This window comes from Nomascus leucogenys, chromosome 18, assembly GCF_006542625.1.
Source record: "Nomascus leucogenys isolate Asia chromosome 18, Asia_NLE_v1, whole genome shotgun sequence".
NCBI classification, from domain to species: Eukaryota; Metazoa; Chordata; class Mammalia; order Primates; family Hylobatidae; genus Nomascus; species Nomascus leucogenys.
This window is the reverse complement of record NC_044398.1, coordinates 26,786,296-27,792,348: the sequence shown is the minus strand read 5'-3', so window position 1 is coordinate 27,792,348 and position 1,006,053 is coordinate 26,786,296. Positions and strand designations below refer to the sequence as shown.

Genomic DNA, 1,006,053 nt, shown 5'->3' with positions numbered 1-1,006,053 from the left:
GTATTTATTGGCCATTTGTATGTCTTTTGAGAAATATCTGTTGATCATTTGCCCATTTTTAATGGATGATGATGATTATTTTGCTGTTGAGATCTTTGAGTTCCTTGTATATTCTGGATATTAATCCCCTATCAGAGGAGTAGTTTGCAAATATTTTCTCCCATTCTGTAGGTCGTCTTTTCACTTTGCTGATCGTTTCCTTTGCTGCGCAGATTTGTGGTTCCATATACTCCTGTTTATTTTTACTTTACCATATACTATTTGTTTATACCATATGCTATTTGTTTATACCATATACCATATACTATTTGTAAGCCGATTTATTTATTTTTACTTTACCATATACTCCTATTTATTTTTACTTTTGTTTCCTGTGCTTTTGCAGTCTTATTCATAAAATCTTTTCCCAGACCAATGTCTTGAAGTGTTTCCCCTGTTTTCTTCTAGAAGTTTTATCACTTTTGGCCTTATATTTAGGATTTTGATCCATTTTGAATTGATTTTTGTATAGGATGAGAGGTAGCTGGGCACAGTGGCTCACGCCTGTAATCCCAGAACTTTGGGAGGTTGAGGCGGGCAGATCATGAGGTCAGGAGTTTGAGACCAGCCTGGCCAACATAGTGAAACCTCATCTCTACTAAAAATACAAAAATTAGCCAGGCGTGGTGGCACGAGCTTGTAGTCCCAGCTACTCAGGAGGCTGAGGCAGGAGAATTGCTTGAACCCGGGAGGCGGAGGTTGCAGTGAGACGAGATCACACCACTGCACTCCAGCTTGGGTGACAGAGTGAGATGTCTTTAAAAAAAAAAAAAGATGAGAGGTGAGGGTCTAGTTTCATTCTTTTTCGTGTGGATATCCAATTTTCTTAGCACCATTTATTGAAGACACTGTCCTTTTCCCCAAAAGTATTGTTAGCACCTTTGTCGAAAATCAGTTGGCTGTTGTACACTATTCACAATAGTAAAGACATGGAATCAACCCGAATGCCCATCAATGACAGACTGGATAAAGAAAATTTGGTACATATACACCATCAACTACTATGCAGCCATAAAAAGGAATGAGATCATGTCCTCTGCAGGGACATGGATGGAGCTAGAAACCAGCAAACTGATGGCAGGAACAGAAAACTAAACACCACGTGTTCCACAAGTGGGAGCTGAACAATGAGAACACATAGACACAGGGAGGGGAACAATACACACTGGGGCCTGTCAGGGCATGGGCAGCAGGAGGGAGAGCATCAGTAATGCATGCTGGGCTTAATACCTAGGTGATGGGTTGATAGGTACAGCAAACCTCCATGCCACACATTTACCTATGCAACAAGCCTGCACATCCTGCACGTGTATACTGGAACTTAAAAAACTAAAAAAAAAAAAAAATCAGTTGACTGTAGATATGTGGATTAATTTCTGTGTTCTCAATTCTCTTCCATTGGTCTATGTGTTTTTATGCCAGTACCATGCTGTTTTGGTTATTAGAGGTTTGTAGTAGATTTTGAGTTCTGATAGTATGATACTTCCAGCTTTTTTCTTCGTTCCTTGTGCTCAGTATTGCTTTGGCTATTTGGAGTTTTTGTAGTTTCATACAACGTTTAGGATTTTTTTCCTATTTCTGTGAAGAGTATCATTGGTATTTTGATAGGGATTGCATTGAATCTATAGATTGCTTTGGGTAGTATTGTCATTTTAACAATATTAATCCTTCTGATCCATGAGCATGGAATGTCCATTTGCATCTTTTTCTATTTTTTTCATCACTGCTTTGGAGATTTCTTTGTTGAGGTTTTTCACCTCCTTGGTTAAATTTATTTTAGGTGTTTTATTTATTTGGTAGCTATTGTAAATGAAATTGCCCTCTTGATTACTTTTTAGCTAGTTCATTGTTCATATATCAAAACACTTACAAATTTTGTATATTAATTTTATATCTTGTGACTTTGATGAAATTATTTATCAGGTTTATTTTTTTAAGAGTACTTAGGTTTTTCTATACACGAGATCATGTTATCTGCAAACAGGGACAATTTTACTTCCTTTCCCATTTGGATGTCTTTTATTTCTTTGTCTTGTCTAATTGCTCTGGTTAGGACTTCCAGTATTACCTTGAATAAGAGTGGTAAGAGTGGGCATCCTTGTCTTGTTCCAGTTCTTAGAAGAACAGCTTTCAGCTATTCCCCATTTAGTTAAATGTTATCTGTGTGTTTGTTATATATGACCATTATTATATTGAGGTACTTTCCTTCTATACCTAATTAAGAGGTTTTTTTTTTAAATCATGAATGGATGTTGAATTCTATCAAAAGCTGTTTCTGTGTCTATTGAGATGATCATATGGTTTTTGTCCTTCATTTTATTGATGTGATGTATGAAGTTTATTGATTCGTGTATGTTGAAACATCCTTGCATTCCTGGAATAAATCCCACTTAATCTTGGTGTATTTTCTTTTTGATATGTTGTTGAATTAAGTTTGTTAGTATTTTGTTGAGAGATTTTGCATTAATGTTCTGTAGTGATATTGGCCTGTAAGTTTTTTTTTTTTTTTATTGTGTTCTTGTCTGGTTTTGGTATCAGGGTTATGCTGGCCTTGTAGAATGAGTTAGCAAGAATACACTCTGCTTCAATTTTTGGGAATAGTTTAAGAAGGACTAGTACTAATTCTTCTTTAAAAGTTCAGTATAATTCAATGATGAAGGCATCTGGTCTTGGGCTTTTCTTTGTTGGAAGACTTTTTATTACTGATTCAATCTCATTACTTGTTATTGTTCTGTTTAGTTTTTTTTTATTTCTTCTTGGTTCAGTCTTGGTAGGTTGTACGTGTTCAGGAATTTGTCTATTTCGTCTAGGTTTTCAGATTTATTGGCATATAGGTTTTCATAATAGTCTCTAATGATCCTTTGCATTTCTGTGCTATCCTTTGTGATGTCTCATTTTTTTTGTCATTCAGTTTATTTGCTTGGGCCTTCTTTCTTTTAAAGTTTTAAATTTTGATGATGTACTACTTAACCTTTTTTTTTTTCTTTTATGAATTGTGTTTTTAATGCCATGACCAGGAACTCTTCACCAAGCCCTAGGTCCTAAAGATTTTCTCCTATGTTTTCTTCTAGAAGTTTTATAGTTTTACATTTAAATTTATAATCCATTTTTAATTGGATTGTTTGTTTTTGCTGTTGAGATGTTTGAGCTCCTTGTATGTTTTGGATATTAATCCTCTATCAGATGAGTAGTTTGCAAATATTTTAAGTTGATTTTCATATAAGTTGTGAGGTTTAGGTCAAGGTTCATTTTTTGCCTATGGATGTCTACTTGGTCAAATACCATTTGTTGAAAAGACCATTCTTCCTGCATTGATTACTTTTGCACCTTAAAAAAATCAGTAGATTGTACCTGTACAGGGCTGCTTTGGGGTCTTCTAGTCCATTGATCTATGTGTCTATTACTCCACCAGTATCACAAAGTCTTGATCACTGTAGCTATGCAATGTCTTAAAATTGGGTTGAATTATCCCTCCTACCTTAGTCTTCATTTTCAAAATTGTTTTAGCTTTTTAAGTTCCTTTGCCATCCCATATACATTTTCAAACAATCTTGTGTATATCTGTAAAAAACTTGCTGGGATTTTTATAGAAATTGTAGCAAAAGTATATATTAACAGCATGGTGGGTGTTGTAACCCGTGAACATGCTATGTCTCTATTTATTTCTCTTTATTTTAATCTTTTAATTTTTTTGATCAGCATTTTGTCATTTTTTGCATTCAGTCTTGTATAGGTTTTGCTATATTCACACCTAAGTATTAGAAATTTTTATTACAGTCATAAATGGTATTTTAAATTTCAGTTTCCATGGATATATAGTAATACAAGTATTTTTTGCATGTTGAACTTGTATCTTTTAGTCTTACCATAATTCCTAGGAGTTGGATGATTTTGTTTATTGGTTTTGTTTCATTTAGGTGTATTCCCTGAGGATTTCTACTTTTTTTTTTTTTTTTTTTGAGACGGAGTCTTGCTCTGTCGCCCAGGTTGGAATGCAGTGACGCAATCTCAGCTCACTGCAAGCTCTGCCTCCCGGGTTCACGCCATTCTTCTGCCTCAGCCTCTCTAGCAGCTGGGACTACAGGCGCCTGCCACCACGCCCAGCTAATTTTTTGTATTTTTAGTAGAGATGGGGTTTCACCGTGTTAGCCAGGATGGTCTTGATCTTCTGACCTCATGATTCGCCCACCTCAGCCTCCCAAAGTGCTGAGATTACAGGTGTGAGCCACTGTGCCCCGCCTCCCTGAGGATTTCTATAGATGATCATATGATGTGCAAATAGGACAACTTTTTCTTGATGATTTTTATGTATTTTATTTACTTTTATTTTTTTGAGACAGAGTCTTGCTCTCTCACCCAGGCTGGAGTGCAAAGGTGCAATCTTGGCTCACTGCAACCTCTGCCTCCTGGGTTCAAGCCATTCTCCTGCCTCAGCCTCCTGAGTAGCTGGGACTACAGGTGTGAGCCACCACACCTGACTAATTTTTGTATTTTTAGTACAGACAGGGTTTCACCATGTTGGCCAGGCTGGTCTTAAACTCCCAACCTCGTGATCCACCTGCCTCAGCATCCCAAAATGCTGGGATTACAGGCATGAGCCACCATACCTGGCCTTTATTTCCTTTTTTTTTTCTTTTTATTGTTATACTGGCTAGCCCTTCCAGTACTAGAAGTGATAAAAGACATCCTTGTCTTGTATCTAATCTTAGGGAGAAAGTATTCCATCTTTTACCATTATATATGATGTTATCTGTAGATTTTTTTTTGTAGCTGATCTTTATTAATTTGAGAAAGTTTCTCTCTTAAGTATTTTGAGAATTTTTGTTATAAATGAGTGTCAAATTTTGTAAAATTCTTCTTTTGCATCAATTGACATAATCATGTAATTTTTTTTCCTGTAGCATGGCAATATGGTAGATTACCTTGATTTATTTTCAAATATTGAACCAGCTTTGCATTCCTGAAATAACCCTTACTTGATGGTGGTGTATAATTCTTTTTGGATATTATTGAATTCTCTGCTATTTTTTAATAAGGATTATTTCTATATTCATCAGGACTGTTGATCTGTCATTTTTTCTTTTTTTAATATATTTGTCTGGTTTTAGCATCAGGGTAATATTAACTTTACAAAATAAATTGGGATGTGTTTCTTTATTTTCTATATTCTGGAAGAGATTGTGTAGCATTGGAGTTAATTCTTCTTTAAAAGTTTGCCATAATTCAGTGGTGAAGGCATCTGTGCCTGGAGATTTGGTTGGGGGAGGAGTTTTAAAATTAGGGGTTTAATTTTCTCAATAGTTATATGGCTATTCAAACTTTTTATACCATATTAGTTGATTTTTGGTCATGTGTGGGTTTCAAGGATTTGGTTCATTTTATGAAAATTGTCAAGATTTATGTGTGTAAAGTTGTAGTATTCCTTTATTATCCGTTTGATGTCTGTAGGGTCTGTAATGATATCTCTTGTTTCATTTCTGATACTGTATTTTCCCTCTTTTCCTTTGTCAGTCTGTTTTTTTTTTTTTGACAAAAAAACCTTTTTTTTTTTGGAGTGCAGTGTTGTGATCTCAGCTCACTGCAACCTCTGCCTCCTGGGTTCAAGCAATTCTTGTGCTTCAGGCTCACGAGTAGCTGGACCACAGGTGTGTACCACCATGCCTGGCTAATTTTTGGTTTTTAGTAGAGATGGGGTTTCACCACGTTGGCCAGTCTGATCTCGAACTCCAGGCCTCAAGTGATCCACCCGCCTTGATAGAAGTTTGTCAATTTCACAAATCTTTTGAAATAACCAGTTTTGCTTCATTAATTTACTATGTATTTTTTCAATTTCATTTACTTCTGCTATTGTCATTTTTTCTTCCTTCTGTTTGCTTTTTGTTTCATTTTCTTTTTTTTCCTTTTTTGTTTTGTTTTGTTTTTTGAGATATGATCTTGCTTTATTGCCCAGGCTGGAGTGCATGTGAGGATTTCAAGGATTTGGTGCAATCTCGGCTCACTGCAATCTCTACCTCCCAGGCTCAAGCAATTCTTGTGCTTCAGCCTTCCAAATAGCTGGGGTTACAGAGATGGGGTTTCACCATGTTGGCCAGGCTGGTCTTGAACTCCTGGCCTCAAGTGATCCATCCACCTTGGCCTCCCAAAATGCTGGGATTCCACCATGCCCATCCCCTGTTTAGTTTGTTCTTATTTTTCTAGTTTCCTGATATAGGACCTTGTAATATTAATTTGCGGCTTCTTGTCTTTTCTAATATAAATATTTCACTCAGTGCTATACATTTCCCTATCAGCACTGTTTTGGCTGCACCACACAAATTTGAATATGTTGTATTTTCATTGTCATTGAATCTTCATGTACGTATTGGTCAGTATAGGGACAGATAGTAAATACTTTAGGCTTTGTGGGGCACATAAGGTCTGTGTCACTCCTCCTTTTTTTTCTTTTTCCTTGTAACATTTTCTAAGTGTAAAAATTATTCTTAGCTTAGAGCTTGTACCAAAATTGGCTTGTGGGGCTGTAGTTTGCCTATCTCTACTTTAGACCTATTTCTTACCTTTCACAGTCAGAGTATGTGTCTCTAGCCTAGCATAGTGTATGTCCTGGTTGAGCTTTTCAGCTTAAAATGCACACACACACACAATTGCCTTCCTTCTTGCAATTTTTCTACAACCTTCTTTTTTTCTAGGACCCATTTCAGTTCTTAACACCACTTCTATGAAATTTGTTCTACCTGAGTCACTCTACATCTGACTCTCAGAAAACTTACTGAATGTGGGTTTGATAATACTATTTCGTGCTGAGCACAGATTGCCATTATTTGCTACTTACGTATTTTAATTTCATGTATTTTATTTCTACAACTGGATTGTAGGTTCCCGGAGAGCTAGAATTTATCTTAACTTCAACTATAATAATGCTTTGTCTTAAAACAACCCCTTCTGGATTATAAAGCTTTATATAAAGTGTTTTTGTGTGTGTGTGTATGTGTGTATGTGTGTGTGTGTCTGTGTGTTTTGGTTCCTCATGAAAATCCTGTGAAGCAGCCGGGGCAAGGAATTTTATCTATAGTTGATAAATGAAGAAACTGAGGCTCAGACAGTTAACATGGACCAAGGCTCCATGGGTAGTAAAGGACAAAATCAGATCTCAACCTCAATGCTGGCCCATTGCTCCCTTCAGCTCCCTGAAACCCAGCAGTGGGATGGGCATATCAAACATCCTTGACTTAGCCTGTTGAGTATTAATGTCCATTTCCCTGGCCATGTCACCCAGTCCTTAAGTCCATACCTCTACTTCTTCCCCTCCCTCTCCGCTGTCTTTCTGCTGCCTACTACTGTTGTTTCAGTGAGAACTTGGACTGTCGTCCTTTGAGAAGACATGGTCAACATAGGAACCTTGATTCTTTCATATTTAGAAAAGTCCCTCTCTAGAGAAAGAGGACTGAATCTGACACTATATTCATTTCCTGGAGCTGTTCTTTTTTATTTTTTTGAGATGGAGTTTTGCTCCTGTTGCCCAGACTGGAGTGCAAAGGCACGATCTCAGATCACTGCAACCTCTGCCTTCTGGATTCAAGCGATTCTCTTGCCTCAGCCTCCTAAGTAGCTGGGATTATAGGTGCCTGCCAATTTTGTATTATAGGTGCCTGCCTAGCTAATTTTGTATTTTTAGTAGAGGTGGGATTTCACCATATTGTTCAGGTTGGTCTCGAACTCCTAACCTCAAGTGATCCACCTGCCTTGGCCTCCCAAAATGCTGGGATTACAGGCGTGAGCCACTGCACCCGGCCTCCTGGAGCTGTTCTTGATAGGAAGGGCCACATTCCAGTGGAGGGGGCTTATCACTCAGGGTCTTTACAACTGTCCCCAAAGAAAGACCATTTCCTTGCCATTGCCTTGTCTTCCATGATAACACACTGAGGATGGGAGCCCAGGCCTGTTGGGCTCTGGCACATGAAATTGGCTCCTTTGGGGCTTCTGCATTTATGGTGAAGAAGTTAGTGGAGAATCTAGGGATGGGATTTTCACACCCCAACAAGTGACTTGAAAAACACAGAAGCAAATGAAGGCCTGCTCACCGCTGCTGTGAAACAAATACTCTATACTTGTCCCCACCGTGAGCCGGATCTCCTGAGGCTTTGAGGAAGGTCTTCAGCTTAGATTTGAGATTTCAGAATAGCCACTCCCCTTCCGGACACCCTAAGCCCGAGCCTGAACCCTGCCTGGTGTGTGCTTGCCAGTGTCCTTGCTGTCTTCACACAGGCACTGGCCACACAGGCTCTGCCTTACCCGGGAAGGGCTTGCCCATCACTACCCCCATCCCAGAGCTAGAAGGCAGCCTGTGCACAGACCTTGTCCATGAGTCAAACTCCCCCAAATCTGAATTTCAAAGGAGAAGATAAATGGGACCCAGGCAAGGAGGTTCCCTTGAGCACATGATGGGAATACTCAAACACTGGAGGGCTCTTTCTTCAGTGCTCAACACCCATTAATTAAAAAATAACACATCTAAATCAGCTGGGTGGCCATAGTTCTGTGTGCCTATAGTCCTAGCTACTTGGGAAGCTGAGGTGGGAGGATCGCTTGAACCCTGGATTTTGAGGCTGCAGTGAGCTATGATCACACCATTGCACTCCAGCCTGGGTGATGGAGTGAGACCCTGTCTCTAAAACAAACTCTAAAAACCCAAAACAAAGATAACACATCTATCATGCCTGGAGAAGCTCATTTTCCTATAAGACCCCTTCTTCTGTCCAGTCCTCTACAATCATTCAAATCTTTGTGAGTACCTCCTCCAGGAAGTCTCTGAAGGCTGGATACCTTGGGAGGATAAATAATGGATACCATTTACTGAGCACTTACTGCAGGCCAGCTGTGCTAGGCACTTTCCTCGCATTAACTTACTCTATCCCCACAACAACTTCATAGGGTAGATGCTATTATTCTCTGCACTTTATGGAAGATGATGCCCGGTCACTTGCCAAAAGTGTGAAGTTTAGTAAAGCAAAAGCCTGGAGTTTGAGTGCAGGTATGTGCTCCTGAACAGTACATCCTATTGAACCTCCCATCTTTCTACCAGTCAAGGACATTAGTTGCAGATAATAAAAACCAATCTTGGCTGGGGTCATCAGAAAATGAACCTCTGAAAAGATAAGAGGTGGCTCATAAAATCTCTGAGAGAGTGCTCACATATACCACATACCAAAATTGGAAGAATAAAATTTCTTGGAGGGTAAACCCTGGCTGGATCCTCCCCAGTCCCATTTCTGCTTCCTAAGCACATAGGAAGATGAGGTTTCTCAGCCTGCCTTTCAGTTAGGCCAATGGAGCATAAGGGGAAATTAATGCATAGTGTTTCCAGGCCTGCCCCTAAAATTTCTTGCCATATCCTTGGCTCTCATGGTTCTGTGAAAGAGAAGGAACTGTGATGCTGGAACCACACTAGGAACAGCCCAGGGCACGAGTCGCTGCCTGGAGACACACTGCCCAGACCAGCTGTCCAACCCACATCCACCTGCGTGTGATTGGAAAGCAAAACTGCTGAAATGTTGAGATTTATTTGTTTCATGGGATGACCTAGCCTATTCTGACCAATAAGATTGGAAAGTTAAGCTTGGTGGCTTCATGCTCAAGCCCAGCATCCCAAATCACAGGCTAGAACTGCTTTGGTGAAGACATTAATGCCGTCGTTGCTGGCATAGATGCTGCAACTTGCACCAGTATCACTGCTGGCCCTGTACAGTGGACACTGGACAGAGCCTGTGCTGGCTGCTTCTGGAGAGTAGGAGCTGACACCACGCTTGCTCGAATACATTCTGTACAGCTGGATCATTAAGATATGGGTCCGACCTTCAAAGGTCCAACTGTCTAGTCCGAGGAGTGAAAATCCACAAAAGGCCATTGTAATAGAAGAGAAAGTGCTGAGTCTGCTGGCAGAGGACAGTTACTGGACTCTGATTCCTGGAAGAAGAGAGGATTTCAGGTCAGGATAAGTTGCCTATGTGGTTTTCGGCTCTTGGGATATTGTCTAAGTGTATGTCAAATTAAGTTACTATCTTTTGAAATTCAAGAACCTAAGGAAAGCTAGCAGAAGGCAAGAAATAACTAAAAGCAGAGCAGAACTGAAGGAAATAGAGACACAAAAAACCCTTCAAAAAATTAATGAATCCAGGAGCTGGTTTTTTTAAAAGATCAACAAAATTGATAGACCGCTAGCAAGACTAATAAAGAAGAAAAGAGAGAAGAATCAAATAGATGCAATAAAAAATGATAAAGGGGATATCACCACTGATCCCACGGAAACACAAACTACCATCAGAGAATACTACAAACACCTCTATGCAAATAAACTAGAAAATCTAGAAGAAATGGATAAATTCCTGGACACATACACCCTCCCAAGACTAAGCCAGGAAGAAGTTGAATCTCTGAATAGACCAATAACAGGCTCTGAAATTGTGGCAATAATCAATAGCTTACCAACCAAAAAGAGTCCAGGACCAGATGGATTCACAGCCGAATTCTACCAGAGGTAAAAGGAGGAACTGGTACCATTCCTTCTGAAACTATTCCAATCAATAGAAAAAGAGGGAATCCTCCCTAACTCATTTTATGAGGCCAGCATCATCCTGATACCAAAGCCAGGCAGAGACAGAACAAAAAAGAGAATTTTAGACCAATATCCTTGATGAACATTACTGCAAAAATCCTCAATAAAATACTGGCAAACCGAATCCAGCAGCACATCAAAAAGCATATCCACCATGATCAAGTGGGCTTCATCCCTGGAATGCAAGTCTGGTTCAATATACGCAAATCAATAAATGTAATCCAGCATATAAACAGAACCAAAGACAAAAACCACATGATTATCTCAATAGATGCAGAAAACGCCTTTGACAAAATTCAACAACCCTTCATGCTAAAAACTCTCAATAAATTAGGTATTGATGGGACGTATCTCAAAATAATAAGAGCTATCTATGACAAACCCACAGCCAATATCATACTGAATGGGCAAAAACTGGAAGCATTCCCTTTGAAAACTGGCACAAGACAGGGATGCCCTCTCTCACCACTCCTATTCAGCATAGTGTTGGAAGTTCTGGCCAGGGCAATTAGGCAGGAGAAGGAAATAAAGGGTATTCAATTAGGAAAAGAGGAAGTCAAATTGTCCCTGTTTGCAGATGACATGATTGTATATCTAGAAAACCCCATTGTCTCAGCCCAAAATCTCCTTAAGCTGGTAAGCAACTTCAGCAAAGTCTCAGGATACAAAATCAATGTACAAAAATCACAAGCATTCTTATACACCAATAACAGACAAACAGAGAGCCAAATCATGAGTGAACTCCCATTCGCAATTGCTTCAGAGAGAATAAAATACCTAGGAATCCAACTTACAAGGGATGTGAAGGACCTCTTCAAGGAGAACTACAAACCACTGCTCAATGAAATAAAAGAGGATACAAACAAATGGAAGAACATTCGATGTTCATGGGTTGGAAGAATCAATATTGTGAAAATGGCCATACTGCCCAAGGTAATTTATAGATTCAATGCCATCCCCATCAAGCTACCAATGACTTTCTTCACAGAATTGGAAAAAACTACTTTAAAGTTCATATGGAACCAAAAAAGAGCCCGCATTGCCAAGTCAATCCTAAGCCAAAAGAACAAAGCTGGAGGCATCACGCTACCTGACTTCAAACTATACTACAAGGCTACAGTAACCAAAACAGGATGGTACTGGTACCAAAACAGAGATATAGATCAATGGAACAAAACAGAGCCCTCAGAAATAACACCGCATATCTACAACTATCTGATCTTTGACAAACCTGACAAAAACAAGAAATGGGGAAAGGATTCCCTATTTATTAAATGGTGCTGGGAAAACTGGCTAGCCATATGTAGAAAGCTGAAACTGGATCCCTTCCTTACACCTTATACAAAAATTAATTCAAGATGGATTAAAGACTTACATGTTAGACCTAAAACCATAAAAACCCTAGAAGAAAACCTAGGCATTACCATTCAGGACATAGGCATGGGCAAGGACTTCATGTCTAAAACACCAAAAGCAGTGGCAACAAAAGCCAAAATTGACAAATGGGATCTAATTAAACTAAAGAGCTTCTGCACAGCAAAAGAAACTAGCATCAGAGTGAACAGGCAACCTACAAAATGGGAGAAAATTTTTGCAACCTACTCATCTGACAAAGGGCTAATATCCAGAATCTACAATGAACTCAAACAAATTTACAAGGAAAAAACAAACAACCCCATCAAAAAGTGGGCAAAGGACATGAACAGACACTTCTCAAAAGAAGACATTTATGCAGCCAAAAAACACATGAAAAAATTCTCATCATCACTGGCCATCAGAGAAATGCAAATCAAAACCACAGTGAGATACCATCTCACACCAGTTAGAATGGCCATCATTAAAAAGTCAGGAAACAACAGGTGCTGGAGAGGATGTGGAGAAATAGGAACACTTTTACACTGTTGGTGGGACTGTAAACTAGTTCAACCATTGTGGAAGTCAGTGTGGCAATTCCTCAGGGATCTAGAACTAGAAATACCATTTGACCCAGCCATCCCATTACTGGGTATATACCCAAAGGACTATAAATCATGCTGCTATAAAGACACATGCACAGGTATGTTTATTGTGGCACTATTCACAATAGCAAAGACTTAGAACCAACCCAAATGTCTAACAACTATGGACTGAATTAAGAAAATGTGGCACATATACACCATGGAATACTATGCAGCCATAAAAAATGATGAATTCATGTCCTTTGTAGGGACATGGATGAAACTGGAAAACATCATTCTCAGTAAACTATCGCAAGGACAAAAAACCAAACACTGCATGTTCTCACTCATAGGTGGGAATTGAACAATGAGAACACATGGACACAGGAAGGGAAACATCACACTCCAGGGACTGTTGTGGGGTGGGGGGAGTGGGGAGGGACAGCATTAGGAGATATACCTAATGCTAAATGACGAGTTAATAGGTGCAGCAAACCAACATGGCACATGTATACATATGTAACAAACCTGCACATTGTGCACATGTACCCTAAAACTTAAAGTATAATAATAATAAAATAAAATAAAAAGAACCTAAGGAAAAATATTGAGGATAAAAGTGATACAGAATTAACTTTTACCAACCAAGAGTCCTACAATCCCCAAATACATAGTCTCAGTGTATATATAGGTATGTATATGTACATTTATACTCCAGTCTTCACTCTTAGGTCAATAGTTACCTCTTTCTCTTCCAGTATGGCCTTATTTGGCAGAGTGAAGTAAAAGCTAACTTTATTTGTTGTTGTTTTAATTATAGGACATTATTTTTTTTTAGATCTTTTATTAATGAACACAAAGTCCTATCCTTTTCCTGTCAGTACTTTCATTAATGGCACAATAACAACACCACCATCAATTGTCTTACTAGTACTCTTAATTGTCATTTGGGTTTCATGTCTGGAATAGTTTTCCAAAAAAAAAAAAAAAAGAAAAAAATCTCATGGTATTCAAATGCTTTTCCAGGAAGTTTTATTTAATAGTTAATATAGAGAGCTGTTAACATTGACCTCCTCACAATCATTCTTGGGTTTTCTTCTTCTATTTTTTTTTGAGACGGTCTCGGTCTGTCGCCAGGGTGAAGTGTAGTGACATGATCTCGGCTCACTGCAACCTCCGCCTCCCAGGTTCAAGCGATTCTCCTGCCTCAGCCCCCTGAGTAGCTGGGACTACAGGCGCATGCCACCATGCCTGGCTAATTTTTGTACTTTTGTAGAGAGAGGGTTTTACCAAGTTGGCCAGGATAGTCTCGATCTCTTGACCTCGTGATCCACCCGCCTCGGCCTCCCAAAGTGCTGGGATTACAGGCAGATTATTGATTTTTCATACTCGTCAATCATTCCTTCACACATCTAGTTTCCTGACTCATAACATAAAACATTGTATTTCTTAGTAGCCATTTAAAATATAATTCCTAATGAAATTATTAATGACGTATTAATGTCATACTTTTACTATATGTTTATGTTCCTAATCTTCCTGGGTCCCTTGATGTTTGCTATTCTACAGGTATTAATAAGGGATAGCAAAAGATTGGAAACAAGCTGAATATCCAGAGAATGGGAACTGCTTCAGTTATGGTACATCTCACAGTGGAATACTAGGTAGTGGTAAAAAATAATGAGGAGGCACTTCACGTTCTGATGTGGATTGATCTTCAAGATTACAGTGATGCCCTGCCTAACAAATGTTTTTGTCAGTGATGGACCACATATATAATGGTGATCCCATAAGATTATAATGGAGTTGCCCTACGCAGGTATACCATTTTTAATCTTTTCACCATATTGTTACTGTACTTTTTCTATGTTTAGGTGTGTTTAGATGTATAAATACTTTCCATTTTGTTACAATTACCTACAGTGTTCTGTAAATTAACATGTTTAGGTTTGTAGTGTAGGAGCAGTAGCCATTACCACATAGCCTAGGTGAGTAGTAGGTTACTCCATCTAGGTTTGTGTAAGTACTCTAAGATGTTCACAGAACAACAGACAAAATTGCCTAAGGCCATATCCCTGTCATTAAGTGATGCATGACTGTATTAAGAAAGACAGCCAGGCTGGGCGTGGTGGCTCACGCCTGTAATCCCAGCACTTTGGGAGGGCGAGGTGGGTGGATCACGAGGTCAGGAGATTGAGACCATCCTGGCTAACAGGGTCAAACCCCGTCTCTACTAAAAATACAAAAAATTAGCTGGGTGTGGTGGCACACGCCTGTAGTCCCAGCTGCTCAGGAGGCTGAGGCAGGAGAATCACTTGAACTTGGGAGGCGGAGGTTGCAGTGAGCCGAGACCCACACCACTGCACTCCAGCCTGGGCTACAGAGCGAGACTCTGTCTCAAAAAAAAAAAAAAAAAAAAAAAAAAAAAAAAAAAAGAAAGAAAAAAGAAAGATAGCGAAATGCAGAATAGACTATAGAGAATGATCTCACTTTTGTTATAAAAGAGATGTTAGGGCATGTATTGTTTGTAAAAGCATGAAATGCCTTTGTGAGGATATATCCAAGAAGGAGATAACATTTGTTCGCTATTGGGAAGGAAATTGTGTAGCTGAAAGGCTGTGTTGAGGGGGAGAATTTTCAGTGATAATTTATACTCCTTAATACATCAGTGTGTATTTCCTAAGTGTGAGGACATTCTCTTACATAACCACTATGCAATGATCCAAATTTGGAAATTTAACACGAATATACTATAATCTACAGCCCATATTGAAATTTCAGTTGTCTCAATCATGACTTTATAGCCATTTTTTCCCCCAGTTTAAGACTGTCTTAGTTCATTCAGGCTACTATAACAAAATACCATAGACTGGGTGGCTTATGAACAACAGAGATTAATTTTCACAGTTCTGGACACTGGCAAGTCCAAGAGCAAGGTGCTGGCAGAGTCAGTGTCTGGCGAGGGCCTTGCTTTCTGGCTCATAGATGGTGACTTCTTGCTGTGTCCTCACATGGTAAAGGGGTGAGGGGTCTCTCCGCCTCTTTTATAAGGGTGCTGATCCCATTCATGAGAACTTACCTCCATGACCTAATAACCTCCTAAAAGTCCTACCTTCTAATATCATCACTTTAGGGGTTAGGATTTCAACATTTGATGGTAAGGATGGGAGTTGTAGGGGCACAAACATGTCAATCATAGCAAGAACCCAACTCAGGATTGCATATTGCATTTAGCTGTCTTGTATCTTAGTGTCTTTTAATTTGGAATTGTTTCTAGGACTTTCTTTGTCTTTCTTTTTGTCAACAGCAGCAGTGATTAAGCCTCTTTGAGTGGCTTCTCAGGCAGTAGATGTAGACAAATGGGAGCTGGGTTTAGAGAGTCAGAGTATAGAAAATAATAGGGATGGCTGTCAGCTTCTGCCTAGTTTGTGGTCTAATATGCAGAACCCCTTTGTGGGCTTCTTGGAATAATGGAGTATGGAGAGGATGAGAATATGCCCCTGCTTGGGGAGGTGGCAGATGGGGGCAATGCTTACAGTCATTCTAAATTGGGTCTAAATAGAAATAGGACCATATTTTGAGATCATAAGCTGATGAGGCCGGATAATATTTAGAATGCATTCTTAGGTAGATTTATTTTTATTTATTAATTATTATTATTATTTTTTGAGACAGAATCTCGCTCTGTTGCAAGGCTGGAGTGCAGTGGCATGATCTCAGCTCACTGCAACCTCCACCTCCCAGGTTCAAGCGATTCTCCTGCCTCAGTCTCCTGAGTAGCTGGGACTACAGGTGCACGCCACTACGCCCAGCTAATTTTTGTATTTTTAGTAGAGTTGGGGTTTCACCATGTTGGCCAGGATGGTCTTGATCTCTTGACTTCATGATCTGCCCACCTCGGCCTCCCAAAGTGTTGGGATTACAGGCATGAATCACCACGCCCAGCCTCTTAGGTAGATTTATAAAAGGAGATTGCCTATAGCTTTCATCAGTTTTTTAAGAGACTTTTTATCATGTGAAAATTTTAACAGATACAAAAATAGACAAAACAGTTTAATGAACTTGCATGTACCCATCTCCCAGATTTAACAATTATTATCATTCTTCCATTCTTGCTTAATCTATTCCCTGACTTTCCCCTGCCTGAAAGAATGTTAAAGAAAATCCCCATACATCATATCTTTTTACCCTCAAATACTTCAGAATATCTTTCTAACAAATCAGGATTAAATATACATGACCACAACTTCATTATCACATCCAACAAATTAATAATATTGTCTTAATAAGATCTAATATTAATACACATTCCGTTTGCAATCTCTCGTCAATGTCTTTTTTTTTTTTTTTTTTTTTTTTGAGACGGAGTCTCAGTCTGTCACCCAAGCTGGAGTGCAGTGGTGCGATCTTGGCTTACTGCAGGCTCTGCCTCCTGGGTTCATGCCATTCTCCTGCCTCAGCCTCCCGAGTAGCTGGGACTACAGGTGCCCACCACCATGCCTGGCTAATTTTTTGGATTTTTAGTAGAGACGGGGTTTCACTGTGTTAGCCAGGATGGTCTTGATATCCTGACCTCATGATCCACCCGCCTCGGCCTCCCAAAGTGCTGGGATTACAGGTGTGAGCCACGGTGCCAGGCCTCATCAATGTCTTTTTACAGTTGGTTTGTTTGTGTGGAGATTTAAACAGGAGGACTTTCTGGTGTGGCCCTGAAAGACAGTAGTGAAGGAAAATACTCCTACTGGGCATAACTTCAAGCAGTACCCCTGATTATTTCCCTGAAAGAAGAGGTTACCAAAGATATGGATCTACACTGATTTATGGGCAGTGGCTAATGGTTTAGCTGGCTGGGCTTGGAAGGGACACAATTGGAAAATTGGTCACAAGGCATTCAAGGAAGCAATGTATGGACAGACCTCTCAGATTGGCCACAAAAGTGAAGATATCTGCATCCCATGTGAATGCTCACCTAGAGTAATTACAGCAGAAGATTTTAATAATCCAGTGGGCAAGATAATCTGTCCTCTGGATCAGCCAGCCTCTTTCCTCAACTACCTAAAGTGTTCATGCTCAAAGTGGCCAAGGCAAGAGTGATGTGGACTGTCCACTTACTAAAGTCTAATGCCTACCACCATTGCTGAGTGGCCAACCTTCGAACAGCAGAGACCAACTGAGCCCTCAATGGCACCTTTCCCTGGAAGAACCAGCCAGCCTTTGCTTTTTCTGCCTGCAATACCCCTGCCAGAGCTATTATCCATATACAGAAAGAATGCCTTATTCACCATGGTGGTATGACACTCTGCCTTGCTTCTGGCCAAGAAGTTCATTTTACAGCAAATAAAGTACAGCAGTGGGTTCATGCTCATGGAAATTGTGGGTCTACCTTACTGTCTTCATTACTATAGCTTTATAGAAAGTCTTAAAATCAGATAGTATAAGTCTTCTTTGTTCTTTTTAAAATTGTTCTGGCTATTGTAGATTCTTTGTATTTTCATAAGCTTTTAGAATAAGCTTGTGAATTTCTACCAAAAAAAAAAACCTTGTTGAAATTTGAATGGGATTGTGTTTTATCTGTAGATCGATTTGGAGGAAATTGGTGTCTTAACAATACTGAGTCTTTCAATCCATGAACATGGCATATCTCTCTATTTATTCAAGTCTTCTTTATTTTATTTCAGCAATATTTTACAGGATTTTATTTTTTGTGTGTGTGAAAAACTTTTAAATAGAGATGGGGTCTTGCTATGTTGGCCAGGCTAGACTCAAACTCCACTCAAGCAATCCTTCTTCATCAGGCTTCCAAGTAGGTGGGACTATAGGCTTATGTCACCATGCCTGGCTTACAGCTTTTTGTATATAGGTCTTGTGTCCACATTTTGTTAAATCCAGTCCTAATTATTTTAATGTTTGTGAGGCTATTGTATAAATGGTATATTTTACATCTTCATTTCCCAATAGTTTATTGTCAATATGTAAAAATCAATTGATTTGATTTTGTAATTTATGATATTGACTTTGTAATTTATGATTTTTATAAGTTTTCTTATTTTAGTAGTTTTGTGTATTTCTTAGGATTTTTACACACAAATATAATTGTGTCCTCTGCAAAAATAGTTTGACTTCCCTCTTTCCAATCTGTTTGTTTCTTCTTCCCTTCCCTTTCTTTTGTTCTTTCTTGTCTTTTTCTTTCTTCCTCTCTTGCTTTCTTTTTTCTTTCTTTCTTAGTAAATCTTTTCATTTCCATAGGTTACTGGGGTACAGGTGGTGTTTGATTACATGAGTAAGTTCTTTAGTGGTGATCTGTGAGATTTTGGTGCATCCCTCACCCAAGCAGTATACACTGCACCCAATTTGTGGTGTTTTATCCCTTACCCCCTTCCCACACTTTCCCACTGAGTCCCCAAAGTACATTGTATCTTTCTTATGCCTTTGCATCCTCATAGCTTAGCTTCCACATATGAGTGAGAATATATATTTGGTTTTCCATTCCTGAGTTACTTCACTTAGAATAACAGTCTCCAGTCTCATCCAGGTCACTGTGAATGCCATTAATTCATTCCTTTTTATGACCAAGTAGTATTCCATTGTATATATATACCACAGTTTCTTTATCCACTCATTGACTGATGGGCATTTGGGTTGGTTCCATGTTTCTACAATTGCAAATTGTGCTGCTACTATCTTTTGTACGTGTACAAGTATCTTTTTCATATAATGATTTCTTTTCCTCTGGGTAGATAGCCAGTAGTGGGATTGCTGAATTAAATGGTAGTTCTACTTTCAGCTCTTTAAGGAATCTTCAGTGTTTTCCATAGTGGTTGTACTAGTTTACATTCCCACCTACCTCAAAGGTCTCTGAAATGCCTTGGAGGCTTTTTCCCCATTGCCTTGGATATTAACACTTGTCTCCCTTTTAGTTATGTAAATATCTCTAGCAAGTGGTTGCTCCATAGAGACTGGTTAAATACTTGTTACCAAAAGGAAATATCTCTAGTAAGTGGTTACTCCATAGCCTGCTTGGATTCTTCCCTTGAAAAAGCTTTTTCTTTCTTTGGCACATGGCTAGACTGAAAAATTTCCAAACTATTATGCTCTGCTTCCTCTTTAAATATAACTTCCAACTTGAAGTCATTCCTTTGCTCCCCCATCTGAGCTTATGTTGTTAGAGGCAGCCATGCCACTTCTTAAACACTTTGGTGCTCAGAAATTTCTTCTGCCAGATAATGTAGGTCATCACTTTGAAATTCAAACTTCCATAGATCCCTAGCACATGGACACAATATTGCTATGTTCTCTGCTAAGGCATAACAAAGGTGACATTTGTTCCATTTCCCAATAAGTTTGTCATTTCCATCTGATACCTCATCAGCCTGGACTTCACTGTTCATATCACTATCAGCATTTTGGTCACAAGTATTTAACCAGTCTCTAAAAAGTTCCAAATTTTCTCTCATCTTTCTCTCTTCTTCTGAGCTCTCCAAACTTTTCCAACCTCTGCCCATTACCTGGTTCCAAAGCTGCTTCCACATTTCCAGGTATCTTCATAGCAATGTCCCACTCCTTGGTACCAATTTTCTGTATTAAGCAATTCTTGTATTTCTATAAAAATACCTGAGACTGGTTAATTTGTAAAGAAAAGCGGTTTAATTGGCTTATAGTTCTTTAGACTGTACAGGAAGCATAGCCCTGGCATCTGCTTCTGGGGAAGTCTCAGGAAGCTTACAATCATGGTGAAAGGTAAAGCAGGAGCATGCGTCTAACATGGTGGGAGTAGAAGCAAGAGAGAGTAGGGGAGGTGCCACACACTTTAAACAACAGATTTTGCAGGGAAAGCACCAAGCTATGAGGGATCCACCTCCATGACCTAGACACCTCCCACCAGGCCTGACTTCCAACACTGAGGATTTTATTTCAACATAAGATTGGGGTGGGGACAAATATCCAAACTGCATCAACCTCTGATGTAAAAATCCAATAATCAAGCAGCAATACTTTAAGTGCAGCACAGAGTCTTCCATGTCATTATTTACAAGACCTGAATCTCTTTACATAATAACAAAATTGAATACAGATGACTTAGCCATTAAGTCCATTAAAAAAATCTGTCCTTTTACATGGTGACAGATTTTACTTTTTGTTATCTTTCTCCTTCTCTTTTTCTTTTGCTCTTCCTTTACTTCCTTTTCTTATGTCTGTGTTTTTTGGCTTTTTTCCAATTCCCCTGCAGTACCTACATGTATGCTTTTTAAAAAATGTTTCTTGTGCTTTTCCTTTTCCTAGTTTTTCTTCTTCTTCCTGCTATTCTAACTTTCAGCGGAACTGGCCCTGCTGCTATGGCCTCAGGTCTGGCTCCCAGAAGGGCTCTGACTTCTGCTTGGACTCTGGCTCCTCCTATGCCTACCTGGCCAACTGTGTCCAGGCTTTCTTTTGCTTTCTCCATTATCTTATCTTTCAGGACCTTAGAAGTGTTTCCTAAAGTTTCCTCATCTTTTACAGATACATTACTTCCACTGTCACTTTCATTATAATCTGGCCCAAAAGCAGCTTCATCATTGTCTCTAGTTAAGTCAGGGGACAGTCGAAAGGAGTGACTTAACTGGGGTTTAGGGTTGGATTCTCAACTGCCAGTATTTCTTTTCATTGTGTGTCTGGTGATTAGATTCCTTGCTTCAACTTGGCCCCAGGTAATTTGGCTCTCTTCTCAATCAATGCTGTGGTGTGTCTGGGTGAAGAATGGTGAAGGAGGAGTGAGAGAATCATGATGATAGCTGGAAAGAAAGTCTCAAAAAAAAAAAAAAGAATATCAAGTAACTTATTGCCACTTGACTCTTCGTTGTTCTTTGCTTCAATATATGTGTCTCATGATCTTTACAAAGACTTTTATCTATAAATTTTGCCTCTTACCTTGAGTGTTTAGTATCATAAGTGGCTTTGTGATCATGAGGTCTTTTGGTCTCTTGAGTGACTAGAATTACTTTTACTGGAATCTCCTCTGCCGTTTTTAAGAAACTCTTTCCTCCATCAGCTTAGTTTTCTGTTCAGATGCAGAAGCTATAGTTTATTTTTGTTGTTTTTCAAAAGTTTGTGCGCACACTTTGCACTTTCTGTCTGACACGGCGCCATCGGAGGATTCATCCTCATGGCTGGGTTTGTTCTCCTGTTGGTTATCTTCCCCAGCCCCATTTTGCTTGGACACTGGCTGAGGTTCCTTTAACTTGTGTACAATGAAGGGGTGCCTGGACAGAGAGACGTGAGATGTGTAGCAGAGGCCACACTCCTGGCACTGGTAGGAAGAACTATCCGATTTGTGCTGAGGGATGTGTTCGTGGAACTGAAGCAGGTTTTCGGCGGTGAAGCCACACTCGGCACACTTGAGAACCTTAAAAACATTGATTTTCAGCTTTTTCAGTGGTTGAGTGATTGCTCCTCGGGGAGGCCTGAGCTCCAGAACTGGTTCTTCCAACTTCCGCTTGGGACTGGGGACCTTGGTGTCTTCTTTTATTTCTGTTTCCTCCTCATTGGTGGCGTCTGTCATTTCTTTCAGGTCAGGATCCTTGATGCTGTGCATCAGCTGGACGTGCTTCTCCAGCATCAATCGTTTGGTAAAGGTACGTCTGGAGTCTGGGCAGTGTGAGCAGGCGTACACTTTCCTGATGCCTTTGTGCTTGATACAGTTGTGCTGGCACAGGCTGTGGGACGAGCTTGTCACACTGGCGGCAGGGGTGTTTCTTCATTTGCTTCCCTTGCTCCTTCCTCACGTGGGATATGTACACATCTCTCTGCATGAACAGGCAGTCACACTCCCAACACTTTCTTGGTTTCCATCGATTTTTTCACAGGAGATGGAGATTTCTTTTCCAATCTCTCTTTCTCATTCACGGATTTGGTGTCCTTTTTGTTCTGATTTGCTGAATTTTGAGTTACAGGCTTAATGCTCAAAGGCAAGTTTATACCCAAGTTTGGAGGCCCTTCAATACTTTTCAATGTTCCATGCATAGACTTGATATGGTCCATCATAAGTTGCTTCTGTGCATATAAAAGATAACAGTCTGGACACTTGAAAACAGACACCTTCTGGTTTTCAATGTGTTGGTCAAAGTGGCAATACAGCAAGGTTTGCAGGGTGAACACAGTGTCACACATGGAACACTTATATATTATTTTTGGTTCTCCTATCTTGATGCCAGGATGCTGTGTGTAGGTGTGGGAATGTGTGCTTGGGGCAGACTTACACACCACTTGTAGAAGACTTCACAGTGAGAACCTTGAATGTGAGACTTCAGAGAAGCCACAGCAGAGTACACGACATTGCAATGCACACATCGAAAACCAACTCTCCTCATGTAGTGCAGACAGTTCTTGGTGACGTGGGTCTGGAAGTGCACCGACCTGCAGATGGCCCTGCACTCAGGGCAGATGTAGGGAGATTTGTGCTGATGGATTCTCTGGTGTGATGCATAACTGCACTGGTTAGGAAGCAGCATCTGGCAGATAGTGCAAGTCTTTTGTCCGCTCGTGTCTGCAGCCTGCTGGAAATGTGTAGCCAGTGATGTCTCATCCTGAAGACTTCATTACACTCCAAACATTTTAGACTATGTTTACACAGTTTGGAGGGGTCTTCATCTAGGGGCATCGCTGGGGTGATGGGAATGCTTAAAGGAGCCGATATGACTGTCCCAGTTATGCCAGACTGAATTTTTGTGACAGTGTGTGTGCCGGCTCCCACAGGGCTCTGAAGAGTGGAAGTTGAAGTGGAAGTATTGCTTGACGGAGAAACTATCATTTGACCTGCTGGGACTGGCTTTAAAATTAAGTGGGAGCATTGCATTACCACCCCTTTCTCCTTATGCCCACGGGCATGGGAAAGGAGGCTGCATTTGTTGTAAAAAATGAGTTTCTTTGTACCATAGTTGCATGTTACTTCGATGTCCATGCTCTGTCTGTCGTAGTGCTGGGTCAGCCTCTTTTCAAGTGCAAAGGAGTTCCCACACTCCAAGCACTTGGACCTACGCATCAGTAACGTGATCCCTGCATTGGTGGGAGGACTGAGGTTTGGGATGTAAACAGGGACTGGATTGACACTGCTTAGCACCTTGTTGAAAGCTTCCACCACAGAACTCTGCAAGGACGACACCACCTGGACTCGAGACACCTTTTTGGGGGGTTGCGAGGCTGCTGCATTGATTATTGCCTGCTTTATTTGTTGCTGAGGTTTGGTTAGCACTTGGCGGAGTTCAGAGGTGGCCTGGTCACCCTGAGGCAAAAGGTTAATGTTGGCAAGGTTCACAGTCTTTGGCACGAGTTTGGCGTTGGCCAGGCTGGGTGCCAGCACCATGACAGTTTGCTGCTTGATGGCATTGGCGGCTTTAATGATGGCGCTGCTGGCACTCTGGACAGAGGCAGCAGATACGACTGTGGCTTTTACCGTTGTGTTGTTAGCGAGCTTCAAATTAATGACTTGGGATCCTGCTGTCTTCACAGCAGACACTGGGAGGAAAGCAGGCTCGATTGTGACCTATTTAGGGGTGAGCTCTGCAGGTGAAACTGCATTGGTCATGACCATGGACTGGAGAGGCGCCCTGAGGGGAGAGGAAAGGATGGCAGCTGATGCTGGAGATGACAGAAGGGATGTCACAGAGGCCATCACGGATGCCATCTCCTCAGAAGATTTCTTCCCAGAGTCAAGATCCACTTCTGGCAATACCCTGGTCACTGTCCTCTTGATTTCCCCAGAAGACGTCTTAATGGTTTTTATGCGGACTTTGAGGATTGCTGGTGTGGACCCTGCGGGAGAGGATGGGGAACGCTTGCTGCCATTCTCACTTGAGATGCTTCTGGGATTATCCGGTTGCTTTAGGGATGGTTTTTTTGGTCCTGTCTATGAGATTCTGGAATTCAGGAGACATGTCGGTGGTTCTCGGACTGTCGTTTACTTCTTCTTCTTCTCTTTTTTTTTGAGACAGAGTCTTGTCTGTCACCCAGGCTGGAGTGCAGTGGCGCGATCTCGTCTCACTGCAACCTCCGCCTCCCAGGTTCAAGCGATTCTTCTGCCCTGGCCTCCCAAGTAGCTGGGATTACAGGTGCGCACCTCCATGCCCAGCTAATTTTTGCATTTTTAGTACAGACAGGTTCACCATGTTGGTCAGGCTGGTCTCGAACTTCTGACCTCGTGATCCGCCCGCCTTGGCCTCTCAAAGTGCTGGGATTACAGGCATGAGCCACGGCACCTGGCTGTCGTTTACTTCTTTTGGTAATGGGGAGGACTCCCTCGAATTGACCACTGGTTCTTTGCAGGAGTCTGAAGCCGCCTTTTTAGCGCTGAGGTCCGTGATGGCAGCGCCGCAGGACGAGAGCTTGGAGGATGACTTTGTCTTTGATGGCGCAGTGCCGGGGAGGCAGGTGTCATTCTTCTCGGAGCTCGGCTTCCCATCCAGGACTTTGTTTTCAAGCACTTGTCAGAGTTTTCCTTCAGTTTATCCTCTGCTTTTCTGACTTTAAAAGGTTCATAAACACTCAGGTTTATAGAATTGGCTTCTGCTTCTCTCTTAACAACTTTGTTTTTCTCCATGTTGCCTGACGTAGAGAGTCCAGTTTTGCTGGAGTTTTCCCCTCCAAATGCCTTCAGCTTATCATAGTCCTGCTGGGGAGCCGACTCTGTCAACACGTTCAACCGGAAGCTTGATCGCACGTCCTCTTTGTCAGGGGGTCATCCACCTTGATCTTCTCGTCATCACCACACTCTTCAGCACTAGAGATCGGACTAAACTGGCTGAACGTCGAGTCTTTCAGTGTCACCTCAGAGGCAAGCACGTCTCCTTTCAAGGACTTCGCTCCATCTTTACTGTAACTGTCAAGGGAGGATGCTGTGAGAAACCCATTATGTAGGCCATTGCCAGTGGGGTTGTGGCCGTCTTTCTCCCCGCCCTCGGAGGAGTGGATGTTGTGAACATTCTTGACAGGGAGTCGTCCTCTCCGTGAGCATTCTGCTTCATGTGGCTTTGGTGGTCATCATGTCCAGACTCAATAGCTGCTTTAAGATCGACCATATCTGGGATGTCAAATGCTGCCAGGAGGTCATCAAAGTCTGGTGACTTCATATCCCCCATGGTCATGAATTTGAGCAGATGTTCTTGTGAACCTTGACCTTTTGGAAAGGCTTTAGACCAATGTTCAGTTACTGTCACACGGCTGCATTCTCAGCAAATAGGAAAGGGTTAAAAGCAGCCCCAGTCAACAGGCCTTTTGACCTTCATAATAGAAGCATCTCCAACACCTTTTTGTAGCTTCTAAAAGAAAAAGCACAAAACAGAACATACCCCCTTCCCGGGGTGGGCCTTCGCGGCGGTCAAGCCCTGGCGTCTGGGCCGCAGCCCGGATGACCTTTGTTCAGCACGGCGCGGCCAGCGGCTGTTGTTGTGACTGCTGCCGCTGTCGTCAGAGCGGTGGCGGCGGCGGCTGCTTCCATGTTACAGGCGTGTCATCTGCGTTCCCGCTGCCGGGGTCTGTGTGTGTGTGTGTGCGGAGGAGAGGCCTCGCCGCCGCCGCCGCCTCCGCCGCCGGGCCTAGCCGATCGCCCGGCCCGGGCCCCTCGCCTCCCCGCGCACCGTGCTCTAGGCCGCGCGGCGTTGGCCTGTTGTTGTTTTTAATAGATATCCGTCATTAGGTTGAAAAATCCAAGTTTTCTAATACTTTAATGAGAGTTTTTGTTGTCGTTGTTGTTTTGCGATAGGGTTTCCCTCTGTCGCCCAGGCTGGAGTGCAGTGGTGCAATCTTGGCTCACTGCAACCTCCACCTCCTGGTTTCAAGTGATCCTCCCACCTCAGCCTTCCCAGTAGCTGGGACTGTAGGCATGTGCCAACACATCCAGCTAATTTTTGTATTTTTTATAGAGATGGGGTTTCACTATGTTACCCAGGCTGGTCTTGAACTCCTGGGCTCAAGTGATCCTCCCACCTTGGCCTCCCAAAGTGCTGGGATTACAGGTGAGCCACCGCGCCTGACGAGAGTTTTTTTGTTTGTTTTTTGTTTTTCTAAATGTCATAAACACCTATTTCTGTTAAGTTTTTTCACATCTCTCAAGATTATGATTTTTCTGTTTTATCCTATTAATGTCACAAATTACACTAATTTTTCAAATGTTAGACCAACTCTGCATTCTGGGATAAGTGCCCCCCCCTCCACGTCACATGTATTATCCTTTTTCTATATTACTATATTTGATTTGCTAATACTTTGTTAAGGGTTTATATTAATAAGAAATACTATTAGCCTGTAGTTTTCTTATAATGACTTTGTTTTTCTTATCAGGATAATACTGGCATCATAAAATGATATGGGAAATATTCTCTCCATCTCTTTTTTGAAAGTGTTAGTATGATATTGGTGTTATTTTCTCCTTAAATATTTTATAAACTTCACCAGTGAAGTGATCTGTGTTGGTGTTTTCTTTGTGAAAAAACATTTTAAAACTATGATTTTGATTTCTTTCATAGATATAGTATAACTTAGATTATCTCTTCTGTCATTTTTGTAATTTGCTTCTTTGAAAAAATGGATAATTTCATTATATCCATAAATGTATTTGCATATGTTTGTTTATATTATTCCTTTCTATCATTTTAATGTTCGTAGGACTTGTAGTTATGTCTCCTTTTAAACTCCTGATATTGGTAATTTTTGTTTTTTCTTGAGCAGTCTAAAGGTTTATCAATTTTATTATACTTTTAAAAGATACAGCTTTTACTTTAATTGGGTTATCTCTACTGTTATCCATTTTCTATTGCATTATTCTTATTCTCACCTTGATTTTATTCTTTTCTTCTATTTATTTTCAGTTTAATCTATCTTTCTAGTCTTTAATGTGGAAGCTTAGATGATTGCTTTTAGACCTTCCTTCTAAGTACCACTTACCTGCTCTACAAATATCTTTTTGTTTTCCTTTTGCAGTCCTAATTGTTCTATTTGTCCCTGGAGGGCACTGGGAGTTTCAAGTGTCCTGCAACTGAAGCTACCTGCCTTAGACTCTTCATCAGATTTTAAAAAGGGTTTGTGACCAGAAAATTTCAGACTATTTGACACCGATTAAGTATAGATTTTTAGGTAATTTCTTACAGAATCTATCAATTGTATACTTCTACATAATAAGGCCTAGAGCAGTTGACTGAACATTGTGGGGAAAGAAGATGTGTGTTTCATTTTTTTAATTCTCTTTCTCTCCCACTTCAGGAGAATCGTTGCTGCATAAGGCCTCTCAGGTCAGTGCCGTTTCCCTCCTATTTTTCTTTATGTGAAATAGCATAAATTCTGGCTATGCCCAAGTTTGTTGGTGAGCAGAAAGTCAAACTCTGTCTTCAGACTCAGTAAGTTTGTTAGAAAAACTGATTTCTGGATTTGGTTCTAGTCTAGCACACATTAAGGAGTAGAAATATGTTGAAATGAGGATAAAGAGCATTTTAAATGATAACAGAGATCCAGTATGATGAAATGGGGGTAAATTCTTTTTTGCTTCATTTTCCTCCAATTTCATTTTAAAACAGGTGATTTTTTTAAAAGAAGATGTTTTTGTTCCAGTGGGCATTTGATGCATTAGCCTTCCTGGGCCTTCCCAGCAGGGATATAGACCTAGCTAAATGACCTGGTGGTATTTTCTCTGAGTCAAGTTAGCATTAAATGTGGTCCCTGGATATGGAAAGGGATGGATAATCTAATAGTCTACAGATGTCAGAAACTTTATTCTCACCTTTTCTCTTCATATTTTAAATGTATAAGTCTTTCCGAAAAACATTTAGACTGCCACCTCCAATTAGGATATAGAAAGTTTCAAGAGATCATTTCTGTCACTGAAATAATGTGAGTAAGCTGGATAAGCTACAGAAGCATAGTTGTTAAAACCCAAGCTGAGGATAAAGAAGTGGAAATAAACTAAATTCCAGAGTGCAAAGAGCCCTTGCTAGGAAAGTGAGACCCAAGGCTGCTTTCCTCATAGGGGTATGGTGGATGGAAGATTGAACCCACTGTAGATGGGAATTTTTGCAGATGCAAGGAGAAACTAGCTGAACTTTTAACAAATTTGCATGAGCTGGCAAAATGTATTAAAATCCCCCAAAGTCCCAAATACAAAATGACATCTATATGCCAATTCTCATCTACAGGGCCTTCACCAGCTTCACAGCCCTGTTCTGGTAAAGGCTAAGGACAGGAAATGAGGGTACAGAGATTTCTCTAGGATCATTCACCCATCAACTCTTCCTAACTAAGTCTTCACTGAGAACCTGGCAGCAGGAGGAACAGGGAGAGGAAAATTAAGAGAGGCTTGCTCAGGGCACACCTGCCCACTAATTCTTTCTAAATGTGCACATAACTAAATAGAGAAGACATGTTTATAAAAAGCAGGAAGGGCTGGGTGCGGTGGTTCATGCCTGTAATCCCAGCACTTTGGGAGGCTGAGGTGGGTGGGTCACCTGAGGTCAGGAGTTTGAGACCAGCCTGGCCAATATGGTGAAACCCCATCTCTACTAAAAATACAAAAATTAGGCAGCCATGGTGGTGCACACCTGTAATTGCAGCTACTTGGGAGGCTGAGGCATGAGAATTGCTTGAACCTGGGAGGTGGAGGTTGCAGTGAGCCGAGATCTGCACTCCAGCCTGGGCAACAGAGTGAGACTGTCTCAAAAAAAAAAAAAAAAAAAAAAAAAAAAAAAAAAGCAAGAAGATGTAATGAATAATCAAGAGAAAGAAAAAAAAAAAAACAGAATGAGGAATGACCCAGATGTTGAAATCAGCCGACAAAACTTTAAGTATTACAACTCTGTTAACATATTCACTGGAAAAGCCAAGCAAAATGTGTGAACAGATTGTAAATTTCGGCAGGAAATCTGAAACTCTACAAAAGAATAAAATGGGAATTCTAGTACTGAAATGAAAAATTCATTTGAAGGACTTATCAGCAGACTGAATAGAGCACAAAAGAAGATCCATAAACTTGAAGATAGTTTAATTAAATTAATCCAAACTGATGCATAAAGAGAAAAATTAAAACTCAAGCAGCATAAATACAAAGAAAACCATACCAAAGCACATCATGGTCAAATTGCTGAAAACCAATACTAAAGAGAATATCTTAAGTGCTATCAGAGAAAAAGGGCAAATACACTTAAGAAGGTAACAATAAGAAAGAATGATGGCTGAATTCTTATTAAAAATGCAGAAGACAATGTAATGGCTTCTTTAAAATGCTGAAAGAATTTAACAAAGCATTCAAAATACATACTTCAAAAATAAAGGCAAAATAAAGACATTTGTAGACAGGGGAAAGCTGAGGAAATTAGTCCAGTAAGTAGACTTGCACTACATAAGTCTGCAAATTATAAACATTTTAGGTTAAAAGGAAATGACACCTGATGATATGGTTTGCATCTATGTCCCTACCCAAATCTCATGTTATATTGTAATCCCTATTCTCAGAGGTGGGGCCACCCAGTGGGAGGCGATTGGGGGCTGATTCATCATAAATAGTTTAGCATCATTTCCTTGGTGCTGTTCTTGTGATTATGAGTGAGTTCTCGTGTGATCTGGTTGTTTGGAAGTGTGTAGCACTTCTTCCTTTTTTTTCTCTCTCTTGCTCCTGCTCCCTCCTTGTAAGATAGCCTGCTCCCACTTTGCTTTCCACCACGAGTATAAGCTCCCTAGGCCTCCCCAGAAACAGAAGCTGTCATACTTCCTGTACAGCCTGCAGAACCATGAACAAATTAAACCTCTTTTCTTATAAATTACTCAGTCTCAGGTATGTCTTTATAGCAATGGAAGAATGGCCTGATACACCAGATAAATCCTGGATGTGTAGGAAAGAAGAGCGTTGGAAAGGGTAAATATGTAGAAATGTATGTGTGTGTATTTGTGTAGATGCATGTGGATGCTCACATACATCAAGATGCTATTATTATTTTATTGCTTATTATTTTATCTGTCTTTATATATTATATAAATATATATTATGCATATGTTTAATACATATTAATATGTAATTAATATATTAACATGTATGCATTTATTAAGCAAATAATAATGTCTTGATGGATGTGAGTATGTACATGCAGGCACATACATACATATATACACATACATACATATATATTACTTATATATAAGTAATATATATGTATACACACACACACATATCACTTTCTTGGCTCCATATTGAAGAATGAGTACTGGTATACTGGTGGTGAACTCCCTCAGATTTTATCTGTTGAATATATCTTTAGTTTGCATTTATTGTTGGTGAGTTTTTTTCCTGGGTAAAGGAAATTGTAAATTTGTATGTTAACAGGTATATTAGGCCATTCTGGCACTGCTATGAAGAAATACCTGAGACTGAGTAATTTATCAGGAAAGAAGTGCAGTTGGCTCACTGTTCTGCAGTCTGTATAGGAAGCATAGAGGCATATGCTTCTGGGGAGGCCTCAAGAAGCTTTTACTCATGGTAGAAGGCAAAGCAGCAGCAGGCACTTCATATGGTGAAAGCAGGAAGCAGGAGCAAGAGATGGGGAGTGAGCAGGGGTGCCACACGCTTTTTTTTTTTTAGACAGAGTTTCGCTCTTTTTGCCCAGGCTGGAGTGCAATGGTGTGATCTCGGATCACTGCAACCTCTGCCTCCCGGGTTCAAGTGATTCTCCTGCCTCAGCCTCCTGAGTAGCTGGGATCAGAGGTGTGCACCACCATGCCTGGCTAATTTTGTATTTTTAGTAGAGACAGGGTTTCACCATGTTGGCCAGGCTGGTCTCAAACTCCTGACCTCAGGTGATCTGCCCACCTTGGTCTCCCAAAGTGTTGGGATTACAGGCATGAGCCACTGCGCCCGGCCAGGTGCCACACACTTTTAAATGACCAGATTTTGTGAGAACTCACTATCACAAAGACAGCACCAAGCCATGAGGGAAACACCCCCATGATCCAAGCATCTTCCACCAGGCCCCACCTCCAGCACTGGGGATCATAATCCAACATGATTTGGGAAGGGACAAATATCCAAACTATATCATTCCACCCCTGGCCCCTCCTAAACTCATGTCCTTTTCACATTGCAAAATATAGTCATGCCTTCCCAACAGTCCCCCAAAGTCTTAATTCATTCCAGCATTAACTCAAAAGTCCAAAGTCTCATTTGAAACAAAGCAAATCCCTTCCACCTATGATCCTCTAAAATAAAAAACAAGTTACCTCCAAGGTACAATGGGGGTATAGGCATTGGATAAACATTCCCATTCCAAAGGGAGAAACTGGCCAAAAGAAAAAGGCTACAGGCTCCATGCATATTTGAAACCCAGCAGGACAGTCATTCAATCTCAAAGCTCCAAAAATAACCTTTTTTTGACTCTATGTCCTGTAACAAGGGGACACTGGTGCAAGGGGTGGGCTCCCTAGGCCTTGGGCAACTCCACCTCTGTGGCTTTGCAGGGTACATCCCCTGTGGCTGCTCTCACAGTTGAGTGCTTGTGGCTTTTCCAGGTGCAGGGTACAAGCTGCCAGTGGATCTGCCATTCTGGGATCTGGAGAAAGGTGGTCTCCTTCTCACAGCTCCACTAGGCAGTGGCCCAGTGGGGGGGACTCTGTGTCTGGGCTCCAACCTCACATTTCCCCTTGGTATTTTCCTAGTAGAGGTTTTCTATAAGGACTCTGTCCCTGAATCAGGTTTTTGCATGGGCACCTGGGCATTCTCATACAGCCTCTGAAATCTAGGCAGAGGCTGCCTAGCATTCTTCACTCTTGCATTCTGCACATCTACAGGTTTAACATCACATGAAAGTCACCAAGGCTTATGGCTTGCATTCCCCAAAGTGGCAGCCTGAGCTGTACCTGGGCCCTTTTGAGCCACAGTTGGAGCTGGAGCAGCTGGGATGTGGGGAGCAGTGTCCTGAAGCTGTGCAGGACCACCGGGCCCTGGGCCTGGCCCATGAAACCATTCTTTCCTTCTAAGCCTCTGGACCTGGGAGGGGAGGGACAGGCACGAAGGTTGTCTTCAAAATGTCATGGCCTTTTCCTTATGTCTTAGATAAAGGTACTTGGCTCCATTTAGTTATACAAATATCTCGTACAAGTGGTTATTCCACAGCCTGCTTGAATTCCTCTCCCAAAAAAGCTTTTTCTTTCTCTGTCACATGGTCCAGCTGCAAATTTTGCAAACATTTAAGTTCTGCTTCCTGTTTATATATAAATTTCAACTTTAAGTCATTTCTTTGCTCCTGCATCTGAATGTGGACTGTTAGAAGCAGTCAGGTACATCTTGAACACTTTGCTGCTTAGAAATTTCTTCTGCCAGATACTGTCAATAATCACTTCAAATTTCCACAGATCTCTAGGGCAAGAGCAGAATGCAGCCAAGATCTTTGCTAAAGTATAACAAGGGTGACCTTTGCTCCAGTTCCCAATAAGTTTCTGATTTCCCTCTGAGACCTCATCAGCCTGGACTTCACTGTCCATTTCACTATCAGCGTTTTGGTCACAACTATTTAACCAGTCTCTAAGAAGTTCCAAATTTCCCCTCAGCTTCCTCTCTTCTTTTGAGCTCTCCAAACTCTTCAAATCTCTGCTCATTACCCAACTGCAAAGCTGCTTTCACATTTCCAGATATCTTTTTGGCAATGCCCCATGCTAGGTACCAATTTGCTATATTAGGCTGTTTTTGCACTTATAAAGAAATACTTAAGACTAGGTATTTATAAGAAAGGGGGTTTAATTGGCTCACAATTCTTCAGGCTGTACAGGAAGCATAGTACTGGCATCTGCTTCTCGGGAGGACTCAGGGCGCTTTTACTGATGGTGGAAGGTGAAGCAGGAGCAGGTACTTCACATAGTAAAAACAGGAGCAAAAGAGAGAAAATTGGGGGGAAGTGACACACAGTTTTAAATGACCAGATCTTGTGAGAACTCACTATCATGAAGACAACACCAAGCCATGAGGGATCTGCCTCCATGACCCAAACACCTCCCACCACCAGGCCCCACCTCCGTGATTGGACATCACAATTCAATATGAGATCTGGGTGGGACAAATATCCAAACAATATAAGCAGTTATTTTCTGTTGGGAAAAGCTGAGTGTTGAGAGAAGCTGAGGCAGGGTTTGCATGTCTGACATAATGTAAAAAAGTCTTGGAATATGTCCAGGGTCCAGGGTCTAAAGCCCCTTGTGGTCTTTGGGACACCAAGCTCTGTGCTAAAGGGTGGAAGGCTATCCTGATGCACCATAATCTAAACCCAGGGCATAAAATCCCTCATAGCTTGGATAGAATCCAGGGCTTGAGGCTCTGGAATGTGTCTAGACTTGCTGGCTGCTTGCTCCTTGCTTTCCCAGGATCGATTGTATCTTGAATTAAAAGAATCTGCTCTCCATTATCTCAAGTAGCAGGGCAAATGCTAAACCATCACAGCTGTAAATCATGTGCTTAATGCAACATGCCCTTTTGACCTCCACATTCTCATCACCTGTTTCTTTGCTGGATTACCAATAAATAGCATGGGTTCCTAGAGCTCAGGGCCTTCGCAGCCTCCATACACTTGTGATGTCCCCCTGGTCCCAGGTTTTTCTCTCTCAAACTGTCTTTTTCTCAATCCTTTGACTCTGCCGGACTTTGTACCCCCACGACCTGGTGTTGGATCTGATCACCCCAACAATTTTCTTTCAGTGCATTGAGATGGTCATTCTACTGTCTTCTAGCTTCCATTGTTTCTTTTGAGAATTTAGCTGTTACTCTAACTGCTGCCTCTGTAAAGACATCTTTTAAGGTTTCTCTTTGTCTTTGGTTTTTTGCAGTTTCACTATAATGTATCTACATGTTGATTTATTTTTAAAATTTTCTGCCTTGAGATTTATTTGGCTTCTTAAACACGTGGTTTTGTGTCTTTAATTAGTGGGTTTTTTTTTTTTTTCTGAGACGGAGTCTTGCACTGTTGCCCAGGCTGCAGTGCAGTGGTATGATCTCGGCTCACTGCAACCTCCACCTCCCAGGTTCAAGCAATTCTCCTGCCTCAGCCTCCCAAGTAGCTGGGGTTACAGGCACATGCCACTGTGCCCAGCTCATTTTTGTATTTTTAGTAGAGATGGGGTTTCCCCATATTGGCCAGGCTGGTCTCGAACTCCTGACCTCATGATCCACCTGCCTCAACCTCCCAAAGTGCTGGAATTACAGGCATGAGCCACTGTGCTTGGCCTTTCATTAGTTTTGGACACTCTTTAGTAATGCTTTATTCACATTTGCCTCTGTTCCCATTATTTTTTTCTTTAGGGACACCAATAAAACATATGTGTTAGATTGTCTCACCATATCCTCTGCATCTCGATCTGTCAAGAAGCAATTATTTTCGTGTCTCTTCATAATTAAGACATTCTGAGCAAATGTTATTGATATCTGAGTTAAAGAATGTTAGAGGGTGTTAGGACTAAAGCCATCTGCTCCCATTCAAAGGGCAATAAGATTTATCATCTTCTAACTCCCTCCCACCCAACCTCAGGCCAAATGCTTGTATTCTGTAGTAGAGACGTTTCCATTTTTTTTTCTGAGACTATTAATTTATGTTTCAAAGGGGAATAAAACCTGGAACCATGGAGCCAGTTTCTTCCATTCTGAAGGATTGTAAATGACTGGAGAGCAAAGGTGTTTCTCTCTCTGAAAGAGGATTGTAGCTGGGAATGGTGTAGTCTATATGAATTACGTTCCTAATTTAAACTGTTAGATTCATAATTTCAGAATTTCTCTCCTGAAATTCTGCAAAACTCCTCTGCATAGACTCCTCTGCAAAGACTCCTCTGCATAGACAGGCTCATCGAACTATGCACTTTAAATAGGTGGATTTTATTGTATGTAAACCATACCTCAATAAAGCTGTTAAAAAGATAAAATCAGGCAGAAAAAAAGTTATTGAATTTTTAATTTTAATAGTATTGTATTTTTCAATTCTAAAAAATCTATTTGGTTTTGTGAAAGGAAAATAAATCTGGGGGCCCCCAAATCACTAAGTTAAAGGCAAAAGTCAAGCTGGGAACTTAGAGTCAACCTGCCTCCCGTTCTACTCAAAGTCACCTCTCTGCTCACTGAGATAAATGTATATCTGATTGCCTCCTTTGGAGAGACTAATCAGAAACTCAGAAGAGTGCAACCATTCATCTCTTATTTACCTATGACCTGGAAACCTTGCCCTGCTTCGAGTCTTCCCATCTTTGCTTCGAGTTGTCCCACCTTTCCAGAGCAAACCTGTGTTCATCTTGCATATGTTGATTGATGTCTCATGTCTCCCTAGAATGTATAAAACCAAACTGGGCTCTCACCACCTTGGGCACATGTTGTCAGGACCTCCTGAGGGTGTGTCACAGGCACATGTCCTCAATCTTGGCAAAATAAACTTTCTAAATTAATTGAGACGCGTCTCAGACGTTCAGCGTTCACAGTTTCCTTACATATCTGTTATGTCACTTTTTATGATTTCTAGTTTTCTGCCAAAATGGTTTAAATAAACTTTTATCTCCTTGAACATAGTAGACCTATTTATTTTATGGTATCTGCTGATGATTCTATTATTTGCAGTTCCTGTGGGTGGGTCTGTTTGTTGTTTCTGTTTATTCTCATCCATAGCATTTTTTTTATCTTTTTTTTTTTTGAGACAGAGTTTCGCTCTGTCACCCAGGCTGGAGTGCAGTGGCACGATCTCAAGTGATTCTCCTGCCTCAGCTTTCTGAGTAGTTGGAATTATAGGGTCCCCCCACCATGCCCAGCTAATTTTTGTATTTTTAGTAGAGATGGGGTTTCGCCATGTTGGCCAGGCTGGTCTCAAACTCCTGACCTCGTGATCTGCCCGCCTCAGCCTCCCAAAGTGCTGGGATTACAGGTGTGAGCCACGGCACCCGTCCTCATCCATAGCATTTTATCTTCACGTGTATTGGTTATCCTTGACTCTGTGTTAGACATTGTGCTTGGAAAACATAATTTAAGGCCTATGCTGTGCCCTTGTCTTCTAAAAGTAGGTTCTTTATTCCTTTTGCTAGGTAACTGAGAGCACTACCAACACAGGATTACCTTAATTCAAGTTCAGGCCTTGTTGTTTTCTCCACCACTCAGATTTTTGAACCACATTTTCATCTATGCGAGGACTGGTTTGTTTCTTGTTATTCTTACTTCGAGTGTGCAGCATTTTGGGGTCACATCCCAAAGCCTGATCATATATTGGGTCTGACACTTGGTGGGCCCTGGATGCCAACTTTTTTCCCATAGTATCTTGAGGCCACCAAAGCCCAGAAGCACAGCTAAACTCGGAAAACAGAGGCCCAATTGTTTTACTAACCTCTCTAGATTCTGGGCCTCTTTTGGAACTTGGCCAGATAATTTTTCACTATCTTGCAAGCTCTGTGATGCTTGTAAGGCCAAGGAGGGAGGAGCACTTGAGCCTAGGAGTTCAAGACCAGCCTTGGCAACATGGGGAAACCCTGTCTCCACTAAAAATACAAAAATTAGCCGGGCATGCTGGTGTGTTCCTATAATCCCAGCTACTCAGGAGACTGAGGCAGGAGAATCGCTTGAACCTGGGAGGTGAAGGTTGCAGTAAGCAGAGATTGCACCGCTGCACTTCACCCTGGGTAACACAGCGAGACTCCGTCTCAAAAAAAAAAAAAAAAAAAAAAAGGAAGTAAAGTCTCAGAGCCTCCGCTTGGGACCCCACTGTAGCTTGGACAGGGACCAGAACCAGCAAGAACATCCCATCAACAGACCGCCAGAGCCAACCTTGCAGGATACGTCTTCCATAGCGACACCGTGTGGCAGCATCCAGCAATGGCAGCATAGGGCTGGAGTTGTTCTTTGTCCATCTGGTGCCAGGGAGCAGGACTGAAGAAGCAGGATTCTTGGACAATACAGGCGAGGAGGGAGGGCCCAGGAAGGAGGCGTTGGACTTCCTGTGCATCAGGGTAGGCGAGTGCTGAGGCATTATGAGAGAAGGCGAGCTCACATCTTTGCTCTGCCACAGCCTGGGGAGTTGGCAAGTCACTGCATCTTTCTGCCTCCGTTCCTTTATTTGCAGAATGGTGACAATAATAGAACCTATCTCCTAAGGTGGTTGTGAGGATCAAATGAATTAGTGCATGTTGAATAGTGCCTGGCACATCTTAGGTGCCCAGTAAATGTTGGAGGTTGCTGTTGTTATCATTATTATTAGAAAAGATGAAAAGGGATGAGACAACATTGGCACCCAAGTTAGCTTATGCCATAAGATGCAGAGGTAGATATCATAATTCTCACTTTACAAATGATGAGACTGAGTTTCAGAAAATGCAAATAATTTGCTCAAAAGCAAACAGGACTGATCGCACCAAATCTTTTCCAGAAACTGAATTTATTGCCAGTAGAGATCATATCTGCATGGAAACTCTGGTCTTCCGGTCTGACTTGTGTTTCCCAGAAGTGTGAAGTTAACCTAAAAACCAGATCTCCACGATGCTTCAGTCAGGATCAGAGTCAGATGCAAAATTTTATGGCAAATGAATCTGAAGTCCAAGTGAACCACACAGGGGAAAAAAACCTTCATTTTTATTACCTCTGATTTCTTTTTATTTAATCCATTTTCTCTTTCCATCCTCAGTGCTTCTGCCTGAGTTTAACCCCGATCTCCTGCCTGGACTATGCGGCATCATCATCATCATCATCTTCTTCTTCTTCTTCTTATTTTGAGATGGAGTTTCGCTCTTGTTGCCTAGGCTGGAGTGCAGTGGCGGGATCTCGGCTCACTGCAACCTCCGCCTCCCAGGTTAAAGTGATTGTCCCCCCTCAGCCTCCGGAGCAGCTGAGATTACAGGCACCTGCCACCATGCCCGGCTAGTTTTTTGTATTTTCAGTAGAGATGGGTTTCACCATGTTGGCCAGGCTGGTCTCAAACTCCTGACCTCAGGTGATCCACCTGCCTCGGCCTCCCAAAGTGCTAGGATTACAGGCGTGAGTCACCATGCCTGGCCCCGTCATCTCCTACTTAGTTTTCTTTCTCCCAGCACTGCTGCCCTCTAGCCTGCCCTCCCTGCATGTAGAAGGGTGGGGTGGTTTTCCTAACTAAAATATCCCCCACCTAGATCCTTCCAGAGACCCCCCTCCCCATCTCCTGTAACACTGCACTGCCTCCTTAGCTGTGTTCAATCTGACCCTGTCTCCCTGCTGAACCTCTTTTCCTGCTGCTATCTCAAGAGCTGGGTTCTCTTTCTTTTTGCTCCTGAAGCATTTAGGCACACTCCTACGATAGCACTCACCATGTTTTATTGCAATTATCGTTTGCACTGAATCTTCCCAGGAGACTGAATTCATTGCCAGTAGAGATCATATCTGCTCCCCTGGTGTCCCCTTAGTCACCAACATGGTGCAAACTAGAAAGTGTTGATGAATGGGGCATATTATCCTTGGGGCTCATTTAATATACAGAGGTGGCCACTCGAGTTTAGGATCAAATGCAGCTCTTTCTTATATTAAGTGATAGTGAAAAAAAAAGAGAAAAAAGTAAATGGCCATTACATGTTATATCAACGTGTCAATTCTATATATGCTAAGAAACCTCAAATAATGCAGTGTGGCTGTACATCAGAGCTCTGTAATCAACAAGTGGAAGAAAAGATATTATCATGGCTAGAATTTATAGAGGTACTTTCTGGTGATATCAGAGAACAACAGCTCAAATTGGAAAGCTTAGGCAGGTCCCAAATGGCAGGTTAGAAGACCAGAGTACTCGAGTAGTCTGCAGATTTATGGGGGCATGCTGGGAGCATCAGCAGCAACTCCTTATTCTTCTGGCTGTTGGTGGCACAACAGAGAAGTCAGGCATTCCTAACTGAGCTACTTGGATTCAATCCTAACTTAGCTGTGCTACTAGCTGTGTGACCTTGGACAAGTTCCTCAGCCTCTCTGTGACAAAGTCGACTCATATGTAAAATGGGGTAGTCATAGCACACCCAGTGTTATTGTGAGGAGTTAATATTTACAAAGTGCTTGGCACAGCATCTTAGTCCATTTCTGTTGCTATAAAGGAAAGCCCAAGGCCGGATAACTTATAAAGAAAAGAGGTTTATTGGGCTCACAGTTTGGCAGGCTGTGCACAAAGCATGGCACCAGCATCTGCTCCTGGTGAGAGCTCCAGGCTGCTTCCACCCATGGTGGAAGGTGAAAGGGAGCCTATGGGTGCAGAGATAGCTGGTGAGAGGAAGAGAGAGAGGAGGGAGGAGGTGCCACACTCCTCTAAAAAAAAAAGCTCTTGTGAGAACAGAGTGAGAACTCACTTATCCCTCCACCATCCCCCAGGGAGGGCATGAATCTATTCATGAGGGATCCACTCCCAAGATCCAAACACCTCCCATCAGGCCCCACCACCAGCCCTGGGGATCGAATTTCAACATGTGATTTGGAGCAAAACCATCCCAACTATAGCAAACTGTGTCTCGCAAGTAGTAAGTAGCACACACGTGTTGGCTCATGATGTCACCCATCCAGGAATCAGTCCTATTCTAATGAAGGCTAACCCACAACATCAAGGTGTCTGGGAGAGAAGGGTCTTGTTTCCTTCCACTCACTCTGATGCTCCACACTCATGCAGGTGTAGTTCTTGTGTCACATGGAGTGTAGCTCTGGTTTTGAAAACACGTAGCCCTCACTTCCCTTCTCCTGGAGAGCTGTGGTCAACACCTAGGCTCGTTAACGAGCCATCGTTCCTCTGAGAATAACTGAATCTGGACCATCTGATCAGTATATCACCTGAATGCATTTGGCTCCCCATGGCCTGTCTCCCTGAGAATTGGCTCCCTTGTCTCACCTCCTTGGCATTGCAAGTTTAAAAACAAAAGCTTTCTGGGCTTTGAGTTATGGCCGCCTGCTGTTTCTGTTGCCCAGCCGGCACTGAAGAGTGTTCTGTCTCAGGCGCTTCCATTATTGGCAACAAAGGCTTTTTCCCCCTGATATATTGCTTAAGTTGCATCAATTGATTAATGATCTGTAGAGTGCATTTTCTAGCACTTTTCTATCAGTGTCTCCTGAGTGGGCTCGTTCATGAGCAAAATGTGTCTGCTTTTCTCTCTCTCCCTTGCGTCACTCACGGCTGTTTCTGGGTGGTGTGTGGTGGGCACGGAATGGGGTTTTATGGCAAGAGAGGAGCTGGATCCCAGGATTCATCTGTCAACAGTGGGCACTCAAACCACCCCTTCACTTCTTGGGGCCCAGGGTCTTCTGTGGAATGAGAAGGTTGGACTTGGGATTGCCAAGGCTCCTTCCAGCTCATTATTCTTTGATGCTTCTCAGCTTCTCTCCTGATTCCTGCCTTAGAGCTGACCATTCAGGAAACCCCTTAGAGGGGGTGGCACAGGGAGCCCCTGTCTGCTGCAGTTGGAGGGAGTTCAAGACATATAATGGCCAGACTTTCCAGCCTGGAGGCCTGGCCCCCAATAGAGGCTCTGCTGATGCACAGGGTCCATGTGCTCCTAATGAGACCCTGGATTTGGAATCAGTGATGACGACTCCTTGAGGATCTCCTTTGGGACCTGAAGATCTTGTCCAGTTGCTAGTTAACCAGCATTTCAGTGAGACTAACAGTGGCTTCTAAGAGGCTGAGACCAGGCCTCTTGCTTCTCTTGCACTCCTGTGACGTCCAGCATAGGGTTGGGCACACTGTAAATGTTTCTAAAGATTCTGAAGAATGGTAAGAAGTCAATGGTAGGATGTGGCTGCTGAGAAACCTGATGTCATCTCAGGTTGCATTAATAGAAGCATGTTAATTAGAATGAGGGAGGTGATAGCCTCACTATTGCATGCTGAAGAGAACTCATCTGTAGAACTCGGTTCCATTTTGATTACTCACTAATGCTCCATGAGAGTAGGCACAGTGTTTGCCTTTTTTGCTACAGTGTTGCCAGAAAAAGCACTGGGCCTGTCAGATACCAGGCTTGCAATAAAGGTGTCACCTGCCCAACAAAGAGAGATCTTGGGCTCCTTCAAGATTGCAAGGAGGCTCCTCCACATGTCTCATGAAGAGCTGCAGAAGTAGCTGGAGAGATTTAACCCACTAATCCCAGGAAGCCTGAGAGTTACCCCCAAATATTTGAAGAGTTGCTACATAGAGGGGAATTGTAACTCTGAGTCTTGCACAAGACTCAGAACATAGTAATTATCGGAGCATCCACAAATAGATTGGGTATAGTGGAATGGTGAGCCTTCTGTCACTGGAGGCACTAAAGCCTAAGCCGGGGGCCACCTGGTGGAGATGTCACAAACATTCAAATGTCACCTGGGGAGGGGCACAGTATACCTCTGTGTTTTTTCCTGCCTAACTAACATCTATCCCCCCTTTTAGTCATAGTATCCTGTTTTTCATTTGAAAATCCCATTGATTTCAGCCTTGTGGGACTTGGTGATCCCACTGAGTACAGCTGTGGTGGGGACTATTTCTCAGTGTGCCCCATACTCCCCAGCTAAGTGTGACACAAAACTTAAGTGAGGTTTCCTTAGAGTGGTGATTCTCAAAGTATGGTGCCCAGAACAGCGACATCGGCATCGGCTGGGAACTTGTTAAAAATGCACATTTCTGGAGTTCTACCCCAGGATCAGGAACTCTGTGGGGTCCAGCAATCTGTCTGCACGGGCCCTCAAGAGGCCATGTGTTTTATTTTACATTCCCTGCCCATTCCCTGCCTGCTACACCACCCAGAAGCAGCCATGGGTGAGGCAAGGGAGAGAGAGAAAGGGGAAAACATTTTGCTCATGAACGAGCCCACTCAGAAGACACCAGTGGAAAAGTGCTAGAAGATGCACTCTATGGATCATTAAATCCATGCTCTTAAAGTCCCTGGGGCCTGTCCTATTAGGACACAAGTCCTCAGCTTTTTAAAAAATTTTCCAATTCTTTGAGCTTCTTCTTTTACTTTAAATAAACTCTGAGTCTTCTTTTGCTTCAGTTAGCTAGAGTCGATGTCTGTGGCTTAGAGTCAAACAGCCCAGTGAACACCGGATGGGAAGGATTTGGCCAGATGAGCCCTAAGGCCCCTTCCAGCCTCACCACTTTGAATGGATGAGTGAATGAATGAATGGTTGATGGAACTGAACCAGATCCCTTCTAGTTTGAGCTCTGAGAGAAAGTCAAGTGATGGTGGTGGGAGGCAGGGGGAAGGTGAGGAATGTGACCACTGCAGATGCTGATCCCAGAATGACAAGAGTTCTGCAAGGACCAGGATTAGGAGATGCTCAGGGAGCCTGCCCCTGCTGAGCGCTTCTTTTCTGACTGGCTGAGTGACCTGAGGGAAGCCATGCAAGCTCCCGAGGTCCCATTTTCCTCTCTAAGGAGAGGATTATTCTGTGCTCTTTGCTCCTTCCTCTTCTGTAGCTAAATTAAAATGCACGCGTGACTAACAGCAGCGCTGGGGTGGTCTGCGTGGAGTGCTGCCTGTTGGGCTGTGAGCAATTTGCCGAAAAAGTCTTCATCCTGGTAATTTGGGCCAGATGCTTCAGTGCAGACCCCGCTGACTCATCAACAGCCCTGCCTTCCTGAAGACTGAGCTGGGGGTCAGCTCTCCGCTCATGCCATCTGCCTTTCCAGAAGCACTCTGCTGGAGGGGGGCGGGGGAGTGGGGGGCAGGAAGAACACGCACTTAGGGAGACTACTTGGTGTGGGGGGATCTGAAGGATGGGGAGTTATTTTAGCTGTCATGAAGATTTATCGGAAGGAGGAATTGGTATAAGTGAGTGTCTACATGTGGGACTCAGGGGGCTGTGAAACTTGCATGCATTTGGAAGAGGAAATGTTCAAAAGCACCAGTTCACGATATTTTCACAGCTGTTTGGGAAGCAGTCTGTGGGCAGAAGCAGCAAGCTCAGGGACAAGAGAGAGAGCTGGTGGTTTGGCAAGATGGGCAAAAGGCTCTTTATAGCTTTGCACCTTTGTTCTTTCTGCTGCTCTCGGCTTCTCTTTCCTCTCATTTTTCCAGATCCTCTGGCCTTCTGGGTTTCCGCCTCTTGTTTCCATGTGTCACCTTCTGTGGCAGAGCCCATTTTGGTTGCAACTGACTATTCCCCAACTTGTAACAACTTGGGGACACAGTGGGGCTTTATTGGCACCTGGAGTCAAACCCTGAATTTGAACAACCAAGTTTTAGAAAGGGAAGGCTGCAGCTGGATTTCAGGAATGGCCGGAATGGGGACTTGAACTCTGCTGGCAGAGCCTCATCTTTGCTTCTCTCTGTGTGGTGGTTTTATCATCTCTTACCATAGACCAGCTTCTGCTACACGGTCGGAAATGTGATTGCCAACAGGACCCTCGTTCACATTTTGTAATTCTGACTGCTGGAGAGGGGCTGGCTTTTACTTTCTTTTCTTTTTTTTTTTTTTGAGACGGAGTCTCGCTCTTTCACCCAGGCCGGTCTGCAGTGGCGCTATCTCGGCTCACTGCAAGCTCCGCCTCCCGGGTTCACGCCATTCTCCTGCCTCAGCCTCCTGAGTAGTTGGGACTACAGGCGCCCGCCACCGTGCCTGGCTAATTTTTTGTATTTTTAGCAGAGACGGGGTTTCACTGTGTTAGCCAGGATGGTCTCAATCTCCTGGCCTCGTGATCCACCCGCCTTGGCCTCCCAAAGTACTGGGATTACAGGCGTAAGCCACTGCGCCTGGCCAGCTTTTACTTTCTCTATCCCAAGTTGAATTAGGGAGAAGGCTCAAGACTAAAAATCACAGCTCTGCCAATGACTACCTGTGTGACCTTGCAAGAGTTCATCGCTCTGAACAGCAGTTTTCTCGCCTGAGAAGTGGGAATGAATATAGCTCCCAGATCAGAGAGGCAGGTATTGCCTGGTGGTTGGGAGCAGAGGCTCTGGAGCCAGAACACCTGGCTACAATTTCAGTTTTGCTGCTTAGATGCAGTGTGACTTTGGTATGGGTCCCCAGTCTGTGAATGCCCCAGCTTTCTCATCTCTAAAATAATGGGGATGATAATGACACCTATTTGTAGGGGTGATGTGAGAAGTAAATGAGTCAATGCTCATAAAGAATGTAGTTCATTGAATGGCATTTGGCAAACAATCAGTGCTAGCATTTACTGCTCGCTGTCTCCACAGTTCTTGGTGACATTTCTCTAGGGCCTCCCCATGGCTGCCACTTAACCGGGACAGGCTGTGAGCTCTGGGCCATTCCCTCTGCAGCCAGTGGCCCCTCTGCTTCTTTTTCTGCTACTCCAGAATGGAAGTGAGTAAGAATTGAGAGTGATGTTCTTATATTGAATCTGTTCTGATTTGTAGTTTTAAAAAGTAACCATTCTAGAGCCTTTGTTCCCTATTATGAGTGGATTGCTTTTAAGAATAGCTTCTATTCTGAGCACTGCATCAAATGCTCCACATTCATAATTTAATTGTAACAACAACACAGCCAGGCAAGAGTTCCTAACCACCCCCCACCCCTTTTTTAAATAGGTTAAGGAAATGCATCTGTAGTTAACTAGCTAGAGATCATGCACCTGGCTTATGAAGGCGGCATGATTAAAACCCAGCTCTGTCCGGCTAGAGGCATCTTCTGGGGAAGGCTGAGCCGAGATTGAGCATGGAGACCACGTTTCCTGGAGCGCCAAGGCCTGGGCATCGTGGTGGCCTCGGCGGGAGCTTCTCATCTGCCTCAGTCTCCCCTGCTCCCTGAGTCAGGCAGGCCTGTTTGCATAGAAGCTTAACCTCTGCTGGCTGGTGTTTTGTTTGCTCACACACTGACTTTCACTCTGTGCGCCTTTGCCTTGACTTGTTTCCCAACTAGAGAATAGGTTCTATGTGGTGGGTGTTGTGCCCAAAGTCTTTGTCTCCCTCACACCCCTCGCCCAGGGCAGGAGATGCAGCTGCGCGCCTCGGTGATCTGGGCTGGAGGAGAGGGAGGAGAGGAGCGCGTCAGTCCCGCTCCCCGCCAGGCGGTGGCGCCAGTGTGCAGGCCAGGCCCGGCTCAGCGTGGCTGTCGCGGCTCGGCAGCTGCAGCCCAGGCTCCTCAGGACCCCACCTGGAGAAGCACTCTTTCTGGGCGTTACCTGTGGGGCAGGGGGCAAGGGGAGAGGCCCAGGGGAGTGGCGAGGCTGTAGCAGAGAATGTGGGCGTTCGTGGGCCCCGCGGTTCGGGATCCTGCTTTCTTGGGACAGCCAGCATGGCCCTGAAGTCCGCCGCCCTTCAGGGCGCGCCCCTCAGGGCCCAGGGGTGCCCGCGCCCGCTCCGGTCCCTCCGCCTTCTGCGGAAGGAAAACCCGGCCCTGGCTCGCTGGGACGGGTCCTTTCGGGGACTGTGGCTGCTTCCCTGTTCGTAGACTCAGCAGCCAGTGATGTGACTTCAAGGCCCCCTCGAGCTCTGCCTTCTTAAAAAATAAGACGTAGACCTCTCCTTAGCCATGTGGGTTATGTGAGAGCGGCCTGATTTGGTGCTACTATTCATTCATTCATTAGTTCATTCACTCATTTGGAATCGAGACCATGGTATGCCAGGCACCTTAGCAGGGCAGAAGACAGAGCAAGAACCAGGCAGACACCGCCACTGCTCTTGCGGGATCTGAGGTTTAGTGGGGGACACAAGGAATTGAGCACATGGTACGGAAAGTGCCCTTAAACCAGCCCAGGAAGATCAAGGCGAGCTTCCTGGAGGAAGAGGCACCTAAGCTGATGACCGAAGGCAAGAAAGAGTTGGCAGGGCTTAAAAAGGGGGGTGGGGGTGGGATTGAACATGAGGCCTCAGAGACTCCTTGTTTCTTCAGGGGGTGTGGGGAGCTGGCTCTGTGCTCTCCCATTTTTGTCAGTGAGTACAGAGACCCATGACCTGGGTAGGGAGGAAGCTTATTTCCATCTGTCCCTGTGCAAGGCATGTCCTGCGCAGGATTAGGACTCTGATGAAATCGAATTTTCTTTCTCCCCAGGAAAACGATGTCTGTAAGGGTCTCCCCGGTTTTGCCCACAACTGCAGGGTCCTATGGATGTCCACTGGAGCCCACGGTGAGACCCTGAGTGAGGCTGAAGAGACCGTGCTCCCCTGTGGTAAGTACCTGCCTTCCTGAACCGCCCTTGCCACCTGCTGCCACGGTGACTCTGCTGGCCTGTGTGTCTACACAGGCTGTGGGGAGGGAGGTGCTGGGGGTGGGCTCTGCCCTGGCTTCTCACCTTGCTTCCATCTAGTGTGGCTCTGCGGGGTGAGCCTACTCCCCTTAGGATACCCTTCTGGTTTTGGTGGCGAGAGACAAGTGTCATTCTTGGCCCACAACAGCACCCCAGGATGCCTGGTGAAACACAATGGGGTTTCCCAGCGGGGTGGGGTGAGCTGTGCCTGGCTGGGCTGGCCTCCCTGCTTTCTTCATTTGGGGTCTCTGAATGACAGGTTCCCGGCACCCATATCTTGGGGCCACTGGGGGACGGGGCTTGCTGCCTTTCCCCTGCTGTTTGGTGAAGGGCTGAGACTGCCGGTGTTCCCTACCAGGCCAGTACTCCTCCTCTGGTGGCCTCCCCTGACCAGAGGAGGGTGGGAGGCAGTGCCCTGGAGGAGAAAGGGCTTGGGGGTTGGGAGCAAAAGGCTGAGGGGCTGGCCTTTTTGGGCTCTTTACCCACAGCAGGGTTTTTGCAAAGTCCTGCAGGCTAAGGTGTGAACCTTGGTTTCCTATTATAAAACAAAGCTGCCCATGCCTATGGTGACTTGGGTGTAGTATGAAGCTATGAGATACAAGGACAGTGACAGCAATGATAACCAGGGCTGCTGCTTATCAATTTTTGCTAAGCCAGCTCTTGTGCACGGTCTTTACATTTGTGAATCATGCACGGGGCATAGATGTGAGCTGTCTACATACTGAAGAGCACAGTGTTACTGAGAGTGGGGTGTTGACGAATGCTGTCCTGGGCTCCCTAGACCTGGGTGAGCCCAACAGGAACCCCAGGCCTCCTGTGCAACCTAGACAAGTCCACCTCCTCTCTGGTGCTCATGCTTTATCATGGAGGAGGTTGGCCCAGATGACCCATGAGGGTCCATCCTGTGAAGTGGCCTTGGGAGTGTCACCATCAGGAATCTGCCAGGGATGCTGAAGGCAGGGGACAAACAGACCAAGGTGCTGGTTATTGATGACAGGTAAGGGTGGGAACCTGGTGGAACCAAGATCCAACCCTTGAAGGGCCTCCAAATCTATGGTTCCTTATTGGTAGTTATTCTCAGCCCTAAGAAGAGGGTGTCCCTTGCTGGAGGTGATTCAGAATCATCATGACAGTGGGGCATGGAGGCTTTGTCATCGCAGCACTTTGGGAGACCAAGGTGGGAGGATCGCTTGAACCTAGGAGTCAGAGCCCAGCCTGGGCAACAGTATGAGACTCCATTTCTACAAAAAATTTAAAAATTAGCCAGATATGGTGGTGTGTGCCTGTACTCTCAGCTACTCAGGAGGCTGAGACAGGAGGATCCTTTGAGCCCAGGAGTTTAAAGTTGCAGCGAGCTATGATCATACCACTGTACTCCAGCTTGGGCAACAGAATGAGATCTTGTCTCTAAAAAAAATAAAAACAATACTAAAGCAAAAAAGACAGGGAAAACAGAATCACTGAGACTTTTTGGTAAATGAGACTTCCCTGTTGGGAGTCAAGCTGCTCTGGGGAGTCAGCCTTAGGCATCAGAAGCAATAAAGGTAGAAATCAGGCCCAAGCTCCATGAAAGGCCCGGAAAGACCCGTAAATCCAATCAACAAGCTTTATTAAACACCTTGCCTATTCAAACTTAGGTCTGGTAACCATTTACTGGGTTTGCAATGTTATTATTAGAGTTCAAAAAAATGCCAGTGCAATCCCCATTGCCCCCACAATTTGTACTTTTCTTCTCTTTGCAATATTTTCCATCTGCCTCCCTTCTCTCTGACCCAAGACAAGTAAAAATAAGAACCACCATTTAATGAACATGTATAATATGGTTTGGCTGTGTCCCTACCCAAATGTCTTCTTGAACTGTAATCCCCATAATCCTTGCGTGTCTAGGGGGAGAACTGGTGGGAGATGATTGGATCATGGGGGCGGTTTCCCTAATGCTGTTGTAGTGATAGAGTGAGTTCTCACGAGATCTGATGGTTTTATAAGGGACTCTTCCCCCTACTCCTCACTCTTCTCTCTCCTGCCACCATGTGAAGAAGGACCTTGCTTCCCCTTTGCTTTCCACCATGATTGTAAGTTTCCTGAGGCCTCCCCAGCCACGTGGAATTGTGAGTCAGTTAAGCCTCTTTCCTTTATAAATTACTCGGTCTCCAGTATTTCTTTATAGCAGTGTGAAAATGGACTAATACAATGCATTGTGTGCCAGACCCTGTATTAAGTGCTTTATGTGCATTATTTCATTTAAGATTTCTGTGAGGTAGCATCATTATAATCACTTCCTTTTTATTTATTTTTTAATGAATTTTTGATTGTTGATTTTTGTTGGTATATAGCAAGTCTATATATTTATGGGTTGCATGAGATATTTTGATACAGGCATGAAATGAATACTAATCACAGCATGGAGAATGGGGTATCTATTACCTCAAGCATTTATCTTTTGTGTTACAATCCAATTATAATCTTTTAGTTATTTTTAAATGTATTAAATTATTTTTGACTATAGCCATGGTGTTGTGCTAGTAAATACTATATCTTATTCATTCTAATAATATTTTTGGGTCTATTAACCATCCCCACTTCCCCCCACTCCCCCACTCCCCTTCCCAGCCTCTGGTAACTATCTTTCCGCTCTCTATGTCCATGAGTTTCATTGTTTTAATTTTTAGCTCCCACACGTAAGTGAGAACATATATTTGTCTTTCTGTGCCTGGCTGATTTCACTTAACATAACGACCTTCAGTTCCATCCATGTTGTTGCAAATAATAGGATCTCATTCTTTTTTTGTAGCTGAATGGTACTCCATTGTGTATCTGTACATTTTCTTTATCCATTCATCTGTTGATGAACAACAGATGAATTTTGACTATTTCCAAATTTTCACTATTGTAAACAGTGCTGCAATAAACACGAGAGTGCAGATATACTGATCTTTGATATACTGATATCCTTTCTTTTGGGTAAATACCTAGGAATGGGATTGCTGGATCATATGGTAGCTCTATTTTTAGTTTTTTGAGAAACCTCCAGACTGTTCTCCACAGTGGTTGTACTAATTTACATTCCTACCAACAGTGGACAAGGGTTCTCTTTTCTCCACATCCTCGCCAGCATTTGTTATTGCCTGTCTTTTGGATAAAAGCCATTTTAACTTGTGTGAGATGATATTTCATTATAGTTTTCATTTGCATTTCTCTGATGATCAATGATGTTGAGCACCTTTTCATATGCCTGTTTGCCATTTGTATATCTTCTTTTGAAAAATGTCTGTTCAGATCTTTTGCCCATTTTCAAATTGGATTATTTTATTTTATTTTTTCTATAAAGTTGTTTGAGCTCCTTATGTATTCTGGTTACTAATCTCTTATCAGATGTGTAGTTTGAAATATTTTCTCCCATTTTGGGGGTTGTCTCTTCACTTTCTTGATTGTTTCCTTTGCTGCTCGGAATCTTTTTAACTTGATGCGATCCCATTTGTCCATTTTTGCTTTGGTTGCCTGTGCTTGTGGGGTATTGCTCAAGAAATCTTTGTCCATTTTAACGTCCAAGAGAGTTTCCCCAATGTTTTCCTTTAGTAGTTTCATAGTTTGAGGTCTTAGATTTAAGTCTTTAATCCATTTTGATTTGCTTTTGTATATGATGAGACTTAGAGGTCTAGTTTCGTTCTTCTGCATATGGATATCCACCTTTCCCAGCACTATTTGTTGAAGAGACTGCCCTTTCCCCAATGTATATTCTTGGCACTTTTGTCAAAAATGAGTTCACTGTAGATATGTGAATTTATTTCTGGGTTCTTTATTCTGTTCCACTGGTTTATGTGTCTGTTTTGATGCCAGTACCATGCCGTTTTGGTTACTATAGCTCTGTAGTAAAATTTGAAGTCAGATAATGTGATTCCTCCAGTTTTGTTCTTTTTGCTTAGGATAGCTTTGATTGTTCTGGGTCTTTTGTGGTTCCATGTAAGTTTTAAGATTGTTTTTCTATTTCTGTGAAGAATGTCATTGGTGTTTTGATAGGGATTGCATTGCATCTGTAGACTGCTTTGGGTAGTATGAACATTTTAGTAATATTGACTCTTCCAATCCATGAACATGGAATATTTTTCCATTTTTTTGTGTCCTCTTCAATTTCTTTAATCAGTGTTTTATAGTTTTTACTGTACAGATCTTTTATTTCTTTGGTTAATTATTTGTCGCTATTATAAATGGGATGATTTTCTTAACTTCCTTTTCAGATTGTTTGCTGTTGGCATATAGAAATGCTATTGATTTTTGTATGTTGATTTTGTATCCTGCAACTTTACTGAATTTGCTTATCAGTTGTAATAGTATTTTGGTGGAGTCTTTAGATTTTTCTGACTGTAAGATCATGTCATCTGCAAACAATGATAATTTGACTTCTTCTTTTCCAATTTGGATGCCTGTTTTTTCTTTCTCTTGTCTGATTGCTCTAGCTAAGACTTCCAGTACTATGTTGAATAACAGTGGTGAAAGTGGGCATCCTTGTCTTGTTCCAGATCTTAGAGGAAAGGCTTTCAGTTTCTCCTCATTTGTTATCATCACCTCCTCTTTAGAGATGAGGAATCTGGTATACAGAGAACATAAGTAGCTTGTCTGAGGTTACATTGTTAGGTTACATCCAGAGCCTGATTCAAAACCAGGTCTGTTAGACTCCACTGAATTGTGTTCCACAAAGTAAGGAGATATTTTTTGGTTTTTTATTGTCCCTTGTATTGATCTGATGTGGCTGGGATTGTTCACCTGACTTTACGTTGACCATACTGTTCTCCCCAAAAAGCTGGCCAGTTTGTGTTTTGTTTCTCCTGTCCTTCTGCCTAATAAACTTTGGGAAACCTAAGTGTCCCCAAGAAAGCTGCAGGCAAGTCAATTGCTGTGGCCTCCACTTTTGGCTCAGGGTCAGCCCCTCTCAGTTATAGCAGGACTCAGCCCACCTACAGGCAGTGACATCAAAACATTGGGGTGGAAGGGGCTCTGAGGTCAATAGACGGAAATGGAAATGTTTCTTCCTTTTGGCATTTATTTTCTGGGTGGCAGGCCTTAGGGAGGAATGGTGAGAGGTGAAGGATTCATTCTTTCTAGCATCAGACTGGTTTGGTGGGCTTCTTTGCCACTTCTTCAGTCCAGTGGTGATTGCCCTGTGCCAGGTCAGACAAGAGGGAGACTCAAGAACATCCAGGGAGCAGCTGTTCCCAATGTCATGGTGACAACACCCTTTCTTTTTTTATTTTTATTTTTTTTATTTTATTATTTTTTTGAGATGAAGTCTTGCTCTTGTTCCCCAGGCTGGAGTGCAATGGCGCAATCCCGGCTCACTGCAACCTCCGCCTCCCGGGTTCAAGCGATTCTCCTGCCTCAGCCTCCTGAGTAGCTGAGATTACAGGTGCCTGCCACCATGCCTGGCTAATTTTTGTATTTTTAGTAGAGATGAGGTTTCACCATGTTGGCCAGGCTGGTCTCGAACTCAGGTGATCCACCTGCCTCGGCCTCCCAAAGTGCTGGGATTACAAGTGTGAGCCACCGTGCCCGGCTGACAACACCTTTTCTTTTGGGGATCCTTCCTGTCTTGCCCACTGCCCCCATGCCAACAATAATCTCACTTCCATGTCTTCTAGGAAAGGAGCAATAACTCAGTAATAATAAAGAATAAGTGACTATCAATGTTGAGTAGCTCCCTGCTCCTGAGGGGTGGTGAGGGGTGAGACGGGAGCTGCATCTCAATTGTAAAGTTGAAGGAATTACCATTACTTCTGGAACTTCAAATGTCAGTGAGTGGCTTGGGGAAAGGATATCCTAGGTTGGATGCTGATGCTGCTAGTAGTCACAAAATATTCTCGACTTTTTTTTTTTTTTTTTTTTTTTTTTTAGCTTTTAGGTTTAATTTACAAATGCCAACCTTCAGGCCCATATTCAATGGGTTCTCACCAGACTCACTCCCAGTCTCCTTGGTCTATGCACTCTGAAAACAGCTCATTGGGTTCCTCCAGGTGTCTCCCTGTTAGCAGGTGGAATCCCCATAAAAATTCAACTGTTGGGTGCTTGGTTTTGAGTGCCACTAGCCGGATAAGCCCAAGTTCCCATGGTATGATTTCCCAGGGTATGGGCACCACCCTCTTTAATGTCATCCCCAAAGCTTTGACTACATCCCAGGGTGGCTTTAGACTGATGTAACAAAATACCATAGACTGAGTGGCTTATAAACAACATAAACTTATTCCTCACAGTTCTGGAGGTTGGGAAGTCTAAGATCAAGGTGCTGGCAGATCTGGTGTCTGGTGAGGACCTGCTTCCTGGTTCATAGATGGCACCTTCTGGCTGTGTCCTTACATAGTGGAAGGGGCAAGAGGTCTTTCTGGGGTCTCTTTTATAAGGGCACTAATCCCATTTGGAAAGGCTCCACCCTCATGACCTAACCACCTACCAAAGGCCTCATTGCCACATACCACCACATTAGGGATTGGTTTCAGCATATGGATTTGGGGAGGATACAAACATTCAGACCATGGTGCATCTGTAGTGTGGACAACTCCTTTTCAGTCATCAGAACACCTTCTGCTTGCCTATCCTTGCAGGCATTATGGCCCAATGAGAAGGAAACTGAACTCAGACCAAGGAAACTTGGGTTTGAGTCCCATCCTTGTCACCATTTTTCTATCACGTGATGTTGAGCAAGTCACTTTACATTCCTGGCTCTCAATTTCCTCAGCTATTATAACTCTTGACCACTTTGAGAGGTTTTTTGTCAGGATCAAATAAGACAATATAAATAAAAGTAATTTTACATAATTTTAAGCTGAATAGTGGTTAGGATGCTTGCAGCAAACAGGCAAAATAAAACAAAACCAAGACTGGCTGTCTTAGTCTGTTTTACACTGCAGTAACAGAATACCTGAGACTGGATAATTTATAATGAACATAAATTTATTGGCTCATAGTTCTGAAGGCTGGGAAGTCCAAGATCAAGGTGCTGGCCTCTGACGAGGACCTTCTTGCTGTGTGACCACATGGCAGAAGGTGGGAGGACAAAGAGAGGGCAAGAGAGAAACACAAAAGGGACCAAATATGCCCTGTGATAAGGACATTAATTCCACCCATGAGGGCAGAGCCCTCACAGCCTAATCACCTCTCAAAGGCCTCCCCTCTTTTTTTTTTTTTATTATACTTTAGGTTTTAGGGTACATGTGCACAATGTGCAGGTTTGTTACATATGTATCCATGTGCCATGTTGATTTCCTGCACCCATTAACTCGTCATTTAGCATTAGGTATATCTCCTAATGCTGTCCCTCCCCCCTCCCCCCACCCCACAACAGTCCCTGGAATGTGATGTTCCCCTTCCTGTGTCCATGAGTTCTCATTGTTCAATTCCCACCTATGAGTGAGAACATGCGGTGTTTGGTTTTTTGTCCTTGCGATAGTTTACTGAGAATGATGTTTTCCAGTTTCATCCATGTCCCTACAAAGGACACGAACTCATCATTTTTTATGGCTGCATAGTATTCCATGGTGTATATGTGCCACATTTTCTTAATCCAGTCTATCGTTGTTGGACATTTGGGTTGGTTCCAACTCTTTGCTATTGTGAATAGTGCTGCAATAAACATACGTGTGCATGTGTCTTTATAGCAGCATGATTTATAGTCCTTTGGGTATATACCCAGTAATGGGATGGCTGGGTCAAATGGTATTTCTAGTTCTAGATCCCTGAGGAATCGCCACACTGACTTCCACAATGGTTGAACTAGTTTACAGTCCCACCAACAGTGTAAAAGTGTTCCTATTTCTCCACATCCTCTCCAGCACCTGTTGTTTCCTGACTTTTTAATGATGGCCATTCTAACTGGTGTGAGATGATATCTCACTGTGGTTTTGATTTGCATTTCTCTGATGGCCAGTGATGATGAGCATTTCTTCATGTGTTTTTTGGCTGCATACATGTCTTCTTTTGAGAAGTGTCTGTTCATGTCCTTTGCCCACTTTTTGATGGGGTTGTTTGTTTTTTTCTTGTAAATTTGTTTGAGTTCATTGTAGATTCTGGATATTAGCCCTTTGTCAGATGAGTAGGTTGCAAAAATTTTCTCCCATTCTGTAGGTTGCCTGTTCACTCTGATGCTAGTTTCTTTTGCTGTGCAGAAGCTCTTTAGTTTAATGAGATCCCATTTGTCAATTTTGGCTTTTGTTGCCATTGCTTTTGGTGTTTTAGACATGAAGTCCTTGCCCACGCCTATGTCCTGAATGGTATTGCCTAGGTTTTCTTGTAGGATTTTAATGGTTTTAGGTCTAACATTTAAGTCTTTAATCCATCTTGAATTAATTTTTGTATAAGCTGTAAGGAAGGGATCCAGTTTCAGCTTTCTACATATGGCTAGCCAGTTTTCCCAGCACCATTTATTAAATAGGGAATCCTTTCCCCATTTCCTGTTTTTGTCAGGTTTGTCAAAGATCAGATAGTTGTAGATATGCGGCATCATTTCTGACGGCTCTGTTCTGTTCCATTGATCTATATCTCTGTTGTGGTACCAGTACCATGCTGTTTTGGTTACTGTAGCCTTGTAGTATAGTTTGAAGTCAGGTAGCGTGATGCCTCCAGCTTTGTTCTTTTGGCTTAGGATTGACTTGGCGATGCGGGCTCTTTTTTGGTTCCATATGAACTTGAAAGTAGTTTTTTCCAATTCTGTGAAGAAAGTCATTGGTAGCTTGATGGGGATGACATTGAATCTATAAATTACTTTGGGCAGTATGGCCATTTTCACGATATTGATTCTTCCAACCCATGAGCATGGAATGTTCTTCCATTTGTTTGTATCCTCTTTTATTTCATTGAGCAGTAGGCCTCCCCTCTTAATACTGTTACAATTAAATTTCAAGATGCATTTTGGAGGAGACAAACATTCAAACCATAGCACTGGCTTAAATAATAAAGGAGATTTATTGTGTCCTATAAGTGAAAAGTCCACAGACTGGACACATTGACACCATGGTTTCTCTGTGTGTCTCTCAGCTCTGTCCTTCTCCTGGTGCTGGCTTCATCCTGAGGCTTGAGCTGTGGTGGCTTCAGGATTCACAGGTTCTCATAACAACCCCAGTAAGAGAGACTCTTGAGAAGGAGGAGCAGTTTCCCCAAAGCATCCACCAAACCTACCCTTGTATCTCATGGGCCCGAATTGGGTCGTATATCTGTTGTGCTGTCTGAAGAGACTCCCAGTAAATGGGACTTCTAAATTTTGATATATAAAACAAAAGAAGAAAATATGACCTCTACTTCTAATACTGTTGGAGGCTATAACCTAGTTATCCAATGGAAATTAAGGTCCATAGAGATTAAGATATATGCCTAAATTATATTGCAGAGTGGAATTTAAACTCAGGTTGTTGACTGTAAAGTCTCTAATTTTCCTTTTTCCCAGTTTGCCTGTTTTTTTTTTTTAAATAATTTTTTTTGCACACAAAAACAATAAACATTTTCTAAAAATACATACAAACAAAAAGATGCGTATCAAACATATTAGGAAGGTTGCACATGGGAAGACGGGGAATAGAAATGGGGAGTGGGAATCAAAATAAATGAGAGAGGGACTTTATATGGATCAGTGATAATAACTCCATCCTCTATTTGACGAAGAAGGAGAAGGAAGAGGAAGAAAAAGAAAGTGGGATAAAGGATCAGAAAGGGAGGAAAATAGAAAAAATTAGAGTATGACTCCAGGATAGACCTGTTTTGTTGTCACTGAGTTGGTTGGTTGGTTTGTCTGTTGTATTTTTCATATGTTTCGCCATGTTGGCCAGACTGGTCTCGAACTCCTAGCCTGAAGTGATCAACCCGCCTCGGCCCCCCAGAGTGCCGGGACCACAGGCGTGAGCCACCACGTCCAGCCCCCAGATTGCTTCTGGCCTCCGTGGTATACCTCCCAGACGGGGCGGTCGGGCAGAGGCGCTCCCCACATCCCAGACGGGGTGGCCGGGCAGAGGCGCTCCTCACTTCCCAGATGGGGCGGCCGGGCAGAGGCGCTCCTCACTTCCCAGACGGGGTGGCCGGGCAGAGGCGCTCCTCACTTCTTCCCGGACGGGGCGGCCGGGCAGAAGCGCTCCTCACTTCTTCCCGGACGGGGCGGCCGGGCAGAGGCGCTCCTCGCTTCTTCCCGGACGGGGCGGCCGGGCAGAGGCGCTCCTCACTTCCCAGACGATGGGTGGCCGGGCAGAGGCGCTCCTCACTTCCCAGACGGGGCGGCCGGGCAGAGGCGCTCCCCACTTCCCAGACGATGGGTGGCCTGGCAGAGGCGCTCCTCACTTCCCAGACGATGGGTGGCCGGGCAGAGGCGCTCCTCACTTCCCAGATGGGGCGGCCGGGCAGAGGCGCTCCTCACTTCCCAGAGTTTGCCTGTTTTTAACATATGAGAATATCTGTAATGTTTTTGTAAGAATGACCATGTTCAAACCCATGTTGTTTAAGGGTAAAGAAAAAAAGGATGACCATGTCTATCAAAAAATTCAATGTAGAAAAGTTCAGAGAAGTAAGTAAAAGTAAACTGAGATCTCCTATCCTATGATAAACCACAAATACATTGGTAAACATCCTTCCAAATGTAACACTGCATAAAAACACATGTAAGTGTACAACTTAATAAAAATGGAGTTATACTCTACGTGACTAAGACTGCGAATTGCCTGTCAAGTGTATATTCTCATCTTCTCCTGTGGTAACAGGGCTCTTGGCCACATGCCCAGTAGAAAAGTTCTTTTCTAGGCTCCCTGACAGATAGGAGTGGGACGTGGCTTAGTAGGAGTCCTGGTCAAAGCTATTGTGTCCCTTCTCTGGGATCCCCAGACATGACATGATGGCTGAAGCTCCAGTAGCCATAATGTAGCCTTGAGGGTAGAAGCCACCTTCTAAGGATGGCAGAATAGAAGGACTGAAGGATCCTGAGCCTCTGATAGTTTCAAGGAGCTGCCACACGAGCATAACCTGTCTATCTCCAACTTCTTTTATGTCAGAGAATAAACCATTAGTCTGTTTCAGCCATTAGGCTTTAAAAACTATGTACCTTATACACATTTTAAAGTTGAAATCTAAAATTCTTAATAAGTTTAAATAGTTGCAAATAATGTAATTCTGACTTACTGAAACTGTTAACATTCTAAAACTGTCACATCATTCTTTAAAGTGCATTCAGAGGAGGCCGGGTGCAGTGGTTCATGCCTGTAATCCCAGCACTTTGGGAGGCCGAGGCAGGAGGATTGCCTGAGCTCAGGAGTTCAAGACTAGCCTGGACAACATGGGCAACCCTGTCTCTACCAAAAAATACAAAAATTAGCTGGGTATGGTAGCTTATGCCTGTAGTCCCAGCTACCCAGGAGGCTGAGATGGGAGGATCGCTTGAGCCCAGGAGCTCGAGGCTGCAGTGAGCCCTGATTGAACCACCGCACTCCAGCCTAGATGACAGAGCGAGACCCTGTCTCAAAAAACAAAGTATTCAAAGAAATATAAATTTTATAATAATCTGATATTCACTATCATCTGCTTAAAAATACATGAATAAGGCCGGGCGCAGTGGCTCACGCCTGTAATCCCAGCACTTTGGGAGGCCGAGGCGGGTGGATCACGAGGTCAAGGGATTGAGACCATCCTGGCCAACATGGTGAAACCTCGTCTCTACTAAAAATACAAAAAGTAGCTGGGCATGGTGGTGCACGCCTGTAGTCCCATGTACTCGGGAGGCTGAGGCAGGAGAATCGCTTGAACCCGGGAGGCAGAGGTTACAGTGAGCCAAGATCGTGCCACTGCACTCCAGCCTGGGTGACAGAGCAAGACTCCGTCTCAAAAAAACAAAAACAAACAAAAAACAGGAAAACCCGTGAACAAAACCTCCTTTAGCGGTTTAATTTTAGATCATTCATTTTTCTGCTTGAACTCTTATTTTCATTTTGTGTATCTTATAGGAATTCAACCCAACATACTTTTATGCTTGGAAGTCTTTTATAGATTACATTTGCCAATGTTTCTACAATAAAATTCCATACACAGGAACGCATACATTAAAATCCTTTCTCGTTTCCTGTGACCATACATCTCTGAGGATTAAAATTTTGTCCTGAATTAAGCTACGTTACAATTTTAATGAATATACAATTGAGAAAAAAAGTATTTTAAAATTTTATAAATAATAAACATAAACATAAATAAATTGAGAAATGCATTTCTTAATAAGATGGAGTATTTTTTTTCAACTAATTGGTTTGTTCGTTCATGGTTGAATGTTACATACTGCTAGAATGAAACAGGATTCAGCTAGTCTTCCTATTAATTGTTTTTGTAGATATTAGCACTCAGAAACCTTGTTCATGTAAATAAGTAAATAAAAATGGAATATGTTTTATTATAGCACTGTCATAATTCTTTGAACTTTTTATGAATTGCATGCTAAAATTGCATAATGATATCATCAAAACCATTTTTAATATTCTATCAGCTAATAGTTTGATTAAGCCTTCCTTTAATTTTCTTGAAAGCAAGGAATTAGAAATCATTGGCTTCATAGGATTTGCAACCCAATCATTAGAGTAATTCACGTTCTCAGTTTCTGGGAATTGTATCAAAAGGCTATGCACCAAAACCTATCAAATGACTATTAATTACCTTCCCATTCCTTTACACAGGGGCACTTGTTTAAACTGCTCTTCACAAAACGTGTTGGGAGATAGCCAAACATAAATTTCAATTTACCTTTATCAGCATAATATTTTTGATGGAATGCTTTTGTCTGAGTGCCAGCTTTAAACATATTTTCGTCCAAACGTTGGAAAATGTCCACCAAATATCCTAGATGGCAAAGCTAGTTCTTATTGCCAAACCAATTAGTCAAGTCAAGATTATTTATTTTGAAATATGACACCCATTCAGAAAATTGCACTAAGCAAACTTTTACAAGTCAATAAATAATCAAAAGCCAACATCCATGTAACTATCACTCTTTTCTGGCATCCTAGAAACCGCAGCTCCTCTCCTTTCCCACTCACCCCTCCCTCCCTTCCTGCTAGAGGATACCACTATCCTGACTTTATGGTAAGCGTGCTTTTCTTCTTTATAATTGTACCATGCATGCACTTATCCCTAAACAATACAGTTAGTTTTTGCTTAATTTTGAATTTTTTATAAATGGAAATCTTACTGTGTGTTTCCTTTTGTGTTGCAACGTTGTGTTTGAGAAATTTATACATATACTTACATGTGTTCATTTTCATTTTGCTACTGTTGTCCATTGTATAAAATTGGTACAATAAATTTACCCATTCTGCTATTAATGGGCATTTAGGTTATTTCCAGTTTGGTACTACAATGTATTATGTTGCTATGAATATGCATTTCTATTCTACCTACAAGTAGAATTGTTGAATTCTAGAACATGTCTGTCTTCAATTACAGTATATTGTGCCAATGTTTTTCAAAGTGGTTGTACCCAAATTGCACTCCTACTCACAGGAGAGTGCTCGTTGCTTCATGTCCTCACCCACACTTAGGTTCATCCGCTCAAACACCACACGTCTGTACCTTCTTTATAACTCCTGCATATACCTTTGCATTTTATGTAGCTTCTGGAGGGCACATGGCTGTAGCTCACCATGGTTTTAATTTGCATTTCTCTGATAATGAATGAGACTTAGTTCTTCCTGTAAGTTGCCTGTTAAGACTTTGCCGTTTATCTATTGCAATCTTTATTTCTTGCTGTTTTGTAGGAGTTCTTTCTTATATTTTGGATATGATCCCATTAATACTTACATGTATTACAATGTTTTCTCCCACTCTGTGATTTGTGTTTTTACTTTTAAATGGTTGTTTTTGATGAACAAGAACTTCTTTTTTTGATGGGGTCTGAATAACAAGCTTTTCCTCATTGGTAGTTCTTCTTGTGTCCTGATGAGGAAATTTTTCCCTACACTGGGGCTATGAAGGTAGTTTCTCATATTATCTTCTAGAATCTCAATGAACACAATTTTAAGCAATTTTTACTTGCTGTGTTTTTCAATTCTAGAATTCCCATTTTTTTTCCCCAAATCTGGTGTGTCTTTTTGTATAGTTTCCGGATTTTGCTGACATTGTTTTTTTTTCCTTTTATCTGCTTATACACAGGAAGCACAGAATTTTTAAAACTTTTAAATTATGAACATTTGTGAATGGATCTGGGTATTAAATATGCACAGGGGGAAAAATAGTATAATGAATTTCTATGTATTCACTCTGCTTCAGTAATGATCAGTAATCTTTAATTCCTTTACAAAATGTATTCCCTACTCCCTCTCCCATTGCTGCTGCTTCTGCTCCCCTCCTCCTCCTTCATAATCATCTTCCTCTTCTTCCTTTTCTTCTTCCTCTTTCACTTCCGCTTCCTTCTTTACTTTAAAGCAATTTAAAGCTTTAAATTTAAATTGTAATTTAAAGCAAATTCAAAGAGCCAGGCATGCTGGTGTGTGCTTGTAGTTCTAGCTACTTGGGAGGCTGAGATGGGAAGATCACTTGAGTCCCAGAGTTTGAGTCAACCCCGGGAAACATAGACCCCTATCTCTAAAAATATATATAATTAAAAAAAGCAAACCCAAGATGTTAGCATATTTCTTTAACCAATATGAACTTTAAAAAATATATAACTGGCTGGAAACAGTGGCTCCTGCCTGTAATCCCAGAACTTTGGGAGGCTGAGGTGGGCGATTGTTTGAGGTCAGGAGTTCAAGACCAGCCTGGCCAACATGGTAAAACCCCATCTCTACTAAAAATACAAAAATGAGATGGTGTGGTGGCATGTGCCTTTAATCCAAGCTACTTGGGAGGCTGAGACAGGAGAATCACTTGAACTCAGGAGGTGGAGGTTGCAGTGAGCCAAGATTGCCCCACTGCACTCCAGCCTGGGCGACAGAGCAAGACTCCATCTCAACAAAAAAAAAAACACAACCCCCCCCACACACAAAACGTATATACATTTATATATGTATATATATAACCACAAAATCACACTAAGTGATGTTAATACTGATTCCTTAATGTCACCTACTACCTTGTTCACCTTCAATTCCCAAATTAGCTTTACAACTCTTTAACAATTTAATTTTTTTTCAACCTGGGCTCCAGACAAGGTCTACACATTGTATTTGGTCATGGTGGCACAATTCTCCTTCCACAGTATAGTTGTTTTAAAGTCTGTATATGATAATGCCAGTATTTGGAGCCCCTGTGGGTCTGTTTCTAGTGTTTATTGTTTCTGCTGCTGCTTTTGTTGTTGTTGTTGTTGTTGTTGTTGAGACAGAGTCTTGCTCTGTCACCCAGGCTGAAGTGCAGTGGCACAGTCTTGGCTCACTGCTACTTCCGTCTCCTGGGTTCAAGCTATTCTCCTGCCTCAGCCTCCTGAGTAGCTGGGATTACAGGTGCCCACCACCACGTCTGGCTAATTTTTGTATTTTTAGTAGACATGGGCTTTCACCATGTTGGCCAGGCTGGTCTCGAACTCCTGACCTCAGGTGATCTGTCTGCCTTAGCCTCCCAGGTTGCTGGGATTACAGGCTAAGCCACTGGGCTTGGCCTGTTTCTGCTTCTTTTCTTTCATATTGTCTTGTCTTATGTGGCTGGTTATCTTTTATTGTGTGCTTGAATTGTATTTGAAAAGTTGTTTTTTAAAAGATAATGTTTAATCTAGGAGGATGTTTTCTTTTTCTAGAGAGGATTTGTTTTTGCTTCTGCCAGATGTTTGGGGGCACTAGCTATCCTGCATCATCTTATTCCAGATGTAAAGACTGAGATTAGTTAAAGCTGGTTTAAACTGGGTGTGGTGGCTCACGCCTGTAATCCCAGTACTTTGGGAGGCCAAGGCGGCTGGATCATTTGAGGCCAGGAGTTCAAGACCAGCCTGGCCCACATGGTGAAACCCTGTTTCTACTAATAATACAAAAATTAGCTGGGTGTGATGGCACGCACCTGTAGTCCCAGCTTCTTGGGAGGCTGAGGCACGAGAGTCACTTGAATCTGGCTGGCAGAGGTTGCAGTGAGCCACGATCATGCCACTGCCCTTGTGCCTGGGTGATAGAGTGATACTCTGTCCCAAAGAAAAAGTTTTATGTTGCTTCAGGGACTATTTTATTTCTCTTTTACTCCTAGGTACCACTGCTATGGTGGGCCTTGGTATCCAACTTCTGTCCCTTTTGTCCTGTGAAGTAATAGAAGCACTCTTCAGATCGGGTGTGGTAGTTCACACCTGTAATCCCAGCACTTTGGGAGGCTGAGGCGGGCGGATCACGAGGTCAGGAGTTCAAGACCAGTCTGGCCAACATGGTGAAACCCCGTCTCTACTAAAAATATTTTAAAAAATTAGCCAGGCATGGTGGCGCACGCCTGTAATCCCAGCTACTTGGGAGGCTGAGGCAGGAGAAGTGCTTGAACCCAGGAGGTGGAGGTTGCAGTGAGCCAAGATCGCTCCACTGCACTCCAGCCTGGGTGACAGAGCGAGACTCTGTCTCAAAAAAAAAAAAAAAAAAAGCAAACAAACAAACAACAAAGAAGCACTCTTCAGCCTCTTTGCCTCTCATTCTTGCAGTTGGCTCTTCCAGGCAGGATTATCAAACGTCCCCAGGAGAAAAGCAGACTGACCTCTATGGCACCAGTTGCATGTCTGAATTTCTGTCTTGTCCTAGATCGTGGCCAGCTTTTTTGTTTACTTGTTTTTTGTTTCTTACTGTTTTAGTAGTTCTCCTGTGGCTTAAAGAGGATTTAAAAAATACTATGTCCCCATTTTCTATTTCAATTAAGCCATCCTTAAGAGATTGGTGAAATATTCTCAATTTGCCATTAGCATCAGATTTAATTTATATTCTAAAATTGAAGTCTAATTTATATACATAAAATACAAAAATCCTAAGTGTATAACTCAATAAATTTCTCCATATTTATACATACATGTAATCAGTTATTATTATCTCAAGTAGATGTATTAATATAAAATCCCATGCAAACCTCACTTCTGAATTTTAGTTCTGAGGAAAAAAGATAAGGTGCCATGAATGTGTCACCAAATGAAATGAGATGCTGCTTCATTCAGTGTTTTTCACTGGCAGGTTTTTTTTTCCCCCTTTACTCATGGAGCTTTCCTTCAGAAGCAATGTATTCTTTGACAATACTTAGCATTTGGAAGAGGTGAGATATCATTAAATAAAAATTGTCATCACTCCTAAACATCACTCCACAATATGTCTGAATTCAAAACATCCCAGTATAGTCCAAAATACCCCATTTCTAACAGCATGTTTCACCCTTAACTGAAGTGTGTTTAAGGGAAAAATAATGAGCTATTGGGTAGCAATTAGAGCATTGATTTATGGTACCTTGATTAAGGGAGGCTTTGTGATACCAAGATTTTGAATGGTTCCTTTATTTGACATCCATGAGCAATGCACCATACTATGATTCAAGACAGGCGAGAGATACACTTTTCTTTTGTAAACTAGGAGAAGGACAATTATTGAAGGAGCCATAGGAAAGGAGACATTGGGAAAGAGTAAATGTGGAAGTTTAGTTCTGGAAATGGATTCTCTTAGATCCATTTTGCCTGAATTATTTTGGAAAGTGCTCAGAGACCCAAGGACACACATACCCTAATAAAACTATTGTTTGAAGCCACTGGAGTCTACTTCATACACTATCAGCTGAACATGATTCCTAATTGATAAGCTATAATCTGTATGTTATAGGATTGTGTAGGTTTAATGAGATAATGTATGTAAGTTCCTTAGCAACCATTACTTGGCATGTAATAAAAATGCAATAATAAGCTACTTATCGATCATCACTTTGATCATCACCAACTGAATGAATACATTCATTCATTCATTCATTCAAATATTTATTGCATAAAAGCAATTCTCAAGGTGTTTTATGGTATACTCTGATGGCCTTTATCCCTGAACAAGTGTTCAAGAGGGGACTTCTTAGTCTGCAACAAAGAACAGAAGGTGGTGAAACCTGGATTCTTGCCTCAGCTCAACCTTTGGGAGCTGTGACATCTTGGGTTTTGGTTTCATCATCATCTGCCCAAATTTTTCATTGGGTTGGTCAAGAACTTAATAAGAAAGTGAACATGAAATCTTTCTGAAATACTGCAGAATGTGCAAGGAACCCCCCCACCTCCCACTTTTTTTTTTTTTCAAAGTCCACGTTCCAGGCTTAAAAAGAACCCTTAAGATGCCATCTTGATCCCTATGGGCCAAAGTCCCTCTTCATACACTGGTCTCAAGCCCTTTTTGCCTCTAGACTCTTCATGTGAGAACACTCTCCCATAAATAACAGCTCTCTTTAGACACTATAATTCCCACACAGGGAAGACAGACACAGCAAAACCAGGGAGAGGTAGGTGGGGAAGGAGCTGGGACAGCTAGTTTGTAAAAGCCCCTTGTGGAATCAACAGCCTTCTCCCTGGAGAGATGGTTCTTCCTCCATCTCCCATGAAACTACTGCTTGGCCCAGCATTCCCCAGAGTGCGGACCAAGGGGCACAAATGCCATGAGAGGTGGATCTAGACAGAAGGCAGGAAGGGCAGTGATAAGAGTGTATCATGAGGCAAGATTGCTGTTCCTCTTTCAATTCTCCTCACCACTGCTGATGACTTCTCTAGCTTTGGTTCATCTCAAATTTTAACAAGGAGAAAACTTGTCTTTGGGCAGGTAGTCTTTAGTTAATTTTTTAATTAATAGTTTGGTTTTCATTGTGTTTTTTTTTTTTTTTCAGTTATCTGCTACTTATGGCAAGGGATATGCCATAAGTAGTAGCTAACCCTTACCAAGTACTAAGCAGTGTTGTGAATCATTTCTTTCTTTTTTAGTAGAGATGTTGCTGAGGCTGGTCTCAAACTCCTGGGCTCAAGTGATCCTCCCACCTCAGCCTCCCAAGTAGCTGAGATTACAAGTATGAGCCACTATGCCCAGCTATTTTTTTTTTTTAATTTTTCTAGAGACAAGAGTCTTGCTGTGTTACCCAGGTTGGTCTCAAACTCCTGGTCTCAAGTGATCTTCCTACCTTGGCCTCCCAAAGTGTTGGGATTACAGGCATGAGCCACTGCACCCAGCCTGAAGCTAATTCTTAAGTAAAGAATAAAAAGTAAAAGTACTATGTGGATGCGTAAAAATTGAGACAGAGGTCCTCAAAAGATCCAACTTTGGGAAATATCAGTTTAGCCCAGGCTACACTGTCCTACCCCAAATGCTGAGAGTCTGACAAAAAGTCAGTGCAGAGCTGGCTGGACTGAAGGGAATAAAGGAGAAGCCTCTTTGGGTCTCCATTTAAAGCCATGGCAGAATGGCCCACCTGGATATGGGCTGACTTATGTTCTTTTATCCCTTTTGTATTTTTCACCATGCAATTGTATTACCAATTCAAACAATGTGATATGATATAATCTGATACAATATAAACCAGAGCTTTTTCCAGTAAACCTAGCATAGCAGGTAAGGGTCATTAGGATTAATGGATTAACACATGTCAAGCATTTAGGATAGGGCCTAGCGCCATGTGAGTGCACTTATAAGGGTATTAGGGGGTAAAGGTGGTTAACAGAAGCTGAGATGGGCTGAGGGTTGTGGAGGAGGAGCTCTCTCACAGTCCTGGAAGAGGCAAGTCCTCAGTGAGCTCCATCCATGGTAGCTCAACAATGGGACTGTCTGTTGTGGTTCAGGACTCACTTCATTCTGGGCAGTTGCATGGATCTGCCAGGGTGGGCTGGGGATGCGAAACATTTGCCTGGGTGCCTGGACAGCTGCCAATGATCCGAGCCTCTATGCATCGCCAGCTGCAGGACCCCACCTCCACAGGAGTGGAACATTGATAAGTTCCTGAATGAACACTCATCAAATCCCTGCCCTGTGTTGAGGGCTGCATGTAGCTGGCTGATGAATCGGGAAAGTATGTGTTTCCAGACACCACCACTATCAGGCAGAAGTGAGCTGTTAAAGCCAGAGGAGATGGATCCTTCTATACTTCTTTAAAAAATTATTTTTAAATTCTTTTTTTAATTTTACTTTTTTGGAGGGGGTACATATGATAATTTAATACATTCATATAATTTTTTTCTTTTTTAAGATGGAGTCTCGCTCTGTCGCCCAGGCTGGAGTGCAGTGGCGCAATCTCAGCTCACTGCAAGCTCCGCCTGCCAGGTTCACGCCGTTCTCCTGCCTCAGCGTCCCAAATAGCTGGGACAACAGGTGCCCGCCACCGCGCCCGGCTAATTTTTTGTATTTTTGGTAGAGACGGGGTTTCACCGTGTTAGCCAGGATGGTCTCTTTCTCTTGACCTTGTGATCCACCCGCCTCGGCCTCCCGAAGTGCTGGGATTACAGGCGTGAGCCACTGCGCCTGACCCATTCATATAATTTTTGAAGACCAAATCTGTGTATATGGGATATCCATTACCTTAAATATTTGTGTCTTCTTTATGCTAAAAACATTCAAATTATTCACTTCTAGCTACTTTGAAGTGCACAATAGATTACTGTAAAATGTAGTCACCCTCTTGATCTATTGAACACCAGCTCTTATTTCTTCTATACTTATTAGACAGACCAATAGACCAAGAGAACAGGATTAGGCAGGAACCCAGGCAGCTCAGTGAGCTCGAGTGCTTGGAGCTGGGACTTGCTTACATGCTTCTGATAGGCCCTTACCTTCTGCAGAGCTCCTCCATTTGTAGAATATCCACAGGCATGTTGGTAGTTCAAGGACAGAGCTTGTATAGAATGAACACGGCCACATCACTGATTAGCCATCTAACCCTGGACAAAACATTTTTCCCTTTGGGCCTGATACGGTTTGGCTGTGTCCCCACCCAAATCTCATCTTGAATTGTAGTCCCCATAATCCCCACATGTCCTGGGAAGGACCATTCAATTACCTCCCACACACATGGGAGGTAATTGAATCATAGGGGCAGCTTCCCCCATGCTATTCCTATGATAGTGAGTAAGTTCTCACGAGATCTGATGGTTTTATAAGGGGCTTCCCCCTTCACTCTGCTCTCATTCTTCTCCCTCTTGCTGCCATGTGAAGAAGGATGTGTTTGCTTCTCCTTCTGCCATGATTTTAAGTTTCCTGAGACTTCTCCAGCCCTGCAGAACTGTGAATCTTTTCAATTTACCCAATTTCAGGCAGTTCTTTATAGTAGCCTGAGAATGGACTAATACACAGCCTCTGCATCCTCATCTGTAAAATACAAGTTGTAATTAGTACCTACCTTAAATGGTTGTTGTGCGGGTCAAATTAGATAAGGCAGGACAGGTGCCTGGCACACTGTGGGTGATGCTGCTCTGGGCAGGCAGGACCGGGGGACTGGGCTGCAGGAGATGAAGCTACTACCCTCTGACACGTGGCTGTTAAAGGACAGAGCCCTTTATTCAAGCCCAGTGGCCTCTACCTTAGGAAATATGTCCCCAACCTGGTGTGATGTCCAGCCTCTGAAGTGCCACAAAATGAAACAGTGAGGTTCAAGACTCAGAAGTCAGCCTGTGATTTCTATAAGTTCAGATAGACAAGAATTTGGTTTATTTGATTTACATCAATATTATGGACAGAAATGTGACCAAAGTCTTCGGAGTCTTCATTTGGAGGTGAGCAGGGGCTTAGTAAACGAAATAAAGAGAAACTTTATTTGCACCTCCATGGCTAAAATCATACGGGTTTTAAATGAGATGTTCTACTTGTTATGCAGTGCCTCAGAAAATGCATCTAAATTTCCACATATATGTTAGATGTACCCAGGCTCAGAAAAGGGTCTTTTGTGGTGCGAGACTTACACAGACAGTTCAGCACGAGGCTCTGGAAACTGCTTGGGTTCAAATTCTGGCTACATCTCTACACCAGGAACTGGGTAGCCTTCTGGCATGCTTCGGCTTCCTCATGTGCAAGATGGTGCTGAGAGTGGTGTCTATTTCACAGGGGATCTATCAATGGAAATGGGGCTCAACAGAGTCTAAGCTAGACAAGGCACTTATCACAGGGCCTGGCAAACAAGATGAGCTCCATGACCATAGCTATTATCATGATTAAGACACAAAGTCTCAGTTAAACTTACAAAGCTCTATCCTTGACAGCCAAAGTATGAACACATTGTTCTTCCCAGCTGTGGACTTGAATGCTGGCTGAGACTGGAGCCCTGGTATCTGAGCTCACAGATGTCTCCTACCTTCACGAAGCTAGCCTCTGCATTTTATGTGGCTCTGAATTCTCCCCCCTCCTGCCCTCCCTGGCCTGCTGCCAACCTGCCTCAGGCTCAGTGCTCAGCACAGTGGGTTCTACCTAATGGTCTGCCCACCAGCATTTAATATGCCATGCATCAACTGGGGGAGGTTGTTCCAGAAGGGATGGCATATCGGCAATGCCTGAGGATGGGACCAAGGAAAAAGAGGCCAGTGGGACCCTGTTGGACAGATGCCTGGCTGTGACTTCAGCAATGACCTTCCTGATCAAAGGTGGTGCTTTCTTTCCAAGCAACATTTCAGGCATCTAATAATTGATGGGGTGATGTTAACTCACAATGAGTTTTAATACAGCTGCTCCTGGGTAGGTTGTTTACCCCTCTCCGACTCAATTCTTTATCTCAAAAAATAGGAAGAAAAAATATCTGCCCTTCTAGGCATTTATAAGGATCAACTTAGCTTGTAAGTATAATGTTCTGCAAATGTAAATGCTCTCTCTCTCTCTCTCTCTCTCTCTCTCTCACACACACACACACACACACACACACACACACACACAGAGTTTTGGTTTTTCCATCTCTCAACCTAATAGGCTGGTGGAAGATAGGAGGCCAGAAGTCCTTTTTCCCAATATTAATTTGATCCTGTGCATCTCCCTTCTGTCTTCGGCTGCAGCCTCTAAAGAGAAGAGGCCATTGTGGGGCTTGCTGGGCAATGGGAGATGGATCATGAAAGATGATGATGATCCTAGCAATTTATCTCCTAGTCAGCTCAGGAAGCAGACCTTTTGCAGGTGAGAGATTTGTGAGCAAAAGGCAATCCCTCTTCGAGAGCAAACAATTTGGAGCTGAGGTGCTTGCTCTGGCTGCGGGGAGAGTGTGTTGGGAACCCGCCCTCCCTTAGTGTGAAGTCTCAGCCACTCCAGCTCAGTTCAGTTCATTAGGACTCTGCCTCCTGTGGGCTTCTGAACTTGCCCCTGGCCTCAGCTCCTGCTCCTACTTTGACATGTACATAGCTCAATAAATAAGTTGATGATGATGATGATGATAGGGGGTTTGGTATGGATTGTTTAATTCTCTTGCCATCCCAGCAAGGCAAATACTATTATTATTCCTATTTTACAAGTTGACAAACAGAGGCACACAAAGGTTAAAATGCACCATTTTATAAAGTCATCTGCTTGGGAAATCAGAAATCAAGCCCTGGAAGTCCAACTCCAAAGCCTAAACGTTTTACCCTTAGTCGTTACTTGTTGCCCACCACTTGGAAGAAAGGAGGGAGGGAGGGAGGCGGGAAGGGAGGAAGGGAGGATCTCTTCCAGGCTGTGAGGATGAAGTGAGAGACTGTGGGCGTGTGAAAGAGCTTTCTAAAATATAAAGTGTAAAAACGGACTGGAGTATCATTGTTAGACCAAAGCTGTCCTCTTTCAGGAAGGGAAGTGTGCCCTCTCTGAGCTGAGAGTTCGGGATTTCTAGCATCTGCCGAGGCTCTCGGGCTTTTCTACCCTTCAGTGAGCTCTCCTTACTTCAGTTCTAAGGGGTCTCTCCCTGGGAGGTGAGGGGAACAAGCTCGCTCCTGAGAATTGGGAGGTTCAGAGACTTCCAGCTTTGGCCATCTTGCTGCTGTGTGTGACTTTGGTTGAGTCCCTTAACCACTGTGTGCCCAAGAATGCCCCTTTGTATTTATGACAAATCACCATGGCCCTGCCCAAGCCACAGGGTGAGAGTCTGTGTGCAATAGCACTGAATTCAGTTGCCAGATTTCCAGTGCTCCATGGCCACAGGTGGCTAGTGGCTAGCCTTTGGACAAAACAGACGTAGAACATTTTCATTGCTGCAGAACATTCTATTAGACTGCACTGCTCTATAATTTAATATTTGTTTACAGTTTTTTTTTTCTTTCAAGATAAAACTTACAATACAACACACAAAATCAGGGTACAGAATCTTGCCATCACCCTGGAAAGTTTTTCATGTCCCATTCTAATTCAGTCTTTACACCCATTTCCAGAGGAAACTGCTGTTTTGATCATTCTTTTAGCCATAAATTAGCTTTCCATGTATGTGAAAGACTTTGATTGGCATTTCTAAGGGTCCCCTGAAAGCTTGCACCATTTTTTACCAGAGAGTCTTGGGACTAACAATTTCCTCCCTCTCTCCTCAGTTCACTGGGTGTTCCTACATCTAAAAGGCAACCCAGGCTTCAGCCAGTCTTTGGGGCTTGAAGATGGCCTGCCTTTGGGGAGCCACTTTCCTCTACACTATTCCACTTTCCTCTGTTTAGATCTGGCCCATTGGGAAAGGGCTGGACATATTTCTCTCTGTCTCAGTCTGTTCTTGCTGCTATAACAAAATAACAAAATGTCTGAGACTGGGTAATTTATAAAACATAGAAATTTATTTCTCATAGTTCTAAGAGGATGCAAAGTCCAAGATCAGGGCCCCAGCAGATTAGGTGTCTGGCAAAGGCCGCCCCCTGCTTCCCTCTTGCTGTGTCTGCACAAGGCAAAAGGGCAAAAGGCAAAGGGGTGAACAACCTCAAACCTCTTCTATAAGGTAATTAATCCCATTAATGAAGGTGAAGGCCTCAGGACCTAGTCACTTCCCCAAAGCCCTATGTTCGAATACTAATTCCATCACCTTGGTGATTAGGTTTCAACATGGGAATTTTAGAGAGACACAGATATTCAGGCCATAGCCCCCACTGTTTCCCTTTCCAGGAGTGTATGACTGGCATTCTCAATGCAGGCTTTCTGCCACTGTTTGCAGGGTAGCCAGGTGGATGGCAGGGGGCAGGAGAGAGAGGCTGCCACCTTCTAAGGACTGTCCTCCAAGCTAGAGTTGGCCCTGAGGATACAGTCTAAGGCCATATCCACCCAGGCTGCTTGGTGACTGGTGGCCCTGATCCTGGAGTGGGGATTGCATGATTTGAATCAAATGTAAGCTGCAAAGTGGGAGCTCTGAGCTTTTGGCTTAAAATTCTGGAAAGGGGTAAAGAATCACACTTTACCTTTATGCTTCAGTGGAGATGAAAAAAGTTTCTAGAAGGAAAAACCCAACCCACCTGTTTGCAGAGATGCTACACCAAAGCTTGGAAAATCCTAAGTGCTCCCAGCTGCCCCCAGGCCAGCCCCTCCCAGTCCTGCCATCCCTGGGGATGGCCAGAGAAGGCATCTGTGTGCTGAGAGCCAACCAGGAGGAAAGGAACTGCGATTCTAGGGACTTTTGAGCTGGCAAGGAAGGACCTGAACTGACTTTTCCTGGGTGAAGAAAGGGGCCCCACTGGAGTGAGGTGGGAGGAAGGAGCAGAGAGGGATAAATGTCACAGTGCAGTGCTGGAGTCTTCCTGAGCCATCAAAGGGTGGGGGATGGCTCCAGTGCCCAGCAGGAGGGGACTTGTCTGCACAGCTTGGGAGCTATCACTTCCCAGTGCCTGCTGGTTGTGCTCACTTCAGTGTTTACTGATAGGCAGCTAAACCCAGATGAAAGCAAAGGGCCTTGTGACCTGGATCCCAGGAAGCGGGAGAGCAGGCAGCTGAGGACACTGCAGCTGGGAGGATGGGACTCAGGAAGGATGCAACTGGGAGCTGACCCCCAGAGTTGCTGGAGGGAGCAGGGTCCCTGAAGCTGATGGGGAGAAAGCAGGCTCAGTATGGGACGGGTCCAGGGACACTTCTGGCAGCAGGGAGAACACAGGGATCCATGAAAATGCACCTTGGCAAGGCCAGAAAGTGATAGGCAGGGAATCTCCTCATGGAACAGATGTGGAAAGGGAAACCTTTTTGGTTCACTGGGTAAAGGCCCCTTGAGAGCGTGTGTGTGTGTGTGTGTGTGTGTGTGTGTGTGTGTGTGTTTGTGTGTGTGTCTGTGTGTTTCAAAAGAGGAATGGACTGGCGATTCACACCATTAGCATAGGTTTTGACTAGATTAGTGTTTCTCACTCCTCTTTCAGATTTTGGACCTATCTGTGACCACGTTTTGGACACAAATATATGATTAAGGAAAACTTGAAATCAATATCATAAGGGAAAAAAAGAATAATCATGCATCATAAATAGAGGATAACCCTTACAATCACCACGCCCATCACAGCAAACCCAACCAGTGTTCATCCTAGCTTGGAACTACTGCTGGTGTCATGGTCCATGTCAAAACTGAGATGGCAAATGTTCAATCCTAAAGAGAGACCACCTCCAAATAAGGCTTTTTCTTTAAGACAATCAGAAGGCTTGGGGATGAACTGAGAGGTAAACAGCCTCGCACTGTGTGTTTCCCTCTGGTGGCCCTTGTGGGCCCCACTACAAATCCCCACAGGCGGCTTAGCTCTTGATTGTTTCTTTCCCTGCCATCTCCTGTGGCCTGGGGGGAAGACTCTCCCTTTCCTCACCACAAATGCTGTTCCCCAATTTGTAAAACAAGTTTTTTTGGTTGGAGAACAATTGCTCCTTGGTGCTGTAGCATTCCTTCCATTCAATCCATTGGCCCCTACAGGATTCTTCTCTTCCTGGAGGATTTGTCAGGGATTGCCTTTCACCAGCCATCATCCAGGGAAGGGAAGGGCTTCACGCTGGCATCAGCTCCTTCCACGGGAAGCACCTGTCGGCCTGGCAGGCGGAGCACACTCCACTATTGAGCTTCTGCCTCCAAACTGTCCTCCGGGCCTTGCTCTTCTCCCCATCACCCTGCTTTCGGGTGTTGCCCCATTGAGAGCTTTATGCAGGCTAAATGTTGGTTTGAAAAATAGGATTCTGATGAAAAATTATTGTCTGCCTCCTTACTTGGGCTTTTGAGATGGAGCCTGTTATTATTTGATTTCGTTCAGGGACACCTTCAAAAGAAGGTGTGGTGGGGGTGGAGGAAGCCAATTTATCACTGAGAGTGATACAGTCAGAGAGGCAGGTTTCATTTGAGGCTTTCTTTAAAACTTGGCAGAGTGCTTTGAAACGTTTTCACCAACAGGCAGTCAGCAGCGTGATGCCCACTCATACTAAGCACAGCACCTATGCCAGAATACAGCAACAGCTGGCTTGAAACAAGTTCATGATGGGAAAATTAGGCCAGAGGAATGAAAGGTAAATTAGTAGGTAATTATGCTCTTAACACAGGAAGAGTTTCTATAATGAATCCTTTAACCAGGCAATCCCTGGTGAGTTTTAAATAAAATTGTATATTTTTGCCAGGCTATGGTAAGAACTTAATAAGATGACCATGTTTAAACCAGATGCATTTCGGGGATGGCTTTCCTCCTGGAAACCACTAATCTCCTTTCTGTCTCTGTGAATTGGCCTATTCTGGGCATCTGATAGAAATGGAATCATATGTGGTCTTTTGTGTCTGGCTTCTTTCACTTAGCATAATATTTTCAAGGTCAATCCATGTATCAGAACTTCATTCCTTTTTAGGGATGAATGATTATCTTCTATTGTATGGATATACCAAGTTTTAATTATCCATTCCTCAATTGATTGACATTTGGATTGTTTCCACTTTTTGGCTATTATGAATAACACTGCTATGAACATTTGTGTATAGATTTCTGTATGGAAGTACATGTTCTCATTTCTCTTGGGTATATACCTAGGAGTGGTATATACCTGGGTCCCATGGTAACTTCATGTTTAACTTTTTGAGAAACTGTCAGACTGGTTTCCATGCAGCAGTAGCATTGTACATTCCCAAAAACAGTGTCTGAGGGTTCCAGCTTCTCCACATCCTTGCGAACACTCCTCATCATCTGTCTTTTTGTTTCAGTCATCCTAGAGACTGTGAAATGGTATCTCCTTGTAGTTTTGATTTTTATTTACTTAATGCACACCTGGAATTTAAACTCAAGCCTCAATTCCCAAGTCCCTGCTTTACCCACAATGCCAAAAAACAAGAGGAGCAATGATGTGGGGAAAGGGAATCTTCTACCATTCCCTCCTACTGTGTCTAAGGAGAGAGGGATTTGTTCAGATTCACTGTATGAAAACTATATTGGACATAATGACAGTATGGGACAGTGTGTTATAGATGATACAAAAATCTCAGGCCACAGCTTTTTGGGAAGTCTATTTTTTAAATAGACTTTAAAAGATGAGGGCAGAGAGGATGACATGGAAATGTGGAACCAGTTCATTTAAGACACAATAGTAAAAAATGAAACAAAATCCATCATAGGGCCGGGCGCGGTGGCTCACGCCTGTAATCCCAGCACTTTGGGAGGCCGAGGCGGGCAGATCACGAGGTCAGGAGATCGAGACCATTCCTGGCTAACATGGTGAAACCCCATCGCTACTAAAAATACAAAAAAATTAGCTGGGCATGGTAGTAGGCCCCTGTAGTTCCAGCTACTTGGGAGGCCGAGGCAAGGGAATGGCGTGAACCCAGGAGGCGGAGCTTGCAGTGAGCCGAGATCACGCCACTGCACTTCAGCCTGGGCTAGAGCGAGACTCCGCCTCAAAAAAAAAAAAAAAACCCATCATAGTACCAGATAGATGATAGATATTCATATTGCCAACAGAGCCAACAAGACAGTGATTTTCAGGGCACGTGCCTAACATTCCCTCCCTCCAGCCTTTGGGGGGAAGTCTCCCTGATGTAGGGCCACTATCCCTGCTTGAGTTGTGTCTAGTTCCTCAGGTTATGGGGGCAAAATCAGCACTGAGTACCACCACTCTCATGGCTGATAATTCCAGAGTAATGCATTTCATCATTATAGAAGTGAATTATGAGTCAATTCAAGTCTTTTTCAAAGGGCAGGTACCATGGTTTTTAACCTTTGAATCCTCAGTGCCTGGCATATAATAGGCTTTGATAAATGTTTGTTGAATTCATCCACCCATCTATCTATCCATCTAATCAACAAATATTTATTGAGCAACTACTTTGTGCCAGGCACTGTCATGGGCTTCAAGGACACAGTAGTGAATAAAACAACTAAAATTTCCCTACCTGCGTAACACAATCTAGTGGATGAATGAATAAAGTCAACAAGTTTGTGTTTCAAACAATGAATTTGGAGGGAATTTGTAAGCTTTATGTGCTACATAAAATAAGGGGTGATTGTCACAAAGAAGTAGCAACACCACTTATGTGATGGTGTTGACTATGTGCTGTTCACTGTTCTAATACAATATAATAGCAATTTGATTCTCACCATAACCCTGTAGCAAGACGAGCCGCAGACAAAACCTCTCAGACACCGAGTTGTAGAAGGAAGGGCTTTATTCAGCTGGGAGCATCGGCAAGCTACTGCCTTAAAATCCAAGCTCTCCGAATGCACAATTTCTGTCCCTTTTAAGGGCTCACAACACTAAAGATTTCACATGAAAGGGTCGTGATTGATTTGAGCAAGCGGGCAGTACGTGACAGGGGCTGCATGCACTGGTGGTCAGACAGAAACAGAACAGGGCAGGGAGTTTCACAATGTTCTTCTATACAATGTCTGGAATCTATGAATAACATCGGTTTCTAAGTTATGAGTTGATTTTTAACTACTGGGTTTAGGCCAGGCAGGCCCAGGTCTGGTTTTGGGCCTGGTGCCGGGCTGCCTGTCTTTGGTTTTACTTCCTTGTTTTTTCTTAAAACAGGTACTGAGTATAAAACAATGTAAAACAATATGAGAGGGTTTCTCTGTCTTCCCTCAACCCTATTAGGTGGGAGTTATTATTATTATCTCTATTTTGTAGATGAGAAAACTGAGGCACAGAGAGGTTGAGTAACTTGTCCAGAATCACACAGCTAGCAGGTGGTAAGGCCAGAATCTGAACCCAGGCAAGCGGCTGCAATGCTTATGATCTTGACTGCGATGCTATGGTCCTTCTCAATGTACAGCGGATATGAATTTGACATGAGTTGGATTTTTGTGCTCTGAGGCCTGGCTGCCACAGCTTTTATTCATTGGGTCCATTCTTCTTGGTGCATGCCTGAGAAATTTGGGTTGGCCACAAGCTAGCCAGCCCATTACAGTGGATACAAGAACAGTTTTTCAGGACCCACTCTGTCATCTGTCTGTTCCCATAGGGCTGTCCTCAGCCTGGGTGGCTCATGACCTCATGCCCTTGAAGCTGGCCTTCCCGGAGTACATTCCTTCTATCCCTCTTGACGCCTTTCTCCTGGGTGACTGTGTGGGAATCTGCACCCACCCGTGGCAGCCCCTGAGCAACCTCTTGGCTGTGGCAAGGGCTTGACAGTCAGGAACCTGGCTCCCCAAGCTCAAAGCCACTGCTTCTCATGTGTTTTAATTTCAGGTCTTTATAATAGAGGTTGCCCCTTCAATGATTAGGAGAGACACAAGATGGAAATAAAGGTTTTATTACTTACAGGTCTTGGGAAGTTCACGGCATGCCTAGAGCCCCTCCCCCACAACAGAGAGGGAATGATCAGGGGGTGCATGAAGAAAGAGAAAGTGGGGGGCCACCTATGGGTCAGGGCTTTTATTGAGGCCCAGGGTGTTATCCATGCACATTTCCCATAGGGAATTTTAATTGGTGGGTTTAAATGCAAAAGAGCAAGCAGGCACGAGTTCCAGGAGGTCATGCTGTGACTGAGAGGGGGTCACTGTGGCATATCTGCAGTCTGTATAGGGGGTGAAAGTTAGCGGGTTGAATAGGTTGTCTTTAGCTGTCCCGTGGGGAGGTGAGCACCAGGGAGCAGCTGTGTATGGCATTGAAGGACTGGGGGGAGGTGTAGCAGGAGAGACTGTGTCAAGGATAACTGAGCCCTGCTTCTGGTGTGAGAAAAGTAAGCTCATAGTTAAAACGGATGCTGAGGGTGGGTCACTTGAGGTCAGGAGTTCGAGACCAGCCTGGGCAACATGGCGAAAACCCGTGTCTACTAAAAATAAAAAATTAGCCAGGCATGGTGACGGGCACCTGTAATCCCAGCTACTCGGGAGGCTGAGGCAGGAGAATCGCTTGAACCCAGGAAGCGGAGGTTGCAGTGAGCCAAGATTGCACCACTGCACTCTAGCCTGGGCGACAGAGTGAGACTCCATCTCAACAAACAAACAAACAAAAACAAAACCAACAACAAAAACCAAAATGGATCCTGAGGCAGCATAAATTATAAGGATTCACTACATTGTGCCCAGCCCTGTCAGCATCCCCATTGTGGGGCAGAGAGGGAGGTAGGCAGTGAGTGACTGCGGTTTGGTCACATTTACCCCCCTGACCCTGGTGAACTGTGAATGTCGTTTGAGTTTCTTTGCAAATGGCAGACCACCCAAGGCTGGTCTCAGTATCTTTGGCTCAGAAGCTGGAAGTGCCCCCAAGCAGGAGCCATGAGCGAGGCCTCAGGAGCCGGAGAAATGCACCAAGGACCCTCAGAATCCAAAAACCTAGGCTGCTAGAATGTTCTGCTAATCAGAAAGCCAGTAAGACTTGGTGTGCCTCGCTCATGGCTCTACCCAACCTACTGCTTAGACCGGGGCCGTGCACACAACAGGCCCTCTCAAAATACATGCTGAATGAAAAGGCTGAAAAGTAGATCCTATCTAGTCCAATCTTCTTCTTTTCCAGGAAGGAGAAACTGAAACCTAGCAAGGAGAAGTGACTCGGCTAAGCTAGTATTTGTAGACAATAAATAGGAGAACCGGAGAACCAGGCCAGGCCACCGCTGTGCGCTTTAAAAGCATGGTTCTTTCCATGGCACCAGGTGGTGGCCCTAGGCGGTGGAGGTTGGCGGGATGCCTCTCCTGCTGGCATCCATGTTCAAAGTCCCTGTCCCCACCCTTGATCTCCAGGGACATCTGCTAATTCACAGCCTAAATGAATAGTGGGGAGGCAGAGAGGAGCCAGTTCACCTTTGCAGTTAGAAGGGCTTTCATGAGAGGAGGGGAAAGAAGAATGGAAAAGGGGTAATAACAGCAGCAGTAATAGTAACGGCTATGATATTTTTGGGGACCTACTTCTAGCCAAGTTCTGCAAATAAACAAAGCAAATAAGGGGAACTTTCTTTTTCTTTCTTTCTCTTTTTTTTGGACAGTCCTGCTCTGTCGCCCAGGCTACAGTGCAGTGGCGTGATCTCAGCTCACTGCAACCTCCACCTCCAGGGTTCAAGCAATTCTCCTGCCTCAGCCTCCCAAGTAGCTGGGATTACAGGCACCTGCCACCACGCACGGCTAAATTTTTTTGTATTTGGAGTAGAGACAGGGTTTCACTGTGTTGGCCACGATGGTCTCGATCTCCTGACGTCAAGTGATCCGCCCACCTCGGCCTCCCAAAGTACTAGGATTACAGGTGTGAGCCACCGTGCCTGGCCTGGAAACTTTCTAAATAGAATTTTAAAAAATAGATGAGTGGGTCCAGGAACCCCAGACACTACCTCAGCTGTCTAGTGCTCAGCGTAGCAGCGGCTAGCAAAGCTCCCACTGCCTGAATCGTGGGCTGTCCATGGTCCTGGGGCGCACAGCCACAGCACAAGCTGGTGGCCCTGGAGACCCTCCCATGAAAGGGAGCACCTGACCTGTACAGCCACACCACATGCAACTAAGTAGCTTCCTCTCATACTCCAAACCAGGTGGATAAGCGAGAGCTACCTCCCAGCACTGTAAATCACCCATGGGAACCTCCCACCAACTCACCTCCATGACACCCAGGGTTAAAGCTGATAAGGTCTCTGTCAGCCTGGTCTTTGAATGATTTAGAGGAGGAGAGTTTCCCGGTCTGTAGTTAATTGAAATGTGATGAAAGGGTCTCCTTAGCATGGCACACAGCAGACGTTCAGCACATGTGAGTTCCCTTTCTGTCCCTACTCCCCAAACCAAAGTCTACTTCCAAGAAAGATGATGGCCTTGCATCTTCTTCTCCCAGGGAATTAGCAATTTAATTGATGAGTCTTAGAAATCATAGCCCAAAGCCTCAAAGAAATGCATTTCAAAGATAATTAGGGAATATAATAAAAACCACTGAATGGTACACTTAAGAAAAATTGAAATGTCTTGACATTTTTCTGCTGATATATGAAAGAATCTGAATAAAATTTTCCCCAATTTGCTAACAATTCTTGTTACTGGAAAGGGGTCTTGATCCAGACTCCAAAAGAGGGCTCTTGGATATTGCACAAGAAAGAACTTGGGGCGAGTCCATAGAGTAAAATGAAAGCAAATTTATTGAGTAAGTAAAGAAACAAAAGAGTGGCTGCTCCATAGGCAGAGCAGCCCCAAGGGCTGCTGGTTGGCTATTTTTGTGGTTATTTCTTGGTCATATGCTAAACGAGGGGTGGATTATTCATGAGTTTTCCAGGAAAGTGGCAGGCAATTCATGGAACTGAAGGTCCTTTTTTAGATCATATAGGCTAACTTCCTGATGTTGCCAAGGCATTTGTAAACTGTCATGGTGCTGGTGGGTGTCTTTTGGCATGCTAATGCATTATTAGTGTATAAGGAGCAGTAAGGACAACCAGAGGTCATTTTCCTAACCATCTTGGAGATGATTTTGGGTGACTTCTTTACCGTATCCTGTTTTGTCAGCAGAGTGTTTATGACCTATCTTGTGCTGACCTCCTATGTCATCCTGTGTCTAAGAATGCCTAATGTCTGGGGATTGCAACCCAGCAGGTCTCAGCCTCATTTTTGCAGCCCCTATTCAAGATGGAGTCACTCTGGTTCGGATGCTTCTGACATTCTGAAGGTGTGGATGATAATACTGATAATAAATTGTGAAGCTGAAAGGAACTTCTCTAAACTATCAATGATAAAAAAAACCCCACCAAAATTTGACTAAAAAAAGGTAATTAGGAGAGATGCTTAGGGACAGACAAGCTTTCAGAAGGGAGGGCCCTCAAGACTCCAGAAATGAAAGAGCTTCACTTACTTCAAAGTGACAAGAGTTTTCTGAATTAGCCACCTTTTCTGGAGAAGGGCAAACTTGGGATGAGGCAGGTGTATTAGTTCATTCTCATACTGCTATAAAGAACTATCTGAGACTGGGTAATTTAAAAAGAAAAGCAGTTTAGTTGACTCACAGTTCCACAGGCTGTACAGGAGGCATGGCTGGGGAGGCCTCAGGAAATGTACAATTATAGCAGAAGGGCAAAGGGGAAGCAAGCACATATTCACATGTCAGGAGAGAGAGAGTGAAGGGGGATGTGCTACACACTTTTAAACAACCAGATCTTGTGAGAACTCACTCACTATCATGAGAACAGCAAGGTGGAAATCCAATCCTATGATCCAATCACCTCCCTCCAGGTCCCTCCTGCAACATGTAGGGATTACAATTCAACATGAGATTTGGGTGGGAACACAGAGCCAAACCATATCATCAGGGTGTTAGAGAAGGTGTACCATCCAGCCAGGATGGATGTAAAGGCAAGTTCAGTTGCTTTATCTTTTTTCAGAAGAAGGTGAGCTGTCCTCTGCTTCTCTCTGTGGCAGGGCAGGGGTGGCCTCTTGTACAGGGAGATTGAGGTCCAGGGAGATGATTGAGCAGTGCCTGGACAGAATGACCTGACCTGCCTTTGTCAGCCTCACGGAGCTCAGTTACATCCCTGCATGTGCCCTGCATGAAGGCTGGGGACAGAGAGAAGGGAGCAGGGAGGCAGTTATTTGGGAGCTTGAGTTGTGGAGGGGCAGTGGTGACTTCTGGCACCAGGATAAAGGAATGGGGTCTGTTTCTATGGTAGAGTTTTGTTGTTTTGTTACTATCTTGACCAGGAAGAGGAGGAGGAGGAAGAGGAAGACAGCAATGATAATTTCCTTTAGTGAATGCCTACTAGATAGGGTGAGAAGAAACTCTGGAATGCTTGAGATGAACACTTTTATCACTGGTGGGATGGGGACTCGGAGTAAATTAAATTTGATTTTAGAAAAGTGCTGTAATGTTTTCTTGTGTTGGGGTAAAACTGACATCACTACAGATACATCTACCAGCATATTTAAGTATAATATAATCATACTGTATCTATACCCTTTAAAAAAATGATATAGCCAAACCCTTTTATCTGATGCTGTCACTGCTGGTTAATTTTAAAGAGCAGGTTAAGAGAGTAGTTATAAAAATTATATATGCATACTTTAAACATTTTATTCTAATTTATAATACATAAACACATATTAATCGACTTTTTTTCTACTTTTTATTATGGAAAATCTTAAACATATACAAAAATTAGGCAGAATAGTATAATAAACCCCCACGGGCCCATCATTCAGCTTCAAAAATTACCAAATCACAGCCAAGCTTGTTTCATCTGTATCTGCCCTCCCACTGTTATCACTTTTTTTTTTTTTTGAGGTGGAGTTCCACTCTTGTCACCCAGGCTGGAGGGCAGTGGTGTGATCTTGGCTCACTGCAACCTCTGCTTCCCAGGTTCAAGCGATTCTCCTGCCTCAGCCTCCCAAATAGCAGGGATTACAAGTGTGCACCACTGCACCCAACTAATTTTGTATTTTTTTAGTACAGATGGGGTTTCACCATGTTGGTCAGGCTGGTCTTGAACTCCTGACCTCAAGTGATCCCACCTTGGCCTCTCAAAGTGCTGGGATTACAGGTGTGAGCCACGTCACCTGGCCTCCATTATTACTTTGAAGCCAATCTCAGATGTAATTTTACTCATTCCCTAATACTTCAGCCTGCATCTCCAAAAGGTAAAAATTCAAACGAACGTAATAACAATGTTATTGCACCTACAAAATGCATCTTTAAGCTCATAGGTATTGGTGGATGAACTTTTAATGTGATATTAAGGCTCTTCTTTTATGAGGATGCATCAGCTAATTGGAGTCCTGTATTACTGTCAGTCAAAACCATACCTGTAATGAGTAATGCGTAATCTACAATTTGTGGTTTATATTTCTTTCCCGAAGTTGGAATGAGAATTTAAAGATACTTTGCAAGATATCTGAGAGTAGAAACCTCCCCAGATCACTCCCACCTGCCATCTTTCACAGTCACCTCACATCTATTTTAACATCATTTTGGTTTTTGGTAAAAACTCACTTATATTGAGTATTTTCAAAGCATTTCCTGTAGCTTTCAGAGAACTGACTCTTATTTTGTACTCATACTCAATTAGTTCTTTCGTAGTATTTAGTTATGAATAAAAAATAACAAATGCAACTTGAGTAACCAGGCCTGGCAACAAACACAATTGCTCCTGCTAAGCCCCCTACTCAACTTGTAGGAGAAGCGTCCTGGAATGCCAGAGAGCAGGCCATGTTCAGCACGTGGTGTATTTTCTGGAGGGACTAAGCATCACACGATGTGGTAAGTCTGTTAAGTGAAGACCCGTTAAGTGAGCGTCTTCTGGGTATTTTGGAGATCTTTCTGTTAGGACAAATGGATCCACATTATTCTCTTAACAGACTGCACCACATCCATTATATAGACATATGTTTCTTACCGGTAGATATACAAATTGTTCCTAGTTTTTGTCTGTTCACTTTGCTTTTTTGCTAATATATACAATACATCAATGAGCTTCCTTATTCATGTGACTTAGTGTACTTTAACCAGTATAGGACACATTTATTAGTGTGGAATTGTTCGGTTAAACAAAAGATACATGTATTTAAAATTATTATTGATATTACCAAATCATTCTCCAAAAGTGTTACACTAATGTATGCTCCCACCAACAGTATTTGAAGATGTGTATAGTACACACACTTATCAACTCTTACCAAATGTTTTCATCATTACCAGTCTGATAAAAAGTGGCATCTTCCTGTTGCTTTTATTTTAATATGCTTAATTATGACAAACTTTAGGATTTTTCATTTGCTTAATGAGTATCTGCATTTTCTGTTCTATGATCTGTGAGTTCATAGCCTCTGCTCTGCTTGTCTTTTTGAATAGATTTCTGGAACTCTGTTTAATTTAGCAATATTTGCCCTCTGCCTTTCTATGTGTGACATGCATGAACGATGTGGCTGAGATGGCTAACTGCTCATCAGAAATGTGTGCTCTGCATTCTGGTGTGTAGAATTGTCCCTGGGAAGAAGCATCTAGTGAGGGACTACATTTCTCAGCCCTGTTTATGGTAGATATGGCCATGTGAATGAGTTCTAGCCAAGGGACTGTGCGCACAGATGACATACGCTACTGCCAAGCCTAGCCCATGGGAACTTCCCACCAACTCGCCTCCATGACACCTGGGGTTAGAGCTGGTAAGACCTGTCAGCCTGGTCTTTGAATGATTTAGAGGAGAGGGTTCCCTGTTCTGTAGTTAACTGAAACCACTGGACTTGAACCATCATACACTTTAGGTCTTTTTTTTTTTTTAAATATAATAGTAGTTCCCCTATCCTAATTAGTGCACAAAATACCCGAGAAGTAGTCTATTTAACGTATATGCTAAATGTTTAGTATTTGTTTTTTGACCTTTTACATGCTATTTTTCTAAACCTACAGACTTACAAAACTTTACATGGTCAATATTTTTAATGACTTTTGGGTTTTGTGTTATGCATACAGAGACTTTCTCTAGCCTAAGATTATTTTTAAAGTCATCTGTGTATCTTTCTGGAACTTTTAAGGTTTACATTTTACATTTACATTTTTGCTTCATCTGTAATTTTTTTTTTAGTGTAAGGTGTGAAATGGGTTTCCAGCTTAGTTCTTTCCCAACCCCAAGGGTTAAGCAGTTCTTCCTATTTTATTTATTGAGTAATTTATTTATTACTGATTTGAATTATACCTTTATGGTATACCCAATTCCAATATGTATTTGGGTTTATATCTGGACTCTCTCTTGTGAATCTGTTTGTGCCAAATTGCACTTTACCAAACTGTTTTATTGTAGATTTACAATAAATACATTTAAATATCTGATGAGGAAGTCCATCTGCCCACTTTCATTTTTCTCCATCATTTTTCCTAGCTATTCTCATATATTTGCTTTTCCAGATAAACTTTAGAATAGCCAAAAGAAATTATGCTGATACTTTAACAAGGATTGCTTTGAATAAGGAAAACCAAAATTTCTACAACACTGAAATTTTGTATTCAAGAATATGTCTTTTATTCAAGTATGATTAAAATTCCTAGGTGGCAGTTTAAAGTTTTTTGTTTTTTTTTTTTATAGAGATCCTGCACAGTTCTTGTGAAATTTATTCTTGGATGTGTTTTTCTTTTTCTTCATATTATAAATGGTACTTTTTCTTCCAGTATATTCTCTTAACTGGTGGTTGTTTATATAAGAAGAAGCTACCCAAGTCGATTCTCTTTTTGTTTCTAAAGTTTTTTAGTTGATTTAGATATATAATCATATCATCTATAAATCATATTAAATTTGCTTCCTCCTTTCTAATACATTTACCTCTTATTTTTCTCCTTATCTAATTGCGTTGGCTTGCACTTCCAGAACAATGTTGCATGATAATGTTGGTGGTGCCTTCCTGTTCCTAAAGACCATTAGAGGAGTCCTAAGTTATCTGTTTCCTGCCATCAAACCCTCTCAGAGGAAGGAGAGGGAGTTTGCTATGAGAAGACTCTTAGGAGAGGCAGTGACCCTCTTTAGAAGGTTCCTCCCTGACCCTTGTCTTTACAATAGTGACCCTGGCCACCCCACACTTCCTGAGCCTCACCTGCTTATCTCCTGCCCATAACTCTATGCTATGTCATGCGATTCATTCACTGTCTGTTTCCCCGACTAGAATGTAAGCTCTTCCGGGCAGGGATGTGGCCTTTTGTTCACTGCAGCTTCCCTCCAGCCTAGGGCCCTGCCTATCACACAGGAAACAAACACAGGAATCAAGATGTGTTCTAGGAGGTGACGCAATCACACATATCCTTAGGTGACCTCCTACAATGCGTGTTCTTTCTGATAACCGCCTCATGTTTTCACAGCACTTCCTGTTAACAAAGCCTTTTCACTGTCTTGCTTTCCCCTCTTCACAAAAGCCCTGCAAAGATTTCCTTTTTCATTGTCATTTCACATATATGGAAAAGGTGGTTCAGAGAGGTTCAGCAACTGGCTCAAGATCGCCCAGCTAATAAATGCAGAGCAGGATGATGTCATAGTCTTCTGTTTCTTTCTGTTGGGCTGTGCTGCTTTTCACTGACCAGCCTTAAGATCTTCCATCTTGATAATAAAATGTGACTTTTTTAGCTGCTAGCTGAAGGGGAAGAGGAGAGTGAATGGGAGAATTTCATCCCCCTGAAGATGCGATTGATTTTGCCCCTGCCAGCAAAGAGTAGGACTGTGGGAAGGTGGGGCAGGGTTGGGGGTGGGGAGGGTAGCAGTGTGGGAGGAGCAGAATGTACAGTGGCCGGGGTGTTTCTCAGCTCTTTATCCAGATCCACAGGCCTTGGCTGTTGCTTCTTGGAACTGCTGGGAACAGTCACTCAACTTTGGTCTAGAGGTGGAGGCTAGACCTCTTGGTTGGTGACCCTGTGGAGGGTGACTCAGAGCCCTGGGGCCTTGGCCACTGGCTACTTGGTAGCCCTCCCTGAACACACCACTCCTTTCCAGCCACTTCGGGATGGCCCAAAGCACAGAACAAGAGCACCCAGTCCTTAGCCTCAGGGGTTCAGTTCTGAAGGGAGAGAGACAATTTAGTACCTACTGTGGTGCCAAGCCTGGTGCTTGGCCCCCTCACATGCATTCATTATTTCCTTTAATCTGCACTAGGACTCAAGAGTTAGCGATAATGACATCCGTGAATTGACTCTCAGCAAGGTGGAGGGTAACAAGGTCCAACAACCACCAGTGTCACAACTGGAATTCCAGCCCTGGGGACCCCCAGGCTAAAGCTTCTTCCACAGTGCCTAGAAGGTGACTTGGAGGAGGTGCTGTGAATGGCCCCTGGGGAAGGCAGGGAGGTCGGAGACTGCAGGCTCCAAGAGGGATGGGTAAACAGTTTGGCCTGGTGGTAAGGAGAGATGAGAGGGATTAAGCATAGGCTTTGCATTAAAGGGTAACTTCTGAGTCAGCAACACTGAAGGCCGTGTGCCCCTGAAGGCTGACCTTGGCGAAATAGTGATGTCAGTAATGTTTAGCTAGTGTTTCACCCCCTCCCAGAGCCCAGACTGAATTCTGATCCTATTAGGCTTTGTATTCAGCTACAGGTCCACTCTTTGCCCCTTATCTCTTCTCTTATTCTCCTCTCACACCGTGTCAGGTTCCCCATCCTGTGTCTCTGTTATTGTTGATGCTATGTAAGGGGTTCTCACAGACCCCCAAAGCCTTCCTGGCTGTCTGCAGAGGAGTCATTAATGGGGAAATTCTGGTAGGAGGGTCTCCCAGCACCTCTTATTGTCTCTATCTACTCCTGAGCCTACACTGGTGGTCCACAGGTTCAGGAAGACAGAGAGGCCTGTGGTGGCTTTTCCCATCCCTGGGCCTGGTACAAGGCCTTCTACCGCATTGACTCCCCTCTAAACAAGCAAAGTAGAGCAGCAGCCCCATATGACAGCCTGCACTGGGCGACTCGATTTCACTATCGGAATGAAAAATCTTCAGGGGCTGGCCCCCACCCACCCACATCTCCATTAGTAGCTCCTTAAAACGCAATCCAATATCCTGGTGAATATCACTTTGAAACCAAATCTGGTGTCCATCGCTTTGCCTTAATCCCTGTAAACCTCCTGCCATGGCTCAAAGCTGACCCAGCACTGGCCTCCTGCGGCTAGACCCTAAAATGACTTGGCTTGGGTGGCAGGGGGAAAATGAACATGGCAGCTCATACTTACAGGCTGGACAAAAAGGGACTAAATCTGAGGACACTGCCCTTTAGGAATCTGAGTTCCCTTCAACTGTAGGTGACAAGCAATCCACAAATAGGTACACCCTCAGCAAGCAAGAGCAATTCTTAGTCAAGAATAATACTGACATGGAAGGAGGGGCTGCCGAGTTGGAAGACGGGGTTATAAATTGCGTAACAAGGTTGAGGAAGCCAGATCCCCTCAAACTTTCCCAAGGCCAAGCACATCATTAACTCCCTAATCCCAGTTGGTTTTATCCCAGCTCTTTCATCTGCCCCCAAAGAACAAGAGTGCCAGGTTGGCATGGCAGGGACCTATCAGATGGTCTCATCAAGGCAGCATGTAGCGCACTTGCACACATACACACACACACACACACACGCACGCACATGCACACACCCCTTGCCTCTCACTTCCCTAGTCAACGCTCTTTTACTTCTAAGAGAAATTGACAACCTGAGAGGCTCAACGAGCTCAGCTAGCTCCATGAAGTTCCTCCAAAAGAATAAGGTTCCAAAGACCTGGACACAGCGCCCCCAGTGACCTTCACAAATACTTAGCTCACTTCTGTTACCACCTTACACTCTGCCTAAGAACGTGAAATAGTGCTCCCTTCGGTCACCCCAACCTTCTGTCTGCTATTCAAGATCACTCTCCGGGTCTCCATTGCTTGGCAATTTCCCTCCTCTCCTTTACGTGTTTGTGGCTGTCACTCCCTCCCTCTCCCATTCTCTCATGCCCTCATTCTCTCTCTCTCCCTGCCTGTCTTCTTCCCTCCCCCCTCTATCCATCTCTCTCTACTTCTCTTTCTCCCCCTCCCTCATTCTGTCTCCCTGTCCTCCCCTCCCCACCTCTCCTCCCTCCTCCTCTCATATTTCTGCCCCTCTTTCTCTCCCCCCAGTCTCTCTTTCTCTTTTCTCTGTCTCTCCCTGTCCCTCTCCCCTCTCTCTTTCTGTCTCTCTCTCTGTCTCTCTCTCTCCCTGTTGCTCTCTCCCCTTTCTTTCTGTTTCTCCCTGTCTCTCTCTCTTCCTCTGTCTCCCTGTTACTCTCTTTCTCCCTGTCTCTGCCAGTCTCCCTGTCTCCCCCTCATTCTCTCTGTCTCTCTGTTCCCCCTCTATCCCCACTGCTCCTCATATTTCTTCCCTCTTTTTCTTTCTCTCCCCTAGTCTGTCTCTCTTTCTTTTCTCTCTCTTCCTTTCTCTCTCCCTTCTCTCATTCTCTCCTCCCCATCCTGTCTCATTCTTTCCCTCTTTCTTTCTCCCCCTCCCTCTCTCATTCTCCCCCTTCCTCTCTTCCCCTCCCTCTCTCATTCTTTCCCTCCCTCTCTTCCCCTCCCTCTCTCATTCTCCCCCTCCCTCTCTTCCCCTCCCTCTCTCATTCTTTCCCTCCCTCTCTTCCCCTCCCTCTCTCATTCTCCCCCTCCCTCTCTTCCCCTTCCTTTCTCATTCTCTCCCTCCCTCCCTCCCCCTTCCTCTCTCATTCTCTCCCTCCCTCCCCCTTCCTCTCTCATTCTCTCCCTCCCCCTCTCCCCCTTCCTCTCTCATTCTCTCCCTCCCTCTCTTCCTTTCCCTCATTCTCTCCCTCCCTCATTCTCTCCCTCCCTTTCCCCCTCCCTCTCTCATTTTCTCTTTCTCTCTCTCCTCTTTCTCTGTCTCTCTCACTGTCTTCCGCCTTCTATCCCCTCTTCTCAAGACAGACCATTCTATATGTTTGTCCCATGCCTGTACAACATGACTCATCCCTCCAGGCTAAGCCCAGTTTGGTTTTTACTTTTTCCTGAGATCTCTTATGCCCAGACCTTTCTCTCAGCGTTCCAGAGGCATTTAAAAAATGGCAATACCCTCCTTTTTTCCTGCTGTCATTTCTTTCTTTCTTTTCTTTTTCTTTTTGTCTTGTCCTTTTTTTTTTTTTTTAGACAGTCTCGCTCTGTTGCCAGGCTGGAGTACAGTGGCACGATCTCAGCTCACTGCAAACTCTGCCTCCTGGGTTCAAGCGATTCTTGAGCGTCAGCTTCCCAAATAGCTGGGATTACAGGTGCGCCATCACGCCTGGCTAATTTTTGTATTTTTAGTACAGATAGGGTTTCACCATGTTGGCCAGGCTGGTCTCGAACTCTTGACCTCAAGTCATCCACCCGCCTTGGCTTCCCAAATTGCTAGGATTACAGTCATGAGCCACTGCGCCAGGCCTGTTGTTTCTTTAGTGCTTTGTTTTGTGGGCACTGATTCTTTCTTCCTAATGAGATTATAAACTCCATGAGGACATGTGTTTTTCTCTGTTATCCCCTGGGGTACCCACGCCAGACTTGGCCATGTGTAGGTCCTCAAGAAATACTGAATACTTAATTGAGGATTTTAGTTTCCTATTTCAAAAAATAACTCCTCATTGCTTAAAAAAAGCTAAAGAAAGTGAAGCCGAAGAATGTAATCAGGAAGCATTTGGATGTTTTTCACAAGATGTTCTAAGAGTGCTGCATGCGTGTGTGTGTGTGTGTGTGTGTGTGTGTGTATTGTGTGCATGGATATGCTTGCTCTTATAGGTATACATATGTTACTTTGAATCCAAGACAAGATTAGGCTTATTAAGATGTTTGCTGACCACATGCATATAGGTGCATCCACAGAATCCTTACGTTGTCCTCATTTGAGATGCTTTTTTTCCTTCGCACATTGTAACAAACCCACAGTCATGTCAGGTAGCTGAGGCTGGAATGCCTAATGAGCTGTGGATGAAGAAATGATGTGATAGTATCTTCCAGATTGTAATTAACATGAGGGCCCTATCGTGCCCTATTAAAGCTGCATCTTCTTGTTGACACGTAATTCCCCAAAATAATCACTTGTCTTTCAACATCTTGATGAAAGGACTAATTGTGGAGAGCTTCTGCCTGGAAAGGCCACCGGGAGCAATTTGGGGACAATTACATGGGAACCGGTAGCTGCTGGGCACAATTACCTGGACTTGAATACGTGGTGAGTGAGATGGAGCGTGGGGAATGAGGCTTTGGCCAGGCATTCAGACAGCACCTGCCCAGAGCTGCCAGCTTCCTGGTGGAGTTTTTGCAGAACTAACATGTTGCTCTGGAGAAGACGAATAAAGTGCTTATCAGGAATACTTGAAAGACTGGCAGGGCGTGGTAGCTCACACATGTAAGTTCAACACTTTGGGAGGCCAAAGCGGGCGGATCACTTGAGGTCAGGAGTTCGAGACCAGCCTGGCCAACATGGTGAAACCCTGTCTCTAGTAAAAATACAAAAAAAATTAGCAGGGTATGGTGGTGCACACCTGTAATCCCAGCAACTTGGATGGCTGAGGCATGAGAATCACTCGAACCTGGGAGATGGAGGTTGCAGTGAGCCAAGTTCATGCCACTACACTCCAGCCTGGGTGATGGAGTTAGACTCTGTCTCAAAAAAAAAAAGAAAGATTTGAACCATTTTTTCATAAATCATGCTAGTCATGATTAACTATAGAAAAGATAGAAAGTATAGGTAAACAATAAAACCACTACTAACGTCTTGGTTAGTACAGTCACTATCATCACCACCACCACCACTATCATCATCATCATCAATCTTCAAAATTGCTACCATTTAGCTTATACCCGATTCCATGTACTTTGCTAGGTACCTTAAATATGTTACCTCTAGATCTAACAAAATTTTGCAAGGTAGGTAACTATGGGCCCATTTTGGAGATGGGAAAACTGAGACTCAGAACTGTCCCAGCTCATACAAAGCAACAGACATCAGAGGTGGGGTTTCCATGCGGGTCTGTGTGTCTAAAGTTGGTGTACCTGCTACCATTCTTGTCTCTCCTCATCTTTAAGATGGAACAATGACCCTTACTCTCCTGGCTACCATGTAAGGCTGTTGTGAGAGTTGGCTAAGATGCTGGATGCAAAAGCACTTTGCAGACGGCAAAGTCCTGTAGAGATGCAAGGCTTGTAGGCAGTCCCTGGCATCCAGCCAGATACCATACCTAGCTGCCACATAAGTGAGCAATATGGTATTTAATTGGGTCTCATTGAGACATGGAGCCTGGGAAGGTCTGTGCAGAGTCTGGGTAAAGGGAAGGAAGTGAAATGAGCACAACTAGGTGCACGAGTCTGGACATCATGGGTTGAGGGGCAAGAGAATGACTGGACCACGTGGCAGGATTGATGGAACAGAAATTGTGCTGGGCAGTGGAAACCCCCTGACAGTTCCCATTGGCCACACCAAGTGAGCATTTAGTCAAAACCAAAAGTGTGCCCAGTATGCAAATGCAGCTTCAAAGCTAGTTCCTTAGCCCCTCTTCCAACTAGATGGTCAACTTCTTACATAAAAATTCTAGAACCACTGCAGGTGCTGGGGAACAAGAGGGGCATGAGTTTGAACATGAGGGGTGAGCACAGTTAAGTGTCTTGAGTGTGAAAAATGGGCTGGGCAACTTGGAACGAGGCTCCCTCTGTTCCTGTAGTCTGCCTCTCTGCCTCTCTCAGCTTTCTCTCTGCTTCTGTGTCTTCGTTGGTGTCGCTGTCTTTCTCCACCTCTCCTTCATTCTGACTTTCAAATTTAGAAAATATGTGGAATTCAAATATTTGGCCCCATTGTGTTTGGGAGAGCATTGGAGTCAGGAACTGGTCCTCATATTGAAAGGCATAAGTAAGGAGGACCCAACATCCTAAGTGTCTTCCCCAAATGCCAGCCAAGTTCCCTGCCAGGCTTGGACGCTGAGCTCCACTCCCATGTCGGAGGTCCTGATGGCAACCTGGGAAATTAATTGAAGTTCTGTTGGGCAACTCTCTGCCAGGGCAACTCTCCAGCCCCCTGTGGCTTCTGCATTTGTCTTGGAAGAGGACCAAGCCAGGAGTGGAGTTTGACCAAAAGTAGGTGGAATTGACTCATAAGAGCTAACTCAGGCAGTCACTATCATCCAAAAAAGAAAAGAGACAGTGGGTGGGGAGGGAAATTGGAGAGCATCAATGAAGATGGACTTTGCCAGGAAGAACTTGTAGCCACAACCTGGGAGGTGGCAACGGTGGCTACGTGCCACTGCACGTATCTTCTCACTGGGGCCAAGGCAGAAACAGAGCCTGAACTTGAGCTTCACATCCATGCACTGTGAAGGTGAATCCAAAAATGAAGGTAGCCCCCAGGCCCCCCAGTGTGGGCCACCTGGATCTGTCCTGGTATGCAGAAATAACCAGGCCTGGTGATATAATTGGGAACTCTTTATACCAACCAGGCATCTTGTACTTGGCTATGTGGCCCTGAGTCCAGTGAGCTGGGAGAAGTAGGGAGCCAATGAGTGCTCATCTGCTCACTGTTGGGGTGGTGGCTTCCTTAAGAGAGGACACCAGATGGGCATGAACTTTCTGTCTCAGTGCTTTATTCTCTGTATGAAAGACTACATCTACCTTCCTTTTTGGAATGCTGCTGGGCTTAATAGAAAAAGGGGATGTTGACGCATGTTCTCACTCATAAGGGGGAGTTGAACAACGAGAACACATGGACACAGGGAGGGGAATATCATATACTGGGGCCTGTCAGGGGGTGGGAGGCTCGGGGAGGGAGAGCGTTAGGAGAAATACCTAATGTAGATGATGGGTTGATGGGTGCAGCAAACCACCATGGCAAGTGCATACCTATGTAACAAACCTGCACATTCTGCACATGTATCCCAGAACATAAAGTATAATAAAAAATAAATTAATTTTAAAAAACATAAAAGAAAAAGGGAGTGTTGATGTGGTATTTGCACTGGGGAGGTTGTTAGAACTAAAGAGTGATGTAAGGAGGAAGAATAATGGATGGAGATTTTCTCAATGGAAAGTGATGAATGAATGTTTAGGAAAATAAGCCTTTGAGTTGCAGCAGAGGACAAATACTTGGATAACTTGAGATGAAAAAAATCACCTAGGACTAAAAAAATGTGCAAATGCATGGGATCTAATTGAAGTAAACGCCAGGGATCTGCCAACCTATTAACTAGGTTAATAGATTAATCAGATTATCACTATTAACCACTATCAATTAGTAGATCTCGGTGATAATATGCCACTGCTCCTGTATAGTCTTTGGGGTCCACAGGGATTTCCAGGGAGGGGAACAAAGCCACTCAGTATCCCCTGCCTGTTCTGCTACACATTGTCCCTCTACTCTGTCCTGCAATGCCACCAAGTTATCACAGGGAAATGAGGGAGACTTTTCTGTTCAAGGGTGGGACTTAGCCCCTGGAATGTGGAGGTCAAAGTCTTCATAGCATAACTTTCCACCTAAAGATGGAGAGGGTGACTTTGGGAGGGTGTTAAGAACCTTCTTAATACCCTACTTAGATGGGCTCACATGGAGGCGAACCTCAGAGATTTAGTAATTAAATAGCAGAATTCCCAGGGACTCAGCCATGGAGCCCTATCAAATCCTGGCATTCCTTGGTCCAGGGCTAACCCGGCTGATAGTCCAGTAATGGTGCTCTCATGGATCACTGCTCTGAACTAAGGTCTGAAGAATCGCTTCTTTAGGTCTCTGACCCAAGGAGTCACTCCTTTCTCATCCTGTTTCCTCAGTCCCTGGGTCTCAAATTCTACCTGCCCCTCATCTGTGGCCCATCTCACTTTCATGGAATGGAGCTCCTCTCCTCATGTCTCCCTTGTTTCAATCTGTCAAAATGCTTCATGAGGGTCTAGAAACCAAGTTTTCTGAAGGATGTTTGAAGAATGATGAGATATTCAGATTGAAGAAGAGGAGATACCAGGAGGAACCATTGCTGTCTTTAACCCACTGATGTGTGTGTATTGGGAAGTGTAATCAGATTGTGGGTGGCCCAATGTAGAATGAAGACCCATTGGAAGTTTGAGGGATTGGATTTCAGATCAGTATAAGGAGGTTAGCTGCTCCAATATTTAGGAGCTGAGCCACTACTCAGGCAGCTGATTCTTGAGGAATTTATCATCATTACCATCATCATTTTCAGTCATCTGCATCATCATCACCATTCACTGAACAGTCACTGGATACAGACCCCCTGCTAAGCACTTTACACACATCATCTTATCTACATAGCTTGTCACTTTATGTGCAGCATCCTTTCTACTTACTGTTACTTCCTTTGCTCTCTCAGGCTCATCCTACCTATCTCTCAATGTCCCCTGGCATGTGGTCCTCAGGTGGCTTGGAGCTTGGGAAGAGGAATATTGACACAGCTGGGAAATCTGGGGAGAGGGCGATGGCATTAGGGAGGTGCCCACAGAACTGCAGGTCTTAGAAAACCAAGTACTTGCTGGGCGCAAAACCAAATTCACTCTCCTCTATCTGACAACTAGGCAACTTAGTCCTTAGACTAAGAAGTAGATAAAATATAGCATTCTTTTCCTGAGTCCCCTGACCCCACATACCATGGGATATACCATTCCCACTGCCCTTTCCAGCGTCCTCTACCTGACCCACACAGAGAGCTGCATATGGAAAGGAGACATTCACAAGTTTATGTGAAATTTAAAGATTTTGACTTCTTCTTCCAGGAGAATTTTTTTCTACAAGGCTAATCTCTCATCATACAATGAAAGCCTTTGTTCCCCTATTATTAAACGAGTACGGTGGTTCAGAGAGCAAGTGGGAGTGTTCTGGGGGATTTGTCAGGAAGCTTTATTCCCCTCCAACTATGCTATATGGGCAAGTGCCAGCATAAACAAGAACGGATTAGGGAATGGGGGGTTCTTGTTAATGGGTATAGAGTTTCAGTTTGGGATGAATGTTTTGGTGACACTTAAACATTATGCACTTACTGCCTTTGAATTGTATGCTTAAATATGGTTAAGATGGTAAAAAGAGAAGAAAAGAAACTGGCTGAGCATAACATTTGGAGACATGGGGGCAGCTAGCAGAAGAAACAATGAAAAGAGTTAAAAGGATTGCTCCCTCTTGTACATTGCTTGGGGAGGTGCAAAATGGCACAATCCCAATGGGGAGTCGTCAGCAATAACCAGCCACAGTCACAGATGCTTGCACCCTTTGACCAATGATCTCACTGCTGGGGATTCATTCTAAGGATGTGCCTGCCCTTGTACAAGATGACGATGAACAAGGGGCCTCACTGTGGCAGCGTCAAGAGCAATACACGATTGGAATTGGAAACAGCCCAGGTGTCCTTTCAGAGGGAGCTGGTTAAATAAACTGTGATAGAGCTATGCAAAGGAATACAATGTAGTGCTCTCTCTCTCTCTGTCTCTCTCTCTGTGTATGAGAGAGAGAGAGAGAGAGAAAGAGATCCAGCAAGTTTCCTATATACTAATATGGAAAGTAGGATCTCTTCATAGTAAGATTTATTAATATAAAGTAAAAATAGCAAATAGCAGAATAGCGTGAATAGAATGCTACTTTTGTGTAAAAAATAGGGGGAAGCTGAATATATGTATTTGTAGAAAGAAACACTGGTGCATACGTAGGACCTAAGGAAAGTGTTACCTTCAAGGGCAGCTGTGGAGGAGGGGATAAGGTGGATAGAGACGGGGTGGGAGCTAGGCTTTCATCATATACTTGTATATAATTTTTATTTTTAATTATATGAATGAATACATTACCTAGTCAGATTTTTCTCAAACAAAAAAAGGAATGAATAGAGCAGCCCGTTGCAAATTCTAAAACACTATGCAGCTATAAGGAGTTAATAATGAGAAAATGATAATACTCTTAATAATAATAATAATTACCATTGAGAGTAATAATACTCTCAATACTCTCATTTCTGAAATATTTACTATTTGCCAGGTGCAATGCTAAATATTTTATGTCTGTTATCTTGTTTGATCCTTATACAATCTATGGATACAATGATTTTCAGTACTATAGATGGGGAATCTGGCAATCAGAGTAGTTAACCAAATTGTTTAAGGTCATATTTCTAGAAAGGTGCAGAGCTGCCTTTTGAACCTAGATCCCTTCACTGCCAAGACGTGGCTGTTGACTCTCTGCCATACATTCCCTTGTGCTAGATGGCTTACGTGGGGAGCTTTCTTTATTTCCTACGCTGCCAGTGCTTTCCCTAGCACGACACACCCATTTTCCAAGAAGCTTAGCTCTTCTGTGGTCTTCTTCTCTGTGCCATTCTTGGAAAAAGCTGAACACCTTGACACCGCCAGTCTGCCGCAGGCCATGTGGTCATTCTGTCTTCAGGAGGTATTTTCGGTCATAATTTTCCTACGATATCCGGACGAGTGCCACGATTAGGCACAATGCTTCCTTGCGGTCGCTCGCAGCCTCCCTGAAATATCCATCCACGGCCATGCTGGCTCCACCGCCTTGGATGGAGCCCAGAAGAAGGTTTTTATGGGACACATCTTTAAACTGGTGAACGATTTAGGAATAGCTTGGCTATGAAGGCACTATGCATACAGATGCACAGCAAAGCCTTTTCCTGTGTTCAGATGACTGCGGAGCCGCGCACTTAAACTTGCAAATAGGGCTGGGTAATTACATGGTCCCAGAGGAGGCCTAACAGTCAAAAGAAAATTTGGTCATAAAAATAATTACATTGTAGGATATTTATAAAAGTAGGGTCCAGAAGTAGAGGCACAGACTCCATCCTCCTTTGACTTTAGTGAAGGGACCGCAAGTTGAGAAGCAGAAGTGCTGGCATCTGGGGGATTGAAATTCCAGGCTACCTGACCTAGGGGACAGGCCTGCTGCTGATGGGATCACCAGATGGAAGGAGAAGCTTTTTCAAAAGATTCCGTTGCAGAAGTCTGTGGCCTGCAAGTGCCCAGTGCTTTTCCTTAAATGGAGCCCAAACCGCCCTGTTCCCAACACCATGCTTGATGACTTATCTCTCGTACAACCGTTGATGTATTTTTAAAGTTAATGGTGCTCTGTGCCCAGAGAACGAGGCAACTGACGTGCGAGTTCTTCCTGGAGGGCTGAGTTATGGGTGTCTCTCGGAAACTGAAGGGCCAGTTTGTTTCAGGATAAATGGCCTTATTGTGTTCTGTTTGCCTTATCTCAGCTGATTTCCCACAGTCAGCTTAGCATGTTTGGGTGTAGTATTCAGGGTTTGTTTTTGTTGTGACCAGCAGCTGAGGTATACCTGTATATCATCCTCCCCCAGGCCATATCCTCCCCCCAGGATCTGAGTACTAGTTACAGTGAATTAAGTTCCCTCGGGCTGTCTGGACCTTTTCCTGGTGAGGTTTGCTGGTGGGGAGCTGGCTTTTCCTTTCAGTGATGGATATGTTGAAAATCAATGATGCTTCTACAAAGATGTTAAGGATGACTGTATAATAGGAAGAAAAGAACAGTTTTCCCTTCTACATTCACACTCAATACAGAATACTTCTCCTCTGGTCAACAAAGTGTGTGTGGGTTATTTTTTCTCATGCTGACCAGATCTTTGATACCAGTTGGGTGTCCTCTAATTCAATTCAATCCTGACACTATCCACCTGAAGTTAGAGTCAGATCTCACAGGGTTAAAGGTTCAGTCCCACAAGACTGCAAGAATGCCCCCATTCGGAAGCCAATCATAAATCCCAGGCTGTGACGTGTGCTTCTGACCAAGTGGCTGTAAATTGGAGGTTTCCACGACCCCCTCCTCTTGGTTGATTATGAGGTAGGATTGCTCCCAGACCTCACGGAAATACTTGACTTACCTTTACCCATTCATTATAAAAGGATACAACTCAGGTACAGCTTGAAGAAGAAACAGATAGGGCAAGGTATAAAAGAAGGGGTGCAGAGCTTCCCTCTAGGGGAACGCCACCCTCCCACTTCCTCCATGTGTTCAGCAATCCAGAAGCTTCCTGAGCCTCAGCCTTTTGGGTTTTTATGGAGTCTTCTTTATGTAGGCACAATTGATTATATCATTGGCCATTGATGATCACCTCAACCTTCAGTCCCTCCCCCTCCCTGGAGGTCAGTGGGTAGAGTTGAATATCCCAATCCTCCAATCACAAGGTTGGTTCCACTGGCAACCAGCCCCCATTCTGAGGATATCCAGGGGCCCCCAGCCAACAGTCAACCATTAGCATACAAAAGGACAAATCACTTCTGCTACTCTAAGGGTTTTAGGAGGTGTCTGCTAGGAAACTAGAAGGTTTCCTAGCACTGGTGCTTGGATGAAGACCAAATATATATTTCTTATTAAAAATCACAATATCTACTGAGTGTGGTGGGTCATGCTTGTAATCCCAGCACTTTCGAAGGCCAAGGTGGGCAGATCACTTGAGACCAGGTTTTGCTAGCCTGCCCCACATGGTGAAACCCTGTCTCTGCTGAAAATACAAAAAATTAGTGGGGGTGGTGGTGCATGCCTCTAGTCCCAGCTACTTGGAGGCTGAGGCATGAGAATAACTTGAACCCGGGAGGCAGAGGTTGCAGCAAGATCGCACCACTGCACTCCAGCCTGGGCAACAGAGTAAGACTCTGCCTTGAAAAAAGAAAAAATCACAATATCCAGTAACACATGCCAAGATGGGGAGAGAGCACTCTGATAAATAAGTTCCTGGAACTAGACCCTCTCTCTGAGCATCTCAGTGGGAGTTTTCATCATAAGCTTTGGAAGCCCTGGCTCCTGTGCAGGTCTCGGTTGCTGTTCCAGCCACTGGCTGTCAGCAGGACTCGGAAGCTCCCATGGCTAGTGACCCACTTAGTGGCCGTTGCTCCTGCTGCCCCTCTGCTATGGGTGGTTTCTCTTTTCTGTGGTAACCCTCTGCAAACCCCTCAGCAATATGCTGCCCCTGTGACTGTATGGATTCTTGACCCTGCTGACAGAGTTCCCAGGCTATTTCCTGAAAGCTCTCTTAAGGAACTTGTTCTGATGTTCCTATAGTCAGGAAGTCGCTGTAGAGTCACAGTTACATCTGGAGCTTTGTGGAGAGAATTCTCCAGACCTTAGTGACTGTGTGTGATCTCAGGTAGCACTTGGTAACAGCTCTGAATTCTCTTTCCTGCGTCCCACTGTGGGCTAACCAGGCAAACCAAATCCCGTGAATAACCTGGGTTACCTGCTACTCCCGAAGATGTGTATAAAAATGTGAAAGGAAGATATCTTGGGCTCCCAAAATCACTAAGTTAAAGGGAAAATTCAATCTGGGAACTGCTCAGGGCAAATCTGTCTCCCATTCTGTTCAAAGTCATCCCTCTGCTCACTGAGATTATAGAAAGTAGAAAAGTTCCTCTTCAAAGCTTGTCTTGGTTTAAAAATAAAATAATAGACACTAGGAATAATAGTTCCTTACTCTAAACCTTCCTATCAACTATTAGTTCTTACACGTTAGCCCAGTTAGTTGCTTTGGCTTACTCAGGCATGTCTGAACAGGCCCAGGCAAATCTTAGCTCACAGCTTATGCCCCTTCCTTATTTGGAAATCTTATTGCTTCCTAAAACTTTTCATAAGCAACTTCCTCTCCTCCTTTGTCCTTCCCTGCACTTACCTATTTAGGAAACTTTTAGGTTATTAGCAAATTGGATATCAGTTTAAGACTGTGAGGTCCTGCTCCAGCAAATGGATGCAGGTCACAGCAGTAAGGACGACCCAAATGCGTAAGGGATAAATATGTCTGCTTTTCCTTTGTTCAGGTATATTCTCACCATTGTTCCATCTGTGATTGAGCACCCTTTCTGCAGAAAGTAAAGATTGCCTTGCTGAGAGATCTTTTGTCTACATGCTGACTTTTCTTCATGGCATCAATTATCTATTTCTAACAATTTTGGTATTTCTAACATAGATGTATATTCTGATTGCCTCCTTTGGAAAGGCTTATGAGAAACTCAAAAGAGTGCAACCATTTGTCTCTCACCTACCTGTGACCAGGAAGCCCCCTCCTTGCTTCAAGTTGTCCCTGTCTTTCTGGGTGGAATCAATGTACTTCTTACATATATTGATTGATGTCGCATGTCTCCCTAAAATGTATAAAACCAAAGCTGTGCCCCAACCACCTTGGGCACATGTTGTCAGGACTTCCTGAGGCTGTCTCAGGGGCATGCATTCTCAACCTTGGCAAAATAAACTTTCTAAATTAGCTAAGACCTGTCTCAAATGTTTGGGGTTCACACAAGTCATCCACAGGTTACTTTCAGGTGGAGCCATGTCTTAGTTTGCTTGGGGTGCTTTAACAAAATACCAGACTGGGTGACTTATAGACCACAGAGCTCTTTTCTCACAGATATGGAGGCTGGGAAAGCCCAAGGCCAAGGTGCCAGCAGATTCAGTGTCTGGTGAGGGCCTGCTTCCTTGTTCATCGACGTTCCTTCTTGCTGTGTCCTCACGTGGTAGAAGGGGTGAGGAGTCTCTCTCAGGACTCTTTGATAAGGGCACTAATCCCATTCACCTCCCAAAGGCCCTACTTCCTAAAACTATCACATTGGGGATGAGGACTAAGCTCTGATTTTTTTTTATCTTGCCCAAATTCCTAAGGGGTCTGGGAAGTCATGCCCTACAAACCATAAATTCTCATCAGATGGGTTTTATTTAACCCTGTATATCATGACTTACTTTCCAATCTGACTCTGACATAACAAGGAAGAAAACTGAAATGTTTTACCCCAAAATATATTTCCTTGCCATACCTTGAAATTGCCCTGCAAAGTCTCTTGTGGGAAAAAGCCACATTCTACAGAGAATATCTTTTCCCCTTTGTTTTCCTTCCTTCCTTCCCAGAACCAGGAGATAATCAACTATGAACCAGGGACCCTTTTAAGTCTGATAAGAAACAATTTACAACCTGCTGTCTCTGAAGTCTGCTATCGGAAAGCTTCCTCTGCACAATAAAACTTGGTCTCCACAACCCTTTTCCTTAACCTGAACATTCCTTTCCATTGATCTCTTCAGACAAACTCAGCCAATTATCTGCCAGAAAATATTTAAATTTACCTGTAGCCTAGAAGCCCCCACTTTAAGTTGTCCCACCTTTCTGAACCAAACCAATGTATTTCTTAAATGTATTTGATTGATGTCTCATGCCTCCCTAAAATATGTGAAACCAAGCTGTACCCTGATCACCTTGGGCACATGTTCTGAGGACCTCCTGAGGGCTGTGTCAGGGGCCAAGGTCACTCATATTTGGCTTAGGATAAATCTCTTAAAATATTTTACAGAGTTTGACTCTTTTTGTCCACAGGGATTAGGTTTCAACATATAAATTTCGGGGCTGGTGGACGCAAATATCCAGACCATAGCAGGCTGAGTGCAGCCGAGCCTTCTTCTATAATCACAACTGATACATGAGTGCAGAAGTCAAGCTGGCTTCAAGAACTGACCTATATTTTCACTGTACAGAGACAAACCACTCTCATTCTTTCCTCCTGCTGATGAGGTGCAGAGCTGGTATCGTTGCTTTAGGGAAGAGAGGGTCTGATGGCAGCAGCCCCAAAGCTACAGGAATATTGATTTCTCAATTCAGGCAACAACTCCCTATCCACACTTGATCCTCTGACGCGGGCTTTCTCAACACTATTGGTATTTTGGACCAGAAAATTCTTTATTGTCAGGGGCTTTTTGTGCATTGAAGGATATTTAGCAGCAGACCAGGCTTCTACCTACTAGATACCCATAAGGAACTCCACTCCCTCCTGAGATAGGACAACCAAAGCTATCCTCGTGAGATGGAGCAGGGACCCCTCTCAGGGAGATGAATGCACCCTTAAACATGGAAATAAAGGGAAATCTTGAGTTCCTTCAAGGGAAATTTGAGGCACCGAGCTGTCTTTGAGAAGAAAGTGAGCAAGTGGATAACCTAGAAGGAAATGGTAGCTTAAACAATAGCCAAGGACGTTAGAGCCATGAGGTGTTTGGTTCCCTGTAGAAACTAAAGATAACACTTTAACACATGTCCCTGAGTGGTTCTTCAGAAACCCAGACCCCTACCAGATGGATCTACTGGCACATAGACCTCAGATAAGGGGGAACTGAGGACTGAACTCTGACCGCTGTTGCTGGTCTTTGTTCTAAAGTTCTTCCTGAGGGGCCTGGAGGAAGTTATCCCCATGAAATAGCTAACATTCTCTACTTCTTTTTTTAAACAAAGCTTCTTTTCCTTAACCAATTGCAAATCAGAAAATCTTTGAACCCACCTGTGACCTGTAAGGCCCTGCTTCCAGATATCCTACCTTTTCAAGCCAACCCACTGTGTAACCTCTATGTATTGATTTAGGATTTTGCCTGTAACTCCTGCTTTCATGAAATTTACCCATGCCTTTGAAAACCCTTACCTGCCAGCCATTGGGGAGGCTGGGTCTTAAGTGTGAGCTGCTCAATTCTCCTTGCTTGGTGCCCTGCAAATAAATGCCATTCTTTCTCTTGCTGAAAACATAGATGTGGATGTTTGGTCTTACTGTGCTGGGCAAGTGGACCTCAGTTCTGTTGGATAACACTCAGACATTGTCAAATGTCCTTAATGGGACATTGCACGAGTGGGGTGGCAAATCACCCTTATTGACAACCACTGCCTTAGTGATACCAATATGCTTGATGTTCCCATACATGTCACTCTACATGCATGTGGGTCTCATGTTTCTACCACCAGCAGTGCTCCCCTCCTCCCTCAGTTCTTTGCCAGAAAACACCTGATCCTCCTTCCACTGAGACTTTCTCTCCTGGAACCGTCCCTTACTTTCCACCTCCTGCCAGTGTTCCCCTAGGATTTTACCATAGCTCTACCTTAGCATTCACCACATTGAAGTGAAATTGTTGCTTATGCATCTGTCTTGAGCTCCTAGGGATTCAGGACAGGGTCTTACTCTAGTTTGTATCCAGCAGAGTACCTGGCACATAGTGGCACTCAGCTGGTATTTTAAAATTGGAGCTGAATGGGATCCATGCAGTCAACAGCTAACTATGAAATGTGCTCTCTTTTATGGGTTAGCACTTCTTGTCCATTTAAGATAGTCACATATGAATTGGCCCCAATCTTTTTGAGTTGATTGAATAGCCTCCCAATGCTATCTCTTGGGGGTACTAAGTTTTATTCCCTTCTTGTTGAGGCAGTTCTTAACTCCCAGGGATTCCTGGATACATTTCAGGGGCCTGCAAAGTGGCTGAAAGTGTGTGTACATGTGCAAATAGGCATTGATTCCCCCTTTTCCTGGGGGTGGGATGGGAGCCCGTAGGTTTCATCAGTTTTCCAGATGGGTTCATGAGCTAAAAAGTGTTGGAGCCAATCATTTAAACCTCTACTAGTGGCTCATTTGGGTGTTGTGGAGCAGAAAGGGAGGTGCTAGACCTGGACAAGCTGTGAAATAATTAAAGATGGTTTTAGGGTTGAACTGCACAGTACAAATTATCAATGCAAAGGAGTTCTAAGCAGGAGGATCTATGATGCCAAGTTCATTGGTGTCTGCGGAGGGTCCTTGGGAGGGCCCATAGGCTGTAGGGTTGTTGGCTCTAGAAACAAGTTCCTCATTCCAAATCTTTTAATGATTATAAAGAAAATGATCAATTTTCTTTATATTCTGTAGGTCCTTTAAAATAATGAATTAGTATATATCTTGAGAACTTAACTCTGTGCAAAGTTCTATGTTCATTGCTTGGAGAAAAAGTTCAGCCTTTCAGAGGAAAAAGCCTGGTTTCCCATCGGCTCTGCCATGTAGGTGCTTGGAGCTTTGGACAAGTCCCTTGGCCTCTGAGTCTGAGACTTCATTTATAAAATGATGATAGTACAATCAACTCTTCTGGAATTGGTTGTTTTTGTCAGACCCCTACTTTCAGAGAAGCAGTCCTTCTGTACATCAATCGTATTTTTTTTTTTATTTTTTTTAATTGTAACACCCCGCACTTCAGGCGGGCAGGCACTTGACCCAAGCTTGGCCTGTCCTCCTGAACTCAGTGATGAGCTGGAGAGTGGGCGTGGGATCCAAACTTGGCCCAAACAGTGTCCTTCCTTCTATGGGGTTTTTCTAGTGGGAGATCCATGTATTCTTACTTTTAACTCAGACTGATTCAAATTGGGTTTCAGTTTTCTGTAACCAAAATTGTACTGAGTAACAAAGCATCTGCATTGTGAGATTTTTCGAGAAGTAGAAATAATTTATAGAATAGTTAGCATGGTGTCTGGTTCCTACATGCTCAAAAATATACATTAAAAATAACAGAGCATAATGTTACAATGAAGAAGCTTCTCTATTTTAACCTATATTTGAACTTGATCTATTGAAATTTGTTAGAGATAGTCCTCCCTTGATGTCTTTGCTCATGCAGTTCTCTCTGCTTTCAACGACTCTCCTTCTCTACCTGCCATTGTACTTAGGTCACTTCTAGTTATTCCTAAAGTCTATTTTGTCTGGTATTAAAACAGTTACATTGCTTTCTTTTCGTTACAATTTGGTACATCTTTCCTCAGTCCTTTTCAGAGTCTTTAATGTATAGATATGCTTCTGTGAAATAGCACATTGCTGAGCAATTAAATTCTTCATTTGATTGGTGAGTTGAATCTGTTTACAATTACTACAGCTTCAGATGTTTGAATATATTGTATTTATCTGTTGTATAACATTTTCTTTTATTATTTCTGTTTACTTTACTTTATACTGCTTTCCCTGACGCTTCTTTTCTTTTTTTTTGTTTGAGACAGAGTTTCACTCTTGTTGCCCAGGCTGGAGTGCAATGGTGCGATCTCGCTTCACTGCCACCTCTGCCTCCCAGGTCCAAGTGATTCTCCTGCCTCTGCCTCCTGAGTAGCTGGGATTACAGGCATGCGCCACCACACCCAGCTAATTTTTTGTTTTTAGAAAATAAAAATAAGAGACGAGTTTCTCCATGTTGGTCAGGCTGGTCTCAAACTCCTGACCTCATGTGATCTGCCTGCCTCAGTCTCCCAAAGTGTTGGGATTACAGGTGTAAGCCACCATGCCTGGCTGACTCTTCTTTTCTGTCTTTATTTCCCTTTCCATCCCTCCCTGGTTTGGAAGCTATATATTTCATTTTTATTCTTTCAGTGGTTACCCCTAAACTTTTAATGTTTACTTGACTTAACAGTATCAAGTTAATTCATACCTCTATTGCCTTACAAACAATCTAGGAATCTTGATATGTTTTAACTCTGATGTAACAGTCCCTGTCTAGCATGTTATTGTTTTCTAATATTTTAGTTCCATCTTGTTTTGGTAATGATCAAAATTATCATTAATATTTTTTGCTGTTTTAGAAATCAATGCTTGTTTAGTATTATCTATATGGTAATCATCATCTTTGCTCTTCAATGCTTCTTTATTACTCTTCTGGGTTCAGTTTCTTTTCTCCTGAAGTTTATCCTTTAGAAATTCTTTCAGGGAGAGTCTGTTGGTGACAGATTCTGTTAGTTTTTATTTGTCTAAAAACACTTTGTGTTCAGCCTATAATTCTAGGTTGACACTAATTTTCACTTAGTTCTTTGAAGATGTTGTTCCATTGTTTCTTGTTTTAGTCGTTTCTGTTGAGAAGTTGGCTGTCTAATTGTCATTCCTCTGTAGGTAGTCTCGCCTTTCTCTCTTGTTACTTTAAAAATTTTATTCTTTGGCTTTGGTGAATTATGATTTCTCTATAAGGCATGTAAAAGTGGGTTTTTATTTATTTTACTTAAAATTTGTGGCATTATGAATCTATGAATTCTTGTTTTTACTTCCCAGCCATTATCTCTGATTATTGCTTCTCCCCATTCTCCATCATCTTTGTCTGGAGCTCTCATTAGGTGTATGGTAGATTTTCTCATTCTATTTTCATTCATTTTTCTTTTCCAGACAAAGTTGTGCTCTGTCACCCAGGCTGGAGTGCAGTGGGCATGATCTCAGCTCACTGCAACCTCTGCCTCCCAGTTTCAAGGAATTCTCCTGCCTCAGCCTCCTAAGTAGCTGGGATTACAGGCACCCACCACCATGCATGGCTAATTTTTGTATTTTTAGTAGAGACAGCGTTTCACCATGTTGGCCAGGCTGGTCTCAAACTCCTGACCTCAAGTGATCTGCCTGGCTTGGCTTCCCAAAGTGCTGGGATTACAGGTGTGAGCCGCTGTGCCTGGCCGTATTTTCGTTCTGTTCTCTGATAGAAATAAGAGACATGCCTGTGTTCTTATTTCTATCATTTTCTTTGTATATACTACATTCTGATTATTTTTCTCAGATCTATTTTTATTGGCCTAATTGTTACAGTCCAAGTGAGTCTAATCTGCTATTTATCCTACTTGCTGAGTTTTAAAATTTCTGTGGCCATAAAAGGATTTCCATAAGTTCTATTTGGTTCTTTTCTAAATCTGTTTTATTTTCTGTTGTGTTTTTTACATTTCATATTCTTTCCTTTATGTCTAATAATTTTACACTTACTAGTTTTGTGTTCTCTATCATATTACTCATTTACTTCAAGTTCTTGGCAGTCTTATCTGATTTTGCTTTTTTTCTATTTATTGACATTTGCTCATAATGTGATTATTTATTCATGGGTTTTGAAATTTTGAATTGTGAATTCATATTAAATGAGCCTTTATCTTTAGGAATCTTTTTCATCTTGAGTTGAGGATTTGTGTCTTCTCCCTTTTTAAATCATGGTAATTAATACATTTGTGTGTGTGCAATAGATGCTTAACAAACACTTGTATTTGTTGATGATATGAAAGACCCACAAAAAGACACCAAATATCCTCATTCCCCTTATTGGAAAGGTACCTCATTTCTCTAAGATGTCCTCTCCAAGATGTTTTGCTTATGAGTCTGTGAGGATTTTCATCGTTGTTAAGATATACATTCTTGAGACAAGAGGCTGTAGCTGGCCTTGGGAGAAGGGAAATGAGAACAGGTTCTGGAAGGGGGAAAAGGACAGAACAATCCTTCCATCACAGGAAGGAGAGACAGCATTGAACACCAAACAAAGGTGAGTAAACAAGAATATCACCATTCCTGGGTTGAGATAGGGGAGCAAAGAAAAGAATAGCACAGCTTCAAACTAAAGGGGTTGCAGGGATTACCTCATGGTATACATCAGAGGATGGAGACTCAGAGAAAGTGGGTACAGGTTTATATAACCACGCTTCTGCCTTCATTAATTGTAGCAAAGGCCAACAAAAGGACACCATGTGCCAGGCACTATGCTAACTAAGAGCTTTACCTGGATTCTTCCATTCAATCCTCACACCAACTCACTGAGAAGGTACCGTTATTCGCCCTACTATATGGATGGGGAAACTGAAATTCAAGAGGCTAAGGAACCTAACCCACAGCCTGCAGCCTGAGAGAGGAGGAGAGCTGAAATTGGAACCGAGCTCCATGGAACTCCAGAGTGGGATCATGCAGCAACTTGAGGGCTGAGCTAGCACTTCCACTGACCCATGGTGTGAAATATTTAATCCATGTGGTTGCTCCTCCAGGGACCCTCTCATGTGGTGGGGAGAGCTGCTGTGGATGGGAAAACCCTGTTTATAGAAATCGTCAATAGCACAAAGCACATGATAGGTGCTTAATAAATATTTACCTAATAAACACCTAATATTTTTTCCTTTGTAGAATTGAGGAACTGAGCCCTGGAGGGTAGAGTAGAATGTGTTACACTGAGACCCTCTCCTCCCCTGCCTCATCCTTGGCTTTAAAACCCTGTGCAGTCAGCTGGAGAGACCAGTGTCCTGGACCCTTGCCCTGCAAGGAGGCTGGGCTGGGTGGGATTCCCATGGAAAGTGCCTCCCGCAGGCCACTAATGGGGATGGGAGGCACTGCCTGGCCATGTGCAGCTTCTTCTCGTTTGTTTCTGCTGAGTCCTAATATGATTAATCCTCTTCTGGGTGATGAGAAAATAACACACAATGAAGGGGATTCTGCCCTTGTCCCCACCTCCTACACAGAAGTCCGGGCTCCCTTCCAGCTGGCACAAACCCTGACATTTATAAGACAAGACCATCCGTGTTGGAGGGGCTTCCCAGGCCTGTGCTTTGCAGGTACACCCAGCATCTCAAGCATCTCAAGCATGTATCCCTCTGGGAAAGGAGACAGTCCAGAGTGTGTGTGTGTGTGTATGTGTGTGTGTGTGTGTGTGTGTGTGTGCGCGTGCGCAGGTACACGCAGCATCTCAAGCATGTATCCCTCTGGGAAAGGAGACAGTCCAGTGTGTGTGTGTGTGTGTGTGTGTGTGTGTGTGGTGTGTGTGTGTGTGTGTGTTGGGGGTGGGGAGCTCACTTGTCAGAAATTTGCCACCAGGATCCTGTGTCTTTCCTTTAATGGGAGCGTACTTGTTTCTTACTGTTGGCATTTTGGACCCCCTTATATTACAGGCATAATGTCTCTGTGCTTTGCTAGGGAAGTGGAGCAACTCAGAAGAAGCCACTGGCTGGGGCAGGTGATGTCCCTTTCTCTGCCTTGTTTCTTAGGTCTCCCTATTTCTTTCTTTCTTCCTTCCTTCCTTCCTTCCTTCCTTCCTTCCTTCCTTCCTTCCTTCCTTTCTTTCTTTCCTTCTTTCTTTCTTCTTTTTCCTTCCTTCCTTCCTTCCTTCCTTCCTTCCTTCCTTCCTTCCTTCCTTCCTTCCTTCCTTCCCTCCTTCCCTCCTTCCCTCCTTCCCTCCCTTCTCTTTCTTTTTCTTCTCTCTTTCCTTTTATTTTTTACTTCTTTTCTTCCTTCTCTTTCTCTGCCCTCCCACTTCTTCTCTCATGCCCCCTCTTTTGTTTCTGTGAACTTTCTCATAACTCGACCCGCCCACCCCACCACCTTTGCTCTTCCCAAAGGTGCAGTATGGCGCCTGCACCTGCCATTCTCCCTCACCCCTGTCAGCCTCCCAGGGCCTCCAAACATCTTGGCTTGCCTGCAGCCCCAGGACTCACCCAACAGAGCTTCTTCACAGCTTCTGTCTTGGCCTCAGGCTGTGTCTGAGACTGAGGAGCTGTGAGGTGCACCTGCTGAGTTTAAAGCCTCCTGCAGGGGCATCTCCTGGGCTAATGGATTGCCCTGGCCCCTACAGGGTGTGCAAAGGCCCAGATGCCATGGGGCAAACTCCCTGCATGCCCCCCATCAGTGAAGGACTTCTGAAGCTCTCTGTGCTGACTCACAGCCATGGGCTCACCTGGCAGTGGGGCTCCCACTGGGGGAAAGGGCCCCCCGTGAGCCTCAGAGGCCCAGATTAGCATTTGAAAGAAAGGTCAGCAAGAAAGGATTTCCTAGGCCTGCTGGGAGCAGAAAGGAGAATGGTGAGGAAACTTTACCACCTGCCTGGCTCCCAACAGGCTCATCTGCTGGCCAAGTGGCCTTTGAGAGGACAGAAAGTGCATCAGATAAGGATTCTAACCTCAGCTCAGTCGCTGGGGAGCAAAGAGGCTTTGGGCAGGTTATTAAACACCCCTAGGCTGCACTTTTCTCACTCTAAAAAGAGAAAGTCAAACAAAGTGTCTAATGGGCTTTTCCTTCTAGAATTATAATGGCCCAGATGGCGGTAAGGTTGGAGGGCTGAGTGACCCCTGATAATCCTGTGCACTGACCTTGAGGACACTCTGTGTGTGACTTTGGACAAGTTGCTTACTTACTTGAGCCTCAGTTTCCACATCTGTGTAGTGGGGGTGATACTTTTTGAGATGGTGTGAGGTTTTTTTTTTTTTTTTTTTTTTTTTTTTTTTTTTTTTTTAGACAGAGTCTCGCTCTGTCACCCAGGCTGGAGTGCAGTGGCATGATCTTGGCTCACTGTAACCTTCACCTCCTGGGTTCAAGCGATTCTCCTGCTTCAGCCTCCTGAGTAGCTGGGATTACAGGTGCCTACCACCACACCTGGCTAATTTTTGTAGTTTTTTAGTAGAGATGGGGTTTCACCATGTTGGCCAGGCTGGTCACGAACTCCTGACCTCAGGTGATCCACCTGCTTGGGCCTCCCAAACTGCTGGGATTACAGGCGTGAGCCACTGTGCCCAAAGTGCTGGGATTACACTGTGCCCATGTAAGAATTAAAACGAGTAGGAAAGCAGTGCTTCCAAAAAGGCAGGCTGCTTGACCCCACGTGGTACAAAGGATGATTTGAGCTCATACTCTGGTCTTGGCACTCAGTGGGAAAGTCATGCCCTGCCCAATTCCCTCTCTAGCCTGATTGCCACGGAGATGGTCATTGTGCCTGGAACATCTCTACAATGCTTACCAATTTCTCCTTTTAGCAAAGGGAGTCTAGGCCTCAGATGGAGGGCTTTCACCTGAAAACAGCAAGCTCTGATTTTACAGCATTGTTTGCATTTATTATGTTTACATTTACACTTGCCTTCTATTTATTTCTAATTTATATTTTGATTTGTTACTTATTTTTATTTTATTTATTATTACAGTAGTCCCCCTCTTATCTGAGGTTTTGCTTTCTGCAGTTTCAGTTACCTGTGGTCAACCACAGTCCAAAAATATTCAATGGAAATTTCCAGAAATAAACAATTCATAAGTTTTAAACTGCTGTCATTCTGAGTAGTGTGATGAAATCTCTTGCCAAATGCTCCATCCTACCTGGGACATAAATCATTCCTTTGTCCAGTGTATGCACCACCCACTACCTGCCTGTTAGTTCCTTAGCAGTGTTCTCGGTTATCAGATGGAAAAACTTGTATATACTGTGTGTAGAGTTCGGTGCCATCTGCGGCTTCAGGCATCCACGGGGGTTCTGGGAATGTATGCCTTGCAGATAAGTGAGAGACTACTGTATTTATTTACCTGCTACTTACAGTGATGCTGATTTTCCAGGAAGATAGTGGTATAGAATTTCCTTTTGAAATAAATTTAGGTAAATAAAGGTAGTCTATTGAAGACAAATATTCGTAAGTAATTGAAAAGGCAGTATGACGATATGGTCAAAATTGTGAAGGTGGTCTAAGTATTAGGGAAATGTGTGCATTGAATTTTGGGACATGTAAATTGCCCACTATGGTCTCTGGCCTCAACTATTATTCCCCTAGAAGGAAGGGCATGCCTTGCCTACATGCTTTTTCTCTGCCTACCACCTCAGCTCCCAGGCAGTGCTGATCTCACCAGTCTTCATGGAAGACCCAGGGAAGAGAGAGCCAAGCGAGCCCTCCGGGCAGTGCGATGTCTGCCTGCATTCTGTTTAGTTTATAGATTGGTTCTGACTCAAATAATATCCCCCACTGAATTTAATGGAACGTCATTTCAATGGGCCACCACATTATGAACCATTGAAGTTAATGAAAAGTCATTTCAATGAGCTACCAGATTATGAACCATTGAATTTCTATACTAATGATAAAGGGGCTGGAATTCCCTCCTGGGCCATTGTACTTTAAATAGAATGTGTATTACCTTCTAAAATAAAAGCCACTTATGCATACCAACTCATCTATCTCAGTAGAGTGTCACCAAGGCAGATCTTGATAGAAGAGCCAAGAGCAAGTCAAATGAAAAGCTCTAAGCCCATGACCATATATCACCCAGGGAGTTCTCAGGGCTGCCAGAGCAGTTTGCGGGTTGCTTTGTGCAACTTACAGCTTTCAATTTTGTTATTAGGGGAGAAGAACAAAATGAAATTTATAGATAACCAAAAGGATGTTTTTGCACGCTTTCAATTCAGTGTAGCATCTTGCAGAAAATGCATTTAGCACAGTGTCCTGGAGCTCACAGAGGCTTTTTCTGAAGGGAGGTCTGAGCCACATGCTGGGCAGTGTCTGCCTCTAACAGTCTCCCTGTTCCAGCTGCATAGTGCTATAGGCAAGCCATCTTCCTGGAAGCATCTAAAGTTTGTGCTTAAATAAGCCCATGTCAGAGGTCCTCAGGGAGAAAGAGCTGGCGAGGCACTCTGTGGATGCTACCAAATCGTAGGGGCTGCAGTGCTCAGAGAAACCGGAGGTCATTTCTCTTTGTGTTTGGACTTTCTAGAATGGCCAGGAAGATGGCAGGGTCTCTCCCACTTTCAGCTCTTTCTGGATTAGTCAGATGGCCACACAAAGTCCACTGGGGAAATCTCCCTGGTGGGAGACTCCTGGCCCCAGGCAGCATTCCTAGAATGGTGATTCTTACATTCTGGGACTCTAATAGCATTCTGCTGAAATATGATAAGCATCTTCTACTAGGACCTTTACTGAACTTCCCTCTTGAACCCAGAAACCAGTTTATTGGTGTGTATTTATGGCTTATTTTTTTGCAGGACACTGCTAGATTGGGTTTTTGTTCTGGAAGGACCCCTTCACTGTTTTATTATCTACCCCCAGAGCCATTAAAGTTCTAGAGATTGCCAGCTGGATACAACACACCCGAGTGAAGCCATGAAAAGGCTTCAAGACACCAGAGCTGGAAGCAATGCCCTCAGCTCCTGAATACACTTGTAAGGCCCTGAAAGATCTGAGGTTCCTCTTTAAGGGGAAAGGACATTAAGCTCCAGATGATCCTCAGTGAGAGATATTGTCCTCTCAATATTCAAGAGTCACCTTTCTACAGGGGACCTCTAGATTGTTCATCAGTGGGACACGACAGAGGCAAAATCCTGCCCCTGTCTCCCTTAGACCTGGCTGGATACCGCTTTCACCAATTCATGGAGCCAAGTCAGCCCTGACAGCTAGCAAGAGGCCAAGACCCACAGAACCACCACCGCCCCTCTGTCAGCAGGAAGAAGTTGCAGAAGACTGACCTTCATCCGTTTTCCCCCAAAGATTTAGGATCTTGGACTCTTGAGGGGGGACGTGTTAGAGTAGGTAGCCAGTCAGGTATGAGCAAGGCAGGAGAGGGCTCCCAGCAAAACACTAGGAGTGCTGGGCGACCATCAGGTGATGGTCAGGGGGTTAACTGTTTCTCTAAAGTAATAATTGGTCACAGCCAGAGCCAGGGAACAGCAGTCTCCTAATAGATAGAAAACAGCTGAAACTGATCAGCAGCTTCCCAATAAGATCTCAGGAGTAGGGAGGGGTAAGGCAAGATCTTGGAAGTGGGCCAACGTATAAAACCCTGTATTAGTTTGTTCTCACGCTGCTAATAAAGACATACCGGAGACTGGGTAATTTATAAAGGAAAGAGGTTTAATGAACTCACAGTTCACATGGCTGGGGAGGCCTCACAATCATGGCGGAAGGCGAATGAGGAGCAGGGTCATGTCTTACGTGGCAGTAGGCAAGAGGGCTTGTGTGGGGGAACTCCCCTTTATAAAACCATCGGATCTCATAAGACTTATTCACTGTCATGAGAACAGCATGGGAAAGACCCACCCTCATGATTCAATTACCTCCCACCGGGTCCCTCCCACGACATGTGGGAATTATGGGAGGGAGCTACAATTCAAGAGGAGATTTGGGTGGGGACACAGCCAAGCCATATGAAACCCCAAGTCAAGAGGTCAAGCTATGCACTTAGTTTCTCAAGTTGCCCACTTGACCCTCTTCCAAGTTGTACTCTCCTTCTTTCCTTTCCTTCCTGTTCTAAAGCTTTTAAATAAACTTTCACTCCTGCTCTGAAAAAAAAAGTTTATCTTTGCAAAAATATAGCAAAAGCAGAATTTCCTGGTTTCACAGAAAGAGCCTTACCTCTCATAAAAGCATCATGGTTTATAATTTTTTAAACCATCAAATGAACATCTCATCTTTGGGAAGCAGGATGCTTGGCAACTGTGGGATACCAAGGCTGAAGAAGGGATGCACCTTCCAGGGAGGCCACTGTGAAACAAAGGGCTTTTAAAAAAATTCCGTTTTTATTTTTGATTTGAGGGTGCATGTACAGGTTTGTTACAAGGGTATATTGTGTGATGCTGAGGTTAGTGCTTCTATTCATCCCACCATCCAGATAGTGAACACAGTGCCCAATAGGCAGCTTTTCAGTCCTTGCTCCCCTTCCTCCCTCCCTCCTTTTGGAGTCCCCATTGTGAGTCTATTGTTCTCATCTTTACATCTGTGTGAACCTGAGAGTTGATTCCCACTTATAAGTGACAACATGGGATATTTGGTTTTCTATTTCTGTGTTAGTTCACTTAGGATAACAGCCTCCAGCTGCAACCATGTTGCTGCAAAGAATGTGATTTTTTTCCTGGTTGCATAGTATTCCACCGTATACACATACTACGTTTTCTTTATCCAATGCACCATTGACAGACATTCAGGTTGATTCCATGTCTTTGCCATTGTGAATAGTGCTGTGATGAACATACAAGTGCATGCATTTTTTTGGTAGAATGACTTATTTTCCTGAAACAAAGGGACCTTGTTTTGGAGAACATTATGACAAAAGCAGACACCAGGAAAGCAAGTCAGAATTGGAAGTAAATGAAACTCTTAGAGATGTTGTACTTCCTGACTTCTCTCCTTATTCCCAAGAGTGTTTGTAAGTGGGAAGGATGATCTTGCATTGTTCTTACTTGTAAATGTTGCAAAAGCTACCAGGAAGAGGCAGGAGTAAGTCCCTTGCTTCATCTGCACGGTCCCTTAGATTGTGGTCATTGGATTATTTTGGAGCACTAGGAGTAAGAAGTCAAGTCCTGGACTGCCCAGGCATTGAACTAGAGCTTTCGCAAAGATTAAGTCAGGAATACTCTAAGAAAAGGATTAGAAAGCTTTTTGGTCTGTCAGTCAGGAAGACAAGTTGTGTAGCACTGAGAAAAATCTTTTTCCTTTTGGTGGCTTCTTCTCCCAGCAAAAATGGGTGGACTGATTTTTGCCCTGCCTACCTCCCCGAGGCAAGGCCCACAGTAGTGGTGTTCTGCTGGGGGGGTGACACTGATCACAGAGAGGAAAGGGACACAGGAATCTGAAGAATCGTTATTCTGGAAGTCCTGCAGAATGGTGGTGAAAGGTGAATTCTAGGCAGGGCATTGTGCATGAGCTGTGCCTTCTTTGACCTAGCCATGGATGTCCTTTGGGGAATGAAGATGATGTTCTTGCAAGTTTGTATCTTGGCAGGCAGGTGGCGCAATGATTGAGGAGGATACGATGAGACCACAGCATTATTTTCTTCCAACGCACTGGCTTTGATGTGTTAGAAAAGAAGAGAATTACTTTGCGGGTAACATGCCCTGGCTCAAAACTTCTTCATCACAATTGGCTGATCTGAGGCCAGTGACCTGGGGCAGGGCTGGGAAGTATCCCATGGCCAGACTGACTGCCACAGGCGCCTCTTTCCTACACACACCTGCTCTCCCGAGGCACTGGAGACAGGATGGAAGCATGTCAGTGGAAATCTTCTGGACATCTTTTTTGACAACTAGAAGTCATTTGCACACAGTTTTATAATTTATTTTAAAACATATTAAGCTTTGGAATCATCTAAATGCCAGGAGTATGCCATCTACTGAAATGTTATCCAATTATCATTTTTTAAAATAGTGTTTTCCATGATATTTAATGACTTAGAGAAAATGCTAACAGTTTCATGTTAAGGGAAAATAGGATAAAAGTTAGATGTTTAATCTAACCCTAATTTTGCAGAAATACACACCCAAGGAAAAGGTATGAGATAAATATATAAAAATATTAATAATGGCTATTTTGGGGTGGTAAGATTCTACGTGACATATTCTTTTTTCTTGTCACTGACTTGAAGCTTATATGAAACTTTTATATTCCAAAGTTTGTAATACATATGAATTATTCTTACAAGCAGAAGTAAATATAAAATAAATATCTATAAAAATATAAGCACCTGAAAGCTCGTTCTCTAAGTCCCACTCTCCAGCATTATAAATTACAAACAGATAAATAACTTCAGAGGTAACAGACTTTCCTTGTCGTGCCAAGTAACCTGACAGATCTAAGCCTCAGTTTTCTCACCTGTAAAGTGGGAAAATAGCTACAGACCCCCCCACCGCCCTTTTTTGAGACAGAGTCTCGCTCTGTTGCCAGTTGGAGTACAGTGGTGCGATCTTGACTCACTGCAACCTCCATCTCCCCAGTTCAAGTAATTCTCCTGCCTCAGCCTCCTGAGTAGCTGGGATTACAGGCATGCGCTACCACATCCAGCTATTTTTTTTTTTTTCAGATGGAGTCTCACTCTGTCGCCCAGGCTGGAGTGCAGTGGCACAATCTTGGCTCACTGCAAGCTCTGCCTCCCGGGTTCACACCATGCTCCTGCCTCAGCCTCCCAAGTAGCTGGGACTATAGGCATCCACCACCACACCCGGCTAATTTTTTGTATTTTTAGTAGAGACAGGGTTTCACTGTGTTATCCAGGATGGTCTTGATATCCTGACCTCGTGATCCGCCCACCTTGGCCTCCCAAAGTGCTGGGATTACAGGCGTCAGCCACCGCACCCAGCCAGTTTTTATATTTTTAGTGGAGATGGGGTTTTGCCACGTTGGCCAGGCTGGTCTCGAACTCCTGACATCAGGTGATCTGCCCGCCTCAGCCTCCCAAAGTGTTGGGATTACAGGCGTGAGCCACCGCCCCTGGCCACTACTGCACTTTTTTACTTCACAAAGAGACTGTGAAGACCAAGGGTGGTTAGAAAGAGGGATATTGCTGACTTTAAAAGAAAACACAGTGGTGATTCAAGGAAGGGCAGGGTTACTGGTGGCAGTAACAGTTGAGATCTGACATCAAGTCATAGTAACAACATGAACTTTGTTAGCTGCCTTTATCCACAACAGCTTATATGCTGGTAAGACTGGTAACTAGATAATTCATACTGTTGAAGCTGTAGGGTTTTGTTGTTTATCATTTTTTCTTAATTGACAAAAAATGTGTTTATGGTGTACATGATGTTTCAAAATACATATACATTGTGGAATGGCTAACTTAAGTAAATTAACATATGTATTAGCTCACATACTTATCATTTACCTGTGATGAGAAGACTTAAAATCTCTCAGCTGTGTTCAAGTATACAAAACATTGTTTATCCACAGTAGTCGCCATGTTGCACAATTAGATCTCTTGAAATTATTCCTCCTGTATAACTGAATTTTTGTATCCTTCGACCAACATCGTCCTGATCCATGCCTCCTTCCTACTCCCTGTAGTTTTTTTTCCAGCAGAGTTTTCCTCTTTGGAATTTTCATATCTCAAATTTCAGACTGTTTAAGTCCCTTTTTTGAACATTCATGAAATAATGTCATGTGCCAGGAAAATCCACCAGAGGGCGCTAGATCATTTAAAGAGTCACCACCTGGTTTCTCCATCGCAAAATCACGAAGATTGATGTCAGAGTATTGGAACTAGGTCCAGGTTGGAGGAAAAGAAAATCCATTGCACAGTAATTGCGATGCTGGGCCAACATTTCAGTAAATAATCTTTTTTGTTCTCCTTTTACTTTAGTCACTCTGCTTTTTTAGTATGTATGTTTATACACTTCCTTTTATTTCTTTTAAATCAGTTAGGACTGTTCAGATTAGAATATTTAAGCTTGAAACCTCTGATTTGCTTTGAAAGCTGCCATAGACACACATGCACATGGTACAGAGGCTGCCCTTCTCTCTGGGAAGCTTTTGAATGAATTTAGAAATAAAAATAAGGCTCGTGGTGTTTTCAGAACAGAGGGTGAAGTTTCTACTTTTGTTGAGACTTTCAGTTCTTGTGCAATGGACCTCAATTTCCAGCCTGCAGACACACCTACATTAGGGGAAGACGTGCTGGGCTTAGAGTGCTTCTCTATACCTTTCCCATTTCCAAGGCTGTCCACGGACTGGCAAGAAAAGGAGTGGGCATGACTGTTGGGTAGTCAGAGAGCTCATTTAGGCTGGACATGCTGTGGACAGCATGGCATGCAGGCATGTGCACATACAATTACAAGCTCAGGGGTCAGAAGATCTGGTTAGACTTGCCTGTCCATTTTTGGGGTCATAGTAATTACAGTTAAGATCTGTATAATATTTCCTTCCTTATTTCCTTCCTTCCTTCCTTTTTCTTTTTTCTTTCTTTCTTTTCTTTCTTCTTTCTGACAGTTTCACTCTGTCATCCAGACTGGAGTGCAGTGGTGCAATTTTGGCTCACTGCAACCTCCGCCTCCTGAGTTCAAGCGATTCTTGTACTTCAGCCTCCTGAGTAGCTGGGATTACAGACATGTGCCACCATGCCCAGTTAATTTTTGTATTATTAGTAGAGATGTTTGCCAGGCTGGTCTTGAGCTCCTGACCTCAGGTGATCTGACCGCCTCAGCCTCCCAAAGTGCTGGGATTACAGGCATGAGCCACCATGCCCAGCCTTCTTTTTCATCCTCACATATAACCCTTCGGGGTAGGCAGGGAAGTTTCTGGCTTTATTTTGATTGTATAAATGAAGAAACACATTAAATCAAAGATACCTAAGGTTCCTTTTAAGTTTGAGGTTCTGTCTGTGCAGAGCCTTTTCCTAAATTTGTAATGCCAGGGGCCATGTTTTCTGGAAGTGGTGCAAAAGTTTGTGAACAATGTGGAAATGGCCAGAGAGAACTGGGCAAAGGCCTGGGAATGTCTATTTCTGGTGGATGGTGGCACTCTTTCAGTGCTTACCAGCCAGGCCATTCAGGGAGGTGGTGAGAGACTGGGGATTGTAGGAAGGGAAGGATATTGACTTCAACACTGAGGGTCTCTGATGAATCCTGACTAAGCCGAGGCTTTGGATAGCACAGAAGTTGCTAAAAGCTTCAATCAGCAGAGGCAGGGGTGATGAAGAGAGCAGGAGATGGCATCTGAGGGGCCTCCCAGCACCCTCTCCAAAGATGCTGAGGTGATGAAGGTGATGATGGAGGAGAAAAAGCTATAGATACTGCAGTTGGGGTGACAGAAGTCACAGCCATTGGCTACTTACCAGTAGCCCCCCAGACTGGCATTTCAGGGGAATCCAGGCTGTAGGGGATGTCTAAGAAGGCCCCAGAGGGGATTTGCTGGTTTGCAAAATTTCAGTTTTGTGGGTGAGGGAATCCATTCTGGAGGTTTCATATCCCACTGGGGAGACCGTCCTATCCTTTGCTGCTCTTTTTATGTTCTGGGTGTTTTATTTTAAATTTCAAATCTTGGCCTTGATTTAAGGAGTGTCCTTAACTTTCTTGGCATATGCTGAGGCACAAAAGCAGCAAAGTACAGCCATTGAGAAGGCTAATAAAGAAAGGAACCTCAATGCCAGTCACCTTCCTGCGCATCCCCATAGCACTTCTGGGTCCCGCTGTCCCAGCCCAGTACCAGAAAAGGCCCAGGGCCTTTGCATGCTTGGGTCTGGTGCGGCAGGGATGCATTCAGAGTGGCTGAACACAGAGGCTGAGGTTGGAGGTACCATGGGATTGTATGGAGAGGAGGCTCAGACAATTCCATTTTCTGGAGCACACTTTCTGCAGCTCCCTTTTACATACACTGCTTTTTGAGAACCAAATACTCAAGAACTCTTACCTCATTCCATTTTCTCCTTTGACTTTGGTCTTGACTCTTTCTTAGTAGATGTGTACCCTAAACCCAATGAATGTATTCTGAATCAAGCAAGAGAGAAGCTTCAAACACCCTCTTCAGCCTCTCTGCCCAGCTCAGCCTCCCTTGCTCGCTCTTCCTTCCAGAGACCTCCAAGGACAAGGGCAGGGCTGATCTGACTCCCACGGAGACAGCCTCAGGTGTAAAGCTAAGGATGCTAACTTGGGCCTTTTCCACGGGAAGAGCTGAAAGGAACCTGAGAATTCCAATTAGGCTTAAACTAATGAGCTGGAAACTTTGGGGAAACCACTGCAGCAATGAGGGAAGGGCGTGCTCATCTTCGATTTAATTAGCGCTGGAAAAACTTGTGGTCCAGCTGGTAGCATGAGGACGGACACTGTTCAGGGGACGCAAAGTTTCTGAAAGTGTCAGAAGGGGGATTCCCCTGGTGGTGTAAGGAGACAGGCTACGGAACAAACACGGACTCCTTCTTCATCTTAAGCGGGGAGAAGGGAAGACCCTAAATGGGGAACGGTGAGCCAGAATGAAGTCTGGAGCCCCTCTTCCCCCATCTGCCCTCCTCACAGGATGGATGGAGTCTGAGACTATATAAGAGGAAAGCAACCCCTCAGGGAATTCTACTGTCTATCGGGGCCTGTACTATCCCCAGGCCAGGTCGTCCTGATCATCTCTGCCTACTCTCTGTTGGGCAGCCTCTGTTGCTAATAAAGAAAAAGGAGAGAAACCACCTGCTGCTGTCAGAGGCCACAGACCACCCGCCGGCCTTCCTGACCCTACCCTCCAGCCACACGCGGGACCCTGGGCACATAGGTAGCAGGAAGAGCGAAGTCGGGGTGGGTAGCTGTGTGTATCCTGGCGCAGGGTCCTCCTCATTCCCGAAGCCCGAGGGTCCTGGGGCGCTCAGCCTGTGGAATCCAATTGACAGCTGGCCACTCCTCCCCTCCCCACTGGGGGCTTTTTTGGGAAAAAAACGGCGGCCTGAACGGGGCGCCCCACTGTTCTCCCAGTGTACCCTACCGCTCTCGGCTGGGGGCGCACCACCTTGGAGGGAGGCGCCTGGGTTGGGGGCGCTCTACCTTGCGCCCTGAGGGTCGGGGCGCGTGCCGGGCCTCTGCCGAGGGGCCCTGCCCACCCCTACCCAGCCCGGAGCCCAGGCGAGCCAGCGCGGCGAGCCTCCTCCCCTCCCGCCTCGGGCGTCCTGAGCCCGCGCCCGCTCCAGTTGCTGCAGCTGCTGCTGCTGGCGGCTGCGGGGAGCGCGGGGCGCGCGCCGAAGAGGCTTGGGCGGCGAGGACGGGGACAAGGAGGAGTCGGAGGCGGCAAGGAGGAAGAGCGAGCGGAGGCCGAGGGGCTCAGCGTTGTGGCGACAGGACTAGGGGGTCCCGAGAGCATGGGCTAGCAGGCAGCCACGGCCCGGCGGCCCGACGCGGTGAACCTGTCGCGGCCGGGCGCGCACTGGCGCGGCGAGCCGGAGCCGAGCGCAGCCGGGGGAGGAGGGCTTGCGCAGGGGCGCCCGGGCGGAGGGGGCCGATTATCCATTATTAACGAGTTGCCACCTAATAAGCGGAGAGAGGCTTGTTAGCCGCGCGGAAGGCGCTCGGGGAAGGGGGTCCCCGGCCGAGCGCAGCGCACACCCTTGGCGCACGGCGGGCGGCGCGGCGCCGAGGACACCCGGGCCCGCGCGCGGAGCCGGGGCGGGCCCGGGGGCGGCGCAGACCCCGAGCGCGGGCGGCCCGCGGCGCCCCCTGGCTCTCGGCGCTCGGGGCCAGCGCAGCCCGGGGCGAGCGGGGCGCGGGCTGGGGAGGGGGAGCTGCCCGCGCACTCCATCCCCCTCCCCCCCGGGCGAGCCGGCGGCCGGGGGGAGGGCGGGCGGCGGCGGCTCGCTGTATATATCTCGGCGCACCCTGCCAGGTCGCGCACAGCGCCCCGAGCCCAGGCGCCTCCCCGCCCCCCTCCCGCGCTCCGCGGCGGCGGCGGCGGCAGCAGTAGCAGCAATATGGCTGTTGATGGGTGTTTGGGGAGGCGCTGGCGGCGGGAGGAGCTCCCCCGAGCCCCTGCGCCGGCTGCCCGTTGCTAGCTATGGCAAATGGTGGCGGCGGCGGCGGCGGCAGCAGCGGCGGCGGCGGCGGCGGCGGAGGCAGCAGTCTTAGAATGAGTAGCAATATCCACGCGAACCATCTCAGCCTAGACGCGTCCTCCTCCTCCTCCTCCTCCTCCTCTTCCTCTTCTTCTTCTTCCTCCTCCTCTTCCTCCTCGTCCTCGGTCCACGAGCCCAAGATGGATGCGCTCATCATCCCGGTGACCATGGAGGTGCCGTGCGACAGCCGGGGCCAACGCATGTGGTGGGCTTTCCTGGCCTCCTCCATGGTGACTTTCTTCGGGGGCCTCTTCATCATCTTGCTCTGGCGGACGCTCAAGTACCTGTGGACCGTGTGCTGCCACTGCGGGGGCAAGACGAAGGTAACGCGCGCCCCGGGCGCCCGCCCTCTGCGCCAGCCCCGCCGCTTCTCGGCGTCCCCTGCAGCCCACCTCCTCGCTCCGCGCCGCGCCGCGCCGCGCCGCGCCTCCCGCCATCCCCGCCTGCCTTCCCCTCGCCGCTTTCCCTTCCCTCGGCTCTCCCGGTGCTCTCGGATCGGGGCAGCGGGCGGCGCGCGGGGGGTGAGGAGTTGCCCCCAGCCAGTGCGCTCCGGGACGCGGACGCTCAATCCTATGCTCTTGTTTATTGTAGTGTTGTTGGCGGCTGCGGCTGGGGCTGGGGTGGGGGACTCACAGGCTCGGGTGCCGTGGTGCGGGGTGGGGAGAGCCAACCCCGCGGGGACGGAGGAAGCTGGGGGCAGCTGGGTGCGTGTTCTGCACCACTCACCTGCCGGGGCTCGGCTCCTGGCGGTGGGCGAGAGGGAGTACATCCGCTCATACTTTAGGAACCTGTTGGGGAGATGAGTTTGTGGGGTCAGAAAGAAGGGAAAAATCCTTTGGGCAAGGGAGAGAATAATTTTGCACAAGGGAATCCCGGGGGAGGAGCATGGCCCAAGATAACAGGGGGACTTCGAGGGGCGAGAGAAGTTGGGGAGATCCATCCCAGTATTGGGGGTAGCCCACTGGGCTGCCACTTTTGGAATGTGTCGAGGTCGCATATCTGATGTAACCTCCCACTCCGTCCCTTAGGTGCTCTAGTGGAACATACCCCAAGTTCTTCGGCCTCTGTTCCTTTGCCCCCAGGCCACCCACTTTGGGTCCCCGGAAATGCAACCAGCAGCGCGGAGCTGGAGCGGGGGTCCGCCTGAGGCCGCGGTTTTACGCGGAGATCTTCCCTGGCGCTCGAGGTGGCTAGATGTCGTCGGCTTTAGCTATTCCTGGCGCAGACGCCCACCAGCACTGAGGCTGGCGACACCTTCGATGTACGGTTGCTAGGCTCACTGCCTGGTCTGTAGTTGGGTCCCTAGAGATGTCCTCCCTTCCCCACAGCCACTGGCTGGAGTGGGGGACCCGACAGTGTTTGACAGAAAAGTGAAGAATAAAAAAGAAAGAACTGGAAAAAAGAGAGTGACCCAGCTGCCTTCGTTCTGAGTAATTCCCATCCTAGGGGACTTCACAACATGAACCGTTTTGGAGGGAAGGGACATCCAGGGGAATAATGCAGGGTAGATACACATTGCAGCCTCCACATGCTCACATCTTTTCTAGTAAAGTTAAACCGAGGACCCCTCAAACTTCCACAGGGCACAGCAACTTGTAGCAGCCTCCTTGGCGGCTGAGAGAAGTAGGGAAGCCTGGGGCTATGGGTGAAGGCTGGCTATGAAAACACCAGGGGGGCGGAGGCTCTCTCTCCTGATCATTAATTATACATCCTGTTGGGTGCTGGAGCTCAGCTGTATTTTGTGGCAGCACATTTGTGTTTTGGAAAATACTGGTGTATTGGAACAAAGGGAGAAATATGAAAACCATCATTCTCTTCGTCATTCTCTGTCTTCTCCGGAGGCCTGCAGGTGTTGGCCGGAGAGTTTTCTTTGGAATTACCTTCTCAGCCTTAGAGGTTCCTTCTTATTTGTTAAGGAGGCAAACCTCCCACCTTCCAGAGAAGCCCTCAGGTTAAGCAAAGCCCTATACACCAGATTCCTGCCTAGCCTTCCTGCTGAGAACAGCTTATTCCTGGAGCCTTCAAATTCCCACATTCCCTCTCTCCATCCTTCTCCTCCACCTCCCCCAACAGTCTCGGGAATTTTGTTCCCCGGTTTACTGAGATTCAGCGACTGTCTTTAGGGGAAAGATAGCTCATAGTTGTGTGCGTCTGAAATGTTCCCTAGATGGAGTGATCTGGGTGAACTTTTTAACAGCTTGCTTTCTTTCAGGCAGGGGGCAATTTTGATCATAATGAAAACTTTTTCAATGATTGAAAATAAGTTGTGGTGTTTTCGTGAACCTGGGGTCCTAAACACAGCTTCCAAAGTCTTTTTATGTTGGGGGTACATAAATGCAATTGCAGTGTCTATAATGAAATGCTAATCTCATCGCACACACAAAGGATCTCCTAAATGATGAGCAAGCATAACTTCTGTCAGTTTACTCAAGAAAATAGGTTTTTGGCAACGATTAGAAAAAACAATTCGTAAATATTTGGCTATGTTTTGTAGCTCCAAGACCTGCTGAGTGGACATAACTGGAAGTTAGTTGCTATAAGAAATCCGCCAGGGATGAGAGGTGATGGTGGTTTGTTTGGAAGATGTGAGGCCAGTATAGAATGAGTGCAGGTTCCTTTTGATACCATAAGTCCATTTTAAAGCACGCCCAGAATCTCTTGATATCTGCCCCTAGATTTGCTCACTTAAGCCATAGGTAGCCAGCTCATTATATGCAATAATAGTAAGTTAGGCCTTTTAAAAGCTTTTCTTTCTACGCTTGAGGTCTGTATTTTTATTGCAATTGTGTGTGTGTGTGTGTGTGTTTTTCTTTTTTTCTTTTTGCTTTCCAAGTATTTGGTAGTTTTGTCAAGACTCGATACACAGGCATGTATCTGGCTTAAGTTTAGAATAATAATTTTTGTGCTAGATTTCCCAAGAAAATACAGGCTGCCTTTCCAGAAAATTCTACCAGCCCTCAGATGGGTTCACCCTCACCCTCCTTCAGCCCCAAGATGGTTTGATCAAGAGCTGGAGTCCAGAGGAAAGCAGGTCTTTTGTAGCATCTGAAATTCTGTGGGAGATAAAATTCAGCAAGGAGCTCCAATTTCATGAGCGTTTGGTCTCTGGGATTGCACCAAACCTTTTTGATCAAAGGAACCCAAGACAGTGGACATGCATCGTGGGACATCTCTTCATTAGTACCTTTGGCCTCTGAATCTCAGATAGTGAATGACTTTAGTCTTTTGAAAAGAGTGGCATGTGGACTTTTTCAGAAAGTGAAGAAGAAAACATTACAATTTCCTCCTGTTGGGAACTTGGTCACAGTCATTCCAGTACTGTGTTCCTTGCTGTACTTTTTCACATTATTGTTTTTTTCCTTGTGGGATTTCATCAGAGCTCTCTATTCACTTGGGTGTGACGTTGTGAAGTTCAATCCTGTCGTAGACTATATTGAATAGGGAGCTGTTCTGGTAGCCTGAATAAAGCCATGACTTTCAAGAAGTTATTTAACCTCTCTGGTGTCTCTCTTTCCTTGTGTATAAAATGTGGGGATTGAATTCTGTGAGTTCTAATGTCCCTTCCTGCTCTGTGATTCGATATAGGAGAGAGGGAGGAGTTGAGGAATGAGGGTTAAAGTTTCTAGCTCAGAATGTGTTTTGCAGTGCCCCAACAATTCCTCTAGGAATTCAGCCTTGGGACAGTTACATATCTTTATTTCCATCTTCTGCTCGTCTTCCAGCATATGGTCCACTTCTCTTTAAATATCTGGGGAAACTGAGGCCAACTTCCTGATGGAGCTGTGGTTTGTTAAGGGGCCTGAGTGTGGCTGGGCATAGAGTTATTTCCATTCTCAGTTTGAGCTGTTGTCCTTGTAGAAGCTTGGGCTTGATCAAGGATGGTCTGGTGTAATGAATTATCGAGATGTTGTCTTCATGGCTGTGCCTGAGAAAACAACACGTTTTCTCTGTCAGGCTCGTGACTAATATAAATATCAGATCCCATTACAGCTTGGTAATTACCCAGGGTCTGGCCTGACGCATTCAATCAGCGCTGGAGCTTCAGTGCCGTGGAGCTCTTGATTCCAGAATGGCCCTGGTGCCTCATCTCATCCTGTCCTGGGGATCAGCTTCACCAGATGACCTTGAGATACTCCTTTTTGAGCAGATCACTTGGGGTGGCCTTGGAGGAGTTCTCAGGTCCCAGTCACGGGGGAGCTCCAGCTGACCTGTCCTTGTCCAGAGAGCTTGTGCTCCTCATTCCTTGCTCTCTCTCTCATTAATTTTTTTTTTTTGAGATGGAGTCTCGCTCTGTCACCCAGGCTGGAGTGCAGTGGCACGATCTTGGCTCACTGCAGCCCGCGCCTCCTGGGTTCAAGCAATTCTCCTGCCTCAGCCTCCCAAGTAGCTGGGACTACAGGCGCACGCTGCCACACCTGGCTAATTTTTGTATTTTTAGTAGAGACGGGGTTTCACCACATTGGCCAGGATGGTCTTGATCTCCTGACCTTGTGATCCGCCCACCTTGGCCTCCCAAAGTGCTGGGATTACAGGCGTGAGGTACTGCGTCCAGCCCCTGGCCCTCTTTATGGAAATGCACACTTTAGTACAAGACTCTGCAATCAGACAAACCCAAGTTCAAATCATGGATCTCACATTTATTAGCAGGGCATCTTTGACTGCCAACCATGTTGAGCTCTGATTACATCACCTATACCAAGAGCATACAGATGCTTACTTTGTAGGGTTCTTATAGGGAGCAGGAATAATGGGCACATAGCACCCTGCAAATGCCAGGCACTTAGCAGGCCTCTTGTAAGTGGTAACCATCATAGCTTCACAAAGTGCTGAGTTTATTTTCCCTTTGATTCATTGAACTTATAGTCCCTGAAGGGCGCAGACTATAACAAATAAATTTTTTGAGCCGAAAGGAGCCTTTAGATCCTGAAGTATACTGTCATAGATCAAAAAACCAGTTAGAGTCAGACTGAGACATGGGCTTATGGCTCTTGGCTGTTGCAAGGTTGGAAGGTTAGGGCAGGACAGCAGAGGTAGGCTCCATGGATGGGGTCCTGGCAGGATGGTTACAGTTTTGATGGTGGGGTATCAGTGGACAAACATTGACAGTATGGGGGACCAGGAGCTGCCGGGCTGGCAGAAGGGAAACACTGTGGCATTTGGTGAGCAGGTGTGGTTGTCCAGCATTGTACCCTTGAGGAGGGACAAATTCCATCCCTGTTACCCCAAGTCCAGAACTCATAGACCTGTCTCCCAAGTGATGTCACAGTCTCTTGGCCAGGACACTCACTGTCTACCCAGACCAGCTTTTCCAAGACACCCCCTAGGCCAGTGTTTCCCAAAGTGTGTTCTGTGGCACACCTGCCTTTTAAATTACCTTGTGAAAAAAAATCAGCAGGCATGGCGTGGCTGAGCTTCCCCTTTGGAGGGTCACATCACAGGCTTGGCGGCATCCTGCTGGTAGAGAAAGTGGTTAAAATGCCCTCAAATGTGCTACCTGTGAGCAGTCTTGCTTCGGTGTCAGGGCTGCTGTGCAGTGCCCAAGGTTCAGCCTGTGATCCTGGGCAAAGACGTCATGCCTTTGTGCCTCAGTTTCCTCACCTGCAAATTGAGGTCTGTGATAGAGCACAGCCTCGTGGTGTGGTTTTTTTCACCAACCCCACTTTATAGCATTTCCTAGGAGGACACTGAGAACCTATGGCCTCCCTTTGGAAGCCTTGGGCTAGCCCTGCTTCCAGGTGCCCAGGAAACTTGACCAAACATACATCAGGAGTAAAAGAAGAGCTGCCTGCCCCCTGCTGTTTGGCCTGGGGGATAAAGCATTCCAAAGGTAAGGCCAAATGGACCTTCTCTTTGCCTCACGGCTATTTTGTTCCCTGGATGGGGACATTCATTGGTGGCTGATAGCCAGGAGTAAGTGCTTGCTTTGGGGCTGTCTCTCTCTTTCTCTCTCTCTCATCAGGGCATGGGAGGCCTGGTGCAGAAACAGTTACATTGGCATTAGATTGTAATGCCAGGACCTCCTTCCCAAAGTGGACGTCCTGGCTCACACCGGCAGTGACCATGCTAATCTGTGAATCACAGCAGCCAACACCACCTTGCCGAGCACAGATCCCCTGGAAGGTCGCCTTTGTGGTTCCAGTGAAAGGGCTGTTTGTGCTGTGATGCCAGGCCCTGGGCCCTGTGGGGAACACTGGGTCCCTTGGAGACATCCCTGGGGATCAGACAGGGCCACACCTTTCTGTGCACAGTCAGGGAGCAGACCAAGGGTGTCTCTTTTAGAACTGTTTCTTGGGTGGGTGGAACCCCACGCATTAGGCACTTAGAAAAGGAAACCCAGGGACCCTCGGAGGCAAGGGTGTCCTAGCACTTTGGATAGAAGGCCTGGGGAATGTTCAGTGGGGATATCACATCTTTATCTCCAAGGACTGGAGAGTGTCTCTAGGCCTGGGCTTCTCAAACTTTTTTTTTTTTTTTTTGACAGGGTCTCACTCTGTTGCCCAGGCTGGAGTACAGTGGCATGATCACTGCTCACTGCAGCTTCAACCTCCCAGGCTCAAGTGATTCTCTCGCCTCAGCTCCCCAAGTAGCCAAGACTATGGGTGTGTGCCAGCACGCCTGGCTAGTTTTTAAATTTTTTATAGAGATGGGGTCTCCCTATGTTGGCTGGTCTTGAACTCCTGGGTTCAAGTGATCTTCCCATCTTGGCCTCCCAAAGTGCTCCCACAGTGGTGTGAGCCACTGTGCCTGGCTTGCTCAAACTTTAATATGCTCAGGAATCACCAGGAGCTGTTAAAATGCAGGCTGTGATTCAGAAGATCCAGTGTGGGACCTGAGATTCTGCTGGTCTGGCGAGACACAGGCTTTACTGATGCTGTGCAGACCACACTTTGAATATCAAGGATCTGGTCCATCCCTCAGCCTCCGTGCAGTCCATCCCTGAAGACAGGCTTATTTTTAAATGTGGAAATTCCCAGCTCTTGAAGCAGGAAGGGATGAGAAGCAGGTTTGCTGTGCCAGACCGTTGGGTGGAGAAAACTCCGTTCAGGCCAGGGTAGTTGTGGTTCAGGCTGGGCTCTTATTTGCGAAAGCTGATGGTCCAGGTGCCTGCTCCTAAGGAACCCATCAGCATTGTGGATTTAGGGTTGGGTTGTGGTGGCCAGAGCAGTGTTTACAGGGTGTGGTCTGTGTGTTACCCACCAATGTGTGGGCTCTTCCTCGTGCCAGTTGGTCATTCTGCAAAGGGTGTGGCTTCCCGAAGTCCAGGAGGGCAACCCAGCCAAACCACCTCCTTGCAAAATTAAAGGCTGGTGGTGTCACCAGGACTGCACTGCGGTGATGCTCCAGGCTGGCTGAGGACCACTCCCTCTGGAGTGTTTGAAGTCAGTGGGCATCAAGACTGCCAGCCTGATTTTCCGTAGGGGCCTGGGTGGGCCTTCCCAAATGGAGGGTTCAACCTCAAAGAATTGGCTGAAGAGCTGCCCGTGGAGTGACTGGGGGACACGCGTGGCACCGTGCTGTGTGGCCCTCCAATGCACTTCTTAAGAATTCCAGCAGATGAAAGTGAAAGTAGCTCCTTTTCTCACCATACCAGGGTTTTTCATAGCTCACACTGTCAGGGACTTTTTCCATGAGATGTGCTTTTTATGTTGTTTCATCATCAGAGGGGAGCACCGTGAGTGTCTGCAGCAGGCAGAATGAAGAAGGACCTGGCATCATGGCCTGCACACAGTAGGCCCTCAAGGAAGTCTTCTGGTTATAATTATTGTTGTTTTTGCTTTTGTTGCATATTAAGTGTATACAATGTGCCAGAAACCAAGCTAGGTGCTGGGGTTAAAATAATTAAGACCCAGTTCTGACTCCCTGCTTGTTAGGACTTTTATTAGTACTTGACAGGCTGAGCAGAGGAGAAAACAGTTATCTTCTCATGGAATATGAACATCTGATCTCTGAATTGCCTGCAAACTCCTTGAGGGCAGGAACTGAGTCATGCAAATGTAAACACACATAGATGTTGGAAGGCTCTTTCCAGTGGTTAACTGGGGGCTGAACGAGAATGCATTGGTTGGGGGTGGCAAATATATTTTGCTGCTTTTTTGGGTAATTTGTTAGATGCTATGGAGAAACTCCTGGTGAAAGAGATGGGCTTGGATTGTTGACAACATGGTGCTTGAATCATTCATGGATTTTAATTATTCATGCCACCTGGTTTCTCTTGATCAGTAGCTAACAAGAATTTAGTTCATAATGGGCAGTTGTTTGTGAGGTGGATGAGTCAGGCACGGGAGGAAAGGGCAGTTTCAAAAGAATGGCTGCTTTAAGATGGAACTTGCTTTGTTTTTGGCATTATTTGGTGATTGTCTTGGGACATTATGTCTAATTGCCAATTTGGAACTGTAATTGGCACTCCAGGCCCAGAATGGATATGTACTTAACGTTGTCAAGCTGAGCCTTGGAATCATCTCCCTGTAAGATCTTGTTACCTGTATGACTAATACTTCTTCACGTGGCCAAAATAAAAATTATTTAACACATCACATTTATTTTCTATTCTTTATGCTGGTTCACTGGCCTCTCTACCAGATTTTCTTGGGGACTCAGATCCGGTGGCCTCTGGGCATTTCAAAGCGAATTCACAGGAAAGCCTGAATTCCAGCCTTCTCCCCCTCCTCCTCTCGCGCCATCCTTTCTTTTACATCCTTCTTTCCTTAGTGGCTCTAATTCCTGAGGGTTTCTGTGGAAACTTGGTGCTGTTTAATTTTGATTTCTGGCACAATAGGGAGGAATACTTCAATTTGGGAAAGAAGTAATTAAGGTAAACATTATGTAGATCTCCCCATTATCAGAGTTGACTTTTACTTGGGGAAGGGGTGTTTTTTTAAAAAGGAAAAATAGGATTTTAGATTTTTTTTTTTTTGAGACAGAGTCTTGCTGTGTTGCCCAGGCTGGCAGGCTGGAGTGCAGTGGCATGATCTCGGCTCACTGTATAACCTCCCCCTCCAGGGTTCTCGTGCCTTAGCCTCCTGAGTACCTGGCATTCCAGGTGCACGCCCCCCATGCCTGGCTAATTTTTGTATTTTTAATGGAGACGGGGTTTCACCATGTCAGTCAGGCTGGTCTTGAACTCCTGACCTCAAATGATCCACCCGCCTTGGCCTCCCAAAGTGCTGGGATTACAGGCATGAGCCACCGCGCCCGGCCAGATTTTAGGTGTTTGACTTGAAGTGAAATTAATTTCCATCTGTTAGCTGCTGAAGTCTGGGACCATGATGTCTTTTGCAAAGGAGTTTTTAAGGCAAGATTGTCAGTAATATTCTTTCCAGGGTCACTTCTAACTGTACAAAACTATTCAGCCACGATGGGTCTGCATCTTTGCACATCATTGTAAACCAAATTATCTACAGGCTGTTGGGCTGCCTGTATGTGCATTGCAAGTTGGGAGTATAAGATGAGTATTTGTTTTATTTTCTGGTTCCATGTCTTGTTCTTGCTCCTTCATCCCTTTTAGAGACTGGACAGTCTTCTCTGTCTTCATCTTTGGGAGTGAACTGGGGCTGGAGGGTGGGATCGAGAGTGGCCTCTGCTGGTTGGTGGCTTCAAGTTTGTAGATTAGTCGACAACAAATAGTGACCTGATTTAACAAGTGCAGAAGCTCATGGAACTATAAACTCACAGTGGTGGAAGGAAGCTTTGGGGCCTCAGGCCCTATGTGCTTCCTCCCCAGTGTTGGAAGCCCACCCTACCAGCGTGTTTATGATCTCCTGAGGCCGTTATTCCACTGGGGACAAACCCACCTTATGATGAACTTGGAAAGATCTTTCTGTTTGCACTAGTCCCTCTTTGCTTCTAGTCTGTGTCTGGGACACGCAGAAGAAGCCTTCGTGGACGGTAGATTTCAAATTCTAAATCCAGTCCAGGAAGGGACAGAGCTGGGTGGTGTTTCCATGTCCGCAGTGTTGTTGAGACATAGAATGACCTTAACCTTAACTTGTGTTTCCTCCGTGAAGGCCACTTTCTTTTTCTCCCTGATGTCTTCTCTGGGTTCCTTGTTCTCTTGAGACAGTGTGGTTTCCCTTTGCCCCTTAGCCCCTTTGCCCAGAGTTCAGAAAACAACCCATTCTGGTTGTTTCTTGAAGTTTGCCTTCTGAGGTCTTTTCGATCTTGTCAGCAGCTGTGGCTGGAGGCTTTTGACTGTCGCCGGGCCATAAATTCACCTCCTTATCAATGTCACGTGCTCTGTATCTCCAAGATTTAGCCCCCTTCTCAGTTTCACGCAGGGGTCGTAATTCTGGGGCCCTGCCAAGAATTTGGATGTAGGGTACGGAGCCTTTGTTAGGAAACTCGAGTTGGATTCCATTTTCTAGGTATTGACTCTTTTTCATCTAGGGAGACAGACAGTGCTCTTTAACCTCTTTTTGCATCACTTGAATACAGCCGCTTCTTAGAATAGGAGGCTCTTTCTTTCCCACCTGCTCATTGGGTCTCTCCTTTCCTCTGGGGCTCCCGTATGCCTCTGCTGTCATCTCCCCTATTTTGCTGAACAGAAAGAAACCAGAAAAGAAAAGAGAGCAAAACACACAGGGAAGAAGGTGAGGGAGGGCAGGAGGTAGAGGGAGAGGTTCACACCAAAGAAAAAAGAATTTCTCCTCTGAGAGTTAGAGGTTGGATAAATAGCTAATTGGATGGATTTTGGTTTTAGTTCCCTCACCTTTGTCTTAATGCATAAATCATATCAAATGACCTCACCTCCAAGGAGTAAAGCATATATAAAGACCAGTGGGTAGAATGAGTTCACATTTGGAAAATTTTAGCTCTTCAAATAAGACATTCTGTGGAATGAACTGATAGCACGCGGCCTGTGTGGCTCAGAGGTGAAGCGTTGGCAGGCTTTGTGGGGGATGTTCTTTGTGTGCTTGTTAACGAAGAGCAGAATTCTGCTCCTCTTTGGGAGAAGTTGCCACATTCATGTTGTTTTCTCTTTAGGTGGTTTGGGAAAGTGGACCCTTTGTGGCTCTAGAAGGGGAAAAAGTGGGCCTCCAGTTATTCAAACAGAGAACTCAGAGATAAGCGTTCCAAGGCTTGGAGGAAAGATTTCGAAGATGAAAGGCCTTACCCAAGTGCTAGGGATTTTTATGACCAACATTAGCTGGCAACAGCTTAATATACATTGTTGTTCTCCTTCCTCCATCTGGGAACGCTTTCCTTCCAGAGCTTAGAGGAATTATTTCAGCTGCCCGTGAATTACGGTCATTTCTCCTGTGGATTGTGGCAGCCACAGCCGATCAGGTGATAGATTCTTGAAGAGTATAGGAATGATGTCTCTAGCTGAGGCCACAAGAGGGCTCAACAGTTTGCCTCAGTCTAAAAAAAAACCCAATCATTTCTTAAGTTCTTTCACAACCCTGTTTTCTCCATAGGATTTACTTTTTAACTTCAGTATTTTATATTTTGTCCTTAATCCTAAATACACTACATGTTCATTGTAGAAAACGTGGGCTGTGCAGGGGCATTAAACAAAAAGGACACAGTCACACCTGTTAGGATGGCTACTGTCAAAAAAAATAGAAAATCACCAGTGTTGGTGAGGATGTGGAGAAATTGGAACCCTTGTGCAGTGTTTGTGGGAATGCAAAATGGTACAGATGTGGTGGAAAGCAGTATGGCAGTTTCTCAAAACAAATTAATCATTGAATTATCATATAATCCAGCAATTCCACTTCTGGGTAGATATCCAAAAAACTTAAAAGCAGGGTCTTAAGGAGATATTTGTACACCCATGTTCACAGCAGCATTATTTACAATGGCCAAAGGTGGAAGCAATTCAAGGGTTCATTCACAGATGAATAGATTAGCGAATTGTGTAGGTACATACAACAGAGTATTATTCAACTTTAAAAGGGAAGGCAAGTCTGACACGTGCTACCACACAGATGAACATTGAGGACATCAGCCAAATGAAATAAGCCAGTCACAAAAGGATAAGTTCCACTTACATGAGGTACATAGAGTTGCCAAACTCATAGAAACAGAAAGTAGAAGGGTAGTTTCCAGGGGCCAGAGGGAGGGAAGTGTTTAATGGGTATGGGGTTTCAGTTTTGTAAGATGAAAAAGTTCTGGAGATGGGTTGCACGACAATGTGAAACATGCACATTTTTAAGTGTGAAGTACTACACACTTAAAAATGGTTAAGATGGTACTTTTTTTTTTTTTTTTTTTTTTTTGGCGGAGTCTTGCTCTGTCACCCAGGCTGGAGTGCAGTGGCATGATCTTGGCTCACTGCAAGCTCTGCCTCCTGGCTTCAAGCCATTCTCCTGCCTCAGCCTCCCGAGTAGCTGGGACTACAGGCACCCACCACCACGCCCGGCTAATTTTTTGTATTTTTAGTAGAGACGGGGTTTCACCATGGTCTGGATCTCCTGATCTCGTGATCCGCCCGCCTCGGCCTCCCAAAGTGCTGGGATTACAGGCGTGAGCCACTGCGCCCGGCCTAAGATGGTACATTTTTATCTTCTGTGTGTTTCACCACAATTATAAATAAACATTTGAGAAAAGGGAAAAACATTCCTCCAAATTCCCCCTCCAGGAGATGACCACCATTATCTTTGGGCACATTTCCTTCCCTGACATGTTCTTTACCGTGGCGTTCTTGTTTTCTTGGTGGGCAGCTAGTGTTCTTTCTCTAAAGATTGCAACCCCTCTAGAAGTACCCAGGCTGACTTTGATTTAGGCGCTGCCTACATTGAGAGCAGACAGATGAAGAGAACAACCCTCTTTCTGCCTGTGGGGTCTGGTTTAATGGTGTCTACTCTTAGAGTGAAGTTAAGGGAGCGCTGGATTTTTAATTTTGACATATGACAAGTGACTAGCTACAGTGTCTTAGACAAGTCATAGGCTCCGGGCCTTAGTTTTCTCATGCATATAACAAATTCTCTGATTTCATGATTTCAATATAAAGCCATTTCTTAAGTCAGATTTTAAAACTATCATTTTTACCTGATGAAGAACCAAAGATTAAGTTATTGAGGGCAGTAGATCCAGGGAGAAGTTCTTATTCTACCATAAAACACAAGAGTGAAATTTGGTTGACATGTCCCCAGAACTTCAATATTGACTTTGATGACATATTTGAGAATTACAATCTGGGGACACAGGCCCCATTGGAAATACCATCAACCTGTCATTTTAAAAAAAAGTCTCAGAAATAGGTTTTTGTGACTCTGCTATTACTTCTAATGATATAGCCACACCACTTTTGAGGTTTTAATTTTAATTTTTGGTGTGGGGGAATGGCTCAGAACATCTTAGATTATAGACTATAAATAGTGTGCTATGATAGGCTGGCTTTGTTGAGGTTGAACATAAAAAGAAACATCTGATTAAAGAGAAGGTCATGCAAATCAACTTACTTTGATCCTTTTCCTTAACTTGCCCCAAAAGGCAGCCTTGGAGCCAGAATGTTCATCTCAGCCCTGTTCCACGGAGCATTTTAGCTGCCGAAAGCAGGGATAAGATGACCGCGGCTTCTGTGGCAAAAGAGCAAGTGTCTGAAGGGATGATTCCCAAATACTCCATAACCTCCGGAAAAAACTCCCCCTGAACCGTAAGCAGCCAGCACATCAGAACTTACTGGAATAGTTCTCTTAGGTTACATAACATCGATTCGATTGTGCTACCGGAGCCATGCATTAAATTTTAACTTGTCACAGATACATTACATTAACACTTCGTAAATCCACAGAGTACCAGGTAGCTTTGGGGTGTTGGTAATTGTGTAGGACTTGCTGCAATCCAGGCAAAAATACTTAGTTGTACATTTTGTTTCTTCTGTACTATAGTTTAACTCTTATTGGGGGTGCAAACATCCTCCAAGTATTCTTTCTTTTTTTTTTTGAGACGGAGTCTTGGTCTGTCGTCCAGGCTAGGGTGCAGTGGCACGATCTTGGCTCACCTCAACCTTTGTCTCCTGGGTTCAAGCAATTCTCCTGCCTCAGCCTCCCACGTAACTGGGATTATAGACACGCGCCACCATGGAACGCCTAATTTTTGTGTGTGTGTGTGTGTGTGTATTTTTAGTAGAGACGGGGTTTTACCATGTTGGCCAGGCTGGTCTCGAACTCCTTATCTCAAGTGATCCACCTGCCTTGGCCTCCCAAAGTGCTGGGATTACAGGTGTGAGCCACTGCACCCAGCTGTTCCAAGTACTTCTTACAAAATAAACTAAAAATTTAGACAATAGTGATTGCCACCGTAGTACTGAATGCTTGATTTATGACCATGAACTAGATATGACAGAGGTTTTTAAAACTCTGTGAACCTTTTCATTTTCCCGTGATAGGCAATGCAAGTGCTGCATTTTTAATTGGTCCCTTTTTAAAGTCAGGAGATGAAATGTTATCATGCAAATCTCTCCTAAGTTGCATGGAAACTAATAAAATCACGAAGGTTTCTATTTGTACTCTATGAACACAGACTGTAATGAAACTGAAACAGCTATCTCCAGGGATGATGCTATTTAAATTCTAGGCAGGGATTTAAAATGATTTTCATGGTGAAAACAGAAACTAGCAACTGAGATGTTCCTGTTCTTTCTTCCTCATCTCACCAGTGCCTGTTCACCCATGATCCTTTTTACTTCCTGACCTCAGAAAATGAATGTAAAGCAAGAACCTCCAGTCTCTAAGATAGCCTGTCAATTAGAACAAACTTGAGTGGCTTCTATGCATTAAGCATTGTTTTAAGCTTGTTATGTTTATTCTGTTACTTAATCCTCAAAACAATCCTGTGATGTAGGCCCCTTTTAAATTCCCATTTTACAGGTTAGAAAATGGATGCATAGAGAATGAAAATGTTTCTCTGTTTTTAGATGACAAACTTTGAGTGATTACTGTGTGTCTGGTTGTTTTTAAACTATATGTATTACATAATCCTCACAACAGCCCAGTGAATTCGGTGGTATTATTATCCTCACTTATGGATTAGAAAACTGAGGCACAGAGAGGTTGAGTAACTGCTCAGGGTCACACACAGGTGAGGGGCAGAGCCAGTTTAAATCCAGGCAGGTGGGCTGTGGATCCCATGCATCTAATCCCACACTGTACACCTCATTTATACCTCCCTAGCTCTTCCTGGCCACAGTGTGAGGGAAACTCTGATGACACAGACAGGACTGAAAAGAGGAGTGGTGTATTGTTCCTGGAGAGATGTGAGGTCCCTTGACAAGCTCAGAGAGTTTCATACTACCGAATTCTCAGGTATGTCAATTCCCAGGATGAGGAGGAACCTTAAATGTTGTCTAGTCCTATTACATTCCCTGAGTCCTAGTTTTTCTTGCTGGAAAATGGGATAATCACATTTTCTCTACTCGACAGGCAGTGGACTGTGTACAGTCGTGCAGGTTACTCAATGTACATGCAGGTTACTCAATGTACAACTCCAGGACTGTTATGAGATTCACATCAGGTGACATATAATTGTACTTTATGAACCACAGCACATGTGCCACATCTCTGTGCTGGGGGTTATGTGGAGGCACAGAATCAATATTGGGTCATTTTTCTGATTATCAACAGTCTTCCATGAAGTTTTGGAGAAAAACGCTATTTTTCTCTAAAACCTCCACCTCCTGGGCTCAAGCAATCTCCCACCTCAGCCTCCCGAGTAGCTGGGACTGCAGGCATGTGACTACAGGCATGCACCATCATGCCTGGCTAATTTTTCGTATTTTTGGTGGAGATGGAGTTTTGCCATGTTGCCCAGGCTGGTCTCTAACTCTTGAGCTCAAGTGGTCCACCTGCCTCGGCCCCCAAAGTGCTGGAATTACAGGCGTGAGCCACTGTGCCCAGCAGAAAAACACTATTTTTGGTATTAACACTTACGCTGTACACAGAGTATATTGGAGGTAGGATGCAGAATTTAAGTAGGTTTTTAAAAACTTGAGAGAGGGGTGTGTGTGTATGTGTGTGTGTGTGTGTGTGTGTATGTATACATATGTGTGAGATGCACACAGATCCAAGAGAGCATGGGGGACCAGCAAAGTTTGCACCCACCAGCAAAGTCTCATCATTAAACCATGGGCCTGTGCATCCTGGTGTGGAATGATGCCTTATTATCCCCACACACGGCCTACTCATATCTCAAACTCTGAAACTGTGTTAGTAAAAGAATGGGAATTCTGTGAAAGAGCAATAAATTATCCAAATTCCAGATCTGTTAAAATTTAGCGCACTTGGATCTTGGTTTGACAGAGAATTTAATCTGCACACTCAGAAGAAGGTAGTGGTTAATTCATTCAGTGGTTATGAATCTTCCTTGCCTTAGAAAGATCAATTCCTTGTGCCTCTCCACCTCCATGGCCTGGAAATACATTATTATATTTCAATATGGCTCTCTTTCTAGACCATAGGGCATTGTGGCCATGTGCCTGCCAAACCCCATGCATGGAATATTTGGAAGCAGAAGACAAATTGGTTAGTTAGCAAATCTTTATTAGCATGCCTGTCCTTTTCTCGGGGATATAGGGTCATGTAAGACATCATTTCCTCTCTGGCAATACCAGTAACCATATTGCATAATTCCAGGGCGCCACTCACATCCTGGTCATGAATGAAGCCCTCTGGAGTTGTGCAGTGCACAGCCTGCATGCCCATATGTATTGTCTTTTCTAGGCATCTAGCTGTGTTTATATAAAACCCTTACACAACAAATTAAAAACACAGTGCAAAGCCCATAATTCTTAATGGCAATGTGAATAACAGAAACAACAAGAATTTGGGTTTCCGAAAAGGGGGAGAAAACAGAACTGGCCATAGAGGGAGTGGCCAGAGAGAACCCACCGGGGATGTGGGGTTATGACGGCAGCCCCATCCTATCCTCCAAATCCAGCCTCTGCAACAGGCGCTCTCCCTAACTTCTGATCACTGTGCAGCTCCTGACATGATGCAAGAGGCCTCCCAGGCCTCTGTGCCTGTTCTAAGCATGAGCCTTGGAGAAGAGAGAATGCTCAGTGCCAGCTCATGTGTAACCCATGGACAAGGAATAATAGGACCCTGAGGACTTAGAAAAGCCTTCTCTGTTGCCAACTGTGCTATTTTTACCTCCCTCCCACGGCTCCTGCTTTCCCCAGGTATTTGTCAGCAGAGCGTCTTGCACCTGCATGGAAAGTGGCAGTCGGGGCCCAGGACTGCCTTGTGCTGTGCAGGCCACAGCAGTCTCCTTACCAGGCCTGGCGGCCAGGCCCAGCCTCTGAGGCTGGCAGGCTGTGGTGAGAATGGTTGCATAACTGGCCTTTCTGCCGCTGGTTCTGGGTGAGGTCGAGCCAGAGAAAACAGGTCCGCAGTCCACAGCCCCTCCCAGGCACTGGTGCAACAGACGGGCTTGTGGGCCTGGTGCTGACCCCTCATAGTCAGGAGCCACCCTTGCTCTTGAGCTGCTGATCATCACTGCAGAGTGCCCAGGTCTGATCAACATCCCTGCTGGGAAAAGCGGAGATGACCTGGCATGGTCCATAGTGATCCAAATGTGATAGAAGGCTGGGGGTGGCCCCAGGGATGGCCTACTCCTTCCCTTCCAACCCTCCATCTCCTCCATCCTTCAAGTCTTAGCTCACCTTGCTGGGAATGCCGCCTTCCTGGGAAGCCTTCTCTACCTACCCTGGTCAGCTTTCTCTGCCTCTCCCTTCCCTGATGCTTCCTCTCTGTTTGTTCTTCCATCCTGGGTGGGGAGCAGCCATCTGATGCTGCACCCCTATTTTCTATGCAGGCATCCTGTCTCCTCTGCATACAGCTCCTTGTGGACACGGCTGGTCCTGGTTTCTTTCTGGATCTGTGCCTGGCAGGCGGTCCTAGAGGGTGGTGATCGGGGGTCACTCAATGTGGTGGCTGGTCTTCAGAGCAGGCTCTCAGTGAACCACGAATCCTCATGTTCATCCTCTTGGTTTGTCCCCTTTGGGGCAGAGCTAGCCCCTGTAATCCATTGTTTGCTTGTAACCCATGGATTGTGGTGGAAATGATGCTATGTGACTTCTGAGGCTATGTTGGAAGAACCCTGGTAGTTCGTTTGTTATCTGGGAATGCTACTTCTTAGGGAAGTTGGCCACTATAGGGGGAAGAGTGAGAGTGAGAGGAAGCACGTGCATAGGCACACGAGAAAGAGAGAGAGAGAGAGAGACAGACAGACAGACAGACACTACCGGGGCACCACGCGTATGTGTGAAGATGCCATCATGGGAGTGGTTCCTCTGACCCCAGCTGACATAGATTGGAGATGAACCCACCAGCTGATCCCTCTATGAATTCCTGACTTAAAAGTCATGAACAAAATGAAATGATTGTTTTAAGCCACTACATTTTGGGGTAATTTGTTACACAGCCATGGATAACAAAACTGGAACAAATAATTACTATTTAGTGAGGTCCTTTCACAAGGTCCAGCTCCTGTCCTCTCTCTAGGTTCCTCTTAACATCGTCCCAGGATCTCCACACCCAGCCGCTTAGGACTTCCTTCATTTCATTAAACCTTTTGATTTTTACCTCTGGGCCTTCACACATGCTGTCCACACTGCTGGACTTTTCTTTTCTTGTCCTCCTTCTCCCCTTCCACTTAGCTGACTCCTGTTTATCCAGGGATGTGCTGGTAAATGATTAACAACTGGATTTCTAGAGAAGAAAGCCCCTATGTACAGTGTTCGTCAATTCCTATGGTATAAATATTCCTGCCCTGGCTGGTTTGAAGACACCAGTGTGATGTCACAGAACATAGGGTATTGTTATCCATGCTTGGCAGGTGTGGAAACTGAAGCCCAGAGGAGTTCAGTCACTTTTCTGGGTAACTCCCAGGCAGATATGGCCTCTAAGACCATGCTCTTTCCTGTTCTCCTGAAGAACCGGTAGCTATGAGCACAGGTAATATTGCTGCTGGACCATCCTGTTTCTTCTAGACGAGTGGTCTTCCCTCTGCATTTCTTGAGTTGCTGCAGGCTTTGCCTTATGCTTACCATACCTGGCCAGTTGCCAGTTACCACACCATGCTGCTGGTTTCTCTCCTGGACCATATTTATGGTATCTAGACTCTGGTGTGTGCAGTGGTGATGGAATCATTGAGGCAACAGGGACCTGTGAGTCCATCTTGAGGTTTGACTAACTGTGTATTAGTCAGCTAGGCCACCTATGTAACAAGAGGTCAACACGTCAATGACTTAATACAGCAGAAGTTTACATATTGCTCATCCAAAGTACCACTGATGGTGTGTGTGGAGGGTGCAGTGAGGACACACTTCAGACAGTCATTAAGGACCCCAGCTCCTTTCACTTGTGGACCTGAAATCTTCTAGGGGCCCCTGAAGGTCTCTGCTGGACCCTCTGCATCTGTCTGGATGATAGGGGATGAGAAGTAAGGATCATGAGGGGTAGTTTTGTGGGGGTAGTTATGGAAGTCATTCACATCACGTCTACCCACGCAGTTCATTGGCCAGAACTTGGTCACATGGTATTTTAACTGCAAGGGATCCTGGGAAATGTAGCACTGCACCCAGGAGATTGAAATAGATTTGGAGAACACCTGGACTGCTGAAGGGGCTCCCGAGTCCCACACTGAGGGCTTCTGCTGTCCATAGCTGGCTCTGCCAGAATCATTATCATGACCCAATAAGAAAACTGAATGTTTGCTGGGTATTTGCTAGGTGTGAGACATGATATCAAGCACTTTATATGCATTATCTCAATCCTCTAAATCAGCCTATGATGTAGATACTATCTGTATTATTCCCATTTTACAGATGTACAAAAACTGGAGCTTGCAATGGCTGTGTGATGTCACTTGCCCAAGAGACATCCTTAATAAGTGGCAGTACTGGCATTAGAACCCAGGGTTTTCTGTCTTCAGATTGTTAACTCTTAGCCCCTCCTATGCTGCTCTGGAGTGCCTTCAGCTCTGCCTCTTCTTATCCCTGTCTGCAGCTTGAAAGCTACTCAGCTTCTTAAACACCTTCAGGATAAAGGGACTAAGGGGCATAACTGCCTCCCTGCTTCGTGTTTCAAAGAGATTGTCACTGGGTAACGGCCCTAATTCAGGGGTGGTGAATTGACAGTAGTTGCCTGAGCCTGCCCTCATGATTTGAATGCATCATCTCCCAGTGTACCCTCTCCCACTTTGAATCTTACCTGGCGTGGCTCTTTGCCTGGAGCATTGAGAGCAGAAGGCTCATGGATGACAGAGGCTGCTTCCCGGGTTTCTTGTCTCCCTCCTGTGGTGATGTGCTTCACCTTGGAAATGCACTTCACCATAGCCCCTTCTACCCACGTCCAATTTTATGTCTCAGCAAAGTAAGTTCAACAGTTCACTGCTGAGAAAACAGGGGCTCAAACATGAGTAGTAACATAAGTAATAAGGTTGCCTTTCTAAAATCCAATGGACCAGAATTGTAATGTCTCAATGGGCACCATCTCTCATTGTAGATAGTTCAGTGTGGTCATCAGGGGCATGCCCTTTGGAGCCAGCTTACTCAGGCTTAAATCATAGTTGTGTTGCTTGCTGACCTTTGGACCTTGGGCAAGCCACTTCACCTGTCCATGCCTCAGTTCACTCACTTGGAAAGTGGGAATAAAATAATACTGAAAATGCCCTCAAACAGTTTCCTAGTATCAAATTGACTTTTTTTTTTTTTTGGGACGGAGCCTCACTCTCATGCCCAGACTGGAGTGCAGTGGTGCAATCTCGGCTCACTGCAACCTCCACCTCTCAGGTTCAAGTGATTCTCTTGCCTCAGCCTCCCAAGTAGCTGGGATTACAGGTGTGCACTACCATGTCTGGCTAATTTCTGTATTTTTAGTAGAGACAGGATTTCACCATGTTGGCCAGGCTGGTCTTGAACTCCTGATCTCAAGTGATCCACCCGCCTCAGCCGCCCGAAGTGCTGGGATTACAGGCATGTGCCACCGTACCTGGTCTTCAAATTGACTTTCAAATGCTGGGAGATGTCACCCCACATTATCCTCCTGCTGCCTGGGGTTGTTGGGAGGATCATGTGTTAAATGCTGAGGGTAGCACTTGCTACAAACCAAGGGCTAGGAAAGTGTTAGTTATTATTGTTACTTTCATTTGGTCACCTTTGGGAGACTGTGACATTTTCCCCTAATGTGGACATTGACAATAACCTCCTAGGTCATTGGTCACTCTGTTTCTGGTAAGTCTCCACTCTAGTCTGTCCAGGTTGGATTGCACACCTGTGGAATGTCCACCCCTGCTGGGATGTAGCATCTCTGAAGCCTAGGACTCTGTGCCTTCCATCTTTGCATCCACAGTGCAACATTTTGAATGTTCATTTTGGTCTCTTAAATTCAGTCTTGTGAGCCTCTTAGCCTAGTTTGGAATTGGTCAAAGGCGGGTTTGAGTCCTGGCTCTACCTTGCATTAGCTTGGTGGTTGTGGACAATTTACTTAACCTTGCAAAGCTCACTTTCTTCATTGGTAAACTGTGAATACTAAAAATACCAGCCACGTAAAGGTTTTGTGAGTATAATAGTGAGCATTTAGCGTCTTGTAAGTGCTCAATAAATGGCCCTGTTATGATGAAGTTGGCCATTATTTTAGATCCCTCTCCTTTGTCAGTATAACCAGGATTGTACTGAACTGAGGGACAAGAGGCCACTGGAGGGGGCAGGGTAGCCAGGGGCCAACAGTGAGCACCAAGACAGTGAGGTTGTGCTAAAGATGGAGGCAGAACGTAGGGTGGGAGAAAAATGGGGTGAGAAATGCTCCCTTCCCTCTGCCTCTCATTGCCCACGGCACACCCCCATACCACTATAGGAAGGACGAGGGAGAGGGGAATGGAGAGAGAGGAAAGGAAGAATTTTGGAGTACGAGATGTCAGGCATTGAAAGGGTTAACTCAGGGGCGAGGCTTCAGTTTGCCACCTGTAAAATGGAGGATTGGATGAGGCCATTCTGAGGGTCCCTAGTGGCTCCAGCAGTCCCTTGCATTTTTATAAGAATTGTGATTGTGCTCCTGCCTGTTCTGTCCCTACACTACCCACCTTCTGCAGCCTCAGGCAGATGGAGATGATGTCAAAAGGAACAGAAGGGGTGGAAAGTGCTAGAGGGTGTGGAATGGCTTCTCCCAGAAGGCTGAGGGTCTGTAAAGAGGCTTAGAAGCCTGGTAGCCAGAGCAGGACAGACCTGGTGGATCCATGTGGTGATCCTGGGGCTGCTCTGGGGCCTGGTGAGTGGTGAATGGATCAGAGGCACCTTTTGGGCTCTGAACAAAGAAGAAAGGCCAGGCTCCAGACCCAGGCTTCCTTCCTGGTGGGCTTTTTAGTTGGCACTTTCCCCTATTTAGGAACCTGTGCTACTCTGATAGGCTGAGGCAGGCCAGGCGCCTATGTTAAGGTTGCTTAACATCTGGTATTCATCTCCAGACTCTTTCCTCTATCGGGGATTATGTGTTCTGAGGCACCCAAAACATCTTTCTGTACACCGAGTTCTTTCAGGGAGATTTCCGGGTCTTCTTTCCACTTCACACTCCCTCTTATCTCAAGCTTATTCTGCCACAGGCATTTGGTTAAGCAAATATTTTGCTCATTGGCAACTTGTCCCATACCTGGGCCAGGTTATGAAGAGGATTCCAAGAGTGTCAGTCATGTGGTGCTTGCTTGGGGGAGCCCAAGCTGAGCCGGGGCTGGGTGAGGGATGGACAAGGGGTCTCCTTCCTCTGCTCATGCAGTGAGGTGGAAAGGGCACGGGGTTGGGGTACAAGGACCTGGGTTCCTCTCTTGCCTCCCCTGTGTGGTCTTGGGCAAGTTGTCTACCCTCCTCATGCCTCAGTTTCCATTACATGTAGGGTGAAGACCACAGAGAAAGTTCCACCTAGCACATGAAAAATACTCAGTAGGTAATGGCTCCCATTTTTGTGATATATCCAGGTAGAATAATGGCATTTAGCAGAAGTCAATTTATTCAAGCTCACCTTTGAGTCCATCTTACACAAAGCACTGGTTAGGTGAGGGATGGAGATGAGCCCCGGAAAATTCCACATGGCTTCCCTTCTTCAGCTCTCCAGCTAGATTGTAAGCTCCTAACTGGACCCTTCAGGATTTGGCACGCTCTGGTCTGTGGGCCACTGAGACAGGACATACATCTTCTTCATTTCTCTCTGTATTCCCAGCACCAAACACGTGGCATGTCTCTGGTGGGCATTTGGTAGATGGTGGGCGAATGAATGAATAAACAAACATTCAGTAACCTCTTGCTGATGAATTGACTAATACTCCACACTGGTTACATTTATATTTTGGGCACTGAATCTCTTTGTTGTCTGGCTCTCTCAGGGTATTTATTTCTGGAAGCTGAGGTTGAGCCTTTCAGGCCACCTTCACCAGGTCCCAGGCTCCAAGTAGGCGAGACACCCGCCCAGGCCTGGGCAGTGGTAGGGAGGGTGTGACCCAGGCGTTGGCCTGCAAATTTGCCCCGACTCCTTAATGCCAATGACTTGTCACAGGGCTCCTGAAGCCTCTCATACCTGACTGCCCCAGAAGAAAGGGTATTTTGTGAGCTCTGTGGGTGTGTTGAGGAGCAGTTCCCACCAGCAGACAGCCTTCACCTGTGTTTGATAAAATGACAAATTCATTTTTTTCTTCTCTACTCCATCCATCTCCTCTTTCCTTCCCTGTCTGAAGGGGCCTCTGTCAGGCCAGCCACCAGCTATCATGAGAGGAGCCAAGTTCCTCATTGCCCTGTGCTGAACTGAATTGCAGCAAGTTGGATAGAGGAGGCAGTTTAGCTTGAACGCAAACATCCTGTCGGAGAACAGAGTGATTACAGTTTTAGCTGCACACAGGGAAATAACAGCACAGAGGTGAATCATGGCATCTGTTTACTGCTAATTAACCCCTCCGTGTACACCAGTGCTGTGTGTGAGCCGGCCTGCGGTCTGAACCACCTCCTATAAGGAGGGCTCCCTTGGCAGCCAAAACCAGTTGGCCCAAATGCCTCGATAGGCTTCCTGCTTCACTTGTTGCCCATGTGGTCTGATTTTAGATAAAAGCATTGCTTTTGGGCCAGATAAGCTTTGAATTCTTTAATGAGGCACTGTGTGTATTGGAGAGAGGCACAGAGCACCCAGCGCTGAAGCTGGTCAGTCCTGGTCAGCCACAGTTTATGGGGCTCCCGGGAGGTTTTAAACTCTGTGCTGCAACTAGGGAAGGTTGTGGGGGAAGGCTGGGTCCAGGGAGCTACTATTTATTGAGGGCTTACAATATATCACATTCTGAGCTGGCCACTTTGCATCTTAGCTGGTAAAATTCTCACAGTGATCCTGAAGGACAAGTGTGGTTCAGGAGCTGAGACTCATAGAGGTTAAGAAATCACTTGGTGGTGGGGTTTTGGGGAGGGCCACACAGGCATCCCAAGAGGTAGAAGACAAGCTCAGACATCCAGGAACTTACAGACTTATTGTGTGTGAGATAGTTCCATACCATTTGTAATTTATTCCCAAAATAAACAGTTATTGAGCATCTATTGCATGCCTGTGCTCAGTGGGGGTGGGGGGAGTAGGGAGAGAGAATCCAGAAAGGAGTCAGCTCCAGCTTTGTCTTCCATAAGCAAATGGCTTAGAGGGGATTGTTCATTTTCATTGTTTTGTTTTGGGGCAAGGAGGTGTGTCAGGGAGGTGAGGAGGTAGAGTAGAGAATCATCCTCCACTGTGAAGTGAAGAGAGGAAGGTACCCCCACATTGGAAATATGCCTTGAGGACCAGAAGGAATTGACCAGTCTTTTGACTTTCATTTTTCTAAATTGAAGTCTAACATACACATAGGGCATGCACAGACATAAGGTGTACAGGTTGGTACAATGTATGTGCCTGTGCAGCCGCCTGTTGTTGGAGGCAAGAGCCCTATGGGTTGCATGTGGTGTTCAGGCAGAATGAGAAGATGCCGACCACAAGCGCTCCTAGGAATTCAGAGGAAATGGAGCTCAATGAACCCCTCCAAATCTGGTTTCCACCAGAAGGGAGAGGAAGATGAATATTCATGGATCTTGATCTCTTTTTGCATCATTTACATTTTGCTTTCTCTGGATTTGAGGCTCCCCACCTGCCCCTGAGTTCTGAAGAATAATTGTTTCATGCATCACGTTTTTACTGCATTGGGAGAAAAAGAGGGAAGAAGAAAATAAATTGGGAGAAGAAAAGATGATAGGACTTCTTGATTAGTTCAGCCAGTTTCGTGACCATGACCTAGAATGTGCCTGGGTCTTCGGCCATGTCCATGAAATGTGCACATTATCTTTGGGGTTTGCAGGAGCAAGGCTTGGTGCTGGGCTCTGATGTCCTGCAGCCTCCATATGTTCTTGGGGGGATGTTTTTGGATCTGGTTAGGTCCATGTGTTGGGAGCATTGGGAGCCAGGAGAAACCAGAATGCCACCAGGATTCCCATCTCTTTCTTCTCTGGACTCCTTTAGCTTGCACTGTTGCATTTCTTAAATCATGTCACTAGTCAAATATATACTTTACTGTTTTGTGGACCTTGATCTTGCCTTGCTGATTAGATTATAAACTCCTCTTAGGACTTATGATGAGAGTGCCTTGTCCTTCCCTGATGTGCTGTCCCCTGCGTACCTAGTCTTGTCTGAGCACACAGTACCTCACCCCATGAATGCTTGCTGTGTGCACTGATTTTGCACACAACAAGGGTCTTTGGTAAAGTTGTCTGTGGCTTGCCATTACAGAGACATGGGATTGGATCTAGATAAGCCAGTAGAACAGTTTCTGTGTCTAGACATCTGGGTGAACACTGGCCTTGGGGAACAGCAGAGAAGCTTGGAAAAAAATCATAATAACTCACACTTAATGGAGCACTTGCTATGTGCCAGGCTGGGTATGAGGGACTTTACGTAGCTGAATCAGTGATAATGCTTTTGATTGCATGTAGCAGAAATGCTCACTTCAATGGGCTTAATGTTAAAGGGACTCCATTGACTCATACAATTGGAAAGGTGGATGACTTCAGATGAGCCTTGATCCAGTGGCCTAATGATGTCTCCATGGACCCAGTTTCTTTCTGTCACTCTAATCTGCTCTCCTTACAGTTGGCCTTGTCCTAAGGCTGGTTTGCCTCTGGGTTCACACATGGCTGCTGCAGCTCTGGAGGGCACATGCTGATCTGCTCAACCTTGTCAGGAAATAAAGCACCTTTGCACCAGCATTCCTAGCACAGGTTCTGAGAGTTGCTGTGGCTGAACTGGCTGAATCCAGGGATTATTGTCAGTATCCTCAGAACCTTATGGATCTCGAAAGGAAAACAAGGTCTGCAAGGAATGGGGAAGGTGGAAGTTTGGAAAGGAGTCAGCCAAAGTCCCCTACACATGGGTGGTTGCATTTAATCCTCATAGCATCCCTGTGAAATTGGCATGATTATCACCTTCTTTGTTTACAGACAAGGAAGCAGAGGCACAGAGTGACCAGGTAATTTGGCTTAGTTGACATAGCTCATGGCTTGATCCAGGAATTGAGCCTAGACAGTTGGACTCCAGAGCTTTGCTCTGCTAACCACTCCATGGCATTTTTCAATAAGTGCTTTTTTGTCTTTTAAATTGAGATAAAATTCCTTCTTTTAAAGTGTACATACAGTAGTTTTTTAGCTCATTCACAAAGTTGTGTAACCATTATTATTATCTACATTTTCATCACCCCAAAAGGAAGTCCTGTACCATTAAGCAGTCACTCCCTATTCCCTCTGCTCCTAGTCCCTGGCTGGTCTACTCTGTGTGGGCTCTGTGGATGTGCCTGATCTGGACACTTCATATAAGTGGAATCACACAATATGTGGCCTTTTGTGTCTGGCTTCTCTCACTTAGCCAATGGGAGTTTCTGACTAGGATCTACTGTGTCTGACCTCAAGGAATCTCCATTCCTATCTTTCCCAGCAGGAAAGAGACAGCACCGCTGGCCGACTCTGGAAGAAAGAGATTCTGTACTAGAGAGAGGGAAGAGAGAGAGAGAGAGACTCCACCCATGTACTCCGCTTACCTTTTGGGGCAGCCCGAGGCTGCGGCTCAGTGAGGGCAGCTATGGATTTGCACAGTGAGGGTCATTCTGGATTCTCCGGCACCCTCTATGTGCCAGGAACTGTGTAAAGCCCTGGGAAACTGCAACAGAAAGGGCTGGGTTCGGGTTGAGTGTGTGTGGTGGGGGGTGCAGATAATCAGCACATCAGTAAATCAATGAATGAGATAATTTACAGTGGCACAATGAGACCGCTGAACAGGGGATGGAATTGTGTGTGTCAGAGGGGCTGCTTCGGTGGGTAGCCAGAGAAGCCTCTTTCTAGGAGGAGATGGTCATACAGCAGAGGTGGGACTGAGGAGAAAGTGAGGGCCACACAGGATTTGGGCCAGAAAGCCGCAGGCAGAGGAGCAGCTGGTGCAGGGTGGGAACAGGGTGGCCTGGCGTTTGGGCGAATTGGGGATGGTTTCTGTTTTCATCGCCTTGTTACTGCTTTTTCTAAATGGTTCCTCCCACGCAGACACCTTTTACTGGCAGCCTCTGCTATGGAAGGTTTTGTCCACTGCTGACAGGCTGTGGGGAGTTCCATCCTTGAGTCTGTTTGGGGCTTTATTTTCAGTCTGTGTTTTTGAAACTTGAGCCCTGACTTCCTCTTGTTCCTGACGCAGGCTTGAGGGTGCCAATTGGCTGTATTTTTTTTTTTAAATGAACACTTGTTATTAAAATTTTCTCTGGATAAATAAAAATTATACTTGTTTATTGTATACAACATGTTGTTTTGAAATATGTATACATTGTGGAATGGCTGAATTGAGCTAATTATCGTATGCATTATCTCATATACCTATTTTTTGTGGTGAGAACACTGAAAATCTATTTTCTTAGCAGTTTTCAAGAATACAATACATTGTTATTAATTGTTGTCACCATGATGTACAACAATAGATGTCTTGAATTTATTCCTCCTGTTTAACTGAAAGTTTGTACTCTTTGACCAGCATCCCCCTCCCATCCGAGCCCCTGGTAACCACTGTTCTGCTCTCTGCTCCTATGAGCTCAACTTTTTAAGAGTCCACATATAAATTAGATCACGTAGTATTTGTCTTCCTATCCCTGGCTTATTTCACTTAACATACTGTCCTCTAGGTTCATCCATGTTGTTGGAAATGGCAGGATTCCCTTCTTTTTTAAAGGCTGAATAGTGTTCCACTGTGTACATGTACCACAATTTATTTATCCATCATCCGTTGATGGGCACTTAGATAGATTCCATTTCTTGGCTATTGTGAATAATGCTGCAGTGAACATTGGAATGCAGACATCTCTTTGACATACTGATTTCATTTCCTTTGGACATATACCCAGTAGTGAGATTGCTGGATCATATGGTAGTTCTATTTTTGATTTTTTTGAGGAACCTCCATACTGTTTTCCATAATGACTTTATCAATTTACAGTCCCACCAACAGTGTAATAGGGTTCCCTTTTCTTTATATCCACACCAGCACTTGCTCTCTCTCTCTCTCTTTTTTTGCCAATAGCCATTTTAACAGGTGTGAGGTTATAACTCATCGTGGCTTTGATTGTATAGCCCTGATGGTTAGTGATGTTGAGCACCTTTTTCTATACCTGTGAGCCATTTGTATGCCTTCCTTGGAAAGATGTCTATGCAACGGTTCTTTCTGATAGAGATGTTAAATAAAGCAGTTCTGGGCAGAGGGAGATCAACCCAAGTGTCTACCACAGGCTGAGAGTTGATTCACTGGTGAACAGGACAACCAAGGTCCCTGCCCTCAGAGGTCTGAGCAATTCCATCATCAGTGACTAGATTGAACAGATAATCCCCTCTTACACACGTATATGCACACTTCAGTCTGGAGTGTGATGAGAGACTATGGACTATAATGCGTGTGTCTGTGTTGGGGGTGCATCCTCTCCTTGGCTGGGGCTCAGGGAAGGCTTCCCTGCAGAAGTGAGACCTACAGGCCAGGCATGGTGACTCATGATTGTAACCCCAGCACTTTCGGAGGTCAAGGCAGGTGGATCGCTTGAGCCCAGGAGTTTGAGACCGGCCTGGGCAGCATGGCAAAACTCCATCTCTACGAAAAATACAAAAAATTAGCCAGGCGTGGTGGCACATCCCTGTAGTCCCAGCTACTCTTGAGGCTGAGATGGGATGATCGCTTGAGTCTGGGAGGTGGAGGTTGCAGTGAGCCAAGAGTGTATCATTGCACTCCTGCCTGGGCAACAGAGCGAGACCCTGTCTCCAAAAAAAAGAAATGAGATCTACAGGATGAAGAGGCATTAGCCAGGGGTGGGTGCAGGGGGACGTGCAGAGGAATGGTGTCTTTGAACACTCTGAGGCTGGAACAAAGCTTCATGGAGGGAATGAGAGCTGGAAGGACGGGGAGGACTTAGGTAGAAAGCAGCATAGTCCAGGCCACAGGGACCCTAGGAAAGAGGATGGAGGAAAGAGGATGACAATATGTTACAGGAAGGCAGGGATGGATCTCTTTTGTGAATCACTTAACCCCTAATGGCTAGCAGTGTTGAGCAGGAGAAGGGACCTCTCGAGTGGCTGAGTGTGGGTGTCAGTTTTCCCTTGCTGCTGTAATGACCACAAACATAATGCCTTAAGATAACACGAATATACTCCTACAGTTCTGGAGGCGAGAAGTCGGAAATCAGTTTCCCTGGGCTAAAGTCAAAGCGTCTGCAGGGCTAGTTCCTTCTGGAGGCTCTGAGGGGCAAGTCGTTTTTCTTGCCTTTTGCAGCTTCCAGTAGCCACCTGCATCCCCAGTCTTGTGGCTTCCTCCTCCGTATCCAAAGCACATCGCTCCATCTCGGTTTCCATCATCACATCTCTTACTTCCTCTTCTGTGTCAAATCTCCCTCTGCCTCCCTCTTTGAAGGACGTTTGTGATTGCATTTAGGGCCCACCTGGGTGATCCAGGATAATCTCTTCATCTCAAGGTCCTTAATTCAATTACGTCTGTAGAGTCCCTTGTGCCAGTTAAAGTCACAGTCACAGGTTCCAGGGATGAGGACATGGACGTCTTCTAGGGCCATGATTCAGCCCACCTCAGCATATAGATGAATGCCATTTTTCTGGGAATCAGTGAGGCATGCTAGCAGGAAGCAATGGCTTTTGCAAGCAGAGGTAGGAAGATCGGTCCAGTCCATCATCTGGCACTGGCCAGGCTCCACTGTCCATTATCTTCCTCACCTGCCCTAATCTTTCCTTTCTTGCTACTAAGTGATACCACGTAGCTTCTTCAGTCTCAAATCATCCTACTCAGACCCTTTTCTGACATTCAGAGCCTTCCTTATCCCGCAGTTTTTTCTGTCCTTTTCACTTCCTATCTGATAAATCCTTGTGAGTAGTTGACAAAAGAGTGCCTGAAGATGTCAGGGCAGAGGCTCACTTCTGACCTGTCTGGTTGGGTGAGTCTGAACTTGAGCCCCCAGGGCTTATTGGAGGCAAACTGAGTCATGGAGAAGGAGAATACAGTAAGGCCACTGCCAAGGGCTGGCTGCAGAGGGTGCAAGGGTTGCAAGGGTTTGGTGGTTGTTGGCTTCCCCAGAGGTCTTTGTATGGTGTCAAGGTGCCTGTGGGCATCAGGTGACTAAAAGGACTGAACACGATAAACTCTTGGTGGCTCTTCATGCTGCAGGAAGGGAGGACTCCAGGTTCCCAGAGGAGACCACCCAGTGATGGAGTGAGGCTGCATGCTCGGCTCCCCTCAGCTCAGGACCCTCAGAAAGGACTTAGGAAGAAGGACACTGCCAGATACAGACGTCTTTCTGGACTCTAGGAAGGGGTGCCTTTTTTCTCTTCTTTAAGAGATAGTCTCACTCTGTTGCCCAGGCTGGAGTGCAGTGGCATGGTCACAACTTACTGCAGCCTTGAACTCCTGGGCTCAAGTGATTCTACCACATCAGCCTCCCAAGTAGCTAGGACTACAGGTACGCACTACTGTGCCCAGCCAATTTTTTAATTATTTTGTAGAGATGGGCTCTTGAACTCCCAGCATCAAGCGATCCTCCCCTCTTGGCCTCCCAAAGCACTGGTGTGAGCCACTGCGCCTGGCCAAGGATGCCTTTTTGAGGGCCGTTAGGGGTTGCTGCTCTGGGTCTGGGCATTTCTCTAGAGGAGCTGCTTGTACAGCAATGATTGTCCCTTTTAGTCCCACAAGTCAGAGTGGGACTTAGGACAGTGGGACAGTGGGACCCCAAACTTACAGCCAGCCTGGTCTTTCAGCAGTATTATCTGTTACCTAGAGAGATGCTGACGCAGGGGTGTCTGGGAGGCCAGAGGGCTGCACCAAGGGTGGATGGCAGAGCCTGAGCCATGGGTCCAGGCCGCAGCACTGCCATGCGGCTGGGAAGATGGTAGTGTGTGGGTATAGTCATGGGTGTTGTGGCTTATCTGCACCTGCTTGCGTTCAGGCAGAAGCAGAGTAGCGTGGCATGGTGAGGACCATGGATTCGGTTCCAGCTTGGCTGCTGATAGCTGCATGACTTTGGGCAAGTTGCACATCCTCCATAAGTCCCAGTTTTCTATAACATGGGCATCCCTGATGTAGAGCATTTGTGCAGTTGCATGTAAAGGATATGGCAGTTAGGAAGCACCTACCTAGTGTGAGCCATTTCTATTGTCATTGCCATGTGTCAGCCAGCCGGAGGGCCTGCAGGGCCTGGCCTGGGATGTGGGAAAGCTTTCCAGAAAGGGAGCAGGAGATGGCACCCTGCCACCTCCCCCAACTGGGCCGGAGTGTAGGGAGGCTGCTCGGGGCTTGCTCCCTCTGAGACACCCCTGACGACTGTCCCAGCAGAGGAGGGATTCTGCCTTGGAAGCCTGGCTGCACTGTGTAGGGAGGATACCCAGCAGAGGGCTGGGAGGTTTCTAGGCCCCTTTAAGCACCGACAGCCTGTCACCCGACCTCTCCAGGAGCCCGCGAGAAGGCATGAGATGAACAGACAGACTTGGCTTGAAGCTCACTTCCTAGTTGTATAACTCCTCAGGGCCTCAGTTTTGCCACCTAAAAGATGGGAATCACGTCCCACTTGCGGGGTGCTTTGAAGCTCAGGAAAGATGAAGGATCTCTTTTAGAGGCCCTCGGGGCTGCAGGCACCATGCCAGCTCTTTCCTGTGTTCCTCTTTGACCCTCTTCAAGGAGGGCATCTGGGACAGTCCCTGGCAGCTAGCAAGCACCCAACGCAGGGCTCTTCTTACCAGGTGGCCTCTGAGGACCTTTCAGCCATGTGCCCCTGGGCTGCGGCTGGGCGCGGTCCTTGGGAGGGATGTCCCTCTGTGGTTCCTGGAAAGCCCGGCAGCTGGCTGCTTTGTTCTGGCCACTGGGTGTCTGCTATTAGGACTGTGGGTTTTATGGCTGTTTCCTTGTGCTCAACCTTTTATAGGTGACCCTGTGTTTTTTGGAGCCACACCTCAGATGGGGGCCAAGGCCTTTGAGATATTCCAGAGTCTTTATGGGCTGCAGCGGCATATGGTGGGTGGCCCGAGCTGCCTGACAAGGAAGGGGTGGGGGAGGGCCGAGGCAGGGAGGCCAGGACCTGCATTTTCCAGGTGAGCCTGAGACCTCAGAGGGATGTGTTGTTTTTCTAGTTGCCTACTTAGGTCTGCTAATCTTTAGGAAGGAATGACAGCCTGGTTTATGCGATATGACATAAGTTTTTCTAAAAGGGACCTGAGATGAAGAATTAGGCAACTCTTTTTTTTTTTTTTGGAATGCGGTTTTGCTCTGTTGTGCAGGCTGGAGTGCAGTGGTGCAATCATAGCTCACTGCAGCCTCCACTTCCTGAGTTCAAGCGACATAGGTGCACACCACCATGCCCAGCTAATTTTTTTTAATTAAATAAATTTTTTGGGAGGAAGAAATGAGGTCTCATTCTGTTGCCTAGGCTGGTCTTGAACTGCTGGCCTCAAGTGGTCCTCCTGCCTCAGCCTCCCAAAGTACTGGGATTATAGAAGTGAGCCACTGTGCCTGGCCAACAACTTTTAAAAACTAAAATAAATATCATTCCTGCTGATTGTTTTTTCCTGCTGATTGTTTTTTCTTGAGACTTCTTTTTTTCTTCTCTTTCAGTTACTCACTGTCCCTCACTGTCCTTGACAAAAGAGGCTTTTTGTGCCCACTGCGGGTTTTGCAGGTGATAGTTTAGTGTAGAATGGTAGTGAAAGCCATGGGCTTAGGGTAAGACAAATCTTGGTTTGAATCCTGTCCCCACCACTGAACTGATTTGATTGTCACCTAGACTAGAGGAGCAACTCCTAGCATTCACTTCCTTGGGGCCAGGACAAGTTGGCATCCTGCTGTGCACAGGGCAGCCTGGGGAATCAAGAGAAGGCTGCCGGCCTCAGATGCCAGTGGCTCCCTAGAAGAGACAGTGTTAGTTGGTCCCCAGTAATATCTGGCCTTTATCACACACCTTTATGTGTCAGGCACCACTGTGAGCAATTCACATTAGTCCTGGAGGTAGGAAATGTCATTAACCTCATGTTGCAGGTAGGGGAACTGAGGTTAAGGAACTTGTCTAAGGCCACACATGTAGCAAGTGGCAGGGGTGGGATTTGAACCAGGCAGCCCAATGCCAGTGTCTGCACTTAGAATCACCGAGAGCCATATTGCGTTTCTGAGGGCTGTTCTTGATCTGAGAGACTAGAGTCCTCTGTCAAGAGCTAGTACTGGGCAGCCCTGGGGGCTGGGTTGTGGGGTATGGGCTGTGGAAGGAGCGAGGGAGGTGTTTTCTGCTGTGTAATGGGGCAGGTGGTTGGGTGTGAACTCGCCTGACTTATGGCCCCAGCTGTTTCCTCTTCTAACTCCTCCTAGACGCCTGCCAGGATGCCAGAGGGTAGAGGGAGGTGTGTCCAATCATGGACTGGATCTGAAGTCCCTCTCCTTCCCTGCTTATGACACAAATGCTCAGTCCCTGTTCTCCTGAAGGGACACAGAACCTGTCTCCCTGTTTGGATTGCAAGCCCCAGACCGCATCCTTGAAGTGGGACAACAGAGGGAAATCTATCCCAGCGTCATGATCCATGGACGCGTCTCATTCAGTTCTGGGCTCCTTGCTGGCCCCTGGTGCTGCAGAAATCCATGGCTGAGGGGGGTGGAGATGGGTGGGGGGACCGAAGGAAGCTGTGCAAGTGTGACTCTGCAGGGAGTCCTGAGAATGCTGGCATTACAAACACCATTGCCTGTTGCTTTATTTTTAGTGGTATGAAGGGCCCTGAGGGCACCAGGGGGATGTGGGAATCCTATTTTTTGCTCTGTCTTGCTAATGGAACCTCTAGCAGTTTTTATGCCTGATTTGTTTCCCTCTGAAGTCTGTCATGCCTGCAGCCCCAGACTGTACTCTTCCTTACACATAGCTCAGAGGAACGTAGACGATGGTGTCAGCTGTTGGATTTGCAGCCCCACTTCCTGCCAGTCCCGGCTTCCCTGAGAAGGAAGAGGGCCGCCTCTCTTGTTTCATACCCTTCCCCATCCTTGGCTTGATTACATTATGCTTGTCAAATAAGCACTCAACTCCCCTCTGAAATGAATGCATATTCCCGGAGGTGTCCCCTGAGCATGTTCTGAGAATGTTCCCATGCCTGCTTTGGTTACTCTGAACCCTGAAATCCACGGGAGGGATGAGGGTGGTTGGCTGACAGGAGGGGCTGCTGGAGGGCTGAACAAATGCCCATGTGGGGTGCTGGTCTGCTATGGTAGGATTGCGAGGGCTGCTAGGCAGGACTGATATGTGCCCAGTGCCCAGGTGACAAATGACAGGTTGTGGGGCAGGGAAGCACCTCCTAGTGTGCTGCCTCCATATTCTTCTACACCATCAAATTTAAAAAACCGAGCTTTATTGAGGTATCACTTACATGCTATAAAATTTACTCATTTGCAGTGGTTTTTAGTATATACAGAGAGTTGTGCAATCATTGCTATTATTTAATTCCAGAACATTTTCATCAACCTAAAAGAAACAAACCCCATACCCATGAGCAGTCACTCCCCACACCCCCTCCTTCCCCAGCCTCAGACGCTACTAAACTGCTGTCCATCTGTATGGATTTGCCCCTTGTGGCCATTCCATCTAAATGTGCTCATACAATAGGTGGCCTTTCTGAGCCCGTGTCATGCTACAATAGTGAACCCCTATCCTATTCTATGACAGACATGAGAGTGCTCAGAACCTGAAGAGTTGGCATTATCACAAGTGCATCCCCGTCTCCCCCAAACTGGGCTTCAGTGCCAGGGCAGAGATGGGAGACCTGGGAAGCCTGCCCCCAGATTTTGCTGTGAGGCATTGGTGAGTTTTGTGTCCCTCACAAGTGGGAATACATTCAAAAGACCCCTCCCACCAACTGGGATGGTGAAAAGTATAAAGGACAGTCTCATTCTCAGTGCCATTTAGAATAGGGCAGTTTTGATGAGCAAGGTGAGTTTCTTAGGTGGTGTGGCTCTTCTCGAAATCAAGGGAGCTGGAGCTGGACTCCTGCTACATCCCTTGCTTAGAACTCCATACTGCCTGGATCTGATCATTAGCACAGTCTGTGCCACCTGCTTTGGCTCTTGGTCCAAAAAATTTGCTGTATCCTTTCCTTAGCTACTCTGTGTCCTTGAGGGCCAGGAGGTTGCCTTGAAGTCCATGTGGTTCCTGGTTGAGTCACTGACAAAGTGGCCTTGGTGCTTACCAGGGCCTGTGGGGAGGGGAGACACCATGGTGATGACCTCAGACAATAAACAGACCATTGGGATTGGACTGTGGCCTCCAGTGTCCTGCTGACTCCTGTCTTGGAACCAAATGCAGAAGCTACTTTGTCCTGCAGCTGATGGGAATAAGCTGCCAGCAGATATTTTGGTGCCTAGATTATGAAAGGAGAGTCAATGTGTAATCCACGGGTATAAAGGTCATCACATGGTCCGAGTCTAAGGCGATGGTGTTATTTGTGCTTGATTGGAGGAATCTTGTGCCGACTGCTTCTTCACTTCACCATTTAGAGAGTGGACATCACACACTAGTCAATGGCACACATTTGGATTTGAAGATAGGTTCAATTGTATCTCCACGTTTTCATGACATCTTCGAGATCGCCCTTTCTTTTCACTCATGAGGCTTTGGGGTGGAGATAGTAAAGGTGGCTGATGTCCCTGGATGTGAGTGTGCTAGTTCAGCATGGGACCTCAGGCAGAACCTTCCCACGTGAGCCCCAGTGACCTTCTCTGCCAAGACTCTGCCTCTTAGAGGTGTGAAGCTCAAAGGAGATCATGTTTCTGAATACATTTTGCAAAGGTGGCAGGGGCTGACCGTAAAAGCCAGGCAGTCAGACCTTCCTGCCTGTGAAGGGCCAAGATGAAGTCTCTCCTTTGCTTCGCAGATGAGAAAATTGCCTTTGCTCAGTGGGAAGGACGTCTGACCATCTGAATCTGGGGAGAATCATTAAGTGCCCATTATGTGGCTGTCACTGTGTTAGGCAGTTTGACAAGCATACCCTGGAGCCTGGGAGGGGGAGTGGTGGAGTGGAGTGAGCTTAAGGACTGGAACAGAGGCCCTTGGTGCATGCCTGGGCGCTGTCACCTACTGACTATGTGACCTTGAACAAGGTGTGTCTATGTGTGTGTGCATGTGCGCATATGTGTGTGTGTGTGTGTGTGTTTGAGATGGAGTTTCGCTCTGTTGCCCAGGATGGAGTGCAATGGCGTGATCTTGGCTCACCGCAACCTCTGCCTTCCGGGTTCAAGCAATTCTCCTGCCTCACCCTCCCAAGTAGCTGGGATTACAGGCATGTGCCACCACGCCCGGCTAATTTTGTATTTTTAGTAGAGACGGGGTTTCTCCATGTTGGTCAGGCTGGTCTCAAACTGCCGACCTCAGGTGATCCGCCCGCCTTGGCCTCCCAAAGTGCTGGAATTATAGGCATGAGCCACTGTGCCCGGCCTCTGTGTGTGTGTTTTGTAGCAACTTCTCTGTGTCCTGATAGCTACAGGGGCTGCTGTGAGGACTAAGTGAGGAGGTGTATGTCAGATGCTTGGAATGTCAGTCCATCCCACCTCCTGCTCTCCCCACTATGTTGCCACCTCCTCCTCCTCCATTGCATTTGATAGGTCTCATTGCCTTCATTTTACAGATGACTCTGGGTCACTCTTCATCTTTTGTAGAAATACCTCTGTAAGAAATGTCATGGGGACATTCCTATCTTTGGTAGCAGGGAGCTCACTGCCTCCCAGGTATCCTGTTCCATTTTGGAATAGCTTCATGTGAATCTTAGCATGTGCCAAGGTGGATGTGGAGTCTTTGCATCAGAATCCTGAACTGCTCATCCTGAAAAAATGATGCAATCAGCCTGCTTCCCACAGCGTATGCTCAGGGTGACTTCTCATGACATGGAGATGGTTGGCAGTGAGCTTTCTCTTGTGACTTCATACAGGGACAAGTCTGTGGCATTTTAGGGACTAGTGAGAGTTCAGGATGGAGGTAAAGGGATTGGCCCAGAGAGCTATGGAGTTGAGGAGAGGAGGGGTGGCACACAGGAGGACGGACCATCAGGGGCTCAGGCTGGTGGCTGAGGTGGGAGTGGTGTCCTTATCTTCAGGGTCCCAGGCCTTGTTCCTCCTGACTCTGAAAGGCAGTATTGGGTAGAGGCATCTCCTTGTTTCGCAGACCTCTATTAAAACAAAGGAGAACAATCATTAATGATCTCTCTAATTGCTGAAACGACATTCAATATGATCCAGTAGGTGCTTCATGATCACACATTGTCGACTCTGCGCAGTGGGAACTTACTTAATCTGATGACAGATAGCTACTGAAATCTTTAGCAAACCTTATTCCTGATAGATAGACGTGAGATGCAATCCCTTCAGGTTAAGAAGAAGACAAGAACGCCCACTATCACCTCTCTTATTCAACCTTGCACCCTAGGTCAGAGCCAGTGCAATACCACAAGAGAAAACCAACAGAGACATAAGTCTTGGAAAGGAAGAGATGAAGGCATCATTATTTTCTGGTGTGGCGATCATCTGGCTGGAGGAAATCGTAGACTCCGAATCTATAAATTATTAGAAGCAACAGAGTTGAGCCAGGTGGCCAAAGGTCAGATATTAAAATGCATATTAAATGCATTTTTGATAGACCAATAGCAAGTAATTGGAAAACACAATCGAGGAAACCAAGGTTCTGTGTGGGGCGGAGTTTTGCATTATCCAGTGAGGCATCCACGCCGCTGATTCTCTTTCTAATGGTATTTGTACAGCGTGATAAAGCAGTATCGCATACATCCAGCCCATTGGGGCAAGGCAGATACCTTTATTTTGACTTTTAGGGAGGAAGAACTAGAGGCTCAGAGGTTAGAGCACCCTTGCCCAAGTTGACTCAGTGACTAGGAGGCTGAGCTGCGGCCTGGCCCCCTGGACCAACCCTCATTCCTTTTTGCTGCTTTCTACCCACCCCACCTTCTTCAGACTTTACTCTCTCCACCATTTGTCTTGTTTTGCCAGCTTTTTGTTGTCTGCCTCTAGTACCAGCTGAGCTGGGTGGGAGGGAGAGTCTGGGAGTGTTCAGATTTGGGTTAGCATCTACTCTATAGTGTCTTTCATGAGCCACAGCCTGACCTTCCCAGGACGCTTGCTGCACTGGATGCGGGGCAGGGATGGGTTCTTCTGAGGGAGGAGAGAGCCAGGCAGTTGTTGGGCGTGGCCTGGGTCCCTCTCTCTTCGTGTTGTCTGCCCTCCCCTCCACACTGCTCCTCTGAGTCTGACTTACATCCTTGCTTTTTTGTTTTATTTAATGCGTGCTCAAAAGTTATAAAAATAGCATATGTTCACAGCAACTGGTGGAATCATAATATGGAGAAAAAGAAAGTCTTTCTTATTTACTCTTTGATGGCTCTCGGATGCCATGCACTCCTCTCCTGCAGCTTTCCCGGCCAAGTGCTTAGAGCCTAGGGTGGACCCTTCCACTTATTTCCCCAGGCCCGGGTCAAGATAGGCAACAGGTTTTCCATTAATTCAGCAAGAATTTGCTGGATGTTTACTGTGTGCTAGGTGCTGGGGATGCCACAGGGAACAAGACAGACAAAAACCCTTGCCCTCTTGGAGCTGACAGTCCAGGGGATTAAAATATCTTACAGTGGGCTGGGTGCAGTGGCTCATGCCTGTAATCCCAGCACTTTGGGAGGCCAAGGTGGGCGGATCACTTGAGGTCATGAATTCAAGACCAGCCTGGCCAACATGGTGAAACCCCGTCTCTACTAAAAGTGCAAAAATTAGCCAGGTGTGGTGGCATGCACCTGTAATCCAGCTACTCGGGAGGCTGAGGCAGGAGAATCACTTGAACCTGGGAGGCGGAGGTGGCAGTGAACTGAGATCGTGCCACTGCACTCCAGCCTGGGCGGCAAAGCGAGACTCAGTCTCAATAAAAATGAAAACAAAACAAAACAAAAATATCTTACAGTGAAGTGAATGCAGCCGATGACAAGTGCTATGGAGAAAAATAAAACAGGATAAAGTTCCTCCCTGTTTTGTAATTTTAAAGGAGGGATCAGGGTAGAATTCACTGAGAAGGTCAGTTTTGCACAGAGACCAAAAGGACCTTGGGAGAAAGCTATGTGGCTTTCTGGGGAAGGATCACTGAGGCCAAGGGTAAGTGCAAAGGCCCTGGGGCAGGATATACCTGGAAATGTGTCCTGTCAATGGGACAGAGCAGAGCATGTGACAGGAATGAAGGCAGGAAATGAAGTCACAGAAGGAGGGGAAGGAATTGGAGGAGGGCAGATTGGGTAGGGCCTTGTGAGCCTTGTATATGGCTTTTCAGTTGTTTAATGAAAATGGGATCTTATTATATTCTTGTCCCCTGCCACTTGCTTTTCTTTTTAAATTTCAATTTATTATTATTTATTGATATATAATATTTTACCTATTTATGGGGTACGTGTGATATTTGTTACATGTGTGGAATGTATAATGATCAAGTCAGGGAATTTGTGATATCTATCACCTTGAGTATTTATCATTTCTATATGTTGGGGACATCTGAAATTCTCTCTCTTCTAGCTACTTTGAAATATGCATTAGAAATATACAATACATTGTTGATAACTATGCTTTTCATCCTGAACATCTCTTCTGAGGCAGGAGAGATGAGATCTATATCTTCCTGTAGATATAGATCTCATTTTAAAATATAATTACAGAATTTTCACGGTATAGAGGTACCATAATTTTTTCAATCATTCTTTTTTGATGGACTTTCAGGTTGTTTTCAGGGTATGGTTTCTTTCTCCACTACATCTCATATATGTTGCCTTTCATGCTGGTGTTGAGAGAGTGGGATTCCTAAGTCAAAAGGTGTATGTCTATATAGAATATTAATAGACACTGTTAGATTTCGCTCCAGAAAGGTTGTCGCCAATTTCTCTGATATAATTCTGTTCCTAAGTCTCAATTGCCTGGCTTTGCCTCCTAGTTGCTAAATAGCTACTCTGCAAAGAGGGGAAGTCACACCTACAAAAAGAGATGTCCCTGGAATCCTTCATCCCGTGGGAAGGTGTGTGGCCTTTTGGCATGTGCTGTTGGGAACAATATCGTTCGCTCTTTTTTGGAGCTTGTATTTGATGGCTGTGACGTCAAAATAGCCAAGAAGATGAAAACACAGCTGTTGCTGTGTTATTTGCATTATGGCTAATTTTCCATATGTTTAAAATAAGCACAACACCAAGGAACTGCATGGAAACAGACTCACACCTTCTCGAACATTAGATCGCGCTCCTGTAGCATCTTAAGGATAATGCTTCCCCATAGCATCCCTTCTTGTGCGCATGTAAATGCTGGTACAACCTCTGTGGGTATGCACTTGATTGCCAGTTCCCCCGCCCCCCAGCCTCTGGATGTTATGGAGCAGGATCTTCTAAACTTTGGAGTAGACTTTTCATCTGTTTAGTAGCCAAATGTATTTGTGCGATTTGTACTGTTGGACATTTAGGCCATGTCCCATTTGTTGCACTTCAAACAGTGAATAATCTTGTGTATGAGTCTTTTTATGCATGTATGAGGATTTCTGTTGGATAGATTTCTAGAAGTGGAATTGCTGACTTGAAAAGGACTTGCCTTTTACAAGTTGATAGATATTATTAAATTGATCTCCAGAGAGGAACCAGTGTCCTTGTCCACAGATAGTACAAGTGAGTGCCTTTTCCCTGCTTCTTTGGCAATTCGAGGTCTTGCCACCCTTTTTGATTTTTGCCAGCCTAATGGGTGAGACGTGGTTTATTTTGTATGAGTAAGGGTGAACATTACATGTTTGGGGGCTGTTTGTTTCATGTTTGTGAATTGTCTTTCAGGTCCTTTGTCCCCCACTTTTTTTCTAGTGGCTTATTAGTCTCTTATGTGGCCCAGCGTGGCCTGTCCACATTAGGAGGGCATTTGATACTGTGATTGGATAAATTAACCTATCTGGGCTGGGCGCAGTGGCTCACGCCTGTAATCCCAGCACTTTGGGAGGTCGAGGCGGGTGGATCACGAGGTCAGGAGTTCAAGACCAGCCTGGCCAATATGGTGAAACCCAGTCTCTACTAAAAATATAAAAATTAGCCGGGCATGATGGTGCACACCTGTAGTCCCAGCTACTCGGGAGGCTGAGGAGAAGAATCGCTTGAACCTGGGAGTCGGAGATTGCGCCACTGCACTCCAGCCTGGGCAACAGAGTGAGATTCCATCTCAAAAAACAAAACAAAACAAAACAAAAACTAGCCTGTCTGACTAGTTAGAGGTTGTTCTGCACTTCTTTATTGTCAGGAGTGTAAATCTATTAATAGATGTTTGAGAAAAGGAAGAGCACCTCAGCAACAAACTAGATGGGAGCTGCGTTTTGGTGTGTGCTGTACTGACTGTTCCACAAACAGGTTGAACACAGACATCACAGAACTGTGGGGCCCCGAAGTCCATCTGCCGGGGTACATATTTTATATGGTCTCAATTTTACCCTATTACTGGGTGGAAGAATTATGAGGAAACTTGGCTGTTTGCTACGAAAACCTTTTTTTTTTTTTTTTTTTTTTTTTTTTTTTTTGAGGCAGAGTCTTGCTGTGTCACCCAGGCTGGAGTGCAGTGGTGTGATCTCGGCTCACTGCAACCTCCACCTCCCAGGTTCAAGTGATTCTCTGGCCACAGTCTCCCCAGTAGCTGGGAATACAGGCATCCACCACCATGCTCGGCTAATTTTTGTATTTTTAGTAGAGATGGGGTTTCACTGTATTGGCCAGGCTGGTCTCGAGCACCTCACCTCACATGATCTGCCTGCCTTGGCCTCCCAAAGTGCTGGGATTACAGGCATGAGCCACTGCGCCCGGCCACTAAAACCTTTTTCTCCACTGACTTGAATTTACAACCTCATTGTGAGATTTTCTAGGCAGCTACTCCACTGGGACATTTTGCTAGTCCAGGTGGCCTAGCTGCTATAGCAAGCAACCCCCAACTCCAGCCATGTAACACAATCAAAGGGTGTGTCTGTGGCTCTGCCCTTTCTAGGTACCCAGAATCCTCCTCTGGGTCTTCAGCTGGCAGAGGAGAAAAAGAGAGAGCAGGATCGGGTATGAAGGCTTTATAGACCAGATACTCTGCCCACATTCTGCTGGCCAGAACTTGATCTTCCAATCCACCTAAATGGAGGGAGGCTGGGAAAGGCCAGCCATACGCCATTGTCATCAGTCCTGACCAGGTGCTTGGTGAATCATGGTCTCTTAGTGCCCTGTGGGACTTGTAAGTTTTTGAAGTGTCTTCTCAAGTGTGATCTGACTCCATCCTCATAGCACCGACAACCCTGTGAGGAAGTAAGATGAGTGCTTCTCACTCCCAGTTCAGAACTGTGGAGACTGAGGTCTAGGGAGATAAGTATTGTGGGCAAGGGTAGGCACTTAGGTAGGGACACAAAGGGTATGGAGACGGGGCTTGAGCAAAGAGCTCTCATGCTGGCCGGCCCCGTCCGACAGGACACAAGAGCACCCACTTTGGGTGTGCCTGGGTCACCCTCTGCATGTAGTGGGCGTGGGAGAACAGGGCTGCTTAGCAAGGGGAAATTGGTGGCTGGCTGAAGTGCTTCTTCTATCCTAGAGTGTGGCAAGAAAGGAAGTTGTCTCTTGCCTTATGTAAATTGCAACCGAATGGTGAGGGGTGACAGTATTGCTACTGATAGGAAGGCTTGGATGGCAGGGACAGAATGGCTGTAAACCTGGCACCTCTGGGGGAGCCGCCCCCTCACCTTGACTTTGACCATTGTCCCTTTCTTATCACTTCCATGGGACACTAGCGTTGAAAAATTGGGGCTTTTTTCTTCACACTCCCATTTCTCTTTATTTAATTATTTTAAAACATCTGATGCTGCAGTGAGATCAGCTGTGATCCATCATCTGTTCTATTTTGAGCTGCAGGGAGACAAATGGAGAATGCTGCTACCTCCCCTCCTGGCGAGGACTGTGTTCCCAGGAGCCCAATGGATGGACCAAGCCAAGGCAGCTCTGGGCACACTTTGGATGCTTTCCCCTCCAGGGGAATGCCTGGGTTTCCTTATCATGCAGATGCCTTGAACTAACCTGGTCAAAACCTAGAGACACAAAATCACAGATGGTTGCACAGGTTGTTGGAGTAGCAAAGACAGCACCAAGCAGCAGAAAGAAGATGAGGCATTGAGTCCTACACTCAGTGATGGGCTGAGCACCATCACTCCTAATTGAATGGCCACTGAACTTTGTTTCCTCATCTATGCAAAAGAAATAATATTTTTCCTACCACTTTCACTGGGTTCTTATGAGGATCACACAAGATAACGTGTATAAAAATGCTTTGTAAATGGAAAAGCACTCTGCAATTTAAGACATTATTATATTAATAGTAACAATTACCATTTGCAGTTCTGGTGATTCACTTGGGGTAGGAGCCCATAGATCTCATCGCTGCTACCATTACTACCCCACATTGTACTTCAAAGCTGCAATTACCTTGCACAATTTCATTTGATACATTACTGATGATGCAGTGTTAGAACTGGAAAGCATCTTGGGGATTAACTGATCCAACTGTATTGCTTTATAGATGGTGACCTGGCACTTGGAAGGGAGAGACTTATTTGAGGTCCCTAGAACTCAGGACTGTGGGCTGTCATTCCTAGGGAGTGGGCTGTTTTACTTTGGATTATGGTTCCCTGTCCTTTCTGAAGGGCTAGACATGGGAACTTTGGGTGGGACGTTGATCCTTAGTCATTAGGTGGAGTCTCAGCCTGACTCATGTCTGCTTACTCACGTTGACCCTGCTCTGAGCTCCACTGCTCAAGGTTCTGGGTGCATGTGGACAGTGCTTAGAGGAGAAGCTCACATGCTGAGAAGCTTGGGCACAGGGTCAAAGAGAGGAGAAAGTAGGAACTACAGTGGTTTGCTGGCAAGAAAAGGAGACCAGGGCAATTCCAGAACAAAGAAGGTGGAGGTGCTCCTGGTCTCAACTTTGGTCTTTATCAGACCCCACTGCCTTTGTGCGCTCTCTCTCACTGTCCACTCCAGGGGCTCAGGCTGCCAGGGCACACTCAGTGGGCACAGCTGCAGGACTGTGAGCCCTCCTCTGAAGAGAAGACTGAGGGGCCTCCAGCATTGTCGTAAGTGTTCAAAGCGTGGTCAGAATTCATCTGGATAGAAGAACAAGCACAAGTGGGTAAACATCCTGGCAAGACTGAGTTTGGCCTCATGTCATTCACAGTGCCACTGGTTGGTCCCTTTCCTGCCTCTGGGTCTTGCCCAAATGTCATCTTGCCCACATGTCACCTCTCTATTTAAGGATGCCAACTGCACCTCACCTCTTATTTAGACCATCTTTCCCAACTGGATTTGCCATCAAAATATTATACAGAAAATTTGCAAATTAGTACAGAGAATTCCTGTCTGCCTGTTAGCCAGCTTCCCATAATTGTTCACATCTTATATCACTACAGAATAGAACAAGTTTCATGTTGGTCTAAAACTGCATATCAAACTGTAAGCCTTCCTCAAATATCACCACTTTTCCCACTGATGCTGTTTTTCTTTTCCAGGATCCAGTCCAGGGTTCCACATTGCATGTAACCACCGTGTCTCCTTAGTGTGCTTTTGTGACTCATCTTTCCTTACCTTTCGTGACTTTGACATTGGTGAAGAGTGCTGGTTAGTTATTTTCATAGGAGGTACCTATATTTTGGTGTGTCTGATGTTTTCTAATGGTTAAAGCATATGGGTTTTTTTTTTCGTTTTATTTATTTATTGCTATTGATTGGGTCTCTCCTGCCACTGGAATATCTGCTCCCTCCGAGCAAGGATCCTCGTTGGTCTGGTTCACTTGTGTGCAGGAACATCTGTGTGTGCCTGGCACCCATGCTCAGCCAATATTTGCTGGGTGAACGAATGAGACTGAACTCCCAGGCATTAGCGGAGCATCTGACCTGACCTGAGAGAAACATGGAGAAGCTGGGTCCTGGCAGAAACTTGATGGGCAGTTGGGCTGGATGGGCACTAAAGCCTCTTCCAGCATTCAGGTTCTGTGATTTTGTAACTTATGGTGGTATCTGAACTCAAGCTAATTAAATTCCACAGGTGTTTGCCGAGGAAGTACTTGCTGTGGCATCCTGGGCTGGGCAAGGTGGGGGATTGATGGGCATGTGAGATCCAGCCTCTGAAATGCAACCACATTCCCACAGAAGCCAGGAGCACAGGGATTGCATGTAAAACACAGGTGTCCAGTTAGTGGTTTAGAATATAGACTTTGGATTAGTGGCTCCCAAACCACAGCCTGCTTTAGCATCACTAGGAGGACATTGTTAACACACCAATTGCTGGGTCCCACCCTCAGAGTTTCTAAGTTGCTTGGCCTGGGTGGGGCCTGAGAACTTCCAACAGCAGTTCCAGCAACTTCCCAGGTGATGCTTATTGATGATGCTGGTCTTGCAACCCTATGTTGAGAAGTATTACTCTAGATGTTCAGAGAATACACAAGTTACTGCTAATTAGCAAGAGCCAGGAGGGCTTCCTGGAGGAGGTGGTCAGGCTTGAGTAGGGTAGGATTTTCAGAGGTGGTTCTGAGGCTTGAATCTATACACAGCTGGCTTGCTGCCACCACATGCGATCTGTGGTGGCTTTTGCTTGCCTTCGCCCTGCTGACACCTGGCCTCACTCGTGGCCTTGTCCAGTCCTCTTGGTACGTGAGTGATCTTGGCCAGGGGAGTCTGAGCCCCCAGAAGAGGAGGCTGACTAAGCCTTAGACTGGAGTTGACCTTGGCTGGCTGGGATGAAGTCACTCTGAGGCCTGGACGTGGCCTGTGCTGCACAGCCTGCCTTAATGTGTTTATCTGCCTGGGCCTTGCTCGCTGCCTGCTGGCACCATATGAGGTGTTGCTGCTGAGCTCTGTGGCTCTATTTCTGTTTTCTCACATGGCACCAGCACAGCAGGGCAGATGAGGTGTGTGGCCACCCTTGGTTTCTTCCTGGCTCCAGGTTCTTCTTGAGGTGGGCATTTGGTCAGGAAGAACATTTGAGTCTCGCTAGAGTGTCTGGTACAGAAGCAGCTGGACCTTTTTCAGGAGGGAGAGGTTCTGGGAAGGAGGGAGAAAATCTTTAGAAATTTAAATAAATTTAGACTTAGCATTTGGTGGTGGTAGGATGTACACACACTTTGTGCGTGTGTGTGTGCGTGTGTGTGTGCGTTTAGCCTTCCAGGATCATTTAGGAATTTTTATTCCTTAAGTGACATTCAAAACTTGATGGTAGAGGTGAGGAGAGGCCCAGGAAGCTTGGGAGAGGCCATGTTGTTTGTGCAGTTGGAAGACTCTGGGCAGGAAAGGAGCACCACATCCAAGTCAGAGAACGCTGGAACAAGAAGGGAAGTCCATGTGCTTCTGATTCAGCCCCATCGTTTTAACTGAGACCTAGAAAACTAGGTACTTGTCCCACTCCCGTGCTACCTCCACAGTCGTCCATGGCCAGACTAAATTACTCTATCTTTCCTTTGGGCTGCAAAGTCGTTTTATTTATAACACACCTCTCTTGTTTTATCAGTAGCCATGCAGGGGTTTGTTTTACCCACTAGATCAGGGATTGGCACATTACAGGTCGAATCCGGCCCACTGCCTGTTTTGTAAATAAAGTTTTATTGGAACACAGATATGCTCATTTGTTCATGTATTGTGCATGGCCACTTTTGTGCTATAATGTCAGAGGTGAGCATTTGCTACAAAGACTAACTGGCCTGCACAGTCTGAAGTATTCACTATCCGGTTCTTTACAGAAAATGTTTGCCAGCTCCTCCACTGGGAGGTGAGCTCCCTGAGGGCAGGAACGGCACTCCATTTATCTTGCTGCTTCTTGTTTCTTGCTGGTAGTAGGCACTCAATAAATGTATGTTGAATAGGCTTGAAATGCAGTGGATTGATTTGTCAAAGATGAGTGCAGCCACATGGCTGTTCTGGCTTCCCTAGCTTTCCTCTTGCTGTGTGGCCACTTTGTGCCCCAGTTTTCTCTCTACAGAAAGAAGATAATATTATCTGTCTTGCTGAGTTCATTGATCTGTGGTGAGGGTAGAACAGGATATTAAAATATCTTACTAGAACCTTGGGCCCAGCTTCCGGTCTTCCTGATGGTTTCAATCCAGCCCTAGCACGGGACTTCTCTGTCTGAAATTCTCTGCTCTCGTGGCCCTGCCATTCCTGAGGCACCCTTTGCCTCCAGGCTAAAGTAAACACCTGTCGTTCATGATCCTCCTTACTTTGATATGATAAAATATAAGGGCCCAGACTGCAGTCCCATGGCCCCGGACTCCAGACCTACCTGTCTGTCTTGATCTCTCAGTCCGCTAGGGCAGCCTTCTCCTACATCCAGAATTTTCTGCATTCTCTCACCTACATGAGTATTGCATTTTTTCTTGGGACCCTATCCCCCTCTCCCTCCTAACTCCCTACCTTTCCCCTTTCTGCCTTTCTGCTCTCAGCCTCCTGTCTGCCCTTGCTGGTCTCTTTTATGTCTGACCTTGCTGGAGTCCTTTGACCTCGGCCAGCACGAGTGACTGTCTCATTTGCCACTTATGCACTGCCTTATGTTTTAAAGTTTTAATCTTTGTGGCTGCTTGTTAAAAATACAGGGACCCAGGCTTCATTCCCATGGAATTAGAATCTCCAAAGATATGATCCAGGCCCCTTTGACTTTTAATAAGCTCCTAATGTGGTTGTGATTATGATCAAAGTTTGAGGAAGACTAACTTAAAATAGAGTGCTTTGCAGTATTATTTCTCTTTCTACAGGACTCTTTGCTTGTGTCTCCAAATAAACTATAAACATCTTGAAGGCAGATCTGGGCCTTATTTTCTTTTCAGAGTGGCACATATATCTGAAGACTGGGGCCGTGAGATGATCTGTCGGTGAGATGATCTCCACCTGGGGCCCTGCATCTGATAGGCGCTCAGTAAGTGTTTGCTTGTTGATCAATACAAGATGTGAAAGCTCCTGGGAAAGCAAAACAGCCTCTGCAAAGCAGGGCATTATTACTGGGAGCAGTTCTGATGTGTACCTTCTACAGATTCCACTGAAGGTGTCCTCAGAGCACCGGACACTCAGGGGCCTGTAGCCCAGACACAGAAAGTCCACTCTGCTGAGAAATGCTCACCAAGCAGAATCCCTCACACTCTCTAGCTTTGTTCTCTTTACTTTGATCTCTCTGAGTTTAGGAGGAAAGGCTCCTCTTCCCTCCCTCTTGGCTTATCCCAATAATGCAAAGCCATAGAAGTGCAGGCTGCTGGGGAAAAGTTTGTTTGGACACTTAAGAATGTAGAAGAGGGTTTAGCTTGTATAATGAGTTTTGCTTTCTCATTATAATGCTTGGAGAGAAGTGCAAATGTTTCATCTCTGCCTACTGAGTTATACTGCCTGTTTACATAAGCCTGTACTCAGTGGCTTGAGAAAAGGCTTCTTGCCTTCTTCAGGGCGTGATGGTGCAACCTTGGTGTAGAGTTTTCAAGCAGAGATGATGCTACAGCCTCACGTGGTGGGAAGGCTGTGTGGCAGGAAGAATAAGTTCAAACTGTGCTTTTTTTAGAACTGTTGTGCAAAGTTATTTCCTCCATCCTAGTATTAACTGGGCCTGACCCTGCTTAGCTCCCAAGATCAGACAAGATCAGGTGCGTCCAGGGTGGTATGGCCATAGATACCAAGCTATTTCTAACACAAGGATGCTCTCCTTTTATTGAGCAGGGAGAAGACAGCACGTACAGACCAACCATCCTGGTTGTAAACTTGGGTCCTAGTCAGAGCTCTTTCTAGCTGGAGTAGAAAATTCTTAGGCGCTATGTAATGGAAAGAGAGTGGAGTCCAGCAATAAAAACAGAACAGGTAAAAATAGAGCTGCGAGTCAATAGTGAGGGCTGTTAGGAGAGTTCTCTGTACTTCCCTAGGGATTTCCAGCCATCTAAGCATATGTGTGAGTTCTTGCTTTGATAAATAAGTACTCCACTGGTATGCACATAGAAACTTCTTTCATCTGTGGGATCATTATCAACATGTTTTATGTGGAGGGAAAAATAAAGATTTTAGAACTTCTTTCTTCCCTCATGTTTTCACTCCATTAACATTAGGCTTAATTATGCAAATTTATTATATTAGAGTCTTATTGCTTAATTTAAAAAATTGAATGGATTATTAGCTTTTTAATAAACAATGACATTTACTGTCTACTGAGGGCTCAAATCATGTAATTTATTGCTGCATCTCTATTTTGTTCACGAAATGGAACAGAAACTACTACCTACTTGAAACTGGACTTGTTTTCTGCGCTCCTATGAAACTGAACAGTGGAGGGTTGCCCATGAAGGATCTGGGACATGTTTCATATGGAGCACAAGAAAAGGACGTCGAACATGCAACGGTCTGCATCCAGGTGCTAGAACCATTTTGTTTTTCCCTTCGTCATCCCTAGAACCAAGAGCGTGGGTGGGAATAGCTCAGTAGAGTGACCATGTGATCCTGTGTTACAATTGAAGACAAAATCTGGCACAGAGTCTCTCCAGTGATGACTATGAAACTGACTGTGCCCCATCAGATTCAGAAATGGAGAGTGTTACATACTGATTTCAGAAAAATGTTAGATAAACATTGGGACCCTTTATTATATAGTGGGAATAGAAAATGCGTGTTGATAAAAGTTTCGGATGTTCCATTTCACTGTGATATAAAGTGTGTGTGGTCAGATTGGTTTCTATTTTTGATAAAAATGAGGTTCTGGAAAGCCATTCTGGCTCATGCGCTTATGAGAAAGAGGTTTCAGAAAGGAGTTTCAGAGTGCTCCCCTACAGAAATAGCACTGCTTTTTAATTGTTCTGTCACTAGAGCCTTGGCCCCAAAGAACAAAGCATGAATCTCAGTATTTGTCTTCAAGGAGCTGTGGTCTGATAGGGGAATATAGTATATCTATATGGATGGATATAACTAAAGGTGGTGAGGACCTGTTTTTAGATGCCTGAGAAATCCAAAAACAAGACAGAGAAGCTGTTCATCTGGGAATCATGAAGCATGTAAACCTAATTAGGGGAGGTGGCATCTGATCTCACCCTTGAAGAATATGTAATTTTTATACAATGTTGAAGAGGTGACGAGAACAGAAGAGCTGGGTAAAGTGCAGAGCATGTTCAAGGAAGGGTAACAAACATTTCTTGAGGGCCTGCCATGTGCATAGGGCACCAATCTAGTGAAAGCAATCTGATAAGAGCTTGGTACAAAACCAAGTAATATAGCTTGTGCATTACCTTCACTCCTTTTCCTCTGGTAATTGTTGAGTACAACAAATGTTGTCTTTAATTATATTAATTCATACAACTGTGACAACAGCCTGATGAAATCAGTACCACGCTTGTCCTCATATGATAGAAGAGGAAACAGACATTTTAAGTTAAGCGACTTTCTTCAGGTCACCTGGCTAGTGAGCCGTGGAGCTGAGGCTCACCCCAGCCAGTCTGACTGTGCAGTGAGTTGCAGCCATTTGTTCCTCTGTTCACCTCCCCCAATAGTCTGAGTGGCCTGAGAGTAGGCATGTGTTTTCGTCCTCTTGGTACTCCTGTCATCCAGCAAACTGCCCAGCACGTGGTCAGAGTTCAGTATGCCAAGTACAAAAGATCTGCTATGGAGATTCTTTTTTTTTTTTTTTTTTTTTTTTTTTATTGAGGCGGAGTCTCGCTCTGTCGCCCAGGCTGGAGTGCAGTGGCGCAATCTCAGCTCACTGCAAGCTCCGCGTCCTGGGTTCACGCCATTCTCCTGCCTCAGCCTCTCCAAGTAGCTGGGATTACAGGTGCCCGCCACCACGCCCGGCTAATTTTTTGTATTTTTAGTAGAGACGGGGTTTCACCGTGGTCTCGATCTCCTGACCTCGTGATCCGCCCGCCTTGGCCTCCCAAAGTGCTGGGATTACAAGCGTGAGCCACTGCGCCCGGCCCTGCTATGGAGATTCTTAAGTGATCAATGGTTTTGAGGGACAGCTTGGAGAAGGGTAGGGAGGTTGTTCTGGGTAACAGAAGAACATGAGCAAAGGGCCAGAGTGGCTGAGAGGACTCTACAGGGAGTGCATGCTCCAATGTCCCTTGGCCAGGTGTGCGGGCTGCCCGTAGGGAGCTGGAGGTGATGCTAGAACAATGTGCTGTGGAAGCCTTAAGTGCAGCCGAGTGCTGGGTTCTCTGTGAGACTTTTTAGGGTCTGGAAGAGTGGGTCAGACCTCAGCCTCCTAGGTGATGTCAGACGGCCAGGCCTTCTCCCAGCTCACTCTTGAGTGTCTCTGTCAGAGACAGAGTCAGAGACTGGCCTGTGGGCTGGATTTCAGGGAGCATGTTCTTCTTTAAAAACATATATGGAACAAGGCCAGGCGCGGTGGCTTATGCCTGTAATCCCAGCACTTTGGGAGGCCGAGGCAGGCAGAGCACGAGGTCAAGAGATCGAGACCACCCTGGCTAACATAGTGAAACCCCATCTCTACTAAAAATACAAAAATTAGCTGGGCGTGGTAGCGTGCACCTGTAGTCCCAGCTACTCTGGAGGCTGAGGCAGGAGAATTGCTTGAACCTGGGAGGCGGAGGTTGCAGTGAGCCGAGATTGCACCACTGTACTCCAGCCTGGCAACAGAGCGAGACTTAGTCTCAAAACAAAAACAAAAACATTTATGGAACAACTTAAATGTACCACATTCTGTGGCCATAAAGACAAATAAGGGCAACCCACAGGTCTTACATAAATGTTGGATTGTTGGTGCTTGTTGCTAGGGGAGGACTAGTGGGTAGTGAGTACCAAGGCCCCGTCTAAGGTGGTTGGGTGGTTATAAAGCACTGTGGACTGATGGTGTTTCTCTGACCCTAAGGAGCTGACTGGCAGGGTACCCAAGTCCTGCTCCCTGGGTTTTTGTAACTGAGCGAAGAACTGAAGAAATCAACAAATTGCCACCAAATCAGATCCTTAGTAATGCGTGATAAAGCATGACATATGAAAGAGGACACAGAATTTAATCATCTTACCCCATAAATCCAGCCCCCTGCAATTTGTCTCTTGTGTGAATAAGACTTCAATTTACAGAAATGGAAAGTTCCTTTTTTATCTACTTATGGTTATACCTCCTTTCCTACCTGGAAGGCATTTCCTTGTATTTCCTACCTGAGTAGTGATCAGGACTTGGGGTTGGGCACCAAAGCCTTTAGAAAGTGGAGTTGGGTGTGTTGGCCTCTCCTGTTGAGTCAGGACTGAGGCTAGGCCTGAAAGGCAGGTGACAAGGTTGAAGTCCCCAAACCATCAAGAATCAACACCCACTTCCTCTTCATCCGCTCTGCCCCAGGCCAGGGAGGCAACCCTGAGATCCAGGAGTAAGCTCAATCCTGCTCTGCTTGCCTGGAAAGTCAAGTCACTCATCAGAGGGGGATGAGTCAGTTTCCCTCAAGGATGGGCTCTTGGTCATGAAGCTGACTGCTGTTGTATTACTCAGATTTCAGATCTTAGAAAATTATAGCAGCATGGGCTCTGAAGGCCAAATACATGATCATCACCTCTTCTTGAGATGAGACTCTCCTGGTATGACATCCAGTACTCAAAGATGCCATATGCCTTCTGAACTTGTGTCCCTATATGAGAAATACTCAACCACGCTCTATCAAGTCTCTATTTGTCAGGACCTGGATTCCAGCAGCCATTTGTGCCCCCATCCATCTTTCTGTGAAACTGGGCCAGTGACGCATTGACCTCATTTCTGATGGGTTTCATACTGGGACCAGCTGTGGTCAGACCAGCATAAGACTGACCAGGAAGAAGCCCAACCTGGGAGTCCAAGGAGCAGAAGCAAGGTTCAGGACCAGGGAAGAGCAGGCAGAGCTACAAGGGCCAGGCTCTGAGCAGTAAAAGACTGGCAAGAGCAGCCCTGCTGAAGAGCCTGTCACAGAGATACCATGATAATCCTGGACCTGTGAGTGATCTTTGTAGCACAAAGAAGGTTGGAGGCACAGGTTGCTGTGGACTGAAGCAGGAGGGGAGGGAGATGCTCGTGTAATCTCATGTTGCCTGAGTCAGCTTTGCCTTGCTATTGGCAGATGGGGCTGGTGGCCTGTCATGGGTGCAGATGAATCAGAGGAAGTGGGGCCTCCCTGGCTGGTGGCTTGTCCCATGCTTTGGGGCATAGCTAAGCAGTTGCATGTCTATTAAACAGTCTCATCTGGAAGCAAATATGGAACCAAACACCTGAGTGTCTGCCAAGGCCTCCACCACCAAGGTCAAGAAGTCCCCCGAGGGGCATGGCTCTGTGAGCTGCCCTTATAGGTGTCCTGGAGAAGCAGGCGCTTCCTTGCAGTTGGTCAAGAAGAAGCAATACTTCTTGTTTGTCTTAGGGATTTTAGAGCAGTGGATTTAGGGCATGGAAAGGTTGGGGCTGCTTCCTGGGGAATGAACATTTTTTAAAATTTTACTTTAAGTTCTGGGATACAGGTGCAGAACATGCAGGTTTGTTACATAGGTATACACGTGTGAAGGTGGTTTGTTGCACCCATCAACCCATCATCTAGGTTTTAAGCCCCGCATGCGTTAGGTAGGGAATGAGCATTTCTTCAGGTCCCTAAGCAGAGCCTGAAAATGATGATATCGATATTAATCACTAGCAATTATTAAGCTCCTCTTCCACATATATTAAGTTGTTTATGCCTCATAATAACCCTGACGCAGGCATCATTATTTCTGTTTTACAGAGGAAGAAACAAAGATATGAAGAGGTTAAATAACTTGCCAAGGTCAATCAGCTAGTGAGCATCAGAGCTAGGATTCAAGCCCAGGCAGACCAGCTCCAGAGCCTGAGCTAGACCCAGTGTCAGTGATGACGTCATTGACCTTGGGGGACGGATTCTGCTTTTGACCTGGTGGGTCTGGGTTGAGATGCATTGCATTTGATCTTGCTGGAGAAATTTCCAGTCTTCTCAGCTCTTGGAAAATATGTACATTGGAACCTCAGAGCTACACCCTAAGGGTATGTCTCCTGGTTTGCTGAATTTTTAAAAAGAGGTTTTACTCTATGGCCGGCTTTCTTGCCAGGAGATCAGAGACCGATGACAGCTGGCAGAATTGGCCTCTGTTCCAGCTCTCTCCTACCCTTCCTAAATCTCAGATGCTCTTTGAAGCTGTCTTCCTCTGTTGAGGAGCATGTGCTTCTGCAGTGAGAGCCGGAGAGTGGGGCTGGGCTGGGCCCCTGTCCTTCTAAGGCCACCACCTGCAGCACTTCCAGTCACCATTCCAAGGTCACTGTGGAGGAAACAAGTGGCCGAGAGAGGAAGGGTGCTTCTCAAGGAGGCTGAGAGTGGAGGGAGGAAGGGAGCTGAGTACGGCAGTTGGATGGGCCCAGGCCACCAACTGTTTGTCTTGCCTGGTTAAGAGTCCAGAATTGGGGCTGGGCGTGGTGGCTCACGCCTGTAATCCCAGCACTTTGGGAGGCCAAGGCGGGTGAATCACGAGGTCAGGAGATCGAGACCATCCTGGCTAACATGGTGAAACCCCGTCTCTACTAAAAATACAAAAAATTAGCCAGGCATGGTGACGGGCGCCTGTAGTCCCAGCTACTGAGGCTGAGGCAGGAGAATGCCATGAACCTAGGAGGCAGAGGTTGCAGTGAGCCGAGATCATGCCACTGCACTCTGCCTGGGTGACAGAGCGAGACTCTGTCTCAAAAAAAAAAAAAAGTGTCCAGAATTGGGTATCAAACAGAGCTTGGTGTCTGTCCTGGCTTTGGCTTTTAGCAGCCTGAAATCAAATAGCCACTTACATGAAATTTCTAACCCTGTCATGGATGGCAGGCAGGTGCTGGAGTCCTACTGCCTGCATTACCCCTGATGTCACCACCAGTGAGCCGTGAGACCTGAGATTGGCTATGTAACTTGCAGGGTCCCGTGCAGAGTGCAAATGTAGGGTTCCTATAAAATGTATGAAGAATTTTATGATGGTGATAGCAGAGCATTAAGCCAAGCATGGATTCTTCCCAGGTGTGGGGACCTGTATGATGGCACAGGTTGTACTCTAAGCCTCAGTTTCCTCATCTGCAAAGTGGAGAAAATAGTAGTATATCTCTCATAGGCTTGTTGTGAAGTTTAGGAAAGATAATAATGCATATAAAGTATTGGGCCACATGGTAAGGGCTTGATGGACACTAGCATTTATGAGTGCAGGGTCAGAAATTCACAGTTTCTTTTTGGGTCATTGGCAAAAGATCATGGAGAGCAAAAGTACCTGCAACAGTGGTTCAGCTTCAAGAACAGGTCTGGACTTTGGTCTCTGCCCTTGGCTACTATGGCTTGGGACTCTGACCTCTTTTGCAAAGCACAGATGGCTCTTCTGGAGGAGCAAGAGGCCCCTCATCACATGCACAGGCCACATGGATCCAGAGACACCTACCTCTCAGAAGTGTGTGTGGGATCCTGGGGCAGGCTGACCCTGCCCTGCATTTCCCAAGTTGTGGGCCAGGAGGAAGGCAGTAGAGATTGGAGCTGTTTTTGCTGCATTCATTATTTATTCGCTGAAATATGTTGAAAGTCAATTACCAATATCACAGGATTTCATCCCTAGAGATTTTAGTTTGCATTTCTGAAAATAAAGACTTTTTTTTTTTTTTTTTTTTTTTTTTTTTGAGACGGAGTCTCGCTCTCTCGTCCAGGCTGGAGTGCAGTGGCGCGATCTCGGCTCCCTGCAAGCTCTGCCTCCTGGGTTCACACCATTCTTCTGCCTCAGCCTCCCAAGTAGCTGGGACTACAGGCGCCTGCCACCATGCCTAGCTAACTTTTTGTATTTTTAGTGGAGACGGGGTTTCACTGTGTTAGCCGGGATGGTCTTGATCTCCTGACCTCGTGATCCACCCGCCTCAGCCTCCCAAAGTGCTGGGATTACAGGCATGAGCCACCGTGCCTGGCCGGACATTTCTTATATATGTACTATAATATTATTGTAGACATTGAGGGTTTTTGTTTGTTTTCTGGTTTTATTAAGGATAGCATTTTATGGAAAGTTTAGCTGGGTATGTGTGGGGAGGGAAAGTGTTTAGTGTTAATTTGGTTTGCTAGGATGAGAGGCTGTTATCCAAATTCAAACTTGGCATTCAATTCAGTTGCTGTTCATGGAAGAAACATCCGGGAACACCTGCCTCACTGCCCCAATGGGTCAGATGGAAATCACTTTCTGGGGGAGCTTCTGTGACTCATTTCCTTTGCTGGAATCTCTTCTGTCTTCCACCTAAACCATCACAAGGGCCTCCTGAGGGTCTCCCAGCCTCTGGAATAACACCTTCACTGGTCTGTTCTTTACTGGCCACCAGAGAGGCCTCTTGAAGACATACCCCGGATCTTGTCTTTCTTTTTCTTAAAACCTCCCAAAACTTCCCCATTGCCCACAGCAGGAGTCTACCGGCTACTTCTTTTTGTATGGTCCATGAGCTAAGGATGGGTTCTATATCTTTAAATGGTTGAAAAAATACAATAGAAACATTATATTTTTGACATATGAACATGATAAGATATTCAGATTCCAATATCTATAAATAAAGTTTTATTGGGACAGAGCTATCTGCATTCATTGATGTATCTTTTATGGCTGCTTTCAAGCTTACCGCGGCAGAGTTGAGTAATTGTGACAGATTGACAGCTTGTTACAGAGAAGTTTGCCCACACCTGAGCTGTAGGATAAACTTCAGGCTTCTTGGCACACACCTGTAGCCGTTTGTCACTGACACCCCTGTCTCCCTGATCCCTCCTGCTTTGATTACCTTCCATGCTCTTAGCAACTCCCAGCTGCCGGCAGATGCCCTGCATGGGCCATTTCCACCTCTGTGCTTTGCCCCTTCTCTTCTCTCCATTCTTGCTGCTTCCTTGCCTAGACATCACTGACTCATCCCTGAAGAAATCACCTTCTCCAAGAAGCCTTCCTGACCTCCCCTCTTTCCCTTTCATCCTGTTTGGTTTAGTGGCTGCCTCCCTGTTTGGACAGGAAAAACAGAGAGAAGCCCAATGCCTCCGGGAGGTTGGCAGCTGGGCGCTCAGCACAGAGGAAGAAGGCCTGGGGCCAAAATGGCTCACTGAGTCAGCAGACCCAGTGCCTGGTATATGCCAGGTGCTCTAGATGTGAAGAGCACAGATGCAGGCCCTGCCTCTGTGGGGCTCACATCCCAGTGAGGGATACAGACAGTTAATGCACATTTTAACAAATATAAAAGGGATGAGAGTCCATGTCTTGGGAGTGCCCTGGCCAGTGGCTAGGAAGTGGTGGCAGGTGGGTTTTCTAGATAAGGAACCCAGGAAAGCCTCTGAGGAGGTGACATCTGAGTCCCGAGAGAGGCAGAGCCCTTGGCGGCTGGATACTCTGGAGCGAGAGGGAAGATGAGATCTCTTTCTGTGTCCTCTTCAGGCTCTGGGAGGTGGTGAGAGGTTGTCACTTTTCTTCTCCCAGGCTCACAGCACCAGCAGCCTGAGAGTTTACACCAGACTTTCAAGTCAGAGTCCTCCTCCCTCGTTGGGGGGCTGCAGGCTTCCCTCGGACCCTTCTCTAGAGGGCGTTTGATCCCTACCACAGGCTTAACTGGAAGCCCCTTTTTGAGATCTGTGAGATGTCTGGGATTTTCCGGCTGAGAAGGACTTCAGAGATAGGCCTGTCTTCATTTCAAGAGGCAAAGCTGAAACCCAGAGCAGTTGAGTCCCTTGGCCACTGGGCTGATCAGCGGCACAGCTGGGACCAGAGTTCTGGTCTTCTGACCCTCAGAGCATGAGATCACTCATCTTCTTCTGATTTAATTGGGAGATCTCAGGACAGATCAGCCACTAGAATTGGGAGGAGGCCATTAAAGGAACCCCTTGGGTCCACGCACCACTCAGGAGAAAGGCCCACTGGTGAGGCCAAACTACTTCTTTGAAGAGGCTCCTCTTAGTATCACCAGTGGTGTGTTGCTGGAGGTGTCCAGAGGCACTGTCCGAAGCTGCTGGCCTCTAATCCCACCAGTTTAATTTAGCTCCAGTCCTAGGGGAGGTTTGCTAATTATAGCTAGCTGGCCATGCTGGGAGCTATAAATAGAACAGGAGACACCTGTTTGGTCCTTACTGGGCGTTTATCAAGGTACCTGCAGAGGATTTGGCCACTGGACTGGGTGCAATGTGGGCACAGAAAGCACCTTGAACTGTGCTCTTTATTCAGTTTAGGCACCAAAACCAATGTGAACTGTGGAGGGGGCAGGGGGATGTCACCAGCATAACCTGGAAACCAGACTGTCAGAGTTCAAATTCTGGCTTCACCAACTAGCTGGGAGACCCTAGTTACCCAAGCTCTTTGTCCTTTAGTTTTCCCATCTGCACAATGGAAATCTAGATATTTACAGAGAAGGCTGTTGTGGGGATGGAATGAGTGTATGTTTTTATCTATACATAAGTTACGTATGTGTGTATATATGTGTATACACACGTAATTTAGAGTTGCCTGGTGTATTAAGTGTAATGATATTGCTTGATGTTATTTATTACCATATGAAATGGCCTGAGGACGGCACCATCTTGCATAGAAACCTGGATCTTGGAAGGAGGCTGAGTCTCAGTCTCTCCCAGTCCTTGATGAGGCAAGTTAAGTGCCTCATCTTTAGGCAGTTAAGGCAAGTTAACTGCTTTAACTACATGGCAGTTAAGAGAGTGTGAGCCGGGCGCGGTGGCTCATGCCTGTAATCCCAGCACTTTGGGAGGCCGAGGCAGGTGGATCACAAGGTCAGGAGTTCAAGACCAGCCTGGCCAAGATGGTGAAACCCTGTCTCTACTAAAAATACAAAAAAATTAGCCAGGTGTGGTGGTGGGCGCCTGTAATCCCAGCCACTCAGGAGGCTGAGGCAGAGAATTGCTTGAACCCAGGATGCGGAGGTTGCAGTTAGCCAAGGGAAAACAAAAAAAGAGAGAGTGTGTAGGCTCGTCAACCTGGGGACAGTTACTGCTGTTACCTCCTGTTTGGCATGCTACTTCACATCTGTAATTCTCCTTTCTTCTCCATTCTTCCCCATTAAACTGTGGCGCCATAGCAACGAGCATTTCATGGGATTTCAGTGAGAATTGAATGAAATAATACCTGCAGAGCATTTCACACAGTGCCTAACACATGGTGCATGGGAAACAGTGTAAGCCATTGTCGTCCTTCCTCCTCCCGTTAAATGACTTGGACAGGTCACCAGCATCTCGAGGCTTGATATCTTGCAGTTCTCTAGCCTAGAGAATGGGACCAGTGGCTTAGAGGGCAGAAGGCTAGCAGTCCTGAGACCCTTGGCCTGCAGATGGGAACTGGATCTTCTTCCTTTGCAGTCTTGTTCCAGCTGTTAGCGTCACTCCTCTTAGGATCCCATGGTGAGCTTTCTTGCATGGCTGTGTGCTTCCTGTGTTTCTGTCATTGTGCCCCAGCTGGGTCCCAAGCCCCGAGGACCATATGCAGCATGTGGTGGACGCTTAAGAAGCACATCTCCAGTGGAGGGGACTTAACTGTCACATAGTACTGCTTCATCAAGTGCTGGGAGAGGCTGAGACTCTGCCTGCTTCAAAGATCCCTGAGGTTTTGTTTGTTGTGACATAGCAAGAGGAGTTAAAGGACGGGGGATTGTTTCGCAGGGAGAAAGAAAGGCCAAGAGGTAGAGGTGGGGACAGGATACCTGGGTGCCTTCCTGGGAGAGGAAGGCATTTTCTTTGTCCTGTGGCTCAGAGCAAGTCTGTCAGAATGGAGGTTTCAAGGAGGCAGTTCTCTGTTAGGGAAAGGCGAGTTGCCTGGCCCTAGACCTGCTTGAAGTGGGAAGAATGTAGATTTGGCAGTCAGGCCTGCTAGTCGAGGGCCTTGTTCCTCAGAGTGTGGTTAGAGGATCAGCAGCACAGGTTCCACCCAAACCTACTGGGCATGAATCTAGATGCGTCCGGATGTGCACACAGAAGACTGAGGAGTGCTATTCTAGACCAGAGCTTCTCAAGCCAGGAGCCATTCTCCCCAATCCATGGCTGAGAAGCCTAAGGCTATAAACATGGGCCTTGAGCACTGGATCTCAAAGCTCTGGTTTTCTCTCTGGACCAGCAGCATCAGCCTCACCTGGGAGCTCGTTGGAAATGGAAATTCAGAGGCCCCACCCCCAAGTCAGTGAATCCCCTCTGGGGGTGGGGCCCAGGGCTCTATTTTAACTGGCCTTCCGGTGACTCTGAGGCACCAGTGAGATCGATAACCAAGACCCAGAGCACCTGCACGTTGGAAACTCCTGGGGAGATAAAGCAAATGCCTGGAACAAATCCGAACAGCCTCTGGGTGTGGCAGGGACTCTGGGAACTTCAGATGCTCCCCGGGTGATCCTAATGCACAGCCAAGATTGTGAACCAGCATTTTAGGCCTGTGAACTAAATCTCAGTGTTCTCAGCTGTCAGTTGGGTAGACTAACCTTTGTTTGCCTGCCAGTGATTGGAAAGTGCCTTGGGGAGCGTTAAGACTGAGCTCCCTGGGTTCTGGAAGGCACACCAGAAAGTGGGCTTCCATCTGTCCAGAAAGGTGCAGCCAAGATTCCTGTTTTGGAGGAGGCAGGATTGGATGCCCGCCATGGCCTCAGGTGGAATTACAATGTGGTGGCTGGTTGGTCCAAGTACCAAGTGCTATAAAGGCGATAACCTGCTCTGGAAAAGGAAATTGCTAGTGCCTTGAGAGAACAGTTCATGCATTTTCCTCCTCTTGTGCTTCCCAGCTTCTGCCACCACTGCTTAATTCTGGGGCTTACCTTTAGTGAGGTCATTTGCCCTGTATTCAGGGAGCTGATGCTGTCAGCTCTGTCCCAGCATTGGAATGGTGGGGCTGTTGGGGAGCTGGCCGGCTCGTTCTGGGCACTGGTGGTGGCAAGAATGAGGTTTAGAGAAATATTTACCCAAAGTAATCCCTTTGCTATGCCACTGCCCATCTCCCAGGAGGCTGGGCAACAAACACAGGGTTCTGGTCATCATTTATTGAGGGGACAAGCTTCGCCTCCCAAGGGCTGGGAGGAGGCAGGAACAAAGGGTGGTGGTACGATCTGCAGTCCCAGCCCTTGCAGTGGTCAGGCCCTGGGGCCTCCTGAAAGCCATCAGCTCCCACTCCAAGCAGGCTGCATGTGCAAAATGAATACTGGATTCAAAAGCATCATGAAGCACCAGACATGGAAAGCATTCATAGTCTTGTCTTAGAGGCGAAATTATATGGCACTTACAGTGTGTTGGGTGCACCATTCAAAGTATGACCTCGTGTGATCCTCACGACCATTCTATGAGCTAGGAGTCGTCATTTCTCCAATTTTATGTGAGCAGTTGCTCTTCAGAGGTCTGTGATGGTCAGCCTCTGCATTTCAGAAATAAGGAACTAGAGGCTCAGAGATTAGATACATGCCCTAGTGGTCATAATGAGTGAATGGCAGAGACCTTAGAAGTCAGGTCCCAGTGGCTAAAGTACATCCCGAAAAAGAGAGAATTTAGTGAGACTTCTTTTTGATTTTCGGTCTGGGATGATTTTAATACAGAATGCCTGGATTCAGTAACACCAGAAAAAACAATCCACAGGATGTTTGTGCTAAAAAGATTCAGAGGCAGTCATCTAACACAGTAAATCCTAAATTTTTTAGACCACATCCCACAGTTAAAGCACACATTGTGTGTGCAAAGCATACATTGTGTATATACATATGTATTATATCTATGTGTTACATATACATGTGGATACATTCTGCTAGATTATATATATATACACACACACACATACACGCGCGCGCATAGATATTAATATGTATATATGTCTTATTGAAAGAAAAGTTCCTGAAACAATGGCTGTCCTTACCACATGAGATTAAGCTTGACATAATCTTTTCATTATAAAGAATGTTACAAAGGATAGGTCTGGGCACAGTGGCCCATGCCTGTAATCCCAGCACTTTTGGAGGCCGAGATGGGTGGATCAGTTCAGGCCAGGAGTTCGAGACCAGCCTGGCCAACATGGTGAAACCCTGTCTCTACTAAAATACAAAAATTAGCCTGGCATGGTGGCACGCGCGTGTAGTCCTAACTACTCGGGAGGCTGAGGTGGGAGAATCGCTTGAGCTTGGGAGGCGGGAGAATCGCTTGAGCCTGGGAGGCGGAAGTTGCAGTGAGCTGAGATTGTGTCACTGCACTCCAGCCTGGGCAACAGAGCGAGACCCTGTCTCAGAAAAAAAAAAAAGAGTATTATAAAGGATGTAAATGAACAGGCAGGTAGACAGGTATACAGGGTGAGTCTGGAAGGGTCCTGAGTACAGAAGCTTCTGTCCCTGTTGAGTGAGGTATGGACTGTTCTGTTCTGTTCTGTTCTGTTCTGTTCTGTTGTTCTGTTCCGTTCCGTTCCGTTCTGTTCCGTTCCATTCCATTCCATTTTAAAAAATATTGCTCATAACCTGTTACATAGATTTCCTGGTCAACCAGGGCCTGAGGCCTGCCATCTGAAATTGTGCTGTGGTCCAGCTCTCCTGCTGTAGAGGAGGATGCTGAGGTTTTGCCTCATATTATGCTTCTCATAGTCACAAATCTGAGGCCAAATGAAACTGTACTGAGGGCCACACCTGCCCAGCCTACCCCTGCTGTTACACCTGAGGCTTTGATAAGAGTTTTCCTGGGCCATGTCTGACCTGTCCTGTGGTTTTATGCCTACACCTCCTCACTGCCCGTGCACACACTGCACACCATGGCTCCCGGGGAGGCCCACTGGGCTCTCTCTGGCCGTCACCTGTTTCATGCTCCTCTCCTCTCCTGGTCACTGTTCTTTTCTGCCCCTTCTGAGAATCAGAGTGAAGATTTTGAGACTTAGTGCGAAGGACTTTTAAGCCGATGGATTTAAATTTAAGATATTTTGAGAGATGACTTATGTATCCAGTTCTACACCACCTCATTCCCAATCTGAAGTCCCCCAAACTCTGAAAAGTGAGTGTTTTTACCTAATTCATGGAGGGGCTGGTGGTGAGTGGAAGCTGCCCTGAACTGTGAGGCAGTTTATGGTTTTCATTCATCCAGCTTAGTCTGAATCGTCATGTGTCATTGAAGAAATGTTAGTGTGTGTGACTGTGATGTGCAGCCCAAACCTCAGAGAATCACCTTAATAATTTCCTAAAACCCGAAACAGTTGGAATTCTAAAACACATCTGGTTTTGAAGATTTTGAGTGAGGAATCATAGGGCTGGAGATATATTTGCAGTGTGTGCATGTTACTGATTTTTTTTTTTTTTTTTGAGACAAGATCTCACTCTGTTGCCTAGGCTGGAGCACAGTGGCACGATCATGGCTCACTGCAGTCTTGACCTCTCGAGCTCAAGCGATTATCCTACCTCAGCCTCCTGAGTAGCTGGGACTATAGGCACATGCCACCGTGCCCAGTTAATTTTTTTTTGTGTGTATCTATATCTATATCTATCTATATCTATATCTATATTTTTTGAGCGACAGAGTTTTGCCATGTTGCCCAGGCTGCCTCGAACTTCTGGGCTCAAGTGATCCAGCCATCTCAGCCTCCCAAACATATTATTGATTAATCAATGAATTTTTTTTGATAAGTAGTGACAGATGTGAGAAAGTATAGTAGACTGGTTATCAGAAGGTTGGCCATTACTGGTTATAAAATGCAGCTCTGAGGGCTTTTGTGAGGACGAACTGAGTGATGGCTATGAAGCCTGCTGGAAACTGTACCTGGATAAGGTGTTGTATGTGGTCTGGTTTCTTTTTAAAATTCTGAATTGTAGTTTCTAATCCTACACCCATTTTCAACTTTTGGCCCACATCACGTGTGTATAGGGTGAAATATACCTCTTATGTTGACATCCTGCTGATGAAGAATGACCCAGAAAGATACAGAGACAGAGAGAAATGTCTCTGCAGTCTTTGTAGATTCTTTCCCCATCCACTCTGCTCTGTTCTAATATTTCCCACTTTGTTCTTCTTTCTTACAGCATTTCAGATGCACCTTAATCAGAATTGCTGACTACACAGGCGTGTGCATTTTTTCCTCCCTTCCATTAGCCTTATAGGTCATTAAAACCTTGTTGTTGCTGCTTTCCTTTCCCTGTAAATACATCTACATTTCAAAGTTTTGAAAGCTTATGCCTTAGAAGGCCCTGGGAATTCTGGGCTCCAAAGACCAAAGAAAGGTGTATCTAGCTTTAAATTAGGTACGGGAAAAAGCACAGAGCTAGGCTCTAAGAAAGACTTCGCTGTGTTTACAATAAATCAGATTGAGGGCGTGTTGGGCTTTAAGCCAGGATTGAAAGCATGGCCTTTAGAATACCCAGGGAACCAGACCTGGGACCCTTGCCAGGTGGGGAGTTGGAAATGAGATTCCTATCTGAAGCTTTCCCCTACAGGAGAAATATATCCCTAGGGGACAGGTGGTCCAGGAGACATCTGCAGAGGGGCAAAGGGAGAAGACAGGGGCCCTTATCTGTTTTGGCTTTGGCTTGCCAAAGGATGGAACAATGTTTCCTGTGAGAATTTGTAATTGTAAGTCTGCCTTCATTGCAAGTTTGGGGTTTGAAGGTTTGAATTTATACTGCCTGGGTGACCCAGGAAACTCCACGCTGCAAAATTAACTGGAGGTAGTTTGGGGCTGGTCACACCAGAGTGCCTGTCAGAACCAAATGCATATTCTCTCTGGAGGGACATACTTGTAGCTCAAGCCTTGATGGATTCCTGTAGGTAAAACCCAGCCATTCAAGCATGGGCTTTCACTCTCAAAATCCAAAATAGATGAGGAAACCAGTCACCATGAGTGAAAGTCAGCAGAAACAACAGACAGAAGATTCAGATTCCTGAGGGTTTCAGATATAGTTCCAATGGAATAGGTAATGTATTTTAAATGTTTGAAACAAATGAGGAAGAAACAATAGACTAATTTTTAAAATCCATGGAGATTTGAAGAAATACAAATAGGGCTTCCAGAAATAAAAAGTAGAATAACTGAAATTGAAGATCTTCAGCAATTGGCACACATTTGTGTAAGTTATTTTTATGAGCAACATTAAGATAGCAATTCTCATAAAGATATGTCAAAGACAGTATTTTTTTTTTTTTTTTAAGACAGAGTCTGGCTCTGTTGCCCAGGTTCTAGTGCAGTGGCACAATCCTGTCTCACTGCAGCCCCCACCTCCCAGGCTCAAGTGATCCTCCTGCCCCAGCTTCTGGAGTAGCTGGTACCATAGACATGTGCCACCACACCTGGCTAATTTTTGTACTTTTTGTAGAGACAGGGTTTCACCATGTTGGCCAGGCTAGTCTTGGACTCCTGAGCTCAAGCAATCCACTTGCCTTTGCCTCCCAAAGTGCTGGGATTATAGGTGTGAGTCATAGCACCTGGCCCAAGACAGTTTTTTAAAAAAATAATTTATACAGTTTTACAGATTAAATGTGTCATAATGCATTGGAAAGGGTGCCCTAGCTCAGACCTGAGTGTTTCACTTAATAGCTATGTCACCTTGGATTACACTGCAGCCCCTTGGATCCTCTTGTGTAATCTGACTGTATGGTTTTGCTTCCAGGGTTCAATTAGATAGTTTTTGAAAGGATCTGGATTTCCCTTTAGCCTTTACTTTCCTTGGTTCTGGATACTAAATAGTTTCTCCCTGAGGAAGGGTCCATAGTTTCTTGTTTAGTTAAATCAGCTCCTGAGATGAACAAAGGGACTGTGTTCATAACAGCTGGTAGTTCCTCCAGGGGCTAGGATTTGCTCAAGAGTTACACACTCTTATCTGGAAGCCCACGGAGGAGGCTGGCGGCTAAAAGGTAGGCTGCCAGCCAGAAGGTCAGTCTTGGACCACGAGGCTCTGGCCGTGCCTCTCCACCGGGGTGGTGATGGATGGCGGGGTTCTGATTTTAAGAGGGACCTGAATGTGGTTAACATGGTGACAGATATGGATCTTGGTTGGGCACAGCCTGCAAATTCCAATTAATCTAATCCCCTCCTTGGGAAATCTGAACATTGCGTTGAGCTTGAACTCTACTGTAGGGCTCAGGGCCCAATCTGTTACATCGCTCTGCAGGCATCCCGTGCCCTGTCTCCTTGGTCAGCTCTTCTAGAGGACAGTATCTGCTAGGGCTGCCCCAGGGCCTGAGCTCCCTGAGCAAGGGAGAGGAGGAGAGAGGAACTGGGAAGGTCTTGAGTAGGGAGGTTCAAGGTAAAACTAGCCACAGGCCAAAAACTTCTTCCCTCCTTTTCTCCCTCCTTCCTTCCCTTCCCCTCTCTCTCTTTTCCTCTTTTCATTTCCTTCCCACCCACCTTTTCCTTCTTTTGCTTTTTTTCTGTTTCTCTCTTTCCCCTTTTACCTCCCTTATTGTCTCTCTATAGCCGAAGAATGCAAGACCATTTTGTTTTCATGCCACGAAGTGAGTACATGAACATTTGGAAAGTAGGTCTCACCTGGGCTTGCCTCCACCCGGAACAACTCTTGGACACATAGTAAGTTTTCAGAAGCAGTCAGATGGAATCATCCTGGACATTGGTGCAGCTTCTGAACCTTTCCTGGTGTGAGTCCAAGTTATGGCAATGGAATTCTACCCAGGAAGGGAAGCAGCAAGCCTGAGTAGTGCCCACCTTTAGGGGGGAAATGGCAGATTCCTCCCTCTCCAGTGATGGGGGCTCAGCCTGCAGGGAACCTTTCTTCCCAGCCAGCCTTGGAACTCAGTGCTGTCGGGCTTGCTGATGACATCACTGGCCTTCCGAGGGACAGCTGCAGCCAGCATCAGGACACTCCAGAAATGCCAGCAGTAATTGGAAACTTCATGTTCAGATGCTTTCCACAGCATTCACGCATGGCGAGAAGTGCTTCTACTGAGGGACTTTTCAGGTGGTGCCCCGAGCAGGATCCCTAAGAGACCAGGGAGATCAGAAGCCAACTTCCATCTTTCCTGGACCAGGGATCCTGGGGGATGGGATGGGGGGACGTTCCCCAGAGGGCTGCAGCTTTCTGTCAATGGGATTTCATTTGGGTTGGTCTCCAGAGAGCCCACGGGGTACGTTTCTAGGCATTAATTTCCAAAGCCTATTTTTGCTATTCCATTTAAAGAATATTTCCATCTTTTCTTGCCTATCACTGCTGCCTAATCTTATTTGTGCAGTGGGTGAATAAAAGAGAAATAAGAGGAGAGAAAAGCATGAAGGTTTTAGGGGAGAGAATATTCCGTGGAGGCACAGCAACTGCCTTTGCATGTCTGATGGTCTGTAAAGTGAGGAGGCATCAGCTTGTTCTCTGTGTCCCTGGTGAGAGCGTTAGGGCTGTGGGGAGGTGCATTCATCTGGGGATTTCAGGGGGATGGGGTGGGAGGCTCACATTTGACACCTCCTGTGGGACAGCCGCAGTGCTAGGGTTTGCGTCTCCAGATGTTAGAGGCAGTAACTGCTAGCTTGGTGCCCATCACCGACCGATACCAGTTACTAACCCCTTATCTTGCGCCAGGTAGTAAGCGCTGCACCAGATCAACTCATTTCCTTCTTACAACTACCCTCTTAGGTGGGAACTATCTCTGACATCATTTTACAGGTGGAAGAGAGTGACTGGGAAGAGCACAGCTGCTTAAGGTCACACAGTGCGTTGGTGGCAGGGCCTGCCCTGGAACCGTGGCTGCCCAGCAACAGGCTCCTGTCCCCAGCTCTTCAGCACCAGGATCTGTTTCTCAACCATGTCTGAGCTGTGGGTTGAATGCACTGGTCCTGTCTTCCACATTTTTTTCCTCTACCTTCTTTTTATCATCATCTTAACTGTCATGTTAACATATTAACTTATAAAAGTATTGAAAAGATAGCAATTTGGGAAAATGTGCTCAGAAGTAAAAGCTCTCTCTCTGTTTCCCCGCCCGCTGCTGCATCACCGTGTTTCCTTTAAGGGAGTGCTTACCATCCTCGTCCTCTAAAACCGGAATGGGAGGGAATCCCTGGAATCCCTGGGCCTGGAGGGATTCACAAGGGGAAGGTAACCACTTGCAGGAGGCCAGTGCTGGGTGCAGGGCAGGAGGACTAGGGGACATTTAAGGTCCAGCCTAAGGAGGACAGTTGCTGAGAGTGGCCCTTGATGGGGCTTCCACTGGGACAGAGATGGGTGCTCCCAGAGGGCGATTTGGCCGAGAGGCAGTGGCTTCCCTTCTCACCGTCTGCCTGACTCATTGCTCTTGCCTCCTGGCCGCTCTGCCAGCTTTCCTTCACCCCCTGCTGCAGGCTGTCCTGCATGCAGCTGCCCAATTAAGCTCCCCAAATACTGATTTCATGATGTCACTCACTCCTCTGATCTCCCTTTACCTCCCTTTGTGATCAGAAGCCTGAACTTCTGAACTCCTCTACTCCTAGCCCAAAGTGTCCGCCCCCTGACCCCAGCTTGTCTTCCCTCTGCTATCTGGGAGTCTCTCCTCTTTTCCACTTAGTTGAGTTCCTGGTTAGTTCAAGGCTCCATTCATTCTTTCATTCACCTAGATGCCAGGAGGAAGCTGCGAAGGCTGAGACATAAAGACATGTCACCTGCCCTCAAAGAGCTCTTGGTCTTGGGAAGGGGCATGCATGAAATCACCTTTTTTAAAGTTAAATTAAAAATTTTTTTTGAGACAGAGTCTTGCTCTGTTGCCCAGGCTGGAGTGCAGTGGTGTGATCTTGGCTCACTTCAATCTCTGCCTCCCGGGTTCAAGTGATTCTTCTGTCTCAGCCTCCTGAGTAGTTGGGATTACAGGCGTGTGACACCTGTAAAAGAAATACCTGGCTAATTTTTGTATTTTTAGTAGAGACGGGGTTTCACCATGTTGCCCAGGCTGGTCTTGAACTCCTGACCTCAAGTGATCTGTCCGTCTCGGCCTCCCAAAGTGCTGGTGTTGCAGGCGTGAGCCACCATGCCTGGCCATGAAATCACCTTTGATCAGCCTGGTGAGAGCCACTTCAGGCTGCACACAAAGCCTTCCTCTTATAGGAAGCCTTTATTGATTGCTCTGTCACTGTGAATTCACTCTTCTCTGGAGCTTGGTGAATCCTCATCTCTGTTCTTCTCTTTTTGTTCCTTGTTTTCTGCCTGGTATAATTCACTTTCTTTTATTGCCAAATCTGTTGGACTTTAGCCCCAAGGAACATACCGCACTGCCTGGCACTGTGCCATGTGCCTAATAATAAGGAGGTACATTTATATTGAGCTCTGATTCTGAAGCCTGTTCACATCTGTGATTCCCCTTACTTTGCATAACAGCTCTCTGGGACATGTGGGACAAATGTGATAAGCCCCAGTCTGCAGAGCAAGAGTCGACTTGCTTATGGGCACACAGTTCATAAGTGGCAGAGCCGGGACCAGGGACTGGAGTCTTGCCGTGGGTATGCTACGCAGCCCCACAGAAGGATGGATGCATGGAGTCCCATTTTGTGGACTCCTCCCTGGGCCTGCAATGTGTAGGGATGTGTTAGGGGAGGATGAGAGGGCAAGAGGGGGATCTGTGGCTAGAATTCCAGAGGTTCATTGGAACCAGGGAGGTACATGGGGTGACTTGAACCCCAACTCTTTTCATCTAGGCATGATACTCCCTTTTTCCTCTATGGAGACTGGGAATAGCAGGATGGAGGGAGGGTAGAAGGAGTAGAGGGATGAGTGTTGGGGCTAGGGCTGGAAGGGATGGGGGAGAAGAGAGCAAGTTCTGGGGACAGAGGGCAGTCAGGCGACCTGGCAGTTCTCCCTGGGTAGCCTGGACTCTTGAGAGGACTGAAATGCATCAAAGGATGGGTAAGGGAAAAATGGTGATGAAGACGGGTTGCCTTATCACCCAGAAGGGAGGAAAAGCTTCAGGCCCAACCATCCTGCTTAAACATTTGAGAGTTCTATGCGGTTCTTTTAAGTATTTAGAGGTACTGGGGACAATGTGTCCAGAAAGTGGAATCCCAGCTCCTTCTCACCCTGGCTATTGATTTTTGGCCTTGCAATTACTGCAGAGGTGCTGCCTCTGTGAACACTATTAGTGCTAGTTAGAAAGCTTGAGCTTTTGAAGCTTAGCTGTTTGAGCTACCTACGGGTTTGGAAAAAAAAGAATCTTACCATGTGTTTCTTTAGCCTGGGCATGAATCAAAAATAGTTGAACTTTTTTTTTTGCTCAAGTCTCAAGTTTAAAAATAAAAAAGTCACCTTTGGGCTGAGATCAAGAATGGAAAATTTCAGGGCATGGCGTAATTTTTTCCCCATCTGTTCTGGGCAAGGGACAATAAAGCGTTCTGATGGAAGATTGTGTGTAAGCATCAACTATGAGTCTCACTACTTTATGATTATTGCGTTGCAATGTCTACTTTGTTAAGATGTCTTGAAAGAAAGACTTCCTCCATCCTCCTGGCACAACTGAATGTGCTTGGTATGGGGAGACGTGTGTAACTGAATCTAAGCAACTAATTGGAATAGGCAAAGGAGGAAGTGATGAAAATGAAGCTGCAGCTTCTGCAAAGGTGGCTTTATTGTATAAGGTACAGGTTAGTACCCCGAATGATCAATTACTAAAGTTCTGGATTGGGCAGTGACAAGTGTCTAGAGGGAATGCTGGGCCAAGGGAATTGCATTGTCATGTGAGAATAAGGATGGGGACGCTTTTACATTTTCATTAAAAAAAGATCTGGACAGTACTTGACTGGTAGTAAACTTTGTAAAGGTTATTATGGTTACAGTTTTGTTTGCTTGAGATCCTCTATTTTTATAGTTCAATATTATTAAGGTATGAAGAAACTGTTTTATGGATGTCAATTTTACTGTTTCTGACAACAGCTTGCGAGGAAGTGTACATTTGTGCAACAGATTGCTTTGGATGTTAATTCTAAATTTAGAAGCTGCCTTCAATGGGTGTGGAAATCAGTTACACAAAATTCAGGTGCTTACTAAAAAAAAAATCTGAATATCCATGAAGCTGGTATGGTCCCTGGTGGAAATTTGTGCAGCTGGGCCTCTCTGAGGATCCTGAGGTTGTCGGGGTGTGGCACAGCAGCTGGGGGCTGGGCCCCGTGCATGCACATCAGCATCTGTGTATTGAATATAATCAGCACAGATAGGGAAGAAACAAACCACCACCACCAAACACCCTAAGTACCAATCTGGGCATGTGGGCACCCTGGATTTTCATTTTAACTCTGTCATTTACTAGTTCTCTGACCTTGGGCACCATGCTTTGCATAGCAGCCTTGGTTTCCTCATCAGTAAAATGAGGCTGTTGAATTCTATATGGCTCAAGAGTTCTTTCCAGCCCCGAAACATGGCAAAAATTCAGTTTCGACTAAGAGCTTTAGCACTCTCTTATATGGGCTGTTTGTAGTGGCCAAAATTGATAACATATTGGAAAACTTCCCTACTAATTAAAATAGACATTGCCCTAAGTGCTGTGAGTGTCCCTGTTACCTTATCCCTTCTCTGAAACCCTCTGGGTTTCCCCTTGAAGCAGCCCCTAAAATGGCTCAGTTTCCAGCATAGCAGGAGGTCTCCAGCCTAGCCAATGGTGCCCCTTCTGAAGGTCATGGACCCGCCTTACCCATTGTTAAATATGTTTTCCATCCCTCTGGTGTATGTGGAGAGCTTCTGGGTGGAGTGGACACAAATGATTGAACTTTCCTGAGTCTCTGCTTCTGCGCCGGAAAGTGGAACAAATCATAACCAGTGTGGTGGAGGTAATTAGGAGGGTCCAAAGCTTGGACCATCTGGGTTAAAACCCTGGCCCCACCACTTAGTATCTATGTGAGTGTGGGCATGTCAGGTAGCCTTTCTTACCTCAATTCATAATCCGCAAAGTGGGGATGAGAATAGCACCAACTGTATCAAGTTGATGATGAGATCAAATAACATACAAAATTCTTAGGATAGAATAAGCACTGTAGAAGTGATAGCTCTGTGTATGTCATTAATACATTCACTTGTATCACTGAACTTTATTTAATATCAAGTGAGATAACTACTATACCATCCAGGGAGATAATGTGTGTGAAGCCCGTAGCACAATGCTTGACAAATAGTTTTCAGGGAATGTTAGCTTCTATCTAAGCAGGTCCCATTGGAAAAAAAATAGTTGTATTTTTATATAGTTCCAGTTAGTTTCTCATCTGTGATCTATGCTATTTTTAATTGAAAAAAAAAAAAAGGTTTCCATACATCGTCAGGAGGAGCTGTTCCCCTGTCCCAGCCTCTCACAAAGCACACCCTCACTCCCTCATTTTTCCAGTAGTCCCAGGGCTAGACCACCTGTAGAGACAGGAAGGCTGGCTAAAGAGCGGAAGCATCTGCTCAGAAAGATCTAGTTGTTTGCTGGAGCCTCAGCTTGAAGAAGACTCCAAGTTTATAAAGTCCCAGCCACACAGTTTGCTTGAGACTTTATAAAGAGAGAATGAGATGTGGAGGCTGGGCCCAAACCCACTACCAGGCTGTGGGAATGGGGGGGTTTGGCTGGCGTCTCTTCTCAGGGCCTCCTGGTCAGCCTCAGGAGATCTAGTGCTAAGGGTTACTCTGCTGGGGAAAATCTCAATGGCGCTAGAGACCACTTGAGCACAGCTCTTAGGAACTGAGGAGCCAGCTACTTAGCATCCCAGAATCCCAATGCCCATGGCCAGAGCCAGAGCTGCTTAGAAGAAAAGCAAAGTCCGCAGGCTGCATGGACTGAGAACCACCTCACCTGGCTGCACATTCTCTGAGCGGCCTTGACCATGCTGTTCTCTGAGCCTCAGTTTCCTCATCAATGATAGGGTGGAGTTAGCTAAATCAGGGGCTTTCAAAAGCTTTTTCCCCTGAAACCCAGAATAAGAAATAGCTTTTCTTTCTCAACCCAATACATATGTCCATGTATGTAATTAAACAAAAGTTCCATGCAGCAACCCTTTCAGTATGCAGTACTCTATTTTCTGTGCTGTTGTTTCAGTTGAAAAATGCTGATTGTGAATGATTCAGTTGATTCTGTGACCTGCTGATGGGTCATAACTTGCAGGGTTTTGTTTTGTTTTGTTTTTGTTGACAGAGTCTTGCACTGTCGCCCAGGCTGGAGTGCAGTAGCGTGATCTTGGCTCACTGCAGCCTCTGCCTCCAGGATTCAAGTAGTTCTCCTGCCTCAGCCTCCCGAGTAGCTGAGATTACAGGTGTCCGCCACCATGCCTGGCTGATTTTTTTTTTTTTTTTTGTATTTTTAGTAGAGACAGGGTTTCACCATGTTGGTCAGGCTGATCTCAAACTCCTGACCTTGTGATCCACCTGCCTCAGCCTCCCAAAGTGCTGGGATTACAGGTGTGAGCCACCGTGCCTGGCCATAACCTGCAGTTTTAAACACATCGGGCTGAATATAGTTGAGGGCGCTTAAATGCTATGATGCTGTATTCAGTTGGGCCAGGAATATAGAGAACAGCGGCTCCCTACTCTGTGTTGGGCCAGAGATTGCTGAAATGTCTAGCATATTAGATCAACCAGATTTTTAGTTCTAAAGGTGAAGCCAGAAGTGGTTTTTTTTTTCCTCTCAAAAACACACATAGACTCAAAGGTATGGATACAATACCTGGAGGGCTATGGTTCTTCTTCCAGGATTGTCCCTCTCAGCAGGAATGGAGGATCCCTAGCTAGAGAGGAGAGCTGGGGGCGACACCTTCTTCCCCAGTGGAGGACAGCTGGTGGTGTGGCCTCAACAGGTTCTTAGCAAGGTGAGTTCCTTAGCCTTTCTACTAGTGAGGTGTTTGGGTTAAGGTGTAGCACCATTGACTGGGCCCATGTGGGGAGGATATTAAAAGCATTTCACAATTACACAGCTGCCTGGGCACCGACAGAGTCCTAGAGCAGTGTCAACTGTGCCAGGTCCAACCCTTCAGTCGCTGGATCATGGGGAGGCATGGAGTCCCAGTGTAGAGGCTGGGCAGTGGTAGTAGGCATGCAGGAATTCAGGGAAGCCGCTACTTACCACCATGTAAAAAGGATTTCAATATTTTCACCCTGGTAGGGATGCACCAGTGTGTGCTTCTCAGCCTCAGTACTGGACATATGCTCCATTGTCCTAAGGTTGTCCCAAAGAGGCCACCATTAGACCTCACCTCTTATGGACAGGTGGGAGATGTCTGAACGCAACCACATGTTGCCCAGTGACAGGGGCTGGGCTGACCAGGACACAGAGGGAGACTTGCCTTCTGGGGCTGAGCCAGTCACTCATAATCCCAGCGTAGCCCTGGAGCTTCACTGCACCTGCTATGTTACAGGAAGTTGTACCAGCAGCTCTACACCAAGGTGTATAGTCGGTGACCACTTTAAAGAAAGACTCATTAGAAAGAGGCATTGTTTGGGGAGGCCAACAGGCCAGCTGTTGGGGACCATGCCAGAGGTTCTGTGTCAAGGTACCTGGCTTGATGCTTACTTCCCACTGTCTGTTTCTTGAGTTTATTTTGCGCCATCTGCCTTCTTCCACCTGATTTGGAATTCCAGGACTGCTGTGTAGGCTTCTCTTCAGATGAGATGCAGCAGTGTTCTCAACTGGCAGGGGCAGCCTTCTTGGGGGCAGGGACTGGGCATCCGTGTTACCTATCCTGGGCCCATCTATTTCTTTCCCCTTGACACCCACCACAGAGGTCTGTGTGCAAGAGTGTTGGTTGATACCAATTTTAATGAGGGAACCTATCTTCTTGGAACCATCCAGAAGCTGTGGTCTTTTTCCCTGGAACACCCCACCCCCGATTATCCCAGTGCTGGATTCAAGCTGGTGAACCACAGGTCAAAATTTTCAGTTGCTGTCTTCCAGGGCCTTGGTTGTTCCACTGTCCCCTCTCCCTGTACCAGGATCATCGTGATCCAATGGATCTGATGGAGTTGCTACACCCAGCTTGGCATGCAGGGGTGTTTGGCACATCCCTGCCTGTGGAATTCTACGCTCTAAGGGAGATGCTGCCAGGGTATTACCTGATTCACGAGGCATGTCCTACCATCTGTGTTATATTTTTTTAAGATCAGAATTACGAATATTTCAGGAGTCATCTGGGATCTGAAGAAGCAAGAACCCACTTTCTGAGTCTTTTCCTTAACCATTCATGGGGGGCAAGAAACGTCACAGGTTTGTTGTGAAGGTCAAATGAAAGAGAACTTGAGAAAATTTGCAAATCCTTCAGTTCAAGGTGAAAGAAGGTAATTTATTATTAATTCATATTGTTATTATGTAGCATTTCTTAGAATATGTATACCAAATGCCTTTTTTGACTGGTGCAATCTTTCTGTAATTCCAGTCTGGGATGTTAGCTTATTTGCTTAGAGAATGGTGTAAAGAGGGGAGCCCGAGGCCGGCAGATCACCTGAGGTCAGGAGTTCAAGACTAGCCTGGCTAACATGGTGAAACCCTGTCTCTACTAAAAATACAAAAATTAGCCAGGCATGGTGGCGGGCACCTGTAATCCTGGCTACTTGGGAGGCTGAGGCAGAATTGCTTGAACCCAGGAGGCGGAGGTTGCAGTGAGCTGAGATCATGCCATTGCACTCCACTCTAGCTTGGGAGACAAGAACGAAAATTCCATCTAAAAAAAAAAATCACTTTCTGGGCAGTCTGAATTTCTTAACCTGCCCCAGAGAGCTTAAAAACCTTAGAAAATGTGGAGGATCCACATTTTTTTTTAAATATATATCCTCTGTTCATTTCTGGAAGCCCTAAGGAGGATGAGAGTTACATTCTCTGTCACTGCCCAAGATTCTCTCATGAACTGTATAAACTGTTGAACTGCATGCTTGTCTCATAAACCCAGTTGGGCAAATATTATAGGCTTATTTCTGTCACCTCTGGCTGGCGGAGTGTTTGTATTTGTCCACACATCCTTTATGACCAGGGCACGCCCTGGATAGGAGAAGCTTGTGCCCTCCCAGCTGGAAAATGCCCATAACTCATCAGCCCAACATTAGACTGCTAATTGTAGGTCTGGATTCATAGTGTTCTTGAAAGCTTCAGGGTGAGATTAAACTGCCTTTTGACAGTGACTGACAGCTTTCAAGATTGAAATAATGAGCCTGGAGTCCCCATTCCCTGCAAACCATTCTGGAGTTAATTTCCTTGCATTCTTCCTACCTTCCAGAAACCTGACTCCTGTGCAGCTCTGTGTTCAATAGATGTCACATCTATCTTTTGCTCTTTTGCCAAAATTAATTGCCAGCATTATCCAAGGGAGTTATCTATATTAGTCTCAAACCAATCAGGTCTTGCAGCTAGAGGATCATCAGTATAATACATGCTTTATTGCCTCGGTGACTTTCAGTCTCTGCCCTGGCAGGGGCCCTAGGAGATTGGTTTGAGGCATTGCAGTTTGATTGTGCTTGTAATTGATGGACCGGAGGCTGGAGCTGAGAAAATGCCCCAAGGATTATATTTTCTTAGGATGTTTTTGACTCAGAGGTGTGCACCACCATGGAATGACTATTGTGTGTGGAGGGAAGATGGTTCCCTGGAGTTGGGCATCAGGCACTTGGCTGGGATGCTCATGACCCAGGGATCCATGCTCATCTTGATCCTCAGTTCTGGGTGCGTCTGGGCCATATTTCCAGGGTCCTTGGCTTCCACCAGATGCAGCATAATCATGGTTTTGAGAGCATAAAGAGTCCTTACTGTACTGTATCCTGGTCTTCATCATCATCACTTCCATAGACTGCACTTCACAGAGCATAGAATTCCGCCCCCCCCGCCCTTTTTTTTTTTTTTTTTTTGAGACAGAGTCCTGCTTTGCTGTCCAGGCTGGAGTGCAGTGGTGTGATCTTGGCTTACCACAACCTCCACCTACCAGGCTCAAGCAATTCTCCTGCCTCAGCCTCCCAAGTAGCTAGGATTACAGGCACATGCTACTATGCCTGGCTAATTTTTGTATTTTCAGTAGAGATGGGGTTTCACCATATTGGCCAGGCTGGTCTCGAACTCCTAAACTCAAACGATCCACCTGCCTCGGCCTCCCAAAGTGCTGGGATTACCGGCATGAGCCACTGTGCCTGACCCTGAACTGACTTTTAATTCCTCCCAATTACTTTGAGAACTATAATTCCATTTTTAAAGGTGAAGACACAGGCTCAGAGAGATTGGGTAATTTGCCCACAGTTCCTCTGATGGTAACTGGCAGAAAGGGGAACTGACCAGAAATTGAAGCCCAAGCTATTTCTCTCTGTCCACACCATATGTCAGCTGTGTCGATTCTTATGCCATCCTCTTTGAAAAGAACTCAGAGTGCTTTTGAAAACCCACATTTTGCAATTGCTGCTTTATAGAGTGTCAATGTTTGTCTAAGTTAATTCTCAGGTAGTGATGATCAAAGATGTAACAGTTCATCCAGGGTTTACCTAGTTAATTCCAGCACAGAACCAGAGGCCCCCAAATACAAACAAGATTTCTGGCCTCTCTAGCACTAACCTCCTCTCCAGATGCTTTCCATGAGGCATATGTGTGTGCTAGAGGCGTGGAGGAGCTAAGTTTGGGTCTCTGTACTGTTCCCTTCTCATCTGTTTAGTTTAACCTCCAAAGTATTGTACCATGTTCTCTGTGTCCAATGGAAAATGATGTTTTTACATTGCATCATACGTCATTCTTAACCCCAGAGTGGGGCTGGAGTGTTGGAACACTTCAGCACAGGACTCTGTTAAAAAAAAAAAAGAGCTGTGAGAAGCTCTTTTTGTTTTTCTAAGTCAGCTGAACTAGTAAAACAGTTTTACAACTGTTTTTTTAAGTCCCGTTCAGAAAGACAAGCTTGAAAAAATAGGTGATGCTGAAGTGTCATTTTAGTAAAATTTTTTTTCCCTGTTAGAAGAGAGGTTGGCTCTTCCTTGATTCTAATCTTTAGGTTGTTTCTCCAAGAGCTACCTTTCTGGTTTTTTTCTTCCTGCCCCATGAGGTCTTTTGTCCTGGATACTCTCATCCTATAATAGCCAGAAATGACCCCTTGATCCATGGAGTTTGACTTGGGCTGAAATCAAGTTTCAAGAAATACCACAGGGCCTTGTGACTTTGTCACATGTCACCCTGGCCTGTGAGGGGGCCGTGTGACTCCCGCCCTGAAGTGTATCAGTCACATGCCCTTGTTTGTCTGCCCCCTCCCCAGCTCCCCAGCCCAACTCCCTAGTGTCAGTGTCCTCTTTCTTAAATCTGCACTGGACTGGGGGAGTTCTTCATTTGATGCATGTTCCTGTGGTGTGCGTGTGTGTGTGTGTGTGTGTGTGTGTGTGTGTGCGCGCGCGTGATAAGAGTGAAGAGATGATCAAGGAAGAGTGAGGCAGCTCGAGTTTCATTATGAACGGTTCTTCTGAGAAGAGAGGTCACTTTCATATTATGAGAAAAGCTAGGAAGAGGTCAATGCCAACCTGTACTCCTCTGATTGGCTATCCCCTTCACCTGCCTTGTGTAATGTTGCCCCCTTTCCCTAAGACCCCCAGGAGGGTCTAGTTCAAGAAAATGGGCTGTAATGGTTGACTGTGCCCGAGAGATCAGGCTCTTCCATGTGCGGAGGAGTCTTTGGAGATGGCACCGTTTCCAGGAACAGGAAGGCCTTGGAGAGTGTGTGGGCTCCTTGGGCAGAGGCAAAGTTTCTTTTGGACTCTTCCTTAGTCTTCCTCATTTCCAAATTTCAAAAGTGATTTCTCTTTCTCTTTCTTTCTTTTCTTTTCTTTTTTTTTGTTTTTTGAGATGGGGTATTACTCTTGTCACCCAGGCTGGAGTGCAGTGGTGAGATCTCGGCTCACTGCAACCTCTGCTTCCCAGGTTCAAGTGATTCTCCTGCCTCAGCTTCCTGAGTAGCTGGGATTATAGGTGCACACTAGCACACTCAGCTAATTTTTGTATTTTAGTAGAGAGAGGGTTTTACCATGTTGGCCAGGCTGGTCTTAAACTCCTGACCTCAAGTGAGCTGCCTGCCTTGGTCTCCCAAAGTGCTGGGATTATAGGTGTGAGCCACCACACCCGGCCCAAAAGTGATTTCTTTGGACTCTTCCTTACCTCATCAGAGAGGAGCTGCTACTTTGTTGCCACAGACTGTCCTCAGGGAGCCTTTGATCCTGTCTCTGCTGTTCCCTGTGCTGCAACCTGGGCTTTCAGCAGGCGAAAGACATAGCAGACCTGCCCACAGCTGTGGGCAGTCCGGCTTGGCTTGTTACCAAGGGATTTGCTCAGCTTGCTTTGAAGAGCTTGTGTCGCCCAGTGAGGAACGCTGTGGGCTTCTCCTTCCACTCTGTGTTGCCAGTGGCCTACCTCTGATCTGCCCATCGTGGCCAGAGTATCATCTGTTGGAACCTTAAAAAAAAAAAAAAAGTCAATCCCTGCTCAAGACCTACAAAACTGGAATATCCAGGAGTGGAATATCAAACCTGTGTTATTGAACCCAGATCCACAGGGAGTTCTGATGCTCTTCTAGGTTTTAGAACCATGTCTGTTTACTCATTTACTAGCCAATGGGGAAGCTGGGAGGAGGGGCAAGATGATACTTGGGTGGGGCCTTCTGTCCTTTTGGTTACCTTGAGCATAGCTTCTGGCCTTCCTGGTGAAACAGCCTGCTGCTGACCTTGAACCTGGGGTGGGTTCAGCTGGACCCTCTAGTCCCTGATGGGGCATCCCCTGGGAGTAGGCTTGAAGTAGAAGCAGCTTTCTGGGTGTGCGATGCCCCTGAGACATAGCAGGTGGGCTCACTGCTGAGTAACTAGAGGTGCCCAGGCCCTGGCTGGGTGTGCATTATGGAGGAACATCTTGGTGCACCACCTGCAGGGTTGCCTGGTGACTGCCCAGCAGGAGGGAGGCGAGGGCACTTCTTGGGCTGGTGCTCACTGCTGGCCCAGTGGAGGGAGCATTCATCTCACTAGAGGAGTGTCAATGGTGCCTGGTTCCTGCCTTCTCAGCTCCCAAGTGCCCCTTTCCTTGCTACAGCAGGAGAGGAGACTTGGCCAATGGGGGAAGAGTCATTTATCCATGAGCTCCAATTCAGGAACATTTGAAATATTGACAGGCTGCCTTTTAAAACATTTACAACAAAAATAGTTTTATGGAATCCTGCAGGGGACAAAAAAAAATTATATTTCTGATTTCACTCAATAAAGGAATGATACTGAGAAAATCAGCTTTGTCATTTCATCACTAAAATGTTAATGTCTGTGCTGTTTGGGAAGTTGCAATGCAGAGGCAGCTTTCTCCCCGCCCCGCACCCCCCGCTTTTTTTTTTTTTTGAGAGAGGGTCTCACTCTGGGGTACAGTGGTGCAATCTCGGCACTCTGCAACCTCCACCTCCTGGGTTCAAGCGATTCTCATGCCCCAGCCTCCTGAGTAGCTGGGACTACAGGCGTGCACCACCATGCCTGGCTAATTTTTGTATTTTTAGTTGGCCAGGCTGGTCTTGAACTCCTGGCCTCAAGTGATCGGCCTGCCTCAGCCTCCCAAAGTGCTGAGATTACAGGCATGAGCCACTGCGCCTGGCTAACCATTTTGGATTCTTAAATGTGTTCATGGGCTGCATCAGGAAGCCAGGCGACCGCTGGTCCCTAGGTCTGGGGTGTTCACAACAAGAGAAGATCATAAACATCATGTCAAAGGCAGGAAAAACAAAACTCTGCCCTCTGTGGTATTAAGTCCCAGTACTTGAAATTCCAAATGTCCAAAGGGGAGCAGAGAGCAGCACACACGTGTATCGGTTGCTTGTCCATCTGGCAGTTGAGTGCCTTCACTGGGTATTTGTGGTAGCTACAGCCTAGATAGTGCTGCTCTGTGCTGGGCACCGTGCTAAGTGCTTGCCCTATATTAACCCTTTTAGTCTTCTCTACATCCCTGAAATGTGTTTATGCAGTTCTTATTCCTGTTTTCATATGAGGAAGCAGACCCAGAGGATGAAATAATCTTATCAAGGTCACACAGCTGGGAAATGGAGAAATTAAAATTCAAACCAGACAGGCATCCTCCAGAGCTAATGGTTTAACCCAGGCACTGAGTTGCCTTTTCCCAAAGTAGAGGATAAGTCAGTCAGGCAGCCACAGCTCTCAGGATACCTCCAGCACACTTCATGCTGGGCCCCTTTGTAGTGGCTGGGCTCTCCCCTTGAAGGGTTTTCTCCATCTCTTGGTCTACAATCTAGCTTCCCAGCCTTCTGCAACCAAATCCTTTCCTTACTGGTCGGAAATGCCTGGAAATTGCAGATTTGTTCAGGGAGATTTTTCCCACCATAGCTCAGAAAGGTCTGAGCCTGTCTGTCACTGACATTTGACCTCATCTTCGTCACTTCTGGCCTTCCAGTGGGGCTGGTCTGTTCTAACCATCTGTAAGCTTAGAACTGTACGGTCCCCTTTGTGGAAATCTGCTTCCAAGAGTGGTCCCTGGAAGGAGAAGGTGACTTCCACATCTGTCCTCTGGTTGATGGCTTGAGTAGATGTGCTGGCCAGGTTGGACTGGAAGGTCTCAGTCCTCCCGGCATGCTCCACACACACCATGCTTAGGGGAAAGAGGCTCTTCTTTGATGGCTCCAGGCTGCAGCATCAGTCGAATCCTAGCTAGAATTTTGAAGCATCATTGTACTCATCAGAAATATTTAATTAAGGCTGCATATTAATGGTGTGTTTTTCCAGGCCCTAGGCAGGACCAGTTTAGTTGGAAACAGTTCCTGGCCACATGGAGAGGGGTGCCTCAGATTGGAGGTGGAAACAGCATCAATTGTGGGGCACAGGGCTTTGGGATCCTGTCTGTTTCTGCTCTTCTTTCTATGGGTCTGAGTTTTCTCATCTGTAAAATGAAGCCATTAGAAAGTTGGAGCTTTTGAGATTTTTGCTGGGTATACATTTGTCCAGAAGTATGTTCCCACCATGGCTCAGGGAAGTCTGTGCCTCTGTCTGTGACATATGATGAATTTTGAAATCTGGATACACAGAACTCTCTAGGGAGAGAGAAGAATGAAGGTGAATGAGCCCTTCCTCCATCCTTCCCCTGTACATATAAGAGCATAATTTAAAGTCACCCACTCTAAGTACAATATTTACTTAAACTTGCACAGGTTTTTCCTGTCACTCCATGATATATGTTTTATTTAATATAAAAATAGTGGTAGCTGGGTGTGGTGTCGTGTTCCTGTAGTTCCAGCTACTTGGGAGGATGAGGTGGGAGGATCACTTGAGCCCAGGAGTTTGAGAGCAACCTGGGCAACATAGCAATACTCTGTCTCTACAAAAAGATAAAATAAATAGGAATAGTGTTATTTCCACATCTTTGAATCAGTTTAATACTCTATGAGTGTGTCCCCTGAGTGGGCTTTGTATGCCCCTGACACCAAAATCTTGGTTGGAGTCTGGGAGGTGAACCTTGAGGGGTAGGGCCCATGTACTGCTCGCGTTGTGGGGGGAAATGTATAAAAATAGTCCCCCACCTGGACAACCTCAGAGTCTTATTTTCACACTGCTTCTAGCATCTGCCTTCATGGACCCAACAATTATGTCAACATCTTACCTTGACAATGCTCCACTTCTGAAGATGTGCTTTGAGGGAGTACACACAATCCTTGCCACTCCCCCAAATCTTGCTTCTGCCCAGACCCAGCCTGGTTCCCCGGAGAGAGGCATGCCTGAGTCTGCCGAGATGCCTGCTCCAGAATGTTTCCAGGGCCCTTTCCAGCTCTTAGGTTCTGTGGATCTATGTGAGATCACAAAGCTGAGACAGGCACGCTGACAACTGGGTAGATGGCACAACAGTATGTTAATCCAGGAGATAAAAGAGAAAGGGAGACAGAAAAGAACAGGGTGAAATCACAGAGGGAGCGCCAGGGCCCCTGGGACTTCCAGTTGCTTCTAGCGGCAGAAGGAGGACAGCTCCAGCTGCTACAGCACTTCCCAGGACCAAACATGAGGAAGTCTACCCAGCAGGTGCTGGGAGAGAGGCAGCCCCAACCAGAGCCAATATCAGATGGGAGTTCCTAGGGGAAGATGATCCCACTGGGCTTGGGAGTAGGCTGGGACCCCTCTCTTCTCCAACCCTTCACTCTCCCATCCAGTGCGCTTCTGTCTCTTCCTTCTCTTCTTTTCTCCTTTGCTCTGACTTGGTCCTGGTGGTGAAGGACCAGATGTGAGCATCACTGCCTGGCTTGGAAGAAGCTCTTGGGTGGCTGGGCTGGGGGTTCGTTAACAATGCTGAATCTTACTCCATTTGTTTTCACCTTAGTTTTGCTCCCTTCTTAGCATCCTGCTCTTCTGAAAAGGAAGCTGTGATTTCCCTGAATAAACTAGTGCTTTCATTGTCCAGCACTGGCAAGGAGGAAAATGCTGTGACAGGGCAAAAAGTAGTTGAATGACCCTGACTCTCTCCAGCTTTACCTTCCTTTGGGGGAATTTCTCACGTATTTAGTACGAACACCCACATACTAGTTTTAAGGTGGTGCCATTTTCCTCTAACTGTGGTGGGCCAAGCTTGGGTGCATGACTCTCTAACCTTTCGCTAATTGTCTATGTTGTGTTAGGAGTCTGGTGGGATGTTTAGACAGGACTTTACTGAAAATGTGGAGACAGTAAAAAGGAAATGAATGGAGGCTGATAGAGCTAGGTAACTGCCCTGTAGGGCATAGCCCATCTTAGCTCACAGAGCCTGCCACAGTCCTCATTTTTTTGGCCTTCTTCATGGGCTGGGTTCGCTCTTCTCACTGCAGCCCACAACTGGTTATCCGCCCTCCTAAAAATCCCCAGCTAGGAGAGTTCAGCCCAAAGAGGCAGATGGGAGGATCACCTCTTCCAAGGACTTTAAGGCCTCTCTTCTGGGTGCTACTTTCCTGTTAGACACCTTCCTTTTCTGTGATGATTGAACTAGGGAAGGAGAACTTCCCTTCCCCATCTAGGGAGAGAGACTTCCTCTCCATCTGAAGGGTCCTGGCCTTACTCCTCAAGATAATGGAGAAGAATTTAATACAGTAAATTCAACATCTCCAGCCAGTATGGGAGATACCATAAGGGACAGGACACATATTTCCTTTTTAGCTCCAGTGCTCTGGGCTTCAGCTTCCTTGTTTGTGGAGTGTGCATATTTAGAGTTCCTACTTCAGTGTTGAGGGCTCTCTGTGATGGTGAGGTTAATACATACAAGGCATTTAGAATAGTTCCCAATGAATGACTTTTATCAGTAATGTGTTCCCAGCAGGTCTGCTCAGTGTGTGAGTCTAGTCCGTGAATGGCCCAGAGTGGGAAGATAGCATCACCATCCATGACTCAAGTGAAGCACATCATGATTTTTGAAAGTATTCATCTATGCATCGCTTATTAGTTTCCATACCAACCCCAGAGTGTAAGCTCCACAAGGCAGGGAATTTGTCCATCTTGATTGCCACTGTATCCCAAGTGCTTAGCATAATGTCTGACTCATAGTAGATGCCCAATAATTACTTGTTGCATGACTGAGCTCTGTGAGTTAGATGGAGTGGGTAGTATTAATCCATTTGACAGAAGAAGAAAGTGAGTCCCAGAGACATGATATGACTCTTCTAAGGTTGCATCAGGAGTTAGCCGCAGAGCTGGGGCAAGACCCTGAGTCTCCTCAGTCCTGATGCAGTGCTCCATCCCCAGTGTGCGGTTGGATCTATCAAGAGTTGTGCCTGCTGGCAGGTTGGAAGCAGGGAATGAACCCTGAGCTGCCACGAGGTCAGCTTCATGGATTCCATCGACCCTGCTGCTCTGGGCCTCTGTGCACACCTACATGTGTGCATGCTAGGAGTCAGAGGCTGTACAGACTGTAGACTAGTGGCATCTGCTACACGAAATCCTGCCAAGGGCCAGCTTTGGAGAAGGCATCTGTCTGCCCCTGAGCTAAGTGGGGGTGGAACATCTGACCACATGCCCTCTTGCACCAGGCGTTGTCTACGTTAGGCTTCCGAGTGTTGGGCATGGTTGCAGGGTAAGGCTGCATGATTGCACCAGGCATGTTGGTTTGGCCTCCCTGAGGTGGTGCACAGATTGCCTTTCTGTAAATAGGATGTCTGTCACCTGAGGCATTTGTACGAGGCACCTCATTCCTTTTTTGGCTTCCTGTGGATTTGGAAGGAAACTTGGGGGCCATTTTTTTTTTCATCCTTTTCCCTCCATATAAGACTATACCAAATATATTCCAGAGATATTATTTGCTCTTAAAAAGGCTCAAGAAATAGGCCTAACTACATCTGAAAGTTTTTCTAAATCAAGGGTTGGCAATTTTTTTTTAATTTGTAAAAGGCCAGATAATAGAGATTTTAGGCTTTTTTGGGCCATGCTGTTGCAGCCACTCAACCATGCCTTTGTAGCATGAAATCAGCCACAGACACCCCAGAACAGAGGAGCAGCATGGCTGTGTGCCAATAAAACTTTATTTACAAAAATAGGCATCGGGCTGGATTGGGCCCTTAGGCTGTTGGTTTGCTGACTCCTGTTCTAAATGGTTATCTTTGGGTCAGCCCATCTTTGGTCTTGCTAGTCTTGGGTGCTGCTTGAGTCAGATAATCCAAGAGAAATAAAATTCCATGTTGACTCCTCTCCTTAGCCTCTGCTTCAAAACCTTTTTAAGAGACTATTTACTCAAGAAAGAGCTTGGAAGGTCCTGGAAACATGTTGCCTTTCATGCAGATGCCTTACTGCATGGAGAAAGGCAGGCTTTCACCCCAAATTTCTGTTGATCTGGAGAAGCCACACAGAGGTGGGCCCGGTTGGGCGGCCTGTCTTGGGTGAGTTTGGGTTACTGTAAAAGCTCAGACACTTGGGTTCTTGGCTCTGTATGCCATCCCTGTCTTCCTAAAGCCAAGAAAAATGAAAGGCGAGGGCTGTCTGAACTAGGGTGTGATATTTAAGTCTTAGAGGGTAGGGTGAAATATAACGGAGCCGTTCTGTTCATTGAGCCAAGCCCGTGGGCCCCTTAATAATCCATGGTCAGGATTGTAGCCCTGTGGGGGAGGCAGTGGGAGCCTTCAGCAGCTTGAAAGTAGATGTCTGGATTCCAGGAGGTACAAGCTTCCAGGAAGGAAATTTTCATAGCTCATCTTTGCACAAGGAGGTTTTAATGGAAATTTGAACACTCCTAGTAAACACCCTTGCTATTAGCATCTTTCATTTTGACAGAGGAGTTTTCTTCCTCTGTTCTGATGGATTATCCAGGCTGGGCTGGGTTCCTGTGTGGAGTTATGGGCTCTCTTTAGGGAAACATTTGGTGTGGTAGAAAGATCTTGGTTTCTGGAATGAGATTTGTGTCTAGACCTTGTGCCATTAATTGTAGATAAGATTCTCAGGCAAGGTCTTTGACTTCTCTGAGCTTTGGGTCTCACTGTTGCTGGGTGATGGAATGAGAGTGGGTTTACAAAGCACTGAGCACAGAGCCCAACACATAGTAGGTAGCCTAGAAGGGAAAACAGAACTCCAGTTGCTAATACCCAGATCTGCCCCGCCATCTTTGGGGCTGGGTTGTCTGTGTGCTCCCCTGACAAGGAACCACCCAGGATTCACTTTCAAAGATGGGAAAGGAGGCCCGAAGGGGACATGCTACCACAGAGTGAGCAGGCATTCCTGAGAGTCGGTCTGTCCTTTCCTCTCCCACTGGAGATACTCAGCCAGTGTGGGGGCCACGCAGCACCGGGGAAGGGACACATGTCTGGGAATATTGGGGATAACCTTCTTGTGTGAAGTTTTTCAGAACAGGCCGGCAGTGGCCTGGGACATGGATAGCTCAGGCTGCCTGCTTTGCTCCTATGCTTGTCCTCGTGACTTAGATTCTTCAAGGTGGAGAGGCTCCCTGGCTGGTCCCCTGCACAAGGCCCCTATATCTGTGCTGGGTGGTGGTTCTGATCCCTTTTTCCCTGTGGGGTGGATCACAGCTTCCTGTGGCTTCTCGGTGGGGCTGGGGGGCCCTAGCACACTGTGAACTAGTGGGAGGCAGTGAGCTGGGAATTCAGTGGAGGAGGGAGAGGGAATAGGAGGAGGATGAGGAGGAAGAGGAGGAGGCAGTTGAGACAGTTCTCTCACTTACGCAGAAAGTGTGTGATCACAGCCAGCCCCACACAGACTTTCCTCCAAATGAGAAGGGAGTGAGAAAATGTAATTTTAGTGTCTGGCTTTTGACTGACTCCCTGTGGAGGTTCCTTCTGGGCTGTGGTGTTGGGTGTCTCTCCTTCCCTCCAAGAGACAGCCGGGTCTGGGCCTGGAATAAGTGAGTTCAGATGGTAACTGGGGAATGGCCATAGGGAGGGAGTGAAGAGCCATGCCTGTGCCCCAGGAGGCTGGGGGGCTTGGATTTCAGGACATCAAGGAGGTGACATCAAGGACACCGCAGGGGGGATTTAGGGACAGGGTAGTGGGGTCAGTGCCTGACTCAGTCCGAGCTGAGCTATATTGGGTCTCTGTTCCTACGCTGAGGCATGCTCTCCTAGGCGTGAGGCCATGTTTTCCAGGCCACAGTCCACGGCCTCGCTGCCAACACAGGTGTGCATTTTGGTGGAGGCTTGCTACCCTCTGTGTGAAACCAAGGCAGCACAATATTTCCCTGAAATCGGGGCTCCTGGAACATGACCCTGCCAGGAAGCTCAAAGTCCTGGGAGAATATGTTCCGGGCAGGGCCTGGGGGGCACCTCCATGCCCCACTGCCTTGTGGCTCCTGGCACGGAAGATGCTGGACAGTGTATACTCTGCCGGCTGGACAGGCTCTCATGTCTGCATGTGAAAATCAGGTTCTGGGGAGTTTATAAACCAGAGAGAACCCCTCCACCCAGCCCACAGAGTGCCAGCAATTCCCTCAGTGATTCGTGTGTGGAGGATTCACACTTGGTGGAAAATCTACTTAACATTTTTATCCTATTTTCCCTCCACTCACTGTCAGTCCTCATGTGTTAGGGGAGTGGAAACTCATTTAAATATGAGTCTATGAAAAAATGTAATTAGGAGGATAAATAGAAAAATGCATATAATACATTTCCGTGTCAGACATAAATTACTTTATCCACACCACTGCACTCCTCCAATTAACCCGGGGAGTTGGGAGTTGTCTGTGGGATGAAACCCTGTTAGGAGATTTTCCAGAGGAACCCAACTATTAGGAATTCCTTAAAAGCAGAACTTAAATGATAGCATATAGTTAAGTGCATATTAGAAACTTCACGATTCCATTTAAACTAATCATTCAGTGACTTCATCACGGGTCAGAAAACATATGCTCTCTTCTCGGTACATTTTGCACCTGCAGAAGGATCACTTGTGGAGGAAGAAGGGGTAGATGAGGGTCACATGATTTTTGTCTTCCTATGTTGGAAGACAATGCTTATGGAAGGGGATTAGACTTTTTGCTGTGTCCCCAGGGAGCAGAGTCGGTGCCATTGGTTAGAAGTTATAGAAAGGTGGATTTGGGGTCAATCCGATGCAATATTTTCTAGCAAAGAATTTTGGTCAAAAACACAGGCTTTGTATTCAACCACAATGAAAGCTGAAGCCCAGCTCTGCAACCTACTAGCTGGGGGACCTTGGGAAAATTTACTTCTCTGGGCTTCAGTCTCTTCGACAGGAAGACGGGCAAAACTATAGTGAAACCTCATACCCTCATAGAGTTGCTCTGAAGATTTAAAGAATACACTTAGCTCACAGTTAGGGAAATTCAGTGAAAGGTGGATATTATTACTAGAAGATAGGGTAGCAATAGAAAGAAAACTTGTGGTCCTGTAAAATTGAAGTTGCCCTGCAGTGGGATGGGGCATATGAGGATAGTGAGTGCTTCACCATCACTGGAGATTCTGACAGCAGCTTGGTGTGTGGCTTCTTCTCAGGAGTGATTTTTGGAGATTCAGGAATCAGATTCCTGGGCTAGATGCCGTGCTCTTCAAGTTTAGCTGTGACCGTCTCAACCACTTGGGAATTTTTTCCTTTAAACAATTGTAAGAATTGTTCTTGAAAATATCAAAGTTCAGAGAAGAAATTTAAAAATTTCTCAAAAATCTCACTTCCTAGGCATAACCATCATGAACATTAGAGGAAACTCAATCTCTCTATCAACACACACACACACACACACACACACACACACAAACACACACAGAGCTAGAAAGATATGTAGATCACAGATTGACAGGAATAATTTTAGAATAATGGGATCACACTCTACATCCCAATTTTAACAAAGAGTATTAACGTACATGGCTTGAATTTCTAAGAGGAAACAAGTACATCTAAAGGAAGTTCTGAGTTCTGGATAAATATGTCTTCATTGAAATGGATATTTTTTAGAAGAGCTCATCAAGGTTATGAAAAATTTTAAGAAGATGGAGTCATTGCTTTCTGTTAATACCTAGTTTCAATTTTAGACTTTTGAGCCCATGTTATAAATGATGAAAAAATTAGCAATCACCTTCTTCTTCCTACCTCCTACCCCCTTTCTTATTTTAATTATAGCATTATTTTTACATTGTTAAGGCTGATAATATCTAACAAGTCCCTGAGTTGTTTAGTCTCAAGCATGTCCCCTACATAGGAATTCAATTTCCAGTTGTATTCTTTCTGTTCTAGTTTAGTCGACAATCTAAAATGGGATTATTTTGGTCTTTGATTTGTTTTCTTTGACCTGCTGTCTAACTCTTCTGGATTCATTGAATATATGTTTTTGTTAATTTCTTCTATAGCATTAAACATTTGCAGGGAATTTTCTTTGTTTCGTTGGTTATGTTTTCTTCTAGAGAGGTTCTTCATCATCATAATAGCACAATATGCTATTATACTCCTTATTTTCCTCCTGTAGTATGTGTTCACAAGTGCCATATTTTTTTTATCTTGCATATGTTTAACTTGGGTAGCTCTGTCCACTTCTTCTAATCACTCTGATATTGAGGGCAAGTACTTTAGGACTCCTTTTGTGACTTACCTGAAACCTCTGCCATGGTGTCAGCTCCAGTTTGAGATGCTTTCTGATGCCTGGGAGCATTATAGGGGAACATGGGAGATGAGGGTGGTCAGACTCAGAGCTGTGTGCTCCTTTGGGTAGGACCACATTTAACTCTTGCATGACTTTGTTAAATGTGCTGTTCCAGGGTTCATTCCACTAATGAGGGGATATAGGAGGGGATGTCCTTGCCATTTAGATGGTCCCCTCAATTAAGCATTGAGCCCTGGAACCTATGTTTCTATGAGAGAGAGAGAAAGAGACTCCTGATTGTTCATGCTGCTGTTTTATAGCTCTTTTTCTAATAGTTCTCAATCTGTTTCCGCAACTCTCTCCGTATTAAGTCAGAAAAGACGAAGAAATGATGTCACACCCACAGTCTGCTTCTCTGCAAATATATAGTAATTAGTGAGAAGTCTAAAGATTTTGGCCTCAGCAATAATACTTCTGAAGCATGGAGTGGGGTTAGGAACCTGACAACTTCTGCTAAATCCTGTTCCTGCCCCCACCCTCACCCCAGGTCTTTTAGATGTTGATAGTATGAGTGTGTGCCAGTTCCTTGTTTGATTGCTGCTCGCTTTCCTCCTTCATTTGTTGGTTTTTGTTTTTTTGTTTTGTTTTGTCTGATTATGTATTGGGACACTCTGCCATCTTTCTCCAAATCCTCCCTGCATATCTTTTAAAAAAATACAATTTCCTAGGCTCAACACAGAGCTATAGAATTAGATTCCCTTAGGGGAGGGCCACAGAAATTTATATTTTTATAAAACTTCCAAGGCGTTCTAACAAACAGCCAAGCCTGGGATCCATTTTAAGTTTCCCCTAAGATTCTTTCCAGTGCTGAGATTCTGTGGTTCATTGTGTTCTCTTTAAGAAGGAGGGAGGGGGTGTTAGCACAGCGATTCTGTCATATTCTCAGGCATGGCATCCTCTCACTATGCAGAAGAAGGGCTTACGTCTCTCTTTATGCCAATTCTTCCCTTTGTCTTGGTCCATTTGGGTTGATATAATAAAAATGCCTTGCACTGGGTGATTTGCAAACAGTAGAAATTTATTTCTCACAATTCTGGAGGATGGCAAGTCCAAGATCAAGGTGCTTGTGGTTTTTGGTAAGAGCCCACTTCCTGGTTCATACGTGGAGCCTTCTGTGTCCTCACATGATGGAAGGGACCGGGCAGCTCTCTGGGACCTCTTTTATAGAGCAGTAATCCCGCTTATAAGGGTTAAAATTGCCACATACAAATTTTGGGGGAGGGACACAAATATTCAAACCATTACAAAGGGATAAGGTTGAAGGATCTTCTCATTTCTCTTTGTCACAATGACCTAAAGATACCCTCCATGTTTTAGCAAACTTGCCCTTGAGTTAATGAATGGATAAGTTGTTCTCAACTCTGGCTGCACATTAAAATAACTTTGGAAGCTTTTAAAATATTGATGCCTGGGCCTCACCCCTAGGCATGTGGAGTTAATTGGTCTAGGGTAGGGCCAAATCACTGGCCTTGTCTTTGAGTTCCCTAGGTGTTCTATCTAGTGTGCTTCCAAGACTGAGAACCAGTAGATTGTTCTTTCTTATTTTTTTAGTGACTCATGATCCATTCTCCATTTTCCTTACTCCTATCTCAAGCCTTGTTTTTGGAACATGTACTTTCTACCCACTGAATAGTTTCTAAGGTAATGTTACTTAGAACAATAGAGTCATGTAGTTGCAAGAATGGGCTTTGGAGTAATAGAAACCCAAGTGTGGGTCCTTTTTCTGCCCCTGCTGCTTGTGTGAGCTTTAGCAAGTAACCTAACTTCTCTATTTCACAGTCTCACGCAGAATAGGGATTCTAATTCTACCTTGCATTGCTCTGAGGACCAAAATTAGTTTCATATCATATTAATTAAATGTTACACTAGTTTTCTTGTGGGTAGAGTTTTTCTGGCATATTATTTTTTGTCTTTTTATTGTCAATCTTTTAATAAGGCTTTTCTATATGTTTCTTACAATCATCAAATAATTGAATTTTGTTTAATGTTTTCATCTGGTTTGATAATCTCTGTCTTTTAATAGGTACATTTAATTCATTTATACTTAATATACTCACTGATATAATATGTGAGTTTTTTCTGCTGTTTTATTTTGGGTTTCTTTGCTCCTCTTTCCCCCTTTCCTGTCTTATATTAAAGGAATTGTTCCATATTTCTTCTTTTTTTTAATTTTGTTGGTTAATAAGCTGTAGATCATATTCTGTTCTCCTAGTGATTACTCTTTTTTTTTTTTTGAGAGGAAGTCTCGCTCTATTGCCCAAGCTGGAGTGCAGTGGTGCGATCTTGGCTCACTGCGATCTCCACCTCCTGGGTTCAAGCGATTCTCCTGCCTCAGCCTCCTGAGTAGTTGGGATTACAGGCGTGCACCACCACACTCGGCTATTTTTTTTGTGTATTTTTAGTAGAGTTGGGGTTTCGCCCTGTTGACCAGGCTGGTCTCCAACTCCTGACCTCAGGGGATCAGTCCACCTCGGCCTCCCAAAGTGCTAGGATTACAGGCGTGAGCCACCATGCCCAGCCTTCTACTAGGGATTACTCTTAAATTTTTGACATACATTTTCATAATTCTAGGAACGTTGAAAGTGATAACAGTATTTTTACTCAAATAATGTATTCAAAATATTCAGCACAATGCCTGACAGTCATTAAAATGCATAATAAATTCCAATTGCTAGTGCTAGTCTTACTACTGCCAACACTACAATTAATATTACCATTTTTACCCAAAGAGCCACTAAGTACTATTTTTATCCATAAGTATGGTATCAAGAAGATAAACATTGTGAAAGTTATATGCACAAATTGTAGTCTGAACAGTGCCAGTTTTTCCCAAAGGAGTTTGCTCGTTTGTAAAATGTTATACTGATTATTCAATGAGATAAGTTCTGCAGAGTGCTAGCCCACAGTAGGTGCTCAATCACTGTTAGCCTTTATATGGATACCAACCTGGACTTCCCTTTTAAGACACCCCAGCCTTGCCTTATTGCTCTGAAAGCCAGTTCTAGGCATGTGTCTCTTTGGCTGTGACCCTGGATCCAAAGCTTTCGGGGACTGAGTGTGGATGTGACTGCTCTGCTCCACCTGGCTGGGACATAGCAGGACAGGCAGCAACCCAGGTCTGTGAAATCAATCATGATGATTCTGGGAGGAATTATTGGTGAATTAGGGGGATGCTCCAAGGGATGGTCCAGATGGAGGTAGGTGTAAAGTGGAGTTTTGCTGGAAGGAGTTGTTTTTGCACAACATATTGATCTCCTTGGGGTGGGAGAAAAAAGAAACAGCAGCTCCTCACTGCTCTCCCAGAGTGGTGGGTAGGAGAGGACAGGTGGGAGTCTGTGGGCCCCTTTAGCTGGTTATTTTTTTAGATGTACCATCAGGTACTGCAACTGTATTCCCACTGCTTCCCCAGCAATGCAAAGGGCAGATTACGAAGCAGAGCCGGGCTGGCAGCAAGTTTTGCTTTGCTTTCTCCCAGCGGCCAACAGCATTTGCATTGGTGGGTGGTGCGCACACTCTGCAGAGAGAGGGCGATACCCATGCCCAGGGCCCACAGACTGAGCACAGAACAGAAAATTAGGGCTGGGAATTCACCCGTGGCTCCTCAGTGTCTGGGTTGCCCATCTCTGAAAGACTCCCAAAATAGCAGGGGCCAGGAATAGGGTGGGGATACCTGGGGATGAGGGGCCCTGCCAGAGCTGGGTTCATTCTTGAGGGAGTGTCTCCCAAATCTGCCATTTGAGAGGATAGAGTTTCGGTCCCCAAGCTCAATTCTGCCTCACCTCCATGCTCCATTATCTGGGTGTCCCCAGGCCACTCACTTATCCCACCCATGTCTATTCTCTTACTTGTAAAACTAGAATTGCAGGTATTTAGTGGATATGTTGTTGGGAGATGAGACATAGGTTTTGATCCCATCTCCATCTCTGCATTATCTTGGACAAGCAATCTGACTTAGGTGCTTGCTTGTCTTTAAAATGCAGAATGATAGTACCTGTCATGCTAGCTCCTGGGGAAGTTGGGAATGGCAAATAAGAGAATGGCCTTGCAGGCTCTTGAGGGGACAGAAAAGAGAAAAGAGAGTTCCTCAGAGACATATGCTCTTACCTAGGGTGGGGGAGCTGATTTATGGATGGTGTAAGTCTCAGAGTCTCCAGCTTCTTCCCTAGGGTCCTTCTGGACCAACCAGCCTGTAATGGAGTGTGTTCAGCCTCTTGGGTAGATGTAGGACTGTGGGTGGTGGCATGAAGGAGACAGGTTACTGCTCAGCAGGAGGGTGGACCTATGTACGGAGCCTCCTAGCCTCAGAGGCAGCTGTTACTATGCAGAGCCTTCATGCTGAGCCCTGTGCTAACCACTCCACACACCCTGTCCTCTGAATCAGTCTTGACAACCAGCCCCTCACAGGCAGGGAGCAATGGGATTAGATGCCTTTTGTGGCATGAGAACAGGTTCATAGAGGCCCTCTGTTGAGTCAGATTTTAACTCCATATCCTTAGGTTTTAAGGAGATCCATGGAGTCTGTGGCAGAGGGACCAAGGTGGGGGCGGGGGCGGCTATTGATGAATCATAGATGGGACTCACCATCTAGCTGGGCTGTTGAGGACTCCATATTAGCCTGGGAGTTTAGTACTGGCATTCTCCAAGACACACCTGAAGAAATTGAGGCTCAGAGAAGTGACTTTGTCAAGGCCACACAGCTAGTAAGCTGTGGAGCTGGGATTCTAACTCAGATCTGGTTGACTCAGAAGTCCAGCTGGGGGTAATGATGGCAAAGAAAGCTCTAGAGTTGGAAGAGACCCAGACAAAGCGGGTTTGGGGCTGCTTGAGTGACCAAGGATCTTGGGGAGAATCCTGGCCCACGAGACCACAGTGGATTCGCCTGGGTGCTGCTGGCCAAGAGTTTGAGTGTGAATGTGTATGGGTATGTGTAGGGTGTAGGGTATAGCACATGTATGCAGTGTGAGTGTAGAGTATGTGAGTGTGACAGTATGTGTGTGTGTGAGTGTGTGTAGAGTATGTGAATATATGTGTGAGTATGAGTGTGTGTAGAGTGTGTGTGTTTAGAGTATGTGTAGAGTGTGTATGTGAATGTAGAGTATGTATAGAGTGTGTATGTGAATGTAGAGTATGTGGGTGTGTGTGAGTGTGTGTAGAGTATGTGAATGTGAGAGTATGTGGACGTGTGTGAGTGTGTGTGTAGAGTATGTGAATATGAGAGTGTGTGTGAGAGTATGTGTAGAGTATATGAATATGAGAGTATGAGTGTGTGTGTGTGTGTGTATGTGTGTGTGTATACAGTGCCTCCCCAACGGCCCCACTCCACCAGCAGCGTGCCCATCCATCATCATAACGGGTGTGGAAGCCCATTCCATGCCTGCTGAGCCCTGCCAAAAAATCAGCAAGGGAGAGCCAGGAAGAATGCACGCCGGGAGGAGCAGGCAGTGTGTTGCAGTCCGAATGGCCCACTGTGATGATTTGGGTGACAATGGGGCCAGCGGTGCCACCGAGAATCTGATGGCTCTTTAGGAGTTGTTATAGTCACAATAATAGATTGTTCTCTGTTTCTCAGTGCTAGGTCCATTCTTTAAAAATTTTTTTTCTTCTTTTAGAGGCAGAGGAGGAGATGGAGAGTTGGTGGGATTGAGATTTTAGGTATCCTCAAGTCAGTTCTGAAACTCTAGGAAGAAATAGGGAATTCTGAGTGATTTTAATTTTTCTGCAGTCATGGGGGGAATTTCCATAGGGAAGATGCTTTCCAAGCTCATGTGTCTTGGACTCCGAAAGAGCCCTTCTCAGGCTTGGTTCTGGCATTTGTCCATGGTTCGGGGAAGGCGGGCCCTGGGTGGGGGCAAGGATGCGACTTTTGGAGCAAGGCGTGGGCGCTGTAGACTCAACGTGGTTCTGCTGGGGTGGCGTTCTTGTGGCAGAAGAATGTGTCCCCTGAGTTGGCACAGTGAGGCATGACATAGGATGGACCAAACGGAAGGCATTTCCTGTAACTGAAATTAAAGGAGCAGGGGGGTGGAGGGGAAGCAATGGAGCAGAAGAGGAGTTTGGTTCTAGGAGCATTCAGAGGTCTTGGGAGTGTTGGGTTAGGTGACAGACTTCCTGTCTGTCCTGGGGCTCTGTGTACTCCCCCTGGAGATTTCGCTGGAATTGGTGATGTCCGGTGTTTAGGGCTATCTCTGGAAAATAAACATGAACATAAAATAGTAACAGGCTGGACCTACGAAGGAAATGAACTGAAGTCAATACACATTTTTCCCAGGCACCATACAAGGTCCTGCAAATCATTGGGAAATGAGTGGGACCCAGGACATCACACTCCATGCAGTGAGCTTTGTGTTTGGTTTTTCCCAGTCATTGGCTGTGGTGAATCATGTGTTCTCCCTGTGTTCAAACGGCTGTTGAGAGAAAGGTGTGGACGTTGGCAGCTCTGGGGTGGAGACCAGTGATGACACCAATTGAGGGCGCACTATGGTGTTTAGATCATTGGCTTTTAAAATTTGGACAATGACCTCTGAAGTGGGCCTTTTTGCTTCCAGCTGACAGACATATCAGAGTGCGGGAGACAGAGTACCCAGTTCCAACCCCAACATCCTGCCCACAAGCTGTGGGAACCTGAGTAAGTTACTCACCTCTTTGTGCCTCTACTTCCTCATCTCTACCTGGGGGAGGTCGTCAAAGTACCTAATGTTATTTTCATAGTAAGGCTGTTGCACAGAATAGATGAGTTCGTAGGTATGAAGCCCTTAGCTTTGTATCTAGCACATTCTAAATGATAAAAATATTGGCATTACTGTCATTAATGAGGATATTGAAGATCAGTGAAGTGAGGGAATTCTCCCAACACTGGGAAGAAAGACCACAGCAGGAAGTACGCTCTGGGAAAGCCAGTGCTCTCTGATTCTAACAAGAAGGATGCTGGTGTCCTCCTGCTCCGAGATGCCAGGAACTGTGGCCTCACCTGAGGGACAATTCTAAACTCCATCTGTAGACAATGAGTAGTTGCCAAACCAAATCATTCCGCAAAATACACATGCCAGTGTATTTTCCTTTCTTTGTCTTAACAATTTTTATGGATACATAATAGTTTTATGTATTTATAAGGCCCCTGTGATAGTTTGCTGTGAGCACACAATGTGTAATGATCAAATCTGGGCACCTGGGATACCATCACCTCAAACGTTTATCATTTCTTTGTATTTGGAGCATCCCAAATATTCTCTTCTAGCTATTTTGAAATGTAGAATAAATTCTTGTTAACTACAGTCGCCCTGTTGTGCTACTGAACACTACATCTTATTCCTTCTATCTACCTGTATGTTTGCACCTATCAACCAGTCCCTCTTAACATCTCCTCCCCACTACCCTTCCCAGCTTCTGGTAACTACCATTCTACTCTCTTGCTCCATGAGATAGTTTTTTAGCTTCCACATGAGTAAGGACATGTCATATTTGTCTTTCTGTGCCTGGCTTATTTCACTTAACATAATGTCCTCCTGTTCCATCCATGTTACTGCAAAGGACAGAATTCCATTCTTTTGTATGGCTAAATAACATTCCATTGTGTATATGTACCACATTTTCTTTATCCATTTGTTCATTGATGGACACTCAGGTTGATTCCATATCTTGGCTATTGTGAAGAGTGCTGCAATAAATACAGGAGTGAAGAGATCTCTTCCGTGTGATTGTTTTTCCTTTGGGTATATACCCAGCAGTGGAATTGCTGGATCATATGGTAATTCTATTTTTAGTTTTTTGAGGAACCTTCATACTGTTTTCCATAGTGGCTGTACCAATTTACATTCCAACCAACAGTGTATGAATGTTCCCTGTTCTCCACTTCCTTGCCAGCATTTGTTATTTTCAGACTTTTTGATAATAGCTGTCTTTTAAAAAACTGAATTAAAGCTACTTCCATCCGTATTTTTCGGAAGGAGGGGAATAAACTTCTTGGACCAAATCTGATGAATCCTGAGATATATGGGGTAGATGAACGGGAGTCAATGGTGGGACCTTTTGACTTTCGAGCCCTGGTTGGAGTATTTTGGGTTGTTAGAGCTTCCTTCTGGAATTAAGATGTGCTTAGTAACTGATGTGTAGTTGCTACTGGAGTGTGTGCATGTGTGTAGAATTTAAGAAATTATAATTCATGCGCTACCTTCATATAACATATTCATTTAAAGATTGGCACTTGGTGAATCTCCATGACCCTTATAGCATCCCTGTAGTTTGTAGGTGTGGTTGTAGATATAGGTTGTAGATTATGGGTTATAGTTTGTAGGTATATGGTATAGATTGCAGTTGTAGGTTGCAGGGTATAAGTTGGAGTTACAGGGTGTAGGTTTTAGTTTGTAGTTATATGCTGTAGGTTATAGCTGTAAATAGTAGGTATGGGTTGTAGGCTGTGGGTTGTAGGTATGGACTGTAGGCGGGAAACAGAAAGAACATTGATCAAACGTTTGTCACTTCTTTGTTTTGGGAACATCTCAAATATTCTCTTTTAGCTATTTTGAAATGTAGAATAAATTATTATTAACTGTAGTCTCTCTGTTGTGCTACTGAACACTAGATCTTATTCCTTCCATCTACCTGTATTTTTGTGCCCATTGTAAGATAGACCTGGACCTTGAACCCAGAACTTTTGATGCCCAAATCCCTGATCTTCCTGAGTATATTAGGTTCCTTCAGGAAAAATGAGATGCTTTTCAGTGGTAATGTTTATGCTTCGCTATAATAAATACACATAAACGTGGATAGAGAAAGGACCTCGTATCTAGTTTCTTCCTAGGGACACCAGTTGGTTATCTTTTGATGCATTTTCTTTAAGCCTGCTTGTACCGATTTTTTTAATTATTTCAATTTCTTTAGCTCTGACTGTACCCTCTGCCAATTTTGTATGCCGCCTTCTGCCTCCCAGTTACTATAACAAACATCTCCTATGTAAACCCTTTTTATGACTGCATTCTACTTGGTATGGCTGCACCATAATTTCTCTAGTGTAGGATATTTAGGCTGTGTCTGCTGTTTGGCTATTATAAATAACATAGCAATAATCATCTCTGAGCTAGAAGTTTTCCTAATGATTTTATCTTTAGATTTCTGGGGTGAGCATAGGGCTGGATGTTTGCCAGGCTAGGGAGAAGCTGGGGAGGAGCCTGGTAACTCCCTGAGGGGGAAGTCTGGCCTGGAGTTACCTGGCTGCCTGGCTCAAGTGTGCCCTTGGCAGGGGCTGCTGGCCCAGAGGCCAGCACCAAGCAGCATAGTGGGCCAGTTTTGGCATAGATGGAGCCAGAGAGGGAAGGGTTCTCCCTCTGTAATCAGGAGTAGAACATTCAGGCATGGAGCTAAGACAAATGAATACCTTTTAGAGCTTCGGCTCTATAGAGACAGTAGAAGTGGCCATGAGGTGGTAAGGAACAGTCACACATTTATAGCCTCCCCACAGTTCATCCTTCTGATATTTCTGCCCTGAGTTACCAATGAGCAACAGGCAGTTCTCTCCCACAAAGCCTAAGCAGGGGGAATTCATCCTCCTTTGTTAGGATTTGATTTTATCAGAGGGATATTTGGCTGGAAGAATGGTGCTGTCAGAGTTTGGTGACTCTTGCCGGGCAGTGAGGGAGGTGGGGGAGGGGCAGAGCCTGGCACACAAAGTTGGGGAAGAGTGGTGGGATGCATGAAGAAAGACTGGTCCCTGTACTCAAGGAGATTAGGATCCTTAGGGTTTTTACTTCCAACATTTACTGTTCCTCCTCCCGGGATGCCTGCCTTCCTCTTGTTTGGCTTGTGTTTGCAAATGAAGCAGACAAGTTCTAGAGAAGTTAAATGATTTGTCCTAAGTCATGTAATCATTGACTAGGGATGGGAAACTAGACCCGGAGCTCCAGCTTCACGGGTGCCCTTTCTCCCATGTCATGCAGCCGCTTCTGTGTGTTGGCTAGTCTGCCCAGTAGACTCTGCTCCTTGGGGCTCTGGTTGTGTCTGACCTTGTTGAATCCCCTGCATGTGCGGTATGACCTTGTTGGGGTGTCTCAACACTGGGCATGTTAGCAACACTGAGGGATGAAAGCACTGTCATGCCCTGGATGGTCAGCCCTGGTTTGTTGAATGCATGAGTGTTCATATGTCAGAAATACATATGCATTCACTCTACAAATATTTTCAAACTTTTATTATGTTCCCAGAATAATAGTAGAGCTTCTAGTATTGCAGGGGAGAAAGTCTTCAATAAAAGTTATAGAATAATTAATTACAGATGGTAGAAGAGCTAAGGAAGAGAGTGACTTCAGGTTGCCAAGAGAATATACTTAGAGAGGCATGATAGCTTTTGGGGACCCTGTCAGTATCATCAGGATAGCCCGGACTCAGAAGTTAGGCTATCATAGAGCCAATAGGAAGGTTTGGCAAATCTGGAATTTTTCACTTGCACTCTGGTTTTGGTTCTGCTATTGACTATCAGGGTTACTTTGAAAAAATCATTTGCTTCTTTATGTCTTGCTTGCTTTATCTGTAAAATGAAGAGGTTGTGAAATTCTGCTGTAAATCATTTAATTACCACCCTCTTCCCCCGTGGAAACAAACCTAGAAAATCCCAACTTTGCTTTAAAAATATTCAGTACATGGAATATTTTAGTGTTCATGTTTTCTCTTTTGAGTGGGGTTTGGCCATTGGCTGGTTCTTGGATAAAATTTGGAGGGAGGTATTCTCCAGGCTTAAATGAGTGAAAAAGTCTGGGAAAAAATAAACCAACCCTACCTCCTTCCCACCCAAGGAGTGTCCTTTGCATCCGGCATCGCTGTGTTTTCATTCGCTGGTCAGTCCCTCATCTGCTGCCAACCTCTTCCCTTCCTGGCTTGGTCAGAAGGTCCAGAGAGCCCACTGTGCTGGAGGGGAGAATCTGTCCCTTTTGCGCACATCATTGGGAACTCAAAGTCATCTCGTGTTGGAGTCAAATGACATGTTAGCACACGCCTGCTTGGGGGATCCTCCTGCAGTTGGCATATTGCGTGACACACAGGGGGATTCTCATCGTGCTGAAATGCATGGCTAGCCCCTTCTTTCACCAAGCACAGTTCAGTGCATTTTCCCCCCAGTTGCTGCTTCTCGTAGGAGATTATTTCTGATGCATATTGACTTGTTACTGGAAAACACTTCAGAGAGATAATGAGCTGGGTAGTTTTCCTCTTCATTTTTCTTTGTTGTTGTTGAATTCATATGGGTAACTGGGCTCTCCACTTACACTTTATTGATTCCTGAATTTAGGGCATAGCTCTGTAATTGGCAATTTCCTCAGTGCCACGTGGGCAGAGAGAAGTATTGTGCTTGGGGCTGCTGACTCTGTGGGAAGCTGTAGGGGCACTTCCTTTCAGCCCTGGACTGACACAGCTGAGTGCCCGTGGGCAAGTCCCTTGTCGCCTCTTTCTTGGCTCTGGTTTTTCCTTGCTGTCTTGTGAGGGGTCAGACCAGATGACATTGAGCACCAGCCCTTCCAGTTCTTGAATTTTCCAGGCTAGGTTGGAAGCCCTTTTCTTTGGTGGGTTTATGCATGAAGGGCCGGGTGTTCCTGTGTTCAGGGATGACACTGCTGATCCCACGTGCTCTTGTCATTGTTTTCCTCGGAGGGCTGAGGGATGTGTGCTGAGTCACGCACATGCACAGCCAGAGTCCCTTGTGACTAAGCTGTGCATTTTCTGGAGCGCTGGCAGGGTCGGTGGTACAGCCTCTGAACTGGGACAGCTTGAACCCAGCGTTGCCTGGAGGGGGAATAAACCTTGACCTTGCTGGCGTGGGTGAGAGGCACCTGCCCAGGGAGCTAACTGGGCTGTACTCATACAGTGCTCTCCTTCTGTCCATTCCAGTATGCTGGCTGTCAGCTTTGTTTATGCATAGATGAATTACTCTCATTTCAGATTATCGTGGAAAATCTTGCTGTGAAGTTCTTAGTACAGGATTAAGTAGAATAGTTGATAAAGGTCATTGGCATTATTTACAATCTCTTGACTTTCATTCACCCCCATCTGCTGTAGACAAGCTGGGTGCTTGCAGGAGTGGCAAAGACTTGGGACTTGGAATCAGGCACACCCAAGTTTGAAGCCCCATGTGGTGCTTTCTGGCTGCGTCACCTTAAATGCTAGCTTCCCCGAGTCTTGGTTTTTCTAAAATGGTAGGAAACAGCTTTGTTTGGCCTAAGAGGTTTGCTGGTGGAGACGAAGTGAGCTACTGCTGTGTTTTGCCACACCTCAATGCTGGTGGGATGCAAGATGCTTTGAGGAGGGACACAGACGAATTTCTTATTATAGTTGTGTATTTGAATACACTTGTGAAAAAATAGAACTAGCACATCAGAGCTCGTGATTTCACAGATATTATTACCCAGGACAATGCTAATTTGAAAAAAATTGAGACAATTTTAAGTTGATTTCAAGGATAATGTGCACTGAATATTAGTGCAGGGCAGGCAGGCGGGGCAGAAATCAGGAAGATGGGAGAGAATGACAGAATTTGGAGTACTACTGAGACCTATACTACAGGTCTCCTGTAGAACACGTGGTGGGAGCAGAATAAATACATCTTTCTCTTTGCGTCTGTCCTGGTACAAGGAATGTTTGGGGTGTTGGTGTGAGAAGCTCCCAGAGAAAAGGTGACGGTGACTTAGCTTTGTGCACTGCATCACCCTCACAGGCAACGCTGTCTGCTCTAGGCGTGACTTCCACTAAGTGAATGTGGACAAGATGGCCACTTTTTCTAGATCCTTCTGGGGAAGCTGTTAGTTGTAATAACATTAGAACCTAAGAGCTAGAAGAGACTTTGGAGATGATTTACTGCATTTTATGTTAGACTTACCCAATTTTTTTACAAAAGGGAAAAATTAAAAAGTCCCAGAGAGACCTGGACTTACTCAAAGCCACACAAATAGTTGAGCACAGTGGCTGAGACGAATCGTTTTGTGTCTTTCCCCAAGGATCCCTCTTTCCTTGTCCCTCTGTCTATCCTGGTCAATAGCATCATTGTTTGAAGTGAGTTTTTGGAACAGGACCCAACTGCATTCAGTGGGTTAGTCCAGCACCACAAGGATCTGTCCTTTAGCACTGCCTGTGTCTCTGGCCTTCTCGTGTTGGTTAGAAGATTGAGGAGGCAACCATGTAGACACTGCTGGAGAAGAGGAAACGAATTTAAAAGTCACAAGTTTTGGCCTCAGATGCCTGTGTTGTTGAACATTAGCTTTGTTGTCGGGGCATGCTCCTGACCTCCCGGAGTCCCAATTTCCTCCTCTGTAAGGTGGCTTTTACCTCTGCAGGTTTGAATGAGGTAAGAGGTGGGGAGAGCCTAGTACTTGGCTCCCTTGAAGAAAGTAGTGGAGACTGAATCCGAGGCCAGGCTGTCCACTCCAAACTGGGATTAGGACCTCACGGTTCTTCAGCCCCTGGCTTTCCTGACAAAGGCCCACGTGGGGACTCTGGGTTGGCCTGGTCACTGTCTGCTTGGTGTGTCCTTGTTCTTTTCCCGGGAGAGGTTCTGGGATCAGGGGTGGGAATGGGGTTAAGTTATCTAGAAATTGAGAGTCCCTTCTTCATAACTAATTTTTCTTTCCTATCTCATGACTTCTAGATAATAGTCTGTAGTTTTAACTCATTTGTTATTTATATCATTTCTCTGTGCTCGGCTCTAAGGGTATAAGAGTAAATTAGATCTGGCCGTTGCATGGAAGAAGCTCACAGCCGAGGTGGGGAGCTCTGTCTAGCATGCACAGAACATGGTGCTTTGACAAAGGGTAGGCGCCGGGGAGTGAAGTGGGAGCCCTGAGGAGGAGGCCTTAACAAGGGAAAGCCTTCTACAGCAGGCAGGGGCTGAGCTGGGTTTGGAGGCCTGAGAGGAGCTAGGCTGGCCGAGGTGGGAGGGTGCTGGGGTGGCAGGGGGTGCACTCCTGGCAGAGGGAATAGCACAGGAAAGGCCCAGAGGTGGCCAACAGCATGGCAGAGCTGGGAAACCACAGGCAGAGTGGTGCGGGGAACAAGAGGGGAGGGCAGGAGCACAGGGGAGGAACTGAGTGCATAACAACAATGCCCTCAACCCTTGTGCCTGGCTCTTCACCACGTGAGAGGACTCAGGGGAGACGAGTCTGAGTGCTATGCCCTTTCTGAGTTCTTTCTTTTATTATTATGGTAAAATATACATACTATAAAATTGACCATTGTGACTATTTTAAGTATACAACCAGAATTCTGTTCAACCATCTGTACTACTTACTTCCAGAACCGTCCAGCACTCCAGATGGAAACCCTGGACCTATGGGGAGTCACTCCCGTTCTCTCTTCCACCCAGCCTGAGAACTTGTGATCTGCTTGCTGCTTCTTGAGGCCTATTTGGATATTTCCTATGAATAGAACGAGAGGATATGTGGCCTTTTATGTCTGGCTTCTTCCACTTAGCATAATGTTCTTGAGGTTCACCTGTGTTGTGGCATGCGGCAGTACTCTGTTCCTTTAGTTCTGTGCATGGCCACACCACATTTTTCTTATTTATACATCGGTTGATGGACATCTGTGTTGTTTCTGCCTTTGGCTATTATGAATAGTGCTACTATGAACACTTGTGTACAAACTTTCGTTGGTATCTTTTTTTTTTTATTGAGATGGAATCTCACTCTGTCACCCAGGCTGGAGTGCAGTGACACAATCTCAGCTCACTGCAACCTCTGCCTCCCGGTTCAAGCAATTCTCCTGCCTCAGCCTCCCGAGTTGCTGGGATTACAGGTGCCCGCCATCACGCCTGGCTAATTTTTTGTGTTTTTAGTAGAGACGGGGTTTCACCATGTTGGCCAGGCTGGTCTTGAACTCCTGACCTCAGGTGATCTGCCTGCCTCGACCTCCCAAAGTACTGGGATTACAGGCATGAACCACTGGGCCAGGCCTGTGTTTGATTTGGGGTATATGCCTAGGAGTGGGATTACTAGATCCTATGGCAATGCTGTGTTTAACTTATTGAGGAAATTGCTGGATTCTTGAGGATGTGTTTCGGGTCCACCCTCTGTTCAGAGCCTTGACCTTGTTACTTGCTCTGTTGGGTGCAAGCTCTGAGGCATGGGCTAGACACCTTGTGCCAGGTCCTGTTTTCCATCCTCACAAGCAACCCCAGGTGGTGGGCACTCTTCTTGGTTTTCAGATGAGGAGACGCAGGCACAGAGTGGTTAAGCATCATACCCAAGGTCACACAGCTTGTGAGTAGAGGGTCTGGGAATTGAACCCAGACAGGCTGTCCAGAGTGCAGTCTCTCCCCCACACACCCCATGGTGCCTCAGAGACAGGAGTCCCACAGACAACATCCTGGATGGAGCCTGTAGCCTCCTGATGGTGGTTGGAGGCTGTGTGCGCAGCATGGAGCCCGAGCCAGCCCCTGGGGATGAGGGCTGCACCAGGGCCCACTCGGCCACCCTCCACCCTGTGTTCTTTCCTTGCCTTGCCTCCCCTCTGCACTCCTTCCTTGTGCCTCCTCACTCTCCAGCAGCCTCACCTCTCTCTCTCTCTCTTTCTTTCTCTTTTAATAAATGGAAATGGTTTATGGGCTCTTCTAGAAATTGCACCTGCCTTCTGGTTATAATTGGGGAGAGAGAGAGAAAGAGACACAGAGCAGAGACAGAGAGGCCTCCTTCAGCAGATCTGGGTATGTCCATGGGACCTCCTGGCCTGGACATCCTGGTGGTGCTTTCAGGCCTGCCACAGAAGTGACCCTGAGTTGGCTCTGGCTCTAATGTCTGAGGGTGCCTTCTTCCCCTCTCCCCCTGTGACTGCCTGCAGGACAGCGCAATTCCTCTGCCATTGTGTAAGCAGCCCCCACAGATGATACTCCATGCTAGGGCATTAACTACTTGTTGAAAAGCACTTGTGTGTTCCCCTGGCTGAGGCTGAAAGTGGGGATCCCTGGGGAAGGGGGTGGCCTGGCTATGGATGGGGAGAAGGCCCTCTGGGGAAATGAAGAGGGGAGCCCCAAGCCAGTTCGTCCTGTGGGAGCTGGCCCAGATTATGGTTCACAATGTAAATTTGGGAGCATGCCAGGGCCATATTAATACTACATGAGGCAGTAAGGGGACCTCGGGCTTGAAACCTGAGCTGTGGCCTAGAATGGAACTGAACAGTGGGCCTTGTCTTAAAGGGACATGACGAGCTCCCAGAAGTATGTGTCGGCATTATTTCCCTCTAATGCTGTTTACTATATTTGTACACAATGCCCCTGAAGGATTTGAAAAGGAAATGGCAATGTAATAAGAGAGGTATTTTTTATTGCACATGCGAGCATGCTCATTGACTTAATTATTGTTTCTTTTGTTACCTTGGTGAATTAGAGAGGGGGAGAGATGGAGAGGGAGGATGGGGAGTTGGAGAGGGGGAAGAGAGAGAGAGAGGAGAAGGAAACCCATGTCTACTGTTATTTTGCTGAAATCTATCTCAGCGAGTAGGCAGATTGAGAAATAAAGGATTCATTCACAGGTAGAACAAAATTAATAACACTTTGAAAGCTCAGAATCATCAACACAACAGAGAATTCAGTTTCAAGGCGCCACTTTTGACTCTTCTGCTGCTCTTTGAATTGAGTTCATGGCTGTGATCATCATCTCCATGGAGAAGGGCAAGTCAGTGCCATTTCTTGTAGGAATGATTGGGCCACTAACATTTGTCTAGAAACCAAGCAACCAAAAAGTGCAAATATCTGGATGCTATCGGCTTTTGAAAAAGAAAGGATGTCAGGCACTTATTTGAAAGGGTAATCTCCATCCAGATGGTGTTGTAGAGCATTTTCTTAAGACATTAGAAAGATTCAACTGTGTACAGTAGTTTTAGTGTTGAGTGTTTCAGAATACTTTTATTCTTTCCAAATTGGGGGTCCACTATATTAGTTAGATGCTTTTGATTACCAGTGATCAAGAACACTGACTCAAATTGGTTTAGACAGTAAGGAAATGTATCTCCCATAAGAGAACAGAGTTGGGGGTGGAAAGGCTCCACTATGGATGGATCAGTGGTTCAGTGATGTGGTTGAGGCCCTGGGCCCTTTCTTTTCTTCACTCTACTGTCCTTAATGACAGCTTTATACCAAGTCTGATTTCTCTCATGGCTGCAAGATAGCTGCAGTGGTTCTGGACATCACATCTGGACATAGCAATGTCAAGAGTCAAGGCAGGGACCATCTCTTCTGGTGAGGACTTTATATATAGAGAAAATCCTTCTCCAAAGCCCTCGATACTTCTCCCATTTTTCTCATTGACCAAAACCAGGCCACTTGCCTGGCTCCAAATCAGTCAGTGTCAATAGAATGGTAATGCCCTGATGGTTGTAAACTAGACAGGACCCACCAGCTGGTGAGGGAATGGGGTCAGTTTATCTGAGCTGCAAGACAGTGTGGAGAAGGGGTGGGAACCTGGACAACATGGGGCCATGTTAGTAAAGAGGAGGAAGGTGACATCTTTTGCCTCCATGAATAGCAAATGGCAGTTCTCACTTAACTGGGGTGCACATGGCATCACAGAATGCTAGAACTTGGGAGGGAAATTAGAGATAATCTTCTTCAATCCTTTCATTTTACACATGAATAAACTGAACCCCAGGAATGAGGGGGACTTGCCCAAACTCACGGATCCACCCTGGACCCCAGGCGCCAGCTGTGTGGGGCCAGTGGGCCGTTGGGGCACTCTAGCCAATGCCACACAGCCTGGGAGCAGTACCAGAACCCAGGGTGGGAAAATGTTGGCAGGGCTTCCGGAAACTATTTGTAGGGCCTGTCATTTTCATTCAATAAATGTAATGATCAACCATTGAGTCTCCAACCCTGCACTTTCTGGGTGATTATGAGAAAGAGTAAAGTTAAAGAAGCCTCAAGGCATCTGGAAGAGAACGGGTTCCAACCTGTAGGGATGTATTCCAGGCTGGGTGTGTTTTCTCTTCTGGAGATAATTCTCATTTTGGTCTCATTTTTCATATTCTCACTGCCTGATTCCAAGGACTTACAACAGTGTCTAGAACACAACTGGTATCCATAAATCCATGTGGAATTATATTAATTAGAACTGCATGAGGTCCAGAAAGTATTGTTTTCATCTTATTTTAATGTGTATACATTGGCTACAAAATTAAGTCACGGTAGATATTGTCTAGACAAAATTGTCCAAAGAAAAATCGAACACATTGCCTTCCTGAAAGTGAGCTCATTTGAGGACTGTGATCTTGATGGTTGGGTATTGACTGGGTTAGGGAGTCAGGCAGTGACAGCGGCTCAGCCTGCTGGTGCTGAGGGAGGCTGGGGATCATATCTGTGCAGGTGATCTATGACAGCCCTCGACCCCGGTGTTTAGAGGAAGTGGGTGGGCTCATATTATCTCCTCCTCTTCCCTCCCGCATAACCCTCTGAGTAGTCTTTAGAGCCTTCTCTTACCAGCTAGGTGGCTCTGGTTGTGCATGATGTCAATTGCAGAAAATGTGAGTGGGGAGGTAGCTGATAGATAATGAGACCCAGGTCCCTCAGTCCTGAGGTGCCACCCTAAATAAAGCAATAAAGCAACCCACAAGCTGCATCAGTGTGCCTGGTATTTTCATTTTTCCTCTAGAAACAGGTTTCTAGGGCTGTCAAGAATTTGGAACTCATACCACACATACCACCATGCTGAGGTTTCTAAATTCAGGCTGCAGTTTCTGCATGTTTTTGAGAGTGTCAGAAACTTCAAACATTTGAAGAGTCCCAGAGGAGAAGGGAATATTCTTCTTATTATTATTCTGAGAGAGCATAGTTTGCACATTCTTGGCTTCCTCAACATTTGGATGCTGGAGCTCCGTTGGTCTGAGGCTGAAGAGCAAACTCCGCCAAAGCTTCTCTTACCGTGCGGATGGAAAGTTTTCTGTGTCTGTTTTATTATTTAGGCATCCCACGTTCTCCTTCGACATCTCACATACTCCTGCTGCTTTCCTTTGTGAGTGGAGACCTCGCTTTCTTTATAGGTGGTAACAGCTGTGTTCTCTAGAGAGTGAATTTTTGCACCACAAACCCTATTCTCACAATAACTTCACTTAGACATTGAGGATAAGTTTCCATGTGAGAAATATTGTTTAGTCATTTATTTTAAAAAAGCTTTTAAATTATTAAAACAATTTGTGGTTTACATAGTAGGTGTATAGATTTATGGAGCCTATGAGATGTTTTGATACAGGCATGCAATGTGAAATAAGTACATTATGGAGAGTGAATATCATCTCCTCAAGCATTTATCCTTTGAATTACAAACAATCCAGTTACATTCTTTAAGTTATTTTAAAATATACAATAAAGTTATTATTGACTATAGTCACCCTATTATGTTATCAAATAGTAGGTGTTATTCATTCTTTCTATTTTTTTGTACCCATGAAACATCCCGCCTCCCCTCCAACCCCCCACTCCCCTTCCCAGCCTCTGGTAACCCTCCTTCTACTCTAATTTGGTTTTTTAGATCCCAGAAATTTTTTTTACTTTTCAAGTTGAACTATATAATATGATACTAAAACTTGAACACACCACAAAGTGTATGCATATTCAAAAGTGAACACACCCATGGAACCAACATCCAAATCAAGAAACATACCTGCTTTACACTTTCTTGAAATAAGCACTTACCTGGAGATGCAAAGGCACTTGCGTGTTCTTTCAGTAGCATTTCTCTTCTCCAGCATCTTCCCTTGACATCAGCCTTGCCTGCACATTGGCCAGTTGGGCAAATTTCTCTCCCAGGTAGAGGTTACCAGGCTTGCATTCCCTATGTTTTAGCTTCTCTCTTGGGCTTTCTGTGTGTTTGTATACCTCCATTTCAAGCAAACCCAACACATGAAAAGCCATATTTACCAATGGGATCAACTATTGGGGCAGTGTCTACTTAATATACATATTTTTAAAAAACTGTTTCTTTAAATTGCTGAGCTCCAAGGTGACTAATGTTAATAATTTATAACTATTTATTAAGCACCTACTGTGGGGTTCTGTGGTATGAGTGCAAGGGGGGCCACATCCAAGGTTGAGTAAGACATAGCTTCTGTTCTCAAGGATGTCCCAGTCTAGAAGCAGAGATAAGCTATGCACGAGCTTGACCAAGATCTTTCTACAATGAAAGATAGCTGGGAAGAGCATGAGAGAGTTCAGGGGAGGAAAAGACCACGCCTACCTGTGGGAGGGGAGGGGCATTCAGGAGGACTACATAGAGGAGGGGGCACTTTACATTGGCACTTAGAGGAATCTGCCCCTTGATGGGACCCAAACTTACATTTATGATGTGAAAAATGGAAAGGAGACTTGTTATGCTTTAATAGTAGGTGCTGCTATTTAATGTATAAAGCTTACTCAAATGGAAGAGTTTGGGTTTATTAAAGGAAATTAGAGGTCTCTGTGTTAGCAGTTCTGTATATTCAAAATGTGATACAATGGGTTTACTTAAACCATTGGTTGCCCCGAGACCCCTTTCTTGAGGAATTGGCAGCTTGGCAGATTTTGCACCTTTGAAGGCTGCCCTCCAAGGAGAAAGACCTCCCTCTAAGGGGAAAGGCCGGAAGCAGGCTCAGAGCTAGGTCCCACAACTCTGCTTTCCTATATCCGGCCCGCCTTGCCAGCTCACTCAAGCAAGCCCTGTTTCTGGGCAGCAACAGCTGTGAGGTGTGGGTGAGGGGCTGTTGCTAGGAGCAGGGATCCAGCTTGCCTTTTCTGACGCGTGTGTTTAAATTAGCATCTTTAAATGCTGTTCCCGACAGTTATTCAATTTTGAAACTACTGGGGATTTTGGGGCAGGTGGAGAGTGTTAAGGAGGAGGCAAGGCGAATGAAAAGGCAAAACATTTGGGGGTGTTTTTGAAAAAGTTAAATAAGGAAAAGAGTGTCAGCTGGGGGAAAGCACATCTCAGGCCCCATTGCAGGACCCCTCCCCCAGTGGAATCATAGAGTCCCCCACTCTGCCCCCAGGTGTTGGAAATGGCTCATGGCTCATGAGAATGTGCAGGAAGCCCCCTGAGTCTTCTTTATTTATTTATTTATTTGTTTATTTATTTATTTTGAGATGGAGTCTTGCTCTGTCACCCAGGCTGGAGTAGTGCAGTGACGTGATCTCGGCTCACTGAAACCTCTGCCTCCTGGGTTCAAGTTATTCTCTTGCCTCAGCCTCTCGAGCAGCTGGGATTACGGGGACCTGCCACCACACCCAGCTAATTTTTGTACTTTTAGTAGAGATGGGGTTTTGCCATGTTGGCCATGCTAGTCTCAAACTCCTGACCTCAGGTGATCTGCCCACTTCGACCTCCCAAAGTGCTGGGATTACAGGCATGAGCCACCGTACCTGGCCCCCGAGTCCTCTTAGGGTCTCCAGAAATCACTGTATTAAGTGAGGTTTGGGGATGGGCACATCTAAGTGACAACCACCCACTAGGCAAAAGGATCCTGGTGTTTGAGAGATGGGGTGAGAAAATGGGGTGGGTGTCATTCATTCAACCGAGTCATCACTCCCAAGGGACCAGATGGAGAAGGGGAATATAATAAGAAAAATGATGATGCTTAAAATAAATATTGATAATGCTTACATTTTCAGGCACCTTCTATGTGCCTTTGATATTTATTTATCCAAGACCCTCACTTCTTTTTACTTGTCTGATCCTTACAGCAGATCTCAGAAGAGGTTGTCTGTTATCCATGGTTTACAGATGAGGAAACTGAGGCACAGAGAGGAGGTTAAATCACTTGCCCCAAACCACTGAAGCTGTAATTGGCGGATCTGAGATTGAAGCCCAAGCTTCCAGGCACTAGTGTGTGGGCCTCTAATCTTGCACTTTGCTGCCACCAGAAATTAGGCACCAGGATGGAAGCTGAGGAAACCAGACAAGAGTGAGAATGTAGGGGTGGAAGATGGAAGATGGATCTCAGGGAGGTTTTCTGAGTTGAAGACAGTCTGTCCTGTTGCTTTCAGATGAGGGTGACACAAAGGTGTTGCCCTGTCCTGGACGTGATTTAGAACCCTGTCCACAGAGAACCTGCCAAGATTTTGTGCACCTCAGGGCCTTTGCACATGCTGTTTTCTTTGGCTGGAATCACTGTTCCCCCTGCTTTGTGTGTTATGGTTCCTTCTCATCTGTCACATCTTAGTTTAAAGCTGCCTCCTGCAGAGGCTGACACGTTGTAGCAGCTGCTCCATGAAAGTGTGTTGAGTAAATGGATGAAGAGTAAAGCTCTTGGCCTTTCAGGGAATAATTATAATGAGAAATTTGGAAGATCTTTCTGCAGTTGAGCCTTTGGAATTTTGATGTCTTCCAAAGGCTGGGGTTGTTAGGGGAAGAGGTGCCAACATGGGGCTTCATCTGTAAAGACCAAGCTGGAGCTCTTGTCCACGCCTTTCCCTGAGGCTGGAAGTTCTCTTGGATGTCACAGGCTGCCTCTTTAAAATGGAGACAGTGGTGGACTTTCCTCTCGGTTGAGGATGGGAATGAGGATGAGGGAGCAGGCTTGGGGTGAGCCTGCCATCCAGGCACAGTGAACTGTATATGGCATGGGATGACCAGTGGCCTCCCCTGGGGTGGCTGCTGGATATTGGCTGATGGATGGTAGAGGAAACACTATTCTCATCTCAATTCCTGGATTGGTGTGGGGGCCAAATGAGATCCCATCATTCCTAATTAAGATGTAGGATGTAGTTACATTAATGATAAAGACAACAATGGCAGCTAATACTTGGAAAGTGCTGCTACCTGCTGGGCACTGTGCCAGGCCCTTTAGTGTGCCTTATCCTTGAGTCCTCCTCACCTTATCCTTGAGTCCTCACCCTGAGTCCTTCATCTCAGGAACCTGCTGAGATGAAGTGACTTGCCCAGGCCACACACTTGGTGAAGTTGGAAACCAACTTCACCATACTGCACACCCTCACACTGCACACCCCAGACCTCACACTGCACACCCTCACACTGCACACCCTCACACCGCATACCCCAGACCTCACACTGCACACCCTCACACTGCACACCCTCACACTGCATACCCTCACACTGCATACCCTCACACTGCACACCCTCACACCGCATACCTCAGACCTCACACTGCACACCCTCACACTGCACACCCTCACACCACATACCCCAGACCTCACACTGCACACCCTCACACTGCACACCCTCACACCGCATACCCCAGACCTCACACTGCACACCCTCACACTGCACACCCTCACACTGCATACCCCAGACCTCACACTGCACACCCTCACACTGCACACCCTCACACTGCATACCCCAGACCTCACACTGCACACCCTCACACTGCACACCCTCACACCACATACCCCAGACCTCACACTGCACACCCTCACACTGCATACCCCAGACCTCACACTGCACACCCTCACACTGCACACCCCAGACCTCACACTGCACACCCTCACAGTGCACACCCTCACACTGCACACCCCAGACCTTACACTGCACACCCTCACACTGCATACCCCAGACCTCACACTGCACACCCTCACACTGCATACCCCAGACCTCACACTACACACCCTCACACTGCATACCCCAGACCTCACACTGCATACCCTCACACTGCACACCCTCACACTGCATACCCCAGAGCTCACACTGCATACTCTCACACTGCACACCCTCACACTGCATACCCCAGACCTCAAACTGCATACCCTCACACTACACACTGTCACACTGCATACTCCAGACTTCACACTGCACACCCTCAGACTGCATACCCCAGACCTCACATTGCATACCCTCACACTGCACACCCTCACACTGCATACCCCAGACCTCACACTGCATACCACGCACCTCACACTGCATACCCTCACACCGCATACTCTCACACCGCATACCCTCAAACAAGGCCCTTTTCTGACTGTCACTTGCACCAAACAGAAGGCAGAAGTTTTTTAACTTGAACCTTTGAAAATTTTTTCTGTTCTGTGTTTCACGAAGGGATGTGTTAACTGTTGAGGTAATTGCAGAATTCCCTTGCTTTATAATCACTCATGTTATTTATTGTTCTTGTTATTATTAATAAAAGTCATAGTAATTCAGCCTTTGGGTTGGAATGGCAGCAGGAGCCAGCCGAGTGACCTTGGCCATTATAATAATACTCTTTACAGTCTTCCCTCGATTATCCAGGCTAATGGAAAGAGAACCAGTGCCCGCAAATAATCATAAAACAAAAAAAATCAATTATCTGCTCAGTGGAGTGTTGACTGACACGTAGGTCCTAAGCCTTTTATGAGGCTGGCCTTCAAACACGACTGCATCTCTGGTGATATTTCAGAAAGCGTGAGGTGGGAAATAATCCCTGTTTTGCAAGTCAAGGATGGAGAAGGAGCCTTTCATCTCTGGATAGAGATGGTGTGTGGATATCACCAGCTGCCAACGGAGGGGTCAGTGCTGTTATTCTCTTTCCTAAAGCAACTCGGGGGTGATGGAGAAGGTTGCCTTAATCCCCTCTGAGCATTTCGCTGGCTGGTGTGGACTCATGGAAAATGTCAGCGTGCTGGCCCAGGCCAGGCGGGCTGAAGCCAGTGTGTCTTACGGCTCTGCGGAGCAGACGTGGTGTGTGGCTTGAATGGAATGGAAAGGTCATAAAGGCCTGGGACAAGGGAGTGGATGGAGCCAATGGCACTGTCCGGTAACACTATATGGAAGATGAAATTGTAGTGTGGAGCTGAGAGGTGCAGGGCTGGGGAAAGAGACCTCAGCATTTTCCATGATTAACTTTCTAATAGGAACAGTGCGTGGACAGTGGGTGCTAGGCAGCAGGGAGACAGTCTTCTCCAAGTGTGCATTCATACAGTGCAGGTGGCTTCCCACTATCTTTGGGTTTTCTACATTTTGTCTAAGGCAGGGATCAGAACACAGACCTATTGTCTTTGATGGCAAAGTGAGGAGGCAGCCAAGTTCGCGTCCTCCTAATTGACTCATTTCCTCCCCGCTGGAGTCCCCAAAGCATAGGTGACCAAGAGTTCCCTCTCAGCTCTAAGTCATGAAGAAATGGATTCTTAGAGAGGTTACCCAGAAGCTGGGGACAGAGCTGGCACCACACCCAGGCCTCCTCCCTTCCAGTCCTGTGCTTGGGCAGGCAGCCTGTGGGCTTCTTCCCTCGGCTCTGTCCCCTTCCCTCAGTACTAACACATGCTCCCAGATTTCTGAGCAGCCCCTAGAAAGAAGTGATGGATTCACACTAGAGTGTTCATGACTTCGTGTATCACTTGCCTGAGAGTATTTTTAAATGGATGCTGGGGGAGGGCATTGCTTAACCCAAAGGAGCAAGAAGTGGACTATGAAATTTCAGTCCCAGGGCCTGCCGTGTGTTGGCCTGTTCTGGGTGCTGAAGATATAGTGGTCAGCAAGACACACATCCTCTCTCCTTTGAGACCTCATATTTCACTGGGGGAGGCAGAAACATAGTAAATAAATAATAAACTAACTTCAGATAATGAGAACTGGTTTTAGAATATGAAACAGGCTAAGGGGATAATGATGTGAGTGCAATGGGGAACCTGTTTTATGTAGTTGGCCGGGGAGGGTCTTTCTAAGGAAGTGACCAATGAGTGGAACAAGATCAGCCTGCCTGGAAAAGGAAACTATGGGGGATGTTTGAGGGAACAGCACTTCAGGTGTGTGGAACAGCAGCTGTGAAGCCTCTGGGGAGGGAACGAGGCTGGCTGCTGGAGAGTTTCCTTGGCTATCCTGATTAATGGCCCCTCTTCCTGCCTCCCTTCCCTGTTTTATTATTTTCTCTGGGGTATTTTTCACCATCTTATGTTTGTCTTAACACACCTTATATTTGTCTTATCAGTTTGGCTTATTGCCTGTTTCCTCAACTACAGTGTCTCTTGCATGGAGGCAGTACTTTACCTGTGTTGTTCAATTCTACACCCTAGGAATGTGCCTGGGAAATAGTGGTGATCAATACCTCCTTGTTGAATGGGGAAATGAACAAATGCATGGACTCAGCAAGTAAGGCAGACGGTGTGAGGAGATGTGACCAGGAAGGTGGGCAGGAGTCGGAGGGGGAGAGGCTGAGAACACGGGCCCTTCAGTGTCTGTGTTTTTGTCTCACTGCTGCTGGGAGGGGCCAGCAGAAACTGGCCTTCTTGCCCCATGAGCCCCAACTCAGCAGAACCACCCAGCAGATCTTAGCATCCCCTGTCTGGCTGCTCCCAGTGGATGCAATGCTCGTTAACCATGGATCTGGTAACAACGCACCCATGTCCTGCACTGCACTGGTGCCTCAAATCTATGTGTTCAGCCTTGGTGCAAAATCACTAGGAGCCAGGGACAGAGGGATTCCAGGGACCCCACGCCCAGGGGGCCTGAGAGGCTCATCCTTCGTGTCAGCTTCTGTTTTCCAGGGGTGGTTTTGACTGCCTGGTTACTGCTGTGGAATTGCCTCTGGCCCATTTATGGTGGAGGCCTGGGTTCCGGTGACACTGCTTTCTTTCTGTACACCTTGAATGAGGTCAGGCATAGAAGGAGGAACTCTTCCTAGAGCGCCAAGGGCAGGGTCTGCCTAGTCTCAGTCTCTCCAGCCTGAGTTTGCATCAGGGAGAAAAAGCACCAGCACCTTCTCCACCAATGCACCCTTCCCCACATTCACACACGCATGTTCACATGCATGCACATGTATGCAGGCTGGCTTCCCCTCGCCTTTAAAAAAAAAACACTCATCCCCATGTCCACAAGCACCCTCACCCTCACTTCCTCCCTCATCCACAGACACCTGTTCCCCAATGATGCACATTTGCTCACACACCTGCAGCTGCTCACACATGCCTGCATGAAGGATGGGCGGCCCTCTCCATCCTTCAGTCTCCCGTACACAGGCAGGTGCCCACCCCACACCAGCCGCTCACACAGGCAACCCCGTTTTAGCCTCTTACACTTGCACAGGGGGCCCTTCACCTGCTTTGCAGCACCGGAGCCCAGACACGTGATGAGGCATGAGAAGTGGAAAGTTCTGCAGGTGCTCTGCCCGCCGTGCAAAGGAGGAGGCAGAGGTCCAGCTGCCTCTCAGCATATAGAGGCTCAGAGGCCTTTGCAGCATGCAGAGCTTTTTGAACATATCTTGCTTTCTCATTCTTAAATTCGTTCAGGTAGCCACTGTTCACTGTGCACCTACCATGGGTCAGGTGCTGTCCTCTGCACTGGGCATACTGCAGAAAACGAAGCAGACGCAGGCCCTGCCCTCATTGGGTTAGGTCTAGTAGTGGAGACAGACCACAGACAGGACAAATAGGGAAATAGGACAAGCCAGGTGGCCATAAGTGCACAAGCACAAATGAAACCGGGAATGGGAAAAAATAGTGCTGTGGAGGGTGCATGGTGAGAACGCTCTTTGTTAAGGGGAGTTTGGAGCAGATTTCAGGAAAGGTCCATGTTGCAGGCAGAAGGAAGAGCAAGTGTGGCCAAGACCCAGGAAGGTCGGGAGAAGGGTGACTGTGGCGGGGCGGAGTAGGGGGGTGGGCCGCGGGTACTTTCCATGATGGGGATTTCTTAAACATCTGTCACCCCCAAGAGACTGTGATCCTCTGAAGCCCCTGGATATGTCAAACTCACCTCAGTGGCCTTATGCACCCTTTGCATGCACCTGGTGTAGGCCAGTGCTCAGAAAACATTTGCTCCTCGAGAAGTTGCTGGTTTAATTCTGTGTGGAGCTGCTCTGTGTTCCGAGATCTGCGCTGGCTGCGGGGATAACAGGGATAGAAGAGAACCAGCCCTTCCCTTGAGGAGCTCCCTGCTAGTGAGGGTCAACCAAGTACCTGGAAGTTGTGTGTGGGCATGCAGAGTGCATGATATGCCAGGTGCAGGGAAGCCTCCCAGCCCAGGGGCTGGCGGGAGGGCACTGCTTAGTGGACAGCTCTTTGGAGGAATTGATGCTTGAACAGAGTCTTCAGGAAGTAGAGGAGTTAGCCCTGGGTGTGGAGGCAGAGAAGGAGAGACACTGCAAGCCGAGGGGTGAATCACAAATATTTGGGAAATGGCACCAGCAAGGTGGATGGCAGGGGATTCCAAGGAGTTCCTGATTCCCTCCTCAAAGTGATGGGAGCCACACTTCCTGGTTTATCAATTGGTCCTTGCCCTCTGGCTGGTGCTGTGTGTCTGAGAGGCAGCCAAGGAAGACCTCTCTGGGGAGAAGCAGAGAAGGATAGCGACCTCTGAATGTGCTCCCCAGAATCCAGTCACCCCACCCTACCTATCAGAGGGGACAAACTGGCAGTCTGCAAGTGTGTTTGGTTTAGCCCACGTGGCTTCATTGTTTTTTAATTTTTTTTCATCAATTGCCTATATTTACAAAGGAGATTTTGGATAAAAATCTGGATTGCTAGCTGTTTTTGAAAAAATAAAAGATTGAAAATGTACCCTTATGTACCTATGTCCCCTCATGGTGACGATTGGTTTGGGCGGAGCCATTGCACGCTCTCCTTCCCCCCCGCCCCTGAATGCAGCGTCCTTCACTCACCATAACAGGCTGGCTCCTGTGGACACATGACCTTGGATCCTTTTTTGGATTAAGGAAGCAAACATGTAGGATTGTGCTTCTGCAAATTCTCAGAGATGGCTTTTGAGCCCTTAAGCTCTTCTGGGGCATTCTCATTTCTCAACTAGATGCCAGCGGGTGGGAGCCCTCTCTCTGTTTTCATTTGCTGCAGGACAGCTGGACTTCAGTGTATCTCACAAAGAAAAGGAGGTGGGGTGGGCAGGGTCCTAGGCTGTGTTACTGGGGGGGGGGGGAAACAGGCAGTAGCTCCTGGTTTCTGTAAAAATGGTGTCTAGACGTGAGTGAAGAAGCGGAAGGTTAGAGGTGGTTTGGAAATCTCAAAGGCTGAGCACAGAGCGCCCACAGGTTCAAGGAGAAAGTACGGGGCCAGGGCCAGAGATTTCCTTTCTCTTGCTCCTCAGCTTATTCTTATCCTATTCCACCCACCCTCCCACTGCCAGGTGCTCAGCGAGTCTTTATTGAAAGAGAGATTATTAATACGGTGAAATATCTGAGATGGTTCTCTCTCCACATACCCAGTAACACAGGGTCCCTTTGGCTTGTGGGAGTCACATGTGGCCATTTTCAGTAGGTGGGAAGCCTGGGGGCCAGCTGGGAGTCGTCAGTACATTGGGAATCTGCCTCCTGGGCCTTTTTATTAAGGTGCGGAGTTGTGTGCTGTTCTCTTACCTCTGGTTGCTGCTTAGAGGAAGAGACTGAACTTGCACCACCTGGGCAAACCAGTTTGCTGTGACCACACATGGATTAGGTGCCAGATGACCACCTGGGGAATGTGCCAGTCAGGCAGCCAGGATGCAAAGTGATTTGCTTCCCCCTTGCCAGTATTTTCTAGGGCCTGGAGTTTGCCTGCAGCTTCTGGTGAGGCCTGGCTATCTCTGAGGGGCAGACCAGCACTCCTGTGGGTGCAGCAGCTCACAGGAGTCTGTCAGGTGGCACTGCCAGGCCCTCGGGACCCTGAGTAAGGTCTGACGCATCACGGCAGGCAGAGGGGAGGCCACATTTTGCCTGCCACTGATATTAGTGGGGCGGCCCCAGACCCATGTGCCAGGCAGGCAAATTGATTTTTCAGCCTGCGGAACTTCTAAAGATAGGCACGGGTGGTGCTCTGTGCTGGCACCGGGTGTGACGGGCCATCTGTGAGTCACAGTCCCGCCCGCTGGGGGAGTGCAGGTCCTGGGCAGGCAGCACTGCAGTGAGAGGGGCCCAGATGCAGGAGGGGAGGGCTAATGCAATGAGCTTGAGTCAGCCCTGCTTGCCAGGCCAGGATCCCCCTCCCAGGCCAGCCCCAAGGAGAGTGTTCTGCTGCCTGGCTCCAGGAAAACTGCTGCTGCCTGTAATTTATGCAGTTTCTATGGCTGAGTGGAGCAGACATGGCCTGAATGGATCATTGGAGTGGTTTGTGCTTCCCTCGCCCTGCGGCCTCACATATTTAACAAAATTGGTTGCTTGGTTTATTTCTTGAATCATCACTTGAAATCTCTCAACTTCATTCTGAATTCCTCATCCCTCTTCTCCCCTTGTTTCCTATTTTCTTTGAATTATTTGGCTAGCTCTTTTGGGTATTTGTGACATTATCTTACATTTATGCAGCACTTTACAGTTTGCAAAGCTCTTTCACATACATTATCCAGGCAACACATATTTACTAAGCTCCAAGGCCTTGGAATAAGTGCTAGGCTCCCGGGAGGCAGCAGTGCATTCGATAGCTACGGTGGCTGCTCTCAGGGAGACAGTGATAAGCTACTGCTAACTTGTAGGAAGACAATAGTGTGAGATGATGCTGAGGGTTTCTTTGTGATGGATGGGAAAAGCCTCTCCGAGGAGAAGACATTTGAACTCAGAGGAAGACAGCCAGGAGGAAATTTGGGGGAAGAGCGTTCCACGCAGTAGCACCAGCTAGTGCAAAGGCCTGGTGGCAAGGATTAGCTTGCTTGTTTCTGAAACAGCAAAAACGCCACTCTGAGTGGAGTTTAGGGCATGAGGTGGTGATGGTGGGGGTGGGGGAAGTGCTGGGTAGCGGGAGGCTGGCAGAGGCCATTTTTCAGGGCTTTGCTGGCCATGGTGAGGAGCTTGGATTTCCTTCTCAGTATTAGGTGACATATTGGAGGAATTTAAGCAGCCACACGTGTGATCTGGTTAACATTGGTGAAGTTCACTCTTGTAACAGTGAGGCCAGGGAGTAAGGGCAGGAGTGGAAGCAGAAGGGCCCCTCAGGCCACTGCACTTGTCCTGGTGGGAGTTAATAGTGGAACGGTGGCTTGGACTTAAGGCTCAAGTCAGATATACCGTCTCAGTCCTTACTATCTGGAAGTCCAAGATCATGGTGTTGACAGGGTTGGTTTCATCACAGGCCTCTCTGCCTAGCTTGTAGGTGGCTGTCTTCTCCCTGTGTCTTCACACTCTCTTCTCTGTGTAAGTCTGTGCCCTAATCTCTTTTTCTTATAAGGGCTCCAGTTATATTGGATTAGGGCCCGCCCTAATGACCTCATTTTAACTTAATTACTTCTTTAAAGACTCTGTCTCCAAATACAGTAGATGCCCTTATCTTTAGGGGTTACATTCCAAGACCCCAGTGGATGCCTGGAACTGCAGATGGATAGTACTGATACCTGTATATACTGTGTTTTCTCCTACACAGGCATACCTGCAATAAAGTTTAATTTATAAATTCGGTACAGTGACCGATGAGCAACAGTAATGAATAATAAAATAGAGCAATTATAACAATATACTGTAATAAAAGTCATGTGACTGTGCTCTGTCTGTCAACATTCCTTATTGTACTATACTGTGGGTAACTGAAAAAATGAAATGTGAAACTATGGATAAGGGGGGGCTGTGGAGTCCTAATTAGGGAAAAGGAGTCAGGCTGGTGGGACCAGGGGAAAGCAAGAGATAAAGCAGATAAGCTATAAATCTGCCTTTCTTCATGTCCAGATAATTTAAACAAAAGAGAAAGCAGATAAATTACAGGTCTGCCTTTCTTTGTGGCCCAGGGCATATGGCCCAGGATATATGGCCCAAGACATTTCGCCTTCATGCCCGGATAAGATACATAACTCCCAGGCTTCCTGCTCACCATCAAACACCTCAATTTATCAAACATCCAGGCTGACAGAGGAATGCAAGTTAAGCTCCCTGCTGCCTTGGCATTATCAATCAGCCCAAGTTCCATTCTCTAAAATCTGCAGCAAGCTTTTGTCTTCTGGCAGTTAGCTTCTCTCAGGCTAACTTGCCCATTGTGTCTCGGCCAACGTATTTCCCCACTTTCTCTAATAAATCTGCATTTCTTGACCTATGATTGTCTTGGTAAATTCTTTTACCTCTGCACCATCAGCCTGCATTCGCCCATGACAGGGACGACTGTATAGTCACATCCTGAGGTCAGCTGACAGTATGCAGATGAGCTGTTTACCAGATAAGATGATTAAATAACAAAATCGTTAAAAAGAATAACCAATCTTTATTGAGCACTTACTAGATGCCAGGCATTCCCCAAGCATCCTGCTTGCTTTATTTCTACATCACAGAAATTCTATGAACTAGGCATTACCATGATTTTCTCTCCCTTGGAGATGAAGAGGCTGTGGCTTGGAAAGTTTTAATAACTTGCTGTGTTCACACAGCCAGGCACTGGGAGATCTGGACTTGCAAACGTGCTCTTTTCTGACTCCGGAGTCCATTTTCCTAACTACTATGAAATGCTTCCTTTAAGAACTTGTCCCAGAAGAGAATGGATGTTTCAAGTTATGAATTATACTTGATTTCTTTGGCATTGCAGAAAGTAGACAGATTTCCTGTACGGTCCTGTGTTAAACTTGTATGCGAGGGGTTTTTGACTGTCTGCATCAGTGGTTCTCAAAATGGGGTCCCTGGGTCAACAGCGTCAGCATCACCTGGGAATTTGTTAGAAATGCACATTCCTGGGTCCCAGCCCAGAACTGCTGAATCAGAAACTGAGGCTGGGGCCCAGTATGCTGGTTTAACAAGCCTTCCTGGTGATTCTCATGCTCTATGAATTTTGAGACCACTGATCTGCAGCAGCCCCAACATACTCACAGGTGTTTGCATGTGGAAATTCAAGGCTTGATGTCTTTGAGGAACCAGACTTCCAGGTTTCAGGTCAGATGAGGAGTGGAGCAGCACTGCTCAAAGTCATCTCCATGTGTTGTTAATCGGCGTTATGCCAAAAAGGTGTTCAGTGGTCATTATGTTTCAGAAACATAGGTTTCTCCTTTTTTATCTTTCTAAAGAAACAGGGCCTTGCTTGCTGCTCAGACTGGAGTGCAGTGGCACTGTCATAGCTCACTGCAGCCTTGAATTCCTGGGCTCAAGTGATCCTCCTGCCTCAGGCTCCCAAGTAGCTGGGACTACAGGTGTGTGCCCCCGTGCCCAGCTACTTTTTTCTTTTTTTTTGTAGAGACGGGGTCTTGCCAGAGAAACACAGGTTTCTTGGTTACAGACCTTTCATATGCTAATTATTATTCTTTTGCTGTTTTTGAAGATAGCAATCTTTGTGTTTCCCAGGCTTATTTGATCATGAGATCCTTTGAGGAGAAGAGAACAGGACTATGTTTGAGAAACCTGCACTCCATAGAGGCTTCCAGGAGAAGACATAAATAATTGAATTGGGATCCTCACAGTGACGGGTTTCTTTCAATCAGTCAATTAAGTGGTATTTACTAGTAGGTATGCTACATTTCTTCCTGTGGCAGAAGCTATGCACAATTCCAGAAATGAATAGGGATCCTTATTTGTCAAACACTGACTCTATGGCAAGTGGAGTGCAAGACCCTGCAAACTTATGGACCTGATACCGTCACCCAATTAGCAGATGAGCAATCTGAGGTGCAGGAAGGTGACATTGCTTATCTTATCACTGAGCAACTGTGGAGCTGCGATTGTACCCCAGGACTGTGTGAATCCCCAAATCTCTTTTCTTTCCTTTCTATACTCCTATCATTGCTTGGAGCTTGAAGTGGGGGGTAGGAGTGAGGAGAAAGGAGCAACACTCATGGAAGGAGAACCAGGCCTCCAAGCAGCAGCAGTGGGATCATGCTAATTGGGCAATGATATCAGCCCCATAAGGTTGTAGAGTCTTGCACTCCACTTGCCATAGAGTTGGTGCTTGACAACTAATGATCCCCAGAATTTAGCTGTGCCTTGCTGAGGGTGGGAGGAGGGCTGTTAGCCCAGCAGCATTGAGGAGTGAAGTGGATAACATCCAGTGAGCCATTCCCTAGCACAGTTTTAAAACATAACATTAATTTTTGTTTTTCTTATTATAAACATACCACATGCTTCCCAAAGGAGATTCTGAAAATACATAAAAGTATAAAAATGCATACGCATTAGGATGGCTATTATCAAAAAAATTGGAAAACAACAAGTGTTGACAGGATGTGGAGAAATTGGAACCCTTGTCCATTGCTGGTGGGAATGTAAAATGATGCATTCACTGTGGAAAACAGTATGGCAGTTCCTCAAAATACGACACATAGAATTACCATGATCCAGCAGTTCCACTTTGGGGTATATAACCAAAAGATATGAATGCAGGGACTCAAAATGATATTTGCAAACCCATCTTCATAACAGCATTATTCACAATAACCAAGAGGTAGGGCTGGGCGTGGTGGCTCATGCCTGTAATCCCAGAACTTTGAGAGGCTGAATCAGGCAGATCACTGAGGTCATGAGTTCAAGACCAGCCTGGCCAACATGGTCAAACCCCGTCTCTACTAAAAAGACAAAAATTAGCCAGGCATGGTGGCGTGCACCTGTAATCCCAGCTACGGGAGGCTGAGGCAGGAGAATCACTGGAAGCTGGGAGGTGCAGGTTGCAGTGAGCCAAGATTGCGCCACTGCACACCAGCCTCAGTGACAGAGTGATACTCTGTCAAAACAAAAAACAAAAAACACACAAAAAAACCCAACAAAACGCCAACAACAAAAAACAGTAACCAAGAAGTAGAATCAGCTGAAATGTCCGTTCAATGTGGTATAGACATACAGTGATTATTCTACCTTGAAAAGGAAGGTAATCCTGCCACATGCTACAACATGGATGAACACACCTTGAGGACATTATGCTAAGTAGAATAAGCCAGTCGCAAAAAGACAAAACACAATACTGTGTGATTCCACTTATATGAGATACCTAGAGTAGGCAAATTCACAAAGACAAAAAGTGAATGGTGGTGGCCAGGGGCTGGAGGCAGAGGGAATAGGGAGATGTTTTTGGTTACAGGGTTTCACCATGGGTTGATGAAAAAATTCTGGACCTGGATGGTGATGATAGTTGCACCACAATGTGAATGTATTTCGTGCTATAGAACTAGACAATTAGTTCAGTACCAGCCTAGGCAATGTAGTGAGATGATGCCTTTACAAAAAGAAAAAGAGAGAGAGAGATAGCACCTCTACACACACACACACACACACACACACACACACACACACACACACACAAGAAAAATGGTTCCAATGGTAAATTTTATGTGATATTTATTTTGCCACAATAAAAAGAGCATAAAAGTCAAAGCAGGCTGAGTGCGGGGACTCCCACCTCTAATCCTAGAACTTTGGGAGGCTGAGGCAGGCAGATTGCTTGAGTCTAGGAGTTTGAAACCACCCTGGGTAACATGATGAAACCCCATCTCTACAAAAATTAACAACAACAAAAAAAAAGCCAGGCATGGTGATGCCTATCTGTAGTCCCAGCTACTTAGGAGGTTGAGGTGGGAGGATTGCTTGAGCCCAGGAGGTGGAGGTTGCAGTGAGCTGAGATCGTGCCACTGCATTCCAGGCTGGGTGACACAGTGATACCCTGTCTCAAAATAAAATCAAATAAAAATGAAAGCAGCAATTAAATCCTAGAGATGATTGCTGTTCATATTTGAATGTTTTATGTCACTCTTTTCTCTATGCATTTAGATGCATACATAAATATCTTCCTGTTTTATCAATAATTCTTTGAAGCTATGCTTTTAAATGATGCATATTAGTTTCCCAAGTGGATACACTGCAGTTTACTTAACCATCTCCCTATTGTTGGTCCTCTAAGTTATTTTCAGTTTTTCAATGTTTCAGGTTGCATTGTAGTCAAGAACTGAATATGTCCATTTTTATTCATATCACAGACTTGTTTCTTTAGGATAGATTCCTAGAAGCAGAATTGCTGGGCCAAAGGATGCACATGTTTTTTAAGATTCTCTATACATTGCCAAGTTGCTTTCCAGAAAGGTCACACAGCTTTCATGAAATCTCACCAAAAGTGTGTGAGAAAGTGTCTTTTCTGTTAGCTTTCCACCCCTTTTCAAGAGGGAGCTCAGGGGATGCAGCGAAAGACAGGAAGGCAGTCTGGTCCCTTCAGATCTTGGAGCTGGGTCGTAGCTTGGGCATGTTGTCTCTTGGGCAGTGAATGGGCACCTCGTTAGAGCACAGGGACAGGGCTGATTGGCACTCTGGCCACCCAGGAGCATGGAGCCTGCCTGCAGGAAAGAACAGTCAGTTCATGGATAATCCCTTGATACTGGTGCTCTGGTTATTGTCCAGAGATTTTTATCAGGGTTGATTGCAAGTTCAGCTCTGGGATGGGGCAGTGGGGGTAGTCTGCTGAGCTGGTCAGGCTGAGCTTCCTGATTCGGTCCTCAGGTCATTTCAGGGGAACACATTGGAAAGGCATCTCCACTTTGCTCTTCTCCATTGTACGCAATACAACATTTTTTTTTTTTTTTTTTTTTTTTGAGACGGAGTCTCGCTCAGTCACCCAGGCTGGAGTGCAGTGGCGCGATCTCGGCTCACTGCAAGCTCCGCCTCTCGGGTTCACGCCATTCTCCTGCCTCAGCCTCTCCGAGTAGCTGGGACTACAGGCGCCCACCACCATGCCCGGCTAATTTTTTTGTATTTTTAGTAGAGACGGGGTTTCACCGTGGTCTCGATCTCCTGACCTCGTGATCCGCCCGTCTCGGCCTCCCAAAGTGCTGGGATTACAAGCGTGAGCCACCGCGCCCAGCCAACAATACAACATTTTAAGGAACAAACAAACAGTGCCTGCTTCCTCATGAACATTCATCTGTTTAACAGGGAGCCAAACGAAGTTGCAAGAGTCCTTATTTTCCCATGGTGTTCCATAGAGCTATTTGTATTTTTAATAAAGAAAAATAATTCAGAGGCTGCAAATCATTTGTTTTTAAATTTAAAAATGTTTTATAGACTATGGAAACAAAAGTTTGCTTCCCCTGCCCGTTTGGGAAACAGAGCACTGCTCTCATTCTCAGCAGACAGCATTACACATGGGTCTGGGATGCATGGCCTGCTCCTCTGGAAGGAAGTTTTGCCATGGGCGGCTGGAGGGGCTTCAAACACTGAGCCAGAGAGAGGGTTAGGAGCTGAGGGCTTCATAGGAACATCTGTCTTTCACTCTCTCTCTTCGTATTTCAAAGCTCTCTCTCTCTCTCTCTCTCTCCCTTCCTCTCTCTCTCTCCCCCTCTCTAAAACACACACACACACACACACACACACACACACACACACACACACACACACACACTCTTTCTCTCTCTCTCTCTCTCTTTCTCGGAACATCTTTCTCTCTCTTCATATTTCAAAGCTCTCTCTCTCTCTTTCTCCCTCTCTAACACACACACACACACACTCTCTCTCTCTCTTTCTCGGAACATCTCCCTTTCTCTCTCTCTCTTCATATTTCAAAGCTCTCTCTCTCTCTTTCTCTCTCTGTCTCTCTGATAGATGCATACAGATTTGGTACTTAAAAACATCAACTCTGACTGTGTTCTTGGTTTCTCTCTAAGTGTAAGAAGCCAACAAGGCTCCTTGAAGATTCCCTCTTTTGATTTTAGAATGATCTTGAAAGGAGCTCTAACCATACCAAGAGTAGGGGGGCTCCCTTAGGTTGAACCCCTAGATGTGCTTCAGTCAGTGGGGAGATGGTGGAAGAAACAGGTTGAATCATGGACCTGCCCATCAGGGTCATCTGAGGAGTCTCACTGTTGGTGGTTTCAGATCTTCCAGGAGAAACTCTAATTAGCTCTACACAAGAGCCAGAGGGGTTAAAGTCACCAAAGAGTGATTCACCCCATCACTCTTTGATGAATTTAACCAAATTTAAATGGTGATAGGGAATTCCTCTTACAATTCCCTAAGAGGAAATGAGAGAAAGAGTTGGTCTTTCCCAAGCAGCATGGTTTTTAGGGACTTGCTTCTCCTGGCGCCTTCTCTAGTCAGTTGCCAAATCCTCGTGGCTCAGCTCTTCTCCACTGCTGCTGTCTCTTTTCTAGTTCAGGCTTCCATTGCTGCTTGCCTGGACTGTTGCAGTACTCTTCCAGCTGGTCTCGTGACTCTGTCATTTCTGATTAGTCATACATCTTACTACCCACTTAAACTTTCTAAATGTTAACTAATTACTTCACTTTCCTCCACAAATACTCTTTCATGGCTCCTCATTAACCAAAGGAAAACAAAAATCCAAACTTCTCTTCTTGGTGCTCAAAGATCTCCATCATTCCTCCCTGTGTTCCTGGGCTGCAACCCACATAACTAGTCACCCCTATTTCCTGCCTTATGTGGGAGTTCATTTTATCTTTTCTGCTTTCTTGTCTGCGTATCCTGAAATTCCACTCATTCTTCATGGCCTGGGGCTAAGGCCAGGAAGCTTCTGTTTTTAATGTTCTAAGTTAGAAGTAACATCTCTCTCCTCTAACTAATGAGCTTCCCCCCAACCAAAGCTTCTACCCCATTTCCTCTCTAACAGCACTAATCTTTTGTATCTTCTGTTAGGGTTTTTGGAATACTAGTGACATCTCCTAGAGCCTTGTAAAGCTCTTATTTGCCTTCAAGTGCCCCCCATTGCCAGGGCATGGAGCCTTGCACAGGGCAAATACTCATCAATGTTGGATGAATAAATGAAGAGTGACCAAGGGTGGCCAGTGGTAGTCAGTCTTTATTTTCACCCCACATTACTGTTTGCCCTGTACTCACTTGGACTGGTTCCTGCTGGTGAGAAACTTGCTACCCAGGTACCACTTATTTTAAGCACATTTATGCATTTCCAGGCACGTAGCAAGGGGGCAGCAGGTTACTGATTCATGAGTAGGTGGAAAAGGTGATTGCCTTGAGAGCTGCTGACTCAGCCGCCAGCCATTAACCCTGGCGCTCCTCTGTACCCTGAATCAATGAGTGGATGGCATGAATGAACAGATGGCCAAGGAATCTCAGGAGACCCGAGTCTCCTGGATTTGGACTTTCCTGCATTAGAGGTGCACAGCCCAGAGCCTCACAGGGAATGCTAGAAGCTGCAGTATAATCATGGCACATTTTCCTGGAGAACCAATTCTTCTTGAAGGTTTGGGAATGAATATTATTTTGTATTCAATCACATTTGTCATAAGGAGGAATAAAATATGCATACATATTTTAAAAGATAAAAATGCAACAATTTTTATGTCCAGCTCCTGGCTGGACATGGTGACTCATGCCTGTAATACCCAGTGATTTGGGAGGCTGAGGCAGGAGAATTGCTTGAGCCCAGGAGTTCATTGCATCATAGTGCAATGAGCTATGATTGCACTACTGCAGTCCAGCATGGGCAACAGAGTGAGACCCTGTCTCTAAAAAATAATAAAAATAAAAAGATAAAATTTAAACTATATATAAAGAAACTGTCTGCTTGTGGAAGGCTTGCTTCAAATTCTAATCCAGACTCCCTGAGGTAGGAGGTAAAAGTTTCTTCTTTTCTGCATTCAGGGCTGTAATGGGAAAGTTTGCAAGGATCTGGGCTAGTCTGGCACCCCCCTCGGTTGTTCGGTTCCCCATCACTGCCTCCCCACTCCATGGCTGCTCCTCTGCAGGGTGTAGACTGTGATGAAGGTTACACTTGAAGAGTAGTGGACAGAACTGGGTTCCAATACTGCCAGCTGCACAGACACCATATCTGGAGGGTGAGGGGGCAAGGGACATGCTCACTCTGCCTTTCCAGAAGAGATAAAGCCATATGGGCAACCTGCTATCACTGTGAAAAGTGCGTGGAATAAATTATATAGTGAGTGAAGTGTAAGCCCACGGCAGCAGTGTAAGAAACACATTCTTGCCAGGCAGGCAAATAACCAAGAAAGGACAATTGGGAGCACATCAGCTGATGATGCTACCCAATTGTATCCCCATGTGGAGAGACCCTCCAGCACCATATCCCAGCCACCTGTGCCCTGCCCCCCATTGAACCCCCTCTTCACTCTTTGCCGAGCTGAACATTGGACACGTCACATGTTCCCTCCCTCAGTGCCTGACTTACTGAACTGAAAATGCCCAGTGAAAACTTAGGTAAGATGTCGCACAGTGTTTGGCACTTGATACCTTGTTGCTAATATGGTAGGGACCCCTTCCAGCGCTGAAAAATCCCACAGTGCTTGCGGCAGCTCAAACAGAGAATGCACCAGTCACTGGCTCCCCTGAGTTTCTACAGAAATTATTTAAGGAGTGCTGGATCCATGAGGGCAGAGGCTTGCCCCAGTCACTACACTGTCTCTACCTGCTGGAACAGGTGCTTAGTATATACACCTGCTCTGTGCTGGGCCCATGACTGCACAAGGACAGCTGACTTCAGAGGATTTGCTCAGGATCACTGAGAAATTCATTTGGCAAAACATTGTGAATTTAATGACCTCTTCAATTTGAAATAAAGCCACCCAGCTTTTCGAAATAGAGCTTCCTTTGGGAGCTTAAAACTAAACTCTTGGCCTCATAGAATGCCCTAGCTGGGTGGATGGAGAATGCCCACATATAGATGTGTCTAGAATGTCAGAAGTGAAGTGATCTGTCTCTCCAAATCTTTGGTGCTAGGGAGAAAGAGGTGAGCATGCTGTCTTTTTAAAGGATTCAACTAACTCTCAAGAGCTTTGGAAGAAAGAAAAAAAATCCAAAATGTGTATTAGGTCAGTTTTTATTTGGAAGATGGATTTTATTGTTATATTTTTAAACTAGGAAGTCTCTTACCACTCCAATTCTCCTTCCGTGGCCTAGAGGGGGTGGGAGTTCAGATCCCTGCAACATTTTAACCCAAAAGGCTCTTACCTGTTTACCTTTCTTTGATAGAGTTGCCAGGTTGTCTTGGTTTTGTTTTGTTTTTCTTTTAGAAGAGAGGATCTAGCTATGTTGCCTAGGCTGGTCTCAAACTCCTGGGCTCAAGCAGTCCTCCAGCTTCAGCCTCTCAAGCAGCTAGGATTACAGGCATGTGCCACCACAGTCAGCTCACCGAGCGGTCTTGAACAAAAAACCCAAACTGGTCCAAGTATGGATTATACACTAATGATATTTATCACCATCACTGTCATTGTCATTATCAGTTTTATTACAGTGACTTCCAGTTTGGTATCTATTGTGGGTGCTTGGAGCTTTTGCACATGTAATCTTATTTAATCCTCACCCAACCTACGAGGAAGGTATTATTATTATTGCCCTTTTCCAGGTGGGAAAATTGAGGCTCAGAGAGTTGTAAGTGGCTTGCCCAATGACAAAGGGTGGGTGAGTGGTAGAGGCAAAATTTGAATTCAGTGAAGAAAGAGTTCAGGCTTTGCTGTCAGATGGACTGAAGTTCTTCTCTTGGTGTCCATGGGGGTGCCAGAGATGTGGGGGTTCTTCTTTCTCCTTCCAAATCAGACGCAACTGAAAGTCTGAGGACTCAGCTTCAGTCTGAGCTCTGATTTCTCTAGAGTATCCAGGACGGAAAAGGGGATGGTAAGATGAAGTTTGCAGGAAGGGCTTCCTGGAGGAGAGGGCTCTGAAACATGAGAGCATTCGGGCAAGTAGGAAGGGCAGGCATTTCAGTGGATTCAGAGGCAGGTGGATTCAGAGGTGGGTGGCTCAAGAGTATGGGCCTCCGTCTCCTCGTCTTCCTAAGCACATTTAACTGTGAATGAAGCAATACAAGAGGTGTATTTCTCCATGTAAGGGAAACGCTATGAAGAAAAGGCATTTCTGGTTTCAGAATCACGATTGTCAGTGGGAGTGTCAGGAGGAAACTTCGTGACTTTTTCTCTCTTCCCAGGCGCCCCCAGCTGTTAGGTTTCATGGCAACCCAATGTAGTAGAAGGCAGTTTCTTTTCCGTTCTCGCTGTTAGATTTTTATGTTGTGTGACCTTGGGGCTGCCTTAGGGCCTCTCTGTCCTTCATGGGTCTCACCTGGCAGAGGAGGGGGATACACAGGGTGATTTCCATAGGGACTTACAGCTCTAAAATGCTTGAGTGTATGATCTAATCATGATGACACACGGTCAGCCACAGTGAAATCCCTGACACATCTCAAATTTGAACTGCATCTTTATGAGTGGAAAAATTGTTTCCTGCCCCACAGGACATTTTGATTTAACTAGGACACACCTGACCCTGGTCTGCTCACAGATACAGAGAATTTGCTCTGTGGCCCAAGGCCTCTGCCTGCCCCTGCTCCCACCCCACCATGGGTAGCAGTGGCCACGTGGTACTTGAGGACAGCATCCTGGAACTTGCCCAGGAGTCCACTGCATGCTGGCTTTCTCTCTTCTGCAGAGACGAGGGGCCCGGATCGGGTCAGCCTCTACTCAGCTCTGCAGTCTTGCCAGGGGGAGGAGGAATCGGGCTGGGGGGCAGGGATAGAGGGCCATGTGCATCGGGGAAGGATGCCCTGAGATGACAAGCTCCATGAGTCACTCAGCTGGCCGCTCCAGCCAGAGAGCATCAAGGAGGGGTTTATGGCACTGCCTCATGCAGCAGTGATCAGCCATGAGGTGGCATCCATCCGTTGTCAGGGGACAGTCCGTCCTTCTCAGGCACATGCAGAGGATTGGGTGCAGAGGAGTTCACTGTGTTGGGAGACAGGAGAGCAGTGGGGCTGGAGGCACAGCTCTGCCAAGCATTCCTGAACCAGAGCGAGCCATCAATGAGTGCTCACACTGTGCAGGCACTGTGAGCCTGTGTCCATGTGATCTCATGTTGTCCTCAGGGCCATGCCAAGAGAAGGCACTATTCTTCTTCTTCTCAGTTTATGGATGATGATAATGGAGGCATAGAGAGGTTAAGCAACTTGTTTGATGTCACCCAGCAATGCTGAAATGGGGCAGGATTTGGCCCTGGCCCTCCAGAGCCTATGGGCTTAATTGTTGCCTTGGTGGGTCTTAGCCTTGAGCCTGCATTAGAACAACCTGGAGGGCTGGGCCCCACTCCAGAGTTTCTGATTTTGGTCAGGTCTGTGATAGGTCTGAGAATGTGTGTTTTTAATAAGTTTCCATTTGTGGTAAAGCCCAGGGACCACACTAGTCTGTGCTGTACTGACTCATCATCCCGTCTCAGTTTCCAACCTCCAAAACCAGAGGGCTGAGCTTTCTACCAGTTCTCTCCAGTTGACCAGTTAACCCAGAAATTCCATCCTTCTAATCACCCATAATTAGGTTTGGTTTTGGACAACTTAATATATGAGAGAGCAATAGTACTTTGGTAAACTCCCCTACTGTTACTGGGTTTCTGTCACTTGTCTCCTCTTATTTTTGACAATTTGATGTTATGTGTTGTGAGGCTTCCTTTGTGCCTAAAAGTCATTGACTTTTATATATTCACTTTGGATTATCTTCATCAATGTGAAACCTCCTGTGTTGCCTTATTTAATGTCTTTTGCCTTGAATTTCACTTGCTTGGATACCATTGCCTTTAACTTGACATCACTCCTTAGCTTGCTTTTTACAGTTTTGTAGAGATGGGGTCTCACTATATTGCCCTGGCTGGTTTCAAACTCCTGGCCTCAGGTGATCCTGCCACCTCGGCCTCCCAAAGCAGTGGGATTACCGGCGTGAGCCTCACTTGATTTTTGCCTGGTATATTCTGGTTTATTCTTTTACTTTTAACCTTATTTTGTCACTTGGTTTAGGGTATATTCCTTATAAACAGTGTATAATTTTATATATTTATTATATATTATTGCATATAGTTAATACTATATATGATGTGTACCACACATTTTGATTGTAATAACTAATATGTTTTGGCCTTTCTGTTTTTTTTTTTTGAGACGGAGTCTCGCTCTGTCGCCCAGGCTGGAGTGCAGTGGCACAGTCTCGGCTCACTGCAAGCTCTGCCTCCCGGGTTCACGCCATTCTCCTGCCTCAGCCTCTCTGAGTAGCTGGGACTACAGGCGCCCGCCACCACGCCCGGCTAATTTTTTTGTATTTTTAGTAGAGATGGGGTTTCACCGTGGTCTTGATCTCCTGACCTCGTGATCCGCCCGCCTCGGCCTCCCAAAGTGCTGGGATTACAAGCGTGAGCCACCGGGCCTTTCTGTTTTTTAAAAAATGCTTTTTGTAGTCTTTTTTGTCTATCTGTAATAGACCATTTAAATTTTTTATTTTATACTTTTCTTTATTAAATTGGAATGTTAGTCTACCCATGCTGCCTCTCAAGTATTTAAAAATATTGTTCAACCATATTTTGCCAATGGTTAATGTATAGAGTGAAATAGGCTCTTACTCCTTGCCACGTAAGATAAATAATTTTTCTTCTTTTCATTCCCCCATTCCATAATATTACATTCATGCTTTTATGGTATAATCTATTTAAAACTTCTACTTATTATATTTTTTACATTTTATCTTCTCTTCCAATAAATTTTAGTTTTCATTTTCATTTTGATTTGTAATCACAGTTGTAACAATTATTTAAACCTAATAGATCTTAGGGTTCGTTGCCAGATCTTCATTACCACGGACATCTCCTGTTGTTGAATTCCTTGTTTTGATTAATGTCTTAATTACAAATATGAAAAATTTAACACCTGTTTAATCTTCTTGAACAATGTATTCTGCTTTGTTTCTTTTGCACTTTGTTTCTTTTAATATGAATGACAACTTGGCCCTGCTGTTGGGTTTTGCAGAGGAGACATCAGATACCAGCTTGATTTTTCTTTTTTTTTTCATAGATAATCTGATATCTTCTGTTTGGATGCTGATAATTCTTCACCATGAAATTAAAAATATATATATATTTTATATATATATATATTTTATATATATATGCCTATTGAGCATTTTGACCTTCAGACTTGGGTCTGTCTTCTGTGTTAAGAAGCTTTTTTTTGTTTTCGTCTTTTCAGTTAGGTTTATTCTGAATTGGCTGCCTGTCCTCTATATCTGTCATCTTTTTGTATAATCTGTCTTAGACCTCACAGTATTTCTGCTTGTGTATTTTTTTCCTCTTCATTTTGAGAGTGCTTTCTAAATGTGCCCTTCATAACACATCTTGTTTCAGAAATAAGTTCTCTTGACTTTTACTGCAGACATAGAATAGATGGTTTCTCCATGTTCAATTATCACAATATCACACGAGTTGTTTACTGAGCACAGACTGTCCTCTGTGCACTGTGCTAAGCACTGTATGCATTACCTCAGAACAACTCCAAGGGGCATGTGCTTCGATTGTCCTCATTATATAGATTGGGGAAACGCATGCCCAGAGGGTTGAGCCCTACTCAGCCTCATCAGGGTACCGAGTAGGGGCCAGGATTCAGGTCCAGCCAGTTTCACAGCAGAACCTGTGCTCTTGGCCATGATGATAATGGCACTTTCCCACCCAGTCCTTTTTTTTTTTCAAATTTATTTATTTTGAGTGCTGCATTCTCTGCCTTTTATAGTTGAGAATGTTTTCAAGGTCTGGTGGGAGGTTTTCGTGTTTTACATCCATGAATGCAGTCAGTGTTTGCCTGTAAATAGGGAGGATCAGTTCTGCTGGGCCCCTCTGCTGTGCACCTCATTGCCCGTAGAATGCTCCTCTCGGATCTTGCACCAGAGCACTGGATGATGAAGCGAAGCCTTGCAGAGACCTGTGAGTCTGGGTGAGTGAGCTGGAACCATGAATAGTTCCAGAAGGGGAACTTAATCCTGTGATATTTCTTCTCTGTGTTTGGTAAAGCCACTGCACCTTGTGCCAACTGTTTGCATCTGGCTTGCTGTTTAACCTGGCCAACATGCCAGGTACAAACTGTGCTTGGACTTGTCCTTCCTGCAGCTGCCACCTGCTGTGTCAGGGACAAGCCCCTGCCCTGGCCAGTTTTCTTCTGGATGTATCTGCCATGTGATTCCCAGGGCTTCTCAGAGCTGCTGCTGCTGAATGCTGCCATGATCCATAGTGACCAGGGAGTCCCAGTGCCTGATACTTGGCTAACCTCCCTGTTCAGCCCTACCGATGTGGGCAGCTCTGATGTGAGGTTCTTCAAGGGCCTCACTCCTTGTTTCACAACCATCCTGCCACTTCTCAGTGAGCAAAGCTGCCCAAGAGGCCTCCCTGCCTTCTCTTTTTCTGCATAACTGATTTTTTTTTTCAGATTCCTTCAGGTTTTCGGCACATTGATGGCACCTGTTCCTAGTTTCCTGAGCTGTGGCAGGTTTTCCAGGCATACTGGATTTGTTTGATTTTGAAGCAGGAATCTGGGCAGGAGGGCATTGCATGCCTGTGCTCATGTTGCCATGGTATTTGTAAATGGACAAATGTAAATGAAGCCAGTGGCAGCATTCTTCTCCCTCCACTGCCCATGCTCCTGAGTGTGGGAATTGGGGGACAAGTCACTACTTCTTCCTGACCTCTCCTCTACTCACCTGCAAGTTAGTCACATCTTCCACTTTCTCCTTTATTCCCCACCTCAAATACAAAGTCTTAGGAGAAGAGGACTGGGGGCACTGGATTTGATATTGAGTTGGAGAGGACCATTGCAACCTCAGATTCTAAGATTCTGTGATAGCATCTGTCCTGGTGATCTAAGTCAGGTTAAACTCAGCTCTCTTTTAGGAGATCAAGAGGTTTTATAATATAGGTTGGGTCCCCTGCCAGTTCTTCTTACATATCACACAGTCTTAGTTTGGGGACACAGTTTTTGGAAGCCTGTCTGCGGGGGTTCGGAACTCAGGGGTGGATGCAAGAAAGCAGCACTGGTTCTTTGTCACGAGGTGAGAGCAACAGTGTCAGGAATAGACTCTGTGAGCTCACCCACCCTCAAGGGGCATCGACTTCCAGCGCATCACTTTCAAGTTCATCTGTGTCTGGCCATAGGTTTGGTCACATCCTGAGGTTTAGTGCATGAACCATCATGTCTACTGAGGTACCTGACACTCCAGAGGCATTCAATATGTTATGCAAATGGCCTTCATGCCCAGCCTAATTAGGGAGTCCCCATTGGACTTTGATTATTCATAAAAGACAGTTGATAATAAAGCCCTGGCTGCTTTTGAAAATTCTTCAAGCAAGAATGCAGGATTTTTCCAGTGGGAGCTCAGACAAAAAGCCAGCAGAAGGACACAATAGGATCAGCGCTGAACTCCCATGGTTGGTTTGCTCTCTGAGATGCATGCACAGGCCTCTGCAGAGGCCTTGGGCGACACTGGTCCTTTTGTTTGCCTGGCCAGCAGAGTAGAGGGTGGTGTCCTAGTGAGGATAACGGATTCAGGAAGAGCAAGGTAGGGTGGGTAGGGGCTGGTAAGGATGGGGAGCAGGAAGACAATGAGCAGAGCTTTGGAGAGTTTGAAGTACTTGTGGGACACCAGGTGAAGACAACCAGGTGACAGCAGGAGCCAGGTGTCCTCAGGCTCTTGCTAGCGCTGTGTCCTGGGCAACACACTTAACCTATTTGAACTTCAGTTACTGTACCTGTAAAATGAGGATGTTCATAGCTCCCTCGCAGTGATGTTGGGAAATCAAGTAGGTAAACAAACATGGTATATAGCTTTGGGGGCCCACTGGTCTGTCAGGGCGCTCAACCTGTCGTCTTTTTTTTTTTTTTTTTGAGACGGAGTCTCGCTCTGTCACCCAGGCTGGAGTGCAGTGGCGCAATCTCGGCTCACTGCAAGCTTCGCCTCCCGGGTTCACGCCATTCTCCTGCCTCAGCCTCCCGAGTAGCTGGGACTACAGGCGCCCGCCACCATGCCTGGATAATTTTTTTGTATTTTTAGTAAAGACTGGGTTTCGCCATGTTAGCCAGGATGGTCTCGATCTCCTGACCTCGTGATATGCCCATCTCGGCCTCCCAAAGTGCTGGGATTACAGGCGTGAGCCACTGTGCCTGGCCCTGTCCTCTCTTTCTTGAATGGTGCTCCTTCTAGAGCATTCCTTGTAACATGCATGAGGCGGTCTCTTATCTTGAAGACCCACACCTGGTGAGGAGGGTGACAGACAGGATTTTGTTGTCAAGGAGGTGGTAGGAATGGAGTCCAGGGCGCTGCTAAGGGAGGGCCAGGCTGTATGGTCAGGTGGGCACAGCTGCATGTAGAATGCTTCAGGGACTCTGGGGAAGAAATGAGTGAGAGAGTTTTCAAGGACCACCTTCTAGGGTTGGGGCTTCCAGGCCTCCAAGGAGGGCTCTGTGTCTTTATCAGACCGACGGCTGCCCAGAACCTTTGGCGGAGGGGCTCAGCCTGCCTTGGTGCCAGTGAGCTTCCACGCAGGAAGACTTCCAGAGGCTGGTGGCTTTCCATGAGCAACCACAGGGAGGAACCGCGGGGGCACTGGTGGCTCAGTAGCCTCTGCTTCCTCTGAGGGAATGGAGGGGTCTGTCCCTGGTGTGGGGATCTCTTCCCCGTCCTCTGCTCAGCGTGAGGCTGGCTTTCCTCTTTTGCCCACCCCTTGGGCTGGGACCAGAGCACAGCCAGTTACCAGGATGGTGGCCCAGCACGGCAGGCTGCGCCTGTCTGTGTACACGCCAGCCCCATGAGGTGGTAGCGTTGGCAATGGGCTCCCAGGGAGCTTCCCCGCAGGTTTCTCAGGGGAATGTGTTGGGAGTAGATGCATGGAGAGTTCGTTTTTTCTCCCTTTCATGAATGAGAAAACGGGCAGAGAAATCATGGCACTCGTTGGCTGATGTTCTTGTTGGTGCAGATCACCAAGGGTGCTGAAGTCAAGAGGAGTGAGCTACAGTCAGCCCTCTGGGTGGTTGACTGCCACTGGGGGCTTTAGACTAGGACAGTGTCATGACCCAGGTGGACCTGGTGGTAAGACGCAAGGTGTGGCAGCCTGATGCAGAGGTAGCAGAAGGGAGACAGGCCAAGTCAGGGCAGCCAGCAAGGGGCCCTTCACAGAGCAGTGCAGGTGGGAGGCCACAAAGGCCTAGGCTGGGGTAACGTGGGGGCTGGAACCGGGAAGCTCCTTCACACATTGAGCCTACTTCTTGGGACTCTGTTCCAAATTGAAATAGGAATTTCAATTTGGCTTTTTTAAAAGCTGTTTTTCCTTTGAGGAACTCAAATATTATTGGTTGAATTGTGTCTCCCCAACAGATAATGAAGTCCTAAGCCCTCAGTACCTGTGAATGTGACCTTATTTGGAAATAAGGTCTTTGCAGATGATCAAGTTGAGATGAGATCATTAGCGTGGGCTCTAACCCAAAATGACTGGTGTCATATTTATAAAAAGGGGAACTTTGGACACAGAGACAGACATGCACACAGGGAGAATGCCTATAAAGATGAAGGCAGAGATTGCAGTGATGACTCTGTAAGCCAAGGAAGGACAAGAAAACTAGGAGAGAGGCCTGGAACACATGCGCCCTCACAGCCCTCAGAAGGAACTGACCCCAATGACATTTCCATGTCAGACTTCTGGCATCCAGACCTGCGAGACAATGCATTTCTATTATTTGATCCAACTCAGTTTGTGATACTTTATGATGGCAGCCCTAGCAGACGAATTCACCAAGCTTCCCGGATCCCATTTCTTTACTCTCTGGAAAACTGCTCCCTCTGGTGTCTGAGAATCACGCGTATGATCTCCCTGAGGGGCTCAGGGATGGCAAGGCCTCCCTATCTGGGTGGTGAAAGGTGCTCTCTGGGCTGCAAAGAATCCAGACAGCTCTGTGAGCAGAGGCTGCCAATTCATTGACATTGACTGACTCTGGGGACTCTACCTTTTTCATCCCCATGTGCCTGTTTATCCAGCCCCTGCAGAAACCCCTGTAGGGTCTGGCAGTAAGCGAGGCTGCTGTGCCAGGGAATGTGTGTGCTGAGGCTAGCCAGGCAGCTGGGCTAGCCTCCTCCTGCACAGTCCTTCTTAGGAATGTCCTAAGTACCTATCCAGCCCTGGCCTGAAGCAAAGGAGGCACTGGGTAATGAGGACTGGGACTCCATTGCTCATGGTCCAATTGGCGAAATACCAGACTAAGCACAGATCACTTTTCAAAGTCAAGGGCAACGTGGTGAGTTTCTTTAGCATTAAAAGTCCTCTGCCATGGTTATCCCATTCTGAGTAGCCAGTTGTGTATTTATTCATCCAGCCCTGTGTTGTGGTTACTGTCTTTTGAATGTTTGATTCTATCCCCTTTACATGACTCATCAGCCCCCAGAAAGAAAAGGCCCTGTCTTGTTCAGCCTGGCACAGGGGCAGCCGAAATTCCCACAGGGCTCACCTCCTTCAGCCTCTGCGTGAGATGTCTTATCAGCATCACTCTCATCGGGCAGGGGAGGAAACCAAGACTCCAGGGTGGAGTGATTGGCTTTATGTTTCAACTGCAGCCAAGCGAGACCCAGAAGTCCTCCAGTGCTTTGGAGGTTCACAAGAAATATGGTGACTCGACTGGCACCACATTAGAGGTCAGCGTTTAATAGTCCCCTCAGTTTTCCCACAAGTGCCAGTGTTGTGTCCTCGGCTATGACCATGAGTCACTGGGGACAGAGATGCTCTCTTCCCTGCAGCTGCAGGGCTCCCCGTGCTGGGTTGGCCACACACTACCCACCCAGTGCACGTCCGTTGATTGATTGACATGGTGTTAAACATGTGGCCTTTTGCAGGCAACTCTAGGAGGGTGATGAGCTTTGCAAATCTGCCCAGTGCCTAAAACTGAACCACACACATAATTCACTCACACGCACTCGCTCAGTTGGGCTTGCATTCTCACTGCCATCCTGCCTCCAGCTCACGCTTGACGCTTCACAATTCTGGATTTCTCTCCTACCACACAGCAGTGCCTGCCCTGGCTGGCCAGTACTACATTCCTGACCTTTGGGTTTTGGGTCCCTGGGGGCAGCTTGCTGCCATCCGAACCACCAGGCCCTGGCCCTCAGCGAGGCTTCTCCAAGTGTTCTGCTGCCTTACTTCTGCTTTCGAAGCACGATGCCTGTCCTGGGGTGGAGTCAGGAGTCAGAAGTCAGAAGAAGAGGCTGATCAGCCGGGGTGCCCTTGGAGGGGTGAGGGGCTCCTGATCTGCAGCCAGGGCTCTGCATTTAGGAAGCCTTGTCAGAAGGCTGCAGTTGGCATTGAATCTGTTTAAAGGGCTCAACCTAGTGCCAGGAACTGTGGGAAATCTGAAGACATGATCAGTTTCCAGAGTCAAGACAACCAGCAGAGGATTCAGGTTAATAAACTTAGACTTGTGTTCAACTACCTGGTTCAAATCCCCATTTACTAGCTTTGACCACAGGAGAATGATTTCACTTCTCAAGCTTAATTTCTTTGTAAAATTTCACAAGGTATTATGAGCATTAAATAAGATAATACATGCAGAATGCTTTAGTACATTGCATAACACATTGTAGGCACTAATACATCTTACCTTACAATACTCTGGCCTCTCCTCTCCACTCCCATACAAGAGAGGACTCTTAGACAGTGCCTGTCATGTGCCAGACATCTGTAAAGGGATCATATAAGCATTAACTCAATTAATCTTTACAGGAACTCAGGGAAAGACTGAGGCACTGAGGCACAGACTGAGGAACTTGTCCATGGTTCCAAGGTGCAGAACCAGGGTTTGACCTAGACCGTCAGGCTCTTGCATCTGTGGTCTTGCTTAGAGCACTACTTGCAAAGAAGCCTTGGGTAACTTCCCTATACCTCCATTTCATCATGTCGAAAATCTAGATGATGATGATACCAGCTAGGATCCTCAGGAAAGTTCCCTGAACTTCGTTAAGGGCTTAGAATGATGCCTGGTGCATCCTCAGTACAGAGTAAATGCAGTGGTTTCAATAAGAAATACAAGTACACAGGTGGCCAACAATTCAAGCTATTAGATGCAGAAGGCCAAGGAGGTGATCCAGCTCTTTCATTATGGGGAATCAGAGCATGCAGATCAGCAGGGGCTGGGTTATGAGAGATGAGGAGTGGGCTGACCCAAATGAGGAGTCAGCTTGAGCAGAGGGGAGGATGTGGGAAGGCAGAGAGTGTGGAGGCCGTGTGTTGGGAGCAGGGTCTGAGAACATCAGGTTGGGGACAGCCCACGAGGGACCTTCATTAGCAGTGTGGATTTTCACCTGTGCTCTGTCGGCAAGCACTGAAGGTTGTCATTAGCACACTGGCTGTCACAGACCAGAGGGGCTTCTCATTCAGTCAAATCCTGCTGCCCATCCCCAGTGAACAGAGCAGTAGGCAGTGAGGGGGGACCGGCAGGGCGTACAAGATGCTCGCCCATTCCTTCCATTTGAATTGGGCTTGGAACATCCCAAGGGGCTGCTGCCTGGGCCCTGAACACATCTAAGGGCTATGGGTTTATGGTCTTTCAGCTGCTGTTTATGTCACAAATGCCTGTCACACAAGGGGCATTAAAAATAACCCAATGGCTAATACCATTTCTCAAAATAACTACTTGCAAAGTGCTTTGCTGGGGCGAATGGCTACTAAAATTAGACTCCCTGGTGGTGTATGTAGGGTGTGTGTGTGTATGTAGGGTGTGTGTGTGTATGTAGGGTGTGTGTGTGTGTGTGTGTATGACTTTTAAGCCCATTTCCCCCAGGGTGAGGCCCACAGTTTGCACCCTTTTGTTCTGTTGTCCCTTCTGTCATTGCTGGGTGTCCCAGAGCAGTGTTCACCCAGTCACCCTAAGATGCCCTCTTTCATCCTCCAGTCCTCAGCTAATTGGAGCCACTGCCCTACATTGCCCTGTTGTCCTGCTCTAAGGAGCAGAATTTTGAAGAATCTTGGAGGGCGGGGTGGCCTCATTGTAGCAGTGGCCTAATTCCTTGGTGTGCCAGGTAATAATAGCACGCCGTGGGGGGAATCTCACTCAGCATGCTGTCCGAGGGGAAACTGGGCCACAGAACAATGTGGCAGCCCCACTCAAGGTGACCTAGTAACTGAGGGCACGGACACACGATTTTCCAGGCCCCAGTTCCAGATCCAGGCTCTAGAACTCTTCAGTGGTCGCCTGGGCCAGTCCTTTGGGCCACCAGGCAACCAGGTCACTCGAATCCAGTCAACTCTCCATCCACTAATAATAAAAAAGGAAATGTGGGATCTTAGGAGCAAGTTAAAAAACAAAGTGAATCAACACTGGGGGATTTTGGATGCAGGACAAAGAAAACCTGAGAGCCAGCGTTGGTTTTCTTTTAATGACTTGCACGGAAAGAGGTGGACCTCAGTGTCTCCATCTTTGAAATGGGGGAACATTGAGTTATTTAGCAACCATTTATTGAGGTAGTGCCTGATGTGGGCCTGGCTCTACAGTAGGCACTGGAGTTACAAAGAGTGGTTCAAGGTAAAAGCAAGGTCAAGATACATTTACAAGCTAGTGTGTTGTCTGTACATGGCAGCCCCATAAGGACTGGGGTTCTGTGTTGTCCTAGAGATTTGGGTCCTGGAGATGAAAGACTGTGAGTGTTTACCTGGAATGGAGGCCCAGGGAGGAATGAATTTCCCTACTCTGTGAGAGCTGTATGTAAATGGACTGTTTCTATGTTGGAAAGAGCACAGGCAGACTCTGTGACTTTAGGCAAATTGCCTAACTTCTCTGAACCTGTTTTTTCAACTGCTAAATGTGAATAAGCACAGCATCAACCTCCTAGGTCTATTGTGAAGATTAAATGACATAACCCAGTATGGTCCTACCATGTTGTAGGCACTCTACACACTCTATCATTAGTAGTAGTCATATTAATATTAAACTAGCAAAAACTGTTTGCCCAAGAAGTTCCAGTAAATCATTCCCTTCAATCAGGGTGATGATAATTTTATTTTTTAGTATTATTAAGTCATTGCTGTCTGTAAGTCCATCAAAGAGCTGGAGCCACTTACTGGAATCGGGCTAGGTCAATTTCTGAATGCTGGAATGAGGTTGAGGGGAGTGAGGTAGAGGATACATTTTTAAAAAGTTTACATGTAATCAAACCCTGATCATTCACATCTCCTGTTAGATTCATTATGGGAGTTGGATGTTTAAGAGGAATCTTTGCCACAAATTCATGTGTAAACCCAGTAATTCTTGACTGTTAAAAGTGGTGGGAGCCCTAGATATTAGGATATAGGGTCATTTAACCCTGTGGTTCTCAACCAGGCGTGATTTTTCCTCCCATGAGACATTGGCAAATCGGGGTGGCTGCTGCTGGCATCTGGTGCGTAGTGGCCAGGGACACTGCTCATCTTATAATACACAGGATAACCCTCCTCAATAAAGAGTAATCTGGACCAAAATGTCAACAGTGCTGGGGCTGAGAAACTCTGTCCTAACCTGAAGATGAGACAACTGACCACCAGGAAGGGGGAGTGACTTGCTGAGGTTAGGCAGCACATCTGCACCAGAGCTGGGATCCAAAGTTTGAATCAATTGACCAGAGGCCAGACAGAACCTTGATACTGTCATCTCATCTGTGAAGTAAATTATCAACCTCACCCATGTGAATGAGGCCTTACTCTATATTATTTTCCAGGCTCTTTCTCTTGTGATATTAAGCTCTGCTTTGGAAAAACCAGGTTTTCCTATTATGGGCTTGCTGATAGAGTAAGGATGGTAGATTCAGCAAATGAAAATAAGGTTGTCCAGACCGGGCGCGGTGGCTCACGCCTGTAATCCCAGCACTTTGGGAGGCCGAGGCAGGCGGATCACCTGAGGTCAGGAGTTCGAGGCCAACCTGGCCAACATGGTGAAACCCTGTCTCTACTAAAAATACAAGCAAAATTAGCTGGGTGTTGTAGCGGGTGCCTGTAATTCCAGCTGCCAGGGAGGCTGAGGCAGGAGAATTGCTTGAACCTGGGAGGCAGAGGTTGCAGTCAGCCAAGATCGTGCCATTGAACTCCAGCCTGGGCGACAAGAGTGAGACTCCATCTCAAAAAAAAAAAAAAAAAAATAAATAAATAAATAAATAAATAAAAAGAAAAGGTTGTCCAGTTACATTTGAATTTCAGATAAGCAAGATAGGTTTTTGGTTTTTAGTTTTTAGTTAAGTATGCCCCATGCAATATTTGGGACACACTTATGCTAAAAAATTGTTTCTTGTTTATTCTGAATTTCAAATGTAACTGGCACCTTATCTTTTGTCTGTCTGCCCTGTGAGCTCTACCCATCGCCCTGAGATCACAGGTAGGCCCTGGGGTCATCTACCCCTGTGTGAGGCTCCTGCATCCCTCATGACCCCCTCTGCCTAGAGGGGGAAGATGGGAAGGGGCAGGTGGGCCCTGAGTGGAGCAGGCATTCCTAGCTCCTGGCCTGTGGGTGCCTGGGAAGAGCTGGCTAGCCACACTGGGCTAAAGGGCCTGTAAGTTGAGAAGTTGGCCAAACTGTCCCTTTTTATAACAGGAGAATAGTTTAAATGAAGTGTGAGCAGGTGACCTATGGCCCTGGAAAACCAAGTCTGGAGAAGTTGTGGCAACTTTGCCCCTGAATGGGGAACAGAGTGTCCTCTCCACTTCTACTGGTTTCCAGAGAACACGGCTGCCCTGGCTGAGGAGCGCTTGGACATGGCACCTTCCAGGGCTGAGGTGCTGCCTCCTCGTCACCCCTGGGCTCTGGGCCTGCCCCAGGGGCCAGAGTTGGGTAGCTGCTCCTAATACAGGGGGAAATGATGGGCAGGGCTCTGCACCCACAGAGCTGCTGCTGAGCTGGCAGCTCAGCCTTTTTGTTTAGAAGAGGCCTAGATGTGGAGCCTATCAACAGATCAGAAGGGGATGCTGGCTCAGCTGCTCCCTCACCTTGCCCTATCCCGCACCCCTTTCACCTTTGCTTCCTTACCAGCCCAGACACCAGGCTCCAAACCAGTCAGTGCTCAGGGTCTGACAGCCAATGGCACAAGGTGGGTGGCCCACTGCCCTGCCCCATTCCCTCCGCCTCCCAATCCATGGTCCAGGCTGTTGCTCCCAGGTGTCAGGATGCCATCCCCCCTCCCCAGAGCAGCTTCCTGCTAGGAAATCTCATCCTCACAGCCCCTCCTAAAGGGCAGTCAGCTGGCCACAGTCACAACTTGGTGGTCTTTCTTCCTGTTGACTCAGAACAGCCTTTGAGGGTCTTTGGGAGTAACTGCTTAGGGACTCACCATGTTGTCTGCCATCTTGTCGACATCCTTGGGCCACCTAATGACCACGGCTGGCTCCACCTGGCCTTTGCTGCATGGGTGCTTATTAATAGGCATATATTGAATGAATACACGGAGTTGAGGACAGTTAACCCATATTGCAGAAGGTGTCTGATGATAAAGGCTGAATGAAGTCATTGGTTCTCAAACGTGAGTGGGCATTAGCATCACCTGGATGGCCTTGTTAAAACACACAGTACCAGCCGAACCTGGGGACTCCTGACTTTGTAGTTCTGGGGTAGGGACAACTTTGCATTTCTTACACATTCCCAGGTGATGTTGCAGGTCCAGGGCCATCTTTGAGGACCACTGGCTTAAGCTGGTGCCCTTCTCAAAACATCTTGCATTTCCATTTTACTTTTATTAAAATATTCCTTAATTAACAATTTTTAAAAATCTTCATTGACTACTTACTCTGTACCATGCACCAAATTTCCGGGATAAAAAGATAAAAATTGCCTCAAGGAACTCACAGTACAGTGAGAGAATTGCCCATGACAAACAATGGCCATTTAATCTAATTACTTTTATTGGGATATTGTGTTGAAGGTGCAATGGGGGTATGGTAAGGGGAATGTGCAGTGTCGTTGGGGGTATCCCTTTGAGGGCAAGTGTGATAGTGTCTCTCTCTTTCTTTTGTATTGAACTTCTCTCTCTTTCCGTGTATTGCACCAAAAGTATATACTTTTTAAAGAAGTATACACTTCTTTTTGTGTATTACACTTCTGTGTGGCTTGTTTTCCCCAGTTGACTTGTGAGATTTCTAAGGGGAGAGGCTGAGGTGAATCTTGGTCTTCTTCATTTAAGTGTGTTCCAGTTGACATACCAGGCAACCAAAAAAAAAAATGTATTACCTACAGAAAATAAGTTCATATCAAAGAAGTGAATGCCTAATGGTGGAATTTCAGGGCCATGTCTGTGTGGGGGTTTACTCATCTAGATTCTACTATATGTGTTTAGTTCTAGGGCTGAGCTGGATGGAGAGAAAGTTAAGCAGGAGGGTACCTTTCCTCGTTCCTACCATCAACATTGCTGAATGAGTTTATGGGGAACACTGCTGGTATTTCATCCTGCAGGGATTCTTGAAACCTGCCATGAGCTAAGACAGCTCATTTTCAAGAGCTTTACATGGTCCTGAGCGGATGCTTAGTTCGGGACTTGTCATGGCCTGAGGTGACATACCCTTTCTGCAGAGGGAGGAGGCCTCTGAACCTTTCTTTCTTCAGAACCTGGGGGACTAGGGAGGAAGGGAAACCCCTCCATGACTTGCCTGCTTGGGGCTAGGAGCTGGAAATGGAGACAGAGGAAGCTGCTTCTTGTTCTACACAGGGCCAGGAGAAACCCTTGGGCTTTGCCTGGGGCCAGGGCTGGCTTCCCTGTGACTTTCTCTCCACACACCCTCTCATCCTCCCTGGCTTCAGGAGTGACAGATAGAAGCAGAACTAAGCCGGCTGTACCCATCGTTAATAACAGAAATATTCAGGATAGCTCATTCTCACGGAGAGCTCACTGTTCTTTGAAAATACCTTAGATTCACGAACAGATTGAAAAGGGTCCAGAGAGGTTAAGAACAGCCAATATTTATAGAGCTTGTGCTCTCAGCCACAATTTCAAAGTGTTCTGCGTGCATTACTTCACTGAATCTTTAGAACAACCCTGGGAAGTGGGGTATAATTGGCTCCATTTTAAAGAAAACAATACCTCAGCTATGCAGTTTGAGTAACAGTCCCAGTATCACTCCAAAAGGGTAAGGCTAGCACCGGATTTGGAATCAAACAGGAAGACTCCAGAGCCTAAGTTCATTCTCTGCGGTCCTGCTCCACTTGGTGGTGGGGAATGGGAGGGAGGAGATGAGGTGAGGTTGAGGAAAGAATACTTCAGTGTGTGCTTAATCTGCCTCCTCCTGCACCCTGCCCTCCTCCTGAAGGTCTGTCCTGGCCACTGCAGCCTACATTATGTCCTCTTTCCAGCTTCTGTTTTGACCTGGTATTGACATTTGACTTGGCATGGCTTATCATTATCTCTATCTTGGTAGGATTGCAACACCCTAGTGAGCAAGGAATGGCCTCCAGCTCCCTCGGGCTCTCCTAGGATACCTTACAGCAGAGGTCAGGGTAGGGCTGATAAACACTTATAGTTGCCCAGAGCCCGGTACCTGGTCCACAGCTAGGGTGACCAGACATTCTAGTGTGTTTCAGTTTTAGCACTAAACTCTGGCATCCTGGGAGGCCCCGCAATACTGGTTGGTCACCCTATACCTCATTTGACAAGCAAGGACATTGGTCCTTGGGGGACACAGTGTGGTCCCAGTCTCACCCATGGTTATTGGTGGAGGCTGATCCCAAGGCCTGCTCTCTGACCCTAATCCAGTGCCCTCTCCTCCTGCTGCTTTAGAAGTTAGGGCTCAGTCTCCTGCTCTCGCTTGTTAGGTCAAAAGGTTTTAGAGACAGCCACCGTCTTCTCTATGGGCTCTGAGATTCTTCTTATTCTCTTTTGGAGAAAAGACCCCCACAATCAAGAAGCTTTGGCTGAGCCATCCTTATTTGCAGAGCTTGTGCTGGGCAGGTCTTGGGGGTGGGCACTGATGGGGGTTGCTCATTCAGAAGTGCTCCCTGTGTCTCCACAGCGGTATTTTAATGATCATGAGGTGGGCTGGCTGGAAGATGGTCACTTTCAGCAGAGGAGGTTCAGAAGAAGGAGAGAGTGAGTCTTAGAGTAAATTGGCTTAGAACGTCCCTTAGTTGATGTTTAATGCAGATGATGCTTAAGTGTCTCTGGATGGTGTGTCATTTCTTGGAGCGATTTTGTGCATCAGGAAGTGAACTTCCTGCAGCCACATTTTGCACATCTTGTTCCATTACTTGTCTAACAGGATGCTCACATTAGCTGGTGGGTGACAAGAGGCAGGCTAGACAGAGCAGAGGTTCTCAAAGTGGAGTTCTCATATCAGCAGTAAGAGCCTCACTTGGGAACTTGTTGGCAATGCAGATTCTTAGGCTTGCTTTCAGCCCCACTGACTCAGCGACTCTTTGGGTGGGGCCCAGAATGTCTTATTTGGACCATTTGTTCAGGTGATGCTGATGATAGGCAAGATTGAGAACCATGGAGATACACAGGCAGGGGCACACAGTTTGAATCCTGGTTCTGCTCCTGCTGCTTCTGTGGCCTGGGACAAGTGACTGATGGCCCAGAGCCTTGATTTCCCCATCTGACAAATGAGAGTGATAACACCTCTCTCTCGGCATTAGTATGAGGATTAAAATAGGAGACAACTGATGTAAAGTGCTTAGCACAGTGCAGAGCACATAGGAGGTACTGCATAGCTAGCCTCAGTTGTGATTTTTACCATTAATTGGATTATGATGGGGGGTGGCAACTTCTATAAGAAGGTGGCACAGAAATGTGTGATTTCTCCTTCCTTCTTTCAGTAGCTCTGTGACCTTGGGCACATCATTTTCCTTGTCTATAACATGTAGATAACGACACCCACGTAACAGGATAAGTGAGTGGAGGTGCCTGCAGTGCTTTGTACTTTGTAAAACACCAACCAAATACGGGAAGTTTCTAGAGAGCTCTTTACTGAGGCTGCTTCTACTTTGTCCTTTCTGGAAAATACTTCCCCTCTGCCCAAATAGTAAATGAGAGAGGAGAAAAAAGCCAGAAATCCCACGGTGCCAGACCTGCAGGCACAAAGAGCCTTTGCACCGTAGGTGACTTTGTTTCCTCTGAGTGCCATTTTTGGCCCCTCCCACCCTGGTCCTCCTAGATCCCGGCCTCAGCTTACTTCCCCTGTGGTTCCATGTTGATCCCTTATTAAAATGTCACCTGCAAGTCCTGAAAACTCAGTGTGGTTTCCTGAAAGAGGAGGGGCAGTGATTGTCCAGAGTGGTCTTCTGTCACGATGAGAATTGCTTGGGCGACGGTGTCAAGACAGCAACTAAATTGCCTCCTCCCCTTCAATGTCTCAGTGCTGTTTTTGCAACATGAATGGTTCCAGTCTGGAGATAATCCTTGCTCGTCTTTTCACCGGGTTCTTGAATGTGGAAAATGGGCAAACAGTTCTCCCCCACCCACAGACTCCCGTTATTTCCAGTCTCCAGTGGCCACACACCCATCACCAGAGAAGCCTGGAGTGGCCAGCAGGGGCAGCTGGAAGTCTGCTCTCTTCTCATGAGAGTACTGAGGGCCCAGTGAGGTGTCTGTAGAGCAGAGATAGAGCCAGGTGATCGGGGAAGAGAGCCCTCCACCCCAGTTTTCCCAGGAGGCGACAGCCCCCATCCCTGGGGGGAGTGGTGCATGCCTTCCTCCTCGTCACCTGCCCCGATGAGCCCCACATGGATGAAGTGAGAGCTTGTGTCACCACCCCGGCTCCTCAGGAGGCTGGTGATGAATAGGGATGGCAGGAAAAAGGAGCCGGGCTCTGCTGTGACATGTCTCTACTTTTCCAGAAAACTGCCGGATGTCCTTCCCTTGTAAAAGTTGAAGGGAACAGAGGAGAGGAGAAGGGTCGGAGCAGAGAGATTTCTGATATGCTGTTAGTGGCGCTGCCCTTTAAAAAGAAATTAAAACAGAAATCTCCATGGGCTACTGGAGTGAAAAAGTCTCCTCTCCTGGCCCCTCGAAACCCTTGAACAAATTAATTGGTTGGATGTTGACCAGGTACCAGTGAAATTCTTAGATATTAGGTCTTCTTCTATGGTAGGCACAGAAGAACAAGGGGTGTGTGTGTGTGTGTGTGTGTGTGCACGCGTGTGAGAGAGACAGAGAGAGAGAAAAGAGAGGAAGGATGGGGGAGAGAAGAAAGGAAGGAGGTAGAAAGGGAAGGAGGAAAGGAGGGAAGGAAAGCAAGAGAGAGATTTGGGGGCATCGGGGTGGGTTGGAGCAGTTCAGGGATTGAAATCATGCTGCATGACATTTGGGCACTTTGGGGTAGCTGAGACAAAAACTGCTGGAATTTCATTTTGAAGATAAGAAAAGGACTAGGAAAGAGAGCTTCTTTAGGCCAGAGGAGAACAGATTAAGGCTGTGAAGGACTCTTGGCCCCCAGCTCTTCTTGTTCTCTGTGGACTCTCAAGCTTCTGCAGGGAGACAGTGAACTGGGAGGAATATGTAGTGACTGTGAAGGATACATGTGGCTGGAAGGGGCAGGCAAAAGGTCCCAAATGGCCCTGTGGTGCTTTAGTTGGCAGAGAGATGGACAAGTTGATCCTGCCCTTATGCCGTCTCATACGTTGGTCCAAAAGCTTTGTTTCTGCTGTGTGGTCAGAGACAGAAGGAGGAGGCTGCCTCCCTTTCCTGGGACCTGGATGTTTTGGTTAATCTGGGTTCTTTTCTGATTTTGTGATGCCCTAAGCCTGCTGTCCCCACAGCCCTTCTTTCCTTTTTATAGATTCTCTTGCAAACTTACAAAGTGTCTGTAACCTTTGGCCCTGGGACCCAGCATGAGCAGCTTGCTGGAGTCAGGACAGATGCACGTGGGTGCTGAGCAGAGCCCTGTGGAGCCTCGGCCTCTGGCCTCCTTAGCCAGCTGCTGCCCTGTCCCAGGGACAGTGTGGCCTCCCAGAGAGCACTTCACTCCAATCTCTGAGCCATAAAAAATTAAACTACAGGGCTATCAAATATTTAATCTGCCTGAATAATGAATGTGTGCATATTCTTATGAATTCTTTGCTTTGATTAAATAAAATTGAAGGATGAGAACTGTCTGCTTGGCACATTAGCTGAAGGCAATACAGGGTAGTCACTTTGTGCCAGGGATCTGGCCCTGAGTCTGGAAGAACCATTTGGTTCATGTTTCCTCACCCACTGTCTATACTTCAGTTGTGGATAGCCCTCTGGTCTTCATTCTTCTTACCTGTAAAATGGGGATAATAATGATAATACTACCTCACTTACAAGACTAATGTATGAGATTTATATCAAAAGCCTAGTACCTGGCACCTGTTAGTTTCTTTTCTTTTTTTTTCTTTTCTTTTTTTTTTTTGAGACGGAGTCTCTCTCTGTCACCCAGGCTAGAGTGCAGTGGTGCGATCTCGGCTCACTGCAAGCTCTGCCTCCAGGGTTCGTGCCATTCTCCTGTCTCAGCCTCCCGAGTAGCTGGGACTACAGGCGCCTGCCACCACGCCCAGCTATTTTTTTTATATTTTTAGTAGAGATGGGCTTTCACCGTGTTCGCCAGGATGGTCTCAATCTCCTGACGTTGTGATCCACCCGCCTTGGCCTCCCAAAGTGCTGGGATTACAGGCGTGAGCCACCGCGCCCGGCCAGGCACCTGTTAGTTTCTAAACAATTGTTAATATCATTCATTACTTTATTTCTAAAACAGCATGATTGAATTGAGCATTTCCTTGGACTTGGAAAGGTATGATTTTGGAGGAGGGTGAACCTGTGTAGGCTGTTGCAGGCAGTTCTTTGACATTATCAACTGACCAGTCCATCAACAAATTTATTTGTTCATTTATTTATTAATTCAAGGATGTTGGGTCCATTTTTCAGTTAGATTCTGGAACGATAAGTGATTGGTCCCATCCCTTAAGGGAAATATGCTTTCATTGGAGAAATAACATGTACATGCTGTGTGTGTGTGTGTGTGTGTGTGCACGCGTGTGTACGTGCATACACATGTGTATCTTTTTTTTTTTTTTTTTTTTTGAGATGGAGTCTCACTCTGTTGCCCAGGCTGGAGTGCAGTGGCATGATCTTGGTTCACTGGAACCTCCGCCTCCCAGGTTCAAGAGATTCTCCTGCCTCAGCCTCCCAAGTAGCTGGGATTACAGGCACCTGCACCACCTACGGCTTTTTTTGTTTTTTGTATTTTTAGTAGAGATGGGGTTTCACCATGTTGGCTAGGCTGGTCTCAAACTCCTGACCTCAGGTAATCCACCCACCTCAGCCTCCCAAAGTGCTGGGATTACATGTGTGAGCCACCGCGCCTGGCCACACATGTGTGTCTTTATGTGTTCACCCTATGGGGAGAGAAAAGTTTCATGAAAGTTGAGATTACTGTGGGTAGGGTTGTCAGGGAGGGCTTTCCCGGGAGGGGGAACCTGTGCTAGGCAAGCTGTGGCTCCAGAGTCTTGGAGGCGCCTGTAACAGTCCCTGCGGTTTCAAAAGAATTCAGAGAGGGGAGCCATATCCTGGTCTCCAAATGTGCAGCACCTTCTGGGCAAGCTTAGACTTAAAGGATATCATTGTAAATAATGATTTGCTTATTTCTTGCTCTGGGATATGGGGATTGTTTCTTTTTTTCTGGGATGCTTTAATAGAATAGTAAAAGTAAACGTGTCCCTGTCTGATGGCCCTTGGCTCAGCTGGAAGAAGATCAGCTCTGCTGCAATTTAGGAAGAGATAACTGGGGTCCATCACATGGCTGGTTCAGACCAGGATTTTATGACTGGGATTTGCCTGCCGGAGCCCTGGGTCACTGTGCCAGACTCAACTGCAGGTCACAATCTGGAACTGGATCCTTGCTGCCAGATGGGAGGCGGGCAGGGCCAGCCCTGTGCTGTCATTGGCCTGTAGCCAGCTCAGGTCTGGTGGCAAGTGAGGGACACATCCTGATGTCTGAGTGCCCTGCAATTTATTGGCTTGTGGCTTAGGGGTGTGGGGGACAAACACCAGTGCCACAGTTGACATATATGGGCGTCCTATTTGGTGGGGTCACAAGTCCTGAGGGAGGCGCATCCAGCTTCTGTCTTGGCTGCAGGCCAGGTCTGCCCGTGAGACGGTTCTCCTCCTTAACCTATTCAATCCAACAATCGATGAGCAGGTATTTTCTGAGATCTGAAGTGTCAAGCACTGAAGACATCACCAGGCTTGGCTGTGTGGGACACACAAGGAATTATAAGGCAGGACCCCCTCATTCCCCTCAGGAGCTAACAGTCCAGTTGAGGGAAGCAAGAGAGACAGATGCACGTGAAAGGTTAAACAACTCGTCCTAGCCTGAAAGACAAGACCCATGGGAAACAATTCAGGAAATGTCACCAGGCAGCATCTTCTTAGTGCTGCAAAAATCTGGAGGAACGAATGACCAGCCGGGGCACAGGGGCGAGGGCTTAGGCTTCTGGGGTCCGGTTACAAACTGTGGCACCTTGGCCACCTGTGTAAGTCCTGGTCTCTATAGCTCTCAAATGGGCACAGTAAGACCTACCTCAGAGACATGGGGAGGATTTAATGGGACAATGTGTATAGCACATTGCCTGATGAAGGGGAAAAACCTCACTGTGATAGTTAATTTATTGTTGTTGGCTGCAGGGGCCAGAGAGTCTTTGGGGAGGCTCTGGGGGTAAAGGCTGAGCTAGCCTTGTATTGCTCATCTTTTGGATAAGATAAGGACGGAAGCTTTGTGAAGAGGAAGACTGGACGCCTCCTGCCCCCTCCCACTGTGGTTTGAGTGGATTTTATCCCACATCTGTTGTTTGCCTGGCATTGGATGGCCCCCCCACACCAGAGAGCTAATGCCTGCCTTCATCACTCGTGTCTCTGTCTCTTTGTTTCATCAGCTTCTTTATGTGAAAAGAGAGAAATGATTCCTGTCTCTTTCCAAATCCCAGCAAGGCTGAATAATATCTGTGGATATTCTTTTCTATTTTTTAATACCCTCCCACTGCTTATGAAAATCCTATGGGCACATTGTAAATTATCTGCAAAAAACAGCAGAGTGCAAAGAAGCAGAAATAAAACCTCCCATAATCACAACAGAAATATCTACTACTGTTCATGATTTGTTTTATTTTCTCCCAAATATATTACTGTGCATTTTTCTTTATAATGCCGAGATCCTAGAATATGTGCAATTTAGTGTTCTGCTTTTCTTCTTAACGTTATGTTATCAGCATTTCCAAGTGACACTGGGACTCTATGAACATATTTTAAATGACTATATCTTATATGGATGCTCACTCCTTTTCCTTATATTTGCTCTTTACTTTTTCCTCTTTTTTGCTAAACATTGTACTGGAATCCTTCTGCAGAGTTACGTACATTACCTCATTGGTTTATTTATTTAAAAAACTTTGAGTATCTACAACGTGCAATACAATGTGCTTTTAGTTCTGAGAGGAAACCATCTGAAATAGCAAAAAGAGACATAAATGAAATACTTCACATGTAGAGTTTTGTGATACTCTTTTTTATAGTAAGTATTCCTGGCTTGGAGTAACACTGTGGGCCGGTTAATTGTTTTGGGCCTGAATTTCTGCATCTTTAGTCACTAGATTGTTTCTAAGCTGCCTCTTGTCTCCAGCACTCTGTGGTCCTGACTGCAAATGTAAGAATCACCGTAGCATTCATCTATCCTTGTAACTCACTAGGGCTGTTTGTGTTTGGAGCATTCCTGGTGCACAGATGATGTGTTGATGGACTTGGACACAGTCTGTTTTCTTCCCCTCTCAGTCATGAGCAGAGCATTCATCTGCTCAGTGCTTCTTTTTAATAAGTAGTTCAGGGGTTGACTGCAGTTCGGCTCTGTTGGGAATTAACACAGACATAATAGACTTTTATAAAAGTGTGAGTAGAGCAACTAATCCAGTACAGACTCTTTGCCACATCCTGACATGCTAAGAGAGAGGTCCCCTTTAAAACTCAAGCAGAGTAAATATTAGAAAAATGGTAAGAATTCATAGAGCATAAAGCTCATAATAAACTCAGAGAACACATTGTCCTGAGAAGTGGAAAAGGAAGAAAGTGGAATAGACTTCAACAAAATGGCATAGAATTAACGGCAGAGGATATCATGTACCTGCAGGGTATTTGAACCGGGTGATTTTGTGTGGCAGTGCCCAGGATCCACAGACCCTAATGACACCCAAATTTGTGAGGCATTGTTCTCAGTTTATAAAAAATATGATTGAGGCCGGGCGCGGTGGCTCACGCTTGTAATCCCAGCACTTTGGGAGGCCGAGGCGGGCGGATCACGAGGTCAGGAGATCGAGAGCACAGTGAAACCCCATCTCTACTAAAAAAAAAATACAAAAAATTAGCCGGGCGTGGTGGCAGGCGCCTGTAGTCCCAGCTACTCAGAGGCTGAGGCAGGAGAATGGCGTGAACCCGGGAGGCAGAGCTTGCAGTGAGCCGAGATTGCGCCACTGCACTCCAGCCTGGGCGACAGAGCGAGACTCCATCTCAAAAAAAAAAAAAAAAATATGATTGAAACCACCTAGCACATTTAATCGGGGTCTGAAGGACCAGCTAATTTCCTAAAAATAGCAGCTTCTTGCTAGGGATATGTCTCAGGCTTTGCTGGCTCTAAGAACTTAATATTAACAATTCACACAGAAGGAATTGTGTTCAGGGCATTGACCAATACTCAGCTCACCTTTGAATGGCCAGAGGACACAGCTTTAAAGAAAGGTGTGCAACAAGGAGTGTGGTTGAGTGGGCATGTCATCTTCCTAGGTCACAAGTAACAAAGTGCCACTTCCCAACTCCATATTCATAACAGACATCCATAATCTATCGGGATGTTCTTTCTAGCCAAGCCAAGATGCAACTTCAGGATCTTTTTTAGCACAGTGCTCCAGGCAGCCACTACCACACAGATGGGTTTCATTTGCTCCTGGAATAAAACCTTCTTGTCATCCCTAGACATAGAGGCAGTCTTTCCCCTGTGAGCCACAGCATATGAGAAAATGTCACCATCTAGAAGGTTCCTTCGTAAGCACAGACATATGGTGGCCTGATAAATTGCCTTTCTCTACCCTGGGGATCTTTGTCCAAGGAACTAGGTGCCATCTTGAGTCAGACTGGCAAGTGTGGGAAAATAGAATTCTTATTCCTATCAGCCAAGAGAATCTTCAGTGGTTCTTGTTATGATAAGAAGTTATACTGCAGACATTTCTCAGAGGGTCCGTGCCTGTGCTTTATCATGTTTTCCATGGCAACCCCTGTGGGATCCATGAGGTTGGTATTATCTCCATGGCACAGATGATGGAGGCCCAAGGAAGACAAATGACTGGCAGGAGGCAAGTCGTGCAGCTAAGAGCTTTTCCTGGAATCCAGGTGTCCTGCCTTCAGATGCCAGTTCTCTTGCTGGTTTTTGTTTTTGTTTTTCTAAAAATGTTTTCACCTGTCAAGTATGTGCTACTATGAATTCTGGGAGGGTAGGGTCGTGTCTTATTTATATCTGTGTTTTTGACTGCTTTTCCTCTCCAATCTCAAGTGCTGTGACTAACACATAGGAAGTACTCAAAAAAATATTTATGGCATATAAGTCAGTAGAAAATCCATTCATTCATTCATTCATTCATGGAAGAAACAAGGAGGTACCACAACCTCTTTTGCATGCTGGCCTTTCCCAGTCTGCATTGGGACTGTGCCCTGAGTTTTCATCATAAGAGCAGGGTTCTGGCTATGAGGCTTCCCTGGGCACATGCACCTGAGCAGCAGACGATGACATTATCAGTCCACTGGAGACATTTTCTTCCTCATAAAAAGGCTAGTCATTAAATCCTTATTTGCAAGCCTGTGACAGCAGGAGCCAAAAGCCTCTGACCAGCTCTGGACCTGGGGTTAGAGCTGCATGGACCCTGAAGAGAGGGATCCCTGTGCTAAGGCCTTGCAGGACAGTGGCCCTGACCGAGGAGCAGAGGGAGGAGGGCTTAGGGAGTGGGAAGCACCAATGCTGGACTTGCCAAGGGTGGAGCAGCAGGAGAGAGGCTGGCACAGGAGGGAGGGGGGCTTACAGGAGTGGGGGGTGGATTGGATTTAGGGCCATCAGGAGGGGTGGGAGGCCAAACAGCTCAGCTCCCCAGTCCCTTTCTGGGGCCGTCTTTGTTTTCTGATTTATAATGTGTCCCCTTTGGGGATGGCCTTTTGACATGTGCTAATTATAAATTGTCCTTTGGTGCATTCCAAGAGTTCTAATAATTAGAATTTCTAATTCCAGTCCTCTGAGCTGCTCCCAGCAGCCTCATCCTGTGAGAGGAGCTTGACTCATTTGCTCTCCTGCTCAAAGTCGCTGCAGGAGGCCAGCAGTGTGAAGTATCCAGGTTTGGGGGTTGGGGTGGAACTTCTTTCTGCAACCCAATACAGATATCCCAGAAGACCCTTCTCTTTGTGGTTGTGGTTTGTGTTGAAGAGGAAGATTTTGAAGTCAAATTGACAGGGCAGGGTGGTCTATGGAAAAGAACCCTGGACTCTGGTTTTGGTCCAGCCAGAGCCTCACTGTGAGACCCTGAGCAAGGATTTAGACCTCAGTTTCCTTGGCATAAATCCAAAGGAATCAGATCTGTGGTTGCCAAGGGCCCTTCCAGTTCTGAGATTATTTGAATCTGTGAAATGTGCATATGGCGTGTTCTGGGTGGAAGTCCTCAGGTCATGTTTTGACCCTGCTTGTACTGGTTACAGGACTTTGTTTGCAGGCAATGTGATTACAAGATATTAAGTGACTTTGTTAAAGTTCAAAGTAAGAACCCAAGCCTTGTGCTTTTTTTTACACTGCTTTATTTTCTTCATTAATCTCCCTTTGCCTTGGCTTCTTCATCTGTAAAATGGGAATAATAATACCTGGGAGATTGTATTGGTGAAAGCTGTATGTAAAATATAGACCACTAAGCGTGCATAAGGATCTTAATTTCACTTCTAGCCTTTGGGAGATGCGCATTATAATTTCTCCCCTGCCTCCTTCAGCACAAAACCACAATCCTAAAGCATCTTTAGGACTGTGTAGTAATGTGGCACCTAGATTTGTGGTGGGGAGAAGACAGGCACTCCAGCCCCAACTCTGAAGACCCACCTTGCCTTGCCCAGGGAGTTGCCCCTTGGGGAATCTGATAGATGTAGATGTCAGTCCTGAGAAGCCACTGGGCACCCACCTGTCCTTGTCCTCTTTCGTAATGGTGAGCATGCTTGGCATAGTGTAGGCTTTCACTGGTACACAACACATACACTCCTATTATCTCATTTACAGATGTCCGGGAGGGGGACAAGTTGAGGCACTTAGCAAGTAGAGCAGCTGGGACAGGAACGAAAGCTCCTAGCTCCAGGAAAGAGTCAAGCAGCCTCCTGACATCACCCACACCTCTGTGTGCTCCTCCTGTGGTTGTCCCACTCTGTCCTCCAGGGCTTCTCCCTTCTAGGCTCTTGATCTGAGGCTGCCCCTTGCTACCCAGGGGCAAAAATGTTAGTCCTGGAAGGCTCCTTAAAGGTCATTGTGGGCCAGGTGTTTCAGTTAATTGATGATAGGATGGGGGCCAACATAATTGAATAGTTCCCAAGACTGAGCAGCTTGCTAAGGTAGCCTGGCTAAACCCACCAGCTCTCCCGGCCAGGCCAGTGTCCTTTCTCTGACACCCTATTGCTTTTCTTTCCTTACATTCTCTCAGGGAGTCATATACAGTGACAGAGAAGTCCAGGGCTGTGTGTTGTTTGGCTGTCCAGTCTTTGGGAGAGAGAGAAAAAAAAGAATGTGGAACCTCCGGACAGGGCACACCCCACTATGCCCTGTGTGAGTTTGCTGAGGTGCTGTAACAAAGGACCACCGCCTGGGTGGCTCACACAACCGACAGCTACCTTCTCACCCTGCTAGAGGCTGTAAGTCTGAGGTCAAGGTGCCAGCAGGACTGGTTTCCTCCGAGGCCTCTCTCCTTGGCTCTTGTAGATGGCCGCCTTGTTTTCCCTGTATCTTCACATGGTCTTTTTTCACATGGTCCATGTCCTAATCTCCTGTTCTTATAAGGACATCAGTCCTGTTGGACGAAGGCCCACCCTAATGATGTCATTTAACCATAATCACCTCTTCAAAGACCCTGTCACCAAATACAGCCACATTCTGAGGTCCTGGGGATTAGGACCTGAACATGTGGATTTGCAGGGAACCCAATTCAGTCGGTAACACTCCCTCTCACATCATGCCACGTGCGATTTACATGTCTTTGCTGTGTGTCTGGCTCTTGTAGACTTTGCATTTTCACCCCTGTCTTCCTGTTGGAAGTCTTGGTGAATGATCAAGGGAGAATGTAGGCCCCAGAATGGAAGGAGTGTCTCAGGGACATTAGAGAGAGGGAAGCAGAGAGACTGCCCACCCACCCTTCATCCTTGTGACTGCTCTAAGGACCAGCCCCGGGTGAGGCCGAGGAGGAGCGCACCTGTTCAGAACGCAGCGAGGCTGAGCGGGGAGCTAGCTGGCAGTCCTTCTAGGGAGTGTAGCTGATTAAAATAATTATGTTAACTGGCCCTCAAAGAGACTTATTTATAGCCATGGCGACACGTTATTAAGGATCTAATTTGGATCAGGACTCTGGGAATCTTATTTTTAGGCCCAGAAGAGAGCCCTGCAGGCAGGTGACCAGGAGGTCTCAGATGGCTGTGTATTCACTCTGTCGAGTCAGGGATTCTCAAAGTGGGAGGCAATTGGAAAGGTCGCACCGGCCCACCCTTCCCCTGATGTCTGTCGCCCTGCTCCAGTGTCCCACTGAGAGACCATCCACCTCTTCTTAAATGCCTCCTGTGCCGGGGAGCCTCTTTCCATCCACGAAGGCCCCTCCTATCCTGTGAAAGTCAGGCTCTACTGAAAAGCAAGAGAGATTTCTCTCTAAATCTTCTGTCTGGTGGTTCTGATCTCCCTTTGGGGATGGACAGAATACATCTGACCACTAGGCCACTCTCTTCAGGTCCTTGAAGACAGGGCTAAAGCTCTTCTTGGCCTCCACTGCTCCAGGCTGGGGCCCCCAGTTCATCAGCCCCTCCTCGGGAGATAATTGCAAGAGCCTTCACCGCTCCGTTTCTCGGAGGATGTGAGTCTTCAGTTCTGCGGTCCAGCAACTCCTCCAATGCCTGCCTCCTGGGGATAGCTGTAATTCTGGGTTGAGATGAAAGTTGGCCAGTTGAAGTCAACTGAACTTTGGTTAGGGGCCTATGGTGAAAACAGACTTCATCTAAAAAGAACTCAGTCAGCAGGCACCTGCACTTTGGAATCAGGGAGGAGAAAGATGGAGGCTAGGAACTGACAGAGGGGTTTTCCTCGTGTGAAGGGCAGCACCAAGCCATGAGGTGACCCAGGGCAGGCCACAGCCATGGAGGTTTAGGGCACAGCACCCTGGTGGGTGGCCCCGCTGTAAAGTACACATTTGGCTTTTGGTTTGCCAAACTCATCCTGCCCAATCTTAGTATGAGCACACCATGAATGTCAGACGGCATAGAGTAAGTGCACCTGGAGCCCATCCTGAGACCCTGAGCTAATGTCTTCACTCCTCTGATCTCTGGGTTCCACCTACCTCCTTTGTTGTTTGAAGGGTGGAACGGACTGATGCCTATGAATAAACACAAGCTCCAGCGCTCTCCACAGATGTCACAGATGAAAGATTAAAAGTTGCTTCTGCACGCACAGATATTTATATTGTAGTGCCAAACAACAACAGAATAAAAAGAAATAAGTTTTAGATGTGGGAAAATCAGACTCTAGAAGATGTTTTATAGGAGCTATCATGGTAGGATGGGGCTAATTGTCCAAATGCCTGTTTTCCTCTGCTTCCTTTTAAAGTTCTCTTTTTTTTTTTTATTAAAGCAAGGAAATAAACAGTATGTGTGTGTGGTGTGTGTATGTGTATGTGTGATGTGCGTTTAGTATGTACGCTCTCTGTGTGTGTGATGTGTGTGTGTGGTGTGTGTGACATGTGCATAGTGTGCCTAGGTGTGCTATGTGTATGTGTCTGTGTGTATGTGATGTATGTATAGTGTGTGTGTAGTATGTGTGTGTGTGGTGTATTTGTGTGGTGTGTATGTGGGTAGTGAATATATGTGTGATATGTGTGGTATGTGGTGTGTGCAGAGTGCGTGGTGTGTGGGTATGTATGTGGTTTGTGTGTGGTGTGTATGTGTATGGTGCATGTGTGTATGTGGCACATATATGTGACTATGTGTGTCATGTAGTGTGTGGTGTGTGTATGGTGTATGTGTGTGTGGTGTGTGTATGTGGCATTCTGTGTGTGTGATGTGTGGTGTGTGGTGTATGTATGGTGTATGTGGTGTGTGTATATATATATGGTGTGTGTATAGTGTGTGTATACCACTTGTATGTTTATGTGTGTGTAGTGTATATATGTGTGATGTGTGCATAGTGTGTACATGTGTTGTGTATAATGTGTGTATAGTATGTGTGTGCTGCGTGTATATTTGTTGGGTGTGTGTATATGTGTGGTATGTACGTGGATGGTGTGTGGACAATGCGTGTATGTGTGTTATGTGTATATGTGTGATATGTGTATATAATGTATCTGTATGTGTGTATAGTGTGTGTGGTGTGTGTGTGTAGTGTGTGATGTGTGTATATGTGTTGGGTGTGTATTATGTATGTATATGTATAGTGCGTGTGGTGTGTGTGTGTGACCTGTGGCATTTGGTGTGGGGTGTGTGCAGTGTATGGTGTGTGTATAGTGTGTGCTGTGTGTATGTGTATGGTGTGTGGTGTATGGTGTGAAGTGTGTGTGTGTAGCATGTATTGTGTTACATGTATGGTGCATGGTGTGTGTGTAGTGTGAGTTGCATTGTGGTGCTTGGTGTGTGTATGTGTGGTGTGTGTTATGTGGTGTGTGTGGTATGTAGTGTGTGTTGTGTTACATGTGTGTTGTGTGTGTAGTGTGAGTTGTCTTGTGTGTAGTGTGCACTGTGTAGTGTGTGTTGTGTTACATGTGTGGTGTGTATTGTGTGTTGTATGTGCATTGTGTGTGTAGTGTGAGTTGTTATGTGTGTAATGTGTGTTATGTAGTGTGTGTGTCACATGTGTGGTGTGTATTGCATGTTGTGTGTGTAGTGTGAGTTGTGTTATGTGTGTAGTGTGTAGTGTGAGTTATGTAACATGTCTGGTGTGTATTGTGTGTTGTATGTGTGTTGTGTGTGTAGTATGAGTTGTGTTATGTGTGTGGTGTGCGGTGTGTAGTGTATGTTGTGTTACATGTGTGTTGTGTGGTGTGTGTGGTGTGTGTCTATCTGTTGGATGAGCCGGGCTGCCTCTCTCAGGGCAGGAGGCCCTCTTGCCTGCTTCATTCCCCACCCCGGTTTTCTCCTCACTGCCTCAGCTGGCATAGTTGTGCTTGATTTAGCTCAAGGAACAAAGTAAGAGAATCTAAGTTTTTGGACAAAACAAACACCTAGAAATTGTGCTTCTAAAGAAGTAGTTTTTGGTGGCTCTTGTAGAGAAACCCTGGTTGCTTGAAATGAGGTGAGAGTTTCCCAAGTTAGACCCCAGTAAGATGGCGGATCCTGCACACAGGCTTTAAAAATGATTAAATTACTCATTCAGTATGATCATGATTATGGTCAAGTGCCTTCTTTCTGCTCTTCTGTCTAACTTGCAGCTAAAAATAAAAGTCAGGAATTAAATTCTTCTTTTTCTTCTCCACTGAAGAGCACCCTCTGTGGTCGCTGGCACTGGTTAGGAGGAGATTCCCTGCCCAGAGCCCTCATGTGGGGACAGGATCTTCCAGCAGCACTGGGTGTTCAAGGTGGGGTGCCGGGCCTTTGGTTTACGTTTCTGGATGAAGCTCTGCTGCTGCCCTACCCTTCCCCCGTCTGAGGCCACCCAGAGTCTTCCCTTTGTGGCACACAGTGAGCAGCTTTAGTGACACGATTCCGGGCCTCACCTCCTCAGTTTGCTGAGTCTCCATTACATCTGTGGCACCGTTTAAGCAGCCCATAATCATTTGTGGGGTAAATTAATACAGTACGTGTCTCAGGCCTTCCCCCAGGATTGGCATAGGGAACTGAGAATTCCACCTGTTTCCCTTTCCTGGATCCCTGCAGTTGGTGACCAGTGGAGAAGATGGCCCCGGGGTTTCTTCCTCAGCCCCAAATTCCTACATCCCTCCAAAAGAACCTCAGAGAGCAAAGGGAGCCGGAGGCATCTGATCCTGGCCTCCTTCTCACCACGGCTGACAGAAGGAGCAGAATCTTGGCAGCATTGTTAGGTCTTCATCTGCTATTAGCTGATTAAAAAGTTTAAAAAAAAATCTGTATCCCTGGGTAGCCCAGCCTGTTCCTTGCTGCAGTTGAAGAGTGACTGAGGAGCTATCAGCGGCTTCCCGGCCACTGTGGTGCCGTTTTTGGCCTCAAACCCATTGTGAATTGCTATCTTTTCCCCCAGCCATCAGCCGGAAGATCCATTAACAAATTAAAATTCTCTCTAGAGTCAGAATGGCTTTGGTTTCTGGGTTCTGAATGACCTTGATTTTAATTACCATGCCATACAGGTTTGGACGAAGACACCATCACTGGATCCCTGGCTCCTTGCTGAGGCAGCAAAGAGCTGGGGTGTTCAGTTTGACCACACTCCTGGGCTCGTGGGTGATACCTCTGAAGGCCTTATTGGTTTCTAAAGGTCTTTGTGCCACTCCCAGTTTCTCAGTCAGCTGCTAGTGAGTTCACACACCTCTGAGAACTTTTCCAGGACCTCCAGTAAGCTTGCTCTAGGCCCCAAGGAGTCCCCTCTGGCAACCGTTATATTCAGGGACCCTTCTCAAGACAAATTTTTTGAGGAGACACAGTTCTGGCGCTGCCACCAAAACGCTGTGTTTTCCTTAGGTGTCCAGCAAACTGTCCAGAGTGGTGTCTGCTCTTCACCTCATCTCGAAGGTGGACGTCTTGACCAGAAATCCTCCTTCTCCAATAAACTGGAAGGAGAGGCTTCTAATTTCTGTAATGTGGGGACTTGGATGGCGTGTGGGTCTCTAACTGCATCCTAAGTTGTCTAATATTGATAAACCAAGGAGAAGCAGGGTTCCTGTTGTGGCCTTTGAAGGTATTGGGTAGAGGGAACACAGGATGGGCAGGTAGGTCCTACAACAGTCAGCAAAGTACATGGCTAGAGCAAAAGAAACTTGTGCAAGTGCAGATTTGGGACTCAAACCATTCAACTTCAAGGTGCTTGGGGTGAAGGGTTCGGGGAGGGTGGTGGGGATTGTGAAGTGTGTGGCTTGCCTGCAGAATTTACTGTTCTCTGCTTTCATTATAAGCCTCTTTTCTCACACAGAAGAGTAAGATGAAGCATGCGGAGACCAGGTTGGGTTAAGACTCTACTAATGACAAGTAGTGCAAGAAACATTTGCTGGACACCTACTGAGTGCTGGGAACTGGGTACTCAACACATCTCCGTGAGGAAGGGACTGTTATCATTTCTATTTTCTTGATGAGGAAAGGGAGGCACTGTATTAGTTTGCTAAGCCTGCTGTGACAAAGTACTACAGGCCAGGTGGCTTACACAACAGAAATTAATTTTCTTACAGTTCTAGAGGCCAGAAGTCTGAGATCAAGGTGTTGGCAGGGCTGGTTCCTTCTCTGGGTTGCGAAGGAAGGATCGGTTCCAGGCCTCTCTCATTGCCTTGTGGAAGACTGCCTTCTTCTCCCTGTGTATATATCATCTTCCTCCTGTGTATGTCTGTGTCCTAATTTCCTCTTCTTCTAAGGACACCAGTCACATTGCATTAGGACCCACCCTAATGACCTCATTTTAATTTTATCACATCTTTGAATATCCTGTCTCTGAATACATCCCATTCTGAGGTACTGGGCATTAGGACTTCAATGTGAATTTTTGGTGGGGAACATAAATCAGCCCTTAATAGGCACAGAGGGGCTAAGCAACTTGTGTGTAGACACAGAGCTATAGGAGAAGATGGCAGGCATTCTGACTCCAGAATCCCCTGGTTCTGACAGAATCCCCTGACAGTTCTGACAGTTCGAGACCAGCCTGGCCCACATGGTGAAACCCTGTCTCTACCAAAAATACAAAAATTAGCCAGACATGGTTGTGTGCATCTGTAGTCCCAGCTACTTGGGAGGCTGAGGCATGAGAATCGTTGGAACCCGAGAGGCGGAGTCTGCAATAAGCCGAGATTGCACCACTGCACTCCAGCCTGGGCGACAGAGTGAGACTCTGTGTCAAAAAATTTAAAAATAAATAAAAATAAAAACAATGAAACAATATGATTGTACTATTCAAAGGATAGTACTTAATTTGCAAACTTAATATTAATTCCTAATGTACTACCAGAATGAGATCTGGTAACAGGATAAAAGTTTAAATCAGATGATCAATGCCATATTTTTTCCTTCCATGAATACATCTCCAGGAATGTGTACATAACCTAATCAGGAATAGCTTCAAGGTCAAAATTCCTGGTCCCTGTGAATGTAGAACTCGGTGAATGACCAAGTGGCCCTGCTGTGCCTCCCTGCCCTTTTGGAGCAGCCTTTCAGAAACTTCTGGACTCTCTGACCACTGTCCTCTCTCAAGTCTGGAAACTTGGGAACTAGCCTTGACCTCGAGTTGGCTTTCCCTAGGGGCAAATGCAGGCGTTGGCAGAAAAGGCTTTGGCCTTTATAGTCTCTGGCAGCTCTGTGTGTCCACGCAACTCTGATGCTGTGACATAGAGTTCTGCCACTGGATTCTATGACTGAGGATGAAGTCCAACTCAACTGCCATGTCTGGAACCCTGTTGGATCATCGCACTGGCATCCTGGAGTCCCTTGGGATCTCCTATTCGCTCAGCATTACATCTGCTGAGCACTGCTCAGTCAACATTAGTGAAGACAACTGCTTCGGAGACAGACTTTCCATCATCAAAAAATGCAACCAACACAGAGCTTGATTAAAGTGTAGTTATTTGGTGTGAAACGTGTCCTGCCAACAGTGTGGCACTACAGCCATGAATTAAAATGAAAACTGACACAGTCACTGAGTCTCAGCCTCTGAGAAGCAGCTGCAATGTAAGAGTTTTTTTTAAAAACCAGTGAATCTATAAGACCAAGAGCCAGGAGAGGTGATGGTGCACATCAAATGGAGGTGGCAATGGTTTTATGACATGGTGCCCTTCACAGTCTGGCCTAGAAGTCACCTCAGAATCACAGGCTAGGCTCTGCGTTCCTCTAGCTGGATTTTTCCTAGCACAGGGGTCTAGCTTTCTTTTTTCTTTTCTCTACTTTTTCTTTTTTTCCTTCTCCTCTTCCTTTTCCTCTCCTCCCTTTTCCCCCCTCCCTCCCTTTTTTCTTTCTTTCTTTCAAGTCCTATGTGATTGCACCTTCACTGCCTCTAGGGCTTTCAAATCAAAGGTGATAACCTGCCTCCCTCATGGACATCAGCATCCCACGTGACAGAGCAGGCAAGCCCTCAGTTCTGTGAAGGGGCATCACAGCAGACAGAAATGTCCTGCATAGGAGGCTTGTTTGCTCATATTCTCCCCTCCTTACCTTTCTGGCTCCTTACTCTCTCACTAGGCCTACATTCAGCCTGTCTCTTGCATCAGCCTTTCTGTGACTATTGAAACCTTTAATGGTTGATTATATAATGCAGTGAACTCATTTCTTGTAGTTGATTACAATTTAACTTATATGTAATATGTAGTATTTGTTTGTGTACTTGATTGGCCTTTGTCTCTCACTAGAGAATAAGCTCTTTGAGGACAGGAATCCTTTCTGTCTATTTCACTGTTGCACTCCAGAGCTCATGCAGTAGGTTCTCAATGCATGTTTGTTGAACGACTGAGTGAGCTTTGTTTGGGCTCTCTAACCATCCTCTGAGATACATGGGTGGCTGTGTCAATTGGGCTTTGGAGATGAAGAAGCAGCTAGCCAGCAGATGATGCAGGCCTGGGCTTTCTTAGCACAGTATGTTTGGCTCAAGAGGACCACATTAATATCAGTCACTTCCCTGCCCACAGGGAGCTTGCTGTCTAGTTAGGGAGACCAGGCGAAGTGAGGGAGAGTGGGTTTGGAGAGTCCATGCTAGGCACTGAGGATCGGGGAGTGAGGGCAGCCAGGCTTCAGAGGGGCAGAGAGGTCTGGGCCAGGAAGAGGTGGATGCAGTCCTGGGCCTCATGGTCTGTCTTTGCCTTAGCTCCTGATGCTCCTGCCAAGGGTATGCCCTTGTTGGGCATCCTACTTCCTGCCCACTGAGCTCCTGCCAGGAACACTTTCTTGGGATGGTCCCATTTTCTGCCAAGGGTGGATTTGGATCTGTTCTTTCCCTCTTAGCATCCCATGGGTGTCTCCATAGGCTGAGGCAGGTTGTGGACTGCCCAGCCCCGGGAAGCGTCACACATCAAGACCACCATATGGGCAGTGCCTCCTGAAGCTGTGCAATGGAGCAGCCTTGGGCTGAAGGATGGAATTGGGAATCTGGCTTGGACTGGTTCACCGTCTTAATGTAATGTATAAAGGAAGAGAATATTCCTAGGGAGGGGCTACCCATTGACCAGTTTTTCTGGTCTATGTTGGAGGGAGCCCACACTCATTAGATGCCTGCTGTTTGCCAGGTGCCAATAAGGTGCTTTGTATATGTTACCTTATTCAATCCTCTCGATGGCCCTCTGACACTGGCATTGTTATTATCCCCATTTTGCAGATGAGAAAGCTGTGGTTCAGTGTGTTTAAATGGCTCACCCAAGGCAGACACAGCTAGTGAGTGGCAGCATCCAGAATCAAACTCAGGCTGTTCTAACTCCAAAACTCTGAGTATTTCTGTAATACCAGAATTCCTTTTAAGACCTGGGAAAAGCCCAGCAGCCCCAGGAGGTGCCATCCTGGAGCCAGAAGGAGGGCCAAGAAAAGTTGCCTTACCATTTGCATTAAAACACCCTCCATAGCTATAGACTGATTGGTGCCCCTGGGTCTGCAGGTACCAGCTTTGCACTTAGTTGAATCTCCAGCCTTAAGGGTCCTTCCAAAGCCCAGGGAAGGCAATGCAGTTTGCTGTCAGCTGTCTTGGAAATCAGCTGTGGGCAGGGATCTTGGCCTATGCAAAGGCCTTGCTGCCACGCTCAGCATCATCAGAGATTGTGTGTTTGGTCTCTGGGTGGAGGCCGAGAGGGACTCAGGCCTGGCCATCTCAGAACTTAATATTTGAGTTACCGAGTGTGTGTGTGTTTTATTTTGGGGTGTGCTTAAGTCTCTCATCTATTTTGTTTTAGAATTTTGGCTATTCCTTTGTTACCTACCCAAGTTGATTTACACACGGCCGCCGTCCTGTGCAGAAGGCAGGTAATTGGCCACTTCAACCCTGGGCTAATGGAGGAAAGCAAATCATTTGATGAAACAAGTTAAGCAATAATTTCGAAACTTTCTATCTAAACCCTTGTGATATCATATCCTCCAGATTTATCCTCTTAACTCTGTCCAACTCAGGCAATAGTCAGAATGTCTTTTCCCTTCCTGTCCTCACACCAGTCTGGGTCAGCTGTCAAGGACGTGGGCACCTTGAGGTACTTAAAAGAGTTTCTCTTAGAGGGCTGGGAGCCTGGCTTCCCATCCTGGCCCTGCTTCTCACTGGCTGTGTGACTCTGACACACTCACTTAACCTCTCTGAGCCCCGGAAGCCGCATTTCTCAAGTGCAGTAGTGATATTGAATGGCCCAAAGGCAACGGGTAACACCAGACCAGGGATTTCCAGATGAAATGCTCTGGCTTACTTAGCATGACTCAGATCCGCTGCTTCCCCATTAGCAAGAGGCTGCTTTATAATTTTTTTTTTTAATGGAGCGATATTAAGGCTTAAAATGACATTAAGAAGTCTTCTTCCTGACTGCAGTGTGTCCTTCAAGGATCATCTCCCCATCTACCTCTCTGTGTACTAATGACTCCAAGAAAGTGGAAGGCGGCAGCCTGGTAGAAAATGGAAAGATTTATCTGTAAAGGCCCTCCCACGCTTCCGAGGCCTGCAGATGAAGGGTCTGACTTGAGCCTCTCAGTACCCAGGAGAAAGAAACAAGCCTCACTTATCCTGTAGCCCAGAGGAAGAAATTCTAGCACCTAGAGAGGTCAAGCAAGTCCCACAAAACCACACAGCAATTTGATGGCAATGGCTGGACCAGGAACTCGGGGATTTTGACTCCTAATCTCGTGCTTCTCAAATGTTAGTGTGCACAGGAAATCTGAGGATCTTGTGGCAATGTAGATTCGGGAGGTCTAGGGTGGGGTCTGAGATTCTGTTTTTCTGATGAGAGCCCTGGTGATGCAGATGCCGCTGGTCTCTGGAGCTTACTTGGAATAGCAAGGGGCTCCATAAAGCTGGGAGGCTGGGGTCTTTGCAGCCCAATCTAGGAGGGAGTAGCCCTTCCAGCTCCTGTTGCCTGTCCCACTTTCTGTTACTAATTTGCATGTTGCCTCCTTTCTTTCCCTCATGCTCCTAAGGCCTGGGCACTCCCTTCTCTGCCACCCCCTATGCTTCCCCAGCCCATTTTCTCTGGTTCTGTCTTGCTCAGCCTTTAAGTAAACAGCACTTCTCAGCTGGGTTCCATGAGGCCTCCTGGCTCAGGAGCCTGCTGCTCTGGGCTCACAGTTCCTGTTCCATGGAGATTTGAGTGCCTGAATTAACTCCCTCTTGGAGCAATAAACCACCCTGAGTGCTAACCTAGTTTGTATTTTTAGCGTGTGCTCCATCAATTACTTAACTTGCAGAGCGGCTCCTCTCTGCTCATTGGGGAGGTGCCGCCAAAGAATGTTCTTCCTCAGGCTTTTGTGAGTTGCCCCTCTCCTTGGTCCCACCTCCTGTGAGGTCAGAGTCCTTTCTCCTTGATGCTATATCCTTGGTATTTAGGAGGCAAAGGTTATTCATCTCATTTTATAGAAGCAGAGGAAACACTGAGGTCCAGATAGGGTGACAACACAGTACAGTGTGATGGTGCCAAGAAGCAGGTCTCCTAAGCCCTTCACCTTCCCACTGTGGGGAGGTAACTAATGGTAGTGGGTGGTATCTTCCCAGGCCACGCAGGGCCAGGATACTCTCTCTGAGCCAGTTTTGCAAGATAGTGGTATGAAGGGAAGCGGGTGGGGGCCATGCACTGTGTTACCTCAGGTAGAAGTGAGCTCCTGGCTGTGGTTTTTACTTGTAAAGTCCAGCCAGAAAACCTACATGCTGGGAGAATGCGCCAGGACCACTTTAGTCAATGGTTTCTTCCACCTTCTCGTCACCCCAGGAGGACCTTCAGCCATCCCTAGATAAGTCAAGACTTGGTTTGAGTTTCATCAAGGTTTCTCCCACCTCTGACAGAGGCATGGATCAGCAACACTCCACCAAGAGGCCAGCAAGATGCTGGCTGTTTCCCAAGCTGGGATGGGGTGAGAGAGTGTGGCTTGGAAACTGAAGAGGTGGTAGAGGCAGCACCGGCTTCCTGAGCCAAGCTCTGCCCATGGACCCGAGGCCCAGGCATGAGATGACTTCATTCATCCATCCACTGAGGAAACGTGAGCACTATCTGTGTTCAAGACACCAGGCAGATGCTATGGGTGGACGGGACTCTCTCCCAGGGGAGAGCACAGGACACAGTCCCTTTCCCAGGGACCTTATATCTTCCAGGGAAAGCTCCCATGTCTATCTGTAAAGGTAAAAGCTAAAAACATCACACAGTGTGTAAGTGCATGTGTGAGAGTGTGTGTGTTTGTCCCTATGTGCATAGGTATATAAGGGTCCCTGTGAGCACATGAGCATCTATAGGTGTGTGTATGTTTATGTGTGTGTATGTTTACATGTCTGTGTGTATGCATGTGTATTTATATGTCTATTTGAGTGCATACATTTGTGTTTATGTTTGTAAATATATGTGTTTTTAAATCTAAGTGTGTGTGCGCACATGTATGCATTTGTTTCTCCATGCATATATGTATTTAAGTGTATATATGTTTCTGTGTATGTGTGTGTGTGTGCTCATGTGTGTATGTGTCAGCATCAGCGTGGGTATATATTTGTGTTTAGGTGTGTGCATCTGTCTGAGTATATGTGCTGTGTGTGTTTATGTTTGTGTGTGTGTCTGTGTGCCTGTTTCATTGTGTGCATGCGTGTATGTGTGTGCATGTATGTGTTTATGTTAGTGTGTGTATGAGTTAGTTCACTTAGGATAACGGCCTTCAGTTCCCTCTGTGTTGCTGCAAAAGACATGATTTCATTTTTTTCTAAGGCTTGAGTAATATTCCATGGTTTGTGTGTGTGTGTGTGTGTGTTTCTGTGTGTGTATGTGTCCGTGTGTATGTGTATGTGTGTCTGTGTATGTTTATGTTAGTGTGTGCATGTGTCTGCTTGTGTGTGTGTGTGTGCATGTGTGTGTCTGAATTTGTGTGTCTGTGAGCATGGTACTTTGGGTTGTGCCTCTGTGAAGCCCCATAGTCAGTGGGGAGTCCCCACACAGCCCTGGCTATAGGCTGCTCTGGAATTTGCCTTTGATGACTTAGATAGGCATGAACAGGACATGTTCCCTGGGGAAGATCTGTGAGTCTGTCCTGGGTGTCTCCTGGGCAATGGGCAGACTCGTGGGGAAGGAAGAGGAAGACAAAGCATACAGGGCCAACACTATTGCATCTGGAGCATGCCTGGGCCCATGCTGGATATGTGACAGACTCAGAAGTGAGCCAGACCTGTCTAGTTGGGGCAACAAGCCCCATAAGTGCTCTGCCTGGAGGGGTGCTGAGGCAGGAAGTAAGGAACCTCTGTGGAGGGGTGACCTAGTCCAGCCCTAAATCAAGGGTAGAAGTCTGGGTGATCTGTGCCCCCACTCTCCTCAGTATTGAAATCTCATTAAGCCCAAGACTGTACTGAATCATGAATCAAGACACATCCATGTCTGGTCCTGACTCTGCCCTCACTGTGTGACCTTGAATAAGTCGCTTGGCTTCTCTGGGCCTTGCTTCCCTCCCTGTAAAATGAAGACATTGGATCATCTCATCATTTAACAGGAATAGTGAAATTCTACAGTGAAACAAGTTGCCCACAAATAGCAGGGTGGGGCAAGGGTCACCACAGAACAGCAACTTGGAAGTGGTCTAAGGATGTGGCTAAGAAAAGAGGGAGGGTCCGGGGAGGCCTCTTTTTTGAAAAAAAAAAAAAAAAAAAAAAAAAATTAGGGAGTACAAGTGTGGTTTTGTTACATGGATATATTGTGTAGTGGTAAAGTCTGGGCTTTTAGTGCACCCATCACTCAAATAGTGTACATTGTATCCAATAGGTAATTTTTTTTTTTTCTTGAGACAGAGTTTCACTCTTGTTGCCCAGGCTGGAGTGCAATGGTGTGATCTTGGTTCACTGCAACCTCTGCCTCCCGTGTTCAAGCAATTCTCCTGCCTCAGCCTCCCAAGGAGCTGGGATTACAGGGGCATGCCACCACGCCTAGCTAATTTTTGTATTTTTAGTAGAGATGGGGCTTCACCATGTTGGCAAGGCTGGTCTTGAACTCCTGACCTCAGATGATCTGCCCACCTCGGAGTGCTGGGATTACAGGCTTGAGCCACCACGCCCAGCCCAATAGGTAATTTTTTATCCCACACCCCCTCACCGTCCCACTTTTTGGAGTCTCCAGTATTATTATTCCATTCTGTATGTCCATGTGTACCCAGTTTAGCTCCCACTTTTGAGTGAGAGCATGGGCTTTTGGTGTACCCATCACTTTCTGTCTGACTTTGTTTCTGAGTTAGTTCACTTAGGATAACGGCCTTCAGTTCCCTCTGTGTTGCTGCAAAAGACATGATTTCATTTTTTTCTAAGGCTGAGTAATATTCCATGGTTTGCGTGTGTGTGTGTGTGTGTGTGTGTGTGTGCATGTGTACCACATTTTCTTTATCCAGCCATCCATTGATGGACACTTAGGTTGATTCCACGACTTTGCTATTGTGAATAGTGCTGCAATAAACATATGAGTGCAGGTGTTTTTGTCTAATGATTTCTTTTCCTTTGGGTAGATACTCATTAGTGGGGTTGCTAGATTGAATAGTAGTTCTATTTTGAGCTCTTTGAGAAATCTCCACACTGTTTCAGGAAGACTTCTTGAGCTTGGTCTTAAAGGATGGGTGGAGAGGGAGGCAGAGAGAATAATAATACCAGAAGAATCTGAGAGGTGGGAGAGCACAGCAGACTTTATCAACAAACATTCATATAGCACTCACTATAGAGCAGGAATCATTCTAAGATAGGGGTTAGTAAACTATGGCCTGCAGGGCAAATCTGGCTCACTAACTGATTTTATAAATAAAGTTTTATTGGAACATCCATTTGTTTACATATTGCCTATGGCTGGTTTGGAGCTACAAGGACCGAAGTGAGAGGTCATGAGAGTCTGTGTGACCTGCAGTGCCATAGAATATTTGCTGTCTGGCTCTTTATGGAAAAAGTTTGCCATCCCTCTTATAAGATCTTTAAAAGCATGGGCTCATTTAATTTTCTTGACAACCATATTGGAAAGTTATTGTTATTGTGTCCACTTTATAGACGAGGAAATGCAGGCTCAGAGAGATCAAATAGTGCGCATAAGGCCATGAAGGAGGAGATGAGACATGACCTCAGGCAGTGGGCTCCGGGGAGTCTGTGTTCTGGCCACTGTGCTGTGCCAAGAGCAGGTCCCTGGGAGGAAGGCTAAGCTGAGAAGATTTTGGGTGCTGGTCTTCAGAGCACATCCTTGACCTTGCCAGGTTTGTGACCAGCACAGTGATGTCTCAAAGCTATGTTTTGGTTATCGCAATAATGTGGATATTCAGGGACCTGCCTGCCTAATGGGGACGCTCAGTCTCCAACTGTGTCTCTCAAATGCTAGACAGTTCTTGGAGGCAACACCTACATGCTGTTAGCCAGGCACTGCTCACAAGGGTTTCTCCATAAAGATTTCCGATTTTAGCTTATTAGTCAGTGTCTGTATAGTTGCTGCGTGCTGTGGTCTGTGTCCTAGCTGCCTGCTGTAGATCACAAATGCTTAGAAGGCCTGGATTGTGTCTCTCTCTGTGTGTTGTCTCCAGGGAGAATGGCTTCTCATCAGGTCAGAGGATTCTAGGGCCACATTCCCATTGCGAAGAAGCTGTCAAAATGCCTGTGTCCGGAGGTGCTTCAACAAGAGCAGAGGTGAAGTGCAGGAGGGGCTGGTGATTGTGGCAGAGGCTGTGAATGCCCTGCCCATGCCCCCAGGCCACTCTATTCCTATCCCACTCAAATGCCCCTACTGTCAGTGCCTTCCCTCCCTCTACCAGTATGAGCCAAGACATCTGGAAGTGCCTGCAGCAAATACCCCCAGGTGCAGCCCTTGCCAATGATAGACTCTAATGGGAGTATAAATGCCCCAGATTCTACCCCTCAGATGACACAGCTCTGAGGCATGTTCTATCCCAGTGCTACCCCTATGATTTTCTGTAATGATGGAAATGTTCTCTATGTGTGCTGTCCAATATGATAGCCACCAGCCATCTGTGGTTATTGAGCTTTTGGAATTTGGCTAGTGGACTGAGGAACTAAGTTTTTCAATTCAAGTAATTTAAATGTAAATAGCTGAATGTGGCTGGTGCCTTCCATGTTGGACAGGGTGGTTCTGCCCCATCTCCCAGAGGTCCCCAGTAGCATTGAGCCTTGGTTGTCTGCAGCAGTGTCCTGACCATTAACAAACCCTGCCCTTTCACTTTCCCATTTTATTTCTCCACTCCCCATGTGGTTCTCCCCTGGGATCACTACCCAAATAAACTATTCATGTAAGCCATATGAAATTGCCGTTTTTGAGGTTAAAAAATGGTTGAATGTCAGTATTTTCAAATGATTAAATTTGCACTGAAATCTCTACCGTGTATGTGTGTCTGGGGAACCCCACCATAACCGGGTGTTGAGATTCGTGTTTCTTCATGTGTGTAAGTTGAAGTCATTCCCTGTCCAGGCAGGGTTCTAATCCCAGCTCTGCTTCCAAGTGGCTGTGTGGCCTTGGAAACTCTCTGTGCCTTGGACCTCAGGGAGGAGGACCTGCTCGTACCCCTGGGCTTGGTGCCTGCCCTATCTTTAGAATGGTTGGAAGGAACAAGGGAGCTCATAGATAGGGCTATTTGTTAAAAGAAGCCAGCACAGTGAGGAGGTAAGGTGCCGTCCTGCGTGGGTGGGGCCATTCTGGGGCACAGTGCCCTGGCCGCATTATCCCTGGGTGGAGGATGCCTGCTTGTGGCTGACGGAATTCAGACAGTGTATTTCTTTGATGCTACAAGACTGGCTTTCCTGCTGCCCCACTTTGTGTAATCGGGTCTTTTTGGCAGGGAGGACTTAGTAGCTAGCATGAGCTCCCAAGTAGGAACTCTAGGAACATTCACTCGGGCTGCCGTTTGATCTGAGCGAGAGCACGATTTGATGGGAGGCTGCTCTGGGCCTTACATTTGTTTCCTTCATTTAGAAAAAGGCAGTAAACAGTTTAACTACATTGCGATGTGAGGCTTTTCATATATAGCTTTTTTTCCTGGAATGGAACCAGACAGGATGGGGGCACTGCACTCGCAGGCAAAGTGGGTTTTCCCAGCCCCTCCATCTTCTTGACCTTCCTAGGGATTTGTTAATTCAGCTCAGATTGGCCTTTCCAGGAAGCTACCAGGCTCCCAGAACGCCCATGCTGGAGGGAGGCTGATCCCACCAGGGACCCCAGAGGAAACCCAGTTCATGCCAAAATATCTAGTAGAAGGAGTTTATATGGGGAACTAGTTATAAAGGTGTCTAAGGAGATAAAAAGTCAAGCAAAAAATGGAGAGGCAGCCCAGAGAATAGCAATGGCAGGAAGCTGCTAGCATCCCTAGGGCTATAGGGGAAAGGGAGGAGCTGGTTTTCTAGAACTCAGGATCCAGCAGCACCTGGCGGATGCTGGAACTATAGAAGGCCTGCTGGGCTGGGCAGGACCACAGAGGAAAGGACTCTGGGGAGGGCAGGATACCCAGAGGTGATAGATGTAATGATGGAAATGTTCTCTACCTGGAGATGCCACCAAATGCAGAAGGAGGGAGAAATGTCCTGGTTTCTGCCTGCCCCCACCCTGCAGACTTCTGCCTGCATTCCTGCTGAATAGAACAAACTTCCCTAGAAGAAAGAGAGGGAGCCTGGGGAGTGCAGTCCACAGTCCACAGATGAGGGGTAAAGACTGGGTCTCAGAGCAAGCAGGCCAATGACTAGAAGGGTGGCCCAAGAGCCTTTAAGTGAGAGGCTGTCATCCTGGGGCTGTGAATGAACTTTGGAGGGGTCCTTGCCCTTCTAGGAAGTGCAGGCATACTTTGTCTCTATGTAAGCACATGCATTTCTCCAGAAAGAAAGTTGGTGTCTTCAGATTCTCAAGTTGGTCTGTGCCACCAAAAGATTCAACATAATCAATAACCAATAATCCAACCACCTTATCTTAAACGTGGGAAGTCTCAGGCTCAGAGAAACACCCATAGCGAGAGTGTCTATACTCTTGGTCTAGGGTCCTACTGGATGTTGTCCTTCAACTGTCCCGGAAGAGCCAGCCTGTTAGGAGAGTCCCCTATCTGTTCCCTGCCTCTCCAGAATCGACTGTGTCCCATCTTCTCAGTCACCTTTCTCTGATCTCAAGCACACAGACCTGCTCCCACAGTGCACTTCTGCAGCCCAGGGAAACCATACCATGGATGTGGATCCTGGTCTAGATGCGCCACATAGTGCTCGATGCAGGCAGAGCTGACACTGGAAAGAGGGCCCAGTCTCCTCCGTGCAGCCTCCCTCCTTCAGCAAACATTTGCCTTGCACCTGCCATATGCCAGACGTTTTGCTAACTGCCAGGGATACGGCACTGATCAAGATAGACGATGTCCCTGCTGTCACAGAGGTAGAAGTGGAAACAGAAAACAAACAAGAGAACAAATGCAGCAACAAGGTCATTTCTGATTATGATAAGTGTGGAGATAATAGAGCAGGGGGTTGGCAGACAGTGATGCAAGTAGAGTCTGGGGGCTACTTTTGATGGGGAAGGTTTCTCTCCGGGGATCCTGTGTAAGCTGACATGAGAAGGATAAGGAGCCAGCTTTCCAAGGTCTCCAGAGAAAGTATGCCAGATGGGGACAAAAGCCAGTGCAAAGTCCCTGGGGTGAGAATGAGCAGAGGAAGAAGAATCCATGCCTATGTGGCCAAAGACGAATCCTGCCTCACAGTCTTTGACTCTTTTGACTTCCCCTGTCGTGCCTCCTGCAGACTCTTCTTGCTTCCCTGGGAGAATGGGTGGCAAAGAGTGCCTTCTTTAGCCATGCTTCCTTGTCAGCACCATGCCTGGCAGGTGGCTGGAAGTCACAGCTGAATTTTTGCAGTGTCTCTGAGATGCCAGGAGGATGGCAGATCATTTCTGTTCAATTCATCAGCCACACAAAAGCCCTGAGATCAAAGAGCATGGGCTTAATTTATTTTGTTTATTTTGCAGAGGAAATAGTGCTTCCTTGGACTGAAAGCTCTGAGGACTAAGAGCTGAATGGAAAGGGGGCGTTTGGATTAAATGAATGGGCTGGCCAGCTCTGACCCAGTTTCCACCCAGTGCAGCAGTGATGGGGGAGAGAATTGCCTTCTGGCTCTCTGCTGTGGCCCAGGGGCTGGTCATTTCACAGGGCTGAGCCTTCTGTGTGAGTCAGGTTTGATGGAAGTGTCCTTGAAGGTGATTCATGGGGAGGAGAAGAGGGGAACCGGGAGTAGTGGCCTCAAGCCCTGCCTGAGTTCATCCTTGGATCCCTCAGGCTTTCTTGACACTAGCTCATCACCTTAGCAATGAGGACAGGTGCAGATTTGGGTGAAGCTCACCTACATTTCATAGGAGCCCATCAAATGTGAGTGGACTGGGAGAAGGAAATCACTGAGCCTCACATGGCAAAGGAGCACTCAAAGTAGGGAATTCTGAGGAAGCCTAGAACGGGCTGGGCAGGGAGGGCAGGGGACAGTCCCACTCATCATCATGACCAGGCTGGACCTGTGATTGCAGTGAATGAGACTTGGCCAGGAGAGGCTTGGGTCTAGGAGTCCTGGGTTCGAGTTCCATTAATTATTTGACCCTGAGCTGGTGACTTTTTCTATTTTAGAAGCCTCAGCCTCTTCGCCTTTTTGAGTAGGGGTAAGGATACCTGCCTGTGCTACCTCTTGGGCTTGGTGTGAGAGCCTGGTTCTGAAGATTGGAAAGTATTGCCAAGCACTTGGTAGGTACTCAGTAAATATCTGTTTGCTTAAATGAAAGAATGCATGAATAACTGAAAGAGATCAAAGCTGATATATTCTTCTAGAACTTTATAGGGAATGAAGATTAATATGGCAAGGATAGGGAGGAAGTTAAAGCCAGCTGCCACAAGGTACCTGTGGTGGAGGGTCCAGCATTCTAGTGGCTTGGCCAACTCTTTCAGGTGCCCTCATCTCAGAAAGATCAATGGTGCAGACAGACTGCAGTTTATCCAGTTCACATTGGATGGATGTCTTGGATCCACAACCCTAGGATAGTTGGGCCCGTTTTTGGATTTCTTGCTCTTCTAGATTGTTTTAGACAGCAGTCCATATGAAGACCTTAAGAGAGAATATAGCCCAAGAGTGATGGAAGGCTGCAACCATGACATTTTGAGTATGCTCCACTAATTAAAAATTAAATTGTTAATCTCCAAGTAAAGAAGGAAAATGTGAGGGCATCTGAAGAAGAGAGCATGTTCGTGTATCGTGATCGCTGGCCAACTCTAGGTTTAACAGACAGAAATTTATGAATGAGGAATGAGGAGTCATCTAACTTAGGGTAGAGTGAAAGGGATTCAGGTGGCTGAAACACAAAACTGGTGAAAACTGCTAAAGATAGCCACAGACATTTGTAAAATTATAGGCAGAGAATTAGAAGATGAATGAGATGGGAGAGTATCACTGCTTGGGAAATGTGACACTGTTAGCAAACAGAGAAACAAACTAGAAAGTGAGCATTTCTGTTTTTTTTTTTCTCTCTTATCTCTACCTAGGATTACTGTCTTCAGAATGAAAAAGAGAAAATCTCTTGCACAGAACTAGAGAGGCACTTTGAAATGCATTTCTAGGACCAGAGGGGTTCTATGGCTGGGTCCTGAAATACACTGTAGATGTGGTTGCAGAAGTGGGGAGTCTTTTGATGGATTTTTTTTTTCATTATGGGTTCAATTTTTTTGCCTCTTTGAATGCCTGGTAGTTTTTGATTGGATACCAGACATTGTGAATTTTACCTTGTTGGTTGCTGGATATCTTAGTACTCCTATAAAACATTCTTGAGCTTATTTTCTGGGTCATGATCAAGTTGTATGGAAACGGTTTGATCTTTTTTGGGTCTTGCCTATGAGCTTTATTAGGTGGGACTGGAGCTCTCTTAATCTAGGGCTTATTTTTTCCCACTACAGAGACGCTGCTATTCTGAGTACTCTACAAGGTGCTCTGTGAGCTTGAGGTTTCCACTCTGGCTGGTGGGAAGGTGAACTGTTCCCAGCCTGTATAAACTCTGGGAAATGTTCTGTCTGCTCCTTTAGGATGTTTCTTTCCCCCACCTTGGTATAGCTTTCACACATGCCTGTGTCCACCAATACTTAGCTAAAGACTCAAGGGGGTCCCTCTGCTGATCTCAAGTATTCACTGGGCAGTTCTTTCCCTTCTGCTGCCCTGCCCTGTGAATTCCAGTCTCCTTGGCCTCCCTGGAATCCAGCCTTCATCTCCTCAACTCAGGGAGACATCTGGGCCCTGCTGGGGTCCTCCTTCTTTCTGCTGTGACTTGGACACTCTCTCCAGACAGGAAGTTGAGGCAACTGTAGCGCTCACTTAGTTTCTCCTCTCTCAGGGATTGCTGTCTTTCCCTGACTGAGCTCCAGTGTCTGAAAACCATTGTCTTGTCTGAATTTTTAGTTGTTTCAGGTGGGAGCAGAGATCTAGTCCATGCTACTTCTTTGGAGAATCTTTGAATGGTGAGGTAAGATTTTTTTTTTTTTTTTTTTTTTTTTTTTTTTACCTCTAGCATTCTGGAACTTCTTGTGCTTGTTAGAATTTCTCAGTGGGTGTTAGAAGATGGATTCTGGAATCTGTACTCTAATGATGTCGTGGCTTATCTCTGGAAATACTCTTGATGGGATTTTAAAACTGAGTGCTTAGGAGCCCTTAGAGAGGCAAATGCTGGTCACAGGGGCCAAGCTAGACTCTATGCAAACAGGTCAGGCTGGAATCCCCAGTTATCAAGGGACTGAAGTTAACCTGGAGGCTTTCCTTTACCATGACTTAACCTGAGGTGCATGATAATGAGTGTTAACTGGGTACCAGGCTTGCCTTTACACCAAGTTCTGTCCTTACAGCAACCCCGTCAGCTAGGTACCCCCATCCCTGTTTTCCAGATGAGATTAAGGAACTTTCCCAAATTTAGGGTCTGAATTCACATCTGCTCACCCTTAAATGAGATGCTGCACTGGGCAGCATCTTTCTTATCATCTTGATTAGGGAGGATCCAAGAGCTGGAACTTGAATATGAATCAGTAAAACAAAAACAAAGAATCAGACACAAGATAAAGGATCCCTCTTTGTCCCTGAATTGAGATAAGAAAACATCATCAGAAGCAGATGGAGGCTAAGTACTTATTCCCAGAAAAGGCCTCATTTTTAGAAGGGTATTTAGAGATTATTCAGTCCCCAACTTACAGCTGTGGTTGACAGAAGCCAAGTGGCCAACAGCTCTTGAGGTGATGTCATACTCATGGGCAGACAGAAACTTCCCTGACAGGATTTTCCCTTAAACCTCCGTCGCACGAAAGGACTTTTTTTGCGCATTTATAAAGTATATAATTACTATCCCAGTAGCTAGATGCAACCTTATCAATTATAAATAAATCATCACCTCGCCTCCTCTTCACCACCCAAATGTCTTTCACGCTCCAATTTAATTAACCCACTTACTTTATTCTCTAATAAACTTTCACAAAAGTTAACCCCCCCTTCCCAGCTCCATCTAGCAAAGAATGCTGGCTGGATGTCAGCCACGTTTTGGGCCTCCACCTGAATCTCCACCTCAAATGTAACTCAAATGTGATCATCTCCTCCATCTGGGGTCTTACATGAGGACATGAGGTCTGGGACGTGACCAGGAGGCATGGCCAGTCTTACTGCCTGGATTGCCCCGGGGGTCGTGGCAGGCGAATGAGAATTCGCCTTTCATTCTCATCAGAGAATGAGAAATTCCTTCCTCCTTCCAGAGGCCAGGTGGGAGGGTGGGGGAAAGGGCAGGGTCTTGTTGAATTTTGTTAAAAAGCACTTTGCTCTCTTGGAATGCCATCTCATGTCTAAAGCAGCCAAGATCATTAAGTAAATATAGGATCTGTGCTTTTATTTTCACTGCTATTAGCAAAGTTTGCAGGAGGAAAGAGACATTGAGTGGGGAGTTTAATCAAAGCCAGGAGTGTTCCACAGGAAAATACTTGTTAGGCCTAGTTTCCTGCGGTGAAAGTCTTATACATTTCAAATATGTTTTGTGACACTCCACTAACTTTTGTTTCCTGCAGGTTTGTAATTGAGATATATGCCCTGGGGAGAAAAAATCCAGGCACCCAGGTCCTTAGAAATATGGGTGCCCTGATAGGACTGTAGCTGGCAGACTTGCCCATAAAATAGGTGAGGCAGGTGCTTGAACATGTGGTTCACATGTTGCATAGACTGCCTACTCCTGGGCAGGGGCACACTTGGCCTGTATTTGAATATACCTAGACTTCAGACCCAGTTTGTGAATCACCTCCTTTGGAAGCTGTCCTTGCACCCTAGGCTGGAAGCGAGCTTTCGTCCTCTGAACTTCAATTGCCCTGTATCCATACCTCTGTAGTTCGGGCTCTGGTCACTTTCTACCTGGGATTTGAGTTGGTACATGCCTTCTCACCTACTTGCCTGGACTGGACTCTCCTTTGAAGACAGGGTTGAGGTTGAAGTCATCTTTGTGACCCCTGCAGGGCATTGCACATAGCAGATGTGACCTCTTGCTGGTGGTCAGATCAATTTCAGGGGCACAGGGTTCCTCTTTTCATCTGCCTGATGGCCTCTGTCTAGTGTATTGCTCAGGATGACAATAAGAGGAAGATTCTCCCCCTGTTTAATTCCAGGATGTCACTGGTGAGGCTCCCCTTATATCTCAGGGGTCCAGGGCTGAGGGCTGTGTCTTCAGCTGAGGCTCTAGGCTAAGCCAGTAGGGCTTGTGTCTTGTATTAGTCTGTTCTCATGCTGCTAGTAAAGACATACCTGACTGGGTAGTTTCCAAAGGAAAAAGGTTTAATGGACTCACAGTTCCACATGGCTAGGGAATCCTCACAATCATCGCAGAAGGTAAATGAGGAGCAAAGTCATATCTTACATGGCAGCAGGTAAGAAGGCATGTGCAGGGGAACTCCCCCTAATAAAGCCATCAGATCTCATGAGACCTATTCACTATCATGAGAACAGCATGGGAAAAACATGCCCCCATCATTCTGTTACCCCCGATTGGGTCCCTCCTACAACACATGGGAACTATTACAATTCGAGGGGAGATTTGAGTAGGGACACAGAGCCAAACCATTCCAGGTCTACTACTTTGGTAACCTCTTGGAATGAGTCTCATGGGGCCCTTCTATCCCCTGTACTCATGATAGTATGACTCTTTGGGTGGGTCTGAGGCAGGACATGACTGGTGGTGAAACCCAAACTCTTATTAGAGAAAATATATCCTCTTACTAGTGAGATACCTTAAAGTTTTGAAAAGCAGGCTTTTTATGATGATAAAATTATGCTTTTATGGTAGAAAACTTGGCAAATACAGAAAAATTGTAAAGAGAAAGCAGTGTCTGTAATTCTGCAATGCAGAAATCACATTTGGGTGTATTTTATTGTTATACAATGAAATGTTATTCTGAAAACATAGATTGGTTAATATATATAAATGTTAATATGTATATTGGTTAATATACATAATATATGTAAAGCTTTAAAATATACTTATTTTAAAAAATAAATCCGGGTACGGTGGCTCATGCCTGTACTCCCAGCACTTTGGGAGGCCGAGGCAGGCGGGTCACCTCAGGGCAGGAGTTCGAGACCAACCTGGCCAACATGGCGAAACCCCATCTTTACTAAAAATGCAGAAAATAGCCAGGCGTGGTAGCGGGCACCTGTAATCCCAGCTACTCGGGAGACTGAGTTAGGAGAATCACTTGAACCTGGGAGACAAAGGTTGCAGCGAGCCAAGATCGCGCCACTGCACTCTGTCTCAAATAAATAAATAAATGAATAATAAAACCAGACATGGTGGAGGACCACTTGAGCCCAGGAGTTGGAGGCTACAGTGAGCTGTGATTGCACCACTGCACTCCAGCCTGGGTGACAGAGTGAGACACATTCTCTATTTTAAATTAAAAATAAATAAATAGGCCGGGCGTGGTGGCTCACGCCTGTAATCCCAGTGCTTTGGGAGGCCGAGGCAGGTGGATCATGAGGTCAGGAGATCAAGACCATCCTGACTAACACAGTGAAACCCCGTCTCTACTAAAAATACAAAAAATTAGCTGGGCATGGTGGCGGGTGCCTGTAGTCCCAGCTACTCAGGAAGCTGAGGCAGGAGAATGGTGTGAACCCAGGAGGTGGAGCTTGCAGTGAGCTGACATCCTGCCACTGCACTCCTGCCTGGGCGACAGAGTGAGACTCCATCTCCAAAAAAAAAAAAAAAAATTAAAAATTAAAAAAATAAATAATTGAAAAAGTGAAATGAAATAAAAGTAACACATGTGGTAAACATCGAAATAACTTATAAAAATATAAAATGAAAAGTAAAAGTTTTCTGCCCACCCTACCCCACCCACCCTAATCCTGGAAACCTCTCTCCAAAGATATCTACTCTTTCTAAATTCCTTTGTATGCCTGTGGTTCCTGGGGAGGGATGCATATACCAGCATTTACATGCATGAATACTTAGTTTATTTATTGTTTCTTAAACCTAGAAACATGTAATGAGCATTTCCCCTTGTGGTTGCTGACATTTCAAAACTATTTTTAATAGCATCACCCTAGTTTATCATGAGGATATCCAGTCTTTATTTTCTGTTGTTGGGTATTGAGTTTCTTGCCGGTTTATTTCTTATTAAAGATAACACCTCAAAATAAAGGCAGCTTTTTTAATTTAATATAATTTGGTGTCTCGGCTTATTTTTTTCAGGATAGGTTTCCAGAAATGGAATTATTGTAGCAAAGAACAGATTTTTGTTTTATTTATTTTAATGGCTGTTGGTAATTTTTTTTTTTTTCGGAGTCTTGCTCTGTTGCCCAGGCTGGAGTGCAGTGATGTGATCTCAGTTCACTGCAACCTCCACCTCCCAGGTTCAAGTGATTCTCCTGCATCAGCCTCCTGAGTAGCTGGGATTACAGGCATGCGCCACTACGCCTGGCTAATTTTTGTATTTTTAGTAGAGACGGGGTTTCACCATGTTAGTCTGGCTGGTCTCAATCTCCTGACCTCGTGATCTGCCTGCCTGCCTTGGCCTCCCAAAGTGCTGGGATTACAGGCGTGAGCACTGCACCTGGCCTGTTAGTAGTATTTTATTCCATCAAATTAAGATACATTTTCAACAGAAATAGGACCATTTCTCTTGCCCATAAATTCTTTTTGATAATTTGAAGATTTAAAAAGTAATACAAGAAAACATACTATTGATAAAAATTTGAAATAATACAGAAGTACACGGAGGGAGAAGAAAAAGGGGCCCTTCCTGAACCTCCCTTCTCACATCTGAAAGAACCCTGGAATTGGACAGATCTGAATTCAAATTTAAATGTCGCTGCTGATCAGTTTTGTGATGTTGCAAGTCTTGGTTGCCTCATATGTAAAGTGACTATGTCGACAATGGCCTTGTAAGATTGTGGTAAGGATAAAGTGAATGTGTGCAGAGGCCTGGCCGGTGGCAGGCACTGTGACCATTATCGTCTTTGTTGGTAGGTCGATTGCCTGTTCTCTGTGTCATGTGTACCCAGCAGACTCCAGTTGATATCACCCTAGAAAACAATTTCCTCATCCTCATAAATGCTGGCCATTTTTTGCAAGATTGCTTTAAATTTGGAGCCGATGGAATCACAATGCTGTGACCTCTCCATGCAGGAGGCAGTGTTTCTAGCAGCTTGAGAGGCTACAGCTGCCCCACTGAGCTTTAGCAGGTGTCCTGGTGCAAGGTTGTCCTATTCTTTGAGTATCAAGGTCTTTTCACCCCTTTATGGGGATGGGCACACTCTGGATATCTATTTCTGAGAACTCTGACACTGGGGAGAAAACAATCAGTTGAGAGAAATCCCAGCTTGGGTGGACATTCACTGAACATCCCCTTGGAACATCAGCCTGCTCAAAATTTTAGGCATGACACCATAAACCCTGCTATTTATATTGCACCAGATTCTGCAAATATCTTTAGTAACACTAAGCCCTCAGTTGTTTCAACTGCATCTCTAATTATAACCTTTTTAATATTTACGGTGGTGTCATGCCATCCTGATTAAAGTGCCGTGGTGAGCGATGCTGTTGGCACCTAGTGGCAGCATTGCTGATGAGAAGGTGTCACTAAAGCTGACCTTCCATCACTTCTTAAGTGAGCCATCATTTAGGATGGACACAGAGGTACCAATGAGCCACTGTTCTTGATCCCAGGATCCAAAACCTCTCAGGTGAGGCATCTTCAGGAGCCAGCATGCTGTGTGATTCCTAGGGAGCCACAGGAAGCCATGCTTTTGTGATGGCATATTTATTTCATTGGCCTCATGTCATTTGGTCTACCTGATCGGCAGCTGCTGTGAGTGTGCCTGAAAGAGTGGCAGGCTCTGCAAGAGCTCCGTCAGCAAGTAGAAATGCTAAATTATCTCATGTGTTTATCAAAGGTTTATTGAGCACCTTTTGTGGCAGAAACATGGGCTATAATAATAATGACCATTGATTGAATTTCTGGAGGGAGATGGGCACTGGTGGAGACCAATTTGAGCTCATGACGTTTATTAGGAATCCACCTCTGAGAAGGGAGAGGCAGAGGCCAGAGTGACAGGAGGGACAAGTCGAGAGCTGATGCAGCTTCCACAAAACCTCGGCCAACCAAGCAGACAGCTCTGGAATGGATTTATCCAACAGAGATGATCCCTTTGGGCCCAAATTGCTGTGCTTCTGTACCCCACCTCACTCTGTCACCAGATTCAGGCTGTCCCAGGTAGGGTGACCTTGGCTGAAGCTGTAGCTGAGGCTGACCCTGAAGGAACTGACACCTGGGGGCTGTTTGCTAAGCCATCTCCCTGAAGCTGGGCCTCAAGTCCTTCTTCGAGGTGAGGTTGGGGGTAGCACATCTCCATGGCATGCAGAGCTTGATGAGGAGCTTGAGTTTGACCTGACCCTGAAGGGCAAGTGGGGCTTTGGTAGGCAGAGAAGCAGGAAGAACTTGCCAGCTAAGCAAAACAGTGTGAACAAAGATATGGAGGTAGAAAGAGAGGACGTTCTAAGGAAGTGCCAATATGGAAAACATTGCAGTGTGGATGCCTGGGCAGAGAGGCTGTCACCTTGAGAAATGGCCAGGGGCCATCTCTAGGGTGACCTTCTCTGGTGTTACTTTCTAGCTATCCTCTGAATCCTGTCTTTCCTGCCCACTCTAAGGAAGTCAGGCCAACTTGGGGATGTGTCTTCCCAAGTGACCCCCATTGGCCTTTGTTGGTTGTCCTCCAAGTTATTTCCTTGGGTAACTGGGCAGATTATCTGCATCTTCTTGCACAGAGTATGGATTTTCAAGGCTCAGCTCATCCTTGACTAAGATCGAGGTGACTTCTAGGGCAGCTGACCGGGGCCTTGAGAATCTCCCTGGGCCCTCTCATTCATTTCTCTTCATGGGCTCTTTTGGGGTGGGTGCCAAGGATCTGGGTACAGCTTCCCTAACTCCCAAGCTTGGAGAGGCCACTCTAGCTCTTGAACTGGCATCTGGGCCAGAAGCTACCAGCCAGGCAACCCATATTTGCTGGGCATCTAATAGCCCCTCAGATGGTGAAAGGCTGGTCTTTGGCCTGGAAGGTTTATCTGTTTCCTCAGACAGCTTCAGACTGAAGGGACTTCATAGGCAGTGACTCTGCTCAGTTTCACTGGTGGTCCAAGGGCCTCCTTAGCTAGGCCCTGGGGGAATCAGGGGCTGTAAGAGTGGAACACAGAACAGAAGTTTGATCTCATGGAGGCAGGATTTAGAAAGTGTAGATCTCTTTGGAGAGAGGTTTCAGGGAGAGAGGTTTCAGGCATTAGGGTCCAGCCAGCTCCCTCCCGATGCCAGCCTTACCTGCTAAGTGCCTTCTAAGCTTTCACACTCACCCTGTCTGTGTCTCCAGCCTTTTGTGTTTATCTCTGTCTCCAGCCCACACTGCCTTTTGGCCAAAAAGGGCCATACCTTGAGTCCCTGTTGCATGAAGTTGGATTTCCTTTCATGTGTCCTCAGAGGCCCTGGCTTGGGTGTTGTCATGGTATTTTGGGATTTGATGAAGGAGGAGAGATAGGGTGGCCCCATCGCCTGTTTGTGCTAGCCTCTCTCAGCTTGACCGATGACTGTGATGACATCTGTGGACAGTAAGCAGGTCCCTGGTGGGATTGAGTTTCCTGAGCTATTCCATATCAGCATTCAAGAACCCAGTACACTGGCTGCTAATTGTGCTAGCTTGTACCTGGGGCTGGGTTTGGGTTTCGGGTCCCTCCCTTCCTCCCTTTCTCCCAATGCTTGGTCTTATTAGGAAACATTGCATAGCTAAAATAACAATTACTCTACAGATAGAGTAATAGAAATGTTCAAAGGTAGAGTTAATTAGAAACTTTCATTAAAGGACCTTAGACCGTGTTGCAGTTGGTCATTCATTGATATTTTTCTGATCAACAAATCAACCATAGTTTCTTTTGAATAATTGCAAGATTTTTTTTATTGCTTCATATATATGCATGTGTGTGTGTGTGTGTGTGTATGTGTGTGTGTGTCTGTGTGTGTGCGTGTGTGAGAGAGAGAGAGAGAATATGGACGATGCAGAGGTGGATGGAGGATTATTTTCTGTTAAAATCCCCAGCATGGCTCAGCTCACCTGTGGGGCCTGCCTCAGCTCTGCATGCCAGCTTTGGGCTGCCAGATAGTCTTGGAGCTTGCCTAGTAGAAAGCGGGGATCCTAGCCCCATTTTTTTCCTGTGGCTACCCTGAGTTTTTCTGAACATGAACAAACCTTGCTTTCCATCTCTAAACGCTGCTGAGTGGTCCTTGCCGTTGGGATTCTGGAATTCTGGCCCTGCCTGGGGTGAGCCTTGGGCATCTATCTCATAGGCGCTCATGCAACCTCAGTTGGGTTGCTATAGAAACCAAATCTCATGGCCTGCTGGGGGCCTGTTTAGTTCTTTATGTCCTGCCTCTGTCTGGGGAGATAACGTGGATGGTGACACTGTTGTTCGCTGCTCAAGTGGGGAGTTCCCTCTATCATCCAACAAGTCTTTTCAAGGACCCAACCACAGAAGGGACTCGATAACTCTTGGGTGTGTTTTTCCCCTTGCTCGGAGGGGAATCCACCTTCAGAGAGGCTGCTCAGCTGCTCCCTGGGACTCAGCAGGTTCACTGGGGCTGGTGGTCCTCAAGTCTTTCTGAATGCCTGGGAAGTTCCCAGGACAACCTCCAGAGTGGTTAGGAGGCCTGGAATTGATAACCACCCTGAGGACAGCCCCCGTCTCAACATGGGAGACAAGAGAGGCATATGGCATGGCATTATAGCATTTTACAGCTCATGGACCAGCTGATAGGATAGTGAATATAATTGCCATGTGACAAATTAAAGTGGCTCCAAGTGAGCTAACAGGTGTCGTTTCATTATTAATTTCAATCAAAGTCATTAGTTGCTATTTAAGGATCTGGCTGCTTGGCCACCTACATCATACTTCATCTGGCTGCTATAGCTTTTGAAGAAGACAGAGAAAAGTTCCCTTTCTCTCTTCCTCTTTTCTTCATCCTTGGAGAATTTACTATGGCAAAACATTGGGTAAGTCTCTGGACTGAGTCTTTTCCCAGTGCAGGAGTCTGAACAAGTCACTGCAGTAATTTTGTATGCTGGCAAGCCCCAGCCCTATTAAGTAAGGTCCTTCAATGTGCTTGTCACCTTTCTAAATTAGAGCCTCATAGTCTCAAAACGGTCCTTTGCAGGATTCCTTTTTTTAATGACTTAGCATACAGGTCAGTATCCCATGTGTACTTAGAAAGGATTTGTAATCTCTATTTCATATGCAGGAAGTCTCTCTCCCTTTTATAATTTTAATTTTATTTTTATTGATAAATAATGTACATATGTACATGTGATATTTAATATAGTCATATAATTTGTAAAGGTCAAATCAGTGTTATTGGGATATCTATCATATTAAATATTTGTCTTTATGCTAGAAACATTTGAATTATTCTCTTCTAGCTACTTTGAAATATATAATAGATTATTTTCTAAACTATAGTCACCCTAGTGATCTATCAAACACTAGGTCTTATTTCTGCAGAAGATATTTTTATTTTCATTTCAGCATTCAGTATTGCTTTATCACAAATCTATCCAAAGATTGTCTCCTTTGGTTCCATTTGAAAAGCAACCTAGAAAGCACTTTAGAGGCGGAGCTCAGATATTGCCATTTCTGAATTAGAAATAATTTGGCTCAGAAAGGTTAAAGGAAACAGCAGAGTTGACCTAGCTAGGAAGTGGCACAGTTAGGAATTGATCCCTGGCCTCTGATTCCAAAGCCCACTCCCTCCATGTTCCACGAGAGCCAATGCAGTGCCAGGCAGGGTAGATTGCTCGTGTGCTGGGGTCTCTGAACTTTATGAGGTGCTGCCATTCTCTCCAACTGGCAGCATCTCACCCTGCCCTCCGTGTTCTCTGTGAAGCCTAGCCAAGCCATACTCCCAGCCCAAGAATAATTTTCCAAGTCAGACCACAACTCTGCAGATGCCTATGATGGGGGGAATAGTGATGGATCTGAAGGAGGTTGGTGGCTATGCTAGACCATGAATGCAGGGCTTCGAGACAAACAGAAACCAGTCCCTGGCCTGCAGGAGTGTCCTGGAAGCCTGCCGGGACCACCGAGAAAAACTTTCCATTGGGAAAACATATGTAGGCCCCTGGGAGGGACAGCCTTTCCCCCTCTTTTGGGAGCCAGTCTGGCCCCTCGTGGGATGATGGTGGCCCCCATGGGCTTTTTCTTTTGCTTGATTTCCCTGTCTATGTGTGTGTACCCAGCCGCCCTGGATTGTGGGTGTCACCATGGTATCCTGTCTCTGAGCAAACACATGAGTGAAAAAACAAACAAGCATTAGGAAGGAGGGCTCTCCCCTACACCTTGGCCACCTATGCAGAGTGAGGGACCCTGAGCCAGGTAGGAGGAGGGAAGGTGACGGAGATTAAACAGCAGGTGTCAGACAGTCAGGGAAATGCGTTCGGATTCACACCGGATGGTCAGGAGCCCCAGATACCAAAGTCAAACATGCTGACTCCTGTGGCCACATGGTCATTCCTCTTTGGTGTGAAGGAGGAGGAAGGGAGCATGGAAAACCAGCAACTTAGCAAATGTGTGCTGAGTCCCATGCATATAGGCGATGGGAGTTGGACTCGGAGAAAAGCTGCCAGTAACACCCCTTAGCAAGCACTTGCTGTGTGCCAGGCTGTAGATGACAACCTTTACCTGCTCTCTCGATAGGTCCTCATAAGCAGTCCCTAGAGGTCAGTATCGTTATTGTGCCCATTGTACAGGTGGGGAAGCTGAGGCATTGAGCAATGAAACCTCTTGCCCATGATCTTACAGCTAGTAAAGTAGCAGACCCAAGAGGCCAAGCCAGGCTCATCTGACTTCCATGCCACGTCCCTGCTAAGATTAGGGGTAGGGAGAACAGCTTAGGAGCTGGGGCAGGAGAGTGCTTATGTGTGGGGTACAGAAAGCCCATCCTAGATGGGGAGGTGGCGGGGGTCTAGGTGGCAAGGGGAACCCTGGGTGCCTAGCCTCCTCCTGCAGGCACTGGGAACATTTGCTCTGCTCACCTCCTGGCTCTGGATCCAGAGGAGTCCATTCCTCCAGGTGGCTGCTCTCACCTGGGAATGGGGTGGGGGTGAGAGTGAAGGCTGAATGTGGGTGCAGTGAGTGGTAAGGCCGGAAAAGCTGTGGGTGGCTAGAGTGAGGTCTTGGCCCCATAGCCAAAGATATGCCTAAAGCAAATGGACCTTTCGAGTCTCCTGGGTGATCTCTTTCCTGAAACCCACCCCGACTCTAAGAACTGTGAGTGACCCCAGCACATCTCCTTGCTGGCTCAGTTGAGACAGGGCTGTCCCTAGCTCATCCAGGACAGTTCCGAAGCCACCCTGAGGCTGTGGTGGCTCAGGTGGAAGACAATGGCCTGGAGGGAGGGAATGAAATCCTACTCTCCAATCCTGCCAACTAGGGACCCTCTCTTTGTCTGCAAGACCAAAAAAAGAAGAAAAAAAAATCTCAGGCTATTGTCCAGTGCTTCTATTTATAGCTGCCAAATAATTAAGCAGATCAGCCCTTCCAGGATCAGAAGGGGACGCCTAGCTGGTGGACCATATGGTGAGTCTGCAGGGTCGCAGAGCGGTTAATAGGAGGGAAGAGAGGGGAGAGAGTTTGTAGAGCCTCTTGTTGATGTTCATGCCTCATTTCTTCTCAGTGTGTTTTTGGTCAACAGAAAGATTAAAAATAGCATTAAAAAATTCTGTTCTCTGGATATAACCCTGCGAGGGGGTGGGGGGATTTTGGATCATATTTACTTGCTTCCCTGATGATGCAGAGTGCCAAATTCTAAAGTCCTTAGGATGAAACCCAACTGAAGACTTCCAGCTGAAGTATCCCCCTTCTCCCTTCTTTGGTCAGTCTCTGAGGAGTATCATGACCTTAACTTCTCGCTTTCCTTTGTCAAGACCCAAGGACTCCTTGGCCAACACTTTGGGGAACTTATTAATTTTCTCCCTTGCACCCCTAGTGTATCCAGTGTGTCATCAGCAGACATTTTGGTCATGATGCTCCTCTACTCTACTGAAATTCCTCTATGACTCCCTATTACTTATAAGGCAAAGCTCAGACCCAGCCTCAGCTCACCCTTCCTGCTCCCCTGAGCCATCTTCAGTCATTCAGGGCCCTTCACCTTTCCAAACATGAGAGCTGCCCCTTTGAATTTTGATTCTTGGCTGGGCATGGTGGCTCATGCCTGTAATCCCAGCACTTTGGGAGGCCAAGGACGGCGGATCATGAGGTCAGGAGATCAAGACCACCCTGGCCAACACAGTGAAACCCCATCTCTACTAAAAAAAATACAAAAAATTAGCCAGGCATGGTGGCTGGCGCCTGTAGTCCCAGCCACTCGGAAGGCTGAGGCAGGAGAATGGTGTGAACCCAGGAGGCGGAGCTTGCAGTGAGCCAAGATCGTGCCACTGCACTCCAGCCTGGGCGACAGAACGAGACTCTGTCTCAAAAAAAAAAAAAAAGAAAAAAAAGAATTTTGATTCTTGCTGGAATGCTTTCTCCCCTACTCTTTCCTGTTCAAGTCCTGCTCACCCTGCAAAAGCCAGTGACATTTAACCTCCCAGGCTTCCTCCAACTCAGATTGAGCTCACAGTAGAGGGGATTTTTTCCTCCCCTTTTCTGGGCTGTTAGAGCAATTTTGTCTGAACACTTTCATTTGACAATTAATCATGTTCTCCCTGGCAGCATCTTTCCCATTATTATCTCAAAGAGTTATTTAAATATTTTATCAGCATTTAAATCTTCACTTTTGTCTTGCTCCCTCCCCTGGACTGAGTCTTCCTGGAGGGCAGAGAGGGGGTCTTGGGCTTCTCTAGCAAGCAGCGTTTTGTGGTGGTCACCTGTGCAGGCTTCTGAAACTGTTGCCCATGTTTCACCCTTGCTCTGCCTCTTGCTTAACCCTGTGGCCTTAGGAAAGTTTTAACTTCTCTCCTCCTGAGTTTTCTCACCTATAGAATGTGGATAAAATTCGCACCCACCTTGTAGAGTTGATGTCAGTGTTAACAACTTGCAAATGGCTTAGACCAGGGCTCTGAGGTATCTGCTGAGCTCTTTAGTATGCCTCTTTCCCCTCCACCCAGCATCTGGCCCACTGCCTTGAACATAGGAGACAGCCAGAATTTGCTTGTTTTTTTCCTTTGGTGTGGTGTCATTTGTAAAGCTCTGACCCAGAGAGGATAGGAGGGTTTCTTAAGGTCACACAGCAAGAAGTGGTGGAGAAGCTATGGTGTCAGAATTGAGAGTCCAGCACTCCCAGCCCCAGCCCTGGCCCCAAGGCCTTTCATAGGCAGCCCTATTGCAGGGTCTTTACTGTGCATGGGGCACTGGGGAAAGCTGCTGTTTATGCTCAAAAAACTTTTGCATGAATCAGATGGACTTGAAGATTGCCACCACTCTGCAGGACTCCACGAGGAACATTCACATGGCATTCTGTGGGCATGGTATCCCCCTGAGGTGTACGAAGAGGCCCCAGGTGGGAAACCTCCCTGACAACCCTCCCATCCCACGAATGCAGCTAAAAGACACAGGAGGTATCAGGGCCACAGAGTGAGAATAAAATCCCAGTGGAGCAGGTGAAAGGGCTCCGAAGATAGGTACCGCTGCCCTTTTCCGCGTACTGCCTCTCCTGCTGTCCCCTGGCCACTTTCAGAGAGCCCATGGGCTGACTTAGCCTTCAGGGTTTAGGGGAGATATTTTGGGGTGGTGAGCTTTTCCCAAATACCCATCTCTCCCTGCCTTGTGCCAGGGGAGAAATCAGAGCTGGTTGGGATGTGTGTTTTGATGATGTGTGCAGATGTTCCTGGATCAACACTCTCTCTCCTGCCTGCCCTCTTCCCACCCCCACGCTCCCCAGCCGCAAAGGGAATGGAATGAGTGGGTTTCAGAAGAGGCCAAATTATTTCTAATTCAGAAATGGCAACATCTGGGCTCCGCCTCTAATGTGCTTTCTAGGTTGCTTTTCAAATGGAACCAAAGGAGACAGTCTTTGGATAGATTTGTGATAGAGCAATACAGTAAAATTTAATGTTTATGGTATAATCTAGGTGATGGGATACAGGTATTGTTTGTGAAATCCTTTCAGCCTTTTTGTATGTTTGGAATTTTCTCTTCTCTTCTCTTCTCTTCTCTTCTTTCTCTTTTCTTTCTTTTTTTGAGACAGAGTCTCACTCTGTCACCCCGGCTGGAGTGCAGTGGCATGATGTGGGCTCACTGCAGCCTCTGCCTCCTGGGTTCAAGTCATTCTCCTGTCTCAGCCTCCCGAGTAGCTGGGACCACAGGCATGCACCACCACCCCAGCTAATTTTTGTATTTTTAGTGGAGATGGGGTTTCACCATGTTGGTCAGGCTGGTCTTGAACTCCTGACCTCAGGTGATCCACCCGCCTTGGCCTCCCAAAGTGCTGGGGTTACAGGCGTGAGCCACCTGGGCCACCGCACTCAGCCTTGTTTGAAATTTTCTTAATAAAATGTTGTGGAGAGAAGGAATAAGGACTTTGTAGTAGCCAATCCTGGCTCTGCCCCTTTTTAGCTGTGTTACCTTGGGCAAATTACTTAATGTCGCTGAGCCTCAGTTTCCTCATTTGTAAAAATGGGGCCAATCGTACAACATATCATAGAGTAGTAGTAAGATAATACATTTGAAGTACTTCTTTTTTTTGTTTTTTTTTTTTTGAGACAGAGTTTCGCTCTTGTTGCCCAGGCTGGAATGCAATGGTGCAATCTCGGCTCACCGCAACCTCTGCCTCCCAGGTTCAAACAATTCTCCTGCCTCAGCCTCCCAAGTAGCTGGGATTACAGGCATGCACCACCATGCCTGGCTAATTTTGTATTTTTAGTAGAGACGGGGTTTCTCCATATTGAGGCTGGTCTCGAACTCCTGACCTTGGGTGATCCGCCCACCTTGGCCTCCCAAAGTGTTGGAATTACAGGCTCAGGCACTGTGCTTGGTCCTACGTTTTATAGAAACTAGATGCCAACAGAAAAATTAGAGCCCACATGAAAGTAGTTTTCTCCTGGTGTGGCAGCCCATGCTTCTAGTCCTAGCAACTTGGGAGGCTGAGGCGGGAGGATCACTTTGAGCCCAGGAGTCTAAAGCCGTAGTGAGCTATGATTGCACCACTTCACTCTAGGCAACAGAGTGGGATCCCATCTCTAAAAACAAAAAAAATTAAAATTTAACCAAACATTTAAAAAAGTATAGATTCCCAACCTCTCTACACTGGCAGCATGGGGCCCAGCATTTATCTGGGTCTGGGTAGCAGCTGCACCCTTGGCCCCCAGGTGTGTGATTTCCGGGCCACCATAGGCCCTGATGGCCCATTCAGTCCTGTGTTCCCAGCCTAACTCTTTAAAGCATTTGAGTTTGTCACTCCTGATCACATGCAGCCTCTTACTTTAAGGAAGAGGACCTGAGTCAGCCAGGTAAGGGATTTGCCTGAAGTCACCTATTTTGTCCACAGAGCATGGTCCTGGCCCCGGTGCAGGCCTCCTGCCTCTGTATGCTGTGGCCTCTCTTTGTAGGTGACTAGACCCTGCCATCAGAAGCCCCATTAAGCTCTGTGAAATCCAGAAGCTTGGTCCAATGGGTCTTGGTTGTGGCTCTCAGGGGGCCTGGGGATAGGTTAGGAATGTATGTAACACTGTTTTATAAAATTATCACAAACCAAGTTCCCCTTGGTGACTTGTTCTGAATTTTCTATCCATGAATGTTTTTATATCTTTCTGCTCCAAAATTTTACCTGCTGTAAAACTATATAAGAACATTAAAAGACATTTACAAAAGCAGTCATAATCCCACCACCATAGCACAGCAGCTGTTCCTATCTTTGATTTTTAGAAATGCTTTCAATCACAGAAAAGGCTATTATTTTTATCCGGTGCCACTGACCGTATATTTTAACCGAACTTCCTGCCTCCCATCCTCCACTCTCCCCTTCCTTTTTCACCCTGTCTTGTGCTTTTCTTTACCCTCCATCCTTTCCTGCCTGCTGTCCACCAGGTACTACAATCCTTCCATCTTACATCCAGAGCTTCTGGAGGGTACAGCTACACGATGCTGCTCCATGGCAGCCCTGGCCCACCCTAGGTAATGGAGTTCTGTGCTCTGTCTGGTGGTCAAGATAAATTCCAGATCCTGGGAGGCAGAGCGGGGAACACCAGACATCAGCAATAAGCTAGACATATGCCTCCAGACTCTCTTTTCCCTCCACTAAAGTGGAACATTTTGGCTGAAGGATTGTGTGTGTGTGTGTGTGTGTGTGTGTCTGTGTGTGTGTGTGTGTGTGTGTGTGTGTAAAGAAAGAAGACTGGAATAGTAGGACTTTAGGCACCAAGAATCCCCTCCCTTGCTAGCCTGGCATATTCAGGTAATTTTCTTTTGATACCTCTGACCTGTAATAAATTTTAAGCTCCATATTGTCATCTTTACTGTGTATGGCATTCTTAGCATTTACGTATATTCATGTCAATAAACAGTTATTGCACTGTGTGCCAGAGGGGTATGTTTTAGTAGATGGTGATAACAAAACGCAAATGGCACTTCCTTAGGAAGACCATGTCATGTGCTGCTGGAAATAGCCCCTGCTTCTAGTGCTGTAGTAGCTGTGTGACCTTGGCCAAGTTACTTCACTTCTCTGTGCTGTTTCCTTTCCTGTATAATGGAGATTCTTAACCCTGCTGGGAGGATTAGTTAAATGAGATACTGTAAGTGAAGCATGTAGCACAAAGCTTGGCGAACCAATGGTGCAGAGATTCCAGTTCCCTCCCCTTCCTTTCTCTGCAAGTTTTCTTCAGTGCTTGCACTCCTGCCAAATGGTTAGTAATCTGTTAACAAACATTTAAGTCTTTAGGGGCGCTCAGACTACAAAGAGTTGCTTTTGGAGAGTGAAGAATCTTCTTGTAATATAGTCAACTCCAATTCCAGTTTTAAAGTTTGGTACGCCTTGAGTTCAACCTGTTAAGTTAGCCCAGCTCTATCTGGGATTCTGGAAAAATCTATCCAAGCCGGATGTTGCTTGAGAACAGGGCCTGGGTATGTGGCCTGTGAAGGCCAGCTTTGCTGTGATCTTCACCGATGTCCTTACAAACCGATTTTGGACCAAAATTGTGCAAACTTCCCCCAGCAGGTCTTAGGAACATCTGGGGATCCAATTCAGCCGTTTCTGATGTTCTCTACCTGCAGGGCCTCCACCAAGTCATTGCCTTCCTTTCTTAAGGGCCATTTGGCTGAACTTCACAAAGTGGTGGAAACACATACTGCACACACAGGTAGTCTAAGATCAGGAATAAAAAGATTACAAGCCCTCTCCTTTCATAGGCGTCTGGGTCCCATGGTTCATCCAAAATGAAGACCTCTGAGCTCTGTCACTGCCAGGTGGATGGGTTGGGTACATTCCCTCCTCTCTCTCTGCTTTTCTGTCCTCATTTGTAACCCAAAGACCATAGGATATAATGAATCTGGGAGGGCCAGAAACTTTGGAAATCTAATTCAGTCAACAGACCCGTGTTGTTTAGGTGCTGTCTTTCTTCCATGTGCTTGATTTCTTTGACATTAAATAATCTACTTATGGTGTGATAGGACCTGGATGTTGAAAGAAATGTTAAAGCTCATTTCAGCTTTATGGTTTCCCCACACTACAGGTGGTGTAGCAGATACCTTCTAGTGATATGTGGACAGGACCCTGAGTCACCAAGGAGGGATTTAGTTCATTTCCAGTTTTCTTCCAATCATTCTAGTTATCTCAGGGAGAAAGTCTCGGTTTGCTGTTTGAACATCTCTTAACCCTTGCCTGTCTCCCTTTTGAACAAAGGCACAGAACAGCCCCCATCGAGACTGCATGCAAACGGAGGCATCTACCTAGAATTTTATAATGTGGTTTTGTTTTGCATTTATTTTGAAAGTTTTCTTCTATTTTGTTTATTTTGAAGGTTATCTTCTATTTCTTCAGTGGTGATACCAGTTTCTCACATGTGGTAATGTTACGGAGTATCCTTAAGATTTATTTATTTAAGCTGGGTGCAGTGGCTTATTGCTGTAATCTCAGCACTTTGGGAGGCTGAGGCAGGAAGATTGCTTGAGCCTAGGAGTTTGAGGCCAGCCTAGGCAACAAACTCCTAGGCTTTTGTAGAGAGGGAGACCCCATCTCTACAAAAAATTAAAAAAAAAATAGCCAGGTGTGGTGGCACATGCCTGTAGTCCCAGCTTCTCAGGAGGCTGAAGTGGGAGGTTGAGCCTGCAGTGAGTTATGATCACACCACTGCCCTCCATCCTAGGAGGCAGAGTGACACTGTCTCCCCAAAAAAGATATCTTTATTTAGTTAAAAAATTTGACTCCATTGAAAGAAAAATGTTTAGTGAATAGCATAGGAGTCATGCAGCTAGGGCAGAAGTTGTGATGGGAGTATGTGAATAACACATTTAAGAAGCACTGATCCAGTCCTTTTTCTAGATTAGTCCAAAACCCGCTGACCTTGACTCCATTTCTGACCCCACCAGTGACAAATAACAAGGGGGAATCTTCCACTAGCCAAAAACTCCTTGGAGGCAGGGGTGGTGTCTTTATCGTCCTTGTATTTCCAGTGCTCGACACAGGCACCTGGACGTATTCATCTATTTCACCCGTATTGATAGAGCACCTGTTCCTCAGCAGCTGTGTTCTGGGCTCGGGGGTCTAGTAGTGAGAGATGCCATGTGCAGCATTGAATGTCTTCATACAAAAGAATGTATGTCAGTCCATAATGGTCCAAGACATGCATCACGCTAATAGGGGAGCGTCTTGCTTAGGAGAGGGTTGAGCTGGTGCAGGCTGGCCTCGAGATGTGTGTGGGGAGACTGGTTCTCTCAGGGATGGTGTTCTTCCTGAACACGATCTTCCCTGTTCTGACCGCCAGCAGCTCCACCCCACACTGTCCAGAACAAGACACCTCCTTTCCACAGGAACGAGACACACATCCACAGCAGCAGGAAGAATGCCTGTTCTGGTGCAGTCTGATTTTCAAGCACTTTGTTCTTCTACAGGGAAAATAGCCCAGAAGGTGAGAGGCAGGCCTGGCTGCAGATGTCTAGATGTGCCAAGGCCCCTTGCCAGTGGTCAGCAGGCTGTAGCACTGGCCTGAGCTTGTAGTTAGTGGGGGCTGTGGTTGGGGAAGCCGAAGGAAGCTTGAAGCTAGGTGGTGTTGTTGAAGATAAATGTCCCGTGTGTTGAGTGAGGAAGGGACAACTCTGAGGTTGGGGCGTGTTGGTGACATAAAAAGTTTAACTGAGCTTCCTAAAGGGGAGGCATTCTGTATTTGGCTGTGGCTTGATGGAGTTGCAGTTACCCTTGTGGCCTGGGAATCAGGTTCGGGACCATTAGGATATTGTGCTACAGTCCCTTGGTGCCACTGATTGGATTGGTGGTGTCAGACTCATCTGTCAAAAAATGAAATTGATCAGCAAGGAAGGATGCTGGTGTTGAGGCTGACATACCTTTTGAGCATAATAACTACTGTGGCTTCCGGTGCTTTGACAAAACCTCAGATACATGGCCTTCTGGCTGAGCGTCTGTGATTTCATATTGTTGGTGCATTTGTTATTTCCCTGGGGGTTGCAACCCTCTGTAAGTTTGCTGTGGCTGAACTAAAAAAGAAGGCATACACGGATTCTACAGAAATTATGATTCTATGAAAGACTTTGAGGAGATGAGGTATCTTTCAGAGTGCAAAGTGATTTTGGAATATAAAGTATTCTTTTGGGTTGAATTACCTAGAGATTTGTCACTGACCTGTGTTCTTGAACCATGAAACATGAATATGTGGCTTAAGAAACAGTTTCTCTTAAGGCTGGGCACAGTGGCTCATGCCTGTAATCCCAGAACTTTGGGAGGCCAAGGTGGGCAGATCACTTGAGGCCAGAAGTTCAAGACCAGCCTGACCAACATGGTGAAACCCTGTCTCTACTAAAAATACAAAAATTAGCCAGATGTGATGGTGCGCACCTGTAGTCCCAGCTACTCGGGAGGCTGAGGCACGAAAATTGCTTGAACCCAGGAGGCGGATGTTGCAATGAGCGGAGATCATAGCATTGCACTCCAGCCTGGGCAACAGAGTGAGACTCTGTCTCAAAATAAAAATAAAAATAAAAATAAAAATAAATAGTTTCTCTTGACAAATAAACAGCAAATTTTTAAAAATGAAATCACTTTTTTTTTTGAAAAATTAAAACTTACCTCATGACCATTGCCTGATTCCTGAGTCATGCACCTCTTTGAATATGAAGTCGCAGAGTATTTTTAAATTCATGAACAGATATCCGTGATCTTTCCTCACCTCCAGGGAGGTTCATGGCTCCCTAATCTCTACTCCATCCCAATCATGAACACTCCCACCCTCACTCAGTCCCTTCCCCCTCACCATTCATGACCCTCTCCTTCTTCCCTCCTTGCCCCTTCCCCCTCTGTAAGTCTCTCTCGCCCAGGTATAGGATAAGAAAGTGTTTTGCAACCTATTTGGTAGTTTTTTAAAAGTTGAAAGTTTAATGATTTGTTGTTGTTTTTCTTTGAGTGGGACCAGAATGTCCCAGCCTTAAATGGCTCTTTTGAAATGACAGTATGGGGGAAACACAACACTGAAAATGGGGACCTTCGAGGTCTCTGCCGTCTGGGCCTGGCTCTGCCACCACTTCCTTGTGTGAGGGTGTATCTGGCCTTTCCCTTTCATGGGCCTCTGTTTCTCATTGACCATAGAAGGGATTTAGGTCCCTCATTTGAGTGAGTCTCTTCATTTCTGCATGCCAGTTGGCTTGTTGCTGTGACAGTGACTCCAAAGCTCATCTTCAGGCTTCTTCTGCTTCTGAAGTTCATGAGTCTGACACTGGATGGCTGTACTTGGGTTCCACAGTTGTGAAATGGGGAAATAAGAAAAGCAGGATGACTGCTTGTTTTTGATGGATTTTATGAAGAGCATAACAGAGTAAGAGCAACAGGTGAGCAGGGCCTTCCCAGCCTCATGCAGTGCCTAGAATAGTGCCCATAAGTGACTGATTAAGTGAAGGAACAGAAGGTGATTCTATGAGTTTTGTGCAAAGCAATCAAAAAGCCTCAAGGAGGCAAAGTCCCTTTGGCCTCTCGTTAAGCTCTACTTTATCCCAGTAACCCAAAGGTGCTCAGAAGGGGAAAGGAAAGGAGAGAGGTAGACTGAAGCTGTGGCTCTGGGAGCCTGGAGTCCTGCAGGTGTGAGAGGCTTGCTGTATGTTTCTCCTGCCCCGCAGCTGATTATCCCAACCTCCACACCCATTGCTGTGAGCTTTTTTTTTTTTCTGAGATGGAGTCTTGCTCTGTCGCCAGGCTAGAGTGCAGTGGCACAATCTCAGCTCACTGCAACCTCTGCCTCCAGGGTCCAAGTGATTCCCCTGCCTCAACCTCCCGAGTAGCTGGGACTACAGGTGTGCACCACCACACCCGGCTAATTTTTTGTATTTTAGAGACGGGATTTCTCCATGTTAGCCAGGATGGTCTCAATCTCCTGACCTCATGATCCATCTGCCTTGGCTTCCCAAAGTGTTGGGATTACAGGCGTGAGCCACCGCTCCCGGCCTTTTTTTTTTTTTTTTAGCAGAACAGACTTCAGGGGGATGCTGCAAATATCTAGCAGTTGCTGCTGCATTTGTGTTGCAGCTGCCCTAGGGCTGAGCCCTTAGTCTCGAATCAGTGGTCTGCAAGCTGCCTGTGTATTCTTTGGACTGGCTGGAGCCAAGGTAAACCAAGAGGGGGCCCCAGGTCTGCCCTCTGGCTGAGACCCTTGGCTGTTCCTGCATCCATACACTCTGCTTAGAATGTCATAAAAGGATTAGAGAAATCCCTAGGACACTGTTCTGTTCCTGGGGCTGAAAGAGGATTCCTGGAATACCAGAGGCCTCAAGGTATGATTACATTTCAATCCCCATGCAAAATTGTAGAATGTCATACCATCCAGTTTCTCTGTCAATATTAGTTCTGTTGTTTGCAATCTGAGAATGGGAGCCAATCTATGGCCTCTCCAGTGCTTGCTTTTGGCAACAGAGACCATCAAGAGACTGAATGACCAGTCACTGCATGTTTTCTACCTACAGTGATAGGAAACTGGTCCCTTGATGTACTGTCTTCAGGAGGGACATTGGGCTGGCTGATCTGAGCTGGAAATTGATCTATTATCTTTCTGAACTGGCGCAAGTGAAGAGATGACAGTAGATGTGTCAAGGGAGCGGGGAGCTGCCATGCTAAAAAGAATAGTTCTCTGCAGTCTGGAGAGGCCAGGGTAGAATATGACCCAAGAAAATCATGAAGAGGACAGAGAGGAGTCCGGGGAGGCTTTATTGTGTTGGTGACGATCTGTGAGTTATAATCAAGGCATGTTGATGGACAAGTCCTTAGCATGTTTGCCTAACAGTTTATTCCTTCCACCTAACTTAATGGAGGCCCACTCTGTGCTCGCCACAATACAAAGATGTATTGCATTGATACAAAGACGAATCAGCTTTACTGATTCTCATGGGAGTTGTACTTATAATAGATTAGCAGGTGCATGGACGTGATGTAAGTGGATGGCGCCTCCTTGCACCCTCCCTTGTTATGACTGTTGTGAGGTCCTTCTCAACTATGTCTGCAAAAGTGCCTGCTTTGTCTGTTTTCCTGGGGAACAGAAATGCTGATGTTTCAGTAGGCATTGTTCCCAGGTGAGTATTCTGGATGGTGGTGGTGGAGCCTATAAACCAAAACATGTCTGAAAGAGTTCTCAATCAATTTAGAGGTTCATTTTGCCAAGGTTGAGGATGAGCCCAGGAAAAAGAGATAAAGGCTACCGTAGACTCTGTGGCCTGTGCTTTTTCCAAAGAGGGTTTGGAGAACTTCAGTATTTAAAAGCGGGAGAGTGGGAAGGAGCAAAAAGAGGGACAGTCAATAGTGCATTTGACTCCTGCTCAGTAAATCTTGTATTTTACATAAGATAAAGTAAACATAGAGTAGAGGAAGAAGTCAGATCTGCATTTGTCTTGAGGTCGGCAGAGGGATGATTTCTAGTCTTTTCTTTGTCCCTTACCTGTGAAGATACATTGTCAGGGTGACAGAGGCTACCTGGGGAGATAGGTGACCTTCTCTCTTGCAGCAATCTGTTTAGGAACAAAGAGAAAGCAGCCTTTGCATGACAAAGTTCACTCTTTCTTTTGGCATAGTGAGTTGAGGGTCCCAAGATTTTACTTTCCTTTCACAAACCAAATTGTGACATGGCTGTGAGAGGACGGTTTCTTGTATCTTGTATCTTCTTGAGGATTAATCTAAATCATTTGTGTAAGAGAAGGAGGTAGACTGGGAATCAGGACTTCAGCTTCTATGCATGGCTCTGACACTCATCTCTTAGTAGGATTTTGAACCCTGACTTGCTTATTGCTTCACTTCCTCTGTTCAATGGAGAGGTTGGGTTGCCTGATATATCATATATATACATATATGATAGATACATATTAACATATATATAAATCACAATATTCTTTGGAACATGAACTCTGAAAGATGCAAATATAGGAATAAAGGGGTTTTGTTTGAGAAAGCTTGCAAGATGCTAGGTCAAACAAAACAAACAGTGTTCTTATTGCAGAACTTTTTAGGGCCTTTAATATACTACTATGGGGAATTTCCAAAAGAGGGTACAATATGCAGTGATTCTCAAACTTAGTTGACCATGGAATACTTGTGTTGGGGAGAAGCTTATGAAATTAATATTCCTTGGAATTCTACTTTGGGAATTGTAAGGGTAGACCAGCGATGTTCAAATGGTGGCGATTTTGCCCTCGAGGGGACATAAGGCCATGTTGGAAGACATTTTAGTTGTCAGAATTAGGGATGGGGGTGGAATGGAGGAGGATAGCTACTGGATAGAAGCCAGGGATGTTGCCAAACCTCCTACAATATGCAGGACAGCCTCCCACAACAGAAAGTTTATCCATCTAGCCAAAGTGACAATTGTGCTGAGGTTGAGAAACCCTGAACTTAAAACCCTCTTCTGTTCCTGGCTCTGACACTTGGGGGATTAGGTGGTTTGGTGACCCTTCCCAACTTGGTATACCAGTTCACCCTCAGGCATCTTTGGCTCTTGAACTGTATATTATTCTCTAGAAGGCAGGAGAGGTGAGGCCATTCGTACTCATCCCTGCAGACCTGCACATTTCTGGCACCAGACCCATATATCTATATATCTATATATTCATTTACCGCAGCCCAGCATTCCTGGCAGCCCGAGAGCTGGTGGCTAGATGAGAAGAACATTTAGTTTCCCTTTCCTGGGTCTTGTTTCCACCCCTGGTGGCCAAGCTGGGGCAGCTCGCTTTGCTCTGTGGTCTGACAAACTTGGATTTCAAAACCCACTGCCTACCAGGAGCAGTTCCTGCAGACAGAGCTGAGATTCCAAGAAGACTATCTGGCTCTTAGAGATCCATCATCTTTATGAAGTTTTAAAATCACAGATGGTTTTTATGGATATTCAAGGTATTCCAGCCTTTCATGTTTTCTCTTCATCCCTCTTTCTTCCCCAATCACACATTTTTCTCCAGTAACCAAAACACAATAGGTAATGGAAATTCCATTACAGGCTGACCCACAGAGACTGAATGGGACCCGTGCAATTATGTCTGGAGCAAAGCACTGTCATGACTAATTAGCCTCTCACATAAATGAATTTTCCTATGGGTAACTTCAGAAAAATCAGCCTGCAAAACACACTCCTTATTAGTTTTCCTTCCTTCTCTGGGCTTCGGAGTTAGGCTTTCCCTAAGGATTCTCTCCACCACTGGGCCACGTGAACAGTCTAGCCCATGGTGGAAATCCATTTTCTGCTTGCTCTTCACCCCCTCAGTCCTGTGCTTAGTTTCATCAGAGACTAAGTCTCATCAGAGACCTCGTTATTTTTAGGGCGATGAGCTATTTATTGAGCGACTTGCTTCTCTCTTGGAAGGCAACATACGCAGTGATGAGCAGGGGCTCTGTCGCCCCAGCTCTGCACTGACAGTAACTTGGGGGAACCTTGGGGACCTCGTGGTTTTGTCTTCCGACCTGTGGAGAGGGGCATTATCCTCGATCTAGAGATATCAGCTGTGATTGAATGAGTGTAATTCATGGAGCAGACTTTATTGGCCACTGAACTTAGAGGGGATTATAAAACACATCTTCCTTCAAAAGGATGCTTAGGGCTGGGCATGGTGGCTCACACCTGTAATCCCAGTACTTTGGGAGGCTGAGGCGGGTGGATTACAAGGTCAGGAGATCGAGACCATCCTGGCCAACATGGTGAAACTCTGTCTCTAATAAAAATACAAAAATTAGCCAGGCATGGTGGCATGCGCCTGTAGTCCCAGCTACTCGGGAGGCTGAGGCAGGAGAATTGCTTGAACCCGGGAGGCGGAGGTTGCAGCAGTGAGCCGAGATCATGCCACTGCACTCCAGCCTGGGCGGCAGCGCGAGACTCCGTCTCAATAAATAAATAAATAAATAAATAAATAAAATAAATAAATGGATGCTCAGGATTGGATGACTTATTGGGCAAAAGCCTGGGCCCTTGCTTAATTGGTTCAGACATTTGTTGAGTGTTGCCTATGTGCTAGGAAGTACTGCTATTTCTTCTGAAGGCTGTAGAATCTCTAAATATGGAGACAAAAAGAGAGGGGAGGGAAGGCCCTTGTGAGGTGTTGGGTTAGGCTTAGAGGGCCCAGCAAAGACCTCCCACCACCAGTGACTGGCACCGATTCAGCATCCTGCATCTGGGTGCTGTGCCAAGTCATCTCCGCATCTCAGCTAACACCTTCTGTGGTGCATTTGATAGTGCCCCCTTCCAGGGGAGGGCACTGAGGCTCACAGAGGTTAAGAACCCATCTAATAACATCTGAGTTAGTAACTAGCAGAGGTGAGATTTGAGCTCAGTTCTATCAGACTCTAAAGCAAGGCTCTTCACTCTGTGTCTGCTGTGAGCACTGTTTTGAATGGGTCCTTGACTCCCAGCCTGTACTGACTTTCCACTGCCTGGGTGCTGCAGCCAGGCTCAGGGCTCTGGGGAGGATATGAGTGACCATCTGGGCTGGGACAGCACCATGATGCTGATGTGCACCAGGAAGAGCTGCCTTTGGGAAGAATTGCTGTGCAATGCACTCAGAAATTGCATGTGCTAGATGTTGGAGCTGAACTCCCTTAAGAGGAATTTTCTAAGTGGATTATGAAATCAATTTAGCGAGTTGTAATCAATGTTAAAAAAATACAAGATATCAAAGTACATTCCATGTAATAGTGTAGGTATTGTTTCATGAATCCTGTGTTGCAATTACTTATATAGTAGGTATGTGTGGGTCACAATGTAAAACGTATTTCTTACTTTGGATCCAGGTCACAAGTTGGAAAGTGTGGCCCTGGAGGGAGGTGGGGCATGCAGCAGTGCTACAGAGGGAGGTGTGCAGGCTTTGCCCTTTAAGGCTCTGCTGGGGATGCCTTGAAGAAGGCAGAGGGCACAGCAAGTCCTGGCAAGTGGGTCAGCAAGGACTTCACTCTGACTGGCTCTATGAAGCGCTGCAGGGGCTTCAGAGATGTTATAGGGGAGGCCCCTACCATTCGTCAAGAAAGTGGGAGACTAGCTCTGCTCCACAAGACAAGAGACTATAACAGTCAACATCTACAAGAATAATAACAGCAGCACACTGTATCTACATTTAACTAACATGAACTCTAGTGCAGACTATCTGGATTTATATCCCAGCTCAACCTCTTATAGCTGTGTGACCTCAGGTCATTCACCTAACCCCTCATGCCTATTTTCCTCATCTGTAAAATGGGCATAATAATAGTACATACTACATAAAGTTGTTATGAGGATTCAATGAGTTACTATTTAGGGAGTGCTCAGAACAATACCCAGTAGACAGTCATCATATATACATGTTTGTTATATATAAAAAAAGTAATATAAGCTTTATTTGAGTGCCCAATAGAAAGCTTTACCAAGGCAAGACTTGAAGCAGGCCTTGAAGATTACTCCATTGGATCTTCTTCTTTTCATCTCTGTCATCAATAACTATTTATTTCGGGGGCCATAAATATGTTCCAGACACTGCAGAGTCCCTCACGTATGTCCTACAGTCCGGTGAAGTGGGACTCATATGCTCATTTTACAGATGAGGAATGAATATTTAAAGAGACTCCAAGCCAGGCCCCGGTTAGTCTGGCTGTGTAGCCTGTACTCTTGAATCAGACGACACAGTCCCTCCTTGGCCTACCATCTGTGTTGTACAGGGGTCTGGAGATGGTCAGCAGCCTGTTCTGCCCCGTGCTTAACTTATCCTCTCTCAGCCTCAGAAACCAAGGCCCTGTGTGGACAGAAAGCACCGTGATGAACACAGGCGCCTATTTGAAGTGCTCTGTTGTCCCAGACTGGAGGCCAGCAGACTCCTAAGCAGGATGTGTCACCTAGCAGAGACCCATGCATTTTTAAATGTCCTCCTGCCTTTGAAGACAGGTCCTGAAAAAATACCAGAATCATTAGGGCTCTTAGTCATCCAGTTTGGCCTTGGGGAGCTGAGTATCTCAGCCCTGTTCTCAGCAGCAGAAGTCCTGCCACCCGGACAAGGCTGGGAAGGCAGCACACATTGCCGCACCAGGGAGACCCCAGGACCAATGCCTCTGGGGTGGGTGTGGGATGATTGGTGGTTGACTGATGGCAATAAATGAGGACAAGGAGAAGGCAGCGCCCCTCAGCTGCATGCCATGGGCAGGTTTCAACCGAGTGTGGGCTACGTGTCCAGATCTCACCCAAGCACTGTGGACAAACATGAAGGAGAAGGCAGGGCTGCTGCCCACATGGGGAGTCTCATCTATTTGGGGAGATACCAGTGCTCAGAAGCCTAAATTCGAGTGCTGCAGGAATCCAGGGAGGGGGCATTTAGGGAAACTGGGGTGGTTGTGTAAAACTTCCCCCAAAAGAGAAAATTCAGGTGAGGGTAACCAAGATTTGGAGTGACTACAATGTTAAATAAATCTGGGCAGTGTGTTTATAGGTAATGTGCTCTCCTTCTGCAAGCTGCCACCAGCCTGCCAATACTTATATCCTCATCCATCCATCCATCCATCCATCCATCCATCCATCCATCCATCCACTTATCCATCCACCCATCCATCCATTCATTTATTCAGCACATACCTCCCAGGTGCCTGCCCTGGCCCAGGCCCAGTGCTAGGCCCTGTGTAGACAATGAGCACAGTTGCATGCTGCCTCTCCTTCCTGCTTATGGTCTAGTGAGGGAGACCAGCATTGAACAAGTAAATCAGCAAATAGCTGTGAAATTAAAATCACAGTAAGTCCAACAAAGGAAATGAATGGGTTGTGATGAGAAAGAACAAGGGGGCCCTAATTTGGACTGAACCAGGCTGTGTGCATCTGTCAAAATCACGCCCATCCTTCAAGGCTCGGCAGAAATACCACCACCTTCATTAAATCAGTCTGTTCCTGCCATTTAACAGGTCCTCTGCCACACGTGTCGTCCTCCCTGGTGTCATATTCTACCTTGATTTAGTTTTGAGTACTTGTCTATTTCCCCTGATAGATCTTCAACTCCTGGAAGGACAGACTGTATTTTTTTTTTGTCTGAGAACCTGTTGTGAGTAATCCTATCTCAGAGATGCCCAGGTGAATTGTTGAATGAATGAATGAATGAATGAACACAGATCTTCATTCCTAGCCCCAGGCATCCGCTATGGGTATGTAGCAGTCTCTGTAGTGAGAGCACCAGCTCCAGAATCAGCTGCTTACTGACTGTGTGACTGTGGGCAGGTGCCTTGACCTCTCTGAGCCTTCATTTGCCATATGGGGGCAATGCTATAAATAGTTGTAAGGACGGAAAGGATTAGGGCATGTGTATTACTTAGATTCATACTTGGCATATAATGCTTTATAAGTTAGAAGGAATGTGCTAGACACATTCAACAACTCTCAGAATCCTCACAAATCTGCTGCAAAGCACTTGTAATTATTCCTGTATTATAGCTCAGAAACCTGAGGTTTCAAAGGATTAACTAACCTGCTGTAGTTTGCAGAATAAATTAGATTTTAATACAAAGCAAAACAAACCAACAAAACAAGGCCAATATGCAAACCTGGGATTGTCTGACTCCAAAAGCTTGTCTTCCTTGACAGTGTCCCATTCCTCTGCCGAGCTGAACTCTCAACTCTGCAGACAGAGGCTGAGATGTTTGCATTTTGGAAGCCCACCTCCTGGCCAAAGGCTAACATATTGTTCATGGATGGACTGGACATTTGAAATTACATGCTGGCCTTGGGAGGGAAGAGAGAAGGAATGCTTGACTTCCAGGGGGTGCCTCTGCCTTACCCATCTCAAAGAATCAGACCCCTCTCTCATTTTTAAAGGGACTTGGGGTGAGCATCCTAAAAGTCTCACGATCTGTTGCAGCCGAAAGCGTGGCTTTGTCCCCCTTATAAAACATCTGGAGATTTTCAAGTTTGTGCAGACCCCATGTGAGCAGCCAGCCCTGGGTTGGCATGGATTGGAGAGGCAGAGAAGGCATTCACTTGGCTCTGATTTTTCATCCTGTGGCCTCAGAGCTTCAGAATACAGAGTCCCCACCCCTGGTGTCTCCTTCCTCTCCATCCACCATGACAAGCTGTGTCCACATTGTCTTTTTGGCTCTTTCCTAAGGTATCGGGCACAGGACTACATCTGCCCAAGAATAAAAATTATACCCCTTATATTTCCAAAAGGAAAGGCATATAATTTATGACTAAAACTGGGGTGCTCTGATTGAAAATACGTATTGCTTAGCCATTTCTCTGTCGATTAGAGAAGGTGTTTATAGCTCACACCTAGAGGAGAAGAAACCATTTCTTTGTCACTGAGAAACTCCTTGCCAGGGTCTTTTAGTGAGAAACAGGACCTGTGGAGCCCAAGATAGGGCAAAGCCAAGTCTCCTTATCTTATTTATTGACTTTTTTTTTTTAGAGTAAAAAATAATCACATGCTTTTTGCCAAATCCAGCCCTAAGGCATGGATCCAACAAAACATCACATTAATTAGATAATCTAATTTCCAAAAACAGACCCCAGCACAGACACCCACTGTCTAGCAGTGATGACAAAGGGATCAGATAGCTGACATCGTGGCTTCCTCCTTCAGAGTTCATGTGGACACCTACCAAGAATAAGTCCTTGGCCAGAGCTTTGTCTGTCCTTGGACTAGAATGTTTCTTAGTGATGCCATAACAAAGGGGGGGGGGTGACTTAAAACGTTAATTTATTGTCTCACAGTTCAGAAGGCTGGAAGCCTTAAATCAAGATGTCAGCAGGGCCAGCCTCCCTCTGAAGCCTGTAGGGTTTCTCCTTCCTTGCATCTTCTATGTTTCTACTGGTAGCTGGCAGTCTTTGACTTACAGCCACCACTCCAGTCTCTGCTTCTTTGGTCATGGAGCGTTCTCCCTATGTGTGTCTCTTTCCTCCTCTCCTAGGGACACCAGTCATATTGGATTAGGAGTTCGCCCTACTCCAGTATGACCTCATTTTAACTTGATTACATCTGCAAAGACCTTCTTTCCAAATAAGGTTTACCTTCACAGGAACTGGGGATTACTACTGAAACAAATCTTTTGGAAAAAAACACTGCAACCCATTATAGGTGCCTAAGACTAGAAAGATGGGTCAAGGCTGCTACTGCCAGTGTGAGAAAGTGGACAAGTTGGAGTTCTCCTGGGAGTAAGATCCTTGGATGGAGGAGCAAACTCCAGCTAGAGGACTGAAGCCTTGAAATCATTTATTCTGCAGATCAGTGTTTCTCAAAACGGGGTTCCCCTAGCCATTAGCATTAGCGTCAGCTGGAAAACATGTAAGGCATGTAAATTCTTATGCTCCCACCTAGGCCTACTGAATTGGAAACTCTGGGCTGGGGTAGTTTCTTATTTTAATAAGCCTTCGTGGTGACTCTGATGCACACTAAAGGTTGAGACCCATTCCTCTAAGTTCTGCCATCTCTCCTCACTGCGTCACTTTTCAGTGGGGCTGCCCTTGGACACTGGCAGATGTTTTGGGTTAAAGAAGAAAGTGCTTTGGTCAAAATGAGTGTGGGCAGCATTGTATCGGTCTATGTTGAACAGGTTCCTTGACTGAAGGATAGCTCTGAGCTTTTGCTATGCTGTATGCAGTGAGCGTTGAACATTTGTTAGAAGAGGATCGATGGCATTTCCAGACTTCACTGCAAAGAGAAGTGTCCCTTTTGTATGGAGTTTCCCATCAGACTGGTGTTCCATGAATTCACATTGGGAAACATGGCTCTAGTCCACATATCAACGCATTCAGTGAATTTTTATGAACTGCCTTGTGAGAACAAGACGCTGTGCTGGAGAGATACATCCGTGAACAAGATGTGGCTTCTGTCTCTAGGAAACTGATAGTCTAGTGCAGGAGCTGGCACACCACAGGCTGTGGGCCAAGTCTGGCCTGCCATCTGTTTTTGTATGGCCCATTAGCTAAGAATGGTTTTCACATTTTTAAATAGTTGAACAAAAATTTTAAATGAAGGATATTTCATGAAACATGAAATGGTATGAAATTCTGATTTCAATGTCTCTAAATAAAATTCCGTTGGAATACAACCACACTCATTTGTTTATATATTGTCTAAGGCCACTTTTGCCCCCCAACAAGAGAACTGAATAGTTGCAACAGAGAACATATGCTAAAGCCTAAAATATTTCCTATCTGGCCCTTTACCGAAACGATTTGCCCACCTCTAGTCTAGTGAAGCAAAGAGGCCCTGAACAAGTACTTGCACATGCCTTGAGTGTTATGAAGGAGCAGTACAAAGACCACATGATTGGAAGGTTTTATTGACTGATAGCAATGGTGGTGGTGGAGTGGAGGTGGAGGGTGAGTTAGGAAAGGCTTTCTGGGGAGAGATCTTAAATATGAGTAGGATGTCTGGAATATGACTGTGTGAAGAAGGTTGTTACAGGAAAAGGAAACCTAGGACATGCAGATCCCTGAATTAGAAAAGAGGACTGCTCATTGAAGGAATGCAAGAATGTCCAGTATTGCTGTGGATTAAGGGAGGTGAGGCCAAGAGTATTTCAGTATGTGGCCAGATGCCCGGCAAAGGCCAGATGTGCCAGAGCATCTTCGACGGCCATGCTGAGGGCCTTAACTTTTGCCTAAGAGCAATGGGGAGTCCTTGAGAAGAGTTTAAGCACAGGCATGTTGTGACTGATAGAAACCTTGTGGTATCTCTCTGGCTTCAGTGTGGAGAATGAGGGGCGGAACTAAGTGGGAATTGTACCATTGCGTGATACAATGTAAATGCTTATGAAGCTTAGGAGTCAACCAGGGGAGAGAAGCTGAGATGGAGAGAAGTGGGTGGATTTGAAAGGCGAAGGTTCTCTGTGATGCTTGGCCTCCCTCCTGCCAGGCCCTTTGTGTTCTCTGACAACCTAAAGAACCTTCCTTCCTGGTTACTGGGTCTGTGCTGTTGGACCCTGATATATTAATAAATATTGATTGTTTGTTGCACACCTGCTACAAATCCACCAGGCCCAGTGCTAGATACTATGAAATATAAGAATTAATAAGCCCTGGCTCCTGACCTCAGGTTCTTAGCTGGGAGACTGATGGATGTAGCCACTGGACTAGAATGTAATGAGGACTGATAAACAGAGAAACAAGTGATATCTGAGGGGACTGATACCTGAAAGGAAGTGTTGAGCAAACAGCCCTGGAGGCGTTAACTCTACTGAAGAGGTCTGGAGAGGCTTCATGGCAGAGGCAGCGTTTAGGCTTTCTCTTAAAGAATGTGTAGGATTTGGGAAGAAGGACAGTGGTCATTAACCCAACATGAGCAAAATGACAGGTCTGTTACAGCCTCTGGCGGGTGCAGGGGAGGCTAGGGGAGCCATGTGGCTGGCATGAGCCATCAGTGGAGGCTTACAAAGAGCAAAGAGGTGCTCCTGTTTTGGAAACTCAGTCTAGACTCCTGATTGCTTCATGTTCCTGACAGTTCAGTGAAGGCTGTGCTGGGACCATGAGTTACCCTCAGCAATGGATCAGCAGGGCAGTGGAAGACCCACTCTTTCACTGATGGCCAGGGCCCTGCATACCCCAATTCACTTCAGGCCCTTCCAAGGCAGGGAATCACGTTCCCCTCTCTATGACTTTGTTTATAGGCAGAGCTCTAAAGCTGGGATAACAGCAAACTGCATCAACAAGTCCTCTGGGGCTTCTAGCCCATTGATCCTATGACTAGTTGTGATTGCCTCTGACCTCTTCACTTTCTCCTTCAGTTTGGTGCTTTGGCCACTGGGACCAATGACTTTCACTGAAGTTTTCTGGTTCTCGGTCCTGCTGTTCAGGGCTATGACACAGGGTGATTTGCAGAATTATTTCTGTCCTGTGCCAGAAGATACTTAATAAATGCTGGCAATGATGATGGGTCCCTGAAGAGCAGTTTGCCCAATTTATTTTTTAAAGACTTAAAAAAAAATAGTATAGACAGAAAAGTCTATAAAATGAAAAATTACAAAATAGCAAATTATTATAGAAAATTTGTATCACTACCACTGAGTTCAAAAAATAAAATACTGATGGTATCCCCAGAAGCTTCCCTGGCCATCCGTTCTCCTTGGCTGGCGTCTCACCTTTGATGTCTCAAGTTCAAGAAATCTGAGTAACAACTCTTTCTGCCTAGCTTCTAGTAAGAAAAACAGCTGCAAAAGGAGAAAAACAAAACAAAACAGAGACTTGGGATTCAGGTAACCACCTGACCTTTCTTCCGGATCTGCCCCTCCAAAAAAGGCCCCCATCCCTGTCAGTGCTAAGGGCTGGATGGATAGTTGTTATGGAGACGTGGGACGTCTTTCTAAGATGCCAGCAAAGTTGATGGCTGCAGCACTCTGGCAGGTCCCCCTGCTCTGCAGGGCTCTTCTCTCCTTGCAGTTGGCAGAACCTCATAAGAGACTTCTGAGATGTAAAAGGAACTCTCCCTCATGTGACCTTCATGCCAGCCCCCTGGTGCCACCCCACCTCAGTGCAGTAGCTGAGCAGTAACAGAGGGACAGCCTGTTTCCCTCTGTCCAGGGGAGATTGTGGGTCCTCAGGTGAGAGTATGGTGGCACTAACAACAGCCTAGTCACAATTCATTAGTAAACTTGGCATTCAGGTTACTGACATTTTTGCAAACTGCACTTTCTAACAATTACCCTCTGGTTAAAATCTGTATTTGTAGAAGGAGGCCAGTCTGAAAAGGAATGAGGGGAGGAACGACTTCCCCTGGAGAAGTCTGAATGGGGTGGCCCTGTCTTCTGAAAGAAAGGTGTGTGCCTTTTGAGGTTTCAATTATTGAGCCACTTCCACCGGAAGCTCTTCAATTATTTATACTGGGTGTGTTGCAAATAGATTCACCAATTTAGAAAGTTGGGGGGAAGAGGGGACATGGTAGGAAGGAGGCCCCCGTGGATGCAAGTGGGTGGGCAAGTCCTTTTGGCTTCCTCTTGGCTCTTTTTCTGGATCCGACTTCATCATAGGGCTGGACCAGCCACTTTGTCAAGGGTATCCTTCTCACTGAGGTCTGGAGATGGGGACAGGGTGTGGATGCCCCTGGGTGTAGGGAACCAACGCTTCCAGACACTCCTTGAGCTCTGTCTGGGTGGAAAACCTCATCAGAAGCCAGATTGAATCACACCAGTTTCTAAGACATTCCTCAACCATGTTAGGCAAAAGAGTCCCCCCTGACAAGCTGGGGTAGAAGGAAACCTGATATAATTTTGGAAAAAAACCTTACTTGAGAAAGAAGGTTCTCACAGCTGCCGAGTCTCTCTTGACGTCCAGGGTTGGAGGGGTCCCAGGCCGTGGAGAGAAGATTGATGGGTCGAGGAGAGCCAAGTAGAGAGTTGAGGCTTTGCAGGGCCAGGCGCTTGCCATCCTTAACTCTCATTAGGGATCGAGAAGGAAAAGGAGAAGTTCTCTGAATCCAATGGAAAAAGAAGTCCTGTCTCCTTTCCCTGGGCTGCTGAATTATTGTTTTTATTTCACATTAGCAACTGCTCTGGACTCTCTTGTGTTTGGCTGCTGTGTTGGAGACCTAGATCCAAACTAGGGTGTGTGGGAACCGAGGGACATACAGGCTGAAGTTTTGGAACCCAGCCAGTTCTTCCAAGGGGTGAGGTCAGAGGCAGAGTCCTGGGAGCAGGGCAGCTCCGGGAGCCTGGTTCCTCAGGCTGGGCTGTGCTCGGAGCGGTAGATCCTGACTGCTGCTGTATGCCTGGTAACCTGGCCATCTTTCTGCCTCCCAAAGTCTGTCTGTCTTGCTAGCCCTTGGTTTCCTGAATGGGGGTCATCTTACGTGTGGGGAAAGGCTTTCTGATGACCTAATGCGACAGCTCTTTTGACCCGAAGCCAAACCCCATCCAAGTTCAGCAAATAGAAGAAGCGGGAACGTGTTCAGTTGGTGAGGTCTATAGGCACAGACTGGATTAGGTCCTAAATCATGGTGGAAATTTTCCTGGCCCAGGACAAATCCTTTTGTAAACAAGAACATTCATCTTTCTTTTGACTGACATGCCTGGTGGGGCATGTGCCTCTCAGAAGCTCCATGTCATCTGATCTCATTTGGGATTTGGTGTTTGTATTTGAAAATGTAGCTGCCCTGAGGAACAGCAGTTAGGAGCCAACCCCCAGTTTAAGCTTCAAGTCATGGAAACTGGCCTGGTTTACCCGGATGTCAGTGATGCCTGGGAAAGCTCTTGCTTTTCCAATGCCCACTGAGCAGAGATTTAATTTACTCAATCGGTACGTGTCTGTTAAGCACATTGCTGTATGCCAAACACTTGGGCATAAAACGTATATAGGCCTTGCCTTCAAGGATTGTCCAGGCTAACTGGGGCAATGCAACATGCATGGACTAAAAGACAGCTAAGTACCTGTCCCATGTGGAATTGGGGGAGCAGATGTGGGCCCTGGAGACAGGACAGGGAGAGCTTCAGGGAGATCTAGCCAGGAAGGAGAACTTCACTGCACCTCTGGGATTTGATCAGGGAGGATGAAGATGGGTGGGGAGCAATGGGGAGAGCATCCCAGGAGTGGTGTCAGCCAGCACAGAGGTGTGGCAGTCAGGAGGACCAAGTCATAGCCGAGAAGTCAGGTGGAAGAGCAGGTCAGTGATGAGTAGGGAGGGCAGCCGGCAGCCTCAGCTCCAGGCCTTGAAGATCAGGCCTTGAGGAGTTTGACTTCTCTGCTTTGGGCAGTGTGGACTTGGCAGGATTTTGAGATTCCAGAAGATATGAGTAAAGAGTAAAAACAAAGCAGGACAGAACAAAAAACAGAATTTGTTCATTTATTCTTTCAGTGCACTCTGAAGTGCTCACCGTGTGCTAGGTGCTGTTCAGGCTCTGAGGATGTGGAGTGGGCAAATCGGGCAGACTCTGCCCTGACTGATAGAGAATAAGCACACGTGTGTGATGAAGGCGGTAGTGGTGGGAAGCAAAGAACAGCAGCGAAGGGGATGACCGTGTTGCTTTCCATGTGGGGCACTGGGCTGTGACTTAGATTGCTCTCGGGTTACTCAACTTTTTACTCCAAATTGCTTGGAGTCCTCTGTTGACTCTGAAGGGAATATTCAACCATAAACAATTCATCCTATCTGCTATCTGCTGGTGAATTCTTTCTTCCCAGTTGCCCCTTGGGTGGTGGCTTGGGGCCACGGTAACACTTATAGTATTTCCCGGGAGGTTGTTATAGTTCTGTGCATTTCCTGCAGTAGTGGTAGTGAGGGCATCAGATGCCAGGAGCTCGGGCGGTTGGTATGGCCCTGAGCTCTGAAAATGCTTGCCTTCCCCTTTTCCCTGTTGTGTGGGCCAGCGGCTTGCAGAGCTCCTCCAGCCCTGAGAGACCGTGCCTCCATCCCTCAGACCCTACCTTTCCTGGCCCCAAGGCTGCCTCTGGCTAGTGTGACAGACACACCCTGGGCCCCTGAAGTCTGAAAGTCATATTTTTCGAGGAGGACCTGGCCATTCTGAGTGTGGAATATTGGGGCCTTAAATTTCTTGCCTGTAGAATGAGGCATTTGGGCTAGGGGAGTGGTTCCTAGACTTTTTGTGGGATAATCAATGAATTTTTATAAAACAGACTATCACAAGGCCACCAGCTTTTTATTTTGACAAGCAAAAACATAAAAAAAGAAACTGTCAAATGCCAGCTCTGCCACCATTGTCATTTCATTAAAAGGACATGTTAATACCCAACAAAGGAGTGATGACATAATGTCAAAGAAAAGGACAGTTCTTCCCGGGAGAGGCCCGTCATCAGTCACCTTCCACTGACACACAGTGTGCTGTATTGAAGCTTTTCATTCCATACTGCATCAGGGGCAGCACTGCCCTGTGGCCATGCAGGACCCATGGGAACAGAGCACCTGTGAGCCACCTGCAGGAGCCTTTGCTGCAGAGAGTGAGGCTCCTTGGGGGCTGGATCTTTCTGGTTTACAGGATGGCAATGGGCTCCCTCCAGTCAAAGTTAACTCGGCATGAACTTGGTAACTCTGCCTTATTTGATGAACATGAGGGTTTGGGATTTCCTGTGTGTTTGGTTATCCATATCGCAGTCTGCCCTGATGAGAAACAAATGTAATTTTTGCCTTCCTGCTGGGCCCCTGCCACAGTTTTCTTGTCTGGGCAGGTCTTGAGCTGAGCTTCTGGGGCAGGATGGGCTGCCCTGCAGACTGGCAGCTGAGTCTCTGAGTCTCTGATGGACAGCAGGCTGTCTTGGACCCTGCCAGGGTCATCCTGGCTGAGGACTCTAGTAATCCAATTCAAAGTCTCTATGGCTCTGATAGTGGACTCTGGACTGTCACTTATATTTTCCAATTTTATTAAGCTAATTGAAGGAGAAGGAGATTGTTATTTTATAAATATGGCACATTGGCCAGGATGTATGTATTAGCCCTGAAAGTTTGGAGGTTGCCTTACTAATTTTAGGCAGCATACGTGGCCATTTGAGAACATATCTAATGTCTAATGGGCCATTATATTCCCAGGTTGGATCCTCCTCCCCTAGCCCATTTCTCCAACTCTCTGTCCATACATAGTGGATTATCACTGAATTTAGATGTCTGTACTACAGGATTTTGTTATTTGGAAGCCATAGGTTGTGAGATGGTTGTTTCAGTGGTAGTAGTAAACAGAATTTTATATGGAGATTCCATCTCTGTTTTTGTACATTGGACCTATCCCAAGACAGTGTGGAATAGAGAGAAAAAATATGGCCTTCAGAGTTAGAATGGACTAGATTGAAATTTCAGCTCTGCCACTTACAAGATGGGTAATCTTGGAAAATTACCCAACCTCTCTGAGCCTCATGACATTCCTACCTTGCAGCCAGGAGTGGTGGCTCACGCCTGTAATCCCAGCACTTTGGGAGGCTGAGGCGGGCAGATCACTTGAGGTCAGGAGTTCCAGACCAGCCTATCCAACATGTTGAAACCCCCTCTTACTAGAAAAAAAAAAATTAGCCAAGCATGGTGGTGGGCGCCTGTAATCCCAGCTACCTGGGAGGCTGAGGAGGAGAATCGCTTGAACCTGGGAGGCGGAGGCTGCAGTGAGCTGAGATTGCATCACTGCACTCCATCCTGGGCGACAGAGCAAGACTGTCTCAAAAGAAAAAGAAAAAGAAAAAAGAAAAAAAGAAAAAACATTCCTATCTTGCAGGCTTGTTGTGAAGATTAAGTTGGTGTAAAATCACCAAGGACAGAACACAGTAGATGTAAGAGGGGATAAGTGATCTCCTGAGCGCCAGTTGACCCCCTTGGTCCTCAGGGGATGGGAGAGCAGCTTTGAACCTGGCTCTGAGAAGAGCTGAAGAGGAATCTGTCCTCCTGCAGCATTTCCCAGGGGAGGGAAATGATGCTTGATTGACTTGCCCAGGGTTACAGAGCTGAGACAGTGCATGCAAAGTAAGGGACGTAAGAATCCAGGCCTCCGGGTCAGACAGTTTAGAGCTGGACAGACCTTGGGGAGTGTTTACATGGCCCCCTGCATTTGAGACAAAGAAACCTGAGGCACAAGATGGTAAGGACTTGTTAAAGGTCACCTGGCCTTTTTCTACCATGAAGACTTCCAAAGAGTAGTTGTTCACACCCAGCACAGGGGTGCTTCTAAGAGCGAGAATCTGGACAGTGCACCCAGAAGGCAATGGCTAAAAATGCCTCAATGGTAGAGTATTGTAGGTCCAGCCGAGACACCCAGTAAACTCACAGGGCTTTCTGACAGCTCAGGGCAATTGGTTAGGTCCCAGCTTCTTTTTAAGTCCTGTTGCCTGAATCTGTGGACAGTGTGTCCCTTCCCTAAAGGTACAGCCCACAGTTAGCAAACACAGTAGCTGCTAGGTGAATTAATCAGTGCAAGTGTCTTAAGCCCTGCTGGTGCAGGGTCTCCAGGATGCAGAGTGGGAGAAGTGATGGCAGCCAGGGAGAGGTTGGACTATGGAACTTCCCAGGGGCAGAAGTGAACTCTGCCACTCCTGACACCAGCTCCAGGCAAGACCTGGGTCCCCTGTTGCCCTATTTCTCTGGCCCTTGAGTCTCAGAGTAACTGTCTCCTCCATCCACTCCCTTTGCAGAACTCTTGCCATGAAAACCCCAGCTGGTGGTGCCCATGCTATGCTTGATTTGCTTGAGCTGCTTTGGGTAATCTGCCTAATACCCTAATATGCAGGATTATTGGTACCTGGGAGAATGCCCATGGCTGGGAAACCCACCCAGGAGGTGAAAGAGGTTGCTGGGTGGATTTCCTCTTTGTTTGGGAGGGGGGACATGGAAGACCCAGCCCCAGCATTCGGGGCTGGTGAAAACCTGAGGCGAAGGAGAGGAGAGCAGCCTGTGGGGAGGGACCAGCAGCCCCAGGGCTTCCTAAGGTATTGAGGTTCAGACACTTCTGGATCTTAGGCCAAACTGTGCCACAGGATGTCATAGTTATTGTCATGAAATAAAGCATTTTTTAAAAAGCTAACATGGGGCCAGGCGAGGTGGCTCACTCCTGTAAATCCTAGCACTTTGGGAGGCTGAGGCAGGTGGATCACTTGAGGTCAGAAGTTTGAGACCAGCCTGGCCAACATGGTGAAACCCTGTCTGTACTAAAAATACAAAAATTAGCAGGGTATGATGACACATGCCTGTAATCCCAGCTACTAGGGAGGCTGAGGCACAAGAGTCACTTGAACCTGGGAGGCAGAAATTGCAGTGAGCTGAGATCACGCCACTGTATTCCAGCTTGGGCAACAGAGTGAGACTCCTTCTAAAAAAAAAAAAAAAAAAAAAAGCTAACATGGACTTTTACTCAGGGGATTTTTTTTTTTTTTCTTATTCTCCACTCTTTTTTTTTTTTATTATACTTTAGGGTTTTAGGGTACATGTGCACAATGTGCAGGTTTGTTACATATGTATCCATGTGCCATGTTGATTTCCTGCACCCATTAACTCGTCATTTAGCATTAGGTGTATCTCCTAATGCTGTCCCTCCCCCCTCCCCCCACCCCACAACAGTCCCCGGAGTGTGATGTTCCCCTTCCTGTGTCCATGAGTTCTCATTGTTCAATTCCCACCTATGAGAGAGAACATGCGGTGTTTGGTTTTTTGTCCTTGCGATAGTTTACTGAGAATGATGTTTTCCAGTTTCATCCATGTCCCTACAAAGGACACGAACTCATCATTTTTTATGGCTGCATAGTATTCCATGGTGTATATGTGCCACATTTTCTTAATCCAGTCTATCGTTGTTGGACATTTGGGTTGGTTCCAAGTCTTTGCTATTGTGAATAGTGCTGCAATAAACATACGTGTGCATGTGTCTTTATAGCAGCATGATTTATAGTCCTTTGGGTATATACCCAGTAATGGGATGGCTGGGTCAAATGGTATTTCTAGTTCGAGATCCCTGAGGAATCGCCACACTGACTTCCACAATGGTTGAACTAGTTTACAGTCCCACCAACAGTGTAAAAGTGTTCCTATTTCTCCACATCCTCTCCAGCACCTGTTGTTTCCTGATTTTTTAATGATGGCCATTCTAACTGGTGTGAGATGGTATCTCACTGTGGTTTTGATTTGCATTTCTCTGATGGCCAGTGATGATGAGCATTTCTTCATGTGTTTTCTGGCTGCATAAATGTCTTCTTTTGAGAAGTGTCTGTTCATGTCCTCTGCCCAGTTTTTGATGGGGTTGTTTGTTTTTTTCTTGTAAATTTGTTTGAGTTCATTGTAGATTCTGGATATTTAATAAATGGTGCTGGGAAAACTGGCTAGCCATATGTAGAAAGCTGACACTGGATCCCTTCCTTACACCTTATACAAAAATTAATTCAAGATGGATTAAAGACTTAAATGTTAGACCTAAAACCATTAAAATCCTACAAGAAAACCTAGGCAATACCATTCAGGACATAGGCGTGGGCAAGGACTTCATGTCTAAAACACCAAAAGCAATGGCAACAAAAGCCAAAATCGACAAATGGGATCTCATTAAACTAAAGAGCTTCTGCACAGCAAAAGAAACTATCATCAGAATGAACAGGCAACCTACAGAATGGGAGAAAATTTTTACTCAGGGGATTTCTAATGTTTTTCCCCAGAAAATCCCTTCACTCAGATGCAGTCTAGCACAGAACCGTAATAGGTGAAACTGCTCAATGCAGAAGCACTTTTATTTCCATGGGGTCTGGGGCCCTGCCTCCTCTGCCCTCCCTTGGTAACCAGCCCCCCCGGGGCACCTCACAATGCTGGGCTTCAAGGTGCAGAAAACTGTGGATTTAACTCACCACCTCTTCTCATCTCCCAGATAGGGACTCTTCTCAGAGAGTTTAGGTGACTGGCCCAGGCTACACAGCCTCTTTCTGGCTTCATGGCTTCTGGTCCAGAAGGCTTCCCCCTGCCCCCATCCTCTGGTAGGAGAGAAGAAGCCCTTCTGCATTGTGCCCAGTTGAGGACAGCTGCATGTGGGGCTGCCAGGTCAGTTTCAACAGATGAGAGGGGACCGGGCAATGGAGTGGCCAAAGAGAGGGTGGGGTGGGGTTCCCGGCAGATGGAATGAGTAACTCAGAGCACAGTCCATCAATGAAGGCTCAAGGGAAATGGCCTTCTGATGTTGACCAGGAAAATTTGAGGACAAAGGGGCTGTGAGGCACGAGGCCCTTCCTTCTCCCACAGCCCTCTGGGGGTCAAGCATCCTGGGACGATCCCATGGTGCCAGGGTGCTGGGCAGAACGTCCAACTTCCAGGGATGAGAGGGGCTTTCCGGCCTCTACTCTGATCCCAAAAGGGCTAGGGGAGATGGTTTTGTGCTAACCTGATGTCCCCTGTTCCCTGTCAGAACCCTACCTCCCACTCAGGTGTGTCAGGCCCTGCAGAGCTCAGCCTCTTAGTGCTGGAGACCGCTGGGCAGAGTGGGCTAAGGACTCCAAGGATACGCATGGTGAGGGAAGCCAAATCTTCCTTTAGCAGCGTCTGCATAGAGAACCGTGGTTCTTAGCAGGAGGGCTTCACAGTCCGTCAGCTTGGCCACGCTCATTTCCAATGTGATGCTCTGCTCAACGAAGGGTGAATTTATGGTTCCGGGCAGGTTCTTGGCAGAGAAAGGAACTGTGTTGCTCTGTCCTTGATGGAATTGCCCTCCATAGGCATAGGGCCCTGGAAGAAGGGTCGCGATGGTACAAGCAGTACCTAGAAGTGGGATGAATTGAGTGCTCTTCATGTTAATAAACCTTTCGTGGGCACTTTGCAGCAGCCGATAATCCTTGCACATGCATTCTCCCGTCTGCTCCTCACACTGTTCCCGGGAGGACAGCAGGATGGGTATGCGTCCCTTTTTGGCATCAGACAGCTGAATTTAAATTCGCACTGTGTCTTCCTTGGCCAGCTACTTAACCTCTCATCTGTCAATGGAGGACATTAGTACCAACCTCATAGAGTTACTATGATCATGCTAAAAAACAGTAGTCAATAGTATAATTATTGTTAGTAGTACTATTTACTAGTAATATCTATTCTAGATTGTGCATGGTAAGAACTGAGTTTCCATTTGATGTAGCTCTCCTCCCTCCTCTCCTCCTTCCCCCACTCCTTCCTTCCCTCCCACCCACCAAGATTTGTCAGGTGCTTACTCTGAGCTCACAGGGATTCAATGTTGAAGATACAGCCATAAATGAAACAGACATGGTGAAACCCCGTCTCTACTAAAAATGCAAAAACTAAACAGGTGTGGTGGCACATGCCTGTACTAGCGACTCAGGAGGCTGAGGCAGGAGAATCGCTTGAACCCAGGAGGCAGAGGTTGCAGTGAGCCAAGATCACGCCACTGCACTCCAGCCTGGGTGACAGAGCAAGACTCTGTCTAAAAAAAAACAAAACAAAAAGAAACAGACAAAAACTCTTTCCTTCATGCAGCTTGCAGACAGTACACAATGATGAAGTAAAGGAAGCAGGAGGCAGACACACCCTGCAGAAGACAGCACAGACAGGGAGAGGTCGGGATGAGGTGGAGAGCTCATGGACAAAGTGAGGATGCAAACCAAAACTTGAGAGAAATGAGGGTGCAGCCATGGGGATCTCTGGAGCAGAGGCAGAGGCCAGTGCAGACAGCCCTGAGACGGGACTGGGTCTGGAATGTCCTGGCAGCACAAGGAGGCCATTGCATCTGAAGTGGAGCTAGTGAGCGGCAGACTCGCAGGGTGACAGGCACAAATGGGGCTGATTGGGTGTGAAGACTGTCACTTGTCCTCTGAGTGGGCCAAGAAGCCATAGGAGGGTGTTGGGTACAACAATGACATTGTTTCAGTTACATTTTTGAAAAGTATTTTTCTTCGCAGATGGCCTTTGCCTAAACGACTTCCCAGATCCTGGATGAGGAAGTGTCCAAAGAACTGACACGTAGTTAAACCCGAGGCAGACTTGGAGCTTCAAGGCTTGGCTCTAGGCAGGCAGCAGGGAGGGGCCCTGGGATCCCCTCAAGGCAGGCCCAGCCAGCTTCTCATGCCTGAGGCAGTCATCCAGCAGGTGTGGTGCCTGCAGTGACCTTGGTGCCTGGTTCAGCTTGACAGGTGTCAGGAGTGTGCCTGGGGGTGAGAGTCCAACCGGGTGAGAGCAGGTGTGGCAGCAGCTCACCCTGTCAGGGAGGGTGTGCCCAGCATGGCAGGTCACCTGCTGAGACTTGGCAATTTGACATCCTGTTAGGGTGCATGGTGACAACGGGGGCCCTGCCCTGCAAGTTGCAGCTGGGTAGGAATCTGAGTGTTGAGCCCCGCGTTCTGTGAGGCCTCTGGCTTTGTGGCACAGGACTTCTTTCTCCAGAACAGCCCTGCTTCCTGCCCAGAACCAGAGGACAGTGACTCCACTTCCCTGCGTTTGTAAAGCAGTTGCTTTCAGAAAGGCAATGCTCTGTTACCAGATTAGGGCTCCTTCAAGAATCAGGCAGGGTGACAAGGCAGGACTCGTCCCTGTTCATAGAAAAGAATATGGAGGGTTTGAGGAATGACATGACTCGCTGGGGGCCACCCAGAAAAGCTGGACTTGGTCTAGAGTATATTTTGATTTTCATAGCTCTTCCTGCCACACCACAGACCTGAGAGTCCTAGTATACCGGGTCTAATTCAGCAAGGATGAGAGACGGAGACAGCCAAATCTGAGGGTCGGGGCTGTGGGGTCCTAGGATTAGCACAAGCTTGCTCTCCTGTGCTAGACCAGAGCAGCTGTCATGGCTGGGGAAGGCTGGACCCTTTGAAGACAAGCGGGATTGGTCCTTGTCGTGACCCTCACACCTGAACCCAGTACCAGGCCAGGTGGAGCCTTCTGCCGGTCCTAGGAACACCCTGAACTCCAGGTTCCAGGCTGGGGCACCAGAGTGACTGTGTCACTTGGGCTAGATTTGGAGCAATTGTCTTATCAGGGAGGCAACAAGAGATAAGGGAAACAGAGCAACTGGGGCTTGCTTCCTGGCCCGGTGGTCACCTGGCTGGGCTGGGTGGCCCTGAGCTTATGGCTTTCCCTCTGGGCCTCAGTTTTCTCATCTGTACACTGTGTGGTAGTTGGGTGGTGGTGGGGATCCTCAGGAATTGCTAAGGTCCCTTCTCAAGCTTTGGTCTTTGACCTTGTGATTCAGCGGGAAATGCCCAAACGCATCAGATGAGGTTTGTATCTTGAGCACCAGGTGATGGGGTCCAGTCAGGCCCTTGGCCCCAGGTGACATAGGAAGGGTGAGCCCCTCTGTGGCCATGTCAACAGAAAGTCATCATGGGGAACACTACTAAAGGGAATGGGGAGAAGGCATAGAAAGGGGTGAGGGTGTAAGGCTGGGCACAGCCCCGTGAGAGGTTGCCTAGTAGGGTGGGTGTCAGGAGGGGACTGTGGCCACTCTGCTCTCTGGTGTTCCCTGCCTCCTGTGCCTGCACCCTTGCTCTGAATCCCTCCCCACCTTCTGATGTGGGCACTGAAATTAGATGTCACTGTTGCCACTGAGAGGCAGCTGTGGCCTGCTTTACACAAGGCTCTGGTGGGGAGAGAGGGCAGGGTTGGAGGCAGATCAAGAGTGGCCTCCAGTGCAAGGCCGAATCCCTTTCTCAGGGAGCTGCCAAGGGCAGGGGGAGGGCTCCTGCAGGACCTCCTCTGAGATGGCCTCCCCACGCGATGGCCTCACCTCTCATTTTTCTCCCTGTTCTTCCCTCCATGTTCCTTTCTTTTCCCAAGGCATCTTTTCTTCCATTTCAGAAGATCTGGTGGCCTGTCCTCCTGAAGCTGGGGTAGCTGGAGGCTGCAGCCAGTGGGGTTTATCTCCCTTACACACACAGACACACACACTCATGTGTGAGCACACACACGCACACACATGCACACATGCACACACACGCACAGACACGCACACACGTACACACACGTGCACACAAACGCACACACACATGCACACACGCTCACACGTGCACACACACATGCACACTCACACGTGCACACACATACACACATGCACACACATGCCCACACGCATGTGCGAGCACACGCACACAGTGATTTCCTGACTGACATCGGGCTGCCCCTACTTGGAAGTGCTTCCTGTGTAAGGATAGGGTCCTCTGCGGTGGGAGGTGGAAGGTTTGGGCGTGGCTGGATATCCCCTTTACTATTTGGAACAAACCATTTGTTCCCCTGTTAGGCAGTGTCCTGTGGGGACAGGAGCAAGAGCAGAATGCTGGGACTCAGAAGGCAGCCTCTCCCTGGTCCTAAGCCTCCTCATCTTAAAAATGGGAGGTTGATCTAATGGGGCGAGTCAGAAGGGGTCTGAGATGTCACTGGGTCTAGGGTCCACCCTGTGCGGGAATCCCTGCCCCAGCTGTCCTGGGTGGCAGTCACACAGCACCTACTAGAAGCCCTGCAGGAGTCACAGCACCTTACCTTCTAGGGGCTCCTTGCTCATTGGAGGATAACGGTGTTAGAACCTGCACTTCCTTATCCTCCATTCTGTGATTATTTATTAAAGATTCACTCTGGCCAGTGTGCCTCCCAGGGCCGCTGGTTGATGAAAGTGGTGCAGCTTCAACGGATTACCCTTAGAGGCCTCAGCCCCATCAGTGGGTGCTTCATCAGGGCAGCTGTAACCGCTGTGTGCCCGGGACTGTGCCAAGCTTCAGCTTCCCCACCACCTTAATGAGGTGGCATGTTTGTCCCCATCTTACACGGAGGAGGCCGAGACTCAAGGGTTGATGGGCCACAGCCACCAGCTTGGAAGTTCTGGAGCAGATACAAGCCCAGGTGGGCTCTCTGCTTCCAGCCTGAGCTCTCAGGCTCTGCACCTTTTTCTGAGAGGTACCTGCTCTTAGTTACCCTGTCTGTAAAATGGAAATAATTTCACTTGCCTGTTGGATGTATTATAAAGTTTAAGCAAGATAATGCATAGAGAACACTTAATTCTTAGTTGCTGGCACCTAGTTCTGACTTGTTCAATGGTGGCCAACACTCTTATAATGGACTCTGCCCCTGCATGTTCCCAGCAAGGCTACTGAAACTTCTCTGCTCCTTTTTCTTTGGAGCATGGACTTATAATGCCTGCTCCCCATAAGGGGTGCTTTGGCCAGAGTGAAGTCAGCAGTGGAGAGAGGGGCCTCTTCCTCCAGGCACAAGATCTGTGGCTAGCCTGGTGGCTAGCCTGGCCGGCTGGCATCAGGCTTTAAATAGTTCCCCCATCACTCCTCCCAGTCCTGCTTCCCACACATGATAATTAAGCTCACAACATCTAGTGTAAGCAAATAATAACAAGGGCATTATCTCCCTTTAGTCTGTGTTTTTCCTTGCCTATCATAAAGTAATTAAAATAATGAATGCCTTGTAAAACAATAGGTAAGAGGGCTGGCGAAATAGCATTATCTGCCACATACCTCTTGTGCTATGAATTACTGATGCAGTTAACCACTGTGACTGGAGGGCCCCCCTGCCTCCCAGCCTTTTTCACGTTGATTTCTCCTCTCCAGGGTCTACCAAGGGGCTGTGGAAGTTGGGCCCCCGGGACTGAGGAGCAGGGAGCTAGCCTTCCAGGTCCCCACGTGGTGGCCAGGGACCAGTTCAGAAACATCCTGGGAGGCATGACTCAAAAGGAAACACTAGAGCCTCAGATGTGGGACCATCTCCCTGCCCTCCTCTTTTCCCCACCCCTCCACCAATGTCCAGTATTGAAACAAGCAGTTGGTTCTGTCGCTGGGTGAAGGGAGAGGCCAGGAGAGAGCTGGGGGTGAAGACCCATGTCTCATTTCAGCAGTCACTGAGCCACACCAGGGTGGTCAGGAGCTGTGGTCCCCAAAGTGGGCTTCCAAGGCCAGCAGCATCAGCAGTGCCTGACATCTTGGTTCAAATTTAGGTTCTGGGATGGGCCCAGCACACTGTGTTTCAACAAGCCCTCTGGTGTGCTTATGATGCCCGCTCATTTGTGAGAACCATTGTTTTATGGTGTCAGTGGCACGAGAAGAAGCAAGGGGTGCTGGGATAATTGCTCGAACCTGTGTTTTGTGCTGTTGGCCACTGTTTAATCCTGACAATGCCTGAGGGGCTGGCAGTACTGTCCCCATCTTATGGAGGAGGTCCCACAGCGGTGGGAGAGCTGGAATTTCCCCCGAATCTACACCTTCAGTTACCATGGTTGACCCTGTATCAGGGCCTCCCCATCCTCCTAAATACCCTCCTGTTCAGAGTCTCACAGGGCAGAGGCTCAGGGACCAGGGCAAGACCTAACAGGTCCTATTTGAGGCTGGCCTGGGAGGCTTGGGCAGCAGGTCCCACACATGTCGGCAGGCAGCCCCCAAATACATCTGCCCTGTGGCCTCCCTGTCCTGGGCCTCCTCTTGGATCATTCTAGCTCCGTGGGGCTTAACACATTTGGAAAGAAAATATTAGCATCCAGGGCTGCAGGTCCTGCTTCTCTCTTCCCCAGCTTCCCTGAGCCACAGGCGGCCAGAGGGAGAGAAGCAGGAATCGGGAGCAGCTTCCTGCCTGCTGTGGCCAAGTCCTCCAGAGGATGACTCACCAGTGCGCCCTCCCCACCTGCCTCCCACATGCCTGGCCACCCTCTGCCCCGCCCCCTTCGTCACTGCAGACAAAGCTTTTCACAGCTGACTTTGGTTCTTCCCCTTCCTCCAAATCACAATGATCCCCAGTGTGGCTTTGCCTTGGGAATTAATTCCAGAGTTTTAAATGATGAACATAATTTGCTGGCATCTTTTTAAACATCTTCATCTGCAGTCATAATTGCAGTGGGTATTTGTGTTGGGGTCCAGTTAAATATACATTGTTAGATAAATAATGAATAAGGTTTTAGTATAAGTATGTCCCAGGTACTATTTGGAATATACTTATACTAAAAAGTTATTTGTTGTTTATCTGAAATTTAAATTTTACTGGGTATCCTGTATTTTATCTGGCAACACTAAACCCAGGCTTTGTAGCCAATGAGGGGCTGATACTCATAGCCCTTTCTAGACATTCATTCATGGTTATTGAGCCAACTCTGTGCCAGACACTCTATCAGGCACCAAGGCTGCAGCAGTGGGGGAGACAGACAGTAAGTGAAAGAAGTAAATGAATTATTAAGTATATTAGCGGTTTTAAGTGCTATGGAGAAAAATAAAGCAGAAAAATGCTATTGGAAAGAAAGTGTTGCAAATTTAAACAGGTGGCCAGGGAAGACTTCATTGAAAAGGAGCTATTTGAGCAAAGACTTAAGGGAGCAGGACATAAGTCTCTGTGGGAGAAGAGTATTCCAGGCAGAACACTCACTGTGTACAAAGGTTTACAGTTTAGGCCCCTATGTGGGGCTCAGTTATCTGATGAGATCAGCCTTGTTTCCTCAAGCACATTTTAAGCCAGAAGGGGAATGTATTGTCTCCTGTAACTGAAAGGGTCTGGTGCGGATTGCAGGCACAGCTGGATCCAGGTGTTCAAATGATGACATCAGTAGTCTATTACTTTTACTTTTCTCGGCAGTGGCTTCATTCTCAGGGAAGGATGACTTTTCCTATTCTTTCCTGCAAATGTTCCATGCTTGAGTCTTATTGGCTTGGCATGGATCATGTGATTATCAATGGCCCAATTGCTGTTGGCAGGGGGTAGAAAGGACTCCACTGTTGGAGCCAATGTGAGGCCATCTGTCCCCTTTGAACCACATAGACTGAGAGGAAGAGATTATTTTCCTAAAGGAAAGTGGGGGTGCTGCTGTGAAAAGGGGCATAGAGGCTGGGTAGGCAAAGACCACAGGACATCTCCCACACTTTCCTCCTCCCTCCTCAGCATGCCCTAATCTTAGACAGGTTGCGTTTCCTCTTGCTTTGGTATCTTTTTTTTCTTTAAAATGGGAGGAGACCAGAACTTTGGGAGGCTGAGGAGGGTGGATCACTTGAGGTCAGGAGTTCGAGACCAGCCTGGCCAACATGATGAAACCCCCTCTCTACTAAAAATACAAAAATTAGCTGAGCATGGTGGCCGTGCGCCTGTAATTCCAGCTACTAGGGAGGCTGAGGCACGAGAATTGCTTGCACCTGGTGGGTGGAGGTTGCAGAGAGCCGAGATTGCACCACTGCACTCCAGCCTGCATGACAGAGTGAGACTTCATCTCAAAAAATAAAATAAAATAGAATAGAATAATACCATCCTTCTTTGTTTCACTAAGATATTTTAAGAGGTAATAAAGAAAATATTCTTTTTCAAATAAAGACTTTTAAAAAATCAAAGGCATAATTTACCCCTTTTGCTTTACTCCTGTACCTTTAAGCCAGTTTCCATCTCAGCTGGGGACCCCTTCTGGCTCTGGTTCTTTATGGGTAGGGCATGTTATTTAAATCCAGTTGTTCCCTATGTCTCAACTCTTGCTCTCTCTGTTGCCAGGAGGCCCAGAAGATTAACAATGGCTCCAGCCAGGCGGATGGCACTCTCAAACCAGTGGATGAAAAAGAGGAGGCAGTGGCTGCCGAGGTCGGCTGGATGACCTCCGTGAAGGACTGGGCGGGGGTGATGATATCCGCCCAGACACTGACTGGCAGAGTCCTGGTGAGTCTCCACCCACTTCTCACACCAGGAGGCCTTGCTGTCTGGGCCAAGATGGCTTTGCTTATGAGACGTGATATTCCCCAGGGTCTTCTGCAGGAGGCTGGCTATTGGGAGGTGGGGGTGAGCAGCAAGTGCTCCCGCGTGGTCATGGAGAAGAGGCTCGGTTCCTCGTGTACAGGGGTTTGTGGAGGGATTTTCAGGGAGTGGGATTTGCAGTGGAGAAGGATTGTTGGGAAGACGTAGCACATTTCCTCTGCTAAAGCGCACATGCATGCACACACACACACCCTCCATCGTCTTGGAGAGGAGAAGAGGGTTAAGGCAATATACCAGAAACTTATGGAAGGGCTACAAATGCAGGGATCCCGGGGAGTGCTGAGTAAGTGTGTGTTTGGTGGCCTTCGGGGGATGTTCTTCTTGTCCTGTGGTAGCCCGTAGGGACCCCCCTCTTGGAGCAGTTTCCTAATTTTCTGCAGTGTGTGAGCTGGGCCCTGTGCACGGTGGAAATCAGTCATGCTGGTGGTGGATGCATCAGCAGCCCACATGAGATTGTCTCCTAAGCCCACCTGCAACCAGGGCCTGATTCTGCCCCTCCTTTGTACGTTTCCAACATCTCTCTGATCTGCTTATATGAAGCTTGGCTTCACTGGCTGGCCTCATGAGCCCTTGGTTTTTGTCAAGGATCATTACTGGGACAGGCTTATAGTGATCAAGCATCCCAGTTTGCCTGAGACTGAGGAGTACATGAGACATGAGTCTTTCAGTCCTGGGCAAACAGGGATGAATTGGTCCCATAGCCAGGCCCATGCTCTGGGAAAGCCCTGGCTTGCTTTCTTGGGTCTGCTCTGGGTCAGGAGTTTCCCTGAGAAGGATATTGCATTCGGAGTGATTTCTCATTGTGATTCTGGAAGCTGTTTTGTTTGGGCCACCTGTCCTGGCATGAAGCTAGGGCTCAGTCAAGAGTCATTTGGCTCATAGATAGAAGGAGTAGGGACATCCTGAGGCCTGCGAGGCTCAAAGACCAGGCAGGGACACTGGAAAACAGTCATTATCTCTGAGTCTCACAGCAAAAACTCAGTGAAGAGGTGACTGTAGATGGAGGGAGGTGGTGAGAATTTCACATCTCAGAATCCTTCTTGGGGAGAACTCAATGTTATGTCTGGGATCAATATCACACACACTTTTGTGGGAAGGAGTGAGAGAATGAATGTGGTGCTTGAGTAATCAAAGTGCTGGCCACATAGCCTTCAAGAAGGACAGGTTCTATTCACCGAGGGATCTGCCGTGAGCTGTGTGCTGAAGAGTCTGGTTATGAAACTGTGGCTGATGTCAATTGATGGCAAAATGGAAAGAGGGGACATTTAAAGTTGGAGTTTTGGAGGAGGAGAGAGAAACTGGTGAGGTCAGTGCCTGCTTGGAGGAAGGCAGAGAGGGAGACAATTCAGTCTAGTGTGACCCAGGAGGGACAGTGTCTAGTGGGGACTTGGAGGTGCCTTGCTGTTGGCTGTGCTGTGTAACGGCACCTCTATCTCTCCTCCTGCTTCTTGACTGAAGTCTCCATTGCTCTTTCATGCTTAAAGAGGAGTGGATTCTGCATTGGAAACTTAGAGAGGTTGAATTCTGAGTCTGGGTATTCATGGGGACAAAATGGAGTTAGTGTATTCTATATGTATGGTGGTGATAGTGAATGGGGAGCAGCAGACAGTTTGGCTGCACAAATGTGACACTTGTTCCTTCCATGTGGCCATTATAGACAGGTCTAAGTTTCTTCATCAGCACTGCAAGAGTTACTGAACACTAATTCTGGGCCAAGTGTATTTGTTTCAGCTCTGGAGAAAACAAGGAAGGATCCTGATTCTATTGCACCATATGCAGAAGTTATTGAAGGAATGCATGGAGGATAAGTGCTATGAGTACAAACACGGTGCCCACGTGTGGAGTGTGGGGAGGGGCTGTAGGGGAAAGTAGGGCTGATCAGAAAAGCTTTCATAGGGAGGAAAGCCTTTGAACTAAAACTCCCATTTCAAGATGAACTGCTTTATGGCGGGAAGATATAAAAAATAAAAACATATCCAAGCTTAAACACAGGAAAATGACCACTAGGTGGGCTGGAATTTGTGAAGAATACCTAATAAGACAGAATGCATTTGCAGTGAGCTTTTAAATGTGAGTTAGGATCTTGAGAGTCAAAGGAGAGGAAAGCCTTCAAAGTGAGAAGCAGGAAAAACAGAGAAGGAGACTGGTGCTCTGGGAAATGGGGGGTGCAGACCCCAAAGTCTGGGGAAGTGTCCTGGAGACAGCCTGGTGGGGCTTTAAAGGCCATGCTAAAGAATTTTGGGGCTGGGCGTGGTGGCTCACGCCTGTAATCCCAGCACTTTGGGAGGCTCAGGTGGGTGGATCACGAGGTCAGGAGATCGAGACCATCCTGGCTAACACAGTGAAACCCCACCTCTACGAAAAATACAAAAAATTAGCCGGGTGTGGTGGCGGGTGCCTGTAGTCCCAGCTATCAGGAGGCTGAGGCAGGAGAATGGCATGGACCCAGGAGGCGGAACTTGCAGTGAGTCGCTCTGCTGAGATCGCCCCACTGCACTCCAGCCTGGGCGACAGAGCAAAACTCCGTCTCAAAAAAAAAAAAAAAAAAAAAAAAAAAGAATTTTTGAAGTTTGTAGAACAAGGAGATTTTGAGGCAGGGGGTGTTGTACAGAGAGAGCTGGGGGACAAGTGGAGACTGAATGGATGAGGCTGGAGCTTGGAGGCCATAGGACAAGTTAGGGCAGTAAGCTACTGCTTTAGTGATGGCGTGGGAGCAGATTCCTGCTGTGGTCCTGGTGAGGCACGGTCTGCACTGACACCAAGCAGAAGATGCAGGTAGCCCATGTGGATGATATCGTGGAAATGGAACTCACTGGGCCAAGCACACCCAGCAGCCACCTTGATACTCTCCTGGCAATCAGACTGTTGAACGCCTCTTGTGAGCCAGGCACTGTGCTGGCCTTATATGTTGTGATCAGTTTGAAGGGGAAGGACAATGTCGTATTTCTTCCATATCTCCTTATTGCTGTTGTGTTGTAGGGGTTCATTACAAGAAAACAGGCCAATCTTATCAGTGAATTCATCTGTGTTTTACAGTTGAGAAAATCAAGATATAGCAAGGGCAATTATTTGTCTAAAAACATTCAGCTTTGAGTGACAGAGCCAGGCTAGTACCTGCCAGCTCCCTGTCTCCCAGTCTGGTGCTCCTTTTGTGTCATTACTTCCCAGTCGAAGATAATGCCTTTTCTTTTCTAAGCCACTGCCAGCTGTCACTTTGGCTGTGACATTTTGACATTACCATCTTTTAGCCAATTTGGTCCTGAGGATGCTTGGCCTGCTTGTTAAACATTTGCATGTAGAAGCATGGTCCACTCAGGCCTCTTTGCCTGAGCCTGCCCAGGGTGCCAGCTGCTCTCTGAAGGTCTCCTTGGAGAAAATCCTGCCCAGGCTGCCGGGGCCGTGCAGAGCAAGTGGGATCCGCTGCACAGAGAGCAGGCATCTCAGAGCTCCATGCGGTATCCTGAGAATAGTCCTGCCCTTTAGGAGCAGGCAGGTCCCCGCAATGAACGAAGAAGAGATTTCACAATTAAGTAATGGCAGGCAAGAGAAAGCAGCGCTGCCTGTTCAGAACCCAAAGCTGTGTTTGTCTTGAGCCGTCCAAATGTTTATCCCTGGAACAATGGGACCAAAGCAAGACCAGACAGCTGGCTATTCAGTTTCCCTTTTCAATTTTTAATTTGTTTTCCTTGATGCACGCTCAGGAGCTTGGCCTCCTCATCTGGGCCTCTATCTCACCTGTCTAATTGTCACAGGTGTGAATCTCGAAGCTGGGACATCACGAATAAGGTCCAGCTGGGGAAGAATTTGCCAATACCACCTCAGAATATCTGTAGGATCTCCCAGACGAGCACATCCGTTATTCGCTAAGTGTTTACTGCTCATCTGTACCTGGCACTGTTCAAGGCACTGGGCATAAAGCAGTGAGCAACAGAGATCCAGGTGTGAATTATTTATATTGATAAACTAGATATAAGGATGCAGAGCTCAATTTAAGAAATGACAAATGATAACTGCCATTCACCAGTGCTTTTTATAGTCAACACCTGGAGCCTGATTATCCACGTGATAAAAATTCCTTGACCCCACGGCTCCAGATCTCAGAATAGCCTGTCTTTGCCTCCTCTCTCACCCTGGCACTCAGGCTCAACTGGCCAAAAAGAGCAGGACTGGACAGAGCCTTCTCTTGGAGCACGTGGCTGAGGGATTCTACATTAAAGTGAACGCCAGGCTGTCAAGGGTACTGCTTCCTTTCATTTTTTTCTTAATTAAACAAATGTTTATTTTCTGATTATAAAAGTAAGATATGTTTGCTTTTTTAAAAAAATTTGAAATGTACTGGAAGACGTGCTGATAAATTCCACTGTGGGATTTGGAGTCAGCTCATGCGGAGGGAAATTTGGATATAGCAGTCAATGTCGTCAGGATTTCTCTTAACTGTTTGGGTGTCGTTGAGGACTTTGTTCACTGCATCTCATGTTACCTGCTTTATGCACAGACTCATGGGATAAGTAGTGTTTTGCACCAGAGATTGTTGTGGTTTTCCTGGTGAACATCCAATGAGCATGCTAAATCGAGAAAGGGATCATGTCTGTCAGTGGTGGCTGCTCAGAGCCAAGTCGGTGGCTTATGGAAAATACAGAGCGGCTCAGGTTTGCGCTCCGTGTCTTTGCACCCCTCCCCTGGCTTGTCTTCGTCATCTCTTCTCTCATTTTCCCTTTGCCCTACTTTTCTTACTCCTATTTGAAATTTACATGTATGCAGTTACGTGCTCCATACATTTTTGTCAGGTAAATTAAATCCCCCTAAGAATAAGGTGGTTTCTAAATAAAGAGGGCAAGAAACATATGGTATAGGTTTTAGTATAGGTTGGTTGTGCTGTATAGAATCATAAGTCAAAATCAATAGTGATAGTCAAATTCAGGGTTGGTAAGTTTTTCCATAAAAGGCCAAATAGTAAATATTCTAGGCTTGCAGACCATGTGGGCTCCACGACTCAACTCTGCCACAGTAGTTTGAAAGCAGCCACAAACAGCCTTGCTGTGACTTTGTTCCAATAAAACTTTCTTTATAGAATGGGAGAAAATATTTGCAAACAATGCATTCAACAAGGGCCTGATGTCCAGAATTCACGACGAACTTAAAAAACTCAACAACAAAAATCACCAAATAACATTTAAAAGTGGGCAAAAGATATGAATAGTCATTTTTCAAAAGAAGACATATGAATGGCCAAAAAGCATATGAAAAAATACTCAGCATCTCTAGTCATCAGAGACATGCAAATTAAAACCACAATTAGATACCATCTCACAGCAGCCAGAATGGCTATTATTAAAACGACAAAAAATAACAGATGTTGGTGAGGATGTGGAGAAAAGGGATCACTTATATGGAGATGTAAATCAGTACAACCTCTATGAAAAACAGCACAGAAATTTCTCAAAGAAGTAAAAACAGAACTTCCATTTGATCCAGCATTTCCACTAATTGGTATCTACCCGTAGGAAAAGAAATCATTATGTAAGAAAGATACCTGAACTCCCATGTTTATCACAACACTACTCACAATAGCAAAGCTATGGAATCAACCCAAGGGTCCATCAGTGGATGATTAAATAAAGAAAACATATATGTGTGTGTCTGTGTATATATATATATATACACGTATACATATGTATATATACGTATATATACACACACACACACCCACATATATACACACACATATATACACACACATGCATATATATCACATTATATATGTATATATATTACATTTATATATATACAAACGCACACAATAAAATACTATTCAGCCATAAAAAAGAATGAAATCATATCTTTTGCAGCAACGTGGATGGAACTAGATGCCATTATTTTAAGTGGAACAACTCAGAAACGAAGTCAAATACCACGTTATCATGAATAAGTGGGAGCTAAATAGTGTGTACACATGGACAGAGAGTGGAATAGTAGTCAATGGAGACTCAGAATGATGGAAGGGTGGGAGGTGGTGGTGAGTGATGAGAAATTACTTAATGGTTGCAATGCACACTATTTGGATGATGGTTACACTAAAAGCCCAGACTTCATCACTGTGCAAAATATCCATGTAACAAAACTGCACTCGTACTCCTTACATTTATATAAATAAACTGTATTTATAGAAATAGGGGGTAGAAAAAACAGTTGACTAGAAGGAATAAGTTCCAGCATGTGATAGTACAATAGGGAGATTATAGTTAACAGTAATTTATTGTACATCTCAAAATAGCTAGAAATGAATTAGAATGTTCCCAACACAAAGATAAATGTTTGAGGTGATGGTTTTCTGTTACCCTGATCTAATCGTTATACATGTACCAAAATATCACATGCACCCCCCAAAATATGTACACTATTATATGTCAATACAACGTTTTAAAAAAAGAAACAGGTGGTGGGCCAGATTTGTTTCACACACCACAGTTTGCTGACTCAGTCTAATTTATCCCCTTGTTTTATACATAAAGAAATTGAAAGTCTGGGGCTGGATGTGAAGAGATTCTCTAAGGTCGAGTAGCAAGAGTGTCACACTCATTGTAAGGGGGAACGTTACAGACTCAGTGATACACACACAAAGATAAATACAGGCACACACACATACTCTCACTATCTACATCGTCACTTAGTTTCTGCATGTTCATATTCATTTCCATGTTGATCTCACAGCAGCTGTCTCCCTAGGGAAACTATGTCCTGTGGCCAAGGACAGCCTCACCTCAATGTGGGAGTGACATCTACACTGCCTGGACTTTACCTCAATCCCCTGACAGATTCAATGTTTTGTGTGTCTCTTCAAAGACTGGTCTTGCCAAAATAGCTACCAGCTCCTGAGCAAAGCTAGAAAGAGCCCTTAGAATCACTCTTTGTAGTTACTTTCCCCATATTCCTATACTGTTACATCTGTGTATTGCTCCAGGAAGCTTACACAGCTAATTCTATGAACTGAAAGCATATGCTACTTGCTTGAATGTATACGGGATGATTTATCGATGTAAGAAGAAAGAAAAATATCAGCCTCTCCCTTTATCCCCCTAAATGTGTTGCATGTGTGGCATTTTACGTTAATGTTATATACATAGCCTGGACCGTTTCATCTGTATCTCCAAGGGCCGAAAGAAAATATGTGTCAAATACGCCTTTCAAATAGGAATAATCCTATTGGTTTAACAGAGTTAAATAGATGTATGTTCATTGGTGTGCTGTTTGCACATGAAATTAGACTGGTTGAACCCGGAGAGAGTACACATGGGCACACACATAATCAAATATATCACATTCATTGCATTCACTTCTGTTAGGTGCCCTATGGAGCTTGTGACATTTCCCATCAGTATCCTCTACTTTTCTTTCTCAGTGGTGCCTGGTGGCAAATTCACACACACTTTCTCTCTCTCTCTCTCTCTCTCTCTCTGTCTCTCTCTCTCTCTGTCTCTCTGTCTCACCCCCTCTCATCTATGCCCCAGCTTTTATTATATTTTAGGCAAATCTATGTAAAATTCTTACATCATTGGCCAATGCCTTGTGTAGCAGAAAGACTAGAGGTTTCACTGGACTGTACTTTTAGTAAGAATGTCCCATAGTGAATAGGTATGTCCTGCTCTCTGCTATTGGGAATCAGTTGAAGTTTTATTTGCATTGTTTTAACACTCCTAAGGGAGGCTTCTGTTTAAAGGAACCATATGATAATTTCCTTCCAGGACTTAATAATGGTTCTGTGTTTCATCCCGTGCATAGATACCGAAATCACATTATGGGTATCAGTCAAAAAGCCAAAGAAGATACATTCTCTTTTTACTATTAAACATGAAATTCTGTCTTTATCTAATGAAAGATACACTAGATTTGCACTAGATTTGTTATTTGTGACTCAACATCATTTACCCAGATGGGAAAACATGAGTCAGCGAAGTAATTGAATTGAGCAGTCTCCCCCGACAGGTAGTGAGCTGCCTGTTACTAGAAATATTCAAAGAGCAGCAGGATCGCATTTCATGGTGCTGTTGCTGACAGTCGGTTAGACTTTATCCTCATTGCTTTAATTAGGTTCCACAGAACACTAGACCCACGAATTGTTCCTGGATAAAAATGGTTCCCCGGGAACTTGGATAGACTTCATTTCCCTTCCCTCTCCTTGAGATTGCCAATGCATATCAGCATACAAATACTTACAGAAGTCCTGCAGTCTGAAAGCGGAAAGGCTCTGTTTTGCCCAGCATTTTCCATTTTCATTTCCCTGTGGAATCCTTTCCCCATGTAATACCTGTGGGCATCACATAGCACTCACTTTGGGAAACATTTAATTAGCCCAGGGATCAGTTAGTTATAGCCTGTGAGACAGTCTGGCTCATTGCCTCTTTTGTATGGTTCGTAAGCTAAGAATGGTTTTTACATTTTTTTATTTTTATTTTTAGAGACAAGATTTCACTCTGTTGCTCAGGCTGGAGTGCATTGGTGCAATCATAGCTCCCTGCAGCCTCAAACTCCTGGGCTCAAGCGATCCTTCTGCTTCAGCCTCCCTGATAGCTGGGATTACAGGTGCATGCCACCATGACCTGCTATGTTTTCTTAAATTTTTTGTACTGATGGGGTTCTACTGTGTTGCCCAGGCTGGTCTTGAACCCCTGGGCCCAGGCGATCCTCTCACCTTGACCTCCCAAAGTGCTGGGATTACAGATGTGAGCCACCATACCTGGCCTAAATGGTTATTTTTTAAAAATCAAAATAAGTGTATTTTGTGACATGTGAAAGCTATATGGAATTCAAATTTCAGTGTCCATAAACAAAGTTTCATTGGAATACAGCCATGCTCACTCATTTACGTATCGTCTGTGGCTGCTTCCATAACAAGCTACAAAGGCAGAGTTGAGTAGTATCCGGAGTCCAAAACACCCACCAGCCTAAAATAATTACCATCTGTCCCTGTAAAGAAACAATTGCCACTCCCTGTATGCCTGTCAATATTCCTCTTCAAGTGGCCTACAGGACTTGCTCCATAAGTTACCTATGGCATAGGTAATAGATAAGATGTAACATCTGTCCCCTTCTCATGGGGACACGTCAACATTCACTTCCCCAAGCTCAATGAAGTGCTGCATTAGAGATGGAGAGGCCAGAGCCAGGTGGGTCCCCAAGTTCCATAGCAGATTCCCAGCTGGGGTGAACATATGGGTTTCCACTTCGCAAGGTCAGGAGAATGTGTCTGAGAATTTTGTAGCAGCATCATTCCTTGAGTCTCTCCGTCCACCTGCCCACTGCTTCGGCAGCCCCCACACCCCAGGCCCTGCTGGCAGCTCTGAGTCTAAGCCTTGCCCCCAAGAGGACCCCTGATCAGCGCCTGCAGGCCAGGCACCTCAGCTCGCAGCAGCTGCTGGTCTGCAGGCCTCGCGCCATGTGCTGGGCTCTCCGGCACGCCCTGTAAAGAGCAGCTGTTAATTTTACTAGCTGGTGTGTTGGCTCCTCTGCCCTCCCCAGAGCTGCTGTGAAAATGAAGGAGAGTTTCAGAAATCAACCCTTAATTGGCTCCAGAGTGAGGAAGAGCCTCCTGGTCCAGGGACAGCCCACTTGATCCTGGCCACTCATCTCTGGCTCCCAGGCCCTCAGGGCTCTGATGGCAAGTGCTGGCACGGCTGTTTTCCCTCTCCTCTGAAGTTTCCAGGTGCATGTGGGTGCCTGCTTTGGCCTTCCATCCCATTGTCTGTCTGCCCATCCATCTATGTCCATTCATCCACCTGCATGATCCACCGACATTGATTGGTGTTCCCTAGTATACAGAACTGAGTGTAGCACAGGTCAGTAGGGGCCTGGTAAGCAAGCAGAGCACTTGCAGCCTCTGTGCAGTCAGCAGCCAGGCCGGCCTCCCTCTGCTGGTCCTGTCTTGTCTGCTCTGCTTCAGCCTCTCTCTGTTGGGGCCTGGGAGTGAGAAGCCCTGCCCCTTTGTCAGTGCATCATGATCTGAACTAGAGCTCCTACTCTTTCTTGATCTCCATCTTGCTCCTTGTATCTCGTTCTCACTTGATTGGAACCAACAAGGAGGATGGGTGGAGCCCATAGCAGCCTCAAAACTCACTCCAGCTCTTGCATTGCCTCTCTCCCTGGGACACCCATCTTGGGAAGGAGCTGCTGTGTGTGGTGCAGCTGGGCAGTTGGGAGCCCAGCCTCTGCAGACTCCGGACTCCCAGCTCCATCTGTCTCAGGGGCTTGGCTTTTACCCTGGGCGAGTTGCTTCATTGTCTCATACCTCAGTTTCCTCATCTGCAAATTGGGGACAATAATAGTCCCTGCCTTTTAATGAGTTAATGCATGTAAAATGTTTAGAACAGTGCCTCTGACATGGTTAGTGCTTGATAAGCATGGTTATTACTATTTTTGTTATTGTGTGTGTGAGCCCGGTCACCATGTCATGGAGGAAATGGGCTGGTATGGAAACAGACAGGTCGGGGGTGGGGAACAAATCCTTTTCTGGGGCAGGGGTAGAACAGCCCTTGAGCCTCCCCAAACCCGGACATCTTCCAAGAGTGCTGAGCAGCTCTGGGCAGGGCCATCTGAAAGGCTCTGAATGCCCCAGGCAAGCCCTGGTTTGAATCCATCCAGATGATGATGTTTGCTCTGTGCACACACTTAATTCAGGCTTGTCCAGGCTGCGTCCTCTTCGCAGCTGGCTCATGCCAGCCTGACTCACCATTGTCAAGTTGGCCAGGAAATTCTCACTTCATATAGCCTCCCTGAGCTGGCTGGGGACTGGAGAACGGGCTGGGCTCTCCCTAGAGCTGTACATTGTGGGTGCGTGTGTCACAGGAAATGCCTCGGCAGGATGACAGATGAGTCTTACGGAAAAAGGGTCAAGTGCACTTACTGTGGTCTCCGTATCCACTTCTCCCTGGAGGTGGGGTGAGGCTGACAGGGCAGGGACAGGCTCGTTTCGGAGGGCACATCTGCACCAGTATTTGGGGAGGTGTGTTTGATGTACATTTTGGCAGGTAGTGACCACGCATTCATTGAAAGGAGATGGGAAAGTGTCTGAGGTCACCAGAAGATAAAGACCCAGATTCTACTGCACATGCGAGGCAGCTCCTCTGAGCTGTTCCTCCATCCCTTCATCCATTCCTTCAAACATTCTGGAGCACCTGCTCAGGGTCAGATACTGTTCAATATGCTGGACACATGTTGGTTCATTCAGCAAAAGCTGCAAAGTGCAGTCATCCAAAGTTTTGAAGGTGGAAATGTTATGCTTGCATTTTCTAGAATGATTTGGGATGGCAAGGTTTCTGAAGTAGGGTTTAGTGATAAGTCAGAGCCTGTGACCCATCTGCCAGTCCCTTGGACCGTTCTGGGAGCTCAAACATTCTAGTCCTGATTACACATCCTGTGCAGTTCTGCAGCTGAATCCCAGGGGCCTGGGTGAATATGTGAGTAGTGATTTCCCTCCCTGCCTCCCTCCCTTCCCTCCCTTCCCTCCCTTCCCTTCCCTTCCCTCTCTCCCTCCCTTCTTTCCCTCCCTCCCTTCCTTCCTTCCTCCCCACTGCCCCTCTCCCGCCTCCCCCACTCCTCCCCCCTCCCTCCTTCCTTCCTTCCTTCCTTCCTTCCTTCCTTCCTTCCTTCCTTCCTTCCTTCCTTCCTTCCTTCCTTCCTTCTTCCTTCCTTGCTTCCTTCCTTGCCTCATTCCATTCCTCCCTCCTTCCCTCCCAACCCATGAAAGCTGGCGCCCCCTGGAGGCATTTCAGGAAATGAAATGTCTGTATTTGCGGCTACTGAGTGGGGCTGGGAGACTTTTCTTACCCAGGTTTTCCCCCAAGGCCTTCAGAGGGTGCTGATGGCTTAGCAGTCGTTTTTGTCAGAAAAATATCCTTAGAGCCTCCATTTCAGCTGCGAGAAAGTTTGTTTAGCAGGGAGACTCAAAAATAGAGATGATGATGACAAAGTCATCAGCCTTTGTCGTTGCAGGGGAGCGCATGCTTGGAAAGTCACACTCGGGACCACACGCAAGCTGATGCTTCCAAGTTTAGTTTACGAGGCTATGTTTAGGAGGAGGCAGACTGACTCGTGCCTACGGGCCCCAAACAGCCCAATTTGGTGCACTAGAAGCCCCATTTTTAGACTCTGGGTCCAGAGTGAGGCTTTTTCTAGAAAAAAAAAAAAAAAAAAAACTACTTCAGGGAAATGACAACAACAGAAAGCCACCATTTGCCCTAAAATTTTTATTGTAAAAACTATTCTCTCCTGTTTGAGTAGTGAGGGATCTAGGACATGACAGTGGCTTCTCTGCCTTTCTTAAGGAATTAGGGCACTTGGAAACTCAATTAAATGTATACCCAAGCCTCTTAAGCACCAAGGCTATCTTTTTGCTCATCCAGTTAATTTCCGTTCATGAAATTGGCATTGTGCTGACACGATGGAGACAGGGTGAGGGTGGGAAGCCAGGGTCCTCTGTGAGTGGAAGCTTGCTTCTCTGTTCACAAGCCTCCTAGGGCATACATCCTTCCCTGGGGCATCAAGAGGACCATTGAACAGATTTGTGCCACGTCCCTGGGAGAGCAAACTTCTGGGCCTTCCTTGTTTACTGGAGGTTGGTTAATTCGGAAGGCAAATGGACTAGGCATATTGGTTCCCCACTGGCAGGAGCAGCCCAGGACTCAGCAGGTTAATGCGAAGGCTCGAGAAACCATCACCTTCCTAGAACTGTTCCCAGACTTCTAGCAAACAGGCTGAATTTTGACCTTTTTCCCATTTTTCTTCTTAATCCTCTCTTCCTGCACCTTTTGTGGCTTTTGGTGAAATGGCTGTCCTAAGGGAAACGGGACAGTTCATTGAAAAGGAGAGAGAAAGTAAAGACCCCTTTCCCACACTGCCTTCCTTCAGATGCAGCCTTTGCTCACACTAAAAATAGCTTGAAACAGAGGCTGAATCACAAAAAAGGTGGCATTTCAGGGGACAGAGGCTGCCAGCTCCCTGGCTGCTGCAGAATTCTGTTGGGTTTGTTGGTCTCTGAGCCCCGACTTGCCCAGGAAGGCGTGGGGTTTGGAAGTGTACTGGGATAGGTCCAGAACATTCTTTTTGTTTCTAGAGCAAGGGCCTGGTTGTGTCTGCCTTGGTTGGAGAGTCTGTCCAGAGCTAATTATATCAGCAGGCACTCATAGAGCCCTCTGCCTGGTGTTATGCCTCAGGAGTGGAAAATAACTTCCTGCAAAGGAAAGGAGTTGTTTTTCAGGAGCTCCTTAATCCCAGAGGTACCTGTGTGGTCTCCCAGGGAAGCTGCCATGAGGTTATTGTTTCCCTCTGAACCATGAGGTGGGCAACTTGGTTTCTTGGCCACCTCAGATCTCTCCAGGAAAAAGCTCAGATCATCAGAAAGAGAGAAAACAGTTTACTCACCTTGGTCTATGCTGTGTGTCTTCTGGCCCTTGGGGATTCATGACAGTATTTGAGATCAATCCTGGATATGGGAGAAGAGAGGCAAGTCACTTACTTTTATCTGAGGAGCTGCAATCAGCAGAAACCTGGATACTAACCCTGGCTCTGCCATCACCTTTCTGGTTGGCCTTGGACAAGTCAATTCCCTCTCCAAGGCCTCAGCATCTCCGTGGATAAAGAGAGGGGGCCGCAGTAGTTTTTCAGTAGTTCGTTCCCTTGCAGCCCAAAATGTCTTTATGTTTTCTTATCCCCTTCACTGTCCTTCATCAGCAAAGGCCACAAGGGTTAGGCTCACATCTACCGTGCCCTTGGCCCTGTGCTAGGCACCAGGAGAACTGCAAAAGGAGAGAGAATGTACTTTTCTTAGCTGCCAGAGTGATTGGAGTGAAGCAGAGTTCATCAAGTGTTGTCTCTGCATGGCTCTCCCCTGGTTTTGCCTCCATTTGAAGTAAAATCTCAAACTCTGTCCCTGGCTTACAAGGTCCCGTGAGATACGGTGCCTGCTTCTGACTCACCTCCAATGATTCTTTTCCTTCTTCACTCCTTTCCAGAGAAGAAGCAAAGCCTGTAGGTAGAAGCATGTAGATGGGCCTGAGGCACTGGGCAGGGGGAAGGATGCCGTGGGAGGAGGGGACCATATTCCAAAGGGCCAGCTCAGTGAGAAGGAGTTGGCTTCTTTTGAATCATTTCAGCCATGGAGCTCTCTTTTGGAACCCTCCTCAGTTGGAAGCCTCTAAGGGGATCTTGTTCCTAATTGGTATCAAACGTGGTATCACCACTAGCCCCAAATTTGACTGGAAGAGCTTCCTTTTCAATTGAGTATCCTCTGCTTGAGGAGCTCTTGGGTGAGATAACAGCCCTTTTTGCTCTTTGTATTGCTTTTGACTGAACTGCTGCAAATCATGGGGGCCCTGAAAGTCCATCCCTCTCTCAGAGGTAGAAGGGCCTCCATCTCTGTGCACCTGAAAACAATAAAAGACATGTTTATTTTATTTATTTATTTATTTATTTATTTATTTATTTTGAGATGGAGTCTCGCTCTGTCGCCCAGGCTGGAGTGCAGTGGCGCAATCTCGGCTCACTGCAAGCTCCGCCTCCCGGGTTCACGCCATTCTCCTGCCTCAGCCTCTCCAAGTAGTAGTAGTAGTAGCTGGGACTACAGGCGCCCACCACCAGGCCCGGCTAATTTTTTTGTATTTTTTAGTAGAGACAGGGTTTCACCGTGGTCTCGGTCTCCTGACCTTGTGATCCTCCCGCCTCGGCCTCTCAAAGTGCTGGGATTACAAGCGTGAGCCACCGCGCCCGGCCAAAGGCATGTTTATTTAAAATAATGACTGCCAGAGGCCCCCAGGAGGGGCTGAGGATCGAGGAAACATTACTGTGGCCGAAGTCATTTTTTATTTCTGGAGCAAGGTAGCAGACTCAGGGGGGTGGCAGGAGCTGCCAGGCTAGCCCCCAAATTTATAGCAAGGGTGTTATACACTGTGGGTGATCAGTGGGGTTGACAATGCAGAAATTCCCCAAATGAAAATTCCTTGTAGGTTAACTTTTAGATTAACTTTAAAAAACAGGGGCAACAGACCCTCGATGGGCTATTTCAAGTGTTTCCAATTTCATTAACATGATTTCAGCAAAGACTCTCCCTTGTCTCCCTGGATGCTAAATTAGAAAACACCACTATTCCTCCGCTCTTGTGCCTAGTTTGCAAACCAGTGGGTTTATCTGGTTGTTTTCCCCAGAGTTGGAGCACTGCAGCCGTTTCCATAGCACTCCGGCCCAGAGGGAGTTGTGTGTTGGGGGCTCAGTGTTGTCTTACAGAACAAACCTTGTAAAGACAATTTGGCAAGCCACCCTTCCAGCACCAAGAGATACAATTCCTCTTCCCAGGGCTGAGATGCAGAGATACAGATAGAACAGAAATAAATAACCAGGTTCTCTTTCATTTAACTCTTAGAAACGGCCTCTGGTGCTAATTATTTCTGCTGTAGATTTTGTCAGACTTTGAATCCCAATCCTTTTGCCATAGGTGGTATATTTTAGAGATGCAAAATGATATAAAAAAATCCACTTTCCTGGAAGATAATTTTGTGTACCTTAAACAGACACACTAAGCCATTTACAGGAGAGTCGTTTGTTCTCAGGGATTTGGAGCAAATCTGAATTTCTAATTCTGGGCTCTTTAATAATTTTCAAAAGAACTGAGGCTAATGATTAAACGTCTTTGAACTTCCCCAGGCTGTCTTCTATCCCATGATCTCAAAGCATTTGAAAACGAATAGAATTCTTTACCTTGATGAAATCAGCAGGAGAGTAGAGGAGACACCAGCCCCACGAGGGGCTTTGTGGCAGAATGGGGGAACTTAAGGTAAAGAGGCTCAAGAAAAGTGCACAAGGTCACTTTCAGAGCTTCAGATGTGGAGTTGAGTGAAGAGCCTTCATACCAGTTTTTATTTCACAGCATTGGCTGCTAAGACTTGGAAAGAAGGCCAAAGAGAAAAGAAAACGAAGATAGGACTTAGTTAAGGATGTCTATAATGAGATTACACATGACATGCAACCTTATCTGGCTCTAGTGTTTAAGGATTAGAAGAGATCAAGTCTAGTAATGTTGAACTTTCATCATCTTTCATCAACTTTCATCTTCTGGGTTCATTCTGATTGATCAGTAGCAGCTACAGAGAATATTTGGCCAAAGATTCAAGGTTCAGCAGCAAACAGTCATCATGGCCTTGCTCTAAAGAATTCCGAGGGCTGGCGCAGTGGCTCACGCCTGTAATCCCAGCACTTTGGGAAGCCAAGGCAGGTGGATCACTTGAGGTCAGGAGTTTAAGACCAGCCTGGCCAACATGCTAAAACCCTGTCTCTACTAAAAATGTAAAAATTAGCTGAGCATGCTGGCAGGCACCTGTAGTCCCAGCTACTTGGGAGGCTGAGGCAGGAGAATCGCTTGAACTTGGGAGTGAGAGATTGCAGTGAGCCGAGATTACGCTACTGGACTCCAACTTGGGTGACAGAGCAAGATTCCATCTAAAAATAAAATAAAATAAAATAAAATAAAGTAAAATAAACAATTCTGTGATTGATTAATGATGCCTGCCATGAGTGCCAACTTGGAGGGTGGTAGTACTAGTGTTATTTGTGCCTTAGCTACCTGTTCTAGGTCACATTCCCTAAAGTTTACATTATGTGTGATTAAAGTGGGGCTTGTCCAAGGTCATTTGGTCAGTTTCAGGCATGTCTCCTGACCCTGTCTAGTATTTGATACCCCAGCTTCATAGGTTAGACCTCAGAGAAACAGATAATTTGTCAGCTTCCTGTAGCAGCCTTCTTATTCTTTTCTTTTTTCATATTGCAGCCTGACTTCAGATTTTTCCATCTGGAGACTTTCTTTAGTGTTTGGAGAGCAGAGGGGGTGGATTTCAGAGCCACAGTGATTCTACAGACAAACAGAAATGCAAGCACAATTTTCCTGTTTGTTATGTCCACTCTCAAAATTCTCTTTGCATGAAGCACACGCTGATCACAGCCCTCCCACTGCAAAGCCTTCCCCTCAGCCCACTCCCGGGTTCTTTCTCCCAATCTCTGCAGATGCCTTTCCCTGTGCCCCACTCCCCCGGCACTGTAAAAAGCTTTTGGTGGGGGTTGATGCGTCATCATTTCCTTCCATCATAGCCTCACCTCCTATTTCTTCCTGTTTCTCCCTTAATGTTCTTTCTCTTAGCTATTCATGCTCACATCTTAATGGCTGTGCTTACAGAGATAAATACATTTTGCCTCTGACCAAAAGCAGTTTCTGCCCTGACTTGAATTTAAAAGTCTGCCAGAACTGCAGTGGGGAGCAGAGGCAGAGTCCTCAGTTTCATCCTGGGAGCCATAAAAGTTTTCTAAGAGTTTATCATCTCCATCAAGATGAAAATGGGATTTCAAGGCTTCAAATAGGAAAGATAAATAACAAGGAAAACTCCAGCTTTTGTCAAAGCAAAGTTCTCTTTACCAGTTTTATGAGTCTACCTGTTGTGCCTGCACCCTGGCATCTGTTTCATTGTGGTATCAGACAGAGCCTTCTCCAGGAATTTATGCAAACCTACATAAATTCCTGGATAGAGAATTTCAGGCAATTGGTAGAGCTTGGAAGATGGCTGACAAGTCATATTCTTGGGCCGTAACTCACTCTCAGACTCCTCATTCGTTCCTCAATTCTTGCTCCTCCCATTCCAGCATAATGGGAATTGGAATAGAAAGCCCTATTAACTGTAAGGCCTAGGCTGTGATTTATAGGGCATTATAACAAACGATTCGTTGTACTTGGCGATCTTTCCCGTTTGAGGTGGCCAGGATTCTTTGTCAGGATTAGATTTTGCCCCCTTGGCTTCAGTAAATGGCTGCATGCAAATAGGAAAGGCTCAGCTGGTGTTTCCAGCTGCTCAAGATGGCCCTATGTTTCCTTTGAGAAAACCAGTGCTGTACAGCACCCATGTACCACTCTGGATGGCCAGGAAAGTGCCCAGTGAGTGCTCCCTGGAACTTGTTTCTGATGTGAATGGTTTGGTGGGAAACTCAGGGAGACATATTACATCCTGGTAGGAGGCACATCCTGTGGATTTGCCCTTGATGCTTCTTTTCCCATTGTCCTGGCTTAAGCCCTGTGACCCCTTCCTTCACTCATTATAGCAGCTACATGTCACTCTCCATTTGTCCCATCTCCCCGCTTCAGTCCATCTTTCATGCTATTGCCAGATGAATTTTCCCCAAAGCCAGCTTTGCTTAGGTTTCCCCATGGCTCAGAGACCTTCAGTGGTTTTCCAAGGTCTAAAGCCTAAACACTTCATGCAAATGGTCAGGGCCCCTATCCTCTTTCCAACCTGTCCTTCTTCTACTCTCCTCCATGCACTCCATGTGTTCAAATCCTACCTGATCTTTAAGATGCAGTGCATGATGTTCCCTCCTCTGAATCCATCAGTCTCGCAGAGTATTCACATCCACTTGTGCATGTGACTTATCCACTCTAAAGGCAATGAGGCTGAGTGGTTAAGAGCACAGGCTGTAGAGCCAGATTGGCTGACATAGTACATGGCAGTACATTGTTCTGCCATGTACTAGTGTGACCCTGAGCCAGTGACAGAAGACAATCGTAGTACTTACCTCTTAGTGTTATTATGCAGATTACACGACCTAATATTTATAAAGTACTTAGAACAGTAGCTGGGACAGACTAAGTGTTGTATACATTTTAAATCAAACATAGTAAACTATAAGTTCACTGAGAGTCAGAAACATGTGGTTTAATTTTATAATCCTCTTTGTCCTGTGCTGGGGTGAAATAACCTTGAACCAGATTGCTGTGAAAATGAAATTTGAAGAGAGAGAGAGAGAGAGAGAGAGAGAGAGAGAGGAAATATATGTGAAAGCACATTGTCATATTTTTATTCAATAATCAATAATTCAATAATCTTATTGAGTATCTGGAGAGACCAGGCTCTCTGTTTGGCAATTGTTGATCAAAATGGAATGAGATATAAGTCATGTATAAACACATTGAGTACGACTGTGTAGAAGACAAGTGGCAAACATTATTCTTCTCTCGTCCCCATGTTACAGTTGAGAAAACCAAGGCTCAGAGAATCTTTAATAGCTTAGGTGAGACCACACATTCAATAAGCATCTGAACCGGGATTTAAATCTGGGATCTCATGACTCGATGACCCAGGCTCTTTTCATGTTACCATGGTGCTTCTCATTCAAGAATAAGTGAAGGAATGAATGGGCATAGGAAAGAATGAATGAATGGGAAGATCTCAAACATACATGGCTCCAGAAAGAGAGCAAACCAGAGGCTTGCTATAGAAAATGGATTGTAAGTCAGCTTGGGCAGGTAGCAAATCCCTGAAGCCATAACCATTTGTCCAGTCCAACATTTACTATGGTGGTGAGATGGGGCAGTTTCATTGCCTCCCTTTTGGGGACCACCTTACTACCCCTAGTGTCATACCTCGGTGCTCTCCAGTTGTTTCCCTCTGTGGCAAGAGTGGCTTTATTTTCTTCTCTTTTGGGTATTACCCAGGACAAACAGTGGATGTGACGATGGATGGTAAAGGTATGTCATCATTCCCTCTTTTATGTGCTTTCATCATAATGGGCCTATTTGGAAGGTTTCCATAGGTATAGGAACAATACCTCTCCACTGGGCTTCGTCAGCCACCAAATGATCCGAGCACCAGGGAAAAAGTCTGGAGTGATGCTGGCTGGTTTCCATGGCAACTGCGGCTTGCCTCAACCCTGCACACATGCTGCCCTCTTTCCAAGTAGGAATGTGTTTATTTATTATTGGTCCAACCTGGGAGTGCCTATGTGGCTACGTAGGTGTTGTCCCTACCTCTGCCATTGAGGTCATGTTCTCAAATGGGAGATGAAATCACAGCTGGGTGATGGAGGCACGATATTTGCTCCACCAGGAAAAGCTCTCATTTAGGCTCCAGATCTTATATTGTCCGTCAGCATGATGACAGTGATCTCTGGGGAGGTTAGAGAGGCTGATCTAGAACCATTAGAGTCAGACACTATCTAGGGTCCTGCAGTGAATCGCAAACTGCCCCAGAGAGCTGATGGTGATGCACAAATCTTTCATAAACATGCAGCATGCTGCTGTCCTTTGGGGATGCCCATGATCTGGCTGAGCATGCACAAGCTTGAGAAACTCTAAACCTGGGCAGTCCAACACTGGTGGTCAGTGAGCATCTGAAATATGAATTGAGATGTGCTGTAAAGCTGGGAGTGGTAGTGCACCCCTGTAGTCCCAACTACTTTGGAGGCTGAGGCAGGAGAATTGCTTGAGGCCAGGAGTTCAAGGACTGTGCAGTGAGCTATGATCATGCCAATGCACTCCAGAGAGACCCTGTCTCTAAAAAGCAACAATGCTGTAAGTAGAAATTTAGTACAAAAAAAGACTGTAAAAAATCTTATTATAATTTTTGTATTGATTACTTATTGAAAATATTTTGGATAGATTAGATTAAATTCCATTATTAAAGTGGCTCACGCTTGTAATCCCAGCACTTTGGGAGGCCGAGACGGGTGGATCACGAGGTCAGGAGATCGAGACCATGGTGAAACCCCATCTCTACTAAAAATACAAAAAAATTAGCCGGGCGTGGTGGCGGGCGCCTGTAGTCCCAGCTACTCGGAGAGGCTGAGGCAGGAGAATGGCAGGCGTGAACCCGGGAGGCGGAGCTTGCAGTGAGCCGAGATTGCGCCACTGCACTCCAGCCTGGGTGACAGAGCGAGACTCCGTCTCAAAAAAAAAAAAAAAAAAAAAAAAAATTAATTTCACTTTTTTCTTTTTACTTTTAAAAAATATGCTTCCCAGACGGATAATGGTGATGGCTGTGCGACCGTGTGAATGTACTTAATACCACTGAGCTGTATACTTAAAAATTATTTAAATGGTAAATTTTATCTTATGTATATTTTATCACACTAAAAAGAAAGCAAAAAAAAAAAAATGTCAAGGATAAGGAACCATCTCTCCAGGCCTCTTCCTCAGCAGTCTGGCCCAATTTCTAGAAGCCCCCAGCACACCTGCACATATATTTCACAGGTCAAGAACCAGTCATAGGTCAGTCCTAAGCCAATTGTTGGCATAAGAATGAGAGCACCAGGGCTTGCTCAGACTAACCAAGGTCTGCCCAGGAGTGGGCCAGGGTCAGTTTTGGTGAGGTACCTGCACCCCTGAACAAAATCAGGGTTCTCTGAATGACGGAGGGGAATGGAAATGACTGTTAGGTGGCAATCAACATTACAATCTTAAAGAAAAATGTACAAGAAAATTAATGTATGGGAGTTACAAGTGAGAGCAATCTGAAAACTTCTTTCCTCCACTTGGAATATATATATATATACACACACACACACATATGTATATATACATATACATATATATACACACACATATATGTATATACTATATACATATATGTGTGTGTATGTGTATATATATATATATTTTTTTTCTTTTTTTTTTGAGACGGAGCTTTGCTCTTGTCTCCCAGGCTGGAATGCAATGGTGTGATCTCAGCTCACTGCAACCTCCACCTTCTGGGTTCAAGTGATTCTCCTGCCTCAGACTCCTGAGTAGCTGGGATTACAGGCACCCACGACCACACCTGGCTAATTTTTGTATTTTTAGTAGAGACAGGGTTTTACCATGTTGGCCAAGCTGGTCTCAAACTCCTGACCTCAGGTGATCCACCCGCCTTGGCCTCCCAAAGTGCTGGGATTACAGGTATGAGCCACCATGCCCGGCCCCACTTGGAATATTATTTGTCTTTAAATTTGCATAGAGTTGTAAATAAAATAAGTGTCAAAGAAATGTGCCTTCTAGAAAATTTAGAATGACCTGTGTGGTTTGTCTTATGTTTCTTCTGGACAGCGATGCTGATAGGGCCTATTCTCCTCCAATTACAAACTGTCATCTTGGACAAGCTGCTTCACTGTGTCTCACTTGTTTCATCTGTAAAATGGGAATAATGATAACACCTGTTTCATAGACTTGTTAGTTAATACATGTAAAGTGCTTAGAATGTGTTTAGTACATAGCAGGAGCTGAACAAGGATCACCTCTCATTAGGGGCTGCAGGGGGACTGGTGGCTGCTGCTGAAGCCTTCAGAACCTCCCTTCACATGCTCACCACAGCTCCTCCAGCAGGCAGAAGGCTGACTCGGCGGTGCAGAGAAATTACCCCAAAGGGAGCTTTTCATCAGAGGTGGCTGATGAGTGCCTGATGGATGCTGTTTCCTCCCTGGATGGTCCCAAGATGACTCTTCCTAGATGAAGGGCCTCCTCCTGAGCCTTGTTGTAGTTCAATGGAAAATAAATAAAGAGGGAACAAAAAGTCCACGAAGAAGAAACAGTTTGTTGGGTGGCACCTCTCAGGGCCGCTCTGATTTAATTGACCTCAAGCCTGTTATGAGTACTCATGTGGCTAGGATAAGTGGCATTGGAAGCCGGGTTGCCCAGCATCCTTGCTCTCAGAGCCCCACTTTATGACCCTCTTAGGGGTTAGTGCCTATCAGGAGGCTGTTTTGAGAGTATCTGTGGGGAAGAAGGGCTCAGATTTAAAATTGATTCTAAGTCAACAATTCAAAAATATGAACAAGGGAATTTGTGGTTGCTCTCACAATTAATTTGGACCAGCAGCACACATGGAGACATTGCTGGGAACCCCAAAGAATGTAGGGATTTAAAAAAAAATGTCATTGAAACTTAGACCACAATCACTGGGTCCCAACAGGCTCTAGTGTTAATTCAAATGGCTATCTATTGCGTAGAGGAAGAGAATTTCAGTGCCAGAAGGTACCATAGAGAGACCTTGTAGTTCCACCTTATACTGCCGAGAAGGAAACCGAGGCCTGGAGGGAGCCCATGATGTGTCCTTGTTTACACTGCAAGTTAGTGTTAAATATTCCATTTTTTGGAAGGAATTTTACTTAGATGCGCATTTTCCATTATGTTTATAAATTTCCCCTTATTTTAAATTATCCCCATTCCCTACTATTTGTATCTTTCATTTTTTCTTTATAAACCTTATAATTCTCTAATATACTATATATACTTTATTTATTTTACTTATCATCTATCTTCCCCTGTCTCCACTAAAATCCAAACTAACTCCATAAAAGCAGGGCTTTTTGTCTGGGTCACTCCTGTATGGTTGACACTTAATTCCTGGGACACAGTAGGGGCTGAATGAATGAATCTGTTGAACGAATGGATGAGAGCCTGAATGGGTCTCATAGACCTATCTTGGTAGAAGTAAGTTCTCCTCTGGTTATCTAATTCGGAGAACCTTGGGGAGAAATAGAAAAGCCATTTCCACTCCAAATGGGAATCTAAGGTCAGAAAAGCACAGGGTTGCCCAGGGCTAAGCTGTAAATATTGGCATTCTGAGAAAGAGGTCATAAGTTTGGAGACTTGGCACTTTCTCTTTTGAAATGGAAAAGTCATTTCATTTCACCACATCCACTAGGGTGCATGAAGTAAACAGCAGACACGCTGGATGCTTGGGGCATCATTCCTTCAACAGGGACAACAGCTTTCATGAGGGTTATACTAGGTTAAGTAGAGAGGAGCAGATTTTCCAGGGGAAGGGATGGCAGAAGCAAGGCTGAGAAGTCAGGCGTAATCATTCATCTGAGCTCCTACTATGTGCTGGGCTCAGAACCAGATGTGGGTCTACAGCTTATTTATGGGTGCATTTGAGGGAGTAAGCGTTTATTAGTAGGACAATGAGGGAGAGAAGGACTAACATTTTCTGCCTGTTTCCTGAAATATGTCTTAATTCCTTCCTAAGGAAGGCTGACCAAGAAAATAATGCAAGAAGAGAAAGTCTCTTCAAAGGAGCCCAGCTAGGGGCTGTAGATGAAAGGATTCCTTTGTGAATAAAATGAAGGAAGGAAACTGAAGTGGTTCAGTGGTTGAACCACTGGCTGAATGAAGACCTGAAATAAGGGAAATGCTTCTCAAAATTAGAGACCAGGCTGGGCTTTCTAAAGACGACTCATGCGGAGGGAGGCCCCTTGAGCTGGAGGGCTCAGTGGAAACCTAAAGACAGAAATGAGATGTAGCAGTCAAGTCTTTGGCAGAAATTGAAGAATGTTCTTTATGTTGATACCCACCATGTGAAGAGGGTGACAGTGAGTTTGATGCCTTTAGACTCATATGAAAGAACTTTCAGACGACAACATAAAATTTCCAAAATATTTTGTTTAACCTGTTCACACACTTTCATTCATTTTTCCCCCTCTGAGAGTAACTATTTGTAACCCCAACTAATAATGAACACTAATGTTTATTAAGGATTTACTAAATGCCACCTACAATACCAGGTGCTTTTTCTACATCACCTCATTGATCCTCATATCCCTACTATGAGAGTAGGTACCACATTCATGCCCGTTCAGTGGAGCCCATAGGGGAGGAAACTGACGTGGGAGGCTGGCTCACTTCCCTTAGTGATGGCAGTCTGAGGGAGGTGCTGACCCAAGTGGACACCAAATGTTTCATATTGAAAAATAACACAGCGCAGCATTATGGGGCAGGGATGGGGAACTGCTGGCCCCTGGAGCTGGATAAAGTCTTGATGTGATTTTATGTCATTAAGGAAACAATTACTAAGAAAAACACACCCTTTACTCCTGTAGTCATAAATCTGTAGTCTACTTTTAAAATCTACTGATAAACTTCCAAAGTTATGGGTTCATTTAAGAAAGTTTCTCTTTAGTTCTAATTTTATTATTGTTGTTGTTTGTTTGTTTTCTTTTCTGCCTACATATGTCTGATTTTCTCTTTACAACTGCATCCTAGATGCCTTCCTTAGTCTCTTTGCTTCTGTTACTCTTGTTTTCTGCTTCTATGTATTTATCTGCTGTTTTCTTTTCTGTACTTTTCCCTCTTCTGTCTGTACCCATTAGTATCCCTTAAATGCCTGTGAAAAGGAATTCAAGTGAGTTCTTACTGCTTATTGGGTAGAAGAGGGCTTTATGCTTTAATTTAAAAACGGTTGAGGATTTAATAGTATTTCTGTCTTTAAAAGATAATAACATTACATTGCTTTTTTACTTTATTTGTATTAGAAAAATATTCTGACTCTCCGTTAGGCAGTTGTCCTTGATAGAGTGGGAAAAAGGCTCAGAATTCCGTCAAGCAGGTGTATCAAGAAGTTGCTATTTGGTCTGTTGTCTTTCCTGGTTATTCATTATTCAATTTAACACAGAAATCATTAAACATACACTGTTTTCAATGGTGCCAAACATCAAATGAAACACATGCTTAGGCTTGTGAACCAAGAACTTCTAGAAACCAGACAATTACCAAGGGCGTCAAAACGTCTCATCTTGGTGCTTGTAACCGAACAGTGAAAATGAGCGTACGTGTAGGGGCCATGGAATGAGGATTTTACTTTGAATCAGAGGATGGGGTGAAGAGCAGTCATTTACAATATTATACAAGTCATCTTACAATGAATAATAATTCTGCCTTGAAATTCCACCCTTCCTGCCATGTGATTATAAATTTGTTGGTTTATAATTGGGTAAGTCCCACCAGTCTTGTGAGATTGCACCATGCTTTATGTTTGCATACAGTGCTTTATGCTTGTCAAGGTGCTCTGCCTTCTGCTCTCTTATTTGGCATCTAAACATCCTAAATACCCTGAAAGTAATGAGACCTGGAGCTAAGAGCTCTCTTTACGATGAGGAAGCTGAGGATCAGAGAGCTTATGTCATTTGCCTTGACTACAGCAAGTTGCTAGTGGCTGTAGACCCAATGCAAACCCCACCCAAACCAGAGCCCCACCCAAACCAGGGCTTTTTTCCTGAATACATATGGCAAGAGAGAGACATCCCACTGTCCATTGTGTTGAAGGTAGAAAATGCAGAATGTGGCAGAGTGAGCTAACCAGCTTGGTGGCCCTCACCCCAGCAAGGGACAGATTTTCCTTCCTCTCCCTGAAGGGCTAAGACAAAAGAAAATATCTGAAACTTTTCCTAGCTGAGCCTTTGCTCCAGAACTCAGGCACTTTTGCGATGGGAGTGGGGCAATGAGGAGGCAGAAAAATCCAATACATAAAAAAGCAGCAACCTCACCACCTCACCTGGGTCCCTGTGAAACCATTCCACCCAGATGAGTGAGTCAGTGGATGTTCTTTTCATGGCCTGTCGGCTCGGTGACACCTGAGGCTGCAGTGACCCCCAGTGCTGCTTCAGGTGAATGAGCACACAGAGCATTTTCAGAACTATGGCTTACTCTCTCAGTTTATAGCAGTTTAAATGCTGGGGACTTCTCTGAACTCATTGAAAGAAATAAAGCCCCTCTGTCTTTGTATCCCTAGAATTGGAAGCTCATGTATTTGTGATGCTGGAAAGGGCAAATATTCATTGAAAGAGAATAGCTCACATTTACTGAGGACTCACTATGAGCCAGGCACGGAGTGAAGCGACTGGTTGGCCTCGCCTTGAACTCTCATACCCAGACTAGGAGCTAGGCACTGTGATAATTGCTGTTTTACACAGGAGGGAACTCTGGCACAGAGTGGATGAATGACTTCCTGAGGGTTGCACAGCTATTAAGTGGTCTGCCTCCATAGCCTCTACTTCCCAGGACCTCCAGCAAGGGATATCTCCTGAGGCAGTGGCTTTCCCACTCTTAGAGACCTGGAGCTCTGTGTACACTAACTGAAACCTAGCCGCTTTGGTTAAAGGATTGGGGTCAGGAGGAGACTGTACCCTCATGGCCCAGCAAGAGTTCTGCAAAACCCTTGGGATTCTCAGTAGAGCAGATCAGGATGCTAATGCCAGCCTTCTCTGGAAGTCTGTCTCTTTGAAGTGGAGGTCATTTGCACCACACCCCAGAGGGACCCATCTAGTCAACACCTGCCTGCCTGGCCACCGCTTCCCTACTGGAAAATCATCATTTCCCATGTTCTAGTTGGGGAAGGACCCAGCAGCTCTTCTCTTTGGCCCATCTCTCTTCCTTTTATGAGCCAGCTAAAAGGAATCCCCCAGAGGTCATCTTTGTCCTTGGCGTGGGAAAGAGAGGAGGCCTTGTCAGCAGGTGGGGGAGGTAGGAAATTCTGTTCTCCTGTGGGCTGAAGGTCAGTGAAAGGTGAGCTGGGGCTCCTGGGGCCAGCGGGTTCTGGCACAGAAGCAGCCTGGGAGGAAGCTGCCCTGGAATGTGCTGTGGACAGACCTGCGTAGATCCCTTCTTCCCCACGTCCAGGCTGTCCCAGCGTCTCTGACCAGGCCAAGGTCACCTAGGCGCAGGCTCTTCTCCTACCTCACAGACAAAAAGAACTTAACAGCACGTGTAATCTAAGTGTTCCCACTCCTCATTTGAAAAGGGAAGCATTTATTTATTTATTTATTTATTTATTTTGAGAGGGAGTCTTGCTCTGTCATCCAGGCTGGAGTGCAGTGGTGTGATCTTGGCTCACTACAACCTGGCTAATTTTTGTATTTTTAGTAGAGACAGGGTTTCACCATATTGGCCAAGCTGGTCTTGAATACCTGACCTCAGGTGATCCACCCACCTCAGCCTCCCAAAGTGCTGGGATTACAGGCATGAGCCACTGTGCCTGGCTTCATTTTTTTTTTGATGAATTAAAAAAAAAAAACTTATGTGGCAGTTGATAAAATAATTATTTTGAAATTAGCCACTTATCTTCTAGAAAAAAAAATATTTGTTGCTCTTGTGATATTGGTAGGAGCTTCTTCCTCTTCCAAGGTGACTTTTTGGATAACACCCTGAGGGAACTGCCCTTCATCCTTTATCCTCCATCTCAGTCATTCCAGGCCTTCTGTGACTCCTGGGATAAAATAAACATTAGTTGGCACTGTTCCATTACAGGGTTCCCTCTTGGTGTGTTCCATCATTATCTCCCCCTCTCCCCTGCCCGGACCTATTCTCCCGGGAAATGATAAACCTGGGGGCTTTAGTGGTGGAGAAGGTCTACAGAGCCCAACCTCAACTTGAAATTTCCCCAGCCTCTGTTGGAAGCCAACCAGGTACCTGATTTTCCTGAGTGGGACACGGCAGCCCCCTGGGTGGTCATAGCACCACAGTGTACTGTTTTACTTACCTGTATCTCTTGGCCATGCCAGCAGCAAGAGCCTCTTGGACCTAGAATGACCAAAGACCATGGCCCGTCTGAGTTTTAACTCTGGATTTAGAAGATTGGGGATCTTGTTTCAGACATTTACTCATCAACAAATACCAAGTTCATTGCAGGTAGGGTTCTTGGAAGGTAAGCTCTGACACGAAGTTGAGTGTGCTGCAGGCTCATACCCACAGGAGGAGGGGAAGGCAGCAGGACTGTGCAGAGACTGAGTCTCTGCAGCCGCAGCCAGCCCCAAGAGCACCAAGATGGCCTGCCAGCATTGTGCTGGAATGAGTGCCGGGATGGGCTGACGTGGGCCTTTATTCCATCACTCCCATCACTCAGAGGAGGTGGGCTGCCCCTGAAGGGCATGACCTCGGGCCAGGTAGCTCTCTGCAACTGAGCAAGCCCTGAAGAAGCTGCTGACAACCCTCTCAGGAGCTGAGCAGCAAGTCCTTCTTGAAGGGGGTCTGTGCCTGTCACAGGATTTTCTCAATGGCTGAGGCACTGTGTTGAAACACGGCAGATCAAGTTGGAAAGGCTTGGTCTCTGTCCGTGAAGTGCCTGCAGTGCTGTTGCCCTGACTGCAGTGCGGTGGATGCTGTTATGGAGGACTCTTGTGGTGGCTGCTTGGTAGCCCCCGGCAGGCACCAGGTCATTAACAGCTGCGTGAATCTGCTTGTCACTCCTAGGAGATATATACCAGCACCTCTGTTTTGCTGAAGAAGAAAGTGAGGTTCTGAGGTGTTGAGTAGCTCCTAGGGGTCATACAGCCAGCTGGGAAAGATGCCAGCATTCAAACTTAGGTCGGACTCTGAAGGCAGTGTGCTTTCCTTTATTCATAATTGCCTTTGAGATTGAAGGCAGAGCCAACAGGAGCAGGACCATTGTGGATGTTCGGCAGTGTCCCCTCTCCTACCCTTGCTCATACCCAGTTTTAGCTCTGTGCCTGGACTCTAGCTGTCCCCTGCCAGTGGTGCCACAGCTCCATGCCTCTTCCGTGACCTTCACCACTTTCTCTGCCCTTGGGGCTTCCTCTTCCTCTTGACTTTTCTCAGCACTTAGGTGTTGGCCATAACTGTGTTTTTGGATGACTGCATTGGGTAAGTCCCACCAGTCCTGTGAGATTGCACCTTCCCAAAAGGCAAGGAAGTTGTATGGGAACTGATTTAGGCCTTGTGTGAGATGCCTTTGCTAACAGTCCAGGAAGCTGTGTCTGGGGCAGCTTCCTTCCCCCAAGTATAGATACTTCTCCAAGCTTCCTGTCTGGAATCAGGGTGTTGTGAAATGTGGGTACTCATTCAGTCGTAGGGGTCATGGGGAACCCTACCAGCTTTCCCATTAAACCAAGCTGGTAAAATGGACTCATGTCTGTTTGTTTTTGGGGTTTGTATTCCCTCCTACCTCAAGGAACTGCAAGAGAAGGGATAGAAAAGACCAAGGCATCAGCAAGTCTGTGCCCAGGAGTGCAATAATCCTTGTGTTTACTGGAAGGGGAGGCTAGCATTGAACCCATGTCAAGATAGGTTTGGAGAAAACCCAAAGATGCCAAGGTCTTGCCTTCCATCCCCTGTGATCTACTACTTAATCAAATGGCCAAGGATGTGTTAAGAGGGAGAAATGTGTAAATGTTTAGAGAGCAGTGAGTTGTGAGCTGTAAATGGCCCTGGCATGTTTATAAGAAATGAGCAGGCCAGAAATGAAACCCCAATAGTTTTTTTGTGTGTGGATAGAATTACCAAACTGATGGATGGAGGGAGTGTTGTGGTTGTTAAATATTTGGGCCTTGGGAGTCTTTTGATGTAGCACCTTGTGACAACTGCTTGCAAAGTGAGCTCAGACTAGCTTAAATTAGCTCAGGCCCACATGTTCGGGAAGGGAGGCTGGAGTAGATTCCCGCTGTGGTTGTTTGCAGCTCTCCCTTCTAAGAGTTCAGGACTCTGGTGGTCAGAGCGCCCAGGCTTGGCCAGATCAGGGCACCCGGGGAAGGGTTTGTCTCTGCCTCTTACTACCACATGAAGTACTCAAAGTCTGGGTGATTGTGGACAGGGCTTCAGATCAAGGAAACTTAAGATTCTCAATCAGCCATTGACATATGCCAAGACCAATCAATCTTTTTCATCTCATTTCCCGTTATCCACCCTTCCCATAGCCATGATCACCCACCGGTCACTGTGCATGTCTCCCTCCTGTGTCTCCTGGTGTCCCTGCCATGGTTCCTTCAGGCAAAGATGCTTGTTCAACCTATCCCTAAATAATTCTGCTTGAACCTTCAGGGTCAGGCTGAAAGTGGTACCTTTTTCACAGTCTTCCTGGACCCCCCAACTGGAAGCAATCACTGCCTCTACTAAAGTCCACATCAATTAAATAGTCAATTAGATAGATCCAGAGTGAAAATGGAAACCACCTTCTTTTTGTGTCAGTGGGATGGATGGCTGGAAACATGGATGACCAGACAGGTGAAAAGAGGAATGGAAGGAAACATGAGTGGAAGGACAAACATAGTGTCTCCTGGTTAAAAAAATACTGTTTCAACTTTCTTAACCTCACCTGTAATAGAGCTAGGAACAATAGCCCCATCTCATTATGTGAGAATTAAAATACTTAGCCCTAGGTATGAAGCACTATCCCATTATTGTTGTTATTTTGGAAAATAACTCTGTAAGATGTTCAACCCTATAAGGAAATTATTCTTTTTAAGATTCAGGCTTAAAATCAAATATTCCTGGGGCTTGTAATTTCCCATGCAGACCTACACCCTCATGTTACTGTTGAAGAAACTGAGTCCAGAGGAGAGGAGGGAGGGACTTGCTCACACTCCTAGAGTTGGTGGCAGCTGGGTGGCAAAGTATAATTTTCAAAAAGTTAAAATGGTGACTCATATAAATCTAGAATGTGGACATGTCAAAAATGCATTTAGCTCATTAATGAGGGAACCAACAAGATGGCAGCATGAGTTTTCATAGGCACTGGATGAAGAGTGTTGGAATGAGATTGCTAAATTAGAAACAAAACTGGTTAATGTCCTACACGGGAGTCAATTAATAAACTTCGAGATTATCTTTTCTCCTGAACAGAAAACATTTGTATTTCTACTAGGCAAAATCCTACACATTAATGTGTAACTTCACATAATCTGGCTATTTAGTTGGTAGCAAATATCAAGTCAACGAAGGTACTTACTTTCCCCTAGATAATTAAATATTTCTTGGGCAGGCTGTTAAACATTGCTCCAAAGATGACCTTGAAAGGACATGACACATTTCCATTCCATTGCCTGACCCCTGCTAATAGAACCAAGTCTTCTCACCCAAGCTGCTCCTCTCTTCCTCTTCCATCTCTGTGCTGCATGCAGGGAGCCTGGTGCCTTGCTTCCATTTTCTCATTGGAAAAATGAGGGCCATAATACCTGCCTTCTCCACCAGACTAATTATGTCCAGTTATGACTTGGGGAACCAGGCAAGCCCATGGAAGAAGGTCACACAATCCTGGATCCGGAAGAGCTTGGCATCCAAGGGAAAAACAGGTGTGGGCAAACAATTGCACCAACATTTGGCAATGGCTGTGGCAGGCAAGAGCAAAGGACTGTGGCAGCCTAGAGAGAGGAGTGACTTGGCTGAGTAAAGGAAGAGAAAAAGATTGAGAGCGGAACACTGAACTGGGATTTCCAAGACCCATAGATCTGTTGGTGAAAAGGGAGAAGGGCATGGTCAGCCCAGTGAACTGCAAATGTTAAGATATAGGGACTAAAAAGTAAGGCGCTTTCCATTTAATGTGCATATGCTGAGCTTTTGTTATGTGACAGGTTCTGTGTTTAGCCCTGGGGAGTGGCAGCGATGGGAACAATCGTCAGCAAAACAGGAAACAAATTCTAGTCCTTTTGGAGTGATTCCAGGAAGATGGGGGTTTGGGTGGATTTGAGAGGGGAATAAGGGAAGTGGAGTGGAGGCAAAAGAGGCTGGAGAGACTGGTCTTGCACTGAGTGATGATATGGTTGATAGCTCCTGACCAAACAATTAATCTTTGTTCAGAACTTTCCCTTTGGAAAGTCTGTGACTGCCTTCTGGGGAAGGCAAACAAATGTGAACTCAAGAAGTTTACAATTTAGCTAGGGAAACAGGATGTGCAAACAGGAAGAACCAACTATGTGAAGGTGGGTAAGATAACTGTTGACTCCACACTTTAAGGAAAAGAGAGCTCTTTGTGGTTTGGGTGGTCAGCAAGAATTTTTTAAGAACAGATAATCTTGATTGGGTTGGGTAAATAAAAGAGCAAGGAGGACATTGTAGGAGGGGAATTGCTCTCAGCAGAGCCTAGAAGCAGAGAGTTTCCAGGGTTCCCGGGAGAAGAGATTGAATAGATGCAGTGGGTCATGTGGTGACACATCTTGAGTGTCCAGCTGGAGAACTGGAAGTGCATATCATAACAGGGGTGGAAAACTCAGAGGCTGATAGGGAATGGGGAGGTTGCGATGAGGGGACCAGTGGGGACTTTGACCAGTGGAGCAAGAGTCTTTCCAGATGAAGGGAGCAGCTGCCTCACAGCTCTGGTCAACTGTGGACATTTGGCCAGTTTGTAATTTGTCAAAAGAAGTCAGAAATCTGCATTGTTGTGAAATCTCGAGATTTTTTACATGTTGTCAATTTAATTAAAATATTAAAATCAGCCCGTGGGTCAAGACTCCTGGCCCATGCATGGGACCTGGGGGGAAACTTGTTGAGCTCCAGCTTGTGGCTTCTCTGTAGAGAGTGCAGCTGTTGAAGATTCCTACATACGGGTGCCACAGGGGTAGACGGCACAGGAAAGGAGTGTGGACCTGGAGAATCAAGTAAGGAGCAGGCAGCAACTGAGGCAGGGCTATATGCAACTGTGGCCAGGGGTCACATATTATACTGAGCAGAGTTCACCTTGCCTAAGAACCACAAACCCAGGACAAATAGAAGGGAAACAAAATAAAGGAAAGGGAGCCAGCATGTCTCGTTCAGGTTTGGGTAAGTAGTATGAATTTGGTTTGTTTTCCTGGCTGTCTTTAAAGAACACTGGGCAGTGCTAGCCTGTATTTCTGAGGAGAGGAAGGGTATTTAACCTGTGGTTCAAATGCACTTATTGGATAGCTCAGAGTCTTCATATGGTGTTGTTGTGCAGAGAGCACTGGACTAGAAGTTGGGAGATCTGGATTACAGAAATGACTGGTGTTAGGTGAGTGCCCCACTGTGTATCAGGTATGTTGTGCACATTTTCAGTAATTCTCCAAACTCCCCTGTGAAATAGAGGGCACTGTGACTCTACTTTTTCAAGGTCAAGGTCACAGAGCTGGTCAATGCAAGGCTGGGACTGGAATGAGACTTCAAAGGCCAAGTCTTTTCCAGTAGACCCTGCTACTGCACTGGCCTATGCTGAGTCTCTCCACGTGCTCCATGTTACCTGTTGTGTGAACTTGGATAGGTCATCTTCCACAGAGGAGCAAGAGGGGAAACTTCCTCAGGGGTTGCTTGGTCCAATCTCAACATGCCGTGGTTCTGCAGTTGAGATGCATGTTGAAATGCATCTCATTTGTATGTTGACATTTTTTTATTCTAAAGGTCTTTGGATGTTTAGCTTCAAACAAAGAGCTAGTGATTGGAGATGCATCAATCTCAGACAGGCAGTGGCAGGGGTGTTTAGAATAAACTTGGCAGCCCTGCAAGAAAAGATGTGTTCTTATTATATGTGATTTTTACATGTAAAAATCAGGCATTCCAGCATGGCTGTCCCCAAGGCCCCCACCTGGAGGCTTAGACTGCATCTTCTGCTGTTTTCATATCTTTCTCCCCTTCTATCCTCTCTGAATGTTTCCAAACCCCCAAAGGACCTGCAACTTTAAAGAGAAATATTATTGATGCACTTGAATCTATTTTTAGCCTGCTGGGGTTGGTGCACATCCAAAGCGGAAGAATTTGGTTTTATATCTATTTTACCTACATTAGCACCTCTTTACCTAAAATCCATTAAAAGATAACAGAAACAGAGCTGACTTCAGACGACATTCAATTGGTTCATATTTTGGGGGGCAGTATGTCATGCCCCACCTTGCTGTAGCTGAGACATGCATTTAACATTTCCGAGGAGCCACAGAAAGAGACACAGAAAACCTTTGATTGCATTTAGAGATTAGAGGAGGGTTTTTCTCCTAAATATGGAGCTGTTTCCTTGACTCAGCAGGTATGGGAGATGGATATGAAAGCAAAAGATATTCCCTTGTCATGAAGCAAGTATTTTTGGGTCATAGATCTTATTGATCAGACTCATTCAATTGGACGTTTCTCTTGTGTGCACACACGTTCCCTCTCTCCTCTGTCTCCTGCTGCCTCAGTAACTTCCAGAGAGACTTCCAAAAAGACAGCAGGTTTTTAGAGTTGAGAGTTAAAACTTCTGGAATGTTGTTCTAGCTCTTGGGGTTGGGCAGGGAAAGGTAATCCTCAAATATAGGTGGGGCCTCAGAGGAAGTTTGGTGAATCTGTCAACTAGAATTGTTTCTTGAAAATTCTCATTGAAGTAACCTCTTTCCTCAAAGGATTCCAATATGCATCTAGGGTTGAAAAGGAATGAACTGATGGCCTTAATCAGACTGATTTAATGAGCATAGGGTCAGCCAGAGCCACAAGAGCCCAGACTGGGTTTAGAGTAGAGGTTCACACATGGCTGCAAGTTAGAATCACCTACAAGACTTAGAAAAAATTCCAGCACCTAGGCCCCCTTCAGAGATTCTTGTTTAGTTGGTCTGAGTGAGGTCTAGGCTTCCATATTTTGCAAATCCTCCCAGATGACTTCACTGTCATTTCCACTGTAGAGCTGTGCTTTCCACACTCTAATGTACAGGGAAATTACCTGGGATTCTTGTTAAAATGCAGATTCTGAGGACCTAGAGAAATGGCAGGACATACCATGTTCATGGACTGGAAGACTCATCCTAGTAATGGTGCCAGCTCACCCCCAGATTTCTCTATAGATTTAATATAACTCCAACCAAAATCTAAGCAGGACTTTTTGTAAATATAAACAAACCAATTTATAAAATTTATGTGGAAAGGCAAAGTAACTAGAATAGGTAAAATAATTTTGAAAAAGAAGTGTATGTTTGAAGAAATCACCAATCACCCTACCTGATTTTAACACTTACTGTAAAGCTGTAGTAATCAAGACAGTGTTGTATGGGCAAAGGGATAGACACATAGATCAATGGAGCAGACTAGAGTCCAAAAATAGACCTACAACAAATATGGTCAATTGCTTTGATAGAGGTACAAAGACAATTCAATGGAGAGGGAAAGTCTTTTCTACAATGGTGTTGAAACAATTGGACATCCAAAGGCAAATGAAACAAACCAAAACAAAAAGCTCAACCTAAACTTCATGCCTTATACAAAAATTGACTCAAAGTGGATCACAGATATAAGTGTAAAACTATAAAACTTTGATAAAAACACATAGGAGAAAATCTTTCTGACCTGAAGTTAGGTAAGTTAGACATGACCCCAAAAAGATGATTCACAAAAGAAAAATGGATCACTTAGACACTGTCAAAATTAAAAACTATTATTCTGTGAAAGATACTATTATGAGAATGAAAAGATAAGCTACATAATGGGAGAGAATACTTAAAAATCACATATATTACAGAAGGCTTTATATAGCCAGGATATATAAAGAACTCTCAAAATTAAACAGGAAGAGAATTAGCTACCCAACTGGAAAATGGGCAAAAGACTTGAATAGACACATGATCAAAAGGATATTCGGATGGCAAATAAGCACAGAAAAAGAACATCAGCATCTTTAGCCATTAGGGAAATGCAAATATAAGCAATGATGAGATATGAACACACCTATTATAATGGCTGAAATAAAAATACTAACAATACCAGTAGTGGTGAGGATGGGGAGCAACTGGAACTCTCAGACATTACTAGTGGGAATGCAAAATGATGTAGCTATTCAGGAAAACAGTTTAGAAGTTTTCTTATAAAATTAAGCATATACTTAGCATATTACCAGAAATTCAATGTCTAGGTATTTACCCTAGGGAAATGAAAACTTAAGTTTACAGAAAAAACATTCATATACATGTTTATAGCATCTCTTCATAATTACTCAAAACTAGGAAGAACCTCAGTGGGTGAATGGCTAAAACAACTGTGATACATCCTTACCATGAATACATGCAGTAGCAAAAAGAATGAACTATTGATAAAAGCAACAACTTGGATGCATCTCAAAAACATTTTTGCTCAGTTAAAAAAGCCAGTGTTAATAGGTTACATATATATGAATTTCATTTATGTGACTTTTTTGGAAAGGTAAAACTGTAGTGACAGAGGACAGATTAGTGGTTATCAGTGGGTAGGGGTGGTAGGTGTGATCATAAAGGATAATGCAAGATAGTTTTTGGGGCAGAGTTGTTCTGTATCTTGATTATGGTGGTGGCTATACAAATTGACACATATACTAACATTCGTAAAACTTTACACCAAAAATAAAAAGTTAAATTTACGGTATAGTAATTTAGAAAATGAAACTTTTGTAAAGTGCAGATTCTTATTCAAGAGGTCTAGCAATGGGGCCTGGGACTCTGCATTTCTTTCTTTTTTTTTTTTTTTTTTTGTGAGACGGAGTCTCGCTCTGCCACCCAGGCTGGAGTGCAGTGGCGCAATCTCGGCTCACTGCAAGCTCCGCCTCCTGGGTTCACGCCATTCTCCTGCCTCAGCCTCTCCGAGTAGCTGGGACTACAGGCGCCCGCCACCACGCCTGGCTAATTTTTTTGTATTTTTTAGTAGAGACGGGGTTTCACTGTGGTCTCGATCTCCTGACCTCGTGATCCGCCCACCTCGGCCTCCCAAGGTGCTGGGATTACAAGCGTGAGCCACCGTGCCCGGCCTACTCTGCATTTCTTATAAGCTCCTGGCTGATGCTGGGGCTCTTGGGAACACAAGTGGAGGGGGTTAGGCTCTACAGAGGAAACATCGTAATACCCAGCTTCAGCTCATTTCATTCCTATGCTGAGAGACCTTTAATGGATCCATAGTTCTTCCAAGATAAAATTCAAATATTTTATCACTTCAAAAACTTAAGGTAAACTCTTTCCCCTGAAATCTCCCATATCTCGCAGATCATACCCTACAGTAGTGTATATGCTCTGCTTTGTTTGTGGCCTAGCATGCTCTCTACCCACCCATTCCCTGGAGATGAGTGACCCCTTAGTCACTGGCCAGCTTGAAAGGCACCTTCCCAGGGAAGCCATCCCCGACCCTGCCAGTCCTTGACACACCCGTGCGGAATGAGGGTGCACCTTCTAGTGCAGTGTGCACGCTATTTTGCTCTCATGTTCTTTCACTTTTCAGATATTTCTCTCCCTAGGAACACAGCCTTTTCAAGGACAGGATCTATGTCTTGTAGGCCCAGTGCCCAGCATCATGGCAAATAGTGAGGGTCACTGAGGAGCTTACAGAATGAAGACAAACTGACTTTATAGAAATAGTGAATGTTTCAGAAGCAGGAAAGTATCCTATTAGGAACTATGGGGAAAAGAATGAAGGACATTCATTGATTTCCAAGAACAGAAGATGCCAGGGAAGGAAAAGAGCTTCCTCCACAATCTGTGCTGCCCACTCCATGCAGGAGATAGGGTCCATCCACATTTGTAAAGAACATGTAATATAGGCATCACTTCCATCACCACCACCATCATATCTCCCCAATATCACCACCATCTTCACCATTACCACTGTGTAACATCAACAACATTGCCGTCATCATCACTGTCATCACCAACATACCATCATCATCTCAATCTCTTAATGTTATTGCAGTTTGTGTGGTGTAACAAAAATAATAATGACTCCAAAAATGAAATAATAAAAATGTTAAAAAGCACATGTGGCCAGGCACGGTGGCTCACACCTGTAATCCCAGCACTTTGGGAGGCTTAGGTGGGCAGATCACCTAAGGTCAGGAGTTTGAGACCAGCCTGGTCAACATGGTGAAACCCTGTCTCTAATAAAAATACAAAAATTAGCTGGGCATGGTGGCAGGCACCTGTAATCTCAACTACTCGGGGGGCTGAGACAGGAGAATTGCTTCAACCTGGGAGGCGGAGGTGGCAGTGAGCTGAGATTGCGCCATTGCACTCCAGCCTGGGTGACAAGACAGAAACGAGATCTCAAAAATAAGAAAGAAAGAGAGAGAGAGAGAGAGGCAGAAGGGAAGGAAGAGAAAAAGAAAGAAAGAAAAGAAGAGAAAGAAAGAAAAGAAAGAGAGAGAGAAAGAAAGAAAGAACATGCATAGTACCTGACAATTTGCAAAGTGCTTCCTTGGAATTAACTCCAGTTGCATAAGGAGGATGCACTGAGTTATTCACCTCGCTACAGTCTGAGTTTTATTCTTTTGTCCAAGCCCTTATATATTATTGTCTTTGGATTTCCTACATTTATGTGGGGCTCTAGGCAGGAATTCTTCTGTCCATCTTGCAGGTAGTATAACTGAGACCCTGGGAGGTTAAGATTATAGAACTTGTTAGCAAAGGATCAAGGAAAAAGATGGTTTCTAAGTAGGGCCCACCAAAGTGCCAGAGATCCCCAAGAGGTGTGATAAGTGGCCTGAACCATCACAGAGCACAAAGCACAGGAAATCAGTTCTCAGAACTCATTTGCGAAGTCAGTGGCAAGTTCACACACCAAGGTGAAAGTGGCACTATAAAAGGATGGATGGAGGTACAGTAAAGAGGAAGAGGAAGAAAAGAGGAAACAAAACGTGGCCATAAAGTGTTAGGTTCTGATACATAGTGAAGGGACAGAAGGTGAATCCTTGTAAAGTGGCTAGCCTGTGGGGAGGCACACTATCACCTGCTCCAAGTTACCCCTCCTCTGCCCCCAACCAAAGAAGATTGTGCATGAGAGTTCTACCATTGATTGAGAGACTCTCTAGGATCATAACATCTTGAATTCAGTCCTGCTTTAGCCATCGTCTATGGTAATAAGTGATCTTGAACAAGTCAACTAAAGCCTCCTCTTCAGAAGGTCCCCAGACAAGGTATCTGGGTTGCTGAAGGCTTGGGAGTGGAGGATGCACATGAATTGCCATTGCCTGTCTTGGGTTGGGTTGTGGTACTTTTGAAGGAGGCAGTGACAAGGTGGCTTTGTTTCCTAGGATGGGGTGCTAGAGAGTGAGATTGTGATGCTTGTCATTTGGTCCAATAGCTACTGCTTTCAGTTGAGCACTGGTGAGGAACCCTAGTTGATTCTTCTATGTAAATGGCTCTTGCACCTCAATTTTCTTGGCAATTATTCCCCAGCTGTGCCCTTCTTGCTGCATAAAACCTCAATCAATCCTTCATTAAAATGCTACAGAAACAAAGCTTTTCCCCCTTGTTCCCTAATTTTTCCCCGAGTGGATTGGATTTGTTGTGACTCAAATGGAAAAGGACTAGCTTTGTAAGCAGGTTCAGATTCTAGCCCAGTTCCTATTTATTTATAGCCCAAATTATTTCAACAACTGCTGTCAAGTAAAAACTCTGTTTAATCAGAGGCAGGTAAATGTGCCAGTTTCATCTCATTGCCTAAGTAGTCTCCTGTGCTGTGGAGGAGGATGGCACTCTGGGTCTTGTCCCAGGTGCCGTGGGGCTGGGGACCAAGACAGTTCTAGACTTGCTACCCATTCAGGCCTGGCCATTCAGGTTGTAGCCACTTGTGTCATTTGGTAGGAAAAGTGAGAAGTTATGAGCCAGAGGTTTCAATTATGGTTTTGCCACTTACTGATTCTATGACTTATAAGGTTACTTAGCTTCTTGGGGTCAGGGTTCACTCATTTAAAAATGGTGATGTTACTAACTACAAATATAAATGAGTTAATGTAAGCCTCCAGTCACAACTTGGAAGACAGTGGTTTCTTTCTCTTTTTTTCTTTTCTTTTTTCTTTCTTTTTTTTTTTGAGATGGAGTCTTGCTCTGTTACCGAAGCTGGAGTGCAGTGGCACGATCTTGGCTCACTGCAGCCTCTACCTCTGGGGTTCAAGCGATTCTCCTGCCTCAGCCTCGCAAGTAGCTGAGATTACAGGCACACACCACCATACCTGGCTAATTTTTGTATTTTTAGTAGAGACAGGGTTTTGCCCTGTTGGCCAGGCTGGTCTTGAACTCCTGATCTCAGGCAATCCGCCCACCTTGACCTCCCAAAGTGCTGAGATTACAGGTGTGAGCCACTGTGCCCGGCCACACAGTGATTTCTTAATTTATGGTTCATGGAAATTATAAAAATTGGCATTTTAATTATAAGTGATTGAATGAAGTCAGACATTGGAGAACTGAATGAATAAATGGACACATTTATTCAACAAAGATCGTTGAGGATCTGCTAGGTGTCAGGCATTGTGCAAACTGGTAGAGAGAATAAGATATTCTCTCTGGCTTCATAGAGTTTACATGGTCAGAGAGCGAGGACAACAAACACAAAAAACATATAATCATGCATATTGACAAGTCTGTTTTAAAAAGAACAGGAAGCTATAGGAGAGAAGGGGACAGGAGTGGGAATAAATTGTACTGGGAAGCAGTCGGGGAGTTTTTCTTGAGGAGGCAACACTTGAGCTGAGACAAGAAAAGTGAGCAGGAATTAACTGGACAAAGAGGAGGAGGAGTGTATGTCTCACTAGGAAGCAAGAAAGAGCTACGCACAGTCAAGGAAGGAGAAGTGAAGCCAGGGAGGCTCAATTGGATGGCCAAGCCACTGCCTGGCAGGAAGGAGGCTGGAGAGGAGGGCAAGAGCATGTGGGCTTTGTGTGCTAGAGAAAGTATTTTACATTTTCACATAGGCACCATGGAAGGGTTTTAAGCAAGGAAGTAATGTAATTCTATTTATTAGGACTAGATGAAGTTGAATTGAATAAAAGGTTACTAACGGTGCAAATGCCATTTTTGTGGGAAGAGCTTATGCACTCACCCTGAGGGCTGGCATAAGGCAAGAGTGGCATTGAGTGTCCTTGGCTCTTCCTGGCTTTGGTCCCTGCTATGGAGCTGGGGACAGGCTCATAGATGCTGCAGCCTCAGTGGCTGCAGATTCTGCCCATCTAAAGCCATGGACTTTCCCATGACCAGGGCCCATTTTGCCTTTGGGTCTGAGAATCCCCAGGAGTGGGAATTCAGAAGATGTCAGCTATTTGGCCTGAACTGGAATTCCAACTGGATCATTTCATTCCACTATCGATTGGAAGAGGAACAGTGAAGCTGTGCTGTTAGCTGGAGTAAACTGGAGTTGAGAAACTCACTGTGTATTTTTCAGAAAAAAAAAATAATTCTTAACAACCTCAAACTACTCTCAATATTGTAAGTCACCTTGACAGCACAAGGACTTGAATGGTTTGCCTGGAGGGCTAACGATCTTGGCTCTCCCAGGTGCCTGTCCCCATTGGGAGATGGTTCAAGCTAAGCCAGCTGTGCATCTCTCCTATCATATCATGGACCAGGGGACCACAGACATTTTGAAAGGGAATGTATCTGCCTCTCTCACACTTCAGCCTGCTTGTGGGATGGCTTGGCCCAGACAGCAGCAGGCACTATGTCTTTTCTACATGTTCTGCCTCTTGATATAAGCAAGCGGTCCGTGGAGAGATTTGTCAGAGGCCCTTGTGATGGACGCATGTCTTCTTATAAGCTGATATTCCAGGGGAGAGTCCCTTCTAAACAAGAGAGGGAACTGAAGGCAGACTGGCAGCAGTTCTAGTGTCCTACAAGGCTGTGGCTCGTCCTGTGAGCTGGACGGCCGGGTCTGAGGCAGGACATCAGGCAGGGCCATGCTGAGAGCATCTCACATTTATTGAGAGCCTGCTGTCCTCTGGGCACTGTGTTTTCCTCTTGCCATCCCATTTATCCCTCCAGTCATGCTCCGCTTTATGGATGGAGCAGTTGAGGCTCAAAGGGGTTACATAAAGCACCAAAGACATATGGGCAGGAAGTGACAGAACCTGGATTTGAATGCAAATCTTTCTGGCTGTTTGCATATTGTCTCACAGCCTATCCCAGCATCGTGTGTGTGTGTGTGTGTGGGGGGGGGGGGAGTGGGGGGTGGGGGTGGGTGTTTAGGGATGCCCTCTTCCTAGGGATGTGTCCTGGGGCTAAGTCCTTGTTGGGGGTGCAGGGAAGGGACAGCGGATCGGGAGGGTCTCAGTTTGCCTCTGGCCTGTCAGTGGGCCACCTTCCTCTCCTCTGTGATGCAGGGGCAGTGTGACCGCCTTGCCAGCCTGCCCTCCTCCAGCCTGCTGGGAGCCTTGCGTGAGACAACCGATCTGAAAGCTCCTCAGGGAGGACACAGCGCAGGAGAGGCAGCTGAGGCTCTAAGGGCAGCTGTGACCAACTGCCAGCAGCCACTGAGGGAGACCCCAGGCCTGGCACGGCTACAAATGGGCTCAGTTCCAAGGGAACAGAGAATTGGGCCACATTTGCCTGGGCTGGGTCAGAAATGGCAGTTCCTGAGCCCATGTCACCAGCTCCCATTTGCACGGCTGAGGAGGTGCCTGGGCTTGCTGTGCACTGCCTGGCTTTCATCCCCGCTTTTTAAGGCACACATCAGCCTGGGCAGCTCTTGACCCACAAGGTGGACTCTTCTGGGCCAGCCACAGGCAGTGGCCACCCTGTCCTGCCAGGCCACAGAAAGGCCCTGGGCCACTCCCAACTGGAGCCAGTGCTCCTGGAGAGAGCATTGACCTGGACCAGCAGCCCTGCGGATCCCCTCTTGCTCCTGCACTTGCCTCCTCCTTGCAGTGACTCTGCAGTGGGAGTGGGAGGTGTCAGAGCAATTAGGCGGAAACTCCTTTCATGCACCTCTAATTTTCGAGCTCTCTGAATCTCATTAGTTCCCGGGCTTTCCTGCTCTGCCCTCCTGTTCTTTGCTCGCAGCAAATCCTGGGAGCAGCCAGTCACCCTGTTGCTGGCGGTGATGATGAGATCCCAGGCCGGTGGCACAGAGGCCTCCCTGGGAGGAAGTCCCCTGTTTGGGCACCCAGCATTGTTCAGGGCCTCCTCTAGTCCTGTTCTACTTTAGGCCTTACCTTCTCATTTCTGTCTGCTGGAGCAAAAGGCTCTGAATTCAGAGTTGGGAATTCTCAGGCCTGGTCTGAGATTTGTCTACCCTGATGATGATGACGATCATGATAATACTACACTAATAGTAGTTAAAAGAGTTACCATTTACCAATTGCCTATTCTGTATTAGGAGCAATTTAAACCTCATCACATCTAATTCTAACAACATCCCCACAAGACAAGCATTATAGTCCTTTCATAGATGAGAACATCTATGCTTAGAGATTAAGTGACTTTCTCAGACTCAAACAGCTGGAAGGTGACTGAGCTGAGGTTTGTACCCATGTCTTGATGACTAAGCCCAGCTGTGTCCACCAGGGCACCTTGACTTAGTACTTCTGGGAGCCCCAGGGTCACTCATTCAGAGGCTCCCAGAGCTGCCAGGACCCCAGATCATTGCGGCTCCCTCATCCTGGCAGTGAGGAGGCTCAGGCCTCCGTGCTAGTGCCCCACTCCTTGATTCTACCCATCCCTCCCTCCCTGTGGCCTGCAGAGATTCCGACTGCTACTTCGTTTCAACCAGAGCACCTCTTCTGGGCTGAGTGCTGTGGAAAGGGCCAGGTAGGAAGGGAGACTCAAAGTAGCTTAACTCAGTTTCTCCCCAGAGTTTCCCTTTGGAGACCCTAGAAACACATCTGGGAATTGAATGGGAAGATGAGAAGAAGTAAGCAAAATTGGGAAGAGTGAAGGCCTTGGAAGTGCAGAGGATGCCGGTCACTCCAGGTGCTCCGGGGAGTATTTCTGTTTAGAGTGGCATGCGGAGTGAGTGCTCTCCTGGCACTGCAGGGGTCCAGGCAGAGTGCGACTCTGCTAGACTCAACTCTTTCTTCTTCTCTGAAGGAATCAGAGACTGAAACAAGGATAGCTTCATCAGTTTGGCCATAGCCTGGAAAGCCTGGGAAACCCAGCAGCTCTCTGGCCCCTGGGCTCACAGAAGGCACAGTTCTTGAAAGTGGTCATCCCTGCCTGCGATGACTGACCTGCCTCTTGCCAGGCTTCCATCCTTGCTTCAAGGCCTGCTAATCATCAGCTCCACTGGGAGATCTTTGCAGGCTGCCCTGGAATCATAGCTCCAGGCCTTTATTCTAGAACATCTATTGCATTGTATTGTACCTATTGCTTTATATATTTTTCTTCCTTTTCTCCAAGACAAGAACGTGCACTCATTTAAGCCTGGGATGGCCTCTTCTTATGTGCATATTCAGTTCCAAGAAATATTTAAACTATCACTAGCATAATTCAGCATCCATAATGAGTTTATACTCTTGTGTATTGAGATCAGATGACTTTTCCTGTCTTTGTGGTTCATATTATTAATATTCTTCTTATCGCTTTGCTCTGCTTAGTTCTTTTTTTTTTACATCTTTGCCTCTCACCCCCCTTTTCTGCCTTGGCATTTGTTTGTTCTTTCAGCAAATGTCCACTGGGCACCTACTGTGTGCCAGGCACTGTTCTAGGTGCTGGGGATACAGAAATGAACAGGAAAATTGATTGGCTCATTTATTTGAAAGCACAGAATTAGGGTTGACTCAGGGTGAAGCTTGATCCACTGGCTCAACTGTGTCACCCCCAGAGCTCCCATCTCCGTGGGCACTCACCCTGTGGGTTAACTGAGTCTTTGGGGTGCCATTTCCTGGACATGCCTCAAGACTTCCCTGAATGAATGGTTCATCTGGTAATGAATGAGGCCACACAGGCTCCCTCATACTTGTCCCTGGTGTGGGAGCTGCCTTCTAAGGTTTCATAATGAGAACATGCTTTTTTAGGGGAGCAGGTGTGTGGTAGACTCTGGACTCCTACGCTGCTGTCTTCTGATTATTCCCAGAGAACTGCACCTCTCCGCTCTGGTTGGTCTGAGGCTGTTTTTGTCACCCCACAGGCCTGTGTTGTTTGTTCCTAAAGCAGAGAGACATCTGTCATCCTCACTGAGCCCTGACAGATGCCACATTCAAAGACCCAGCACATGAAGCAGCAGCGGTGGCAGCACTGTCATTGCGGCGCTCACACACACACACCGACACACTCGTTTCTTCTTCCTGGCAGGCAAACCTTCCTGCCCCTCCCCGCCAACCCATGCTTCCACGCCTATGAGATTCAAAAGAGGGTAACAGTGGAACTGCAGGCCCGAAGCACTTGCTGGACAGTGGGACACCTCTGGGTTGAGGGGACAGGGTTAAATGGCGTAGAACAGGAAGAATATTCCTCCTCCTGGGTGTGAACAAGTCTCCTTTGATCTCTGCAGAAAGTGCCTTACCCAGCCCCTGTTACCTTTAGGAGGAAGAACTTGAGGAAATGGTGTGGGCACATGCACAAAATATGGGGCTTACTTTTAGCATGAAGGGGAAACTGAGGATGCCCAGCTCATTGTGTAAGAGAGTGAAGGTTTGACCGAGGGTGACTTCTAAAGCAAAACTTAGACAGATGACGATAGGGATGAGGTGGCAGGATCAGAAGACAAAGAAGAACCAGGCACGGATTCACTCGTACTTGTAGGAGGACCTTGGACATATTTTATGTAATACAGAACATTTCCTCTTTTAGGATTGTAAGTAATATCATGGTAGATGTTACTGGAAATTTTATCACTCCCACCCTGTGGGTCTTAGCAGGAATCATCCCAAATGGTGTTGGTGGACTTGTTTTGGAGAAGTCTGTGTTGAGGGCAGGGGTGGTAGGACTTCGTGTTCAACTTGGCAGGCTCCTGGAGGGAGAGAGTGGCCTGGGACAGGCATTAGAGGGTCAGGCCCTCTGGGCTTAAAAGAGAAAAAGGAAGAGGGGAATGTCTTGGAGAAGGAGGGGCCAATCACTTATTAGGTCCTAGGCAATGTCTTGGTGCCATGTATTAGAAGGGAGGTAGAGGGAGCGGGGAGGTATCAGCCTGTAGACAACATCCTGTTCTAATGGGTGGGTGTGAGAAGGTGCGGGAGATGCTTTGAGACATATTTAATCATATCTCCTGCAGACAAGTCAGTGAATCCCACTCTACCATGTAGGCTTATCAAAGGACACTAGCAGAAAAAGACTGATCTAATCCTGAGAGTTTCCTTGGAGGACTTCCTCTTAGTGTAGCCCCACCTAAGGCTCTGGGATGTTGGAGAACAGCCGGAGAGAGAGAGGACCTGTTCTGTGGCTCTCAGCTAGGTTGCAGGAGTCTTGGGGGTGGGACAGAGGATTCTCAGCTGATCTTCCCTGCTTTTCCTTAATATCCCCCACTGCTTGAAGGAGCTGTTCCACTTGTATCTTTTTCTTTTATTGTGCTTTGGCTCAAATATTTATTTGGAAAAAGTCCTCAAGAACTAAAACCTTTCTTTGTATCTTGAATCAGATCATTTGCAAGTTCCCTCTGACTGTAAGCTGATTTTGTGACTTGGTGTTCCTGAGACCCCCAGTCCACTTCATCTCATCTTTGATTTTTAAGCCGTTCTATCTTTCTTAAGCTGACATTTGAATTCCTAGGTGGTTCTTTCTGCATTTCACCAGCTTACAGTTGTGACTCATCCTCCTCATGTTGTTTTAAGTCATGAAGAGAATCTGAATCCAGCAGGAAAACTGAGAGCCATCTTCATAACAGTGAAAGTTTCTGGAATCTATAAAACATCAATTTGTATATAGAAACTGAAGTTTAAGAAAGACAAGCTTTTCTCTTAAATTATTGTGTCTCATGGGAAATTTGATTTTTTAAATAAATCACATATTCCAATAAAGCAGAAAGCTTTGCTAGATACACAGTGAAGATGTTTGCTTTAAAAATTGTTCTTTATTCAGCTAGAGAGGAACCAGGGGAATACAGGAAGATAAAAAGTGCTGAATGGAATATACAAGACAAGGTTTTGAAATCAAGGCTAAATTAATCATCTCTCCTTTCCAGTGGGCTATATCTAAGCAGAGGCTGGCATATCCTCTCTGACTGTCAGATTTGACTCTGTTATTCTCTACCAGAGGATGCTACCAGAATGACTGTCCCAGGGTCCCTGGGTGCCCGGATCTGTTAACTGTTGGAAATCTTCACCTGAGGGAGTGCATGTATCTTCAGGGATCTCTTGCATGCAAGTGAGACAACTATGGTTCAAGCTGCTTAAGAACCAAAAAAATGGGGCTGGGAATTTGATGGCTTGGGTAACTGAAAAGCTTAGGGTTAGGCTTCTCTTCAGGCTTAGCTGATTCCAGGCACTCAAATGATGTCCTTCAGTCTCTTGCTGTCACTGGTTCACTCCATTTCCTTTTCCATCTCTTACCTCTGCTTTCTTCTGTGTTGGTTTTATACTTGGGCAGCCTTCTTTTATGTGGATTTCCATAACAGAATCAATTGCATATCATATTGGCTTCTTACTGTTGGCTTTCGATAGAAAGATAGATTCTCTTTTATATATAGACATACAGTAGTTCATGCAAAAGTCCTAGAACTCACTCTCATTGGATCAGGTTGGTTGGCATGTTGCTTCTGAACCAATCACCATGGCCAGGAAGATAGGTCTCGTAGTCTTACTGAGCAAACCTGGGTGGATATCACTCCTGGAGATGGAAGGTGGAGGTGGCGGCATTCTTAAAACAGAGGGATTGAGAGTGGGGAATAGGGCATACCAGAAGGGGCAATGAATGCTAGTCAGGTAAAGATAATAGCTATCCACTATGATATGGTTTGGTTGGGTAGATTTGAGGGACCAGACCTGGGGTGACTCATGTTTGCCCAGCTGATCCCATTGGGTGATTTCTTCCTGTTTGATTTCCTGCAAGGTACCTCAGTTGTTGGCATGATCCTCCTGCCATCTTGCTCCTGGATGTTGAAAGGCCATATGGTGTCTAATTTACCAACACAGACCTGATCTAGAAAGCAAAGACAAGTTCTATGCCCACACTTTTCCAACTGTAGATTTAAGAAGTTATTTCTATCCTCCAGGCTTAATTTTTAGCTATCAATATTGAGCTAAAGACTATTGAAGATTTACAAAATTATGTATCAATTTAATTTTACTATAATTAAACACATTTTAATGAAATTCCTGTAGCTTCCGTTATTGATATTTTTCACAACAATCCTCTGAGATATACAATTAGCCCTATTTTACAGGAGAGAAAACAGGGTCAGAATGGTAAAGAACTTGTTAAAGGCCATGCAACCCGGAGAATCCAGCATCTATGTGCTTGTGCTGGGTTTGATGCATATAGGGATGAATAAGACATTCTCTGCCCTTGAGCTGTATGTAATTGCTCTGTGTTTATAGTTACATAAAAGAATGAGTAATATGCCTCTATGGAAATAAAACAGAAGGAAGTGATTAATTTTACGTAAATGTAGTCTAGGAGACAGAAGGGACATTAGAGATGGGTCTTGATGAGTGAGTAGGAGTTTCCCACGTGGATGTTGTGTACAGGGAATCTGTTTTTTCACTGAGTAATGTGTGAGTTTTCTATGAGATGGAGCTGCCAGTTTCTGGAAATGTAATGTCACCCTTGACTCTGCCTCCTCCTTTTACCAGAGGGATGGCCACAGAGATCTGCATTCGTATTAGTTTAGGTGCTTTCATTTGCAACGACTAGAGCTCCTAACACAAATAGGCTTAAATAATAAAGGGGATGTATTGTCTTATCTAATTGAAAAGCACAGAATTAGGGCTGACTTAAGGCCAAGCTTGATCTGTTGGCTCAACAATATCACCAAGGATCTGGCTTCTTTCCAACTCTCTGTTCTGTCTTATGCTATCTTTCATATCCTTTGGTGTCTTTATCAAAGGCTGGCACCTTTTAGGCCCTAATATGACTGAAGGAGCTCCTAGGGCTAGATGCTTCCGTCATCATTCCCAACAGGAAGGAAATGGCATCATTTCCAGGCACTCTCAGCAAGACCTGAGAGTCACTCTGATTGGACTGGCTTAGGTCACATGCCCATGCCTGAACCCATCACTGCTGCCACGGGACAGAGAACATTGATAAAGTTGATTTCCCTGAAGCCACATGGATCCCCAGATGGAATTTTGCAGACTGATGGAAAGAGGAAATGGAAAACGGATGCTGTATTAGTCCGTTTTCACACTGCTGATAAAGACATACCTGAGACTGCGAAGAAAAAGAGGTTTAATTGGACTTACAGTTCCACATGGCTGGGGAGGCCTCAGAATCACAGTGGGAGGCGAAAGGCACTTCTTTACCTAACAGCAGCAAGATAAAAATGAGGAGGATGCAAAAGTGGAAACCCTTGATAAAATCATCAGATCTCATGAGATTTATTTGCTACCATGAGAACAGTATGGGGGAACCACTCCGTGATTCAAATTATCTCCCACGGGATCCCTCCCACAATACATGGGAATTATGGGAGTACAATTCAAGACCAGATTTGGGTGGGGACACAGAGCCAAACCATATCAAATGCTCAGAAGGCATTTGTGTTGGTAAGGCATCAAAGAAATGTTTACCAGAGCACAGAAGTTTGCATAGTCTCTTTTTTTTGGACAGCAAAGATTCTATATAGCTCCAAGACATAATCTTTGATGCTCAGTCTGTGACAACTCAAATTCTAGGCCTTTCCTTGGATAATTCAGCCACTGAACTACCTTTTGCTTCCCTCTGTAGTCTCTTCTTAGTTAGTACTCTGGACAAACTTGCTTTGACTTTGTCCAAAGACACCCATTCTTTATTAGTATATGACAAATTTTGTGGATAGAGAAGAGTGCTATGGGCATGATGGCATAATTACCCCACAGAATGATCTAGAACTTTGTAGCAACTAATGTCCTAGGCCTTTTCCAGAGCTGCTTTCTTCAAAGGGGGCAACAGACTTGATGCCGCATTTTCTGAAGCTCTTCCTAGCCTCCAAAACAGCTTCTTTTCTTTCTGCTGAGGAAGCTAAATTTACTTGCAGTCCTCAAATGGTGAAAAAAAGGGGAGCCTCCCCAGATGTCTCACACTGATAGGAGGAAGAAATATCCAAAGCCATTAGCCAGTGGTGACAGTGTGTGAATTATAATGGACGCAGGGTGGCTGGAGAAAAGACTGAGTGGTTGGAGACAGGCAGGCAGGCCTGAGTTTCAAATCCTTACCCTGTCACTTTCAGCACTTTGGGATGCTGAGGCAGGCAGATCACGAGGTCAAGAGATCGAGACCATCATGGCCAACATGGTGAAACCCTGTCTCTACTAAAAATACAAAAATTAGCTGGGTGGGAGACTGAGGCAGGAGAATCGCTTGAACCCAGGAGGTAGAGGTTGCAGTTAGCCGAGATCACACCACTGCACTCCAGCCTGGGTGACAGAGTGAGACTCCATCCCCACCCCTCCCCCCACCAAAAAAAAAAAAAAAAAAAAAGAGGCAGGATGCCATGGGGTTGAAGAAAACAGGCCCTGTAGCCAGGCTGCCTGAGTCTGAATCCTGGCTCTACTGTTCACCAACTGTGCCTGTGTTCATGTCCCAGCTCTTCCATTTACTAAGCCTAGATCAAGAAATAATCACTGAGTTCTAATCTGTCATTCAGGTAATTGTGTTCTTATGTTTCCTTTCGTCATTTGGCCTTCCAACTTAGTTGGGATGATGGTGGCTGTCACTTTACCTCTTTGGCCTCAATTGTTTCATCTGTAACATATTGACAAGTAATGTCCATATTATAGGTTGTTGCAAGGATTAATCCTCATTTAACTCATTTACAAGTTTTATGCATAATATGTATGTATATTATATATACCTTCATATATATGGAAAACACTTGTGACAGCATCTAGTAAGCACGAATGACATGGATAGATAGATAATATCTTATAGGGTTGCTGTAAGCCCTAGAGACTTTGCATATATATTGTCTGGCAATAGCAGACACTGAATAAATCTTAGCCATTATTAATAATTATTATGTTGATTGAACTGTTTAATAATAATGTGATTCATTGAAATAGAGCTTTATAGTTTCTGGAGTTCTTGCTGCCAGTGTGATCCTTCTTGAGCCCTACAACCACTCAGTGATGGGGCTCCTATTCCTCTGTCCAGTGGCTCTCAGGGAAGGGTTGGATGCCTTTCCAGGGTCTCCTGGCCAGGTGGTCATTAGCAGGACCAGGGTGTGAACCATAGTGAGGAGCTTCCCAGTCCAAGGCTTGTTCCACATCCTCTCTTCCCCCATTCTAAAGGCCTCCCAGCCATTTGTCACAGCCTCATTTGAAATGCCTGTGCTTCTCATCTGTAATATCCTGATTGTCCCGTTAATCTCCTTTAAGCTTCATGAAAAATACAAGGGGCTGGATCAGGAAATAGTCACCAAGTTCTAATTTTGCATTCAGGGGATTGTCTTCCATGGACGTGAAGAGACTGATGTTTCCCATTTGGCCTTTGCCTTTCCAACTAAGTCGGGGAGAGCTGTCACTTTCTGAATTATCAACCAGTTTACAAGGTGGCGTCTATATTTTGCCTCGAATGTGTCTGTACTTTTGTTGCTTCTCTATCTTCATACCCTCCTCTCCCTAGTAGATGTTCTACAGTACTGCCCAGACGGAGGTGGTAAGAAATTTCTTTTGATAAAGCCTTAAAAGCTTAAAACTTCCAGTCACTTCCTTTTGCATATTCCTTAGACCCTGACCATAGGCCAGTGCTCACTACAGAAGGAGCAGTGTTTGTTTTGTTAACGCGCGTGCGCACACACACACACACACACACACACACACACACACACACCATACTCCAAGGTCCTAAATTTTAGACTTAGTTCACTGTTTTATATGGTAGCCACTAGACATGAGTGGTTGTTTAAATTTAAATGAAATTACAGGTTCAGTTTCTCTTTGCATTAGCCATATTTTGAGTACTCAATAGCCACGTGTAGTTAGTGGCTACCATATTGGGCAGCACAGATAAAGAACATTTCCATCAATCACAAAGTCATATGGGACAACATTTACCATAAAGGGGAAAGGGAGCAGGAATGGGCACGAGTGTAGTGTTCAGTTAAGTAGCATCACGGGCCAACAGATGTGAAGTAGTCCTCTTAACTCTCTGCATGTATTTCCTCTGTGATTTCTAAAGGACCACTAACCAGGAGAAATAAGAAACTGTTGTTTTCTGACCCAACACCAGCATGCAATGAAAGTAGGAAATTTTCATTGTATAGAGAACTGTCAATGCGTATTTTGTTATCTGATTTGAACCCTGCATGTGGACAGCACATTTCACGTGTTTTAGCCCATTGGTGGCTGGCACAGGTGTGGCCAGAAAGCCAGCATAGGATCTTGTTTATGTTTAAGAGAGAAGTTCAGGAAGACTATTCAGGCACATTGTCTGACAAGTCTAGCACTGGTCAAACCCTCATAAATATTCCTGTCCAATCTGAACTTGAAATGTTCTTGTTGTGGACACCTTTGGTGAGCCAGTCTCCTTGAGGACAATCCAGTCTACTAGTTTAGCTTCAAAAAGCATGCACTAGAAACAATTGGAAGAACAGGGTTGCTTTTAAAGCTATCAGGATGGTGTTTGCTGTTGTTTTGTTGTTAAGTATCAATGGGTTACTCAATGGTAATAGATCTAAAGAGATGAACATTATTATATGAATATTGCAAGAAATCCGTGGATCTCTTGGGGACCCTCCAGACCTAGTTTTGAGAATGATTTATATAAACAATTTGCAGAGTCTAATTCATATACTCAGACTAGGGTTCTGAATTCTTTCTCCCTTGGGAGGAAGGAAAAACAGAGGATAATATTGGTTATCTGGGGTAATAAGAAAGCAAGGGGCAGACTACAGCTGCCCTAAGATCTGAGATCTGAGTGACAGAGCCTAGTTCAGGGAAGGGCTGACATGCTGCTGAAATGGGCTTATCCAGCCACACTCAGAGCTCTAGTGAGTATCAGGGTCATTGTGTTCTAAATCATCTGTGGCCAGCTTACCAAACAGGCTGGAGTCTGGCAGAGAATATCTATAGAATTTTCCACAAATCAGAAATTCTGGTCTTCCACGAGGATAAACTTCCCCAAATATCCTGGTAGTCTTGAGTTAATTGTGGCTTCCTGGGAGTTTCTGTCCTTGGTGAGGGTCATATTTTCATTGTCCCTTAAACTTTAGTCTTCTCAGAGTTGACTGGTAACATTAAAATGAGCATGTCTTCACTTCTGTCACTTATGAAGCTCTTAAAAAATTTATAATACTCTAAACATATCACAGTAATAAAAGCAATAATATCTCTTTACATTGTTGCAGTCTTTTGGATAAAGTCCCCTGAAAGCATTGTCCTGGTAGTTTTCAAACTTTTTTCTTTGACCTTTCAGAATCTTTGTTCAAATGACATCTTGGCTAGACTCCAACATATAGCACAGATAAAGATGGAGTTGTGACTGCAGGGAGAGAAAGGGTGGAGCCCAGCTCACTGGACCTCTGCCTCCACCTCCAAACCACCCCCTAGCCTTTGAGTCAACCACTGAGTCACTGGTGAGCAATCCCTGTGGTTGCCCGGTGCATCATCCCACTAACTCCTCATAATCACCAGGCATGATTGTGAGGTCATCACAGTGACTTGGTGTGCCCCTGGAGGTAGGAAGGCAGCTGAAGAGGGGAGGGAGACACCTCCCACACCAACCCCCATACGAGGATGGTCTGTGATGATATTCATGCAGGGGAAGGGACTTATCCAAGGTCCCTGATAGGTAGAGACTGGAATTTTGGTAGTGTCTTTTCTAGAGTAGAACAAATTTATCAGTTGAATTTGCTGTAGTTCTCTGAAGGTTTCTTTGGCCACATTAAAATTTTTGAGCCCTGGCATCCATGTAGGCCAACTTCAAAATGGCTGTGTGCTCCACTCAGAGATTCTGCCGTGAAGACCGGCAGGAGATTTTTTAGCCTATTCTGAACTCCAACTGTTTCAGTTCCTCTTGCTTTCCAGAGGTGTGAGCACCTGGAAGCCCCTGCTCTGGTCTATACCCCAGGCTCAAGATTCATCCTGCTCACTCAGCCACTCATGCTAGAGAGATAAAACTAGAAGTGTCAGCAGGTGCATTTGATTCTTGCACAAGAAATAGTTACCCTCCAAAGACTTGTTCATTCTTGTGCCTGTAAAGTGTGGTGTGCCCTATGCATCGGTATTCTTGCCTATGAAATGGGCATATAGGCTGGGCACAGTGGATCATGCTTATAATCCCAGCACTTTGGGAGGCCGTGGCTGGTGGATCACCTGAGGTGAGGAGTTTGTGACCAGCCTGGTCAACATGGTGAAACCCCATCTCTATTAAAAATACAAAAATTAGCCAGGTGTGGTGGCAGGTGCCTGTAGTCCCAGCTACTCGGGAGGCTGAAGCAGGAGAATCACTTGAGCCTGGGAGGCAGAGGTTGCGGTGAGCCGAGCCGAGATCGCACCACTATACTCCAGGCTGGGTGACAGAGCGAGACTCCATCTCAAAAAAAAAAAAAAAAGAAGAAATGGGCATATAAATAGATTTACATAAGACTCACTGGAAGTTTAGAGCTCTTTAAAAAAATGAACAACAACAAGTTTTTCCAAATAAATGTTGATTCTGGGCCTGGAAAGTTTGAGTGGCTGGCTTCTCAGAGACAGTTACTGCCATCCATGCTCTTTAAAGTTCCATTGCTCTTATTCTAAGCTTGAAATCAAAGAAACCAAAGCTGTGGTTTCTTGTCTGACTTTGGCTGATGATTTTCTGATTGACTCTAGATGCAAAAGAACTGCTGATAAGTTTCTTATAGGGGGAAAAAGATGATGGGGAGAAAAGGAACTGAGTTCATTTCCTAACCTCAGTTTCCCTGCTTACTCACGCAGTGGGTTGGGAGCCATTTGCTGGTCTGAGTTTCTATAATCACCATAGAAATGGAAGTAATATTATCCTTTTGCCCCGTCAATGGGAGGATGGAGGAATGTCTTAGTCTGTTTGGCCTGCTATAACAAGATACCATAAACTCGGGGGGCTGATAAGCACATTTATTTCTCACAGTTCTGGAGGCTGGAAAGTTCAAGGTCAAGACACCAGCAGATTTGGTGTCTGGTGAGGGCCTGCTGTCTGGTTCATAGATGGCACTTTCTTGCTGTGTCCTCACATGGTGGAAGGGGCAAAGCAGCTCTCTGGAGCCTCTTTTATAAGGGCATGAATCTCATTCATGAGAGCTCTGTCTCCATGACGTTATCACCTCCCAAAAGCTCCATCTCTTATTATAATTACATTGGTGATGAGGTTTCAATGTATGAATTGGGGGTGGGCTATAAACATTCAGACCATAGCAAGGAGAATGCAGGGACTGCATTAAGAAAGTAAGTTGCTAAGCAAAGGGACTCATCTTCAAAGTCCAATACAATCTTTATAATCTTACGAAAAGCTTTCCTGGTTTTAGAATTAGCTCCAAGGAATTTGGCACTAGATTTTAGATTTGCTCAGAGAAAGAGTGTGAGAGGGAAAGGGATGTGGCTTTTGTGAGGAATTCCAGCACCTTCCTTTGCAAACATATGCCCTAAAGAACAGTGGCAGCCTATCCTCAGGACAGAAGCACTTAATTTTGTCTAATTGTGTCAATTTCTAGGAGTCATTGGGAAATTCAGCAGCTAATGAAGATGGCCCTGTTCTGTCAGGTCCCTATTGGAATATTTAAAATTCTGTTTTCCATACTTATCAGCTAAAAGAATTACAGAAATATATTTCTGGATCCTGTGGGGAATAAGAGCAGAAATATACAAACCTTCTTCTTTCAAGACGGATCCCAGCAGCCCAAGTGAATGTCACAGTTGTGTTAAAGACTATTGATTCCAGTAGGTTCTGGGCTGGGTCTCAGCTTCCCAGGACTGTTCCAGGCTGACCTCCTTTCCCTGGTTCTATCTTTTTTTTGGGACTTCTGTGGGCCTTCATTAAGCATGTGGCTTGCGGGTGTCCAGGTCTGCAGGCAGACACACCTCTCCTGATCTGAATCAGAGAACAAAAGATATAGGATCGAGGACAATGGGCTCTTCACTTTTGCTTTCTCTCTTCTTTTGGTTTTTACTTTGTGTTTCCAACAGCCAATGGAAGGCTGTTCTATTTAGAGTAAATGACTCAGACTTGGTGCATCTCGAATCGTATGTCAGAGCACACTGTTGCCCCTCAAAGCCCAGGAAAGGCTGCATACTCTATGTCCCTCTTGATGGTTTCCTCGTATTTACATATTAAAGACCATGGATGTCCTGTAGTAAAGGGGTTAGCTTGCCTCTGTTTATCCCAGTGATTCTAGTGAAACTAAAATGCTTGTTTCTATGGGGCACAGTCCAGATGTGTTGTTCACTTGGATTGACCAATCCTTTCAATAAAGTTTTGGTGCAACCACATGAATTGCAAGTTTTCAGCATTTAGTTTTGTGACCTTGAGCAAGTCACCTAATCATTACATGCCTCAGTTTCCTCATCTGTAAAAGGGAATAATAAAAAGCATCTACTTCATAGGGTTGCATTGAGGATTAAGTGCTTTAATTAAGGTTTTAGTAGTTTCTGAAATATAATGTATTCTATATATAGTAGCTATTATTGTTAGTATCCATTATTATTTGCTGAAAGCTTTTAACACCGTGCTGAGTGTTGGTACTGTATTCTTATCATGTCATAGAGCATGGGGTAGTATAAGAATCCTACCTTAGGTCAAAGGTCACAAAGCCCTATTGTTTTATTCCCGATAGTCTTACAGGGAAGATGCAGTTGTGCTTGTCTTATGGAGGAAGGAGGTGAAGCACACCCGAGCGGTAAAGAGGCCCCGGGTCACACAGCACATACAGGAGTCAAACCCCGGCCTCTGGCTCCAAGCCTGCCATCCCCAAGCATCTCTCTAAAGCTGCTTGTCAACCAGCCTCAGACAGGGGCCCACAGACATGAACCTCATCTCAGCGTTGGTAGGAGGCACCTTCCACTTGGATTCTCTTCATGTGGTTAAGAGAGTCATGAGTTCCAATCCTAATTTCACTCATCTCTACCTCCTTGCCTTTGTGCAGGTTACTTAACTTTTCTGACCATCAGTCTTCTCTGTTGTAACATAGGGATGGTAACACCTATTTCTTATGCATGCAGTGATGCTTAATGACATAACATAGGTGAGGTTCATGCACAAGGCCTGGTATATGATGAGTGCTGGTAAATCTTAGCTCCCAGTGACACTGTATCAGGCTTTCTGCTAGGGTGCTTTATGCAAACGATCTCATGTAATCCTCACAACACATCAGGATATTGGTACTCTTCATTTTACAGATGGGGAAACTGAGGCTCTGTGGGATTAAGGGACTCACCCAAGGTCATAAAGCCAGATTGTGACATTGAGATTCAAACCTTGGCAATCTTACTTTCTGGAAACACTTTCCCCCTTCCTCTTCTTTAGACCCACATGCAAGCTGCTTGCAGACTCTGTGCTTGGCCATGTTTCTTGATCAGCAGGGCAGTCGGGCAATGGGCATTTTAATCATGTTTATGCTGGACAGGGCTGTCCCTTGGGCTTGAGGACAATGTTCTTGAACCAGAAGAATATGGCAGAAGTATAATGCCATTTCACCAGGACAGATGCATCAAATTTAGTCTTGGGTCTGGTAATTCTGCCACAGATGGTGGCCCATTGATATGTGCATACTTGGCTGGGGTCAGAATCTGTGCCAATGTCACAGGACACAGCAACCCCAGTGAGTCTGTTTACTTATTTAACAGTCAAGGTGACCAGAAGAGACACTTTCCTACAGGACACAATGAGGAGGTACTCAGCAAGTCTTCCAGCTGATTGGGGGAAGAAACCCAGTGTATTACAGGAAAATGAGAGAGTGCATTTGAATTTGTTTCTAATCTGAATTTTCCATATAAACTCTAGTTAGCAGTTTCAAAACCGTGGACGCACTTCAGCCTAAGGGAGAAAAACAGAACAAATGACCCGAGGTACCAGCTGCAAGATGCTGGAATAGGAGGGAGGGAGGGAAGGCCAGTGAGATGGCAAGATTATTAATATGCTTTTCTTACTAAATTGGCTTTCAGAATCAAGGGGAAGAACCAAGGTGGGTTGTTAAGGGAGTACTGATTTAGATGTGCTGAGCAGTTGAAATGTTTTTGTTTCTCAAACATGAAAGCACTTGGCTTTGCATGATTGGGTTTTAAATTGCTCAGCAAAGCATCACTTGGGGCTAACCTGAGTCTGTGAAGTTCCACAATTCAGGAAGGATGGTTACTGCAGCACTCTTGTGTTTCAAGGTTCATCATGAAGACTATCATAGATTCCACTGTTCAATTAAAGCAATGTTTACCATGATATTCCTATTTTCCATGATTCAGGGTCCTGGGAAACATCCCTTTCAGGAAGGTCAGTCAGCACATGAATGTGTCTGAGACTTGGATGGCTCAAGGGGATAGAGCTAGGTGTTACCTGGCAGTTGCAAAAGTGAGAGATGATGACAAGGCCAAGGTAGGCAGGAGAATGGGGATCCCTCATTCATTTATCCCATCATGATTTATTGAGCACCAGCTGTGTCCCAGGCATTGGTCAAGGTTCAAGCACAAAGCTGTGTTCAACGGGTTCAGGTAGAAACATGCACGGTTACATCACAACAGAGTAAACCATGGGAACTGCATGGTGCAGAGTAGTAGGTATTTGCATGGCAGTTGAAGACCTGTGTCGGATGCTTATGCTTCTATAATAACCCAACTTGGTTCTTTTCCACTTTTAGAGCCAATTAATTAGGAAAAACACTTTCTTCCTTCCCTCTCTGCCATTCTGTGTTGGCATTTGTCCCTTGGGTTGATGGGCGGACACAGGTATGAAACCCATAACTTCATCTCTCTGGGATTCAGTTTCTGGGCAGAGTGGACAAGGGAGGCCAGGGTCTTCTAGACACACCAAGTCAGAAGCATCTCCTCCTGATCTCTGGTTTAATTTTTCTTTTGAAGGTACTCAGTCCATTATTTCAGATTAGGGAGGCACCACCTGGCAAAGGGGGAGCCTGACAATGCAGGGCAGTTCTAAGTACCAGGCTTGGGACCGATGCTATGGAGAGATGGTAGATGGGACTACCCTCAACTGAATAATGTGTGAAGAGAATTTAAGACCATGCCTGACACATAGAGGGTCCAGTGAAAGTTGAAAGCAAATAACCCTGGGAAAGAAGGCAGGAAACCCAAGGAAGCCATTCATTTATTTATTATTCATTCAATCAACAAATATTTCTTAAATATTTACATCAAAAAAGCATGGAACCTCTACCCAAACTCCCTGGGTTCAAATCCTGGCTGTTTTACAATATCTGTATAACCTTGAGCAAGTTACTGAATTATTCCCTGTGCCTCCATTTCTTCATTAGTAACATGGGAATAATCAAAAAGAATAAATGGAGATTGTTATGAAGACTAACACGTGATTGTTATTAGTATCTTTTTGTTCATTTATTTAGCTGTGTCCTTAGTCTGTTGCTTGATTGGTGTGGTGTTGGGGATGTGGCCAACGGAGACAGGCAAGGTCCCCATCTTTACCCACCTTATATTACAGTAGAAGAGTCAGATTATAAAAAAATAATAAATCAATAAATAATACTTTAAGGTAGTGATGAGTGCTATGCAGGAAACAAGAGAAGACGATCGTGGAGTGAATGATTACTATGGGTGAGGTCCAATGATAGAGAGGACCAGTGAAGAGGGAAGACAGTCAGTCTACACAACGATCATCCTGTTGAAAAATATGAAATACGCAAGTCTTTGGAATTTACCCAAAAAAAAAAAAAACTAAAGAAAGCATTTCTTGAGTTTCCAAGAGAGGCAAGCAGGATGAACCACCAAAAATAAGTACGGTTAAATAAAGATTGATTTTGGGACCAAATAAGCTTCAAGATAATTATTTCTCATGGTAGTGAATCAGTATGGCTCACAAATGAATTCATCTTTTCATGTTTTCAGTACCCAAGGTCCTTGATGGATGGATTAATCCTCCTTTTCACCTCGTTTCCTTCACCTGATCCCTCACCTCTCAATGAATGGAAATTAAGGGCCATTCATTTGGAAAAGCCTATTAACTCCCTGCTTGTCGACGGCTTACTTTCTACTCAGCCTGGCTGAGTAGCTCGTGAGCCCTCACGCAACTCTGCTGTCTCCATTAGTGTCCCTTGTGGGCTGGTGGCCGAGGCAGTTAGGCTTATGAATATTCCAGTTGCTCCTGTAAATTTCCAGCTTCCACTGTTAGGCAGGACATGAGGCGCTAAGAGATGTGCATCACTTCTGGGCTGGGGCAGGGGATGCCTGTGTGTGGTGGTGCAGTCGCCGTCTTCCCTGATGGCACTGAAGAGACTGTGGCTTCCAGGGTTGCAGTGCAAGATGGTGGAGCTTCTGATGCCTAGGCCCATGAGTGGGTAGGTGGAGCAGAGCCCAGGCTGCCTTTGCCTTCATAGGTCTCTAACTTCTTGGCTTCTCAATAGCCTCAATGACTGGTTCCTTCCTGTATTTGGTAGGTGATTGAAAACCTCTTAACACATGAATTATTCTGTCTTGGCTAGGCCTTCTCCTAAACAGTTGTCTCTGGTTCTTAAAGTTACCTTTTCCTCCTCTCTAAAATAACTTCCTTACCTTTTCCTGCCACGGACACTATGACCTCCTGGCTTTTTTTTCTTGATTGTGTTTGGCATTCTCTGAAATTGTCTTATTTGTACATTTATATGGGATTTGTGTCTCCTCGCTAGAATATAACTCTTATCTATTTATACTCCACTGTATCCTCAGTGCCTACAGCAGTATCTGGTCGAAAGAGGTACCTGATAAAAATGTGAATGAAATGAATGCCAATAGCCAGGAAGACACCTCATCCCCCTCCCCTCTGCCACCCCCTTTATCAGGGCTGGGCTGTGTCAGCTCATTGAGGCAGTAGGGAGTATGGTTAGGATGATGGACTGCCCGGGCTCAAACACAACTTCCCACCTGTGTGATCTTAGATAAATTCACCTCTCTGTGCCTCAATTTCTTTATCTATACAATCAGGACAATGGCAATACCTATCACATGAATTGTTCTTCAGATTAAATGAGTTAATATACATAAAGTCCTCAGAAAATTATCTGATTCATAGTAGGGGCCATGGAGGTATTACCATTGTCAACAGTTACTGGGGAAGCAAAAGGCCTGTCCTCTATCTGGTAACCCCCTGACCCCCTTCAGTCTCTTGAGAACCTGGCCTCAATGCTCACCTGGGGTCCCTTGGGATCCATTCAGCAAGAAGGTTCAGCCACACCAAGCCCTGTTCCTTAAGCCCAGGAGACATAAATCCACAAAGCCTACAGGAGAGATCCCTGAGGAAAGTGGCTATTCTGGATGGGGCCAGAAGGTTCTTTCTCAAGGTCAAAGCTCTCGGAGACCTGATGAGGCCCTGCCCCTCAAGCTTCTGTCCTTTCCACAGCCCTGTAACATTATTTCCATAATGTTATTAAAAACCAATGTGTGCTGGCCAGATGAGTGACACTTCCCAGTGGTGGGGCTCGGCTCTGCTCCTCCAGGCATGGAGAACTTGTTCAATTATGTGCCACCCCGTGATGGGCCCAATCACAGTACACACATTAGCTTCCGATTATACCCTTGTTGAGTTTCTCTTGACAGGAAGGAAATGAATTTACCTCGTGTCACCTCTGTAGTTTGCAAGCAGGCTTGGCTTCTGATAATAGCACCTTTCATGTTTTTTAAGACCAAGGAGAAGCATTCGTGTGGTGGCCAGTCCTTGGTGACCCTTTGTCTCAGCCTGGAGGTGAGCTTGAGCTGACTCTTCATGGGAGTGTTTACTCCTGGGGCTCGTAGGAATCTGGCTGGGGGTTGGGTGGTCAGCTGTCGCATAAGGTTGTGGGCCTTGGCCACTGCAGCATGCACACCCCTGAATCCACACTCTTATGGTATCGAGGCCTTGGGCAAATGACTGAATTTCCCTTGACCTTCCCTTCTACCTGTAAAATGGGGACAATGATAGTAGTTATCTCACAGGGTAGGCATCAGATTTAATGAGCTAATAGACGCAAACACTTGTATGTGCCTGGCATACAATAAATGCTACATTGTGTTTTTATCATTAAAATTATCTTAATATTATTTTGCTGTTGCTGTTATTATTGCTGTTGTTATTGCTTAGATTGGAACATGTCTTTGCCATTTATAACTGTGTGACCTTGAACATATCACTTAACCCCCGTGTGCCATGACATTTGTAAAATGGGGAAAGAGGAGTCTGTTCCTTGGTGCAGCTGCAAGGATGTCAGTGGGTTGGCACAGGAAAAGCCTTTAGAGCAGCATCAGTGCAGGGCAAGTGTTGTGGGTTATTGTTGGTGACTTGCGTCCCTCACCAGAAGGGTCATTTGGGTGCTGTGGAGGCAGAGGGGTCTGTCCATGGTGGGTTAGGATTATGCACATAGGTCTTGCTTTCCATTTGGAACAGTAAGCATCTGAGAGAAGAGTTTGTCCCTGACTATACCAAATTCCAAGTTCTGCCAAGGAATCCTGGGGCAGGCCGGAAAGGGAGGCAGGAATGGAGCCGGTGGTGGACCCAGCGTTTCCTTCCAAAGCTTTTAGACTCAGCTGCTAAAGCCAGTCATGAAGTGGATGTGATTCCTGAGGCAGGGCAGCAGGCCTCTCACTACCCCCTTCACCAGCCCCAACCTTCAGCAACTTTTCCTGGCAGGAGACCACATCACCGTCCCCTCCCCTTCCTATCACAGGCATTTCAGAACACAAGGGGGGACCTGGGGGACCCACGTCTAAGGAACTGTGACTGAGAGCCTGGGAAGGGCTTTCTCTTGACCTGGGAGAGAGAAAATTAGGCAAATTGCTGTGTTTCTCCACTGTAAACCTGAATGGGAATGAGGGAGGAGGGAGAAAAAGCCAGACAAAAATGGAGACACATGCAGAGAGATGGAGAAACAGAGAAAGGAGAAGGAAAGAGCTAGAGAGATAAGGAAAGAGCTAGAGAGATAAGGAAATGAGAAAACACTAGAAATAATTGGGAAATGAGACAGACAAGCTCATAGAAGGACTTAGACCCAGAAAGGGAAAGTGGAAAATTATCTTGACAGCTAACACGTACTGAGAAGGTAGCATGTGCCAGGCACTGAGATTAGTGTGTGACATATCTCATTTAATCTTTGCAACAATTCTATGAGGTAAGTGTTGTCGTCAACTTCATTTTACAGTGAAAACAACAGACATACAGAATGGTGAAGTGTCTAAGATCACATAGATTTTGTGGAGGAGTTAGGACTAGAATCCAGGTCAATTTGACTGCAAAGCCCATGTGCTTAACCTCCTGCAGAGAGGCCATGACCCTGGGACCTAAAGCATGGCAGAGCATCTCTAAGTGTCCCTGCACCCTGGACATTGAGAAGCACTAGTCATTCTGTTTTGTAGTACAGATGTGTTTATAAAGAGACTCCAGGGAAGTCGGATGGGTAAGGATTATGCCTGTCACTCTTTTTTTTTTTTTGCATTTTTTTTTATTATACTTTAAGTCCTAGGGTACATGTGCACAACGTGCAGGTTTGTTACATATGTATACATGTGCCATGTTGGTGTGCTGCACCCATTAACTCATCATTTACATTAGGTATATCTCCTAATGCTATCCCTCCCCCCTCCCTCCCACCCCACAATAGGCCCCAGCGTGATGTCCCCTTCCTGTGTCCAGGTGTTCTCATTGTTCAATTCCCACCTATGAGTGAGAATGCAGTGTTTGGTTTTTGTCCTTGCGATAGTTTGCTGAGAATGATGGTTTCCAGCTTCATCCATGTCCCTACAAAGGACATGAGCTCATCCTTTTTTATGGCTGCATAGTATTCCATGGTGTATATGCGCACATTTTCTTAATCCAGTCTATCATTGATGGACATTTGGGTTGGTTCCAAGTCTTTGCTATTATGATTAGTGCCACAATAAACATACGTGTGCATGTGTCTTTATAGCAGCATGATTCATAATCCTTTGGGTATATACCCAGTAATGGGATGGCTGGGTCAAATGGTATTTCTAGTTCTAGATCCTTGAAGAATCACCACACTGTCTTCCACAATGGTTGAACTAGTTTACAGTCCCACCAACAGTGTAAAAGTGTTGCTATTTCTCCACATCCTCTCCAGCACCTGTTGTTTCCTGACTTTTTAATGATGGCCATTCTAACTGGTATGAGATGGTATCTCATTGTGGTTTTGATTTGCATTTCTCTGATGGCCAGTGATGATGAGCATTTTTTCATGTGTCTGTGCCTGCCACTCTTGACTTCTGTGTTAGGATTCCTTGGGCTGCATGTAACAGAGAGAAAAGCATTTTTTCCTACAAGTAGATGTCTAGATGTAGGGTTCTGGCACTAGTGCTCCTGCTACATCATGTCAAGGTTAGTGTCTGTAGGATGTCAGGATTCCCTTGGCTTTTCACTCATGGCTGCAAGACAGATGGAGAGCTTCAGACTTTGGGTCCATTTCAAGGTAGAAAGAAAAGGGGGAAGGGCAATATCAGGTTAAGCTGTTCCCTCCTGCTTTTTATCAGACATCTTCCCCTGCAGAATATGTGGTGTGGCCACCCATAGCTGCAAGGGAGGCTGGAAGGTGGTTATTCAGCTTTCTGTCTTCGAGGATAGGCAAGCTTGGACTACACCTTGGGTGAGCCAAACTGCAGTGTCTGCCACCTTCCAACAAACCAGCCTAAGCCAAAACCCACCAGTAACCCTCCCCTAGTGGAGGGAAACATTTAGTTCTCTTGGGAGTTGCAGGCAGGTCTGACTTGAGGCACCATTCTGAGTCAAGCTGGGTGGTGGGGAGGTGGGGTGAGGCAGGAGTGCCTAGCTCTGCTTCCCCATGGTGTTGCTGGGGGTAGGTACAAACACAGTCACATCTGCTGTGTCTGGAAAACCAAGACTGGAGTCTCTCAGCTCTCCAGTGCCTGCTTTCCCTGTAGCCAGTTGCAAGGCTCACATCCCAGGAAAGGCAGCAGATTAGATGAGCGCAGGAGCAGAGAGGCTGGGAATGTGGTGGGGGAGGGAGAAATGTGGGTTTGGCAGAATTTTCTAAAATATCACTTTATTGATTTGGAAGACATACAAGAGAGGAAATATAAGAGACAAGTGATAAGAGGCTCAGCCGAGATGGGCATGGAAGAGCCTGCCTTTTTTTTTTTTCCTTTATTGCACACCTATGGAGCTTTTCTAAGCATTAAAGAAACACTTCCTTACCCCCCTCCGTGGGATTTTAATACCACAGATACACTGTATATCTCTGTGTGTATTCTATATGTATCTGTGTTTATACATAAAGGATGTTTTTTCACTTTTCAATGTCTGCCATCCTGGAGGAGACTTTGCCCCCATTGAGAATACATGCATGAGACACATCTCTAGAGACACATCTGGGCTTACTGTGGGAGGAGAAGAGCTGGTCTCACTTTGTCAAACTGTCTTGTAGACAAAGGGAATTGAGAAGAGTCTTACATTTCTTGAGCACCTGTTATGTACTTGGCACCAAGACAGGGGCTTTAGGTCTGACAACTCACCTGATGCCCAATGGCAGTTCTGAGTGGTCAGAGCAGGGGCCTCATTTCACAAATGACATCATCAAGATTTAGGGGTTCCTCGCTCCTTTGAAGAGATCCAACCTGCCCAGATGAACAAGCTAGCACTATTTCTGATGACAGGGCATGGTTGAGTGTCAGATGGGTTCAGAGCTCATAGGATGAGCACAGAATAGGCTGGAGTCTGTAGTGGTCCTCCCTGGAGGAGATGGGGTGTGAACTGAGCTCTGCAGGACAGACAGATGCAGAGATGAGAAGGGGAGGCAGCAGCTGCTGGAGAAGAGCAGGAGCAGAGGCTTAGGGTCTGTAAGGGCCTCTGGCTGCAGGGGAGGATTTTCGTTGGGAGCTGAGAGAGATGGAAGCAGAGCCATTCCAGGCAAAGATAAAAAGTCCCACCCTGGCGTGTTTATTCCTCCCCTCTGGTTGTGATGTAGTATTGAGCCAGGGATCCAACCCAGCTATACTTAGCACCATTTCCAGAAGGCACGAGGGCGGGAGATGGGGATATAAAAGGCAGGAGTCTGGGGCTCCTCACTCAGAGGCTTCTGAAACCTGAGTGGCATTTTCAGCGTATCCCTGTGGAGGAAATCTCTGAAAGAAGGTAGCTGAGTCTGTGACCAGAGAGAGGCTCGAGTCCCGTTTCCTTTTCACTCTCAAGAGCCTTCAGGCTCACTCACCCCTTCCCTTACACATACTTTGCTGCAGCTCCTCCTGACATGATTGCATTAGTAAAGAGAGGCGCCAGTAACAAATGGCCCCCAAATCTCAGTCGGATTCTGCAACAAAGGTGTATTTCTCGCTCGTGCTTCATGTTCTGTATAGTTTGTACTGAAACCCCTGCTTCTGGAGCCATTTTTCCCCCAAGATTCTTCATTTTAACATGTCTTTCCATTTGCCATACTGCAGGAAGAAAACATGGAGAACTGTGCACAGCTCCTAAAGTTTCTGCCAAAATGGGACATACGCCACTTCTGCTGATGTTTCATTGGCCAGTGTAGGACCCATGGCTTAGCCTAACTTCAGAGGGTGCAGGGAAATGTAATCCTGCTGCATGCCTAGGATGTGAAGAGCAGGAAATATTTGTCAACAGCATTAAACATGACCACGTGATTATAATAAATGATTTTTCAATATCCAGTTGAAATGATTTTTCTGTTTCTTTTCTTTTTTCTTTTCTCTTTTTTTTTTTTTTTTGACACAGAGTCTCACTCTGTCACCCAGGCTGGAGTGCAGTGGTGCAATCTTGGCTCACTACAACCTCCGCCTCTCGGGCTTAAGCGATTCTCCTGCCTCAACCTCCTGAGTAGCTGGGATTTCAGGTGTGCAGCACTACACCCAGCTAAGTTTTATATTTTTTTTTTTTTTTTTTTTTGAGACAGAGTCTTGCTCTGTCGCCCAGGCCAGAGTGCAGTGGTGCTATCTCGGCTCACTGCAAGCTCCGCCTCCTGGGTTCACGCCATTCTCCTGCCTCAGGCTCCGTGAGTAGCTGGGACTACAGGCGCCCGCCACCACTCCCAGCTAATTTTTTGTAGTTTTAGTAGAGACAGGGTTTCACTGTGTTTGCCAGGATGGTCTCGATCTCCTGACCTCGTGATCCACCCGCCTCGGCCTCCCAAAGTGCTGGGATTACAGGTGTGAGCCACTGCGCCCAGCCCAATTTTTGTATTTTTTAATAGAGAAGGGGTTTCACCATGTTGCCCATGCTGGTCTGGAACTCGACCTCAAATGACCCGCCTGCCTTGGTCTTGGCATTGGGCCTCTCAAAGTGCTGGGATTACAGGCATTAGCCACCATGCCCGGCCTAGTGTTTCTTCTTCCTCTGTAATGCTCGGATGGTCTCTGCATCAGTACTCATATTGTGCTTGGTAAATATTTGTCATCCCATCTAAAGTCAAAACATGAGGGACAAGATCCTGTTGAATGAGGGAGCTACAAATACTTATTGAGGATCCACTCACTGTATACCAGGCACAGTGCTAGGTACACAGAGCAAACTCCCAATCCTACAAGGTGGTGGATCTAATGATGTGACAGATGACTTGTCTCTGAGTTCTGGAACATCCTGAGCATGTTCTCATCCCAGCACTGACTAGTCCAACTACTTGCTGATTTTCTAAGAATTGGGAGATGTGGGAAGCTTCCAGAAAGAGATGACCTGTGACCTAGCACAGGCTCTACCCACAGCAGGAGCACAATGCATTCTTGACCATTGTGAAAATGCTTTGGACAGTGGTTCATTCACCCTCCATCACACTTGTTCCTTTCAGTAGGGCAGATATTGTAAGTCCCATTTTACAGATGGGAAAACAGATTCTAAGAGGTCCATCAGCCTGGTCTGCTTAGTTCTTTGAGGATGAGTGTTCATCTCTCTGGCTGTGTCAGCTGAGCTGGACCTGCCGAATTCAATTTTCCCATCACTCAGCTCCCAATGCCATCAGTCAAGTGTTCTCAAACTGGTGGAGCTTAAAAATGACACCCATTTGAAATTGAGTAGAATTTGGTATTATTAAAATAGCATTCTAAATTTTAATCTTGTGCATCGACTTTTTAATAGCTTCTACTTTCACTAAAAATTGTGGGCCATGCTCACAGACATTCAATTTAAATACTGTCAGGCAAGACTGATTTCTCTTCCAACATTGCCAGATTTTTCTTTTTTTTTTCTTTCTTTGCATTCATCTTTTTTTTTTTAAGCATTGAGTTAATTTTTCACTACTTGGAAATTTCACAGTGTATGAAACCTCAGAAAAAGAACATATCTTTGTGTACAGCTCTTTTATTCTTTGTCTTCTGTTTTGTAGCCTTCTTTCTAGCCTATCTGTTAGTTAGGGCAGGATCCTCTGTGGAAGCTAGGTAATGGTTAATTTTCTGGGACACCTTTTCTCATCACTTCTTCCTTGTCATGATGCCAAACAAGTCTCGTAGTCAATATCAGCACCCTCCCCTGCATGTGTCCTTTCAAAACTTAATCTCTCTAGCACTTAAAAAATATCTGTGAGATGCTGGCCATCTCTGAAGGAGGTTTCTCCCTTGCTGCTGTGTCCATTAGTATTTTTTTCCCAACTTCCCCCTGCATCTGCTGTATGCATTACTACTTTTTCCCAACCTGTCCCTGCATCTCACCTAGTTTTCTTCATCCTGTCATTCACATCCCAGTTTCTCACCTTGAACCAAGATTGGTGGAGTGGAAATGGAGGGCAAGGTTGATGAATAGGAGGGACGAGGGGTGATACGAAGTGAGGAGCTTGGGTCTTGGAGTCAGACCTGAACGGGCTTGAATTTCTTCCTTTGCCAATTGCTAACTGTGTGACCCTGGAAAAGTTACTTAACCTCCTAGAGCCTTGATTTTCTCACTTGTAAAATGAGGTTAGTGGTACCTGTCACACAGGGTTATCATATGGATCCAACGAGAAAGGGTACATAAAGTGTGATGCTGAGTGCTGTGGTTAATGGCATCATAGTCAACTGGCCACTCTTTCCTCTCCTCCACTCTGCAATTTCTACACCCCAGCCCAGCAGTTCTCAGGTCTAGATTCACATTAGAATCACCTAGGAGCCTTTAAAAAAGGTGCAAACGTCCCTAGGCCTCACTCTAGACCAATTAAATCAGAATCTGGGAGTGTATGTTTGTGGCATCTTTACTTTTAAATTTTTCTCTAGGTGAGTCTGATGCATGCTAGGGTTGAGAACAACTCTAAGTCCCCAGGGTTTCCTAAAGCCCAAATACACTTTTCTTTTAAGATCAGAGGAATCTTATTTTAGTGCTTGTGGGCAGATCTCTCATTAGTGATGGAATGGGATTTAACCTTCCTTGGCTGTGCCTAGGAGAAAGAGAAGAAGAGGCAGTTTGGGACAGGGACTCTCAGTGGGTAAGCCCAAGGTTTCCCTTTGTTTTCATCTTGGGACACCTATGTACCCCTGCAACTATACCACTTGTGCTTCCATAAGGATGAGCATGGGAGGAGGAGGAAGATGGGGAAGGAAAGAGCAGGAAAAGGGGGGAAGGAAAGAGCAGGAAAAGGAGGGAAGGGGAGAGGCTTTTCTCATGGGAACTTCTCCATACTCCTCTGCCCACTGAGAAGTTCCCCTCCTCTGTGCTCTGAAAGTCCTTTAGTCTAACCCTGAGGGTCCAATATGTGGCCAGTAGCCACATATGGCTGTTAGACACTTGAATATGGCTAGCCTGAATTGAGATGTGCTGTGTCATACATGTTCCAAAACTAAGTAAGAAAAATAATATCTCATTAATAAAACTTTAAAAATATTGGATACATGTTGAAATTATAATATATTACATATATTGGGTTATGCAAAATAGTATCAAAATTAACTGTTTATTTTTCATTTTTTAATATGAGTAACAGACAAATTTAAATTAGCTATATAGCTCTCATTATTATATTTCTGTCGGAGAGAACTGGTTCAACCCGTTGTCTGACACTGAGTGTATGTTTCATGTGTAAATATGTCTCAACGCTTGCATTAGATGGGCAGTTTGAGAACAGAGACCTCAGCATCTCATTCATTTTCTGTCCCCCAAACACCTATTTTCAAAATGCCTTGTACTCAGCAGGCAGTTGGTAAATGTTTTCTGTAATTGTGAATGATAACAGTGATGGTAGTGATGATTGTGGTAATGAAGAAGATGATGATGTAATAAAGATCAAAACTCATTCTGGGCTCAAAATAATAACTATTGGGGCCAAATTACAAAGATTTTTGTAAGAAAACAGTGCAAGATGGAATGGTTACATTTTTAAGAACAAGCGCCCTCAAATACACCTTAATTTTTGATTAATTTACATATATAAAGGCCCTTGATACACAGAACAAAAACATCTTCCATCATTTCTGTTTAGAGATAGAGGGATTCTTAAAGAGTCTTACAATGAATTCCCCCACAAAATGCTCAGTGAACTCTTGCTAGGGACCAGTTATAGGTGGTGGGAGTAGAGCGGTGAGTGAATGAGATAAAAATCCATGCCCTTTGGACCTTACATAGCATGTGAAAATAAACACATTTCCAAGTAAAGTGCTTACATGTCTGATAGTATAATAAGCAGCCTGGTGGAAAATTAAACAAAGCAAAGGAAAGGAGATGTTGTTGGGGCAGGCGGGGGGCATGTGAAGAAGGTGAACAAATCTATGCGGGCTTACTTGATCTTATTGTTTCAGTAATTCAGCTAATTTGTTTCTTTATTCATTTATTCACTCAACAATTGCATATACTGAAATCCTATTATGTCCTTCAACCCATGGTGAGACAAGGAAATGGGTTTCACCTCCCAAGGAGCACACAGCTTACTCTCAGAAGCAGGAAAACGTGCCAATTACCCATCACACTCACATCCTCTCTAAAGTAGATCCTCAATTAGGCAACACTTCAACAGCTGCGGAGTCACTCCGTAGTAGCCTGAGGCAACACAAGTGCATCTCATCTGAAATATCCTCTAATGCAGGATATACTGGAGCTGTTGCCTAGGGAGATACCGCTCAAGGAATATGGGTTCCACAAGCAAATGCTATGAAGTTCTAGTTATTATTTTGAGCCCAGAATGAGTTGAGGCCTAAAAATGTTGCCATTCCATTAAAATGTGTTAGTTTGAATTTAGGCACAAACGTTATTTTTGAATTATAAGCATGCGACTCATTTATAGTGATGTAGCTTTGAGAGGACTTTGGGTTATTTGCCAGACCATTCTTTTTCTTTTTTCTTTCTTTCTTTTTTTCTTTTTTCTTTCTTTTTTTTTTGGTAGACATGGGTCTCTCTATGTTGCACAGGCTGGTCTCAAACTCCTGGGTTCAATCCTCCCAAAGTACTGGACTTACAGGCGTGTGCCAGGCCATTCTTGATATAAGCTGTTTCTCACCCATTTGGTCCATAAATAGAGGAGACAGTAGGCCCTCTGTCCAGGGCAATCCAAGGTATAGGACTCACATCTTGCTCTATGCCATCTATACCATTGCTATTTGCCTTCTCGAATGGGCTGGCAGAACCGAGACCTTCCTTGACCAGATGAGGCCATTCTGGAGCTCCAGGCAGGAAGTAGAATGAAAACATGTGTTTGTTTTGCTAAATAGCTGTTGCATGTGTTGGATGTAAGAGTCCCCCTTGCTTAAAGAGAAAATAACCTAAGAACTTGCTCTTCGTGCATTTCACCTTTAGAACTAGAAAAGTTGTCTAATTAGATTAACACATAGGTGCATGTATATGTGTGTTATAGTATAGATACTGCTAAATAAGTCCAGTGTTTCTCTGAATTAGTCTGAATTTTGGAAAATGGGATGAGGCTGATTAAGTGGCTTTCATCTGAGAGCTGTGTACTTCTGTGGTTCTGTTTTTCTCCTTTGAATCCCTATCCTATCTCGTCTGGCCTCCTTGCTGTGATCCCATGGATGTGTTCAAGTGTACTGCTAGTTCCCTACCACTGCAAAACTCTCCTAGCTCTGCCTGGTGACCCCATAAATCCCCAGTGTTCCATGCCTGGTGCTCTGGGGAGGGAAGCAGATGGCAGGGCTGTCCATTCTGCCACCCAGGGAGGCAGGAGGTCAACTAGGGTAACAGCAGCAGGTGGGGAGGTGGGGTTTCTGGGCTGTGCGTGCAGGGGACAACAGATCATCAATGATCCATGGGCAGAACAGCCCTCATGGAACTAACACTGCTGGCAGAAGGTGGCAGCAGCTGGAGGCTGCTTCAGCTCTTGATCAAGCACAGAATAATGTTGGGTGGGTGGCTGAGAGTTGCTGCATTTATGAATTGTCACTCAGTGGCAGCACTGAGGTCCCCAAGCTCTGTTTACAAATGGATTTTTTGCTCAAATGTTTCATTAACTCAGAACAACTCTCTCTCCTTTTTTTCCTCTCATGCCCTGGCCAACTCCTGTGCACCCTTTAGGTCTCAGCTTTGGGCCCCAAATTCAGGAAACATGTTCCTCCTCTGTATTCCCTTACCCCTGCGTACTCAGCCCATCGTACTGTAAATGCTCTGTAATCTGTCTCCCACAATGGGCTGTGCCCTCCTAACAACAGGGATTGTATGTTGTTCCTCATTGCATTTTCAGGGCCTCAAAATGTATATCTAGTGCTGTCAATATTTGTAGACTTGAGTGGATCTCATCTATGTGCATGGTCTAATTTCATTAATTATAGACAAAAAGGAAGTAGCAGCTTGGGTAACCAAACAAGCAGATAATCCCCAATTTATTTCTTTAAGGCTTTGCAGTGCTCCCCAGGGCAATTTGGGACAGGGGACAGGTTACCTATTTTATATATATACATATATTAGACATGAGGTCTGGCTCTGTTGCCCAGGCTGGAGTATAGAGGTGCAATCATAGCTCCCTGCAGCCTCGACCTCCCGGACTCAAGGGATCTTCGCATCTCAGCATCCCAAGCAGCTGGGACCACAGGCATGCACCACCATACCCAGCTGATTTTTTTTTTTTAAAAAAAGGTTTTGTAGAGACAGGCCCATGCTGGTCTTGAACTCCTGGGCTCAAGTGATCTTCCTGCCTTGGCCTTCCAAAGTTCTGGGATTACAGGTGTGAGCCACTGTGCCTGGCCCATTGTCATATTTATTAAGTAAATATGAGGACTTAAGTGGTATTTGAATATTGATATTTATAAAATACCCTTCACTGCCTTCCTCTTCAGCATCATTTCATCCTTACTGGCTCTACCTAGTCAAGACAGGAATGGTTGTTTATGGAAATGGATATGTTTAATGGAAATTCATATGTTTCACTGACCCATTGTTGACATCATGCCATATATCATAAAGCACTTTTGTATAAATTAAATATAAGGATAAGCAAGTTATTGCTCAGATTAGATACTGTATTCCTCATGCTCAGACCTGCTGCCAGTGTCAGAGGCCTGAGAGTATGCCAGCTGGGGTGAGCCAGGCCAGTGTGGGATTTAAAAGTTCTCTAGATAAGCCACATGTGATGATTGAGCTCTCTGCTGTTCAGGCATGTGGCTGGCAGGTACATGAGGGGCAGGGAGAAAGACACTGGAGTTTGATTGGAGCCAGTGTGTTTTACAGCCTCCTCAGTTTAGATTCCATGTGGCTCTGTACATTGGAGAGGGAATGGGGCTCCCCTGACAATAGTAATAATAACAATAGCACCCTCCTATTTAATCCCATCTCTGTGCCAAACACTTGGCTCAGTGCTCTCCCACATTATTGCACGCCCCAGCATCCTGAATGGAAAATACTATTTTCATTTTACATGTGAGGAAGCTGAGTCCTCATAGGTTAAGTGACTTTATTGAGGTCATATAGGTAGTAAGTGGTAAGATTCAAGTACAGTTCTCCCTGGCTGCTTTTCCCACTAAACTTTGCTGCCTGAAGGAGCCATCCTGGGCTGTTCTGATTTTGCCATTCACTCATAGCTGTGTGAATTTTAGCAAGTCATGTCTATCTCTAGGCCTCAGCTACCTTTCTGTATAATGGGGAGGTCACTAACCGCCTGCTTTGGAGGGATGTTAAGAAGATTGAAGGAATCAAGGTGCATAGCAGTATTTATGAAATTATTGTGAGTTCCAGATAAGGAGGGGTCATTGCCATTGTTTGTATTTCATCCTGACTCCTGGAGGCTTTAGATTGTGGGCTGGGAACACTAAACTAATATTGAACATTCTTCCAAGAAGCAAGGCAATGGAGATACTGACCTTGGTGATCTGCACAGCTTGTGTGAGCCCCGTGGGCTCCTCTAAAACTGACAGAATGATGAGGAAGTGAGTAGGGGTGGCCCCAAGCATGGCTGGGTAAGGGAGTGGAGAGTGGCTCTGTTGTGATGTGGACTGAGGGTGTATAAACTCTCTGCAGCTTTTTGGGAATTGTGGCCGTTATGTTTTTACTGTCTCCCATTTTAAGAAATTTCTGAATTCTTTTTATGGTGAACTCAGTGGGTGGGTGGGTGAGTGAACAAACTTTCTTCAGCTCTTACATTATATGTCCACAGTTTTCTCAGGCAGAGGATAGAAGGGGTTAGATATTAGAAACAGTACAAAGAAAGGGCACCTGTGCAAACCAATATGTGGTTATGTCTAATTTGGAACAACAACAATAATAATAACAATAAAACTAATTATAATATTAACATTTATTCTTACTGGGGTTGTACAATGTGGCAAGCACTTTCTAAGCTATTCAGGTGCATTATCTCATTTAATTTTTATAATAACCTTATGAACTAAGTATTATTTTTGTTATCATTTTTATAGATGAATAAACTGAGGGACAAAGAGGTGAAGCAATTTGCCCAAGGTCTTATCCTGATTAGTGACGTATTTAGGATTGGAATCAGAGGTTAGAATTGAAATCTCAGAGCCTTGCTCCTACTAAATATTTTCTGTCATGTCTTTGCAATAAATGAGGGAATAGAAGAATTAAATTCTTTTCAGGGTAGGAGATCCATGTTGTTCAATTTCTTATTATCCAAACCAACAGAGGGGAGGTGTTTTAGTTCATTTGAGCTGCTATAACAAAAATACCTAGACTGTGTGGTTGAAACAAAAACATTTTTTACGGTTCTGAAAACTGGCAGTCCAAGATCAAGGTGCTAATTGATGCCATGCCTGGTGATGGCCTGCTTTCTGATTCATAGATGGCGGTCCTCTGGCTGTGTCCTCACATGGCAGAAGAAACAAGAGGGCCCTCTGGAATCTCTTTTTTAAAGACAGTAGTCTCATTCATGAGAGATCCTTCTCATGACCTAGTTACCTTCCAAAGGCTTTGCCTCCTAATATCACATTGGATGACAGCATTTCAATATATGGATTTTGAGGGGACAAAACATTCAGACCATAGCAGTAGCCAAAGACCACACAAGTGATTTGTGTTATTTCTGGTATGCATTATGAAGGGTTTTTTGATGATTTTAGAGTCAGGGGCATAAGAGGCGGGGAAGCCCAATTACTAAAAATATAGATATATATTGACCGGGCGCGGTGGCTCACACCTGTAATCCCAGCACTTTGAGGGATCACGAGGTCAGGAGATCGAGACCATCCTGGTTAACATGGTGAAACCCTGTCCCTACTAAAAATATAAAAAATTAGCCAGATGTGGTGGCGGGCACCTGTAGTCCCAGCTACTCGGGAGGCTGAGGCAGGAGAATGGTGGGGTGAAGGTAGTGAGCCGAGATGAAGGTGAAGGAGGTGAAGCTTGCAGTGAGCCGAGATCATGCCACTGCACTCCAGCCTGGGTGACAGTGCAAGACTCCATCTTAAAAAAACAAAATAAATCAAAAACAAAAAAATATAGATATATATTTATTCTCAGTAATTTTGTTTATTTGAACTTGATGCCAAAAAGTCTTTCTGTTTTCTCCTTGGAAATGTCTCAGAAGTCATGACCTCCCATATATGTTTTCTTCTGTTTGCATCAGAAGAGGTCTTCAACTATTTGCAAAAGGGAAAAAGAAAAGTCATGACCACCCGTCAGTTTTTGTCCACTTGTCTCTTTCAGGACCACGGACAGGGGCCAAGGTGTCTGAGTAGACAAACATTTTAGTTAAGCTACGCCTGTGTTCTTGGCTCAGTTTATCTTCTTTGAGGCATTTTTTCTGACTTTTATAGGATGTCACACTAGCACTGCCTGAGCACACACCTGCTGACATCAGAGTGGATGATGCTTTGAACATTTTCCAAGGATAATCTGCTGATGGGTAACTGGTCCTGTGGCCTCGTTGGGACTTGACAGTACTGGCCCTCTGCCTTGCAGTTTGACCTGCCTGCCTGAGATTTTAGTGTGGTTGGTGCCAAGATTTAAAGGAAGTGATAAGCACTTACTTGTTATTCAGCATCATTAAATGATGATGATAACATGGGTGATGACAATTACATATTTATTGAGTGCTTACTGTGCACCAAGTACTGTTTTGCATGTATTGTTTTGTTTAATTCCCAACAACAAATCTTGAGGATATAAATAGTTTTAGACGAAGAAAATGAGACACAGACAGATATTTAAAGTATGCAAGACAACCCAGTTATGTCATAAAGAGTGGAGCAGAGTCCCACTTTACCTTGAGGTCATGTTGTGTGCACTCCCACAAGGTCCTCAGGGTGGAAAGGGAGGGGCTGACCTCTTCAGAGTGCCTATTTGTGTGCTTTGTGAATATCATTATACTCAAAGCCCATTTCCTGGAGTTGTGTTGACATAAAAATCCCCACTTTATAGTAGAGGAAACTGAGAGAGCATTTAAGTGGCTTACCTAATATCGCACAGACTATACATAGAGAAGCCAGGTTTGTCTGTCTTGAAACTTTTTTTTTGCAGTGGGCTATTTACTATTTATTTCCCAAATGGCTCTTTACACCATTTTGGACAGTCCTACCTTACAGTGGGGTCTGATTTCTCACCTTATAGGAGGATGTGGTTGATACTCGATAAGACTTGATACTGGCCAGGCGAGGTGGCTCACACCTGTAATCCTAGCACTTTGAGAGGCTGAGGCAGGCAGATCACCAGAGGTCAGGAGTTCGAGACCAGCCTGGCTAATATGGTGAAACCTCATCTCTACTAAAAATATAAAACATTAGCAGGACGTGATGGTGGGCACCTGTAATCCCAGCTACCTAGGAGGCTGAGGTAGGAGAATCACTTGAACCCGGGAGGCAGAGGTTGCAGTGAGCTGAGATCACGCCACTGCATTCCAGCCTGGGTGTGACAGAGTGAGACTCCATCTCAAACAACAACAACAACAACAACAACAACAAAGATATGATGCTCAGTCTCCTCTTCTGCTTGGGATTCAAGCTTGTCTAGACAAGAAGGTGGTGATGCTCTTGATGACAGGGATGGCGGGTGAACTTGTCTTAGGTGTGAAAGTGTGGACCCAGAAGCAAAAATGGGTATGCCGTGTGGAAGGGTTAATAAGCACCTCCAGTCTGGATCATTTTGCTGCAACATCTGCTGTTAACCCACTGCTAGGAGGGGGAGTGCCAATTGTAGTGCTGCTGGAGTAGACTTTAAAACAGAAAACATTTGTGTGTTGAAGTGAGGACTGGCGTTCTGTTGGTTGGATGACGTAAGTCCCAATTTCTTCCATTTCCCCATGGTGTGCTTGCATTTTGGGACCCAGGTATACTGGGGAGGGATGACCCATATGGATGGAGTGTAGGCTTACTTTGGTGTGGACTAGTCTCACTAATAACCACATAATTATCATTGCTAGAAAGGACTACAGATCATTCTGGAAAACTCTGGAAAACTCATTTATTTATAGCTAAGGAAGCTGAGGCCCAGAGTGGAAAAACAGGACTGAAAGTCTGCATTTGACTTTGAATCCAATGCATTTTCCCTGGTAACGTGATTAATACCAATAACATGAAAATATTATCAATAGCATTAATATGATCAGTAAAGCTTCCACCAGAAGTAAGCATTGGGCCATATGTTTTGAAGTTTGTCAAGACCACTATAAGCAGTGGCCCTTTCCCTCAAAGAGGGAATTGACATTCTGGGTCTTGCAACATAAAACAGAGAGATATCATCATCATCACTGTCACCACCACCATCACCACGCTCGTCCTCACCATCAGACAAATCTATTTTCAGCACTTGCTGTGTGCCAGATTCTGTGCTATGTGCTTTATTTATATTGCATCATAATTTAAAATTTATGGCAAATCTGTTATGAACCATCCTTGTAGATGAGGTTCAGAAGTGTAAAGTAACTATTACCAAGCCTACCGTTATGAAGTTCCATGTGGGGGATGCAGTTAGAGAAGACAAAACAGTGTAGAGGCTTCATGGTGGTGAGACTTGTGGGGGAACCTGAGCTAAGCTCCAAAGAGTGATTAGGACAGAGAAAACAGTGAGATGAGGAAGGCAGTCCTGTCAGGAGCAACCTGAAGGATTTTTGCAGTGAGGGAGGTTGTGGGTTAGACTCAGGGACAATTTGTAGAGAGGTCTGAGTAAGGAATAAATGGCTTCCAATCACTACTGAGCACATTTCCTGTTCCAGACCCCATGTAAGACACTGGGTGTGCAGAGGTAAGAGGCATGGTTCCTGTCCTTAGGAATGGGGGAGAAGACACCAAAACAGTCAACCCGCATCCTGGATAATAAGGGTTGGGCAAAGGGTAAACTCAAAGGACCATGTGAGTTCAGAGGAATGGGGTCAAACTCATTCCTCAGTGGCTTGCTAAGAGTTTGGCTTTACATTAAAAGCCAGAGGGAGCTACAGAAGGATTCCAAGTTAAGGAGTGACCTGGCCAGATCATCTAATTGGGGAGACTCTGCAGATACTGTGGAGAATGGTGTGGCGACAAGGAGACCTGTTGGGGCAGCAGAGGCAAGCACCACAAAGCCCCCCAGCAACAACAGTGTCAATGTCAATGCAGAGATAAGGCAGAAAGGAGCGATCATGAGAAGTTAGAATGGATAGGGACTTGGTGGAGGGAGGTGTGGGGATGTACCCAGTGGGCATCCATGGGAAATGCATTTGGAGCCTGTTGGTAACTGGCCTTGAGGTTATTCTCCCTCCTTGCCTACCTGTTCTTGGCTTGTGAGTAAGTACACGGAGAACATCTGTTAGTGCCATCCCCTGGCTTAGTCAGTGACCCAAGCTGTAGCCCAAAGCCCAGAGCTCCCCAAAGTCAGAGCTTGAGGCTGTCCCAGGATATCACTCCATGTAAAGGCTGATTCCCCTTTGCGGTTGGACTGGTTGTGTTTGCATTTACTGTGCCAGCCACACCTGCTCTCCTCAACGCCCAGTGCTGAGCCTAGGTGGCTGGTGAAGGGCAGACTTCCAGGAGCCTGGACTCACTGGAAGGAGGGGAGAGGCACAGCTGGTGCCAAAAGGATATTAACTTGACATTTAGCAAAAGGGTGAATCTGTTTATTGTGCTGTAACAATGAGGCATTTGCATCCTGAGTCGCCTTCTGTTTTCCTATTGTCTTTGCTCCTCGGTGGTCAGGCCAGGCTGCAGTCTTGACAGTTTAAATCAGCATGGTAATGAAGGGGTGGCACCTAGTCAGTTCAAAATAAAAAATCAATCTCTCTCTCTCTCTCTGACACACACACACACACACACACAGAGAGAGAGAGAGAGAGAGTCTAGAGCTATACTGAGTGTTCAGAAGTTCCTCTCTCCAGCTCCTTCCTTGATACTCTTAAAATTGTAGTATCCCAACCCAGATAACTTGGAGGCTTGGAAAGGGGACTCCTATATTCCTTCTGTTGCCTCCACCATAGTCTGGCTTTCCAGCTACCAACAGAATCCACTTGTAGGCAGGAAGATGCATGAATTGAAGTCCTGATGCATACATCTAGGAATGCTGAGAATGTGACAAAAAAGCTCTTACACAAGCTGGGCATGGTGGCACCCAGCTACTCTGGAGGCTAAGGTTGGAGAATCATGGGAGTTTGAGTCCAGTCTGGGAAGCATGGTGATACGCTGTCTCTATACAGAAGAAAAAAATTAGACATTCAGGATGAAAATTAAAAAAAATACTCTCTATAGCTTCTTAAATATTTTAGCATTGACAGGGCTTGTGTGCTTTTATCATCTCACAGTGGTATAGTGAGCTGGGTGGAAGAGGTGTCATGCTAGGTGAAGAAGCTAAGACCTAGGCTCTTGGATGTTTATAATGTACCAGGCTTGGTACTGGGTACTTTAATGGCATGACATCATGTAATTCTCACTAGGATACAATGGGACAGGTCTGGTTTTCCCATTTTACAGGACACTGGAAAAGTTTAAGAATGTTTTCAGCTGGGAATTGGCAGAGCTGGGAAGGAAGCCATATCTACCTGACCCTGGAGTGGCCACTCCACTACTGTGGGTGGTATGGACAGGCCTGGAGAGTGGGCACAGTGTCCAGTTGGTGCCATGCTGTCTGCTCTCCATCTACTCCAGTAGCCCGCAGTGGCTTGCAATGAAGCCAGATGTTCTGGAGAAGAAGGAAACACTCTTTTGCTTCTGTGCCCATCCTTACCACCAGAATCCCCACAGAAGATATTACTTCTTACCCTCTTCTTTTTCCCAAATTGGATCTGGTAAGTCAGCATCTGCATACCGACCTCAGGATCATTTAGAAGCTCACAGAATGTTCTGTCTAGAAATTGCCTCCAGGCAGGATTTACCATGACAGCCTTGGCCAGTGGATGGTTCTATATCTTTATGCCCAGTTCAAACTCTGGAACACTCTCATCCCTGAATCCCTCCCCATCTCCCAGGTCCCTCCCTCTATGGCAGGAAAAAGATCCAACAGGCCTGACATGGAACTTGACTGCTAAGGTTTATAATGATACAGGAGGCAGGAGAGAGAAGTAGAAAATGCATATAAATATATCTCATATACAATATAACTTATCTTCAGTTACTAAATTAGCACTCCTTGCTCTCTGTACCTATATGCACATTGATATCACTCCTCTTGCAGCTCAACAGGTATGTGGTGAACCTCTTGCCATAAAATTATGCTCCTGTAAAGTGATGGGCCTGAGCACAGTTGGGATGGGGACAGAGGAAATCTCATAGGTCCAAAGCTAAGTCCTGCTCCTCCAGACTCTCAACTGGGTTCCCAAGCTGGCATGGATAGAAAGGGCACAGTTTACCACTGGCAAAGGCTTTGCTCTTTAGAATATGCCCCCCACCTCAAACTCACTCTTCCATGCCTGTGAATATTCTTCCATGGAGTTCCACTTGTCGCTAAAGGAAAGATTCAACTCTTGAGTCTTGGTGTACAAATGAGGGGACCTATTGCTTCTGTAATGTACCAGTCTGTCCTCAACATGGAGACCAGTTTCATCTCCTTTGCCTTCCATCAGATGTGGATGGGAGCCCTGTATTCTGCTGAGCTAATAGAATGCATATGTCCCTACTGGGAGGTGACAGGGAAGTATGCATCCAGCAATCTATGGGAATATCAAGGCCACATTCTCTTTTTTAAAATGAGGATGGCAGTGTGTTAGAATAGAAAGAGTTGACATAAGGAACAGCTGTGAGGTTATGAATTCTGATCTTGGTTTGGTCCCAATCAATTACGTGGTCTTAGTTCTCATTTAAATGCTGAATAAGTCAATCCTCAGGGGTAAATTCTTTCAAAATGCTCATGAATTGTGAAATCCTAGTGTTGGTGGGGACCTTGGATATTCCTCTAGTGCAATGACTGCAAAATATGACTGTGCATTGGATTGCCCAGGGATGCTTGCTAATACGTCAATAGCCAGGCTCTAGCATAGAGTATTTAGGCTCTAGCATGGGTATTTTTTTTTAACAATTGGTCCTCCTTCCAGTGTTTGTGAACAATGATCTGATTTATCTGCCAGCTCCTAGGTAGAGGAAAATTTGCAATGAAATCTTCCCAGCATAGCTACTCTTGGCCAGTCCTCACGCCCTTCCCCTCATTGACAACTTTCATTCTGTTTCTAAGGAGTAGGGCTCTTACCAAAATATTAAAGTGACCCACCTCTGGTCCACTCTTTTCTTCACAGAGCATAAGAAGTAGTTCTGTCTGGCACTCCTGGAATAGTCATAGGACAGAGAAAAGAGAGGAAACTTTTGAGTTCTGATAAACACATCTGTAGCACACATCTTGTGAGCTGCTCAGTGTTCTGTATCCTCTTGTCTTTTCTGGTGAGGATTTGATGATGAAGTTGGATCATGGTCTTCAAGGGCTGGAATCCAAGAGTTTCTAAGTAGAGTAACAACATCATGAAATCTCTTAACATCACTATGAGATAACTAGTGTAAAGAGAGATTTAATAACCATCAAATATTTGTGGACTCTCCCATGCTTCCGAGGCCCCTTGTTGTTGAGTGGACTGTGCACAGAAATAATGTATGTCCCTCCTAGTCCAAGTCAGTAAAATGCCTCTACCTGCTTCTCCATGCTCTCCCTTGGCCTTTCATGGTGATTGCAGAGGCCATGCATTGAGATTGTAGACCACAAGATACAATCAGCTTGAATCCCTGAGTCATCTCTTTAAAAGAAGCTGTGTTGTTAGAGAGTCAACAGACCCAAAGTGACTTTTCCTGAGTGAGAAGTAAATGTTTAAGTGTTATGCCTTTGGAATTTTAGGTTTTAGTTATTACTGCAGCATAACCTTCTCTATCCTGATTAATGCCGTTGGTATCATCCTGAAGCATGCTCCCTTGTGGATGAAGCTTCTAGTTCTTGGCATGTTTAGGTTGCTTTTCCTCCTAAAAACTGAATGGAACTAGAACTTTCTAGGAACCCTTTCAAGCTGCAGTAATGATTTACTGAAGCAGAAAGAACAAGGTTATTTTGAGTCTCAGAAGAAAAACACAAAACAAAACAAATTTAGGACCGTTGTCTTTCCCCAAGAAAGGAATTAAAAATAGACTCATATGGACAGGGGAAAAAACCAACACTGCCTGATCTGGTGTGGACATGTTCTTCGAAAGTATTAATTGCACACTCATGCCATTTAAAATATTAATTTAAATGCACACAACTTGTAAATCTCTTCTTATTCTGTGTGCTGGATGACTTAGGACAAAGCAAGCTGAGAATTAATTGATTAATAACAAGCTGTGACCTGTGTGTGTGGTTTTACTGACAATATCCTCAGGACTTGGGCTTCTTGGAGCCATGCTTCTGTCAGTGGGAAAAGTGCTTTCCTCTTTAGAGAATGTTACCACTAAGCAGAGTTATCTAATCTGATGCTTTCTCCTCTGGATATGGCAGAAGTCGCTTACTTGAGAATGGATACTGATACGTTATTTTTGGAGCTGTATTTTGGAGATTTATTTGGCACATGTGGTATATATTATAGAATGGTATGTAGGGCGAAGCCAGGGACTCCACAAAGAGCCTTCTGTCCATTATGATCTATTGCATACTGAAAATTTCCACTCTGAGTAATGCATATCTTTACACTAAACATATATCATTCCCAGAAGTTGTTTGATTAAATATAAACATCTTGCCTAGGGAAGGCAAAATATTAAGCTGCCAGAGACATACATTTGGAATTTTCTTAGAAAGGCCCTGAAAGAATAGAACACAAGTCAGACATATTTTGATGGGGGACGTGAATGAGGCAGATGAACCACTGAGGACAGAGTCTTGCAATGAGCAGAACATTGTAGTGGAGGAGCCGTCAGCTCAACAGCACAGATTTCTGGAGGTGGACAATGACGTAGGTTCCAGGGATAAAAGATTTGCATTTGTTCAGGACAGGCCATGAGTGCCTGCCTTGGTGTGTTATAAAGATCCTATGCGGTTGGTTTCTTTAACATTCAACACAGGATTCTTGAATATTTTAGAAATGGGCTTGGGTTTTTTTCTGTAACTCCTAGGCTAGAGTTACGTCATATCATATTTAGTTCAATGTGTCTGCTGTTCTCAAGTGTGGTGGCGCTGGCAGGTAACAAGGAGGAAGAAGTGAGGCAGGGCTCAAATTGGGGAATACATACCTGTGTGCATCCTGGCCCAGGGAGTGGGCTGAAAGGAGGGCAGGAGTGGACAGGCCTGCTTAGGCTCCCACAACTGTATGGCAAGAAGGGTTTGACCCAGAGAAGCAGAGCACCGAGAGCCACAGAAGCTCCCTCTTCCTTCGTTGAGTGTGCCTGGGGTCTCAGCCTCAGCTTTGGCACCCAGAGCCACATTCCAGTTAGGTTCTTAGGGGAGTAGCCCCTTCCTTCCTTGCAGAGAAACCTGCATGAAAGTTTGGGGGACTTCACTTTCTTCTTGAAGACATCTTATGTCCAAATTAACCCTACTATTTCTTGTGTCCCCACTGTTTTGACATTTACCTTTTTCATGCACTTCCCAGAGCATATTTCTTTTGTGCCAGACACTCTTTCCCCAGTATTCTTTCCCCAGAATTCTTCTCTACCATTTTGTTTAGAAAAAATATGTTCATGAGTCTCATGGAGTAAGGGGTAAGACCTCAAGGAAAATGCTCCACCATCAAAAGATGCCATAACTTTCCATCCACAGAGTGCAGATTGTGTTACCTGGAGAATCTTTTGTTTGGTGAGTGCCCACCTTGCTTTAGTGTGAAAGTTTGACTGTAGGTCAGAGCAAAGCAGAATTGTTCTGCATCGAAGAGGCAGTATCAGTCAAGTGAGGCCATGCTCTGCTACAGTAACAGACAACCCCCACAGTGGCATAACACAAGAAAGGTTTATTTCTTGCTCAATACAGTATATATCAGTCATGAAGGTAGGAGGCCAGTAGGAGGGTGGAGGCTCTTCATCAGAGTCACTCAGCAAGCCAGATTGATGGAAACTTCCTCTTGGTGTTTGCTTCCAGCACCATCCTGGCAGGAGGCAGTGGTGAACCGCTCTGGCTAAGAGCTTCCATCCAGAAGTGTCACGCATCATGTGGCTCATATTACATTGGCTAGAGCAAACCACTCAGCACTCAGCCACACTTAACTTTAGGAGACTAGAAAGTGCAATCCTACAATTGCCCAGAAAGAGGACGTAATAGGAGTATTTGTGAATATCCTTAATGACATCTACAAGGGGTTGAGACTGCTCTAGTGAAAAGGTGGGGCTTTTGGAGGGCGAGTGAAGGACTTGGGGTTCTTGGAGCCACCTTTCTACCTCAAGGAACTCTGTGGGGAAAGGTCAGGGAAGGAAATCCTTGGTTGTGCTTTGGCCTGGAAGGAACTAAGGCAAACTCAAAATCTATTAGAGCCATTTGCCATGAGATATGTGATTTAAATTCCTTTTCTGCCTTACCTGTGAAATCTTCAACAGTCTGTGTTGTTCCTTTTTGCTTGTATCTGGAGCAATGGCATGGGGCGGTGATGGGGTGGGATGAAGGAGAAGAGGGAGAAGCTCAAAAATGTGTAACCTTCAGGATACAAGTTATTCAGGGCAAAACAAGATGCTGTATACATGGGCCTAGGCATTGGAGAAGCCGGAGATAGCTGACACCTGAGTTAATGTATCTGTTATTTTTCCTCCTAGCTCATAAATTCCTCAAGGTCAAGGATGGTTTCTTATTTATATGTATGTTCTCCGCAGAGCCCAAAACTACTCTGGCCTCAGTAGGTGCTCAATTGCTTGAGGCATGTTTGTGGGTGAACGAATAAATGAGCAAATGTGCTTCTGCCTCTTTCTCTTGTGTGCCAAGGCTTGCAGCAGGCCAGCAGCCAGGGGAGGATGTGGGGTGGGCCAGCACTCTCTTTGCTCAGAAAAGCAACTTGCCTAGTTCTGCATCCAATCTTGACTTCTAAGCCAAGGAACGAAGTCTCCAACTGCTCTCAGAGTAGGATACAAAAACCTTCCTCAACTCTTCTCACCTGTGCTTATGGACATTTGGCCCTTGGTGAATAGGTCCACCAAGATACCAAGAGGTGGACAGCAGCATAGGAGACTAATTTCAACTGTCCTTTCACAAGTCTTCTAGGACGTGAGTAGGGATTGACCGTCAATTCATTTATTTATCAAACATTGAAAGGGTACCTACCAGGTGCTTGGTTCTATGCCAAGAGCTGGGGCTGCACCCTTCTGTAAGCTTGCCTATGAGTGCAAGCTGCTTTCATACTAGAAGGTAGGATGATAGGTGAGCTGCCTTCTACGAGTGGAGAGCCATGGGGTCCTCTGGTTGTGCCTCCACAGTACAGTCCATGGCGGTGTGAGCCCTAACAAGCACAGTCCATGGCAGCATGAGCTTCAGAATCCAACACACATGAATTCCAACACTGGCTATGCATCTTGTGTCTGATCTTGAGCCTCACATTTAACCTCTCTAAGCCTCTATTTTCAACTCTAAACTGGCAATCATAGTGCTTAATTGATAGCTTGTCGTGCAAATGAAAAGTGAAAATGCAGGTAGAATCTTAAGCTCAGTCACATAGAAAGCACTTAGTGTCAGTCAATATTGCAATACGATGATGCCAATATTATTAATGATAACCTTTCTAAGTTGGAGTGACCTCACCTAAAAATAGTATCTCCATCACTGAGCCTATGGTAATTACGTGAGATAGTATAAGACACTTAGCACTTTCTGGGTACAAAACAATAGTGAGTAACATTTACCTAAGACTTTTTTTTGTAAATGCCTCTCTTCTGTCACTACTGTCTCACTTGGGGCACCTTGGAGTATCCAGGTTGGAGATATGGGCTCAACCCAGGAGTCAAGCAAATAATTTCTAGTTTTTTGGGATGCCTTAAACAAAACTGTGAATCTCTAAGCTCCTCAGGCTGGAAATGGCTCACTGCTGGTGGGATCATTAAGAGTGCCAGCCAGATCTGATTGCTGCATTCAGAGGTTTATTAATATCACCTCAAATTTATCTTCCCTGATGAGGAAATTTTGCCAGCATCTGACAAAAATGAAATGTACAGCGGCCTTGTGCCAACAAGCGTCCTCTCCCTGCCATCGGCTGTTAGCAGAAAGCCAGTGCAGTGGGCTGCTATGGGGCTAATAAAAATATAAGATGAAAATGGGCTTCGCATCTTCAATTAGGAATTTGGGCTTCCAGCCCTCCTCCTGAGGCTCCCTTCCCTACAACCAGGCTATGATAATAAATTTCAGAACCTCATCTCCCTCTGCGAGTGTGGATTCTCTCCCCAACTAATCATCCAATACTCATCTGAGCATAACACTCCCGATGAAACCACACTTGTCCCTTCTAAACACTTCAATGAATTCCGCTTATCTACCAGTCTAGAATGCAACCACAAAAGAATATCAATGAGAGGCATGAGTGGAGCTGGCTACAAATGAAACGTGAACAAAATCTTGGTGGAGTGCAATAGGGTTTCAGCAAGAAGGATCCCAGGTTGCACTTCCCAGGTGGAAGTGGTTTCCTTAGACTACATTTGCTGAGTCAGGTGGGCACCTGTGGCCAAGTGGAAAGACCCTTCAGGGCAAAGGAACCAGACAGTGTCTTCAATGTCTTCAAGGCAGTCTTGAGTTATCCTGCTGGGGCCTGGCAGTTGGCAGTCTAAGTGGTAGGGGGTGATTGGGAAGGCACTACTGATACGTGACGCTGTGTGATAGAGTCAGGAGAAAGGAGCTTTGGAAACTTCTAGCTCCAAGGCACCTTCAGTCCATTATAGAATGTCCAGTGTCCCCATTTTATGAATGAGGGCATGACCCAGAAAGAAGTCACTTGTCCGGGGTCACACAGCAAGTCAGGGTGGCAGGGCTAGAGCTAGAATGCATATCTGGCTTCTCTGACCAGCAGTCTTTCCCCCAGACCATATCCCTACTTTCCTTTATGTGGTTAACTTTAATCAAGCTCTTTCTACCTACCAAGCACACCCCTAAGCAGTGGATGTCCTCCTTTGACCTTCGTAACAATCTCATGAGAAACATCCTCTTGGTGCTTTGGTTTGACGCTTGCATCCTGGGGATGGGAAAGTTTAAATGACTTGCCTAAAATTATTGGCTGAGGTGGTGGATTCAGGGTTCCAGCATAGATAGCCAGCTCTAGAGCCTTGCTTGTAATAAGCAGGCTAAACCAATGCTTTTCAAAGTGGGGTGCCTGGAGGAGCAGTGTTACCTGGATCTTAGAGGTGCAGATTCTTGAATCAGAAACTCTGAGGGTGAAGCCAACCCTCTGTGCTTGAACAAGCCCTCCAGGAGAGTCCCATGCAGGCTCAAGCTCAAGTTTGAGTTGGCCTAAACTACTTAAGCTGGTAAATCTTCCATATTTTACAATGAGTCTTCCTTTTCATGCTTTGTAAACCAAATTGCTGACTTCCCAAACCTGAGGACATTTCCAAGGTCATCGTTACCTCTCAGCGGCCCATTTTCAGGTGGCCTCTTTTAACTGTGGGATTCTTTAGGAAGACTGAGATTGGCACAGGTTCCCTGCCACCCAGCAGGGCTCCTGAGCTTGAAGACAGCAAAATTGGTGTTGTCGAACCTTCTGTTGGCCAGAGGGGATTTTGAGAGTCCTGTCTGCTATCACGTGGACTTGGAAAATTTGATCCAGTCAAGTGGAAAATTAACAAACCAGAAAGGAAAGGGACACAGTATTCAAGACACCAAATGCTCATTGCAACCAGGGAGCCTCCAGGCTTCTAAGCATTGCTCTTCTGAATCCCACACTGGAGATATTTCCCTCTTAATTCAATAGATATTTATCTTGCACCCACCAAATGCTGAGTACTTTGCTTAGCACTGGGAACATAAAGATGAAGGGATGTAGTCCCTCCCTGCTCACAGAGAACCCACAGTCTAGAATGATTATGTGGTGATGGGGTCCTCCACTGGGGAAAATGCAGTGGCTTTTACTTGATGCAGTTTATGATGTTTGGCTAATAGAATGTCACATAAAAACAAATCCCCCGATTATCCCATTGCCAATGGGTGGCACTGCATTCTAATAAAGGCAGCACTTCTTTGGTGGTGTGGGGTAAAAGAATTGCAGCCCAGTGCAGGAGAGCCTGATGAAGACTTCATTATTTAATGAACCATGTCATATGAACAGCTGTGGTGTAAACCAGCCAGGACAATTATGCAAGTTGGATTATGTCTCCAGTAAATTGATTCTACTTTATTTGATTAGGTTGGTTCTCCAAAGACAAATTCTTCCAAGTTGGGTTGGGGGAAAAAATCACCATTCCAACTTTGCTTCTGACTTTTAATCTTCAGATTGCTTTTGCTGTCTAATCCTAAGAGGAAACAAACACAAGATGGCAGCTACGTTGTTATCAGCAAGAGAACCGAGAATAATCATGTATCTGTAATAGCTATCAGCGTGCTCTGTACAAGACTCACACTGTCTTTTCTCAATGAGCTTGCCTGGGGGGCAATAAGAGACAGGCAGGAAACTGTGACCATTCCTTTGTGAGTCCCCAAAACAGCCTGGCTGCAGCTCACTAAGCCATTATCTTCCTTTACACACAACCAAATGTAGGCTCACAGCTAAATAAACATAATGAAAAGAAATGGGCTTGGTGTGAAATTCTTCTCAGTTGCCCTTCCCTGCCTTTTCAGATTATTAGGTACTATCTAGTTCGGTGTCACTGTGGGTCGTGGTCCATCAGTAGCTTGTGAAATCTATTTAATGGGTCATCACCAACATCATAAGAAATGAAGCAGAATAGAATAAAACATCATAGTACATCCCGTTATATATAGTAAAGGTAAACATTGCTTCGTGTGTGTGTGTGTGTGTGTGTGTGTGTGTGTGTGTTGGGGGTGTGGTGGTGTCTTCTGAACCATGTTGTAAAGTACATTTCTTCCTGAGGGTTGTGGTCAAAAACATTTGAAAAATACTATTAGTTCAAGCTGTTTATTCACAGATAAGAGGGAAGGGATGATGAAATTACCCTGCTAGGTGGATGCAGGCTTTTGAACAGATAATGTGAGAGCTTTTAGGAAGAGTGTTGGTGAGCACCAGGAGCTAACATGGGTTCACCTCAGCCATCACCCAGACAAGCTTCAGACCAGACTCGAATGTGATGGTCTTCATGCCACATGCCAGGGGTCATGAATGGGCTGGAACTTACATAAACACAACCAAGATGGATAACGAGCAGGTAAAAAGCAATATCTTAGGAGCAATTGTTAGGATAACTAGAACTATTCCTGCTCTTCTCCAAGCCATTCAGCAGGGGCACAAATGACATTCTAAAATCTTTGAATGTTTGTCATGTGGAAATTGGAATCAATCTCATCTCTATGGTCCCAGCACTTAGACGGGTGTTTTGATCTAGGAAACATTTTCTTTTTATTTCTATAACATCTCTGATTTGCCCTAATTCCTGCAGCCAGACAGTCTGTAAGTGAAACAGGCTGCTTCTGGATGAAATTCGTTTCCTGTAACAAGAGGGGATCAAAAAGGAAAATTATTTGTCCCTGATGCCTCTGAGGGCAGTGAAAATCACTGGATGAATGGTTAGGTTCATTAGTGGCTTTTGGCCTTAAGACACTGTGCACCCAATAGACACACACTTATGCCCTGCAAGTACAGGCCTAATTTTCCTGTACTCACCTTTACTACATGTGATGTACTTTGATAGTTTCTATTCTGGAATATTCTATTCTGTCCTGCTAGTTCCATCTCATTCCATCCCACTCCACTCCACTTCATTTCATTCCATTCTCATTTCATTTATAAAATGACGGTCAGGACTGATGAAATTGATCTCATGGTCCACTAATAGGTTACAACCTGTGATTTTAAAAATACCAGATTGGGTTATATTCAAGTTCCCTTTAACCCCCAAAATCCTGTGAGTCCAATGTAAATTGCTACTACAGTATTAGGGTACAAAATTCTGTGCACAGCAGGCTCACAGATAAAGTTTTTGACAAACTGAAAACCATGTGTTATTAATTCACTTACTCATTGATTCACTTCCTCATCCATCCCATTCATTACTTACCATGTGCCAGGTACTGTGCTAGGCCACACTGATGTAAGGTAAATAAGACACAGCCCCTGTTCTCAAAGAACTCTTGGTTACAGGGACACTGATTAGGTTTCCTGGAGTTGCCAGGATCCTAGCATCTGCTTTCCCTGAGTTTCCTTGGAAGGAAGGTCCCATGCATGACACATCCTGTTTGCTGTTCTTGGGTGACGTATGTAGCCCTAAAGTCTTGGCCCAGTAGCAGAGAATTTCACATCCTTCAGCAAATAAAATCCAAAGTCAAAATGAACATATGCTAGAAAACAGAGACGGGCAGTGCTGTGAAGGCCCTGTCCCCTCATGGACTCTGTTGTGAGTGGCTTAAGGGGAAGAGAAGTGCTCCTCTCACCAGCATCAGGAGCCCTAATTACTGTTGTATATTGATTTGTTTCTTCCTCAGACCACTAATCCTGCAGAGCAACTTGCAGGGCATAATAACTGGGATTGCCCAATGCTGGGAGCTAATCAGATTTCTTAAGTGTAGACCAGCTTTATGCTAGGGTTTAAGGAAGCTTCTGATTCAAGCACAGAAATGAACTGTTTAACCATTTCCGAGCCAGAGATGAGCCATCACAGACCAACGCGGAGTCTGATAGGTTAGGGGTGAATTGCGCTGGAGAGGCTGAACATTTCTTAAAGTCCACTGGCAACAGGAAGTCCTCAGAAGTCCAATTTGATGTTGTTCCTCCCTGAACTTCTGGATTTCTGAGGATGGTTGTGAGAGTGGCCATGTGTCAATTTTTAAATCGTGGTAATTTGTCCATGATTGTTTATGTTGTCCCCCAGCAAGATTGTATACTCCAGGAAAGGGGTAGCTGACCTACTAGGTGAAATCATGCTGTAGTTCTGAGTTGCTGCTTCTTCATGCATACAATGGAAACAAGTACACCCCCACCAGGCTCGTGTGGAGGGCTCAGTGACTAACCTGGCCCTCAGCTGTCCCCTGCTACTCCCATAAAAGCTAGCACTGGGCATGTGGCTTGTACTTCCAACAATGAGTACTCCCTTTTCTCCCCTAAATCCAGCCCTGGAAGCATTGCCATGTTTTTATGCCTCTTGGTATTCTTTATTTTTTGAGACAGAATCTCACTCTGTTGCCCAGACTGGAGTGCAGTGTCACGATTTCAGCTCACTACAATCTCCGCCTCCCAAGTTCAAACAGTCCTCCTCTCTCAGCCTCCCAAGTAGCTGGGATTACAAATGTTCATCACCATGCCCAGTTATTTTTTGTATCTTTAGTAGAGATGGGGTTTCACCATGTCGGCCAGGCTGGTCTCGACCTCCTGACCTCAGGTGATCTGCCCGCCTTGGCCTCCCAAAGTGCTGGGATTACAGGCATGAGCCACCGCGGCCGGCCACCTCCTGGAATTCTTTGTCCACTTTTCTGTCCTTCCTCTCTTCCCTTCTCTCATGCTATACTCCTCTTTCCACTTTTGGCCAATCAGCCAAAATTACAAGTACTTTTCCAAACCTTGTGGAGTAGTGGAGTCCATGGCTCCTGGCTGCTGTGCATGGTTTCCCCTTTTCCTGGGAAGCTTCTGTCCCACTCCCTGCCCCTCACCTCACCCTAGCACTCTTCATACCAAACAAAATGACCTTTCTGGGTGTTCTCTCTGGAGTTCCTTCACTTGCGCCGTCATAGCAGGCTAGCACCTAGTGGGCTGTGTGCATCTGAATTGCAGGTTGAATCCAACAACATCAGTGAGGTGGGAGGCAAGTGGCTGGGTGGGGTGCCATGACATTCTGGCTCACCTGTCATGTTGGATGGCTTCTGTGAGCCCCAGGAAACTGGCGCACCCTCAGGAATGCGTGGGATAGATCTCCTGAGATGATCTCAGAGAAATGAGAGCAGACCATTATGAGGGAGGCAGCATGACTAGGGGAATGGATAAGGCTTCTGTCCCTGAGAGGCAGATCCACTCCAGCCTTGCAGAATGTCATGCTCTTGCAGAGGGCTGCAAGAAGAGGTGAACCCATTCCCAATCACTGACCAGTTTAGACAGATCATTGGACTCTGGGACATCAGAGCTGAAATAGCTTTATTGGATCATCTCTGGCCCAGCTCTCTCTCTCTCTCTCAATCTCTCGATCTTTCTTATTTATTTATTTTTTTAAATGATAAAAACAAAGTTCAGAGCTGGGGCATAACTTGTCCAAGGTCACTGAGAGCTGTAACCATCAACATGTGGGGCAGCAGCTGCCTGGGTTTCAAAGAAAGGGGGCTTGCTGCCATTCCTCCTCCCTCCTGTTGCCACTATCTTCTCATGGGTTTCCTTGTCCTTCTCTGGAGCCCAGAAGCAGGGAGGAGGGAGCATCTGTTGCCATGGAAACCAGCCTATAGTATGAGTTCACTCTCTCCAACTGGCTGTGGTTTCTCTGACAGGGACTGCTGCTGGTCCTGCTGTTGGGCCCTAATGGGGACTCAGGGACCACCGCTGTATTTGCCAGGGGAGAAAGCTGGAGGAGCAGCAGACATCCCCTAACATGAGTTGTGCAGGCTTGGTAATGTGGAGTGGGCATGTGTTGTGGTGGTTCTTCTTGCTTTTTTAAACCAGTTTCTCCTCTGCTGGAGACTCTTAACAGAATTTAAGAGTCTTTCTCAGAAGGTGATCAGCCTTGGACAGACTTTGGTCTTCAGACCCCAGAACCAAACTTTTGAACTGACAGCAGCTGTGGCCGAAAATGGTGTTTGTCAGACCTGCAGGAAGAAAATCTGCAATGAAGAGTTGGAGTGGTAGGAAAAGAGGAAAAAGAGGGAACTTGTTTTGCCTTCAGACATATTTAAGTCTCCTAAGTCCTTCAGGAGTTAAAATGGGGCTTTGAAAATAAATAGACTTTTCTGTTCATGTGGGGCTGAAGTGTTCCAGGGTTGGAAAGGGTTTTATTAGGTCATTTCATCTCTCCCTCTGTCTCTGGGCCTATTCTAACCCCTCTTACTTATAAAAATCGCAGAAGAAGGTGATTTCATAAGCTCCCACAACAACTTGTTCCACTAACAATTCATGATCTTAAAACAATCTCCATAGCAGGGAGAAATTCCTCCTATTTCCTCCAAAGCTTGTCTGTCTGCGGGCCAAGGCTGCTCAGAGGCAGCTGGGGCTTTAAGAAGTGAGCTCAGGACTTGGATTTGATGGTCTTTGTTCAAATACTGTTATTCCATCCTTGAATAAGTCACATAACTGCTCCAAGCCTCAGTTCCTTAATCTGAAGAGGTTAGTGTGAAGGGGAGAGGAAGTAACATATGTAAATGTGCCTAAGATGGTATCTGGCACACAGTGATGCTTGATAGATGTGTGGTGTGGCTTTGGGCTGACCTAGGATCACCATGGTATGGGCACCTTTTGGATTGAGATCTCAGAAATTAACCCTTCGGTTGTTGGATCATGGGGTTGGGTTGGGGGATAGGCACTGCAGCAGCAGGGGCAGCTGAGGGGGCACTCCTGAGTCAAGGCCATTGGCTGCTTATCAGCCAGTACAAAAGGTTTCAATATTTGAGAGACTGGTTTAGTTGTACTAGTGCACGCTATCTAAATTATCATCCCTAGTGGTTCCTTCAAAGACGCTCAACACATTCCTGACTCCACTTCTTTGTTTATGCCACTCATGTCCCCCCATGCCTTCCATGCCTTTACAAATCCTCCCAACCCATGAAAATCCAACTCAAATTCTGCCTCATATATGATGCAACTCAGCACCAAACCCATAAATCTCATGTCCCACAAGCTTTATCCAGGCTGGAAGAGAGAAGAGGAAAGGTTGTTTCTGTGTGGCTGATTGAACTGTTGGCTGACTCAAGCAATCACAGAGCCTCAGGTATCATTCAACCTGCAAATTATAGATGAGGAACTGAGACCAGAGAGGCTGTGGGACTCATCCCAGGCCATCTTAGTCATCAACAACAGGTCTAGAGCCTTGGTCTCCTGACTCTCTGCCTATACTTCTTGTCCATGACTGAGGCTGTTCCTTGAGCCTGGAATGAGAACAGAGTCCTCCCCCACCCTACCAGCACTCCTCCTACCCAGCGCTTGCTTGCTGAGTCACACGGAGGGAGGTGGGTAGGGGGAAAATATACATTTGCCTGGAGAACACACCAGTCTGGAAAAATGAAGCCAGCAAAGTTCAGTGTGGGTGGAGTCTCCCACCAGGGATCCCACCCTAGCACTTACCAGGTTTGAGGTTCTGGGGAAAATGAAAAGCATTGATGTCTTTCTGACCCACCTAGGTGAGTGACCAACTTTAAGCCATGTGTCACAACGTGGCAGTTTTACTGTTTATTAGAACCTTGCTTGGCTTGGCTTTTGTAGAACTTGGCTTTTAAATAGAAATTCCTTATACCAACTTGTTCTGCTGTCAGGGAGAGGCTGGCCAGCCTCGAAGCACCTGGTATATAGAGACATCTGGAGAGCGTACTTCAGGCTGGGAGGCTTTGAAGTAGATGGTTGTGGGCTCATGTGTACATGTATGTCTATGATCCCCTTTGCTGGCTGCAAATTCTGTCATCACATCATGGAAAAATTCTTCTTAAGGGAAGTTGCAGGTGCAAAGATGCTGATGTTGGATCAACGAAGGAAACACAGTTTTGGTCACAAAAATGGTATTTATGCACTCTGCCAGCACGTGGTTGGCCCAGATGGGGAAAATACTGTTGAAATGGCCGGGCTTCTTTGGGTGAGGGAAATACAGGGCTTTAAGAGCAGTAGGAACAGTGAAGGATAGAGAAGCTTGATGCTTTGGAGCTCACAGGATCAGAGTTCAAATCCTGACTTGGCTGCCATTTAGCTACGTGGCCTTAAGCAATTCTCCAGCACCTTAAGCATGCCTTGTGGGTAGGGCCTTAGTGTTAATTTGGGATTCTTTCTCATGAGGAGCTCAAAGATAACTGTAGCTGGGTATCTCAGGGGAATATGGGCCACAGTTTTGAGTCCTCCAGCCTCAGACATCAGAGTAGACTCAGGGAAGGTAATGTATGTGTGATGGTGGACACACATTATCTGTATGGCGGTGGAGAAACCTGCACATGAGTGATCCCTCATGCTGCCATTTTGGTCATATCTCAGTGTTAGGAAACTTACAGCTGCTTTGCTTCATTTCCTGACAAGGCAGCAGCTGGAATTGTCAACTTTGCTGTTATCTGAAACAGCTGCTGGGATTTAATAGTGCACTTAGAGGAATTACCTGGAATCACAGCAGGCATTATGAAATGGGAATGCATTTCTTTAAGCCCATCTAATGTTTGAGGGCAAGAGAGCAGGGGCTTTCCCTCCATAGTGAGTGAGACATAAAAGAGACTGGTTTGTCTGGGATGTTGCCCTCAAGATGAGCAATCATTTCATCTGGGCTGTGCTCAGCATGGCACTCAGCTTGGGCAGTGTGTGAACTTCAGTGACAAGATCTGCTTAGAGGACCTATTTTCAGATCAATTGCTCAAGAAAGCCACCATCTCTGGGCACCTGGGGAGTGACAGCCATCTTGGCTAGGACTCAAGGGCAACTCTAGATAGTTCAGTGCTGAACTTGTCCTCCCACTCACTCCTCTCTGTTGGTCTGGCATCACCAGACTGGCATTTTTGTCTCTTCTGGGTCCGGTCAATTGACTTCATTCTCTGATATTTAGTAGGTACTCATCTACAGCACCTTGTCGCTGGGTATGCTGTGCTTATCTTAAGGTGGCTTAAAGTCTTTTTGGAAAACAGGTTAATGAACATGCAATTATTAGACAACAATGACAGCCTAAGTTGTGATTCTAAATTGAATCTAAGCAAGGTAGAATGAGATGCTCCTCAACATACAATGGGGTCACATCCTGATAGCCCATCATAAGTTGAATATATCATAAGTTAAAAATGCGTTTAGGCCGGGCGTGGTGGCTCATGCCTGTAATCCCAGCACTTTGGGAGGCCGAGGCAGGCGGATCATGATGTCAGGAGATCGAGACCATCCTGGCTAACATGGTGAAACCCCGTCTCTACTAAAAAAATACAAAAAAATTAGCAGGGCCTGGTGGTGTGCACCTGTAGTTCCAGCTACTTGGGAGGCTGAGGCAGGAGAATGCCCTGAACCTGGGAGGTGGAGCTTGCAGTTAGCCAAGATCGCGCCACTGCACTCCAGCCTGGGCGACAGAGCAAGACTCCGTCTCAAAAAATAAATAAATACATAAATAAAAATGTGTTTAATATATTGAACCTACTGAACATCATGGCTTAGCCTAGCCTTAAACCTTAAATGTGCTCAGAACACTTACATTAGCTCATAGTTGGGCAAAATTATCTAACCCAACACCTATTTTGTGATAACCGTTGAACATTGCATGTAATTTATTGAATATTGCACTTAAAGTAGGAAACAAAATGGTTGTATGGGTACTTGAAGTACAGCTTCTTCTGAATACCCATTGCTTTTGGAGTATTGTAAAGTCAAAAAATCATAAGTTGAGCCATTGTAAGTTGGAGACTGTGTCTGCATGTACAGGGATGATATAAATGCCCTTGGAGCTTGGAAGAGGGAGAAATTTCTGAAGGCCAGAAGAGACTGGCTTTGGATGAGTTATGTAAAACCAAAACCTCTTGTAGCCTTGTTGGGATTCAGGGAGCCATGCCTTCTGCTGATCTTGCAATTGATGACCTTTGATCTGAGGCAGTAGTAGAGCTTGGGTTAAATAAAAGGAAAGGGATTCGGCCTCATGTGTTCTTTTGCAAGCTGAGAGTGTCAACTGGTCTGGGGATGACTTGAGCTACATGTGCCATGTTGCACTGGTGAGGTGGTCACTTGACCTAGTACCAATACTGGCTTCTGAGTGGCTTCCAGTTATTGACCTTGGCTAATGAGATTGGATTCAGAGCATTTGCAAGTGCCAGTAGGTCAGTGATCACCATTATCTACTGTGCACCTCCTAAATGCCCTGCCCTTTCTGCATAAGCTGAGTCTGACAGCCCTAATCAGTCCTACCTCCTAGATAGCACTGTGGCCCATTTATTCTTACCTAGTTCAGGCCACCATCACTTCTTGTGTAGACAACTGCAATAGTGTCCTACAAATCTGCTGACATTCCCTCCTAAACACTCCCTCTCTGTCAAATCCATTCTTCTAACTGCAGCTGGCAGAATCTTTCTAAGATGGTTTTCTGATCATGTTAATTCTTTTCTTAAAACTCTTCATTTATTCCTATTGCACTTGGAAGAAAACCCAATCTTATTATGTCCTATATGGGTTGTCTGACCCTGAATTTTTGTCATTCTTTATTCAATACTCATGTGGCTCAACTGCAACAGCAGCAAACAGCTGGGCTCTACCCATGTGGATCCCTCTACTTGGAATGTCTCTCCTCTTCTCCCTTTCCCCACCTTTTGCTTAGCCTCCACTTACTCATCCTTCTTGGGTATCACCCCTACCAGATCAGGTTGGCTGCTCCTGTTCCACAGCTCATAGCTTACTGTACTTTCCCTTTGCATTCCCTAATGAACCCCCATGTGTTATCCATGTAGTTTTCCGTTTAGTGTCTGTCTCCTCTTTCCCTTTCAGGGACCCTTGTAAGGTCCCTGAGGGCAGAGACCACCCCCATTTTGTTGGCTACTACTCAAGACCTAGCACAGAAGCGTGCAGCTCAGCAGGCTCTCAGGGCATGTTTGTAGAGGCAGTGGCTGCTTTGGGGTTTCCAGAGCTTCCTTGGGAGGTTTCTTCTGTGTGTCCCACTGACCAGAGCACCACTGGGGGTGAAGTGAGCCCCAGCCAACTCAGCTGGATGTTTCCATCTTTAGGTGAGCTTTATGCCCAGGAACGTAGCAGAAGAAACTGTTTCTACTCGTAAACTGAGCAAATTTATAGTGGAAATCAGTGGGAGAGAATAAATATGAATCCCCATGATGTCATTTATGGGCTGCTTTATAGATTGTAATCACCCATTTAGAGTTTGCAGGCTATTAATTTTGTTTGCACAGAGCCTCAGGACTCTTGGGGACAGGATTTACAAGGCTGTGGTGTCAGACACGTGGCTCTAGGTCTTAAACCCCTGAAAGGTTTTGGAAAGAGAATGACAAGCAGCCTTTGGAGCAGTTGGGGCTTGGGGGTCTTTCCTCTAGCTTTCCTCCTGGACATAATTTTAAAATATTTGTTCACTGTTTTATCATCTTAATTTTACCCTAGTCTTCAGGCCTGTCCTTTCTGTAAGCTAGGTGACTATGTGGGTTTTGCATTAAACCCTTAGTAGAGAGAGCTCCTGGGAGCTCTGAGAACTTGAAGAGACGCAAGGGGGAACAGCACAAGGTCAGAGAGAACTGGGTGGAATCCAGCTCTACTCCTTGGCTTGTGATCTAGAGCCAATTTTTATTGTTGTTGTTACTTTTTTGAACCTTTGTTTCTTTCTCTGTAAGTTGAGACCCATGCCCCCAACCTCAAAAGGTGATTATAAAGATATACGAGAGGAAATAGGAAAAGCACTTGGTACTCAAAATGAGTTATAGTTCATAAAATGACTATGATGATGGCTGTTTTAAGGTAAGCTGGTAGAGTGGGAACACAGTGGAAACTAGGAGTCAGGACACCTGGTCCCAACCCTGTCACTGATGTGTTGGGTGATTTTGGACATACTAGTTAGCCTCTCTGGTCCCAAATTCTGCATTGGTGAAATAAAATGTTTTGCAGACGTGGTGCTTCTCAGTGTGGTCCGTGGACAACCATCCCCTGGAAATTTGTTAGAAATGTAGATTCTCAGATTCGGCCCCAGCTCTCTTGGCCCAGCAGTCAAAATTTTAACAAGTTCTCCAGGTGTCTGGTGGGCATAGTGAAGTCTGGGAAGCATTACCTTGGTTCTAGCACTCATGTCCGATGTTGACTTCCCAAGCAGCAGTCACCTCTGGAGCCTTCCTCTTTGGGGTCTTGGACCACAGTGGCCTTTGGCAAGGAGCCTCTGCTGGATCTGTGCTGCACGCGGGGTGTGGGAATCTCTGGGAAACCAGAAGAGCAGTAGTAACATCTTTAGGTAACTGAAGTCAATCCTGCCCATTGGACAAATATTAACTGGTTGCTCAGGGCTGCACTGAGTTCAAATACTGAGCCACTCAGGGGCTTCGAACCACCAAGACCAGGCAGCTTTCAACCTGTGATCCACTTTTGGTAGATTTAAGGCAAAAGCAAATATTTTTTGCCATTCCTTCCAAAATGCTTTTCCCAAATTATTTTAACATTATGGCACATGTTGAATCCTGCCTAGGAGATGCGTTCCCCAGAACCAAGCAAACAAGAAGAGGGTCCTCCTTCAGTGGGCTGTCACTGATTGTTCCCTGTTCCATGGCCTCAGGACTGACTGCTGATGAAATCTAAAAGACCAGCTTGCAGAAGGCATGGAAATCCTGGGGTTAGGGGCCCCTTTGCTATGCAGGTGAAGACAGGAGGTGTGACTCACAGTGGGTTGGGGAACCTGAGTGGGATCATCCCTGGAACTCAGAGTCTCTAAGACACACTTATTGGCTCTCCATAAGCAATAACAGATGGCAAGATAATATTATTTTTCTAATCTTTTGCTAAAAACATTCAGTCATTTCTCAGGGACCTCCCTAGTAGAGGAAGACACCTGCAAGGTATCTCATTCTTTCTTGTTCTCATTTTCCCTTCTACCATTTTCCCCTCAGTATATTTCCGGCCCCATGTGCAGGAAGTCAGGTAGCTGAGGTGTGGTTTAAGGGACCCATTGTGGTCCTTATGGCCCATCAACACAATTCCTTGGTGTTGGCTTGCAATATCCATGTTTGTTACTCTTTTGGGTCAAGGCATGAAAACATCTGTCCACAATGCCAGTCTTACCTGTGATATCAAAGATAGTATCTGAGACGGGTGATAAACAAATTTAATGTGAAAAGCTGATAATGTTTTGAAGTCAGTAGACGACTGGAGCTGGCAATGAGTGTCTTGCAATGAGTCTGTTCTCAATTTCATTGCTGACAAAGAGAAACAGTGTAGTGTGGTGGCAAAGAGCACAGACCCTGAAACAAGAATCCATGGGCTCAAATTCTGAGTCTTTAAGTCTGTGGCCCAAGAATTCACATTTCTAACTGACTTCCTGGGTATGCTGATGCTGTTGGTCTGCAGGTCACACTCAGGATGGCAAGGTCAGGCAAGGTCAGAGCACAGCATGGGAGGGACTGTGCTGCCTTTGGTACACAGTGGAAGGTGGAGGAAGCCCAGAGGTGACATGACTTACTTATATCATCTATGAGTTTTTTGTTTCCTTGAGGAAATTTACTGAAACATTCTTCATTGCAAAGTATAAAAACAAATATAAAATATTCGATGGGTATTAGAAAATCAGGTATACTCTGTTTACCTATGGGTTTTTCTAGAATGGAGGTTAAGAGTGGGAAAGTGATGGAAGACTTAAGTAGTAGAAGTCTATCAGAGGCCCCTTCAGATTAGGAAATGCCCTCAATGGGCTTCGGTATCCTTTATGAGATAATGCATAAGTGAGTGGACCCTGAGGAGAGGAGAGAAGAACAAGACCCTCCCCTAAGGACTATACAAGACATGTACCCATGGAAAGATGGATGTCATGATACAGTGACCCTGTGAGACAGTGCTGGTGGAGTCAATATGAATAGTGGCAGAAGGAACAGTCACTTCTGTCCACTCTTCTAAATGCCATCGTAAATGAGCTCATTTAGTGTTCAGAGCAGAGTAGGTATTATTATTTCCACCTCAAACATGGAGAAACTGAGGCCAGAGAGGTTAGTAATTTTCCCAAGGCTACACATCTGGCAAGTGGTAGAATGGGGATTTGAACTCAGTGATACAGCAGGAGGTAGACAAATCCTTAGGCAAACACAGGTGAGTCCCAGTGAAACCCCCACCTGCAAACCAAAGCCAGTTTAAAGCCTGAAAGCCAAGCTACAAGTCTTGGATAAATCCACAGACTGGATTGAGAACCTCTCTTCTCATTGGCGTGCTTTCCTCTGATTAACCCCCAGCTCTTCACCTATACCCACCCTTCCCCAATTGGTTTTTACACTGTTGCCTTTTCTTACATACTCACAGACCAATCAGTGTGCACCCCCCATTCTGAGCCCATAAAAACCCTGGACTCAGCCAAACTGGGACACAGAGACCACCTGACTTTGGGTGGTGGACAATTCTCACGTCCCCTCTCTGCTGAGAGCTGTTTCATCACTCAATAAAACATTTCGCCTTGCTCACCCACTGGCTGGCAGCATAACCTCATTCTTTTTGAATGTGGGACAAGAAATCGGGACCCTGGAGAATGCGGGGGCTGAACAAACAGTCATGGTAGCTGCGAGATCTGCACCGGGGTAGTCAGGGTGTCTCCTACAGTGGGCCTGGACCTGAGCAATGCTCATAGGGGGAATCGGCAGCTGGAAGTCTGTGGCCCACAGAGTGACCAAGAAAAACTGCATCATCAGGACTGGCCACAGGACAGCATTAATAAAGTGCTTAAGGAGCAGTATGGGGGTGGGCAGCAACCCAGGGATGCAAAAAAGAGAGGATTTTCAGCCAAGAGCTCCTGGAGCTCAGAGAAGCAGCCCCTTTCCCAGGTCTGGATCCATGGATTGGGAGCAAATTATTCCACCATTTGGTGGAAGGAAGTTTGGAAATCAGAGGGACCAGGGCTAAGTCCTAGGTCTGCTGTTTGCTATCTTTGTGACCTTATGTGAGGCTGACTCTAATCTCTGTCTCCCCACTTACTGTGAGAAGGAATTTAAAGGAGATGGCATGTGTAAAGGGCCCATCCCACACCCAGGACATGGTGCACCCCCAATATTTGGCAGCTTGTCTCCACTTTGCCCATTCCTACTCCCAAGCCTTGGAGTCTGAGATGAGAGGTCACTCCACCTGGCTTTAATTGGGTTTGTTTCGAGTCCCCCTAGGCTCTCTGGGACTCTGCTTTCTGATGGGTTGAAAACAATAAGCTGTTGTGAGATGCTCCCATTACTGTGATTTAAAAGCATCTAGGATGCCTAGCATAGCTTTCTCACTGGATTGCCAATTTCTCAGAGAATTAAACATTTAGTGCCCAATCAGATATTTTTCTATCTGCATACATGTGGAAATGTATGCTTACCCACCTCTAGGGGGTCAATTGAAGTGCAGTTGAAGCCAACTCACTAATTCTCCAGTGCATGGCAGAATCTTCGTGGTTGGTGAAATGAGTCATGTGTATGATTTGATGGACTGTATCTATGAAAGTAGAAGATGGAGAAGAAACAATGTCTGCCATAAAGAAAAGAGCTTGGTATGGATGCAAGAGGACAAAGAAGGGGGAAATACAATCCTTCAAAAGTCCATCAGGTTTACCTAGAAACAGATTTACTTAAAAGTTTTGAGAAATTTGTTTCTGATGATGATCCTTATGAGTCACTATTTCATGGAATCAAGCCAGCATAAAAGTTACCTTGCATTCTCAGCATGGCTAGTTTAGAGAATTAGGTCATTTGTAAGTCAAAAGATTTCTACAGAGTTCAAAATAAATTCCAGGTATCTGAGCTTAAGCTGGCTGGGAAGGAGGACTCAATTTGAGGCAGGTTTTCTCATTTCCCAGCTTAGAATTGCCTTCAAGGTCTTTTTCCCTATCTCAGAACAACAAAGACACCGCCTGAGGAAGAACCTCTCCTTTATTATGGTGTTCTGCAACCTGAGTCAGTGAAGTTTTGATTCTCCTGGAAGAGGCTGGCCAGCTACTCATTAGCTGCAGGGATTGAGAGGATTTCAGGCATCAGATGGAGGTGGGGATAGACTGGAGCCAGAGTTCTTGATTCCACTGCATGTTACAACCATCTGGGGAGCTTTTAAAAATGCTGATGCCCGGGCCTCACTTCCACTAATGGAATCAGAACCTGTGGGGCCAGCAAGTGCCCTAGGATTTCTATGAGCAGCTAGGGTTCAGGACCACTGGTCGGATGCTCCCTAAGGATCTGGCAAGGATTTTATGAGTTTAGGTTTAAGAGCACCTGAAGGAGTCCAGAGGGGCTGGAGAAGAAAGGAGATGGTGGCTTGGTAGGCACCTACATCCCCAGGGGTGCTGGTAGAGACTATGCTGCAAAATTACCCAGGAAGAAGTGAGTCTTTAACATTGCAGCCATTACTATGCATGAAATGGTAATTAAAAGACCATATTTTCTTAACTCAAATACATTGATTAGAAAGACGCACCATTGACTTAATACCTGCTTTTTTGGAGGATGGGATGGGAGAAAACTCTATTAAGTATGTATTAACATATGCACTGATTATAAGATAGATCTCAGTTTCACAAATCATTTTATGTTGGAAAATGTGCTTCTTGAAATTGATCTAACAACATAATGATAGAGTGCCTTACATGGATTACTCTGCCTAATCCTCACAACAACTCTACCTATGAGATAGATGCTAACATCCTCCCCATTGTATGGGGGAGGGAGTTGAGGCACAGAGAATGGTTGAATAGCTTATTTAAAGTCACAGGTTGTCCAGAGCTGGTCAGTGATGGGACTGGAATTCAAAGTGTGGTTTTCAGAAGTAGCCCAGAAAATGTAGTGAGATCCAAGGCTGTTGCTTTCTCAGGTCTCTTACCTTCCCCAGAGCCAGGGAGGTGGCTTTCCCTTAATCAGGGTCCCAAATCTCCCAAGTGCAGGGGCATCCTGTCCACTGACTCTCATGCTCTGCACAGGGTACCTGGCTTAGGAAGTGAGTGGGAATGAAATCTGGCTTGAGGTCCCTTACCAGGCCCTGAGCCCAAGGGATTATTTTTTCTAATGCCACAGAGGCTCAGCATGAGCTGATGGAGCCCAGCCCAGGGAGAGAAGCCACACTGACTGGGCTGAACAGTAGACACAGCCTCCCTACCATGCCTGGTGGTTCTTTCACCTTTCTGAGCACAGCGTCTTAAAGAATCACTCTATTGGGTTTGTCTGATGACATGGGACCAGGGAGAAGGAATTGGAGATCCTTGTAGCTCTGGGGACCTTGATGCTATGCCTTTAGGACAAAAGCCCCCACTTCCCATGCCAGTTTGCCCCAACAGCGTGGCAGAAATGGAAAAGGGGAGTGTAGGCTGAACAGGACCTTTGGAAAACACCAGCTTCTGATTTCCCGACCCTCGGTCTTGTGCAGGCTTTCCCCTTCTTTGTTTTTCCCTTTTCTCAAATTCCTTGACGTCGTGGCAAGCTAAACCTCTTAGACCTGCGTTCCAGAACAACCTGGGTAATGGAAAGTACAAAAACAACTTAAACTTCTTTCCAAAGCTTGATAGGTTACACCGACTTCTCAGAAAGTGTCCATTTGGACCCAAAATGTGAAATAACATTTTGAGGCACGTTGGAGGGGGGCCAGAGGGTTACGCAGCTGCAGGCGTGGGCCAGATGGGAAATCCAGATGCTGGCCTAGGGAGCAAGGTCCCTTCTGCTGCTCATGCAGGCTGTCAAAGCAGCAGCCTCCTTAGGACCCTCACTGCAAGCTTTAAAATGTTGCTCCTTAGGGAGAATTTCAGATGGGAGGGAAGGCTTAATCAATACATGCAACGTTTAACTGGCATTAGAATGATGTTTTGTTTTGTTTTTTTTTTAATGGGAGGTGATTAATGGTAGTAGTAAGTCAGGGAGGGCGTTGCAGGGTGTGGTCTTCAACTTTCTCCATCTTTATCACATGCCAAAAGTTGCTCCATTTCAGCATGCAATCTAAATTTAAATAGTCTTCTGGCTTTTAAGAAAGCCCCCTAGCTCACCTGTGCAGTAAGATTGAGCTACTATGAAACCAGCACTGGTGAACATATATGTGTGGAAACACAATAACAACAAAATCAGTTGTTCAAAAGACATATTTATTATTCCTTCAGCAGAGAGGCCCATCTGATGCTCTGGGGCACAGGTCCCATGAATGTTCAGGGCAGTCTCTGCCCAGGCCAGCTCCTTCCCCGATTGTCCACAGTGATGATCTCTTACAGACTGTCCTGCCTGCCCTGCACACAATGGGAGCCAGTCTGGAGGAAGGTTTGGTGGCCATCACTCTGGTGGGCACTGGAAAGAACTCTGCTGGATGCCGAGGGCCATTTCTCCCTGGACTTCCTGGTGTTCAGTGTGGAAGTGGGAGGGAACTCAAATGAGGGGACCTTTGGGAGGTCACCTAATGTGGTAGGACCTAAACTCAACTGGGTATTGGAATCATCTGGAAATTTTTTTTTCAGTTAGGGTGCCCCCTCCTACCCTGTCACCATAGATCTGCAGTGCAGCCCAGACATCCATTTAAAATAAGCTGCAAGGTCGGGCGCGGTGGCTCACACCTGTAATCCCAGCATTTTGGGAGGCCAAGGTGGGTGGATCACCTGAGGTCAGGAGTTCGAGACCAGCCTGGCCAACATGATAAAACCGTGTCTCTACTAAAAGTACAAAGATTAGCTGAGCGTGGTGGTGAATGCCTGTAGCCCAGCTGCTCGGGAGGCTGAGGCAGGAGAATTGCTTGAGTCCAGGAGGCAGAAGTTGCAGTGAGCCGAGATCATGCCACTGCACTCCAGCCTGGGCATTGAGAGTGAAACTGTGTCTCAAAATAAATAAATAAATAAATAAATAAAATAAGCTCCCCAGGTATTTATGAAGGTTCAGGTAGCCTTTCTCATCAGCCCATTCCCCAGGATTCTTCTCTCAGTCCTTTTTGTTGACAAGCTCTCTCTGGTTTAGCAGGGGACACAAGGTTCAATTATTGTTCCATTCTTATGATACAATTCTTGGATCTGGTTTGGATACAAATGTCTAGGTTGCCAGTTTCTTGACAACTTCAAGGGCCTAACTGGTGAGGAAAAGGCAAAGTAAAGGCCTGAGGGATGGATACCAATCGCTGTCCCCAGGTTTAGTCAGCAACTTTTGATGTTGCTCCTGGGTCTACTGTGTGCACTCCTTTGAGGGCCAGTTATCACACAGGTCTCCCTTTGGGTCTCCATCTTGGAATCCAGGCAGGAGAAATTAACCAGGAAATTAAAGACATCTTCCCTTCTCCACTCCTGTCATGTTCAGATCTTGGGAGTGAGGAGAGGAATGGGAGAGCAAACATAGCTTGGCTGGAGAAGGAGGTGGTTTTGATCTTTTCTTCTCCCCTTCCTTTCATAGGTAGAGGTCGTCTCCTTTATACCATCTGTCTTGGGGAGTAGTCACATTAATTGTGCGTGTATTTAGAGCTTTACGAGCCTTGCCACCAGACGTGTGTAGTGCCTTACAGTTTACCAAATAGGTTCACATACTAATCTCTTTTGACTTAATGAGGTGATGACTCAGCTGGTTATAAATCATCAAAGCAGCACCACGGACCATGCATGACAACCATGGAGCTAGGGCAAAGCTATAACTTGAATGAAAGAAAATGATAAAAGCTTATGTTCCCCGAGCCGCAAAAGAAAATAGTCGTAAAATTTCCATTGAGGCTTTTTCTGTTATATCTTTAGCTCTTTAAAAATCTCATACTGAAGATACCTAAGAAGTTTGGCAACAATGTCCTGTAGATGAAATGTGGGTGGAGCCAACTGATTGGGCTTCAAGTTGCATAATGTTGGGTGTGGTGAGACCACTTGGTTTGGCTCTACTCTTGGGACAAGAGACAGTGGGAATGTGTCCTTGTTTTTTAGTTCTCTGGAAGCCAGAGGAAGGTTATGATTATAAACTTAATCTCTCAGTTTTCTCTGTGTCTCAGCCTTCTTCACAGGGGATAGGACCTCCATCCTCACAAGTCACGAGGGTGGTCTCAGCTTCTGCAGCAATGAGGCAAGTCTGCACCCTGTTGGATGTCTTGGGTACAACCAGATTAATGATTCAAAGGCTGGAGGAAGTCCAGGCTCACAAACGGCTTTCCCAAAGCTCCAGAAAGAACTTTGTTCTTCTCTACATTCCCCCACCCCCCCCACACACCCAGGCATTCCTCTTAGATTTTATAATCTCTTTGGAGCAAATTGGCAGGTAGAACCTCTCATCTGTTTTCTTCATACCGCCATGTCATCAGCGTGATAAATGAGACAGACACATGCTAGAGTGGAGATAGCATTCTGTGAAGAGCGTAGTGATGAGGCCAGATGGCTGCCAAGCTCACCCCAGTGTGGATCTGGGATGGCAGTTCTATCCAGGAGTCTGCTACCATCAGACCAACTAAGGGAGATGTTTTTCATACATCAGCTTTCATTGTAACTGGTAGTCTTATGGCAAATCTGTCCTGTCCCCAGCAGAATGATCAATCGAGGGTGATGAGCCTCCACTTGGGGTAAGCATGGCTAATGGTCCCCCTTCTGACACATGAATTAGTTGGTTTTAAAAGGTTTACCTCCATATTAGTTCCCTGTTGCTGCTGTAACAAATTACCACAAACTTAGTGGCTGCAACAATATAAATTTATTGTCTTACAGATTTAGGGGGTCAAAGTCCCAAATCATCTCACTGAGTTACAGTCAAAGTGTCAGCAAAACTGGAGGCTGGCTCTGGGGAGACTCTGCTTCCTTTCCTTTTCTAGCCTCTAGAGGCTGCCTACACTTTTTGGTCCATGGCCCCTTCCTCACATCACTTCTTACTTTTGCTTCTGTTGGCACATCTTCTTCTCTGATTCTGAGCCTCTACCTCCCTTTTATAAAGACCTGGTGATTACAGTGGGCCCACCTGGATAATCAAGGACAATCTCCCCATTTCAAGATCCTTAACTTAATCACACCAGCAAAGCCCCTTTTGCCAGGTAAGGTCACATATTCATGGTTTCTTGGGATTAAGATACTGGCATCTTTGAGGGTCATTATTTTATCTACCACAACTTCCAGTCAGTGATTTCTTGGTTTATTTACCAGAGCCTCAGGGAGCACTGCATTTTGCCCTTTTACAAAATTACTTTTAAAGAGATTAAGTATGTACTTGCAAAAATAAAAATGTTAATTTGTTTGAAATCATATACTTTAAAATATCTCTTCATCCCCAGTTTCTAATGCCCCATTTTCCCTTCCCAGAGCTGAAAACTATGTTTATTAACAATCTCTAGTGTACACTTTCAGTGAGAATCTATGCACATACAAGCATATTTGCACACATATATGCGTGTCTATGTATAACTTTCCTATTTAAAAAATGATAGTGCACTTTCATACTACTCTCTTTTTTTATTTTTTTGAGACAGAGTTTCACTCTTGTTGTCCAGGCTAGAGTGCAGTGGCATGATCTTGGCTCACTGCAACCTCCGCCTCCAGGATTCAAGTGATTCTCCTGCTTGAGCCTCCGGAGTAGCTGGGATTATAGGCACACACCACCTTGCTGGCTAATTTTTGTATTTTTTAGTAGAGACAGGGTTTCACCATGTTGGCCAGGCTGGTCTTGAACTCCTGTCCTCAGGTGATCTGCCCACCTTGGCTTCCCAAAGTGCTGGGATTACAGGCATGAGCCACCACACCCGGCCTCACACTATTTCTTAATGATCTATTCACATCAGCCCTATATACCTGTTTTTAAAAACAGCTACAACATAGTTTTACATTGCATTGGTGTATCCAAATAGATGTAACTGGGAGCCCCTTATCAATAGATTGTTTCTCTTCTTTTTTTTGAGACAGAGTCTTGCTCTGTTGTCCAGGCTGGAGTGCAGTGGCACAATCTTGGCTGACTGCAACCTCCACCTCCTGGGTTCAAGAGATTCTCCTGCTTCAGCCTCCCGAGTAGAGGGGATTACAGGTGTGTAGCACCAGGCCTGGCTAATTTTTGTATTTTTAGTAGAGACGAGTTTCACCATGTTGGCAAGCCTGGTCTCGAACTCCTGACCTCAGATGATCTGCCCACCTCAGCCTCCCAAAGTGCTGGGATTACAGGTGTGAGTTGCTGTGCCTGGCCCTGATTGTAACATTGTTTCTAATCTTGTGCTGTAATAAACAATGTAACAGCAAATGCCTTCTTACATTGGTCTTTACACACATGTGCCAGTGTATCTATGGGGTAAACTCCTATGAATGGCATTTTTGGGTTCCAGGTTCTGTGCACCTTAAATGATGATAGTTGTTGCTGCATTGCCTTCCAAGATGTATATATGAACATATGCTTAGAGACCATGGCACCTGGGCCTGGTCAAACACCATGCTTAGCAGGGCTCTGCCATGTTACTCACTAATACCTCTGGGGACATCTCATTATAGTTCTGCCTCTGACAATGTCCACCCTCCAGGGAGTAGCTCACTAGTTGGGGGTTAAGTCAAGGATGACAAGTATACCCATTGGGTGAGCCACTGCAAACCTGGGCCAAGAGTTGAAACCAGGACAAACGTGTTCACTCGAAAGGCTATTCATTAAACATCATATTCCAAGCTATTCTGTCAAATTCTAGGGACACAACACTATGTCTTCTTGAAAACCTCTGATTTCTTTTGTCTCTCCACGTTGCTGGAGCTAGACAGTGTGGAGACTTTGATTTGAGTACCGCAGTGGCGGGCTATTCTGAGAGGAACAGACCTGAAAGAGGCAGCACATTTAGCAGAGATTGCAGCCACACTGGCTGGGGCCAGAGTGCTTGGATGTGACACAGCTATTGTTTGTGAAAGAGATTTGATGCTTCATTAGAGAAAAACTGTGTACAGAAACCCGGCGGAGATTTCTTAATGGCATTCTGATTAAAGGAGCAAACAACCTAAATGCCAGATTAGTAGCATTTTGGGAAAGAATGCATGATGGGGACTGCATTTCTATTTTCTTCTTTCCCTCAGCCTTACTTGGCAGCGTACATTTGTCACTTTGAGGACATGAGAAAGGGGCTCTCTGATGTAGCAGAGAAAGAGCTGGAAAGCAGAGAGGCATGGAAACTTTCAGCTTTCTGGCAGGCCAAGGGGCAGGTTGGAGGTTCTGATAGAGTGTATGCAACTCCCAGGGTCCAGAGATAAAAGTCTAGACGGTCCAGTGGATCACCTTGGAATGCAAGGCTATGTGGATGTGCATCAGTCCTTCCACCAGGAACCTTCCAGAATGGTTAAGAAAGGAACCCACAATGCCCCTGAGAGTCAAGGCTGTCATGCACATGAATGGTTACCTCTTCTCTACCATGGCCTCAGAACATGGTAGAGCTGATATCAAGGGAACCACCATTTCTCCCTCAGAACCATGCTTTAGGAGCCATGGTTGTCCCCCCCATTCTTCTTTGTGCAAACTCGTTAGGAGGGGTAGTTCTCTCTTAGACCTTCAAGATGGGGATACGCCTGGACAGGGTGAGGCATTAAGAGTCTCTCTCTATAAACAATGAGGAAAATTCCCTATACATTGGCCAAAGTGATCTTTTTAAATGTAAATGAAATCAATTGTAACTTCCAAACTCCTTCCCATGGCATCGGTCCCTGACACATGCCCCATCGCTTAGATGCATTGGCCACATTGGCTTCTGGAGGCTCTTGAAGCACACCAAGCTAGTTCTTCCTGTGAGACTTTTGACCTACTGTTCCCTCTGCCTGCCATGCTCTTATCCTGGCCTTTCAAAGATAGATCCATTGCATTCTTCAGATCTCAGCAGAGATGTCCCCTTGCCAGCTGATATAGCCCCCCACCCCCAACTCCTGCCACCTCAATGCTAATTTCCTTCATAATCCTAACATGATCAGGAACTGTTCTTATTCATGTATTTGATTGCTTACTTGCTTATTGTATTCCTGCCCACTGGAATGTAAGTTCTAAGAGGGCAGGGATCTGGTGAGTCAGATTCAATGCTTGTAGAGGTCAGAGCCCAGCCAGGAAAACAAAGTGGTTCAAGAGAGTATATTTAATGTAGGAAACTAGTAACCTAGCATCAGAAGAGTGGAATGGCTAAGTAGGCCACTGTAGGGCAACCCAGAGTTTGACAAGAGAAAGGAACTGGGGCCTGGAAGGACAAAAAGAGGAGGTGGTATCATGGAGGAGACCTAATCATGGCTGGAGAACAGAGAGGAGAGGGACAGCTTCCAACTTCTCCTTTCCTTCCACCCTCTGGGCTTTGCCCAGTGCTTCCATTGGCCAAATCCAGTATGATCCAGTTGGCAACGGTGCCAGAAAACATAGTGGGGATCGCCCCTGTGATTAAGAACAGAGCAGGCAATAGGTGGGAAATTCATCTGAAAACACTGAAATGACTGGTGCCTTGCTCTATCTCCAGCTGTCTTGACACATACTAGGTCCTCAGCAAGCAATTGTTAGATGGATGAATGAATGGAACGCACCACTCCAAAGGAGTCAGCTTTCAGGTCAACTCTAATGGAGTGGATCGCCAGAGCCTAAGAGGGAAGGGCTTTGCAGGCTGGGCTTAACAGTTGGAGACTTCCTGAGGCCCAGCAGGGTCTCAGCTGGCTGTGCCTTCTATCTCTGCTGCCCTGCCCAGAGGAGGATGAAGGATTCTTATCTCTGGAAATAACCCTCTTTCATGAGCCCTTTAATCTGAGCCTGCTGACACTTTTATATATGCAGGTTATGTTACTTGAGGAATTCCTTTGAAGACAATTTTAAACTTTCATCCCTTAGTTCAATTTTAAAGTTTGTAACATTTGGGACCCTTCTCAGAGCCCTGGATTTACTGCTGGCATCAGGATGTTCAGGGCAGAGCTGAGCTGGAGGTGAATTCCGCATTCCTAGTGATCCTTAACTGGTGCCCCTGGGGAATTTATTTAACATGCTGGAGCCTCCACTGGTCTGTAAGGCAGAATTAGGCGTGGGCAAGGACTTCATGACTAAAACACCAAAAGCAATGGCAACAAAAGCCAAAATTGACAAATGGGATCTAATTAAACTAAAGAGCTTCTGCACAGCAAAAGAAACTACCATCAGAGTGAACAGGCAACCTACAAAATGGGAGAAAATTTTTGCAACATACTCATCCAACAAAGGGCTAATATCCAGAATCTACAATGAACTCAAACAAATTTACAAGAAAAAAACAACCCCATCAAAAAGTGGGCAAAGGACATGAACAGATACTTCTCAAAAGAAGACATTTATGCAGCCAAAAAACACATGAAAAAATGCTCATCATCACTGGCCATCAGAGAAATGCAAATCAAAACCACAATGAGATACCATCTCACACCAGTTAGAATGGCCATCATTAAAAAGTCAGGAAACAACAGGTGCTGGAGAGGATGTGGAGAAATAGGAACACTTTTACACTGTTGGTGGGACTGTAAACTATTTCAACCATTGTGGAAGTCAGTGTGGCGATTCCTCAGGGATCTAGAACTAGAAATACCATTTGACCCAGCCATCTCATTACTGGGTATATACCCAAAGGACTATAAATCATGCTGCTATAAAGACACATGCACACGTATGTTTATTGCGGCACTGTTCACAATAGCAAAGAGTTGGAACCAACCCAAATGTCCAACAACGATAGACTGGATTAAGAAAATGTGGCACATATACACCATGGAATACTATGCAGCCATAAAAACGATGACTTCATGTCCTTTGTAGGGACATGGATGAAACTGGAAAACATCATTCTCAGTAAACTATCGCAAGGACAAAAAACCAAACACCACATGTTCTCACTCATAGGTGGGAATTGAACAATGAGAACTCATGGACACAGGAAGGGGAACATCACACTCTGGGGACTGTTGTGGGGTGGGGGGAGGGGGGGAGGGACAACATTCGGAGATACACCTAATGCTAAATGACGAGTTAATGGGTGCAGCAAAACAACATGGCACATGGATACATATGTAACAAACCTGCACATTGTGCACATGTACCCTAAAACCTAAAGTATCATAATAATAATAATAATAATAATAAAGAACACTTTGAAGGGAACATGAAAAAATGAAATAAACAACCCAAGTAAAGCACCAGCACATATGAGGCACTTGAAAATGTTCATTCCTTTTCCCCCAGATGCTGGGAAATAGTTCAGGCACCCCCTATCCCAGGATCCATGAAGCAGCTCACCACAGCCTCTCTATGTTGATTTTTAGATTTCCTTCTGCTGATTATTCTCCATGGAAGGCAGTTGGAGCAAAAGAGGTGGTTGGCCACCCATTAATACATCTCCTTCTTATTGGGACATTTCACCCTGCTAAAGGAGTAATCGTGGATTTTCTGCGAATTTTCCTTTAAGCGTTTTCTGTGTTAAAAAAAATTGTAGTCTGCCTAAACTGATTTATGTGGGTAATTTATGGAGTGCATATTTTTCTTTTTTCTCTCTTCCTTTTTCTTCTTGCTGAGGTGGTACCTTTGCTGCCTTGTCCCTGGAGTTTTGCATGAGAGTTGAATTTTGAGCTGCAACAGTTTTTCCCATTTAAATGTTAGAGTTGACTGGTACTTTATCAAAGTTCCGTAAGTACATTTCATACAAGAAATCTCAGCAGGTTAGAATCCAGGGACTTTTTATTTAAACCTCTAATGACAGTGATACTGGCCTGTAATTAAGGCATTTCTGGAAGTTACTTCCATTGACTTGCAGAAAGGAAGGCAGAAACCCTTGGAAGCCGGTGCTGAATTCATGGGGAAGAGAGGCATGGGAAGCTGTGGTTTGGGAGGAGGGCTCATGTGTAGCGTGGGGCATATGTGTGTGCTAACTCTCCTGGGTTTCTGTCTGAATTGCTAATATGACGTTAGGTGAAAGGCATCTTGTCAAGAATGCTGCATGTCTGGTGGACTTCCTGAATATCGAATCTCCGGGCCTTCTTTCCACTGCCCCTCCTGGCCAGCCTCATGAGACACTGATGAGAAAAATGCCACAGCTTTCAAAACAGTTAACCTCTCCTCTGGCAATTCACAGCACTGGGTTTATTCAAGCTTATGATGATACAGAATTTTCCTCCCTTTGAAAAGTACTGGTTAAGTCTTTCTGTCTCCTGCCCTTCAAAAGCAGAGTCATCGTGTTTGTTTTTTTCAGAGGTACCATCAGGGTTGTCAGAAAGTGGAATTTCCCGCGAGATCAGAATTTCTTTAGCCTTCATTCATGACCTGAGTACTTTTGGTTTTGAAGGACAAACTTGCTCTATTTTGAGAACTGAAGGAAAACATCTAACTCCCAATTATGGGTCTGTGCATGTGAATAATTGGGTAATGGGATTAAAGTGCTTGAAGATACAACCCTTCCTCAGGTGCCCCTTTTCTCACATAAGGAAAGTGGAGTGCAAAGGGCACTGGCTCACAGGCAGGAGTGGTGGGGACCCCAGGCCTTCAGTCACTCATTTAGTGGGAGGTTGTAAAGTCTGATTTGACTTCTTACTGCAAGCACCGCTAGTTCTATTACATCCTCCATGCCCTTTTTATTTCAAAAGCACTTTAATATGTTATTTCATTTAATCTCCACCGCAACTATTTCCATTTAAAATTTTTGTTAGATGATCAATAGTGCTCTAAATATGATCCAATTTGGAAAAAAAATGAAGAAAAGTCATCTTTTAGAGACAACCCAATTCATGGGCCTTTTAAACATTTTTATTTTTTAGATAATCATAAAATAAAATTGACTTTTTAAAAAAATTTGGTATACAGGTCTATGAATTTTCACACATGTATGGAGGCATGTAACCACCACCATAATCAATGAAACTGTGCCTTTACTGCATCACACCGCCTCCTTCCATCTCTAACCCCTGGCAGCCAGGGATCTGTTTTTCATCACCATAGTTTTATCTTTTCAAGAATGTCAAATAAGGAGAATCCACAGTATGTGGCCTTTTGAGACTGGTTTCTCTTATGGACTTTATTTTTTTTTCTCAGTTAGAACTTTTACTTAAAATCAACAATCCATTGAACTTGCCTATTTGCCAAACAATATCCACAGGTAGAAATTTGCAAGGATACCTCTGGATAAGCATAGTAGGCCATCTATTTCATCATGAAGGAAATTTTTGATGTACTATTTTGAAGACTCTATTTACAGTCCCTTATATTTAAACTATATCTATTAAATTAGTGTTGTATTGAAATAGCCATTAAAACAAAACAAAACAAAAGTCTTATATGGACCAAGCACTTGTTAAGTACTCTATTATTTCATTTAAACAAATATGCATCCTTTGTGGGTCATCTGTGTCATTTTGTTATTTACTCCTCTTGTACAAGCTTGGCAGGGTTTGAGTGGTTCTTTAAAAGAGAAGTTGGTGTTAGGGAGGGACCTTCATTTCTGTCCCAGCTGCTGACACCTTGTGGGCCCATGGTAACTTCCACTGCTGTCCATTTCCCTTATGTAAGTGCAGGTGGCAGTGGCATGCCTGGAGGGAGGCCGGCTGGAGTTCCAGATGCCTGCTGATGATTGGAATGTTAGGGACTTAGTGGCATGTGCCGGAGTCATGGGGTCCTCTCAGACACTTAAGGCATGCAGGCCGTAGGGGAGCCCTGTGCCTTTGGGGCTGGCTGATGCTGGGGAGTGGGACTGTCTGCTTGGTTCAAGGTGGAAAGGGAACTGCTCCCGTGTGGTTTGCCTGCCAAGGAGCTAATTAGGAGAATGGGTTTGGCGATCTTGATCTGACAGCCAACGGGAGACTTACTGGGGAGGTGGAGGAGATTAAAGCCTGTCAAGAGGCTCCCAGCTGTGTTAGGGCCAGGATTGTCATTGCTGCTAGGCAGGGCTTTGGTCCTCCCAAAATGAGAGTGAGCAGATTGCAGCATTCTTTCTCATAGCACCAAGGAATCATAGACTCCATGGCTAAGTGAGGTGGAACCAACCATATTGTGTGGTCAGCCAGTGCCAATCTTTCTTCTTGCCTGGCTTTGTGGATGGTATTTACTTTTGAGACGCAAACTCTGGGTTATGTTATGAAACTCCACTTCTTTGTCTCTCAAAAAGAGCTTGTTAAAATGCGAGTATCAGTAGCTTTTTATTTCAAGCCTCAGATCTCCTCTAATCAGGACATCAATTGGCCATACTGATAGCTATTATTAACCATTATTGAGAGGCACTAGATTATCAAGAGTTGAGTAGTTAAGAGCAGCATTTCTGGAGACAGACCACATGATTCCTAGTCTCACCTCTGCACCTGACTGGCTGGGTGACGCTTGCATGTTGTCAGCCTTTCTAAACCTTGGTTACCCCACTGGTAAAATAGGGATGATAATAGTACCTCCTTCACAGGTTTATTGTGAAGATTAAATTAGTCAATACATGTAAAGCTACTGACCAGCCTTTGATTGTAAGTTAATTTTGAGGATTCTATATTCGGCTACCTCTGCTACTCTGTTATCACATTCAGATTGAGAACTGCTGATCAGTCTAATAGTCTCACAGGGAATAAAGCTGAGGTCTACAAAGGCTTAGTGATGTACGCAGGCAGAACCAGAACTAGAGGTGTCCCTGGACCCTTAATCTCTTCACACTGCAAAGCAGAAAGCTGGTGATCTGAGTAAACTGTTTGCTCTTGGGGACTTTGCTAACTAGAAATCTTTGTTAACTTGGACTCTGATTTTATTGTCAAGGCAATAATAAGCAATTTTTAGATTAACAACTCCAAGTCACCGGAGTCACTTCAGCAGAGTTTCAGTGTTTAGTGTGATTTGCTGTGCCCACTTCTCTGCATAATGGCCTTCCATGCATGTATGAGGGGAAGTCCATAGTTAACTGGAATGCATGCTTAGGCAAAGCTTTTTGTTTGCCAACCAGGAGTGATAACAAAGTTTATTGCCACTCAATCCCCTCTGCCAGCCCATCTGGGTCAACTTGTTTTTCTCTGTGTTTGCCCTTTCCATCAAATCGTTCCAGAGACTAACAACCTGGCTTAGTGATGACAAGTGTGTTAATAGTGGAGCTCAAGATAAGGCAGCAGTAACTCTGTTTGCCCTGAGAGTTTGCTGCCTGCCTGCTGAGTGATCCAGGGACTTGTCAGCCCTTTGAGTTAATGTGTGTGAGGTGCTGGATGCAGAGAAGAGCACTTGGTGTGCTTTCAGCTTGCACATGTGTCTTGGTGCTCAGCACTCCCCATCCCATGCCAGGAAACCTCTCTCTCTCTCTTTGCAGGAGATCCTCATGCCAACTCCCATCTAAAAAATGAATGCTTGTGATTTGAAAATACTTTTTCATAGATGCTCAGAAGGTGTTTAGAGTTTTGGCTTTTGCTCAGTCCACAAACCAGGTAATTCCCAGTTGTCCATATGAATGCTCTATAGTCAAATTTAGGATCCCAAATTGGCTTCTGTCATCACTGAGCAAGCTTCTGGACTAGACAGTATCTTCTGAAATAAAATGGCTAAAGTGAATGCGACAGAAAAGAGGAAGAATTTGCAATGACCTCTCTGTGTAGGTAGATAGTCTGTGCTTTCCTGATGCGGGCTCCCTTAACATGAGGATTGTGTATGGGGCAGTGACGTACTGCTTCTGAATTACCCATGCAAAGTGTTTGGCTCTTTGAGTGTGAAGCAGCAGCAGTTGCTTGTATTTTCAGGGAAGGGTCTGAGTGCACAGAGAGGACTCCCTCCAAGTGTTGTCTCTGCATTTCCATTCATCTTATTAGAGCAGTGCAAACCCTGATGCGTGAATGAACTGGGTTTGTGGCTGAATGAGTTCAGATTTGCTGAGCAGGCTGATTCAGGAAATTGTCCTTGATTCCCCTGCTGTTTCCCATGTATACACACCCTTCCTAAGTGAATGTGGCGTTTGTATTGGATGAAGGCCATAGCTCAGTATGAAACGTGATTACATGTCTACTCTAATCCTCAACAGGCAATGCTTTCCACTTAGGGTGTTTTAGAGGACATGTGTACCATTGGACTTGCATGATATTTGGGTCAAAGGCATTTATGGACGGAGATGGAAGGTATGATCTATCAGCTTAGAAACTCAACCTCAAGAGAGAGGATGGTGTATAAATGAGGATGCATAAAGTAAGAATGGAACCCCCCCACCCACACACACACCATCCTTAGTCAAATTTGCAAAGACTTACGGATATGCTAATAAGATTGCTGCTTGCTAAGGGAATTCACAGGTCTGCAAATTCTATGAATTCTAATGCCTCACTCGGCAATTTTAAAAATGAATGGACTGAAATTAATTGGGAGCCTCCTTCCATGGGAATTTTGGAAGTATTCTTAGGTATCACAGGGCACTGTCTGTTTATGCATAAAACTCCATAAACTGCAATGGAAATCACTCTAGATAACAACATGAGAGATGGGTATTACCAGGGGCATATGGCGTAATTTTAGGTGGTGGCCTGACCCAGCATAGGATGACACAGACTCCAATGAGGAGAGGGTTATGTTTTCTTTTACAGTCTCTTTAACACAGAGAGAATGTCTTCCCTAGGTTCTACCAGGCCTTTAACACCTCTCTAAACTTTGGCAATCAGCCTCCGCTCTCAGGCTCTGAGTCTTTGTTGGGGTGACAATATCAAGGTGGCGTTTAAATGATCTGGGTTTTCCTTTTTTCCTGTATGTTTAGAATTGCCTTCTAGTTATAGCAAATGAGATGGGCTTTCCATTTCTGGTGGTAAAATAAAGTTCAATTTAAAAATTAAACTTTAAAGAATGCGATTTAAAGAAAAAAAATTACACAATTAATTGTGTAGGTAGAGTCCCATTATAAATACGTTGTCAGGACAGGACATGAGTGATAGAGATAAGGAAACCCTGGCAATAGGAGATAATGACTACTTTGATTACACAGGGAGGCAGTCAGGACTGGTTCCTCTTTCATCTTGTAAACATGGCCACTGTTTCCACCAGGGGATACTGATCGCTGTCCTTTACAGAGGCACTGTGCTAAGTAAGTACTTTTCACACATCTCATTTAATCATCTGAACAACCCCATGAGGTATGCATAATAACAAATCTCTTCCTTTAAAGATGAGGAAGCTGGAACTTAGAGATAGTAACTGGCTTTTCCAAAAATACATGGCCAGTAAGAGGCAGAGGCAGCATTTGAGCACAGGCAATTTGACTCCAGAGCCTGGCACCTCACCCCATGCCATGTTGGTAACACCCAATTACAGCCCCAGAGAAATCTAGTCGGAGAAAATTCTAGTCATTTCAGTTTACTACCTGTGGGCAAATTGAGTTTATGGTGGGGGAAAAGAAAAACACATTTTAAAGAAGGGCAAAACACCATCCTAAACTTAGTGAGTCCCATATGCCATCCGTATGTAACATCTTAATTTTCACCTGTTTCAGTGTCTGTTCTATTTCTCTCGTACCACTCCCTGTTGAAAATAGATGCATGTTCTTGAAATTCCTACTTTTTCTCATTAAAGGTTAGATTTTATTATTCTTTCTCTCAAAGTTTGGATTTCCAAAGCTTTTGGATTTGGAATATATTCGGCTTGCATAGTTGCCAGTATTTATACATTGATAGGAAGATTAAAAAAAAAAAACTTTAAAGGAGAGATCCTTTTACAACTAGACTTGATTTAGAGTCTATCAGCAATTTTCTTACGTATTAGCATAAGTATTGTGAAATAATGTATGCTTTCTAAAAATATACATGATGTTCTGCTCAGTTGAATGCATTTATTTTTTTCTTTAAAGTTTTCTGGGTAAATTTCAAGAGCATCAGGATATTACTTGTTGGTAGATTTTATTAAACCTCCAAGAACATAATTAACTCATTTTACAAATTGTTAATGCTTACAGAAATTAATGATAAATAAGATCTCTTAAGACTGTTTCGTGAGAACAGGAAAAGGCAGTTTGTTAATGCTGGTCCTCTTCTCTATTATAATATTGTGAGAAATGAATGAATGTTTGTCACTAGCTGTTATGGCTTTAATTTGAGAATTTTTTAAAAGGCAATTACATGTATTTATAGAAGAATAACACTGGCATTTAGTTCAATGTTTTCAGCTTAACAGAGTCTCATTGGGCACGGTGGTTCACACCTGTAATCCTAGCACTTTGGGAGGCCAAGGTGGGAGGATCACCTGAGGTCAGGAGTTCATGACCAGCCTGGCCAATATGGTGAAACCTCATCTCTACTAAAAATACAAAAATTAGCTGGGTGTGATGGCACGTGCCTGTAATCCCGGCTACTTGGGAGGCTGAGGCAAGAGAATCACTTGAACCTGGGAGGTGGAGGTTGCAGTGAGTCGAGATCGTGCCACTGCACTCCAGCCTGGGCAACATAGAGAGACACCGTCTCGAACAATAATAGTAATAATAATAATAACAATAACAAAATCTCCCCTGAAAGAGGATTATAAAACCAGGGCAAGCCTGTCAAAGAGAAATTTGATTTGGTTCTGCTGTAAGTTTTACATTTTTATATCCCTGTATGATGACCTAGCCCATTAAAATTTTTTTCTTTAAATTATCAATAGGCTGTCTCAACCTCTGTTCAATTGCATTTTACTCTACTCTCCCAGGGAACAAAGTGATGGAGCATTTTGTTCCAGGTACCTTAGTTCTTGTTGCTTATGGTGGCAGCTCTATTTCTAGTACAGAGTTTTACAGGAAACCTCTCTTCTTCTGGTCATGCCTATCACCCAGTCACCTTTCCTGAACAATTAGGAATTGACTTCCTCTTCTCCAATGCTGCATTTCACTCTCATCCTCAGTGTCCAGCCCTGGTCATGTTGTCTTTAGCCCAATTTTTCACCACACCATAGTCTTTCTTGCCACTGGCTTTTGCACATGCTGTTCCCTCTGTTTGCACATGCTGTTCCCTCTTTCTCCTCTTCTTCCCATCCCTTCCCCCGCAGCACATACCTTTCACCCAAATAGCACCTACTAATTCTTCAGATGCCAACTCCAGTGTGACTTTCTTGAGAAACTTCCTTTCACTTTGTTCCTTTGTGAGCAGCTCTCCTAGAATCGTGTTCTGTTCTTCCATGCCCTTATTTCATTTTGGGTTCACATTCATTGCGGATGATTATTGAATGGATACCTGTCTCCCCCATTAAGTGACATTGTTAAGTTCCCTGAAAGCAGCTACTATCTGGTTTTTGTCTCAGTTCTATCCCAGCACAGGATGAGCACTCCATTAAGTATCTGCAGTATACATAAGTGGACAGAAGTGTTTGTAAACACCCACGTTCTGCCATTCTTCCCTCAATGCCAAAGGATCCAACTCTACCACCTCATCAAATTCACAGAGACAGCTTCTGATTTTGAGCCATAGGGGTGTCAACAGCACAAGTGCCTGAAGGACCCACAGAATTCCTGGCATGTGCTGGACTTTATCAAGAATCTGATAGGGAATGCGGCTGTCCCTATCAAGCTGTTGTGCCTGACAGGCACCATCTCAGTTAGCTGTGGGACCACTGGTGTGTCTCCTGAAGCTGCAGGACAGCCAGCTGCAATGGGCTGACTGATCTTGAAATGAAACCCTGCCTCCTTCTCCCTCCTCCTCGAGCCAGAGTGAGGTGGTTTTAACTTCTATCTAGACAGTTCTGAGATTGGTAGAGGAGAAAATAGAAAGTACTTACTTAAATTATTGGTGCAGAAAGAAGAAGGTGTAGGTGAAGAAAGAAAATGGACATTTACTGACTATTCTGCAACACAGCCTGTGCAGTATGTTAGGATACACACCCATCATCTCCTTTAACTCGTCTGTTGCCACAGACTAGTCAATGGGAGCACCAAAAACTAGGTAAAGGGCTGGTAGTTAAACTAGGTCTGTTTGGCTCCAAAGCTTATGTTGGTGCCACAACTTCTTCCTAAGACGAAGGTTGGCCCTCACTGGTCTGACTCAAAAGTAGAGAATGTTTACTCTGCCAGAGGCAGGAATATATTCAGCTAGCTTCAGGGGTCCTGGTGCTACAATCACTTGTGTTTCTTTCTTTTTTTTTTATGTCAAAAGTAACTAGCAAAAGAATTCTGTTTTGATTGTTTTGAGATGGGGTCTTGCTATGTTGCCCTGGCTGAATTTGAACTCCTGGGCTCAAGGGGATCCTTGTGAGTAGCTGGGACTACAGAGCACACCACCTGCCCAGCCACTTGTGTTTCTTATCAGATCTTCTATCTCTTTGTTGTTGCAGATTGGAGCCTGGGAGGCTGGGGGCTGGGGAGATAGTCAGGACCCCTAGAAGGGCAGGAAGGATGCACAATTATTCCACAGAAGAAGCCTGTCCTCTGTTTCCCTTGACGTCACCTAGTCAACGAAGTCCCACAGTTTATGAGTTTAACCTACAGAAATTCTAATATACCTGCCCTGCACACATGTGAGATATTCTGCTATGAGAGCCAAGGGATTAAAGATCAGCAAAGGCTTCCGAGAAGAATGCTTTGCTTGAGATTGGGAGGAAGAATAAGAGTCATCCTTCATCCATGATGAAAGAAGACTGGTGGGAGGAGAATGGGAGAGAATGTTCCAGATAGGAGAAACAGCATTTGCAAAGTCCACGTGGTGGCACAGAGGAAGGTCCACCTGAGTCACAGAGGAAAGTGCAGGCTGGCTGGGGTGTTTAGGGAGAGGAGCCCTGGTGCTAGAAGTCAAGGCCATGACAGGGACCAAATCTGCCCCCACACATTGTTCTCTTTCCATCCTGTTGGGTAAAACATGCAGATGTGAGAGATGGGATCTAAGGGATGGGAGGAAAGTGGGAAAAAGCAGGGGAGAAAGACTAAGTGATAGTTATTAAAAATAAAATTTGCTAAGAGCATGTTTTAAGGATCATGGCAGAACCAGTTAGTAATAAGGGTTAGAAAAACAAAGCATGAAAATGAGGTTAACCTCCCTGTTAACCTAAACTGAGGTCTCCCTGGCTTTTATTATCATGGTTATCGTAACACCCAGACAAATGGATTGGAGTGTCTGGGGAAATCCCTTCAGTCCCCTCCCCCACCACCGCAGCCCTAGGAAACCACTAATCTACTTTATATGAACCTATTTTTAGGTTTCTATAGATTTTTCTATTCTGGGCATTTAATACAAATTAACTCATACAGTATATAATCCTTTATGTCTGGCTTTTTTGTATGCAGCATAATGATTGTAAGGTTCCTCCATGTTGTAGGAGGAATCAGTAGTTCATTCCTTTTTATTACCAGTCAGGCACTTCTTGACTCCCTGAAAGGGCATCCCATCATGAGGCAGTCACCGGTTCCCAGGCATGGCTGGAGCAGGGTGCCATAGAGTTAGTGATTTTCCTCAATCATATTGGATCTCGGTGGTCTAGATAAAGTCAGCCTGGACACAGCCCTCTCAGTTTCTTTCATGCCCTGCTTAGCAGCAGCTGTTCTCTAGCTATATATCCCTGTTATGGTTTTAGGTCCTGGGTTATGAGTGGTCCTTCCATTCACGGCCACCATGTACAGTTTTATAGATTGAGTACTGCACAAAGGTGCCCAGCTGAAGAAGGTACAAGAAAGCACTCAAATGCAACCTGTACCCCTTTTGCCAAGCCAGGGGCTCCAGAATGGTGCTGTGTCAGCCAGAGGGAAGAGTACTTTTTTTCTAATGCATTTAAGGCTTCCTAAGGGCTTCCTAAGGGCAGTCTTTTGGATAGCATGCTGTTGTCTGCAGCACTTGCCAGGGCTCAGGTCCTGGATCCAGTTAACGTGTCTTATATTTGATTTAACAAGATTGAAGTGGTAGGAAGATAGAGAATAAAATCACAGATATTTTCTAATTTATGGATTTGTTCTCATAAGAAAATATTTTCTACTTTGTGTTCGGAGATCTACATCCCTATTTTCTCCATCAGTTCTCTTGTGAGTTCTAACATCTCTTGCTGTTCCCATCTGTGTTTCTAACTTTGAGATTGAGCATTTCTGAGATTGAACTGGTATTAAAAATTAATTTTCACAAACGAAGAAAATCATGGCTTTCAGATATCAAAATGAATATGTGTTAAAGATTCTACTCCTATTCAATGAGGGGACCAGGCAGGTGTTATAACCAGTTGAGAAGAACAGGCAGGACATGGTGGCTCACACCTGTAATCCCAGCACTTTGGGAGGCCAAGATGAAAGGATCACTTGAGCCCAGGAGTTCGAGACCAGCCTGGGCAACATAGTAAGACTCTGTCTGTACCTGAAAAAAAAAAAAAGCCAGGCATGGTGATGCCTGTCTGTAGTCCTAGCTACTCAGGAGGCTGAGGTGGGAGGAGCCCTTGAGCCTAGGAGGTAGAGGCTGCAGTGAGCCATGATTGTGCCACTGCACTCCAGTCTGAACCCTGTCTTGAAGAAACAAAGCAAGACCCTGTCTTGAAGAAACAAAGACACAAACATAAACAGAAAAGAAAAGAACAGACACTTACAGGTCAGTAATATTTAAATGAATGTGCAAACAGAGGCAAAACTGTTTTTTTCCACAAAGGGAGGGGAGAAGTCAATGGAACCTCTCTTGGACAGAACAGAATTTTCATGTCCATGGACAGGAATTATTTGCATTGCTGTCACTTATGTACAATTTACAGAATTATAAAATAACTTCTAAATAGTCAGAATCAGCTTACCAAGAGTGGCGTTCTGTGGTGTCTGTCAATGCATCCCTTATAGCAGCATACATCATTTTCCCCTGCATTGGTAATTTGTGGTGTTTCTAGCACATTGATGAACCTAGGTAAGTTTTTATCATTCCACTTGAGATTTCAAGGGAAGCACACCATTTCATTCATGTCCCAAGTAGTCTTTGGTATATTCCTCCTCTATTAGAGGAGGAAGGATCTGGAAGTTTTCAAAGGCAACTGGTTTATGGAAAGAGCAGATGGTGGGGATGTACTGTGGGCTCGAAGGGAGGCATGTATTAGTCTGTTTTCTTGCTGCTGATAAAGATATATCTGAGACTGAGAAATTTATAAAGAAAAAGAGGTTTAACAGACTCACAGTTCCACGTGGCTGGGGAGGCCTCACAATCATGGCAGAAAGCAAAAGGCAGGTCTTACATGGCAGCAGGCAAGAGAGAACTTGTGCAGGGAAAACCCCCTTATGAAACCATTGGATCTCATGAGACTTATTCACTATCATGAGAACAGCCTGGGAAAGACCCACCCCCATGATTCAATTACCTCCCACTGGGTTCCTCCCGTGACATGTGGGAATTGTGGGAGCTGCAATTCAAGATGAGATCTGGGTGGGGATGCAGCCAAACCATATCAAGACACCTGGTAGGCCACCGACTGGGAAATAAGGTCTGGATTTTATTCTTAAAATCGTCACAGCCTTGCTGTGTGACCTTTGGGCTTGCCATTTATCTCCCTGCCTCTGTGAGACAGGAAAATAAGTGTTATTTGTAAAGTGCGTTGAGGTTCCCTGATGAAAGGTACCAGTTAACTGCAAAGTGGTGTTATGAATCTGCCCTTTGTCCTCTTGCTGGGATTGGATGCCCTGGGTACATTTGTCTTCCACATCTTTCATCTCTTCTCACCATTCACTTCCACTGCAGCAAGTGGGCACCCTGCCATGGGCTTATGTGTTTTCAGCAGCTGCATTTGGATTTTTCTGTTTACCCTTGAAACGATCTGTTATAAAAAGCCTTAAACATCTCCCAGTTTCTTTCCTTTCCTCTAAAATGTTTAAGTAAATAGTTGGTGGAATAATTATTCTAAATGTAGTAGAGTTCACATTGTCTTAAAAGACTGGCTAAAAATAAAAAATTGGTCTTGTCGAAGCTTAATGAGATTCTTCAGCGTTGCTGTCCCAGTGCTGCAGGTGGTTAAGAGGAAAATGCTGGAGCTTCCAACAACAACACACCCCCCAGAAACCTAAAGACAAAAAAAAGTGTGGAAACACTTCCAGAATCTACTCATCTAAAATGGACTGTTCCTATTCATCATGAGGGGATCGTAAGGTGTATTTTCTATGAGGAAAAAGCCACGTTTACAGGAATGTCTGAACAGATTTGTGATATAATACAGTGTCTACTCCAGTAGCTTCACTTCATGAAACTGAATAGCAGAGGGATGGATAATAACAGTAGCTGAAAGACTTATTTTTCCTTTTAGCTGTGACGCTTTAACGACTTTGCTATCCCTCAATTGTCCCCCTGGGTGGAGGTTATATTCTTTAACGAATCGTCATGTGATTCTTCACTTTTACCATACCAAATCCTATATACTTTGCTTTAATTTTTGCTTTGCTTTGGGTGACCCCATATGGCAGAAAAAATATTTTTTGTCTTCACTGCCATTACACATTTCCATAGTCCTGGGTTGAGGCTGGATTTCGGAGACTGCCTTGTTCTTTTCCAAATGCAGGAGAGAGGAAAGTAGTATTAGCAGCAGTTAATCCAGTGCACGAAATATTTGTTGCCTTTTGGGATGCAATGCTACAACTCATTTACACTTCACACATTTATCACTTTACTTACTTTTGATAGATTATCTTCCCAGACATTCTAGCCAAACTGATCATCTGCTTCTCAATTCCCAAGGTGTTTAATATCTTTCCTACTGATATTTCCATTTAACCATATACAGTCTGATATGGTTGTTTGTCTATCTGTTGGGTATTTATTTTGTCCCCATCGGAAAAAATACATTCCTTGAAGGAGAGAATCATATTTTATATTTCTGTTTTGTCCTCTATAGCACCTATCAGGTGGCCAGAGTCACAGCAGGGTCTGAGAAAATTCTTTTCCATTTGCTTAAATGCAAATGACATTGGGTAAACTTGTACTAAGTGACATAGATTGTCACAAAGGTCTACAACAGAGCATGCTGATTATATACATACCATCAGAGGACAGACTTGAGAAACTCAGCATGCTTATTTTTGGATTTGAGCTGCATGAACAGCTCTTGGTATTGATTAATGGAAAGATACAAGCCTTTAATTGTTTGGATGGAAAGAAAACATCTCTAGCATTCTTTTTTCTTTGAACTCTTAGAAACTGAAAAGTCCCAACAGCCCATGTCCAAAGGCGTAACTGCAGACTTCCCAGGCAGCTTTGAAGATCAGCCTTCTCCAACTGTGGTACTTGGGGTCAAGTGTAGAAGCAGGGAGACCACTTAAAAGTGTATTGTAATAATCTGGTGAAAGACCATGACACCTTGCATCCAGTTGGGGGCAGTGGGAGTGGTGAGAAACATGATCTGTTGCATCGACTTTGATGTAGAGTCAGTTACATGGAGAAGTGATTGGTGATTCCAGAAGTTCAGGGAATGAGCCCCCCCGGGGAAGGTCATTTTCAGTGAGGTCATTCATGTCCCTGAAATTCAGTTGTCTGTGGCAGAGCTTGGGTGCTAGTGCCTTTGCTGTGGTCCGTCTCAGCTTCTCTGGCAGGTTGGCATGTGGACTGGGTGTTGGAGAAACTACTGAGGTCTTCCTCTCCCTGGGGAGGTAGTATCAATGATTCAGAAGTTTTAAAAATGCATCAGCTTGCTGGACAGTGCCCTTAATCCTGGCCCAGAGCCCAGACGCATCGTGGAAAAGCTATCATGGTGCAGCCTCTGCATTTTGCATTAGTTGACTTATTTATGGTAAGGGGCCAAGTCTGAACCCCAGGGAGCTGAGGTCCAGGAATGCTCCTTCTCATTAGAGTTTGGCCTGGAGGTATGGTCCTGAAAACTTTGCAGGTGGGCCCTGTTAGTGTCTCCTCACCCCTTCTTCTCCTCCCGTGAAGGAGGGAGAGCTTCCCCCAACCATGCTGGAAAGGCAAAGCTCTCTTAAGGCAACGACCACTTGCTGAGCACATCTCAGGGCAGAGACAACGAAGAGAAGGCGTGAACCACACAGCCGGCTGACATCTCAGGAAGGTGTGGGAGTTTGAAGAATCCCCGCTGTGTGTCATTTACTGGCTGCAGAACATTGGGAGAATTACCTAACAGCCCTGGGCCTCAGTTTCCTCAATTATAAAGTGGGGATAATAATAATAGAACTATCTTCTAAATTTTTTGTGGGGATTAAATGAGGAAATATAAGTAAAATATTTAGAATAGTTCCTGGCACAAAATATGTACCATATTTTGTTTGCTATTAATATTTTATTATATTATTCATTTATAATATGATAGGTTATATAGTGTGTTTGGCTATTATAAATGTATTGTATATTCTGATTAATATAAATGATTAGTATATTCTCAAGCCAGGCCCAGTCCCCAGCCTTTTGAAACCCACTCCCTGGGGATCTGGTTCAGGGTAGTTACTGGGTCAATCTGTGTAGGAACAAACCTCACACATAATACAGACATCTCGAATTGAGTACCTACTGAGCCTGGATCTGTGTTGGTAACTTCATATCCATGATCCACAAATGTCTGACATTTATTTTAGAGGTGAAGAAGTTGAATACCAGAGGGTTAAGTGACTTCCGCAGGGCCACACAGCAAGGTTAAAATTAGGTCCCCTGACGCCAAGCCCAGACCCCTCTCTGTGATCAGTGAGTGTTTCCTGATGTCTGCAGTATGCCCTTTGCTGTGGGAGGCACTCTAGGCAGTTATTCCTGAACTGGCTCAAGATTCTGAGTTTGCAAGTCAGGGATTAGGCCTAGGCATCTACCTGTTAGCAGGCCCCTGCAGGAACTTCCAGAGCAGATGGCCTCAGTGGCCCAATGGAGACACAATGGTAGAAGGTAGATGAAGGGTGGTCTCAGCTCCTGAGGAGTCTTATTACAGAGGTGATCATCAAATTACATGAAAGTGCCCAGCAGGTGCTGATTCTGTGCGTGTCTGTGAGGCTCATTCTGAGATGCAGCAGCCTGGTTAACTGGAGAGGACCATGGTAGTCATGTTGACTCAGCTTAGGGAATTAAGATGCCCTGTGAATGTGGTGAGGTGGGGCGAGGGCAAGGAAGTGGGGACACTGTTTGAGGAAGGTTCAGAGGCATAAAGAACTTGACATGGGACAGGGCTGGTGAGGATTCCCTCTGGGACATTTCCCCAGTCTTCCTAGTGAAGACCCATTCTGCAAAATCAGTGGATGGAAAGCAGCGGGCATAACCTCCCAGGGTGGATTGCATAACTGGGCTGGGCCTTGGCTGGGTCTGGGCCTCCCTTGCCATCCTTTTCTCCTGGCTCTCAGGTCCTGCGCTCCTCTCATTTACCTCTCTACCTCCTGCTGAGCGGTGATGGTGGAGCAGGGCAACCTGTTCACAACTTCCTGCAGGAGTGGATGATGTGCATGTGTTTTGTGGGGTCTGTTGTAGTCTTATGTCTTTTGCCTGTGAGTGGTTAGGCCAGCTGTGCCCTCACTAGGGGAGCAACAATTGGGACTATGGCAATGGAAGGCAGACCCTGTGGGCTTTTGGAACTTCCTTCTTTTTCACCTATCTTCCTAATTTTGCTTCTGTCCATAACACACAGTAGGGCATTGGACAAGTCAATTCCTCACTGGGTCCCAGTTTTCTCCCCTAAAATACAGGCTTATGACTAGGTGATCTTGCTTCCTTCTCAAAGTAACATTCAGTGACTTTTTTGAACCCAATCTTTGGAACCACTCTTGGTGTTCTGTTTTTGTGGCTTTGAGAAGACTTCCTCCTCCTGCATTAGACAGATAATGGAGTAAGAGCCCAGGTTTTCTGGGTACATTCTCCTTTAAACCTCCAGGCAAACTGGAGCTAGTCAAGACATCAAAAAGAGTATCCTGAAGCTCAGGGTCATGCTTTCAGATCCTAGCTCACAAATGTTCAGTTGGTATAGGCTCCCTGAGGTCTAAGCTGTCCAAATAAGAAGGATCTGCCTTCTGTGTGGTTGATCCAGTTGCCCGTGAAGGAGACTCTGAAATGAAAAGCCCCTCCAGACTCAAGATAATGATTGCCAAGGTTTTGCACTGAAAGCACACATCTGCCTGGGACTTTATGAGTGATCACTGTGTGTTAGCTGCAGGAGGCAACAGGAGGCAATCCGCCTGAATGGTGGACACCATGGCCAGCCAAGGCTGCCCCATCTCGGTCTTCATCACTTCCCTTCTCAGTTTCTCTTCCCACAAAGCTCACCATGAGATGGCTTCTGCGGCAGTGAGGTTTACCATCCAATAAAAAGAAACCCCATGGCAGTCGGCTAACCGACCAAACTTACTCCATTTCCTCTGACAATCGATAATTATTAATCATCTACATTCTCCAGAAAGCTGTAAACCGCCCTCCCTTCTGTGTCTCTGGGACGACAAATGGAGTCGGGGTTAGTCAGCCCGGCTTTGTGGCGTCCAATGTGTTTGTGCTTTGGGCTTGTCAGTTGCCTTTGCTGGGATGAAATAGTGGGGCTTCCACTAGGCATGGTTCAGCAGCTCTGCTAGTGTCTGTGCTTTATTGGGCAATAAATTAACAGTGAGCACTGCCAAGGAAATAGATAAATGGATAGGGTGGCAAGCACATTTTTAACAAGGAAAATGGCTTTGTTTCTCAGTAGCATCATTTAAATGATTAGCTCAGTTGTGTAGTTTCCTTGATTAGGGGATGGGGAGGAGATCTTAAATAAACATGTCCATAGGAAGAACAGTGTGGGGCATCCTCACTGCCCTTCTTTAGAAGGTTTAGGGAAGGAGAGGGGATTTGTTTAGGAGCCTAGGTCTGGGAGAGGCTTGCATTTTAGTCATGTATGATACATGACTAATTCTGCCTGTGGGTTAAGCCTGTAAATAGTGTGTGATTCTGGCTGGCCATACCTAGAGGCTATAATCAGGATAGTCATACTTGAAAGAGTTAGGAGAAATCTTTTATGGTTTGTCGTGGTCCTTAACTGCATCTCCATGGTAAACAGTGGCAAGAGGGAAGAGAGGGAACTCCTTGTTTGCAAGGCAAATCTCCACAAAGCTAAGAGGAATGCTAGCCATCAGTACAAAGGAAAACCTTCCAGGCTCAAGAGAAGGGCAGTAGAAAACAAAAACATGAATCCCTACTTCCCATGTATGTACACGTAAACATAAAAGGGGTACCTGCTTTTTCATAACTAATTTCTAGAAGTGGTGCCTTCCCCATTAGAATATCATCTGAATAAGGGGTCTTTGTCATGTGTTCTCTGTGATAGCCCCTGTGCTGGGAATGGTGCCCAGCATATAATAAGAAATCAACAAATACGTGTGGAATAAATGAAATTACAGGTGGACTGCTTCCCACCCTCCAAATTCTATCCATGATTCCTTTACAGCTTAATTATACTTCCACCAGCTCCTTCCCCAGCCACTCCTGCCTGAAGGACTGTCTTCTTTTCCTTTTTATTGGAAATTGAGGCCTTGTTTTGGACCATGTTTTCTATTGTTTCAATTTGACATTAAAATCTTATAGTATTGATCTCTTTTATATCCATTCCACAAACCTTTTCACGTTGCTATAAAATTTTTTATCTGTGTTTCTCTAGGAATAGATGAGTTGCCTGAATGTGAATTCAATTCACCTTGCAAGTATAATAGCTTATCATAATAAGCTCTTCATGTAATGTAATAAGTAGTTCAGAAAATAATTTAGCCTTTACTGGATTTTTTTTTTCCCTTCAAGTGATTGGTCTGTATGCTTAATCGCTCAAGAACTAGCTTTCTGATAGAAATTGAACTTATATTTGCCTGTGACCAACCTACTGATTTTTGTTTTAGAAAAACGGAACCAAAGGGAGAATAAGAGAGAGGCAGGAGGAAAGAGAATGAGAGAGAGAAAAAAGATGAATGTATATTTACATCTATAGCTTACTTCACAATAGGTTTTGAGGACTTATTTACAGCTACCTTATAGAAGATATTTACAAAAAGTAAGTGCTATAGGTTTTGAAATCAGAGAAAAGGGTAGATGAATAGATGCTTCTGCTTTAGGGAAGGTATCTTGGTAGCTTCTGATAAAGGAAGCTTTTTAAGCTTTCTCTTCTCTGGTGCTTATAATAGGTCCATGTTTTGGTAGGGGGTCTAGAAGAAATGGCAGCTCTTTGCCAAGGGATTGCTTATTGGAACAAATCATTTGCAATAGAAATGTGTTTACTAAGATAAGTGCCATTTTAAATGTAGTGTGCTGTACCCCTGGCAAGGAATCTTAAAGATGACTCAAAGCCTTTTTGAAACATTGCCATATAATTAAAGAAAACCAACTTAATGATCTAACATTTAGCATTATTCTTTACAGTTTTACTCTTGGACTGGAAAACAGTTGCAAAAATAGCTTCATTTAATTAGGATGAGAAACATAATACACATATATAGATGCATGTATATGTATATATATTTACTTCATTTTAAAAATTATTATTTGTTGAAATAGTGTACTACGTGTGACCAAGAAAATTAATTTAGGATTTGTGCTTTATTCTTCCCAGTCATTCATCAACAAGTATTCATTGAGGATGCAAGAGGACCTCAGGAGGGATGTACATTCAAGACACACCATCAAAGGGGCTTATTGTCTAGTTGGGGAGATAAGACATATACACAAAAATAGTTAACTGTATGTATCAAGTATTATGGAATTGATTGCCTTCAAAATATGAAAGATGGGAAGTGCTTTGGAATATCAAGCAAGGGGAAATAGGAACCTATACTTTAAGGAGGGTGTTCATTCATTCATTCAACAATTGTATATAAAGCATGTACTGTGTTCTAGGTACTCACACCTGGGTGCTAGAGATACAGCAAGCACTGAACAGACCAGATCTCTGTCCTTACAGAATTTATCTTCTTTGGAGGTTAGGCAAGCAATAGACAAGTAAGAAGTAAGTCAACAATGTGATTTCAGGGAACGATAAGCCAATGAAGGAAATGAAACAGTGTGAGGGGACAGGCCAGTGCTGTGTGCGCCTAACTGCATGTACCTGCTTGCTCACAACTCAGTCGTGGCTTTAGAAAGGATAGTCAAGAAAGGCCTTGTAGGAGGAGCTGGCCTGGACTCAGACCTGAATAAGGAGAAATAACCTGGAGAAGGGGTGGCATTCTGTCCTCACCTTGGAGGGCCAGGAAGATATGGTTTGGAGGATAGGAAAGGGACAGACATTCTAGAACATTTCAGAGTATCTGAGCTCTTTTTTCCCCCAGGGTGTGGGGTTGTGGTGTTTTGCATCAGGTAAGGCTCAGGTGAATCAATGCATAATTTTGGCAGCCAGAAGGCTGGGAGCTGTTCACAATGAGAGATTTTTTTTTGGATCTTCCAGTAAGGCCATTCTGGGATGAAGGATGTCAAAGTGTCTAGCAACCAACTGGCAGCCATTGAGCTGGGGATTTATTTAGCACTTACTTCTAGAGTGCTTGCTCTGTGCCAGGCACTGTTTTGAGTGCTTTACAAACATATTAACTTACTCAATCCTTACAACTCTTTGTGGTAGATGCTCGTCTTTGGCTTCTCTGTCGGAGGCAGGAACTGAGCCTTGAGAGTGATCTGCTCTAGGCCACATCTCTGGGAAGTGTTCTAGTTATGCTGTTCTAGCCCTTAACTCTTGTGCTTCTTTTTCGTGAGACGAGAGGGCATCCATGTCACTCAGGACACTTCTAAGCGTCCCTAGCCTGGACCAGCAGAATGAGAATCGGGACCTTTTCCAATTGCTTAAGGGGTCTAAGGTCTTTCCACCCTGATGGAAACATTCTCAGTCTGCCCAGTATGGTACCCACTTGCAACATGTGCCCCTTGGGCACTTCAATGTAGCCAGTGCAACTGAGTAACTGAGTTTTTAATTCGTGTTTAACTTTAATTGACATAAACCTAAAAATGGAAGGAATATAAAATATTTGTCTGTTAAACAATACTTTGTTGTTTTGGTAAGACTGATTTTCACAAGATGCAACAATTGTTGCAACACATGAAACATTGTTATATTTCAGTGGGGGCGTCGGGTGCATGAAGTATTTCTAGTATCTCATTAGGAATTTTTAATATTAATGATATGTTGAAGTAAAAATATTCTGGATATAGTGGGTTAAATATGAAACACTTTACACATGAATATTATATGTTTCTTTTTTTGAAATGGCGCTAACTGGGACATTTAAAATTATAAATGTGGCTTGAATCTTTGAATATTTCTATTAGAGGGAGCTGGGATGAAGTTTACCCTCAAGCCTCTAAAAAGAGCACTTGGGCCAGGCACGGTGCCTCAACACCTCTAATCCCAGCACTTTGAGAGGCTGAGGCGGGCTGATTGCTTAGTGAAACCCTAACTCTACTGAAAAAAAAAAAAAAAAAATTAGGCGTGGTGGTGTGCGCCTGTAGTCCCAGCTACTCGAGTGGCTGAGGCATGAGAATCGCTGGAACCCAGGAGGCAGAGGTTGCAGTGAGCTGACATCACACTACTGCACTCTAGCCTAGGCAACAGAGCAAGACCCCAGAAAAAAAAAGAAAGAGAGAGAGAGAGAGAAAAGAAAAGAAAAGAAAGAAAGGAAAGAAAGAGAGCTTGAACGAAGAGAAAATAACGGCTGTGTTTTGGGTGGACATTGAGCCATCATCCCAAGCACCAGTTCTCCCGGACTTCTGGGCTCTCGCTGAGCTCACTCCAGTTCCCAGTTCCCAGGGACCAACATGCACCACTATTTCTTGGGTTTTGCACATGAAATTGCCACATGGATAGAGGTTGGTGGGAACTCGTACATGAACACAACCCCCATTTTGCTCAAAAATGCTGTGGATTTGGTTGGAGTTGGGGAGTCTCTCAACCATATGTGACTTCTGCCTTCTGCCCTTGCCTGTTTCTTGACAAGGAATGAGGCCTGCATTGCCACTGGCAGGAAGCAGCTATCCACCCAGCACGATGCTTGAGGGCCAAATCCTGCACCTGGTCCCAGAGGTGCCCAAAAGCAGGAGGTGAGAGGGCTGTGCTTGCTTGAGGGACCCCACAGAGCCAGGGAACAGCCTGCCAAAGCAACTCAGGCTACTGAAATCCAAGTGGCAGCAAATGGCCAATCGTTGTCTGGCTCTGGCTCTGTCCCAGCCTCCACTTGCCTGTATCTCCTCAGAGGTACAGCTTGGGGCAGCCTCCCTATCACCGTGGTTTCAAGGAGAGGTGTGGGTTTGTATAGGGGAGATGGGGCTCCTCCATAACTGAGTCAACTGAAGACTTCTCCAGGGTCACTCAAGTGCAGACATTGAAGACCAGGTAGCTGCCCACTTTGCCAGTGCAGAGATCTGAGTCCCAGGCAGCCCAGACCCCTGGAGATAGTCACATGTTCCATTTGCTCTGCTGTGTTAGCATTAAGATCCCACCCATTGGCTGTTCAGGTGGCCATGGCCCTGACTGCACACTGGAATTACTTGGGGAGCTTTCTTTTTCTAATACATCAGAAAAATACTGATACCTGGTCTTCCCCACAGAGATGCTGATGTAATTGCTCTGGGGTGTAACCTGACAATCCAGGTTTTAAAAACTCTGAAGTTATCTTTCCCTGAGAGGATATGGTGCATTGAAATGAACTTTCTCAAAGTGCTTCAGAATTACAGCAGATGGGGGTGCAGGGTGCCTGTTGAAAATGCAGAGTTCTAAGCTGTTCATCAGAACTTTGGAATCAGAATATTTGGAAATGCACTTGTAACCTACAGCCCAAGTGGATATTCAGTAGGCTGCCATTTCAACATCACCCTGTGAAATCATTAACAACTCAGTATGGATTTGCTCCTTATTCCTTGTGCTTTTTAAGAAGGCCAAGAAAGAGAGTTAAGGTAAAATTGAAAGGAAGTAATCTCTAATGGTGAAATTTCAGGCTCTTAGATAGGGAACGCTTTGTGGGGAAAGGGGGTCTTCTAGAAGCCCCTGAAGTGATGACAAGGAGTGACCACCAACTCCTCAAGCCAGAACTGGGGCAGTGCTTCACTTGGGGACTCTGCCCCTGTGCAGTGGGAAAGCAGCTTATATCAAGGCTTGGCCAGTCCTCCTTTGGTCCCAGGCTGGGGATTGCTGGGACTTCTGCCACGAGATGCTTGGATTGTGTTTCTTTGCATTGGTGCAGTGTCTCCTGGAGACTGCTTTTGTTCAGTCACTACTGAGGCGTGTATTCATTAAATCACTGTGCGCACTCAGGTAGCAGTGCAGAGCCAGCCTCTCTGCCGAAATTGAGCCAGCCCATCCTGCATGGTCTAAGTTTTCCTGAGAAAAGTAGCCATAAGCAATGGGCTCCCACTACCCCCTGCTTTATTACTTGAGGTACAGAGAGCATATGACACACTTGAACCCCACATGAGTTAGAGTTCGATATGGGATCAGAGGCTGGTTTACTCTTTTCACCAGGAAGCGATCTTGAGAAGCCTGCGGATGCCACTTCCCATGACCTGAGGGGCTGTGTTTTATGGACTGCTTTTGATCTGAAATCTAGAGATCCCTGTTTTCATCCTTGTAAGCCTCCAGTAACTCAATCACAGTAGAGCAGTCCCCATCATCTCCAGCAATTTATTAATCATGTTCAGTGCCAGACAAGGCCTTAAAAAAACAACACTCATTCATCAGCAGACCACTAGCAGCATGGAAAGGCTACTGGCTTCTCTCAGAAAATCTCCTATACTATGCGAACAGCATGAGTGTCTGTGTGTGTGTGTGGTTTAGTGTATATGTGCCTGTTTGTAGGCACAGAACTATGGAGGTTTTAGACACTGTCATTTGCCTGCTGGTATATCAGGTTATTAAACAGAGAACTAGAAACTCTCCTAGAGTGGCTACAGGAGCACTGCAGATTCTCAACTGTGCTTCCCCATCTTCTCCTGGACGTTTGGCAGCCAGTGTGTCAGGATGTATTAGGCCTCTCTCCAAGGACCCAAGTGCAACTTAAATTGGATGACCATATTCTTTGGCATCTACTCAGGGCACTGTGAGAGTGGAAAGGAGGTGCTCTTAATAATTATTCCAGGACATCAAGCAAACTGGGAAGTAGAGTCTCCTTAGGCATATTCACTTGGCAGGGTCTACTGTCAAGAAGCATCTATTCTTGGCTTATTAAAATGCCATCAGAAATCAGTCAGCATTCTGATATAACAGGGAATTCCTTTTATGGTATTCTTGGCAGGTGATCTCCTGTGTCAACTTAAATGTCCCCAGGGACTGAAAGCTCAGTGCCACATGCAGCAGCTGTTCTATTGTTGGATGATTGTCACGTTAGATTGGGACTCATTAGAAGACTTTTCTGATATGAGATTGGAAAATATGCTAATAATATGTACAGTGATGCAGGCAACTTAAAATTTTCTTGGAGAGAAAGAGAAGGTTGCTATGGTTTGGGAAAATGAGTGGGGCCAATGCTTACCCTTTGTGAACCCATTTTTGGAGGGTGCAGCCATCACAGCGATCCAAGAAAAATCTTCCTGCCTTGGATGCTCTTTCACCAAATAACTCTGGAAAGCTGATTAGATGAAACAGAGTTTCACAAGGGAAAGTGGAGAAGAAGTTTCTGAGAGACAGGATGATTTATACCCACCAATTCAGGAAGGAGCTTTGGAGTCATGGATTAAAAGAACAAAGGTGGGGAGTCCGACCTGGATTTGAGACTAAGCTCTGCCTCTTATACAGGGCATTTAAGCTCTCTGGGCCTCAGTTGCTCCACCTTTAGAATGGAGATGCCCCTTCCTTTCTGAAGACAGTGGGTCCTCACTCAATTGAATTCAGTAGGACTTCATCACTTGCTCCACACAGAGCTCCTCCCCAGTCTGTCACATTGAGTGCAAAACTCTGCCTAGGTCCATCCAGTCACTCAACAATCATCCATGGGGGAAGCATTAAGGAGCTTTAGATGCACTGGGTTCTGTGAGAGCAATGTTAGTCTTCATCTTCTTCACTCCTTCTCATCCTCCTTCCATGGAACACCCCTAGACTCCACAGCCTGCAAAGCTCATTGCCCCTTCTCTGGAGAGTCCTCCTATTCATGTGCAATTTTTACTCACTAGTGAGGTCATTTGTTGAATGTCTGTCCCTACTTCAGACTGTAAGGTTCATGAGGGCAAGGACTGTGGCTCTTTGGTCCTCTGCTGCATATTCAGGCTTAGCACAAAGCTTGGTATACAGCAGTCATTTAATAAATATACATTGATTGAATAAATGAATGAGTGAATGGTGGGGCCACAGCCATGATTGATACCCTTTCCATCCTCAAGGAGGAGATCACAGACAAGAAACTCAGAAGAAAACTCACGACTACAATAAAGAGTAAGAAGTGCTTTGTTTAAAACATCCTTGGGGTCTTTCAAGAGGTCCCTTGGGTGGAGTAGCAGATTCAGGGTAATTAGGGAAGGCTAAGAGTTGACCTTTCTGTGCCTGGATGGTTTGATTATTCAATAGAAGAAAAGAAAAGAAAAGAAACAACCAAGACTTAAACCTACCCAACTACCCTATGTACTTGAAATGTCATTTAAAGTAAAATCTAGCATGGCAACTTCAAATGACAAACATAGGTGATGCTGGAGAGGGCGTGCCAAGCTGACCAGCATTCTTACGAAGTTTGGCTGGCACAGAGCACACAAGAAAAGTTATATTATTGCCAAAAATTTCTTGCAGTGGGTGGAACCTGGACAAAGGGAGCTGTTCTCTCCTCCCTAAGTCTTAGATATAGCTGTGAGAAACAGACAGAGTCATGACCCTGTGTTCCTTTGTTTTTGGAAGTCATGTGGACATTCTTCTTTTTTAGCACTGTTTCTTTCTAGTGATAAAGGAAACAGTATATTGATGAACTCCTATTTTTCATTTGTGGTGCCTTCTGAATGCTTTCTTTGGAACCCACAGCCTCCTCAGCCACACCTTTACAAGTTTTATGGTTCTGGGTAGAAGCATGTTTTCAGAAATCTAAGCCTACGAGGTTTTTTTTTTTTAGACAGGTTTTCACTCCCATTGCCCAGGCTGGAGTGCAGTGGTGCCATCTCAGCTCACTGCAACCTCCGCCTCGCCTCCCAGGCTCAAGAGATTCTCTTGCCTCAGCCTCCTGAATAGCAGGGGTTACAGGTGCCCACCACTGCACCTGGCTGATTTTTGTATTTTTTGTAGAAACGGGATTTCACCATGTTGCCCAGGCTGGTCTTGAACTCCTGAGCTCAAGTGAACTGCCCATCTCGGCCTCCCAAAGTGCTGAGATTACAGGCATGAGCCACAGCACCCAGCCTAATCCTATGTCTTTTGTTTTGTCTTGTTTTGTTTTGTTTTTAGCAGCCATGGCATCATGGTTAAATTCATGAGGTACCTTTCGATGGAGACGATATTTCGACTTTAATTAAAAACCAAACAGCTTGCTGGCATTGTCCAGCCCATCGAACTAGACTCTGAAAATGATTTTGAACAACAATTCAAGATAAAGAGCTCCAGCCAGTTTTCTCCCCTTTGGAAGCCTTCAAAGTATATTTTTATAGATCTATTAAAGAGATTTTGTCCAAATGGCACATACCTAAACAGTTTAAAATGTTTTTACACCCATGTTCAAAGAAAAAGAATGTCTTGAAAGAATAAACTTTTCATCTTTTATAAATAAGGTTAAAAGCACTAATTCTCAAAATGTGGTCTCTGAACCAGCAGCATCAGCATCACCTGGAACTTATTAGAAATGCACATTCTGCAGGGTGCAGTGGCTCACGCCTGTAATCCCAGCACTTTGGGAGACCGAGGCGGGTGGATCATTTGAGGTCAGGAGTTTGAGACCAGCCTGGCCAACATGGTGAAACCCCGTCTCTACTTAAAATACAAAACTTAGCTGGGCTTGATGGTGCACACCTGTAATCCCAAGTACTTGGGAGGCTGAGAGAGGAGAATCACTTGAACCTGGGAGGCAGAAGTTGCAGTGAGATGAGATTGTGCCACTGCACTCTAGCCTGGGCAATAGAGTGAAACCCTGTCTCAGGAAAAAAAAAAAAAAAAAAAGAGTCTTTTGATGCTATGAACATCATCTGGCTTCTGGTATCCTGCTTTGCCCAAGAATGAAAATTCCAGTTCAAGTTCCATAAAACAGGGCATTCTTCTTCAGTTTTGTGTCCCCTGCCAGGTCAACTCTGAACCTATAGTGGATACTCAGCAACTGTGTGCACTGAATGAATGAATGAATGAATGACTTGTAGGCTGGTGTGGGAGGTTAAGAGAAATTTATTCTAGCACATAAAGATCTTCTAATGGAGTGGATGAGGGATGGAATTTGGTGATCAGGTTGGGGCTGTGCTGAAATATGCAGGCAGGTTATGACAACAAGAGACCCTAAACCCTGAAAGGATGAAGGTTCTCCTCACGTATAAATTTGACACATGGAAAAACCATGCAGAAAGCTTAAGGAAGCCCACCTCAATTCTGATTTCTTCCTGATAACTATGTCAAAGCTCTTAAAACTGTGCAATAAAAGATCTCCACGTGTTTTCTGGCCCTTGTCCTGCCAATTCTTTGACCATGTACCTGGTGTGCCTGGTCTGCTGAACTATGAAGCATACTCGAACATCATACATGTGATTTTCCTTTTTAAAAATGACCTTGAGAAGATAACAAGCGACATTCTACAGACAGACTCCATTTCTTCTCTTTTGTTTGCAAAAGTGTGAGGCTGAAGGAAGAAGGAAATCTTGGGTCACCTGACCACACTCTCATCCCCCTACCCTCAAACAAATGCCCCACACACGTAGAGGATGTGGTTTTCTGACTGTTTCTCTCCAGTGAGCCAGAGCTCCAGGTCCCCTGTGCTGGAGGGGGCACAGAGGCATTATTATCACCCAGTCCTCAGTGGGTGAGAGGGAGAATGGTGAGACCACTGTAGGAAGCAAGGTGGAATCAGGGGCTGTGGGCCAGGCTTTCAAAACTTGCATGAATACACGTGCAGAGGTTTATGCTGCTGGCTCTGCCTTCCAATTTTCCAGGCTGTAGGAGTGGGGATTTATTGAGCATGAGGGATGCTATCTTGTGAAACTTTCGACTTCATTCAGGAAGGGTAGTTTGTCTGTAAGAATTCAATTGTAAATACAAAAATACCATTCATTTCTGAGGTGAGGGCAGGAGAGAGAGATGTCAGAAGTAGACAGGTTAGGGCTTTCTCTTTGGAGACCTGGATTTCAACCCACTGCAAGTCTTAACAGAGAGGGATGCTGGTATCATTCTTAGCAAGCCCAGTCCATTGTTATGGTCAGGTTCGATTCTGCAGAGGAGAAAATGGAGTGTGACATGTTTGGTGCCAGGAATGTGAGCATGCACCTGCATAGCCAATGTTGGTGTCATATTGTCAGCTGAATGGTCATTTAGCAATTTTGGCCAACTCCCTTGACACTATGGGGCTTAGACGGCATTGCTTTCTGGGATGCACTGATAAGCCTTTTACAAAGTAAGACCTTGGTACCAAAATCCTTGCTGTAGAAGACGAAAATTTTATGTTATTTCTTGGGGTGCTTTCAATGTTCCATTAACCCACTGAGGAGCTACAACCAAGCTTGACCTTGAGGTTTAGTCTTAGAGACCAGATGCCTTCTGTGTGTTTCATTATCTTACAGAGGAAATTGTTGAGTGTTTGTAAAGTGGTTATAGGATGAAGGGAACACTCTTTTAAAGTTCCTAATTATACCTTGGACTTTAGCTACAGTTACCGAAAGACAAAACAAGGTCTCTAAAAAATTCATAGCCAACTTTGGGCATCGGTTGTAGACTAGAGTGCAGTGCAAGGGAAAGGCGGGACACACATAACATCTCTGTGGCTACATGGGGATAGATTCTGGAAATGAAAGGAGAAATTCCAGCTTCCTAGGGGGTAAGATCAATGCTCTAGAGAGGCAAGAGTCACTTACATGAAATACAAGTTTCTTTGAGATACCCACTGCCATTGAATTGAGAGATGTCAGTATTCCTGTGGAAGGGTTATGATGTTTGAGTTTTTAAATATACATATGCTTCTGAATTCTACTTGTGGGTTCTCAGAATTTTCCTTCCATTTTGTAAATTGCAGTAAAATATACGTAAGATTTACCATTTCAGCCATTTGTAAGGGTACAATTCAGTGGCATTTAGTACATTCACATCGTGCAATCATCATCACTATCTGTACTAGTTATTTGCATTGCCATAAAGGAATATCTGAAGATGGGTAATTTATAAAGAAAAGAGGTTTTTCTTGGCTTACGGTTCTGCAAGCTGTACAAGCATGGCACCCACTTCTGCTTGGCTTCTGGTAAGGACTTCAGGAAGCTTACAATCATGGTGGAAGGCAAAGGGGGAGCTGGTGTATCACATGGCAAGAGAGGGAGCAGGAGCAAGGGGACAAGAAAGAAGTGCAGAGGCCCCAGACTCTTTTAAACAATCATTTCTCTCACTAACACATTACCACTGAAAGGACACGAAGCCATTCACGAGGGATCCACCCCCATGACCCAAACACCTCCCACCAGGCCTCACCTCCAACACTGGGGTCATGTTTCAACAGGATATTTGGAGGAGGGAAAACATCCAAACCATATCACCATCCATATCCAGAACTGTTTTCATCTTACAAAACAGAAACTCTGTACCCATTAAACAATAATTCCCCACTTCTCCCTATCCCCCACTTCCAAGGAACCATCATTCTACTTCCTGTCTCAATGAATGTGACTACTCTAGGTACCTCCTTTAGGTAGATTCACACAATATTTGTCCTTTTATGTATAGCTTATTTCACTTAGCATAACGTCTTCAAGGGTCATTCACGTTGTAGTATGGACCAGAATTTCCTTCTTTATTAACACTGAATAATATTCCATTGTATGGAGAGACCACATTTTGTTTATCCATTCATCTGTCCATGGATACTTTGGGTTGCTTCTTCCTTTTGGCTGCTACAAACATGGGCATATAAGTATTTGTTTGAGTCCCAGCTTTAAATTCCATTTTTGCCTTTAATATAATTTAACAACTGGCAAGGTTTGAGAAGTAGGGCAAAGATAGCCACAAATTTAGTCCTTGGTGACAGTGAGTGGCAACTTCTGACCTGACTATGCTACAGAAGATTTCTCATCTCATAAACCTAATTAAATTAAAAATCCAGTTGGCCAAACCCACATGCACTTAAGCCAATTTCTTAAAAAGCTCATTAGCTGCAAACTTGAGCGGTCCACCAGCAGATGGAACTTTTTCCCCTAGGTTTTTCAATAATTGGACAGGAAAGGTCTTCAAACTTTAGACCTCAAATGGAAGATTTTATCATGCTTGCCAGTGCGTCGGTTTTAATGTCATTGGTAAAATTATGCAAAAAGCAACCTTTTAAGTGTTATGACACAATGATGTAAGATTTCAGTGTCATTAAACCTCGACTTGCAGGAAGGACACAGGTTTTAGGGAAAGTTTTCTGACTTCCTGTTACAATTGCTTTCCCTCATTTCAGTTATGATAAATTAAGCCCTAGGAGGAACATATTGAACTTTTCTGTATTTCTAATTTGGACTAAATGAGATGAGCATCATCAACAAAATCCAGGATGTAGGACAACACTCCTGCGATGTTTGGGGAACACGAACCTGCAGAAGTTCACATGACTCTGGCCCTATAGTTATGTCACAGGAAGCCCTCAGAAGGGAAAAGACTGGGCAATTGGCCTGTAGTAATTGTGTCCCAGATTCTTCTTTGGGGAGCATTAAAAAATGAGAATTCAGACACTGTGTCTATCTGCATGAGTCAACTTTTCTTCTGCCCTCTCAAAAAAAGTCCATGATTGCGGTTAACTTTGTCTATATACTGATGGATGCATGATTTACAGTAAACTTATAGTAAGAGGGAGCCCTGTTGTTTCCCAGGGTTTCATATGTATTTATAGTCATTTTGAAGTGACCTGATTTGAAAATGGACAGAGACAAACTGCTGGAGGGCATGCAGGTGGCTAATAACTACTGATAGAGACCCGCAGGTGGTTAATAAATACTGATAGAGACCCGGTCTTTGTGATTAGAGGAATCACAGTGTGTCTCTGTGCCCCTTGCAGCGTGTTTGTGTGCATACAAATATACACAAATATATTCACTTATTATTGGAACATTGGCATTTCCATTATTTTATGCCTCTCCATCTCACTTTCTCATGACATCTGTTTTCACAGATTCCTAGTCCTGATTCAAATCTGAATTCTCTACTTCTTCACGTAATGCTCCCTATATCTGCCACCTCAGTTGAATCTGTTTTTCCTAGAGACATAGTTGTTTCCCTCACTTCTCTCTCTCGAGGTTGCTGTTTCTGTTTTTGTTTGTTTGTTTGTTTTTTGTTTGTTTGTTTGTTTTTTGAGACAGAGTCTCGCTCTGTTGCCCAGGCTGGAGTGCAGTGGTACGATCTCAGCTCACTGCAAACTCCACCATTGGGGTTCAAGCAATTCTCATGCCTCAGCCTCCCCAGTAGCTGGGAATAGAGGTGCACAGCACCACGCCCAGCTAATTTTTGTACTTTTAGTAGAGATGGGTTTTCACCATGTTGCCCAGGCTGGTCTTGAACTCCTGACCTCAGGTGACCCACCTGCCTCCACCTCCCAAAGTACTGGGATTACAGACATGAGCCACCATGCCCGGCCATCTTTATAACCCACTAGTGCTGGACACTCTGGCCCTTCATTGCCCTTCTGTTCTTGTAGAAACCTGTTTTCTCCAGGCTCCTGCCGTCCGACCAAATCCTTCCTCTCTCTGTCTTTCCTGATGCTGTCACCTACCTAGGTCCAGGCCCCTCCCCCTATTCAGGGATGGCTCTGTCCTATTCTCAACCTCAGCTCCTGCCATCCCCTTCGAGTCTGTGTGCAGGACTGTCCTTGCTATCCCTGTGTGTGTCTCAGACCCTCGACCTCGACCACCGCGGTGCTCTTCTTCCTGCTCCACTTTCACCAGGGATCCCCTGGATCCTGCCATTACCTGGAACTGCATCTCACCTTTATTCCGGGTTATAAACTTCAGGGTCTCACTCAGTGAGGGTAATCCATGTTTCTCCCACCTCTCTTTTTTTTTTTTGAGACGGAGTCTGGCACTGTCGCCCAGGCTGGAGTGCAGTGGCGCAATCTCGGCTCACTGCAAGCTCCGCCTCCCGGGTTCACGCCATTCTCCTGCCTCAGCCTCCCAAGTAGCTAGGACTACAGGTGCCCGCCGCTACGTCCGACTAATTTTTTTTTATTTTTAGTAGAGACAGTGTTTCACCGTGTTAGCCAGGATGGTCTCGATCTCCTGACCTCGTGATTCTCCTGCCTCTGCCTCCCAAAGTGCTGGGATTACAGGCGTGAGCCACCGCACCCGGCCTTCGCACCTCTCATTTGCTTCCACTACACTCAGTCTTCAAACTAATTCTCCAGCCTTTTCTCCACATATTTATTTATTTAACAAATACTGATTGAGACACTTTGCTAGTTTCCTGGAATTTAGTGATAACTAAAAATGGACACACACCCGGCCTTCATAGAACTTGCCATCCAGCAAAGGAAAGAGGAGAGCAATTGATCAAAATGATTGCACAAAGACATGTAAAATTGCTGCCTCGCTAACTGCTACACAAAACAGACTATACCTATGGGCAGGGAAGTGACAGCAGAGCTGATTTCTGAAGGATGGGCATCCCATGCGAGCAGGTGAAGCTTCTGAGAGGAGGAAAATGCTTGTGCGAAGGCTCTGTGGTGGTTAGGGTGGGAGGAGGCAAATGGAGAATGAGAAGAACTGCAAGTTAGGTTCCTGGAGTCTAGATGTGGAAGCATGTGAAATAAAGCCAGAGAGGAGGAAAAGACCACAGTTTTCAGGGCCTTGTGGACTCTGTCAGGGATTTTTTTTTTTCTTCATACCAAAAGTTATGGAAGACATTTGAAGTGATTTAGGGAGGGATTCTCTCCAATTTACATGTGTGTCCTAAGAATTCAGTCCATTGCACACTGAGTATGGCTTCATAGTATTGCATTTTTGGAAGCACTAGATCTTAATGCCTGTAAAATCATAGAGATTTTTACTAGGCTTCCTTACATGCAAACAAACCAGTTTTACTCTTATCTGGCAATCCCATGCATTTTATTTTAATGCTATAATCCCAAATACCAACTACAAAGCCCCTCTTTCTTCTTCCTTTCTTTCATCTTGAATACATCTCTATTTAATCCATTGTTTGGAGTCTTGGCTTCCAGTGAATCAATTTACAGCATTTTTGTGCATGTGCTTCCATAAGTCAAATGTGATGTTTCAGAATGCTAGCTTGGTAAATTAGGGGACCTATGGATGATTAAATGGCTCTGCAGAAATATTACAGATATGTTTAAATGTATGATAACAAAAATCCTTTTTTGGTGGCAAGATTATATATTATATATATATATTTTTTGAAACAGAGTCCTGCTCTGTTGCCCAGGCTGCAGTGCAGTGGCGTTATCTCGGCTTGCTGAAACCTCCATTTCCTGGGTTCAAGCAATTCTCCTGCCTCAGCCTCCTGAGTAGCTGGGATTACAGGTGTGTGCCACCACATCCAGCTAATTTTTGTATTTTTAGTAGAGATAGGGTTTCACCATATTGGCCAGGCTGGTGTTGAGCTCCTGATCTCAAGTGATTCACCCACCTCAGCCTCCCGAAATGTTGAGATTACAGGCTTGAGCCACCACACCTGGCCTATATCTTCTTCTATTGAGAACCATTCATGACTTAGGAATGACAAGAACATATCAACTATACTTGCTAAACTGTAAAGAGAAAAAAATCATTTTCTTTTTCCCTTAGGAAAACAGAGACTCAGTCTGAGCTTCTGGAGGGCTAAAGCCTGCAAAAACATGGGCTTTTCAAAGCTCACAGAGGGAAGGAGAGGGAGGGGATGGTCAGACCACCACTCAATTTTCTGTAGTGATGGCAGAGCTGAGATCCAGACTCAGGAGAGAGCTGATCCATGGCCCTTCTATGTCTTATGTTAGTTTTGTGGGACGACATTCTGCATGAGCAATTGATTGTGCTGCTGGAAACACAAACTATGAATCTGAGTGTCTATGGAGTTTATTCTTGTGATCTTATGAAACAAGTCTCTTGCATACAAATTTAGGGACAGGCATATTGTCAGCATGTTGAATCAGACTTATGCATACATGGTTTACAGTTAGCATAAGTGAGGGCTACCTTTTCAAGTCAAAAGTTTTTAGTTCCTACCAAGGTCCCATCTCATAATCATCTGTTTAAATCTCATTATTTCACAGATTGGGAAACTGAGACCCAGAGAGATTAAGTGACATGCTTAAGAGCATGTTGCTTATAGGGGCAGAGTGGAGATTCACACCCAGGTCTTCTGTGTCCATTGCTCTTCCTTCTTCACATCACTCATCCTGTGTGCCTGGTTGTATTGGTCCGTTTTCACACTGCTGATAAAGACATACCCAATACTGTGTAATTTATAAAGAAAAAGAGGTTTAATGGACTCACAGTTCCATGTGGCTGGGGAGGCCTAACAATCATGGCGGAAGGCAAGGAGGAGCAAGTCACATCTTACATGGCGGCAGGGAAGAGAGAGAGCTTGTGCAGGGAAACTCCCCTTTATAAAACCATCTGATCTTGTAAGACTTATTCACTATCACAGGAACAGCATGGGAAAGACCTGCCCCGATGATTCAATTACCTCCCACCAGGTCCCTCCCACAACACATGGGAATTGTGAGAGCTACAGTTCAAGATGAGATTTGGGTGGGGACACAGCCAAACCATATCACTGGTGTCTGTCCTTTCCTAGAACAGACAGGTGGACTTGGAATGTCAAAACTTCTTCTTCCTTCTTCCTTGATTTTCCATTTCTCCCTTTCTCTCCCCCTTCCACTTTGGGAGTCTGCAATGAGGGTGGTGTTGCTTCTCTGCCTGATCTGATCCTTCCTTGACATCCTGGAGATGACTGTTGATATGTGTACCACTTCTTACATTCAGAAGAGACTCCTGAGTAATTTAAACTTCTAGATCCCATGCTCCCTGAGGGCAAAGGCCAGGCCTGACTTAACTGTTTTAGTTTTGCATTTCTCTGTCTCTCACTCTGGCCCTTGTGCATAGGTGTTCAATAAATGTTTGTTGGCATTGTTATTAATAAATTCACCAGGCCAAAAACATTATAATTTAGATGTTGGAATGATATTATCTTTCAAAAACAAAATGTCACCAGATTGTTTTGCCTTGGGAGTTCTCACATCTATTTTTTTCTTTTTTGTGTGTGTATGAGACAGGGTCTTGCCTTGTCACCCAGGTTGGAGTGCAGTGGTTTGATCACAGCTCAACTGCAGCTTCAACCTCCCAGGCTCAAGCGATCCTCCTAACTCACCCTCTGGAGTAGCTGGGATTATAGGCACATGCTACCATCCCTGGATAATTTTTTGTAAGTTTTTTTTTTTTTGTAGAGATAGGGTCTGTTTATGTTGCCCAGGCTGGTGTCAAACTCCTGGGCTCAAGCAATCTCCTGCCTTGGCCTCTCAAAGTGTATTTTTTAATATAGTGGATTTTATTATATGTAAATTATATACTTCAATTTAAAAAGTCTTATGCCTTTGGGATCATATATAGAAAATTTTCCATTTTCTAAGAAGGGTCTCTGCTGTCAGTAGGCGGCTAAACCCTGATCAAACATGCAGAATCATTAATTAGGGCCATTTGTTCCGCTGTGAGCTGAGAAGAATGTGTTAAACCTGCTCAGGAGAGAATTAATTCATCCTCCTCTCTGTACTTTTTCTAGTACTCCTAGCACGATTCTCTAAGCCTGCAGGCCTCATACATGTGTTCTAATAGGCTAATTGTTAAGGCGACATTTGTAAATTAATCTCTGACTTGAGCTAAGTGGTTTCTCCTAATGGCTTTAATTCAGTGACTCCCATTGTCAGATTCACTGGAGGAGCTTGTTAAAAAGAGGTGTCCAGACTTCCCCTCCCCCAGCTCATGATTTGCTTCGTCCTAGGGTGGGATGAGGGCATCTCTGCTTTGGAAGGAAAGCTCCTCAGGTGACTGGATTCTGGTGGCAGCCACCTTTGTGAGCCTCGGCTCTGAATCTGCCTCCCAAGGCCGTGAAGCCTCACACACCCGCTGAAAGCATATGGGCCTAATCGCAGCAACTCCAGTCCAGGTTCTAGAACAGGAAACATTTCTAAGAGCCAGCTTTCCTGACTCAATCACCTCTGTACTCACATCACTGAATCTGCCTTTTTCCTGAAGTGCTCCATCACCTGAGGGGGAATAGTCTATGCTTGGCTGTACTATTTTCCATTTTCATGAACTTTCATGAACTTTGTCAGACATTTGAAAGATCTTCATGGTCCACCGGGATTTTCATCTAGCGAGATGGCTGTGGACTTCCCCTCTCTCCTCCCCATTCTGCACCAGGCTCCTTCTTTGCATCAGGTGTTAGGGACAGATTTTTTTTTTTTTTTAGATGGAGTCTCGCTCTGTTGCCCAGGCTGGAGTGCAGTGGCACCATCTCGGCCAACTGCAACCTCTGCCTCCCAAGTTCAAGAGATTCTTCTGCCTCATTCTCCTGAGTAGCTGGGAATACAGGCGAATGCCACCATGCCTGGCTAACTTTTTATATTTTTAGTAGAGATGGGGTTTCACCATATTGGCAGGGCTGGTCTCAAACTCCTGACCTCGTGATCCCCCTACCTCGGCCTCCCAAAGTGCTGGGATTACAGGTGTGAGCCACCATGCCCAGCCCCCTTTTTTATTTTTTTATTTTATTTATTTTGGAGACAGAGTCTGACTTCGTTGTCCAGGCTGGAGTGCAGTGGCATACTCTTGGCTCACTGCAACCTCTGCCTCCAGGGTTCAAGTGATTCTCCTGCTTCAACTTCCCAAGTAGCTGGGACTACAGGTGTGCACCACCACAACTGCTAATTTTTGTATTTTTTGGTAGAGCCAGGGTTTCACTATGTTGGACAGGCTGGTCTAGAACTCCTGGCCTCAAGTGATCCGCCTGCCATGGCCTCCCAAAGTGCTGGAATTATAGGCGTGAGCCACCGCACCCTGCTCTTAAAAAAAAAAAAATACACCGTGTATGTGTGTTCGTGGCATTCTTTTGTGCAAACACGTGTCTTGTTTGATCTTGGAGTTTTGAAAATAGATGACTCAAAGCAGCATTGTTCCAATGACATTTATCAAATTGCTTTTATTTTGGGAATCTGGCACACCGAGTACTCAATATCACCACACAGCATATGGGTGTTTTCAGTAAATCTGAGAAGGTGACAATTCATACCGTCCAAGGTGGCTGAGGTAATTTGTTGAGCTCAGACTATGGCAAGTTTAGCAAGCAGGACAGGCTCTCAAGCAAGCTAGCAGAAGTGCCCTGAGAGGCAATGCTTTAATTATCTGTGTATCAGACTGCTGCCCCCAAGCCCTTTTGTGGGACAATGCTTTGTTACATGCTTGGTTATTGTCTTATTCTATGACTCAGCTGCTGTAGGGCAGGGATGCTTTGCTTTCTGGGGTACTGCTTTCCTTGGCCTCATTTTACTGTGTCTCTTGGGCTTCTGTCCTCCTTGTCCCTGAAACTATAGAAGCTTGCAAAAGGATTCCCAATGGCCTCACCCCTTCATGAAGAGATGTTAGAGTAGTGGTACTACGTAGAAAGGAAGGACATTTTGGGAAGGGAGAGGATATTGAGATAAGAGCCCTACTTTTCCTATCCTTACCCGGTTACTAATGATCTGTCTAGGCAATAGTTCATTTTATATTGGCTAAACCTGTACTATATGATTTATCACTAATTGCATAATAGCATGGGATTAATCTACGGAAGAACGACTCTATGCAAAAGAGTATATTTTGCCAGGTGCAGTGGCTCATGCCTGTAATCCCAACACTTGGGGAGGCCGAGCCAGGTGGTTCACTTGAGGTCAGGAGTTTGAGACCAGCCTGGCCAACATGGTGAAACCCCTTCTCTACTAAAAATACAAAAAATTAGCCAGGTATGGTGGCAGGCACCTGTAGTCCCAGCTACTCGGGAGGCTGAGGCAAGATAACGGCTTGAACCTGGGAGGCAGAGGTTGCAGTGAACCGAGATCGCGCCACTGCCCTCCAGCCTGGGCGACAGTACGAGACTCTGTCTCAAAAAAAAAAAAAAGAGTGTATTTCATGACTCCAAGTGGCCTTCCATCTTGTTTTTCTTGGGCCTTATGTATAGCATATGTTAAATACTTAGATGACTATTTGGGGTGCTCTATAATAATGCCATTACCATGTAGACTAAAATGTAATCATTTTGTGTTTTCAAACTTAGAGTTCTCAGACAATGGGGATTTGTTAGAGAGACAGAGAAAGAGACTAAACTGACACTTCTAAGGTGGCTTTGCTAGGGGCCTAGAGAAGACAAGTCTCTGATGGGGATTCTATTTTCATGGCCACATCCAAAGTATTGATGTGTTTTCTGCAGCACCTGGATCTGGGCTGACAATGTGATCGAGCCTGACACGATAAAGAGGCATTTAGCAAGTTTCAAGACCACGTGAAAAGTTACCTTAATACTGGGAGGCAGATCATCTCCCCAGGGAGCATTTCATGGTACATCGTGGAGCAGTTTGCTTATCCTGTATCTCAATGAGAGGAGGCCGTCCAGCTGAACACGTGGACCCAAGTGCATGTCCATTCAACAGACTCTTCAGGGTCAGGGAGCTGTGGAGGTTATTTCCCTCCTGGATTTCTTCCCTCTCTTACCCTATCAGAGAGATGCTGATATTTGAGTTTTCATCTTCAGAGGGTAGCAAGATTCCTGGCGTCCTCCTGTCACTGGCTGATTTGCTTAAATAAGGAATGCATTAGTCCCCATCACCGACTCCAAGTGGAGGCAGCTGGAGCAAATTAGGATCAGCTACGTTGGCCATCCGGATGCTGCAAAATCATTGCCATTGCAGGGGTCTTAGATTTCGAGTTCCTTACAGAATGATATAGATGCCATTTGCAAGGACTTCTTTCCTGTCCTTTTCTGCAACAGTGCCTTTGGGTGGCATAGGCCTATATAGCCAGCTCTGACAGATGCTCAGCATTCACAGATATACACACAGGGAGCCAAATGGACAGGGATTAGTCTTAAATCAGCTGTTTATGAATGGAGAAGAGGCCCTTCTCCTGGGTTCTGGCCACACCTCTTCTCTTTGCAGCTTTTTGAGAATGAGGTCAGGGCCAGGATCTAACTGCTTATGCCTCAGAAATAGCAGCACAGATCAAAATTAATCTTAAGCTCTTTGTTTTGCTGCCTCCTTTAGATAATAGAGAAAAAAGTGAAGGCCTGCTCATGTTTTTGTTTGCTTGTTTTTGTGTGTACCTTTGAAAGGAACATATGAATGAATGTGTGTGAGGGGAGGGGCTGAGGTGAGGCAGCTAAGAGGGATTAGTGCTGGGCGGATGATAATTACTGATAGACTGCAGCATTCAATTGGAGCATGTTTTAGTTTTTTTTTTTTTTTAAATGGCAGAATGAAATAAACCTCAGTGGTGTATTATTTTAGCACCTCCCTTTACGTGGAGATTTTATGAGTTGCTACGAAACTGCATATTCCTTTTACAGTGTCCAATTGTTTTTAATGGTCATTTTCTGGGCTGTGCAAGCCACCATTCTGCCCCAGGAGCTCCATGGAGTTTTGCAATGCTTTAAATGAGTATCTCATGCAGATTTCATTTTCTGTCAGCCACTTTGTCACACATACAAAATACAGAGGTGTGTGTGTGTGTGTGGGTGAGTGTAAAAGAGAGAGATTCTGTCTCTCATACATACACAGGCGCACGCACACACACACACACACACACACAGCTTGATCATACTTAGTCTTTACATAAATTGGGATTCCTCTCTACCCACCAGTCAAGGCCTGAGAGATGTCAATAGATGGACACTGAGAAGACTGACTTCCAATGCCCTTCAGCCTGCAGTCTCTTCAGGGTATTAGCATACCTGGAAAGGTTGACCTAGCAGCCGGGCATTGAGTGTAATGGTGGTGCTTACTTTTTGTTCTCAGGCTTAATTGTTGGCTGAAAGCATCTTCTTTATTTCTGACTATCCTTTATTTGCGTTAATAGTTTCCTCTTTGAAAGATTAAAGAAAGTAGAATGTGTAGTGAGGACAGAAGTGTCAGTGTCAGCCTAATCGGCATATTCACTCGATGGACCTTAGCATGACAGGTATCCACTGAAGGAGATGCCAAAACTGTCTTCCATCCATGGAGATTAATTTTGAGTGAAGAGTGTAAAGTAGGACAAGGATCGTCATATAACTGGCCTAATGGATTGCCTAATTGACTTCCTGAACTGAAACTACTTTCCTAAATATTTCAGAAGTGTTATAATCATATAGATCATACATGCAGTGAATATATCTTTATGTATGTCCACACATACACACATAGACATTTGTACGAGCAAATTTGTGATCTTCAAATTCGTATCTCTTGTGTAGTGACAGAAAGTAGATTAGTGTGGTCTGGGGCTCGGAAATGGGAAAGGGGATTGATTTAACAGGCATGAGGGATCTTACTGGGACAATGAAAATGTTCTGAAACTGGATTACAGTGATGGTTGCATAACTTAGTAGATTTACTAAAGTCATTGACGAATTGTACTTTTTAAATGGGTGAATATTGTGGTATGTAAATTATGCCTCAATGAAGCTGTTAAAGTTGATATTCCTCTATTGAAGTTCCTGCAGATCCTAGACTACATATAATATTAAAAATTGTATCACCCTAAATTTTCACCTGCTTTTTTCCCACTGAAGTTTATCAACTTCAATTGCAGAGAAGCTGGACTTCGAGATAACAGGGTCAGATAAAAACCCAGTGCCCTGAGACATAAAAGGCTACCCTGACCCCTATTGGCAAGGAGCGAGGTTGCTGCCCATTGCTATGTGAGGAGCCAACCCTGAGGCAGTAATGGGGGGCTGGGGATGAGGGTGAGATTTCCAAGCGGGTCCCCAAGAGCAATGGGCACCATATTTCAAAGCTGCTTTGGTATGTGTTAAAAAACCCAAACATCCTGAGGTCCAACTCTTAAGTGATGGCATTCTCCTCCTCTTTTGCAGGTTGTCTTAGTCTTTGCTCTCAGCATTGGTGCACTTGTAATATACTTCATAGATTCGTCAAAGTGAGTATTCAAATACACTTTCTTGCCCTTGTTTCATAAACAATCATGAGCCTTTACGTTGATCCATTTATTTACCTTGACACCAACCTTTGCAAGACCTTCTGAGTGCAGAAGATTTTGGAGAAAGCTAGGGCTGTACTGTACTGATTTTCTAAATGGGAATAAAAGTTCTCAGAAGGAAGGCTGCTTTGAGTCTGCTGGCATAGGAGGGTGAGGTATATGAGGTCAAGTCTTGCTAGGTATTACTTATTTTTAAAGAGCTGTTTCCTGATGATGTATTTGCACTGAAGATGTCAAGTAGTTAAGATGACTTGATGGGAATTTGCAGCTTCTGGGAGGGTGACGGTTTCCCACAGATGAGGGTCTGAGCCATTCTTGCTATGGTTGTAGGATCCTTTTCTCAATTGGGTTTCCAATGCTTTGATCTTACTGGAGGTCAGATTAGAAAGCATGGTGCTATCCTTTCACCTGCCAATTGGGTATTCAGCTGAAGCATTGCACGCTGGTGCTTCTTGACTTGTGAAGGTAAGGAGATAGATGGAGGAGTTCATCATGACCCCCGTAGGTGGAGGCCCTGGCCATTTGAGGACTTCTAGAGTGGACACTCATGCAGACTCCTTGGGTGCCAGCCGAATGGACTGGTGCTCCAGAGAGAGCCTGGGTGACAGATGAGGTGATAAAGACCTTGCAGAAGGATGAAGAGGGCACAGACTAGAACTGCAACATTGCAGCCAGTTCTGCCCTGATTCCTGCAGGTGCCAACCCTGAGGAAATAATTTGCTCCAACTATACTATTGCAATCATGAAGTTGATGGCATCTGGGAAACAAGCTGGAGTCTAACTCATTTTCTGTTGTGGCGTGAACTTGGCAACTCTGGTGACAATGGCCTTGAGCTTGTTGCCCTTATTGTCCACTGTGTGAGTGTTTTGAACTTTAAACTCTATCCCTGGCATGGTTGGCTACTAGATTTTGATACTAGGAAACCTGTTTGGTGTGCCTGTTGGCTCAGACTCTGGTGTGCCTGAATTCTGAGCTTAGTGCTCCTTTCCTGTGGCTTGGGATGGTGGTAATTTCATGCACAGCTAAACTCAGAATTTCTCAGAGCCATCTGGTCGCCGGCCAAGGATTTTGTGCATTTGGGTGGAGAGGCCAAAATGTCAGTCAGGGAAAGTAAAGAAAATATCTCCTTTAATAACCTGTCTCTGGGAACCAGCCAAGTCTAAGCCTATCAGAGGTCCTTCAGCCCACCCCACATGCGAGGCTGGGCTGCCCTCACCCATCTCAGATGGAGAGTCCTTTAAATGCTGTCAGGAGACAAGATTCCACATGCTCCCTCCATCAGCTCTCCCAAGCCAAGAAAGAGAAGAGCTTGTTTAAGTTTGGAAGACTCCCACTGGCATGTCATTGAAGGTAAGCCCCCTTTTAAATATTTACTCTTAATGATTCTGGACCCTATTTGTATTGAACTAAAGATCCTCTAAAGCCCTTGGTCTTATTTCTCCAATCTCTCTCCAGGGGTAATCTCACATGTCGAGGGGTGCAGACCCTGCCAACTTCCATGCTGAGACTCAGGAAAGAGGTTTGGGCTTGAAGCTTGTGTGTCCCAGAGAAAGAAAACCCTAATGTGGAGGTGAGTGTGTTGATGGGTTAGAAGTCCAGATGCCTCAGCCAGCGCCTTCCTTCCCTTTTCATTTTTTTTAATTTTTTTAACCTTTTGTCCCTCTGTATTTCTCAGAAATAAAATGCTCTTTAGATGGATTTGGATTGTGTCTTTTTTTACAGTCTACTATGAGGCAGTCTTTTGTTCTGTAGATCCTGGTGTTCTCTGTTTCCATGTGAGAAGATGAAAAGGAATGAAATTCCCCAATGCATACCCTCTTCCCCTCATGTCCTACACCATCTCAATGTCCTTTGGCTTTAATTGTGATCCTTCTAGGCCTCGGGGAAGACGGCACTGGGAGTCCTCTCTGATTCCGGTTTCTTTCATGAGCTTGCAAATAGTATATCCCAAGGATGGAACTTCAGTCCTGTCCTCATCTTTTCCTGGCAAAAATGCCCATAAGGTTAGAAACAAGGCTATTCCCATTCTTCCTGAGGACTGTCGTAGCCTCATCCCAGCTTTAGCCTTTCTTCTCTGTTGCTAAACTGTGTGATTTGGCATAGCAAGGCTTTGTTTATAAGAAGACCTTCTGGTCATTTATGTAGAAACGTTTCATTTTCATGACTTCATTTTGTTCTGAGAGCATATCCGAAGATTCTGTCCAGTGGCAGGCCCAATCAGTGGATTCAGCACAAGGGAGTTTTCCATCTTCCTTGGGAAAGATGGCAAGCAATCTCAGTTTTAGTTTGGGAGAGAATTAGTGTAGAATCTCTAAAGCCATCTCTATGGTAAGTCCGTAGATTTCCAGGAATAAAACACAGTGAAACCTATTAAAAAATTATCATCGAGCTTAGTGAATGAGAAAAAAAATGAAGTTCTATCCACATATAAGATGCAAATGGAAAGAAAGTGAGAAAGTAGAATATACATTCTTAAAATCCGTGTCTTTCATTCAAAACTGTTACCAGTTTTACACATTCGTGGTTTGGCTGGCCATCTGGGTATTTTGGAAAGACAGCTTTAAACTTCTCATGGAAGTTATACTAAATCATCACCCTGGAGAAAAAGCACCCAGAATTCTCCAGATGAATTGTAGCTAGTATTTACACCCTTCAAATAAATTAATCAGGGGGCAGTCTATAGGCTTTCCCACAAGTGAATCTAAACCAACAGATATGCGTGAAATGGCTTGTCTCAGTGAATTTTAGCCAGAGCTGCCCCTCCCCTCCAGAATGCTGAGGACTCTCCTGTAGCACAAGTTTGAGATTCCAGGCTCTCTGCACCCAGCCCTTTGAAAAGTGCGAGGAATGCCGATTAATGTATAAAACAGGCTCCTGAGGTCTGCTGGACCAGCTATATCTCAAGGCAGGCCAGCTCCAATTGTGCAAGTGGACAAGCAGGCTAGGTAGTTATTTTACTTCTGTCCATTAGCAATACAGCTCAGAGAAAGGTCATCATTGGTGGTTAATGATCTTTTTAACCTTTTAAAGCTCTTTTTACTATCCAGAGGTGATGGATAAGTCATTTCCAAAGACAGCTGCACACCTTTCATTTCTGGCCATTAGGCAAAGACAGATCCCAGCATAGGGCGTTTTCTTTGGGTCTGATCTTAATGATCCTAGGGTGACTGTGAGGGAAGACTCATTTGTGTAGCTGCAAGTGATTACTATCCAGCTAAGACAGATTGTCCTCAGAGCTCCTGGAATTGAAAACCAAAGATAATTATATTAGACCTTCTTAAAATTATGCTTTATCATCCCAGCAGTAGACTCTCTAAAAACACCTAAGCAGAGGAAGACGCCTCTGGACCAAGTCTTTGGTCAGACATCATGTCAGTGCCTTAACAAGCACAGACAAGCATTGAGCCCTCCACACACCATCTCCCCAAAGATCTCCAATTAGCCACACAAGGTGGATTGTGTACAAAAAGCTCCCTTTCTTTTGCATTCTTTTTAAAAGGACTCTTGCCCAATTTATCTCACACGTCACTTTAGCTCCTAATTCTGATGTCTCCTGACACCAACGCCAACCCTGTCCTCCCACATATTCTGATCCTTGTGAAGCAAAGATTTTTTAGAAATTGTACAACCAAGTCAAGAGTGCCTGCAGACGCCCTGTGGGTGCTAATGTCACCATTGCTGCTTCCATCCTTGTCTATTTCCTCCCTTTGACACAAGAACAGCAATTCTTATCTAACAGATAAGGAAAAAAAACAAAGACCCACCAGTGTCAGCATGAGAGCGAGATTCATGGATTGCATAATGCAGCAGTCCCTGTTGCTTTCAGAATTTCAAGAGAAAGTTGGAAAAAACAGAGGCCCAGAGCTCTGGGTATTTGCATTTTCACCAGGGGCATTCTGGGAAAGGATGACTCACATGTGTGAAGATATTTATTCCTTTGATTCATGTTTAAACGCTGCTACTTCTTATGCTACGGTTACGTGGATTATGAATATTTAATGCAGCGTATACTGAAAATGAAGGTCAAGTCCTGCTCACTGGTGACTTCAGTGCAGGCTCTTGTCTCTGAAAGGGAAGCTACCTGCTGTTCGCAGAGTAAAGCTGAAAGGTTATACGTTGTTAAGTTTTTCCTTAATGACTGTATCTACTCCAAAATGGCTGGCACACAATGGGGGCACTTGCTGATTTTGTCAGTCTTTGCTCTTGGCTTCTGGTATCAGCACTGCTGTTTTGGGGATATGGACGTTAGGAAGGAGGAGGAAATGGCAGCACAAATTTTGTAGAGTGTTTCACCCAAGGGCACAATTGCCAAGGCAACAGTTGGGTTACGATTAGAAAATGACCTCTCCCCAGTCTTTTAAAATGTTACCTTTGCATCCACTCCCCCATTTATTCATTTTGTATTCATGTATTAGTTTGTAACATCTTCAAATGTGATAATGCTGAATATTTTCCAGGCAGTAAAATTGCTTATGGTTAAGGAAAACTATCTTTAAGATTGCGATAGAAATTGACCAGATTGTTTTCATAGTCTCTGAAAATAAAACTGGCACCATTGATGTACTGGGGATGTCCAGAGCTTTAGCAGAACTGGTTAGTCGCCCAGTAGTTTCTCCCACTCCAGTCTTCACATAGCCTGGCCTCTCATCCCATGGCCTAGAAATTCTCTTTCAAAAGGGAAGAGAGGGCAAGTCGTTGGAGGGAACTAACATTCACTGATTATGTACTGTCTGTGAGCTACAGAGCTAGGCACTTTACCAAAAATAGCACATGCAACCTCACTGAATTCCCCTAACAACTTCTTAGGATAGGTATTACTATTCCCACTTTACAGATGAGGAGGCTGAAGCTGCAGGCATAGCCCAAGCTACATAGCTAGTAAGCAGTAGAGCCAGGATTAGATTCCAGCATGGCTCATTCTAAAGCCATCTCTCTTCTAAGTGTCAAGAAGTAAATTTCCAGATTGTGGAAGTAACTGATGGGGTTTAATGAGATGTTGCAAGAATGGGAAGTTGCATCACCTTATCTTGCCAATGCACTGGTCTTGTTTTCTTTTTTTTTCTCCCTTTCTCCATTTCTTACCCTGAGAACCAAGTGTGCAGTTGTGGGTACGTAGGAGGCTCCTATCACAGGCCTTCCATGTAAGACACTGCCCTGGGTCAGGTGCTGTCTGATGTCTGTTTGGGCCTTGATTCAGTCCTTCATAATAATGGCTTAATGAGACCAGCTTCTCTGTTATCTCAATGGAGTGGCAGCATTTTGCAATAGGATAGGATCAAATGAACAAAAAACAAGGAGAGTTGATTGTTCCTCATTAGCTTCTACCACCTAGGGGTGTCTTTCCGAGTAGAAAGACTCTTTGGCCTTCCTATCCTTACCTAGTCTGTCCCTGTGATTTGGCATACTGAAATAGATATGAGAAATGCTGTTTCCCCATGAGATACATTCTTTTATCTCTTTTAGAGAGTTACAGAATTAGTTGATTTGTTATAGTTTTGCATTATGTTGCACAATATTTCTATGCCTAGAGAGTTGGTATTATCAAACTAATGGACTTCAGGAAAATTTGGCCCCAAAGAATGGAGCCACATAGGATAGAGGTCTTTGAAATGACATAAAGTATCTGGCTTCCTTCTCCAGCCTTGTTCAAACTGACTAGGCACAGGTGTAGACCCACTGCCTCTCCTGTGCTCAACCCCAAGACAGGCACCTGGGAGAGCTGTGAGGCCAGCACAGATCCCATCCCATTCATGACAGTGCATTTTAAACTGTAAAGGACTACGTATACCAGCTTTCACTATCCCCTTTAGTGCACCCCATCCTGCAGCGTGATGAGATGGGCAGCCTATGACATAGAAAAGGAAGCTCATCAGCATACTCTGTAACCAGTTCCTTTATGGAACACAGCCTTTCTAGGTAGCGTTCTGGAAAATTAGCTCCAGCTCTCTGCCTTCGTGCCCTTTTTGAGAAGTCACGGCATGCATTTAACCTTTGTTGAAGAAGTCAACACAAATCACTGTGTGTGCAAAGCACCTCCCTTTTTTTTTTTTCCTTTTAAAATACTCCCCCCAATTTTCTCCATCCCTCACTGACATTTTTATTGCCAGGCTTTGGTTTGGAAAATTATGGGTAGGGAAAGTTCAAGGGCAGGATGTTCAGAACGGCACTGCACATCTGTGAAGGGAACACAACAGGAGAGCCAGCAGCTGTTGAAAGAATGGAATGTCAGATGGTGGAGGAGCCGAGCCCACTCAGGGATGGTGAAAGAGAAGACGCCTTCAGGGCAAAGAGGCTGTAAATAACTCCAATGGGAAGTCCTTGTCCCTCTTCAGAATGTACCTTTTAATAGCAACACTTGGTGCTCTGATATGAGAGTAACTCTAACTCAGTCTTCCTAGCTCATCTGACCTTCCATATTGCCATTTGTTCATGAATTGAGTGAAAGCCTGGTAGAGAAGACAGGTGGAGAGTATGCCAAGGAACAGAGTCAACTTCTATATATGTCGTTGTCTCCATATAGGTAGATTTTGGGGACAGGATCTGTTCTTTGGTTGTCAAACAGATTGGTTTTATTTATGTCAAAGTTCAGAGCATTAGCGCCCTTCCTCCTTCTCCCTTCCACATTGGTGAGGAAATCTTGCCTTCCTTGCTTATTTCTCATTGCACAAGTGGTACCTAGACATCGTAGGCAATGGCATCTAGAAGCATTAAGGGAACTGCTTATCTTTGGCATTTCACTGGGCAAATCAGGGACTATGCTCGGAAAGGGCGGGAGGACTGAGCTGAACCTTTCAGGTCTGCCACAAAAGACAACTGTAGAATATAGTATTAGAGTCAAAGAGGCATTGGATCCCACCTGGTGCCACCGTTCTCTGGGCCTCAGCATCCTTTCCTGAGGAATGCGGGTGAGGGACCTCCTCAAGGTCATCTGACCAGCCAGGGGCAGAGCTGGTGCTGGAAGATAGAGCTCTTCTCTCTCAGTCCTTTTCTACTTGATCTCCTGGGTTTTTTCTACTAAATACAAAAACGAACAAAGACACGATAGCCTACTCATTGAATAGCAAAGTATATATTGTCTTTTTATGCCAGTTCTGGACTCCTAGGCCCTTATCATGGGGGAAACTTTAGGGCCAGGGAAAGAACAAAGATAATCCCAGGTAGAAAAGATCAAATCCAGCCAGGTGGCTGCATGGGATTAGTTTATTTCATCCTCACTGGTAAGAGGCCTTGAATTCCTTGATTTTATGACCCTCCTACTAATCTCTCTCTCTCCCTCCCCACCGTCTCCCTCTCTTTTTTGTACTATTTCAGCATGGAGGTGGGGATGGGTAAGAATTAAGAGTTCAGCTCCACTGTGGAAGGGTAACACAGGGCTGAACACATTGAAGAGCTGAACACATTGTTTTGGCCTGTTTGGAATTTGTTATGCATAACTTTTGAGGACATTTTGCCCAATTGCTCATTTGTTTCCCCTGTGGAAACACTATCTGATAACTGTGTCTATTCATCCCTATCTACTTTGCCTTCCAAAATTAGGATGAATTATTTCTTCCCTTCTCACCACTCTCCAGAACTTAAAAAGAATGCTTTGGACAATCTGGCACTCTCTTAGCCCTCTCTTATTCTTTTTAAAAGAATAATTGTTTCAGGGCAAATGAAGAAATGCATTCCCTTTCAGACCCACTAGCCCACTAGTTACTTCTGTCCTCTACAACAAGCCTGAGTTTATACCGCAAGAGGGCTGCATCTCCTCCCTGTCACATGGCACTGGGCCTTTCCCTATAGTCACAGGCTGACATGCATTCAGAGACTGCTGAGAGATCAGGGTAAGAGCCAGCTGGAGCGAAATGTTACAGCTCAGAACAGTTTAATCCAAACACAAGGGCAGTGCTTGTGCCTAACACAACTGTGGCAGGGGTGGGGTGTGGTGTGTGGAGTGGTGGCAGCTTTTACAGCTTTATCATGGGGTTCATGGGCTGGAGGAGATGTGAACTCTTCCTTGTCTTTTACCCCTTGTCTTTTGACCTGACAGCCTGACACATGTAGCTGTGGGGAGACCCTGGTTGGTGATGAGTCATTTGTGGCTTAAAAATAGAACTCTCAAAGCAACAATGCACTTGGGACTTTTTGATGCATGTCTTTGTTCATAGAATTTGGGAGAAAAGAGAGAGAGGGAGAGAAAGAGAGTGTGTGTGTGTGTGTGTGTGTGTGTGTGTAGGAAACAATTATGTCCTGCCTAAAAATTAAGTGAAGAAGCAGCACATGGGGGAATTGGCCACTAGGCTCATCACAGTAGCAGAGATGAGGCTGAGAGCTGTCTGTGTACCTGTGGCCTTAAAGGTACCAATCAGATAATAGTTCTCCACTGAGTACAAACTGTGTATAAGGCATTTTGCTAGGTACTGGGGAATTTTGAGTACTTATGTATAATGCTAGATCTTTTCCATTAAGATATTTAAATTATACATATTTTTACAAGGGGCAGGAAGTCCAGCCGTATATACAGGAAAAATAAGATAACAAAACAAGAACAAGTAAGGCATTGCTAAGCAATATATCAATGACTAATATGAGCATTGCACACAATAAGTGCTGAAGGTTGAGGAGTTGAAAAGATAGCTGGATGCTATAACATGTTTTGGCTCTAGGGGAGATTTTGAGTTGAATAGACAGAAAACTCAGTCTGCCCTCAACTCTAGGAGTCACAAGAGAAGACTCTCATTATGGCCTGTACTCGGGCTTTGTGATTTTCAGTATACGCTAAGTCAAGCAAAACCTTGCCTCGAAATCAGCCACTGAGATTAGGGATTGAGAATGCCTCAGGGACGACATAAAATAATCAGAGAAGCAGACTCTATCCAGTGGCAATAATACCTGTTGTCCAATGATAGATGATTAAAACGTTTGGAAATTTTTATTTGGAAATTTCCAGAAGCGTCTGAATGGCATCCACTCCATCTTTTTGAAACTGAGGTCAGTGTGCAATGTGCTTTACAGGGGTCTTGTTACGAACTTGCCACATACAGGGCATCACAGGGGCATGACGGGGAGGAGAGTCGGCAGTAAAACGAGCTTGTGCTGCTCGCAAGCAGGCCACAGCGTAGACATGGATGTTGGTCTGAAGACCAGCATTTGCCTCCAGCTCCATGCTGTGATTTCCATGGACTCTAGGTACGTTGGCCTTGTTGAGCCAATTCTTCCATAAGAATATTAAATATTATATTTTGTGGCTGCGTTGGTATAAGAATGAATATAATCCAGGCTGGATTTATTATTGTTGTTATTATTACTATTATTTTTAGAGACACAGTCTCACTCTGTCACCCAGGCTGAAGTGTACTGACATGATCATAGCTCATTGTAACTTTGACCTCTTTGGCTCAAATGATCCTTCAGTCTCAGCCTCCTGAGTAGTTGGGATTACAGGAATGCACCACCATGGCTGGCTAATTTTTTTTTTCTTTGAGACAGGGTCTCACTGTGTTGCCCAGACTGGAGTGCAGTGGTGCAATCATGGCTCACAACAACCTCTGCCTCCAGGGCTCAAGTAATCTTCGTGCTTCAGCTTTCAGAGTAGCTGGGACTATAGGTGGGCACCATCATGCCCAGCTAATTAAAAAAAAATTATTGTAGAGATGGGGGGTCTCACTGTGTTGCCCAGACTGGTTTCAAGCTCCTGTGCTCAAGCAATCCTCGCACCTCAGCCTCCCAAAGTCTTGGCATTGCAGGCGTGAGCCACTGTGCCCAGCCTGGATTCATTATTATTATTGGTCATTTATTATTATTATATTTATTTTCTTCTGATTTTAAAGAAGTTAAAATTTAGACTCTTTTGTGTCCCAGAAGTACAGTGGCCTCAGGCACTGTGCCTGCACTGCCTGCTGGAGAAATTAACTTTATTTCTCCCTTTCTGACAGCTCCATCCTTCTGGAAATTTTCACAGATAAGAAAACATGCTCAGAGACAGATGCCTTATACTACACCCCTTCAGTGTGGTCTAATTGTTTCAAATGAGAAAATTAAAATAAGCATTTTATTTTAAGCCCTGTCTGATAACTTGGCTTTGGGAAATAGGAACTTCAGCAACCCAGCATTCAAAACAATGGATACAACAAATTTTTTTTTTTTTTTTTTTTTTTTTTTTGAGACAGTGTCTCACTCTGTCGCCCAGGCTGGAGTGCAGTGGCGCAATCTCAGCTCACTGCAAGCTCCGCCTCCTGGGTTCACGCCATTCTCTTGCCTCAGCCTCTCCGAGTAGCTGGGACTACAGGTGCCCGCCACCACGCCCGGCTAATTTTTTTGTATTTTTAGTAGAGACGGGGTTTCACCGTGGTCTCGATCTCCTGACCTCGTGATCTGCCCGCCTCGGCCTCCCGAAGTGCTGGGATTACAAGCGTGAGCCACCGCGCCCGGCCTGGATACAACAAAAATTTTAAGACAACTTAATAATCTTGCTTTTCTCCCGAGTTTTGGAAAAACATGTGCCTTTTCCATTCTTTTATCTGACAATGAGTCTTACTGGTTTAAGAGATCTGTTTGCTGAGAGTGCAACAGTACAAAATAACATTTTCTTCAACTGAAGTTTGCAAATTCAGCTGGACAGGGAAGGACAGACGTTGGAAATGAGTGAGGCGGATCTGGTGAGGACTGCGATGAGAGCTGAAGCCTCACCTAAAGTGGCTCCCCAGGTCCAGCTGATGGTTCCTATGCAGAAATGCAGGCTCTTGTGGCCAGATCTTCCTGTGTTTCAAAGAGGAGAGAGAATACTGGATTTTATGTTGGATCTCCAATTTTAAAATATTGGCCTCAGATCCAAAACTCTTAAAGTACTGGCAGGCCAAGCAAAACACCTCTGCAGGCCAGATTTGGGCCTCCTGTTTTCAGCCTCTATTCTAAACTGTCTGTCTTTCTGGTCTTGAATTGGCTGTGCTCCCTGAGTGCCAGGAAACATTCTTAACCCTTGCTCCTCCATCTCCCAAAAAGGACCCCTTCTCTCTCTAAGATGGGAAGCCTTTGGTCTCAGGGTACCCCGGGTTGTTTGCCATCTAACACATTTTCAAACACTGCTTAGTTAAATTTCCATTTTTCTCGAGGCAAATACTATATGCCACACCAATAAATCATCTACAACTTACTGTAAGCCCCAGAGCTACATATCACTAACTCTACATCATCTCTGAAAATAACGTCTTTAGAACCTCATAAACATACACTCTGTTTGTTTAAGAACTGCAAGAGCTTTTAAAACATGGTTGCTAAGTCACAGGGCATATTTTCCAGGACATAAATGGAAGTGAACATATGCCCCTTAAATTGTCAGATTCTTTTTTTATAAGAAGAGAGGCCCAAATCTGTCTGTTCTGCCAGGATATTAACTTGACCAAAGAACAGTTGATTATACTAAGTGCATAAGTGTTAGTAATTATTGGAAACTATCCTCTGACTTACTTAGCTAAATGCGCATGTTGTATGAAACTTGATTTAGTTTCTAGCGTATGTGGGTATAAGGTACAGGTTGACATGGATAAATCCTGGCTTTAGTTTTCATGAACCCTAAAGTTCACAATTTGCTGAACATTGTATTTAATATTTACTGATGAAATTCTTATGGTATCGTCCCTTCCAAAACAAAATCGGAGGCATACCTAGACTTTTCCCCGGAGACATGGTCCCAAGTCTAGGCTACAGCTTCATCGCTGACCCTTTTTCATGGAAATTTGGCAGTTAGTGATAGGTAGCGTCTGAGCCTACAGCTCAGATATTTTCAAAGTAGGAAATAGATGGCCCCATTAATATCAACTGCCATTTCAGTAGAGCTGCCTCATCAGTCTCTTTTCCCCGTGGAAGATACTCACACCACCTTTTACCTGTCAGGACACTCTCAGGAAGAAACAGTAGGTAGGGCTCCAGGACCTCTGATGTTGGAATCTACTAGAAGGCAGTTGTCCTTAACAAGGATGCCTATCTCATGTTGCTCATCACACCCATGCAGAGACCTGCCATCTTGTAATTTGACAGCTGGCATTTCTGTACACCCCCTACCCTCACTCCATGCCAGAAAACGCAGAAAATGAACCCATGGCCCAGTTTGAGATACAATTGATCTTGAGGCCCTAGAGAGAACTGCAGGGACAGTGTGCAGAGAAGGTGAAAATAACGTGGATGCTATTAGATGACTCTACCTAGCATGTGCTTTTCCTCTAGCAGCAGGAGGAAGTGGCAGAAGAGTGCATTAAGGAGTTTGCCCTCTTCATAATAGCATGAATAGAAATAATAAGGCAAGGCCTTTAAAGAGCAGCATTAATAATTGAAAGGTGGTCCAGGCAGCCATGTGGTCTTCCAGTGCCTTTGAGTACAATCTGTTATCAGGTACGAGGTGAGGCTGAGGAGTAGACAAGGAGGGTGCATTTGGTGGCTGTGTGTCTGTGTGCACGCATGTGCTTGTGCTTGGAGAAAGCATGAATGAGTAAGATTTGGCAGCTACAGCAAGTAAAATTATAGAAGGCAATGTATGTATATTACCATGTAGACTGATGGTGGTTCTTTTGTGAGTCAAACACCCATTTGGGAATTGGATGAAAGCTGCAAAAATTTTGCCTGCCAGATACCCTAAAGTTGGTCCGTGAAACCCAAACTGAGGATTTCTATTCTCTTAAGATGGATTCATCTGCTCATTCACTCCTGTTTCTTCTGCCATGAAGATCACGTGACTGACAGAGGGCCGTCTTCAAACCCGAAGGTTAAGCAGAGGTTGACTGGGAACTTTTCCCCGCATGACATACAAAACATGTCCAAGTGAAAGGCTCTGCTGTGTTTTCCCTTCTTCATCAAGTGTCCCTTAACCTGCAATGCATTCAAAATCTCAACAATGACAGGTGATGCTAAGGAAACTCACTCTGGGAGGGAGGCCCTAGGCTTCCTACCTCTTCCTCCAATACCAGACAACACTAAAAGGGGTAGGTAAGACAAGCCTAAGAGCTCTTTCATTTGCTTCTCTTATGTATTGTGGGTTAGCACTTGTTTGTGGAGGACAAATTCCTCCTTAGGCAGTGATTCTAGGATGCAAACAATCTCCAGCCAAAATCATTCCACCAGAAACCCACTGCTGTTGCATCAGGAACTAGGGACCACTGGGGACCCAAACAGATTCAAAAGCTGCCACTTCTGTACAAGGCTGTATTTCTCACCCTCCATTGGAGAGGAAGAGGTGAAGTGTAGAGAGTCGCCAGGGATCTCTATGGGCTCATCCAATCAGTCTTCAGACCAGTTTGACAGAAAACAGAAGAGGAGCTTTAGCACAAGAAGGCCTCATCTCATCTGAATTCCCAGCTTCCTTCAGATTTCTTCCTGACCTCACCTGCCTCCAAGCCAGCCGACTGTAACAGTTTAATTGGTGCAGGGAAGGCAAGGCAGTGGGGAGGCAGACAGGGGTGCCTGGCATTCTGGAAGGAGACTCTCCTGAGATGAGTGAGGGGAACCGTAACAGACAGGCCTGAGAGCGCTGCCTTCGGGTAGAAGGTCACAGAGCTTTGCTTGAAAATACTGCTGGCCGAAGAGGAAACATTGCCAACTCCCTCCTCTTTGAGCCCACTGGGCCAGAGTTGTATATTCATATTTGTCATCTGTGCCCTTTCCACTCTGGGGCAAAGAGGTCTGCTGGGCAGCTCTGGCAGGGAACGAAAATGGGTGGGAATGTAGCTGGGCATGGTGGCTCACATGAGGTAAGAGGATCACTTGAGCCCAGGAGTTCAAGACCAGCCTGGGCAATGTAGTAAGGCCCTGGAAAATTTTTTAAAAATTAGCTGGTCATGGTGGTATGTGCCTATAGTCTCAGCTACTCAAGAGACTGAGGTGGGAGGATGGCTTCAGCACAGGAGTTCGAGGCAGAAGTGAGCCCTGATTGCACCACTGTGTTCCAGCCTGAGTGACAGAGTGAGACCCTGTCTTTAAAAAAACAATTTTGGAAAAAGAAAGTAGGGAGGAAGGAACCTAGTGGTGAACACCAGGGTTTGGAATCAGACCAGACCTTCTTGGCTTACTTGGCTCCACTACTTTGTAGCTGTCTTGGGCAAGCCAGTTAACCTTTGCAAGCTATGAAGTCTTTCCTTTGTCACATGGAGTGAAAGTGGTGATGAGAGATGTCATGGTGGATAATACCTACCTGATAGTAGTGTGTGGAAACAATTAGACACTGCATGGAAAGGCTCTTAGTACAGTGCCCAGCTTGAACACGACCAAAAAAAGTATTAGATATTATTGGTATTGTTCTTTTTGAGGTCTGTTTTGAAACTTTCAATCAGGTCTTGAGAGAGATGAGATATAAACACAGTGAAGTTAAGAAACAAAATAAGATATATTGTAAGGCAGTAAAGAGATCGATTATCAGAATAATGGTCGAGACCTGTGCTTCTGAAAACTGCAATCTCAACTCATTCATGGTTTGTGAAAGGAAAAACAAGCATTTAAAAAGATGACATAGCTGGGCATGGTGGCTTGTACCTATAATCCCAGCTACTCAGGAAGCTGAGTCAAGAGTATGGCTTGAGGCCAAGAGTTTGAGATCAGCCTGGGAAACAGAGTGGGACCTTGTCTCTAAAAGTACATACATAAATAAATAAAACATGAGATTGATCAGCCCAAGATGGAAATATAGCTAGAGAAGTTCAATTTGATTTTATGAAACTTTTGTTTCCATTACATATATAGATCTATGTACTGTATAAACGTATGTACACTATATAAACGTATGTATACTGTATAAACGTACTGATTTGCGATGTAAACTGTTTCTTACTGTGGAATTTGCTAAAAAGCATTTGAGAAACACTAGCTTTTAGTGTAGAAGCCAGCATACTCGCTGGTTGCAGTAATCCAGGGAACTTTAAGGGAGGATGGCAGGCTAGTGTTGGGTCCCAAGGCATGAGTAGAATTTGGATGCTGCAGAAGAGGGGCATGGGGTGAGCAGTCCCCAAGACCATCCTCCCTCTGACATCAGCTGCAGGTTTGGCATGTTCCCCAAGTCACCTTCAGGTTCGATAATGCATAGGACTACAGAGCTCACTGAAGGCTGTTATACTCACAGTTAAAATTTATTACAGGGAAAAGATACAAATTAAAATCAACCAAAGGACAAAGTACATAGGCCAGAGTCTGAGAAAGATCCAAATACGGTGCTTTCATTATCTCCTCCCTGTGGAGTCATGGATCATGTTACCTCCCAGCATCAATGTGTGACTACATGCAAGGAATACTGTCAATCAAGAAAGCTCACCCGGGCCTCGGAGTCCAAAGTTTTTACTGGGACTGGATCATGTAAACTTGAATGACTGCCCTCATGGCCAGCCTCAGTCCGCTGCTCCCCTGGAGGTGGATGGATACCATGTGACCCAAAGCCTCCACCATAAATGACATTGTTAGACTTTCTGGCATGGTCAGCCCCTACCCAAAATAACACTGTTACTATCTGGCCAGCCCAAGATCCCAGGAAAAGACACTTTTATCAGACATGACACTCCAAGGGCTTAGAGATTGCCTCCCAGAAGCTGAGGGCAAGACCAGGCCTCTCTTTGGGCAAAGTTAATGTCTTTACAAAAATAGTCAGTGAAGGGACTTTGTTGGCTGGAGGAGAGGCCTCTCTTGAGGAAGGCTGGAAGTGGGTCCTTTGATCACTTGCTTGAATAGCAGAGGAGAGGAAAATGCTACTCCATGAACTGGGTGTTTCCAGATTCTACTAACGTCAACAAAATCCCTGTTGAAAACGATGCGATTTATTCCTTCCCTTGGCTCTTCTGCATACCCGGGCTGAATAACCTGTTAGCCAGTAAGGGGAAAATGAGGCACAGGAAAGAAGAAAGGGGTCAGCCTGGATGTATGCTTTCCATGTGGGTGAGTGACCTTGGGCATAATGGACCCTTGGTTAGATCCCATTTGCTGCCACTTCCAGGTGACCAGGACATTTCCTGTGCCTTGTTTCTTTGCAGACCTGATGAATGGTCCTCTGCGTGCCCTTGACAACTTTGGTAAGGAGAATATCTGTCTCCCTGCTCCAATTTAACTTCCTTTCTGTAAAACTTGATGAGGTCAAAGCCAGAAAGCACTGAAACTTCAAGCTGGGGATCAAAAGCATGTCATCCAGCCATGCTGCCCCCTTGCAACCTGGCAAATGAGACAACCTCCAGCCAGGGATAGTTTATAATTGTGCAGTCAAATTAACTTGGATTTCAGCCTAATGAAGTCCTTAATGCCCTGAATGAGGCCAAGCCCTAATATTTAGAGAAGCAGACTGGACCCCAGGAAAGAAAAAAACAGGCTTCAGTTAATGCCTGCTAGTACTAATTATGCTTGCAAAGTAAATCTTTTCTAAAATTCATCTTCTCGTAGGAGGCAACCTGTTAGCACCCAGTTCTGCTAAGGGGTTTTCCTGCTGTGTCTCATAAAGAGAACAGTGGAAAGAACATTTTATTGGAAATCTCTACTGAACTCTGCATTCTGGGCCACATTTCTTAACTTCACAGGATCTTAGCTTTCTCAATTGAACAGGAAGAAAATTCCTCCTCTCTTAGAAGTGTTTTATTATAGTTAAAAATCAATAGTCTGAAGGCAGGTAGGCTTGGTTGCAAATCCCAACTCTGTCATTTGTTAGCTATGTGACCTTGAGTGAGAAATTAACCTCTCTGAGGCTTAGTTCCCTTAACTGTAAGTATGAATAATGATATTCTTGGTCATTAGTATGGAGGACAGTGAATGAGATACTGTGCATCAAGCACTTAATACAGCACATAGGACATGCTGGCATTTATTAAACCTAATGATGATGATGGCATAAATGTAAAATAATTTTCAGTATGGATTACGTGTCACTAATTTGGTATCAGTAGTCTTTATTTTCATTAAGCCAATGATTTAGCTCTTGTTTAGAAAATTGCTGATGATTCCGTAATTAACTCAATAAATATTTATTGAATGGCTATTATGTGCTTGACACTATTTTAAGCCCTAAGCACTTACATTCCAGTATCAGAAAGAGACAGACCGTAAACAAGTTGACAAGTAAATAAGATAATTTCAGTTGATGCCATGTGCTGGGAAGAAAATAAAACTGGTAATTGAAAAAGCAGGGTTTCTTAAATGTTTTGTGCTGAGGACTTCTTTGGCTGTCTGGTGAAGACTATGACCCCTTTCTCAGAAAAATATTATTTATAAAGGCATAATATAAAAAATTGGATTATAAGAAAACAGATTATATTAAAATCAGTAATCAGATTATAAAAAACAAATTATGATAAAGTCTGCTTGCTTCTTGTTTAGGGCATTTTTATGAAGATCCAGCAATAATTCTAATCTACCACCATCATTTTAAAGTAGGATTAATATAAGTAATACTTTGAGATACCTGTAACAATTGTAACCTTATATGTAAATATCTGAGATTTGTGTTGCTAAAAAAAGTTACAAGTATCATTAATACTATTCTAATTTATTGTAGAGCACCTGATTCTGTCACTGTTGGGGGCGCCACTTGTAACCTGCCATGATCCCTGGTGGACTGAACAAAGGGGGCTAACTGGGGAATAAAAGTCAAAGACAAGAGAGTATATTTGGAAGAAGTGGTTGGGGGCACCTTACCTTTAGTGGACAAGGGCCCTGAGCTGTTTCAGTCCTCTGAATTTATTAGGTAAAAGAGATAACGAGAAAGGGGCAGGTGGTTGTCGGCCAGCAGTTTGAGTCACAGCAGGCTTGCAAGACTGCATTCTTCAAACAGTAGGCACTAGATTTCCCAGTAGATAACTTTAAGGAGCCCAGCACCATGGCCCTCAGCAAACCTCCTGGAGGCAGGTGCAGTCCTGAGTTTGCTCACGTTCTGCATTCATGATAAACAGTTTGCTGTTTGATCATATAGCCTCCAGTGGAATGCTGAGTTGGTCACGTCCCATGGGCCTTTGGCTACCTACAATTTATTGCCTATATTCATAATTAAAGGAAATGCCAAATTTGAATTAGAGGTTAATAAAAATAAAGATGTAATTTTTTTGGTCCAACTCATGGACTCCTGAGTACTGCCCAAGGACCTCTTGGAAGTATATGGCCCCAAGTGAAGAATCTTTGGGATAGAGAATGACTTGTATTGGGCATTAGGCTATTACTTTGGAAAGAGTAATAATGCAATTTCCACTTCTAAACAGTCATTCTGGACATATAGATCAGTGGAATAGAATTGAGAGTCCAGAAATCAATCCAGTTTTTATAGTCAACTAATTTTTGAGAATAATACCAAGACCATTTAATGAGGAAAGAATAGTCTTTCTAATTAATGATGCTGTCCAGTGTGGGCAACATAGTGACAGTCTGTCTCTACGTATTTTTTTTTTAAACATTAGCCAGGTATGGTGGCACATGCTTGTGAACCCAGCTACTTGGGAGGCTGAGATGAGAGGATCACTTGAGCCTGGGAGGTGGAGGCTGCAGTAAGTTGTGATTGTGCCACTGCACTCCAGGGTCTCCAGAGTGAGACCCTGTCTCAAAAAAAAAAATGGTGCTGGGATAACTAGATAGGCACATGCAAAATAATAAAATTGGACTCTTCACATCGATTAACTCAAAATAGATCAAAGATCTGCATGTGAGAGCAAAAACTTTTAAACTTTTAGGAGAGAAGATGGGGTAGACTTTTGTGACATTGGATTTAGCCATGATTTCTTAAATATTATACCAAACACACAAGCAACAAAAGAAAAAGTAGATAAATTGGACCTCATAAAAATTAAAAACATTTGTGTTTCAATGAAAGGACATTACAAAGAAAGTGAAATGACAGCCCAATTTAAAAATGGTCAAAGTTTATGAATACATCTCTCTCTAAAGAAGATATACAAATAGTCAAGAAGCACATGAAAAGATGTTCAACACCTTAGTCATCAGAGAAATGCAAATCAAAACCACAGTGAGATACCACTTTACACCTATTTGGATGGCTATACTTGAAAAGACAGATCATAACAAGTGTTGACAAGGATGTGGATAAATTGCAACCCTTGTGGCTGCTGGTGGGGATGATGTAGAATGGTGCTGTAACTTTGGAAAACAGCCTGGCAATTCCTGAAAAACTGAAAGACAGAGCTACCATGACATGTCCATTCCACTCCTAGGTATTTACCCAACAGAAATGAAAATACATGTCCACACAAAACTTGGCTTGAATGTTCATAACAGCGAAACAATCTAAATGCCCATCAACAGATGACTGGATTAACAAAATGTGATGTACCTATGCAGTGGAATATCATTTGGCTATAAAAAAGAATGGAGAACTGAAACATGCCACAACATATATGTACCTTGAAAGCATTATGCTAAGTGGAAGAAACTAGTCACAAAAGATCACACAGTATATGACTTCACTTGTGTAAAATGTCAAGAATAGGCAAATGTATAGAGTCAGGGAATAGATTACTGACTGCTTGCTTGTGGGGAGATTGGGGGTTGATAGCTGAAGGCTACGGGGCTTCTTTTTGAGGTGATGAAATTGTTCTAAAATTGATTGTCCCGTTGAATTTTAAACCTCAAATGGGTGAATTGTATGGTGTAGAAACTAGAACTCAATAAAGCCATTAACAAATAAAGTCATTCTGACTGTGATGTGGAGAATAGAGTTTAGGGAAAGATAAAAGCAAGGAAAATATTCGGGAGGCAGTTTTCTTGGGTCTCAACTGAGAGGATGCTGTCTTGGGAGAGGTTGGAGGCAGTTGGGGTGTGAGCACATGCTGGAGGCGTCACAGACAGAACAGCTGTTTAGTTGAAAATGGAGAGGAATCAAGAGTGACTCTTAGGTTGTTGACCTTAATAACAGGTATTTTCCTCCTAGAAAAGCTGAGCTTCAGTTACAATCTGCAAAAATGCTGGGAGGATTCGTGGCAAACCTGTTTACAAAGCCAAAGAGAGCATAAATTTGTCAAATAAGTTTCTTGGCCAAACTAATCTTATTCAATAGGACATTGTGACTTTCCCTTAAATGTAGCTACATGATATTCTTCAGTCAGAGCTATTTTCTTTGCCTTCCTGTTGAAACTCAGAAATATGGTCAATATTATTGCTCTTAAGATATGTATATTTTTAAAGCTTTTGTCTGCAAATAGAATTTTTTGTTTGTTATATTACATGTACAGTGCCTCATAAATAGTAAATATTGAAAGAAAAACACTGGAAGCTTATTGGAGAGTTGGTTTGCAAAGTGTCACTATCAATTTCATTGTACCTTATAGCAGGGAAAAATATTCATCATACATGCACACAAATTTACACACAACTTCACATCTTGCAAAGCAACAGTATAAAACTCACACGCTTTAGAAAGTCAAGCCAGGGGAGAAAGAATGAACACCCTGCCTTGTGACTTCTCATGCTGATACTCAATTTGTTCAGTGGAAACGGATCAGTGAGTAGAACAAGTAGGAAAGAATCTCTTTAAGAACTTATGTGTCTTCGACATGTCCATCACGCATAATTTTCTCCTAGTCATGTGTACAAATGATAAAGGAGAGGAAAATGTCATTTCAGGGCCTTGAGTATCATAGGATTTTGATAATGTTAGCAAAATAATAGGTAAAATAACTGATTTCTCAATTAAAGCCCAAGCTAAGTAACTTGTCAGCCCACGTGTGTTAAAATCTGAGTTACTCCAGGTCCTTCCCTAGAGACAGTGTGGCTTCGATAATGAGCAAGCTCTGGAAATTAAAGAAGTAATCAGATGTTGATTGAGGTTATCTGCTTCACTTCAAGCAGAAGCAAATCAAATGGACTTCCCTTGAAGAAAGAAATTTCTGTGTTGATAGAGCTAAGGGTGTTTCTTGATGCTGAATTCTTTGTGGCTCCTTTTCACATAAAAGTAGGAAGCCATTTTCCCTGGAGTGGAATGGAGGATGACTTCCCAGGAATATGAGCTTTGAGCCAAAGAGGCAGGAACTGGGAGGCTCTCAGTTACACTTGAGAAAGAATTATTTCTCTCAATATTGTTCTTCTTTTCCTCCAGAGCCCCAGTGTGAGCCTGGATGCAAGCTCTGATAAATTAATTGACAGAGGGTTGATTTCTAACCCCAACTTCACCGGCAAACTTTAGCTATATAATTCCACACTGGACAGACTGACAGGGCTCATTTTCCTCATCCACAAGGAATGCAGTGCAATAGAGAACTTGTGAAATATCTTCTAACTTTACCACTCTTTGGTATTCTTAATCCTAGCAAAATTCACAGAGCGTAAAAGTAACTATTAGCCATTTTAATGTGTACGATTCAGTGGTGATTCATACCTTCACAATGTTATGCAACCATCACTTCTATTTAGTCAAGACATTTTTGTTACCCCAAAAGGAAACCCCATACTCATGAAAGAGTCACTCCCCATTCCTCTGTCCTCCTAGGCCCTGGCAACCACTGATCTGCTTTCTGTCTCTATGGATTTACCTCTTCTAGATGTTTCATCTAAATGAATAATATATTTGTGAACTTTGTGTCTGGTTTCCTTCATTGAAATGATGCTTTCAAGGTTCATCCATGTTGTAGCATGTATCAGTACTTAATTCCCTTTGATGGCTGAATAATATTCCATTGTATGGCTGCCACACATTTTGTTTATCCATTCATTTGTCAGTGAACATGTAGATTGTTTCTACCTTTTGGCTGTTATGAATAATGCTCCAATAAACATTTGTGCACACGTATCTGTTTGAATTCCTGTTTTCAATTCTTATATGCATAGGAGTGGAATCGCAGGGTCATTTAGGAATTCGATGTTTAGCTTTTTGATGAATCACTAAACTGTTTTCCACAATGGCTGTACCATTTTACATTTCCACCAACAACATGTGGGGGTTGCAATTTGTCCACATCCTCACCAACTAATTTTGTTTTTGTTTGTTTGCTTTGTGTGTGTGTCTACATGTATATATAGCCACTACTCCCTTGGTTCGTCTCAGGGAGTTTGCTCCACCTACAGTGGCAGCTTCAGGGATGGCCAGCAGCGCAATGTGGGAAGAGCACAGGCTTTGGACTCAGACCGAGGTGGGGTTCAAATCCAGGTCTCCCTGTTCCCAGGAAGGTAGCCTTGGGCAGGTGATAATCTCTGCAGATCTTGGTCTCTCCATCCATACAACAGCAATAATATACTGGGGTGAAGAGATGAGTGAAGCCCCTAGCACATACCTGGCAGACAGTAGGCTGAACAAATGCTCTTCCTCCTCAATTATGGATAGAAACAGAGAGAAAAAGATAGATTATAAACAATCTGCTTTTAAATTATTCTTACTACTTTTTTTGTTTTGGTATTGGAACTCATTATAGAAATTTTTTTTTTTCACCATGGGCTTCTCTGCAAAATCATGCCTATTAAATTAATACTAAAATTGTAATATGTTTATTCTCTAGACCAGTTCATGGGGTTAAGGGAGACGGATCTGCATGGTAAATTGGGAAGATTTACTAAGTAACCATTGAACTAGAGATTCCCAGGTGGATGACCCACCTTTATTTGCTTTTCCATCATTCCATATTTCAGGGTGGACTTGAAGTAGTCATTGTTCCTCAAGTTCCTTCAAGAACATGGCCTTATTTATCCTAGAAAACAAAAACCTCTTGGCCACAAACTGCTTTGTTAGCTTTGTACACTGTGTTACTTGTGATGGAAGCACACATGCCTACATAAAACTTCAGCTACATCTTCCAAATAACACTCACTAACAAGTCCCAGTGATGTCATATTCATGCTGAATTATTCTTTTCTTGGTCCCAAGCAAGGTAGGTTCTCACGTAGTGAGTGCTGAGGATACCTCCCTCCCCTTAGGGTTGGCACCCATGGTAGTGAGGGCTTTGGACCAATGCCACATGACTACAGGTGGCCCAAGCTGGAATTTCTGATCACTGAATGTGGTGAATAATGAGGGAGGGAAAGAGCAAAGCAGTAGCAGGGAGAGTGTTTACACTCAGTGCCCCAGTTAGCTCAGAGCATGGTAGGCCAAGAGGACGCTTGGGCAGGCTCATAATTTTATGTGCCTTCAAATTGATATTTGTTACATAAGTATTCAATATTTATTTAGCAGAGAAACTAAGCTTTGTGTTGGGGAAGGGGAGGAGGAAGAAAACTGTGGTAGAGGTGCCTCAGGGATCGTGGCAAGCCTCTTTAGCAGTTCGGAGACTGTTTATCTCTGATCTTGTCCTCATGGGAGCTTTACCTCCTCACACATGGCTTCTTACAGTGCTCTTCTCAATCATGTGTAGTGAGTGCTCACCCTGAAAATCCCATTTTTCCATCTTGTTACTTTTCCAGTGATCTCCTGGGGACTTTATAGATTGGCTACCAGGAAACCGAGTGGTTGGCTTACCCCCTGATTCATCTCTGGCTGAGAGTTTTCTAAAAAATATTTTAAATTGGGCCGGGCGTGGTGGCTCATGCCTGTAATCCCAGCACTTTGGGAGGCCGAGGCATGTGGATCACCTGAGGTCAGGAGTTCGAGACCAGCCTGGCCAACACGGTGAAACCCCGTCTCTATGAAAAATATAAAAATTAGCCGGGCGTGGTGGCATGTGCCTGTAATCCCAGCTACTCAGGAGGTTGAAGCAGGAGAATCACTTGAACCCTAGAGGCGGAGGTTCCAGTGAGCCGAGATTGTGCCACTGCACTCCAAGAACAAAACTCCATCTCAAAAAAAAAAAAATTAAATTAAATGCTTGCATTTTGGCAGGCGCTGTGGCCTTTGCAAGTATCACCTCATTTAATCCTCATAACGTCTTACAGGGTAGATAGCAGTATTACCCCCTTTTTACAGATGAGAAGACCAAGGCACAGAGAGGCTAAAGTATCTTGCTTAAAGTGACATCTGGGAAGTGGCAGAAGTACTCCCAAATGGCTAATAAAAATTAGCCATTTTATGTGAACAATTCAGTTCAAATGGAGCATTTTATCCCAGAACTTTACCGTTAATGCCTGTGTTTGGCTTGGGCGAAATAGCATAACACTTCTTTCCAAAAAAGTCAGGATTTCAGACCCCTGATAATGAGAGAGAAATGAAAGCAGTTTGAGGACAGTTTTATCTTTATTTATTTATTTATTTATTTTATTTTTTTTTGAGACGGAGTCTCGCTCTGTCGCCCAGGCTGGAGTGCAGTGGCGCCATCTCAGCTCACTGCAAGCTCCGCCTCCCGGGTTCACGCCATTCTCCTGCCTCAGCCTCTGGAGTAGCTGGGACTAAGGCGCCCGCCACCGCGCCCGGCTAATTTTTTGTATTTTTAGTAGAGACGGGGTTTCACCGTGGTCTCGATCTCCTGACCTCGTGATCCACCCGCCTCGGCCTCCCAAAGTGCTGGGATTACAGGCATGAGCCACCGCGCCCAGCCGACAGTTTTATCTTAAAGCATCATATGTGCTAAATCTGGTGATTTATTTCTGAGTTAAGATTGGTATAATAATGAAGTACTGATATCCATAATATAAATATTTCTGGGAACTGGTGGGAGCTACCCATCTACAAAGGTGGTTCTGTTTTATTTGGTTCCCAGGAAGTATAGCATTGATGTCATAATTTGCATCTGGCAGTACCTTCTGAGTCACTGGTTAATGCCAAAACATGAGAATGATGGAGCCCTGAAATTCTTTAGCTTCTTCTGGGGCTTGGTGAACCTCAAAACCAGAACTTGGGTTTAATCAGACATTCAGTAAGGAAAGTGATCAATTGCTTTTCCTGTCTGTAACTAATTGTATTTTTAAAAAAGCAGGAAACTTAATGGGGAAAAATTTTCCCTCTTCTGCTTTTCTCCATGAGCCTCAAATTGCTAGATATTCTGTTTCCAGGGTGTTGATGTCAGTGGAAATGGCATGCACAGAATCATTATCTGCTATGCCACAAAGTCTATGCTATGGTCTGGCAAAGAAAAGACTGCCCCAGGCAAAGGGGAAGTCAGCTTATATAAAAAAGCAATAAGCTTTTCCTTAATTGCTCCCTAAGAAGGAGGATTCTGGCATTTAAGATGAGCTAAAAGTACAAAAAGAACATATTTTGTAATGAAGGAGGCATACCTCCCTCAAAGACCCCTGTAACTACTCTTCTGGATTTTGTCTATTAGTAAAATAGAGACTGAAAAATCTCCCATTGTGCACTCAGGAGTATGTGGCTGTCCTGGTAGCCCCCTCCCCTTTTACCTGAAGCCCCTCAGAGCAGTTATGATTGATTCCACTTCTCTTCTGAAAGCATCAAGTCCTGGGCTGGGCAAAGGAAAGACGAATGACTCCCATGGCTCTGTTGTAGATTACTTAGTGCCAGTTGTCAGTTCTTTTCTCCCTGGGAAGGGTTTGAAATGAGATTGTTTTCGACAGGCTGTCCATGATAAATGGTTTTCCGAGTAAGAAATTGCTTTCAGTGCTGAACTTCACCAAATCACTCTGGCAAATGTTTGTGGCTGCAGGGGGCCTTCTCGTGGCTGTCTCATGCTTGAGGGGTGGGAGGCTGGGATCTCAAACCAGGATGGCTCTAATAGGACATCTCCCAGTGAAGACAGAAAGAGACAGGAATGTCGTCTCGTTGGTGTACATTTGGTCAGCTCCTTTCAACTGCTGCTAAAAATCAACAAATGAGGCCCAAAATATTCCAGATCCAAGAAAAATAGGTAGGCTAAAGGGATGTATACATCTCTTACATTACATTATTACATTATTACATTGTTATTATTACATTGTGATTATTACATTGTTTTCATGTTGGTTATAAATAGAACAGCAATATGTACCTACAGCAAGGGCAAGAACCCTCCCAGCAATGTTCGCAACCTGTTATTAGTCCATGACCCTTCCTGAAAAATCATAAAAACAGCATGCCCTCTTTTAATATTATTTGGCATTTCAAAAGAGATTAAATACCATGTCTAAAATCACAAAGGACTGTTAGAATTTGCCTTTTCCAACTGCATAAAGTCCCCTTTCCTCCCCTAGATTCTGGGAGAATAGGGCCTTCTGCAATCACAGACATATGTCACTTAGCAACAGGGGCCCCCAGGGAATTGACGGGAAGCTGCCTCCTAAGTGTGGATCTGCGGCCTTTGTGGGTAGCATCATTGGATTGTTTACTCAGAGCCCAGGGTCCAGGTGAGACAACTGGCCTGTAAGAGGGGCCCACAGCACTGTCTGAGCTATAGACAGACCTCAGCAGTTCTGGCTTCAAGGAAGGTTGCCACGCCTCTCCATTTGGCATGCGGCCTCCATGGCCCCTTGGTGCCTGCAGCTCCCAGTTCCTGTCTCCTCCTGGGGCCACAGGAAGAAGGCCACAAAGGCCTCTTCAGTGGTGGTGGCACAGTGGCCAGCAGTCCCTTGGGCACCCACGGCAGCTGCAGGAGGTTCCCATGCTTCCTGCCGTGTGGTTCAGAGAGAGGCGAGGTGTTTACACTGCACTCCACAGACCTGTGTGGGGAGGAGGAGGATCTCAGGTGGGAGAATTCTAGAGAATTACTGGGGACACGAGACATGGTTTTTGCTGTGACTTCAGAAGCAGGGCCTGTTGAGAGCTTCTGTTTTTTCCTGGCCATAGGGGAGTCCCCTGGGACAGGTGGAAAAAGATGAGTCACGTTTCACCTCTCCATCTGTTCTTGCTGAAATGATACCCCATCTTTCTAGTAGTTCCTGCCTTTGTTTAGACACACAGATGGCCAGACTGAAGCCCAAGAGGGAATGGATGTGCTCAAGACAACCCAGTTGGTCAGTTTCAATGCCAGTCTTTTTTGCTGTAATGCCCATTCTCCCCTGGCCATTCTCACATTGCTCAGTTTCTCTCTGGCCAGTGTGCCTGCCCGTTGACATTCTGCCCTCTTTCAGAACATTGCAGGGGAGGAGCCTGTAAGGTAACTATCACCAAGTCAAGCTGTATATAGTCCAGCATTGGCAACTGGATTCGCTTTATTCATTCACTCAAACATTTTGAGCCTTTTGTGCACCATGCTCTGTGCTGGGTGCTGGGATCATAGAAGTAAACAGAAAAAGTTTCCCACCTTCAAGGGGCTAGCTGCTTCAAAGACCTGAAAGACCCTTCAAGGGTCTCACGTGGTATCTGACAAGTGGGAGCAGCGGTGCCAACAACAGCATGGGAAGTATGTTGAGTGCTTACTATTCTAGTCCACGTTCTAAGCATTTTCTATATATTAATTCTTCTGAGGCTTACCCAAGTCTGTGAGATGGGTGCTGTCATCATTGACATTTGATGGATGAGGACATTAGGGTGCAGATTAACTAAGTGGCTCCCACAGAGTCACATAGGGAATGGGTGACATCTCCAAGATCTGAATCCCAGGAACTCTGGCTTTGGGGATAGGTGCTCTGAGTTGGCGCTGCAATGGGAGTGAGTCAAGGGGAGGGATGGTCAGCACTTCAGGAGGGTAAGGAAGAGCTGCTGGAAGGAGCTGGTGCTTGAGTGGGGTCCTGAGTGTTCCCAAGGTGTCCTGGTTTTCAGTTTTGGTGAGAAGCAGCCTGGCTTTCCTGAGCTCTGGGCTGGGTCTTTGGGAGCTGGGATTGTCCTGCAGCCCCTTTCTTGTAGTGTAAAGACCGTCATAGAAAAGGCAAGTTCATCAGGGTCCTGCCTTTGCATCCAGGGGCTTGAGAGCTATACTGAAAAGAGGAGAAGATGTGAAATCCATGTGCTCAGCTCCATCCTCAAAACTCCACTTCTAAAGTCACTCATTTGGGACTGAAAGTTTTTTAGAAACTCTTCAGAAGGAATGTGGCTCCCTCTCCCAGTCTGGGGCTATGGGCCATGGGCCTAGGTCATACCTTGCTGGTCAGGACAGAAACTGGAATAAATGACTCTATTTTGGGAGCAGACACATGTAAGGCTAATTAGGTCTGCTGAACCCCAGGTGTATCAGGGTCTGTGGAAATGTACCATCCCAGATACGGAGCAAATATGGCAAAGTGAGAAGGCAGAAGCAGCGGTTGAGAATGGCTGACTCATGGGCAGCATCTCTTCCCTGGCCTGACTTCAGCAGTGGGCAGATGGTAGAGGCATGGCAAAGCAAGCAATCTGAGCCTTTCTGTAGCTGCTGGGTCCATGCTGGAAGAGGCTCCTCTGTTCTGGAACTTCTCTCATGGCAGTTGGATATTTTAAGTCATGAAGGCTTCCATATACTTACCAGATCTCTGACTTATCGGGCTGTTTGATTCTTTGCATGAACCAGTATCACCAAGACTTCACTTTCCTCTTCACTTTGTCCATGACCTCTACCAGAACCAAGCACACCCTACTTGAAACTATGCTATCTGCAACCGTGCGGCATAAAGAAGTCATCTGTGGTTAGAGGATAGTGCCCCACAATGGAGAAAGGAAAGGAGGAATGCCAAGCAGAGAGGGCAAAACACTCACATTTGAGAAAATGAACTTGTGTTCTAGTAAGCTTCATCGCTCTGACCCTCCCGGCTTCTGAGTTTCCTGTCACCATGTCTGTCTGTATGTCCAATCAAGACTGTATCCCATCTTGGATGTCATGGGATTCTCATTTTTTATTCATTCTAAACACACTCTGATTATTCTGTACTTTCTTTTCAACTTGTTTGGGGGACAAACAGCTTTTACAGCTGGGGAGTGAGGTTGATAATAAAGACTTTAAAGACAAAAAATACAGATGGGCAGGGGTTAACTGAGCAGGACCAAGATGAGCAGGTAGCTGGGTTAATGTCATCTGAAAAGCCAGTACACTGGGTGTCACAACATGGTCTGAGCAAAAACTACAACCACTGTGAATGGCTTCCAAATTAAAATTCTTTTTTTTTTTCTGAGATGGAGACTTGCTCTGTCACCCAGAGCTGGAGTGCAACAGCACGATCTCAGCTCACTGTAACCCCTGCCTCCCGGGTTCAAGCAATTCTCCTGCCTCAGCCTCCCGAGTAGCTGGGACTACAGGTGCGCGCCACCACACCCGTCTAATTTTTTGTATTTTTAGTAGAGACAGGGTTTCACCACATTCGCTAGGCTGGTCTTGAACTCCTGACCTCGTGATCTGCCTGCCTCAGCCTCCCAAAGTGCTGAGATTACAGGTGTGAGCCACCATGCCCAGCCCCAAATTAAAATTCTTTATAGCCAAAGAGAAATGATGTAATGATTTCAATGCAGTTAAACTCTGCAGTAGCACACTCCACAATATAATCATAATATAAAATCAGATATATATAGAGAATGGCCATCAGCTTCAGTCCTCTGCCTGTCTCAGATAATAAGGCTAAAGTTTTTTTTTCTGGGAGTGAGGCAACCTTGCCATGAGAAGTAGAAATGCAAAGGTGGGGTCCTCTTGGTCTGCATTCTGTTGGCCTGTTCTCTGGAATCAGGAATCTAGCCCATACAACAGGAGCAGATTAATCAACTTCAGGATGTTTTTGAAGTCATTGATGCTGTTCTGGAAGTCCCAACAGCCAAAGGATCTAGAAGCATCTAATTGATATTTACCCCAGAGCAGCCAACTGACCCAGGTAGAACCTGAAAATATTGGGATCTTGCAGAAGGACTGCAGGCATCTGGCTATGCGGGCTCCCTGGGGTCATTTCAGTGCCCTTACTGTGATGCAACTTCACATTGTACATGATTGAAATGTTTAGACTTTGCTTATCACATTATGTTGGGCGTAAGTGGGTACAGACAGTAGGAGAATAGAGGGTTAGAGGCTTATTTTAAATCAGATTGGGCATGTCACTATAAGATCTATAAAAAGGTTTATAATCTAATATGATGCTCATAAAGAGTGCTCTTCTAATCTGATTCTTATGGATTTCCCAGGGGTGATCCCAATCTGATTGTCTTAGTAGTACAGTGACCTTCATCTTTAGCAAAGCCAGAAATGCAGTTCCCAAAGATGGGAGAGCAGTGTCTCTGCTCCTGAGCCTAGATCTGCCTTTTTTCTCTCTCTTATAGAGAGGATTTTCATTTTGCCCTTTCTGTGTACAAATGCTTTGTGCTTTCTCGTATTATTTTGTATAGTCACCTAATAATTCTGTGATGAAGGAGTTATTATGATCACCATTTTACAGATGATGAAATAGGCTCAGAGAATTTGACATTTGTCTAAATTCACACAGCTCGTAAGTGACAGGGATGGGATTTGAACCTGCCTGTCTGGCTCCTAAGCCTGGGCTCTCTCACTCTGCATCACAAATGTTCCTTGTGATGCAGTGTTTAGGTGGGTACAGTCTAGTCCTTTAATGCTTAATGCTGTTTTAGGGGGTTGGGGAGAACATAGACTTTCTTGAGAATTTGATGAAAATTGGGCCTCTGGGTGGGCAGGGAGTCAGGAAGTACCCTACCCCCACAATTTTTTGTTTGTTTTTAATTTTTAATTTTTGTGGGTATATAGCAAGTGTATATATTTATGGAGTACATGACCTGTTTTGATACAGGCACTCAATATGTAATAATCACATCATGGAGAACGGGGTATCCATCCCCTAGAGCATTTATCGTTTGTGTTGCAAACAATCCAATTACACTCTTGCAGTTAATTTTAAAATGTACAATTAAGTTACTATTGACTATAGTCACCCTCTTGTGCTATCAAATAGTAGATCTGACTCATTCTTTCTGATTTTTTTTGCACCCACCCCCACAATTTTGCATGTAATTTCAGCTAGCTCATGGGGTCCCTGAAGTGCATCTATGGGTTATTTAGGCCTAGGGCAGTCCCTGGATCCCAGGTTAAGCTAATTAGGGTCTTGGGAAGATTCATTAAATTTTTTTTAAAGAAAAAGCTTGAGTGATTAGAAGGTCATTTCCAGAAATTTCCTTTTGGCTCTTCAGGAATTAAGAGACTGGGTGAGGAGAGAGGAGATGGTGAGGGGAAGAGGAACTGGATGGAAGGCATGAAGAAATTAGCAAGCAGTAAAATCAATTTGCATTTGTGAATAATTAAGATTGTTCAGACCCTACGGACTTTGCTAAAGCACCATTCGCTAGCAGTTTCTTTTCAGGTTAAAATTAACTGGAGTGTTGGTTTATTTATCTTTTCCCTTTGGTGAATCAAATGACTTATCCTGATTCATAAACCTTCCGCCTATCCACTCTCTATTAAGATCTATGGGGGCTATTGATTGATAATTTTATTGAGTTCCCCAGGGGCATTATTTGTAGAACCCAGTTGCTAGTGGTTATGTCAGTGACCACTAGAGATGTCTCAGAACCCCAGAAGCTCTGGTTTCTAAGAAAATAGAAAACAGGTAGCTCCAGGAGTTGGGTGTCACTTATGTCTTGAGGCAGACTTTTTTAGCAGAAACTGGAATATATGGCTAAGGGGGTAAAAAGGACCAGATCCAAGAGCTTGGGGATTTTTAGATTTCAAAACTAGATAGAGTTTCAAACTCCCCAGGAAGGGAAGAGAGGGCTGCTAATACAATCTCCTCCCCTTGTGTCTAGAAAAGACCCCTTGAGACCACCATTAGAATGCCCCTTTGTTGCACAAAAATGACCCAGATTTTCTTCTCATTGCTTATCTCTTCTCCTAGAAGTTTTAAAATCTCCTGACACTTAAAAAATAAATGACAAGGCAACGTTTTTCCCAGCCTAGTTCTGAGAAAGGCAGTACATCTATCCCAGACCCTGCTGCCAGCCATTGGAGCCACTGCAGAGGAAATCTGACCCCATGGACATCTAAGCAGGCCACAGAGCACATGGCTGCCCCTGTGGCTCTAGATTCTGACCACATGGAGTAGACTCAAACTCCAGCCTTAACCAGTGGTGTGACTTTGAGCAAATCAGCCTAGCAGTAAAAGCACAGCTTTGGTGTCAAGCTGCCCGAGTTCAAGTTCTGCCTAATTATTCACCAGCTAAGTGATCTTATTTCACCTCTTTCCTGTGCCTCAGTTTCTTCATTTGTAATATGAAGACAACATAAATAGTAACACAAAAAGGGTGTTATGGGGATTAATTGAGTCAACAGATAAAAACACTCAGAACAGTGCCTAGTATGTGTAGAGCGCTAGAATGGCACACTTCATGAATTTTAGTTATTATTATTATTTAAGCTCTCTAAGTTTCAAGGTCTCCACTTGTAGAATGGAGCTGATAATGGGGATTTTATGAGGATAATGAGAAGATACACTTAAGTGCTTAGAAAACAATGCCGCTGGGCAGAGCATGGCTGCTCAGCCAGTGTCTGGCAATCATGAGTTACCACGTTAGTGATGAGAAACAAACCAGTGGTCTTCTTACAGTTCCTATATGGTTTAAGACTTGAGGTTGCTAAATTAGCCAGGTGTGGTGGTGGGTGCCTGTAGTTCCAGCTACTTGGGAGGCTGAGGCAGGAGAATCGCTTGAACCCGGGAGGCAGAGCTTGCAGTGAGCCAAGATCGCACCAGTGCACTCCAGCCTGGGCGACAGAGCAAAACTCCGTCTCAAAAACAAAACAAAACAAAAGAACAATAACAACAAAAGACAGTTGAGGTTGCTGAGAAATCGTATGGTAGGTGGAGACTTTAAAACACTGATCTTTCTTTACTTTCTGTGCCCTCATAAGCTTTGGCACTAACTGCAGCTGCTGGGTTTAGGGCTCAGGCCAAAGCCACCACCCCTCTTAGAAGTCAAGACCCCAGGCTGGTATGGATATGGAATGTACATGTCTCTCTTCTGCCCCACTCCGCTAGTTTAAGCAGAGTGAGCCTGAGTGCCTGAGTCCTATGTGTATTAACTTTTTGTTGTCAGCTCACTGGTAATAGTGCTTCAAAGAAATGAATGTCTTAGGATCCTTCTTAGAAGCGTGTTGTCACGATTGTATTAAGCTGATGGAAAGCAGAACAATAACATCAACAACAAAAACAACATTCCTTTCTAAGCCCTGTGATCTAAAGGATAAAGTGAATTTATTAAGCATATCTGTGAAGCAAAAGCTCTGGAGGCATGGCTGCTGTGCTGATTCTCTGGGAAAGTGGTGATATGGAGTCATATTTGTCACTAGATGAAATGAACCAGGAGGGCACTTCAAGAACAGAGGATCTGAAAGAATTTGGGCTAGCTCTAAAAAATTTATTAAATAAATAAAAAAAGAAAGGCCGGGTGTGGTAGCTTATGCCTGTAATCCTAGCACTTTGGGAGGCTGAGGTGGGCAGATCACTTGAGGCCAACAGTTTGAGATCAGCCTGGCCAACATGATGAAATCCCATCTCTACCCCAAAATACAAAAATTAGCCAGATATGGTGGCATGCACCTGTGATCCCAGCTACTTGCAGGCTGAGGCAGGAGAATCACTTGAACCCAGGAAGCGGAGGTTGCAGTGAGCCGAGACTGCACCACTGCACTCCAGCCTGGTCGATGGAGTGAGACTCTGTCTCGGTAAATAAATAAATAAGTAAATAAATAAATCCAACAGTCTCATATATTTTGAAATGAGACCACATTAAAGAAAGGACGTTCTTGGGATCATGGATATTTGCGGGCTCTACATGGGATTGGGTGAGTCATGTGGTGGTAACCGTTAGCTCAGAGGAGACTTCTACTGGGGTGCAAGTGAAAATGCCTGCAGGAGCCAGGCTGGATGCAAGGCTTAAGAAGTAGTGGGGACCCAGGTACTCAGAGAGGCTGAGGTAGGAGAATGGCGTGAACCCAGGAGGCGGAGCTTGCAGTGAGCCGAGATTGCGCCACTGCACTCCAGCCTGGGCGACAGAGCGAGACTCCGTCTCAAAAAAAAAAAAAAAAAAGTAGTGGGGACCAGGAGACATGTCTTCAGGAGCGTCTACCCAGCTCCAGTGAGTTATTCCCCAGTGGGAACATGCAGCATGTCTTGCAGATCTTTTATTCGTTCAAGTAATTCTGCAAATCCATTTTAAGAAATGTAACACTTTTGATTTTTAAAACCTGTTTGGGTGGCCATTTTGTAACCTTTGGCTATGGAAGACCAGGGAGCTAGTGACGTTGTAATTTGCAAGGAGGCCATGGGGGTCATTTGGGAATGGAGTACTGGACTCCTTCAACTTCTCCCTCCCTCTCAACTGTCAAGAGAGAAGGGTTCAGGGCTTTTGGTTACCCAGGGGAGATACTTATCTCCTCTGAGCTTCCCCACCCACTCAAATAATCTCCTTCAATAGTGGTCCTAGAATTCCATCCCTGAGAAGCATCCTCTCAACCCTCCCATTGTGTTGAGATATATATTTAAAGTATTATGGAAATGGCTATTATAAATGGCATAGATAGTTTATATTTTTAAGTCTTTGTAAAGCATTTTGGTCTCATGACATTCCTGCACATCAAGAATCCCTGGTGGTTATCGAACTTTTATGTGCAGGTAGGCTCCCCTTGAGAAGAATAACAAGTATATTCAAAAGAGAGGCTGAGAATCAACTATTCTCAGCACAAATAAATTTCTCTGATTACAAAAGTTTCCATCACAATGTTCTTGTTGAATTTATGATACGGCTAAGTTCATAAATCAATTTGATCTACACATAATTTTCAAGAAAGCATCTGCAGCATAAACTGAGTTGCACCTGCTCTTCATACCACTTTTTTTCTCCTTTCGTTTCTCATTTTCACTTTGTTCTGTCTGTGTCATCTGTAAGTATCTCCATGTTTTCATTCGGCAGCTCCTGGAGACTTCATGGCAAACCAACATATTGAACACAGGAAATTCCAGGGTGGCCAAGAATATTCTCCAGGAATGTACTGTAATTCCTGTTCCTTTAATATATACCAGTTGATGTTGGGAGAAGGTGGCCATGTGAGAAGTAAGGCCTGAGATGATGGGATTGATGGGCATCTACATCTCTAAAGCTGACAGAGGAAACATTTGGCTTAGAAAAAAATTTAGTTTTTTTGTTTGTTTGTTTAGTTTCTTTTTTTTTTTTTTTTTTGAGACAGAGTCACCCAGGTTGGAGTGCAGTGGCATGATCTCAGCTCACTGCAATCTCCACCTTCTAGGTTCAAGCAATTCTCCTGCCTCAGCCTCCTGAGTAGGTGGGACCACAGGCACCTGCCACCACGCCTGGCTAATTTTTGTATTTTTAGTAGAGATGAGATTTCATCATGTTGGCCAAGCTGGTCTCAATCTCCTGACCTCAGGTGATCCGCCCGCCTCAGCCTCCCAAAGTGCTGGGATTACAGGCGTGAGCGATTAAGATCGCGCCTGGCCAAAAATTCAGGTTTTGCTCACAAGGTTTCTGCATCTGAACTGTTCATTCATAACAGAGGAACAGAGCAGAGACCTGGAGACATGGCTTAGGATCCTGGCTGTGCCACTTAAGAACTATGGGACCTTTCTGTAGCCCACACCCTTGTCTATAAAATGAGGAATATAATGCTTATTTTGAAGGGCAATTGTTGAAGATTAAATGAATGATATGCACAGAGTCAAAACCATATATAAAGCCAATATCCAGCTTATAATATTCATTTGATAAATTTTTTTTCTTATGAATGAATGAGTTTATGGTTAATAAATTATCTTTAAAGAAGTAATTCTAATTTAGAAGGCTTCAGAAGTTGGTACCTAGATCTGACAACAGCCTACATGTACTATATTTTACTAATTCTAAGATACAATTTTTTCATAGTTTAAAATCTCCAAAATCAGGAAGTGTCTCATCATTCATGACTTCTTATGGCTATAATTGGTAAATATTTTCTTTCTTGGTGGCATATAAAACAGTGGCTTACTTTTTTGTTGGTGGCAACTTGGATTCCATAGCCTAATTAACTAACTTGAGCTGCTGCTGTTCGCCTTCTCTTCCTCCCTCTTCTCTCACCCTTCCTTCCCACTTCTCCTCTCCCCCTCTTCTTCGTAGTTTTATTGAAATATATTTTATATACCATAGAATTCACTCATTTAAAGTGGTTTCTAGTATAGTCACAGATTTGTGCAACTATCACTGCAATCTAATTCCAGAAAATTTTTGACACCCCAGAAAGAAACCCTATATCAATTGGCAATCATTCCACATTCTCCCAGTCCCCCAATCTTCTCAGTCCTAGGCAACTACTCATCTACTTTGTGTCTCTATAGAGTTGCTTGTTCTAGACATTTCATATAAATTGAATTTTGTAATGTGTGGCTTTTTGTGACTTCCTTGTTTCAATTAGCATGATGTTTTCAAGATAGAAAGAGAGGCTAAGAAGTCTAAGATCAAGGCAACAGCATGGTCAATTTCTGGTGAGGGCTCTCTTCCAGGCTTGCAAATGGCCACCTTCTTGCTGTGTCCTCACACAGCAGAGAGAGAGACAGAGAGGAGAGAGGAGAGAGGAGAGAGAGAGACAGGTGGGGGGGAGGGGCAAGCTCACTGCTCACTGGTATCTGTTCTTACAAGGACATTAATCCCATCATAAAGCCCCACTCTTATGATGACCTCATCAGACCTAATTATCTCCCAAAGGCCCCACCTCCAAATGCCATAACACTGGGGACTGGGGCTTCAACATATGCATTTCAGGGGAATGCAGTCCATATCAAGATATGGTATCTCGATGTTTAACTTTTTGAGTAGCTTTCAGCTAATTTTATTATCTCTGCTCTGGCCCTGTCTTTCATCTTGGTCCTTATAAGTTTACCATGAGGCTCATTGTCTGCATATTATAGATGACAACACCATAGTCATTTATTTATTTATCTAATGAAAGTTAATTACCTGATCTATGCTGGATACTGTAAATAAGTAAAACAGTAAATGTAATCAGGGAACACTTACAGTCTAGAGGAGGAGACAGGCAAAGAAAAAAAAGCAAAAATAAAAGACAAAACAAAACAAAACGAAACAGGTGCAATCTGTAATCATGCTCAGAAGATAAAAGAAAAGACCATCCCAACAGAGGAGGGCACTGGCCTGATCTAGTGGGGTGGTGAAGTATGGAAATTAAAGAAGAGAAAGACATTTTGGACAGGACTCCCTGATGGATTGGATGTAGAGTGAATGGAAGGGGGAATCAGGGTCCTTCTAGCCTTCTAGTGTTTGGCTTCAATGACAGATCCCTGGTGGTAGCATTTACTGGGAAGGGAGGGGCTGCACTGGGGGCTAAGGGCTGCACTGGGGAGAAATCAGGATTTCCATTTTGGATATGTTCAGTTTAAGAAGTTTGTGACACCCAAAAGAGAAGATGTCAAATAGCAGGGTAGATAATTGAGTCCAGAACTCAGAAGAGAAGAATCATATTACATTTGGAAATTACAAAGATGTATTTGAATGCCTGTGAGTTGATGGTACCATCTAGGGAAAGACTGTAGGGAGAGGAGAGAAGGTGCCCCAGGTGAAGGCAAGAGGATGCCCAACATTTAGAGGGGGAGTAAAGCAGGAGGAGGCTGGATGGGAAACTGAGGAAGGGCACACGCAGGGCAAGGAGATGGCAGAAGCCTAAGGAGGAGAGGGTTTCAGGCAGAGGGAGTGGCCAATTGCCAAGCACTGTTGAGACAGAGGGAAGGTAAGGGTCTAGGGTCATCTGTGGAGTCTGTGACAGGGACGTTGCTGGTTTCTTTGACATTGAAGATCTAGCGAGTGGAGGGAGGGCCTGATCGAAGTGGGCTAAAGGATGGAGCCTGCAGCAGTCTCTGGAAATGTGGTTGGCTATGGAGGACAGTTGAGCAAGCTTATATTTTGGCAGCAGAGCTCCAGCAGCAAGGGAGAGCTTGCTATAGCAACACAGTACAGTTAGACAGTGCAGGGCTGAAAGAGTGTCTGTGGAGGGCATGGTGTGTTATGAATGAAGGGGCAGAGGATGTGCTGGGCGCCTGTGAGTGCAGTGTTGGAGAGCTGCTGGTAGGAAAAAAAGTGTAACTGGCCTGATTCTTTTATGTGACTTTTAATGACATGATGAGGCAAGGCCATCCACTGAGCGTGATGGTGCAGAAAAGAACATGGGAGGTTGGAGGAGAGAAGAAAAACTGTGAAATAGTGGCCTTGGAAAATTGGAAAGCAAACCAATTCAAGAAAAATAGCAGTTTGCCAGTCAGTATGGAGTGTCAATTTGCAGTTTGAGATCATGAATTTAAAGCGAAACCAGTCATTTCCCTTGTGTGGTTTTATTCAGGAACTTTCAGCTTTCCAGGGCTGGTGTGAAGTAGGGCTGAGGGCTTCTGTTATGGAAGGAGGGTGCTGCCCAGGGGTGATGACAATGGTGGACTATGGGAATTAGGCTGGACAAGGAGCGTTGCGAGGCGGGGCAGGGAGCAGATGGCTGGCCAGGGGTAGGATGTCGGGGGAGGTGTCCAGAATTTGGAGATTTCTCTGAGGTTGGGGAAGGGTCCCAGTGGGGAGTGCGTGAACAGGTGAGCACAAGGATGAGAGGTTGCTGTTGATGAATGGGGTGTTTGAGGCTGAGATATCAGAAACACTATAGTTGCTGCTTTCTTCGGGTCGAGAGCAAGATCATGGGAGTGGGTGGGTGGCATGGAGGAAAGGGAAGGGTCACCGACAATCAGCAGAGCAAGGACCTGGGAGGCCAGCACTTCTGGTGGTTGGTCTATGTCCTGGTGATTAAGATGACTGGAGTTGGGGTGGAGAGGGCAGACTGAGAGCTGGGAGCTATGTCCCAGGCCATAATCACTAGGCCCACTTGTAATTGTGTGTGTGATCACCAGACATTCTCCAACCCTATCTTTTTGTGTCCTGATTACAGTTTCAAACTTAAAACTGACATGTAGGAGTGACTGTTTCAGAAATGTGAGTCCATCTCTTGCTGCTCCTTTCTGTCTAAGGGCTGATTGTATTGGTGATTTGGTTCTTGGAGATGTGAGTGCTCCTGCCCTCATGAGGACCTTCCTTAGACCTCCTCTACTGCCTTTGATTCCTGTGGAGTATAAAAGTCAAAGGCTATATTAGGGGGATAAAGATGATGAGCAAGTCCAAGTATAGGTGCTGAAAGCTACTTTCCAGGTCTCCAACTTTAGCTGTGCTCCATTCAGGCAGGGTTAGAGCCATTTTTGCTCTTTGCAGAGTACCCTGTGAATGTTATACATCATAATTGTATCATTACACATCATAACAATAGGATTTCAACTGTTATTATTGCACATTCTAATTATGTGATTACTCAGTCTTTCACCAATTATGTAATTAGATTTAATTACACCAATTGCACAAATAAACGATAGTCAGCTACAAATTACTTAAAAAAAAATCCAGAACTATGCATACGTCGGCAATTGCCCCGTAAACAAGAATAGAAAATATAAGGAAAGGAAGAAGGCTTACGAAACCAATTAGCAAGTGAAAGGAATGACGTGATTTGGATAGATCTTTAAGGATAATGGCAGGGAATCATCTTGTCTAGAAGTTTCCTGTCATTTCTTTTTCTCTGACGAAGTGTGGTAGTAGGAATTGAAGATGTCAAAGTCAAGAGTGCTGATTCCTCTTGGCTGTGCCTTGAAGCAGAGATTGCTCTCATTTCCTTAACCATACAGCTTAATGAGGAAGAGGGAAGAGAAGACAGCAAGAGAGAGAAAAGAGCGAGCGACACTGAGCAGGGGAGGGAGAGGAGGAGAGAGAGAGAATATAACAAGTTGGCATTTCACAATTAAAAGTAGTATACATACAGTACTTTTAAAAATATATATTTTTAATTTCAGCTTTTATTTTAGATACAGGGGGTACATATGCAGGTTTGTTATGTGAATATATTGCACCCAGGTAGCGAGCATAATACCCAATAGGTAGTTTTTCAACCCACAGTCCTTTCCCTCCCCTCTCTAGTAGTCCATAGTATATATTGTTCCCATGTTTATGTCCATGCGTGCTCAGTGCTCAGCTCTCACTTATAAGTGATAACACGCAGTATTTGGTTTTCTGTTTCTGTGTTAATTTGAAACAGAAACAGAGCCTCCGGCTCCATTAATTTGAAACAGAGCCTCCAGCTCCATTCACGTTACCACAAAAGACTTGATTTCACTCTTTTTTATGGCTGTGTAATATTCCATGATGTGTATGTACATTTTCTTTATTTAGTCCACCACTGATGGGCACCTAGGTTGATTCAATATATTTGCTCCTGTGAAATTTCATGGCAATGAGCATGTAGGTGCATGTGTTTTTTTGGTATAATTATCTAGTTTCCTTCGGGTATATACCCAGTAGTGGGATTGTTGGGTTGAATGGTAGCTCTGATTTAAGTGTTTTGAGAAATTTCTAAACTGCTTTCCACATTGGCTGAACAAATTTACATTCCCACCAACAGTGTGTAAGCATTCCCTTTTCTCCACAGCCTTGCCAGCATCTGTTGTTTTTTGATTTTTTAGTAATAGCCATTCTAACTGGTGTGAGATGGTATTTCATTGTGGTTTAAATTTGCATTTCTCTGATGATTAGTGATGATGAGCAGTTTTTCACGTTTGTTAGCCACTTGTATGTCTTCTTTTGAGAGTGTCAGTTCATGTCTTTTGTCCATTTTTTAGTGGGATTATTTGCTTGTCAATTTTTTTAAGTTCCTTATAGATCCTAGTTATTAGACCTTTGTCAGATGCATAGTTTGTGAATATTTTCTCCCATTTTATAGGTTGTCTTTTTACTTTGTTGATAGTTTCTTCTGCTGTGCAGAAGCTCTTTAGTTTAATTAGGTCCCACTTGTCAATTTTCGTTTTTGTTACAGTTGCTTTTAGGGACTTAGTAAAAAATTCTTTGCCAAGGCTGATGTTGAGATGGGTATTTCCTAGGTTTTCTTCAAAGATTTTATAGTTTGAGGTCTTATATTTAAATCTTTAATCCATTTTGAGTTAATTTTTGTACATGGTGAAAGGTAAGAGTCCAGTTTCATTCTTCTACATATGGTTAGCCAGTTATATCCACACCATTTATTTAATAGAGAGTCCCTTCCCCACTGCTTGTTTTTGTCAGCTTTGTTGAAAATCAGATGGCTCCAGATGTGTGGCTTTATTTCTGTGTTCTCTGTTCAGTCCCACTGATCTATATGTCTGTTTTTTTTTTTTTTTACCAGTACCATGCTGTTTTGGTTACTGTAGCCTTATAGTATATTTGAAGTCAGGTAGTTTGATGCCTCCAGCTTTGTTTGTAGTTTGATGCCTCCAGCTTTGTTTTTTTGTTTTTGTTTTTGTTGTTTAGAATTGCTTTGGCCACTCAGGCTCTTTTATGGAGTCATATGCACTTTAGAATAGTTTTTTCTAATTCTGTGAAGAATGTTATTGGTAGTTTGATAGGAATAGTGTTGAATCTGTAAATTGCTTTAGGTAGTATGGCCATTTTAACAATATTCAGTCTTCCTATCCATGAGCATGAAATGTTTTTCCATTTATTTGTGTTGTCTCTGACTTCTTTCAGCAGTGTTTTGTAGTTCTCCACATAGAGATCTTTCGCTTCCTTTTTTAGCTGTGTTCCTAGGTACTTTATTTTCTTTGTGGCTATTGTCAATGGGACTCTGTTCTTGATTTGACTCTCAGCATGGATGTTGTTGGTGTATAGAAATGCTACTGATTTTTGTACATTGATTTTGTATCCTGAAACCTTGCTAAAATCATCGATCAGTTATAATAGCCTTTTATAGGAGTCTTTAGGGTTTTCTAAGTAAAGAATAATATTATCAGTGAAGAGAGATAGTTTGACTTCTTCCTTTCCTATTTAGTTGCCTTTTATTTCTTTCTCTTGCCTGGTTGCTCTGGCTAGGACTTGCAATGCCATATTGAATAGGAGTAATGAGAGCGGGAGTCTTTGCTTTGTTCCTGTTCTCAAGGGGAATGCTTGTAGCTTTGCCCATTCAGTATAATGTTGGTTGTGGGTTTATCATAGATGGTTTTTATTATTTTGAGGTATGTTTCTTTGATGCTTACTCTTTTCAGAGTTTCTATCATGAAGGGATGTTAGATTTAATCAAAATCTTTTTCTGAGGCTATTGAGATGATCATGTGTTTTTGCTTTTAATTCTGTTTATAATGCTAATCACATTTATTGATTTGCATATACTGAACCAACCTTGCATCCCAGGGATAAAGCCTACTTGGTTTGTGGTGAATTAACTTTTTGATGTGCCACTGGATTTGATTTGCCAGTATTTTGTTGAGGATTTTTGCATCTATGTTCATCAGGGATATTGGCCTAATATTTTTCTTTTTTTGTTGTGTCTCTGCCATCTTTTGGTATAAAGATGATGCTGGCTTCATAGACTGCATCAGGGAGGAGCTCTTCCTCCTCAGTGTTTTGGCACAGTGGCAGTAGGATTGGTACCAGTTCCTCGCACAAATGGTAGAATTTGGCTGTGAACCCATCTGGTCCAGGACTTTTTTTTTTTTTGATCGGTAGGTGTTTTTAAATTACTGATTCCATTTCAGAGCTTGTTATTGGTCTGTTCAGGTTTTCACTTTCTTCCTGGTTCAATCTTGGGAGGTTGTGTGTTTCCAGGAATTTATCCATTTCTTCTAGATTTTCTAATTTGTGTGCATACAGGTATTCGTAATAGTCTTCGAGAATCTTTTGTAATTCTGTGGGATCAGCTGTAATGTCATCTGTGTCATTTCTGATTGCACTTATTTGAATCTTCTCTCTTTTTTTGTTAATCTGGCCAGCTGTCTAGCATTCTTGTATATTCTTTCGAAGAGCCAACTCTTGGTTTCTTTGATATTTTATAGGAAAAAAGGTAGTACAATATATTTTAATGTGGAGAACAGAGTCCATGTTAAGGTTCAAATTTAAGATTCTGCCTTGGATTAGTTTTCTAAACCCCTTTTGAGTTTGTTATCTGAACCTAGAACTTTAGAGCCAGTACTCTATCATGTTCTGTTCCAGCAAAATTTGCAAGACCAAAAATTAATAGCTTAGAAACCAAGAATTTGGTACATGAATAAATGTCATACTCTATTGTTTTTCTTTTCCATTACCTCAGGTTATTGGGTAGCTTTGATCTGAGGTGCCTATGAGAATTCAAAAACTTGGGGCTGTGTCACAGGTGTGACCATTTTTTTTTCCTATGAAGACATTGTAGAGGGTGGTCTTTTTCTGGAGAATAGGTTTTCTCTGTTTTAACTCCTAGAGGTAAGAAAAGAACAGTGATAGCTGCCCTAGGCAGAGTTCACTCAGCTGCTTCTGTGCCTAGAGAAAGAATTAACCCAGAGCTTCTAGAGAGGAGAGGCAAATAGACAGCTCTGTGGAGGCGGGAATGTGCACACATCTGGGAGAGTGGGCATGCTACACTTGCACTCTTCCAAAGAGAGATAATTGGTAGGTGCCATTTAAGCATATATATATATACTTAGGAGAAATTACCCACAGAGCTTGGCCAAGTACTGCATAACCATAGAACACCAGCATTGCTCAGCATCTTCCCCAGGATCTTACGGCAGTTGACAGGATGAGGATTACTTTATAAGAACACATAATAGTTGGTACGTGTACTCACACTGCTATAAAGATAGGTCTTGATGCTACAGGGGGTCACATTGGGGAATCAGTGTGTTTGGTTAGCTCTTGCCTGTGCATGAAAAACTAATAGTCTGCAACAACACAAATAAGGAAAAAATGTAGTTTTAAATATAGAATAAAGCCATTTTATTTTGAGCTTTTCTACTGTATGTTTGTCTATGGAATCCCGTAAGATGGACAGTAGATGCTAAAGAACTTTAATCTAGACATATTCATCTCTCCTTTGGTTTCTGCATAGCTCCAGGATTGCATTTGATTTTTTTGCTGTTCTGTCATGGGCTTTCATTTCTGCATGCAGGTTTTTAAAACGTTTTATTTATTATTTATTTTTAGAGACAAGGTCTTGCTATGTTGCCCAGGCTGGAGTTGTGTTATCATAACTTACTGCAGTCTCAAACTTCTGGGCTCAAGTGATCGTCCCGCCTCAGCCTCCAAGGAGCTGGGATTATAAGCATGTGCCACCACACCTGGCTCTGCATGTAGGTTTAACACCTGTTGAGGTCAACCCACAGCAGTGGAAGGTGGCCCCTAGAATAGAGTAGTGCTGTTACATTGGGCATTTGAGCAAACAAACCCTGGGAAATTGGAACTAAGAGAAGGGAATCAAGCTGGAAGTTTGTAGCCCAAATATTCATTCTCATCTACAAAAATCCACCAGAACAAATAAGGTTAAGCTGATGCGTATCCACAGATTTGCAACAGTGTGGCATTCCACTCTGTACTTTTCTTGTCAGAAACTGAGAATGTGTAAAATGGAAGATGTGGCGATATCAAGCAGCCAAAGCTATTTTCCAAATGAGGACAAAAGAAGTGCAGCCAGTTTACACAAAGCAAGCGAACTTGCTGAGCAGTTATAATCTGCATTCCAGATTCTCAGCCCAGAGCCATCATTCCTGGTTTGCTCTTCTAAACAGAAATGCCAATGCAAAGATTAAAGTGGATTGTAGTGAGGTAGAAAGGTGTGAGCAGGGATTAACATCAGAGTCTTACAAAGGCATTTTACCTAGTTAAGCATTTATGGTATGCACGCAATTTTGGCCATCACAGGCTCAAGGAGAGGGATTCTACAAAATATATCACATCAGTGTAGGAAGGGCCACACAACCTGAACAGACATTAGCGAGGAAGAAAAGGAAAGGCTGTCATGCAGCCAGTCACCAGTAGCAGCCGTTCATTCAGCGGATTTCTACCAGATGTTCAATAGGTCAGGTACCGGTTTGCCTGGCTATCATTAGGGGATTCTGACCTTTGTTCTAGTTTGCTCTCTCTAGATCTACAAGCAGCTTCTGTATTTATTGAGTACTTACTATGTGCAAAGTGTCATGATAAGCCTTTTACAAACTTATTATTCTACTTAGTAGCACTACTACGATTTTCTTTATTTGCTTGATAAAGAAAGAGCACCTCAGAAGGTTTCAATGTCCACATGGTTAGTAATAGGAACTAGAGTTTGAACTCCTGGTCTGAATCCAGAGTCCATTTTCTTAACCTCTAAATTATGCAATGTGTTATATTCCAATATCTATAGAATACAGCACAATTTTGTCATTGTTAAGTATACTTTAAGTGTGGAATTAAAGTTTGTTTAGGGACAGTCCTCTATTAAATTTATGTAATCAGAAGAGCTTTGGATTAACATGGGATAAGACTATTAATTTCTTCTTCACATAATCTAGAAAAAAAAAATTGACAAGAAAATGTTCCATTTTGCCTTCAAGTGAAAGCGGAAATATGTGGTTAAGTGTAAGTCAAAAATTAGATGTCAAACATCTTTCCAGGTGCATATATTATATAATATTAAATTGTCAAGGAACTCCTTGTGTTGGAATGCATGAGAGGAAAATCCTTTTTGTGAATATAAAAAAATCATATAGACATAGGAAGTGAGGTGGGAGCAGCCTGGTGCTAGTAACAAGCATGGTTTGATAAAGGAAACACTAGCAAACTAGTATTGACCATAGACTTAATCTTAGTGAGATTGAACTAAGACCCCGCCCCCTCCCTCCCTTTATTCCTTCCTTTGGCTCTCCATTTATTTATTTACTTGTTTAGCAAAGTTTATTGAGTACTTACTCTGTGTCAGGCACTAGTGTAGGTTTTGGTGAAACAATGAACAAAACACACATGCTTTCTGCTTTTATGGGCCTTGCATTCCAGTGGAGATGGCCAAAAACTCGGAGAGTTGAAGAAACAGAAAGGAGATGAGTATGGTTAGAGCTCAGTGGGAAAGGGAGAGCATGATATGGGTGGTAGGAAACTTAACATAGAGGCAAGAAGTCCAGTTCGCAGTTAGACCAAAAACCAAGAGCAGATAGAAGCTTGGCACATGGCTTTACATTTAACAACAACAGGTAACAGTTAATGAGCCCTTAATCGATGCCAGTGACTGTCTAAGCCCTTGTCCTGTTTTAACTCATTAAACTCCACAACACCACTCAATGAATTCTTAACCATATCTACTAAATAGAAAAACAATGAATCCAATGTCAGGTTGGCAAATTTTCAAACTCTTTTATTGATTTAACAGTGAGTTATAACACAATGAGATTAATTAAACCTTTTTTTTTCAGTTTCAAACAATGGTGATGCTATATTAATTTAATTGTCTTAGCACTTATAATTTTTTAACTGAGAAAAAGTATTTTGTATGTAAAGAGATTGTTTTTAAGCTTTAAATTAAACTAATGTTCTCCCACCTTACGGGGAAGTGGGCTTATTTGCAAATGGACCCACTCAATGGTTTTATTTTGTTCTGTTCACACCATACTGTCGTGTTATCCATAGATTCATTCGAGCGAGAGTGGTGCATTGATTCATTCCATTATTATGTTGCTCATAATAAACAAATATTACAGTTTTACATCATTGCTTCTATACTATTAGCTCACATAGTTACAAATAGTCTTTTTAGAATTGCCTACACAGAGCATGTCACTTCAGAAGCTACTGATAACTCTACAAAGTTTTACAATTTCATAGACTTTTGAAAAGTCATCCTGATTTTTAAAAAATTGATTTTATATTTAGGGAGAGTGATGACTAGAAGGAGCAGGTTATCAAAATCTATGCTGATTTGAGAGGATAAATTCAAAGGAAAATTAATGTTAAGTGATTTAAATACTTGGTTCAGATGGACTTCCTAATGGGATCTTCATCGTATGTGCAGCATGGAGTAAAAACTATAAGGACCACCTTCATCAATCTAAGACTGTGTTAAAATTACTATATTTTTTGAAGGTTTAAATATATTCAGCCTTTCTTGAAAAATTAGAGCATGTTGATTTATATCCAGTAAGATGAGTTACTCTCCAAGGAGACCCTTTGGATTAAAATCCTCACCCACACTCCTCTTCATCTATGTATTCTTACGTGGACATTTTAATTCATCTTTTTCCATTGTTGCTTGAACACTTGATTCCTTGGGTTGGCTTCCTGGAGAAATGAATCAGCAAGAGAATCCTGAGCCGACTTGCTCCCATCTGATATGCACACATCTCTAGATTTTTAGCTTTGCTCCTAGTATGCTTCGTGTCAAGTTTGGGTCTAGCTTCCTGAGCTAGAGCACAAAAAAATATATCATTTGAAGCAAAGAGAGAAGAATGAATTGGGGCTTCAGTCACCTCTGTGTATTATTTCTGATATAGAACCAATAAGTTTGTGTGCCCACTGCATAGTAACAGACCGATTACCCTGAGACAGCAGGTTTGCAGCAGAGAAGGAGTTTAACTATCTCAGGGCACCAAGCGAGGAGATGGGAGGAGAGCCTCAAATTCATCTTTCTGAGGAGTTCTGGGCTGTGGTTTTTAAGAACATCATGGAGCGTGATGGGCTGGAAAATTGGGGTTGTTGACTGATCAGGGGAAGGGGGATTAAATCATCAGGATGTAGAAATTGTGTTCTTTGGTGAGTCAGCTTCTTGTGGTGTTCCTCAGACCTTCCTGGGGTCACCCGTGGGGTCCTTCATTCAGATCAGCTGACATAGTAGTTTCACTGGTATGCAGGACCTGAAAGACTATCTCACGGGGAAAGCTTAACATTTCATAATGTTCAAGTTGTTATCTGTAGAGCACTTAAGGGGAACTATCATCTTATAACAGGGTCTACATGATTCTAGGACAATAGGCACCAAACCATGTCGAGGAAGCAGGTCAGAGAGTGAGCTGACCTCACGCTTAATGCTGAATGTGCTGCAAGCTTGGTTTATTTATTTATTTTTTCCCCTTTCTTCCTCCCTGATTAATTTCATAATGTTTATAGGGGCAACTTCATTTCGATCATGGTTTCCCAGTTATAGAAGATAACCCTCATAGAAGGAGAAAAGTGCATACTCATTAGTTTCAGAGGAATGACTTTTGATTTAGTTTTAGGCATTTAGATTTTGTGATGCCTAATGACACAGAAATCGAATGCCCTCGGGGAGACTTTCCTGTGGAATTTTAACTATCCCATGGCCTTCTCAGGTCTTAGACCTCTCATGGCTAGTAAGGTCAAATGGCTTTGCTGAGTGGTGAATCTTGTTACCTCCAAGGTCATTCCCATTCTTCTTCTTGCACACTTGAGGTGAGATAGCCTGAAACTCCCCTGGAACACGGGAAGAGTACACAAATCAGTCCTTTGAATGCACCTCATCCTCTAGGGATTGTAGTAATATTGTAACTGACATAATTGTCATATAATTTAAGTTCTTTTTTCTTTCTTTTTTTTTTTTTTTTTTCTGAGAGGGAGTCTTGCTGTGTCCCCCAGGCTGGAGTGCAGTGACGCGATCTTGGCTCGCTGAAACCTCCGCCTCGCGGATCCAAGCGATTCTCCTGCCTCAGCCTCCCAAGTAGCTGGGATTATAGGCACCCGCCACCATGCCCAGCTAATTTTTGTATTTTAGTAGAGATGAGGTTTCACTATGTTGGCTAGGCTGGTCTCGGATTCCTGACCTCAAGTGATCTGCCCGCCTCAGCCTCCCAAAGTGCTGGGATTACAGGTGTGAGCCATCACGCCCAGCCTAATTTAAGTTCTGAATTGGTATGGGATTATGGGGCCATTTGAAACCGTGTTGGGAGATGGGACTTCCCTAGTATCTTCGTACTGTTGAATTATAATCAGTTTCCTCCAGGTTTTTCTATTTTCTCCCTCAATTCATTTATTTTTCTCCTCCTCCTTAAACATGTATAGAGGGCCTATTTTGCGGGTACCATGATGATGGGAACCCACACACAAAACACCAAGGCTCTCCCCTCAGGAGCTCACAGTCTAGCAGGGAAGGGAGACAGATACACAAACAAATAAATTACCACTTCATGAGTGATGAGCGCCACAACAGAAGCACTCAGGAAGAAAAGCCTAGAAAAAGGCTCGGTTACCTCTGGGTGGGAGGAGGATCAGGGGAGGCTTTCTGGAGGAGGCAGCCACTGAGTTGAGTGTTCAAAGGTGGATGAGTAAGAGCTTGCAAGGGAATAGCATGGGTGTGAAACAGAGGAGTGAATGCAGCAGCCCGTCCATTCTTAGCTGCTGTTTATTCTTACAGATGTCAAATATTTCTGGGAGTCTTCTGTCTTCCACTGTTATAAAACTTCTTTAAAAATTATTGTGATTAGGATAGGACCCTTCTTCATAGCAGGAGTTTCCCAGTTCTTTGGGGCATGCTTTGAAAAAATTCATTCGTTCCCAGATTGAGCTGTTCTAGTTGTTTATCCTTTAAGCAGCAAGAAAAAGATGGGACTTCCAAACTTCTTAAAAGCCCAAGCCACTTGCAGGTAATAACGGTGTCAGGTTAACAGCAGTGACACATCTTCTATTTCAGGAAGGATTGAATTGGCACTTCCTGGATATTCATTTGCTGAGGCTTGAATTCTAGGAGATTTTATTCTTTGCACATTTCTCTGTTTTCTTTGTGTTCCTGTTAGAGGCAGCTTCTCAGCATGATAAAAACTGTTGATATGTTCCTTGCAAAGTCTTTGGCATTCTAAGGATCCATCCTTATTGCCTCATTTGGCCTTGACTTTACTTCCAATATAATTGCCCATGACAACTTATTTTAGTAGAGAGAGTGGTAGATGGCCATCCTTGGGTGATTTTGAGGGTGCTGTAAATACTCCTATACTCCAAAACATCTCCTCTTCTAACTTGCAATGTACCTGAAATTCCACCAATTAGACATTCATTCTTGAAGCCTTTTTGGTTGTTTCTTAAAATCTAAGTAGTTCTTAGTGTCACCCTTCACCTTCATTAAGCAGGTATCACTTGTTGGCTCCTCAGTGTGTTGAGCACTGAGTTCTGGGAAGGACAAAGCAGGGACTGAAAAACTAAGGAAAAGGATGGCTTAGCCTGCACCAACTGTACGTGAAGGAAGAGAGTCATTATCACATCAGTTGCATTATTCAGCACAGCTTGTTACCTGACATCTGCTTACCTGAAGAGATTACTGTGGGTTAATTCTAGAAGCTTGCTTATTACATTAACAACCCACATTTATTGACAGCTGATTATCTTGGGGGATTGTCTCTGAGAATTTGTGCAGTAGGTAAATTATGTCTTTGCCCCAATTAGCACTCCTTTGAGAAAGGAACTAAGATAGTTACTATTGATTTATATCACTGTGGTTTCTTATCCCTCTTTTATATCTTTTGGAATTGAACACAGTATTATACCTATAACAGGTGCTGAGTAAATGTTTGTTAAAGAAATCCGTCTGTAGACATTTAGAGGCTCGTATCACCAGAAATAGACCACTAGCCTGATGTCTGGCTACAGTAAAACCAAACAGGAGACTAACTGTTTTTTAAAATTGGAACTTCATTTTGAAATAGTTTAAGATTCACAAGAAGTTGCAAAAACAGGACAGAGTTTCTGTATCCTTTCCAAGCTTTCCCCATGATAGTGCTATATGCTACACAGGCATGCATGGTATGTTGTCAAAACCGGGAAATTGATATTGGCACATTGCTGTAAACTCAAGTACAGATGTTTTGCCAGTTTTTACCAGCATTTTTTTTTTTTTTTTTGCTGTATGGATCCAAGACATTTTATCCCACGTAGATTTGTTTTATTACTTCTCCAGTCAGTATACAGAACTCTTCCATCAGCACAATGAAATTCTCTTGTGAGAAACCGAATTTTAAAAAGAAAAAGAAATAACTTAAAAATAAGCACCAACATTTTTTATAAGGTCACATGATTGAACTTTAAAATAATACTAATTTCAGGCTGGGCGCAGTGCCTCATGCCTGTAATCCCAGCACTTAGGCCTGTTCTACTCTCCTTTGAAATGAGATCCTTCCCTAGCATGCCTTCCTGCTGAGCAATCGCTGCCTGGAGCATCTCCCTGAGTGTCTGCTGAGCAGCAAGGTGTCTGCCACTTTAGGGAATCTCAGCCTGTGCTCCTTTTCCAAGTTCAGTGTATTGTCTTCTCTGTAAGTCCATGTATAGAGGGTTCTTTTTCCCCATGTTAGCATTTGTACACTTGACCTGGCTTCATGGAAACTCCAAACTAGAATGGACTTGGAACAAATGGAAATCCACCAAACAAATATGACCGCATGGTCACAGCAGCACACAGACAGAACTTTCCTGTTTCTGATTTACCAACATAGGGTACAGAGCTCCCACCATGGTTAAAATTGAGCTAAGTGAGCATCAAACACACTTGGTCACTTTTTAGAGAAAGCACATTACCTGAAAATGGCAGCTTTCCTTTTGTCAACTCCTGCCAAAAGAAAGCCTCGCCCCCACCCCCTGCACACCCCAGAATTCATACTTTCAGGCAGCCGTCTGGAAACTAAGGACATCTAAATCTAAAGGTCAGGATTCTGTGAGAGAACACCAGTCCAACATGCTCATGAAATCCTAACTGTGCACAGGGTTGGATGGACACTTAAAAGGCAGTTAAGTATGATGGCTTGACGGTATGACTAACCAAGTTCTTTAGGTAATTAATAGTGGATGCCGCAGAAGTGTTCACTGTAATTTTTCTGTGTGCCTAGGTGTGAACACCTGTATACAATTTGTCTATAATCTGTTGTCTGTAATTTGTCTATAATTGTTGGCATGTGTCTACTATGTCCAGGTACCCCTATTTGAGGTACTAAAATATGTTCATTTTATGTCAGTTCTAACTCTAATTTAGAGACTGCTCTCCAAATAGCAGAAAGAACAGCTTCTTACTAGGGTGGGTTTTTTTTTTCCAGAAGATTAAGAGACATGTGCTGTCATTTCTTCGTGACACAGATTCCTGCAATAGACATGGGGGCCGTGGTAGGAGAGAGAGCCATGTGGTTTAGGAAATTGCTTCAGTGATACTGTGGGCCTAATCCGCTCTCCCTAAAAAACTCTGACAGCAGCAGGCCCTGAAGAAGGGGTATTTCCCAGGATATTAAGATACTGTAATTATTATGGCAACAATGATGCTCATCTTAGTATGTACATAGGTTACTTTTTTCTGTGCGGATTTAATTTGACTAACTGACCTCTGTCTTCACAACCTTCTGCTTCCAATTCCTTCTCTATATTGTCCCCAGAATTAACTTGCTATAAGACAAGATAATGGTACCACTCTCCAGCATTTAAATTTCTATCAGGCTGGGCGCGGTGGCTCACACTTGTAATCCCAGCACTTTGGGAGGCCAAGACAGGCGGATCACCTGAGGTCAGGAGTTCGAGACCAGCCTAGCCAACATGGTGAAACCCCATCTCTACCCCCATTCTGTGATAATACAAAAATTAGCCAGGCATGGTGGCAGGCGCCTGTAGTCCCAGCTACTTGGGAAGCTGAGGCAGGAGAATCGCTTGAACCTGGGAGGCAGAGGTTGCAGACAGCCAAGATTGCACCACTGCACTCCAGCCCGGGTGACAGAGCGAGACTCTGTCTCAAAAACTAAATTTAATAAAAATAAAAAATAAATAAACTTCTATCAGCTCCCTATTTCCTATAGGATAAAGAGCAGATGTGCTTCTAGGGCACACAGATGCTTCACCATCTCCTGTCTGGCCTTGTTTCTTGCCGACCTTACAATCTACTTAGGCTCAGTACGAGGTGTCCTTCCACTCCCAGAATGCACTGTGTTCTCTGTGCTTCTGTCTCTCTGCCCAAGCTTAGCCCTCTGCTTCCATCCCTTCCCTTGCCTTCTCACCCTGATGAGTTTCTAATCCTCACTCAAGGCCCACTGCAACAGTTAGGCAGAGGTGATCTTCTGCTTCCAGAGTCCTTTGCTTCTTACTTATATTTGAGTACTACTGATCATAATAGCTACCGCTGACATAGCATCCATCATGTGCTGGCCACTAACAAAGCAGTTCACGTTTACCAACTCATTTATTTCTCTCAAAAACCTCAGGAGGTAGGTATTGTTTGCATTTTATAAATGAGGACACTGAGGCACAGCGCAATTAAATATCTTATCCAAGGTCATACAAGGTAATCAGTAGAATTTTTAAACAAGCTACTCTTGCATATCTGCTGCCAGAAATTAAAATCTGGGTAGACTTCTCTGCTAAATGGAAAACTACTCCAGAGCAAGAATCATGTCTTATTGAATTATGTGTCTCCAAAACCAGCATAGTGCCTGTCACCAAAGAAAAAATCTCAGAGACATTTGTTGAATGAATGTACAGACTATCATGTTTTTGTTCAAAAAGATAATCCTTTTGAAAAGTTGTCATTCAACTAAGCCTTTGAGTTTTTAATCTATAAGAGAGAATAAATTGTGATCAAGTGGAAACAGCTGCATCTCAAGGAATGAGGAAGGTAGTGTCGGGAGGAATCCTGTGTTTCGCTTCTACCTGCATTCATCCCCATGTTCTGGGTGGTGCTCAAGTTTCAGTGGGTGTGTTAAGGTCTCACTGAGCGTGGAAGGTGAGGCAGTGCACTGCTCATTCACACTGGACCTAAGTTCCCTATCAAGGCTTCCATCATACACACAGGGAATCAGAAGGCTGAGCTCCTGGAGAACATTTTAGAAGGAGTAATTTATAAGCACGGGGCTTGCTCTTCCCCTGTCAGAACTAGAAGGCAGGAATTGTGAATTAGGACTAGACCGTACCATTTTTTGAGTTGTGTTCTATGTACCAGAGATCATAAAAGGCAGAAGAGGCAAGAAAAATGATAAAGAGCCTTATATTAAGCAGGGAGTTTACAGGAAACTAGTTTTTAGATATCCAATGTAGCCTTGACATTAGAGCGAAGCTCGATGAATCTCTACTGAATTTAAAACAGTATTATTAATCCTTTAAGAAAAAAAATATATATATATATATATATATATCTCACATATATATGCTTTTTGCTGATGAATTGATTTTGGTAAGAAATACCTTTGAGAATCTTACCTGTAACTAGGGTTCTGCTAAATGGTCAATATGTATGGGTTGAGCTCACTGTTCACCTGTCATTTGTGCTGAGATGAAGAAAAGATGGCTTCACTTGAGAGTGTGGTTAACTTCAGGGTTATAAGTGGCTTTCAGGGGTATAGATGCGTAGAGTCCCTACCCTTGCACCACCCGAGCTTTCATGACTATTGGGTTCCTTCAACACTATGTTACGCCTTGAGAGTCATCGTGAGCTCTGTAACCAAAGTGTTAAGGATGTTGGCACTTAACTGTCTCTTATTTATCTGACCAGCTTCAGCTCTGCTTCTATAATGAACTGTAACTACAGAAAACCATGGTGTGTATCTTTTTGTAACTGATGACTTGTTTCTCCTGAATTTTCACAACATCTTAACAATTATGGTTGATGTTAAAAACTCTCATGAGGTTATTTGTTGAAGTGAAATAAATTATAAAAATACATACATATGAAAGGATGGCCAGGGAAGCCATTTCATTGAGTAACGGCCAGTTCTGTCCTCACCTTCCCTCTGTCTCGCCCCTCCTCGTCCCCAAAGCTGCCTCTTCTCGTGTGTAATGCCAGCGCTCTGTACAGTGTTCTGTTTAGAGTGGTTTGAACATTTTTCTGCCTGTGTCTCTCATTGCTGAAGTAACTCACCTCTCTCATATCGACTCTTACCCAGGAGCCGCACTGCAGACTCTTTGATGTAGGTCCTTTCTGCATGGCAGCTAAGGGCAAGCTGTGGTTTTCATTGCATGATGCAACCTCCCCCTTTCGGTTGTCGCCTCCAGGTTAACCAGATTCTTTTCCTGCACTGCCCATGCATGTTGACGTGCTTTCCCTGATGGCCCTGAATGTGGTGAGCACTGGACGCATGCATGAATTAAAGCAGCAAGCATTCCAATACACTGAAGCACTGGGCCCAAGGCTTCTCCTGGATCATCCCTGTGGGCCCTCAGTTTGCTGTGATATCACAAAGGCCACCCTGTCCCTTGAAAATTCAAGACTAGGACATTGGAAAAGAGAGAAATAAATCTCCTGTTTTTAGGTTTATGCTGAGCGAAGACTAATGACAAAGAATGAGAAGCTAGGACCAGTTTTCCAAGTAACAGCCTACCTGATCATCAGTCCTACATGTTCCTGACTCCACCCAGGTGTGCACTAAGTGACCAGGATGATGACACCCTTTCATGTCTTTCTGAATAATGTTACCTGATTTGATTTTGCTTAGATCTAACAAATATCTAAATAAATAGATATTCCTTTTAAAAGCACCTCTTGGGCTAAATGCCTCAGGAAATGCAATTATTGATCTTTCTCATAGTGTATCATGTTTAGGAAAACCATTAATTCAACTTTAAAGGAAGTAAAATGGTACTACTAGAAAGAAATATCGCATTTGTTAAAGCATGTTGTCACTGTATTCAACATCATTGATTAGTAAATTGTGATCATTTTCTCTCCTTGAAATATAAGTTTTTGCCTTAGGACTGTCTAATGACTTAAAAATGCTTTCTTTTCCTTTTTTTTTTAAACTTGTATACTTCTTTGTTGTATTCTCAGAATGGACTTTTATAAAACACAACTGTCGTGATCTGTTTTCTCACTGGATTTCTTTTTTTGTCATGTCAAATACATACTTTACATTTTAGACATGCCTTGGTTGTAAACTGAGAAAAATGAAAGGCGAGGCATTCCAAGCTGTGATAATCCTAGGGTAGGAATAACAGTTCCTAGAGAATTCTTGACGATACTAGCTTGTCAGCATCCCTTAGCCCAAAACTAGGCACTAAGCAGTTGGAATGAAACAAAGCTGAATGCTTCTTATCTTATTTTTATATTTTCCTCATGAAAACTGATATTCTACAATCTGGGGGCTTAGTAGATTGAAGCTCTTCCCACACTCCTTTTTCCTCCTCTTCTATGAACCATATCACCCGTATTATATTGAAATGGACTTTGCTTAGAATTTCATAACATGTTCTTTTGGTAACCAGTAAAAAGATCCTTTGAATGGGAGCATTTCCCTTTTTGAAAGGAGCTTAAATGGAATTACAGTACAGACCTGTGTAGGCAGGTGATCCTGCCCAGCACGTTGACATATTCTCACTTTATGAATGCTTTCATCTGGGGGCTTGGCAAAGGAAACATCTGATTCTCTTTTGTGAGATTCTTCAGTACAGAGAGCCATTCCTCTTTCGCAGAAAAATGCAGTGATTCCTCATAAAGTGAAAGGATTTCTGAAGCCCAACAGAAAGTGGGGATACAGAGATCCATTCACGGAGACAGAAGAGAAAATCCTAAGAAATCAGCTTCCTGGGGCCATCCTAGGCCTCTCATAGAGATGTTTTTACAATGATAGGAATAACATCTCTAGAGAAGTTCAAAGTTAAGGCAATAAAATTAAAAGGAGGGCCTGCAGGAGGAAGCAAGGAGAAAGACACTTCACCCCACTGAGCAGGTAATTCATCATATTTCTTTCCAAATTTATACCCAAAAGTCTAGTGGATGTCATTGATATGGTGGAAATAGCTATTTATTATGATTTTTCTTTTTTTGAGACAGAGTCTCACTCCGTTGCCCAGGCTGGAGTGCAGTGGTGCGATCTTGGCTCACTGCAACCTCTACCCCCTGGGTTCAAACCATTCTCCTGCCTCAGCCTCCCGAGGAGCTGGGACTACAGGTGTTCACCACCACTCCCAGCTAATTTTTGTATTTTCAGCAGAGATGGGGTTTCACCATGTTGGCCAGGCTGGTCTCACACTCCTGACTTCAAGTGATCCAACTGCCTCGGTCTCCCAAAGTGCTGGAATTACAGGCTTGAGCCACCACACTCAGCCAGCTATTTATTATTTCTGAAACATGGGCAGGGGAAACCTAATTTTGATAAATAAATGATTTTCAATGTTAATTAGAAGCAAGAGGGAAAGAAAAAAAAGGAAAAGAAATGTTCCAGGAGATGAGACGTTACTTTCATGAAGTTGTCAAGAAGGAAATGAAAAGTGTGCATACTTGAAGATATGATTGTATAATCATAGGGGTTAATAAGTCATTGCCATTTTCCCTATTAATGATGACAGTTTGTTTTAAAGGTAACTCATTGTGTCTGATTTTCCATGGTGGTGTTGGTTTCTACTGCCCAGGTCGCTTATGACATTCCTAAGGAGTGACTCTAGCCTTGTACTTAGCAGACCCATGACTTCTAATCAGCAGCATCTCAGACACTCCGTTTTGGCTGTGAGGCTGCTAGGCTCTCAACAAAACTCCTAAATAGGAAAACTTACAAAACTTCCAGGCCTTAGCTGTCAGCCAAAGACGGAGCTAAGACACAGCTATTTTATTTCCTTGTGCAATAAAGGTATAATTGTCTTCTATGCCAGAGGTCAGAAAGACTTCTACCAGGTCTTTCTCTGTGTGTTCTTAAAAAAAATCCTCAACAGCAACAACAACAACAACAAAACTTCAAGATGTTAGAAATAGATATAAGCTATTATAATTATCCTTCAGCATCACATATAAATTCACGTGTAACTTTAAACAAGCTGGTCCTTGTGGTGACTATATATGTTATGTGACATTGTTTTCTGTTTGTCAAAGTGAAGCAGCAGATAAATGGAACAACTGTTTTTTACATAATTATTTTTTTTCCAGATGTTCTCAGGCTTCCTACCTTCAGGATCAGCAAGTCTTCAGCATTGGTACTCTTTGTTAGTGTAGACCTTGAGTGCCCTGCTGAGGGGCTTGCGTGCCATTCTGCTTGAGCGCAGATGTGGCCAGGAGGTACAAGAGTTGGAACTGTAATAGACCGCTTAGGCTACTGGCTGAAATACTAATGTTCAGAATAAGAAAGAGATACATCTCAGGCATCTCATTATTCCCACCTGTCAGTCCGGAACCCAGAAAAGGCTGGTTCTAGCTGTGGATTCAATAGTTTTAGCTTCTCTACTCCAAATCCTTTCAGGTAGACCCATAGCAAGGTGCCATTGCCAGGGTCATGCCATCCAGGTATGACAGGACTATGTCAAAGCCAGGAAGAAGGGCAAGAAAAGGGAGTATAAGGCATAAGTTAAATAGGGGACTGGTGAGATGACCAGGGGAGATCCAGAGAGTCCAAGGCAAACATCTGGAGAAGGCTCAGACAGAATTTTGAAGTCTGCATCTAGTAACAGCCCAAAGAAGTCCCACAGTGATTTGAAAGTCTGTTATGCTGTGGGAGTACCAGCCTACCTGCCCAACCATGCCCTGATTGGCCAGCCTTTGGCAAATAGAGAGCTCTTCTTTTCTCTTAGGAGCCTCTGCCATCACCTGTATGAATATGAGGGCTTCTTATTTGGGAAGGCTTGATATGAAGTGCCTTGAAACTGTACCCTGAGATACTTTCTCTAGGATGCCCCCTCTTTCAGAAATGTGAGCTCCAGGCCATTGCTCCCCAATGGCTAGGGGTTGTTGGCTATCCCTGGTTATAGATTATTGTTTATCAGCCTCCTAGCACATAGGTGGCAATATTTAATATCCAGAAAAAAAGGCATAGGAAGAAGAAGGTAGTGGTTACATGAATAGTCTATTCTTGTTTCCCTAGGACTAAATTCCTGTAGATGTGACAGGAGTGTGGATCCAGGGGTCAGAGGTTCCATTCCCCATGCCAGTCTTTGTGTCTAGATTCTCAGCTCTCCATGCAGACCTGGGACTTTTCTTCTCCTTCCTTTCCCCCGTTTCTAATCACCTCATCTAGGCTGTCCTGTTTTGTGGGTGGTCCCAGAGTGGGGTTGGGGTTGGGGTTGGGTGGAGAGCATATACTTGTGCTGGGGGGCTGGGGATATTTGTGTGTACATGTTGTGTGGGTGCCCACCCACATGAACCACTCCATACCTATACATGGCTCATTGACCCTGCCCTCGAAGAACTTTCACTCTGTCTTCTGGTATATATGCATGAGTGCATATGCATTTAGTGCTATTTGAATCATCTACTCCATTCCATTCCTCTTCTAGATAGATAAGAGTTTCCTAAAAAAATAAAGGGGGATAGCTAGAATCAGTGGAGGGAGCAGAATGAATGAGTAGAATTGGTCAGTCATGATTCCTAAGACAGTTTAGTGAAAACTAAAATCAAGCAATACTTGTTTGGAAAGACTCTGTTTTATGTAGTAGGTTAGCTCTGATTTATTACATAAAAGTTGCTGGCAAATATGAACACTAATTCTACTCTGGTAACAACTGTGATTGAAATCATTGTAGTCTGCAGATAAGCTGGAGAAAACGAGCATTAGTGGGTAGGTTGTCTTGGACATCATTCCAAGAGCGTAACAGTGAAAAAGTACATGCTCTAACAGAAGAAAGCTTAGAAGAGATATTTATAAGACATATGACTGGTTCAGATCTCTGCCTCTTATGTAGATCCATGCTAAGCCAACCAGGCAAGGAAAGCTCTCATCTCTTAAAAAAAAAAAACTAGGAAAAAAGGAGAATACACAAACTCCTGTGGCCACTCATTAAAGTGACTCATGGCTTTCTCTGTCAAGAAATCTTGGCTAATTATTTAGCATTTATGAGACTGTGTGGCTGCCTTCATGGAAATGTAATTTTTCACTTTTTCTTCTTTAGTACTCTATAGAATTATACTAGGCATTTGTGAAATCTCACAATAGCTCAATGCACAGCCTGTTGGGCATTTGGATTACAATGCAACACCAGATAAAGAGGCAGTAAAGCAGATACAAATGAAAAAATAAATGAAAAAAATAGAAACAATTGATCCTATCAGTTTTTGTTCAGTTGAATGATTGCCTTTTGGGGGGCATTTTCTACAAACAGTTACTATTATCACTATTATTATTACCTTAGTTTTAGAAATTACTATCACTTTTGGGTACTGAGTCATCTGATTCATTCTTAGAACAACCTTGGGAATTCGTAACCTTATCCCCAGTTTACAGAAGAGAAAACAAAGGCTTGAAGAGGTCAAATTATTTCATCAAGATCCTATAGCTAGTAAGTGATAGAGCTGGAACTTTAACTCTTCCATTGAATTCTGAAACTACCTAGCTGCCAACCACTTTTGAGGTCAACTTGTAATGCCCGTATTTTGCTTTTGCTATACCTATCTAGGTCCATCGTGGATAAAAATATGGAAGGAAGATTGGAAAGGAGACTCTTAGTTGTGATATAATATTAAAACCTTGTTAGATTAAATTTAAAAGAGCTTCATAACAAACAAGAGGGTTCTTGCCACCTGAGTTTCTTGAAAACAAATGATCTGTGTGTGTTTTATTGAGAAATTTACAAGGAATTGACATATTCCATTCTCTCTGTTAGCAATCTATGTCATTTTCTTTGTCTCCTAGAATAATGTTTTAGGAATAATCATTCAGGTAGACATCCTGAGCCTTACAACTGCTCTGAAGTCAACTGCTATCATTGTTTCAGGATTCTCCATATTACTCAAAGCTCAAGAATACAGAGCATATACGGATTCTAAAGAGTTGTGACAGTTTTTATACTACTTTCCAGTATGCTCAAATTCATTTCAACATGGAATACATATATTTGTGGCTATTGGATAACATCTCTTCAACTGAGCAGAGCTATAATTAGAAGGCTGCTGCCATCAAAAGGATTAATAGTCCTGTTGATACAAACCCATAATTGATGACTTCCCAATAAAGCCAGTTAACCAGCTGGCATGGGATCATAATTGGTTGGTACTGCAGAGTAACAAAAACTGTTTTCTATTTACATTAGAGCCATTTCAAGGTCTAAGAAAAATGTTTTAAGATAAAAAAGGGGGGCCCGTTTTGATGTTATCATCATTACTGTCAATGAATGATTGACCACAAACTGACCCATCAAAGATAACCACATCTTAGAAGATGTTCTGGGATAAAGTGAAGAGGCTTTATTCTGTTTGGTAAAACTAAAACTACACAACTTATTGAACACATGCCCCGTCCAGTGTAAACATGAGAAGAATCAATATTAGAAAGATAAACTCTTAGGTACACAGCTCTGATAAGATAAGTAAAATGGCATCATGAAGAAAACCAAAAGAATACAAAGCTTTCAGCTTGGATCCGGTCAGGTTCAGGGCAGTCTTGGGGTGTTGTCCAGTTCAGGAGAAAATGTTCTATGTAAATATTATTGCTTTCTCGATGATGAATTCATATCATGTCATTCACACTAAATCCATTATTGTTATTAGCTCACAAAATATTTTTCTGTGATCTTAAATTTTATGAATAATAATATCAGTTTCTAATTTGAAGTACATTGCAAAGACTTGCCTCCTTTTAAAATTAGTCTGTCTCATAATATTCCAGCTGGCTAGATGCTTTTATTCCAGTGTAGGCAGGAAAACTGAGGCACTTAGTTTATCCAGTATATCCAGAGGTAGCCAGGAAAACTTCAAATCACTTAGACCTACTCCCTCTTGGTTATAGATAGATTCCATAAAAATCCATATCTATGTGATGTCATCTTTTTTATTTATTTTGATTGGATCAAATGGGATGCAAAGCTTATTAATCATCTAGTTCATAATTAAGAGTCTTCAGAGTATCTAAGTATTATCAGCTTTCATTATCTTCATCCTTGTTCTCCTAGAATAGGAGAGGGTGAGGGAAAATTGGGCCACTTGAAGGGTCATTCATCTTTAATCAGATGGATAACTAGGAGTTATTCCTCTGTAAGCAGAAGAACTTCCCCTCAGCCGATGGGATCAGTCTTCGTGATGCCACCGCCCCACACAGGGTCCCAGAGAGGACTTCTGTGGATTATTAGTGTCTCACATGACAGTCTCTACAGAGCAGGGTTAGGGTTAGGTACAGGTTGAATACATCTGCTTCCTCTGCATTTTCCTAGACCACCCAACAGACACATGAGTTTTTTTCTAGGGCAGTTTGTCCTCCTCTATGAAGGATTTATGAATCAGTCTGCCCCCATCATTTTTGCATGAGCTCCAGGTGAGGCTTTGTAGATAGCAGACACTATGTCTTATGCTTCCTCATCCTCTCCAAGAATGCTGCACTCCATCTGGAGAGGAAGTGGTATGGCACAAGGCTAGTGGGTCTCTATCCTAACTCTACCACATAGCTGCAGGGTCTTGGCTGGATGTCTGAGCCTCTGCTTCTCTGTCTGTAAAATGGGGATTATAGTACAATATCTACTTTATTCTGCCATTTTGTGAGGACCAAATGCAATAGCATATGTAAATTTTCTACAATTGTCTGGTATTATTACATTGAATTGAAGAATAATTGAATATGAACATAATGAGACAGTTTAGAATTTTTTTGCTCTCAGTAGCATGGGAATTCAGAGATGGAAGAGGTCAATAAGGGCAGAAGTAGTTTGCTGAATCAAGCCTTGAGGTTGGCCTCGAAGACTGCCCAAGGTTTGAACACAAAGAGTAATCAGCAGTTGAAGAGGCCACAGAGAAGGCATAGATTTAAAATTAGGGAATACATGGGTCACATTCATGAAATAATGAAGGCAAGGGTTTGGACTGAAACATAGTAGAAAATAAAGTAGGAGATGTAGAATGAGTTTAGGTTTTAGAAGTTCTTCCTAGCCAGGCTTAGAGTTAATGTACGAAACAGGCGGGGACCGTGATGGTGGATGAATGACATCTTTTAATTAAATTAATTTGGCAACATTGCAGAGGTGAGACTAGGAGAAGAGTCTAGAATCATTAGGCTTATTGCATTGACTCATGTCTGTGGTGCTGTGGGCCTGAACTTTGCCTGTCCATAATCCTGGTGGGAATTGAGAGGGCCCCATTCAATTTAAAAAGGGACTAGCCACAAGAGTGAGGAGAATTTGAATGTTGGAAATTATTTCACAAAATGCTATCTTATTCCTCAGCCAGTCCCTTCCCTATTAAATCATCTTGGGTGTGTGTTATTGTTGTTGTTATTCTTAAGCTACTTACCATTTCTTTATCCCTTGTAAATGATGGTCTCCTTAACCCCTCCCCATCTGTACTTCATCATTTTTCCTTTTAATCTTAATCTAAAATGTGCTCAGCAGGTACTCTCTGATTGTTAATTGGAGCGTCCACTGGTGAAGCTTGCACAGTGGCATTGCAATTGCTTCCCTGTATCTTTTTAATTTTTTCACCCCCTTGTTAGCATCTGAAACAGAAAATGTCTGTTCAACCCCTTGATCCCAGCAATTAGCTAAGTGGTATGCAGCTGGTTATATGGGGGCTGGCTCAAACACTGAATCATCTCTGTTCAGGTCTGAATGGGAAGCTTCTCGAGCAGCAACACCTATAATTAGTGTGTAATTGCAAGAAAGGTTTTTTGGGAGTGGCAGGTCTCAAAGTGGTGTTCCTAGATGAGCAGCATCCCCATTATCTGGGAAACTGTGAGAAATGCAAAATCTAGGGCCCCCACCCCTAACCTACTAAATCAGAAACTGGGGATGGAGCCCAGCAAGATTTTAACAAGCCCTCCAACTGCATGCCAGAGTTTAAGAACCACTACCCTGGAGAAGTAGCTTCACAGGGTTCAGCAGCCAGACTCAGGGAGGTGGGAAAACAGACTGCAGGAAACCCAGGGAAGTTTAGAGGCTGTGAGGAGGGAGTGATCCTTCCCTCTTGGAGACGAGGAAGATGCCCAGAGGAACCACTTTGTGCTTAGAGCTCCTGCCCTCTGAAAAAAAAACCTGGGTAGCCCTCACTTGCCTTGTGCTCTGAAAAGATAAGTTCTGAAGTCAGTCTTCTGGAAGGTCTGTTGGCTCTTCCTGCTCAAGAGTCTTTTTGAAAATTCTATTACTAAGTAGATGAGGAAAGAGAAACATTTCCCACTTTGGGTGAGTCTCATTTTCCTCTGTAGAGGCATCTAAATGCTGAGGATATACTTACTTGATGGCCAAGAGGAAACAGGAGTTTGTATTTCAACCTCTACCCTACAACTGAACATTTATTCCATAAGAATCAACTCTTTACTGAGGCTCTTTTGAAGGTGCTCAGTCATGAGTCCTGGTCAACATGCTGAATTTGCCTATGGTTTTAGTATCACACTTGTTTCATGGATTATGGAAGCCTAGAAATGAATAGTCTGCCACTTACCAAAGTATCTTATATCCTCTAATTATTGAGGATATAAGTTAAGTTAGTTGACCTGTAGCAATTAAGGGTAAGTCAGTTTTCTACTACCAGAGGCAGAACTAGTGTTATTTCAGTTAGTAAAACTCCACTTTTTTTTTTCCTGTTGGCAACATATGCCCATGTAAATCCTTCTGAGGTGGATATGCCTCATCAGACTGGAAATCTAAGTCTGTGTGTGATCCAGAATCACTTTCCTTTGTAGATTTTTTTTCTTTAAAGCACAATTTCTTTGCTAGCTTTTGGAGTTTCTGTGTATCTAGACAAGGAAACTCCTCCTACTTTACACAAGAAGGGAGAGGTGTTTGTATTTCATTCTCCATCCTATAATGTGCATTAATCATTAAGATGAAGTCTCTTTGGGAGGAAAATAAATCCTGGTTGATATGGCCAATTCTTTTGTTGTTGAAATATGTATTCTTTTTTTAAAGGATCAATGAACTTCTCCATGGGTTGTTTCCATTTGGGGAATGAAATAATGGGGCTTTGGAAGCTCCACTCTGTGGTCTCCGATTGTGCGAGTCCGTGAACTATAGGCACTCAGAGGACTTATCTCAGAGGGGATCTGATAAGCAGTTCTGTTGCCACTTGAAAAAAATCAGGCAGGACATTTCTCCTGGGGCTGTAGTAGCAAGCAGGAAATAGCTAAAAGAGATAGAAAGTACATTGCCCGATCACTCATCCTATATGGGTCTTTTGTCCCAGAGTTTCCTGCTTCTCTGCCTGCTCCTTGCCCCCTCATATTATTGGGGTGTGCTCATATTACCTGCCAGCTTCAGCCAGAGGAAAAGCCACCCACGCCAACAGCATCATTTACTTCCTTTAGTATTTCAGCTCCAGGTCTTGTACTCAAGGAATGATAATGAAGCATGATGAAATTGGTTGTAAATTTTTTGAAAGGGTTAGAGAAAAGGTCTTGTATGGCTTCAACATGGTTTCCTGTAAACCAGGGGTGTTGTTAAGGTGCGTTTTTCAACACCCATGTCCTCTAGCTTCAAGCCCTCTCACTGTGGCCATTGAACATAAGCATTATGAGGAGGGATGACAGAAAGGACCAGGAAGGTAAGAAACAGTGGAGAAGTCGCTGCAGCCAACTCCTTATGCTCTTCTCAATACCTGTTTCCATTTATGTTGAATCCAAATGTCCTCTGCGGCATTCAGCTCACATCTCTCCCCCAACTGTTCCATTTTCTACCACAGCCTAGCAAATACTTTTCCAATTAGCTGTGTTTCTAGGTTACCACCAAATTAACCACAGAGGCCATGGAACTAATAGGAGCAAGGGAACTCACGACGGCCCCAAATACGCCACCAGTAACTCCACCAATAACGACTGTGAGGGCAGCTGTAAGGTTTTTGGCCTTGGTGAAACAATAGTCAGTTTTCCATGATAGTCTTGGAAACCAAGCCCTTTTTTCTCTCCCCTTGACTGCGTATATATCAATCTTGATGACTATGAGTTTATAATGCACAGCTACGTGAGTCCCCACTGGCACAAGTGAGCACCTGAGTACAGTAGTTTCCTAGAGATCTCACCATCCTTGCTTGCTTATTCTGACACACACACACACACACACACACACACACACACACACACACACACCATTTACTCTTTAGTAATGTATTCTGCCAGTGGCTTCCATAGCATAGAGATGCATTGTCTCTTCAACCCTGGAATCTATAGGATTTCTAGTCAACCTAGTAGCTGTACATTTTTCACTGCGACTAGAGTGGCTGGGAACTCTGACACCCATGGACCTTTGGGTCTTGTTTTTGAAACAAAAACAAGCACCCCCATGGCCTGAGAATTGCAAAAGTGTCACCGATTCACTGTAGCTGGGATTTTCCTTTTTTCATAGAAATTAGTACTGTGTAGGAGAGCAGGCCTAGAGCCGTGGCAGGCTGTGATGTTTGGCTTCCTTGCTTGTGTCTCCTTTCAGCATTGGACGAACCAAATTCCATGCTGTCTTTCTATCCACTTCCCTACCTTAGTGAAAACCTGGCAATTGTCTTTTTTTTTTTTTAAGAACTGTTTTTCAGTGTTGTTTTTTGTTCAGTCCACCTAGTTTGTGAATGCAAATATAGGTTACTGTTAATGCTTGTCTGGAGATTTTTCCATGTGATTTGGGAGATGACATAAGGCATGTTTGACTTGTAGCAGAGATGAAGAATGGATAAATCCAGTGCATGGAACATGATCGGAGATTCCCACAGACTAACTCACCCTGCCTCTAAGTGGGCCCCGAGTTCTTCTACTGCACAGATTCCTGCCTGTTGAACAGCCAAGCCTTGTCCTTACAGAAGTGCAACTATACTAACTGGTATTGCACACAGTGATTTCCAAAGTGGCACTACTAGGAAATCCTTCATCTTCCATTTCTCAAGCTGGCCTTCTCCTGGAGGGAGGAGGTCTATGTCGCTTCCCTTTAGCTAAAGTGTTTTGCTTCTCTTGGTATTCTGTCTCCTTTCCCTCACCTCACTTCACCTTCACATTCCTGGCCTGGGTGTTACTATTTATCTACTGATCACAGAATACTATATGAATTTCCATTCACAGCTTTGAGTGTTTATGAGGCTTTCCTACTTCCCACCCAGCCCAAACCTTGGAACTTTCCACACACTGATCCTCTGATCAGTTTGACACAGGAAAGCACACGGAAGTCTTATACCAGTTTTTATAGTAGTACCCTTTTGAACTGGCGACTCTTGAAGTAGAGTGTGCTGGGGGTTTGCGTTGGCTGCTCAACACATACACCAAGTCAATTAGCATGCATGCCAAAAAAAAAAAAAAAATTAACCCTTAGAGTACTGCTTCAACCTTTTGGTTTAATGGTCTGAATTTGACTGGTCGGACAATGCTTCTTTCCCCAGATCCGAGTCCTGCACAGAAAGTCCGTGCTTAATCTAGCCAGAACCTCACCCAGGATCCTCTCCTCTCTAGCTTTCTTGAGATGCTCCTGGGTCCTGTATTTATTAATCAACTAATGGTTTTTAAAAGGTCCAAAACACAACCACTGTGTTTAATTGAAAACAGGCCCCACTGCCAATGCGTTGGAGGGCATGAGGAACTGTGTTTTAGCTTTGGTATGTGTCCTCTCAAAGAAAGAAAGAAGTTCTTTAAGGGTTAATATGAAATTAAGGAATTTGGAGGCCTCTCCTGCTTGTCCTTCCTCCAAGGTATCTGCATGATCCTCTTTAGATTCTTAGTTCAACTGCTGAATGATGATAAAAAATTGATAGATATATAATAATTTCGAAAACAATAAATAAAAGAACAGTAGTTCCTGAATGGTTGAATGGAAAGACCCCTTGGCAATGCTTGCTTGATGATCCCAGGAGGCAGAAAGACCAAATGTTTTCTTTTATGAATATTCATTTCATCGTCTACCCTAAGCACTACCACTTCTCAGCATCGTGGGAGACTGGATGATACTACCTGTCATTTACCTCTTGCTTTTTCTTCTTCCTGTCTAATAGCCCAATAGAATCCTGCCAGAATTTCTACAAAGATTTCACATTACAGATCGACATGGCTTTCAACGTGTTCTTCCTTCTCTACTTTGGCTTGCGGGTAAGTTTGTGCAACATTGTTCGGTATCACAATGGGGTGTTTCAGTCTGGGACCCAGGGATCATCCCCCTTAGCCTCTGCTCTCGCAGTCAAGATAAAACCCAGTGTTTCCAGGAGAAACAGCACACCTGCATTCTGATTTTCAGTCTAGGAGAGAGCCCTCTCCTTAGCTAAGCATTTTCTGGAATTCACATCGGTTTCGTTTCAAGGGGGAGAAATAGGGATTTAAGAAAAATGATGATGTATCCACTGGTGGATTGTTTCTCTTCTCTCTATTCACACAATGCCATGTTCCCTTAAAAATTAAATAGAAATAGGCCGGGTGTGGTGGCTTATGCCTGTAATCCCAGCACTTTGGGAGGCCGAGGCAGGTGAATCACCTGAGGTCAGGAGTTCAAGACCAGCCTGACCAACATGGTGAAATCCCATCTCTACTAAAAATACAAAAGTTAGCCAGGCATGGCAGCGGGCATCTGTAATCCCAGCTACTCAGGAGGCTGAGACAGGAGAATTGCTTGAACCCGGGAGGCAGAGGTTGCAGTGAGCTGAAGTCATGCCACTGCACTCTAGCCTGGGCAACAGAGTGAGACTCCATCTCAAAAAAAAAAAAAAAAAAACAAAACAAAAGTAAATAGAAATAAACCTCTTCAGCTCTTAAAATTATGTTTAGCAGTGTTCACTTAGCTGAGCCCTGAGAGAGCAGTTGTGAGTATGAATGAAAGGAGGGTGAGGAGAGTAGATGGATAGAATTGTGTGTGTGTGTGTGTGTGAATGTGTGCATATGTGCTTTATTTATAGTTATATTTACATGAATGAGTCTAATAAAAGTAAAATCACCCAATCTTCCCCATGAAGCTGTTGGGAACCACAGAAAAATACACTCCCTGATCTTTCTCTAAGACTAGCATGGCATATAGTCAGTCTATATAGGGTTCTCTATGGGGCACTAGAAAACGTGTGTGTCCGATCATAAAAGCATGTGCTTTGTGTAGATATGAGAAGGACATAATGTCTCCCTCCAGACCTTAAAAATTAAATAGAAATAGGCCGAGTGTGGTGACTCATGCCTGTAATCCCAGCACTTTGGGAGGCCGAGGCGAGTGGATCATCTGAGGTCAGGAGCTCGAGACCAGCCTGGCCAACGTGGTGAAATCCCATCTTTACTAAAAATACAAAAATTAGCCAGGTGTGGTGGCCCTATGAAAATTCAAAACATACCCCTATGAAAACTCAAAACTTACTCTTTGACAGAAGAGTGTACATTGGATGCCGGCACCATGCTTCTCATGTTTTTTCTCTTTCTTATTTCTTTTTTCCCCCAGTTTATTGCAGCCAACGATAAGTTGTGGTTCTGGCTGGAAGTGAACTCTGTAGTGGATTTCTTCACAGTGCCCCCCGTGTTTGTGTCTGTGTACTTAAACAGAAGTTGGCTTGGTAAGTCAGCCTCTCTTTCCTTCTCCTTCCTGGTTCCTGAGTCATGGCTGAAGGACAGAATTTGCAGTGGTCGAGGGGGCTGTCTCCCTACAAACAATGTTGTATGTATTAATGTGAACAATGGGCTCTTGGAGTTTTAGAAGTTGATGGTGGCAGCTCTCTTTGGAGCACTAGCCCCAAAGGGTTTGTACAGTTTGTGCTTCAAGTAGTGCGGTTTTATCATTGTCAAAGCCTAGTGGTCATCACTGTCACAGCCAGGGCCTTTATGTTCATGGTTCTGTCACTTTTCATTCAGGAACTTAGAGTCAGGACTGGATTAAGAAGCCCATGGGGGTAAGGCCAACTTTCCGAGTGGCTGGCTCAGGTACCCCAGAGGCCTGCCTGCCAAAGTTAGCTTCGGTCTGCTTCCAAAAAGTGGGTTCTTCATGGTCTATTTATAGGTACAAGGTTCTTTGGAGGACAGGGAGAGATGAAGCTTCTTGAGTCATCTCTCACCTTACAGGAGACCAAGGTCCCTTTCTGTGTTAAGGGGAGAGTGCTGCTGGGCTGTACTGTACAGGGCACTTCCTGGACCAGGACTAGAACACTTTAGTGGGGAAAGTAACTTGACCAGAGGATAGTCATGGAAGCCCAGGGCTTAGAGAGACAGCTTCAAGTTTCTCATTGCTTCGTTGATTTCATTTTTTCCCTGAATTCAGAGTATTCCTGCTGTCATGGGGTCTACTAGGGAAGAAGGCAGGCTGAAACAGAACCTGGAGGACTATTTGTGGGTTCCTTCTGTCCTTATTTTTAGGATTTTTGGCTTAATTATTTAAAAAGTAATAAGCATATGTTGTAATCAATGAAAACAAAGATGTGTGAAGAATGCATTCATCATCTTTTCCCCTTGGATCCATCACTGCCTCCTCATTTAGACACCCAGGGTTCGCAGGCCTTTACATGTGCACACATAATAGTGTTTTAGAGATGGTGGTGTTTGTATAAGAAATTGTATCAAATAATTACATTGCACCACAATTTGGCTTCCTAACTAATTATGATGGACATTCCTTCAGCTCTGTGATAACTCATTTTGTAAGAGTTGCATAAAATTCCATAATTTGTTTGTATCACAGTATATTCAGCTATAACCCTAATGATAGACCACCTGAATGTTTTCCTTTTCCTTTTATTGCTGCTAGAAACAATGGTTTAATAAACATCGTTATTCATATATTTGTATAATTCTATTTCTATCAGTAGTTCCAGGTTCGTGGAAGAGGAATTGCTGGTTCAAAGAATACGTGTATATTCTTTTGTGCAGACATTGATGGATAACTTAAAAAATGTTGTGTCAAGATAGGCTTCCACTAGCAATCCATTTTGATGCCATTGCTAGCACTGGGAATTTATTATATACCTAGTGTCAAGTATTTTTTTAAAAATAAGCATCTTCTTAATATAGTGTGTGTGGTAATCTCTATGTTATATGCACATACACATGTGCGCATGTGTATATGTATGTACGTGTCCATATCCTAAGAAGATTTCTTTTGCTACTAGTTTTCTCATTAGAATTATATTCTCTTGCTCTAAGGAAAAGTTTTCGTTTTGGACCTGGGATATGCTTGGTTAGACTGGATTTTTTGCTTATCGTATCCTGATTCCTCCTTATTTTCTCCTTATCCTGATGAGGCTAGTAGAGTCACACACAAATCTGAGAAGTGTCCTCAGTGTAACTTACGTGTCCCTGGGTGCCAGCGGTCCCAGCTGCTGCAGCTTCACTGTGAACTGGCTTTGTGACCTGGGAGCTCACTTTTCTTCACCTAGCCCACTGTTTTTCATCTGTAAGATAAAGATTTGGCTAGATGATTTCGAAGAATCTTTTAGCTCAGAAAGTCTTTAAGCCTTTTCAGTCATTAATGGGAAATTTGGGATCTAGGTCATTGGGGTGGACAGGGAAGCTAGTAGAATTCTATCAGCAGCATCCCTGAGTCAAAATTATGGATGAGCTGTTAACAGGGACTCCTTTTAAAATATCTTGTTGCTAAGAGTTCAAACACATATCCATGCACACACAGGGAAATCAACGGGGAAGGGGAGAGGCGGGATCTACCTTCTTCACTGGGCTGTGCTTAATTACCCTGTGCACTCGAACAACCACTTTGCTTTCTGTATCCTCAGTTTTCTCATCTGAAGAATGGGGGTTTAAATGAAATTACCTTCTAGTCCTCACACTTCATGAATCTGCACTTTCTGCCAGTGTCCATTCTCTCTTGGTCCCCTGTGGGCCTGGGTGATGGAAGGGCTTCCTGGTGACTGTGGTGGAGACATCCTCCTCTGCAGTGAGCAGAACATGCCCCCAGTAAAAGTGTGGAGCCCAGCCTCCTTGTGGTGAGTGACACGTTTCCTGAAGCATTTTAGGGCCAGGAGTTCTGGTATGCTTTGAAATCCGTAGCCTTCTTGTGGATGATTTAATTCTGATTTTTGGAGATATGTTGTGATCTCATAAAAATTCTATTGGCACAAACACAGAATGGGGGTGAAAAATAATTGAATAGGAAATAAAAGAGGTGGAAGTGAATTTCTAGTGAGATACATCTTTGTGTCAACTGTGGTCGCTTTCCAAAAGAAATGTGCTCTAAATGTGCTACTATTTGCATATTAATATTTATTGAGCATCTACTATATGTCAGGTACCATTCCAGATGACTGGGAAACAACAGTGAAGAAATAGAGTCCTATCCCCCTATACTCCTATATTGCAGTGTGGGGAAAGCAGGAAACACTGAACCTAATAAAGAAGTAGATGATATGGTGTGGGTTAGGAAGCATAAGTGCTATTGAAACTGAACACACAGAACAATAACCTTTTGGACTATGAAATAATAATAACAAAAATAAAAAATAACCTCCTTCCTCTTGTAGGAGAAAGCACCTTTAATGAAATGCTTTAGGTTCTTTGGTAATGAAATCTCCTTGGGTGAGATCTAAAACTGATCTCCCTGTTGTGGAAGAGAATTCAGTATAATAATATTTCAAGGAGGTTCTCATCTGACTTAATACATGGGTTATTACATTGTGAAACAATTATTTTACCAATGAGCTTCCAGAGAGAAAATGAACATTCCCATGAGATATGACTTATAAAGGAGAAGAAATAATCCCATTAAATAGGGGCATTTCAGGCATGGCTGCCCTTCTCCTGGAAAGTGGAAGGGTGCTGCCTTTTCTGGCTGAGGTTTGGGATAAGATGCAGAAAACCAAATTCTATCCCAGCTCTCCTGCACAAACTTTCCCGGCCCTGCTGAGGGTACAGGACTGTGCAGTAGCTGGCTCTGTGGGAGATAAAAACCAGAGTGAAGGCAGGGTCCCTGCCCTTACCTTTCCCAGAACGCTCTTCACGCCATGTTTAGTTTTCTATTGTTGGCATATGATTACCTGTTGTATAATACAGAATATATTCATTGCACAAATCATCCTAGTGTAGGTAACGGTGTACTCATAGAGACACTAATATGTAGTCAGCTTCTACTGTGTGATGGGCAGAGCTCTGGAAAGCCCCTCACATACGTGGACTCACTTAATCCTCAGAGCAAACCTGTGAGGCAGGACTTGTCATTTCTCCATTTACAGATGAAGAAACTGAGGCTAAGAGAGATTATCTTGTCCAAGGTCACATCTCCTGGGAGTGGTGGGAGGGGCGCATTCCCCAAGATGTGGTCTGACTTTGTGTCCACACCCTTCCTCTGCTCTTCTTTCTGTGTCCTTACCCTTGAATGATTCGGGGTTGGGAGGCCTGGGTTGGGAATGACAGGGCTGATTTTGCTGCGTTGTGTTGGCATCCCTCCATTGGTGCTTACTCATAAAGGGCTTCACTCCAGGCAGGAAGAGAGGGAAGAGATCTTATTTAAGACTCTGTGTTCTCCTGGCTCTTCTTTCCCCCTCCTCCTTGCCCACCTCCAGTTTCTAGAAATGCCAGGAGGACCAGAAGAACGCAGAGCTCGCCTGGTGTCTCCCAAGTCCTAGTGCCCCTCAGCAGCTTGGAGATCCGACCTGCTCCATCTGGGACAGAGAGACTGGGGCTTAAGCACATCCCCAGATATTGGCGCAAAGTAGATTAAAGCTCAGCTCTGAGCTCCACCAACTCAGTCCACATCTTGGCTAAACTGCTTGCTGATGGGTCACTCAGCGTGAGCATTTTATCTGCCTCAGGCTCAGTTATCTCACCTGTACAATGGGCTAATTATAGCACCCACCTCATAGGGATTCACCGAGATAATGTGAGTAGAACAGCATGTACTTCATATGGGCTTAATGAACAGAAGCCAGGATTACCTCGGTCTCTCTTTCTAACCTACCCATCATATTTTAAAGCACCTCAAGAGAAAACAAACCAGAACAGAATAAAATATAAGGCGGCGGATGTGAGGACACTCATGTCGGCAAGCAGCAAGACGCTGCTTATTTTAATTCCTGCCCCCACCCACCAACTTATTCATTTTGTTTCCCTTACAAATCCCAACCTCACTAAAATAAATGCACCTTGAAATGAGAGCTTTATCTTATTTTGAGATTTGAATAACATGCTCCAAGGAGAACTCATTTGTCCGTCTGTCTCATTCTCTTTTGGGAATGTATCCCCAAGGTAGGTCAATGGGCTGTGCTGCCTCTGTTTGTGTGTATGTTTTTTTGTTTTTGTTTTTGTTTTTTGGAGTTTTGCTCTTGTTGCCCAGGCTGGAGTGCAGTGGTGCGAATATTGGCTCACTGCAACCTCTGCCTCCCGGGTTGAAGCGATTCTCCTGCCTCAGCCTCCCTAATAGCTTGGATTACAGGCACTTGCCATCACACCCAGCTAATGTTTATATTTTTAGTAGAGACGGGGTCACCATGTTGGCCAGGCTGGTCTCGAACTCCTGACCTCAGGTGATCTACCCGCCTCAGCCTCCCAAAGTGCTGGAATGACAGGTGTGAGCCACTGCACCTTGCCTGTGTGTATGTTTTTGTTGAGGGTGATCTTGTAGGATTTAAAGAAGGGAGTAGGGGGAAAGTAATGATGCACTCACCAGCCAGTTTTCTAGCCCATTTTTATTACCTACTGTGTGCTCAGCACTGGGATGAGAGGAACACATGCCGGGCCACCTTGTGTCCTACTGGTACTGTGATTTCCAACACCATCCCCTGTTCTTTGACTGATGAAATCAGTGTATGATAAGGGACCATGGTCATTGGAACCATGATTGGAAAACCATAAACTTGATTCTATTGTCTGCATCAGAATTGGCCTTAGACCTTAAACCTTAAAACCTTCAGTAAACTCTGCTAGAAAATAGAAAACTCTGCTAGGAAACAGAAAAATGAGTTGATGCCCAATCACAGGGCAATTGCAATCTGCTTATAAATATATGCCCAAACAGTTCTTTTTTTGTGTCAGAAGGCAATAAAAACAGGATTATATAAAAAAAGCACAGGTGCTTAAAAACAACAACAGCAAAAGGACAAAACATTGTTCCTGTTTGAGACTAAGGTTTCAATCTCATTTTGGAACCAAAATAAACACACATGCAGTGACAGCAGGTAACACTACCCACTATATAATTAAGCCCGTAATTGCGAGGTACAGGCTGTAAAGGCCATGGGAGTTCAGAGGAGCAAGAGCTCATGTGGGTGGGAGAATGAGGATAGGCTTCTGGGAGAGGCTGGGGCTCAGTGGAGGCTGCAATGATGGGCTAAGACAGGGAGAATGAAGCCTAGCGTGTGTGAAGAATGGTATGTACCCGTGGAAGCTAATACCAGCCTAGACAAGAAAGTGGCCTTGCTACTTGGGAGGCTGAGGCAGGAGGACCCCTGAGCTCAGGTGTTTGAGAGCAACCTGGGCAACATAGTAAGACCCTGCTAAAGAAGAAAAGAAAAGAAAGAAAGAAAGAGAGAGAGAGAAAGAGAGAAAGAGGAAGGAAGGAAGGAAGGAAAAGAAGAGGAAGGAAGGAAGGAAGGAAAAGAAGAGGAAGGAAGGAAGGAAAAGAAAAGGAAGGAAGGAAAAGAAAAGGAAGGAAGGAAAAGAAAAGGAAGGAAAGAAGGAAGGAAGAAAGGAAGGAAAGAAAAGAAGGAGGGAAGGAAGGAGGGAAGGAAGGAAGGAAGGAAGGAAGGAAGAGAGAGGCCTTGCCGAGTGCTAAGCATCAGCCTCACAACCCTGCAAAATGGTACAGTAGTTTTCTATTTCTAAGCAGTTCTGTGGGTGAGAAGTCCAACATGGGTCTCTCCAGAGGCTCTAGAGAAGATTCCATGTCCTTGCCTTTTCCAGCTTCTAGAGGCCGCCTACACCCCTTAGCTCATGGCCCCTTTCTCCAGACCTTCACAGCCAGCAACTGAGGGTGCATCCCCACCTTGCATCACTCTGATCTTGCTTCCTGCCATCTCTTCTTTGCCTCCCTCTTCTACTTTTAAGGACTCTTGTGATTACATTGGGCCCACCTGGATACACCAGGATACTCTTCCCATCTCCAGGTCAGCCTATCAGCAACCTTAATTTGCCTGCTGCCTTCATTTCCTTCTGGCATGTAGATGACCATATTCACAGGTCCCAAGATTAACACGGACATCTTTGAGGGTCATCGTTCTGCCGACCAAAAGGGGCATATTATTATTCCTATTATTATTTCCAAAGAGGAATCGGAGGCTATGAGGGGTTGAGTAACTTGCCAAAGTCAGAGCCTAGATGAGGGAGCGCTGGGATCTGGGCCCCTGTTCAGATGTGCCAAAAGCTCTGCAGAGCCGTTTGGAGTCCTTTGCTCCAGGGGTCATTCACGGCCCTTCGGGGCCGTGCTTCACGTTATTTTACAGCCTGTTAGGGAGGAGACCCTTGGGGAGAGCCTTATTGAAGCCCAACACCCTCCCACACCCCTCACTTGCGTGGAGTGACATTTTTTTTTCTTTTCATGGGAACAGGTGAGTTACTAGACAGACTTGCCTGTTGTCTGTTGTTCTTATGCAACTTACTCTGAGGCTTGGGTGCCCCTTCCTGTGCGGCTGCAGCGACTGAGGGGAACATATTAGGTCTGCATAACCTCCACCTAGAAGCCCTCTTTTTTAGGAATCATGATTTATTGCTTTCTGGAGTTTACAGAGAAACCCAAACGAGACCAAAGAGTTGTGGTGGTAGGCCACCGTTTTCCTAAAGGAAGTGGTGGATGGGGTCAGCACACCACTCTTCCTTTTAATGGTCACCCCACCCAGGGCTCAGCTGAAGTCTCAAGCATCTCTCTGTTGTTCCTCTGCTTCAGTGGAGCATCTGGCCCCAAGGCCACCTGCTTGGCTGAAGAGCCCCATCCCACCTTCAGGCAGGGCCAGGATGATTCTGTGAGTCCCTGGACCTTCTGTTGACTGGCCTCTGCATTTGGTAAGAATCAAGAATGAAAGCTATGGCCTGGTTTCAGTTTCCTGACATCAGTAATTTTCAGTGTTTGGGATTTAAACAAACACACATAGTATGGTTTGGCCAGAGAGTGGAGGCAGACCCTGGTCAGCATCCCCATATGCACAGCCCTGCTTCCTGCCTCCCCTTTCCCTGTACTTCCTGCCCCAGCTCCACTAGGCTGCCAGCTGCATCTTCTTGCTGTCTCTGCCCTGTGCCTGGTCATGAGTAAGTTCCTGCCCCCACTCTGAAGGTTGTAGTCCTTCTCCCCATTGAGGCACAGCTCTGACTCCACCTCCTGTGTGCAGCTTTCCCATTCTCATCCATTGGAATGAATTCCTCTCTGACCTTTTTATTGTGCTCTTAGGATTCGTGCTATAGGAGCACCATACACAGCTTCCTTTGTACTGACAGGTAGGACTGCAGGTTCCATGACAGCAGTATGGCAGGGACTGTGGCCCCCTTGTATTTGGCTATGTCCCTAGTACCTGGAACAGTGCCTGACACATAGTTCATACTTGTTGAATGAATGAATGAGTGAGTCTTCTTAGGATCATGATAGTAATGAACAGTTATTGATTGCTTATTAAAAGTAGGCACTATGCCCAGCATCTCGTAGTCATTCTCTGAGTTAATATTCCCAATAGCTCGATGAGTAAATATTCATAGCCCAAGTTTACAGTTTGGGAAGCTGAGGTTCAGGATCTAAGTAAGTGGCAGGTCCAAGACTCAGGTTAGTCCAATTCTGGAGCCCATCTTTTAAAATGATTAGACCAGTGGTTCTCAAAGTGTGGTTCCTGGATCAGCAGCATCAGCGTTACTGGGGACTTATTACACATGAGGGTTCTTAGAGCTCAACCGAGACCCATGGATCAGAAACTGCGAGTTGGAGCCAGCAATCTGTGTTTTAACAAGCACTCCTGGTGATCTCCAGTTTTGGAGCCACCGTACTCACTTATGCTGGGATGGTTCTCAAATTTTTATTAGAATCCCCCAGAGTGCTTTTAAAACTCTTCATGTTCAGGCCAAGCCTTTAAACCATTAACCTAAGAATCTCTGGGTGGAGGTTGTGACCTAGGTTCAGCTTCTTTTAATGTTCCTCAGTTGTGTCTGAAGTGCAGTCAGGATGAGAACCACTTGTATACATCTCCTAACTTTCTAAACTTTACTGTGCATGAGAAGCACCAGGAGATCTTGTTAGAATGCAGTTTCTGATTTAGGAAGCCTATGCTAACGTCAGAGATCTACATTTCCACCAGCCCTCAGGTGTAGTGATGCCTCTGCTCTGTGGACCACACTTTAAGTAGCCAGGCTTTCCAATCCACTTAAAAAATGGCCAAAACCACAATTACTTTTGCACCAAACTAATACATTGTGCTGTCCAGTATGTTAGCTCCTAGCCACATTTGCCTATTTAAACGTTAAAAGCTCAGTTCCTCCATCCTACCAGCTGTTTTTCAGGTACTCAAGAGCCCCATGTGGCTCATTGGCTGTGGAGCTGGACAGCACAAATGTGGAACATTCCATCATCATAGACAGGTCTGTGGGACCACCCTGCTCTACAGTGAGTCTGTGACAGCACACACCATGGCTTTTTACTTTTTGTATGCCCAGGACACTCTTGCACATAGTGGAAGCTTAGCAAATGTTTTTTGAAGTGATTTTGAGAAAATGGACCAATGGTAAAAATTCTATATCTAAAAGAAATAAATAACTTTCCCGAAGAAATGCTAGAGAAATCATGAATACACTGTTAAAAGGAACCCTCTACCACCCTACCCAAATTAAATTAAATATACTTAAGGCCTCAGTAGGCAAAAAAGCACAAGAGACACTGGACCATGCTCCAATGGCATTTTGGGCTCTGAAAGGAAAGGTCTCTGGTGCCCCCTAGAGGCTGATCCTGCAATTTGCTGGATTTGTGAGCAATTAAGTAGCCAGGGGAGAGAGGAGGAGGGCCAATTTCATCATGCTCAGATGGGCGGTTCGTGGTTAGCAGTGGGGGAGATAGGCTCACTTTGAACTCCCATAAGCTATTTGGTGTCTGATAACTTGACTCAACCGCTATGACCAAAAGCACCCCTCTCCCAAGGGAGTTGCTTCTCAGTGACAATGCCCGAAGCCTGGAAGGAAGGGCCCCTGAGTGCCCCCAGAGGTCACCCACTCTATGTTTCAGGCAGCTCACTTTCAACTTGGACATCTAGATTCCCTGAAGCCCAGAGCCTTCTAAGTAAACTGCTGTCTGTAGTCTGTGGGTTTCTTTAGAATAAGAATAGCGAAATAAAGAAAAGAAAAAGTGTGGTTTCCCTTTTTGGGCCAGGTGTCCTTAGGAGAGTGGGGTTTGGGGGGTTTGAGAGAAAGAGAAATCCAAAAGAAAAGTGCTTCTATAACCAGAATAAAGTTAGATGTGTTCATATTACACATATTACATATGTGTGTATAGTTATGTATATATGTGTATCTACATATAGTATATAATTGTCTCAAGTGCTCTTCCAAACAGTATTATGAAGTAGGTGTCATTTGGGGGCCCATGTTACAGATGGGGAAACTGAGCCTTCAGAAGGTTAAATAAATTGCTGAGAGTCACCTAGTGAGTAAATGGTAGAGCTTGGCTTTGATCCCAGGCAGTCTACCTCCAAAGTCCATGTTACTCGATATGATACTATGCTGTCTCTCAAGCTATAAACTTATCTAGCCATTATATTTACAGTTAAGAAGATAATTCTAATAGTATTGTCTGATCAGATAAAATACTAAATGCGGTTTCTTCTTGTCCAGTCCCCTGACAAAAGGCCGAGAGACTCCTTGACAGAATTTCCCTGGTACTCCCAGATGAGAAAGGAAATTCAGAAAATTAACTCAATTCATTAAAAAAAAAAAAGTTAATACATTTTTTATAACTTACCAGCCTCCAAACTACCTTTTTCCCCATGTTCACCAGCCCCCTCTTCTGAGCTTCTTGACCCATTCTATACAAGTAGCCAAATAAATAAAAACAATCCATGTTTTTACCATTAGTCCATGTTGAAATAGTATCATGCTAGATATTATGGGCTGCTATGGTCTGAATGTTTGTATCTGCCCCAAATGTATGTGTTGAAATGAAATCCCAGTGCCATGTTTGAGGTGGGGCCTCTGGGAGATGATTCGATCATGAGGGTGGAGCCCTCAGGAATGGTATTGGTGCCCTTATGAAAGAAGCCCTTGGGAGGCTGTTTGTCCCTCCAACCATGCAGGGAAACAAGAAAGTGCCATCTATGGAGCAGAGAAAAAACCCTCCCCAGATGCTGAATCTGTTGGTGCCTTGATCTGGGACATCCTGGCCTCTAGAACTGTGAGCAATCAATTGCTGTTGTTTATAAATTACACAGTCTAAGGTATTTTGTTAGCCCGTATAGACTGACATGGGGATCTACTCTTGGCTGGAACTTTTTTTTTTTTTTGGAGAAAGAATTCAATGGCACCATACACCTTAGAATAGCATTGCAACTGAATTGCTCTAGTGTGGCAAGAAAAATGGACTCATTATTAAGTTCTGTCCCTATGATTGGGCTCTGAAGAAGGCAGCCCAGCCAAGTGGAATACTAAAAATTTGGATGTATTTCAGGGAGCTCGTTGCTGTTCTGGTCGCTGCTATAGCTAAAACTGCTTCTAGAGAAATTACTCCTCTCCAAGAGATTTCCAATTGTGTTCCCTTGATATTGCTTCGTCAGGGACACACTTTAAATAAGATGCCCTCCATAAGTAGCAGAGATTCTAAATCCTTATTGACTTGCATGGCTCTGTTATATGCCAAATTGGAAATACCATCCTAAAATGAATGTCTTCAAGGAACGAATTCAGCAGTAGGTTTGCATGGATGCCAAAACCTCTCCAGATGGCTGTACTTCATCTAGGGTATTATTGGAACAGCCTCCTCAGCAACCTAAATCTCTAGGACTGGACGTATATTTACCTTCACATCATCTTCAAAAAATAGATGCCTTGATTCTTTTCCATGAGACCAGGGCCATAATGGATTGACCTGGCTAGCAGATCAGATAGGGAGAAAATGAACACCTGAAACCATCTCAGGGATTCTACTGCATTATTCAGCTGAACACCTACTGTGTGCAAATCCCTAGGTGCTAGGAGTGACCCAAAGATGGGGAAAACATAGATCTTGCCTCTATAAGATGTTAATAACTTAATTGGAGGGTCCTCTAGAAAGAACAGTAAGTTTATAGGAATTTAGAGGAGGAACAGATGGAGGAAGGTTGGCCGTCCCAGCCCAAAGTGGATTTCAGGTATCTAAAATATAAACATGTTTCTCCTAGAGCAAGACTACTCGAGGTGCAGTCTGCAAGCCAGCACATGGCCTGGAAGCTTAATAGAAATAAAAATGCTGGAGTTCAACCCTAAACCTGGAGAATCTCTGGAAGGCGGGGCTGAGGAATCTGTTTTAACAAATTCTCCTGGTGATTCTTCTATGGGCTAAATGATCTTGGCAGTATATTAGAATCACCCAGGAACTCTGACATGTTCTCCTGGCCAGACTGTATTTCTAACCAAGCATATGAGAATTGGGGATGAACTCAGCCACCAGAATGTTTTCATGTATTCTAGATAGACCAGTGGTTCTCAAACTTTGAGTGCACCAGAATCACCTAGAGGTCTGGTTAAATTACAGATTTGGGGGGTTCCATCCCCAGAGTTTCAGATTCAGTACACCTGGGGTGGGGCCCGAGGATCTGTATGGCTAACACATTCCCAAGTGATGCTGCTGCTGCTGATCTGGGGGCCACACTTTGAGATCTGCTGGTCCAGCCCAGGGCGAAGCTGAACTTGAATTCTAGTTGTAGCTGCTATGCAAGTTTCCAGGATTCTGGTATTCCCGTAAACCTTGCTATTTTGTGCTCCTAAATATCAGTATTCGTATTAATGTAATCCTTTATTTCATATGTTTTTGAGATTAAAATCTGAGTCATTTACATCTTGAGATATACTTATCATATGGTATTCCATATTATAATTTCAACTTGAACAGCAGAACCCTTTTTCCATAGCTCTTGGATCTTCCACTTGTAATCCCCTTCTAAGACGTTCCAAGTCCTTGGTTACTAGTAAGAATGAGCACCTTTGCTTGACTTTATTAGTCACCAGTATTTTCTCTAGAGCCAATTTGGTTGATATCGCTTCCTAAACTCTCTGAAATTGGGATAGGGTCAACTCATTAAGGAAAATAGATACAGGGTATGTTGGAGATTAGGGAAGGAGAGGGGAGGAGGGAGGTCCCAGGCCAAATTTCTAACTCATCCCGAGAGTCTCACCTCCGACCTTCTCCCAGGGATGAAGCCTTACCTCCAACCTTCTCCCAGGGATACAGTATCTCAGTCTGCTCCTCAAGGGAAGGGCTCTCTTAGGGTCCAGCCTCTCTCCAATAGCAGGGTAACTTATTTTAACAAATCTTCTTTCCCAGTCATCTCACTTGCAGACACTGAGATGCCCAGGCCTGGGCCCAAGCCTGCTCATGAGAGTAAGAACAGATGATGGGTGGTGAGCAGATTTCCATTTTTCTTTTTTTTAAATTTATTTTTATTATTATTTTTTAGATTGTGTCTTGCATTGTTGCACAGGCTGGAATGCAGTGGCACAATCTTGGCTCACTGCAACCTCCGCCTCCTGGTTTCAAGTGATTCTCCTGCCTCAGCCTCCCAAGTAGCTGGGATTACAGATGCCCACCACCATGCCCAGCTAATTTTTGTATTTTTAGTAGAGCCAGGGTTTCACCATGTTGGACAGGCTGGTCTTGAACATCTGACCTCAAGTGATCTGCCCACCTCGGTCTCCTAAAGTGCTGGGATACAGGTGTGAGCCACCGTGCCTGACCCCATTTTTCATAAGACACACTATATCACTCGAAATAAATGCCAAATACTAGTGTGGTGCCACTTTGCTCCCATATCACAATCACTAAATTTGACTTACCTCTTTAAGGCCAGGTAGGAATTTAGTAACCCAGCTCATAAAGGGTAAAATTAGCTTATTATTTCCTGAGTGGATTGCAAACCTCACTGGCCAGATTGGGAGCACAGCAGATACTTCCTTTTTGTAAAAACTTGGCTGGGTGTGGTGGCCCACTCCTGTAATCCCAGCACTTTGAGAGGCCAAGGCAGGAGGATTGTTTGAGCCCAGGAGTTTAAGGCCAGCCTAGGCAACATAGTGAGACCCTGTCTCTACAAAATTTTTGCTTTAAATTAGCCCGGCATGGTGGCACATACCTGTGGTCCCAGCTACTCAGGAGGCTGAGGTGGGAGGATTGCTTGAGCCTTGGAGGTTGAAGCTACAGTGAGGCATGATTTTGCTACTGTACTCCAGCCTGGGCAATACAGTGAAATCCCATCTTAAAAAAAATTAAATTAAACAAACAAAAATCTCAGTCTCAAGGTCTTCCTTCTTTATATTCTCACCTAGCCTTCCTCTCCAGCCCTGTTGTCTGCATTTTTGTGAATTTCTCCCATTTTCACTCTAGCCAGCCTACTTACCAACCACTCCTACCCAATCTCAGATATGTTTCATCTCCATGGTTTTGGTAGTTTCTTGTCTAGCAGCTGCTTTCCTGTCTCCTCTGCTTACCTGCACTCAACCAGTTATTATCCTGTTACTTGCCTCTTACAAAACCACTGTAGTCTGAGCCACTCTTTTGATCATGGGTGGTCTTCTGATGTGGCTGTGTTTTTATAAGTAACATGTACATGTCCTGACTCATCAACTAGATCAGGTGTTGGCCAGTCTGGCCTACTGCCTGTTTTTGTAAATAAAGTTTTATTGGAACATAGCCATGTTCATTCATTCACATATTGTTTATGGCAATGACATGAAGAAGATAGGACCCAAAAAAGCCTTAAAAAATTATTATCTTGCTTTTTAGAGAATGTTTGCTGATCCCTGGTCTAGATTTGCAACTATGTTATCTATTCTTTTATATTCCTCTAAATGTCTGGCACTATGTTTTGCATACAATAGCTACTAATCAATTTTGATGACCCGAACTTGAACTTTTCTCTGAAATCCTTATAAATGTACTAGGAATAAAATGAGTTATTTTTGCTATTGTTATTGTTATTATTATTATAGCTGCTATATACAGTCCTGCTACATAATGTTTCTGTCAACAGCAATTCCCATATGCAATGGTGGTCCCATAAGATTATAATATGTATTTTTACTGTATCTTCTATATGTTTAGATGCACAAAACTTACCATTGTGTTACAGTTGCTTGCAGTGTTCAGTACAGTAATGCTGTACAAATTTGTAGCTCAGGAGCAATAGGCTATCCCATATAGCCTAGGTGTGTAGTAGGCTATACAATCTAGGTTTGTCTAAGTGCACTTTATGATGTTTGCTCAAAGACAAAATTGCCTAATGACACATCCCTGTCATTAAGCAATGCATGACTATATTTTGTGGCAGGTATTGGACAAAGCTCTTTACCGGCCTATCTCATTTAATCCTAACACACAGAAGAACTTGGAACTTGGAGAGGTGACCTGTCTTACTAGCTATATGACTTCAGCAAGTGATACAGCAAGAGTTCAAACTCACATCTTTGTGATCTCAGCACCTGAGCTTTTAATTACTACTGCATACTCACTGTTTAATAGTAACTCATACATGGGATGAGACACAGAAATGTTTAAAAGCCCTACCAATGAGATAAATCATGTAAACAAAACTGGCCTATGTTATAATTAGGCTAGGACCAAGAGGAAGCAAGTGACCCTGGAAGTGAGGGCCTCGGCCGGGCGCAGCAGCTCATGCCTGTAATCCCAGCAATTTGGGAAGCTGAGGTGGGAGGATCGCTTGAGTCCTGGAGTTCGAGACCAGCCTGGGCAACATGGTGAGACCCCCCATCTCTACAAAAAAATACAAAAATTAGCCAGACATGATGGTGCGTGTTTGAAGTTCCTGCTATTCGGGGGCTGAGGTGGAAGGATTGCTCGAGGAAGTTGAGGCTGCAGTGAGACAAGATCGTGCCACTGCACTCCAGCCTGGGGACAGAGTGAGCCCCTGTCTCAAAATTAAAAAAAAAAAAGAAAAAGAAAAGAAAGAAAGTGAGCGTGCCTTTCAATTTTGTTCCCTGGATGCATCACTGTCTTACCCTAGTCTCTGCCCTGGTTAAGAAACTTCATAAACATTGTCGGTTTCATTATTATCATCATCTTCATTATTATCATCATTCACTCAACAAACCTTAAAACAAGTGTAATGTGCCAGCTGTTGGGCTGGGCTTGGAGTTTAAACTAAGATATTTTAGCCCTACTGTAGGAAAGATGAATCTATAAACCCCAGATTGCAAACACAAATGCTTACAGGGACAAGAAGATAACAAATGGGTGAAGCAGGCCAGGTGGAGGCTGTCTCTAGCAGGCGAGTGAATGTCTCTCTTCAAAGGAAGGCTGTTCCATGAAAAAGAATGAAACCCTGTCATTTGTGGCACCATGGATGGAACTGGAGGTCATTGTGTTAAGTGAAATAAACCAAGCACAGAAAGACAAATATTGCATATTCTCATTCACATGTGGGAGCTAAGAAAAAAAAGGGGGATCTCATGAAGATAGAGTAGATTGGTAGTTATCTGAGGCCAGGAAGGGTAGGAAGGAGGGGAGGATGAAGAGAGGTTGATTAATGGGAATAAATATACACTTAGATAGAAGAAATAAGACTTGGTGTTTGATAGATCAGTAGGGTGACCAGTTAACATTAGGGTGAGAAGTTAACATTAATCAATTGTGCATTTCAAAATAGCTACAAAAGAATAATTTCAATGTTCCTAGCATGTAGAAAAGATAAATATTTAAGGTGATGGATGTCCCAGTTACCCTAGTTTGACAATATGGACGTATCAAATTATCACATGGACACTGAAAATACATCCATCTGCTATGTACTAATTTTAAAAAGAGGCTATTGATCAACCTTTGGCAAGGTCTTGCTGTATTGACAGCTTCTCAATGTCCACTAGCAGTTACCTCCTTCTCCCCTTCATCTTTCCTACATGAAAGCAAAAATACAGTATTCAGTTAAAACTCCTCCTCCCTTCCTTCTTTTCTTCTTTCTCTTCATCCTCTCCCTCCTTCTCCTCTCCCTCTCCCTCCTTCTCCGTTTCTTTTCCCTCCTCCATGTCCTTCCCCTACTCTTCCTCTCTTTCTTCTTCCTTCCCTTCCTCTTTCTCTGAATCAATCACTTTTGGCCACAGCGACTTGCCCTTTGCAAACTAGTATGTGTTGCAGTATTATGATTTCTCTGCTTGAGGCAGGAACCTCTGGTGTTTTGGAGGAAATGATCATCTTGGGCTGCTCCCCGTCTTACCACATCTGCTGCCCAGTATCCATCACAAAGCCTGTAACTTAGCATCTGCCTATAACACCAAACAGGTTGCATCAGATAAACAAACATTCTTACTGTGGTAGGTGAATATTTTAGCAAACTTAAAATACTATAACTCGGATTTACAAACTGGATCAGAAGTGCTTTCTCATGTTTTGGTGTCTGGAGCAAAGTGCACATGGTCAGAGGACTTCTTATTTCAATTTTCTTGTTTGTTTGTATTTATTTTATGAAATAAATAGCCTCCCTTCCATTAGTACAAGTACTTCTGGTTTGATGGAGACGAAGGGCCCCAGCTCCACTGGGAACAAAGGGGACCTATAGGAAAGACACGTGTCCCCAGCTTTTCCATGCACTGACCTGCCCTAATGCGTATCCTCCTCCCATAGCCCACAGAGACTCCCCAACCTCACTTGAGCTCAACCGCATTTTCCCCGGACTGTTCTGAAAAATGTGTTGTGACGTGCTGCCACCTAGTGAAAGAAAGTAGGAATGGACATTATAGTGGCTGTCGCCCTCAGAATCCTCTTTGAAGCCTGGTTTAGTTAACCTCTGCCGAAATAAGGTCCTAAGTTTTTAACTTTCAGAAAATAACTCTTATGAGACTCCCAAAGGGTCCAAAGACTATTTAGTGAAGACTGAAGAAGACAAATGTCAAGTGAATAGCTAAGTTTGAAAAGTAGGTATACGTGTTCGGGCTAAGTACAAATGGAAAACAACTCTCCGTAAAAAACCATTCTAACTGGACTTGCAGGGCAGGTTAAGAGGAGGAAGTCAGCCCGACTCTAGAGTATAGACATTACCTGTTTTCACTAAAATAAAGGACTGTCTTCAATTTTTTGCACTATCATTTTATCTCTGTAGAATATTTTCCTTCCGTCTTTTGACTGAATTGGTTTTGAATTTAAAAGAAATATTCAAATGATCTGTCACTTTACTTTTTGCCTATCAGGCTGTCAGCTTCAAAAAATGAACAAATGTATGGATTCTGAATAGATATGTTTCTCAGACCTAAAAAGAAATAGAAAATGTATTAATAAACTTGTGTCTAGTCATCATATGTGTACTTCAATATATCAGAACTGATTTATGAACCAGAAGTACAGTGTTTAAGTGAGGACTTCTCTGCATTCGTATTTTAAGTATTATTATTTCATTCTTTCCTCTTGGGGGGCAAGTTAGTATAGTATTACCATTGACTACTATTGGGTGGGTCCCAAAGGTCATTTCTGTGGAAGATAATAGAGATTTTCATATGAGATGCTTTCAGCCGCCTAGCAGAGGCAGCACACTATGACAAGTGGCCAAAAAAAAAGTAGTGAATATTTTTATCCTGAGTTTTCATGGCATGAATCAACTCATTCTTCAGAAGTCTGTATTTTTTTCTTTCTATTATGGCATGTCTGTCATATCCTTTGACTCTCTGGCTGGTCTTCATCTCAGCAAAGTGGAAAAAACATATTTTAGATGGGGAAAAAATGGGAAGAAACTGAAAGAGGGAAAATATCCCTAATACAAAGAGAAACACAACTCCAGATTCCCTATTGCCATATGGAACGTTTAGGATTTCCCAGGAGGAAACACGTTCAAGCGGTTGCTTCTGTTACCTCCGGACTAAGAGGGATCCTGACAGTAGCTGTGGCTGGTGAAGGAACACCTCTATTATCTGGCTCTGGGTGCTGCAGAACCAGGCAGTTAACAGGGCAAGAAAACCAAATGATCCATGGGTGCAAATGTGCTTTTGCCAAAGCCACTTCCCTGGGGTCTAGATAGCGAAGAGAAATGGTGGCTTCTAGAGGAGGAAGAGCTAGGAAGTAATCCTGGAGTCAAGTTGTCTTTTCTTAAAGATCATGTTTCGCGATTCCAAAAAAAAAAAGAAAACAAGAAAGATCAATGGCATGTAGGAGGGTGGGGGACAAAGAGGGTGAATTATGAGTTTGTGTCTGTGTTTTAAAATAGCCACCTGCCTTGAAACTGCCATTTAGAAATGTGCATGGAAGGAGAATCTTCCTGATTCTTAGTTCTAATTTATGGCCAATTTATGAAGTCAATGTCATCTCTCTTCCTGCTGGTGTGTGTTCAACCTGGCCTCCCTTTATGCCAAAGACCTTGAGCAGACCTTGGCTAAAACCCCCAGGTGTACTCCCATTCACTGTCAGCAGTGATCCGTGGAATGGACTGGGGCTGGCCGCCTTGCCTTGGGCAGAGTTCATGTGTCACTCAGGGGAAGATGCATCAGGCTGCTGAGTCAGAGGGAGTCTGCCTTATGTCCACAGAGAGGAGTGAATCAGAAAGCCAGATGAGTCCAGCTCTCAGGACATGACAAATTGCAGAATGCCGAGCTGGGGGGGCTTGAGTACGTCATATCCTTCTTATTCCACTGATGAGAAAACTGGGGCCTGGGGATGCCCAGGAATTTGCTTACATTTCTTCTCCTAATGAATTAATTCTTTCATTTGTTCCACAGTGATGCCCTGAGTGTCTCCCATTTGTCAGGCTTTGTTCTAGGTGCTGGGGTTAGAAAGAGGAAGAGTGTCACATGAGGAGAAGACACATGTCACAGGTCATTCTAAAAGGGAAACCCAACTGAGAATGAAGGGTGTCTCAGGGCAGAAAAAGGAAGGAGCAAAGACATCCACCTTGGCACTAGACAATTTGGGTCCTGATTTGACAGTCTTTAGTAATTAGCATAACCATCAGTGCATCATGGAAGCTTACCCCATGTACCATTTCTTAGCTCTCATCACTGTTGTGATTGCAAAGGTGCTTGGAAGGTTACTTGATGAGTCTCTTTCTGCTGCTCCAGACCCAGTCTGTGAGTTCCATCAAGGCAGGGATCTCTCAACTCTCTGTTTTATCCCCAGAACTGGACAGAGCACTGCACACATGGGAGACACTCAGTAAATAGCCACTGAGTGAACAGTGGAATACCTGACAAATGATAAGGGTTCTCAAGTTCCATTCTGTAGAATAAGGGTCAGCAAAATTCTTCCGTAAAGGGCCTGATAGTCAATGTTTTTGGCTTCAGGGGCCATACGATCTCCACCACCACCATTCAACTCTGCCTCTGTGGCATGAAAGCAGCCATAGGCAATAGGTAAAAGAGTGGACATAGCTTTGTCCTAATAAAATTTTATTTGGGACACTGAAATTTGAATTTCATACAATTTTCATATTCCATAAAATATTCTAATTTCTTTTAGCTGTTTTAAAATGTGGGGGAAAAACATTTTTAGCTGGTGTCCTGTGCAAGAACTGGTGGTGGCCAGATTTGTCTCACAGGCTATAGTTTACCAACCCCTGCTATAGGAGGAAGATGAATAGGGTAAAGGTTTTATGAGGTTTTTAATTGATTCATTTGTCCATATGTTTGAGCATTACTTGCTCTATGTCAGGCTCTGTAGCAGGCACTGGACATACAAACAGAAATATTAGTCACCAATATCAAGACGAAATCATTATCCTTGATGGGTCAGATCTTCCAAGGATGAGTCACGACTGTGTAGGAAATATGAACCCTGCAGTCTGTTTAATTGATGTATGCTATGCACTCAAATTAATTGGAGATTTCTAGATAAAACTTTCCAAATGTTACAAGTATCCTTCCAGCATTTCATATTTACAGACTGGAAAATCAATGGAGATGGAATCATTCTCCCACTATCTCTAAGTTAATTTGCCTGTCTAATGCTTAAACACTTTCTGCTAGTTCTATCTCATTCTTTACCCATTGGAGAGTACCAGTGGGCTTTCAGATAACTTCCTTGAAGACCAGAAAGAAAGATTAAAAAAAAAATTCCAGCTCCTTCCTTTTGGCTTGGGTCTTCCAGGTCTTTATCTTGATGAAAACTAGAGGCAAAGATGTTATCTCTGGATTGTAGTCAGAGAACAACAAAAACCCCCATCTTTTTTTTCCCAGGAAAATATTAATAAAAATAGAAATAAGGTGAGATTAGAACTTTAGAAGATTTTGCATAATACTTTTCTTGTTTGACTGTTTCTGGCCTGTCTTAATCCAATAATCTATTAAACTCCAGCTAGTACTTTCTTTCTTCATCCCCAGCAAATTTGCAGTCCTCCAGAATCCCTTTGGGAATTCCAAGGCAAACGGCCTTAAACAAGAACTTAATTGTCTGAGAGATTTTGTTTGCTTATTGAAACTGTTTGGTCCACAGCATTATCTGCATGGGGGAATAATTCCCTTAGCTGCAGTCAGTTCTATAGGTCTTTGCTCATAGGATTACAGTTCTTTTACATAAAAGGATGCTTGGAATGGGGCCACCTAGAGTGCCAATTTTTAGTATCTTTAACTGAGCTCAAAGTAATAGCTATTTTACTAGAATCAGTGTGCTTCTTGATATCTAGGAAAAAAAGGCAAAGGGAGGAAAGAACAGGATTTGGGGATGTAATTTGAGATTAATAAATGATTCACTCAATAGATACATATTGATCATAGCACTGTGCTTGTTGTGCATGGTATACTGTGAAATGTAAGACACAATTTCAGCCTAGAGTAGCTTAATCTAGTTATAGATATGGGCATTCCAAATACCTTTTCTACAGTGAGAGTTCAAACTGTTTGATAAGTCAATGTAACAAAAGATGAATAAACAGTTAAATAATACTACAGAAGAGTAAACATGAGAAGACATGCATTTAAATGTATGCAGAGCACTTATTGCTTTGGATAGAATTCACATGTTATCCATGCGTTGATTACATGATACATGCACATCTCTGAACACACTCATAACTGAATTCGGCTTAATAGAATAGTAATTGAATGATGAAACCTAGTGTGCCTGACTTTTCTCGGATGAGATATCTGGCTGGTGCAATGCAGTAACTACTATTAAAACTCCATCAGGCATGGTGGCTCACACCTGTAATCTCAGCAGCTTGGGAGGCCAGGGCAGGAAGATTGCTTGAGCCCAGGGGTTCAAGACCAGCTTGGGCAACACAGTGAGACCCCATCCCTACAAAAAAAAAGTAGTTGGGCGTGGTGGCTCATGCCTGTAGTCCTAACTACTCGGGAAGCTGAGGCAGGAGGATCGCTTGAGACAAAGAGGTTGAGGCTGCTCAGAGCCATAATCATGCCACTCTACCCCAGCCTGGGTGACAAACACAGAGACCCCGTCTCTTAAACAAAACTCACTAGGATATACCAGTGAGTCCATATGAAGAATCCTGCCCATCCTTCTCACCTTGACCTGAATGAATGAGTACAAGTGTCAGTAAAACAGTTGTTATTTATTTCCTTATCCCACATCTGTCCTTGAAGGCTGTCACGTGGCCAAGGACCATGGAGCCAACAGACAATGTTTCTATCAACAGGCAGTTCAAACCAAGCCTGTGGCTGACCATATTGAGTGGATGAAAGAGCCTTGGAGGGATTGGGCCTTTTAGAAAAATAGGCTCATAAGTCAAGAGCATGGTGTCAGCTGTCTGTGTGTATTTCGTGGTGAGAGTGAAAGCAGATCTAAATTATGAGTTGTTGAGTCACCTGCATGAATCAATTCAATTCTTAAGTTGAAAGGAAGCTCAGTGCCAAGGGAACATAACATATGGAAGAAGTGGCCTCAATGACTAACAAAACCAGGGCCTATTAGGGTTGCCTGAGTTTACTTAGGTGCATTTATAAGACATGACATTTCCACAGCTGTTCAACTATGTGAAAACCTTTTGTAAGCATTACTGTATTTGATAAACTCTGTGACATGGATGTTATTGTTATCTCTGAATTGGCAGATATGGGCAAGGATGTTACAAGAGGTCTGCAGTGTCACACAAGTAGTAAATAGCATAGCCTGGGCTAGACTTAGAGGTCTTTTAACCAGTCACATTCCCTCTCAGCAGTGAGAACTATGGTCTGCCCCGCTCCCTCAGTGCAGGCCAATTAGTTTAGGCCTGCATTCAGATGGGAAGAGTTATGTTCTGATTACGAACCACATGTAGTATATGCTATAAGTTAAAAGTAGGCAGATGTGCCTGTGGCCATGGGGACTTGCTGGGGGAGCTGGACTTGAATTGAGTCTTAAAACATGGAAAAGCCTTAACTAAATGGAGTGGAGGGCCAAGAGCATTCCAGACAAGAGAAAAAGGTGAGCGGGGGGGGGGAATTTGCATCCTTCTTTGAGGAGCCAGGAAGTGGACTGGTGTGAGTATTTCAGAGTGATCGTATAGGGAGGCAGCTGAGGGATCCTCAGCGGGTGGTTATAGTAACTGGAGTAGATTTACTCTGGGGCAGGACTTACTCCATTGACACCCTTGGAGAAGAGCAGGGGAACAGGAGGAGAGCCTTCCCAGTTACCCTGTGAGGGACTTTCTCTTTGACCCTGTCCTGCAGATGCACAGTAGGTGGGATTCATCCACCTCCATCCACCCATTTCTTCTTTTTAGCTCATTTTGTTTCATTCAACAGACATTCCCATTACTACATTCTAGGCACCGTGTCAAGTCTTACTGAAGTTACTAAAAGGAACCCTCAATGAATGTTTTGTGAATTCAGACATGAATGAATGAACAAAAGAAAAGGGACAAGGGCTGGTGAGCTCATTCATGGGGGAGAAGGAAGTAAGTAAAGAATTCCAGTGCGTTGCATTGAATACGGCAGGAGAGTGCTGGGGGAACAGGCAGAAAAGAGACAGCCTGACGTGTCCCAGGGAAGACTTTCCAAAAGGAGGTGGTGTTCTGGCTGGCTCCTGGAGTCCGAAGTAGAAATTCGTTAGCTACAGGAGAGGGGAACAGGCAGGTCAAACTGAGGGCAAGTGTTTGCAAATGAACAAAGGCCTGAAAATTAGAGGAAAAGCAAGGATGTAGGTGTAACTTAAGTTGAAGTGGGGAAGAAGGTAAGGACAGAAGACCAGGGAAAACATTTCCACCTGAGACTGAACAAAACCACCTGGTCCAAGGTCACTTTGTTTTGTCTTTAGGCAAGCCCTGGGCCAAAATGGTGTGGCTCTAGGAACTTTTCTTACTCAAAGCCCTACACTAAGCCCATCTTTCCCATAAGAAGGCTGAGGGAACATCTACCTAAGATAGATGCTAGTAATTTAACAAAAAAAGAAAAGGCAATGATACTATAGGGAAGAAAAGAAAGAAAGGAGCGGATGATGTTACTGGGCTATTATTTTCCTAAAACAAAAGCAAGAAATGTATCTTTTGAGAGCTGGCCTAGAATGCCATTCTGGGGGCTTAGGAAAAAAATCAAAATGTATTAGAGCTCTCTCAGACCTTGGATGGTTTATGGCAGCATCTAAAATTGCTGGTAAAATTATGACCTTGTAATTCACAGCCATGTCATATATTCTGTAGCACACAGTGTAATTTATGTACCAAGCCAGTTGCCTCAAAAAAGAATGGGGAAAAAACTCACACAACACAAAGTTTATAAAATGCGGTTATTTTTTAATGTATAATGTCTTTAGTCTAAACCTGTGTTGTTAGGAGGAAGGGTGTGCTGTTGCTCAAGGTTATTACCACAGTTTTTGCAGCATGGGGCGAGACTATGAGGATTACTTATTATGCTTACGCATTGGCTGGCCAGGCTACCATATCCACAATACACAGTCCTCCCTTCTTCCCTCCCCCAAAGAGAGCTATCACCTTGAACTCCTTCTTCCCTTGAAATAAAACCTGGGCAACTACCAAAGCTTGACCTTGACTCATGCCTTAAACCTGAGCACAAAACTTAACCTCTACTGGGAAACCTTCCTCCCTATGAAACAAAGGGGTCTCAGGACAACTTCTTAGCAAGGCAAAAATGAGATTTCCACTCAGCTTCTCAGGTTAGCCTGGCTTTGACCCCAGTTATGGCGCTAGAGAGGAGAGGAGCTGGGAGCAAACTAGGAGTCGTGGAGGGGGGACTGTGGGGAATATCAGATTCATACAACTCTCACTTCCATGAGAAGGGGGAAGGAGAGAGAGAGGAGACTCCCATGGCTGAGTGATCAGGTCCAGAGACCTCCTTGTGGTCCAGGCTGCACCTGCACCAGTCTGCTTGACCTTGAGCAACAAGCTATGGCCTCTGAATCCTACCACCCTCGCCTATAATAAGGAGACGAGCTCTTGCCTTCATTACCTAAGGGAGTTACTGTGAAGATCAAAGGGTCTATCATAGCTTTTAATCTTGAGCCAATGACTAGGTCATTATTTTTCTCTTGCTCTGCCCTTTTCATTTTCTCCTCATGGCATACAGCTCTTTTACCTCAAAGAAGATTCTTGAGGATGATGACCTGCCTCAGACTTCCTTCTCCCTAAAAGTATTTTCTTTTGTTCAGTTTCATTTCTGTCTTTCCAATTATTCCTGATTATTTTCCCTGAGCCTCTTAGAGATCTGATCACCTCATTGTATAGGAGCTATTTACACTCCTTCTTTGATATGACCACATGCTTCTCTGGATCTGACTCTTAATTCTTTGCTCCTTCCCTGCCTGCCCTCAACCCATGGGGGTACCAGAAGCCATGGGAAAGGAGGCAGCCCGTTGCTAAGGAAGAGGAGGACCTTGTCAGGGTGTTTGTGGTGCAGGTGACCAGAGGACAGAGCTCACTGCTGTGATCCTGGAGAGGGTGCCAGGATGCTGTTCCCATTAAAGGCAGTGGAGCTTGGAGACACTGCAGCCTTGTGCTCAGGCCTCCTAGACTTTGGTCCTTGCTGTGGGGCTTGCCTTGCTGAAGGCAGGATGAGGGGCTTATTTTTCTGGCTGAAACATTGCATCCCAGAAACCACAGAAATACTTCCAGAACCCCCAAGATAAGAGTGCTCTTATTTTGTTCCATCGTGAAGAGGGGTTTATTTCATAGGATCAAGTAAAGCAAGCCTGGACATCTTCATTATGTATTTTCAAAATAATTATTTTATTATTTAAAATTTCAACATACTCATTTAAGAGAAATGGAAGCAACACAGAAAATGCCAAGAAGAATGTGTCCCACAAACCAAAACAAATATCATAAAACATTTGATCACATTGGATAAAGATCATTCTAGATATCTTTCTGTGCAGTAGATAAGTAAATAAGTTAGACAAACAGAAATTTATATAAAATGAACTTGTACTAGCCTCCCAAGTAGCTGGGATTACAGGCACTTGCTGCCATGCCCGGCTAATTTTTTCTATTTTTTAGCAGAGACAGGGTTTCACCATGTTGGCCAGAATGGTTTTGAACTCCTGACCTCAGGACCCGCCTGCCTCAGCCTCCCACAGTGCTGGGGTTATAGGCATAAGCCACTGTGACTGGCCTACATGATTTTTTAAAAAACAAAACTGTAAGTTTAAGCTTATTTGTGTAGTCACCCAGTGGATTTTCCCTGTCTGCTGCACAGACAAAAGTAATTCAGTGAGATGGCAGTATTGCTGTAAAGAAAGAGTTTAATTAATGTGAGCCTGGCCACGCAGGAGGACTAAGGTTATCCTTCAAATCAGTCTCCCCAAAGGCTAGGAGGTTAGGAGTTTTTAAGGATGGTTTGGTGGGCAGGGGGCTAGGAAACAGGGAATGTTGATTGCTTGGGGGTAAAACCATAAGGGTATGGAAAACGGTCCTCTTGTGTTGAGTCCTCTGGGTGGGGACCACAGGACTAGCTGAGTCATGAGTCTCGGATCCAGGTGGGGTCAGTCACTCGCCAGAAATGCCAGAAGTCTGAAAAACATCTCCCAGGGCCAGTCTTAAGTTCTACAGTAGTGATGTTATTTACAAGAGTAATTGGGGAAGTTACAAATCTGTGACCTCCAGAACAATGGCTGGTTATCATTTAACTGTGCTTATGTGTTAGCAGAATTCAGGCCCCTCTTATAACCTTAAACTTATGGCCTTTCGTTAGTTTTACAAGGACAGTTTAGTTTTGGGAAGGGCTACTACCGTCCTTGCTTAAAGGTTAAACTATAAATTCCTCCCAAAGTTAGCTTGGCCTATGCCCAGGAATGACTAAGGACAGCTTGGAAGTTAGAAGCAAGATGGAGTCAGCTCTGTCGGATTTCTCTTATTGTCATAATTTTGCAAAGGCAATTTCACTTGAATGTAGAAGGCTGGGCTTGGTGGCTCATGCCTGTAATCCCAGCGCTTTGGGAGGCCGAGGGAGGCAGATCACCTGAGGTCAGGAGTTTGAGACCAGCCTGGCCAACATAGTGAAACCCCGTCTCTACTAAAAGTACAAAAATTAGCTGGGCGTGGTAGCATATACCTGTAATCCCAGCTACCGGGGAGGCTGAGGCAGGAGAATAGCTTGAACCCGTGAAGCAGAGGTTGCAGTGAGCCGAGATTGCGCCACTGCACTCTAGCTTGGGAGACAGAGTGAGACTCTGTCTCAAAAAAAAAAAAAAAAATGTAGAAAAATGAAGCAATTGCTAAACTTTGTAACTTTTAGTTCCTAAGACATGCTGATATGAGTATGAGAAAGCAATTAGGAGAAAAGATGAAGGGACAGTCATGTTTTAATTTAACTTTGTTTTAACTTTTTTTTTTTTTTTTGAGATGGAGTCTCAGTCTGTTGCCCAGGCTGGAGTGCAGTGGCACGATCTCGGCTCATTGCAAGCTCCACCTCCCAGGTTCACACCATTCTCCTGCCTCAGCCTCCTGAGTAGCTGGGACTGCAGGTGCCCGCCACCGTGCCCGGCTAATTTTTTTGTATTTTTAGTAGAGACGGAGTTTCACCGTGTTAGCCAGGATGGTCTCAATCTCTTGACCTTGTGATCCACCCACCTCGGCCTTCCAAAGTGTTGGGATTACAGGCGTGAGCCACCGCGCCCGGCCAACTTTGTTTTTTAATTTGGTGTAAAACAGATGAACTTTCTGCTGTGAAAGAAGAGAAAATGACAACATTTCATTTTCTCCCCCATCCTTTCCCCTCACTTCTTAGTTACGTAATCGTTTCACTGTGTCAGGGTTTTGTGACATTCTCTTCTGAGGCTATAGCTTTCAATTCTATTTAGCCTTAGTAAGGTCTTGAGTTTTAAAATGTTCAGTATTCACCCAGGTTCATTTTTTGCATAGCATCTTCTTACCGTTTTGGTTCAGATCGTAATGGTGGAGGAACCGTCTCCACGGGACTGAGAAGAAAGACACTTGTGTTGAGGTTCAGGCATACTGGGAATAGAATCTCGGGGGCAGCATGGGAGAGGCAGCCAGAGCCATGCCTGAGCATGCTTCCAGGGAGGCAGAACAGGGCAGGGTGAGCACACATCTGGAGTTCCACTGCCTAAATTTCAACCCTGGCTCCATCATCTCATTGCTAGGTGAGCTTGGGCAAGTTGTTTAAGCTCTCTGTGCCTCAACTGCCACATCTGTAAAATGGGGACGACCATGACCACCGCATGTAAGGTGTTGTGGGAATAAAATGAGTGATTTAAAAATGATTAAAGAGGTATCTGACTCACTGTCAGTGTTTGCTCTTGTTATAGAATCACAATTTTTGGAGATCAATAGCAGGCAGGAAAGAATTCTCTGAGAATCTCACACTCATCTCCTTTCTTTAGTTGTTTGCAGGGATCTCTTAAAATGTCAACCCTTTTTCAACCTGCTTTTTGTGGCCCATCTCTTTAAACTTTTTCCTTCTTCTTAGACAGAAACCAAGACCTCCTTACGCCCCATAAAGCCTGCCATGGCCTTAGAGCTTCTGCCTTCTCCTGCACCCCCCAGGCTTCTTCTCCCTGCCTCAGCAATGGCAGGCAGCAACCTGCTCCACTGGATGGCACTTGCCCCTGCGTCCCCTGGATGGCCCACTCTCCCCCTTCAGTTCTCCACTGATCTGTCACCTTATTAGAAAGGCCTCTGTGGCCACACAGTCTAAAGTGTCCCTCACTGGAATTTGTGTGTTTTGTAGCAATTTATACAAGCATTTGCTTGAAGCAATTTGTAATTATTTGTTTGTTTGCTTCGTTGTTTAGTTGTTTCTTGATGTGGCTTGTCTGTACTACTAGGCCGTAACCTACTTGTGGGCAGGGATCATGTCTGTCTTATTCAGTATTTTCGTCCAGCACAGAGCAATGCCAGGGACCAGTAGGTGCTTAATAAATATTTATTGCATGAAATATCTCTGCCTCTATAAATATGTATCTCTATATAGATACAGATGGACATTGCATATTAAGGTACCTACCTGTAGAGAGGTAGCTACACAGCTATCTATAGAGATATAGATACTCACTAAGTGGCCTGAATTATTCAGGCAACAGTCTTTCCCTTTCATCATTCCATTTTCTCTTTATATGACAGTTATCTAAGTAATGAAGAATTGGAATCAGGGCTAGGGGTGGTTAGAGGAAGAAATTTGAAAGGCAAGCGACATTCATTGAGCATTAGTTGGTGGCTGCACAGTGCTGGATGTCTTGTGCTGTAGTTCATTCAATTTCTATAGTAACCTGTGGTATTAGTCCATTCTCACACTACTATGAAGAAATCCTCGAGACCGGGTAATTTATAAAGGAAAGAGGTTTAATTGATTCACAGTTCCACATGCCTGGGGAGGCCTCAGGAAAATTACAATCACAGTGGAAGGCAAAGGAGAAGAAGGCACCTTCTTCACAGGGTGGCAGGACAGAGTGAGTTCAAGCAGCGGAAATGCCAGATGCTTATAAAACCATCAGCTTTCTTGAGACTTACTCACTATCACGAGAACAGCATGAGGGAAACTGCCCCATGATCCAGTTACCTCCACCTGGTCCCACCCTTGACATGTGGAGATTATGGGGATTACAATTCAAGATGAGATTTTGGATGGGGACACAGAGCCTAACTATATCACCTGTGAACAAGAGACATTTTCTCATTTTACAAATGACATCGGGAAAGTTAATAAGCGACAGAGCTGGGCCTGGAGACTCCTGTCCATTAGGTAATGCTGCATCTGAGAGAAGCAGGACTTGGTGAGCACTCAGCAACTTTGGGCACGTTGCAATACCTATAAACTCCAGGATATAAATTGCTCACGCAGCTCCCATAAATAATTTCAAATCACATGTGAAAACCAGTATGAATCTGAGAAATGAAGAATAAAAAAATCATCAGGGTGGGTTTGGGTTCATCAAAAAAGGAGGTGAGGCTGGGCATGGTGGCTCAAGCCTATAATCCAGCACTTTGGTAGGCCGAGGCGCTTGAGCTTGTGAGTTCGAGACCAGCCTGGGCAACATGGTGAAACCCATCTCTAGAAAAAGTACAAAAAATTAGCTGGATATAGAGGTGCATGCCTGTAGTCCCAGCTATGCAGGACGCTGAGGTGAAAGGATCCTTTGAGCCCGGGAGACTGAGGTTGCAGTGAGCCAAGATGGTGCCACTGCACTCCAGCCTGGGCAATAGGGCCAGACCTTGTCTCAAAAGACAAAAAAAAAAAAAAAAGAAAAAAAGAAGATGAAATCAGAAGATTTGGGTGTAGTTAAGGAAACATGTTTGTCAGCAGAATTTTGGGGGTGAGCTGGAAATTATGGAATACTTTTCTAGGTAAAATTCACCAGTCTCAGGCCTTCTTTTCCCAAAATGTGCTTCGTGGAGTGTTGGATTACACTGGAAGTTGGCACGCAGTATTTGGAAAGAGAACTCTGTGCTCAAGTAAGTTTGGGAAATCCTCATTTAATTAAAGAGTTTCTTAACCATAAGAATCCTCAGAGCCTTTCATATGCTAGTGTGCATTGTCAGTTTCCAAGGCTAGGAAGTGGCATTTCTCTGGATCTATAAGGTCTCAAGATGCCCTTGAGACTGTATTCTACCTGAGGCATGGCTCCAGGGGCCTTAGTGGGGGAGCTCCACATTTTCCATGTTCTCATGACAGCAGGAAGCCCTCAGTGAATGGAGGTACAGTGTACAGGGTCGCAATCAGTCCTTTCCATCCGCCACTTCATGTAAGCCTCACATCAACCTAAGACGTAGGTTTTATTATTCCTGGGAGGCTGGCCCTGTTGGTGCCTGTCACCGCAACCCAGACCCCCTTGCCCTTACCTATAGTGCAGATGGCTGGATTTTGAATTGCCAGCATCAGCATTTCTTTGCTGGAGGACTTTCTCCAGTCACTGAAGCTTGCTTGTGGGCCTGCCTACAGGTCGTAAGTGCTAGGGACTTAATGCCCCCTCAACCAATGACCAACAGGAGGTGATGGATCAATACCCCAGCCCGCTCACCCCTCGGTGGGAAGGCTCTTCCATTTACACATAAAGCCATGTGTAGACTCTGGCTACCAGAGTACCCCAGTGGGATTTTCCCTTAGTTGCCCACAGTGATAAATGCTTGATAACAAACTCTTTATGGATGCTTTCCCATCTCCTCCCCACTTCCTTGTTCCCTTACTGGTGTTTCCTGAGATCACTTCCCAAGTTAACTATTTGTAATCAAATCCTTTTCTCAGGTTCTCCTGCAGAGGAACCCCAACTGAGACATCCCATTTTACAAAATAATGACAACAGCAACAACATACACACACATGCACACACACGCACACACACACACATACACACAAACAAAAAAACAAAAGAGTCTCCAAGAGGTTATGGAAGGTACTCTAGGAAATAGCTTATGCATGGTAGAACCAGGACTTAAATTTCACAACACATTTATTTAGCACCTGCTATGTGCCCCTTGCTATCCTAAATGCTGAGATGACAAGATGAAAAAGACAGTCTTGGACCCTCTGTCCTAAACAATAGGCAAAAATAAATTAGTCCAGGCCTGTCTTCAAAGCCTCTGCCCTTAATCACAATACTCTGCTAATTCTCCCAGGATGGACATTTGACTCCCTTTTAAACTGGGGGTCCATTTCCGTACCAGACTTATGAAGATAAGCTGTGGTGTTCAGCTCCTATTCTGCCCTCTAGGCCATGAAAAAACTGTATCAGATCAAGGCTTTTGATTCATGAAATATGCTAGAGAAAATTGCAAGATTTCCTGACTCAATGATTTTCCTGCCCAGTATAACATCTCTCTTAATTAGTGAGTTGCAATTAGCATTTATAAAAAGAAATCATTCTCAAGGTGAGTCCACTGAGATGTAACATCTTGCTCTAAACACTGTCCTCCTGGTGTGAGTGGGATCATTCAGAAATTAGGTATCTTAATCAGCTGAGTGCTCTAGCATTCAAATGTATCTGGCCCAGCTGGGAGGCCAGAGTCTGTGGCATGCATAAGAAGCTTACAGGAGAGAGGGAGTCTTCTGTGTACACTAGCATTTGTTCATAGTTGCAAAGTAGCTATAGAAACTGCGGATTTATGGCCAGGTGCGGTGGCTCACACCTATAATCCCAGCACTTTGGAAGGGTGAAGGGGGCAGATCACAAGGTCAAGAGATCGAGACCATCCTGACCAACATGGTGAAACTCCATCTCTACTAAAAATACAAAAATTAGCTGGGCCTGTTGACTCTCACCTGTAGTCCTAGCTACTTGGGAGGCTGAGGCAGGAGAATTGCTTGAACCCAGGAGGTGGAGGTTGCAGTGAGCTGATCTTGCACCACTGCACTCCCGCCTGGTGACAGAGCAAGACTCCATCTCAAGAAAAGAAAGAAAGAAAGAGAGAGAGAGAGACAGACAGACAGAAAGACAGACAGACAGACAGACAGAAAGAAACTGCAGATTTATGAGAATGATTGTTATTTTTCCTACTTTGGCTATTTTTAAAGTTATATTTCTTTGTTGATGAGTGACCTCCAGAGGCAGAGAGCCACATTATAATTACAGAAATTTGATCTGAATGGGATATTAGGGGTTATCTATTACCAACACTCCCAGTCCCTTCTTTCTCCCTTCCTTCTTATGAGAAACCTAATCACAAGGAGACAACATGACTTGTCTAAGGTAACAGAGTGTGTTGGAATACTCCTGAAACTAGAACCTACTTAGAACCACCAGAAACTTGAAGTTCTTTTGTTATTATTATCTTCTTTATCTCTGTCAGCGGTTCTGATAGAAGAATGATCATGAAAGGAAGTTGAAATTGTCAACCAATGTAAGGTTTTGCATTATTTATGCACTTCTGCCATGTGAGCTATGCTTTCAGCACTTTCAAACTATCCATAGTCCGTAGTTGGTTCTGATAAATGATTATGATTATTTGCTGTTTTTCAGTTTTGCTTTTATTTTTGGTGATTGTTTGTACTTATTTAAAGCAGGTACTGTGTCTTACAGTCCCTTTCTGGCCCTAACAGCTCCCAGAAAATAACTTACCATGTAATAGGGATGTGGTGACTTATTGATGATTAATTCATTTTATATATCTGGATTCTTTCCCTTTGCTCACATAAATTTCCTGGGTTTGAAATTTATGCCTGTTTATTTCTTCTGTTGGCCCCTCATGTTGTCAGTGAAATGGCTACAAGAATGGCATTTGATGGAAGAAGAAGGAAGACAGGGCTGGCCTATTTCATCCTCTAATTGGATAATCAGTCCAGAATAATGATGGTTTGATTTTATTTGCAAACCTGCACCTCAGGCAGTGGGTGAAGAACAACGGCATAAGCAACAATGCGAGTGTGGTATTCATTTACATCCTCAGTTTGTCTGTGGCAGGAAGAAAGAATCCACTAATTGCTAATGATAAAGTAGTAGACCCACTTTATTTATTTTCACATAAATCATATTGTGGCAGAAATTTTCATAGTTCGAGACCAACTTCTGGAGTTTTTCTTATCTGTGAGATTGTTCCTGTTGTATATGAGCTGTTTTGCAGAGATCAAGAATCCCTGCTCAAGTGTGATCCATCTTCATCAGTGAAGTCATATGCTGCAAGGACTTCTGAGATACTGTCTGCTGCCACATGACCAATAAGCAGATGGTTTTGTGCCTCTTGCATGGGTTCTATGAAAAGATGGAGATTTCAGTGTCCATCCTCTGTCACTCACCAGTAGTATGCAGAAATAGGTGAGCCTAACAGAGTTGTTAGGTCAACAAAGCCTACCATTCAAATTCAGATCAGTGACCTTGCACTCAGGGACAAATTGGGGTTAGGATGCCGGCTGAGATTGGAGACGGATTATTTCACTAGGCATGGGTTTGACCAGGCAGCCCAACAGCACAAGGTCTTGCCCATCAGAATATTGTAACTGCCTAAAAGAGTTGGCAAGGGCCTCTAACAAAACAAAGGGTTTATGAGCTAAGCCCATCTTGCATGCATTTCCTCATTCCTTCTACACATATTTAGTGAAGGCCACTCTACACTGGACATTGGGATATGAACACAAAGAAGGAGACAAGTCACACGCCATTTATTTATAGGAAAAAAATGTTGAAATAAACACATGAGCTGAAGACTTTAGAATTACAAAGTGAGACTTGCTAACTTGTTTTGGATTGGAAGAAGTTAGTTTATGCCCATGACATCGCTTTATTCCAGACTGATTAGAAGCATAATGTACATGGCAGGGGCAGGGAGAAGGGGTGACAATCCATTCTTTGAAAGAGACTGTTTCTCCCCTTAGGTTAAATAGATTATCAAGTCCTTGCATGTCGAAAGCAGAGACATGAATCACTCTCTCCTTCAGAAAGGGAAGAAAACATTTTAAGCAAGTGCAAATTTCCCAGCTGTGCTAGGCACGATGGATTATACACAAAGAAGTTGGACAGAGACCTTGACCTCAAGGATTTCATCGTCTATTTGAATAGAAATGATTTCTATATAACTGAATTAAGCCAGAACAATAAAAATAGCATGATATGAGGTTCTAAAGTGAGTGTTGCAGGAAACAGAAGGAACTTCCAAATGTTGTTATTTACAGATTTCTACCTTGTGAAATGTAGAAGTACCTGTTCTCAAATTAAACATTCCTTCCTGGTTTCAAGATGTCAGCTACATCAGAGGTTGACAAACTATGGCCTATAGGCTACATCTGGTCCATCACCTATTTTTGGAAGGAAAGTTTTACTGGAACAAGGCCAAGCTCATTCATTTTTGTATCATCTATGGCTAGTTTTCTCACTCCAATGGCCACATTGAGCCCTTGCAATAGAGACTGTGCAGCTTACAAAGCCCAAAATATTTATGATCTGGCCCTTTATGGAAAAAAATTGCCAACCCCTGATTTAGATTATCCAGGTTGATCCTGGTGCTAATTTAGAGCTTCAGAACAAAACACAGCTGAGGTGTGCCTGGTAGCAAATTAATCCCCCCCAAAACAAGCACTTCGTTTTCCTTAAATTAATGTTGAGCATCAGAATTAAACAGAACTAAATCTCATGATACCTGAGGCCCTTGTGAAAGCGTTTTTGCTGACCCAAGATTCAGTGTTATGCTTTCTGTCCTTATAGAGAGCTAAATCAAGAGTCCCCTTTTGGAAGGAGTACCTCTGTTCTTTGTAAACTGTGATTGAAGATATAACTCACCGTGTTCTTCAGTCTTTATTCAAAGCCTCTGGCACAAAAATTCTGCTTGAATTTAATTTTAGGATAGACTTGATCTCTGAATTGGCTTTATAGGTTTTCTCAGTTCACAGTAATCATAACCTAGTTGTTTCTCTCTTGCCGTAGGTGACAGAAAATGCAGAGCCAATTTCGGAGGTGAGCTCAGTAGTAAACTCATGGCAGGTGCAGGATGAGGCAAGAGAGAGGCCTGGGTGCAAACATGAAGGTGGCTCATTGCCAGGGCTATGCAAAGGCAGGGTCAGTCCTAAAAGGAGCACCTCCTTACATGTTGTGCCTGAAGTGTCCCTTTCTCAGTCTTTTCCTGGTGGTGGCAGGTGCTGCCTGGCAATCCCCAGCCCTTCTACTTTTAGATGGTGGGCCCCTGACCTGCTTTATCCTTGTATATGGCGCTTTTATTTTAACCTTGTAAACTGATTCAGGTCCTCCCTGTAGTCAACAGAGATAAAAGTCTCAAAAATCAAACCTGTGGGTACTTCAGTGACCAGGGACCACCATCTGTCCCCTGTGGGTCCAGACATCAGGCAGGAGAAAAAGTTGGGGCCATGTGTCAGCGTCCCAGCTGGGGCTCACCATGGGAAGTGGGATTAGGGAGGATTATTCCAGTTCTCTTCTTTGAGTTCAGGTTTTTATTTTAGGGAAGAAGAGGGATTGGACGAGGTTAGATTCACTTGTCTCCAATGTCCTACGTGGGGTTCTGGGACAGACAATGCCTCAGAAATGGGAGGTCCAAGAGGATGGTGACTTTCACTGCCAGCTGATGATGAGGGGGAAAGGGATGAGGGAAGAATGGGCTGAATTAGAGACTACTCCACCTCTCTGATGGTTAGCTTTCAGCGGGAAGGGAAGGAGGGAAGGAGGCTGGTGGGGTGGGAGACAAAGTGAATTGGAGATTAGGAAAGATTCTTTAGAATAGTCAAACCAGAGACCAAAGCAAAGCATCTTTTTCCCTTGTAACTTGAGACCTGTGCAAATGACACAGTCTTCTAGTTCCCAAACTTAATAAGAGTAAGTGTGTGAAGTGACCTGGAGACACTTAATTCAAACAGTCTAGAATTCTGGGAATAAGTTATAGTACAAGTTATATATGCCTGGTCATAGATTCAGCCTTGACGTTTGTGTTCCCTGTTTCAAGTCACACACATCAGATTACTCTCTTGTCAGCTAAAAATAGGGCATCACTGGCCTGCAAGTCGAGTTAGGTTTTATTTCTCTGTTTCCTTCATTGTTGGTTCTTTTGTGCTCCGTCCTCTGTGCCTGGCCCCCTCTGCCATGCCCAGGTGGCTTCACAGTCCCCCTTCCCCACGGTCAATACTTCTTTCTAACTGAGGGATAAATGACTCCCAAAAAGAAATGTATTTTAATGGGGACCAATCCATTATACCCGAGAGAGAGAGGCCAAGTGCAGGGACTTCTGGAGGAGACCAGGAATGAGTGATTATGTAGCATATTCTGTGTGAAAGGCATTTTAAAACACATGTAGATCAATTTATTGTTACAGCCCCTTAGAGGCATAATTCTCATCTTTTTTCTTTCTTTGTCTTTCTTTTTTTCTTTTTCTTTTTTTTTTTTTTTTGAGATGAAGTCTTGCTCTGTCACCCAGGCTGGAGTGTAGTGGCACCATCTCTGCTCACTGCAACCTCCACCTCCTGGGTTCAAGCAATTCTCCTGCTTCAGCCTCCCCAGTAGTTGGGACTACAGGTGCGGGCCACCACGCCTGGCTAAGTTTTGTATTTTTTAGAAGAGACGAAGTTTCGCCATGTTGGCTAGGCTGGTCTCAAACTCCTGGCCTCAACCTATCTGCCTGCCTTGGCCTCCCAAAGTGCTGGGATTACAGGCATGAGCCACCGTGCCCAGCTTCTCATCTTTATTTTTTACATGCAGTCATAGGCTTTCAGGTTTCATATAAGCAGCCAGGTTCTCTCAGTGCATCAGGAGCAGAGTCAGGGTCCAAACTTACATCCATTTGACCCTGAAGCACAGTTTTTTCTTACTGAGTAACGCTGCTGTCTTATGGGGGAATTTTAGGCATCAATAAATAAGGAAGAGAAGAAGGCTAATTTCTTTTGGGGGCTGGTGGATCTTCCCCTAAAATTATGTACATAGTCATCTTTCCTATCTTAGCTAAATACAAATGTAGATTGTAAACAGCTCCTCAAGACTGTAAATTTTTTGAGGATAGATTTAGAGCGAATCACATTCGTATCCCCAATATGGGTAGCCCAGTATTTGGCTCCTAGTAGTAATCATAGCAAGCACTGATTGAACATTTGCTATGTGCCAAGGACAATTTTAAGTGTTATAGATATTAATTCATTCCTCACAATAACCCCATGAGTTAGGTTACTATTACTGTTCCCATTTTATAGTTGGGGAAACTGAGATACTTTGAGTTGAAGGAACTTGCTAATGCTCACTCCCAATTAATGGCAGAGCTGGGATTTGAATCCTATAACTCTGGGCCCAGATTCCATCTCTTTTCTAAATAGGTACTCAGTGAAAATCTGTTCTTGAATAAATGTACTATTACTTTGCACAGGGTTGAGGGAATTAGATATGACTTCACTGAAGAGGTCAATTTCGTCTGAGTTCATTTCTTGGTCAATATTTTTAAATGAATGAATGGATTCCAGTGTCCTTTTTCTCTGACCACTTCCGTCTCAGAAAAACAAGCCTAATGCAGAGGATGAGGAGCAAGGGAGTTTTCCCAGTGATGGTAATGAAGGTCCATGACTTCAGAGACAAATGAAGCCCTCCTAGAATTCTTTTAGGCAGACAATACCGGGTGGCACCATGGGACACGCTGGTGGGAGGAGTGCAAAATGAGGATACAGTTTATGACAGCTTTTTTTGGAATAGACACATGTCCAGAGAAATGGGCCCACATTCACTTGTATGTGTGCATACGTTTGCATAGAATTCTCTTTTAAATATTTTAAATTTGTAAGAAATCCTTTCTTATGATGAACAGATTTATCTTGAAAAGTGTTTCCCATTTTAAGAGTGAGAGACTTGAGGCAGGGTTGGAATAACTTCCAAGAGCATGTGGCTCGTATGTGGAGATGCCAGGAACCAAATCCCCTGCTGCTGGTTCCAGGGACCACATTTATTGCCACACCTATAGGGTCCTAGGAAGAGGCTGGCAGATGTGCCCCATGGAGACAGGCGGGGTTTTTATTTACAGTAGGAGACCAGATTGCCCAGTGATGGCAGAATATAGACCAGGTTGGCTGGGCCCTACTGCTTTGGCAGATTTTTGGAGGAGAATTTGCTGAGTGTCAGACCCTGTGCAGAGCTTTGCAAACATCGTTTTCTTTAATCTGGATAGTTCCGTCTGTGAAGTAGATGTCATAATCCCTATTTTGGAGATGAGGAAATGAGGCTAGGAGTTACATAACTTACTCAGCTGTGCAGCTGCTGGTGGCAGAGCCTGAATACAAATCCTTCACTTCTCCAATTAAACCAGCCATCTCTGAGTTGCTGGGGTTTCATGCCATACTGCCCACTGGAAGTTGGGAGGGAATTTATAGGGTTACAGCAGATGATCTCTGTTTAGGCATCAGGTGAAACTTCAATGTTCTCTAAATTGGTACAAGCAGCCTCCGTTTGAGTATCTCTGTTGATGGGGAGATACCATCTAACATGGCAACCCATCTCAATGTTTTTAATAAGTATATTATACATGCAATAAAATGCATAGATCCTGAGGGTGCATTCAGTGAGTTCTGACAGAGATATGCACACTGTAAAATGGTCTGTCATCCATATCAACACAGAAAACATTTTCATTATCCTGGAATGTTTCTTTATGCCCATTTCTGTCAATATTTCCTCTCTCCTCCCTTGAACATAAAAAAATCACTATCTTGGCTTCAATCACTATAGATTAGTTTTGTCTGCTCTCAATTTTTGTATAAATGGAATCATGCAGGATATTCTCTTTTCTAACTAGCTCCTTTCCTTCAAAATAAGGTTTTTGATATTTGTATATATTGTTGCATATATTAATAATTTCTTCCTTTTTATTGCTGCTAATATTCCATTATGGGATATACCACAATTTGTTTATCAAATCACCCTGTTGATGGTCATTAGGTTGTTTCCAACTTTGGCTTATTTTGAATAAAGCTGTTGTGAACATCCTTGTACAAATAATTTTGTGGACATATATTTTTATTTTTCTTGGGTGAATACTTAGAAATTGAGTCTCTGGGTCATAGGATAGATGCGTGTTTAACGTTACAAGAAACTGCCAGTTTTCCAAAGGAAGATACACCATTTTACACTTCTACTAACAACGTGTGAGGGTGCCAGCTGCTTTGTTTCTTCACCAACACTTGATAATGTCAACTTTTAAATTTTAGCTATTCTAATGGATTTGTGGTGGTATCTTGTTGTAGTTTTAATTTTTATTTCTGTAAGTTCTTTGTCATACAAATGTACTGCAAGTGTTTCCTCTTAATCTGTGGCTTATCTTTTAATTTTATTGTCTTTTGATGAGAAGTTTTTTATTTTACTGATATTTAATTTATCAGTCTTTTTAAAAATATGAATGCCTTTTGTGTCCTATCTAAGAAATCTTTGCTTATCCAAGTGTCCTCAAGACACTCTGCTGTGTTTGTTTACAGAGGCTTCAGATTTAGCTTTTACATTGAAGTCAGTGATCCATCTCAAACTAATTTTGTAGATTGTGTTAGGTAAGAGTTGAGACTGATTTCTTTCCCTTCGTAGATATCTGTTTTTCCTTCCATTTGTGGAGATGACTTTCTTTTTCTCATTGAGTTGTATTGGTGCTTTTGTTGTAAATCAATTGACTGTATATATACGAGCCTATTTCTGGACTCTGTTTCAGTAATCAGCTTGTCTTTTCGGGGGGCACAACACATTATCTTAACACAAGATAGTTTCATTATTTTTTGATGCCTATTAAAATGATCATATGATTTTTCTTTTAATTTTTCAATGTGGTAAATTATATTAATTTTCATTTTTTAAACCGATCTTTTACTCATGGGATAAACTCCATTTACTTGATTCTGAAGTATTATTCTTTTTATATCCTGCTGGATTCATTTGATTAGTATTTATTTAAGGATTGTTGTGTCTATGTTGATGACATATATTTTTCTGTGATTTTTTTTCTTTTAGTAATACTCTTATTAGGTTTCAATGTCATGATTATTCTGGTATTGTAAAACAAGTTGGGCTCTCTTTTCCTCCAGTCTCTGAAAGAGTTTGTGTAAGATTGGTATTATTTCCACCATAAATATTTGGTAGAATTCTGCAGTGGAAACTGCCTGAACCTGAAATTTTCTTTGTGGGAATGTTTTTAGTTGAAGTTTCCATTTATTTAACAGACATATAGCTGTTTACATTTTCTATTTTTTCTTGTGTCAGTTGGAGAAAATTGTATTTTTAAAGGAATTTGTTCATTTCATTAGAGAGTCAAGTTTTGGAGAAATAATATTATTCCTAATACTTTAAAATTATCCTCTTAGTGTTTGTAGGACCTGTAGTTATGTCTATCATTTCCAGACAACTTCAGATGTTGGAGAGTTAGTTTCCCACCAATTTCTTTTTAAACACATTGAGTTTCTTTCAAGTCAGGACCAGGCCATCTACTTCCCTCTTCAAGATATTCGTCATGCTGTTCCCTTGGCCTTAAAAAAATTGCCATCACCGTAATCTTTTTACCTGGCTGTCTGCTACTAAACCATTAGGATATAGAATTATTGTGAAGCCCTTTTTCATACACATGTCACATTTTCCATACACATTCACTCAGATACACATTTATGTAACATACACATACACATACTCAGATAACTACTTGGGGTTTTTCCTTTTTCTTTTTTTTGAAATGGAGTCTCCCTCTGTCGCCCAGGCTGGAGTGCAGCGGCACAATCTTGGCTTACTGCAAGCTCCACCTCCTGGGTTCACGCCATTCTTCTGCCTCAGCCTCCCGAGTAGCTGGGACTACATCCTGCTACCTGCTACAGGTGCCTGCCACCATGCCCGGCTAATTTTTTTTTTGTATTTTTTAGTAGAGACGGGGTTTCACCTTGTTAGCCAGAATGGTCTTGATCTCCTGACCTCGTGATCCACCCGCCTCGGCCTCCAAAAGTGCTGGGATTACAGGCATGAGCCACCGTGCCCGGCCTATTTAGGGTTTTTCTTTACAGCACTTTACCCCAATTGTTAATTACAGTTATGATATATTGTTTCACTCTTCGATTATACTATAAATGCCACCAAGGCTGGACTTGTGCACTGTTCCTGTTAATCAGCAAATACCCAGTACCCAGCAAAATGCTTGGCACATAATAGATGCTCAATACATCATGGTCGGGTGAATGAACTAATCCACATTGAGAAGAAATGTTATGCTTTGAAAATTCCATTTCAAAGGACCTTAGCCTTGCTAGAGGTCTGAAAAAATAGGTGGGGATTAAATTGTGGGGAGCCTCAACTAACAACTTGTGGGACGTGGATATTTTCCTGTTTATCTTTTTAATGTTTCCCCTCTCTCTGTCTGTGTCATATTTTTGTTTACACTCAGTACCCTGGGAATGGAGACTGTCATAGTCACTCTGGGCTGCCTTAACAAGATATCAAAAACTGGGTGGCTGAAATAACAGATTTATTTTCTCACAGTTCTGAAGACTGGACATCTGAGATCAGTATTCCAGCATGGTCAGGTTCTGGTGAGGGCTCTCTTTCTGGCTTGCAGGCGGCTGGCCTCTCACTGTGTCCTGACATGGCAGAGAGGGAGAGAAACAGCAAACTCTTTGGTCTCTCTTCTTATAATGGCACTAATCTCATCATGAGGGCCCTGTCCTCATGACCTTGTCTAAACCTAATCACTCCCTAAAGTCCCTCATCTCCAAATACCATCACATTGGGGTTTGGGCTTCAACCTACGAATTTGGCAGGGGTAGGGGGTCCATAATGTAGTCTGTAACAGAGAACTAAGAGGGGGCTGGGGTTGGTAATGAGAGAAGATGCTGAAAACAATGGGACAAAGAAGTAGGGGTGGGCCAAGGAGCTCTAATGAGTGTCTCCTCCCATCTTCCTCTGGAAAGCTCAGAATCCCTCTTCTTCCTCAGTCCTGTATGTAGGATTAGCAGAGGATTTGTGTATTTGGGTTATGTTAGTGGTGGGAGGTGGCCACGACAGGAGGAGTGGGACAATTCAGTTTTTCTCTCTTGTTGGGCATCACATCCTCTAAGGGAGTCCTCCTTATGAGTCCTCAGTTGTTAAGCAGGATTACTAAAATAAAAGAAACGACTTAGTGGGCCCCAAACTGCAGCCTCTCTTGCACTCTATTCTGTACCACTTGATTTGAGGAATTATAGCCTTTTCTCTTTCTATCTCCCTAAACCATGTCCAAAGGAGCTTACGTGGTTATTTCCAGCGTGAAGCTGATTGATCAGCTCGCAGGACACAGTGGATCAGAGCGCTTCCCCCGCCCCTCTTAACTGCCTTTCTGATGTGGCTGCGTGCATCCAGTGCCCAGAGCATGCCGGGGTTCTTGCAAGAGGGACTGGAGGGTGAGGGAGGGGAGAGTGTCTATTGGCTCCACCAGGACATAGATGCTGGTGACCCACACTGCGCTGGACAGGAGGACCTGTTTGCAGCACGGGTCAGAGGAACACAGGCTCCTCCAGGTCCTTACAGAGCATTGGCTCCTGCAAGAAGTGAACGGAAGGGAGCCGAAAGCCTAGCCCATCTCCCTCCTTCTACCATGATCCCCAGTAAGATTCTGGTGTACCACCACCCATCCAGCAGAACCGGCACAGAGGTTTACAGACCTGGCAGGCGCCGCAAGAAGTCCCTGGGGGACCTGTTCCATAATGGCTACCGGGTGAAGTCTGGGCCTGCTGCTCCCGAGAAAGAGGAATCCTCGAACTTCCGGCAGTCATTGGTGTCTTGCTGTAGTATTTGTGCATCCTGGGGTAAGGACTCACCCTTCCATGGCTCTTCTCCTCCCAAAAGTATTCTGTATTCCTGGAGGCTGCCTGGGAAAAAAAGTGCTTTTCCTCTGGGCTGGATTTGGGGAACTGTCCAGTGGAGAGGTGATAGCCACCTTGATTCCTGTTTTCTTGGCATACCCACCCAACGCAGATGTGCTGGGTGAGGCAGAAATCTTGTCCTTCCTTTTTAGATGAATTTAACTGGCCTCTAGTGCTCCTGAATGTTATTGAGCTATTAAAGAATATATTTCAGAAATGTGGGAGAAAGTTTGGCAAACGATGTAATGGCTTGCTTCCTATTTATTAAATGGCAATAATTTTCAGTGAGTCAGCATTTTTAGAAGAGGCATTTGGACCTATCGATAATTTTTTTTTCAGGGGCTGCAATGCGAGTTGTGGCTCATTTTCTGTCCTTACATTTGACCATGGGAGTGTGGTCTTGCCTGTCTTGGGTGGTACTTTTTTATTCTTACCCAGCAGAGATCATGAGAATAGTTTTCTAGGTGGATTTTCTCTTCTCAACTGCTTTCTGATAGGCATTTGGCTTTATTTAGGCATCCCTAATATATTAGAGTTTAAAACAAATAGATTAAATGTACATTTCTGGCCACAAAAATGTCAGTCTTAGGGAGGGATAGCTTTTATTTCCAGGAAAGTTAGCAGTACCAGGAATTTCTTTAAAATGGAATGTAGTCCCTTTGAAACCTAGTTTAGGATTCTAATGTGGGTAGGCATAGCTCAAATACTTCTGCATTATGTAATTATGCCTAACAAAATTCCAGTTAGCAAGCAAGAAGTGAAACCTAGTCAATCCTTTTTATTAGAACTGACATAAAATGTTTCTGTCAGCTGAAATGCCTGGAATCTAAATATTCATGCTTCTGTGTCTATAACCCTAGAATCAGCTGGCCAGACTGTTGTATTTCCTCTCCCTTCATCACAGAGAAGAGCTGCTCTGTGCTGTAACATCTGGCCTTGGAGAGAATCAGGATTAAAGCCACTAGAGAGAAGAGACCAAATGATGGAATTATTAAGCTAAGAGCACATACACTATTTCCTGAGAAAACATTGAATAATTGAGTAAAGCCACAGGTTTAACTTAGTATCCAATACCCTTCTTACTTTTCCTTTGAAAGGATTAATGCATTTATTAATTTTCAGTAGTGAGTACTCACTATGTACCAGTCATCACTGTTCTAGAAGAGGGTGCACTCGGTAGTGAGCCAGTGAGTGAGACACCTGCCCCAATAGAGCAGATAGTCTGCTAAGGAATGGGCAGGAGGCAGCCACCTGAACAAGCAAACGAGATCATTTTAGATTGTGGTAAACCCTATAAAGAAGAATGGGTAATGGCGGCGAAAGACTGGGCTCCAGATCGGGTGGTCAGAGAAGACCTCCATGAGCCAAACTTGCAATGATCTGGGGGAAGAACATTCTCAAGAAAAGAAACAGAAGGGAAGACCCAGAGCTGAGGATGAACTGGGAAATGTTTGTGGAGCAGAGACACTGTGTGCAGGATGTGAGGACATGGAGAGTGGTGATGAAATGAGCAGAGACCACGGAAAGCCTTCCAGAGCGAGATAAGGAATCTGAAAGTAATTTTAGTGAGATGGACGCCATGTAATGGCTTTTAGCAGGGAGCAATGTAATCTGATGGATATTTGAAAAGACCATGCTGGCTGCTTTCTGGAGAATGCCGGTGGGGCCTGGGGGTACTGGGGTAGAGAAGTAAAGCAGGAAGACCTATGTGGGGCTCTTGGTCCAGATGGAGGTAACAGCAGTGCGAACCATGGTGCTGGCAGTGGAGAGGGAAAAGATAAGTTATTTCACATATATTTAAGACATAAAGTCAGACCAGGCAAAATGGCTCATGCCTATAATCCCAGCATGTTGGGAGGCTGAGGTGAGAGGATCATTTGAGCCCAGGAGGTCAAGACTCCAGTGAGCTATAATCATGCACCCCAGCATGGGTGACTGTGAGACACTGTCTCTTAAAAAAATTCAATAATTTTAAAACAAAGTAAAGAGGTAAAGTGAGTAAGTCCTATTTGTTTACTTTTAAAAAATGTGTTTCTCTACTTACTGGCTCCTCTATTCAAATAGAAGACCTGGAAGCAGGAGCCTCACCCCTGTGCTGCAGCATCTGGAACCACAAGGGGTGGTGGAAGCGGGGACTCTGTGCATGCGTGTGGGTGAATGAATGAATGAATGAATGGGTGACAATCCCAGTCTGCATATCAACTGATGTTGAGCATCTATCAGAACAGGAACCAGGACTGGGTTAATGTAGGGAGCCAGGATTGGCAACATGGTGAAACTGTGTCACTAGAAAAATAGAAAAAATTAGCTGGGCATGGTGGCTGGCTACTTGGGGGGCTGAGGCGGGAGGATCACTTGAGCCCAGGAGGTCGAGGCTGTAGTGAGCTGTGATCGTGCCACTGCACTCCAGCATGGGTGACAAAGTGAGACCCTGTCTCAAAAAAATTAAAAAAAAAAAGTAGAGAGAAAACAACCTGAACAATTACCAAAGGAAAGGATGGTGAAAAGGTCAGACAAGCAAGAACTGTTTATAGAACACATATTCTGACTGTGGGAACAAAAGCCCAGGGGCATTTGAGAGGAAGCGAGACAGTCCTTTTTCTCCAGCTGGGAAGGAGAGGCTCAAATTCACTCTGTGCTGGGGCTAAGAAGCAGATGGTCCTCACAGTGACCAAGCTGGGGGTGGGAGGTGGGACCTGTGATGGCAGCAGGGTGCAGGGGACCACCCTGAAGAAGCTTCCCCATGCTCCTGGGCATCCTCCGTTTACCCTGATATGCCTGCCCTCGGTTTGATCCCTTTGAGCTGCAAGGCCGATAACAATGACCTTGTCAGACACCACAGAAATAATTGCTCTTCAGGATTTGCGTGGGGCTGCAGGGATTGGAAACGACAGAGGTTTATTGGAACCTTTCAGCTTTTTGGATTTAAAGATTAAGGAGTGAAAGGGAATGGAAAATAGCAAATTGGAAAACCCTGGCAGGCTTTCTGGTATGGGCTGGGATGTGTTTGCTGTTGTGTTTTCTGTCTTGTCCTCTCCCGGGACCTCACATGTGTGAATCTCCAGAGTCTTTTCTCTCTGGGGATCATAGGAACCCTGAACAGTGAATGAGTTATCATTTACCTGTTTATCCCTCAATTTCTGTCAGTACAGTAACTCTGCTTTTATCTGAGAAAGGAGTTCAAGATTCCTTAATCTGTCTGGTTGGTCATTGCTAAAATTCCACAGCACTAGTTCTCAGGAGGAACCTCACCTAGTTGTTCAGGCCCTGGGCACCAAGTTTTGAAGGGACAGCCCTGGCAGGGGGTCCTCCTCACCTGGAGCCAATGGTCTCACATGACTGAATCTTGCACGTGAGTACAGGGCTCAGAGCCAGGAAAACCTGTATTCCAGTCCTGACTTGCCGCTGACTTTATGACTACAACCATAAGTAATTATGCATAAAAATAGAAATTTTGATATAAATATTACAAAAAATTAAAAAACTCAAGAATATTAAAGAAACCCAAAATGTCTGCTTTTGTAACATGGCCAGTCATCATTTTATGCTTCTCTTCTACTTTTTCATTTTACATATAACTATAATTTTCATAGTTTTATCATAGGGAACATGCACTTTATCTTTTACTTCTTTTTTTCCCCAACATTTCCAGTTTGCTATTTTTAAAAAAATTGTGGTGAAGAACACATAACATAAAATTTAACGTTTTAACTATTTTTAAGTGTACAGTTCAATAATGTTAAGTATATTCTATTCTTGCAAAACAGACCTCCAGAACTTTTTCATCTTGCAAACCTGAAACTCTACACCCATTACACAATTAATTTTTCCTCTCCCCTCAGCTCCTGGTAATCGTTATTTTAATTTCTACATTCTACTTCTTTAACTTAACATTATATAAAAAATTTTCCTTGTTATAATCTTTGAGCATATATAATATCCTATAAAGAAGATGTATCAGACTTAAGACCTATTTTTGGATTTTAAGCTGCTTTCTATTTTTCTTGCTTAAGGAACAATTTTGCAATGAGCATCTTTGTTTCTGTAGCATATTTCCATATTTTGTTATATTTTCTTGGGTTACATTCCCAGAAATGGAATTACTTTGATTAATAATGCTGAATTACTTTCTGAAAAGGTTTTATCAGTTTATAATTCCACAATCAAATTATAAGACTATTTCATTGTGGAGTCATCTCCACTAGGTGAAACTCAAATATATTGCTATTAAGTAGAATAAATACAATGCTTACTTATTTTTAATTTGCATTTCTTTTAATTTTTTAAAGCATTTTTCAAGAATACTATATGGTTATTAACTATAGTCACCATGTTATACACTAGATATCTTGAACTTATTTCTCTTATTTAACTGAAATTTTGTATCCTTTGACCAACATCTACCCAACCACCCTTCCCTCCAACCGCCTCAGCCCCTGGTTCTATGAGATCAGCTTTTTTATATGAGTGAGATCATGTGAGATTTGTCATTCTGTGCATGGCTTATTTAACTAAATATAAACTCTAGGTTCATCCACATTGTTGCAAATGAAAGGATTTATCCTTTTTATGGCTGAATAATATGCCATTGTGTATATATATCACATTTTCTTTATTCATTCATCTGTTGATGAACATTGAGGTTGATTTCATACCTTGGCTATTGTGAATAGTGCTGCAAAGAACATGGGAGTGCAGACATCTCTTCAGCACATTGATTTCATTTCCTCTGAATATCTACCCAGTAGTGGGGTTGCTTGATTGTATGGTAGTTCTATTTTTGGGTTTCTGTGGAAACTTTTTACCATTTTCCGTAACAGGTGTGAAGTGATAGTTCATTGTAGTTTTAATTTGCACTTCCCTGATACATAGTGATGTCAAACATTTTAAACATTTACTGTTGGCTATTTGCGTTTCTTCTTTTGAGAAATGTCTATTCAGGTCCTTTGCCCATTTCTTAATTGGGCTATTTGCTTTCTTGCTATTGAATTGTGTTCTCTATATATTTTGAATATTAACCCCTTATCAGATGTATAGTTTTCAAATATTTTTCTCCCATTCTGTAGGCTGTCTCTTCACTCTGTCGATTCTTTCTTTTGTTGGGCCAAGCTTTTTAGTTTGATGTAATCCTCTCTGTCCATTTTTTCTTTTATTGCCTGTGTTTTAGGGGTCATTTCCAAAAAATTTGCCCAGACCATTGTCATGGGGCTTTTTCTCAATGTTTTCTTCTAGTAGTTTCACAGTTTTGGATCTTAAGTCATTAATTCATTATGAGTTGGTTTTTGTATATGGTGTGCATTTTTTTTATTTGAACCAAATTAAGATAAAATAGCTTCATTTAATTAATTTATTTAATGATTATTTACTAGTTATACTTTCTACTTCATGATGTACCTGTTCATGATTTTTGCCTACTTATCAACTAATGATACAGTATTTTACATACATGCTTTTGACATTACAAATAATTTATCCTTATTGTATCATATTTGATTATTTTTTCATTGGATATTGTCTTTATTACGATTTTAAACATGCAGAATTTTGATGTCTTTATGATGGTGGCAGAGCCTATATTTCAAAGATCATATGGCTCCTTTTATGTATGAAATTAGAAATTCTTCTTTTCAGAGGGCTAATAATATATACCTATATTTTCCTCAATTTTTCTGTCCCTTATTATCTATATTTAATTTTTAATTCATCTCAAACTTATTTCCATTATGGTATGAGGTCCATCATTGCATGATGCCTGTCTTCCTTTTGATCTGTGATGACCTCTTTATTGTCTATAAAATTCTTCTGATATAATAGAGTCCATTTCTCTACTGCTTAGTCATTGTTGCCATTCTTTTATTACTTTTTTATTCTATTGCTTTGTGGTAAATGTGACTTAGATGATTTTTGCATTTTATATTTTGATGAAATTTCTTTGTGGCCTAATATGTGGTCAGTTTTTGAGACTGCTCATGGCTGTTATTAAAGAATGTGTGTTCCTAGTTTACTAATATATGTGTGTGTATTTCTGCCCATACATTCAGATACATATAGATATGAATATATCCCAAGGGATTAAATGCTACTTAAATATCCTATATTTGTGCATTCTTGTCATATTTGCTTTATTTATATCAAAGGAATACTTTTAGGTGTATAAAGTTTTTTTTGTTACATATTCTTGGTGGATTGTTCCTTTTATCAATATGAGGTATTACTTTTCCTTTTAATATAATTTTTATATATAATTTTTATATAACTTTTTGCAGTAGCTGCCACTTTATTTGATATAGTCATTGCTCTATTTGTTCCTCTTTGGTCAGCATTTGCCAGGCACATAATTTCCATTCTTTCGTTTCTAACTTTTCTATATGTCTTGTTTGCAATGTATGTCTTTTAAATAGCATGCGTCTGGAATTTGTTATTGTTGCTGTTTTCATGTCCTGTGAATCTCTGTCTTTCCATAGGTGAAAGCAATTTTAATTTAACTTTATTATGATTACAAATATATTTGGACTCTTTTGCCATTGTAACTGTGTTTTCTGATTAATATACCTTTTATTTATTTTTTTCCTTTTCGTTGGATGGGTTAAAGTTTTTGTTCGTTTTTTCTTTTCTCCATTTGATTAAATTCCTTTGTTCTTTTTTTCCTCTAGGCTATGGAATTTATATCCTTAAGGTTTTGATACACATACTTAAACTAATTTTTTTCTGTTAATATATATGATTGATTGTATCCTATCAAGACAAGAATTTCTGCACACCTTTCTTTTTCCCATTGCCCTCTCTCCTTCACACCTCCATCTTCCATGTATTTCCAGAGATTTTAATTTTAGATCATTGTTATTATTTATTCATTTAAAACATACTCAGTCAACACATAAACAAATCCATTACTTTTATCTTTTCCACGTTGCTTCTTGTATCTCCCTTCTTTTGGATTTATTTTTCTTTCAGCTGGCTAAGTATGTATTACTTGGTTCAAATTAATCTGTCCTGAGAATTGTAAAGATATCCTTCTTTTGTTTTCTTGTAACCAGTGAAGCCAGGAGAATTGTGACAATAATTTGACTCTTGTTGCTTTGAAGGGATTTATTTCTTCACATTGGTGTTATAAAATTTCTCCCCACGATATGCTTGGATTTAGGTCTTTTAAAATTTAACCTGCTGGACACTTAAAAGACCTTTCCAATCTGAGGATACAGGTCATTCTTTCTGTCTAGGACACTTTAATGTTATTTTAAATGTTTCCTGTTCTCTATTTCCTTCATTTTTTCCTTCTGGCAACTCAATTACATGGATGTGGAAAACTTTATTCCTGTTTTCTGGGTCTCTTAGTTTTTCTTTTGTACTTTTCGTTCCTGTGCCCCTTTGTATGAAGATGGCTGTGTGATAATCCAGCCCTCTACTTTGCTGTGTGGCTATGTCTATTCTTCTATTAAGTTGGCCTTTTAAGATTTTGATGTTCAAAATTTTAATTGCTAAGATATTTAGTTGATTTTTTGAGTTGAGATAGTTTTTCACAACTCTTTATATTTTTCAAATGTTTTTCTAAAGCAGTTTTTGTTTAATGCTTTGTTAATATTGTATCCTTAAGGGTCAGTTGGCCTGAAGTGTAATACGTGCATTTCTGCATTTCTTGAAGGAAAGTTGCCTTTCCTCAAATGTTTAGCAATTCTTTAGTTTTTTTCTTTTCTTTTCTTTTTTTTTTGAGACTGAGTCTTGCTCTGTTGCCCAGGTTGGAGTGCAGTGGCACGATCTCAGCTCACTGCAACCCCTGCCTCCCGGGTTCAAGCGATTCTCCTGCCTCAGCCTCCTGAGTAGCTGGGATTACAAGCACCTGCCACCATGCCCAACTAATTTTTGAATTTTTAGTAGAGATGGGGTTTCATCATATTGGCCAGGCTGGTCTTGAACTCCTGACCTCAAGTGATCCGCCTGCCTCAGCCTCCTAAAGTGTGGGTATTACAGGTATGAGCCACCATGCCTGGCAACAGCTGGATAAATTTTCATGAAGAGAATGCATTTGAGAAGCCAATGCTCAGCTCAAGAAACAGACATTATTTCCTGTCCCCCCACCCAAGTCCCTTCTCCTGGCAACCTTCCAGTCACTACACCCCACAAAGGTAACCACTCTCCTGAACATATATCAGTTTTGCCCAGTTTTGAACTTCATAAAACTGGGTCATATAGAATGACTCTGTGTCAGGCCTCGTTCTCTCAGTGTTATGCCTGTGTGATTCATCCATGTGGCTATATGTAGGTGTACTTAACAGTGTTTGTTTGTTTGTTTGTTTGGAGATGGAGTCTTGCTCAGCCTCCCAAAGTTCTGAGATGACGGGTGTGAGCCACAGCGCCTGGCCTGTTTTGTGCTTATCTTTGCATTTGAGATTTTCTGTTAGCCTATATGTGAATGCTGTCTTTGTGTGTTGCAGTTGGTCTGGGGGTTACTGAGATATGCTACTGTGTATTTCTATTCGGTAACTGGTCTTACAGCTGTGGAGACAGTGTGTTTCTTCCAAGAGTTACAGTTTACTCAGGATATTGCTCTATTTTAACACCTCAAGTGTAGGCACTTGCTGCCATGTACTGGCTACTCCTGTTTGGCACCTCAGTCAATCAGTGTTATTGTCACAGCCTCCCTCTTCCCAGGGTCAGCCACTTCATTTCACCTTTTGGATGGTTGTTTTCTTCTTCACTGTGATCTCTGCATCCCACCCACACCCCATCAACCTCAGTCTTTATGTATTGACCAAAGACATTTTTAATATTCTGTTTATGATTGTGGAGATATACATATGTGTGTGTATATGTCTTTCTTTCTTATTATGGAAATATATACATGGAAAATATATGTATATGTTTATATAAATATAAATAAATACATATATATGTATACCAAGTCAGTTTCTAACAGAATATCTACCCACATTTTGTGTTTGTCTCTTCTGTGTTGTAATCTCCTCTTCCATTCTTTTTGTTCTTGTGGGATTCTGCTGTTTCCTACCCCTTCAACATTTGTATTACTTTAGTGAAGTTTTGAGAGGGGGCAGATATAAACCATTGTGATCCATCTGCTATGTTTAACTAGAATGCTCTGGATTATCATTTTAATTCACTGATGAATAATTTATATTGGTATTATATACAGAATTTTGGCATCTGTGATCTTAGTGATATTAGAATACAGATGCTTCTCAACTTAACCATGGAGTTATGTCCTCACAAACCCATCATAAACAGAAAATATTTTAAGTTTGTGAATGCATTTAATACCCCTCACCTACCAAACATCATAGCTGAGCCTACCCTATCTTAAACATGCTCAGAACACTTACATTACCTACAGTTGGGCAAAATCATCTAACACAAAGTATATTTTATAATGAAGTGCTGAAAATTTAGTGTAATTTATTGAATACTGTACTGAAAGTGAAAAACAGAATGGTTGTGTGAATACTTAAAAGTATGGTTTCTGGTGAATAGGTATCACTTTTGCACCACTGAAAAGTCAGAAAATCGTAAGTGGAACCATTGTAAGTTGAGGGCCATTTCTACTTTATTTTTGTGCTTTGAGAGTCAGTTTTTGGTCCTCAGTTTATGTTTATTTTATAATATAAGTTAGTAGCTTTAGATCTCATTTTGTATTATGGAACAGTTTAGAATTTTAATAAAATGTATGTACAATAATTTAATCATAAATTATATATGGGTGCAGAGTCTTTCAGGGAAGCTGTTAATATATATTTCAATTTATATCTCAATTGTTATCCTATAATGGATTTCTTTTTTGTGTGTATCAAGTTTCAAAGTTTATGTTTTTCAGAAAGTCATCCCTCTCACTGAGGTTTTTCACAGCTTTATTAGAATATCATTGTGGATAATTTTTCAGAATTTTATTTTATGTTATTTGTTTCTTGTTGCTATTGTTTGCTCCCATAAAATTCTACAGATTTTTAAAATTTTTTTCATATTTATTTGTTTTCTGGTTATTTAGTCATAAACACTAAACTAAAAAATCAGCTTTCTCCTACTGTCAAGACTACTTTTCCCCCAAAATCTTAAGCTGAATGCTTTGTTTTATAAATAATCTCTTATTGTATTATTGATTTAACTTCTAGTTAGCCAGTACGTTCTTTAAAATTGATTTAAATAGAATGATAGTGTGCTTAGACGGTAGATTACTGGTTTTAAATTACTCAAGTGATTATTCGGTTTAAGGGAAATTTGCTATTTGGAGAAAAAATAAAGGGTTCCTCTTTGGGCATACTACTAGCCAAACTAAATAAATACATCAAGATGGATTAACAAGTTAGAGGTTAAAAAAAGAAAATAAAAGATAATCTAAAGCAGTGATTCCCAAACTTGGCTGTACACTGGACCCATCATCATCCATCATCTGGCTGTACATTAGAATCTTCTTGATTAGAAAAATAAAGCTTGGTCCTTTTGGCGCACTATTAACCAAAATAAATAAATACATCAAAACGGATTAACAAATTAAAGGTTAGAGAAAAGAAAATATATTCTGAACCACTGGTTCCCAAACTTGGCTGCACACTTGAATCAGAATTTATACAAATTCTCATGCCCAGCTTGTATCCCAGACCCGGTGAATCTGGTGAAAGCAGGCCTCAGTATTGCTTTAAAATCCTCAGGTGATTGCAATGGCAGAGAACTCTGGGGACCACTGCCTTGCAGCCTTGTTTTCTCAAAGCGTGGTCTTCTGACCAACAGCACTGACAACAGCTTAGAGCTTGTTAGAAATGCAGAGTATCAGGCCCCATCTGAGACCCACTGAGTCAGAATCTGAATGTTTACAAATGCCAGGTGATTCATGTGCACAATGGATTTGAATCCCATGCCTCCAAAGCAAGTGTAGCAAATTAGTGTCCATGGCCTATATATATGAGTAACATTTTACTGGAATATGGTCACACCTATTTGTTTTCCTATTATTTGCAGCAAAGTTGAGTCATTGTGACAGCCTAAAATATTTATTAATATTTACTATATGTTCATTTATAGAAAAAGTTTGCAATGCTTCTCAGCCTGGATGGCTCATTACAATCGCTCTGGAACCTTAAAACTCCCTCTGCCTGAATGTACCCCATGCCCATTAAATCAGAATGCAGGTAGGGGTGCTGAGACCCAGGTGTCAACAATTCTGAAAGTTTCCCAGGTGATTTAAATGTGCAGTCAAAGTCCAGAACTAGTGCCCTACAAGTACAAAGAAAAAAAATATAGATGCAGTAAAAAAAAAAAAAAAAATTATCTATATGATGGGGATGGCCAAAAAAATGTTAAAAAAAAAGGGAACATGGTAGAAAGATTGATATATTTTAGAATTCATAGGGAAAGAAACCCACCTTAAGTAAAATTTGACAGTAGGAAAAATACTTTAAGCCAAATTGAGAAGAATGACGAACTGTGGGAGATAATATATGGTATACAAAATCTTCTTTATATGAGAACACAATTGTATTACTACAATTAAGATAAATACACAGGCAGACTGGCAAAGGCCACTCTAAAGCACTTTAGAGAAGAAAATAAAATGACTAATAATTATATGAAAAAATAATTAGCTTCATTTGTTAAGATAGAAAAGCAAAATAAAACAGCCATGAGCTCTTATTTGGGGTCTATCAAATTAGGATTTTGTTTTTTAATTTTTAAATTTTTAATTATTTTGAGATGGACTCCCACTCTGTAGCCCAGGCTGGAGTGCAGTGGCGAGATCTCGGCTCACTGCAACTTCCACCTCCCAGGTTCAAGTGATTCTCCTGCCTCAGCCTCCCAAGTAGCTGGGATTACAGGCACATACCACTACACTTGGTTAATTTTTTTGTATTTTTGGTAGAGACAGGGTTTTACCATGTTGGCCAGGCTGGTCTTGAACTCCTGACCTCAAGTGATCAGTCCACCTCAGCCTCCCAAAGTGCTGGGATTACAGGCATGAGCCACCATGCCTGACCTTGAATTGGGATTCTTACCCTCCTTCCCTCCCTCCTTCCCCTCCTGCCTCCTGCCTTCCTGACTTCTCTCCTTCTCTCCCTTCTTGCCTGCCTGCCTGCCTGCCTGCCTGCCTGCCTGCCTGCCTGCCTGCCTTCCTTCCTTCCTTCCTTCCATCCATCCTTCCTTCCTTCCTATTTTCTCTATCACAGTACTCAATCCAGTGGGAATACAGGCAAAAGAACATTTGCATACTGAAGGGAATGCAAATTGTGAGGACAAGTTGGTAAGATGTATCACAAGTCTTGAAAGTGTGTGCGTGGGTCCTAATGTCTGAATTGGAAATGACTGGCTCAAGTCTGTACAGGACAGTGGCTAGAAGCTTGGGCTTTGTGGAGTTTGTCACATTTGGGGTGAAACCTGGCTCTGTTGCTTTCAAACTGTGCTGGATACACTGTCTCGTTTGTTTCTCCTTAGCTATTTTCTTCTGTGGTACGTATTTTTTAAAAAAGATATAGTTAGAAGTTTTAGTGTGTGTAAGTAATTAAATATACTAGATATCATCAATAATAATAGATTGATGTCATTGTCAACATCATCATTTCACCAGTAATTTAAAATGACAGTAACACTATATGTACTCTGTGTGTGTGTGTGTGTGTGTCTGTGTGTGTGTGTGTGTGTGTGTGTCTTTCTGGGCTTTCTGGTCCATCTTGATGACTTTTCTGTGGCGTGTGTACACTCCTATGCTATGGTAATTCTCCACCTTCACATGATGAAATTACCATTTACTGAGTGCCTCCAATATACCCACATGGACTCTTAGAATGCTCGGTCTTCTGGTCTGCAGATCACCAGGGTAGGATTTAATGCCCATGCCTGTGAGGGAATAAGGGTGGAGAACTCAGGCTGGGTGCAGCTGCCTGGGAAGCCTCAGCCCATCCCACAGGAAACAGTGCCACTAGATGGCCCTTCAGAGTTATCCCAAATTGAGGCAAGGCAGCTGACCTTTGTCCCTGCATCAGCCAGCCTTTGTGTGGGTGGGGGGTGGGGGGTAGGGGGGCACCACCACTGACAGGGGATGTAGCCCCAGGTGAGGCAGCTCCTTGTAGCAGAGGGCAGTTCTCATGAAGGGACTAGCTCTGAGCCTTTAGCAGGTCACTCTTCAAGAGCCCAGGACAAATAAGGTCCCTGAAGAGGGGATCTGGGCTGTACCCTACAGCATCTGCTATAGCTCATGTCTTTTATTCATTTAATGCAGTCCTAGATATGATACCCTCGTATTTTATTTAGGATTATTGTTGTTAGTCATTAGTGTGATAAGCTTGCCATTTAAAAAAGAAAATGCATGGGGAACTTGCGTCCAGGTAATGCCAACTTTCTAAACCAATACAGAACATGGAAAAACACAGGTAAGTCCATTTTTAAGGCTTGATCATATAATGGAGAATAGATGGAGAAGTTTACTATTTTTGAAACTGTAAAAAACTCACTTGTAAAACTCTCTGAACCTGGAAACTTTTGGGGAGGGCATGTAATTCCTGGCTTTTGGTACACACACATTTTTTTCTCCACAATTCTATTATAGCTATTTTGTGTTGCCTTAGAAAATCATTTATTTCAGAGATTTTATAGAATAAAAATAAGAAAAGATGCTATAAAATGGAGAAGATGAATGATTGTTACCATAGAGTTCCCCCTCTCACCTCTTATCCTGGTCTCCTCTCTTAGCCTGAAGTCGCTGTCTGTAGTCTTCTGGGCTCTTTCTGGGTATAGCCAGAGTGGTCATTGGTTAAGGCTTTTCCCTATTGAGGCTACTTTCTACTCCTCAAGAGTGCAGCCCTGACCTCTCTCAGGGGACCCCGCAGGGCTTCTGGCTTTTCCCTTTAGTAGGCAACGTATAGTCTCAGAATTCTGAGTGTGGATTATCTAACCTTTAACTCCGCCATCTAATTATTTCTTAAAACTTTGATTCGCTCATTCAGTTCAAACAAGGATTTATTGAGCCTTCACCTTATACCAGACACTATGTTTAATGTTGGAAATATAGCCCTGAACAAAACAGACATCAGCCCCTCCCCTCATAGAGCTGATGTTACAGAGAGGGAGACAGAAAGCAACCACATAACCGAGTGCTAGTGCTTCATGCTGAGGAGAAAAGTGAAGCAGGAAACAGGATAGGGAGTTGCACGGGTGGTGTGGGAGGAGTTGCATGTTTAGGTCGGGTAGCCAGGGAAAGTCACGCTGATCAAGGGACATTGAGTAAGAACCCAAAGGAGGTAAGGGAGTATGCCATGTGGGCATCTGGCAAACAGCATTCCAGGCAGAGAGGCTGCATGTGCAGAGGCCCTGGGGCAGTAGCATACCTGTGTGTTCAAGGGTCACTGAAGACATCTGCCAGATCAGCGGACAGTAGTAGGAGTGGCAGTAGGAAGTCATCAGATCCAAAAAGAGATAGTGCTGGTGGTGGGATGGTGTTGCTTTAGGCCTTTGAAGGACTTTGACTTTTACTCTGTGTGAAATGGGTGGCATTGGAGGCTTCTGAGCAGAGACCACAAGGGGTCCAGGGCAGAAAGCGATTAGGAAGCTGATACGGTTTGGCTGTGTCCCTACCCAAATCTCATCTTGAATTGTAGTTCCCATAATACCCACATGTTGTAGGAAGGACCCTGTGGAAGGTAATTGAATCATGGGGGCAGTTACCTCCATGCTGCTGTTCTCGTGATAGTGAGTGAGTTCTCACAAGATCTGATGGTTTTATAAGGGGCTTTTCCCTCTTACGCTCAACACTTCTCCTTCCTGCCACCATGTGAAGTAGGATGTGTTTGCTTCCCCTTCTGCCATGACTGTAAGTTTCCTGAGGCTTCTCTAGCCCTGTGGAACTGAGTCAATTAAACCTCTTTCCTTTATAAATTACCCAGTCTCGGGTATGTCTTTATTAGCAGAGTGAGAACGGACTAATACAGAAGCTGTTGTGAATGATTCCTGAAAGACCAACCATTTCTCCAGATAGTCTGGCCTGATCTGAGGATAAAATGTAGACTGACTTTTTTAACCTATGGAGAACTTCATTGACTCATTTGCAGGAATGAAACTCAGTGCCATAAAAATGCCCAGTATGAGGCAGTCAAATAAGCAAGGGCCACCCTTGTTCAGCCCACAGGGGTCTTGCTCCTACATCACCCTGGGTCTCTTTTGCAAGGAGACATTTCCCTCTGGTCTCCATGTTGGGAAAAATAAATGATTCTCTTGCAAGCCAGTTTGTTTTTCTCTCATATGTATACACTATTAATCTTATCCTGTCTCCCTGCTTGCTTTTGTTAAGAAGGTGCTCAGAGCTAGATCTGCACTTTGTGTCTAGCAAGAATATAGGACCCTGTGGCCTCTGCATTCATTTCTTTCCTGCCCTCACTTTCATGCACCTTAATTAAAAGAAAAGCTTTCATTCTACTATATTTGTGTAACTCACTCAAATGTGGCAAGCTGCCAATCAGCAATGGATATACGATACAAACACCATCGTTTAAAGATAAAAAGAAGAAATCCAGTTTGAAGTTCAGGTTGTTTGTATTCTATTTTTAGTTCCATAAATAAAAGCATATCTATGCACACACAGAATGTTCAGGATTAAACCCTAAGCGGCTAATACATTGCTAGCGTGTATTTCTACAGAAGTGCCTCTTATCTATGGTTTTGCTTCCTGAGGTTTCAGTTACCCCCAGGCAACTGTAGTCTGAAAATACTAAATAGAAAATTCTAGAAATAAAAAATTCATAAGTTTTAAGTTGCACCCTGTCCTGCTTGGTCCCTTCTGGGACAAGAATCCTCCCTTTGTCCGGCACATCCGTACCATCTGCACTCCCTGGCCATTAGTCTCTCAGTGCCCTTCAGTGAGCAGACCCATGTCTTGCTGTAACCCATGTTACCTGTGTTCAACTAACCCATATTTTACTTAATAATGGCCCCAAAGCACAAGTATAGTGATGCTGGTACATATTGTCATAATTGTTCTATTTTATTATTGCCATTGTTAATCCCTTCCTGTGCTAATTTATAAGTTAAATTTTACCATAGGTGTGTGTATATAATACATATAGGATTTGGCACTATCTGAGGTTTCAGGCATCCACTGGGAGGTCTTGGAATGTATCCCTCGAGGAACATGGAAGAGTGTTGTTATCTTTCATAGTTTCAGTGCTAACTGCCAGTCACCTTCTACTCCACGTTTCTACATTTGTCGTTTTAGCTCAGCAATATGCAACAGTGATACTGGTATGAGATAACAGTCTAGGTTGGGCTGGAAGGTTAGGACCAGCAGTAGAGTCTGTTATAAATTTAATTTCCAGCCCTTGCCCCCTCCCATTCTGATTTAGCAAGTCTTGTGAACTTCTTTGGAAACTTTATGTGCACACTGAGCAAACAATGTATTTTTTGAGACCTTAGAATTTGAAAATTTTTTGTTACTTTTATTCTTGAACAACCACTTGACTGGGTATAAAAATCTTGGGTCAGATTCTGTTTGTCTAAAAATTCTGAAAATTGCCCAATTGCCATTTAACACATTGTTAAATATAATGATCTTAGTTACATTAATGGTAAATAACTCCATCAACACTGGTGGTTTATTTTTATTGCTTGATTTTAATACTTTAAATGTGAAAATGAAAAGCCAGATGCTTCTTGGCATTGGTCTCTAAGAACTGATCCTTCATTTTACCTTTTAGTCTCCAGTCATTTTTTCATATCTCAAAAGTTCTTTTCTGTTATGTCCTGGCCTTTGCTTATGATTAATGTGATGTTTTGACTTCCCTTTGGAACACATTTTATTCATGGGTTGGATCTCTGTGATCTCCACTGTGTTTCTATTTTCTGAAGTTTCATCTTTTTTTTTTCTCCCTTTCTCTTATTTTCTCTGCTTTCTGAGATGACTTCTTAGTTTTGTACTCTGCGCCGTGGTCGTTTTTCAGCAGTGCTGAGTCAGCCTTTCATCAGCTCAGTTACAACTGTGCTTTTGGCCGTGAGCCTTTTTATTTCATCAACATCCCGTCTCATCTCTGCAATTATTTAATAAAAGTTATATAAGTATTATTTAGCATAGAAGGAGAATGTTTTCAAAAAAAGTCTTCTGTTCATGATGGTTAATCCTTTTCAGATGAGAAATTATTTTTTTGAGCCAATCCTTTTCTCCCTCTTTCCTTGTACTGTCAGATTTTCCCCCACCCCATGAACTTTAAGTTAATTTTCCCTTATTACCTAAACAGCTCCACGCTGGGCGCAGTTAGTGTACTCCTTGTTCAAGTAGAAGGTAGTAAGGATTCCTTCCCACCACTCTTCCCTACGCTGCCCTTTACTGGCTCACAGGTGTGGGAGAACAAAGCCCCACTCACGGGCGTGGAGTTGTCTGTCAACTCAGTGCACTGGAGGGATTCGCACTGCCTTTGGCACGTGGTGGTGCCTAATGCTTCTAGAAAGTCTGCAAAAGAAAATCCCCTTGGGAGTGGGTGTGACATTCAATGTGTCTCAAAGCAGTGACAAACCAGCATTTTGTAAGTAATTCCCTTGCACGATAGCCAAATTGTTATAGCCCAGGACTGACTCTGAATGTTTTGACTCATAAATTTCACCTGAACAGAAATATAATTCACTCTTAGCTGTTAAAACATAATAATTTGCATTTTAAAATGTCCTTGATGTGTTTTTCCTTGTCCATCTCTCTTCTGCCACCTAAACACTGATGCTTCTTTTCCATTCAAGACAGGTTGTTGATTTAGAAAGGACAAACCATTTATCTTAACACTTAATAGAAGGGGAACTATATAAATTTTGAATCCTGAAGTTGTGGGGTGTGATATCTCACTGATCTTTTTTTATTTTATTGGGAGGAAAATATAGAAGTTTGTAGAAAACAGATAACACTGTGGGCTGTACTCTTCATTTTATCAGGGCTGAAGATAAAGATAAAAAATAAAATCCATCAAAGACATAAGGTTATCCGATTTATTCTCAATCTGCTCTTAGCGCAAGGGTTACCCTGAGCTATCACAATTTCTAGGATCTTTCAGAGACAAAATCCTACCAGACAACTAGGTAACTTAGAAACAGTGCTTTCAATCAGAGATCACCAAATGAAAAGTCTCATTAACCTGGCTTCTCCCCATGAGCCCTTCCTCTAAAGAGGTTCTGAACAGGCCACCTTTACAAAGAGAAAGTCCATTTCCCAGTCGAGATTAAACCAGTCAAGAATCAGAATGAAGGAATATGTCCGAAGTACCAGCTGGTTTATCTTCTGCAAGAACTTCCCATCCCTTCGACCCTTGGGAACTGTAAATCAAATGGCAGACTGTGAACATTAAAATCACGCATTGAAAATAATGCATCTCTATTTCATTCTTTTTTCCAGGTTTGAGATTTTTAAGAGCTCTGAGACTGATACAGTTTTCAGAAATTTTGCAGTTTCTGAATATTCTTAAAACAAGGTAAGATGTTCTTCGTCATATTTTTTTCATTCCAGTCCCCTATGCCAAGTTGCAAATATCAGGTGTGTTTGCTTTCATCACAATAACATTATTAATAGTTATATTATTCACAGAAAGAGTGATCTAACACAGAGAGGGAGAGAAAACCCAGAGTAGGGTTTGAGTTGCTCTCTTCTGCAGGGCCAGGGAACTATGTGGTGAAAAGAGAGAAATAGCTGTGCATGCAGGGAAGTAGGGACAATTTTAGGGACACATAGCTGATATCTGGGTGCCCAGTGGGGTTGCCCAGATAAGAGCCATGGTGTCAAGGGGAGAGGTGCACAGTGAATGAGGGATAGCTTTGCTCATTGATTGGGAAGTCCTTGCTGCTAGATTCTAAATCGCCCCTTTATTACATCACTAAATAAGAAATTGAACCCAGTCGTAAAGGCAATAGAAGCAATGCTGTGAGAGGCAATCACAAACCTCATACGGCAAACAGAAAATCATTTCATTTCAAAGCACATTTTAGATGTTCACTTTATATCCATATAGCCCTTGGGGCTTGCTCTGTGAATTGCCTTTTGGGGGAAAACCTACAAACCTCCTGCCGAATGCACCATGAATACTTCTGTTAACTGCGTTATGATCTGGAAAACACAACTGGACCAGGAGGAAAAGCCCCCAGAGGATCCCTTTCCTGATGACCTGCTGCCTTGCAGAGCTGGCCTGAAACCAGGGCTGTCTTGATGAATAAACTAATAAAAGAGGTTAGACGTGCCCTAATGGAGAATAAGTACAGGCCATAAATTTCTCTTCTAGGAAATTACACTCTAAGAAGCTCACTTCTAATGTTCCATTTCCTCTTTGGTTGCCCTTTATGCATTTGATAAATGATTAAAAACAGGACACCTCCATATTTTGTGATTTGTAATTAATATATCTGTAGTTTTGAGGATTAGATTCAGCATCATTTTCCTGGTAACACAGGCTGGGACCCAGCTTCCTGAATGAACCTGACACAGCCAACAAATTCAACCTATGATTGGCTTTACTCCTTGGGTGTTAGTGTTTTTCTTGCTTGTTTATTATATTTTGCTTTAATTCCAAATTGGTTTCCTCTCTCTGACTGCTCATCTATGTGACTGTGAGGTCAAATTCACTTTCTATTAGCCAAGTTGAAAAGAAAAAGAGAATCCAATGGCACCGAAGTCTTTAAAAGTATGTCCTCCTGCCTTTTACTGTTCGTTATCCTGAGATAAGAATTTATCAGTCCTCTATTTATTAGCAATAATGTTATATTATTCATATACAGTGAATATTGTAATTCTTCATATTTTTCTGAGTGCCAATAACCTTGATTTCTGCCTTTTAATTATTCTATGTGCTAGAATCATATTACTTTTGAAATGTAAATGATCAATGAAGCTAGCATCTCTCCAATATTTAGCTAGTCAGATTCACTCCACTAGACTGTGTTTTTTTTTTTTTTTTTTTTTTTTTGAGACGGAGTCTTGCTCTGTTGCCCAGGCTGGAGTGCAGTGGCGCAATCTCGGCTCACTGCAAGCTCCGCCTCCCGGGTTCACACCATTCTCCTGCCTCAGCCTCTCCAAGTAGCTGGGACTACAGGTGCCCGCCACCACGCCCGGCTAATTTTTTGTATTTTTAGTAGAGACGGGGTTTCACTGTGGTCTCGATCTTCTGACCTCGTGATCCGCCCGCCTTGGCCTCCCAAAGTGCTGGGATTACAAGCGTGAGCCACCGCGCCCGGCCTAGACTGTGTTTTAAAGGTGGAATGCGTGAGTACCCAGCAACAAGCATAAAGCCTTGTTTTTAAGAGACACTTATTTTTTTTGGTAGGGATGGTGTTTTGTGACACTCTCTAACATCGGGTAGTGTCTGTCTCTCCCTATTTCACAATTACATCATATGTCAGGGGGATTTTTCTTCTCTGATGCCAGCATTTTGAAAAGGTTCCATTGCTCTGAGGAGTACTGTCTACTCCCTGGACCGTTTTAGAACTTGAGAAAATGATGGACCATCTGAATATCTTTTTCTGACCTTCTGCTAGGACACTCACCTCTCTTTCCTTTGGATGCGGGAAGTGGCTGTGGCATCCCTGGTGGTCAGCTCACTTGCCAACTGCACTCAGTGCCCCCTCTCTCAGTGCAGAGGGGGGAAGCTGAAGCAGCCAGCCAGGGGATGAGGGAGAGAACGGCCCTAGGGAAGAGTCACGGGGTGGAAGGCTGGCTGGGCATCTGCCATCCGGGCCCCAAAACAGCCTTTTTCCAGCACCCGACTTCCCACTGTATGAAACTCTTGTTGTTAGAGGGTGCTTTTCGCCACAAACCCACAACCTGGGTTTTCAGAGTTCCCTTCACTTATGGTCATAACCAGATGGTTGAGATAATTCAGCAAGCCTGGAGTGAGCACCCATTGGTTTCAGCAGCAAGGTGGGTGCTAGGAGTCCTTCTGTCAGAGAACTTGCTGGGTAGGGGGCCAGGCCGCCTGATGGTGTGGTTAATGCTGATGTCAGTATGCCCAGGGGTTGAGAGCTGGGCTTAGCCTGAGTTGTGGGGCAGTCAAGGATCTTTTCGAGGAGAAGGTTACTTTTAGGTAAGCCTTGTAGAAAACTTAAGTGTCATCCTCGTGGGGCTGGGCATGTGAGGGGTAGGGTGGGGGTTGACTTCTAATCAAGGAAGCTGCTAACAGCACACTGGTGTGACAGCATAGCACTTGGGGAAACTTTGGGTAATTCTGCACTCCTGGACATTAAGCGTTCTGTGATGGAAAGAGGAGGATGAGGTTAAGAGGGTAGGAAAGGCCAGGTCACCAGGCACAGAAGCAAACGTCATGTAATTGTAAGAAATCTAGAAGCTTTAGGACAACTCTCTGAGGCCATTCTCTCTCCGGGTGCTGGCCTGGCTAATCTTGGCTCCTTCCTTTTGGGCATCCCCAAGTGTAGATCCCAAAGTTCTGTCCCAGAGAAAGTGCAGCCTTGGCTTTTGTAGGGTTTTGCACTTTTGAGCGATTCTCCTGTGACTCTTCCATACTCTGCTGCTTCCATAGCGGTCCTTCCAGGAGGGTGGGTTGGGGGACCCATGTAATCGTCTTTAGGGATATTTTGTCTGGCTCTGTTTGGCGGTGAGTTCCTGCCAATCTGTGGCATTAGGCAGGGATGGAGGCTTTGCAATGTGATTTGAAATAATGATTTGGAGTTGCTGTTTCATTTCCAGTACTTTGGCTGCCTCACTGGGCCAAGAGCTGAAAGAAATAAGGCAGAGAAGCATCAGGTGGGCAGAAAGGTTGATAAAGAATTAAGAAGGCAGCAGAAGGAAAATTAAAGTGCATGGGATGAAATGGGCGAATCACAGCTATGTGACCAGCATCAGGCCCTTTCCCAAACTGCAAGCCCACAGGGGGCCTAGAATACTCCATAGCCTGAAACGGGCCAATTAAAGGGGAGACAAGGAGACTCCCTCTCACTATTGAGGTTTTGGCAGTTTCTCAGTTGCCCTGCAAACTGGAGATCTAACACACAGGTGCTAGAACACTTATTCTACTGTCAGAGGAAAGTCAGCAGCTGTGTTTAAAGGCTGTAATTCCACATCTCATTGACTGTGGTAAATATTGATGACTAAAACATGGATCACTCAGCAATTTTTTCTAAAATGGGAATTTCCTTATTGTTTCCTCTAATTTTTCTTTTCTTTTCTTTTCTTTTTTTTTTTTTGAGATAGACTCTCGCTCTGTTGTCCAGGCTGGGCATGATCTCAGCTCACTGCAACCTCCGTCTCAAGCCATTCTCCTGCCTCAGCCTCCCGAGGAGCAGGGATTAGAGATGCCCGCCACCACACCTGGCTACTTTTTGTATTTTTAGTAGAGACAGAGTTTCACCATGTTGGCCACACTGGTCTCGAACTTTTGACCTCAGGTGATCTGCCCACTTTGGCCTCCCAAAGTGCTGGGATTACAGGTGCGAGCCACTGTGCCCAGCCTGTTTCCTCTAATTTTTAAAATATGTTCATGGTAAACATTGCAACAACACACAAAATCATAAAAGCATAAAGTAAAATTGCCTCCACATCACACCTACTTTGAGATAACTATTACATCTACTATGTCACCTTTTGTTTCTCACATAGCATTCCACGATATGCATGAGTCATCATGTACCTAACCAATATGGTTTTGGGAGGCGTTTTTGAAACTAAAACATTACTACTCACATGAACTTAGAAATGGCTCCAAGATAAAGTTTGTAAAGAAGAATATTCTATATGGAGACTGCAAGAGATGTGCAGGGAGAGGCCAAATCATGCAGGTTCTTAGATTCATGGACTTTACTGAGAACAAAGGAGAGCTGTTGAAGGATTTTAATCAGGAGAGGAAATGTGGTTAGACTGACATTTTAGAAAGATCCACTATTCCAACAGTTGTATAGAGAATGGGGTTGAAGCATCAAAGACCTCATAGACCATAAGACCAATTAGGAGGCAGTAGTCCAGGGAAGAGGTATTAGGGCATGGCCTTAGGCAGTGCAAATTGGGGCAGAGAGAGAAGAAGGGATCTAGAGATAATTAAGGGATTGAATTGGCAGAGTTTCACTTTGCTCCACTCATGTTATCGTTTAGACCATTTATGTTAGTGTGGTGCAGTCCAGTTAACGTTTTAGGGGGTGGGTATTTTACATCTGTCCAGCAAAGAGAGCAGTAAAACAGAACAAGGCCAGCAGCACCTGGCAATACCAGAAACAAAGAGAAAAATTAGAGACAAGCAGAACAGGGACAAATGTGCACTTCTTTGTACAAAGTGCATGGCATTTTCTGTGTTCACTGAAACATGTCTTGTTAAACATGTAGAGGACAAAGGAGGCCCCAGAAGCTCTGGGTTGACAGCTGTAATCTCTGGAGCCAGAGCTTCTCTTGCAGCATCCACAGTTTCTTGGAAGAGGTCTCTAATCTACAAGAATCCTGTGCCTGACCTATCATGATTCACTGTGTCCATCGATGTGAATTAGAACTCATGGGATGGAGACTCAGGAATTGTATTGGCAACATGAGAATGATTTACTTTAGATGGATCAGGTGTTCATGATAAGATCATAATCTCCCTCAAAGCTTAGGAAGCAGGCTAGAATCTGAATGGTTCAAATCATTCTAACCATTGGTAGCTTCATGTTTGGCCCAGATCCCTGGGCTTGACCAGGAAGGCTATGACTATCTCCACACAGAGATGTATAACCTTTGCTATGCAGAGCACACAGCCCTGCTCCTGGCGTGCCCCACTCTTTCTTCCCAAGGACCCCTACTTAACCTGGCAAGATTCACATTTCAGAGTATGGAGAATGCCCACCGGAGGTTAACCTTGCATCTTTTGCTTGTAGCTTTCAGATGTGTGGTCATAGAGTTTCATTTAGAAAGCAAATTACTAAACCTAGGGATCCGTGATAATATTGATGTCATAAAAATAATCAGATTTCAGAGCTAAACATGGACTGTTTTAGCAACAATGATTAAATGTTCTGCATATGGCAAGAGCTCCCTAACACACTACTAATATCACTGTAACCATCATTTAGAGTTTAATAATCACCATATTTAGGTCATTTTTCCAAAGCACCAGGAGGCTCAGACTCCAAATAGGTTTAATATCTCAAGAGGTCTCCACATGGTTGTTGGTGGGACACTGCTTTGTTCAGGTCCCAAGAATCCAGGAGTATGTAAGTGAAGCCACTTGGTATTTAACGATACCCTGAGAAAATGAACAACACACACCTCCCTAAGAGCCCTCCCTTTGCTGCTGGCTATCAGTTCTTCATCTATTTCTTACCCTCCAATGCAGGAGCACACCTAAGAGGACTTACAAGGTAGAGGCAGGAGAGAATTCTGCTCAACACAACATCTAACACGTAATAAGGGCTCAATAAATATTGGCAATTATTATCATCTGGTAACTCTAGAAATGACCAAGAGAGACAGAATGGACATTTTGGCTGCTTTTCCAAGTTTTCAAGCCAGAAGAAAGTTGTTCCACACATTTTGAAAGATCAGTCTCACCCACAATGTTGAAAGTATCTGTTTATTCTTTCCATGAACTGTCGGAATCAACTCTGGAAAAACTAAGACCATGGATTCCTCTGTGCTGTTCCACAGAAGAAGAAAGATTGTCGTTATGAGCGTTAAATGACTTAGTCTACATAAAGCACAGGTGATCCTAAAGCACTTAGGATGGTGGCACATGTGGTGAGCACTGGGAAAGAACTGTAAACAAGCTAGCTGATACTATTACTGTGATCTTAAATGCCTAGAATTTAAATCATTGGTTCTCCAAAAGAGAGGTAAGAGAGGGCAGTCATAACAGAGATGAATTGACCAAAACTAATGGGTTGGGCAACCCTGTAGGCTGCATTAAGCCACTACTGGGAAAATGCAAGAGCTAGAAAAGAGAGTTCTTTTCTGCAAGATGCAGCAAGGAACACAAGAGTCAAATAGCAACCTAAAACTTTACAAAAGACATCTTAAGTCAGTAGGATCAATTACCAGTGAATGGCTGGAGATGAGAGCCGGGGAAAGTCACTTTGTCTTGCAGGTGGGTGGAATGACTTTAAGGAAGCAGTAGGGATTGAACTGGGCTTTGAAGAATGGGGAAATTTGGCTAGATGGGAAGGGCTTTCGAGTTGAGTAAATAGTGTAAACAATAGCTATAGTAAATAGGTTTAGCTGGCATGGCAGTTTCAAGAGTTTATGTGAAAAAGTGGTGGTGGGAGAGACTGGGACTTCACAAGGTATTGACAATGGAAGGAGAGAGTTTGAATGTCATCTTTTAGTCAACAAGAAGCCTTTGGACAGTGAAGTGACCTGCTGACAGTAGCATTCAGGTATACTCCAGTGGGACTGAACAGGATGCAGTTTAGAGAGCAGGGGCAGAGACCAGTGCAGTCAGTGCAGAGTCACAGGGGCCTACTATGCTCCAGGGATCCAGGGCTCCTGGAATCCAGACAGACAAGGCCCCAGCTCTCAGGGGGCTCAAAATATCATAAGGTCCAGTTGATCCACTCAAGGAATACCAGTGGATGCTAAAGCTATTAGGTATAAGGTTGTTGGGGAGCAGGATATTCCTGCAGTCTCAGGGCCTCACTCAAGATGGCATATTCATTATAAAGGGAAATGGGCACCTCTCAGTGGAGACATTAGCATTTCCGCCTTAGCCACATGAATGGACCTACTCATTGGGCTGGGATATCCTGATGTGATGCCATCCCCGCAGAGATTCTTAACAGAAATAAGTAGGGAGCTATGTAGGATGATCAAGTCTAGAGGTCTAATGTACAACATGAGGACTATTGCTAATAAAATTGTACGGTATTTGGGATTTTTGTTAAATATGTAGATTTTAGCTGCTCTTGTCACACACAAAAGCGTAACTATGTGAGATGGTAGATAATATCATGTTGTAAACCTCAAACATACACAATAACATTTATTTAAAAAATAAACTGGGCTGGGCACGGTGGATCACACCTGTAATCCCGGCACTTTGGGAGGCCAAGGTGGGCAGATCACCTGAGGTCAGGAGTTCAAGATCAGCCTGGCCAACATGGTGAAACTCCATCTCTACTGAAAATACAAAAATTAGCTGGGCATGGTGGCAGGTGCCTGTAATCCCAGCTACTCGGGAGACTGAGTCAGAAGAATTGCTTGAACCTGGGAGGCGGAGGTTGCAGTGAGCCGAGACCGTGCCATTGCAGTCCAGCCTGGGTGACAGAGTGAGACCTCATCTCAAAAATAAAAAATAAAATAAAAATAAATAAGTAAATAAACAGGATCCAGAATATAGGACATTATAGAAGACAAGCTAGGTTCACACAAAATTTAATGTCATTACAAAGGAATGGTGTCAATTATACATTAAAAGAGACTGAAGCTGGGATTGGCAAACTATAACCCATGCCCGCTGCCTGTTTTTGTAAATAAAGTTTTATTGGAACAAAGCCATATCTATTCCTGTACATGTTGTCCAAAAGCTGCTCTGAAGCCACAGTGACAGAGTTGAGTATTTGTGACCACGTCTATATGGCCTGTAAAGCCTAAAATGTTTACTCCCTGTCCTTGTTTCCTGACAGTTGGATTTAAGCCACCTAACAGCCAAATGCAGTGCATGAAACTTGGGTCTGGGGGAAAATTAAAAAAAAATCAATAAACAATTTTGGGGCAACTGGAGACATTTAAATAAGGTCTGCATATTAAATAGCATTACTGAATTTTTATGTTTTAATTTTCTCAGGCGTGCAATGGTATGGTGATTATGCTGTGCAATGCCCTTCTTCTTAGGAGTGCTAAAGTATTTAGGGCTTGTGCCATGATGTCTCTGATTTATTGGTAAATGGTTTAGCAAATATATATATATTTATATATTTTTATATATAAATATATATAAATATTTATATATTATATATTATATATATAAATATATATAAATATTTATATATTTTATATTTTATACACAAATATATATAAATATTTATATATTTTATATTTTATATATAAATATATATAAATATTTTTATATATAAATATATATAAATATTTATATATTTATATATTTACATATATAATATATATTTTATATATGTATATATAAATATGTATACAATGTATATATACATATATATAAAATGTATATATATATACATATATATAAAATGTATATATATACATATATATAAAATATATATGTATATATGTACATGGCAAGAAGAAGAGAAGGAAAAAGGGCAGGGGGGGATAAGAGAAAAATCATGTAGGGATATAAAGCACCCGTGGTAAAATGTTAATTGGTCAGTCTAAATGAAGAGCGTACAAGTGTTCATTATACTATTCTTTCCACTTTTCTATATATTTGAAGAGTTTTTTTAAATAAAAGTTAATTTTTACCAAAGTTAAATTCGTTCCTCTAGGCTCTGTCCTGACTTTCATCCCAGCAGCTTCCTCCACCTTCCAGAATTCCCTAATAATGGAGAAATGGTTGGGAGTCAGATGTGGCAGCCTCTCCCGCTAAGTGGGTGCTGTTACCCTGTAAAGCAGCCCCAGCAGGGCCTTCCTTTGGTAACATGGGGATTTTGCTTGTTGTCTCTTGCACAGTAATTCCATCAAGCTGGTGAATCTGCTCTCCATATTTATCAGCACATGGCTGACTGCAGCCGGGTTCATCCATTTGGTGAGTAACCTTGAAGACCCTTCTGCTCTCGCTTGCCTGCAACAAGACCCTCTCTGAGTCATTTTATTACCTAAAATTTACCTTGCTGGAAAGAAACTTCACCTCGGTTGTAGACAGGAAGATGGGAAGCAACCACACAATTGTCTGGGTTTCCAACCTTTTTACCCCAAATTAGTTCCAAATGGTGAGTAATGTTTGCACTATTAACCTGCATTTTTTCCGTTCATTGCTCATTGGTATTGTCATGGGGGCTTTGGTAGATTTTCCTTCTGTCTGCAATAACTATAGTAAGCCACAAGATGGCAGTGCTTCCTAAGCAAACACTTGGAAAAGGTCTGGGGACAAGGTTGGAAGTTTGACCCACACCTCCTAGTAAACAACAAATTCAGATCCCTCAATTTCTCTCCACTTCCCGCTTATGAAAAGCCACCTTTCATTATTTTGTCTGATTTGTACCTCAAAAATGTTCATTCTTTTTCATTAGTGACTCTTTGAAAGTCTTGTATTAAGTCAAGCCCCTCGCACCACCCAAAGACAGACTTTCCCTCTGCTTTTAGAGAGCACAGCTATTGTGGGAAGTGTGTTTCATGCAAACATAGACTGTTACAACTGGAAGGAGCCTGGTCTAGCTCTGAGACTTTGGATAAAGTTGACCACCGGTGGCTGAGCCTCTATTTGCATAAGGGATAGAAGGACGCACTTAGCTACCCACACTTGGGATTTAGGTAATTATCACTCAAAGGAAGACAGGCCTGAGATGGCAGCGGGTGGGGTATGGGGGCTCATGTACTCACCAGATCTAGGGTCTCCTGCCCAGCCCTTAATGCTGATGGGATTCTTGGCCAAAATCAATCTTAATCACCCTAATTCTTACTGTACCCAAACAGCAAGCACCCAAATCACATATGTGGAGGAGATAGTTGTCTTTAATAAGATGATGACCCCACCTCACTATGGGCATTAGTGAAGTCCCTTCAGGTTCACCAGGAAACTTTTGTGAAAATGGCACATTGAGGACAAACTGATGTGTGAAAGAGGCCAGGCCCTGGAAACATTTTGCAGAGGCAGAGGTGGAGGCCTGGGGGCCACCGTCTACAGGCCCTGTGGGTAGATCACGGGCATATTTGAGTAAAATTGGGCCCGCCGCTCCCTCTCTCCTGAGAGTATCTGAAGTACCTTTCCTGCCCACCTTCTAGCCTTGTTGGCAGATCAAATATGATGGAAGGACAGGAAAGTGGGGAAACTGCAGTCTTGGGCCAAAGCTCTCCAAATCCAGCCACACCCATTTGTTGAAGTTTTGCCTCTGCAGAGCTGACCAGGACCTGTGTGGCCCACAAAACTGAAAAAGTTTGCCAGCCCTTGATCTAATGGGCTGTGCCAGTGCAAGCTGTTCTCATGAGCTCACTTTCCATGCCTCTGGGAAGATTCCGGCAGCCTCAAGGCTGGGACCACCATTGACAATTTGCAAAGGAGGGAGAGCAGGGCCAGATCCCAGAGATGCTGTTTGAATCAGAAATAAGCAGGGCCCATATATACTCTTTGGATAAACTGATGGAAGGAGGCAGCCCCCTGTGGAAGGGTTTAGAATTTCTGTGGGAGAGACAGAGCCAGGCCATCTGGGCCTTAGAAACCTATTGAGAAGGTCAGGGAAGGGATCTCTGGCTCTTTCCTTGAAGAGAGTGCTCTAAAACCTGGCCAGAGGCAATGCCCTGAAATTTAGCTGGCTTCTGACATTTTACAGAAGAAGAGAAAAGGCCTAAAGATATTTCCCTTCTTGCTTTCCCTCTCTGTCCCAATCAGTCAGGAAAACATCTCCTGCAGCTGCTTCTCCACTTTCTCTGTGTCCTGCTCAGGAGCTCTGCATCCTGACTCACAGAACTCAGCCCAGGAACCACACATCTCATGTAGACAGTGGCGTGCATTAGCAAGTGGCCTTCGGGAGTGCCGAGCTTCCACGTTTATTGCATGTATACACTTCAATAGCATGTTTTTCTTTTTTCTCCCCTGTCCCATTTGCTTTAGGTGGAGAATTCAGGGGACCCATGGGAAAATTTCCAAAACAACCAGGCTCTCACCTACTGGGAATGTGTCTATTTACTCATGGTCACAATGTCCACCGTTGGTTATGGGGACGTTTATGCAAAAACCACGCTTGGGCGCCTCTTCATGGTCTTTTTCATCCTCGGGGGACTGGTAAAAAAAATCTTTATTATGATGTTGATTTTGATGGTTGTTAATATTTTCCATGATACATTTCCTTAAAGCTTTGTATTTTAGACTGTGTTCTTCACCAGAAGAAAGCCTTAGTGTTACAATCAGGCTAAGTAAATCCAAACACGATGGTGACTTTTCTGCATAATTCTTGGTATATTACACTTGTCCCATAGATCCCGGTACATTGCCTTTGTCAGGGACAGCCATTTAGCCAGGAGCAAACCTAATTATCTTAAGAAAGTGATGCTGTTAATACGGGAGAGTGTCTACCCCTTAGCAATGTAACTCAGCATCTGATATGCTACAAGGACAGTGGCTGTCACCTGCCTCTGGTAGAAGCTGTCAGTACTTTGTAGAGATGGTTTGCGGTTTCAAGAGCTCCCCCTTCCCAAACTTCCAACAAACACTGTGGCGGGGGCCTGCCCTAAAGAGAAGGGTCCCTCCATCAAAGGACAGAGAGCACCTTAGTCTTGTCCAGGCGGACATCCCCATGTGAGCAGAGTGCAGTTTTGCAAACAGCTCACTCCATTCTGCAGTGGACACATGGGGTATTTTTGCTCCTTTCTTCTAAGAAAGTTTCACTGTTTGCTTTTTAAAAGTCTATGCAGCTCTTTATGTTGCACTAAACCATCCCTTCTAATGTAAATCGAGGGGATTTCTGGCCACACATTGGCAGTTGCTACATTTTGTCTTTCAAAGCAGCTCATTTTAAGTTTAGATTTTTTTGCCATTTATGAAGCGAGTGATTAAAATCCTAATCCATACACAGCTTTCATGTATGTATACTGCGTGCACATTTATATGTAGTGATGCATACACCTCTCTCTGTTTTGTATGCATAGGGCATATACATTTTAAAAATGTATATAAATGTGCACGTGCATGTGTACATTCACGTAGGCATTTCTGCAGCATCTGTGAGGTGCCCATAGATAATGAGACCCATCCAGCCAGCCACAGGCCAGATGTTTGTTGGACAAAACATGGCAGATTTGTGTTTCTCCTTGCTATCTTCTCCTCCCAGGTGACTTCCTAAATTTCCCTTTTGAGCTTTTTAGTGTTTTTTTTTTAACAGAAAAATGTAGTTTTTAATCTTTTGGTGTTTATTTTCTTTTGTTACTCATAAAAGCATTGATTCTCCTCTGAATTTTAATGACAAAGAAAGATCTTCTCTTGTGAAACTGTGTGTCTGTGCATGCACACGTGTGTCTGTGTGTGTTTAATTTCACTAGCATGCCCCCCTTTTGCCTATTTTTCTTCAACAAGAAGAACTAGATATCACCTTATTTATTACTGTCTCCTTTGTATTTTTCTCGACTGTGATTTTTTTTGTTGTTGTTCTTTAGTTGTCAAGGTTGGCTAATGTTTGTCTTGTGTATTTCTGGGAGCTTGCTCTCTTCGTGCTTTTAGTTTTTTATGATCCAACGTATCAATATATACCTTCGCAGGCCTAATCCTTTTGTGTTTTCAGATCTTAGTGCCCCCCGCCCTCTGAACAGGTCCCCCCCTTTTCTTTGGCCTGTCTTTTTAGTCTCTCTTCTGTCTCCTATCTTCTCAGGCCATGTTTGCCAGCTACGTCCCTGAAATCATAGAGTTAATAGGAAACCGCAAGAAATACGGGGGCTCCTATAGTGCGGTTAGTGGAAGAAAGTAAGTATGCCAAGAGGTTTTGCTGCCTCCGCTGCGGTAGAATCCTCTCTGCATGCCATTTTTTTTTTTTTTTGGCTCTTGTTTCTTTGTTTCATGCATGTAGGCAATGTTTGCCCGCTACGTGCCCGAAATTGCTGCTCTCATCCTGAATCGGAATAAATTCGGCGGGACTTTTAACAAACATGGAGGCAGAAAGTAAGTCAGTTGCATCAGAAAAGACGTGGTTGAGTGACTTTCAGGAGTCCCTGTGGAGGTGCCATCTGAATTCTGCCCCTCCCCCAACCCATGGGTGCTTCTATGAGGAAAGGCCCAGCTTCTGCATGGGGTGTGATGTCAGAGGTGACCCGAGGACGTTGCCACACTTGGACAAACTCTCATTCACAAATTCTAAGAGATGTAATGAATTTGTCCTGAAAGGAGTCCATTTATAACTGGGCCCATATTTTCTCTTCTGACCCCTAACAAGTAAACAAAACTCATTCATTCTTCACATCATCTGGCTATGTGATAAAATTCTGGTCCCTCAAACTAGTATGATGCCCTTCTATGGTGATTTGTGTGTAGCAAGAATGCAGGATAAGACTCTGGCAGAGAAGTCCTTGGGTGGCAGATCCAGGTCATCTGGCCTACTGCAAAGGCACTGTGGCCACTGGGAACCCAGTTCTCCTCTTCATCCAGGAGGCACCGATCTTATCCTTAAAGGGACTCATTACTCAGCTGAAAGTTCTTCTGGGCAAGAAACAGTATATTTCTGGTAGTTTAGGGTACTACATGCTATTCCTGATGAATCTTTTGTTTGGCTTCCTAAACGTGAATGCTTTCTTCTCGGGAACTATTTCAGTGTGTGCTCAGATCATTTTATCACTCTCAATATCAATGTGCAGGTTCAATAGAGAGCCCAAGGTTTTCTCCTAAGTAGAGGGCAGTAACTAATCACCTCAAGAGGGGAATGCCGTGGGGGAAAGGGGGCTGGCAGCAGCCATCCTTTATTTATTTTTTTTAAAGCTTTTTCTGGGGCCGTCACCTTTGTTTGTTTTTGGTTTTGAGGTATAACTTACATAGAGTTAAATGTACACATCTTTAACATATAAAGTGAGGAACTTGTACCTATGTACACCCCCAGTAACTATCATCCTACCATCCGGATCAGGACACAGAAAACTTTTATCACTCATGCCTCTTCTCAGTCATGGAAGTTCCTATCATGGAACTGTTTTGTTTTGTTTTGTTTTGTTTTCCCTTCTCATTCTGTTTCGAATGAACTCTTAAAGAGCTTCTTTGGTTTTTTTAAGAGGAAATAAAATCAGACCGGGAGCATGTATTTCCCTCCACTGCTGCCTTCTCCTCTTTTTGACAGTCAGCCATGTTGGACAGAGCAGACCCTCCCCTTTGGTCAGTGAGTCCAATGCTTCCTGAGCTCAGGTGTCCAGGCCTCTGCACAGGAAATGAGGAGGTGGACAAAAGGGCTCATTTTCTTGAACTACCCACAGGACACCAGTTTCCTTTCAAAGGCACAAAGGACAGTGGGCCAGAGGAGGCCAGTTGGCGTCTTTTCAGGGAGGCAGCACATCCCTCCATTTTCCCTCAAATGGAGCCCTCCCCTCAATATTATCTTAACAGCCCTGGATGAGGTTAGAACCAAGCTGTTCCGATTTCTGGGCCATTGGTTGGATCCAAAAGGCCAGATAAGTCCAAAGATTCCCATTGGTCATGTATCCCATGCCAAAAGGAAAACAGCATCTCGATTCATTTTGCCTTGAAGGTGTGGACAGGTCTCCATAAAGCAGAAGGCATTCTGAGGGCCTGGGGCTCTCTTTATGGCCTCCCTATCTTCCAGTGTCTCCCCTGGCATTTCCCAATCACTGCCCCTGAAGAAGTCAATAAAATCAATTGCCCTGAAGGCTAGGTTGAAAATATTTCTTGACTCTCATTCCAGGTAATTTTTTTTTTAATGAAATAATTTTCCTAGTCAAATGTGGGTGAGCTGGTGGGTGGGCTGGAGGCCGGCAGCTTTTGGTGCCGGCTGACCCAGATGGGGCTCTCAGCCTGGCACTCACTCACTGCCCCCAGTCCGATCCGGTCATCCTTCACCCTGGCAGTTCCACTCAAACTTTCAGGTGCTGATGACTTCAGATCACAGACTTCCTGCCATTCTGTTCTGGCTCTGTAATCTTTTATCACTGCTTTTAGCCTGGTTTTTTTTCTCTCTCTCTCTCTTTTTTTTCTTCTCCCTTTATGAAAATGCACTTTGCTTTTAATGTTCTTTTTGGGTCCCCACTGTTCCTGACCCTGCAGACACAGAGTCCGTCCTGTCATCAGCACCGGGCCTGTTCACTTTACTTTACGCATTGTTTCCTGGTTCAAAAGCTAATTACTAAGTAGTTTAAAGAAGCCCTTTGGTCACTTAGATCTTTCATCAGAAAATATAAGCTTGGGAAAGGCACGGTAATAAAGGGCCATTAGCACCCTTTGTTTGATGTTGTTTTTCCAGTCAGTAAAACAAGATTGATGAAATGTTATGTTTGGCCAAATTTTGAGTTTTCATTTGGAATTCAGTGTTGAGAGAATGGGCTGTCAGAATCAATAAGTTTTCTTTCGCTTGGGATATGGGCATGTGGTAGTAATTAGCAATATAAGGTCTTTAGTTGAGCAACCAAGCATGGATTCTGGCAGCAAACATAATGAGAAACTACAGTTGTTCTATTTCTAACGTCAAAAAGTTTCCAGATAAAATTAAATGCATTTGCAAAAGGAAAGCAGCTAAACTTTGTTGAAAGATAAAGTTCAGACTCTTAAAACAGTGTGCTGTGCTCTGAGTTTTTGTGTATGCATAAATCCATGTGCTCTGCCCATGGACACACACATACATGTTCTCTGCTTCCCAGGACCCAATCAAATGAATGCCCAGAAAGAAATTAGAATGTATACATAGTTAAGGGATTTGTTTACTTGTGCATATTTTATTCAGAAATGATTTCTCTAACAATATATTAACTTGTCAGAGAACTCAGGGTAACTCATGATCTAAAGCTACAGAGACATAAAACTTTGAAATTCAAAGATTATTTAAAGTACAAAATTTAGGCAGAGAAGATCAGGGTTTTGTTTGTACAACATCCAAATTCAGGATATTTGAGAATATGAAGATGTCATTGGCATTTCATTTTCAGTTTTAGTCAATGGGTTTGGCATAATATAAACACTTCAAGTAGCATTCTCAAAGCCTCTTCACCATCAACACTATTTCAAGGGCCTAGAGTGCCTTACCCAACATTTTCATCACCTCCTGCAGGATACTCCTGCAGGAGGTATGGGTACTTGTGCACATGTGCGTGTGTGTTGGCTATTTCATGTATGTTATGATGGATTGCGGCATCTAAGAATAGGGGTTTGGGTGTCCACAACCAAGGGTTCAGTGAGTAGCTGAGGCAGGTAATCTCCCTGAATTGGAGGGATTAGGGACAATTGGGCTCTTGGGCCGATACCCTAAATCTTATTCAGAAGAGTAGCCCTCCTGCAGCCCAGCCTGCCTCCCAAGGCCACTGCCTCCTCCTCCTTTCCTTTGTGTAAGGTCAAAGCTTCTTAGAGGCAGGGAAGGCCTGAGGGCTGGTGAGGCTCCCATGGCCTTTGGGATCCCCAGCTCTCCTCCCTCTCACAGCCCCTTGCAGTTTCCCCCAGAGGTCTCCTCTCTGAGTGTGATTCATTCCACTCCTGGTTAGTTTATGAGAGCTGACAAGATCATGGTCCAAGGTCACATGGCCAAGGGCCATGGAAAATAATCAGTCACAGAGAGGAATCCATCTGCTGTTACCCCCTTGTTTGAGGGAGTCCAGCCAGGGAGCCACCCAGACCTTGTGTTTCCCATGTTGGGACTTGAGTGACTCAAGTTTGAGGCAATCCTAGGCCCAGGTGTTTGGGACAGAGAGAATGGGATGGGTTTGGATTATTCTACTGATTCCTGGTAGCCAAATGCTGAGAGGACACATGAGAGGGGAATGAGTCATGAAAGACTAGACATAGCCAAGGTGGGAGAGGAAAGTGAGTATAATTAACTTGGAGGAAGGTCCCCAGGATGAAGCTGCTGAGCCGCCATTCTGGTTTGGGGAATAGTTGTCACGGACTAACCCATTTCTTGCTCCAATTCAAGAAAGCTGTCTGTGAAACTTAAATGCTGTGGCTTCTCTTGGAACATTTCCCTATAAAGACAGGAGTGCCACACACTTCCTGAAATGAGAATTTGAATCAGTGCAGCCTAAAGCCCCAGGACTGCCTTCTCTGGCAATAGTAATACCTACAAATATTTGCATATTTCAGAATCCTCACAGTGATCCTGTGAGAAAGGTATTACCATCATCTCCACTTGGAATGAGTGAAGAAACTGAGGAACAGGGAGGTTAAGTAACTTGCCTGACATCACCCAACTAGTAAAGAGTAGGGCTGGGATTTGAACCTGGACAGCCGCTTCCCTGTGTCCTGCTGCCTCCCTGTGTCCTGCTGCCTCTCCCTGTCATCTCTTGAGACTCCATTCTGCTCTAAACTCAGTGATCTCCTACTGTTTGTATCTTCCTCCACCTTTCCCTATAAGTGGAGCCAGAACACCGTGCCCATGATGGAGAGGAAGAGAAAAGCATGAGCTTCACTTTGGGGCTGTCTCCTCTCCCCTTCTGCCCACCCACTACCCCTAAGGGTCCTGGCCCCAGGGTTGAGGGGAAAAAGATGGAGAGGGGACAAAACCATTTCTTCCTTTATTTTTCTCATTTGGTTAGACTAGAATTCTAATTCCCTCTTGAACACTTCTAGCAATGAGCAGCTTTCAAGGATAGACAGATGAACCATACCCAAAGTGAGATTTGTGCCTTTTTTGTGGATTTCAACATTTTCTTCCCCTTCCTGGCTCCATCCTTTAAAGGTAGTTCCATGGAGAACTGTGGTGATCTGCTAAACTTGGACTTCCCCGCTGGGCAGATCTCACCTGCAGAGCCTTCTATACCCTTGCAGATGGAACCACCTGTTGCCTTTCACTCCTTAGTTGGTCTGCCGCACAGCACAGAGCAGTTCTCTGGGGGTGGTTTCTTACTCATCAGTGAGAGGCACAGTAGAGCCCCACGTGACCGGTTCTGCAGGGTGCATTCTGTTTGCTTGTTTCACAGCTTTGACTTGGAATATTCACCCTCAGGAGCCTGTATCCCACTGGAGGGAGTTAGGGCTGTCTGCATTCAACCTTGGATGTGGTCTCCACATTGGAAAGAGCCTTACATTCAGAGAGATGGGGACAGTTTGTCATGCTTTTCTATTTAAATATGAAAATAGAGTACTTAATGTCTTCTTTATTGTAAATGTTTACATTTTAAAGAGGACTTCATACTTTAGAAGAAATGATTGAGTATTCGATAATTGAGAATAAAATTTCAAGAACTAAGAACAGCCCAGCACAGTTAGTGACCTGCCTCACTGTCCATTCCTGTGGCCCGTCTCCATCAGTTCATTCACTCACTCAGCAGGCAGGCATTCTCTGTGTTACGCGTCAGGAGTGATGCTGGGTTGTGTTGGGTGCTCAGGGTTCGTTGGTGAACAGGCTACCCTCGGAACCTGTCCTCATGGAGTTTACAGTCTCAAGGAGGTTGCAAGCACTGAGCAAGGGTACAACTAAAGCAAATGCCAATTACACATTTTTAATGTGTGCTGCAAAATCAAAAAAGACTAAGATTCTGCAACTGAGAAAAACAGGGATTAGTTACACTGGATAAAGTAGTCCAAGGAAGCGACACCTCAGTGGAGGAGATGCTAATGCTTGTTCAATGACCTTGACCCAGCTTGCATTACCCACTAAGCTGGGGGAGCTAACGCTCTTGCTTTTAAAATCCAGGTTATGCAAGCCCCACTTGCAAACATAGGTCTTCAGTTCTACCTCCACTAGAGGAAGTCTTAAAAACTGATTGCTCGCTCAGACCCCAACCTGCCTGAGTAGTGCTTTCTTGACTTATCGAGAGAGGGCATCCTGCATATCTTCCCTGCTTCCTGATTATTGGGTTATTTTTAAACTCTGTGTCTTTCCTTATATCAGAATTTGGACTCTCCTTCTCACTCAGACCCTTTGTTCCTTCCTGAGACCACACACTATTCCCTCCTGCCTGGCTGTCTTGTATCAACATGGAATTCTACTCCATTTCCTCCACCACACTCATGTCTTGTCCACCAGGGTTCTAGACTGATTTCTAAAGGATTTGGAATTTTAAATTGTATACTGTGCCAGAGCATGGATTATTTCTTTACAAAGACTCATTTAATCTACGGCCCCATAGCCTACCCTACCTTAAAGGAATTAACATGAGTCATGCCTTCATGTCCATCCATTCCACATGTGTTTACTGAGGGCTTGCTATACACCAGGCACTGGGGACAGATGCGTTTCTACACATCCATAAAAATCTCCAACTATACCACAGCTTTTCTGAGCTACACATCGTACTATTTTGCCACCTAAGTGGTTGGGAAGTCCAATATCAGAGCTTATTGAAACCTCTTCTCTTGGTTCTGAGAGAGTCTTGCTACAACACCATTTCCCTCTCGACTCTTTCTGGGAAGGCATGGCCTCTAGCACTTGGGAATCGGATTTGAGATGATTTCATGTTATACTGACTTGGCCCGATCCACAGGCCTTTCCTTTCCTGTTTACTTGTGTCTTGGGTAACAGTCATTCTCACTTTTCCTCGCCTGCAAGGGGCGGACTACTCTACGAGGAGTGTTTCCTATAAAATGTCATTTACGATTTCTCTATTGCAGACATGGCTCTGGTCGAAATGTGACTGCAGCTTTGCATCGTACACAGACTTAGATCCCTCATCAAGTAGCCATTCAGCCCTCATTGCGTGAGCCATGTGACTTCCCCAGCCTGAACCCCTCAGCAATGTCTTCAGATTCCTAGATTTTAAAAGCCATAAATTAGCAAATCATCAACATATCACCAGGAAGGATCATCTGGTAGCGATTCTAGTCAGAAGGAAACACAGGCCCCAATAACCGATCTTCACAAAGATATGAAGAACTGTAGACAGACAGATACAGTAAATAAGAAGACAAATAGATAATTCAAGTTGACAGAACATCTTGGACTGATTAGGCATTCTGCTTTGATTAGCATTAAACTTCTTGGGAACAGGGAAAACAAAAAATGAGCTTGCCCTAATACTTTGGAAAAATGACCTCTTGACTATTTCTGAAACGCAGTGCTGAGGGGTAGATACCCACAGCGCTTGTCATTAGATGCCATATCTTCTGATGTGATGTGCTAGGTATCCCTTCCTGATGAGCGGGGTCTTTGTGGGCGTGGGACGTGGGCAGTTCTTTCTTGGCATCTGTTTTGGATTCCTCTAAGCCGTATCTTCAGTCCCTTTCAAACTTGAAGCTCTATTTAAGGAGACTTGGAAGCATATTAAATCAATTTCCTGATAATACTGAGAGAATGAAGCTCCCTTCCTTTCCTGCTGTCACTCTTCCCTTCCACACACTTAGCAAAATGTTCCAGCTATTGTTCTGAAAACAAGAATAGAAATGTAGGTGGGAGATGAACTGTGTACCTTAAAAAAAAAAGTCATATTCAAGCCTACATTTTCACTCTCAAATATTCTTTCTTCCATTAAAAAATAATTTGAATATGATTTCTCAAATTATAATTGCTGAAGATTCTGATCAATGGCTCCTTTGACTGGGTGAATCCTTGCCGGGTAGATTCAGAATCTCAGGAACAAGTGCAGCCATCCAGACTAGGTTGCCCCATGTTTTCTGTCTTCATACCATGTCATTCACTCTGCTGGACTTCTTTCCAGACCTGTGCAAAATGGTTCTTGGTAGCTTTGGGGTTCCTTCCATGCTGCTGTCATCATACTATAAAACTAAACCAGGAAACTTTCTAACTGGCCAAGTCCAGTGTCTCTTTTTATTAAAACATTATAGAGGCCAATACACTGTGAGAGTTGTGGAAATCTGATTCTGTTGTCCCAAGCGTTCCAGTCTCCACAGCCAGTACTGGTGTTGCATCACAATGGCCTGCTCTCACCCCCAGAACCACAGGGACTGCTCCAAATATGGGTACTAGTTGCTGTAAAAGTAATCTATCTCCCCTCCTTGTGCCTTTCTAATAAGAGGACGTGAGGGCAGTTCAGAGATAGATATATGCCCATCTCCGTGGGAGCTTATATGACCTTAGCCATTGACTCCAAAGGCAAATGTCAGCTAGTGTATAGAACAGCCTTAGGAAAACTCCCATTCTAACATATTGGCTCAACAAACAATAATTTGAATCCCCACCATGTGCTAAGCTCTGTGCTGTGGGAAAATGTGGTTCTTGCTCTCCTGGAGCTTATCTGAGATTCTGACCAATCAGTACCACCCAAGGAAACAGTGGCAGTGAAACAGAAGCTTGAGTATGCAGGAGTGTCTTCCCAGTGAAATGCTCTTTTTTCAGGAATTTTATTCATTGAAATCATGGAAGTGTACAATAATCATGAAAGCAAGAGACATTAGAGAGAAGCCTCCCAAAAGCATTTGATAATTCACATTGTTGAACATACCCATTGAACAGTGGAGGGCATAGGTAATAGCAGAGTGCCTTGTTCACCTAAAAGCTTACAGACCCGGTAAAAGAGGGGTGCAGAAAGATTTGGGAGGGTTGGGAATCCGCTGATGTGATCCTGAGGTCCACTCCTTTCCAGACCCCGCAAAGGTCCTGCTATGGCCCATCATGCCTCGTATCATGCCTTCTTTTTTCTTTTTTCTTTTTCTTTCTTTCTTTTTTTTTTTTTGAGATGGAGTTTTGCTCTTGTTGCCCAGGCTGGAGTGCAATGGCGCAATCTTGGCTCACCACAACCTCTACCTCCAGGATTCAAGCGATTCTCCTGCCTCAGCCTCTAGAGTAGCTGGGATTACAGGCATACACCACCATGCCCAGCTAATTTTGTATTTTTAGTAGAGATGGGGTTTCTCTATGTTGGCCAGGCTGGTCTCGAACTCCTGACCTCAGGTGATCCGCCAGTCTTCTAACCTGTAGCTCCTTCCAGTCCCTGTGTGACTAACAGATGCTGGAGGTCTGCTGGGCCTATGCAAGTATGTTGGGTCTACAGAGTGAATGGCTAGCAGCTTATGCTAGCTGTGGCAACACCCTTGGGTGTGGCTGGAGAACAAGGCAAAGATATGTCAAGTTGGTTGTCATTATGGGAGGGTCAGTCCCAACAGTCGGTGCTCAAGGACCATGATACATGATTCACCAGGGGTGTTAGGGAAGGAGGTGGGGCTCGCTTTGCAAATCAAAACCCTCTCCCGGGCAAAATTCAGAGCCATTTCTTTGCTTGGACTCATTCTCCCTCTATTCCACCTTCATCCCTGAAGAGTGAGGCTGACGTTTGCCTGCCTTAGTCTTCTCTCAGTCTCTGCTTGTATAGAAGCAGCATTATCAAATGAAGTCGGGCAAATCTGCTTTGATCTGAAAAAAGGAAAGTGTCATTCAGCTCACTGATTTCTCTGTAAGAGCAGAGAACAATCTAGCATTGGGAGAGGGAAGACTTGCTTATTTTAAAATGTCCAAAGGCCACCAAGCCCAAAGTAATGGGATGAATAAGATGCAGAGGGGTGAGGGTGCTGGGGAGGGAGGCATAGGAGGAATCAGTGCAGTTTGTGAGGGTTCAGCAACTGTGGAATTGCTTATTGAAGAAAGCTGCAGAATTCTCCTTCCAGGGAGGAAGGAAGGAAAGAAAGGAAAGGAGAGAAAGAAACCTAAATGGTGGTAATACTTGCATACTAGGTAACAGTGAGAATTAGGTGAGAAACCAAAGTGAAGGTAAACAAGTCTACCAGTTAGGATTCTCTGGTTGCAGGCAACAGAAACTTATTTTTTTGCTGACTTAAGAAGAAAAGGTTTTTTTGTTTGTTTGTTTGTTTTTAAAGGTTAGGGTACCTTAGAGATTCCAAAGAAAAACTGAAGAGCAAGATCCCAGAAAGGACAGAAAAGAGCCAGAGATATAGCTCTGACATTGAGGAAGTGGAAACTCGGGAGTAGTCATTACAGGGTTTTGTCATCAGGTTGAATCAACTCCCACTGTGATTAGCGTCAGCCCACCCAAGATTTAAAAGTACTGATTGGCCTCACTTGGGCAGGAAACCTTGACTAAAGGTCCCAAGACTGTATGTAATTGGGAGACTGTATTTAATTTGGGAAGGAGCAATTCCCCAAATTAAAATGAGGTGCTGTCCACAGAAGGGAGGGTGTAAGCAGGACAAGCAAAATCTACCAATGTCCCCCACACTGAGTTTCTCAGAATTTAAAGACTTGGACTGAGGTTCCTTGTAGGCTACAAGCTACAAAATATGTGTGATCATTTCTCACCATGGTCTAATTATGGAGGTCTAACTGTGATTTGGGATGGTGGCGGTGTAGCCAGGGATCCCTCTAGGGTAGCTGAGGTTGTGACTGTCTGCATGTGGCAAGATGCAAAGTTCTGGCCCAGGTAGGACATCCTGGTATTCCCCACTGGGGCTGCCAGTTGTCTGTCCTCTGACCTTGGGGCTCTGCTTTAGAGGTGCCTTTGCTGCACTGTTGGGATCTATTTGCTCAGACTTCTGCCCCATTTAGGGAAACAGCAGCACAGCCTGCCACATCCAGAACAGCTCCATTGACAGCTGGAGAAGATGATTACTTTATTCACTTCCTCACTAGGAGGGAGAATGCATTTCCTTCCTTTGTGATTAGCAAAGTACTAGATGTGTCCATGGGTAGGAAATTATCTTATTGCTGAACCTCCTTTTTTAAAAAAAATTATTTTAACAGGAAATGGTGATAGGGTTTGAGGTTGTGGGACTGATACACACTCTCATTTGCTTTGTTTTTATTTTTCTTTATGTGTACAGATCCCTTACAAACTTGAAATATGCTAGATTCAGGGTGGTAGAATAAGCCCATGGTCTAAAAGGCTTGCAGTGAACTACCTGTTAATTTTCTTCCGCACTTACCATGGGATAGAGTCTCCAAGATGCATACTTTGTCAACCAATCCATCAGTTAACAAATAGTTCCTGAAAGCCCAGCCAGTTTCGGGGGTTCCAAGCCGGGTCCTGGGGTAGGGTGGAGGGATGAGGCAGTACAGCCTGGAGTTAGGCTTCATTTGCCCATGATGTCTCCCCTATCTTTACTGAAGTCAGTCCCTTTGAGACATTGAGTAAAGGAGGAAGTGGGAAGGTGGGAGTTGGATTAGTCTTATTTTTTGGCAGGGGGGGATTGAGCCTCAAGGGAAGCGCTGGGAAACAGTAACCCTGAAGGACATGCCCCAAATCAGGGAAACCTGCGTTAAGACCAAGTAGCCAAGAAAAGCACTACCAGGTGAGAAGGAAAGGAAAGACCAGCTTGCAGGAGTGTCATGGAGACGTGGTGATGCAGACACCAAAGGTTCAAGGTCAACCTAGGGGGACAAACATGAAGCTTTGGTGCTGACCACTGTGTGGTTTGGGTCGTTGGGTCTCTAACCCCCCACACCCTGCTTCCTGTATGATATAGTGCTGCTGGTTCCCTTGAGAAGTACTTAAAATTCATTCCCATCATGTCAGGGGCTACCAATGGTGAGATGCATTTTGGGAGGAGCAGGATGAGGAAAGCACGATTAGAAGGCTCAGCAGAAAGACAGAGAGAGTCTAGCATATGTATTTGATATAAATATTATAGTTTTACAGAGACATCTAGATCAATATGTGCCACATTTCATCTACCTCTTTGACAAAGTGAGCACAATGTATTCAGGGAAAGCTGTATAGGATTTTCAATTTACTCTGCCTGATTTATTGTGACAAGATAGCTCTGGGTTTTTTAAGTTCTTTATACTCGTTCCAGTAAAAATGGATATAGTATCTTTAAAAATAAACAGCCCAGAGCTGTGCATTTTACATTGTCTTCCTAGAGCGAGGCTCTGCTAAAGAAAGATCTAAGGCCTCCCCGCCCTCGCAGAACCTGATTGCAGTAGGATTTGCTGCCATCCCTTCTCTTCGGCTTTTTTGAGGGAGTATGGGAATGGTTGGGGGCAGTGGGGAGAGTAAATAGGGAAATCAATTAGGAAGCGATTGCAGATGTCTAGACAAGGTATGATGGGGGTGTGAACTAAGGTCGGACAGAGAACTGGAGCCCTGTGTGAGGATTCATCAGTGTCTGGTGGGTGCAGCCCAGTCAGCCTCGGCCTCTTCATTTTAGTGACTGGCCCTAGGTCACTGAGAACTCGCCCCCCAGTCTGCCAATTCCCAGCTTATGGTGGCCTGCCTGGCACCAGCTGCTTTCTCTCATCAGAAGGCATGAAACTGAGGGAGGTGTTGTACTCTGGATCTGGCACTCATCTTGCAACCTGTTTCCACATCAAAGAGAAGAAGGGTGCTAGATTAAACAATTGCTAAGGGCTATTCATTCAGATGCTGAGATAAACGTAAGAACGTGGGAGGGGGCCCATTGGTGACTATTCCATGATCACAGTTTCCCTTTTCAAAGGCTACTGGCTCTAAGAGCCAGTATCTGAGGCTTGTGAAAAGTATGTAGATTTTCCTTGTCATAGACCAAAAAGTCATCTTCAGTGGCTCTCTGGATGCCTCAGTCACTGCCCTCCCGTCCTCTTCTGCCTTCTGCCTTAAGTCACTTCCCCTAGGTTGTCCTGTGTACCTGTGGAATTGAGCTCTGAAACTGAAGTTCTGGCTCAACTTGGGCATGTGGGCTTTCCTGGCCCATCACCAAGAAGAGAGCAGAGGGATTGAGGAGAATGTGTGGGATTTCTTTCTGGAGGTGGCGATGCTTAAATGGCAGGAGAAGCACACCCACGTATATTTAGTGAAGATATGCACATGAAATAAGCAACTGGCAAATTTATGGTGACCCTCAATAGTGTTCATAATCATCAAACATTCTTCTCGTGAAGTCATTCTTAGCCCTCCAATGCCATGACCCACCAGCACTGCCCTTTTCAGTTAACCCAGCCCATATTTATGGAGCACTGACCCAGCACCAGGCACTACTTGCTCACACTGGATGCGTAATTCCTCTCCAGAAAGTGCCGTTGGATACTATTTTGGCATCGAAGATGCTTCCTTGTGTGTCTGAGGTGGATCTTTTATTCTAAGCCATGACCTGTCAGCTTATTTTTAGTTTATGTTGCCTTTGCCCAAGAAATATTTGTTTACAGATCCAGACCTAGTGTTTAAAACCAAAAAGTTCATCAGATCAGAAATGGTTATTGATTGAGGACTATTGGTCATCTTCACAAATTGAGCAGTCAGGCCCTATAGAAATTGATCAGGACAATTGCTGGTGGTCTAAAAATGTTCAGATCCACATCCACAGATGGGGAGAGATTTAGTTACTCTCATAGCTGAACTTTCCTAAATATTCCCCTTTGTAAGTGGATCATTAAGATTCTTGTTATCTTCTAGATTCGGGGCTGGTGAGGAAGTCCTGAGATGTACATGACATGTCTAAAATAGATATTTGGGGTAGGGTGCGGTGGCTCGTGCCTGTAATCTCAGCACTTCGGGGGCTGAGGTGAGCAGATCACTTGAGGTTGGGAATTCATGACCAGCCTGGGCAGCACAGCAAGACCCTATCTCTACAAAAACCAAAAGAAAATTAGCCAGCTGTGGTGGCATGCCTATAGTCCCAGCTACCCAGGAAGTTAAGACAGGAGGATCGCTTGAGCCTGGGAGTTCATGTCTGCAATTACCTATGATTGAGCCACTGTACTCCAGCCTGGGCAACAGAGCAATACCCTGTCTCTAAAAAATAAATAAAATATAATATAAAATAAAATGGACATTTGCATCACTTTGCAACCCCTTGGCTTGCCCCAGTCATATGGCTTCAGTTAAGTTTGGCTTAGAGTTCCTAACCAGTGGGACTTATGATTTCTGCCTATAATCAGACTTTGCTAAGACTATCATGATACTGCCTATCCAGCCAGACTCTAGTGATCTTGCAAAACTGTGATGGTTTATCCACACCAGTCCCCAGACTAAACCTCTCCCTTGGCCAGTGGAGGACCCCTCCACCATGTATCCAGGAGGACCTCTGTGGGTCCATTTCTGCTTGCTCTGAAGGAGCAGAAGCTGAGATATACAAGCCTCTTTCTTTTCCACCACCACCTTCATCTTAGTGGGAACTGAAGTGGGAGACCCAGATTGCATCCTGGGCAAGTCACTTTTACTTGCTGCGGGATGCCAGGCATATGACTTAAGGAAAGAGTTTCAGAGAGGTTACCTGAAAAGACTCAGGTAGTGAGAACACGGGGTTGTTGAAGGATTAGGTGGGATTGCATAGGCCACAGAATACTTTATATTGGTTACATCCTAATTTACAGATATCATATGGCACTTACCATTTTATAGTGCTTACCATGGGCCAGATTACTTGGCCCTTCCTTGTATCATCTCCTTAGATATCAGGATAACTTCATGAATCAGGCACTAACTCTGGCCCCTCAAAGGCTCTGGCTTTTTAATTGTAAAATGCAAAATTGGTACATTGTCCAAGACTATTTAGTTATTTAGTGTCTGAGCTGAGTTAACACAGGGCTATCAGAGTATGAATCTCACATGGTAGATATGTAGGTGTCATGGAACCCAACAGAGATAACTTTGGATGGGGATCTTTTTTGGCATTCTTCAAATCATGCCCTATGAACAACCATTACTCTGCCTCCAATGAGGTCACACCCTGCTCTCTATCTTAGCATATTTGTGATGATATGTCTAATAATTGAGGATGCAATAAATTCTAGTTCTCTTCTTCCTGCAAAGTATCCTTCCCCAAACTATGGCCCTAGAATCTTCAAAAGTCTTGAAAATATTTCTGGTAAGTAAATGTTCCCCATTCACCATCCATCCCTCATGCTCTTGCAGGGCCCTCCTCAGACACAGGCCGGCGGAAGCAGATCTCCTAATACCAATTGCTGAGTTAGAGGCAGCTTCTCCCCATCCATCAATTCTAACTGCATTCAAACATTTTCAATATGTGGGCTCCTTGGTAACTTTCACTGTATGGAAAACAAAATGGAGGGAAATGATTATTGGCACAAAAGGGGGAGACCATAAATCTTCAAATCAGATATAGGACAGATTGGAACAATATGGGTTCTCCAAGGTTGCCATGATAATGTATCTAATAACTCTCCTTGGGCAAAAAGGCAATCTGCTTTCAATCAATCTCGCTTTTTTTCTGAGCAAAAATACCAATTACGTTGAAGGAAGATTTTTTTTTCTTCCTTTTTTGATAAAGACAGCTCTCCACCCCAGAAATCATGCTGTGGCTAAAAGATATATATTTTCAATTGTCTAGAATGGTATTGGATAGCTAGCACCAAATGAAAAAAGTCAATCCTTTTTTTCTCCTCACTCTTGCCAGCATTTGTCTACTTCTTAAGAGAAGTGAAAGTTAATTAAAGGCTTAAGGGATAATATTGATTGCACTGGAATATATTTTATATGTACCCAGCACATTTTCAAGGAAGAGAACCCTGACTTTTTCTAAGGCTGAATAAATCAGCCAGCTGAGCTTTTGATTCAAGGGTGAGGGGGGGAACACATCTTTTCCCCTTGCACTTCTCACACATCTTTCCTAGGGATGAATGATTTCAGAGAGAAGGAGGGGATGCTGGCTGATGTTCTTTCAGTTCTTTGCATCCTGGGTAGGAAGAATGAATGTTCAGGCATTTCCCCAGACCTATCATTGATTTGAGTCTAGCTTTGAGTAATAACCAGGCTTATGCTGGTATAGAACTTCAAACTTTACAATGCCTGGCACAGGAGGCTGGCTAGGTGGTATTAACCTCTCAGCTTCCTCCTGCATTGAATGGGAATAAGTACCTTGCCCACACCCTTGGTTGCAGAGCAGGGAATCACATCTGGCTTACTTTCACATCCAAGTGATGAGAACAGCCTCAACCATATATGTGTCCTGTGGAGATACCCACACATTGGATTCATGTTGGCTTTGCTCCTCATCTTGGAAGTCTATGTGCAGAGGATGTTAGAATGGCAAAGTGGCCCTATTGTCAGTTGCAAGGAAGTTAGGTCAGTAGGGGAATTCTGTTTCTCATTCACTTCAAACATATTTGGCAAATTCCAAGTCTGAAATCTTATTCAGAACATGCAAATTTATTTGAAGTATTTTGTCCATGTAAATGTACATGTGCCACAAGAAACATTTTAAAATACATGATAAAATGCGTATCATCCAAATGTTCAATCTATATTGTATATTCTGATATACTGTGTGTCACACTATCTTAGCCTCATACTACTCACCATATACTAATGAGGGGGTTAGTCATATGGGCTTTGGGCATAAAATTTGGATGGGTGGCTAAGGGACCTTCATCAACCTAGCGGGAGAGCAAAGTGATCATGTTAAGACATCTCTTCTGAAGTAGCTCATTGACACTCCTCCTTTCCCTTGGTGGCTGCTGCGTGCCTGATTGCTAAGCGCACCACTGTAATAATAACAGTCTGTAATGGTAATATTATTAACTGCATCGTGCACATTATTGATTTACTCTTTGTTCTGCATCATTATCTTTTCACCAATGAGTTTACTGCATTATTCTCACATACTTAGTCAAGCACCAAATTACAACGAAAGGGCAGGCTCTTATAATGGCATCTAATGGAACATTGCATAAGCCATCATCACTGCCTCCTATTATGAGCCACCTCCAGCCAATGAGCTTTCTGCCTTATTGGAATGTGCACAGAGCAATTATGAAGTGCAAAGGACATGGCCATTCTAAATTTTACCCAAGAAATTACCATGCTGCATGGTCACCACCTGCCCAAGTCTCAGAGCGCAGCTAGAGATTCAGCTGCTGTCACTATCAGCCTGGGGGTCACAGGGACGGGAGTCGAGCCTCTTGCTACATACAGTCTCTTCACTAGAAGCCAGTGGTTTTGTCTCCACAGTCAGTCCCCGGCTTTTTGTGTCGTGGCTGACTCTTGCATCAAATGCTTACTCCTGACTGGGCATTATGTGGCAAATATAAGTGGCCATGACATTGCCTGGTGCCAAAGTCAGATTGGTCCAGGAACCCAGAGCGGCTGGAGGGACTGTCAGTCTCAACAGTTGTGGATGAGGGGCTCATCTCTTCTGGGTGAGCCACTACTTCCGGAACAGAAGTCCAAACCACCCTCAAACAAGGCGAGCAATTCCAGCCTCATCCCTTCCCGGCATCTCCCCATCTTGAGGTAAATTCCTTTAGCTCTCCTGGAAATCCCAGGCACCCTAAGGAAGCAGCGCTCTGGGGACGCACAGCCAGCCGGCATGATCTTCCATTCCATAGGCATCCTAGCCCCATTTAGCCCTGAGTAATGCTCACTTACTGTAAAGTGTTACATGCCCCCATTGTCAGAGGAGTTATAGTGGAAAAATGCAAAATTTCCTTTTTACTGCTTATGGCCAGCAGAGCCTATAACGTGTCAGGCTGCACATTAGCCACCCTGATAAAAGTCTGCTTTCTTACACACAAAATCATCGTTTCAGCAAGATTTGTTATCTCATTACCTGATAAGCTCTATGTCATAAACCAAGACTCATACAGTAAATCTCCCCGGAGGACGCTTTGTGGGCAGAAAGGGAGAGATATGAATCTGCAAGGGACTTGATAATGCAGCATTTAAGCGCAAGCATAATGTCACTTATTGTTAAATGCATAAAACCACTTGGCCAAACGGTTGGGCTTTTAATAGGATTTTGTGCAGCATCAGGTGAGAAACCATACGCCTTTTCTGTCTAGGAGTCTCTGAGCACCTGCTAGCACCGCTGCTTTGCCTCACTGCCCTCAGGGGATGGGAGCTGGGCTTTTACGGAGGGAGGAGATGAATGCTTCCCCTGCAGCTGCCTCGCTTCTGCTGTCTTGCCAGGGGGTGGGATGCGGGGTCCTGTTGTGGTGTCTGGCCTGATCTAACTGGCCTCTCCTGTTCAGGCACATTGTGGTCTGCGGACACATCACTCTGGAGAGTGTTTCCAACTTCCTGAAGGACTTTCTGCACAAGGACCGGGATGACGTCAATGTGGAGATCGTTTTTCTTCACAAGTAAGAGCCTCCTACTGCTGTCAGACCCTTTGCCCAACCACACACCCTGCGAGGGACTCCCTAAATGTCTATAAGAGTGGAGGTCTTGGGGAATGGCACTGGGGATGGGGCCAGAGTTGGATAAGCCATGATCCCTTTTGGCCTCATTAGAGAAGATATTGCAGAACCAATGGAAAGGGAAGCAACACACTGGTTCAATGATGAGAGCAGAGTCTGCCTCTGTGGATGCGATTCTGGGACCACATCTGAGTTTATCTCTGGAAGAAATAATAGTGGAGCTCATTGTGGGTCCAAGTCATCATCATTGTCCCCTTAGCAATCTGGGGTGTCCACAGTATCTGTTGTGGGATGATTAACTGTATGGTGTGGATATTTTAGGAGTGCAGGAGTGAGTTGGTGACCAAGCAAGACACCAACTTAAGAGGAAGCAGGACAGAAGGCAATAGTAATAACAACTGCCACTCCTAGGAACCCCCAGCGTGGAACCCTAGCCAGTCACTGTGCATACAGGCTCCCATTTACTCCACAGACAGAGTAAAAATACATATGCTGGACTCAGATTCCCTGATCTGAATCCTGACTCAACCAACTACTGGCTGAGCAAGTTACTTAACCTCCCTGTGCCTCAGCTTCCTCATCCATAAATCATGGAGATAATAGTAGTTCCTACCTAGTTGGGCTGTGATGAGAATGAAATGAATTAATCCATATGAAGTGTGCATAGCAGAGTAAGGCATGCAGTAAGTCTCGATAAGTGTTAGCTATCAGCCTGAAAAATAACATATATTTGGTTGTATAATCCACTTAGGAGGTAGGTCTTATCTTGTGTGTTTTACAGGGGAGGAAAGCAAGGTATCTCCCTTCTACCTAATGTTGAGGTTTTCAACTTTGCCTAATCCTCTTTTTAGGTAAAAGGTAGTCTGCCCCAGGAATGGAGAGAATTAGGGGGCTCCATTATGGTGACATGTGTGGTACCATGGTCGTCTTCTTTTATGGAGATGAGGCTGTCATGGGGCCAGTCCTGGCACCACATTGCAAAGCCCGGGACAAAGCTAACATGTTTGTGCTGGCTTGACGTGCTGTTGACTACCCAGCACTCGGTCCTACTCTGAGGTTCCACTGAGGTCAGCTTCTCTACAAACTCCCTGTTTGGTGGATTGCCTTCTTCTGGCATTTGCTCACAGAATGCTAGATTTCTGACTTGTCACCATGTTGGGGCACTAGCATTTCTCTTTTCTGTACTGATTTCTCCAAACTTTGAAAAAGCAGACCAGGCTATGTGAGCACAGGAGCAGGTACCCACAGGTTCCGTTCAGTGCTTAGCCACTGATTACCTGCTGTGTGGTTCATCCTCCGCTGAGCGTTTTGGAAAGTTCACTGGAGGTGTAGCGTGTAGGCTGTGCCCCCACGTGAGTTGGGCATTTCAAGATGAACACACATGCAACCATTAGAGACAACATCAACCCTGTGTTATCCAAGGGATGCTGAAGTCATTTTGATCAAGTGGCAGAAGTGACTGGGGCCATCTCTTTCAAGGAGCATCAGTCTATGGTATTACTGGGGCAGGCTTCTGAATAAGGCATGACTTGTCATTGGTCTGAAAGACTGGTCAGATTCACATAGGCAGCCACTTTTCTCTCATCCACTGCTTTAGTTTGAATAAACAAGCTGGTAAGGTGTGGTTGCTCATGCTTGTAATCCCAGCACTTTGGGAGGCCAAGGTGGGCGTATTGCTTGAGCTCAGGAGTTCGAGAACAGCTTGGGCAACACAGTGAGACCCCATCTGTACAAAAATAGAAAGACTAACCAGGCATAGTGGCATGTGCCTGTAGCCCTCGCTACTCGGTAGGCTGTGGTGGGAGGATGGCTTGAGCCTGAGAGGCAGAGGTTGCAGTGACTCAAGATTGCACAACTGCACTCTAGTCCTTGTCTCCAAAAAAAAAAAAAAAAAAAAAAAAAAATGGCTGCTAATGCTTCCATTGCTAGGATTCACTTTTGTATCCCTAACATCCATCAATATCATATTTATAGTAGATGGCCCAGTTAATTAATTAACCTCTTGAAGCTCTGGGTTAATAACATACCTTCCTATAGGATTGTTTTGAGATTTAAATGAATTAATGTTCATCAAGGCCAGGCGTGGTGGCTCACTCCTGTAATCCCAGCATTTTGGGAGGGTGAGGTGGGTGGATCACTTGAGGCCAGGAGTTCAAGACCAGCCTGGCCAACGTGGCAAAACCCTATCTCTACTGAAAATACAAAAATTAGCCAGGCATGGTGGCACATGCCTGTAATCCCAGCTACTCTGGAGGCTGAGACACAAAAATCACTTGAACCTGGGAAGTTGCTGGGAGCAGAGATCCTGCCACTGCACTCCAGTCTGTGTGACAGAGATAAACTCTAAGTAAAATAAAATAAAATAAATATTATTTATTTTACTTATTTATTTATAATACTATTTTACTATTATTTATTTAAAATGTTATCTGCCATATAGTAAATGTTAGAAAACATGAACTATTATTATTTTTATCATTATGGACTTCACAAATGTTAGGCAAGTGTTGACTTATCACAGTACCTGGCGTATAGTAGGTTCTAACTAAATATAATCTCCCAGTGCCTAGCACGGTACCTTATCGACAGTCTTTTTCATCTCTGCAGAATTAACAAATAAATAAATAGGTCACTTGTTTAATCCTTGTCCTCCAAAGAGAAAGATGTCAGTACAGATCAGCACCAAGAAGTGTGATGAGTCGCATACACGTGTGTGAATCAAGAACAATAATGAGAGTAAATTCAGTCTGTCTGTGGCTCCTCAGAGTGATACTTTTTGATCCAGGCCTTGGGGGATGAGAAGTCCATGAGACACAGAAGCAGAGATAAGGTTCATGATGGAGGGAACAGCAGGATGGCTCTCCCAGGGGAACCTTGGGCTAATCCTTGATTGTATTAGTCAGGGCTCTCCAGTGAAACAGAGTCAATAGGAAATACATGTATCAATATATCTAATACAGATATATATAGGTATCTATATATTGATACATCTATCTATATCTCTATCTATCTATCATCTATCTATCTATCTCTAGAGAGATTTATTAGGAAGAATTGGCTCATTTGATTACAGAGGCTGGGAAGTCCTACTGCCTGCCACCAGCAAGCTGGAGACCCAGGAAAGCTGGTGGTGTTTGAGTCTGAAGGCCAGAGAGTCATAGAGCCAATGTCAACGCCAGTCCAAGGATAGGAGAATGACAAGAGATACCCAGTTCAAGCCGGCAGGCAAGAAGCAAAAGGGACAAACGCCTCTGTCCTCTGCTTTATTGTTCTCTTCAGACCCTCAAAGGACTGGATGATGCCCACTCCCACAAAGTAGGGCAATCTACTGAATTCACTGATTCAAATGCCATTCTCATCCAGAGACTCTCCCAGACACACCCAGAAATCACACTGGATCTGGGCACCCTCTGGCACAGTCCGCATAAAATGAACCATCCCACTAGTGGCACAGCCCAGCTTCCCTATTTATAAGATAGGAATTCCATTCATACTGAAGACAAGACATTTGCCCAGAGGTCTTGGCCTTCCTAAAGCCCATGAACCTCTTTCTTTTACCGTGGTACTGGTTTGGTTTTCAGTTGGGCTGGGGTTTTACTTCTCTTGAGTGTGAGTCTTTTATTTATGGCAAGCAAAAGGGTGACTGTAGGTCACAGCCTCTCCCCAGGGCTCCTTGTGGAAATTAGAGAGGAAGGAGACCATGGAGGCTGAAACCCCCGAGTCCATTAAATTAATAGCGATTTCTTCTCTCCCTGTGTAGCATCTCCCCCAACCTGGAGCTTGAAGCTCTGTTCAAACGACATTTTACTCAGGTGGAATTTTATCAGGGTTCCGTCCTCAATCCACACGATCTTGCAAGAGTCAAGGTAAGGAGGAAGAAGTGATTTCTGCTTTTATTCCATCTTGGTGGGGTTCTGGGGGGAGTCCTGACTCTGTGCTGAGGTGACACACCTCCTAGGTTGGCCACGAGTCATCTCCTAAACACCTAATGAGATCAATCACATACCAGTAACCTTGACGTCACCCTTCCACTGGTCCCAGGACCTCCTTCTGCTGGCATATGCAAGACTACCTATAACCATCCCACACTTGGACTGGTCATAACATGAAACTTGCTTTGCTGGTTTCCTCAAAATCAGCTACTCATCAAGGAAGTAGACCAATTGTATGGATCCAGTAGTCTTTATAAAACATAATAATCAAGTAATTCCCATATTGAACACTTAAGTTGGACTCAATATAGCTCTGACATCTATTATTTACATCTGAAAGAAACATTAGGCTAAAATATAAAATAAAATTTTACTAAGCTATAAAACATTTGAGCTTTCTTTTTTCCCCATCTAAGACTCAGGGTGTAAAACTAAACATACAGTTATCTGATATCATTGATAATGGGCGAATCTTTTTTTCCAGAACCTGGTAAGTTAGAATCTTCTCATAAAGCACACCTGAGGCTTAGAAGGGAAAGGTACAAGGCAAAATGGCATCTGCTACTTTACCTATGTAATATAGATTTTGTAAGCATGTTCAATATTTGCATGCCAGGGGGTGTACATTAATATAATGAATTCACTGAAGTCTAAATGCTAACTGTGGTCACCGCATAATTCTGTAAATAATATAATTGGCCAAGATGAATAATCCAAAAGGATTTGGATAAATTCTTTCTTTGCATTATTAAAGAAATCAGAGACGATTTGTGACATACCAGGGAGGATATTATGGCCTCCCTCAAAATCCAGGAATGATCTATTAAGTACAACATACCAAGTAGGACAGATTGCAGACCTGAGCCAGCATAAGAATTCTTATGCTCATAGAATCCAGTTAATCTTAATATTATCCAGACGTAACCCAAGTTATTGCTTATGTAAAATCTTATGAGAACGTAGGGACAATTGTTATTTTTTGTGGACCTAATTTAAATGCAAGCAATCATTAGCACATCAAACTCATGGTCCCCTCTAAGGAATAAACCCTTGTGGCTCATGTTTGGATAAGTCAGTAGGTATATTTTGAGTTCAACTGTGACACACCATTTCATACATAGATTTGTTGTCTTTTGAATATCTGAATACTAATTGGATACTAAGCAATATGGTGATGTTATCTGATTTAGAGCTCTGATCTCTTCCCAGCCTATAGAAAATGAAGATGTGAAAAAGGTCAGATGAAGGACTTCAGAGTGTACATTTCTGAATCCCCAATACTCAGTTAACTTGCTAACTGGAGAGAAGGGATTTAACCCACCCACCTCCAACTCCTGATAGGAAGAATTAGGATGATGGTGCAGATGGTTGAGAAAGGAGGTGGGGAGGAGACTGAAAGGCTTAATTAATTGTTATTTAAAGAAATCTGGAAATCCTACAAGTAAGCAACGATGCCAAATGAAAAGTATAATTACCAAGGTACATGTTGTACCCTCCAACAGCAACAAGATGAAATGTTTATACCATAACAAGAACTTGCAACCTACACTTTTGACAAAAACTATAATCTCTCAGGCTCTCAGGATTTTTTTTTTTTTTCTTTGCAAAGCACCAGCTTCCCCAAGAGCTGTCAACAGAGAGAGACTACAGTTGAGCGTGGCTATTTATATGTTTGTGTTCTGTGATTTTTCCTTTTGGTGTCTTAGATAGAGTCAGCAGATGCATGTCTGATCCTTGCCAACAAGTACTGCGCTGACCCGGATGCGGAGGATGCCTCGAACATCATGAGGTAACTCTTGGGGCGCTGGGGAAGGCCCTGGGCTTGGCAGTCTGTGGCCGTTCACGGCCCTTTTGGGTCTTCTGCCGAGGACTATCTCTATGAGGCCTTTTTGCCCCACAAGCCACTGTACAACTCACCAGCTGCATAGGCCTGGGGGAGCCGAGGCTGTCTGTGTGGGTTGGGGCAGTGGCACACAGGGTGTCACCAACAGGAAGCTCACCCTCAGCAGGTGGCAGCTCTGGGGCTTACAGCTGGCCTTGGGTTTGAGATTCCTTGAGACAGAACTAGGAAATAGATTGAGATGGGTGCTGGCCTAAATTAAAGTACCATGTTCCCTAAAGGAAATGGGCCTGAGATATCTTAACTAAAGGCAGATGCCCCCAGGGGACATTTTGCAATGTCTGGAGATGTTTTTGGTTGTCATAACTAGGGGACCGTGCTGCTGGCATCTGATAGGTAGAGCCCAGGGACACTGCAAACCACCCTGCAATGCACAGGGCAGCCCCCACAACAGAGAATTGTCTGGCCCAGAATGTTAATGGTGTCGAGACTGAGAAAACCCTTATTAGGGCTTTCCAAGTGTGTCTACGGCATACTGATTCCTATCACCCCAAAGGGAAGTTTAGTGACCAGTTAGCCTGTTTCATCCAGTTTCCCAAAATTAACATTCTTTCTTGAAAGCCTTTTCAGTGCTTTTAATACTAATATGCATCTCTGAGATAACATACTATAGAACACTTTCGAAACCTATTTGACTATAAGCTTCTGCTCCTCTCCCACCTCCCCCAACCATTTTTTTTTTGTTTTGTTTTGTTTTTGGTTGTTCTTTTTTGTAGAGACAGTCTCACACTATTGCCCAGGCTGGAGTGCAGGGACGCAATCATAGCTCACTGTAACCTTGAACTCCTGAGCCCAAACGATCCTCTCACCTCAGCCTCCCAAGTAGCTGAGGCTATAGGAATGTGCCACCACACATGGCCGATTTTTAGATTTTTTTTTTTAGTAGGGACAGGGTCTTGCTATGTCTCCCAGGCTGATCTCAACAAACTCCTAACCTCAAGTGATCCTCCCACCTGGGCATCCCAAAACTCTGGGATTACAGGAGTGTGCCATTGCCCTGTCCTCCCCCACCTTTTTTTTTTTTTTTTTTTACAGAACATCTAGGGGAGGTCATACTGGGAAACACTGCCCAGTGCTTTTTGTGCACATGGGTTAGGCCTGTCAACTGCTAATCTTGGCCCCAACACCAACACCTTATTCTTTCCTTAATTCAGAAAAAAGCAATTGTTCAGTTTTTGTTCCTTGCATAAACTCAATAGTCACATTGTGTGACAATGAAATGACTAAAAAGTCAAGGCATTCTGCTCCAGGTAGTTAGAGGCCCTTTGGAATATGTCTTTTCTGTAGCATTAATTGCAGAAGAGTTAAGAGGGCTGAGAGGAAATGATAAAGGGAAGCTTCTGGAGAGATGAGCTAAATTCAGTGGGATTTCTGTCCCACCGCATTCCCAGGAACTTTGACCTAACTGTGAACAGCCATCTTTCGGGCTAAAGATTTCCCCTCTCCCTGTGGCCTGGTTTACTGCCTCTTGGGAACTTACCTGAGGTTGAAGGTCAAGAAGTTACTTTTACATCCTGACAATGTTTGCATCGCCTTTGTCTTTGCTTTCCATCAGTGGCCCCAAGTGACCGGAGCTTCCCCATCAGTGAGGTGGGGGAATTCCTCCAGTGCATTTCAGAGGAGCCAGTCCTCCCTTAAGCATCTGGTCCTTGTGTCTGGCAGGCAACATCTGGCACCATCTTCTCTTGCCACTCACTTTTCTTTGGCAATATGCTTAGTGAGGTCATTTTAAGGAAGTTGATGCGTGAACTCTTCTAAGCACTGGGCTTGCCAGGCTGTGGAGAGAGTGTGGAACAGATTCTGGCTTCACACCTGGGCCCATTCCCGAATCAGTTACAGCTGCACAGTGGCTACACCAGCATCAGGGTTGGGTGTGTCACTTGTTCCTTTCTTTGAAGTAGGAAGGATTTTCAACTTTTGACACCTTTTTCTGTCATTGGAAATGATTTTTTAAAAAATGTAACCCTTTAAGGAACCTGGCTTCACTGTCTTCAAAATTCCAAATAGAAAACCAAAAGAAGATGAAGCTTAATGTTTTGACTCCACAGAGATGTTTGGGGCTACCTGAGTAATGGTTTTGAAATGGATGTTTCTCTTAATTATAGTATTTTATTTAAACCCTAACTGTGGTAGGGTTAATATGAAAACACATAGGTACTAGGGTGACTGGCAGGATGAGGAGGCATAGAAATTACTGGTCAAGGGCCGGGCTCAGTGGCTCATGCCTATAATCCCAGCACTTTGGGAGGCCGAGGCGGGCAGATCACAAGGTCAGGAGTTCAAGACCAGCCTGACCAACATGGTGAAACCCCGTATCTACTAAAAATACAAAACTTAGCTGGGTGTGGTGGTGTGTGCCTGTAATCCCAGTTAGGAGGTTGAGGCAGAGGAATTGCTTGAACCCAGGAGGCAGAGGTTGCAGTGAGCCAAGATCGCGCCTGCACCACTGCACTACAGCATGGGCAACAGAGCCAGCGAGGCTCCGTCTCAAAAAAAAAAAAAAAAAAGAAATGAAAAAAAAAAAGAAATTACTGGTCAAAGGTAGTATCAGAAATGTAATTAAGTAGAGCCAGAACTGAGGCCTTGGCTGCAAAAAGAAGTGGGAAGTTCAGGGTTAAAAATGGGCTTTGTCTTTCTCTTGTTTGTATAATCCTCCTTCCTCCTCAGTTTAATGAGACCAATCTGCCTCCTTTGAAATTAAAATGTCAAAGATCCATTTGAAATGAGCTAATGCAGAAAACTGGCTGAAGCTGTGAACTGCAAGGCAGGGCTGACAGAGGTTCAAAGTCCTTGAGTTATAAGCATGGGCCAACACAACACTTTTCCAAAAATAAAATGAAATCCTTCAAGTGCAAAAACCCAGGGTGAATTTGTGCTGGGAGAGGCTTTAGCGTGATCCATTTCCTAAATTCGTAAGTTGCAGCTTTTCAGATAAAGCTGTTCCCTGGCTGCCTTCTCTCCATTTCTGCACTAAAAAGGGTGAAGTGGGGAGCGCTGCTGGGTGGGAAGTTTGTGGGGGCGGTCATAATAAATGCCCTTGCATTTCTGATTAGGCCTAGGAGGTGGGCCTTTCTGTGGAATTCCATTCTTTAGCCTTCCTTGTCACAGAAGGAAATGTACAATGTCACTTCTGACAGACTTGGTAATGACAAAAACCATAACTTACACGTGGAGAGAACTTTAAATGATTTCAAAGCATTTTCGCATCTGGTCTCCCATTTGCTGCTCATACCAAGCCTGTGAAGTAAATAAAGCAGGTACTGTTGCTCCCAGTGTCCAGATGAGGAAACAGGAACAGAGAACCCAGGGTTTTCCTAAAGGTCGCGCAGTTCATTAGTACAATAGCTGTGACTGGAACCCAGGTGTTTCCATTCATCTGGGCTCTGCCACTCCCTTTAGCACCACGATTTATGTGGGGAGGACATGTGAGGGCTGGGGTGGGTGCAGGCTATGCTTAACATTGAGTTTGGACTGGGGGCAGGTAGGAGACAATTTTCCACCAGATCGTGACCCCGGCAACGCCTTCGCACTTACTTTTAACCAGCATTTAATTCATCATTTTCTCTATTAGCTATGGAAGGCTGAGTCCTTGATCTCGTCCTAAGAGCCCTGCTTAGAAATCATTTTTTGTGATAGTGGCCAAGCGTGTGTCACAATTAGAACCATTTGTCAGCCTGCTTGTTTGATTTGTCATTGTTGTCTCAAGTTGTTAACTTGGAGAACTGGACTCAGCAGATTGTTTCTGGGCTAGTCCCTAGGGTGTGGGAGATTGCAAACCTCTGGAGGCCCCATGATTTGGGCTTGCTTTTGATGTCTACATAGGCAATAAGCTGGCAGCCCCTGCTCCAGGCCCCCTACTCCCCAGTACGCACATGCATACATCCCATCCCCAATGCATTCCAGGGGGCCCTCAAATTTTTCATGCCCAGGACACAGACTGTGGCTGTTTTGTGATTTTGTTTTCACACTAGCAAGAGGTATGGTGGTGGGAACACTGTTTAACCTGGCCCAGTGTCTGCAACTCCTCAAGATAGCCCTGGCTGCTGGTCCTGATGCAGGATAGGTGAGCCCCAAACTGGGGCTTAGCCCATGAAGGTTTATAGCTTCCCCCAGAAAAGAATTCAAAGGCAAGCTGGTAGTAGGGCAGAAGGAAACAGCTTTATTGAAGGAGTAATATTACAGCTCCATGACTGCTCCTGCAGAGTGGGGCTACACCATAGAGTAGCAGCTCTGGGCAGTTCTGCTGTTGTATTTATACCTACTTTTAATTGCATGCAGATTAAGGGGCAGCTTATGCAAAAATTTCCTGGGAAGGGGTAGTAACTTCTGGGTCATTGGGTCATTGCCATAGAAAGGCAAGTCCCATGAGCCCAGTGCAGATAGAAGCAAGTTCTTTGAGCTTTCTTTCTCACTGTCCACCCTGACACTTCGGCAATCATATTAAAGGGTTTCCTCTTTCTTGGCCTTCTTTGTTCCTCATGGTGGCTTCCCCAAGTTGTATGTAGTGAGAGATGGAACTGGGACTGGAATTCATCCATGCAGTACAACTTGCTTTCAGGAAAGGACCTGGTATGTGCTTGTAAAGTTACGTCACTATGAACATATTCCAAGAGATAGTTGATTTCATAATTGGACAACAGGCTTGAAATATGAAGCATTTCAATCCCCTATGATCTAGTAATAGTAATGTTCTAGGGCCTAGAGGATATAGGGAACCTCCTGGGTGTTGCCATGGCAATGGTAAACTGACAGGGCACACTGCTGGGTGTGTCCAGTGAAAAGTTGCTTCTGCCCCATCCCTGTTTCAGCTAGTCTTCAATTTTGTCTGGTATCTGAGCCCTGCCTCTGGAATCAAGTCCTGCCTCCTACCTCAGTCCCATGGGTACCCCATTTGGAGACAGTAAAATTGATCTTTTGGTCAGACACCATGCATAAGGCAGACCTGTCTCAGCATTGGTTCTTTCTTTTTCAGAGTAATCTCCATAAAGAACTACCATCCGAAGATAAGAATCATCACTCAAATGCTGCAGTATCACAACAAGGTAGGAGTGCGAGAGCCCGCTCCAGGTCTGAAGACCCATCCACAGGTCCAGCCTCTTCTTCCTCATTATACAGCCTCACACACACATACACACACTCACGTGCCCACAAGCACAACTCAAAGACCTGGGTAAAGAGGTGTGATTGTTAAAAATCTTCCTGGGGCATTTCTTTCTTCCTTCCTTCCTTCCTTCCTTCCTTCCTTCCTTCCTTCCTCCCTCCCTTTCTTTCTTTCTTTCTTTCCTTCCTTCCTTCCTTCTTTCTTTTCTTATTTTGAGACGGAGTCTCGCTCTTGTTGCCCAGGCTGGAGTGCAATGGCATGATCTTGGCTCCCCACGACCTCCACCTCCCAGTTTCAAGCAATTCTCCTGCCTCTGCCTCCTGAGTAGCTGGGATTACAGGCATGCGCCACCATGACAGGCTAATTTTGTACTTTTAGTAGAGATGGGGTTTCTGCATGTTGGCCAGGATAGTCTCGAACTCCCAACCTCAGATGATCTGCCCGCCTCGGCCTCCCAAAGTGCTGGGATTACAGGCATGAGCCACCGCACCTCTGGCCCATTTCTTCAGTGTTTGCATTTGGTCACTGGAAGGATGCTCCTTCATGTACTGTTTCATTCATTCGGGAAGTGTCTATTGGAACCCGAGGTTCAGAACTATTGATTTACTCTTGGATCCCATCCATACTTAAGTTACAACAACTTTTATTTGTATGTGCTGCAGTCATTTATTTATTCAGTAAATATTTATTGAATACCTACTGTGTGATTAGCACTCTCCCTGACACCGGCAGGAATATCAGTGAAGGAGAAGCCCTATTTTGTGTCCTCGGGGATTTAGCAGTTAAGGTGTAGAATGCTCCAGGCAAGTGAGTGATAGGATTTCTCTATCTGAGACCAGGTGAACTAGTGAGTGCATAATGTGCTCTGTAAGAGTGTAATGTGGAACACATTCCCAGAGTCGAGATGAGAATTTGCAGAGTTGAATCAGGAAAATAGTAAGCTATCCAGAGATTAAAGAGAAAGGAATTTTCCTTGTGTTATCAATGGGGGATTGATTAGAAAGAAGACAAAAGTCAGAGTCTATGCTGTTTGCCTGTGATTACTTCTCAGTAAACCAGAGTCCAGTGTCTCATTCAAAGGCAGTGCCCCTTCTCTTGACCAGTCAGTAAACTTCCATAAAAACAGCTTTAGGGGAGGGAAGGTGGCACCTTTCTCCATTTGATGCGGTACCAGTTATGTCCTTAATGAAGCCTAGAAACCGGAGGCTGCCCAGTACCTGGAGCCAGGTGTCCTGTCTGTACAGAATAACTCCCTGCTGGGTTATGAGTGACAGCGTACCCTCTCTTATGGGCCATATTCCCTACGAAATAGGCAGTCAGGTGACGCAGAGAAAACCCCATTCTGCCAAATGCACCAGCGCCATGCCGTTATTTCTTAATTGCTGGCAAGTGCTGGCCCATTTTGCTGTGTGGAGGCCTATCAGAGGCTGTCACTGAGTGGAGCCTGCTGTCGGTGACTGGCCCACCATCCAGAACGGCTGACTGCTGCCAGCCACTGCCCAGCCCTCGGCAGGTGGCTCCCTTGCAGAACGTGTTGTTCTCCAGCCAACGGATTTGGTGGTGGGCACCCAAGGTCACGTTCGCCTGTTTGTCTCTGGAAAACCCAAGGACACTGTAGAGATAAAGTGAGGATATTGGTAATGCACAGGCATCAAGCTGGAGAAGTTTTTGATGTCAGCCCTTGTAGGTGGAGGTGAATTTTATTAGCAAGGCTGTGACTGGTGACAGCTCCTGCAGCAACGAGCTCTCCTTCTTTCATTTGTGATCTGAAATTTCATTTAGTGTGGGAGTGCTTTAAGCTGTTGTTTAGATTTTTGGCTGAATTTAGATTGAATAGGAAAATTAATGTTGTATGTTTAGAAGGGGTTGTCAGTTCCTTTTTTTCTGTTTCCAATGAGTGCTGATGCAGCATCTTCAAGAAATTAAGGAGGATTTTAGCTGTGGTTCTTGTCCAACTCAAAGCAGCTCAACTGGCCTGGGATCCAGACAGTCCCTGGTCAGTAATCACATGATCATAGCAATCTGAATGTCTTTGGCAAACCTCTGTGTTGTAATTATTCAGAAACAATGAGGAAGATGTCAACCAATTCATGATTATTTGCTTAAAACACATTTTGTTTAGAACCATCCCAAACTATTCGAGTTTTGGGGTTGGGCAGAATCATTTACAGATCCTTGGATGATTAGTAAGGACACAAGGAATAGAGTGACTTTGACACAGGGCATTTTGTTGTTGTTGTTGTTTCATATCTCTCTTCTAGAAAAAGAAGAAAGCGTCCACTCATCATCGTTTGTCTTTCATTCCTTGTAAAATTGCAAATGGACATTCTTCACCCTGTTTCACAGTTTTGCTCTGTTTCCTGAGATGCTTCCTACTCTTTCAATACATTTTCTTCCTCTTCCCTTTCAACATTTTTTTTCTGCCTTTCTTGGCACTTTTTGCTGCACTCATCCTAGATACTTAGAGATCTCCATGCATTACAACTTGCTTTCAGGAAAGGACCTGGTATGTGCCTGTAAAGTTATGTCACTATGAACATATTCCAAGAGATAGCTGATTTCATAATTGGACAACGGGCTTGAAATATGAAGATTTCAATCCCCTATGATCTAGTAATAGTAATATTCTAGGGCCTAGAGGGATGTAGGGAAGCTGCCTACTTTTTCTCCATGTAAAACTGGCCCTGAATTTGTCATAATCATAATTGTAGACATTTGTGTCATATTTTATGGTTTTAAAAGAGCTTTGACATCCATTATCTCCTTTAGTACTCATTGGACCATCTGTGCATTTTAGCATCCCAGGGTAACTTCAGAGCAGGGCATCTAAGCTCTGTACAGACAGCACAACTCTGCTGGGCACAAATCATGGCCACCACTCTGCAGCCAGTGAGCAGGGAGACAGAACAGCTTACTGCCACCGACTCTGTAAATGGAGCCACAGCCCATTGAACCAAACTGTGGTTCCCAAGAGTAGGCATTATAGAAGGGCTGATGCTCTCCAAAGTGTATCTTTTAATATCACTAGAATTCTTGGAGAGAAACGCTTTCATGCTGGCCGTCTTTTTCATGCTGGCCCTGCATCTTCTGATTTGAGTGTAAATGGCTCAAAGCTCTTCAAGGAAAGATTGGTTTATAACTTCTTGGAAAAGTATCACTCCTGATGATTTACCTGTCAGTGGATTTTTTATTTTTCCCAAAGACTCTAGTGAAAGAGGCCTTTATCTCTGGAAGCCAAGTCCCATGAGCCCAGTGCAGATAGAGGCAAGTTCTTTGAGCTTTCTTTTTCACTGTCCACCCTGATATTGGACAATTGTATTAAATAGTTTCCTCTTTCATGGCCTTCTTTGTTCTTCATGGTGGCTTTCCCAAATTGTATGTAGTGAGAGATGGAACTAGGACTGAAATCCATCTCTCCTGGTTTTCCAGGATGGCCTATTTCCAGTTCCTCCTCCATGAGATGAAGGAGGGGTGGTGAAGTAGCAGAAATGAAGGGCAGCCAGGTCTGCCAGATCTGCTCTTTATATTCTCCAAGTTAGGGAGAGAGGATTTGCCTCCAGACTTCTGGGCACTAACACTGGCATTTTTCATCAGACTCAATTTACTTCAAATGGAAAAGGACGAAGTTTCCAGAAACAAAGGATTTGTGTTCCTGGGTCAGTCTCTTCTCTTTGTTTCATGCACAGAGATTTCCCTCCAAGCATTCAGCATGTCACCCTCACTCCTTCCCTGCGTTGGAGAAAATATAATGTCCAAAAAAAGAGGGCACAGAACCTTGAGATAAGGAACAAACTCAACTTTTCTATGTAGTCACATGGCCAAGTGTCAAGGTGGACAGTGAGAAAGAAAGCTCAAAATATACCTACAGAACTCAAACCAGACAGGGCCACGGGGAACCCAAGGATGAAATGCCTGAGCCTCATACTCTAGATAGCACATGCGAATAGGAGAGACTTTCTCTGAAAGGTTTTGCTTGTTTGTTTGAAGGTGCCATGAAGGTTCGGAGCTGTCTCTTTAGGGCTTGGACCAAAAAAATCTCCTTTCACACACAGTGCTTGACTTGTTCATTACTTAAACTGAATTTCTCCTCATTCTTCTCAGGTTCTCAGATGATATTACTGCAAATGAGTATTTCTCCAGTTATACCAATGTGTTCTCTACGATGCCCAGGAAGTAAAAGGGAAAGTGGCCATCTGAAGCCAGTGGAGAGTAGGGAAAGGAAGGGATAAAGGGTAGGGCTAGTTGTTGGAATTGAGTCTGCATTGTGGGGAAGGTCCTTTGATAGCTTGACAGCAATTACCACTTGCTGTGGCCCCTCCATGAGACTATTTTAACCATGCTCTCATCAGGGAGGGCACAGTCATCTCTCCCTGGAGTACCCGCTTTTGGCTTAGGATGCACAAGATTGTCACAGAAGTGGATTTTGCAAGAAGGAATTTCACAAGAGTAGTATTTTTGAAAGCAGAGTGTGGAACTCTTGGACTTGCTCTTTGTTTTCACAATGGAGTCTTCCATCCTTCTAGTTCAACTATTGTATATTGTTCTGAAAGTGAAGGGAATGCTCCCTTGGTGCTCCTTGTGTTTGCTGAGATGTGCAGAGAAATAATAACTTCAAAGCCATAGAATCTTGGCACTAGCAGAGACTTAGAAGCGCTCTCTGATTCAACCTCCTAGTGCAGAGCAAAAGTTCTTTCCATAGTAACTTGGAGAAATACTTACTGAGTCTTAGGGACAAAGACCTTTCATTTTTTAAGGTAACTTTCTCTGTTTGGTAGACAAATTATATCCTTAGGAAGTTCATTTATAAAACAAGACAAAAATCTGCTTTCTTGGAATACATACCAGTCAGTCTTAATTCTGGCTTCTAGAACAAAGCAGGACAAACCCAATCTTGGACACAGCGGCACCTGAAGTATTCAGATGTAACTATCCTGTCTCTGTGAGGACGAGAGCCTTCTTCAGGCCAGATATTACTGGCTCTCTTAACTGTTCCTCAAAAGATCTTTTCCAGACGCTACTCCTCTTGTCTTTATCACTTTTCTCTGGAAGTTATTCAGTTGATCATTTTCCCTCTTTAAGTCTGACTGAAACCTGGATCAAGTGCTCTGGAACTAGTCTGACCAATTCACAACAGAATGAAATGTTCATTTCCCTTGATCTGGGGAGCACTTCTAACAAGTAAACGCTGGCGCTCTCTGTAATGTCACATGGCTGGCCTAAAATTTGAGGTTTTAGTTACCCACACACTTAAATTTAGCTTTGTGTGTTTTGTTTTCTTTTATTTCTCTCCTGCCTGTTGCCAAGCTAGGTCTTCTCATTTTGAATTTATATAGTTGCTTTTTTTTAACCTAAATGCTGTACTTGACATGAAAGTGTTGTAAATCTTTTTAGTTTGGTCTTTTGCCGATTTTTCCAACTCTGGAGAACCTTTTGAACTTTGATTCTTTCATCCAATGTATTTTCTATGACTCTCTGCTTCATGCCACTTAAAAATAATTGGATGAGCATGCCTCTGGGTTCTTGTCTCAGGGCCTAACATAAGGGTTGAATAGGACCAGTCCATTTGCAAAAGATTGGAAACGTCGGCGCTCTGATTTACCTAATGTTTTAGGCCAGTGGTTCTCAAAGTGTGGCCCCTAGATCAACAGCATCACCGTCACCTCCAACTTGTGAGAAATGCCAAATTCTCCAGCCTTACCCCAGATCTACTGAATCAGAAATGCTGGGGGGGCGGGGGCAGCAATCTGTGTTTTCACAAACTGTACAGGTGATTCTGATGCCTGCTCCTGATGCCTGGGAGTCACTGATCTGGAGTATTGGAAAGGCAGGTAAAAAAGAAACTGAAAATATACACGCATTTGGCACTTTTGCGGTCTATTAGAGGACTCAACCTAACGATTTAGCTAGACATCCTAGTAACCCGGGCTGATGTGTCTGTCACAAGAGGAAATTCCCTCTGGGCTCTATTTGGCTAAATGACAAACCCAGGGGAGGACTTGGGCTTCGTAGGTGCAGAAGCAACAGTCCAGAGAGACTGAAGTGTGATGAGCAGAAGAGTTGCATAAAACAGCAAACATCAGACTGCAGCAAGGGAAAAGAAGGGCAAGACTGGATGGCCCTGAGTGGTTGGGCAATGCTGCATTTCCCAGAAGAAATGTTAAACAATTGAACATTTAACAGAGCAAGGTCTCACACCTGCTTTTCTTTCCCCAGGCCCATCTGCTAAACATCCCGAGCTGGAATTGGAAAGAAGGTGATGATGCAATCTGCCTCGCAGAGTTGAAGTTGGGCTTCATAGCCCAGAGCTGCCTGGCTCAAGGCCTCTCCACCATGCTTGCCAACCTCTTCTCCATGAGGTCATTCATAAAGGTAACGTCTCGTCTTATTAGAGCACATTAGCTCAGGATTCCATTTGTCGTGGGGTTGAGTAGAGAGCACAGCTTAAACTCAAAACAGATAGACGGGCTCTAACCACTTGGGTTAAGGAGAAATTCCTTGTTATGGATTTGGGCATGAAGCCAACTTCTTTCAAAATTATGTTTTTATTTTTATTTGGCACATCCACGGCCATTAAATGATTGTTCAAAGCACAGTCCCCTCTTTTTTTAGATAAACCACATGTTTATCTATCAACAAAGCCTCTGCTGTTAAAACAAAAATATGATTTATATACATTCCATATGGCAACAGAGCGCCTAAAGAAAAGAATTATCATTTTGCTCTTTTATATCAAGTGGATGGTGGACCTCTCACTGTGTGGATAAATGCAGACCATGTGTTTGTGCTGAAGCCCAAACCCCAACAACATAATTCATTTATTTATTTCTGCACAATCAAGGAGGCCAGCAGGACTGACATGCCGCAGTTGTTTGAATGGAGAGCGAAACAATGTACCAAGTCCTCGGCAGCAGTGCCCTTTGCACCGAGAGACAGGCGGTCTGGATGTGTTCATGTCCTTGTCAGAGCTGGCTGGGCAGCCACTCCAAAGTCCCCAAGATGGCTATACCTGCTGCACCAGTGCAGGCAAGAAGAGGAAAAAACCCAACTCTGTCCTCCCAGGGTGGGCCAGGTTAGGATTGTGTTTCCCGGGCCTTGCATTGAGCACCCAGCCCCTAGCAAGGGGGCTTCTGGAGCCTGGGATAACAATCACTCCAGTCCTCATCCTTAGACTGTTCTTAGATTAGGCAGTCAAGGTGACAAAGCCGTGTGTAAAACGGGTCTAGCTTGAGCCTTTCTGTTATGGCATGGCAGGCAGTTAGCTTTGGATCTGGGCTTACATCCTGCCTCTTATTATGTAAGGAGCAGAATTAATAGCTGGCAAGGTGGGAAATTACATCCTTAGAAAGTTCATGAGTCAGCATGAGGTCCATAAAGGAGGCTGGAAGCTCTGCAATCAAAGGTGTGAGACCTCCTGCCTTTTGCTGTCATGTGGCTGCCTAATCGACTGCCAACTTCCTTGATGGTTTTGAGGAAATGGCCTAGGTTGCAACAAGAGGGATGGGTGGGAAGCATGAGGATACAGATGCGTTGGTGCTCACCACGGGCACCTATGAGTGATATTATTTAGAGCAGGAGTTTTTCTAGGTCCTTATCCATCGTACCTGCCAAATCGGCATTATGTAGCCAACTGGTAGTTAACATTGCTCTACATAAAGGAACAAATTGCTGTGGAGCTCCTTCAATCACTTTAGCAACACTGATAGCAAGGGATACCTTGATTTAAAAAATCCTCCTATGCTCATTATGCAGCCAAAGGTCTCAGCTCAGCAGAACTCGGAGCTCAGATCCAGCTTACAAATAAAGATGTTGCATTCCTTTAAGTGTCTTCTTTAATCCAGGCTGCTCTCATCCTCCATGGGTGGAACTGAATGGAGGTGGCAGGGAGGTCTGTGTAGCTGTGTTTAGAGATGAGACCCTGAAGCCAGATGTAGCCATGTGTCTCCCAGGGATCTTATGTTCAACGTGAGAAGCCCAGACTCAGGATAAAAGACTGTCACCAAGAGAACTTCTCTGGCTCTTTCAATCAAGCTCTGGTGGTTTTCTTCCAGGGCATGGCCCATGGGACCAAGCACGTGGTGTGTGGAGCTGCGCTTTGCTTCCTCGTGTTGATGTAACATGGGCTTTGGCAGGGCCCCACCACAGATGGGGCCCCTTGACATGCGTATGTTTTGATTTTGTGGTGCCTGCATGGTAACTAGAGCTGTCTGTCAAGGAAATTAATAAAATGGATGTGATGCTGATTCTTCAGTGCTATTAGCAGCAGGGAAAACCTCTGCCCAACCTTCCTCCAGACTCTGATGGGCCTCACCTCTAAAGCCAAGGATGTCCGCTCCAGCTCAGCTAATCCCATTGCCAAGTTCCTATTTAAGAAGAGCTTGTGGGAAAGGCTGAGCCTGGCCCTGGTGTAACTGAAAACACATTTTCCTCCGGGGGTTATGTTACCACATTATTTCTATATAGGGCCAATTCCCGCCTGTTTGGAAGTAGCTCTCTGAATATGACCTTTTGACACTGAGATGGTCTTTGTGTTGGAATTGGCTAAGGTACATGACCTGGAAATCACAAGGCTTCCCCTCATATATTTTTCTCAGTTAAAATAGAGATTCCCTATTCACACGCTCCCCATTCTACATTGCTATCTTTGTGTACTTACCTCCAAATCCCAGATCTTTGTCTCCTTTAGGTCGTGGTGAACACCATAATGGCACCCTCCTTGGCATGTTTTATGTATTATCTCCCATTCCAGGGATCACAAAGCCCTCACTTACTTTTGTTGGGGTGGGGGGCAGGTGGAAAAGTAAACCTACAAATGGATTATTGTTTACAGAAATTGCTTCCTTCTCCAATGACCTCCATATCCTATGACGGAGAATTCATCAATATTTCCATGGGGACACGCAGGCCTATTAGGATGGACAGAGAAGGGGTGAGGCTTTGGCAGCACTTGATCCTTTGGGATCACTTAGCATTTCTGGAAGCCAAAGGTAAAGTGTTAGCTCACCCTCTCCCTTGCCCTAGGCTGGTCGTGTCTGTTTTTTGGTGCAGCAGAACCCCTGCTAAAATAAGAGAAACAAGACTGTAACTGCAAAGATGTAGCACAGGCAGAAGCACAGTGACTATCCACTGGGCTTTTAAATGTTATTTTAATTTTTTATAGAGACCAGTCTCCCTATGTTGTCTAGGTTGGTCTCAAACTCCTGGGTTCAAGCAATCCTCCTGCCTCAGCCTCCCAAAGTGCTGGGATTATATAGGTGTGAGCCACTTCAACTGGGCTTTTTATCATGCATGAGACCAAAATGCCAAGACTGAAAGTGGGGGCGATATGTTTAATAAAAGAGAGAGGGATTACTGGCCAGGTGTGTTGGCCCACGCCTGTAATATAAGCACTTTGGGAGGCCAAGGCAGGTGGATCACCTGAGGTCAGGAGTTCGAGACCAGCCTGGCCAACATGGTGAAATCCCTTTTCTACTAAAAATACAAAAATTAGCTGGGTGTGGTGGCTCATGCCTGTAGTCCCAGCTACTCAGGAAGCTGAAGCTGAAGCTGGGGAATTGCTTTAACCCTGGAGGCAGAGGTTGCAGTGAGCCAAGATCATGCCATTGCACTCCAGCCTGGGCAACAGAGAAAGAAGACTCCATCTCAAAAAAAAAAAAAAAAAAAAAGAGGGACTACTGGCATACAAAAGAGGCCCAGCCTGGAGGTACCAAGAAATATGGAGCAATGCTTCTTTATCTCTCCATCAATGCTACTCTCAAAGATACCAACCCTAGGACCCCAAGTCTTTGTCCCTAAAAACCTCACTCATGTGTAGATGTATCTCTGAATTGATCTAAACTTTTTAGGAATCTTTTTATATTTTATATTCCCCCATATCTTTGGGGGTAATGAATTTCTTAACTTTGCTAACTACTGTTAAATACTTGTTTTTCTGGCGATTTGTCCTTAATTTACTCCATTTAAACTTCAAGGCATGCCCTCTACAGCTTCTGTAGTGCTAGGATTAAACAAATCTATGCTAATTTTATATCTAATACCTTTAGGAAAGAGACTTAAGCTGGCAATCCAGGGATCCTCCAGCTCAGCAGCTGCTGTTAAGGACAGGTTAAGCATTTTGTGCAATAGGATCTTGTTGTGAAACCTTGAGTTCCTTTAAGGAGTTCGCACGAACATCCTGGTGCCTGTGACTTATCTGCATTGACATCATCAGCCAGCCCTGGAACATGCTGTTCATTTGCCACTGTCTGATCTCCTACTCCTGGCCTGTCAGGTTCCAGTGAGAATCTCCCTGCTGTCTTCTGTAAAGACCCAGGCAATGAACTTACTTAGCCTATCTGCTATTGCCTCAGCCCTGAATAAGTGGCCACACTTACTGGCTACTTGGCTTCCTCACTTGGATGTAATTTAAGATCCATTGATTTGTTTTTGTTTTTGTTTTTGAGTCTTACTATGCATACTTAGCTTCTCTTCAGCGTATGACGTTTCAAGTTGGGACTCGGCCTGCCATCTTTATGAATTGTGCTATTATTCTTACTAGGATTAGCTGTCTTTGCACATGACAAATTGTGTGTGTGTGTGTGTGTGTGTGTGTGTGTGTGTGTGTGTGTGTTTAGAAGGTGATTAACTCTTAAAATTGTTTTTCAATGTACATTGGGACTTCCAATTTAGCACATTTAAATAGTTCTCAGAATTGCCAACTATTTGAAGTCTGTTTATCATTATACACACACACACACACACACACACACACACACACGCAACCTGGAACACAGTATGCTCTCCATGATTATTTCTTTGTTGAATAATCAGTTTTGAGAATGAAGAAAATATGTATTTCTTGTGTTGCTTTTTTTTTCCCTATGCCACAAGATTTGGAATTTGCAGGTGAAATGTTACTTAATATTGATAACAACACATGCTTCTCTGTCACATTTTCTGTTTCTGAATAAGAATGCGCTAGAGAAATCAGAAGCATGCTATTCAGATTGTATCTTGGCTGAAGTGGATGTGGCTGGACACACAAAGTTTTTGTCCTAGCACTAACCACAGCCAAGGGAATCATTTAAATATTTTTAGTCTGGGTTACATTTATGAGTATATGTGTGCTTGTACATATGTATGTATAGAATTAGTCTGGTTTAGGAGCTAAAAATGTAAATCAAGGACTTTTAATAATAGCTAAAAAATACTGATTCCCATGTGCTAAATCTCGTATTAAGTGCTTTAGCTGCAATATCACATTTAATTCTCACAATGACCGTACCCAAACTTGTCACTATTATTATCCTCCTTTTACAGTGGCAGGCACTATGGGTTAAGAGAGTTTCAACAACCTGCATGAGGACGTGTGATTTGGAATTGACAAACTCAGGTGTTCAAACCCAAGCAAACTGGTTCCAGGTTTGCCCTTGAGTATACTGAAAGGAAATGTGAGAAGCGATAGGAGAAAACTTTAGCTAGTGCCATCATCTTAGCACAAATCTTAGCTTTCTATAGTTCATTCTATGTGAACTATTGATGCAATAGAGATGCCCTGGGCACCTACCATGTTCCAGACAGTGCGCTAATCCCATCAGCATCCTTAGGGCTAGGAAGCTCTGGTAAGCTTCAGAAAGCTTCTGTTCTGACTTGGATGTGTGGGCACAGGTTTGCATAGCTCCATTCTGTGCATCTTCTTTACCTTTCTCTCTGCCCAGCTCTGCAAAGGCAGAGGCCACTGCATCATAACAGTTACCCTAGGCTGGGCTGAGTCAGGGTAAGGAATGAACTAGGCTCCCAAGAAGGGATTGACGTTACACACTGCTGTATTGAGGAGGTGAAACTAATTGGAGTCTAAACCAAGTGGAGCTGAAGGGCTGGGGATGACTTAGGTAGGTGCTTCTGGGACAAAGTAAGTATATTAGAGTTCTCTACAGAAACACAGCAACGGTGTCTCTGTGTGTGCACACACATGCGTGAGAGAAAGAGAGAGAGAGAGAAAGAGAGATGTTGATTATAAAGAATTGGCCCACATGGTTATGGTGGCTGGGAAATCCCAAGCTCTATAAACTGGAGACCCAGGAAAGAAGATGGTATAGTCTCTGAGTCTGAAAATCTGAGAACCAGCAAAGTCAATGGTATAAGTCTAGATCTGAAGGCAGGAGGAGACTGACGTCCCAACTTAAGACTGACCATCAGGCAGAGGGAGGAAATTCTCCCTTACTCCTCCTTTTTATTCTGTTCAGGCCTTCAGTGGGTTAGATGAAGCCCACCCACATGGGTTGGGTTGAGGGTTGTTGGGGGAGCCATCTGCTTTACTCACTCCACAAATTCAAATGTTAATTCATGCAGAAACACCCTCCACCCTCAAAACACACCCAGAATAATGTTTAGCCAAATATCTGGGTACACTGTGACCCAGTCAAGTTAATATTAATCATCACAGCAAGCAATTCTTATTGTCTGGTGGGTGTAAGCTCTGCTAACCAGGTTGAAGGAGGCATACCAGGAGCAGAACTCAACCTTGCGTGGCAGGGTTGGAGTTGACAAGACCTCTGAAATGGGGCCAGGGCTGCAACTGGTAAGGCTGGGATTGAGGTGGCTCTCTACTTAGGAAAGAACAACTAGTGGTACCAGAGTAGAGAGTTTGTCTGGCAAAGTAAACCCACATGGTGGAAATTAGATAGGGAGATGCAAGATGTTGCTTACTCTATTACCCATGGACAAAGTCACCCTAACCACAGATGGCATTATGACAGCAGACTTCTGCACATATTCCTCACCAGTGGAGAGCAGCTCCCAATACAATTATACTCACTTCCTTGATAATCTCAATTATTCTCATTGCTTTTAGATACATAGATGACTTCCATATTTATATTTCCATAAAGAACCTCTCCCCTGAACCTGGCGTCACCGATTCAACTGCTGCTCAACATCTATATTTGAATACCCCATCTCCTCTCAGACTTACCATATCCACAATCGAATTCCTTTTCTTTGTCCACAAACCTGTTCTTTGCTCATTTTACTATTGGCAATGCCATCCTTCCCATGGCTGAAACTAAAAACTCTGGAGTCACCCTTGACTCATTTTTAAAAATTTATTTATTTGCCCCCAAACACCACATTCAATACAGCAGGAAATCCACTTGGTTCAAGTTTCAAAATATTCCCAGAGTCGGAGCACTTCTCATCACCTGCACTCCTACTACTATCTCCAAACCACCATCATGTCTCTCCTAGAATATTACACCAGCCTCCTAACTGGTCTGTCTGCTCTGCCCTTACCACCCCACCTCCAATCTATCTTCAACAAAGCATCCAGAACAACCTTCTCAAGCATGAATCAGATCCTGTCACTCTTCTACATAAGTCTCTCCATGGGGTCCCATCTCATCTGAATAAAGTCCTTACAATGGCTTGCAGGTCCTAAGCAGTCAGGTCCCTGGAACCTCATTGGCCTAAGTCCTAAGTGTTCTCCTGCTTCTTATGTTAGCCACACTCCCTTAGGCTGGTCTAGGGATTTTTACTTCTTGTTCCCTCTGGCTGGATATTCCTTCCCTGAGCAGCTGCTTGGCTCCCATCTGTCCAACTCTTCTTGTCTTTGCTTAATATTAATTTCTCAGTTGAGTCTTTCCTCTAAGGCATTAGAACTGCATTTTTAAAAGGGATTAGAAATGAATTTTTAATTGAAATATAAAAGTGTGCATGTAATAATAAATGTACAACCTGTTAAATACTTATACCCTCAGTGCTCATGTAACCAGGACCTAGATTAACAAACAGTACATTACGAATATCCCAGAACCCCTTGTTTTTTTTTAAATAAGTCAGGTGATACTACATGATCGGGTCTGTTTCTGGATTCTCTTGGGAGAATTGACATCTCCACAATACTGAGTTCTCCAATCTATGAATATGGTATATCTCTTATAAAGGGATACTTTATGATTCAACAACTTCCCTGGCAAATACAGGAAAATCAGGAAGAAAGTAAGCTCATACAAGTTCTCTGGGGCTTGTGAGGGTCTCTAGAGAGAGTAGATACCCCACTTCATATTCTCTAGGAAGTATATAGCTGTTCTTCTCAGCTTCATGGGGGGATAAAGTTTCCATGTGGAAAAAACAGAATTGCATTTTAGGAATCTGCACCCCCTCCACCTCCACACACCAGACATCCACAACCTTATTTACTCTCTTGGCTTTGTTTTTTCCTGTGGCACTGTTTGGTGTTTATTGCCTCTTTTCCCTGGGACAAGGTGAGCACTGTGAAGATGGGGCTACTTACTGAATCCTCAGTGCCTAGAACAGCGCCTGCCTCATAATAGGTACTCAATACATGTTTGTGGAATAAATGAATGCATCAGTTGGCCTCAGCCTAGCCTGGCCAGCCTGTATTACAGACAGCTGGGTGGGACCAGGACCAGCAGGGACTTGTAATTTGGTGTGATTTTGGTGCGGAAAACTTCTTTCTTTGCTACTGTATGTGATTCCCTTGCCAAATTACAGAGCTTTGATTCAATGTAGAGACATGAAATGCAAAGCTCTTTAATCCTTGGCGAGGATTGTGCAGAGGCTGGTTAGATTTGGTTATAAAGCTCTTCGACTGCCAGAAAATCCAGTCAGTGTGTTGTTTAAGTTCACAAATCAAAATAAACACCCATGAATTGAAATGAATTTGCTAAACCCCAGTATCCTATTTGGGTCAACGTCATTGTGTACCCGCTTTTCACCCTACTTAGATCCCATTAGATCAGAGGCTTCCATGCAGGATGCTGCCTCCCACAATGCCACTCAGTCTGACCAAGCCCACTAATGCCCACCTGAAAGTAGAGTAACTTCTGTGAAAACTATTTCCAGTAGAGAGAAGTAATCCATGAGCTATTAACAGGGATTCATTTCCCCTATGGCCCTGGTAATTTCTAGAACATTGAATTAAAGAGTTCTCAGACCTTTACAAATTCTCAAGGCAAACATTATTAGCAAAAAGAAGCCATGCAGCATGTTAGAAGATTGCCAGAAAATGTCAATGGATCTTATGAATAAAATAAAAGAAGTTGAAACTCCTTTCCCCATCTTCTTCCCTTCTCCCTCCTTCCCCCTAACATGGTTAGAAAGTCATTTCATGTGTCATATGTTTGGTGAATCAAAGGCAAATGTACATGATTGATGGTGACAGGGAACACATTTAACTCATTATTCTATACTTTGCAGCAAAATGATTTGTGTAAACTGTCTGCCTAGCATTAAAGGTAAAGCAAACTTAGAAACCCCAAAATGTTATATTTTCATTTAATATTTTCCTTTTGGTTTTATAGCCATAATCACATATGGATTCTTTTATATGGGTCTTGGCATGGACTGAACAAAGAGAAAGGCAGCACAGAAAGATTACATAACATACACGCAGAGCCCGGTGCCCAGCAAGGATGGAGCCCGAGAAGCGGCAATGGTCAGGACTTAATGCGAAAATCCAGTAGAAGCTGACACTCACCCTGGCCCTTCTCGGCTGGCAGGATATTGTCACTGATGTGAAATAAGGGCCATCTTATTGAACAAGCCTCTGGCCAAGCATCAGTCTGAGCTCTTTCAGAGATAATTGGCCTTTAATTAATTGCATGCGTTCTTGAGTCCACCTGGGCATCCACAGATTGGGTCTACTCTGCCTCCCCACTCTTCCAACTTTTTGACTTTGGTTTTTTGAGTGCCATCCACTGTGAGTGATTGTTACGTGAAAATCGCAAAGTCTTGTGTAAGCCATAAGGAATAAAATCTCAGATTTCCTTAAGTCTATTGGTTGTCGTTGCCCTAAGGTGATACTAAGTGTTTGTAGTAATGTCCAGAACAATGATGAGGAATTTGGAACTTTGAGGCAACTATTCTACACATCTAGGGGGTGAAAAACAAGGAACCACCATCGATTTGATGCCGTGGGTGTTCTGTTAAGAACTTTGGAATTATAGTAGTACTTTACATTTGCACAGCACTTTTCAGTTTACATGATATACCTTTTTTTTTTTTTTTATTATTGAGACGGAGATTTCGCTCTCTCACCCACGCTGGAGTGCAGTGGTGCAGTCTCGGCTCACTGCAACCTCTGCCTACCTCTCCCCCTGCAACCCGGTCCCTGCAGCCCCCAGGTTCAAGTGATTCTGCTGCCTCAGCCTCCCAAGTAGCTGGGACTGCAGGCACGAGCCACCACGCCCAGCTAATATTTGTATTTTTAGTAGAGACAGGGTTTCACCATGTTGTCCAGGCTGGTCTCAAACTCCTGACCTCAAGTGATATGCCCATCTCAGCCTCCCAAAGTGCTGGGATTACAGCATGAGCCACTGTGCCTGGCCGAGATATACATTTTCACTTAAATTCTTTATTTGACCAGATACACAAGGATTTTGTTGAATATCATATGGAAAACATGCCAAATGCAAAGAACCTAATGTCTCTGACCTTTCTTCATTTGTAGAATGGTAAGCCACAGGACCCGTCACCATAGCTCTTTGGGAGGAGGAAATCGGAAGATGACTTCTGGTTGCATGGCTGGTTGGGGAATGGTAGAGCTAGGGCCAGGGCGCTACAACATCATTGACTTCTCAACTCAGCGCTTTCCCCACTGTTACACATTGCTTCTCCAAGAGAAATGTCTTGAATGTAAACACTGCTTTGTTTTATATTCAAATCAATAGTTTCTAAGAATAGAAACCACTTTGCAACATTTGTAAAATGAGCTTATCCTAGGTTTCCCCTCAACCATGTAAAACTATAAAAATTAAACTCTTTTCCAAGGTAGGAGATACATATGTCTGCCCCATTCCCTTGGTGGTAGCTTAGTCGGGAATAGACCCAGGCAAGTGCTGTCTTGTCTAGACCATAATGCCTTGTAGTGGGAGGATGTATTGCTCAAGCCAAGGGACGCAACTGAGTACAGAAGGGAGATGATGACTGGTTTGTTGAGGGACATGTAAGAAAGCTATAAAGTTTAGTCTCAACCATTTGAAAGAAGGAAGCAGTAGGTTAGAGTGCAGTATGATAGACTTCTCATGTATGAAATGTGTCTGTAAAGAGGGAGTGAGATCCAGACTGGTTAGGTAGTGCTAATAAAAGGAAGAAAGAAAAATATCTTGGAGAAAAAAATATAGTTAATCCTAATGTTTACAGACACCTTCTGATCATAACAAAAATATTCAAGTAACTCAAGCAATTCAAGTGGAGGTGCTGGGGCTTGGGATTGATAAGTCCTCAAGGTTATTAGCAGAGTAATCCATTTGCATTATAGGAAAATGCTGAAGGTACATGATTCCAGTAAGATTTGGAAATGATTATAGTTTTCCAGATGTCTCTTTCATTTTATTTTTTAAATCAACATACAGTAAAGTTGATTTTGTGTATGTGTAGTCATGCAACCACCACCACAATCAGGATACAGGATAGTTTCCATACCCCCAAATTCCCTCATGCTGTCATATTGTAGAGTCACACTCTCCTGTCACTCCTAGGCCCTGGCAACCACTGATCTATTCTCTGTCATTACAGTTTTGTCTTTTCAAGTCTGTCATGTAAAGGCATCGTGGAGCATGTAACCCTTTGAGATTGGCTTTTTTCATTTAGCATAGTTCCCTTGACATCCATCCAGGTTGTTGCATGTATCAGTATTCCATCCTTTCTGTTGCTGAATAGTATGGCATCCTATATGCAGGTACCAGTTTGTTTATCCATTCATCCATTGGACACCATTTAGTTTCCTCCAGTCGGGGCGATCATGAATACAGTTGATATAAACGTTTACATGGAAGTTTGTGTGGATATAAGTTTTAGTTTTTCTAGGGTATCTCGAATTAGGATTGCTGGATTATAGGGTAAGTTTATATTTAACTTTTAAAGAAACTGCCAAAGTGTTTTCCAGAAGGACTGTACCATTTATCATTCCCATCAGCAAGCAATGCAGGAGTTCATGTAGCTCTGCATCCTTACCATCACTTGACATTGTCAATACTTTTTATTTTAAACAGTCTAGTAGGTGGGCAGTGGTATCTCATTGTGGTTTTCACATGTATTTCCCTACTGATGTTGAATGCCTTCCCAGTGGTTATTTGTCATCTGTATATGCTTTTTGGTGAAGTGCTGGGTCCATTTTAATGGAGTTGTTTCTTTGTATTTGTTTTTGCTGTTTAAGAATTCCTTATATATTTTGGAACTTGTTGGATACACAATTTGTAAATAGTTGCCCCTAATCTGTAGCTTGTGTTTTCATTTTCTTAACTTAAACTTTCTTTCCTGGAAAGAAGTTTTTAAGTTGAAATATTAGGAGTTTTTCTTAAAAGATTAAACATTGAGTTACCATATGGCTCAGAAATACCACTCCTAGATATCTACCCAAGATAAATGAAACTCTGTGTGTTAGTTTCCTATGGCTACTGCAATAAATTACTACAAACCTAGTTGCTGTAAATATCACAAGTTTTTTTCCTTCCTTTTCTGGAGGCCAAAACTTGAAAACTGAGTTTCAGTGGAGTTAGAGTCAACATGGTGGCGGGGCTGGTTCCTCCTGGGGGCTCTAGAGGAGAATCTGTTTCCTTGCATTTTCTAGCTTCTGGAGGCTGACCACATTCCTTGGCTCTTGTCCCTATCATCGCATCACTCCAACATTGTGCTTCCTTCCATTGTCACATCTCCTATTTCTTCTTCTTTAGCCAAACCTCCTTTAAAAAGACAATAGAGATTACATTTAGAGCCCACTTAGATAACCTTCCTATCACAAGATTGTTAATCACTTCTGCAAAAATCTACATTCATCCCACATGCAAAATACATTCACCTCATTCCCCCATCCCCAAAAGTCTCAACGCTGCAAAACAATTCAAGTCCAAAAGCAGAGCTGAAGATCATCAACTCACATGTCCCAATGTCATCATCTAATCAGTTATGGGTGAGACTTTGGGTGTGATCAATCCTGGGACAAAATTCATCTCCATTTTTGGATCTGTGAAACTAGAAAACAAGTACTCTGCACCCCAAATGCAATGGCAGGACAGCCATAGGATAACGGCTGTAGACAGTGCCATTCCAAAAGGGAGAATATGGAATGATGAAAGGAGGTACCGGAACCAAACAACTTCAGATTCCAATATGGCAAACTCCATTGAGCTTCAAGGTCTAGGAACAATCTTCTTTTGCTTAAAATGGGCATTACAAAGTTTGAGTCCTCCAAATGTATTCTTTTTCAAAATTGCTTTGGCTATTCCAGTGTCCTTGTCTTTCCCTATATACTTTAAAATCAGCTTGCCTATATCTAAAACAATTCCTCCTGGTGTTTTGATTGGAATTGTATTAAACCTATAGACCAATTTGGGGGAGCACTGACATCTTTACGATGTCGTATCTTCCAATCCATCAATATGGTCTCTTCATTTATTTAGGTCATCTTTAACTTGTTTTACCCAGTGTTTTATAGTTTTCAGCCTCAAGATTCTGTACATGTTTTGTTAGATTTATATGTAAGTTTTACATTTTTGGAGCTATTATAAATGACATCTTAAAAAAATTGGGTTCCAATTGTTCATTGCTGGTATGTAGAAATATACATTATTTTTCTGTATTGACCTTGTACCTGGCAATCATATTGTACCGGCTAGCACTTCTTGCAGAATATTGAATAGAGGGAGTGGGAGTAGACATCTTTTCTTTGTCACCTGTCTTCAAGGGAAAACATTCATTTGTTTCACCATTAAGTATGATGTGAGCTATAGATGTTTTGTAGATACCCTTCTTTTGAGGTTGAGGAAGTTCCTTCCTATTTCTATTTTGGTGAGAGTTTTATTTTTTTCAATCATGAATGGAGGTGGAATTTTGCTAAATGCTTTCCTGCATCAATGTATAGGATCATGTAGTTTTTCTTCTTTAGACTGTTAATATGGTAAATTACATTGATTGATTGTACAATATTGAACCAGCCACCATACATTCCTGGGAGAGACCCTAGTTAGTGGGATTATTTTTTATATATGTTGGTGGATTTGGTTTGTTAATATTTTTATTTGTGTGTGTATGTTTTTTGTTGTATATTAGTTGGTACGTTTCTTAGACTGTCTTTGATTTTAGTGTCAGGTAATGTTGGCTTTATAAAATGAGTTGGGAAATCTTTCCCTTCCTTCTGTTTTCTGGGAGAAATTGCGTAGAATTGGTGATTTTTTTTCTTTAAATATTTAGTAGTATTTGGCAGTGAAATACTACTAGGTTTGGGCCTAGATTTTTTTTTCTGAAAGATTTTAAATACAAATTCAATGTCTTCAATGGTTATAGGACTATTCAGGTTAAATAGTTAATCTTGGGTGAGTTGTGACAGTTCAAAGTTTTTGAAAAATTGGTCTAATTTATCTGAGTTTTTCAATTTGTGTATGTAGAGTTATTCATAGTATCCCATTATTGTCCTTTTAATGTGGGCAGTGATAACCACTCTTTCATTCTTGATTTTGTTATTTGTGTCTTCTCTCTTATTTGTCACTCTTACTAGATATAAAGTTTGCTGATCTTTGTTAAATAATCGGCTTTGGTTTTATTATTTCTTGTGTTTTTTGTTTGTTTGTTTCCTTTCTGCTTGCTTTAGATTTACTTTGGTCCTCTTCTCTAGTTTCTCCTTAAGATGAAGCTTAGATTTTGGATTTGAGACTCTTCTTTTTTGGTGTAAACATTTCGTGCTATGTATTTCTTTCTGGGCCCTGCTTTAGCTGCATTTCACAAATTTTGATATGTTATGTTTTCATTTTTGTTCAGTTAACAATATTTTCTAATTTCACATGAAACTTCTTTGATCCATGAATTATTTAGAAGTGTGTTGCCTAATTTCTAAGTGTTTGAAGATATTCCTCTTATCTTTCTATTATTGATTTGTAGTCTGATTTCATTATGGTTAAGAACCTACTCGGCATGATTTCAATTCTTTTAAATTTGTTAAGGTGCATTTTATGGCCCAGAATGTAATCTGTCTTGGTGAATGTTCCAGGTGAGCTTAAAAAGAATGTATATTCTGCTGTTGTTGGGCAGAGTGTTCTATAAATGTCAATTATTACTAGTCGGCTAATGGTGTTGTTCATTTCTTCTATACCCTTGCTGATTTCCTGTCTGCTAGTTCTGCATCTTACTACGAGAAGGATGCTGAAGTCTCCAATTGTAACTGTGGATTTGTCTACTTTAGTTCCATCAGATTTTGCTTTGTGTGTGTTTGAAAGTCTGTTAAGTGCATATACTTTAGATCGTTATGTTTTCTTGGTGAATTGACCTTTTTATCATTATATATTATCCCTATATCTTTGTAATTTTCTTTGTTCTGAAGTCTGCTTTATCTGACATTAATATAGCCACTCAAGCTTTCTTTTTTGATTGGTGTTTTCATGGAAAAAAGTGTATCTTTTCTCATTCTTTTTTGTTTGAACCAAACCTATCTTTAAAACTTAAGTGATCTTCTTATAGACAGTTTATAGTCGGGTGATTTTTTAAAAATCGATTCTTTGAATCTTTCTTAATTGGTTACATTAGACAATTTATCTATAATATTATTATTTATATGTTTGGATTTAGGCCTAATGTTTTATTTGCTTTCTGTTTGTTTCCTCTGTTTTAGTTTTGAAAATTAGACTAATTTTTCAAAAACTTTGAACTCTCTTCTTTCTTCTTTTGAATTATTTTGAACATTTTCAGAATTTTATTTTGTCTGTGGTGTTTCTTATACTTCTTTATATAGTTTTTAAAAAATTGATTGCTCATGGGATTGTAATGTACATACTTAACTTTTTAAGTCTACTTGGATTCAATGATTTGCCTCTTTCAGTGAAATGTAGAACCCTTAGCAAGCTATAGGTTTCTTTACCCTCCCCATTTTATGTTATAGTTGTATTATGTATTACAGCTGTTGCAAACTCTATCAGACAATGTTATAATTTTTGCTTTTATCTATTTTAAAGAATTCAAGAGAAGTATAGCCTCTTATATTATTCTAATATTTATTAATATTGTTGTTTTCTGTTTCCTTCCTTTTAGTATCATTCCTGTTCTGTTTGTCCAGCTTATGTTAGCAGTTCCTTCAGAGCCATGCTCTGGCAACAAACACTGTTTTCTGTCATCTGAAAATATCTTTATTTCACTTTCATTACTTAGGGACATTTTGGTGGATCTAGAATTCGGGGTTCAACATTTTAAAAGTGTTGTTCTACTTTCTTCTTGCCTCCATTGTTTCTTTTTTTTTTTTTTTTTTTTTTTTGAGATGGAGTCTCGCTCTGTCACCCAGGCTGGAGTGCAGTGGCGCGATCTCGGCTCGCTGCAAGCTCCGCCTCCCGGGTTCACACCATTCTCCTGCCTTAGCCTCTCCGAGTAGCTGGGACTACAGGCGCCCGCCACCACGCCCGGCTAATTTTTTTGTACTTTTAGTAGAGACGGGGTTTCACCGTGGTCTCGATCTCCTGACCTCGTGATCCGCCCACCTCGGCCTCCCAAAGTGCTGGGATTACAAGCGTGAGCCACCGCGCCCGGCCTCCGTTGTTTCTGATGAGAAATCCATAGTCATTTGAATTGTGGTTACCTAGAAGTAATGAGTCATTTTTCTCCTGTTGCCTTCTAGATTTTCTCTTTGTCCCTAGTTTTCTGTTGTTTGATTACAGTGTGTCTAGGCATTATTCTTTTGGGTTTATCCTGTTGGAGTTCATTGAGATTCTTCAACTGCCAGGTTTGTCTCTGGGGAAGTTTGAGAAGTTTTCACTTACTGTTTCCTCAAAAAAATTTTTTTTTTCCTGCACCATATTATTTCTGCTTTCCTTCTAGGATTCCTGTGACACAAATGCTATATCTTTTTCTAATGTATCAGAGGACCCTGAGGCTCTGTGTGAAACTTTTCAATACTTTTTTCTCTCTGTTTTTCAAATTGCACAGTTTGTCTTGATCTAGCTTCAAGTTCATTGACTCTTCCCTCCATATCTTTGCTCTGCTGTTGAGCCCATTCAGTGAGTGTTTTAGTTATTGTATTTTTTAATTGTAGTATTTCCATTTGATTTTTAAAATTTTGATTTTTACATCATGCATCCTGTCTTTTTCTTCTTTACAAATGTGTTCTTTCTTAGTTATCGGGAAATAGTAGTTGCTTTAAGGTTTTTTGTCAGATTATTCCAACATATGTGTCATCTAGGCATTGGCATCTGCTGATTGTCTTTTTCCATGTAAGTTGAGATTTTCCTGGTTACTCTTATGGCAAGTAATTTTTTATTGTGTCTTGGATATTTTAATTTTTTTGTTATGAAACTCTGATTCTTGTTTAAATTTTGTAAGAATGTTGATAATTTTATTTTGGAAGGTAATGACCTGCTTTATTTTATTTTACTTTATTATTATTATTGTTATTATTATTATTATTTGAGATGGAGTCTCACTCTGTCACCCAAGCTGGAGTGCGGTGGTGCAATCTCAGCTCACTACAACTTCTGCCTTCTGGGTTCAAGCAATTTTCCTGCCTCAGCTTCCCAAGTAGCTGGGATTACAGGTGGCCACCACCACGCCTGGCTAATTTTTGTATTTTTAGTAGAAACGGGATTTTGCCATGTTGGCCAGGCTGGTCTTGAACTCTTGGCTTCAGGTGATCCACTTGCCTTGGCTTCCCAAAGTACTGGGATTATAGACATGAGCCACTGCGCCCAGCCTGACCAGCTTGATTTTAGGCTACAGGTTCTTATGAGGCTTCTATGGGTTGTGATTTCAATGTTAGTTGAGTTTTCAAAGCGTTGGCAGTGCTATTTGGATCTGTCCAATATTGCCCTCAGACTGGGTGGTGGTCTATATTGTAGTTTAGTTCTTAGAATCTAAATGTGCTGTGTAGGGTCAGTTTCATCCATGCACAGCTTAGCATGAGCCCCAGAGTTTATAAACAATTTAGTGACTACTTCCCCATGTCCTCTTTCTATGTGATCTCTGCAATATTTTCAGGTTCCCTGGGGCCTTCCTTTTTGATCTTTTGATGGAAGGGCTGCTGAGGCTTTAGTTATCCGGCTTTCTGTATACTTTCTGTGATTGTGTTCACATCTGGGGCCAACTGGTAGAAGGGCAGAGAGAGACAAAAAGCAATAGGGTTTTGTTTTCATTCTCTCAGGACCATAGGTTTTTTGGCCAGAGAGGAAAATTCTCCTATCTCCTTTGATCTTTTTCTGGCTTGCATTATCACCACTGCTACTGCCACTACTAGATGGCTTGGTGTTGGGGCACAGGAGGAGAGGAAAAGAAAGGAAGGAAGGAAAGAAGAAAGAGAGGAAGGAAGAGAGGGAGGAAGGGAGGGAGGGAGGGAAGGAGGGAGGGAAAAACAGTGATTTCCTCCATTTTTTCTAAGAGTTACCTCTCATTAGTTAGTTCCACTATGAGGCTTCTCCTGGAGGTTTTTTGTCCACATCTTGATGATCCCTTCCAGGTTCTGGCCTCCTTGAGGTCAGGCTGGAGGATACCAGAAGGGAACAATGGTAAATTCACTGCTGACTTGGTGGTATTTCTAATTCGGGTCTTCTTCCTCAATCTACCTGCCATCGTTTATTCTCAATGTCTTCAAATAGCTGCTCCATGCATTCTGTCCAGGTCTTAGAACATCATTCAGTGGGAAAGACAGGATGAACTGTGATTACTCCATCTTACCCAGAACCAGAAACTCAGATATCTCTTTAGCTGCCATATTCTATGTTTGCCCTGCACAGCCAGAATGGGGAGAATATTGCCTTTAAGTCAGGGTCATCAGCATCATGGCTTTTTAGCATATTCAGTAATCATTCTCTGTGGGGCAAGTTTCAGGTAATTCACCTATTTTTTTTTTTTTAATCAGAGCCTATGAATACAATAATTCAGCAAACTGCATTACAGTGGCATCCTGTGCGTCTCCTGGTAGAACAATGTGAGGTGGCCGTTTCAACTTCAAACTCATTTGGCTGATTTAGAGAAACTTAGGGGCATCTGTAACATGATACTGAGATCAATTTAGGCAGCCATCTGCCATCTTGAAGAATGACATGCAATAAAACTTTTGAACTGAGTATAATTTTTGTGGTTTTTATCATTAACTGCCACATGTATTTCATGGTAACAAGAGTGATGCAGTCCCAGTGATTAGGGTTTCATGTTCGGAGAAATACAGGTGTCCTGTCTTGATGGCTGTGCTCTGTATACACTGGAGGATGGGAAGTGGATGTAATTAATTAATATTTATGAGTGAGAGTCATCACTTCCTCTCTTTTTTCCATACCCTGTAAGTAGATAGGGTATCTCTGCCCACTGAGAAGTAACATGTATCTCTGTGCCCACTGATGCTGGTGTGCAGAAGCTCTTTGTTGTCAGTCTGGCTGTGGAAGTCTGTTTATTCCTAGCCCCCATACCTATGGCATTGCTTTTTAGGGTGATAGATTCTATCCTTTCTCCTTTTTCTAGACTGGGAGAAATAGGTATAGTTTCTTAAGAAGCTTCTGTTGATTTCTTGTTTTGGCTAAAATTTGGCAATGAGAAGGACATTTCTATCTGTGGTTGAGTATTTTTTCTCCTTCTCCTTAAATAGACTAGAGAGGCAAGAACAACTGAAAGAGGAATATTTGATGTCCCTTCAGAATGGGATTGGGTATTCCAGTCTAACTAGGATTAAATTTTGATCATCTGAAGATCTCAGATAGTATTTCCCTGCCATAAGTACCCATGGACCATTATATTATCCAAAATTGCTACCACAGCCCTCACCCTTCCTGTTATCCCTGGCTTGTGAAGTGTGAGGGGGGTTGTGCGGCTGTGCAGTGGGCAGCAGGATGGGACAGGGCAAGGATTATAAGACTCTGATTAGGACATGATTTGCTGGAAGACCTGGGGAAGTTACTCAACCTCTCTTAGCTCCCTATTTACCTGCTGTAAAAAAATGGAACAGCTTATGGTATTTTTGAAAGATTATCCGTATATGAAAGCACCTACCCCTCAGTCTATAAGTTCTCTCCTTCAACTTTCTTAAGAGATGGAGGTAGGTACTGTTTGGCTTTCTATTTGTGATGAGATTTGAGACTGGGTCAGAATTGGATCACTGATGGGAGAAGATAGAGGAATAATCCTGATATAAAACCACCCTCTAAGGTGGCATAAAGGCATCCCTACCTACAGTGCTTACAGTTTTGTGTTGCCAACACTTTTGTAAATGACGGATGTCAGGGAAGTTCCCTGGAGCTCTTTGTGGTGAGATACGGAGTCAGCAGAATTTTCTGACTGAACACATTTTTTAGGGCAGCAGCATTGTTCATCAACCTAAATGACATTGGTTTTCCCAACCCCTTCAGCCTCTCTGGCAATCCACCCTCCACTCCATAAGGCTAGATGATTTTGTCTGCATGGATAGGTGAGAACTAGGTGCATCTGTCTGGTTTTTCCCAGTCCTCTGCAACAGTGAAGACTTGCTGACTATTCCTTCCCATATGTTAATGAAAACCCATCCAGCAAGTGCGGCTTTGCCCAGGGAGAGCTCTGCACTGGCATTGACTGGAAGGAGAACAGCTGTGTGCTGGAATGAGTTACCTCAGTGGATAGACATGTATTATTGACTTGAACTTGCTCATGGGACAAGTGAGCATGGGGACAGGGAAGGGTCTCTTTGCCCAAACAGGATCATAGCAAGTCTTCTCCCTCTTTCCATCTTATACCAACTGCAGGGTGATGGCCTGCCTAGCAGTTTTCTGGGGATGCTGAACTACAACGAGTGGTAACACATTCTAGAAATGCAACAAGAAATAGAAAAGTGTGCTTCCCAGAACTCTTCTCAGGAGGCAGAAAGTTTGAGATACTTTGAATACTTTAATAAATTATTTGGGGGAATACTTTGATAAGGTTTTTGGGCTAGGAGGGATGAGTCCCCTCCTCCCAAATGGCATGTTCAAGTAATGAGAAATATTTTATAACTTGCTTTCTAAAAAGCATGGGTCTGCTTGACTGCAAAACTTTTCTTTTGCTGAGTATGCAAAATTGGGCTCAAGATTGAATTATTAGGGTCAGTAGCTGAGGACTCTGACCAGGGATCATTCCTCTCTCTATCACCCCACCTACTGCTCTGCCTGTCCTCCAAATACAAGCTGGACAAGTATTTTTAAAAAGAATATTTTGAATAAGTACCCCCTTTTTTTTTTTTTTTGCACACTCATCCTGTGGACCAGGGATATGCCAGGTATCCATTCAAAATTAGTCGTGGAGGCAAGGTTGGAAGTGAGTAGCAAAGCCATTTGATAGGAAGGAGAACGACAGATACGAATAGTGTGTAGGGAGTACTAACTGAGAGATGTGGGCAAGTGTCATTCTGGTCATCAGGGTCCTGTTTGCCCAGGGCTCCTTTCAGAAAGCCAGGCTGGGTGATCCTGCATCATGTTAATGGTGCTACCCACACATGATCCATTTTCTATTTTGAGAGACCATCATGTCTCCTCAAAATATCAGCTTCTCCCTTCTCATCATATCTACCCAGAGTTAACTTACTGGCCATTAGGAAAGTCCATGGGTGGCAGAGAGGACCTCCAGAGAATATTGCTGTCTTTTGGGGACAAACTCAGGCTGCTTAATGTTTCTCTTCAATTCAGAGAACCACTGTATGATCACTGATGTTCCAGCCTTTTCTAGCAGCAGCTAAGCAATAGGAAGCCATGAATCACAGACCCCACATCTAATTGGCGTAGTTCCTTTGTCTGAGCAGTAGAGCTATCTTGTCTATCATCACCATCATCAGCATCATCACTATCACTATCACTCATTACTTATAATGACAGCTGACATGTATAGACTGTCTACAAGGTACACACTCAATAAATGCCATCTTTTAGTATGGTTAGAACACATGCTCGTCTGTTGCATAGAAAGTACTCCACAAATGTCAGCTATTTGCCAGGCACTCTGCTAAGCACTTTACATGCACCACCTCATTTCAGCTGCCTTCCTAGGAGGTAGATACTAGTGTTGCTCTCGTTTTGCAGGTGAAGGGAATTAAGGCTTGGAGAGCTTATGCTCCTTGGCTCAGGAGCACATGATGAGTCTGGGATTTTTTTGAAGCCAGAGGCTGCGTGAACTTAGGCACTTCCCTACTGTACTCAGTGTGCACTCAGGATCATGGTTTCCTCCTCAAAGGAAAACTGCTAAGCCCAGCTAAATACCTCAGCAATTTATAGGCTGCCCACTTTCAATCTCTGAACCAAATGTCTTTTTGATGAGGCCTAAAATCCACTCTAAGAAACTGCAGAGGGGAATTTCTGAAATCGCTTCTAACTTCCTGTGAAAATATTCTCTAACTGGCAAGAGATTGTCCAGATAACAATGAACACACAATAAAGCTGGTGCTTCTGCCTTTGCTACCTGGCTCACAAATAACCCATTTGGCTTTTCAATCACTCTGATACCTAAAACTAGCAGAATTTATGCTCGCGGCTGGAATGGCTCTGTTCAGCCAGAAAGCAAAAGTTTATGACCGAACCCTTTGCTCTGAAATGAAATCTAGTCTCTTTGGCGCGACTTTATTAGGCCATATTGTATGGCGATAGGAGACATAAGTACCCAGAATCTGCTGTCACTAAAACGGGACTGGGTTGGCGAGCGTTTTCGTCCTCACACTCAATACTGTGTCCTAAAACGGGAAAGTTGAATAGAAATTAGGGATGCAAATCAGGGCCATTTTCTGAAACTTTATTTTTAATTGAATTCAATATAGTCATGTCATTGCTTCTGTAGCTACACAACCCACATTCTAATGGAGATTCAGCTATTACTAGGGTCACTGAATCAATGGAGAGAGACTAAGTAGATAAATCTGGACCCCTGAAATATTGTTTAGGCTAATTATCACAACAGCCCAAACACTTGGATACCCATCTTGTGCTTAATTGTCTAAAAGCTTTCTCTGTAACTGGCTCCAATATCTAGCAATACTTCATGGAAAGCATTCTTTTTCATCTCTGGTTCAAATCCTTTAGGCTGTAATCGATTCTTCTGAATCTCTGGTCCTCAAGGCATCATGGAGAATACTTGCCCCTTATTCTTCACCGTCTTTGGGAGCAGCTCCTTGCTACTCAAAATGTGGGCCCTATAGGGGAAGCATCAGTATCATCTGCGAGCTTGTTAGAAATGCAGACTCATAGACTTGACCCTGCCCCAGGACTAAGGCATGAGAAACTGGATTTTGCCAGGACCCTTGGGTGATATACATGCATATCAAAGTATAGAAAGCGCTGGACTCCATGTTTCAAAGGACTTTCATTAAGTAAGCCCTCAGACACATCCACTGGTGAGAACTTGTCATTTGTTAGCTGCAGTGGCTGGTGGGATTCTTACCGAACTGTCTAAAATACTAAAGATCCTTCAAAGGCACAGGCAACTCTCTAGTTTTTTGTGTTATCAAAAGCAAGCTCCCCATTCCTGTGTGGATTCAAATGTTCTTTCTAAATCCTTTCCTCTTTTCCCAGTTTTTTTTTTGTTTTTTTTTTTTAGAAAAGATCAAGTTGTTTTGGCCTCAATTTTAGAATTTAGGAATAATGAACTTGCCGAATATCACCTTCCCTGGGCTCAGTCTACTTCCTGTTGAATTGTTGTTTGACTTTACTTTGGAATGCAAAAAATGAAGACAAGGAGAAGACAAGGGGGACTGAGTCACATGGGGAAGATAGAATAGGCATGAGATGGGGAGGGACAGGGCTTCCTCTCCCAGAGGAATGCAGGCAGGACTTCTAGCTAGTAGGAATAACTCCAGTTAGGTTGGTGGCAATATACCAGTTCTTGAGAGTTTTGTCTTTCAAATTCAAGCCTCCAAGTTATTGGATTTAGAATTTAGAAAACTATAAGCCACTTGCTAAGAAGTCCAAGATGTTCTGTAATGAAAAATTTCCCAGAAAATATTGCTCATAGTAAGAAGTTTTTTAGGAAGTGTAAAAATGACGCAGTTATACATACTCCCTGGTGATCCTAACAGTGCAGAATTTTTTTCCACGCTCAGAAGCAGAATTGGTTTATTTCATGCCCCAACACGAAACGCTATGAAGTTATTCTTGCTTACTTATGATTAGGTGCCTGGAAAAATTGTTCTTGTTTCTTTAGGTCTCTCTCTCCAGTTTTATCTTGCTTAATTCAACTCAGCAGATATTAACTCAGCACCTCTTATTTGCAAAGTACTGTGCTGCTCATTCTAGAAGATACAGAGCTGAGTAAGACAGCCCTTCCTTTAAGGAGCTTACAGTCGATACGGAAATGGAATTCCACCTCATTGTAGTTCTCTTCAGATGTCAGAGAAGTCAAATGCTGTGATGGTACTTAATGCTAATCACCACACAGGGAGCACTTACTAAGTGCCAGGTACTGTTCTAAACATTCTGTACTGATCATCTCATTCAGCCCACATGGCCTCCTGAGAGATGTGTGTAGTTACTATTCTCATTAAGGCAGGGACAGCACAGCACATTGGTGAAATGAGGAAAGGCCTCAGAGAGGAGGTAGTTTATGACTTGAAAGTTCCAGGAAGCATTGGATTTTGACAACTGAAAAAGGTCATAGAGAGACATATTTGTGATAGAAGGGTCAAAGGAAACAGAGATTTCAGGGTGGGAAGTCAGGAGAGGAAGTTTTTAGATTAGCATTTCCCATCTTCTTGAGCTGCTCCTTGAAATAAAGGATTCAGTGACTAAATATCATGTTCTGGCCGGGTGCGGTGGCTCACGCCTGTAATCTCAGCATTTTGGGAGGCCGAGGCGGGTGGATCTCCAGGTCAGGAGATCGAGACCATCCTGGCTAACACAGTGAAACCCCGTCTCTACTAAAAATACAAAAACAAAATTAACGGGGCATGGTGGCAGGCACTTGTAGTCCCAGCTAGTCAGGAGGCTGAGGTGGGAGAATGGCGTGAACCCGTGAGGGGGAGCTTGAGCCAAGATTGCACCACTGCACTCCAGCCTGGATGACACAGTGAGACTCCATCTCAAAACAGACAAACAAACAAACAAACAAACAAATCATGTTCTCTTCTTGGAGATTTACAATTCCTCTTAACATGTTAAATACTCTAAGGAGCATTGCGCTAAAAGTAAAATAACAAAATTAAATAAAACAAGTTGGCCTTGTTAAATTCCATGCTTCCCAAGTTTATTTCATTCATTCAGAAACTATTATTGAGCTATGACTAGGTACCACACACGGTTCCAGGCAGTGGAGATTCAGGTAAAAATCTGTGCCTTCGACATTTCCCACATTCTAGTAGGGGCCACCACAGAATCCCCTCCCCATTTTCCTTTGTTTCAGATAACACCTGCTATTAAGTTTTGTCAAGTTCATTCTGTGAAGTATTAGTTGAGAATAATTCTGCCTTTCTGAAGCAGGGGAAATTATGGGAAGTCAGATTTTTAAGACAGAGTGGTGCCATGTTGTGGACCAGCACAATTCCAAGTGTGGTCCATGGTCCATAGATGGGGACTGGGAGCTATTTGATACTCATCTGTGATGAGTTAAGTACAGAAGATGAGAGTAAGTGCTTAGAAACTTTCAAAGCAATTGGATGGATTAATTTTATATGGATTGTGAATCTATGAAAAAAATTTTGGATTTGTACCTTGCATATTGTCTTTTCATTTTATTTTTTTGTAATTCATTTTTATTTATTTATTTATTTATTTATTTATTTATTTATTTATTTATGGTCTCGTTCATGTTGTCCAGACAGGTCTAGAACTCCTGGGCTCAAACGATCCTCCTGCCTTGGCCTCCCAAAGTGCTGAGATTATAGGCGTGAGCCAGTGCCTGGCCTGTAATTCATTTTTATTAGATTTTGCAAAAGAATGGATATTAGAAATAAAAGCTAAACCCTGGTCCCTCACCTCAGATGGGGTAAGAAGGGCTGCCCTGAAAACCCTGCATACGAAGCTGAACTATCCTTAGGTTGGTTTGGCAGACATCTGTCTGAACACATTTACTTCCTGCTCAATTTACCCAAATAAGAATTATTTTCAGTAATATTTTTAAGAAACCTTATTATTTGAAGGACATGTAAATATGTTCTTTACTATTAGCAAGGTTGCAAAACCAAATTCCTATCTGGACAGAGAGTGAATAGGCCAATCTTTAAAAAGGTCTCTTAAGTGTAAACACTTTTTCTGTATTGGAGAGAAAATTAAGGAGAGGGTGGCAAACCTTCTACGTGTTAAAAAGAAATAAGGACCCAGTTTCCTGCCATATATGTAACACTTTAAAAAATAATTTCTCAATAATTATTATTTTAAAAAGTTCTCGTATCACTCTTGCTGTTAACCCTTCCTTTACCTTCAGTTCTTCTGGCACTCTGTCTTTCCAGAAATAATCCTGGTTGGGATAATGGAGTGACGGAAAATACCATGTATTCTGGTGCTTTTGCATGTGGTGTAGTCTTTTAATCTCCCTCTGAACACCTCATGTGGGCTGATTCTTTTTCATAATGCCTGATGGAAGAAATCTTACTTCATAGTCTGCAGCCAACGTGGCTGGGAGTAAGAGATTTGGCTCAAGTCTACTCCGAAATTAATATTTGGAGTTGTTTATTTATTTGTTCATGGCTGAAGCAACCAGTTTTCTGGCATTCCATCAAATCCCCCCAAAATTGTTTTAATTAACATTGTCCTGAAGCCTCTGGAAAAATCTGAGATCTTTTTGTCTTAGTCACACATTCTGGAAAATGCTCTCTGAAATAGGTCATAATTGTGGAATGCCGAATTGTTATGGAGTCCCTGAAATCCAAGCAACTTTCAGAAAGGCAGCTGAACTGAGTCCACATCCAAGAAGTTCAGCGTTGAGATGCAGTTTGGCACAGAGAAGAAATACATTCTGAAAAGGTGCAAATCACTATTCTCTTCTGCTTTCTTCCTTTGGCTTCAACTTGATCACTAGTTTGCTCCACCCCAGAAAGCTGTGCGGCAAGGCATTCTCTGTGCTGGCACCATTTGGACCTCAGCTAACAAGACTCAAACATTTCATTTTGTTTGTTCTATGAATTGCTTTTAGGATTTGCAATTATACTGAAGAACGAAGAGGCTAAGAAGGGGTGGAGAAGGAGACAACCACATGCCCTTTGATAAAAACTGGGGCAAGTTTGTTGACTTTGGAACATAGAGGGAAATAGAGGAGGAGAGAATCTGACAAGTCCCGTGATGAAGTCTTCTTAATACCTTGCTGGCCTTAACATCGTACTTTTCAGCAAGAAATGAGAAAACGCAAGATTCAATTAAACTTTTCCCCTTGACAGAGCATACTGTTGAGGAATGGATACAAATGACCCCCCATCCATTTTAGTAACCAGCCCATACATTCATCAACTTAGAGCCCATCGATTTTGATTTCATGTTTAGTATTTTAGGCAAGGACTTGACACATTTTGTGGGGTTTTCTTGGGGGATGTGGGGTCATGATAAACACGTTTTAATGGCATCTAAGATATGCCAGTCAGTTCATATGACTGCGTTCTGTTTCAGACAATCTTATTATAAAGGACAGTGACAATGTGTTGCATAATTTATATATATATATAAATATTCATTCAAATGTGGCTAATTCTTATTAAGCACTTCTAAGATTTAAAACTGTGGATCCTTTACAGGAAGAATATTCACTGAAAATTCAGATAGACTTTTTAAAAATAGTAAATGTAGTAAGTTCTTGTGAATACACTAACCTTCTACTACCCGTTTTGGGCAGTGTTAGTGTGTATATGTTACGACTCATCTCTTCTTATTGCAGCTATTAACATAATGGTCATTGGTTTTTATAATTTCCTTTTAGTTCTTTATTTTTGATGTGCATAATATAATGTATATTTGGGTTAAAAGAATATGCCTGTTTTCAATTAAATAAGGACTAGTATATGACAATCTTTGGAATTATTTACATGACTTCACAGGTAGAGGTGGACTTTTGCAAGATTATCTGGCTGTAATCAACACAGTTACTCAGACTTTTTACTGGGAACAGAAATCATGATGGCTGTAACATACTCCCAGCCAGGAGAGTTGAATTTTTCACATTCACCGGGCTGTTAGCATTAGAGAAACACAGTTTCACTCTAATCAGAGGAAGCATAAAAAATAAAAGGCATCATTACCAACCCACCATTAGTGACACACATGGAACCTGGGATCAGGAAGGTGTGACTTCCCGTGGAGCCAAGGCTGAGGTTTCCAGTTGGAAGGTACATTTGATGGGGGAGCTGTCTGCCCATGGATTGGTGTGAAACCATTTGCTTGGGAGGTTCAACTAGACTGGTTGAAAAATTAGATAATGAAGAGATAAATAAGACAGTGAATGAGAGGTGTAGGCAAGCTAGTTCATTGGCTCAATCCTCTGTTCTCACTGATGATCCCGTGTGTATTTGATGAATAAGGACCCACAGAGCATCACCTGCTCATCTTTGCTAGGCGTTCTTCTAAAACAGCTGGGGTTTGATGTGACAGCCAAAGGATAAATTGCTGCCTCAGGAAATGCTCTGCCTTTGACTGATTGCTGAATGGCTGGCAAATTAATTCTGGCACCTTTCCCTAAGTCATTTTGGTCCCATTCCTTCATTTTTTCTGCTGAGAAGTGTGTCTTCACATTACAGTTAAAAATACATTGACAGCACAAATGTGGGGAACAGCATGTACTATTTTAGGACAGAAGTTGTAGGCTAGGAAGTTTCCATTTTGTATAATAGAAATCATACTTTTATGCTCTGAGAGGAGGCTTGAACCACCCTTTCAGCTAGAGCCAAAATGGATTATTACTCCTTGCTAGACGTCTTATTAAGTCATAGGCTACAGAGTTTGGGCTTCTGAGTCCTTGATGGGCTTCGGTTTTGAGATTTCCCTCTTTGGTACTTGTACACAGCAAATCCTCCCCATCCCCCGAAATCCTAACACCACAACCTCCCTACACCTCTATCTTTGTGGTGGGTGGTTAAGAGTGTGAACTCTGAATCCTGTTTGTACCACGGATTCACTTTGTGACTGTCAGCAGGTTTCTTAACCTCTCTGTGCCTCAGTTTTATCATCTATAAAAGGGGAGTTCATAATGACAATAACTCCCTTCACCTAGTCCAGATTTCTTTGTTCACTTTCATTTTCTTAGTATTAAACACAAGGTTTTATTTATTTATTTTAGAGACAGGATCTCTCTCTGTTGCCCATGCTGGAGTGCAGTGGTGCAATCATAGCTCACTGCAGCCTTGAGCTCCTGGGCTCAAGCTATCCTCCTGCCTTAGCCTCCTGAGTAGCTGGCACTACAGGGGTGTGCTACCACACGTGGCAAATTTTTTAATTTTTTGTAGAGATGGGGTCTTGCTGTGTTGCCCAGGCTGGTCTCAAACATCTAGCCTCAAACTTCCTGCCTCAGTTTCCAAAGTGCTGGGATTACAGGTGTGGCCAAGGATTTAAATTCAATATATTTTACACTGATTTTTTTTTCTGTCCTAAGAATGAATTGTATGAGAAATGTACACTTTTGTTTTTGCTTTTCCAAAGTAAGTCAAAGATATCACACTCGAGACTTAGAAAAGTAACCTTGATAGAAGGTGATAATTTCAGCCCTTGGGTAGGTATAAAAACTGAAGTTCTGTTGCTGAGTTTGTGATGCACTATGATGTAATGACTCTGGGTTCTCACTCCTGACTTGTCTGATGTGATTGGCCTATTCCTGTCCTTGTTCTGGTATGACTTAAGGATTAAGTGGTCTCAGTATTAATTATAATTACTGATTCTCCTGCTCTTATGTTATACATAAGGGTTTTTAAAATCTTTTTAATTGTGATAAAATACACATATAAAATTTACTATCTTAATCATTTTTAAGCATGTAGTTCAGTGGTACATTCACATGGCTGTGTGACCATCACTACCATCCACCTCTGGAACTCTTTTTATCTTGCAAAATGGACACTGCCTCAGTTAAACAATGACTCCTCATTCCCTCTCCCTCCAAACCCTGGCAGCCACCTTTCTACTTTCTGTTTCTATGCATTTGAGGACTGTAGGTACCTCATGTAAGTGGAATCATAACACAGTTGCCCTTTTTGTAATTGGGTTATTTCAATTAGCATAATGCCTTCAAGGGTCATCCATGTTGTAGCATGTGTCAGAGTTTTCTTCTTTTTAAAGACTGAATAATATTCCATTGTAAATTACCACACTTTGTTTATCTAGTCATCTGTCCATGGACGCTTGGGGTGCTTCCACCTCTTGGATATTATGACTAATGCTGCTGTGAGCATGAGTGTACAAATATCTCTTTGAGATCCTTCTTCCAATTCCTTTGGATATATGCCTAGAAGTGGAATTATGAATCCAATGGTAATTCTATGTTTAATTTTTTGAGGAACCACCATACTGTTTTCCACAGTGGCTGTGCCACTTTACATTCCCACCAACTACATACATTGCTTGAGAAGATGACAGTGTAATTCAATTAGCAATTTTAGACTCTTTTTAAAGTGAAATTCCTTTACCAGAAACCTCAAAAACATATTGACTATCCATATGGAAATAGTGTTAAAGATGTGGAAATCTTAAACAGATGGCGATGACAACGGATTTAAATGCCCCAGCATTTATTCAGTTGATTCGATGCTACTAGGTCTAGTGTGTAGAGACTATCCGCAGGTCTACACAAGGATGTGGAAGAGGCATTTTGTTTTCTAGAACATTCTGTACTTTTTTCCAGTTATATGACTTTCAGTCTTCAAGCATTTTCAATTAGCCACAAAGGCAAACTTGCAGGAAAAAAGATATGGAAAAATCAGTAAAAGTCAGATATATGTGGTGAGGTATATCATAGTCGGATACATCTGGTGCTTTCTCTAGCAAAGAGAAAAATATGGGGAAGTAAATACCAGTTTTGATTTAATCAGAAACTAGAACAGATCCTAAGATGAAAAATATATGCAATCAATATTTGCTGAATGAATGACTCAATAAAACAATTTTTGCTAAATTCAAAACAAACATGAATAATATTGTTATCCTACAAAGAATGTGTTCCTTCTCATTTAAAAAGTTTAGTGATTCACCTACAATAAAATTTGGTATAAAGAATAGCTTCATTAGGACGTAAAGGCATGAAAATTCTGACCAAAACTTAAAGAACCTTGTTAAAAACATATTAATTGAGGAATACCACCAATGATCAATAATAAAGGTTTGTATTTTCATTATTTTTGATAATCAGTTGTTGTATTTAAATTAAACCATAAACAACACATTATAAAAGAACACATATGAAAAGAATAGGCCGAATTATTTTACTTCAGGAATACTATTTGCCCATAAGGCTCTAGTATGGAGATTTGTAATTAGTGATACCTCATATAGTATCCTATTCATTAATAAAACAAATTATGCTAATACTGTTTCCCAAATATTCTATATTCCAACATTTTTTTACTAAGGCAGATTAGGCTTTCTTCAAATTAGTTAGAGTTAGTGACCTTTGCTTATAAGTCAAGCATATCTTTTATTTGAAAAAAATTATTGAGATCTTATGGTTTGGAGAAATTAAAAAGTTCATCCCTTGCTAAACACATTGTAGTTAATTTTTAAAATCATACCATTTAGCAATAGAATTGGTTGAGAGACTTTTTTTTTTTTTTAAAGACCCCACTCTGGGGAAGGCCAATTTGTAGATAAACAGCTCATACCCAGCAGCACTGCCTAGCTAATGTCTAACCTGTGGGAGTAGGCTGGAAGCAGCTCAAACTAATGAGGTTAACCTACATAATCTAATCACCCAGACTGAGCTAAAAGCAGACAAAAAGCACAGAGCCATGGAGCCTTCAGTTTATTTCTAAATTTTTGCTGGCTTTTGTATGCTGGAGCGTCACCAAGTAGATGGTAGGTGTGCCCTTGCCCACTGTTCCTAGCTCTCCTTCTGGTCCACGTGTTGCATTTCTCCCAGTTAACTGACTGATTGGCCGCAGGCAAGATGCCTTTTACCACAAGATCAGCACAAGACGTTCTAAAGAGCCACTTCCTGTTGGCAGGGTGGCTTCCTCTCATCTTCCTCTTACCCACGCCCCCACTGGAAGGGAAGCCTGAGAGGCTGCAGCCAAAGACACACAGCTTGCCCTCCTTCCCTCAGGGAGGCCTGTGAGATCCCTAAGCTCCCAAAGTGGCTCAGCATTCTCCTTGTAATTCACCAGTTTCTAAAGACTGACTCCATTGTAAGCCGGCAGCGGTGGCGCATGCCTGTATTTTGGGAGCATTTTGGGAGGCCGAGGCAGGCAGATCACTTGAGGTCAGGAGTTTGAGATCAGTCTGGCCAACATGGTAAAACCCTGTCTCCACCAAAAATACAAGAATTAGCCAGGCATGGTGGTGCACACCTGCAATTCCAGCTACTCAGGAGGCTGAGGCAATAGAATCTCTTGAACCCAGGGGGCGGAGATGCAGTGAGCTGAGATCCCACCACTGCACTCCAGCCTGGGTGACGGAGCAAGACTGTCTCAAAAAAACAAAAAAGAAGATTCACTACATTGTGAAATCCTTCCAGAGATGCCTAGCGTGAAGAGGGTTGCTGGGAAAACCAGCTAAACTTGACTACTTAGAAAAAAATGCATATTTTAATGAAATTTGGAGCAAGACCTCTCTGAAACTAACATTTTACCTTTTATGATATTCCTTGTGGGGTCAGAAAAATCTGTCATTTTGTGCAAAGTAGAAATATAGTGTTTCATTATAATATATACATGCTCATTATAAAAGCCTTCAGACAATACAGGAATCTATAGAGAAAAAAAGTATCATTCTACCACTCAGAGGTAACAACTGTTAGTGTTTTGATATAAAGCTTCCTAGATTTTTTTTTTTTTAATGGCTTTACAAACATTCAGATAACTATAGGGCATCTAAAAAAATAGGATCAGATTATATACACTATTTTATAATGTGCCTTTTTACAGAATTTCTGTATGAACAGGTATACATTTTCATTATAATTTTTAATTGCTTCTTAGTATTCCATTGTATGTGTGCCATTTACGGTTATTTCCCATTTTTCATGAACAGAAAGGATGTTCTTGTATATTTTTTTACCTCTGTTTTCCTGTTTCTTTGCTATGAATACTTCAAATGGAATTGTAGTATAAAAGACTATGTACTTTTACAAATTTTGAAAAAATTGCAAAATTGCTCTTCAAAACAGTTGTATCAATTTCCTTGCCCACTAATGTGGGTGAGTGCCCATGTCTCCACACCATTAGAAGTCATACAGATTAAAGACTGGGCACGGTGGCTCACACTTGTAATCCCAGGACTTTGAGAGGCAGCGGCAGGATGATCATTTGAGGCCGAGAGTTCGAGACAAGCCTGGACAACATAGCAAGACCCTGTCTCTTAAAAAAAAGAATTCCAGGCGTGGTGATGCACACCTATAGTCCCAGCTACTCCAGAGGCTGAGGCAGGAGGATTGCTTCAGTCCAGGAGTCCAAGGCTTCAGTGAGCTGTGATCCACTGCACTCCAACCCGGGCAACAGTAAGACCCTGTCTCAAAAAAAGAAAAAAGAAAAAGGAAAGAAATCACACAGGTTAAAAAAGAAGTGGTGTTTTAGAGGGCACACACTTTATGAGTTTAGGGTCATTGAAGGCTTTATATGGGTGCAGAGGCTGTGTTCCTGATTGCTGAAAAGGTCACCATTATCTAACCAGTGCATTCATTTGTTTGCCTAAGAGTGTAACTCAGGTTTCCCTTTTACAGCCCACCGTCATATTTTAAACTCTCCGCATGTGTTCTTCTCCTTTAGATTGAGGAAGACACGTGGCAGAAATACTACTTGGAAGGAGTCTCAAATGAAATGTACACAGAATATCTCTCCAGTGCCTTCGTGGGTCTGTCCTTCCCTACTGTTTGTGAGTAAGTGACCTTTAACTGGATGCTCTTTGGCTCTCAGGGATATTGAATGTGCCCCTTGCAAGGAAGCCTCCCACCTCTGCTGGGTACAGTTGGAGCACTTGACAATTGCCAAGGGCATCCCATGTGCTCGGCCCCATGTGATGAACCGGAGGGTGGGTCATTACATGGTCTCTGCCTGGGGAATTTCCACTGGCCCCACTTTTCTTGACAGGCCTGAGAGTCTTGGACTCGAATTCATCATTTATGCTAACTTACGAACTACAGTTATCCTGCATGCCTTCTGTGATGTAGACACATTTATGAAGAGTGGCATAAACCCCTGCTTGTCTGATTCTAATAAGGCAAAACAAATCTTGCCAGCCCCTCAGTGAAAGGAATTTTAATCTGTCTTCCCATCAAGTCTGATCATAGAGACAACAGAGAAGCTACTGAAATAAAGCCATTCAAAGTGTTTTCACCCTTTGCTGAGGAAATGTGGAACCAAATATACAGAAGGAGGCCTTGAGCCCCCATATAGACAACTGCCATGTTATAATAATAACAAGTCTTAGCTTCTCTTTGCACTGGCTCAGCAGGATGGATCAAAGCCACCCGCCATGGCCATTGCAGGTATGCAGGTAGAATAGATGGTCACCTATGGGGGATGACCTCAAGAGCTCCAGGTATCTGCCATGAGGCATGACAGTACCTCAGATTCCTCACTTAGAGTCCTCATGTCTGCAATCCCAGCACTTTTAGAAGCTGAGGTGGGAGGATCACTTGAGGCTAGGCATTCAAGACTAGCCTGGGCAACACAGTGAGACTTTATCTCTACAAAAAAATAAGGAAAATTAGCTGAGTATGGTGGCACACACGTATGGTCCTAGCTACTCTAGAGGCTGGGGTAGAAGGATTGCTTGAGCCCAGGAGGTTGAGGCTGCCCAGGAGGTTGATTACGCAACTGCATTCCTGGATAACAGTGATTATTATCTCTAAAATAATAATAAAAAAAATCTCAGATGTTGAGTTTAAGATGAACGGGGTCTTTGTGCCCTCTGAAAACACAAACTCCCTGAGGTTGGTGAAACATTAAGCCTATTCTCCTGACACCTTAGCAAAGGATTTGACAAGGATTCTTCTCACTGGGAAGAAACAGGGGGATCTGGGAGCTCACTGGGCTGAGGAAGAAAAGCCATTTGCTTGCACTTCCTGCCTACTTACAAACCAAAAAAGAGGTCTGAAGACATTGAAACAAAACTGATCAGGCTTTGCCACAAAGGAGAGGACAGTCCTGGGTGCCCATGGCCTCCCCTGTATCGCGGTTTTCTTTCTGTATGCAGGAGGGAGGGAGGCGGAGCACTTGGTGGCTTCGTGTTTACCTGGAGCCTCCTGTCACTGAACACAGCAGGTGCACTCTGTCAGTCCCTGGGCCCAGGCCCTAAGCAATCCAAAATGGTTTGGCTGTTTACTGAAATTTCTCACCCTGTCTCTAAGCGAAAGTTTAAATGCTAAATGGACTGGAAAAGTGAATAGGTAATTGATTCGGAAGGAGTTATTTTCTGAAAATGGATGCCCTATTGTGACTCCCATGTGTGCCTTTCTTTGAGAGCTATTTCTCTTCCTGCCACTGAGAGGAGTTAACCATTCAGAGGCATTGGGTCCTGGAACACTGAGGCCGTCCCAGGGGATCTCCCCCTCCTTGGAGCTTGGCCTGCCTAGGATACAAAGCCCCGGGGGAAAGCAGGCTTTTTAACGGAAGCTAGTTTTATAAAAAGGCAATTGAAGCCTTGTCTGTCTAATGTGGTGGTGGTCTGAGCACATAGCAGAGCTGCCAGCGCCTGCCGGGAGTCTTATGCTGGTGAGGGCGTCAGCAGGGGCTCCGTCAAGCCCCCTTCCTTGGCTGTAGGATTTCCCTGGCCTAACTGGTGTTTGTGTCTAACAAGAGTGCTCCCTCCCCAACCCTCAGGCCCTTCTTGCTTTTCCACCTTTCTCTTACTCTGCTCTTGGGAACTGAGTCGGTTCCTCTTATGGGTAACTTGAAGGGTCAGGACTGCTCCCCCTACAGGCTCTAACTGGGATGCTCACTAGGTACGTTTGACTCACATAGATATCAACTAGTTGCTGTTATTTCGAAATAGTGATATTTCACGTAAAAACTAGATTTCTGGCTTCTTTAGAAAATCTAATGTGACGATGCAAGACCTGCATTTCCTCGGAATGCTAACTGGCTCCAGTTTGATGTAGCAAAGGGGTTAGTATAGTCATGTAGTCACTCCTCCCTGACATCTTAAACCAGGCCAGATTTGCCCATAAATCCCAGGCCTGGCCCTGTGGTTGTGTGAGTTTGCCAACTCTGACCCACTGGGTGGTGTGGAACTTCACTGGCCTTCAGCCAGCTCAAGAGCTGGCACTAGTGGCTCTGTGAATATTCCCTTTGATTGATTTTTGTATTTAGAACATGTCCCAAGGAGGAGACAAATTGTTGTCAGATAATTTAGTATGTGCTCAGTAAAGTTTCTGGAATATATATATATTCCACTTCTGATGTGAGTGAGAATGTGTACAACTTAGTGCTATTATTCGTTTAATGCAATGATACAGCAGAGGTAGAAATGATCAGTAAAGGAAGGACATTTAATGAGATTTAGGAACATCCCAAAACATTGAAGCTCTCCTCAAGCATTTGATTATCTGGAGGCTTAATTATCTGTGTTTTCTACTTTAAATTAAAGAAAAGCCATAACTCAAAGTTACCAGCAGTTTAATGATAACACTCTTCAATTCAGGTTAATTAAAGCACAGCCGTAATTAGAGTGTAGTGTTGTATATCACTGGGCTGGCACGTAAGTATTTTCATTACAGTAAGAATTGGCTATTCAATTTCAAAATGACATAAAGGACGCCAAAATATATTTTAAGCTGGTTCACGGAGAAGAAAAAGAATTGGGGAATATTCTGGGTATCATAAAGCACAGATAAAATATACAGATTTTCAGAGCAGTTTCTGTAATTATGCGCTGCACTAAAACAATGTGAAGCCAATAACATCTTAAAGCATGGAAAGAAATAAATGTGCTTTTTCTCTAGGCTGGCAAAATGCTCCCTTGCAGGGTGGGATTGGGAGAGCTTGGAGTTTTCTCAGAAGCTAGGAGAGTCATTCTATGAAAATATATGGGAGCAGGATGTAGGGGTGAAATTTGAGTTGTTTCCCAAGAGAACAGGAAGGGGAACAAAAGAGGCAGTGGGGGCAGAAGGTCCTGCCACCCCGAAAGCTATCTCTATGAAAATTTCAAGCCAAGAGATTCTCAGTGTAGCCTTCAGTCTGTGGCCAAAGGCCCAAGAGCCCCTGGCAAATCACTGGTGTAAGTCCAAGAGTCCAAAAGCTGAAGAACTTGGAGTGTGATGTTCAAGGGCAGGAAGCATCCAGCGCAGGAGAAAGATGAAGGCTGGAAGACTTCACAAGTCTAGTCCTTCCACATTCTTCTGCCTGCGTTATCCTAGTCATGCTGGCCGCTGATTAGATGGTGCCCATCCAGAGTGAGGGTGGATCTACCTCTCCCAGTCCACAGACTCAAATGTTAATCTCCTTTGGTAACACCCTCACAGATACACCCGGGAATAATACTTTGTATCCTTCAGTCCAATCAAGTTGACACTCAATATTAACCATCACAGGTGTTTACCCCAATTTCCTTCTCTGAAATAGGAGTGCTATGACTTACCTGTCGGTACGGGTTAAGGTCTTTTCCCCTCTCCCTCCCCTCTACCATTTATCTTTCTCATTGAATGTAATAGAAGCACTTAGAAAGAAAGAAACACATTGCGAGCTAAATGTGTATCCAAGTTGTATTTACTTTTAACCTTTAGGAAATTCTCTTATCAGTTAATCACCAATTAACCAGATATTGAATGAATTGGGATATGTGCACCATTGTGCCAAGCTTGGTGCCACTTCTAGAGGAAACTGCTACTAGATTTGATCAAATACATGTGCATGAAAAGATTAATAGCAATACTTACAAATGCCAACAAATGCCAAGTAAAATATTCAGTTTCCCTGGGGTGGCTGCCTCCAGAGTTTACTGTCTGGCTAAGGAAAATAGTACCCATCCTCAGAGAGATCTAGACACCCACGGATAAGTGTTGTGGTAGATGCACACAGCTGGAATAGAGATACTGAGAGTTATAGGGACATCTCCCTGTAGGCTGGGGGGACATGGGGGTTCTTCCTGGAAGAGATAACATTTGAGCTGTGTCTTGTTGGGAGTTTTGATTCAGATGAGGGATAAAGAAGGAAGAGGATATTCTAAGTGTTAGGGAATCTGGAGGCTGCACCACATAGTACCATAGGGAGCTCTCTCCACACCTAGGTCTCCGAGATTTTCCAGTTACAGCAAATTGCTTTCCTCTTTAGATGAGACAAGGAGATGCATCAGATTTATTTTGACTTGTGATTTTTTTGGGGGAAACTGATAACAGTGTTTTTGGTGAGCACTTGCAAAAGTGAGGGTGCACTCCCCTACCCCCAGGGAGGGCAGAGGGGAGGGGAGGGGCTGGACAAGGAGGAGCTGCAGGAAACCACAGGTTCAGCAGTTGGGCTGCCTCAAGAACACTGTGTTCTAGGTTCTGAATCTCACGGGGAACCTATTAGTCAGTCATTCATCATTTGCAAAATATAAAAGCTTAATTGTATCCGGTTTTACAGCTCAGAGGGGATTAGGACAAAAGATGTATTTAAAATACGGTGTGTGTCTCTCTCTGTCCCTCTGCAGCTGATGGAGCAGTTAAAATTCAGGTTTGATGTGGAGTATTCAATGCCTGGGTAACTTGGGGAACTCCGATCAGATCTTCCTCAGCTGTGCTGAAGGGCAGGAGTTCTGTCCCCATACCCAGGGGCAAGTATGGATGCTACTGTTCTGGTTTAAGAGTGCAGGGGGATTCTCTATTCCCTCCTCTACCTCCCTGCATTCAGTGCTCCCCTCCTAAATTCAGAAAATCATGCTCTCAACCTGTGTTATTTTGCACAGACAGATCTTTAAAAAGAAGCTGCTTGGGGAAATTTAAAATTTAAGACCGCCCGGAGAAAGCTGGGCCTCTTGCCCAATGAAAACTGTAGCTAGTTTAACTTGAGTTCTGTGAAATCATTAGTTTTTGGAGAAAGACATCCAGATTTGAACATGGAACAGAAAGAAACCAGGCAGACCCAATTGTTATATGATAGATTTCTTTAGCCTGGCTGCAAAAATGAGCATTTTAAGTGAATTTATGGAGAGGCTCAGTTCTCTCTCTTTTTTTTTTTTTTTTTTTTTTTTTTGAGATGGAGTCTCACTCTGTAGCCCAAGCTCGAGTGCAGAAGTGTGATCTCGGCTCACTGCAACCTTGTCCTCTGGGGCTCAAGAGATTCTCCTGCCTCAGCCTCCCAAGTAGTTGGGACTAGAGGCGTGCGCCACCACACCTGGTTAATTTTCTTTGTATTTTTAGTAGATACGGGGTTTCACCATGTTGTCCTGGGTGGTCTCAAACTCCTGAGCTCAGGCGATCCACCCGCCTTGGCCTCCCAAAGTGCTGGGATTACAGGCATGAGCCACTGCACCTGGCAGATCTCATTTTTTAAAAAATATTTTCCCCTCACAGAACTGGCTGTATTCATCCACTTGATTGGGGAATATTGTAATTAGGGTTGAACATATATGAATAGAGATGTGAATACAGTATTGGTGGTTATTTCTGCTACAGAGACCCAAGAGGTGACCTTCTATGAGCTAGTGAATAAACCGTTGACCCTAAAGTCTATTGAAATCCTCAATAACAGGCTACTGAGGCAGTGGTGGGTCCAGAATTCTCTACAGAGGGGTCAGGGAAGGAGTCCTGTTGGAAATGCGGTGGACGCTTGGGCTTTGACTCAACATTGGGTTCTCATAGCAAACACACGGTTTTTTCTTTCATATTATGTTTCTCATTAATAATAATAGCAAGGCTCTCTAAAAGTGCAGTTGTTCACACTTTAGGCAAAAGTTAATTATCTACATCAAGTAACGTATTTTTAAATTCTAGTGTCTTAGGTGTGCTGGTGGAGATTGTGTGTGTGTGTGTGTGAGTGTGTTTGCATGTGTGTGTGTGTGAGTGTGTTTGCGTGTGTGTGTGTGTGTGTGAAAGAGAGAGAGAAAGAGAGAATAAGAGAATGGGAGAGAGGGTGGGGATATTCTGAAACCTTCCCACTCCACTCCTATCAAAGCTTCATAGAGAAAAAGGGTCTTAACATTTCCATGAACATTTTAAATCACTTCTATTTTCTTGGTGCTGAGTCTTGGAAATCCGGATGTTTCAAAGTTTCTTTACCTAGATATTTCGATTTCTAGGGCCTGTCATTTTAAATTAAAGCTCCTGAATGTGAAATCTTTTCCATCCAGCCCCTCGATCTAGAAGACCTGATTTCCCAATGTGCAGTGTTTGTATCCGTATCTACTTCAATTGCATGTGCCAACCTGACATTCCCAGGGGCCCTCTGCATAGCTGAAGAGGGGCTGGTGCTTTGGGTGGGGCTGGGTTCAGGGGGAATGATGACAGTTGCTTCTTTCGTCCTCCCTCACCTGACTTGTGGGGTGAGTCCTCTTCAACAGCCCCAAACCTCCTCTTCGTATGTTCTTCCTGAAGGTGCAAACTCTATGACAGGTTTCCATGTTTAATTCACACCAGCAAGTAATCTTTCCAGTCGAGGGGGCTGATTTAATGGCAAGAACAATGTATTTCCCTCTGGGTAGGCAGAAAGAGTTGGACTCTAATTCTTAAGAGCCTTTGTTCAGGAACATCTGGGTTGAAACTACTATAGTTAACAGATGATGTTGGCAGTAAAAAAAAAAGGGGGGGCTTTGTATAATGTCATTGTCAAATTTGGTAGACCTCTACTTAATAATTATCAAGAAAGCAATCTAACTTGTTATTACAACTGTTTTATTGCAGATTGCTGGCTTAAGACCTTTTTGTGACAAGTGGCATTTTTTCTTGAAAAAGAAGTCATTTCTATTCCCCTGTAATTATTTTTGCAACCAGCAACAACTTCCTGCATTGGACATATTGGGACATTTTATTTTAGAAACCAAGAATTAAATTATTGCTAGCTTATGGCTGATTTTATCCCATTTATCACATCGTGAAGGCTTTCTTGCTTCCTTTTTTCCCCTTACCTCACCTCACCCTGCTTCCTGATTTCACACCAATTCTGTATATGTTGAAACACTGTAAGCTGAGTAAAGGCAGAATTAGAATAAGGATTAGATGGCTAATGCCCATTCTTCTTTACCAAAAAATGGTGTTGAGTGATGCAAGTAAATGTTTAACCAGAGAACATCAGTTCTGGGTAGACTGAAAGTATATATATTCTTGGGAGTGTAAGGGGTACATAAGGGTATAAGAGGGTCTCTAGAAGGTCCCAAGGACAAATTGTTGTATCTTAGAATTGGACTTGCATCTTGGCATTGTGGATTGAAGGCAAAAATTAGATTCCCAGAGCATATCACTAATTTTATTTCCTTCTGTATCCTTCCTTTCCCATCTGTCTGCTTCTAACAAATAAGACAAGCTAAGAAGCAGCTTGTTTCATGATTCTATACTCACTTCCAAGCTTTCTCTGCGTAGACTTTCCTAGTTTACCACTTTATCTTTTCTCCATCACTCTAGCCACTCATGAGATTCTACTCCCCATTCATACATGCATTTATTTATCCAGACTTTACTGAAGGCTTACTCTTTGAACTTGGCAAAATGCCAGTGAGGCAAAGCATGCATCTTGTACAGGAAAAACTCAGTCTAGATGGGAGAGATAAGTAAATAAGTAATTACCACACCAGCTCCCCTGTTCATTCACCTTGCTCTGCTCTTCCCCACTGGACACCTCCAACAGAGGCTGTATCTCTGCAACAGGCTGCAGTCCTTAAGCCCAGGATTGTGACATTGGCCAACTCTCTGTGGCAGGATCTAACAAAAACGTGTGATTTGAACACTCACAGAGGGAGCCATAGCTCTTGCTTCCAGTGTAAATCATGGTTTATTATACTTGATTTGTGTTTTGCAATATCCAGAGGATACCTGTTACAGTAGGGATTAAAAACTTAGATACCTGTAGGGTTCAGGAAGTTAGCAAGAAAGAATGAAGAGTAAGGCCATCTGAGACAATAGAGAGTGGTGGGGACTGTGGCTGGAGAACAAACATCCCATCCAGAGGGTTAAGTGCTTCATAGCTGCACTCTCTTTTAGCCATGTGGAATGTGGTGCCAACATAGCCCTATCTGATTTTGCAAGGAAAGCTGAAAAGCCAGTTTTTATATGAATTCACTTGTTGGCATCTATTTACAGTTTTTTTAAAAACACTGTACTTACCAAACAGAATGTGTCTGCCTGTTGGGCTTGTGACTGCCACTTCATTTCCTCTCTTCTGATGAGAAGCATCTGTGCAGCACATTGCAGCAAAGACTCGATTTCCACTTTTGGCGTTTTACATAAAAGTCAATTGACCTTGACCTAGTTGCTCTCTTGTGTTTGGACTCAGTTCGTTATCTGCATAGGAAGGGCAGGATCAGCCAGTCTTGAAGGGCTTGAGTCTGAAAATCTGTGTTGTGGCACGGCTTGCCTGTGTTCTGTCTGTTCACATCATTCTATCCCTCTCCTTTCCTTTGGCCAGTGGGCAACAGCTTGTTTTGGGTCAAAGGACTTTTTAAAAGGGGCTTCTATAAGGCATTGTAGAATCATGGTATGGATTTGAATGTTTTGAAGTTATGGATTTAAAACTGGAAGAGGACTCAGATCTGCGAGTCCATCCCCTATAAGGTTAAGGAATGAATACAAGGCCACATAGATTTTAGGACTTTCTTGTAGTAGGAAACTCTTTTCTTTTTATATCCAGTTGGTAAATGGTACAGTAGTAGCTAGGAAGACATAATTCACCATTACTATGAACTGTTACTTCCCTTCTTACCAGCGGGATTAGGTTTATAAAAGCAATGAAGATCTTTGATCCCAGGAACTACCAGAGTCCCAAATTGGACTGGTCATTGCTCATAGGATATTAGCAAATTAACCTTTGCACAATCCATACTAAGTTTAAGATCAGCCTTCTCCCTGATGTTTTGGTATTTAGCTACTATTTACATTAGAAAGTGGTTACTTAATTTGGTAATTTGGTTCAATAAACATTGCATAAGCTATCTTATTTTTTTAAAAAACAATTTAAGCTCCAGAAGTAACAGTCCCATAAAGGGTGCATGTTAGCAGTGCTCTTTGGGACATAAATTAAGGAAGGCATTTTCCAGCTGTAGTTGGATATGTGTGTTGGTGTTTCAGCAAGCTGCATAATCAGCACAAAGCCCAGGTCATTAGAGTCTGCTGGCAGGAATCAGAAAACCTGCAAATCACCAGGAGATCCCAGATATGCCTGGATAGAAGTGGTCCTTGGACATCTGACTGTCTGCTGAAGGCAGTGCCGTGGACCACAACCTCACATGTAGGAATGAGCAATTGGTCTCACTCCCTGGAGAGCATGAGGCCTTCAGCAGCACTTTCCTTGAGAGCACCACATCCCCCTATCCAGCACATCTGATTATGTCACTTTTCTATTTTAAACCAACTAAAATCCCCCAATTCCACTTATAATAAGCTGCAGACTCCTTGCTCTGGAAAGCAAAGACCTCATGATCTTGCTCCCACCTCATTTCCTGACCTAATCACTATCACGCTTGACTTTACTCACTCAGCTGCAGTCTTACTGGATTTATTGCTGATCCTCAAACACCCAGAGCTCTTCCCTGCCTCAGGGCCTTTGTGCTTGCTGTTTCTACTTCCTAGAAAACTCTTTCCCCATATCTTCTCATCATGCTGTTGTGCTCTCTGCATCCTCAGAATGGTCCTCCTGAACCATCACAGATGATCTACCCCTTCTGAGTTACTCTTTATATTCTTAGGTTGTTTTATTTTCAACATAGAACTTGTCATCATCTAGGAATTTATTATTTATTCACTTGTATATTTGCTTATTGTCTGTCTCTCCCAATACAAAATAGGCTTCACTGGAGATCAAGATGTAGTGTATCCTGCCAGGTATTAGCTAGAGACCTTAGGCAAGTTACATAGACTTTCTGATCCTTGGTTTCATCATGTGTAAAATGGAGCTATCAATAGAAGTCTGAATAATCGGGGTAATAGCTTCCTCTTAGGGATATTGAGGGGATTAAATTGAACCACCAAGAAGCCCTCCCCACACTGTGACCCAGTACCTTATCCCCCTTACAATGCTGGAGCTAAATAAATAAGCATCAACTCATTGTTCAATCTATCAGTTAATCAATGTTCTGTTATTCAAAATGGTAATGCTCATTGTAGAAACTTGTCATACATCACGTATGTAATTATTTTGTTTATGTGAGTTTTTATTCTAAAAGTATGTAAGTGTAAAGTTTCATCTAACTGTATTGTGCTATTTACATGTTCATGTCTTTTTATATATTTGTTCTATTTACATGTTCATGTCTTTTTATATGGTATTATTTGTTGATCTTATATCTTGAAATATTCTTTGAAAAGCCATTTAGAATGCTAATACCATATTACACTGTACTTTATTGCCTTATTATTGGACATTTAGGTTGTTTTCTATTTTTCTACTCTATAAATAATACTCTGAACATCTTTAAGCATAAACATTTTACTGCACCTTTTGTTATTTTCTTAGACTTGAAACCCAGTAAGTGGAAACCATTTGTTTGTTTAGCTTCTCTGTATTGGTGGGTCTATTCACTATGCACTATGGAAAATTCCAAACAAGTCCAGGATTCTTAAGGAAGTTGCTCTGGTTAAGGAGCCAAAGTTCAGACACATGAAACAATAGGGAGCGACCATAGCCAGTATAAAATTGACTAAAGGCTCAGTGATTTGGTTACAGACAAGGTGCTGGGAGAGTTTTGAGAATAGAAAATCACAGGGTAGCAGTAGCTGGAGAAGACCTACTGCTTGCAAGATTTGAGTTGACGTGGCCTGGGAGGATGGGTTGGGAAGAGAGAAGAAGGGATTGAGAGTGGGGAACGCACAAGGGAAGGGATGGAAACAGGAACAAGCCAGCCTCAAAGCAGTCTGCTCTGCAGTTGAGAGCACCAGGCAGATGAGGTGAGACAGCTTGGATGGAGCCAGGAGTGACAATGCCATCGTCATGTGCTGGGCACTTACATAGAGGCCAAGTATTATTACCATCATTGCAAGCACACAGGGGTCTGCTCGGAACAACAATATGAGCCATTTGTACAAAAGACCGAAACAGAATCCAAATAACAGGTCCAGCTGGTCCAAATCTTTCCCTCCCCCTGTAGTTAACATTTTACTACCCGACCGAGTAACTAATGAATCTGGCCCAGTGTAAATCCCCAGGCACAAATCCCTGCTTGGGCTCTGTGTCTAGACAGCCAGACCTGAGTGCAATTTGCACTTTGAGCATCCAGCACCTTATCGCTTGCAAGAAATCAGGTTTAATAGGGAAGATGGGGAGGTGTCGCTTCCACCCCCTCCCTTTGGCACAGTGCCGGTGGAATGAGGATCCCCTCGGTAATGACTGCATTAGGAGACTGAAAGATCGTAATAGTGTTTGTTATGTGGCTCTGGTCATTCAGAAGAACTGATTGGGAGGCTTCTCCATCTCATTGCAGGCTGTGTTTTGTGAAGCTCAAGCTCCTGATGATAGCCATCGAGTACAAGTCTGCCAACCGAGAGAGCCGGTAAGTTTGCGGTGACCCAGCAGCCAGCTGACACTTTTGATGGTGAGAGTGCATTCTGAGAACAGTCGGTTCACTTCTGCTTTCTTTTGCATTATTTATCTGCATGGAACCAGATGTAAAACTTCTCTGACCCTAGAGCACATTTCGAGGCATGCCCCACCAGGCACTGCAGCTTCTATGCCAGACCAGCCTGGCACCCAAAGCCCTGCTGGGCATTCAGAGAGTGTTTTTCCAGGGAAGAGGGATGAGTCCTCAAAATATCTCCACCTGATCATGCCGACCTGGACTTTTCACCTTCTAAGTGTTAAACCAGAACTTAAAACCCCTTTTTACTGCTGTGAGCAAAAAAGCAGGTGGACTCTGGCCTCCTTTACAGCAGCCTTGGGGTAGAGCTGTGAGGGGAGACACGAACTCTCTTGATAGCCAAATTACAAGCAGCCTATTGTGTACCATATGTGCTTCTCCCGGTGCAATCAAAATCCAGGTGGCAGAATATCAGCTTCATGTAAATGAGCCAGGAGAGTGGGGCTCAGAGGCAGGAGCTCTCTTTATTTATTTATTTTACACTTAATTATGTGTAACTCAGACTGATGAGGGACTGGGTCTGGTTGAAATAGATAACATCCTAGTCAATATATGAGTTCACGCTGGAGGTGGGAAGCATCATGCTAACAAGAAATTTTGCTGATGGAGTACTGTACGCCTTGCAGATAAAATAGAGATGATTTTTTTGCTCCCCAATTCTTGTCAATAGTTTTGGAAGAAAGAGAGCTCATTGAGAAATGCTCAAGCTTTTGTTCTCTGAAATGACACCCACAGTCTATTCCTCTATAGTTCATATATTCTGCAGATGCCCAAATGTAGAGTGCAGATCCCCTCCAACAAACACCTTAATAACTGAGCAGAGTACAGTGGAAGACTACAAGTTTCCTTTGATCATCATTTAAGGAGTTTTCCTTATCTGGGTGAATAACCCAATACAGCCAGACTTTCAAATGTACAGTCTGTGTCTATGACAAGACAAAACAAAAGAAAGTAAAACACTGGATTGTTAGCAGATCAATCCAATGTTTTCTGTTACCATAACTACCAGATCAGATTGCTCACAAAGCCAATCTGATCAAATGTTAAGCTATTTTGAAAACCCAAATCAACCAAAAGGAAGAAAAAATGGTAGATTTGGTGGCCATATGTAGAACATGGCTGTAGCAGTTAACAAATATGTAGATAGATAAATATTTTCTTTTTCATGTTGGCAAAGTGAAGAATATTGTTTGCAAAAACCGACAGTCCTGGTTATTAGTTGTTCAGCAGATGAGGTGGAATTTCCTGGGATTACTCTTTACCCAAGTTTTTGCCTGTACTCACTTGTACCTGTGTAGGACAATTGTGTGTATCCTGGATTTTTGCAAATGATATTCTCCGTGTTGCCAAATCGCAAATCTTTGTGTAACTCAATGTTCTCTATTTACTTTTGTGCATCTTTCAAAAAAAAATGTCATGATGTGGGTGATGCTGATGCTGCATAGTGTTTTTCGACCATTCTGGAATAATCTGACTACAGGAGATTGCACCCTGAACCTCGAGCAGTTGTCTTCCACTCGTTGCCTTTTGGTTCCAAGGAGAGAAAAAGAGCGAAAGGCTGTTAATGGTTCATTGTGAACTCAATGTCACTATTCTAAGAAAACTAACTCAGAGCACTCCCTGAAGAAGAAACTTTTCTTGGATAGGCCCTTCAATTGAGTCACAATTCTGAGATGTTTTCAACAAAGCCATATTTGTAGATATAGTTTTTAGTATATATATATATATTTTTTTTTTCTGAAAAGGGGAAAAAGGACTTGTTTGGCTTTGTTTGGGCTTTCTTTGTGCAGTTGCTAGCTTTAATTCTCAAATGTGGCTTGGTCTCAGTGTGGAAGCACATTGGTTCTTGTGGAAAAAGGTGTGTTTGAGGGAATGTGGATCATGCCTCTGAGAAAACACAGGACTTATCAAACACAATATCCACGTTAAAGATAAACATTTTTTAAATCTTCCCCGAGATAATAATTTTAATGTTTTTCTTTATTTAAACATTTCTCACTTCTTTCCCTCTCACATTTTCTAACTGACTGGGTGTGAAAATTCAAAGGACCTGCTTCTCCTTCCCACCTTCTTTAACCTGTGTTTAACTGCCTTCTTTGTTGTTGGTTTCACCCCATGATACTGTTTTCATGCTTTGCCGAAAAACCTTGTTTTCACATGCATCCTTCAAGTGATTTGAAACAAAGGTTTTATTCCTTCTTTCCTTCTGGTGTCAGTCGATTTATTATCAAATTGTTTGATTTTAAATTCTTTTCTTGTCGTTTTGCAGAAGCCGAAAGCGGTATGCACTCTTCGTTAACTTTTCTTCCAACCTCCACCCTCTATCTTCACTCCTAACCACAGGACTAACCATTTGCCAAGAATTCAAGAAGAGAGAGATTATATATATGTATATATAATCTCATTCCCTTGTCTGGTGTATATATATTATATATGTGTGTGTGTGTATATATATATATATACACACACCCCTCTCCAACTAGAGTACATAAATTGGAAGTAGCCTATTTCTGTTCCTGTTTGATTTGTTGGTTCTTTTGGATGACGCACTAACTTCTTTGCAGGAAACCTAAAAAAGGAAAGGCACACTCCTGTTTTCAGTCATGGCACCAATAATGGGAACAAATACTATTAAAGTTGAACAGGAGGATGCTTCTCTCCAGCCCTTTGTGTCTGTTTCTGTATTGTCCTGATGTGTCTTGATGTCCACTGGACTCTGGTGCCATTTTGTCTACATACCACATCCACATTCCCAGTGACCTCCTCCTCCCTGTGTCGAGTTTCTTGCCTATAGAGCAGAATTCATGTCCTTTTATCCACAAAACAGAGACCAAGCCCTTACACTTCTATTTTTCCTTACATTTATTTTGGTGATAACATTTTGAATATTTTATTTCTTGGGCAGTGCTCAGTATAGTCTTAGAACACTGCTATTAAATTGCCAGATTATCACACTTGATTTACAGAGTTAGTACTGTTTATTAAGACAGACTCATGGGTTTTTTTTCCTAGTGTGTTTGGGCATATTTCTTAATGTGAAGTTTCTCAATTTTCACCACGTGATTTCACCCTGTTTTGCTGCTGTTTTACATTGCATGAAGCATGACTAAATCATCATCAATGGCATTTTTAAAAAAAACCTTTCGGGTTAATCGTTCCAGGATAGCTTTTCAGTAATGTGTTCTCTAAGACAATATTGTTGAAAACATACTATTGAGATGCCTACTTGTTCATCTTTTCAAGTTACTTTTCTCTGTGATTGTAATCACTATCATGTGTTCGTGTTTGTAACTGTGTGTGTGTGTGTGTCTGGGTATGTGTATTTGTCTGTATCTCTTTCCAAAGTCCGATTCTTCTGTTGTTTTTTTGAGTACATGTGTATAAATAGAGGTGGCTTCCTGTCAGTTTGGTATTATTGATATGATCCAACTGCAAGAAGTTACTGCAACACTTTGCATCTTAAAGGTCCACAGTGGTTGCACCTCTGCTGTTGGCTTTTGGCCTTTGAGTCCTTTTATCTTGTGGTGAAGGCATGTTGTGATGTAGGCATGACTTGTCCTAAGTATACCAGAAAATGATTTGGCTTGCTCCCAGAACCAAATATCCAGCATTATCCTTTCTAGATCACCTCTCTCTTCCCCATCCCATATGGCTAATATTTTTCGTATGTGCAAAATATATTTGAAAATGCCATTTCTAAAGTTATTGAGATGGATGCAGGCTGAGTAAGTCCTGACCAGTATCTCTGGTGGACCACAGTGGCAGTCATTTGAGTCTGACCAACTGGGAGCAATCTTTATCATGCTGTCTGTGTGTAAGTGAACTGGGCTTAAGTATACTGACATATGAAATACACAACTGTGTCTCCAGTGGTATCCTAAAGTAAAAGTGTGTGTGTCTAGTTGTGTGGGACTCCAGCAGCATGTATTTTAAAGCCCAGAAAAAATGAAAAGTTCCAGAAAGGTGATAAGATTTGAGATGTGGGGTTTCTCCGAACTGTGCCTGCACATAGCCTGTAAACTACAAATGCAGTCATACTCCCTGAGAGGGGACATGGATTGGTTCAAACAAAGTTCCAACTGAGAGTCATTGTATATGAACTTGTGTGATCAAAAAAGCCTCTTCTCAATGGCATGATTCATCTGGGCATAGCATGAACGGAAACCCTAGATGGTTCTTATTTGCTTGCTTTAGTTAATGAAGTCCCATTAGCTTGCTAGACACAAATATAATTACTACATTATCAAGCACAAACTATGTTCTCATATGAGTCATGCTATTTTTTTAAAATTGCCTGAGGAATGGTACATTACACCTACCAAAAATGAAAGGGAGAGGAGAGAAATATAAGTCTATCATATTTACCCATAATGGATAGAAGTCTCCTTAAACAATATCTGTTTCAGTTGAATTACCAATCATAGGTTGTCTCCAGAAACAGGAAACAAGTAAAGTTTACAATGATTGAAGACAAAACTAGATGTCCCCCAGTTACGCACAAGTGGTGGAGAAAGGAATACATTATTTCCTCCATCAAGCTGCAGTCTTCCAACCTGACCAGTGTTTAGCGAGAGATACCCAGTGAAATGTGACACAACTTGAGACGCGGTGCTCCTCTCATGGAGGAACCTGATAGAGACATTTCCCCGCGGGACTGAGCCCCGCTAGTCAAGTGCATGTAGATGTATTTTATGTCTACAAACCCAAATTTCTCTTTGAAGTTTTGCTTTCAATGTTGAAATCAATTGCCCCAACTTCGCAAGTGGCACGCTGTTTACATATTGGGATATTTACATATTCACACTTAACGCATCTGAGCGATTGCTAGTTCATTGGCCAGTCCCCTAGCCCTAGCAGAGGTGTGGTCACTCCTTTAATCGGCCTGACTGATGAGAATTGTAGCTTGTTCTTTGAAAGAAAACTGTGACCTCCTTTCCACTTATTTGTGAAGAAAAGGAAAACTTTTGGAACTGAGGCTTTAAAAACTTACGTTTTTTTATTCATTCAACAAATAGTTGAAATGTACCTGTTGCGTGCAGGCTGTAAGCCTGCTACTCCAAGAAACTCAAACATAAATAGAATGTGATCATGTTTTGTACCCCTCTACTCAACTGTGGGTTCCTTACAGAAAATACGTATTTGCTCCATGTAGGAGGTGAGTAAACAAAGAATAAGTCGAGACTTAAAACTAGTCTGAGAGCAAAAGAAATAGAGAAAGCAAGGGACCACACCAGCCCCGTGCTTCCAGCTGTCGCTGGATGTTTTCTGTTGAAACCAGTAAGGTCAAAGAAGAAAGGATAATTTATATGTTCCTTGAAATGAGGGAAAGTCCACCTCTGCCAACATGTCCTTGTTGGAATTCTGTTAATGGATATATGGGCTTTTTCTCTTAGAGATTTTCCTGATTCTTCACATGACACATGTTGAAGTTTATCTCTGATAAACTAGTGAATTACATAAAGTTGGAGCCAGAGAACTGATTTAGAGTGGCGCACAGAGAGAGAGACTTTTGGCAGTCATTAGAACAAAACAAACTTAACATTGGATACTCTCCTAAAGAGATCAGAGATCCTCGGAAAAATTTATGTATTCCTATTAGAAAGTCAGTAACAAATTCTAAAGATAGTAGGCAAAAGGGGGAGAAAGTTACCACTATCCAGAATCCTTGTCTTTTTGTATTTTGAAGAAGAGGGGGATCAGCATTTTATTTAAACTTTCTAGATTTGGAATGTGTATAGAAGACTTAATGTCGGAAATATTTTTAAAAACCCCCAAAAAACCAGTAATGTAGTTCCTGGTGCTTCAGCACCAAGAGCATCTTTAAGTGTCTAGATTTCTTTCTTTCATTATTTCAAGGGCTGGGTCCATTCTTTAGATTCCCACCCAGAAGGCTGCCTTAGCCTTAGCTTAGTATCTGCAATGGTTCTGCCTCACACCTCACATGGGGATGGTTTAAACCCCCTCACCCCTGTTCACAGGGAATAAGAGGGCATCCTGGAATCCACACGATCTTTGAGGTAATTAGAGATGCTTTCGGTTCCTTACACAATCAGCCATAGATTTAGGGAACACAGGATACTTCACTGTGCAGACAAAAGTCAGTCTAAATTAGCCAATCACCAGATATTGAGCAGGGATAAAATGCTTTGGATTTCCTTGTAGTCAGTGGAAAAGTCTTTCAATGCCAATAGGGCACCTCCTGGGTCATTTATTAGCAGCAAGGACAAAGTGGAGGGTGATGGTGCTGTGAGGATTTTTTTACCTCTCAGTTTTATAATCACCTAGTTCACTGAGAGTAGCAGCTAAGAATTTAAGACCTTCTATGTGTCAGTCATGTAGCTCATAGTACATACTTGAACTCTCTTAGAGACATTGTAAGCTAGCAATTATTCACCCATTTTACAGATGAGAAGTGTGAGGCTTACCTGCATTTGCAAAGCCAGGACCCAAATAGGTGAGACCTGATTCATGTGCCTGAGCACTTAACCAACATCAGCAGCAAACCTGAAACACCGATGTGGTTTACATCAGAGCCCCAAATCTTTCTCCTCCACTGCACTAACTGGACTAAAGCAAGCTCAAAGGCTGTAATAAATTATCTCAACCTGCACTGTCTAGAATGCCAATTCTAAATGTTCACTGTAGGCCAATTCTTGTTCATTGTTGATAAAGAATAATGAAGCACACAATGTGAAAAAAGGAAACAGCATTCTATGTGATGCTTGTGTTGTTCATATATGTCACCAAGACATTGATGTGGGTCAGACTTTTCCTTTAGAATTCTGTTGTTCAAATCATGATAGGATTTTTTTTTCCACTCAGAATTTTTTCCTGCGTATTTTATATAAATACATGTCAAAATGTAAGCTTTTATAACTCTGAGGAACTAGCTCCTTTAGGCTCCCGAAGTGCATGGAATTTTTTGTGTATGTCCTTATACATTATTTTGTAGTGTATGGTTCTTTATCCTATAATTTCATCTCATTAATGGGCAAGGTATTTTGATAAGAAGACTGTATTATATTCCATGGGGTCAGCTAGAGAAAATCTGTGATAACTTTGTTGAAAATGAAATGCACTTTGGATTTTTTTTGCAAGAATTAAAAAAAGGAACAATAACGCACATGCATTGAGCCTTCTATACATTATCTCTCTTAATTCTCTGAAGATTATTGTTACCATTATCTACCTCTTGTAGGTAAGAAAGTTGAGTTCTAGGGAGATTTAGTAACTGGCCCAAAGTCAAACAGCTATTAAGTGGTAGTGTTGGAATTTGGACCCAAATTCTGATTGCAGAGCCAGGGCATGTAAAAACTGCCTTGCAGGAAAGGAGGTAAAAAAAAAAAATATGCAAAATTTAGAATCCTGCCTTTCTAAAACATCATACTGAATTGGCTTTGAAAGATAAATTCATCTAAACTGTATGAGCTCTAACACTTCGCCCTCATGACTGCATGAAGTCAGAGGGCTCGTTATACCCATGTGAAGAGTTGGCAGAGGGGTCATTAGGAGGTACTTATGGAGAGCCGCTGCTCGGTGCAGGCCGTGCTATTAGTGTGGACCGCTGCTCTCTGATTTGGGAGGAATCTCATTGCTGCCTGTGGTTGTAGGGCAGAACAGTTAAATCTTCATAGCCTTTTGATATTATTGAGTGTCAATAATAGCCATCACACAAGTACAGTTTCCTCCTGTCAGGTCTTGTTATAAGTAATGGTAGATGTTCTTGTGACCACAAACAATTATTTTGCAATAATGATCTGCTCAGAGGTCTCCCAACCAGGTGAACAAAGGTTCACCTGGGTCCTTCCTGTATGACTACAGACATATCACTTCATGACCACAACACTTTTCTGGAATGGTTTACCAGTAGGAAAAAAGATTATATGTTAATTACCATCCTCTATATTTTGATTGTTTGGGGCAGCTGAGAACTTCCTTTAGACTGATTCCAAATATCTATTACCTGATTAAGCAACATCTTTTCAGAACAAGTAATACCTCTGTTGTATCTGTTGCTTTATTCAGAGTCCCTAAATTCAGTATCCATTAAGCTTGAAGTCTTTTCTCAGTCTCTGCATTAGACAATCTTGTATTCTGCTTTTGATCTGCAGAAAATTAAACTTGTTTGTTTCATCCATTTATTAGATTAGGATACATTTATCTCTTCTGTCAGTCCAAACAGAACTTGATCAGCTAATCTATTTACGCCACTTTGAAATAGGACAATGTATATTTAGGTTCCCACTTCTCTGCAGGGCAAGTTTTTTTAAGGGGTGGTTTGCATTTGTTTTCTCAATTTGCCTCAATTAGGACATGCTAGACACACATCTTATTCAAACACCCTGAACGTTTTTATAAACAGCAGACTGGAATCGTTAAGTATATCCAACTGCTAACTTAAAAAAAAAACTGTTTGGGTAAATCCAATTCTTCCTATAAAGGCTGTACATGGAATCAATTTCCATGTCCTTATCAATGTCATGAAGACGTTCAGTTTGCTTCCGCATTGGTTACGGGTGTCTTGTACCATTCCCTGTGGTAATATGTGGTGTGTGTACATGTATGTTTATGTATATCTATAGGGGTCCCATTAATGCTTTGTCATTTAATGGAAAATTGTTGTAGCAATAGCTTCATCAGGCCAATAATGCTTCCGTGTTGACCACCAATAGCAGTTTCAAAAGAAATTTATTCTGATGGACTTTGCTTCAAATCATGTGCCCATGACGGCAGCTAGACTGCTCCATTATATAAACCCAGGCCCTAAAACCTTGATTTGCTTTGATTTCCTCAACTGGGAGCATGCCAGCCTGGGAAGTAAGCAGTAGTGCCTAATGATGGCATTATCCAACTAAATGTATGGAGCAGTGGACATTGGACTCTGGACAAAATCTTTGGGGAAAGCTTTAGACTAGTGGGCCCCCTATAAACACAACAGTATGGTGTAGCCTTTGAGGTTTTATTCAGAACATGACCTCACAAATGTATCTTCTCTGTTTCTTTTTGTTCACTGAGCAGTATATTAATTAATCCTGGAAACCATCTTAAGATCCAAGAAGGTACTTTAGGATTTTTCATCGCAAGTGATGCCAAAGAAGTTAAAAGGTAAGAGTTTATTTTCAACTGGCTTTCTTTCTGGCCCAGCCGTAGACACCTTGACCCACAGATGTAGGCAGGCTTCTATAACCCCCAAACTCCTTAACATGTCTATGGCCATCAACTGGTGTAAGAAAAACTTCCACGGACTCCTGTTCATGTAGTCAATTCCACATCTTTGAATGAGAATAATAAAATTTTAGAACTAGGAAGCCTAGTTACCTGCTCATTCATTTTATGAGAGAGAAAATGGGGGCTCAGAGAGCTGAATGACTGCTCGAGGTCATCATGATTCCTGATGACTCAGAACAACATAACAAGACAACTGGCTCCTTATCTAGTGCTCTTTACTTAATATTATCTGGGAAATTTACTTGAGAATTATCAGTTTTCTACTGTCCCTGCCAAATAGAATTTCAAAAGGTTGGGATTAATTTCAGATGGAATATGAAACTGGCTCTATTTCTATTTGTGGTCTAGGTAAGTGGCTGAAGTTGTCAGCTTCAGTTGTTAAGCCACTGTAAGTGCAGCACAGGATTTCACTGGCCTGCATGTTTCATGACATTTTTATTCGTATCCTTAAACCTGTTTAAGCAGCCTAGGAATTCACAGGGCCCTTTGCAGCACAACATGGAACATTATTGTATTTGACTCTATCTTATGAACTTGGAGAAATTTACTAGCAGAAAATGTGATGCAAATGTTCAGACAGGTCATTCAGCTCAACAGTAATATTGCATAAAATATTTTAAGAACATTATTAATTGTGAAGGTCTATCATTAGTTATTTAAGCCTATTGTCTTCATTGAATGAGTTCCTAGTCAAAGCCAGGCCTGTGCTAGGTGTGCTACATTCTTTATTGCTGCTCTTCAAAATAACCCTGGAAGGTAAGTCTTCTCAAACACTCAGAGCTTTGGTTTCCTCATCTGTAAAATCAAGATAAGTGATTTGTCCAAGGCCATGAGGCACATAAGTAAGTGGGGGAGCCCGGAATGGAACTGGTCTTTCCTTTTCTAAAACCCACTCTCTTCCTACCAAATTTAATAATACTACCACATTCTTACAAAGGAGGGTTTATTACACCCCAGCACTATTCTAGGTACTAGGTTCTCTGTATCTAAAACTTGTTAAAATCTCACAGCGACCCCATGAGATAGGTAGCATTACTCTTTCCCACTTTACATATGAGGAAACTGAGGCACAACTTGGCTAACTAACTTGCCCAAAGCCATACTGCTAGTGAGGAATAAAGCCAGGAAGTTGGATTTTCACTCTTAATTATTTGCCTAGGTTAAGCCTGACACGCTGAGCACAGAACGATGACATGTGACCATGGATACTTAGGGTCCTCTTCCTCCCCATCCGCGCTAGCAAACTAAGCCATACTGGCTACAGAAGTTTTTGGGAAAAATAAAATATGGGCTGATGGAAGAAAAAAGAATTCTTAAACTGAGCTCTCTAATAACTTGAATTTATTTCTGCAAATTGGGGAAAGATTGCCATGATTGAGTTGTGGGGGAAAAATACCTCCCTACTCAGTTCATGGAATCTCCCGGTTGTTCAAGAGTACCCTGAGAACTGGGTACACCTGAGAAGAGAAATTAGGATTAATGGGACTGAAGCTTCCCTCTCCCTGTGCTCCAATCAGGTCTGCTGGAGAAGAAGCTTGTGCCCTTGTCCAGACTGTGAGACACAAAAGCTTGAAAAAGCATCTCAGCACCAAGTACAGGAGGCTGGGGAGCACAGGAGAACCATATATCACGTATACCTCCCAGATAGCAAATAAAACATGAAACTCCCATTTGTGTAATTCTATTTCCTATTGCATCTCTCACTAATGAATGTCACAAATACCAGGCCGTCCAAAAAACAAATTACCTCCTATATTAGGGAGTGCAATATGTCTCATTTCAGTGCTTTATGGTATTCACAAATACATGCTGACACAATCAGCTACAACACTAGGCTGTAATTTTCCATGGTGTGTGATGTGTCAAAGCAAATGCTGTCAGTTAGGGAATTCCAAATAGATGAAGACTGCAAAAAACCACAGAAAGAACTTTGGAGATTTGAATGAAACTAAACAAGTTTTGTAAAAATGGAAAAGTAGATTATGATGATGTAGTATCGAGTTTGCACCCTCCACTGCAAAAAAGCAACAAAAGAAGTTAATGAATTCTAGCTCATAGAAACCTTCAGATGCAGTGTTTTAGAAAATGAGGAGTGAAACCATCCTACTGCAGTCTTAAGAAGGTCATTTGAGGATGGGCATTTGGGTACTTGCTCTTTCCTCCTTGCCACCAAATATTTTCCTTTTAAAATAACGTTGGAACATAGACTTTAATATAGGAGTCACAAAACGGTGGCTCAGTGACTCAATTTGGCTTGCACATATGATTCTTTTGAGTCACAATTTTAAAATATAAATGAGTTGCCAAAGTGAAAAAAGTTATGAGCTTTTATATAAAAATCCTTATTACTCGTTTCTCCTGAAAAATTGGCAGACCCAACAATACTGGGAAGCAGTCTCAAACTCACTCATTCGTTGGCCCATCAAATGTGTGTAAGTCATTTACATTTAGAAGGCTCTATACAAGGCACCAGGGAAACAGTGGTGAAAAATGAACAATGGGGAGAAGTCCCAACTCTCATGGGGCTCATATTCTAGGCAGGAAAGAATTACAGTTTTTTAAAAAAAAATTAGTGGTAAAAGAATTAATGCAACTAGGTCACTGATTTGGGTTGGTTATAAGTGAAAGCTTCTTAGAGGGGATGGTATTTGAGCAGAGATTGAGATGAAGGGAAATAATCCATCAGGCAGGGATCAGATAGGAAGAAGAGATGTGCTGGGAAGAAGTTCATTGTGGGTAGGGACCCCAAGAGGGAAAGTGTGGCTAGGGAATAGATTTGGGGAGAATAATATGAGATGAGGTTAGAGAGAGGCAGAGGCTGGCTCCTAAAGCACTTTATAGAAAGTTTGGATCTGTTATAAAATGGAAGTCATTGATGGCTTTAAGCTGATCTGATGTATATTTTGAAAAAGTCATTCTTCCTGCATTGTAGAGAATGAGAGGAATGGGGCAGGAGAAGAGGTGAGAGACTCAGTGCCTATTGCATAGTTTAGGTAAGAGATGATGGCAGCTTGGACTGACAACTGAGTGGAGGTGGAGAGAGGTGGGTCCCATTCAGACTATATTTGGGAGATTGTGCAGAACCCCCCAATGAATTGGGTAGAAGTGAGGGAAAAAAGAGGAATGAAAGATGAAGGCTAGAGTCAGGGCTTAAATTGTGTTGATCTTAACCAAGATGAGGGATACTAGAGAAGGAGCAAATTTTGGGTAGTAGGAAGTTAAGCATTCTATCTGGGCTATGTTAGGTAGGAGATGTGTACTAAACATATACACAGTGATATCATAAGGCAGTTGGATCTTAGAGTCTGGAGTTCTGGAGATAAGTGTGAGTTGGAGATGAATATGTAAATGTGGGTGCTGTTTCTTGTCCTGGCAAGAAACAGATGACACACTTAAATGGGAAAAAGGAGGAGAGTTTTATGAAAAGACTGTAAAGTTATGGGCAAATAGTTAAGGAAAACCAACAAGGGATGGCCAAGCACTGCAGAGCTAGCAAGAAAGGGGAGCCACCTTCACCCTAGATCTGTAGGATCAAGGGGAAGGAGGGCTATCAGGAGCTGGAGAGAGAGGCTGTCATGTGCCATTTCATAGACCTGTACAGGAGGGAACCCGGGGGGTCAAGGTGGTGACCTCATCTCCCTCACCCTAGTCTCCTGCTGACTCCTTCCACTGGAAACACAGACCAGAAAACCAGAGGACAAGGAGACCGTACAGGCTGGCCTTGCAGGACACAAAGCTGGTCTCCTGATGATGGGTGAAGCAAGATTACCAGCTGAAGGCTGCTTGTGGGAGGGGTACGGTGAGCTGGAGCAAGTGGAGAGGAGAGGAGAGAGAGCTGTTTTGGAGTGTGAGAAAGCAAGCACCAGGAGAATGGGGTAGATCCCAAAGAGTGGGAAAGGCCCCTGAAATCCATGGTTATGGGTTTAAAGTGAGGTCAGCGTGTTTTCTTTCCCAGCGAAACTCCGTTGCTCAGGTGCAGGTGTGCAGTAAGGGAGGGGCTTTGCAAGGCGAGCATGACAGAGGAGGCAAAGATGGGTGGGGAAGAGAATGATTCTTGCAAAGAAATGCCACTTGGCAGAGGTCAGCTGAGCTTACTCTGCCTGCTCCAGATCACCATGGACACCCCCCCGACCCTTGCCTCATTTCACTCATTAACCTTAATTGCCTAGCCCTGGAGGACATTATGCTTGGTGAAATAAGCCAGGCAAACATCGCATGATCTTATTTACATGTGGAACCTACAAAAGTTAAATTCATAGAAGCAGAAAGTGGAATGGTGGTTAACAGGGGCTGGGGGTGGGAGGGATTGGGGAGATGTCCATCAAAAACGTTAGACAGGTGGAATAAGTTCAAGAAATCTATTGTTCAATGTGGTGACTATAGTTAAAAATAAATTGTATACCAGAAAATTGCAAAGACAGATTTTTTTTTTTTTTGAGACAATGTCTTGCTCTATTGCCCAGGATCCCAGGCTGGAGTGCAGTGGCACAATCTCAGCTCACTGCAACCTCCACCTCCTGGATTCAAGCGATTCTCCTGCCTCAGCCTCCCAAGGAGCTGGGATTACAGGTGCATGCCACCATGACTGGCTAATTTTTTTATTTTTAGTAGAGACGGGGGTTCACCATGTTGGCCAGGCTGGTCTCAAACTCCTGGCCTCGTGATCCATCCACATCAGCCTCCCAAAGTGCCAGATTACAGGCGTCAGCTGCCACACCCAGCCAAGACAGTAGATTTTAAGTGTTCGTACCACAAAAGGTGTGCTTCAGTTTCCTTATCTGTATAAAGTATATGTTAATTAGCTTGATTCAACTATTCCACATTGTATATGTATTTCAACATGTTGCATACCACATATATATACAATTATTATTTGTCAATTAAAAAAATTAAAAAAGAATCCAACTTTAGTTCATGAAGTAATCAAACTTTATCTTTTCACAAGTCTATTCAGGCTTATCATCGTGTCATCATCTCTTTAGTGTAGACCTTGGGCTCTTGTGCCAGGCTATGTTAATTCAATCTCAGCTTTTAGCTGTGTGGCCTCAGGCAGGTCACTTAACTTCTCTGTGCTTCAGTTTCCTTATCTGTAAAATAGAAATAATAATCATACCTCCTTCAAAGAGTCGTTTGAGAATCAAATATGTTTAATGCTTATAAAATACTTAGAACCACACCTGACTTGTAGTCTGTTTTCTATAGATGTTAGCTATATGATTGTTACCATTATTGTCATTATGTGTTAAGAGCAACAAAGGGAGAGGGAAAATGGCCACAGGAGGTGGAGGCAGAGTTACTTTCCCCAACGTGGATGCTTTCTACTTTCCTGTTCTTCCTGTGCCAAGGCAGATGGATTGGGTTCTTAGCCACATTGCCACTCAGGGTCAACAGTCAGCTAGGATTTCTTTTTATTTTATTTTTTAATTTTTTTGAGACATAGATGACAGCTGGCATTTAAAGAAAGAGTGGAGAAGTTGCTAGGATAGAGCAAGCATTGGACTTGGATTCAGAAGTCTTGGGGCTGGCTGAATCCCAGCATGGAATGACTGGGCAGTCCATGACAACCTCCTCAGTTTACAGATGAGGACACTGCATCCCAGAGATTTAGGCTGCAAGATCTCCAAGACCTCATGTGGATCCAAAAGTCTTAACATTGGTTTCCAGTGGGTGCCAATTATAAATCTAAGTCCTGTGAAAACATAAAAAGGAACCTAAGAATCAAATGGTCATGAATTGTGTTTACTTCTGCAGCCCTGGTCAAGAAAAGGCCATGTTTATAGCTGGCATTCAATTTCCTGTTGGGAGTGGTAAAGGCACCAAGCCAGGGATTTTGTTAGTTCTTGGATCCAGAAGGTTGTATGGTTGTTCCAGTGAATTTTATCACCTCCCCAGTATTGAAAGGGCACAGGCCTCTTGTGCTTTTCTAGGCACTGTGATTTCAAATAGTGCTTGAATGATCTTATTTTTCTTATCCAGAATATCTTTGACACAGCTAATGTACTGTGGAATCACCTACGGATATTTAAGTCAGATTAGGGGATTTTCTTTTTGAGTGCTTCATCTCATTCTCCTTCTACCTACCTATTCCTTCAATAAGCTCTACTCACCCCCTTCCAGTGGTCAGCTGAGCTTTGCTCCACAGTGAGGAGAAAACCCTCATTTAGTGCATGTTCTCAGGGCTGGATAGCATGGGAATTGGTCCAGTCAGCTTTGGAGTAAAATAAGCTATGAAACTCCAGAGGGGGTTTGACAGAGGAACCCACTGACTCGTGGCTTTCGTTTTTCCATCTCTGCAGACCTCCTCAACTCTGTCTCACTTTGGCTGACCAGAAAAGGTGCTTTCAGAGTGACAAGGTTGATATTTTTATTTGACTGAGAAACGACATACTGCTGCCCCCTTAAATATATATTTGACCAGACTGTGGGAATTTTGGTGTTGTATTTAACTTCCCCACCAAGGGCCCAGGACTCATTGCCCACGTGTCCCCACGAGTAGCATCAAAGGCTGTTCTCAAAAATGAAAGACGAATGAGCAGACACAGTGTGTCACATCAGCAACTTTTTTTCCCAGTTTCTTTGCCAATGGAAGTTTATGAAAAGGAGCACTAACTCAAATCACAGAATCCTGTATTTGAAATAAATGGTCTTGCAACAAACATTTCCGTCTGCAAATGTCTAAACCTTTCAAAAGATTAAAGGAAATTAATGCTGGCATGTTTCATTAATTTGGCACCACCGTGGAGGAAATGTGGTACTCATTTCATTTGGGTGGATTATGAAACTTGTCAGTTTTTCCATTCTCTTTCTCCAGGGCATTTTTTTACTGCAAGGCCTGTCATGATGACATCACAGATCCCAAAAGAATAAAAAAATGTGGCTGCAAACGGCGTAAGTAGTGTTTCTCTCCCCGTCCCCTCCCTCTCTCATTCCTATTCTCCAAATTCCTTTTCCTTCCCTTTTCTTATTAGAGAAACACTAAACATCAAGAGTTTTCTTGAATATGTTTATGTTTCACTCAGCAGTTTAAAGAAATATGAAATAAATACCTGTCCTTGCTTTGTTAAAGCAGAGGATGAAAAATCACCACCGTCAACACCTAGGAATGAAACTTGTGCCTAGTCCCTGCTTCTTTACTCTAGAGGTGCCTCAGTAGATGTGTCCAGTCTAACAGAGACAAGTATGATGTATAATAAGGAGGAGAACTAAAGCCACAGAGAACAAAGTGTTTTTGTATCCTGATTTCCAGTGGATTGGGGGTCCCTGAGTATATAGGGTTAAGAGAGAAACTAAATCTGAGGACTTGGTCTCCAAAATGGGAGTTGACTCTTTCCATTTGGAATTCCTGCTAGTTTTAATACCACAGGCCAGAGTTGGCAACTGTGATGCCTTCAGACTTCCCCCAAGAAAAGAACTTTCCATTGCCAAAGGGCTTCAGTTGCCATCGTCCAAAGGTCGACCTCAAGCATCATTGCTCTTTGGGGTAGACTAGATTGGGCTCAGTTGTTTCTGGAATATTCTGTCTCAAGTCCCTTCGAAAGCAGTTTGCCACTGGGGCCTCTTGAGAAAGATATAGTGAGTCCAGAACGTGGAATTGTGAGCTCCTGAGATACCATTACTTAAGCGGCCTTTGCTTTGAGAAGGTTGTGCCTTTTGCAGTAATTATGCTGTATTGCCTAATAGAAATTGTTCTCTACCCTTGAAAAAACAAACAAAAAAAAGATGCCATCCTTCCTATGGTGAGTTAGTCTTTTAAAAGCTCCTTATAATCATTGCTTTGATTCTCACTCTAACCCCATGTAATTGGCAGGAGTGTTATTAATCCCATTTTACGAAAAGAGGAAACTAAGCTTCCAAGTTTGAGAGGATGAGATTGCTGACAGTCACACAGCCAACATGCAGGGATTTGGGCACACCTGAAGGCCTCTATTGATTCCCTGGGTGCTCTAACATTTTTTCTGCAGAAGGGAAAGGCAAAATGGGCAGTCTTGGGTCTGATGAGTAAGAACAATTATGAAAGACTACCCCATAAAATCCTTGTTCACAAGCAGAAGCCAGACAGAAGAGCACCATTCCTAAGGTATGCCACTGAAGGAAGGACCTTTTTCATTGTACTAGAGGCGGGTACAGAAAATGTAGAACCAGTCATCTATAAATATCACTCTGCTGGAGGGTAAAGAAGTTCCTCAATCCATGGGGAAAATTCCCTTGGGGTGCACTCTTGGTCTAGAGAAGTTTCTGCAGAAATCCCCTCAGGATGGGGCAGCTTAGGCCCATGGATTTCCTCCCCATTTCCACTGACTTAATACAGCTGGTCCCCTTCTCCCAGACTTAATACAGCTGGTCCCCTTCCCCCAGACTCTTATCGAGATGAGTATTTATTGATATCTCCAAACAAGAGCCTCTAATTTCTTGGGACAATAATTCCCCAATTCTGACAACCTACCGAGAAGAGCATCTAAGAGAGAACAAGGCCTAGAATGAACCTCACTCCCCATTCAACCCCCACAGACACCATGAATCCGAAGACCTTCTTCACTAGGTAGTCCATCCCAGCCATGCTCAGTTGGTTGTGGACACAGCAGCACGGCTGAGTTGACCAGACATCTCCTGAATCGTTTCAATCAGAAGGAGCACAACAGTTTGAGGGTTGAGGGAAATAAGAGAGAACAACAAATACAAGAGGTGAACGCTTCTGTAAAGAAACGCTTGTAGTGAGGGGTTGGGAAAGGGAGGAAAGGTGAGGCCAATAAACCCTGACAGGGTATTTGCCAGACCCTCATCCCACAGAGTATCAAGGAAATAGCAAGACTGTGATTCACATATTGATAAGCCGTCCACATATTTTTGAGTATCTTCTTTGGATGGGGTGCTATTTTTGGTTCCAGGGATGGAGTGGTGAACAAGGTAAAGTCCCTGCCCTCCTGAATCCTTTACTCCGGTGAATGGAGACAAACCATGATCATGTAAATAAATAAATTCAGAGATAGCCAGTGCTAAGAAGAGAGAAGAGACTGCCCGAGGGTTGAGGAATCCTGCAGCGGTGCTACTTTATAGCTTGGAAGGTCAGGAAGGCCTCAGTCAGGGGTGATGTTGAGGCCAAGACCCAATCCAGATAGGGAGAAGAGCAAAGGTCAAGGTCAGGAGGCAGGAATAAGTTTCTGGTGTTTGAAGGATGGAAGAAAGGCCAGTGGCACTGGGGAGAGCGTAGTATGAGATGAGATTAGAGAGGGAGAGAGGGGCCGTGGTAAGAAGTGTGGGTTTTAGTCCTATATTAGGAAGCCTTTGGAAGATTTTAAGTGAGGAAATGTCATCATTAGTTCTTAGTTTAAAAGATGTCCCTGGTGTCTGGATGGAGAGCATTCTCGGGAGGAAGGAGTGGAAGTGGAAGGATGAAGTGAGAACTTCTCTGACTCTTGCTCTGACATTGGAATGTCCCTCATAGGACACCATAGTGGAACACAGCAGACTAAATTGTCCCTAGCAATAAGAAATAAGGATTTGGCCTCTAGGATATTTTTCCACCTTGGTTCCAGACAAGTAAACAGCAGCAGGCTTTAGCTTCATCCTGGAGAGACAGGCCCATAATTGTTTGAAATAATTTTCTTCTTTTCATTTCCTTTAAAGTTGGTGGAGCTAGTGAGGTATATAATCTCCCATTATGCACTGCACCAATTGCTGCAAAAGGCCTGCCTCTACAAAGCCAAGCCAGTGTAACAAGGGCCTCGCTTCCTTCTCTGTACACCCCCATGCCTCCTCCCCCAACCTCAGCTTCTTCATCTCACAAAGGCCTTTGGCTATGTAACAATGAGAATTGTCCGAATATTGCTCCTACTAATTAAAAGGGCATAGAACAGAGGGCAGGATGCAGATGTGTGTGTGAGGTGAGGGGGTGGTTAGAATAAAATGAATTATTGAAAATAAACCTCCCCATGTAGGTCAGGCAAGTGAGGAAATTGGAGAAGATGTTTTAGTTGCAAAGAAACTTTAATTAGAAGAAACTAGGATTATTAATAACACACTGGAGGGACCCCCATGCCTTCGAACAGACATTGCTTGGTTCCCTGTCTAAGTTGGAGAAGACAGCTGACCCACATACTCATCTGTCCAAACGTGTTAGTCCAGGTATTAATAATTCACCCTGGAATGGTAGATCCCATGAGGGCAGAGCTCATGACAGTCACTGGCCCTTACCCATAGCTTCCTAACCCTCCTTCCCCAACCCAGTCTTCCCCTTTCACTTCCACCCCTACCTCCTCATTCACTTTCATTCAATAACCTTCAACATTTCACGTCATCTCATCTGGAGAAATATCAGGTGCGGACATGCCATTTCTGGAAATCCTGTGATAGTATAGTTTAACGTTTGCATTTCTTTCCATTTCTTCATAGCTCTCTATCAAGGAAAAGAGTCAAATTCAGCTGTCTGGCCGAGGAGCAAGTTCTCAGGGTCTACTATTTACTCATTTTCTTTTTCTGTATAACAAACCTTGTCTAATGATTTACATTTCTTCCCCCAGCCTCTAAAAGTTTGCCAAAGTGTGGACTCCTAGGGGACAAGTAATGTCTAGTTTGATGTGTTTGAAGGAATTTTCTTTGACTTCAAATCATTGACATATCTTTGATTTATTTTTTTTCTCTTTGCTGCCTTGGAATACGGCCCCTACTCTATTTTAACTGCACACTGGTAGTGATATATTGTGAGTAAAACGGGTTCCCAGCAGCCCGGAGTCCAGTTCCCCCTGTCTTTCTCTAGAAGAGATACTCTTTTACTTTTCTGTACAGTTTTAATTTCCCTTTTACTTTTGGTATTTATGTTGCATGTAGCAGTGACATCATGCCCCAACTCCTTCATCCCCCAATGCAGTCTACAGAGTAGCCTGGAGCCAGAGAGTCCCCAGGGAGCCTGCTCTCCATCCATCCACCCCAGTCCCCAGGCTCTGGCCAGCTTTGGGCACTGTCTTATTTTTCCATTTGAAAATAAGACCTTGACAACAGTGTGTTTCTCTTGAAGGCCTTGTCTCAGGACTTTTAAGGGACACTGATTAGGCTGAAGTAATTACCACTATAACTCTAGATGCTTCATCAGCTGGGGTAATTGTCATGCTTGCCTTTGATAAATTATACTTGTTCTCCTTTGCTATTGAGCTTGAATTCCTCTCCTGAAGGAAACACATATGCCACATATATATTCCCATGTTGTGATACATATATATATATACACACACAATATGTACCATGATGTATCAGAGTATATGTACATTCTTATATGTAAAAATTCATATTTTTACATATAAGAGTAGAGATATTCCATAGAGTGATGTATTTATTGCAGTATATGCCTCTCTGTATGAGAAGTGCTTGCTAGATAATTAATTGGTTACTCAGCTTTGGGACTGTATCTCAATTGTCTTACTGGAGACAAGTATTTGCACAGTGGTAATTATTATCTGCAGTTTATGAAGTTCCCTTGCTTTACAACGAAGTTTTTCTTTTAGTCAGTACTCAGTAGGACACACCCAGTTGCTTTATGAATGTTAGTCAGACATCTTGGAAGATCCCTTTATGTGTTTAAGGCAGAAAAGCTGACTGGAGGAGAACATTCCATTTCAGCAATGAGCAATGTATAAGTCTGAACAAGTCAATGCAAGTGTCTGAACCTCTAACTTACTCAAGGAATAGGATGCCCTTTTACTCAACAAGATGTGGCCATTGAGGAGGAGCTTTTAAGGCCAGCATTGAGCTTTGGGTCTTTTCTCATGTTCGTAAGGCTCTACTGAAAAGGAGACCCAATCTGTGGAACAGTTCAGTCCAATGGCTCTGGAATTTGGAGAAGATGTTTCAAATTCAGTCCTCTCATTCCTTTGCAGCAAAAGAGGCAAGTTGATCATCTGATTTTGGTTAGTCATCAGTGTTTGGAGGGTATAGATTGCTCACTTTAAAAACAAAACACAATGATGACCTTCTTCAGTTCAACGCACAGTGTTGCTAAAATGGACTCTGTGGCTTTCTTCAACGACAGAACCCTTTAACCATGGCTTGAGGGCATGGCCCAGTTTCATACCTACAGAGCTGCATACTAAATTGAATGATCCTTCAGAATTGGGGAGAAAATGTGGTGTCAATCAACCAACAACTCTAGTGCCAAATACTTCTGCCTTCCTCAGCCACAGTATGGTCGTTAGGGGCAGAATCAACTAGTTTGGTGTGCTCTGTGCTGCCAGCATGAACTAGCTTTTTCTTTCTCCTCTTTCTGTTTTTGGAAAACCACCTAGAAGACCTTTCTTCTTACTCCAGAAGGTAATGGGAGGAATTTTGCTAAGTGAAGACATCATTTCTCATTTATAGGACTTGAAAGAATATTCTCTGATTCCCAGTGCCACATCAAAGGCCTCAGCTTAAATCCTGGTGGACTTTTTCTTCTGTGGATATTTTTATTAGTAATGTTAGTTGCTGCAGAGTCCATGAAGAGTAGCTCCATGTTTCTTGCTTGGAAATAATCCCTCCTTCATTTGACTGATTTTAAAAGTGAGGTTGTGACCTGAAAAGTATCTATTGATTGAATGGCAGACTTTTTTTTCTTCCATCCCAGTCTTCCATTGAATTTGCTCCATTTGAAATCTAAAATATTTTCCCCAGCAGTTGGAAAACTCCACCTGGGCCCCTCAGTGCGGTACTGCTTTTTTCTGCCCCTTCCAATCCACCCTGGAAATTAAGATTCTGCAATTGGAAATTGGCTGACAATTTGGTTGCTGATGCAGGAGGCAGATGGTGCTGAGGATAGGATGGAATCCAATTCTTCCTTCCATTCCAGGCTTGGCTCAGAAAGGCCAGCCAGCAGAGAACCTGAGTTTGACAGATGATTATCCATTTGACTCAAGGAAAGAGCAGTAACTGAGCTGCATCTTCACCAGCCACTTTCCAACAGGTTTCTAGTCTCACGATCACAGCCTTTGAGAATAGAGGAAAAGTTGTCCAAGAACACTTCTGAGAAGCCTTTTTGTTTTGAACACTCAAGAGTAAACAAATAGTTTTGATGATGTCCATTAGGGAAATACTTTTATTTTGTCTCTGTAAATAGTACTATGAAGTTATGATGGAAATGTTGGTTGAATATCCACTTCACTGTGGTGAAGAAAAGCACACAAAAGCTTTTTCTCAAATTGTGAAACTGCCAGGACCTAGGTCTTCGGAGGAAGGCGAGGCCCAGGGTCAAATTCTTAGCAACCACATAGCCTCATAGAATCCATGGCCCTGGTCCAATAACAAGAACCTTATGATGTGAACCGGAGGGTAAACTGAGTCCCTAGAGCCTTGTGTTTCTGCTTTCCTAGAGTTAAGTTGGCCTATTGGGGCAATTAATTGAGCATGAAGTTTCAAGAGCCCTAAGACGGAATGACAAGTAGCTTCGGTGTTTACACTTGCCAGAGACACACTCTTGTCTGCTCCCAGTCTCAGGAAGCTGCAGCAGGGCTTTAAAAAGGAGACCCAGTCAGCTGCCACTGAAATAGTCCTCCTGTGCCAGCTGTGGCTGCAGACCCTAGGCTCATCTCCTAGGACCTCTCACCCTTTCACTCCCCCTACCCCTAATCATCTGCTGTGGATTGTGAGAAGCCATTGAATTGAAATGACACTGCATATATTTCAATTCTCAGAGACAGCAGGGTCCTCTTTCTGCTCATTTTGGAGAAAGGCTAGTTCCAACTGCCCATGAACTAGCTGCTCTTCCACATTGATCCACTAGATGTCCTCATAGATCTACTTTGTATTACCATTGACATCCTGGGGAAAACCTTGTCTGAGAATTGGGATTTGGGAAGGGAACAATGGGTGACTATGTAAGAAAGAAAATTAGCAAATGCCAAAGGAGAGAGGACGCTTTGTGTGGCCAGGGAGTAGATAAGAAACTTACTTCTGTTTTAAATAAATCCTGAAATTTTCAAAGTTGCACTTTGAGATCTAACCTTGGGAATTTAAAGTGGAACTCTTCGTATCTAAAATTAACCTTCTAACCTAAATCAGCTCTAGAAAAGGAAACAGTCACTGAGAAATGGAAACAAAACACCAGTGGTTCTGAATATCTATGATTCACTGAAACAAAATTGAAGGATTAGGAAGCCAGAGAGAGTTGAGAGAGATGAGGGGTGGTAATTTCCAAATTAGGAGGTCCATGACTTAACTTTGATATAATTTAATTTTACAACTTGAGAGTATAATTTTACACAGAGAGTGGTCAATTCTTCCGGAACATCTACCACCGGGGAGACAACTCCTCATCAGCTTTTAGTTAAAGAGTTTGTTCATGATTTGTATAATGGCCCAGAGGAGAGCTCTTCCTGGCCAGTACTCATATCCTTCAAGCCTGATGAATCGCTCCACCAGATGGGAGCTCTTACCTTTTAAGAAAGCGGATCCAGAAGTCTCTAGGTGAAGATACCTGACAGGGAATCAATGGAAACGGACTATGCCAGCAGTAGTGAAAAAGAGCCACCTTTCCAGTTGGTGGCACCTTGATCTAGACATTCTGATTCATGAAGGTTTGTCAACATGTGGGGCTCAATAATTTTTAACTGTTTCTGTCTTGTCTTTGAGCCTCTCGTTGATCGTTCTTGCTGATTTTTTTTGTGTGTATGTGTGTGTGTGTGTGTGTGTGTGTGTGTGGTGGCACTTGTTTGTCTTTTGAGATTTCTATTTTGCATTTGGTGTGAGTGTAAAAATGATTGGGAAGGAATGACGAGTAATAGCATGTTTTCTTTTTTATGCATATGCTGCTTTGGAATGTGACTGCTTATAATTAACAGTTAATCTTCTTATAGCAAATGGTTTTTTGCTGCTTCGATTACCAGTTTCAGCCTGTTCCTGCATGCTAACAATAAGAAATTTTAGAACAATGCATGGTCGCCAGAACGGCTAACAATAACAGTTGCAAACAGTCCCTGAGAGCCACTTGTTTGTCGCTGTGTTTCCTCCTGAACTCATATCAAGTAGGAGGTTTATATCACCCATTCTGATCCGTTTGCCTCTGAACAAATAGTTTCAAAAGTTATTTCATCCCCATCATCCCTCTCCTTATCCTTAAAGATGGTATATTTATAAGAACTTTCTTTCTCCATAAATGTGTCAGATTCTATTATTGTACATAAACCCAAAATGGCAGTATGGAAATGAAAACCAGGGACTGTTGCTAATGAGAAGCATAGCATTCTAGAGTTTGATGGGCTTCTCTTCTGCTACAGCATTTGATTAAAAAAATTGTTTTTCAAAATGATTTGTCTAGGGTGAAACAAAAAAATCATCCTTGTTTCCCTCTTCTGTGTAAATAACAAATCAATATTTCCAGTAAAAGAAATAAGAAAGAGAAAACAAGGGAATGTCTGCAGATTGTATGCCAGATCTGGATGCATTTAAGATAAATTTATGTTCATGTCTTTAATTGAAGACTTTTTTCCCTTTCTTGACTTCAGCCGTTGCTGTTTGTTTGGGATGTCTGGGCATTCACACCATGCCTTCTAAATTCCTCTGATTCAAATGCTATAGTGGAACTTTTTTATTTTTTATTTTTTTGGTAAAAGCTAAAGCTCAAAGGAATGATATACCACCATTGAACAGGGCTGGGGCTGCATGATGATCTGAACAACAGACTAGCTAGGACACTAAAAGAACATGTCACTAAAAATGTGAGCCAAGTTTACAAGAATGGAGTTGCTGCTGAAGAGATCTCTCATTCATCTCCCCCAGTGCCTGTTCTTCACAATCATAACGTTACCCTTGCTTGACAAATATACTGTATGGCAAGTCATAAAGGTCTTAGAACAGGACTTGACCCATTTGAGAGATTTAAACCCCTCTTCCTGGTGACTGTAACAGTCAAAGAGGGCAAAACCACAAGCCATATTTTAAAATAAGAGTGCAACCATTCTCTACAAAGAAAAAGAAAGAGCGGGGGAAATGACTTTCAAAATGGAAGGTGCGGGTGCAGGGAATAACACCTCCTCAGTTTAGGTTTACTATTTGGCAGTAATGCTTAGAATAAATGTGAATTCTTCTCCCACCTTGTGGGAGAAGCAGGCCAGTTCATGATAAGTGATAAGCAAACATGTTTGCCTGTTGTAGCATCAAAATGAGGTACAAAAACCTTCTCTTGTACTGAAATATAAATTGGCTTGAAAGGCAAAGGTGAAGGGCATTGGAAACTACAATGCTGACTTCCAACAACTTTTATAGGTTACCACTCAGTTTGGATCCCCAGGCAGTGCAGAACCTATCATACCAGCTTTAGAAGAGCTATCAATGCCGCATGCAAATTGCGTTAAGATATTTCACATGGAACCTATTCTTTTATTTCATGTTTTGTCAGTTTTAATCGATTTTGGTGAATATTTTCTGTATAAGGAAAAAAAAGAATATGATTAACCAATAGCCTGATTGCTTCCTGAATTTCTATTTGGTGGGGAGAGAAAGGCAGATGCGATTTTCAGATCCTCTCAGCTTTAAGCAGAAAATACACCCATGAGTAGCTAAATGTATTCCAATAGAGCAACATCTCATATGCTTTTGGTGATTTCTTATTTGTGAACCGCCTTTAATGTCAAATCTGCAGCATTAGTCTTGAGTAGCTGCATTTCTTATATGGACAGATTTGGATATTTGTTCTGTCAAGAGTAAATTTAAATTCCTGTAGCCATCATGTAAACTCACTCTCGGGAAGTTCAGCAAAGGCATCCTCAGATTCTATATTAACACGTAATCGTTTCACATCTAATTTGATGAAAGCTTGTCCCAGCCTCTGCCTAATGCCCAGAAATGGATGGAAATTAGAAAGCCTACATATTAGATATTTTTGCATCTTGCAAAAACCATTTATTATACCAAATAAGCAACTGATTTCATTGATTGGCAGTGTGTATATTTTGTCCTCCTGTATCAATCATACCAGGGGAAAAGTGTTGGTTACATTTTTTGCTGTCGATAATTTGCTCTTCTTTCCATTTGAGAACCCAAGTGTATTCAGCCATGCCCTTTTCCTGTGGTCACCGCTTTACCTAGGGGAGAAAAATCATGTGCAACAGCCTTGGGAGACGATAAAGGCAATTTATATTTTCGCTGCTTTTTTGATGTACAACCAAACTGTTACCAACAATCACTCTGCATTTTTTTCTGGGTCAAGACTGTTAAAGTGAACTAAGACCTGTGTTAAATCCCTTCAGCTCCCTTCCAGCTGCCTTGCTGTGTGTGACCTTGCCATTAATTGCCGCTCTTCCTCTCCTCCCATCCAACCACACGGTTATAGCCAAGATGTCCATCTACAAGAGAATGAGACGGGCATGTTGTTTTGATTGCGGACGTTCTGAGCGTGACTGCTCGTGCATGTCAGGCCGTGTGCGTGGTAACGTGGACACCCTTGAGAGAGCCTTCCCACTTTCTTCTGTCTCTGTTAATGATTGCTCCACCAGTTTCCGTGCCTGTAAGTTTAACCTCAACACACGTAGTTCCATGTTTGTGCTGTCTGTGGTATCATCCCTGTCTTGTGCTGTGCCCTGTGATTCTGAGTCAGTCGGGCTGATGTCTTCTTCCCAGTGTGAACTCCTGTGTGGTGACATGTTGCCCCAGCTGCCTGTGTCTCTGTGTACATGCCAAGGAAGGCCTCCCTTCTGATTTTCTTAACTTGTGCTTCTCGCAATAGCATGCAGGACTGTGATATTACAGTCTGGTGATATCTTTCCTCTCTCTCCTTTAAATAAATATAAATGGAAATTAAAGTGACAGCATATCACCTACTGTATTAATACAGAGATATGCAGAAGTGTACATGTTAATATTTTTGAAATGGCTGTAAATTGAATTGTATCAAAGGGAGGAAGGAAAGGGTGTAGCGAGAACAAGCCAGCTCTAGCATTAAATTGCTTTTAGTGAGCTTAGATAGTTTCTTAGATAGTTTCCAAAATACAACAGAGTTTTGATGCAGATGGAGATAGATAGATATATATATAGATATATATATATATCTATATATATATGTATTTTTTTTTCTTTTTACTGTGTCTCTCTAACCTGTGCCTCATTCCTCTAGTGCCGGATTTTGTCTTTTGTTCTGAAAATGAGTATTCTATGTCTGTCAGCCTGCACTGGGCTAGTGGATTCCAGAGCTTTTTCTCAGAAAGGTGACGATTTTGAAGGACTGTTCCGTTAATATATTTTATTTTTCCAATAGTATAGCTCCTGTTTAACTACGGTATCTTGTAGCAATTATGATTCCAAATGCCAACAAAAAATTTAAGTCAGAAACCTCTGTGATTTCCCTGAGTCCATAGCACAGGCCTCTGATGTCAGTCTTCTTTGTCATCCATAAGCTCAGAGACGTTAAAGAACCTGTCAAGGCTATGCAGCTGGTAGCTGGCAAGGCTGAGATGTGCCAGTTTCCTGAGACCTCCCTTATCCTTGCCTTCACTGTGGACTTTGCTGTTTTCCTGATACGGTTCTTAAGTGAAGTTCCTGAAAGCTCCAGTTTGAGACCCTGGGACTGTGGGTCTTGGTCCAAGTGCAGAAGAGGCTGTGGTTCCACTGGAGGACTTTACTTGAAGTATAACTATAACTTTGTTTTCATGTTATGGTAGCATAGAAGGTAGGAGATGGTTCTCATTTCTGCACTTCCTCCCTTCCTCTTTAAAGCAGCCAACACATGTATTGCTAACCTCTTGCTCCCTGTCCTCTCACCTTCCAAGTGCTCAGAGCTGGTTGAGCTACACTTTCCCCAGCAGGGGTAGGTGTACACTGATGACAGGAGGAAGATCACTGAGCTCTTAAGCATTTATTCCCATGGAAAATGAACTGGCTTGACTCCCCTGTGCTGGTGTTGAGGCTGGTCCCCGCGGAGTGCAGCTGTGTAGCAGGGATCTATGAGGCCTCTAGGGCTCAAGGAACCGGGACTTCACTGTGTGCCGTGCCAGGTGCTTATGTTTGGGCCCAAAGTTCAAGTGCAAAGCATGATTTGTGCATCGAGCCGTATTCGAGGCATTTGGAAAACTTTGATCTAGGACCAGAGAGTCATTCTCTCTGATTCACGATTTCCTGCTCCTCCAGAGCAGTGCCAAGGGACAGGATTCACTTCAAAGTAATACCTAATGGAGGTTGCATTGAGAGCGAGTGCGGACTGCCACATGGGCCTAAAATCTTGGAAAGATTTCTGTTACAATCCTTAGATGCTGCCATATGAATCCTTATCACTTTATTTTCCCCTGAAGAGTTATCTGTAGTTTGTATGCCATTACAGAGACAAGCTAGGGCACAGCTGCACAGAGAACTTGTCTGTCTACGATGTGCGGCAAGACACCAAGTTCAAAGATAGGCGCTGGGGAGGAAGAGCAGAGGAGGGCCTGAGGTGGCATGAGTTGGTCACATCTCTTTGACTGATGGTGGTGAAAGTAACCACAAGCCCCCCGGATTACTCTTCTGCCTAATGCACAACTTCTGTTCTCAAATAATCATGAGGCTCTAAAACCTTAGCCTAGACTCAGTGGAGAAAAGAAAGGAGCCACTCTGGCTCTGAGCTAGGGCCCCTTGGTCATGTCTTGGTGCTGGCCAACAATACCAATCACAGCAAACTCTGTGTCCCCCACGTAGACCCCATGGTGCCCAGCGTGTATAATTTCCATTATATCCAGGAGAAATCTTAATTAGAGGGATATCTCAGCTGTGCAATTTAATCCAACCATTGATGGAGACCAGGGAGAAGAAAATCTTGGGGTAGGATTGTCCCATTCTCTAAGAAACATTCTGTGAGTGGCGTGTTGTCCCTCCCGTGCCTCCAAAATCAGCCCCCACCAGGGAACACGTGGAGCTTTGGGCTGCTTGTTGAAGCCTTAACTGGTATTGACAGCTCAGGGGGTGGTTTGCCTTCTCCGTTTCATCAGTCATCCTGCCGTCATCACTCCATCAAACAAAAGCAGATTTCATCCATCCCTGTGTGAGACCACTCACCTTTGACCATTAATAATAAGTTAGAAAAATCCATTCCAATTTGAGCCCCTTCTTGGGCCTGCATAAGCCCTTCTTCTCCAATTAAAAAAATGTCTGTCTCTATGTGAAATTCCACTGGCAGCGCTCCAATAGCAATCCCCAGGCATCCCTCGCTGGTGGTGGAGTTGGGTGGTGCCCATTTGACAGAGCAAGTTGACTCAAGAGTAGTGGTGAGAGTGGGCTTTTCATTAAATATGAACAGATGTGAAATGTAGAGGGTTTGACAATTAGAAATGGCAGGAGAAGGGCCCTTGAATCAAAGTGAGGTCAGATGGGCGGATCAGATTACTTCTCTTACATTCTTTAGTTGTTCTGAAAATCATTTTGAATTAGTGTCAGCAGAGCCATGATGAGTTTTGCCCTTTGTCTTTTATGCTAGGGCTGTATTGTTTCCCAAGACACTCATTAAAGGTCATTATTCTATTATGGAGCTTGCTTTGGTCGCAGTTTCCCAGTTGAGCCAGTGTGCTTTGGAGACTGCCTAATTCATTTCTCTCTTGCCTTTCGTCTCCCTCTTTACTTTATTTTTTTTCTCATAAGGGGAAAAATTTCCGTTTTCAAGGGATGTTAAATTGAAACACAAAGTCCCATTATGTGTTTTGTGAAGTGGGAAGAGATGTAGCTGATTCCCAGAGGAATGGTAATATATTAAAAGTACTCACACAGTTCTGAAAACCTGCCTTCTAACAGCGGGGGCTGCCTGCTCGGTGCACCCCTCTATGGAGGTGTGGCCCATTACCATGGATCGGTTGAGTCATGTGCTATTATGATAGTTGTCTTCTGTTGAACTCAGGAGGAGATGGAAGGCCAGACTGTGTTGACCAAAAGATCTTCAGAGGGGAAGGACTAGTTTAGGAAAGACAAAAATCAAAATAAAAGGTGTCAGAAAAGTAAGGCAAATTGTGACCAATAAGGATTCATCACAAAAGGATTTTATTTCTGGCAAGACTGAAATGTTCAATATGGTAGGCTGGAATCAGTGCATAGAGTGTCATTTTATGATCATCTTGGTTTTGTTTCCACTTCAGATGGTCCTGGGCAAGAGTCCCAGCTCGCTCAAAAGACATCAGGATGGTATGGGCCTCGGCTTTTTCACAAGTAGCTGTGTTCTAGTACTATTAAATGTAAAAAATGAATGTCTAGCAACATACACATGCACATAAATATAGAAGTAGATTCCAATCAGTACAATTTCTTCCCACTATAATTTTTTAAAATGGACCTTTCTCTCTCTTTAGAAGTTTATTCTTGTTATTTCAGTCTTGCCTGCTATCTGATTGCTAAATGTAATAGAAAGAGACAATTAAAATTATGATGCAGTGGCAATGTAGGACCATATTGATTCAGACCTGCTGAGACCTGCCTGACATGATTCTGGTCACAAAGCATCAGTAACTCTGGCACAAACAAATTAATCCTGTGGTAGAAGAGAAGCAGACCTTTAGACTTGCACTTAGAACCAGCTTTAGCTAAAGTACATGTGTGATTACTCACACCAACCTTTCAATTTACTAATAGTTTAAACCTGCACAATTACATGCAGCCTTTTGCAAACTACTGTAGCTAATTTTAAATTATACATGACTTTTATTTCGGGTATAAATATAATACAAGTAGGCATTCAACTCTGATGGTTAAGCTGAGAGAAGTCCAATATGATTAGGGTGAAGGGAGACATACCAAAATCAGTTTAGTGTAATCTCGAGTCTTGTCAGATAATAAACAAAAATCAGCTTATCCTGAGTAGCCTTTGGTTTGTACAGACAGAGAATTAACATTGTCAATAGAACTAAAGTCACTTGAGTGAACTAATGGCATTTTGAAGTACATAAAATCAGATACAAGGGCAGGGGGTAGAAACAGCTCTAGGAAAATGTCTATAATAGGACACACCCTATCCTGACAGTCTCCAACGCCTGTTAAAGGAGAGTTAATTTAATAAGCTACATTTAAAAATCAACAGCCTATAATTATCTTATTCCTTTTATGTGCAGTTTTGGGTGACTTCCTCAAATTCCCCAATCCTAAATTCTATTTGCTTATTTTACTTCTGGACCCTAAAATCAATGACTCTCCTCTTTCCACCACCACTGCCAGTGAGAAAAAGACAGAAAAAGGAGAGCCAAGGATAATAAGCACGAATCAATGTGATCATAGTTTTTCATGTATTATTTTTAAAGCCCATTTGTCTGAGTCTCCATTTTTTCCCATCTTCCCATGCGTGCCATGCCGATGTGAGCGCTCTCTCTCTCTGTCAATGTCCATCACACATGTGCACACCAAGGACTACCAGAGCCTTTGGGTTCTCCCCTGGCTCTGTAGTTACCCTGGCCCATGCGTCCTGATTTGACCCTTTATACTTCATTGCAGGAAGTAAAAACAGAGTGGCAGATCGGCCTAGGCAGCCATTGGGTCATCTCCTGTGACTAAGACCTAGTGATGGGCCTGGAAGGGGCTTCTTAAGACACTCTTGTTGGTAGCAGGCGAGGCTACAGAAGCCACTGCCTCTTGCTTGATTTTGTGATAGCCACACTGAGCCATGGGTTGACTGGAAATATGCCTTACTGTGAGCCTTAGCTCACTCTGTGCAGTGGGCAGCTTCTTAAATCAGCACTGTTAGGCAGAAATCATGCTCGGGCAAAATTGCCTTTGAGAAGGATCCCTTACATCGCTCATCTGTCAAGAGCTCCCAACACACTGGGTTCTTCTCCAGAATAAATAGCTGGTTGTTTCAGTTGAGTGTCAGGTAAAGTCACTGGCTTGTATTTGGGGACCTTGTGCTTCCACCACCTTCAAAAAAAAGAGTATGATTGAATTCCTGAAGATGAATACACTATGAAGATGTACTGCAGGCAGATGAAAGGAGACAGGAACAGTAGGCAAAAGGCAGCCAACTTCTCAAAAGAAATTCTTTGAAACAGGATTGAGAAACAAGAAGGAGAAAGGTCAGAATGAGGGAAGCTGACAGGGTCCTTTGTGTATACCCCATCATGGGACACCTCTCTTCCCAGGGACATCATGCTGTAATAAATGACTCGGCTCTTTAAGGACAAACTAGAAAAGACGTTGGCATGCCTCACGTAAGCCCAGAAGAGGCCCTTATGCAAGGTGACATAGAAATTATGTTTGCTTTTTTATTTCAGGACAGTGGCCAGTTGTCAGGATACTCATCCTGACAGCTTCTACCACCAGGCAGTGAATGCTTCCTCTTACCTCCATGGTGGAGGGCAGATGTGGCCAGTTAGCTCCTCATCTTCCATCCTTCTCCACTATCTCAGGCGACAGATGCCAGGGCCAGCCTGCCTTCCACTTGAGCTTTCTTGTCAAGGCTCTGCCTTGAGCCCTAATCCTGACCTTTACTGTATGAAATAAAGTACTGATGAACAAGCAGAGGTTTGAATTAGAGCAGGCTTGGAGTAAATGTCAAGTCCATCTCTGCCTCCTTCCTCCACCTGCACCAGGAGCCTCGATTAGACCCAGTCTGGAGTTTGCAGTGCCTTAGGCTTTATGGGTCTGGGGAGACATAGCTTATTAACAAAGAGTTATTAAATTTTTATCAATTTTACAACACAATGTAAATGCCTCCTATGAATCTACATTGTATTCATTATCATTTAAAACGTTAATTAAGTCGAAGTTGCATTTAATTTCTCTCTAAATGGGCCTCTGGGAAGAGGCTTTTAGAAACATCTGTGGGAGCGTGCAGCTCACGGAGCTGGGGAATCCCCCAGCCCGCATTCAGGATCGCCCCCTGAGTTGATTGCTATCACGTGTTTGTGGCTAATTTGTTATGATGTGATTGGGCATTGTCTCAAATTAGTATCAGACCAATAACGGTGTGAAGTCACTCGAGAGAGGCTTGTGGGGCAGTGGCACAGGCTTCACTGCATCCTGCCTTCCTTCCCCATCCAGACAGAAATGGACTGTGGGTCTGCAGCACCTGTGGTCTCCGTCATGCCTTGGGATTCTCCATCTCATATGGTGCCCATCATTTCAGTTGGATACTTCCTTCATCAGAGATGGATGCTTGTCATCTGGCCCAGCACATTTAGGACATTTGCCAGCATGCTGTTCGGAACGATCTTAACATTTGGGATCTTTGACTCCCAGTGAAGCCTAGAAGCCGCAAGCACAGAGCAGCTGAAAAATGGAAACCAGAATGGAGTGGACGTAGAACTTATAAGCAGGTCATGCTCATTGGTGAGGAGAGTCAGAGGGAGGCATACTACCAACATTTGCTGAAAAATTATGTTTCTCTTTTGAGGCTAGGGTCATGTTTTAGTTTTATCTGAGCATGGGGTCACTCCCCAAAGAGATCTATATTCTATGTATACTGCATCACCAAGGGAGTGAGCTTGTTGACATAGCAGTACTAAGAAATGGCTAGTTGGTTAACTTGGATTCATGTTACGACTAGACTTAGTGTAGTCTCTACTCTTACTGTGTGCAAGCAACTCTGAGTACACAGGGAGGATGTGTATATGTGTTGTTGTTGTTGTTGTTGTTAAATTTAACACATATAGCATTTGCTGCATTACAGGCACTACTCCCCCATTACCACAAATATTAATTAATTTAACCCTTATTATGTGGTTAACTGTTGTTTGCAGTTGAGGCAACTATAACCTGAGACATCTGCAGTGTGCCCCGTTTACAGATGAGGCAACTAAGGCACAAGTGTCTCATAGCCAGTGGGTCTGGCCAAGGGTCTCATAGCCTCATGTCACAGTCTCATGACTTGCCAAGGGTCTCATAGCCAGTGACTGGTGGAGCTGGGATTTCAACACAGGCCGTGTGGCTTCACAGTATATGGAATCGGTTGAGTTGCTCAGTTACTCTTGGAGTTGAATATGATGGATAAGTCACTTAATCTCCAAGGGAGGAGAAAAAAGTGAGGATTCCGGTAATGAAAACTCGAGATAATGTAGAGTCCTGGGGGGCCTCCTGCACAGCAGCTGGCCACTCAATTTGGCTAGAGTTTAAGACTTACTTAACATGCAGGGAGTGGACCCCCCTGAAGGGTAAAATGGGGCCCCATTCCTGGCAGGGGCCAGGCCAAGGGTTTTGTTCTTAGTCTGTAATATGATAGAAAGTCTTTAGACAATGCGACACTATCATATTGGTGTTTGATCAGGGAAGTGACCTAACAGAGGCTTTGTTTTGGGAGGGCTGCTGTGGCTGCAGGGGAGGAAGGGACTGACTAGGGGGGAGCTGGAAGCCCCCCTCTCAGGGAGGAGACAAACAGAGGGGAGCCTGTGGTGGGAGGGCCAGGGCACAGCTGCTCTGAGAAGCCTTCGGAAGGAAGACTTGATCTATAGTCTACAAGGCCCTGCAGGTGAAGCACATTACCCAGATGCAAATCCAAGAAGTTACAGTCTTTAAAAGACAGTTTAATTAGTGGCTCTGGAGCAGTTGAATTCCATGAGCCTAATTCTCCCCAGCTGACCTGGCAGCCATTGTGATTCCTAGCTGGGTTCTCTAGAGTTTCCTTCTTATTGGAGGAAGATTTCCTGACTTCTGACCCAGGACTAGGAGACCCACTTGTCTGCATCTACTACCACTGGCCTTGGGGATCTACTCCTTCTGTTTCCTTTTCCTAACCAGTATTTCTTCCTTCTTCCTCACCATCCTCCCCAATTCAAATATGTCTCACATCTCGAGTGTGTTGAAGGTGACAGGCAGCTCTCACCTGCGGGTGTGAAGTATTGGCTCAGGCTGAGTAGCAGACGCAAAGCAAGTGGGAGCCACCAGTGGGGACAGCTGGCCAGCGCTGAGGCTCTTGCTTCAAGCTGCAGGTGGTAGCTTCAGTTAGAGCTTATGGGAATTATTCTTTAAATCCCTGTATATGGCAAGGAGACTTTTCTCCTCCTTTCTCAGGAAGTCAGCTTGTCTCCTTACATCGATGGGGGAAAAAAAATAATAAAGTGCTTCACATCCCATTCACTGAAAATCCACTGTAGTTTTCAACCACTTAACCTTCTCGAGTGGAAATACAAAACACATTTCCTGTAAAGTACTGCCACACAGAGTCCTAAAGAAGTCATGTGGCATTTCTAAGTATCATGCACAATTTTCTTTTCGGTTTTACTGCTTTGTGCATAAGACCTTTGTCTGTGTCCTTTCTTATGTCAGCATCCGTGATTGTGGCATTTGTGAACACCATTGACCTCAGAGGGTCATTAAAACTGCATGGAAAACACTTGAGTCCTGGGTTCCCTCATGGTGGTAGGCTGTACATGCTGAGAATGCCAACTCCTGGAAGTGCAATGTGGCAAAATGTACCAAGCCAACCAGCTGTGTGTTGTCCTTCTCTCTCTGGGGCTTTCTCCCAAACCAGCTTGTTGAATTACCTGGATAGTCAGGGGACCCTCCATCGCCACATCTGCTTACAGGGGTTCTGCTTCCCTAGCTGACCTTTTTCTCAAAGGGAATCTAAATGGACAGAGCTAAATCCAGCATTGTCAGACCCTTGCATTTGAAATCTCAGAGGGAATTGCAAAGGCCTTTCTGTAAATAGCTAGATAGTGCCTGCTTTGGAGGGAGATTGCTACACATGCCCATAGATTTTTATTCTGAGGAGACCCTCTTCTGATGTCCAGCTCAGATGAGCAGGACTAACAAAAGTGGCCTTTCTTCTCTGACTGTCTCATTTGGTCATCCTCAGGGGGAGCTAGTCTCTCATATTCAAGGGAAACAGCAAGAAAAAACTCCCCCAGCCTTTTCTAGTAAATCTGAAAGTTTTCACTCTAGCCCCTTCAGTACAGTAAGATGAGTCCCACCAAATGTTCCTAGAGCTGCAGAGAAAACCCTATGCAAATAGAAAGCGGAATCTTTTGAGGCAGATCTGCATTAGGGATGATCAATTGCACTGAGAGACTTATAAATGAAGTGAGAAAGACTCCAGCTCCAGAGCTGGCACTGCACCAGCTGTATCGACAGTGCATAGATGGGCATCTGCACACCATAGAGCATGGGCTATCTTTTGGGAAGGGAGCTGACTGCTTGCATTAAAATGATCTTCATTTTGGCCAATGTCAGCTTTCTGGGCTGGAGCCTGTTGGATCACACTCAGTCAAGAAAGGACCCAGGGGCTTCCTTCCCTCCCTCCAAGGTCAAAAATGTAGCATGCTGACATCCTTGGCTGGGCTTCCTATATTGGCAAGAATACTTGAATAGGAAATGGCCTGAAGGATTCCAGTTCAGTAAATATTTCATGAGTAAAAGAATGAATAAATGAAGGGGTTCCCAACCCTTAAAGGAATTGGTGATGTGCTAGAAGCCAGATCGCCCTAGATCCATGAAGTTTCCCAAAACTTTCTAAGCAGCAACTTACTATATAGTATATGTATGTAAACATAAAAAACTGGGATGTACAAGAAGATTAAGAGGAAAAAATGTAGTAAGAAAGAACAAGGACATGACTGAAGGAACTAGAAAATGATCAACTGGTAGGTGCAATTGATATTCTTTGCGAAGGATAAATTATGGGAAAGAAGATCTGGAAACAAAGTACCGGAAAAAACCACATAGGCAAAAATCCACCAATGCTTCCAATGAGGAGAGGCAGGGTTACCACCACATATAGAGCATTTGCTCTGGAAAATCAAGGACTTGTGACATTCACATTCAGTTTTATTAATTTCAGCAAACCTGATTATTTTGCTGTGAGTCAAGGCAGCATAAAACCAATGCATTGGGCAGGCCTCATGTGAGGAAAGGGGCCTGTTGTAGCTAGAGAGGTGTCAGCATCTGCAGGCGGGCACATCAACCTGCCCAAATGTAGAGCAACATTGAAGGCCTTTTATGGCGGTCAGGGTAATTGACTCTGACTCGAGGTAGGCAGCTTGAATCCAACAGCAGCACCCAAATGATGATTCCTCCCACGTGGAGGTATCCAAGAGCTGAATGTCTCATAGCTATTTCCTGTTAGGAGCCATTATTCTGTTTGTTCTGCTCAAGCCAAGGAAGAGTTTTCCTGATTGTTCTCAAAGCTCTCTGAGGCTGCACCAAGCATTCCCTTACCTTTGAATGGTTCTGAAATGCTCTCTGCATTTTGTCAAGGCTGATCTGGCCATTTCGTCAGTGCAGATGAGTAAATTTCCACATACGGCCTGTAATGTATCCAACTGAGAGAAGATATCCAGCAGGGATGCTTCAAAACCAAAGCCCTAAACAGGTGTTACTGAGAAGGGATGCACAATGACCTGCAGAGAAGAGAGATGCTAAGTGAAAATAAAAGTTGCAACTATGCTGGGAATGAAGACAGGAAGGAAGGGGCTCAGGTCATGTCACAGGGTCCAGAAGTTAGGGCATGAATGTGAAATTTGCAAGGGGCTGGTTGCTGGAAACACTGCTCCTTCACAAACATGTTCTATTAAGATGAAGATGGGAAACAGGCAGACATCTCCTGTCTTTCCTCCTCTCTGTCTTAGGGGATTCTGAAGCCGTTCCCCTCACTGTGCAGTGAACTGAGAGATCTTGTTGGCAATTATAGCCTGAAATTCTAGGAAACATCAGAGCAGGCAGATACAAGGGTGAGATCTGTGAATTTTCTGGAAACTTTAGAAGTAAGTCCTGGTGAAGTCATGCTTTGACATGTTTACCAAGTAGATGCTCATGGCTATAATAAGAGTAACGTCTTATGTGTGTTTGAGTGTTTGTGCTTCTCAAGGCACCAACATCATCTCATTTCATCTAGGCATCCCCAGCATAGAAATCATGTCCTACTACCATGTGACTTAGAGTAAGTTCCAGAACTTCACTATTTTTTAGCTTCCTCATCTATAAACTGGAGATAATAAGGACCTGTCTCACAGAGTGGTTGCATGAATTCAGTGAGTGAATATATATAAAGATTGCTTGGCATATGTTGAATTATTATTATTATCATCCTTCATTAACATATGAAATTAACAAAGAAACAGAGATGAACTTGACCAAGATCACACAGCGGATGAGTAGATTGCTAGATCCGAAGCCTGCCATCTCCCATAGTATTGATGGAAATAATAATGATAAGCCACTTTAACCATAACTAGTGCTTTTTTTTTTTTTTTTTCAAATGACTGACTGTCATCAAGCTAGTCTCATAATAGGTCATATCAGCTACAGGCAGACAAGCCCACAGATAGTGGCTGAGAGTTGAACAGCTTAGTATAACAGACTATAAAAGTTAAATGGAGTCAATTTGTTTAATTTCTAGGTAACGGAATAATTGTCTCAATAGAAATAAGCCAACAAAAATACCAAGAGACAGCTATATCTCCCCAGAACATTGGTTTCCATCTTGACTACCCAGTAGGCCTTGCAAAATTTGTGTGTAAAATGAGGAAATTGGAAGGTCATATTTCTAAGTTTCCTTTAAACTCTGAGACTCTGATTATCTTCCTTCTTCTGATTGAAAAAGGCTAAAAGTCCTTTTTGCTTCAACCCTTACTGTTATAAACCCTTCTAAAGTGCTGATGTCTATTACCCAACATTGTGGTAGGTCCTGTGAGGAACAATTATGTGTGTAGAAACCTCGTAGTGTATCAGTGTTAGTCTTCTGTCTGTGAGTTCGCAGCTTCTAGGGCAGGAACTGGGCACACAGGGACACACTGAAAGAGCCCAGAAGATTCTTACAGGTTTCTATTTTATTGTCAGCTTGTTTTCTTCCAAGATGTCTTTTATTTTCCTCAAGGAAAGCACAGAAAAAGGCCGTCTCCCCAACTCGGGGTCCGGGTATTATCTACGCTCCAGTGATTTGGAGGTTATTAGTAATCAGAACTTTGTCAGCTACTGCAGCTATCCCAGACCAGTTCATATGCAGTGTCTCTACAAATGGCCCCACCCTCCCACAATGAATGCTAACTGTTGACCTCCCCGAAGAGCCTCCTTGTCATATTTGTTACACCTTGTTTTGTTATTGCCAGGTCTCCAGGAATGAACTCGTGTAGCAGGAAGCATATAGGGCCAAACGGGAACACCATCTCCAGGCAAAAGAGGCTTCCTAGTTGGAATAGAACAGATTTGATGGATGAAAACAAATGTGTGTCTTAGATTTTAGCCCAGCTGTTAGAATCCTTAGGTCCTGGGATCATTAGAAAACTGTGACTTCAGGTATCATCATTCCTCATTCCCCTGAAACCCCTTCTTTATCGCTTGTGCATCCCTAAAATAGGTCTGGAGATCGTCAGCAAATTCGATGGGTATTTGGGAGAGGGAGGGAAAGTTGGAACACAAAAAGAGGGGAACAGATGGGGAAAGAAGACATTCATGTCCTTTCAAATTCTATCAGAATTTCTTTTTTTGATGATGGTCTTGATCTCAACTCATCTTTTTCTGTTGTTATTGTTGTTTTTTGAGATGGGACCTCCTTCTGTCACCCAGGCTGGAGTGCAGTGGTGTGATCATAGCTCACTGCAGCGTTGAACTTTTAGGTTTGAGCAAACCTCTCACCCTAGCCTCCCGAGTAGCCAGGACAGGCATGCACCACCATGTCTGGCCATATCTTTGAGGTCCGGTTGGTGTTGAGACTTCACATCATCACCTTTCCTACCTTGCTTTATGAGTAGTTGGGCTCTGCTTCTTGTTGATTTTGTCATTAATTAGATGAGTGCTTGGAGCAAGGCCAAGACTGGGCCCAAGTTTTTCACCCATGCCTTACCACTATCCCTTTCTTTCAGCAGACCTGATGTGTGGACAGATCTAGGGATGAGTGGAATGAGCATCAATACGCACATTTGAAATTCTGAGTTTTACCCTGTACCGCTCTCTCTTTCCTCCTACCGATGGCCGAGTCCTCTGATTTGGCCTCCAGATTACATTTCGAACCTTTTCTCACCATTGCCAGTAGCACTGCCAAGCTCACATGCTCATTTCTCCTTCAGCTAGTCTGCCATTGTTGCCCTTCAACCTTTCAATTAATTCCTCTTGCCACCAAACCACCACCAACTTTAGTATTCTAAAGCACAGACTTTGTCATGTTATCCCATTTTAAAGAGAGAGAGCTTTTGATGGTTCCTTGTTTTTTAAGAGGATAATTTCCAATTTCTGCTATTAAAATGGCATTCAAAGCCCTTTGCAGTTTGGCCTCAACCAGTTTCCCTAGTTCTGTTCTTCACATAAGCATCCATCATCTAACAATTCTCTAGAAGCATCTTATTCTCATTACTTAACACATTTCTGGAACCTTTTCCTGAGACTGTGATTCTTTTCCTCTCTGCTTCTAGCAGATTAAAACTTACCCATCCTTCAAAGCAGGGGTCAGCACACTGTCCCATGGGCCCAGTCTGGCCTACCATCCACTGTAGTAAGTAAAGTTTCCTTGTAACATAGTCACACCCATTCATTTGCTCAGTGTCCATGGCTGCTTTCAGGCTACAACTGCAAAGTCGAGTAATTGTAACAAAAAGGGTATGGCCCAGAAAGCTCAAAATATTTACTATCTGGGCCTTTTAGGGAAAAAGTTGGCCAACCTCTGCTGTGAAGGTACAGCTCAAGTACTGCCATCTCTGTGAAGCCTTCTTAACTAGCCCACCCTGACCCCAAATTAGAAAAAGTGAATCTCTTTTCTGTAAGCCTGTAACATTTCATGTAAACCCCATTAGACAGTTTTTATGTTGAGGTTTTTGTAGAAGTCAAAAACAGCAACAAACACCACATCTCATTGGTCTTTGAATTCTTAGCATATTGCACACAGTAACCAAGGCACACAGTGAGAATTCAATAAATTGCTGATTAACATGTAAACTCTGTTGAGAATATGTTTCCATAGTTTATTAAGCATGTATCTCAAGGAAAAGGGTCTTTCAAGAGAACTTGAACCAGAGGCAAAAAAAAAAAAGTCTCAAGGCTAGAGATCTTCCTTTCTTCCTTCTTGTTCCTTTATACCTTCTTGAACAGAACCTTTGTTTCTGAACAGCCAACAGCCAATTCCTTTGACTGCTGGACAACTCTTGAATAGATTGATCTCAGATTGATCACTGCTTCTTCTGAAGGTAACACATTTGTTCCATTGTTTCTGCTGACGGCACACAGTGGGCTCTGTAGTGGATCTGGGGGTGCTGATGTTTTCTCCTTCCATATGTCACTGGGTATTTGAGTCGGGGTAGGAAACCATGGCAAACCCATTGCTTCTGTTCATCCACCTATGTTTCCTCATTGATTTGAATTTATCCCAAATAAATTTGGATATTTAAGGCTCTTAAGGCAGGGCATGCACCTTTAATGGTTCATACCCTAGCCAATGGCCTAGACCTTATCTCACTGGACTAATATACAAGCTAATGCTAGGAGTTATATCTAGGCAGGGTAAGCCCCCAACTCAAATCTTGACAGCCCTGAACCCCACCAGATTCCCCTTCACCCTTCGCATCTGTCCAGAATTGCTTCTGGAAACCCTGTCTCTCCAGAGTGAGTGGTAGCCAGCTGAGGTGGGAGATGGGATGCCCATGGCCTATGCCTAAGACCCTCCTAGTCAAGCTCCCTGTCTGGATAACTGGAGACACTTCGTTCTCAAAGCAAGCATTGTGATATTTGGTTCTCTTCACACATGTGCCTTACCCAGCTTAGACAGATGGAAGAATTGAATGTAAAGAGATTCTACAGAATGTATTGGAAATAACACAATTGTGTGTGTGTGTTTTTAAAGGATACCCTTTTGGTTGCCGCATGATTATTTTTGTTATTGTTGTTGTTAGAGATTAAATCTCAATGACTTTTTGGAATTAGAATGGGCTTCCCATCAGCTGAATGGGCTACATACTCGCCTCCTTTTTATAGCAATCCAAGAACTCCACTGCCTTCCTCACATCCCCTGCTATGTTATCAGCATGGTAGTTTTGCTTAAGATCAAGTCAGGGCAACATAGGAACTGTCATTTTTCATTTACTGGGGCCCTTTGATCCCATTTGAGGTTTATTTGTTTCAAGTGAAAAATACAATCCCTATTGCATACATCTATTCTTTAGAGTACTTTTTTATTTTATTTTTCTATGTTAGAGATCAAATCAGAGTTGTAAGTAGTATGGTCATTAGTTATCACCACTAGATTTCACAGGCTACACTTTATTTCGGTTCTTACAAAATCACCAACCTTCTCTGTTGCATAATGATCACTTCCAGTGAAGCCACAATGTGCCTTTCTTGGGTACTTGGGTGTTAATTTGTTTCACAGTTTCCTTTGCAGATACAATCAGAGTCACCTATCACATTCCTGTTTCTGCTTTTTATTGTGTTCCTTTGCTATCGCGTTTGTGTGATCTTTTTCTGAAAAATGACAGGTAGTGTTTCTCTGCTCACTGTATCAGTGACATATTTTCCACGACTTCTCTATTGCTATTTTAAAAATATAACATTTTATAGATGTAATCTTAGTTGTTTGTAACTTAGGTTTTGTTATAGGAGCAAATTTCCTAAATGACATGTTGGTTTAGGTACATTTTTTAAAGAAAGGGAAAAATCTTTTCTGCAAAATAGTTTCCTCTAAATTGTAAGTGAAGGAAAAGCTCTGTTAGTAAGATTATAATGCATTTTCCTGATTTCTTAGTACATCGAAATGCATGAACATTATTTTTATGTAAGTGATTAAGTTGCGGTTTTTAATAACACGTTGTTAGAGCAAAAAGAGCTATCCCTTTTGATTTATTTGTATATTTACTGGGTGACTTACAGTGCTTTACATATTAGAATTAGTTTGTCAACAATTAACATTCTAGGTTTTTATATAACCCATACTTCAGGTAATAGAGGATTATTAAACTGCAACCAGTGTGTTAGAAATCTGCCTACTGGTAATAAAATTCTTATGTATAACAGCAGCTGAGAAATACTGCTGTATATTTATGCATAGATTGCAAGATAGATGGCCTGCAAGCCGCAGAAGGGCCTGACATGCGGGTCCACCAGCAGGTGGCGCTGCTTTTCTAGAAATAAATTCTCTACCTGGATTCTAGGTACTCTCCTCCTCCTCACTTTCTGCCTTTTCTCTTGCAGATTGTCTCCTTTATTTCTCTAAAATAAATATCTAAAACTGTTGTTGCTGTTGTTTGAAGAGATATACTGCCAGTACGACAATGCCCCTCAATTGCTAAGGTTTATTTGAAATCCGACTTGCCAGATGCAGTGCTTACTTGAAGCAAGTCCCAGTTAAATACATGTTACTGTTTTTAAAAGGTAACTACACAATACTGGATTCAGCACTGAGACTGGATTACCTATGCTGTCTGATTATTGTTATGTGGCAAGTTCCCATTTTAATCTAATATCTATTTATACAAATTAATCCTGTAGGCTTCTATTCACCTCAGGATAATGAGGGGCATTTTTATTAAAATGACTGAGCGATATACTGAATTAATGTTTTATATAAAAATCACCTTAGTATGATATTCCTTCATCAAGAGTTACTCTAGAATCCAGGCTGGGTGCAGTGGCTCACGTCTGTAACCCCAGAACTTTGGGAGGCTGAGGCAGGCAGATCACTTGAGGTTAGGATTTTGAGACTAGCCTGGCCAACATGGTGAAACCCCATCTCTACTGAAAATATAAAGATTAGTCAGTTGCCTATAATCTCAGCTACTTTGGAGGCTGAGACACTAGAGTTGCTTGAACCTGGGAGGTAGAGGTTGCAGTGAGCCAAGATTGCACCACTGCATTCCAGCCTGGGAGCCTGGGCGACAGAGCGAGACTCCATCTCAAAAATAAAGTAAATAATAATACCAATAAAAGAGTTACTCTAGAATCCAAGTCATCCAAAGAATATTGCTTTTCTCTCGGGGCCAGAACTACATTTCGACAAACAGGATCGGAGTTTTTGTTATGCTTTGTTCTGTTTCTTAAGAAGACTTTTCACAGAAAAGCTGGTCAGCTCATCAACTTGGGCATCATAAATGAGGAGAGAAATCAAATGTGCAAGCAAAACTATTTTTAAAAATTATTTTGTCCACACATACCCAATTTTTCAACCATTTTTTAAAAAAGACACAGCTATATCTTTTTATTGTTTTTTCATGGTCTGCGGTATTCCTTTGTACAGAATATTTAGTGCAAACATTAGCTTATGTGGGAGAAAATGAATTTATTGAGGTTACAGAAGGGGAGAATTGAAATATGTCTCAGGATGACCCACTTATTTGTTTATTTTCTGCATTATTAAATTTTCTTCCTTTTTTTTTTTTTTTTTTTTTTTTTTAACAGTGTCTCACTGTGTCATCCAGGCTGGAGTGCAGTTGTGCGATCTTGGTTCACTGCAACCTTTGCCTCCTGGGTTCAAGTGATTCTCCTGCCTCAGCCTACGAAGTAGCTGGGACTGTAGGCATATGCCACCATGCCCAGCCAATTTTTGTATTTTTAGAGATGGGGTTTCGCCATATTGGCCAGGCTGATCTTGAACTGACCTCAAGATATCCACCTGCCTCAGCCTCCCAGGGTGCTGGGATTACAAATGTGAGCCACCATTTCCGGCCCTTCATTATTAAATTTTCTACCTATCAGGCCATAAAGAACTTTGGAAGCATAGGCAGTATTTTACTCTTTGAATAGGATTTCTCTCTTTTGAGTTTTTAAACTTTTCTCAGGCATACTGCGCTAAGGGCTGCAAGTTGAGGATCTAGATAATATAATGTACGTTCTTATTGAATTCACCCATGTGATTTTCACAGAGAACATCTTGAAGTGTTATTGATTCAACAAAATCAAGGAGGAGAGGATTGGGGAAACATTTTCTTCTCAGTGAATCTATTTTAAAGCACTGGTTTGGTTGAAAATGACTTTTTGAAAATATGGATTGCAGTCAGTTTTCATGTAAAAGTCAAACCCTGATGGGTTTCCTTCCACTTCTCTGTAGAGGGTATGGGATCAGCTGGAGTAGTTGAAGACAAGAAATAGCCATCCTGAAATCAGGGTAAATTTACCTGGCTGGGCTGTGAGGAATAGGCCTTGTGAGTTTCACGGGACCCCTTTCCAAGGCATTAGATAACTTTATTTTCCTGTTCAATAAGCTCTCCAGAAAAAAAAGAAAAATGAGACCTTCAATGGAACTGGACCATTGCCAAGGGCCTCCCCACTTTATTTCCATGCACAAATGTGTGTTTCTTACCTTGGAAAGAAAAGTGGGCTGAGCGAGCTAGGCAGTTTCTGATAGACTTTTCAAGATGCAAAGCCCACCCACTATCCTCTTTGAACTTCAGTATTTAAATCGAAAGAAAAATAACTTTCCCAGAAGATTCAGATTATTACCAAATATTGCCCAAATTCTATCATTTGGAATGTAAATGCTTACACTATCTGCCCTTTATACCTCCAACTGTGCCCTCAAATACATTTTCCTGCTCTAGCCAAACTGACTTTCTTACAGTTCATACAGTTTAGTATTTTCCAACCACCTTGCCTTGGTTCAGGCTGTGTCTTCCACCTGGCATGCCCTTCCCGCCCTTGACTGCCACTCCTTAGTCTGTTCAGCATCGTGGGTCAAGTGCCCCGAGTGCCAGGCCCTGTGCTCCATCTGGGGATATACGGTAAATAAGGCTGACCTCTCTATTCATCCTATTCTTGTTTCAAGTTGTCTTCATTTTCTTTCTTTCTTTTTCTTTTTTCCTGAACAATTCTCTCTCTAGGACTTACTTATTGTCTAAGACATTTCACGTAGCCCTCCCTTGACATTCTCATGCAACATCTTTTGTACTGTTGCTTTTACGTAACTTACGAGTTCGTATATTCGTATTTGATGCAATTATCTAATTTCTCTGGCTAGGCTTGTGGTTCTCTCTTATTGTGCAGCTTTAAAAAGATTTTAAGGAAAAGAACAAGAAAAAGGTATGCCCGACATTAAACTCAGAGTCATTACAAATCAGAGCCAGAGGGGTCTCATACTTAACTAATGCTCATCCCCCCAGGAAAGGGAAGTGTCTTGCCAAGGCCACACAGTTGATGCAAGGCAGGCCTAGAACCCCGGGGCTCCTGATCACTAAGCTGTGCTTCTCCCCTTTGCAACATCGCCTCTGTAGCTGCCAGGAGCTATTTATTGGGAACTTTTCAGGGCCCAGCATTGTGAGAGACTCAGTGATATGTGAACTCCAACAGAGGAGCTTGTAAGCCTAGCTGGGGGAGTAGAACACATTAGAATTGAAAACAAATTATAATAATGCAAGGTATGAGATCAGAAGTGCCAGGGGATTTTTTAAAGAAAGGAGAGAATTGATGTTGTCATAATAATCTGGGAAGGCATCCTGGAGGAGGCAGCCTAGCCTGTCCCTTCAAGGGTGGACAGGTAGTCAGGTGAAAGGAAGACATGGTGGGAGGGCTTGGTGAAGGAGTCACTGCCTCTCTACCCTGCCATGCCGCTGCCCCTTCTTCTGTCTCCCACGTGTCTGCATACGCTGATCAATCCCATGACCTCCCAGAAGAAATTCAAGGGAAAGAAAAGAGGCCCTCACAATCAGGCCGCGTGAATTTCCTGTAATTTAGAGGAAACAGTGGGGTTCCTCTGTCCCCATCTGTCTTTCATTTGTTCTTGCCCTGAATGGTTCCAGCCTTCTCCAATTGAGGTCCGTTTAAACGTTTTCTGGCTTTTCTTGTTTTTATGACATTTGGCAAAACCTAATTATTTAACTTGAGCACTTCATTGGGGCCATATGAAACAAGGGACAAAGGTGACAGTTGAATGAGATGCAAGGCTAGGGGTCAGGTGGGGGTGGGAATGCTCACCCCATTCTAAGGGTTGGTTACTGGATCAATTGTTTGGGGAAGGAGAGAGAGTATGGACCCATGTGAATTACACCATGTCCAAAGGTGGCAGACTGGTGTGGAGAAGGACCCAGCAGCAGAGAACTCTCATTGCTCTGACTCTTCAAAGCCAAGGCAATAATCATGGGTAGCATTTAGAAAGAGCTCACTAGGAATTCTTTTAAGTGCTTTTCATATTTTCAGTCCATTCTCACAACAACCCATTAGATAGGTACTCTAATTCTCATTTTATTGATGAGAAAACTGAAGTTAGATAATTTGCCAAATACCTAGGTTCAGACCCAACAGTGTGGCTTTGAGGCCTGTGTGGTTAACTCTTACCCCTCTACCCACTCAATGTGAGTTGGCATTTGCGGAGGGATATCCCATGCCTTAAAATCTTTATTTCAGGGATGGTACACTTGAGTGTCACACGTTCCAGGGCCAGAAATGCAAACATGGGATGTCTGCCCTATATCTGAGGGTACAGTAGGCAGCAGTGGGGCATTTGAGCAGCTGATAAGCTCCTGCCCCAGAAGAAAGGCACCCTTTTGGAATGAAGACTCAGTCCTCTACAAGATTTTTAATTAGAAGTTGCAAATCCATATTTATATGGACAATCTTCAGACTTAAAGATTGTCCCACATGTGAAATCCTGTGTGTCAGCAGGGCGGTGCCAAGCTCAGCACACTGGGGACAGTAGTTGGTCCTCAGGCTGTCAGCCTGCAGCCCCCTGGTTATGTCACGTAATCCCAAAGCATCTCCCAAATTTGATGTCCTCCTTGGTCCAGTAGGGATCACAGTAGATCGTAGGACATCGAGGTATGGAGTAACTGGTCTGAGATCAGAGCTCTAAAGAGGGTCAGAGCTGGGACGTGGGCAGGTGGACTGACTCAAGAAGCTCATATCCTCATGCTGTTCTCACTCACAGGCAGAATTCTGGCAGCAAATGATCTGAATTAGAAATCAGCCGATCTGGGTCCTGGGTCAGGGTCTGCATATGAGTGCAGCTTTGAGGCAAAAGAGGGTGAGGCCAGAGCATCCCCAAGCCCCTTCCAGCCCTTCTGTTGCACTCCACATCTTGTTCTCTAATGCATTGACCAGAAAGGGCCCTCCATACACTAGCATTATAAAATATTGCACAGGATGTGTCCGAGGACAAATTATAATAGCATACAGATAATGATTTTATAGTTCAAGAACATCTATAGAAGGTGATTATGCCCTTAAGAAATATACTAAATGCTGTGTTTAGTGTAAAGTCACAATCCACACTGGTCCTTACCTCCCAAGGTTAAAAGCATACTGTATTTCTAAATTGTTCTGGCAGAACATTCTTCATCGGGCACCTGGGTTGCACTAAAAACCCATGCATTTTACCTTTATCTGAGTTTCAAAGAAAGTATCAGTGCACCCATCTGGAATATATATTAGAATTCTAGGGGGCTCTTGACACCATTGGCTCAATGGAAGATATGATTTCCGGATGAGCTAATAGTAATAATGTTAATAATAATAGTGGTTTGTATTTATATAACATCTTATGGTTTAGAAAACAGTTTCACATGTACACAATTAGATTCTAGGCTGGTCTTTAAATATCACAATCATTGGGGCAAGCATTAATTTAAAGAATGTAAACAGCAAAGTGAAAATGGAAATGAAATATGATTGACATCTTCTGCCAGTCATGGCTATTTGAAGCTGTTTGGGGGCAGGGGGAAAGAAAAAGAAAGAAAGTAACATTGGTGTCAAAATATGTAAGCAAATAAAAACTTTCACCCCAAAGTGGAAATGTAAATCAACATTGTGTTAACCAGGAGAATTTGATGTGGGATGTGAAATAAAGTCCACGAGAGACCTGACCCCAGCACTCTTTTCTGTTTCTCACTCTGGGCAGGTGGCAAATCTCAGATTCCTGAGGCAGCATGATCTTTTCTCCACTCCTTTGGATGCCTGACAATTTGTAAATCCACGAGGAAGCGTTTGTTGCAAGGGCCTTCCTTAACAATCTCATGCAAACAGCATGAAATGATCAAAAGAAATAACTCTTCTCTTAGATTTGCCTTGTCCAGTTCTGTGGGGTGGCAGAACCAGTACCTCAAACACCTTTGAGAAATGGTGTTCAGGGCTGGAAATTGGGTGAGGTGAGAGAAGATTTTGCCCTGGGCACCAAATTTAAGAGGAGACCCAAAACCTCAGGAATCAAGATAAATGATAGTTTCATGCAATATTTTCAAACTATCAAAATAAAATATTTTCAAAATATCAAAATTAAAAAAATCCAGGATGAACAGAATGTCATAATTTTACGTAAAGACAGTATAAATATTGATTTCAAAGCTGACATTTAAGTACTGAATTCACTAGGGGTGGAAACAATGAGGACACCAGGAAGCTAGTAGCTGCAGCCATAGGTGTGAGCCCTTCCAGGGTGCCAGGAGCAGTGTTTGGTATCTTACAGGAATTTTTTTCTTGATACACATCGGGGGACCTGATTTGACCTACAGTAAATCCAAATCCGTTTGATTATAAACCATGTTAGAAAAAGAGTTCCTTTACAGGCTCCATAAATTCCATTACAGTCCACTTTGTCTTTGTTAAATGTATGGGTTGGAAATTACAATTCTTTTATTCACAATGATGATTTCAGACACACAGCTCAGAAAGATCAGCATTCACTTAAAAAATATATTAGCATGCTTGTATCTGTTAAGCACTATTGCTTTGTAAGCTCCAGCTGATGATTTTATTAAGTAGACTGCAAAAGGGGAAGAAAAATCAAGGATAATTATAAATTCATAAATACATAATTCATTGGCATAAAATGATTTAATGGAATGGATGTGGAATTATCTATTTCCTCAAGAAAATAACGGAGATATTCTGATTAAGCCCACAATCTAGTATATGTGAAATTCTAGCCAAACTGATGGGGCACATTTTCTTTTCTGAAACTACCTTTGATAAGAAATGCATTACAAACTCATCAGTTTGGCTTCCTGTTAACAAAGAGACAGCAGCCGTCTGGATCATTCTGGATTCACAGTGAAACTGCCACACCATGTATCCTCCAACTAAAGCTGTGCAAGTTTGACAAGGGGCAGATGAATCCAGGAGTTATTGTGCAGGGGTTTAAATCTATGCGGCAGCTGACGGTTGAAATAATCATCTATATATCGCTCTGAGCTAGCTGGGGAAAGGTTGAAGCTGTATATTTTCAACATATCTAGTCTAATGGTTAATCTGTTGTCTTGTACGGGGCTCTCGCAGGGTGGACTGGCAGCACACGCTGACAGCTTCGAGGAATTGCTCACGGTAGATGTGGTTCGCCTTGCTTTCCAAAGTACTGGATGGATGAATCTAACTTAGCTTGAGTTGGAAAATGTGAAACTCACCTGATTCATGACCTCAAACACAAGTGGACCAGCAGGGCTAATAGCAGGTTGGGTGGTAGGGACAGTAGAGTCACTAAACTACCTCTGTTCCTCCCAACGTCCCCAGATCTGTGCACTTCAGGTGGGTTCCATGGGGATTTCTTTTGTTATTTGGTTGTCTTGGCAGGTTGGGAAGAACATTGTTCTTTGTGGAGACTGGAAAGCAAGGGAAATGTGAGAAGATTAAACTACTGCAGGGGTCAGCAAACTTTCTCTGTCAAAGGTCAGCGAGTTAATATCTTAGTCTTTGCAACCCATGTGGTCTCTATGGCAAGTCCTCAACTTTGTCGTTAGAGGTGGAAGCAGCCACAACTGGCTATGGTCTGATAAAATTTTATTTATAGCCACCAAATTTCATATCATTTTAGTGGGTTACAAAATATTATTATTCTTAGATTTTTTTTTTCCCCAATGACTTCAAAATGTAAACACACTCTTAGCTCATGTGATGTACAAAAACAAGTGGCAGGCTACAGTTTGCTGACCCCTGAACTTGAGAAAGATGAGAATGAAGCAGCTGTTGGTGCCCAGGATATGGTAGGTTTCATCCCTACTCTAAAAGTTGTCCCTCACAAACATTGACTGCAAGTGCTAGGGCAACCTAAAGGAGTCAGATTTAACTTCTGCCACAAAGCCAAAAGTTGGCTTTTGGTGTCAGGAGTAGGGAGTAGGGAGAGAAGGAAAGGAAAGTAGGGAGAGGCTGTTTGTATGGGACTTCTATGCATTCCCCACCCCTCCCAGTTGGATGTAAAGTAAAAATTATGTCGCATCTCCTAGTACCTTCCCATTCTCCAAACCCCATAGCAAAAATTCAGGGATGTTCTTGAATTTCTCTTTTCAATTGTGCATTTCCTCTTAGAATTCCATTGTTCATCTCCGTGTCTCATCTCTAAGAAACTAATACCTAGTGATCTTTGCTTGAGACTTTTCTTTGCCCTTGAGGTAATAGAGAGTCTATTCCAGGGAAAAAGAAAAGGGCTAAAGGCAACCAGAAAATTCCAAAAGGATTTTCTACTGAATACTGAGCAGGGCAGAGTGTTGGGCAATGATTCTAACAGGTCAAGTCTACAGTGAAGATATATGAGCTGTGATTCTAGATATGGGGGGCTTTGGTACATGCTGAGTTCCTCTCAGGATGCATACAGAACATAGTTTGAGATTGAGGTTGAGGGCCTATGGCATGGGTAGCATGGGCACATCTAATTTACCCAATTGGATTCTAGAGGATCCATTAGGCCCGCAGTATTTTGTAGAGAACACTGCATTCCAGGTCATGTGAATTCTGTTAATATATTTATATAGTATTTTTTTCTCTCTCCCATGTAGGAGCTGAATTCTTTCATTACTCTGTGTTGATGGACTCAAACTTACACAATTCAGGTTTCCTAGGCAGTGAATAGAGCCAGAAATATACCCTGTGATTAACTTCTACATAACCTATTGTTCCTTAAAGTCTCCCTCCCCATTTTCCTATTAGCTCCACAAAAGCCAGAAATGCAAAAGCTCCAACAAGCCTCCCTTCCCTGCCCTGGCAGCCTACCATGGGGTGGGCACTCCCTATGCCTGTCCTAGGGCAGTACAGGTCACTTAAGCACTTTTTAAAATTCTTATTCTGCATAACGATAGATTTTTAAAAAACTGATACCCATTAGGTTTCCAAGTAAATGTATTTCCTATTTCCTAGCTAGAAGTTGTGAAATTATCCTGCTGGAATAATGTATATGATAATGTGGTTGTCTAATTTTAGAGAGGTGTATACGTTTGAGATATTATGATCGTTGGGGTTGCTTTTAAGGGGCAGCATCTTTCTTCTTTTCCTAATCTGTGGATTAATGTTAGCCGTGATGTCAGAGGTTGCAGTGAACTAAGATAAGGCCACTGCACACCAGCCTGGGCAACAATGACCTTGTCTCAGAAAAAAAATTAGCCATGATCTTTCAAAAAATAGATTTATAGTTGATTTTCATGAAGAATACTGCAGTGCTTATCAAACTTCTTGGTGATATGTGCTATTCCAAGGTTGTCAGGCAAGAAACTCTCATTCCAAGGGCATCACCCACTTTAACTCCCCTGCACCCTGATACTGCCCACTACTCTCTGGGCGTAGAACTTGGCTCCATTGCCTGGCTTACCTGATCCTAGCTGTGCTTAACAGCTCAGCCTTGTTGATGGACACATGGCATTCCCCACTGTGGGATTCATCCTGAAACAGCAGTCAAGTGCTCCTTTACAGCAATCATACTACCAAATTCACAGTATGGGTTGTTCAGCTGGCATGTATTATTATTTTTGTGGTTGTTTTCCCATCATCGCTTAAGGAAATAACCACACCCTCTCACCAGTCTGGTTCGTGTGAGAAACAGCCAGGCACCATTCCATCCTCCAATCCAAAGATTGCACTCTTGTGGCCATGCCGTAAGACTTTGAGAGTTAACTTGCGCAAATTTTCTGGTGAAAGTCTTAAACAGTCATATCAAAGAGAGCTTAGGTCAGCCTGGGAGTTTTGTCCGTGGTGAATTACATTTTGCAACACGACTGTTGTAAAATTCCAGGAATTTTACCATCACTCCCTACCCTTCATTTTAGTAAAACAACATTTGAAACACCCACTTTTCATTGGTGTCGCTGACGGCCGAAGGAAATGCCGTGGATCTGTCTTTCTGAGGAGTGGCAAACTCATGGCATTTAATGTTAGGCACTGATACTGCAACTAAGGGGGCTGACCAAGCCAGCAGTTCGAGACAGACAGCAAAAGTTTATCACCAAGGATTGATGACTCAGAATATAATGATTATCCAGTAGAATTTATTTTAGCAGACTTCAGTAAAGAGTGGGTCTGATCCTGCTGCTAAACTGAGTTTTCGGTGTCTGTACATGTTGTGGGGTGACGGGGAACTCTGTATATTTTTGGAAATTATACCAAGAAGATTGTCTTCTGAATTTCCAGAAGTATTATCCCTACTGATACAGATGACAATAAAACAGCAAAAAAGAATTGCAGGAAGTCATCAGGGTAAAAGAAAGGGAAAAAAAATGGCAATTCAGCTGTGAGGGAGAAACTTCCAGTTTGATTCAAAGCTATTCAATGTTAAAATTGTTTGAAACTTTTCTAAAAGAAATTTCACTAAGGATTAATTTCTATTTTCTTTTCTCCTTATTGTTTGGCAGTCAAGGTTGCAGCTAGATCACGCTATTCCAAAGACCCATTTGTGTTCAAGAAGGAAACTCCCAATTCTCGGCTTGTGACCGAGCCAGGTGAAGGAAGACTGGGACCCATTCCCATTTTTAATAACTACCCTGCACCCCTCAACATTCTACTTTACCATGCTGAGCTCAGTTGAAGAAGAGCGTTGCACTTCTGTGGATTTCAGCTTGCACTTATCTTGCTGGGCAGCAAAATACCAAAAGGGAAAACCATAAAAAACGATTAATAATAATTAAAATGACCTCACCCCCAAACTGGCAGCTTGTGCAAGACTTTAGTCGGAAGCCCTGTTAGCTAGATGCCTTTGTGTTCAAACCACTTTGCATGACTCTTACTCTGAGTGACTCCAGTGTGAATATGACATTACTAATGACCTGCTAAGTGTGTACAGATGTGAGTTTCTCCAGATGTGGTGATTAACAACATAATGGAGATAGCGGTTGACTCATGTTTATGAGTTGTTTGCCTTTTATTACGTTTCCGAGTTTATTTGCTTTGAACTGTTTTTTAACTCCAGCCAACAGACTCACCTTTAAATCTTAAAGGGCATCATCCCCTTCCATCTCACTGGGGAAACAGGGCAGAGGGAATGTGCCCCAGGCTAGAGCTGAGCATCAGGTCCATCCTATGCAGGCATTAGACTGAATTAGGGAAGGCTGGGAGTTGCAATCATTGCCCCATTTCACTCCAAGGACCATAAAGAGGCTTGGTAAACCCTGACACGGTGTTTGCAATCTGGCGAGGCTGATAAAGGAAGATACTTCTTTTTTAAAAAATCTAGTGAAATATGTAATCATTTTGAAGTAAGCCCAGAGTTCTGGCCAGTGTTTCTGGAAGACATTGCTTGCTTTTTCTTGAAAACAGAATGCTGATGAAAAGTCGAGTAAAATGTTGTTACAGATGTTCAACTCTGCATTAAGGCTGTTGGAATTACCACCACATCTTAAATCAATTCCCAGAACATTGTCTGGAGGTTATGTCATTGAAATAACGAATCCTCTTTAGTCAAGTGTAAGCAAACATGTTAAAACATCATTGTAACTTTAAATTAAACTCTAGCGCAAACCAGGGGATCTGAAGCCTCATTAGACTTGCCTGACATTTTTCTAGCACTGAGTCTTCCCAAACTGTAAAACTGTTAGATTCAGTGCCTATTAGACAAGGGAGCGCTGGGAAGTTACAACAGCACATTAAGTGTTATACTTAGGGATGTGCAAAAACAAGCCCTTGAATTTTATGAGTACTTGGAGACTGGATGGAGTTCAGCTCTTATAAAAATTCCACGTTAGATTCCTGAACTTGTTTGTGTTCTAAAGAAGTCAGGTTTCTTTAAAGGATCATATCTTCATGTGGCTTCCACAGCATGAAGGCAAGTGAAAATGCCAGAGATTGAGGTGTATTGTAATTAGCCAAAATGTAGGTTAAATAAGAGCTTGTAAATGTGCATCGTCATGAGGTAGTGGCCCCTTACTTCAACACATTTGTCTTTCATGAAAATGAGTAAATTTAAGTCTCCTTTTTAATTCCATTTTTATTCCTCTCATGTAGTCACAGAAGCCATGAAATGAAAATTATATTTTATAGATTAACTAAAAGTTTTCCTAGATCTGCTTTCTTTAAATATGCAGAAATTGATAGAATCCATATAAAGGCTAATAATTAAATATGGTTTATATCCTACTTATGAGAAAGAAGTTATCACTGCTTCTCTTGAGGGACCTAAGCCATATGTAATGGTCTCCATTAAACAGCATTCATATATTTAAGCTGGAGACGTTTCCCCCATCTCTTCAGGGAACAGATCTGCATTTTCAGGCTGTGAGTGCAGGAGGAAACCTTTAAACACAAGTTTCATTTAGGAGAACAAATCCCAGTTTAAATGCAGTATGATTATGATGGATGATCTTTCTGAGTTGCAATGAAAATAAATAGTTTCTTTGCGTAGAAGAGGCACAACTTTACTACCCGAATGAGGTGTCTCTCTGGAGCTGGCTAACAGGTATTAACTTGCAACTCTCCCATCTGAAGATCAGTGTAGCAACAAGGTGTAAAGATAATGGCCACTTAACCAAAGAGGATTATTTGTTATAGGCCCAATGCAAAAAGGGAAGCCAATGCTAAGCAAAATAACCCCACAGGCATGCTAGGGAGGATGACTGCTGTTCAGGTCTTAACTCGTCTAGATTCATTGTGTAACTGGACACAACCATGGTAACATCTGGTGACCTTGAAAAACGCTAGCCGTGGTAGATGAGGTTAGATAAAAGACCTTTGGATGTGGGATTATAACCTTAAGAAGACTAACTGAATTATAACCTTAAACAGAACTTGCACCCCGACTAGAGTGACTCACGTGCATGCACACAAACACACACATGTTACTTGCTCCAGCATGCTACACAACCAGTCTAGGTCACCCTGAACACAATACACCAATTGCAAGTGGCCCATATTAAAAGATGACCTTGTCTTGTAGGTCTAGTCTGTGCAAGACTTTCTACTTCATTCTAACATGGGGAAAGTGTGAAAGCATACCTACACACACACACACACACACACACACACACCCTTGCTGCCTTTCTACCACATTATTGCCTCGGATGCTTGGTCCCCTATCCTGTGAAAGGAAGATGAATTCAGGTCAAGCTCAGGGTGCCTGTTTGCTTGCCGAGAGATGCATATCAACTCTAAGTGATTTTTTCAATACCATTTATGTGGCTTGTATTTATTTCCTTTAATCTTTTAAGTGCTGTTTAGTCTCTGTGTGATTTGCTTTGGATACTCATTTCTGATAAGACGCGATATCATCCCAGCCACATAGTCTCTGCCTGGAGTTCTAAATGACTGATACGGTCTCAGCCTGAGCTTGGGCCCTGGTGGGTGTCAGAGGAAGCAGGTGATACAGGGGGTCGGCTGTGGGTGTTTGCAGGTGCTTTCTTGCCTTCATTTCTTCTGGTCTCACTCTCACCTTACACCACAGTCATTCCCTTTTTCTGCATCAGCCAGGGTTTAGACAAGCCCAAACTGACAGCAGAATAGGAGAGTGTAAAATGTGTAATACTTTGAAGCAGGTTTGGAGGGTAGTTGGATTATTAAAATAGCTTTGGAGCCATGTATCATAACCTACTAAATTTATTTAGCATTTTCAGGGAAGTACCATATAATGCATGCTCTAATATGGGTCTTCCTGGATAATACCAAGTAGCTGACATGGCACTTTCTCCCCCATCTAAGACTCCTACACCATTAACATATATCAAGTCTCTTTTGATGTCATCACTGCTAATATTTCTCTTCTTAGCTTTAAGGTAACTGCTGTGCATTCTGAGTTTCAGGGTGCTTTCCTCCTAGTCTGTGTTGCAGTCAACTATAAGAATCCGAAGATCCTATTTTTCCTTCTTGACATTACAGCTTTAGCCTGAATTGTGGGGGTGGGGAGAGGAGGACTAGAATTTTGCCGCTGATGCCCTTGGGTGACAGGCTGGGTTTGCATCTGCTAATTATCAAGCAGTTCTCTTAAAAAGAAGCATGATGCAGGCTAATACATCTGCAAAGCTTATTAGTGGGTGTCTTTGGGCAAGAGCAGTAGAGTGTGCTGTGGTGTTTCTAAGTGAAGCTTCACATTGCTTAGCAATCTGTGTGGTTTAGACATTTGGAAAACAGCTTTTGGTTTCCAATCCCCTGTGCTGCCCTCCATCCCTGCCCCGCTGCCGCATCATCAGAGATTTCATTCAATGGCAACCTCCTCCTTCATTCCGGGGCTCTCCTCCAACCTCACCAGCCCCGGTGCTCCTGTCTTCATGGGTTAAAAAAGGACCCCATTGGCACAGCCCCACAAGCCCTCCCTCCTGGCAGTTGGAGGGATAAGAGCTGAGTTGGGCTGGGGATTCTTGAGCCAGTATGCACCAATGTGCCCTGATCTGATTGAAACATTGGCTGTCAAGGCCTTGAATCCTTGCCTCTTTTCAACGCTCTTTCTCTGGTATGCAGGGATTAGGAACCAACTAAGTTGGTTCATCTGGAGAAGCAGCAGGCTGGCAGTTATGCTGACATTTCAAATACAACTTTATTTCTGATTTTGGTTACAACAAAACGCACTCGATTACTGGGCAAAGCAAAGTAACCAAAATTAACTCTAAGAATAATGATAAGTATTTTTTTTGGTAAACAGATAAATCATGATTTCTTTTTTTTTTTTCTCATGGCAGGGTGTTTACAAACTGTTTTAGTCTGTTTAAAGTACATGTCCAAAGGCTGGAGTGTAAAGAGGTGATGCCTTCACCTTCTCTAAGCCGGCCTCTTTGACTAACACATTTGGTCTTTGTCATTGGGTCCTAAAAGACAGCCATGAATTCCTAGTGAGTGACTGAGCCTTGAGTGTGTGTCCTTTGATATTTTGCCTGTATTGCACAGTCTGCCCTCAAACTGTTCATAATCTCATGAGCTGCCTGTATTTCCAGTTGAAGATGAGCAGCCGTCAACGCTATCACCAAAAAAAAAGCAACGGAATGGAGGCATGCGGAACTCACCCAACTCCTCGCCTAAGCTGATGAGGTAAGGAAAGGGGCTGGTTGCCCACGGTTTCCCTCTTAGCCCTTCTCTTCCTCCCCTCACCCCCTCCTCACCCTGCCAGGCCCAGAGTCTCCCCTCCCCAGCAAGCCCTGGGTGGGGGAGGGGAGCGAGATCGTTAGATGGCTTCTTAAAGGCTGGAGTATTTATTCTGTCAGCTTGTCAGCAGTTAATGATAGAGCTGAAAAAATTCTGTCATGAAAAACAGTTTGAAAAGCTGTTTGAAAAATACATAGGCTTTAAAGTCTTAGCTGTCACCATGTCCTGTCTGTGTGTAGTTCCTAAACAGCAGTGGCACTAATGACGGCGGTAACCAATCAGAGGAACTCATGTGGTTAGTTTGCCTGCGGCAGTCTCTTTCTGCTGGAGTCCCTCCGAGGACTGTTTTCTGTACTTAAGGCCATATGTGAGATGTATCATCACAATCAAAAATGAACCTGAAGATTACCTTCCTTTTATCCTGTCGATTGAAATCAAATTTCTGTTAATTGATTTTGACTGATAAAAAAAAGTCTAATAATCTGTTGACTTGCCAAAGCAAAGTTCAAAAGTAATCCAGTTCTGCTCAGGCTAAAAGCAATATTAATTATGAAATACAGCATGCATGTACATGTTCCCTCCCTCCCTCCCTCCTTTCCTTCCCTCCTTCTTTCCTTCCTTCCTTCCTTCCTTCCTTCCTTCCTTCCTTCCTTCCTTCCCTCCCTCCCTCCCTCCTTCCCTTCTTCCCCCCTCCCTCCCTCCCTTCCTCCTTCTCTCTCTTTCTCCCTCACTTCTTTCTTGACTATGGCTTCCTCTGGTAAATAGCAAGTGAAGTCAAATTTCAACAGCGTTCTGCAGTTTCTTCTTCTTGGCCTATCTGTCTTTTATCTCCCCTTTTTGTCTTCAATTCATCTGCCAATCCCAGCATTTTTTTCCTCCGACATCCTGACTCTCTACCACCCAAATGAAACAGGAGTCATTTCAGATTTGCACTGCTCACCCTACGTGGTTGCTGCTCTGGAAATGCCTGCCATCTCGACATTACTTTTGTCTTTTCATGGCCACTGGCTTTGATTTTTGAAATACAATAGTGGTGATTTCCACTCCCCATCTTCAATAACATTTGCATGTCCCTGGCCCTCCACGTCTACTTTTCCGGAAAATAGGCAAGGGCAGTCTTTCTTCATGTGGTTGAGGACACAGGGTTTCCGTGGAAGACTCACCCCGCCCAACTCCTTTTCCATATCACCATCTATTCCTGTTAAATGTTTCCTTAAAAGTTCTCTGCCTTCCCGTTCACCCAGCCTTCCTTGGGTTTGGCTGATTTACATGCTTGTTTACAGTTTATGAGGAGGAATAAAATGTGCCAACTGCCAAGCTTTTCGTTTTTATGATGCCAGTTGTCATGCTAGCATTAATTTCCTATTTACTCACCTTTAGATAATCGCCTTATCTAATTCTAATAGTTATTCCCATTTAAAGTAGAGAAAAGCCCAGCCACTTTCCTGTGCCTAAATTTAGAGAAGCAAATAAATAAATAAAGAGAAGTCTGAAAAATCTGAAACCTTTGGAGCCAAATTCCCTGTCCCTGTTTGCTATGTAAAGTATGGCTCATTTCTTTGATCTTGAGTAATAATAATTCTGAGGAGTTATACTGTTTTCATATGCTTCAAAGCTGTGTCAAAGTTTTGCTGCTTAAGGGTACTTCTTTATTCTGTTGGCTCTTGGGTACCAAGATGACAGGTCTTCTGTATGAGGTGGAGGCTTTTTTAAGTCGTAGCCTTCAGCAAAACATCAAATTACCAAATCCAGGGTAACATACTTCTACACAAATGCCTTTCCTGTAGATATATTATACCATATATATTAAATACTTTAGTGTTACATGCTACATTTTATGTGCAATAGAAAATGATGGTTTGAGGTAGCCTTGGGGGGACTTTTTTTCCACAAGCAGAAAAAGCTAGTGTATATCGTATCAAGTATGGTTTTTACAGGACTTTCTGCCCGAAGGCCTTTGTAAATAAGTAATGATCAACAGATTGGCTGTGGGTTTTTGAAAAGCATGCCTATGTCAGTTTGCATGATGGGGGAGAATTTTCAAAGTGGATCTTGCTTTCATTCGTTGCCGGAGAGGGGCTGAGGGAGGCGGTCATCCTGGGCTGGAGCTGTCTGCTTCATGGTACATCAGAATTGCTAAACGTGGGTCAGGTGGTGAGTGGAAACTTGCCAAGCTACAGAACTCGGGCTTCTCATATTGGTTGCCTTTGGGCTGCTGCAAAGTCCTCAGTTCCTGTCGCTGGGATGTCTTATCCCACCAGCCCACCATGGTCTCCCTTCTCAGCCTAGGTGGAATGGGCCATCCCATGACAAGTGAGAAAGTCTTAGACACTCCTCCCTTACCATGTCTTTCTATGTCCCAGGTGCTCCACATTCTCCATCTGACCTGGGAGCAAAGATGGGCCCCTGCTGAGCTCTCTCTCCATTTCCCTTGACTTCCAGTTTACAGAAAGACCCCAGGGCCCTTTGTTTTACATTTGAGTATCTGGCACTGGCAATGAAATCATGCGTCCATTTTTGCTAAACCCCTTTTGTTGATTGGCAGAAAACAAGGGCTCCCCCAGCTCCCCGTGGCTTTTCCAGTTGCCCCTGCCTCTTCAAACACCTGCTTTCTACTCTCCAGTAAATGGGACTTTCAGGTCCTATTCCTCATGACCTGAAAAATCCATAAAGGAAGCTAATGACTTATTTGAAGTGGATTTTGCGACATCAGTTTGTGGCTTGCAGTTTGAGCAGAATCAATCATTCTGAATGCGGGCAGGTTTTAGTGGCCTATGGGCAGTGGTAGGAATAGCTCCAAGAGGAACTGGAGAGCCCAGAATGGGCTAGGATGGGCTTTAATTTACCACTGTGGCTTCTGCAAATAAAACAGACTCCTGCGTGAAGGCTCCTTCCAAATCATCTGCCAGCAGGAGATGCAATGGGGACTGTGCACTAATGGTCTTTTCCTCCCCTTTGTTCTTGTATCAGGCTTACCCTAGTGTTTAAGTGTCACTTAACTCTGCATGATCATTAGGTGAACAGCCTTGTTTTGTATGTCTGGATCCTGAGGTAGTATGTTTTTGAGTCGCCTCAACAGAAAACAACCCTCACGTCCAGATAGAGCTGAATGGCGAGTGTCTGGGCCCCAGGCCGAGGACACACTTGTAATGATGGATAAATTTGGCTCCACACCTGCTGAGGAGGTGTGAACCATGGAGGTTTCCAAGTCCCTGGCTCCCTCTGCCTGTTATTTCCCTTCCTTTCCGGTCTCTTAATGTGGAATTATTGAAGGAGCCTCACCTAGTTTTCCTCTAAAATCATCAAGCACCCGTTGCCCAATTCTCCCTACTTATGGGGTGGTGCCTTGTAAGGATAGCTACGTCTTTCCTCATTTGTAAAGTCCTAGTGGAGCATAAATTTTGTCTCTAAATAGCTAAGTCAAGAGTTCTTAATTTGGGGGCCTTACCAACCCTATGAACCTTCAATGAAATCTCTCTAGGAAGTTTTTCTAGGAAAAAATAAAAAGTACACTGGATCCCCTTTTGACCACAGTTGAAGTAGATTAATGGATTCCTGAAATCTCCATTCAGGATCCCTGGTTACAATCACATTCAGTTTATTCCAGAGCCACCTCCACATAGTTGCATGTACAAATGCTTTTTTGTTGATGAGATTTCTCCAATGGGCAGGTGGTATGGAGTAAACACCTGGGTTCTCACATTGAATCCTCACGTGGAATCCAAAAAGTCTGTGCACTTCGGCTGCCTGCTTTTAATCTTTTTCTCAGATTAACTCCCATCCAGCAAATATTTAGCGAGAGCCTACTATGTGCAAGTTGTCGTGGAAGTTCTTTAAGGGATCTAAAGTCTAGCACCCAAATGACTTTAGATCCCTTAAAGAACTTCCACACAGTCTAATGGATTAGACTAGATCCCTGCCTTCAAAATGCTCATAGTTTAACAGAGGAGAAGACAAGCACATAAAAGCACTGAAGTGGGTAAGAACAAGCTGGAGATTCCACTAGCATGGGCTGTGAGAACAGAAAGAGCTGTCATTACTTCTGGTTTGGGAGGCTGAGCCTGGTTTAGGAGGAAGTCTTATTGAACCTAGTTCCATACCATGAGGAGAATGTTCAACTAATAATATTACCTGTCTAGGTTTACCAGATGCCAGGCATCATTCTGAGACTGGATGCCTGTAACTCACTGAGTCCTAACTACACCTCTATAAGTAGATATTACTCTTGCCCCCATTTTACAGGTGAGTATGTTGAGGCACAGAGATGTAAAGTCTGGTAAATCTAGGTAAGTTTTCTCTAATTAGGATTATGGAGGACATAGAGACAGTGCTCAGACCACAGTAAATGCCTGGGTGTGGCTATAGCCAGGGGTCTTTGGAGTGGCCTAGATGGAGTGGAGAATGTAAGAGTATCCTGGCACCCAGTCATGAAGGCATTGCTTGTCATAGGCATTGGGGAATCCCTGAAAATTTTTGAGGAGGCGGTAACCTAACTTGTGTTTTGGGAGAATCACTGGTGGCAGCAGAGAGAAGGGTTGGGAGTCCTCCATCAGGAGATTTCTGAGACACATACTACATAAGCACAGTGGTGTGAAATAGAAGGCCCACTCAACCCCAGCCTCTGCCAAGGCCATTTGGGTGCTAAGCCATTCAGGGTTTGCTGTAGAATAATAGACCAGGACTGGGATACATAGTTTTCCCAAGGACACACATAATTCTTGACATCAGTCCTGATACCTAGAGTTTTCCTCTAAAATCATCCTAGTTTTCCTCTAAAATCATCAAGCACCCGTTGCCCAATTCTCCCTACTTAGTGGGGTGGTGCCTTGTAAGGATAGCTACATCTTTCCTCATTTGTAAAGTCCTGGGGGGCACAGACTTTGTCTCTAAATAGCTAGGTCAAGAGTTCTTAATCTGGGGACCTTACTAACCCTACAAACTTTCAATGAAAACTTCAGTGAAAGTCAGGATTTATGTAGGATGTATCAGGTGGACAGTTTACACAGATAGCACCCAGCCAGGCTGGCAAGGATAATTGACAACGCCCAGAACAGAGAAATTGAACATTTTGAGGAGAGTTTCACGTCAGGAGACCCAGAAAATATTAGACATTAGTTTCCTGAATGGGAGGCAAAATATGATTTGAGGAAAACAGATTATCCTCTTGGGCATCTCCTGGTCATTAAGGGAAATAAACTCATCTATTTGTTAAGTCTCATCACCTCTCTTTTGACTCAAACCTTTCATGGGGTCATTTTGTTAGGACTTCCCACATCACAGCCTGCTAGCATGGAAGATTTTAGTTATAGAAAATGGCAAAACAGCCTGAGCCAAGTTACCCTCACAATTACTTCCACTGGGTAAAAGAAAGAAGGAAGGGAGGGACTGCTTAGCTAAGTAAATTCACCTCTTAATGCACAAACTGATAGCATATGACAGGCGTCCCCCAGGACTGGAGAAGAAATAAATAGTTGGTGTCATGGTACTGAGGCTTGGGTGGACCACACAGGTCCCTGGACAAGTTCATGCTCAGCAGATGGTCATGACCTTGCCTTCTTGTGTCAAGAGCATCTTGTACAACCTCCTCTAGGACTGATGAACATGTTGGTTCTCCCAGGCTGTCTCCCAAACATAAAGGCAACAATTTCCTTCTTCTGAGAATGCTGGCTGCCTAACACGAGATGACATCTTAGGTGGCAGCAGGGAAAATAATGCAAGTAGATAGATGCAGAGAAATTGAAAAGGACCCTAGTTCTGCCAGAGTGGCTAGAGCCTGACCTGAGAGTTTTGTCAGTGGGGCTCCAGGGATGGCCATCAAGTGGGAGATGGGGAGAGAGTGCTGAGCAGTGGTGTCTCGGGGTGATGATCATTATCAGGAGAGTGGAAGCCCTGTTGAAGGATGAGTTAAGGCAGGAGTCAGGATTTGCTCTGCAAATCCTCAAGAAGTATCAGGAAATAGTAATCACCCAGGAGCCAAGGCACCCAAGAATGAGGCAGATCCAGTTGGAACCACTTATGGTGCTGAACACCCAACTATGAGCCCTTTTGAGGACACCACCTAAGACCTAATCCAGCCTTCTGTGTCTGACACAGGCTGAGACACACCTGTGTGGTCTGATATTCTTGAACATTGTGCTCAAGGTCTTAGCGACTAGATACCATGTTGTTAAAGAAGGGTAGAACACTGAATTGTAAGTATTGCACTTTGCGAGGACTAGTATTTAATTTGCTTGTTTAAATTTATTTGCTGATTAGCTCATGGGAAGAGAAGTCAGCAAGAGAGAGTCATTAGTGCAGCATCTAGTCAGTAAATCCCCATCAAGAATCAAGTGTTGACACAATGCCTCGAGTTCCACAGGGTCACAGAGAATCAGAGTAGGCACCCAGAATATGAGGCGCCTCCTTCAGTTTTGCACCCTAGGCACCTCCCTTGCCTAGCTGTAGTCCTGGCTTTGCTGAATAGAACTACAGCCTCATAATCTGTGTGTTGTTGACAATTGCTAACTTGGGTAGGATTTACTCAAGCCATATAGATTCTCCATCTGGACAAAACTTTATAGTGGTGGTTCTTATACTTTAGCAGGTGTCAGAATCACCTGGAGGGCTTTGTTAAAATATAGCTTGCTGGGCCACTGCCCTACACAGTCTAATTCAGCAGATCTGGTCTGGGGATTGGAAATTTGCATTTCTGTCAAACTTCCAGGTGATGCTGATGTGGCTGGTCTGGGCCACACTTTGAGAACCACTCTTTTGAAGAATCAGAACAGTGAGAGGAGCTTGAAGTGATAGGGGCCCATCTCTAAGAAGTGTTCAGACTTTGCACTGGAGAACCAAATAGTTGCTTAATTAAGAACATCTGTCTGACCACTGTTGACATCATGAGTCCTCCCTGCTGATTAGTTACAGCAGCTGGCTCCAGGCGAACTTCAGGCAGCCTTGACTGGTTAGAGACATAATTTCGGGTTGTCCTTCACATCACAATGCCCTTTTTATAGCAAATGTTCTGTGTCCTAATTCATACACAGTCCCTGTAAATGAAAAATGATGCAAGAACCCTGATTGTTCAAAAACAAATTGCTGCAAGATATCAAAGGTAAATGGGTTCTCACTGCACATGTTTTGGATCTCCATGAAAGGTTGCTGAGTCTCTGTTGACTGCCTGAAGAGTGTTCGGGGACTAGAGATGATTCATCAGTACCTTTTGTTAGTTTGATTGCATCCTCTGCTGGATTCTGGAAATACATGGAAGAGCAAAATAGATCCCTGCCCCTAAATAGTTCACCATCTAATGGATAAAACAGACATGGAAATTATTGTCGCCGAAGGAGCATCTCTAGAAGTTCCTAGGAAGGGAAAGTAACTTCAGTCTCTCTGGCTGTTCAGGATGATGGCTTTTTGAGGAACACTTGAGCCAAACTATGAAGCCTGAGAAATGTCTTGTTAGCCCGGTCACGGTGCCTTACATAATAGATGCTCAATAAAGTCAGTATTTGCAGCTCAGATAAAAGGTCTGTGGGGAGATGAGAAATTCACCTCCTTTTAATCAAGCCACTCATCTCCCAGGGAGACCACGGTAGGATGTGCTTAATTTGGGTGGGATGCTCATAATGACAGAAAAGGCCTTATCGTGTGATAAGACACGAGGCCTTGAAAATCAAGCAGAGAAAAGAATGCAATTTTCTAGCCATTTTGTAACTTTCCTTTTTCATAACATTTGTGTGTGTTTGGCTGGTTATTTGTACTTTCATGTAAATTTCTGAAGTCCAGCGTTGAACCCAGTGCCACAGAAGGAACTGGGATTTGCTGTCTTTGCCTGTAAGGGAAATTGTGCACTTTAAAATATGATATCAGCTTCCTCAGAGCAGGCTTGCTAGAAAAGGGATTTGTGGTTTTGCTTTAGGTTGTTGTCTTCAAGGCGAGCTTTTTCTGTTTCTGTTGTAGCAGGGCATTTAGTTCGCTTCCTGAGATTAATTGATGCCAAGTGGCATTTCTTGCTCTGCAAATCCTCAAAACAAAGATCTTTTGCAGACACACCTCAGAGATATTGCAGGCTCAGTTCCAGACCACCACAACAAAGTGAATATCGCAATAAAGCAAGTAACACACATTTTTTTTTTGTTTTCTAGTGCATATAAAAGTTAGGTTTACACTCTTCTGTAGTCTATTAAGTATGTACATACCTTCATTAAAATAATTTACTCCTAAAAAAATGCTAGTAATCACCTGAGTCATCAGTGAGTTTTAATCTTCTTTCTGGGAGAGGATCTCGCCTCAGTGTTGATGGCTGCTGTCTGATCAGGGAGGTGGTAGCTGAAGATTGTGGTGGCTGTGACAATTTCTTAAAATAAGACAACAATGAAGATTGCTGCATCGACTGACTCTTCCTTTGACAAAAGATTTCTCTGTAGCATGTGATGCTGTTGGATAGCATTTTACCCAGAGTAGAACTGCTTTCAAAATTGGAGTCAATCCTTTCATACTCTGCCGCTGCTTCATCAACTAAGTTTATGTACTATTCTAAATCCTTTGTTGTCATTTCAACAGTGCTCACAGAATCTTCACCAGGAGTAGCTTCCATCTCAAGAGACCACTTTCTTTGCTAACCCTTAAGAAGCAGCTCCTCATATGTTCAAGTTTGATCATGAGTTTGCAGCAATTCAGTCACATGTTCAGGCTCCACTTCTAATTCTATTTCTCTTACTTTTTCCACCACATCTGCTGTTACTTCCTCCACTGAAGTCTTAAAGCCCTCAAAGTCATCCATGAGGGTTGGAATTCACTTCTTCCAAACTCCTGTTGATATTTTGACCTCCTCCCATGAATCACTAATATTCTTATTAGCATCTAGAGTGGCGATTCTTTTTCAGAAGGTTTTCAATTTATTTTGCCCAGATTCATCAAAGGAATCACTATGGCAGTGATAGCTTATTAAATATATTTCTTAAGTAATAAGTCTTGAAAATCAAAATTACCCCTTGATCCATGGGCTACAGAATGGTTGTTGTTCTAGCAGGTATGGAAATAACATTCATGTTATACATCTCCATCAGAGCTCTTGAATAATTGGGTGCATTATCAGTGAGCAGTAACATCTTGAAAGAAATCTTTTTCTCTGAGCAGTAGGTCCCAACAGCAGGATTAAAATATTCAGTATATCATGCTGTAAACAGATGTAAATGCCTGACTTCAAAGCTTCAAAGGACAGGCTGATTCTTGTTGGAACTAATGCAGCTGGTGACTTTAAGTTGAAGTCAAAGCTCATTTACCATTCTGAAAATCCCATAGGCCTTAAGAATTATGTGAAATCTACTCTGCCTGTGCTCTAGCAATGGAAAAATAAACCTTCAATTTATAAAACAAAAAAACCATAATATCTGCAAAGTGTAATACAGCAAAGTTGAATAAAATGAGGTATGCCTATGTTCTTTTTTTTTTTTTTAGACAGAGTCTGGCTGCGTTGCTGGGCTGGAGTGCAGTAGTGTGATCTCGGCTCACTGGCAGCCTCAACCTCCTGGGTTCAAGCGATTCTCGTGCCTCAGCCTCCTGAGTACCTGGGACTGCAGGCGTGCACCATCTACCTGGCTAATTTTTATATTTTTTGTAGAGATGGGGTTTTACCATGTTGCCTAGACCTGTCTCAAACTCCTGAGCTCAGGTGATCTGCCCACCTCAGCCCTCCAAAGTGCTGAAATTACAGGCATGAGCCACCGTACTTGGCCATGCCTGTATTCCTTATTAGACTTTAGGCACGCTGAATTTCTAGCTGTGGACATTGGAGGGTGAGCTGAGATGCAAGGGTTATGGGGTGAATTTCTACTAATCATTCACATAAGTGGTGCATTTTGTAAATGCCTGCGATGCTGGTTTCCCTTTCTTGGCTGCTTAGAGCACTGCAACTTGGGGTGTTTTGATGGAGAATGAACAAGATATGGCTGCCTCCTTAAAGTGGAACGGTATGAGGTGGGCACCCAGCAGCGCTGGCCTTCAGCCAAGTAGACCTTTTTGTTAAGGCTTTGCCTCTCCTCTCACTGGCTGTGCCACCTGAGCATGTTACTTATCTATTCTGTTTCCCATGTATACACAGAACTCGATAATAACAGAAATTACCTACAGGTGTTCTTGTGAGTAGCAAATCATAAAATGTAGGTAAAAGTTTTAGTGCATCAACATTTGGAAGGGTTGGACTCATGGCAGCTATTCATCATAGTAACAACAATGGTAATAGTACTAGTAGCAGCAATAGTAGTAGTAACAGTAGTAGCAGTAGTAGAAATAATAGCAGTAGCTCTATATCTTTATTATTGAACTGCTCTCCCTTTCCTGCCTCCTTTCACCATAATCAGAGCTAGTAATACATGAGTGGGTCCTAAGCAAAGTATAAAGGATGATAATCATAAGACTAGTTAACACTTCTTGAGGACATGCTCTAGGTCAGATGCTATATTCAGGGCATAAAATATCTTTACTCATGTAATCCTCAAATGGAATCCATTGAATAATGCTAATGATTAACATTCCCATTTTACAGATGAAGAAACTAAGGCAATGTACAACTTAGCAAGTAATAGGTGAGCCAAGCCTTGAAGACAGACATTTTGGCTCTGGAGCCAGGGCGCTTAACCACTATGGTATACTGTCACTAAGGAAATAGGTGGTTTCCCGCCCTTAGTGGTATCAACCCCTGAACACTCCATTTGGAGATGGACTCTATAAGTCAGACTGCTCAAATTAGCTGGCTAGTGTTCAGGCTTCCTCTTTGCTTTAAGCTGGGCTGTCATTGGCATTGATCCTCAAATGCATGTCTAAGTTAAAGACAGAGAGAAGTTACCACTCTGGCAGAGCACATCTAACATGCCTGTATGTTGGTGGTGGGGTAGAGAAGGTGGTTGGAGAGGGGAGGGATATTGGCCCAAAACCTTTAGAGGAGACACTGGGTATTACATATGTATGTCTATGTATTCCTGAAACAATGGCAGGATGCTTCCCCCCACCCCTTAAATGGACAAGAAAAACTTAAGATTCAAGAACGCAGCCGGGGGCCTTCAGCTGAGGGATATCTGATATATTGTGCCTGTTTTTCTTCAAGGTGGGCTATTGTGTTAATTTTCTAGGAATGCTGTAATCAAGTATCACAGACCCAGTGTCTTAAACAACAGAGCTTCTCACAGTTCTGGTGGCTAGATGTCTGAGATGAAAGTCTGGGAGGGTTGGTTCCTCCCAAGGGTACTGAGGGAAGGATCTGTTCCAGGCCTCTCTTCTTGGCTTGCAGATCTCTGTCTTTTCCCTCTGTCTTCACATGATCTTCCCTCCTGTGGAAAAGCTGGCCCAAATTTCCTCTTCTTTTAAGGACACCAGTCCTGTTGGATCAGAACTCACCCCAATGACCCAATTTTAACTTAATTACTTCTTTAAAGACCATATTTCAAAATACAGTCACATTCTGAGGTACTGGGGATTAAGACTTCACATAAAAATTTGGGAGAGAACACAGTTCAGCCTACAAAAATGAAACAGCAGATATACCTCACATCATAGAGTTTCTATTACCCTAAAATAGGGCATGTACATTGGCTAAGTCGCAAGTGACAAGTGAGCCTTGAATTAATTATGGTGCCTTTTAGGGAAATCGAAAATTACTTTGTGAGTGGAAGACTTAGGTAATGTCATTATGATGTGAAAGACAATATCTAATCCTGGTCCTTGATTTCAACTAACTGGTCTTTGAGGAGTTGTGGGAGAGGCTTTGGAAGTGGGTTTCTATCACTTTGCAAACTGGAGATGTTGGGATCCCTTGTTCAGGGAGATTTCTCATGACCCTCCTTTCCATACAACAAACTGCCCAATTCCTCTGGGGCTCCCTGGATCACAGCAGTGTTGACTGGTGTGCTCAATGGCAAATGCTTGGACTTTCTTCTAGTAATAGAAGCTTTAGAAACTTTGAGTTAGTCTCTGTGGACAACTGACTGTCCACTCTCCACCTGTTCCAGAGATCTCTCTGCAGCATAAGCCAGCCTAAGGCACTTGAAATTACTACAGGAACAGCCATGGTAAAGAAATTTATACTGTCTGGCCAGAAACAGTTACAGACTCTGTTGTTGCTGGAACGAATTGTGTTCCCAGCTTACTCCCAGACTGTGAAATCCAATGAGTGCGTAACAGTGCTGGCCCTTACTAGAGCCATAAATTAATCCCTCTCCCACGCTGCTTACCTCTCATCTTCATTCTAGCAGCCTTTCTTCACCTACTCAGGGCTCTCCAGCCTTCTGATATCCAACAATGGTCCAGTACTTTCAAAATTCTTCTAGCTGTGTCTTTCTCCAATGACAGCACAGTACTTCAAACCTTCAGGATCTTCTAGGCTCGCCCAACCTTTATATGCATATCCTCACTGTATCCCTTGCTCTTCTGGAATGTCTCAATGATAGAAAACCCACTGTCTTGGGCAACAACTCATTTCATTTTTGAATTACTTTCAATTTTTTTAACACTCTTCCTTTTTTGGAAACATGATTTTTGTTCTCTCTAAATCTCCATGCATCATTCTTAGTCTGCTGTCAATCAGTCATACTCAATCAGTTTAATCCATCTTCTACTTGACTGTCATTGCACATCTGGAGACAGCTGGAAGGCCTGGTCTGGGTCTTCTGTACCTTAGGTTGGGTGGTATAGTATCTGGCATCTTCAGCCATGGTTTTAGGTGCCATTATTTGGCCCTTTTCATTTGGGCCTCAATTCTCTGAGTGGGTCCTACTGGCTATTAGTGGATCAACACTGCAACATGCTGAGATTCCTCTTCATTTCTCATGGTTCAGATCAAATGCTACTTTTTTTTTTTTTTTTTTGAGACGGAGTCTCGCTCTGTTGCCCAGGCTGGAATGCAGTGGCATGATCTCGGCTCACTGCAAGCTCCGCCTCCTGGGTTCACCCCATTCTCCTGCCTCAGCCTCCCGAGTAGAGTAGCTGGTACTACAGGCGCCCGCCACCACGCCTGGCTAATTTTTTTGTATTTTTATTGGAGACGGGGTTTCACTGTGTTAGCCAGGATGGACACGATCTCCTGACCTCATGATCCGCCCGCCTCGGCCTCCCAAAGTGCTGGGATTACAGGCGTGAGCCACCGCGCCTGGCCCAAATGCTACTTTCTTTGCAAAACCTTCCTTAATGCTACCCAAATACCAGGATATGAACAGCTTTTTTCTTGGTATTCTCATATCACCTTGTGCTTTGCTGTAACACTTGCCACAAGGTACCATAACTATTGAACTATTGGTGTGTATTTTTTTTTTTCTCCTGCTATCTTGTGGACCTCTCTTTGACTAGGGACTTTATCTTAATCATTACTATAGCCTCCATTCCATGCTCAGAATAGGGGATTCTTATTGGTTGCTTTACTGATTCAATTGGTTGCTTTACTGCTTCTTGGTTGCTTTACTGATTCAATAAACTAAAGTTAGAATTCCAGGTACCATGCTGGTCAGAGAGGGTAATGTCTTTGTTCTGGGAGGTTTTTGATGTTCCCCAGGTCAGTCTCTTTGGAGGAAATCCTGTATTGTTTATATTTAAATGGTCCAGGCCAGGCTGAGAGATGTGTGGGGAGTAGAGTGTAGCGTGGCATACCTCTAAGACTTCCTGGATGCCTCTGGATGTTCCAGTGCAAATCATGGCTTGTAGCTCCAGTGTCAAATTATGCCTGGTTTCTAGAAACCTCTACCCCAGTTAATGAAGCTTGACATTAGCTGTCTTTTTTCTTTTTATTGAAGGGCGATTGATCATCAGAGTTGCTTATTTGCTTTTCTGGATGAAAGTTGTAGGCCACTGTTACCAGCGTCTGACTCCTTCCCAGAAAGGATCAAATATATCAAACCAAAATGTATCTCCTCTTCCCCAAGGCACATATTTTCTAAAAGTGTTTGTTTTCTGCCAGCTTGCTGTTTCATTTGCTTGCTTGCTGATGTTATGGGAACATAGTTCTGAGTATCTTTTAAATCCTAAATGCACTGGGCGCAGGTCTCAGGTCATCCTGAGGTAATACTTTCTCTCCAACCAGTAAACAGGGCAAGGGAATTTGAATCTGTCTCTCTATCTTCAGGGCAAGTCTACTAATATCCTTTTGCAACTGAAATATGTTCTTCAAGGGCTGGAAAGAGTTCATTTGGTTCATTTTCTCAAACCTCCATGAGGGCTTTTGTCTACCTACCTATTCCAGATAGTATTAGTAGATATCTATGCAACTATTAAAGACTCTTCAAGGACAAAAAAATCCCTCAAAATTTGCTCTCACCCTGATCTGTAAATAGTTCTTATCAGCTTTTTTATCTTAACATCTTTGACTAAGTTCAGTATTTGGAAGATGGCCTGGTGGTTTACATACCTCAAGACCTCTCAACAATCCAGTCACTGAGATGCTACTACTCGGAGTGGGATTGTTCTTCTTTTAAGATCAGATATGACAGATATTCCTGTAGTAGTCTAGCATGTTCGTTGAAGATAACTTTGCAAGTTTGCTTCACATAGTATTTGTCATTTGGTGTAGTCTAAAAGCAAATTCTCAGGCATAAATAAATGCAGTGAGAAAGTTTTCTCACCTTATGTGGGAGTGGTGAGCATATTGGAGGGTCATGGTAGTTATCCAAAAGCTTAGTCCTAGGTTTTTGGGCCATGGAAGAGAGATTGCTCTCCCACTCTGTACTCTTGACATATAAGTGGGAAGTATCAGAGACATTTCAGAGGGACAAATAGTAAAAACTAAATAAAAGTCACCCTATGCAGAGCGAGACTCTGTCTCAAAAAAAAAAAAAAAGTCACCCTCTGATGTTGAAATATAGAATTCCAAAGGTAAAATCACTTTACAATAAATTTATGGAATTTGACCCTATGTATGTTTTCTGTCTTGTGTTGACAATATTACTCAGAAAAGATAGCTTCATTGCAAGAATGGTTAAGTATAGCCGGGACAATGTCCTAATTATATGGCCAGTTTTGCAGGAAGGAACAATGACTTCCCAAACCTGGGGTGCTGAATCACTATCAGGGATAAAAGCATGGACATTGACTATGATTCAAGGTGCAGGAGCTTATTTATTGTGCTATAAGCTTGTTAGACCTGCCTGATTCCATTGCAGTTCTTAAGGTTGTCAGTGAGGCTCTGCCAACCCCACTATACGGGAGGCCTTTATGGAAGCATCTTCCTTTTCCACCAATAAACAAGGCAATAGAGGGTGAATGTTGCCCTGAGAATTTGAAACAAGTTTATTAAGATGCATCTGAGCTTGAGGCTCTCATCTAAGGAATGCAGCAGTTGGGAGGTGAAGGTGGCGGGGAGCATCATTGGATGGTTAGTGCATATACAGTTGTCAAGGCAAGGAGAGAGGGTGTTGTTTAGTATTGAAATCATGTATTCCAGATATGGGCATTTGGTAGTCAATCTGCTCTGAAGTGACATGCTGCTGAATCTTTAAAGGCTTCAGCCAGGGAGAGCAAAATCTGATTGGGCAAATTGCTAAAATATTTAAAGTGCAGCCTGTTAAAGCTTTTACTGCGAAGAGCATCACGTCAGAAGTTGTAGTCAGAAGGAGCGAGTAATTGGCTTTCCATCCTCATGCCAGTCAGTCAGCATGAGGCTCTATTCCTATTCCTTCCTCTTCATTGCCGAGGCTAATAGCAACCCTTTGGTGTGTGTGTGTGTGTGTGTGTGTGTGTGTGTGCGCGCGCGCGTGCATGCGCATTGGGGAGATCGAATAGCTGGTATAATGAGAGGAAGAGGAGTGAGGTAGCCTTAAAAAGGGAGGCTGAATCCATAAAATGTTAGGAAGACCATTTAGGAAAAGAGTTGCTGAGGAAAGGCAGAAATCCTCCCTGACAAAGGTCAGCTGCACTTCCAGATGCAGGGTGGTGGTTTGGGGCAGTTGTCTCTCAAAGGATGGATTCTGTAAGCAGAATAATGGCCTTCAGTGACAACCACTTCCTCTGCATCTTTCATATCCTCTGAGATGTAATTCAGGGGGCACTTTCCATTTATAATTTATCACATTTTCCACTTAGGTTTTCCTGTCCTTTTCTCCCCAGGCATGACCCCTTGTTAATTCCTGGCAATGATCAGATTGACAACATGGACTCCAATGTGAAGAAGTATGACTCTACTGGGATGTTTCACTGGTGTGCGCCCAAGGAGATAGAGAAAGTCATCCTGGTGAGTGAGGGACTGTGCATCTGATGTTGCCCGCTTCTGCCCCAAACCACATTTGCTAGGGATGGGGTTTCCCTAGTGGGACAGTGGGATAATACTGTCCCTGGTCCTAATTATTTTTGATGATTGAAATTCTGAGCATAGATTGAAGCAGCTAGACCTCTGATCAGAACATGAGAAATATTCAGAATTTTCAATCTCTGAATATATTGGCTCCTCATAAGAGTAGGTGAGCACTTGCTGTGGGAAAGGCATGGTGGGAGGTGGTATGAACACAATTCCTGTGGCCATGGCACTGGTGTCAGAGCCTGCCTGTACCAATTATTAGCTGCATGGTTTGGGTAATTTATTTGACTTTTTGCACTTCAGTTTTCTTATCTGTAAAAAGATGAGATGTGAATGACCCTAACTCATAGGGCTGTAGTGAAGATTAAAATCCAACATATGACTCAATAAAGTTACCTCTTATTCTTACTATTATTAAATGCTGTGAGGAAAGCTGAATGCTGCCTGTATTGTTATTGGTTTATAGCAATGTTTTGTATTCTTACAGATAATAGCCTTGCGCATCTGTGAGCTTTCTTAGTGCATGTTGTAGACAGGCAAATGCATGATGATGCATGACATAATGATGACAATAATGAACTACAGTCCCCTTGGGGAGGCTGGAGCTCAGAGCCCTATTTCGTGGAAGGCTTGTGAACATCTTCATAGCAGCAGTGGGCTCACCCAATCTCTCCCAGCAATGTCAGCATAGATAACAATCCATTCTACTCTCTGCCCTTGTTCTATTAGCAGCTTTGGGTCTTAGTGCCTATATTGGCTTTCCTGCAGTTTATTGTCTTGCTAATCCATGAAAAATGGATTAATAATCAGGAAAGTCAGATGGAAGGGTTCTTTCTCCCTTGGGCCTCTAATCCCCAGATTGGTATGGGTCTGTTCCTTTCTGTCAGCCAGGAAAATCCTATCATTTCTGATGTCAGGACCACCCTTCCTAAACAAGGACTATTCTGGGTCCTCGGAATGGCTTTGTATGCTAACACACCGGACTTTCCCCTATGCTTTATCTATGTGTATGTGTGTTCTCAATTATAAATGAGCATTAACAGCCAATACGATATCAAGCTGGAGGCTGTCTCATAGGTGGGAAAGTTGCAGGCAAGAGCACGGAAAGTCAGAATTCTTAGCAAACAGCCATTGTCCAACTGACCAGGAGTGCAAATGGTTCTACTCGCAAAGCTGCTTCACGTATGTACATTCTTTTTGTTTTGTTTTGTTTTTTTGAGGCAGAGTCTCGCTCTGTCACCAGGCTGGAGTGCAGAGCCCTATCAGCTCATTGCAACCTCTGCCTCCCAGGTTCAAGGGATTCTCCTGCCTCAACCTCCCGAGTAGCTGGGACTATAGGTTCACGCCGCCACTCCCAGTTTTTTTTGTATTTTTAGTAGAGACAGGGTTTCACCATGTTGGCCAGGATGGTCTCAATCTCTTGAGCTCGTGATCCACCAACTGTGGCCTCCCAAAGTGCTGGGATTACAGGCGTGAGTCACTGCACCCAGCCATGTATGTACATTCTGATGTATTCATGGCACTTTTGCTCTGGTGGCCTAAATTTAGCCTGATGTTACCACTTGTGGCAGGTCATAGGCTGGATGCCCTATCTGGGACCTAGGGTTTTAATGACTTGCCTGGATATTGGTGTAGTATGCATGCCAACTGATATTCAATCAACATCTCCTGCCAGCATGAAAAAGTTTAAGGAGGTGAGTTACTACTTCTATCCTATGAAAAATAACATCATTTAACAAAACATCTCCAGGAGGCCTACTATGTGCCACATACCATTCTAGTTACTGGAGATGCAATCCCTGACAACGACTGCTCTCACAGAGCTTGTATTCTAGCAGGGCGGGGCTGGGGGATGAGGAGTTATCTCTAGGTAGACAAATGAGTACTTAATAACATTTCAGATATTTATAGGATGCTTTGAAAAAAGTAAAGCAGCATCGTAGGCTAGAAAGAGACTGGGAGGTGCTGTCTGGAAAGTATGATCCAAGAAGCCCTCTCTAAAGTAACACTGGGCTGGACATAAGAATGACAGGTAGGGCCAGCTACATGAGGATGCTTTGAGGTTGTGTACCCACTGGGCACGGGAAACTAACTACTTTGGGGATTCGAAGAGATAAGAGATAGTCCCAATTGTAATTTCCTGGATTAATTAGAGAGAAGATATAAAATGTAACCCATGAAACAGTGTATTTAAAGCTAAGTGGTAAGAGGTGCAAAATGCTATTGAAATGTAGAGCAGAAGGACTAGGGTGTGTTTAAGGGGCCAGGCAAGTCCCATCATATACACACAGGTTGTGCTTGGGTTGGGCCTGGAAGGATGCATGGGAATTCCAGATACATAGAGAAATGATCAGTTTCTCTCTCTAGTGTGCTTTAAACCCAGCAGAATCAGACATACCAGGGCTGAGGCTCTAGAATTAGGATATTCATAAGGTTCTCTGGGTGATGTAGCTGTGGCCAGTCTGAGGATGGGTGTTTTGATCCCAGATCGAAGTTCCTGGGGTCAGCATCTGTGCCTCGGCCATTCGGCTAACTGTGCCTTCCCCACCTCCCTATTCTAGAATTCACTTCCACCCTGGGCCCAGTTTATATTCCTCTGGCTTGTTGAAGGGAGCTAGCCTCCCAGGTGACCTGGCCAATTAAAAATAATTAGGAGCCCCATCACATAACAGTGTGTTATAGACTGGTTGGCTGTCTGCTGGTGGCACCCAGGCACTTGCACTTCCGTGCGGCCCAGATAACTAACTCCAGGTCTTCTGCAGGAAGTGGGGATATGTGATGTGAGCTCCCCAGTGGGTCTTCCTTGGTCACAGTTTCTAAGGCATTTCTTATAGCTTGTGTCTCCGGTTTCCCTGGACTATTGCAGAGGGAAACCAATAATGGTGACAGCCCCTGCTTTATTCTAACGATCAGGGGGTGAAAGCTAGTTTCCTCCTCTCCTTGGGGGTTACTGTAATAACCCTGACATTGTCATGAATTGCAATATTGGCATTTATACAATCAATGCAGCGGTCAATTCCAGAGATTAAATCAAGCACCGTTTGATATGTACAGTGGACATTAATATGCCTCGCCCAAAGCATTGTAAGCCACATGGGGCCATCCAGGCATGCAGTGGGTGGACAGGGATGGGAGGCATTGGACCAGAAGGAGAGTCAGAGAAAGGTCCACAGCTGGCCTCCTGGCTTCACTAGCTCAGTGAATCAAAGGACCGGCAGTGACTAAACATTTGTATTTCCTGGGAAGTTGGGGTTCTCCTCTAATAGAGTGACTGTGTTCTTTCATTTATCTCCTTTGTAGATAGAGGTTTGGAGTTGGAAGAAGACACTGGCCTGTTGCTCTTACTAATCTCTCTCTAGCCCCTTGTAATGACTATTTGGGGAGATCTTTTCTCTGAATGATTTAAGCAAAACAGGCCCCTCCAGAAATGTCCCTGGAAACTCCAAGGCAGCATTGGACAGGGGTCAGCAAACTTTTTCTGTAATAAGTCATATAATGAATAATTTAGGTTTTTCAGGGTATAAGATCTCTGTTGCTACTGATCAGCTCTGCTGTTGTAGCATGAAAGCAGCCATAGGCAATACCTAAATGTATGAGCATGGCTGCATTCCAATACAACTTTATGGGAATTTGAACTTTATGTAATTTTCACAGATTATGAAAAAGTCTTCTTTTGATTTTTTTTCAACCATTTTGAATCACAAAAACCACTTTTAGCTCACTGAACATACAAAAGAATGTAGTGGGCCAGATTTGGCCTGTGGGTCATAGTTTTCCACTCCTGGCTTTAGGTAGCATGTTCTACCTGCTGATGCGTGGACATCTCACTGATAAGTCTAGAATTCCAAACTCAAATTTCTCCAACTGAGCCCAGTGCAGGCATCTGACCATTTTGTCATCATCTCAGCAAGCAAGCCAGAAAAGGCAGCTCATTTAATCAACAGTTTCATGGAAACTAAGACTTCTCTTTCCAAACAGCATAAATATTCCTTTTCCTTTTTATTTTACCTCCTGAAAGTTATTATGAAGATCTGCTCACACGTATTTATGGCATATCTTTCTTAAATCTTTTGTCAAAGAAGGTAGCAATGTGTATGGCTATACATTTGGATAGATTTATTACAAAAATATAATACATATACACATGCTCAAATTATAGCTCTATAAGGCACATATATAACATTGATGAAATAAAAATAATAGCACATAGTAAGCTCTCAGCAAATATTTGTTTGATTCTTTGCACAAATGATTTTTTTCACTCCTTACGACAGCCCTATGCAGTCTTCTCTCTGACTCTTACCCACTTCTCCCTGTTGTAGACTCGAAGTGAAGCTGCCATGACCGTCCTGAGTGGCCATGTCGTGGTCTGCATCTTTGGCGATGTCAGCTCAGCCCTGATCGGCCTCCGGAACCTGGTGATGCCGCTCCGTGCCAGCAACTTTCATTACCACGAGCTTAAGCACATTGTGTTTGTGGGCTCTATTGAGTACCTCAAGCGGGAATGGGAGACACTTCATAACTTCCCCAAAGTGTCCATATTGCCCGTAAGTCCAAGGTCACATTATTGATGCCTTTTCTTCTTTTCATTCACATAAGAAAATCCCGGATGGATATAATAGTTGTAGCTTTGATCATGCCCGTGCTTCTTCATCTGGGTATGGGCCTGAGGACTCAGCACTTCCCCTATGCTCTGTCAAGGAAAATCCAAACCCTGGGAGACCTTATTAAAAGGAATTTGCAGCCAAGTTCAGTCCCTCATCAGGGATGAAGTTTAGCTTGTATCAAGTATATTAACCATATCAGTGTCTAAACACTCTCTCGCTCCTGCCTATACAAAACCTAGAGCATTGTTATATTATGATGTTTATAGTAAGGATTTGCTTATAGAACTATTTATAGCATTATACTTATGGCATTTTTAATGCTTGAAGAAACCTTGATCTGTGCCACCTTCTGTTTTTAACTAAATAAATGCAAATAACAGAGTTCTTTATTTCTGCTGTACAGAAGGCCAACTCCTTCTGCATCTCAGCCCCTAACCCCTGTTCATTTAGAAGTCCAGCAATGTGTTCATGGTTGTGTTTGTGTGTGTGTGTGTCCATGTGTGCATGTGTGCATGATATTCTTGACTGCAAAACATTAGGACTTCAGTCTGAAAAAATAGTCTGGGACTCCACAATTTAGTGTGAGGATATGGGATTTAGGAGTCATGTAATTAACTACTTCTTAATCATAATGAATGCATAGTCCACAAACTCTCAAAACATTGTAGAGAATTATGCATTTCAACATTTGATGTAATTCTCCACATCACAAATTCATGCAAATCTCACTTATCCTCCAAACATTTGTCTTGTAAGTTCACATCCCTAAAACTGAGAAACAGGGGCCGGGTGCAGTGGCTAATCCCTGTAATCCCTGCATTTTGGGATGCTGAGGCAGGAGGACCACTTAAGCTCAGGAGTTCATGAGCAGCCTGGGCAACATGGTGAGACCTCTTCTCTACAAAAAGTTAAAAAAAATTAGCCTGATGTGGTGGTGTGTGCTTGTAGTTCCAGCTACTTGAGAGGCTGAGTTGGGAGGATCACTTGAGCCTGAGAGGTGGAGGCTGTAGTGGGCTATGAAAGCACCACTGCACTCCAGCCTGGGCAACAGAACAAGACCCTGCCTCAAACAAAAACAAAAACAAAAACTGAGGAACATGGAGTTCTCTACATGTCAAAGTCTGGGTTTTTTTCCCACTTACAAAGCTAAAATCTATTATTTCTGTTATCAGCTTCCAAAACCTCAGAAATGTGGGGGAAAAGAGCCAAGTAATATAATTCATTAAAGAACACGTAAGAATCTATCCACAAGTAGTACTTGTTACTCGTTAGATGCCACCATGTGTCTTTACATAATGCCTGGCACAATAGGGACTCAATAAATATTTAAAGGAGTGAGAAAAAGATCAGACAGTTATCTTTTGGATGCTGGGCCAAAAACCCACTGCCTTAGTGAGCACAGGAAATTGAAAATAGTTACCTATAAACAAACAGTCATACACAGAGGAGAGCATAAGCATATACATACTTTGCTAATTCCAGAAATATGATCGAGTTGATTATATGATTCCATGGCTTTCTTTTTTTTTTTTTTTTTTTTTTTGAGACGGAGTCTCGCTCTGTCACCCAGGCTGGAGTGCAGTGGCGCGACCTCGGCTCACTGCAAGCTCCGCCTCCCGGGTTCACACCATTCTCCTGCCTCAGCCTCTCCGAGTAGCTGGGACTACAGGTGCCCGCCACCACGCCCGGCTAACTTTTTGTATTTTTAGTAGAGACGGGGTTTCACCGTGGTCTCGATCTCCTGACCTCGTGATCCGCCCGCCTCGGCCTCCCAAAGTGCTGGGATTATAAGTGTGAGCCACCGCGCCCGGCCTTCCATGGCTATCTTTCTATCATGTGCTCCTCCACATAGTCCCCTGACCTCTAAAAGTGTCTTTGTAAAGGGTTTATTATTTTACCAGGATACATGAGTCTGTGTGTGTATGTGTGTGTAGAGAGATGGGTATATGTGTGATATTTGGTATTTGTGTGTGTGTTTTGTGTGTTTGTGAGTGTTTCCTCCTGTATGACCTTTTTTTTGTTTGTTTTTGTTTGTTTGTTTGGTTTTTTGTTTTGAGACCGGGTTTCACTCTTGTTGCCCAGGCTGGAGTGCAATGGCATGATCTCGGCTCACTGCAACCTTCACCTCCTGGGTTCAAGTGATTCTCCTGCCTCAGCCTCCTGAGTAGCTGGGTTTACAGGCGTGCACCACCATGCCTGGCTATTTTTTTTTGTATTTTCAGTAGAGACAGGGTTTCACCATGTTGGCCAGGATGGTCGCAAACTCCTGACCTCAGGTGATCCACCCACCTCGGCCTCCCAAAGTGCTGGGATTACAGGCATCAGCCACCGCACCCGGCTCTGTGTGCCCTTGTACACATTCACTCATCTGTCTTCATATATATGAATGAACTGTCATCTTTGCAGGTCCTTTCAAACCCTCTGAAATTTAACATACTCAAGCACAATAGATTTTCACAAAATCGGCCTTCACCTATGTCTTCACAGAGTTTATTGGTTAAACAGTACCCTGCCCATAGGGCCAGCCCAGAGAAACATAAGCGATTTCTATGTATGTCATTTGTATTTCTTGTAGTTTGAAATCACTTGTGTACAACTGCACAGGGATCATCTTATATCACAATTACGGCTGGCTTCCCTACAAGGTGAAAATTAAAAGAATATGGATGCAAGCAATTGAAGCTTATGCACTGGCAAAATGATTCAGGAAGTTGGTTGGACTTGTTTTGTACCAAGAAATCACAGGAGAAGAGGGCGTTCTCCTTCTCTCAAAAAGACGCTGCTCCAGAGCTTGGAACTAGTTGTGTCTCAGCAGCAACCACAGTGCTAAATGCCCCTTCCTCCATAGTTGCACAATATTTTAGGTTCTGAGAATAGAATCATGACTACCAGTGACTCATAAAAGAGGGTAGATAGGCTCCATCTCTGCAGCCAAGTCTCTTCTTCTCAAAGCCAGTTTCTCCAGAAAGGCAGATTAGAGGAGGACATTCACAGATACATGACAGTTGGCAAACCCTTGGTCTACACAATCAGTGAGTTGAAGGTAACTCAGGTCACCACACAGGCAAAGAGGAAGCTAGATTCAGGCTAGAGGACCAATGAAGCTGGTGGCCAGACAGGAGCCCCAAAATGATGCTGCATGGCCACTGGGGAGCTATGGCATGGGGTGGCTTGATGATTTTGCTGTGGCTCCACCCGAAAACACACAGCATGTGGAGGCCATGGCCCTGTCCTAACCTAACCCTTCTATTTTCCCTGTGCTTGCATTCCCGGACTCTGTTGTTACCTCCTGGATCTGGGATTTTTCCACTGTCTTTTGTTGTTATTTTTTATGTTAAAAAATCTGTTTACTGGCTTATTTATTTTTTAAATGTACCTGTAATATACAAATATGTTCTTGTTATAAAATATTCAAACAATATAGAAGTATATAAAGTGAAAAGCAAACTTTCCCCTCACCCCCACCAATCCTATTTCCCTTCCCAGAGGGAATTACCATTATTAGTGTAATGGCTATTTTTCCTGTGCTTTCCTTCCAAATTTACATACATTTATATATACGTAATTTTATTTTGTGGTTTTTTTTTTTTTTTTTTACAGAAATGAAACTATACTTTTTTTAACTGCTCTAGAACTTTTTTTTTTCACTTCCCCCTCTATCTTAGAGAGGCTTCTAAACCGATGCCTGCATGGAGAGCCAGCTCTACCTCTTTACCTCCTGCATACATTTTCACTGTGTGCATGTCCAAAAGTATATTTCACCATTCCTATGTTGTTGGACAATTAGGCCATTTCCCTGTGTATTTTTTTCTTGCTGAAAATATGCAATAAAATATATGACCTGAAGCCTAACTCCTTTCCATATTCCTTTTGCATTGCACACATTAATTCCACTCCATCCATAGCCTCCAAATTGAGCCGCACATCCAGGCCCACCTCATCACTCTGTGCTCACTGGCCATTTCCCCTTGGCTGCATTGGAACTGCTGTCTTTTGCCTGAGACGGAAGTGACCCGCTATTAAATAAACAGGCACTTGAAACCCACCCCCTCGTTACATTCTGAAAGCCAGAGGTTGCCACAGGACAGTTACTTAAATCAAGACAATTTCCAGGCAGGAAGAAGATGTAGAACCCTGGCATTATTCCTCTCCCGTGTTTGTTAGTAATAGCTTGATTGAGTATTGAGAGCAAGCTTAAAATGCTGCCATCAGCACCGACTACCCTTTAGATTAGCACACAGCTCCTATTCCCTTGAATGTAGTTAGGCCAGCTTAATGTCAAGGCATAAAAAAGATACTTGTTAAATAATTTCCCAAAGCTCCGACTCAATCTTTAATTTGTTTTTATTTTTTTCCTCTTTCCCTCTCCTCTCACTTTTGCTCCTCTCTCTCTCTCTCCATCTCTCCCCCTCTGTTTTTTTTTTCTTTCCTCTATGCCAAAGGGTACGCCATTAAGTCGGGCTGATTTAAGGGCTGTCAACATCAACCTCTGTGACATGTGCGTTATCCTGTCAGCCAATCAGAATAATATTGATGATACTTCGCTGCAGGACAAGGAATGCATCTTGGCGTCACTCAACATCAAATCTATGCAGTTTGATGACAGCATCGGGGTCTTGCAGGCTAATTCCCAAGGTAAGGACAGCCTGTAATACTTCTTTGCTGTGCCTACGGGGGACAGGGGCTGGCAAGAGGGATATCCTTCACTCAGTAATTCAAAGAGGCTCACATCAGCCTGCCTGGCAGTGAAACCTGCAGTCGCCATGATGGCTTTCAAAGGGGCATCTGCTGCCTCTTCTTTGCATTCCGGAATGCAGGCTTGAGACCTGGTCACCCACACACAGACTAGGTTGCCTTTCCAGGGGATAAACAAGCCTTTAAATAGCCACTCCCTCAGCTTTCCCAAGGAGTGGCTTCATGACCAGTGTCATCAGCTAAATGTCAGAGCACTGAAAAGAAGCTGGCTGCATAATTCTGACCATTTCCTTCCAGTATATGTTTTTGCCATTGAGCTGGGATGGGAGTGAAGCTTTGCTGTTGTTAGAGCTGCTTCTAGGACTCTGCTGACTGAGGGATGGTAATCTCTGGAGAGTGGCAACTCTATGGACACTAAAAGTCATTTAGCAAATGGTGACACTTAGACCACACATTTTCCTATAGGAGGCAAAGCAGCCTTAAGTGACACACATCTGCCTTCCTACTCTGCCCCTAGTCTTTCCTGTCATTTGCTTTGGGACCCTGGGCAGGTGGTTACAAGTAAAGATGTCTAGGGGTCTCAGAAAGGCAACACAGCAAAACCTTCATAACAAATGACCTCTGTAATCAAGATCTGGCAGGATAGGATGCAAAGCATTTTCCTTTGAGTGACACCTCCCTGTAGGCTTGCCATGAATTGGAGGATCGTTGTTACAGATGAGCTACCAGAGGGTGGCATTGGCTGCCTGATGGGGACCAGAATCCCATCAGTCCAGGATGGAAAGCCGTAGGAGCACAGCCCATGAGAGCTATGGCTACTGGGATATGAAGCATCACCTTATTGATAGCTGGGCAAGTGTCTGACCTCCTCCCCATTATGCCAGGCTTTCTAGAAGCTCAGCTGAATCATGCATCCTGGATCTGTGAGCTACATTATTTTTTGTCAACTTGACATCACCACCACTGCCTTCTAACATTTGCTTAGCATTGCAGAAAACCCAGGAACAATAGTTCCTAGAATCCTCTTCCCTGCGTGGCTCTGGGCTAGAGTCAGCTGGTGGGAAATGGGCACTGGGGTGAGATTTGGAAAGTGGAGGAGAAAGATAGGCTTTGATTCTTTGGAGGCAACTGCAGCCAGACCCTGGCAGACCTAGGTTCAAATCATCTATCAGATGAGCTTTCTGGGAGCCAGTGTCTTCACTGCTGTGGACGGAGAGAGGGGCTGGGGCTTCTCTGAGGATCTTGAGATTCACAGCAGCTTCTGGTCAAGCTTAAGAGAACCTTCCCCTTTGGTGTTGCATGTGAAATGGCTTCTGTCCTTCTGACATCACCCCGATACAGCCTGAAGCCTAATTTTGACCTCTCCATGCCACCATCCTCCCTGCCATACCCAAATCTAAATCTTGGTATCCACCTGCTCAGCTGTGCTTGCAGGACAGCACAACATGTGAAGGCCTAGGAGAGGCTCTGAGCTTACTCCTAGCTGCATCCTGAAGAGGTAGAGCCCGCCTCCTGTGCGGCCTGCCCGGGTAGCACAGGTGAGAAAGGATGTGAGAAGACAGTAAGCTGACCTTCTAGGAGGTGAAAGAGGCAAGCTGGCATTTGGTTCCTGCCTTTAAGCCCTTGACCTTCAATATGTGTCCTCTCTGCCCTGCCCCAGTATGGATGTCTGTTGGGGGAGCCTGTTAGAGTTACAGAATCTCATGGCCCATCCCAGACCTGCTGGGTTAGAATCTGCATTCCAACAAGATCCCCAGGTAACTCAAATGCGCCCCTTTAAAGCATGAACAGGATGTGACCAACCCTTGGTAGATGCTCCTCCTCTCCTGGGGAGGAGTGAACCATCAAGGGGAAAGGAAAAAAGTGAAAGCAATGATTCTCCCTTTAAGTACAGACAGAAGGCAGCAGGAGGAGGCAGGAAAACACTCCCTTTCCCAAAAAGGCCTGTTTCCTCCAAACTCAATCATGATTTTCCAGGGCCACAGATTAGAATCTCAGTGTATAATTTAGTTACATACACATCTGATATAGGTGTTCCTTCCAGTTCTCTTAAACCTTATCCCAGCCTCTTAGATCCTATATAAAGGCCAAATTGGTAACAATTCTTCCACTCCCCGGTGCCCAAAGGTCTTCTTTATTCTTTTATAGCACAGGATAAGCAAGAAAAATAGGTTTTGACAGGAGATATGGAGGAAAGAGAAAGGGAGCTTAATTTTCCTCCAAAGAAAAAAAGGGCACTCTTTCTTTTGTATACACACATGCACACAGTTATGGTATGAGTGTTTTTGTCCCCTCCACCTACTCCCTGCCAAATACATACATTAAAATCCTAACCCTCAAGGCGATGGTATTAGGTGGTGGGGCCTTTGGGAGGTGTTTAGGTCATGAGGGTGGAGCCCTTATGAATGAGACTGGTGTCCTTATAAAAGAAGCCTGAGGCCGGGCACGGTGGCTCACGCCTTGGGAGGCTGAGGTGGGTGCATCACCTGAGGTCAGGAGTTTGAGACCACTTGGCCAACATGGTGAAACCCCATCTCTACTAAAAATACAAAAAAATTAGTCAGGCATGGTGGCGGGTGCCTGTAATCCCAGCTACTCCGGAGGCTGAGGCAAGAGAATCACTTGAACCCGGGAGGTGGAGGTTACAGTGAGCCGAGATGGCACCACTGTATTCCAGCCTGGGCAACAGAGCAAGACTCTGTCTAAAACAAAATAAAATAAAACAAACAAACAAATAAATAAAGTAAAAGAAGCCTGAGAAAGATCCCTTGTCCCTTCTGTCATGTGAGGACACTGCGAGAAAGTCCTCACCAGAGACTGAACATGCCAGCGCCTTGACCTTGAACTTTCCGTTCTCCAGAACTGTGGGAAATAAATGTCTGTTGTCTATCAGCCACCCAGGTTATGGTGTTTGTTACAGCGGCCCAAATGGACTAAGATAGCACACATGACAGAAGAAGGCAGAGGATGTGTTTCTATGCTCAGCAGTGATTCTTGTAGACCCCTGGTCAGCAGTGGAGAGGAGCATCTGTCTCTCACTAGCCAGCAGTCTGTTCTGCTCCCTAAGTGAGAGTGTCAAAGCTCTAGGCCCACCAAGACTTTATGTCCCATTGTTTTCTTGTCTGTCTGCTCCTCTCTTGTTTTTGAATACTGTTCTCTGGTGACACTCTAACCTTGTAAAGGCAGTGGTCCAGTGGGAGCCATCAACACAGAGAAATCGCTTCTTCTCCAGTGCTCACCTTTGGCTGCAGACCCAGCACCCCACTCCTTGGGCTCCTCCCAGCCTGTGAGCTGACTCTGTGAGCTGAGTTTCTCTGCCGTTCTATATCTGAGACCCTTTTGACTAACTGGAGTGCCCACTGGCCTCAGATACTTTTGTCATCCTTCATCTGGGAGTTTGGCATGATCAAGCTCCAAGGGAATAGGGATTATGGGGAACAAAAAGGATTTCATGTTACTCTCCTTTTTTTTTTCTTTTCTTTTCTTTCCCTCCCTCCCTTCCTCCCTTCCTTTCTCTCTCTTTCTTTCTTTCTTTCTTTCTTTCTTTCTTTTTCTTTCTTTCTTTCTTTCTTTCCTTTCTTTTTCTTTCTTTCTTCCTTCCTTTCCTTCCTTCTTTCTTTTTTTTTTTTTGAGGTAGAGTCTCTCTCTGTTGCCCAGGCTGGAATGCAGTGGTGTGATACCAGCTCACTTCAACCTCCACCTCCTGGGTTCAAGTGATTCTCCTGCCTCAGCCTCCCAAGTAGCTGGGATTACAGGTGCGTGCTGCCACACCTGGCTAATTTTTGTATTTTTAGTAGAGACAGAGTTTCACTATGTTGGCCAGGCTGGTCTCAAACTCCTGACCTCAGGTGATCCACTCGCCTTGGCCTCCCAAAGTGCTGGGGATTTCATGTTACTCTTATCATTTTGGAAAACAAATCTAACTTCCTCTGAGTGATAACTACACAGATTTCTGGCCACTGACACCTTGCTTTCACTCTTATGTATTCTACGGTTCTTTATGGAACCTCATGCTCTGCATTGTCTGAAGAACTGTCTCCATGTCTCTAGAACCTCGCTGGGTAGAAATGTGGACTCAGGACAAATGTCATGCTCTTGGGCCAGAATATACATGCAATATATGGAAAGCTTTCCTAACATGATATAATTTAGCATGAAAAATGTGCCTTCACATTGAGAAAGTAGATCTTTCATTGGACAGCTGCCACTGCATGTTATTAGGGCTCCTAGACTAACAAAGCCTCTCTTTTCTCTTCTGTTCTCTTTTCACATTCCCTTTTGATGTCACTTTTCTAGCCCACATGGTGTCAGAACTGACCCAGCCTAGGGATTCTGGACCAGACACTTTCTGAAAAGACCCAAGATGTGATGGCTTGTTGTCAAAAACAATTACAGAAAAAGGTGGCATATCCCAAGCCAGATGGTATATCCGATGTGACAGTCGGGTCTATGAGATGCAGTTTTAATATACAGCAGACAAAACTGCAGTGACAATTATATAAAGCAGATGAAGCTGCTTCTTGCTGGTCAGCAAACATCAGCTCAGAACCACTTTACAGCTCTTTACCAGCAACTAAGTGCCTTTATTTACAGAGTGCCTGTCACTTCCCTTTGGCTGGAGAGCTGGTGTATTATTTAGCACGCATTTATCTGGGGAAAACATTTCAATTTAAATCAGCTGGTACAACAGTGGCTCTTGCCAGACTGTTTTCCTGTGGTTGAAAAAGATGAGAACTGAGCCTGATCTTGGAAGAAAGGGTGAGCAGAGGGAGGCAGGGTCCGCTCTCTGAGCTGCTTCAGTTCATACCTGAAAAGAGGGAGCATGCCATGGCATTTCCCATTCTGCTTTCATATTGTTTGGAAATGATGATCTTGTAGTTGCTTCCTGCTTACCCTTCCATGAAGGGTAACTCCTAAGGAAAAGAAAAAGGAATAAATGGCTGTTCTCCATGCATCAGGCACTCTAAAGGCCCAGAACACAAAGGTGACAAAAGATGGCTTGGATTCAGCCACTCACTATGCTTGCAGGGCTCAGGTGAGTGGAGGAGGTATCCCCATAAACAATGACAGTCTAAGGAAACAAGGACGAGGCTAGAAATAGAGGAAGACAAAGCGATCCTTGGTTTATGTATTTTGAGGAATTGAGACGTCTTTCAAGAAGAGGTGGCATTGGCCAGGCACGGTGGCTCACGCCTGTAATCCCAGCACTCTGGGAGGCCAAGGCAGGTGGATCACAATGTCAGCAGATCGAGACCATCCTGGCTAACACGGTGAAACCCCGTCTCTACTAAAAATGCAAAAAATTAGCCAGGCCTGGTGGCACGCCTCTGTAGTCCCAGCTACTTGGGAGGCTAAGGCGGGAGAATAATTTGAATCCAGGAGGCGGAGCTTGCAGTGAGCCGAAATCATGCCACTGCACTCCAGCCTGGGCGACAGAGCAAGACTCCATCTCAAAAAAAAAAAAAAAAAAAAGAGACGGTGTCTGTGGATGACTTGAATACATGTGGCTATGGCTATGGAGCACTTGAAATTTAGGAATTAAATTTTTCCTTTTAATTTAATTTTAACAAATTTATAAAAATTTAAAGTGACCCGTAGCCAGTGGCTACCATATTGGATGGTGCAGTCCTAGAGTGTAGACTTGTCTTGCTAAGGGTTTGGATTTGGGGGAGTCATCAAAGATTTATAGGAAGAGGGTAATTAATTCCATGCTTGAAAAAGATAACAGGTGGAGGCAAAGCGAGCTGGCTTGAGACGGAGAGAATGGAAGTGAGGGCAGAGGTCCCTGGGGATGTGTTAGAGGGACAGGGACAAGTACAATTTGGCCCCAATACAGAGTACATGTAAGGCAGCAGGGAGAGATGAGGCTGAAATGTGGGTTGGGCATTGAGGAATTTCTTTTCTTTCTTGAGTTAGGAAACTGTAAATAATTTTGTATGTGTTTATGAGTTAGGAAGCTGTAAATAATTCACTAGGCACTGGGGAGCTACAGAAGGTTTCAAAGCAAAAGAGTGATGGGATTGGACCTGAGCTTTAGGGAGATGGATCTGGCAGCCCTGTGAAGCATTGTTTGGAGTGGAAAGGAAGAAGATGCAAGGACTCTGGTTAGGAACTGTGGCTATCCAGATGGAAGCCTGAAACCTTGGACTGGAAAAAGAATGGGAGGTTCTAGAAGGAGTCACTGTAGATACAAAACAGTCTGCATGGACGTGTGTTTCCTTCTGGGGGTCAGAGGATGGCAGAGTGGAGGGACAGGATGCAGGAGAAAGCAGTGTTGGGAGGATTGGGTTTTAGTCATGGTTTATTTCCACCGGGACTTAGTGGAAAATCCAGATGGGCATGAAAAGCTGAAGGGTGGAAATGAAGTCCTTAATCCAGGAAAAGTTTGCTTCTAGCAATCTGGCCCTTTGCTCTGAGGAGCAAAGGAGAGCCTCAGAGAGAGGGAGAGAGGCAAGAGAATTGCAGGACAGAAGTATATGGACCATCTTAGAAAGAGAGGGTAGAGGAAAACTTTGGTAGAAGCCGGAGAACCAAAAGCTGAGCCTGTCCCGAATGTCCCAGGGGAGGGAGGAGCCAAGATCTCAAACCCAAGACGTATGTCCACTGCCTTTTTTCCATATTCTGTGCCTCTTTATAGACACACACACACACACGTGCGCGCGCACACACACACACACACACACACAGCTTTCCTCCCGCCTTCCCTGACCTGAAGCTGTAGTTACACTAAATGAACATCCACATCTAAGCGGACACTCTCCTTTCTCCACATTTCAACAAAGGTTAAGAGCCTCAAGTAGGGAATGACATTTTTCTTTGGAAGTATGGCAGCAGTCCTTGGAGAGACAGCATTAATTGGGGGCATAGGGTACACCTTCCCTATCCTAAAGTCTGAGATGTCTTTTACTGTTCCAAAGACGAAAATGTGATTTCTCTTTTATCTTTGTGTGAGACAATGTGGATTAGGATCTCTAAATTACTGGATGACAAAAAGCAGAACTAAAAGGGCCTTCCTAAAGTGGAACTCTGAGATCAAATCCACAGGATAGAATGCATTGAGCACTTCTGCATGTTAATTTTCAAATGATCAGTAAAGACAGGCTAGATAAACCTTGGTGATAAAAGCATCATTTCTTTTGAGCAGTGATTGTTTCATCTTTGTTGGGATAGGAGGGAATGTGTCAAGAGCTAGGAAGATTTGAAGGAGAATTTTGACAAACAAACAAAAAAATGTTGTAAAGAGGACAGCCAGAATGGGGCAGTGCCTGGACAACATGTCACTTGCCAAGTGGTTAAGAGAACAAAGTCAGCAGGCTTAAAGGGCCATTTAATCTTCTGCTCCATTGGACAAAAACCAGGGCCAATGGTTAATAATTAAGGAGAACGGGATTTTAGCCCAATGTAAGGAAGATATTTCCAGAACAGCATGGACCGCCTGCAAATGCAGCGAGCCTCTTATCCCTCACTGTCTCTTTGCCAAAGGAGAGTAACTGACACACTCTTTGTGATGGGAGGGAGATTGGTAGAGAGATGAGTTCTGTGGTCCTTTATAACTAAGGATATCCAGCATGTTCTTGATTTTTATTACATAGGGATCTGCGTTTTATGTGATTTGCATTGTAACTCCAGGGGGAGAGCTATGGTGTTTGTCAGGATTGGGGTCAAGAGTCTTTTAGTGGAAGTGTTCATGTCCTTCCTGAACGGCACTGTCTATGTGTTTACAGATGGGGAGCGGACGGCATTGGGGTGAGCAGCTGCACATCTGGCTTTTCCATTAATTGGACAGACCACCCCATCTTCAACTTCCACGCCACCCTTCCACACCTGCCTTTTTCCCAGGGCTCTGCCTTCTCCCGCTTCTACAAGCCTGGCTTTCCTGACCCCCAGGCTGCTCACTGTTTCTTGCAGATGCACCTATACATGTATCCTCACACACATTCCCCCTCCTCGAAATCAGAGAAGCATTTTTTCAGCTGCTCCCATATAACATTTCATTACCACAATATTCTCTCTCAATTCTGAAATGGTGATAGGGGAGAAGCCATTTCTCTTTATACCCACTGAACGAACAAAGCTCAGCGCTAAAATATTTTTCTTCCGTTGTAACTGAAACTGCTGTTGGCTTCCGTCCCAAAAACCAAAAAGACAATTATACTTAACTGTTTAGAGATTTATAAATACCACACTGGAGTAGCCTCTAGGTAGTAACTTTAGATACCCAGCCCAATAATTTTCTTTTATTGGTTTGTGATTTAGATCTTATTTTGAGTCCTCTATAATAAGAGTAGTACATTTCATTAAAAGAGCTTACTAAACAATAAAGAAAATCTGGCTTAGGGCTCTGAGCAGGTCTCAAGTACAGAAAGGGGCCTGCCCTGTTACATTTCTTCCGTGGACGTCACAGGATGAATCTCATCACAAGAATCTCAGGTGCAGATGTATTTCAGCAAAGCAGCAATTGCAGCTGTTTTCTAAATGACTTCAACTTAGGAGAATTTTTCCTATGTAGCCTATTTCATCACATGAGAGATCCTCTTTAACCCTGCCATTTACTATTCTGGTAATGTATTCCTAGCAAGAGAAACAAGGAAAAACAACAGCAGCAGCTATAATAAGAGACTGAGAACTTGGACTACTTTTTGAACTCATGGAGGGTTTTTATGCCCTCCATACGTGAAAGACTTTATTGGAGAGTGGATGTGCAGAAGAAAAAGTAAAAACAGACAGAATCATCTTTTCCTTCCAAATGCATGCAGAGCAAATTCACATCCCCACTCAGGCTGTGCCCAGCTGTCATGAAGGGAAATCTTAGCTTCAGAGACAGAAAGCAGATGTGGGGTGGTCTTGGGGTTGGACTGAACTTATGGATTTAGCATCTGGCTCTGACGTGCCAGTTTACTCCTCAAAATTTGTGTGCCTGGTTAATGCCTCTTTTAAAAAATGTAATTTTTTTTTCAGGTGAGCCATACACCAGGCACGTTCCTATGTAATATCTTATTTAATCTCCCTGACAACCTGCTGAGGGAGAGTTACCACCTTCATTTTACAGATGAGAAAACAGAGACTCAGGGGAATTAGGCACTTTTCCCATAGCCTTATAGCTAGTCAAGGGCACGTGGAGTTGATCTCCAAACATCTGATTTCAAAGTCTATGCTTTTCTCAGCACATCAGCCTGTCTCATAAAAGGCAAGTGTTGTCCTGATGAGAATGGGCCTGAAGCTATACATGTACTTTCAAGGGTCACGGGGGCACCCCCAGGACAAACACTCAAGGGGATGAAAGTGCTCAAGGTGTGCCAGCCTCACTTCTAAGCTGGTCCTTGCACCCAAGGGGCTGAAGTTTGTTTTCAATGGTTCTTGTCTCCGTGAATCCCCATTTTTTGAGCCCCTTGACCCTAGCTGTTCCAACAATGAGAGATACTAGGATTCTGTTGGCTTCAGTCTTTCTTGCTACTACCACTGGACAAATGAGTAAATCTGGGGGCAATGTGAAGCACTGTGCTTAGCCTGTCTCTGTGAGCAGTATGACTGTTGGAGTCTTTCTCTTCTGTTTTTCTTGTGAATATAGATTGGACTTTGAAGCTGTAAGGAAGAGGGTGGAATACTTGAGACCTAGCTGTTACTTTCTTTGTGAAGACACTTAAATAACATTTTTAGGGTTTATTTACTCCTTCCATGCTCAAGCGGAAGTTTCTATGACAGGCAGCAGATGAGAATGAAGAGACCACTGTAGTGCCCAAAGCCTAGGCTCAGAAAATGGTCCAGAGAAATTGTCTTATAGAGGGGAAACCACAGCTGTAGAATCAGAGAAAAGTAAAGGAAGTCTTGTAATCCCATGGACCCTCTAAGACACCTCATGAAATTCTGGATGAGGATAGGTCAACTACCCTATCCTGAGTGTCAGTTTGGTTTGCATCCTATGCCTGAGGTTAGTGCCCCTGTTCTCTCCATAGTCTATGCTGTCATAGAAGTAGTGGGATCTATAGGCAAAAGGGACAGAAACATAAAATAGGTTGTATGGAACAACTTTGACACACATACTTAACGATACAGGGCTTGGAACATTCCAGTGTATTCCTTGTTCAGAGTGTGAGCCATTTCATTCGATACACCTGCTGTGAAGATAGCACACATGCCTCAAGCTGGCAGATAAATCTAGCCAGCTATTCAGTGCATTTTTGTCTTCACCTATTCTCTTATAGGCAAAAACTCATGTGCAGTCTTAAAAACTTTACTTCTTTTCTTAAAAGCGACAAGAGCGAAATTCTATCTCAAGAAAAAAATAAAGAAATAAACGGCCCTGAGGCCAGATGCAGTGGCTTATGCCTGTAATCCCAGCACACTGGGAGGCTGAAGCAGGTGGATCACTTGAGGTTGGGAGTTTGAGACCAGCCTGGCTAACATGGTGAAACCCCATCTCTATTAAAGTACAAAAATAAGCCTGGTGTGGTGGCTCACATCTGTAGACCCAGCTACTCCAGAAGCTGAGGCAGGAGAATCACATGAACCCAAGAGGTGGAGGTTGCAGTGAGCCAAGATTGCACCATTGCCCTCCAGCCTGGGTGACAGAGTGAGACTCCATCTCAAAAACAAAACCAAAAACAAACAAGCAAAAAAAAAAAAAAAAAAAAAAGAAGAAAAAAAAAGTGGCACTGCAAAGAAGCCAACTGATTTATAAATGACTTTAGTTCTTGATTTATTGAACATTTAAGGATATGGCTAGTCCTTAAATGCTTCAATTATACTTCATGGAATGGTCTGGAGGAAAATTATTTTCTGAATTCTAGAAAAGCAGGATAGTCCTTGAGCATCTTGTTACAGATCTCCAGGGGAGATGTTCTACCAGATGTTTTCAGTGTCCCATACATGCTACCATGCAATGTGTTATGAGAAGGCAGAGGTGGCTTTGGGCTGTGGTAGTCGGGAAAGACTCCAGAGTAAAGGGACCAGAATTTGAAAATAAGTGTGATTAACGTAAATAAAAGTGCCGACAGGCATGTGGAAAGGGCTGAAGCTGAGTAATAGAAGGCACAGAAACAGGAAAGGCCAAGTGTATTTCACAGAGGGTCACCTGGCTATTTGTGTACTAATGGTATAACCGAGGTACTTAAAGGGCTCACTATGTCAAAGGAAATGCTTGTAGGTGGGCGCACTGTTAACCTGAGTAGATCCTCCAAAGAAGAGCCTGTTCTATTGTTTTGCTGAACTCTTCATGCTCACCAACTGCCAGAAATCTTTTTAAATGCTTAGCACAGCACCTCACACCTAGTAGACACTTAGTAGAGGTTTGTGGAGGGGATGAATACATGAATAAATGATTTAATCCTGCTATCTGTTGTTTGCAGCCTGTTCCCTCTTAATGTGCCCTCAAATGAGATAAAGCAGCCAAATACCTTTATTAAAAACCTACCCTTTCCCTCCAGGCTTTAGTCTCCCTTCATTTGACAACTGGGCACTGGACAAGGGTTACAGAGATCAAAGATGTTGTACTTGTGTGGAGGAGCCTTTATCAGATGGCCAGGTTGTCTCTAATATAAACTGTCCTATTCCCTTAACCTTTACTAATAGCTCCTGGCCCTCAACCTTTGACTGGCCTTGCTGAATGTACTATTACACAGTACCAACCCAGGGCCCAAGGCTGTAGGACTGAGACCTCCAAAGTTCAACAAAGGGCAGAAAATATCTCTGCTTTCTACTCCAGGGAGCTGTGAATGCTTCCTGAGAGCTTCCCTGGCCATGTAGAAATGAACATTCCTCTCAACGGTAGACTGGAGCAGGAGGAACTTGGAAGATGGATTTTGTTGCCCTAGTTCATGATGGTGAATCACAAACATGGCTGTCAGAGTAATGATGCAGTCATGGAGGGTTAAGGAACAGGTTTTAAATCCTGTTTCTGTCTATCATGTGCAATTTGACATAACAAAGACTCCAGATTTCATTTCCTCATCTATATATCTATATATTAAATGACTCCACCCCACAACACCGAGGGATCAGTGTATGAATACAAAGACATAATGGCTGCAGAAAAGTTATTAAACATCAAAAGGCTGTAGAAATAGCACTTGCAGTCAAGTTCAGTCATGGCACACATGGGGTCTGGAATGACAGCTTGGGTTTGAATCCCAGATCCGCCACTTACTAGGCCTGGGAAAATTACTTAACCTCTTTGTATCTCAGTTTTCTCACTAAGAATACTAAATGCACCTGGCATATCAAATGACTATGAGAATTCAGTGAGATACAGGACTTCCTATTGTCCATACAGTACCTTTAAGTAAGCCAGAAAAAGTCACTCTTTTCTCAAGACACCTTACTTTCCTCTGCTGAAAAAATGGTGATAATCTACTAATATGTTCGAACAATACATTTTTCTGTCATCTGCTAGGAAAAAATATTGTCATAAATATGCAAATATACAATGCCCATTGATATGAGTGGTACCCACTTAGATTAGCTACTGTGTAGTGCCCAACCTTCACAACCATACATGGCAACCCTGAGTGAATGGCTGTTAAAGCACTTCCTACCTAGGATGGGAGAACTCAAGCAATGTTAGCTATTTTTGTTATTATTATTACAATTTTACTATTTTATTTCATCCCCTCCTACTCCCAGATTAACAAATCATAAGTTAGGGTTATCCACTTGTACCTAGCAGCCAGAATTACTGTTGATCTGTTTGTCTGTAAATATGCATAGAAAATAGATGATGATAGAAACCAGCACACCTTTGGAAGGTGAGCAGACCAGGTAAGGTAGACTAACAAAAGCCTACAGAGGAGTTGAGGAAGAACTACGGCAGATGAACAGCAAGCATGGGGCTCTTCCCCTCCATAGACAGGCTAGCATGGCGCCATGCAACGCAGCTGCTCTCTGAAGCAGAGGTTGGCACAGCTCGCTGACAGAAAACCTCATACATTTCCAACCTCTGGGATTTGGTTGTGGTAGGAGCCCTGATGTTGGTGAAGTGACACCCTTCCAGAGCAGGACCCATGCTACTCCACCTAGTCAACAGATGTCATTTGGCCTCCCTCCTTTGCCTCTTTTTTTTTTTTCCTTAAAACAGTAATTTTGGGTTTCAGCCAGAAAACCTATAGCATGTTAGTTCTCAACTGGGAAAGGGGTCTTGTACCCCTTTAAATAGCTAATAATGAATATTCTCTGTGACCCTCCTCCTACCTCCTCATAGACACATAAATTTTATATACAAATTTAAGAGGTTTGTCTACCCTAATGATTTTCTTCCTCTCCAGGTTTATTGAGATACAACTGACAAATAAAAGTTGTATATATTTAAGGTTTAAAACATGATGATTTGATATACATATACATTGTGAAGTGATTACCAAAATCAAGTTAATAAACACATCCATCATCTCCCATAGTTACTATTGTGTGTGTGTGTGTGTGTGCCCGGGTGTGTGTCGTGAGGACACTTACGATCTATTCTCTTTGCAAACTTCAAGTGTACTGCACAACACTATCAACTATAGTCACCATACTTTACATCACAGCCCCAGAATTTATTCATCTTATAATGGCAAGTTTGTATCCTTTGACCAACATCTCCCCATTCCCCCTGACCCTCACCACAGTCCCTGGCCACCACTGTTCTACTTTCTGCTTCTATGAGTTCAACTTTTTAGATTCCATGTATAAGTGAGATCATACAGTATTCGTCCTTCTATAACTGGCTTATTTCACTTAGCATGATGTTCTCCAGTTCATCTATGTTGTTGAATGACAGGATTTCTTTCTTTTATATGGCTGAATAATATTCCATTATATATATGTGCAGGTACATACACAACACAGACCATATTTTCTTTATCTACTCATCTGTCAATGGACACCAGTAGTTTCTATATCTTGGCTATTGTGAATAGTACTCCAATAAACATGGAGGTGCAGATATCTCTTTGAGATACTGATTTCATTTCTGTTGGATATATACCCAGAAGTGGGATTGCTAAATCATGTAATCATGTGGTGGTTCTATTTTTAACTTTTTATAGAAACTTCATACTGTCTTCTATAGGGCTGTACCAATTTACATTCCCACCAGCAGTGTACAAGGGTTCACTTTTCTCTCCACCCTCACCAACACTTGTTATCACTTGTCTTTTCAATAATAGCAATCTTAACAGGTATGAGGTGATATCTTATTGTGATTTGCATTTTTCTGATGTTTAGTGATATTGAGCACCTTTTCATATCTACTTGTTGGCCATTTGTATATCTTCTTTATAAAGAAGTCTATTAGGTTCCTTTGCCCATTTCTTAATCAGGTTATTTATTTTCTTGCTATTGAGTATATGTTATTTATATAGGTGGGATATTAACCCTTTATTGGATAGGTGGTTTTAAAATATTTTCTCCCGTTCAGTAGGTTGGCTTCTCACTTTGTTGATTGTTTTCCTTGCTGTGCAGATTTTTAGTTTGACGTAGTCCCACTTTTTTATTTTTGCTTTTGTTGCCTGCACTTTTGGTGTCATATCCAAGAAATCATTGCCCAGACCAATGTCAAAGAGCTTTTCCCCTATTTTTTCTCCTAGGAGTTTTATGGTTTCAGATTTTACATTCAAGTCTTTAATCCATTTGATTTTTGTATATGCTGTAAGAGAAGTGTTCAGATTTATTCTTTTGTATGTAAATATTGTTTTCTGAACATTATTCATTGAATAGACTGTCCTTTACCTATTGTGTGTTCTTGACATCCTTGCCAAAGATTAGTTGACCATAAGTGGGTGGATTTATTTCGGAACTAGCCCACTGTTTTTCAACCTTAGCTGCACATTGCACTCACCTGGGGAACTTTTAACGTTCTTGAAATGCTCAGGCCATACTCCAGAGCAATTAAATTAGACACTGATGCAGGCAGGTGTGGGTGATTCCAACGTGCAGCCCAAGTTGAGAAACACCGGCCTAGCCCCTTACTTACTCAAGGAAACCATCTCTGATCCTTGTATCAGGGCAGCTGATTTACTAAAGCTTACATTTCCATAGAAATTTATCTTAGAAATTTATTTATAGAATAAATCATTCTCCTAGGCATGATTGCTGGGAGATTTGGAAAGCATATCATGGACGTTGTGAAAATGCAAGATATATGAGAAATTCACAAACTTCCACATGGTTCCCAGCAGGGAGCCAGTGGGAGCTGGGAAAATAAACCAGGGGGTGTCCATTTGAGAGGTTAAGGCAGGTGGGCACAAACAATTCTTTGAATACCTAATCGGCATAGGAAATGGAAGAATTTTGAAAATCAATCAGGCCATGGGCCTAAAGGCAAGCAAGGAAGGTAAATAATAAGAACATCAGGGTTGAGGTTTCACACTTAATCTATAAAACTACTTTTAATAGGCTCCTAGGTGATTATAAATTCATGGTGGCTTTCTCTTTATTGGGATTATGTGGGTCTATTCCATATTTTCAAAGGAAGCCATTCCTATTATGCAGGTGTGTCTCCTTATTTATTTATTTATTTGCATTTAAGATATTGAAACTTTTTAAAAAAAAAACTCATTTCTGTGAGCATTAAGTATATGCCATGCAAGGAAGCAATTGTTTTATATGTTATGAAATATTAAATCAAAATGCTTCCTGTTCCCACATGTCCCAGAGATAAATACAGCAGTACTTTGAAGCCCCTCTTGGAGCTGTTTTGCCTGCAAATTTATTGTTTTGTCTCCATTTTCAGAAAGCCCTGTTTTCTATGAAGTATAGCACTCTAGGTAGTTTTTAAGGCACAAACTCCTCTGGAGTTGCCTGTGTCGGCAACAACTCTTATGTAGATGGCACACGAGGGATGGCGCGTTGATCGGCTCCTTTAAGATGACAAATGGGCAGAGAGTGTTATTGTCTTTGATTGCATGCCTTACATCATCTGTATGTAGGAATAAGAGGGCCATACTTTATCTTCAGCCATTTTATAAATATTTAAGTCCTTATAGTTGCCTAAAGATATTAAAGCATATTTTACAGTAGTCGGAATATAAATATTATATATAGCACAAGATACCAAAGTAGTTTAATGAATTCATAATTTTCTGTTCACATTTATTGGAATGTGTTTTATGTTCCGAAAGTCCCATTTAAAGAATAGGATACCATTCTACTCCCTGACAACACACCAAGCATTGGCCAGTGTTGGGGGCGGGGTCTGAGTTCCAATGTGGGGAAGATTCTATTAGGAAGCAGGGAGGCAGGAAGTCTGTTCCCTGGAATATATTTCTTCTCCCTTTAGGTCTAAATATGTGTGTGTGCATGTGCGTGTGTGTGTGTGTGTGTGTGTGTGTGTGTATTTTCCTGAATAAATAATTCTGGTGCTTATTTAAGTCCTGTAGCATTTCAAAAAGAAACTTTTATAGCCCCTTTCTTCTATTTCAAGGAGATTAATTCAAATAACATAAGTAAGAGCAATAAAGATGAAGTTTGCAATTTTTCCGTCCTCCCATCTCCAACTCCCTTTTGTAAACAGGGATGCAGATTCTATTTGCCAGTATACAATGGTGATCCAGGGTCTTAATGTGGATAGTGACTTCCCAATGCATTTTGAATATTTCTCCTGAAATTAAAGAGTTCCAAGTTGTGTTTTCCTTTTCCTAAATGCAAAAAGATGACAGGGAGAATATTACTGCACCTCTTTTCAATTTTCCAGTGAAATATAAAGGCTTTCTTCTTTAATATTTCACAAAGTTCCTCCAGTTCCCAGTGGGAGTCTATGCTGGGTAATGTTTGCTAATTACCAACAACAAAACTAGACACACAACGTTGTTAAATTACCTGACCCTTTCCTTTTTAATGAGACAACAAGGATTTCGCGAAGTGATGTTGTTTCACTGGTTAATGGTGTCAGCAATGTTGTAATTGTGGGTTGAGACACATTAGCTGAACAACCACATGTAGAAAGGGCTTTCTCTCGACAAGCCGTTTGGAGACTAGAACCATATTATCATTAAGCCTATGTCATTTGCATGCTGCTAATCACTTACTTTATTATCCTGCGTATCCATTGTCTTTAATTGCTCTTTAAATTAAAATTAAAAATAGTTTTGAAGCCCACAATGCCTGAGATAGCATCTTGATTATGAAGATAACTTCAAGAAAATGGAACAACTGGTTATATATTGCCTGGATTATGAGAGTCCCATCGTTTTGTACTGCGCCTGCAGGCCTCAGGGGCCTAATTGTGGTGGTTTCTCTTCCTTTAGCCCATAGTGTTTGTTTAATAAATGGTTATTTATGGCCTTCTCAGCCATTAGAGCAACTTTGGAGAAAGTACATCCTTCTCCTTGGTTTGAGAAGTGAAGTTTCATCCTCTGGGCAAAGGTATAAAACTGAATCAAAAAAATCTGGATCTACACTAGAGCTTGTGAAGGAGTCTGTAAGGAGATCCTCTGGATTCCCTTTACTAGCTTATTTTGTTGGAGATCACTTTTAAAATTTGGGGTCATGAAAGAGACATAAATCTCAAAGCTGAGAGGGTCTTAGAGTTATTCCTATTTTACAGATGAAGACACCAAGGGTCACAGCCATTGCCACGACTGTGATCGCATAGCAGCAAATGAATGATTTGACTGTTAGCAAATGGAGAGGATGCAGGGCTCCTGGAGTAAGGATCATGCCTTAGGGGCTACTCCTGAGAGAGGATATGATGTTGTGCCTGGAGTAGTGATGTGCAAGCTACACGGTTGTTGTGGTTTAATGTATTTGGTGTACGTCTCTTGTATGAAATTTTAATATGTTTGTTGATACAGACAATGTGATAGGATTCTGGAAGAGAGGGATCCTGTGTTCCACTTCCTTAAAATAACAACCCCATGAATGACTCCATAGACATTCCCGAAATTGAGTAGCTGAACACAGAATTATCATGGTTTCAATATTATGTATGATGCACGGTAATCTAAAGGGATTTGGGACATTGCTACTACCTCATTTTACGGATGGGAGAACTGAGTTTGGATAAGACATTGAATCCTTCTACATTCTCACAGAGAGGTAGGAGTTGACCTGGGACTAAAACCCATGTGCTTTGTTTTCTCTGTCAGCTTACAACCCTGTTGTTGATAAATAATAATAAGTTAGTACTGATGAAGTACATGCTCTGTGCCAGGTGCTGTTGTAAGCAGTTTCCCTGTATTATTATTATTAACTTACTCAATCTTCATGACATCTTCCTCTTCCATTTTGCAGATGAGGAAACTGAGACACAAAATTTAAATAAATTGCCCCAGATCACAAATTAGAAACAGAAAGAGGCAGGACCTAAGCTCATTCAGTCTAGCCACAGTGTTCAAGTTCTAGACCACAAATGGTATGGCTTATTTCAGGTAGTGGTCAAAAGTTATTGACCACGCTGTGCAGAGAGATGCTCAGAGTCAAACCAGCATCAAACCCTCATCTAGTGAAGATTCGTATGTGTATGTATGTGGGAATGCCTGACCCCAAGATCCAAGGTCCCAGTTACGTATTCATCTGCCAGCATAAATATATATACAGGAAACACTTCAACACTTAAGAAAAAAAAATTCTTTCTTTTAAAGAACCATCAAATGTTTGGAACCTTGGCACTATCTTGGGCCAGGCGTCTTGTCTCTAGAACCATTCAGAGACAGCTGGCTGAAAGTTGTTTTTGATGTGATTCTGCTTTCCTGAATTTCATGGCAAGGCCTTGGATCACTTGGCAAACCCATCTTTTACAGCTACTTAATTTTCTGTGTGCTTAAGATATGGATGTTATACTTTGCTTGTGATTTTGGAGTTCTGGTTTCTGCTGTGCTGGCCATCGATTCATACTAAACCAAACAACTGGAGCCCATTTGGCATTTGGTGTTTTAAATGTAAAAGGACATTTGAACTACATGACAAATGCTGAAAAACAAAGCCCATAGCACCAAGAACATAAAGAAACTGTTTATAATGAAAAGGTGGTTACATTTTCAGTCAATCTATCATTTTAATGAGCTCTTCACATTTCTTTGATTAATGCTTGCAAAACGGGAGAAAAAAATGATGTAATGGAAACAAAATGGTATATAGTCTTGGCAGCATGAGGGGGGGTGTCTGTGTATTTTATTAGTATCCCCTTGATATCATTGTCTTGTAATGTATATATCTGCCTTTTCCCTGGCATAGTAAGCCTCTAGTTTACTGGAACTGTGATCCATCATGAAAGAGGACATCCCATGTTAGTGGCAAAACAGTCTTTGTCCTCTTGTGGTGGCAGCAAAGAGGAAGGGTCCCAGAACAGGAATTAAGAATAAATAAAAACAATAAAGAAAGGCTAGCATAAGCTGTGCCATATTGAAATTGGGGAGTCCAGTGGGTATATGAAGATAAAACAGAGAGAATTAATGATGCTTAACAACATTTAAACATTAATATGTAGTAATTTGTATATATTTAGTAATAATTCATACATTTAAAAATAATGAATAAAGGGGATGGAAAAAAAGGCAGAGGAAAATATCTTCGTAAAGTAACTAAATGTGAGAAGTTATTCAAGGCAGACTTCCTGGAAGAGGTAAAGAAACGACAGGAGCTGGGTTGGTGGGGAAGAGGGGGAACAGCGTTTCTGAAGTGGGTAAGGCTGGTGGGAGCAGGGATGGTCATCAGCAGGTGCCACTTTCCCTCTGTGTTGGAAACCAGCTCTGACTGCTCCTGTGTGCAATTCCCCTGTGTGCATGGGGCATTGTGGGTTTCTTGGGCTCTTCACTGCCCATGTGTGCTTTATGTAAATGGCCTCTGCTCTGAGATTGAGTAGCTCTTACAAGATGGTGGGAGGCTGAAATAACAGAGAACTAGGAAGCCTGAAAACTCTCTCTGGGCCCTGTTCTTTTAAAGCCCCTTTGCTTTGTAACCTTGGCCTGATCACTTCCATCTCAGAACTTCAGTCTCCTTAACTGCCAAATCAAGTGGATGTTCAAAGACCTGTCAGACCCTTACAGATGAACCAGCTGTGTCCATCCATCATGTTCACCAGCTGCTCTCAACCCATAGAGATCATGTGAGGTTTCGAGATTTCAGGGTCTTTAACATCAATTTATAATTTTTAAATTTTTTTCATTACATAAATAAAATGTGTTTATTTTAGAAAATTTAGCAATTATAGAAACCAAAAAGAAAATGCACATTCCCTGTAATTTTACTGCTCAGACATAAGAAAGTTGACATATTAGTCTTATTTCCATAGATATAAATACTTTTACCCTCAAAAAATGGATCGTACATGTTAGTATGTTACCTGTGGTTTTTCACAAAAATTTTATCATGACTGTTTTTCTGTCATTAAATGTTTTTCTGCATTATTTTTAGTGGATGCATACTTAACCAATTTCCCTAAAATTGGACATTCATGTTGTTTTCAATGGAATATTGTTACTTAATACCTATGAATGAAGACCCTGGCAGCCAAATTTTTAATATAAGGAAATTATGGCTGTACACATATTTTTAGAAGTACAATTGCTTAGGCCAAAGTGGAGGTAAAATTATAAGTAATTTGATCCATACTGACCAAGCAAGTATGTCTTATTTTATTTTATTTTTTGAGACAGGGTCTCACCCTTTCACCCAGGCTGGAGTACAATGGCACGATCTTGGCTCACTGCAACCTCTGCCTCCCTGGCTCAAGCAATCCTCCCATGTCAGCCTCCCAAGTAGCTGAGAATACAGGCACACTCTACCACGCCCAGCTAATTTTTGTATTTTTTTGTTTTAGTAGAGACAGGGTTTCACCATGTTGCTCAGGCTTGTCTTGAACTCCTGAGCTCAAGCAATCCACTCACGTTGGCCCCCAAAGTGCTGGGATTACAAGCATTAGCCACTGCATCTGGCCTTATTTTTAAATTGTAAGATGAATTAGAATAAGGTAAAACTGAGAAGTTGAGATGTTGTGGAAAAAGCAATGATACTATGAGCTCTTGGGTAAACGGAGACATTAGACCAGGTGAATATTAGGTTTCTCTCCAAATCTGTAGTTTTAGGTGTGTTTGAGTTGTTGCTAGCTTTGTCTTTTTCTTCCTTCCTCCCCTTAACCAACCCTTCTGAGAAACATCTTACACAGTAAGCTCTTTAAGCTAATTCTTTTTTTTTTTTTTTTTTTTTTTGAGACAGAGTCTTGCTCTGTTGCCCAGGTTGGAGTGCAGTGGTGCAATCTCGGCTCACTGCAAGCTCCGCATCTGGGGTTCAGGCCATTCTCCTGCCTCAGCCTCCCGAATAGCTGGGACTACATCTTTAAGCTAATTCTAAGGAAAGAGACTGTCTGCTTGGAGAGACAAGTCTTGTAAATATATTTGTTTCATGTGTGTGAGACTTGTCTGAGAGCTGAATATATTTTATGAAGCTTATTGGGCAAATAACTATAGAGAAGTTTTGTTTGTTTGGTTGGTTTAATTTGCTCTGGTTTGGGTTGGACCCAAAATGTAAACTCTAAAAAGGATGGGGCACTTTATTCAGTGGGTGGAGTCTACTTCCAAAGGTGCTAATCAAAGACAGTCTCTAAAAAAATGTACCGCTAAAAATGTCATTGTTAGTTACTGTAAATAGAAAGAAATGAGGAGAGTATTAAGCCAGGTCTTGTCCCTGGTCACTGGAAACAAGCAGGAAACCTTAAATGAAGATGCAGTCATTTGTTTCAGTAGAAAATCAGGCCAGCGTGAATCATTTCACCACGAAGAGAATGGAGATTTTTCTCAGTTATTGTACTAGTTGGGACATTTTGGCGCAAGTGAAATCCAATGCAAAAAGGCTTAAGTAAAAACAGAGAAATATAACTGGGATGTCTCTGGTTTTAGGCACATTTGGGTGCAGGAACTTGAACAATGACAGAGCTCTATCTCATTCTCTCCACCTCTTGGTTCATTTGCCCTATTTTCATTCACCCCATGGTGGGCTAACTGCTTGCCAGTAGCCCCACACCTGCAGGCTCCTGACTTTGCAACCACAGCACCTTCACCATCTTTTACATAATGTCCTGGGGAGAACATGGACAGGCCCTAGATTGAGGGGGACAGACTTATCTCTAAACCGATGATGTGGCCAGGATTGTGCATGACCATCAGCGGCCCTGTGAAGTCAGGATGCCTGGCTTCACATTGCCACTCCTGTTTCCAGGGTAGGGGCGGAGTTTCTTCCCTGCACCCCCAACAAACACTGTGGAATGGGTTTCTTATGCATAGAAGGAGTTAAAAAGGAACAGAAAACAGCAGATATCAACTATCCTGGTTCTGCTGCTAACTGATTCTGTGACCTTGGATATAATAACTTCTCCACTCTAAGCCTCAGTTTCTTCATCTGAAGAATGGAGGAATTGATTAGAGGATTTTGAAAGCTCTCGTATCTCTAGCATAGACTGATTGCTGAAGAGGCAAAAGACATCTTATGGTGTGGCTCAGGATTCACAGAATTATCTGTTTATACAGTTTCCAAGCACTGTCATTAGGCTTTGTGCAGGGGAGTCACAAATTGGCAGGGGCATTTCCCCACTTCCCTCCTTGACACTGACCTCCAGCACCTTGTTGGGGGCTACCTCTACCCTGTTGGGGTAGCCTTTAGGGAGTTTCAGGAGACGCTGCTGCCTTGGTAAATAATCTTTTTTTTTATCGAGTGAACATGGTCATCTGCCTGGCCTTCCTGACTCTGGATTCTAGCTTCATAGGAAGCCACTGAAAACCACTGTGAAAAAATATTACAAGGTTAAACTGAGGTTTTTCCTTTGGCTGGATTTTTCTTGCAGTCATTTCCAAAAACCTATTTCCCAAATCAACCCGGTGTGCGTGGATTTTCTTCCCCTACAAGTTAGAAAGCAATTGTGCTTCTATACATGGAATTTTCTTTACTTCAGCTGCTGAAGCATTTCTTGGAATATATACTGCAAAAATGACTGCTGTGGCTATTACCGTAGTTGCTCAGGGGAGCTATTCAGATGCCTCATTTATTGGAGCTTAATAGATTAAAAGTCCAAATTGAGTCTCATGATATAAGCCTAATCAAATTCTAATCTGCATAATTTTCCCATAAGCAGCAATGGGAAATTTGGATAATTTATGTTTCAGCAGTTGCCAATCATGTGTTAAATAGCATTGTTGCATTTACTTATCAAAATATTTTTATTGATCTGCACTTCATCTGACATTTGCCTTTGAGATTTTTTTTCCCTGGCATTAACAGGAAATTTAATTCATCTCGTAGATGATGTAATATGAGATGTTTCTCTTGATTTTAACATGTCTTTATAGATCATTTTTAAAGGTGATCTTTCCCTTTTACAACTTCATATTGAATACCTGTCTCAGCAAACCTAGATGACTCGGCCTAATTTATTTCCCTAGTTTAACGTAGCATATGGATTTCTAACCATCATTTATATGCACACAATAAAAGATAATTTGGCCCACCATTTGAACCAATTCCTTTATGTTAAGTCTATGGGGGTGGGGGAAGCACTTACCTTCATTTCTCCATCTATTCTAGGGGAGATGATTGATAAGAATTTCCATCTCCCTCTCTCCCTGGAAAGGCTCGGGGATTTAACTAGGGAAGATTTAGAAAGTACTTTATGTTTCCCCGATGGAAAAGTACTGTAATAAAGCATTTATTATATGTACTGAGTTGTGCATGCTGCCATACCAAAGCAAGTTAAGCATAACTGCAATGGGTCCCAGTTGTTATCTGCTATTGTTTAAAAGTGAAAACAATAAAAAGTAAGACTGGCTCAGGCCTCAGACTTGCCTGCCAGGGACACTACCTAGAAGGAGAAGGCTAGCACCCAAGTCAGGGATGCGGCACAGCCTGCAGGTGTCAGGAGTCTGAGGTCAGACTGCCTGGCTGCGGCTCCCAGAGACACTTACCAATTGGGTATGCTTGAGCCAGTTATGCCACTGCTCTGAATCTTATTTTCCTCTTCTACAAAATGCAAATATTAACAGTCCCTAAACACACAGGGACTGTTAGGAGGAATAAACAAGGTGGCCCATGAAAAAACCCTTAGCCCAGCCTGGCACATAAGAAGCAATATGGCGTGGTGGCTCAGAGGAGACACTGGGACTTGTTTACCTGGGTTCCGCTCTGAGATCTGCTAATTCCTAGATGTATGTCCTGGGGCAAGTTGCTTACCTTCTCTGTGCTTCAGTTTCCTCCTCTGAAAAATAATAGTATATACATAGGATGGTTCTGAGAACCAAAGTTATTACATGAGCAAAATTTAGTACATAGTAAGCACTCAATAAATGTTGGCTATTTTTTTTTCTTTGGGTTCTATTTCAGCCTTCCCCTCTCTTCTTCATTCTCAATTATTAACCAGTTTAGATCTAGAGCATTCTTGCCTTTGCTTTGAGTCTCATAAAAACAATGCTGTTGAGCCTTTCTCATTTCTGATGCACTTGGGTTTACAGTGTCCTGGAACCCTTTTCCAGCCATTACTTGTGTATATCTTGTCTGAGCCATAGTCCTTCTTTCCTTATGATCACATAAGGAATATTGTGTATATATACACACACACACACACACACACACAATGCTCACCTTCTCATTAGTATTCTAGGATTTTCTGTGTGTGAAAAATCTTTTTTAAGAATCTACTAAATACTTCTTCAGTTCTTTATCCATAGGGAAGGGGAAGTGATCCACAAATACTTATTGTATACCTAATAAAATATTAATATTGGTAGCCAGCATTTTTGAGCACTTGCCTCATACCAGGTATTGTACTAAATGTTTTAAATACATTATTTTATTTTATCCTTACAATTGTCCTTTGTAGGAGGTATTTCTGGTTTATCGATGAAGAAGCAGACTTGGAGAGAGTCTGCACAGTGCTTATAGTGCCATGGCTTATAAGTAGAGGTGCCAGAATTTGAATCCAGGACACCTGACTTTACAGTCCATGCTGTTAACAATTTCATTCTATTTCTTTTCTATGTGCTGGGCATTTTGTAGATAATCTGGGAAGTTCAAAGAAATGAAAATCCAGTCTCTGACCTAAAGTTCTTATACAGTATGTAGAATGAGAATACCTGTCATAGGATAAAGTTGGTCAAGTACTTATGCCTCATGCTGAATGAATAAAATAGATAACAAAAGCCTGCCACACCGGCCACTGAAGATTGGAGTGGGGAGAAAACTTATAGTGTAAGGAGGTCAGGTGGTCTTTGGAAGTTATTTATTTTATTTTTATTGTTTCCATAAGTTATTGGGGTATTGGGGTGCAGGTGGTATTTGGTTGCATGAGTAAGTTCTTTAGTGGTGATTTGTGAGATTTTGGTGCACCCTTCACCCAAGCAGTATACACTGCACCATGTTTGTATTCTTTTATCCCTCGTCTCCCTCCCACTCTTAACCCCTAAGTCCCTGAAGTCCATTGTATCATTCTTATGCCTTTGCATCTCCATAGCATGGCTCCCACATACCAGTGAGAACATATGATGTTTGGTTTTCCATTCCTGAGTTACGTCACTTAGAATAATAGTCTCCAGTCTCATCCAGATCACTGCAAATGCTGTTAATTAATTCCTTTGTATGGCTGTGTAGTATTCACTCATATATATATATATGTATATATATATACATATATATGATGTGATATATATATGTGTATATATACATATATATGATGTGATATATATACATATATATGATGTGATATATATATACATATATATGATGTGATATATATATATACATACATATATATGTGTGTGTGTGTATATATATATATATATATATATATATCACAGTTTCTTTATCCCCTCATTTATTAATGGGCATTTGGGTTGGTTCCATGATTTTGCAATTGTGAATTGTGCTGCTATAAACATGTGTGTGCAAGTATCTTTTTCAAATAATGACTTCTTTACCTCTGGGTAGATACCCAGTGGTGGGATTGCTGGATAAAATGGTAGATCTACTTCTAGTTCTTTGAGGAATCTCCACACTATTTTCCATAGTGGCTGTAGTAGTTTACAGTGCCGCCAGCAGTGTAGAGGTGTTCCCTGTTCACCGCATCCATGCCAATATCTGCTGTTTCTTGATATTTTTATTATGGCCATTCTTGCAGGAATAAGGTGGTATCACACTGTGTTTTGATTTGCGTTTTCCTGATCATTAGTGATGTTATATGCAAATGGCCAACAAACATATGGAAGTCATTTTTAGCACAAAACTTGCCTCCCATGGCCATGATCAACAAAGTGCTATGGGGACATAGCTAAAGAATCAGGAGCCCATCTGGTGATAGCTTCGGCTGTGGATGATTTAAACTTCAGTCTTTTCCTGATTGAGGACTTCTCATTCCACGTCTCTAATGGTGATATTCTTAGTCATCTTTTCTGGCAAAATAAGTGGTTGTTTCTAAAATTAACTTCCCAAGTGTTAGTTTAACTAATGAAGGGAGTGTTTCCCAGTTTCACTGTTCTCTAGCTGTAGATCTCTGGAGTATATTCCATGTGCCAGTGTTTTCACATGCAGAACTAGGGCATTGGTTAATGTAGAGAGACTTCAGGTGCTACCCATGATACAGCCATGGCTGCAAGCAATAATGGGAAGGGGAACAAGACGGTCAGAGACTGGGCCACAGTTTAGACCTGCCCCTTTATCAAATGCAGCTATGAGGAATGGGGTGGACACCATGCTATGGCATCAAAGGCCAGATTGCCTCATCCCTTTATGGAAGGTGCTTGAATTTCTCTTCTCTCCAAAGCCATTTAAGGAATCTGGGACAGTCCTGCCATTTCTGACCATAATTTTCCCATATCAGAACTCCTAAGAAAGAAACAATGCTAATAAATTATGTTCACCTTTAACATAACTCTACACCAGGGAAAAAGAGGAAGCCAATTTTGCTTTTATTGTTGCCTTTTGCTTTTAAAAATGTGTGACTAGAAAAGTAGGGAAACAAAAAGAGGCATGAAGTTTTCTTGCCAATAAAAGCACACTTTTTTTGGGAGTCATGCATGGGGGAGAGTTGGGCCTTCAACAGAGAGATGTCTTTGGACACCCACCATAGTTTGTCAGTTGCAGATGTTAATGAAACCAGGCCTGGTGACTGAAGGGGAAAATGGAATATGAAAGCAAAATGAAAGAAGCCTATGAAGCAAGCATGTCATTTCTAAATGAAAGTTTCATGCAAAGGAATTGAGTCTTTTCATAGCTGAAAATGGAATCTTTAAATAAGATAAAATAAAAGGATGCCATGGCTTGTTGCGAGTTCTGTAATGAAATACAGTTTTCCTAATACCGTGTGACCTGCATTTCTCCCTGCTTTATGGGTGCTATTCCTTGACGTACAAACCCGTATTTTCTCAAGTCAGCATTTGATGATGGATGTCAAAATACAGGCCATGTATTATGCATATAGCATTACCGATTTAAGGTGTTTACTTGTCAAGTTGAAGAAATTCAAAAACGTCACATCCACTGAATCTGCACAGCTGTCACTTCCAGTTTTTCATGCTTTTGAATGAAACTTCTGATGAAAACAGTTTAGTTTTCCCCTTCACCATCCTAGAGGAAGAAAACAGCTAGCATTTAAAAATGCATGTTTTTGGTTATGTGGTTGGCTGAAAAACATATATTCCAAAGTTTGAAAAGATGGACGCTACAATGTCAATCAAAATGACTTACCCTTTTCATAGTATATTAATGTAAAGAATCAATTTAAATGCAGTCAGGGAATGGATATGAAGTAAAACTTTGTTTTTCTTTTTGAAAGTATGGCACTCAGTGATAAGAAATGTATACACAGGAGAGCAGAAAGTAAGAAAACCCTTTTATATTTCTCTGGCATTTTATGCATTATGCACCTCCAAAACAACAGGCAATTATTGAGCTCCCGTATTTCATTCCTGACTCACACCTAGCCAAAATGCCAGACTCAACACAATCTTGTCACATTGCTGGAAAGTGAGTCAGGGATCTGGTCACATAATAATCTATTTGGAGTTTTGTCCTTGGAAATTTAGCAAGTGACTTTGTTCCTAAAAGTCCCTAATACATTGATAAGCCCATGTAGCATTCCGCTGAGGGCAAAAATGAGAAACCGAAGTGAATGTGAATGCTTGCCTGTCATCTAAATGTAATTGCATTGGGTCTTGCCACTTGCGTGGAGCTGCCGTATGCTTCGTTAGAAAAATTAATTTTCACCAGATGAATGTAGGAGGTAAATAGGTTTCTAATACTGATATGTGTCCATGCAAAACCTTAACGAGGCAGCCATTCTGCCTAGCCAGGATATTTCTCACTCTCAATAAACTGAAAGTTACAGTTGTTCCAACCTCTTCCAGGTATGTACTTGGCTTGGAACTGAGACCCAAAGAAGCCCAAACTGCAAAATCAGAGACCAAGCAGGCTGCTTTCCAATTTTCCTGTGTCCACATATACCTTATGTGGTCTGTGTTGGGCACACTGGGAAGTTCAAGGGATCAGCCATAAGCAGGTGGCATATACATTAGTCAGGAGGATTTAGATGCAAGTAAACTCCTTCTCCATTTAGCTTAAACATAAAGAAAAAATGTGTACATCTTATTATATTGTGTGTACATATATGTATAAATACATTTGTGTGTGTGTGTGTGTGTGTGTTTATGTGTATACAATCTCACGTAGGGAGAAATCCTGAGGTGGGATGGCTCCAGGCTGCTTGCCCCAGGAACTCCAGGATAGCTCTTCCTGTCATTCACTTGAGCCAATATCACTAAGTTAGTTATGCCCTCAGCTGGTGCCTCAGTTCCTGGCACTACAGGCACATAAAACAGTGCTCAGTAAATTAAAAGAGAATCTCTTCATATGTGTTTCTTTTTAAGAGCAAGGAAACACTTCCTGAAAGCCCCAGGAAGATTTCCTGACACCTCCCATTGGCCAGAACTCTGTGAAAACTGAGGCCTAAGTCACTCACCAGCAAGAAGATAAGCAATTGATTGGTTTATGGTAACAGGCCAGGTTAGGTTATGTGGTGATAACAACAACAACAAACAAACAAACAAACAAATCTCAGCGGCTTAAAGCAACACAGCTTTATTCTTCACTCACTCAGAATGCTTTGTGGGTCTGGGTAACTGTCCAGGGCTGCTGTCTAGCCTTCATCTCCATAGTAACCTGTATCCTCACGGTTGCTATGGCCTGGGAAGAGAGAGATGGCTGTCCAATACCTGAACCAGCAGTGATATGCACTGCTCTGCTCACTTTTCATGGGCCAGAGCATTTCATGTGTCACATGGCCATACCTAACTTCAAGGGGGCACAGGGTATAATTTTCCTGTGTTCCTGGAAAGAGATGAGAGCCAAAATCTATGAGCAGAATAAATAATTGATATGGAGTCTGGATTTTTTAGGGAACTATGAAGTGAGTTACGATTATTTATAATGGTTTCCTACCCTGTCCTTCTAAAGAATTAATCATCAGAGTTTATCCTGGGAATGCTAATTGTTGACCTGTGAATAATGCATAAGCTACATTTTTGGGGTTGTGTGTATAGAGTGTACTCTGATTATTTCCAAATTTTCTACTTCTCTGACTTTTCTTCCTCCTCTGTTTCCTTCCCACTAGGGTTCACACCTCCAGGAATGGATAGATCCTCTCCAGATAACAGCCCAGTGCACGGGATGTTACGTCAACCATCCATCACAACTGGGGTCAACATCCCCATCATCACTGAACTAGGTAAGGGTCAATGTCAGCTTTGGGGGGAGTTTTTGTTCTCTCTTTCAAACCATACAGGATATGAGGAGGTTGGTTTGTTTCTTAGCCCTTTCAACTTTGTAGCTGCTATGGGGTTTGTTTTGAGGGGGCTGGGAGGAAGGTATGGGTAGAAATATGGCAGATTACTGGAAGGGAAAACTGATCTATCTTTCTTCTGAGATGAATAGACAGTTTCCTTCATGCTGGTCACTGTTTTCAAAGGAGCATGAGATGATGGATTTGCGATTGGGGCATTCAATTGGGAATGGAGAGGAAAGGAGGAAAGGCTTAGTTCATGGATTCTTTCTGGTGATTTTTACTGTAAGAACCTCTTTTGAGCATTCTGATTGGACAGCTCCTAAAATCTGAGCCCTCCACTGATCTACAAAGTCTCGGATCTAAGCCAAACCCATTTTAGGAACAAGGTAAAAGCCCTGGGCTAATGTGTAATAACTCTACATTTAATGTATCGTAGTTGAATATCTCAGCCAAAAGCCATTTTCAACAAATGCCATCCTGGCCCCCAAAATGATGGGGTTTTGAGGGCCATGTTGGTTGGACAATAGAATCTAACTTCTAACCTGGCCATGGCACTCCCTGTTACCATTAGTGGAGTGTGCAAAACTGTAGAGTGGCCTCTTCCCCCAAGACAAATGCAAACTACCTGTGGTCCGGGGTCCCTTTACTTGAGAATGTTTCCTCTGTTATTCCCTCACTGTCTTCTTTTTCTGTACTTTCCTCCACTCCCTTTCCCCAACCCTTAAATGCTGTATCCAATTAGCTAAACCGGGCAAGTTGCCTTTGGTATCAGTCAATCAGGAAAAAAACAGTGGGACGCACATTCTAATGATAACTGAACTGGGTAAGAAGCACTGTTTTCCTTCACATCAGTATCTCCTTTTGTTCTGTTGTTGGTGTTTCCAACTATCATCAGCTTGTTTTTATTTCACCGGCTGTAACAGAAAGGCTACCCCATGGCACTGCTTTGAATGTGTTTTATTTGTGGCTCTGGTTGGAATCGACTGTCTTGTTCTGGCCTTTCTTAATGATTTTTTCCCCACACAGCATCAGTAAACCTTTGATCACACCCATCTGACCTGGCAGTTGTTTCCAAAGCATCTTTGCTCTAATTCATTTTCTCTGGCCTGAGCCTTTTTTCCCCACTTTTTTTTTGTCACCCTGCTCTCCCGCCTTCTCCCTTCTACTCCTCTTCCAACACACTGTCAGTTTGAATGACATGTCTTTACAGCTCTCAGAGGAAGTCAAAGGAGAATATCAAAATTTTAAGATAAGAAACCTAAGATGGCGCCTTCCCTCCAGCTGTTTATTTTTCTTTATTCTGACTTTATTTGCCCTTCCCCCCCCCACTAGGGCATTTCTCAGAAGCTCTGGTTCTGAAACCATAAAAACACCCGGCCCCTAGGGAACCTTTTTTACTAAAGGCAGATTTCAAGAAGGGTGCAGAGGATAAGGTTAGCAGCCACCCAGATGCAACATTGCACTCTGGCCCCCAATCCCAGCCCAGAATCCTCTCTGGGAGATTCACAATGGACTCAGGTGGAAGATAAAGGCCTCCAGTCATGACTGCATTTGTTAGGTTCTTCCCCACTTCCCCGTGACTTGGTTAATAACCCCATGAAGGGCACCCATCAGCAGCAGGTCTCAGAACTGGGGATTGATCTTCTAAATAGAGACAGCAAAAGTGCTGCTCAGCAGAGGGGTGGATAGAGAGGTGGGAGCACCTGCCTTCACATGACTCACAAATGAAATGAACACTCCATTTTCTTGGCCCAAAAATATATTTCAAAATAAGGGAGCAGGCTTTCAACACAGTAATCTTGCTTGCAAGGTGTCTAGAAACTAAGGAATAGATTGTCCACCACTCAGCAGTGCATTATTGTAGGTATAGCTGTTTATCAGGACAAATTAACTCAGATCAGGGAGTATCACACTATTTTCTCTTTCCAGCTGTAGGAGGGGTATCTTTTTCATGTTTAGTGTAGTTGTTTAAAAGCCCTAGGTTTCTGGATTGCTCTCCTCAGAACTGGAGGGCCACAAGAGACCCAGGGCTCATGTGGTCCACACCTCTGGTTGGAAAATTAATCCAAACATCTCCATCTCACAAACCTACAGCAACATTTCAGAATCCTCACTGCCAGGAATTTCATTTTCTAATTGGAATTCACATGCCGCTGACTAACTAGGATATCTTAATTTGTCATTAGTAGATGAGAAAAGGAAAAGCTTGGTGCCCCAAACCTAAGGCAACAATTCTGGTATTTGATTAGCATCATTGACTCTCCTGAAGCCTTTGTCCCACACCAGATTTCTTCCTTGTGTTCAGAGAATCTTTCAGGTGCCCACACCACCCTTGTCTTCTGCCTTGAAACCTATTTCTTTAGCCGCTATACCGCCCTCCTCAGACCACTTCACCTCCCACATCCCCCACAAATACTCCTTATTTATCTACGTGTTCTGAGATGTGTTCTGCATTATGCCAGGCCAGTATAATGAATTTTAAGAGACACAGAGGGCACCAAGGCCACACAAGCTTTCAAAGCTGTGTAGCACATTCCACTCTTCATCTACTTGGAGCCTCTCAACTGACGTTAGCATGGCAAAGGCTCCTTTGAGTCTCACAAGAAAGGACTGTGTTAAAGCTGTTTCGCCTGACTATTCCAATTGTATTTGACCACATATGCTTTGGGGTGATTACGTGGGTACCTCTTATCACCCACATAATTACTGTTCTGTGAAACAGGCCTTGAGTAGCACTGCTTGCTCTCCTTCTGAGACTCGGTATTTCAGAACGATATACAGGGTATTCACTGGACCCTGGCTAGTCTCTTGGAGGGCTTTTCCCATTGCCCCAGATGTCTAGCTCACTGACAATTTGGAGTCCCCTCCCCCTACTTGGAGTCACTTCACCTCCATATCTGGTACCAACCCTTCCCTGTCTTCCTGATAAGAGGTAACAGATGCTGTGCTTTTCAGAGCATTGCCACACACACCATTGGTGGCTATTACAAGTAACTAAAACCACATTCTTCCATATGTGGTCTCCAGTTTACATTTTCTGATTCACAAATCAGAAAGACTAAATGGTGGCCTACAACATCCCTTTGGACAAGTGAAGGGAGGTGATGAAAAACTACCTCTTGAAAGACCCCTGGGCAAGACCTTCAGTGTTTCCAAGAGAGGCAGAGGGAAACTGGGCATTTTCATGCTGTAATGGGTGGACAGGTATTTAATGCCGGAAGGGAGATCATGACAGCAGCTGGTATTTATCAAGTCATGGCATGATCCAGATGCTGGGCCAGGCTTACTGGGCACAATCCCATTCGTATGAGCCTCCTGACAGCCTCATGAGAGAGCTGCTATAACTCCTCAATTTTACAGAGACAGAAACTAAGGTGTAGAATGATGAAATGCTTTGCCCAAGGAAGTTGGCAGCACAGGCTGGACTGAAGCCCAGTTGTCAGAGCCTGGATTTTGGACTTAGACCACTAGCCTGCAATTCAATTGCTGCTGAAACAATGGGGACCCAAATGTGACCAATTTTGGAAGAACAGAGCAAAGATTTTCCCCATTAGAATCTTTCTCTAGGGAAACAAGATGGTGTCATTTAAAAATACTAATTCCATGCCTAGCCTTTCATGCTAGTATCATTTATTCTGCTTCATACAATAAACAAAAGTTTTTTTTTTTTTTTAAAAAGAGTTATCAAGAAAGTTGCTTAAAAAATTAAAACAATAACTCTAGATAAGAGAATTAGCTGTTGAATCAGGGAAAGGAAACCTCATCTGTTCTCTAAAATAATTATTTTAGAAATTGTGAGTGCCCCCTTCTTCCATCCCCTCACCAACTTTCCCCCTATTACTTGCTCTGCAAAACTGATAATTTCCAAAGCCGAGATGGGAATGGAAATTAATTTGTCATTTAATCTTTAATAAGTTAAAGACATCTGAGTGACACAACTAATCAGTCTGCACGTACTTGCAGGAGGAGTCCTTGAGGAATCCTCAGATGGAAATGAAATACAGCATCCAATGCTGCATCTGCTTGAATGCAAGCACATAAAAGATTGAGCTGTTTAGGAGGGGAAAGGGAGAACGTGGGCGTCCCCATGCAACTCAAAATTCAGAGCAAGTCCTTGTCAGCAAGCAGCAGGAGACAGACAGTCATCCGTCCCACCTGGAGTTTCCTGAGTATTAAACACGGCTTATTGGGTGTGGACCTGGATTTAGGGCCTGGGACCCGGGGAACAACCCAGGCCAATCCCAGTGGGTAGGCTGCGGGTTATGCCTGCGGGTGAATTCCTTGCTATCTGCCTTTGCTGTGCTCCCCTTCCAGCGCTCTTTAATCCCAATAAGCTGCTTTCTTTTCATTGTGGCTAAAATGACTATCCCAGCATGGCTGCTCATCATTGAAATATGTCCATCTCTCAAAGGACTTGGTTACCAAAAAACACTGGGAAGTGTTTTTAGGTCATGATCCTAAAGCTATGCCAAAAGACTGGCAGCACAGTCTGTTGGTCCTCCAGCGGCCTGCCGTGGAGCAAGCCTGCTTGAACTCTTTGCTCTCCAGGTCTCAGACACTTAAACAGTGACACAGGAACAGTCCATTGAGTCCCACTGCCCCCCTTACCCGAAGATCCATCTACAGCTTATTCCATGCTTTTGTTTCCTTCTCAATGACTTCAGTGTTTCTAAACCAGTAGCCTGGTCTCCCTCTGGCTTCACTGCCTGTGTGTGGTCTTCAGAGCTAATTCTTATTTTATGCTTTTTCTAGTGAACGATACTAATGTTCAGTTTTTGGACCAAGACGATGATGATGACCCCGATACAGAACTGTACCTCACGCAGCCCTTTGCCTGCGGGACAGCGTTTGCCGTCAGTGTCCTGGACTCGCTCATGAGTGCGGTGAGTTATCCTGTTCCCTCCTCCTCACTCAAGGGTGGAGGATGTGCCAATAGAGCACCTCCAACCTTTGAGGCTCTGGGCTGCACTGGGGCCACAGTGGAGAGCAAGACTCCTAGAAGCTCACACCCTAGAAGGGGAGACCTACATTATAAAACCATCACACAAGTAAATGTTTGATTATAAATTCCTCAAGTGCAAGGAAGGCAAGGCAGGCTAGGAGGAAATATAGGTGAGGGCCTGACCTGGTTTTGGGGATCCCGGAAAAATTCCCCAAGGAAGTTGTACATTTTATGCTAAAATTGGAGCCATAAAGAGGGGAGATCTTGGGGGAAGAGCATTCTCTGAAGAAGAAAGAAAGCAAATGCAAAACCTGGTGATGGGGGGGACCTGAGGCTCCCAAAGAATGCAAAGAAACCCTGTGAGGCTGGACCATGATGAAACAAGGGTGCAGGAGGATGGCCAAGGTTAGACCTGCAGGACCTTGAAACCCATTTTCATAGTTTTGGACTTTTTCTTAAGAATAATGAAGAGGCACTGAAGGATTTTAGTTGGAGAGTGACATAATCAGGTTCATGCTTTAAGGGGATTGCCTTGGCTGTTTTAGGGAGGATGATTCAGAGGTACAAGATGGTGGCAGGGGATCTGAGTAAGAGGCTGTCATGGCTTGGACTAGGATAGAGCTGGTGTCGGGATTGAGGGAGGTGGATGGAGCTCAGAGGTATTGGGCAGTACAATTAATAGGACTTGGGAAAAGATTGAACATGAGCAGAAGGTGGAGAGGACAGTGGGTCAAAGGTAACTGCCAGGCCTGTCACTGAGACTGAAGTCCTTGGGAGAGAACCAGTCATGGAGGCAAGGCCTGGCTGGGTATCTGCTGCAGGGAGGAGTTAGTGGCAGATGCAGGAGAGTGGGCTGGCCGGGGGATCAAACACATCTTTGGTTTCTTTTATAACTTGATGTGCATCTAGCAATCAGGCATTTGTTTTTTCACTTTTGCAACCAAAAAACAAATAACGATTAAAAATGGGTCCCAACATAATGGAGCCATCTTTCACTGCAAAAGGCAAAAGTAGACATTTAGAATGAGTCATAACCTGGGTATTATGAAGTCTTCCCACTGAGCATCTTTATTTATTATATAGAAAAGCTTCTTTATTTTGGAGTTCTCAAATTCTCAATTTGTGAAAATGCAGACATAGGCTGAACAAAAACTGACCTTTGGAGAATCCATGATAAAGAGCTTTTCTGAACACATTAAAACCATAAACAGAACTCAGAGTTTTTACACAGGTATATTTCTTAAAGTGCTGAAGGTTATTCTCCTGAATGTGCTAAACAACTGATATGCTAATTATGCACTGGTCTCATCTATTCATTAAATAATGCTAATCCCAGAAGGACCTCTATTTGAGGAAAGAAAAACATAAAGCTTTTTAAGACTAATTTGGGTTATTCTGTATGCCTGAACATTGTCCAACTGCAAGCATATCTTAGTTAAAAATCAGGATTTTGGATTTAAAAATGATTGTGAAATGACATTCATCTGAATTAAGGTTGACTGGGCTTCATGCCATGCCATGACTTTCCAAGCCAACAAGGAGATAAAATGGTCCTTGGAAAAGGGCTCCCTTGGTTTCCTGGGGCTCATGATCTTTCTTATGGCCTGATGATACCAAGGCTAACCTTTCTAGCTGCTAGTGATGTTGGGCTCAGTTTGGGCAAACTCCTTGAGCAAGCCAGAAGGAATGATAGAAGCCTCAAGATGTGTTCCTAAGAAGACCATATTCTCAGTCCTAGGCCTCATATTCTGCAAATCCAGTTTCAAATGGATTTTGGTAATTCATCTCATTAGAAATTTTTATTTTCGTTCTGATCCTAATTACAGAGATTTCAGAAAACTGTTCTAAGAGCTGGTTAAAGTATTTACAGTAGAATTTTTTTCTTCAGAACTACAAAATAATCATAACATTTTTAAAATTCCAAATTTATAAAATTGTTTATGTTTCTACATATCAGATATTCAGTATGTTTCTAGCAGGACTGGCTATATAATTTGCAAGGTCACTTTTCATGAATTACTAAGAATTTCAAAATGGTGACAGCAGAGTATTAAAACAAATGAGACTTGGGGCTGGGCGTGGTGGCTAACGTTTGTAATCCCAGCACTTTAGAAGGCCGAGGTGGGCAGATCACTTGAGCCCAGGAGTTTGAGACCAGCCTGGGCAACATGGCGAAACCCTGTCTCTACTAAAAATATAAAAAAATTAGCTGGGTGTGGTGGTGCGCACCTGTAATCCCAGCTACTTGGGAGGCTGAGGCATGAGAATCGCTTGAGCCTGGGAGGTGAAGGTTGCTGTGAGATGATATAGCGCCACTGTACTCCAGCCTGGGTGACAGAGTGAGACCCTGTCTCAAAAAATAAAATAAAATAAAATAAAATAAAATAAAATATAAAATAAAATAATAAAACAACAGAGACGTGTCTGACTATGGCCCTGTGCAACTACATAGGCTGAACACCCATGAAACCAGCCCTGTTTCCAAGGAATAAAATCAGTTTGAGCACCAGAGAACTTCTTCTCAACACAGCCAAAGGGGCATATGGTAGCCACAGGGTGGAGGTGGGGGCCCATCTGGATTTGAGTTGCACAAGCATCTATATCATCAGTAGGTAGTCAGTTCTTGGAAATTCAAATGAGAATTTAAAGTGAATTGATTTGAAATTTTTAAACAAGCCATCTCCCATCTCCTTTGAAATGCAAACAAAAATGTTTGGGATAGTGTGACTAAGGCATGTTTGGATGCAATAGTATGGGAGCAGCATGTCTTCTGCATTCTAGCCTAGGATAAAAGGGTGTCAGGAATCTGGTAACTGTCATTGTATTTATCGTCAGGAGCATCATTTACTAAGGGCCCAGAACTGTGCGAGGCACTTTAGCTATACTACTGAATCTTTTGGACAATAATGTGAATATTCTTCGTTTAAGTGTTGAAGCAAGACATATTTAAGTAAGTCATTGATGGTAACTTTTCAAATCATTAATCAAAATGCCTATCAAATTATTCCAGGTCTTGTTTTCATTGTCTAGGAAGAACAAGCTTCATAATGAGGTCTTGAGTAGAATCCAGTTGGATCCAGATGTTTTGATAAAATGTTACCTATGATTTCTTTGCATTCTACCCCAACCCTAATGTATGAAAAAGCAGATTAGTCAAGTGCCAAGGCAGTAACTAGAAGGAAGAAAAAGGGCTGTCAGGAATATAAATTGAGAAAGTGAGACTCCTCCAAACAGCAAGAGACACAGGTGAACTTTCATTGCAGGCATTCACTCATAAGCAACATCACAACATCCACACACAAATGTCTTCAGATGTCGACAGTCTCCTTTTTCTAGCACTCCTCCCCAAATTGTCATTTAATCATGTGTCTAAACATTCTCTGAATATTGTCCTTCATAACCCAACTCCTGCTGCTTACTGCTTCATTTGTTAAAAGAATAATATTTTGATTCATCACAGGCATCCCTAGAACAGATCAGCATGTTACAGACATGGCCCTGTGGCTTTATCTCACAAATCAACAGCAGAAACACAGGATGAGAGGGAATAATTAGGTTTTTGGATATATGTCTCTAAGAAGATCACAACTTAGAAATGTATTTTTCAGAATGATACCATCTTGATGCACACAGTCGCACCAGATGAAAGGAATCCTCTCTGTTTTTAGGGGTGAGACTCACATATGAGTATTCAGATTTCTTTTTCATCCAGCAATCACTTTCGCCCAACCCCAGCCCCAATTTAAGCTCCACTTGGACCCTGAAAAGTGAATACTGGACATGGACTCAAGAGCCAGATGGCTTAGATCTGGATTTCAGAACTGCTGTTTACTGGCTGCCTAACCTTAACCTCTCTGTGCCTCAGTTTTCTCATCTTTAAAATGAAGATAATAATAGTACCTATGTCACAGGGTTGCAGAGATGAGTAAATGAGTAAAGGTTGTAAAGCAATTAGAGCAGTGCTTAGCACTTGACAAGCTCTGTATGTATTTATTGTTGCTAGTGTCTTTAATCAATACATTTATTGGGCACTTACTGGACACCAGGCATGATTCCCCATGCTGGGGATTCAGTTGTATACTACAAGGCTACAGTAACCAAAACAGTAAGGTACTGGTACCAATACAGAGATATAGATCAATGGAACAGAACAGAGCCCTCAGAAATAATGTCACATATCTACAACTATCTGATCTTTGACAAACCTGACAAAAACAAGCAATGGGAAAAGGATTCCCTATTTAATAAATGGTGCTGGGAAAACTGGCTAGCCATATGTAGAAAGCTGAAACTGGATCCCTTCCTTACACCTTATACAAAAATGAATTCAAGATGGATTAAAGACTTACATGTTAGACCTAAAACCTTAAAAACCCTAGAAGAAATCCTAGGCAATACCATTCAGGACATAGGCATGGGCAAGGACTTCATGTCTAAGACACCAAAAGCAATGGCAACAAAAGCCAAAATTGACAAATGGGATCTCATTAAACTAAAGAGCTTCTGCACAGCAAAAGAAACTACCATCAGAGTGAACAGGCAACCTACAAAATGGGAGAAAATTTTTGCAACCTACTCATCTGACAAAGGGCTAATATCCAGAATCTACAATGAACTCAAACAAATTTACAAGAAAAAAACAAACAACCCCATCAAAAAGTGGGTGAAGGACACGAACAGACACTTCTCAAAAGAAGACATTTATGCAGCCAAAAAACACATGAAAAAATGCTCATCATCACTGGCCATCAGAGAAATGCAAATCAAATCCACAATGAGATACCATCTCACACCAGTTAGAATGGCAATCATTAAAAAGTCAGGAAACAACAGGTGCTGGAGAGGATGTGGAGAAATAGGAACACTTTTACACTGTTGGTGGGACGGTAAACTAGTTCAACCATTGTGGAAGTCAGTGTGGTGATTCCTCACGGATCTAGAATTAGAAATACCATTTGACCCAGCCATCCCATTACTGGGTATATACCCAAAGGACTATAAATCATGCTGCTATAAAGACACATGCACACGTATGTTTATTGCGGCACTATTCACAATAGCAAAGAGTTGGAACCAACCCAAATGTCCAACAATGATAGACTGGATTAATAAAATATGGCACATATACACCATGGAATACTATGCAGCCATAAAAACGATGACTTCATGTCCTTTTTAGGGACATGGATGAAACTGGAAAACATCATTCTCAGTAAACTATCACAAGGACAAAAAACCAAACACCGCATGTTCTCACTCACAGGTGGGAATTGAACAATGAGAACACACAGACACAGGAAGGGGAACATCACACTCCGGTGACTGTTGTGGGGTGGGGGGAGGGGGGAGGGACAGCATTAGGAGATATACCTAATGCTAAATGACGAGTTAATGGGTGCAGCAAACCAATATGGCACATGGATACATATGTAACAAACCTGCACATTGTGCACGTGTTCCCTAAAACTTAAAGTATAATAATAATAATAAAAAGTCAAAAAAAAAAGAAAGATGAAGACCTTGCCCTCATGTTATTTAAACTTTCATTCTAGTGGGTTAAGAGTAAATAGGTAAGTGAATAAATGAATTAGTGTCACATAAGGATAATTGATTTGAAGAACATGAAATAGCTTGAATACGTGTGGAGACCTCTTTTACCCTCAGTGGTCAGAGTAAAATTATCCTAGGAGGTAACATTGAACCTGACACTGAAAAAAACAGAAGGAGAAAACACTGCAAAGTCCAAAGCTGCACAGTGGTGACAAGCTGGATTTGGTTTGTTGGAGGAAGCAGTTGGAGGCCATTGTGGTTGGAATGTGGTAGACAGGAGAGCAATCAAGAAGGCAAGGCCACTGGCCACACTGAGTATTCTGAGTACAATAGACCACATCCTGCCAAGTTCTAAGTCTAGGATGAGACACTTCAGACTTGGCGAGAGGATCCACCTTCTTCTGAAAGCCACCAGCATCCTCCTAATGCCGCTGTTTATGGATACGCTGGCTAGGACAGAGAGCCTGTCACTGAGTTGATTCTTGAAGTGCAACCCTTGATTATTTTTTTTGTCCAACACCCCATCCTCATGCACTCATTTTAGAAGAAGAAATAGCACAATATATTGGCATAGTACTTGGCTTGATATCTTGTTTCTAATAAAAGATCTGTATAGAAGTCTCGAAATGTCACATTGCAGTCTACATCCACCCCACAGACAACTTCTGCATTTATCAAGTTTTTATTTTTAAATTGAATTTGTTGCCAATATTTTAAAATAAGATTTTATATAAAATCTGGGTTCCTGCCTTCTTTAAATTAGAGTCAGAAGGCAGAGTCCCAGATTCCCATAAAGCAGCTATTGGCTTGAGCTGAGCAGCTGCTCCCTTTAGCCACAGTCCACACTACTTTCTGTTGCATCCCACCAGGCCTGCTTCATTCATGTCCCTTCCCCTTGGTTCATCCCACTGTCCTGGCCTTACCAGCCTCCCGCCTTTTGCTTCTAATCTTACGTGTCTGCATTACAATGTCTGTGGTCAGACAGCATGCTTGGCCTTCTGGTCATTTGCTTGTCCTCTGAGTTAGGAGGTTGTGCACATGATGTCCATTTTCCTTGAGCCTTGGACCTTTCCTAAACAGATACAAATCACACTGAACCATCATTATTGAAGGAGCAGTGAGGAGCTACCTCCTTCTGAGGAGAAAAAGGGGAACCCTACTACAAGAGCTAATGAGTTCCAATGCACACAAGTTGGGAGTGTTGTCATTTTTTTTAGAAAACAAGATTTAATGAAGCTTTAGGTTTGCGGAAAAAGCATATCATAACAGTTTTAAGAGAAAGAGCAGAGAAAAGCAGAGGCCCCTGTTGCTAGTGTACAATACATCTGAGGAGTGTGAATGCCAGCCTATGAAGAGACCCCTGCTGCAGGATCCCCCAGCAGCTAGAGAGAAATTTCAATGTGAGCCAGTTAAGCCAGGTGTGTCTTTTCTCTGCCCACTGCACCACAATGCCCAGGGCAGGAGTTTGCATGTCCAGTGCATTCATATTTTCAGAATAAAGGCAGTGACTTGGAGGAGGGAAACTGGGCCATGAATTAGGACTTGTAGCTTCTGGTCCTGGCTCACTGGCAGCCCTTGCACATTTTTTCTACTGTCTGGGGCCCAGCTGTTAAATGGGAATGATGTTACCCCTTACGACTTTCTGCTAATCGGAGAATGGCAAAGGCATATGAAAATCTTTCACAGAGCAGATACGTATTTCTTAAGATCACATGTAATTACAAAGAAGCAGATTTTGTTGGTATATATGCATGTACATATATGTATATATATTTATGTGTTTGTGTGCACTTATCCTCTCTCTTTCTCTCTTTCACGAACACACATCTTAGATAATATTTGGGAGCTTAGTGGGTAGATGAGTCGGGGTACCCAGAAGATATGATTCCATGTTCTCATCTTTAATGTCAGAGAGCTGGCCTCTGTTTGCCAGAAATGAAATTATGTCAGTAAGACTGGAGAGTGTGACCATCTGGAATGTGGGTTCACATGATTTACTGTTTTTCCTATACTTTCATTAAGGGCCAAACCCTTGAACCTGGTGTTATGGAGAGGCCTGATTTCTCTACCAGTCCAAGCTAACCTAATGCCATGTAATTTTAGTTACATAAACAATTTATTGCTCCGTGACCCTATTTCTTACACTCCACTCAAGAGCCTCTATTTCGACTGCTCACACAGAGACAGAGGGCACATGGCCGTCCCGAGGCAGAGGAGCTAGCAGTGGTGTCAATCGGGTACATGGAGGTATGTCCTGCTAGACTCAGGACAGACCACTGCTGTCACATCAGGCCAGGCAGGCCTGGGATAGGGAAAAAAAATCCAATCATTTTCATCCCTCACGAAAGAAAAATACTAAAAACAAAAATCTACACCATGAAAACTAGCAAATATAAAAAATGGCAGCTATGACATAGAAAATGACAATTTTAGAGCAATTATAAACGAAAGGCAGAGAGCCATTAAAGTTAAGGCAATGTTATTAAAAGATGTGTTAATTTTCAGTTAAATTTTCTATAAAAGACCAATTAGTTTAAAAGGCTTGACAGCATTAACTGTGAAACATAAGCTCCGATAATTATACTTTAAAAAAATAAAAAGAGGAGGATGCTGGGGCGGGTTGCACTTGAAGGCACAGCGGGGCGTGGGCCAAGCAGGCTAGATGGCGCTGTGGGCTCAGGTTTCCCTGTTACAGTGCCTTGGTCCCTCCCCTGGCATTTCATGGTTTCCTCAGTGTCCTTTTACAGGACCTGAGAATCATCAAACTTTAGAGGCCAAGAGGGCCACCCTTGTGTTCTGAGCCAGCTCTCAGAGATTAGAATCAGAACGCCGAGACACCGGGAGAGGGAATTGTCTAAATTGGTTGCATTGCTAGTTGATGGTTCTTTTTATAAATTCCCATTTTTTGAGTATGCTTTGTCTATCAGAAGTTTCACAAATATTCTCATTTAACTCTAATCTATAAATTTTTGTTTTGTCTTGTCTTTTCATCTCTGTTATATGGATGAGGAATTGGAGGCAGAGAAAAGTTAGGCAACTTTTTCATTGTTGTGGCTATTGGATAGAAAAGCAGGCATTAAAAGCCACACTAATTGGATTTGGAAATCTGTACTCATAACCAGGGGGCCATGTTGCCTTAATCAGAAGAAGAGCTTTGCTAGTCAGGTTTGCAAACTTGTCCTTGGCAGTGGGAAGAGGGACTCCTGTCTTCCTTAGACTATGCAAGGTCGCCTGATCCTAGTCTCTGAACAGGATCCTAACTCAGCTGTCTTATACTCCCAAATGTCCATGTGATGCAAGGATAGCTATTGAGAAGGTCTCTGCCTGAAGCATCCCTGAAGACTAACCCTGCCAGAGTTGGAGGTTCTATACAAGAGCTTCCCAGAAGGCTCCTAGCACAGGTATCATGGTAAGGCACAGAAAACACTGGCAGGACAAAAGCTTAGGAGGCAAAGGATCTCACCTACATGATCCTGCCTTTAGTATGCTGTATTCCTTCAATTTTAGCATTTATGTTAACCCAGAAAAAAATGTGTGCCTTCTGGGTCAGGTGAGTTGTAGAGAGGTTTCCTCCACAGGAAGCGCCTTTGGTAATTGGTATTTGAAGTTCTAGCACCTGGTTTGTCCCATGATGCAGAAACAGCCATCACCTATGCAGAAAGCCCTGGAGTGATGCTTAATTGCAGACTGCTGAATGCTCCGTGAAGTGCCCTACCCCAACCGTCACTCCCATCACATAAAGAAATTTGCACCCTCCAATATGACTGACCTGACGCCCTTTTCCAGAAAAGGTATTGTCTTTCCACCAAATTATTCAGATCCTGAAGACATAGGTGTGCAGAACACACCCGTCAGCAATGCTCAGAGTCCTTCTCTGCATCTGAATATCAGGGTATCAAAACAGGAGCAAAAGCATCTGCTGGCAAAAATACATCATCATTCTCTGTCATCACAGATTCTGCTGCCCCACAGCTCTGTTCCTGGATGCCTGCATGGAAAAATCAAGGAGAGCCATCTGGGATGCAGTGCCAGCTCAGAGAGCAGACAATTATGCTCAGAGATATGAGTGGCCCCAGAGTTGTTCAGACACCTGTGAAACCCTGGAACTGACTTTGAAATTGTACCTATTGATGAGCAGTTCTAAAAGTCATGCACTCTTTGACTTTCACACAATTTCAGGCTAAACCAAGGCCCAGCAATTAGTAGGTGCTCAATAAATGTCAGTGACTGATCAAAAAGATTTGGGTATAACTGATTTCAACACAGAAGTGGGAACATGTTAGGGTCAATTACCAAAGACTTGACAAAAAACCTCCCAGGCTGACCTTCTAGATTTATCATTGCAATGGATAACCTATAGTGCCTTTTGTTTTAAAAAAAATTGACTGTGTTTTTATTAGAACAGTTATTCATACTTCTTGATGAAAATTAGGAAAGCACAGAAACATATAAAAGAAGACATATAAAGAAGAAACATAAAAATAAAAAGAAAACATATAAAGAAGAAAATATAAATGGCCTATGTTTCCAACACCAAGGATAAGCATGGTTAATATTTTGGTGTGTTTCCTTCCAAATGGATAGATAAATACAGAATTATCTCATTTTATAGGTTGGTTATTTTTTCCCTTTTCAGTTAATATTTTATCCAGAGTATTTTATTATTTTCTTAGGTGTCATGATTTGCAGAGCCTCCATAGGACTTTATGAGATTCCAGTCTGTGGATGTTCCAGAATCTATTTATTGCTAAATTGTTGGCTATTTAGCTTTTTAAAATTTTTGTTATAGTAATGATTAATCCTGTAATAGAAATTATTGTACATAAATCTTTGAACAAGTAGCAACTTATTATATTGAGGCAAATGTACTGGTTTTTTTTTTAAACAAATATGGACATTTTAAAATTTCTTGATACATATTGTCATGATATCTCCAAGAAACAATTTTACCAATCCACACTCTCATTATACTGAGCCATCTCATGCATTATGGCAAGTGCCGATTGTCATTTTTCCTAGGAGGCCCTTTAACTGTGTTTATGATAGTTTTGAAGCATATCAGTTTTTAATCTGTATATAATGATGTAAATACATATTTTATATAGTGAATTCATAGTTTTTATGCGTAAAAAGTGCATGCTGAACATGAGAACTATCAAGCATCTTGAGATTAAACAGTTTGCTATATTTTTGTGAAGTTGTTTGTGGCTACATTTTTTGCCTTTAACTATTTAGTAACATTTACTTTCTTTTTACAGAAATTTAAAATAAGTGTATTTTCACAGCAGAAAATATATAAAATAAAATTATAGGAAAAAAACCCACAATTCTAAAACCAAGAGTTAACTACTAAGTAGAACTTTTGTGTACTACTTACAGTTACTTTCACATAAACATATCTATCAGTTCAGGTATGCGTTATTTTTCCCTCTGGAAGTCCCCAAATCAGAGCATTATGTACTTTTTGTAATACTTTATGGTAGAAATAAATATGAGTGACCATAATAATAAACAGGATATCATTTTTCTGATAGTTTTCCATTAAACATTGAAGTTTTATATTTAAAAAATAATTCAAAAAGTAATAAGTGCATGATTTGTTATATTATGAAACAGTGTGTATTATCAAGTTTAATAATAAAAATGATCTCTACATTTTATAAACATTAGATAATTGAAAACATTAAAAGGAATCATTAGTATGAAAAAGCCAATTAAAAGTAATATTAAAACTTAAAACCCAGTACCATAAAGATTCAATATTTAAAAGTGGGTCCTCTTAAAATTAAATTTTAAATACAGAAAAAGTTAATTTCCCCAGCCAATAGTTTTGCAGGTATGCATTTTTAACAAGAATTGTGATTCATGATGTTTTGGGGATCCTCCTTTTAAAAAACATTTTAGTATTATATAATTATTACCATGCCATTTAATATTATCTGAACGCACAATATTGATGTCTGTACAATGTAAGTCACGTCAGAGAACCATTGTTTAATCATTACCATATTGTTGAAAAATTTTTATCAGTGAGCCAGTTTCCCCGAAACCATTCATTGAGTAAAATCCCTTCCCCGTGGTATGCAACGCTTTCCTTATTATACAGCAAACTTTCTTGTAAAGAGCCAGATGGTAAATATTTTCAGCCTTTGAGGGCCACATAGTCTCTGTCACAACTACTTAACTCTGAGTTTGTTAGCACCAAAGCAGCCCTAGACAATATATAAACAAATGGACATGGCTGGGTCCCAACAAAACCTTATTTAAAAAAAGTAATGGATGGCAGAGCAAGATTTGGCCCAAGAGTCAGATTTGCCAACTTTTGTATTAAGGTCTTATACCTACTAAGCTATGGTTCTCATAAATCCATTCTGGTTGATCTTCTAATTTTTCACATTGTCTACAATATTTGGTTAGGAAGTCTTTAAAATTTACTATACTACATGAGAGGACAATTTTGTACGACTCTTTCCAGGGGAAATTTAGCATAATTTTATCAAGTTTTAAAAAGTCCAATTCAAATCTGTAATTAGGAATATATCAAACAACAATTTTACTAGAAAAAAAAATTTTACTAGAAAAAATGACATTAAATGGCCTATTTACATGTTAAGGAACATGGAATTTTAATTTTTTCCTAATACTGTCTTCTGTCTCTTCATAGATGATTACTACTTTGCTTTTTGCCTAAAAAAATAGTGATTCTTATTCATGTCCAGTGATTGGTATTAAAGAGAGTATCTGGAATAATAGTGTTAATTCTCCTATGTATCTGACATTTTATTCTCCTTATTTCTAATTTTATTTGTGTTTTTTCAGTTATATTGTCATAAGTTTATTTTTTCAAGGAATTATTTCTCGAATTTAACAATTCACTAAATATCCTCTTGCTAATTCATTAACTGACGCTTTTCATCCTGCTTTTTTTTAAAAAAAGAATTCTTTCAATACTTAATTTTACTTATTATAATTCTGTTGTATTTAATAATAGCATTAAAGGCTCTGAATTTGTCTCTATAGCATTGGCCTCAAGACATGATATTTTTATATGTCATTCTCAAATATTTTTTAATTTTAAAATATTTCATATTCTAAGTTTGATTTCCATCTTGACCTAGTAGTTATAGGATACTTAACAACATTTTTTTGATGCTCTGGAATATTTACTTTTGCCTCTATTATATTGTATTTAATTTTTAAAATGTAGGTTATACAGCTTATACTTTGTTATATGTATTGAGATTTGATGGTTTTAGCCATTGATCTTTTTTTGTAATTGTTGTTACAAAGTTTAGCAAAAATACACTAAATCAACCTGATTATATCCTCAATTTTCTTATCTTTTGATCTATTTGACCTGTAAAAGCTAAAAACAGTGATAGTGGGAATATTTCACATATTACCCTTAGTCCAGATTTATTCTAGTGTAATTCTAATTAGTTTTGCTTTCTATATTTCAGTTATAATATTTGTCCATAAAAAGTTACAGCTTTATTGTGTCAACTATGAATATAAAATTAACTTATCTAACATAATAGTTTAAAATTTTTCTTTGAAGTATACTTTTTTTCTTCCCTTTATCTCTTTTAAAGATATCAGAGTTTGATTTTGGCATTTGAACAAGTCTGAAAATCTTTGCCATTTTATAGGATCATTTAGCTCATTTATGTTTAGTTATATAACATAAGATGCTATAGTCTTGCATTATGTTTTTTACATGCTTCTATCATAATTATATGTTTTATGATCCATCTTTTGGTATGTGGACTGTATTTTGTATGCTTATTTTCTGTAGTGTAAACCTTCCATTCTATTTTTAACTCTAGTTAGTTGTTACCAGCCATTCTATAGATGTATTTTCTAAGTATTATTGTCTAGAAAAATTTAGTAGTTCTTGATTCCTCCTTGTATAAGATCAGGCAATTTTCATGCGTTTACTTCCATCATCATCTCTATCTCATCTCATTTTTCTGACTTTAAAACATAATTTTAGCAATACTATATTAATAGCTAGTTTTGTCATTTTTTTAATAATTAGTTTTGACATTTGCATTCCATTTTGTAATAATATATACAACAATCTTTTACAATTCTGTTTTAAATATATTTTAACAGTAAACCAAATTTGCTCATATTTTCGTTACTAAGGGTTTAAAATTATCTTTAAAGAAGCTAATTTTTGTTTCTGAGTATTTAAAAAAATTAAATCAATAAATCCTTATGTATGCAAAGAGTCAAAAAATATTTCAGTTGCCTTCACAAATTATTGGCAATTTAGCTGTATGTAGAATTTTTGGAACAAATGTGTCCTGTCAAAATTCCTTTGACATTCCTCTTACATTTTCTAGAGAAGCTTCAGCCTAGCCTCATTTTATGCTTGTATTTCTTACAGCATTGTTTTAGGTCATTTTTATTCTCCATTTAATATTTCGAATTCAAATATTCACCAAGTACAGGTCTAGGAGTTGGCCACATTAACTTGCTGAATGCTTTTGATCTGCATCCTAGATTCATTTCCCAGCTCAGTACAGGTTATTTTTGTTTGCTTGTTTTACATGCTTGCATTTTGTTTACAACTTTGATTTGTAAATATTTACTATTTATCACTTGACCTCTGTTGTCTTTTTCTCAGTATCAACCAGCACTCTTATTAAACAAACAAACAAAAATCCCTATATCTTTCTCTATTTAGCTTAGAACTTCCTGGTTTTACTTCTATATCACTAATTGTGTGTGTGTGTGTGTGTGTGTGTGTGTAATTTTGAGCTCTAATACTCATGGCTTCTTAGATTAAAAAGTTGGCCAGTGCAAATTTAGTTGTCTTTTAACTATTTCTTTTTTAAAAAATGAGACACAACATACCATACAACTCATCCATTTGAAGTGTACGATTCAGTGGTTTTCTTTTTAGCATATTCACAGACATGTACAGCCATCACTACAGTCAATTTTAGAACATTTTCATGGCATCAAAAAGAAACTTTGTATTTTAGTTATCCTCCCCTCCCCTACAACTCTACCCATCACCCCACCAGCCCTAAGCCACCACTGATCTACTCATTATTTCTGTAGACGTGCCTTTTCTGGATATTTTATATAAATGGACTCTTGTTGCGGGAAGTCAGGGACCCCAAACGGAGGGACTGGCTGAAGCCATGGCAGAAGAACATAAATTATGAAGATTTCATGGACATTTATCACTTCCCCAATCAGTACTCTTAATAATTTCCTGTGTCTGTCTTTACTTTAATCTCTTAATCCCATCATCTTCGTAAGCTGAGGATGTATGTTGCCTCAGGACCCTGTGATGATTGCGTTAACTGCACAAATTGTTTGTAAAGCATGTGTGTTTGAACAATATGAAATCTGGGCACCTTAAGAACAGGATAACAGCGATTTTCAGGGAACAAGGGAGATAACCTTAAAGTCTGGCTGCCTGTGGGCTAGGCGGAACAGAGCCATACTTCTCTTATTACTGAAAACAGGCAAGGGAAATATTGCTGAATTCTTTCCTCAGTAAAGATTATTAATAATTAACAGCCCTGGGAAAAGAATGCATTCCCAGGAGGGGCCTCTAAAATGGCCGCTCTGGGGGTGTCTGCCTTATGGAGTTGCAGATAAGGGATGAAACACGCCCTGGCCTCCTGCAGCACTCCCAGGCTTGCTAGGATTAGGAAATTCCAGCCTGGCCAATTCTAGTCAGACCGGTTCTCTGCTCCTGAACCCTGTTAAGATGTTTATCAATGACAACGCCTGCACAGAAGGATATGGAAGTTCCTTAGTAATTCTAGTTTCGCCCTGAACTTGTGATCTCACCCTGACCTTCTGCCTTGTGATCTTTTTTTGCCCTTGAAGCATGTGATCTCTGTGACCCACACCCTATTCGTACACTCCCTCCCCTTTGAAAATTGCTAATAAAAACTTGCTGGTTTTGTGGCTCAGGGGGCATCATGGAACCTGCCGACGTGTGATGTCTCCCCCAGACACCCAGCTTTAAAATTTCTCTCTTTTGTACTCTTTCCCTTTATTTCTCAGACTGGCCGACACTTAAGGAAATAGAAAAGAACCGACATTGAGTTATCAGAGGTGGTTCATCTGATAGACTCTCAGTAAAATGTGTTCAAGGTTCATCCATGTTGTAGCATGTATCATTGCATCACTCTTTTTTACAGCCAAATAATACTCATTGCATGGATATAACACATTTTGTGTATGCATTCATTAGCTGATGGAAATTTGGGTTATTTTCACCTTTTGGGTATTACCAATAATGCTGCTATAAACATCTGTGTACACATTTTCATGTGGACATGCATTTTTACCTTGGGTATATACTGTAAGAGTGGAATTCCTGGGTCATATAGCAACACAATGTTCAAACATATGAGGAACTGCCTAGCTGTTTTCCAAAGTGACTGTGTAGCAGGACGAGCTGCAGACAAAACTCCTCAGACACCAAGTTAAAGAAGGAAGAGGTTTATTCGGCTGGGGGCATTGGCAAGACTCCTGTCTCGAGAGCTGAGCATCCTGAGTGAGCAATTCCTGTCCCTTTTAAGGGCTCACAACTCTAAGGGGGTGTGCGTGAGAGGGTTGTGATCGATTGAGCAAGCAGGGGATACGTGACTAGGGGCTGCATGCACTGGTAATTAGATTGGAACAAAAAAGGATACGGATTTTCACAGTGCTTTTCTATACAATCTCTATAATCTGTAGATAACATAACCAATTAGGTCAGGGGTCAATCTTTAACTACCAGGCCCAGGGTGTGGCACCGGGCTGTCTGCTTGTGGATTTCATTTCTGCATTTTAGTGTTTACTTTTTCTTTCTTTGGAGGCAGAAATTGGGCATAAGACAATGTGAGGGGTGGTCTCCTCCCTTAACTGCACCACTTTACATTCCCACCAGCAGTGTGTGAGAGTTCCAATTTCTCCTTATTCTTACCAATTCTTGTTATTGTCATTTGTCTTTTTTATTACAGCTATTCTAGTAGGTGTGAAATATCTCACTGTGGTTTTGATTTGCATTTCTCTGATGACTAGAGCTGTTGAACCTCTTTGCATAAGTTTATTAACCATTTTTATGTCTTTTTGGAGAAACGTTTAAGTCTTCTGCCCTTTTAAAAAATTGGGTTATCTTTTTTGGTTGAGTTATAAAAGGCTTTTTAATACTGAATATTAGACCCTTATCAGATATATGATTTGAAAACATCTTCTCTCATTTTGTAGGTTGTTTTTTTCACTTTTTGGATAGTGTCCTTCAAAGCACAAACATTTTTTAAATTTTTATGAAGTCCAATTTAATCTGTTCTTCTCGTAGTTTATGCTTTTTGTGTCATGTCTAAGAAACTATTGCCAAATCAGAGGTCATAAAGATTTACTCCTATATTTTCTTCTAAGCATTTTGCAGTTTTAGCTTTTACATTTAGATCTTTGACCACTTTTGAGTTAATTTTTGCATATAGTGTGAGGTATATGTCCCACTTTATTCCTCTGCCTGTGGATACCCAGTTGTTGCTATGCCATTTGTTTAAAAAACTATATTAATTTCTCCATTGAATGGTCTTGGCACCCTCACTGAAAATTAATAGATCATAGCTGAATGAGTTTATTTCTGGATTTTCAATTATTTTCCATTGGTCTATAGGTCTATCCTATGCCATTACTGTCTTGATTACTATAGTCTTGTAGTATGTTTTGAAACTGGGAAGTATGAAACTTCAAACTTTGTCTTTCTTTTATAAGACTATAAGATTGCTTTGGCTATTTTGGGTCTGTTGCAATTTTAGAGTCAATTTTTCCATTTTTACAAAAAAATGGACTTTGTGATTTTGATAGGTATTACATAAAATCTGAAAATCAGGGTAGTATTCCATCTTAATCAAGTCTTCTTAATCAAGTCTTCCAATCCATGAACATGGGATGTCTTTCCATTTATTTAGATCTTCTTTAATTTCTTTCAGTAATATTTTATAGTTTGCAGTATACCAGTCTTGTTCCTCCTTCAGTATATTTACTTCTAAGTATTTTATTCATTATATTTCTGAGACAGAATCTCACTCTGTCACCCAGGCTGGGGTGCAGTGGCATGATCTCAGCTTACTGCAACCTCTGCCACCTGGGTTCAAGCAATTCTCCGGCCTCAGCCTCCCAAGGATCTGGGATTATAGGTGCCCGCCACTGTGCCTAGCTAATGTTTTTATTTTTAGTAGAGACTAGGATTCACCACGTTGGCCAGCCTGGTCCCAACTCCTGTCCTCAAATGATCCTCCCACCTTGGCCTCCCAAAGTTCTGGGGTTACAGGTGTGCACCACGCTTGGCTGACCTCCCATTTTCTACCACATCGAGTTTAAAATCCCTTGCTTGGTTTTTAAAGCCCTGAGTTCCCCACCCCTCAAAGAAAAAAAGGAAGATGAAAAATTCAAAGGAAGGTTGGGAATGGAGCTGACTGTTCTTCTCCTTGGCAAAGGCCTCGTGTCTCTGATATGAGGCCAAAATGTTTATCAGTGCTTGCTATGCACCAAGCATGTTTCTAAGTGCTTCATGGGTAGGTCATAGAGCCCCACAGCACTCTATTATTACATTTTATAGATCATGAAACAGAGGCACAAAAATGTTAAATAACTTTCCAAGGTCACACAGCTTCTGAGAGGTGAAGTCAGCATTAAACCCCTCAGCCCAGCTGTGGATCCCTGGATCCCAGAACCTCTCCAGCAACATATCCTACTTTAAGTATCCTTTTTCTGCTTCTGTGCCTAAGGGCATATCTTAACCCTGAGCATAAATTTCCTTTAGGGTCTGGCAGGCCATGGATAACATTCCTAGTTTCTTTTGCAGTTGGAATTTTGTATCACATTGGGTGTTTTTGTAAGTATTTCAATGAGGATTGTGAATCCAGCCCCACTAGTAACTATCATCTTAATTCAGAAGTCCTCATGGAATTATGTGAATATAAATTTGGTTTTAATGACCACTCTTATTTTACAGATGAGAAAAATCAAAGCCCAGAATGACTAGGCAACCTCCAAGACATAGAACTAGTTAGCAAACCTGGGGTGGGAACTTGAGCTCACCCTTACTTGGTTTGTTCCCTACTATGCCTTGCCAGGTAAACTCTCTAAGAAGCTGCTGAGGTGCAATTGCATCTTTCCTTACCTCTTTCCAAAGTACATCCTCAAAAGCCACAGGCAAACTTTGATTTGAGTTTTTTAGCCTGCTTGATTTCTACTTACATAGGAAAATGGAATGCACACCCTTACCTGAGAATTTCTCAAATTAGGCTGGTGACAAATACCTTTTAAAGCTCCTTTATTTGACATCCTATTAATTTTTTTAAACTCCCATTGTTTTGTTCCTGACAGATCCTGTTATGTTTCAGGTGTGACACAAATGTACACTTAGAGGGAAACTTCTTTAATAAGTGATATTTGCCTCAGACTACTGAGGTTATTTTAGAAAACAAAAGCCAAAGTACACTTACCAGGACATTCACCTTGTCATAAATTTATCCGGCATGTTTAATTGATCGAGATTTCTGAGTTAGACAGTTATCAACGCATGTGATAAATTGTTGAGCATGTGGCATTAATGAAAGGTTTTGCCATTGTCGTGGGGAGGAAGCTTCCTGGCACATGGGTGACAGGGCCTCAAGACAATGCTGCTTGGGTTAGTAGCTGGGGCAGGCTGCATTTTATTATATGTGTCCAGAGTCTCATAGTAGACATGTAGACTTGAGGAGGGGGAGGCAATATTTGTATCCCTACTAAAACCAATTATGGCAAACACTAATTATTCAGATTTGAGCCCTTTACTAAAAATCCCCTGAACTGGGTTTTTTAAGTCAGGCTGTCGTGGCAGAGCCAAGCAAGAGAGAAAATAATGGAATAATTGGAGGCTGCTGTCTTTTCACTTCCCACATAAAATTATTTGAAGAGACAGGCCAGAACTTTAAACAGGAGATACCAAGAAAAGTTGTAATTTGGATGTCGGCTGTCATGACTTTAGGGTGTTTGCTTAAAGAACTTTTCCCCCACTTTCTCTCCTTCCCCAGACATACTTCAATGACAATATCCTCACCCTGATACGGACCCTGGTGACTGGAGGAGCCACGCCGGAGCTGGAGGCTCTGATTGCTGAGGAGAACGCCCTTAGAGGTGGCTACAGCACCCCGCAGACACTGGCCAATAGGGACCGCTGCCGCGTGGCCCAGTTAGCTCTGCTCGATGGGCCATTTGCGGACTTAGGGGTGAGTCCACAGCACCAAGGTCACCTGAGCTTGCTGTTTGGGAAAAGCTTGATCCTGAAGAACGTGGTGTCAGATGTGACAAGCTAGGCATCTGTCTTTTCTCCTTCCTATTGTGGATAACTGTAAGAGGTGATATTTATTTATAGTTTACTCTGTATCAGGCACTTTGCTCTATGCATAGTCATTCATTTTAATCTTCATAGCAACCCTTTGATGTCAGTTCTAGTATTACACCTTCTAAGTCAACTGAGGCCCAGAGAAAATGAGCACCGGACCTATCGGGAAATTGCACCAAGGCATCCTGGCTTCAGAGCCAGTGGGCTTTCTCCCTCCTTGGTGTTCTCTTCACGTATCCTCTGCACAACGTGGGAGGCAGCAGGTGATGCCAGCATGCAGCCAAGGTTGGGAAATATTTCCACAGGCTCTTAGCATAGCTTAGGGATACTCAACCCAACTGTACATTAATAGCACATGGAGGTGGCCAGCCTCAGCCTGCAGGTTTCTTAGTTTTTATATGTGAATATGACCCAGGCACTCATGGTTTTCAAAGCACCAGGGTAGTCAGTAGTCAGGTGTACCCAGAACTGCCGGCCAAACAAACAGAATCTTATGGGGATCCTTTAATGCCTGTAAATCAAAACCTAGATGTTGTAATTTCTGAGAGTGGACCCAGTCACCTTCCCTCATGTCCTCCCTGTGACGGAAGTGGCCAGCGTCTCCCTTCTGACTCCATGTACCTGCCTAGTGTAGGCACTGTGACAGAAGTGTGCTGTCTTTGCCCTTATTCCCAGCCCAACCCCACAGATGCATTTAAGAGATGCAGCCATAAGTCATAGAAACCGATAAACCTGTTACACAAACGATAGTGTTGCCCAGAAAGACTAAATAGTGGAAAAGGAGCCAATGAAAGGGTCTGTCTCTGTTTTTTCTGAAACAATGCTGCATACTTCCCCATATTTTAGTTTGATCATGGGCTGGGACCTATGTTAGACTAGGCTTTTTTCGAAAGGGAATTTTCATAGCTAGTGGCTCTTTATACCTATCATTTACTTATTGATGTACTTGATTAGGATAAAGACTTTAGATAATGGTAAGATTTGGTCCCATCAGTGTTCTTTAGTATGAGACCAATATGAGAATTCCAATGATTGGAAGGACAAAGACATTTTATACCCAGTGAAGCCATCCCGCAGTGCCCAGTGCCCTTCCTATAATACAGGTAACATCTACCTGAAGCCACCTGGCCGCCGAAGCCAGCATTTCCAAGTGGATGCATTTGCTTTCACTTTCTGCATCAGGCCCCAGACCCTGGGAAGGTGGCTGTGAACTGATCAGAACTGCGAATCCCAGTTATTCAGCCTGCAGACCCCTGGCTCCTAGGGAAACACATTCTCTTCCACCCTTGCCATCTCTGAGGTCTGTAAATTGTGCTTTTCACAGGGTCCTTACCTCCTGAAACAGTCTGTCACCATAGGACCTGGTGGGGTCCTCCTCCTCGCGGTGGTTTTCATTATCACTCAGGCAGTTTTGACAACATGATCCTATCACAGCGGTTACAGCTGAGCTGGGACTGAACATAATCATCATTTTGCAGAGAAGGGTTCATCTCCTCAGCTGAGCATACATCTGAGACCGTCAAGCTTTATACTTTGACTTAAAGTAAGGGAGAAGCATAATCTCCTTAGAGCTTTCAAACCCCATTGCGACAGGTGGAAAACTGGAGAGACACCAGAGGAAAGCCCCATTGTTACCTGATCCTTAAAAATCACACATATTGGGTGTAGTCTGTTAACAATGTTGACTTCTTCCACTGCCATCCCTTGGCACATGGACCCTCCAACTTGGGAGACACCAAAACAAGCTTTGATGAAAAGACCCATTTCCCTGCTGGCCCTTGATTTTCAGGCAAATAAAAAGGATGTTTCTCTCTGTTCTTTTGCTGTCTCCCAGGATGGTGGTTGTTATGGTGATCTGTTCTGCAAAGCTCTGAAAACATATAATATGCTTTGTTTTGGAATTTACCGGCTGAGAGATGCTCACCTCAGCACCCCCAGTCAGTGCACAAAGAGGTGAGTATTGGTTTCAACTCTGCCCTCCCACCTAATCACAGAAATATTAACATCCTCTCCTGTCCCCTACTGTAAAGGCAAAGGTCTGTATACATCTCCTCAACATGCAAATTACTCTGCCCATATTAAATCCAACACTGAGTTTGGAGGTGATGGGAAGCATTTTTCTATAATTACTAATAGTAGATGTAAAGACATTTTGGTAAGAATTCAAGTTTTGTATTAATAGAATAATTCCATCACCCAATTACAAAAGTCTGAATATACAAACATCTCTCCCAAACTCCAGCTACTAGGATAACATCTGTTGGTACCTAATATAGAGATATTTCACATTGCTAGTGTTTAAGATAAGTTTTTTTGTTTTTTTGTTTTTGTTTGTTTGTTTGTTTGTTTTTTGAGATGGAGTGTTGCTCTGTTGCCCAGGCTGGAGTGCAGTGGTGCAATCTTGGCTCACTGCAACCTCTGCCTCCTGGGTTCCAGCGATTCTCTTGCCTTAGCCTCCTGAGTAGCTGGGATTACAGGCACACACCACTACACCCAGCTTATTTTTGTGTTTTTAGTAGAGACAAAGCTTGTTGGCCAGGCCGGTCTCGAACTCCTGACCTCAAGTGATCCACCCACCTTGGCCTCCCAAAGTGCTGGGCTTACAGGTGTGAGTCACTGCACCTGGCCCTAAGATAAGTGGTTCTTCTGCCATATCTCAGAATCCCATATTTTTACTTCATATATTTTAAATTGACTCGCTTTTTAACTTTTATATATTTATTTTTGAGACAATTGTATATTATCACCTCAAGCAGAAAAATAACAGTTTAGATGTGCTAATTATATTTTTCTCATATGCATTAAAATAAATTCATAGCAGGCAAAAATTAAAAGTACATCCTAGAATTACCAAGATCAGTGAGTTCGCATAATATACCCTAGGCAACAGTGCTGCAGAGACAAGCGTTTCTCATCCCTGCTTGCATAGCAGAATCACCTGGGGAGCTTTTAAAAAATATTCTGATTACTCAAATTTAACTGGTCTGGAAGGAAGAAAACATCACATATATATTTTAAAATATGTAAAAATTTTATATATAATAACCAGGGATTATAGTGTATAGCCAGAATTGAGAACAATTGCTATAGACCAGTGGGTTCTCAAAATTTAGCCATCATGAGACTCACCTGCAGAGCTTGTTCAACCACAGATTGCTGGACCCCATCCTCAGCACTTCCAATTCAGTAAGTCTGGGTGGGGTTGCTTAAGAACTTGTATTTCCTAGTTCCTAGGTGATGCCAAGCTGTGTGGCCTGAGGACCACACTTTGTGATCCACTGCTCTAAATGAAACAGGGTGACTTTCTTAGTCACATCTGCTGTTGACCAAAGAAAGCTCCAACTAATTGTGAAGAACAACAAAGTAATGCTGATAAGTAGTCAGGGTTCTTAGATTCTTCCACGTGGTGAATTCCAAATTCCAAATTCTCCCACCAAAGTAGATTTTAAAAGGTAAAGAGTGAGAATAGTCTAAGGAGACACTCTGTCATGGTAAACAAAGATCTTGTGATGTATATCTGGGATTGTCCGAAAATTATGAAATGAAAGTTGCATCACACTTCATGAAACCTCTTGCGGTTGGGCTACTTGGAAGTGACTTTGACCTTGTATAGAAAGGTACATGTAGACCACGAGAAGCAAAGTTTGGTTCTTCCATTACTGGCTCTAATTCCACATCTCTGCCTGGCCTCCTGGCTGGCCTCCTTTATTGAGTTAAACAGAGGAAGTTTCCATTTAACAAGGAAAAGAATGTTTAAGGCCTCAGACCAGCTAGAAGTGCATCTTCCAGATCCTCTGAAAGTCTTGAGTAACTGGGCTATTGCTTTTGGTTCAGGGAGGGTTGAATTCTCTACTCAGTTACTCTCAGGAGGTGACATCTCTGCTTTCCCTGTCCAGGTATGTCATCACCAACCCCCCCTATGAGTTTGAGCTCGTGCCGACGGACCTGATCTTCTGCTTAATGCAGTTTGACCACAACGCCGGCCAGTCCCGGGCCAGCCTGTCCCATTCCTCCCACTCGTCGCAGTCCTCCAGCAAGAAGAGCTCCTCTGTTCACTCCATCCCGTCCACGGCAAACCGACAGAACCGGCCCAAGTCCAGGGAGTCCCGGGACAAACAGAAGTACGTGCAGGAAGAGCGGCTTTGATATGTGTATCCACCGCCACTGTGTGAAACTGTATCTGCCACTCATTTCCCCAGTTGGTGTTTCCAACAAAGTAACTTTCCCTGTTTTCCCCTGTAGTCCCCCGCCTTTTTTTTACACATATTTGCATATGTATGATAGTGTGCATGTGGTTGTCATTTTTATTTCACCACCATAAAACCCTTGAGCACAACAGCAAATAAGCAGACGGACCAAAAGTTATTTATGATTCTAGGGGAAAAATAACCCAAAGGCATGCTCCAGACATAAATAGCTCACTGCAGGAACGAGTTCACAGATTAGAAGGGAGCACTTGTGATCAATGTCAGTTAGGCAGAGCAAGTTTATTTAATGTAAAAGAAAAGTTGATTCTGATTTATCAGGATTATCAGGGTGCTTTGGGTTTTGATTTTGTTGTTGTTGTTGTTGTTGTTTTCCTTTTTCTTTTTTTATACACACAATAAGTTAGCACATGTTTATTTGAAACAAGCAACCAAACAGCAATGAAAACATATCGATTGTTTCCAGTCTCTGGGCTGAAGTATTGCGAAGCATTTGAAAAGCTTTCACGATTTGTGTAGATGATTATGAAGGACCTGCTTGTTGCAAGAGAACATCAGAGATTTTTTTTAGTTACTCACCAAGGCCTTTTGTCCCAGAGCCAGTTCCCTCTGGGAGTTCTTATGAACATTTCTCACCTTAATATGGAGGAGAGAATAGTATTCCAATCATGGTTGTATCAAATTCTAGTCATTTAGTTTAAGTGAAAAGAGGTTTGATTGCATATTAAATTGTTATTCTGTCTCCTTATGTTGCCATATGAATAGCTATCTTTTTTCTTTCACTTTTGACATTTGGGATGAAAAGCCATATGTATCATAAATATCAAATGTAAGTCATTAAAAACTGCCTTCCTGGGACTTTTACATCTTTTAAAAGGTGAATTACTTACCTTATGTACAGAATAAATAATGCTCAGGAAAGAGCAAGTATTTTTCCATGCATTCTCAGGGGATCTTTTTACTCCCCTTTGTTTGATTAGTTAGGGCCCCAATGCCAGGTAGGAGGAAGGGCTGGGGCAATGGTAGAGTCAGAGGAAGACAAACCCAGCTGCAGATCATGTTTTTCTAGGAGCCGACATGCTAAATAAATTAGAATGTAGGAGGATCAGCCACAGTTGACTCAACAAAGACAAAAGCCAGCCACCACCTTCAACTATTGGCACAGCTGCACAGTGCTGGCTGTCCCAATGCAGAAAGCTGGTGGGAAAGAATTCTTCATCATCACTTTCTTTAACATAGCCAATTTAGGCAGGGTAATGACGGGAATAGAGAGCTGCTCCTTGTCATTATGAGACGTGGGATAAGAAGAGTGCAACAGTGAGCCAAACACGTTTTGGTGTAGTTATTTTTTTCTTTTGTTTTCTTTCTTTTTTAACACTTAGTAAGCATGAGAGGAGAGGTAGAAAAATACCCTTTTTTCAACATATAGTTGTCAGATGCTTTGTGCATGCAAATCATGCTTTAGGCAGTGCTTTAGTTCTTAAAAATTGGCCAATTCACCATAACCAATTTCTCTTATGGATGGACTAGGCTGCTATATACATATTTGAAAAGTTTACTTCAAAGAATTCCATCGAATAGAATAGGGGTAAAAGGAGGAGGAAAACATGTCACAGCTGTACCATCTCTAAAAAGGTGTTTTTATGGTGAATGTTTTGGATTTAGATTTTGGATCCCCTGTCCCCTCAAGCATGATAGTTTTGGAGATTTGCTTGCTGTGTGAATTGACAAGCACTTTTACTGACAAATAGTGAGGCTCAGTCAGAACCTCCACCCTCCCCCACACCAAAGACAGGGGCAGCGTAGTATTCAAACCAGTATTGTGGTGGAGAATAATTGTATACATGTAAATTAACAAGCCCTATGAGTGGAAGAATTTTTTCAAATTATTTTTGTCTCTTTATATATTGATTTATATTATGTATAACTATCTCTTTATATAAAACTGTATATAATTATATATATATAACTATATAATTATATATATATAACTATATATATATAACTATATATATGTATCCCCTAGTATTGGATCATGAAGAGCTCTTCATGCATTCTTTGCAAAGGAGGTTATAAAGTTACGCCCTCAGAACATTTATAACTATAAGAATGTGCCAGTTAAAGTGCTCAACAGGAAATATGACAGTTTAAAAGCATTGTAAAACTCACATAGCTTACTTCTCTCTCTAAAGTGCAACAAGGATGAATAGAATGGGCCAAGGTATGACAATTAATGGTTCTGCATGACCTAGCCACTGCTGGGGGTTTTCTTCTATAACGTTGTCCTTGTGAAAACTTTTGTGAAATTAAAAAAAAAAGGAGTTACAAATTTTATTCTGTTATTGGTTTGTTTATTTTTATTTATATTGTTCTGTTTGTGGTTTTATTTATTTTGTTTTGCTTTTCCCCCCCTCCCCGTTCCCTCTCCTTTTCCCTTCCTTCTTCTCTTCCTTCCTTCTTCCACTTTCTAAATTGCTCAGCGCAATGAGGCTGTGCTGCTGCTATTGCTAGATTCCTTAGAGTTTGTTTTGGTGTTCTTGGGTGTGGGGTTGGGTAATTTGGGGCAATTCTCTCCATCTGGCTTGCCTTTTAATATGCACGTGGCCTCCCTGCCCACCCTGGTACCTTGCTCCAAGTCCGAAAGCATTTTCCCATCAAGAAACCCAGCTTCCTTCACTTCCCCCATTGCCACCCCCCAATCCCAGTCCCCCCATCGGTCTGTTCACATCTCTGTGTTCATCTTGGCAAGACCTACTCAATCAAGTGATGACGCCAGTTGATAAACTTTTCTGGAAAACATTTACAGCTATTCCATTTGGCAAACCTACTTCTCTGTCAATATTTCATCCTCCTTTAAACCAGGAGGGTTATTAATGGCAAAAGCATTGGTCTTCTTTATGCTTGATCAGTATGACTCAAATTAAAAGTGTTCTGCTGTGTATATCAACTCAATAGCCCACACCCAGTTATCTGGGAGCTGATGGTTCAGTCACTGTATTACCCAAATCTTTCCTGCCAGCTGCCTTTCAGACATTTGTTAAATCCCAACCAGAGATCGGGCAGATAGAGAGAAGTAAATCCGAAGTGCATTTTATATACAGTCTGTTAGCAACTCCAATGAGAGGATATTGTGATGGGAATGGAATGGGAACAGACGATGATAAGAGATGGAATTTTGAGGTTTTCCTGGACTTTGGGCACACAGTCATGCCCCAGTGGTAGATAATTGAGAATTGACCATATTTGACTAATGATAAATTTGATAATGGAGAAGGATCATTACTACTTCAATTTTATTTGCCAAAATTACTATATTATACTTTCCTTAATAGAGTGAAGAGTCCCCTCCATTGTTTTCTATCTGACTCCAAACTTCCACTCCCTCTTTCAGTAGAACATCTGCTTACTTAGGAAGTAGGCATACAAGTTTCTTATTATTATATCTCTTCCTGTTCACTGCCTCCCATAACAAAAAAAAAAAGAAACAAGGAAGTAAGGTTAGAAAGTGAAAGAGTTCTTTGAAGATAAAGTATATACATTTAAAAAGTTAGGAACTCTGCTATCTGCACCATTCTAGAAGAGAAGAAATTTGTAAGCCATTTAGTCCAACTTGCTTTGGGCTTTGAAAGGGGTGAACAATAAGTAGGCTGGTAAACCAGAAGGCATGGTGAAGCCTTCTCAGTGTCAACACTCGGGTGATCATGGCATCATCAGTGTCCCTAAAGTCTGCTACCCAGGGTTCTTCCCAAAGCCAGTTCAAATGGATGGAGAAAGCTGGACCCTTATACATACAGTTAAACTTCTGTCACAATTGGGACAGGTTTCAAATTCTGTTCTGAATATTAAAGATTATGACCCAGAACCTTACCATCGGTGCTCAATAAATATTTGATATAAATTGACTTTACACATTTTTATACCTTTAACCATTTTCTATATTATCCTTGTCCGCTTGGTTTAATTTTTTTAAAAAATATGAGTGCCTCTACATGCCTCATGATGCTGCTGTGCTGGTGGCACTTTCTCAAGCTGGTCACACGGCTTCCGAGAAAGGGGAATAGCCCTGTAAGCTCAATGAGTAGAGAGACTGACTATGCCTCTTGGCAGCATCGTCAAGATCCCAGATGACCAGAAAAAGCTTTTGCCTGGCTCTTCTGCAGCATGGGAAAAGCCTAAAGGTGTCTGCATCCCGATAGAGACAATTAAATCAACCTGCCAGGTTCCTATAGCAACAGGCTCCTTGAAGGAGAAAGAGGAGAGTACAGAAACTCCAGGGCCTGTGGAAGTCAAGACAGGGTAAAAATCAATTTCTCAATCAGCTTCTTCAGCCCATCCCTGCTTTGTCACAATATGATAAGTAGCTGTGGGCACCTGTCACTACACTGGCTGACTTTCTCCCATGCAAGATTGCATGCCCATTGCAACCATTGGAGGTGAGAGGGATTATCCCCTGCCACCCGAAAGGGAGTAGTGAAGAATCTGTCCTCAGGGTGTTGGCTGGACCAAGGGCCACAGAGGAGGGCTGGGAGAGAAGTTTGCTCAAAGAATGGCAGCATCAGACTTTCAGTTAAAAGAGACAGAGTCATGGTAGCCAATTGCCAAGAAGTGAGAAGGTTTTTCATAAACGGCAATTGCTTTTGTTCTGGTACAAATAATTTGTATCTCTATGAAATAAGCATACTTTGCTCACAGAGAGGAGAGGAGGTAGTATGAGAGGGTGGGGACGGTGGAGGCATCAGGGTTTGCTGGGCAGAGGAAGTGTGCCAGGCTGCCTATCACAAATACGGGACAGGAAACCACACAGCATTACTCGTGAAGGTCGAAGCTCCTTGTTAGCCCTTACTGTTCTCCACAGTTATCTCTCTCCAAACATAATCTTTTCTTTTTGAGCCTTTTCTCTCTCAACCTCAGCTTGTGGTGTAGTGAGAAGAGGGCCAATTATTCCAAATGCTTTTGTTGTATCATTGTCTCCCCTTTTCTGCGATCTTCTCTAGGGAGTACTGTGAAAAGGGTAAATCCCATGGCACTGACAACCCGCAGAGCCAACAGAGAAGCTCAATTCTCACAGTGCAGCCTGTTTCTTCCTCTGCTGGTGGCAGCTCAGTCAGTCCAGCTCTGGGGCCCTTCCCTGCAAGAGTCCATTCCTCCAGGGTGACCTGCAGCCCTGTGGCTGGAGGTTTTGACCCTTATTTTAAGCCCTGTGAGCTCAGTGATGAAACTAGAAATGCAAGAAACAGATGGCTCTCAGATGGGATAGGATGCCTGGTGAGTCAAAGCCAGTATTTCAGAGGCACAGAGGCACCCTGGGAGGGGAGAAACCCTAAGCTCCCCAGAAATAACACCAGGTTACCTCTTCCTCTCGTTTACCTTCCAAATGAAGATGACCAACCAAATCCCCCTCTGTCACCTCTGCTGCCACAATCCATGTTCTTCAGGATACACCCCAATATACACACCCCTGTTCTCTACCCCCAGCATCTCTGCTGAAGGGCATCATTTGTCATCACATTCAAGAGGTACGACCCATGCTTACATCATCCTTTAGTACTGATAGTACTCAGGCTAGTACTAAACTTACTCTAAAAGCTAACGCTTCAGAAACCGCCTTGGGCCAGGCACTCTCATGAGCACTCTTTAGTTACCTATACAAACTCAATCCTCACAACAGCTTCAGATGGAGATGCTGTGTCTCCATGTGAAAGACACAGAATCTGAGAGACACTAGAGTCTGAAGTTAGCCACTGTGATAAAATGCCTGCTGATATTATTCATAATACTCATAACCTTAACAACTCATATTTACTCACCATGTATCTAGAACTGTGTAAGTGCTTCAGGGGTACTAGCTCCATTTATCTAAACAACACTATTAGGAAGTTTGTATCATCAGCCCTATTTTACATAAAAGGAATGAAGCTAAGATAAATTTGCTAATTTGTTCAGAGCCACGCAGCTAGTATGTGAGCCAGATCTGCTTAACTTTCACCTCCTGCCCTGCACTGTCTCCTTAGCCCGCATCTCCTTGCTTCTTCACAGTGGACAGCTCATAGCATGGCTGGTCTTGATAGGTGACGTCTCCCAATGGCAGTGGCAATTGCTCTACCAGCATCTCTCTGCAGTTGTTTTCCAGATTTTTATCTTGTCCCACTAGCCCCCTCCCAGCCACAGACTGAAATGACTCTTCTTTCCTAACTCCACGAACTCCTGGCATGTCACGCATTGTACTCAGAACACTGACAGCAGGCATCTCATCCTTAAGAAGCTTATTAAGAAATGAGGCTATTTTTCTCTGGCAGTGAGGAAGCCCTCCCCACCCCCGCTCAATTGCCCTTCTCATCTTAGAGATGAAAATAAAGCCCCTGGAAATCTTTCTGGTGTGTGAGATGAAACAGGGAGTGGAGATAAAGTCAGGGATTTGGGTTTATCCTTGACCATGGCAGCATTCATTAGAGCTGCTTCCCTGAGTCCTCTTCCTCATGGTCAAATTTGTAGCGACCCATTGGCATTGTTTCTTCATCAGAAGGCAAGATTCAATACATCAAATTGTCATTGTCCTACTTGAAGCACTCTCCATGGATGCTGAATGGCTGGCGATCATTGAAATGTGTGTTCCTCGGAAGCATGTTGGGAGAATCTGTTCATAAAATACCTTTGCCACCAGACATTTTAGTAAAACGCCCAGAGCGTTCATATAGTTCCATTTCCTGAACATCCTACATAACCAAGTCTCCAAAAACACGCACATTTATATCTTAGGAGGCACCCAAATTAAACAGCTGTTTCTCAGGCATAAGAAAGACCTCAATTCCTCACCACAATGTGTATTAACACAACTCACTCCTTGTGTTGAGGCAGCATGGCCAAAACATGGGCTACTCTGCTTAGAATTTTTTTAATGGCAAGAAAGGTAAAAGAAAAGAGAGAAGCTTAAATGAGGAAATAATGCTCTCTTTCTTACAGACAGCAGAAGGAAATTGATATTCTCTCTGCCGCGAAAGGTCAAAATGCCAACTTTGAATTGAACTGTAAAGACTAAATTCTGAACAATTATTCTCTGCAGCAATTGTCAAAATTTCAGCAAACTGCAGCTGTCTTAGGTCTTTCACCCAAAAGACCTACTCATTTCCATCAGCTGAGTTCACTCTTCCAACCTGGCATGTCCAACCTAGCACTAAATCCCTTTGCAAAATCAGTCTGCATAACAGCATGGCCAAAACCGAGGGCAGCTCAGGCAACCTGAGCACAAACACCAGGCTCAACCTCTCTGAAAATCATCTTTACACATAAACCCCTGGAAAAATTCATAGTTTGAAATTGTTTCAGCGGCCTGGCAAAGCTTTTAAAACATGATAACCATCACACTTTACTCCTCTCTGAAAGGTTAGTTTAATAGTAGATCACAAAAAATTGGTTTCCACAAATGCATAATGGTTCATCTATGTCACACTTGAACTAAATGGTTTTTTAAATGGAGCTGAAATTATTTTGATGTGTACACAGTCCTGGATTTCTATACAACCTTTTTTAACCAGCCCATCAGGAACCTTGCCTCTAAAGCCTCATTAATAATTCAGATGTGCTGATGACTTTAAAAGATCTATGGAATTGAAGCTTAGGGAAAAAAAAAAAAACTCTGCTTGACAAAAAGATAAATGAATGTAGAAAGAAGCTGTAGGAGTCTGGCAAGCTGTAGATCATCTCAGAACAGATTGTAACTTTATCATTCTGTCAGGGGGAATAATTTAAAGCACTTAATCAGTTAGCTTCACTGTGAGGATGTAGCATTATGAATTCCTATCGTCCAATCTGTTCAAATCAAAGTGAACTTAATTATAATAGGTGAGTGAGCCAGAGCAGGAGGGGGGTGGGGAGAATGAGGCAAGAGGCAGCAAGTTTCCTGTGGGGTAAACTGAGCTGCCGCATAAAAGTGGGGCGAGGCTTTGACTCAGGCACATCCCAGCTCCAGTGACAGCCCTCCTTGACATTGACAGCTCAGGGCACTTGAAAGAGCAGAAGTAGGAACTGAAGAGAAACAAGCAGAGTGGTCATGAACTGATTATAGATACTTAATTTATAAATCAGTAGCCAAACATGCCCATACCCCCACCCCCAACACCCCCTATCAAACCAGGTGAGCAGTTTTCACTAACGTGTCCATTCAGGACCACTGACAAAACAGTTACAAATTGTTCTGGTAAGCAGAAAAAGCAGCTAGAGAGGCCATTGTTTCTATAGCAGTGGACGTGCTTGATAGCTTTTACCCCTTTTCTTTTTCTTTTCTTTCCCTAAGCCACTAAAGTGAGGCGTATGATTCCCAAGTTAGAATGTCCTATTTGCCCAGTCCTTTCCCATCTATACACATGGCCAATTTCCCAGAAAATTTCAATCCTAGAAAGAGGCGGGAATGAGGGTTGAGTCTTGCAAAATAGCTTTGCACTGCTAAGAGGATGCTAGACCATTTTCATTCTCACCCCAGCCCCCAAACACCCTGACTCAGCATTCTCTCTCAGCCATTTCTGTATTTAGGGTGGAAATGAAATGCCAAGACTTCATTGAGCTCCCTTGTCGACAGCTTGGGTTATTATAGTCAGTTAAGATATTGCCACTTGGAACTCTATTCATAACTTTATACCAACACAGAGTTTTCTTTCTTGAAATAAAAGCCACCTCAAAATCCTCTTTAAAACATTGGTCGCTATCCTGATTTTCATAGATTTTTGGCCAGCAAAATCTATGGGCTTAGTTTAGACCCCCCAAAGTGGCTACAAATGAAACAGGAGAGTGGTATAGTTGAGACGTGGCTTTAAGTGTGTGTGTTATAAGCAAAGCCAAGAAAAGGCTGGGAGGTGGTGATTCTGTATAAGATTCTAGATCACTCGCTCTGCAGCAAAGGTGGTGGTGCCCTTCCGTTCCACTCAAATCAATGGATGCACACATCTCTCCGCAGGCACAATGTCTGTACCCAATGGCTGATATATGCAACATCCCCTCCCCACCAAACCTTTTCTGGCCATGAAATTAACTCCAAGGAACATTGCCAGAGTCCATTCTCCAATCCCTCCTTAGCCTCTGAGGTCCGCCCATGGTGCCTCTGAGTCCCAGTGGCACATTTTGTTCATCACTTGCTATAGGAAGCAGAGGTATATTTCAGGTTCTGGGGTCCTCCCTACACTGCACTGTCTCTCTTAGCAATTACTCACTGTCGGCTTCTATCGATTACCTTTTTGCGTTTTTCAATGAGCTTTCCAAAGGCTTTACCCTAGGACTAATTAAACTTCTCATTTCTCCTTCTTGTTCTCTATCCATTTTGCCCTTTAGCAGAAAAGAAATGGTTTACAGATGAACCGGATAATGCCTATCCCAGAAACATTCAAATCAAGCCCATGAGTACCCATATGGCTAACCAGATCAACCAATATAAATCCACAAGCAGCTTGATTCCACCAATCAGAGAAGTTGAAGATGAATGTTGACTCCCAGGAGACCAGAACTATTTTTTTAAAGCCTGACAAACTTCATAAATGGTGATGTGACTTTTCTTCTTACCTGCTGAATCACTGGTGGAAACGTTAGTATAAGCAAGAATTGCCAGAAAATAAAGTAGACAGATCTTTCTCTTTGTCTGCCTTGAATATTGCTTCCATGTATTTTGGAAAAGAAAATGATTTCATTTATAAATGAACATACTAAAATAGTCATGTATAGCCTCTAGCATTTTAAATTATTTTTATTTATTAGAAAGAAAATATATTTTTTTCTTTTCATTGTCAAATATCTTCCCTATATCTAAACGATGCAAAATCTAAATGAATAAGTAAGTGGTCAGACTCCTTAACGCGTTTTTCTCTTCTTTCTCTCTTTTTCCTTGAGGAGAATGATGGTCACCACCACAATTAATTGTAATTAAGGGAAATGAATTATTAAAACAATTTTAAAATGGCCAATGATGTATACATGTATTTTAGTAAATCCAAAAAAGAAGACTAAGGGGACAGGTGAATACCTGCTCCTCGCCTGGATGGGTGTGTATTTTGATCTGCATTGACACCAGCTCTTAATAAATGGAAACTTATTTATTTTCACAGTTGAAAGTCATATTTTTGTAGTTTTAGTTTTCATTCTGTAGTTCTCACCCCTTTGTTCATATTCTTAAAGGGAAGACCTTCTTGCTGCTTTTCTACAATTGGCAGATCAGGTTTGTCTGGCCAACTAAGGACACCAGGAGGGTTGTGGGCACGCCTGGGATGTGGAAGCTGAGGACCAGATGCACAGAAGGCATTGCTCTGTTTGCTGTTCTGGTGGTGGGGACTCCTACGTGCTGTTATGCTTCTCATTTTATATTTCCAAACCACCTGAGCGAGTAATGTCAACTTCGGGAGGGTCTGGTGGACTTTCTCCCCGCTCCCCAAGTCTCAGAGCTTTTAGCCTGGAAGTTTGTAAAACTGATCAGTAGTTTTACTTTACCATAGGATATGAGAGGGCATTCATTCTTCTCACTGAGTTTTTGTTTAAAAACCAGGAGATTTCTACAATCATGGAGACAGATTTTAATTTGCATGCTCTCCTTTATTTAGTTGCTGGGGCCAAACACATGAACTTGTTACAACAATTTAAAAAATAATAATAACAAAAGGAAAGCAATGAATGCACTTCATATAGACTGTTAGAAAAGGCCTTTGAAAATTACCAGCAGTGAAATCAAATATATCAGCCACTTTAAACTGCGGTCAAAAGATTTTTCTAGCCATCAGATGCAATTACGATGTCTCAGAGCTCTGCTGTCGCTTGCATGCTCGGTGTACAGTCTCCCGGCAACTGTTTTGTTCCAATCAACTTAGCAAGTCTTTCAACTTTAAAATTATCAATCTTTGATATGATCATCAAGGTCTCTGGAGAAGCATGGATGTAATAGTGATTTCTGTTTTCTTAAAAAATGTAAACTGTGGACACTTAATGGAGCCAAGCTAACCAAAGTATCTCCCCGAAGTTTCATGATATCTAGTCCACTAACTCTTTGGGCCATGATCTGCGGTACCTACTTATGGTAGTGCAAATCAGATCAGAGCAAAGCAATGAGATCATCATGAAGACATATGTCCACTAAGTACTCCAATTACCAATGTAGGCAAAATGAGCTTCCACCTCTGTCCACTCCCTGCAGAGCCAATATAGTCGTGCTTCCACCTCGTAGGCATTGTCCTGCAGTGACTCGTCGGACTGTGGTTACTCTGTCGTCACATTTTGTAGAATTAGTTCTATAAAAGTATTGTGAATACAATGTATGTCCAATTGGATTGTTTAAAAACTACTTATAATTAATCACTAGCCTACTCAGCAGACTAAAATGATGTCAACAGTCTATATTCAGGCTTATAAACATTTCTTGGTTTCCAACAGAAGTCAAATGTGTTTGTGGGGAGAACGTTTTGCTGGGATTTTGACAACTTTCCTGAAAGCTAGGCCTTCTTTTACATAATGATTTTGCATTGGGGTCACCTTAGTATATTTATGTCAATCCACGCTCTTTTTTCTGTCGTGAACCATAGTGGGCTCTTCACTCCTGCGCATAATAACCACCTCCAAATTTGTTAGAGTGATTTGGTCTCCTCTGGCAGGCTGTGGTGGCCACATAAAGGATCTTCCATTAGAGGGACACAGGACACAAAGCTCCATTCCCACTACCCTCTTTTCCCTGTGTCACCCCTACCAAGGCAATCTGGAAGCAGAAATGCAAACTCCAGCCCCACAAAACATCCACTGATGCATTTGTGGCTAGAGATTTTAATCTAAACTTTTCTAAAAAAAATCATAATAGTTAGGATAGTTTCCTATAGCAAAGGGCTCCTTGATTCATAAGCACCCCCCTAAAAAAAAAACCCAAATTGGTAGAAATTCATTTTTTTTAAGTAAAGCAATAAGTTCATACTGTGTTGCCTTTGTAATAATGAATTGTTCTGGACTAGAAAACAAAATGAGGCATTTTGTTAAGGAGGTAGGAAAATGACTGGTTGTTGGGCCCTTTGGCAAAAGCTGGTGCCCGGTAAGTAGAAGCAAAATGGAAACAGAAATAACATTTGTGAAATCACTGGAGGGCTCAAGCAAATACCAGAGCTTCTCCCTGGCTTGTTCCTACTCATTGAGCTCTTTGGCCCTGAGTTCCATCCATCTCCACTGCGACAGTCTGTCTTTCTGCCTACATCCACCGGAGACCAAGAAGGGTCTTTGGTGCAGTCCACATTATGAGGCTCTGATTTCCCATTCCAGTTTAGGGCTCCAGAAAAGCCATTCTCTCAAACTAATGATTCTTGGGTGCTGTGGGTCACCAACAGGCTGTTTACAAAGTAGGAAATATCATCACCATCATAACCTTTCTCCTTGAGAAAACTTTTATTTTTGTCTGAGCAATTTTATATTTTAGAATATCATCTTGAACCATTATAAAACACCTTAAATAAAAGTGATTGTGACTAAGGCACGTTGGAGACCATTCCAAAACTCTTTCCTCCCAAGGGTTCTGGCACCTTATGATGTACTTTGTAAAAAAATTGATTGAAGATTTTAAATAAACAGGAAATTAGAAGTCTTTGTTAGGGTTAGATAAAGGAAAAGTGAAAAAGCATAAGAAATTTGGGGCATTTTCATGTTGAAAGGAGAAAAAGCACAAGTTCCCTAGTTACCATTTAATACCAGGGTGCAAGAGCCATAATTACTTACAACTAGCTATGATCTTTAAAAATGTTTTTAAAACTCTCTGAGTCTCAGTGACTTCATTTGTAAATGAGAGTGATTCATCTAGATGACTCTAAGGGCCCTTTCAGGTCCCAGGGGACATGATCTAAGTTAGGAGTGGGAACATGGGAGTGGCTGCTTCTCCTTGGCTAAGCCCATGCCGACTATTGTGTCCAGGACTGGAATAAAGGTCCTATTTGCTGCATCACCCGGGCAACACTCCCAGCCTTACTCAGGAGTAGTGAACATTTTCTGCTCTGGACATAGAATAGGTAGGGTCATTCCTGTGCTTTTCACTTTAGATTCTCTTTAGGTTCAAGACGCAAATTTCTCAATTTGGACACACCTGAATCACGTTGGTCAAATTTTGCTGCCTGTTTCTAGGGTTTTCTTCTCAATTTCATCCCTGCCTTCCCTTTGTTGTTGTTGTTTTTTTTGGTTCAAGGCCCAGCTTCAGTTAGTCCCTTCATCTCTATGCCATGTCTCCAATTCCTAGTATGTAACTAGAGGTTCAAGAGACCCCAGATTCCTGCCATTTTCCCCATTTATGTTTCCCCATGTGAATCTTCAGGAAGTAACCAGTTTTCCTTCTCACTTCATTTCCTGTCCTCTGTTTCTTTGGTTGTTTTCTTCCATTAATAAACTAACCATCCCTTAGCTACTTACATTCAGAAATGTAATTTTAATGTATTGTGTTTTATTGTGAAAGAGAATCTCATTGAAGGAAGGAAGGGCGAAATTGAGGAATAAAGGTAGGAAGGGAGAGAAACAAAGACTATCCAACCAATTGACTGAGATGTGAGCCGCCTTGACCCCCTGGAGACTAAGTAGATCCGTTCAGCTGGAACACTGAGTTCCAGGGCAGAATCTGTCCATTTTCTGTTTTGTTCTTACTTGCTGCTTTTGGAATGGTGGTAAAGCCACCAATCACCATGACCCTTTAAAGGACCTTCACTAATGAGGACTTGACTCACCCTCTTTAAAAAGCAAAAGAAACAGAATTTACTTACAATCTTCTGGTAAATTACCTTTCTGCTCCTCTCCTTATTCCCAAAAGGCACATTTTTTAATCCAGCAGAGATGATTTAGCATATAAATCCCAGGTCATTTGAGGAGGTGATGACGCTATTTGGATTTATTTATGAGAGAGTAGTAATTATAAATGAATCCTAGGCAGTTTTTACTAGTTTGGTCATATTGGTTGTTTAAGTGGAGTCTCTTCTGATTGGTTGTTTCCAATAAAGTATCAGTTGTTAATAATTTCAAGATTTCCATAAAAATAAGGAAACTTGGAAAACATTTTTAATTTTATTTCTTAAGAGACCACAGAGCTTAATTTTCAATTTTTATGGTAAGCTTGCTTAAAACATGTATAAAAAGAAGCCCATGTGCTCAAAGGCAGAGGCACCTTTAGCCCTACAACAGTTGGAAGCTCCATGATATCACAGCCCCACATGGATAGATTGGAGAAAGAATTCTGACTTAGACCACCTGTAGCAGACCTTCCTCTTTTGGCATATTTTTTTTTTATCACAAAAAGGACCTGAGAATCCTTATCTAAAGATAAGCCAAACTTGGGGTATACATTAAGAATCTGCGAAGAAAGAAAAAAAAGAAAAAGATATAATAAGCAGTATTTTAAAATACCATGAGTTATGGGCATGCATATGGTACAAAGAGTAGTTCTTTGGGTTGAAAGAAAGAAGAGTTTGCATTGAACTGCATAGGCTGGCAAGAATGCAGAGGCATATAATGTTTGATGGGCTTTGGAGGCATTTCAATAGTAAATGGGTGACAGGACTGGAAAGATGTGGAATATGAGGGTTTTCCAGGGAGATGGGACTTAATGGGCCATGATGTATTTGTAGGAATGTGATTTCAATAGATTGACTATTTTGTCAACTGTGATAAGTTTGTGTAGGGGAACTGAGGAAAACTGAGATGGGACTTCATGGAAGGGGCTACAAAGTACAGTCTAAAGGCCTAGATAAAAGTTTGAAACTTGATTTAGAAAGTCATGAAAAGCCACTAAGAGTTTTAAGCAAAGAGTGATGGGGCAGCAATGGCTGTGCATTTTTCAGGTTGAAAGTAGTGAGATGTCAGTTCTTCCTGGAAGATATCATGCGAATGCACACAAAACTGAACATTTTCTCAGCAGCAAGGAGTGCTAAAGGGTGCACACTCCAAGTCAACAACTCATCGTATGCAGCACCTCCCTTCCTCACACATTTTGCTTTGCTTTCTGTCACAGGACCATCAGACGTAGAACGTCCTGACTCTCCTGAATTACTAGAATATCAGCAACAAACTCACAAAGTAGATTAGAGGGTAGGAATAGATACATAAATTTTTAAAAACCTTCCAATCATACTATTTTCTAGACAGTAATATAATAAGAACATGAGGCAGGACATCCACAAATTGTAGGGAATAATTAATAGTCCAGAACTGCCAAATAGGAATTCCCATTATGAAAACACCCTTGCAGCTAATCAGGTAGCCCTTGTTTAGAAACCAGTTAGACTCATAAAATATTTGTAAAAGGAGTGGGTGGGGGAGAAATGAGCACAATATAGGTTCTGCCATCAATCAGCTTATAATACAACAAAGAAAGAAAACATGCTCAAAGAGCCATTAGAGAAAGGGTGAGCCCTAACCACATAGTTTCACATTCAATATGGTAGGGGTTGAAACAAGGGAGAAATGCTGTGGTTTGAAGTGGTTCAGCAAGGTAGGATTTCTAGAGAAAGGGAGGTTTAGGAGTTAGATAAGTAGAGGATCAGCATTCTAGGTATGAAGGCAGGATTATCTGGCATGTGGCAGCGTGAATGATGTTAATCAGTAACTGCTAATTGATATTTACTGAGCAGCCGCTGTGTCCTTACGAAGGTAAGACTATTAGAGGAAGGCAGCCCACCTGCCTAACTGGGAACACAAGGCACACATATATTGGAAAGATCATGTTGCACAAAACAGGTGTTCAATAAATAATTTTTGAATAAAAGTGAACACTGAATAGTAAATAAATGTTATGGATTGTAATAGTTGTAGAAGATTGGTTGGGATTGTAGGGACTGGATGTGGGGCAACGGCTGTGGGTCTAGAGTATATTCATTGTGCAGTGGACACACACCTAATCTGTCCTCAAGGACAGAACCATGTGGAGGAATAGGAAAACAAGAGAAGCAGGCAAGAAGCGGAGGCAGTGAGTACAGCAGCTAAGAAATGTTACATTGGGTTCATCCAGAGCAAGAAAAATGGAGAGCTGTCCGTGAGGGAAGGCCACACAAGCAAGAGGAGTCAGACAGGGGAGTAAAGGAGTGGGCTACAACAGGCCCTGCAGATGTGGAAGCCAGACCCACAGAGGCACTTAGAAAGTGAGGATCCTGGATGAATTATTTTAGGAAGAAAGTGTAGGTTTAGATCAGCTGGCAGATGTGTTTGTGGGCTACAGCCATATTTTTCAGGACTAAAAAGGAGCAAAATAAGTAGATCTTCTTGGGACAAGAGATCTAGGGTACTCCAGAACCAGGGAAATGAGAAACAAGAAGGGAATTTTAAGAAAGAGAGGGCAGATCATCTATGAGGTTGGAGATGAAAGATGTTGGAGATGGTGAGGCAGAAGTCAAAGACTCACTCAAAGGGCAGGAACTCTGCTTAGGTGTCCATATTCCCAGAGCTTGTCATGAGGTCTGGCCCAGGTGGGCAGTCACTCGGGCCACTATGTGTCACTGTGGCTGCCATGGTGGATGGAGGCTGGACAGGACGTGTGGTGATTGGCAGTCTTTCTGGAGGACTCACCAGGGAGGGGTCTCAGGTGGGCATCTCCTTTCACCTTCCTGTGCATGTCACTGCACTGTTCTTCTTCCCTCCCTGAACAGCACACACACTGCACCCTTAGTTTCAGGGGTCTGAAAACAAATGCTACAACCACCTTGCTTTGGTGGCTTTTCCGAACAGGCATTGTGAGAAGAGATGTTCTGGCCAGGTGAAAGTGGACTTTATCTTTAGGTAGGTTTTTCAGTTAAGAAAGGTTTCCTTTGCTTATCCGTTGAGGACTTCTGTGCTGCTGCTTCTCCTCCATCTTGCTAGTTAACAGAACAGAGGCGGAAGTGACACCAATGCTCTCGGCCATGCCTGCCTTGGGAAGCACTACCGGGCCCCACTGTTTAGCATCTTAGATGGAAATGTACACAAGGCACTGACACACGTCTGCAGGAGTGACCCAGTGCTTCCCTCCCATGGGACTCAGGGTCAGTGTGGGAAGGCAGCTGGCAGGGACAGGAGCCCCGCCTGCAAGGTGGACCGAGCCTCACTTCCACACAAAACCAGAGTCCCATCTGCCCCAGAGTGCTCGCTCTCCTCCCCTTCCTTCCACTCAATGCAGCCTGACACGCCTTTGACCAGAACTGCAACATTTCAAACATAAACCCGGATCTGTTGGGAAATCCTAATTAAAAAACGTTCCATTCCCAGGTGGCACAATCACATCCTGCCTAAAACTTCTGGCCCACATCCCACCACCCAGATGTTGAAAAGAAACCTTTCTCTGCTTAACACCAAAGCCCTGCACTTCAAGGTTTCTTTAGGGGACAAAGAAAAAAAAGTACACACATGCAGAGTTCAGCCTACATGTTCATTGAGGAAAAAGAGCGTGGCTTATTCATCTTTCAATCTTTTGATTGTTGGCATTATGATTATGATTATGATTAATTACTCTGACCTGACAGGAATTGAAGAAGAGAATATATGCTGGTGCTCTGAAATGATCTACCCAACTCTGTCATCTGTAACAACCAGTGATAACTCTCTTGTCTTGTAAAAAGGGTTTGTACATAACTTGTACATGGTTTCATTTTGTATTTTTCGCAGATTAAAAATTTATGTATTTGTGTTCTAAAACAAGGAGTGTTTCTTGTGTCTTTGTAGCAGTCACATGCCATGGGGGTGAGAGGTGGGCTGGGGTTGGTGAGGTCCCCGAGTTCTAATCAGGCAGCTTTTGTCTCCTCCCTTCATGCTCCTCCATGAAGGCAAAGTTGTGGATTGATTGAAACCATGAGCTTCCCTTCGCAGCTTCGAGTGCAAATAGACCTCCCCACCTCCATGGTCTTCCAGGAGCCAGTCAGCGGGTGCTGCCCAAGACTGCAATAGGCATGGCAGAGAGGAAGAGCTGCTGTCATTTAACGTGGTGCCTGAAAGCCCTACGCAGCCACACTGGGGCCAGTGGGACAGGTGCTCCTGCAGAAGGCTCCAGCAAGCAGGCCACTAAAGAAATGCACAGCATTCAACAGGTCCTTGAAAAGCTAAAGCATTTCTCCCCTCAGCCACCCACTCTCAAGCTAGTTACCATTTCCTGCCATTTGCACAGACAAATGGTGTTCTTTCCCCTGCATTTAGCTTATCAAAACCCAGGACAATCTGTTAAAGGTTTGACTCATCCTGCTCCACACTCATCCCCAACAGGGCAACAGATGGAACTTTTAAAACCAAAAAAAAAAAAAAGCCCTTAAAAATGAATGTTGCCATGTTGGGCCATGCTCTAAACCTTCTTCAGAACCTTCAGAGTTTGCGCTCTTTTCAGGGGCCTGGACTCCCAAGGGCAAAGCTGGTCCAGCCTAGAGAAAGGGAAGGATCTGGAGAATAGGAAAAAGCCATCCAAGGTATATAGATGTAATGTGCAGAATGTATTGAGACTTAATGTATTCTAGAGATTGTCTCATTTGCTCATTAGCCAAATATTTACTGAATAGCTATTATGTTAACAGTCCTCTGTTGGGAGCTAGGAAAACAACAGTGAGGAATTCTATGATTCCAGTTCTCCAGTCTGGGGGAGGGTTGGGAGCAACAAATAAACAGGTGATAGTCATGTATTAAAAATTGATCTGTAGGGGAAAGCACAGTTTGCCATTGGGAACACATCAGAGGGGCACTTAGCTATTTGAAGAGAAGTATACCAATTGATAGATATTTTAAAAAACAAATCCCCCTTCTACCTAAGGCAGTATAAGCCCTAACTGAAACTTATTCCCAGTGGTCAGCAAATGCAGGTTTACCTGTCAGAATGTGCCAGTTCCTGACAGTCCTTTGCACTCCAGTTTCTCAACTTGCCTTCTCCAATATTTGCTAACAAATCTGAATGTTGTTGGGGAATGTAATTGCAGAGCATATGGTCCCCATTAGTTAGGCAAACTCCACTGCCAAATTCAGCTCCAAGGAAGGAGTCTGCATAAAGGATGAAGTATTAGGAAAACATCGACAGTGACAGAGAAGGCAAATATAAGAGATGAGACAGTGAGTTACAAAAGAGCAGGCTCGGCAAACCCAGCACAATGAATGTGGAACATAATTTTCCATTTGTTGAGAAAACAATATATGTGAATTTGTACTAAAATCTCCCTGCAGCAAAAATCAAAGTAGATCATTCACCAGAATCAATGTTAACTGCTTTGCAATGTCAGATAAGAGAGATTCTGCTTGGGAGAAAAACATGGGTGGAACAGAATAGACAGTCTGCTAAGGAAATAAAGCATGAGTGACATCAAAATGTAAATATAGACTTAACGCTATTTTAAATGTTACTGGACCAGCCTTTGAGAGGAGAAACAGAATCTCATGCTTAATAACCTCTCACATTCAGAGAGTATAAAAACGTAGGCTAAATGTAGTCAGAGACATGAGGTCCCCCAAGACCCAGGAAAGATGATTGGACAAGGTGAGAGCCTGGAGCTTCATCAGGCAGAAGGCAGATTCCCCAGACCAGTCAAACTTCTGAAAATCAAAGAGGGACCAGGGCTGAACCTGAAGCCATACTCAGCCTGGCTGCTTGGCCTCCTCTCCCAAGGAGCTGATGCTATGGGTCCTTCACCCCAAAGCCTACCACATGCTCGCTGGTTTTTAGTCTATTGTAATTAACTCAACCTATACCTAATTCGACAGCTTTTTTTTTGAAAAAGCATTTTAATTAGGTGTTTCCAAAAATAATCAACTTCATTTTTCTGGAGTCAACAATCTCTTTCCTTCACTTCTATTTCTCTGATTAACATACTGTTTAATTCAATTGCATACTACGATAACAAGTACAGATGTTTAAATAAGCTCGGACTGCTGGTCAGCTCAGCTGGTGAAATCCCAAGGACACAGGTGAAGTAAGGAGTTCTGTGCAAGGCACACAATTTCAGTATACCACGGAAAGCCGTTAACTTGTTCACAGGAGAAAGGAGACAGACATCAGCTAATCCAACTAGTGGATAACTGGTGCTTATTTAAGAGAGCTTCTAAGGGAACTGACTTTTAATATCTATATATGGGTGACTATTAAAGTGAATTTGTTCACCCATTCCATGGAGTGCCAGTAAAAAAGATGAGGTAGACTTAATTGTTACATGTTAGGGGTTGAACTACGTCTTGAAGGAAAATGCAGCCTGCCACTTGCTTGTTTTCTAAATAAAGTTTTATTGAAACACAGCTATGCCCATTCATTTACATATCATCTATAGCTGAGTTTCTGATACAACAGCAGAGTTCAGTATCTGGGACAAAGGATAAGGTTCATAAAGCCTAAATATTTACCATCTTACTTTTCACAAAAAAATCGTGCTGAGTCTTGATCTATATTGCATATAGGGAGAAAATAAAATGTATAGTAGAATCCCATCTGTGTTAAACAATTAGGTTTATTTATTCGTTTATTAAAATTGGGAAGGAAATAAGGTCAAGTCATAAGCAGCGATTATCAGAGTAGTAGGAAGCAAAGGGGAAATATTAAGAGACAGAAAGGAGTTTTGCTTTTCACTTTATACATTTCTGTTTTATTTAGGTTTATGTAGATCCAACATGCATAATTTTTACTACTGGAAAAATGTTAAAGATAATTCTTTTAGGAAAATTAATAAATAAGTTTAATTAGCTAACAAAATACATTTATAATAAATAAAAGCCTATGGTTACCCTGGGTGTAAGTGGCATTGCCAGGATGGGAACGCAGTTCTGCTGACTCTAAAGACCATTCCAGAGCTCTGCATTTCGTAGCTGCCAGTTTCCAAGTGGCCTGTATAAAGCAGGAAAGTGAGACATAGTGACAGTTTATCCAGTACTCTGAGTTTGCTGCTTTGCCACAGCTTTTGAGCACTGGACCTGCCAGGCTAGCAAGCAGGAGTCTCATTCCCCAACAAACTGTTCTTCCTGTAATCGCATCCCCAGCATCCATGCAGCAGCAGGAGAACTCTACCCGCCTGCAGAAGGAGGCTGCAGGCCTGAGCTACTTAACTCCAAGGCTCTGCCTACGTTCATCCTCAGGGCTCAACTCGACAGCACCGCACTGGGTCCTGACCTCATTCTATTTTGTGGAGTCCTTTTTATATCAAGGCATCTTCCCAAGAAAGGATATGCCCTCCAATAATCTTTTATCTATTAATTAATTAAAACAAAATTAATTAAGCATAATAGATTATTCATACTATTGGCACACATTTTAAAGATACAGAATAAACAGTGAAAATAAATATCCCTCCCATTTCTGTTTTAGACATCCAGCTCCCCTCCCTAAGACAACCATGGTTAATAGTTTCTTCTTCATCCTTCCAGAAAGTCTTTGCATATACAATCATAATCCAAAAATAGCATGCTATATACTTTATAACACTTTAAATGCACTCTATATATCTTTTTAAAACAATATAATGTGTAGATTTTTTGTCCATCCATCAATTTTCCTAAGGGCTGCATAGTATTCCATATAAAAATCTATTTAACCTTTCCCCTGTTGATGATTATTAGGTTGTGTTTATTCTTTGGCTATTTCACCCACAATTTCAATGAACACTCTGTGCATATATTTTTGTGCACAAATGTAAGCACAGCAGTAGGTTAAATTCCCGGAAGCGGAATTGCCCTGTCATTAAAAAAAAAGTTTTAAGTGCAGTTGTAGTTGATTTGCCAAACTATCCCCAAAGATGTTTTAAATCATAATTCTACCCTCTACCCCTGCATTCTGGCTTTCCACACCCTCTTCAACATGGGTTATTATATTAACCAGGATGCTTTTCACGTAAGTAATAGAATGTCCAACTAAAAATTAGTTATGGAAATGAAAAGTCCACAGGTGTGTTAGTTATAGAGTTGGTTGATTCTGCAGCTCAACCTTGTTACCAAGAACCTAGGAGCGTTCCATTTTTATGTTCTGTTGTCTTCAGCACACTGACAATGGCTGTGCTCATTGCCCAAGGGCAGCTACAACTATTGTAGTGGTCACATACAAACAAAACAATGTTCTATAAAAAAAGAAGAGGCTAGTTTTTCTCATGGGACTTTCTTTTTAATTGAAGAAAAAACATTTCCTAGAGTCACCTAGTACACTTTCTTTTCGATCCTATTGGCCAGAATGAGGTCACATGACCACACTCAAAATAATAAAAGAATTGATATGAAAAGGGTATAATAATTACATGTTTGACTTAGACTTTGAACCGCCCATGTTAGATTGGGAGTGAGATCACCTCTTCTGCTGCTTGAGTGGGGAATCCAGCAAATGAAAAAGGAGGAGTGGTCATAGAGCACAAATAGTGGCCAATGTGAGATTTGAAAGTAAATTTTTATTTCAACTACATTTAAATGTTTAAATTATGTGCAAAGTTAAACATCTTTTGACATTTTGTTGCCAGTTTTTCCATTTATATGTCTCTAACTGAACTTCCTATGTAATTTACTTTGAAGTTATCCAGTTTTTAAATTTCTTAATTAAATTTCTTTTTAAAATTTCAAAACTAGCATATGCTCACCGTAAATAATGAAAAGATATTTATATTTAAAGTAATCTCCTTAAACCTCCTTTATATTTTCCACCCCTCCATTGTGAAACCAATGCAAATATGTAAAATAGGTGGGGAAATGTTTAATAGTTTTTTGGCAAATAAAAAGCTCATACTACAAACAAGATTTTGCAACTTGCTTTTCTTAATTAAAAATACATAAGTATATTCCCTCCAGATTAATAGATATAGTTAACATCCTTTTAATTAATGTATCCTTTAATTATCTATTGAAAGTAGTAAAATAACAAAATTAAATTTTAAGAATAAAAAGCTATAGGAAATTAATATTCTAATTGATGTATAGATCTAAGTTAAAAGTCCACCCACCTTTTATGACATTCAGGTGTTTCCTATTCTTTTCCACCCTCTGGAGTTCCTTTCTCTCTAATAGACAGGGCCACTGCTTCCCTGAAGAGACACAAATGAGCAGGTGAGTAAAATCTAGGATAAGACAAAGGCTAAAAGTTTTAAGGATTGTCATCTGTAGGTCAGAGTCTCCCTGCCCCGCCAAACTCAAATAACTCTTGAATACATCAGAGGAAAAACTGCTGTTAAAAGAGTGGTGCTAGGGGCATTAAAAATGAAATACAGAGGAAATTTCTGAAGTTTCAGAACTCTCACACCTGCATAAAGCAAACATAGGTATGTAGTTTACTAAATTATAGATGAACCATCAAAAGGGGCAACAAAAAATAGAAAAGATAGAAAATATGATGGCAAATCTGAGACAAACATATTATATGAGTAAATAAAATGGGCTAACTTTTTTTTAAAGACCTATGGTGGAAAAGTAAACCCAAAAATTATGCTGCATATAAGTGTTATCAAAAAATAAACTTTATTGCAGCACTATTCACAATAGCAAAGACATGGAATCAACCCAAATGCCCATCAATGATAGACTGAATAGAGAAAATGTGGTACATATACACCATGGAATACTATGCAGCCATAAAAAGGAATGAGATCATGTCCTTTGTGGGGACATGGATGGAACTGGAAGCCATTATCCTCAGCCAACTTAGCCACAGAAAACCAAACACCACATGTTCTCACTGTAAGTGAGAACTGAACAATGGGAACACATGGACATAGGGAGGGAAACAATACACACTGGGGCCTGTTGGCGGGGGTGTAGTGGGGGAGGGAGAGCATTAAGAAAAATAGCTAATGCATGCTGGGCTTAATACCTAGGTGATGGGTTGACAGATGCAGTAAACCACCATGGCACACGTGTTAACCTATGTAACAAATCTGCACATGTACCTCAGAGCTTAAAATACAAATTAAAAATTAAAAAAAAACAACTTAGAACAGCTGAAAGTAAAAGCATATGCAAAGGCATTTGGATCAATTAGAATTTTTGGTTTAAGCAGAGAATAGCAAATTCATAATATCAGATAATGTTAACATCAAGACAAAAATTATTGAACAAGAAAAAGCATGATTTTTTTATGATAAAAGTGCAGTATGATCACACAAGGTCTAACAACCACAGATACCAGACTCAAATTATCACACCATCAAATTCCATAAAGCAAAAATAGGAGGGAACTTCAAAATATTCATGGAAAAACTGAAATAAAAAATAAAAATTAAAATCATAAATCTTGTTTATCAACATGAACTCCATCAAGGTCAAGATACTTTGTAAGCAATGATACCAGCTCTTAGTCCATCCCTAAAGAACTAAGGGTCATGGGAATTTAACCATATTAATTTGGTCTATTTTACATTATTAACAGAAGGAAAATGGGTGCCCTATACAGACATTTTAAGATTAGGAAACAAAAAGAAGGCAAAAGGAGCCAAATCAGGACTGTAAAGTGATGCCTAATGATTTCCCATTGAAACCCTTACAAAATTGACCTTTTTTATGAGAGGAATAGGAGCATTGTCCTGCTGGAGAAGAACTCTCTGGTGAAGCTTTCCTGGACATTTTTCTGCTAAAGCTTGACTACCTTTCTCAAAATACTTTCATAATGAGCAGATGTTGTTGTTCTTTGGCCCTCCAGAGAGTCAACAAGCAAAATGCCTTGAGCATCCCAAAAATCTGTTGCCATGAACTTTGCTCTTGACCAGTCCACTTTTGCTTTGACTGGACCACTTTCACCTCTTAGTAGCCATTGCTTTGATTGTGCTTTGACTTCAGGATCATACTGGAAAAGACACACTTCATCTCCTGTTGCAACTCTTCAGGAAAACGCTTGAGGATCTTAATCCTCCTTGTTTAAAATTTCCATCGAAAGCTCTATTCTTGTCTGCAGCCAATCTGGGAGCAATAGTTTTGGCACCCATCAAACGGAAAGTTTGCTCAGCTTTAATTTTTCAGTCAAAATTGTGTAAGCTGAATCAGTTGAGATGTGGTGTTGACTATTGTTTCTGCTGTTAATCGTTGGTCCTCTTCAATTATTGCACAAGCAGTATTAATTTTTTCCTTGCAAATTGATGTAGCTGGTCTGCCACTGTGGGCTTCACCTGCAACATCATCTCATCCCTTCTTAAAATAAGTTATCCATTTTAAACTGATGATTTCCATGGGGCATTCTCCCCATAAATTTTGTGTAAAGCTTCAATGATTTCACTTTTTTTCCACCCAAGCTTCACCGTAAATTTGCTGTTTGTTCTTGCTTCCATTTTAGCAGAATTCATGTTGCTCTGAGAAGGACTCTTTTCAAATTGATGTCTTATCCTTCTTAGATCCTGTTCAGACATGTTACAAGAAGTTAGTACTAATTTATTTTTGTGCCAAAAATGTTTTGAAATCCATGCATAGTTTTTTCATAGTATGCATTTTCATAAACTTTTTCAAGACTGCTCATATATGAAATGTGGGGAGAAATACTTAGAAGGAATTAATAGTAGGAGATATTAATCTCTCTTATTCCATGAAAGATTGAGTGAATAAAAATAAGCAAGACTATGAAAAATTCAGCATTGTTAATAAGATAGATTCTATACGTAAGTTTTATACTTAGGTATGTATATATGTTATATGGACATATATGTGTGTCTGTATATATGTGTGTGTTTATATATACATGTATAATTATATATATAATGAAAACAGAATATGTTCCCTTTTCATGAAGCATTCTTAAAACTCTACCACATACTATTCTGCAAAATACCAATATATTCTAAAAATAGAAATTGTACACATTATTTAGTGAAAGAAAATTAGTAATTAACAACAAAATCAGAAAGAAAAATAAACTTACTAGCTGGAAATTATTTTAAAGCAAAAATCAAAGCCAAAATTGGAGATTATGCAGAAAATCACAATAATAAAATACTTTATATTATAGTCTATGGAATGCTGCTAAAACACTGCAAAAAGGAAAATTCATGTCTTTAAACACATATATTTAAGCAAGAAATAATAAAAAAGTTCAGCATACAACACAAGAAGTCAGAAAGAAAGTGAATGAAATCAACTTTAGACAAGAAAATAAACTAAAAAATATTAAAGCAGGCATTAGTGAACTAGACAACAAAAGTTATAGAACTAATGCATATACAAGAGCAATTCTATGAGAACAAAAAACAATGAAATAATAAAGGAGAAAGTACAAATTCACAAAAATATAAATGGTAAATAACTATAAAAACAAATAATATGAATCTCAAGTGTGTTTAACTCTGTAAAAGTAAATTTGAAAATTTTGATGAAATGAAAATCTTAGGAAAATATAAACTGGTGTTTAGAAAAGAGATAAGCAGAAATTAACCTATTGCCTTGGGAAAAATAGAGACCATTGTTGAAGCATACGCACCCATAATAAAAATGTGTTAGTAATTTTGTGGGTGAGTTTCACCCCAAATTTAAAAACAGGTATTTTCAATGCTATTCCAGAGCATAGAAAAACAATGCTTTTGGCCGGGCATGGTGGCTCACGCTTGTAATCCCAGCACCTTGGGAGGCCGAGGCAGGCGGATCACGAGGTCAGAAGATCGAGACCACGGTGAAACCCCGTCTCTACTAAAAATACAAAAAAATTAGCCAGGCGTGGTGGTGGGCGCCTGTAGTCCCAGCTACTCGGAGAGGCTGAGGCAGGAGAATGGCGTGAACCCGGGAGGCAGAGCTTGTAGTGAGCCGAGATTGCGCCACTGCACTCCAGCCTGGGCGACAGAGGGAGACTCCGTCTCAAAAAAAAAAAAAAAAAAGAAAAATAATGCTTTCAATTCTTTTATGAAATGTTCAAAACATTGTTTACAAAACCCGACAATTACAGCAAAAAAAATTAGAGACCAATTTCACTTACAAATATTGATTCAAATATAGCAAATATGAAAATAAAGCTTGCAACATATGTATAATATACATGTTTCAATATTAGGAATTATTACAGCGTAATTGTCCACACTAACAGGTCTGAGGTGAAAATCATATTGTAATTTCTATATGTGGTAAAAGAGACTTGATAAAATCTAACACCTTGATCAAAAATCACAATAAAGTAGGCAATTTTCTTAACATTATAAACAATATGTATTTTAAAAATCATCATTAGATATAATGAAGGAACTACAGAACTCTTCTCGTTCCAATAATGATTCCAGAAAGAAAGTTTAAGAAACTCAGCTTTGTTGATTATGTCTAGCTTATTCTATTACACAATTTAAAAAGTGAGATGTCTTTAAAACTTGGAAAGAAGGCAAACTTTTATTATTTGCACATTATGAATATATCTATGAAAAATCCAAGAAAATCAACTGGAAATCACTAACAAATTATAAAAGAATCAAATAAGTTAATTGGGTAAAAAAAAACTGAACTACAAAAGAGAATAGTCTTCCTAAGTACAATTATGAAATATAAAAATGTGGAACTATGAAGAAGTAAAAAATTATATAAAACAGTTAAAAATAAAATATTAATTAGCTTAAAATAAATATTCAATGAAAAAATACTCAATATTATTAGTCATCATGGAAATGTAAATTAAAACTACAATGAGAAACAACTTCATGTACACTACGATGGCTATTTTAAAAGACTGACAATACCAAAGGCCGTGAGGATGTGTAGCAACTAAATCTTCCATACATTGCTCATGGTAATGCCACTTTGGAAAACAGTTTAGTAGTGCCTAGTAAAGTTACAGATGTACTTTTTATTAAAAAGAGACAATTCCACTCATAGTAGAAAACCAGATATTCATAGCAGCTTTATTCTTAATAACCCTAAACTGGAAACAATTCAAAGCTTATTGACAGGTGAATGTATAAACAAATTATAATGTATTTATGCTATGAACTACTATACAAGAAAGAAAAGAAATGAACGACTGATGCATATAAGAATATGAATAAATTTCAAAAATATTATGTTGACCAAATAATCAAAACAAAAAAGATACATACTGTATGATTTCATTTATATAAAACTTTAGAAAAACCTCTATAGTGATAGAAAGTAGACATGTGGTTGCTTGGGGACAGGCAAGAAAGGAGAAGATTGATTAGGATATGATATGATTGAAATTTGGGGGTCATAGAAATTTTCTATATCTTTATTGTGGTGATTGTTATATGGCTGTATAAATTTGTCGTAATTAATGAAATGCACAGTTAAAATCAGCACATTTCATTGTATGTAAACTGTACCTCAATATAGTTGACTGAAAAAAAAACAAAGACAAATTATAAAATGACAATAATCAAAATTGCATAGTACTGATGCTTGACTTGACAGATTAGAGAGATAGAATAGACAGACAAGAAATTCTTCCCATATATCTAATCATTTAGCATATGAGAAAGATGGCATTACTTATTAGTGAAGGAAAGGTGGGTAATTCAAATGATATCAAGATAGAGTAGTCATGTATAAAAGATACAGCTTTATGCCTGTTACAGGTTGAATTCTGTCACCCAAAAAGATATGTTGAAGTTTTAACTCACAGTACCTCAGAATGTGGCCTTATTTGGGAATAGTGTCATTGCAGATGTAATTAATAAAGATAAGGTCACACTTTACTCAGTGGGCCCATAATCCAATATGACTGGTGTCCTTATGAGAAGATACAGACAGAGATTGAGGTTGGCTGTGTGATGATAGAGGCAGAGATTGGAGTGATGCATTTATAAGCAAAAGAACACCAAGGATTGCTGGCCACTACCAGAAGCCAGGAAGAGGCAAGAAGGATTTGTCCTAGGGTCTCAGAGACAGCATGGCCCTGCTGATAACTAGATTTAGAACTTCTCACTTTCAGAACTGTGAGAGAATACATTTATGTTGTTTTAAGTCCTTCAGACCAGTTGTAGTACTTTGTTATGGCCCTAGGAAATTAATATAAGGCCTATATAACTCCTTTTGCAAAAAATAAGTGACTGAAAAGATTAAAAAGAAAAAGCAGTAAAAGAAAACATGCTAGACATGAAAAGTAAATCTCAGATTGGGAAAGGTATTATAAAAATGATGAAATATTCAAAAGCCAAAAACTGGAACATTGTTGTAAACAACTAGATCATTTAAAAAGTATTCATATAAAAATAATAAAATATGTACAGCTCTTGATTTGATTTGCTAAGTTTTGAGAGAATTTTTCTATCTCTGTCCTAGAGAGGACCTTGTTATTTTTCAGTGTATGGAAAGCTTTTTCATTCATTGTCAAACGTTGGCATCAAGATTATACTGGCCTGATATAATGAGCTAAAAAGTGTTTCCACTTTTTCAATTCCCTGAGAGAGTTTATATAAAATTAGTGCTATTTTTCCCCCATAGTCTTTGGAAAAAAATCACTGATGAAGCTATCTGTACTTGGAAATTACCTTGTGAGAAGTATTTTCATCACAGATTCAATATACTTAATAGATGTAGAACTATTTAGATTTTCTTTCTCCTTTTCTGTTGGTTTTTGTGAATTCTGTTGGTTTAGGATTTGTCTATTTCATGTAAATTTCCAAAAATTTTAGTATAATACTGTTTATAAAATCTTTTTATTATCTTTGTAATATTGGAAACATCTGTCCTTTTTTATGTTATTGGTAATTCGTACCTTTCATTTTTCTGATGTAAATCTCCTTTCAATTTCCTTTAGGCAGAGTATATTTGTGATGAACTCTCTTAGTTTTTTGCTTGTCTGGAAATATCTTTGTTTTTTATCTCCCCTTAAATGATAATTTAGTAAGAAAATATAATTCTAGCTTAGTTTAGGCAATGTCAATATAATAATCTTTCCTTTTGAGTTTTCTCTCCTCTTTCTGGCTACATACAAGTTACTATCTTGATCTTTGCTGTTTTGTGGCTTTATTGAATAGAATTTGTCTATTTCATGTAAATTTTCAAAACTTTTAGAATAAAGTTGTTCATAACATCATCTATATTGGGAGCATCTATAGATATGTCCTCTTTATTATTCTTGTTATTGGTAATTTGTGACTTTCTTTTTCCTTTTTTTAAAAAATTAATCTTATTAGTTTATTAGTTTTTCAGAGAATCAACTTTTAGAATGAAATAAGGAAAATTATTCTAGAAGTAAAGTGTGAAATCCAGAATGAAGAGTGAGCAAACAAATTAGTAAACATGTGGGTAAATAAGAAAACAATGACTGTAAAATGAAAAGCAATAAATATGAGCTAAGGAAAAATAGTTTAACAATAGAAGAGGAGTGGATATAGAGTGATGATCAGAGTTAAACATTCTATATTCTATGACTTGCTCAGAAGATCAGAGCTATTTTTTTTTTTTTTGGCAGAGTCTTGCTCTGTCACCCAGGCTGCAGTGCAGTGGCGGAATCTCAGCTCACTGCAACCTCTGCTTCCTGGGTTCAAGTGATGATCCTGTCTCAGCCTCCCCAGTAGCTGGGATTACAGGCGCCTGCCACCACGCCTGGCCAATTTTTGTATTCCTAGTGGAGACGGGGTTTCTCCACATTGCCCAGGCTAGTCTTCAACTCCTGACCTCAGGGGATCCACCTGCCTTGGCCTCCCGAAGTGCTGGGATTACAGGAGTGAGCCACCGTGCCCAGCCACTGTTTGTTTTTAAATATCACTAAGTTTAGTGTGTAATGTTAAAATTTAACAGTAACCATCGGCTGGGGGTGGTGGCTCATGCCTGTAATCCCAGCACTTAGGGAGACAGAGGTGGGCGGAGTACAAGGTCAAAAGATCGAGACTATCCTGGCCAACATGGTGAAACCTCATCTTTACTAAAAATACAAAAATTAGCTGGGCGTGGTGGCACATGCCTGTAGTCCCAGCTACTCGGGAGGCTGAGGCAGGAGAATCACTTGAACCCCGGAGGCAGGGGTTGCAGTGAGCCAAGTTCATGCCATTGCACTGCAGCCTGGTGACAGAGCAAGACTCCGTCAAAAAAAAAAACAAAAAACAAAAAACAAAAGGAAGAAATAGGGCTTATAACTTCCAAATCAGTACAGGAGAAAATGCAACCAAAAAATCTACCCAAAATAAACCACAAAAAATGTTAAAAAGAAGCATCAAACAAGCAGTGCAATTAAGGTGGTAGAAGTAAATATAAACAGATATGTAAATGGACATAAGTGAACCAAAACTTTAATTAAAAATTAGTTAAAACATTGTTTATGGAACTTCCATCGCTTCTTGGTCTCATGGCTAAGATCGAGTGTGGAACTTCCAGAGACAGCCAAGGGGAAGTTGGGCAACTATAGCTACTTTCTGACTTGTTAGAGATTACCGAATTATTGATACTGATTTCTAAAACGTCTCGTCTGAGTACTAAAAGCAAATACTTATGGACCCTGAAGGAGTCTGATATGTAAACAATAATAATAACACGGTGGTTCACGCCTGTAATCCCAGCAGTCTGGGATGCCAAGGCGAGTGGATCACTTGAGGTCAGGAGACCAGCCTGGGCAACATGGTGAAACCCTGTCTCCACCAAAAACTACAAAACTTAGTCAGGTGTGGTGGCATGTGCCTGTAGTCCCCAGCTACTCAGGAGGCTGAGACAGGAGAATCGCTTGAACCTGGGAGGCAGAGGTTGCAGTGAGCTGTGATTGTGCCGCTGAACTCCAGCCTGGGGGACAGAGTGAGACTCCATCTCAATAAATAAATAAATAAATAAATAAATAAATAAAATAACTAGACTAACATGAGACAAAATATGAGAATGACAAAAAGCAGCTTTACAATAGACATGTTGAATGTGGATGTGGATAATTTGCCCAAAGTATATACAATTCTAAACTCATAGGCACCCAATAACTTGACATCTGACCTCAAAATATGTTTTAAAATAGTAACTCTTACAAGTAGGAAATATTAAACACCACCATAATGAATGAAATATTCTATTTCAGTGTAAGATAAATCATAAGACAAAAAATTAGATAAACTTAGAGACAGTTTCAAATCAGTACATATTTAAAAACTAAGAAGTTTAGTGAACTGGCATATATAGAATACTGCGTCCAACATTTCAAGAACTCATTATTATTAAGTACACAGGAAATAGGAAAAAACAACCATGTAACTAATCAGTAAAGCAAACCTCAATAAACTTTAAAGAAATAGTTTTAAATAAAAGAACAAATCATTTGGGAAATTAGAAAATCTTTGTACCTGAACATTAATGAATATTCTACACATGAAAATTTATGAGGTGAAGATAAACTGGTACTTAAAGGGAAATTTAAAGCCATATATACCTAAATTAGAAATGAAGAATGGCTCCAATTGATGAGTTCAGTATTTCTCTTAAAAACTAAAAAAAGAGAAACGCAAACAAACATTAAGAAAATAAAAGGAAGGGAATAATTAAAGATAACCGTAGAAATTTATGAAAACGAAGATCTAATAGAATGCACAAGCTTTAAAGCCAAGAGTTGTTTCTTTGAAAAGTCAAAGATTAGTAAAATGGAAAATAATAATGACAAAGAGGAAACAAATAAATTATATTAGATATGAAAAATGGGCATAGGTAGAGATATACCTAATAATAATAATAATAAGCATATAAACCATTTATGCTAATACATTTATAAATAAAAACGAAGTTAATGTTTTAGTTAAAAATTTTTTTAACTGTCTTTGGTACATAGTAGGTAGATATATTTATGGGTTACATGAGGTATCTTGGTACAGGCATGCAAGGTATAATAATCACATCAGGATAAATGGGGTATCCATCACCTCAAGCATTCATCCTTTCTGTTTCAAACAATATGATTATATTATTTTAATTGTTTTAAAATGTACAATTAAATTATTTTTTACTATAGTCACCCTGTTGTGCTAGCAAATACTAGGTCTTATACATTCTAACTATTTTTTGTACCCATTAACGATCCCTACTTCCCCCTATCCATCCACTACATTTCCTAGCGTCTGGTAACCATCCTTTTACTCTCTACTTCCGTGAGTTCAATTATTTTAATTTTTAGCTCCCACAGATAGACGAGAAAATGCAATGTTCATCTTTTTGTGCCTGGTTTATTTCACTTAGCATGATGATATCCAGTTCCATCCATGTTGCAAATGACAGGATCTCCTTCTTTTTTGTGGCTGAATAGTACTCCACTGTGTATATGTATGACATTTTCTGTATCCATTCATCTGTTGATAGATGCTTAGGCTGCTTCCATGTCTTGGCTATTGTAAATAGTGCTGCAATAAACATGGGACTGCAGATATCTTTTAAATATGCTGATTTATTTTCTTTTGCATATATACTTACGAGTGGGGTTGCTGGATCATATGATAGCTGTACTTTTAGTTTTTTGAGGAACCTCCAAACTGTTCTCCATAGTAGCTGTACTAATTCACATACCAACAAAAAGTGTACAAGAGTCCCCTTTTTCCACATCCTTGCCAGCATTTGTTTTGCTTGCCTGTTGAATAAAAGTCATTTTAACTGGGGTCGAATGATATCTCATTGTAGTTTTAATTTGTATTTTCCTGATGATCAGTTATGTTAAGCACCTTTTAATATATCTGCCATTTGTATGTCTTCTTTTGAAAAATATCTACTCAAATTATCTGCCCATTTTTAATGGGATTACTGGATTTTTTTCCTATAGAGTTTTTTGAGTCCCTTATATATTCTGGTTATTAATCCTTTGTCAGGTGGGTAGTTTGCAAATATTTTCCCCCATTTTGTGGGTTGTATCTTCACTTTGTTGATTGTTTCCTTTGCTGTCCAGAAATTTTTTTAACTTCATGTGATTCCATTTGTCCATTTTTGCTTTGGTTGCCTGTGCTTGTGGGGTATTACTCAAGAAGTCTTTGCCCAGTACAATGTCTTGGAGAGTTTCCCCAATGTTTTCTTCTAGTAGTTTCATTGCTTGAGGTCTTAGATTTAAGTCTTTAATCCATGTTGATTTGATTTTGTATATGGTGAGATATGGGGATCTAGTTTCATTCTCCTGCATGTGAATATCTAGTGTTCCCAGCATCATTTATTGAAGAGACTTTCCTTTCCTCAATGTACATTCTTGGAACCTTTGTAAACAATGAGTTCACTGTAGATGCAGGGAAATATTTCTCTAGTCTCCTCCACTGGTCTATATGTCTGATATTTTTTAGGACAGTACCATGCTGCTTTGGTTGCTATAAATCTATAGCATAATTTGAAGTCAGGTAATGTGATTCCTCCAGTTTTGTTGTTTCTGTTTAGAACAGCTTTGGCTATTCTGGGTCTTTTGTAAGTCCATACCAGTTATGATGTTATAATATTCTGTGTGTTTCTATTTACCTACTATTACTCGTGAGTTTTGTACCTTCAGATGATTTCTTATTGCTCATTAATGTCCTTTTCTTTCTGATTAAAATATTCCCTTTAGCATTTTTTGTAGGATAGGTCTGGTGTTGATGATGTTTTTCAGCTTTTGTTTGTCTGGAAAAGTCTTTATTTCTCCTTCATGTTTGAAGGATATTTTCACTGGGTATACTATTCTAGGGTAAAAGTTTTTTTTTCCCTTCAGCACATATAAAGTTTCCACTGAAAACCTTATATGTCTATTGCCAGACATATTGGAGTTCTATTGTATACTACTTGTTTCTTGTCTCTTGCTGCTTTTAGAATCCTTTCTTTATCCTTGACTTTTGGGAGTTAGATTATTAAAGGACTTGAGGTAGTCTTCTTTAGGTTAAATCTGCGTGGTGTTCTATAACTTTCTTGTACTTAGACATTGATATCTTTCTCTAGGTTTGGAACATTCTCTGTTATTATCCCTTTGAACAAACTTTCTACCCCTACCTCTTTCTCTACCTCCTCTTTAAGGCTAGTAACTCTTATATTTGCCCTTTTGAGGCTATTTTGTAGATCTTGCAGGTGAGCTCTGTGATTTTCAGTTCTTTTTTCTTTTCCCTCTTCTGTGTAATTTCAAAAAAACCTGCTTCAAGCTCACTAATTCTTTCTTCTGCGTGATTAATTCTGGTATTAAAAGACTCTGATGCATTCTTAAGTATGTCAATTGTATTTTTCAACTCCAGAATTGCTGCTTGATTCTTTTAAATTTTTTCAATCCCTTTGTTAAATTTATCTGATAGAATTCTGAATTCCTTCTTGGTGTTATCCTGAATTTCTTTGAGTTTTCTCAAAGTGATTGTTTTGAATTCTCTACCTGAAAGGTCACCTATCTTTTTCTCTCCAGAATTGGGCCCTGGTGCTTTATTAACTTTGATAAGGTCATGTTTTCCCAGATGGTGTTGATGCTTGTAGATACTCATTGGTGTCTGGGTATTGAAGAGTTAGGTATTTATTGTAGTCTTTGCAGTCTGGGCTTATTTGTACCCACCCTGCTTGGGAAGGATTTCCAGGAATTCAAAGAACTTGAGTGTTATGATCCAAGCTGTATCTGTATTAGCGGGGACCCATGGCCCAGTAGTGCTGTGGTTCTTGCAGATTCGTGGAGGTACCACCTTAGTGGTCTTGGATAAGATCCAGAAGAATTCTCTGAAATACCAAGTAGAGATGCTCATTCTCTTCCCTTATTTTCTCCAAAACTAACAGAGTCTCTATCTCTCCGTGCTGAGCTACCTGGAGCTTGAGTAGGGTGACACAAGCACCTCTATGACCACCACCACTGAGACTGCACTGGGTCAGACATGAAACCAGCAGACCACTGGGTCTTGCCCAAGGCTTGCTGTAACCTCTATCTATCTACTATCTACGTTTGCTCAAGACCCTAGGACTAGACAATCAGCAGATGGTGAAGCCAGACAGGCTTCTGTTTTTTCCTTCAGGGTGTCAAGTTCCCCAGGCCCAGGGTGGGTCCAGAGATGCCCTACAGAAACCAAGGATGGGAGTTAAAAACCTACCAGCATTCAACTGTACTGCTGCTGAGCTAGCTCTCAAACAGTGAAACAAAGTCTTTCTTACTCTTCCCTCCCTTTTCCACAGGCAAAGGAGCCTCACCACGTGGCCACCACAACCACAGTCCCACGAGGAGTACTGTCAGGCTTCCACCAATGTTGACTTAAAGCCCAAGGGCTCTTCCGTCAGCTTGTGGTGAAAGTTGCTAGGCCTGGGAGTCACCCTTCAGGGTGGTGGGCTCCTGTCTGGTTCAGAGCAGGTTCAGAAATGCAATCCAAATGCCAGTGCCTACAATCGGTGACCTTAAGAGCCTGCCTGGTGCTCTAAATCTCTGTGGGCCAAGCTGGTACCTAAGGTGCAAGACAAAGTCTCCTTTACTTTTCCATCTGCTTTTCTCAAACCATAGCCACCACAGCTGGGAACGTGCTGCTGTTTCACCTGAAACCAATACATCTCAGAATCTCACCCAAGGCCCACAGCATACCTCCTGGGTATCACTGCAGGTGATGGGGACTGCTATAACTGAGTCCTTTCCTTTGAGGCAGCAGGTTCTCTTCTGGCCCAGGATATGTCTGAATGTCATCTGGGATTCAGGTACTGGACTGGGGGCCTCAAGACTCTGACCAGTGCTCTATCCCGCTGTGGCTGAGCTGCTATCCCAGATTAAGACAAAATCCTCATTACTCTTTCTTCTCCTCTCCTCAAGCAGGAGGAAGTAGTCTCTTTTGGAGCCATGAGCTGTGCAGCCTGGGGTTCAGGGATGGGTGGCACAAGGACTATTTTAGCCATCCTGGCTGGTGTCTTAGTAGGTCACACGTCTCTCCAGTCCACTGGTTCTGAGCCCAGCTCAGCACGAGGACTTTCCTAGAAGTTGCAGTACTTGTGACCTAAACTACCCTTCAAGTTTATTTAGGGTCCTAGAGCACACCAGCCTGCAGTGGTGAGACTTGCTGGAACTCAAGTTCCAACTGCTGGGATGGGGAATTCTCCTCTGGCTGGGGCCAGTCCAAATGCTCTCTCCACAGGTAGGCATCAGCTAAGTACAGACCAGTTCTGCTTTCTGCTGTGGCAGGGGAGCACTGAGTTCAATGCAATCATGGAACACAATTGCATTCTCCCTTGCTAAATGCAGATTCTCTGTGCCACATAGCAGCTGCCACGAGGAGGGGGTGGCATCCGCAATTCAAGACTGTTTTTTGTGCCCTTTCCAGTGCTTCTTTCAGTAATATGAAGTTAAAACCAGGTACTGTGAGTGCTCATCTGATTTTTGGTTCTTATGAAGGTGATTTTTGTGTGTAAATATTTGTTAAGTTTGGTGTTCTTCCTGGGGGGATGAAAGATGCAGTCTTCTATTCCACTTTCTTATTCCACCCCTCTTCTGTGGCTCTTAAGTTAAAGTTGTAATAAAAAATAAAACATGAAAATTGGTTTAAGAAATAAGAGGAAAGTCAAATAGAGATCAAAGAATTAATTGGTAGACTGTCTGGTGAACCTATTCAAGTTTAGAGTTTTCTTTGTGGGAGTATCTACATTTGAGGGATAAATTATTTCAGTATAATGCAAGTTATTCCAGAGTATAGAAAAAGGAAAATGACCTTATTAAATGAGAGAGAAAAATTACGTGTTGTTAATATTCACTAACACACAACATGCAAAAGCCCTAAACAGAATACAAGCAGACTAAATTTAGTAATGTATTATTTAAAAAGATGATATATCAACACCAAGTTGGGTTTAACACAAGCATGCAAGTTTGGTTTTCACTTTTTTAAAAAAATTATTGTAAAATTTAATAAATTATTTTTTAAAAGAAAAAGCTTATATGTGATAATGGCAACAGATGTGAAGTCTGTTAAAAAGTCATCATTCAGTTACATTAAAACAACTTAGCACACTAAGAAAAGTAAGAAATTTCCATAAACTAAAGGCATCTAAAAAAATTGGCAGCAGTTACTTCACTGTTGAAATTTGACATTATTTACTTTTCGAATGGGAATAAAAGAAGAGTTTTCACTGTTACTATCTCTACTTTAATTAATCTGGAAGTCTTAACCAATACAGTAAAGATACAGAAGCGAGAAAAAATGGGAAAGAGGAGGGGCAGAAAAAAAGGGAGGAAGGAAGGAAGAAAGGAAGGAGAAGGGAAGGGAAGGGAAGGGAACGGAAGGAGGAAAGGAGGGAAGGAAGGAAGGAGGGAAGGAATGAGGGATGGAGGAAAGGAGGGAAGGAAGGAGAGCGGGAGGGAAGGAAGGAAGGAGGGAGGGAGGAAGGAAGGAGGGAGGGAAGGAAGGAAGGAGGGAGGAAAGGAAGGAAGGAAGGAGGGAGGGAGGGAATGAAGGAGGGAGGGAGGGAAGGAAGGAGGGAGGGAGGGAAGGAAGGAAGGAGGGAGGGAGGGAATGAAGGAGGGAGGGAGGGAAGGAAGGAAGGAGGGAGGGAGGAAAGGAAGGAACGAGGGAGGGAGGGAGGGAATGAAGGAAGGAGGGAGGGAGGGAAGAGAGGAAGGAGGGAGGGAAGAGAGGAAGGAGGGAGGGAAGAAAGGAAAGAGGGAGGGAAGAAAGGATGGAAGGAAGGAGAGAGGGAGGGAAGGAAGGAAGGAGGAAGGAAGGAAGGAGGGAAGCAGGGAAGGAAGGAGGGAAGGAAGGAAGGAAGGAGGGAAGCAGGGAAGGAAGGAGGGAGGGAAGGAAGGAAGGAAGGAGGGAGGGAGGAGGAAGGAAGGAGGGAAGGAAGGAAGGAGGGAAGGAAGGAGGGAAGGAAGGAAGGAGGAAGGAAGAAGGAAGGAGGGAGGGAGGCGGGAAGGAAGGAGGAAGGTGGGAGGGAGGAGGGAAGGAAGGAAGGAGGGAGGAAGGAAGGAAGGAGGAAGGAGGGAGGGAGGAAGGAGGAAGGAAGGAAGGAGGAAGGAAGGAAGGGGAAGAAGGAAGGAAGGAAAGAAGGAAGGAAGGAAGGAGGGAGAGAGGGAGGGAGGAAAGGAAGGAAGGAGAGAAGGAGGGAGAGAGGGAGGGAGGAAAGGAAGGAAGGAGAGAAGGAGGGAGGGAGGCAGGGAGAGAAGGAGGAAAGGAAGAAGCAGGAAGGAGGGAGGGAGGGAGGGAAAAAAGGAAGTAGGGAAGGAAGGAAGCCTATGGCTTAGGAAGAGACAAACCATAGCTTTTTCTTTTCTTTTCTTCTTTTCTTTTTTTCTTTTCTTTTCTTTTTCTTTTTTTTCTTTTTTTTTTGAGATAGAATTCTGCTCTTGTTGCCCAAGCTGGAGTGCAATGGTGCCATCTAGGCTCACTGCAACCTCTGTCTCCCGGGTTCAAGCGATTTTCCTGCTTCAGCCTCCCGAGTAGCTGGGATTACAGGCATGCACTACTACACCTGGCTAATTTTTTGTATTTTTAGTAGAAACGGGGTTTCACCATGTTAGCCAGGCTGGTCTCGAATTCCTGACCTCAGGTGATCTGCGTGCCTTGGCCTCCCAACGTGCTGGGATTACAAGCATAAGGCACCATGCCTAGACTTCATATCTTGGATTATTTCATTTTTTTAATTGTTGAATTGTGAGAGTTCTTTATGTGTTCCGGATACTAACTCCTTATCAGAGATATATAATTTGAGAATATTTTCTTTGATTCCATAGCTTGCCTTTTCACTCTGTTGATTGTGTCAATGTTTTTTTTAAAGGTTCACCCATGTTTTAGCAAAGATCAATGCATCATTCCTTTTCATAGTTAAATAGTATTCCATTATATGGATGTACCACATTCATTAATCATCTACAAATTTTGGTTGTTTTATACTTTTTGGCAATTACAAATAATACCACTGTGGACATTCATGTGAAAGTTCTTTGTGGACAATTATCTTCATTTCTCCTGGGTAAATGCCCAGGAGTGGAATTTCTAGGTGATATGATAACTCTATGTTAACTGTTTGAGTAGCTACCAATTTGTTTTCCAAAGGGGCTGCACCATTTTACATTTCCACCAGCAATGCATGAGGGTTTCAAATTCTCCACATACTCATCAACACTTGTTATTATTTTTGTTTTAATGTATATGTGGCCATCCTACTGGATGTGAAGTGATGTCACCTTGTGGTTTTTATTTGTGTTTTCCTGATAATTAATGATGTGGAGCATCTTTTCATGTGCTTATTGGCCATTTGTTTATCTTCTTTGGAGTAATGTATATTTAGATTCTTTGACTATTTTTAACTGGATTTTTATTATTGAGTTGTAATAGTTCCTTATACATTATAGATGTAAGTTCATAATTAATAACTGATTTGCAATTTTTTCTCATATTATGAATTGTCTTTTCACTTTCTAAATAATATTTTTTGATATAAATGTTTTAAAAATTGATAAACTCAATTTATCTATTATTTATTTGCTTCCTTGTGATTTTGGTTTCATTCCTAAGAAGAAAACTGAATAATTCAGAGTCATGAAGACTTACTCCTATATTTTCTTCTAAGGATTTAATAGTTTTAGCTCTTACTTTGAATCCTTGATCTATTTGAATTAATTTTTTATTTCATTTTCTACCTTTTACTTTTCATTTCACATATGTCTCATGTCTTTTTTGTTTCTCTATAGCTCCTTTATGCTTTCCTTTGCATTCATTGAACATTTTCCAATATAACATATTATTTTTTCAGTATTTTTACTGTATTTTTGAAGTTATTTTCTTAGTGGTTGTTCTTTGGCTTGTAATACATACCTCACCAGAATCTGCTTCTAACTTAATCCCAATGAGATATAGAAATGTTACTGATATATAGTTATATTCTCTCTTTATCTTTTTGTTATTACTTTACATATCTTATATCTATATATGATAGAAACCCAATAATACATTGTTATAATTACTACTTAATATATTGTATGTTTCTTAAAAAAGCAGAAAGATGAAAGGAGAACAAGTATATATTTATATAGTTTTAAAACATTAACCTTCACATTTATCATTTCTGGTTTCTTCATTTGCTATTGTGGATTTTAGGTATTATCTATTGTAATTTCCCTATTCCAATATAGCTTTGTTCCAGATTGCCTCTTTTGTGCTGTTCTCAAATATATTCTATTTCTGTGTTATGTGCTCAAAAATACATATCCATGTATATTTATATAGTCATTTTTAAAATAAGGAGAAAATATAATAAATATTAATACTATGTCTTGTAATTGCATAACTACTTTTACTGGACTCAGTTTTTCATTTGAATTTGAATTACTGTGTTGGATCACTTGCCATCAGCCCAAAGATATTCCTTAAGTATGTCTTGTAAAGTGGGTGGTAATGTCTTTATTTTTTCTTCATTTTTTGAAATAGAGTGTTGCTGGATGAATGATTCTTGTTTGCTTTTTTTTTTCTTTCAGCACTTTCAATACACAATTCTATTGCCCTCTGGTCTCCATAATTTCTGATATGAAGTAAGTTGTTAATCTTAATAAGTATCACTGTTGTGAAGAACTGTTTTTCTCTTGCTGCTTTCTCTTTGTCTTACATCATTTTTACTGTGATGTGTATGAGAGTGAATCTTTTTTGTTTATTTTGCTTGGAGTCCATTAAGCTTCCTGAATGTGTAGATTAAGGATTTTCATCAAATTTGGAAAATCTCAGGCCATTATTTCTTTAAATATTTTTTCCTGTTCCACTCTCTCCTCTCTCATATCTTTAATGGTGTCCCACATCTGTTTATTTTTATTTATTCTACTTTCTGTTTAGACTCTGATTATTTTTATTTATTCTGCTTTTCTCTCCTTTGTACCTTTGTATTGTATTGTATACTCTTTTTTTTTTTTTTTTTTTTTTTTTTGACGGAGTCTTGCTCTGTCACCAGACTGGAGTGCAGTGGTGCGATCTCGGCTCACTGTAAACTCTACCTCCTGGGTTCAAGTGATTCTCCTGCCTCAGCTTCCCAAGTAGCTGGGACTACAGGCATGCACCATCATGCATATTCTTTATCAGTCTGTCTTCAAGTTAGCTGTTTCTTCTCACAATTGAAATCTACTACTGAGTCCTTCTAGTGCAATTTTTATTTCTGTATTGTGATATTTCACTAAACATTTCCATTTTGTTCTTCTTTAAAAAAATAAAACTTCTTTATACTTATTGACATTCTCTATTTGTTATGACATTGTCATCATACCTTCCTTAACTTCTTTAAGCATAGTATTTTTTAGATCTTATAACTTATATATAATAACTGTTTTGAAAGCTTTGTCTGCTAAGTCCTACATCTTAGTCCTCTTTAAGTAGTTCCTGTTGCCATCTAATGATCTCGTGTGCAGTTTACTCTTTCTCCTTCCTTTGCATGTCTCATATTTTTTGTAAAAAACTGGATATTTAAAATACTATATTGTAGCAACTCTGGATACTAATTTTTCTTCCCAATTATAGTTTGTTATAATTATTACTTTATATAACTTTATGTCTTATGAAGAAGCCAAGAGAAGAAAGGAGAACAGCTATACATTATAGAGTTTTAAAAAATATTAACTTTATTAGTATAGTTTCTTAGGTACTTTTTCATTGTTGGTTTGCTTGTTGATTTGTTTACTCACTTCCTTGAACTCATTTAATACATTCTATTTCTCCCTGCAGTGTGACACCTTTGATGTTGCTCCTGAGAGGGTACAGCCTAGGGATGGAGATAGTCACCCTGGGATTTACAGTGGCTTTGGTGGGGCTTTCTGGCAGTCTCTTTATGGGTTTCTAAGTTAAGCTGCTTGCCTGTCTTGCTATCACACCCAGCTGTTGGGGTACACTAAATTGTAGGCTGATTGTACTCTTGTTTTTGACAATGACATGGTGCATAAATAGCTTCAAGGTCTCATTTAATAATGTAAGAGCCCCTCATAGGGGTGGTTTTTGAAGCAAGTCACTGAAATTTGTTTTGACTCCAGGAGGGCTCTTCTTGGCTTTTTTCTTGTTGTTGTTGGTTTTTTTTCCTACTAACTAGTTGGCCTACAGTTTAACTGATGCTTTCATGGTTCTACCAACATCCTTTTAATTGCTTACATCTGAAATCTCCATTGTTTTCGAGAGTGCACTTAGGCTTGAACTTTCCTACAGTCTGTTTCAAATGAAGTCAGTTCCCCTGGGGAGAGCATTGGATCTTTCTCTTCTTATGGTCTGATTTTTCTCCTGAGCAAAAATTTTAGGCCACTTCTCCAGAGGTAGGGGTGGGGACAGTGGCATGCTACTCTTGAGTGACATCCTTGATTTATGGGCAGAGTGCTGGGTGGAGGCAGCAGCCTCTGGTCTTTTCTTGCCTCCCCAAGCATGAAAACTTCACCTTACCAACACGCTCAGGCAAGGGTAATCAGAACTCCAGTGTTCTTAGCCTTCTACACCTGAGCTAGAGCCTTTACAAGAAGCGGGTGGGTAAAGGGAGGGAGCTTCTGACCTTTTACCCATATTCACCCGGAATTTAGCCTCTGCTACATGGAAGTAAACAGGTATAAGAAATGCTAGTAACCTGCCTCAGCGAGAGAGATACAGTAGCACCAACATGGGAACTGGATGGAGAGACCCATCTTATCGACCAAGCTCAGTCAGAAAGGCACTTCCACCACACCGAGCTGGAAAAGGGGAGAGAGGGATTAGGTCATAGCTCAAGTGCCACAGACACTCACTATTCTTACTCAGCTTTAATAGATTTTGTTAAATATTCCCAGAGACTTTAAATAGCTGTTGATTTGATAATTTTTACCAATTATAGTTATTTCACTCAAGAGAGGATTTGCATGGCTCCTCCTGATACCATTCATGATGTTGTCTTCTTTGGGAAATTATTTTGCAAGATAGGAAAAAGCACAACCCACAAAAGAAAAGTACACTTAACTGCATTCAGATTAAGAAATTCTCTCATTAAAAGATAGTATAACAGCAGTAAAAATAGGCACAGGTTGCGAGAAATTTTTTGAAACAAATATAGCCAACAAAGAACAGGTATATAAAATATCTAAAGAACCCTCCACACTCAGTAAAAAAGACAACAATGCAATGAAATAAAATCAATGATAGATGTGAATTGACAACTTGGAACAGAAACGGACATGATCAGAATATTCCTACAAACACTCAACCTAAGTAATCATCTAAGCAATGCAAATTAAAACCATGGTGAGCTACCATTACATACCTATCAGATTAACAAGCATTAAATTATTTCATCAACAACTTGCAGTGCCCAGAGTATAAATGCCAAATGCCATTCCCACTGAAACACACACACACACACACACACACACATGCACACACACACACACACACACACACACATCCCAAGGATCCCTGGAGAAGTGGATAATTTCAAGGATAAATATAAGATGAGCGTGCAATATCCTATCATAGAAAATAAGAAGAAAGGTATCAAAACTGTCAAAGTGACTCAAGGTCCAACTCAAGGAGGCTCCATCAGACAAAGTTGAAAAATCTGAGTATCAGAAAGAGCAAGAACTGAGATGGATTGAACCCCATCAATTATATTTAAATTAATGAGCTTTTATACTTTATTATTTTGAATTCGAAATAATACAAAAAATAAATTTATTAGTCATCATTGAAGAGTGGTTGTAAACCGACTCATTTTTTTCAAGAACAGATAAATATTATAAAACAAATCATTTTTGTTTCATCTTTACTGTATGAACTCTACTACTAAGTAACTCAACAGTAGAAGGGAAAGTTTCTCTTCATAGAAGTATTCCAGCTATTTAGTTAAGAAGGGGTGAGAAAATTAGAATTAAACATTTTGCAGTACAAAATAAATTACGAATATAGAGATTGAGTACTAACTGCTAAAATCACAAGGATAACCAGGCATTACAATGGAAAAATACAATACCAACCCTGTAGCCTATAGTCCTAACTAGCAACTTACTGGTCATATCAAACAACATCATGGAGATGCAATCAGCAAAATCCAGTCTGTGGGAAATTCTACAGGACAAAACATTTAATTTCTTTAACAAGTAAAGGAAGTGGGGAAACAGAAAATAGGAAAAGGAATCTGCAGACCGAAAAAATACGTGAGACATTAATCATTTCCAATATGTGAATTTTGTTTGATACTGATTAAAATTATTAAAAATGTTTATGATGACACTGACACTATTGGATATTTGCTGGTAAGAAATTTTTTTTGAGGTGTGGTAATGGCATTGTGGTCATTTTTTAAATAAAAAACATCTTAAAGTTGTAATACCATACAATATTTACAAATTAAATAATAATTTTTTTTTTTGAAACGGAGTTTCACTCTTGTTGCGCAGGCTGGAGTGCAATGGCGCGATCTCGGCTCACTGCAACCTCCCCTTCCTGGTTTCAAGTGATTCTCCTGCCTCAGCCACCTGAGTAGCTGGGATTACAGGCATGTGCCACCACACCCGGCTAATTTTGTATTTTTAGTAGAGACGGGGTTTCTCCATGTTGGTCAGGCTGGTCTTGAACTCCGGACCTCAGGTGATCCGCCTGCCTCAGCCTCCCAAAGTGCTGGGATTACAGGTGTGAGCCACCGCGCCCAGCTGGTAATGATTTTTATGCCTGTGGTTTGCTGAAAAATGACATGTGATAAGGGAAGTGGATATCAGTACACATGAAACAATACTGACTATGAGATGATAATTCTTGAAACTGGATAATGGATACTTAGGATCCATTATGGTGTTTGTCTATTTTTTTATGTTTGAAAATCTCCATTAAAAGCTTAAAAGTTTTAAACAATACCATATTTTAGTAACGATTCGGAGCAATGAGTACTCTTACAGACTGCAGAGAAGGGGCATGGGTTCACTTATGGGGCAGAAGTAATCATTAGCATACTTTAAGATGTACATGAGGGGCCGGGCACGGTGGCTCAAGCCTGTAATCCCAGCACTTTGAAAGGCCGAGGCGGGCGGATCATGAGGTCAGGAGATCGAGACCATCCTGGCTAACATGGTGAAACCCCGTCTCTACTTAAAAAAAAATACATTAGCCAGGCGTGGCGGCTGGTGCCTGTAGTCCCAGCTACTCAGGAGGCTGAGGCAGGAGAATGGCGTGAACCCGGGAGGTGGAGCTTGCAGTGAGCCAAGATCGCACCACTGCACTCCTGCCTGGGCAACAGAGCGAGACTCCATCACAAAAAAAAAAAAAAAAAAAAAAAAAAAAAAAAAAGATGTACATCACCTACAACCAAGCAATTCTGCCCCTGCATATGTGATGACCACGGAGGTGTTCTCCAAGATGTGCACAAAGTGGCAGGCAAAATACTTTCAGAGCAGCACATATTTGTGCGTGCCAAAAATTGGAAGCAGCCTTGATGTTCGTCAACAGAATAGACAGAGTGTGGTGTATTCATCAAATGCGTTTCAATAGAGCAGTAAAAGTTAATGAATTGTAGCTACATAAATCAACTTTGATGACTCTTACAGATGCAATGCTAAGGTGAAAAAAAGAAAAAGCCAAAAAAAGTAAATTTTAGAAAAATTCACGTATTTTTATAAAGCTTTAAACATATAACAATGTTACACTCACCTATATGGGAATAACTGGAGATGTTATACAATTATAACGATATGAAAAGATGGATAGGTACCAAATCACAGGTGGAGAGTACCTGTCTAACAGAGAGAAAAATGTGTTTCAGGAAAGGTACAAAATACGATTCAAATGTATGGGTCATCTATTAACTGTTATGCTCAGTTGTACACATGTTACACAAGTGTTCACTTTAGTATTTTATAGCATTTTATATGCCTGAAGTTTCACAATTTTAAAATGTCAAAATGAGGGAAGGAACTGAGTAAAGGTTACAAGTCTAGAAAAGTAAAGCATGGAAGAGAGAACATAGGACCAAACATATGCAGTCTCAGGAACGGCCATTGTAAGGAGATATTTGTGCTGATTCTTGAAGGATAACAATGAAATGAGCAAATACTTTCTTCTAACAGACAGAAAAAGAAAGAATGTTCAAAGTAAGTTAAGCCATTTTTTTGCAGGGCCTGCAGGTCAAATACATGAGGCTGATTTTTTTTTATAGCAAGGGAGTTAAGAATGGTTTTTACCTTTTAAAATTGTTGCATCTAAAATAGTGTGTTATGTTACTCTGTGCTACTTTAACAACATACATGAGATTGGGTAATTTATAAACAATACACATTTATTTCTCACATTTCTGGAGGTTGAGAAGTCCAAGGTCAAGGCACCAGCAGGATTGGCATCTGGTGAGGGCTGCTCTCTGCTTCCAAGATGGCGCCTTTTTGCTGAATCTTCCAGAGGGGAGGAAGGCTGTGTTCTCACATGATGGAAAGTATGAAAGGACAAGAGAGCTCTCCCTTCAGCCTTGAGCTGTTTCATAAGGGTGTTAATTCCATTCGTGAGGCCAGAACATTCAGGACTTAATCACTTCCCAAGTGCAACACCTCTTAATACTGTTGCATTAGGAATAAGTTTCAACATGAATTTTGGAGGGGACACTATCATTCAAACTATTGCAGATGGCTATATAAGTATCTACATAGTATCCTGAGTTTTGCCTCTTGGTCCACAAAGCCTAAAATTTTACTATTTGGCACTTTAAGAAAAAGTTTGCCCAGCCCTAGAGCTTAAATATTTGTTTCCCAGTACTTCTGTATGTATATTCCTGGTGCTGATATAGAAACAAAAAAATACCCTTAGTTATAAAACGTCTCATGAGCTTAAGGGAGTAAGTGCAGTTTTATATTAGTCAGTGGCAAAGGATGGAAATATAATTAAAACTGCCTTAAACAAAAAGGGTGGATTATTTGCTTATGCGTCTAAAAGTCCAGCATCATGGCTTTAGGCCAGCATGGCGAGCTCAGTGTGCTCATTGACATCACGTGCTGTCTTTTTGTGTTTCTAGAGTCTGCTTTCTTCTGCACTGACTTCATTCTCAAGCAAGCTCTCCTGTTTTTTTTTTTTTTTTTTTTTGAGGCCAATACTACTTTAATACCAAAAGCAAGATAAAGGTATTACAACAAAGTACAATACAGACCAGTATCCTCCAGTGTCTTGGACAAAATATTAGCAAAAAATATTCGCAAAAAATATTCCCCAGAAAATTAGCTAATAAAATTCAACCATGTATAAATTACACACAATGGTCAAGCAGGATTTATTCAAGGTATGCAAGGCTGGTTCAACATTCTAAATACAATCAATATAATCCACCACATCTATAGATGAAAGAAGAAAACTTATATGGTTATATCAATTACTGATAAAAATCTTCAGCAAAATAGAACTGGGGGCACTTCCTCAGTTAGATAAAGAACATCTACAAAACAAACAAACCTCCAGATAACATCATCCTTAGTGGGGAAAAATGGGTGCTTTCTCCGTAAGACTGAGACCAAAGCAAGAATGGCCCTTCTCCCCGCTCTTACTTACACCATACTTGAAGCTCCTAGCGTAGTAGAATAAAAAGCTAAAATAAAAGGCATATAGTTGGGAAAGAAAGAAACCATATTGTCTGTAGACAATGTGATTGTCTATGTAGAAAATAACAAATAATTTTTTAAACCCTTCTGTAACAAATAAGTGAGTATTGCAAGTTTGCAGGACAAAAAGTTAATATACAAAGGTCGACTCTTTTCCTTTTTTTTTGAGAAGGAGTCTCACTCTGTCACCCAGGCTGGAGTGCAGTGGCGCGATCTCGGCTCACTGCAAGCTCCACCTCCCAGGTTCACGCCATTCTCCTGCCTTAGCCTCCCAAGGAGCTGGGACTACAGGTGCCCACCACCACGCCTGGCTAATTTTTTGTATTTTTTTTTCCGAAGGGACAGGGTTACACCATGTTACCCAACATGGTCTTGATCTCCTGACATTGTGATCCACCTGCCTTGGCCTCCCAAAGTGTTGGGATTACAGGCATGAGCCACCATGCCCAGCCAGTCGACTGCTTTTCTTTGTTTCTTCTTTTTTTTTTTTAATCATACTTTAAGTTCTAGGGTACATGTGCACAACATGCAGGTTTGTTACATATGTGTACATGTGCCATGTTGGTTTGCTGCACCCATTAACTTGTCATTTACATTAGGTATTTCTCCTAATGCTATCCCTCCCCCTGCCCCCACCCAACAACAGGCCCTGAGGTGTGATGTTTCTTCCCCCCCTGTGTCTAAGTGTTCTCACTGTTCATTTCCCACCTATGAGTGAGAAAATGCGGTGTTTGGTTTTCTATCCTTCTGTCCTTGTGATAGTTTGCTGAGAATGATGGCTTCCAGCTTCATCCATGTCCCTGCAAAGGACATAAACTCATCCTTTTTTACGGCTGCATAGTATTCCATGGTGTATATGTACCACATTTTCTTAATCCAGTCTATCATTAATGGACATTTGGGTTAGTTCCAAGTCTTTACTATTGTGGATAGTGCTGCAATAAACATACATGTGCATGTGTCTTTATAGCAGCATGATTTATAATCCTTTGGGTATATACCCAGTAATGGGATCACTGGGTCAAATGGTATTTCTAGTTTTAGATCCTTGAGGAATCACCACACTGCCTTCCACAATGGTTGAACTAGTTTACACTCCCAACAGTGTAAAAGCATTCCTATTTCTCCACATCCTCTCCAGCATCTGTTGTTTCCTGACTTTTTAATCATCGCCATTCTAACTGGTGTGAGATGGTATCTCATTGTGGTTTTGATTTGCATTTCTCTGACGACCAGTGATGAGCATTTTCTCATGTGTCTGTTGGCTGCATAAATGCCTTCTTTTGAGAAGTGCCTGTTCATATCCTTCGCCCACTTTTTGATGGGGTTTTTTTTCTTGTAAATTTGTTTAACTTCTTTGTAGATTCTGGATATTAGCCCTTTGTCAGATGGGTAGATTGCAAAATTTTTCTCCCATTCTGTAAGTTACCTGTTCACTCTGATGTTAGTTTCTTCTGCTGTGCAGAAGCTCTTTAGTTTAATGAGATCCCATCTGTCTATTTTGGCTTTTGTTGCCATTGCTTTTGGTGTTTTAATCATGATGTCCTTGCCCATGCCTATGTTCTGAATGGTATTGCCTATGTTTTCTTCTAGGGTTTTTATGGTTTAGGTCTAACATTTAAGTCTTTAATCCATCCTGAATTAATTTTTGTATAAGGTGTAGGGAAGGGATCCAGTTTCAGTTTTCTACCTGTGGCTAGCCAGTTTTCCCAGCACCATTTATTAAGTAGGGAATCCTTTCCCCATTTCTTTTTTTTGTCAGGTTTGTCAAAGATGAGGTGGTTTTGTTTCTAGAGTCTGCTTTCTTCTGCACTGACTTCATTCTCAAGCAAGCTCTCCTGGTTTTTGTGTGTTTGTTTGAGAAATGTTGTATTTAATGGTAAAGCTTAGCACACCCCAGCACCAGGAGTGATGTGGAGTTGCAGCAGCAGGTATAGGCAGGTGACCGTCAGAGAGGGCAAAGAGGATGAGGAAGGCAGCCATCAAACCGAAGAGCCCCAAGGCCTCAGGCAAAGCCCAGAATGACATAGGAGAAGAACTGCTGCTTGAGAGATGGGTTTCTGGCATAACCAATGATCAAGCTGCCAAACACTGTTCTAATGCCAGCCCCTGAACCAGCCACACTTACTGTGGCTGCCCCAGCACCAATCAACTTGGCTGCTGTGTCAATGTCCCGTGAGACAACACTGGTCTAAAACTCCTGTCTGGTCACCTGGAGTGGGGAGCTGCTATAGGAAGGCTGTTTAGATGAATTATCTGGGCTATTCAAGACGGAGGCAGACACAGGCCTGATTAGACCCCTGGTACAACAGCACATCAGAGCTGGAGAAGTGAGTAGCGCCCTGGTCTGCATTTTTTCAATCTGCACTCCCACTGCCCTGCAGCCCCTGCTCAGCCCACAGTGCTCGCCTGGCTCAACGTGACTGACTCACCTCCCAGCTTTAGCCCTTGGCAATGGCAGCTCCAGGCTTATAACATTCTATTAATTATTAGTCCAGGAAATTTGCAAGGGTACATATTCCTTATCCTGGCTTGTATTAAGTGCCCATCCCTGGATCTGGGGGTGGGTATTATAGCTCCTTGAACACATAGCCAGAAAATATAGGAGGCAATTTTCTAGAGGAAAATGACAGGACTGTTCCATAAGAAGAAAGAGTAGATATAGGATAGTTCACAAACCTTCACACGTTCCCTTTAAACTCTGTGCAGACAATGTTTTTTGTTTACTGGAAGGTTATTTCCCCTCTACTCCCACCCACGCCAAAACTGATGATAAACTGACTCTCCCCAACTCTTTGGGTAATATAAAGTTTTCTATAGTCCTAGGCTGCTCACTTTTTGGTGGACCAATGTATGGATTTGTCTGCTTTTGTTTCAGTATGTAGCTTTTTTTTTGTTTTTTTTTGAGACGGAGTCTCACTCTGTTGCCCAGGCTGCAGTGCTGTGGCGCGATCTCGGCTCACTGCAAGCTCCACCTCCCGGGTTCACGCCATTCTCCTGCCTTGGCCTCCCGAGTAGCTGGGACTACAGGCACTCGCCACCATGCCTGGCTAATTTTTTGTATTTTTAGTAGAGATGGGATTTCACCGGGTTAGCCAGGATGGTCTCGATCTCCTGACCTCGTGATCCACCTGCCTTGGCCTCCCAAAGTGATGGGATTACAGGCATGAGCCACCACACCCGGCCTTCAGTATATAGCTTTAATTTACGTTTGCCACATCCTTGTAACTTAATTACTTTTTTTTTTTTTGCTTTGGTTTCTCAATAATGCTTGTGAAAATTAAATTCTCTAGTGCACATTATAAATTAATGGGAATGCATCTATTTGACACATGAAACAGTTACTGCCTGCTGCTATGGTTTCCACTACAGATGCAAGAAAAGAGTATCTTCATGCTTTCATGGGATTGCTGCTGCCGTGATTGAATGAGGAATACAGGAGGAATATAGGAATACAGGGAAAAACAGAGAGAGATCTTTTGCAACTCAGAAATAACCTTGCAAACATTGAAAAGCCTCAACCCGTTTTACTCCAAAGAAGGATCTAAAATTTAAGTTTACATGAGAATTGTTCGAAAATTATTTCCCATATACCCTAATATACCCTAACCTTCTGGTTGACTTCACTTTTAAAAGCTTAAAAGTTAAAACTAAAAAAAAAAAAAAAAAAAAAAGGTACTAGTGGGAATTATGGCACATGTATAAATCCAACAATTAACCAACATTTGGGAACACCTACAAGGCAAATCTTTGCTTTACTATATTTTCAACACAATTAAAACATTTTAGGTGATAATCTACCTCTTTAGTCAGTTTTACCAAAGCCCAATTCCTAAGAGTAGGAATGGGGAAAGGAGAAAAGGAGGTGAAGAGGTAACAATATTCTGCCACATGTATGGTGAAAAGCCATCTAAGACACACTTTCTCAGTCCCTGTCTGAATAGGAGGGTGAAGTTCTCAGCCTTAGTAATTGCCACCAATGTGCCATCTGATTAAACCACTCCCTCTTTAAGTCACTCCAGGAAATGAAGCATGGATAGAACTTTCAGGCCCTGATAGTCTGCTTAAAGCTGAAAGTCTAAATAATGTTTTATGGGGGAAAAAAAAGAAAAATGCACACACATATGGACTACCCACACAAGTAGTTCCTCTGACATTATATTTGGAGACAGAGAGGTAAGGATTTCAGAAAACGTTCTCCTTTGGCTGAGCTACATTCAAGTTGCGGCTACAGAATCAACAATTAGACAGCCAACCCCTAAGAATATGTGCCAATAACTCTCTCTTGCCAGCTTCTGTCTTGGGTCCCAAACCCACTCTATGCCACCCTGACCCTCACTCCATATCCCTCACATCCACGCGCATCTCTCAGTGAATTGGCTGGTTTAGATATGGGCCCTTACTCCATCCCTGGCACTGGAACTAACCCTCTAAGAATGGGTACATCTAGCATCTCCCTTGTTGCAATTTTCTAACCAGAAACTCGTTATCCCACTTCCAACTCCTGGTGCTGAAGCCTGACCACATCCCTCCCATAAGCACACACAGCCAGGAAGGCAGCCAGGTAATCTCTCTAGCCAAATTGCCTGTTTGAATCCTGTTGTGTTAAACATTAGCTGTGCAGCCTCTGTTTCACCCCTGTTCCTCAGTTTCCCTGCTTGAAAAAAAATGGGGTTGATAATAATGGCACCTACCATCATTATTATGAAGATTGGGTGAGTTAATAGTGGTTGCTATGCTTAAGACAATGCCTTGCACATACTGCTGTGTGTGTTGATCAAAATAAGAGCCCATCCAACGCTGTCTTCTTGAGACACGGCTGTTCAGTTTCTAATCTGCATTCCCAAAACCAGAAAAGGAAAACTGTAAAGGATAATGACAGGTTGGGGAGGAACTGAGCAAAAAGGAAACCTGAAAAGGACCAATGAAAAGGCTACTACATAGCTCATCCCGGGAAAGAGTCAGCATCAAACCCATGCAAGGTCCCATAAAGCCAGCATCTAAAACCTCGACTCCACTTACAACAATGGAGACAACGAAGAGGGAGGCAGAAGGCTCCAGTGAGAGAAATAACAAGCTTCTGTCCATTTAAGAAAAAGAAATCAGACAGAAGTCTGGTTGTAGCTACCAAGGCGCTTCCTGGAGGAAGGTGGCTGACTTTTTATCTGATGTGTCACTTGGTGAAATAATTGCTGGCAATAATGGTGCAATAGCAGCCTGCTCAGGGTACTATTTATCTGTGTCTGTTCTATCTTTCAACCTCAAAGTGCCCACTGCCTCACGGAGCACATCAAAATGACGCCACTGTTGTTAACAACAGTGGCCTAATGCAACACACAGAAGTCAAGTGATTTCTCTAGATATGCAAAATTAAACACACACACACACACACACAAATCATGGAGAAATGGGGTTTGTGTGCAGATCCTGACATTCCACTTTAATTCGCAAGTTGGGAGATGGAAGTGGATTGTAGGTTTAGTCACCTTCAGGAAACAGTAGAATCTGAGACGGGCAGGGGCATAGGAGGTGGGACACAGAAGTATAATGCCAATAAAAAGATTAAAGAAATGGAATTCTCTTTCTGGTTTCCTAGTAATTTGTTCCCATATTGGGCATGACCAGGTCTCTTTATGAAATCAGAAAAAAAATATGAATTCAATTGTGATTAAGAATGCAAGAGACTTCTACTGTCTCTCACTTTCATCCCACTTCAGATAATGACTTGTACCATCACATCTTTACCTGACCCTATCAACCTCCACCTCTCCTGTTATTCACTGCAGGAAATTGACACTTAGGTATCATTTTATCCTTAAGTCTCTTAGCTTTGGATAAGGCTCCTCATCACCTCCCTCCATCCTGGGATCGTTTCCATCCTATGCCCATGTGGTTAATGTGGTTTAATCAAATCAAGGACACTCTCTTAGTAGTTTCTTCTCAAACTCCTCAGTTTCATCTTCTTCTTGACCTTTTTGCTCACGTGTCCTGCTGATTTCATGAATCTTAGATAAACACACCCCTCACTTCTCTTAGCATCCATCCCCAAGCTTGTTACCAAGAGCTCACGTTGAGAATCCTCTGGCCACGATGATGAGCTACTTTGCATGCTTATGATTTCCAACTTCGCCTGGACCCATAATTCTCCGTAATCCATTTCCTCATCTCTGGTCAATTGCTTTTCATATTTCTACAGCATCGCTTCAGCAGGTTTAACGTGCATAATAGCCAATTGAGGAGCTTATTAAAACACATATTTCTGGGCCCCATTTCAAGAGATTCTGATTCTGTAGGTCTGGAATGGAGCCTAAGAATTCATAGACAAGAATTTCTAACAAGTTTCCAAGTGATATTAACCATATTGGTCCATGGGCCACACTTTCAGTAGCACTAATATTAAGGTCCTGGCATATAGTAAATTTTTATTAAATAATTATTTTTAAAAGACCTCAATCCTTTCCTTTCCCCATTTCAACAGACCTCTTTTACTTGGCAATGACAAAAAAATGCTTTAAAATATAAACTTTTAAAATGTACTTTCTTTCCTTCTTCAACTTATGTTTTTATCTATCCCTAAATTTTCTCTTCATATGCCAGAAGAAGTAGTGACTGGATTGCTACTTCTTGAAAGAATAGATGTGTGTTGTTTTGTTCCACTTTGCTATAAAGAAACACTTGAGGCTGGATAATTTCTTTAAAATGGGGGTTTATTTGGCTGATGGTTCTGCAAGATGTACAGGCATGGCACCAGCATCTGCTCAGCTTCTGGTAAGGCCTTAGGAAACTTACTGTCATGGCAGAAGGTGAAGGGAAGCTCAATATATCACACAGCAAGAGAGGAAGCAAGAGAGAGAAAGGAGAGGTCCCAGACTCTTTCAAACAAACAGATGAATGAGCTGAGCAAGAACTCACTCATCAACAAGGGGATGGCACTAAACCGTTCATGAGGGATCCATGCCTATGATCCAATACCTCCCACTAGACCCCATCTTCAACATTGAAGATCACATTTCAACATGAGGTTTGGAGGCAACACACATCCAAACCACATCCAGATGGCAGCAATGTGGAGTTTCTAGAGGAAGGCCTGGGTCAGGTCTTCACCTGATTTACTCTGTCATCTGCCCTTAGCACTGCAGAGAAACAGAAGCAGGAAAGATTAGGAACACCCTCCTGGCGAGACCCAAAAGCCTGACACAGCTGACCACTTTCCCCTTGACTCTAGAAAACAGGAATGTGCAATCCAAATGGAATAGCAACATGAGCAAAGATTCTTGACCCAAGAAGACCTAAGCTTATATACAAGCTCCATCATTGTGCAGCTGCATGGCCTTTGGAAATCCACTTAACTGCCTCCCCTAGATGCAGTTTTACCGATGATTGCAAGCACAAATCTTTGACTGTAAATTTAGCAGCGCAAAAAATAGAATTTCCTTTTTTTTTTTTCAATATTTTAAGCTCCCATTCTATTGGCAGGCAAATAGACAACCTTAATCTTTTCAGGGTTTCCCCACCACCCCACCAAGGCTCTTCCTTTGTTCTCGGGGAGTCAGACAGTTCAGGTTTGAGTTGAGGATTTCTCATTTTGGGTTAGTCAGGATCCTCCCACACTGACATCTGCCGAGGTGCCTATTCCCATCTGGTCTTTTGTTGTGAGTCCATGAAGGTTGCTTTGGAGCCATCTCTCATTTCTGAACCCAAGGCCTCCTCAAGCTTACGCCTATCTGAGCTAGCTCATGCCTTTTTTGAGTGTATAAGAGGCAGTCCAAGGCCGGGCGTGGTGGCTCACGCTTGTAATCCCAGCACTTTGGGAGGCCGAGGGGGGCGGATCACGAGGTCAGGAGATCGAGACCACGGTGAAACCCCGTCTCTACTAAAAATACAAAAAATTAGCCGGGCGTGGTGGCGGGCGCCTGTAGTCCCAGCTACTCGGAGAGGCTGAGGCAGGAGAATGGCGTGAACCCGGGAGGCGGAGCTTGCAGTGAGCCGAGATCGCGGCACGGCACTCCAGCCTGGGTGAGAGCGCAAGACTCCGTCTCAAAAAAAAAAAAAAAAAAAAGGAGGCAGTCCACTGCTACACAGCTTTATAGGGCAATAAGAAGCTCAGCGAGTTTTTAGAGATCTTCCTCACTCCCACGCCACTCTTGCCTTGAATCCTTCTCCTCTTTTACCTTGTTGGGACATGTGGAATCCTGTGAGGCTGCCCGTGACCCATCAGCCTGGACACACCATGGTCCCAGGCCTTTCTGTTTCCCAGAGAACTGAGAACCAGAGACACAAATCTCTCCTTTCAAATTTCCTGGAGCTATTTATTTTTGAACATTAAAAGTCTAGGCACTTTAAATCAAAAGTCTGTTTCTCCTACTTTCTCTTGTAACATCTGTTCTATGAGCCAATGGATGCCACATGGGAAAAGGCCTATGGGTATAAAGAAATTGCAGGGAAATGTCAGTTAATATTTTGAAACCTTCCAATCACATGTATAAAGTGGAATAAAATTATTTTTAAGCTTACTGTGGGGATTAAATGGCATAACCCAGGTTAAGTTCTTTGTAGCATTTGATTTAAAATAAATACTAGGTAAATATAATTTCCCTTCCTTTAGTTTCTCCTACCTTTCTGACCATTTTGGCTTTTACTCAATGATTTTTCTTCCCTTGCCTTTTCCCTCCCTTCTCTTTAAATCTAGTGGTTCCTTAAGTGTTAAGCATTTGTCTCTGAAAACATCTTTACAATCCTCCTGAACACCTCACAGACACCTCACACTCATTATGTTAAGAACTGCATCCAGCCGGGCGCAGTGGCTCATGCCTGTAATCCCAATACTTTGGGAGGCTAAGGCGGGTGGATCACGAGGTCAGGAGATCGAGACCATCCTGGCTAACATGGTGAAACCCCATCTCTACTAAAAATACAAAAAATTAGCCAGGCATGGCAGCGTGCGCCTGTAGTCCCAGCTACTGGGGAGGCTGAGGCAGAAGAATGGCGGGAACCCAGGAGGCAAAGCTTGCAGTGAGCCGAGATCGTGCCATCGTACTCCAGCCTGGGCGACAGAGCGAGACTCCGTCTCAAAAAGAAAAAAAAAAAAAAAGAACTGCATCCATGCGATTCCCCAAATCTATCCCTCTTTCGGGATTTTCTATGTCAGAAATAACACAACATTCACAACTTTGCTTAAGAGAGAAGCATCAACATCAGTCTTGATATCTTACTTCCACACCATCACCTCCTACAGTGAATGAGTCCTCAGTGAATATTTCTCCAATCTGACCCCCCTGCTTATTTTCACAACCACTGGTGTAGCTGTTTCTCAGCACATCATATTTCATACCTTATCCTCCTAACTAATCCCTTTTCCTTCTATTTCTGGCCATTCTCTAGTCATCTACTAACAGTATTCTTTTTCTAAAACTTAGACATTGTTATGTTGCCCTCCCAAATTAAGTATTTACCATGTTTCTTCATTCCCTACAGGTAATGGTATTCAAAGACCTTGCTTTCTAGTGCAAATCTTCCCATCCATCTCTATTTCTTTCTTTTTCTCCTCCTCCACTGCCCTTCACCACATCCCAAGGCAGTTCACAGCAGTGGTATTATAAAAATCAACTTGAGGGCATGGCCAACTGTGATATGATACAAGAACTTTGTTACTACTACAAAGTTAGAGGTTTGGACATGTGTATACTTATAAAGTGAGCTCCTTTAATAAGTCACTTTCATAGGGGAAAGAAAACACAAGAAAAGGAGAGAGGAAATAAATAAAAGTGAAGTTTCAATACCCTAACCACATCATCAGAAGATTTATTGTGTAGTCCAGTGCTCCGGACATAGAAGATTCCTAAAAACAATCTCTGAGTAAATGAAAGCACCCTTGGAGGTTTTACTGCTGTCCCTTCCTGGGACATTCCTGGTGGGTGATGAATACATGATGCCATGCTCTTAGGCACAACACTGCCGAGAAGACCCTTTTGACACACAAGGCTCTATGTTTTCCATCTTGCCCAACTACACTCACTTTTCAAGCTCAGCTTAAATATCAGCTCCTATGTTAAGATTTCATGGACACCGTGGATCATTTCTACTTTCCCAGAGGTATTAATCATTTTCTTTGTACTTCCACACCACTTGGGGAATATAGTCTCCAAGTGCTTCAGTGCTACATCGTTATTTGGTGTCTGTATTACATCTTATCATTCTGATACAAAGTGAGCTCCTTGAAGAGCCTGTCTTGTTCTTTTGTTTCCAGTATCAGCACTCAGAGTGGCAATCTCTGAATTTTTGTTTGGTTAAGTTGGGTAACAAGTTGAAAGCAAGAAAGCTAAGAAGTGTTAGCCCAGCCATATACATTGAAACAAATATGCCTGGGTCTTATTTTTAAGCAGAAACATGATGATTGGCCTTTCCAGGATGGTAGAATCATCTTTACCTAATAAATACTTTATCTCTTCTGTTTGTTCATTTGTCCTAATCTCAGGGAAAATCCAGGTCCTTGTTGTCCAGGGGTGTCTCAGGGGATGGAAGACCATAAATCCATGGATTTCTTCCCTCCCAAACTTCCCACACTCCAGTGAACAAGCATGCATAGAAGACCCTCTGTCCAAACCAGAGCCATGATGTAGAGCAAGTAGCAGAAGTATGGGAGATTAGGCATGGAAGGCCAAGGAAACCTTGTCCTCCTGGCACACACAGTTTCATTCAGAACACAGTGGGATGCCCATTCTGCAGCTCTTTTCAAGCGTACCCATTTGATTACAATATACTGCAATTCCTGAAACATGATGCCTGCTCTTTCTCCCAGTGAAAGTTGAAACGTATGATCCAGTTTTTGAAGGTAAATACATGTCCCCACCTGTATTCTGCAAAGGCAAAACCAAACACTTCTCATTGGAAAATTTCCTACCTCTAGCTAGAGGTCACCTGTTGCTTCACTGTAAACCTCTGGTTTCAATTATGTCCCTCCAGGGGAAAGAAAACGACACTCTGGAAATTTTAGAAATCACTTTCTTGGGTTATTTGTTCTGAGGGACTAATCTGAAAAGTTGTACTATCCCCAAGGTGCCTCAGTCCCCAAAAGGGCGCCATCCACAGTCCAGCTGGTCTCAGCCCCCATATATGGAAACTAATTATTAAAGCCATATCCTTCTTGATTGAAGATCTTCTAATGGACAGCTAGAAGCTTGGCCATTACTTTCCACCTGCCATAATGTCAATCAATTGTGGGAGAAAACCATTTTTATGTCAATCAAGAAATCCATGGGGATGTTGTAACCTGTTATGATGCATTACCCTTTGACCACTGTGACTTGAAGGCTCTGGCATTAAAGAGTATGTGCCAGAAATAATTAGAAGTTACTCTTAATTGTATTCACATATAAATGAAGCATTTAGCACTGGAGCATTTATACTGTCTGGAGAAGAAGCCTGGGAAGTCCATCTTCCTTGGTACCACCATTAACATCACTATTAATCAAATGTAGTAGGTTGAGATTCAAAGCTATTGCCCTAACACTGTAAATATTTAGCACCAATGTGATTACTATTATCCTGTATTAATGTCCTGCCACAAGTGTTAACAAGACCAGGATAGCAAACTGACTGATTTTCAATGCCCTTAGCACCCCGTGGTGAAAGAGATGGATTTTCCAGGAAACAGCCATTGTGGAAAACAGCAATATATAGGGCTGAGACTGGCCTTACAAATTTTAGTGGTTACAAAAATGTCTCCGCCCACCCCTAGTGAGTTACAGTTCTCGGAGGTATGACACTGAATCACCTTATCTCTCCCAGTAACTGCTCTGTTGTGCCTGGCTCAGGGGCATGCATCTGAATGACACTGACCTCAAGATTGGAATTTGGGCTCTAAATCTTGAGCATGGGGTATTTTTCTTTATGGGCCAGATTTCAGAGAGTCCAAAAGAAGAGCAAGAGAGAGAGAATCACCAACACACACCTGGCTTGCACTTGTTCACAATTCATCTCGGCCATTGCAACATCCTGTCCTTAGAATGACCTTACAGAAAAGGAGAGCTAAAGGGAATAGCTACAAAAATGAGAATGGCTGAGAAGTAAATAAAACAACAGGAAGGCAGGCAGGAGCCACAATGCCCAGACTGAACCAGAATAAAACAAATTCATTATACTGTAAATTGCTCACACTATATGAGAGTCTATTACTTTACGGGGAGTTCGTGAGAACTGGGAAGAGGGGCGGTAGATTCTTACTATAGCAAGAGCCCATGGATCACTCCAGAATCCCTAGGGCCAAACAAATCTAAGTCGTGATGGATTGCTCATGGTTGTAGAGGGTGAGTGGAGAGTAGGTAAATTAAACCCCCAGATTGCCGTGTCCATGGTGTGAAGTACATTACAGGTTTTTCTTCTGTATTTCTGCTATGAATGCTTGAGTGTAATTCGCCATCCTGAGGGCCTAATACAGGGCCAGCCAGAGGGTCTAGTATTCAGTATATTTCTGTTGACTTCAAGAGGATTGTCCTGAAGTGTTAAAGCACTGAGCACATAGCCTAGCAGAGATAAACATCAATAATTCTGTAGCTGCATAATCACTTCCTCCATTTAAGCTTCCCCCCTCCACCATGGATGTATAATCCACAAGATATATAAGCCCTCTCATTCTCAAATTACTGCTGCATTCATTCTTTCATTCATTCATTCAGCAAATATTGATTGAGAGGTTGCTGTGTGCTAGGCACTATATCAATCAGTGGCTTGGAGTCTGGTAAAAGCTTTGGTATTGAATGAGTCTGAGTCCAAATTCTGGCTCTGTAACATTGATGTTATTAAATTCCTTAATGTCTTTGAGCTGCAGTTTCTGCTCTGCAAAATGAACGTAATCATAATGCCTACCTTGAGCTAATGTGAAGACTAAGAGAGCTTGCACTGTGGATACTTAGCACAGAACTCTGCATGTGGTGAGCTTCGTAAATGTGGTGGCTTCAAGACCCTGCCTAAATCCACGGATCACTGTGAAGCCTACCTTGGCTTCCACAGCCTTTGTGAATTGTCTTCCCCTGAGCCCGATGCGTATTTGTTATTTGTTCTTTAGGTTTAGTTCCTGACTTTCTGCTTTATTTGGTAGGCTTTCTTTCCTGGCCTATTATTCCACGAATAAACCTTTGGACAAAGCTTTGGTTTTTCTCACGGGAAAACACAATCTCTAAGAAGCCCAGGTTAGGAGCAAATTAGGAGCAGGGTACTGAGTCAAGATGAAGATCAAGGCAGGAAAAAGTTCACCTTCTCAAAAGTAGAGTGAGGCTTAAGGGAGGATGGATAGAGTCCCTGTAGGGAAAAATTGGATAGGGCTAAGAAAGGGGAACAATGGGTAAGTACCTAGTGGTCATCCCAAAGAGAGTGGGGCATGTTCTGTCATGTGAGAAGTCCCCTAGAGCGCAGCGGGAAGTTGTTGAGGATAGTGGTTCACAGCACCTGGATGAAGGAACAGAAGATTTCCCATGTGGATTTTGGAGCACTCGACATCACTCAGGGACCATCAATAGCTGTGTTTACCCTAATTCTTCATCTCTACTCTCTAATTCTTCTTGGCTATAAGCAACTTTAGTTTTATAGAAGAGAGTTTCCCATAGTGACTTTACCTCTGTGCCTCCTGAGCCCCTTGGGACATCTGGATGTCCAGTCACAGGCTGGGATTCAAGAAGATAATTCTGAAGAATGAAATGGTAAGTAGCAGGGAAGTGAGAAAGAGCCAGTTATGGCCCCTGGATTTCAATGTTCTTGTTCATAAAGTGGAGTTCTTAACACTCTGAAATTGTAAGTAAAATTTTATGTATGTGTGCACATGAAATTTTTTCCTAAGGCAATTAGTCGATTTCATCATATTCTGAAAGAGAGCTGAAAATTGTCCCTGTCCTGCTTTGCTCAGAGGACTCTCATGGGATTGTCTATGGTCCCTTGATAACCACTGAACATTCTCAGGGGCTTCCACAGTGGGTAGTAGAATAGGAGGCGGAGAATATAGGATCAGGACCTCCATTTCACTTTAGTAACAGTAATTCTTTATTTATTTAGTTAGTTGGTTTTTATTATTATTACTATTATTTATTATACTTTAAGTACTGGAATACATGTGCAGAACTTGCAGGTTTGTTACATAGCTATACATGTACCATGGTCGTTTGCTGCACCCATCACCCATCATCTAGGTTTTACGTATTTATCTAATTAGGTATTTATCCTAATGCTCTCCCTCCCCAAGCCCCCTAGCCCCTGACAGGCCCTGCTGTGTGATGTTCCCCTCCCTATGTCCATGTGTTCTCATTGTTCAATTCCCACTTATGAGTGAGAACATGCGGTGTTTGGTTTTCTGTTCCTGTGTTAGTTTGCAGAGAATGATGGTTTCCAGCTTCATCTATGTCCCTGAAAAGGACATGAACTCATCCTTTTTTATAGCTGCATAGTATCCATAGTGTATACGTGCCACATTTTCTCTGTCCAGTCTAACATTGATGGGCATTTTGGTTGGTCCCAAGTCTTTGCTATTGTGAATAGTGTCACAGTAAACATACATGGGCATTTGTCTTTATACTAGAATGATTTATAATCCTTTGGGTATATATCCAGTAATGGGATTGCTGGGTCAAATGGTATTTCTGGTTCTAGATCCAAGAAAAAAAAACCCCATTAAAAAGTGGGCAAAGGATATATGAACAGACACTTCTCAAATAAGACGTTTATGTGGCCAACAAACATGAAAAAAGCTCATCATCACTGGTCATTAGAGAATTGCAGATTGAAAAACCATAATGAGATGCTATCTCATGCCAGTTAGACTGGTGATCATTAAAAAGTCTGGAAACAACAGATGCTGGAGAAGATGTAAAGAAATAGGAACACTATTTATTTTTATATTCAAAGGAGTTTTTACTCTTTTAAAAAGTTAGAAAATAATCAGGAAAAAATAAAGAGGAGAGTTACCTAGCCGATATGGCTCCTTTTAGCTCTTGTATCCACCTCCACCCTAGCAGCCAGGCATCTTGTAGCAGGCCACCCATTGTCTACTTGGTATCAGTGGCCTCAGCCCCTGACTGCAATCACATGACATACTTCATATTTTCTGGATTTTCCAACTATGAATCCATTTCTCATTTTCTTATTTTCATTCTTGCCATGCCCATATAATTTTATAAATTTCTGAAAACTACCTTGGCTCTTTTTTTTTCTAATTATATAATTTTCTTTATTTTACTTTATTTTATTATTATTATACTTTAAGTTTTAGGGTACATATGCACAATATGCAGGTTTGTTACATACGTATACATGTGCCATGTTGGTGTGCTGCACCCATTAACTCGTCATCTAGCATTAGGTATATCTCCTAATGCTATCCCTCCCCCCTCCCCCCACCCGACAACAGTCCCCAGTGTGTGATGTTCCCCTTCCTGTGTCCATGTGTTCTCATTGTTCTGTTCCCACCTATGAGTGAGAACATGCGGTGTTTGGTTTTTTGTCCTTGTGATAGTGTGCTGAGACTGATGGTTTCCAGCTTCATCCATGTCCCTACAAAGGACATGAACTCATGCTTTTTTATGGCTGCATAGTATTCCATGGTATATATGTGCCACATTTTCTTAATCCAGTCTATCATTGTTGGACATTTGGGTTGGTTCCAAGTCTTTGCTATTGTGAATAGTGCCACAGTAAACATATGTGTGCATGTGTCTTTATAGCAGCATGATTTATAATCCTTTGGGTATATACCCAGTAATGGGATGGTTGGGTCAAATGGTATTTCTAGTTCTAGATCCCTGAGGAACTGCCACACCGACTTCCACAATGGTTGAACCAGTTTACAGTCCCACCAACTGTAAAAGTGTTCCTATTTCTCCACATCCTCTCCAGCAGACCTGTTGTTTCCTGACTTTTTAATGATCGCCATTCTAACTGGTGTGAGATGGTATCTCATTGTGGTTTTGATTTGCATTTCTCTGATGGCCAGTGATGATGAGCATTTTTTCATGTGTTTTTTGGCTGCATAAATGTCTTCTTTTGAGAAGTGTCTGTTCATATCCTTCACCCACTTTTTGATGGGGTTGTTTGTTTTTTTTCTTGTAAATTTGTTTGAGTTCATTGTAGATTCTGGATATTAGCCCTTTGTCAGATGAGTAGGTTGCAAAAATTTTCTCCCATTCTGTAGGTTTCCTGTTCACTCTGATGGTAGTTTCTTTTGCTGTGCAGAAGTGCTTTAGTTGAATTAGGTCCCATTTGTCAATTTTGGCTTTTGTTGCCATTGCTTTTGGTGTTTTAGACATGAAGTCCTTGCCCATGCCTATGTCCTGAATGGTATTGCCTAGGATTTCTTCTAGGGTTTTTATGGTTTTAGGTCTAACATGTAAGTCTTTAATTCATCTTGAATTAATTTTTGTATAAGGTGTAAGGAAGGGATCCAGTTTCAGCTTTCTACATATGGCTAGCCAGTTTTCCCAGCACCATTTATTAAACAGGGAAGCCTTTCCCCATTACTTGTTTTTCTCAGGTTTGTCAAAGATCAGATGGTTGTAGATATGCGGCATTATTTCTGAGGGCTCTGTTCTGTTCCATTGGTCTATATCTCTGTTTTGGTACCAGTACCATGCTGTTTTGGTTACCGTAGCCTTGTAGTATAGTTTGAAGTCCCAAGATGGCCGAATAGGAACAGCTCCAGTCTACAGCTCCCAGTGTGAGCAATGCAGAAGATGGGTGATTTCTGCATTTCCAACTGAGGTACCAGGTCCATCTCACTGGGGAGTGCCAGACAGTGGGTGCAGGACAGTGGGTGCAGTGCACCGTGCATGAACCGAAGCAGGGCGAGGCATCACCTCACCTGGGAAGTGCAAGGGGTCAGGGAATTCCCTTTCCTAGTCAAAGAAAGGGGTGACAAATGGCACCTGGAAAATCAGGTCACTCCCACCCTAATACTGCGCTTTTCCAACAGGCTTAACAAACGGCACACCAGGAGATTATATCCCGCACCTGGCTCAGAGGGTCCTACACCCACGGAGCCTTGCTCATTGCTGGCACAGCAGTCTGAGATCAAGCTGCAAGGCAGCAGTGAGGCTGGGGGAGGGGTGCCCGCCATTGCCCAGGCTTGAGTAGGTAAACAAAGCAGCCAGGAAGCTGGAACTGGGTGGAGCCCACCACAGATCAAGGAGGCCTGCCTGCCTTTGTAGGCTCCACCTCTGGGGGCAGGGCACAGACAAACAAAAGACAGCAATAACCTCTGCAGACTTAAATGTCCCTGTCTGACAGCTTTGAAGAGAGTAGTGGTTCTCCCAGCATGCAGCTTGAGATCTGAGAAAGGGCAGACTGCCTCCTCAAGTGGGTCCCTGACCCCTGAGTAGCCTAACTGGGAGGCACCCCCCCAGTAGGGGTGGACTGACACCTCACAGGGCCGAGTACTCCTCTGAGACAAAACCTCCAGAGGAACGATCAGGCAGCAGCATTTGTGGTTCACCAATATCCGCTGATCTGCAGCCACCGCTGCTGACACCCAGGCAAACAGGGTCTGGAGTGGACCTCCAGCAAACTCCAACAGACCTGCAGCTGAGGGTCCTGACTGTTAGAAGGAAAACTAACAAACAGAAAGGACATCCACACCAAAAACCCATCTGTATGTCACCATCTTCAAAGACCAAAGGTAGATAAAACCACAAAGATGGGGAAAAAACAGAGCAGAAAAACCGGAAACTCTAAAAATTAGAGCGCCTCTCCTCCTCCAAAGGAACACAGCTCCTCATCAGCAATGGAACAAAGCTGGACGGAGAATGACTTCGACGAGTTGAGAGAAGAAGGCTTCAGAAGATCAAACTACTCAGAGCTAAAGGAGGAAGTTCGAATCAATGGCAAAGAAGTTAAAAACTTTGAAAAAAAATTAGACGAATGGATAGCTAGGATAACCAATGCAGAGAAGTCCTTAAAGGACCTGATGGAGCTGAAAACCATGGCGTGAGAACTATGTGACAAATGCACAAGCCTCAGTAACCGATGCTATCAACTGGAAGAAAGAGTATCAGCAATGGAAGATGAAATGAATGAAATGAAGTGTGAAGAGAAGTTTAGAAAAAAAAGAATAAAAAGAAACTAACAAAGCATCCAAGAAATATGGGACTATGTGAAAAGACCAAATCTACATCTGATTGGTGTACCTGAAAGTGACGGGGAGAATGGAACCAAGTTGGAAAACACTCTGCAGGATATTATCCAGGAGAACTTCCCCAATCTAGCAAGGCAGGCCAACATTCAAATTCAGGAAATACAGAGAACACCACAAAGATACTCCTTGAGAAGAGCAGCTCCAAGACACATAATTGTCAGATTCACCAAAGTTGAAATGAAGGAAAAAATGTTAAGGGCGGCCAGAGAGAAAGGTCGGGTTACCCACAAAGGGAAGCCCATCAGACTAACAGCTGATCTCTCGGCAGAAACTCTACAGACCAGAAGAAAGTGGGGGCTAATATTCAACATTCTTAAAGAAAATAATTTTCAACCCAGACTTTCATATCCAGCCAAACTAAGCTTCCTAAGTGAAGGAGAAATAAAATACTTTACAGACAAGCAAATGTTGAGAGATTTTTGTCACCACCAGGCCTGCCCTAAAAGAGCTCCTGAAGGAAGCACTAAACATGGGAAGGAACAACCGGTACCAGCCACTACCTTGGCTCTTTTAAAAGGCGATTCTGTTTCTCCACACTAGCTTTGGTGCTCCTTAGGCAACACTTTTCCAATTCAGTCCAGCCCCCGATCTCTCCAGCATATAGGTGGAATGTCCACTGAGCTCACTTGGGGCCTGGATCTTATAGGGAAGATGTGGGTATCCACCATGCTTTAGAATATAGACCACTGCATAGATGCCTTCCAAGCGTTTTAAGTTCCAAACTCATTCATCATGTCTTCTGAAACCCAGAGGGCATTCAAATCAGTGTCCAGCCAAACACTAACCCCAATGGCAGCCCATCACAGTGCACAGCTAGCTGTAACTCTCAATCCCTCAAATTTGAATGATACAGAAGATGAATAAAACAGCATATTCACAACAACGGGGAAAATAGTAAGAAAGACATACTATAGTATATCCATTCAATGTAATCATATGTGGACAATCTAAATTGATACTTACAAAGAATATTTAATGATGTATGAAAATATGTATGATTAAATCTTATGTAAAAAAGTAAACTCAATTATACAATAGCTTCCTGAGAAGTAATGAATAAGAGGCAAAATTTTTCAGATGTTGCAAACCTTTATGATTGTCTTGGCTATCTCTAGTGATTACAAGATGGCTGCTGCAGTTCTAGCCATCAGGTACGCATTCCAGCAGGAATAAAGAGGGAAAAATAAGGAGAAAAGAATATTACCTTAATGAGGAAAGCAAAACTTTCTCTGGAATTTCTCCAGAAATTCCACAGACAATTATGTTTATGTCCCATTGACCAACACTGTGACACATGATCAGGCCTGGATGGAAAGTAGATAGGGATAAGGAGGTTGGGAACAGGGATTGGATCAGCCAGTCAACACTGAATACCCCTGGTGGTAACTGAAAAGTCATCCTGAGCTTAATTTAGTCACTTCCCTGCCAGACCACAAAATTATTCAAACAAGCCAATCACACCTTCCTAAGTGAACGAAGGGTCACCCCACCCCTGTGTCACTATAAAGCCTGCCTGCTACAACTCCTTCCAGTTCTCTCTGCTCCCAAGCAATTCGCATGTGGCTCTGCAGGGCCTGTGGTGTTCTCCCACTCTGAGCTGTGAGTATATATGACTAAGAAGCTGCTGTTTGTCTCAGCTGTATGGTGTCAGACGTCTGTTCACCCATCTCATATTATTTAGGGCAGATGGTCCCTCCCACAACAAGGAGGTGAATAGAAAGTGATCAGACTACTCTCCCATCTCCCTCTCTCCTCTGTTCTTTTCTTCATTACTTCCTTGACTTCTTTCTTGCTTGCTTTCTTCCTTCCTTCTTTCTAATATTACATGCCAGGCACTTCTCTGGGCACTGGCATTACGACAGTGAACAAGACACACTCAAGCCCTGCCCTCAGGTAGCTTACCACCTAGTCAGAAAGATATCTGCTTATATTGTGTATTTTCTTCTTCAAGTACTGGGGACACATGAGAGGAGCAACAAATCTAGAGCAGTGTGTGTGTGTGTGTTTGTGTGTGTATACATACATCAGAAAAAATTGAGGTATGTGAGAGGGAAATAGCCAAGCAGAGGGGTTAGAATGGTGAGAGAGGGGATTTTAAAATTCAGTGTGGCTGAAGCTAAGAGTTTAAGGAGCTTGAGAAGATTGTAGCGAGGTGCCTCTACAAAAGAATTGGCTGGGGGAGAAGGTGGAGAGAAATGTAGAGGCCAAATCTTAGAAAGCCTTCCCAGCAGAGAGAAGGCTTTCATGAAGGAGCATTGGAATGGTGGAGAATATGGATCACATTTGCTTCTAGGAAAACCTCAAGGGCTGCAGGGTGGAGAATGACTGGGAGGGTACCACAGTGGAGAGGAAGGTAACTAGGGAGGCTGTGGCAGTAGTTGGGGCAGGAGAATATCATGCACTGAGCCAGTAGAGTGGCAAAGCTACAGGGAGAAATAAAGGGAGGGTCTATGAAGTCACTTTTTTTTTTAACCTAGTGGGAGAGTGACATAATGGGCTCTAAATGATGTTATACTCAAGGGTTTTCGTTTCTGCCATCCTCATAAAGGTCAGAGAATTAAAATTTACCTGTTCACTTATAGAATAAGAGTCCAATTGTTAATCACACACCTAATGTTCTGCAATTTCATATCAGTTAGAATTTTCTGCATATGCACTACAAAATGCAACTAACAGTGGCTACAAAAATAGAGACTTTTTCATGCAGAGTGAAAGGCAGTTGGGTCAAAGGTATCAGAGCAGATACTACTCTTGGAGTTTTCCTCACTCTCACAAGATGGCTGCTGCAGCTCCATCCCTCATGCTTTCAAGGCTATAGAAAGAGTAAGTGGGAAAGGCTGTGTCAGCATTATGTGCCCTTATATCAGGAAAGAGAAATATTTTGCAAAATCCTCTTCCTGAAGGCTTTTGCTTCTTCCTCATGGACTCTGGTCACCCTTAGATGCATAGGAAGCTGAGATAGCAAGTACTGGTTTTCTGAATTCTATAAAAGGAGACAGAAAGGGAGAAGGGGTTGGGAATGATAACAGTGTTTGCCACAAGTGCTTACAAGCCTGGGTTATATTTAAGGGTGGAAGAGAAAGTCGTGGTGGCAAGCATGTAGCAGAGGTCAGCCACAGTTATGAATTTTATGAAAGGTTTGCTGGGAAACTACATTTAAGAGAATATATATAGTGACTATGATTCCCTCGACAGCACAACTGAGTGATTTGCAATGTACTTGCATTTCATGGCCCTTGTTCCAAATACTGTCTCTTGCTTTCATGTCAGACACTTGAGTTGTTTCAAAATCACCAGGCTGGCCCACTATTAAATTACACACACACACACACATACACACACACACACACACACACACACACTTTAGAAGCCCCTAGTAAGAAGTGTGCTTGCTCTTCTGATGGCTGCAGCATCGACATTATTGGTTTGTTTGGGCAAATATGCTTTTTGCAAGACTGAAACTAAAGCAAGATTAAAACTGCCCTCTGCCCCAGATCTTGCCAAAAATCTGGAGTCTAAATTCCTTTAAAGTAGTTTTGCATCCATTGTATCATTTGATTCTCATGGGAATCTTGCAAAGCAGGCTTTGCTCATCCTTTTAGAAGAGAAAACTGATCCAAAGATATGAAATGATTTGCTTAAGATCACCTAGTAGAGTGAGGGGGTCAGAAACACTTCTTGAGTTCAAATCTCAGATCCTTAGAATGCTGGATAGCTCCAAAGACTGTGGGAGTAGCAGAGAAGCAAGGTAACTGGGAAAAGAATTTCAGCATTGATAAGCTTAACTATAACTGTAGTTTAGGAAAATCTGGAAAGAAGCTGTTCTGTAATGGTCTAACAATGCACCCCAAAACTTAATTGTATAAAACATCAACGGTTTTATTATGCTTATGGGTTCTGCGGTTCAGAAACTCAGACACGTCACAGTGGGGAGGATGGTTTGTCTGCTCCGTGATGTCTGGGGCTTCAGCTGGGAAGAGTTAAATGGTTGTGGGTTACTGGCTGAGGGCTGGAATCATCTGAAGACTTTCACTCACATTTCTGATTCCTGGGCTTGGATGACTCCAAGTCTGGGCTCTGATGGGACCCTTGACTTAAGCACCCATGCATGGCCTTTCCACATGGCTTGGGCTTTCTCACAACATGGCGACCTCAGGCTAATTGGACCCTTTACATGGCTGCCCAGAATTCTAAGAGAATGAATTCCAGCAAAGAAAGCAAAACTGAATGACCCTTTATGGTCTAGCCTTGGCAGTCACAGAGTGCCTCTTTTACCATACTCTGTTGGTTGAAGCAGTCTCAAATCCACCCAGATTCAAGAGGAGTGGATTCCTGTCACTAGGAGGAGTACCAAACAATTTGCAGCCATGTTTTAAAACCAGTGCAGGGGCCAATCTATGTTGGTTACCTTTATCTTGAATGGACATTCGATATGAAAAATGTATTCTACTATCTTTCCAGAGAGTATCTGTAAATGCATTTATCTGGCCCTAATACTATCACTTACTAGGCATATAACCATAGGAATCATGCCTAGTTTCCCAGAGTCAAAATTTACATGTCTTCAAAATGGGGATAATACTAATATCTCACAGAAGCATTGAGCTTCTGTAAGAAGGAAATGAGGTGCAAAGTGCCTAGCAAGGACCCTGTCGATGTTTATTTAACACATACGTCTAACACTTACTATGTGCTAAACTGCTCTAAGCATTTCACAAAAATTGTCTCATTTAATCCTCATTTATCCTTATGACAAAGAAACTGCTATTATCCCTATTTTAGGGATGAAGAAATTGAAATGCAGAGAGGATAGTTAATTGTCCATGGTCACAAAGCACATAAGTGACAGACCAGGACTTGAACTGAGCAGTATGGTGCTAGAGTCCATACTCTGTTTTGTAGTACACAGTGTAGATGTAAGGGTATACTTGCATATATGGTTTCTTGAGCATGCACAAGTGGCAGCATGAGCCCAGGCTTTCGTTTTTTGCAAAGACTGTTCATCTAGACCAGAGGTCCACAAACTGTGACTGTGGTCCAAATGTGGCCACTCCCATTTGTTATATATTATCCATGACTGCTTTCATGCTGCAATAGCAGAGTTAAATACTCATGACAGAGACCATATGGCCTGCAAAGCTGCAAATATTTATTATCTGGATCTCTGCAGAAAAGGTGTGCCAATCCCTTTTCTAGACCTTACCCATGACAACCCTTTATCTTGTGTTTCTTGGAATTCAAACACATTACATCTTTGTTCTGATTAATTCCTTCATTTAACATGTGCTTATTGTGCTCCTGATATGTGGCAGCCATAGTTCTAGACCCAAAAGCTACCTGGCAAATAAGAGACAAAATCTTTGTCTTCACAGAGTTTATGTTTTTGGTTGAGGAAAATAAAAAATATATAAAGCAATAAGCAAAACCCAGAATGATTGTAGAGTGTAATGATTGCTGTGAATGAAATAAACAGGATAACTGAGGTTACAGAGGGGACTTCTTATAAATAGAAGCCATTTTAGTTGAAAACTCTGTAACTGCCACTAAAAGCATTCTAATGAGAAAGTATGTGGGAAGGAGAAATAAATCGTCATCTCTGAGAGAGAAATAGAAAGCTTCCTAGAAGGTGTAGGAGGATGGCTGCTTAGGGTGAGTGCCACGTGTGATGTGATACTGAGTTGTACATGAAGCTGGTCAGCCTGATTGCGTTAGTTTTCTACTCTTCAATGTGAAGCAACATGGATGCAGACATGGAGAAAACAGGGAGTTCAATGAAAGTTGAGATTTTAGAAGATAATAACGAATGGAAATAAGGTGAGAGGTGACATGAAAAATTTAGCCTGGAGACAGATTTTGTTTGGCTCATTCATTGTATTAAAACTATGCATTTGAATGCTTTTAGATGGAGCACAATCAATTTGGTTCATCCCATCTGGACAAGTTCTTGCTGTATTTTCTTTTGCCAGATTTACTCATTTATGTTGCCTGCCTGGCCCCGTAAGCTTGTGAGATTGCAAGCATTGAATTGTGGTAATAGGTGATGGACTCTTACCTGCATAAGGAGGAAATGGAAAGACAGGGAGAAGTAAAGACTTATAAGAGACTGGTTGGATTAATTAATTGGACTGAAGTTTTGATGAGGCCAGGAAAAGTTCAAAAAGTTTTTCTAGCTATGTGATGCAGTCATTAGGAAAGTCTAAATGCAAATCATTCAAGGGCAAGCCTGGGCTAGAATGCAGGGAACCCTTTTCCTGACAAAATAACTTCTCTTTTTTTCTCTATATCTGTCTGCATTTATACATATTCAAAAGCCACATCCTCAGAATAAATAGAACACACAAAATACCCAAATTTCAAAGTAACTATAATTTTAAAAAGATAAAATATCAAATTCCAGTGAGCAAACTTTCACACTCCCACATTTGAGGTCAGCTGGGGTAGTTCAAAAAAACCTCAAGAGAAGAATCAGCTCATTGTATAGGCAGTGGTTAGAAGTTAACCGGTACTATGAAAAACTGACAAGTCAGATGGCAAAAGGCTACATAAGGAAACACTGGACTAGGGGTATTCAATAAAGTATAAGTGCAAAGGTAACCAACAAAACAATAATATAAACCTTCCAAAATGGAAGAAATAAAAGGAGAAAAAGAGGAAAGAAAAAATTAAACATACACATCAAACGAAAAATAGCAAATAGAATGCAATTAAAAATTACTTTGCCAGAGCTGAAACTAAACATACAGTCACACTGATAAATTAGAATGGATGTTACCCACTTGATAAAAGAAAAACATTTGAAATATACACAAAATAAGACTAAAAGATATGTTGTATATAATAGATATACTTAAAATGATTTGAAATGTTTGGAAAAAAGGTAGGGGTGGATAAGGGTATAGTAAGTAACTAAGGTAATTGGAATTAAAAATAAAGTAAGTAAAAGGAACATGTTCTTATAGTAGACAAAAAAGAATTCAAACCAAAAAATTACATTAAATGCAGAAAATTTTTAAAGGCTAAAAGCCACGATTCACAATAAAGGTATATTATAGAGATCTATGCACCAAATAATGTAGCAATCACCTTTAATAAGCAAAACCTATAGAAGATTCAAGGATACACTTTAACAATAGAGAATTTTAACATAACAGTCTCAGTACAAGAACTATCAAGTGGACAAAAATGCATAAGAATATAGAAGACCTAAAAATACATAAGAAAAATGTAGATCCTATGAATATATATTGATTTTTATATACTATTATAAGTTGAATTATGTCTCCCAAATGATAAACTGAAGTCCTAACCCCTTGCACCTTAGAATGTGACCTTATTTGTAAATAGGATTGTTGCAGACGTAATTAGTTCAGATGAAGTTACACTGGAGTAGAGTGAGACCTTAATCAATTGTGACTGGTGTCTTTATAAGAAAAAGAGAAGAGACAGAGACACACAGGATAAGATAGTCATGTGATGATGAAGGCAGAGATTGGGGTGATGTACCTACCAATCCAGGACTGCCAAGGATTGTCAGCAAACACCAGAGCTAGAAGACACAAGGAAGGAGTCCCCCCACAGGCCTCAGAGAGAGCATGACCATGGCTTGATCTCTGACTTCTCCTCTTTGGGACTGTGAAATGATACATTTATAGTGTTTTAAGCCACGCAGTTTGTGGTTCTTTGTTATGGCGGCACTAGAAAATGAATACACACTCTACTCATAGAGAATACAGTTTTTCAAAGGCTCATATAACCTTACACACACATACACACACACACACACATCAAAAGGAAACATCAGTGAATCCCATACGTTAGCAGTATTAAATGCACATGCAACAGTCTCTGATCAAAATACAGTTAAATGAGAAGTGTCAATATACTAACAAAAAAAGAAAGCAGAAAAAAACTAACAAAATGCAAACAAAATTAATAAAATGCAAACAAAAGAAAAAAGGGTTAATAAAGTACCTGGAAAGTAGAAAAAAGTAAACCCTCCATTGTAAAAACTCTTGGTTGAAAGAGGAATTGTGGAAAAAAAAATGAACACAAATGAATTAAATTCTAAGCTCAAAAAAAGAAAACCAAAGTATGAAAAAATAATTTCAAGGTAGGAACTAAAAAAATAACATCAAGAATAGAAAAATGGTAAATCTAATTAACAGATAAAATCCTGTTTTGTTGAAAAATTAACAAAATAGACAAACCACTAGCTAACTTAATCAAGAAAAGAAAAGGAAGAAAGATCTCTAAACAAATAATTTTGAAAACATAGGTGAAATGGAAAATTTCCTAGGGAAATTAATTGACACCATTGGGGATAGAACACTTAAACCAATTTTCATAAGAGATATAGAGACAAAGTTATCAAGAAACTATCCCACAAGACAGAATCTGACCCAGATGGTATCACAGATATTAGTAGTGTGACAGATGCTATCACAGGCAAACTTCATAAAACCTTCAAAGACTGGGTAGTTCCAATGCTCCATTTATTGTTCCAGAGCATTAAAAATGAAGAAAAACTTGTTAATTACTTTTATGATGCAAGTGTAACATTGATATGTAAACATAATAAAAAGAGTACAAGAAAACTAGAGACCGATACCACTTTTAAATGTTGATGCAAAGTAACTAAACTAAATATTAGCAAATATACTCCAACACTTCATTGCAGTAAGAAAATAAACACCATAACCAAGTATCATTTATTCCAGATGTGCAAAGTTGACTTAATACCAGGAATTCTATTTATGTAATGAACTATATTAATAAGTCTCAGAAATAGACCAAACCTCCATAAATGCTGAAAAATCTTTTGGGGAAATTCATCACTTATTCTTTAATAAATAAGAACATATAAACTGATTGATACTTTCTTATCATGAACAAATATGTAAACCTTCATCATAAAGCTAGCATGTTTCTTATTGGGAAATACAAGAGGTATTTACAATGACATCAATCAATTGGAGGAATAATAATGGTAAAGAAGGGGTAAAGTTTCTCTATCTGCAGATAATATGATAACATCAGGAACAAGGGAAGGAATCTATCTCTACTACTTCAATATTGTATTAAAGGTATTTGCTAGTGCCATAAGACAAGAGAAATCAATTGGATATAATGATGGTAAAGAAGGGGTAAAGCCCCAGGCAATCAGTGATAAAACTAACATAAGAAACAAAATAATTCAGCAAGGTAAGAGGATATAAAATTAATATCTAGAAATTAATAGCCTTTATATGCATGAACAACCAGTTAGAAGACATAATGGTAGAGAAACTCCATTTATAATAGCAACAAAGAAAATTAAATAGTTAAGAATAAGCTTAACAAGAAATGTGCAACATCTCAACGAGAAAGACTTTTTAAAAAAACTTCTGAAGACACAAAGTAAGCTTAAACAAATGGAAAGACATGTGTTCTTCTTGGATAGAAAGACCCAACTTGATACAGATGTCAGTACCCTAAACTAACATGTATATTTACCTCAATCCCAGTTAATGGCACATGTTTTACATGAAGCTAGACCAGTTCATCCTAATGTTTATTTGAAAAGTCAGCCATGGTAAGAGTCTGGAAAACCAGTATATATATGTGTGTGTATATATATACGTACACACACATATATATGTACGTATATATATGTATATATATACACATATATATACACACACACATATACTTACATATATATGTATATATATACACATATATATACACACACACACACACACACACAAACATACACGCATATATGTATGTGGAATATAAGTGGTAACTATTCTACCAGCCATTAAAACATTCCATAACAACTTTATAATTAAGAATGTCAGGTAGGCTCATGAATAGGCAAACAGACCAGTGTACTAGAATAGAAAATCCAAAAATAGACCCAAAAACATATAGACAGTCTATATGATACATTTCAAATCAAGCGACTTTTTAATAAATGGTGCTAGCACAACTAAGCAGCAATTCAAAAAGATCAACACAGAGCCCCACCTCACACCACACACAAGAATAAACTCTAAAGAGTTAATATGTGTCAAAGATTTGGATCTAAAGAGTTTCTATATTCTACTTTTTGCATGAGAAATAGAGAAAATAATAAAATGTACATGTTAGGCACAGGAAGCTCTGGAAGGAAACCAGAAACTGGTTTATAATTTAAAGAATAAAACAGGAATTCACAAATTCATACTATTATAACTAATTGAATAAATTAAAAAATAAAGGAGAAGCAAATGCTGTCTTACAGTTGAATGTCAGGAAATAAATGTAGAAAGAATGATAGAAGTAGAAAACTACCACAGTAATTCTTACTTCAGGTATTTATCATCAATGAATTCTAAAACTGGAAGGAGAACAAAAATGTGGTGAGAAACAGGATTCTCAGGTAGTCTCAAACCAACTTTTCATAAGGTGCAAAGGGAAAGAACAAATCCAGATAATTGGCAACATTACCTTAACAAAATCATTGAAGTTAATATTGCCAGTCATGGGACAAATTGGCCAATAAGAATCGGCAAGGAAGAGGTAAAACTTCTGAATTACGCACTGAGAAAGACAGTATCACTTTTGTTGTATTCTTAATAAAAAAATGTAAAACACCAGTTTAGTCATAAAGAAATATCAGGCAAACTCAAATTGAGGGACATTCTATAAAATAGCTGGCCAGTACTCTTTAAATTTGTCAAGTCTTGGCAGACAAAGACTGAGGAATTCTTTCACATTAATGGTTATTAAGAATGTTACTGAAATCCCAGGGTTTATCCCCCATTCCCAATTTAATAATGAAGTAAACACTTTTCTTAACTGGAGAATCTTTTTAAAAAATAGTGAACTCATTGTAGTTCATTAGCTAGAAAAAATTAGTAAGGGCTCAAGACATCACCAAAAGATTTTCTTTGGGGTGTGTATGTGTGTGTGTGTGACTTGACCAAGGCAAACACATAGCTCCCCTCAAAAGTGTTATTCACGTACCTGGGAAATTCCTGTTGACCCCTTTATCTGGGCAAATGGAAAAGTCATAATTAACCAAATGTATATGGTCAGCAAATGTTTCTTCTTGGATGCAGCGTGTTATTTTTTCTGTTGCAAGGGATAAACTGATAGCAGCTCATGGACTGGATTGGAAATTGCAAAATGTGTTTAAAGAAAGTCTCATTTTTGTACAATGCCTGAGCCCTTCTGAGTACTCACATTGCTCCTCCTGTAAATGATCCACACTAGAACTTTCTAGCCCATCACCACCTCAGGTTTGATCAACTCAGGTTTGATCAATAGTCGTGCTGCATATAAAGTTATGTCTTACAAGATGTCAATATTAACCTTTCAAGTGTGCATCTTTCATGATTTATCCATCAATAGCACTACTAAATATGTTTTATATGCTGCAAACACTTATTTCTACCAGGCAGGGAAACTGACATTTCAAAGCTAACTACCTTCCATCAGGACACTCTACCTCCTGAAATCAGGGAGGCATCTCACCTGACTGAGCTGGACCTGACCAACCCTGTGCTTACCATGGAAACTGCAAGGCAGCACCTCTATACCCTCTGCAAGGGCAAATATTTTTAACCCAACACAACACCTAAACATTTACAAATTGGTTTCACCATGAATCGACACCATTCATTTTTTGATTACTATACTTTTCCAATCACTTGTTACATGGTACTGAATAAAGGGTTTGCCAATTTTAAACAATTTCATTTAACCCTCAGACAAATCTCAGAGGTAGATAATATGATCCCATTTTATAGATAAACAAGTAAAAATAGGTAGGGTAACTTCCCCAAAGTCACTTAGCTGTAATAATACAAATGAGAGAGCCAGTATTTGCAGCTGTGAGTGGCATGAAAATGATATTGAATCATTATACAATGTATCAGCACCACCCATGGGGAACAGACCTTAGGATCCCTCCCTAGTATTTCAAGTCTGTCCTGTAGTTAGGGGCATTATGTGCTATTACCCCAGCTGTTAAAATAACTCCATTATCTAAGAGCATTTTGTGGCAAGGTTACTAGAAACAAAATTTGAAATTTTGCCTGAGGCACCATGATGCCTATAGTAGTTTCCTGTTACTATGATAACAAATTGCCACAAAATGTGTGGCCTACAACATCACAAATTTATTATGGTACAGTTTTGGAGATGAGCGATTCACAGTCCACCTCACTGGGCTGCAGTGAAGGTGCTGGCAGGGCTGACAACCCTGCCAACAGATGACCCCAGGGGAGAATCTGTTTCCTTGCCTTTTTCAGTTTCCAGAGGCCACCTGCATCCCTTGGCTCATGGCCCCTTCCTCGCATCACTCGTTTCTTGCTTCTGTCGTCACATATCCTACTCCTGTCTCTGATCATTCTGCCTCCTTCTTGTAAGGATCTTGGTGGTTACATTTGCTATGCCCAGATAATCCAGGATCATCTCCCCATCTCAACATTGTTAATCACATTGGCAGAGGCCTTTTTATCATATGAGGTCACATATGTAAAAATTCCTGGAATTAAGATGTGGACATATTTGCAGCACAATATTCAGCCAGCCCCAATACCACAGGTATAAAATTTCCAAGTGAGTTGACACACCAAAACGGAAATTTTCAAAGTAAATAGCCAAGCCCAATTCCATGACTCTTGAAATCCCTCACCCACAGTGAGGGCATAAAATGATCAACAGTAGATTTTGAGAGGAGGACTTCTTTGGTGAAAACTGGGCTATGAGCTCTTCCCCAAGGGAAAGGAGAGGAAGTAAAAATCACCTCACTTTATGTCTTTCGGGGAACCACTCAGGGAGCTGATATATGTCCCCTGGTGTTTGGCCACAATGGGGACCATATCTGAGGACTCTCAGAGCAAAGGGCTGTGGCTGCTGGCATTAGCATCAGGGCCAAAGGAAGAAGTTTGCACTTGAAAAGAACATTAGGCATTTTCTATGTCCCCAAGCTAGACCACGCAGGAAAAAGAAAGTGACCCTTGGGCCATTTAAGAAGTCTACCATTGAGTACTACCTGGAGGGGCAATAGGACTGCAACAGAGAGACATCTGTGAGAGGCAGTCCTCCAACAAATTAGGGCCCAAGAGAGGCCTGAAGGAAGAGTTGTGCTTCTCACATCACAGGATTACAGTTGGAAGAGCCCAAAAATACCTCAAACATTTTAATCACCACTTTAAACACTAGTGGGATGGATACGACACATTATAATAGTGCCCTTCAAACAACAGCTCTCTGTTTTCCCCTTCCTGCTTCAACCTGGGATGGAACTAGTGAGTAGGAGAGGAAGTAAGCAGAAAAGAGTGAACATGTCAACCATAACTGCCTTCCCAGTGAGTTTTCTGCCCTCTGGCTGCCCAAGGAGGCTGAGGAGGTTTAATCATCTAATGGAGACTGTATTTGAAATCTACAGTGACCATACATTCTTCGATGACCTAAAAGTCAGCAGAGAAGGCTGTTGTAGTTTTATCTAGTGGCAGGGAAAATTTTGCCTCATTTAATAAATTAAAGAAAATGGCAGCTGATTTTACATTGGGAGTGGTTGAGGAGGAGGAGGGAAGGCATTTGGCAACGCGGCTCAGGGAAGGAGCCTGAGAAACCAGTGCAAATACTAGGGCAAAGCTGAGCAGACGAACACTGGAGGGACAGAGAAAGCAGCAGGGCTTTGGACAGGAAAATAGATTAGGTCGAGGAGAGGGCAGGGAGTTTCAAGACCTCAATTGGTTTCCCTTCAGGACATTTGCTGAATCTTGCAGCTGTGCAGGATAGAGGCTAAAAGCCTAAGTGACAAGTCTTTGAGAGGAAGAAGAGAATTCTTAGCACTATTTTGAGACAATGATCAGGGTTCAGGATATACCAGTGGGAAGAACCTAGGCTCTTGGTTGAAAACCATGAAACCTCAGGAGCAAACCAGGTATAGTCTGTGTCTTACCAGGACTTTGACCCATCTTAGACTCAGGATGGATTGGATCAAGGGAGTCAGCCTTTACTCTATTTTCCCTGCAAAGGGAGAGGAATCCTTCTGCAGAAAAAGATATAAACTTGCACCTCTATGTTTTTATTATATATTTATAAAATACATTTTATATATTTATATATTTAATATAGATTATAATATACTTAACAATATATTTATAAAATAAATATATTCTTATAAATTACATAAGTATAAAATAAATATATTGTTAAAAACAAGGAATGTATAAATAGGTACTCGACGTTCTTCATCATCGGAGAGATCCAAAATAAAACCATCATGAAATATTGAGAATGGCTAAAATTTTTTTTAAAGCTGACATTATCAGGTGCTGGAGAGGATGTAAAACGACTGAGGTAGCTTAAATCTGGGGAGTCCATGAAAGTCTTTGACTAAGTGTTGGGCTATGCTTGCACAGGACAAGATTAGTTGAGGATTTCCAAAAAGTAGGTTCTATGGAGAGGAGAACAGAACTTTCGAAAAAATATTTAGAAATATTTACTATAGCTAAATATACATATACACTATAAGCCAATAATTCCACGGTTTGATATATACCCATAGAAATGAAAGCTTATATCTATGAAAATTCATGTACAAAAATGATTATAGTAGCTATATTGATAATACCTTCAAACTGGAAGCAACTTCTGTGTCCATGAAAAGAGAATAGTAAGTAAAATGCAGTAAATTCAGACAATGGAATAATACACACAATGGAAAAAACATTCTCACAGATTACTGATACACAGGACAACATGGATGTTTTTAAAGACATTGTAAAATGAATGAAGATAGACACACTAGTATATAAAATATTATTTCATTTATATGAAGTTCAAAAACATCTGTAGAGATACATAATCCGAATAGGTTATACCTAGAGGTCTAGTGACTGGGTAGGACTAGAAGCAAGATTGCTGGAATTCTGAAATATTCTGTGTCTTTGATCTAGGAGGTTGTCACACAGTCATCACACATATGTTATAATTCATCAGATTGTAAACTTAAGATGTTTGCATTTCATTGTATGTGTTATAGCTTGATTTTAAAAATAGTAGTCACACAAGAAGACAGGACGATGCAGCCAGAAACTAAGACTAAAACAATACAGAAAATAGATAAATTGTGATTTGGCTGACAAAGGCTTTAAGATAAATGTGATTAATTTGGTCAGGACAATAGACATAAAGATGGACAAAGTAAATTAAGAGAGAGAGAATTTCACTAGACAATATGTTTTGAAAATCAAATATAATTTCTAGAATTAAATAATGCAATATCTGGATTAGACTTTTAGCCATGATGAAGAAATGTACTGAACTAGACCTCCCATTATTAATAAATATAAAAACACAAAAGTTTATCAAGCATTAGACAGCAAGGAGCACAGGTCTGTGGTCCCTGAAGAAGAGAAAATGAAGGAGTGGACCCCATTCAATAATGATTGTCCTAGATCTCTGCTGAGAGATAATTTTCAGATCGTGGTGCAGGAAGGTGAAGTGCAAGCAGAGTTCAGCACTCTTGCTGAACTGAGAAGGCAGAGATCGGAGTGCTGGGCAGCTAAGAATCTGGAATCTAAGGATGGGACATGAGAAAGGAAGAAGTTGTGCAAACAGGAGATTCAGAAGCACATGTGAAAGTACATGAGGTCACAATTCTCTGGAATTCTGTGACGACAGGCTGGGCATTACTTGCACAGGACAAGATCATCTGAGATTTCCAAAGAGCAGGTTCTACAGATATGAAAGCAGAACAGAGAAACTAGAGGTCAAGCAGTGATAGAGAACAGTGGAAATCTAGCCCAGCTGTAGTGAAGAAGGTTGTAGTGAAGACGTCCCAATAACTCCTTATTGCCATCCTAAGCATCCAGATAAGATACTAGAAAGGCTACATCTTAAGAATAAGGACCTACTCTAGAAAGTCTATTCTAGAACCTCCCTAATACGGTCTAAAACCAAAATCTGGCAAAATTCCTAGAAAGGGCAGTTTAGAAGAGAAGTATTTCCAAGTTAAAAAAAAAAAAAAGTTTAGGAAAAAGTTCAGAATTTTCACACGTGTGGTCCAACAAGTGGAAAACTAAGCCTATACAAATTTAAGTTGATCAATCCATAATTGAACCATTTACCTAAACAAAAATAAACTATTCTCAGAAGAATATAATAAAATCTACAGTCTCTACAATGTATCATCAACTATTTAGTAGAGAATAAAAACCCACTAGAAATGGAAAAAAGTAAAAAGAACTGTGACCCGTAATCAAGGAAAAAGAAATAGTCAATGGAAACAGACCCACATTGCCCCAGATGTTAGACTTAACACACAGAAACTATAAAGCAGTTATTACAATAAATTCAAAGATCTAAAATAATATATGTTCAAGGAAATAAAATATAAAAATATACTCTTCATAAATGAACAGATAAGAAAACTATTCAGAGAAATGGAAGCCATAGAGAAAAAAACAAATAAAAATTTTAGATATGAAAAAGGATAGCAAAATGGAAAGAAAAACAGACGTGTTGGCAGCAAAAGGGAGATAACAGAAGAAAGTGACAACTCATATAGATAAATAGAAATTATCCAAACTTAAAAACAGAGAAAAAATGGGGAAACTGTAAGCAGTGCATCAGGTACCTGCAGAACAATATTAAATAACCCCAAATAGGTATAATACACATCTCAGGAATAGGAAAGAGTTGTGATGATGAGACAGGAAAACGTTTTGTAGGGTTAATAGCCCAAATGTCCCAAATTTGATTTTTTTAAAAACCCACATATTTACAGATTCAAGAAACCTGGGAAACCCAAAGCAGGATAAACACACACAAATCCCTACGCACAATGCAGTAAGATAGCTGAAAACCAAAGATTTTCAAGAGAAAGCATTGAAAGCATCCAAAGAAAAACACACTTTATATACAGGAGAAAAATATTATTAACTTCACTGAAGACCAGAAGAAAATAGAATGAAGTATATATCTAATGAAAATACACTTAAATTGAGGATTAAATTGTTGGTTAAACAAAATCTGAAAGAATTTGTCAATAGCAGATCTTCACTCTAAGAAGTGCTAAGGGATATTCTGCAGACTAAAGAAAAGTGTTACCAGATAGAATCTCATAATTACAGGGTTCTATAGGAAATAAGTAATTTTTATTTAAAACTCTTGTTTTAAAATTTAAAAATAGCACAATATGTATATTGTGGTGCTCTTTGCAAAAGCAAAACATTGAAAACAAAGCAAAAGACTGAAAACTTTTCAAAAAGTTTTGAAATATACATATATACAATATGTATACATATACATACATACACAATATACATACGCAATATACATATATATACATATTGTGTACGTATATTGTGTATGTATATATGTATATATGTGTATATATGTATGTATGTATATACATATGTATACACATATGTATATACATATATGTATATGTGTATAAACATATATGTATATACGTATATGTATACATGTATATACGTATATGTATACATGTATATACGTATATGTATATATGTCTATATGTCTATATGTATATATGTGTGTATATATAGGTGTATATATGTATATATGTATATGTATATATACACATGTACACAATATGTATACATATACATATACACAATATACATACACAATATGTATATTGTGCTCTTTGCAAAAGCAAAACATGGAAAACTTTGCAAAAGCAAAACATTGAAAACAAAGCAAAACATTGAAAACTTTGTAAAAGAAAAACATTGAAACATGCTAAATGTTTTGTCATTTAATTTTATATACATCTATTCAAGATAAAAACTACAAAGACATTAAAAATAAAATTGAAGATCTAAATGACATAAGAAGATGTCCATGATACCTTTCATTTTTTGTTTCCTTTAAAAAGCAATATTTTCTTTTTTTTCCTTTTTTTAACATACATAATTAGATTTTAATTTATTTGGAACCTCATATGCACATGGGCCCTGAATGTTGTCAATCACATGCAAGCCTGCCTATGTTTCAACTACAAGCCCTTAAAAAAGTTAAGTCAGTGACTGATGGAGACCTGATGTGACAATAGCTCATGGAGACAACCTCTAATGGCCTGAGTCCGGGCCTCTTCCCCCAGCCCCTGTTGCTGAAGACACATTAGGGTGGTTAGCCCTTGAGCCCACTTTCTGGATCTGAAAGGGTCATTTTTATAAATAGAGTCTTCAGAGATAGACAACTTACTTCCTCATGTATCAGAGAAGAGGCGGAACACCTGTCCATGTTCCTTGTGGGGATCTAGTCCTGGCATAGAAGCTTGTCTACAGCCTGATTCGGTGTGCAGGAGCATCTCAGCGATTATGTAACATTTACATACATAGTGTATTACTTTCCCATTCCTGCTGTAACAAATTACCACAAATTTAATAGCTTAAAACAACATGAATTTGTTATCTTGCTGTTCTGGAGGCCAGTAGTCCGAAATGGGTCTCAGTGGGTCAAAATCAAGGCATCAGCAGGGCTGTGTTTGTTTCTGGAGGCTCCAGGGAAAATCGATTTCCTTGCCTTTCCCAGCTTCTAGAGGCCTCCCGTGTTCTTGGCTTGTGGCTCCTTCCTCCATTTTCAAAGCCAGCAGTCGTGGGTCAAGTTCTTATTGCATCTTACTGCTTTAACGCTCCCTTCCCAACCTTCGATTTCCCTCTTTCTACATTAACCCTACTTCAAGGATAAATTCTATCATAACGTGAGTTTATTACCATCCCTTATCCCGTCTGTTGCCTTGATTCCCTTTTGCTGTATAATGTAACATATTTACAGAGTCCTGGGATTAGAAATGTGGTGGGAGAGGCATTGTTCTGCCTGTCCCACAGAGACCTGTCTTCTCTCCTGCATCTCTTTGTCCTCAGTCAAGCCCCAGACACTGGTCTTTAATGAAAAGGGGTAAAGTAGAGGTAAGTTTGGGAACAGGTGCACACAGGAACCTGGAAGAACTTTGGCTTAAAAAGCAATAATTTGATTATTTCTGAGAAAAGTGTGTAAAATCTATCCCTATGATTGTGTATGTGGTGTCGTATTTGGATACATATAAGTTCATGATTTTTATACATTCTTGATAAAATTCTGCTTTTATCTGCAGTCCTTTATATTTCTATCTGTAATTTTTGTGTCAAGTTTTATGTCATTGATATTGACCATGTCACACTAGTTTCCTTCTGGTAATATTTGCGTTTTTTTCCCCCAAAATTGTTATATTTAACTTTTCTGCATCTTTCTGTGTCATTAGCTTATAACTGGATTAGGTCCCCACTCCATTCAGTTAGATAGTACCTGTTTTTAATAAGTACATTTAATCTGTCCCTACTTATTTTGACTCCTGAGGTGTTAGGACTTTTCTGCCATTTTATTTTGCCTTTCTTTTTCCTATATTTCTTTCTTTTGTCTTGTTTACCTTGTTCTCTGCCTCTGTCAGTCCCTCTTTCCTTACTGAAAATAATGTGCTATTGAAAAATTATAATTAAGTGGATTTGTTAACATTTTAGGAATGGAAATACAATTCTAAAGTTATTTTTATATTATTTCCTGAACATATAAATTAATTATCATGCTTTAACTACCCATTAACACATTTATTTACCTAACCACCTCCTTTCAAGCTCTCAGTTTGATCTAACAGAACTTAAAACACACAAAAGAAAACCCAAAAGACTTAAAAATTATTTACTAACATATTAAGCAGACTAACTTTTGTAACAACAGTAAGATAAAATTAGAAATAAATATAAAAGACAGTAAAGAACAAATATAAATTTGGAAATAAACAATCAGGCCTTTAACACTTGGATTAGAGGAAAAGCTACAATAAAATATATACACAAGTAGAACAGAATTACAATGACAATATTGTAAAAGCTTCTAAGATGCAGCTAATGTATTACTCAAGGTAAACTATGTCCAATTAATCTTTTATAAAGATATTTATAATAAAAAGATAACTGAAAATAAAAGTTATTCTTATAACGATGTAAAGAAAGACAAAACAAAATAAAGGTTTACATTGAAGTAAGTTAAATGAAGGGCAAAATAAAGCCAGAAGCAGAAAATGAAAAGAAACAAACAAACAAAAAACAAGTGAAAAAATAAAAGAATGACCATGCATGTAACAAACTGAAAAGCTTTTTAAGGGAAAAAAGATCAATAAAATAGATTTTAATCCTATATTATATAGATCAGGAAGACAGAAATAAAATAAATGATACTGGTAATGGAAAAGAAGGCTAATGTATAGACACTGCAAATAAAAAAATTGTTTAAAATGCTATGAATAATTATGATGATAAATTTGGAAAATTAGATGAAGTGGACAATGTTTGAGAACATTACTGATTGCTTAGAAAACAACTTGAAGATTTGGATAAACAATAACCATTAAAGATCAATTTTAAAAGTCTCTCTTTTCCAAATAACAACAAAATAATTTTATAGGAAAGTTTGTTACGCTTCAAGAAATATATATGATATAAATGGTTTCAGAGAATAGAAGATGGAACACTGTCCAGCTCACTCTCTTAAATTAGTGCAACTTTGACAACATACTCTGACAAGTAAATAAAATTAGATATCACTTTCACCTGTAAACATAGATTCAAGAATCCTATATATAATATGATTAATTATATGTCAGCACTGTATTAAGTACATATAATATAAAATAGCAAATGAAATAGTATGAATGTATATTTATAAAGAAAATATATATGTAGCTGTATATGGTTTATATGCTTATTTGCTTATGGAAACTATGCAAGCATAGTTTATTATGAAACAAAACTATGCATTTCACATATGGTAATATGGTAACATTGTATTACTATGAAATACATTAAATAAATGTTATACTTATTGATTACATATTTAATATATATTTTAATATATTTATTAAATAATATCTATAAAGGTGTTAAATATTAAAATGTTTATTAATATATATTTATTCTATATGTGTATTAAACCAAGCAAGGATGATTTAATATCAGAAAATCCACTTATATAAGCCATGAGACTAAAAGAGTAAAGAGAAGGAAATATGATCATTTTAATAAACAGAAAAGGAATTTAATGCAATGTAATTCTCATTGTGGAATTTACAAAAGGTAAAGATCTTATCAAAGATCTTTGCAAAATGAAGGAGTTTGGCTCAGTGGCTCAGGCCTGTAATCCCACACTTTGGGAAACTGAGATGGGAGGATCACTTGAGAACAAGAGTTCTAGACTAGCCTAAGAATCACAGTGTGACCTTATCTGTACAAAAAATAAAAAAAAATAGCTGGGCATGTTGTCATGTACCTGTAGTCCCAGCTCCTCACCAGGCTGAGGTGGGAGAATCCCTTGAGCCCAGGAGTTCAAGGTTGTAGTGAGCCATAATCATACCACTGCACTCCAGCCGGGGCAAAGACACTATCTCTAAAATAAAATAAAATAAAATAAAATAAAATGAAAAGCAAAATGGAGGAACCCTTCCTTAACTTGATAAAATATTATTTCTCAAAAACTGACTGAAAACAACATACTTAGTGGTAAAACTTTAGAAGCCTTTAAAACCTTTAAAGTTTGATGCACAATGAATATTCCAGCTATTACTGCTTCTATTTAACATTTTGTTAGAGCTCCTCACCAATGGAATAAGAGAAGAAGAAGAAGAAAAACTACAAATGTTGGAAAGAAAGGAAACAAACTCTTTTGCAAGAATGTTATTTTCTATATTAAGAAATCCAAGAGAATCTGCAAAGTATTAGAAACAATAAGATTACTAGATAGAAGACCAACATACAAAATTTGTAATATTTCTATATGCTAGCAATAACCAATTTAAAATGTAATTTAAAAAATAGAATTTCCTACCACAATAGAAGTCTTAGAACATTGTAGATAAAATAAATAAGTTTTAGTGGTAAACTTACAAAATATCTAAATAAGTAGAGAGATGTAACATGAATATTGGTGAAAAGTTTCAATATCGCTAAATTTTAATTTTTCTCTAAATATATGTATCCATTAAATGCAGTTTCCTTCAACATGTGTGGGGGGAAAAGAACTCCCATTAATTCTAGAAAACAGATAACAAATAAAATCATCAAGAATGCTTGCTGTAAATGTAGTTCAAATGCCAAAACAGACCAGTGCCTAAAATACTTTTCTGGAAGGAAGCATCGAATTTTCATGAAGTGATAATGTTACCACCAAGCAATGGGCTTGCTTCCCAATGTGCATAGAAGCCAAAACTATGGCACTGTTTTGTTTTGATTGTTTGTTTTACAGAAAACAAAGGCTTTATTGTGAGGTCCACTGTTAAGTAGACAGGAGGCAATGTTCAAATCTGTCTTCCTGATTTGGGGTTTGGGTGAATTTTATGGGTTAGGGAGGGCAGGTTGGTATGTGGAAGCATTGATAGGACAGGCTTTGATTGGAAGGACCTCAAACAAGACAATTTGTGGTGAGGCATGGAAAGGGGTCTTATTACGGGACATTCCTAGACAATGGACCCCTCTCTTTCAAAAGTATTCCAGCATTTGCATTCTTTTGGTTTCATGCCTCAATCTTTTGGTTTCATGGGGTGGGGGCTGAGATTCATACAGATATCAGACAAATCATACTGATAGTGTAATCTCCAGGGAGGGAATAAGGGAGACTAGGATTCAGGTCAGGTACTGAAGGGGTTTCAGATGTACCTGTGCATTTTATTCCTTTTTTTTTTTAAAAAAAAAAGCTTAAAGCAAAAATAGCAAAATGTTCAGATTTGCTGCACCTTAACATATAGATAGTAGGTACATACATGTTCATTATATTATTTTCTACTTTTCTAAATGTGTGAAATTTTCATAGTAATAAAAATATGAAAAGCAAAAGTTAATTGCAAAACTTCATACTGAGTCAATTTTGTTTAAAAAAATTGTGTGTGTGTGTGTGTGTCTGTGTTACTTTGCTAGGATTGCCATAACAAATACCACTGGCTGGGTAGCTTAAACGAAGAACTTTTTTTCATATTTTTGGAAGCTAGAAGTCTGAGATCAAAATCAGCACCGTTGTTTCTTCTAAAGCTTCTCCTTGGCTTGTAGATGTCCATCTGCTCCCTATGTCATAGGGTATTTCCTCTGTTTGCATCTGTGTCTTAATCTCTTCTTATAAAGAAACTAGCCATACTGAATTAGGCCCCACCCTAGTGACTTCATTTAACCTTCATTACCTCTCAAATGCCCTATCTCCAAATATAGTCACTTTCTGAGGTACTGGGGACCAAAATTCCAGCCCATAACAGTGTGCATGTGAGTATGTGTGTGCTCTACAAAGAGAATAAAGTACCTAGGAATATAGCTAAGAAGGGAAGCAAAGGACCTCTTCAGGAAGAACTACAAATCACTGCTCAAGGAAATCAGAGAAGACATAAACAAATGAAAAAACATTCCATGCTCGTGGATATGAAGAATCAATACAGTGAAAATAGCCATACTACCCAAAGCGATTTATAGATTTAATGCTATTCCTATTAAACTACCATTGACATTCTTCATAGAACTAGAAAAAACTATTTGAAATTCATGTGGAACCAAAAAAGAGCCCAAATAGCCAAGACAATCCTGAGCAAAAAAAGAACAAAGCTGGAGGCATCACGCTACCCAACTTCAAAATACACTATGAGGCTATAGTAACCAAAACAGAATGGTACTGGTATGAAACAGACACATAGACCAAGAGAACAGAATAGAGAATTTAGAAATAAGACTGCATGTGCACATGTACGCTAAAACTTAAAGTATAATAATAATAATAATAATAAAAAGATTTTACTAATTCCAAAAGTAAAAAAAAAAAAAAAGACTGCACACCTACAACCACCTGATCTTCAACAAACCTGACAAAAACAAGTAGTGGGGAAAGATTCCCAATTTAATAAATGGTGCTGGGATAACTGGCTAGCCATATGCAGAAAATGGAAACTGGACCCTTTCTTTATACCTTATACAAAAATTGACTCAAGATGGATTAAAGACTTAAATGTAAAACCCCAAACTATAAAAACCTTAGAAAAAAGATCTAGGCAATACTATTTAGGACATAGACACAGGCAAAGATTTCATGACGAAAACACCAAAAGCGATTGCAACAAAAACAAAAATTGACAAATGACATGTAGTTAAACTAAAGAGCTTCTGCACCACAAAAGAAATTAACACCAGAGTGAACAGACAGCCTACAGAATGGGAGAAAATTTTAGCAATGTATCCATTTGACAAAGGTCTAATATCCAGAGTCTACAAGGAACTTAAATTAATTTACAAGAAAAAACCCCATTAAAAAGTGGGCAAAGGACGTGAACAGACACTTCTCAAAAGGACATTTATGTAGCCAAAAAACATATGAAAAAAAGCTTAATATCACTGACCATTAAAGAAATGCAAATCAAAACCACAATGAGATATCATCTCATGCTGGTCAGAATGACTATTAAAAAGTAAAGAAACAACAGATGCTGGTGAGGTTGTGGAGAAAAAGGAGTACTTTTACACTGTTGGTGGGCGTGTAAGTTAGTTCAACTACTGTGGAAGACAGTGTGGTGATTCCTCAAGGCTCTAGAACCAGAAATACCATTTGACCCAGCAATCCCATTACTGGGTATATAGCCAAAGGAATATAAATCATTCTGTTATAAAGATACACACACGTATGTTCATTGCAGCACTATTCAAAACAGCAAAGACATGGAATCACCCCAAATGCCCATCAATGATAGAGTGAATAAGGAAAATCTGGTACATATACACATGGAATACTATGCAGCCATAAAAAGGAATGAGATCATGTCTTTTGCAGGGACATGGATGGAGCTGGAAGCTGTTATTCTCAGCAAATTAACACAGGAACAGAAAACAAACACACATGTTCTCACTTATAAGTACGAGCAGAACAATGAGAACACATAGACACATGGGGAGAAACAACACACATTGGGGCCTTTTGGGAGTTGGGGGGAAGGAGAGCATCAAGGAGAATAGCTAATATAGGTTGGGCTTAATACCATAACACCTTGGTATTAATACCTTAATATCTAGGTGACGGGTTGATCTGTGCAGGAAACCACCAAGGCACGTGTTTACCTGTGTAACCTGCACATCCTGCACATGTACCCCAGAACTTAAAATAAAAGTTGAAGAAAAAAATGAAAAATGTATGTGTGTGTGTGTGCACAGAGTATTTTTTCATCTTCTCATCTTCTCCTTTCCCGTACAGTGTCTCAGCCTTGATGCAAATTTATCAGCTCAAGCTTGTCCTGCATCTTTCTCCCAGAAAGTTAAATCACATACACATGGGCATCCCCTGTGAGCATCTGATTCCTTTCTCCACTGTGCTACCCCAAACACCCCTGTCCTATGAGAGGGTACCCGCTAGGAATTTGAGAAAGCTTTTCCCTTGAAACATCAATGTTATATCACTTCAAACTGTGCCCCACAAAAACAACTATGCCACATGTACCATGGATTATACTGTTGGCTTACTCCATGTTTTCTATCTTATGTGGTTCTTCTTGTTAGGTTTTCTTTTGTCACAGTATTTCTGTCTTTAAAAAGCAAACAAATAATCATTAGTGTGCAGGAAGCAAGAATCTATATGGACAAGTGTTTTTAAAAGAATCAAATTAAAAATGATCTCATTCTCAGCAAACTAACACAAGAAAATAAAACCAAACACCACATATTCTCACTCATAAGTGGGAGTTGAACAATGAGAACACATGGACACAGGGAAGGGAACATCACAGACCAGGGCCTGTCGTGGGGTGGGGGGCTTGGGGAGGAATACCTAATGTTGATGATGGGTTGATGGGTGCAGCAAACCACCATGGCACATGTATATCTATGTAACAAACCTCCACATGCTGCACATGTACCTCAGAACTTAAAGTATATAAAAAAAGATCTCATCGTACCTAAAATGCTGTAAAAAAGAAAATCTTCCTTTGCACCTAACTGTAAATTTTCTATTCTACTTCGATTTAGTGTTTTTCTTTTCCATTGATCATCTCCTCTCCCCCTTATAGGTAATTTAAAAAAAACTAATTGATGTCATGTGACCTGAAGGAGTACAGACTCATTTAAAGAAAGAGCACATTATTAGAGGTGAGAACAGAAGCCATCTCCAAAATGTGGCTTAAAAACTATTTACTTTATCTGTGGTGTCTGTTTCTAAACCCAAATGGGTACATTAGAGGTGAACCCACTTTTTGCAAGAATTATGATTGTACAGATCTAGAGAAAACTCAGCTTAAATTGTGATCCTTGACACTGAACCACTGAGTACAAACTAAAGAAATAAAAAAGTCCTAATCTTCAGGAGGAAATTGGAGAGGAAGGATTTTAGGAATTTTAAAATTTGTAACCCCATCTATTGAAAATCCACATCATCAGCAATTATTTTCTAAGCATAGATTGGGTGCACATTTCCCCACTTGGTACTTGGGTTATGTCTAGTGACCTAAGGAAGCCCAGAACAAAATGTAATATGCATTCATGCAAGCCACCCTCAGCTGTCTTCCAGGATTATTAAGTACTCAGCACTGTAAACTCCTACTTGTTTCTTTAAAATTGTTAAAGCAGAAATGCCAGCATGCCAATAGCAAAGTAATATCCGGATCATATATTATTTCTTTCAAGAGGCTGGAAAAAAGCACCGTGCATCCCCCAGTGAGGACAAGACTAATCACAGAGCCAGTGCCAAGCTGTGGAGATTTCCCCGGAGAGCTCATCTTTTCATCACATGTCACAGCTTCTCTCAGTCAACATGCTCTCCAGAGCAGCTTCCCTTCCATCCACAGGCATCACCATTCTGGGGAAGGAGATCTGTAGCAAGGTCTACCTAGGAGAAGACTGTCCTGGTACAACAGTCCACAGTAGCAGCAGACTAAGAAAACAGAGAGAGACACACCAGCATGTAGACCAACAATTGGGAATTCATGGTGACTACCTGCCTTGAGTACTTGGGCAAAACAATGTGGGCTGCCAACAGCCCACGTGTCGTTCCTTCTCATACTGTTTGTTGTCTTCTTCATCCATCCACATACATAGCTATGACAGGCTTTGGAAGCATGAGTGTGCTCCCACAGATGTGTGCATACACCAGCACCAACACAAACACACACACACACACACACACACACTGACACATATTTAGAAGGAAGAGTGTCAATACAGTTTGTCAGTCTGCTTTTGAAATTCCTGCTTCGCTAGATCCAGATACATAACCGTTATGATCATAGAAGGCTGCAAAATTTTGCATTATTGCCTTTCTCTTAGATTGTTCAGGTGAGGTTAATTCTGTCACTCCCATATCATCTGTAAAACAAAATCTCAGCTTTGCTCATTTGCCCATTTCTGCAAGTCCAGAGAAATGCATTCATTTATCCATTCAGAATTGGTGCAACTGACCCTCGTGAAGGTGGAGAACACCAAGCAGTGATGGCATGCAAAGTGTCAAGAAATCACCACAGCACGTGGGGTGACTTGGCCCAAGGTCACCAGAAACCAACAGCTGCCTATAGTGACAGAGGCCTCAGGCAGATCGAACGATGATGGATAGACCACAATGCTGGCCACAGGGTCAAAGAATTCTAGGGTCCTCTAGGGCTCCTGAGGGATGGGTGAACTCTTTCTAGCTCTAAAATTCCATGGTTATTGGCTCAGAGTCGCCTCAGTCTTGCCAGCCACAAAAAAAAATTCACTGAAGTGGCATTGAATTGACCCAGCCAGAGATGAAATGTTCTTTCTTTCCTTGTTTGTCCCCAAGCTGTACTGCATTCCCCTAGCCACACTTCCGGGAGAGCCAAGATGGATGATGAGGAATTGTTAAAATATTTCGCTGACAATGAATAGAAATGAAGAGATTGTCAGCAAGGACTTCTGTGGAGGTGGCAGGGACGATGGGAAAGGGCAATTGTTTTCTGAAGTACAGTTGTCACTCTGTGTTAATAACTGCACATGACCTTTCCATGACAAAGGTTCTTTGCTGGGTTCCACAGTGAGTGGCCGGAATGATTTAAAATGTGAGCCTTGCCAACGGGGGGACAGTGCATTTGAGTGAGCAAAGCCCTGCACTTTGTTTTCTCCAAAGCCTTTGCTTGTCATGGAAGCTCTGTGGAAGGCGAAAAAGAAGGGAAGGGTGAAAAATATCACAAGCACCACTCCCCTGAGCACGCTATGCTTGGTAACTAAAGAGTTTCATGCTTAAAACTGCAATTCCAGTTTGTTTTAAAGATCAACGAAGGCTCCATTTCTTCCTTTTGCCTCAGGGATAAATGACTAAAAATAACTCATAAATATTTGTGAATCTCTCTTTACTGCTAGACCTACCCTAACCTCCCAAGTTAGACTCCCCTTTCATTAAAATTGATCTCCCAATTCAACCCCCACTCTTCCCTTGATGTCTTTGTCCAATGCTTGTTTTGTATTCCTCCTGTCAGCTTTCCTAGAGCTTCATGTACACTGATAACCACTATACCCTGAGCTGCCAGCACCAATCTCAAGCTCTCTGGAGAGCTTTATGCTACATTATCCTCAGCTGTTGTTTGACTAGGATCTTCTCTTCTACTTCTGCATGAACCCATCAAGCTTGCCTTGTCTCAAGGAGCAATGAAAATTCAATAGAAAAATGCTAATTTAATATGGAGACCTATTAGTCAAAGTCTAATAGGTTCCAGGGAATGGCAGGAAGGGTCAACTGTGAGCTTCCCTCCCAAGATACTTTCAGTCCAGCAGCACAAAGACAGCCGGAGGGGAGCTGAGGGAGGAGGCCGTTCAAGAAGACACCTTCCAAACTGAGATTGCAGGAGCGTGGGACCTAAGAGCAAGGTAGTCCTAAAGGCAAGATGCCTTAACTTTGCATAGGCCAATCTGAGGCCCAAAAGGTGAAATGATTTGCTATTAGCAGAGATCAGCAGAGTTGGGAAGGTGTAATATTAGCAGGAGCTAATAATAAAGTTCACAATATTTCATGAACGCTTGCTAAGAGTCAGGACCTGTGCAGAGAGCTTTACATTCAGTCTTTCATGTCATTCTCACTTTAACCCGAGAGGTTAGTCCTATTATTATATAAGAGTAACTCTTATAATTTCCACTTATAAGGTGGAAATTAAGAGAGTAAATTACTTTCCAAGGTCACAGAGTCAGAGAGTCAGAGAGCTAGGCTGAATCCTGGGTTCTGCCAGCACAGTCTGTATACCTTTGGCCTTCTATCATTTTTGTAACTTCCTTCAAATAAGAAGAAAACAATAAACTACAATCAAGTGAAAACGCCTTACCCATGTGCCTGATTTCCTTGCTCTTTTGAATCCTGAGCCTGGCCTTTTCTGTTTCGGGACTCCAGGTGTCATTAAAAGCATCCATCACAGAAGAGATCTTTCCCTAAAGGGCCTTGGTTCCCTCACTTGTAAAATGAGAGGGTCGGACCAGGTAATCTCAGAGGTGCTTTCTGGTTCTTACATACTATGATTCCAAACAAGGATAGCCATCCTTGAAGACTGTAAATTTCAACCCTTTTTACAAGCCCTAAAGAGGAAAGAGAGGAAAGAAAAATTGATCACATGCTTGTGCAAATTTAAGTAATAGAGAACAGAGATGCTACCCTTGTGAATTCCTGGGTGATATGCATGACTTGGAAAAAGAAGAAAAGTATTTCATGTAATACCATAGGGCACCTTTAGCTCAGCCTTTCTTCCTGAAATAAAAATATAACCGAGGCTTTCAAGTTAGTTGGTGGATGGATCACCCTGTTCTCCCTCATCATTCTCCTATGATTCAACAAACATTAGAGAGAAATTTTTCTGCTTAAGTTCCTTCCTACAACAGAAGTAAATATCTTACTTTTATAAAAATACATTTCTTAAAGATAAAACACTATTCTACAATGCTGTTTCAGATAGAATTCCCATAAGTCAGATACCCTTGTTCAAATAATGGACTATGAACATCATCCATCTTGGGGAGTCAAGAAGTACAGAACTTGGTCTTATTAAGGTGCTCTGTTATGAGGCCCAGTCACTGATACAATGAATTGTTTTTCAACAGCGCTGTGCCTGCCACCATAAGTCTTCAGCTTGAATGAAAAGGCAATTAAGAAAGAAACTTGGAACAAGAAACCCAAACTAAATACTCTTCTTTTTCCAGTTCTAACATAATTAAAATGGTGTATAACTGCCAGCTGGCTAAAACTAAATAAAAATGTGCAATTAAGGGACACCAGTGAGACCAGCTATATCTCAAAAACTCTCTTTCCTGCTAGTGCCACTTGATTCTTACTTTTTTTTCTTGCAGGAGTTTCTGCTAAGCTGTAGTAAACCCTGCATGTGGGCAATGGAAAGGTTGTATTTCCTGATTTCCCATTTCACAACCCTCAGCTACTCTGGAGGTGGTTGGCCCTGAGGGATTTCATGCACTTCCTGCTGCTTTGCACAGAGCCCATTAGCCTGAAAGTGTTTAAAACCCGTAGCCCATGTTACCTTCTTATGTAACCAAGATAAGAAAGCCTTAGTCTTCCAAGAAAGCAAAAAATCAAACTCCATCAAGGACTGTAATAGCAATATATCATTGCATTAAAAAAAACTATAAAACTTAGTGACTTAAAGAAAATTATATATAACTATTATCTCATTTTGGGTCAGGAATCTGGTCATGGCTTAGCTGGACCATTGACTTGAGGGTCTCTCACAAGGCTGCCATCAAGGTTCAACTGAAGTAGGATTTGCTTCCCAGCTCATGCAGCTCTTGTTCTCAAACTTTAGTGCCTGGGGTCCAGTCGCACTAAGAGCCTCAGATTCTTGCTGGCTGCTGGCTGGAAGCCACCCTCATTTCCTTGCCATGGGGCCTCTTTAACACAGCAGCTTCTTTCATCAAGACCAACAAGACGGAGAGTCTTGCTTGCAATCTTTCATAACCTAATCATAGAATTGACATCACGTCACCTTATATATTCTCTTGATTTGAAGTAAGTCACTAGTTCAGTCAGCCAATGGCCCTCAAGGGGAGCAGATTACACAAGGATGTGAACACCAGGAGGTAGGGATTATTGAAAGTTGTCTTAGAAGGCATCTACCACAAGAACAAATAGGGTTCCAAGATGTGACCATCCCCAAATGATAGAGGCCAAGATCTAATCAATTAGATTAGCCTCCTGCCCAATTTTTACAGCAATATTAACATCCTAGGAAAAATACCCTCTTCAGTTACAGGTGCCCTCCTCCCACTTCCAATATGACCTACACATGTGTGATCATCACAGATACTACTTGGAAATAGAATCTTTTCTTTTATAGTAGTTAAGCCTAGAATACTGCATTACTTCTCACATAATTTACAAGGGTAACTCTTACAGTTGCTGTTGATGTGAACTACACATACACAACTGTTTTAAATTTACCAATAAATCCTTGTGGCAACTTGGGCAAGTTACTTTTCTGTTTTGGATGTAAATTTCCTTTCCTGAATGGTATTCCCTAGGTTGTCCTCCAGGGTTTTTATAGTTTTGGGTTTTACATTAAAGTCTTTAATCAATCTTGAGTTAATTTTTGTATATAGTGTAAGGAAGGGATCTACCTTCAATCTTCTGCATATGGCTAGCAAGTTATCTCAGCACCATTTATTGAATAGGGAATCCTTTCCCCATTGTTTGTTTTTTTCAGGTTTGTTGACAATCAGATAGTTGTAGGTGTGCAGTCTTATTTCTGGGTTTTCTGTTCTGTTCCACTGGTCTACATGTCTGTTTTTGTACCAGTACCATGCTGTTTTGGTTACTGTAGCCCTGTAGTATAGTTTTAAGTTGGGCAGCATGATGCCTCTAGCTTTGTTCTTTTTGCTTAGGATTGCCTTGGCTATTCAGACTCTTTTTTTGTTCCGTATGAATTTTAAAATAGTTTTTTCTAGTTCTGTGAAGAATGTAAGTGGTAGTTTAACAGGAATAGCACTGAATCTATAAATTGCTTTGGGCAGTATGGCCATTTTAATGATACTGATTCTTCCTATCCATGAGCATGGAATGTTTTTCCATTTGCTTGTGTCATCTCTGATTTCTTTGAGCAATGCTTTGTAGTTCTCCTTGTAGAGATCTTTACCTCCCTAGTTAGCTGTATTCCTAGGCATTTTATTGTCTCTGTAGCCATTGTGAATGGGAGTTTGTTCGTGATTTGGCTCTCTGCTTGAGTGTTGTTGGTGTATACGAATGATAGCGATTTTTGCACATTGGATTTTCATCCCGAGACTTTGCTGTCCCTGCTTATCAGCTTACGAAGCTTTGGGGCTGAAACAATGGGGTCAATTTGTAACAGGGAGCTATGTGTCAAAAATTACCACACAATAAATATTATGGGGAACTTTGTATGTCATACTGAATCCTGATATTTTAGAGCATTTTAAAAATATAACTCCAACAGGGTTCTTTTTGAACTTTCTTTGGTTGAACACCATAAAATGTATTTCTTTTGCATTTAGTGGCCATGATATGTAAAAATGTGTATCTTTAAACATTTTATGACAGGTCTCAGGAACTGAGGGGAACTGAACAGAAACAGACTCATCTGCCCTATTTGTGCTTCTTCCAGGACATACACTCACACCTATGCTGCCTTTTTGAAAAGTACAAGGTCCCTAAAGACATTCACACTGTTGGACCTAGTACAGCTACAAGTTGGAAATTATCATAGGAAAACAACCAGAGATATACAGGGATGTATACTCCAGTGTTATTTTTAATAGCAAAATTTCAAAGCAATTAAAATGTAAAATAGTTGCAAAAAGGTTAAATAAGCTCTTTAGGTATATATATAATTAAATTGTCTGCAGCTTTAAAACTCTTGCTTATCGGTAGTAAAATGTTACCATGCCCATTTTACCAGTGAGGAAGCTAAAATCAGAGAAATTCAGTTCCTTGTACAATGTTAAAGTGTCATAACCTCTAAGCTGGAAAAGTAACCTCTGGTCATTTAGTCCAACTCTAATTTAATGTGAAAGCCATCTCCATATTGCCCTAAGTCATCTTCCAATATGCCTGCTACTTCCAGTGGATGGTGTGATAGACAGAATAAGGGACCCCAAAGATATCTTCATCCTAATCCTGGGGAGCAGTAAATATGTTATTTTACATGGCAAAGATGAATTAACTCTGCAGATGAGATTAAGGTTGCTAATCAACTGACCTTAAAAGAAAGATTTTCTTGGGTTATCTGCATGGACCCAATGTAATCATAGGGGCCCTAAAAAGTGAAAAGAAGAAGCTGGAGGCCAGAGGAAATTGTGACTATGGAAAAATGGGCGATTGCAGGCTACTTATGGCAGCTGGAAAAGGTGAGGGAACAATATCCTACAGAGCCTCCGAAGGAATGCAACCGTACTGATTTTCGCCCAGTCAGGCCCATTTTGAACTTCTGACCTCCAGGCATGTAAAATAATACATTTGCATTAATCCACTAAGTTTGTAGCAATTTTTTAGAGCACCCATAGGAAACTAATACCCAAGTAGCTCTTCACTTCCCCAAACGGCTTCCACATTCCAGATCTTGCAAGGCAATGTAGAAGATTGAACTAAATATTTATTGACTAGGATAAACCTGAAAGATACACTTTGGAATGAAAGATAGAATTCATAATACTCCTCTGATGTCTCACTCAAATCTGAATGCAAAAGCACATTTCAATCCATGGAAATTATGTGCTATAACAGATCTCACCATGTTATCTTGCAATTACATTCCACACTGGTTGCAGAGGTTACCTCCCAAATGTGGCGGTACATGGTATCTTGAGATCCTCTGGTTTCTTAAGAATTCTTAGACATAGATATGGCGATTAATTAAATGTCTCATTCAGTGAACAGATTGTAATAATTGATGAAATTGAAGGCTTATTTAAATGCTATTCATAACCTATATCCTGGACATTTTCAGTAGGGATTTAATAAAGAGTGTTTTACAATTTACCAGACTTGAATTGTTAGAGAGAAAATAAAAGAGTCATCACCTTATATATTAATCATTAGATTTCATAGTTGGTCATAGTTATTTTATTTATTACCATTATCTGCATAAAATACGATATTCAAATGCATATAGACAGTCACATGTATTCAGGGGCTTATAACCTAGGAAAAGGAAGCTCAGTTTCTCTGTGTGCCCTTTGTTTACTTTCATGAACCCAAAGATGCATTTCTAATTATGTGGGGACATCACCCAATAATGCAACTGCTGTTAAAAGATCACAAATTAAATGGCAAGAACTGAAGGCAACATGGAGTTTTTTAGAGCAATCTTAGAGCTTGGAGAATTCATAAACCAAGTAAACCTTCTGACATAACTATAAAATGTGGTATAAACCCTAGAAAAAAATGGTCATCTTGAAAGGGTAACAGCACTTTTATGAGAATTCCAACCGCACCATGGCAACATCAACCCGTCAAAGCAAATGAAGGGTAGTAAAAGTAAAATTAAACATGATGAAGGGGACACCAGCTTGCTAACAGCTTTCCAAGCAGTAAAGCTTTCAAATGTTATCTCTTCATTGGTCTGTTCAATCACACATGTCTGCTACCAAGCTTTATCATATTATGTATCTTTCTCATCACTGCAGCCTGCCACAGCTTTGATGGACTTGTCTGTGTATTCACAAAGGAGGGGAAGAGAGCACTCCCCTTCCCCCACCGCACCCCTCCTCATGTGCCCTCATTCCTCTTCTGTAATTCTTCTCTCCCACCGTCCTCTCTTGCCCTTGTTCTGATGTCCAACATGAGTCTCTCTGGCATCCACAAAGGTTGTTGTGCAGCTCTGAGCTTTGGGGACTAAATATAGATCAAAGCCCCATCCAAGAAACAGGTTCCAACGTGCGTCTGACTTTGTCCTCTCTTTTTGCTTTCAGAAATCATCATCCTTTCTTCCTCACGGTTCTTTTTCCTCCTTATAATCCCTCTTCCTTACCCGTTCTACAACCTCCTACCGGGAAAATTGTGAGGGCATTTTCATGTGTTAACTAACAGACTCGCTAATCCCCTGGTCTGAATACCTTTCCCTGTTTGCAAGGACCCAGAAATCTCAAGGTTACGTTTATTCCCTGACCTACTCCACCACCAGGGAGTCAGAACAAAATTCTGTCCCTTTCTTTCAGTGCTGTAAACCTCTCTTAACTCTATTTCCCAGTTCGAAACAAATAAGTTTCCCATTCATTGTGCGTGTGATGTTTGCATATGCCAAATTCCTCAGCCTTTAGACCATGAGTTATTCAACTGTATGAGAAGAAAAAAAAGAAACACAAATGACTAAACAGCCAACTTAGGCCTCCCATTGCCCACACAGTGATGAGGATATATGAGAAAAAATAAAAAGCCCGGATGCCACGCTGTGGTGCTTACAAATAGTCAATAGGGGGTGGAAAGGGAAAGGAGAAACCAAGAAAAGAAAGGCGAAGTTGCTGCAGCCAAGTGTCTCACAAAATTGCCATGTTTTAGCCTGCGTTTATTGTCTGTTAGTGTTGGTAATTGAATTGCTTTCTCCACTGTGAGCTAGTATGGGAACCCACCTCCCTTTTCTATGATCAACACTGAAGTGTGTTCCCAGTTAAATCAGACTCTTTGATTCATTCATCCATTCAACAAACACGGAGCCTCCACTGCTTGCAGAGTGGGACTCAGAATGCATTTGAAGTCTGAGAAAGGGCAGCAGAGAACCTACGTATGGGCACTTAGAGATTCCTACTGGCACATTGAGGGCTCCACAATAATACCTGACACACTTCTCTGCATGTCTGCCTCATGAGTCCAGTCTCAGATATATGGTTGTCTTAGCTGTATCCTCCAGCTGGGAACTCAGGTGTCTGTTTTTGCTATTTTTCCATCTCTAATTCTGTCACTAAAGAATTACTGTATAGTTCCCCACCTCCTATCTACAGTTGCACAAGTATTTATTTGGTGGATATACTAAAAATATAAATGAGATTATGGTTCCAGAAAGAACCATGTCATTGTGTGTATGCATAAACACACACATGCATGTACATGTTCACACATACGTGCACACACACATGCATTACTTTAGTTGTATTATTCTTTTCTTCAGTTGATCCTAATATAATTAAAGCAATCCATATCTCTTTCCAAAGTGTAAGAATTTGGTTATGTGGTGCAGTTTACAATGTCAAAGGCAACACATTGTACTTCTTGGATGGTTTTAATAAAAAGAAGGCTGAATCACAGAAATTTAGGGTAAAGAGCAGGATTGAGGTCTCAATAAGTAGGGGGTTGCTATTCTAATCACAGCCTTTCACCAATTTGCTCTGAGACCTTGGGCTAGTCACTTTTATTTTAAAATACAAACATACACATAAATAAAATTATAAATAGATTTCTATCTATAACTTTAACACCAACTATATGTGAAAACCAGAAGTATTAGTTTGCTAAGGCTACCATAACAAAATATTACAGACTGGATGGCTTAAACAACAGACATGTATTTTCTCCCAGTTCTGGAGGCTGAAAGTCCACAATCAAGGTATCTTTGGGTTTGATTTCTTCTGAGGCTCCTCTCCTTGGCTTGTTGATGGCCACCTTCACACTGTAACAAGATGATAGCCGTCTTTTCTCTGTACCCACATATCCTGGATATCTCTTCTTCTTGGCTTTAGTTTAACTTAATTACCTCTTTGAAGACCTTATCTTCAAATACAGTTATATTCTGAAGTACTGGGGTTGGGACTTTAACATAAGAATTTTAGACGGACACAGTTCAGCCCATAACATTAGGTGCTAGGGCTACAAACTAAATGGGGCAAAAGGCAGTCCTTGAGACAGAAATAAAGTTAATTATACTGCAGTTTAAGAAGTGCAGCAATAGAGGCAGACACTGACTGGGTAGAGTGAGAGAACAGAAGCAAAATCAGCAAGTCAGCTTAACAGGGTCAAAGAAAATATCAAAAGGGAGACAGTATTTGCCCTGGGTCTTGCAGTCGTAGTAGGAATTTTCCAGGAGAAGACTGAGAAAATGGAAGGGAAAACATGAGGAAGTGGCAGGGCATTTTATAAGGGTAGATATTTAAGGTCAACCCAGTGGCCTGTGTAGGCCAGTGCTATCTCACAGTAAGAACCTATTGTGATACTTTGGAGAAGAGAAATGTGTCCCAGACATCCTCGGCCAATTAGACCCCTAACTGGTCTAAATCTCACTTGAGACTATTTGAGCCATGGTGAATTTTGTAGGTCTTTACTCTGTGCGCAGTGCTGTCTGAGGGTCCCTGGAGGATAGAAGAGACAGGAACCCTGTCTCTTCACAATCTAGATAGGAAGATCAAACAGTTGAAATAACTGGAATAACATTACAAATCAACAAATGGATAATTCCCAAAACTACTCACTTCCTCCCCTTAAGGTATATGTTTTCTCCTGGATAAAAAGAGAAATTTTAGACTGACTCTTCTCTAGGCTCTGCTAAAGGATCAAATGGGCTATGACAGGGTTTCTCGAACTTGAGTAATATCCTCAAAAAAAAAAAAATTCACAGATCTTCCCCATGTTGGCTTAAATTATTGACATTACTTAAGAGCACAGACTCAGGAGCCACACGCCTGGGTTTGAATGTCATATCTGCCATTTCTAGTTCTCAGACATTGGTTAAATCATTAAACCTCTCTTTGCCTCTGTCTCCTCATCTGTAAAATGGGGATAATAACAATACTTATGTTCATAATATTGTTATGAAAATTAAATGTGTTAATATTTGCAAGGCACAAAAAAGTTTCCTGGTATGTTATAGGTGTTATATATGTGTTAAATACAATTTTCTATAAATGTATAAGGTAAAACTAGGAATGAAATCTTTATGCATATAGCTTTTGGGTGTAAAAACAATCTGAAAACTACTCAGCTATAAGGCAAAATAATTTGAAAATTAAGACAAAATAAAACTAAGAAGCAAGTAAAATTCAAATTTACAGTGGTAATTCAATGTGACGAATCATGTTTTAGTTTAAACAAAATCATAGAAGTTGTCGTTAATTATACAAAGATTTAGACTCAGATCTAGTTCTACAGTGAATTTGCTTCTGTATTTTGACTCTAGTAATAATAATGCAGAGTAAGTCTGTGTGCATGCATAGTAAGTTTTTCAGAATGCTATGAATACCTTTAAGACTGCTTGCTAATTCAGAATAATCAGACCTCATTCTTTATCAGCACTCAATTAGTGAGCAGTCCTGGAATGCCAATTTTAATTAAATGTCATCATTACATTATTAGCCCCTGCATGAAATTGTTCTCTGAATCACAAAGTTGCTCAAGTCAGAAATTTGGAGGCCATTCATGATTTCAACCTCTTTATTCTAATCCTTGAACTGAGCAAATCTTGACAAGTATTTTCTGACTCTGTCTTTCTCTTACCTACTTTGACACCAAAGGTGGCAACCATTTCTCTGGGTTTCTGCCAAGCCTCCTAACTACTCTCCCCCTCCACTCTCATGCTCCCAATTTTTCTCCTTAAAGAAGTTTACAGAAACTTTAAAAATATAAATATTATTCTGTCACTCTGCTGACCAAACTCAACTCTGATCAGCTCCAGGGCCTAGCATTGAAGGCAATGTACCATCTCTCCAACCTGTCTGAAGCCATCCCCCCTCATACACTACCCCAGCCATGCTGGCTTGCATTAATTTTCTTCCCATGTAGTTAACAATTTGCAGGACTTGCAGCCTTTGCCCATGATCCATGATCCTTCTCCTCTCTGTGGAATGTTCATTCCACATGGCTGGGTTTTTCTCTTCCTTCAGATGTCTGTGTAAAAGCTATCTCCTCAGAGAGCCCTTCACAAGCCTTTCTAATGACATTATTCCTGATCCCAGTTCATTATTCTCTATCACATGATATTCATTTCCTTTATAGCATGTGTCACAAATTATAACCATAGTGATAGGGACAGGAGACAGGGAAATTCTGGGCAGATGAAGGAGGGTCCCTGGCCAGGGTTCCGCCCTCAAGCCAAAAGGCCTAATACCACTGTCCAAAGTGAGAACTTACAACCTTGTTTTTACACTCAAATGTTGCCTTTTCCAAAACCACCCATGACCCCACCCTGCCCCACCCCCCCATCCTGTGCCCATAAAAACCCCAGCCTCAGCCAGCAGAGAGAGGAGAAGCAGCTAGACATTGGAAACCATGGTTGGATGTCAGAGAGAAGTGGCTTGAATTCAGAGGGACAGCTTGATAGCGTAACTTCTGAGAGGAGTCTGGCCAGGAATGGCCAAACTCCAGAGGAAGATTACCTTCCCGTTCTGTCCTCTTTTCATTTCCCCTTCCCACCAAGAGCCACTTTCATCAGCAATAAAATTACCTTCATTCACCACCTTCAATTTGTTCATGTTACTTCATTCCTCTTGGAGACTGGCCAAGAACTTGGGTGCCACTAGTGTCGGAGCAAAAAGCTGTCACACTGACCCTCCACTGAGCTGTTAACACTTAAACCATCTGTGGACAGCAAAGCTAAAAGGGCACTGTAACACTTCCTCTGGGCTTCAGGTGTTGCAGGCACCCTCCCCTAGACGCTGCTGAGGGGCTGGTACAGAGTTTGCTTTTGCCAGTGCCCAAAAGCACTCACACCAGCTCCTGCACTCGCTTATCTGTGTTCCACCTCCCACAAGGGGTGGAGCAGTGAGTGGGTGGAGCATTGAGTGAGTGGAGCTCACCCCTGCCAGCACCTGTGCACTCCAGTTCCTGCCCTTGAAGGGGTCAGGAAAATATCCTGCTTTGATAGGCTTATTTATTTGCTTATTTACTTTTCATTCCCTTTGTGAAAATGTCAGCAACATAAGCCCAGGCATCAAGGTGGATTCATGTACCTATGAGTACCCAATACATGGCACAATATCTGGCACATAGTAGGCAATTTAAAATATTTGATGAAGAATATTTTACTCTAAATCCATTATTGGTGGAATTCAGATCAGAAGAGTTCATCGCATATTTACGACTACATTAACTCCGAAATGTGCTTCTTCAAGTGGTCCATATAGATAGGGTTTTGGTAATACATCTTTTTGAAATGTGAATACAGAATCTTGGGCCATGGTGCCAGTTTTTTGTTTTTGACACATTGTATTAGTTTTATATGGTTGCTGTATCAAATCACCACAAATTTAGCAGGTTACAACAACCCAACTTTATTCTTCTACAGTTCTGTCATTCATAAATCTGACATGGATCTCATTGAGGTAAAATCAAGATGTCAGTAGGTCTGCAATCTCTTCTGGAGACTCTAGGGAAAAATCAATTTCCTTGACTTTTTAGTGTCTAGAGGCTGCCCACATTCCTTGGCTAATGGCCCCACCCCTCCACCTTCCAAGCCAGCAACGGTGAGTTGAATCCCTCTTACATTGCCTGTCTCTCACCCTTATTTGGTCAGGTATCTCTTTCTGACTTCAGCCAAGAAGGATTCTTCACTTTTTTTTTTTTTTTTGAGACGAAGTTTCACTATTGTTGCCCAATTCTCTACTTTTAAGGAGATTACATAATTAAATCAGGCCCACTAGAATAAATCCAGGATAATATCTCTGTCTCAAGGTCTGTGACTTCAATCTTATCTGTAAAGTCCCTTTGTCACTTAAGTAACAATCCCAAATTCTGGGGATAACTCAACTCTCTCAGCATTATTTTCTACTTAAGTGACTATAAAACCTTCAGTCCTCAGGTATGCTATAATGTTTTCATTATCCTGAAATTATCATAAACACACAGCATAAAATAGACCCTAAAAGCAAGTGGATATCCTTACCATGTGGTCATCCAGATGGCATGGGATATCTGTATACAAATATATGGGTGTGTAATCAAACCACAATGTTCAAAAATTCTCCTTCATCTACAACAGGAATAAGCCTTGAGAACATTATGCCAAGTGAAATCAGCCAGTTGCAAAACAAATACTGTATAATTCCACTCATTTGAGCTAACTAAAGTAGTGAAAATCATAGAAACATAAAGTTAGAATGGTGGTCTCCATGAGCTGGGGAGAAGGGGGAATGGGGAGTTATTGTTTAGTGGGTATGGAGCTTCAGTTGGGCAATATGGAAAAGTTCTGAAGACAGATGGTGGTAATGGTGACACAACAATGAGAATGTACTCAATGCCACTGACCTGTGCACTTAAAAATTGTTAAAATAGTAAATTTTATATTATGTATATTTTATCTCAATAAAAATATTCCCCTCGCAAATGTATGAACTCCTGAGAACATATTTATTCAGACCCATGGGGTTAGAGTCCCTAGTTTGAGTAACATGGTGTATCAAACATGCTTATAATCATTGAGAAGACGAAATAAGAGGGGTGTTACATGGGAGGGCTACTTACAGAAGTGTGGGGCTGCCACACTTCTTACCTTATTTTCAGGTACTCATTCATACATGCACCTCTTTTTGTATTTCTGTTGGACAGAACCTAGAATAACCTGTTGGTAGGATAAAGTTTCTCAAAAGTGGAGATTTCACCCCATTTATTCTATGGCTTTTTGAGTTCCAAACTTGATGTTCCAGTCGAGTCTACCCTGGAAGCTTCTTTCTCAAGGTATCTGTTATGATATGGCCTGGCTCCTCAGTGGTCCAAATCAATGTGTTTCACCATTAGTGAGAAAAGCATCTTAATAAAGGGCTTCACTTATGGGCTCTGGATTTAGGGTCATCCTTATCCCCACAACAGAAATGCCTGCTGTGTTGACCTATGGGCCGTCGACCCTTAATTGAGTTGTGCAGACTCTATACTTAAAGCACAAATCATGGAACACCAGCATGAGAAATGACCAAATTCAACCTCCTTGTTTTACATGTTGAAAAACCAATGCTGAGCTTCCCAAAGAGAACAAGAGCCTGAAGACTTCACCCTTCTTGGAGCATCTCTGTTGAGTGGAAAGGGTAAACTTGGAAAGTCTGTCTCTTTTTGCTAGGAGCACTGCGGTTTAGTTCAAGACACTCTGGGATGATCCCAGGACATCCTCCCTTTTGCTCCATGACCTTGGTTCAAAGGTGGGGGACTTCCTTGACCCCTTGGTTAATGCAGAGGCAGATCGGACCCTTCTATCCTCTCTGCTCCCAGGCTGTTCAGGCCACCAAGCTGCCTCAGCCTTTATCACAGGTCAGTTCATGTGTTTATATGTCCATTTCCTTTTACTGAAGATTTCCCAAATGATATAAATAAATGTCTTTCCAACAAAGAGAATCTGTGGTCAACTCATTGTTGAAATGCAGAGTCAATGAGGTCTCTCTAGAACTTCTTAGCGCATTGAATATGCCTATGTGCATTGTGGATCTCCATGAGGGTAATAGGTGGTAGGTAGAAATTCACACATTTTTGACCCAGAAACTTCTATTGTTAGGGCATAGCAGGTGGCCCCTTGAAAAATACTGCTTTATCTCAGTTTGAATGCCCTGTACCCAGTTACCATGTGTTAGTCTTCTTTGTGTCCAAAACATATAGCACTACACTGAGTACATGACAAGTTAGGAAACATATTTAAAGAAAAAAAGAGTCAAGTTATGTATTTTTTCAAATTCTCAATTTGCTCATCTTAGACCTAAGAATAAACATTATTTTGCTTGGTGGTTTTAAAGTGTTGGAAAGGAGAAGTATTTGAATGAACATAAATCGATAAACTGGAAAACACTTGGTGTAGTTTGTGTTGTCATCAATATCACTACTACCACTATCATTCTATTACTACTAATAAGTGATTCATGGTGAATTATTTCTTTTAACCCTTTCTCTGTAAGTATTACATATAGCTCCTAAGTTTTCTTATGTGTGTGTGTATATATATACACACATACATACATATATATATATGTAGTTCTAGACTGGCATATGTTCTAAGAAATGTGATGTTAGGCCGTCTCGTGGTGGTGCAAACATCATAGAGTGCACTTACACAAACCAGGGTGGTATCATCTACCACACACCTAGGCTATATGGTATGGCCTATTGCACCTATGCTACAGGCCTCTACAGTATATCACTGTACCGAATACTGTAGGCAATGATAACACAATGTTATTTGTGTATCTAAAGGCAGAAAAGGAAGAGTAAAAATACAGCATGAAAGATAGAAAATGGTACCTGTACAGGATACTTACCATGAATGGAGCTTGCAGGACTGAAAATTGCTCTGGGTAAGGCTATGAGTGAATGTGAAGGTCTAGGACATTACTGTACACTACTGTAGACTTTATAAACAAGTATACTGAGGTTATACTAAATTTACAAAAATATTTTTCTTTTTCTATAATAAATTAACGTTAACTTACTGTTACTTTTTTACTTTATAAACTTTTAATTTTTTTTAAACTTTGTGACCCTTGTGTGGTAACAGCTTAAAAGAGAAACACATCTCACAGTTGTGCAAAGATATTTTCTTTCTTCATATCCTTATTTGATAAGCTTTTTTCTATTAACTTTTTTAAAACTTCTTAAATATTTTGGTTAAAAACTAAGATGCAAACACACACATTAGACTAGGCCTCCACAGAGTTAGGGTCATCAATATCACTGTCTTCCACCTCCACATCTTGTCACATTGAAAAGTCTTTGGGGTCAATAAAACACATGGAGCTGTCATCTTCTATGATACCAATGCCTTCTTGGGATACCTCCTGAAGGGCCTGTCTAAGGCTGTTATGAAGTTAAATATTTTTAAAAAAGTAATATAAGGAGATACTCTAATATAACAATAAAAAATATAGTATAGTAAACACATAAATCAGTAACATGGTGGTTTATTATCACCATCAAGTATTATGAGGCATGTGCATCGGCTCAAGCCTATAATCCCAGCACTCTGGGAGGCCAAAGTGGGTGGATCTCTTGAGCTCAGTGTCTACTAAAAATACCAAAAATTAGCCAGGAATGGTAGTGCAAGCCTGTGGTCCCAGCTACTTGTGGGGGCTGAGTGGGGAGATCACTGGACCCCAGAGGCAGAGGTTTCAGTGAGCCAAGATCGCGCCACTGCACTCCAGCCTGGGTGACAGAGTGAGACCTTGTCTCAAAAAAAAAATATTTATGTCCTATACATAATTGTATGTGCTATACATTTATACAACTTGCAGTGCAGTAGGTTTGTTTATACCAACGTCACCACGATTACATGAGTAATGCATTGTTTTATGTTACCACCGTTACATCATTAGGCAACAGGAATTTTTCAGCTCCACTATAATCTTATGGAATCACCATTGCACATGTGGTCTGACATTGACTGAAATGTCATTACGCAGTGCATGACTATAGAATCAGGTATAAAACACAGTTGAATGGATCATTTGCTGAATTCTTGCTTTCCAAGTAGCCTATGCCTGAGAAAAAATAGGACCCATGTATCTAAATGAATATTCAATTGCAACCCTCATTCATCTAGTTGTAATTTTTGATAATTGTTATTACTATAATCATATATATGATCATTATTGCTACAACTAAATGTGTGTGTATATGTGTGTTGTATATTTATGTGTATATGTATATACACATATGATGACATGTGTCATTTATCAAACAACTATTATGTGCCATTTGTGGTGACCAGTGCTTTACAATATTATTTTCATCCTCATAGTGATCAGCAAAACTGGCATTAGTGTCCCCATTTTAAGAAGAAGAAATCAAGGCCTAGAGATGTTACATAACCACCCAGAAGTGTAGGGACCCTGTGCTTTAATTCTCTGAAAGAAGCCTGGAAATATCTGCACAGCTTAAAACAGACTGGCCGGGCACGGTGGCTCACGCTTGTAATCCCGGCACTTTGGGAGGCCGAGGCGGGCGGATCACGAGGTCAGGAGATTGAGACCACGGTGAAACCCTGTCTCTACTAAAAATACAAAAAATTAGCCGGGCGTGGTGGCGGGCGCCTGTAGTCCCAGCTACTCGGAGAGGCTGAGGCAGGAGAATGGCGTGAACCCGGGAGGCGGAGCTTGCAGTGAGCCGAGATTGCGCCACTGCACTCCAGCCTGGGAGACAGAGCGAGACTCCGTCTCAAAAAAAAAAAAAAACAGACTTGCTCATAACTTGCATTTATCCTGCTTACTGTGATGAGTTATGGCCTATGCCTAGAACAAGAAAATTCAAACTGAATAAAGGGCAGAGAGTAGCCAAGCAACAGACAGTAATATTTGGAGCCTAACACTGTGTTACTGTAACTCAAGACCATCCAAGGCCCAGAGGAAGGGCAGTTTGCCTAAAGTCATAATGAACATTTCCATAATGCTGATCCTATGCCCAGCATTATTTTCAGCTTTTTACTTCACTCAGCCCATGCTCACAGCATCCATATGAGGGTTATAATTATTTAAATCATTTTACAGATAAGGTTAAAACAGAGGCCTAGAGAGTCGGAGTAATTTGCCCATGCTCACAGGTAGTAAGTTGCTGGCTGGGATTCGGACCCAGGCAAACTAGATTTAGCAATCCAAGTGCTTAACTCCTGCACCAGTACTAGTAATTTCAGCACATCTAATGCCTCTTTAAGTCATGTTCCTCCTCAGTTGCCAAGTCCCAATAAATCCAAGGTTTCTTCTAACCACGTTATGTCGGAACCATCATTACCTTGTGATGTTTCATTACCATAACTATTTCCCAAGTGGCTTTAAGCTGGTTCTCCCATCTGTGCCTCCACAAACCCCCACTGTAGCTGATGGGCCATAGGCATTCAGCTGCTCCCCTTGCAGTCCAATTTTACTCCTCCCCACTGCTCAAACAACTCCCAGAATTTTGCTTTCTGATGCAAGGTTTACAAGGGTATCATAATCACACAATTACCTTCCAACAGACCATGCTGACAATGCAATCATCTGTCAGGAAACGACGTAAGTGGCTCCTGCATGGGACTGTCTGGACTATTCTAGGCAAAATCAGGTTGGTGCCATTATGCCTTCTAACCAAAGGAGGACAATAGAGCTCTCCATTACCCAGAATGGGAGCAGAGCTTTCTCAGCCTTTCCTGTTCACATACTGAGATTCAGAGAGAAGCCACAAATGGAGGGAAAAAACATCTCAAGACAAAATGCCTTTGTCTCATTTCTTTAACTAAAGAGAGTTGAGCACGTCTTGTTGAAGGCTCTTGGAAACCAATTAAAATGTTCTCTGCACATCTTTTCACTGAGGAGTGTATTCCTAGTGTTATCCGGCAAGTTTACCTTCTGCAAAGCCAAAATGTAGTCATTTCATCTAGTCAATGAATAACGGAAAAGATTGATTTAGAGACCCATAGGACCTTTAGGGCACAAAGCCCCTGTGTCCTACTGATGCTGAGTAGGTAAGGAAAGACCATTCATCTCATTGCATTATGAAAAATTCCTCCCCCACATTGTATTATGAAAAATTACCAATATACACATAGTTGAAAGGATTTTACAGAGAACATCCAACATCCATATTCAACCCCATCCTATGATATGACCTTATGTCATATCTATACATCTGTCCAACCCACTGTCCCATCTCATTTTAAAATAAATTCCAGCTGGGCGTGGTGGCTCATGCCTATTATCCCAGCACTTTGGGAGGCAGAGGTGGGAGGATCGTTTGTGTCCAGGGATTCGAGACCAGCCTGAGCAACATAGTGAGACCCCCGTTTCTACAAAAAGTCCAAAATTAGCCAGATGTGGTGGGGCTTGCCTCTAGTCCCAGTTACTTGGGAAGCAGTGGCAGGAGGATCGCATGGACCCGGGAGGCAGAGGTTGCAGTGAGCTGAGATCTTGCCACAGTCTGGGTAACAGAGCAAGACCCTGTCCCAAAATAAAAATAAATAAATAAATAAATTAATTAATTAAAATAAATTGCAGACTTTGATACTTTTCCCCAAGCACAGACTATTAATTAAACTCAATATTTATTTGAATTTAAAAGTACTTCTTTCTCACCTTTTAGTTTGGAGACAAAAATTGCATACAGTGTAAGGTAGAAATGTTAGGTGGACTCTTCACTGAGTTTGAACACATGCATATGTCTTTGTAATCCAAACCCCTCTCAAGACATAGCACACAACCATCAGTCTAGTAAATTCCCAATCTGTCCTCAGTCCCACCTCTCTAGTAGTCAACTACTATTCCATCCCCACCTCCTGTCCCACAGATTAGTTTTGTTTGCTCTAGAGTGTCATGCAAGTGGAATCATAGTTTGTACTCTTGTCTGTGAAGTCTCTTCCTTCAGTGCGATGATTTTGAGATTTATCCATGCCATTGTGTGTATCGGTCGTTGATCCCTTTTTATTGCTGGGTAGTATCTTCTTGTGTGGATATACCACAATTTTTCTATCCATTACCTGTTGATGAACACCGGGGCTGCTTCCAGATTTTGGATGTTGTGAATAAAGCTATTATGAATATTCATGTACAAGTAATTTCCCTTGGGTAAATACATGCTTAAGAGTAGAATTACTAATGATAGGGTAGGTTCATGTTTAGTTTATAAGAAATTTCGAGACCTTTTCGTCAAAGTAGTTACATCATTTTATACAAAGTTTGAAAGTTCAGTTTGCTACACATCCTCATGGCCCTTGGATGTTCAGTCTTTTTAATAATTCCGATGGTGGTGTGGGAACCTCATGGAGGTGTTAATTTGCATTTCCAAGATTACTAATGATGTTGAGCACTTTTTCATGTGCTGATGGCCATCCATATGTCTTCTTTCGTAAAGTTTCTGTTCAAATATTTTGCCCCCTCCCTCATCCCACCTTTTTTTAACATGAGGGCTGGGTCAAACCTTGGATCTCTTTCTGGGGAAACAGATTCAGAAGCGTACGTGCATGTGCAGGCGTTAGGAAGCTCCAATTCATCCCAGCATCTCCACCACCTGCCCAGGCTCCAAAGAATCTGAAGAGATAATTTTTGAATAAATGATGGTTGCACTCCTCATTTGCTGGGCTCTGCCAACAGGCAGCAGGAATTGACGGCTTGTTAGTAAAGCCTGGCCCCTTTGTGAGATGTTTTCAGAATGATTGATTTACAATAAAGTGGTTCCTGGTGGGTGCATGCAGGTGGAACTGATGCGGATCGATTCCAGTGGCGCTAACTAATCAGCTGTTTAAACTGGCAGGGAGAGTGCTCAGTGACAGACAGACACAGCGCGACCATTATTTTCCCCCTAAGATTACAAATTAACTTGTTCGGGTTTGCTGGGGTGTGTGACAACTTGGGGCCAGCCTCAGAGGAAGGGAGGGCGGCTGTGGCTTCATGAGGCCTCTCTGGGATCTGCCTTTCCTATCAGGCTGGACCTGGGCAAACAGCTGTCTGGCTGGAGCAAGAGATCTCATGGAAGATACTGGGATTTCCCTTCATTGAAATCTACCCTGCACAAAGTGAGAGGGGCAGCTGAATTTCAAAGGGTCCACCCCTCTGTTCCTCTTTTCCTTTTTCTCTTAGCCTTTTGCTTGATCCCACAGCAGACCTTTCCCTCCCTCCCTTCGTTTCTTCACATAGGATGAACACAGAGGGAACCAACCTCTTCTTTCTTCCCTGTGCTCTTGAAGAGAATTCAATATCACCAAATCCAGCCAGGCACAGTGGCTGAAACCTGCAATCCCAGCACTTTGGGAGGCCGAGGCGGGTGGATCACTTGAGGTCAGGAGTTCGAGACTAGCCTGGCCAACATGGTGAAACCCCTCTCTCTACTAAAAATACAAAAATTAGCCGGGCATGGTGGCAGACACCTGTAATCCCAGCTACTCGGGAGGCTGAGGTGGGAGAATCGCTTGAACTCCCGGGAGGCAGAGTTTGCAGTGAGCCAAGATCGTGCCACTGCACGCCAGCCTGGGGGACAGAGAGAAACCCTGTCTCAAAAAAAAAAAAAAAAAAAAAAAATCACCAAATCCAAGCTCTTCCCAGTGGAGGAGGGCTATTACTGTGTTTCATTTTGTTTTGCTTGTAAGGCTCTTCCTTTTATAACAGGATTAAATTGTGGTACCGTTTCAGCATTCAAATCTTTGCTTTTATAATAGTAATTGCAAAACTTGATCCTGAAAATTATGAGGTTGTAGGCTGAAGAGGTCAGATTCGATGTGGAGAGCAAGGAAGGTAAACTTGGAGGAGCTGGTGTGACCTTGGCTCAGTCGTGGCCACCAGTAGGAAGACCTGGTCTGGCTGTAGACTCTGAACAAATTCTGGCCTCCTGCATCTGGTTGATATGTCCTAACTCACAAAGGTTTGTAAAACATTATCTTATCCTCACCATAGCTCAGTGAGAGGCACAGGGACTGCCATGTTATATATGAAAAAGTACAAATTACCGAACACCCTCACATAGATTCTGAAAGCCATGAAACCTGACCTCCAGTGCAGGTCTTTGGATGTTAGTATTTCCAATTACTGCTCTGGAAGATTGAATTAGCAGGTCAGATATTATATATGTGCTCTATGAATTGCCCAGAATGGCATTTCAGTGTTAGAAGGTGAATCTGTTACACTCCAAATTTCCACTTCAGAATGAGTTGTTTCTTTAGAACTTTATACCATTATTCTTAGGTGCTTCTAGAAGAGGAGCCAGGTAAGAGCTGGGACAGGCTGCATCCAGATATTAAAACTTAGTGTAAAGCTCCAATAATTGAGTCAGTGTGGCCCCAGGGATAAACAAGCAGACAAATGAAGTAGAATAGGTGGTGGCTTTGTAACAAACTATAGGATTAGAGAAAACAAAATATGATAAAGGAGGCATGAAGAACCTGCAGAGAGAGGTTGGAAAAGATTAATCAACAAAAGGCCCTGGGGCAACTGGATAATTCTTAAGGCAGAAAAAGCATATTTAGATCCTTAACAGATGCCACATTCCAAGATAAATACCAAATATTTCAAGGTTTAAGTGTAGCAATCCAAATTATGAAAGTTTTCAAGGATGGGCACAGAGGCTCATGCCAGTAATCCCAGCACTTTGGGAGGCTGAGGTGGGTGGATTACAGGAGGTCAGGAGTTCAAGGCCAGCCTGACCAACATGGAGAAACCCCGTCTCTATTAAAAATACAAAAATAAGTAGGTGTGGTGGTGCATGTCTGTAATCCCAGCTACGAGGGAGGCTGAGGCATGAGAATAGCCTGAATCCCGGAGGTGGAGGTTGCAGTGAGCTGAGATTGTGCCACTGCACTCTAGCCTGGGCAACAAGAGCAAAACTCTTGTCTCAAAAAAAAAAAAGTTTTCAAAACATTTAGGTGATTATTTAAGTCTTAGAATTAGCAAAGATTCTAAGAAGAAAAGCAAAGAAAAATGAATATTCATGAATTTATGTTAAAAAAGATCTGTATATGTACAAAACTACAAAGATTAAAAGCCAACCACAGACTAGAAGGAATATTTGCAACAAAGATGCTTAAGGGTTAATCTAACTTAATATATAAAATCTTGTTAAAACAGATAAGAAGAATAGGAGGCTCAATGGATAAATTGAAGCCAAGGATAGGGAGAGATAAGTTATAATGGAAGAAATAAAAATGTTAAATTACCTTTTCTTTTTAAGTTCACCAGTAAACAAAGAACTGAAAATTGAGATAATGCGATGCCATTTTTTATCTACCAAATTAGTGAAGATGAACATACGATAATACTTAATGTTAGCAATTATATGATAAAACAGACACTCCCATACACTTATGGATGAAGGTTAAATTGTACAACTTTTCTGGCCTATATGTCATGTTGCTCCTACGGTTTTCTCTGGTCTTATCTCAAATTGCTTTCTCCTTTGCTCTCTGTTCCAGGGTAAGGAAATATTTTTTAAGTTGGTGTCATATAGGTTTTCCGTATTCCTTGAAAGCTCTCAGACTTCCCCATCTGCTCTCCTTCTGACCTTATCCTCCTCCTTTTCATTTCTCTCCTCTTTCCCCTCTTCTCCTCCCTTTCCCCTCTCTCCTCCTCCTCCTTCTCTATTTTCCTTGCTCCTTCCCTTCTTCCATGTTTATACCTCTTCTCCCCTTCCGTTCTTCCTCCTCCTCTCCCTTTTCCTCTATGTCATCTCCTGCACGCCACTTAGTTAAGCCTTACTCATCCTTGAAATCGCAAATCAAACATCACCTAATCAATATAGTCTCCTTACTCTAAAAGGGTCACATTATCTGGTTATTTGCTCTCGTAACACCTTGTAACTTTTCCTTGGAACACGAATAACAATCGGAACTTATATATTTACAATTATTTGATTAGCATTTTCTCCCTCATAAGATTACATGAACTATGTCATTTTTAGCCATCACTGAATCCCCAGTGTCTAGCAAGGCGCCAGGAAGTAAATTGATATATGTTTGCTGATGTCTTGACAGCTGACTTTCCAAAAAGCCACTGGAATAAAGCTAAGCTTACTAAACCTACTGCAGTAATGGAGAATGACAACTTAACAGAGTCTTAGTCATGTCTCAGAGAGTGGTCATGGGTAGAAATCTTTAGGGTTTAGAGATCTGGGCTCCAGTGATTTAAGGGAGGTATTTCGGTATAAGGATTTCACCGGGTGTGACTAAATCTTATGATGTAATAGTGTAAAACAGGTGATAATAAATAAAACGTGGGACAAGGATCTTTAAGCAAGTCTTGTCAAGTAGAAGTAGTTTGATTCACGAGCTATTTGCACACACAGGCAATCTATTGTTTTGACAAGGGATCTATTTGTCCGTATGTACAAATTAATTATTTATATTACTTAGTTCTTAGAAATTTTCTGAAACTACAGGTGAAATTATGTATTGGTTTATAGCCTTATCTTAATGGGTAACAATTTCCGGGAAGAAGGCGTGAAATCATATTGATATAGCTGGCTTCAGTTCTCAGTCCTGAGAATTCAGCTTTGTGGCAGCAGGAGGTCTCAGTTTTCAGATGAATAAATAGAATGCCATTCTGGTAGTATACAGTGAAGTCCTTAAAAATGTTTTTACAATATTTCCTAGTAGTTCCTTCCTAAGAGTCTATCATAAAAATCAGATATACAAAGTTTTATGTGCAATGTTTGGAAGTGTCTCTGTGGAAAATGAAGGCAACCGTTGAGAAGCAAGATGACTCAGTACTTGAGAGAAAAGAAGGGATTTTCTCTCCTTGGGAGAGCTTAAGGAGGGAGAAGTGGAGGTGAGATGAAAAAGTTGTCAATAAATTCTCAATTTTGCTTTTGATCCACTTGTGGAAACCATGTTCAATATCTTCTGAGGGTTTCTCCTCTTCTCTGCTCAAACCTGGTCACATGTTTCTAAGAAACACACATATATAACTCAAGCTCCAGAAAAGCGTACAATTAAAGCTGTGACTACAGTCAGTAAATGAATGGTAGACGTGTTGATCTCACCTCATGTCAGAGTAACAATCTCCTGGTGAGACTCCAGGGTGGGGAAAATGCTGCAAATTCCATGTGGCACCAAGGCTAAGATTTTTTTCTGAATATCTAGAGCTCTTTCTCTGACTCTTCTTTATCATAACAATGCATATAAAGTGCAAAATACACTCACTTCCCTTGGTCTTTTTGGTAAAAAGTATTTTTTTTTTTTTGGACTGAAGTCTGTGGCACTGAGTATGTGGGAACTGAGACCCTAGAAGGTTGGCAAGATTATAAGAGAGTGAGTTGTGGTTCTAACAGTGAATAGCTCCTTAATGGCTGGGCTTATATCCCAAGATATTTTCCAAATAAAATTCCTAAGATTAGGCAAATTGCCAGATGATAATGGAAGAAGGCAACATTTGTTTTTCGAAAAGGGAAAAGTATGACAAAGTATACATCTGAGATTTTTTTTTTGATCAGTGTTACAGTGTGAAATAATACAAGCTGGTTTATGAGTACTGAGGTGGAAAAGCAAGTCCTGCCAGGACCCAAGATAGGGTCATTAGGAAAAAAAAATAATGACCGACAAACCCTATTTACCGTTCTTGGTATTGTTTGTAGATTAAGAATTTGTAGATATTGTACCTGGATTTTCCCATGGCATTTGACCAAGTTTTCAAAATCCCTTTGTGGACAAGTATCGAGTAGGGACACTCCCTCAATAAGGTGACAAGTACTTAGATGAAGGATTGTATTCAAAGGTATGGATTAACGTATTAGTTTCAATCTGCAAGAAGATTTCTACTTATGCATATTCAGAATAACTCTGAACCAGCAAGGGCTATTCATAATGAAATATAATCTTATATTAAGTAGTGCTAACATCTCAATAAACTAAGGTTATATTGGGGGTCAATTAAAATATTGTATGTCCTGCAATAGAAAATCTCTAAATGTCTCCTGTCTCACAATCTTTTCAAAACTCATGAGACTTGCTGTTTTAATGATGATAGATTTGACATTTTAATGATGATGCTGTTAATAATGCTGACGATACTTTCATTTGGGTTACCTGAGTAAACAGCTTCTGGGTCAAAATGTACAGTTTTGTTGAGTTATTTAAACAGAGCATATAGGTTCTTATTCTCATATTACATATCAGTTTCAAATATACTTTAGCCAATGATTGTTAACTTCAACCAATGGAAAAACAAGGCTCAATATTAAAGAACTCTTCAGTAATTGAAGAAAGTAGATAAGCTGAAGCTAATTCTAAAAGAATTAGTCAAAGTATATGAACATAGGAAAGATATGAATATTATATTGCTGCATCTCATTAAAAGAGTCATTCACCTAGCACATATAATTGTGATCATATCATTCCAGTCACCACCTGGACCATGTCAGGGAGTCTGGCTATTAATGAGTAGATGATAATTCATAAATAATAAGGTTATAGATGTCAATTACTTAGTCCTTACAGATGTATAAATCTCATAATGCATGTGGTAGCCAGATAAAAAATAGAATGTCCTGTGTAATACCACAATATCATATATTCTACAAGAGTTATGGGAAAATGTATTTTATAATTATTTATTCAGCAGGTATTTATATATTCTCTCGTGTGGTCCCAACATTCATCTAGGTACCAGGGATATAGTAGAGAACAAGACACATGAATAAAAGGAAGTAAATGGGGAACAATAGATTGAATAAATGAAGTAAGGCAGAGTGATGTGTGAGAGATTGCATGGTGGCGGTGGGGGGATACTTTATTTTGAGTCAATGAAGAAGTGTCCTATGACTTGATTCCTGAATCATCTGGCAAAATCAGCCAGCCATGTGGTGATGAGGGCAGAAAGTTCCAGGCGCAGAAAGGGAAAGGAAAAGCCCAGGAGTGAGAATGAGCATGGTGTGTTCTACGAATCAAAGAAGACTTTCATAGCTGGAGTGTTATGAAAGGGTTAGAATGAATCTGATTGAGATTGAGAAGTGGAAAGGGGCCAGCTCACCTGGTGACTGCAGCCCAAGGGCAAGATGTTGTACTTCAGTCTAAGCAAAATGACAAGCCGTTGGAAGGTTTTAGGTGAAGGAGCAATATTTCCTCATTTGTTTTTAAAAGGGTACCTATTGGGTGTTGAAGATATCGTGGAGTGTATACGAGTAAGCATGGAAGCAGGGACGTGAGTTAGAAAATTACTGCATTAGTCCAGGCAAGAATGAGTTTGACTTGCACTAGGGAGGAAGCTAAAAGACAAAGGGGGTTCTTTCAGGACATATTTTGAAGGTAGAGCTAAGAAAACTCGATAAGCTATGGATGAAGTGAAGTATCATGAAAGTGGAGGAAATCCAGCCTGGCCAACATGATGAAACCTCGTCTCTACTAAAAATACAAAAAAAAAAATTATCTGGGCGTGGTGGTGCTCACTTGTAATCCCAGCTACTTGGGAGGCTGAGGCAGGAGAAATGCTTGAACCCAGGAGGCAGAGGTTGCAGTAAGCCAAGATTGTGCCACTGCACTCCAGCCTGGGCAATGGAGTGAGATTGTCTCAAAAGAAAAAGAAAGAAAGAGAAAGAAAGAAAGAAAGAAAGAAAGAAAGAAAGAAAGAAAGAAAGAAAGAAAGAAAGAAAGAAAGAAAGAAAGAAAAAATGGAGGAAACAAGGATGACTTCTAATTTTGGAGGCTGAGGGACGTTAGTGGATGGTGGTGCTGTTAAATATGTATTAAAAATATGTACTGAGGCTAAAGATATGTAACTTACGTGGGCTATTTTGCCAGGCATCTGGTCAGTACTTATGTTCAGAACAGCACCAAGCAGAGATAAACAGAATCAAAAGCCATGACAACATTGCTTGAAAACTTTAATCTGGCTATATCTAAAGCCAGAGACATGTTGCACTTGCTAGTTATGTGAGTCAGTAAACTACGTTTTTGCTTAAGCTAGTTTGAGTTGAGATTTGATCAGTTGCAAACAAAAATTATAGATGAAAGTATTGCCTCATTGAATTTGAAAGGGAAAGACAATTAACATTTGAATTCCTTGAAGTTGCCAAGAGTAATACATGCCAGTCTCAATTAAAGTTAAAATAACTTTATGTTTAAGGTTGAGAGATCCAGGGCTCAGAGATAAGAGACTTGCCTGAAGTTGCGTACTTTTTCATTAGTTATGATTTGACCGCTGATGTATCTGACTTCAAAGACCATTCAATTTATATTACGCCATTCAGTAAGAAAACATAGAAACTAGATTTAAAAATAATGAAATATACTTTTTTGATTTCTCTATTTCTTTTAGTTTCTTCTAGAGTTCCAAAACTGAGAGAGAATAAAGATAATTCTTGAAGCATCAGAGAAATAGTTGAATCTCCAAGAAGTTTCTTTAGTAGATGTAATGTGTATGAGCTGTTAAGCAATCAATCATGGATGGATTTCAAACCTGCTAAAGTGGAATATTTCTAGCCCAATTGTCCATAGGCTAAGGCTAGAAAATGTTGTCTTTTTTACCCCTTGCTCAGGGAGACCAGATTTCATATGTATGCAGGAAATTTGGAGCCAAGCTAACCATTCATTTCCATATTTCCAAGCAGGCTGGGTGAGATTGACGAGGAAGGGCAAGTTGGGGATATAAAATCACCATCACAGATTCATGCTGGGAAAACTCTTCTTGAGAGCTGTACAGAGAAAGGAATACAAGAGGGGGTTCTTCCTAGGTGGAGAGAGGCGATAATTAAACATAATTTGTAGAAGAAAATTAATAGTGATGGACTTGAATCCTTTATAGCAAATGTAAATTTCAAAGCAATTTTGTGTGGAGAAGTAAAAAGCTTTAATATATGTCTGAGTGGTATATGCTGACAGTAATGGTCCTCTTGTGTGGTGAGTTATTAAAGACTTTCATCTCGTGGTTTTCAATAATGAAAAGGGAGGCAGTTTGGGAACATTTCTGAGATATATCCCTTATGTTGATTTAGATTGTATGATCAGTAGGTTATCTCAACAGCTGTATGGAAAAGGTTAAATTTGCTAAAGAGGTAAAAGACTAAAATGTGAGAAGTATGCTACTTTAGAACCATGTATTATTTCCACTCTGATACTAACAACCTATGTCTAGGGGTGACTCATTTTTTAATCTCTCTGAGGCTTCATCTCCACACCTTGTCCAAACATCTTCTCCATGGCTTTTTCCAACTCCAATTATCTCTGATTCCTTTCTTTGATAAAAAAATCTTCTTGAAAATGAGCTTTTCTTCCCCTCTTTAAGGAGCTATCCCTGAAGAAATCTCAGGGACATTTTGCTTAGGTAATTTTCTCTCTGTTTGAGAAATTTTCTTCCTTATATTTGAAATGGATTCAAGAATCTCTCCAGGACTAGATCTCCTTCACTGAACAAGGTACACAGATAGTGAAGGATTAAAGCCATACTGCAAAGCCTGTTGCTCAAGCTTTCACAAAGGCCTGGCAGAGGGAATTTGTCTAGGTCAAATAGGTCACAATAGAAATACCAGGTCCCAATAGAAATAACTATTGGTTTGAGAAGTTCTTGAATGTTCCGGCTGTGAGTAGTAGACCACAAGGAAATGAGAGATAGGACTCTGAAATAAGGAAGTGGTCATATTTTTTGATAGTTTACTATACATATTAAATATCAGAGGGGTTAAAAATGGGGACTTCATGTTAATAGATTTTATGGACCTTAATAATTAATGCATGTTCTAGAGCAGAGATAAACAGAATCATCTTAAATTAGTATGATACACTTGTCAAAACTAGTTAATTAATACTGATTTGTTGTTGTTAACTAAAGTCTACACTTTATTTGGATTTAATCAGTTTTTACCTAATGTTCTTCTTGTGTTCCAAGATTCCACATGAAAAGAAACTTACATTTGGTCATCATGACTCCTTAGAGCCCTCTTGACTGTAACAATGCTGATATTCCTTATTTTTTATGACCTTGACACTTTAGAAGAATATTAGTCAGTTATTGGGTAGGATGTTTCTTAATTTGAGTTCGTCCGATATTTTTTCTCATGTTTAGACTGTAATTATGGGATCTCTGAAGACCATAGAGTTTGTAACGTGTCATTTTTATCACATTATATCAGTGTACATACTGTCAATATGACATATCACTGATGATATTGATAACTTGATCACATGGCTGAAGTAGTGTTTTTCAGGTCTCTCCACCGTACAGTTGCCCTTCCCCTCTCCCCTCCCTGCCGGTGTTCTATACTATACTACTTGGAAGAAAGCCATGAGCAACCCACATTTAAGGAACTGAGGAGTTATGCTTCACCTTCTTGAGGAAAAAGTAACTACATACATTGTTTGAAATTCCATATGGCAGAATTGTCTATTCTCATTTATTTATAAATTTATTTAATAAACCGTTTATATCAATAAGTATATATATATACACTTTGGGTTATATTCCAATACATTTTATTTATTTTGTTGTTCATAATGTTCCAGCCTTGGCCATTGGGAGCTCTGTCTGTTGGCTTCCTTGTGCTCTGATATAACCGCATTGTTTTATTTTATTTTTAGTCCTTCCTTACTTTCTGACATTATAAGATGCTCTGGGATCATCTTGTATATTCTTTGCACTAGCCTTATAATCTGCCATTTCCTCCAGGAGCCCTGGTTTCTTTTATCAGAGAATGGCATTTGAAACCAAAGTTTGGGTGCTAGGCATGCTCTTTGCTAAGGAGTGTCATTGATTCCAGGCCCTTTCAGTAGGATGAGGTTGGAAATATATGTATATACTAACTGTATAGACAGATATATCTATAATTATTTTTACATTAATCCACCTGTATCTAAGTTAACCTAGAGGTAAGTTTACACTGATATTTTCAACTCCAGTTCAGTATTCTATGATTCATTCTAGCCTTCTCCCTTTCCTTGTCTGTAACCTCCAAATCCAACAGTGAGAAACCTGGCTCCCAGGAGCTGTCATCCATTTACTTATTTATTCAATCTCATCATGCATGCATAGTGTGTTGAATTGTCAATCTGTACTCTTATGAGAAATAACTTTACCAACTGGAGTACAGTGCTTATAGACAGTTTCTCTTGACTTTAGTCTTATAATTTCCATTCATTTTCAAAACTGCTTAGGTGAGTACTTCTTTTCCTCTTACTTGGTAAGGTATGTCATATACTTGTAATACATTTAGACTCATTTGACACAGTCTGGGCTCAATCTTGGGGTCTCCAAACCTCCTAACTGATTTCTTAAAATTTGCATTTATAAAACATACATTAAGGTTCACTTTTGGTACTGTAATGTTTCATGAGTTTTTACAAATGCGTAGTGCCATGTATCCATCACAACAGTATCATGGAGAATAGTTTCACCATCCTAAGAAATCTTACATGCTTTACATATTCTGTTCTACCCACCTACCCTGCAGGTCTCTAGCAACCACTGATCTGTTTTCTGTCTCTCTATTTTTGCTTTTTCCAGAATACTATATAAGTGGAATCATATAGTATGTGTTGTTTTTAGTCTGGTTCTTTTACTCAGCCATACACATTTAAGATTCATCCATGTATTTGCTTGGATTGACAATTCATTCCTTTATATACCACTGAGTGGTGTTCCATTATAAAGATCTATTTTATATTACATGTATTACACTAATCATTCACTTTTTGAGGGACATCTTGGTTGCTTCCAGTTTTAGTAATTCTGAATAAAGTTCCTATAAGCATCTGTGGGCTGGGTTTTGTGTGAACATAAATGTTTGGATAAGCTGGATAAATACATACAAAAACAATTGATGGATTATATGGCAAGACTGTGTTTAGCTTTGTAAAAAACGAGCCATGCTGAAAGAATTAAAAGCAATAACTTGAACAAAAATTCATACACCAGCATTAATAGCAGTAGCCCCAAAGTGGAAACAACCCCAGTGTCCATCAGCAGATGAATAAAAATGTGGTATTAGTATATCCATTCAATAGAATATTATCTAGTCTTAACAAGAAAGGACATTAACACATTCTACAACATGGATGAAATCTGAGATATTATGCTAAGTAAAATGAGCCAGTCACAAAAGAACAAATACTACATGATTCCAATGATTCCACTTATATGAGGTACCTAGAGAAGTGAAATTCGTAGAAACAGAAAATAGAATGGTGGTTGCCGGTGGCTGGAGGAAGAAAGGAATGGCCTGTTACTGCTTAATGGGTACAGAATATTATTTTGAAAAGATGAAAAAGTTCTGGAGATGGATGGTGGTGATGGTTGCACAATAATGTGGATGCTCTTAATGCCACTAAACCGCACACTTAAACACAGTAAAAATGGTAAGTTTTATGTTATGTAGATTTTACTACAATTGAAAAATACCTCATCTAAAGAATAAAAACCGAAAAACTACCAAGTTGTCCTCCAGAGTGGATGTACTATTTTGTGTTCCTACAAGCCATGAATGAGGGTTCTAGTTGCTCTACATCCTCACCACATTTGATATGGTGAGTTTTTTGTTGTTTTAGCTATCCCCGTAGGTGTGTAGCGATATTGCGTTGTGGTTTTAATTTGCATTTTTCTAATAACCTATGATGTTGAGAATTATTTCATGTGCTTATTTTCCATGTGTACATCCCCACTGGTGATGTGTTTGATAGATATTTTGCTCATTTTTCAGTTAGGCTGTTTTCTTCTTGCTGAGTTTTAAGATTTCTTTGTATATTCTGGATACAAGTCCTTTGTCAGATACTTGATTTGCAAATATTTCCTTTCAGTTTGTGGCTTTTCTTTTAATTCTAGTAACAGTGCATTTCAGAGTAGAATTTTTCATTTCAGTAACATACAACTTATCTATTTTTTCTTTCATGGATCATGCTTTAGGTTTTGTATCTAGCAAGTCATCACTAAACCAGCATTAGATTTTCTTCTAGAAGTTTAAGTTTTGCATTTTACATTTAGTTCTGTATTCATCTGGAGTTAATTTTTGTGTAAGTTGTGAGGTCTGTGTATACACACACACACACACACATACACACACACTTATGGCATATGGATGCCCAATTGTTCCAGCACCATTTGTTGAAAAGATTATCCTTTCTCCATCAAATTGTTTTTGCACCTTTGTCAAAAATAAGTTGACTATATTTATGTGGTATCTTTATCCTTTTCCATTGGTCTGCGTGTCTATTTTACCAACACCATGCTGTCTCCAATGGAAGTGTAAGGCATAGTATGTTTTGAAATTGAGTAATGTGAACCCTCCAACTTTTTTCTTCTGCATTTTCCATATTGTGTGGCTGTTTAGGTTTTTGCTTTTTGTATGAATTTTAGAATCAGTTAACAAAAAAAAAAAGCTAGCTGGGATTTTGATTGGGGTTGAGTTGATTCTATAGATCAAGCTGAGAAGAACAGACATTTTAACAATTATTATTCTTCCAATGCATGAACATAGAATGTTTTTCCATTTATTTAGATCTCTTAAAAATGTCTTTTATCAGTGCTTGTAGTGTTCTGCATATGGATCCTGAACATATTTTGTTGATTAATATCTAAGTATTTCATTTTTTGTGATATTGTAAATGTTATTTGTAAAATTTTAAATTTCAATTGTTCATGTGCAGATACAAAGGAAAGCACTTTATTTTTCTACGTTGAACTTGTATCCTGTGACCTTGCTTTACTCATTAATTAGTTCCAAGAGGTTTTTTCATTGTTGTTTGCATCTTTTTTTCTGTAGAATCTTTAGGGTTTTCTACATAGATATCATGTCATCTGTGAATTTCTTCATTTCCAATATATATGACTTTTCTACTCTTGCCTTATTTTACTCTCTAGGATTTCCATTGTAATGTTGGAAAAAATGTAGAGAGAAAGGATATCCTTGCTATGTTTCCAAAACTATGGAGAAAGCATTCAGTTTCTTTAGCTACAAGGTTTATATACATATATATATTTTACTAGGTTAAGGAAGTTCACTTTATTCTAGTTTTTTTGATAAATAATAAATTAATGTTAAATTTGATGTATTTCTCCATCTATTGATATGAAAATGTTATTTTTCTTATTCAGTCTGTTAGCGTAGTGAATTACGTTGATTGGTGATGTTGAACCAGCTTTGACTTCCTGAACTGAATTCCACTTGGTAGTGGTGTATTATTCTTTTTATGTATGTCTCAAGTTAATTGACGAACATTTTGGTAAAAAATCTTTTTGTCTCATTTATGAGATACATTCACTTATAGTTTTCCTTCTTATTATGTCTTCAACTGATTTTTATATTAGGGTTGTACTGGCTTGATAAAATGAGTTGGGAAGTGTTCTTTCTTCTTTTATTTTCTTAAAGAGGTTGTGGAGAAATTGTATAATTTATTTCTTAAATATTTGGTAGAATTCACCAGTAAAACTACCTGGACCTAGTGGTTTATTTTTGGAAGGTTGTAAACTATGAACTCAATTTTGTTACTAGTTATGGTACTAGTCAGATGATCTGTTTCATGATAGTTTATGTCATTTGAGACACTGGTCTGTTTCATCTATATAAAATTAGTGGGCATAGGGTTGTTCACAGTATTTCCTTGTTATCCTTCTAATGTCATTGGGAGCGGCAGTAATGACACCTTTCTCACTTCTGACATTGGTAATTTGAATCTTCCTTCTCTTTTGCAGGTTTAGCCTGTCTAGAGACTTAGCAAATTTTATTGATCTTTTCAAATAAGCACTTTTTGGTTTTATTTTCTCTGTTGTTTTTCTGGTTTGACTTTTGTTGAGTTCTGCTCCCATTTTTTAAAATAATTTCCTTTCTTCTGCTTGTTTAATTTGTTCTTCTTCCTATACTTTTCTTAGTTGAGTGACTCTAAATCTTTCTCTTTTTTAGTAAGTGTATTTAAAGCTATAACTTTCCCTCTAACCACTGCTTTTGCTACTTCCCATACCTTTTGATAAGTTGTATTTTTACTTAAAGTATTTTAAAATTTCTTTAGATATTTCTTTTTGATTCATTATTTAGAAGAATGTTGCTTAACCTCCAAATATTTGGGCATTTACCAGCTATCTTTTTGTTACTGATTTCTAGTTTAATTTTGCTGTAGTCTGAGAGCATATTTTATATGATTTACATTGTTTTTTAAAACATATGGCATACTTTATGGCCCAGTATATTATCTATCTTCATGGATATTCCATGTGTCCTTGAGAAGAATATGCATTCCACTGTCCTTTGATGGGGTATTCTATACAATGCCAACTTGATCAAACTGATAGTGCTGTTCATGTCACTTATCTTTACTGATTTCAGCCTGCTTGATCTGTCAATTACTGATAGAGATGTATTGACGTCTCCAAATATAATAGGAGATTTGTCCATTTCTCCATTCTTTCTATTAGTTGTTGTCCCAAGTATTTTGAAGCTCTGTTGTCAGGTACACACAGGATTATAAGTGTTAGGATTTCTTGGAGAACTGACCTAACTTTCTTTACGTAATGTCCCTGTTTCTCTTTGAAATATTTTCCTGTTTTGAAGTATGATTTGTCTGAAATTAATATAGATACTCTAGCTTTCTTTTGATCCTTTTCCATCTCTTTACTTGCAGCTAAAATCTTTGTATTTAAAGCAGGTTTCTTCTAAACAGTGTATAATTATGCTTCTTTCTCCGATATGACATCTCTGATCTTTAACTGTGGTATTTAGACCATTTACATTTAAAGTGATTATTTATACAGTTGTATTAAAATTTACCATCTTTGTAACTGTTTCCTAAGTATTATGTTTGTCCTTTGTTTCTTTTTGTCCCCTGTTTCTCTATCTTCTCTGGCTTTAAGTGAGCATTTTATAATTCTCTTTTATCTCCTGTCTTACTGCATCATTTATACTTACTTTAAAAATGCTCTTAGCCACTGCTTTAGGGCTTATTTTATATGTGCGTATAATTATATATATTATTTTACATATAAATATATATTAAAATAAAATAAAATACATTATTATATATAATATATACTATTATATATAGAAATGTATATTCATATACACATAAAATAATCTAAGCCCACTTTCAAATAACACTATACTACTTCAAATATAGTATAGAGACCATATAACAGAGTATTCCCAATTTCTCCAACATCTTTTATAAAATTTTACTAATATATTTCACCTATTCATATGCTATAGTAACCTAATGTATTTTTACTATTATAGCTGTGATAACACAGTTTTCTTTTAGATGAATTAGGAGTAATAAAATACAAAATTCTATTTTTACCTTCATTTATTTCTTTTCTGACACTCTTTCTTTATGTAGTTGCAAATTTCTGGCCTGTGTCCATCTGTCTGAAGAACTTGTTTCAATATCTTTTTGTAGTGCTATTCTTCTGGCAATAAATTTCCTGTTTTTGTTTGTCTGAGAGTCTTTATCTCCTTTACTTTTGAAGAATAATTTTGCTGAATGTAGAAGTCTATGTTGACTGTTTTTTTCTTTCAACACTTTAAATATTCCACTGCACTCTTTTCTTGCTTCCATGGATTCTGATGAGAAGTCTGCTTTGTTCTTATCCTTGTTCCTATATAGGGAAGGTTTTTCTCCCACCTCTGATTTGATTTTCTCATTATCTTTGGTTTTCTACGGTTGTGTTTTCTTGCTTGGTATTCTCTGAGCCTCTGGACACTGTGGTTGAGTATCTGTCATCAATTTCAGTAACATCTCAGCCATTATTAATTAAAACATTTCTTCTTCCGCCCCACTCTCTCTTGCCTTTCTGCTGTTTCAGTTATGCATATCTCCCCACAGTTCTTGAATATTATGTTCTCTTTATCTTTTTCTGTTTGTGTTTTAGTTTGAGAAGTTGTTATTGACCAATCTTCAATTTCACTAATTTCTTCTTTGGCTGTGTTGAGTGTTCTTATGATGTCCATTGAAGGAATTCTATTTCTATCACTGTGCTTTTGATTTTTAAATTTTTTCTTTTTTATAGTTTAACCTGTCTTCTGAAATTACCCATTTGATCTTACACGTTGTTGATTTTTTCACTGGAACCCTTAACATATAGCCATATCAAATTCCTTATCTGTGAATTTCTACTTCTGTGTCATATCTGAATGTGACACTAACGATTGCTTCTGGCTTTTCTTGACTTAGGCTATGACTTATGATTTTTGGTTAAAAGTCAACATGTATCAGTAATGGCTACTCAGGTAAGTAGGTTTTTTTGGGGGGGATTTATGTTAATCTGGCTCTAAGCTGGGCTGTGTTTCATGTTTGTTGTAGCTTTAGGGACCATTTCTTTTTTGTAGTGCCATTTCCTTTTTGTTTCCTCTCTTGGCTTTGAGGCTTCTGTTAACACTTCTCCTGAGGGGAGTCTATATCTTACAGATTTTCAGCTATAATCCTGTTATATTTTGGTTTGTTGGTGTGGTGAGTTGGGAGGGGAGGAAGGGAAATCTCTGTCTTTCAGTGGAGTTCTGTCTCAGAATGCAGCCTTCACAAATGTTTTCCTCCTTTCCCCCAGGAACATAGCTTTCCCACCTTCCCTGGCTACCAAGTTCCCAATAATATATTGAAAAAATAAATAAATATTTGAAGCTCTGCCCTCTGTTAACTTTTTTCTT

General features: G+C 43.2%; 1 protein-coding gene, 1 long non-coding RNA gene and 3 pseudogenes across 29 annotated transcripts; 1 reads left to right on the top strand and 4 right to left on the bottom strand.

The window, feature by feature from the left end:
- Positions 1-20,695: 20,695 nt before the first annotated feature.
- On the bottom strand, positions 20,696-21,588 carry LOC100582309 (annotated as a pseudogene).
- A 55-nt stretch (positions 21,589-21,643) lies between these two features.
- Positions 21,644-25,823, bottom strand: LOC100581979 (annotated as a pseudogene).
- Positions 25,824-121,472: 95,649 nt separating this feature from the next.
- Positions 121,473-892,432, top strand: KCNMA1 (potassium calcium-activated channel subfamily M alpha 1). Of its 28 annotated transcripts, none has more exons than XM_030799214.1 (32): positions 121,473-122,200; positions 353,268-353,429; positions 508,050-508,111; positions 575,399-575,492; positions 576,814-576,925; positions 638,380-638,455; positions 647,578-647,653; positions 649,676-649,846; positions 651,426-651,517; positions 669,498-669,608; positions 673,426-673,531; positions 675,304-675,386; positions 680,470-680,539; positions 686,812-686,967; positions 720,353-720,462; positions 732,126-732,194; positions 734,548-734,559; positions 741,297-741,383; positions 748,318-748,394; positions 752,195-752,203; positions 758,794-758,967; positions 790,325-790,418; positions 806,538-806,661; positions 811,047-811,271; positions 815,774-815,966; positions 845,575-845,688; positions 850,498-850,628; positions 870,286-870,480; positions 872,431-872,549; positions 874,493-874,717; positions 876,994-877,022; positions 884,123-892,432. In XM_030799214.1, exons 1-32 carry the CDS (start codon positions 121,820-121,822, stop codon positions 884,272-884,274), a joined length of 3,891 nt encoding a protein of 1,296 aa, XP_030655074.1. In that variant the 5' UTR covers positions 121,473-121,819; the 3' UTR covers positions 884,275-892,432. The 28 variants fall into 28 exon arrangements, with proteins under 28 accessions (XP_030655074.1, XP_030655061.1, XP_012358422.1 ...); XM_030799201.1 differs by lacking the exons at positions 752,195-752,203; positions 758,794-758,967 and adding exons at positions 785,828-785,914; positions 846,488-846,568 and having other exon boundaries at positions 734,548-734,667; positions 884,120-892,432; XM_030799204.1 differs by lacking the exons at positions 752,195-752,203; positions 758,794-758,967 and adding exons at positions 785,828-785,914; positions 846,488-846,568 and having other exon boundaries at positions 121,820-122,200; positions 884,120-892,432.
- Positions 776,899-873,962, bottom strand: LOC105739015. Its single transcript, XR_001114867.2, has 4 exons — positions 873,726-873,962; positions 860,007-860,225; positions 782,621-782,815; positions 776,899-781,983 (listed from the first exon to the last, which is right to left on the bottom strand). It is a non-coding gene; the product is annotated as an uncharacterized LOC105739015 (long non-coding RNA).
- Positions 892,433-924,833: 32,401 nt separating the features above from the next.
- Positions 924,834-925,362, bottom strand: LOC100599721 (annotated as a pseudogene).
- Positions 925,363-1,006,053: the final 80,691 nt, after the last annotated feature.

What these genes read in the sequence shown, in the direction of transcription:
- KCNMA1 (XM_030799201.1), top strand. Translation starts at nt 121,820, where the DNA reads ATGGCAAATGGTGGCGGCGGCGGCGGCGGCAGCAGCGGCGGCGGCGGC. An exon ending in TCCTCGCCTAAGCTGATGAG is followed by an intron (nt 790,419 to 806,537) that starts GTAAGGAAAGGG and finishes TTTTCTCCCCAG; the next exon opens with GCATGACCCCTTGTTAATTC. An exon ending in GATGAATAGAATGGGCCAAG is followed by an intron (nt 877,023 to 884,119) that starts GTATGACAATTA and finishes TTTGCCCTTTAG; the next exon opens with CAGAAAAGAAATGGTTTACA.